The 1,153,433-nt window shown below is 38.9% G+C and overlaps 4 protein-coding genes across 19 annotated transcripts; 3 read left to right on the forward strand and 1 right to left on the reverse strand.

Annotated features, from left to right (window-relative positions):
* The first annotated feature begins 356 nt into the window (after positions 1 to 356).
* Positions 357 to 29,084, forward strand: CCDC169 (coiled-coil domain containing 169). The gene is made up of 8 exons (XM_074572948.1): positions 357 to 433; positions 6,939 to 7,021; positions 7,472 to 7,582; positions 7,675 to 7,715; positions 21,668 to 21,766; positions 21,970 to 22,023; positions 24,844 to 24,920; positions 28,061 to 29,084. Exons 1-8 carry the CDS (start codon positions 357 to 359, stop codon positions 28,161 to 28,163), a joined length of 645 nt encoding a protein of 214 aa, XP_074429049.1. The 3' UTR covers positions 28,164 to 29,084.
* Positions 29,085 to 72,678: 43,594 nt separating this feature from the next.
* On the forward strand, positions 72,679 to 324,301 carry DCLK1 (doublecortin like kinase 1). Of its 5 annotated transcripts, XM_074567548.1 has the most exons (18): positions 72,679 to 73,198; positions 76,268 to 76,656; positions 87,002 to 87,348; positions 199,121 to 199,220; positions 241,217 to 241,333; positions 255,640 to 255,734; positions 273,622 to 273,706; positions 275,064 to 275,172; positions 280,093 to 280,150; positions 280,919 to 281,038; positions 287,002 to 287,148; positions 292,251 to 292,384; positions 293,118 to 293,195; positions 293,827 to 293,923; positions 296,610 to 296,690; positions 304,081 to 304,194; positions 309,902 to 309,975; positions 319,389 to 324,301. In XM_074567548.1, the coding sequence occupies exons 2-18, from the start codon at positions 76,281 to 76,283 to the stop codon at positions 319,444 to 319,446; spliced, it is 2,190 nt and encodes a 729-aa protein (XP_074423649.1). In that variant the 5' UTR covers positions 72,679 to 73,198; positions 76,268 to 76,280; the 3' UTR covers positions 319,447 to 324,301. The 5 variants fall into 5 exon arrangements, with proteins under 5 accessions (XP_074423649.1, XP_074423642.1, XP_074423674.1 ...); XM_074567541.1 differs by lacking the exon at positions 309,902 to 309,975 and having other exon boundaries at positions 319,389 to 320,862; XM_074567563.1 differs by lacking the exons at positions 72,679 to 73,198; positions 76,268 to 76,656; positions 87,002 to 87,348; positions 199,121 to 199,220; positions 241,217 to 241,333 and adding an exon at positions 254,518 to 254,708 and having other exon boundaries at positions 319,389 to 320,862.
* A 63,657-nt stretch (positions 324,302 to 387,958) lies between these two features.
* NBEA (neurobeachin) lies at positions 387,959 to 900,852 on the reverse strand. 12 transcript variants are annotated; one of them, XM_074567605.1, is made up of 59 exons: positions 900,190 to 900,852; positions 811,538 to 811,769; positions 805,130 to 805,230; positions 804,781 to 804,876; positions 800,478 to 800,599; positions 792,704 to 792,830; positions 785,592 to 785,711; positions 779,150 to 779,296; positions 768,421 to 768,618; positions 767,880 to 768,013; positions 754,193 to 754,301; positions 751,580 to 751,732; positions 750,678 to 750,846; positions 740,886 to 740,965; positions 740,046 to 740,108; positions 739,840 to 739,937; positions 737,772 to 737,864; positions 734,697 to 734,805; positions 732,627 to 732,708; positions 732,295 to 732,418; positions 731,760 to 731,952; positions 730,469 to 731,488; positions 725,820 to 726,037; positions 724,195 to 724,348; positions 717,886 to 717,909; positions 715,195 to 715,375; positions 713,937 to 714,067; positions 712,583 to 712,690; positions 710,452 to 710,620; positions 708,981 to 709,076; positions 694,645 to 695,083; positions 681,860 to 681,996; positions 677,583 to 677,709; positions 672,676 to 672,803; positions 653,314 to 653,375; positions 639,818 to 639,882; positions 626,273 to 626,381; positions 622,458 to 622,624; positions 579,897 to 580,021; positions 559,156 to 559,299; positions 555,977 to 556,015; positions 544,051 to 544,187; positions 492,601 to 492,718; positions 491,610 to 491,712; positions 485,724 to 485,839; positions 474,437 to 474,549; positions 465,309 to 465,449; positions 456,913 to 457,032; positions 445,880 to 446,032; positions 436,337 to 436,504; positions 415,657 to 415,746; positions 413,952 to 414,144; positions 410,678 to 410,749; positions 408,341 to 408,496; positions 407,258 to 407,428; positions 396,886 to 396,987; positions 393,590 to 393,786; positions 392,733 to 392,884; positions 387,959 to 389,736 (listed from the first exon to the last, which is right to left on the reverse strand). In XM_074567605.1, exons 1-59 carry the CDS (start codon positions 900,460 to 900,462, stop codon positions 389,646 to 389,648), a joined length of 8,859 nt encoding a protein of 2,952 aa, XP_074423706.1. In that variant the 5' UTR covers positions 900,463 to 900,852; the 3' UTR covers positions 387,959 to 389,645. The 12 variants fall into 12 exon arrangements, with proteins under 12 accessions (XP_074423706.1, XP_074423696.1, XP_074423689.1 ...); XM_074567595.1 differs by having other exon boundaries at positions 413,952 to 414,129; positions 681,842 to 681,996; XM_074567588.1 differs by having other exon boundaries at positions 681,842 to 681,996.
* On the forward strand, positions 540,089 to 542,184 carry MAB21L1 (mab-21 like 1). Its single transcript, XM_074567703.1, has one exon. It carries the CDS (start codon positions 540,255 to 540,257, stop codon positions 541,332 to 541,334), a length of 1,080 nt encoding a protein of 359 aa, XP_074423804.1. The 5' UTR covers positions 540,089 to 540,254; the 3' UTR covers positions 541,335 to 542,184.
* Positions 900,853 to 1,153,433: the final 252,581 nt, after the last annotated feature.

Here is a 1,153,433-nt window from a genome sequence, read left to right on the forward strand (position 1 = left end):
TTCCCTGGACATGGGGAAGAAAAACCCCATTCAACCAGGCGCTGGTACAAACGCGTGCATATGGAATGACACCGCATGCATCTCGCCCGGAGCAGGCGAAGGCCATGCCGGCTGCCAGCCTGGCCCCGGTCTCCCCCTCTCCGCTCTCCCGGGCAGCGAGACAACCACGGCGGCCTCGGAGAGGGGCGTCGCCCGTCCCGAGGGGTGACCGGGCCGGGATCACCGGCCCCCGACCTAAGGCCACACGGCGGCCGCAGGAGGGCGGGCCGCGCCGCGCCGGTCCCTCAGGCCTCCGGCCGGGCGCTCGGCGGCCGTTACCCCGCGCAACGGCCGCCGAGGCGGGGGCGAGCGGCGCCATGGGGGAAGGCGGCGGCGGCCGGGCAGCAGACCCTGACCGCCTGGCGCTGGAGCTGGGGCGGGAGAGGCGGAAGCAGTGAGTGCCCGGCGGGTGCACGGGGCTGGGGCTGGGGCTGCGGGGAGCCGCGCCGAAGGACTGGCCGTCCGGGGGCACTCCTGCCGCCTCCCTGCGGCAAAATGGCGGCGGTGGCCGCGGGCGGGTGCTCCGGCTGATGCGGTGGGTGGGGAGCGGCCCTGGGAGGGCTCCCAGGAGGTCCCACAGCTCGGCCGGGCTGGGAACACGATTGGGAGCGGGGAGGCAGCGTGAGGCACACGGTGGGCAGTAGGGGCAGCTGGCCAAAGGGCTGGGACTGGAGCCTGAAGAAGGAGGATCAATAATTTCAGCCAAAAATGAGGCTGGTCCCGAACAGGCGCGGGGAATAGGACTGGGCGTCGTGGTTTAACCGCAGAAGGCAGCCAAGCACCACACAGCAGCTTTCTCGCTCCCCTCCCGGTGGGGTGGGGACAGAATCAGAAGGGTAAAGGTGAGAAAATGTGTGGGTTTAGGTTAAAACTGTTTAATAAAGAGAAAAGGAAACGGAAACAAACCCAAAAAAAAGCAAGTGATGTGGAAAAAACCCATTGCTCACCACCAGCTGACCAATGCCAGTCCCCAGGCAAGGGCGGCCCTGGCAAACTCTGCCTCCCCCCAGTCCTCACTGCTGAAGATGCCATTACACGGTGTGGAGTATCCCTTTGGTCAGCTGGGGTCAGCTGTCCCTGCTGTGTCCCCTCATAACTTCTTGTGCACGCCCAGCCCACTCGCTGGCAAAGCGGTGTGAGGAGCGGAAAAGGTCTTGATGTGTAAGCACTGCTCAGCAAGAGCTACAACATCCCTGTGTTACCAACAGTGATTTCATCACAAATCCAAACAGCACCATATCAGCTGAAGATTAACTGTATCCCAACCAAAACCACTGGGACTGGAAGCCACAATGGGGTAAGAACGGAAAAGACCTCATGCCTGTTTGGGCGAAGAAGAGTCAAATGGACAACAGGGTGCTCTTTAAACACACTTCTTTCCCCGATGTTGAATAAAACTGGAAAGCTGGGGGGGAATCTTATCAATGATTATAAATACTTAAAAGGTGTGTGTCAGGAGGATGGGGCCAGGCTCTTTTCAGTGGTGCCTGGGGACAGGACAAGAGCTAATGGGCACAAACTTGAGCATAGGAAGTCCCACCTAATCATGAGGAGGAACTTCTTTACCCTGAGGGTGGCAGAGCTGGAACAGGCTGCCCAGAGAGGTGGTGGAGTCTCCATCTCTGGAGACATTCCAAACCCACCTGGACGTGTTCCTGTGCCACCTGCTCTAGGTGACCCTGCTCTGGCAGGGAGGTTGGACTAGATGATCCCCAGAGGTCCCTTCCAACCCTACCATTCTGTGATACTGTTTCACTCATCTCTACGATCACTAAATAGCTCTGAAACCTACAGGGAAGGTACAGTATCTCTCTAGTGTGGTTTGCAGAGAAGATAAGAACTTGTTACTGCTACCAGTTAGTCCGCTTGCTTATGCAGCAAGTGTTTTGGTGCCCTGATGATTGGCGATGCTCACACAGTGGTGGGATTCTAGGTTGGTTTTTTTCCCGGTTTGCTTAGGAAATTACACGGTTTTGCCTGTGTTGAAGAACACGATTGCCTTTTGAATGTTAATAAATGTAAAATTAGAAAATGTCAAAAGCTCCTGTGCTTCTTTAAGTCAGACCCTTAATATTTACATTCCCATACCATTTTCAAACATTCTATTCCATGCTGATTTTTCCCCTGGACAATGTGTCTTTCAGTGTCTGGGCTGCAGATTCTCTTCGAACTAGTCCTGCAATTGTGGAATTTATAAACATGTTTATTCACTAGTGGAAAGGGGGAAACCAATATTAACGGAGTAAAAATGGTTAGGCAGCTTCTGCATTCAAAATGGCACAAAAAGGAGCTTGGACATACTTGCACCAATATCTAAGCAAATGTCCTTTTACTAAATCTCCTGAAGAGTAGTGTGTCAGCATAATATATGTTATCCTCTGCATGCACCGGTTCTTTTAACTGACACATGATCCTGGTGTTATGGGTGTTCAGGTAACAAGCAGGATGGTATTGGCTTTGTTTCACTGCTTGAAATATATTTCTTTTAATTAATGAAAACCTGGATTCTTTATGTACCTTAAGTTCTTGCTAATATCGCCGAGAATTTTCTGCAAGACTGGGCCCAAAACCCAGGACACATTGTGAAGTGGTGACTTATTTGCTGATGAAAGGAAAAGATATATTTAATAAAAACCTTTATTGTGATGGCATGACAAGTAAAAGACTTGCTGCTTCAGGTGGGTTCTACAACTGTTTCCCATGTATATCTTGTGTGTGCAAATGGACAATACCATTATTGTCTATTTCATGGAAGTTGTTTATTCAACCGAACTGTTAATGACCAGGCTTGTTAGACACCTACATCTAAACCAGTGGCATGTATAGCCATGGATACAGAAGGGCTCTGTGAAGGTGTGATTCATCTGACCTACTTTGGCTGGCTGTTTTAGCATGAGATGACTCACACCCTAGGAGGTGCCTGTTTCTCTCCTTTGGGTATAAAGCAGGCTGAGGATGACTGGCTTGCAGATAGCTGTCTGCATTCCTTCACAGCCATCTCACCCTTGTCGTCTTTTTACTGGCTTACTGGATTATTGTGCCATTTAGGCAGTTTGCTAACAGCCCTCCTACCACTCTCATTTAACACTCACAAAGAAGAAATTTTTACTTCAAAGAGTAAATTGAATCATCTGTGTCCGTAAGGGGTCTGTACCTAAAGTACCTGCTGATTCTCAATGATTGTGGACGTAATACTGTGAAATCTTGCAGAGGCTTTAATGCAAGTCAGTTTAAATCCAACTCTGAATTACTGTAATCAAGATTCAGTACAGGTTTTGATTGGGAAATGTCATGGCAAATGTTTCTGAGAGAGAAATCATAGAATACTGCAGTGTACTTAATAGACAAAGAAGTCTTAAATCCATATATTTATGCATTTCAGCTACATACTATTGTTGATGGAGTTGTATGTTAATTCAGCTTGTGAGATTCCAGCTTCTGTGGCTTTCCTGGCAAGGAAAGCTGCAGCATTTTCCCAGCAGACTGCTGACTGCAAGTGTCAGAAGTCTGTAGCTTTCAATAGTGTATATGCTTCTCCCTGTGGTGCCTTTTGCACTGCACAGTATTGTTTCTGCTTTGTTCATAGGTTCTGAAGGCATCTGTATATTTTGTCTTCTACAGGAATCTGTAAAGTTCTGCTATATTGTATAGCTGATGCCCTAGAACTGATGATTTGTCTTGAGCTTCTCCTGTAACGTTTCACTGGTTTCTCTCTCCACTACAGAAAATGGCTTCAGGCTGTCTTTTGCCTGATCACATGTACCAGATATCCAGATCTGGATAGCAAAACGAGCAAGAAAATGGCTTTCATCCTAAGTGGCTGTCACTTTAAAGTAGAATAATACCCGTAAACTGTTTTAAAAAGAAACTCAGCCATTTTTTTCTTTTGTCCTTTCAATCACAGCCTTCTTATCTGAACTGCACTCTTTTCTCCTTTTCTTCACAAGAGCTTTCTTGTCATGCTTAGCATGCAAGGATGTAGTTAAGTTCCCCTGATGACTTAAATGTGAGCTTCCAGGATTTATGGGCTTTCTTCTGTGATGACTGTAAATTGTCCATTGATACGGGAAAGATTCATAGGCCTTGAATACATCTAATTATGTTAACACACGTGAGGATGCAGGTAAAGTCACACCACAGTCCCTCTAAGTACAGACGGAGTCTCTATTTGGGCAGGCAGCTATACATGGCTGCATTAAACTCAGTGACAGATACATGGCGTGACCATCACTTCCTATCACAATTAGAAATAACTCCAGAAATACAAAATATTCCGATACATTAAAAAGCTGACGTATTTACCAGGTTGGTCAAAGTGATTTATCTCTACATCCCTTCTCTGTCAGTGCAGGGACTGTAATTTACTGCATATACACTGACTAAAATAGAGAGGTTCCACTCTGGCTACTTTCTGGGTGCTATTGGAGTATATTTAATAACTAGAATTTTTAAAAAGCTGGTTTCAGTTGCCAAATGAAGATAAGACTTTCTGTCAATGTAGCAGTTACAGTCTGACATCTGACAATTTATCATTTCTGTACCCATTTTCATCAGGACAAAATATAATTGGAAGCTGGCTGGCAGTTTTGCTAATGGTGCAGAAAGAATAATAAAATCTAGTGTTAGAAATGTTGTATGTGGTCTTGGAATGGTAACAGAAATTAAAACTTGAAAACACTGTATTTAAATAACTCATTCTTCCTACGTTATCGTTCTGCATCCATCTAAGCACCTAGTTAGGATTTGTTTGAAAAGGACGACAATTTCATTTTGATACAGCTCAGCTCTAGTTACAGCTTTGACTGTGTCTAATTTAGTGTTATTTCCTTCCAAAAATCCCATTTTAACACTCACTGTTGTCATATTTTCTTCTTTTCCAAGCACTGAGAGATTGATAGAAATCTGCTTTATAGAAACCTTACCTATACCAGTAACGTAGTGAGATTTTGTCTTTCTTCTTCCTAGCCATCTGCCTCTTTTTGTTTGGAGTGGAAGCAAATAGGCAGCAGCAATTAGGTTTCCTTTGATTTTCGTGCATCTAAGCTTTTTGACTCATGTGTTTCAAGTCTATCTTTTGCTGGGGCTTTCACCCTTTTTGTCTCCAGCAAGTTACCAGTACTTTCATTGTTTCTTTGCCTATGTCCCCTCTATCTAATTTAACGTTGGTAGGGAGGAAGAGACAATGGTGCACGGAGGGATCGGAAGACCCAGCTCTCCCCTGCCATTCAACATGTCTGCCTTACTTTGCTCCAGTGTGTTTCTTGCACTAAAAACTTACTTGAATTATCTTAAATTACTCTTCTTTACATTTCTTTGCTGTTTCAGCTCATCTGCCCTCCCCATTCCAGGCATACCTCTTCTGGTTCTTAAGATTGGTTGGTTTGCTTCTGCAGCTTTCAGTTGAAATCTGGTGTTTCAAGCTATGGAAAAGAAATGTCACCAACTGAATGTGAGCATGAGGAGTGCAACAGGTGATACCATTTCTTAGGGATCAGCTCTGTCCTCAGAGCTTTGATTTCTCATAGGCTAATTAACTATTTCTTGAAAAGCATTTTTCATTATGAACATGTTCAGAAAGTGAAGATCCATGTTGACCTGGAAGCGCCCCCTTTAGAAAAAAAAAAAAACAGCAAAAAATAGGACAGCATGATGATTTTCTCTCTTGCATGTTTTAATGAACTAGGCTAAGATTTAAAAGACATCTATCGTCATATAGATTGTATAGCATTTTCCATTGTAAAGCATTTTCCAAAGGGCCTTATTTGCAGAGTTGTGTTCTCAGTTCTTTTGAAATATCTCTATTTAGGCACGGAAAAATGGAGACACCCAAGAACTATTAATTGTTTTTTGAAATCTTAGCCTTCCAAATTTGACTTTAAAGGACAAAACCACAAACTGCTCTTGGGTTGTGTTGCACTGTGTTTTTCTTCCAGCTATGCTGGTGTGGGCTGACTTCCTTGGATCTCACAGGCAAGAACATTTCTCCATAGACATCTCCAAAAAGAACTGGGCTGTTGGCATAAATATGGTCAATGATTTAGTTAGCAGTAATTTTCTTGTGGCGTGATTGAGATCATATGATTCACTGTAGCACACTGAACTACCATCTTGCCACTTAAAATGGTAAGAGTCATTCAGCATGTTGTATGATGCACGCAGGTGGGTTGTGCTGTCATCAGAGTAAGTCCTCTGCTAACTTCTGCTTCTGGTCATACCTTCCAAGGCAGAAAGAGTCCGATTTTCCATGGCCAGTTGTCTGTCTGCCTGACCAGTATACAGAAGAAATTAATGGGAAAAAATATATTTTCACACAAGATTAAGTTTAAGGTACTGAAAAAAATGATGGCTTTAGCTCCAGTATTTTTTTTCAACACTCATTTTACTTTAATCACTGGCTTTCTTTTCTGATAGTCATAATACACAGTATGGTTTGATTGGTTTTGTTATGGGTACAGTTTAGAAAATAACTATTAATCATTGAGCAATGAGTCAAAATGAAGAATTAATTCAGAATTTCAAATAGCACATCTCAGGCATATTCTTGTTTCAAAAAAACATATTCCTTGGGCATCTTCTTTTAGATGAAAAATTAAAGCCAGTATCTTTTCTACCTTTGTTTAATTCTGATGATCTGCTAGACAGTCATTAAATTTTAGGAAATGCTGGTCTTGTTTTTTTATGGAAGTAGTTTTATTTACAAAGTAGAAATGTTTCTATTGTTTTTGAGGCACTGTAGTATCCGTAGAGAAAAATACATAAAAAACCCATGGGTAAGATGATGTAGTTGCACAGGAAAGACCAATAGGTGGTTAATCTGAAAATATATTCAATTTATCCTTTTTTTATTTTTAATAAGATTAATGCAATAGCCAACTTGGTGACTTCTCTAAATACCACAGGCAAATGCTTGAAATCTCAATATTTGAACTGAGAAACACGGTAACAGAACTGGAAAAAAGACTTAGCAGTGTTGAAGATGAAGGTAAGTGAATTGCAACAGAGTGAATTGCAGTCCTAATTGATTAGGAAACATGGGAAATTAATTCTTTTGGGTGGATACAGAGATACAAGTTTTTATTTAGAAATTGAAGTTTTCCCTTTTCAAACATGGCTATTACAGGTGTGATGTTGCAAGTATGAAAGTAAGGAGTACTACATGCTGCGTGTTAGCTTTAATAATTAATGAAACTATGAATAACATGAATTCATAAAATTGGTTAATATTCTGGCCACAGTATGCCCAGTGAAAAACTCTCTTGATTTATATTTTCCAAAGTCTTTTGTATGCAAAAATCCTCATTGTGAGGATTACTAAATGGAGACTTTCTTAGTCTCCAGAAAAAAGTGGGAACAGTTTGAAAAAATGCTAACTTCTACTTGAAATGGCATGAAATAATTTGGGAAACAGCATAACCCTGTATTTCTTTTTAAGGTAATGAATGGAAAACCAGATATGAGACACAAGTAGAATTGAACAAACAGCTGGAAAGGCAAATTAATATTCTTCAAGAGAAGATGGAGCTTATTCGTGGCAATCCAGCAGGTAGAAATGGGTATTCATAACTGTTTTTCACCAGAATTAGTGATCATATGTTGAAATTTTATCAATGGGTCACATTTTCTGCTTATTTGTAGATAAATTGTCCATTGTTCGCAGCTTTGATCAAATGCCTGTGGTGAGTACTATGGCATTTAGTTGGTTAAAAAGAAAATCACAGTGCAATTGAAAAACTTGTTTAATCTTTGTTTTTTCATGACAGAAAATATCAGCAGCCTGGTCTAGAAACCAAAACAATCAGTCCTGCTTACTTTTTTATTGTTTCAGATATGCAGTTGCTTATAAATTTATAGAGTAAAATCATTAAGTAGGAGGTACATAAGACCTGAATGTTGGGAAGAATCATGTAGTGAAATTTTTGACTGAGTGAAGGTTGTGTGATTGGACCTGCACTAAGGTATATGAGATGGAGTAGCTGAACTAGTTCCATGAAAAAATAGAAAAATGTTAAACCTTGATCACAAAATCATGGAATCATTTAGGTTTGAGATCTTCTAGTCCGCCCCTCCTACTCAAGCTGGGCCAGCTACAGCAGGTTGCCCAGCATCATGTCCAGTTGGGTTTTTAATATCTCCACGGGTATTTAATATCTCCACAACTTCTCTGGGCAATGCATTCCAGTGTTTGGATACCCTCACAGTAAAAAAAGTGCTTTCTTGTGTTCAGATGGCATTTCGTGTGTTTCAGTTTGTGCCCATTGCTTCTCATCTTGTCAGTGGGCACCACTGAGAAAAGCCTGTCTCCGTCTTCTTCGTTGCCTCCCATTGCACATTGCTGAGATCCCCTGGGCCTTCCTTTCTCTGGGCTGAACAGTCTCATCTCTCTCAGCCTTTTGTCATCTGTTAGATGCTCCAGTCCCGTAATCATATTCGTAGCCCTGTGCTGGACTTGGTCCAGGAAATCCATGTCTTTCTTGTACTGGGGAGCTCAGAACTGGACCCAGCACTCTGGATATGTCTCACCAGTGCTCAAGGGAAGGGACGGATCACATCCCTTAACCTGCTGGCAACATTCTCACTAATGCAGCCCAGGCGGCCATTGGCCTTCTTTGCAGCAAGAGTGCATTGCTGGCTTGCGGTCATCTTGTTGTCCACCAGGGCCCCAAAGTCATTCTCTGCCAAGCTGCTTCCCAGCTAGTCGGCCCCCAGCATAAACTGGTGCCTGTGGTTATTTCACCCCAGGGACAGGACTTTGCGTTTCCCCGTGTTGAACTAAACTCCATGTGATTCCCCTGTGTCGATTTCTCTGGCCTATTGAGGCCCCTCTGAGTGGCAGCACAATCCTCTGGTGTATCAGTCACTCCTCCCACTTTTGCATCAACTGTGATAACATAGATGAATAATTGCAGTAACATTTTGCATAATACAGTTACAGGAAAATTCCTCATTTTACAGTAAATACATCATTTTTGCAAAACCAAAGGAAGTATCTGGTTTCATTTTAAAAATTTTATTTCTTAATATGCTCATATTTCATGACCTGTATTTAAACAAAGCATAAAACAGTTTTCTGTGATGTTGAGGAGAAAATGGCAAGAAAAAACCAGGAAGTATTCTGGCCATTTAGTCTTCTAAAGTAGTAAATGAAGTGAAAACAATTTTAGACTCAGGACTGCTTTTTTCTTAATCTGTCATCTGCTGAAATCTTTTACTTTGAGACCTTTTCTGCTTCTAACCCGCTTTTAGAAATAAGGAAGGCAGATAAAGATGTGATAATGTCTTGTAACATAAGCAGGAATGATGAACATTATGAGGCAGGGCTCTGACAACTTTTATTCCACTTGCTTATGCTTACGGAAATGTTTCCATCTTACTTTTTTGTGCTTCAGATTCTGAAGATTAATGGGAGTTTACTGAGTCGAGAGGAGGCTGCATTCCCTATTCGTGGGAATGATTATCTTTTTTAAGCAGGGTGTGAATAATTAACTGCTCTTTCTGATCTGATCCATGGCTTTCAGATAGTAAACATTATTGCCAGTTTCAGTACTGTCCTAGAGGCCACGGTGTTTTCTAGGATGGCAGGATATTATTTATTTTAAACAGTTAATTAAAAAGAGAACAAAATCTTTCCCATCCCACTTTCCTGTTTCACGGAGTTGATTTGAAAATACAACTGGGATTATATTTGAGGAAAAGTCTTGAAGACAGAACATTGATCTAGTAAATTTACAGTGGAGTCTGCTTCAGACAATGTTATTCCTGTCAGCCTGTAAAGCACAGACTGGCATGCATGCTCACAGTATCAGAAGTGTTTATTTCCATCCACTTGCTAGTACTCTCTTAACAAATCCAATTACACCTCGCCAAGCACTGGAAGAGTCATTACCAGTGAGGTCATTTCCTTTACCAGCAGCTGGGCTGCACCAATCCAGTACATTTCTAATCCCTACTAAATACTGCCCTGCCTCCTCACCTATGAGCTGTGGTTCCTAGAGGTTTAATTACTTTTCCCACAAAGGAAGGAATCACAGCACAACTAAAAGATTCATACTGCTAGAAGGAGTCTGTAAGACTTCTCTGGAGAGCCCTAGACTTACTCAGTGACACCTAGGGAAGTCTGGAGCCCATGTGCCATGCCATAGGTTTTTCTTCTGCAGTTTTAAGTCCTTCCTTCAGCCTTCCAGCTTAGGGTGAATACATTTGTCTGTTTGCTAGCCAGAGGGGAAAAAAAAGTGCTTAGGGATTCAGTGAAATGTTTCATTTTTCCTTGTTTTGATTTTCAGGAGATGGAAAGAGGGGAAGAAAATTGATGTGTTTTGTGGGCTTTGCTGTTTTTTTTTTTCACTGAAGCTATCAGAAAAGTCAGTGTATATTTACAGACACTCATGGAGAATGCAAAGCTGCTTTTTTTTCCTTTGAATTTTAGGAGATAAAACATTGGTAAAAAAATACATGGATCATTTTGTGGTGTTTAAGCATATAAGTTTATCCAAATCCTTTTTATGTTTTTGAGAGTCGTTCAGGGGAGTAGTGGGGAATATTTAGCTTCTCCACAGATGAGAATAAAGAGCAGATGTGGTGAGTGGGTGTAGAAAAACAAAGAGCTTTGCAGCCAGTCATCAATCTATGTTTGCTCAAAGTAAAAATGCTGAGAGTGGGTATATATAAAATTGTGTGTGTGTGTGTTAAATCAAAAAGTACACTATGATATTCAGCTTTCAACTCGCAGTTGCATACGAAGCTCTGTGGAAAGATAGCAAAGGGATTCTTCCAGCAAGATGATACAATTTCTAGAATGTGGCAACAGTAGACAGTAGATTTTGTTTTGAGCAACATATTTAGAAAATTAAAGAGTATTTGCAAGTCTTTTTAACCTGTGTTCCCAAGGAAGTTAGAATTATGCAGTTAGAATAATTAGAAGGACCTCTAATAATTCTTAACTTCCTAAGCAATTTTAGCTGTGTTTAACAGAGGAGGTATCTCAAAGATAGTAAAGAGATTTATCTCACTCTGCTAGTCATTTAAGGTCCTACCATAGTCAATAGGAGAAAAACATGTCTGTAGAGTAATTCATCCTGTTTAGAGGCAGGTAGCATAAAATATTTTCTCAATATCAAACACTACAGGAAAAATTAAAAAAAGATTAGTTATCAAGGACCTTGGCAGTCAGCAAACTATAAAAACCTGAATGAAGGAGAAGAAAATACAAATGCAAATTCTGGAGTAATAAGGAAACGCAGAGGATTTTCTGTGTTGATAAATTGCAATAATTGTTGCAGATGGCTTGCACTATTCTTGCTTTAGAATTAGAATTGTACTGATGAATGATTCCTTGCTATTAAAAACACCCCCAAACCACTTAAAAACACAGTTATCGTTCTGAAGTCCTCATACTGACTTGAGATAATCCTTTTTTTGTTTCAAAAAAATCATGTAGATGTCACATGGCAGTAAGTGCAGATCCAGTACCGTCAACACACAAATTTTTACAGCCAGGGTTTAGAAAATCATTTTTGTGTACTGAGGGCAGATTAAAAATAACCTAAACAGTGACAAACACAAGGGAGTTCCAACAGTAAAAACTGTTTAGTCAGTAATTTCCTTCATGTCTCAATGAATAATACAAATGTCATACAGTACTTCAGAAATAATTACAGAAGGAATGCCTTCTCTCTAAAGTATAACATGATAGGAGTTTTACTTGCCTCTCTTAAACATGCTGCATTCATTTGTTCGTGTTTTTTCATTAGATGAGTTTTGGTGAAATACATACTCTCTGCTAAGCATAATTTCCCATATAAGCAGAATGAAAATTATTCCTTTCCCTCTCAGCATTTCTGCAAGAAAGAATCCCTAGATAGCGGCTTTAGTATGCAAATACTGAAAAGCATACTGCAAAATCAGTTCAGAAGAGCACACTCCTGATAGCATTGCCGTAGCAACGCTCCGGTTAAGATTAGCCAAGGCACCAAGGTTTCTGTGATAAATCACCATTTTCAGGAATGTCCAGCACCATAGCTGAGAAAATTCTGACATTAAGAGCCAGATACTTTGCAAAGCTGCCTTTCTGAAAGCACAGTGACCACAAAACTGAGACCCTCACACAGCCACCTCAGGGTTTTTTGCTGTCAGTTTTAAACTGCGAGCAGAAAGTGTGGCAGTGTCACACTGGAGAAGGCGTTGGCAATATAACAGGAGGGCAATCTCGGGTTTATAAAAACACACAACTTTGTATTTCAGTAGGTGTTGATAACTACCTATAGGGAACATCAGCACTTGATAACGGCGTAGGAAATGTTGTCAATTCTCCTAGCAAGTCATTGTGAAATTAACCCCGTTGCTCTTGCTGGATTAAGTCACCAATAGATCTATGGAAAGAAGGAATCTGTTATCCTATCTTTTTGTGAAACTTGGAAGTATTTTGGAGAAAGTTCTGTAGTCTGGTCTGACTGCCCTAAGCTGTATCCTGCCGCCGCACAGACTTCCACTTTCTACTTCTTTCACCTGACCTCAGACAAGCATTTTGGATGCCTCCAAGAGACCTTTTTGAATTGTATTTTTTCCTCTCCTTGTCATGTTCGCATTAGTTTTTCCTCCTGGTGGCCTTGCATAAATCAGCAGACTATTTTACTCAAATCACTTTGTGGTATTCCCAGAGGCAGAATACGCTTTGTATTCCAAAGAAAAGAATCAAGGGAAAATCTTGCAGTCAAGTGACATTATTAGCTGGCTGTTGGCAAGAATTCCTTAGCAATTGGCTGGGACCCTGGGATATCTTCCAGACAAAATGTATAAGGAAGCAGTCTCTAGCCTTTTTCAGGCCTACCAGGAGAGATAGTGAAATGTTTCAGTCAGCAACAACTTGTTCTGTCAATCTGAACCACAGCACTGGAGGTCTCCATTTTAACTTCCTCCTCCTCAAGTCAGCAGATAACCTCTATGAGCAATGCTGTGGAGATCATTGACATAAGGAATTAGGGTAGCAGTGTCTCACACCTGTTATTACACTGAAGGAGCCTGAACTTCCCAGCAAGTCTCAGGCTGATTTCTTTACCCTGGCCATTGCCCATGTCTGGTCCTGCGAACTGGACACACTGCGCTCGTGTAGTTCAGCGCTCGCTCTGGTTTCGAATATAAAGATGATGGTAACCACAAGGGGGCACTTGGCAGTTAGACAAGTGCAGGGAGCCTTTCTTCACCTTACAGGATCTAGTGTGTATCTATCGAGTGCATATTCTATGTAGAAATATGCTATGCTAAATAACTTTTATGTATCATTTTTTCAGTAATATATGACTAGTGAGTTTACTGATGTCAACATAAAATCAAATTCTGTTACAGTAAAACTAAAGATGTAGCATTGCTTTCTGCTCTTGATGAGTTTAAAATGATATGTTAAAAGATTCAGCTAAGTCAGCTGATGAACGTCAGCTCCTAGTGTTGGGGGGAAGGGAGTTTATTTTCTAAACAAAACGTCATTTGATTTAAAATGTCAAGCAGAATGGATTGCAAAGGCTTCTTGCGTTGTTGGTTTTTTTTCTACACGACTGACAGATGTATTGCTTCTGTTCTAACCGATGGAGAAAAGTTAAAGAGCCTTAGAGCAAATTTCCATAAGGATCAATAGTCTGCATGAGTGGGCTCTTGAAAAGCAAGTTTGAGCCTCTTGATGATGCCGTGTATTTGTCACCTTGTCTGTTGTGAAATGATTGATAGAAATTGTCTCCTCTGTTGCCACTGGTAGCAGGGCAAAGAAAAATCCAGAATGAGAGCAACTTATGTGGGTGGGCTTAAAATTCAGCTGCAGTACCATTCTGTATAATTTCATTTTCTGGCAAGTGTTAAGCCAAATATGTAACTTCAGTCGCATGAAAAGGAAATTGTGTGAAAAAAAGAACTGAAGAATTGGTGTTCCCTTTGTGAAACTCTGGGCTTTGGTCACTGCTGGACACAAGACTTAATGTATCATTGCTCTAAGAGTGAATCTTGCTAAGCCCTGCAAAATTCCACTGCATAAAGAAAGTATTCATTTAAAATCTCAGTGTGTCTTTTAGATTACCAGCTTGCTCAGAGTGGCTTGACATGGACGACTTATTGAAAACTAAGGATCTTAAATTCAGGTTAAATCCCTTAGTCAGCTTATGTCTCCTTTTCAGGAATACATTGTCCAGCTATTCAAGGCTTAGTAGAAGAACCTGTAATAAATCTAACTTCAAAAAACATTTCAATATTCAGTTCAACCGCTTCTAAAAAGCTTTTTCAGAATTTATCTTTCTGGTTCATCCTGGAGTTTTTTTTGGCAATTTCTCCTTCTAGGGGATTGCTGCATACCTGGGAGGCTCTTTCTGTTTCTTTTGAGCTCTTACTCTTTCTTGCTTTGTGTTGAGGCTTTTCTGTGCTTCAGGAACTCTGCTTCAAGTCTGTGTTACTGCATGCTTTAAACTCTGTTTTCTGTGAGCTTTTGCTTTTGTATTGTTTTACTGTATTAAGCACCAAGCTGATCATACAACTATAAGCATCAAGAACGGAATCTGTTTCAGTGAGGTTTCTGTCTGCTTACTTCGCACAGAATTCAGGAAAGGCAAATCCATCCCTTAATGATTTGGCTGGGTTCATATGCTTGTGTTCCTCACTTCTTGATTTGCATTGTTGTGCAGCAGCTAGACTTCAGACACATAAGGTCTCAGCTAGTTCTTCAATTACTGCCTTGAAAGTAGGGGTGGGAGGTAACTTCCAACCAGTCCTGGCTAAAGTGGGTCTCTGTAACCTCTTTGAAGTTTTACCATTTAAAATGTTCTTGTGTCTGTTTTTGAAATAGCATTTTATAGTATTTGGGGACTTGGAGAGGTCTTTTAGTTGAGCAGGAACGTCCATGTCACTAGAACTTCAGTACTGCCATAATGAGCTCTGCATCATCCATCAGGTGCATAGACACAGTAAGAGAAGTCAGAAAGCTGAGTTAGCTGCCTAAGTTTCCTAGGTATTAAATGGGAGAAAGGCAGCTAGATTGGGATTCACAACAGAGTGTGTAGTAGAGATGGAAAACCAATGGTAAGTTGGTAAGAAATGTCCAAGAACTATGTCTGAAATCCTGCCTCCTTTCCAGAAGTTGGCAAGACCTTGCAGCCTTTCTCACTTGTTCCTTCTCCATCCATGTAGATTTTCCATTTCTGACTGATTAACAGCCTGGCTTCAAAAATTATCTCAGTAGTGGTTAAGTATGATGTCAAGGGCACTCTCAGGATACGAGATATGAGAATTCAAGCTTGTAGGGTAGCAGAGGACTAAAATGTAACAACTCATTTAATTTCTTTGTGAGTTAATTTTTAGGCTGTTAGACAGAAGAGGATTCCTTCCTCATGTAATGTGGGTGAAGCATGCTTCTCAGGTTGTGTCTCATTAGGGAGATGGCCACTAGAAGACTTCGCTTTAAGACTCCATAAAGTCTTTCAGCAGCAAACTAAGCAGCTTGATTAAGCTTGTGCGTATGGGCAACCACAATAGCAACAGCTCAGATGCCTATCTAAATTATATGACAAAACCAGATGTGAAGAATGTAAGACATTTCATAGATTGCTTTATTAGCATTAAGATGTTAAATTCTGCCTCAAGTGCAATTTAGACTCTAGTCCCTGTTCCATTTTGGCCTTCACTTCCCAATCTGTAAATTTTGAATAATTTATAACTTTCTTATTTCACAGGAGAATTGTAAGCATAGGTACATTAGAAATTATGAGGCACACAGGTACTGTAGGGATGGTAACTGTGTACTTTAGTCACATTATCAACCTATTTCCGTCTGTTTGCTCATCAGAAGCAGTGTAGTGCACCGTTTGTTTGCTTGTGGTTGGATATCATCCTTGCTCCGGAGCTGAATGAATGCCCAGGCATCTGCACTGGACCAGCTGCATTGGCAGCAAAAAATAAAACAGCGCTTCTGAAAGGATTAAAAGAAAAAAGATGAAAAAAGATCTAAAAGTATTTTACTTTGTAGGTGAAAGACCTCAAAGAAATTACATGAGTGCCATCATTGAGGAGATACCAAATTGCTCGGTTGTGACTAACAGCTGCAACACCAAGTCTTGCTGACTTACGTAACACTGATGGACAGTCTAGTGAGGAAATAAATAGTGGGCTGTGGATTTACATAGAACAAATCTGGAGAGCAGCATGGACTTCTGTATTTACTGTATTCAAGCTTACTGTGGTGGTACAAAATACGTTGTAGGTGGTACAAAATATGTTGTACAGAATATGCTGTCACGTGGTTACAATCTTTAGTGTGCAATCAGGACAAGAAGGCAAAAAAAATTAGTTTCCTGGCTTGACAGTGCTGAGGCCTTCTCTATCTGTCTTGTTTAATTCTGTACTGACACTGATGTTGTAATGAAAGAGCACATGACCCTAGTGGAATTTAGCCAAATCTTCTCTTTAATCTGCAGCTTACTTTTTCTCCTTGAATTGGCCAACGTTGACTGTATTGACTGTAGGAGCCTTCTGTATTAGGACAAAGATTTCATCTGCATCCAAGATACTTCTGCTCTAATTAGGAAAAAACCAAAAAACCCCAATTTTTTCCATGTCTCCAGTGTGTCTGTTATAACAGATTAAGTTAATAACAGTTCAGTCATATGCAAAACATTCTTGAAAGATATAGCTTTTCTGTATCTCTTTTTTTTTAATAGTGGGAGGGGTTAATCTCTCTTGGCAATGTGTTTTAAAAGTACTGTGCCTTTTGCCATGCTCCTGCAAAATCTTGACTTTAATTGAAATCATTCCTAGGGAAATCTCAGTAACATTGCTTTTGTGAAAAATAAAATTTGAAGCTGAATAAGTAACACGTTGTACAGAAAATTATGTGAAAAAGAATAAAAGATGCAATGATTTGCAGATGCTAGAAAGGAGAAGACTGGAGATATCAAACAGGGAGACATAAGAGGCAGATGTATTTGTTTGGTGGCTATCTGTTAGAAGCCATTAGTAGGACTGTAACTTTACACATCCAGAAAATAGAACGTCTTGATGATGTCCAAAGTCAAGGATATAAATTACAGACCTGAGATGAAAATTCTCTTATAAGAATAACATAATCTTTCGTGTCATGACAAATGACATTTTCAAGTTCACTCTGGAACAGACCAAAGATGACTGTGCAAGGCTGGGTGGATGCCCAAAAAAGTGAAAGCTGAATTGGTCTGACCAAGGTACTGACTGAGAGATGGAAGGCACAGTTGTAACAATAAAATGGTCACAGAATCACAGAATTGTTGAGGTTGGAAGGGACCTCTAGAATTTGTCAAACCTCCTTGCTTAAGCAGGACCACCTGGAGCCAGTTGTCCAGGATCATGTCTAGATGTTTTTAAAATATCTCTAAGGAGGTAAACTCCACAACCTCCCTGGGCAACCTATAGCAGTTCTCGGGCACCCTCACAGTAAAAGTGTTTCCCGATGTTCAGAGGGAACCTCCTGTGTTTCAGCTTGTGCCCATTGCCTCTGGTCCTGTCAGTGAGCACCACTGAAAAGAGCCTGGATCTGACCTCTTTGCACCCTCCCTCCAGGTAATTATATACATTAATAAGATCTCTCCTCAGTCTTCTCTTCTCTAGGCTGAACAGTCACAGCTCTCTCAGCCTTTCCTCACAAGAGAGGTGATCCACTCCTTTAATCCTTGTGGCCCTTCATTGAACTCTCTCCAGTATGTCCGTGTCTCTCTTGTATTGGGGAGCCCAGAACTGGACACAGCACTCCAGATGTGGCCTTACCAGTGCTGAGTAGAGGGGAAGAATCACCTCCCTCAACCTGCTGGCAATACTTTGCCTAATGCAGCCCAGGATAACATTGGCCTTCTTTGCAACAAGGGCACATTGCTAGCTAATGTTCAACTTCTTGTCCATCAGGACCCCGGGGTCCTTTTCTACCATGCTGCTTTCCAGCTTGGCAGCCTCCAGCGTATATCAGCTCATGGGGTTGTTCCTTCCCAGGTACAGGACTTTGGACTTCTTGTTAGACTTCACGAGGTTCCTGTCAGCCCATTTCTCCAGCCTGTTGGGGTCCCTCTGTATGGCAGCATGACCCTCTGGCATATCAGCCACTCCTCACAGTTTGGTGTTGTCTGTAATGTTCCTGAGGGGACGCTCTGCCCCGTGATCCAGATCATTAATGAATATGTTAAACAGGACCAGACCCAGTATTGATCCCTAAAGGCTTAAATTAGGTTTGGGATTTTTTTACCATAAGCAAGCGTTCATAAACTCTCTGAGAAATAGACTGCACATGGATCTTCTGGATCTGTGGTTTGCATGATAAATAGGTAAAAATTTCCACACAAAAAAAAAAAAAAAGGAGAATATTTGGAGGGAGTCATGTTATCTTCCTTTCCATGTTTACCAGGAAAATTTGGTAAATAAAGGCATAGCAAAGCATTAAGGTCATGAGAAGAAGTAACTGATTATTAAGGCAATGGTCAGTCAGTACAGAAAGTGAAAGGATTCAGCTCGTCTGACAAGGGAGACGCTTGAGTTAGAAATAAAAAGAAAAAAATTCTGAAACAGATACTTATTTTACATAGGGGGCCTAAGCAGACAAATGCGAGAACCTGACTAGCCTGAAATGAAATAGCATTGATAACAAAAACGTGATGGGATAACAAGTATTAAACGTATGCACTTGGCAGGAAAGATCAAAACAGAGATAGATGTTGTTTGTAGCAGATGTGAGAGACTCTTACATTAATGTTGTTTGTTCTTTCTTCATCATCTGTTTGGATTAATTCATCTTGAGGATGGAAAGGAAAACAAATTTTAATCACAATAATATTGGGAAGTAATACTGAAATCTATATTGAAACAATATGACTCATTTAAATATTAGGACACCAATATTTTCTTTCCTATATGTAGATGTCTACCTCTTGGCTAGATCTTTAATTCCTACTACAGGCAGCGCAGATCTAATTAGTACAGTCAGAGTATAGAGAGTTCTATCTAGATTTATCTAAGTGGGCATCTTCAGTGGAATAGTTGTGTAAACAAAGAGACTTGCAGATGTTTCAGTGCAGCGTAGCCCACTGCTGCTCCAGAAGAACGTGTCATATCTGCCACACATGAATGTCTTCCACACTCTGTGGCATCTCAGGTGGCAACTGAGTTGAGCTCTTTAGCTGCTCAGCTGAATGAATCTCTGCGCATTATTGATTGTATTGACTGTGACTCTTAGTAGGCATTTAGTTCGCATATGGACACTCAAAGGTAGATGTCCTCACCTCTGATTGGATCCCGTCCATAAAGTCAAATATAGATATAAATATAAAATTTGGATGGATGAATGGATATAATATTATTAGATTACTTCCAGAAATTGTATCATATGTAAAACTTGTAAATGAAGACTGAAAACTAATAATGATGAGGCCCAGATCTCAGTGGGTGTGATAGTTAATACATTTTGTCAGAAAATACTGGGTAAAAAGGAGGGAATGCTGGTTTAGATTTTGAAAATCTAGTAGAACATTGCAGAACAGCCAGTCATAAAAACATAAAAAAATTCAGATCAAGTGATCATGAATTCATTCGTTTTAAATTCAACATGTATATATTGCCTAAGTTTTCAGTAAAGGCAGAAACAATAAAATGCAGGACAAAGGAAGAAATAGCTAATGTCAGCAAGTGCTTGGAAGAGGAAATGACAGTAACCAAATCCTAAGGAAAATTGAAGGAGCTGGATATGCTTAAATTGAGGGAAATGGGTAATCCGTACCTTAGGATTCTGAAAAAACTGTCTTGACACATCACTGATCTGATAGTGAGTGGTTTTAATAAAGAGCTGTGGATGATGGCATTGTGTGCATTGGAGAAAAGCAAATCTTTTTTTTTTTTTTCTTTTTAAGATATATATAGAGAGGAATAATTGTTGCAAAACCAGACTGAAATACGGATTTATTAAAAGTGCCTCATGGTGGACAAACCTATTGACATTCTGTGATGAGACAATAGATTTTTTGTCACAACAAATATAGTAATCTTGTTCACTGTGACCTCTGATAAAGATGCCGTGTCACGTGGGAAGTGACTGATTCATTTGGAGAAAATGAAAATGAGTAGATTTGTTGAAGGAGTAAAGAGCTGGCAAATGGAAGACGATAGTGGTGACTAGTTAAGGAGGCTGCTGGGAAAATACAAGCGGAGTTCCTCCAGGACCAGGTTTAGGACTCATCTTAACATTTAACGCATGACATTTGATACACGGAGTAGAAATAGATTATGATATCTTTCTCCTGATACCAATTATGTAATATAAGAAGACTCTGGATGTTGTTTAGAAAAAGAATGACACTGAAGACTAGATTGTTAAGAATGGGATTAAAATCTAATAGCGTAAAACAAAAGATTTAGGAAATAGAAAACAAATGCTGTTATTAATTGAGAGCTGATCATCTGGACATAGCTGCAGAGGAGAATCTGGGTATTCTAGCTGATCCCATGTTGACTGTGAGCCATCAGTGTGCAGCTGTGAAAAAGGAAAATGCAATCCTAAAATTTCTCTATGCACATAAAGTATTACTGACATTGTTCGAGGCAGTGAGATGGCTTCTGGAGTACTGCATTCTCCAGTACATTTCTGTTCTCCAACCATAAGAAGGTTGATGCCCAGCCTGGTGTACAAAGGGGCTACTATGATGATTAGATAAAAGGACAGCCTGCTGTGTGAGAGACCGTTTTTAAAAGCTCAGCTTATTTATCCTAGTAAAATGAATGTTGAAAAAAGACATTCCTGTTTGCTGTCTGTGCATGCTGGGGGCAAACACCAGGTAGGCAGAAGAGCAGTTATCTTAAAGATAACTTAAATACAAGAACAAACAGGTATAAACTGACCCTCAATAATCTGAGGGAAGGAATTAAAAAAGCTATATGCTATTAGAGTCTTCCAATAAGAATGTCTCTACTGGATGGAGTGGATCCATTTATGAAGGAAATTACGAAAAGCAGTTTCCTGTGTTAGAAATGGAGGAGGACCTGCTTGAGTGTGCATTCTGCTTCTGCTACACAGCAAACAAAGAACTGGCCAGTGCCAGTAACCAAAAATGGACTCTCCCACTGTTACTCTAGCTCATCCCAATTGTAGATAAGGTAAATGGCTGCACGCCTAAGACAGACAGTCTCCCCACAAAATACTGCTTTCTGGCCAAGTTGTTATGGATTGCCTTTGACATCCCATGTGCCTCTTCAAGCAGTGTAGCAGCTCTCTTGGCAAGTGGTTTGAAAATGGATGTGCATGTAAGATTTGAAATCTTCCTCCACTCCATCAGAGTGAACTTTGGTTAGAAGTAGGAAAAATTCTGGCTGGTCACCACAAGGAGACTTTGCTAACTTATCAAGGAGCTGCAGTGTGGAAAACCACGTCTGTATCATTTTAACATGGTGGAAATGTGTAGTGCATAACTGATAATTGTAGCATATGGTTAATTGCTCTTGTCTCTGCAGTGGGTCAGCTGGAACCATGTAAACAAGAAGTACACGAGAAGCAAATAGAAAGACAAACATCATGATGCTTGAAGAATAAGGACTGTGGTGATGGCATCTTTACACAGAATAGAAATATTTGTAAAAATCTTTTTATTTACTATAACCACAGGGTTCCTTAAAGGAGGTTCTTAAACAACTAGAAGAAGAGAAGAGAAGTCTCCAGAATCAGCTAAAAGACTACGAACTTAGACTGGAACAGGAAGCAAAGGTTTGTAGTCACTGTATGCCTGTAATCTATAAAGCTATTACGTTGTCTGACAAACAGACAGTGCGTGTGGAACACACAACAGAATAGTTCCACAAAATATGTCACTGGAAAACAGGTCTGCTGTATATTTGTTTCTTCCTGTATGATTCAACTTTACAAATATTTTGCTTAACGGTAGTCTATATCCTTTATTTTAAATGTAGGCTTACCACAAAGCTAATGATGAGCGGCGCATGTACCTCTCTGAGATCTTACAGGTGAGAAAAAAAATGTGTGACTCAATGACTTTTAAAAATCACTATGCTTTCTTAATATAGCAACAGCATCTGTTAATGCCATTAGGCCAAAGTCTTTTATCACTTCATTCATTTACCCAATCCATTACAAAAGCTGCTTTTTAAAAATTTTAAGAGCTAGAAATTGAAAGATTGATACAGTTTATTTGTTTTTAAATACCTTTTTTTTTTTTGCTTTTGTATCAATTGGAGTTTCATTGTTCCCAAGGATAGTCAAAGTGCCCTTAACTGAGAAAACTGAAGCAATTTTTGGATACGTGCTCGCCCACCCATTAGTGACAAGACTGCTATGCTAATTTAATGTTTCAGTTGAAAAGAACAGAACCAAATTATAAGCAGGAGTGACACCCACCTTAAGTAGCAATTTTTTTTCATATTTCCCCTTTTTTTCTCTTACAGACAAGCTAGCCATCAAGCTCAGAATGACAATACAGCACATATTTCAAAATTAAATTTATAAGATAAGAGATAAGATACCTTGGTTTTTGTGAAATCAGAGGTTAAATTTTATTGCTGCAAATTATATAATATGTAAAAGCTGACGCTACAAACTGGAGGAACCTGTAAAAGAACCTGTAAAGATTTCTAGTACTTCTTACTCTTAAAGAGCTCTTAATTCCTGAATAATGTAAAAGTAGCTTAGTGTGATACTCAGGAATGACTGTCAGTGAATCCCTGTCATAACTAGCTGGGGTGAAAGGCTGTAATTAGCAGTGTTTCCATGTGTTTGCACAGTGGGCAACTGATTCTCTTATGTGGTTCATTGCTGCTTTGGGAAATCTGTAAGACTTGCTTAAACTAACTTTCCAGCATGAAACCAAGAAATGCCCAATATCTTTGCATTAACAGTGAAACTGGGAACTGCTGGAGGAAGAAGGTAGGAAATAAAAGATGATTTTATTACTGAACATGCTAGCAAGAAGACTGCCTATGTTCAGCTGCCTAGAAAATCACTTAAACATACATAAAACATTATTTGAAGTGAGGTATTTGCACTCGTATGTTGCTTAAACGGGTCATTAGGGACTTTGCCACTGAAACTCAAGGTAGTTAGTACATTATATTTTCAGTAATCAATTATTTGCCCCCATGATTTCAGAATCATATGAGAGCAACATAATCATCTTCAGATTAATCTCCCTATCTTTAGTTCTCAGAATGTTAAACAGCCAGTCTAAAGTAGTTGTAGAGAGATCCTCTGTAATCTGTGGAGAGAGAAACATGTTTAAGGTGCAAACCATCACACCTGTTTCACATCAAGATGAAAGGAATTTCCCAGGGACTCATCTGTCTCTCTTCCTGAGCTATAAGCAGAGTCTAGGTGAGTAGTTTAGATTAGACATCTACTTTTTACGTTACTAGTCTGAACGTGGCAGTCAACATAATCACGGTTGACTGTTGGTTGCAAAGGACGCAGCGGCACATCTGGTCCCTTCAGGTTCTGTTCTGCTATGACTTTGATTTGATTGTAGCTTTTACATTCCTTTCAGATCTGCATATGTATGCCCTCCCTCTTAGCAGTTCATTTTAACAGTAGAGGCAGAAGTAAACTTACATTCAGTCCAGACTCTTTCAGATGTATTAAAATCTCACTGTTCTAGAGTCTGCACAGTAATGTTGTCAGCAGTTGAGTTAGAAGGACATACCCAGAGACTAACATTTTCCATACATTCCAAAGTAAATATACTACAGGATGTTGTTATCCTGTGACAACAATATATTCCAGTGACACTCTCTTAATGTTTTTTAGGCCTTTTTTTGCTCATTATGTTTGTGCTTTTCTATGGCTCACAGTAAAAAAAATAATAATAGAATGGAAGCTTTTACTGGTAGGTGTTAAAAAATCCCAGATGTTTTGGGTTTTTTTCTGCTTTGTTTTGGATGCTTCCTGAAGCCTGTGGCAGAAGCAGAAGAGAGAGATACTTCTGAGTAGCCATTTCTTTTATTTACCTTTTTTATTATTGAGTGCTTTTCTGCTTTTTTACAAAATATATGCATCTTTGGAGTGCTTTTTTTTGTTTGTTTTGGCCGGATCCATAAAGATACAGTCAATTTTAAATGATAGTTTTAAAATAAATTGAAGATTTCACAAACTTGAGAACTCATGCTAGGGGCACTGATGGTTTATGTTGTATTCTTGTTTGATTTTTGCATTTTGTTTTCAATCTGAAAACATGCTGGTTTGGGATTTGGACTGCACAAACCTCAAAGCACTTTTCTGGTGGTATTCAGAAATTGGTTTGAGAAGCAGGCAAAGAAGAATGATAGCAGATCTTTAAAAGAGTTATTCTTTCAGGCCAGATTTTTACTGCAAACTTTTACTAGCATAGTAGAGTTTGACTTGTGATTGGGATTTCTTTGCAGAACAAGCCCACAATTATAGACAGGTACAGCTGGAAAGCTGCTGGTGCAACAACGGCTCATTTCAGTTGGGATAGGCCTAGAGTAAACTGTACCAGCAACAACAGCACTATGGATAATAATCATATATACTGTCACTCTATATTCATATAAATTAAAAAAAACAGTGAAGGCAATCGCTGATTGAAATTACACATTCTCTGATCGTCTGTCTTAATAAATAATGGTGGTTTTGCACAGCAAGGGATTTTGGCATGTGTTCAATTCCCCAAAACAAAAAGGCGTCAGTATAATATGTGCTTAAAGTACTTCATGGCAGTAATACCGTAGAGGGTAACAATTAGTTTGGAAATATTTTACTTCCTTAACTGTGATTGTGGTTAGGATTTAACTTGTTTTGTAAAAAATTGGCTGTTGCAGACCTCAGCTACACTTAAAATTGTTGAAAGGCAAAAACCAGGTGCTCTGACATGCAAGGGAGAAAACAAGATACTGAGGTAAATTTCCTTTATATTCCCTCTGTTTTCTGGTTTATTATTTTTTGCTCAGTACGTTTTGAATATTGCAACTCCGTGTTCATGGTAAATATCACTGAGAATAATCTTACCTACAAAATATTAATCTTAGCATAATTTTTGATACAGCTTTTCAATCGGTTTTATTTGCTACTAAGTATGTTGCAATCTTGAAAATACATATTTCAGTGGCCTTTTTGAAATCTTACAATACCTCTGATGTTCTTCCCTTTCAACCTGGGTTTAAAATGGATCATTTTTTTCTATATTACTGTGGAGTTGGAAGCAAGAAGTATACCCTTTAGTGCATTAAGAGTAATTCAATTAAATAAATGCTTTGCTTGGTCCTTTTTAGCCAATAGAGATTGTAAAGCTTTTGTGGATAATAAAGTGATTTTAGATGACAATATATAAAGGCTTCATGTGAACACACTTACCTATATTATTAAAATAAGCATACACAATACATATTAGGAACATCTGGAAATGTAGTAAGTAAATTATAAGCATGAAATTGCGTAGGCATATTTGCTTACCAGCTTTATCCTTTCATTCTGTGTAAGCGCAGAGTCACAGGATTTCATAAATTGGAAGAGTGGATCTTCATGCTCCAGGAGAGGATATTAGTAGAATATGAATTAATGTAGTACAGTATGAATTAATGTTTATAAATAAAGCTTCTCAATACAGAAAAAGCCCTGTATGGGTCTGAGGTACCACATATATAGCCACTGTGTGGCTTCTGACCCCAGTGTTGTTTAACATAGCTCATGTGGAGAAGGTCAGGAAGCCAGAACTAGGAGAATTCACTGTTTCTGCTGGGAGATTAAATGTCATCAGCCAGATATTGAGATTTGCTGAGGGTTAGCACTGATCTGTGATTATGTTGGGGTTTTTTTATCATTTATTTTAGTAGACCATTACTTACCCTGAAATTGTATGACAGTGTGTTTCTGTAATTTTCTTTATATCAAACAAAAGAAAATAAAGTGTAAATAAAAATAAAGTGTCCTGTAATTGCTGGTCTCAGAAGATACATATTCTAACAAAATATCCCCTTTCAACCCATTTTCCCTCAGAGGATTTTTTTTTTCAACTTTTCAAAGCGCTTTACACACATGAAGGGAATTGTTCATCTTTTAAATTTTCCTTAGTGGCAAAGGACCCAGTTTGCAAAGCATTGTCTTTTATAACCAGTGACTTAGAACTCTCAGGTCAAACTTTGTCTCAGTTGGCAACATGGAGATAAGACTGGGGATTTGGCATAGTTTGTAGTTTAAGAAAATACTAGAATCTAAGTAAGCACCCCTTGATCATCACCAGGTTAACACAGCCATTGTTATATTATTCCTTTTTAATTATGTTTTGATTTACAGCATGAAGATTGTTCATTCAAGCTGACATTAATAAGAAATAACTTCATTCAAATAAGGGAAGACCTGCATGATTGAAAATATATGTGTTCTTGAGAATAATTTGAAAATTTTCTCTCCAGAGTTCTTATCTCACTTCTGTTGGCCTTTCAGAAAATGCTCGCTTTCATTGGATTTCAAACCATACTAAGAAACTACATTTAATGTTTGCTTTAACTATAGGTACAGGTGTGGAAAACCCAGCGTATGTATTAAAGCAACACTGAAACATTTTTGAGTAGTAATTGTGAACACTAATTATTGATACATTCATTTTTCTGGCCATCCAAACATAGAAGCCAAGTTCAGTAGCGGTCATTTTTATGGTATTTCACAGGACAAGAAGAAGATAGGCTAGCTGACAACTGCGAAAAACATGGGTGGCCTGATGACTCACGGCTGTGATGCAATCTCAGCAGCCAATTTAATGTCATTCTGAGCCCTTACTGTTACACCGAGTCATACAGCAGGGCTTATTAGCTCAGTTGCAACACTGCAACTACCTGGCTTCAAGTCCGTAAGCCCAGCTGGTTTTGAGTGGAAAGAAGTTTTGCTGCCGGCAGAATTCCACACAGCCATATGCCATCTGCTTGGTCCAGCTCTACAGTGATCTACAGATTGATCAATTGATTCTGAGTAATCAATTGGTTTGAATTTGAATAATCAATTGGTTATTGAGCAAACTGGGGTCTTGGGTTCTGATCTTCCAAGCTCTGAGTAGAAGCAGCTCCATATCTCAATGGGGGCAGCTGTCCCTTCATGACCATGACTGCTTGTAAGAGCTGGAACAAAGGATGGGTCAATCTCAAGAAGATTAGTGAGCCCTAGGGACAACTTTATTGGCTGTTTGCCCAGAAGTTTGAAACTTGCACAGATCATGTCATCACAGTTTCTACCGCATAACAAAATATTTCTGTGGCTACCATCGTGAATATAATGATGTGATGTTGTGACATGTTTTCCTTCAGAGTGCCTATTACTTGAGAAAGACGTTGAAACCCTGTATATTGTTGTTAGAGTATGTAAAGTGCTGTCTGTCCACTGTAGTAAAGAACAGGGAGAGAAACAAATGTACGTGGCATAAGAGTAGAGATGCATGCTGCTTGATCATGACAATGACCCTTCCCTTTGTGGGATTGCTATTTTTCCCCTGGAGATTTGTTTACATTCCCACTGATTTCTAGTAGAAGATCAAGATGAAAACAGCTCTAATAGGCCTCATGTAGGTGGTGTATGTATGTATGATGAGTATCACTTCAGAAGTCTGCTGGCAGCATTTCCTTTGTAAGATCATATGCTCAAGAGCATGGGTCTCCAGAGTGGAATACCTGCGGAGACCTGGAATTACATCTACATGAAGTGTTTTTCCATTCCCTAATGGGGATTATGTGACTGATGAAAATGTCTCCTTAGCCAGTTATCATTCTCTTTGTGCAAATGTTTAGTATTCTGTTCATGTTCTTCAAATGCCATAATTTAGGTAACAGGAAGTAGTCAAGAATGATGAGATGAGGATTGAGTTTGTTTGCAGAATAATTAGATGCTCTGCTAGCCTGCAAACCCAGAAATATACTTGTTTTTTCCTCTCTCAGGTTTATTAATTCACAATAGTAATCAGTTATGCAAATATAAAAAGCATGCAAATTTCTAGCAGTTAAAGCTTGCAGAGAGTGTGACATTTGATGACTAACTTCACCTGTTTTATTTCAGAGGGAGATACAGTGTTCCAGGAAACACGAAGATGGTTAATCCTCAAAAAGGATTGATTAAAAAGACTGTAGGAGTGACACAGCTTCCAAAACTAAAGCACTGATTTAATATTAATGCCAAGAACTTCCAATCACTTTTTAAAAAATTTAATTTAACAGAAAGTTTCTAAATTGAAAATGAATGTATTTGTGCCATGCTATAACACCAGACACAGATTAGCGTGTCTTCTTGGCAGCCTTAATGTAAGTGTTCCTTTGCCTAAAGAACTTGTTCTTCTAGTTGCTGTCTTTGTTCTGGAGATCTCTGACCCTTTCCACTCTGGCTCTCATCAGTGATTCTGGAAGCTTCGGAAACATTGAATTCCTTTATACACTAAGTAGATCCTTGAACCCTTTTACTGCACAGCAACCATTGAAAACAAACAAGCCTCTAGCATTTTTGACCTCTCAACAAAGAAGAAGAAAAAGGCAGACTGATGTGACCTGAAGTATTATCTCACCACCCAAAATGGTAAATCTCAGATAAAATTCCATCCAAGGGCATTCTCATTCAGTATAGGCACCAAAGAGAGACTCTCAAGTAGTCTGATGTTGGTACTGCTGAACATGCCTTTCATTTGGCTTTTAAAAAGACTGACAGCATGGTTTACTAACCAGTCGGATTTCTTACATGATACCATACTGTAGAGTCTCTTTACAGTATAAAGTTGTTTTATATTCCATGAGCTTTCTTACTGTAGCACAGAAGACAATACACCTCCAAATTGAACTTTTTTAAAAGTTGGCTTGCCACAGATCCTGTGTTGGCCACCACTTTCTGTTTGCAAGGTTTAGATGCGCAGCACCATTTCATAGAATCATAGAATTGTTTTTGTTGGAAGAGACCTTTAAGATCATCAAGTCCAACCATTAACCCAGCACTGCCAAGTTACCACTAAACCATGTCCTTGAGCACCACATCTAGCCGTCTTTCAAATACCTCCAGGGATGGTGACTCTACCACTTCCTTGGGCAGCCTGTTCCAATGCTTGACAACTCTTTCAGTGAAGAAATTTTTCTTAATACTCAATCTAAACCTTCCCTGGTGCAACTTGAGCCCATTTCCTCTCATCCTATCACTTGTTACTTGTGAGAAGAGACTGACCCCCACCTCTCTACAACCTCCTTTCAGGTAATTGTAGAGAGCGATAAGGTCTCCCCTCAGCTTCCTTTTCTCCAGGCTAAACAACCCCAGCTCCCTCAGCTGTTCCTCATAAGACTTGTGCTCTAGACCCCTCACCAGCTTCGTTGCCCTTCTTTGAACATGCTCCAGCACCTCAATGTCCCTCCTGTAATGAGTGGCCCAAAAATGAGCACAGTACTCAAGGTGCAGCCTCACCAGTGTCGAGTACAGGGGGACAATCACTTCCCTAGTCCTGCTGGTCACGCTATTCCTGATACAGGCCAGGATGCTATTGGCTGCATTGGCCATCTGGGCACACTGCTGGCTCATATTCAGCTGGCTGTCGACCAACACCCCCAGGTCCTTTTCCACCAGGCAGCTCTCCAGCCACTCTTCCTGAAGCCTGTAGCACTATATCGGGTTGTTGTCATGCAAATGCAGGATCCAGTACTTGGCCTTGTTGAACCTCATACCATTGGCCTTGGCCCATCAATCTAGCCCATCCTGGTCCCTCTCTAGAGCCTTCCTTCCCTCAAACAGATCAGCACTCCTGCCCAACTTGGTGTCATCTGCAAACTGGCTGAGGGTCTGCTTGATCCCCTCATCCAGGTCATTGATAAAAGTATTAAACAGAACTGGCCCCAATACTGAGCCCTGGGGAACACCACTTGGGACCAGTCGCCAACTGGATTTACCTCCATTCACCACCACTCTTTGGTCCTGGCCATCCAGCCAGTATTCTACCCCACAAAAAGTATGCCCGTGCAAGCCATGAGTAGCCAGTTTCTCCAGGAGAATGCTGTGGGAAACGGTGTCAAAATCTTTACTAAAGTCCAGGTAGACAACATCCACAGCCTTTCCCTCATCCACTGAGTGAGTCACCTTGTCATAGAAGGTTAGTCAAGCGGGACCTGCCTTTCGTAAACCCATGCTGACTGGGCCTGATCACCTGGTTGTCCTGTACATGCTGTGTGATGGCCCTCAAGATGATCTGCTCTGTAACCTTCCCCGGCACCGAGGTCAGACTGACAGGCCTATAGTTCCCTGGATCCTCCTTGCGACCCTTCTTGTAGATGGGTGTCACATTTGGTAACCTCCAGTCAACTGGGACCTCCCCGGTTCGCCAGGACTGCTGATAAATGATGGAAAGTGGCTTGGTGAGCACTTCCACCAGCTCCCTCAGTACCCTTGGGTGGATCCCATCTGGCCCCATAGACTTGTGTGCGTCTAAGTGGTGTAGTACTACAGCGGCTATCCAGTAGCTACTACGGTTTCCAGCGACTTTAGGCACTAGTAATGGGGAGAAATTAAAGAAAAATTTAGTAGTTTTTATTAAGGATTCTTCAGAGCCTATCTTGTGGAGGGGCTTTTTCTTTTAAACACTATATATACATTATGCTTCCTGGTATTGGTGTGTTGCTATTTGAAATTTGAACTCTCAGATGAACCTGTGCATCCATAGTCTGGGTTCTATAAAAATCTCTTCGGTGACACTGATCCATGTATTTGTAGGGTCCAAAGTAGTGCCAGTCTTTAAAGTCATCTCTTCAATGCAAGTAGGGCTACTTCGTACTTTCATTCTTAAGCATGCAATTATTGTTGCAGTTTCATTACCTACATTTTAGTCATTAAACTTCAGCAGCATTTTTTTAAGTGGCAACAGGAAAAATGTTTTGGTAATGAAGCTTCAAGCCTCTGGGTTACATCTTAAAAGCTCTTCGCAGAGCAAATGTGATTGATTGACTGCCCTTTATTATTTTTAAGAGCATCCCTAGCTCTTTGCAGTGTCTAATAAAGCTTTTTGCCTCTTTAAGAGCAGTACTAATAGTTCCTTATTACTGGCAGCATTAAAGTGAGGCTGTAATTAAACTCATACAAAAAGATCAATGATGTCATTCTAAAACGCAGAGAAAGACGACCTGCAGTATTGTACAGCGTATTCAGTATGGAAACCCCATTTTTTGTCTCTCGCGTAGTATGAGATTTATTACAGATATTTCTAATGTTACCGTGATGCACCTGGTATCTTTCTTTCATAAGCAGGATGGTCTGCCCGGCCAGTTTTTTCCCCGCCGTCAGAGCTGAAAGCATAGCACAGCTGATTAGGTTAGCACTCTTCTGTTCCTGTTTTTCATATGGAAACTTTCCAAATTTTGATTGTGCTGGCATTCGTCATTGTGGAGAAGGAGAGGGAGAAAAATCACCATAATGGTCCTATTGGCATAAAAGAGAAGGGACATCTGCAGTGGTGCAGAATATCCAGTTCTTGGATTCGTGCAGCAGCCATTTACTACTGCTGTGTCTGAATCAAATGTTAGTCAACGCACTCGGGTCCGGCCCCTGTAGCACCTGAAAATAACTGGAAACATGGCACAAATGTGGCAGAACGGCATTTATTCACAGCAGGAGACTCCAGTGCTTCCCTCATGGGTAATCCTCACCGAGGACTTAAAAAGAGATGGGGTTTTTTGAGGCATAAGAAGATACATTTATGGGTACAGTTTGGTACAGTAATGGCCCGAGGAGAGGAGCAGACTGTCCCCTCCTTAGTCTTTCAGCTTGCAGGAACAAACTCAGGATTTGAAACTCAGTAGTATGATAATTAAGGCCTAAAACATGTGTTTGAACATCAAATCGTGTGTCCAGCTGTCATGTTTGCTGTGCAGAATGTTATAGTTCTGTACTCTTTAAATTACCTGGCATTTCATTTTCCTCCTGCCTTTCTGAAAATAAGGGCACCTTGATGATTAAGTTTGAAGAGCCAAGTTTCTTTGCAACAGCAAAAAGATAATTTTTGGTTTTAAAAAAGCTGTGTTATTTGTTTGGACCTGAATAAAACTTTTACGCTGCTAGCTGTCCCAAACCACGTTGGAATTTTTTGTTTGGTTTGGCGGTTTTGGATGGATGAGTGTTTTGAAATTCTTGGATTTATCTTGCATGGACTTTTCTCACTACTATTATGCTGTGCTGTGCAAAGGGGTTTGTTTACATTTGCAGCAACGAACAGTTACATGTCTTTATACAATATTTTCTATATTAATATTTCAGCACATTTAGGAGTAATTAATCCTTCAAAGCACAGTCTGTCCTATCATTCTGGTTTTAGGCATGGAAGACTGAATCACAGAGCTGGGCTTATTTAAGGCAGAGATGGGATGTCTGGATTTTCCCTGATTTCATGGCAGGGTGATCTTTTGTGATGCTGTTAACTGTTACACAGTAAAGTCTGTCTCCTCTAAAGTCTCTGTGCATCATATTCTAAACAGTGGACAAATCTGAAGACAAAAATGGGAAATTGAATTGCTGATCGTTGTGGTCAGTGAGTGAATGGAGCTAAACGTCAGAGGAAGATAGGATTAGAGCTGAAGGTTTGAATCTGGCCAGACTTCTTCCTGCAGCCCAGAATGTAATTGGGATTCCAGATGTACCGGTTTTAGTGCAAGTGCCTTTAATTGATGGACTGAGAAATTTGATATCTTAACTCTTGGCACTTGAGAGGATGCTTCCCTTACGAAGTTACTCATGTAACTACACTGATTTCAGATGAGTCATGATTTTGAGGTAGCTGGCATTTTAAGTATTTACCTGTATTGTTGCTGGAAAATATGACTTCAAAAACTCAAATGCTAGTAAGGAACATTTCTCATTTCCCAAAATACCTTTTTTTTTTAAGTCTCATGATTTAAGAGAGTACTGAGTCGTGATTTTTCTTTTTAATAAATCAGTATAGCACCGCTGTATTCCTCTATGATAGAATAAAATTAAAATGTTTACTGGATAGGCATTGACTGTGGGGTGGATTATTTTGTAATTATGCGGCATAACCACAGACTCCAGAGAACTTGAATGGTGAGCTTCCTCATATTCAGGATATTGTTAACAATAAGCAAGATATTGCATTGTGTAAATACTTTGTTTAATGAGTTCTCCATATAAATAACCGACTAGGTGGTACAGTTCACAGCTTCCCTGATTCCTATGATATCCCATCTGCACTGGTAAAGATGAGATGCATAATTTACTCTTAATACATTTCCAGTAGTGGAAGATGCTGTGCAGGCATTTTTAGAAAAGTGACACAGACACAGTAGCGAGCAAGCAAATAAATAAATGAACTTCTATGTTATTAAGCTTCTGCTGTTGCTGCCACACTGGTGTCAAACATAAACAGTAATTTGAACTAACTCTGGTTGGAACCAGAAGTAAAGTCTGTGGATGGAAATCACAGCTAATTGCAATAGTTTTATCTCTTTACATACAAGTGTCACACTTAGGGCAGACATTTCTAGACCGGATAATGAGGCTTTTCAAAGGTGGCGGTATGTCATTTAACTTGGCAGATCAGTCTAACCCTCTCTTCCAAAGATACAGACATTGTGTGTAGTTCCTTGTGGGTTACAGCTTGGAATCCAGTTCTCCTGACCTTCGCTAATCTGTCCCACAAGCTACTGCCTAAGAACCACGTAGAGCCTAAATGAGTATCTCACATCTGCAGGAGCAGCATGCAGATGGGACCAGGCTTCCCCCGTTGTTCTGCTGCAAACCAGTGTGTCGATCCATGGAAAGGGTTTAGCCAGGCTGTGCCGTCCTTTCAGCAAGAGCCAACAACAGCTGAGCTATTGGAATTGGTTTAACCTCTGAATCCATTCTGGGCATTGCCTGTCACACAGGTGGCTTCCACCACAGTTCTGTCCTCCACGTGTCATGCTCTGAGTAGCTGGCAGCATCCTCTTAAAAAGACTGTCAAGACTCCACAAGTTTTCTCACGAAGGAGAATAGAGGCGTGTTTTGTGTCCTCCGGCTGTCAGAACAGGTAACAGCTAGCTGCCTTAGCTGTGCCCGTGCCTGTGGTGCTTGTGACGCTCTTTATCAAGCTCTCAGACATCCTTTCCATGACCAGAGATGTTGGTACATCACCCGATAGCAATGGGAAGAGCGATGTACGCCTGTTAAGTAGTCAAGCGGTAATGGGAGTTGCACTCTGTCCACCCGCAGTACAGAGCTGAGGACTGAGAAGGACAGCAGTCCGCTCCCCTTAGCACAGGACCGTTTTGAGCATCTTGAGTTCTCCCTCTAGAAAGGCAGATTATTTGAGGAGGACTGTACCCCCAGCTGAAGTTCCGTTGCTCATTATAGCCAGGGACAAAACAGGGCTGAGAACACAGTCCTGACTTATTGCAGATGCGTCAGTGCACACCTGGCTAGGAGAGGCTGATCACCGCTTGTGGTCGTCCCCAGGGTTACCTGGGCAGTTCCTGACTTAGAGCTGGGCTTCCAAGTGTAGGCAATGCAGCTTCTTCAAATTTTGCAGCTAGGAACGCTGTGTTGCTGTGGCCTGGCCTGTGATCACCACTACCCCATCAGGATTCCATATCAAAGAGTTCCTTGGTGCTGTCTTCCCTGATGTAAGCAGCAGAGCTTCATTGCCAGGCTGGTAAAGTTCCTACGCTCTGGTTCCCATGTAACTTCCTCACCCCTCCCTTTGTGGCCTGGGCGAAGATGAACTCTGCTTCAGGAACCCACCTGTAAAGCGCAGAGAACAGTATATTTCTGGTGTTGAAAAGTGATAGGAAGATAAGTACACCAGCGCTGGAAGGAAGCCAGCTGGTAAAAACACAATGAGGCTAAGTAAGCCTGACCTAAATCAAATGGGTTTTCTTTTGTCTTACAATGAAAATGGATAACACTGGTGCTGTGTTGGAGCAGAAACTTAACAGCTGTGGCTGCTGCATCTTAGTGAAAAGACTCACCAGTAAAGATTCATGTGCCGGTATTTCCCAATGAACACAGCCCAGCAGTGTCAGCAGTTGCTGCGCAAATCTTGTCGAAGGAAAAAATGTCAGCCATGAAGAGAGAAGGACCCCTTGTGAGGGGTGGGCGAGGACACGCCGTGCTCCCCCACCACTCTGTGCAACTCCTGCAGCTGTCTCATCCCTCCTCGCAACTAGCAAGTGTCCGGTGGGGAATCTGCTAAGGAATGATGTGGTGAAAGGGAGCGACGCAGGCTGGGGAGCAGAGGAATCATGCACAGCTGAAGGGTTATTTTGGGGGAAGGATGAAGCCACTAGGGTGTGCCCCCTTGACTCATCCTGCGCTGATTAGGAATAGGATACTGAGACAACTTAAAAAAAGATCAGAAGGGGAAAAGAAGGAAATACAAGCGTGGGAATCATCTGTCCCAACTTGGGGCTTGAAAGCCATACATCTAAGCCTGAGCTTATCACTGTGTACTCCATGTGTAGTCAATGGCGAAAAATAGACACCTTCAGGGGGCCGTTCCTCTCATTCTAACAAAGATGCTTAAAATGGATCAGGTGACACATCTACTGGGATTCTCTCCGCTGACGAGAAAGAGAATCTAGGATGACATTCAGAATAACCTGTGTAACATGTAGCTAGGTAGGTTGAATCCTGTTCTTGAAAAAGTCCTTATTTCTCTTGGTCTGGCTGGGGAGAACAACACCCAAGATCAATAGAGAGTCTGAGCCAAGAAGAAATATTAAGCTGCAATTTGACTCTCCTTTGGGTTGATCTTTTCCTCTTGCAACAGCCCGGCACACAACAGAGGACCTGTTCTTTAAGCACCATATTTACAAGGCCCATAGATCTATTCTCATGTTGCATCAGCACTTACAAGGGCAAATTACCTTTTCTTTTTTTTTTTTTTTCCCCTTCCCTTTGAAGAGATTTGGCAAGCTCCATGGTCTTTTGAAATCAAAGCAACAAGCTGCTGCATTATTCTAAAAAGCCCTCTCTAAAGCCTATGGACCTCCAATGTACAGGTGGGAAAATATAGCCCATAGATCAATTTGCAACAGACCATAGACGAAAGCTGATGCAATCATGATAGGAATCAATAAACTAGAGATCGATACTTTTTTATGCATTCCTGTCTCTTAAAAAGCTGAGCTAGGAATTTACTAAGGACAAGTCAAATTATTGGCTGGGCAAATGTGTTCTTGGAGGCTTAAAATAGTTAGCAAGTCCTGCTAGGCCTGCAGTGGCTAATGGTGTAACTTCACTACTGTAATATATTTCTAGGGCAAGGTTAATTTGTCCAAATACGTTTAAAATTTTTGGATGAAATCATCTGCCTTGCTTTAGACTGCCATTAGAAATCACGTCTCAGGCCAAGCCTTTGGTCTCTCCTTGGCACCTGAACAGCGAGGACGGATGCTGGTCCTATGCCACCACAGCCGTCCTGGCTCGGAGGAGTGCGGGAACCCTGTGTCCTTCACGTGGCTGGTGAGGAGAGGAGAGGAGTGGAAGACCATATGTCTGGGCTGTGTTTTCCACTCCGGACATCTCCAGTCATCATAGTTCGGGGTGGGCTGGCCACTAAAAGAAACCCACAACCCTGGTTTTAATAGTCCCATGCTCTACCGACTGAGTGAGCCGGGCTGGTGTCACCAAGCACCAAGTCTGAAAACGTACCGTGTCGTGCTGAGCTCATCGTTGCCCTGGCTAATGTTTCTTAATTTTTATGAAAACATTAAGTGGCCAGTGTTTCTGGGTGTACCCACAGACGTGCTAAACTGGAGGAGTAATGGGAATTCCTAACAATCCAAATCAACAAAATGCTTGCCGGAAACAGAAGAAATACCTCTTTCTGACCCAATCAAAATCAGAAGACCAAAAACTTGATATTACAAAACCACACTCAAATTCCCCGGCTACGCTTTGATGCCTCGGCCATCCCGGGCTGTGTCTGACCCTGGTTCCCCTCGCCGGGCATAATCCCCAACCCCACTTACTGGCAGATGTCCCAGCCTCGGCTGTCCCCATCCCCAGGGAGGTTCCTGATGCTGGGGCTGCCCCACATGTCCCCCATGTCCCCCCTGGCTGCTCTGCTCCTGGCTGGGGCGGTGGGACAGGCCTGCCCTGCCTGCACTTCCCTGCCTGCCCAGGGATCCCCTGCAGCTCCCAGCCCTCAGTAGCAGAGGTCACTGGCTGCCACCAGTCCTGTCAGATTTGCACGTGTTGGTAGCGAAGACTTAAATAACAACTCGCTAAAATGCAGGAGTGATTTACTTTAAGCACTTTAGCACCTGCTGTTGCTCATTAAGGGATTATCATGCCCCAGATTGTTACTGGCAGTCCAGGGTTTACAGTTTTAGCACATGGCACGCGTGTACGAGTTACCTCACTGCGGTGGGTTCGTGCACTCGCTCTGTCCTCCCCCCACCCCCCCGCCCCCGGCCTTTGTGTTAAGATCTCACATGTAACTTGGAGCCACGCATTTTGGAGGTGCGACGACGAGTAGAAAATGCAACAATTATAGGAACATGCATCGTTTCGACGTTTGATATCAGTCTTTGACAGTATCTCATGACTCAGAACAGCAGAGCATTCTCCGTTGTTGGCTCAACTTATCACCATGTGGACACCGCTGCAATTAGCGTTTCTTGGAAAGGCTAAGAAGAATGGAGGTGGAAGAGATGTCAACCTGTGCTAAAGCGAGAATGTGAACCTGTGCTAAAGCCTCTGCAGTGATCTGGCTCTTCACACTGTCCCTCTTGGCTGGCATTCGGTGGAGGGATTTATAGCAGTTTTCATGGCAGATATTCCGAAAACCGTGGCAAAAATACCTGTCTCTCTCCTCCTAGTAGTCTCCCCTGCCTCCTTAATTGCTTTAATGTCTTGTTCTTCTGTTCTCTGGTATCTGCAGCACATACATTCTCACTGTAGCATTTCACAGTACTGCAAACTTATTCCTTCATCTCCTTTTATTAAAGTTGGTCACCTGCAAGCCTGAGTATAGAAGAGTTCAATTATTATTTTCTGACCTGGTAATTTCCCAGCACCATCTGTTTCCTAATGCCAGCACTGTCCGCAGCGGTGCCCGCTATGCCCTTTTTGAACTGCCTGCCCTTTCTCTTCTCACCATCAAAATTTTAACTGGAAATTACTTAAATTTTACTGCTTAGTACGGCTCTGTGTATGACTTTTCTGGTCTGAGGGAAGTATCACTTAGGAGCAGTGCCCACGGCATTACCAAGGAGGAAAGAAGGAACAGTCTGTGCCCAAAGATATAGAAAAAGGTAAAAAACCCATGCTAACAGTGCAGAGGACACGCAGCACCTTGCTGCCTTCCCAGCCAAAGCTCTGATGATGTGCAAAAAAACCCCACCAACAAAAAAACCACAACCCAACACAATCCCTCCTAAAATCTAAATAATAGGTTTTATGCCATGAAAGGCAAAACTGGTCCATACAAGCTTTGGCTTGAGTTATTTTGAGGGAAAGTTCAGCATTTCTCTAAAAACATTGTGCTACCAAACTTCATATGAACTTCCATTTAAAACAAGCATTGGTACAAAGCAGGGGGAGCGGAGGAGGATTTCCCTATAAAAGCCTTTGAAAGGTTTACTTAAGAAATACCTTTGAGGGACTATTTTAAATCTAAAATTGTGCTCAGAGGCAAGGAAGGTACTTCTGCTACAGAAGAAAAGAGGCTTGCTGAGGGCGTGATTTATTTGCTTGCAAAGATAAAGCTTAACAAGTTTAATGGACTGGTTGAATTCTCATGTAAAGAAAAAAGAGAGAAGATGTTCTAAAGTAAACCCGCATGCTTTTGGCGTTCCCTTTGAGCCGTGAGTGTAAGCGTAGCCGAGGTACTTGCCCAATATATCTGTGCAAAGACTGTCTAACAGTATCCAATGGATTCTTGCACCCTTAAAAAGAGAGTGAAAGAAAATAATACAGAATGTGTTGTTAAGGTTTACGTCAAGAGCCAGGTTTTCAAAGGACTTTACAGAGTCCTTTACAGAGGGCCCAGATTATATAGGGCTTGAAAGTTGGGTTCCAGAAAGGGAATCTCCCACTGCTGCTCTCTGTACATTACATGGGAAAAGTGAGAAGTCGAAGGATGAGATTTGCAGCACTCGGATGCTGAACGGGCAGAAGCCTAAGCCGGGCAGCCAGTAGTCCAATTATCAGGATGATGACCAGGAACGGCGGAGAGCTCCCGTCAACTCTGCTTTAGCTTATCCAAACCAAGTCGGGAAGCTATTTCTGGGGAGAGCTTCCTTTTCACTTTTTGGCCACTTCATGATGAAATGCAGCTTACCCAGAAAATTCTATGCTGTACGCCATTTCAGATCCCTCAGATGTCTTTGGAACAGTTCGGCCGTTTGATGTTTTCTTGTTAATAGAGTTTTCTACAGTGCAGAATAAATACATCACCGATGTCATTGCATGCACTTCACAACATACATGTTTTCCACAGTCATCCAGCATTCATTGGTGTTTGACAAACAGAAAATGCTCTGCTGGAATGGTTAAATAAAATAGGTTGGTTTTTTTTTTTAAGTACCACTTTATGTTATTAATAACTTTATGTTATGAAATGTAAGTGTACAAGAAGTCTGAGAGTAATCATAATCAAGTGAAAGGGAGAGGTATCCTTAATAAGGAATGGTGAAGAGGTTTTGTGTAACCTTCTCGCTCTCTCCTTGGCAAATCAACAGTTCTAATGTGCACATCTCTGGCAGTGGTGCTCTTACCAGGTTAGTTCTCGCTCGTTGTTGTTGCCTAAGAAGCATTGCTTTAAATATAACAGGTCAGTCTCCCTCTTCTGCTTTGTCACTGACCTTAAGCACAACTGATATTAAAGAGCCCAATGTTGTGATTTTGAGAATTCTAACAAAGCAGTGATATCAAAAGTATTCTGTCTATGAGCTGATTAGTCAAGCTTGTGACTCTCAGGAATGATAAGTTTAGGCTTCTTCAGAGTGTGCAGAAATACCAGAAGATTTTCTCCCCAGGTATGACACTGTTATCAAATAAGCCCTTTCTTTTTGTATGCATCTTGTCCCGTGGTTTTAAACCAAGACTGTGGTGAAAGCATTAAAGGTGCTAATATCATAGTTGCATGCTAAAGTTACTTTGAGGCACCTGGCTCTTAACTGGGCAGTGGAGTCACAAACCTGAGAAATGCAGATGGTTTTTGAAAAAAGCTGCTTGAGTTTTCTGGTAGAAAAGGTAGGAAATCAAAGTCAGACTAGAGGGCATGTGCCATGTCTAAGATTGACACTTCTGTGGAATAAGGACACAATTTGCTATGGAAAAAAATGGAAACACACTACCAAATGTTGATGCTTACTGTTCTAATATATGTATTTTACTTTCAAAAAAAAAAAAAAAGCCACGATAACAAATCTGTAGGAAATACTTCATACCAAAGGGTTTTGATAACTTTTAAGAATACATGTTCTATTTATGAGTCTTGGTTTTGTCTTTGAGTTTTCAGGTAGAAGGCACCATTTCAGCTGCTGAAAGCCTGCTTTCAGCAAGGAGGAATACGGGTATTACTTTCTGTGAGTGGCTATCGCCATCGCCATCGCCATCACCAACGTTCCCAGTGCGATCGCGCTCAGCAGGGAGCGCGCGTTTACTATGCCTGCCCACTGGGAGGAGATCTGCATCCTACGAGAAAACTTGAAGCTAATACGTGACAAACTGCAAAAATCTGCAGTACCTGTAATTTTGTTCTCAGGTGACAGTTATCTAACTGAAAGAGGATTTTCTTGTGTTTGTAATATGAGGATTTTCTTTCTTTTTGCTGTATTGTACTTTTAACTATCAGGTAGGTTTTTCAGGGCGGTGGGTGGAAATTGCAGTCAAGCCATACAGCTCTGTGGGCAACATCCCATTCGTCTAAGCTGAGCTCTTGGGAAAACATTTTTGAAAGGAGAAGTGCACCAGCTGTGGAATAAATACTAAACTGGCTAAAAATACAAAAGTACAGCATTGTTCACACATTAAGGAAAAGTATAAAATCAAGAGGCTTCTGAGGTAGAAAATAGCTGCAGCTGGCATGAAGAATACAACACCTGTGGTTCCCTGATAAGCTACACGAGGTACGGGACGGGATGCAATTATTCTGCGGCTTTACCTTATGATGTATAGCGGATACAGGAATGGGATGATACCATGAAACAGATAAGCTGCCAATTAGCAGCCCGCTCGATACTCGGAGCCAACATTTTGTCAAATTTTGATGAAATGCTGTCCTTTGTGCAAACTTTGCTCATTATAATGTCATTATAATACCAAAACACACCTCCATCCCGAAGGCTACCCGCCTCCAAGGTGCGACCACTCCTTCTTGAGTCTGCGCCCTGAATTTCTCATAAACTATACCTTTAATTGTGAAGCGAGAAAAATTGACACCAATCATGATAAAAGTATGTATGACTAAAGTCACTCAAACTCCACCTTGAAGATAACAAATAGTATAAAAATAGCCTGAGAGAGGGGGGATACCCAGGGAAGACACCATCGCGAAGAATTACATCACGACTTCTAGGAGCAGCCGACGGGCTGAGCCTCTCTTCCCCCCCATAGGGACGCCTTTGGGTAAGACTTAGATTATACCGAGTGCTTCCTCGGGAAACTTAGAAATTTCTCTAGAGACTCTTTTTCCTACATTTAAAGCCAGGCTGCATCTTTATAACTTTGTCCGCATTTTGTATGTGTAACAATACTTTCATTTGCATGTGCTTTGCAGACAGTGTATTTATCACCGGCAATCCTAAGAACCTATATATCTGTTGTTTAAATAAACCGCACCATTTAAGTAGCTAGTTGTTTCGGTTTCTCACTGAACGCAACCAAAGACTCGAGAGTGGCCGTGCTAGTTCATGAGCACGACTAGACTGAAGGTGCAGTCCACTATTAGTGTATCCAAATCATAATAGTTCAATACACATTAAACATGACTGGACTGATAGTGGTGAATTGGGCATCACTCAGAATTTAAACCTAGCCGCACCTAGCCGCCCACCTCGGTGAGGAGTGTTAGAACGCAAGGGGGTTTATTTTCTGCCAAACCCACTTTGCCCCTTTTCATGCAACACCAGCTAAGATTAGATGATTACTTTTAAATTTGCTTTCTACAGGCTAATAAGTAATCAAATTAGCTCCTTTGATTGGGAGGAAGGCTCAGTAAACCTACGTAGCACTGGGTCAGTGCATGTACTAGTGACCACAGGGGAGGGAGCTCCACATGGCTGGGTGGAAAGTTCCCAGTGATGGCCACGTGTCCTGGTTTGGGGTGAAGCCGAGCCAACTTTCTGTTCAGTGTGAGAGGCCAATGACAAGACGACACCATGCCCCGTTTACTTCAGGATAAGGCACTTCATTAGGGGAGTATTGAACAGCCCTTGCTTTGGCCTACGGTACCTCCTGAGGTCATCCTTCACGTCATGATCTAGCTGAAATGTCCATAACTCATAGAAACATAGAATGGTTAGAGTCGGAAGGAATCTTAAAGTTCATGTAGTTCCACCCACCCTGCCATGGCCAGGGTTGTTGGAGGTTGCTCAAATTCAGATGTGAGACTGCTGCTTGTGCCGGGAAGGCTCCGCAATACTACCGAGGTACTTACCTTTAAGGCTTCGTTTTACTTAGATGATTCTGAATAGGGAATGATGTTATAATTAGGACACTCGACTGGGCTGTAGGAGATGATGATGACACGGTGACTCAATTTCACACTTGCCTGTGGGATAACAACTGTTTCCTGTGGGTGTTGTAAGCACTGTAACTCTGTCATGTTCTAGAGGTGTCTCCAGCTCAACGTGACAGGTATCACCGGTAGAAACCTGCAAATGAGTCCATGCCTTCTAACTCAGAGGAAACAAGAAAACTGAATGAATGGTGGAAGTAGTGCATTCCTGCATTTTCGGTAAACCAAAAAACAGGATTATTTGAATATATTGGCTGGCCACACAGCAAAATGTTATACCCAGATTTCTACAATTACTAGTTTTCTGCAGGATGTTCAGGCCATGGACTGATTCTGCAGCACAGCAGAGCCCCGATCCTGTTTCTTTGTGACAGAAATTTCTACCAGTCTAGGCCAGGAGAGTGAGAGAAATAGTAGCAATTTAATCAGTATTTTTCACTCTCCCTTTCTGAAGGCTAAACCTCTTCTCTGTAGGCAGAAAGACCCTCCCATGGGTAAAACAGATCAGTCCACCGTTGCAATAAAAGGACGGCCGCAAGTGGAAATCCATACTCTCTTCTGCCACGTGCCAGGGGCATAATTTTGAATTAATGGCTTTAAAATCTGTCATGTTCTGTTTCAGAAATTGATGTAGGAAAGGGACCTTTTATCTTCCTTTTATTATTGGCATGAGGACTGGACAAAATCTGCTATTTTGCCCTAGCTGAAATGGTTACAGAACATCTATTATGACTGAATCATTGCCAAACAGCTTTGGGTTAGAGAGATGAGCCTGAATTAAATTGTTGACTGTACTGGGAATATTTTCAGTTTCCTCCTCCTGACTGGCTCCCCTGCTCTGCCTTTGTCCATAACTTTTCAAGGAAAAATATGGGATATTTGGCTCAGATTTCAGTTTTCATCCAGGTAGATGCAGTGACAGGAGCCTCTTCTTGTTGCCCAATGTGAGACAAACACAAAAAATTAAAATACAGAGAATATTTGTATGTTAAAACTGATCGGGAGCCAACAGAAAGTGGTCATAATAGTGACATGTAAAATGACTTCACTTTGCGAGTGGTTCTTCACTTGAAGAACTTTAAAAGTAAGAGTTTATGCCTTATAGCTTAGCTAGATCAGATTTCAGTTTAAATTCTGCAGGCTTCTCAATCTAAGCACAGGGATCCACCCACAAGAAACAGCTTGCAGACTCAGACCTTCAGCTGGAAGAGTTAGCTGACTTCTGTCAATCAGCTTGCCTCTATGTGCTCTCCCTACTCTCCTCTTAAAATAGCAGTAGCTAGTTGAAAATTTATTTTCATGGGGGTGGGGAGGTGATAGGAATAATAAAATGATTTCCTAAGCCTAGCTGTGCATCATGAAATATATCTCTTGATTCTGAAGTATATTAGCCATTCACAGATGGTATATGGCTGCAGAGTTCACAGTAAACGTCATTCAAATGGATTTTGACATTTAAAGTTCAAGTAGCACCAACATTCATTGAGAGAGCACAACCCAAAAAAAAAGATAGGTAAAAGTGAGCCTCAGAAAGAGAAATTAAGACAATGATAGTGTGATAGCTTGCCATTTTTCTTGCAACTTGTTTTGAAGATCAGTAGGGAAAGTTTATCTAGCCATTCACTATGAAATATAGTTTTAAGAGTGGCGTATAAAGACAAGCCTCTTGCTGAAAAATGGCTACAGCACCTATCTGCTAGAGATCAAACAGCCAGGGCACTTTGAAAAGCAGAGGAAACAACAAAAGAAATTATGTGACACAGCTCTGCTTTTGCTGCCTTTTGCTTCCTTCTTCAAAGAGCTGGCAAGTGAACTAACCTTGCCTATGCTCCATGCTTTCCTCCATCTCTTCGCTTCTCTTTATTTTTTTTTTTCTGTCAGACAGATAAAGGGTAGTTTTAGGAGACTATAGTTATTAAGGAAAGAAAACCAACTGTGTTGTAAAGGGCCTCTTATTCAGCTTAAAACTCACGGAGTTGTGCTGGCAGAGGGGACTGGGTACACACACGGTGCTGTCATTTGCACAACATAAGGGAAATGAAACATTTTTTTCTGAGCTCTTGTTGTTAGAGCAGTTTTATAATAGCCATAGTCAGAGCAAAAACCTTCAGGAAGAAATGTAAACATTTTTCTAAATTTGTTCTGTTGCATAAGAACTGAAAGGTGAAACCAACTTTTCCCTCATTACAGAACAAAAATAGACCAAAAAGTACAAAGAGGAGATTAAACTCTCAACTTCTCTTGAAGTCCATTTGTGATTAACACAGAAGAGCGGTTTCTCAGCTACACGCTTTCCATGGTTTTATGTCTGTAAGTCTCCATTTGACATCTGCTTTTCCACACCACCCAGCTCACCTGAGCATCTGCCTTTGGCACGTGTTGTTAAAATGAATCTTTAAGCCAGATTTTTAAAAGGTGGCCATTTAGCTGGATGGGAAGAAAAACTGCATGACTGCAACGACAGCACGTACTCTTTCTCCTGCAACTTTTGGAAGCAGGACAGGTGAGGCCTGTCTTCTTTCAAGGTGTTTTCAAACTTCCAGTAGTGATTTAGCAGGAAATGTATCCCTGTGAACAAACCAGCATGGCTCCCACTGCAGAGCTCCTTACAGAAGTGCCACGTAAATCACCAGGGCTGGTTTGAAACTTTACCACGTGTTGGCAAGGAAAAGAGGCAACGCACCTTAAATAGCTTCCAATATGCAAGACTTCTAGAAAAAAAAGAAATCACAGTGAAAGCTCTCCCACTGGTAGATTTTCATTTGTCACTGCATTATGGAGCACATAAAATGAAGGATAAAATATTTTCAAACTCATAATTGATATGGCTGTTATTTTTACGAAGTTTCTAAATGCTGGTTTTACAATCCCATTATTTAACAATGAAAAGGGTAAAGAGCAAACACTACAGATGAATGTTTCAATGTTATAGTCTGCTTTGTAAAAGACATAGAAGAGGAAGCAATATATTTAAGAAGTTGATTTAACTTGAAAAATTCGGATCATGCCGAATAGGGGGAAAAAGCAGTGAAATACATGGAAGCAAAGTAAGGAGGAGCAACGAGAAATTCTACTCGAGGGTGAATGTTTACTTTTTATTTAAAACAGTGGACTCACTTTGCCTTCTGATGCACCTCCTCAATTTTAAGACTTATGCCTGTAAGAATGAAAGACAATGTTACCAATAACTAGTTAATCCAATTGTTGTAATGTACAGCTTCTATGAACATTGATTTTCAAGGAACATAATAGTTTTTTCTATGAACTCCTCCACATGTGGTACAAAGCCGGGGCACGTGAAATGAAATGGGACTGTGTTCCTTGGGAAGAGCTCGCGCTGCTCTCCTCCTGACAGAAGAAGCCAACACGGTGAGTGTTGTTATAATGCATGGAGCAACTACCGCAACACAGCTTGCTTTCAAGGGGAATATACATTCTCCTAATTATTTTAACTAGAGAACAAATTAAGTTATTACCATGAACAGCTGTTTGATCTCCTGCAGCAAATAAAGGTGGTGGAAATTATGTTATATTAGGCACTATCTGGTTATACAAGGTATAAGATAGGCAAAGATAGGACTTCTCAGGCACTCTGAACCCCTTCTAGGATGCTTTACAATATTGTACATCCTGCCTAAAAATACTTCCCCATGCTTATCTGATTTTTCTCCCTGTATTTACACTGCAAAAACACTCCAAAGCAATGAAAGGACTCATAAGAGGCCTCTAATGCCTGGACATCCATCACCACCAGCCTTGGTCACGGCGCAGAGGTATTCCTGACAGATGTGGGTCCTTCAGGGCCTGTATCTCAGTCGTTCATCTTCAATGCTGAGTGCCAATACACCAGATGTATGTAACGTGCACAAGAAGAGGATCTTGGCAAGTGTATAACCTGTCCTTTGTCCGGAGTAATTTTTCTTAGTCTTATAATAGCCTGGGTCATTGGTCTTCCGAGTGCTGTTTGTGTGGCTGTACATGTCATTATGAAGGCACCAAGTATACGTAGACCTATCACAGATGCTCTCTGAGACCAAGTCCCTTGGCAGCCTGCTATGAGTTACCTAGAGGTGCTCCCATAAGCAGCTCTGGCAGTTGAATATTTATGTGTGGCAGTGCTTTGCTCTCCAGAAACCGGGGACAGACTTTTGTCTCGGGATTATCTATCACCTTCTCTAACAAGCTGGAACACACACTAGAATACGGCGATCAGAAATTTAGTAGAAACGACCATGCAAAAGCCACCGAGGGAAATTCTTCACTCATCACAGCTGCCAAAGCAGCTACATGCCAACAAGAGAGGCAGTGTGAGACTGCAGCAAGTCACTAGCAATATCCTAGTCAAAGAAATGTTGATAGTTTGCAACGCTACTTCATGAGACTCAAACCAGATTTGACTTAAGTGACCTTCTGTTTTCCATTCATGAACAAGCAGGAATAATCACATTTAAGGATGCTTTGAGCACTGGTGTGGGCTGTCAGTTGCCCTGAGGATCTTGCTGGGGACCTTGGCAAGGCTGGTTTATAGGCAGCAGATGGCTGTCTATTTTCTTTACGCGGGTGCCTATCTTCACTATCCCATCAGCTCAGCAGCCAGCCTGCAGCCAAGCAGCCTGGGAACACCGAAAGAGGAGTAAAGCATCTGCAGTTAAAAAGGCCACAGGTTACTCTTTCCTCGGGTGACGGGTGAGTGCAGGTCATGCTGATCCAGTTCTTCATGCCAGAATCCCATTTTCCCCAATGACTGCCTTAATTTCAGCCCTCGCCCCTGCCTGAAAGATCATACAGTCATAGAATGGTTCAGGTTGGAAGGGACCTTAAAGTTCATCTAGTTCCAACCCCCCTGCCATGGGCAGGGACACCTCCCATTAGACCACATTGCTCAGAGCTCCATCCAGCCTGGCCTTGAGCACTTCCAGGGATGAGGCACCCACAGCTTCTCTGGGCAAAACCAGAAAGATGTCTTTGCAGTTGCCTTTTAAAGGGAGCTTTTAAAGCACAGAGAAGCACAAAGCAAAATCTTGTTTCCCAATACTTGCAAGTGGAGCTTTACAAAGACAGAGGTTTTAGGTTTTCATGAGTCTGCAACTGCAGCATGACACAGTTGTCAGGGATATGCCTAAATCTGACTGAACAGGGCTTGTTTCTTCTTTTTTTTTTTCGCGATTGTACACAGAGATACACCATACTCATCACTAGAGCTAGGGTGCTCAATGTATGGTTCAGAATATAGAGAAACTTTACTTCACACTGATGCAAAATCTGCTCATCACTCAAAGGTGAATGTCCTGCTGGTCTGAATCTCGTGGTTCCCAACTCTTGCTAAGTTTCTGCAGCAATATGAGCAAGGAAGGACAAAGACTGGTGGGGACATGCATCTTGAAAGAGTGAAGAAAAGAAAAAAAAGCAAGAAAAAACCTGCTTTTTTCTTCCTGCACAAGAAGAGTGGAGGGGTCCTGGATCCACTACATTCATGTGCTGTGAAATTTCCAGCTATCAGGCCATAGTGGCCTGTGCTATAAACACTGAACAAGGAATGTGACTATTCGGTAAATCCTGTTACATGAAGTCATGTTTCAAATGTTACTTTGCCAAATTCTGGAAATCTTAGCGTTAGAAAATTTGTTGTTTTTTTTTTATTTTTTTATTTTTCCCATGTGCAGGAAATTATCCAATTTATCAGTCTATTAGAAACATGATCTGTCCTTAAGTTGGGAGAATAGTCTTAAGATTTCCTCTAAAGACAGAAAAGAAGGAGAGTTACTCCTAGAAAATTATGCAGTTTTGAGGAAATTGCATTTTTTACTGAAATTTCCCTCTCACCTTTGCCTATAGAGAAAACTCAGTTGAGTGCCTACAGTTAATGGTCATAAATCTGTGTAAAGATATGTGGAATGAAAGGGTGTATGGAAGATAAATGATACAGGCAAAGTAAAGGCTGTGGAGCTGTCATGGAGGGACATCTGTTTGGGGGGGATATCTGGTTAATGGTTATTTAGCATAAAAAACAAGGGTGAGAGACATGAGAAGTAATAAACCACACCTAGATACACAAACACTAAAGAATAGGAGATAACAGAGACAATCTTGAAGACCAGAGCACTCAGATTGCTAAAATGGACGGGCCACTGAAGGAGCCACTCAAGGCCTTGAGGAGGTTCAACCAGGACTTTGTAACTCATAAGAAGGGGTGGGGAACAGGTTTACCATGGGTCTCATGGGAAAGAGCAAATTTATTTTGGGATATCTGCAGGGGCTTGTGGGATTGGGTAAAACTTTTTTATGGGATGCTTGAAGGGAATTGTGGAAAAGTGTGAAACTTATTATGGGATGTTTAAGGGAAGGGACAAAGGTGAGGAAAGGAGGGACCAAGATGGATGTAGAAGGAACACGTATGTGAAAATGAGAGGAGGGGTGGATAATAGGGGCCAGCTATGTATAAATAAGTTGTTGGTCATATCCTTGTCTGGACAAGCCCAGCAGCTGATCAGTCTGTCCTGTCTTCTTATTAAACACTATTCATAACTGTTTTCCTGGCTGAGGGTGCTCTCTCTTCTCTTTTTTGTATGTTTGTTTGTGCGAGACACCAGGGAACTACAAGGCAGACGAGGGTGAGAGGTCTGTGAGCCAGCTACTGGAAAGACCATAGGTCTGGGGACCAGGCACGAGGAGCCTGGGCGTCTGTGAGCTGGCTACTGGAGGGACCATGGGTCCAGGTTTATGCTGTGTGGGTCTGGGTAGGAGCTCTGCAGTAAACTTAGAGCCTGAGCCCAGTTAGCCGGCAAGTAAGAATCACAGAATCACAGAATGCTTGGGGTTGGAAGGGACCTCCGGAGATCATCTAGTCCAAGCCCCCTGCCAGAGCAGGGTCACCTAGAGCAGGTTGCACAGGAACGCATCCAGGTGGGTTTTGAATGTCTCCAGAGTTGGAGACTCCACCACCTCTCTGGGCAGCCTGTTCCAGGGCTCTGCCACCCTCAAAGTAAAGAAGTTCCTCCTCATGTTTAGGTGGAACTTCCTGTGCTCAAGTTTGTGCCCATTGCCTCTTGTCCTGTCCCCGGGCACCACTGAAAAGAGCCAGTCCTCATCCTCCTGACACCCACACTTTAGGTATTTATAAGTGTTGATAAGGTCCCCCTCTCGGTCTTTTTTCCAGACTGAAAAGACCCAAATCCCTCAGCCTTTCTTCATAAGAGAGATGTTCTAGTCCCCTAATCATCTTTGTAGCCCTAGAACAGAATCAGAGCATTTGTACTGTTCGTGTGTATGTGAGAGCTGCTTGTGGTGGGCTCTGTGTGTGCGTGTGCAGGGGGACACTGCTGGCTGTCCCTGAGGTCAGCCTGGCAGGGACTGGGACAGGGGGTTCTCCTCAGTCCTGAAGCCATCAGATTCCGCTTCCATCTGGCAATCACAGCCCAGATGTCTACAGGCACGGAAGTGACAGAAATGGACTCATACAACGCAAGGGTTCTCAGGAGAACCTGGGATATTGGTCTGCACAGGTTAGAGTGTGTCCACCAGAGTTTGTGCCATGCTAGGGTATGCACGGAAAGAACTACAGACGTGCTTTCTACTGTAGTGTATATAGTATAGTGTAGTATAGTGTATATAATGTATTCAGTTTGCTCTGAATTATTTAACAACAGGAAACCAGTAAAAGTGAAATAATAAACAAAAGGTAACAAAAACTGTCCTCTGTCCTGAGACTTGAGCTAGACACAAAAGCATTAGTAAGAGGTTACGAGGTCACTTAATTCTGCTTCTTCTGGTGCTGCCAGCAGTTCTTATCACTTGCAAATGCCTCACCAGTGTCTCTCAAGCACCTTCCTTCTCCCTTTGTCCTCCTCAGGGAAATCCTCTTCTCACTAACCTTTAAAGGGTCTTGTAACTTTCCCCAAGTCTATGTTTTGAAGCACTGGAGAACGCTGTTTGAAATATATGTATGTATATAGAAAGAATTTATCAGGGTAAAGCAAATTTTGCAATTTGCTAAATTAAATTCCTAAACATTATCATATAAATATGTTATGTTAAATGTCTGGCTATATGGGCAGGGTAAAATATTACAGGGTTTATTTTCCTCAGTTTATATATGGCATTACCAACCTAAATATAAGCCGAGAGGCAGATTTAAAAATGTACTGAATTTTCATTAAAGTAATAGCAACTATGTGCCTAAGTTAATCTTAAGTGTAAACTACTATTCAGGTAACCTTTTTTTCAGTTGAGGTTTATCTAAGTTAAGGAGCTCAGGACTTGTCTCTTGACATCTTTTAACATACTGAGTGAGAATTAAGTGCGTGGGTTTCCATCACCTTGATTACCCTTGCCATCAGCAGGAGAAACTGTGCTGCAAGTAATAATAGCAATAATAAGACCATTTCCTTTCTTTTTTAATTTCAGGCAGAGCACTGTCAGTTTGCAGAGGAGTAAAATTCATGCCGATAAGAAGATTAAAGGCTGTTGAGACTACCATCATTTGTGGTCCACGGAGAACTTGAAAGCCATATATTCTACTGGTGATACCTGCATAACTGGGATAAAAATACTGGTAACATCTTGTTTTCCTGAAATGGTCGTAGCTGCCCATACCTACAGGCAGTAAATAAAGCTAAGTATCACAAAGGAGAACAGACATCAGGCTCACAAATAAGAATGTCTGCTTTCAGTATGAAAATGCCTGATTTAAGCAGCTTGAAATTTCAAAAAATAATTGAGATTTTTGCAGTCCTACATTTCCTCCTAAAATGAAATAACTTCACACGGCTGCCTTGTCAAAGCAAAATGGTGTGTTTGAAGCTAAGCTAAAGAAATGCATCTGAGTTTCTGACTTTCTATTAATCGAAAATACTTACCGCATGGGGAGCACCAAGCATCATTTATTAGACTCACCAGTTTCATTCAGACATTACTCAGTGGTAATTAGAATGCAGCCCCGCAGGTTTGCAACGTTTCCAAGAACCATCTGAATGAAAATCTCTTTTCATTGCTTCTCTTTTTTTTTAATCTATGAAAAATTCAGTTCATTTAGGGTTGAATACAATTTGACTTAGGGATTTAAAAGAACCTCAGGAACCTCATGAAGTTTAACAAAAGCAAATGCGATCTCCAACCTCTGGAATAGAAAAACGCCAGGTATCAACACAGTCTGGGAACCAAGAGCTGTAAGGCAGCTTTGCTGAGAAGGACACGGGGGATCTTGGTGGAGAACAAGTTGACCAAGAGCCAGCAATGCACCACTGTGTCAAAGCCGTCCTGGGCTGCCTCAGGGAGCAGAATTGCCAGGGACTGATTCTTCCGATCAATTTGGCACTTGTGAAACTGTATCTAGAGTACTGTGTCCAGTTCAGTTTTGGGCTCCCCGGTACAAGAAGGACATGGACATACTGGACTGGAAAAGAGGAATACTGTAGGATGGAATCCATCTCACTTTCCCTATCCTGAAAGTCAGTGTGGCATTCAGGTGCCCACCATGGTTTTGTACGAAGCTTACCTAGTTCTCTTTAAAGACGGTTTTATAGCTGTTAGGGTTTGGGCTTTTTGAAGTGCTCTACACAGTTTGATTTATCTTTAAGAACTTCAGCCTGGAGAAGAGAAGGCTCTGGAAAGACCTTATAGTGGCCTTCCAGTACCTTTGGTTTGCGAGGGCATGTAGCAATAGGATGAGGGTCAATGGTTTTAAACTAGAGCAGGGTAGGTTTAGATTAGACATTAGGATGAAGTTCTTTACAATGAGGGTGGTGAGACACTGGCACAGGTTGCCCAAACAGGTGGTGGAGGCCCCATCCCTGGAAACATTCAAGGCCAGGCTTGATGAGGCTCTGAGCAACCGGATCTAGTTGAAGATGTCCCTGCTTACTGCAGGGGGGCTGGACTAGATGACCTTGAAAGGTCCCTTCCAACCCAACACATTTTATGATTCTACGAACTAATCACACTAGAAATGACATTTATCATCAATGCACCAGCTCATACTGAAGTTCAGAATTTCTTACCTTTGTCACTGTTTTGTGTCCTTCACATTGGCTGATTCATTGCACACTGGCAATCTATTTGCTACTGGAGTCCTCCTTCAGTTCTAACAGCTGTTGTCCTGTTTCCTCAATTAACTTCTATTCTGGAATTAGCTCTTCAACTTCTCTATATAGGGATAACTTCTCTAAATAGGGATAGTACCACTTGATTACAAAAGCTATGTGATTACAGCGAAGGCGGACTATCTAGGCTTTTTTCCTCCCTCTTCCTTTCACTGCTGAAGACTTTCACACACCAGTTATGCGTGCGAAGACTCTGACATTTCCATGAGCTAATCAGAATATGCATAAGGAGACTTAGAGGATTTTCTTCCCTTTACAAATGTTTAAGTGACACAGTCACATTGGGGTGTTTTATTCTAGGAAACAGAAAAGAGTACCTGAAAAAGTAGCTTATTTCTTATACTCTGAAATGTTATAATAATCATTTTCTGTTTAAAAGTATTCAAGAGGAATTCGTGCTGTTGTAGGGTGAAGTCAGTCATTAATTATTTACAATTTCTCCTTTATTCAACTATTCTTTCTACATAATTAAAAATTCCTTCCCATCCAACAAGAAGTCTGTGTTCCAGCTGAGTTTGAGTCTCCTAGAAGGAAAGGGGTTTTTTGTTATTGCTGGTTTTTAGTCATCCCCTGCTGATATCCTGTTGTCCAGTCAAACCAGAATGAATTTGCAAGAGGCTCCCAGCAGCAGAAAAGTCTCTGAAGCTTTGCTGTAAAATAATGCATACAATGTACTGGAAAAAATTGAGCTCACAGTGCTGGAATATAAAATCATAGTAACAAATCACTAATCAGTTCGACACACTAAGTCCAATATTGATTTGAAACAATTTCATGTAGTTCTTGTGCATTGTCAAAGTGGGAAGTGGATGTAATAAAGAGGCTATACACAATTAACTTGTAAAAGTATACAGCGTGAAGCAAATAATCACACAGCAGTTTTAAATGACTGATAAATATTTAGTCAGATTTCATTTTACTGTGGTGAAAGCCTTGTCTGGCTTGTCTGAGAATATTGTGAAATGCCTAAGAGCAATCAGGTATCTAAAATGACTTAGTATAATTTTGAAAAAAATACATTTCCTAATTAGTTTAACTCAATAGATTGCCTGTGGACTGTCAGTGCTGATGTGAGGAATTGGCCGTTTCACACACAGGCAGATATGGATTCTTCTAGAAGCCACTGCAGTGGACTCTGAAAATAGTCTACAGATACGTACAGTGTCGTCCTTACTGAATACTGTGGAAATCATCATGCAAGTTGGAAGAGAACAGAAGACAATCTGGATTCTGGTTGTAATGCAGGATGGAAGGCTAATCTGAACATTACTTGCATTTTAAAATCAGTTTAATGAAATTCATGAACATAGTTCAATAGACACAGTTTTCTTTTTTTTTTTTTTAGTGTATAAGTAAGTAAGACAGTGTGGCAACACCAGTCACAAAAGTAATGTGGGAGTCGCATGTATACAGCATGCTTATGCATCTATCATGTTCCAGGGAATGTGGGTGCTGTACCATCAAGTAAATCTATTCCTTGTGACATTTTGATGGGATTTTTTTGGATCTTTTTTGCGGCAATATTGTAGACCACAGCCAGAGATATCAAGATTTATTTTGATGTCTCCTACATAGAGTCCTTATCAGGAAACAGCATTAGCAGGATGTTCTCAAGGAGCTGCTTCTGAATGGGCTGCCAATCTTGAGATAGCAGAAAGAGCGCACTCTCTATTATCTTATGTACTACTATGAGCCATTTGATTCAAATGAAAAATTTGGTGTCCAGTTTATTCTGTATTGTCTTTCTGTCTTCTTCCTGCTTTGCAAAGCTTTTTACATGCTTCTCATCCTTTTTTTTAAGATTTGTATGAAGAATACGCTATACACAACAAGTTCTGGTGAAGGTTTCACTAAAAAATCAAGATTTTTGTGGTTTATGGCCAATTCAGACAATCAACCCATTAGACTAAATATTAAATTGCTTTATAGAACCAAAACATTGAGAATACACAAACGCTTTCCAAATATTAATTAGTTATCAAATTATTTTTCTGTCCCTGTTAGACTGTAAGCTCGAAAGTGTATGTTACAGACCCAAACATGTTTAGGGTATCAGACAAAAGCAACAGGCCAAATTCAGACAGATGACGCTCAGCCAGGTTGTTGTGTATGGTTCAGTAAGCTTTTACTGTCTAATACTTAAAATATATCATTTAACAATGCTACTCTATTATTTTTTCAACAAATCTTCCTTTTCAAATGTGAAATTGTTCTCTTCTCTGTGGGGACCACATAAGCATAGATTTGAGTTATTGGGAAACAAAGCTAAGCTATTGTTAAGGGAAACTACAATAGAGGAATGTATGTTAATAATTAAGAAATATAGGGGTTCTGCTAATCTAAATTACAGCCTGTTATCCAAACCTGATATCAGTTACATGAGAAGTTGTATCTTGAGCCACCAAATTTACTCCACTTCTTTTGCAATGCTGGATTAATCTGACATACAGATATGTTGCTAGAGTCACACAAGGTTGGAGGTTGAATACTATCATATACAACTTAAATCCTCATTACTCTATTTTACTTCTGAACCTTTCTTGATTTGGAGGCTGCAATAGCCCCTGAAACTGTTGAATAACCCAGTAAAAAAATCATTACATCTTTTTTTTTTCTATAGTGAAGGTCTAGCATGAACAAGAAACACTTTATTTTGGAAGTTATTCAAGCACAGCTTCTTTCATTTGATATTTAATCTATGGAAACCACAATTGTCAAGCAGTTTATAATAGTACGGAAATTCACAAGGTGCTACCTAATGTGTAATCATTTTTGCCTTAAACCTGATTTCTCTAAATGTTGTTTTCTATAAATATTGCTTGATCTAATGGAAATTACTGTAGAGCTCTACTCGAATAAATCAATTACCTCTTGAAACTTTTTCCAATATCTAGCATACTAAAAACATAAATTTTAGTTTCTAAAATAGATCATTTTGAACAGTGTTCTAATAGTTTCTGAAGATTTTATAAACAAATGATTTTTACTCTCCAGTGGGGGCTTGTTCTGCTAAATAGCCAATTTGATAATAAGAGCTTCTATCAGGAAATAAATTCTCAGTAATTTTGAAATATGTGAATTAAATTTGCTATGTAAGGACTTGATTCACAAAACTTTTACCTAATTGGTAAAATATGAACAATTAGGACCAATTTTGAATAAGATTACAGTTCCATTATGCCAGAAAACATTAATATTTAAGTGCTTTTGAGCCTAAAGGATTTTTTCTTTATTTCTTTTTTTTTTTTACTATATATAACTGTGAAATACAGTATGAAAGAACACAGTCAGTTGTGTTTCAGCACCTGTGGTATGCAGTTAAAAACATCTTGGTACTTTTTTTATGTAACCTACCCTGTCTCTAGGAGTTCCTTGACTATGCTGCTTGTTTTCTCATGGGTCACAATGGTTTTCTTTAGTCAATTTTCTCCTTTCACTGAGTACGTGGAGGACAGCAAGAAATTCTGATGCCAGCAACCCCCTGTTCAGCTGCCTTTTAAACACCGAGGCACCTGAAGCTGACTAACATCCTTTCTCTTTGGCGTGAAATGCTTTCAGTGCATATCCCTAATACCCTATGTCGTTGCATGTCTGGAAGTATCAGCCTTCACAAGGCGACGTACCCAAACACAGCTCATACCTAAAGCCTGCAGAGGTCTAGAAACTTAGGACGAAATTCCTTTCATCTAACTTTTCAGCCTGTTTTGATGTTCCTCATTCCCCACGTGCATTTTATGGGAAGCACGGGCACCTGTGCAAAGGTTCAGATGCCTAGAGCATAAACAACATTTTAAGCTTCCACCTTCTTTATGACTACTCTTAGGTCTCTGGAGGATGTCTTCCTACAGCTTTGAATGAAGTCAAAGCAGGATCTCCCAGCACCGAGCTCACACCCTTTTGTGCTTTTCACACATAAATTAACCTTTTTTTCTTCTCAAAACAAGAGATAAAATATTGCCTCTTATAATTGCACAACTGGTGAAGCTGAAATCTGGAACCCACATGCTGTTTAAGTGATTTCAAACATGACGGATGTTAAAGGAAAGATGCAAAGAATTAGAAATATAGAATCATAGAATCATAGAATGGTTCGGGTTAGAAGGGACCTTAAAGATCATCTAATTCCAACCCCCTGGCTGACTTTTAAGAAGAAATACAGTTTCAAAGAAATCAAGTTCAATGGCTTGCTCTATATAATTAATATTGAACTTGATTTCTTTGAAACTGTATTTCTTCTTAAAAGTCAGCCTTAGCGTGTGATAGCAGGAGATGGCAATATCACTTTAAAATGCATTTATTTTTAATACTAAAGAGAGACTGCCAAACAATAAAAAAATCATATGGCAGCAGTTGAATGTCTGAGGAAAAGCAATAAGATTCACATTGTCATTTTTCACAGGTGACTTGTGTATATTTTTCAGAGAACTATTAGACTCTCTGAATGGTTAATGGGGAACTGTGTATTCATAATCTATTCTCAAGGGGTACTTCTAAACTACCAAATATCCTAGTCCCCCAGTTGTCTTCTGGGTCTTGTCTCCCTGATCATCAATACTGTATACATCAGTTCAGCGGTAAGCACTCTGTTAGACTGAAACATTTACTTCCCCACAAAACACAATCTAGGTGCAGTTCTGGGGATAATTCAGTCCAAAAACCATTCTCCAAAGATGTATATACAAGCCTGCATGAACTCTAACTCCCGCATTACATTCCAACCCACTCTCAGTAGGCTTTGCAGCCTCAAGCAACCTCACATGTCTCCCCCAGACAGGTAATACATGCCTTCTGTTTCCTGCTATAAAAAGATTGATAGGCTGAAACAAGATCTTCACATTTTCTCAAACAATTTCAACTAGAAAATACAAGATATTAAAAAGAAATTGTATCTCTAAGCAACCGAGACACCAGGTAGGTCCTTGAGGAGGAAGCCCAGGGCTAATGTGGATGTAGCCAGCTTGTTTGAGAGGGGGAACCCTCAGTGTGGACACGAGCCATTCTGCACCACGTAGTGTGGGGCCAGCGATCTCCCTGCAAGGAGTTGCAGTTAGCAATGTAGGTACAGCCACAGAAACTAAGCTTTACTCAGGCAGCTGATGGCAAACTCACAATTGTGTTAGTGGCAACAAGCTACAAACAGAAGAACTTCCCCCCCAACCCCACCCTCCTGCACAAAATATGCATGCTTTGGTCCCATCCATATTTTGTGTAAGTTTTTTGTACCTTGCTGAGGTATCCAAACACCTGAATGGGTATCATTCCACAAAAACATGTTTAGACAAGTCTAAATACCTGACTTTGGCATACACTTCTGCATATACATTACCTTACTAACGCAAATAATTAGCTTCATTGCATCTCAGTGATTAAACATGTACTTAGGTGTTTTTTTGCACTGGGTCCCAAACCTTGCTCAGAGTTTAAGTGAGCAAGACAACTTTGTATAGGCCTGCTTTACCATGGCCTCTCAATAAAACTATCTGCAGTCCAGTGACTTCAAAGTCATGGTTCAAGACCATTGACCATGGTTTGAGACCATTTGGATAACAGGTCAATTCATGACCATTAGTCAGCCCTTTGAGTACCTTATACTTACTTATAATAAAATAGATGCCTTTTTGATTTGGGGAAACAGTTTCCAGTCATAAACTCCATTTTGTTACATCCATCCTCAGCTTTCATTCATAAGGTCTTCTGCTCCTGCAGCCCTTGAAATGAAAATGATTAAGAATTTTGCTACTGTTAGCAACGCACTAAATCAGGGTGAGATTTTCTTTAATACAAATGTGTAAAGCTAAGATGAACAGCTAAACACAGCTTTTCAGCTCTGCAAACTTGGCTATGCTTTAGTGAAGCTGAGTTCATTCACGAGAGCTGTTCTCATGGTTTTGCGCAGCACATGTAATCTTCCCTTATGTAATTACACTTTTTTTCTTTGTTCCCTAGCACTTCCTTAAAACTACTAGGCATGCACAGTATTCTCTGTTATTTCTAAACAGAGTAAAATTCCATGATTCTTACAGTTTAATTAAAGGAAGAGATTTAATTGAGTAGTTAAGTTTATTGATTACTAGGGGGCTTAAGTAGACAATTCAATTAGCATACAGGTAAATACGCTGCTAAATCATCATCTTGGTTTATTTGATAAGAATTGCATTATCTTTCCTGTATTGGTCAGTCTAGGTCACCCACACTCAGCTCTCATTTTGGATGTCTTCTTCATCTCACCCCTGTAATATTTGTTCTCTATTTGACTTTTAGTCATTTAGAAAGCTGCTGCTTTGTTTACTTTTAGAAAAGAAACCTTTTCGTGATACAGATTCCCCACCTAAGCACCTAAGATGAAGCTTTATGAGTAAGATTAAAACTGAGTAGGTGCCGTCCATTGTTACTTGAGACAGACCTGGTATCGTGATTCTGTATTGAGTCCTTCAGTTCAGAACTGCGTCACCAGAAGGGTAAAGGGTTTGCCTTCCGTTGGTCATGGCAAGATACACCTATGTTCCCTGGGCTAAAGCCTGGGCATTTTGTCTTCATGGGGTTGCCCAACCTCTTACTAGGGAGAGGCAGAAACATACCCCTTTTGCCCGTTATCGTAAACTACGAATTTCCACTGGCTACTGGTCCGATTAGCAACTAATGCCAGTTTCCAACTGTTAGTATAGTACAACGGATAATTTTGTAAATGCCTGAATACTCTACAAATTACCAAATAATTGCAAGATTAAGAACTCCCTGATTACAATCTAAACTGGGACTAAGAAAAAATGGGATATTTTATTGGCCCGTTACATTCCCCCTCAGCTTTTAAGGATTATCTATATGCCATTTGTGTTACAGTCACATGTAAAGGGCCACCACGGTACCTTCTCTCCACTGCACTACATACAATAAATGGCAGTCTTTCCTTTAACAACAGTGAGACAGGAAGCATATGCTTGCAAGTATTGCACAATCACACCGTGGCAAACATTTTCAAATGAAAGCCTGAGAAACCAAAAGGCTGTACCTCTCAAAGAGCAGATATGTTATATACGTTATCGGTTTAACCCTGGCTCTGCAAGAAGTAGGTTTATGATAGCTTGGGGTAGTCTAAATTCCCTTTAAGGATGTTGCCAGATATTTATAATTTTTTAAAAACAAGGCAATCTGATTTCCTATAGGTTAGTTCATCCTTGTATCCAAGAAGAAAAAAAGATAATATTCTTAAGAAAAAGAGGATGGAGGATCTGTATGAACACTAAACAATTAACTCCCTTGTCTTATTTTGCAGTGTGTCTGATGTGTGTACATGGGTGTATATGGGTGTATGTATATATCCTTTTCTTTTCCTGTTTGTCTTTCATTATCACTGATTCTCCCCAAAGTATGTCTTCTTATATCTGGCTTGTAGGCAGTACCTTGTCTTTCATCTTTATATAACCATTCTCCCCCTCAGTTTTCAACACAGCAGCATGTTTCTTCCTCTCAGCTCCCACATGGCATTCTCTGCTCCTCCCCCCCCCCGACACACACACACACACTTTGCTGTGTAGATATGCAGTCCCTCAATTCTCAGCACATACACTTATCTAACTTTTCTTAAACTCAGGAATATGCCTGTTCTGATGGGTTCTACTTGTAAGAAAATGTGCTGGGACTCCTTATGTACTTAAGGGAAAATAGCAAGTAATTTAAGCTATATTGTCTTATAATAAAAAAAAAATCAGGTAGTTTATTTGTTTAGGGTATCATCACATAAACTTGCTCTACTTAGAGTTTGGACGACATGTTGCACCTTATTGTTTTAAACTGGCACACTGTGAAATGTAAGTAGGACTGCCCAAACATAGGCAGTAATTAGTGCTCTTTAAAACCTATAATCACAATTTTCATTTTATCTTGCACATAGCTGTGAGAGCATACGATAGCAGATATATATAAGAGCACACATTCCCATGGATAAGACCAGTGACTTTTTACACGCATATTATCATTAGACACAGCCATAATACGATAACATGCAGCATACATTTTAAAGGTCTATCTTGTTTCCCTTTTTTCGTCACCTAGCTTTGTGCTTGTTTTATCCTTTCTCACCAGAAGCTTTGTGTCTCTTCTCTACTTTGAGAATGAAAAAGTATGAACACCACAAACTCTGCAGGGAGTTCAGGAAAATCACTATTACAAGGTAGTTTCCTGCAGTTTTCATGGCTTCTTACACAGAGAGAACCATAGAAACGATGCTGAATCTAGGGCAACTCTTCCAGCTTTGCACTATGCAGTATGTGGCAGTGGGGACGCTGAAGGACTCACTATGTATGTCCAGCAATGGTGAAGAAATCCCTGTTTAATGAGAAAGGAGTAAAAAGCACTTTTTATCCCAGTATTCATCTAACTATGGAGTTCAGTCTTAGTTTGTTTAGGGACACTTCAGCTCCCTTGCAAAATAGAGCTATCAACTTCTAATAATATTGTTTTGTCTCATAAGCCTGCCAAAAGCACATATTTTGCTAAAGTTATGTTTTTCAAATCTATTCACAAAACTGAAAAGTAATCATTATTCTGATTTTTCTGATTTTTTTCTTTCTTTCTAATCCACCTTTGCCCTTTGCTTTCATTTCCCTCTTGCTCCCTATTTCCTTTTGCCAATGGAAAGGGGAGAAAACATAAAACCACAAAACTTGTGGGTATCTCCTGGGTTGAGATGCCCACTGTTTGCTGGATTATTTCTGTATCCAGCATCACCAGGGAACACATAAAATACGGGATCCCTGGAAACCACAGGGCAGGAATTACATCTTTGAGTAACTATGCTCCTGCATGCTGTCTGCCTGTAAATGTAACATAACTTCAGCAAGTCAGAGGAGAGTGTTGCTTATTCTGTAGTTCTGATTTCATTCTGGAATATGTAGTAGCATAAGAAGACAATTTTCCTGCTAAGATTACGGATGTTTGGGGAATATGCTGAGCTGCCCAAGGAACATGCAGGCATTGCATAAATGGATGTGCCTGGCAGACATTTGCCAAGACAGAGGTTTTCTGCACTCGTTTAGCTTTGTTTTCTGAGGATATGAAACTCAGAAAATTCAGTGAGGCTCAATTCAAAATTGCTCCTCTAAAGTATGGAGCAAGTACTGGCAATCTGAGCACCTACATTTCTTTGTCTGAACTTTCAACACGTTTTTGGCAGAGAGATAAGGTGGGGACTGTCCATCCTCCCCCAGAGGCTCTTCAGACTCTCTGGAGGATCACTGCCAGCCTTGGTGAGCAAGCGGTATCCATCAGCTGCCTCCTGAACATTTGCAGCCACTGGAAACTGTAATCAAATTGGACAAGAGGAGAGAGCTCAAGTACGCTGAATTCCTTAAAATGTTATGAAATTAGACAGCTGGGTACAGTGAAAGGGTAGTTGTGCCCATGCTGAGGAAAAGGTTAAGAAGCTCATTCACCATTGGACATCAAACAATCAATACAGGCAAGATGTGTTACTGGCTGAACTCCATTCGTTCTGCTGCTCTGGGAACAATTTTTTCCACATCTGTCTTAAGTGTGAGGGAACCTTCTGCATCTGATGATAAATTGTGTTCAATCACTTTCACATTATCAGTGACTTTCACCTAGCTAAGTGATTATCATGGTATTATGTAATGGATTTATCAATTTTTATAGATTTATTCCCTTTTGCAGGTTTGATACAGTGTTTTAATTAAAAAAAAACAATCTAGGTTCTTTACTAAGAATGTGAATTTAAATAATTCCTGGCTGACACTTTTATTTTGCTTTTGAGGCATATTTTTTTCTGCAACTGTTGCTCCCCAAAGCATATTTAAATAGCTAAATTCCTAATGTGGGAAACAGGTAAAAATATTGTAATTCCTCAACAGCTGCTATCTACCAACTCCTGTTGCGTACCAGCTTATATAACCCTCAAATCTAAGATGCTGAAACTGGAACTAATACTCCTCATAACATATGTAAGATATTTTAAACAACAAACTAATACTGCTAAAGGCCATTATATATATTTAAGTACTTCAGAATAAAGAAAATTGTGTTTTCTGAAAGATCAGCTGAAAAATTTTACATTGCTTTGGTTTTCAATACAAGGCTTTAGACTGTTGCCAGACAGCAGTGGAAAGCTATGCTGACTTTAAGAAGGAAGCTAGAACAGAGGCAATATTCACATACTAATTTAAAAGAATCATAGTTAAACCATCTGAAACTAATACATACACAGGATACTTAGGTTGCATGTGTTTCTCCGCTATGTGCAAGAAGTGATAATTTATATTAAGTTACTTGCCATCTTAAAATGATTGAGCCTCATGTTTTCTGCATGGTTTAGTACTTTCAAAGTGGGACAAGTAATTATCTCTTACATAATAAACCATCTGCATAGATATAATTAAACATTTGCTCAGTTGTATTTGGTATTAAACCAAAAAAAGAATGTGGTTAAGTAGCATTTATCATGCAAAAGATGCCAAAATCAGCTGAAAAATCCATCTATAACATCCTGGTTAGTTGCTAAGCTTTTGAAGGGGTCTTGAATAGATCTCAAATGTGATGCTGCATAACTCAGGTTGACATGGTAACATGCATAGTAAGGAAAATCTCCGCTTTATTAGCAACTTCATTTTAATTCCCTCCCCTTTTCATATCTCCCCTCAGTTTCTGGAGTAAATGTATCTTAAGAGTCTCTGATTGTAAGTCGTAATTATTTGGCATAATTAAGATGGTGTGCTAGTCTTTTATTTTGTAGGCAGAGGAATAGTAACAGGTCTATGAGATGAATCCCTAGCAGCATTTTTTAATGACCGTGTTAAATTTAGTGCTGTTCTGAGAGACATTATGTGTATTGCTTGGTTAATGGGATGCTTCCTATATTAGGACTGATCTGGCAGCACTCTGCCAGAGGAAACAGGCAGAAAAGAAGAAATTTTCTCAATATAGCTACTCTAACAAACATATAAGCTGTTAAGGGTCAATGACCAGAGCCATAGGCCCTGAAGACTCTCGCTGAGCAGACAAGGCCAGAAGGACAAAAGCTTGAGAACACAGGCTGAAGGAACGATAGCAGGGTAAAAAAGGACCCTGTAAAACAGAGGCAAGAGCGAGTTTGCAGGAACAAAACTGAGACATAGTCAACACTTTCGGGACATACGGATAAAACTGAGACTTCATAGATGACCATCACAAAATCGTAGGTCTTAAAGTAATATAAGCACATATTTAGATTGTTTCAAAGTAATTATCTCTAAAAGCTTTATTTCTTCTGCACAGTAAACCATCCTTTGTTTTTAGCAAGGATTCATATCTTTATACATTCCTTAATTATCTTCTTCTGTGCATGAGAGAGCACTACAGATTGGTGTATGGTGTGGGATGCGTCTGGCACCTTATAGCATGTGATTGAGAGGGGGGGGGGGGGGGAAGGAGGGAAGGATCTGCAGAGTTAGGATATCGTCTGAGGAACAGGATAGTTGGAGCAGGAAAGCAAATTGCTATGCTGCATGAATGCATGAATTATAGACAGAGCTGAAAAGGAGAAGCACTATCTGTTTCACCATGTGACACTTGACAGGTCTACTGGATACAGAGTCCCAAAGATACCCAAAATCGTACAATCTTTTGGGTAAGTCATGGATGATAAATGGAGTACTTCAGCTCCGAGGCTGATTGAGGGCTAGGAGAACTGCAAGATTACACAGAGGATAAATAAAGACAGACTCGGAGTGACCAAAAAAAAGGCATAGCTTAAGCTTTCTCTGCAACCATGACCTTGGTCACTCTTCAACCCCCAAAATAACTTACCACTTAGAAAAGTGAGATGTTATCATCACACGAGACAGCAGTGTTATGGAGTGAGAAATGAGTGTTTAAGTTTGACACCTAGCTTTACAGGGGAACCTTGCTTTACTGCCGAAATACTGACATCACTGTGAGAGATCTCTGACAAAGGAAATCTAATAAATGAATTAGAAATACTTGAAAATAAACCTGACATATGAAATAACAGAAAAGATCTTCCTCTTCTCTGATAACTGTGTAATTAACAAGATTGAAAAATGGTTGAAACTAGCCAGCAGGAGAGCTTCTGGGTCCATGATAGCTCCACATGTTCATTTAATGTCCGATTCCTTCCACAATGGCATTCCAGAGCATCAAAAAACCTAGCCATTTTTTAAACTGACAAGCGAGTTTTCTGTTGTTCAGATAATTCTAAATGTCATAACCCTGTTAAAATTAAAATGAGGAGACAAAACAAGAATAATAATTTGGAGGCCGTTTCCTCTAGGCCTACACCATGCAAAAGGGAAGAAAGGAAAGAGAAATTTTAATGTTACTATCTATCTACTGCAATATCATAAATTAATTGTTAAGCTTTAAAAATGCTGTTTTTCCACATGGACTCGCTTTACTGAAGCTTCACAAACTTAAACCATGCATGATTTAAGGCCCTTTATTTTAAAGTTCTAAAGATGTGTAATTCTGTTTATGTAAAACAGCCCTTCATAAATTTTCAAGGGATTTGTTACACTAAACTTTCCTATACGAAAGCAAAATTAATTAGTTCTTCAAAACAGGAGACTCTGAATTACACTTTCATGGCAAATTAGGTTTTGCTTTGTTACCATCTAAGAGCATGTGGATTAACTTGCTTAATACTACTTTCCTTCCTATAAACAATGGTTTGAATGTAATCGTAAGATTTGTGTTTGAGTTCTTTCTGGTTATTAATGGTAACAGCCTCTTTTTATCAAAATTCATGTTTAAAGACTATATGTGAATATATTTCACATTGACTGCACCTAAACTTTCAAAATGTAACCACATGGACAAGCAGAAAAAGAGTTATCTGGTGATGAAAAACTGCCAGCTACCCTATTCTCTTCTAGGTCTCATTAGTTTCCCTACAAAAACGTAGTTACTGCAGAGATAACAATGGCCCTTTTTCTTATCCAAGGACTGAGCTGACAATCCACAGAGTTTAAAATCACAGAAAACATCTATCTACCCCAGCCCAGAGCTTTTGCCTTACCTTTCCTAATGAGTAATGCTAAATAGCAGCTCTTAAAGATATTTAATTTTGAATCATTCTAAATCATTGTCATTTAGACTGGCTGAGGAGTTTTCAAGGTCAAGTTTTCAATGAATTTTGGGGTAATTTTAGTTTAGCAGATTTAGCAGGTCCCTGGAACTGTCCAGAAGGGCAGTGTGTTGGGCAGATTTCAGTTTTGTATTTAGGCTTCGACAGTCTGAGTCCAGTTTTAAGCATTTCAATTCTTTCTTTGGGGGAAGGGGAGAAGACTGGCAGTTATGTTTACTTGCCTTCTCCATTTACTAGCTGTTTAGTTTATCTCAAAGAGTCTCTAATTTTCATTCTTTTTCCTCTATGTCCCTCACACAATCTGTGATGACTGTGGGAATATCATACTTTGATCTGATTTTACCTTAAGCCATATTATCACAAGAGCCACAACTACTCTTACAGTATCAATGCTAATTAAAACAGTCTGCTTGATCAGAGATAAAACTATTACTGCCTGTATATTTAACTTCATTTTTCTTTAGCAATAAGATATTTAGGATTTATATCTATGATCATTTTGTCTTTTGCCTGATGAACCTTACAGCAGTGCACAACCTTATGGTGGCTAAGCATACCTGAATTAGTATTTAAAGTGCACTTCTCTAGACCTTGTATTTTCAATAATTTGCAGATAAAATTATTTGCTGCTGAGGACCTTAAAACAATACTTACTATTTATTTATGCACTAATGGTGTTAGATAGTCAGGCTGAAATCTTTAAGATTACCATGATAATTTGGAGGTTGAATCACGTCTAAAATAATAACAATTGGACTTTCAGACATAGTGTAGATGAATCTTTAATTGAATATCATGGAATCGATTCTACCTGCTGGTGTGCTTAGCCATATGGTGGTCGAGTGGAAGGACCATCGGTAAAGGAGCCTTTTCAGACCGCATAAGCAGTAGATCGGGATCCCTCCATAGTACATGACCTGCATGAGGAAAGAAGTGATAGTCTGGTTAAAGCAACGGCCAGTGCCTTACACCCCTAAACTGCGAATGAACTGTATGAGAGGATGGCATCCAAATCCTCACTCAGAAAATACATATGCTGCCCAAAGGTTCTGATTCTGGTTCTAACAGGAGATGTGGAACCCAGCAGACACTGCTTGACAACATCATATGGCCAGTGCATCACAAAAAGCAGCATCTAGGTGAAAAAACTACTATACAGTAAAAATCTGAGACACCTCCCAGGTCACTAATGTCTTCCCACTTCATTCTCCTCTTTGAATGACCTGAGATTTATGCTGCTGTTTCCCATTTACTGCCCTCACATATCCTTTAGTGATTTGGGACACACTGGCTGATTTTTTTCCTGAGAATGAACAAAGGTCTGTCCCTACCTCTCCTCACGAAATCCTGCCTCAGCTACTGTGAGGTTCCAACCCTCTTCTGCCTGACAAGACACACATGGCAGAAAAATTATTTGGAGATCTACTTCAAAAGTGGCACTAGTTGGTGCAGAATTTTACCCTCTACATTCCTTTGGGAAGCAGGGCCTGTTGAAAAATAATGTTTATAAAAATTGTGTCCCAACTCTAGCCCCTCTAAGTTATTTTTAAAACAAACACTGGTAAATGAAACTACCACATGTGCTGTTCTTAGGTCGTTCAAAAATCTGTGTACAATTTGTGCATTTATATTCATAAAACATTCCAGCTTTCTCTCAAAATGAAAAAGATGGTCACCAAATCCTCAGCTTACAGCATGTGAATACTACTGAGACTGGGCTGAGGTTATTGTGAACATACATATTCTAAATTATTTAAAATGATTCTGCCAGAGGTTAGCAGTCAGCAAAGAATATAAATTTATTTTAATTAGTTTGAACCAAGGACCAGCAAAAATTCAGATCCTGCACTTCAGAATTATTCTAATTTAGCTTCTTGGCAACCTGGAAAGGAGAAAGATTATAATAACAGTTTAACTCAGATATATATCTTGCTATACTACATGATGCTGGAGAATATTTTGGAGATGGATGGAGTTGCTTCACAAGGTAGGATTTGGCCTGCCACCCCGACAGTGCATTTCTAATTGATAATCCCAAATGACAGGGTTTTAGGTTTAATTTGCTAACCCATACAGGCAAGCAAATCAAATCAGACAAACAGGTCTTTAAACATGCCCTTAATAATATCTGAAATAATAGTACCTGAAACATCTCAACAATATCCGAAAGAAAAAAAATGAAGAGGCATAATTCCGACAAACCATGCTGGAGGTCTTTTGATAACATCATTAAAATATCCACAAAGTATCAAAAAGTGAAATACCATAATTTTCCAACAGAAAACATGCTCACTTTGCAATGGGACCTCTTTCCAGTGGACAAGCATGTAGAAATAAGTTTGAGAATGCTTTATCCAATGACTAAGATGTAATTGTATCTGCTGTATGCAAAGAGAGTTAAGTCCTGGTCCATAATATGTTTTTAAAAGGATTCATTTCTTGAAACAGTCAGTTATAAGCAAATAAACAAGATATAAAAAAGAGCCTTTACCTGTGAATGATTTTACCACATTCAAAAACCCAGTTGTGCATTTAGAGAGGACACTTTCTTTTGTTAAAAATATCCTTACTGAAGGAAAATATAGAAGGACAGGTAATATAGCAAAAACTTTTTATTTACTCATTATTGTAAGTCCAGACAGGTGAAATATCAACAACAGACATATGAGAAATTATTAGTGAAAAATTTTACAGCCAGAAATACTAAGGACATAGAGGAATTCAAAAAAATATATATTGTGAACAAAATTAATCCTCTCAAAATCATGGGTCTGCTATTAGAAGCAAACAGTTGAAATTGTCAATAACAATGCAGAACAGACAGAAGTATTCAACGAATATTTCTGCATAATGCAGTCCCATCCCAGTCATGAATGCCATATGGTTTTGCTTAAAATAATATGCAAATAATTTTTAAGACATGGGTAGATTAACTCTAAAAAGAATTTATTACTGGTCTGCCTGAGCAATTAATGTTGTTATTCGAGAAATTAAGGAATATTAAGGAAGTATTAAAACCTGGATAAAGCCACTGTTAGTTTTGGACAACATGAAATATATGACCTTGATTATATAATTCTGGCGATGCTGGAATCAGTAGCAGGTAAAATAACTGAAAGCCTGATATGTGATGTAATCAATACAGAAAATGATTGCATAATTAGTGCCAATGAGCATGTCAAATTGGGTAGCTTTCTGGGTGAGATTGCCGAATATGATTGATAAAGGTGACTGCATTGACATATGCTTCTGTAAAGCAACAGACATACAGCAGTACATCAATCTAATTAAGTGATTAGCGTTATTCAAAAATCAGTGTAACACATAATAATTAATTAGAAGCTGTCTAAATGACAGATCTCCAAAAGTAACTATAAACAGCTAATCGTTATCCCTTGGGTACGTCTTGAGGAATTCATAGAGTTCCGTTCTCTTTCAGAAGCGAGTTTTGCCCCCCTCTTCGTGTTTCTAGTGCCCGGTGCCAGGCCTCTGCCGCCCCAGCCCATGCCTCTGCAGTGCCCAGCTGGCTGGTGCGGCTCCAGTTGCTCAGATCCCTGCTGGGAGCTGGCACAGGCTGTTTGCTGAAACGGGCATATGCGATGGCGCTAACACCAGTTCCCTTGGCCCGGTTTGGCATCCTGAGAGCCGAGTGCCTCTCTGACATGAAGTGGAATGAGCTCTAAACACACCCTTGACATCACTGCCTTGGGGGATTGAGCCCCACGTTTTAGAAAATGCTGTCCTCTGCTACTACATAAATTTATGAGTGATCTGAAGGAATATTTAACAGCATTAATGGTAAAATTTGCAGATGACATAAAATGCATAAAGCACTAAATAATGCAAAGGAAAACCAGTTTTTCTGTAGGGAAATTGACATCCTTTAGTAAGCCAGGATCATTTGAACATGTTTTTTGAGACAGCTGAATGCAAGGTCATTCAGCAGGAACAAAGAATGTAGGTCACGTTTAGAAGACTGGAGACTGTGTCCTGGAAAGCAGTGACTCTGAAAAGGATTTAGGGGTCACAGCGGTTAGCCAACTAAAGAGAAGCTCCTAAAACAATGTTCCAAGGCATTGGTACAGCCTTCAGATATAGGAGTGTTGGGTGGTGACATAACTGTATCCAAGTCTTCTGTACACTTTCAAAAAAGGTGCTTAAAAATTAGAAATGTTGAGAAAAGCACTGTTGAAATACTGTTAGATCTGAAAAACTGATTAACAATAATGGACTCCAAGTTACTTTATGCAAAGTGTGATTAAGAAGTGACTGTATTGTGGTATATAAAGATGTGTTACAGAGAGGGCTCAGGAAACACGTAATATTCCAAAGTCTGTCCAACAAGGAAAAACAATTTTGTGTTAGCAAAACAGTGCTCTCTTTTAACAGGGTGACTACATAACTGTTAAAACAACGTACACAAACTTTGTTTCCATTTAGAATTGCATTGTTTTCATTTAAGTTATGGACAAACACATGAAAAAAAGAAAGGAAAAGCATCTTTTAAAGTGCTTTAAAAAGAAAAGCACAGCAAGCGTACATGACAGGCGAACAGACTGTACGGTATTGTGTTGTGTCTTGATGTTAAACACAGAACTGTAAATGAACAAAATAACACATTTTAAAATATAGTTTTCTATTGAGTTTATACTCTAGTATTGATTTATATTGTATTCTTTTGACCTTTTATTTTAAACATATTCAGAGTGAAGGTCTTTCTTGAACATCTGTGAAATATTTTGCACACTTAGGCTAGATGTAAATAATACATGTCAGAGAGATGTAAACACCAATGGGAGAAATAAATTATGTACGTGAACACAGGGCACTATAGCTGAAATAATGAGTTGAAACATAAGAAAGTTCCATTAACCTGATCATCAGAAAAAAATTCCTTATAATTGGAGGAATTCAACTTTGAAGAGATGTCTCCTTTGGGAAGTAGAAGCCCCATTACCTGAGACATTTAAAATAAAATGGACAAAACAGCACTGAAGAATGCTGAAGAACAATCCTTTGTCAGGACCATGATAGTCTTTTCCATATCTAATCTTTGTGATCTCCTGTTTTTTCTTATAATTTTGATTGTCATAAATATTTTATTTGATTGTTGACCTACAAAAGAAGTGATTTAAAGAATAGAACTTTAATGCAAGATTACCAGAATTCTTTTAGTTTCCATTCTCCTGTCAAGTATACCAACATTGCCAATATTACCATTACCTGTTATGCCTAACACAGAACAAGAGATTTAAAAAAAAATAAAAATAGAAAGCATTATAGCTGGTGAAATACGCAATGTGGAGGTGCTCAGTTTTTAGGAACTTGCATCTGAAAAAGAACAGTCTTTATTAAAGCACTTCAGCACCCCGTTGACCATAGGGGAAGAATCAAATGCCTTAGAACAAGGCACAAAACTAAGCTTACAAAAACTAAGCTAAGTGGTAAGAGTGGGCTAAGGGTAGAGCTGTACATCGAATTCTGAATGTCTTTGAAGTTCAGGTATCTTAATGCTATTACTCCTTTGAGTAGAGGTTTTCCTGAAGGTTTTAGGTGCTCGTTTGTTTTTCAAAAACTAAGGAAACAAGCGTAGCCAGAAGACTTCTGTCTCTGCTCTATGCAATACTTTAGTGATTAAAGAACTCCTCCAAGATGATGAAGACACAGCATCAATTAAGTTTTCTCCTTGAGGGAATCTCCTGTCTCCTAAGAGCCTGTCTGTGGAATATTCTAGGGGAATACAAAAGATGGGGAGTGCTCCGTCCGCTTTTTCTTTTGAGCCTCTTACAGTTTTTGTAGACTGAAGGCTTCGTTTGCCTTCAGACAGATTAAGCAGGGGCCTCTCTTCTGATTAGAGGTCTATCACTGGGAACAGGGCACCCTGGGCTTAAGTCCCTGCTCCACTGACTGTTTCTGGTTTTATGGATATAAAACACATAAATGGTCCATAATACAGACACACAAAGACATCTTTTGTCCTTCCCAACTGGCCATAACCACGAGGTTACAGATTAATTCACTCTCTCTGATCTAATGCATTTTTAATTCTTTCAGAGTACAAAGTGGAGCAGCTTCAACAGAAGGGATAGACTGTTTTCTTCCCTTCCATGTCCCCCTGGACTGTGGGCTGTTTACCTGACAAGTAGAAGAGGGTGGAAATCCTTGTTGCACAGAGGGCAGCAAACCAGGTCCTCCACCTCAAGAATGTTTTAACCGCAGAGATTTTTACATTAAAATGAAAAATAACCAAACCTTTGAGGAGAAAGCATAAGATGTAACTGAATTTTTGTGTGGAGGTTGACTTAGCAAACGTGCTCCAAGACCTGAGGGGCTCAGGCATAAGAGAAGCAAGTCCGTCAGATGAACCCTGAGATGCCTTTGGGCAACTACATCTTCTGGGAAATTTAAGCATAAAAACTGTAGCATCTATGGCGGTTAGCCTCCTCCAAGGTCAGCTGTAACAAAGTGAGCAGTGTGAGGAAGCCTGGCTCCAATTTTAGTACCTACATTCCACATCGATCCCACCTTCAGCACTCAATCCCTGTCACACGAGGCTTCAGCGACTGGGTGGGCTCTCAGTACTGCGGGACCAGCTGAATGAACCTCATGGAAATGCCAAGTGACACATTTCGTAAAAGTACTTCTAAGGGCGTTTTTTTTGGACGCCGGGCCAGGGCCTTGCAGGGGCGGAAGGAGGCGGCGGGGTGACCCGCAGTTCGGCCAGAAATTACCTCAGGGGGAGGGAGCCCAGTGGGGGCCCAACCGAGCGTCCCAGCGTGGCCTCCCCTCCGCGCCCCCCGGCCTGGGGCTGACAGGGGGGCGCAGGCGGGCAGCGGGCTCCCCTCACACCCCTCGCCCCGCGGGCAGGGCCCGCTGCCGGGGGCGGCTCCGGCGATCGCCCCGCAGCGCCGAGGGCCCGCAAAGGGAGAAAGAGAGGGGGGAGACGGCGGCGGCGGCGGCGGCGCCGCCCTCTGGAGAGAGCGCCAGGGAGAGGCTGGTGTGAAGAGCCGCATTTCAATGAGGGCCGGGCTAATGCAAATCAGTGCCATCGGCGGCAGCAGCAGAAGAAAGGCGAAGCAGCTGCAGCCCGGGCTTCCCGACAGCGCACTCCAGCCAGGGGAGGCGTAACAAAGGCAGCGGAGCCGCTTTCTGCGGCAACTTATCTGCGATTATAAACCGGGTGGTTGCCGGGGGGGAGGGGGGGGAAGCTGCCGCTCTTTGGCCGCTTTCCCGTTCTGAGCTGTCTCCGCCTTCCCTCCGCGCCCCGCCGGCAGGTCTGAGGGAGAAGGTGCCGCTCGCCAGGCTGCGGAGAACAGGTAAGCGGCGGTGTGTGTGTGGGGCTCTGAGGCGCGGCCGTTGGGGCGCGGCCGTTGAGCGCTGCGCTCGCCGCGGCGCGGTGCACCTGTGCCCATTGTGTGGGGCGGTGGCCTGCGCCGCAGCGCCGGCCCCGCCGGCCACGGGCGACGCGGGCACCCGCCGCTGGCCCCCGCAGCGGGCTACCGGCGTGAGGCGGCTGGCTGGCCCCCGGGGCAACCCGCCGGGTGTCATCCCCGGCCCGGCGTGAGGCGAACGTACCTCGGTTTTGTCACCGCTGCGGGGCTGAGGCGGTTGATGCCGCCTGCCGCGGGCTGGTTGTATTTCAGACACGTTTCCCCAACCCCAGCAGAATAAACCCTCTTCCCCCCCCCGCCCCTTGGAGCTGCTGCCGCATGTATCCGCGTCCCACCCCCCCCGCCCCGCAGTGGCCGAGTAGTCATTCTGCTGCTCGGTCTCCGAATGGTGTTAGCTGGTTCCCGGTCACACTGCTGTATGATGTATTTATTTTATTTTTTATCAGCATGTCTGATTGTTTTATGTAATTGCACACCCACACCTGCATCACAAATAATTCTTTAACAGAGGTACAGGGTGTGAAGTGTTGGGCATGGTGGTTTTCCAGGGGTGTGTCCTTTTCTTTTTCTATAGCTATCTATCTATCTATCTATCTTGATACACACGGAGGCATCTGGTCAGATCAAATTGTTTAGGATTTCTTTGTCTGCTCTGACCTTGTGGTTTGAACACGCTTTTCTCCAAATAGCAGGATTGGTGTTCAAGGGGAGCTCTATTTCGGTTTTAAAGGGCGTAATTGGGAATTACAGCCATTATTGATTAAAGCATAAGTGTGCGGAAGAAAGGGCAGTGACTCGCGTTTCTTCCTCCCCCCATCCAAAATTGCTAAAGCTGAAAGACTCTAAAAAAAAGTATATCTTCATGTAAACTTGCTTTTCCTTTTTTGTGTGTGTGTTTTTGAGATGGTTTGAGCAAATGAAACAGCAGACCTAAGAAAAATCCATTTTTCTTGGCACAGGCATTGCTTTTGAGATACAGTTTCTGAATTGTGAGTTCTGGGGTTGTTTAAATCTGAATAACAGGTTCTCATTGGAATTAAAAGTAAATTTGAAGTAAAATAACTTACGAATATTTTTTAACGTGGAAATGGTGGTGGTATAGTCTTGATCCTAAGCTGTGGCCACTGAGTGATATTTTGTATTTAACCCATAGAGAAGTGTCAGTGAAATGCCACAGCAAATGTTCTAGTTATTTTCACTGAAGTGGGGTGTATGTGCGTATTGAGGAGGAAAACGTAGATTAGTCTTTTTATTTTATGTATATATATATATACATACACACATATATACTGCAGTGTATGTATATGTTAGGTACCTTAAACTATTTACAAATATAAATGTTGCATATATACATTAGCACAGGATCGTGTGCCAGTGTAACAAAATAAGGTGTGAGCTGTAACCAAAGCAGGGTAAATAATTTCTGCCGAGGCCCCGCACTTGCAGTGGTTGGCCTTAGGTGCTTCTTCTAGTCAAGCACGTGAACAGCTCTCAGAAGTTGCTGAGCACATCCCCTACAGCTTTGCGGCATCAGGGTCCAGCTGTATAATCATAGGTTTAGTACAAACTTCTGTAAGCTAAAGAGCATCCTTAAGTCTTTCTCTGTTTCCCCCTTCTGGTTTACAACTGGTCTGAATATATTTTTTTTTTTCCTAGTGGTCACACAGTTTATGAGTGGTCGAAACAAAGCTGGTGCTTGCTATTTTTTTTCTTTTTATTGGAAATCAATGAGAGAGACCACTTCTAAATTAGGTCTGTGTATCTGTGCTATGAATAAACTTACCGTGCTTTGCTGTTCTGCAGACAACTGCAAATCTAGGTGGCTCTTAAATTAAAAGAAATGTGTTTTGAACCTAATATTCTTTTTAGTCATTCATTTTTTTTTTTGTATTTTTGTTTCTCTTATTTGTGAAGATTAATGTGCAATTTGTAGTATTTAGTCTTGTGCTGGTTGTAAAAAGGAATGGAAGTACCTACCTCCTTGATTTCATTTCAGAACATATTGAAGTTCCATTTATGTGAACTATATTGAACAACTGGGATCATTTTAGTCAGAGCTGCTGGGTTTTTGTCATTGTCAAACATGGGAGGCACCAATCGCTAATTTGCCCATTGACACTGAATTTATCACTTCAGTGATAGTTTTGTAGGCAAAAGAAGCTGTCAGCCTTAATAAATTTGAATATTAGGCCTAGGATATTAATAAAACTTCATGCAGATTTTGTAAAGAACTACAGTAGCTTGCTCACTGAAAAAAATACTACTTTCCTGTCTCCCTCTAATACTGGCTTTTATTTCATGACATTTCGTTCAGAGTATGCACAAGGGCAGCAGAAGTAATTTATTACAAAGCTTAGGCTGTAGGGAAAGCAGTGGTTGGAACATGCAAAGACTTTTGAACAGTGGGCGTGACCCACTAAGTCCACACACTGGCAGTGGTAGTCCCGATTCTCATCACCAACCTGCACCATCTGTTCGTCTGAGAAATTCTTAGTTGCTTACTCGTTGGTGACTGGTTGCCCTTCTGAAATGGCACCTCTTGAGATCGCAGTTGCAAGAAACAGTTTAGTGGGGGCGAACGGTCTAGAGGGTGGACTGGACTCAAATAGCACCTGAATATAACATGAGAAAAAGTAGAAGGTTGATGCGTTTGTTCTTTTTTTCCAGTAGCTCAACTTTGTCACCTCATTTTCAGAGTTCTTACTGAATTTGAATGAATGCTTTTTAATGTTTGCACATTGCTAGCAGTTGGTTTCATGAGTGGCTTTTCTATGGTGTATAAAAGCCTAACTTATAAACTTGGTTTTATGGCATGTCAAGAGAGTTAGCTTTAAAATTAACATGTCAACATAGCATGGTTTCATTCAAACATTTTTCTCAACCTGGACAGTGGTCCTCTGTAAGTACCGTGTATAGAACATGAAGACTGAAAGTGATCTCCCTTAAAATGCATAAGTTTTTTCAAGTTTTTCTCTTCTCTTGTGCATCCCTTAGGTTGAACTTCAAGATGTCCTTTGGGAGAGATATGGAGCTGGAGCATTTTGATGAGCGTGATAAAGCGCAGCGATATGGCAGAGGGTCCCGGGTAAATGGCTTACCCAGCCCTACTCACAGTGCCCACTGCAGCTTTTACCGAACCCGTACTCTACAGACCCTGAGTTCTGAGAAAAAAGCCAAGAAAGTTCGTTTCTATCGTAATGGAGACCGGTATTTCAAAGGGATTGTATATGCCATCTCCCCCGACCGGTTTAGATCATTTGAAGCTCTCCTGGCTGATCTGACCCGAACTCTGTCTGACAATGTGAATCTGCCCCAGGGAGTGAGAACAATCTACACGATTGATGGCTCCAAGAAGATTTCCTCCTTGGACCAGCTAGTGGAAGGTCAGCAGTAAGATTTGGAGGTGTAAAGTTATGTTTGAGTCAGTGTTTATTTGTCTAATCTATTAAGTCTTCTGCAAACAGGTAATGGTATTGTTGTTCTTATTGATGAAGAAAGGATCTTTGATGGTATAACTGGAATTGTGAATATCTTAAATTGTGTCATGAAATATTGTAGCCTTGCTACTTATTTCCCTCTTGCTGAAAGTGTCTGACTTTTCCCTTTCTGTTAACCTAGTGTTGATAGTACTAGATCTTGGAGATCGCATCTGCTCCTTCTTTTGAACTTGCATATTTAAAAATGGCGATGAGAGTTTAGTCACTTAAACTTGACAAGGTCCATGGTGCCGATGAAACCTACATGAAATTCAGTTCTGATGGATTTTATTATTTTTTTTTTTAAGTCTGTCTGTACCTAGTGAAGAGCTTTCCTACAAGTAAATATACCTTCAGTAAAATACTCCCCTGCCATGGAGTGGCACAGATGTAGGCAACATGTTAAAAGAGTAACGTTGTAGCCATGGTTTAGCTGGGGTGGAGTATAAACTTTTCTCCCCTGTAGCATTTCCCATTTCCTCTTCTCTAGTCCATTGGCATCCTTATGTTGTTTTTAAATAAGGCTCAGTATAAAGCATTACCAGTGATTTGGTCAGAACTGACAGGTCTTGGTCACTGTCAAACATTGGAGATGCCAGTTGCTAATTTGCTCATTGACACTGAATTTTTCACTCCTTCAGTTGGCAAAAGAAGCTGTCAGCATTAATCAATTCGAATATTAGACTTAGGATATTAATAATACCTTTTGCAAGTTTTACAAATAGACAAAGTGGCTGTTCCAACATAAAGTACTTCTGGCTTGCAGTGGGTTTCTTTTTGTGTGTGGAGGCAATAGCTCCTAGTATAAAACATCAGAATGTATAAGGTCTCAAAGCATAAACAAGCACATGGACATAACTGAGGTTCTTTTTTATCTGTAAAGTTTAAATGCAGGTGCTTGACAGTGCTCAAAGGAAATAAAGGTGCAACAATTGTTTCATTGTTGCTTCCATCCTGCCCCTGTCCCCCATGTGCCATGGGTGAACCTGCAAAGCATGGATCTAAGCCACTGGACAGCCAATTTAGAGTTGTAACAGAGACTGGAGTTTCTTTATGATTTTCATTTTTAGTGTCAGGTGAGAGAACATGCAGTATCAGGATGTAATAAGAGGATCAGAAGAAAGCAAATGTGGGAAGAGAAGAAGAAAAGGGTAATGTCAGATAAGGTTCCTGAAAGAAGAGCACATCTTTGTGTAGCAGGTGTTCAGTCACCATTGAGTGGTCTCCTTTAGGTGTTGTAGCAGAGGAAAGCTTTTTAAGGAGAAGTCTTGAGAAGAGGATAGTCTTGATCATGCTGTCTCTTACTCTCCTTTTTAATGCAAGGAGGATTAAGATGCTCAAAAAGAAAATTGAAGTGGTGGGATTGTTCATGTAAGTAAGAGAGTTTGGGGTTAGGACCATAGGTTTAGTGAAATGGAAAGAAAACTAGTCTTAGATCAAGGTTATGAATTCCAGGCCAGAATTAGAACTGTATTTGTGAGGACAGTATTTAATTGGTGGAGAAAATCAATTTCTGGGAGGAAAGACCAATATTAATCAACATCTATTTAAAAGCAGTGTTTGTGCATTTTCTACTCAGTAGTGGTATAAATAATTGTGCTTATTTGATTGGTATGCTCATCAAGAAGCAAGTATCATTGGTGTTAATGTTGATTTGCATAGTCTTTTGCTGCCAGTCAGAACCAGCTTTTGGAAGGAAGGAGCTGAATGCAGAAATAAATTCAGCAGCCTATAAGATTGGTTTATTTTGGCATCCTAGAGAAGAATAATACCAGTTATAAATCAGTCAGTCAAAATGAATGACAGTGCAAGAGCATAAGTTTATTTTAAAGAAGGTCTTTGGGATTTCTTTTAGATCTGTGGAACTTTATTCCTTTCCTCTTCAGTGAATACTTCCTCCCTTCCTATGTATAGTTCAAGTTGGACAGTCTTATTTTCTTGTGCTATTAACACTGTAGGTTTTACAGAAGTCAGTCTTTGTGTGCCAACAGAGAGATACATCCTTGTTCCACCTGAAAGCGGGCTTCTGTCTATTTGTATAAAACTGCAAAGTGGGTTATTTTGTTGTTTCCCTCGTAGAGTTTCACTGTAGAGTAAAGATTCATATATTATTAGCTCAGTGATGGTTTTTACGTAAGCACTGTCCACTCTTTACTGCACAAATTTATTAGAGTTTGGCTAGTCTGCTACAGCATTAATTAGCTTGAAGCTGTGCTTTGTGTTTAAATAGCTGGAAAATCACTTGATTTTTTGCCTCTTGCCAAATGACATTTATGCTCAAACTATTGAAATTCGAAGCATTGCTTTCTTCATGGTGAGACTATTCCCTTAGTGTATGAATTCATTTAATGAGACAGTGTTGAATTGAGATGATTTTTTTTTCTTTTTTTTTCTGTGTTTTTTTTTGGTGATTGTTTTATAAGGTAAATGTGTAAAGCCTTGATTTGGTGTTGGTTTTTGGCCTTTATGCCTGTGAGGAAGTTACAGTACTCTTACCTTCCCATATGATACATGAAGACAGAAGCAAGTAGCTCCTGGGGGAAACAAGACAGCAGCCACTGTCTTTCATCCCAGAGCTAAATACATAAAACTGCATGAAAGATAGTCCCAAAGGAGAAAGATTGTAAAGGAGCTGTTTTGCTTCAGTAATATTTATTTCTGTCTTGCATACAATTCAGAGCTGGCATGGCTGTATGCTGGTGCTGTAGGTTATTTTGAGGTGCACGGACACATTTTCCCTTTATTTGAAACTAATGACTTCCCTAGGGTTGTTGGGTTTTGTTGTTTGGTCTTTTTTTTAAGACTTGGGGCATGTGAGATTTGTTGGAATTTGATAGCAAGGGGTATGTACTTCTGTAAGAAGTTTTGCATGCTCTGTAACTTCTCCTGTCACCTTAGATGAAGGCAAGAATGCAATGGATTCAGGTTACCTTCTTTTTGTCAGACCTGATGTTCAGGACCCCTTTGCCTTTAAAGAATTATTTCCAAATGTGACATGACTTTATTCCCTAGGTACGGCATGTAATCAAAGCATGTAGAAACAATAAAGATGAAGTTGCTCTTAAGGCTAAATTGTCTCGCTGTAAACAAAGTCTCAGGAAAGGACTAAATGCCTTTTGCTTTTCCAAAAGTGTACTATCGTTAAAGCTGAGGCAGAGGTGGACTGGTGGGTCTTACCCCAAAAATGACCATTGAACAGTGTAACAAGAACAGTAATAGATTGGAATGAGCATGATAACTCTGAAACAAAGAGTATTATTTACAGTTTTTACTCCTGGGGTCCTGCTATGTGGAACAAAGACCACAGAATCAATCCACAGCCAGAACTGCATCCCTTTCTCATTAATTTCTATTATAATATTACCTCAGAGTCTTGGGTATGTACCAGAATCAATTGTTTTAGGTTTCCACAATACCTACCACAAAAGATGAACCCTGCAGCAGAGAGCTGGCAGTCAAAGACAAACCAAAAACCCCAAACCACAAGGCTGAGAGAGTACTGGGAAACAGCATCGTCACATGTCGATACTGGGTGCACTGCCAAACTATTGTAAAGACTTGTATGCGTGCGTGCACATTTTATGTAGGCATAATGGCAAAAACAGTTTTAAGGAATAATCTGGAAAAGAAAAATGAATGTCTGTCGGGAGTTATTGCAGAGCTGCAGTCCTCATTGAAGGAGCAGTTTGAAAGACCACAGATATGCCACGTTTAAAATCTGGTAATGGCTGTAACTGGCTACTAACTCCTGGGAGATGTGAACCTCCCTGCAGTGGCAGAGGAGATGATGGCCCACGTGAGGGCTGTGGGAAGGCTTGTGCGAGTGGAGGCAGGTGGTTTGCGTTTGATGTAGCAGAGAAGCTGCCTGCCACTGGAGAGTTCAAAAGGCCAGAGCAGTGGGCTGTGACAGTCCCTGACTGTTTTTGTATGTGGGTCTCGGTAATCCCACTGTCACCTCATCCCTCTTACCTCAGCTTTTCCCTCTTCTACCTTGCTTCTTCCTTGACTCTGTGACCCGCTCCAGCGGTGCTGGTGGGAAGCCCAGCCAGGCCAGAATGTAAGTCGTGGCCAGGTTGATGTGGTCTCTGATGCGCTCTGGAGGTAATGCTCTTTCTTCTAAGCCATGCCTACCTCAGCAGCTGGGAACTGATGGGCTGGGAGGATTCATATGCATATGTAATATGCTATCAAAATAATAATAGTAAAGTATCTGTTTAAATGTTTGTAGAGCTGAATCTATGTGGACATTTGTTTATGGGATTGAATTTACACTGGATATTTACCATGGACTTGATCCAGAGCTATCCAAGTTAGTGAAACTTGGACTGGATCCTGTGGCAGAAATGCCTGCAATCCTTATATTGTTTAATAAACAAACAGCTGAATAATCCTCTTGCATAAAATGGTAGAGGGTTGTTCTGGCACTGTTTCTTTGATTATTTTATTTCATGAATTTGAGAAGATCCATCCATTAGCCAGTTGATTCACATTGTGTCTTCCTTAACTTCTTGGAAGGTCCCGTGGTTTATTATTCTAGGTTCTTTCTAGTTATTTTTTTTTATGCATGTATAACGCCTATCTTGCTTGTAGTGAGACACTGGAAATTTGGGAGGGCAGAGACGGAGGAAGTATGTCTTTATCTTGATAGTCACTGACTTTTGATGAGGGAAAAAAAAGAATTTTTAGTCTGAGCTGAACAGAAAGAATCATGTGCAAAAGAAGTCCTTTAAAAGGTCTGAGGAGATCTGATTTAAAGTTCCTTGTGCATTGGATTGCTCAGTGAACATGGGTAGGTCAGATTTATTTCCCGTAGATGTTCCATTTCTTTTGCAGTGTTGCATTTTTTTCAGACACTGCAGAAACACAAGGCAGCAGTAATGTAGTTTAAGTAGGTTATTGCTCTATTAACTAACGCGTTTGGGAACTATCAGGTAGTAACTTATTTGATTCAGGTCATCTTCCTTTTGCAGTCTGCTCTGCGTGCTGAGTGATAGTCAGAAATCTTTGTCCTTTTCCCTGAGAGATTGCTCTTCTGCCTTTTTGCATGTATAAAACCAAGAGGTGGAAGTGAGGAAGGGCAAGTGTGCCTGTTGCACAGGGTGCTGGGGGTGCCAGTCCCTTCCCTGTTCTCTTAATTTTTTTATTGCCCCATATGTTGGGGAAAAGGACCGCAATGACTGACTGCTGCACTGAGCAGCCTCACCACGGTGCCTCACCACCAAAGTGTGCGATTAATACAGTTCCTCTGTCTCTGGTGGGCCCATAAATTAACTTTCCTTTCTTCGTACATACTCGCCTATGAGGAATCAACGCTGTTTTTAATAATTTGGCAGTCCTGTTGCCTCACAAAGAAGGGTTGGTTTTTCCTTCTCTGCTTGCATGGTTCAAACAGGTTCTTTATTCCTTCTCCAGGGTTTTCACCTACGGCCAGCTGGCTTCTTTATGAAACCATTTTAGGCCAAGCTGCCTTTAGCAGAGAAAAGCAATGCAAATGCATTTTTAAGAGATAATGCCTTGATCATTCTTGTAGTGAGAATATCGGCAAGCTGAAGGAAACAAACTAACTGTTAATACCAATATGCCAAAGAGGGAATCAAAACTTGCATCAGGAAAGCTCCATCACTTATGGGCAGTGATTCAATGTCTCCTTAGCAGCCACCTTGTACATAGATATTATTTTTTAAATTATATTTTTAATCCACAATGCATATAATGAAATTCTGTCATGACCTATAAGATCTGTCTTTCAGTGTTACATGGCTGTGGTGGTTCAGCTGCATTGAAATTCGACAGGTGTGTAACTGCAGGTAGTAGGTTTTTGTTTGTTTTGTTTTGGTTTTTTTTTTAAGCATAAACTGCGTTTTGGGATCTGGCCTTCTACATGATTAGCTTTCTGATTAGCTTCTCAATGCTAAGATTTATTTTAATTGTTCCACATGGAATTTCCTGAAGTGTTGAGCACTTGCACAGCTTAAATTGCAGGATTACTGGTTCAGAACTGGCAAACAAGCATCTTTTTATTTTTCTTTAAAGGTTAAAGTGGTGTGTGTTTTCTATTTGCACTTTTCCTGTGAGGAGGCAGGAGGGCTGTCAGGAAAGGGATTCTTTCTAAGATGCAGTAATGACTTTTCCCAGATGTCAGATATCCCAAAAACAGCTGGGTGTCCCCCTTTTCTTTTTCTAATGGCTATTGATAGTGTAATCAAGAGTCAAAATATCATTAGTGACAGCTGACTGCACTGTGAAATGCTCGCTCTCCTCTCTTGGGGAGCTGTAGTCAAATAGACACTTTAAGTGGGCTGTCTCTTCTATGCTTTTCTTCAATCCAGTATCTCCAAAGATTCGTTCTTCAACACACATGCTCCCTTACAAATCCAGTGCTTGAAGATTGTTACCTTCTTCCTCCAGCTGCCAGTTAGTCAAAGACGATGTTTCTGGGCTATATGTGTGCCCAGGCCTGACCCAGAGTAAGAGCTGATGGTGCTCAGTGGGATTATCACCAGAGGTGTATTTTCCTGGTGCTTTGGAGCTGGGAAAACCAACTTGCTACTGGTGTTGCCTGTCCGCGGATCACAGCTTCTGTCTCCCCTCAGGTACAAGTCATGGGGGCGAGTCTGTTGTCTGCAAGGCAGTTGTAGTCAAAGGTTAATGAAAATAAAAAGGAAAAAAAAAGAAAATCGTGTCATCACCTAATAGTTTTGGTGAGGAAGCAATAGTTAAGGCAGAAGGTGGATTTATTGGACTATAGCCCCGTGCAAAACTTCTTTGCATTCTTCTCTCTTTAATGTAACTGTGAAAAGGAAGAGAGGGTGAAAATCCAGGTGAAGGCTTTTTGTCCTTGTCTTTGAGATTTCCTCTGCATACAAACACCACAGGGGCTAAAGGATTAGACTGGACATTGAAATTTCTAGCAGCTGACAGGGTGGGTCCCATGTTCAGGAAATTTAAGCTTGTGTTTGGAGGTTTCTAGTGCTTGGAGTACTTAAAATTTGCTGGATGTCACCATAAAACAGGGTTTACTGATCTTAAGATCAGATATAAGATACTTTTAGGACATAGAGGTCTTGTCCTTTTAGTTTTTGTTCTTATAGGCCTGGTCCTGAGGGCCACCATGAAGGAGAACTGCAGTCCCTGGCTAACATCCTTGAAGGTTAATAAGCCCCAGCACTTCATTGAAGTATAAACAGTCTTAAATAACAGTATTATGGGAGAGAAGTCTGTATTTCTATTTTCGTATAGAAGGTAGTTCTTACTAAAGATATTTCATTTTAGAAGGCCTTGGATACTCTGCCTCCAAGATATTGTGGAGTTAAATATGAGCCTCTTCAAGTGGAAAAAAAAATAATCTTGGTGCAAATATTTTATTCATGTAATATAGTACTGTTGGAAATGAAGAAAGGGAAAAAGTCTGATGTTAAAACAATCCCATAACTTCAGTGATTGTATTGGTCTTTTTTATGGTCATTTACACCAAAATTAGTTCTGTAATGAAGAGCTAACATGCTGTTAGAAGCTACAAGGAACCCAGCTGGCCTTTAAATATAGCTGATTTAAAATCATGTGGAATGCTGTCCTTTCAACAAGGGGAACCAAAAGAGTTCTTAATAAACTGAATGTAAGTCTTCTGGGTATAATGTGACCATTTGTTTATATACCTACCCTTTGAGAAGTGAGTTTTAACATAAAGACTTGTTTTTAAATAAATTTCATGCAAATAAACAGAACAATTTCTCTGATTGCACTGAACCTGAAACTCTGATTTTTATACACACACACCCCCCCAAAACAAAAAAAGTTTGCAGGTGGATTTTTAGCGTTACAGCAAACACAAGTGGAGGCAAGAATAAATTTTGTTTAAAAAATTATAAAAGAGACTTATGCAGTATTTTACGGAACAGGCATTTATTGTATTAAATGCAGTTCTATCCATAGGAGGATCTTTTTTATTTTTTTTTTCCCCTTACAAAACACTATTAATGTCTTTTTAAAATTTTAATTTTATGGATGTGGTGCTGTGGGTGCATTCTGACCCTTGCATTCTGTAATCGGGTAGCTTGTGCTAAAATATTGGACAGGGACACAGATAAAAGATAGTATGTACTGTTTGATCGCTCTTGGATCATTACTGCAGCTAAGCCTTTCTGTTCTGATGTTACCATATATATATGTTACCATATATGTATCTTTCTCTAATATATATACAATGGATAAAAGGAAGAGTTTACCTTTGTAAGGTTGGTGTGAATAGTCTATCTTAAATTATTATTCCATTATTAAATTATTAAACCCCCTGCTCATGGCAGGGGGGTTAGAACTAGATGATCTTTAAGGTCCCTTCTAACCTGAACCATTCTATGATTCTGTTTTCTTAACGCTTTACTTGTTGCTGCAAAGCGTGGATTAACTTGAATTTACATGATGGCTAGTAAGCGTTGGAATGTCTTACTTCATCTCCCACGCTGCATTTTGTTCTGCTTTAAAAACAGTCTTAAAAAAAAAATGAAACAAAAACCAAAAAAACCCACCAAAAATCTTTATCGTTCTTGCATGATCTTATGCTGTCATTGCGTTTATTTTTTCTGCTCAGTGATCCATCAGTGCATGTTGCTCTGACTTCTTTCTTTTCCATTGCCTTGCCTGATAATCACTGTACATTGTGTTACTGTCTCACCCTTGGAGCATTGCGCCAACAGACTTGAACCTCTGTTGCATCTGGGGCCCCATTTCCCAGTGGATTTCCCCACCTCCCCGTTTCTAACTGTGGTAACTCTGTATATCTGCCAGCATTCCTTGTGTGCTGTATTGCCTGTGGGATTGGGTTGGGTGCCCTGAAACGAAAATTTGTGTCCAGAAGTAGAATTTAAATACTTCTTTTTCTGTCTTTTTTTTTTTTTTTTTTAATAATTGAACTGTGAGTCTTCGTTCCTTAGGGCAGGGATCATTAGGAAAATCTTTGGTTCTAATGTGCTTTTTGGCATAGGAGGTACATCCCTGAGTTTTGTTCTGTTTTTATTTTAGTACCTTGGGCTAAACGGCTAACATGAATGCCTCTGTGCTGTTCGCATACACTGAACTACTGAACCCAGAAGAATTAAAAAATCTCAGATGTTGTGGTATTGTTCAGGATAGGATTTTGCATTATTTGTAACAGAATTTAATTGCAGGCTGCCAGAAGGTGTGGTCTTGCTGGATCTAATATTGTTTTCGCTGGGATTTTTTTTGCAGCCAGAGGGTGAACTGGATCAGCTTCTTGTTGCAAAATTAGTATTGTCTTTTTTTATGTTCAGTCAGATCAACGAGCTGATCCAATGCACCCGATGCAACTGGCAGTGCAGTCACTCACTCAAGCTCAAGGGAGAGGTTGGGAGCACCCAAGCATGTCCCCCTTTTGCAGCATCCTGCAGCTGGACTGGATTGAGGTGTTACTGAACAGGGACGTGCTTGTGTTTTCTGGTTATGTTATAGTTCCCCAGAAATCGTGTGGGTGTGGTAATTGCAAAAATATTTTATTGTAGATAATGTTCCAATAGAAATACAAGCTATAATAAATCTTTTTTCTTTAAAGTATTGTAAATTTGTCGTGAGGACTCTGTAGTTATTACTCTTTGCCTTCCTTTCCTCCCCACATATTATTTATTGAGTCAGTAGAATAATACGGTGAGATTTCTTGCCTATATGTATCCTGGGTTTATGCTACTTAAAGCTTTAAATAATCAAATCTTAACAAATCTCCAATGACACTTACATCCACCTTTTATAGAAAGTTATTTGTAACCTATGTTTTTTGATAACACTTCAGAGGAAATAATATGAAACGTCTGGGGCCTGCTGTTTGATAAAGGCAGGCCATTTAAGCATGAAGGCTGGGGGACTACTGTGATAATGCACTGGGGCTGGGCAGCTGATTAGATATGAACACTACTTACTGACAACAGCGATCCCCACTGCATATGGTGTTTTCTGAAGAGAAAACTGCTGCTTTCAAGGATTTTGTAGCAGCGTTTTCTGAATGGTTAGCTGACGACTGATCTTTAAAAGGTATTTGAAAGCCTGTAGCATCTGAGAAGGGAAGATCAATACTTCATGTGCACTGTAGATCAAGAATGATAAGAATAATGTTTAATAATTTGAGAAGGATTTGATTTGGTATTTTTCTGTGGTGTGTTGGGGGCTTTTTGGTTGTGTTGTTTTGTTTGTGTTTTTTTTTCCTTCCACCCTCCAATCTAACTTGCCGGCATTTTTGCTTCTGCAGGCGAAAGCTATGTATGTGGTTCCATAGAACCCTTCAAGAAACTGGAGTACACGAAGAATGTAAACCCAAACTGGTCAGTGAATGTTAAGACAACTTCCACTTCTCGTTCAGTGCCGTCCCTTGCCACTGCTAAAGGAGGTACTCCAGATGCAAAAGAGAATAAGGATTTCATTAGGCCTAAACTAGTCACTATCATCAGAAGCGGAGTGAAACCACGGAAAGCAGTCCGCATCCTGCTCAACAAGAAGACAGCACATTCATTTGAACAGGTTCTTACTGATATAACCGATGCCATCAAGCTGGATTCAGGGGTGGTTAAACGCTTATACACACTAGATGGAAAACAGGTAAGAATTTTCATGATGATAATTCTCAGCATGAAGAAAATAAAATTTTCCAAAAGGAAAAGAAGAGCACATTAGTTAAAAGTTACTTCATTCTAGAATATAGAACCATGTCTTCTACTCTTTATAGTGTACTTAAGATCTGTGAGCAGTTTGGAAACACATCATGAAGCATTACTTGGTCTCAGTGATGGTCTTACTATTTATGATAAAAGGTCTAAAACTGTCAGTCGAAAGTGTGATGTGGTTTTGGCTCTGCATGCCGGAAATGAAGGATGAAGGAGGTGATTTTAAAGAAGCTCATTCTGTTAACTTGTTTCAGCTTTTTCTTGCAGCAATTTTATGAGTCATTGTACTTGCCTTTCCATAAACTGTAAGAATAAACAATGAGGACACGTTCCACCATGATAAATGCAGGCCTCCTGCTGTCCAGAGTGACCAAGTCATGAGTCTCACTGCAGCTAGAATGGATGAAGAAGGTGCAAGCTTAGAAAACGAATGATCTTTTTCCCTTTTGCAGGAAAACAGGTAGGGTTATGTGTGGTGACCACACTTACTGAGGAGTCTCTTGTAGGTTACATGTTGTTTCTTCTATGACATACCTTCAAGTAATGTCTCTTTTTTGATGACTTATTAAATTGGGGTAGAGTGAGATTTGAGAGGCTTCTTATTGAACTTGGAGATAGAGGGGCAATAAAAAATATTACAGAGTAATCCTACTTCTTTTTTTGTCTTTAACTTTATTTGTAATTTATCTACGGACATGTATTAATTATAGCAAAACGGGAGAAGCTGATAACCTGGTGAAGGGCAAGACTAATTTCAGCATGACCTGAATTGATTTAGAGCAATGGTGACTCTAGAGAAATAAGGCAGATATTTGCATTTACAGATGTAACTTATTAAACTGAAGAAATGATAGAGGTATAGAATGTGGGTAGAAAGATGGACGGATGTCTCCCTGAGCAGCTAGAAGCTGCTAGAGATATTTCTCCTGTAACATAGCTGTGTTTTACAGATTCTAGGCTTAACAATTTGCAGATATACAGCTAACAGTGTAGCTGTCAGGAGATGCTGCAAAATGTGCTTGGTACAGGTAAATGGTCAGCTAGATCCAGTGGTGATCCTAACATGTCCACAGTTACTGGGGTTAGTATACAAGCATAGCTCTGGAAACAGCTACAGCAATACCCTCTGATCTCAGAGAGGGCTCGTTGATGGACAAGCCGCTTATTCAGAGCACTGGTTTAAATTGTAGCCAAGTGTGGCTTGACCAGAAGTCCCTTCCATCTGCAGTTTTGTATCGGTAACCTCTGACATCAGTTACAGACAATAGTTCAGTTCCTGATGCCTATAAATGATCCCATTACTGTGACTTCATTGGGAACTTTGACCTGGAGCAAAAATGTGGATGTGAAGTTCTTTTTGCCTGCAGCAAAGGTAAAGTGCGTGTCTGGGGAAACTCGCAACTCCTATCTTTCTTACCTTGTCTCATGCTCCAGGGAGCACCAACGCTAGTAAATTTGAGAAAAGAGTTGAGATTCAAGACCAGGCTGGATGGGGCTTTGAGCAGCCTGGGCTAGTGGGAGGTATCCCTGCCCACAGCAGGGGGGTTGGAACTAGATGATCTTTAAGGTCCCTTCCAACCGAAACCATTCTATGATTTAAAAGCTGCAGAGATCAGTGGTGATCTCTACTGTGACCTTCACAGAAGATCTTGAGTGACTCTTCCAGTTCCTGTAAACCCTCTCAATAAAAAGGGATGCATATCTGTTTTGTATTATATATGTAAATAAACTTGTGGTTTAGTTATGAAGAAGTGCAGCCTGGAAGGATGTCGATGCGGCTTATTGTCTCCTGGATAATGTGCTCACTTTTTTTTTTTTTTAAATATATATTCCAAACTCCCCTCTAATGCGTGTGCTTAAAACAAAAAAAAGCCTTTACACCTGTTTCAGAGCTCTAATTGCTGGAGGTAAATAGTACTATCATACTACTGGGGGGAAAGGGAAGACCAGGTTTTCCTGACCTTGATGTTTTCAATGTTCAGCTGAATCCTTTCTCAAGTCATGGGATTTGAGACGAGCTTAAATCACTGGTGTGCTGGGGCATTTGTTACCTACCTCATAGCCTGTAACCCTCCCGCCTAAAGGCTCTCCCGGAGACTGGTGTCTCCACATGTATTTGCTCCTTTCCTTTCTGGCTGTTCTGTTGAAATTGCACAGCTGGCTGCCTAACCCTGCTGGTAAGGGCAGGATTTGGGGGAAGGTGTGTGTGTGTTGTGCCAGTGTAATGGAGACTTTGCTCACTGCACGTACAAAGCAGCTTTGCTGGCAGAAAGGGAAACGAGTGATCCCGTGCTCAGCAGGAGCAGCCTGTTGCTCGCCCCTGCGCGGGGAAGTCATTGATTTCCTGTGCTGCTAAGCAATCGCTGCTCCATTTTCCTCTGCCAAAAGCCTGAGCTCCCAGATGGCGTTGGGGGCACGATGATGGATTTCTTTATTGCTAAACTCAAGCTGTGAATGATTACTGGGAGTAAATCCATGGCAAATCCAAAATTTTCCCAGTAGTGTTTATAGCTGGGAACTTCTACTGTGACTCCTATTGGAGCTTGGAAGGTTCTGGAAGAGCCTGTGTTCAGTGGTTAAATCTACAAATCTGTGATTAAATCTTTCATCGCTAACTTAAAAATCAATAAAATCTTAAAGCTGTGAGCCAAGAAAAGTAATTTACTGTAAGGATAAGAGACTAAAGCTCTCCATGGATTATTTGTTGGGAATGTAACTTGGAGAAAGGCTGTTCTGTACAGTCATCTCTTGTGAGTTTATTTCATGAAGCCAACACTGGAATTACCCATCCATGGCAAAAATTGGCATGAGTCTCATATATCATTAGTGCAGATAGGCAATGAAGTATGCATACTGGTGGTGGGTACTATCATTAGATGCCTCAGGCTAATCAAAAGAGAGTAGTAGGAGTCCAGAGTCTTAACTGGGCATCTGAGTCAGGTGGTTGTCCCATACTGACACTACACATTGAGGAACTGAGCTTCAATGCTTTCCCTCCAACATCCTGGTTAGTTGTGATGTTTTCATTTGTATCTCTAAAGGACATTAATGAATGTGCTCAGTTAAAAGAAATTTAAATGGTGGCCTATGAAATTTGATGACAATGCAAAGAGCTTGTCTTGGTGAGGCAGGTAGTGCTGGGACACTCAGTACCTGAGGAAAGTTATAATTTCTGGTACTGAGTAGGTGTGTACTTTGGATTTCATTCATTTAATTTAGTTTTGTTAAAATGTATTTCTTGTTACAGGCAGGGTAACTAGTGGTTTATTCCATTTACTTATAACTCATGTTAGAATCTATATTTTGACTGCAATATTTCTGAAACTTCAGAGTATAATTTAATTTGCACAAAAAGGGGCATAACATACAACTGTAATCTGATCATATAGCACATTGGTGTCCTGTATTTAGCATACATTCACAGTTCAGTTATTAATGATTTATCAAAGCAGGGTAAGTTTCATACTGTGTCTAGAATAGTATATGTGTATTTTTATGGATGTACTTATTTTTTCTACTGGTACAATGAACTGGTGATGTTTGGAGGAAGAGAGAGAATCACTTCCCTCTAAGATACTGATGAATCTGAAGATGATGATGGGACTCTAGAAAGTGTTTAACAGTCTTACAAGCTCAGGCCAAAATTAAAACCTATCCAGGGGGAGGTCTTGAAGTGTTCTTCTTGCCAAATTTGCTGTGTAACAAAAATAAAAATAGAATGAATAGGTTTAATAGCTGCTTGTAGGAATTCAGATCATGAGGGCACTTACTGTGAGCATTACTTTTTTTTTTTTTTTTAATATTAAAAGGTTGTTTAAGTGCATGAAAAGACATTGTTAGTATTGACCCTTAACATTCTCATGTACTTGTGCAGAGAAGGAACACTTTCTTGTTGCTAAAGTATTTCTTGCTTTACTGTAGCTGCACTATTTCAGTTTATTTTTTAGTTTTTTAACCTTCCCTTAACAGTAGGTGTCATTTTTAGTTTGGTGTGCATGAAAATATGGTTTTGTAAAAGGCAGTGTGTGTATACACACAATGCAAACATCAAGGGTACAAGCTGCCCGTGGAGATAGAGCCTGGTTGCTGTGTTGCAAGCTCAGTTCTCTGGTTTCTGTGTACCAATGCACTTCTAGAACAACACCAATGATAAAATGAGAGAATACCAATGGTGGTCACATATAACAGCAAAGCTGTGAAACAGTGCAGTTTTTAGAAGCGTTATGGTGTGTGCATTTGTACAAGGTATTTACAATTTGCATGTTTAGACAAAGACTAAAGTTTGGACAAAAGTGCTTTATCACCTTGTAAGTCCTCCATTTGCTTTTGGAAGAACAAACATCTGGTTTATAATGAGACCTCCTTATTTGAACAGGTGGTTTGTTTAGCTTAACTAGATGCAATCATGCAAATTATTTTTTCAGTTGAAGTATTATGCTGTGGATTTGGCTCTAGACAGCTAAGTGGTCAGTGGCAGAGATACCAGAATAAAAGTCACTATCTGATTTTATTTTTTAAAAAATATTTTATTTCAAATCAAACTACCTTTACAAATATGAAATACAGCTACTGTTACTTAAAGATACCTTACAGAAACGTGTGTTGAGAGGCGGAGGGTGGAATGGGAGCGAGTCCCTCAATAACCTTGCTTTAAGCCATTAAAACCACTTTTAAAAAATTGTGGCTGCAAGGAGAGGGAACATCACAGTGCTGGAAAGCTTGACTCTTCTTCATTGGGTGGAATGTGTTTTTGTTTTCTATTGGAACCCCACAGTAAAGGGGATATGATACAAACAAGCTCCCTCTCCTGTGGACTTCTCTCTGTGAAGGCACCTAATATCTTTAATTTTTGACAAGGAATTAGTACTACTGTTTTAATAAAGTACTCTCTCAAGAAAAAGAAACCAACTCTTTGCACCTACACCTAAACTGAACATGTGCTTTGTATTGTTTTGCTCTTAACAAGTCAAAAACATTTGGTAATAATGTCTGTATTCTACAGTAAATTCTTGGCCAAATCTACCCTTTTGTAGGGTGGATTAAAGATCTCAAATGTCTTTCTCTAGACCTTGATTGTCATTGGTACAGAAAAGCCTACATAAAGCATGGTAGGTATCGTTCATGAAAAAACATTCTCTGCTTAGCATTTGTGTAGCGTATGTTATACAACAATCTAGACAAAATAAATGTTAAACAAAATCCAATTTATGTGCAGCAAGTGACTTGTTTTGTGTGTGCTGTGTAATTTTGATTCACATCAGCGCTTGTAATCAGTTCCATTCTTAATATAGAAGGCGCATTTAAATTTAAGGGTGACTGGTTGTGCCTGCTCTTTTTATTTGTTCTTCAGTTGTAGTTGCCATCCACTTGAGATGCATGCAACTTAAAATTATTTGTAATTTGAAAAATGTGGACAATAAGAGCTATTTTATCTTCTGTATGACCTCTCTCGAGTGCAGTAGTTTTAACTTCTCTCTTTTGTTGAAGGCTTTGGAGCGCCCTGCCAGCCACAGGCACACAGGGGTTGTGTTGATTGAACATGGTGAATTCTCTGTGAGATGTAGCTGTGAGACACTGACTAATTGGGAGCAAATGTTAAGTAAGGCAGCTTCTGCAGATCGCACAAGCATTTTATCAGGGAAGCAACAGCTAGAGAAACTTGTGCTTATTTTTGAGGTGGTACTTTAATATTGCACCTCAGGACCTGAAACCCATTGTGCTTACACTGTACAAACTGTTTCTTTCCTAAAGGGTTTCTAATGTGAATAGTAGATGGCCATACCCCTCAGAAAATACCTGTGCTGCTTAATTTTAGACAGGAAGTTTAGGGCCCTGTTTGGGAGATGCTAACCGAACACTGTGTTACGTAGCTGTGATAGACACTCTCTAAGAACAAAGAGCACCTCTCCAGCTTTTAATACACCTCACTTTTCCTCCTTCCTGCCTGCAGTATATTTAATCAAAAACTTTTTCTTTCTCTGGAAGATATATAATTTCTGGCTTTGGTATTTTGAAACTGATTTTGGGGCAGGACTTAAAAGATGAGGATTTTTTTCTCAATACTGGGATAAAGACCCCTTTTGAAGACATGATAGACAATTTTCAGTCACTGATTGTTTTGTTTTGTTTGTTTTTCAGTCTGTCTCAGCAGGTGGTGATGGGGTCTGAGGGCCTTGGAAGATTCTTATGACTCCTATTGAGAGAAGTGGACTTCCATTACAAATTAGTCTAGTAAGAAAAACATCAAAATCTGGTTCAAAATCATTCAAATACATGCTAGGGTAGACAGTTTGCTGGCAATTGGTATTATCCTGGTGTTAGAGGAGAGCTGTGATAGGTCCTTGAACCCTTGTGGCTCTGGGTAGGCTGTTTTGATGTCATGTTATGACATTGACTAACACATTTAATTGTTACTCAAATAAAGTCTTCTGTAAAGAAGAGAACAGAAGCCCATTCCTAATTGAAATCAGTGTGTTCATTCATTTGTCTGAGGTCGGTTCCTATTAAGCTGAGATTGACAACTGTGTTGCTCCATCTCTAAAAGCTCTCTTCACAATAGAAGTTTCCAGGGTTGCTAACTGGCATCCCTTAAGAACTGAAGGCTGACTTTGAAAATTAAGGAGAGAAGGTGCCATCTTCTGCGACGTTTAGATTGTCTTTCATGCTGTGCAAAAGAAAAGCTGTTATTAATTGAATAAGACTGAGAACTTGCATATCTGCTTCAGTATGCTTTAAATATCACATAAGTTGATCTTACTGTCTTATAAGGATATACAGCTACTCATCAGAGAGTTTGTGCACAGTTAGAAACCCTTTTTAAGGAAGAGTAATTTCCAGGTCCTTAAAGGCAGAGTATCATATTTTGTAAGTGTGAGGAAGGGTGCCTCAGTGGGAAGGAGATGGTGTGGTCATTCAGAACTATCAGTTGCTAGAATAAGTGTCCTTTTCCTGTACATCTTGACTTTGCTTCATTACTTTAAATGTACAATATAACTAAGAAGAGCTTCTCATCCAGTTAAGTATTGCTGACTAGGGGGGGGAGGAAGAGCAGGTGGAAACATCCCCAACTATATGGTCGTGGTGGTGGTGGTTTTGGGTGTGGTTTTTGTCCTTACTTGTTTGGTGAAAGGGGACTTGGAAGAGTGCTTTCAGATTTCTCTGATGATGCTCACAAATGTGTTGTGGAGATGGGTGTGAGATTACTGTTGATCACTGAAAAGAGTCTCCACTGTTCACTACTAACATGCAGTCCTCAGGACCAGATAGGTTCTCTTGTCAACAGCTGAAATCTTTTTGTGCTTTATGCTTTCAAATAGTAGTTGTCCTAAACTTTCTCTGTACTGTTCCTGCTTCCTGCTGAGGTACTGTATTTCGTGACTTTCACTGAATGATCTGAGCTCAATAGTTTGAAGACTTTACAGTGTGGATTGCCAAACTGTCATGTTCACTGGGATGATTTTATTTTTACTGTCTGAAGCTGTTAGAAATATTTTTTTCATTGGCATAAGTAAGTGTGGTGTGTGTATTTCCCCTCTCCCTGTCTCTGAAGTGGTATGGTTTAGTAAGACTGTAAAATAACCAAAAAAACCCCCCAAAAACCCCAAAACAAAAAACCAAACAACCAGCAAAAAAACCCCACTAAAAACAAAACCAACCAACCAAAAAAGTAATGAATCTTGAATTTGCTGGGTTGTTTCTTTTCCTTCTAAAAGTAGTTGTTACAAGAAGATTAAGAATTACAGCCATTTAGCAGAATTCTAAGCATCATCAAAAGAAAAAAACATTATCATCTCATCGTTTTTTGTAGTAGGTGTGTCTTTCCTAAGAAATTAAATTATACTATTCATAGGAAAAAGTCTTAGTACTGCATGTGGCTTATTAGAATTTAAATACTTGTTTTTTAATGTAGGCATTTTAGTGTAATTTTGTCCTTGTTTTGTTGAGCCTTGAATTTTTGCACCAACACTGGGAAAATCTTGATAATCTCTCTTTTGAAAAAGTTAAATTAATAAACTAAAGGCTGATAACTCAAGTTTGAACAGCTGCCTGAGACTTAGTGCAATTATGTCCTTGATTACTTACTTCTTTCCACTCACACTTCTCTTCAACAACTTTTTGCCAAGCTGTTGTGTAGAAAAAAATTCTTCTGTGAATGATGAATATTGAGAGGGCAAACTATATAAATATTCTGTTGCTGGCTGTCTCTTTCTGTGAAGCCTAATCCTTTAATTTCTCTCTACCTGTTTATAGGAACCAAGATTTTTAAACCACCACAAAACATAATTGATATTAGCAAAATAGTCCTAACATTACTGACAGTGGAGGAAATGGTAGTTATAGCCTAATTTTGTACCTTGCTTTTTCTAATTAAGCTTTTATGAACCTGGTTTCTTTTCCGAAACTGCAGTCAACTGTGAAGGATCTTCTCTTATTTTCGATACTTTCCAACTTCTTAAGCCATGCACTTTGCCATCTATTACAGTGAGTGGCAAGAAACACAAATGTCTTTGGATATTCTACCTGTTTGGTCTGGAATTGCCTCTCATGGTTCTTTTTCCACAGAAAGCGAGTCTAGGGCAATGACATACTTCTCGGGTGCTCATCAGGTTAATCAAGATGAATTCAGGTCTCTAACTCTAGAAAGATTCTTTCTTAAATGAACCCTGCTACATACAGAAGTTGGAGATGCAATTCTGTTTCCTTATTCTGCGTGTCTGAGGATTTCTCCTGAGAATTTCAGTAGAAGTGGGACTGAGACTTAGACGATGTTCAGGGACAACAATATTAAGTATTATTAAATCAGTGATGTACAATGTATTCTGCCCCTTTACCCCTCCATTCCTCTTTAAGCTTGAAAATAATTTGTTCAATCCTGTAGGAACTATTGACTTAATCTCTTCTGAATCTACGTCCCCAGTACTGTGTGCCAGTTCATGGAGGCAGAACGTCCCGACTTAATCAGATTTAGGAACTAATACAATTACCATTAAGTTAAAATATTTCCATTGTGCTGAATGAAGACAGTAGTGTGCTGAAAATGTCTCAGGTTTTTATAAATAAAACTCTTCTGAGGCTGTTTTCATGATATCACTGGTTAATGGTATGTGACAAGGTGTATATCCCATATAGTTTGTTCTTAAATTTTATTAAGTATTTTCTGTTACATTTTCCCCCCAAAAAACTTTTGAAGTAGGTCAGACCACCTGCTACAACGAGGTTTTTTTCTTGAGAAGGCTGCTGAGGACGGAATTGAGCTTCTTTCATAGGACTGAATGCTTGAATTCATAGAAGAGCAAAGAAGTCTTCAGGGACCTGAGGTATGCAGGACAGAGTATGGTACTTTACACATAGATAAAAATGAGGACAGATGGGTTTGAAATTACCAGAGAAAAGTGAGTTTAAGTTTAGAAAGCAAGACAGAAGACCGTAGTATGCTCCCACTGGAAACGGCAAAGCATTATAGGGTTTTGAATTCATAGTTGGATTGTTGCTGATAATAAAACTCATGTTAAGTAGTGAAGGCTGATTTACCTCTTCACTTGTCTGGTGGATTTGGTTTTCCATTAAATGTTGGATCTCAGAAACTTCTTTTAAATAAAACTCCTCTGAGCTTTAATAGCTTAAAACTGTAAGAGACATTTACTCATTGAGTGAACGGAGAGTGAAATCTCAGTTTGAACTGCTTTTAATTATCTTTTTGGCTCAGTTGAAGGAACGATTTTCTCAAAGCTGCCAGTCCGTAGGGGAAGATTTGGGGCATCTTGTGGAATAGCCAGGGTAGAGTGATTAAAAGTGAGAGAAGACAGACGTTGCTTGAAATGCACATGCTGACTTTTTAAATAGAAGAATGTTTGCTGTTTAAAATACCTTCACCTGCATACCCTTGCAGCCAGGTTATGTGTCTGTTTTGCATTAATTTGAATTGCAAACTGCAGCTGCTGCTATATAGCATGCATCCAAAAGCTCAACCTTTGACTCTTTATTCTAATTGTCCCCTAAATATCCTGCTGTCTCATGTTCCCGTTCTTGATTTCTTATCTGCCTCTGAATCATTTGTTCCTGAAGGTTTTCTAGGACACTCCTTCACTGTCTTTGAGTTTTTAACTACTACTTCTGTGTATTTCAGCAACTCCTTTTCATTTAAAATCTAGCAAACTCTGAGAAATGACACTTTCTGTGGGGTTTGTTTTGTGTGTGAAATGGTCTCCTGAGCACAACGTCCAGATTCTACAGTCCGGCTCTTTGGTTCTGTTTGTGTATCTCGTATGCTTAAAATCAAGATTTCTTTAACCTTCTGCTGTTTCTCCATGTATGAAACGTGTGTTTGCAACTCACGCCTACACAAAATCTGAATTCAAACTAATGCAATATATGGAGTGTTTAAGTGGCATATGTACATGCTCCTTGGAGAGGAAATAACTTTGAGAAGGAGGTGAGTGTAACACACATGTGTTGTGGGAAACGATCCTGGCACGCTAGACACTGATAATGAGAGACCCTATGTTCACATGAGAATAAACTCATGCATGCCATAATTCTGTCGTGATGCTTAAGAATGAAAAGGTTAAAAACATAGACGTTCATGATCATTAAAAAGTCCATGTATGGCATTGTTGATTCTGATACAGAGTAGTTTTATTTTCTGTCCCCTTCTTATTGTAGCTATGTGAGCATGAACAGGGTCAGTGCCCCTCTTTGTGGGTATGATGGTGGTAGCAGAGTTTATACCGAAGCAGTGGGTTTAGGGTGAGAACACCTGGAATACAAAAAGGCACTGTATTATTTCCTGTTGTCTGAGTAGCCTATATTGCTATTTGAAATGCTATTGTACCTCTCTTCTTTTATTCTTGCTACTTAAAAATACCTCCTGTGCTCCAACATGTTTTCTGTATATTTGTGAAAAAGAAGGCGGCTTATAGGCTTTAAGGAAAAAAATTGGTATTTGGATGTTTCAGTTTCTAAACCAGAACACATCTGTTCTGGGGCAGATTGAGGAGCATTGCGAATACTCTGGAGGAATCTGTTTAAATAGAGTGTGATCTTGATGAATTGGGAACACGAACTGCAATCAGTGTAAAATTTAATAAGGCAAATATGAAGCAGGTAATGTAGGAAAGAATAATCAAATGGCCTATCAGAAATAGAGGAACAGAAACCAGATGAGAGTGCAGTTAGCGTGATATGCGAAGGTTTTCAATGCAAGAAGGGTTGAGCATTTCGTTGCAGTGGGATGGTGGAAAAGCATACGTACGTAGGAGAATGGGACATAAAAGCAGGAAGTGTTTAGTTGTTGTGCAGTTGATTAGGATCTTTGTGAAAGCAGGTGTTGACATCTGCTTTTTTCATGAGAGATAGGCAAACTAAAATATCTGTATAATAATCTGTAAAATATCTGTACCTTATCTGTAAAGACAATTGGACTAATATCAGCATTGATTGCTCTCAGTATGATGAGCAAAGGTTGAGAGACACATGGTATCTAAAGGGATGAAATAGGAAGAACAGGGCTATTCTAACTCTCTGGTAACCAGGAACATTGATACTTGAATTTTTCACTTTTTTGGGGTTAAATTTAGCAACAAATAAACTTGAATATTCAGTATCCATAGCATGGAGATGCCAAGCAACCAGGTAAAGTCTCTCTGGGGCTCCATTTCTATAATACAAGATTGAAAAGAAGTAAAACCTTTTATAGTCATGTATGAATATTCTGGTAGTTAATAAAATGTCCGACATTTTCAGTTAAAGTATTTGTCAAAATGAATACATCTGCCCCATAACCTTCCTGAAAAATACTTTAAACCAAAATTTATATTGGAGCTTTATTTTAATCTTGTTTAAGCAGCAGTATTTAAATGTGGGGTCCTGATATGTGGCCTGTTGTGTTTTATACTTTGGTTGGTTGTGAGGGGAGGGGGGTGATGAGAGTGAAAGGATGAGACTTTCCTTTCTCTGGCAAGTTTTCAGTGACACTGTAGGAGGAGTAGCTTTTAAATGTGGCATCCCTGTGAAAAACGAACCCTTCTATCTGCAGATGGAGGAGGGCTGTCCTAGAAAAGAAAATTAAGCTCTGGTTTCTCTTGTGCTGAGTCCAAGTGAATGCCAGTCATCTTTCACAACATACAGTAGGAACCGCTCTCTTAAATGTTACAGAAGGAGGGGGAGAGGAACAACTGAATGTCACATTGTACCTCTGTAGGAAGAGGAAAGCTTTAACAGTGCTTCGTCTCTTATAGGCAAATGATCAGGCGTATCACTGAAATAAGAGGCGAGTGCTCTGAAAAATGACCTATATTGTGGCTATACTGATTGAAGCTCTTCACCACTGCCTCCAGTTCCTCCCCTGGGTAGGAGAGGTTCTTCCTTGCCTTTAGCTTTAAACTGCAGCATCTTGTCCTTCTGCAGCATTGGAACAGCAAGGTTATGATGTTATGCACTCATCAAGCTTACTTTTTTTTTTTTTTTTTAAGCAGCCTGTCACGGCTTAACATCATTCCGGAATCCTGAAATGACAGGCAGCCTTACAGCTCCAAATTTTCTCCCCTAAAAGAACCTAAGTAGAGCGTGTGGGAAGTTTTTGTATCCCAAATCAATGGTAGTCTGTCTGTACAGTAAGTATTTCCGTTCTTTGGGAACAAAGCCTCACTAAAAACATGTACCAACTTTCCTTAGCTTTTTTTCTGTATTATTTTAGATTACTCCCTGGAAATAAGTCTTTAAACTTGGTAGATAAACTCCAAGCAGATTAGAAAAGGTGACAAGTCATTTTCAGCTTGTCAAGTGGAGCTGGAACAGTCCTCCCAGGTGCGGTGGGTGTGTGCTGCATTAGAAAGCACAAAGACACTACTTCTGCCTGCAGTCCTGATCAAGGTTAGGCAGCAAATGCTGGATAACAGTTAAATGTCTGGTTTATGCAAAATAAGACTAAGACATTTTGCCATTAGTAAGGTGTACATAATTCCTCTTTAAATTAGTACTTAATCTCAGTCACTTAGAAATAGAGATGTAGAGAAGGAGAGGCTGATTATTTAGCAGTGGACATGATGATGAGCGTGAGACTGGGTAATCTGCCCTCCGTGAGGGGAGATACACATAGAAGTTGAGGGAACAATATAAAGTTGTCATGGATGATGCTAGTAGGCTGTAATGGTGAGGCTAAACAAAGTATAGAAGGAACAGCAAGGAGAGTGGAGTTTGTAGAAAGCAGCGCAGAGCTACTGAAAAAAGCTGTAAAGATCACTCGCCTTCTTTACACGGGAGCATGTGTTACATGTAGGTTAGGAAAGGGAACTGATTTACAATCCCATGAAACTCTTACAGGAGCCCTGGGAGTAGAGGGGTTATTGGTAGGCACTGCAGAGGAAGAAGCAGCTGCCTCCTAGAAATTCCCAATAATGCATCCCAAAATAGGAAGAGGGGGGCGCTAGAAGCGTAGATGCTCCTCCATTTCCAAAAACGTAACAAGTAATTTAGAGAGTCTTCTACCATCTGCATAAGCTGTGATGTATCCAAGTATTTATGTTAGATCTTTAGCAAGTCTGAAAAAAAATTGAATTGCATACAAATCTCTAGAGTTAATTTGGTGAAGCAGTAGCTGAAGGGGCTTTATGAATAAAAATTCTAGCAGACAAGACTTAGTAGCCTAACTTTGTTTTGTCTTGTTAGCGAAACCATAATTTGGCATTTTCTTCCCTTTAGGCAACTCTTTTCTATATGACTTTAAAATCTTCTGTAGGCTTCATGTTCTCAAACTTCTTTTCTCAGAAAAGATTTAAGTGCTGTGAATAATACCGTTCTGAGTCAACTGGCTAATGCTAGCAGGTTCCAACTATTGTGACACATCCTGCAATAGAATAATAAACTAAATTAACCTGGGTTTTTTGGTACTGCTCTCATTCATAAAATTTCATACCACGTGAAAACTCTCTTCAGGCATCTTACTTCATTCACTTGCTTCTAAATTGTCATATGGAGGAGAAGCAAGACCATCAGCTACTTACCAACATTGCAAAACAGCTGGGCAAACTGTGCTCTTCCTTGTTTTCTCCCTTCCTGTAGGGAAGATGGTGTGTGGGAAGGAGTTGAGGAGGCAAAGGGAATGGTTTGGGGGGGTTCTTTCTTTCCCCCAGTAAATGTAAAGGGATTTCCTGAATGAGGATATGATCAATACACATCAAAAAGAGATTTTTTTTTTTCAAATTTTTTTTTTTATTCATTCATGACCCTGCATAGTTAGGGTTTTATTCCTTCAGAGATGCCTGCATAAATTTTTGCTACTCAGTAATTTGACCATCTGGGAAGGGCAGGTTGGAGCTCTTTCATTTGCCTATGTATGCGTACACCCGCAATCCAGCGCTCACATTGCTTCTCTTGGGAACAAATAAGGAGTTAGAATTTTTTTCTGCTATTTTTTTTTGTTTCTTCCAGTTGGTGTTGTCTATGAACAAAAACTTGGCATTGTGCTATCTCAGTTATTATTTCCGGTGGTTTGTCACCCCCCCATTTCTCCCTGCCACTGGTTAGTGTGGCTCAGATTTCCCTCAGCTTGGTGAAGTTTGATGCTGCTGGGTACTAGAGTTGGGCAAAGCCTGTCTGGATTAGTCCATGATTATGGCAGCTGCCTTTATAAGGAAATAGTTTTCATATGTAGGATGACATATACAGGTGTCTTTGGAGAGGAAAGCATTACTAGAAAGTTTGGGGTGGTTCTTCCCTGATCTTGGTCCATCACATGTAAATGCAAACGATCTGCCACTTGCATCAAAATATTTGCTAAAATCTTTTCAGGCTGTGGAAAAAATTGTCACCAACAGAGTTGTCGTCATAATGCTGCTGCTGATCTTTAGAGCTATTGAAGTGTGTTGCTTTCATATGAAAATGTGAAAATCCTTACTTTCAGAGATACTGGGGAAATGTTTGATATTGTTTATGTTTTGGAATGATGAAGGATCCTTAATCCATTGGATGTTTTAGGATGAGGAAAGAAGGAACTGTTACAATAAGCAGTAAACTGCATATTCTTGATTTAACAGATATCACAACAGCTACTTTGTTCCAATAAGGTGGTAGTTTGATGACACTTTGGGGTTCTAATCTTTTTGTGGGTAAACTGAATTCATATAGGCAGTGAAGAATGTATCTGTCACACACTGTTTTGAAACTGTCTTCAAAGTATAATGCTGTCAGATATCCAGGTGGAGTTTTATTGACTGACTTCCTGAAATCAAGGGGAGTTCTGGAAGATTTATGGCCGACCATGTCTTCATCAGAAGAGAATTAGGAGGGCCTAGCGCAGTGTATCTTCCCTTGTTTCTTCAAAAAGCGGAGAATGTGCAACGATGTATTTCAGTGGAATGACTTAACAGCCAACATGCTAATAAAAACTTCTTACACCCCTGAGATAGCTGGATAAGTTTCTTGCAGTTCTTTTGAATGAATTCGGTCTGTATTTCTGCTGTTCAGTGTCCAGTCAAAAGAAGTCAAATTCCTCATGTCTCATTTTATATTCCTGGGTTTCTCTTAGGCTAACTCAAAAGTTACTGCAGCTTGTTAGAGCTCCATAATAGAGAGGACTTCACAGACAATATTTGGTACACCAACCCTTCAAACTACACAGGTTAAATTTTAACCTCTACTTACTTTTAAAACTCTCTGGAGAAGCTGTATGCAGTAGTATTTGCCAGGTTGTTGGGTGAGTCTGTCTGTGGTGGGAAATAGGCTGTTGGTGCATAATGTAATGCATTGGAGAAACTTCTTACAAGCACCCTGCAGCTCAGAAATTATTTCGCTATTGCGTTAAAATTAATGGAATCTGTGCAGAATTTGTTTGCTGGTTTATATGGCAGATAAGATGTTAAACTAAGGGAACTCAGGGAATTGTTCAGTGGGGATGTATTTTTTTTTTTTTTTCCTTTTGTAATTCACAATAATGGATTGATGAGCAGCATTTCTCCAGAGCAGCTGCCTTCCTTTAGCTCCACGGGGTTTTACACACCTGACAACCTTGGTGATAATCACCAGTGAGAACACTGGTTTTCACAGTTCATTGAACAGCTGCAGATGAGTACAGTTGTATGAGTGATTTCTTTGATTTGCAGAAAGCACGAGAGGATGCGTTTTCTTTTAAAGTTGCCGACGTCTTCAGTTCCGGTTTAGATTCCCATGGCAGTAAAGTGTATGGACTCTTTATTCCAGTCCTTCCCTAATACATTTTGAACCAATGGGTCTGCTTAAGTCAAGCTTGAAAGAGCGATAGCAATTTTGAAACAGTTCCAATGACTTTATGGAATTTTATGGCCGAGTAAAACAGGCTCCGGTTGACGCTCTCAGTGCTCTAAGCAGACTTTTCCCCTTGTGGAGGTGAGACAGCCAGGACTCTTGTCACTGATGGCATGTTTAGCAGTAGCCAGCTCATCAGTAAACAAATAGTTACTGCCGAACCCTAATTCTGTGGAGGTGTCATGGTGAACTGGAGAGTGCTGACGTTAACGTTGCAGGAGGAGAATCCATCCTGCGCCCGTGGATGGGAACCTGCCATCAGTGAGTCCGTGTCTCTGAGCAGATGTACTCGGGCTCTCTTCACCTCTCTTTCTGTCGACTATATCATACTGAGGAGTTAAGTTGCCTGGCTAGGCAGCTGAATATACTAGTTTTCTCTTTGAAGAGAGGACTTGTATTGGTTTCCTTTCCTGGGAAATGCAGCATGTGGTGGGGTTTTACATCCCCCGCCCTTGTTCACTAGTGAAAATGCGTGCCTTGAGCAGCATGTAAACATGGTTAAAATTCATTCAGGAGATGGTTGTCTCTGACATCTCTCTAATTACTAAGTAAGATAAAATATTTTCTACTAATAAATATTTCTTAATGAATAAGAAACTTGACTATACATTCCTTAACTGAAGTTATGGAGCCACTGATGTATGATACATCATACTTAGCTATGGTATACAAATTTTTTCTGCCTTTTCACTATGTGAATGCTTGCTTTATCCAGCTTGCAAATGTTCCCAGCACACCCCTCAACAGTCGTTTTGTGCCTCTTCCCTGAAAGAGAAAACAGTGGCTGAAGTGGGAGGTGTTTCCTCTTCAACTGAAGTATAAATCTTCAGGTATATTTGCCAACTTGAACCAAAGGGAGAAAAGGGGCTACTTGCTGCTGAGGCAGTGAAACATTAGCTTTCTGTAAATCCAATTTTACAGAAATAATGAAAATGACAGTTAGTAATTCAGTATTTTCATTATTTTAGTTTTTTTTTTTTATGATGGGAATGCTGTAGGAAGTAATACAGAACATACCCACCCTATTTAGGGTTGCCTATACAGCTGCTTTGTTTCAGAGTTTTTATAAATTAGTCTTTCCTGTTTCCGTGGCAACTCATTTGTCTGCATCGGTTGCCAAGGAACAGCTTCTGCCACACAAAGGATAGGGACACTGCTACAGAGTGATTTCATTCTTGGCGCTAATAGACAGTGGAAGCGTAAGCTTGGTATTTGATGGAGTATGGCCTCCATATTGACTGTTAGCAGGAACTTTTGGTTTTTTTGATGTGTAATTGAGGTGTTGGCTTTTCTTTTTACTTCAGCCATCACAAACCTCCTATTATATGCAGCTACAGGACTCCTGTGGAAAGGTGTCATAGTTGCATAAGCATAATGTATTGGAAAATGCATGTTTTCAGGATGGCTTAACCAACCATACAACAAATTGTGTGATAGTCTGGTAAAAAAAAAAAAAAAAAAAAAGAATTGGTTTTACAATGTAAGGTGAGAGTCTCAATTCTGTCATTTGGAAAGAACAATTAGGTATTGTCATTTTACGTATCCCAACAAAGACAGGATTAAAAGTGAGCACTATTAGGATCACTGTTGGACACATGGCTCCTCAGGCTCTTTGGAAATCTAGAAGTATTTTCTTATTTGACCTCCGGTAAAACTACAATCTGGATTCCCATCTGATCTTTCCTTTAAGAAGCACAAACTGACACCTGTCATCAGTTCGTCAGTTTTCTGAAATGAATGCAGATAGAGGGAGCATATTGTGAGTCATGATTCTGAGCTAGTGTAAAATTTTATTTTTGAGGCTGCCTTGCAGCCGTCAGTTCTACGGCTGTGAATTTCTGAGTGCATGGTCTCAAAGTAGCTAAGGAATTAATTTGTTACAATATAATATACATATTTTCAAAGGAGAATATTAATTTGCTTTTTAGTTTTGTAAGTGGTAATCAAGACAAAATATTGTACATCGCGCATAGACATACTAATAAATCCAGTTCTGTGAGAGTGAAAAGAGTGAGAGAATTGGACTCTTGCTCAGAGGCTGGTGTAGACACAGAAATAGGGTCTTTTGATCTTAGTATAGAATCTGTAGCTCAGATTTAGACTACCTCCTCTCACTGATTGTCTAATGAAGTGCCATTACTATACAGTGTTACATGAGTGCTACTCATCAGTGGGTTTTGAGTCGATTAGTATTTGGAATAGCTGCAAGGAGTGTGAAGTGAGTATTGTACAATACAGAGTCGTTCATATATGCACAAATGCAGATACTCCTGTGAAAGAGAAAAGCTATTGCATAGTATTGTCTACTCACAGGTGTGTAAGAACAGAGGCCAAGAATCCTTCTTTTCTCCTGTATGCCAGGAGGAGTTTGCAATCGCAATGCAGCTTACAGAATACAAGGAAAAGCTGAGTGATTAGAAATTTGATAGTATCTCTGGTTCTATGGATTAGGCAAAAAGCTACATTACCTGCAGCCACTTTGCTTTCGTAGGCACTGAGCAGGGCATGGCCAAAAGTGTGGTCAAACAGCACTGTTATTGCACTCTAGTTTTTGGACACATTAAAAGCCTTTTGTCACCCACTACTAGCCCTGCTTACGTGAAGTGGCATGCCTGCAGGCTAACTCACAGGAGTTCATTTGGACTTGATTTAGCTTAGTTTAGAAATACTTCGGCCTTGGAAAACTGGAGTTCAGTCTCTGAAGTGAATCAGTGCCTCTGCATGGTATTTCCAGCCTGATGGATTACTGAGTGAAGTGCAGTTTTAACTGACTTTGTTATCACCTTCAGTACTGAATCTATTTTTTTTTTCTAATATAAGTGGAGAAGTGCTCAAACCTTTCCTGTGTTGTTGTAATAAAAATAATCTCTTTTTTTCACAGTGAGGATGTTTGTAAGGAAAGCTATAGTGCAGTCAGCACAGATAAACCTACTGGAAATCAGAGTGAGCAATAACTTAGATTAATGTTTGAAAAGCCAGATACCAGATTTCAAATATTGTATTACACCTAAAGCAAACCTTAAGCAAAAAAATACATTTTGCGAGTTAGGAATATGGCAGTGGGTATGGTGGTGGTATTTCATAGTGTAAAACCTCAAGCCCTTTTTGCTCCTACTTTGCTGTAATCTGAAAGCTTTGAACAGAGAAGACAGAATGCACTGGAAAATAAAGGAGCAAGTTACCTATCTATTAACAAAAGCCATGAATAGCAGCCTATCCTTTGTACTTGCTTGCTCTTTCAGATACTGTATTCCATGATACAAGCCCTACAATGTTCTTTAAAAACCATTTGGGGATTATTAAATGGGGAACATTGAATTCTCTTTCTGTATAATGCACTTATAATAATTTGCAGTTGCCCAAATAGCTTTACAAGTCACTCGAGGCATGATTTACTTAAAAATTATATGAATCAATTAGATACTAAAACATATTTAATGTAAAAGTTATAGCACAGACTGATAAGAGCCAGGCAACTAGATTAAGTATTTGACCTAAACTTGTCCTTTTGAACCAGATGCAGGGCAGCACTCGGGCTGCAGGCTGAGTGTAGATACTCTGAACTGTACTGATGTTCTCATCTCCGATGAAATAGGTTGATTGGGGAGCCTGTGATCACTGTTAAAATATTTATTTAATAAAAATGTTTATTATAAATAATATTTACAAGGGAGAAGAGGACATTGCAATACAACTGAGCGCTGCTTCCTGAGTTATTCTTAGACCTTTATTTAAATGAGATCAGTCATCCAGATTGTATAGAACCTGGCCAAACTGGGGATTTTTTTTTTTCCTCCTCTTATATAACAGACTTTAAAATCCTGATTTGATACAGCAAATCCACACAAATATTTTATGTAAAGCACGTGTCCTATATTCCATCTCTCTTTATTGCCTACCCTGCCAAAAATCAAATAAACTGCCGAATGCACACATGAACATCGATTTCTAAAAAAGTCCTTATTTTTGCTAGCTCTATAATGGCCAAAACGAATGTGTTCTAGAAGAGGGCTTGAATGGGGAAACTCTTTATTGCCCAGGTTGGAGCAGCTTTGGTGAGATGGGGTTGCTCTGTAAGTTGCTTACATTGCCTGGTGTGCTCACATTGGCAGGGCTGGCTTCCCAGCCTGGCTGTGGCTCTGCGTCTGTCAGCACAAAAGCTGCATCAGCCGGCCCTACCCTGCATACTCCTCACAGCTTTTAGTGCGATCAAAGTATTCTTCTTGTTTTGATCCTGGATTGGAGAGTGTCTGTTTGTGTTTAATAGTCCAAGTTTCTAATAATTCAGTCTCATAGGAAGGAACTGAATGATGGTTTTAAGGTGTTTCCGCTACCTAGCGGAGCTTACAGTCATCCCAGTTTAAGCTAAAAAGCGGTCACTTTTTGCACTGCCTCCAAAATATCTGGAAACAGAAAGAGGCACTAAATTTAACCGTGACTGTTTCACAGCACATCTTAAAATTTGAAAAACTAAAGCTTAGCTACTGTCTGTGCCATGTGTTGAAGCTGGGCTGTGACAAAAATTCTGTAAGCATACTAATATTGTCTTAAGAAAAGAGTTTAGCTGACCAAGTAAATAACTTCCTAGAAATCTCTTTGGGTAGATTTCCCTGTAAGGGTAATTGAGAAGAATGGTATCACATTATTGAGACTTTTTTGAAATATCACTAAAAACCAGCAGGTGACTGTAATTTCCATTTAGTAAATTGTCAGTACTTGCTGTCTAAATAGATATCTAAATAATGTACCATTGAAAGGAAGTTACTCTCATATTACATTGCTGTTGATTTACTAATGACATTGACACCAGCTGTGTGATATGGGGGAGTCTATACACTTAACAGGTTGTTGACCCTTTTTAGGCTTGAATGATTAGTCCAATCAACTTGTGTTAGAGGAAGTTAAGGATAAAATATTGGGTTTTATTAACATATACATACACCAAATGGCACTAGAAAAGTCCTGGTTTGTTCCACTCCTGCAAAGGGACTATCCACTTGAGGTTCTACACCTCTTCTTTAGTCATTGCCACCTCCGGCGCTGCTCTGGTTTTTGCGGAAACTGTTTTGTCTGTTCCTGGCTTTTTTTCTCAGACTGCCCCTTCAAAAATTAGATAAGCAAAGTGCATGGCTTTTGCATTTCTGCACAAGTTGCTGAAAGTCTCACGAGCTATCTTTAGATTATTTTTTAAAAATATTTTTAATTTACGAGAGTCTATTCTGTGTGCTACCTTGTTATTTAAAGCTCTGCAAAGGTGTATTGAACTACTTTAGGTATTCGATGTAGAAGGACCTTCTGTAAGCTCCTTAAACCTAGCCTACCCAATGAGTGCATATTGGTAAGTGTTAGTCTTGCTGTTTCTACGTGTCATGTAGTGGCATTGATGTTCCTTTACCTATTATTCATTTTCCTGCCATTTTAAACAACATCTAAAAGTTTGGTTGCATTAACAGAGACAATGGGTAGTAAATTGGGATGCCCTCAGTAAGATAAGGAACAGGAGGACATAAATTTATTTCCTTACAATAAATTTGTGCAATTTTTGCCTTTGTGACTTTTTTTTTCTTTTCTGTGTAGGTTGCGAGGCCTTAATGGCTTTGGCTCACTAATTACACAAGTTACATCTAATATTAGTGACATTTGAAATATGCACACAAGGAGAATATACTTCCCATCGTTTGAATTTGGCTTAGAGGCATTAAGTCTAGTTTAGTTCAACTTCCAGGGTTTATTAGTGTACGTATGGGGAAAAGCTCCAGGGTAGGGTATTGTACTTCTCTGTTTAATCACCCAAATTGGAACTTCTAGACTGCCCACAAACCTGCCATTTTGGCTCATGGAGCAACACATGATTCTATGATTCTAAAATTATCAATATCATCTAGGTTGGAAGGGACCTTTAAGATCATCGAGCCCTACCATCAACCTAACACTGCCAAAACCACCACTAAACCATGTCCTTGAGCACCACGTCTACACATCTTTTAAATACCTCCAGGGATGGTGATTCCACCACTTCCCTGGGCAGCCTGTTCCAATCTTTGATAAACCTTTCGGTGAAGAAATTTTTCCTAACACCCAATCTAAACCTTCCCTGGTGCAACTTGAGGCCATTTCCTCTCGTCCTACCGCCTGTTACTTGGGAGAAGAGACCGACCCTCACCTCTCTACAACCTCCTTTCAGGTAGTTGTAGAGAGTGAGAAGGTCTCCCCTCAGCCTCCTTTTCTCAGGCTAAATAGCCCCAGTTCCCTCAGCCGCTCCTCATAAGACTTGTTCTCCAGACCCTTCACCAGCTTTGTTGCCCTTCTCTGGACTAGCTCCAGCATCTCAATGTTTTTTGTTTGTTTGTTTGTTTTGTTTTTTTTTTTTCCTTGCTCCATTTGAAAGGGAGAAAAGAAGTGTCATGGTAATCACAAGACTTCAGAGATACTTGCTTTCTTTTGAACGTGCACAGGCTTGGCTATATTTTCACTGCAGTGGCAAGAGCCCATCCTGTGATTTGAAAGTGAAATTATGTTTATTGCTCACAGCTGTTTTCAAGGGGAAATCTTTCAAGAAATATGTGTTTCAGGCAAAATACTCCCATTTCTCATTCACCCTTGTTTTTTAAGTTGATGGATTTTTTAAATTGTGGTTTTAACTTTGGAGAGGAGGCTAGCCTGGTACGCTGTGGCTCAGTTTCCCAAAGTTTAGCAGCAGCAGGATAGTCCCTGGGGCTGTGCTGGGCAGCCTTCATAGTTGCGGCTGCTTGCTGCATCTTAGTAAGTGCAGTTGAAAAAGCTGAAGCCAGCTGCTGGGGGTTCTGGGGAAGGATGAATTTCTGATTCTGTTCACCATCAGCAAAAGGCAGCTTTGGAAGGGGGGCGTTGGCTCAAGGTGAGAAGCCCAGTGTTGAAAGGCAGTGAACGGCAGGACGTGCTGAGCAAGCTGGATGTCCGTCCCTTGGCACGGTGTCTGCAGCTGCCTCTGGTGTTCAGGGTAGTTGTCTTTAGAGGTGTTTTTTTCTATAGCTTCAGTGAGTTGAATTACATGAGTTACATGCATATCTTTAGAGTTTGGGTTGGATTTTTTTTTTCCTTAGTTGGTTTAGAGTTTCTTGGTTGCTGATACTAGAAAGGGAGAGCATTTTAATCTGTTGCTTTGTGTATTGAATGTCAGTCATCATGTTCCTACATTAAATCGATCAGTTGTTTTACCTAGGGAAGATCCCTCAGCCTTGATTTGCCTTTGATCTACGCAGCAAACCATAATGCTTCTTTTGATAGCTTTCTCGTGATTGCTGTACAATATTTTGAGAATTCTTCTGCTGTGAATCATTATTTGGCAGATACAGGGAGAACTGCAGGATCTAGCTGAAAACTGACAACTTTTCCACATCCTGCTGATCTTGGCCATATTGCAGAACAGTGGTGGTCTCTGGTACTTATGACTTTTGAGTCTTGTGTCATATCTTAGACAAGCATTTAATCTTGGTTTTGGGCTTATTGTCAGAAAAAATATTTGGATTGAATAAAGTGTCTGTGCAATGTATTAACTTATAATGTCTCTTGTTATAATGGTCGTCAGGTACAATTCCAGGACAAGAAGCTGTTTATATTAGCATGGCTACTTTCTCAGCATTCAAACTAGTAACTATATCAATCTCTTTATCCCAAGTACTTGAGAATGAAAGACCAAATGATCACGGTCAACTTACAAGCCAGTATGCTTATTTTAAAAATAATAAAAAAGCCCAACTTCTACTTCCTTCCCTTACCACTCCCTGCCTTTTTTTTCCCCACCAGATGCTCTTACAGACTTTCAGCTGGGTGTAGTTAACAGTTCCCTGGTACTGCACACTCTATGCTGAAATATGACTTGAACAAGTATTGCATAATTGCCTGAAACCAGAAGTGGGCGCTTTAGGGAAATTACAAAATACTGCATGATTCCTGATTAAAATTGTGCATTGGCACTGGGAAGGAGTTAGATTTCCCCCAAGTCCAAGACAGGATTATGATATGGAAAACAGAGCATCTTGCATAGGCAGTGCAAAGATGAAAACCATATGTAATACTGCAGTGCCTTGAAACAATTGTAAGTGAGAACATGTGAGACTGCATTAGAGTTTCATATGTGTGTAAGTAAACACCGTGTGTTCTTTTCTGTCCTGCTGGTAGAGTACCCCCTGGTGCAATTTCACTTCATAAAGCAATTTGCAGTTTTACAAGGTTTCTTTGTCCCACAGCCCAAATAATTATTTTCTTTTGACTTTATTTCTAAGCTTATCCCCTGTTCCCAGGACTTCTCTAAAATTTTGCTCTGGAGCAAGAAAGGTAGTGTCCAGTCAGAAACAAACCATTGGTGATTACAGAGGTCTTTCAAATGATAACTTCAGGGTACGCCAGAAGCAAATACTAATCAGGCAACATAGTGTTTGCGAACAGATTTGGTGGCAAATGCAGGAGAGATCAAACCTACTAATTAGTGGCCTGTAAACTAATGGTTAGACTTCTCTGCTGAGAGGCAATGTGGAATTCGTGAGACTCCTGTACCTACTTTTCAGAAACATCTTTATGCTCTTGGCAAGATTTTTAAAGGTCTTTAAGTGTACTTAGCTGCCTGCAGCTAGTATTCATCTGAAAGCCTTGTTAGATGCTTAGTAGAACCATTAGCCACCTAAATACCTTTTAAACTGTTTGTCTTTGCCAGAAGGATCACAAACTTTGCTGGGATGGGTCTTTTAAACTTAACTCTAATGCTCAAGTTTCTCAGCCTGTGCTAAAGACGGGTAACATCAGGTAGAAAGTACATATGAGCAAAATCAGAAACAGTTTTGGGAACTATATGATGTGTTTGGTTTTTTTTCCAGGATGTACTTCACAGAGAAACTTGGGCAAGTGTGGGATCTGCAAGTCTAAACAGAAATTGTCAAACGGTTGTTTCAGGGAGACATGTAAATGCTCCCCTTCAGAGAAGCAAGTAAGGGAAGCCAGTAGGAAAACGGACTGGCCTTGGAGTTTCAGTCCAGTACCTAGTTCTGGTTCAAACATTATGAACTAATGACAGTGTGTCCATCATGCTTTGTTTTTGTAATAGGGACAGGGGCTGTCTCTAACCCTCCGCCTAACATTCTGACCATATTAAGCGATTCCTAATCTTAGCAGCAATCTAGTATAATAGAAATAAGAGATTTTTTTGAGAAACAACCCTTATGGCTGAGCAGCAGGAGCTCCTTAATACAAAGGGACCTAGGGTAGACACTTGACTTCATGGTGGCTTCCCATTGGTTTCTACCTAGCAGTTCCTAGAATAACCCAAAGTCTTCTCTCCTACAGTTCATGGTCTCATCTCTGCTTTTCACCTTCCCAGCCTTCCTCTGGAGCCTCAACTTAAGCGCTGCACGGGCACTGCAGACTCTCTACTAGACAAACTACCTCAGCTTTTAGGAGAGGATGTAGGTTGTCTTAAATAATGAATCACTTTGTATTTTTTTCAATGTACCTTAAGATTCTTAATACATCCCTAACCATGACCATTTAACAAAGCAATACATAATCTGATCATTTGTAGAGAGGTTTGCTGGAGAAACTTTTTTTAATGCTGGACTTGAAAGTTAACAGGAAAGGATCTTTACAAGTGTGGTAGTTACAAGAGAAAGTTCGGGAAAATGAGATGTTGTTCAAGGATGGGGGAAGGCAGTCCAGTGGCAGGCAACATGCAAAAGGCTGAAGTACTCTTCCACCGTCAGTCTTTCTAGACAACGCTTCTTTGCTAGGAAAGTGGTTTGGGAGGGAGAGGAGCTGCCAGCAATTGGGGAGCAGGAGTGTAAGGATTACTTCTCTAAGTAGCTGGACATACCTAAATTGATGAGCCTGCAGGGCTCATCAAAGGCTACAAAAAGTAGTGTGAAGCAAAGTAGGAAGGGAAGTGGCTTACTTGGGAAGTTCAGTTTGGTCATTAGGAAAAACATTTTCACTAGAAGGGCAGTACAGCACTAGAGCAGTTTGCTTGGAGTTTGTGTAATCTTCATCCCTACAAGTTTTTGGAGCTTGGCTGGATGGAAGATATCAGGAAGCAATGTGAGTCTGGACTGAAGATGTCATTTCCAACCAAATATCTATGGTTCTGTAAATACTTCCTAACTTTGTGTTTTGTTGCATCTGTTCTTTATTTTTTTTATTGGCCTGTTTGGATAAATCAGCAAGCCCAGCTTCTGTCATGAACCGGTGGTGAATGACAGTATCCATTCATAGCCCACGGTCAGTGTGACAGACCACCTACCTCAGGGAGGAGTGGGCCTCTGAATGTAAGGTACATGGGCAGCTACTCATCTTGAATTCTGCCATGTAATAATTTACCCACGTAGAGGTTTGATAGTCTTGAGATTTCACTCTCTTGTATGCTTTGTAAATCACAACTGTTGATACTTCTTCATTTTTGTGCTTGGGACTCCTTTTCTTACTGGGATTAGTATTCCTCAGGAGACCTGTGATCTGCGTTACCAGTCAGTTTGCTGACAGATGAATGTGCAAAGATTCAAGATTTGTGCAGGGGTGTGTGGTAAAACTTTATGGAACATGGATTGAGTAAAAATAGGAGACAGCACACTGTAGCACTGGCATTCTGTGATGCATAGATTCTTAGATTATTTTTTTTAAAGGTTATAACAAAACTTCAGTCTTGCATCTTTTTTGAAAAATATTTATCTTAGAAAGAAACAACAGCTCTCTTTACCTCAAAATCCTAAAGATAACTGTTTCATATTCAATGCAAATTTGATAGATACCTAGAAGATATTGGTAGATATCTTCTAGATAGATGAGTTTCTGGTATTTGTTATTAAAGTCAAATATGTGTAAAGTAGGCCTTTTTTTTTTTTTTTTTTCTTTAATATGGCCTCTTGGCATAGTATGCTCATATAAAAATAGAGAATACCTAAATATTTGATGCCATCCAGAGGGACCTTGACAGACTTGAGAGGTGGGACTGTGCGAACCTCATGAAGTTCAACCAGGCCAAGTGCAAGGTCCTGCACCTGGGTCATGGTAATCCCAGGTACAAATACAGGTTGGGCAGAGAATGGCTTGAGAGCAGCCCTGAGGAGAAGGACTTGGGAGTGCTGGTGGACGAGAAGCTCAATGTGAGCAGGCAATGTGCACTTGCAGCCCAGAAGGCCAACCACATCCTGGGCTGCATCAAAAGAAGTATGGCCAGCGGGTGGAGGGAGGTGATTCTGCCCCTCTACTCTGCTCTGGTGAGACCCCACCTGGAGTAGTGTGTCCAGCTCTGGAGTTCTCAACACAAGAAGGACATGGACCTGTTGGAGCGGGTCCAGTGGAGGGCCACGAAGATGATCTGAGGGCCGGAGAACCTCTGCTATGAGGACAGGCTGAGAGAGTTGGGGTTGTTCAGTCTGGAGAAGAGAAGGCTCCGAGGAGACCTTATAGCAGCCTTCCAGTACCTAAAGGGGGCCTACAGGAAAGATGGGGAGGGACTCTTTATCAGGGAGAGTAATGATAGGACACGGGGTAACGGCCTCAAACTGAAAGAGGGTAGATTTAGATTGGATATCAGGAAGAAATTCTTTACTGTGAGGGTGGTGAGGCACTGGAACAGGTTGCCCAGGGAAGCTGTCAATGCCCCATCCCTGGAAGTGTTCAAGGCCAGGCCGGATGGGGCTTTGAGCAACCTGATCTAGTGGGAGGTGTCCCTGCCCATGGCAGGGGAGTTGGAACTAGATGATCTTTAAGGTCCCTTCCAACCCGAACCATTCTATGGTTCTGTGAGTCTATATCTTGTACAGAACACTTTATGTTAAAGCTTGTTTGAATTTTATATGTAAGTGTGAGCTTCCGCACTGGTACCCTTTTTTGGCATATTGTAGGAATATTGTCATTTTTATTTCTGTTTAGAAATGTACATTTACACAATTTCTATGAGTGCTACCCACATACTGCTTAAAGACGGCATACACAGACGGTAGTCTACCTCCCTTTTGTTTTCAAATCTTTCTATGACTTTATCTGGCTACCTTCTTGGACTAGTTATTTGTTGGGTAATACCATGTCAGTTGCTAGATCTGGAGCATAAAATGGTTATTGCATCTGTCCCTTCAGTATATTCTTATTTTTGTGCTTATCTTTAGGTAATTTCCTATTTTCTCTGTTTCTGAGCAGCTATGGTAGTCATTACAAATGTAGTAGAGATTTGCCTGGTTTTGAAACTCAGGATGATTTTTAAGATGCTAATGTTCAGTGTCATAGAGAGACGTGAATTTTTATTACCAGCTCGAGCAAGTGTGGAATAATTAACATGTTTCATACAGATCAAATCTCCAGAGCTTTGCTGTCGACACAGAGCAGCATCCTAGAAAGCAGTTTCCTGTTTGGCTGGGATTCTGTTAGCAGCGCTGCCAAAAGATGCGGTTGTGTTTCCCCTTGCCTCTGCTGTTCCAGCTCCAGGACTCGGAGGTGGCTGACTGGGATCCCAAAAGCGCTAATCTCAGTACAAACTGGGGGATGGGGAGAAAGTGGTACAGCTGGCCAGAGGTGGAAGGACAGGATGTGACTAGCCATGTGACAGCAGCACTAAAGTGGGCCAGCTGCAATTGTTGGTGGTGAAACCACATCCTAGCAGATAGCTGCTGATATATTTGAGTTATGTTCATTTCAGAAGACTGTAATTTGCTCAAATTCAAGAGGGTTTTCACGAGAATTTCAAAAGTCATGAACTTGACTGTGGCTTCCTAGCCAAATGGCGAGTCTGTGTTCCAGATTGTGGCATTATAAGAACTTCTCATTGAAACGGGTGTTCAAAGATTTTTAATATGAAGAAATCTCTTCATGTGAGAGCTGTAGTTAATGAGGTTTCCCACATCAGGGTGATGTGAGACTGCTACATGGCACGCAAAGTTTTACTCCAGATACATCATATCTTGCCAAATTTTGGAGAAGAGCATTTCCATTTTTAGAAGTGGGTTAATATCATTGTTCCATATAAAAAAAGGAAACAAAGTGGGGAAAAAGGCAGGAGGAAGGACTGGGTTCTGGTCAGAATATGATATTAATTGATCTCTTAGCCCTGACAGTACGTTACATACCACTGCTGAGCTCACCTCCATGTATGGAGGGTGAGCAGATTTGCTGCTGGGGAAGAGACATGCCTCCGGCTCCATTCCCTTCAACTGCACATCCTGAGGGGGGGTTCCCATGTGACTGGTAATGCTCAGCATACGGTAAAGTCATGTGGGTTTTGCCTTTTATATAAAAGCTACTTGATTTCCTTTCATCAGTCTTCAGAAATTCTTAGCTTATTCATCTGTTTGCCACTTTTTGCCTCAGGGAAGAGGACTTCAATTTACAGATACGGCTTACATGACCAAAACAAGTAAAGGTTACTCGTTGTACTGGAGCAGTAAAGAACACTATTTTTAGAAGATGATGCTCTGGCAGTAGGAAATTTACATGAAGATGTGCATAGTTGTGATCTCGTCTCTCGATAAAGCAGTGTTTAAGTGATGAAAGAGGAGGAAATCTCTTTTATGGCTTCACAGAAATCCCTTGTGGAAAGTTCCTAACTCACATGCATTTAATGGTGCTTAAAGCTGAGGGAGTTGCAGCCCATTAAAATAATTCTTTCTGCTGAGACGGGAAAGCAAGTGCCCACCTTGGGCCACAGAGCTGGCTGATGGCAAGTTCAGTAGGGTGTGCTTCAAGTCACAAGTAACTATAGGTTACTTACTACACTGTCAGGGCTTCACATGAACAGTTGATTTCATTATTTACTTTTTATCCTTCTTGATCACCCCTCACTGTTACTGCAACGGATTGGGGTTTTAAGGTCATATAAAACCCATTTATCTGCTGCCAACCTAGGAGGCTGAAAAATGCATTGTGTGTTGCCTTTTGGGTAAGACCATCTTGATCCAATATAGTCACAAGACTTACTTACAAAATATTTTAAAAATTGTAGCCTTTTCTCTCCTGAAGAGAAAGATAATATCTGCTAGCATCATTTTTATTTAGATGTTTTGGTTTTCCCAGGGGTAGAAAAGTCTGTTTGGTTTTCTTGTTTTGTTTTTAAACTTAAGATGTTCTAAAGAGCTGGGGTTTGTGGCTCTGCGCAGGACGTTTAGCTTTGAAGTTAGGAGTAATGGTTGTTTTTATGATTGTTTTAAAGAAGCAGAATAATAAAAAATAATGGAGTCCTTTACTTTTCTGTTTTGTGAAAACAAATATTTTAAGTAAAATTTACTTTGTTCTATTTTTGAAACTAGAAAAAGACAAAGCAAAAGGGAGAGCTACCTTTCTGTGATTAAACTTGGAGTGTAACAAAACAACCGCTGAAGGCTTTTCAGTGGTTGTCTGTAACCTGTCTTGGCAGCGCAGCCTCGCTGGACAATGACGGTGAGCCCCTGCGCAGCATCCCCCTCCCAGGAGTCGTTTTTATATCCTTCTTTCTCTATTCATACTATCACACAATGAGGACATAGGTTAAGTAGCTGAGACCTCTGCTTCTCTGTCCAATTTGAGTGAAGCCAATTATTCTAAATATTGTGGAGATAAAAATAGGTGTTTTGTAGTACACTGTGTCTGCATAAGACTGGTTTCCTAACAAGATTAGATTCTTCAGGATTTTTGGATTTTTTTTTTTCCTTTCTTGTTTTTATCCAGTTACTTAAAACCTCCAGATTCAAGTGTATGTAGCCTTTAGTATAAGTTTCTATTTAGACCTAACTTTGTATTGGAATAGTCCAATTGATGCATTAGAATCTGTTTTTTGGCTATACCAACGTGTTATGATGGTTTAGTGGATGGTTGCTTTAGTGTTCTGGCACCGCTTTCTAAAACCGAAATAGCTGTGGATGCGTTGCCATTGCTTTTGAAAAGGAGAGAATTGCATGTTGCTGAGAAGAATGAGTTCACCGTGGTTTTGGTATTATGAAATCCCCATGTTTCCTTTCTGTCTTCAGCTTATTTATTACTTTTGAAAAGGTTTTGCCAATTCCAGTGCTGCTTGTGGCCCCAGACTTGCTTTAACAGGTATTTTGGTGTTTTTGAAATTCAAACCAGAAAAGTAAACACGTTTTCCTGCGTGAGTGAGCAGGACCAATTAACACAGAACCAAAGAACGGAATGGCTGGAGCACCGCTAGGAGTCTCATCGGACAAAGATAAGGTACAATACAGATGACTGCTTGTGTCTGCAGGTGCCATATATGATAGTCAGAAAAAGTTCTTACAAGACAGGAGCTCTAACTACCATTTTTCAGAACCCTCATTTTTCCACACAATTTTTCTAAGGACTTTAGAAAAAATATTGTATTAGGGCCCAAATGGTGGGGCCCTCATTAGCTGTTATGTTTTCTGTCCTTTATAAATTTGTATCTCTCTCTGGAGTATGTTATATTTTTGGGATGTGGACAGTCTGTGACTCCCCCCAAAACTGGAGTGTGCGTGGGGGCACGGTCAAGAGAGCACGATGATGGTGGTGTTGTTTGCTAGGTTATGATGTTTTCTAGACAAAGATGATTCCCATCTGATTTCAGGTAATAATACTGTTTGAGTAGAGAAGTGAATCAAATGAGAATAATCATTTGCTTAGGTGTATAGCAGAGTTGAGTAAGTCTTCAGGTAACTTTTGTGAACTGCTAATGCTTTGTTAATGCTTTTTGCTGATCTGCTGTTGTGGAAAACCACTTTTCTTTTGAGCAGAAGCTCCCAGGGTAAAGGGCAGTGGCACAGCTGTGACAGGCCAGCTCAGACAGGAGTGGCAGTTCTTGGGGTATCTGCTCTCCCTCTGTACCAGCTGGCAGAAGGCTGGTGCATCTGCTCATCCCATTAGCAGCTGCCCTTCTGGGTCAGGAGCTTTTTAATACAGAGCTCCAGCGACTGAAGCCTTTGTGGAGAGTTACCTGAGATGACAAACCATAAGGGTTTCTGCCTTTTGCTATTTGTGTATGTGTTACTGAAACATAAAGGGGGGGAAAAAAATATGTTGAAACTAGATCCCATGTCGCTCTTCTAATTCTTAAATAAGATGTGCCATTCCTACTAACATAGAGTGATTTTGCTGTTTCCACTTACTGGGTTTCTGTAGCACTGAGGCATAGCCCTTAGCAAATCGCTAAGGATGTCATAGTGTGGCTGTGCTGTAATATCACCAATTTGTACTCTGAAACCTCAGCAGTACCTAAAGTGTCTGCAAAAATGTAGAAAATGTATCTCTGTTGAAGTTGAATGTAAGTGATCTTTTTACAGCTGTAAAAGCAAAGGCATCGGGAATAGAGTACTGTCTAACTTTGGCATTTAATTGGTGTGCTTTTGGTACAGCCTCACGCCAGCTGTAGGAGACTAACTCCTGCGGTCCTGGGCAAGAGAGAAAGGACTGTTCAGAGCAGGAATTAACCAAGGTGCTGTTAATCTTTCTGACTTCTGGAACAGAATTTACAATCTTGTTATGGATATGGAAGTTTCCTAAATAAGGAAATTAAAATGGCAATGAATGGTATTGTCCGCTATATCAGAGAGCGGAGAGAAAGGATCCTCTAACTAGAGAGGGCAGAAAAAGCTTATCTACAAAGCAAGTGCTGCAATGGAAAAGTATTTGTGGTTTTGACAAACAGGTGAGAGAAAAGGATCAGTTAATAGTGAAACAATGAAGATCAGAAATAGTGAAACACCAGAGGAGTTGAGAGAAGCTTTCTAAAAGATTGATACCAGTGAATGAGAGGGGGCTGAGAAGTTACAGCTGTATGTCATGTTTGGCTGAGACAAGAAAGAAGTGAAACAAGCGTGGGGAGCAAAAGGCAGGACCTGGTTACTCTTGGATCTTTCAGGTAAGAGTGCAGGTTTGGAACAAGCTCAATATGTTCTGGATGACTGAGTCTATAAGGATGCTGGAGAAGATGATGCACCTCTGCCCCCATCTTTAGAATAGGGTTACTTTCTTGCTGATGCTTGAAAGGTTCCAGGTGGCTGGAAGCACCCACCTTCACCCAGGAAAGGAGCATTTCTGTTTTGATTGAGGGTCATTTTCCCTTCTCGTGATTAGACTTATCTTTTTCTGTTGCAAAGATAACCTAAGTTCAGCATACAATCAGGAACATGCTATCTCTGGGGAGAACTCTCTTGTTGAAGAAGGGCGATTCCTACACTGTCTTTCCACACACCTTAGTCATGGTCATTGGTGCTATTTAAGAATAAATGTTTCTTTATAACTATGCTTCATAAGAAAAGGCTGTTGAAAAGTCCTTTTCTGGTTGGATTCCTCTTCTTTCTTAACTCTCTGACGGAGTTCTACATGGTGTCAGATTTTTACCTTGATTTGGTGATTTCTAAAGTACTCCAAACCATGAGATATTGTCTAGGTACTGTCGACTTAGAAGCAGCGAAATCCCAGATAAGATTCTGAACTTATGCTTCTTTGTGGGATTCGACTTGCTTTGTTATGGAGAAGTTATTTATTTTGGGGGAAAAGTATGATGGTGATAGTGGGGGTTAGCAGGTTCGTTCACTTAAATTTTTATTTAATTTCCTCTTTTTGAACAGGAAACTAAGTTTATTTAATTCTGCCATGAATAATTCCATATGTTTTCATATGTACTCTTTTTGTGCTTGATTCTTTGTAATGGTTAGTGACCTGGACTTTTTATGAAGTATGTATTTATTCAGCAAGCAGAATTTTAAGAATTTAAATTCAGCTCCCAGGATCTGTAGGCTGAGGACTGACATATGTTGGAGGTCTAAGTAGAATGGAAAGGGGAGCTAAGGCAGCCTGAATAGGAAGGGAAGGAGTCATCCACAGCCATGACTTGGATAAGATTAATTTGCTTTACTTCAGATGTTTGCCGCTTAGCCTCCTCTGTTGAAGCTAATTGTCTGGACTATTGTAATAGCGAGTGAAAAGAAATAGGCATTTCTAAGCCGTGACGCATCTGATCTTTTGTAAGATGAGATGAGCTGAACCTGCAAGAGAGGATTGTTTCTTTGTAAAATGGAGCTTGAGGTAACCAGAGCATATGTAGACATCTGCATCGTGGAAAGCCACAGCTGGGCAGAACATCAGCAGGGGGCCGGAGGAAATGCCTGGCACTGGACACTGCTATTAAACAAAAGGAAGAGAAAGGGGCTGGGGCTCTCTGCTACCTGGGAATCCACCCCAAAACCAGTGCTGTAATAGAGCTCTTGGAGGAGCATAGCCTATCTGAAATACCGTTGGTTTCCAGTTTTTAGGGTGGGTTTTGGGTTTTTTTGTGGTTTTTTTTTTGTTGTTGTTTGTATGTTTTGTTTTTTGTTTGTTTTTATTCCCACTCGGGAGCAAGGGAGTTGTATAACAGCCATGTCAGCACTCCCACACCAGCAGAGTGGTGACACAGTTACAGGGTGAGAAGAACAAATGGAGGATGCTGTTTGCCCAGGAATTTTAAACAAAATGGGCTGTTCGGAGGTGTTTAATTGCAGTGTTGGCAGCTCTGATTTTCCTGTCCTTAATTTTGTGGTAGTCATTGTCTGTCTTGAGGATGCGGCTTCAGAACTCTTGTAGCTTTGTGTGAGAATCTGTATTGGTGTTTTTTTTTTCTTCTAGATTGCTAGATATTATGCTTCAGAAGAAATTCTAGAAATGTGGTTCATGGCATTTTAGGAAACTTGGGATGCCTTTGTGCATTTTGGGCACATTGATTTGACAGTGTTGTAAGAACTTTTAGATTTAATTCCTTAGGCAGAAGTCATCTGAATAGTTTAATTTTTTTGCCATGTATAGGGTACCTTTTTGACATGCTTTTGAGCAGACCACTCAAAACTGAGTATAACAGAAGAGAATGCAGATTGGGGGTGACTTGTGGTTTTTTGGTACCGTAAAGCTGGAAAAGTTTTGTCTTTCAATGGAAAAACAACATCTTGTAGGGTAGAGGTTTAGGTTATTTCGGAGTTTCAGTCTTTACTCACTATGACAGTATGTGTCTCTAAAGAGTAATTGACAACAAGAGAATTAGATTTTTCTGGTAGTTTTTCTGGCCTATGAACACCTAATTACATTTGTTAACCTGCAGTAAAAAATTGTCAGAACACAGGACGTGTTGATGTAATTATTTTCACTGTTTATCTTGTGATAGGAAAACACATACAGACAGATCAATATAACAATCCCTATTAAATGTTTCTGTTCTGTAAGACTCGGGGAGTGATGCTAATGCAGATGCTTTTCTGAAACTATGCTGATAGTTTCAGAAGTTTCATTGGTTGTAGTGAAAGAGCCAAAGGCAGGGAGGGGAATTTTATTGTCCATTTGGTCATTTTTCATAAAGTCTCTGTTTTCTGTAGTTTTCCTTTTCATTTATTACCTTGAGTAACTTAATATCTTTGTTGGATGTTGTCAGTGCACTCCTCACCCCTTTATCCGGAGCAGGAAGGCTGTATGTCCTATATGTTTCAGCACAGATATCTTCAGAACTCCACTGCTGACGGCAAGAATTGGAAACATGAGTAGGAGTTAGTGGTCAGTCTTTCAATAAATCATTCACCTGTGTAAGGACCTTTGCTTTTTTGCATACTTAGCATCCTTAAAAGCTTTAATGAAGGTCTTTGTTGAAAGTCTTTTGAAATTTGAAGGGGAGGAACAGGATTAGCCATCTTCACTGGCTTGTGGATAAAACTCCAGTAGGCTTGTAAATCAGGACATCCCATTACAAAAGCCATGCTGACTCCTCCCAACCAGATCATATTCGGAGATCTCCTAATTCCGTTCTTCATTGCAGATTTTATTAGTATGTACAGCACAGATCTCAGGCTTAAGGTCTTGCTTGGGTTTCTTAAAAGTCTGTCACCTTTGCAGTGACAGTCTTCTGCTACCAAGATACTTTTAATTGAGAGGTGACATACTGTTGTGTTAGTAATTCGCTGATTTCATGCTTGAGTTCCTTTAGAATTCCTGGGTTGAGTGCCGTCTGGTCCTGGTGAGTTGTTAGCATTTGTTTTATTGGTTCCTTCTGTATCTGCTCATACAGTCATTGCAATTTCAAACACACCCTTGGAGTTCCCTGCAAAGAAGGGTCCTGGTAGGGGAATCCTAAGAAATAGTGTTGCATTATTGCAGCAATAATGTGGCAGAACTTAGTGAGACTTTATAGGAGAGAAAAGTGATCTTATTTTAATACAAAACTGTTTTCATGCCACGCTCTCACACCTGTATGCTTACAGACACCAAGATACTTCTGTCTGCACAGTTTGGCATTCAGACACCAAGATGCGTGTATCCCAGTCCTTGCTCCAGGATTCCTTGCAGTGATGTGGAAGACAACGGACTCCAGCTGTTCAGTTCTCATCACAACTTCTGGATCCTTAGTTTGGCAGGCATGTGGTTAGTCTCCATCTGGTTAGCAGAGCAGTTAGTCTCTCCATCCTTTCTGCATCATTACAAATTAGTTGCAGTCCTTTGTTTTAGACTTCTTTTCCTGAAAAAGAGAAATGCTGAAACACATGTAAATGTGCTGCAGTCTTGCTGGCCTGCTAATCTAGGTGCCATCAACAAATGCCATTCTTATATTCCCTCTTATACTTTTTTCCTGGTTTTTCTGGCCTCAAATGTTACCATTTATTCTCCATTCATACCAATGTTAATATTTCTATCACAGTTCTTTACAGTGGCTCCCCAGCATCTTATACTGTTACCATCACTGCAGTGAATCTGGTGTATTTTCTGCAATGCCTTTATGTTCTGAGTGCTCCTTTACTGCTCTGATCATGAGTTCCTTCCCAAAGTTTCTGGCAGGCTTCCTGTTCGTGATGTGCTTGAAGAAAGATTTATCATTAGTCCCTGCCAGTTGTTCATCAGATTTTTTGTTTGTTTTGCCTGCCTTACTGTGCTTTTACATTTAATTTGCCAGAGTTTATAATCTATTGAGCTATATTTTTATTTTTTTTTTGGTTTGGGCTTGACTTTCAGCTTTTTTGAGGGTAACCTCAGCCTTGCACTGCTGTTCTAACTGTTCTGGTTTCCCTTCTTCCTTTCTCAGGTTTTAGTTAATAGGGAATATGTGCCTGCCTTTTCTCTCTGGTCTTATCACCATTAGTAATCTTCTCAGTGCCTGCAGAGACTTAGATTCTTTATCTGGCCTTTTGGATTCTCTTAAAAAGCATCATTACTTCTCATGCTTGCACTCTTTGAAGCTGGGTGCAACCGTAGGTTTATTTTTCGCCTCCACTGCTCCTGCTGGGAAGCTATTGCATGCAGGATTTTTCAAAATCTTGTAGCTGAAGAACCATTCTATATTTAGAACCAAATCAAGGGTTGCATTTTCTTTTGTGGGCTTCCTACCCAGCTGCTCTGTGAAGCAGTCACTGATTTAATGCCAAAAAAAAAACCCCTAAAGTCACATCCTGATATGATGGGATGTTTGTGATCTATATTGAAAGGAAGTGAGCTGAAGTCTCCCATTACTGTACTCCATTTTCATCATATCACATTAAGTGTTGCTATTCTGATTAGGTAGTAGTAAGGACCAAATACCTTCCTGTTTCAACCTGGAATCTAGTCCATGAGGATCCTGCTTTAATTGTGGAAATGACAGGTTTCTGTATTTGAAATAGGGGAAATCGAACATTCTTGTAGATCAAAGTTTGACTTTATTTAGCAAAATCATGGTTTGGGTCAGAAGGGACCTTTAAAGATCACCTAGTTCCAACCCCCCTGACATGGACAGAGACACCTTTGATTAGATCAGGTTGCTCAAAACCCCATCCAACCTGACCTTGAACACTTCTAGTGGTGGGGCATCCACATCTTCTCTGGGCCAGTGTCTCACCACCTTCATTCTAAAAAAATGTCTTCCTTGTGTCCAATCTAAATCTACTCTCTTTCAGTTTAAAGCTGTTGCCCTTTGTCCTATCACTACAGGCCCTGGTAAAAAGTCTCTTTCCATCTTTCTTGTTAGCCCCCTTTAAGTATTGAAAAGCCACAACAAGGTCTCCACAGAGTATTCTCTTCTCCAGGCTGAAGAACCCCAACCCTCTCAGCCTTTCTTCGTAGGAAAAGTGTTCCATCCCTCTGACCGTTTTTCTGGCCCCGCTCTGGACCCACTCTAACTGGTCCATGTCTGTCTTGTGCTGGAGGCGCCAGAGCTGGATGCAGTTTTCCAGGTGAGGTCTCATGAGAGCAGAGTAGAGGGGGAGAATCGCCTCCCTCGACCTGCTGACCGCTCAAGTCAAGTAAGTGGAATAATTTTTATGACTGAAGTCCTGAATAAGTAGTTTACTTAAGGAAAAACAAGGACAGGTAAGAGGATAAATTCTTCCTTTGTGTGTTAAAGATGCCTTTACTTAATCCACTAGGCAGTGTAGAAAGCCTCTAAAGGTACAAGGTACAAAATAGTGATGCTATTTCTCTTTAGATTCCTCAAGTAGGCTGTTTCTCATCTATGTGTGTTCCCAAGTACAGAGCATAATATTCTGGGGGACTTCAACTGGTCTGGCAACTTCCAGAAAATAGTATTGAAACACACACAGTCTAGCAAAATTTCAGCGCTTCTTTTCATGAACAGTCCTGAAAGCAACTCGTGGTGAATGTCTTCTGTATTTGCTTCTGACTAAAAGGAAGGGATGGGTGGAGGAGAGCAGTGAATTGGATGAAAGTAGCTATTAAGCAATGGCCTGGAAAGCATACTTCAGAAAATCAAAGAATTTGTCGAAGTCTGAGGACAGAAGATGTAGTGCTTTCTTAAAGACGTGCTGTAAGGGCACAAGTACAAGCTCTTTCTTTGGGAAGAATAGATAGCTGTAATTGCCCCTGCCTAATTACAAGTTATTCATTAGTCTGAAATTGAAGGAGCCATGCAAAAAGGGGGTACTAGGTCAGCTTTTGAACATGTCTTATAAAAGAATAGTACTCGTGTGTAGAGACATCATTAGAAGGACTTGATACAAAACAAGACAGAATTGGCAAAGCTGCAGCAAGAAAACATTCGGTAAATATATTAGTAACAAGAGAAATCACCAAAGAAAGAATATGTCTTTTAGGCAGAAAGACTAGAAAGTTACCAACAGATGTTGCTGAAGAGGCTGTAAGCACCATTTTTACTTTACTGATCAGGATTAACTGAGTTGGACAAGCACAAGGGCTGACATGTCAGAACCCAGCCAAGCATAAATATACAGAGGCTAAAGCTTGAGGCCCTTTCCTAAATACTCTTGTGGCAGATAGAAGGTTTAGGCCAATGATTAAAACGGGTTGGTGCTATTAGGGAACTTGAGAATGAACAGAAGATACCAGAAATTCTGGACAACTGAAAAAGGACCAACTTAGTGCCTGTCTCTAAAGGGAATGGGAGTGGAAATATAGAACAGAACTATGGGCCAGGCGGGTTAATTCCTGGGAAAATACTGAAACAAACAATTTATAAGCATTTGGAAGAAAGTGAGGTGGTAAGCAACAATCAACATAGATTTGTCAAAGACAAGTCATTTTGAATCAGTTTGTCTTCCTTCTGCGACAAAGCAACATGCCTGTTGGATATGGGAGAAGTAGATTTGATATATCCTGACTGTAGGAAAGCTTTCAACGCTTTCCTAATGCTCCTATGAACAGGGTGTAAAAATATTAGCTAGTTGAAGCTTTGTACAAAGTAGACTTAGAACTTAGACTTAGTTTAGTGTATGATTATGCTTGTTTTCAGCTGCAGAGAAATTCCCAATTTTGCAGTAACCTGTCCTAAGTCTGCTACTAATTAATATTGACACTGTGAACAACAAGAACTTTTAATTAAGATCTGTCCTGCAAATCATATCAGAGATGGCAGCTATGTTGGAGAAAAGATTTTAAATTGAGGGTTTATGTTTTTTAACACTGTAAAAGCTAAGTGTGAAGTTGGGAATAATAATCAAATACCACATAGGAATTAGTTGCTAGCTAAGCAGGTCTGAATAAAAGAATTTTGAGGTTGTAGTTGATTCCGGTTGAACGCTAACTGAGAAGGACATCTTGTTGGAAAGCATTGCCATTGGCTGTATAAGCAGAGTGGTTATATGCAGCACTGGTCTGGCTCAGAAAATACCAAGTAAGGAGTGAAATGAAATGTGCCCTGTATGGGGCTTCAGGCTTCAGAAAATATTTTTGACTGGTTGGAGACAAGCCAAATGCAAAAGTACCAAGAATCAGCAAAGATCTAGAAAACTTCCATGACGTGGCCCACGGCAGTGGCAGCCTGTGTCTGCAGTTCTTGTTCATGTTAGTGAACTCCCTGTGTTACTGTTGACTGTGAGTTACAGTAAATCTTATATATAATCATGGTTTTTATTTTTCCTTTTCATGTAATCTTCATAAAACTGCATTAAAGAAGAGGGGGGAGAAGTCCTTGTTCTGACAAGGTCTTTACTAAGATTGCAAAATCTAGTACTTAAAAATTGAGAAAGGCCGTTTCTCCTGCACGTAAGTGTATTCAGCCTCCCTGTGTGACCACAGGCTGTCTGTCCTTTTGGTTATACAGTTCTATGTCATTTTCCTCACGCAGGTTTCTCATCTCACTGCATGTCATGAATGCACTCAAAACCAGCAAAGGTGTTTAGTCATCCTAATCATACTTGCTGTTGTCAGTGTTTGGTTTGGTGCGGTCCAGTGTTTTTAAGGTTTGGTGTTTTTTGAACTCCTGTGGTTATACTTGTCTAGGATGCAGCATGGATCATTCTGTCAGTTTACTGTAAGGCAGTAAAATGAGTTTGAGCGGTTTAATATCCAGTTGTTCATGTTCTCATTGTGTGGTTTTAGTACCAGACAATACTCAAGGAACTATTGCTTTAATATAGTCAAGGAGTTGGAATTACTTGTACTTTATTGTTTGTCATATTTTTCCATGATAGCTGATGGTATATATCAGTGAAGCTATCTTGATGGCCATATTAAAAACAACGTTCACCACTTGCAGAAGATAAATTTAGTGTGGCAGCTTTTGTTCTTCGTATTCTTGTCATAAATAATATTTAATTTCTGTGGTGTAAGGAAATTCATTTAGTTGTATGCTATGCTGATAAAAAGCTTATTACAGCGATGTATATGAACTCATAGGCGAGCAAGGTCTTATTCTGATCTTTCTTCAGCTGATGTAACTCCAGTGTAACTGGAAAGAAGTCCTGGTCTGTATGTTGTATATAGAAATGGATAACATTGGTAAGAGGCACTTACAGTGTGTGCTGAAGGGCAGGGGCCATATATTTTTGCAGGGTGACTTTCTTGAACTATATGTTTTGAACTCTCGGTTTCAGTCTGACTCTCTGCAGAAGAGTGGATTTTCTGCTACCTTGTAAACGTGAATGATTTATAGTAGCCCTGTGCCATTCAGCCCAAAGAATCTTTAAGTACCTATAGAAATGCAAAGAGTATCGGATTTGCAAATTACTGTGAAATCATACTAGTCTGAGCAAAAATTGAGAACAACCGCTCTGTAGCGCTCACCTCTGATGGATGGCCATATTTAAAGAAAAAAACCCAAATGTATCTGTTTCCTCGTTACCCCTTATATGTCAGCCAGTTTCAAACAGGAGCTGTGCAGTGAGAGGCTGTAATTGCTTGTCAGGAGGGATAGGGGAGCTTAGGGAATGCCTTCCCTGTGAAAGCTTTGTTGAGTAACTTAAAGATTTCTGATTGTTAAACTGAAATCCCCAATTTCAGCCATCTTCTGTACAAAATCCACAGACTGTAAAGCTCAGGAGTGGTGTCGGTCACAGCTGGGCGTGCATTCTCTATATTCTCTCCTATATTTCTCTGTAAGCTTCTGGGGGATTGTGCTAATGAAAGCTCCTGGCGTGTCTGCAACGCAGTGTGGAGTCTGCCCGCTGTTCCCTGTGCATACTGAGCCAGCTTTAAGCCAGGTGGATGCTGTTCTCTAGCCACAATAGTGCAGGTTTTAACCACTCCTTGGAGCTGCCTTTGCTTTTCTTCCTTCCTGGTAAACTGCCTCTGGTGCAGGGGACTGGAGGCAGTGAACAGAAGGCTGGAAGCCCCTATTTTAGCAGTGGGAATGGAGTGAGCACACAATGGAGAAACTCCCACACAGTCTGTGTTGGCAAAAGTAATCAGAAATTGGTGTATATTAAACAGTTTCCTTTCATTCTTCTGCTCCTTAAACTTATCTCTCTGCAAACATGCTTAAACTTTCTAATGATTAAATACTAAACTTCTCTTATTCATGCAGGTTGTGCATGAAGGCATTTTAATGAGCCTGTCGGCTGAGTGGCCTCTGATAAAAGGAACTGTGGCTGTTCATGTTAGGGTAGCTTCGTGGATTGTCCTGCAATAAACAACAGCTGAACAGAAGAGGATAGCGTTTGAGTCAATTATGTTGCTTGATTTTGTCAGCTGGCATATGGTATTTGCAGTCCTTAAATGGTTTAAAACATAGATCTCCTGCTGTGCTGATAGCTAAATCTGATTATTCAATGATCTGGCTTTTCCTGTAAGATACCAGAATTAAACAAGGCAGCATATTTATTACGACATGCACCAGGACTGCATCAGTGCATCCTTTAATGAGGAATTTGTGAAACCAGCTTTGTGGGATTAGAGTGCTGGAGGTGAGGTTTGTTTGTTCCGATGTGCCTGGTGTTTCTGAGGAGGTAATAAAAGGTGTCTTACATGCTACCCTGATTCTGCTATAGCTTCACTCTGATGCAGTAGCAAATACCTGCTTCCCAACTACTTCAGAACAATTTAGTAATCCTCACTGCAATATTAGACGTAAAACTATGTGCTGCAATATTTGACTTTCCTGCAGTATTCATAAAGGAAATGACGACTTCAGTTCTGGTCTCAGAAAAATTTGCAGACAGAGGTGGAAAGCATAATGCACTTGCAATTTAAAACTTGCTTCAGACTCTTCTTCGTCCACATTATGTTGTGTTTTCATCAGTTATAAATTCATTGAAACTATATTAATCTTTTCTGTCTCTTTCTTATGTATGGTAGATATTTAGATGGTATCCATCATCATCTACACCTTAGAGATGAGAAACATAATAAGATTAGCTGCATAGATCAAAACTCTACAATGAACGGTCCAGTCTCATGAGTTGATGAACAGTCTCAAACCATTCAAGACAAAAGTAGTAAATCTCAAATGTGGGAAGTACAAGGATTTAAGTAAAGAAAATGCTATTTTCCCAGTCAACTATTGATTATGCCCATGCTGCGATAAGGTCTGCCCGGAGCCTTCTCTTCTGCAGGCTGAAGAACCCCAACTCTCTCAGTCTTTCTTCATAGGAGAAATGTTCCTGGGGAGCAGTGCAGGCGTAGGTACCGGTGATGTGATAGGCTTTAGGGATTGCAAGAAGGCTTCAGGTTAAGCTGCTGCAGCAGCTGCCAGGGCAGTGAATCCAGCCTTTGCCCTGAAGACCCTTTTCTTACACTTGCAAGTTGCCCTGAGGAAATGAAGCTGTCTGGAGCTAAATGAATTTTCCTGGGCGTCCAGATCCAACCTCTGTACTGCAGGTTGAACAGAATAAAATCCATGTGATTCTTCCAGCCTGTTTTACTGTGAGCAGAAACATTTGCAAATACTAGTTGCACGAAAGTATACAGGAGATAGAGGAAGCTGATAGTGATGTTGATTTTAATGTAAAATATCTGTGTATGCTCTGTGTGCCTGATAACTTCTGGCTGTTTTTCCTGATTCGTTAGAATTTTTTTCAGAGTCGGCCTTGGTTGATGACCACCAGCACTGAAGCTGTGTGTCAGTTATGTGCTTAGGCTGAAACATTATGGCATTTGCTCCCTGCAGTGTTTCTAGCTTGTTTAAAAAGTAATCCAGGAAGCAATTGCTTCTTCTGCAAGGTTTGTACCATGCTTCTCTGTGTGTTACCACCACGTTATGACTGTATCTTTTCTCGTGACTCTGTAGTTTGGAGAGAGACACAAAATTTTATTTCTTCAGTGTGCACATAATTGCAAGCTAATTTTTAGTTGCATTAAGGAATTGGATCTGAAAAGTGACCCTGATATTGATTGCAGCTCTTTTTCTTATCAGATACTTCAAAAACTTGATTCCCTTTTCTAATACGAAGGAAATATTTTCCAAAGTTGGCTATACCAGTTCGGGGACTTGCCCAATGCTGGACTCAGTGTCAGAAGGGAGGAGGGGGAGGAGACAGTGTAGGAAGTGACTTTCCTCCCAAATTTAGTTCCCAAAACCCAGAAAATACTCTACTTGCCATATGGATGAAACCCACCCTTTCAGAGTGTCTGGAGAGAAGGAAAGGAGAAAATCCAATAATGTAGCGCTTCGGACATTTGCTAGAGGTGCAGGTTTCTCAGGGTGAAGTCTCTGCTGTGGCTGACTGACACCAGTAATGGCTGTGCTGCAGCCCTGTTAGAGACTCACCCCAGAACACTTGTTTCCTCTGTTGAAACTCTCCTGCTGTGTTGCTCAGATCCCAGCTCCAAGTGCCTCCTCTCTGCAAGGCGCGTGTTCACTAGATAAGCAAGCGCTTCACCCAGGAGGTGCAGACATGTCGTGTCCAAGCCCAGTGGGCAGCCTGGGCTAATAAGCCCTGCTGGATTGTTGCTGACTCTGGCATGAAGCACGGTGTGGAGAGACAAAAAAACCTGAAAAGCGAGACTCTGCAAAAATACATTGAGACTATTGGCAGAGGAGTTTGTAGTCTAGTCTGATATCTATTAACTGAAACTGTTTCATTTTAAATGAACAGGAAAAATCAATGGTCACCAAGGCTCCTTTCCTGGTTGGGAGTTTGTTAACGTGTAGACTGTTACTGTAGAGAACCTAAACAGAATCCAAGTGCTGCTTTTCACCTGCATCCCTGTGTGACTCTTGGTGATGCATGATTTGGCCCGTGAACATAACCCCTTAATTCCAAGCGTTTGATAGCAATTAAAATATTGGGGACAAGGGAGGGAGGTTAGCAAAGACTGTGTACCTTCAAAACAAATTGGAGTGAAGAACTGTGAACTAGATGACCTCTAATTTGTTAAGGCTTTTTAGATCCTTTATAAATATGGCGATAAACTTCTTTCATAACTTTCCCTTGTTGTTTCTTTCTTTGTGTGTATTTTTTTTTCTCCTGAAAACATGATATTGCAGAAAATGGAAGTACTATTCCTGAAGTTGCTATTACAGTATCAGTAAATGTTAAGACTTTCTGATAATCATGAGTAAAAACTAAAAGAGAAATTTAATGGCAAAGGAGTCTTGCTGGTAGATGGAATAGCATATATTCCTGTACTATGATTGCAAAGAAGAAACCGAATTTATGTTGCTTTAAGTCAGTCTAGGAGCCAAACACCATCCATTTACGGCCTTTAAAAATGTGTATCAGATGCAACATATCCAAATGCCTTCTCTGCCTCAGTCTTTAATAGTAAGACCGGTTGTTCTCCAGGTACCCAGCCCCCTGAACTGGAAAACAGGGATGGGGAGCAGAAGGAAGCCCACATAATCCAAACGGAAATGCTGCACCAATAATCCTACCGTACCACTTAGACACACACAAGTCTATGAGGCCAGATGGGATCTACCCAGGGGCACTGAAGGAGCTGGCGAAGTGCTCACCAAGGCACTCTCCATCATTTATCAGCAGTCCTGGCCAACTGGGGGAGGTCTGAGTTGACTGGAGGTTAGCAAATGTGACGCCCGTCTACAAGAAGGGCCAGAAGGAGGACCTGGGAAACTGAGCTCAGTGCCAAGGAAGGTTATGGAGCATATCATCTTGGGTTCCATCATGCAGCCCGTGCAGGACAACTGGGCAATCAGGCCTGGTCATCATGGGTTTCTGAAAGGCATGTCCGGCTTGACTAACCTGATCTCCTTCTATGACAAGGTGACCCGCTTAGTGGATGAAGGAAAGGCTCTGGTTGTTGTCTACCTAGACTTTAGTAAAGCCTTTGACACCATTTCCCACAGCATTCTCCTGGAGAAACTGGCTGCTCATGGCTTGGATGGGTGTGTGCTTCCCTGGGAAAAAAGTGGACAGATGGCTGGACCCAGAGAGTTGTGGTGAATGGAGTTAAATCCAGTTGGCGACTGGTCACAAGTGGTGTTCCCCGGGGCTTAGTACTGGGCCTAGTTCTCTTTCGTGTCTTTTTCAACGATCTGGATGAGGGGATCAAATGCACCCTTGAAAACAACTCCAAGTTGGGCGGGAGTGTTGATCTGCTTGGGGGTAGGAAGGCTCTAGAGAGGGATCAGGACAGGCTGGATTGATGGGCCAAGGTCAGTGGTATGAGGTTCAACAAGGCCAAATGCTGGGTGAAGGAGGCTGAGGGGAGACATTACCACTCCCTACAGCAACCTGAAAGGAGGCTGTAGCAAGGTGGGGGTCGCTGTCTTCTCCCAAGTAACAAGTGATAGGATGAGGGGAAAGAGTATCAAGCTGCACCAGGGGAGGTTTAGGTTGGATATTAGGAAAAATTTCTTCACTAAAAGGGTTGTCAAACATTGGAACAGGCTGCCCAGGGAAGTGGTGGAATCACCGTCCCTGGAGGTATTTAAAAGATGTGTAGATGTGGTGCTCAGCAACATGGTTTAGTGGTGGACTTGGCAGTGCTAGGTTAATGGTTGGACTTGACCATCTTAAAGGTGTCTTCCAACCTAAATGATTCTGTGATTCAAATGTCTGCTTTCCCATTTCTTTTGTTTGCCATTCTGTAGAAATAGCATCCAGTTTTCAAAGGATGAATGTTAGTTTCCTGAAAATCATCAAAAACGTCTTAGTTACTGTAACATCTGTTTAAGGTATTTGAATCTATCCACATACTGTTAACTGTAGTTGGTAACATGCTCAAGTTATTCATAGTGCAGTGGTGCATTTGCACAAATATTGCAATGTTGAGGATTTGTGGACACTAACTGGGGCATCACTCTGATAATATAATGCAGTTGCAGTTCCCGGAGTGCTGTGCTTTACAGGGCTGGCGTTTGTCAAACAGCGGTGATGTTACAGACAATCAACCAAACTAAATAAACAAGCTGAATTAATTTAGTGTTTGTTTTTTCAATCCAGGTCTTATTTAGAAGTTCTTATTTCTTTGACTGATATCAGAACATTTACAAACTACTTTTGTTTCTGTGCTGGAGTTTGTTTTCAGTGGCTCAGACATGGATACATTTTTTTCTTTGGAACAGCTTGTAATTCCTTATTGCTTTCCCACCCTTCCAGATGCAGTATTTCAGTTAAATTTTTCAAATGGATTTTCCAGTTGCGGGCAGCAGAGCATGATATGCTGAGCCTGTGATTGCTATCTCCCACAGCCCTCATTGAGCATATGCAATGTCTTATCGATTTAAAGGAAGGAGAACCTCAGGAGAACAACATCTGGGTGTCTGTCTGGGAACACCAGGACTGACACCTGCAACAAGGTTTATATGGTCTGGGCAAAATGCAGTTAAGGATAAAGATCAGAAAAAATAATGGGATTTGATATGTAATCCTCTCAAAAGAATCCTTGCAGGTGTTGGGGGTGTGTGGTTGTTGGGTGGGTTATGGAAGTTCAGTTTTCTTTCGGGAAAAAAAGACTGGTGGCCGAGCCCTGGCACTGCAGAGGTGCTGTTTGTGCTTCTTGGGAACTTCTGACGTCTTTGAACCTTCTGAGATTTTGCAGGCACTTACCATACAAAGCATCTCAGACCAAACCCACCTTCTGAACGTTCTTTTGAAACCATTGAAGGCTAAGTGTTGGCCAAAGTTCTACCGGAGTCCCCCGTTCCCTTATAAAATAAACTAAAAGGAAGCCCTGTGGGGAGCCAGGCCCCTCGCACAGGTGCTGGGAGTGGGGCATTTTGCATGGCTCACTCCGGTTTGGATGATAGGAATACAAGTGTCAGGTTTTCTTTCCAGGCACCATGATATATTCTCTCAGCAGCTGTTCCTACTAATGTAGTCTTCATTTTTAGGCAGACCTTTTACCTTGATGGCTTGTGTCGTAACAGAAATAAAACATCCAGGATGTCTTAATTTACTCTGCAAGACTTCTGCTATAGTTCATGCTTTCCACACTTACCATTTAAAGTACAGTAAAGCCACGCTTAGAGTTTTCCAGTTGTTGAGGGGGGCTTTCTGCTTTCATTTAATAACACTGTGTTGAGTACTTGTTCTTTGTGTTTGCTCATAGAGATCTCAATGAACTCATTTTCAGGATAGTCTGAGTTGACAGGGCTCCTCTTAATTCCCTAGAGCAGTGTGTTAAATATTCGGATTTCGTGATTGCTTTCAATATGTTGGCTTTAGTGATTCTACAGAATTATTCTAATATTCCTGATATAAGGAAGTAAAACTTCATAAAAGTAAAGCATGTAACTGGGTGATACAGTAGGAGACAGACATCTCTGGTGGAAATTATCTTATTGCAGCCAACACTGACATTAAACTAATATGTGCCTCCAGTCTTGTCGGTTCTGAGCATTCAGATATGCTCAGGCAGCTCTGGCTGCCTGAACATCACTTCATTAGAAGACAGAGTCAAAAGGCCAAAGCCAGCTTTCAAAAGAGCTTGGATTTAGGATCTACACCCCATTGAGTTCATCAGGAAGCAGGGTATTTTTAAAACTGTATTTCCTCTGCTGTAGATACTATTGTGCTGCAATTATTAAAAAGAAATATATATTGATATTGCCTTCTTGCATTCAAAGTAACTCAGAAGGAAGAAACTAAGAAATAGCGTTTAGTATACAGACTTTTTTTGTCCTGCTTTTGATGCCTTCAGTTTCAAGGATATGTTAACACAGTATGTTTTGTGTACTGTAGTGAATGTTTCACAGCAGAGAGTGATTGCCCTGACTTTGGAAGTAGGACTGCGGCATTTTAGCTGCTTGTCTACACATCTACCTTTTGGCCGTAGCATTTAGCTTAAAATAGCCTGTCACAGGGGTGACATGAGTTATCATGTCTGATTATCTCTAAATCCTATCCATCTTTCTTAGTGCCTCTCAAAGAAAAGATGCTCGTCCATTAAACCTACCTAATTTTCCCCTCAAATACCATGAACAGAAAGGGTCCCTCATTTCCAGTTACTGTGAAGTTGTTCCACGTGACATTATTGCGATAACTTCAATTTTTTTTTTTCTTTCCTTCTCATATTCTCAGTGTTTGCTTGCTAAGCTCTGCATTTTAAGCATTATTCCCACCAATACTGACACTGAACAGGTCAAGAAAGCAGCAATTCATTGCTTATATGAATTACCCATCTGGTAGAGTTTCACGTTGGGAGAACTTGACTTGTGAGTTGTAGACTCTGTTTGGCTTCAGATCCTAAGTCAAAAATGGCTCGATGTGATTCAGTCCTTGGTTTCCTCAATATCTGAGTGAGTTCTGAAAATGTGCATTAAAAGACTATGGTAATAATTCATCTCACCTTTTATTTCATAGCTACTATGTGCACTGCTAATAATCTAAAAAGCAGCATAGTAATAAAAAATAAGTATGTCAGTAGATCTCACTTTTATCATGAAAAAAATTGTATTATGTTCATAGCGTGACTGTTTTGAGATATGTGAAAGTTTTTACTTGCTATGTTTATGTAATTTACTGGTTGACAAACTTTTGTTTATCTACTTATAGGGAGGGAACTCACTGAGACAATATAGATGTCAAAAAGGAATCTTTTAGTGGATTCATAAAGCTCAAGTTGCTACCTCCATTTTATAAATTTGCATTGTGTGTGTAAGCCAGGAAGGGTGAGTTCTGCCCTCATAATAAAACAGTATTATGGGTTGTTACCAGATTTTGTCTTCCTAGACGATCCTGATTAGCTTGAGAGACAATCGATTAAACATAACATAACAGACACATTTATACTCTTTCCTCCCTGAAAAAACTTCATCAGGAGTTGTCATTTTTGCCTTGGAAGTCAGTGGCTTTTGTCTAGGAAAACAGAAGCTTCATCTGATCTCAGCTTCAGGAGTAGATTTTAGCTAACTATGTTTGGTTTTTCCAAACTGTGAATCTGCAAGTCCTTCCCACGCCCAGATCTGCACACACAGATATGTGAAAATCAAAGGGCATAATCTGGTAGAAATTCTGCTGTCATTATAGCACATAGAAGATGATGACAGTTTTGGCTGAAGTACATTTTTCTAACAGGCAGCATCTGGCTTTTAGTATTAAAAGTAAGCCTGTGAATAAAATGCAGACTATGCAGTGTGTTACCATAACACTATTTTTCAGCAACATTTGTCTTTTAGGCACTGACTGGAGAGATTCATTGCTAATCATAAACATTTTGCCTCTTTTGCCCAAGCCATTGTTTTAATGCTAAAAATGAATCAATGAGAACAGAGCTTTCTATTTACGGCTTGCCTAGCCTCAGGTTAATGAGCCAAAGCAAAAATATACACAGTATTGGCTGTGAAATAATAGATCGTTTGCTTTGAACTGAAAGCACTCTTCTCAGAAGCAAAGGAGTCGTTAGGGCTAATCAGATACTTTTTTCTCTTTTTTTTTTAATATAGAAAAGCTTTCATATAATTTTAAGTCATAGTTATATACTAATTCAGGAATGAGATGAAAAATAGACATATGAGTTACGTATTTTGGAGGGCAGTGTCTGTTCCATATTCTGTCCTTATTTGTCTCTTTTTTTAAAAAAAAAAAGGAGAAAAAAAGAGTTTTATGCAACATAAAAGAAGACTACTGTTGTCCTTTTGCTTCTTGCAGTCTGCTAGCTCTAGGAAGGAAGAGGACAACAGTATCTTTTCTTAGGTTACAATTCTGAGTCTCTTTACTCTGACCTCCAAAACACATTGTGTAATGCTGTCTGTTTTGTTGGGGTTTTTTTGTGTGTGTGTTGTCTGCAAGATCCTTCACCAGTCAGTTCTGAGGCACTGCATTTCAAACTGCTTACAGCTGACTTTGGATGTTCCATCACTGGAAGTGTTCAAGGTCAGGCTGAATGGGGCTTTGACCAACCTGATCTAGTGAAAGATATCCCTGCCCATGGCAGAGGTGGTTGGACTAGGTATCTTTAAAAGGCCCTTTCTGACCCAAACCATTTTATGACTCATTTGAAATATATAGAATCATAGAATGTGTTGGGTTGGAAGGAACCTTGAAAGGTCATCTAGTCCAACCCCCCTGCAGTAAGAAGGGACATCTTCAACTAGATCAGGTTGCTCAGAGCCTCATCAAGCCTGGCCTTGAATGTCTCCAGGGATGGGGCCTCCACCACCTCTCTGGGCAACCTGTGCCAGTGTCTCACCACCCTCATTGTAAAGAACTTCATCCTAATGTCTAATCTAAACCTACCCTGCTCTAGTCTAAAGCCATTGCCCCTCGTCCTATCACTATGTGCCCTTGCAAACAGCCCCTCCCCAGCTTTCTTGTAGGCCCCCTTCAGGTACTGGAAGGCTGCTATAAGGTCTTCTCGGAGCCTTCTCTTCTCCAGGCTGAACAACCCCAGCTGTCCCAGCCTGTCTTTGTAGGAGAGGTGCTCCAGCCCTCTCATCATCTTCGCGGCCCTCCTCTGGACCCACTCCAACAGGTCCATGTCCTTGTGCTGAGGGCTCCAGAGCTGGACACAGTACTCCAGGTGGGATCTCACAAGAGACATTACAGACCATCATTTCTGTTTGACAGTACTTTAACATTTAGGTGCAGGTGAAGCATTTTAACAGTAGTGGTTGTCTTCTCATGGATACCTCTGCTCAAAGGGTGATATCCATAGCTTTGTGCTCTCATTAACGCTGCCCTCTTCATGGCTTTAGGTAGTTGAAACTAAAAGTAAGGAAATGCATGCAGAATAATTCTGTACACTACAAATAAATACAGTATCAGCAACTGTGAGTGTTTAATCTACATCTTGGTCTAAGTGAGGTAGTTTATGCAGAGAAGTCTTGTTCTTCACTATGGCTGCTGCCACAGTGAAGAGTTAGTCTCTGCTGGAGGTTACGTTGTAAAATAGGGGAGGGCAAAAGAATAGGAAGAGGTTTATGTGGGGAGGTACTGTTACATTTTTGGGTCACGTATGTAAGTGTCTACACCAGAAATATCAGTGGCTAGCTTACATAAAACTTTGGAGGAAAAAAGCTTGTATCAGTACCTCCAAAAAATTCACCAGGGTCTTGCAGTAAGTTGTATTACCTTGTCATTAGAAAGACTGGAGAGAATTGTTCACTTTCTCCTCATTCATCTTTTTTAGACTTCTGCCAGGAAGTAAACTGCAAACAGGATTTTCACTTTGCCAGCAATTTTTAAAATAGCTGCCTTTTCCGTCCTCTTTCAATTTTTTTAAAAGGAATCCGTCTTTGACATGTCTTACAGTTTGTTGGTTTTTGGTTGTTTGGGGTTTTTTGTGGTTTCTTTTTTAAATTCAGCATTATAAATAGTATTTCAGTATGAGTCAATGCTGTGGTATCTGCCTTTTATCAGCTCCTCACCTTGTTTAGAAAAAAGCAAAACAATTTACTGTGCTGTGGAGGGCAAATGTTGCAGGCTTGATGCTGAGGGTGATTTGTTAGCAGCCTGTTATAATAATAAAAGTGTTTTTAACTGAAAGTTAATTTCAAGGACTGCTTAATAAAGTTACAGGAAAATGAAGAGATGAAGATGTCCCACGGGATCCTCACAAATAGGCTTCTTGTGGTGGGTGTGAGCTGTGTGGTGGATCAGAGGCAGAGGATTGTAAGGGCGGGGGGACTTCTGTGATGTAACCTGTGATGCTGCAGCTTTTCTCTTTGCAGTTTTATGGACGAGTCACCAGTTGAAAGCATGAAAATCTTGCCTGAAAAGCTAGGGACAATTAAAAAAAAAAAAAAAAAAAAAAAAAAGAAAAACAACAAAAAACCAAGCACCTGATCCTCAGTTTTTCAAGCCAGTTCTTCCCCAGCGTAGACGATTTGCATTTCTGTGCATGACCAGGGCACCACAGGCTTACCAAACTACAAATTAGTAACAAAAGTATAACATGGTTATAGTAACTGACACTGAGGTTTTCCTTGTTCTTGAGTACGCTAATATCTGGTCTAGAAAATTACAGTCCTTCATGTTAGCTGTCTCTCTAAACTAATAATGATCTGTGTTGTGCTTCGCAACGTGAAACAGCTTCGTTACGGGGTTAAGTGCTGCTGCCCAGAACAGTTTGACCTGGTGGCTAGAGCACTTTCCTGAGGAGAGGGAAATATTGCCCTTAACATTAGAATATTGCTTTTCCGCTACCTTTGATGATTAAAAAGAAGTACTCTTTTTGTTTCTTCTCCTATATGAAAAGGCTTTGGCTTGTGGATGAATGCTTGGAGTGAATCATTTAAGGTTGGCAGAGGTGGCATTTAAGGTATATCCTTCCCACCCCCCACTTCTTCATGTTTCTTGTTACTTGCTCAGATACTCCATTGAGCGCATTTAGTCATTTCACACCCTGTTCCTGAGAGATCTGATGAAATACTGTAGATTCAACACTCTTTCTGCTCTGGAAGGTGCATGCCTCATTTAGTCTTGTCCAAGGTTTGCTTTTCTTGAGGACACCTAAGGTTATTTCTGTATTCACAATTTTTACTTGCCCACCAGGAGCTTTCTTCTTGCATGCAGTTTTCACTCCCATCGCCACTCAATAATTTTTTGTTTCCTTTGTCCCTAAAGGTGTAATCACAAAAAAATTGCACTGAAGTCAAACCTGGCTGGTTCTGAGATATTGGAAGGCCAATACAGGTCTTGGGAATACTGTAAGGATAGTATTTCTGTGAGTTGTTCGTGGAGTGCTTATGTACCCAGCAGCATACGAGTTCATAGTTTCTACCTGCCATTTCAATATCCGGAAAAAAATAAATTGTTGCAACTAGGCAGCATACACTTGGGAGTGTATTTCTGTTCACAAAAATCAGAAATATTTTTGCTATGTTATAATTACGTTATTATATGACATATCTTGATCTCCTCCATGCACATTTTCAACAAAGATTTATACGGGAAGTATATGAACATCCCAAAGTTGAAAAATATCTAATCTATTGCTCTGGTTTTCCGTTTAAGGAAGATGTGGCATCATGACAAATGAATAACACGAAAATGCTAGATTTTCTCTGTTCCTCTGAGTAGTGCCTGACCTTTATTTGGTGCATACTTTTGTAACTATGCAGCATTGAAATAATGTGGTTTAGGGTTTGGATTCCATGTTAATAATGTCAAATAATCACAGTATTAAAAGAAAAGGAAAAAAAATGTTGGCAGCAATTAACTGCCAATTAACATTTGTGACCCTTACGGAAGTCTAAATACTCCTGCTCCTGCAGTCTGCAGGGGCTTATTTCCTCTTGCGGAAACTCTTGCTGTTTCCTGAAAGTAAGAGCTAGGAACTTGTTCCCAAACACTGACTATATCCTACAAATTTATCCAGTACCATTTATCCAGCTCTAATCCAAAACCTGCGTACCTATGTCATCTTTTCTTCCCAGGAACAAAATCGCTACCTAGCCTCAGTTCAGTGCTGCTCGGTCCTTCTGCTGCACTTTGGAGGTCTTTGAAGCTGGCAGGTTCCATTTTCCTTCCAAAAAAATACTGTACAGAGGAACATCAGAAGATACCTATTTTCTCGTCAGTCTTGAAAAAAAAAAAAACAACCAAGAGGGGACACATCCAGCACACTTATGAAGTTCTTAAATATTTCGCTTTCCCACCTTCTGTTACCAAAAGGTTCCTCTTCTCTCTAGAGGAGGGAAGAACTATGCCTACTTCTCAGCCCTGATTTTTCTGCTGTAGGGTCCGAAGTGGTGAAGGCGGTCGGTCGGTCAGTCAGTGGGAGGTTTTCATGGGCAAGAACTTGAATCATGCATCTGATCTGGAGCTTCTCACATCACTAAGGGACTAGCTCCACCGGGACCTGAAATGGCAGCACCCATAAGAGATGGCAACACCACTCATTGCTGAGTAGTTGCATGAACCCTGAAGATATTGCCTGCAAACATATTGCCAGTATGGCTATTATCTACTTCCATCCAGGACTACTCTGTGGAAACGTAGAAGTTCTTGTAATAACAGGTCATTTGAAAACCTCATCAGGAATGGGATGGAGCTTGCCCCTGATTGTCAGCCAGCTGTCAGCTCGCTGAGCCGTGAGCAAGGAGGAGCAATGTGGGTCCGAGGGTGTAAACAAACCACCTGCACGGGTTGCCTCATTGGGTGGCATCAAGTAAAACTTCTTGGAGTTATTTCTAATTTCCCAGCTCTTCTGGATCTTTCTGCTTTGTACCTGTCCATAACTTTGAGGGCTAGATAAAATAATTAAAAAAACCTAAGGTACTCTTATCGTCATTTCTGAGGCTGGTCCTTTCGAATGCAAGGTGTCTGTAGGAACAGCTTATAGTATTTTACCTACTGTCAGAAGTGGTGCAAAGCTGAAACACTCGCCACACAGCTGTTATTCCAGCTGAAGGACTGGCTATCAACTGTGTTGCATCTGTGTTGCAGCTTGTGTTGCAGCAACAAACACCCTGTTTGTTGCAGTCAGTATATTGTATGCTGCCAGCTTAAGCATAGGTTGCATGATCTGCAGTCCCTAACCAAACCCTCTCGCTGTTGCCTGTGCAGACGTGTGTGAGGCTGATGAGCAGGTTGGACTCTCCCTGTATTTCTGCTTCTGAGCTTAAACAGTCCTTAAACAAGCTATTTTCCCTGTCCTGAATTTTTCACCGAGTGAGTATATTTTCAAATGCATCTCCAATCTTGTAACGTTCCTTTCTGTGTCACTGGAAGCATTTCTTTTTCCAAAGCCCAGGTCCATTAGTCAGTTTGCCTAGCAGGCCATGAAGAGCCATTATTACTTTAAAACTTCATTGGTTTTTCACTGAGAAATCGGATGACAGTGTCAGTACCGTGCTTTATTGGGCCCATTACTAGACAGGAATGCAAATTCACTGGGACACTTAGCGAAGGGGTAAGAAAAGGTTTCAGTGCGGATAAAAGCAAGAAGTCAAAACTTTAGGGAGTTGCTCAGTGACACTGTTTTCTCCTAAACTGAAGAGCTGTCACTTTCTATATGTGAAATTTTTAAATATGCAAAAGGCTATAAGCAGAGTGGTAAGACATTTTAAGATACTTTCATCCAAACCTAGTAGGCGGAGAAGTTAGGGCAACAGAATTCTTTCACAACTGGTGTTTGGCTTTTAATCTGTGTTTACTGGTAGATATATACTTGTGCATTCATTGAATAATAAAAATTCGGCAAGGAATTTATTACATAACCAGGTCTAAATGCAGTTGGATAAATTTTCTGTGTGTTTGCTGAAATTAAATGTTTTGCTAAGGAAAATAACAACATAGATTGAAGTTTTGCTTGTCTCGGCTACCTGCTGTGCCTCATTTGAAAAGGCCTGGGGGTAGCCTGGCTTCACTGTCGGGCAGTCTTTGAAGAGGTACTTCATTTGAAGTCTCTGGTAGTGGGGTGGGGTTTTTTCTTTTTTCTTTTCTTTTTTTTTTTTCTTTCTTTATGATGTTTGGAGGTGCAGAGAACACCTGTAGACTAATATTCTATGACCATATGAAAAACTCAGTTACTCAGATTTTCTAGTTTGGGATTATTATTTTACGAAAACCAGCTATATGTGTATCCTACTTGTTCCCTGTAGGTTAGAGACTTGGGAAGGAATACACAAGAAACTTGAGATGCTGAACAGGATACAACAGCATCAGCCGTACGTGAATTACAAACAGGGAATATTTTCCTTATGTTCCAGAAGGCAAAGGGAGGTACAGAGGTAAAAGAGAATACAGGAAGGGGTGATTCATCTCACCTAACACTAGCTGTCTAAAGTTCAGTGTCTAGTCTCAACTAATTGTTTAGAGATAAGTAGATGTTTCTGCAGGGCAATTCAGTTCCTCTTGAAATGGGCTGATAGGACCGATACAATGAATTACCCGTTCAGGTTTGCTGCCTCCATTAACTATGCTCTGTCTTCAAACAACAAGCTGAAACCTTCCTTGACTTGTGTGATAAATTTGTTTTTTAAAGTCACAGTCTTTTGACTTCCAGTCCTTTCGTTTTGTTAAAAACAACCATCACTGTGCCTCCCCCACCCTCAAAATACCCTGCCCCACCCTTTCCCGTAAGGTCTTACGAGTAGTCAAAATACTAAACAAATCTTAAAATCTGTGGTTGTTTTGTTGTTCAAGCTCTGTAGTAACTGGATGCTTAAAATGGCATGTTGGTCCTCTAACAGTGATTAGTCTGAGTCTTATTTCTATCTCTTTATTTGGTGGTAGGACTTCTGTTTTATTTAGGGGTAGGAGAGCTGGGGAGAGAGAGAACAAGGCATCTCCTTAGGCAGAGGTGCAAATGCAGTGCTGGCTCACTGCATGCTCTAAGTCACTTTTTTGGTAACATTCTTTAGCTTCATCCAGAAATGTTAGTCTCGCTACTGTTTCTGAAGGACAGAGATGAGTTTTCAATCTATGTCATGACAAGCTGCGAAACAGGCACAAAGACTCAAAGAGCCTGAGCAGTTTACCTGTCGTGCCCAGTATGCTCTCCATTTTCCTGATGATATATATAGAGAAATTTCATAATTATCACCAAATGAAGCTTATTCATTAGTTGTCTACAAAGTAGTATTTCACACGAACAAGGGTTTTCAGAGTCCACTAAGCCTGCAGACTGTTACCTGACCGTACCATCTCCTTTCCTTTGTAGAGTGCAAATCTTGAAGACTGTAGAGCTGCCATATCAAACTGCTTGAATAATTAATCTGCACCACCTGCATGAAACAATGCAGTTACCTGCTAAGATACCATCTTACAGCAACCTCCCCAGCAGCGGCGCCTTTCTCAGAAGGTCTCATCTATACTGTGCATGCAGTCAAGATGGCAAATTATGGGTTCCCCAGACATGTCTCTTACTGCTGCCTTGCTTGTGGCAAAAGACCGTCTGGAGGCTAATACAAGGGTACCAGGAAATTGATTCTTAAAGCCTGTCAGCTCAGTATGAATAATTGCATGGATAACTTTGGGTTGAAAGGTCCGGAGGTAAATTTACTCTGATGCTGCTGCGTCCCTTGAGGTAAAGCTCGCAGCCATGCTTGAGGCCAGGAAAGATAAAAGGAAGCTCGTACACAGTCAATTATCATGATCCAGTCATCTCATGTACACATACTTGACTCATCATTGTACATCTTCATCACAGATCAAGCTCTTGTGACAAGCTGACTTCAGTGATCTGAAAATATTATTTAAAAAAAAAAAAGAGGAAAAATGTGTTGAAGAACTGATTATTAATTGTGACAATTATGCATATTATTTTGATTGTTATGTGGAGATAAGAGGACCGTTTGGAACATGGTAGGAAATACATAATGAATTAAACTATAAAAAGAATTTCAAGAGAATATTTCTAAGATACAGTGTGTAGTAAAAGTGGGGGAATGAAGAGCTGCTTCCAAAGAGCAGTATCGCGGATTAAGGCAAGGGGCTCTGCTGGATGTCTGGGACATCCTGGGTCATCTAAACCCTAAGAAAGGGGATGAGCTGGAAGCAAGCTCCAAGCATTATGTGCTTAACCTTTTTTCCTCTGCTTTTTGAGTGCTTCGGGGGAGAAAGAACAATCTTGATTTGGGAGGAAGTTGCCATTTTGAACCGTTTAATCAGTCACTGGTAACAACTAATCAGGTCTTACAGTTAGGCTTGTCATAGATTTCCCCAGGAACTGTAAAGGTGCAAGGTGGTACCTGTGAAGATGTGAAGGCGGAAGAAATTTGAGGAGCATATTGGTAAGGCAATTCTTAAGAAATATGGCATCTAAACTGTAGAGTTACACACAGATTCCCCATCAGCAGTGAGCAAAAGAACATGGATGCATATTTCTGTGAACCCTCGTGGCATCCACATTGCCACTGATGGTATCGTGGTATATGGGTTAATTTCTCCTAAGGTCAAATTTGATTCTCCATCTTCCCCCCGGCCCTGTCTTCTGGGCTATGCGATATGTTTGAGAGAGGAGCATAAATTACTCTGCTCCTGAACTTAATGCAAGATCTCCTGAAACAGAGGAGACAAGGCAGTGTTTTCTTTATTTTTTTTCCTATGAAAAAGATGTCTTCCAGCAAAGATGACCTTGAGTGCTTTTGAAGATTCTTCTCTTACATGCTAATGTGAAATTCTTCATTTCTTATTCAAATCTCAGTGCTTCTGATGTAGTACAGATAATTAAAAATATGTAGTATTACAAGGATTTTACATCAGTCAGAGGAATGGCTCTTCATAAGTATCAGTGCCTGTATATATCACATTGTCCCCGCATTGAAATAAACCACAGTTTTATTTAATATGTCTTCTTTGTCACGGTGGTATTTTTTGAACAGTCATCTGAACTTGTATTTTGCATTTTTATTGGTGAAAATTGTACAATTTCTAGAGCTGAATGAAAAAGACCATGAACTTGCCAAGTAATCTTTTTTCTTTTTTTTTCTTTTCCCCGTGTGCACAAATCTGAAAGTTGTTCCCCTCTGCAGCTGTCATTTTGTTCACTTGTGTGTGTGCGTCTTGAACGACAGTCTACGTTATTGAAATGTTTAAGTGAAGACTAGGGCTCCATCTTGCATGAATGGGGAACATAAAAACCATCGTTACATGATTTTACTCCCTCATAGATATCAGAGTGCTGAATGACTAGCTATAACCAGGGCTGTTGTAATTCTCTCCTAAATCTAACCCTCCTCTATCCAAAACCCCCCACCCGCAAGCCCTATAAATGCACAAATGGTAAAAGCTACCGTGTGCAGGGAGGAACTTTGTTGTTTTGCATGGATAAAACATCTGTTGACAGAATAGCAGCAGTTCCTGTAATACTGTAGAGATTGACAAACGGTGTAGTTGTTTAGTGATGGGAACAATTCTGAAGCTGTTGGCTAACATGTCTTCTGTCCTTATTACATTTTGAGTAGTTTAGTTTCCAAGGCAACTGCTCATGTCCACATGCAGATGTGCTTAAAGCTATGGGAAGACGTTTCCCAACAAATCCTAAATTTAGTGATAAAACATAAAGGACTAACTCCCGTCTTTCTTTCCACCGTCTGCAGAGAATTCAGGATTTCCTGTGAGCCAGCACAATGTCACATTAATACAGAGATTTGCCAGAGGAGCGACTGGGACAAGTATCTAAGAGAGACATGGTGGAAAAAAATATAGTTTTGATTATATCTCTTTCTTGGGAGGACTAGAAAGTGAATAATGAAGACATTGTAACCATTGTCAAGGCACTGTTGTGGTGAGGTTTGGTCTTGGTCTTGGTTTTGTCTTCCTGTTGGAAAGAGATGACTGGATTATTGTAGAGCAGCACATTGTGAATACAGTACACAGTGTTGTGGAAGATGCAGTACTTGCTGATGGTGCATTTGCTGGACCTATATTTCTCAGTCAAGTAGGTCATTTTCTGAACTAACTGGGTCTGCTTTCTTGAGGGACTAGAATAAGGCAAATAACCATCCCAAAACTGTTGAGCTGATGAGCTGTTACTGTAATGGCTTTGGTTCAAAACTGCAATGAAGTACAAAGTACGTACTATTTTCAGTGCCTTGTGAACCAACAGGAGGACTTTGTCCATAACAGAGCACAGTGGTTATGTATTAAAGAAAATACGAGGGGAAAATATCCATGGGTGCAGACATTAAAAGATCAGAAAGATCTGTTGTGGTCACCTACCCCAATCTGCCATGTAAAGCAGAACAAATGTGTCTACTGTTCTTGTGTTGGTTCCCAGGCTTGTAGCTGTATTTGAATAGCATCCACTATAGCATAAACACTGATATTTAAAAATGCCAGTGATTGAAAAATCTACCATAACCCTTGGTAGTTACCATAAGTGGCTTAATATTTTCCTTTGTTGAGAAATACAGTGCACATTTTGATCTGAATTTATCCACCTCCAACTTCCAGTAATTTGCCTCGATTATGTCTTTGTCAACTAGACAGAAATTCTTAAATAATTAAGTTTCTGTTTCCTGCGTAGCTGCTTCATCTCTAGTCCTTTTTACCTTCTCTTTGACAGATGAATGAATAGGACTCCTTGAATGTTGTAGTAAAGGAGTATGTTCTGATCCCTCAGTTGTTCTACTGGTCATTCTCTAAACTCACCCACTTACTACTGCTGTCCTAGAGGAGACAATGTTCCAGGAATATCTGTGTTAGCACAAACCACAGAAATAGCATTGCCTCTCCACAACTACTTGAGATCCTGTTTTGTACATCCAGACACTCTTATTTGCTCTTTTTGGTCTGAGCATTACAGCAGGCGCTAATGTTTACCAGTTCAGACATCGGAGGTAGCGCACCTCATTTAGAGCAGAGATTTCCACATTCACAAAATATCAAATTAGTTTAACAAGACCTGGTTTCCGTAAATCTCTCTCAGTTGTCATTTTCTTCTTTTAATTGCTTGAACCCCATATTAGCTACTGTATTATTTTACCAGAACCCAGTGTCTGATCGATAAAACTTTATAATTAACTGTTCAGCTCCCTTGAATGTTGGACTGGACCCTTTTCCCAGTCCTTCTGGACTTTTTATTGCTTCAGAGCACCTCACTAAGCCCCTTTAACAAGTCTTAAGTGTAAGGTATCCCTAAGTTTACTAATCTGAATCCCATACTGGTGCAGCTGTTGTTTAGCATCTTCCTTTTTGTGGCAATTCTTTTCCAAGGCTTTTTCAGTTCATATTCATGAAGAATTTTTCTCCTGTAAATACAAGTAAGTACCCTTTGAAATGGATCGCAACAGCTGCTTGCAGACTCAAGCTTCAAGCCTGTAACCGATCATGGGGAATTTTCATTCTGTGGGAGATTGTAGATGTCAGAGTTTTGTGCTTAATTGGGACAAAATATCAATCTAATTTGAGGATGGAGCACTTCAAAAACATTGGCACTGGTTTTGTTTAAAATATTGATGAAATGCCTGTGTTCTCACAAAATGTTTTAATTAAACCAAATCCTCATTTCCCAATGAGAAAAATTCCAGTGTTTTTTCAGCCTGTTTTACACAAGAGCACAAAACACTGAGTTAAAATCCACTTGTTACAGTAGGAATTAATTTTTGCATGCATGACAGAATTGGATTTTGGGTACTTAATGAGAATCTCTTTATCACGCATAAAAAATAAACCATTCTGTTGCAAAATTGTCGGCTTGCAAAACTAATATGACCAGGTTAGCGTTTTGCTATCTATTTTGCACCTCTTATCTTCAGTGCTTTAACAAATCAGATGAGATAACTGAGCCCCTTTGGTTAGGTGTCTCACACTAATACAATGAATTTTCTGGAAAACAAACACACCAGTGTGTTTTGTCAAGCCGTAAGCAAGTGGTGCTGAGGAAGGAGATCAGCAAAGCCCTGTTTGGGGCTGTTGGGTAGGCAGAGGAGTAGAACTCTCACCATCAGGCTTTTGATGCAGCAGGGATCTGGGGAGAGAAATACAGGCACTTCACGCTGCTTTTGGAGCGTGTTTTTGCTGAGGGCACCACTTCAGTGGACATTCTCAGCAGATGTATTCAGAGTTGTACCTGCTGAGTTTACTGAGTAAAAATATGTTCTGTATTTGATTCTGGCTGTTAAAATTCGGATTGTGTCCCTGTACTTGGCACTGGTGAGGCCGCACCTCAAGCACTGTGTTCAGTTTTGGGCCTCTCACTGCAAGAAAGACATTGAGGTGCTGGAGTGTGTCCAGAGAAGTACAGCGAAGCTGGTGAGGGGTCTGGAGCACAAGTCTTATGAGGAGCGGCTGAAGGAGCTGGGGTTGTTCAGCCTGGAGAAAAGGAGGCTGAGGGGAGACCTTATCGTTCCCTACAACTACCTGAGAGGAGGTTGTAGAGCGGTGGGGGTCGGTGTCTTCTCCCAAGTAACAAACAATAGGCCAAGAGGAAATGTCCTCAAGTTGTGCCAGGGGAGGTTTAGGATGGATATTAGGAAAAATTTCTTCACCAGAAGGGTTGTCAAGCATTGGAACAGGCTGCCCAGGGAAGCGGATGAGTCAGCATCCCTGGAGGTATTTGAAAGGCGGGTAGATGTGGTGCTTAGGGACATGGTTTAGTGGTGGTTTTGGCAGTGTTAGGTTTACAGTTGGACTTGATGATCTTAAAGGTCTCTTCCAACCTAGACAATTCTGTGATTCTATAATTATGTTTACAAAGCAACAATCAGCAACAGTTTTTTATTATGTTAAGGGCAGCTGTTCTGGAAGTTTAAAGCAGCTTTAGGCTTGAGTTTTAACTATTCAAATGCAATTGAACAACTAGGATTTTATAACGTGAATCCAAGACATGCTACCATCATTTTACTTTGATGTTTAACCATTGCAGCTAACCCTGTCTAGTCATGTTGTCCACTATAACAAAATCCATGCCAGAACAGCTTCCTGAAAAACTTTTGCCAGGGAACAGTTTCAGTGCCAGGAGCATACTATTTCTCCTAGCTGAAGAGTTACTCAAGTGGTGGGAGCCTCTGCTTATGTTTGCAGAAGCCCTCTCTGAAGAGAGAAATTTTTCATTATCCTACTCCTTTGGAGGTACTTGAAGATGTTTCTGCCTGCATATGTTTACCACATCTGCTGGAAAACCCTGATATCGCCAAGCATCAAACAGCTGCTTCCTGTGTTCTTCTCCAGGCTGCAGAAGGAGCAAAACTATGCAACTGGAGCTGAAAATTGTCAGTGTTTAAAGAAAATCTCCAAGAATGGCTTGTTATTAAATGCAGATCAAGTGCCTTTATTATAATCGCAAACTGCTATTGAGGACTTCTGATGTTCTTTAAACCTCCCTTGCCTGTGTAGTAAGGGCACCATATGGTGACTTGTTTCCTGTATAGTTGTGAAGATTCGATTATTTATTTTTCAAGCAGTTGATCATAAGTTGCCCTTGTGCATCCATTTTAAGGCAACAATGTGTTTTAGAGCTTTGAAGTCTTCCATTTCATCCACGGTCTCTTGTTCTGACTATGGACAGCAGAAGTAGGAAAGTCCTGGTAGACTATTAATTGTTTAAATGTGTGAAAAGTGTGGGGTCTGCCAAAGCGTTTTTTCATTTTTACCTTGTCACATGATATCTCTCTGTATTTAGCGGTCACTGTTGACTCCCCTAGAAAAAAACCATAATTTGAGGTCACCAGAAATGATAGTATTTTTCAAGTATCCACAAGCTGGAGCTGACTAGTATACTTTGCAGCATTTTTTTCTAAGACTTCTTCCTTGGAGCTAAGAATTTTGAATTGATTTCGAAAGGTGCTATTAGAGGGTAACTACTAGTGGAAGTTCCAAGTAAAATGGAAGTTTCAATTATTCAGACTTCTTGTAGGAGGTAAAGCTATGGGGGAGGGATGGTTGTATGGGTAATTAGTATTTTTTTGAAAGAATGTATAAAAATAGATAAAATGCTTCAAAAAGTTGCATATGGTGAATTTTGTAGCATTTGAAAGAAATATAGGCTGTATACACCGATACTTTATTTAAACGTAAGCTTCAATTTTAATCCTGAGAATGCAGGGATTCTTACAAAATGATAGCGGGAGATACACAGCATCAATTGGAAATATGAATAGGATATGGAATTCAGAATGATTAATTCGAAAAGGAATCTTGCCTTAAAACTTCCTAAAATTGCTGGAAACCAGTGGCTGAGAGGGTCATTTGAGTACCGTCTGGAGGACGAGACACACATAATGAAAGATCAAGAAAAGAAGACAAAGCCTGAGGGAGAGACAAGAACAGGAAGGATTCTGTGCAGAGATGCTGACAAGTTTTAGGTGGAAGTGAGCAGGTAACAGGGGAATAAAGGAACTGGAAAAAGGCCTTAAATGTAGATTTCACTTAGAGGTAACACAGTAATCCAAGCCAAAGACCTTCACCTCTGTGATATTTCTGTGTGCAGAGGATTTGTCTCTGAGGTGAAAAGTTCTTAAGGAATGGATGTAGAGCTAATGAAGGTTAAAACAGTTTAGTTTGGATTCCAGAAGTCAGAAGTTCAGACCAGGACAAGATTAAATTAAAGCTCAGCCTGGAGTATGGATGGTTTAAAGATTTTAAAGACTTTTAGATTATATGAATTGGGGTCACTAGGAGGAGGTTCTATACCAAGAACTATAATGAGAAAATAGATTATTTTCACTACAAGGGTGTTTCAGTACCATCACACTTGAAGCTACACTAAAGAATGGTAACAGGCAATGAAAAGGAAAACCTTTCAAAATAAAATTAATGGCCTCTGCATTGATTAAAAAAAAAAAAAATTAACCATTCCTCGATCCCATCTGCCTTTATTTTCTTTATCTTTTCCCTGTTTTGTAGTTTACTTCAACAGGCATGTCATCCTCCACATCTTTTTGTAGGTCCTAGTGCTTTTGCAGGCTTTTTGAAAGTAGAATATGTTTCCAGGAAGGGATGAGCCATGCCTTCTTGGTGCTGTTAGCCAAATAAAAATTAACCTTCATAATGTCTTAGAAAATGAATAAAGCTATGTGTCAAATGCGTAGCTTGTCTGCTTTGGCTGCCTTCTTTATGAGACAGTGCTTATTATTAATAATCCTCTACCTGTGCACATGTTTGGGTTAGTTTTGGGGTGGCTGAGACCTTAGGTGGTTTCATCTGTTCTTTGTCACATTTTGATATTCGTTCTAGAAACACATAAAGTAGGTTTACTAAGCTATTGATGGTTTCAGTTTACTGCTTCAAGCAGTGGTTGTGTTCTGTGGAGCATTGATGAAAAGTCAGTCCGTGGCAAGGTGAGAACAGCTTCCTGGCTTTAATGAAAAATAAGTCCAGATCTTGTTTTGTTTTCAGTTTTCCTCATGTCTTACAAGATCAAGAAGCATTTCCTATGAACAGTGTCTGCCTACAGGAAGTAGTGCTGTAGATATAGCACTGGACCAAGCAAAATATGGGAAACTTCTCGGCACATACCTCCTTAACAAATCAGTGCATCTGTCTTTCTGTTTCCTAAGTGACATATTATTTATATAAAAGGTAAGCTTTACAGACCGGGGGCTGTGCTATGTATATCTATCAGAATTTAAAATAGTCTCATAATACAAAAACAGTTAACGCATTTCTGGTTCAGTGCACTTCTAGGTTTGGGGGGTTTTTTTGCCTTTTCTTCTATATGGACTTGTTGCCCTGAACTGACATGGGATTCCATTTTTTGGAAGCATAATGGAGGTAGGTTATTTAGGACTACTTTTTATAGTGCTCTGTTTAACTCTTTGCTGAAGTGCACAACCCCGACTTCTTTGTTCGGGGTGTCCATAGTGGGACAGAACATATTGGGGCTTACGCTCACCACCTACCTTTTCCCCCGTGCAGCCTTCTGTGGAACAAATCTGGCCCTTCATTTAGCAGAGGAGGGGTTTCCATCACTCTCACCCTCACAGGCTGGGTCAGGGGCTGCAGTGTTGCCTATGGAAATCTGTAACCAGAGTTGTGGACTAAAACTGAAGTTACAAGAAAATAAAAACCTATTGTGAAGTGTAATTCGTGACTAAACCCCCTGCTTTTTTTCGTTAGTTAAATAGATTCTGTTCTGGCATGTGGCTTTAAAACGTGTTGGGTATCATAAGGACTTTCCTCATAGTTTGAATTGCAGAGAGTTGATTGCACCATTTCTGCTAAAATATGACATCTGCAACTTATGTCTAAGGTTGTGCAAGTGTTGTGGTCAGTGTTCAAAGTATCAGTTTTACAGGATTGTCCATTTAAAGGACAGTTTTAAGGATCGGTTTTAAGGCTGTCTGTTAAAGTTGCTCTTTCCCATCATCCTAATGAGGTTTCGAAACCTAAACTTTGAAAATTTTTATCTTTGTTCTTTCTGAAACCAAATAAAATCTCAATTAAAAGCAGTTAGCTGATAGCTGCTCTTGAATGTCATAATCTCTGGAGTTAAAAAATTCTCTCTAACTTTTCCTAGTATGTAAAAAACCCAGAGTAAAACAGGCACTGGGATGTCACAGTGACAGCTGACTCGTATCATGGTCTCAGGTCAGTCTCTTTGCTCAGGTCGCTAGTGCTGTCATCAACGGCTGTGGTTATAGGCTTTTCTCCTGCCTGAAGCTCTGATGAGCTCAGCTGTCACGCTTAAATACATGCAGTGTATAAATCTAAATGTTAATGGAAGTATTCAGAAATTTTGTGAGTCCATCTTTTGACTGCCATGTTCTTCTTCTGATGTCTACTAGCTGAGTTGCCCTGCCTTGTTCTGCTCAATGAAGAAGATCCAAACAAAACGTCATTTCTGCTTCCTACATCTTTCCTTCCCCTGAACTAAAATAAATGCTGCAGTATAATGTGTCTCAGTTACATAAACACTGTTCTTCATCTGGTTAATTTAATTTCCTTTCCCAACTTCCTATTGATCTCTTCACCAGTTTCTGTCTCCAGGTAGAAGTATTTGTACCTCCACTTTTTTTCTGTAAGGTAGTTAATTATGGCCTAACGTCTAAGAAGCAGGAATGCAACTAGAATAATTGCTCGTCTGCATTATTGAGGAAAGGTCTTGAAATGTGTGCCAACCTAATTTAAATGCTTTGCAAATAGGTTCTGTGTGCGATGTTGCAGATAGACAATTACTTGGCACACAGCAGCGGCTTAGTGATATGATGTTGGAGCTTGGCTTAATTTCAGTGAGTGTGTTGTTATCCTGGATCGTGCTGATATGCCAATTGTCTTGCATTCTGAGTGACAGCAAATGAATGCTTTTGAAATACAAGGACAACGCTCTAATGGAAAAGGATTTTTCTGTGCAATTCTAGCACAAAGATTTTAGTAACTTGTGGATGTCAATGGGATGATGAGAAATGTACGTTTAATTTCAGAATTTTTAAAAACCAAGTTAAATCTACTTTTCATGTAAATTCCCTAAGGATCATACAGTGCATTTCAGCAGAGGGACTCCTGGTAACCATCCAGAAATTTAGGATCAGGGTTCAGTGCTGCTACTGTTTTTCTCTAATTTCTCATGGGCTACAATACGCGTAAACCACCCCGTTATTCATAAATATACCATTGGATACCTGGCCAGGTCTGTTATCTGGGATGCAGGTGTCAAATATATCGTTATGTATTTTGGAAAGAGTAATCTACATCTCAAGAAGCAAAGAGATGTTACACTGCACATTGGCTGTGCAAAGTGTGGTGGCTACTTGCTCCATCTGTGTGCTTCAGAAGGGTCGAACTGAATTTGGCATACCATGTACACTGTGGCATCTTGCAGGATGTCACTATGCTTATGATGACTCAAAGACTGATCTCAGTAGCAGTAGAATGGTCTTTAGTTTTTTTAAAAAATTGTTCTTACTGACTCCATTTGAATTTTATTCATAAGTACAGAACTTTAGAAATTTGGAGATAAATACAAGTAATACGCTGGTTTTTTTTTAGTTGGTAATGTACTACATTTTGAAAATCATCATTGGAATAAACTGGCAAGTTAAAAGAATCATAAAATAATAAATAGTAATTTCAAAGTTAAAAGAAAATGACTTGTTAATCCACTGGATTAATCCAGGTAATGGCAGCAGTTTCAACTAGAAATAAGACTGTAGTAAAAGAATGCAGAAAAAAGTTTCCTATGAATAAGGTTCAGGAGGCAAAGCTGCATTGCTCACGTACTCAAAATGTAACAGCTTACAAAATGTCATGGGGCTGTTTTACAGACAGAATGGATGATGAATTTTAGACACTTAAAATTGCCATAGGAGTAAAAAAAAACCAGGAGAAATCTGTCAATCTTCTCTCTCTCTGTTTAGAAATGCTTGCATTTCTGAAAGCACGTATCTACTTTTGTTTTGGCTCTAGGATGTCAAGTGTTCCTAAGGATTGAGACATTTAAGGAGATGATTGTGGGTATAGCAAGGATGACATGGATCATAAACAGCCCAGACAGAAATTGCCAACAAATGGAGACAAAACCAGAAGTATCATATGGAATTTTACTTGGTCAACATAGGAATCCCAGTATAGAATGCATGAAAAATGGTATTGCTTAAAGCAGGAGAAGCATACTGCTATACCAGCGAGTTTATATTCTCGGAGTGTTTCCCCTCTATGAGCATTGATGGGAAAATGTAGCCATTTCATGCTGCTGAGTAAGGAAAAACAATGAGTTTTAGTAGATACAGAGGAAAGATTTTCCTGCATTAAAGGATTGCACTTCAGCCTTTTTTTTTCAACAAGATTTTCATGTTAGATCTTACAGCTGAATGAAGACTTCTCAGTAGGTGGTTTTTATTTCAGATAGGAAGGAATGGTCCTCCTGGATGTGCAATTTCTGTCACGGAGACAATTAATATACTTCAGAATACACTTGGCAGAACTTCAGAATCGGTACTGACTTTTAATTCTTTTCCTCTTTTGCATCAGCTCTCGTAATGAGAGCAATACGAGTTGGTAAACCTGTATTTCTTTATGTAGCCTGCAGCTTTCAAAGCTGTAGCTGTTGTAAAGCTCATGACAGAACTGACCCAAGCATCTCCAGAAAGGGACTGTATAGTGAGGGTGGTGGTTTCACATGAGAGAGACAGTTCATCCTGAGAGGCAAAGGGGCATGTGCAGGGCAGATTTTTCCGCAAGGGGTGGCCAACAGAGGACATTGCTGTAGTGAGATCAGATGGTGCTGCATTACCCTGCCTCATGACTGAAATACAAAAATGACTTTGAAGCCCTGTGCTGTAAGAAATGCATATTAAAGCCATCAAGTGTGTGAAGCCTTTCTTGGTAGGGCAGCTAGTTACCAGGGAGAGAAACTCTCAAATACTTCAAACTGTGAAGGTAATTGGTACTGCAAGGACAGGCATGGCCCAAATTGGCATTAAGAGTTGGAAGTGGTGGCTGTGGTGAAGCCTGGTGGGAGGCTTCCGTGTCGCTCTAATGGCGATGCCTAGGACACTTAATACAACTCCCTCTTCCTCTTGTCCTGTTTCAAAAACAATAAATGTTTCTTTCATGCTGCTACTATTGTGAATGGCTCATGAGCTTCCTCTTCGTATGAGGACTGTAGCCTTTTCTTTCCAAGCAAAATGAGAACAATTCAAGCCCTGTTCCCTGAGAAATCATCTCTACAAAACTCTGGGCACATGTGAAACGTGAGCTTCCTGTTGGCTGCAGATGCTTTGTTTCTGTCTGGGGCTTGTGCAGTTCCTTTCCTGCCTTGCCTCACAAGAAGATTTACGGCCTTCATTTTCACCAGTATATATGCCCTTGACTAAGATAAAATGCCATTGCATTGTTTCCTGATACCAAATCTGCGTACCTGATATTATTTAAATTACCCTTATAGAATAAATATTACCACAGTGAGTCCTCTTTTTAATGAATCACTGAAGTACTTTTAAGCTTTTCTGTCTGGTTAAAAAAAAAAAAAAAGTAGATGAAATATCGATCTGTTTTTATCTCTCTTACAGCCCATTTTACCAACACTTTCAAATGGTATTTACAAACATTGTACTACTACTCCTTGATGCAACAAATTGTTAGGAGGATACAGTGATATGTAGAGGACAGGTGGGACAAGGAAGAGATCCTTCGAGAGTTTGGCAAGGGAAATTTCAGTAGACATCAAGAGGCAAAACCAAAAGTGGAGTAGGCATGGAAATAGGGGTAGGAATTCCAAGACTGAACACAGCGAGCAAATGCTTCCTGCCTGTGAAGTTGGAGAAGGGCAGAAAATGGAGCAGTAGTTGCAGAGGCAAGAGAAACCAGGGTATCTGATTTTACCTTCTTTCTCTTCTTTTGCTCTTTCTGGAATGCCCACTTCAGATCTTAAAACCAAAATCTTCTGTTCACATGAGGTTAGTCTTTGTCTTGCTCTCTGTCTAAACTCCTGCCTTTGACAGTGCTCCTTACGGAGGTTTCTCCATCTCAGAACCACCTGGCCGTGGGGCGGGCAGTGGTAGCTGGTCACCTCCATTTCCCTGTTCCTGCCGTCTCCAATAGACACACACACACACACAGCCTCCTCACTCTTTCTTTTCTATTAAACAGCTTGAGAACTTTCTCAGTTAACCTATAGCTTGGTTCATTTTTTCCCCAGGAAAAGGGCAATTCATTTGACTTTTGTACATTGTCCAGTTTCTCTGTAACTATATCCATCCTTTCTGATTGTCCTGATTCACCTTGGTATCCCTTATCAATCTTATGCCTCTCATCCTGTCCCTCAGCTTCTCTGTACCTTGCAGTCCTTCAGTGCTGTTGCGTCTGTTGCTGATCTTAATTCTCCTTCCATTGATTATCCTGTAAGGACAATTTGTTTAACCTTTTTCCCATTTAAATCTCCTTGTTCACTATTAACTAATAAGTAACGTAACACTCCCAAGTCATGTTGCAGGCCTGGTTTTGGCTATTAAATTAATTCTTTGGATCTTTATTATTTAGTAAGTCTGAGCTTTCTTTTTGATCCAAAATGGTGGTAAAGCATATGACTATTAGGAGATAGTAATACAAATGGAAAGTGAGGGAATATGCAGAGTTGAAAGTATCGATTGCTACAGCACCAACAAAACAACTCCAAATAGACCGCAATTCAGTTTTTAAAACTTAAAGGTGAGTATGAGTAAAGGGGCTGCGTATAGATGTAAGGGGTAGCAACTAGTTGTGGTGTAACAGCTAGGTATGAAAAAAAAAGGAAATATTTATTTTAATATTGGGGAAAAAAGTTTTCCTTTTTTTTTTTTTTTTTTTACATGGGAAGGTACAGAAAAATGATAGTTTCAAACAGCATTTCAAAAATTGCCTTTGTTTTTCTGAGCAGTGAATGTACTCTCCGAGAATTGAATGTTTCTGTGATAGTGTTTGAAATATACCATTACTCAGACGCATGCCCTGTGCCAGCCATATTACTTGTAAGCAATAAATCAGCTTATCTTCAAACAAATTAAATCTGACAGCTGGCCTTTCATCACCGCCTATCAAATGAACATGTCAGACTGTTCAACTCATTAACCTCCTGCTTAAGTCAGAATCCAGTCTGGGTTTCGTATGAAGCGAGGTCACGGTAGCCTTTTAGCATCCGTTCTTTAAAGAAGTTCCTAAGGGTTCTCCTTCAGGAAGAAAGATTTGAAATCTGTCCCACTCAACCCAAATCCTTTAACCCCGTGGGGAAACTTGTGGGGCTGTCAGAATACTTTGGTGGTAGTGACAACAGGGAAATTCAGAAAAGTGTGTATCTTGTTGGTTTCCAGATATGCAACTATAGCATTGTCATTTATGCTATTTAAAGAAAAGTTGAAAATAAATTATTCTGGAAGCCAACCTCTAATTGCTGAACACAGAACAACTTAGGCTGAGGGGTTTTGAGTTGTGGCACCTTCTACTTAGACACTGGGTAATAGCATATGGATCAATTTGCCCCCTTTCTGTAGGCACATGTGGGTGGATGCTAGGATACATGGATATAACTTCTGAACGTGTGAAGAGGAAGCACAAAGGAAAGTGTTTCTAAGGAATGGTCTAGTTATAAAGAGTTTTCAGTTGAACTGTGTTGCATGTGGGTCGAGCACTATTGACTTTATTGTGCTAGGTTTTGGACAATACACAGTATAGTCGTTTCCTAAACCATTTATAGACTATGGTGGAACACTCACTGATGAGATAAAGAAGCGGAGTATAAACAGAGCTGTCGAGTCTTTTACTGTACAAGTAGGACCTGCAGAACTGACTCCTATCTCACACTTCCCTGCAATCCTCTGCACTGTTTTGTGGTCTTTCTTTGACCCTTTTTCTTTCACTTGACTCAACCTGCATCAAAGGCATGAGATCTCATGGATAAGAAGATGCCCAAGAGGTGTACAGGTAAGTCTGGAGAATAAAAACATGTAGAATTTTAGCAGGCAAAGAGTAGACGTGAATGCAATAAAGCACTGCTTTTATTTCTGGCAGAAGCCCCATGTTAGCACAAGTAAATAAAATGTCATTGGTCCAAGAATAGAGGCAAGCATGAATTAAAAAAAAAAACAAAACAAAACAAAAACCAACAAAAAAACCCCAAACCCTGCAATTATTTGACCTTTGGGAAGCTTAGGTCCATATCCAACATTTAAAATAATCTTTAAGTTATTTGGAAATTATAGCTCATAAATAAACAGGCTTAGGTTATTTTATTTTGGTTACGACCGTGCCATTTCTTGTACATACAATACCCAGTAGGAATTGCCCATAAGTTTTCTTACCTTCTTCAAGTTCTGATTTCTTTTCAAGGTTCATTTTTTGTGGAGCTCTATATGTCAGCCAAGAACGATGGTCTGAGTTATATTCAGGTGGTTGGAGTAATAGTTGGATAAATAAGGAAGTATCATGGAAAGAAAAGGTCGTCTTAGCCTGTAATGAATGAAAAACTGAGAAGCAGATGGTGAGAGTAAGATCAGATTTGTAATCAAGTCCCAGAAGGTTCTGTGCTGAGACTTGTCCTGTTCATCATGCTCATAAATATCCAAGAAGAGGGATCATTGTTGGGTTGGCAACGTGTTTCCTATTGGGAAGGTCAATGCTAAAACTTGTGGCAAAGACTTACACAGGTGTTTCATGATAGTAAACAACTGGCCATGAAGGAAAGCACCAATGTAACTTCTTGTCAGCAGATGAAAAGTGATGTGCCTGACTGGGCATTCAGTCATTTCTAAATCAGATGTTTCTGTTATGGAAAAAGATCTTGAAGTTGGAATGGATCGTCTTTTGAAAGCCTCAGCTTCAGGACTCAGCAGTGGTCAAGGATGCAAATGGGGTGTTAGAAGTGGTTTGGAGACAAAACAGCAGATGCTGCTGATGCCCACAGCACCGTAGTGACATTCCAGCTTCTCAAGTTGCTTGTGTAGCCCTGCCCAACCCTGTTTTTTCTCTAATGTACAGAGAAGAGAAGAGGATATGGAAAAAAGATCTGAAACACATTCCAAGACTAAAATTTTTTGCATGGAGGGGAAAGCCAACAACAGGGAAATGGAGTTGAGGTCCATAAAATCATGAATAATGGGGGAATGTTAAATAGGGAATTACCATTCACTGGTTCTCATTCCATGAGCAACAGATGATAGATCTCAAATAGAAATATGAAACAGTTTTTACATTTAGTTCTGAAGTCTAATGTCGTTTCTCATAGAAAAATGAGCTGAAGATAGCAAACATTAAAAACACTACTAGATTCTAAACTCTGTGTACTGTTAATGCAGTGAGTTAAACTAACAGGACAAGTGAACGGAGAACTTTCATTCTGAGCTAGCGCAATTGATCATGCTTTTCAGTTCTTTCTTAGTTTCCATCTAAACTTTAAATTAAAATGGTTATGACCGTACTATACAGGTCTTATGTGAGGCCTGTTATTTAAGCTGAAGACATACTTAAAAAGTCTTGGAAGTTACAGTTGTATGTATAAGCAAGTGTGTGTGTGAGGGTTAAAAGTCCATTTTCTGTTTACAGATAGGGCCAAAAATTTTGTTTGACCATGAAGTGACTTTCAGACTCTTGCCCTAGAGTTATCATTTTCAAAGAGTTACCGTAATCAAATAGGTTTAGACAGATTCTTCAGTGATGATATTCAGTCTCTCAGAGAGATTAGTGTATGTCATTAGCATCACATGTCATTAAACATACTTTGTTTAGTTGAGGTTGGGTATTCTGAGGGAAAAAGAAAAGTTCCCGCTCTTCTTACATTGTTGCAGGCATGCTGGTTTAGGGGATGCTGCTGGCGTTTACGTGCTCTGTGTGGCACAGAACGATGGTTCAAAGCCCTTGGCTCTATTCTTTTCTTTTCTTTTAAAGATGAGTTTTAAAAGGGGAACACACCAAGGGTATTTGACATATCCAGGGAAGAGAGTTCAAATGTAGAAACAGACTGTGGCTTTACAAGCTATGCCAAGTGTATCATGTTTATAATAGTCATCTTAAGAGATATAGAAATACTTTCTAAAACTTCTTGTTCTAAATCTATGTTTTAATAGGAAAAAGTACTTTGTGTACAAAAGGAAGAATGTGCTGCATCCCCTTCTCTTTGTATCCAAAAGTTTGTATTGTCGAGAAGAATAAGAATGTAAAACCGATTTGGTTTTGACACCTCATGTCTGCTTTCCACATGGAAGCTGAAGATAGCAAACATGAAGATTGTCTTTGTTACAGATAAGATAATCTTTACAGATGAGATGATGAAAGACCCTCAATAGAGTGATTTGGGGGTAGACTTTTCTCTGCTCAAAAAAATTGGGAGTGTCTAGAGATCTTATCTAATGACTCAGAGAAGTGGCTAAGTCTTTAAATTATTTTCGCCAATACAAGATGATACTTGAGCAGAGCTCGCGAGTTTCTAGCTAGGCTTTGGGTTTCTGTGACTTTGCAAATGTTCTTATCTGTGCCGGTTAAAAGATAGGCCGTAAATACGTTAGATTTTGGCAGCATAAGAGGGAGAAGGGTGTTTGTTCTCCGAGAAGTGGGGAATTGTATTCATTTTTTGCCTGTGTGCTATTGTACTGTGGGAGAAAAGTACTTGAAAGGGGTCAGTGGCCTGTTGAGTCAGCCTCCCTTTTCCAGGGCAGGACCAGCTCTTAGCATATGTTTGTCTAAAACTTCAACCACCAAGAGATTCTGCAACTTCTTCGTGGAATCTTTTCCAGTGTTTTACTGTTTTTGCTGTCAAAAGGTTTTCCCTAAAGATTAACCTAAATCTTTCTTGCCTGTAATTAAACTTCTTCCCATCCTAGCAACATCCCCTTTTCCCATGCAGTAGTCCCTTCTATATAAAAATGCTTATGACCAAGTCATCTTTTTCTTCCAGACTAAACAACTCTACTTTGCTCAATTTTGTATGTTTTTCTTTGCTCTTTGTCTTTCTTGGACTCTACGGCATCTCCTGTCACTGGAATTCTGTTGTCCGTAACATTTAATCGTTTGAAGGCTCCCTGGAATGCTTTTTGGTCTGAGCTAAGTAGCACACTCCTGCATTAGGGAAGTGTTCCATTAACTTGTATGGATGTCACCTGAGGGTCCAGAGTAGCACTGCGGAATGATTAGGAATGTCTAAAATGTGATTTGGAAGGCACTTCTTGCATATCATACCTATCCTTGTTGCTCGCAAATCCCATCAGCAATGACTTTATTATATTTATTTTGGGATAACTCACTGGAAAAAACCAAACAGTTAAACATCATCAAGGCCAGTGCCAGTCCCTGTGGATCCCGGCTGGAAATGCAGTCTTTTCAAGGTGATTTCCCAGTTGCAGATACTGTTTGAGAACTGTTATTCAGTCACCTTAATCGGGTTACGATGTGCTTTACTGATACTGAATAGTGCCAGTTTCTGAATCAGAATGTCATGCAATATCAACTCAGATGTCTCGTGTAAATTTGTCTATTGCATCTATGTAGTTACCTTTATCAACCAAATTGTTATTTAAACGAGGAATAAAAGCAGGCTTATTTGACAAGATGGTTTTCCACAGAATTGCATTGACCAACACTAATTATATTCTTGTCCTCTAATTCTTTGTTTTTCAAATGTATTATGTTTATCAAGACTGGTGTCAGGCTAACTACAGGCCTACAGCAGTGTATCTGCTGATGTTATCTGAAATGACCTTTTGTTTTTTACTGGTACACTGGCAGTCTTTAAAAGATTCTGTAGCAGCCAAAGATTTATATATCAACAAGATAGGCTATTTTTCAGCTAATCTTTTCTAGACTTTTGGATGGTGCTTATCCAGCTCTTCTGATTTTAAAAGGTTTGTTTTTGTAGTAGATACTTTCTGATACTCTCTGCAGTTTTCAAGGGAGTGGAACACACTCTATCATGATTTGATGCGGTAACTTTTCTTCCACTTCCCAAATGCAGGATAGAAAAACCTTTTCTGCATCTGTATTAACGATTTTGCCATCCTGATCCACAGAAAACCTGTTACTACTGTTTTTGTTCTTGATTTGCTTGAACATTTCCAGTATCCTGAGTCCTTGGAGGTGAGAATTTTCCTTTGTTTTATTTCCGTACTAGTTTTCTGCCTTCTACAGCTTTTACCATGCTACTATTTAGTCCTGTCTTTTATCAAATCACACAACTGGAAAAGAGATGTTAAACTGCTTTTGTTTAACCGACAAACCAAGAGAGGCTGTTAGCCCATATTATCTTGTTCGGCCAAGTCACAGGTTCTGGACAACTAAAAAACAGTTGTAGTATTTTTTTCCAATCAGTTATGCCCATAGTTATGGAAGAAGTAAATGTGTAGTCACTCCAAGCTGGGGAGCATCTTCTTTTGGAGCTGCAAGTACGTGCTCATACATTTAGTTCAGACTCGCTTCTGTTCTCCAGTAATTTTCAGACTGTGATTATTACTTCAGAGGTAGCATGCTTACATTATCAGTTTACAGTTCTTTATCCTGAAGACAAGTTTAGTATTTAATAAGTTGTTTTTTATTGGAAGATTAGTGAATAGAATGTTTTAGAATGAGATGCAGTGAAAAGCTGCGGTAGGTTTCACAAAAAGTCAGGCATACATTTCCTATCTTCAAGTGTGGGAGTGTGAAAGCTCGGTCACTGTGCAGTGGTGGAAAAGAGTATTGTTCATTCTAGTGGAAGGGAAGAAGAAGAAAATGGCAATTGAGATAAAGTCTGATTTGGTACTGATCTCTAGAGAGTAAGTGTTTGGGTGGCTGGCGAGGCAGACAGGTAAAGGGGCAAATGAGGTTGAGCTGCACTAAAATGTCAGATGTACCTGGAGAGGTCTTGAGTCAGAATGGCACTTTTTGGCATTTTAACTGCTCTTTTAGAAGGAACATTGTGGAGGGGGAAGAAATGAGAATGAAAATGCCTTTCAATAACGCTTTGTTGCCTGCAATTATATTTTTTCATCCTACTCATTTTTTTAATCTGTCTTTCTGTATGGAAGTGGCATTTAAATAAATATTTTCAGTAGCGGGGGGATCAGAAGCTAGAATTAAGGATGCAATTAGATTACTTAATAAAACTGAATTTCTAGCTTCCCTGTGCTTGGAAATATTTGTTGGGTTGGAAAAGATCATAGACCTCAGAACTGGGATGTATCACAAAGGCAGTGAAGAAAGAAGAGTGCGAAGAAAGTAGCTAAACCTCTCTTAAAGTATAGATGGTTGAGGCCCTCCAACAGACTTCTGCTTCTGAATTTAAAGTAACACAGATAAGTAAGAAGTTCCTGTGGCTAGTGCATAAAATAGGCTTCTTGTACATGAAACCAGTCGGGCCTGTAACGCCTATGTGTCTTCTCACCAAGCCATTTATTGGCGGACTAAAGGCGTGGAAAATCATGACTCTTGTCCTTGAATTGCTTGGATGAGATGGTTGCCTTGGAAAGTGGGAATTTTATGGCACTGTTTCACAAATCAACGATTTGAAAACTAGCAAATGAGCTCCCTCATCCTCCAAAGGCCTGTGAAGGTGAAGAAGGAAAGAGCTGTCCTTGGGGAGCTGGAAGGACACAACAGGGGCCCATCCTCAGTGCTGCTCAGTGACTTTTTCCACATGAACTGTAACGGGATGTGTCTGTCCTCCACAGGCACCGACTCAACCGGCACCTTTTAGGAATTGTGGGAGGGCAGAGAATTGCCAACATTTAAGTAGTTCTGCGTGCCCTCATGCAGCAAAGGTGATATGTGGCTCGCCTGAGTGCAAGCGATCGTTGTGCCTGGTCTGTATTCTGTTGGGACGGCGGCTCAGACAGCTTCTGAAAATCTGTGGGTGCTCCCTGCTGCTTTCAGACACACAGTAGTCGTCGGGGAGACTCAAGTCAGCAAGTCTAGGTGTTTTGAATTTAGCATTTGCCATGTACCCAATGATGTGTAGGAGAACTTAATCTGGCTTTGTCCTCCATATCCTGCTTTATTAACAGTATTGTGGTCATAAGGGAAAAAAACGACTGTGCATGATCAGCAAAATCCATCCAAATGCAACTGCCACCACCCTCATCCACCATTTTACCACTGCACGAGGGTTAAAATTGACACAAGGGCTCCGTTTTGCTGCTGTTTCTTCTAAAGGGTACCTTCTGGAAAATACTATTTTGACATGTATGTGAGAGCCTCAGTGTTTGTCTGCGCTGCTGTCTCAAGAGCCCACAGTAGAGGTTTCCACACTAGTTTTAAATTAACAAACTAATATTGGAAGCAGTTTCTCTGCAGCAACACAAGACTCAATATGGGCCGCTTTATGTTCCCAGGCAGTGACGGTTTACACGAAGCATGTTCCTACTTGCCACAGCAGACGGGCAGTTGTGATGCTGTCTGCCACTGACTCCCAGCAATTCCTTTTCACCTTACTGTGGTATCGCATTTTTCAGAGCTGAAGAAATAAGGCAATTATTTTAAGGCAAAAGAGCGAGCATATAGAAATTAAACCAGCCCTAAGTTCAGGGTCAATCAGTTAAGATCCAAATCTTATTCTTAATTGCATCAAAATAACATCACAGTTCTCTGTCAATGTATCAAGAAGTCCTGGAAGCCTTACTGATAATGAAGCTGAAATGCATAAGAAATACCTACTGCATGTGCTCTATTTCGTTCTGGATTGTCTCTCTAGCTATTTTAAACCTCATTATAACTGGAAAATTACCTTGCATAACAGCATGCACTGCAAGAACTGAAAAGGTTTGTGAATAGAAAATGGCAGTCAAGTTCCATCGTAATCAGCGATGCTGGTTTTAGGCCAGCTGAGTACTACTTCTCAAAGGTTTTCTATGGGTAAAATGTGATTGCTATCAGTGTGCTAGAAGAAGCTTGCAGAAAGAAGTGAAATTCCTTCTGGCATTCTTGAAACAGGCTTAAAATGCTCCTGCTGAACTGTCCTAGGAGTCCGAGCAGAATTTTGGGTCAGGTGATTAAACTCTGTCCAAGTTTAACTTAGTGAAATGATCTCTTCTCTCACCATTTATATTACTTTTTAAGAGGAGAAAAGTCTTCACAAGAAACAGAACTATTGCTCCTAATATCCCTGTGTCGTGGTTTAGCCTCAGATGGCAACAAAGAACCACGTGCCGCTCGCACGTGCCTTCCTAACACAGGAAGGATCGTAAGAAAAGGCAAGACTCTTGGGTTGGGACAAAGGCAGTTTAACAGAACAGCAAAGGGAACAGGCAAACAACAACAACACGGATAGGGGAATATACAAACGCGACTACAGAACCGCCGCTCCCCGCCGCTCGCCGACCGGCCCTAGACAGGGATCCCAGCTGCCTGGCCTCCCTACCCTCTAATTCCAGGCTACTGGCCCCATTATCCCAGCACCGGAGCAGCCAGGTGACAATGTGCTCGCCTGAAAGTCGGCTGAAATCTTTTCGCATATCCCGCAGCTCACTCAAGGATAGGGATCGAGTAATTATCTCTGGTTCTGCCTCTTCCTCCTGCTCTCGTGATGGCCCTGGTTCATCATCATCTCTTACTAAGCGAACTGATTTCTTTGTGTACTTCTTCTTCTGTATGGGGGCAACTGATACCGGCACGGGTTGGTTCTCTGGTTCAGTGGCAGTGGCTACCACGGGGGTTGCAGTAGCCGCAGTGTCTGCCGCAGGGGTTGCAGCAGCCGCAGGGGCCGCCGCAGGGGCTGCAGCAGCCGCAGGGGCCGCCGGTCTGGTTTCCATCTCTTCCCCTTGAGGGTGCTGCATAATTCTGAGCAGTGCCTGGTAGATACTGGCCAGGGCCCAGCACAGCGCGGTGAGTTGTGCCTCTCTAGAATAGCCACAACATTTTCCCTTCAAATATTCTACCACTTTATCAGGGTCCTGTAATTGTTCAGGGGTGAAGTCCCAGACCATTGGAGGTGAGTAGTTCTCTAGGTACCTGCCCATGCTCTCCCACACCCTGTCTTTGGGAAGTGTTGGAATTTGACAATATCCCGAACATCCCTCTCTTTAGGAAGTACTTGGGGTTTGATAATGAACCTAGAGACAGTATTTTCTGAATAGCCATCCCTTCTGTAGAAGATGAGCAGCACTCTTAGATGTTTTCCAGGTCTGAAGATCTGAGGCGCCTACACAGTCTGAGAGCTGCAACCCATTCCTACAAGGCAGAGGAAACTGCAGCATTTGTGCTTCTCCCCTGAAGCCTCCAGCTGCCCCACTCAATCAAACATTAACCACATCTGGAAGGGTAGGTGAGGAGTCTTGTTTTATTATGCAGCAATACACAGAAAAATGGAGACACTGTCAGAGGATCAAGACCGCAGGGAGGGCTAAGTGGCATTCAGTAATAAAGCCACATTTCAATAGAAGATGCTTGGCAATTAATCTTACTGTTTTCTTATGCAGAGGAGGAGCCAAGATTGGAGCTGTGTAGAAGTGAGAGCACTTTTTATTAAAGCATTGGGTTTCAGACAGGTTGTATCCCATGGTAAGGAATTACCCCTTCAGGATGACCTCTGACAAATGCAGTCCCTTGATTGTGGTAGGTTCCTTAGCTAGCAGCTGCCCCTCTCATTTCCAGAGATGAGTTGACTGGTCGTCACTACAGACCTAATTTTTCTTTCCTTTATTGTGCGGGACTTCTTTGTGGGAAAGTAAATTGAACTCAAAATGTGATTCCCATGTCTCTTTGTCCTGTCAAAAGACTCCTATATAGATAAATTTTTGGAGGTTCCTTTGTCAGCATGCAAAAAGTGACACGTATGTTTCTCTCTTTAGGGGTGGGGGCTTATTGCACTGAATGGTTCCTGCACAGTTCTTGACAGATACACTGCTCTCCACATGGCACTGTCTGTCAAGTGTCTCTTCACCTCTTCCAAGAATCTACTGCAAGGACTAGATGAAGGTAGCTCCTATCTCTCACTGACTAGCCTCTAATCCCATGTCCCCATGGGTAGTGAAGGAACATTTCAGGTGGTGTCTCCTGCTCTCTGAAGTCAGTATTATTCGCATGAGATTCCTGTGCTCTCAGCAGCTTCCCTCTTTGTATCACGTGTTTCCAGAGCAGCCATCCAGCGCTTGTCCAAGAAATAATGTGACAAAGCCTGTGGTCTCCAGTTTACTTTTGTGGTGTGTACTATGCTTCAGAAACTCTTTCTGCCCTTGAGGTCACTTGCTTGTTCATTTCACAGGACTTAAAACATTCACTGGATTGGCCCCATCCAAGCAAAGAGCAGACATTTGAAATATACTTCTTTGGACTCTCCTTTTTCATGGTAGTTGCACCTATTTTACTAACAGACCAGAACATTAAGTTCTGCCACCCCATCCTGCTCAGTCTTACAGTACTTTGGTTGCTGGTGGCTCTTGGTGGTTCTGGTGGCTCGGATCCTCTCACTGTCCTATCTTTGTCATCTTGAAAATTTGGAATTGGTGGGACCTCATCAGGACAAGTGTCCTAGCCACGCTTATGCAGTGAAGGAGCTGATGACTTTTTCCATAGGCCAAAGCATTCAAATGATTCAAGTTTTGAAGTCACTGAAAAGTCCTAGGCTAATTTAGGCTTTATTTGGGCAAAACAAGATGCTCTTTATATGCTATGTTTCAGTTTTCTGTACATTGTGAATTAGTAGATTAGTCAATTCTATTATAATATGTATAATAATACATATAAAAAATTCTATTAATCTATTATTTGTAAAATAATAAATTAGTGGAATAATAATAAAACCTGAACCTGTGGTGCATGTAGTTGTGGTAATATAGACGAAATACTAAGATGAAGTTGCTGTTCTCTCTCAAACACGCATGAACACGTTTGTATTCTTTTTTCACACCCCTGCCTTTGTCATAAAAACAGTCTGCAAAACTTCCATGAGAAAGTGAAGTAGAACTGTCCTGTCACTTCAAAAATATGTTGAAATGTTGGTAACATTCAAGATTAAATAAGTAATTTCTTTAGTTTTTTAATTGACTTCTTTAGTCAACCACAAGCCAGTCCTAACAGTAAGATCCAGGTGAGTAATCACTGGGAAAAGCTAAATCACTGGGAAAAGCTAACCCCAAAATCCTCATCCAGAAACATCTTGGCTTTAGCATCCTTTTGTGCTTTTGAACAGCGGTCTTTCAGCCTTTATCCCTTTCTGCCTCACTCCTTGTATTGCTCCTGTCCTTTCCCCCATTCCAGTACTGCACCCCCCAAATGCCTGAGCTCCAGGCAGTTGTACAGACAAAAGCAATTCCTGATGTTTGCTTAGGTTTGCGATGCAGTTTTAGCAATATCCCTTTATGGATTTATGTGAATGCTCTGCAGCACAGAACGAACTGGCAAATCCATAGGGAAAAGAGAGGGAGGAAACCTGGCCTGTGTCACAGGCTCCTGTTTTCTCTGATGGAGGAAAAGGGGGAAGATGAGAGGACAGGGCTCTGTGTGCCATACATTTAAATGGTTGGAGTCAAGGCTGAAGCTCTGACAGTGAACAACAGCGGCTGGAAGGCAGCGGGCAGTAGGACAGCGGCTCTGCTTTGAGCTTGTGGACTGACTGTGGTTCGAGAAAGGAGCTGGGAATCAGGCGGTGGTGTGGGGATAAGGACTTCTTTTTGATGAAGGAAAAATGCTGTCTAAAGGAAATGAGATAGTGGAAAGGGACTGTAGATTCTGCATGTTGAGCTTGAATGTTTGAGCCTGATTGCTTATCAGGACATTGCAAACCCAAGATTTAAAAAGAAAACGGGAAAAAAGCATAATTTCTCTCTCTCTTGTGGTATGATTACCTTCAATTCGGTGATAAGGTGACTTCGCTTTGAAAAAGTTAAGCTACTAATTCTGCCCCTGTGCCTCTCCTCCTTCCTTCTACCCTGCGGTGGCTGAGGTCAGCTTCCCAGTCAATAGCTGTTTTCCTGCTGAGCTGCTCTAGTGTGAGCAGACAAGGGCTGCTGTACAAAACAGGGGTCTGGTCATGGAGGGAGGAAGGGTTGGAAGCGTTTTAGTTGTCCCACCTCTGCATGATTCAGACCCTTCAGTTGACAGTGCACAGACTTCAGGTTTTTGTTGCAGCAAATAGGGAAGGAGGTAATGTAAAGATTTTTGGGCATTCGTTGAGGCTGCAGCATGATGGGAAAAACTGGACTGCAAACGGCTGAAGGGTTAAGTGTTAAATCTAGGCTACCAGTGTACTTTGGATACTTGTTTGAACTATTTTTCCTGGGCTTCATCACTCGTTCCCGTTCTCTGCATCCGATCTTCATTCTTGTCATCTGGCCATCCATGAGATACCATGACCATCGTTCTCCTCGTGCCAGGCAACCAGAGCTTGAGTTTTCTTGCAGCAAGCGAGCAGTGGCCGTGGTGTGCTGGCTGCCTTACAAGCATCCTACTGGAGGCCCTTTCCTTAACCTTGGCTTCTGAATTTTCCTTCCAATGTGCCTGGAAGGAGACTGGAGTTTTAAGTTATGCTGCTGCATTTGAAAAATGTAATGCTTTCAAAATGCTTAAAGCACGTTGGATAGGTATTGTTTTGGGGGTTTTGTATATATTTAGCTTTTTTTTAAAAAACAAAACAGAATTACCTGAATGGCTGTGTATTACGTAGCTATTTTTTCTTCTCTATACTGTGTGCAATGCTGAGTCTTACTGCTATTAATGCATTTCTACATAAACTATTAATGCCTTAGAACCACTATTTGTTTAATGCTCATAATATCACTTCAGAGATGTTGGCAGGCATTATCCCCATTTTACAGAGGGAACAGAAACATGGAGAGATGAAATACAGTGTCTCAGCCATGCTCTGATTCTGGATAGCCAGAGACGGGTGTCTGTACCCCGGTTCCCAACTAGGCAGCCCTTTTTAAGTCTCTTTAACAGCAAAGCTCCATTGTGTTCAGCAGCCTCTGCCGCGATACCCTCCTCTTCCCCTGCAGTCTCATTTTGTTCAATACGTACCTGCTAACTTTTTTGGCAAATGAAGGAGGATTCTACAGATAATAGCTTTCTTTATTATCCTCTTCCAAAGGACACCTGCTCGGGGGGCGAGGCAGTGGATGATCATGTAATTAAAGGCTGGGTGTAATGTCCATTCCCCAGTAGGGGACTACGGGGAGCGCTGCAGCCGCAGCCCCCGGCTCCCATTCTGATGCCGCAGTAGCATCTGGTGGTTGGAGTGGCAATTGCACGTGAAAAAATGGGTCTTTTCGGGTTTTTGTGCCATATTGCTGGGAGGGGCACATCCTCCCTAATGTGGCTTTGTGCTTTCTGGGGATAGAAATCGCCCCGTGGAGGCAAAGCATTAGAAAAAGGGATTGTCCGATTCTAACACGCTTCTACAGGATGAGCATGCCCACCTTAAAATCTGAGCAAATTGGAGTTTTCACAAGGAGAGAAATGAGGCTTTTCTTTGACCTTGGTGTAGTCCCTGCTCCAAAGGATGGAAGGGCTGACTCTTCTGTATAAAGCACTTGAGTGGTTTAAGTTGTATCCTAGCTGATAACAGAGAGACAGCTGAACAGCTGCTGCTGAACATTTCCCTGCTGTTTTCTGGGACCGACACTGGTGTGAAAAATGTCAAATGGTTTAAGATCTCAACATGATCATCAAAGATGATGGTCTATAATAACATCTATACGTGGTGCAGCCAGCTCTACACATTGCATAAGTTCTCCCTTCTGCAGAGAAGAAATTAGGAAAAGCGGGTTTCATGAGACAAAATCTCTTCTGGAAGAGAAGTAGTAGTTTAAATTTAAAGTCATTCTTTCTCCATTGCAATGGTGCTTTGTCTGTTCTGGTTACAGTTCATCATTAAGCAGGTTGGAAATGGCAAAGATTATACGTACATTCTGAAAATGCCCGGTGAGCTGTGCAGCTTGACTTGAAAAGCTATGTGCTCGGCCACACTTATGCTGGGTTAATATGGACTGTGTGAGTGAGGGCTTGTGGTTGCACTCACGGGAATGTCACAGACTCTTGAGCTTCTCTGCCCTGGCTCTCCATGGGGCTTCTCCCACCGTGAGATGAGAGGAGGTTTTCAAGTCTGCTTCTTCAAGGGTCTTCAGAACTAGCGGTACCCTAGATAGCCCCAACCTTCCCATCCTGTTGCAGCTTCTTCCACACTTTTCAGGTGAGAGATCCGCGAGTCCTGTACTTGCCAGCAGGTTTTGGGGGATCACCCCAAGTACTCAAGCCAGGAAGGAAAGCGGAAAAGTAGATAAGCTGCACTAACTTGGTCACTAGATAGAAATACCGTGGAAGAAACGCTGCAGTGTGGTTCCGAAAGTGAGCAGTTCCTAGTTTCAGTATGTTTCTCCTGTTTTTTGTAAATTGGGATGTTCACAAAGACGTAGTTGAGCCTCTCCTCCTTTGTCTGCCAAGCAGATGTTGGTAGAAGGCTTTGCCTGCAATGGCCCATAGTTTTGATAGTGCCGCACATTGAGTTTGGCTTCAGGCTGTGGCAGGGTGACTTCCCGACGGTGTGACACAGCTGCTCTGGGCCGTCGTATCTGCCCTCTTGGGCCATGTTATATAGAGACTTGCTGCTTTCTGTGAACTGTGCTTGGCTGAAGTGGGGGGAATAAGCCTATTTCTCCCAATGCAATGTGACTTGAACTCAAGTAAATCAGAGTTTCTATGCTTGAAATGCTGTTTTCTGCCCTAGTATCGCAGTATTGTACAACTTAACAATAAAAACTGTGTTCTGTGGACTTTAGTTATTCACTAATAGTAAAAGGGATAATGTTAGGGCAAACTATTTTTTGAAGATCATATGTTATTGCTTTAATACCATGTCATGGAACAAAGGCCAAATAGTTTTCCTTGATAAACTTTTCACATCTTAAAGCAGAAGATTTAGGTTCTTATTCAGTACTCAAAAAAAATTAACATCTATCTCTGCATTATGCTTTTTACTGAATGCTCTCCAAATGCAGGACACTGAAAATGTATGAAAAAATATATCTGTACTGTAACACATTGATTAGACTGGAACAAATCATGCGGTGGCTTCTGGAAGGTCAGACTGAAATAGGGCTTGGAGCAGAACGTACAAGAGTGCATTTCTAGGCCTAGGGGTTAAATCTGTATAGCCCAAATGCTGTAGGGGTATGAACCTGTACTGCCTATTAGGACTCAGTACATTAATTAGTCTGTTATGGCTGCTAATCAGCCATTCCTGCATCTCAGGTTCCAGTCCTGGACTTTTAGGGCTGTGATTTTCAAACTTTGCTGTCACCTCAGAAACGGTCAGTTACATAAATGCATGGCTTCTTGTTTTCCCATGGACATTATCTGACCTTGCATATTTTTAATGCCGTAAGGTATTTGAAACAGTAGTAAATATGGGATTATGTTCATTAAAGGAATTGGAAGCTGCATATTTCAAAGGGTCAAGTGTATTGTGCATGACAGTGTCTAACTGAAAATAATACCGGAGGGAGCTGTCAGACAGCAAGGCTTGCTTCTGCGGCGGGTGACGCAGGGTGGCTGCAGTAACTTCGCTGCTGAAGGACCGTGTGTGCTCACTTATTAGTGGATTCAGACTGTCTTATGCTATCTGCCTACAGAGTTCCTTCTCCATATCCAGTTGGAAAAGGCAAAAGCTGTAGCAGGCAGGCACACAGTGGCAGGTTTATAAAAATGTGTGAGAGAGCAGGCAAAGGGAAGTTACAGGTTAAACAAGAATTTGCAAACATAACACTTAATAACATCACACTTTCAGAATGTCCCTCGTGCTCTGCAGTGGGTTCACAGCAGTCATTTTGGCTCCAGTAAACATCGTCACCAAAAGTATAAGTCTTTTGTGTGTTTATCTTAGGAAGTTACAAGAAAGTACTCCATGACATTATATCTAGAACACCTTCTTCCGTCCTAGGGTTTCTTGTTTTTCTTCTCAAGAGAAAAGAGTGTGTGTTTCACTCCATCAGTCATCTAGCTCCATGCTGGAATCCTGACCATGTTGCACTGAAAGGTTTCCATGGCTTTGTCTATCTGCCTTCTGCTTTTATTTCCTCAGAAAGTTACAATTTGTGCTTGTGAGTGGGAACACGCTGTTGTGGTTATTATGGATCTGTGCTCAGAGGCAAATGAAGAGCATGATGAAGAGAGAGCATTTCCTATTTCCTGCCAAATAAGAAAGGAGTTAGGTCTGAGAGACAAATCCATTTTCTGACAGCCTGTGCCCCAAATGTCTCAGTTCAAACCTTTGGCAGGTCCAGACCTTAACTACCGTGAATTACAATAATGGACAGATTCAATTACACCTTCTGTTTTCAGATCAGAGTGGAAAAACTCCCTAAATTAAATGTTGGTGGATCAAATCCTCAGAGGCTGCAAAGGCTGGGCAGTGGTTTTTTCTTCTCCCCCTCTCCCCCATCCCCATCTGCAACAGCAAGAAAAGACCCTGGCAAGTTTGTGTTTCTGCAGAGAAGGTCATTTAATGGACGTGCTACTCCATGTGAGGCAACCTGCACAGGAAGAGCTCAGCGCCTTGTCTAGACTGTCTGCATATTTCTTGACATGAATAAGAGTTGGCCTTTGTTGCTTGCTTCACCTCATCCTTATGTTATGCTTGGATAAAGCCTCATCTGTGAGATATGAAGAGACTTTATGGAGATGGCATTTTGTGCAGTGGAGCATGTGGTCATTCCAGCTTCATGGTAATCTGAAAAAGTAGGTAAGATAGTAGGAGTATGAAAATGGCATGTGGAAAAAATGAGCTACTGCTCATTGTCCCCTTCCCATGTAACAAAGTTATCTCTGTTCATCATTTTCTGTTACCCTTCGACCTCTTGTCACACTGGTATTAAGCTTATTACGTAAATGAAATGTGTTCTGTAAACTCAGGTCAGTTCTTAATGGACAATAATTCAAATGATGAGACACGTAATTGGTTATAACTTACTCTAATTGACATGCTTTTCCCAGGACAACTCCAGTGCTCAGACAGCAGGAGCATGGATGTTATTAACCAGGGCAAGCGCGAAGGACGTCCCACTTTCATGTGTCCTGTTTTGTTTCCCTGGATCAGATGCACGGTAACTTTCATCCAGACAAAATGTTCTTCAGGTCATGTACATATAAACACCTTCAACCTCAAAATCAGCCAGAAAATTCCTGCCTATCTTAATTATATTAAATTTGAATGCTGTTACAGGCAATGACAGATAATGAGCAGGCAGTAAAAATTATGTGACACCGCAGGGCATGTGTCTGCTGTGTCTTTCGAGCACTGGTCACAGACTCCTTCCTTCCAAGGAGGCTTGTCTTAGGCCAGCATTTAAGAATGAGTATTTTACCTTCTTCAAATTACCAGAAATTTGAAGCCCTCATATGTGCAGGGACAAAAAATAGAAAATTTCTTTCAAAAGTTGCTACTTGTAGCAATAACAGTGCTACAAGTTTTCTTTCCTGCACCTTTTGTTCTCCTGGCACAGGACTTCAGACTAAAAAAATGTTGTCAGATGATGGACTGCTCTGATATTGTATGTTAATGTAATTGGCCATCTTAAAATTGTACTGCCTTTAATTTATTTAAGTATAGAAAAATAAATATTTCGGTAAGTTGAGGAGACAAAAGTAGACATTTGTTCCTGCAGAGTGGAAAGCTCTCATGAGCTTTAAAGGCCTTTTTTAAAAACAACTGCAGCAACTGCTAAGGTTTTTAGTTATGGAAAGACTGAAAATATTTTCTCCTTCTCTGTGTTAGATTCCCTCAGAGCTGCCAAAGACTACAGTCACCTGTCAACCAATGATAAAAGAAAGGCATTTTCTTAATGGGAATCACATACTGGTTTGATACTCAACAGTCAAAAAGAACAAAAACCTACATGTTAATATTAAGCTATTAAGTCAGGTTTTTGATGATTTATGTTTGTGCCTCTTCCTGAGTTTCTAAAAAGCACGTTAGCGTCATTATCACAGTGAAAAAACGTGAATATCACCTACTGTTTTTTCCTCCTGAAAGTCCCCTGCCTGCCTGAATATTTTAAATGCATCTTAATTCCCATACTTGATGTAGGCATGCTATTAATTGAGGGGAAAAATTTTGTAGGCCTTAAGGACAGCTTCTAGGATCATTATTTTAATCCCGGGGAGTTTTGTTCATTTTGTATGGTGGCAAATGCACTTTCTTCTAGATGGCATGCACAGATTTTCATCTGCTGTAATGCTCTGGGTTTCAGCCATTTCCTTACTGCAAATGAATAATGAATAAGCTGTGGTTTGAAAGCTAATGGTTCAAGATGAAATCAGAAGCTCGTTGCAACATGGATGATATTCATTTGTCATCTCCATGGAAACATCTATTTATCAAGACACTGCAGCTAAGACTGTAACAAAAAAGTAAGCAATTGTTGGAATGCAGGGCTTTTGCTGAGAAGCAGATTGAGCAAACAAATGATAGGAATACACAGGAATGCAACATTATTTTTGAAATGGGAATTTTTTTTTTTCAGAAATCTTTCACCTCGCATGATATGCGTTTTGTTGCATTTTGAAAAGTTGAAAAGTATCAATAGGATGAGGAACAAAAAGCACAGATGTCCTAGGAGATCTCATTCTCACCTCTTGGGGTCCACGTGTGGGGAGAGCATGTGGTAATTTCAGGGCTACAGAGTTGCATGGCCCCTTTGCTTCCAAAGCACGGCTGCATGGCCCCCTGCGTATTACATGCCAACTACAAACTTAGCAGTGCTGTTTAGCAACAGAAAGAATTTTATTAGTGACGTAAATTTAGGATAGAGCAAACTTATTTAAGTTTTCCCTAATTTAATTTTGGTTAAATCCTTTATTTCTGTTAGTGGGAAATACGCATCTGAGGAAGAGGCACAATGGTACAGTAGGTGTCATTCCTTAGGACTGGGCTCCCTGTTTCTTCTCTCATACAGATTATTATTTTCTCATTTAAATAGTTAAAATAGTGCAAGCCTCAATCCTGAAACACTATTTAATATGTCATTCCATAACAAGCCTCTGGGGCAGGTGGTGCAGGAGGGAAAACAGCCTTTTATTCCTCCCCAAGAGCTTAAGAGTGACGTTTCCACAGCTGGATGAAGTAGTTACCACTCTTCCTCAGGAGCAGGGTCAGGGATAGTTCGACTTCTGGGAGCGAGGTTAATCAAGACCGGTAGCTTTGTAATTTGATGTCCAGGTAAGGCATTTGTTCGTGGGGCACAGGCAAAACTGGGAGGGAGTGGTGGTGCTGAGGATTGCCTCCTGTAAATTATGGACACACAGTCTGTTGTGTTATTTGTTTCTGTTACGCTTTTGTTTATGAAAGTGACTTACACTGAGGTTGGGTTTTTATTCTTTGCATTTTTTAAGGGAATGAGCTATTTTGGAGCATGCTTTTAGTTCCCAGTTAGGGATTTTTCTTTCTAAACCTATATAAAGGGCTGCTTACTATCCTTTATAATTAGTTGCAAAAATCCGTTACAAAAAAAAAAAAACCCTGATCAGAAATTTCAACTTCATTTTGCAGAATGCATACCATGTATGTGGCAATTCCACAAATGATGTTTACGTTTACTTCCAGCGTGTTAGTGGTCCCTGTGACATGGTGAAGCATTTTTATATTGATGCAAACCGTGCAATTTACTGGTCACACAAAGTATGTATGATAGTATGTGATAGTATGTGCACCTGAATTGTTGTCCCCTAACCGTGGTGATGACGTTCTCCTGTAGTGCCACTTGTCCCATGTTACTATAGAGATGGAAGGTGCTCCAGTAGGACCTGATCGTTAGCTCCCATTGTCAAATGTGCAGCCTCTCTTGTTACTTCCCAAGGGCAAAATATTCTTTCACTGCCCAAGAGTGAAGAACAAAAGATGAAGAGTAAGCAGAGAGAGAACAGGCTGGGAATAAGGCAACTGAGGCAGCAGATATGAATGGAAAAAAGAGTGAGTGTGTGATGGCAGGAGAAAGCGAACTGAAGGAAAGAAAATCATGGAATGGTTGAGACTGGAAGGGACTTCTGGAGGTCATCTGGTCCAATCCCCCCCTGCTCAGGCAGAGTCACCTAGAGCAGGCGGCCCAGGACCAGATGGCTTTTCAGTATCTCTGAGGCTGGAGAATCCACAACCTCCCTCGGCAACCTGTGCCAGTGCTCGGTCACCCTCACATTAAAATCTATTTCCTGATGTTCAGAAAAAATGGGAGAAAGTGTGAAAAACAAATTTCACGCTACGAGCACTAGCTTGGGTGATTGCTCATAGGCAAGCGTAGCTTTAAAAGCTAAGTTCATGCATCTGAAATGTCAGAAAGGGAGAAAGGCTTCCTCCTGGCTAGAAATGATAGATTTCTCACCTTTTAAAAAAAAAAGCAGAAGTCACTGGTCTTGAAATTCTTGAAATTAAAAAAATTTAAAAAAAAAAAAAAGTCACTCATGAGCTTCCCCCCCCCCCCCCCCCCATTATTTCTCCATTTATGTGCTATTTTTCCCCGTTAAGCCTGTCTGGATATAGAGAATGCTGAGGACGAAGCCGCAAGTCTCTTTGCTAAGAGAATGTAAAACGAGAAAATAACCCAAACCCAGGGGATGCTCGGCCCTCCCCGCCGAGGGTGGGAGAGGAGCTGCCCGTGTCGCTGCCCGTGTCGCTGCCCGTGTCGCTGGGCGCCGGCGGGGCTCGGCGGAGCCGCAGCTCCCCCGTGTGTGCGAGCGGGAGGCGGCAGCGGCAGCGGCTCCGCTCCTCCCTCTCCAGCCTTGCTCGTCCCGTACATCTGTGCATTTCCTGAGCATCCTGTCAACAGTGCTTTCAAATAAACGTTCAAATTTAATAACGCTGAACTTCAACGTTAAATAACTTCTACTCAAATAATGACAAACCAAACAAGTTCATCGTATGTTGCTGAGCCTCGAGTGTGCAGAGCGTTTGAAGCCTACATTGGGTAATTAAAGTTGAATGAAGACCTCCGGAGCCACTTCAGATGGACAAGGAACTACTTAGAGTCATTTAGAAGCAGTATTCTTTCCCTGAATATTCATGGCTGGTTAGGAGCAAGGCAAGGCTGCTGCATGCAGTCAGGATGACAGTTCTTTTTCAAGAGTGAATTAACTCTGAAGTGGCCAGTAATGAAGTCAGTTATCTTTGCACAGGAAATATTTTAGCAGATGCCCTGCATCTTTTAGTAACTTGCAGAGCTTCATGTTTTCTAAGCCTTCGAGCTCGTCGTATCATTGTGCCATCCCAAACAGTGGGTCGTTTTTCCCCCCTCTAATATTTTTCCATCAGCTCTTGGGCCACTTCAAATAAATTAATGCATTACTTGCATGATCAAGTTTCTTTTTGCAGAGGCAAGTTCTAATGTAGTGTGGGGGATCTTTAGGTATATCTTACAAATCTTTATTAGTGCTTTTTTCTTTTCTGTTGCTGTGTCTCTGTTTTGTCCCTCTCCTGTACTAATTTGCAGGTTTAGGAAGTTTTGAGACAATTGGGAGTGCCAAGTAAACGTATTTACGAAGGTTAACTGGTAAGGCTGGTTTTAACTTATACTCTAAGCTACACCTGTCAGTAGTGAGATACCTCCTGAAGATAATTCAAAGCGCTTAAATTTTTGCTTCTGCTCTGAATCACCTTTTAAAAAATCTGCCTTTTTCCATTGAAGAACTTTCTATTCATAAAGTTAACTTTTGTGAATACATTCCCTCTGTGTATAACAGCAGGAAAAAAGAAATAAAAATTATTACAGCTTAGTTTTAAAGAAATATTAATACCTACGGTGTGCCCAAATTATATATTGCCAAGTAAAAAGACACCTTTCCGAGTCCTAACACTGGCCTTACACGGGTGCATCACCGGTGGTGCTAAACGCTCTGGTTCCTACTGGGAGCTTATTCTGGGTCCTTGTACGTTATTTCTATACCAAGTTACTGCTCTGAAGTAGTCAAAAGGAATTTTGTATGCTTTCAGGTTCATTTTTATTATAAAGCATGCCCACAGACTCTTGGCTTCTGCAAAGTGCAAAGAAGGGTTATACTAAAGGCTAATCATCTTGAACAAAAGGCAAAGTAACTATCTCTGTAAAAATGCAAAGGGATGGAAAGAAATATCTTTGGGGATTGAAAGAGTTAACTTGATTTTAAATTATGGGGAGAGCTCAAATAAGGGTGTGTGTTTGAGGTATTTTTGGCTAAGTGTCTGATGCCTGTTATAAATTTGCTAGAAAATTGTAATTATGTAGTTAATACAAAACAAATGCATCTCATAGGCATTGCTGCCTAACACACATTGAGAAGAGCAACTATGCAGAGTGCCCTTTGACAGTTTTGCACTTGGCAATGCGCTGCAAGCATGGTTGTGGAACTCTTATTTTTCTGTGTTCGTCTTCACCTTTTTCAGGTTTTCCTTTAATCAACGTGAAGACTTAAACTTTGGATTCCAATATGAAACTGTTTCTGCAATATCTCTTAAGAAAGAAAAGTATCTCATATGTTTTTTCTGAAGCATTACCAACGCTTGCTGAAAGTAATTAACAACATCTCCAAACTAATGAAGCCAGTTCTGAGTAATTGGAGCCTTGCCATGAATATAAGTGAGAGTGCTTATCCCCTGTCACGTGCCTAATGTTTGTGAATATCATTCAAGGACTCCTTGAAGAGTCCCAGGACTAAGACTGGCTCATAATTACTTCCATCCCCATCAGAGTGTGACACCATCTGTGGGCTGTGTAGTCGGTTCCTTCTTGCTGCTTTTGTCTGACTTGATAATTATTTTTTTTTAATTCCGCACAAATGACCCAGCTTTGACAGTCAGCGTATCCACAGCTCCATCTTTGCTCTCGGGTGGTTAAGACACTTACCTTTTTCCCCTCTTTGCTTCTGAGCTGGCAACCCAGTTATTTCAGTTTCTGGGTTAACAAAGAACAAACCTCAAAATCCAGCAACAACAAAACCGTATGCAAGCACGGGAGAGAGATTCAGGCTATAACATTTCACACACATACCTAAACTTAGCAGAGATAACTGGTTTGGACAAACCTTCCTCTGTTTTGGGTTTTTTTTGTTGGTTTTTTTTTTTTCTTATAAGCCAGAGGTTTTGTAGTTCATTAGTTTGAACCACATCAGTTACAAATTGTATCCTGGAATCTTTAAATCTGCTGATATTGATACACATGGAATGTGTAAAGAAATGTATCTGGATGTAACTCAGTTTCCTGAATTGTTCTGGATGGAAACACCAAACTGGGGCACAGTGCGGGGGTCAGGTGTCCTCCTGGGGATCTGGCCCTTTGTGCTTGCAGAACAGCATCAGCGAGTGGAAAGGAAGTTCAGAAACGCGGCAGGGCATTATCGCAGGTGAAATGGCTTTTGGTTGCAAATTTCCCTTCCCAACACGGTGCTGTTTTCTGTTATTGTATTTCTCTCTCGAACGTATCTGTGCCTACCAGCCTCCTGAATGGCAAATGCACTAAATTCTTCTACGTTTTATAGCCTGACTTCTTTCATGTTTCTTTGTCGCATTATTCCTTATCCCTAAAAGATGCAGGATCTCAGAAGTAAAGGATTTTTAGCTGAGGGCTATTAAGTGTGAGTTCATAATATATAGTAGAATCAAAACACAGATGATACAAGTCAAAAGATTATAAAGTTGTGTGAGGAACAGCCAAAGTGCCGAATACTTTTCTGGACTTCTGGGCCTCCGCTTCACCAAGTTATTTGGGGCTGCAGTGCCTGACCACAGATTGCTTCATCTTTTTGATTTCACTTGTTTTTTGAGTCAAGTCTTCTTCAAATGTGTGTTAAATTGCAGATCATTTGCAAGCGCATCTGGGAAACATTTTTGGGTATGACTATTGCATGTAAGCGATGCTGCACTGCCAGCAGAGATGTGCATCTGCATCAGGGTGTCAGTTTGATATATCTTATTATGTCAAAAAGAATCAAAATGCTTCCAAATTCCTTTGGCGCTTATTACGTCTCCACATGTTTCCTCTAAGCTGTGCTACAGCTTAAAATAAGTCACCCTAAAGGTGCACAGATGAGGGTGAACTTTCTAGTAATTAAGCATGAATGCAATGGTCTTTGCTTGTGGAATCTATAAATACGCAGCTGTCGGGTCAATGATGAATGTGAGAGGGTTGTATGGCAGCCAAAAATTTTCTTTTACATTTTCTTAGGCAACAGATAATTTTAAGGATATTAGTATTGGTACCAGTATAGTCTAATAATTTTAATCTGAAAATTAACAACTTTGGATATCTATTCTTAATAAAAGTATCTCCTTTCACAGTTTACAGATGAGATTCAGATTACAGTTTAAATATCAAAAAAAGGTTTTCTAGCAAAATAGAAGGGATTTTGAAGGAATTGTTTTCTACATCATCGTGCTAGAACTTTCTGATGTGCCTGAGAAAGCTCCTCTTCACCTGCCCTTGCTACATTAATTTATTCTGTGTTTTGCTGGCCTGGTTTTATTTGAAACTCTAACTGACTCTGCATGGTTTTGTTTACCTACCTCTCAGCAGGTTTCGTTTTGATTCTCAAATCTTTGAGTAGTCAGTTGTGACTGTCACTGTTTGTAAAATCTTTTTTCCAAGATACCTGAGGTTTTTTGCTTGCTTTTGTTCTGTGATGTCTGCCCTAATCCTGATGGTTCACGTCATAGTAATGCATTTGTAAACTCTGCTCATTTTTTACTTACTGGATTTCTTAATGTCCCAGAACTTGCTGTACTGAAAGACTTACGGGGGAAAAAAGCAAGTATCTGCATTCCAGAAAGAAACACTGACATGAGAAAGCAATCTCCATGTTCAGCGTGCTTCAGAAATCTTAACGGTTGTAACCAGCCTGCCTGCGTACTGGAGACACTGTTCTGACCAAAGTGTCTCTTCCACAGAGCTGGGCTTAAAATTCCAGACTTCAGTGATTATTGCTTGTGTCTGCTCTTTCTTCATCCTTAAGCTTTTGAACTTTTTCACGTTGTAAATTTTGGGAAGTTAAATTCTCTCTGCACGTTTCCTACCTTTGCTGCTCTGTCCTAAGAAGCAAAGCCCAGTGAGAAAAGCATTCCGGTTACGAGAATTGCTCCACCGGAGTCCAGTTACAGATTACACACGTAGACCCTGTTTACATTGCTTAGCTATTTTTCTGAAGGACACAGTCTCTATTAATGAAAATACCTTGAATTTATAGCATTTACTAGCGAGACAAACTCTCTGATTAATTTCCCAAGAAATGCTCTTGGGGAAGTATATAATTTGAACAGTGGCTTTGCTAGTTAGATACTTATATATTAATATCAATGTTTATTTAATATGTTCTCTATCCATCTTGTTAACATCTGTTGTAATAATGGAAACTATTGCCAAATAGTTTCAAGAGTGATGGTGATGAGATAGCGTGCATCTGAATGTCTGTTTGGATTGGACTTTAGATTTATTGTCCGTATTCAGCATTTAGAAGAGAATCTCTCAATTTTCACTTTTCTTGAGCATAAAGAGCTTTAATAGTTGAATCAGTTGATCTGGTTATTGAAAGGATCACTATTATTGTTCAGCCCAACTGACCCTCTGGAATTTGGGGAAGGTGTTCAGCCATTTGAGGTTTTGCATTTTCTGCTCTTTTATTGCCCTTATCGTTACATGAAATGCTACATTATCAGCGTACTTGTGTTGGTTTTGTACTGGTTCCAGCTGCAGTGTGCAATGACTTGTTGAAACCTTGACATCTGTTTTCCCTTTTCCTCCTTTTTTTTTTAGAAGTCAACCATGTCGCTCTTTTTCAGTGTTGCATGCTGAGCCTTAACTTCGCGTGTGTATCTAGCCAGAAGGCATCATACATCTCAGTTACCTTCCAGACGGTATACGGTGGAGTGCTGTCCCGCACGCTTTTTATTAATGATTATACCTGAAAGAAATGCAGTTTACAGCATTATCACCAGAGTCCACCATTAGTCAGTAAGTTAACATGAGAACATTGTGTCATGGACATTAAGGTGATGCCTGCATTGTAGCACTGGGATTTTGGAATTGAAATGCTTTCAAAGAAGGAAAAATAAGTCTCCCATCCCTAATACACGCTCTAAATAGCGTTTGGGTAGTTATATGTTATTGCACAGTCCATCTGCTACTAGAATCCCAGGTCGAAATCTGGTTCTGCTGCAGGCACGAGGCGTGATAGGGTCCGTGCGGATATTAATAGCTCTTACAAGTTCCATGTTTCTACCTGCTTCTGCAGTCCACACTCTCTCTCTCACAAGAACAAGAAAGCCAGAAATATTCCCACATTTGACAAAGACATACTGTAAGGCAGTTTGCTCTGAATCCAAAGAGCAGTCCAAACTAAAGGAAATCTTTGTTTCTGGGGGGCTTTGCAGAAACTGCCTCTTTGAATGCCACCAGGTGGACCTGATGACATGGTAGTCTCTCACTTGGATGCTTTCATAATGGTGTGTAGACTATAACTTTGACCTTTTTGTGTATCAGTCAGTGTTGTATATAATAAAATTTCTGTTGTAGAGGGATTTTTAGTATCTAAAGCAAAATTACAAAGACATTTCCATCTGGATTTGGATCCAGACAACTAGTAAATTTTATTCAGACCAATTCCCAGATAAACTGTGTCTCCTGCAGTCTCCAAGGGAAGACTGTGTGATCTCTCCGTGTCTCAAAAAGCGATTGCAGCTTGCTGCCACAATTCCCAGCTGGGAAGGTAGAGAGCAGCATCTGGCCAGGCAAGCAGAGCAGGACCCAGCTTATGGCTTCCTGCTGAGCAAAACTTTGCAAAAATAAGCAAACCTCTAGAAAAATACATAGCGGACTCTGGTGAAAAATGAATGAAGTGCTTCTGCTCTAAGAGTTAATTCCAGGGCTCATACTTGCTGTATAGCATGTGTTTGATAGATCTCTTAATTGAAAATGGAAATAACAGTATTCCGCACTTTCACGTAAAATGATGAGGGTGTCTTTGGTTGAAAAATTATATTGAATTCAAGGAGAAATTGCAATCACAAGGCTTTACTGATTTGCAAGTATTTGGAAAAAGCAGATTTTGATCGTGTCCCTTATTTTTGAGATTTATGGATAAAATCCAATTTTGCAAGATTTGGGCAGAAATACATTAAAACTACTTCAGAAATAGCAGACCCACTAATTGCCTTGTGAGGAAATAGGTCAATATAATGCATTTATTAAACACAGTGAGCATGACTGAGTACAATGTTTAATTTCATGTAGCGCTAGAAGCTTACTCTGAAAAATATTTTTATCTGTACTTTAAAAAGACATTTCCTTCTTATCTCCAAACCTGTAGTTATAATTCCCAGAAATTGGCACCTGACTGCATTTTTCTTTGGAATGAATTAATTTCACCTAGCTGATCTCTGCCCCCTCATTTACCTGCTCTAAGCAACTAAAAGACTAGGAATAAATCATTAGCTAAAATTTGACATGAAACGTGAACAATGAAAAGTCATGATTGATACTTCTTGCTTATTTTAGAAACTTTACACACAGACATGAGGATCTGGTCCAGCGCTCTGCTATTGATTGCAAACGTAACAAAGCTGTGTATTTTATTTTTTTCATAAATCTGGCATGGTATCCTAAAAAGTAATATCCCAACCAATGAAAAAAAACAGCATTTTCATTTGTAGCATGATTGATGGTCAAAAAGACACTTGGGTTTTCTACTACATGGCCTTCAAATTGTAGGTTTTTTGTTTATAAGAGGTTTTGTCATACAAAGACCTTCTTCAACCAACAACTGTCGCTGCTTTTTGAAGAACACACTGACAAGTGCTTAATATGCTTTAAAAGACTGCTCTGAAACCAGCAGCTTTTGTTGAAGTCCAGCTGCAGGAGTACTATGATTTGAATGGCAAATAAGTGAAACTAAACACCATCTTGACATGGAGGATATTAGCCATAATAGTCTAAGTGGATGAATAAGGTTCCTTAGGATTCTGCGCTCGTTAGATCATGGGCAACATGTTCTGTGCTTAATTTTTCTATTCCTGAATATTTAATGGTAGAATTCAGTAATTATCATGAAATAAAAAACTCACAAGGGCATGCTACTGCATTTATCTCTTTCAGCAAAGGACAGCTTGTATAGCTGTGTAAATTGTTTCCCTTGTACATACGCGTTCTGAAATTCAGATACTTTTCAAAAGAAGTCCACAAAGTTGCAGGAGAGAGTATCATATTTTTCCTGGTAATAGCTTGTAATATGTTTCAGTTTTATTTACCTAGTCTTTGAAACTATTTTAGTACTTCTGACAAGGCTTTACTCAAGCACGCAAATTAGAAGACATTTTATTCTGCTTAGCCATCACAAATTAGAGTAAGATCGTGGTTCTTAAGATTCTGTGAGTACACTATTTACTCCTAAACCAGTTGCCATCTGTTTGGACAAAAATACAGGAGGGCTGCTGGAGTCCGCACTTTGTGTGTCTGACCACTAAACGGTAGTGTTGTATTGCAGCTGAAACAGGAAAATGTATGAATACGGCAGAGAAAAAAAAATTAATCCAACTGTAGTTGAACTCTGCTGTCAGTCTCAACTGTTTTTCCATTGGCCCGTTAATTATATCTTCTGCTGTTAAATCAGCCATTCTCTCAATGCTTGGTTGTGCCGAAAAACCATGCTCTGTTTAACGATAATTTATTTTAAATGTGCGAGGAGTTTTTTCCTCTCTGTCCCTTTACAAGCTTTGTTCTGCAGTTTGAATTGTCCATCACAAGCATGCTGATTTGTTGTGCAATTACTGTGGGATTAACAGGAGTGTATTTTAACGGTGACTAGCAGGATTCAGTGTCCTTCGATGCAAAAGACGACAGTAGTTGATGTGGCCAAGTGATGCATTATTTAGGAGAAATGTTTAGCTGAAGTGTGTGCTTGACTTTTATGAGCAAGGTTGAGCTCTGGGGCTGCAAAGTTGTCTCCCTTTTAATTGTGGTGTAGGAATATGCACTGTGTATTTGACAGGGGAAAAAAAATGCTTGGGGATGCGCTTGTGACAGATGGACATCCCGCTTCATCCAGCTGGACTTCTGAACCTGAAGGTTCACTTTCCTGTTTCTTTGCCAAAAACACTGCTTAGAAATTGACGCAGTCCTTGAATTGCTCATAAGTATGCCTTCCTGCTTACTTGCCTGAATAATCTATCCAATAGTTCAGCTTTATCTGTTTTATTATTAATACAAAATAAAAAATATTTAAAATTAAATAAATTATTAACTTAAATATAATGTTAAATAATATTATTAATAATAATGCAATTGTTTTTGAGATAACACCTATGGTGTTGGCATTCCCTGGCTGTGGGAGTAGTTCTGACTTGTGCTGCAACATACAGATACCTGGGCAGCTGCTGCTTCCAGGTGTTACTGAGCAGAGCGGCTGGGGAAAGAAAGCATCCCTCTATCCTTTCTCAGTAGAAATAATACAAGAGGCAATAATAATGCCTAATCCCACTTTCTGTGTCACCCTGTGGCAGACAGTAGAGGACACACAGCTGCTTTTGCCTTGCTTTATGCTCTAGCAGCCTCTTGTCTGCCAAGAAAATGCTCTGGGCCACCTGTTGGACCACAAAACAATAGGATACGGCTCTGATTCAGAACTTGGAGCAAATTGCCATCTTTTTGTTGACTCTGGGAGGGGGTGGATCAAGCGTGACCTGTTGTATGCAAGTCATTGCTTGTCTGTTACTGTTTGAGATTTTCTAGACGCTTTCCAGTAGTTTAAGGAGTAGCCAATGCCACAAAGTACTTCCAACCAAAACATAGGATATACCTGGCTGGAAATGCAAATTCTCATTTTGTCGGAAATGCCAAACAGTAAAACTTTTGAAGCCCCAAAAGAAGCAGAGCTAAAATATACTATTCAGAATTCTTAAACTATTTTTAATCCTGGGATGTTGCTTTTGAGTTGAGTAAGTTTAGGGACCTTGAGTATGAGTATCCATATAAAGAAGTACCAGTATGATGTTCTTACTGGGATGTTCTCCTTCTTCAGCTCATCTCATGTAGTCCTTTTTAGATAGCAAAATCTCTGCAGCACACAAACCTTGGATTCTGACTAAATAATGGCATCTGTCAATACCTTGGGGAAGGCAGTGCCCAAAAAGGAAGATGAGCCAGTTTGTGGATAACTCAAGATCTTTGTTGAGTCCATATTGGCTACCAAATAAACATCAACTATAAAGATAAAAGGCATAAAATATGATGAAAAATTATTGCTTGCTATGTAAACTGTACAGATCCAGGTTTCTCCAATATAAGTTGTGTATGATAGTCACTCTTAAAACAGATATAGCAGAGATAAAAGAGGCTCTGAAGAAACTCTCAGTGGAGTTGTGTTTTTCTGTAGATAGCGTGAACCTGCAGCGTACTCCAGTTTTGCAAGGGCAAAAGCTCATGCTTCATTGGTCTTCGACCATTAGAGGGTTGGATGAAGGTAGTAAAGGTGTTTATTCACCTCACATCTGATAACTGCAAGATCTGAAATACTCCTCTGAAATGCCTACTTTTAGTTGCTTTGGATGGACTGGCACACTACAAGGCAGGAGCTGGATAGTTAAAGAGGCATATTAAGTTAAGGTTTCAATAATAGTAGCAAAGTATTTGAGACCCCTTTTATATAGAGAGTTAAGGGGCAAAGTAGTATCCTAAATTTAGGACGGAAAGAAAAAGAGGAAGACGCTAAGATTATGGACTTGGGAAGCCAGTAGAGTTTTACAGCTTATATAGTAGGCTCTGAAGTTGGACGTACAGAAGGTCTGGAGTTTCCTGATGACTGTAATCAAGGACATCATAGTGGAGAATAAGAGGAAGGAGCCCAAAATTATGCTACTCCAGAAATGAAAGAGTGGTTTGAAGCTGCAAAGAAATGCATTGATTGCGGCCTTTGCAAGCAGGAGAATAGCTAAATGTGGTACCATGAAAACCAGAAGGGAGATTTCTGCAGAAATTATGTGGTGCTGATAAATTTGAGTTAAATTGAGAATGAGTAAAAAGCGTTTCAGAGAGAGGCTTGTGTTGAATTTGCAAATACTCTCCTTAGTGAAGTGATGGAGAGATTGTAAAGAGCCACAACTTAGTGCCTCTGGTGCTCTTCAGAGGGTGCTGAAGAGGAGGATGTGGGAGGAGAATTACATTGTGTTGCCAGCCTGTTATAGCCATGGTATAGAGGGAATGGAAAAAGCGTGCTTTAAGAATTTGTATGTAGGGGAGAAAATGGAGGCTGGTAGAAGAAGAAGTGGCAGTTGCCTTAGGCAAGATATGTTGTTGTGGTGTGTGATGTAGAGAGACGAGTTTAGAAGACAGAACTGAAGTGAGAGGGTGACAGTAGCGTTTTAAGTTAGAGGTGGCTGCAAGAACAGGGGTCAGCGCTGGAGACCTTCAGAAGAGGTGCGAAGGAAATGAAATTCTGGTACACTGCGGGGTTTGAATAGTGGAGTGAGGGGACAAAAGAAGCAATGAGCTGGTTAGAAAACTGGAGGGCAGCAAGTTTATATTTGGTGCAGGAGATGCAAAAGTAGGTGAAGGGAGGAGATGCCCACTCTAGGCTTGATGATGCCGTCTGTGCGTTTTTCCTCTCTCCCATGTGACTGTGCGTTATCTTGCTCCACAAAAGCTAGTCAGCATGATTGTGCATTTGTGCATCTGTCAAAGAAAGGTAATATTCGAGGAGTCACTTTTGGGTGTGGATAGGAGCCGTGTTCGCACTGCTCTTATCCTGTCTGCCATGAAGCAGTTTTTGACCGGAGGAGTTTGAACTGGCCATGTTAGTGGTTCCCACAGAGAAACCTTTCATGAAACTGAATGTTAGGGCTTCTCAGCATTGCATTCATGCATAAGCCCATGGGTTCCCTGTTGGGAAATATCCCCCGCTCTCCTCAAATTCTGTAGCAAAGGAGCTTGTTTACTACATTAGTTTCACTCTAAAACAGAAATTGTTCAGGTCTCACCTAATGTTTCAGGCCCAGGTATAGTAGTTTCAGAGAATTCAACTGCCAGGTTTCTATTATCTTTGTCTGAATTTTAGAAGATTAATTAGAAAGTTTTTAAAAAGACTTGTCACAAATTAAACATGTTCTTCAAGAAGGTGGTGATGGCGTAATTGCAAAACCTGGGATCTTAATTTAGATTGATTTTCTTTCAAGCATACCATCATTTAGTGCAACACAGAAAAACAAAACAGAGGATAGTAAGATTAGTGTATAAAGCATAGAGTGGAAAGGTTTTCTTGTCCTTATGAAAAGCTCATACTGACCAGGATAGAAATACTATTTCAACTGAGGGAAACAGAAACTTAATTCCTAGGGATTTATTTGCCAAATTTTAGCTGGATAAAGATCATAAAGGCCAAGTTGTGTATAGCACAGAACAGATGTTGATGAATACACAAGTTGTAGAAGTAGTCTGATACTACATCTTCAACAATTAAATTAATAGAGGAACCTCTGTATTGGTGTCAGAGGGAACAAAATGCAGAGGGGTCAGTCCTGACCCGGAGCTGATCAACAGGCAGGTGAGGAGGAAGGTGTGTGTGGGGCAAAGCATGGTCCCCTGGGCCCAAGGGTGCTGGCCATCTGCTCCTGTCAGGCAGCAGGATAGCAAGCTGTTTCTGCTGGATCTGAGTACAAAAACTCTCATGTTTCTAACTATGCTGGTGTCTTGTGTTCATCTAATTTGGGGGGACACACATACTGTTTCAGAGGTGTTAATCTGCAACGTGGCTTCACAAACAGGTTGGTAAAGGCAGTGTTGCCATGTAACTTCAGCCAGTTTCAACCCCTAGAGTAGCATCTCCTCTTCATTTACAGAAACCCCTACGGTAACATCTCCTCTTCATTTACAGAGGGCACTCTTGTAATGAGAATCTCATGATAAAATGCTTTTCTTCACTGAAAAGCTCTCACAGCTTGATGATGCAGTTGTCACCATGGAGATTTCACTCTGACAGAAAAGAATGAATTCAGTGCCGTTCAACTTCAGGAATGTGTAGCAGATACCTCCCAATGCCTTCAGCTAAGCCACCACCTGAGGAGAGAACTTGGATCAGAAGCTGAGAGAGGAAGTACATATATGCTGATGATAAATTATATTTTCTGTAGATGACTGGATCTCAAGAAGTGGCATGTGTGTAACGACAGATAAATGTGAAAGGGCATGAATAAAAGCCTCAGAGCCTGAGCCAACAGGAAGGGAAATAGACTTGCCTTAAACCTGAAGAAAATACTCGAATGTAATGCTCTGTGAATTCCTGCTGAGGTCTAATTCCTTTCTCTCAGAAAGAGTATTTCTTGCTGTTATCCCATAGTCCACACAGAATGGGGGTGGCTGAGGTTCCTCAAGAACAAATAATAATAATTAAAAAAAAAACAGGCTTGATACCAAATTTATTTAGAAACAATGAGTATTTTTCATTCCCCTTTCTGAAAGCCTTATTGATATGTTTGGATTTCTCATTTCACAGCTATGACCTAAAGAGCAACTACGTCATTATGGAATGATTAATTTCTGATTTTCCTGAAGCCGTTAAATCCTTCTGGATGAGTAACAGTTGGTTGTTTTACTGGTCTTTCTGCTAAGGGAAGCTCCACACAGTAAGGAATATATTACAAAACTGAACAAAGCATTGAGAAAACTAGTATGGGAAGCGGCAGGAAATAGATGTAGTAATGTAGAAGGTCTCTTCTGTTCCTGTAATTCTGATAGGATTATAAAGTTAAACAAGACTATGTTAATACCTATACAAACAACTTGTGTGGATTTATAAGCTCTGAGGAAAATCCATAGCTGTCACAAGACTTCTTACTGACTGCCAGTGGTAGATGGCAGTGAATCACAGAATCTTCAGAGTTGGAAGGGACCTCTAGAGATCATCTAGTCCAATTCCCCTGCTAGAGCAGGATTGCCTAGAGCACAGTACTCAGGACTGCGTCCAGGCAAGTCTTGAAAGTCTCCAGAGAAGGGGACTCCACAACCTCCCTGGGCAGCCTGTTCCAGTGCTCTGTCACCCTCACTGTAAAGAAGTTTTTCTGTGTATTTGAACGGAACTTCCTATGTTCTAGCTTGTGCCCATTGCCCCTCGTCCTGTCACTGGGAACCAATGAAAAGAGTCTGGCACCGTCCTCCTTCAACCCACCCTTTAGATACTTGTATGCCATAATAAGGTCTCCCCTCAGCCTTCTCTTCTCCAGGCTAAAGAGTCCCAGCTCTCTCAGCCTTTCCTCATAAGGGAGATGCTCCAGTCCCTCAATCATCTTTGTTGCCCTGCGCTGGACCCGCTCCAGTAGTTCCCTGTCCCTCTTGAATTGGGGAGCCCAGAACTGGACGCAGTATTCCAGGTGTGGCCTCACCAGTGCAAAGCAGAGGGGGAGAATGACCTCCCTGGACCTACTGGCCACACTCTTCCCTATGCAGCCCAGATCTTGAACTGAAATCAGTTCAAGATCTAATCCGAGATGTTCCTCCATGAAGCAATGGACAAAGAGTGGGGAATTGGGTAAAATAAGTGTGGCAGAGGTGGTGGTTAGTGGAAAATATAGTTTGGTTAAGGAGGAAAGTTGAGGGAAAACATCAATAAAAATCAATTTGTATCTTAAAACAAGGAGGGGCTTTGTTTTATTGGAAAAATCACTCAAAGGGGAAAGAAAAAAGGAGAAAAATAGTAAAACAGAGGTATAGAGAGCTCCTTCAACATACGAAAAACTAGAGAGACCTGCCAAGGAATTAAACATTGAGGGTGAGCGAACCAAAAGTATCAGGAAAATGAAAAACAGGTCCGTAATAAAACTCATAAAACTTGACACAAAATTAGTGAGTCAGAGTCCTAAAATCATGAGTCATTTAAACACTGAGGTGTTTCCAAGGATAAATCTATTTATTTTTTCACCATTAGAGAAACGATAATCAAGCTCAACAAGAGATTGTTTCAGGTTCGAAAAGGCTACTTTAAAATAATTTTAAAACTTCCCAGCTGGCTGGCTATGGGATGAAGTCTAGAAGGCACTTGCCACCGACTCTCTGCCTGTCCCCTCCTTTGCGCTGCTCTTTCCACACCAGCCTCAATTACCCCTCTCTTGCCCTCCATGCGTGCTCCTGCTTTGTAGCCCACGTCTCCTCCTTCCTTTACACCTCATGTTTTCCATTTGCCATCATTCCTTTCTCTTTTTCTTTTCAGCAAAGTCCTATACCCACTTATCGTTTGAGTTTTCCTTCTGCATCTTTTTTGCTTTACCACCTCATTTCTTCGTCCTCACTTTCTTTCCAGCTCTCCAGCAGCCATGGTGCCTGAGGGCACCCCAGCTTGAGGTATTCTGGTTGCTCATCCAAAATAGCTTTCAGCTTTGAGTCTAATTAAGTTGTTGTTGCTAAAAGAAGACAAACAAACAGAACATTTCCCTCCTCCTTTTCTGTCCAAGAACCTAGCATTATGAAAATTGTAACAAAAATGTAAGGATTAGTAATCATGGTGGTGGTGGAATACTGTGCTGGTGCTGTGAGCTATTCCTGAATGCAGAGGAAAACTTGAGTTTCTGATTCTTTTTTATTTAAAAATTCCAGAGTCGGTATTAACTTGATATGTGGTCAACTTTAAAGCAATAGGAAAGTATATGATTTGCTGTGACTGACGTATACAAAGACTTTGTTCTGGGGTATTTTTTGTGTGTGTTTGTTTTAAAACATTAATTCAAAAAGGTCCCTGACCCCACTATAGCCAGAATACAGCAATTATAAGAGGTTATTTCATCTATAGCTTTGATTTCATGCTTTTAGAGAAAGGATTGATTCAGTCCCTCTGTCCATTCCTCCCTCCTTCCCCTCCCCTCCCTTCTCCCTCTCCGTCTCTTCCCCTCTACCTTTCCCTCTCTTTTTCCCTCTGTTCCCCCTTCCCTCTCTCCCTCCCTTTGTGTCTCCTCCACACCACCGCTGATGGCTCTTTCTCATTTCTGATGAGAGAATAAAACCAAGTAATGGCCCTATAAGCTGCTGTTCTTACTCTGGGGTCATCTGTCCTCCAAAAGGTGCCTGTAGTGTCTGTGCTACGGTGCAAAGCCAGTCCTCATCCTGGGCTGGAAGCCAAGTTTGCTTTTCTGCTCCCTGTTCTGCTCCTGGGGCAGTTCAGCTGATCTGCTTCGTGCTCCCCCGGCAGCTGTGGGTGCCTGGTCCGGCTGAGTCCCCGTGTCCCCTCTGGGCTTCAGTGAAAACGCAGGACCAGCGTCTGAGATAGGAAATAATCTGGGGTTCTTCCTAGGCAGATGCCTGCATTTCCCACTGGAAGGGCATGTGAGATTCTTAAGTTGTTTACTAGGACAAGGATTTGAGGAGGATCCAGGCTTCAGCCTGTACGACTTGCTCAGGTGAGTTTGGGCATGACAAATTCTTCTGCCTCTCCTCTGTTTTGCATTGAGTATGTACAGGTCAGCAGGTCTTTTTTATGTGATGTGGTATTGCCCGAAGCCTGTACTAGTGATTGACTTTCTTTGCTGGTGCTCATCGCCTTTCTCACCACCGATGCAAAGGATTGTAATGCCTAAGACTCCGTGGTCTCTGGTAATGTTACTGTTATTTATTCATTCCCCTACAGAGTGTAAGAGAGACACCATTACCTTTAAATATCACCTGTTTCCCAGAATGTTTTTTGTTTACAAGTGTCACAGTATATCAAGTGCGTGGTAGAAAACATTTATGTTTTCAGAATTTCTTTATATTTAAGGTCTACGTTTGACTGCTCCTGCGTAGACTTTATTTTCCCCACTGTGAGAAGCATCCTGGTAGAATATAGAAGATAAAAACATATTTTTGAAAAAGAAGAAGATGAATTGGTAACAACAAAAATGTTTGGGGAGGCTTTTGTAATTCATCTTTTAAAAAACTGACTAATTTTAAAACTGATCCCATGCAACAGAGCACACTGGCCTCTTAAGTACTGGCACAGGCCAATACGGGTGATACAAATCCTTGATCTTCAAAACCATAACTTTTGAGGAGCTGTGTTCTCCAGAAGTGTAAATGGGTAATACAAAGCAGGTCCTCTTGCTTAGTTGATGACTGAGTGTGAATAGAAAGTGCTTGCAGATTTCTCTCTGAAAAAGTCTGGAAGGGGGTGCTGTGTATTTGTTAGATTCCTTCTGGAAGGACCCTTCAAGTGTAACCTCTGAGGAGTGTGAGCTGGGGAGCGGAGCGGGCCAGGGATGCTGAGACGGAAAGGATGGAGAAAGCAGACAGTGAAGGACATCTCAAGGCTTCCAATAAATAATATAAAAAGATACTGGAAACCTGAAAACATATTATTCAGGAGCAGGATGGGTTTGGAGGGGACTTACGCTCTTGCTATGAGCTTTCCAGGAGCTAGAATTATAATTCCCGAAGTAATAAGATCTCAGGAGGCTAGAAAAACTGTAATAAGTGTATGTAGTTTTACCTACAGCGTAGGGAACTGAGACCATGGAGAAAAGAGGCAAGCATAAGAACACTTTAAATTGTAAGTGTAAAGTTTATTAAAAACAAGGGTATCTAAGTACAAATTATTTTTCTATTGTGCTAATCTTATTTTATTTCTTATTTGCATATAAATTGTAACGATTGAACCTGAAATGCTTTAAATATTGGCATAGCTGAGCCTGGTTAGGTGTTGCTACCTCCACTTTAATGTCTTGTTTAGGCTGGAATGAAACCCTGTTAACTGGGCAGAGCCCAGCATTTTTGAGTTTTATAAAATCCATACGATTTCTTGATTCAAGTATGATTTTAATTTTCATTCATGCTTGTTGTCACAATAGCTCGACTTTGTGCCTAGGGTCGCGTATTATTTCTTCAGTTCTAATACTCTACTTAGTATAAACACAAATGTAAAGGTTATCACTCCCCAGAAGTGTAGCAAACTTGGGAGGCAAACAGGAAATCACAGGATTTTTAATGTCATTCAGCAAATGAATAGTTTTGTTCATCCTGTGGGAGAGGTGGCAATTTTAGAGGAACTTGACTGAAGGGATGTTTGAAGCTTGGTGGGAGTATGGGGTGGGAAGATAGGCAGGATATGTCTTGTGGACAGAAAAAAGAAAAGATGGGAAGTAAATGAGTTTATATAAAGGTTGCTGAGGCTGATACACTAATAGAACATAAACTGAGTAGGAACGTGGTAAAAAGCTCCATCAAATATTTACATTTTTAATGTTGGTGTTCAGGTACTGTGTGGTGTTAAGATGACAATGGTGATAGGAACAGGGCTGTGGTGGACCTGAATTTAAAATTATGTGTCTTGCCTAAGGAAAGGATAATTTGGGGATTACCTTTGTCTCTTTTTTGGATATTTATTTCATCTAGTTCTTCTTCTCTCGATTTCCTCTTTTTTCACGTGCTACTCTTCTACTTTTAAAATAGTTTTAATGACGGATCTGACTCTGCAAGCAAGTCACGACATGTGCCACTATTTTTCTTCCTTAAGGCTTTTCTAGCATAGAGGCTTATAACTGTTGTAGATGCCAAAGCCTTCAGGCATGTTTCCGGGAAGCATGATATGAATTTTATAACCCCTAGACAGCAGTCACTGCAGGTTGGGGGGTGCTTGTTTTTATGCCAAAGTCTGTCTAATCTCATTAGCTAATTCTTTCACTTGTGTTTTTGTAGGCTTGAAATGCCGTCTTTCCCCCTCCCTCCCCCCGCTTTTTATGAGGGTCTGGTTCAGCTGGACTGTTCTCAAGTATTTTGGCGATTTTTAGAAATTCTTTATGTGTTACTTTCCTGTCTGTACACTGTTGACTTGAAACTCTATTTGTGAAATTATCCTCTTCAAACATTAGTGCACTATTTATTTACAAAAAATTATATAAAAAATAAGCAAACATAGCCTTTTAAAATCTTCTGGTAAAGGAGAAGCAGAAAGAGGTTAGAATATTGTTTACTGAGTGTCTTTGGTTTTTTAAAGGTAGTCTGATACCTAATTTGTTTTTAAAATTTGTTAAAACTGGATTAGTAAGTCTGAAATCAGGTTTTTGGAAAGTTACTGATTTTTCTTTAAGAATGTTAGTAAAAATAATCATATAAGAGTAAACATTAAGCTGTTAAGTAGTGCCTTGTGAACTAAAAGCTGTTGTAAGGAAATCTCATGGATGGACAAAAAAACTACACCAACGTAATCCTGACTGTTCATATTTGTGACTAGAAGGGGATTATTCTTTTACTCAGTTCTAGAAGAATCATTCCCAGCTCACCTGAGTGTTCAGCTTGGTGCCTTCAAAGAGAGTGCACATAGACTCTGCCGGTGAAGATGAAGGGTGTGTGATGGAGACTCAGTTCACCCATATGCGTTTCATTCCCTGTACAGGAGATTTTGCTGAAATAACTACATTTAATTCTGCATACAAAGCTGTAACCTTGTTTCATGCCAGTCAAAGGATAGAAATGTGGTGTCAAAAGCAAATTAATTACCCACTAACCACTGAATGGTACCTTGTGCGTAAACAAAAGGCATTTACCTCATACCCCATTGATGCATCATGTAATAAATGTGACAGTTATGGCTTTTTGTCTTATCTCTCTCTTCCTGCAGTGTCCATAAAAGTGTTTCTCACTTGTAACAGATGGTCAGAGCGCAGCTTTGAAATTTATCTGGAGATGGAGCCCTGTCGATTCCATTAAAAGTGAAGAGTTTTCATGCAGATGGAGACAAGGAGGGATTTATTGTTCTTACAATTCTGATGATGAGGTATTTCATACAATGCCTTCCTTTCCTTTTTGCTTGCAGGTGATGTGCCTTCAGGATTTCTTTGGCGATGATGACATTTTTATTGCATGTGGACCAGAAAAGTTCCGTTACCAGGATGATTTCTTGCTGGATGAAAGTGGTAAGAAGATGTATTTTAAAAATATTTACAACCAGAGTTGAGAGCAGATTTACATATCATGCTAATTAAGCCAAAACTGTATCACCTAAATTGATTTCAGAAAGAGGATAAATATTTTTGGTCTTTAAATTCTGAAGGTAACTGAAAGCAACATTAAAACTGCAAAGAGTGAAATATCTGCCTGTGTAGCATAAAACTGTACATCAGCCTGAATTTCATATACCATAGGAAATAGTACTGTGTTTGGTGGAACACCTAGTTTTCAAGGTCTTTCTTTTGTCTTTATTTTCTCTTTGAATTTATTCTACTTCTTTATCACAGTCTTTCAACCTCGCAGCTCTTACAATTGAGATTTAGATAATACTTCACAGGTAGTATGATATAGGGAGATAGATACAGTTTTGTATGGAAGATAAATATAATCAGCAAATGTAAACAGAATCATCTGAGAAAAGTCAGGGAGTTCTCTCTCAAAGACTGACTAATACAATAATGTGATCAATGTACGTAATCCACCAAGGGGAATACATGTTTGATTTGCTAATACCTTTATTGTGACAAAGAATATTCCTATCTTGGGAACCACGGTAGTAAGACGAAAAAACACTGTAAGCTTTGTGCATTTGGAAAAAAAAAAAAAAAAAAGAAGAAAGAGCTGCCACTTAAATTGAGGTTGGTTTTGTGTAGAGCAAGACCCAGCAAAGGTTATCTTCCCCTGCACTCTCTCTCAGTCCAGGGTACGTCTGTAATCCAGTGGTATCAACTCCTCTCAGCTTTTTTTGAAACGTCAAAGGCCTCAAAGAACAGCTGACTGAAAAATCAGTCAGAAAAGAATTTGTTACAGTAGTAACTACTTCATAGTCATCACATGCGTGCTTGTTTAACTTCACCACTTCATAACTGGTTTTGATGCAAATATACATTCAAATTGAAAGATGGTGCAATTGTATTTCCCTGAGTAACCTGTGGAACTGGAAGGCTCCTTGGTTTACCTGGATCCAGACAAATGCTCCGTTAGCTTGTGCAGGAGCAGAAGCAGCCAGCTTGCGCAGACCTTACGTTGTGACCTGAAGGATGGTATTTTTGCAGCTGGGCAAGGGAATGACATTTTGTATGAGACACAGGCAGAAGCAAGCACACATTTCGCCTTCTTCTAGAGAACCTTATAATATGGAAATAAAAATCAAATAGCACACCAGATTTGCTCTTTGCAATAATGAAATTGCTGTAGTTGCCTCTAAGGCAAAATGTACTAACTGTGGAAAAGTAACTTCAGCCGTCTTTAGGAAATGAGTTAGAAAGGTAAGGGGGATGTATTTGGGCAGCAGGGGAATTTCCCAGGTGGCAATGTGGCCAGCGCGGCTGTCCTTGCCTTTAATGAGAGGAGATCCAGGTAGCTGACTGCATAGTCTGGATTCACTTGTGTCTCTTATCTGAAAGATGACACTGGCATCTGCCCGGTGTCTCCTCACAGTGAATCCTGTGGCAGTTTTTGCAGAGCTGACTCAGGGAGAAGTGCTGACAATGGATTTTTCTAAATCCCTTTTTGAAGTACATAGCTCTTTTTTGGATGTCTTGGGTAAAAGTACAGGCATAGCCTGACTCTGCTTAGTCTTTATTTATCTGACATAGCATCATCTCTTTGAGTAAGCACTATCTTTCTGTGGAACATTGGTGCTTAAAACCATATTATGCTGAGCTGAAAAAAAAAATGCTTAAAATCTAGGTTGAAAATGCACCTTGAGCAATTTGTTGTGGTGTTTGAATCTTTACTTAGTAGAAAAGCAGTGAACATCGGCTGTTTAGACTACAGGAGTGAAGAAAGCAGAAAATCAGACTCCAGACTATGTCTCTCATTCCTTTGCAAAGTGTACATCTCTATTTTTGGGGACGCTTGGTATCAGAAAACTTGTTTAGGTTGCTTGCCATTAATAGCTGATGTGCCACCTGATATGGATCTAGTCAGCCTTCTCTGAGGTAGATGCAAGATTTGGAGAGAGAATTAAAAAACAACTGAGCTTTTAGCATATTTTGCTTGGCAAATGAAGTTTGTGTGGTCACTCTGTGTGTTCCTCATAGTTAATCTAAGAACGTTAAAATTATTAGTAAGTTCTGTCCAGCTGTGCAAGGCTTGGAAAGCCTGTCTCTCCTTCCCGGAAAAGCAGCTTGAAGCAACACGGTGCTGGTATCTGTCACTAAATCCCTCCAGTGTTTCCCAGTTTCAGCCAGATGATGAGGATACTCCTTAAGCTGCAACACCTTAAGTGTTAAAGAAAAGCAAAATTTGAAGGTGGGAAAGAAAAGTAGAGAGAATAAATACTCTAATTCCCAAAATTAGCCCAAAAAAGCCCAAAGCTCTGGTCTTTTGGGAATTACTTATCAGGGAGGAAGAATGCCCTTGCTCTGTGGTCTGGGTTCAGAGCTCCTGATACTAGAAGTGAGTGAGAGACAAAGTTTCTGGGATTGGAAAACCAATGACCTGTACTGGGATTCATTTTAAGCTAACACTAGATATCAAGAGAGTGGGTACCTGCAACTGAGCCAGTCCCAGTAGGTTTCTTTCACAGTAAATAAAACTTAGACCTATTGACAGATGGTAGATGTTTGGTTGACTCAGTTGAAGGTGGATGTTTAGAACAGTTCGTGTGAACTATGCTCTAGAAATGTCTGGATGCTTTTGTAAAGGGATCTATATGCCTGATTTAGCTGTTCTTATCTACATTGTATTTCTCTAAAGTTGCTGAAAAAATTTTAGGATGAGATTCATTCCACCCCATCAGAAAGGAAAAGACTAAAGATGCATCAGTCTGCATTATTTCTAGTCACTTTTCTTTATCCTGCTCCCATGGCTTGCTCCTAGCACAGGATAATACCTTCTAGAAGTCAGAGAATCAGAAATTTAGGAAAACCAGTCTAGAAGTCCCTGTCTAAGTCTGCGATTAACTTTCCCCATTTAATTTCTGACATATTTGTCTAACATGCCCCTTTAACGCTTCTGATGAAGAGGAATCTGTAACCTCTGGAGATGTTCTGTGCCAGTGGTGAGCTCTTCCTCACTGTTTTTCAGCTATCTTACCCCAGATTCCTTTGCTATAAATGAAGCTATTAGTACTTTTCTGATCTACTGTGAACGTGGGAAACAGATGATTCCTTTTTCTTTGGAAAAATCTGTGGACTTCCATGAGCCTCATTAATTTTCTCATCTTTAGGCTGAACAATTCCTTCAGCCTTTCTTTGTTTTGACTCCTTGAAGGAGGGCGTGCGTTCCTTCTTTGTATCATCTCCCTTTTCTGTTTTATGTCTTTCAGGAAGAGGCATTCCATATCCTCTTGGCAATCAGTTAAGAAAAGTCAATTAATTAGGGATCCAGCAAAGAGAAAAACAAGCAGTCGGCACTGTACATTGTAGTTTCTTCTGTCTTCCTTGATGTACAGATGGTTTTCATATTAAACACAGTTTATCGCATGAAATACAGAATCAATAGGCACCACCCCCATCAAAACCCCTAGCAATCATCTCCATATCTCACCTAATCGATAGGTATGATAGCCACACACACTTCCGTCAAGAGAACTGCAGCTGGGACATGAAGATGCATGGGAATGACCATAAAATTAAGAAGTAAATACTCCTTGTTTGTCAAGCATCAGTGGCGATGCTGTTTTCATAGAAAGTTTTTGTGGGAAATGTAAGCTCAGGAACTTTATATTAATGAAGCACACATTACATCAATCAACTTGTAAGAAGAAAAATTCCTCAGCGTAGAATATGGCAGTGGCTGCTTCAGGCATTGTTAGCTTGCAGTTCTGGACACTTTCCCAGAAATCCCAGGTTTTCTTTAACCGATGGTGGTTCAGTTTTCAAAGAAGAGAAGAAATCAGTGGATGGTTCTCTATAGCCCTTAGCTTCTTGTTGGCAGAGGTTAGGGTTTAAGGGCCATGTTCACAAAAATATTTGCAATCAGCGATTATTTAGGCACCTGAATAACATTTGGCAATGTAAATAACCCATGGGATTGGCCCTAAATGAGAACATCTCCTTGGCTTATACGGATATTTCTTTCTTCACACTCTAAAATATGAGAGTTTTTAAGGCTGGCAGTATCAGACTTAATTTTTTTTAGAATTAAATTATTTTTTTTTTATGTTCAGTTAATGTTGGCTGAGTGCTTTGGAAGCTTCAGAGTAGCACAATCCTACGTATGAGAGACCTCATCACGTACTGAGACCCATCATGTAAAAAGGCTGCAATCTCGGTTGACCAAAGCCAGGGTCTGCCTCCAAGCAGAGTGTAACCAACATAGAATGTCTGGATGTGAAAACAACTGCAGATAGCTTGTCAAGAGCATATATTACTGTTATGGAAACAATGACGAGAATGACTCTCTTCTAGGGGAAAATTAAGCCTGGAATCTTTGAAACCTAATTTCACTTTGACTTTGCTGGCCTATGTTAGTCCTCAGCTCAGCATCTCTGTGCCAGCAGTGTTACTGCTTCATCTTGCCAAGCAGCAGACAACTTGCCAGGAAAATCTGAGTCCTGCGGTGTCCGCACACGTGCGTGTGCGCATGGAGGCATGCACACGCGTCTGAGTCAGTGACTGCAGTTAAGGTCAGGAGTATCACGTTTATCCCTGTTCATAACTGTCAGGTTTCTGTAACCTCAATTACTCCGTCCTTCCTAAAAGAGGGAGGAAGGGGAAATCGGTTATAGTCCTCGTCTACCCTGATTTATAGGACAGAAACTGATGTGTTAAGCAGCTTTTGGCTGGACTTAGGAGCGGAGAGCATGCTGGCTGACTTACTCTGCCCTCGTCAAAACCTCGTGCTTTGGCAATTGGAAAGTGATGGTGGGTTCTGGGGACTTTGAGATATAACTTTGCTTTCAACAGAGGCATAAATATAAAGTGTTCCAGTGCAGTGTGATATTTTCAAATGTCAACAACTGCTGGGCCTTGGAGACAGATATTCTGTGTACGAGGCAGAAACAAATGAAGGCAGGAGGGGCCAGTCCTCTGGCTGTGTGTACCATTTAGACTAATGGTTCAGAAAGGGCAGAAGAAAAGAAGCTGTTTTCCTGTGGATTTGCATCCAATGCCCCCTTTATTTTCTCACTCCGAGACCTCCGGTTTCATCTCCACCCTCTCATCGTGCCTTGGGTGCTTGCACAGTACTCTCAGCTCCCTCCCACTCGGCACGCCGCTGCTTGTCCTCCTTCCTTTCCTCACAGTGAGGATGTTAAATGGGGTCCCTCTTTTATTCAGCAGTGTGACAGTTTCCCAGCTTTCCCCAAACTGACGGGAATATCCCGTCGCTGAGACCTCCGGCATCCAGTACCTCCCTCTCCGGGCCCGTGCTCCAGGCTTGGCTGTGGCTACGTGGCAGTACTGGACCGTGTGGTAGCGTGCGAGCCGCTCGCTTGTTTCTGTTGTGTTAAACTCTTAAAAGGAGAATGTTGATCTGCAGTTAAGATCCTAGGGACAGGCTGTTCGCATGATCATCAGGTGGCTGTTAATATAGTATCATGTGGCATTCATTAAATAAAACCTGTAGTAACGCTTGAGTCGAATCAGCTGTTCACATGAAAAATGCACTCACAGAACTTCAGGTTTTTTCTGCGCAGGATTTCTCTTTTAATATTTGGGGGTTTTATAGATATGTTCTTGACTACGTAAGCCCATTTCTTTCTCTGTTGTCTGCAACCTATTTGCTTTGACTATTCTCTACTCTGTCTCACAGGTCTACTTATTTGAGACATTGCTTCTTGCCTTTCTGCCTAAGCATCTCTAGCAGTGAGTTTGGTCACTTAAATCATAAATCTTTGCTCCTCCCATCTGGCAGATTTATAGTCATGAATAAGGACATGAGAGCTTTCAAGAAGTTTATGTATGTGCTTTCCAGTGCAGATTTATGCTGTAGTCCCTCTGTCTTTCCCTTTCCCCACCTCCTCACCATGCATGCATGTATATTTGCATAGTTAATCACTTTTCATCAATATTGCTATGAAAAAGTTGCCTGTATGTATAACCAGGAAAAATCGTGATCACTTAAAACTTACAAAACAGTCTCTCATTGAAAGTAGCCAAACAGTAAGGCTACAGCCGATGCTAATTCACTCTACTCATTGAACCAAATGTTCTTCAATATGTTTTCGGCAGTGTTTGCTTTCTCTGATGTCTGTTAAAAATAGCATGAATGGAACACCATCCAATAAATTAGAACTGGTGGAAATTCCCACTTCATTTGCATAAGGAGTTTTGAGTGTTCGTATTCCTTCAATATTTTTCTATGGTGAAGTTGATTTTGGATATGAAAATACTAAAACTTTGGGTCTAAAAATATCAAGCATTTCTCAATAATATGTGCATATTAATTAAATTGCATTTTTATTGGGAATTTATAACATAAAATTTCAGCTTTTTTAAATAAAAGAAAAATTATTAAACATCACCAGTATTATTATTTTAACGTACAGGAGGTTTTGCTCATAACAGGTAGTGTTAATATGTAGTTAATAACAGAGTAGACAGGATATGCTTATTGGTTTTGTATAGTTGGATATTCTTGCTCTTCCATTTTATTATTGTGTTGTAATTTCTTGAACTGAATCTTGCTGGGGGAACGTTTAGATTAATCAGATTGGCTGAGGAGAAAAGATTTTTCTTACAACACGTTTTAAGCTAGTTTCCCGAACTATGAACATCTCAGTTGTATATCCAAAAGCAAAGAGTGCAATTCCAATTTTTATGACCAGTTTTATAAACGAACTTTCAGTTCTGGGGAAGTAACACAGAAATTTGGTAGACATAACAGAGTAGACATTGGCACTTGAGTCCTTTATTTGACTGTCTCATATCTCTTCTTTCGTGGAAGTTGCTTTATTTTACAACCTTTAAGCCTAGTCCACAGTTTGTATAATACTCCATTCTAGACGACAGGTTGAGTTTTGAGCTTGTACGTTCAGTCTGTATCCTCAGAAGATAGTGACTTCCAAAATATCAGCTTCCTTTGAGTGCTCCTTAGGAGAGACTTTATTTTTTACTTTTCCGGTTCCAGTGATGAAGGAAGCCGCAGATAGTAGCTGTACATTATAACCCCCTCCACTGAGTCTGTTAAATATTTTGGCGACAAGCGTAAAGGTGTTTAACATCACCTTTGCCATATGTTTATCTTTGTTCTCATCTTGTTAATTAGCTTGGTGAAATGGAGTGTACAGTGTTGGTGATCTTGGCAAGTATATTTGTATTTTTCACAGTTTGGAGATCCTTTCCAATGCTAGAAACTGTTGGAATCTGATCTATTTCTGAAAAGATGTACCCTGTAGTCCTATTGAAGGAGATTCTTTGGATGTGCAACATGGTCCAATTTTCTCATTATTATGAGTTTATATGAGACAGCTTTGAGATGAGTAGTTCCTGTGGCGTCAGTGCTTTAGTATTCGGTTTGAGAACCTGAACAAACTGTGCCGTCTGCTGAACTGTATTAGGATGTGCCCTGGAGACCTGCCTGTTTGTTGAGTAGTATGATTGTATCAGAGAGATTTTGTATTGAGATTAGACTCTACTCATCGTCAATAAAATTGGACTAACTTGTTAAATTGACCGATGTCATTTTCTACTTCTCATACGAGATACAGGCCCTATACCTGGAGTTTTGTCATGTCTTGAGTAAGTGTGTGCACACTTTTTTAATGCCAGAGCTGTCCATCCACAGATTCTCTTATACTGGCAAGATCTTTTGAGAAGAGTATAATTATTAAAAATCCAGAGTTCATTAGCTTTTAGAAAGCAGAAACTTTCTGAAGGCATATGAGGAAAATGTATTCATCTTTAATATTCATTCAAGGCCTCTTTTTAAAAAAAAATCAAACACACAGCGCAGTACAGCAGATGAGAGAAAACAAAAAACAACCTGGATAATATTTCAAAGGGGTAAATTCAGAAACTGAGTACATCAGTGACAGGTGTTCATATTTATATACTCATACATATTTAGTGAGATGCTGTGTATACAGACACAAATACATCAGGGGTTTTACCGTCCTGCAAATACCGCCAGTAGGAGACCTCTGTATAACGGCTGTGTTTGCGCTGCAAAGCTGATTGCTCACAATATGTGCTGCAATAGCGGTTCAGTGCTGTTATTTTCAAAATGCAACCCACAGAAATTTCCCATTGACAAACTGAAACATGTTACCTGACGGTTCAGGTTGCTTCAGTGAACAGTCACCTTCCAGTATACTTTTTTCATAGCACAGCTCCCAGCAGGAAGACTGGATGCTAATATTATGCAAAAAGTAATCTAAGGCTGAGTAATCATTAGGAAGTCTCATGTTGCCATGGAATTGAACACCCGTAGGTGGTAGGTCATGGAGCTCTGATTTGGATTCTTTTATTCTTCAGTCAAAGCTTTTTTTTAAATTTTGTTCTAGAGGAATTGTAACACTCGTTTTTTTCATTTGGAAGAAAATCTTCAAGGGACTTAAAATTTATTGAAACAAGAGAGAAGCTAACCTGAGATCTCATTCTTTTTACTGAAGGACCGAGGTCAAGGAACGTGTTTGGAAGATTGCTAATTATTCCTAATAGAGTGGAGGGTGTTTAGAAGACAAATGGCTTATTTTTTTTCTGTTACTCTGGAATAGGAAAGAGAAATTTTTCACAGCTATTTAGAACTGTTAATAATGTCTAGCAAAAATGGGAAGACAACTTACAGAGCGAGGCAGTTTCTGATGAAGACACCATGTTTAGGAAGAAAAAAATCCTGCAGGAGAACAAATTTGATGAAACTCTGTAAAATTATTTCCGTCTTTAACTTTACATGCTCTTTCTGTTTTGCAAGCACACATTAATGTCTACAGGATAGGTGACAAGAAAATGGAATAGACTGATTTTTGCAGAGCAGTTGCTGTACCGCAGGTCCGCAAGATAGGATATATTGTTTTCTGCTTAAAAAAATGAATTTGGGATCCATGGGGAATACACACCAGGGAGCCTAACCTTGGGATCAAATAAATTGCTTGAAATTGTCATTAAAAATAGAATTACTACATTCATGCATAAACATTCAATAATAAGGAAAAACCTACATAAATAAAACGGGATTGATTTTTTAAAAATCACTCTGTGGAGGACCGCTCCCCTGAGATTCTGCTGGGAGTCTACTGGGATCACTGCTCAGACTCGATGCAGACAGACAGCTGTGTAGTTTGTACCAGTGGGAGAAATACTAACTTATTAGGAGAAGCTTTAAACTTCCTAGATGCAGATTAGAGACGAAATGCTGCTAATACTAACTGGGAACATTTATTTAGAATTAACTGCTGTTAGTAATAATGACATTACAGAAGAGCTGTCTTAGAGCATTAGATGTTGTAATTGCATGTTGATTTCATTTTTGTTGAATAGAAGATTAAAGAAAACCAAATCAGTCCAGCAATTAAGTTTTTTTTCATATTAAGAGAGAACGCTTTGAAAAATCATAGTATCATAGAATGGTTTGGGTTGGAAGGGACCTTAAAGATCATTTAGTTCCAACCCCCTGCCATGGGCGGGGACACCTCCCACTAGACCAGGTTACTCAAAGCCCCATCCAAATCAAGAGAATTGGTGAGTGAAGTCCGTTGGACGTAAGAGTCCGGGGACTTGGAGATTGGAGGAGGTTTGGAATTTCAACCAAAAAGCAACCCGAAAGCTGTCTTAGGTTTGCATCTGTCCAAAACATATTGGTAAGGATCCAAACTTAACTGGCAAAAAATGGAAAGCCTGCAAAGAATTAGTCAGTAAAGAAACTTATACCAAAACCTAGATGTGAAAGTGTTCACATAGTCACACTTGCCAAAATTATGCTGATTTTGACCTTGCAAAAGAAATTAAATTAATTAAAGATTTTAGCCAGGTGAGGCGATTAAAACAAACAAGCAAACAAACAAACCAACCACCATGAACTGAAGTTATGGTACTGTGTAGTAATGACAGATCTACTGTTACAATATTTTGGTCTCTGTGTTCAGAAAAAATGAAATATATTATGGGAGGAAAGCACCCTGTCTAATCAGAATCTTTGGAGAAATGAAAATTACTGTCCCAGAGAAGAATTGGGAAGTCAAGTCAGTTGAAAAATACATCATGTTGTGCAAGTAAGATCTATAAGTTTGCATACGCTATTAAGATAGTAACAGAATTTAATGCTATGTGCCTTCCTGTAAAGCAAAAGAAACTGATATTAGTAAAACTTGTCTGTCATTTATTTACTGATCTGATTTCCTATAGTCAATAAAAATAGGCTCTTTGAGTTTTCAGATCAGCCTTATGAACAAATTATTCTGTAAACTTCAAAACACTCCTCTGAACAATCTCGGAAGTATGCTGTGATATACAGAATGAAAGATGGTTTCATGGGCTATTTCCAGCCTAACATGCATTTTCAATCTGCAATTATTTAAACTTTCTCAGAAGGAAAAAAAAAAAGAAAAAAGTCGTTGGACTTTACACACCTCAGTAAGTGTTGTGGTGTTAGCAGATGTTGTTAGTAAAGCCACATTTTCCAGATATCCTGCTGTTTGCCTATTGCCAGAATGACTCAGCCTGTTTACTTTAGTTTTATCTAAATAATTATAGCAAAATTTAATTGCCTGAACCAGATAGCATTCAAGGAGAACCCATTAATATTAGAGGCAAAAGCTGCCTAGGGATTTTTAAATTAGAGACAGTCCTGGAGTCCTTGATATTTTTATAACTCAGGCAGCTAATTTCTGGATTTGCTGTTGATAGGTAAAGCAGTGTTGCGGTAAGACCGGTGCAGCCGAAGGCAACGGTCCCGTTGTGGACACAGGAGAGGGAAAACTGTGGGTGGGCTGGCAACTGTGCGTGCCTATAGATGGCAGGCGGGTTTTGTTGCCCACGTTGCAGCACAGCTCAATGTGCGAGGCATGTGTGCCCAGGTGTGAACATTGATTTAATGGCGGCATAGCAAAGTGTTTTGCTTTAGTAAGAGCGCTGTATTTAATTGTTTGGTGCATGAGGGTTTTCTCTGTAAAAATACACTGGTTAGGAGCTCCATATTGTAGGGAGTTTGTGTGAATCTCCAGTTCTGCTTTTTTTCCTAGATCCACTTGTAGATTCCTGTCTAGAAATGTCTCTTGTAGGATCTGGTTGATTCGATATTTCTCTTATGTCACAGCTCAATGTTTTTTCTTGTGCTTATGAAAATTTGATAAAAACACTCACTATCATTAATATTTGACACTGTAGGCATCCTTTATGGCATGCCAAGTAATGTTGCTCTTTTAAATAGCCATTAGAATACCAGGTGGTTTTGTTACTTCAGACGTCACCAATTTATGGTTTTCTTCTTTAAAAGTTACTGCCTACTAACTTTCAATAGCCTTATTACAGGCAGATTTGAGGCACTAACTAGAAAAAAAAATAAACAGTCTGTAATATTCTGAATTCCTTCAGGTATGTTAAATAACTTTATTTGCTGCAAGAGAGGCAGCGTGTGCCCATTTTAACTTTCTTTAAAACCAAACCTACTGCAGTGGACACTTGCATAACAGCTTGTGTTTAAATGGGACAAAAATATGGTTGTTATAATTCCTTCTCTTTTTTTTTTCAACACTGTTTTGAAAGTTTCATCTCCTTTTCCTACCCATTACAAGCCATCTACACCTACTTACATGTTCCTGCCAACCAAAACCAAATTCAGACCAGTTACACAGGTCTGAATTTGGAATAATTGCATTCTTCAGGGAAGCGTGTGATTGGTGAATTGGACTAGATTTGGATACAGCTTTTCATAGTGAATACAGAAGAATGATGTGAAAAGAGCCTACAGCTTCCCCCCCCCCCCGTGATATAACACTCTATTTTAAATGGATGGATGGATGGATGATGTTTGGTAAAAGGCAAGATGAGAGAAAAACCTGCAAGAACTGCAAAGTAAATATGCTACTAGTTTCATAGTAAGTATTGTAGGTACATAGCAAGGTGGCACAGAATAGGCAACATTTTTGACAGGGTTCCAAGATACCTGATATTCTTGTCATGGGCAGGTCTATAATTAGCCTAAAACCCTACACATTGCTTGAGCTATACTGGGTACCCAAACCAATGATTTCCTGCTAGGCTAAAATAGTCAGCTTCTTACTGGCACTGATCCACATTTTCCGCCTCCAAAACAAGTGTCCTGATATTTTGCATGCAGGAATGCGAGAGCCATGAAACTGAAGAGGTAGGAAGCAAGAAGGAGCACGTCTCTACAGTCTAGTAAGTAAGGACAAACAACAGGGAGGAAAAGCAGTTCTATTCACCTCCCTCCTTCTGAGGATAGTTTGCAGTGTCTGTATCCACCATCATTTATAAGCAAAAATTATGTATTAAACATTAAACCTTAATTGTTGTCTGTTTTAGTCAGTGTCCTAATTGCCAGGTAATGGAACAAGGCACCGTTGCGGGTGCTCTTGCTCGCTCACGCTGTCCCCACAAACTGGCACGGCCATGCCCCATGTCACTTTGTCACCCAGGTGAACCCCAATCTTGGGAACCTGTCTTGGATCTGTGAATCCACTTCAACAGTGAAGGACCCTTAAAATTTGGAAATGATGATCCAGCCCTAGAGGCTGGATCATCATTTCCAAATCTTCTCAGGTCACATCCATAAATGAAAATGCAATAGGTGTAGCGCCTCAATCACACCAGTACTTTCAATTTTGTATTTAGAGGAATATTTGTTCTTATTATCAATTAACTTTAACGTAGTCATTTCACATACATTAAGTAGGCGCTGATCTTCAGTTCGTACAATGCCTGTTTTTTTAGTGATAGTATCTGAGCAACAAACAGAATTTAGGGTTACTTTTACTTTTAAACAATTTCCCTCATGCTATGCGAAATAAATATTTTTCTCTAAGTTCTTAAAATTGTTTCTAGAGTTTCATGATCTACCCCTGTATTTCTTGTTTCTCTATGAGTCAGACTGCTTTATTAGCAGTCCTTTGTGAGCCTGTATCCAATTTTAAGTAATTTCTATTGAAAAAAAAAAAAAAAGAGTAGAAAACAGTAATTTGTAAATGACTTAAGAATGACCATGCTACACATTACATAATCACATCTTGTCCAACAAGAATGTCACTACAGCGGTTACTTAACTGTTCCTGCAACTCACTGGGACATTAACATTGCAAACAGGGATTTCTTTATGAGCTAGAGTTGTACAGATAGTCCAAAAAATATATTAAAGGTAATTTGAAGAAAATTGTGCCCAAACTTTAAAAAAAGAGCACAAAAAGAGTCAAAACCTAATACAAATAGTGTGCTGTTATTCCTTTTCCACCTTATGGTATTTAAATATATACATTACTCTTCATCTCCCCATTAATGCCTAGGGTTTCTAGAGTCCAATTCAGGTTGAAAGATGTAGTTCGCATTTAAATTTCAGAACTTTTTGGGCACTGGTAGCATGTGGCCTTACTAACAGACATACAATTCTTGCTGCATTGCACTTGTGTTTGGCAGCCGGTCTGAAGAGTGAAGTAGCTTTGGAAGGAGCAAAGCCTTTTTCAGTTAATGTGAGGGTTGAGAGTTTCATAAAGCGCTTGAAGAATTGATATATCAGCAGACGCTTCACATAGGAACCATGGTTATTCATAAGATGTGGCATTGAGAGTCTTATCAGTTACTGTGTCTCTGAACTCCAGGACTGTGCTAAAAGGTTTTCGGGCATCTCAAGTGCCCCAAGGATTTATGGAAAACATCTTTTTTGTCATCTTGATCGTTTTCCTGGGTCCTCTGTTAAGCATAGCCTTCTCAGCCCCAGAGTTGGGTTCTAGGTGCGGTCAAAGTGGTTAACTCCTCTTGCAGAAGTGATGCTATAGTTTTCTAGCTAAAATGAGAGGTTCCTTGATACTTCTGTGTATTTCTGTGTTGTGTTAGAGGTGAATTTAATGAATAGCTTTGTTATGAGATTTTGCATTCCCTGGATTTTTATTGCATCGGGCTCTAATATAATTTGCATTGCATTGTGCTTCAACAGCTTTCATCCTGAGTGAGTAGGATATTGAGGTTTTCCTCCTCTTACTTCTACGGTGTCATTATTTCCGACTCTGAGTTTGATCCAGGTGCTTATTAAGTATTTGGAACTCATAGATGTCAGGCACTTATTGATGGAGATACAGCTATATATTGCAGGAACTGGTTGTAGTACAGACGTACAGTAGGCCTTATTTTAGTTGTTTGAAAGTAACCATAATACATGGGTACAGTGCAAAATGGAAATCTTTGTGAGCTCAAATGAGATATTCATAAATATTCTTTAGGATTTAAAGAGAAGGACAAATGCTTCTAGCCTGTGACTGTGCCAGGTTAATTCTTTCAAGATCTAATACGTGAAATTACAGGATATGAAGGACCACAAGAGAGACCTTGCAGATTACTGTGTTTGTTACAGTCCCTTTCACACTGTTCATTAAGAATGAATTCTGAGTGAATTCATGATGCTGGAAATAGATATTGTTGAAATTGGAGAGCTGAATAAGGAGGTTCTGTGGTAGTTATCAAGAAAAGAAAGGAATATATATTGTCAGTAATGGGAGCTGCTTCAGGAGATGTTCTCTAACAGCTTGTAAGCAGCTCTCAGTTTCTGAGATGGAAGCTCCATGGAGAGTTACTTGGTCCAATGATATTGCTGCAGTCGGATGTCAGTGAGGTTTCCTTTTTAAAGCACATAAATAGTCTCCATTAAACTACAGGGATTTTGTCAGCTTTGGGGAGTTTTTGCACTTTGGGAAGGGCTGTGCCTGTGTAGTGTAGGGAAGCAGCCTTTTTATTCCAGCAAAATAGTCATCTGGAATAATTTCAAAAATGCTTGCACTCTTATAACTCATGTTTCAAATTAGCAGTGCTGTATACCGACGACAACTTGTGCAGTTCTTGTTGCTGTCCCAGAATATTGACATAACTGTGGTTTTTGTTGTTTATTTATCATTGGAACATATGAGGACGCATCTTCTCCAGGCTCTCAAATGGATGGCAAAGGAACAGCTTTCTGTGATGCAAAGTAAATTGCAATAGCTATATCTGTGTTTTGCTATTAGCTTTTCATATAGTCTGTATGTGTTTGAATGGAATAATGAATCTCACTTTGCGATAGTACATAAAGTTGAAGAAATAATAGAAGAGAATAGTTCAGTTGGAAGAGTATGAACATTTCTGCTTTCATAAGAGGCCAAGCTTCTGAAACGTGTTTTCTGCTTATATGGCAAGTTTGGAAAAGAAGTCACTTGTGGACATAATTAGATAAAGAATGTCCATGATGAATAAGGTTATGTTAGCATGTTTGTTATGACAGAGTTTCCAGATGAGCTATTTCTCTCCTCAACAGATCACAGGGACAATTTCTAAACATGATGACCTTATAATCACAGAATAGATAATTTCTGAATGAGATTAGAACGTAATTCTCCTTTAAATGCCCCGAAAGTCCCTTAAGAGCGCCTACTGAATAACTCATAACGTTATCTGCTATTCCACGAGTATTCCTAGCTTTGGTGGCCAGTTCCCCCCACGTTTTCCAGAACTATCTTTCCCTCTTCTCTCCATGCATATGAAATAGCTTTCCTGAAATAATCCATAAGACTAATGTTTCAAATCTTTCTTCAGTGATATTGCTTACCTTTCTTCTTGTGAACCTCGTGATGCAGTTAGGTGGACAAGTAACTGAAAATATTTGGTGCTTAGCATGGTGGGGCAGGTCTTTTTCTCCTCCTTCTTAAATAGCCTACATGAATATTTCTCAAAAGTATTGAAAGCTGTTTCCATGTCTTTATCACCCTTTTTAGGAAATATTTCGTGATGTTCTATCATCCATCATGCTCATCCTGTGGCTTAGTCCTTCAATCCAAGTCTGGGGAAATGACGATTTAGGGAGTATACTTGGGACATCTGAATGTATTTCTGTCTAGCCATCTTACTTCTTTCCCTTCTTCAGAAATTCTTCAGGACTACTGTTGCATATTTTTGTGTGTGTGGTTAGCACTTTGTACATCTGGGAACAACTTTGGTAAACTGGTAAACACCTGGACATATATGTTTAATGTCATTCTTGGGTATACTGTGATGAGATCTGACACTGCAACTGTGTGTGCGTTGAGAATGGGGGAAGTGAGGGGAAAAAAAGATCCTCATCCCAAACCACAATTTTTAAAAGTTTGAGTGCATTCTTCCTACAGCAGCATCCACTTGCTGTGCATTTATCATTAGAAGTAGCATTGGTGTCAGGCCTCCCACTCAGAAAGTGTTTATAATCCACGTATTGTGTGCATTGGAAGTGCCGAACTAGGCAGAATATGTGACTGCCACCATTGCTACTGTAGTTGAAGTTGGCCTCATTTTCTTTAAAGTCGCCTGTGATCTTCAAACCCAGTAACAAAGAAGGAAAAAAGAAACGAAATGAAACAGTAATATATATCTCCCGGGTATTTCAAAGCCACAGAGTGCTAATTAAAATCTCAGACTTAAATATCTGATCCTTGGGGGTATAAAACTGTGCATAGGTTAGCTAGAAACCATAACTTCACAGATAAGCAGTGGCAAAATAAAAACATAATTGTACAGAGCCAGTTAAGTTGGATGATAGTAGAATTTTATTTGAATAGGTATTGGTTTATGCATCTGAAACCTGCAATTTATTTTTCCAGCATTTGAAAATATTACCTGTGTTGTTAGATACTCCAGCTGTAAGATGCCAAGAGATTATCAAATGTGGTCCAACAACTACTGGTGGGCTTTGTGCATGATGTTCAAGCTGTGCCTTCTTAGAGTATAGCTCCTCTCCCAAGGAAAGTGTCCCATCTTTGCTGCCTCACCTTGTCACACGACAGGGGATAATACATACTGTGTAGAAATGCTAGTGAGAAAATGTTAGAGCTTAATGCTCAAGAAATTTCATGCTAGTACTTTTTACCCTGTGTTCCTTACCTTCAAAGTATTTCCAAATGAATCAATTAATGCATTTGTTTTCCTCTACTCTCATGTTGTAACCAGCTGAGTGGCAGTGTGTGGTCGGTGATAGAGAAGGGCAGAAATAGAAATGATGTGTGGAAATAGCTAAAATTGGGCTATAAGAGCAGATACACTATACGGAAGGAACTAAAAATACCTTCTGGATAGACGTATGTGTGTGTGTGCATACACAAAAGGGAACAAAACTTTAATGACCAGTATACAGATTCTGTTGCTTAGGGATTTTATTCCTTTAATGGTCTGTTGATTTTCACTTCCCCTTTTCAGAAGGTTTTTTTGGGAGTTTGGTTTTTTGGGTGGTTTGGGTTTTTTTTAAGATCAGAAATAATTTATCTCTTTACTGTTTGTTATTTGGTAAATCTTTACTATTTTTACTTATCTCTTTTGTAAAAATCCAAATAAATGCTTCAACTAAAAAAAAAAAAAAAAGAAAAAAAGGAAAAAAACTTTCCAAATCCAAAGCAGTATGTAACAATACTGTGCAAATATCAAGCAAATCGGACTCATAGATGTTATGGAATTCGCAAGTTGTGGGTGTGTGTTAAACTGTCTTTTACTTTATCATTATTTGGATCCCTCCATGCTTCAGCATGGCTGTTTCCTCCTTCCTCTGCCATCCCTTACAGGACAGCACCAGGAGTACAAAAGACTGAGTCTCCAGTTCTACTTTCCGTGTCTGGAATAGCAGTAGCCTGGGGATATCAGGAAGGGAAATTGGGAAGGAAGTCCTGCTTCTCCCCTCATCGCTCCAAGTGGAGATGCTCAGTGGTGGTTGTACAACACGGTGCACCTAACGATGCGGTGGGCGGGCAGAAGCTGTAGAGATGGATCCTTCATGATGCAGGCAGGGTCTTCAGAAAATATCTCTGTAAGGTCTGAAGGCTTCTAAAGAAGTCATTTAATCACATGAAAACACTTCTGGAGGTTTGTATTTTGTCCAGACCTTTGCTTTTCTGTGGGTCTGTGTAAATCACAATAAACCTAAACTTGATCAGTGAGAAGTTTTATGGAATCAGATGGTTTTGGGTCTGTTTCAGTCCTCTTCCTCTGGTTTCTCTAACCTGAAAGATAATAAACTTTCCCCTAACGGTCTCTAACTTTTGGAAATCAGCTGAGTAAATCATCCCGAGGAAAGACAGTAAACATGGAAGATTTCAATCCAATGTTAAATTTTTCATGAAGTTTTATAAGCAGCTGGTAAACAACATTTTATAATGGGAGGTATCAAGCAGCTTCAACTATAACATTGAATTGAATGTTCAGTTGAAGTGAACTGTAATGTTCCATTTAATGTAATCTCAATAATGTGTTTTGCAGTAGAAAGGGGGCTCATGATGTGGTGTAGGCAACGTTATACACGTGAGTTGCAAAGAAACAAAAGTTCTTGGCACCAAATATCTTACCTTTTAAATGTGGCAATGTTCTAAATATGAGTCACAGAAAAGAATAATTTAGTGTTTCTTTGTGCATTTCTTGACACGCACTTCAACAGAAGTACAAAATTTTAAAATTGCTATTTTATTTTAAAAATTTATCTTAAATAATGCTGCTAATTACAGCAGCAAGTAAACCATTGCAAGTTTTACATTGGCATATCTGTGAAGCATGGTGTCTGGAGAACGATCCAACTGTGCCATTTGGGACTTCTCATGCAATTATTAGCCTGAGGGTCTAAGTCCTCAGAAAAGTCAGGTGCTCAGAGATGACTGAACATATAAATCATCAAAGCAAAAATAAAAAACTTCAATAGAATTTACTAGACATCTTTTATGTCACAAAATTTTATGAAAATGTTCAAAAATTTTCAATGTTTTATCAAAATCTAAGCGTATGAGCTGGATTTGGTAAAAATAAATAAAAGAAACGCCTGTATTATTAAAATATTTTATCTTTTATGACTTTATAGAGGGGGTAAAAAATTTTAGGTAGCTTGATGTTTGAACTGTTCAAGAAAAGGTCATTTTAAAAGCAAGTTACATTGAGCTCAAAAGCCTTTAAAAGATGTAGAAATGAGAAGGTAAGATAGAGCCATGCAGATCATGTTATTAAATCTGAGGCCTGAAGTAGAAGGCAATCCTGGCATTTGATTTTAAGCCGATTGACATCTTTGGACTGAAAAAATAAGTTACATCTGGCCCTCTGCTGAACTTCTGTCCTTAGTGCCCCTTATCCACACAATGCCCATGTACATATTGCAACACAACGTGCATTTGAAAAAATACAATTACCTCCAGGATGAAAGGAGACTGTGTTTTCTAACACAGCGTGACTGCTAATGGTAGACTACAACAAATACCTGTGGCAACCCATCAGATTGAAAATAACACCAAAAACAGTCAAAAAATGCTATAATACCAAGAGCAGCAGCAGAAACTGTGATACTTGCAGTCTCCTTAACTTGTATTCGAACATGTAAAGGATTGGTGTCTCTTTTACACCACGACTCCTCCTTTGCCAGGACACCACTGTTCTTACAGCTGACGCTGGTGGTCTTCCCTTTATATGGTCTTCTCAAGTTCTCTATTTGTTGTCGTTTCCTTATTCTCCAGCTGCAGGCCCAGTGTTGCTTGTGTTATGCCCACCCCATCAAATGCGGTTTCTCAGGGATTCTTAATTGTCCATTCCTGGCTGGATCACAAAGGCTCTGCTGCATCCTTCTTTTTTTTGACCTTTTTCAGATTCTGCACTGTTGATCACACTTTCTGCAGTAGTATCTTCACTTTCAACTCGTGTGTTTTCCTCTCCTAGTTTCTCTTCCTATTTCCTCACTGCTTCAGTGTATCACCACAAAAACAAACAAAACCCCAACCTACTCCTAGGGAAGAGGGGAGACAGGTGATAAACAGAAGAAGTGTCAAGCTGTGATAAGATGCTGGTAGACAATATTTTTGTTTCTCGCTGAACAGTGCTGTTCAGGATGCTCTTCAATATTGTTACCAAGTCAAAGCTTCTGTGTCCTGGAAGTTTCTCAGGAATGCCATTTCTTAGGTACACTTAATTTTAAGATATTACTGAGACCTTTGATACAAAAATACCCTGTGTCCCTTTCTTCTTACTGATGAAAACTAATTTTTTGGAAATGCAAAAATGAAATTATGGGAATATGTATTTATGTTAATGGGAGAACGTCTATTATATCAAGGTCTCTCAATGTTTTCTTTTTTCTTCTTGTAACTCTTAAATTAGACTGGGTCTTTGTCATTCTTTCTGCTTTAACTTTGATGGTCTTATATGTTTGGAGTGACCACCAGGATTTCCTACTTGTGCTGGTGGTATTGCTTGTGGTAGGAGCAAACTCACTGTCAAAAAAAGCAGAAACATGGTTACAAGTTTGGAATATTAAACGAAGGCAAATATTTAGACATTTGCTCATACCCCTTAAATAAGACTTACTTCCAAATTTCATTTTTCCTGTCCTGTTCAGAGTAAGAAAAGAAATAATCAAAATGACATCATTAGAAACAGCTTTAAATAGCATTGCAGAAATGTGTATAATGTTTAATAATAATAAAATCTAAGAAAATATGGGGAAAATAGGAATTCTTGTTAGAAGCTTTGTATACAGCCAAATATAATCTGAGAGAAACACGATCAGCTAGTATATATTGTCGTAGACCCTTCGTGGTAACTGAACTGAGATGAAAATGTACAAGCAGAGAATGTGCACTAAAGTGTGTATATTAAACATCTGCTGTTGGAAAAAAAAAAAAACCTTAAAAATATTTGGAGAGTGAAATAAACTGTGAAAAGTCTGTTTTCTGTTCTTTTCTCTTTTAAGACATTTAGCCCTCTAGACCATATTTGTAAATTAGAAAATATATTGAGGCCATTTAATTATGGAAATCATAAAACTGAAGACGTAGGATATGGTATTAAAAGAAGGCTAACTATGTGCTAGACCAATTCAGTCAGTTTCTTTCAGGTACTCAATATGATGTACAGGTAGAATTCAAAAGAAATGACGGGAGAAGTTTTGTAAAAATGACAGTAAAAAAAATCAGTAGGACTGGATTGCTCCTTGGTTTGTTTTTATGGCACGCTTTGAGAATAAATTTTCTTTGTTCGTGCATATGCTAAAAGAATCCGGTGCTGCAGCCTCTCCCCATTGCTTCCTGGAATTTGAGGGTGAAATACATAGCTCAGTTTTTCATACAAGTTTATTTTAATGAATCTGCAAAATTACTAGGTTTTTGACCAGTAAACTTAAGAAAAATTACCCAGCTTAGGAAAGGTCAGGCTTCACTGGGATGGGTGGAGGGGTTCTCATTACTGTGTGTGACATGCCTCATCTTACTTCAGGTCATGCAGCTGATAGCTTTTGAGGTGAGTCTCCTAATGTGAATCTAGGTCCTGTATCTGATAACAGCTTAAACCAATTGGTTAGTATTCTCTCCGTGTAAGATAAAAAAGGGGAAAACAGATCAGACTGTCCCTTGGCTCCCTTGTTGCTTAGTAGATTGTAATATAAATCCAGATAAGTGAAGCATAAGGCTTTTGCTTTATGTAGGTGTTCTCCACTTCTATAGTACCAATACAGTAAAATCACCACATATTTTCCCACCCCCTACGTATATAAAGAAAAAATAGCTTGTGCCTGAGATGTAAAATTAATCTTGTGGAGATCAGCAGCACGCTGCTCTGCTGAAATTCTATGGCTTCCATAGAGATTCATTTTCCATTTCAAATTGCTAGGGGAGCCATAAAATATTTAGATACCTACGTATGTAGAAATCTTTTGTTGGATACAATTGTGTCCAGATATAGAAGATCTGCAGTTACCTTTGGGGACTGGATCTATGCAGATTTAAAAAAAAAAAAAAAACCAAAAAACACAACAAACCAATACTAACACCTAAAATTAATGCTGTAGAACTTTCCATATTATTTAAATATGGATTAAAATGAAATTAAATGCTTATTTGCCATAATAATAGAATGCAATTTTTGTGTTGTATTAAACCAAGGATGGATGTAGAGTTCTATTGATCTAAAAACCTTCCTCGCCAATCTGAACTGGAAAAACAATGCACATCTCTTGTATAACTTCTCTGGGTTTTATTAGCTCCTTTATTCTCTCCGTGGTGCAATTTAGCAAAAGAAAATGTAGCATACACCCTCTTGAGATACATCAACGTGTGGAAATTGGTGCAGAAATAGACAAAGATAACAGATTAGATCAAATTCTTTATAGTCATCTTTGAACTAGAGTGCATCCACAAAAGCCTTGCAGAAATTCTCCCATGGAAAGGGTGAATTTCTGCCCAGATTCATCCCTACCTGTTTAGGTGAGGTGTTATTTCTGCCTTTTCCCTCCAGTACAGAAGGCGCAGGTGAACCCTACATTGCGGTGACAGTTAGCTGCTACGTATTTCATCAACACTCTGGTATCAGTGGTAGAACTTCACATGTCCAAGTGAGATGTTTAAATTTCTGTCCCCTAGAATCACAGTTCTCCATTTGACTCCTTGACTTCCTCCTGTCCTGGCTCCCATGCACTCACCTCTCCTGTCTTAAGAGAAGTTTAATGTTTCCTGTGAATTTTCTTCAAACAAAGAGCCCGTTATTTAATCCAGTGCACCCAGATGTTCCAGTTGGACTCTGGAGGGGGTGGGGGATGAAGAGGAAGTGAGAATCAGAAACAGTAAAACTTTCATAAATGGCTGGTCTGTTGTTATGTCTTTTGAAAACGGAGTATGTGCCCACTGTGTTCCATAAACACATGCATTGCATTAGGTACAAGCCAACGCATTTCATTCAAGCACATCTAAATACTAGAGGGAAACCAGCACAAGGAGTTATGGTTGCAGGGAAAAATTAGGGGGAAGAAGAAAGAGTTCTGCCTAGTTGAGTGAGTAATAACTTGATTGGTAGACATTTATAGGGGAATATTCAAAGAGCAAACAACTGTAAGTCATCTAATTAGGAAATTGAGAAAAAAATAAGAAGAATAAAAAAAGAGGAACTGAAGAAGACGTATACAGCAACGGCTGTAAAAGTGTCTGTTGAATTGCTCTTTATAATAAAGAAAGGGCGGCACAGTATCTGGTTTACACAAGGTTTCATCTCAGGTTACAGAAGGCAATAGTTGTGCCAGTGTAAAACTGGGAATTCTGTTTGTGTTTGGCATGCCTTGCGCAAAAAGTTCTGAGCAGATGTTTGTAATAGTTGTCATTAGTGGATGTATAACCCTTTCTCGTAAAATTATTACGTTATGCTCACCCACAATGAAATCAAATAAAACGTATCGGTCAGCGTATGTGTGTATGCTGCCATATCAATAATAATTTGCAGGATGATAGAGATTGTTTCAGCTGCATAATTCAATATGGGAAGTCAGTGAGATCATAAATCATGGAACAAATTATCTTTTATCTTAAAAGAGAGTGAAAACACTGCGGTTAGATTTATGTGAATGGACATATGCTCTTGCACCTAGCTGTTCTGAAAGCAAATTGGTCAAACAGTTTTCCACACGGGTACATTTGAATTTTCAAACCAATAGTTACAACAGCATTTATACTTTTTAGGGGTCCTTCTTCATTTTTTGTCATCATGTCACTCATTAAATAAATAGATTATTTTAAAACCCTTTAAATTCCAGGTTTTTTTATTCTAAATAATTTGCCTGGCTGGTAGACTTTGAAGTTTGCATACACAAGCAATTTCAGTAGCTTGAAAAGTAACGGCACATCATCTCAGCTGTAGCAAGTGCCCATGTGCACGTAATTTTATCTTCTATTCAGGTAAGCCATGTTGCATTAACTCGCTCTTACCGTGCATATATGCAGATAATTGCCGTGACTCAGCTGATGCTCAGTAACTCGGGAAGCCGCAGTGACCTGATCATCTGCTTGAGCCCCCTTTTTTTTTTTTTTTTTTTTTTAAAAAAATTACTGTTTTAAAACAGACCTAAGAACGTTTCTCATTTCTTTTGCTTTTTAAAAATACCTTTTCTCTTTTGATTGGGCATGGATCCATTTTTTTTGTGCGTGTGGTTGGATCAGCCAGGTTCTGCACATTAATTTGGGGCCAGGAAGCGAGAGGGGTTACGCAGACCTGTGTCCGCAGCTGCACCTCGCACCGTTGTGAAAAGTAGAAGTCAAACCTCCTTCTCTGTCAGAGACGCGGGGAGCGAGAGCACTCATCAGCGAGCTCAGCCCAGACGAGCACTTTGGAGCCACGAAACAATCTCCTGCCCACATGGGAGTCTGCAGGAAAGGGTGGGAGGTTGACGGCTTTTTGGATCTGGCCCCATTTCATCTTAATCTGCTCTGGCTCCTGATCTTTTCAAAGTCTCCCCATTGTGCGTGTGATTTCTGCTAAACACACAGAGAAATTTTTAAGATCAAGACCATATGATATAGCAAGATTAATCTACCCTTTGGCCTTCACCTCTCCCTCCCACTGGGGGAGAGGTTTGGTTCTGCTAATTTGTCATGTTACTTTTTTTTTTTTCCTGCCATCATTTTTTTTCTCCTCATGGTTCACCTAAGTTGGGGATTTTGGCCCAAACACTCTCAGCATATAATGAAGATAAATAGAATTCTTCATGTCCACTACATGAATTTTGAAGCCATCATTGTTTATTTCACCCAGTTTTAATGTGGAGAATTTGTAACTCATTTGTAGAATATAAGTGTTTTTTCACTTTTATTATATATTGTGGCTGAGCGAATCCCTGTAGGTCTGTGAAGCAGATGTGTTAGTACAGCCGGTATAACAGCTTCATTCCTTCCCTCATCTTCTGCAATGCAGTCAAGTTTCGAATTGTTATGATATGCTGTAATTAAATATGAATAAATAAAATATCACCAGATAATGAAGCTGCAGTCCCCTCTGTCATGTTAAATCATTGATGAGGTGCCTGTGAGTAGGAACTGTGGCTGACGATGTCTTCTGCCTTAAAGTTGCTGATTAGTTTTCGGAGCATTTGTGTAAATTTTTCCGTCATCTTTGCATCAATAGCCGGAAAAAAATCTTTTGCCTCAATGAAATATATATGGATCATTATATCCTCCTGCTTCATCACTCCATTCCTTTCATGTCTTCCAACACCTGAATAATAACTGGAAGTGGACCACTTCTGCAGATAACAACTATCTAATTTAACTGTGTTCCCTTGTTAGGTATCAGTATGTAATGTGCAAGCTTGTTAGAATAAGGAGTTAGGGGTTTGCAAACAGATGGAGAGTACCTCTATTTATCTATTTCTGGTTTTAAAGTCATACTTACCCAAAAAAAATATTAATTTCAGTGAAGGAATGGAAGAAATAATGAACAAAATGAAAATCTTTGTTTGCATTTGTCTGTTTCAAAGCAGCCCAGATGTTAATCCAGGTATTGTAGATCCTACAAATCCTACTCTGCTGGAAATAAGGTATGAATTCAGTATTCACACTCTTGTGAAAACTCCTCGTGTCCCCATAATCGCTTTCAACCCATCTAAAACATTACTTCTGTATCTATATGTATTACTTTTATAGGTATAAATATCTCAGAGTTATAATAATTTCAGACTCTAGAGGGTTAATTTCAGACTCGACTCTTTGTACTGTATTCCTCTCACCTGTGAGAGTGCCATAGAATATCTAGCTTATAAGTCACAAGAAAGCTGTCCTTCGTTTTCATCAGATGTGAATATTAGGGGAAGGAGCTCCTCTTCGAGCAGGAAGGCAATCCGTGCATCAGGTTGGCTACTTTAAAAAGTGCTGCTTGTTTGAAACGGTTCAGGGGGCTGGAATGCTGCTGCTCGTCTTCAGCTGTGCCAGTTGGTCACTTAAGACGTATAGCTCAGTCTATCAAGCGTTCCTTGCTCCTGGCTTTAGACCGTAACTGCTGTGGAAACACCATTGTCCAGTCGCAATCTATAGGGTGATGGGTTGCGATTGGACAATCGAAGTACTTGAGGGTTTGGTTTACCATGTTCTCTTGTGATTTATCGTTGCAGTTGCACTGGTTTCTCTTTATAATACTTGTATCTTTTTTTCCAATATTTCTTTATTGTTGGAATCACTTTTCCTTAAAGCAGTGTCTCCGGTGCTCTGTTTTTATGTGATTGATGAACTGCATCTTCTGTCACATAAAGATAGCATGGAATGCAATAATTAGGAAAGAAATTGGACTGGGACTGATTATTTTTCTTCAGTACCATCACAGAATTCCTGTTAATACTAGAGATGCCCAAGTGAGTTTTAAATAAACCCTCTCACACGGTCAAGCAGTCTGCTGCAGCAGCACGGACGTTAACGTATGCTAATTTACCTTTCCGAGCCCCGTTTTCATGTAGTTAGGTTGCTACCAGTACTCAAGTCACACCGCGGATGGTACCTCCAGGTCTCTACACTGCAGTCACCAAGTAAACACGCCGTATTAAAAAACCTCCCATTTGTTCATAGTATTCTTTCAGCGTAGGAAAAAACATGCCTGATCTACACAACAGAGTTTTGGCATCCGGAATTACCTTTTATCTCCACAGGTTTGCACGCAGGCACATGTAAATGCGGAGTAAGCAAACAAAGCCCAGCTTGTGGCACCTAAATAGAACCACATGCCGCAGACCTCAGCCAGCGCCGCAGCTGCCGGCAGAGCGTTCGGCATGCACGCATCCCAGGAGCAATGTCAGCAGCTGCGAGCCCAACAACATTTCTGGCGGTGATGTTCCCCAGTTTAGGCCCGGCCACGCTTTACATCTCTTGCCCATCTGTTTGTTTTGCATTGTGTTACATCATCCCGATTGCAATATTTAAGCTATAAAATCATCAGGGGATCGTGCAGAGGGGGAAGCTGCCTTGCGCAGGTCGCCTCGGGGAGAGCTTTCTATTCATAGGAGTTGGTGTCAGAGAAAGTGCAGAGGCTTTTTTTTTGTGGGAGGAACAGACATATGGGAAGCTGGGACTGACACTGACAAAACCACGGTGAGGTTAGACGCAAATTGGAAAGTTAAGGCCAGGATGTTTTGTCTTCAGTATTTCTCCATTTCAATTACAAAGAGGATTTGTGATGTTCTTGAAGAGCTTCCTGGGTTCCAGATACTGGTAGAATGGAAATCAGGAATTCTAGGGACTATATTTTGCCATTGGCATTGTTGCCTTATTCAGTATTTGTGTCTTTGAAGAACATTGCTGTATATGTGCTTAAGCTTGCAAGAAAGAAGTCATATTTTCTCTTAAAATGTCTAGAGGAAAATAGGAGTATGTCCTGTGAATAAACGTGGGTTTTAAGTTAACTTGGTTTCAGCTGCATTTGGAATTCTTGGTATTTGTTTTTTGAAAATATTCTTGTAAAAAAAAGTATATTGGAATGACTTTTCAGAGGAAATTGTCTTTTTGAGAATATTTATAGGAAAAAAGTTATTAAACATTGGCTTTGCATGAGGGCTTTACTGGTAGCTGTTCGTTATCTGTTCAGAAACAGCTTTTGAATGTTGCATCCCTTCCAAGACTAGGAATACTCTTACTTAATATTGAATAATCCCAAACTTCTAAATGCATGTTTTAGAGAAGTAAGACTTTAAATAAAGAACATATCTGAGAAAATTGTGGGTGACTCACAAAGAATAATATGGCAGAACTTGTTAAATTAATTATTTTTTCATCTTTCATAGTTGCTACATGACTTCAACTCAAAAGCAGCCCAGTGGTTTTGTCAACCCATATGACAAGCCTCTTCAAGCACTTCATAGAATTTCATCTTTATTTTAAAAAAACAATTAGCAATGGATATGGCTGCACATTTGAATTTCTTTAAAATGAATGGAGGAGATACAGGAGTAGAGATGTTTCCTGGACATCACCTTGCAGAACAAAAAATTACGTGGATCAAAGAATTAAAAAAATTAGATACCTCTACGAAACATTCTTGTGTACTACATTGTTAGGCTTAGTGTACTTTGTCGGTCATATTAACGTGTCTCATGTCATGGAAGAAGGTCAGCTCAAAATGGCATTGTCTAATACGAACTAAGTTTGTACAACCTAGTAGTGAAATAATTTTACAAGCGATGACTCTAAAAACAACAGTCCACTGAAAGGTTAGATACTATCATAAATGATACCTGTAATTTTATACGGTAGCGTATAAAGCATTGCTTCCAACAATAAACTAACTGAATGTGTATAAATGTAGTCATATTGATACATATTTGGCATTCCTCCTGTCCCCCTTTGCCTTCCCACTGCTTGGTGATTATCATTTAAGGATCAGCTACTTCTTAAGCTGTGATCCTTGCTTCAGATGTTTACAGTACAGACTGCTTCAGGAGATGGTGTGGGCTAACATATTTTCAGTTGGTTGGCTTTTATTTTGGTTTTTTTTTGTTGTTGTGTTTTGGTTTTTTTATGACAGCTTTTCTTGAACTGGGCTAGCATGTGTGATTTTCTGTTTTCATTTTGTTTTTTTCATCTGGACATGTCTATTTATTGGCTTAAAAATAGAAGATGTGTTTCTAGATCAGATTGAGTTGTGGAAGATGCAGATAGAGCCATGCCTCCTAAAGCACCTCTAGCATCACAAAATTAGCTTAGATCTGTCCGACTAGAGTAGAAAAGGGTATAATCCATGAAGGTGGTAAGAAACGTCTTCTCTCAGTATTGTTCCCTAATATAGCTGATTTGTAATTAATGTACATACATCTTAATGGTAGGAGAGAATATTAGCCAACAAGATTCTGAGTTGTCCATGGAGAAAGTCTGAATTTTTTGGGAGATATTAATTCTGCTAATGCCCTGCCAAGAGAAGTTCTTAGAGCTAATCAGTCTGGCTTTTGAAGACAAATAAAAGATTTATATCTCAATAGTCACCCCACTCAGGAAATGATAATCATTTTAATTCACCCATTAAGCAAGCACTTTTCCCTCGCTAAAATGTTCTTGGACTTTCAGTCAGTTATACATTAGAGTGCTTCTCTTCCTTTTACTTATCTTTCAGCTAAATCCAGACAGAAGTGCTGACAGTGAAAAAACTTTAGAGTACCTTCTATGAGTAATACTAGGAAGACTTAATCAAAAGACTCATAGAAGGGATCTGAGAGGTCCCCAGGGAGGACCTGCTGTACCTGAACTTACTTTACAGGTTTTGGGCTAATCTGTTTGTATGAAGTTGTAGTTAGGGAGATTCAACAAGTCCTCCACATGATCTATTCCAATACTTCCTTATCCTTGCAGTGGAAAACGTGTTTCCTCGTGTCTGAATTAATCTACCTTTCAGAAACTTAAGATCAGTCTTCTTTGTCCTATTTGTGATGCAACTAATAGTAGGAATTTATTTTTTTTCTCCTTTTTGGCAGTCTATTAAGTATTGAAGGCTGCTATTTTGTCTCATCACTTCTTTTCTGAACTAAAGAACCCGTTTATATTAGTTATCCTTCATTGGTCATGTTTTCCAGACTTGTGATCTTTCTTGGTATTCTATCAGCCCTCTGAAGGTGAAAGCCTTGTTTCTAAGTGGGAAATGCAAAAATGGATTTGTTGTGTTAGCTTACACCGTAGTAGCCCTGAGGAGAGCAGAATAATTCAGGCATCCTCCCCGGAGTGCTCCTGTTGATACCAGCAGGATGATGATTCCTTTTGCTGCAGTAGTTTGCTTCAGATTCAGCATGTGATCCACTGCAGAACCCATGTCCCTCTTTGTAAACAGCCGTTTAGCATTTATGCAACTGATTCTTGAAGTGAGTTGGCTTCTGCCTTTTTTCTGTTACTTTTTCTTTCCTGGTTGTAGTACTTTGGACTCCTCAGCTCAATGGACTCCTAAGCTCCTCGGCTCCTCAGCTCATTCTCTCCTAGTTTGAAAGTAAAACATTGGTAACTACTCTGGTTTGGTTTTCCAATACCTATCTTAAAAACAGTTTCTGTAAATGATATTGTCCTAAGTTGCAACTTGGGTTTCAAAATCTCAATTAGAAGAGTTTATTATCTCTACTGCCTCCCCACACACACATTATCCCATCATAGGAAGGCTACTTTGACACAGTTTATTCTTGACAAAACCATTTAGACTATTCTATATCATTTTGATATCTTCTAAGCTTCAAATGGCTTGTTTTCTTTATTGGTTGGTATTGTCACAGAATCACAAAATGGTTGAGGTTGGAAGGGACCTCTGGAGGCCATCTGGTCCAACCCTCCTTCTCAAGCAGGGCCACCTGGAGCCAGCTGCCTGGGATGATGTTTAGACAGCTTTTGAATATCCACAACGCTGGAGACTCCACCACCTCATTGGGAAACCTGTGCCAGTGCACAATCACCTTTACAGTGAAAAAGTGTTTCCTTATGTTCAAAGGGGACCTCCTGTTTTCCAGTTTGTGCCCATTGCTTCTGGTCTTGCCACAAGTGAAAAGAGAGCCTGGCTCTGTCTTCTTTATACCCTCCCTTTGGATAAATTCTTCCAGAATCTCAAGTTACGCTGAGTGTTGTGCAACTCCCAGTTTTCTGCTTTATCCCATTTTTATAGATTGGCACTTGTTTTGACTTTACCTAGTCCCTCGGAACTTTGCTTGTCCTTCACAATTCTCAGAAAATAGCATCTGGTAGCTCAGACATTCCTCACATCTAGCTAATTTTAAAATGTTATCTAAGGACTCTGTCTAATCTGCCCTCTTCTCAGTGCATCTTGTCTTCTAATCATGCTGTTGCTAAAGTTATCTGCCTGATTGCAGTTAGTCTTTTTAATGAAAATTGAAACAAACCAAAAAATTAAACAGTTGGCTTCTCATAAGCATCATTTTTTAATGGGTAGCTTATATTTGTATATCCATTTTTTGTGCAAGACTCTTTGCTAATCTAACCAATTAGCTGTGTAAGGGCCCTGGGAATTTGGTTTGTGCTTAACCATTGTGACTATAATCTTTATCCCAGTATAGTGTACTTTGATTCTTCGAAGAAGAAAAAAAGGCTTTTAACACAATACTGCACAATAAAGTTGTTAGACTGATAATTGCATTATAAATATGCAGATTTACTTGAGAAAAAGCATCAAAGCAGAAATAAATAGGACATTCAGGTCAAATACATATTTTCTGTCTCACCACAGATCAGTTACGTGGAAAAATCTGTAACTACAGGAGACATGGGTAAAGTGTGTTAAAAGTTAACTGTTTTGAATGGATCTTTCTCAGTAATACCTTTAGCTGATGCTTTCCATGTGAAGCCAATGTTCTGCAAATGGGGACTTTTTTCTTTTCTAACTGTGGAGCTTGTAAACTTCCAAAAGAGTCATTTGAAATGGGAGGAGGTTGAAAACAAGTGACACTCTTCAGACAGCAAGTAGTGGTACCAAAACCCCAGAATTTGTTGGACTGCAACATTGTCACTTCTCTTAGGCTGGAATAAAAGAAAAAATATGATGGAATGCCCGTGTACTTGATGCTTAGGATGATGTTAATATTTACCATATGGATTGAGTAGGACGTCTGTTTATTCTCAAAGTAAAGAGCAAGATGATTTTTAATAGGTAATATGACAGATATTACCTCTTTGTGCTGAAAAGGAAAGCAAGCCATTGATCTTGCTGAGCAGGAAAGTTAAGAACTAATGACTTTGTACCATCCTCTCATTTCATCTCCAAATGCATGAATAAAACAACGCCAAGAAAAACGCCATCCAAATTTTGCAGATAAAGTAAGGCACTTCAGTGATGAATTTTTCTCCTGACTTCACCAGGGGCATTTGAGGGATATCTGCTGTTAGAGCATACGCCCAGTAAACAAGCTTTTGTCACAGAAAGAAAAAGCCGTAAGCAAAGCCAGGACACGTTTCTTTGTTTCATGAAGAATAATGCTGAGACCATAAGTGAAAATAATACAGTTGTTTGCAGTTGTAATCGGTTGTGTCATCTTAACCGTTTACAGATGAAAGGAACTTTCTGATATTTTGGTTAGTACAGTTAGTGTGTTAAACCTGCAGAAATATGGGGAGGGTTATGAATACAGAGGCAATCTAATAAACATTTATATCAGCATTGGAACAGCTTGGGTGAAGGACATTGAGCAGTGATAAATAAAATCTCTGGAAGTGAAGCAGAGTATGTGGGAAGACACACAACATATACATGTTAAAGATTACGTGTGTGCTAGTGGTGTGTTTTTCCAAATGACAAACATAATTCTTATTTCAACTTGGTCTCCAAGTTTCTTAAAAATAATTTCTGATAATGCAATTTCAGTTTCCGAAATTAGTATTGTACACATGTAAATTCATTCACATGGATTCACTAGAAAATATTTCAGATTCGTTTAGACAAGCAGGTTTTGAAGAAGCCTTCTAATTTTGGCTGCCTACAAATGCAGAGTTGGAAAATAGTTATATATTGTGCCTTCTCAGAGAAGCTGTTGCAGTGATGAAAAATGCTTTTTTAACTCCTTCTTATCAGTGCTGTGGGTGGAATTTTGTGATAGCAGATTCCTTCTCTGTTGAAGAGTAAAATTCAACATCATAGTGTTTGTATAGACAAAATATTAACATGGAGGTTTGCATGAGATGATCCTGACAAAAAGGTTTGTGCTTGGAGAAGGCAAGAAAATAAAATCTGCTCATACACAGTAAGATCATGAAATACAGCAAAAATCTTACGTTACTGTTTGTATCCCCAACCAAAGATACTGCTTCTAATTAGGGTATGTACACCAGTACTCAAAATGTATAATTTATATCTGGTCATTTATGAGTTAGATTCATCTTTTCTAACTTACAGGTTTCTAAGATAGCTCACAGAAATGAAGATGTTCCATTGATGGTAGAAGGACCATGGGGTGAAAAGTTCATATGTATGCATCATAGTTTTAGCTACCTAGTACTAGGTGAGTTCAGTCCTCCCAACAGGGTCTTTAAGTTATGTAGACAGGAGTGTGCTTGAAGATAAGTAAGAAATACTTGAAGCAACATCTTGATTATACATAAAAACTATTTACCTTTTTAGAAAAATTTTCTGGGCAGCTTCACTGACTTTAGAAACAAATAAGGATTTTGAAAGTTATACAGTAGATCAGAATGAGATATTAGTGATAACACATAAATTCATGAATACCTTCCTTATTTCTAAGTCACAAGGCATTTTTGGAGTAGTACATACATCTGAAAGTATTTTTAGGTTGGGTGAAGCTATTTGTGTTCCTGAGAGCTTGCAAGATTCTTTATTTTATGGATTTGCAACGAGGCATAGATGGCCTTAATTGTTAGTATTTTATTGTGTGTAGCTTTTGCCTTGTCAGTGAATACTTCTCCCATTTTCAGAATTGGAGAATGATTTTCCACATAAAGAAAATCAAGCTTTATCTAGCTTTATCTATATTTTATATCCTGGTCAAACCATGTTTCTTGGCAGGAAGAAAAAAAAAAAGGAGAATTCAGGTATTTGCTGCCACAAATATTTGGCACACAGTTGAAATAGACAAAATTCTTAATCTTTATCATGAGGGGAAGACTGCTTACTGGTAAGAAATCAGATCAGAAGATAAGATTTCTCAAAAAAAACATGCATTCACAGTGACAGATAGCTTAGTGCACGGGATAAAACCTGAGGATTTTGTATTCTACACATACATCACTGTCAATCTGTAGCAGGAACACATGGAATGGGAAGACATGCAGAACAAAATTGAAGTAGGCACAACCGCAACGGTAGAAGATTTGAAATTACTTAAACCTCTGTGAAACACCTTATATCCCTTTCATTTCTGGAAACTGTGTGATAGTTACCCTTTTGAACAGGTTGTAATTACAAGTCACAGCTGACACTGATTGATCAGTAGGGCTGGGTGAATTGCAGCGTATATCAATGCCACGAGACAGGATGGTACCCTTTCCCTGTTGCTGAAGAGAGTGAAACTTAGTTCTGCAAACAGAAGATTACTGGTTTTAATTGAAGGCATGAATGCAACTGAAAAGTAAAATCTTATTAGCTGCATTAAGAATTAGCAACATGGAACAAATTACTCTTAACATTAAAAGCTAAATTCGGTACTGCATTTGGGGTGATGATCTACTGATTGGCCTGAGGCCACTGCTAGTGAGGCTAATGTCTTTAGTGGTAAAAGGTACCAACCCAAGGCTCACAGTAAAGTGGCTTACCAGCAGCCACAGACGTCCTTGATCCTCCCTCCTGGCTTATCTGTAGGATACAGCTGTTGCTGAAACCAAGTTAAATGTTCTGGTCTTAGAGAAACAGATTGGCAGGGATACCAAAAAAATAAATATCTATCCCCTACACGCGGACCTCAAAAAAGTGCAAAGCACAGGGAGAGTGATATTTTAGCCTCAAAAGAACTCACGAAGGCCATATAGTCAACTTCTGAGCAGCTGACAAGTAAGCCTTTTTGATCTCCTGGTAATTTAGATAACTTTTCACAGTCTTCTCTAGAAACACGTTAAATTTGTTCATTTTATGACACTTTTATTGCAGATTAGTTACTCTCTGATGCTTTCTTGCCATTGTAAAATCTAATGAACATAGAAGCTAATGAAACATTTTGGAAATGGAACATCACAGAGCTGGAGACTGGAGGCGTTATGATTCTACGTGTTAGCATCCCTTAATTACCTCGTGCTTACATTTTATACATTTGACAACAGGAAGAATCAAGAGCTTGCAAGTAAATATGTTGGGGTTCTTCCTAGCTGCAGCAGTTCCTACTCCTTGTTGACACCATTGTGCAATCTCAGGAACTTTGTGTTCCCTGTCTTGTCCCTACGGGGTCTCAGTGATGTAAGATCGTAGCCTTGGGATATTTCCTCTTTTTTTCTCAGCCTTATTGTTGTTAATGTCCATTAAATGCCTCAGGCCTCTGTGGTAATATTCCATGCTATAAAGGGACTGCAGTGTTACATTGTTAGTCTCACTGCTGATAGTCTGTGCTCCTCTCTCCTACTTTGTAGTTCTGTCTGTAGTTATACAATAGAACATCTTATTGCAAGATGTTTTGGCTGGAAAAAGACATTCTTATTTATCTGGTATTCGGAGTTGGAATGTGATCAGACCTTAAAGTTGACCTTCTCTTTCTTCACGTTACCATGGGTATCATCATTTTGTTCCTTTAATCTTAGTCGATGGTGAGAGGAAGGACTGGGGCTTCATGATACATTTCTTTCCTCACTGAACATGCTATAGAAACACCTGGTGTTTCTTCTTGGCTGAGCATGCCCATAAGAGTGAGAACGGCGGTGTAACTCCCTTCTGTCAGGAGTTCAGATCTATTTCTGACACAGTTTTGGCATCAAAAGAAAATCAAGGGAAAAAATGCTATTTCACGGCTTATTAAGGAACTGTTGTATAGTTATCAGAATACTGTTGATGAGGTGAACATATGTATTTATTTCCTTACCAGTATAGATTTTGTGTAGAAAATACGGTTTTAAAAACACACGTTTTTGTTTTGTTTTCCCTTCCTCTTTATGTACACATGGTTTTCCTACAGCAAGAGGCAGATTACGGTAATGTCTTTGAGGAGACACGCAGTGGTTGTGCGGTTACTGAGTGGGATCTTTGCCTGCAGTAAAATTTTATTTTCCAAACTAAATGTGACAACAGAATTGCATACGTGAACTGCTCATGGGAGCTGAGACCTATTTGCAACCAGCAGCATGGTTACATCCTGCCCGTGGCTGGAAATCCGTTTAGTCTCTGTAACTAGCCTTGCCACAGTCTTTGAAGGCATGAGTTGCCTGACCCTGGTGAGTGCAGCACTGAAGGCTTGCCCACATGCTGCGGCCATGCTGTGACCCGTGTCATTTATTAATAAACTTGTAAACCCATAGGAAACGTGGCACTTGACAAAATTTACCTTGGGGTTTACAGTGGTGTTTGTTCAGAGAGGATATATGTTCCCTTTGAACTATGACCTTTTAAAACTTCATGACCTGCAATTTTTGAGAGGAAGAAGAAAATTGTGCCAGAGAAGTTAATAACCGAGCTTAAAAGGATTTGTACAAATGGGAAAATAGGGAAAGAGAGAAAATTCCTGTGACAGAGACTAAAGAGAAGAGAGAGTTGCCCTGGCAGCAAAGAATGATAACAACATCCAGGGCTGTATGAACAGGAGCAGAGCCAGTAGAGACAGGGGAGTAACTATTCCCCTCCACTCAGCACATGTGGGACCACATCTGGAATACTGTGTCCAGTTTCAGGCCCACCAGTTCAAGGAAATCATCGCTAAATTGGAGGCAATTAGAGGAGAACTATCATGATGGTGGCGGGCTGCAGGACTTGCCCTGTGAGGAGAGGCTGATGGAGCTGGACTTGTTTAGCCTGCAAAAGAGATGGGTTCAAAGGGACCTGCCAGCAGCCCCCAGTGCCAATGGGGCAGCATCTCCATCGAGAAGATGGAGTCAGGCTCCTCACAGTGTACATGGTAGGAGGATGAGAGATGATAGGTATAAATTGAAACAAGAGGTTCAGACTGGATATAAAGAAAACACTTTCACTGTGGCGGCAGTCAGACACTGCAGTGGGTTTACCTAGGGAGACTCTGTAGTCTCCATCCTTGGGGTTTTTCCAAAAACAACTGGACAAAGCTCCAGGTATCGCAGAACCTCAGAATGGCTGAGGTTGGAAGGAGCCTCTGGAAGTCATCTTGTCCAACTCCCCTGCTCATGAAGGTTCACCTAGAGCAGGTTGCCCAGCACCATGTCCAGACAGCTTTTGAATGTCTCCAAGGATGGAGATTTCACAACCTTTCTGGGCAACCAGTTCTAGTGCCTGATCACCCTCACAGTGAAAAAGTTCAGGCAGAACCTCCTGTATTTCGGTTTATGCCTATTGCCTCTTGTCCTGTCACTGGACACTGCTGAAAAGAGCCTGGTCCTGTCTGCTTTGCAGCCTGCTTTAAGGTATTTATATACATTGATAAGATTCCCCCTGAGTCTTCTCTTCTTTAGGCTGAAGAGTCTCAGATCCCTCAGCTTTTCCTCATATGAGAGATGTTCCAGTTGCTTAATCACCTTAATTGCCCAGTGCTGGACCGTCTCCAGTATGTCCGTTACTCTCTTGTACTGGGGAGCCCAGGACTGGACACGGCACCCCAGGTGTTGCCTCACCAGTGCTGAGCAGAGGGGAAGGATCACCTCCCTCAGTCTTCTGGCAACACTCTTCCTAATGCAGTCCAGGATACCATTTGCCTTCTTTGCAGCAAGAGTGCATTGCTGGCCCATGATCATCTTGTTGTCCACCAGGATGCTGTGGTCTTTTTCTGACAAGCTGCTTTTCAGCTGGGTGACCCTGAGCGTATATTGGTGCATGGAGTTGCTTCTCCTCAGGTGCAGGACTTTGAACTTCTCCTCGTTCAACTTCATGAGGTTCTCCAGCATGTTGAGGTCCCTCTGGATGGCAGCACAACTCCTCCTAGTTTTATGTCATCAGCAGACTTTCTGAGGGCACACTCTGCTCCACTATCCAGATCATTAATGAAGATGCTGAGAACTGGTCCCAGTGTCAACCCCTGAAGTACACTGCTAGTTACTGGCCTACTGGGTGCAGCCATTGAGACAGTTTTCAGCCCACCTTGCTGTCTGCTTATCAAGCCCATACATCAGCAGCTTGTCTCGGAGAATCTTATGGGAGACAGCATTGAAAGCCTCACTGAAGTCCAGGTAGACAGTATCCACTGCTCTCCCTTTGTCTACCAAGCCAGTCATTTCATTGCAGAAGGTTATCAGGTTGGTCAACGATGATTTCCCCTGATGAATCCATGCTGACTACTTCTGATGATTTTCTTATCCTTAGTGTGCCTTGAAATAATTTTCAGGATTCACTGTTCTGTCACCTCCCAGGCTGACCTGTCTGTAGTTCTCTGGGTACTCATTTCTGCCCTTTTTGAAGATAAGAGTGAGATTTGCTGGGTGTTCAGGCATCTATCCCAATCACCGTGATCATTCAAAGATTATTGAGAGCGACTTCATAATGACATCAGCCAGCTCCCTCAGAGCTTGGGGGATGCATCCCATCAGGTCCCATGGACCTATGCATGTCTACTTTCCTTCTAATTATCTAAATTCTCTAATCAGATCCCACCAAGAGTAGATCTTCCTTTCTCCAGACTTTCCCTGTGCTTCTGGGACCTGGGATTCCTGAAGGGCAGTCTTGCTAGTAAAGGCCGAGGCAAAGGCGGCATTCAGTACTTCAGCCTTTCCCATGTTCTGTGTCACCAGGGCTCCCTTCTCATTCAGCAGTAGGTGCACATTTTTCCTAGTCTGCCTTTTGTTCTGTATGTAGGTAAAGAAGCACTTCTTATTGCCCTTGACATCTCCCACCAGATTCAATGCTAGTTGGGCTTTGACTTTCCTGTGTCTCTGCATGCTCAGAATTGCTCTATATACCTTCCAGGTTACCTGTCCCTGCTTCCACTCTTTGTATAGTTCCTTTTTGTGTTTGAGTTTTACCAGGACCTCCTTGTTCATCCATGCAGACCTCCTGGCATTTTTGCCCAACTTCCTCCTTGTTGAGATAGACTGTTCTGGAGCTTGGAGGAGGTGATCCTTGAATATTAATCAGCTTTCTTGGGTTCTTCTTCCTTCCAAGGCCTTATCTAATGGGATTCTTCCAAGAAGATCCCTGAACAATCCAGAGTCTGCTCTCATGAAGTCCAGAATTGTGATCTTGCTTTTTGCCCTGCTCCACCCTCCCACGATCCTGAGGTCCACTATCACATGGTCACTGCAGCCAAAGCTGCCTTCAGCGTTCGCATCCCCAGTGAGCCCACCCCTTTTTGTGTGAGCAGAACATCTCTCCTTACTGGTTTCTCTATCACTTAGATCAGGAAGTTGTCACTGATGACCTCCAGGATGTTCCTGGACTGTTTATGCCCTGCTGTGTTGTTCCTTAGATTGGTTGAAGCGTCCCCCAAGTGGACCAGGATTGCGAATGTAAGGCTACTTCTAGCTTTGAGCAGGAAATTGGAGTAGAGATCTTCTCATGTCCAACCTGGATCATCCTATGATCCTGTGATGATTGTTCGTTTCTCAAATTATCATGTGAACATATGATCATCTGTATTTCTGCTTCAGTGGTGACAGATTTAACGTACAGCTAGCTGCAAGAGGTGGCTTCCTCATGGGATAATATGCCACTAGTATAGGGATACTCAAATAACAGTTCATGGTCTATATGTAGCCCATCAGGACAATTTGCAGACCACTCCTAACATCATCCTTTCTAAGAAGACGGTCAGTACTGAGGGGTGGTCAAATTCCCTGGTGGGTGCAGCCAGCTGCCAGCCTCCCTCTTTCCCAGAAATGGTACTGCCCCTCAGTAGCATGTGAGCAGGAGCACTTCTTGCTGGGAGAAGAGGAAGATGGTGACAAGATGCAGTTAGCCTCTGCACTTCAGGTCACCCACACGGTCCTTGCGCATGTGTGACAAACCCCAGATGAAGAAGAATAACTTTTTATTAATTATTTTCTTCTAATTTCTGAACACGTTGCCTGAAGGGGGCCTACAAGAAAGCTGGGGAGGGGCTGTTTGCAACTGCATGTAGCGACAGGACGAGGGACAACGGTTTTAAACTAGAGCAGGGTAGGTTTAGATTAGACATTAGGAAGAAGTTCTTTACAATGAGGGTGGTGAGACACTGGCACAGGTTGCCCAGAGAGTTGGTGGAGGCCCCATCCCTGGAGACATTCAAGGCCAGGCTTGATGAGGCTCTGAGCAACCTGATCTAGTTGTAGATGTCCCTGCTTACTGCAGGGGGGCTGGACTAGATGACCTTGAAAGGTCCCTTCCAACCCAACACATTCTATGATTCTATGATTCTATTAGAAGAGATAAGGGCTATCTTGAGTATTGTCCTAGACAGCATTGTATCACTAGGACAGAAAAAGAACCCGACTGTGCATTTAGTTGCCCCCTCTTTCGTACCACTTTCTCTCTGGTCCTTTCTAACACTATGAGGGGAAATACACATTCAAATACAGAACCTTATCTCTAACCTCATTCTAACTCTGGGTGCTTATAAGGTATTCAGAGAACTTGAATGAGTATTAATACTTGTAATAAGATGAGAGTTAAGGTTTAGTGCATAGCATGAACTGCAAGAGAGGGATGTACATAATTTTTTTCTTTGCATGTTGGAAACAGGAAACGTTTTACATGGTAAAGTATATTACGGAAAGTAGCTGGCTGTTTGCTTCATGGACTTTTAAGTTTTTCTACTAAGCAAATGACTATAATGTAATGATTTTAGCTTGATTGTGTCGTTGTTCTTTAGTCTTTTTTTTTGTTGACCATTAGAATATTCACTTCCCTTTCCAACTGATTCCTATGAATGGGGCCCACACCAGGATTACATCGTAATTTTACGAGATTGAATGTGTTAGATGTTTGGTCATATAAAATCCTTGTTTACAAGAAAGGTAAAGGACCAGTTTGCATTTGACGTGTATAGGTGGTTTCTGGAGCAGAAGTTTGTGCCAATATATCAATGCAAGGTTCTTGGCTGTAGTAACCTATTGGAATCTAATTGAAAATTTCCAGCTGATTCCTGCTGTTTTCAGTTGATAATTTCCTCTTACAACAGAGTAAATGTTTTTCTCCATTTCCACTCATCGTTCAGTATGAAATGAGAATAGTCATCAATGAATCACATAAAATGTCAACAGAAAGAAATTAGCTACTATTGGCCATTAGGAAGGTGGGAGAATTTGGAAAGAAGATCTTTGGGAAGATCAGGGCATTTCTCTGGTTCTCTCAGCTCTCAGCTGTGCTGGATGTTCCCCCAGTACCACATCAGTTCTTGCTTCCATTTCCTTCAACAACTTGACGAAAGACAAACAGTTAGGGCAGCCAAGAGAAATAGACTTCATGACATCATTCTCTGGTGGATATGTTTAAGTTAATGAGTTATGCTCAATTTTATTTCTTTGTTCTCTAATCTGTCTAAACTATGTTACAGGCTCCACTAATCATCTGTGAAGACTAAATAATGTGCAGGCTTGTACATGGTATTTTCTGACTAGGGAGAAAAAATTCTTGTTTATTTCTCTTAACGTATATTGAGGAACCTTAACCATGGGAAGAAAATGGGGAACAGGTCTGATACTGAGCAAAATGTTTACTGCTGTGTTTTTGAACAAGTGAAGTATACTGACATCGTCAGGTGAAGACAGTGTAAACATTGCTGCAGACTTCTAATTGTATATTGGCTAAGAAGTGGAAATCTTTTTTTTTTTTTTCCCCTGACTGTGTAATACATCTGGTGATTAATTTAGTGTCCTTTATGAGTGCAAGACATCAGCGTTATGCACACTAAGTTCTTTCATCCTCAGGCCAAGAACCATTTTGCAGGCGTAATGCAAGAATGCCTACAGAGCTGTGTGGGTGTACATAAACTCTAACCTGAACATCTTGCAGTGTTCTCAAGTGGGAGGGTAATTTTGCCTCTTCATTGATTTTACTGATGTCTCTTATGAGCAAGTAGTGCCATTTCCCTCAACCTGTGATGAATTGCCTGTGCTATACAATGTGGGCTGTTGCTCACCAGAGGATTAAGCAGGAGCAACAAACCTGCTTCACTTTCTTCAAACCTTTCATGAGTGACAGACACCTGCGTCATCTTGCAGAGTCTTAACATTTTGATATATAAAAGCAGCCTTCTGGTTCTTCTAGAGGAGACTGCCTAGGTTGACAAAAATGCTTACACTGCATTTGGATCGTTTACAAAAAAAAAAAAAACAACCCTACATTACTTGTGCTGAAATCTTCAAAAGCAAATAAATTTTACGTGTAGTCTCAGCGCTGTTAAATTAAGCTGTCCTAAGTACCTTCAGTAACCATGGTATCTAGAAGTCTGGATTACTGCAGCAGTTCTTTGTCTGGGATGTGGTACATACTGTACTCGGATTTTAATGGAGCCATTTTTACAGATTTTATATTTTCCCATAAAACTCCTCAAGATGAATGAAAACAAGCGTGGGCTAAATGTTTGTGCTTTTCAGTGCTCTTTCTGTTACAGAATCTTGCTGGCTTTCTTAATTGCTAACTTATGCAGTTTCTTTGTCTTTTAGAATGTCGGGTGGTGAAATCCACTTCCTATACCAAAATAGCTTCGACTTCACGTAGGAGCACCACCAAGAGCCCGGGCCCATCCCGACGCAGCAAGTCTCCTGCTTCTACCAGCTCAGGTAATGCAAGCTAGAAATCTTTCTTAACAACAACAACAACCCATCTGTTTCAATACAATGGGAAATTTGCATAAAATCCCTTGTTTCTGTGGAAAAACATTGTATATATGAAAAGGTTGATAGTAAAAATTGACTTGTTTTCTCAGTTGCACCTGACATGAAGTGTCTTCCCAATAGAAAATAATTCTTCATTCGTACTCTGGCATTACCACAGTTCTTTTAACTTTATTTTCCGTGCATGATTTTGCTGCCAGTACCTGAAGACTGACAAAATGGGGTATTCTTTGTACTAGGGGCTGAATAAGCACAATGCAGAAAGTAGTCCAAGTTACACAGAGTAGGATCTATGTCTGCAAAAGGTTGATTTCACAGTATTTTTATTTTTTTTTTGTATTTTGTTTCTGGGAGAGTTAAGAGGCAGCAGTGAGGAAAGGATAGGTTAAAGACAATAAGGATATTGAGGAAACGGGGGCAGGGCAGAGAAAGAATGCAATTACAGATGTGAATGTGAGGTGCAAAAGCAGCTGGAGAAGACATAAGTCAGAGTTGACCTAACAAGGCACTGGAACAGGCTGGAGAAGCCACAGCAAAAAGTGAAGGACCTTGATTTGGCTGCCTTTGTAGCTGCTCATGCTAAATAGTCTATGACTAGTTCCTCCCTGCAGCTTTTTCCCAAGTGAAACAAATAAATAAACAAAAAAATATGCATTAGATAATTTGCCAGTATTGGTGCCTGAAAGTACAAATAGTATTTAGTGTGGGCCAGTTGAGTGGATCCAATCCAGCACTTGCAGCTTTGCTTGTGAATGTGGATTTTGCAAGAGGCAGACTTCAGAGCGGTCCGAAAGCCACCTCACTCTTTCTGCCGTAAGCTTGCTGACCCCGTTACACTCCCAGAGAAGCGAACATCATACTGGGACCTCCATCCACACCATAAGGTCTTTATGGGGAGGTGGTGATCAGAATGGCCCAGATGCTCCTAGCTGGTTTCAAAGAGCGGAGGCATGGACCGGCAGGAACCATATTTTTCACATGAAGACTAAGGTGAGGGGAAAAAAAGCATCCTTGCTCAGGGAATGAGGAAAGTGGGAGAGACACAATGAGAGACAAAGGCGTAGACGTGGGTAGCAGGGCTGGGAGGCAACGTGCCTCCTACACATCCTAAGAACAGCTGAAATAGAAAAACCTGAAAAGAGGTAATGGGAAGAAGTATCAACTGTGAGGAACAAACCCAGACTAGCTCTTAAATATATATTAAGTAGTTTTCCTTGTAGCTTGGTGGAACAGAGTTTAATTAAACTTTAGCAAGGGAGGCCCTGCTTGGTATGTGTTACAGACTCCATTTTTTATCTAATGAATTTCATTTGGGCGTACAGGCAATGGACACTGAACTGTGTATGTTGGAATAACATACAAGGTTATAAAAAAGTGTTTCTGCCATGAGACTCGTAACATTCTTGCCATGTTGACTGTGCAATACCTTGTTTCGGTCCTGAGAGAAATAGTACTGTCTTTTATTCAAACACGCAGGAGAAGTGTAAGTGAGTAAATCTTAATTTCCTGCAGTTCAGTTTTACAAGGGTCTGAACAGAATACCATTACATGTTCAATCACTGCAAAAGATCAGGAGATTATTTTACAGCTTGTGAAAAAAAAGGAATGTTTTCCTTATGCCACAATAATAATTAATATATCATTAAATTTATAACAATAAAAGAAACAGTGTAGTGGAAATATTAAAAATGCAAACCATTTTGGATGGCTCTGTGCTAATGACAGATTTACCTATCATGAAAATATCTTAAGTAACAATAAATTTGCAGGAAATAGGAACATACTAGTTTGTCAAAAGATCATCCCTGACCTTGCCTATTTGCCATAATCATTTGAACACTGTAATTAAGATTTTCTTAGAGAGAGACATCAGACAAAGCCCTACAGGAATGTATAGGATGCTGACAGAACAGCCTGTCAACTGGTAGGAGCCTGGGTGAAGAACTGGCTGAAGGGCAGGGCTCAAAGGGTTGTAATGAATGGGGATGCATCTGGCTGGTGACTAGTCACCAGCAGTGTCCTTCAGGGTTCAATTCTAGGACCAGATCATTTTTTATCAATGATCTGGATGCAGGAGTTGAATGCATCGTTAGCAAGTTTGCTGATGGTACCTAACCGGGAGGTGCTGTTGACTCTCTGGAGGGACAAGATGCCTTGCAGAGGGATCTAGATAGATCGGAGCATTGGGCTATGATTAGTGGGATGAAATTTAACAAGTCCAGATGCTGGATTCTGCACCTAGGACGGACTAATACTGGACACAAGTATAAATTGGGAGAAGAGTGACTAGAGAACAGCTCTGCTGAAAGGGATCTGGGGCTGCTGGTCAACATCAGGCTCAACGGGAGTCAGCATTGTGCCCTGGCAGCCAAGAGGGCAAACCGCATCCTGGGCTGCATCAAACACAGCATAATCAGCTGGTCAAAAGAGAAGATTGTCCTGCTGTATTCTGTGTTGGTGCAACCTCACCTTGAGTACTGTGTGCAGTCCTGGGCCCCACGATTTCAGAAGGCTGTGAAGGTACTCAAATGCGTCCAGAGGAGGAAAGCTGGTGAAAGGACTAGAAGGCATGTCCTATGAGGAGCAGCTAAGAACTTTGGGCTTGTCTTGTTTGGAGAAAATGATGTTTAGGGGTAACCTCATTGCTCTGTACAGCTTCCTGGGGAGGAGACGTGGAGAGGGAGGTGCTGATCTCTTCTCCCTGGTATCCAGCAACAGGGCACATGGGAATGGTTCAAAGCTGCATCAGTGAAGGTTTAGACTGGACATTAGGAGGCATTTCTTTACACCCAGGGTGGTCAAACACTGGAACAGGCTTCCTAGAGAGGTGCTCGATGCCTCTCTAGGCACTGACACCTGTCAGTGTTTAAGAGGCATTTGGACAATGCCCTTAATAATGTGCTTTAACTTTTGGTCAGCCCTGAAGTGACCAGGCAGCTGGACTAGACAATCATTGTAGGTCCCTTCCAGATGAAATTTCCCATCCATTAATGGAATATCCTATTCTATTCTATTCTATTCAACTTGTTGCAGTTTAAGAAAGATAAACAATTGAAAGTGTTTCTATAGAAGTTACTTTTAGTGGGGACAATGGATCTGGTTTGTCTGGCTGTGCCTCTTGTGTTTGCTTTCTGCAAGTAGCAAAGTCAAATTGTGTGAATGTTACAGGGAGCCTGTTTCTGACCTTGCATAGAATAGTCTGGGTTGGAAGGGCCCTTTAAAGGTCATCTAGTCCAACCCCCCTGCAATGAGCAGGGACATCTTTAACTAGATCAGGTTGCTCACAGCCCCGTCCAACCTGACCTTGAATGTCTCCGGGGATGGTGCCTCCACCACCTCTCTGGACAACCTGTTCCAGTGTTTCCCCACCCTCATCGTAAAAAATGTTATCCTTATATCCAGTCTGAATTGACCCTCTTTTAGTTTAAAACCATTACCCCTTGTCCTATCGCATGAGTATTTACGTTGATATTACTGTCATAAAAAGAAGCTATATTTTACTAAGTGGGCACTTGCCCTCAAGAATTGTTTTTAGATCACATAAAACTAAAAAAAATCAATGAATGGATTTTAAAAATACGCAATTTGATATTAGGCACTGCATTAAAAAAACAACAGTGGAAAGAAAAGGAAACACTAACTCTTAGATATTGTTAAATAAAACCCAAAGTTCTCCCTTGAAATGCAGACAATATGAAAAAATTCGCTATTCTGCCATCCAGTAGGCCTAAAAATACTGCCTATTTATTGGAATCATGTAGCTATGAAGTAAGAGAATAGAGAAATTACCATCTAGTGCATATATGAGCAGATGATTTTTTCCATGTTGTTTAAATTAAACATCTCAGTATTGGTCTCCTGAATGACTAGTGCATAAGTAGAAGTTATGATTTTGTTATCATGGTGTTACTGCTAAGTGTATATATATGTATTTTTTATTCTATGCTTTTAAACTGCTTTCAGTTCATCTATAAACTACTATTAATGATTTTTCATTCATTAAGGATAAACATAAAAAATATTCAAGAAAAGCAATGGATTCTTTGCTCAGATGAAAGGCAATACACACACATTCCAAAAAGAAAGGTGTATCATTTTGTGAAGAGTTGTATCGTAAAAGAAAGTTGATAAAAGCAGGAATAAAGGGCAGGCAGAAAACGTTATTAATAGTGTACCCTTGAGAAAAAGCTAAGTAAGCTGTACGGAGAAGAACATGTTGCTAATTAGAAAGAATCTGATTCCTCTTGTTTGATTCTTGCTGGGTTTTGAAAAGTCTGTGCATTCTTGCTACGCAAAAGGATCAGATGCCTGCCTCAGTTATCAATTCATGCCCATGTCAAGATAATACACATGCATAAATACATGGTCCAAAAACGGAAAGTTGCATAGACAAAGACTTTGTTAACAAAAATGTAAAAATCTCAAAGTTGGATATTAAAATTGATGAAATCCTAAAATGAAGGGATATCCCTGAGCTACCCTTAATTCTCTCCTGTTTGCTTCTATAGTATGGTATAGTCTTTAATGTAGGTATTCAACGTTACTTTTCTTCTCATCCAGCACAGGATAGCTGATCGGGTTTCATCATTTTTAGAGTTAATGAAGGTACAGTCTTTGGGTCATTTCCCCATTGTTAGAGAAATGGATGTGTAAATAAGGCTAGGACATGTAGACAGTCTGCTTTGGTTTAAGCACTCAAACAACATCCTCAAGAACTGTTTCCCTTCTTTGACACAGAGTTTCAGGCGGTAAGTGAATTAAGCCAAGCTTTGGATTGAACTAAATATTTATGAATACAGTGAAGTCCACGAGACCCTAGTTCTGAGCAAATAGTGGCATGAGGTCATGAACTTGCCCAAATTCATCCCAATAGTTTCTGAAGTTGCTTACACAAATGAAAGGGGTTATTCTGGGGAATTGGGGGAGTTGGTTGGTTTGTTGGTTTTCTTTAATACCTGTGTCTCATTTTCACATCTCTAAGTTTGGAGCAATACCATTTTACCAAAACCAGTGCTTGAAGATAAATTCAGTAATGTTAACAAACAACTTTTAGAGAAAATCCTGCTTGAAGTCCCTCACCTCTACTGTGTAGAGCTTTCTGTTTCAGTCTCATCTTGTCGTGGTGGCCCCTGACTATGTGTGGGAGCATGTAAAGGGTCCTCAGTGTCCCCTGTCCTTGGCCAGCCGCCAGCCACTGCTCCAGAGAACCATTTCCCTCATCATCTCATCTGGTACAGTGGGTAAAGGGCTCTTAGTGACGTTCCCAAGGGTCTTAGATAACTTTCATGCTTTGGAGGTGCCTTTCTCCCGCCATTGCCTGTAAAGGCAGCATCCTTGGCAAGCCTGAAAGCCCCATATAGAACCTGCCATAACACCACTGTCGAGCTTTGCAGGTACATGGCCATGGCAGTAACAGCATGGGAACAACAGGACCAAAAATACTGTCTCGCAACAGTGCCATGGCAGCACGGGGGAAAGGGTGGAGCTGCGGGAGGAAAGCAGGCTGCGGGGTTGCAGAGAAAGAGCCTTAGCGATACCAGAGGCTACATGATCGCTCAGTGCCCTGCAGGTTCAAATCTGTGCTCTGGTTAAGTGAGGGCAAGGAAATATTGTAGAATCACAGAATGTGCTGGGCTGGAAGGGACCTTTAAAGGTCATCTAGTCCACCCCCCCTGCAGTAAGCAGGGACATCTTTAACTATGTCAGATTGCTCAGAGCCTCATCAAGCCTGGCCTTGAATGTCTCCAGTTCAAGAGCAATATGAGTCAGTCTGTAAAGGACTGACACACTGAAATATGTGTCAGTCTGGGAGGGAATGGGAGGCACACAATCTCACCCTGTCTTGAGCTATACAGTCTGTTTTACATAATTTCTTGATGTATTTAAGAGGAATGTATGCTTTTCTATAGATGGTGTTCGCCATTCTTCCGTCCTTGCTTTTTCCTTTTTTTGTTGATTAACACATATGCTTATGCTTAGTGTGCTCATATTTTCCTGATAGCCTACCTGGCTCCTGAGAGCAGATGCATCCTATTTTTCTATAAAAACACAGAATACTTCTTTCTTAAAAGAGTACATGCAAGCTAGGAAGATCTGTGATAACTGCTGACTCCTCTGTTATTAGATGTTTTGTTCAGTTTTTTTATTTACATCTGACAGTGTTTCAAAACAGTATCACATGACAGAAATCTCACTGCAGGAGGATTGCTCGCTGTTTTTTTGAAAATGCTTTTAAGGTATTGTCTGCTTCAAAATGCTTTCAGTCTAAATAGAGAAGAGAAGCGGGGAACAAGAAGAGAAGCAGAGAAAAGGTAGTGTGACCTCCCAGGCAGGCAGAGGGCTGAAGTCTGGTTCCAAGCACAATACATAATCCTGCCTCTGTTTACTTTTCCTCCTGTCTTCTTAAAGCCTGTAAAACACTTTGATGTTTTTCTGTTGGCATCAAATATTGTTTGGGAAAAGACATCATAAAAGAGACATTGGATTTCAGTGAGACCGGGTATCAGCCCATAGCCGGTGACTGAAAATTATGAATGTCTGACGGCTATTTAGTAGCTGTTGGCTTCTGTCCAGCTCCCAATTAACACCATTGGTGGCAGCCTCAGCGCAGGTGAAGAGATGAGAGATGTGAAGAAAGCAGCTCTTACTTCTTCATGATCATTATTTTTAGTCAAATCAAGAGCAGCATGAGGTGGCTGGAATTATTGTACCCTCGGTCCATTAAATTAAGGAAAGATACTGCATTCAGGTGAACTCGGTTTTAGCCTCTGAAATCCCAACTCAAATTTTCCAGACTTGCTCTTAACAAAAGTAGATACTTTTTTGTTTTGTTTGCGTTTATTTTCCAGTTTGAGCACGTCCTTCAAAATTATTTCCCTTTCACTTCCCTTGCCCTCTGAGCTTTCTCCTGGTCCCCTCAAACTGTCACCCAAAATATTTCAGATGCTTGGAATCTTATTTGTAACAGCGATTCAGGTTTGGTGTTAAGAAGGGTTATTTCGCAGTTTCACTTACTTAGTGCGACAGCTGTCTATTTCAAGAGTAACTGGGATGATGCGTATTTATTCCGAATCACAAAGGGAACACATGTGAAGAATGGACAGAGTAGGTCATATTACCAAGGGCTGTGTGGTTTTAAAAAAAAATTGCACCTGGGCAAAGAAATTGTGAAGCTACATGTCAAACTAAAGCCTGATCCAAAGTGTAGGTGTTCCCTAAAGAAAAAAAGTGGTTTAGGATATGGAAATTAAATCTTATTGAAGGCTTCTCTAGAGCAGGTTCTTGTACTTTTCTCAGCTGGTTAGAAAAAAAGAAGTAGATGTGTTCCTCCACAAGAAGGTATGTTTTCATTTAGTTTGATAGTTCATCCCTAGGCTGTTATCCAGAAACAGCCCTTCTTCAGCCACCTGACTCAAGAAGGTCTTTGGATCCCAAAGGAAGGAAAACGACATATCATATTGTCTTTAGCGAAGTCACATGTTTTTATTCACACTGTTATAGGTACTCAACTGACAGATTTTGTAATAAATAAGCTGAAGCAAAACTTTCCTGAAGCCAAGAGTACAAACCCGTGGGAGTGATGGAGTCATCCTACAGACCCAGGGATTTCCAGATCCAGATGATTTTTACTTTGATCCTGACTTCCTTTTAATTTTTTATTTATGGTGTTTATATTTGATACTAATCATTAAAATGTTCAATTCTATAATTTTATAGCTTGTAGTAAAAATCAAGAGTTAGTACGAGAAATAGATTTGGTTAGACTGAATAGTTCAACCCTCTTAAAGGATTAAAAAGTTAAATGCTGAAAGAAGAAAAATCCTCAGCGTTGGCACTCCATTTGCATAGGCTGGTTTGAGAATCTTAGTCTTTCCAATTAGGGAAAACAGTTTGAAAGAGAGATTTTCATTAAATCTTACGTACATGTAGATGCTCTCTAGATTAGGCACTACATGAACTTAGCAGCCAAGATCATGGATATCAGCTGTACTCTGATGAAGTGCAGAGAAAAAACCAAGAGGCACTTACTTACCTTCTGAGGCTACAAAAAAAATACTCATGGATTCTAGGGAACTGTATTTTCCTGGAAGGTTCCTGTCTTCTGAGATCTTGGGCATGTCTGCAATATCTACATGTCTGCAATATCTACATGTCTGCAGCACTGCTTGATAGTGTGGACATAGCTGACTTGAGGTTGAGGTAGATGTAGCATTATAGTGGCCACCCCATGGAGATCAGCGTGGGCTGATCTTGTGTGAGGTTTATAGGCCCTGCTGAGCTCTGCACTGTCTGGGTTACATGTTGCGGCTACCACAGCTACTGGTGACTTACAGGGATTTGGGTATTGGTGGCTGCTGGGATGGGAATATAAACCTGACCTGAGGGTGATCCCCTCTGCTGACATTTCTAATCTGTTGATCTGTTGATGAGTTGAAAGCTCTGTATGGGTCCGTTAAGCCTTGTCTTCAACGGCAGAGAGATGTTCTTTTTGGATCTGCAAAACATCTTGACATAAACTTTAGCAAAGATTGAATCTGAAAAGGACACTTCAGCAGCAGTTAAAACGAATGCACTGCTGGTTATTTGGGATTTTTCTCAACCAGTTGCATGCTTTCTGCCAGTTAGAAAAGGACCTGGGGGTGTTGCTCGATAACTGGCTGATTATGAGCCAGCAGTGTGCCCAGGTGGCCAAGAAGGCCAACAGCATCCTGGCTTGTATCAGGAATAGTGTGGCCAGCAGGAGTAGGGAAGGGACTGTTCCCCTGCACACTTGAGGCTGCACCTCAAGTACTGTGTCCAGTTTTGGGCCCCTCACTACAAGAAAGACATTGAGGTGCTGGAGCATGTTCAAAGAAGGGCAACGAAGCTGGTGAGGGGTCTGGAGCACAAGTCTTGTGAGGAGTGGCTGAGGGAAGTGGGTTTGTTTAGCCTGGAGAAAAAGGAGACTCAGGGAAGACCTTATCACTCTCTACATCTACCTGAAAGGAGGTTGTAGAGAGGTGGGTATTGTTTTTTTCCCCCAAGTAACAAGCAATAGGACAAGAGGAAACAGCCTCAAGTTGCATCAGGGAAGGTTTAGATTGGATATTAGGAAAAATTTCTTCACTGAAAGGGTTGTCAAGCATTGGAACAGGCTGCCCAGGGAAATGATTGAGTCACCATCCCTGGAAGTATTTAAAAGATGTGTAGATGTGGTGCTTAGGGATATGGTTTAATGGTAACTCGGCAGTGCTAGGTTAACTGTTGGACTCAATGATTTTAAAGGTCTTTTTCAACAGAAATGATTCTATGATTCTGTGATTCTAAGGTAGAATCTACAAAGCCTTGTCTTTACTGAGGAGTGATAATGAGGGTGCTTGCTTAATGTGTCACTCTGGACTAGCTCTCTTCTTTGCAATAAAGACAAAGATGACGAGATGTATACAAGTAAAATATAAAAGCAGAAGGAAAGAAAAGGCAAGGTATGATTTATTCCCTAACTACTTTGTAACTACATAATCTTCTTGAGAGAAAAATGTTTTGGAAAAGACAGTGACAAACTACAGGAGTAATTGAGACAAGGTCCACTAGTGATCTGACATCACCATTTTCTAGCTAACAGTTGCTGAATATGACCTACACATGTTGTGTCTTCTGTAAATCATTTTTTAGTTTTGGCTGTCCTCGTTGTGAATAAGTTGTGGCTGCAAACAAGCCTGCATCATTCATTTCCCGTAGTCTTCTTTTTCCTCTTCACACACACTTTTGTGTTTGGCAAACCACTTTGGTAAACACACAGAGACATCTCAACGTTTTTTATAAAGTACAAGATACTAACACATCAACAAGCAGTTTTGTAGGAGAGTATGATTTTAATACAGTGCAGTGGCATTGGCAGCTTCTCAGACCAGCACTTGATACTTTATATCAGCATTTCTCACTTTTTATCACTTAAAATGATGCCCTATTGGAATGCTATCAAAGTACTTTCTATTTGCATCATTTTCACTAGTTTATAAACACCTTCAAATGAAAACTTACTTTTCATTTATCTCAGTAGCTGATGATATCCAGCGTTAGTGTTGTATGTTGTGGGGTTTTCTACCTTCATGTGCGTGCCACGTGCTGGAAAAACAAATAGAAAGCCAGATTCGTGTCCTCCTATGCATCCTCAGCAAGGGCGGAAAATAAGGAAAGGAGTTCACAGCTAAGCAGTTGCATACGTCTGCTCAGAGCAGCCACAATAATTTTATTATTGTTTTAGCTTTTTAATGTGTATTTCACCTCTGAAATTTTGAACGGATAAATCTTTTTCATGAGACAATGGGAGGGCGCTGTGTGTTAAGCTGAAGTCTCTGACCCCTACCATTTTATGAGTAAAAAGTGACAAGAAACCTCTTCCCTCACTCAATAACATGATTAATCACAACAGTGATTTACCAATTTCATATGTCTTTATCTACATCAAGGTTCCTTGTAGGAACATGTGCTGTATCAGTCAGTGAGAAATGCAGTGCAGATACTGGACAGGAATGCAGTTTCCAACCAGAATGCGTTCCACCTAGAAATGGGATTTAGGGCAGTTTAGACTATATTCCTGTACTTCTCAGGAATGCATGGCAGGGGGGTTAGAACTAGATGATCTTTAAGGTCCGTTCCAACCCGAACCATTCTATAATTCTATGATTCTATGATTAAATGTTATAGATTTCATTCACATATTTGTTGCCAGGTTATCTGGTCATGAGCTGCATATGTAAGAATGGTGTTATGATTGTAAATGGAGTTCAGGAAGGGTGTGAGAATCAGTCCAGTCCCTTTCTGCTACAGCACCTCATATCAAGGAACTGGCGTCAGAGGTAGAATGGCCAGCAAGCCATAGACGGGAAGATAACAAAGGAGGACCCTGGAGTGGACTGGGGAATTATTAGGAATTAGCATTTCTTCCCTGTTGTGATGTCTGTCTTAAGCATTACATTAATAATAGTAATAGTAATGTTTATCTCCAGGTACGGAGAGCAACATGATGTCCACAGAGAGTTCATTCTGACAGAACTTAAAGCCTAAGTAGACAAGTAGTAGAGATGACATGACTAGTCTGATGTCATGCAGATGCATATAGAGAGCTGGGAATAGAACCCACCGCACAGAAGTCCCTGTTCGGGCTGACTCTAATGTAGACTCTGTATGGTCTTCAGTCATCAGAGTTTATTTAATGGAGTTCTCCAATCGGCATGAAATCCATCAAGGTAGGTGGGGAGAATTTTGATGATTTTGCTTCATCTCCAGCATATCCTAAACCTCTAGGTGTGTGAGTTTGGATTCATCTTGCCTAGCTTTAGAAGTCTACACTGCAGTGGATGTTCCTAGTGCGTTGTTCATCAGGTCTGTTTTAGATGGTTGCTTGGGGATGATACAACTCATGCTATGCCAGCAACTTGGTTAAAATAAGATCTAAAAAACTACTTCAGATGTAGAAGCCTACACAATAGGGACCTAAAGATTGGTAAAAGAAATCTCATCCCCAATGCTAATTATCATCTCTAGAGTTTCCTAAAGAGCTCTCCATAGACAGTCCTTATATGCTCACAAAAATCCTAGTATGCGCTTTAGGTACTCAGCACCTTTGTATTTTGGATCTAGGTAAGGAGGTGAGGAAACTCCACTTAAATCCCCTGAGGGCCTTGAACTTGATTTCACATATTATAGATGGCCAACACAAGCACAACTGTCATAATTTTCCTTTCTAAAAAGTGCTGGGGGCACTTGGGGACAGCCTTGGAGCTTAGCTTAAACACTGGATACTCTGGTGCTGGCAAGTGAATAATTTTTAGGTTTTACAGTAGTTTGTTTTTTCATCTTAAATAGATACTCATCAACATGGGATGTAGGAAACCTGTGAGAAACACATTAAGAGTCAAATACACCATTGCATCTATTTGTCTGGTTCCACTTGGTAGCCTAAAGTCTTGGTCTTCAGGACAGAATGATTGCAATAGTAATTCTAAGAAAAACTATTGTTGAAAGTTATAGGGAAGTAGTCAATCTATAAGGAACAGGAACTGGTGCCTAGAGCTACAAGGTTTACTAAAGTGTGTCTGTTATCTTATATTTTCTTATAATAATAAGACCTGAGAATATCTGCTTGGTTTAAAGAGAAGGCAGAGCGCTCGTGTTGTTACTGAGCAGTCTTGAGGACTAGCTCCATGTGAATAGTAGTAGTTTAGTACTAGTTTCTAAATAATACCATATTAGTTTATAAAAAGCCCTTTAAAACTTTAGAAGTTTGAGATTCCGAAAGTCATTTTCAGTGTCCTCTTGTGGCCCTTTTCCTGAATGATTTCAGAAGTATTGATAATAAATTTTATTTTAGTCATTATTGGCCAGACCTATGGGGTGTTTTGCTGAATACTGTACGAACTTCAGTGAATGTGTCCCTATGCATGTGCTCTCCCACACACACTTAGTACAACATTTAAATCAGAGCTGATGTGTGTAAACCATTGTCCTCTGTACAAAGGGAATTTGAAGCCTAGGTGAGTGCAATGCAATTTTTTCTATAAAAGCAGTCTTTTTAAATCCAATTAGTGTATCTTGTTCCTATGGTTATACAGATATATTGCGCCTTTACCTTAAACAATGCCTTGCACAAAGTGATGTTGAGATTTGATCATTCATAGCAGCTAAACAGTATGAAGTGATCATTATTTATCGTGCAGTATAGTGTGTTTCATTTATGTGTGTGGTGTGGTTGGTATACATGTTTCTTCCTTATAATGTGCGGGCCCAGTATTAGCCAGTGAGAACAATGTATTATGTAAAAAGTAAGAAAAATCTATTAAAAATGCCTACTGTATTATCCAAAGGAGTTAGCATTTGCTAGATTGCCAGTCAGCCGAGGTTTTACAAGAGTTATTGTCATTTTGATTTTCGGATGAGTCATTTGGTATATTGCCCCCAAAGGCACCTCATTATGATTCAGTGCACAGCATATAAAATTGCTTAGGCTTTCGGGGCTCCATGGAAAGCGAGTGGGGGTTGCGGTGGCTCAGCGTTGTGAAGCAGCAGCATTATGCTTAATTGACACCTTTGATGTAGCCCTAAGACAGCACCTGCACCTCCCACTGCTGCTCTGAAGACGTCAGCCTTACGCAGAAAAGGCTTCTGCTTATGAATCCTGCATCGCATTCAGCTCACTCTGTGAGCAGCCCCAGCTATCCTTAACTAATCCCATTGCTTCTCAGTTTGGCTACAGCCTTGGCTTAGTGCAGAGCAGGATTTTTGCTGCTTGCTATTATCAGGTTAAACAGTAAGATTTTGTCCATGTTAGAACTCATAGAAGGTAAGTCAAATGCCTTGTTGATGTCCTGGTATGTAAATATTCGACTAAGATTCAGAATCTGGGAATCTGATTGCCGGTTCTTTTTTTCCCTGGTGCTGACAAATATGGACTGTGATATAACAGTGGCTTGTTTAAGAATATTTACATATATATGTGGTACACGCTTTGTAGTGTTTCTATCAGTGCTTCGGTGTGAACATTATTGATAGCCTCCTGTGTGATTTCTTTGTAGTAGAATTCTGTCCTCTGCTGGTATTGTTTTGTTAATTTAATGGATAATGTCACATGCGTGCAAAAGATGCTTCTAATATGATAGGCACTGACATATCTGAAAGAACTTACTTATTTCAGAAAGGGATGGTTTGCTTTAAGTCAGGCTTGAGGTGTTTCATCCAATTTATTTGCCTCTAGAACGCCCTTCTGGGTTAAGTCTGAGGTGATATTTGGGTCAGAAAGTATTGCAAAAATCTCTTCAAATGAATGAGTGAGGAACAGCAAGTGGCAGATTTGTTCTTGCAAGCAATGCTGCTTTTTATTTTTGGTGGGTAGCACTTCAAGCCAGAACTAAACGGAATGAAAAGGTTTACATATAGCAAGTGTCTGTTAAGGTTAACAAAGCGCCTTGCACCCCATCACTTTCAAGCACAGGAACAATGCAATTTAAGAAGACATGATCATGTTCTCTGACATTGACTAAACAGTCTTTTCAGGTTTGCTGATCATTTGCTTGCACTCTGTATAAAAATTGGCATCATGAGCCAAAACTCTGAGGAAACAGTTCTTTTGTGAATTACCTTATTTAATGTTTAAAACATTAAGCAAAAGCACATTACTCGGTTCAACAAAGAATGAAAAGAAATATGTTGATTTAACTATTTCCTTGCTTTTAATAATGCCTTGTATTTATTTTTTCAATTCATTGTCCTTTTAGTGAATGGAACCCCTGGTAGCCAGCTTTCTACTCCCCGCTCTGGGAAGTCTCCAAGCCCATCTCCCACCAGCCCAGGAAGCCTACGGAAACAGAGGGTAAGGAAATAAGGTCACTGATTTCTGAGCGTGGCTGGGGAGAATCCGGCATAGCCATTACCCGATAGCCTTCTCCCCACTGATTTCTTGTGTGTAGAGTCGTAGGGTGGAAGAGCCTGGCTGCAGTCCTTGTTGTGTTTGTACAACACTCTGAAGTGGAATACAACTATTCTGTGTCTGTCAAAATGCTAAGTATGCTGGGAATTGGTTCATCCTTGAGGGGAAAACCAGGAGTATCTTTCTCCTTTTTTGCAAAACCTTTTTTTGTTTTGTTTTAGTTTCTTTTTCCAAACATTTCACAACTGGAAGGAGACGTTCACGTTGTCAGAGGCTTTTTTTTATTTTTAATTTGCCATGGGCATTATGTCACTCGCAAAACCTTCAAAAAGCTTTGATTTTGAAGCAAGGTGAAAGAATGCGCTGTGGAATTTAGCTACGGATTAGCTGTGATATCATAGCCTGGTGCAGTGAAGATACTATCAGTACCCAGGCAGCAGGGGACTTGTCAGTCACTTTCTGGACCGGAGTTGTTAGTAGGTGTAGGTTCCCACTAGTTATCATGTATAGAGGAATCTACAGTGTCGCTAAGCATCCAGAATTAAGGTAGTACCTATGTTCCTGCTGTAACCCTCTAACAAAATATTACTTGTTCAACCCAAAAGGCTCCACATGCTGATTTAATTAATTGTATCTTTTTAAAAGCAATGGGACAGATGTCTATGTGTCGTCTCTTCTGCTATTTTCTAAACTGTGATCAGTTCTCAGTGAAAGCTTCCCTAAGGCAGTACTCTGTATCTCAGACTTGTTTATAAACACAGTTTGAACACATGCTTTTTCTGCCTTTTCAGTTTTTAAATAAAGACATAATTTGTGTCTCTCAAAGTAAGGGGATTATGTACAAAACTGGCAGTGCTTGACTTTAGGGGCTGGTGCAGACCTGATTCCCCAGATATCCAAGTGAGGAATAGCTGTAGCATGGCACGACCCCCTTCTAGCCTCTGTACCCTTCTTTGTGTCTGGTGGATACCAGGGAGCTGAGGAATTGTGCGTGCCCAAGTCTTACCCCAGGCTGGGATACAGCCATGGGTTTCTGCCGTGACTTGTTTATAGATATGGAAGCTGACTGTGATCCTGCAGTGTAGAGACAGCCAGTGAGCAGCAGCTTGAAGCCTCAGGGTAGTGTCATGGTTTTCATCATCTGGTGCACAGAGAGTTAAGATGCAAGTTTCAGTTGGGTAAGCTGGTACTAACATCTTTTTGAATGCAATGTCTTCCACACCTTTTTGCTCTTTCTCTCCAAGCTTATTAATGAATCATTAATAAGTCACTGAAGAGAGAAGAAAGAGTCTTCCAAATGAATTATACATTGGTGATGTAAGGATGTCTGTTTAGATGGATAATATCAGCATACAGTAGATTTTTATTTGCTGTAAAGCTGTCTCTTTGTATTGGTAACTTTCTTAAACTTCCTTCCCCACGGCTGATGCTTCTCTCCCCACAGTGAAGAGGTGTTTTTCTGTTACCATTTGTGGATGGGTGATTTGGAATCGTGTGGTCAGCACCATTAGATGCAAAGGGCATTTGTCCACGGGGTTTCTGACTTTCAAATGCAAAGAGGAGAGTGAATGAGTTTCTTCTTATCTGGGTTCCCTATGTGAAAGTGTAACAGGATCACTGAGTGGCAGTATTATGGATGCCAAAGGGCTCTGTAGTGGTAACATAATCACATTGCTAACCGTACAGAAAATAAATATCGAAGTAAACTACAGGAGAGATTAGAGATTGTTAAAAGAGTTGAATTCTTCTCAGATATTCATATCCGTCCCCTTGACCTCAGTAGGGGACCCTTCGTACTTGTCTGGCTTTCTTTTAGACAGATTTTTTCTTTTACCTGATGAAACATGGAATACATTCATGTAAAAATAGATTGCAATCATGTAAAAATGCATTGCAATAATATTATTTGGGTTGCAAAATCAACTGCTCAAAGTTCAGGGTTGGAAACTTTACACTTGCTTTGAGAATTTATTTCAACTCCTTTTATGTTTAACTTGTGAAGTGAATGAGCTAGAAGTTCAGTGTAAAAACATATTTTGTCATTAGAGGTTTTCCTATGACTAAATTAGATCTAAGAACAGCCATTAAACAGTGGTTACTAATCTTAATTTTCTTGTTAGCAGTATAAATGGTGTTCTGTTTTGGTTTAGTACTGTCTTTTGTATGTTGACATTTAAATTTTATTTAGAGGACAGGTTACTTTATGAACCATTTTGTCATAAACCAAATTTGAACCCAAAGCATTTTGCTTTGTCTTCAATGGATTCAGCCACAGGGCAGATGAGCCAGCTGCAGGAGGTGGTTTATTCCCTAAGAGGTTGTTGAAGTGTTGGTATCACGTGATAGACCTACAAGAGAGGAGACTGATTTCAGTGTCCCCCTTGTCCCCATTGTTGAGAGGTGAGGTATTCCTGCCCCAAAAGAAGAGTGTTGGCTGTTAGAGCCATGGTCTGAGGTTCAAGGTGTTGGCTAGGTTTCTGACTGGTCTGAGTTTCTCTCTTTATATGGAGTTTTAGGACAAGAGTAAATGGCCTCAAGTTGCACTACGGAAGGTTTAGATTGGATATTAGGAAAAAATTTTACACTGAAAGGGTTATTAAGCATCGGAACAGGCTGCCCAGGGAAGTGGTTGAGGCACTCTCCCTGAATGTATTTAAAAGGCAGGTAGGTGTGGTGCTTAGTGATATGGTTTAGAGATGCTTTTTTAGAGGTCGATGGTTGGACTAGATGATCTGAAAGGTCCCTTCCAACCTAGACAATTCTATGATTCTATGAGGGAGCTACTGCTTTAGAGCAGAAATAAGGTATTGGGTCCTGGAAATGCCAGCTCAGCATTGTAATTCATTTTTTCTGTGCCCCTCTCTCTTTGTGGTTAGAGTTAGAGGAGCGCCTCTTCTCTCATGCCGTCAGGTACGTGGGATGCCAGTGGTATGTACTGGGATTGGAAGACAACAGGGAACGTTGACTCTAGCATAGTCTGATCCCCCCTGATGTAACTACTCAATCAGCTCTTCAACATCCCCATCTGAGTGCTATGAGGGAGTTGTAGGCTTGGTCCATCAAAATGCACAGGGGTCTGGGCAGGCTGCCAGCATTTTTCCTGAGAAATACAGGTGAGAGGAAGTCATGTGTAGAATTCAGAGGCACAAAAGCAAGGTACTTCAACAAACTGAGGGATTTCTCCCTGTGAATAGTAAAGGCCTGTAAAAATAGTAGAGATGGTAGAATTTTCCCAAGAAAAAAAATTCCTTCTAATTATGGAGTGTATTAGGCAACTTAAAATAGGGATTGATCAGTCTTCTTACTTACTGACATTTCATCATTCAACTTTTTAAAAAAAATAAGTTCTGGCCTTTGATGGAACGCTTTCCATTGATATAAATGAAGCCAAGAACGCTGTTGTGATACATGTACTATACTCATGAAAACAGTACTCTTGTAACCCTACAAATAAAATTTTCTGTCTTCAAAAGCCAGAACATAGAAAGATGAAGTTTCATCCTTTCTCACTTGCATATGCACATGACTGAGTTGTTTCAAGAAATTCAGAAATCAGTGAAAGTTATGTATTGATAATCTTGGGCAAAATTCAGTGTATGTTTGAGGAAAGTAATATTTGAAAATTAATTTCATGAGCATAATACAAGGACTTTAAAGTGAAGTATGAATCGTTGGGACTTTTATGTTTTTTTAAGCTTCTGAGTGTTTAAACTTGCAGCCTGTGTACAATAGTAATGTTTTAATTCTTTCTTTATATTTATTCTTAAATGGGAAGTTAAGACTCTTGGTTTTAAGTTGCTATGTAGTCAATTGTGTATTTCCACAGAGGATAAAAACATCTGAAATTCAGGTTTATATCAGTTGAAGTAGGCAGTTATTGTATTGCGCATGCATATACTTCTTACCACAACAGAGAGCAGTTAATGATGCAGACTCAGAAAAGGTGACATGGCAATCATAACAATAAACATACGTAATAGTGACGCCCACATTTTATTTAACTAGCCTTTATAATAGTTTATGAGCTTGTTTTTCCACTGTCTTGTGAACAGAGTCATTACTTCAGTTAGGGTGGAAATGTTCTATACTTTATACCTGATTTTCCATTGCTTGCCGTTATTTTAAATGTTTTTTCTACTTCCCTAGAGACTACAACCTACAGAACAATAAAAAATTAGATTGAAGGTACCTCTTGACTAATCAAACGAAGAAGTTGAATTCTATGTATATGAGGATTTTTTGAGTTGTATGTGGCCAAGAAGTCTTACTCATTCAGCAAGTTTTGTCTTTTTATTAATATATGCAATATAATGATTAGATTCACTTCATATTTTTCAGAAATATATCTCTGGCTAATTGCAGGCAAGAAAAATTCTTGCAGAAAGGAAAACTTTTTAAAAGTTTCAAGTATTTAAAAGTATATGAAAGGACATAGAATATGATCCTGAAATCTTGTGCATGATTTTACTTTGAAACAACCATAGAGTTGTGAAAGTAACCCCGAAAATACTTCCCAAATGTTAAGAGTCAGTTCACACAAATATCTTATTTGTAGGTTCTGAGTGTATTTTTTTTTAATATTCAGAGGAGTGAGCAGTCACCTGGAAGACTCAAAAGTTTGATGTGTTACCCTCATTGTCAAATAGAAATTATTTTTTTTCTGTACTATATATTAGAAATTCTAAAACTGTATATGCTCAAAAGAAAATTCTAATAATTAAGTAACTTTTTTTTTCTTTTAAGTAATTTTTTTTTCTTTTGGCTAGATTGTTCACAACAAAATAGAAATGTATTTAAGATCTGATTTTCAGTCTGCCAGTCTAACATGTCTGCTACTGTATCTACACATGCCCATTGGCAAAATACACACAGAATAAGCATTCCTGGGAATGAAAAACCCCTTTAAAGGACTTATCCCCTTTAAAGGACTTATCCCTTTTTATATCATGCCTGCAAATAAAACATGAACCTGCACAGATTATTGAGATCCTTGTAAATTTGAAATTTGTAAAGCATTCGGTTTAGGTAGTCCTTGTTTTATAGTATAGCTTTTAGATTTGTGGGTTTTTTTTTTTGGTCTCAGTTATCTTCCTGTGATTAAAAATAAAAAACAAAAAGCACCAAACCAAGGTCAACCCTAAAGCTGGCCCCGTCAGCCTTCCCATTCTCATGCTTTCTTGTAGTTGTTTTTTATTTCATAAATATGTTTTATACCTAAAGGATCCCCAGAAACAGCTTGAAGGTCTCAGAGCTTGCCTATGAGATGTGCTGGGCACCTGCCTATGAGGTGCTTCTCTAAAGCATCAGCTGTGCTTAATTCACCTTAAAAAGATAGTACTCTGTCCTCTCCTTCTTCTCCCCGCTGAACTTCTCTCGTTCAGTGCTATTGTGTATCTTGGCGAGGGTCGTTGCGCTGTGTAGGCTGGGCAGGGCAATGTATCATCCCCTGACACCTCTGGCATTTGAGGATTGTCTGATCCGTCAGAGGATGCTCGGAGTGGGTGTTGAAAAACTGAAGTGGATCCGTACACTCAGACTCTCCCTCTGCTGTCATGAGCCGGTTGCTTGGCTACCGTCAGAAAGAGCCGGTGACGGGGGGATTTTACATCCTGTCTTTTTACACACACGCTCAGACACAGAAAAACTCTGGAAGAGAGCTACCATTGTCAGTACAGTATAGGTAACGGCAATATTCAGCGTCAGCATTCTGGGGCTCAAATGTTGCTGGATCCATGCCATATCACCAGTGGGTGGCAAGTTTTGATTACCTTGTGTAAGGTAAGCACTTATTTTCCTTCTGCTGTTTGCGAAACAGCAGAAAGGGAAATATATTCCTTCTAAGATTAAATTCAGATTGCCAAGTTTCCAAACAATTAGGAGACTCTCCAGAACAATATATATATATTTTTAATAGTCTTTAATGGGAAAGAATCAAAGAAAAAAGTAATTGCCTCTTAGAATATTTTGTACATTGAAACTCCAGCTTTATTTTCTAAACGTCTATTTGTTGATTGAAAAATAATTATATGGCATTAAGCCAAAAATCTGCTTGTATAGAATATGTGTAGTTCATGCTAAGCACTATCCTCTGGACCACAGTAACACAAAGAATGTAAGAGTTGCAGTGCAACAAATCAAACACAATAAACAAATCTATACTGCACTTCATCTTACAGGACCTGTATCGCCCACTCTCTTCGGATGATATGGATTCAGTAGGAGACTCAGTGTAAAAGAGAAAATGGAACAATGTTTATGGTTTGTGATTTGGTGAAGGTTTAACATTTTTAAAGAGAATAGCTGCTAATTTACAGTAATAGTGAATCGCACAAAAGAGTTTTGCATATTTAATATGAAAAACATGGGGCCAAATTATTTCTAGCGTGTGGGGGTATTTTTGGCTTTACCACTGCATTTTAATGCGAGGATTTGTAATGAATGAGCCATTGAATGTGTCCATCAAATACAAAACAGCATTGTGCACACTTTAAGGAACGAAGATTAGATAAGGTGAATATAACGCACAAATCCATAATGGGCACATTTATGAATAGCACTCTTTTTATCATCTAAGGTACTGATTATACGTTCTGTTTTTAACATAGGTATCTTTATTCATTTTGGTATGAACAGTTAATGAACGCTTTGCTTTTACCAGCGAATAGGTAAAATGCAGAAAAGAAAAAAACCTGCCATATTAAAGTGCTTGCAGCACGCTGTCTGAGCCCGACACGCACATTGGGAACACTCTAAGTTTAGTCTTTTTCTCTAAATGAAAAGAAAATGAAGAAATCCCGTGTGGTCACAGGACAGAAAGCAAATGCTTTCAAAGCAGTGTGTGAGTTCTCTTCACTGCGTTGCCATCCGACGACTGCAAACGGAAGGGTGTTCACAGACGACATGAATGTTTTACCTGGCAAGAGCTGTTAATGCTGGTCATCCGTGTGCTGTCGCAAGTAAACACGGACAGATTCCTAAACGAGGAAAGATGGGGGCCTGCTGGCTAGCAGCGTCATCTGACACGCGGATGATGACACCTTTTGGAAAAGCACATTTTGCCTGAGAAACCAGTTATTATTTTCACTTATGTTAAGGACAGGAACATCATTTTTTATTTGCTGTAATAAGACATATTATGCATTTTTTAAATGCAAGCCTACAGAAATGGTGGTACTGTAAATCATCCTCCTATTGACCTAATTTCTCCGTTTTCCTAATTTCTAGAGCTGGTCATTTTGTACAGCATGAATATGCAAAACTCCTTTAGCGTTAAAGTAGGTCACGCATTATAACCAGTTGCTTAACAAATATCTACTAATTTTATTTGTTTTCTGCTGCTTTATTGTGAGAATCTTAGTCTACTTTAAATTAAGTAATAGCAGTATTTCCCATCGCATGTTGCATATTCTTTTAAAATTTATCTGTTGCATTTAAGCCCATAGTGTAGTGATCACACACTTCTACTGTCTTGCTAGACCTTTCCTTTCAGCATCTCAAACACTAACGATTTATGAATTAAAAATTAGTGTGGTTCTGATCCTCCACAAAAATCTATAGAGATTATATTTTTGAGCTACTTGGTGATGATTTAATATATTTTGAAATCAGGAAAATTTACTTAGTAGCAGAAAATGTTTAGCTGCCTCATGCCAACTTTTAAATGCTGCGAAAGATTACAGTGATGTGTCGATAATAAAATTCAGCAGCTGGAAAATGTTGCCGTGTGATGTTATGGCTTCGCTGTACCGATATCATTTTCCCTATGGAGGATATTTGCAAAAAAGAAGTAAAAAGGCAGCAGAATACAAAGCTTACCTTCTCTGTTTTCAATACTTGGTTCCAGTATCACCTGGAGAGAAAGTCATTGATCTGCCAGGTTTGCTGAAGCAGTTGGGTCATTCCATTTTGAGACGCATGTTTTGCCGTTCCTGCTTCAGACTTCAGACCTAAAACTTTTCCCAGCAATAGGAACGGTCCATCCCCCCCCAAGCCATGCCCCGCTCCTAAGGCTGTCCTGTTCTACTGGAAAAGTTCGCAGCTGTGAAGTTACTTGTATTTTTTGCCTGTTATGAGGGAATGTCTTTGTGAAATGTATTACTTAATCCCAAGAAATGTGTATCATGTAAAAGTGCATTGGGATCAGTTTCCAAAAATTAGGACAGCTCCACCAGACTGACCAAAATACCTACTGACATTTTGAAAATTGTTTTTCCCTGTAAAGAAAATAAATTCCAGGAATTTTATTTTTCCTCCCCTCTCCCATCCAGGCTACTGCTGCTTAAGGCAGTTTATTAAGAATGTTTGTTCTGCGCAGGGAGCGCAGATTGCCAGCAAACCTGAATCCCACGGCTTTGCTTAGCTGTGGAAAAGAAAAATGGACCTTATATCAGTAATTGTTATCATAGCGAGTTTTCCATCAAGACTGTTTCAAAGAATACGCTAGTCCATAACATTTAATCATTTCAACATATGACTTGTATTAAGGGGCTATTCAGGGGCAATATGTATCATTAATATTTCATTTAAGGAATGAAAGTCCCTTAGAGATTGAAAAGGTACACTGTTTATAGACTTTGAGGTCCCTTTTGTGTGGAATGTAATTGCCATTATACATGAGCAGAAATGAAATGTTTCTTTTGAGCAAGACCAGAAGGTTTCAGTTTATGGGTGAAACTGAAATTGTGTTTCTTGATGCTGTAGTTCTGCTTGCAACAGCACAGGTTTTAGTTTGTCCCTAGATTTCATCGACTTCATTAAATAACGGAATAGCTTAAGCAACTTTATAGTGTTGGAACCTCTTATAGTTCTCTGGATGCTGCATTATTTGTGCCTACTCTAAGGTGATTATGATGTAGCTAAAGAGTCTTGTATAGATTGTGAATGCTTTGCTTTCCTTTGAGCTTTAGGAATACTTGTGATTATTTCCCTAATGCTTTCCGCAACTTCGTTGGTTTTTTTAAAAATCTCTTTTCTTCTTCTTTTATGCAACAAAAAAAGTTCACATGTGAAGCACAGAATGTGTATGTTTATATTTATACACACATGCACACACACGCACACGCACATACATAGATTAATGGCTTTGAAACCCGTGCACAGTTATGTCACATTTGTGATTTTAAATGCATTTGTGGGGAAAATGTATTAATGGGAGGATGTTCATCTGGTGGGATTTGCTGTAGCTCTGTTAAAGTCAGCGGAGCTGCACCAGCCTGTACTTGCTGAGCGGCTCCCCCGGGGAATTCTGTACAATTTTAAGAGACCTCATGTACAAACAAGGGCTAAGTTCTGCTCAGTTTTAAGTTACTGGCAAAACCAGGATTGACTTCAAGGTGGGAAGGATAGGACCTTACGCACAAATACACACACACAGACAAAACATTAATCGCAAATTTTACATGGTATTATTTTGACATGTTCAGACTCATTTCTCCTCTTGAACTGCACTGTTCTGCAGTGTATTAAGTCAAGTCATGCAATATTGGAATTTCTTTTGTTGAAATCAGTAAAATCTTTAATATTCATTATCCAATGTGAAAATAGCTTTTAGCTTTTCAATTTGTAAAATAATTCAGCAACAGCACATTATATTTAGTTATTTTTCTCTTTAAATCATTTTCAGAGGGCATATATGGCTGTAAAATGGAAAAATCTGGGGCATTAATATTGGGGCTATAAAGTATATTACAAGAAAGGATACATGATGTTAAACAGCATTGAAGAACACCTGGGTTGAGATTGTGTGGCATAACAATTAAAATAAATAATAGTGTTTGCTTTTACGGTTTCGTACTTCACACTGTGAACTTTATATAGTGCAGTACGTTACAAAAAATGTCCTCAAACTCTAAATATTAAAATGGATTAACAGCAAAGAACCTCTGATCAACCCAAGTTTACCGCTTTATCAAAAGCAGTAGAGAAATGAACTGAAAATCTTTATGGTGCTAAGTTACCTCATCACTTGATAAATACTTAGATTAATGTTGTCTGTGATTTTCTTGTATCCAATTAATGGTATACAACGGAACATGACATTGTTCTTAATGTAATCTTCACTCTCAGTTTATCTGTTAGTGATGGGATGAGATCAATAGAAAAAGGACCTTATGTCACGCGGCCAGCAGTAGCTCCGCATGCAGAGCAAAACCAGCAAGTGGTTGTCACCCTCTTCGGGTGTGCGGCCCCCCCAGGAAAGCCCTCCCTGGGGAAAGCCGGGCTCGCCGAGCAGAGCAGAGGCTATTCCGAGCCCTGTTTGCTGTCCTAACACCTTTCGGCTGAGCTCGGCTTTGCCTCTTTCACCTCGCACCTGATCTTTCAGCCTGGCTGAGCTCCCCCAGTTCCCCGCGGAAGGCAATGGGTATGTAGATACATGTGTTGCGTACGCACACGCTAACGAAGGGTTAAAAACACATGCAGTGCACACATGCACATCCGTATACTTTTTAGTGTCTGTATTTGCGCATGTTGATTATATTAAAATTTGCTTAAATTAACCCTCAGCAGTGAAGTATGAAAAAAAGCCGTACTGTATTCAGCGTGTACTTGTTGTCCGGTGTTATATGAGGTAATTAGTTTGTGGTTTGCCCTGCGATACAGTGTTTTGGAATTTGGACTCTAGCGAAAGAGGAGCTAACGATGTTTGTGCTAAGGCCTCTTCATTTTTGTTAGTTGCACTATGATATTGTAAATATTGGCACATTTACAACATAAGTTTAAGATTTTACAAAGTTATGCATACAATTATTTTTTTTAAAGAAAAGTGCTTGGATATTTGTTTTTTAAAATATACCTTTTTTGTATTAATGTGATGCAGGAAACCAAAAAGAAAGCTGTTGATTTATCAACGAAAAAAAATGTAAAACTTGCAAAAATAAATGCCGATGAATGTTTTATTTCATATAATCAGCTGAAGAAAATCACCTTCATTTTTGTGCCATTGTTTCATCATACTGTGTTGTACTTGTGTTTCATATTTGCCCATGTCATCCTGGTTGCAATTTGTTGTTTCGCTAGATTTAACATTACTGTAGATTATTGTAAGCGATGTAATAAATATATTTAAAAAATACACGCTGTTCAGTGAGTTTATTTTGGAAATGTGATTAACAGGCTTTAAAAAAATACTTGCAGTTGGTATTGCTTGTTCATTCTGGACCAACATTGTCCATCTAACAGTTTGCTTAGTATAAGCATATGGGATTCATGCATCCTAAAGGGTTCCTTTAAATAGTGGATGCATTTAGTACCTTTTTAAATAATAAACGCTAGGCGCTAGTGTGCAGATGTAAAAGATCCTTCAAGGAAGAATTTGATTCCTAACGGGTCTTTTGGAGAAAGTAAATATACCTGCCTTGAATTGCTTGTGGGTAAGTTTGTGTGCGTACAAGGGGATAAATTTAAAGTATGAAGTGGGAAATTAGTAGACTGTATCCAAAGCAAGGTACCAGCTCCCTGCTGACAACTCAGCTAGAGCAGACTCCTCTTAAGACAAGTATTAGGAAAATATGCCTGTAAAAAGCCGAGAATGCTGAAATATACCCACGGTGTTTTAAAATAAGTACCTTGTTTTCTTGATATATCTTTCCACTCTTTAAAAATACATAGCTGTATCCTAGTTTTATTTTTTGTTTGGCGGGGGCGAGGGAAGAAAGACGTTACAGTTTCTGACATGTCATCTGCCAGTCGGATGCTTCGGCTGATGTTCAGGCACTCTCCTAGAGGGATCTTGGCGTCTGATGAAAGTTCTAGTTTTGAAACCCTCTTTGTTGCTAGTAAATAGGCCTGCCTAAAAAAAGGTGTACAGACATAGAAAGGAAACAGCACTACAGAAATGAGGAAAAAAAGATAGAAAATAATCGAGGTTTCTGTCTGTACCAACCGTTAAGAATAGCAGGAGAGCTTTTAAAATACAACTCAAATAGATTTAAAAATAAAAGTAGTGTTTGTGCTGTGCCCTTAATTAGGTGGAGGAAACAAGAACCTCCTTTGACGGCCTTTCGGTTTTTATTCTGTAGTTGAGCGGAAAATTTTGCCTGTGTTTAACTTTAGAAAAGGAAAAAGGAAACCTTCACATTGCACTACTGCACACGTAACTTTTCATGTTAACCACAGTATGGATACAGTAATGACAGGTCAACTTCCGATACCATGAATCTGATACATACATTTTTTTTAGATCATCAATCTTTTCTGGAGGATGCCAAAGGCTGAGTGAGCCTACAGTCTGAATTATGGCTCAGCTTTGGAAGCAGCTGTTAGGAGCCAGCAGAGGTTAGATCTAAGTTTACTGTGAAGTACTATGTAGGAAACTATGTTGGTCTTTTGGAGCTGCTTTGTTACACAAATCAAATGAGCCTATGTGCAGTCAGTGCAGCAGCTTAATAAGAGGATCCTAATAAAACAAAGTGCTTCAGCTTGAAAGTTTAACTTCGGACTGTCAGCTCCATTTCCGGGCAGACTCTCCCATTAGTCCCTCTGTCCCTCAAAGAAGAAAACCAACGAAAGTTCCTGAATAACACACGCCGGATTATTGCTTGTGTTGTCTGAACTTCTCTTCTCCAAGCTGTGTAAATCCTGAATTGCGTAAATGAACAAAATATCATTTCCCCGTGCAGGGCCTCTCTTAAGTCAAGCGTCTAACAAGACAGGGCAGCAGGTTTGTGTACATGTTTTATTGTTCCTTTCTAGATGAAGTGGTTTATAAATTTGGATCTTATGTGTCAGTTTAGTGCAGTGGCCGAATTTGAAAAGAAAACAATTGCATCATTTCTCTTTCTGTACATTGAATTCCATTGGCTTCCATTCTTTCAGCATGAAGATTGTGGATTTGCTGTTTCTCCGCAAAGTAATTTTTTGCCAGCTCTGTACTGTTTACATGAAAACTTGTTTCCCGTCTCAGCTGGCTGGGCCAAAAAATGTAAGCAATTAAACAAAGGAAAATCAAAAACATTTTTTGCTGGACAGGGTTGGGAAAGGGCGTTTCAGTGTAACCCTTTGCTTCTCTCTAAATTGAATAATAAAAAGCTGAATTTGTCTCCTAAAAGGTTCATCAAAATAATATTATTATACTGTTTTAAACCAGCTGTCCTCTGCTTTACCTTTTGTTCTCTGGAGATGTACCATTTTGTTGTATTGACTCACTCCCTGCTTGCTTAACACTGTTACGTATTACAGGAATTTGTTGAACACTTCGAAGTCCTTCAGAGCTAATACCTGCACTGGGCTGTTGTCTATTTTACCATTAATCGTGTTGATCGTTAGGCTAAGGAACTGGCCATGTCAGGAATTCATGATGGCTACCTTGCCAAAGCTATTTAGAACCAGACTGAACACTAGAACGGCCTCCAAAAGAGGTGAGCATGGTTGCTTAACTGTTTAGTTTGGGTTTTAATCCTGTTTATCCTTGCCGACTTGAACTTTATCATACATGTATAACTGACGCACATAGCTTTTTCTCTATGCTTTTTTTTTTTAATTCTGTAGAATTTTTCAGAATAGGGAAAAACTTAGGAGGCATCGTTTAAAGACATTAATAATTCCCCTATCCTGAGCCTTCTTCCTGAATTTACACTTTGTTTACTAATTCTAATCTTTGCTTCATTGAGCCCATTTCTAAAAGAGCAGAACTCTGTATGAGATCCAAAACTTAGCGTTACACCTGTGTGCATTTCTGTTACTCACATTTCATCCAGATGCCTCCTTCATGCTAGGAAAATACAAAGGAATCTATTGTTGAGAGACTTTGTAGACTCCATATGCGCTAATAAAGGTTTTGAGAGGTTTGGAAAATATAATGTGGTGTTTGGGGTTTAAGATTCAGGAATCTGAATTACATTAACAAACTTCCTACTCATACTTGTTAAAGTTTCTTTTCATAAGTGCTGATACTGGTAGTCCACAAGAATAATTCCTGCTGTTTAGTTGGAATGGGATTTTAAGATTAATTTAGGACAAAGGTGAGTATGGGGAGAGAGAAATTACAGTACTGTTTGTTTTGCTGCCTTTTTGTGTCATGGATTTAGCGCAATTTCCACTGAGATGCAAACTATTTACATAGCAGTTGCTAAATAAATCTCCCAGTGAGACATGGATGAAACTCTATAGCGCTAATGTTTCCATTCACATCAATGAGATGTGTGGTGTGCTGGCCATCTGTTATATAAACCTGAATAGGATCCGAAATCCTTACACCAAAGACCTGATTTTTTTATGCCATCGCTTTTATGGAGGTGTGCCATAAAAATGGCCATGTGCTGGCAACCTGTGCAACTGGACCCCTTTCAATCTGTGTAAAAGTGATGACATTTCAAGCACCTCAGCATCTCTTAAAATTAAAACAGCTAATTGCATTAAGGTCTGTGTGTTGAAGGGATTATGCTCTTGCTTAGAGTTTGTTTTCTTCCCCTCCCCCCCCCTCGCCCCCTCCCCGTGCGCAATATCCCTGGTGGGGTCCACAGCTGTGAGAGCAACAGCGTTGTGCGACAGACTGCCTCACGATTGGCAAGCCAACTGGAAGGAACTCCGAGACCCACAAGGATTGCTGGACCCGGAGGGCTTTCAGCTTGTGAGAACAACGAGCTAATTAAAGTCTAAATAAATGGAATGTCCTTCTAGCTGAAGTGAAGATAAATAAATAAATGCCTGCCTGTTGTTCCAGCGGACTGAATAAAGAGGAAAATATTTGTGTCATGTTTACCTAGTAACATCTCTTTAATTGTGGAAGGGGGTCCGTCAGCAGGCTCGGTGAACATATGCAAATGTACAGGTCCTGATTTCTCTTTAATCTGGTGTTTTAATGGGAGGGGTTCAGCAAAGGTAATGAAAAGTATGCGTTTTCTTCTGATTTTTCAATTAGGTCAAAAATTTCAAAGTTTGAAGTTTTGAAAATCCCAACATGTATTTTTAGCAAATGCTTCCTTAGCTACTGCTTCCTCGTCAGGGGTGAGCTGTGCCTCTGCTCACGCGCTGGTGCTTCGCTCGCGGAACTCCCCGGAGGGGCTGTCTGCTTTGTTTGCAGACCCGGGGTACAGTATATGCTACTGATGCATCACTTTAGTTCTTCTTCAGTTATGAATGTCATCTTAGCCTTCCCATCCTTACGTAGTGTCAATAAGAAAAGTAAGAGGAGCACTTAAAAAATTGATCTCATGTTCTTGTTTTATTTCCTTTATATTTTCTATGGGCCACTTTGGTTTTTTTCAGTTTGTTTAACTAAACCTAGGCTAAATAGATATTTAGGGAGCTATACCTAAGACATATATTTGGGAGAGAATTTAATTTCAGTCATGTGTGGGCCATTAAGACTATTTGTATTTCAAGTGAAGCACTTGTTGAAGTGATTTACTGAAATGGGTGCTCGAAGGCATCTAATTTTGGAAGGACTGAGCAGTTGCAGTTCTCAGCTAAACCTCAGCTTGAGGGTCCTTGAGAAATTAGGTTCCCAAATAGAAATTTGAGTCTCTCTAGGCACCCATTCTGAGAAGCAGTGGCCACTGAGATAGGTCTTGATTTTCCCGCCTCCCGTTCTCACGAATAATGATGAGTGTGAGACTCCGTAAAGAGACCGACAAACTGCTAAGGAAAGCTGCAGCGATTCGTAGTCAGCAGTGCCTGACCTAATGCCTGCTGAAAAGTGTAATCTCTCTATTTAAAATGCAGAAAACTGAATAAACTAGCTGTTCAATAATCTACTGAAAATCTACCACTAAGTTTTTTGTGTTGTAGCCCTTAAATTTTCTGAAGATTAATTCCTGATTGTATATGTAACAAATATTCAACATATTTAAATTGTAATTCCTTCAAGAAGATGCTGTGGAGTGGGAAAAGAAGTAAGAAATTGGATGCCTGGTCTAGCGAAACAAACAGACACAGCAGAATGAGTAGAGAAAACATGTTTTTCTGATTATTTTACAAGCAGGAGTGTAAAGGAAACAATTCGCTCATTACACGTGTATAAAAATAGACTTTGAGAGTGACTTCTCCAGGCATGAGAACTCCTAGTGTTTTCCCGTTCCCTTGATCCTCATCTGCTCATTTGTTCAAAAAAGAACCAGAGGTAAGTTTTTACTGGGACGTCCTGCAGGGTATTTATCACAGGAGTGGCACATACATAAACACATCCTAATCATGAAACAAGGGCAGCCATACCTTGGAGAGCTGCATAAAATCAGTCAGCGCTCACTTCTGTTGTCAAGAGGCAGCAAAAGTAGTCCAAAAACTGATTAATGCAATTTTTAATTCTGGTCAAAGCTCAGAAGTAATGCTCGGGTGGATGAAAAGAATGAGCTGGGGTTGATTAAAAGAAAAAAAGAGCAAAGAATCTCTTGGTAGACGGGATGTGCAAGCTCTCAGGATTATTTAGCGAAAAATAGGCCAAGTTCAGCCTGTGTCTAAATCATCTGACCTTAATCTATTGAGGGAGAAATTAAAAGTTAGTCTGTTCAAATGAACTGAGCATATTGGCCAGGTTTTAACTCTGCTGACTGCCTTCTCCCTGGCTCCGTACTTGGCAAAAATCCCAACTGCTGCATTGTTAGTTATTCTTGCTCCAGCCGTCGGCTGTGCTATGCGCTGTCATTCCAAAGAAGACGTGTTAAATTTGTGAAGTGGACTGGCACCCTGATTGTGGGCATCTAGATAACCTTGCAAACACAGATGAGGAGCTGATAGTGTTGGTTACATGCAGTACAGCCTGCAATTTATGTAACATATAGGCTGAAGGAGGTAATTAAATACCGCAGCACTTTGTAACCTTTCAGCGTGTGAACCCGAGAAGGTTTTAGTTTTGGAAATCCTCTGAATACTTCGCACTTATGTTGCAACACGAGGACCTGAGGAAATACTCAGAATAATGTAAGTTTAAAGGACCACTGTTACATTTGTAGCTTCTTCTGGTTTCCTTTGAAGATGGGAGAATCCTGAAGAGACATTTATATAATCATTACGCAGCACAGGATAAAATTTTGGGGTGAAGTCTAGTCCGTCTCATATGTCAGTGTAGTTTCATCCATCTAGATGCGTGATGAAGCTGTCTTCCTAAAGTACATGCCTAGAGTCCGTGTGTAACTGGTAGACGTTGGTAGGTGCTTTGGAAGGCTTCCCTAGTGAGATCCTGCCTCCTATACTTTTGGCATCCAAGCCGGGTGGCTACGAGTCTGCTTCTAGAGCCTACAGAGATGCCGTCCTCCCCCCATTAACTGTATAGGCAAACGTAGGCACTTGCTGTACAAGTACTTAAAACGGAGGTACAGACCCATGCCTCAGGTGAGCTATGCCCAATCAAATGCTTTTCCAAAAAAGCAAACGTTATTCACCCTGACGTTTTATTTTCTCCATACATTACCATAACGGTTTCTCCCTTCTAAAACACAACTGGGGAGGATTTCACCAGAGGGAGGAGGAATTCTGCCCATTACAAAGCCAACTTCAGTCAAAACAGACGTTCATGCTTCTGGTGCCTGCTGGGTTAACGATGGCGCTGACAAAACAGTCTCCTGCCTGCAGAGGGCATGCAGCTCCTCAGATTTCCCTGCCAAAATGTGTGTGGAACAGGGAGGAACTAATGGACCATACATAAAACTGTTGCTGCACATCGCTGCACATGATGGATCGGGGATATCTCTATGAACCCGAGGGTAAAAAAAAGTGTAATTTCAGTGGAAAAAATGGACTCTTCCCAAGCATCCACATATCCCTCCACCAAATTAGACTGATACTGTACATAGAGAACACAGAAGGCTCTCTGGGACGTGTGTCCAGCAGGAACGTGCTGCGGGTACTCGTGCTCCTTAAAAATCATCTGTTTTCATTTGTGTCTCTCCATTTCCAGAGCTCCCAACACAGTGGCTCCTCTACCTCATTAGCATCCACCAAAGTCTGCAGCTCTATGGATGAAAATGATGGACCTGCAGAAGGTAACATTTGAAGGCTGACATTTCAAAGCAGTCAATGTAGTGATAACAGCAGCTGTGTAGGAAATGAGTCATTCTTCCTGCCGGAGAAGGTGGGAGCGTTGCGGGCTGGATGCCTCTCTGTAAGGAGACTCATCAGCCTTAGCAAAATGGTTAGGTTCACTCCGGATCAGATTTGATCCGGACATCCCTATTCAGAAGTGTTTTTGTTGCAGGGTACTCGAGATATTAGTTCTGCAGGTGACACAGTGCTGACCAGGTTATTTCACTCACTTTTTGTCTCCTCTGTCATGGTACTAAAGAACATACTGCAGTCCTGGGTCTTTCCGCAGAAGTGATTAATCTCATCCCATACTAAGGCTTTGAGCAAGTTGGCCAAGGGATGGTGTCAGCTCCAGTACTGCCAGTTCACACACACGTATACGTAAGTGTGTGTACGTGCTCCTGTTTGACAGTAACTCTTCCTGCTGCCTGTAAATCCAGGGAAACACCAGCCTCCACGTATCATAACATTCCCTTTTAATACTAAACTGGAACAAAGGAGAGATGATGATACAGTTAAAAGCGCTGTCTTAAAGAGTGTAAATTCAAGTCACGTTTTTGAGAGGCCTTTTTACGTTATATTTATATAGTAGTTTGTATCAGCTGCAGTTTACAGTCAGCTTTTAGAGGCATGTTAAGTATTTGTAACGCGCTATTTCAAATACATTTAAAAATAATGGTACATGAATGAGCACTAAAACACATGAAACTACAAACTTTTCTTATGCTTAGACACTGTGTAATGCAATTTTACCTAAACATCTGGTGCCCAGGTTACATGCGAGGTAGTATTATTGAGAACATTTGTTTAAAAACTAAATATTTAATATTGGGGGAGGGGGAGAACTAGCACTTAGCACATGAGGAGTTTTATGGATGTCTCAGTTTACAGGATGTAATAAAATAAGTGCTTGAGTGTTGGACTTCTTTGGTACATATATTTAATCATGCTGTGTCAAGGAGTTCCAACCCTTTTTGGAGGCTGGTCTGCGCTTGTGCAGATCACAGAGGCCTTCTCATAATTAAAAAAATACAATTTTGGTTTTGTCCTGGGGGCATATTGCAATGGGAATGGTAAACTATGTAACACTCGAACGGTGGTATGTTTGAGCCCCCAGAAGTCTTATTTTTCATTATGGTATCTGTGTGAAACCTGTTGAGTATATACAATGTCAGCAGCATGGTTTCACTGTACAGTAAGTGAGATACTGACTCTGAATGGTTTCCAGGCTCCTAAACCATAGACTTAAAATGCATGTTATGTGCAACATCTGTGTTTCCTTCACTAACAATAAAAATGTACTAATGATTCTTTCAGAAGTGTTGGAGGAAGGTTTCCAGGTTCCAGCATCGATAGCAGAGCGATACAAAGTTGGAAGGACTATAGGAGATGGAAATTTTGCTATTGTGAAGGAGTGTATAGAAAGGTGAGGAGGATAACATGCTTATTGCTGAAAAAGTAATCATTAATGTCATGCTTTTTCTAGATCATGTCTTTATTTGTAGAATGTAGGATGTGTAATAAGGTAACGGCTCAATGTCAGATGGAAAAACTAGACTAATGCCCTCTCATATGAAAAAAAGAGTGAGTCCAAGGGACAATCTATGAATTTAATTCTTTGTGGGTTTTATATGGTTTTTTTCTGCTGCACTCTGCATGATTTTACCAGTTCTTTGTGTTAAATCTTTCTTGTTGCACTGAAATAACATCTTTTCTGGCAGTATATTCTTGCAACCCTCCCTTTACAGTGAATGACCAATGAAACATTTCACATGTAGGAGCATTCTGTAAAGATGTCTGGAAGTTTTGTGTGTGCGGCGTAGTGGTGGTGGTCAGCACAAAGGGCTGACTTTGGATCCATCTGTTGTGCCATCTGACACTGAGGAGTAACCTCTTCCATGTTTATCTTGAGTTAAATGGGCATCTATCTCCTGCTTGCCTGCTTTATGTCACTATGTGAGCTCCATCCAACATTAGGAGCCTGCACTGCAGACATCAAAATCTAACTTCTTCAGTGCCCTTTACTGCTAAGAGGTGAGAACAGTTACCCTTCGAGACAGATTTTAAACATCCACTCCAGGTTAGAAAAGTCACAAGTCACCTCAAATGTTGGTGTTGCTGAAAGTGTCCAGGTTGAGTAGCTCAGGTGTTGGTTTCTAAATCTGGTCAGGAAGGTCATGAACCAGGTTTGAACTGGCTCTATCCAGCGTTAAGAGTGTAAAAAGTAGGGAACAAAGACAACAGTGCTCTGAGCAGAACTGCAGGTGCGTTTTGGTGATATTGTTAAAAATAGGAGAATATGGGGTAAAAAAGACAGAAGGTACCTGTATGTGAAATGATTGTAAGATGGGTCTTGTTAGATAGTAGCGGTGCAGAGAAGGCAAAAGACTGCCAGAGCTAGAGATGTCCAAAAGAAAGAACAATAGAGAAGGCAAGATCTGATAATGAAATTCCGTGAGTGAAGTTTTTATATTCCCTATTACTATATCCTAGAGAGGGGACTCTTGCAGAAGACTGTAACCTCATCTTTGGGCTCAAAGAAAGAACTTTTGCTCTTTAGCCTGCAAGAATGTGATGTTAACCTTAGAGAGGAAGTCAAGATTAGATCTCATGGTAGATGATGATAAATTAGCTTGGCTGGTTTTAAACTAGAGTCTCTTTGGAAAATGACAGGTCCTGCTCTGCATCTGAAAATCTGGCAAGTCAGAGACCATGAAGACAGCTGTTGGGGAAAGGGGGAAGAGTGGATTTTGTATCAGCTGACAGTATGATCGTGGGACTTGGCCAAAGCTCTTGTGAGGCCTTTAGAGCTCTGTCAGAGTGAGTTCATGGTAGAGCTGGTCATCCGGAGGGCGATAGCTCTTCAGGTCAAACCCTGGGGTCTGAACACAAAATTGAGGAATGTAGAAACCTAAAGGAAGCAAAGAAAAACAATATGGAAGTAAGAAAGCACTGTTAAACCCTATGGAAGGGGCAGAACTCATGAAAAACATGGGTGAAAACATATAGCTAAAAAAAGAGAAAAAGGCAAGCTAAAAGTAAAGTGAGCAGTGACTGAGAGAAACAGATTACAATGCAATATAGAAAAAAAAAAAGAGGTTTTGATACACTGTCATTCAGCTGAAAGTGCTGGTTGTGCTGAGAGCCAATTCAAATGTGCAAGCGTGCATTTTACAACTCTTCTCAAGCTGAGAGAAAAGACATGAACAAAAATAAATATAGGTCTCACCACAGCTAAAAATAATACTGATTACAGTAGCCTCGAGAGATTAAGTGAAAACTGTTTTCTGTCCTTTTGGTTGTCCCACTGGTCCCAGAAGTATCCAGTAACACGACATAACTGGTGAATATGTGCTCAAATAGCGCGATTACTCAGGTATTCCCAGATACATATGGTCTCTGAGCCATACCATTCCATAGATCCCATTTCTATCAGAAAGTAACTATTTTGGGAGAGCTTGGAAATTAAAGTAGAATTATATCTGTTAGTTTCCACTTCTAAAGCAGGATACCTTTGCCGTCACAAGTGTGGAAGGAGAAATTAAAGGCTCAGAGGGTAAATTAAAGCCAGTACATGTAAAACCCCTTCAAAAACATTCTTCACAATCTTTCTAAGCAAAAAACACCTCACTTCAAAGTCTGATATGTCCATCATTTGCAGAGCCAGAATTGATGGGGTGATGCTTGGGACCGAGGACTTTTCTACTTTCTTCTCACATACAATTCCTGTGTGCGTTAGACTTCAAAGGAATAGCGCCTTGAGGTGTTAAGCAAGTAGGAATGGGTCTTGTTACACATCTTCACTGATCACATGGATACTTCTTCTCCATAGCTGTGGAGACCAGGAGACCAGTCTGTGTGTACTGGTTAGCCACTCTTCAAATGCATTCACAGGCCTTTTCCTCTGACAACGAACAGTCTAAACAGAAACCAAAAAATGATCTTCAAAATTTTCAGGTGGGAACTTCTAAATGGCATTCTGTGAAGGTGCGCACAGAAACACACACACACACACACACAAATATATTTAATGCACACACAAAAATAACGAAGGTAGATTTTTGTCTCCAGTGCAGTGGAAGTCTCTGTGAACTTCACAAAAGGTTAAAACAGCCAAGAACTGTGGCACAGAGCCACAGTTTTGAACTTCCAGTTTTGAACTGGAAGTCTAACTCTGTGCCCTGCAGTAGAGCTGTGGGTCCAGACTTTTATCCAACCATAATGTGTTTCCTACTTCGTGCGGCACTTTTTATTGTTTGGGTTGAGTGATAGGTGAGAGATGATATGCCCGTTTCACCATGAGTTTCTGGTGTGGCCGTGCAGATTTTTTGGCGGGTGTGTAAGTTACGGAGGTTGCAGCGCTGCTGACAGCCTGCGGTTCTGCAGCTTTTTCGGGGAAAGGATTTGCATTATCTTAGCTTTAATTTTCTTTTTACCAAAACAAAGAGCAGTCAGAGTTGTCATCTGCTCATTACATATTTGCTCCATCATATGTGCAATTTGTCCTGCGGTGTTTTCATATGTGTTCATTTTTAACTTTCAGATACTTCCAAATTCTGACATTTCCTCACTAGCTCAGATTTCCCAGTGTTTTGGAGTACATGGAGTCTCCCATGGCCAACAAAAACCATCCATTTCCTTTCTCATGACAGAAAGGAAGCATTCCTAGGGCAACCAAGGAGCTTGAAAGAGATTCTTATTGAAAGAGGGCATATTTTGTCTGAGTTTGAACCCCAGATATCTTGATTTCTAACAGTCTTTCTCCTACCTCCTCCTTCCATTCCCCAAAAAATAGTATCCATATCTCTGCCTCTCCCCGCACTGAGCTGGGTCTCAAACCACCAAACAGCAACATGGGGAAGGGGCACCCCATGAGGAGCGTGGCCCGTTTCCGGGGGCTGTAGCATTAAAGCCTTTTGTGGGGGAGTACAGATACGAGAAGTTTTTAATTTTTGTTTGGTGAAGTCTTTAACAGCCATGCTGTATTTTTTTTTGCAAGTCATAAACATCGTCATCCAGTGTAATTTCTTTGCAGTCTTTTAATTGATGTCTTAATACAGACTTTCTTTGCTCCCTGCTGACCTGGGAACTCAAACTGAATTAATATTTTGTGGGGTTTTTTTCTTTTTATTTAAGTCCCCGTTTTCACTTAAATTAATACCTAGTGTTACATCATTGCCAGAGGAGTTCTCCATGCTTAAATATGGCAATGAAAATGCCCAGTTGTTTTCCTAAAGCAGTGCTTTCAGTTTATGACTCACTTTGCAGGTCCTATTTGACAGACTGTGCAAACGTCTAGGTACACTCATCTCTCTATTTAACTTATTATATATCAATTTAATGTATCAGTGTAACTATGTTTTGCTAAATGAAGAAAGAAAAAAAAATCACCCCGTATGCTTGAGAGGTTATTTTTTTCTTTATTTTTTAACCAGACATATGCCTAAGGGCAATGTAATAGACTTTTGTAAATTGTTTAGATTTTTATTGCAAAATGGACGTGTTTCAGTAAGAGCTTTTTATATTACCCATTCTCCATTTAGCCTTAACTTGCGAACAGAGATTCTTGGTTTCATCCTTACGGCCATCTTTTGGGTTTGTAACTTGATTAAGAAATGGAAGTTGATATTGTTAACTTGTCTAGAAGCTTATTTTTCTGTGTTATCATTCTATATACTAAATATCTATATATATGTGGAAGCGATAAACATTGTATGGTATTGGAAATGTGTTTTCATCCTGAACTAATTCTCTATAATTTCTTACTGTCTCCAGAACCTTTCGTATTCTGTCCCATAAACATCATATCTAACTCTGCTAAATACCATATACTTACTGAATACATAAAACATTATTCCAAGGACTGACGTTTTTATCATAGCAGTTGTGAGTATAGATGTGCAAACAAATGACTTATCATTTTAAGTAAAAAATAGAAGTATTTTCCATAGCTAGTATATTTTTGTATAACAGAAAACAAAACTTTTGGGCTTTGAGAAGATTTGTGTCTGTATAATATTTTTATATACTGTATAATATTTTTATATAAAACTGCAGCAGAAACAACAAATACCACTACAAAATGAAAAAAAATCAAGTGATTATGTTTTGAAAACATTGAAATGTCTTAATTAAAAAAAAAAAAAGTTTAATGATTTTTTCTCAGGCACACGTATTCGATAAATTTGACTCAAGTTCACAATTCCAAGCTTCATTCCTTGACGAAACAAATACTTGAATAGAATTCTTGCCCAGACCTACTGTGCTCAAATGAAAAATACAAACTTGACTGAGAAAAATATTCAATGTGATTGAACATACAATTTTTTCTTTTCTCTTTCCTCAGATCAACTGGTAGAGAATATGCTCTGAAAATAATCAAAAAAAGTAAATGTAGAGGAAAAGTAAGTACAAAAAAATCATATGAGACCAAAAGCTTAATTTTTTTTTGAAGAAACATTTTGTGAGAGATCATTTTGGAAAGCTGTTGGTACTTTTCTTCCTGGCAAGTGTTAGAATCTTTTTGGTTGAAACCTTTGCCTGGCTTCTGGAGACCCTTGGAGTATAAGAGGCTGCAGTGTGCCTTTCTAGATGCTTGCGTTGATTCTCCACTTGGTTGTTTGTGTGTGGGTGCACTCACTCCCCTTGCTCATTACCCCTGTAATTACATCCTCTAGCTTTCATAATCACAGATGTTATAGAAAACAGAAAAATAATACTAGTAATTATAATAACACCAGTCACTACATCAAATAGTATGCAAGGCTAATCAAATTGATATCAGTTTTATACTAAGTGAATTTCTGTTAGCTTTTGAAATCTATAACAAAAGGTTCTCTGAGAAGATGCTATCATATTTTTAAATGGAAAGATTTTGTACTGGAGAAAAAATTTTAGAAGCTTCCATATTTAACTTTTCTCTGCATCAGAAACTTGTCTTTTCCTCCATTTCTTTTTCTATGTTCTACTCTCTGTTCTTCTTTCAGTTATCACACTGGTGTTGTTTCTAGATGTGTTCCTTTCATATTGCTGGAGGCAACATCTGTTACCGTTTTAAAAAACCCTGAAGAATCCATGGAGGTCCCAGTCGTCTCTGTGTTTTCCACTGTACAGCGAAGGTGAGAGTTTTTCCCACCAACCCGTAGTCATTAAAGATTTCTTTTGTGTGGCAGGAGCACATGATCCAGAACGAGGTATCTATTTTAAGACGAGTCAAGCATCCCAACATTGTCCTTCTGATTGAGGAGATGGACATGCCGACTGAGTTGTACCTTGTCATGGAACTTGTAAAGGTGAGTATTTTGGAGATAAGCTGCTTCTTAAAAATTGATTCAACCATATTCAGAAATGTCATTGATACCAAAGCTTACCAAAAATCGTGGAATGACAGAATAATTTAGAATGGAAGGAAGGTCTGAAGGTAGTCTTGTCCAGCACCCTACTGAAAGATGTGTAACCAACTGTCAGATACTTTTTATAGATTTAAAATGCTTCAAATCTTTCTGTAAACCACACTCAGAATTGCTCTATGGACAGTACTTCAGAGATCCCCAGTTTTATTTGCTCTCCTAAAAGAATTCTCTTCAAAAAGTTTTATCTTTAAAAAATACATCTGCCTGGAGGTGAGCTGCAAATATACCCAGTCTGAATAGCTGTAAATATTAGTCTTCGAAATTCAATATTCTTTCATAAAATAGTTTAATTAAATTTCATTAATTTATGTTAAATGTAAACAATATTACCTGTACTTTTTCTCTACTGATTTATATTAAAACATTGTCAAGTTTGCATCCTTGATAATAATTTAAATTTAAGCTGGAGGAGGGGGGAGGTGAAAGAGAAAATCCTTCTATTTAAAGCATAATTCTATTTTGAAAAGTAAGTTTGCAAATGCAGCATTTTATGTCTGTGGTCCTATTTATTTCTTCATAGTAACTTCCAGATCTCATGCATTTATTTCACTTGCCAGTGGAATTTTTACATATTCAAATTGGATTATGAAACTCAGACCAGGCCATCCCTTGCCCCTATACTGTCAACAGTGAAGTGCGTGAAGTATGGATTTAGCTCTCGGTTCTGGTACTAATACACAAGTATGTCACTGTGCATAAAAGACGGTAAAAATACATTTGAGCAAATTGTCTAAATTAGGACAGAAAACCACTGAGGACATTTTGTCCTCCATATTTATTTTAACAGAATACACCTGTTTGTCACATTGACTAATGGAATTAGGGATTCTCCTTCCTTCCACAGCTGTTCTGTGCGCAGGAGGTCTTTCCAGCAGCCATCTCCATTTCTGTGTCTTGATCAAGGCAGCTTTTCATGCCTACACCTGGGAAATCCACAGTTCTAAGAGTTTAAGTACAACGATGACAATAAAGCTGTGCAGCATCAGCGTCATTTCCGTGCAGTCCTGTTGTATGTGCACGCTCAACACTTGTGAGCAAATCAGGCACTCTGAACCCTGGCAGCTAGATCACTTCCACTTATCTTAAGTGTGTGGTCACCTTCAGTAGACATCCTCTGTATCCCTGGTTAGAAACAGGCACCACCAGAGGTCGTGAGAGAAAGCAATTTTGGCAAGCAGGATTGTTATCTGCTTTGCACTGGTTGTAGGTGGAGATTAGGGGATGTTTTTAATGTAGGCACCTCCTTGAGATGTTAGATAGGATTGATCCCAGGTACAAGTGTTTCTTAAAGAGTGTCTCAAGCTCTGCGCTGGAATTGGAAAGCAAGGAGAATGAAAAGTCTTTAGTTTGTTCTGTTATCTCCTGTGCTCTGGCAGCGCAGTGATACAAGCTGTTTCCAGTGTGGAGCTGCACATCCTTGCTCTCCGCAAAGTCGCTGTGCCATACAGGCAAGGGAGGCTGTCAGGTGGGGCCCATGGGTGGGGGGACACAGATCTTCCCTGTCCTTGTGGCAGGCTGGTTAACAGCCATGGTTAACAGCCTTGTTAACCATGAGAAGCTCAAACTATTCTCCACAGCTCAGGAGATGGCAACGTTGTCCTCTTAGGTTGGAGTCTCCCTGATGCCCTCCTTGGCTTGAGTGGTGCCATGGTCCAGCTAACCCTGCTGTCCACCACCTTCAAGTTCTGAGGAAGCACACTGGGAAATGCTGGTGGCAAGGAGCTGACAGGGTACCTGGCATCCCTGTTTAGTCTTTTGTGGAGAGGTTAAACCCTAAGAAGAAACTCAAAATACTGGCACTCTTCCATACCACGAATCGCTCTATGTAGCCAGTCCTGGAAGAACTTTCCCACCTTCTTCATAGTCACAGCCCTCTCGGGGAGTTGGACTAGATGATCTCTAGAGGTCCCTTCCAACTCTGAAGATTCTGTGATTCTGAAGATTCTGTGATTCTCCCACACTCGGGAGTGCAACGTGAAATAGCACAGCTTCAGATCAGATGCCATTAGCTGTCTAACACTATTTTAGTCGTAATTACGTCTCTTTTATGTGATAAGTGGGCTCACTCTGAGACCCATGCTACTGCAGGTTTTTCCCAGTGTCCGTGAGAGCTTGTTCAAAGGTACCTCAGTACTCTTGCACAGCCTTGTAATCTACTGTAGCCACGGCTCCAGCCTGCATTGACAAATCCTTCATCTTGGCCCCATGAGGTGTGCTAAGAAGTAAAAGCTGTGCCTTGTCTAACATGCCAAGCCATAAGCACATAGCTGGCTTTATGGGTGCAACCTGCTGTGCTGTTCGTGCTTGAAAAATGTTCAAACTGTAGTCCCTGGTGGATTTTTAATCAATGTCCTACTCTGCTAAATAAGAGGGGAGGGGACCGAAAACTCTTACAAAATAACTAGCCTAAAAGATGCATATAAAGGAAACCATCCATTATATTCACTTTCTGGAAAAATCTGTTTTCTTGCAGTCTTTCTTCTTTACTCTTCAGGATTGCTGCCCATGCTAAGATATTTATGCTTTTAGTTATGCTTTAGAAGGGCTTTGTAGACATCTCTGTAGGTCAGGTATCTGAGAGAGCACTGTTTGAATGTTCTTTCCTTTTATGTGGAATAATAGAAGATATTTAGAATATCCTAATCCTGGGAATTTAACTTTGTTTCTTTGAAGCAAACATCTATTCCTTAATATTTAATTGGCGGGGGGTGGGGGGTCGGGAAAGGCCTTGTTATACTCTATGGGCACCAGGGAAGGTATTTCTGGAAAGACATTAATTGTTAATTCACCGATTGCTGCCTATGACCATTTCATAGCGCACACTGTTAGAATTGATTAACCATCTGTTATTGACTGCCTTTTGAAGACCTGACTTTAAATCAAACTCACAGACAGGAAAGAAATTCAAGGAGAAAAGGCTTGATAACTGCGGAGCACGGTTTCAGTTAATACCACCCTGCATTAATTGGCAGTAACATGTTTGACATAAGTGGCTGCTGCAAATACTGCCCTCACCTCCTGGCAGATAGGCCATTCATTGCTTTGTAAAGTGTAAGAAAAAGCACTTCATAAATACAAATATAAACACATTGCAAGTGGTGCTTGTAAAAGGAAGCAAGGACCTGGTTTCTGGCACGTTGCCTTTTTACACAGCGAAACAAAATTGTTATTCAAACCTAACAGGGGTTTGGCCAATTTAACAAGCAAGATTTATTGCAGAGTTTCCTTTACTGCTCCAGGATATGATTTCACTTTTGCAGAAGAAAAGAGAGATTATATCATTTACATAACAAGGTAATAAATAAATAATTGGTTACTGTACTTCCAAGTACACTTCCTCATGTGCACAGATGATAAAAACTGCCTTCAGATGTTACTGGTCCCATTTCACTCCAGAACAGGGGATTTAAGACTGAAATGTCATCCTGAACTCACCCCTTGTGCCTGAGTAAATGATAGTGACCTGCTGTGCGAATCGGCTAAGCAGAACCTTGCAGGTTAAAGTGCTCTTCAGGGAAAGGGAGGTCTGAAAACAATTCTGCCTGATATAGCTGTCAGCTCCGTTAACTCTTTGCAGGATACCGCCTCTCTTTTAACTGCAGAGAATCCCACAGACTAAATATGTGCCCTTTTTTCTTACCAAGCTACCTGCTAAGAAACTTTACCGAGTAAAGTAGGCTGCTTAACTGGAGAAAACGATTCTGCTTCAAATTGACTTGACTCTCTTAATGTGCTCTGCAGCCTCTCTCTTTTTCTGAGTTTGGTTTCTCTTGCACATGAACAGTTGTTCTTTTTCATCTGACTTGACTTTTCCCTTCTCTTTTTAAGGTTCAGCTTCTTTCCTTCTCTCCTCTCAGATCTCAGCTCGCTCTGTTTTCTTTGTTTGGAGGCAGATCCTTTGCTGATGTTATTGACACTTCTCCTGAGCATCTGGAACATATTAGATAAGACCAAAGATCTGTCTAATCCACTACCTCATGTTAAAAAGCAGCTGGTACAGGGGCTTCACAGGAAGGAGCTTAGGGAAGACAGATTATTTATCCCACATATTTTGCCACATGCTGATATCTAATACTTAGGGATCAGGTAATGCCATGAAGTACATGGTATTGTACTTTTGCCAAATATTTGGCCTTTCTCTCTAATCCTCTATCTGGTTTAGTTTGGCCTTTTATTCCTCCTTTTCCTTGACACTGTGTATCTTCATGTATCTTGATCAGTGACCAGCCAGAGCCAGAGGTTTTGATGCACTCCAGATTTGACGATGGTTGGCTGCAAGCAGTTTCCAAAGCTGGGGTTTTGCATCCTCAGTGGGAATAAACCTGCCCTGGCAGACTTCATCTGCACCTCAGCAACGCAAAATTTTTAATAGTTTAGGTTTTTTTAACAAGTAATGACTGTTATCTCAGATTTGAGTCTTTGATGGTTGTCTTTTCCTACTTTTTTCTCTGTAGCTGTGATTCCTGGAAATATTCTTTTTCTGTTTCTTCACCCTCCTCCTTTCTCTTAGTGAAAACAATGTTTACTCTGGAGCCGAGCCTTAAAAAAAACAGCAAATAACTTGAGGCTGTTGATAAAATCATGACAGTTGGCAAAGCTGGGATTTCTCTGTTGCCTTCAGAAAATACCTACTTTTTCTTTAAAAGACAGTCTCCTGTGATTTTTTTTCTTGATGTTTTGACTGCAGCAGGGATTTTTTGCATTGTTATTCCAGAATTATCCTTTCCTTCTTTTTTTTCTTGTTTTTGTTGGTCTTTATGTTGGTGTTTTCTTTATGGTGCTGCTTTGATTTCGGCCGAAGGCCCAATACCTCTGAGTAGTATCTCCAAAAGATGTTTGTTTTTCCCTCCACTCTGTCAAGCTTCCTCCTTAATCTCTTCTTTAAACTTATTTTTTTGGTCTTTCTCCAAGCACTTACGTGTTCTTCTGCCCACTTGCCAGCTCAGCTCTGGAAATACAGTCCAAATGTCATGGATACCTCAGGTCCTGGTGAAGATCATTTCAACTTTGACTTCTACTTATTTTTCCTTCTTGTCTTCTTTCCTTCTTTCTCTCTTGTTTTCTTGTTTTTCTTTCATTGGCAGTAGCTTTTAGCTGAATTTGACAGCACAATGAGCTGGAAATGGGACAAGCTGCCATCTGTACTTGAAGCTGTGGTGAAATACCGATGTTAATTCTTAAATGTCTTCCAGTATGATTGTCTGACATACATGCTGGAAAGTTCTTCAGTATTAGCTGCAAGAAGCATCACACTACCAAAAACTTCACATCTTGTGTAGAGGAAGTGGTTTCCAAAATCCACGTTTTCAAAGTTTTATGAGATGGAAACAAACTTTTAAAATACGCTAGCAGTGATGAAACATAGCTGGTTTGAGTTTTACTAAGAGTTCCTTTGCCCTTCTGGAATTCAGTGAGGCTTTGGGCAAAAATTTGATGTTGGCCTGGCTGCGATTGTAATAAAGAGTGGCAGGGGTTGGTATGTGGCATTGTGACAGGCAAGTGTGTAGGCGTGCCAGAAATTTGCAACAGAGGCTCTGAACACACAGGTTGGCAAGTGCTGGGCATGTTACAAAAGCAGCAGCAGGTGGGAAGGGTTTGCGGTAGAGACTCCGGCCTCTTGGCTGACCAACTAAGCCATGAGAAATGGTTCTGAATTACTGATATGTTCAGCTGCCATTATGGGGGATGTCATCACAGTACCCATAGTTTATAGCTGCCGTGAAACTGTGCTGCTCTTCCCTCCTTGTCCTCCTCCTCTATAAATGATGCTCCTTGATCTTCCATAAATTTCTCAGTTATTTCACAAACAGTGTTGCTTATATGCCATGGTCATTTTCCTCCAGGGAGGAGATCTTTTTGATGCTATTACTTCCACCAACAAATATACAGAGCGTGATGCCAGCGGGATGCTTTACAACCTGGCCAGTGCCATCAAATATCTTCACAGCCTGAACATTGTCCACAGGGATATCAAGCCGGAGAATCTACTGGTAAGTGAAAATTCAGCTTTTAGTATTGTTGATAACTTGGGAGTGTGTGAGAGAAGGTCTGCGCTTCTCCCTCCCTCCCTCCACACACCCCCCAAGTGTATTTCAGTCTCTTAAGTCATTGGTCTTTTAATTTTAACCTTAGCAATGTAAAGCTCTCCTAAGAATAACAGCTGTCACAAAAAGTAACATAAACTGGTATGTCTAGACTGTTCCCCAGAACACAGCAGCAGAGTTGTTCCAGTGATCGCCAGAAGTGATCTTTTAGTAAGCTGCAGTATAATTTCAAGCTTCTCATAAATACAAAGGTGTTCTGTCCTCAATAGACTATTCTGTACTGCTGTAGCTGCCTAAGTAATTAGCAGCAGTTCAGTTTTACAGACATGGTGGGCGTAAATGTTGTGCCCTGATTGTGTAGTGCGTCAGAACACAACCAGGAAGAGACTTCAATGTCCTTCCTTTCCCTGCTGTGTCTCCCAAGTTATCCTATAACACTTTTTATTAAGCCACTTTCCCAAATAGTCTAAATCTTCTTTTTCATGACTGAATCTGTACCCACTGAAGACAATGAAAAACATACCCTTCTGAGAATTTTGCTCTCTTGAATGCAGCAACTGTGTTCTCCGACTGACATTTCTTCTGAGAATTTAATTTCTCCTGATTATTTCGCCATTCTCTGAATTTTCCCGCATTTGCTGACATGTTCCAGTATCAAGATGTCCCAATTCGCCATATATTCTGCAACCATAAAGCAATGTTTAAGATACCTAGAATACCAGTTCTCTCAACTGTGTGCTCTCTGCCATGACTTAGTGCATTTAGTCCTGCTTGACGCTGGAGAGGTTTTATGGGAAAGTTGACTCAAGTAGATCTTACTAAACTTCCAGGGAGTGGGATTTTCACAATTGAGGTTGCTCTAATGGCAGGTGCCTTGATAGTTCTGGGTGAGGAAGTAGCCTGCCCTCGTTTTCCAGAAACTGCTAAAAACATGTTGGGTAGAAGTTTCCCTAGACACGGATGATTGATGCTCCTTTTGCAGCCCTTGTGCTGGTGTTCATAGGTGGCTGCGTCCAGAAGTTATAGCAATCCCAGGCCAGACTCATTAATGCCGTGACTTGGAGCGCGCAGGAGGGTTGTGGTCTGGGGCAAGGCCTGCCCTGCTGCTGGCTTGACGTGCCTCTAAATGCCTGAAGTCTGACAGCAGTGGAATGAAGCTTTTTGGGGGCAGAGAGAAAAGTAGGCAGGAGGTGGGGGCAACACAGAGAGGATTAGATTTGCTTGCCCAGCCAGATAATTGCCATTATCTCTGGTGATTACCCACTATCAGGAATGAGCACACTGTTTGCATTGTAGCTGAATGGTTTCTGAGTGATTTTTCCAGTGTTGTGTGTATGTAAAGGTCCTATGTTGATATCGACACTGAGCTTAACCTCTTGCAGCATCCTAACTCTCAACAGCCAGCATTTTTAGTCACCAATTATATTAATTCTCTAAGGTTTATCAGGTCCTTGAAAGAAACAAACGCTGTTTTAGAAGAGTGCTTTGGAACCAGCCGTACCTGCGTTCTGACCCTGTCTCTGACACTGTCTGGCTGTGGCCTTGCTGTCTCTTGGCCTTTCTGCTTTTATCTTATCTGTCAAACGGGATGAGTAGTTCCTTGTATCACAAGATTGTAATTAGGGTTATTTTTGTAGCATTTATAAAACACTTGCAAAATGCCATATGGGTCTTTGCCTTTCTCTTGCTAAAGACCTTCTACTTGCCTCCTGTAGCCTGCCTTTTGCTTGCAGCTCTCTAATACTTCACGTGGACACGGCTGTATTTTTGCCTTGTTCTTGTGATTCACGCCATTACTGTCACAGTCTTGCACCCGCAAACCCTGGTAGTTTTGTTACAGCAGGTTCTCCTGGCCACCGATGTGACAATCTGCCCTTTCCCCTCCGCCCTTTTCCTACCCGCAGGTTGTAGCTTTAGGTTTAGGGGAGCCTGTAACAGGCCTGCCCGAAGCGGAGCAACTAACTGGGGGGGCATCATCTACCCTGATCAATGTGTGCCCCAATGCTAACAGCCCCATTAGCAGGAAAAAACAACAGGGAGGATGAGCAAGGCCTGACAAAAGCTATAGAGTTACTACAGGAAAAATACCGGGGCGGGGGGAGGTTAAGGGGAACGTGCTGCTCTGGGGGGGGGTGCCCAGAGGATGATGCTCATCTGGAGCCTCCTTATTGCATCTCTTCCCAGCTCCTGGGAGAACTTTCCCTTTCACCTCCCTCTTTCTCTCCTTTGGTTTTTCCTTTTCCTCAAAAGTAACTTTCACCCTTAGAGCAGATGTGTGCCATCAGATATAGACACTGCTGACAAATCTTTGCTTTTGTGAACCTGTCTCAAACATCCTATATGCAACACCAGTTATTTCTGTAAGTGCTTAAATATTCCTTATTATCCTCAAGGCATTCCAAGCCCAGCTAACAGTCGACTGTCCAAGAGTTCAGGGTATGCTGAATACCTGTGATTTTTTAGCATTTTTTTTTTGTTCTCTAGAGAGCGTCTTCCATGTTTTAATTGGAACATTTTTCATAATTGCTGCTATTTAGCACGTTTATTTTGTCAAGTCATGAGATGTCTTTATAGCCATATAATAAACCCTAGAGAACAACTTCTCTGACTGTTGCCATCTGCACTGATCACAAGAGCAGCTTAGAAAATACTGACAGTCTTTATAGTAATAGGATACATATGGTGGCACACAATTATGTGTGGCTGCATTCAATTAGTGTTGTACAATTACACAGTTTTATTGCTTAGTTAAAACAGTGAAAGCCCTACATAGTGGGTAATTTGCACTAATCCCCATTTCTTTAATTGCCCTTCAGTATTTAAATGCAGAGGAACATATATAGCGTTTGTTCTGAATAACATGAGCACTAAATTATCTTTCACATTCCTTGACTGGCAAGTAACATACCACAACTTCACATTGGGCTCCTTTTTATATGGAGTTATAACAGGGTGAGGAAAAGTGACTTTCTTCAGTTTTACAAGTCAACTGAAGTAGTTTTCCAAGGAAAGTAATTCCTGGAAACAGATGGGGCAAAATACTAGAAAATACACAGTACCAAACTTTCTGCATGGGTAAATATTGCCAAACAAGCCTTTTCCATAATTAACTTTTAGGATATATGTGTCGTACAAGGTGTGGTCTGTTGAAGGAGAGAACTTAGGAACGTTCACTAGGTTAACACAACTCTGAGAGAGCTTTGTTAAAGACAACCGCATGAAATAGAATATGAGATGCTAATTAGACTGGATTTAGCTCTTGATGTCTAAGTGCACACTTTACATTTTTCAGCAAGTGAATATTTAAAGCTCTAGTCTCTAGCCTTTAATTAAAACTGTTGTTGAAATTAGATTTATTACTGCCATTTCAGAGAGCACTTTCTTTAGTTTCAGGAACCAGATGTATTTAACAATCTGTGTTTTTAATAAAACCATAATTGCTTTTTTTTTTTTTTTTTGTCCCCCAGTGCTTTTCTGTAAGCCTATCTTTTTTTTTCTGGCTTAGTAGCAGAGAAATGTGAATCCATATCAAATTGCTGGTTTCTCTTAAAGATCCCATTGTATTATTAAAAATAACATGAGCAAAGGAGAATAATTTTGGATATTCTGAATGTCTGCTTGTGGCTGTATCACCTGGTAGGAGGCATTCAGGACAGAGAGGGGTTTTCTCTCTAGGCAGGACTAATGTTAACAGGTGAGAAACTAGGGGGGGCTGTATAATATAGCTAATTATATTGAGCTATAGTAGGTCTGTAGCAATCAGTGGCGAGAGACTTCAAGATTTTATTTTCGCACCAAGGGAAATGTTCAAGGGTCCATTGTAGAATTTATTGTATTTTTGTAAGAAAAAAATCATGATTTTCCTCTGCAAACAGTTGTAGATAAATGTGATTTCCGATGTAGGACTGGCTGGTCAAGATGGGTATTAAGGATGATTTTGGTTTTGATTGTGAAGTATGATGACTTCTAATTTTCCTCAGTGTTACTGATGATTGTTGTCCGGATATCACTATTGGTGAGCCAGACTGCATGGAGCTTTGATTTGGGTTGCAAAATAATGAAGTGATGCATCTATACTTTAAGAAGGCCTCCTGTAAACTGTTTCCATTTTTTAAGGTGCTGTTGTGGAAAACAGCATTAAATTTCATCGTAAACCGTTTCAAAATAGAAAGCAAGAACCCAAACCAGCAGCTGGATTAAAGAAAGACTGACAGTCTAGTATGTAATTTAGATACATTTTAGTCTTTTTTATTTTAAACCTTTTTTGGTAAGTTTTCAGTGTTTTCAGGTTTGGGGTTGTCCTTTTGCCTTGGGCCAGCTTCTAAAATTGTGTATTTTTTACTGAAGTTTCTGGCTTTTTTCTTGTGACTGTATCTTAATCTCCCTTTGCAACCATAAAAACCCATGAAAGATCATGTTGGTGCTGTGAAGACCATGTTTTAAGACAGTATTTTCATGTATACTCATTAACAGCAACATGATGATGATGGTGCTAACGTACCGCTAAGACACTGATTGGTGTTTAACAGTCATCCAAGGAGAGGACAGTGTTTCTAGGTGAAATAGTCCAGCCAGGTTTGCATCTTGTGACTTCAATACGCAGAGAAGAATCTGTTGGTGCTATCAGTGTAGTTACTGTTGTGTTATCTAAGAAGCTGAAATTCCCGTGCAAGCCTTTAAGCTCTGTGCAAGTAAAATGAATAAAATCAAAAACCCTACACTGTGAATTGTCTGTCAGTGGGGAATTAACCTAGGAATGTCACTGCGGGAAGGTCAGATCTTTGCTTCTGGGCTTCAGCTTCTAGCAAGGAGTAAGTCCTTTGTTGTCCAGGTAGCGAGGTAAGTCTTTCCCAGACACCTTGAGTGCATTCAAGGGAAGCTGTCCAAAATGGCTGGGAATTTTCAAAGCATGGAGAGAAGTATGTTGTTGGTAAGGAGTAAAAAAAAAAGACTGTAAATTAGAAAGAACATTTCAGGCAGTTAGTAAATGATATAGTTGTTACCTTGGTGGTATCGTGTTAAACCTTTGAATTTTCCTCCTGATTTAGGTTTATGAACACCAAGATGGAAGCAAGTCCCTGAAGCTAGGAGACTTTGGACTAGCAACGATTGTGGATGGACCTCTATATACTGTTTGTGGGACCCCAACATATGTAGCTCCAGAAATCATTGCTGAAACTGGGTAAATCACTTTTAGTGATGATTCCTCGATGTGTACACAGTGGAGCATGTTCTTGCCAGTGTGCCAGTCAGGAGTTCTTGCAATTAAGATTTTTATGCTGCCTTTGCTTGGGTATGATGCTGAATCATGGCTCATAAAACAATTTAGTTGGAAGGGACCTCTGGAGACTATCTTGTCCAAACCAGCTCAGAGCACGGCCAACTTTGGAGTTTTATCAGGTTCCTCTGCCAGTTGTTGGCCTCAAACTTCTTAGCTTAACACTGAATTACTAACTAGCCATTTGCAGATACAATAAAAGTAATTCTTAAGCTGCCCCAAGAAACTCCTAACTACTGTTCACTTGATTTTATTTCGTTATCACGTACTGTCCTCTTCTTTTGATTTGTTCCACGGAGTAAATGCTTGCTGGCTTGAGCAGCCTGTGTCACCTATGCAGGCTTCATGTTGGTAGGCATCACTCTCTAGCTCAAGAATAAAGTACGATGTCGTCTGTGCACTCCTACATTCTGACCTAGTGTAGTTTTAAGACGTAAATGTAAAAAAGATTTGAACATGGCATTAGGATAGGTAGGTAGGACATAGAGAAAGTTCATATGAGAATAGATAAGAAATTATTAATAATTCTGAAAAATTAATAATTCTGAAAAATTCTGAAAATAATTCTGATAATTCGGTTCTTGTACTGTAGTTCATAGGAGTCAGATGTCTCTAACCATGTCTCTCACACTTCTAGATATGGCTTGAAGGTGGACATCTGGGCAGCGGGTGTGATTACTTACATCCTGCTCTGTGGTTTCCCTCCGTTCCGTGGGTATGGACTGATCTATTTAACCATCCTTGTTCTGTGAATTGGTCCCTGTGCTGCTTTTGCATTAAGCCCTAGAAAAAGTTCTCTGCTCATAGGGTTTGTTTTTTCCGGTGCTCTGCATAGTAATTTACACAAACCCCATAAATGTCTGTGATTTTACTGTAAAATCTCTGTCTCGTGTTTGTTTATTTTAGTTTAAACTTCATTGCATTACAAAACAAGACCCTCCATTACGGGTTCTGGGTGCCTTTGCCTGATGTTTAAAATACACAGTGAAATAAGCATCTTCTGTCATGGACCAAATACAACATATTTTGTGGTCGGTAAAAGGTAATTAAAATGTAAGCCACTTAATAAGGACGTGTCAGATCTTCTCTCCCCCTCAGAGCAATTGCAAAGTTGTTGACAATCCTAAAGAAAAGCAGATTACCTCAGAAAGAATGTACAATGCACTTTGTCTTACGGTCTCACCGTTCACACCCATGGTTGCATGCCTGGGGGGAATCAACAGCTTCCAAAAGCGTACTAAGGGATGACCAGTTAAAAGCACTTTCAAGAAGCCTGATGAAACCAGCTCTGGAAATAATTTCTTTGTGGGTTTTGTTGTTGTTTTTGTTTGGTTTTTACTTTACAGAAGTGGAGATGATCAAGAAGTGCTTTTTGATCAGATTTTGATGGGACAGGTGGATTTTCCAGCTCCATATTGGGACAACGTTTCTGACTCTGCAAAGGTGGGATTTATAGTTGATGATAACTTTCTTCTCCAATATTATTCCCAGTGCCAGTATCTAATGTGTGTTGTTCTTTCACCGTGCTGTATTTGACATGTCTCATACATCTCCTGCTACACCTATAAATTCCTCTGGGTTACCAAGTATGTTTGATCACTGTCTGTCTGTTAGACTCCAGCTGGTTCTGAAATGAGCCCCATCTCTGTATGATGTACTTACACAACAGAGACACCAGCAGCCCTTACTGATCAAGAAAAATTTTAGGTAACTTTGCTTGACCTACACTTAGCTTGAAAGCTCCCTGGGAGCGTGCTTTGTATGTATTTATGATGGGGACCAGGTACCAACCTGGAGCCTTTGGATATTGTATAATAATATTATAGGGAGGCTGTTTTCCCCTTTTTAATCCCATTAAATGATATGTCTGTTGTTTCTTTCTGTCCAAGAACCAGGCTTCACATTGCCTGTAACTCCTTGTTGTTGTCAGCGTGGTATGAAATACAGACTTGCTCTGGCCCCCAGCTCATGGTCTGTAGCCTCTTGGCACAGGACACAAAGGATGTAGGTAGAGCTTGAGGTGTGCTGAGGCAGATACAATCCTTTTCAGATCCTGACAGAGTTCATTATTCTTGCAGAACAGATCAAGTCTTTTAACTCTCATTAGTGCGTTGGAGCAACGGTTTAACTCACAGATTTTCTAGGGATCTGGCATTCACTATAGTCACGTGTATAAATATATATATCCATCCAGCGTGACCTAGACAGGCTGGAGAGCTGGGCAGAGAAGAACCTAATGAGGTTCAACAAGGACAAGTGTAGGGTCCTGCACCTGGGGAGGAAGAATGTCAGGCACCAGTATAGGTTAGGGGTGGACCTGCTGGTAGACGGTAAATTATCCATGAGCAAGCAATGTGCCCTTGTTGCCAAGAAGGCCAACGGAATTCTGGGCTGTATAGGGAAGAGTGTGGCCAGCAGGTCAAGGGAGGTCATTCTGCCCCTCTACTCTGCACTGGTGAGGCCACAACTGGAGTACCGTGTCTGTTTCTGGGCTCCCCAGTTCAAGAGAGACAGTGAACTACTGGAGAGAGTCCAGCGTAGGGCAACAAAGATGATGCAGGAATTGGAACATCTTCCTTATGAGGAAAGGCTGAGAGAGCTGGGACTCTTCAGCCTGGAGAAGAGAAGGCTGAGGGGAGACCTTATTGATGTTTACAAGTATCTGAAGGGTGGGTTTAAGGAGGATGGAGCCAGGCTCTTCTCAGTGGTTCCCACTAACAGGACAAGGGGTAACAGGCACAAGCTGGAACATAGGAAATTCCCATCAAATATGAGAAAAACTTCTTTACAGTGAGGGTGACAGAGCACTGGAACAGGCTGCCCAGGGAGGTTGTGGAGTCCCCTTCTCTGGAGATTTTCAAGACTCGCCTGGATGCAGTCCTGAGTGATGTGCTCTAGGCAATCCTGCTCTAGCAGGGGAGTTGGACTAGATGATCTCTAGAGGTCCCTTCCAACTCTGAAAATTCTGTGATTCTGTGATTCCATGGTATATAGAGAGATAATACATATATGTATGTACAAAAAATAAAAAGCCAAACCCATAAAACTATTCATATGGTTATCCTGTAGATAAGTGCTTCATTTCTGCCAGTTTACTTCTGTAGCCTGTAAGGCAAATCCAGGGAAAACTGTCTTCCTGTTCCTTTCAATGTGACAGCATTTAATTAATCACCAAAAAAAATATGAAATTTGGAGGTGGAGGCAGGTAATGAGAGTAGCGTTCTACATTCTGAATCTCCATTCTTCGGAGAGTTCCATCCTGCTTTTACAGATATGTAGGAGGGTGATCAGGACTAGCATTTTGGCCTGTTAACTAATGAGGTTAATGAATGTGATACAGTCATAGAGTTGGAAGAAGTCCTCTAAGTCGCATCGTTGTATTGTAGCAGGTTTTATTTCGTAGCATCATAAATGAGAACTCTGCAAGTCCTTTGCCAATAGTGTTCTCCTGTGAAACTCCTTCCAAATAGTTCAGTCTAAAATTTCTGGTTTGAAGCATTAGCCTATTCATTTAACTTCTCCTTGTCACTAAGAATTACTAACTTTGGTCTTTGGTGATACCCCTTTATTTGCTGTCATATTGCCATCCTGTTTTCTGTGCACTCCACTCACTGATGGAATTAGATCTATGTTTATTTACATGCTAGTTGAAAACTAGGCAATTGCAGAGGAAATCAGAGGATGAAAAATTATGGTTTTAAGTTTGTTTTTTTTTTAATATCTTCTATGTCATTTATGCAAGAGCTTAAAGTAAAATTCTAGATTTGCTGGCTTTTTTCCTACAGAGGAATTGGCTTTTTCTTAATGGGAAGCTAACCTAATTTCATGTGACCATCTGTTTTGTAGATTACGTATTAAGTGCTTTTCTCTTAAACAGTGGCTGCAGAACTGTAACTCAGAACTGTCTTCTAGCTTTTCAAGGTACTGTTAGATATTGATTTAAAAGTTCAGCTTGAAGTTCAGCAGTTCATAGTCGTTCTTTTTTTTTAATAATCTTAATATATTTCTGCGGTTGGTAGTCAATCTCCGAGCACTGTTACATAATCAGCTGAAGTGCATTTTAGTGATTAAATGTTGATTTCTTCTTCAAAAATGTTCTTTACATTTGACCCAGTATTCCATTTCTCAGGAACTTATCACAATGATGCTTCAAGTAGATGTAGATCTGCGATTCTCAGCCTTGCAAGTTCTTGAGCATCCATGGGTTAATGTGAGTATTTTCAGGCTTGGAGATGCTGCTTTTAATTTGGCACCTCTGAGCTCTTTTATGTCAAGTCCTTTCTATGTCCTTTTGGAGCCAGCACATTCTTAAAATGCCACAGATTTAACTGGAAATATGCTGGGTTACAGGCGGGTTTAGTATATCACACTTACCTTGGAGTATTCACTATTTTATGCATGCTCAGCTACGTTTTCTCTGAAATATTTTGGGCCAGGATTTCAACAAATCTCAACCACACTTGACAAATTTATACCTCTAACAATCAGCTTGCGGGTTCAGTGACACGTTTTGCTCTCCTGAAATCAGATGGACTCAAAGATCTGACAGTCATGATTAAGAGCTATTGAAATATAGTCCATAGTGTTAAGCCTACTTGATCCAGCACGAAACAGGGAAACCTTTAGAATCATATTTAGCTTCTGACGTTGAAATATACATGTATTTATGTGCAGCCATATCCATTTAATCGGAGTTACCATGAAATAGCTATTTATGTAACCTGGCTTATCTCTAAGCGACTGGACATTTGCCATAAAAGTGGTAACGACTGAGGTGGCATATGGAGAAATCTGGCAGAGAATAAAGAAATTTCTCTTTAATTAATGTTGAGACAAGGACGCTACTTAATATTTGTTAATTATTTCAGACTAGACTATTTGATATGTCTTAAAATATTTGGATGACAAGAAGGAAAAACTGGAGGAAATCCAGATTCAAATTCAAAAGGGACGACTGAGAAAAGAAATGCAATTAGGACAAGCAGAGAAAAAAATGAGAGGAAGGAATAATGTTTCCTTTTGTTTGTTGCAACTTGGAGTGTGCAGTCCTCCCTGGAGTACTGTTTGGTCCCTCAGCTGCTGTATCCAAAATATTTCTCTCACTAAAACACTATTCTAAAAATTCAAGTATACAGTAACCTCAAAAGTTAATTTTTTTTTAATGAAAGTGTCCTCCATATAGCCCAGAATAGTGGTGATCAGCTAAGCGTTTACCAAGTGTGTGCTTTAGTCTTGGGGGCTGCCTTATTGCCCAAACCATTTTTTTGTAATTGTAAATGCGATTTCACAGAGAGCACTTCTGCAGTGTATGAAGAGTAAAGGATCCAGGACAATGTCTGATGAAAATCTTTTCATTTTTAAGATGACATTCAAGCGGCTGAAATACTAATTTGCCTTGGTGCCAGGTGCTGTCCTTGGACATAGTGTTCTGTCACAGCTTGTAATGGCTTTTGGGGACTGAGGTGTCTCTCTGTCTCCGTGGGAGGAGGACGGGCGGGGATTTCTGGAGTGCTGCTGAGGAAGAGATGGAAGTGACTGATCAGAAGCCGCAGAGAGGCCAGGTCACCCGCGGTGCCAGTCTGCACACTGCTGCTGAGGTTACTGAAATGTCGCTTGTTTACACCACATAAGGATGTGGTCACTAATCTTCCTCTTTTTCTGGAAAATACATTGGAACTGTTAATGCTCCCCCCGGATGCTTTTTTTTTTTTTTTTGGCTTCAGTTACACCACGATGTGTTTTAGGAAGCCATTTTAGCAAGATGCATTAAGAAGAAGAGGCGCAGCAATTTGTCAGTCACATGATGGTGATGGTGTGCGGGTGACATGAGGGTCTGCTCCCTGCCCTCCCTCGTGCCTGCTGATGGGGAGGGACAGGGAAAAGGGCTAAAGTCTTTTAACACTCCAGAGCTCCGCTAACCAAACCTGAGCTCTGATTACTGAAGCACCCTGGCAAATTCCTGTGTTTCTGTGCAATAAGTTAAAATGTGGAGCCCTTTACCAGAGGATGCTGTAGAGGCCAAGTATAAATGCATTCAAAAGGGAGTTCGGTAACATTTTTGGAGGATGAGCCCATTAAATATGGTGGTCTGGATACAAGTCTTGGCTCACAAAGTTCTTAAGTACTTGGTTGTCAGAAACTAGAGGATATACCAGGGAAAGTTCAAGATCTACTTGTTTTTGTTAAATGTACTATTTCATAAACAGAGACTATGATGCGCTGTTGGAAACAAGATACTGTATTCAGTTCACCTTTGGTCTAGCTCTCCTGCGCTTCTCGTAGTTATACGCTGATTCTTCGCAATCAAAACCTGTCCATAAATAAGTGAAACAAATATTCCATGACTGTTCTGTAATTTCTTCTTTTCTGTCCAATTGTTGCTTTTAGCAACTGAGACAAATCAGTATTTTGTCTTCAGCAATACGCTAATGATAGTTAGTAACGCAGATCAAAACCTCTTTTGAATTCTATTATGTATCCTCCAGATATTTTTTCTGGAAGGAGAAAGGCCGGCACTGGGGCCAGTTCAGGAAAGTGCTCGAGCGCATTCCAAACGTCGTTCCTATTTCGAGGCATCACACATGGAAACGCTTAATATTAGGCATAAAATTAACTAGATGGCACTGAAATCCTAGTTCACTTCAGGAGAAATAAGAACATGGCTGAGTTGAAGCAGGTGCTTAAATGCTTTGGTGAAAAAGGATGGTTCCCTGATGTGACTCTGGGAAGTATGCAGTAGATCGCCCGGCAGGGACAGCCTCTGGTGTAGGGGGACAGAATGATACACCGGTGTCAGACCCAACCTCGCATCCCCATACCAGCACCAGCTTCACCAGCTGCACGCCTGCCACACAACCTCCCTGTACCTCATTTTCCCACCTTTAGGACAGGGAATTAATATACTCATCCCTGTTTATAAAAGGCTCTGCGATCTGTGTGCCATAATTACCTGAGGAATGATCTGCAACTTTCGTAAAATACTGTCTTTCTGAGAAGAAATGGCACATGGAGTTTTCACCTAACACTCCGTTTTCCCAGATAACCTGTTTACATACTTTTCCATGGCATCAAATACTGGACTTTGCTTTCCGTTGTCTTATTTCGGTTTGGAAGCTATTCACAGGGTGGTAAACTTGCAGCTAAAATACTGGAGAGGACAGCTGGCTGGAAAAGCAGGCATGTGTTTTCTTCGACAATTTTAAGAAACATTTTCTCTCTTTGATCAAACCTCTGATAGAAGCGTTGTAACTGCTTACACTGTATAAAACCATTTTGTAGATTGTAAATAACCATTCTACTTTATAGCTGCTTACTATGTTATTACTTGGTAAATTGCTGAGATTCCTGGAATGTGCTTTGACAGTTTCAGTAGGAGCCAACCCTCATTTCAGTTTCAGTTTTTGCTATAAAAATAGCTGGAATCCTCTTGGAAACTGCAAAACTTGTTATGGTCAGAGTCAGACCAGTAAAGCAGTTCCTATGTCAATAATATCCCAGCTGTTTTCAATTCAAAAAAACAAAACCTGAAAAGAAGTTGGCTACGTGCCACTGCCACAGATGGAGATCTTGAATTCTAAATGCAATTCAGCAGCAGTTCCTTGCCCCCTCCATTTGGTTTATTTGGATTTGTCTCTCCTATGCAGTACACTTAGACCTGGAAACAAATCCGTCGGTTTATACTTCCCCTACAGGGACCCCGGCTCTTTCCTTTACCTGCTCAAATTCTTTGCAAAACCAAAGAATTATAAAAGAGGCTGGAATCTTGAGGTCTGGCATTTTAAATATTGATGATGTTGATAACCTAAATTACACTATACAAGTTACAGAACAAACCTACTCTCTCTTTGTTGTATAAGTAGTAAATATTTCTTAATACAGCATTGAGCAGTGAATGCTGAAAGGGGTGGATTGCGTTCTGTAAATCCTTCTCTGTTAAAATAATCAATATAAAACGTGGTGTGTTGTTGCTGGAGGAGGAAGATGGCACACACTGGCCTAAAAAGAATTAGGGAAACTGGAGCTTTTACATATTTGCTTAACCATGTCTGCCTTGGAAATTTGTGTGCAAAAGAAATTAATAACCAAGCAGTAAATAGTAATAAGCTGAACAGTTGTAAGGAAGTTAATTTTAAAAGACATTTCATATTTGGCAGCTGGACTACTTTTGGTCACACCCCAGGACACTGCCCAAAGAAAAATTTCCTTGTAATCCTTAAAGGAAACAGTCCAAAAGCTTTTCCAGCACTTCTGTTTGCTCTAATTTTTTGCTGTTACTTATATAATGACCTATTCATCTGCTGATTTTAGACCTGGAAAGTAAAGCTCTTGTGACCGGGTTGTGAAATGGATCGGAGTGCTTCAGGGCTGTAGGAGTCTGGGAATCCTGAACTTCGTTCCATCTTTTTAACACTTCTTTTTTCTTTGAGTGGCAATTTCTCCTGCCATAGAGAACAATACAAATATGAAAACAATATTTATTAGTTACTCAAATTATGCCAAGACACTCTGCCTCTTTTGTTTTTTTTTAATTTTATTTTGGTTTCTTGCAAATAGACCATGAAAGGTATTTTGTGGAGGCAGATCTTAAGATCCCAAGCAGTTTACATTGTCCAGGTGAAAACTTGTATTCTGGACCAGGGTTTTCAAACTGTCAAAGGATTTTGACTGCTCAACTTCTGAGACATGCTCAGGAGAGAGCTTCTTCCAGAGCATCAGCAGACAATATTTTCTGAAGCTCGTGACCCTTTAAAATTCATGGAGTTAAGCACCAATAATCACTAGCCATCTTTAAAAGATCTTGGCCTGACTGATAAAGCTGAGATGAAATTCTGTGATCCTAACCTGCTGCGAGAAGTAGTTCCAATAGCAAAAGGTTAAAATAGGGGAAAGGAACAGTTAACCTCTTTGGGGGTTGACATCCTTCCCATTACAGCAACCTGCTGAAATTCTTGTCAGCAATGTTTAGCCTGTTCTCCGATTCTACAACTTACCCTGCTGATTCTGGTGAATCTGATGGGTTGTTTTTTTTTCACTTCCTGCCTTTTTAAACTGCAGAGCAGCTTGTTTTGTGTGTATTTAAACAGCTGTCATCTCTCACCCTCAATATCTATCTATTTTATTGTTGGCTGAAGTGATTCCAGGAGCCAACTAATATATATTAGCTTGTTTATAAAGCATGTTGGAATAAAAAAAAAAGAAGAAAAGATAACTACTAAACATCAGGTAGCACCAACAGTAGTAGGAAAATTTAATAACCATAGAGTAATTCCCATATATTCCTACGCTGCATCTTAATTTGAGCTGGGAGATATTTCATCTAAAAGCTGGAGCCCAAACTATGTGTCTCTGGCGCGTTGCCACTGGAGCTGTGGGTGTGGTGCTTCACCAATAAAATATTACCACAGTCTTGGTAACTGTTGTCTTCTCCGTAATTTAGTCTTTTGACAAGATGACATGAACATTTGGCAGGCTACCATGTCAAGAAAGCCAAGAGAATGATTTTTTTTCTTCCTCCCCTCTAGTGAAGAAGAGTTCACTTTACAGACTAGCTTTCTTCTGGGAAAGGCGAGGTCAGCGGAAAGCAGGTTATTTTTAGGGGTCATATACCACCGAGCCAAGACTCCCCGGTGCTAGACAATAATCAGCTACTGGGTTGTATTGTTTTGTTTTGTGTTTTGCAGCTGTGTGCACTTGACCATATTTTGCCAGCTGAGACATTTTGTTAAGGGGTGAGTGAGGGATCTCTAAACACAAACTCCCCAAGCTAAATAAATAACAAACCCTCACCAACCTCCCTAAAATTCCCATGTGCTCACTGAACTAATGATTTACTGCAGCGACTCTGTAACTCTTTAAGTGCACTCAGAATCGCTGCAAAGCCAGACAAAAGAAGAGTCTGACATCTCCCTGTATTCTGATCTTTTCTCTTGTTTGCCTGTATTCTGCTGGGATTTCGCTTAAGTGGAGTTTAAGAACTTTTTTCAACTGCTGATAGCTACACATACCATGGAGTACCAGCTTGGGACAACCATTGCGGATGGCCAGTGACCCGATATCCTGCGTATTCTGCCTATTCTACATTTTGTTGCCTATTCTGTCTATTCTGCATGCTGTTGCCTGAAATCCTGCATATGTTGCTTAGTGGGGAAGTCCCACCGAGTGGTGGCTTTTTGCACTTTTTTCAGGTGTAAGGATCTTTTTTGCAATTTCTAAAAGAACTCCTTTCTTCTCTGGGGCTTGAATTCAACCCTCTGACTCGCACAAAAGTGCAAACACCCTTCTTTCTGCTGGGGTTTCGCTCCAGCGTCGAGGCTGCCTGCGTGCCCAGGTGCAGAGAGACAGGTTTGCTCTGCAAAGCGAGATGTCTCAGATGGGACGAGGCACCTGCCGGCCCAGCTGCACGGCTTCTGGGCTGGAGCTCGCCCACAGCCAGCTCGCTTGGTGGCCACGACAGCAGAACATGTGTCTGCCTCTGCTTGGCCATGCAGTTGCGTGCCTGCTTTTACCTCAGGTTAGCTCAAGTTGAGAACATGTGTCTTTTGGCAAGGATGAAGAGGCCACCCACAGCTGGCTCCAGCCTTTCTCTGCTTTCCCAGGCAGTCTGTACCTCTGTCTGTCCTTTCCTCACATCATCCCAGGCTTGTGTGCCTTGGGACTGGGGGAAGGAATTACAGTTCCTTGTTATCAGTCAGTCAGAGATTCGATTTGCAGAGGTGGCTTTGTTTAACTACGGTTTTAGTACGGTACAGTCACAGTCTGCAGGGAATGCCACAGCAAGCCATGAGTCCGCACCTCCCCCTGGCCTGCAGACATACCAGTGATACATCCTGGCGTTGGTGAGGTCCCACGCTCACCTATCCCAAGGGTCTCAGCCAGGACATGTCTCAGCTCCCATCTTGCCTGGGTCCCTCACCGTGTGACTCACTGAGCCGTGGCTGGAACATTCACCCAACCCCATAGTTCCTAAGTTTGTAACCTTTATGATGAGACAAGGACCTCGTTGGTGTCTCTCAGGGCTTTTGGAGATCCTTTCCTGCATCCTACCAAAACAGGGCATCTGGTTTCTGTAGTCACTTGGGCGCTTCCTATTTTTGAGGTCATTATCTTTAAATTTATGTCATGAGTAAACAGAATCATGAACAGGTCTGAGCTTATCAAGCTTTGAAATATTAATGAACCTAAAAATAACTGGGCAGCGGTAGTTAAGACATGGTAGAAAGAATAGTAAAATATTTAACAATTTTTACTCATTAACATCACCTAAAGCTTGAGAAGAAGATAGAATCGTAGAATCGTCTAGGTTGGAAGGGGCCTTTAAGATCACTGAGTCCAACCATCAACCTAACAGTGCCAAAACCACCATTAAACCATGTCCCTAAAGATACTGGGTAAAGAAGAAGAGAGAGTCTAGTTCATGACATAATATGATGTTTATCTTATAATTACCTTAGATATATTGACGGAGACAATGACTGACCCATACTTCATCACAAACTTTTTTGTAAACTTTTCCATATTCACAGATGCTATCAGAATCACCTTGTAATTCCTTTATTTCGCCTTTTCTCTCTGAAGTTTTATTTTGCTTTGTTTCTCTGCAGGATGATGGCCTTCCAGAGAATGAACATCAGCTCTCAGTAGCTGGGAAGATAAAGAAGCATTTCAACACAGGCCCTAAACCGAACAGCACAGCAGCTGGAGTTTCTGTCATAGCAGTAAGCATCTGAAATACACAGCTAAAACACTTAAATATGTGTCCGCGAGACAGTGTGTGTTTAGGACACGCCACCAAAAGAAACCAGAGAGGGTTAACCTTTAGATAATTCTAGCGTTTAATTAATAAAAACGTAGACTGGTATTCAGCACAATTTCTCCATTGATTCTCCTTGTGAGTCACATTGTTATTTAACAGCCCTAGGAGATCTAACAGTACCCACACCACCACATTTTACCAGACGAACAGTGGACCTAACGCCAATGTAGATTCAACAATTTGAACTCATGGCGTTTTACTTGGCAGCAGAATCATCACATGGATTGAGGCCACGCAGAGGTTGTAGCAGAAGGACAGCAGCCCTTTAAAATGGAAATTACCTCAAAATCGTAACAGAAAGTCTGTATGGCAGCCTAAGCCTCTCTTCTCTGAAGACATCAGAGAGAGCTATGATGCCTCAGTGCTACCTTCATAGTTGATATGAGTATAGCCACTTCAGATTTAGCTGAGCAGCAGCGTTTTACTGCCACATGCAAGCTGCTTCCCCTTAGGCAGAAGGACTTCATTGCGTAAAGACTTAACGGAGCTCCTTGCTGCCTTCTGTCATCTTGCAGTTCCAGTCTAGGCATTCCAGGTTAGAACGTGTCGGAGCTTCTGAAACCAAGCTTGACCAAACTTTTGACCAAGCTTTACTGAGGTTTCAGTGGCATCCTCAGTGTAGCATACATCGCATACATTTGTGGTTTTTCCCCGAACATGTGTATTAGGTATACGTGCGCACAGAGTATATTCAGGGTATTATGAGATTATTCATACTAATGCCATTGAATAGTAACACGCACATCCTTCACATTTTGGATACATCTGCCTGTGTTTGTAAGCTTTTCTTTATTACTCATGGTAATGTTAACGCTCCAAATAGTCGCTAAAAATAAGTGACACGTTAAACATAACCATTCCCATATCAGATTACTCGGTGTTCATTCCCAGCTTCCATAAATTGCAGGTGGTGTGACTGCACATGTACACTTTCTTGTACTGTTTCCACTTTCATGTTTCTCAGCTCAGCCCCTCCAGTGGTGAGTTAAATCAGCATGAAGTAAACTCAGCTCAGCACATGCAATCTGGCTCACAGGTGCGAACTGTTTGTGCAGCAAAACGGATACTCTCTCAAAGTTACTTGGTATAAGTACTTAAAATTTCAAGCTGTGCCTCTCTCATATTTTTTTCTTTACTCTTTCCAACCCTGGACGTCCTCAACATGGAAGCGAGTTGTTCCTCATGCTTTTCCTAGATTTTCTCAGTCATCAGCTAACATAGTCAGCATTTACATAGCCAGCATTTATTTATTTTCATTTTTAAGCAATAATACTGCAACAGCTCTCCCACAACTAAAACATCACATACCCATTGCTCATCTGAAATGCAGGTATGTTCTGTATAGACTAGCTGAAACCGTATTCCTTTCGAATGGACTGCCAGCACGCTTGTCCATGAGAATTACTGCTCAGATCCTCCATGCTAATGACTTCAAAGCTTAAAAGCGAGAAATGATGCCTCTGTCCTCATCCATCCCTCGCCTCCTTTATGTTTTTAATTTCCCCACCCTCCTCTTTTTTTTTTTTCTTTGCCCCAGTTGCTCTGCCAAGGAATTGTTTACAGCAGTTTGACACTTGAGTAATGAAAAAGGCACCGTAGTGAATCTTTCCGCTGCAAAACATTATACATCAGGAAAAAAAATGTATATGTTTAATTGTATTCTTAATGGCTTTTATTTGTTTTTTAGTGTTTGGAAATTTAACAGATTATTTTTAGTGATCATCTCTGTGGGTGAACATCATACTCTGGCACGATTAATCCTGCAACTTGGCCTATAAAGTAGAAATGTTTAGAATATTTTTACAGAATTCAGAAAGTGGTTTGATTAGTTCGTGTCAATTATTTTCTAAAAACTTGGAAGAGAAGGGAAGTATAGACCTCTTAGTGTTTTGGTAATGTTCCAGAAAGCTAGATAATTTAGATTTTAAGAATAAATTACCTTTATTTTCTACAAAACTAATTTAATAAGTAAAATAAAGCCAAAAGCAAAACAACAGAGCTTTTAATTGTTGTTTCTGCATTTGAAAGCATACTTAATATACATTTGACATGCATGTCATCAGGGTTTTACATTTGGGAATCTTTCTTTAACCGTGCAATCTCAAATATCGTAGAAGTAAATCTTATTAACAAAGACTGATCTACATTTAGAATTTTCAAAGTATGTACAGATGCTGTAACCTATTGTTCAGCACTAAAGACGTGCACTAAGTATATTTTCTACAAAAATATTGTTCTATTGTGCCTGCCTGTATGTTTACTGTAACTTTTTGAGAGAGTGCTTGTGTATATAATATATAGAAATGCCTTCTATATATTATATAACACATCTGTGTCTGCGTGTGTGTTTGTGAAAATATGTTAATATGTGCATATATTTATATAGCTGACTTAATAGTATAAAAGATAAATATTAGCATTATTTTGAGTTTTATAACTCTGTTTATGTACAAAGATAGCTAATATGCGGTACTTAGTTCTCAATTTGTCCTCATACTGGTATGATCGTATATGCCTGTTTTCTTTGGTCATAAGAAGTAACACACCTCAAAGATCTCAAGCAGTATTTGTTATATGCACCAATTAAAACTGTAATATGAAAACTAAGTTCCTAAAGACGTGTTTGTGGTCAGCTGGACTGGGAGGAAGTTTGAAGCCATGTGTATTTTACGTACGTCAGCTGTGGCTACAGCTTCCTTCAATGAGGTCCAAATACATTGTGTTGACTCTTTTGGGTTAGACTTACGTCTGCTTTGTTGATGTGGTCAGTAAAAGTTGTCTCTGACCATTCAGGGCAGAGACATCCTAAAAGTTCTCGTGCATGTGTCCAGACTTCAAGTTTGTCCACATTTGAAAGTATTTGTCCTCTTGGACAGACTACCATAATGAACGTGTTGGACATGCCTAGCAAAGCAGCTCCTTTGCTGATGTAGCAGAGGATGATTCCTCAAACAAAATTAACTATACAGGCAAAGAAACTTTTCTGTTGATACATTAATACATCATTAAAAGTTCTGCCAACGTAACTATGTCAGTTGGGAAAAAATTCCCTTAAACCAACATAGCTTTGCCAGCAAAATTTTAATTGGAGAGCTAGCTTTTGTAACACCAAGAGAATTAACAAGTCCCTAAAAAACATTGCTTGCTGATGGGAGAGTAAGTAGGAGAAAGATCTTTCCCTGTTCTTAAACTCCTGTCATAGGCATTGACTACTGGTCTCTGTAGCAGACAGGGGTTGGGCTAGTGCCCCTCCGGTCTGGGTCACAATGGCCGCGTTACTGCTAAGCGAGTGCCAAAATATTTGCAAGGTCGAATTTCTCATACAGCTTTCCAATCGAAACAGTATTTTGTAGTTCCGTGACGGTGTTTATGAAGGATACTGCAGTAAAAACATAAAACCAGACTTTTACTAAATAGTCTTTTTTAAAATTTGGGGATAGATTTTTTTCCTTCAGTTCTCCAGTGGTGTTATCCTTTTTTTTTTTCTTTGGCCACAAAACAGTCCTCCGTGGCTGTACCCTCTGGGTGTTAGTGACTTGGCTAAAGTGACCAAGAGCCAAAACCAATTTTTTAAGAGGCTTCTGCGATTCAGAGAATTCCTTGTATGAACTGAGCATCGTTTAATTTGTGTTCTTGTCTGAAGTGTTAAAGCTTTGCCTGTATGTTGTCACTTTTGCGTTTGTACTTTTGCCATTGGTAAGACAGAGGAAAAGACTAATGATTATCTTCTGTTGAAGAAGGTATGAGGTCTCTGTCTTGGCAATGGGAATAAACTCCAGCTGGAGACTCAAAGGAATCAAGTAGGACGGCAAAAGAGAAAAGCTGCTCAGAAAGTTGGTGCAGCTCTCTGCCTCTTGCCGAGTCCCGGCTTGGCTGGGGACACCGGCACGGGGACGCTGCCTGCAGTCCGGCAAGGGCAAGGCAGCGGATGGGTCGTTGCCCTACGTTTTGCTGATTTTAAAATTAAATTACAAATTCCAAGTGTCATTAAGAGTGGTGGGATTTCTTGGATGGTGTGGAAGAGAAGCCAAGTTTAGTCTGTGAGTTTTGCTTGGCTTCAAGATGAACCCGTGCCTCGGCCGTCACTTCCCATCCATTGTCTGTGTTGTCCTGGGATCATTGTCTGCAGTCGGGTTTCTCGTGGCAGGATTTCCACACCGACAAAATTGTTTCCGCTCGTGTTAGGAGGCAGCTCTCCCCATTTTCTCTAAATTACTTTTTTTGCCATTCGATTTTAGGGCCATATTTTGGATCTGCTTTTTAAGAAAACGTCGCTTTTGTGTATTTTATGTGCAGCATACAAGGAAACCAGTAGATGGCAATAGTAGACCAGTGTAGTTAAGCAAACAGAAAATTAACTCTAGGTACAAGGTTCTCATGGTTCTAAACAGGAAACGTCCTTTAAATAATTCTAAATAAGATGAAAGTGGCATTGTTTTAACAAAATGGAATAAATTATTAAATTCTACGCTTGCAGGAGAGTCATCAAGAAAAATTTAAATTTGCAGTTAGCTCCTAGCTACCCTTGAAGTGGATGGTAACTGGAAATGTGTTGAACTGCTTTTCTGAATTTAGAATTAGAAACTGTCATCAGTATTGGAAATATATGCCACGCTCTTAGGGAAGCACAAAATGGCCTTTTCTCTTCATAGGGCAGAATGTGAAAGTCATCGCATCTAACGATTTTAAAGCAGGCAGAGTCTCCCTCAAGATATTTTGCCCTAAAAATGTATTTAACTCAGCTAAACGATGTCTCCACCGTCTGTTAGTGCAGCACAGAAGGGTTAGAGAAAACAAGACATTTTCTTTGTTCCTGTGCACATGATTCTGCTAATGATAAACTAAACTTAGAAGATCTGTATTCCTTAAGTAATATCACGAGCACACTTTCCTGGACACAATGTGAAGTTCATTTCCATTTTGACTTTAATTGGTGCAATTTTAAACCGAATAGTTTTGTACTGTTATCTTTTTGAGCATGAGGTGTAAGCTGAAATGATAAACAATGTTATTCATGGCTCTGAGTAGTCCGACTCTCCAAGGTTAACGCATTTTTAGAAATGAATTACCATGATTGATGGGGTATCAAAACCTGATTCTTTTCATCTTTACACATTCCATGATTATGAAGCAGTCTAATTTAAGCCTTGTGTAGTCTGTCTTGCCTGCTCCTTGTGATGGTTGCACTGCATTTTTTTTAAATTATTAAACCTCTCAGTTTAATTGCAAAAGATAATTTTCCATTACTGGTATGTGCAACTTAAAAGGGCACTTCTGTCTTTGGAGGTAACAAGATATTTGTCAGACTTTTAAATGAATGCATTATGCATTAAGTAACCTATTTCGCAAACTCCATTTTAGTTTGAATAAATTGGCTTCTAATTTAGCAAGACCGAGTCTAGAGTTAGTGTCTTTTTCTTTTATTTCTTTGCCTTTTTTTTTTTTTCGTTTTCGTTTTCGTCTCCGGTACGTAGCTTTAGGATGTTAGATAAGTGCCTTCTGAAAGTGAAAACAGTAAATATGCACTAAATAAGGAACAGCTTGCTCTGGAGTCTGAATTCTTTAGCCTAATGTCGATCCACTGAGTTGCCCCGTTTCTCTCTGCTCAGCTGGACCACGGGTTTACCATCAAGAGATCAGGGTCTTTGGACTACTACCAACAACCAGGAATGTATTGGATAAGGTATGAGATGGTGCAGCGCCAACAGTCAGTGTTTCCATGGCAACGTGCTGGCAGTCTCCATTAACCAGTTCCTTCAGTGGATAAACATGCTTTTTGATTTGTTATCCGGTCCATATGCTGCTTTATCAGTTTCGTTTTAATCTTGATTGAGATGCCACACCCCCTCATTCCCTTTCTTCACCCATCCCTCACACCCACATCGCCAGCTTTCTTTTCATCGCACATGCTCAGTATCAATTTCCCCTATAGTTAAAAGGACAGTGTATATAGAAAATCTACTAGATATGCTGAAGTACGCACCCTCCCCCTCCCTATTGCTTGTTAAGGCATCTGCTTCCCCTGCGCTCCTGTTTTGAAACACACGGAGCAGCAACAGGCTCTCAGCATATATTTTCCTCTTTTTCCATGCGAGATGTGGAGCTATATACTGTCATTTTAAACCCACTAAACACAATCCTTACCTTAGATTGAACAATGCATTTACATTACGCGGTCCGTAGCAACTCTCCCAAGTTCAATGAAATACAATGCATTGTACGTGCTGGTAAGCTTGTGTTTCTAACAATGCATTCTTTCTCTTTTCTTTTTAAAACCCTTCTGATACCTATTTATTTTGATTTGATTTACTTTTTTTTTAATATTGCATGAGTCTTTTGAATATATTTTTTCTTCATTGTGTAACTGTGCCAGGGTTGTCGTTAGCTGGCTCAACCTGTATGATGAAATGGGGCTCTGGGCGGGAGGGGGTTATTCTGGAGTGGGGGCAAGGAGGGATCCGGGTCTGATAGCCCACTCGAGGCCCGCGCACCTCCTCAATCAATCCAGAGCCCTGGAATTTCCATCAAGTGGTTATTTGCTGGCTTTTTTCCTTCTTATTACTCACAAGACCTGCATTTTGATAGCTGGAGAGATTTTTTATAAGTTTCTTGCGAAACCTGCGTTTCCTAACACTGCAGTGATTGAAGCCTTTAAAAACTCGTCTGTGAGGTATTTGGGAAAACTCAGCAAATTAACCGCATTAGTGACACAGCAGAGATGGTCACTGCAAGTGTTTCCAGTAAAGTAAAACTCCCACCCTGCATCATTTCACTGAATGCATGGATCGGGCTACGGCACGGTTTCCAACGAGCCTAGCAGGTCCCTGAGCGCACGCTGAGGGTCAAGTAGATTCTGATATGGATGTTCTGGGGAAAGAAAAAACAAAAATAATCCAATTTGTCAGGCAAAAAGTAGAAATGTAGTTCCCATCCGTCAGCTGAACGCTGGCTAGCAAGAATTGAGAAACGCTTTCACTCCAAGCACTCGAGTGTGCAGCAGTACCCGTAATTCCAGCCTATTGCACTTGTGTCGGTGGCGATAAACCTGCGGCGACCTGGGAGGACATAGCAAAACCTGCTTGGTCTATTTTGTCACTTGGCATCGTGCTTCGCAGGTTCCAGCCCCGTAACCCAGCCGAGAGACGGCAGCACAGCATCTGTGCTTTCTGGTTTTGAAGAAGAGGGGAATGAGGCTTTAGCTGAGTGTGGGTTTGATAGTATTAGAGGCATTTTTGCTTTTCTGATTGTGAAGGAAAGATGGCATTTTGCGTCAAGCAGGACTTTGTCAAATAGTTCCAAATTTAATGCCTCCTCTGTAAAACGGGGAAAAAGCTCACATGAGCTCTATTTATCTTCCAGGAGTTTAATTGCCATCCATGATCAACTTAACATTCCTTCTCTGCTTTGCTATTTTTATTTTACCAAAACAAAAAAAAAAAAAAAACACACCAAGCAAAAAATTTGCCTTTCCATTTGCTACACACAATGTTTGGATCTTTTAAAACCCCAGCCTCAGGGGGAGCAGACCACCAGAAACAGGAGCCTGTGATAAAAGCGAGCATCTCCTCTCAGATTGGCCTTGACTCAGTTTAACTGCATAGCCCAGATTTTGAAACAAACCATATGCATTTTGAGGAGGTAAGGGGGGGTGGGGGGCGGGGGGAGAAGGCTCTAATTCTGCAACTTGGAAAATAAATAAACGCTATAAAAAAAAAAAAAAAAAGGCCATTTGACTAAAGCACTAGTAATGGCTGCCATCAGCATACAAAATGACACATCCCTGAATAATGGGCTGGAGCAGATGGGCGATAATCTCTCTTATTCATACATAAACTGCTCTGTTTTCCAGCTGGGGGCAGTAACAACAATGTTTATAATTAGTGCTTTCTAAACAGGGCACCTAGCGCGGAGAGGCGAATTGGGAGAGCGGGGCTCCTAGGCGTAGTTGCTTAATGAGGAAATGCTCCAACAGGGGGTATCTCTGAACAGGCACTGCCCTGTGTTTGGGCTTCTTTCATGTCCAAGAAACAAGCAACTGCTGGAGTGACCAACATTTTAGTCTAAATAAAACCCTTTCGATATAGCCAGTGTTTACTTTTTAGTAGCGCAAATGCAAAGCATATGAAAAGGTTCGTCAATTCCCATCTAGAAAACAGTTAATTTATCGCAGGCCCGTGAAAATTAACCTGAATTCACATGTACAGCGAAAAACGAAAACAGGTCCCAAGGAAAATGTAATGCTCCCTTTGTTAGTGTTAAAGTATTCATTTCTTCTCCGCTCCTTTGATCGTTTTCTTCCCTAGTTTCTAGCAGTCTTCTAAAATATCTTTTCAAATGGCACTATTTCCTCTTTCAATCAACCAGAAAACCTTTTCCTTTCTCTGCCTAAAATACTTTCCCATTCAAAGTGCCTCAAAGTCCTAATTTTCTGAGCCCTCATTCTGCATCCTGTTTTATTCCCTTTCAGTATGATAAGTGCAAAAGTGACGTGACTTTTTTGAGATATTAAAATACAACAAACCTTATGTACAGTAATAGTTGTTATAGCAGGAAAATTTTACAGTGTTCTTTGAACATGAGGAACGCAAAAAACCACAGGGGCCAAATCAGTAAAATCATTTGGACTCCAAACTGCTACGTGTTTTAAAAGCAGCCCACCTAATGCTGTCGGGACATCAGCCCTGCAATCAGAAGCGCAGAAAAGGCCAAAGGAGTGTCATTAGGGGATGAGACCTGGAGGTCTCAGTTAAAGCCCCGCAATCTGCGCTGCCCCAAGGCTGGGGAAACGTTGTTGTTCTTGGTAGCCAGGAAAGTCAGCCTTGGTGCAAGTGGATAATGCCCGTGGTGCAGTCACATCTTCATTCACCCCAGATGACCAATGTCAACTCAAGTCGAAGACAACAGAGATCACCCATCTCTGAGCAGAGGTACTATGTTTGGGATTTCTTTTTTTTTCTCCAAAGTCAGCCCATTCTCTGATCGATCTCTTTGTAAAAGGATTAAAGCCAATGCATTCATCTTTCATAATTTCCCTTGTAGTGGAATTTAGCAACAGTGACCACAAAAAATCCAAATGGCACCTGCATTGTCCTTCTGAAATATCATAACTAATAGATTTACTTCTTATAAGGAACTCTTCTTTAAGTTGTACTTAGCCGAGGCTTTTAACTGTTTGCGTGACTCCATTTTTTTTTTTGGCTTTCTTATAACTAAGCCAGAATATTAAAAAGTGAAAGTATTTCAGGACTTCCCTTTAACCCCAGACGTCACAGTGTCCCGTCCATAGCCTTCTTCAGCTGCGTTACCCGTTCCTCCTAAGAGCAGCACATTTTGAAGGCAATACTTTGCATAACTTACCAATGTTTTCTTCGCCCCTGAATTTCCTCACTGGTTCTGGTTTATGTCTGAATCTTAACATCATTTTAATCTCCTACTGACCAAATAGCCTGAATTTTCTGCCTTTTCTGGGCTGATTCAGAATGTCAAGGGAGCACCAGAGTGGGTGTATCTAACATAAAATATTAGTAGAAAATATTAGTATATGTAGTGTTATATATAAGATCAGTATAAACTGTTAGCCTGTTATTTTTTATGTATCCACAGACATTATATAAAAGCTAAAGAAGCAAAATAAAACACGGGAAATGTATGGGAAAGTCATTAATGGTCTTATCTATGTAATGACAATAGCAAGGAGACATTGGATGCCTAACGAAATCATCAGTCCAGTCAATACTGAATTCATAAAATACTGGATTTTAAAAATACAGTTCTCACAGTTTAAAAAAGTATCTGAATAGCTCATTTGAAAATCCATAGTTCCATTCTCTGTCTTGCCTTCCTAATTCCCATTACTCCACATCTGTCCAGTTACTTACACCTGTCCCAAGTGGACACGATACACTTTCAAGTCAAAAGTTACAGCCAGACATCTTGACAATGGGACAAGGAAGTTGGGAATCAGACTTGTTATCTGTAAAGTGCCATTTTTAATACCATAAAACCCTCTGTAAGCTGAATATTGGTAAAAACAGGCAAACATCTAAACTTATTTAAAATCTCTTCTCCTGCTCTTTGACTTAGAAAACCACAACCGATTTACAAAGTATAAATAAAATTCACCCATGCAAACAACTTGGCACTAAGTCTCTTCCACGTGTAATTGAAACCAGCTGAGGAATCCTGTCTTTAAAAAGGGGGGATGTCAAAGAGTAAACACAATCTTAAATATAGCAATAGGAATTCAGCAGTTGTATGTGTAGAATACTTGTCTTTGTATTCACTCACCATTACGATACAAAGCATACATCAGATTGATTTGGTTTTCTTTTGTTTTTACTTTCATTTTAGCTAAATTTCATGCCCGAAGTTACATGGTGCGCTAAAGGACTGGCCTTTTGTATTTGGAGGTCTAGGTTCAAATCCACTCGATTAATTTGTCCCCTCGATGTGGTCATTTGCACGTCTCCAAATCACCGTGTAACTTGACTTAGTTGTAGCTTGTGCCTGAGGGGCTAAAAATAACATGTGTCTTTCACTCCTGGACTGAGGTGCATTGCAAAGTTTGAAGTACTCTCCAAAAAGTGTCTTGGATCATGGATCAATCACACACACATATATATATATTTTTATATATATATATATATATATATATATATAACCTGAGAAACCCATGGAAAAAATAAAAAAAGGTCAGACTGAAGGGCTGCCTGGCTCGTGCCATGAGCATTGTTTAATGCTCAGTTTTACAGTAGGGAACCTGCCGTTACATACCTCAACATATTGAGGTCACTAGCCAGAAGCTGAAGGAAATAGGATAAAATTGCCTAGGTGTGAACATTTAAATACGTGCATACATGTGCATGTATATAAAAGAATGCACTGAAAGAAAAATGCCAGTGTTTCAATACATATGGCCGTGTAATTCCACACAATAAACAAAGCATCATGAAAATTGCAAACAAATCGCAAATACGCTCCTGCAGAATGAAAGCGAGTGAAGGGAAGGGTTTCTTAGATTAATGCGTGAACAGCTGCATCCCCAGTTCAGTCTCCTGGCTGGTATGAATAATGGATGGGCTAAGAGGCAAAATGCACAATAATGTTCTTTTATTAATGAAAGGAATATATATCTATATTTGGTGGCCAGCAGTAAATTAAGACAAGTGAAAAGAAAAACAGTCACTGCTCACATTCATAAAATGCAGTTACTTCAGTCCAATAATTACTGACCTGACAGAAAATATCACCCCGCAGCTAACACAAGGTACATCCCACTGCAAGCCCAACATATATATCAAAGCAGTTGTAGGTTTTGAATGTCTGTTCAGAAGCACAGAGTTCAATGTTTTCCAAGAAAAAAGCATTTGCATGGCTCAAGAGTCCTGCAACATCAAGACACAGAAATCAGGAAGAAGACACTTCCTTTGGCAAAATCCTGGAAAAATGCTAACTGTATCTTAGTGTATAGGTGACGGAAACAATGATTTTAAAATAATGCTCCATTACTTCAAATTAAATGCGTTTCCAAAAATGGCTTGTTAACCATTTGGTACCGGGTGTCAGGATTACTAAATGTTGATGCAAAATACATTAGTGCTTAATGAAGTGCTTCAGACCCATCAGCACCGAACTATTAGAGGCAATCCACTTATCTGCTGCTGGATAAGAAGCTCTACATTTCCTCAGATGGATTGTAAGAAGACAGCCGCATATCTTAAATAAGAATGCTATCCTTACATTTTAGTTGCCATTACTATCATACAGTGCTCAAAGTTCTCACTCTCTCACCTCGAGCTGGGAAAAAAAAAGTCAAAACGTGATAATGAAAATCTGGGATTTGCAGCCCTGTGAAGCATAAGTGCACTTCAGATCTTCTTATTATTTATTGAAAGAGTAGCTTAAAGTAGAAATGCCCTGGAAATCCATAATGGACTGGTTCATGCATCGGCGAACCACCCAGCTGAATAGTAGATGGAATAATAAATCTATTAAACCAAGGCAATGCGCATAAGAGGCCTTTGTTACAAAACCGTGATAATAATGAAAAAGCTGATTTTTGGAATACGCCCACGTGCACAAGGAAGTGAAACAGTAGGGGAAAACTGCACTTACAAAAACCACATGCAGGCATTACTCAAATGTATCTTACCATCTCCCCAGCCTTCCGAAGTTTTAATCTATCGTATTTGGAAATTCTTTAGAGGTAAAAAATAACTGTGACCTCATTAAATGAAAACTAGCATTTGTGCAGAACGCCTGGCAGTGTAATAGACACTGGAAATGCAAAACGTCATTGTGACATCGGGCAGAATAAGCCCACTCTTGCAAGTTCTGTGGGGCTTGTGAGCGCTCGCTCTGTGGCCAGAGCTGACCCGTTTTGTGGTCGTGACGTATGAAACGCTAAATGTTAGAATATGATCTAAGTATTTTTGCTTTCACTAGATAAATCCTCCCTTCTTTAGCTCTCTGTGACTTTATACATTTTTATTCGATAAGCTCTTTGGGTGAGAAAGGCTCTGAATGTCTCTCAGCCCAGGAGAGTAACCACAATAATGCCCCTGAGTCTACAAGCATGCCTTTATAAAGACCAATTAGATCAAATTCAAGGGGGACCTGGGATAAAAATGTAAAGAAAAAGATAGCCTTGAAATATCCCAGGAAGTTTTTGAAGGGTTAGGAAGCCAGAAATATTTGGGCTTACAAACTGCAGCATGAGGTGCTGAATTAGGTGGGACGATCCTTAACATTTTTGATTAAGAAGGAAGTGCCTTTATGTATATTTAAACAAAAGCCCCCAAAGCTTTCCCAAAAATAGTAGAAAAGTAGTATCTCGGGGCTTATTTTTTTAAAGGCATCTTTAAAATGATGTCCTGTTATTTAATTATCTAGCTAGTTTTGCAGTTTCATATTTTTGTCCTTTAAAAAAAACAATATCCGAGGTTAAATTTCAAAAAGAATAAGAATCTTTTATTCAAGAGCATTCACTTCTGTGTAACTTATCTAATTTTAAATACCTTCGGTTTTTACATAGACATTTACCATTCTCATGTAGCAGATTTTAAAAATAAATTTTTAACTTAATACAACTATTTTTATTTATTGGGCCAGAAACGTTTAACTTTCTCAAAGGAGAGTATCTATTACCACAGGATGATGTGATGTGGTTTAAACTTTAAATAAATGCTTATTTCCTGTAAGCATAAAAAATACTTTAAATGGAAATCTGTATTTTATAGAATGGTAATATATGCCATTCTTTTCAATTTTCACACAGAATTACATACTGTATGCAGTATATTCACTGTGTGTAAAAGATCGAGGTAGTCTTCTGTTTCACATTAAAAAATAATCAAAAACTGAATTGGTTCAGGGCTAAGAAACGTAGAAGGCATTGCAAATACTAATTAGAGCTCTTAACTGAAAGTTTAGCAGTAAACAAATTCTCAGCAGATGAGAAGTGCTGGATTTTGTAGCAATTATTATTTAAAATACAGGGATGGATTTATCGAGGTTAATTATTTTACCCCTTTAAGGTGGTTCTGTGAAGGTTCTAGACACAAAAATAATAGTTCAGCAATTTAGCCTAACTAAATCCATTTGCTATAGTAGCTCTGTACTCTTGTCCATCTTTCTGTCTCTATTACATCATTATTGAATGCTGATTACATTATTTTAGAGCAGGGATTACTATAATACTATTCTGCACTGGTATGATGGATTTAGTTTTCATTTTGTTCTCAAAAATATGTTGGCTATAAATACATCTCTGCTCTCCTACGAGGCTCACACTATAACTGGTAAATTTTCTAGAGAAATCAGTCATTTATATCTCAAGAGAAAACAATAAATCCTTTGAAACAGAATAACCTTTTAGCTGCATTCTTTTAAATTGAGATTTTCATACTAGGGACAAATTTTACAAGCCTTAGCAGTTAAACCTTTTCAGTTCTCAAAGTTATCTTTGCCTCCAGTGCCTTGATCAGATATTTATTCGCATTTTGTATGTCACCTTACTAGCCACCTGCCTTTTCCCTTTTTGCTTTTCCAAAAAAAAAACCGGGCCATGTTTTAAGAAGGCAGCCCTGCTTCAGAGGCAGTTAAATATGTGTCAAAGTGCTCTTGCTGAATCAAGGCCATCCTGTTGAACTTGTAATTTTACAACCGTTTCGGGGACTGCAGTCTAATACACTGTAATCAAGAAAACGGCAAAATCCAGTCCCATGCTTGAAATCATTGGCCAGAGTTGGGCTGCCCTTACCTGGATTGCAGTTTCCCCTTGTAAATGTGTCAGACAAAGCAGAAGAAAGGATGTGGCTAGAAGTCATAGCCATCTTATTAAGAGTGACAGAACCTGATCAAAATATAAAGCCTACCAAGTAAATGTTCTTCTTCCCCCTTTTCTAAATACTCTAGATAGACCTAGATAAAATTTGTGGAGTACTGAATTCAATAGACCTTGGTTAACAGGAGGAGACAGGGTGGTCAGGCCAGACGGGTCTTTCCGTCAGAGCTCTTCAGCGTTCTCCCTAAGAACATCCATTGAGAGGCATGAGGCGGTGTCAAAGAGCTGGGCTACCTCCCTTCGGTGTTTGTTTTTCTTTCTTGTCTGACAACTTCATCACAATCCATCTTTGTTAGCCGATTGCACTGATTTGAACATGGGTGAGTGTGTATCAGCCTTCATTAGGTCAAATCAAAGACAAGTGTACATCTCTGCCTTGCCTGTAGAAACAGATTTATACTTTGAGAAGGGTGGGGGGAAGGTCAGTTGGTATTTGGCTTGAAATTTGAATCTATTAAAGGATGAAATTAATAGCATCCAGAAGTAGAACATATGGCATCCATATATATGGTACTGTATCTGCTTGATGATGTCACGCTACCTCTTAAGGTTTGGGAAATGCACTTTTTAAAGCATTTAGTTATGTTGTGGGCTCAACCTTTCAGACCTGACTGAGACAGAACAGGTTTAATTTGGTCTGAACATTTATTATCCCTGGTATTTGCAGGCCACGTAAAAACTCATGGTTTTCATTAGCTTTGCATTTCACACACAGCCTAATTTCATTTATTCTTATTTTATGCCCCTGCCAGACCACCGCTCTTGATAAGGAGAGGCAGGTTTTCCGACGAAGACGCAACCAGGATGTGAGGGGACGTTATAAGGCACAGCAAGCTCCACCTGAACTCAACTCCGAATCGGAAGACTATTCACCAAGTTCATCCGAGACTGTTCGCTCACCTAACTCACCCTTTTAATAAAACACTTTTACTCAAAAGTCTTGGCTTTAACCCTTTGAGACCCTGAAAATCCTTCAGACCTGTGTGAAGTGATTACAGCTGATCTATCCAGCGGTAAACGCTGGGATGGTGGAAAGCAAAAGGGTGCTCACAGAATCTTTGTAAGAATAATTTCCTAATTGATTGAAATACTTGTTCTCTGTTTAGATTGCAACTTGCTGCTAATATGATCCTCAAAGGGTTAAGGCTATTTTGCTTTTTTATTTAAAGATAGAAGCAGTGAATGTTTTCATCAGTGAAGCTAGGAACTGCAGTATGTAATTTTAGCACATGTTAACCCTCTGAGTAAACGATCAGCTTAAATCTTGACAACCCACATTAGGGCTTTATTCTGGCTTTTTTGCTTTTATACGCACATATCTTTTATACTACCCTAAAGTTCCTTGCCTGTTTCTGGCCAAAACAGTATCAAACGCACTATTGCTTAGGGATTACAAATGTAGGCTTTAAAAGTGAAAATAAAATTAAACAAACAGCATCTTCTACAGCATCTTGTTCTAAACCTGCATCATGCTTCCATAGGGAGTGACTGTTGTTGGAGGATATTATGCAGGCTACATGGGAAATTCAGTTTAGGGCAGCCTCACGGTTTACAGAAGTTGACATGATGATGGCCACAAAAGGTTGCTTCCATATCGTTTGCTGCTAATGACAATGCAGAGTCTTGAGAAATGGCTTGAGGACACGTTCTGTCATGTAATGGTACGTAATGATCGAGTTGAGAAGTTCCTGGTTCCTTTGCCTCACGTTCAGAAATGTACAGGCATCCTCTCAGCATGACCTGCTTATTCCAGGAGAGACATTTTTAAAGATTAACATTGATGAGAATTACCCTTAAAATAGCTAGAGTACTTCTAAATCGGGGAAAAATGCAAGGCATTTAATAGATGTGTAAAGCCTAAACTGAATTAGTGAAAGTTTTGTCTTAGAATGGAGAAACTAAAAATTATTCACCATTTCTATTTGTAATACTTAATAAAACGGGCATTTACACAGAGTATACATATTTCTGGTTTGTTAAAACCTCAACACAGCATTATAGCATTTTATTTAACCGTTACCATAAAGCTGGCTTCCACGGAAATACTACTTTTGCTTCAGATATGACAATTTGAAAGAAAAGATTATAAAATCATAAAATCACTCAGAATTTCACTTGAATGAAAAAGGCAATTTCCAAAATCCTATTCTAAAGTAAAAAAAAAAAAACCACTATGAAATTTAGACTTTCTGTTATTACTTATGTAAAATTGAAGTTTTCCCCTCTCACGTTAAAATGTTTTCACGGTGTTTTTGAAAAGTTGCATGAATGTGGTTTCCTCTTTCTTTCTTCCCACTCTTTTTCTCTTTTTCTCTTCCTTTCATGTCATACGGCTAGAAATGTCAGTATGTTGCCCAAAAAGATATGCAGACTTTTCTAATCTCACTGGGGAGTATAAATAAGTTTTGGAGGAACATGACAAGTTGCCCACAATGCCCTTTCCATTCTGAGTTGTGTTTGCTCTTGAACTGTCCCTATGAGCAGTTGTGGCAGCAAATGTGTACCTGCAGCTTGTTGGAGCTAGTGTAGTGCTCTTTTGCATTTCTAGTTGGGAGTATCAATTGAACCATATTTCAAGACACGTTGAAATTGTTTTGTTTCTCCATCCTTTGAACTCCATCTTTCATTGTCTCAGTCATGAAAATTTATATATTAAAAGCTCTGAAGATTTTAAATACAGGAATTTCATCTTACGGGTCTTCACGCAATTGGTACAAGGAATTTCATGCAGAATGCAGTTAATTTCACCCAGTGCTAATAATCTAGAAGTGAGACATTTAGTCTGAACTAGATCTCCAGACTTCCTTGGTAATACAGAGAGATGAGCATTTCCAGGTTTGATTCGTCTCATCTGTCGTGGGCACACATTTCAGGCAGGACTCACGCTTTGATTCCCCTATTACTCTCACTCCGTTGACTGTAGAAGGAACCGCTGGTGGAAGCTCACATCAGACACCAGACTTCAGATTATGAGTTTAGTAAAATGAATCTCATCAGGAGACTCTGATCTCTGAATGTACATCCATGGGCAGAAGGCCTGTACAAGACCTTGGTTACTCTGTCTGGAACCTGAATAACAACATCTTAACCCAAGTGAAGCAAAGAGGTGTCTTGCTGGAGAACTCCACAGTGGCAAGAGGTGAAGGGATAAAGGAACTGCCATACACAAACTCTCAGCTTTTAGGTTTTGGGAAAGGGCTGTGTCTGCGGCAGATCCTTGACCGTGCCCGTCCAGCCCTAGAGTCACTGCGGAGAGAAAACCTTTGGTAGATAGGGCACAGCCACTGCCATTGCGATGTTAATGGTTGTAGTTTGATAACATCTGGATAGGACAGGGATTACTTTTCCATAGGACCAAACCCTCATCCAAGGTAAATCCCCCCTTGCCAGTTACCTACATCAATTTACAGTAGGTCAGAGTCCGGCACATGTTTTTCCAGCATTGCCCTTCCCACATCATATCACAGCCTTCCCTTTAGAAGAGATCCAACTCAACCATGTAAATGCAAGACATACATTTGGTAATAAAAAGGTGTCCATAAATACCACATGCTCCTTGACTATTGGGGAAATTTGGCAGTCTTAAAGCAAAGACCAATGTTCATTCTTCTTATTTAGAGAGTGTAGTCAGGAGAAAAAAAAAATGCTTCACCTTATGCATGAGAAATAGTATTCAAAAACCCATCTGGGATTTTCCTATCACCTTTGCTTTGCTTTTCTTTGGAATACAGGTTTATCATTAAAATAAGATGTTTGGCTCCTTCATCTTACACCATCTTGTACTACTTAAAATGTATGTAAAAATAATCCTAGATCCTGAAATCCCTACTCATCCCCAACATCTTATATGTTTCTGATCTGTGGTTTATGTTTTATGAACATAGCTATAAAAATATTTATTTTAAGTTATTTTTGGATCTGTGAGAGATTGGGTTTCAAATTGCTGATAGCCTCTTTTTAGGCTTCAGGGAAAGGTATCCGAATATTTAAACTGTTTTAAAAGTGGTTTCCATGATGGTTTTAAATAGATCCATATATATATTTAAATATAACCATATATATGTATATATATGTATAGTTTCATGGAAATAATAATGGTTTGGGCTTGTTTGGCAGCGAGTGCCCCTTTTCTTGTCTAACCTCTGAATTCTGTGAAGACAGAATACATGGCCCTGAAAATACTTGAAACACCAGTGAAAAGAAGAACTCAAAGATAACAGACTATTTCTAATGTGATAATGTGGGAGAGCACGTAGCACACTGGTCATTTTACTGCAATACCTACCACTCCTCCTGACTTCTTTCTTCATTTCCCTTTTGAATCATTGGATCGTGTTGGTGCTAAATGTGACAACAATTTTTTTTTAATGCTTGTTACATGTACAAGGCCAACTTCCTCCCACCAAGCCGATGTTGTTCGCTGAGATGGATGGCAGTCGTGGTAGACACCATCTATCACCAAGGAGATAGAGAGGAGCGCTTCCAAAGGGTGATTCAGGTCATCTAATATTTGGTCTCTGGAGATGCCTGTTGGTCTGAGGAGAGTAGAACAGGGTCACTTCCAGCTTAATTCCTCTCAATTAAATGTAAGCGGGGATAACGTGGACCCCAATCTAAGTGCAATATTCTAGTGAGCTTACATGCAGTAAGCAAACTTTGATGTGAAAATGTAGTGCTGGTAGGTGATAGCACAGGATTAGTTAAACGGTACTGAGCTGGGTGTTGTCTCACCTAGATGAATCCATCTAAGATTTAAGCATCTAATCTAGGGCAATCATCTAAGCTTCCCTTATAGTTGCTAGAGACTGGTTTCTCTAGCGGATAATTAAAATTCTAGGATGGCTGAATCGCTCGCTAGATGAGGTGCCTAGCCCAAATATATTTAGAAAATGATTTATTAAGTCATGACATATAAATTAATATTTCTGTAAGTTAACAATTTTCATAGCATTAATGTACAAAAAATCCAGAATACTATGGTTCTACTCAGAGGGTTAACAGAAAAGCACTAGGCATGCTGATTACATTGGTGTATCCAAACTGCTTTGCTTTTTTAGCCAGTGTTTGCTGATTTTTTCAGAAAATTCTTGAAAAATTTCAAGTTTGAAATAATTTAAGTGTTGTTGTTTAAGGAATTTCTATAACCAAATTAATCTTATTTTTAGCTTAACTTACCACAGGAATAATATGTATCATTGATGCAGTGTAAGTCTGTAGTTATCAATTTTATTAATTCCACAAGTGATTCCAGAAATCTCTCTTTTTTTAAGTACTTACTATAGAGCTTACAATGGTGGCATAGGTGACTGAGACTGTCTTTCTTATTGGTAAACAAACAATATTGTAATTTCAAGAAAGTCCTAAGAATCAGCTTTTCAGTTTGGTAGTGTACTAGTTAGGGGAAAGCTATCTCATGACATGCATTGTGTAAATCATCTTTGTAGATGAAGATTGTTCATATTAATGAACACATTCCTTTTCCTTGACATTGTAGCAGAAACTGTTTACTTGTTAATGAACAACCAATACATTAATTTGCTTCAGACTGTTAGAGGGGAAAGTGAGATTCCAGTCATTGACGATGTTATTGCTTTACAGTAGCCCTCATCTAATTTAAATGTGGTGCATACTACAATAAGCAAAGCCAAACCTGTGAATAAACTCCTGAAAAAAGCCTGGTGGGTCTTTATTCAGTTGGGTGCTCGCATACAGTAGCATGTGACAGCAGGAAGGCTTTCAAGAATTGTCGAAATGAAAGCGATATATCCACAAATAAGAGCCAAATTGCAATCCTTTCCCTATGGGGCATATATGTTTAAAAAGGAAAAAAAAAAAAAAAAAGAAAAGAAAAAAGAAGAAAAATTGGCTCAGAGGTTTTGCAGTGCTACTATATTACCACAGGGCAAGTACATTAAATCATTGTTATTTGCTAGCCTGGGGTATATGTTAGAAAATGGCATCTTTTTTATTTAGTTTAGATTGTGGGCAGGGAGAGCTTTCCTAATGTTATTGCAGTGCTGCCATGGTTAAGGCTGTGTTAGTATTTCCATTATAAACTCTTCAGTCTCAAAGGTTTTTAATTTGATCGTAAAAATTTGCTGCAGGCAGAAACTTGGCACACAATTTTTCAGCTCAGAGTGATTCTTTCCCTAAAATATGAGGGAAATCAGCTTGACCTCTTCGACATTTATTTTCTAAGTGTACACAAACATTCCCACACACAGACACAAAGGCGGTTTTTATGCAGCTCATTTTGTACGTGTTGCACTTTCCAGCATATCTCGCAGGTCTGAGCTACAAAGGTGACAGCTCAGAACTTTTGGGCATTTTGAAAACCAGGGAGAAAACGCGGTGATCAAGAGCAAGAAATGTTCCACACGTGAGGGAGTTCTCTTTCGATGTGACAAGCATTTTAAAGTTGGCGCTGTAACGGGTGCGTATGTACGCCCTGCTGAGTGCTGGTGTGATTCCTAAACCCATTAGCTTAAGTCATTCCACGGAGCAAACGCTAAATGTGAATGTGCTGGATTTCCCTGTAAGCCTGGGAGAAGGCGGCGTTCCGTTCCGCCTTGTGTTGGAGGGTGGCACCATGGACAAAGCTGACGTTACACCAGCCAAAGGGGCCCACAAAGAGAAGAATCAAAGGAACGTGTTTTCTCTTCAGGGGAAAAAAAAATTGTCTGAATAAGACAGGGTTGAAAGCTCACACTGAATAAGAGAGGTATTAAAAAGCATAAGTATGGAATCATTTGAAAACTATAGAAGTGCAAGGGAGCCACACAGTGTAATGAATCCATGCGCGGAGCCAATCAGCTACTAATCTGGAGCAAATTTACAGCTACAAACAGGCATAATTAATACACAAATCAAACACACCCGGCGGCAGATGGAATTGAAATCCTAGTTCTTTTAGCAAACATAATGCAGACCTCTTCCTCATATATTCACTAAATGAGACCGTGTGTAGCTGTTTGAAGTAGTGTTACATGCAGGCTAGTGGGGAAATTAGGTGTTTAAAAAATGACTGTAAATTAATTTTTTTTAATAGCAATTTCACAGTATGCTTCTACCTGAATGGATCCTTTCGGGAAATGACAGCTTTCAAAAAGTGATGTCTATCCATTTTATACTTGTATGCGTATATACTTAGATAACCCATACCAAATAGCTTCAGTAAGAATTGAGTTGCAATGTTGAGGCTTCGTATTACCTGCAGTTTTCTGTAGCAGGGGCCAGAGAAGGGAACAAAGCATCCATGAAAGAAAGAGTTCATGGAATGTCACACCTGTGATGGGGACACCTTCCTAATCCTTCCTAGAGATTGACTTGAGTCATGAACCACAGCACACAGTCATTTCCAAAAGGGTTCACCCTACCTAAGTGGGTGGGGACGCTTGGACAGAGTTGTGACATTTTCTTGGCATTCACCTGCAGTGGATTTGACATTTTGTCAAGCCATGAGTAAATATCAGTTTGGGAAGATAACTGTTCATGCTAAATGACAGAGCTAGAAAAAAAGCATATAGGTAAAAATTAGCCATGAAAAATGTAGCCTGGCATTTGGAAGATGGTTTCCAATCAACTGATCAAACAGATTTTTGAGAGTTTTTTCAAATCGGACCATTGGAGTCAAGAAACTCCAGTTGATTTTCAGGTGGAACTTGATCTGTTGATGAGAAGCTTTCTTCTTGAGGTGTTTCTGCTATGTCCTCATAGAATCATAGGGTTGGAAGGGACCTCTGGAGATATCTAGTCCAGCGCCCCTGCCAGAGCAGGGTCACCCAGAGCAGGTTGCACAGGAATGCATCCAGGTGGGTTTGGAATGTCTCCAGAGATGGAGACTCCACCACCTCTCTGGGCAGCCTGTTCCAGTGCTCTGCCGCCCTCAAAGTAAAGAAGTTCCTCCTCATGTTTAGGTGGAACTTCCTATGCTCAAGTTTGTGCCCGTTACCTCTTGTCCTGTCCCTGGGCACCACTGAAAAGAGTCTGGCCCCATCCTCCTGACACCCACCTTTTAAGTATTTATAAGCATTGATAAGGTCACCCCTCAGACGTCTTTTTTCCAGACTGAAGAGACCCAAATCCCTCAGCCTTTCTTCATAAGAGAGGTGTTCCAGTCCCCTCATCATCTTGGTAGCTCTCTGCTGCACCCTCTCCAGCAGTTCCCTGTCCCTCTTGAACCGGGGAGCCCAGAACTGGACACAGTACTCCAGGTGCGGCCTCACCAAGGCAGAGTAGAGGGGGAGGATGACCTCCCTCGACCTGCTGGCCACACTCTTCTTGATGCACCCCAGGATGCCACTGGCCTTTTTGGCCACAAGGGCACATTGCTGGCTCATGGTCATCCTGTTGTCCACCAGGACTCCCAGGTCTCTTTCCACAGAGCTGCTCTCCAGCAGGTCAGCCCCCAACCTGTACTGGTGCATGGGGTTATTCCTCCGCAGGTGCAGCACCCTACACTTGCCCTTATTGAATTTCATAAGGTTCCTCTTTGCCCAACTCATATGTGTTTTCTGTCTTAGGAAGACACTGGACTCAGAAACGCAGAAGATACCTTGCATTTCTATGTTCCTATCAGATTTTAAAGCTAGTGATGAGTTATTCAAACACATCTAATTTTAAGTGCCTGGAGGAAAAAAATAGTGATGAAAAAGAAGCCTAGCTTACTTGTCTAGAGTTACTCTGAAGAAGAGCTGACATTACTACTACAACTGTTACTGCTACGATTACCACCACCATTGCCATTCCGAGGTACTTTTTTTACCTACACATGTCCATTAGGTGCCTGGAATGCTTCCATATCTGCTAAGAAGACCAGAAGGGTCTTATATGAATAACAGCATCTATAAATTTATTTTTTTTTCAAACACAATGCCCACAGCTATTGAAGTTGGGTTCCATAATATGGTGAGAGTTTGAGAACTGGTAAGAGAGAAATTGGTAAATTGAGAGAGAGGGGTATTTGCAAGGTATAAATGCAATGGATCGTATGTCCAAGGGAATTCCTGGTGCTGTATCTTGCAAAGGAGAACGATAGATTTTTTTCTCTTCAACAAATCCAAGCACAGAGGAAAAAAGCAAGTAAGCCTTTAAGTTATGAACTTCTGACAATTTGGTGTTCATCATAAATTTTAACTAGGTGTAGTCTTTGTGAAATTACTAAGTGTAATAGGTAGTTAACATTTCAGGTGGGTAACATAAGATCTTGACAACTTTTGCCATTGATAGTTAAGGGGTGGGAGGAATCAAATTGACTGACTGATGCTAAAACTAGAAGTAGTTCAGGAGAGGTGTTTCCAGAGAGAGTTGATCTAAAAAAACGGAGGAGGAGGAGGACTCAAGTAATTCCCAGAGGCCACTTTATCACTTGGTATTTGTGTTAATCTTCAGTGTCTTATCTGAGGGGAAAAAAAAATTACTCAAAGTGGTCCGAGGTTAAAGACATAACCGCTATAACTTATTTTTTATTTTATTAAGGAATTAATAATAACCTTTTATATTCTGCCGGAAAGAAAATTGTTAAAGGATTAGTTGAGTGTGAAATTAAATAGCACTTTCCTCATGCATGCTAAAAAGCTATCTAAGGAAATGGTGGCCTTTAAACAAGTTTCTAAATTATTTCAATTTAGAAAAAAATTCATTTCTTTTGAAAAGTAAGAAATTTAGGAATTGCTATGTGGTTTGAATAGCATTTTCAAAGTACTAATTAAAAAATTTCTAGGTGATACGTGTTCCTGCAGAAATTAGGAGGGAAGCCAAACGGCATTTTTCAAATCCTGCCATTTATGCTAATAGATGTAAATGAGCAGGAATGAGATCTGGTATTATCACCTTAACTTATGAGCTAAGTTTTTAAGTTGTTGCTCAATTTTATGTAAAATATTTGCTTAAAACGGTAATAAAAGAGTAGAAAACGACAAATCACTTAGTACTTCAGCTCTAGCCTGAACTTCTAACAAGCTCATGTTTCTTGGGCAGAGGAGCGTTACAGTATATTTCAATTCATTCATCACAAGCAAGCCGCTAAGGAGTTACATCCAGCTGCATTCCTGAGAAGCTGCGCGCAGGCTTTAAAAATCAGTCATGCAGCCACATCCTAGTTTTCCCACATAAACCTCTGCATCAAAGTGAGTCTTGATGAACATGATTATATAGAAAAACAAGAAGCAACTATTCAGAAATTCGCACTTCCTGTGTTAATTTCCCAGCACAGGAGGTGAGTTTGGATAAGCATATGGAAATCAAATATAGTTGTGGACTGACAGCCTTTGTATCTGCTGCCCTTAAACACCGTGCATACCAACTCTCACGAGAAATCCGAAGGCTGTTTTACAGTGCAAGCCTGCTAAACCCCACTAATGACTGGAAGTTTCATTGTAAATGGCTGGATTTTGGGTATTAGCAGGTGAATGAAAAAATATAATAAAAGACCAGAGGATAATGCATTGCATAGTGTACTTTTTCATTTGTTCTGACAATTGATTTAGTTTTAATTTCATACTTCATACATTATCAGCAAGTGTGCTGGAGTGTAAAAGCTACAAATAAGGAGTCTGAGTAATATGAGATCCCACCAGGGCTCTTTGATTATTTTTGCTGAAAGGCAGAGAAAGTGCTATTTTATGTATGTTGATAATAGTGTGTATTTTATCCTACCCTCATTTACAAGTTAATAGTTGCTGTTTAACAGCTGGTTCATGGAACAATTCTTGATGCAGGAGATAGCTGCAAAACTAAAGAGTCTGTCAGAGGACGTCTGTCTGTCTAGAAGATGAATTTTTATGTTCACAGAGATTATTAACTGACAACAGGGTTATAGGCATGTGGTACTTTCCCTTTTGGACTTTGTCCTCCCAAAAATTGTGTCCTCCATCTTACTGGCAGCACAAGTTTTTGGCACGCTGAAATGAAGACTAGTGATTAGTGAACACCATAAACCTTCATGAACCTTCAAACAAAACAGCCCCCTTCTTCTCTGTCCCCTTTCACACACCTCCAGCCCCTCCAGGCCACTTGTTTCTTTCTCCTTCCTACGCTCCCCTTCTCTCAAGCGGTGCAAAAATTGTACATCATTGTGGTAAAACAGATCAGGGAAACGGCTCCAGGAGAATAAACATTTTTTCCCCTGCATTAATCACCTGGTTCTGTTTGTTGCTCCGATACACCAGCAGGCAAGGAAAAGGGGTATGAAAAAGTGACTGCTGCAGTGGGAAGATGGTACTATGTTCAACAGCAGTGGTGGCTTAAATTGTAAATGAAAGAAAAGGGTAAGGTCTAAAAAGTGCATATTGTGTCTGTTGAGATTAAGTTCTACATTGTTGTTCTTTAGATCTGTTTTTTTCAAAGCATTTTTATTTTGAGTAAACTGAAAGAGTGGGGTGACACGAAAAAAAAATTACAGTAACAAAAGAAGAAAGACTTGGAGGAAGTCGGGACACGATCACTTATGTTTAAACATCACATACGCTCAGTAAAACTGGGAATACATGGAGAGAAGGCATCATGTGTTGCCTTCAGATTACCTACATGCTTTAGGTTTTTCCAATGCTTTCTAAAGGACAAGGATGGAAGACACACGGACTCTACCTTGCAGTCACTTGCCCCAAGGTGATAAATGACATACAGCTTTATTATTTGTTGCCACTTTTAACCTTCAAGACAGGGAAAGGCTGGAAACCTTAAGCCTAGAGACTGCCCCCCTTGTAGCTTTTTGCCCCCAGAGCTGTGCTGGTTCAGCAGTGTTTTCCACTTGTCGTGGTGTAGGTAGAAAACTAAACCCTGGCCCACTGCATGCCAGCAGGTGGGCTTTGCACTGGCAGTCTCTGCTGGAAAATGCCAGCAGCCATGACATCTGCACTGTACGGTCATCAGCCGCTTCGGCCAGGTAAAAATTGATCATGCCTTAAATACCGTATAGTCCGGCTAAATGAAGGCCAGTGAAATCCTCTTTTCGAAAGATAACTGAACCAATGATGACCATGAAACACACACTTTTGCAAAGGGACTGAAAAACGGAGCTATTGAGGAGCTGGTTTGTCGCCTCTGTACTGGCTGTGAGCACGTGCCAGGCACCAGGCAGCAAATGGGAACCCCGTGGGCGGCTCGAAAATCAGTAGTAAATGGTCATAATGAAGTTTTCCCTGGAACATACGGATTTGGGTTGGAGTTTGTTTGTCTAAACAGGAACCTTGTTCAAAACTCAAACTTGCCTCCTGGTATTTGTTTCTGTTATGTTCAGGGAATCGGGACTTTGGAAATATTAAAAAAAAAAAAAAAAAAACGAAAGAAAGAAAAAAAAAGAAAGATTAACAGCATTACATCAAAGAACTATCCAAATTTTATGGTGATTTCTCCTCTTTGTGCAACAGGCGGATTAGGAAGATGGGATCTAGATTATGTCCAGCTGCTCATTCTGAAGTAGAGACATATTGCTCTCCAGGCAGAGAAATCACCTGAATGGGAACCTTGGTAATTCACTATTTATATTCTTTCACATAACATAGAGCTTGGTATTGTTATTTTGTGTGCAACTGCCACATAGTCAAATCTATGGTACCACAATGTTCCAGGATATCCCCCAAACGGATATCTTTTTATACCAGCTCTAGGTAGGAGAAATAAAATACGCAGGTAGCAAATTTAATGAATGACATTATAACTAGGAAGTTAAACTTTTAGCACTGAGAGAGTTGCCTGTTATCAGAGATTGCTGGATTTTTGATCAAAAACATGAATTCGCATGTATTTGTTTGCTCAGATACCAAACTTTGAAATATAGCAAGTTTAATTATGCAATGTAGTAAAAAAAAGAAAAAGACACCTCTGGTCCAAGGCTTCTAAAATCACCTGCATAGAGAGAAATCAATTTATTCTTTTGTGTTAGACCCCTGAAAAGATAAATCCACTGACCCTGAAAATAGATCTCTCTTTATTCTTGGACACATCCATAATCCTCCTTTCTTAATAGCTGAAAAGAAAGTCATAATTAATATGCCACTAGAGAGTTTTCATTATTTCTTCAGAATTACCTCTTAATTTACTAGATTAGCCTGATTAAGTAATGAATTTGTCAGTTCCAGTTTTTCCTTAAGAATATGAAATATCTCATTTTTAACCAGGCTATGCTGAATTAAAATGCAACCGAGGAAGACATTTTGGCCTGGATTTCTTGTGTTTAAAAGTCTTTAAAACTGTTTTCTTAATGCACGCCTAATTACTGAAGGCCGCAGAGGCCCAGAGGCCCTCTCTACCTGCAGGCTTTGTGGCCACTGAGCTGCCGGGCAGGCTGTGCCCCCTCAGCTGAGAGCCAGGACACAAAGGGAGGACCACAATCCTGCCACTACAGCAGAGCAATTTGGTCGTTTACTGAAATGCCGGGTTGAAGTGCCACTAAAGATGTGCAGTCACTCTCCTGCAGACGTGGTCTCTTCCATTGGCTGGAGGAGGAGAAAATATTATTTTTTGTTTTCCCAATATCGTTCCAGTTTTCTGTGCATCAGTGAGGAACACCATCCTTCCTTCACCTGTGTGTAGCAGAAAAGTTTTGTTTTGTTTCTGCGTTCATTCTATGTCATTTTTTGAGAACTGTGGACTTTTCCCTTTGGTGTTTTTGTTGTTGCTAAGAAAACACCTGTGAGTAATTAATTATAATATTTTCTTCCAATCGTGAGTCTGTAATGGATCAGAAAGTATCATCCTCTTCTCTTTACGCATCAGGAGAAACTGTTGCTCGTTCCCTGCAGTCTTTCCCATTTCACCCAAATGTGTAAGTTAAGTAGCTAACTCACTGACTGTATGTATTAATGTGCTCAGTAGCCTCATTTGTGTAAAATATGCAGTAGCTGCCATTAAAATGTCAACCTTTACCCCTTATAGCAGCTATACTTGGAAGGAAGACTTGTAGGTTCCTGCCTGTGACTCGAGGTTGATGGTACCATAATTGCCATAGGTGGGAATTTTCGGAGGTTGGAAAGGTTTAATGACCAGCTGTGTGCCTGTATGGGGACACAGACTGGCAGAAACTACCTTTTTCTGTCCTGCGGCTGAGAGAGGAGGCTGAGAACTCAGTCAGTCTAGAAGCTGGAGTGGGATGGAGATTGGTATACATATATAGAGAGAAAATGATAGATGGAGAAAGCCAAACCACAAATAACCATGTGGTACTGAAATTCCTAGAGACCAGCAGTTCACAAATCAAGAGAACATACCCAGTGAAGAGTGATGAGCTGAAAAGGAGAGCACAAAAACCTGAGACGCCGTGAACCAAGCAAAAGTTTCCAGATTGCAGCGTTTCAGTGACTCACGATCTAAAAGGTTCCGGTGGTGCAGGAGCTGGCGAGAGACGGCTGCAGAACGTTTCACGCTGCACAAGCGTGCAAACGACGTGGTGATGGCGAGGTGCAACGCTCTCAGGGGAGGAGCGGGCAGCTGTCTCCCGCCGGTCGTGCCAGCGTGGGGGGAGGAGCTGGCGGTCCCAACTCCCCGCTTTGAAGGACTAGACTTCATGTGTCCCGCTCGATTCCCAAACCCATGGATATTTCTTTTAGGCCAAATGAAGAGGTGACGGCTGCTTTTGTTTTAACCTCCTGTCTGCAGCTCTGACGTTGTGTCTGTGCTACAGGGTTACGCTCCGCTCAGGGGAGACTTCGCCGCATCTGGCACGGAGGAAGGCCTGAAACACATCAAACAGATGAAGATTTTTAGAAGTAGAGCTGTAACAGCCTCCAGTGAGCCTGTGCAACTATCGGTGTCCAGAAACTATTCAGCTTGCCCAAATCACAGGAGTAGCACTTGGCCTCTCTCTGACCCCAGCATCAGCTTAGTGGCCAATTTTAGGTCCTTCCAGCAGAGCACAGAGTGTTAGAGCTCTTCAAAGAAACAATGGGAAAATGAGCTGCCAGTTTGAACAGCCAAGGCCTATGTGATGGACAAGATCTGGTTTATTTGTTAATTTTTAGCTTGTGTGAGGTGTTCTTTAGAGAGGCAGTGTGGAGGGGCAGCAGCCAGCTCATCCAGGAGCAGTGCAGGCTCCTCCACCGAGCCCTGGAGCGCACAGAAACAGGGAAATTGATGAGAACAGTGAGGAACAGACATGGCCCAAGCTCAGGGGTGATGGAAAGAGCATCTGGAAGAACAAAATGCCTTTGCTACAACCAAAAAGCCATGGAGCTGGGTGAAGTGGAGGCTGAGAGAAAGGATCTATCTGCAAGAACACAATGGTCAGGGGGAGGTGCTTTAATAAATCCTTTTTATTTCTATTCTGCCTGGCATAATCACTCCGAGCTTAAAACAAGTTGGCTGGCCAAACTTGTGTTTGAATATAGCCAAACTGGGTGGTTCCAGCGCTCCTTCTGGGACCACTTCCTGAAAAGAGTAAGTTTTGGTGGGGCCAGCTCAACAGTGCGCCTGACTCGAGGCAGTGACGCTCAGGGAGACCTTGGCCCTCTTTAAAAGTTTGCTCATTTTCAAGCCCTTCTGCCCTGTCCCCTCTCTGCCACCCCAGCAACTGGGTGCTGCTGCCCAGGTCAGGGAGAGGAGCAGGAAAGCGTTCCTCTGCTCTCCCACCTCTGGAATGAAAATGGAAACTGGACAAAGGCAAAGCTTTCAAGGCCTGTTCAGCCCAAGCGCTTTCCGCTACAGCAAAGCACAAGGGGCAGAGGGACGATGTGCGCAAGCTATTGTGTAAAGAGGATAAATTCAAAACACTTTTCCAGAAAGTATTACAGTACGAGGAAAAAGGTATCAGAGATGAGTAATACAGAGAAAAAGTGAAACAAAATAGTGAGAATTCAGAGGGAAACTGGCCAACATTTCAAAAGGCAGCAAGATCCCTTACCCAGCTGTTTCACTGGGACACCAGGGCTGTGCGCTTACCCTCCGGTGATTGGGGTTACGCTGTAAATGAGGTAATGGAAATTTGGGCTAGTCAGAAAGTTGAATGGGATAGCCAGAAACCAAACGTCAAACTCTTACTTTACTGCTTACTTGAAGTCCAAACGTGGAAGAAAAATCTCCCACAGGACTTTGATTCAGTCTCACATGTGCTGCCTTTCATGTGTGTCTTAAATTACACTCAAATGAGGCTCCTGTGCCCACAGAGCTGTCAACGTACCACTGCTTGCCTGCATCTGTGGACAAAAATTCATTAGTTTGGGTGCCAGAATACCATTAGTTAAAATCTTACCTCTTTTCCTTTCTGCGTGTCCCACTGTCATCAGCCTGCTCCTCGCCCACTCCTCCCTTCACAACTTCTGAGTCTGTTGGCTGATTTCAGCCAATTTGGAGAGAAGAGGCAGAATTCTCAAAAATAATTAAGGACGTACAAGTATTGTGCAAATCAGCAGCTCAGTAGCTGAGAGAAGCCTAAATTAGCTGTTGTCCCTTGTGCCAGAGAGAGAGGTGGATGGAAGCTGGCAGTGCTCCTGCCCAAAGGGGCAGCTTGGTGGTTGTATCTGGCTGCCTTTCTGCAAGGGGTGCTGGGCTGGGGTGGCTGAAGGGGTGGCTGGAGAGCTGGCTTGATGCTGCTTCGATCACCGGGCGATACGATGGACCTTGAGGAGGCTGCTCTTGCCTCTGCGATGTCACATTTTCTCACTTGCAGCTGGAGGACGTGATCTCACTGCCCTGCAATATAGCTGAAAGGCAGGAAAGCCCTGACAGGAAGCAACTGCTCCCTCATCTTCTTCTCCTCTTCCTCCTACCTCTGTCTCATCGCACATTTATAAAGGGATGCTATTATCCTTCCTCTTTTTCTTCAAGATAGAAGTGCCCTTTTGCCTTCCTTTTTTTTTTTTTTGTCTTGATGCAGTGAAATTTGAGGTGAAAATGGCTGCTCCTAGGCTTTCCTGTCCTAGGCTGAATTTTGATATTTCCAACATAAAATGTGCCGATCTGAAATTTTGTGTTGACAAATATAACTCTCATTAAAACAGACCTCTTCAATATTTGAGTCTTGCGAATATTTTTGGAAAAATACATTCCTTTATTTCATCATTCTACTTTACTTCTCATAAGAAAGACTGATTTTCAGCTGACTCTCCTTAGAAGCTGTGGTGGGTTGACCCTTGTTGGACCCTGGGTGCCCACCAAAGCTGCTCTATCACTCCCCTACTCAGCTGCACAGAGGAGAGAAAACATAACGAAAGGCTCGTGGGTCGAGATAAGGACAGGGAAAGATCACTCACCAACTACTATCATGGACAAACCAGACTCAACCTGGGGAAATTAGTTTAATTTATTACCAATCAAATTAGACTAGGATAATGAGAAATAAAACCAAATCCTAAAAACACCTTCCCCCTACCCCTCCCTTCTTCCTGGGCTTAACTTCACTCCCAAATTCTCTACCTCATCCCCATGAGTGGTGCAGAGGAACGGGGAATGGGGGTTACAGTCAGTTCATCACATGTTGTTTCTGCTGCTTCTTCCTCCTCAGAGGAGGACTTCTCACACTCTTCCCCAGCTCCAGTGTGGTGTCCCTCCCATGGGTGACAGTCTTCCATGAACTGCTCCAATGTAAGTCCTTCCCACAGGCTACAGTTCTTCATGAACTGCTCCAGTGTGGCTCCCTTCCACAGGGCACAGTCCTTCAGAAGCAGATTGCTCCAATGTGGGTCTCCCATGGGATCACAAGTCCTGCCAACAAACCTGCTCCAGCGTGGGCTCCTCTCTCCACGGGACCACAGGTCCTGCCAGGAGCCTGCTCCATTGCAGGCTTCCCACAGGGTCACAGCCTCCTTCAGGTTCATCCACCTGCTCCAGCGTGGGGTCCTCCATGGGCTGCAGGTGGATATCTGCTCCACTGTGGACCTCCATGCATTGCAGGGGCACAGCCTGCCTCACCATGGTCTTCACCACAGGCTGCAGGGGAATTTCTGCTCCAGTCCCTGGAGCACCTCCTCTCCCTCCTTCCTCTGACCTTGGTGTCTGACCTTGGTCCACTGACCTTGGTTTCTGCAGAGTTGTTCCTCTCACATATTCTCAGTCCTCTCTCTAGCTGCAGTTTCGATTATCTTCCCTCCCCTGCCCCTTCTTAAATATGTTGTCCCAGAGGCGCTACCACTGTTGCTGATGGGCTCAGCCTTGGCCCTGTTGGACATTGGCTCTATTGGACATGGGGAAATCGTCTAGCAGCCTCTCACAGAAACCACAGAAACAGCGCCCTGCTACCAAAATCTTGCCACCCAAAGCCAATACAGAAGCTATTATTCAGCCCTTATCAAGAAAATACAAAGATCATGGGGCATTGAAAAAGCCCGCAAAACCCAACCCCTGAATATTTTACATAGCTTTAACATCACTCTCTAAAAAAAATCCACATAGGTTGACTATGCAAATGGCATTGCCTTGCAAGCTTATCTGAATAGTTCCTTGGCCAATGCTCATCAATCTGAAGAAGGAAATCAGGCGACACGCTGTGAAAAGCTGACCCTGCTGCTTGTCCCCATGCCATATGGCAGCAGAGGCTGGCATTGTTCTTTGGCACTTAGTCCAGAAAGCTCTTTTGGCCCAGCCCACACCTGTTTACAGAAATAGTGCTTCAACCCTGACCATTAATGATGTGCATGTATCAGATGACAACGCTGGAACCTGCAACAACCTTGTAAACCCAGGGCACAGCACAAACACTCTGAGGACGAACACATCGCAGCATTTAAGTAAAAAAGATTACGTTTGGTGTTGTTTAAATTACTGGAAATGAGTAAAAGGAATTCCACTCTGGTTTTTGTAGGAGAAATTTGGTTGGAAAGAATCACAGCTCTGTCTAGGCTGGGCCACTGGCTTTATCAGGGTGAATCTACCCCATATAGAAATGTCGTAAGTCTCTCAATGCTCTTTGTTTCCAGTGTTAAATTCTTTGATAATTGTATCTTGAACTATTTCCCTTGGCAGCCTGATCTTTAACCCAATAACCTTTTGAGTTGGATTTTATTTCCTGTCTTCCAGTTTAAATCTCTTCTTCCTTGAATTTAAGTTTTAGTCTGTTTCCCTTGTCCCTGCTTTGCCTGCTGAGCCCTCAGGTTTATAGGCTTAGTCATTCCTACTTGAGGTTTCTTTCCATTCTTTGCTTTGCTTGTTCTGCTAACTTAAGCAGCATGTTTCCCTTTTGTTAATGTACAAGAACTAAAAATGTAAGAAATTCTTGTTATCCTCACCATTCATTTGCCCACTTCATCATCTGTTTAACCTGCCATGTAATTCAGTCCTTCTCCAGTGGCCTCAGTTGGTTTTATATGGAAAAACTGTATGTGGGATGAGAATGATCCAGAGCTTCAAAAGCAAGTTCTTGAATATTGATGACTCTGCTTTTTTTATCTCCAGGATGATAGACTGCCAATATCCATGTCTTTGAAGTCCTTCCTTTCAGTAGGTTACCATCCACTTCAGCTTGGCATTAATTGTGCTATTTTGTTGATTTTTAGTTTAACCGTTTGTTTGCGTAGTGGATCTTTTCCCTCTCTTCGCCTCCTTCCTTTGTTTTTGATTACCCTTTTAATCAGCTGGTAGATGAATTAGACAACAATTGTTTCCCTGACTTTCAGCAAATCCTCCTGTTGGTAGCATAATCCAATAGGTACATAACAGACTAGGGAGCACTGGGTCTGTTCGGCATTGCATAACTCAGCATGTCTTGTACCTTTGTGCCCACTTATTTCTACCTTCTGGAAGGTGTGAGTTGGTCTACATGCGTAATCAACACAGTGGACAAAAGCTACTTTGGTCCTTAATCTACTCTGAGCAAAGGATTGTTTTCCCTCACTAATGTTCTTTAACAAAAATAGACCTGCAATCCCTCTCTTGTGATCTCCTGGTGTGTGAGAGGTCAGAGCGCCCGCTTCCATCTCATAATTAAATGACTGTATCAACAAAATACAGCTTTGTTACAAAGCCAAGAAAAATAACTAAGCAGTCAAAGCTTCCTCCTCAAAAGGAAACAAATAAGCAATGAAACCTATTTCTTCTAAAACCATAAGCACTTACAAAGCTCAGAATATGGAGATTAATTTCCCCATTGTCATCTTCCTTTCTCAGATCCATGCAGGGTACGTGCCTCGTCTTTCTCTGTAGAGGTTCAGAACCAGTCACCCAAAACCCATTGCTGACTCACTGTGACTGATGGCTGTCTTCTCTGGGCAAACATTAGTAATGAATTGCATACAGCCAGCGGCCTACAAGCATGGGAGTTTCTAAGCACAAAATGATGGAGAACGCAGGGTCCAATGAAAGATGCGTTCCTCACTGAGTCACACCAACAAGCTGCCAAAAGGAGGGGGCAAGAGGTTCAGACCCCATTTAGCCACAGTCCTTTACTCACCAGTTAAGAACAGCAGGTGACGCCTAATGTAGTACTCTTTAAAAATTAGTAAATTATTAATATAACTACTAATACACTGTAACCGATTCAATAAATTACTAGTAAAACACAATAGCAGACTGGGGTTGCAGTAACATTGCTGTAGTTGGGAAGCAACCCTTATTCTGCTCACGAGGGTGAGCAGCCTGTCCCCTACTTCAGGCACAAAAAGAAGCATTTAGGGGTGAAAGATGAAGCCCATATTTACCCTTTAGGAGGTTTCAAAGGGTCCATCGGCTATAAAAGCTGAGCTATCCGTTCATAAAGGAGGCATGGAGAAAGGCAAAAACAGACTGTCGTCTCGTCAGGAGGTAAACAGCAAATCCACTGAATAATGGAATGAGGGAACTTTCTCATGTTACCTTAGTATAAGCAGATTAAGCATATTTTTTGCTTTTATTTTTTCTGCCTACATCTTTTATAAACATTTGTGACTGTGTCGTCTGCTTTGAATATTATGAATAAATACATGTTTGTGTTTTTGCTTAGCCTGAGGTGTGGGAATTGCAGCTGGCTCACACCCGTGTTTCAGGTCACCCGCTGTCCTGGTTTCAGCTGGTACAGAGTTAGTAGTATTATTTTTTTTCTAGTGGATGCTGTGTTTCAGATTTGGTATGAAAGGAATATCAATAATACATATTGTTTTAGTTGTTGCCAGGTGATGCTTATATTTTTCAAGGACTTTTTTCAGCTTCCTATAGAATCTGATAAGGAGCATAGATGGAACGATGGAATGGCCAATGGAATATTCCATACCATAGATGCCATGTTCAGTATACAGATGGGGTTAGCCGGCGGGAGGGGGGGTACCTGTGATCACTGCTCGTGTTGGTGCCAGTTCAACAATTTACCAGGTAGAGAGAGTGAGCTGTACCTTGTATATTTTTTTACTATTATTATTATTATTGTTATTATTGTTATTTTTCCTTTTCTGTTATTGTTCTATTAAACTGTCTTTATCTCAACGCACAAGGTTTTTTCTCTTTCTCCTCCTTGTCTCCCTCTTCTTCTTGCCCTTCTCGGGGAAGGAGGAGAACTGCATGAGCAGATGCCTGCTCCTAGCTGCTGGCAGGGGTGAAACCATGACACTGGCCAGCAGCAGCGAGGTGCTCCTCTCCCTGGCCTGTGGCAGGGCTAGCCCTGGCCCTCGACTAACCATCCATCTCTCCTGCACCTTGTCCATTGCATCCAAGCGATCCAACAGATCAGGCCCACCTGAATGACGTGGGGAGCCAACACGGGTCAGGAAAGGCAGAAATACCTCCTGGCTCCCCGTGGGTGAGGCAGAGGCTCTCTGCTATGCTGGAAGGTGTCAACAGCATCCCTCTGGCCAAGGCATCGTTGTGGCAGAGAGCGCTGCACTGGGAAACAAAAGAATCAAGTTTTTCTCCACCATGATAATGCATTTAATGAATGGCTCAAAGCACAGCCATACTTCGACACCAGCCTGCATGGGAGTATAGTATGACTGGCTAAGGGAGGAAAAAGACACACAGGAGGCAGGGCACAAGGAATAAATGCATGGTCCAAGCCTGCACCCAGCTGTGCTGCCTCACCGTGGGGAGGTCAGGCTTTGGTACAGGCTGAAGAAGCACCAACCAATTGCAGCTGCTGCTAAATAAACTGACACTGCGCGGATTCAATAAGGGCCTTCCAGAGGCAGAGGCACGTGATAGTCTCTGGGGATGCTCTGTGGTCCAACAGCGAGGCAGGTCTGCCTGCTCCATGGGGCAGGTTCACAGAGAAACACAGATTGGCAGTGAAGGAGGCATCTGTGTCTACATCGGAGCCTGTGACTCCAATCTGCATTTATAGTCGATGTAGAGAAACAGGTACTTACAAGACACGACTCTTCTCATCCTAGTCACATGAAATATGGCGACTGAATCATTAGCTGTATGACTCACTCAGATCTATAGACATCTCAGATCTGTAGACATCTGTAAGGCTGGCATTACTTGGGAATAATCCTTTCCAATTTCTCTGTTTCGATCCGGTATCCTGTTTATCTCCCAAACTCCTCCATGATGTTCCCGGAATGTTTTCCCAGTGGCAGAATTCCTCCATAATTCTTGGTGTCAGGCATTGTGGGCTCACTGAACAATCAGATGGAGTCCGTTCAAACTACCAATAGCTGAAAGCTTTATTTCAGGATTAAAATCATTTTGCACCCTCAGATGTGATATGTTATACGTACAAATAACTAACATTGTTCAGTGATTGGTGTTGATTATTTAGATGCTAGCAGGATTTCCTAAGCATTCAGCCAGCCACTATTTTGAAAGCATGACATGAGAAATTCATATGTCTCAACCAAAAGTCTCCAGAACAAATGATGTTTCCCAAAGGTGTGGGTACCCACTTGCTCAACTACTTTCACTATGCCTCGACTCTCTGTTTTGCCTTTGCTAGTGCATTTTAGGGGATCTAAAAAAATTCCCAAACTAACAACTTAAACAAGAACGTGCATCAATTCTGGAATTTAATTTGAGAGCTCCAGCAAGGAAGGGAGCACTGCAGGACCAGCTAGGACCTGCCGGTGGCCTGGGACACGTGTTGCAATGCAATGAGGCAGGGAGCTAATTGTGGGCACCCAAGTAGATCTGGTCCCTTAAATAAAAGTAAACTGGAACTTTCTAGGAAAAAAATGCAGAAAAAAAATGCTTTGGGAACAGACACAGCACACAATGAAGAGGAGTGGTATGAAGGGGAGTGGGGGAAAAAGGTAGGATTATTCCTCTTCCTGATGCCTCTGAAACAAGGCATGCACAAGCCCAGGGAGAGACGCAGGAAGCAGTAGAGCTGTTTTGGGATCAAGGGATGGTACAATGTCTAGAGGAGAAGCAAGGCAATGGGAAAGACATGCAGCAGTGCCATGACTCTCCCGCTCACAGGTGTGACAGCCATGGCCACACTCTGGTTACAAAGGGCAGAGGAGACACCATTGAGGTCTTGGAACTTGTCCTGAGACCCTTTCTGCCAGCACTTCTGACTGGGCAAAGATAGGCACCAAAATCTTTGAGTGCAAACCTCTGAAAGGAAATGTATGCTGAATAAGTAACCTCATGCCAGTGAACAGCAGTCTTGTCTTTTTTGATCATACTGATTGTGTTGATAAAGAAGTTATCCTTCCTATACAAATCCTGCAGTAATTTCTGGCTCCTACAGCAATGTTACTGAAATGTGGAGTTATTTTCTGTGTCTTTATGGCTATTTCATTTCTTTTTAAAACATTTTTTTCTGTATAATCTTGTTTCAGTCCTGACAGATTGTGACACATCTTTTACCCTGGCCCTACGAAAAGAAATAATAGTATATCCTCTTCTACCAGACCATTACGTGGGACCTTTTCCTTCACTAAAAAGAGGAAAAGAAATCATTAAATGAAAAGAGCCTTAGCCCATCTTATCTAAGGTATACTTTTGTGTGGAAGGTATATTTTCCTGCCATAAGCATTCAAAGGAAATGGTATTTCTGGAATAATCTTCAGAGACCCACAAAGCCTACAGCTCCAGCGACACTGGGCCTGGAAAAGGCATGCCAAGGGGAGCTCGGCACCATACCAACACTGCTGCCTCCACATCTTTCTAATCCGGTCCACCCATGGTGTTGGGGAGCTCAGCCTCAGACCCTAACCCTAACACTGATGTCAGTTTGGGGCTGAGACTGACGCCCCAGCACCATGGGCGACTGGTTTGGATTGACCCTGGCTGGATGCCAAGTGCCCACCAAAGCCACTCTGTCACTCCCCCTCCCTAATTGGACAGGGGAAAGAAAATATAACAAAAGGCTCATGGATCAAGGTCAGGACAGGGAGACACCACCTGTCAGTTACTGTCATGGGCAAAACAGACTCAACTTGGGGAACTTAGTTTAATTTATTACCAATCAAATTAGGCTAGCATAATGAGAAATAAAGCCCAAGTCTTAAAAACACCTTCCCCCCACCCCTTTTCTTCCTGGGCTTAACTTTACTCCAGATTTTCTCTACCTCCTCCCACTGAGAGGCGCAGGCAGACAGGGAATGGGGGTCGTAGTCACACGTTGTTTCTGCCGCTCCTTCCTCCTTAAGGGGAAGACTCCTCGCACTCTTCCCCTGCTCCAGCATGGGGTCCCTCCCACAGGAGACAGTCCTCCACAAACTTCTCCAATGTGAGTCCTTCCCATGCGGTACAGTTCTTCATGAACTGCTCCAGCGTGGATCCTTTCCACAGGGTGCGGTTCTGCCAGAAAACCTGCTCCAGTGTGGGCTCCTCTCTCTCCATGGGTTCACGGCTTCTTCAGGGCACATCCACCTGCTCTGGCTTGGGGTCCTCCACAGGCTGCAGGGGGACATCTGCTCTACCGTTCACCTCCACAGGCTGCAGAAGAATCTCTGCTCTCGTGCCTGGAGCACTTCCTCCCCCTCCTTCACTGACCTTGGCGTCTGCAGAGTTATTGCTCTCAATATTCTCACTCCTCTCTCTAGCTGCAATTGCCTACTTTTGCATTTTTTTCCCCCTCTTCTTAAATATGTTACCCAGAGGTGCTACCATGGTTACTGATGGACTCAGCCTTGGCCAGCGGCTGGTCCGTCTCGGAGCCAGCTGGCATTGGCTCTATCAGATATAGGGGAAGCTTCTCACAGCTTCTTGTAGAAGAAACCCCTGTAGCCCCCCCCGCTACCAAAACCTTGCAATGCAAACCTAATACAGTGGCCCAGAAAGGTGTGGCGGGAGCAATGCTGCTACAGCGCTGTGCTCCCTTTGGCATCCTTTTCCAGCCCCGCTGTCCCTGGAGCTGTAAGCTTTGTGGCTCTCTGAACCCTAACCCTAACCGTAATGGCACCTTGGGGCTGAGGCTGAGGTCCCCAGCGCCATGGGTGGCCCAGATTAGAAAGGCGTGGAGGGAGCAATGTTGGTGCAGTGCCGTGCTCCCCTTTCCTGTACATTCTGTGGTTAGGGTTAGAGTTCAGAGGGGGTTCTAATCCTGGCTGTGGCTCTTCTCATTCCGGCTGAAACACCAGGATGCTGACCTGTGGTGGTGGCAATTTCTGCTCTCCCCAGTGGTCCCACCTGGCTCAGTCTCCTTACAGGAGTATCAAGGAGTTGTGGGCAAGAAGGGAAGACCCCAAGTACTGTTTGTCACACAAGGTAGCAGCACTTTTACAGTGTAACTGTAACATATTTACAGAAAAGTAAAGAAATGATATTTTGCACTCATCTGTTTCATGCTTATTTCTGATAATATCTACTGGGCACTGAGCGCAGAGACTATAAATGATCTAAACTTAAGAGGGTTTCAAATAGTTCCAGGGAAAGGAAAGACCTCTGCACCTAAAGAGTATAAAACTAGCAAGGGAACATTCATTGTAGCTGATGTATTGTTTTATAACAAGAACTGGCTTATGGGCTGATCTGAATGCCAAAGCTGAGATATGAAGCTAATTGCTTCCCTTAATGAAATATAATTTTAAGCTCTGAATGTGTGTACCTCCTCATGACTGAGAAAAAAACTCAAGTACACCTCTTCTAGTATAACATGGAGTTTACAAAGGCATTTTTTTCATGAGAACTTCCTTTTTTTTCTTTCTTTTTTCTTTGTTTTGTTTTGTTCTTTCTGTCAAAGTAATTTTTCAGATTGAGTTGCCCCTGTAAATCCAAACATAAAGGAGAGGACTGAGTTTTATAGTCCTTCCCAGGATTCTAAAGATTTGGAAAAATGTAGATAAATGTTTCTTGGGATTTTTTAATCTTCATTCCTTAAAAACTAAAAAATACCCCCAAAACTCCAGACAAGTTCCATAAGGAAAACAAAGTTTCAGCAGTTTCTGGTGAGCACAGATTGACTTTTGTGAGTCAGCCATGGCTGATTATTGTTTCATGCGGAAATTGGGCAAAACTCTGTTTTTCATGATGTTGTGCTTCACACCTAGATTAACCACAATGGTTTTAGCCAAGTTTAATTTAGTTTCTGGTTTGTTCAGTTCTGAAGCACTATAAAAACAAAACACTATGAGGGGCACGACCCCTATAGAAAGAAAAACACAACAAGGTCTTTCACTAATAGCTGTAAAATACTACTGCTGAGTTCAATGTTGCTTTAACAAATTCCTGAAACTTTTCCAGTCCTTATTTATGAAAAAATAAATAAGGATAATTCTTTTATTCATTGCACCTGCTGCTCTTTTGCAAATAATATACATATTTACACGTTTGTATATTTATACACACATATGTGTGTGTGCACGTATTTATTATATATATGTATATATTATGTATATATAATGTATTTATCTTTCTACTTGAGTAGATTGGCAAAACTCTTTGAATAAAACTTAACGCTTGGCTTTAGAAGTTCATGTTAGCTACTGATGATCCAACCTACATAGAACAAGTGTCCAGGAGAGGTACCTGCAGCACAGATTTGGGAGTTGGAAAAGAAAACAGTTTGTGTGTTTAAAACCTGTAAAGTGCCATGACACTTTAACTGAATTCATACTTTGAAAAACTGAGCAGTCATCTACTTACCCTTTCCAACCATCACTTGGGCTATTTATGGATCAATGATACATACAAACACAGAAAAAAAAAAAGTGTTGAGTTACATGTTCCTATTTCTCACATTTTCTGATGTTTTCCTCTCAAATACATTTTGCTTTGTTATGACTCTGGGTTGATGCTGACTTTTCATGACAACTAGCTCTCTTGGGTCTAACTGAATTCTTTCTCAGAGGAGGTTTTTAGTGGATGTCTACCAGAAAGTGTATAGTCTTACCCAGCATATATTAAAGTGTAAATTAAATACTTAATGTCTGTCCTGCTGATGATACACATGTATACTCCACTAAGACAGTGGAGCCTACTAGAAGGTAAAATTGAGCTGAGGGGAACCGTCTGTGTATCATATAGTAAACTATAATGTCGCTTATGTGGGCTAAAAAATCCTCTGAAATAAATCTGAAATGGGAAGCTTTTGCTATTGCCATAAAGTAGTGCACAGAAGCATCAACGACAAAGCAGGACCTCGTTGCAGTAGATGCTATAAAAGAGAATAAAAAGCTCATGACCATGTTCTGAAGTCAGTGGTAACTGTAAAATGAACATTTTATTGTGTATTTAAGTAGAAGTCTTGGAGCGGGAGGCAGTAGCTAAGAAGGAGCTGGGATTTCAGCTTACTGTGCCACGATTTGCTAATTATTTCTTTTTCTCACATACAACTTCTTCCACCCGTCCTTTTCCTGCCCCATCTTCCTGTTACATCCATCAAGACAGGATACTAGATTTAGAAGGTCTGAACTTAGATCATGTAATAGTTTTCTTTTTGTCTCATTTTGCTGATGCAGTGCTCTTTAAGGGGCAATAAGACAACATATTTTTACATTACTGATTGATTTCATATATATGCTTAGAGATGAAGAGAGGTTGGAAAGGTGAGAAGAGCAGAAAGCTTCACTGCATCAGTGCATAAGGAGTGGAAAATTATAGCAGTTCCTACCTGCATGCAAAGGAAAAGAAAATCACTAGGCTGCTGGCAAAAATAAAAGGTCGCTTGCAAGTAAGGGCTGGGGAAGTAATTTGCAAAAGAAATTATCAGTGTGTGTTTATGCATGTGTATGTCAAGGCTCTGTATGTATCCTGTTGGGAGGGGTAACTAAACTTTTAATTCTGAAAGTTGGTTTTGTTCCTAAATTTTCTGAAGATTATTTTTGATTATAATGGGGACTGCATCATTTATTGTATTTTGGGGTTTTTTAATTAAACTAAAATAAAATTTAATAAAATTAAAAATTGTGTTTTTTTATTGTATGAGTGATGCTGTAGAGTAATGGACAAGTATAAGGGCAATTGAGTGAGACTGTCTCAGTTTTCCTTATTTTTGCTACTTGACTTTGCAAGCTTACTCAGATTATTTTAATACAGCTTTGCTTAGCTTTATCTACGTTTGTATCTTTTTAAAGGCATGGTAAAAACACAGTGTTATGGTGCCCAGCACATCTCTGTTTTCCATTTCAGTCTGTAAGTTAAACACCAGTTCCTGTCTCTTCTAGCTAATATCAGAAAAGGCAGTAATGTTTTAGGAAACTTGGAGATCAGATGAAGAATTCTCTCTTGCCAAAACACCTGGCTTTGATGGAGTCCCAGCAGGCTTATGTAAAGATTTTTCACAGTTGCTTTTCCATCTGATAGGGAATAAGTTCAGTAACTCTAGAGAAAGTGGCTGTTTGCCATGCAAGAATTTAGCATTTAAGCTAAATCTAATAAATGCCCAGAATGTGATGCTTATTTCCTGATTTCACTAAGTAATGTAGATGTGAAGATTTTTATCGAGGATACTGGCCACTAGTCTTTAAGACACTATCAGAAAATCAATTCACCAAGATGAGATTGCTTATGTTCACCCCAGACATGTGTTCTGTAATGTCAGACACTTAATTAATGTACCCCAGGTCTCCTGTAGATTTAATCTCCTCTCCGTCTGCGTCTCATCTCCACTGATGCTGAAGAAATGTTTGACAGTGAATTTCTATTTATAACTTTATATTCTTTTTCAGTTCCAGAGCCATGTTTTGTTCACCTGCAGGGTTTGTAATCTTCTGAGTCTATAAGCAAGAATCAAGACCAACACTAGTCTGGCTTTAGATAACCACATCACATGATCTCTTCCATGGCCTTTTCTTGTAAAATTTACTTCAACAGTTAAAATGACTAACATTAGATTGAGGGTTATGGTTTCTTCATTTACTTCATTTTAATTTTTTTTTTACACACAAGAAAAAGAAATATCTGTTGCCCATTCTATAGACCCTAAAGTCTAAGATAGAGAAAGATATACTTTTAAAAAATCTAATTGCTTAACAGGCAGTAGAGGTGTGGAGCAGCTGACATACCCCACAGATCATTTTTCTGTATGTTTAAAAATGTCATAAAGTCATTTATGCACAGCCCTCAAGAGTATCTGTTCTTAAATGAAGTTTTAATTAGTCATACGCCTTGCTGAATTCTAAATTAACTCAGGAAAGACACCTGGGTACTATTATGGGAACATAATTATGATTTCTACCCAATGTGCAAAACCAGTAAAAAAAAAACAACCTCAGCAATATTTTAGAAAAGGGACGATGATAATTCTGGAGGTATTATAAAGCCATCTACATAAATCGGTAGTTATTTCAGAACAGAAATAGTACTATATAATATGTTTAGTTCAGGTTATCTCATCAGGAAGGGATGTACTGATGACAAGCATTTAGAAAAAGGAGAATGGTTAATTCATACCCTGACCTGTTTTCTTTAGGGCGGAAGAGAGAGAAAAAAGTCATAATAAAAATGTACTAAGAAATAACTGATAAACACAAGGTGAACAACCACTATTTTTACACACATTCTCAGAATACGTAAATAAGAGTATATGTTCAATTAAATTGGAAGACAGTACATGTCAAATGGACCTCCCTTTGCTGCACAATCTGCTGCAATTCTACAAGGTGAGAAATACCTGTAAAACCTGCAACAACTTTGTAAAAAGAGTTTACAAATCTCCTAAAATAGAGTAGGAAGCTTTTAAAGAAATATCTGAAATCCCCCAGGGAACAATTTTAATAAAGATTTGAAGCACAATATTTCTGTGTGCTTCAAATATGAGCCATTTTTCAAATGGTGGTAGGTAGAAATAAATGGCATCAGTAAATCAGGCTATAACTGGTTCCCAGAAAGTTTCTTTTCTCTTTTTTGACTGGTATGGCCCTACCATTGATAAAATCTGCAGATTAATTTCCTTATAATCTTTCTAAGCCCCACATGTCTTGAGAAAACCAATGGAAGCTCAGTGTGTCGAGGAATTTGGTATAATCATAGAGTTGTACAATTGACTCCAGTGTCAGAGAATTTACTAGGATTCTACAAGAATTGACTATAAAGAAAGTAAAGTCCATACTATACTCTATACTATAGAAGAATGTACTATAAATAATATCTGAAACTGTACAAAAGGTATCCTATAGGTATTAGGTGGTGTTAGCAAGAGTGTATTCATTATATCTTATCTTTACACAATTTCTTCCTTTCAAACTTCACAAAAGTAGTCTGGCACTGATTCTTTCCACATTGTCATCAGATATTGATGACGGTTCAGCATTACCTAGCCCTGAATTATTTAGTTCAGAGGACACCTTCCTACCATTTGGACACTATTTATTTAATCCTGTTTTCATTTACCTAAAAAGGAAAGATTGCAAACTGATTAAGCCGCTTGGCACATTGTAATTAGAGAACAGGGTTCACTGCTGTTGGATCTGCTGTAGCTGTAAAACAGAAGTGCAGAATACAGCTGCCTATTAATTGGAAATCCTTGCAGGAAGTTCTCCAAACCTGTTCTCTACAGCATTTACCAGCTTCCAAATTGTTTACAGCAGTATTATAAGGAATTGCATTTGATGCTGTAAACCCCTTGGAAACTAACAGTTCTGGTTGTTCGGGGGATAGTTTTTTCTACCTGTCTGATTTCAGTATAGTTGCAACTCATTTTGCATGAGAAGTGACTGTTGGTGCATTAGAGTTTCTGACGAGGATTCTTTGATCTCAGACTTTTATCCCATCTTTTAATCCCATTGTGTCTTAGTTTGTTTACTTTGTTGGCTTGACAGCGGAATTTGCATGCCTCTCCATATTTTCCTGAGTCAGTAAGATTTAAATAATGTTACTGGTTCTGTTTGAACAAGCAGCGCCCATACATGACATTCAAACCCAAACTATTGTTTTAGCCAAAGCCATTCCTTTGTAGGATACCTACTAAACTGGCAGCTCTAGCGAGGCATAATTAGTGCATCACCTCGTTGGCCTTTGCAGAATGGTGGATTGGAGCAGTTTACCGAGAGCATAAGTAACTGATTATTTGATAACTCGTTTTGAAGACTGTGAAAAAGGAAGAGATTCATCATGTAATTGCAGAAGTTAATTGAGGTGAGGAATGCAGAAGGTTCAACTTGCTTCTAATCAATAGAAATTCTTCCAGGGAAACATAATGGTTGTGAACATTAAAAAAAATTGCGTATAAATGAGAAAAATGTTTATTAGAATTCTTAGTCATTCTTTGTCTGGAACATTCTACCCTGATACACGTTGGGGATAAACATTATAACAAAACTTTGTGACTATAAAGAGACTTTGTGCCATATAAGTACAGGAAAGTTTTGTCTAAAATATAAAAATGTTTCCAAGACAAGAAACCCACAGGTACCTGTTAGTGTTTAGAAACCTGCACGAGTGACTGTGCACTGTAAGGCAATGAGAAGTCAGGGGGAAAGGAGGCGTAGCTAAGAGTGAAGTCAAACAAATTTCCTGCATCTGTGTTTGCCGTGGAAGGTGCTATTCAGAGGGCATTTCCTATGGGAAATCAGACGTTGGCCTTAAGAGAGATTGCAGTCTCTCAGGAGGAAGTTATGAAGCAACTTGAGAAAGACAAATGCAGTGAATTACCAGAAGCAGATGGTATTAATCTGAGGAGTCTGAAAGAAATAACCTGTGAAATAGTGGAGATACTGATGAGGTCCTTCCATCTATGGTGATTGTTACTGAGGGCTTCAAAGTCATTTGATTCAATTAATTTGATTTTTTTATTTATTTTTTTTTACCTCAGCAGCGGAGGGTTTGTTCCAGGATCTACTGTCTGGATGGGCTTCCTTGTGGTTTCTGGGCTGGGAGGATGACTAGGGTGCAGCACGTGAGGAAGGTTAATTCAGTTGGCTTAGACCAGCGTGGTTACTGCAGAGGAAAACCTTCAGTGCTTAAACTTACAGGCAGACAAAGGAAATGGGGAAAAACCGATTCCCAAGTTAAGTCATGGGAAAAGATCTGCAGTGAACGGCTGTTTGCTAGTGTCAAGATGTCAGCAGTGAACAGGGAGTTGAATAAATCTGTAGAAGATATGCAGTTGTGGGAACAAAAAAATTATAAGGAAATGGGAAATACTCTAAGCAGATTTGCATACGTATATGTGGGCTCAGAAACAAGATGTCAGATAAGGTAAAATCAGATAAGTAAGGTTAAGGAGTAGATCCAATATAAATAACGTTATCTCCTTATAGAGCAATAGCTGGTGAATTCATAAAAGGCTTTGTGGAGGAAAAATGGGAAATGTCAGAGAAGGATGAAAAATGTTTTTGTGGATAAGAAACTTGAATTGCAGCAGCTTCTTGTGTGAAACACATTAGGTGAACAGCACACAGTGCTATGCAGCAAACGCATGTGAGAATTGGAAAGGCAAAGGTTCTATTCTGACAGCTATTCACGTAGACATTTCATGTGAACAGGAAAGCCATAGGAGTGAAAAGTTTCAGAAATTATTTTCACTGAATCATAACAGTGGCAAGATAGTGATAAATATTGCATTTATAAATGTTATCAATGTGGATGTTTTCTCTAAATGTTCAGATGTGACATTAAAAGGAATGTTCCTTGTATAAATGCCATTTTGCTGTGCATGACTTCGGACTATATACTTCTGATGAAACACCATACATAAAATAGGAAATGGGATTAGGTATATGAAAGACTCTAAGAAATCATTTGTGTGGTTTTCTTTTCTACGTTAAGAGTTGGAATTAAGAAGAGAAAGGGATGCGGCTACTGAGATAAAAATAGAATGGATCTTGGTAGGGGGGAAGAAAAAAGAAAAAAGCAGAATCCATGAGATCTACATTCTTCTGAAATGGGTTCCTAATACACATTTCCTAGGCAAGAGGTACTCCAGTAGTAAATGGAGGAGATGCTAGGACAGTGGATTTTATGGAGTTCAGAAGAGGGTCTGCAGTCAAGCTAAGTCATCTTCCAAACAAGAAGAGGTAGAAGTCAGACAGCTAGCTAAGAAGAGATGCATGGGACAAAGCATGGTTATGGGAAGAAGACAGAGTTTCCCTCGTGAAGAGAAATAAAATCAATGGATAGTTTTACTGTGCGGAAGAATGGCAGGGAAAACCAGAAAGAAGTTGGGTGACAAGTGAAAAAGGGAAACCAGACATGGAAGAAAAAGAAGATAGAACAGCCTACGTAGTCTGAGACTGGAGTGTAAAGAAGGACACAGATACCATTCAGGTAATTGTGACACCAAGAGAGATGATAAGCCAGAATGATCTGTGGACAGACAAAAAGCAGAGAAAAACAAGAAATTTGCTTAAACATAAAAAATGGAAGTTTTTATGAACCAAATGAGAACTCATTACTGTGAGATACTAGGCCTGCACTAAATAGATGCAGAGAACAAAAGGATGTGCTGGGGACGCACAGGAGGCTAGAAAGGATTCTGGAAGAAAATCTATGGGTCAGCTTTCAAATGAGGGGCAGATGGTACTCCCAAATTCTCACTGAAATAGATGAAAGATAATTACCTGGGTCAGCAAAGTTAGTTACTCAAAGAAATGGAAACTCCATTGGTCCTCTGAAGAGTCTTCCAGTTGAATAGAAAAGTGAGGCCAAATTTTGACAAAGCTATGAAGACAGCATCCAGGTTTGAATTTTTTGAGAAGCTTTGTGACATTGACCATTGAGATGAATTCATAGATGGAAAATATTTTACATTCCTGTGGACTCTCCTTAAATAACCAGATTTCAGGCTTTTGGGACTCAGACTAGCACAACTGCTAAGGAGATCTCTAACCCTGGAAACAGAAAAGCAAACTCAGCAGACACTTTTACAGTCTCCATGCTTAGATTTAGTAGACACAAATATGAAAATCCAGCAAATGGAAAAAAAATATAAAGAACTCCTGGCATCACAGGCGCAAGCAGATTTCAGAGGGATAAGAGAAATCTGTTAAAACAGCTACATTGCCTGGGTCAGCTGTTGAAGAGTACATGCAGTTCGAAAAGACGGATGTAAAAGTGAAGTTAGGAGGGTAGATTGTACATGATGGGTAGATAATGACAATATAACAAATGATAGTATGGACAAAGTTTGAATCAAAATTTGGGCAGTCAAATATACCATCAAAAGGGGTATTTGTTGGGGTGCTACTAAGACTCTTGTAGGCATCCTGTAAGTAGTCCCGCAGTCTTTGCTGCTTTTGATCAAAGCTGACAAAAATGGCACAAGATCCTTCTGTTACCCTTGGCTTGCCTTCCCATTCCCCTTTTCTCCTAGACTACTTCCCCCCTGGCTTTACTGGGAAGTTTGTTGCTAGTTACTCCTTTGAGAGCATTGGGTATTCTGCTGGCCATAGTGGTCTTGCTCTTCGGTGCCCTTGGCTGTGCAATTGCAAGGTCTGTTTCTTCTGTTATTCAACTGGTGAGCTTTTCAAAGCAATCCTTGTTTGCATGCCACCCAGTACAGCAGGATGCTGCCCTGCAACTTTTAGGTATGAGGTTCTTTGGGTTATTCTTGTATAAGGTCATACACAAAATCCTAAATTGGGAGTTTGTGGACTTCATTCTTGTGTGCAGTCCAACAGCATACCACAAACCTGAGAGGGGAAGTCAAATTAAGTGATGATAGGTACTTCCTTGTGGCTTCAGAGGTGACGTGAAACCAACAATGCGAACAGCTTAATTTTGTGAGTTCCTGAAACCTTCATCACAAAGCTAGAGATGGTGAAACATTTGAAATGCTGCATCCTGTTCCTTTTAATAAGACTTTCTAAATCCTTTTGGGTCATGTCCATGCTATAAAGAGGCTTTTCGTCTTGAAATTCTACAACTGTTCACATACTTGGTCTGACTGATTTATATGCTTTGTTCTATTATAGCTTAATTTTCCACATAAAAAAACTATAAACCTGCATTTGTATGATGTCAGCATCTTCTGCAAGAGATTAATAAAATGCATCTGATTGGGTTTTGCTATAAATTTTTGCTTGATTAGTGGATTTAAAGCATCCTTTGACCCAACAGCTGTGAGGTTAGAGAAAGGAGGAAATAGAGCAGTACTTCTCTTGCTCCAGGGGGACTGTGGAGATAGCTTGGTGAATCAACCAGCAGGATGCTCAGTACTTCTGCTAATCCAACTCGCTTATAGTCCCGCCCTCAAGATGCACCCCTTTTCTCCAGGTATATGCTGTGTCTGCAGGAAGAGGGAGGCCTAGCTATCAGTAGGAGAAATCTCTGCAAACAGGGTATTTATTCCCCTGTGCAAACCCAGCTGCTCTTACTTTCTGTGCTTGTGTTCTACCTGTGGGGGAGCTCCAGCTCGACAGGTCAGGAATTGTCTCTTATCCCCTCGTATCGCGATGAAGCTTGGTTAACTATACACTATTTCCAGGTTAGTCAAGTGAATTCGTGAATGTATTTTGTGGCAAGTAGCTGATATTGCTCAGGAGTGGTAAAATTTTAATCTGATCTTTAGTATCCTTAACCTGTAGATTTTTAGGTTAATCTGTGTGTCTGGCTACTTTATCTGGATGTTTTAATCAACTTCAAATGCAGATGTTAGGCTGGACTGTCTTTTGCCTGGTTATCATCAAGAAGTTAACGTAAAATGCAGGGGTCTGTTAGGGATGTGAAACGCATCTTCTTCTGCAGGGAATGGGGGTATTTCCAGAAGGGACATTTTTTATGTGGAAGTTAAAACTGCCTCTTCTACACCCGGCTCAGACAGAAATAATCAGTTTAATGTGAGTATGTACTGTCATGTGGTCAAGCTTTAGGTGAGAGCAGATTTACACAGAGAAATCAAAAGGAAATGGCAGGAGCCGTCTCCTGCCGGATTCTGTGACAGTAAGTGGCCACACAATGGAGAGCTGCCAGCTCTAATCTCTAAGTCTTTTCTCCATTCTCAGAAAGTGCACTTTCATTTTCTAGAATATTAGTTTCCAAGGTACCCTCCTGCATCTGTTAAATATTGATTATTTTTTTTCCTTTATAACAAGGGATGTATGTAAACAAAGAATCCATATTCTAAGGAGCTTAAATGCCTCAGAGAATTATATTTAATATCAAGATCTAGCAAGCTACATCTCAAACATTAGTTGTTAGAAAACAAGGTATTTGGGTGGTTAAGGTGGATAGATATCTCAAATCTACAAATATGTTAAGGTATATACATTTCGGGAAGAACGAGGAGGTGCACTTCAGGTATATCAAAAGAAGCATAAGGAGGAAAAGAACAGGGTGGAAAACTGCGTCTGCTGAGGAAGTTTTTGACAGGGTATTTGGCTGAGAAGTAATCTCCCTGGGGAAAGGTCCTCTGAACAAACAAAACCAGGCCAGACAAAGGGCTATAAAAAGTTCAGAATTATGTGCTGAGATATAACGGCTGTAATTGCATTGGTTTTCTTGTTTGTTTTTCTTTCTCACAGCTCTTGGAGTGGGTTTTCCGAGGGAGCATGAGTCGATTCTGTTAGGGGCAAGGACCCAGCATTGTCATCTGCATGTCACTGGCAGCGCTACTCAGCAGCACAAAAGGGAGCGTGGGGACGGGATGGCAACAATTTCTTCCCGCAGCCGGACGGGGCTGCATGGTCCTGGCTGCAAGCAATGCAGACAGAGAGGAAAAACAGCATGGAGAAGGGAGTTGTGGGAGTGGAGATATTCACAAGACCCTACTCTGGCTACAGAGACATGTCCTGGGAGCCTGCAGGCAGCTTGTTTGAAAGCTTCCCAGCCAGCTTTCTTTAGCTCGTCTGTTGCACAGCATTCGGGAAGCCTTTATCCTCTTCCTGTAGGAGCAGCCGGAGGTGTCCTGGCAGCCCTGGCAAGTGGCAGTGGGAAAGGCAGGCTGTTCAGGAGCGCTGCTTTCCTTGGGGCAGGGATCGCTTTTCAAACCGTACCAGAGACCAGCTACGGTCCCTACCAGCAAGCCCTGGGCAGCACGGCTAGCAGCCGCTCTCAGCAGGCTCCTCAGCCCTCGCCAGCTGTTTGTGGCAGACGTCGGCAGCTGGCTTCACGCCTGCCCTCCCCACCCTGCCTCCAGCCAGACGGCTGTGACAAGGACGGGGGAGCTGGGACAAGGTGGCTAGGAGCAGAACAGGGGACGTGTCCCACACTGGGCAGAAACGGGAGTGTGGTCGGGGGGGGCGGCTTGAGCAGAGTCTGTACAAAAAGTATGGCAAAAAGGGGAAAAAATGGGGCAAAAAAGGGAGTGATAGCACTGCAATAGATTTGTGGGTTTGGTTTTCTTTTTAACTGCTGGTGAGTAAAAAATTTGCGTGTGAGTGGAGGAAAGAGTTGCAGATCTACAAGACATAGCTCTCCACAGAGGGGTCTGTGCACGGGGCTAATGTGGACAAGGGGCTGTCATCTGCTGCAGCGCGTTATGCACAGTAGGAATGGCCATAGGTCGTGTCTTCTGAAAATAATTTTGGAGAAGGAGATCTAATTTATGCATTTGGGTACTGTGATACAATGCCGCTCAGTGTGGTATCTGAGCGCATTTCAGATGTCTTCAGCTTCTGGGACCGAGACATTCACAAATAAAGTGAGACAAGTGGATGTTGGGGAGGGTTTGCTAGGGAAGACTTTCCAAAATTAGATTCTTCCCCTGCCTCACATCTCACCCACCCCCGTGCATTTTTGTAGAGTTTTCACTCTAAATCCAAACATGCACCAGAGAAAAGAAGCAATGAGATCTCAGGGTCAAAGGGTGAACTCTGCTTGTTGCAACATCTGTTATTGCTTACACAGGGAAGTTACATGGGTGTAAGGAAGAGAAATCAAAAGAAGTACTTAAAAAATTATCATGAAATGCTGGAGAAAACAATTTCTTGTTCCTGTCAACTCTCCCCTCCCCCCCAGCCCTGCCCTTTGGGAAATCCTTAGTCGCATTTTTGACTGAAGAGTAAGAAGTGGATTGGAGGAGACTGTGACTCAATGCAAATTGGCAAAAGAGGGGAAAAAGGGATTTTAACAAAAGAAGAAGAGTTCCCATTTTTAATAGAAAAAATCATGCTCCCTTCTTCGGAGGATTTCATTAACACATCCAACTGAGGAGACAGCATATGGTTTACATAACAAGTTGCAGCTTTATTAATACGGAAAGCAAAACAAATGAGACAGAGTCTTTTTTTTTTTTTTTGTGGCTCTAGGTGGAGTTAGGCCGATAACGTGCTCTTTGATTTTCATGATCAGCCTGTGCCTTGCCACCCAACCCTCCGAACCCTCTGCCCAGGTGCTGGACTGCCATAACAGGAAAACCTTTGACACTAACATCATCAGCTCATTCACTGACTACTGAATTTCAGTTTCTTTTAGCCCAAAACGGTGAATTCTAGAGCAAAGGCAGAGCTGGTCTGCGAGATTAGTCGAAAAACCTGTGACCTTTTCTGTGGGAAAGCTAAGGTTAATGAAGAGAGCAATTCAGCAGAGTAGCCAATGATTAAGACGGCAAAATAGAGAGTTATCTGCAATGTGATTGCCCAGAGAAAATCCAGCAAATGACTGTCTGACACGACAGTCACTGTCAGGTGTCTTGACGTCAAACACTTGCCTGTTATAGGTCCAGTTAAACGGCAGGACACAGCTTCCCAGTCCTTGCTCATAGGAAGAGATGCAAAATAAGATGGCTTTACCACACTTTCAAATGTTAAAAGGCTGTGTTCTTCACTCAGAATTGATTTTTTTTTACCTACCTAAATTCATGTTGAATCTTCACTTTCCATCATAGTTTCATACTTTTCCATTGACTTCACTGGGACTAGACCGACCTGTTTAAAGGCTTGCTTCCACTACCAAACTTCTGCTTTGCCTTTCAAGTGTACAGTCTTCACACGTAGACACGCAACAGCCTTACCCCACATACACCCGACCGGCTCAGCTTAGTCTATGACCTGTGCCACAATGAGCAGAAGATTTTTCTTTTGCCAAATAAACCTCTGTCTGCATTGATCCCGTGATTGTTATTACTTTTTTTTTTTTCCCAGCTGGAGGTTTTATTTCATTTAAAAAAAATTTTCCAGTGAGGCGGACTTAAATTAGCTTCAACACAGTTGTACAGGAAAGAAAGGCTTAGGATAAGTCCCTTGTACCTCATTTGTTAACTGTTTGATGGTGTTATACCCTCTGAGCCAGTCTGTCTGGTCAGTCACCACCCCACACTGCCTGGGTACTCTATCGGTGAATTTTACTTTGTTTATTTCTTGATCCAGTGGTGCTGAGCTGTTGTTCTCACTTGGTCCTTGGCTTGAGGTTAAATGCCTGTCTTTCAGACTAAAAAGGGCTTGCGCGTCCTAAAGAAAATTTGTTTCTTTCAAGGTTTTGAACTGGTCCAGTTCAAGACATTACTCATCTCTCTGGTACTACATGGTGACATACAGGTGACTTAATGACAGTCCTTTAGTTGCCTCTGTGGAATAATTACTAAATTGGCCAAGAATACAAAAGTACAGCATTGTTCACACATTGAGGAAAAGTATAAAATCAAGAGGCTTCTGAGGTAGAGAACAGCCGGAGCCGGCATGATGCAACATCCGCGGTTCCCTGTACAAGGTTGCTTGTGAACCTACACGAGGGATGGAATGAAATGTTATCATTCCGTGGCCTGGCCTTGTGACGAATAGCAGATATGGGAACGAGATGGTATTATGGAACCGATAAGCTGCCTACTCGCTACCCTGAGCCAACATTTCGTCAAATTTTGACGAAATGCTGTCCTTTCTGCAAACTTTGCTCATCATAATGTACCAAAACGTGCCTCCTTCCTGGAGGCTACCCACCTCCAAGGTGCGACCACTCACAATAAAAGTATTTATGACTAAAGTCACTCAAACTCCACTTTGAAGATTAAAAAATAGTATAAAAATAGCCCGGGAGAAAGGGGATATCAGGGAAGACACCATCGCAAACTAGTCGAGAAGAACTCCAGCACTGACTTCTGGGACCAGCCGACGGGCTGAGCCTCTCTCCCCCGCATAGGGATGCCTTTGGGTAAGACTTAGATTATACCGAGTGCTTCCTCGGGAAACTTAGAAATTTCTCTAGAGACTCTCTTTTCTACATTTAGAGACAGGCTGTATCTTTATAACTTTGTCATGCATTTTGTATATGTAACAATACTTTCATTTGCACGTGCTTTGCAGACAGTGTATTTATCACCGGCAATCCTAAGAACCTATATATCTGTTGTTTAAATAAACCGCACCATTTAAGTAGCTAGTTGTTTCGGTTTCTCACTGAACGTGACCAAAGACTCGAGAGTGGCCGTGCTAGTTCATGAGCACGACTAGACTGAAGGTGCAGTCCACTATTAGTGTATCCAAATCATAATAGTTCAATACACATTAAACATGACTGGACTGATAGTGGTGAATTGGGCATCACTCAGAATTTAAACCTAGCCGCACCTAGCCGCCCACCTCGGTGAGGAGTGTTAGAACGCAAGGGGGTTTGGTTTCTGCCAAAACCGCTTCGCCCCTTTTCACGCAACAGCCTCTGTGCAGTAGCCCTTCGGAGTACCACACATGATATATTCCTTTCATGTAAGAGCTCCTTTCTGCTTTCCCCCACCTCTTTCAGAGAAGTAGAGACCTCGTGTCTCAGAAATACACTGCATTAGGCTGGGAATCAAGGGGTTGTAAATTGTTGTCGTCTACCAATTGTTACCAATAATTCTGTGCTATTCCTAACATTTATTTTGCTGCAATGCCTCTGACTCCCCGTTCACAAGCAATTTTTTACCCATTTTGCAATTTAAATAATGCACAGGTTATAAGAAAGTAATTTCTGGCAAGGGTGGAAATAAAATCTAGATTTTAGCATGGCCACATCCACTGTTCATTCAGTTTATTACAGTATTCCCCAGCCAACCCTCTGCCTGTCCTGTCTGAATGCCGGGCTGTGCTAGCCTTTACAGTCGTACGACTTGGCTTTTCTGTATGCAAACATTATGCTAAAAACATCCGGGCAGCAAAGCCAGAAATAGCAACGGGCCGATTTCCCCAGTCCTGCCTCACAAAAATCTGCATAGTCCATTAACAAAATACGTGCCATGTTTCCGCTTAGTATGTTCCAAATAACATCTGCTCCATTAGCTTCTCAGGAAGAGATCAGTAGCATAAGTTTAATTCAAATAACACCAATGATGTGTGGGGAGAAATGGAAACAGCAGCAGTTGCGTATATCGTCACATAACTGAAAACTGCCCTTGTCTAGCAGTAACAAATCCCTTCTCATATGGCGCTTTCTGTGAAGTTTCATGGCTGCATGTCTCTGTTAAGGGGCTGCCTGAGAAGCCGTAGTCTGTGAGGCTTGGATGGAGGCGGCCTGATTTTCTTGTACTGAGTGGCCCCAGTAGTTGTTATAAATGGAGATATTTCTGCATAGAGAGTAGCAGACTTAGATGGGTTCACAGAATCATAGAATATCTCAAGTTGGAAGGGACCCATAAGGATCATTGAGTCCAACTCCCTGGTCCCCACAGGACTACCTAAAAACTAAACCATACCACTAAAAGCATTGTCCAAATACTCCTTGAACTCTGACAGGTTTGGTGCTTTGACCACTTCCCTGGGGAGCCTGTTCCAGTGACCAACGAACCTCTCAGTGAAGAACCTTTTCCTAATGTCCAGTCTGAACTTCCCCTGATGCAGCTTCATTCCCTTTCCTTGTGTCCTATCACTGATCACCAGAGAGAGGAGATCAGCACCTCCCCTTCTGCTGTTCTCCTTGAGGAAGTTGCAGACTGCAATGAGGTCATCCCTCAGCCTTCTCTTCTCCAAGCTGAACAAGTCAGGTGACCTCAGCCGCTCCTTGTAAGTCCTGCCCTCAAGACCTTTCACTGTCTTGGTCAACCTCCTCCTCTGGACACACTCTAAAATTTTGGTGTCCTACTTATATTGAGGCCCCCAAAACTGCACACAGTACTTAAGGTGGGGCTGCACCACTGCAGCGTAGAGTGGGACAATCACCTCCCTCGACTGACTAGCTATGCTGTGCTCGGTGCACCCCAGGACACGGTTGGCCCTTTGGGCTGCCAAGATTGCCTTGCCAGTTTTCAAGCTCCATTTCGCTGCTGTGCTACCATGGACTAAGCAGCTTTCAAACTGCAATTGCTTTCTTGTCTAGGTGGCCTGGAGTGAAAGCAAGGTAGGAAACAAAAAACTCTTCACTGAAGAGTTGTTCCCCCATCCTCAAAAGCCCAGGGTAAAGCACATGGGTGCAATTTCCCTGATGCAATGTATTTTTAATAACCCTGAGCCAATAGACGTAGCTAGGAACTAGCTAAGCATACACATATGTGCAAATGCACACAGCTACAGACACAAACCACATCCCTAATGGTGCATTGTCACACGAAGGAGAGGAAGCGGCACCAGGGAAGCCCACCTGTTTGTAAACCTGTAGGTGAGAACGTGGGTTGTACCTGCTGCCATCGTGCTGCTCTCTGCAAGGCCCCTGTGCTCGACACAGCAGCACCCATCTCAGCTGCCAACTTGTGGCTTCAGCTGCTAAAACGCACAGGGCCTGAACTCTCAGCTTTGTGCGTGCTGAGGTGGGGAACTCAGTGTTTTCAATTCTCTTCTTTATACCTGCTGGGATGTTCACATCACAGGCGTCAAGGAGGGGTGTAGAGCATTTTGCTTTGGGCCATTTTCTCAGTGGCTATAATATTTTTTTTCTTTTATGATTTATTTTTTTCTTCATCTTGAGAATCTGTCTATCTCCAAATCACTGCTCTGGTTTAATCTTCTCATGCCTGCACTGCCAAGGTAAGCTCCATTTCAGAGTATATCACCATAAATCTTTCATTTTAAACTTATTGACAAAAGTAGGAAAAAGTTGGAGTATCTGAAGCATCAGAGAGATCTAGCAATCTCTTTTTTCTTTGGGGTAAGAGCAGGCAACTGCTTGACCCGCTGGATATTCTTCTCTTTGCTTGATCTGTTCATCTCTGTGTCTATTGCTGTATTACAATCTCTCGTGTCAATAAAGTTTGAGATGTGGAGAGATAATAAATATATCCCATGGTTCACTGCTTCTCTTCGAAAGCTTCTATAACTTAGATTAAGTGGCGTGGCTGTCCTTTCCCTGTAACTCTTCCTTTTCAAGTCCCCTGGTACCTCTGTATATCCAGGTTGTACAACAGCCGAAGTATATGACAAGGAAAAACATATGATTGTCAGTATGATGTCACTCAATTAATGCAGGGTGAAACAGAATGGAGAGATGGATATTTGGAATAAGGGGCTAATATTTGCAATCTCTTTCACTTATAATGTTTCTTTAATGTAAAAAAGAGAAAAAAAGTTTGAGTTTTGGTGTTTATTTCTCAATTCACAAAACTAATCTTGGGGTCAGATTTTAAATTGGGAGGACCAATGTTTGAAACTTCAACGTGCTTTCCTGTAAAAGTGGCTAAATATTAATTTTGCTACTGGTATGTGCATTCAGGCGTTTAACAGGACTGTTCAATACTGAGCAAGTGTGGACACGCACCAATGCAGGGCTGTGAGTTTCTTGGGTCTTGAGGGCTCTCTCTCAAGAAGAGCTACTGAAGAAGTGCCCCAGTCTCTCTCCCCCAGTGCGGCAGTAGGAGGTGGAATCCATGTATCGCACCTTGCAGTGGCACAGCCTGCAAGCCTTGGAGCCAGAGCTGACCTGAATCTGGAGGCTGGCACTGCCACAGCGACGGCTGAGTGAGCTCCAGCTTGACCTCAGGTGATAACCCCACAGAGAGCAGCACTGAGAGATGCACCAAGACCATTCTTATAGACAGAGTCAGGCCTAGTGCACTGATGCCTCTGATGTCCTCTAGTGTTTTGATCCTCTCCTGCTATATTTTGGCCATGGTGTTTTGAACTCTTGCATCTACATTATTGCTGATTGTAAAACGTATGTGCTGTATCACTGCTGCACTGTTTCATCACTCCCGGTGTTGAATGGATTGGTCAAGCAAAAGCTGCTGGAATTTGAACCAAACTCATGCCTCCTGGCATTTTGGGGGTGGAGGATTTATGTATGAGTACAGTTTCTATTCTTAGCATCTACTTTTGTTTGTGCAGGGTGGCACATCACTGGAACCACTTCAGCAATATGTATAACGAAAGATTCTGTCCTTCGAATATTAGATCCTTGATGGCTTAAGAGTAAAGGGTAGGGTTTTGTTTTGCAGTGATGCTCTTTCCCCAGTGAGAGGCATAGCTTGTCCCTTTGCCTTGTCATAGCAAAGAGAGATATATATGAGGTAAGAAAGGGGGAAACATACTCTTTAACTGCATCCGAGTAGAGATGTGCCTGAGATATAAATGTGGTCCTTCAGGAGGAAGGACACAGACTCTTACACCACCTTGTGCCTTCCTGTTTTCAGATTCAGCAAGTGGAAGGTCTTTGTCCTGCCAAATTGTTTACACTACAGCAATATCCCTAGCCCTTGCCCAGTTCAATCTATGCTGTAGTTTCTTCTTCTGAGAAAGCTGATAGCCCAGCATGTGCACTGATTCTGCCTGGGGAAGTCAGGCTGGATGGAATTCCTCTTGGCTGACTTCTGATGTCCACAATGCAGACCTTATTTTTTTCCACTGACTAAGTGAATGCTAAAGTAATTAAAGTCAAGCGAAGCCCATCTGGTCACTCTTATTTGCACAGTGGTTGTGCTGCGATAGGGTCCTTCTGGATTTATGTGAGGCTGTTATAACATGTGTTTGTATGTTCTACGTTTCATTCAGACATACTATGAAATCTGCTGATTATCAAATATCATCAAGTACCAGAATAGAGTTATAGATTAAAAGCTTATGTACAAACACATTTCTTCAATAGTATATGTGTAAAATGATGATTTGAAGATCAGTTGTTCACATACATAATCCTCTATTTGGGAATAACAACATTTTCTTAAAGTAAAAGCTAGCATCTCAGTGAAAGGCAGATATTTATAGAAATCTGATTACATGTAGACTTAACACAGGCCACCTGCTTTAAATATTTCTCTTCCTGAAGGCTAACAAACAACAAAAAGTCAAAACAGAAATCCAGATACAGAATTCACGTTTATGCTTGCTAGAAATGGAGAAATGTCTTTGCTTTAGGAAACCACCATTCTGAGTTTTGGTACTGTGCTTGAAGGTTTCATGGGAGGTCAGGTAGATGGCAGAGGGGAAAACGGTGATGAAAGGTCCAGATTTTTAGAAGAAATACAGAAAATGCCCTGGGCTGAAACTTAGTGTATCAATGTAACTCTAACTATGTTCTGAAAGATAGTGCACAAAGGATCAATAAACCAGTGCTTGTAATTTACTAATTCATCTAGTCTAAAAGAGCTTTCAGAGCTTTTTGTTCACTGGAGAACAAAATTTATCTGTATGTATTATATACAGATATGTATCATATCTGTAACGAACAGGGATATTCATAAGGCAACCGTTGTTCACTCTTTATTTTAGAATCATAGAACCATTTAGTTTGGAAAAGACCTTTGAGATCATCAAGTCCAACCGTTAACCTAATACTGCTAAATCCACCACTAAACCATGTCCCTCGGCACCACATCTACACATCTTTTAAATACCTCCAGAGGTGGTGACTCAACCACTTCCCTGGGCAGCCTGTTCCAATGCTTGACAACCCTTTTGGTAAAGAAAGTTTTCCTGATATCCAGTTTGAATCTTCCCTGGCACAACTTGAGGCCAGTCCCCCTTGTTCTGTCACTTGCTACTTGGGAGAAGACACCAACCCCCACCTCTCTACAACCTCCTTTCAGGTAGTTGTAGAGAGCAAGAAGGTCTCCCCTCAGCCTCCTTTTCTCCAGGCTAAACAACCCCAGCTCCTTCAGCCGCTCCTCATAAGACTTGAGCTCAAGACCCCTCACCAGCTTCATTACTCAATGAATGTTGCTTGTTCTACTTGTCTGGCATTGTTTCTCTTTTGGGAGCTTGCAAGCTCACAGAGCAGCTCCCCTGTGGAGTCAATGAGAAGTTTCCACGGCATCCCCATTACAAAGCATGGAGTTGCCACCTCTCGCTCCTGGTGAGGTAGAAACTTCCACTTTTGCAAATCAGAAGCAGTACAATATTTGCTTTAAGAACTGTGCTGCTGGTCTTCTAACTGGGCATTTCAGTGGCTTGAGAGTATGAAGCCCCAAATGATAAAATGACGTCTGAGAGCACCCTGGACTTCTGCTATGTGTAATGGGAAGGATCCCCATTTGCTTATTCAAGAAATCTCCCTATGCAGAAAAAAATATTTTTAGCAGCATTTTAACTGTATGTGTTGGAAATGGTTCACATATATTATATCACTTCTGTCATGTAGTGATTAGATCTGTGGCTTGGGTCTATGACCAAATATTGAGATATAATGAACAACGTAATATGGAAAATATGTTTGACCCATTAAATAAAAGTGAGAACAGTGTAAGTCTGCTCTCTGTGTGTGCCTAGAGCAAACAAGCAGGAAAGGGAAAGCATTCATGTGGAATGTGGATGAAAATAATTCAACAAGGGTTACTGTAAATACTGTAGAGAAGCGTTGGTGAAAGCAGATTAAATTCCTATTATAAGCAGGTCCCAAATGCTGTAACACTAAGGCACAAAATACAGAGAAGAAACAAAATAGTTTGGTTTATTAGCCTTGTGTATATGCTAAGGACAGGAGCGTGTCCTTCTGCTGCCATAGTACCTTCAATACTTTTCAGAGCAGATACAGAAGCTGTTTCCACAGTCCTCTTTCAGGGATGACAAAAATTCTTTGCAATTAGCCTGCAAAGGTTCTTTCCAGCAGAAAAGTATAGAAGTTATTTTTCAAGATGTGGCAGCCATCTGTTTCTTGTCAGGTTCCACAAAGCCATTGTACTGGATTTTTAATATTTCCATATATTTCCTTTTTATATTTCGTATGTATAAAGATTTATATATATTTAATATTTCAAATTATCAAGGGGAAAAATCCAATATTAAGAAAATTATGCCTGTTTTATTCTTCACAGTTTAACAAAAACTGTATAAAATCCCTTTTGACTACACAGAATTGCCTTTAATTTTCATTTTTGTGGAAGCCATTTAGTTCATTGCAGTACCTTAATTGTTTCGTGTACACAAAGGAATTGGCTTACAGTCTAATATGTGCTTTTGGTAGGGAAATAATAGAATTAACTAGAATTACTAGATTCCTTCCTTGAAGACTTACAGATGCTGCTTGCTACATAGGACTGGAGATATTCTTTATTTTTAAGATAAAATAAATGTTTTTTATGAGAGTGCTTTATTATAGAAGCATTGCAGCTGCATTTTGGTAGTGTTTTTTGTGTACCTATTCCATGTTATGGCCAACAAACTGAAAATCCATCGAGCTGATACAACGTGTGGTACAGAATACTTCCAAAAGACACCCAAGTGCTACTTAGGAAGGTGTGTGCTTTGCATCACAGGCCACTGGCGTGAGTAAGACAGCCATAGGTGACCACAGCATCTGCTACGTGAGAGCCAAATGTGGTTGGCATCAAATCTCGTTTGTAATTTTATTTTCTTAATCTTGAAAACAGTGAATTCTCCTCTGTACCCTTTTTTCTTCTTTGCTTCCTTTCTCTGTGCTCCTCTACATGTAATTTTAAAATGAAAACATATGACTTACAGCCTAACTCTGTCCATTTACTCAGCTGTACCTATTTAATCAATTTAAATTGGAAGGAGAGTTTACCAACTTTCAAAAATAAATCCAGGACCAGTGCAGAGTATTGTATAAACAAAGGTCTAATTTCAATTTCTATTCCTTTAAAAAAAAAAAAAAGTGTGTGGGGAGAAAATTTTGCAAATGACCTTTCTGCTCGGAAAAAAAAAAAAGACAGAATAGGGAACATGGTGGTTCTTAACTTGGATTCTTCCTCTTCTGAGGCCACAACAAAATTAACAAGCCCTGAAACAAAACTGAGAGTTTAAATTAATGGCTTCTGGCAAACTGTCAACTGATATTAACTTTATCATTCAACACAATGTCAGTTTGAAAAGCTTCAGGTTAGGGCATTTGAATGTTAGAATCCTGATTAACAGATTAAATGAATTCCACTTTATCTTTCAGCCCAGTACTGTGGACCAGGACACCTGACTTACTAATCTTCTCTGACTTTTGGGTAAGTATCACTGACTGCAGCTTGGACTCAGACTGTCGTAAGACAGATGAAGGCAGCATGGAAGATAGCTTAGCCGCTGTTTTCTAGCAACGATTTTGTTATTTTGGCTGGCCACTTTAGATCTCATTAATGCTAATACTGGAATAGGCTCATGACACACAATCCTAATCTATGTTTCATGTGGCCTGAATTTTCTTGGAAGCAGAGGTTGTTAAATATTTATATTATGTTAGCATTTAGTGTCACTAAGCTCTGTGGACCTGTCTTGCTGTGTTTTGTAAAAATATTTGTGCAATCCTTCTCCTAAGGTGCTGCTGCACTTGAACAACGGCAGAAAGCGGTACGCTCTCTAGCCCAGGCCAATGATTGCTTGTTAGTATATGCTCATTTCCATTTTTAAATCTGAAAATGTTATAGTTTGTCAGCAAATCCCAGCAAGTTTTGTTTATACCACTGTTAAGCAGGCATTGTTTCATACCTACTACCAGAGTGAGGTTTGCAGTTTTCCCAGGGGTTTATTTTTGTTTAAACAATAGCCACTTGCAAATTTGACATCCTGTAGGATTGCAGATGCAGTTAGAATTCAGACGCACAGTTACATTTGAGGCTTTCATGCAGGTGTATGAATAACTGAGTGCAAAAAAAGCAAAAGGCCATTTTCACAATCAATTTTGGCAGGTACTTGGAACAGGAACATGGAAACGGTAACACATGGAAATGGTTAAAACCATTCTATAGTCCAAATACCTTTGTTTGCAAAACACCATTCTCAGATTTCCTCTCTTGATGGACAGGAATATTCCCGAGAGCTTCATTTCTGTTAGGAATTACCATGTCATCGAGACAGGTATCGTTGTGGCAGGAAATGGAAGAGGAATTGGAAGAGGAAATTCATCTTGGGATGAATCTTGGGATGGGATTCCTCATACCACCTTAAGTTGTCTCCATTGGAGTTAGTCATCCTGAACCCTCTTTATAGACGAAGGAGAGAAACAAGTATTTTAAAGCAGCAGATTTCTATTTTAAGTGCTTGTTTTAGAACACGAGGAATTGCGTTCTTGAAACCCTTGCTTATCTCCTTTGTCAGTAAAGGGAACTGACAACAACTAGCTCTGTGTGGATGTCCACAGTGCCTGTGCGTTGTGCAAACTGAGTCACACCTGAGCACCTTCCATTTATTGCCCCATTCCGTTCCCAAGGACAGAAAGGTCCCAGTGTATTCTTCCCGTTCACCTCCTCTTCTTTGATTGATCTGTTGCTGAAAAGAGCAGAAGCATGAAGTTGTTAAGCAGATATTTATCACTATTCAGATTTGCCTCTTACGTGTCTTATAAATGAGAACTGCATTTTCACCAGCGACAAACTTGTGGGTTTTGCTGTTTGCCGAAGATCTCCTCTTTCAGGAATACGTGCCTCGTTAAGGTTTTTTTTTGCCCTCCCTTTCCAAGGAGGGCAGTATGTGCTGGTGAGGCCATGACGGTTGCTTAACTCCAGTTATCAGGATGCTTGCTGTATTCCCGTTAAGTCTCTTGCAGACGTGTGGTTCCAGCTTATCACATCACTTTGAAAGGAGTCGCATTGTGCTCTTTTGGCCTTTTGACCATTCTTCATTAAAAATTCATTGTTATGCTTCCCCCAAGAAATGTATATTTCTCCTCAACCATGTTTCAGCCCTGTAAAACACTAAAATGCATTTTGAAGCCTTTTTTTGCCCATTCAGAAAAGCATTGCAAAACCGTGCTTCTGCAGCACCTCCTACCTGAGAATGCCAGAGCCCTTCACAGGCTTGAGTACATGAAACAAAAAGAAATATCACACTCAAAAGATGGACAATGCAGGAAAAGGTTTCGTGACTTGCCAAAGCTCACACAGCAGCACCGTGATGGTATATAGTACATTCTGCATGATGCTCTTTTTTTTGACGTCCACTCCTGTGCCTTAACCACGGCAACCCACAGGAGCACATTCCTCTCTCTTTTCTGAGAATTGATTTATCACCATAAGGATGGTTTATTATACAGCCTCATGCTGTAAATCTTTCCTGCTCTAATGGCTGATAGAAGTCTGGCACCGCGGCGAGTTCCTGCTCATTTACTCTCTGGATATCGGGTACGCTGCTGATGTGAGAATGAGCTTCCTGGGAAGTCTCTCTTAACACAGAAATGTGAGAATCAAAGAATCCGATTCTACTGGGATTTTTCCCATTAATCAGGGTTCTGAATGGTTTCACAATCCTTTGTTTCCTTCATCTTCATTTTTATTGCATCCCAAGTTTTATTAGGGAAGCATTTTTTTTAAATCAAAAACCAGAAAACAAAGAGCCAAGCAATAACTGTGAACTACTGCCTCAGTAGGACTGTTTGTTCAACACAGGCATACAGAGCCAGTCTGCTTTAAAAATGCGTACAGCTTCAGTTCTATTAAATATAGTTTGTCTTAATGCAGGCAATAATCAACACTGCGTACATCTGTGAGGGAAGGAGGAGGGCTGGGAAGGCAAGGGACCCCATGTATCCTTTGAGATTATTTCTATAGTCTCATGAATTTATTTAGGGGCTTGGAAGGGGTATTTAATTCACTACAGGAATTGCTTGCCAGTGCAAGCAAGGCTTAATTCATAAGCAGTCTGGTGTTTCAGAGTGCTTTACAGTCCTCACATTGAAGGTGCCCCTGTAGCGCAAAGTACTGTCAGCACGGAGAAGTGACACGGTAATGTGAAGGATGACTCTTGGAGGCTATGTCTGAATGGAAGTCATAAATGTAGCTGCAGCTCATGTAACCATGCCTGAGCTAGCTGCAAATAGGCTGCTTGGGGTAAGGCTGGCCCCACGTCCACCCCAGTCTGAAAGCTGAGTGAGAACGGGAAAATGGCAATGGCTTTTCCCTCTCTGCTATTTGAAAGGACATCTTTGTAAAAAATAGCAACTGGTTAAACTCTAACTCCAGAAAAACTGAGATAAAACTGTTAGGATCTGCAGAGTATCTCTTCTGTAACATCTGTAGTTGTTCTCAGTGGGTTTCTTGTAGATCCCTCCAATACAACTTGTTACCAGATAGCAATAGTCTTAATGTCTGTGTCTGTTTGTGAGTGGCAAGTACTAACCAAGCACAGACCTAAGCACAGGGACATGTGCATTTTCATACTTAATCATTGCCATGCAGTCTATTAACAGTGAAAGTCTCACCCTGATAAAGCTCCAAGAGATCCAGTTACAGCAGCTTGTCCATTGAGTAATGCGTTAATATGAACATGTCACTCCTGGGCTCAGTTTTCTGTTTTCAGGCTTCTTTTTTTTTTTTTTTAATAAATTCAGGTTATGTTTCAAAATATTTATCCTGTGTTCAGAGCTGTCTTTGGGAACAGCCACCTTTATGTTTGTCCCACAGCAGCTGCCTTCGCCGGGAACAATGAAACTGGCAATGAGCTCGGCGGGTGCGTGGGAGGCAGCCTGCTTCCCACCGCAGCTGGGAAGGGACTTTGGAAAAATTCCTGCCAGATGCGTTACGATGGACTTCATTGCTCAGAGGGAAAATCTGCAAGCAGAGTCCTCTGCTGGAGTCCTGCTTAACCAGGTAAGGTCCATGGTGGGAGGGAAGCATGTGCAGTTTGTTGCGATAGCAGAGGTGGCCCCTCTGGCACCCATTCCTTACAAAAGGGCAGAAGAGGGCTCCCCCTCCTCTGGGAGATCTTCTACAGGTACTGAATCTCCTGGAGGGGATTTTTTTGCTGAACGCTTATCTCAAATAGCCTTCTTTTCCCTGCTTCCTCTGGGCTCAGTGTGGTTTACACTTTGCTCCTGCTTCAGCCTAGACACACTGAACATCTTGATCACATTAGGCTGTCCCATAAAAAAAAAAGGATTGGGAGTGTTGGGGGATAGCAGCTCTGCGTTGAGAAGTGGCTAGGAAGAAGATTTTAGGGAAGCAGACTCCCAAGTGGAAGGCTGCAGCCTTGGGAAGGGTCAAAGTACTTCTGGGGCAGAAGGGTTTGAGACCGATTTTCTTGCAATGAGGGCTGCAAAAGAAATTGGTGAAACCCATATGGAAATCCAGTGTTCATGTGGAGTCTGTTCTTTGTGCCCTCTACATATACATTGTTTATTGTGGGTGTCAGTTTGGAATACAGGAGTAACTATCTCAGAACACCTCTCTAGGGCTCTTTAATCAGATATATACATGTTGTGGGTGGGGTATGCACAGACTGAAACGCCTCTTCACCTTCCTGTAAGGCTCCCCTTCCGCTTTGTGTCAGACTCACAGCAGCTCTCTGGTATGCTTCCCGGCCACGGACCCTGCTATACCTTCTCAAGAGTTGAATTTTAGCCTCCATTACTCTAAGTTGGAGAAACCTGTAAGATTTCAGTTAGCTTAATCCCTTTCCCTGACAGCTTATCCCTTCTGGGTCATGTTGTAGTTGAAGCAAGTAACCGCAGATTTCGCCGTAGGAGCTCTGAAGCAGCTCTGGATTTCTTCAGACAGCACAGCAGGTAACACAGAGATAGGGGAAGCAGGGGCTCATCCACGTCCCCACTCCTGAGTGTTCATCAAGGTTTTGGTCCATTTCCATTCAGCATTACCGGTCCCCTCTAATTGTTTAATTTCTCCTTGTAAGAGCCTTCTAAGTCCAGGAGCTCTTTTTTAAGTCCCTTTAATTTTGACAGGTTCCTCAGAAACCTCTTTGCTCAAGAAGCCAGTCACTTAGGGCTGAGAAGGGGCTTCAGTTTCTCTAAATCAGCCTTTGTTTTTTTTAAAGGGTTTTTACCAGCATTTTCAGCTCTTTAGTGCCTCTCTGATTTTCATAGGCTAAGAAAGCCACCTCCTGGCTCACTTGAGTTGAATACACTGCCCTGGAAGGCAAACACATCATGGAGTCTCCACTCTGCAATCATTAAAAACCTTCTGATTTTCAGCCTAAATTAATTTACATAGGGTTTGTGCCTTTTGATTCTTCTGCCAGAATCATTCTTTATTTAAAAATAGTTCCTTTTTGTTTTCCTTCGTGGTCTACTTACAGCCTATCAGACCTCGTAGCTCTGCTCTAAACCTACCACATTTTGAATTGATTTCTCCTAAGAATGGTTGACGAGGAAATCGTACCACACTTCTGATGAAATCTCATTGCAGTGCTTTTTGTAATGGCAGTAACAGTGCCTCACTCCGCTGGAAGCAACTGATACAGGAGGTGAATTTGAGATCGTATTTATCTCTTTTACAGGTACAACCCATTGCATGAGAACAAGAAGATTATGGCAGCTGGGACTTGAGGCAGAAAGTTAAGGTGCCTTGGGTGTCTTGTCTGAAATACCCCGTCCTGTGTGTGTCCCCTAAGCAGGCAAGACAGGCTAAGCCCTGTGCCAGGCAGCACGTGTCTAACCCCCTCAACCAAAGCACAGTGGTCTTGTTTGACCACATCTCGAGAGGGAGAGTTCTGTTGCTGGTGGGGAAGGGGTATATCTGAATTTGATCCACTTGTCGCTTGCTACTGAAATCAAGTTTTTCCTGCCTAGCTTGTGCATCCTATCCTAATCAGATAGGATTTAGGCTGGAATTAACTGTTACAAAGCTTAGCATTGCTCAGGCAGAATTATAAGCACCAGGAACGCTTCAGCAGTGGAAACCCAGACGCTAAGAGAGAGCTGGTATCTAGAGATTTGAGAGTGGCAGTGTAAGGGTTCACAACTATAAACACCCATGATTTGCCTTAAGTATAACAGAAGCACTGAAGAATAGACCCATAGTCTAGTCATATCTGCTTTTGTGGATAGTTGAAGTATGAAGTATGACATGATAGCTTTTGGACAACCCGTCTGGTGTACAAGCCCCACTTCTTTCCACTGGAGTCACTGGAGCTCCACTGCCTAGGGAAGGTAACAGCAATGTGCTGTGTTTACCCAGTCGTGAGCAACAGCCTTTGTTTTCTGCACAACTTTCCCCCATAACAGGTTTTGGGTTTTGTTAAGAAGCCAAAGGGTGTTTACACATTTAAGGTTCTCCCTGTATATGAAATAACAACTTTCAGAAATCTAAAGCCCGCTGAGTTTTAGAGCAATCCTGTTACTTAGAGAGAAAAAAAAAAAAAAGTGAATTGGGTTAATATTTAAATGTAGATTGGTACAGGATTTACTATGGATTACTGATTTCCCCTCAGGTTTATCCTTATTTCGTGAACCATCAGGTCAGAACATGAAAGAATGAACATCCACAATGGAGATTACTTCCTGAAGAAAGCCATGTGTATTTTTGTGACGCTCATGAAGTTACAGATGTTCATTTCCAGCATTGTAATTTGCAGAAGCCTCATTACCTGACGTAGACCATGGAGATGACACTCCCTTTAAAGGCATATTAGTGATTTTTTTCATTTTCTGCATCAGGTTAGACATGCTTGTTGGTCATGACGGCTGGAAATGTGCATACTTCCTAATGTTCGGAGTTTCTATATGCAATGGTACGTATAGCATAAAAATCATAAATAAAGAACAGAAGACAGAAAAGGCATGTACAATTTTGCCTGGTTTTAGTGTTCCTTCCAAATGCTTGTTCAACAATGCTTTTTGTCCTTTCCCCCTGGTCTCCCTCCCCTTCTATGTTACATGTGTATGTTGTGTGTGCCCTGCCCAAGAGTGCTGGAAATTGCTAACTCTTGACAATTTGAGGGCAGAGGGGGCATCTGTTGTATGTCGCAGCTTTTTTTTTGATGCCTGGTGATAATGTTGATACAGATACTTTGATCTTTAAGCAGTTTGACTTCATGGAAGAGATTCTGACCGTGTGGATGTCTAAGTAACTTCCATCAGCTCATAAATCTAAATAATTCTCAAACTCTCCTACTGGTTTTATGATCTCCTAAATTATACAGTCTAAAGTATTTTTCAACTGTTCCACATTTCTGGCCAAGTCTTTGGAGACAGTGAAAGCTGAGCCTTCAGTGTCCTGTTTCTATGGCAGGAAGGACGCAGGCAGCATTTGTAGGCCTGGGCAGATGAAGATGGTTTTCACCTGCTTTGTTCTTGGGCAGATGTTTGTCATGCTTAGCATCCATTCTCCTTTTATGCCTTTATTAAAAACCTCCCCTCCACACAGCATAAATTTTGCAGCCTACTTGAGCTCTCATTGTTGTTGCAAAGGTCTTTCCATGGCAGATTTGAATAAAGGACAGGTATTTTAATATATTTTTGGGGGAGGGAGATAACTCCTACGGTTTAGGAGAGGTTTTTTCTTACCACTGGAATGTAATAAAAGCCTCTTTTGAACACTTTTGATGAAGGGTGAACTTTTTCCATGCCTATATGTGAGCAGGGGTATGTGAGCATTACCCGCCCAGGAGTCAGACCCTGCTCAGTCTTCCTCAAACTGGTTTTGACATTTAAAAACTGCTCTGAATTAAGGACTCCTTCACATCTCAGATCAGCACCTTACAGACACAACTCTGGGCTTACTTTCTCTGGTAAAGTCTCTACTTGATAAGATGTTTCTTCTAGACTGCTCAGATTTCTGAAAAAGTGTGATTTGTAGAAGAAATTCCACTTTGCCAGTAATGTTGCGATTAAGCAGAGGAGAAAGAGGAGGAGGAAGAGAAGAACCTTCACATTGACCTCTCCTCCTCTTCTGAGCTCTGTGTTAGGCACCGAGTCCTTCTGGTCTCATTCGAACCAAATATGAGTTCTGGCCTGATTTTCTCTGTAGAATGGCTCCAAGTAGGGCTATTTCATTATATTGTATATCAGCAGGTTAAAATTGCTGAGGCATCTGTTGGAGTACAGTAACTTTCACTGCTTTCCTCTTATCCAAATCCTGCGTGGCCAGCAATGGCACTTTGCAGCCAGAGGAAAACAAAGAGCCGTTACTTTCAGTGTGTGCTCCTGATCAGGATATATATTGATAGTTTGTGCTAGGAAGAAGGGTTTATGAGTGCCTCTGGCAACTGGTGGTGTGAGCTGTGCACCTATAAATTCTAAGTCGGCAATATCAAACAAAAAATATTTTCTGGCTGTAGCCTGAGGTAACAGGCAGTGGGAAAAGACAAGCTGCACTACTAATCCATAACCACAGAAATGACCTCCATTCCAAAACAAACACTACATAAAATTTTAAAAGCCGGCCAGCCCAATATATATAATAAAATGTCAGTAGTATAATTCAAACTGACCTTAGAAATTGTGATATATTGCTTTTGGTCATTTATACACTTTGGTATCAGCACTAGCTAAGAAAAAAGGTCGACAGCCATTCAGGAGCTCATTCTGCCCAATGAATATTATCACCAAACCATTCTGCTTTGATGGTAATACTTGTTAATTACCAGGTGGCACCTACACAATAACACAAGTATACTAATTTTACGTAATTTAGTTTTATTTAAAACATCATAAAGAAATATTTGTGAATTTCAATACAGTTATTGTGGATTTCACAATGTTATAGTTGAGAGAAGACTCTAACCTTAGAGATTTGGCAGCAGTTGCATTTGAAAAGTGATAAACCCATTATATGCTCAGTAGATATCCCCCCATCTGTTGACAAAATAAAATTATAGAAAATGTTGGACGGAAATCAAATGTTTTTAATAACCAGTTTTCTTCCTCCCCAACAATAAAATAAATTCACTATAACAAATAAAATGTAAAATGCACAACAGTTTACACATGACAATTTTTACAGTTTCATGGGAGATTTTGAAATTTTCTCTGTGGAGTTTCTCCTGGTATTTCAGGCAGGTGTTTGTGCTATCAGCAAGGCCTTCTTGCTGTAACGAATTTCGTTTTGTGGGAACCTTCTTCACTCACCCTGCTTAGTTAAATTATTTAACAAATTAATTCTGCTTTGTTTCTAACTGTTTGCTGCATCTGTGCTCCATCTCCAGGAAGAGAAAATGGGATAGTGTTGGAGCTGTATGCTTCATTACCCAATTGAGATTAAAAAGCAGACAGAAAATACATAAAATACCAGTTATTTTCTGACTGCTCATTAGGGCACGATGCTGTAGGTTTCATTTTTGTCCTTCGATATGCCTGCTGTCTTTAGATCAGAGACCTGTTGGAGCATGCCGAGGCTTCTCTCCTGTCCACGTTTCCCTTCCTCTGCCCAGATGACGGGTCTGGTGCAAACTCCTGCTGTGGACACAGAAATCCCCTGTCTGTTAATAAAGACATTCCCTTAAATGAATGCTTTGGATTGTCAGAAATCTCACAAGCTAAGGACATACCTCTAGGTCCAAGCATGAAACACACTAGAAACAGTGGAGAATTTTTCTGACTATTACTGGTATCTAGGAGAAAATTCTTTACTGATCCCCGGATCTTAGTCTGGCTTGTGCACCTTTTACAGAGGTGTGCTGAGCTCTTCTTTGAATACCTTCAAGCAGGGCTTTGGTGAATTATTTGGCACTTATTCCTATAGCCCTGACCTTGTGGTTTAGGTTTACTGTATCCTGTGTAAGGAATTCTATGTTGTAAGCAGGTTGCATGAAGTCATCCTTAATTTAACTCAGGATACATTAAAATACAAATCCATGTATTCATTTACAACATGCTAACAGAAATCACAGTTACAGGTACTTAGAAAGAAACACAGGAGAAAGAAAATTGTGCTGAAACTACTGCCACCAAGATCCAACCGGAAAACTCCCTCTTCTTGTATTTGCCTGACTTGCAATAGATGCTTCCCTGATGTATTTCTTTCTACGCAACCTGCTCCTCAGGCTGTGCTCCCCAGGGACAGCATGCTCATGGCAGAGCAGCCAGGTTTTATAGCTCATCCCTCTGCTGGGGTACTTTGTATTCCTCCTCCCTTTCACTTCCCCCCTCTCTACACATGACCTCCTTTGACCTTATTCCAGGGATACCTATAACACAGCTCAGTGAGGGGATGGTTGGACAGTGTGGCTAAGCTTTAATCCATCCAAAGAACTGATCTAGCCAAGAATGAAGCCAGCGAGGAATAAAAAAGAAGAGGGAGAAGGTATCTCTTTCCAGCCTGATCCACATCCTGACCCTCTTAACCTGGCAGATGGGAGAAGAAGCCATGCCTGCAGGGTGGGGAGAGTCCACGTTTGGTTGGACCAAAGGGAAAGGAGGGGCTGGATGGCCAACACTGGTTTGAAATGCCTTAACTTGTATAGATGTGAGGTATTTACATCTGAGCCAGTCACCCCAGGGTGCAGTGGAGAGAAATAAGTATGTATTACCACAGGAAGACTTCTCTCATTAGGTACCCTAGATACCTAAGACAGGTGTCTCAATAGTTCAAATGACTTTCTCTCCACAAGTGCCTGTTTACATTTTTCCATTGACGATAAGGGCATCCTGGGGTGACATGTACGGATTTGGATCTTAGACGGCTGAAGCATTGGGTGAAACAAATCCTGGGTTTAGTGGGTGCATTTCCATGCTGAACATGTCCCGACCAATGGACTCGAAACCCATCTGTGTATTGGTAAATAGCTAAATGACACGAATGTATGTACAGACTCCTTACTTGTCTTGCCTCAGTGGGATTCAGTTCATTTGGGGACACACTAGACTAGAATCGGTAAGCTTTGACTCTCAGTCTTCAGGAGACGTTTTTACAAGTTGTTACACTTCAAATGCTAATGAATCAGATATTTAATTCAGGGGGTCACACCAGACTTTTGTTAGAAATTCAGACTTCAGTCTAGTTCTCTTCTCCTCTGGAAGACACAGAGAAAACTATGATAAATTAAGTGTCAAGTGTGATATACAGATAAATGTTGCCATGAAGTGTGTTTCTTTGGAATTTAACCAGGCCTGTAGGCCAGTATGTCACTGTAACCTAGATTTAGTAGTGGTAAAGTTAATTCAAAATGTCTTCCTTCTGTATCTAGATACCTTCAGTCTTCTTTTGCATGAGATCTGTGTGATTATAATTTTTTAAATGTATGAAACAATTTTAAAATTTCAAAAAACTTTTTCACACAGCGAACTTGTAGGCAAGTGTAGTTTTCTACTGCAATAGCACTGAACTTAAGTGTCTTGTGTAATAAGTGTCTTGAGTCCCTTTAGCCTCCGCGTTCTCAATTACGCATTGATTTTTAGTGTAGTGGATAGATAAGGAAAAGTGAACTTGTTAGTGAAATCAAGGAATGCATCTAGTCTTTCCTTAATTCTGATATGGACTTTCTGAGAAGCGTTTAGCCTAACATTACCAAGTGTCACTTTCTACTTATCAGCTGGAGCCGGCAGGAAGGTGGGCTCTCCAGCTCCGCTCTGCAGTTACAGTGACTGGCTTCTGAAGATAGAGAGTTCACTCAGGTGATTCACTCAGGGTGTTATGACAGCTGTATTCTTATTTTCTTCCCTGGTTTCACAGCAGTCTCCCCAGATAAGGCTTTGAAAGACAGAGCTAATAGGGTGCTTGTCAGCAACATGGCTTTACTTGTTAAGAAGCTGGGGGCACTTGTGTTACTCAGACAATGGTGGTGCTGCTCCCAGTTACTTTCATCTGGATATTCCTACTTCAGGGAACAACATCTTGAACAGCAGTGTTTTCTATGATTTCTGCAGGGCAACTTGATTCCTCTGCTTTGAAAATAGGACAATATGGTGCTTTTAGCAAAGCTTTGGAAAGCTGTGCCAGGGTGTGAGTTTTTGTTTTCTGTCTGATGTGACCTAACGCTGCTCAGCCCAGCTCCTGTTGGCACACCTAGGCTTCTCAGGAAATGTCTGTTGGAAATCAGAGCTGTATAAACTATCTGCCTGCTGCCTGGCAATCCTTGCCGAGTAGTTTGTTGATAAATTGCTCCTCTTATTTGTCCAGTCCATCACCACCAGCAGCAGAAAATAATTTCAAAAGATTGTACAAAAAAGCTCCATGAAAATTTTGCAGTATTTGATGTAATAATGGACCTGAGTAACACAAGAATTCTAGACAGCAGATGAATAGGTAAGTGGTAAATGGTAAAAAATAGTTGCTAATGAACTCTGTTTTTTTGCAGTTGTCACTCTAATCTTTATTTAGCTGTTGTCTGTACATGAATGGTGGATATTTCTATAAAATCCCCCCTAAGTTCCATACAGTCTTCTCAGAAATGAATTTATATGTAAACAAATTTTTTACATTAAAAATTTTTTTTTCAGGCTTATAGGAGATCCCCTTTATTACAGAAAACAACATTTGCTACACTTATTACCACATTATGTTAATCTCATTATTTAACGTTGTATTAGATGTATTTCAAAATCCAGGTTTTATATAAAGTCTCTTCCTTCCAAACGTCAAAAGATATTGAGATCAATATCAGACTGCAGAACTAAAGGTGTTGTGGTCTCAAGTTCACTGAGAGGAAAGTGTTAGGCAGGAGTGACCATAGTGCCTCCTGAACCAGTCTTGCAAATGAGTAGTTTTACTTCAGGCTGCAAAGGGATCGTATGCATTTGCTTATCAGTGTCGGTTGCCAATTGCGTGTTACTCTGGACAATCCCAGAACACATGCAAAAGATCTCCAGTCAGTACACATCATCGCTGGCACTTATGACACTCATTAAGCTGCAAGATATCTTCTTTTTTTGGAGTAACAATTCTTCTGTCTAAAATGTTGCTGTATATTCATCTGCAGTGACATTTATAGGATTATATCTTGGTGGTTTTCTCTCCAGTCGTTTACTTTCCGGTCAACCACCAAGTATGTTCCTGAGTCCTTTATTTTTTATTACAAGAGTTAGCTAGTTGCCTGTAAATCCATGAAACCTGCTTTTTCTTATTTATCGTCATATGTGGTTGAAAGGCCAGCCTGTACCATAACATGTGTAACTGCTTCAGTCCAACAAGGGAGTGGGCCAGCTCCAAATGAAGAATTAGGGGGACTGTGGGTGTTGTCCCACACCCAACCCTGGCAGCCCCAGGAAGTGTCCAAAGCACAAGGAAAACACTTTTTTATATGAAATTTCCCCACCGTATGCTCAAAATTACTGTTCTCTTCCTGCCTTGACCGGGCATGTGGCTCCCTCGGAGGAGGGATTTGAAGGCCTGGCTCTTCTTCCCCTACTCTTTCACGCAGTTGGCTTGAAAGAGCTACAGGATTAATAACCGGATGGAAAGGAAGCAGCAGAGAGAGCGTCAATAAAGTAATTTGATTTAGCTCAGGTGTTTTGGCTCCACACCTTGTTGCTGCAGCCACTGCGTGCGAGGGCCGCCGGTGCCGCACCTCGTTGGGGAGCAGCTGGTGCTTCTCACACGTCATCAACATAATCGCGTAATGAGTTCAGGCAGCGACACCCGCCCGACCCCACCACCGCCCCGGGGATTACACCCCTATCACCACCAGCCTAATCTGCAGCCTCGGGGAGCACAGGTGTAACTGAGCACCTAATTTGGCCCCGCGGCACTGTTGTTATTGGCGATGCGGAAGGTGGTTTGACCTGATGCGTGAGGCACGGAGCCTGGGAGGGAGTTGGTAACTGGAATCCTGGAAACTGAGCCTGTTTGGGACACAAATGTGAAATCAGTCCTTGTAACACGTTTGTCAACGTTTTCTGGACTTCTAGCCTGTTGGATATAAATCTTTGTCTCCTCTCATCCAAAATTTGTATATTCTTGCGTTTGGTTTAGTAAAATAGGCATCTGGCTCTGCAAGTAATCCTTCCCCAGATTTTTTAAAAAACCCTTTTATCACACTGTCATGATGAGGGACATCTCAGAGACACAGGTCATCTTCAGGTTTTCTAGCAGAAGTTAACTACTCTGGATGTCTCTACACTGTAGATTGACAGGAATTGGTGTAATCAGCCACAGTCTCTGAGGAGGAGAAAGTGCTTTCCTTTGATTTTAGCAACTCTTCTTTTCCACGTTGTATCAACAAAGCATAGAAACAAAACATGGGGTGTCAGAATACAGAGAAGGTCCTGTGTAGCATTATTCCCTCAAGATACAGTGTCATTTGGTGTCGTCCTGGTTGCCACCTCTGCCCCTTTTTGTAAGAACAGATTTCTTTCCAACATCGTTTTCACCCATTTCTTTAGTTCAGGAAATGTAGTGAAAGGCTTAATTGGAACAGAGACTTCTCTATGGGAGAAAATCCTATCTCAGCTAATATCCAAGGCATTCACCTTTTTTCCCTCCAATGCCATGTTCGAAAGTCTCACAATGGTTTCATGAATCAGTCAAGCTAAGTCCCATCCATGCGCAAATTTTCCACACCAGCGAAAGACATTAGTGCTTAAACTCCAGGACAAAGTGGGTCTGTTCTCCCCACTGGCTGGTGGCGTTTTGGTCCTCTGGAACAATGAGGGAGCTGAGGACTTCTTGTAGAAATTCCTCTGTCTGTGGATGTTATACAAGGCAAAGAAATGACCTGTAAATGCGGTACTATATCGTTCTAGGAGTTCTTAATGAAAATATCATATTGGTTTGTAGTCACCTGTTTCTCAGTGAAAATTGTAAATTCAATAATAGGTGCTACTTAATTTCCACATGTTTGACATTAAACATTCTGCTAACGTAAGGTGACTCAAGGCGGTGTATTCTGTAACTTACCTCTAACAGTTTAAAGGGCTTGGATGAGGTGTCTTTCAATTATTGATTTTTGCTCTGGGATTTTTTTATAAACTGATTAAACCACAAAAATCCTTGCCAATATATTAAAAGGAAAAATGAATCAAATTATGACAGGCCTGTCATCCTGACAGGAGCCCATGGAAAACAGTAGTTAATAAGGAATTTACAGAGGAGTTAAAATAATGAGATAATTTGTTATCACAATAATTTGTGAAAAGTAGACAGACTGATATAGTTTTGATGAGATTCCAAATGTGTTAAAAGGAATAACAATGGTCTCATGAAAGGCATTTAGCTAATATTGTGTAACATTTTGATGAAGAAATAACAGTCACATCCATGTCAGCATCTCAAAACGTAGTTGTTTCCAAGGTCCAAAGTGTAGTTGTTTCTGCTGGATCTCTGCAGAAACATTTTTCCATTAGAAACCTCCTTCCAAAGGCTAAAAGCACCGGAGGATACAGCAAGTGGACACTGATTGTTTCACATTTTCCCAAGGCAGAATCCCATTTTTTAATTTTATCTGTCCAAAAAGGATTTCTTTCTGAGTTCATAAATTTCTTGTTGATTTGGGATTTCAAACATTTTCTTTTGGAAAAGCCTTTCAGTGGGTCTACTTTGCAGTTACTTGCTGAAAGTTTCCCTGTTCTCTTAGCCTTTTGTCCTTTGAAACATGCATAGTTTGCATTTGAGTTCTAATTTTTATGGAAAGTACAAAAATATTTTCAGCTAAGTGTTGTGGAAAAGAGCATTATTAAGGAGGAGGAAGAGGGCTTTCACTGAACATATGCTCAAAAGAAATTACTGCAAACACTGATGTCTAAAAAGAAAAACGGCCTTCAAGTAGGACTGGAGGTTTTATGCACTCATAAGTAGATCCACATTAAATGCCTAGAAATTGATATTTCCAGGAGTTACAGTCCCATAATATGATTGTCTACAGGACAGATATAGAGACATATTAGATTCTTAAAACAAGATTTGAGTATAATTTAAATAGTAGCGATATAAATACAAGTGTTTTACCCTTCAAACCCTGGTTGGGGAATGGCTGCATCTGTTAATCTGGAAAGGTTCCTACGCACATCCCCAGCCTATTCTGGGGTTGTTAGTGGAGATGCCTTATTTCTTTTTGCCTTAGGTACAAAAACGGGACTTGGTCTTGGGTTCCTAGTTTTGGCCTGAGCCCAGGTCCTGCCAGATTCCCTGACCGGAATTTCCATTGTTTCCTTTCTCCTCCTTGGTACCATCTAAACTTGGAATTTAATGATTGTTTTGTTTTGGCCTAGTTTTTGCTAGAAGTTCCCTAAGTAGCAAAAAGACTGAGCCATAGCTGAGCTGCCTTGCACACACACTCGCAGGCACACATACTTGTGCTGTGAGTGCCTCTGAAAGGCACGGTGGTCTCTTCCCTCCCCAAAGCAAACACATGGTGACAAAGGGGATCCCAGAAACCCCAGAAAAAGAGAGAGGCTTGTGAGAGAGGGGTTGAATGGTAGGTTGAAAATGTGCCTATAAGCAAGTTACCTTGAAGAAAAGTTTCAGGTAAGCAATCTTTTTTTCAAGCTTTTATCCTTATCCAAAACCCATCCCTTCACCCCTCCCTCAATTAACAGATTGCACTTTGGAGAAAAGTTGTGTATGTGTTGCCTCATCACATTCATTATGGACTGATGTGGAACTCAGAAGGTATTCCTGACTAGTGTACTGGCCAGATCATCCATCACTGAAGAAGGATCAGCACCCCTCGGGACACTAATCCCAGCCTACATGGAATGAGGTGTACGTGAGGACGCTATCAGTAGCCAGCTCCTGCACAGGATCTGTATTCTTTCATTACATGTCTGGATTTTTATGTCCCAGACGAATCCTTCCCACCTGACATTCATAAGTGCTGCAGTAGGTGTCTGGCTAGCAGGCTTATCTCCCACAAGATAACTTCTCACCATTGAGGGACTTATCGAGTTAGGGCATAAGCCTCTGCAATGAGGCTCTGACAACAGAGAAAGCTATAGCAATGGTGATGGGAGCTTATTACATCTTTCCAAGGTATTCAGTTTCATGGATCTGAAGCTGGTGTCAAGGAGCTTCATGGAGGAATGGCCAAGGAGGAGCCCTGATCACATACCTCTTGAGGTCTACAGAGTGAGCAGAAGTTCTTTCTAGTCAATATTGATGTTCCCTCATGTGAAGGTATACATAAGTCAGCATGCAAGGGGAATGTGAGTCTGAGCATGCCAAAAAGCACTAAGGTCTTAATGAGCTGAACACCTTTCGTGTAAGTTATTGCAATAGTTGTAGTCAGTGATCCAAAAGCTGTAGTCTTAGGGTGCAGTGCTCAAATGGGATAGAGCAATCTTGTGCATAAACTTGTTGCTGGGAGTTATTGCTGGGTCCCAAGCCCTGTCTGTCGTGACTGTGTGATATGGTTGATAGGCTGATGGTCATGGAGCCCAAGGGACTCCTTGTAAGTGCCTTGGCTACATCTAGCAACTTGAGCAATGGAAGGTGGAGGCTTGGGCACTGTGCTGTGCTCACCTGCTCAGTGCAACTGGCATGCCTGTAATGTCACCCTCTAAACAACGTCCTGCAGTGTGCAGGGGCTAGGATGGGCTAAGGGCTGGTCCCAGGGAGTCTGGCAGCATGGCTAGAGGCTGTCATGTCACTTGCTTTCGGGTCAGAGAAGGGCCCTGACCTGTGTTAATTACTAGGAGAATAATACTCCCACATGACTGCTGGTTCTGCTCGAATAGACAGCTGAAAGATAGGATACCCTTTTCATTTCAGGTTTTTTCCTCCTGTAACTCACACTGGGACTGCAAGGGGCTTGGTGAAGAGATTTGTATGGGCCTTCTGGAGCCTCAGATGTGTGTGTTTTGTGCTGAATCTGCTTTAGTTCTCCCTGGCAGTTAGGGGGAATGAGGAAATATGATGGATATCAGGAGAAACATGGTTGCAGGGGAGAGAGAACCCAACTTACAGCCTGGTCTTCATGACAAGTTAAAACAAAGAGGACAGAAGGGTTTAGTAGAGGAGAGAGAGAGAGGGATGGGACATTGCAGGAGAAGAGCTGGGACAATCTGTTCGGGCCTACTTGGAACAAATGGATCAAGTGTTTTGTTGTAGAGGAAATCTGTACCTCTCTGACGTTTCTCCAAGCCCCTGGCCCCTTCCCAGAGTCCTGCTGCTTTCCTACTGAAGCAGACTCTTTTTTTCTATTACTATTATTTGAAAAGATGTGCATGCAGGGACAGTGGCCACCAGGCACTATTTTATTTCCTGCTTGATAGCTCTGTACAAACTAATGTATCTGAACAGCCACGGGCACTGGATTTATATGTATAGCTGTACAGCAAGACTGAAAGTCCACTTTCAATTGTTCTGCTGCCTTTTCTGGCAATCACTCATTCTGCTACACAGTAAGGGAAACTAAGTGCATCATTCTTAAATTTGCACAGCTATGATACTAGGATTAGCTTTGCCACAGGGCTTGGTCATTGCAGCATCCTGCCAAGATGAAGTCCCTTCAAAGTATAAACAGACATGAAACTTTTAAGCGAAATCCACTGGCGCTGATAGCTTTTAGCTGTCTGTAATCTTCTGGCACCAGAGGAGATTATTTTTCTCCCTATCTACTTTTGTACATAAAAGCATATTCTCTGCTTGATGTTAGGACCGCTAGGCTGAAGGTAGCTTGGCATTGTGGCACCCTTAGGCACACGGAGCCCTTATGCCAATCCTTTCATGAATAAAAAGCACTCCAGGCTCTGAGTTCTGTGTGTAGGGACCAGGCCCTTGTTAGTGCAAATGGGGTGCAACTGAGACAGGACTTACTTCTAACTAACGATGCAGAGCTGTAGTGCTGTTTAGGCATGATGTCACCATAGAGGGACCCATAAACCGAGCCAGCTGTTTGGCAGATTTTCATCTATGCAAATCCCTCTGTAAACTAATTATATGGCCACAGTTTATAAATTTTACAAGAAAGCAATCTCCAGACTTGTTTTTCTTGTCGATTGCGGATCTTGAAACTTAACTGTGGATGTTGCAAAACTAATCACAGGGATTACAGAGTCTATAAACTGTACTGTATTGCATAGGCATATAAATTTCCAGTACTTCTTTCCTTCTCTAAATACCAGTTTAAGTTTTAGTCCATTCATTTTTAGTGTTTGCAAGTAACACACGCACACACAAAAGCCTAATAAAACCAGTCCACAATTAAACCCTTGGAAAATGTGAGCATAAACTGCAGCTAGAAGTCTCCAAATGAAATATTTAGAAATGAAATAGACGTCTTGTATCACGAGGTGGGTCTCTTGCTGTTATCAGAAGTCAGCCCTTCATTCCCTGTGTCTGCTTCAAATGCTTTTATCCCTGGCAGCACGAGGCTTGCTTCAAACATCCTGCTTGCGTGTCAGCAGGGTTGATGCACTATAACAAGCCTTCACCACAACTCTTGTTCACAGGCAGCATTTTTAGCTCTACAAGCACAACCGTGAGATTCTCTATCAATGTAATCATTATTTATCCAAGGCCATTCCAGCAAATTGAGCCTAACTAGTCTTTCTTTGGGGTAAAACACAGCGGCCTTTCTTTTATTGTTGCTCTTGTAGAGAAAGCAGCATCCTCCTCAACAGTGGTAGGATCAGGACAAGGAGTAAGCCTCATAGTTTTTGCATCGTTTTCCCAGTATGGCATTGGCTTATAGTCCAGTTCTTAACCTAGGACTATCTGGCAGGAACACAGCCAATAACTGTGCGTTATTTTCATTGTAGGTATATCTTGGTTGCACATTTGTATCCTTAATGCTGCATCTCCCTTAGCTGAGAGATTGGTCACATTTAACTGGTTTGATCAAAGCTGCTTCACCTTCCACAGCCAGCTTTCAGAGACTTCCTGGAATCAGTAACTCTCATTTCTATAGAGAAAAAAGGCAAGTCAGCCCAGCTTTGCTGTGTGACAGAAATGGGACAGCTGAATATTTGGAGATGTCTTGTGATATAAACTGAAGATCTGTGTATACTGTCTTTTTACAGTAAGGGACCCTGCAACAGGTAGGTGTATACTAGTGTAATTAACACAAATCAATAAAAACAAAGGAATTTAAATACCCTGGCACAACCATAACTTTTTTTTTTCTTAAAAAAATAGAAATTAAATAGAGAGTAAAAGGCAACAGTAGTCTTTCACCGCATAAACTTTATTAAGCTGGTCTATGTGACTATACCAGTCTGTTAATACATTCTCCTTGTCCTGTGCCTTTGTGGAAACTCCATTTTTATAACTTAAAGCATAATTGAGATGGCTCATCATTATTATTATTATTATTGCTACTACTACTATTACTACTACTACTACTACTGTTACGAGCCTGACTTGTTTGGGTTCCCCTACCTCTGAATGCAACACAGTAGGATTTTTCTTTTTGTAACCCATGGCCAACTTCCCATAAAAAGGTTTGCTTGGGCAGAAAAAACTTCTAATTTGTGAATAAACTGTACTTCACATAATGCTGAGTGCATGCAAACAACAGTATCAATTAAGATAATAGTAATACTCATTTTTGGTTTAACTGCAATGGTGCATTTTTTTAAATCAATTTGTTGAATAAAATATGAAATTAGGAGTGATACTTGTATAATAATGGAATGGAGGTTGCGACTTACCAACAAACTGTTTCACATGCTACTATTAACATACCAGTCCTCTCATCTCCATCCCCATCTCTCCTCCAGGCCCAAACCAATCAAGTTCTGTTATCGACCTCAAAAGCTGATTGATACAAATAGATATCTGCTAAAATGTATACTGTATTCTAATAAGGAACAATCCTTCTAAATGGAAAGGCAATGAGTGGGGCAACAAATTGAAGTGTTGGCTGTTATTCTGCTTTTTAGTCAATTGTGAGTTTTCTAATTATGAAGAAAATATTTGGCTTACCATTGGTACCTTACACTAGACATCCGACATTTAGATAACTATCTGTCTCCACTTATTTGCTGTAAACTTTTTAGGGACCTCAGCATTTCCAAAAAGCTATTTATCCCACTTTTTTTTTTGTTCTGTTATGCAGGAAGTGTAGATATTTAATGTTCAATGTCCAAAATATGATGAAATTAGTTCCATCTTATCAGATATTGAGAGATACCCAAAATGGCTCTCATCAGACTTTTGCTTTCTGCAAGGTCTATTATAAGGGATTATTGCCTGTTCACAAAGATCCTAAATATTGCTTAAAGGCTTTGATTTTTCACTTCTGCTGATCAAAGTATCTTTAGTAGCTTCTCTTCATGTACTGGCAATCAAAAGAGTTGCAAAACACACTCTATAACCTCTGTTTTATTTCTTGAGACCCCAGGAAATACAACCACCCAGGCATGCATAATTTTTGGCGTATACATAGCATATAAGAGAGGATTTCTTAAAATAATTGTTTGTTCCTAATGATAATGTGAATGTTTTGATGAAAAGTTCATTGAAATGAAAAACAATCACTGAATTCTTTGCATATTTTATTTTTCTTTTTGATTTCCAACTCACACACATCTGGCATATTTTACATCTTTGCAATAAAACATGGTTACAATAGCTTAAGGAATTTATATATCCAAAATATTTCACCATGATCTCAAGATGAAATGAACTTGTCTTCCAGATGTTCAATAGTCTCCCAATTCTAAGCTACAAACTCAAGATATTGCTTACAGACGGGTGATGAATAACTTAATCATTACGTTGATCCCCATGATTTCCGAATCTTATAAATACAAACAACAATGAAGAAGGAAATTCAGTGCTAAACTTACTAATACAAGGTGGAGAACAAATAATTAATCACATCAATAAATAATGATATGTTTCTGGTGCAAAGTGCCAATACAAAGAATCCATTATCTTTTTAAATAAATGACTGCAAGTGAGTGTAAATTCTGAGAAAATTACATTCCTGTTACATGCCTCATAGCCCTACCGACACAATATGTACATCTATGACAATACAGTCACCAAATATACAAAGAAGAAACATGAATTAAAGTGTATATACCCCTGGGTGTGTAATTTGATCAGTACAATGTGCAGAAAATTATTCCGATAGTTATCATTACAGTATTGTAAAACATGAAGTGCCTTAGTCTGAGTGGCTTCAGGTGAGATTTTCAGAAGAACCAAAAAGAATAATCTCAGTCACCTTTACAATGAAGCTAAGGCTGTCAAATAAACCAAGCTGCTCAGAGGAAAAATAAGGGAAAAAATCTTGCCCATGATTTGTATGCCAAATGCTAATAATCCAGAAGTATAGCACTTTGTCTGTATTGGGAGTCATTAAGCATTACAAAGCATTAAACTGAACTTCCCTCTTTGCCCCCTTTCTGCCTAGTCTTTGAATTTAAAAGGGAGGAATTTAATTTCTATTGTATTAAGTATAAATATGGAAAATGATGGCTTTTTATCCAAATGCTTCATGAGCAGAACTCCACTGAAGAGGGGTAAAGTTTAGATTCAAAAAGTGAAAAACATGTGTTGGTGGAAATGTCAAAATTACTGTTTGCGCCCCAATTCAACCCTTTAACACAAGCTGTACCCTCAGACAGATCTCCAGTTTGATTTGTGTGAATGCACCTGTTCCTTCAAGACATCAGGTTTAAAGTACATGCAAGTTGTAACTCCACAATAAAATTAAGAAACAGTTTTGTTCTTTATACAAGGTTTTACTTTTACAAAAGTATCCCTTTAAAGTTAAGATGTGCATCTGATGTACAAAGTATCAAACGTATTTTTTTTTTATCTCAGCTTGAAAAGAGGCTGGAGATGGGATGCATGTTAGGTTCAAAGCCTAAACATTGAAATAACTGGACACGAGGTTCCCCAGAATTTTCAAAAGTCTCTTGTGGCGCATCCTACTACCTTTTCTCAATAAACAAAGATATATGAAATAATTACCAAAACATCTCCTAATTCATATAATTTACATGATACAAGCTTGCTTTTCAGCAGCTGGTGTTCAGTTGTGAAAAAACACACAAAGTAAAATGGTTGCTGACTACAATGTACAGCTATTGCTGGGTGTAATGGAATGTACAACGGAGGTCAATGCAGACGTGGTTTTCCACCAGAGACTACACCTTTCATTGCAGCACTTGTGCTCTCAGCTTTACCTGGGCTTTCAGTTCTTCATTCTGCTTCAGTATCTGTTCTGATGTTCATAATGCCACCGGTTAAAATCTATATTAAAAGCTACGATGCTGCCAGAAGCCATGCCAGTAATCAGAGTTCTGAAAAAGGTAGAAGAGATGGTCCTGTTAATCCTCTTTTAGCTTCTCCAGAAATGGCTTACCATAAACAGTGAAAAAGATAAAAGAACGAGGCACTTTTTGCAAGGCTGTCTGAAGATTAAGCTCATGGGTGGGACTCGGTTTGTGATGGAGATGATACATTTAGGTTATGACATATGAGCCAAATTTCCATGTTCGCATTATGGTCCAGGGAGACCTAGAGGTCTGTTCAGTCACCTTCACATAGGTAAAAGCATCATGCCATTTGAGATGCTCTCGCATATCCTGCCTTGCCTCCAGATGCCTCTCTAGAAGGCTGTGGGTCTTCACTAGGTCCTTTGTCATAAGTGCCACCCCAAGTATGTACCTCAGACCTCTCAGGTATCTCAAACAGTACTGACTGGCTATGGGTAGGCAACCAAATTAGGCAGGCAACCAAATTAGGCCCTAATCAGTACCCTCAGTGCAGCCTGAGACCAACTCTCTAGAGGTCACTGGGCATGTACTTTAGGGTGAGCTTAATTGTCCTCTAGACTCCATAAGCTGTAGCAAGTAAACCACCACAGTTATTATAGGAACTTATTGCTGTAGCGCACATGAAGACACCTATGCCAAAACACCTTCATTCAGGTGTTTTAGAACCCAGCTGCCTAATTTTAAGCACCTTGTGCCACTGGAGGTGCCCCAGCATGGCCGATATGTCTATGCTGCCTGGCAGTTGGGACACAGGACCTGTGGAGCGCTTTGCACTTTGAGCTGCAGCTGCGATTAGCTGGGTATCCTAGGGCCTCCCAGACAGAATGAGATGCCTCTGTGTATACAACGGAACTCATCCCTTAATCATAAGCTGATCACACCTTAGTACTCCTAAAAAGCTTCATATTGAAATGTAGCCCCTATTTACGTCGTTCTGGTGGCAATAGTTGAGGTGATTTTCCAGTTATCACATATCCTCTGATTCTGGTAGCTGAGTTTTAAAATTGGATTTGATATCTATCACCGCTTTTATCAAACCATACAAAAGCCATTCTCTGCTTAATTATGTAACTAAAGCTAAGCAGGTACTTAAAGCACTTTGCACTGGGCGTCCCAGCCCGGTATTACAATAACGGATAGAGAAAACAGGGTAGCTGAAATTTCCTGCGGTGTAAATAAATCTCTTCGAACAGAGCACAGTACTGTATGCATAAACTGGCAAAGCTCCAGAAGCAAATAGGTCTCTTCCAGTAAGTTAGTTTCAATTAGACTAAGTTTGAGAGAAAAAACTTGTTTCAAGTCATCTACTCATACATGCGTAAATTAGGTACGTGTTTTGTTTATAGGTGTTTTTGTTGCTTTACAAAATGGGTACATAGCATAGGAATGCTGAAAAATGTAAGAAAAATAAACTGAAATGAATGCTGTATGATTTTTCTAATAACCTGTAAGTTCTTTGCATGTCATGAGTTTGTATATTAATAAGAAATACAAGACTGATGCATGATGTAAACAGTAAATCCACTCATAACCCTGCATAAATGCAACATTACATTATAATCACATTACAATAGAAGACCGAGGGACCACATTTATATATCTTTTATATTTACAGTGTGCATTTTAGTGCCACAACAGTGACTGCAAATATCTAGGCTTGTACACTGCATCTCCATGGCTCAAGAAGGCCAAAGGAAAGGACTACACTCACTCCTTGTCGACAGATCCACTGATAATATTACACATTATAGGCTAGATGCAACCCCAAGAAGTTCTCAAGCTCTACATAGCTGAAAATCAGAAATGTACCACAAACTTTTTAAATTGGTTTTAAGGCATTGGTTAATAGGCACTACTATACTCTGTTCCAGTCTGACTATTCTTATGTTCTCAAGTTAATGTAATTTTGCTCTTATATTGCTAGCTGAGTCTCTGGTTTACTGACTTCAGTGATATAAGACCTCACCGTAAAGTTAAGTGCTTGTGCTATGAGACTCAAGGATCAGAAAAAATGCTGAGTCAGATAAATCAACAAGATAACAACTGGGGTAATGGTTTTGTATCGCATCCTGTTAATGACTACATACCATAAATTCATGCCTTAAATTGCATGGAGAGGTATTCATCCAGCGGGATTTGGACAGGCTTGAGAAATGGGCCTGTGTGAACCTCATGAGGCTCAACAAGGCTAAGTGCAGTGTCCTGCACCTGGGTCAGGGCAACCCCCAGTATCAATACATGGTGGGGGATGAAAGGATTGAGAGCAGCCCTGCCGAGAAGGACTTGAGGGTACCGGTGGATGAAAAGCTGGACATAGGCTGACAATATGCGCTCGCAGCCCAGAAGGCCAACTGTATACTGGGCTGCATCAACAGAAGCGTGGCCAGCTGGTCGAGGGAGGTGATTCTGCCCCTCTGCTCTGCTCCAGTGAGACCCCACCTGGAGTACTGTGTCCAGCTTTGGAGCCCTCAGCACAAAAAGGACATGGACCTTTTGGAGTAGGTGCAGAGGAGGGACACAGAGATAATCAGAGGGATGGAACACCTCTCCTATGAAGACAGGCTGAGAGAGTTGGGGTTGTTCAGCCTGGAGAAGAGAAGGCTCTGGGAAGACATTATTGCAGCCTGTCAACGCTTAAAGTGGGCCTACAGGAAAGAGATGGGGACAAACTTCTTAGCAGGGCCTGCTGCAATAGGGCAAAGGGTAATGGTTTTAAACTAAAAAAGGGAAGATTTAGAATAGGTACAAGGAAGAATTTTTTACAATGAGGGTGGTGAAACACTGGCACAGGTTGCCCAGAGAGGTGGTAGATGCCCCATCCCTGGAAACATTCAAGGTCAGCCTGGACAGGGCTCTGAGCAACCTCATCTAGTTGAAGATGTCCCTGCTCATTGCAGGGGAGGTTGGACTAGGTGACCTTTAAAGGTCCTTTCCAAACCAAACCATTATATGAGTCTATGATTCTAGGTATACTTTGTGCAATTTTACCATTCACATACAAATGTTAACGACAAACTCACCTCTGATCATGAGACAGATCCATAGCTCTTATGCCAGCATCACAGCCAGGGTAAATATAGAGCTGCTTGAAGTCACAGGCCTGCCATACTTCCACTACACCGTTGTCTCCCCCTGTCACCAGGTTCTGCCCATCGCTGCTCAAGAGGATGGCCTTCAGGAGAAAAAGACAAAACCCAAGCACACAGTTAGCTTTATTGGAAACGGGTCAGTATTACAGAAATTTAATCAACTTATAAGCACTTCTTTTGCTCTGCCCACTTTAAAATTGAAGAAAAAGGCTCACACGCCTCTTTCTCCCCGATTAAAAAACAAACCATCAAATTTTGGATCTCCAAATTTTAAATAAAACAACTGTGTGGCTTTGAACCTGATACGTAACCAAAAAGCTCTTTAACTGAATCTGCCAAACCTGAGTTCAGCACATAACATTTCGATGTTTGTCCTACAATACTCGGTGCCATCACTAACACCTACAGCAGAGCAGTGATCTGCATTCCTAATGCTGCTTCAAGTGCTAGTGACAGAGCAGAGCCCTGAAGGCACGAATTCACTTCTTGGCTAATAAATGAAGAATGGACTCTTTTCAGAGCATTTTGTTTTAAAGATGCATTTCCCACTGAAATTTAATGCCAAACAAAAATTCCAGGAATCATGGGGATCATAAACAATTTGTCCTTATTTATTCTGGAAAAACTCAAGTGCATTTTTGCATTCGGAGATGGAGACAAGAGGATCTGTGTTTGAATATGACTTAAGCAGGAGGCGGTGGTTTCCTTTAAATGACGCAGCAAATAAATTCAGTTAATTTTAATAAATAAAGGCAAGACAACAAATGTTTGTTTGCATTTAGATTTACCCTGGTTGAATCATTGATCTCCATCTGAGCTAAGAGTTTGCCATTAATGCTGAAATTGCTGAACCGTCCTCGTTCATAGTAGATGATGCAGTGACCTTCACTAGATACCGAAATTAAGCGAGGATACAAGCAGTTTTCTGTTCCTTCCAGGGCTCTCAGCAAATCTCCAGTAATTGTGTGTACCAGACAAGGACCTTCTGTATATGAAAACATAATACATCATACATTTGCTGCTTATACAAACTATATACACTGTGCACAAAGGCAATGCATAATACACATTTCTATCACAGTAGTCCTGCATAGATATAAGAATATGCAATGTTTGCTTAAAGAATTTAAAATACAAAACAGGAAAGGAAATGCAAGAGCTAGCATATTAAGAAAAAAGATCCAGCATGCCTAGAAGTGGTAGTTTATTATTTACTTAAACTGGTAGGAGTTTTCATTAACCTGTCTTCTAAAATATTCTTTCCTCTTCCCAAGCATTCAGAAGCCCCAGTCTTACTGCTTTCCTCCAACAACATGAACTCTCTTTAGCCTGCCCATTCACGTTAAACAGATGGGGCCCTATCAGTGACTAGTAGGAGCAACTCCCAGAGGGCGTATAATCGTATCGCTGCATATTTCACCTATAGACAATGGCAGTTCCTGTAGGCCCTCTCCCCCAATGAATATGCTACATGCATAGATTTCCATCCTGAATTGTTTCAACACTGGGAATCATCTGACAGCCAACAGAGTTACTATGATATCTGAACTATAAGGGCTTTTAGGAGACCACACTATAACTGCATTTACATTGAGATTTTAATATGAGATTTTAATGTCTTTTTATTACTGCTGAGGAATTAAAAAAAACAGCGACGAAATCTACAATGCACATTTTAAGATGCAACACTAGGCTATTTCCATGTAGAGATTTATGAAAAAAAGCTCTTTTGAAAGTGAGATCTGTACTCCTACTGAGAAAGAGAGTCTCTTCTGTGAGAAATATAATGAGTCATGGTAAATACTAAATGTTTTCTTGTATGAATCACAGGATACTCCTGGACAGCACAGTAATCTCTTCCTTATACAACTGGCTTATGACCCTGACAGTAAATTCATACTGGCAGACTCAGCCACCTCACGTTAAGCCCTTCTAACTTTTCTGAAATTCACACAGCAGCTGGGTTTGCCCAGGTAGAATGAATCACAGCATCAGTGCATTGTCTGTGAGGCCTCTGGTGCAGGTTTTCATCCGTGTTTGCATAAAGCTTTACGCAGAGATACCTCAAGCCTGACTGGCTCCATGGGATACGACTGCAATGGAATGAATTTATTTTCTCAAATAGCTGAGTTTCAGCTTTGGAAATACTGAAGTGACAGAATGTTATAAGTGATGCCTCCACCTTTAGAATAATTACCATATTAGATTTTTCAAATGAAAAACCTAACACTTTCATTTTTCAAATGAAAAATGTAATACCTTCATAGCTGAGTGGTCACGGACATGAAAGGCACAAAGAAAATCTGATTTAGGATGCTACTGTAAAGACATACACACTGACCACTCTTTTTTGGGGTTGTTGCATAAGAGTGTGCAAACATCAACCTGAAGCACAGGATTTTTCTCAGAGGAGTCCTATATGCGCTGCCTCCCTGCCTCGGCAGGTTCTCGAGTGTTGCACACGTTATCACAGTGACACAGCCAGCTCCGGAGGGACAGTCTCCCCATGAGGGAGCTGAGGCAGGAGGGCAGAGAAACACAACATTACTGGGAAAAGCAATCTAAGAAACTGGAAAGGGAGACTGGAAAGGATGGAAGCTGAAGAAGAAGCTTTAAAACAGGCATCTGCTGGAAACCAGAAATAAAAAAAGGGATTTTTCTCTTTGCATTTATATATGGATTAGAGAATTAGATTCAAAGAAAGGGAAGAACACAAGAAGAGTAACTCAGGGGACAGACTGGCCCTCCATTTCTCTTGATCAATTACAAACATATTCTGGATTTGATACAAAAGTCTTTGGTCCTCCAGCAGTCTTTACCTCTAAAAATACGTAAGTTACACAAGCATCATATACTTAATGAAGCAGAAGATAACTGAGTACAGATTCCAGCTATTTAAAGAAGAAGAAATTTGCAAAAAGATAGTTGGAAAGGGTACGCTGTTACAGCAGTAAGAGTGTATAAAGTGGCCTTAAAACATAAGAAATAGCAGTGCTGCAAGAAAAAAACTTTAGGTTCAGCATCACCGTACATTTTTTTCATAAATTACTCGACTTTGCCTATGACTGTTATGTAGTATGTCATTATGCGAGTTAATGACCCATTAGGATTTCCTGTTAAAAATGCCTTTACTCAAAAGTTTCACACAGCTTTGAAAATAAATGTTGAGCTCCGAGGCAGTACAAAAGATGATAACCCAGGAGCTCAGCTGTGAGCAAAAGCGGGCAGAACAAGCATCACACCCTTATTGCCCTCAGGAGCAGCAAACTTTTAAAAAAGAAGTATAAGGATATCCATGGCGATGAATAAAACAGGCATCGCTGGACACAGAGAAAGCAAGTAGCTGGATGTGGATGTAGGTGTGGACTGTAAATGAGAATGGAAGATATATAAAGAAGAACCTTACGGAAGGACAAGGGTAATGTAAAGAAAGGAAATAAGAAGGGAGAAGAGATAACGTAGCAGAAAAGAAAGTAAGAGAGAAGGGGGAGGAGGGGGAGGAAAATAGCAACGGAAAAGAGAAAAAGACATGCAGTTTGCCAAATTAAGAAGCTGAACGAGGGCAGTGGGGGAAGAAAAGTGGACATGGAATTAAGGGGAAAAAGACAAGGTGGGCAGAACAAGTGAACGGGAACAAATGAAGGAGAAACAGAATAAGTAAAAATGAAGCAAACGCTCATTGAGGCAGATGCTTTATTTACGCTGATTACCAGTTATACAGGAGACTGCTGCAGGTTTGGAAAGGTATTCTGAACATTTGTACTAGCAGTTGTTTCTTCAAAATCATCAGATGTCATTGTGAATTATTGTATTATTTTTTATCAACTACTCTTCCAGATGTGGGGGGAATAGCAGCACAGCCTGACGTTTGGAAGGAGCAATCAACATAACTTGTGTCTAAACCTTGTAAGTCCAGATAGTAATAACATTCAGGGTAAGCTTCTGCAGATTCCCCCAGAATTACAACACATCTTAGTAGAGGAGACTTTGGATAATTAAAGTATATGTGGCTTGAGGGAAGACTAAGTACCACTAAAAAAGGCTCTAAAAATGTTAAGACTTAAATCATAAAAACATTTCTGACCTTTAGCACCACTGATAACAAGTCCCAGCTCTGCACAGACCGACACGCAGACAACTTCATGGTCGTGACCAGTTAGAACAGCGCGGGGAGCAGGATAATCACCTGTTAAGAAAAAAAAAAACAAAAAAAAAACCAAGAAGAAAAACAGAAGAAGGGAACAACAGAGGAATGCCAAACCAGGCCTGTTTTATCAACAAAAGAACGTTACTGTGATTTGCCTTAAATCTGTAAGCATCAGACAGTTGCAGTATGCTTACATATCTCATACTTAGGTTTTGGGGCAAAATACATTCATATACCATAAAGTTTCACAAGCACCGCTTCCCAATGCATTAATTAATACACTAACAAAAAAGCAAAGTTCTTTGGTTTAGAAATTATGGATGGCATGTTGTTTACAACAAACAAATGATAACTATACATCACTGTTTTATGACCTAAAAACACTGAAAATGTATATTTCAGATAATACAAATTGCGGTGGCCTTAAAAGCAGCTGTAGTATAAAGGTCTGCTATTGAACATATATGTCTCTACGCTTCTGCTAGGAACCTAAAGAGTAGCATGAATTGACAATGTACCTATATTAACAGTCATAACTTGTTTCATGAAACCAGAGGTAGGAAAATAAAAGGGGAGGAATAGCACTGTACTAGAAAGATAACACTGTTGTATAGACATTGATTCAGAGACACATTGAATGCTTATAGATTAAAAGTGTACCTAAAAATGGTTATGAGTATACATCATTTTATATATATCACTATGGATACCTATACCATTTTTATCACATTTAATTTAATAAAGAGTAGGATAGACTACTCCCTAAATATTTATTTTTTATAGTCAGGAGGGAAATGTATTTTATTTTGGGTTCAAACAAGTGGGCATTTATGGAGTGTTTATATGACAAATAGCAACATTTCTGTTGTTTCTAATAATAACAGATGCTGACATCTTAAAAGTGAAAGTCCTATATCCAGCAAGGAATTGCTCAGTATTTGATATTGCTTTGCCAGGCAAAGAAAGTTAGTAATAAAAAATTAGCAACATGCTAGATAACACAGATTTCAGCCAGTTATATTTACTTTGTACAAATGTAATATAGAAAATCGGGAAATTCCAAAGGACTGGAGCTCTGCCAGTGTAGTTCAAATACTTAAAAAGGATAAAAGAAATTACCTAGGGAACTACAGATGAATTACCGTAACATTAATCCTATGCAAAATAACAAAATGGTTAATCCACAGTTCTGTCAATAAAGAATTTGAAGCAAAAATCTCATTAATGCCAGTCACCATGCTATACTGGAATGGGACTCTTGTCATACAACCTTCTTATCGGTTTTTGACAGGATGACAGGTACAGTTCATAAAGATGGCCATGTCATAATGGCCTCCATGGTTTCTTTTACAAAATATTTGTCTTAGTAATACAAAGCTTTGATTTAAACCTGTTTTATATGGAACTGTGGACAACATGGACGCCACAAAAGCTGGTTCAATGACAGACCTTATGTCCATAGAAAGGTATCTACTATGAGCTACATATTAGGATACTGGAAATTAAGGTGTCCAATTTGGAGCTGGGAATTGGTTCTTGATTGAATACTAACCAATAATGTTATCTACAGGAGAATATAAAATCTTTGCTGGGAAGATACGGTTGGATATAAAACTGATACAAAGATTCATGGGCAACTGTATAACGAAGAGAGAAAGTCACTATTACAACATTCTCTGCATTGCCTAGTTAAATAAAAAAGGCAGCAAAATGTGTTTTATGCGGCCAGGTGGAAGGCTGACGCTCCTGGAGCACAAGCTCTGCTCACAGCACAGAAGATGCTATTTTGGAAGGGAGTGAGACAGAGAAGGATTTATGGAGCCAGAAAGAAAAACTCCCTCAACATTAACTTTCAGTGCAATACCCCAGAATGGCAAACAGGAGTCAAGAACTATCTTGCCACTGTAGACCACAAAGATTAAAGTCTCGTACCTGCATTTACAGAAGTGAGCTTAAAGTAGGGACCTACAACTGATATAGAGAATAAGACAGGAGGCTGCACAGTGTTTAAAGTGTTTTCTCTCTTCACTGCACAGGCAGCAAAGCAGTGACGTGACTGCTGTGGCTGGGAGTCACAGGCATAAAAGATCTCCCGTAGCCCAGAAATTTATCTTGCAGCTAATGGCACAGCGAGGTCCAATAGTTCTTGAAAATTTTGCGTGAATCTACAGTATTTCTTGACAAACCTTAATGTCTCACGCACCAAAATTTCAAGAACAATTCCATATATTTTATTGTCTTTCTGAACAAGCTGAGAACTCACAACCATGGATTTACGGACTTCAGTTTTGGACCCAATAGTACAGGGTGAGTCAACCTACCTGGTTTTATCATTGCATTGTACAGACATGTTAACACTTTCCTATCTCTAATGAAAGCAGCTACCCCAATAAATCCCACTTTTCCAGTATTTAATCTAGCCTGCAAGAAAAGAATCTTTCTAGTCTGAAAACTGAAGATGTGAACTGAAAACTGGGCTTTACTGCTAGGGAAGGATGGATGTTGGAAGAAACAGAGAAAGATGCTTTGTGGATCTTGTAGCAGCCTTCCAGTACCTGAAGGGGGCCTATAAGAAAGCTGGGGAGGGGCTGTTTGCGAGGGCATGTAGTGATAGCATGAGGGGCAACGGTTTTAAACTAGAGCAGGGTAGGTTTAGATTAGACATTAGGATGAAGTTCTTTACAATGAGGGTGGTGAGACACTGGCACAGGTTGCCCAGAGAGGTGGTGGAGGCCCCATTCCTGGAGACGCTCAAGGCCAGGCTTGATGAGGCTCTGAGCAACCTGATCTAGTTGAAGATGTCCCTGCTTACTGCAGGGGGTTGGACTAGGTGACCTTGAAAGGTCCCTTCCAACCCAACACATTCTATGATTCTATGATCTCATCAAAGATTAGCTACATTTTGAGATTTAAATTTTTATAATTTCCCCATCAACGTTGCTGCTGAGAACTCCATCTCCTTTTGAGGTTTTCTTTTCTCCAAATGCATAACAGAAAAGTGAAAAAAACCTGCAATTCAACTATATTCAGAATTTTCCACTTTTTTTTTTTCTTCTGTATGTCCTCCCAGAAAAAAAGAGGAATTACGCTCAAGGGTCATCTTGGCTTAAGGTCTGATTACAGGTGTTGTATACAGTAGTGTCATCAGACTGCAAGGGTGAATGACTGAAATTATTAGATGGTTAGAAATTTTTTAAGGGAAAAGAAATAATGTGATTTTCAAAAGGACATTTTCATCAGCGTTTTCTAGGAAAACACTGTAAGATCATGAAACTGTAAAATGTCAGAATATGAAAAATGAGCTTATTTAATCGAATTCTTGATTTATAAAGGAAAATGCTTATAAGAAACAACTGCCCTGAAACATAGATCTTTGAGTCCTGTTTTTCAGTAAATACAAATTAATAAAGGAATCTCATTATTAGGAGTAACAGTCCAACAGTAATTGAAAATGGGATTTTTCCCCTTAGGGCTCGAAGAAAAATTATTCAGTGATACTTTCTAAAGGAAAAGCTGTGGCATGGGGAAGAGAACCTCAGTCATATTACATTTTATTGCTAAGGACAGAAGTTGTGAACTCCAGGAATCATTCAAAATCTAGCAAAATATTCTGTCACTGTCACATCACCACTGATAGATGCAGCCAGAGGTCAAAGGCTGCAGCTCTGAGGGAATTGCAGGTGAAAATATCCTACCTATGAACTGAGATACCATCACTGTAAACTCCCCTGTAATTTCCCCAAAGGAGCACCTTTGAACCGAATTACTGAAGGGCAGAAGGAAAAAAAAACCATAATCTGTGTTGCATTTCCAAACAACTAAGTTCTTCTACAAAGTCTAAAATAAAATAGATCTTCCCTTCTCTCTGAAAAATATAATGCTTAATGCTATTGTAAGGTTCTTCTGGAACAAATGGTGCTCTCACATGGTAAGGGAAAAAAAGAAGAAGAAAAGGAAGAGAAGAGACAGTGTTACTATTTGTCTCATATTGTCCTTTTCCAGATTGCTATGGGGACATATCTAGGAGTCTTCTGTATAAAGAAACATGAGAGCAGACAGCAAATTCCAGCTTCCATTTCATCTCTGACTTTGACGGAAGCAAGCACAAGGCTATAGCTGAATTATTTGTTGAAAATAATTTAGTTTACTATTTACTTTACTATTGGCACTTCTGAGGTGACATTTATCAGAAAAAAAAAATCTTAGAAAATACTATGACTTTCATGGAAGTGAAAATGTAATAGCCTTCTTGAATTTTTACTGTCAGAAAAAAAACATCTTGGAGTTTGATGAAAAGATAAGGCTACGACCAATAAATAATAATATTTCAAAATAGGAAATAACCAATAACAATGTCCACAACATGAGGGAGAAGTGGTTGTAAAAGAAAAACTCTTGACAGAAAAATATTCATATATTCAAAATATTCTCACCTCTGGCAGAACGGGTTTATTTGCTGAGGAATGTGAGCAGCATTGTATATATCTACAAACAATTCACCCAGGTGAATGGACTTTCATGTACCTTGCACCTATCCAGACCGCAAAAGGAAAAATACAGCAGAGGAGAGGAGAGTAAGGATTTGCAGCTTCTCTTCCTATTTCTTCCACTTAATTGCTTCGAGAACTTTGGCAAGTTGCTGAACCACCCTGCACTGTACAGCTCCCACAGGGTATGCAGCAAAGCACGGGCACAGGTATCTTCTGATAAAATTCTAGATATAACTGCATTACTTTAGGTGTCTTACTGGCTCATTTACCTTTGCATAGCAATCTTAGGAGAGAGATGTCTTTGGCTACCAGAGGAGAGATGGTGCCAGTAAAAATTACACACTGGTTTTCAAAGAGCTTCTACTCTGGCAGAACAGTGCTTAGATACTGTATTTTAAAAATTAATACCTAAATTGTACAAACATACAAGTACCATAATAATTCTTTAAACAGGCAAAGCAGATTGCATGTGTGCCAATGTACTTGAGAAGGACCTTCAGACAGTCATCCAGTCCACTTGGTACAGAACACACCGGGGGCTTTTTTTAAACCGCTGCCCTTTCAAGATTAAACTAGGGCACCCTATAGAGGGATATAAAAGAATAATTGAATATCCTGAGTTCAGAATAACTACTCTTTCAAGATACAAACTCACAAAACCTGCAATGTTCACAATTTTAAATTGTTTCAAAAATACGTTATGTAAAATGAACACATAAAAGTATACTTTGTGACAGTCTTAAAAAAAAAGTGCAGGTTAACTTGGCGAAGATCCTTTATGGTAGCGCTTACCCTCCCTTTCAAGTAAATACAGAATACATTCACTCAGATAGGATGGATTGTTTGCACCTCTCAGGATTATGTTATAATGTTAAACAAATCCAGCTTAGGGCTGATAGACACAATATTTTCCAGTGGTCAGCACGGATCCCGTTAGAAAAATCAGGGTTAACTCTCACACCTCTTGTGACCATCCTCTTGGAAGCTAAAATAGGTAATGAGAAATGTCAAGTCCCAAGATCAATGAAATTTCAGGCTCTAGGGACAAAACAGGAATAGCATTGATCCTTTTAAAGAACACCAGTCAGAGGGTGAATGCAATATATTGCACAGAAAGGCTCAAGAGGATAAGCGGCCAAGTCCAACATACTTACCTGACAAAAAATTCAATCAGCTTTTAGCACAAGCTGCCTACCCTTCCTTTCTTTCATGCAGGAGTCTGATTCCAATTAAAGTGTGCAAATTAATTTTTATCACTTCCAAATTAGTTTCTGAATTTGTGTCTGTTTCAGATGAGAGCATCTGTCCCTCACTTTCCTGCAATTCTATCATCCACTTTGGTATCTGTTCAAAGACTTGGAGATAATTCTCATTTTCAAAGTCACTTGTTTGAAAGAGACATTCAATAAAGCAATCATAAAATGTAAAAATAAAACAACTATAACGATACATGTTGAACTCCAGGGCATATCATGTACTCTCTTTGCTCCTTTTTGTGATGACTAATACAGTTGCTATGTGAGAAGAAATTTGTATACAAATGAGTGCTCAGCTAAAACAAATCCCTATATTTCATAAGACAAAAAAATCAAAACACAAATTGTCAAACTCCATCACAATAATTTTTCTATTCAATCTCTTAGAACTGCAAAGATTTACATTTGCCAGATCACTTCAAAGAATTAAAAGAAGCAAATTATGTCCTTTGCATGTGCTGTGTCTTCCTAAGAGAAAACAGATTCCTTTCACTCTTCTCTCAACTGCACCAGATTTATATAATGTGGTCATCAATTTAATAAGGTGCAGATTCAGATTACCTATTTCAGAAGGGCAATTTTGGCTTAGAAAATAGGTATCTGACCCTGGCAAGATGACTGAGCGTCATTCACCCAAAGGTGGTAGTTATCCAAGCAAGGATAAAGAAATAAGGGGGGCTCAAAGGTACATAAAAACTTTCATTCAACGGCCCTTCAACCTAAAGGGATTCATGCCACATCTACCACTTTCCAGGAGTATCCTCAGGCACCAGCCTCTAGTCCAGGTTCGAAAAGGACATTTTCTATCACCATTATTGGAGCTTGGCCCTCGCATAGCCATGAAAACAATTTTTGTTTGAGAAATTAGAAGTAGGGAGAAGATTTGCCCTACATACTGCTGTTGAAGGTATGCAGTTTTAGTTCCCAATTTCCTGATTTATCTCTATTTCTATCCAATCATCATCTCACATAAGATCCATAAACAAGAGCAGAGAAAAAAACTTTGCTTTCCACCAAAGCTGGAGGTTCACAGGGAGCCCCTCCCACATTAATTTATAGCCTGATAGCCAGCATATGCTTGTGAACGTGGGAATGAGGGTTTGAATTCCCCCAGTCTCTGCAGGCCAAGAACTTAGTCTCCCACTTCCTGGACAAACATTTTAACCAGAAGCGGTTTTTTTTACAAGATATTTTTGAAAGCTAATCCATGGAAAAAAATTGTATCTAAAACCTGGTAAAACTTCAGTCTTCTCACAGCAATTGTGAGAAGCATGAAGAAACCGTGACAAGTGCAAACTGAACCAGAAACTCCTTTTTGGTACTTATTGTAGAATAAAAGTGATAACTTAATAAATGCATTGATTAGAAAAATTATTTTAAAATTATAAAATGAAGCTCACCATGCTCTCACACGCAAGTTTGCGACTGCTGAGCTGGAGCAGTGACTTGCAAGAGTCTTATCCGAGACACAAATTTTCTCCATTCTCCTCTTTAAACTCCAGCTGGTTCTGTATTTCCCACAGACACAGCTGAGGTCACCCTCTGAGCACATGCCCGCACAGGTATTTCAGCAGAAGGCTCTACACAAGGCTGACAGGATGGGTTATTGACATACAAGTTGTTTAGTAAAGATTTTATCTAAACTCATGGATTCCGGAATATGGAATTTTAGCAGAATTGGTCAGGAGTTTGTTCTGACAATCTTTTGCCCCAGACTGTTTCACAATAAATGATGGTGATCGCTGTTTTCTAATGAAACAGTATCTACATTTTTCTATACAAGTGTTAAATTACATGAAGTGCTTAGGACTGAGGGCTTGCTTCCCCCCTCCCTTAACATTTCCTGAAACAACTAAAGTTCCTTTTGGTAATTGGATGCATTGAAGTTGAAATTGATAATTAACTGTCTTTCAGCTTAAAAGATCATTATAAAGTCAAGCATCTAACCTAGATAATTACTATACCTGACATTTTTCTTTGAATTCTTCACCTTCTTACAGTCTGTGGTGTAAAATACCTTATCTGTGTCTCCAGATGACAGCTTTTAAAAAACTAATCCCCCTTTTTTCCCCCTGAAAATATCATCTACGTCTTTCTGGAAATTCATTCTAAAGATGTTAACTAATTGGATTTGACCTACAGTGAACATCTCACTTTCATTTTTCCTGCAAGGTAAATCCTAATCTTCTACCAGTAAGTATAGAAGAAGAGTAGATCAGGAAATACTCCTTTACTACTTCAGTGGCTTTAACTATGCTTCAAGCATATTTTTCATAAGGATTGTTGAGAATGCTTCGCTCCTGAAAATTAGTATACAGGGAATCAGTTATACAACAACCATCGCGTCTGTTCATGGTAGGAAACAGAATCTAGTAGTCATTACTTCAGCAGAAAGACTTAGTAATTGTAGAAGCTTTAAAAGGCAGAAGATCCTACAGGCATATAATCACTTGTGATCTATCCTTACTGGTGTATGTTCATGAAAAGTCAAAGCAGCTGTTAATAAGGGTATGTTTAGAACACATGAAGTTGTGGTTATAGTACAGTACTAGTACATAATTAGCATACTCATGGTAACTTTCATCCAGTAGAGATCCAGAGACAGCAATAATATTGATGACATCACTCTTCCTCAACATGAGTCTTCAGCATGTCTTCAACATGAGTAGTAAGAAATCCGATCAATATATTTCGAAGCTACCACAGCGGACTTAGGTATTCAATCTTCCTGAGTTCTGCTCCCCGTGCCTGCGAGATTACATTTGCCTGGACATGACTATCTGCAGCAGTTTCCCATTAATCTGACTATAAGGCCTTTTCTTCGGCAAAACGGCCCCTTATTCATATAGAGTTAGAGACAGAGAGCAAATCATACAATTTGGTTTTGTTTTCATTGATTTCTGTGAGCCTACTGATATCCTTTCTTTTCATAAAATTAAAGATCTCCAAGGCAAGACACTTTTGAAGTTACACAGCTAGAGATTAAACCCGAGGTTCCAAAAAGTACCACCTTCTTGCATTCATATATGTTCATGATGACAAAAAGGTATTAGAACTAAAATAAATCTATCTGCAAAAGCATTGGAGCGGTTTGTATCAGCCAGTAAGGAGATGCTAATGGCAGGGCTGTCCAAGCCCTGCTATTATCAAAAGAAGTAAGGATAAGTCTTATATTTTTTCTTTAATGAAAGGAGCAAGCTCTTATTTATTTCTGCCTCTTAGCATAGAAATTATTCATACTTTATATGAATCACAAAGGCACTCAAGAAGCAAAATGGCATCACGCTAAACACAGTGCCCTGACACGAAATTCCTCTCCAGACGGAATTTCTCCCTATCTGAGAAAATGCTAAAAATAAAGACTAAATAAAAGCTAAATGCTAAAAAGCCCTGTAATATACATAAAAATCAGAGAAATTTTTTATGGTGACACAATTTTGTTCCCCCCCTCTCCATTCTCTCTGTTATAAAAGCAAAAGAAAGTCAGGTGAGAATGTGAGGCTTTTACCTGTCTCCCCTTTCCTCTGCTTACAGACAAAAGGAAGAAAATTAAAACACAATAAAAAATCTGCTGCTGCAAAATTAACAAAATATTTACCTTGCAACAAATAAAACACTTTTCTACCAGGCATTCAGTTGAAGAAATACCTTCACTTAGATGTCTGTAACTGACAGGTCTACAACTGCCTTCAGCCAGAGATCAAAATTGATAGTGATGGATTCTTCCATGTTTATCTAAAGAGGCAATATCCTTGCGCTGAAAATAATCATCAGAATTCAGAAACTTCTTTAAATGAAATGGGTTTAGTGTTGTGCAAAACAGGTCTAGTATTTGGATAAAAGTTGCTCTTGTCTTTAGCTGCAGTCACATTCCTAGCCTGCATGCAGGGGCCTTGTAAATTAGTAGTGCACTATTAAGTGCCCTCTTACCTAAATTAATATTATTATTATTATTGTGTCCCCTTCACTCTGCAAAGCACTGACAGTTAGTCCCCTACAAATGAAATGTAAACTCTTTCTGACATTTTAGCTTTTTCTATTTTTATTCGGTCACATTGCTTCTCCAAAGATTTGCTTGCTATAGAAAGACCTTTCTCAAAGACACTCATTTAATTCCATGGCATGTGAGACGTTCCCTTTTTGAAAAGGCAAGCAGCTGATATAGCATGCTGTAGCACAAAAGGAGTAAGTTAAAATGCCAAAAAATATTTCTGGGGAAAGGAAAGTCAAAATATAGTGATATACATCCTGTCACTTAAAGGCCATAGCCATCTTGTTCTAGTTTACGATGACATGATGCTGTAAGTGATAAAGGCAATTATGAATTTAAGAATTACTCCCATACTATTACCTGTTACCACGCACAGCCTGTTTAAACACTTTTTGACTAGGACTCAATGAACTGCTTAGCATGTTGTGCTCTTCTTATACCAACTTTCAACCTGTAAGTGAAGTAATCGATATATTTGGTAATACCTTCTGAAGCTGACAGAAGGAATGCTAAAAATGAATAGGGGTGACGGAGGACCTCTCAGGAGGGTGTTTTTTACAGGATATACTTACTGCTATTTGGATTGTCACCTATAATATGATGTCGGCCACTCCAGTACCAAAGCAGCAGTGTAGCGTCACGAGACCCAGACACGATGTAGCAGTCACCGCCGATATAAGACTCTGATCTGGCAAGGCAAGTCACAACATCCCAGTGGCCAAACACAATCTGAGTTAATTTTCCTGGTGGGAATGCAACGCAATACAAATTCAGGTTTTTTAAAATACTTGCATCATTTAGAAATCATTATCTAAATCACTAATAAATATTCTGTTCAAATGCAATTTTTGCCTCATGTACCTTAATTAGAGTTCACTACATGCTACAACAAGGTTAAAAAATCACAAAGATAAAGCTTTTTTTTTTTTTCTCTTTTCATTTTCCTGTTGAGGGCTGTGCTCTATGTCAATCCGTAGCCTAACCCTTATCTCTGAAAATCAAGTCAGTGCTGCAGTCACTGAATATTAAGTGGAGTTACTGCTCCATCAGTATTTATGCAATAGTGTTAGAACGTTATTTGTGAATTTCATGAATGATATGCGTAAGACAGCACATGAACTCTTCCATAATGGTGCTACATTATTATATTAAAATTGTATATTTGTTCTATGTTCATGTCAAACTAAGGTTTATTATGATCATCACCTCCTTCTTTCTATTATTGTGGTCAGTTTATAGCAATATACTGCATGATATTAGGCTAAGCAACCAGACAAAAAAAATACTGGCTCCTGGTAGCAGGCTATGCAACCTACTTCCTTATTACACGAAATAAACAGAGATAGAAACAATACAGCCATGAAAATATTGTAAAAAAAATTTTGGTTGATCCTTTTGATATGATCGATTCCCTGAATATAACTATGGTTTTTCAAAAGTTACCACTAACAAAATTCATGCCTTTCTGTTTCCTTTTACGCCCTTTATCTTCCACAAAAAAAAGCATCTTAAAGCTATTATGCTCAAACAAGGATTTTATAAACTGCCCTTTAACACTTATTGAGGGGTAAGCACACGGTGTTGGATATGGGAGTATTGAGACAACCATTCACTTTGTGACCTACAAAGAAACAGGTGGTTGTATTGAGGGTCACCTGTTTCCGTAGAATAAACTCGAAAGCTCTTGTCCCAGAAACCACAGATAAGAATGTAGCGATTATCTGCTGTGACCACGAAGCAATGCGCATTGATCTGGATGCTCTGATCCACAAGGTCTGTGATCTGCCGTTTGTTCACACCAGAGTTATTGGCTGTAACGAAATGCAAAACACATTTTACAAGTAAGCCATTCCAACACCTTCCTGTCATCCACTTACAGGAGAAAATGAATACATTTAACTTTCAATGAACTGTGAATTTGTTGTTGAGTAAGCATTTTGAATATGAACATTAGAGCTGTCTATACGGGTGTCAGAAACACAAAATTATTGTGAGATTTCTGGTTTCCCTTTGAATAAGACAAAAGATTTTACAGGAGATGACAATTTCTTATAAACTGCCTGATGCACTGCATAATATGTGGTAATATTTTAAGTGCTCTGCTGAAGTACTCTCCAAAACCAGACTGAACTAGGGGAAAGTGATGGAAGTCCATTTAAAATACCAAGTCAATGCTAACATAACTGCAGAAAGTAAATTCGTGCTGGTTGGTATCTCTCCTACGAAAATATCCCAGCTTATATTGTGTGACCTTGACATCCCCCATACCTCCAGATGCTTAACCACATCCGAGATATAAAGATTGATCCAATGAAGCTATTCAAATCTAATGTGCTTTTTCAGCACTGTTTTAACACCTACTCCTCAAGCAGGGAGCCAGGCCGTGGGCAGTACTGTTAAGAGTGGCGATGCCACCTGGAAATTCCCCCAGACAGAGGGAAAAGAAATGGTTTGTGCAGAATCCCACCACCCCAACTGTCAAATGGAGCTGTTAGGAAGGACTGTGAGTCACCAGGTAATGCGCTCTTTACTTCCTCTGATGCAACAGACAGGATTTGGCAATACAATAAAGGTATGTTCCCTCTCACCTAATATTAACTTTCTAAAAGTTCAGTATATAATCTAAATTAATGATCTACACTACCCTCTATACTCACTGGAGACATCGTTTCACATGGCAAGTCATCTCACGCTGTAATAGCTGTCCAAGTGCCAGAGGATGGTTTCTCTTTCTACAGTAGCTACGGAGGGAATCTTGACAACTAACTTCAGCTAATTGAAGTTAGATGAGATAAAACTCACTCTGAGAGACATGTTTCTCCTAACATAGGAGCACAACTTAATGCAGATAATATTATGAAATTTCTTTTGCCCTATTTTTGGTTATTCTACTGAAATTGCTCAAAACTGCATGAAAGAAGAGACTCAACCGAAAAAAAAAAGCAACAAAACCAACAACCCAACTCCTATTTTAAATTTGCTTGTAAAAGTTAATAACAGGTTTATATACATTCCAAGAACACATATTTAAATTACCAGACCCTCTATGTCCATCCTCTGAAAGATAAGGAATAACAAATTACTCAGATTTCCAGAACAGGTGGACACAATAGTTGTGCCCTAGCTTTTGAGAGGAAAATCTGAAGAGGAAACCTTTGTCATTATTTGAGCAAATGAAGCATACAGAATGAGAAAGCTTACTCTCCTGAGGTACTTGTATATAAATCTTTCAACTGCGAATATTGACACCGATGAAAAAGGAACTTTTCATCTGGAGATGTTTAAAAATGCATTTTTTCCTCACCAATGCTGCAAATTTGTCTCTAAGAACCTTCCCTATCCCCAATGTCTGTCTCAAAAATATGCCTACTGCAAAAAAATAAACAACCAACCACAAAGCAAACAGTTGCAATTACAGAGAAATAATGATCGTTAGGAATACAACCCCTGCAATCTCTCTAACAGTTTTAGCAGATGCTATTTCTCAAAATACTTCACTTTCTCCAATATTTTTTGCATTTAAAAAATACAGTCATGCATCAATTTAAAATCCAGTCTTTTCTTTATTAATTTAGTAATGCCAACTAAAACAATCCAAATCATAAATTGAATGAAAAGAAATGGATCTGCATCTGCACTGATATACACAGTGCTGGCTGTAAGAAATGAAATATGTGAACCCTACCAGACCCTCACATTTTATTTTAATAATGTCACCTGATAAAAGAACAGAATTAAAGAGTGGGCTAACAACGTAACTGACTTAAGTGGTTATTTCATAAATACCAATTGGTGGTGATGTTAATAACAAATAGCACTCTTGTAATTCATTCAGCATTGATAGCTAATGCTTTTAGTACTCCAGGACTGACAAGAATAAATATTTTCCTATCTGCTGTGTTAAACGAAGCATAATATACAAATATAGCTTAATCAATAATTCTTGAAAATGCCGTTTTCAAATATATTGCTACATTTTCATCTTGACATACCAATCAATGGATCCATTTCGATTGGAAGATGATGGGCTTGATCCAAAGAATATCCTGGGGCTCCCCGAAGGCCTACACATGAAAAGAAAAATAAAACGTATAGGAACCTTGTTGTCTAAATTTTTATACAATTTTTCTAGGTCAGAACTGCATTATTGGATGATTATATATAAAAAGTAACTTCTTAGCATTACTTGTCCCATGAATCTTTTAAGATTCCTGGTTCTGTGCTACACAAATATGCATTTGTTAATTCTTCAGTTATGTAAAAGTAACTATAAATGTATGAGCACTAATTTCATCACAATTTTTGCAGCCACAAACATTCACTTAATAACTCCTTTAAAATCGTGTAAGAGAGATTTATTTTTATATATATTTGAGCACTGGGTGAGATCTTATAATAGCGCAGAAAAGAAAAATAATTGGATTGAACATTGTTATGAGTTTCTTACATATGGAAACCTGTAAGCGACAGAAACTTGGATCTTCTCATGGTTTTATCTAGAACTTTTAACTGGGAAATTGTTGGCTACAGGGGATTTGCCACAATTATTCCTACTAGTTCTATCCTGAGAAATCCTTAAGCTGTTCAAATGTGCATCAGGGACTGCATATTTAGTGTTATCTGCTCTCATGCATGGATAGCATTGTTTTGACTCTTCTGAACACCTTCCCTAGCATATAAATCAGAATGATCACAACTGAAAATAAATTTTTTGTCAGGAATTACCATGTTTCACAAGTATATCCTCCATAAGAGGAGATACAGAGTCTGGAGAATAAACTCCAATTTCTACTACTGCAATAGGCAACCAGAGGAGGCACAAGAAAACAGGGTCTACAGCTTCTGAAAAGCACTACTCTGAGAACCTCTCCTTCCCTCCTTTCTCTCTCTTCTTTCAAAACCAAACCACTTTGGGACAGATCTTTACTAGTATTAACTTAGATTCATTTGCTTTTATTGTGAGATGGCTATGTAAATGCATACTACTATGTATAAACTCTAAAGATCTACATACATCCCACCGCAGTTGAAGTGGTCTGTAGATGAACCTATCCTTTATACTGGAGTTGTGATTTATTAAAATAATATTATGGTAATAGTAGGAAATTGATACCCTGTCCTGGATTAGCCTTTTGCAAAACAAAAGACACTGCCAGGCCGGATGAAAAAGTTTAGAACATCATTAGAAGGAGTTCTGATTCTCCAAACAGTTTTGTTTTCCTGTCTCTTCCTCTTATAATATATTGAGAAAGTATTCCTCTCTCTGAAATTTACACCAGAGGTTTTCAAATGGTGTGAAAATTAGTTCATGGTTGGTTCATGACGTGAATTCTGCATGCTTTCAACATGACTTATGTTTTACAAGAGTATATAAGAAAAACTAAACCTAACAGTCACATGCATCATAAAAGTCAACACAACTTCTACTAAACTAGATGACTCGAAATAACATTTGTTAAAAAATGCTTGAAATCCAGGATACTGCAATATTAGTCACCTTGACTTCTTCACAGTAAAGTATGGGTAGGAATTTTGGCTTTCCCTCACTTGGCGATCTGGATGAGAAAGGGGTACTCATGTACTAAATAAGCCTTCTCAAATGGAGAAGACGTGAATGATGTTGAGTACGGAGTACTTGGGCAATGTCCCTGAAAAAGCCAGGGGAATTAATTAGGAATTAGTCAACCAATGTTAGTCAAAGGAGTTTTAAAATACCAGGGGACAGTTCTGTACCTCTGAATCATTTCTGACATTGGGCTTTTCCATTGAGGACACTATCACAAAAATATTTTTAAAAAATGTTTTGTTTGGGTTTTTTTCCCTCTAAATTTTTCCCTTCAGACATGGGCAAAACATGTTTACTTCTAATGCAGTTGCACCTGATGGAGTATCATAAATGCATAGATTTGTGAAAGGCAATTAGCTCCTGTTCTGTTCCTGTCGGACTCTCTAAACCACCATGCAAAATTTGTAAACAGAGAACAGGTACATTCTGAATACATGCAGAATTTAATATTCATGCTAACATTATTTAAATGTTCAGAATAAAAGTGATATTAAACCTTATATTACTATTCAAGAATTCAGAGTGATATTTACTTGCTCTGAGAGTTCCTCTAATGCATGCCTATAAGGGAATTCCCATTCATTCCTCTAATTATTTCTTGTAACACCGGTCTTTGGCCAGAGGTGGGATCTAGAGGTGAGATCCCAGAGGTGGGATCTATTTCACCTGACTTGAATTATTCACTGAGAAGATGTTTACATTTAAGCCAGTGAAATCCCTAGGTAATCCGGAATGCCTGTATATCTAGTGCTGGTAGACATCTAACCTAAATATCACAAATCCCTTTCCAGGAGGAACTACTTCTGTCCAGGGGTTTCTCCTGTGCATAAAGAGTGGAGGATTTTTCTTTTTTGGCCTAGTCCCTACAAAGTTCCTGAGCCAGCTACTGAGTTACACTCTCACATACCAGATACCTTCTCATTTTTACCAGGTGGTAAGAAACCTTCAAAAATTTCCAGATACTGCAGCATAAGGGCTACCACAGCAGGAAGCTACCTTAGAAAATGTGACTTGTTCATACCTCATGGCCCCATGGGCCCACCACTTATTTAGCAATGCCTGGGACAACCTCAGCACCTACCCGTCCAGGTGAGGAGACAGGACGGTCCTAGTGGCAATATGGAGAGGTTGTAAGAAGGGCTGGAAGGGAAATTTGGGATGACTTCGTTGTATGGGCGTTGTATGGGCTCCCAAACAAAACATTTGGGAGGGAATGAGGAAATCTCTCTTCGGAATAGTTTGGTTTCTGGCTGCTTAGGGTCCCACATTACCTAATGGTGACCCAAGGGAAGGCTTATGACAAGCTCCTGGACAGACCTGAAATCTCTGTCAAGCAGCAGAGAGTGATGTATCCTCTCTAGCATGCCAGTATGTACTTCTGAAACCTGGGACATATTAATATCGGCTGTGTCAACAACAGCAGCGCTCTCCCGAAAATCATTATATCAAAGGCTGATCCTGATGTAACCACAAATCGATTGGCTGCCATGGTGATGTGCTGCTGTCAGGGAGAGTGTTTCTAGGAATGACACCAGAGAAAACACAAGCTTTGATTATTTGACATAAACTGGAGAAAATGTTAAATTTTTGTGCACCGGCAGGTGAGTGAGATTGACCCACATCTAGCTAAATTGCACTCAAAATTAAAGCTGCACTGTTAAGGTCTTCAAATTTGAATGAAACGTGCCTGTGACACGTACCTACTGTGTTGTGCCACCGATTGACTGCAAACAGCCTGCTGCAAGTGACGGTCACCACAGCGGGAATGGTCAGGTGGGGCAGCGTGTTGGCTGCCACGTGTGTGACGGGGGAATTTGATGGGAACTTCAGCACCATGATGACATCCTGCTGCATCTGATCTTTAAACATGAGGGGGCTCTGTGGAAGGAAACACTGTTGAGTAGAAAGGAGAAGAGAGCAGAAGAAAACAGAAGGGATAACACAATTAGTGAGGAGGTCTGAGGGAAAACGAGGTTAAACAAGAGCAGGCAAGCATGTGCACATACAGGGAAAACAACGCTACCTGCGCGTCTACACTAGTGATGGAGGAGAGCAAGATCAGAAGCTATTATTGGAGCATTACACGAGGACAAGTAGAGAATAGGTATGGTAAGGGTTATCATTACGGGGTGCAAAATCACCATTAGCATTAATTAATACACAGTAAAATATAAAGCTATACAGCAGTTAATACTCATACAATAGAGATATGAATCAAATAAAAGATTTAATCAATTAATACATCATAAATATAACTGCTATAAACTACAACGGTTGAAAAAAGAAATTTTAAGAGGGACTCAAAAACTTACAGATATTTAGTTTTTCTTAATTAAAAAATTTTCTTAATCTTCATATGAAATACAGCACTTCCAAACATAGACAATTTAATTCTATGTAGAGTAAATACTTATGAGGGAGTCTGTAAGTAATTCTAAACCCATTTGATGATTCTACAAGTGACACACTTTTTTGTACATCAACAATAATACTGTTATTAAGTACTGTTTTTAATGTTATTTATTTCAACCACTGTCATAACAAATAGAATTATTTCTAGAAGTTCAAATAAACCTTTCTACTTATCAGTTTAAATTATTATTAAAAATATATTATCCATATCTTAGGAATATAAAATAAATATTATGTATGTTTGACACACATTATTAAAATAACACCGCTAACACTTCCAAATCAATTCCCACTTTTGCAGCGTACAACTAGATAGAGTGATTTCCTTGTAGACAGATAAAATGATTGAAACTACTGCACGTATTACTGTCGATTTACAAAACTTAAAAGATGATTTCTAGCCCTAAGCATTTAAACAAAGGCACTGAGGGGCACAGAGATCTGTCTCGTTCAGTCTGGCTATTTCATATAATTCTTTGCAAGAAGCAGAGACAAATACGTTGGGAATGAATTTTGGAGTTCAAATTGAAATTCAAAATATACATTGTATTTTCCCAGCGGAACAGACAGGAGGATTCCGGCATGATTTGAACTCCAATACTTCATTTTTGTCAAGCAGGCATTGTTCATAAAACAGCCCCTAACAATGCATCCTTTAAAACAAAACAAAACAAAACAAAACAACATGCTCACTCTAAGAAAAGCCTGCAGTCATTCCCACTACTTGCAAAAATAAGAATGTAAATACGTATTTATCAAGTGTATATTTATGAAGATAGGGCCTTTTTATACACTATTAGACAGGAGAAGCCAGGACTGGAGGCAGCTAAAGCTATTCAAACCTCCACCTTGCCCTGCTAGAGCACCGCAAAGGAAGTACGGCTGCATGGGCCACAGAGGGCATTGAAAGTGTTGCTTCATGGGTACTTTATGACCTAGAAAGGATCCTCAGGTTCAAAGGGAATGCATTGCCGGCCAGCAGTTATGTCTCACCAGGTGCATGGCGGAGCTCCGAGGTGGATGGGGCTCAATGAGCAACTGCGATGGCGTCTGTCCAAAGTTCTGTATCTGCGCCTCCATGGCCTGCGGGCAAGGGAGAGGGACTGTCATGAGCAATATGCGTCAAGGAGAGAGGTCAACACACTGTGTGACAATGCAGGCATATCCCAAGTCAGCCATGAAAAAAGTCCAGAAAATTCACCCGGTGCTCTCCTCCCAGGCTGCAGACTCATCCAAGTGTTAGTATTTTGTAGACAAGCTTTGCTTCTCCTTTCAAGCATGCTTCAGTTAACCAACTAACCATTCTCATTTCCAGCAACTGGCGTTACATGTGAAAATGTTAACCTGTGAGGACATGCAGTTCAGGTCTTGAGAGAGCTTTTTTTTTTGCACTAAAAAGAACATATATACCTTAATAAAGTCCTTTGTAAGGAGGAAAGTATGAGGATCTCTAATAAAATAAGCCTCTGGAATCTTAAATGGGGGGAAAGAAAAGCAAACTGAGAAACAAAATTCACGTATAAACTAAAATAAAACCAAACTAATTACTATTTCAACAACAACATTAGTAGGTTAAAACAAAAAAAAATGCCAGAAGCAAATCTTGCCAAGGCACATTCAGGCTAATGTAAAAATCTTTCCAAGTTGCATACATTCATTGAGTATTTATTTCATGCTTAATTTTATTGCATTTTTTCATGGGCTTTCAGGCTTCACAGGTTCGAAATGAAAACTTAGCAATTTCAATGCACTCTTCAAGACTTAAATCGACTTTCAGAATAAATCTGGAGTAATTCAATAGGGAGTAGAATACAGCCCATATACTGAGATGCTTCCACTACTCAAACGGTTCATTCAAACAAAAATATATTTAATATATATTCTTATAAACTTCGGCAAAAGATTGCCGCTTCTAAAAGCAATACTGTTAAAGAACACTCCTCATTTTTCAGACGGGTACTATTTTATTTGACCTTGTGAAATCGAGACTAAAGCGTTCATAGAAAACTAAACTGGCAGATTTTGAAATGCGCTGTGCATTATGTACCTATATATGTACTGTACCCTGCACTACTGACCCTTAATATTTTTCTTGCGAGCTTTATGAATTTTTCATTCGCTACCACACAAGGAACATGAAAAAAACCCCTAAAACATTACTATCTTGGTAAATTACATTATTTCATTCAGACATAAAATGTTAAGAAGCACAATAAATACTTCACGGTACAGAAGAATCCTTTTAATCTACATATTTTGTAATTCCTACAAGCCAATCTGTTTTCCTCTGCTTCACAGCATAGATGCAAGAACAGCTGTTAGAGAGAGATTTCCTAACAGGTCACTAATATCTACCACTCTTGATGCCCTAGATTGACAGGTATATAATGGAATACCACAAACAAACGGTTGCTGAAGAAGAAACTTAATGCAAAATCCAGTCAAGCAGCTGAAGGACTTTCAATGGATTCTAGCCCTAGCGCATTTGATGCTGTAATTATCCCGGTACAGGTGATTTCTTGTTTGTTGACTAATGCAGTGAACTTCAGTGTCCAAGGCACAGAGTGTTTCTTGGGAAGTGGTGAACATCTTGGATTTTATTAACATCATTTAATGATGAATTAATTTAAAATCATAGAGTAATTTTATGCAAAACCAAGGCATTTGTGTGGGCATATGTGTATGTGTTTACCATACAAGTAGTACCTCTTTACACACCATGTAGATATCTTTACTCATGCAGATACTTTTTATACAGGAATATAAAATTCACTTCAAGTCAAATCAAAGGTAGTCTTTTCTATTACATTCAGTACTCTAGAACTGATTTGCCTGGTGGGGAGGAGGGAAGAGGATGATACTTGTTTGCGAATTTCATTTTCAGAATGACAAAGACTAACATTAACAATACCAGGCACTGTGTGATATATGCTTCCATGCAGATCAGTCAATGACATTTTCAGAAAAGTAATTTCCATTTTTCTTTTTTTTTCAAATAATTATCAAGGTTAATTTAATTTTAATTTTTGAAAGAATTCTGTGTTGAACTAAGAGTGTGAATTGTATTTGGCAGCAATACTGAACGAAAACTAGATCCTCTCCCACCCTTTATAGTGATCCCTTAAATAATACTTCTGTTCTCTCACAGGCACATTGAAATGAAGTATTAAATTTTATTTCAGTGCAGCCCAATTCTAATTTACATGTTTACTTTCATGTTGTCCAGTCTTGGCAAATTCTGCTTGTTTGGCTGTAAATTATGCACACATAAACTTTGCTGGCCTCACCACCCAGTTCAGGTAGATTTATGACAGTAACAGAGGAAGAGAAAGAGAAGCAGAATACAATAATAAATCAGCATGAATTTTTCAGACTATGAGGAATAAACACTTATAACTGTCAAAAGCAACTATTATTTTACAGCTGAGGATGTCCTGGTAAATACTCACTTACATACTTCACGCGCTCATATTTTAAAACATTTAAGTTAATGCCAAGTCCTTCTGTAACCAGAAAAAATGCAGAATCAAGACCTTGATACTCAGGGAATATGGAATATTTTTGCTGGCTTGCACTTACAAGACAGGCCTCTCTCCCCCACCCCATGGATAGTAACATTATCCTTTTCTTTCAAAAATACCATTTGTAAAACTGACAACTCTTAGCAGCATTAAAGAAACTCAACAATGTTTCTTAAAAAATACCCGTAATTTTCAACTACTGCACTGAGACCATAGTCTGCACAACACCACAGCTGCGCGCAGCTACAACTGGCATTCCTCTCTGGAGCTCACAACAATTAAAAAGGACAGAAAAACCTTGTCAAAACTTAACACAGAAGATAAACATAAGCATACAGAGATAAAGTGACTGGCCCAAGGGTATTCCTAATGCTGCCTCCTATCAGATCACTTGACACAAAATGAAAAGCAGGTACAGAACAGATCTGTGAATAATAATGTAATACATTGATTTGTTTACAAGAGAACTCTGGCTGTATCTGAAATTAATCTGAAAACCGGTAAGTACACACAGCAGTTTTTCTTGAACTGTAAATCATCAAACTTTAGATTTATTTAATGGTCTTAAACATTTCATTCTAATTAATCAATTCATTTTCTCCCATCAGATCTTGAGTATTGTGTGCAAAGTGCTATACCTCTCCCTGAGACACACATTCTAGTCAATTTAATATGAATTTTAATAAAATAAAGTTTATTCTCATTTCACCTTCAAATGTCCTTCATGTAGAAATAATATCAGCTTGGAATTCAGCGGCTGCCAGATTTAACGCTTTTGGAACAGCAAAATGGCAATTACATTAGTTTTCACTTTCTTAATAAGGTGTTGCAGAAAAGCTATTTAGTGAGCTGATTTGAGATTCCCCACTGTTTTTAATACACATAAAATGAGATTTGTACTCCAGACACTTCAGGGAGTACGTGCTAGGATATGATCACGTATTGCAGAAAGATAAAATGGGTCTTAGCCTATTTCTTGATAATCACAGGTCAGAACAAGGAAAGAAAAAATATCTGCAAACTTGCTAGCAATTCAAAGGTTAAAATGACTTAATCGCACACATCCTTATTTATGCCATCAAGCAAAACACAACTTCATGGTGCTTAGTATTGGCCATTTAACAACAATAGAGAGATCTATGTTGTATTTTTACATGTATTTTGGTCAAGAAATCAATATATAAAACCATCCAATCTTATGAATTATACTAATCTTAGATACAATGAGCGATATCCTCAATTTATTTTGCTCAAAGGAAATAAACTATTGGATATTCCGATTCTTATGCTTAAAGGCAAGTTGTACATTCACAAGGATGCTGCTGCTCTGTAACCTGGAGGATCAGTCCTTAGGGTCAGCTTCCTGTGGAATAAAGAGTTCAGTACATCTGCTCTGCTCATTATGCAGTCTACCAAAGTATTTGGGGTTTATTTCTTAATTCTTGAAAGAAATACAAATCTGCATTAAATAATCCAAGCAATCTGTTTCCTAAGGGGTAAGAACTGTTTCAGTGGTCAAAGGCAACGCCTCCAACAGCAAGCAACGTAACTCCAAAGGAGCAGAGCTGCAGAGCAAAAGAGTTGGTATTAGAACAGAATAGGATATTTTTTTTCAGTTGCAAGGGACCTACAATTATCATCTAGTCCAACTGCCTGACGGCTGACCAGAAGTTAAAGCATGTTATTAGGAGCATTGTCCAAATGCCTCTTTAACACTGACAGCCTTGGGGCATCAACCACCTCTCTAGGAAACCTGTTCCAGTGTTTGACCACTCTCTCGCTAAATAAAAGCTTCCTAATGTCCTGTCTAAACCTCCCCTGGTGCAGCTTTGAACCATTCCCACACTTCCTATCACTGGATACAAGGGAGGAGAGATCAGCACCACCATCCTCTTGAGGAACCTGTGCTGAAACCGTGCCCACTGCAGGGTTTTCCCACCAGGCTGGCTCCAGCGTTGGCTTTATACCCCATCAGTGTCTGAGCTCTGCTAGCTGCACCCCGGGAGCACGCTGCTTCTGTGGCTTAGAAGCCACTTCACACGCTCCAGAGCTGCTCTGCAGTGTGAACGAAAGCATGGCAAACAGGGATGAAGGGCAGACGCGTTTCAGAAGCACAGTCCTAATCTAAATGAAAATGCTAGAAATGGCTCAACCAAAACAGCACAAAATTGAAGGCTTTCTTTGCTGTTTGCCATGAAGCAGTTCATTTTTAACATTTTTTTTTCTCTAAAAATGTTCTTTAGAAATACAGGTAAAATCACCAAGGCAGATATTAATGGCGCATCTCATTTGCAAACTCCCCTTTGCTGAGACATGCCTGCTGACTACATAACACAAGAAATATAAAAGTGTGAGAAACTTTACTTTGAATCATGGAGGGAAGAAAGAAATTCCTAAAACCAGACTGCATTGCAAATATTAAGACACTGGCTTTATTCTTATGGGAAATGGCCTTGTTTCATCAATCTTCAGATTACTACCATAACCAGTCAAACTTTCTAAAATATGCATTATCTGAGCTTCTCTATGTTTTTATTACTTTTTAAAATATTCAGCCTTTTTATTACTGGTTCCCATAATCCTGCTGTGTCTTGCTCCTCCTGTGTACCACACTCAGGTTTTTCTACAATCCATTTTCCCCTGTGCGTGAGGACTGAGCCCAGTGAAGAGCCAGACTCTGTAGGCATTTGAGAAAGAAGCACCACAACAATAGTCATCCGACTCTGCCTGTCCTGAAAGCTTATTTCATTTTTTGCATCCAAGTGAACAGAGAAATCCTTTATGTGCTCTCCCGCCCGTGCAGCCAGCACGATCAACAGACCCAAAGCACCATCTTCTTCAGAGCAAACGTGATTGACAGCCCTTTGGTGGGTAGAATAAGCAGCTTGAAAATGTTATTGTTTTGTACAAGTGGTGTGAGACACTGCTTTTTTATTTGCATCTACAGCTGTTAAACAGCGTCAATATCTTCAGGACTTTTGATAAGTTAGGTTAAGAGTATTGATTTCCATTTTATTATTGTACATTTGGAGGAAAGAAGTGCTGTAGTTTAAATACAAGCAATGACTCAACTAGTCTGGAGGCTTTGATACAGTCAGTTATTTAATCAGGATACTCAAGGGACTGAAAGATGGGCACAGAAATGGATTTTCTCTGCAGGTCACTACTTTATTAATTTAACAATGGAGAAGGGGCAGCCTTAAGCTCCTTCCCCTCATGGGAGGTATCTCATTGGATCCAGTGCGCAATTAAATGGCTCCCCAGCAGAAGACCAATAGCTCAGAGCTGACCTTCAGCCTCCTCCCGGAGTCGGTCCACCCCTGAACTTCTTCCTCGCTCCCCTGTGAAAGGAAATAGTACTACGAAAGGAATGAGAATGTGAAAGGTAAAATCTCCCATTCTCTTTACAGGCATGAGTTACACCAGTGACCTTATTTGTGTCAGGGAGCACTGCCTTTAAGCTTTCACATTTACCTCAGTAAGTGATGCCTAATTCTTCCCTCTTTCATCTTTATGGTTCTCCCATTCTTGCCCCTGGTAGTCCAATATGCCTCTCATGACACAAAAATATTTTAAACACTCTGCCAGCTTAAGCTGTATTTGGTTAATACACTGCAAACAGGAAGTAAATTCAACACAAACACAAACAGAGAAGGTAAAGCAAAAATGGCGTAAAGATGGATATTCTGCAGCCAGGGCAGGTTTAACTGAGACTGTCTCTTACTCTTTGAGGTGTACTCTTATGTGCGAGGTTCCTGTGTGCCTGAGCACAAATACTTCCTTTTATTCTCCAGCAGTTGCACATTCCCCTGAAAATCATGGAAAAACTTCCTTACACTGAAAAGGACTGATGTCAAGGAGTGAAATGCTCCCCTCCCTTCCTAACTATACCAGAAGGAAAAAAAAATCTCAATTTTCTGTAGTTTTTCTCTTTCTTGTTTTCTTCCAACTCTGCCCAGAACAAGAGAGTTTACCACCAATATAATGAAATTCTCTCATTAAATTACACTAAAAACTACAGCAAACTCCATTATGCTCTAAAGCAAATAGTTTTAACTCCCAATTCCTCTGCCAAGGTCTATATTATTATAGGGGCTCCTCAGGCCATGCTGCTCAGTTCATCACTTTCTTTTTATAGTTGCGATAATTTTTTAAACTGTGGGGTTTGCTCCCAGCCCATGGCAATTTTGCTGCCTTTTCTTCCCTGCTGTTTGCCTGCATACAAGGCAGACAGGGAGCAACCCTTTGCTTCTAGAGTCAGTGCTGTGAAAAAGTCTAAACATAGGCTGGAACTGAAGAAAGTCATACATTTATTTATAGTTTTGTTTACAATTACATTCCCCCCAAAATTTTTTTCTCTTTCGTATAGAATAGAACAGAACAGAACAGAATGGAACAGATTAGAATAGAATAGAATATTTTAGTTGGGAGGGACCTACAACAATAATCTAGTCCAACTGCACGACCAATTCGGGCACGACCAAAAGTTAAAGCATGTTATTAGGGGCATTGTCCAAATGCCTCTTAAACACTGACAGCCTTGGGGCATCAACCACCTCTCTAAGAAGCCTGTTCCAGTGTTTGACCACTCTGTCAATAAAGAAGTGTTTCCTAATGTCACGTCTGAACCTTCTCTGATGCAGCTTGGAACCATTCCCACGCATCCTATCCCTGGATACCAGGGAGAACAGATCAGCGCCTCCCTCTCCACTTCCCCTCCTCAGGAAGCTGCAGAGAGCAATGAGGTCGCCGCTCATGTAAAGACAATCCTTTATAATTCTCTATATTCTCATTTCATGCCATTATTTTCTTCAGTTGAACTATTGTATTTCTTATGTTCATGTCTGTAATAATTCCTGTTCAATACAGATTGGTAACAATTACTGAAACTCTTGTGTGCTCATTGATGTCATGCCAAATGAAATCATTGCTCTGTCATCATTCTCCAAAATCTGTATTAAGTTTATAAAAGAAAACGTTGCTCTCTTTGATCATTAAGTTACTGAGTACAACACATTAGAAAAGATCTTACTGCTAAGTTACTTTTGTGAGAGATGTAATATCAGGATACAATAATTCATTAAATATGTAACTTCATGCCTTAAATAGTTAAGGTTTTGAAACCTGGGCAATCAGGATTTTTTTAATTTTAGATGACTGATAATTGCCCTGAAATAATTTTTCTATTGTTACATCACGGCCAACCTCAGAAACAAGGATTCCTCTCAATCTGACACGAAATTTTTCTTTTCTTAAGACATTACCTCATTTCTTTTAAAACAGGTATTTTTGTTGCTGTTTTTGGATGATAAATACGTAAGGTGACTGACTGAAATAATTTCTCATCACCTAAAATCTGCCTATATAAGGAAACACTTCCACATCCTCGTTATTCAGACACGAACACTCATGGTTACATTCAGAAGTTGACATGGACAAAAGCTCTATGTGATTTGTTGGGTGAGAGGCCAATCTAGATGATCTTTCCCATCTGGTGTTTAGGCCTATGGAACCAGCTTCTCTTTGACATCTTGATCCTGCAATGCAAATTACTAAAATGTACACCTGCAACATCGAATTTCCCTGTTGATACTACTCGTTTGTATTACTCCTTTATGTGATGGTAATCAAAGCATCACAACATGCAGAATTGCAGATGTGTCCTAGCTAGTATTCGCAAACCAAACCAAACCCACTCTGTTGCCTCAATGTGCCTCCTGTTGTATAAATCCTGTTACCGAGAGAGAGTCCTCACTCTTAGGTCTTACCAAGATCTTGCTCAGAACATCATCTTCTCTTCTGGCCAAGCTGTTTCTTTCTTCTTCAGTTTGTATTGCTACTTTCAAGTTTCAAGAAATTCAAATTCTTGTTATGACCAAAACTCCTCTTGATGCTATCCTTGCCTGCAGCTTTCTGTTTTCTTCTTTTTTTTTTTTTTATTAAATCTACCTTTACCGTCTTAGGTTTGTCATGCCTCTTACTTCTTGACACTCTTACTCAGGAGTTTTTCCTTTTAAGCCAAGTATTTCCTTTCCTCTCCCTTACATCATCCTTTAACTAATTTATTTTCCTCTTTTGCATAGGAAACACAAGCCAGGGTGCTGAAATCTTAATATATGGTTTTAGATCTTTGGGATGGATTTTTTTTTTTTTTTTGAAACAGTGCAAACTTATGACACAAACGTTCTTTTCTGAAAAGGCTTCCAGGATTCCAAGCATATTATCTCCAATAATGGAAAGTTATTTCAAGGCTTTTCTAAAGCACATATAAATTTGTTATGTTTCCTTGAGTGAGAAATAAAAAATCCTCTGAATTTTTAAATGTAGCTTCTCTTCTGACTGGAACCACTACAGATTTTCAAAGTCTACAAAAAAGGAAGTAAAGGAATAAAAAAATCATATGAAAACTGTCATTAGCATCCCTTAGTTGGCAGTCACTAAAATTTACAGGCATTTTAAAAAAACACTGCTGCTGTCTGGGATGCTACAATTGTTTCCACATGTGAAAAGTGGTGAGTAACAGCCAGAAAGCCTGAAGTTTCAGTTGTGCTAGGATAAAAATTGCCAGTAGTATTTTTCAAAACACCGTCAACTGCATTTAGAAACCTGCTAAATTTTACAAGTCAAAAGTACTTAAGGTCTTTTTTGTTTAGAAATGCCTAACTAGGTTATATTATGCAATATCTCAGTGAATTCACTAATGAAAAAAGAAGTCCCAAAGGTCAAGATTAAAAATCCCATAAAGCTCTGGGGAGGCTGCAAACATAATTTCTCTGCATTAACAACCATACCAAGAGCTCTCTGTTCCTATGGTAATTCCTTCACTGCTTCTGTAAGGTTCCCAAAGAGTGCCTTCCTAACCCTTTCCCTTCCTCCTCTTCTGCATCAAGAGCTCCAAATATCCTTTCTGGCCTTCTCCCCTCTTTGCTGTTCACCTGGCTTCTCATGCTCCCACTGTACCTTGGCCTCTCTCTCCCTCCCTTAAGAACACAGGAGTTGTGTAATGCCCATCTTCCCACGCAATTCCATTTCCCCTCCTTCATCCTTCCTTTTTCTTTTCTTCAGACATGAAGAGAAGCTGCTCAGTTAAACCCTAAAGCACACGCAGGACTTTATTCCGGGCAAAAAATTGAAGGTAGTTTTGGTTTCCCTATTATTTAAATAGAATTTAAAAAAATATTCAAACTCACACATCACCATTTATACTAACAAGAATGCTGAGCTGAAAATGGAAGCTACTTATTCTGTTGAGCAATCTCTAGTCTGGACAAAACAGCAAAACTGAGCATCTCTGTCTTTATTCCACAGCCTGGTCTGGAAAGCAGAAGCGGTCAACCTGGCCTCCACTCACAGCACTCAACAGGTCAATGCATCAAGTGAAAAAAGCAGTGGTATTTTTGAGTAAACTGGGAGAGAGAATATTTCTGAAGGACCCTCGTCTTTCAAGGTTGGTGACCAAATGGCTCGTGAATTCTGCTATCCAGGAAAGGCCACAGAAGCAGAAAGAGCCTGGCTTTGATGGTACCCACACAGCTGCCGGAAGAAAGGGAAAAACTAACTGGGATCAGAATAAAATACAAATACCCTAGATTTGTTAAGTGTTTTGGGGAGTAATTGGGAGTGGAGCCAAGGAAGTAACATTGGGCTACTTCCCATGGTTTCAAGGGAGGCTGATGTCATCTGAAGAGTGCTCTGCCTCTTACACATAGCAAATATTTATTCTATGCCATTAGAAGGGAGAATTTCTTGGGGACCACATCAGGTTTAATACTGTTTATTAGCTCTCCTTGCCTTTGGTTTTGTTTAAGGCACCGTGTGTGTTTTTAATTGTCATTTTTAGGAGCACAGAGGCCTTTAAGCATAGGCATCTATCCATAAAAAAACAACAGTAATATCAGCAGGAGGTTTCAAACTTCATCCACTCTTTTCTAATTAATTTTTTTTTTCTTCGTGACTAAGAGCTTTAACAGTGCATGCTAACAGCTGGTTTTAACTATGCTTTTTATTTTAAAAGCTAAATTGTGAGCTTTAAAAATTCACAGTTAAACTTTTTAAAATCAACAATAAATGTATGTAAAGTTTCTGCATGACAAGTTTATTTCAGGAGGGAATGATTTTTTAAAGAACAGAAATTCTTAAATTCACACACTTCTTTCATTATTTTTCTGTCCTTCAACTGAATTTATTCACCTTTTAACAAAAATGTTTCAGGTTATTTCCCTACTCTTCTTTCACTTCAATTTCCCTCCTCAATAAAGCCCTCTTTCTCTCTTAAGAAATGCTCATACACTCGCATTGTATTCTGTAAAACTACTACACATTTATACATTTTGTGTAACTTTGTGATGAAATTGGCAATATAAGAAATAAGAAAAGGGAATGTGAATATTTAGGACAGTATTTTATTTCTGTGACTTGGTATAAATTATGTGCAACTGGCTTTGGTTGTAGGAAGTGTAGTAAACTATGACTCTGGAGAGCAATCTCTAGCTGGTAGGTGCTCAGGACATCTACTCACCACATTTTTTCAACCTGTTTACTTTAGTCTATGTGAGTCAGCAAAGGACCAACCCCTCAGATGAACAATGAACTCCAAAGAGCTAAACTGACTGTCTTGAAAAATTTCCACACATAATGTAGCAATTTTAAAAAGTAATTTTTACATTAACCACTAATTTGTCAAAAATTAAAAACTTATAAAGACCATCCTGAGTTAAAACAAAAAAGATGCAATGACTTATGATGGAAGTTAATGCAACCATAAGAGGCACAGACTAATGCAGTTACTGATAGTAGTTGCGTTCACATTATGCTTACAGTGATCACAATAACAGAACATAACAGAATAAAAGATAGAGATTAAAAAGTCCCTATTTTTCTATCTGCCCATAGTGTACTTTCTTCCTAACAATGCATTTTTACATTGTTTGCCCATTCTAGTTCGAAATGAACCATTTAATGAGGCTTTTATGGTTTCTCTTATGAGATTTGTACAGTCGAACTACAGCCTATAGACCTTAGGAAACTTCTTCTGCCATTAAGCCTGAACTTTCCTGTCTGAATTTGATCCTGTAGCTTCTAGTTAATCTGGCATCGGACCAAGTAATATCCCTGTCTCGGCTGGCATGAGCAACTCTCCGTATTCCTGCCTTTCTGCTACACATCCCCTTTCACTCTCTTATTTTCTGTCAAGCTCTTGAAATCCTGTTCATAAATCAGTCTTCTCTGTCCTCTCATCACTGGCATGCTCTTCTCTGAATTCTCTCAAATCTTTCTGGTAAGCCAGCATAGAGAATAACACACCATGCTCATGAGGGGGTTCAACTAAAACATGAGAGAAAGGGGTTCTAGTAGCGACAGTTCATACCCCATGGCAATTTGGCCAGTAGTTGACAAGAATTCAGATGATCATAAGCAGGTCCTCTTTTGAACTAGTGGAACAGTGACATCATTTGATGTAGAAGTAAATAAATGAAGGTATAGGATCAAGTCCAGAGAATATCATAGTAGTGGAAAATAAATGTTATTAATCGCTCAAGTAACGAGTGATCTTTACTGCCAGAATGATAGCTTACACATATTTCAAAAAGCCATTACACAAACATACACATCATATTTATTTCTACTTATTTTACAATTAAGAACATCCCCTGTAGGAAAACACAAAAGAAAATGAGGAAAACAGGGAAGCAAACAACAGAACAGGCCTTCTGAAAGCTTGCAGTAATAAAAGAGGACAGGGTACTTAATCATTAGAGAATGCACTTTAGCTGTTACTTTTTTTCTTCTGGTTTATTATTGAAATAAAACATGGCCACCGAAGATATTTTTTAATGTTTGGAACGCAGAACAGACTCAGTAAAACAAAGTATCTAGCATATGTATTTTGTTCTTGTTTTATAAATATAAAACTATACAAAATTAGAAGTGTGACTTCAGGTTCTACTTCTGCTTGATCAAAAAAAATAGCGAAACTCATGAGTAAAATCTTTCCTTGTTAATGAAATAAAATGCATTAAGTTAAGAATGTGATAATATAAGGTTAGGGGTTTTCTTTTTTATCTGAGCGGAAAGTAAATGCTGGTTTATCTCTTTGCTCTCAGCTTCATCTTTCTCTCACAAATCTTCTGCCTTGTTCCCACCTTAAGAAGGTGCTCTGAGATTTGCGAAGTACATGCTCGTCACTACAAATTGTGGTTATGATGAGGCCGCAACCATCTGCCAGCCTTCAATTTATCCACTGCAGGACACAAGAACTGTCTCAGAGAACAGGCAAACCTTCAAAACTAACAGCTGAAAAAGGCCTGACGGGGAAGTAGGTAAAACATACATGCTGAAAGGTGTCGCATATAGTATTCATGAAGCTTCAGTGTATATTAGAATTTCAGTTTTTGGAAACAGGTTATGCTGCTACATTCAAAATAAATGTTCTCAGTTATTTTCAGGGTTTAGCTTATAAAGAAATAATTCTGCTTGGATTATTTCCCAGAATGCATTCTTCAAAACTTCACTTTGTTCTTGACATAAATTGAAAACAATAATATAGATATACTGTACACAGGCTTCAAAATGGCATTAAAGAGGCACATTATCAATATGTTTAAAACATTTAGAAAGCTCGGCTTTGCGTCTTTCTAAGTGAGTGACGAGATACTTAGACTGAGTAATATCTGTTCCAATAAACTGCTGTATGTGAAATGTTTTGAATAATAGTTAATTTATGCTGAGGTAATGACAGCGTAATTTAACTGAAATCTGTGCTAATAGGAAAAAAGAAGCCCCTTCCAGCTATTTCTGTTACAATCAGCTGCAGTAATTTTCACCCTATCTCTCTCTCTTTGTGTCTCTCTCACATAAAATATTACTTTAAGTGCATGTTAAAATGCTTGTTGCTAATTTTAAAAATCAATAATTGGTACCTGTCATCCATATGGAGAAAAACAAAATAACCAGACAATAAAGAAGAAATTTTCATGTACAAGTATTTTTCATGTACATGTACTTCTGCAATAAAAGAGAGCAATTGCGGTTAATGATGTTCTTTTCATATCGACAAAACATTAAACTCAGTTTGGGTAAGACTCCAGGGTGTTCTGACAAAAATGCATATGAAATTTCTAATGTAGACGAGAACTGGCCAAACGATTTATTCCAAATAATATTTAAAGTAGACAGAGACATTATTCTGGGCTATGAGTTATTTATAAACTCACCCTAGTATTCCTTCGATGAATGAATTAGCTGCAATATTTATCAAATAGGTTGGTTGAAGTCTCATCAGCTACATAAGTTATCAGCAGTTCTTCAGTTTGAATGGTTGGTGACGTACGTGGAGTGGCAGTGTTTGTCTCCGTCTGGATGCTGAGCTTTTTAATCACAAGCGCAATGAACACTAAACAAAACCCAAATCTTCTAGAATGCTATTCTGGTCCCAAAACCACCTGTACACCACGATTCCCTTTACTTTCAGGAACTGTGTATTTTTTTGACTATTAAAAGATTCTGAATTCCCATAAACATATAACAGCACCGACCCAGGTATCGTCAGGAACTCAGATCAGCACAGATTCATTAAAATATTGATTATCCGGTCATCTCTAATACATTAACTAGAGATATAATCGATCATTAATCTAACTGTAGATATTTTTTTTAGTAATGGTTGAAGGATGTTTTTCATTTGGAATTCTCTAGATCAGATTACGATTTCTGACCCCTTGTCATAAATGGCTTGCATTGCTTAGGCTAGGTGCTCACAAAAAGTTATTTCATAGTTAAAATGATTCAGCTGTTCTGCAGCAAACACCTTCAGAAAGCTTTTTTCCCCGACCAAGAAACAAGAAAAAGAACACACTTTAATTTAATTTAAAAATAAAAGCCTATACATTGGGCTTTCATTTACTGTGTGGTAAATGACCTCATGCAATTTACACTAATTTCTTATTGAATGTTCTGATTGAAGGTGTCTCCTCCTGTATTCAGTGTCTTCTACAGGAATCTTTAACTGCAGAAATAAACATCCTCAAAAATCCCTGTATTTTTCTTCTTGATCTACAGAGGGCTAGCAAAACAAAGTGACAGCAAGTAAAGACTCTTCCTTTCCCATTTACAGAAGAGGATGCTGAGCTCACAAACTCACTGGAAAGACATAAAAATCATTATACCCACAGATGCTCCCAGAGTGAAATATAAACATCCATTTAGTTTTCTGTTTATAATCTCTTCACACAAACAGAACAGATTCACAAGCAAAGAAAAATAAAAAGTAATCAAGGTTTTTTTTCCCAAAAATGGAGCATAATTCGGGGAAAGACACCTGGTTTGTATGCCTGCGAAACACAGTATTTGGGAGTGAAGGAGATGTAGACTTCTCGACAAAAACCCAAAGGATGCAAGTACACATTTCTCAGAGAAGAACAGAGCCCTTAGCATATAAGAAAATTATTTCCACTTTGATGATGGTTTTTACTCAATAACTGTTCTTGTTAAACAGATTCCTTCAATTAATTTTGAAAGAAGTGGATACTGATACTACTTGCAGCTTCCTACTTATTTCACCACTATCTGTATTTGTGCCTAAGCAGGACTGCTCCTAGAAAGGAAGCAAAGACCATCCCTTGTATGGAGGCAATTAAGCACAACTGAATATGGAAGTGGCCAGTGCTGTGGGTACAATTCAATCAAGCAGATCAATAGGGGTGGTTTTGATATTCTTGTCACATCAAAGAAACGGCGCCCAGAAGAAAAAGATCTAACAAGTTAAAACTGAAATCAGAATAAATAAGAATAACTCCAAGCAAAAGCAAGAACAAGCACATGGTTGCAAGGGCTGGCATTACCTTGAAAGCATTATATAGTGCTATTAGAATAGTGTGTTAATTTTTTCCTCATAAATTTGCCAGGTTCAGCCACCAGGGAAAGGCTAGCATTCCATCTCCCTTTGTTAAAGATATATCTATCTTGCTGAGTCTTGACAGCCCTATCATGTCAGCCCTCTGTAGTAGCATAAGAGTGTTTCAGCAAGGAGGGCGAAAAAAAGGAAAGAAAGAAAAAAACCAAGAAGTGAAAACTGATGTGATCTACTCTGCTTCCTGTGGGCATATTTCACCACAGCAGATCCAGAGGGATGCTTTGTTATTCCTGTCAGATCAAAGAAAGAGATAACAGAAGAAAATATAAGAGGAAAAATAAAACCGAGAAATGAGGGTAACTGAAAAGCACTGCGAGACTACCGCATCATTATGACTTTTCAAATTATTTAAATATGCTAAATATCTAGTCACCACCAAAGGAATAAATATTGCATAGGCCATATGCTCTGTTAGCTGCCAGCAAAACTGTCCTACCAGGATTAGTTTACGGGCGCAGCAACTGCCTGTCAAACACTAGCAATTTTAATCATTTCTCAATTTGCTGTGTGAGTTGCGAGTACGCTCAGGTATTTTGACAGGTGGCTGCTCGGAACAAATATCTGAGTCCAGTACCTTCACACCTCACCTCCTTGCTTTCCTACGCACTTGTGATTCTTGTTGGAGGTGGGGGGACGCAAGCGTTGGGTGACGATGCAGCAGTCGCAGGAAAGTCACCGCGCTGCACTGCTCAGCCCTATTTGCGACTCCCATCCAACACAAGGATGACACAAAGTCAGCCTGAAGTCTAGCGCAAACCAATGGCCGTGTAATATAATGTTTCACTTGATTTTTCAAAACGGTTCTAATCACAAACAAGCTGAATGTCTTAAAAAAACCCAAACTAATTAGAGACCTGGCCATGATTTTAAACAAATAAACAGAAAACCTGAAATAGTACTTTTCTGCACACTAGAGGAGCTTTCAGTACTACATGTCGCTAATCTATTATGCACTAACTGAACATGCCCACTTAATTATTTTGTGTTTAATCTACAAGGTAGTACTGAAAATAATTTTATCTCTTGTGTTGCATTTTTTAAGGATCGGTATAACTGTGCTGTTCCCTTTCACAATACTTTGCGTCATGTAGAAACAAGTTCCTAACCTGAAAAAAAGCAAAACTCTATTGATTTTTGAGTGTCCAAATTTACAGGTGTTTGGCAAAAATGAAGCTCACAAAATCTATAGACATTTCGGGAGACACCAGAGGAAGAACTATATTTTCCTAAAGAAGTGAACTGATAACTTCAAAGGACCAGAAGTAAACTGTATTTCCAATATTGTCCCTTATACATAAGCATCCTCAGCATCAAGCCCCTGAAGTCAGCCAAATCTATCCAGTGGAAAGGATGTGGATTATGATGTAAACTAACAGTAAAGACAATTCCAAATAACATCTAATGTCCAATATAACTACTGTTTACATATTAAAAAGAGATACAGGCTTTGTACCAGGGATGTCCTGTCATGTTTCTCCACAGGAGAAGACTGTCATGGTAAAGTTCATTATCAATTACTGCTTTACAAGTACAAGATGAGTTAAGCTGTCATAATTTTCTCAGCCAGAGATCCTGTGCTGTCAAAGAATGTCAATTTTTAATCTGACAAAAGGAAGAAAATTATCTGCTATTCTGACCTCTAATTTCTTGACATTTTAATGCTGTAATTGCTGTGGTTAGTGCTGCAACCATGATTTCACCTGTCAAGTAAGAATGAATCAATATCCTTAAGCTGTTCTTCAAGTTTTAGCTTTCACCTCACTGCTTTTACTTTAAAAAAGGAAAAAAATACGAATAGAATACAAAAGGCTGCAATAAAAAAAAGGAAACAAAAGAATAATTTGGGGGCTGGAAAATGCTTATTTTGTTACATATTTTTTCTCCTCCTTATTACAAAATGAAAACAATTTTGCAATGTACGGAATAAAAGAGACCATTAGAACTGATAGAACTGGAGAATTTCCCAATTTCAAATCATAAAAGAGCTAAACAACAAAATTCAACTGTATACATTCTGTGGAGCATTTAAGTCAGGAATTTCATTTTTTCCTCATCACTACCTAAAATAAACTATAGTGATCAAATATTGTTTGTGGTACCAGAAAATTAAAAAGTTGTTTGAAAAATCAAAATCAGTATGTTCAAATGAAATCAGTATATTCTACCCATCCAGGGCGGATCTTAAGTTGCCAAAGAGTTATTACAGGTGCAGACATATGTGATTTCATAGACTTTAGTAATCTGAAACTTAATGCTATCCCAGCATTCTGGTTTCACCCATTGTGAATTTGCAAAACAGAAAACGAAGAAAGCAAGCCAGATGGAGAATCTTCCACTAAATAGGTCCAAACAGAAAAAAAGTAGAGGATGGCCATTTTCCCAGTGTTAAACAGCAGTGAATTCTTAGAGGGCTCCCCCGTACATGTGAGAAAGATGTAAGGAACGGCAGGCGTGAGTTATCCCACCATTGAATATCTTTTTGCTCCAGCAAGAAGGCTACTGAAGTGACTCCTTTACCATGCTTCACAGATAGCTAAAACCAACCTATTCCTCAGCGTTTAAGCGAGGTGCTCAAGCAAAGGGTGCAAGGGCCAAGGCATAGAATGAACAGCTCACCAGAATCTGCCTTTTTAAATTATGTCTTTCAATCAGCTCAGAACTAAATGGGAGGTGTTTTTATTTGGAGCCTTATTTCACTGGACAGGTTCTGCTGGGACTCAGCTCAATACAAAATTAGCTATAACCACAGTATGAGGAGGCTACCACCGTATTTGAGTCCATTGGTCTGGTAATGGCTCCTGCCAATAAGGTTGTATTGATTGGGTTATTTCACAGCCAGTTATCGAGAACATTCACCATCTTCTGTGTGACAGGACACAAATGTTTCAGTTTATTTAGAAAATAAACATTAAGAGCATTTGGATACCAAGATATGCACTTTCTTGGATAACTGCAAAGCTCAATTGATTCGAAATCACAGAGTTTCTAAGTTAAGATGCAAGACACCACCACCTGCCACTGTAAAACATACTAAACAATTGTTATCACTATTTTTAAAGGCACCAGTGCTCCTATTGTTACATTTCTGTATTTATAAGTGGTATTCAAAGACTTTAGTTTCTAATTTATTTCATGGAATATCTAGCAAATTTCAAAATACAGTAAAAAAAAAAAAGCCAACAAAACAATTTATATAGAACACACGTACTTGTAACAGAAACATGATATCCAAATACCTGACCTACTAGATCATCACAATGTCAAATGCTTGTTACTGGCGAAAGAATGTCTGCTAGTTTCATAAATAGAGCTCAGGGAAACAGAAGAAGACTCTAAATCTCTCTGTATTTACACGTGCATTGTAATTTCTGATTAAAGATTAATAAAAAGTATTTTTAACCTTTTTATAACAAACCACAAATAACCAATGTCTAAGATCTCTTGGAGGAGAAAGTATACTATTTTTAAATGCTTGCATACAACTTTATGTATCGCTATATAACAAAAATTGGGAGGATTCATTTCTTCTAGACATGCTGCCTTCTCATTGCTATCGATGAATTTTATTTACGAATCTAGCTTGTGGCAATGAAAGTAAAGTTCTGCTTTTAGAAGTTTACGTGGCATAAGTAGCCTAAGAAGAGGTTTATATGCTATTGACTGACAGGGCATGGGTTAGATGTACAAGTGAGTGAACAAAAACATCTCCATGAATTTCTTGAAATTTCTGATGACAAGTTATGCATGTAAGTAGAGCCACAGGAGAGCTGAAGAGTCTCATCATGTCATAAGATGTTAAATAAGGTGCACAGACAGACAGAGAGACCTCAATTCTACAAGCTGCCCTGTGGGAGTAGACCCTTAAAGTCAAGACATAGGAGTCTGCCCATGCAAATCAGGACGTTAAGCCATGCAAATCCCTTATATTCATGGTGCTTGACACCTGTTTTATACTTTAAAAAGCATTGCACCTTCGTTATCTCCAGTTTTGTGCCCTATTGACTCTTCTCATGCTCAAAGTTTTAAATCCAGAAAACCATCATGTAGACGTTAACATTAAATATTTTAGGCAGCAGGACCAAAGCAATTCTGGCCATTCTTAAAACTAAGCGAATACTAACTGTTTACAAAATATAAGCTTCACAGGGCATGGTGTGAAAAGCCAGCTCTAGGAAGCTAAGGGTCTGAACGTTTTTCTTAGTTCTGCTCCTCAAAAAGCACCAAATGTAACAAGATGCAGCAATGCACTACTAAAAAACACCATGCCAAACCCCAATATTTAGCTGAACATGAATGCTTTCTAGAATCTCTTTCTTCCTGAAATCTGTAGATTCCTGTCTCCAAGATTGGAAAACAAACAAATAAACAAACAAACAAAAACCCATCGCCTGGCAATGTATAAATTATTACTGTTTTGCATACAGCAGATGGCAGCTATCTGGGGGAATGGAAGATTGTGTGTACAGCTTCATCACAGCGGTACTCATCTAGCAGCTGTTGCTTCTTCACACTTTTCACCAAATTTCAATTGTTTTAGCCAACGAATGGATGATATCAGAAAACGATCATTCAAATGAATAGTCTTACTAAAACCAAATACAGTCACTGGAAGGAAACATGTATCAGGATAGCGCGTACAATTTTTTTTTAGTTTACTGATAAATTTAAAATGCTCACTCGTATATATGCGCACATATATATATATGTTTCACGCATACATATATACAAACATAAACACTTGCACGCACAACAAACAGAAAACATTTTCTATTTTGGTAAAAATTTGATTGTACTTTACGTGATTAACACCAAATTAATCTGAATAATTGCTACTGTCACTCTAGCAAATATATTCTCACCAACATTATCTGACTGAAAAGGTTAGATCTTTTTTCCCTGTGACTATAATGAAGCTTTTTCTTTCTGATTTTCAGTTCTATTAAGTGAACTTAAAAATAAATTATAAAAAGTAGTACAATATATATTACAGAATATACATTATATTATAATTTCTCATATCATAACTGACCATTAAATATAGTGGCAACTTCAAGCAAACAAAATACTTTGGGACATCTATTTTGTTGCTAGTTTATTAATACTTGCTTCTGAAGTCACCTAGGGCCTAGGTTCTGATTCAAAGCCACGCACAACAATTTTCTCCAGCACTGAAAGATGGCAAAAGCACCATTTCTTGTGAGCTGACAGCAGTTTTTAGAATGAAATGGCAGTAAACACCTACCTCCCTGAGGACAGGATCAGTGATACTGTCCAGGTTCACAGAGCCTTCATATGTTAGGTAGTGGAAAACATTGAGTGCACGCACTGCTTCTGGTCCTCGTTGCTTGTAGCCAAATATAAGGTCAATCCACTGATGAAGCTGACATGATACAAACTCGCTTTCCAGAGCCTGCAAGTGAAATGTGGAGTTAGGAAATAAATTCCATCTTGCAATTTCATACTTAAATTACATCCTACCTTTTCCTATTAACTGAGGAAACACAATGGGTATCATTATGTTTCCAGTACAGCCTTATTTCATGTATTTTAAATCCTTGAAACACTAAAAAACAGAAGTAATTATGTTGAGAGAAACACTAAAAAGAAATCCTTCTTTCCTTCAGCTTTATATCATGCCAAATTTTGTCTCAGCTACTGGGTTTCTCCTAGCTGCAAGGGCTTTAGTTATAAATTTTTGGCCTTGTCAAATATTTAGGTAATTTATCAAGAAAAAAATTACAGAATCACAGAATGGCTGAGTTTGGAAGGGACCTCTAGAAATGACCTGGTCCAACCCCTCTGCTGAAGCAGGGCCACCTAGAGCAGGCTGCCCAGGACTGTACCCAGACGGCCTTTGAATATCTCCGAGGACGGAGACTCCACAACCGCTCTGGGTGACCTGTGCCAGCGCTTGGTCACCCTCACAGTAAAACAGTGTTTCCTGAGGTCCAGAGGGAACCTCCTGTGTTTCAGTTTGTGACCCTTGCCTCTGGTCCTGTCACTGGGCATCACTGAAAAGAGCCTGGCTCGCTCTGAAAAAAAATTACCAGCCTTAATACCATTTATTATGTAAACTGCTATGTCAAGCTTACTACTACTCAGCATACAGGCAGAGCTGGCAGCAACCCTCTATATTACATTATCTAATACTTTTCATTCTCAAAGATTGTGGCTTTTTTTTTTTTCCCTTCCCCTGAGAAATCCTAATTCCTCCATTGTTTCTAGCACAGTGCCACTACTCAGCACAAACGCTTTCCAGCTAGGACAGAGTTTCATGTCTTCCCCAGGAAAGTTCAAATTTGACAGGGGGCTAAACTTTGGATAAAAATGTGTTTGCATTTTATTCATTTACATCAAAAGCAGGCTGCTTCAGAAATAATCATCGGACATTGCGGTAAGGTGCCACGCACCGCCCACCAGCAGCAGCCCCCTGCCCACCACCCCACGCGCAGGAACAGCCACAAACAGGACAAGCCACAGGGGTCTGGCCCTTTGGGTCATCACACAATCCTCCCGCAAGCGTTCTCCCCGTAACGCTCCACGGGGAAGAGCTGTGCTTTGGTGGAAAACTGGAGCCTTTTCTGTCGAAACCAGTGACTGTTATTTCGGAGGAACACGGATGGGAAGGCTTAGGCGTAATAGCTGACACGCAGCTGTTTCCAAGGGCTGAAGTGCAGCATACCATAAGAAGCTATAAGAAAATTTTGCAGGGAACTATATAAAAATTTGTTGTTTCCTTTTCAAAATCAGAAGCCATCATACGCAAATTGCGAGTAATATTATTTAAATAGCATTAATACTACTTAATGCTAAATACTATTAAACTAATACTATTTGGTTTCAAAGCATGTCTCCCAATAAATAATTAAGAAATGCCAGATCCTTAATTATATTTTATTGTGTGCGTGCACCATGATGCAGTCAGCAACTACATCATCCCATATAATCTTTTTCATAGGACTTTTGCCTCATTTAGCATGCAGGACGTTAGCATGCGAGGATAAAATTAAGTATGCCAGAGTAGCCATAAATAAAGCATTTCCTACCTTTTAAATGCTCAATTTTTAATGTTCCTTTGTATGTAATAGAATTTAAAATAGAATTTAAAGCCTGTTGTCTTTCCAGCATCCATCTCCGACCAACTTACAGTGAGCAGCCTAACTGTTCTCTTCCTTCTCTGAACTCTGCATATTTATAAGTTTCTTTTGCATCTGTATCTATTATTTATTTATTAAAAAGTGATTAATGAAACAAAATTGTTAGGCATTTGCTTTGGTCAAAAATAGCATTGTTATTTCTAGAATATGGGGAGCATTTCAGGAAAATGGCAAAACTTGTGGCTATTTAAAGGTGGGAGAGTAAATTTAAAAAAAACCAAACAAATGCTTGGGTCAAATGAGCGTATTTCACCCATTATCCCCACTCACATCCTCTCCCTGGTGTTAGGAGAGTTGAATGCCTATGTCATGTTTCCCTGAGGCAGTTTCTACTCGCATGACCAGCCCTTACTCAGCAGCTTGTCATTCCAGAGAAGGTCTTACTGACCCTGGCAGGTTTGGAGAACTTCTATTCCACATGGGTGAACGGTTCTTTAATAACTTATTAAATAAATGAGCTACTTCTTAACAGCAGCATGTCATGTCTTCTGTCTCCAACTCTTTTAGCTGATTTATTGTACTATGTTTATAGGTTTAATGGTTCTTTAAAGGTCTATATGCTGAAATGCAGGACAAGATATGCGGAAATTCATAAGGAGGGAATTTAATGATTTTGAACTATAAATTTAAGAACTCCACAGAAATTTGGAAGTCAGAAGAATTGCTGTCAGGGATACGAGGCAGTTGGTGGTGGCAAGGGGACTAACAGTCCTGGGTGGTGGAAGATCAGTGTGGTGGTGGGATTTGGGGCAGAGACCAGACTAGAAGGTGGAGAGATGAGCCAGAGTGGCGAAGAGGAGCAGCTCTGCATGGGCCTTAGCACCGCACAGCCTCCAGCTGTGGAATGCGATGGGTGCTGGATGATGTTCATGTCCTTTCCATTAGGGTGTTGTGTGGGTTAGGGCGCTAGGCATGAGCAATAGGCAGGGTGCACTCAAGAACGGGCCACCAAAAGGCTACAAAGTCCTACCTGACCCTCAGTGGGGACAAGGCTCCTGATCTGTGCTTTTTAACCTAGATTCCTTTTAGTCAGGGGAAAGCTTCTGATGCCAGGTCTGACCTGATTTGCTGGTGTTTCTCCCAAGTGCTTCTGCAATGCTACTCATGCGATGCCTGCAGAATCCTCTCCCTAATTTGCTCTAATGCACAGGCTGCTCCCCCTCCATGCAAGTGCCTCCTGAAAATTTATGAGCTGTTCACTGTCAACAGTACAGCGTTTGGTTTCTCAAGAATATGCAATGCTCAGTAGGGAATAGGGCGAGGGAATCTTCTGCGTAAAAAATAATTTGTAGGTATAGTAGGAACAACATACAGAAAAAGGGTAACAATAATATCCTTAAAATAGGCTGGTGATGGCCCTAAAGAAGAGCATTTTTCAAGAATATTTTGGCTTTAAAGCATTTGGGGGGCTTTAATTTTTTGAGCATATTTTCAATATGAAATATAAGGAAACAATTTCATTTTTTTTTTAGAAAAGCAATAATAATTATTACTTATATAATTATATAATATTATTTATGTTTTTTTTAAGGATTCTTACTGTTAAACAGAAATGAACTAATATCCAGCTTGTCTTCTATTATAATTAAAATGTACAGAAAACTGAGTCTTATTCAGGCACTCTCAAACTGAATTTGTTTGGAGCACTGTTCCTAGGGCTTCATTTTCAAATAGCAGCAGACCAGTCAGGATTTTTTCTTGGGTTTTGTTTTGAGGAAGGAGTCTCTCACATCACTGTTTTCAATAGAGTGGCTTTTATTGCTAATAGGTAAATCACAAGCATTATTATCCATCTAGTCCACACATATTTTGAAGTAAAAGTACTGTGTTTATTGTGTGTTTGCAGGCAAGTGTATGCATGTGTATGCATGTGTACGCATGTTCTACAGGCTGAAAATCTGACCTGTAGCTGTCATAAAATATAAATAGGTATTAGTAAGTTTATGTTTATGTATAAACTAAATAAAGTTAATATAAGGCAAGCTACTGCTTAGTGGGATCAAGCACCACAGCTCTTCTCTTTGTGCAGTATGAACGCCGCATGCTTTCCTCTCCGTTCATCCTAATTTGATGTTAAAATTATTTTTTTACAGATACTCCAGTAGGAGACACTGTGTTTTACTTTAATGCATGCTATGTGCTGTGCAAAGAATCAGGAGTTCTGGATTTATAAAACTTGCTATTCCAACCTCATTTTAACACAGTGTTTGTGTTACCTGGGTCTTTTGTGTCACTAGAGAAGAGGAAAGCCCTGATTCTGGCCCTCGTCTGGACCACAGTGCACCTGCCCCTCCTGTTTCTGCAGTTCCTGCCTTGTTTCCCCCCCTGCCCCCATAGCTATATGCTGTCTCTCTCTCCAAGAACTCCTACCACAGTACCTTGCTATTAACTTATTATTCAGTATATTTAAAAATATTTCCTTAAAACTACTCTGAGACACTTCAGTTTTGTAGATCTGCTCAATAACAGGCCATTGGCTGTTTCAGCCTCTGGGCTGGATTTGTCTTCTCCCCCCTTCCATCCGCGCTCCTCTGCAGCCATTGAATATACAGATTCTCTCCACCTAATATTCCTCTGCCTCATTTACCATTTCTTGTACTGATTTTTGGAGTAAAATCTTCGACTTTTGTCATAAAATAGGCAAGACTATTATCTGGAATCAGTTATGTTCATTTAAACAAAGTAATATTTTATTAAAAGTGACACAGAAGTGCCTTCTACAGATTCGGGTTATTCAGGGATGTCTGCCCAGAAACTGATCCTTTATGTGAGTGCCTTCGAGATGCAAATACGATTCTTCAGCAATATAGAAAGTTTAGAAAAAATAAAAAATCACTGCCATTTCCAAATTAGATTGAAACCCGTTAGCTGAATGAGTTTTAATTGCATTGAGAACAAACCTCGGCAATACACAAAATAAAATCAAAGCTACTACTAAGGAAGTAATATCAAATCTTATCTACCGCTTGTCTGGTACAAAAGGAATGTCAACTGCTGCTGAATGGTGAGGAGAAAAGATAAATCTTCCAGATCCTCATAGCGCAGAGATTTCATAATAGATGTTTCTAATGACTATTCAAGAAGCTTTTTAATTATGAAATACTATGCATGCTTCGGAATAGCCAGAGAACTGTACAAAAATGTAATCGGCAACAGAATAGCGCAAATAAATCATTTCAAAGACAGAAAGAAAATTCAATCTTAGTAACAGTTATGTAACAGGAACAGAATATGTATAACAAAACCAGGACACCGTTTAGTCTCTCAAAAATATAATTTATAGTAAATGCGTTTTACTCAACGCTGTAATTTGTAATTTAATATGTGTATAAACCATAATGAAAATATCATTATAATTAACTTTGAATTACACAATCTTGCATCTTCTGTTTCAAAACTAAAGAACGCTTATTATAAAAGCTCTGCTTCAGTGTTTCGCAGTGGTGTTCCCTGCCTTGATTTAACATGCTTGACTTCCTGACTGAATCTGTTCTATTTCTGGCTCTCAGGACCGCTCTAAGTCTGTGGGGATTGAGAGGCTGAGTAGGACTACAGATGCACATCTGTGGAAGGTTTTATGCGTGGGTTGTTTTTTTTTTCCTGGTAAACTGGGAGATTATGATTGATGAGCCCAGCATTAGGGTAATGTTATCGGGGACACTTTCTGCCTCTGTCCTTTGTGCCACTGCCGAGGTCAGACCATAATCATGTTAGCATTGAACATAGTGCTTTATTAATGTTTCATGAGTGACTCCGTAGTAATCAGTCTGGCTTTGTATGGATAAATAAAACTGCTACAACAATCCCTGACGTATACACTGAGTGCTTTAGAAGCTACTGTAATAGGTCTTAAAAGTAACTTGACTGAATGTCTTTTCTGCTTTTTGTAATAAGTCTAATTTTCACAAGTTTAAAGGAATCTCTTTTGATGGAAAACCATTTCCACTTCCATTTCTGTGTTTAGTTAGAAGTGTAAAACACCCAGCTGAACAGTCAAATAAAACAACACTAAAACCCTGCCTGCCGTTTATTAATTTGCACTGAATTTTAGCAAAGCTTAACCAATTGATTACATTATGTTGATTTTTTTCACTGTGCCTCTGGGATGTTTTCCAGGCTGTTCTCTACTTGCTTTGGTAAGTATCAGGATAAAATGCTGAAATTCTTGCTGTTACTTAAAGGAAAAAGTTTACATTCATAAATGTGCAAGTAGATTGTATATAAGGATTTGTATTTACTCCCACATAAAATTATATATTGTATATGCCTGTAGCAAGCAAAAAATAAGTATGAACAGAAGAAAATATTGTCAGCTAGGGATAAACAAGATCCCGCTGTACGTTACACAGTATCACATAGGATCCTTTCCACTGAAATGAAATGACTACTGCTGATTTCATTAGACAAGGGATCAGGATAACACTTACTCAAAATACGCCTCAGTTTTCTGTGGCTTTCCTGTAAACATGTACTCTACTCGCTTTGCTAAGTTGTCGTAGAAATTCCAGGCTTGCACAGGCTTGCTGTATTTTACACGTCAGCACCACACCCAGGCTATTTTTTTTTCCTCCAGATAGATTCTTGTATAACAGCCAAAGCTTGTCCTGGGGATGACCTAACTGAATAATACATCTGCTGGCTGGTTCAAAACATGGAATCAGACGTTAGGTAGGGAATGTCGAACTTTCCAATCCCTTTATATTTGTTCCTTACTTTAGCCAGTCTAGTTCTAGAGACCAAAAAGAGACCATACTGGCAGTTTGCTGTATGAAAAAGTTTTACTGAAAAATTACGGCACATTCAAATTATTACATTTTCAAAATTTAATTCCATTACTTCTTACTACACATTCTGTCTGCATTTTCATGAAAGGGATTATCCTTCTTTAGCTACTTGCTACTTTATAATAAGCTTTGTAAAAAACTATGCATACATCATGCTCTTTAAACATCCCAAAGATATTCACTTTGTTTCTAGTCTCTGAACTCCATCCAAATGTGAATACTTCTTCTGCCATCTAGTCACCCAGAAGTGAATCCAATATTCCAGGTGCAGTCTCAAAAGGACGATAGACAGGTAAAACTGTTTACATCCTCTGTGATGCAATGATTCTCCATAAATGGCATCAAAATACACTTACTTGTGGTGAATACAGAATTACAGAGTTTTATCTAATCTAATTGCTGCTCATTGTCACCCTTCCCTCGCTACTGCTCTATTTTTGGTACCATTTTTATTTCCAGACTTCTGCTTCCTATTCAATGTCTTTAATTCTTTCCTCCCAAGGTGATTTCCAGTGTAGTTTCTGCATTCAATTCAAATAAATCTATGCCTCTTTCTCCTGTTTTCTAGGCAATTCCCAACTTTACTATCATTTGTGAACTTCATCAGACTGCTCACTTGAAGATAGCATGTATCTGTGTAGAACTGAATTTTAACTACTGATCATGCTCTTCCTAAAAGTAGATGCTGGGATGAATAAAGACCATGCAGAAACTGCCTCCAGGCAAAACTGCATAATAACGGCGTGCTGCTGACATCTGTGGGGACAGGGGTGGAAGACAGTATAGGAAGGGTATGATACCTAAGTGAGATCATTTCTGATTTTAGAAATCTGCAAAGTGCTCAACTAGTTGAAGCCTGTAAATCTAAACCCACTCTAATCTTAACATCGGTTTGTCTGTCTCTCGGCAGTCTGAGCACGCTTACACGTGTAGGGAATCAGTCCTTAGTGCTATTACAGCTGAATATTTAAAAGGTATTTCCAGCTTTTAACGATCAGCCTTTCTTTCTTGAAAGTATAGTCCTGAAGGGGCGTAAATGCTATACTCTAAATTCATGCAAGCAGCTGTTTTCTTCAACAGCACAAAAGTTCTCTGTAGAGAGCTCCTATGCTATTTTCTAAAAAAGCAGAAGTCGCACAAGAGAAATCAAATAACCAAAGCTAAAGCTTTTCCTGAAGTGATCTCTTATGACATACTGCTTTTTATCTGCCTATTAATCATTCCATCTTTGTGGAAAGGAAAGATGGAGAAAACACAATTTAGGATACAAGAAGGAACGTTCTTTATAAAATTTCCCAAAGGGAGTCATTAATATGCATCTCTCATTATATTCCCCAATGGATGGCAGCTTGTTTATCCTTTTTCACTAAGGTATCACACTTCTGTTCTTACAGATGTCAAAACTAACACCTCTTGGTCAACTTTAGTGTGCTTAATCCTGGGCCCAGGTCAGGTTTAGCCACAACCACAATCCTAAAAAGGGCTCTGTGCAGTGACATGCCACTCCAGAGACAGGTACCTGTGATTGCGCATCCCACACTAGAGAATGCTAATGCAACATCATGATCCTTTGAGGCCACCTCCTTCTTTGCTAGTAAAATTGCACTTGAATTTATTGACACCAGCTGTGTCAATTACTTGTTTTTAGAAAGAATGTTACAATATACGCAGCTATAAGAGAAATCAGCCAAGAAAAAGAAGGAAAATGTTGCTCAGCTTCTCCCTGCCAATGAAGGACTACTCCCTGGAACACATTTCTCATGCTTTTTGTAGTGCATTTCATATGTCTCAAGTGATGAGGTTGCCATCACTTCCTTAGGAAACTGCTGAACATGTGTCAAACCATTTACTCCTCTAAATGGAGGACACTTCTAAATCATATACATCTAGGAATAGGTTTGTTTTTAGAATATTCTTCTATTCCTTTGAACTTCACATGGCTATTTTTTCTATCGACTCCTGGAGAACAAGTTCCTTTAAATAGGCAGTTCTTGAAACTAAATTGCCAAACCAATTAAAAGAAAATGAACACTGCTAGACTTACAATGCTACCACAAAAGCACTATAGGGAATAACGCACAAGGTGAACTGTATGGAAACCTGTAGCTTATTGAAAGTACAGTCCTGACTCCATAAGTAAGACAAGCAACCTGCATTTGAAGGAAGATCCATTTCCAGAACAGAACTGTAATTGAACTATTGCTGGCCAAAACATCAGAATACACCTTGCTTTTCCTACAAATGACTAGAAGCATGCGTACATATTAACTCTATCATTAATAAAAACATTATCTATCAAATTAAAGCAAAAAATATACAGCATAGATAAATGTCTTTCATGCTTAAATTCTGCAGACTTCATGGTGATTTACATCAGAGCAATTCTTCTGCAAAATTTCTTCAGAGACTGCAGTTGTTGACTTATGTTCACATTTCTACACTTCCAATCTCTGATGAATAGGAAGTGCATACCTTCGGTTGAGTAAGGAATATAATATAACTTGCAAGATATCAGCATTTGTAATAACCTTTGGTTTTTGATGTAGAAGGTGGTGAAGAGGAACAGACTTAAATTTTTCAGGCTATCCTGTGCTGTCCAGCTCATGCCCATCTGATGCTTTCTCATGAGAGAGTAAATGACTGAATTTCATTTACCATGATTTGGGCACATGGAAGGAAAATCCATTGTAAAATAAAGGGTTCTGTCAACCAAGACAGAATGCAAATTCTCCTTCACTTTTTTTTTTTTTTTTTTTTACCCTATAAATGTAGTTTTAAAGAGATTAAAAACAGTATTAGGTTAGCTTGAACTCCTTACTTAGGCTAAACTAAAAGGGAGCTTACCATCCTGTTGATACGGACAAAGTCTTCAGGCTTCTTGGCCCATGGAGGGAGATCAACATCATTCACAACAACTTCATCTTCCCTGATTCCTAGATTATAGCCATTACTGTTGACAAACATCTCTGGTAGGTAGTAAAACTCTGGAATCAACTCCTAGGAAGGAGAAATCACACAGTGAGACTTTATATTTATACAGAGATGATAAATGATGCTGCCAGAATCAGGCTCTGTTGTGGTACACATTAAAGCATTCCTGTTTTATTTATGTTTCTGTGCACTTGCTTAAGAAATTTTATAATCTGTTTCCTTGTCAGTCTTACAGTCAAACATATTTTTCATAATGGAATAGTCAATCTTTGTTTTTCCCATATCTGGTTTTTATGAAAAGCATAACTTTGGAAAAGCAGCGCATATCAATGAAGGAGACCTCTTCAGAATAACACATACAAGAAACAGCATGTTAAGCTTTTAATGCCATAAATATGTTGGGTTTTATAATCACTATTTAACTGAACTACTTAAGAGGGGGAAAAAAAGTTGCTGATATAACACTGTCTTGATTTTACTTTCTCTATATTCTTTAATTGCATAAGAAAAGGTGGCAATTTGACTACCTATATAAAGAAAAAGAATTCAGGGTGAATTAATTTTTCTGCTGTAAGAAAAATCAAAAAATACACAGAGAAAAAAATGTCAGTACCACAAATGTCCTTAAAACAGAAATACATGATATTTAAACTGTGAACGATCAATAACCAGGTAGCAAAGATCATCTGCAGTGCATTAATACATTACAGATAAGTTAGGGTGTGAAGTTTTTCCCAATTTCCAGGATAGCTAAATAGAAATGCAATTTGACATAATAAATATCACCATTTGTGGCTCTCTATTATTTTATCAGTAAGTATTGAACTGCAATAACAAAAAAGCTTTAAAGCCCACTATCTCTTTACTAATATCCAGATATAGATTAAATTCACTGAATTACATTGTTAAAAGCACTATGGCATTCAGTTGTGTAACATGATCAAAACTGATGACACAGCACCTGAAACCTGAGTCTCTTTGTGGTCCTTTCAAAGGCTGCAGACATGTGAAGCATAAAAAAAAAAATCACTGCAGACACAAACTTATCTAATTAAATCTGATCTGCAACTCCATAGAGAATAGAGCAGTTAAAAGCATAGATGGTCCTTTCAAATTTATTCATTTAAAGAAAGAAAAAAAAAGAGAATATTTATGTTACAATTTTAAGTATGTTTAGGGAAGCAATTTACTTGCTTCTTTACATCATTTTTAATATACAACAAACAGCCTGAGTTCAGATTAGACTAAAATGCAGTGCAAATCAATATCTAACCAGTGCAAAACACTAACCAAGTGAGACATGCCTGAGCTTGAAGAGCTCATTATGAAATGAGCTGTAATTTCAAAAAGCCAAAAAAAATTTAAAAGTATTACATGCAGTAAATAATAAAAGAGCAGCTAGAACAAAGCCAAACTAGAAGCAATCCTGAATATCCTATAAGGTTAAAAGAAAAAACATTACTTTACTGACAATCTTAAGTTTGATTATATACTTCTAATTTACTCAGAGCATTTCTAAAAGAAAATTTTTCCCCTTTCCCCTAAACAGGATTCACTAACTCTCAGATTCCTGAGGAAGTCCTTTGGTTTTCTCTAATGGAGCCCAAAGAAGAATGAACGATCCTCGCAGTTGGAGAAAATTAGACATTAATCTTTCTAGAGCTCAAGAAACTACTTCTAACTTGGGACTAAGAGCTGGCCACAACCCAACATGTGCTACCATACAAATCACTGACAAACTAAGAGCATTGCCTTAAAGACAGGAAAAATTCATAAGGACCTCAAAGTGATGAAATATGATTAAGTCGAAATTAAATTAAAAGTCAATATTAAAATGAAACAAAATTTATTAAAGAAAAAAAGTAAGCAACGTTTATTTCTATTCTGTAAAAAAGCCGTGAAACACAAACTACTGTTTTTAATTATTACCCTTGTTTCCGCAACACGGCGGTGTACTAATATGTAACGTCAAATAGCAAGCAAGTTTTTGATTCTATCAAAGATAAGCTCTTAAATTTCCTTTTTCAGTTTTAAATGTCCTAGGATCTAATTGTGAACTTTTACATCTAACGTATCTGAAAGATTTGTGCTACCCAGAGATACGTCTAGTGTTTAACTGAAGTCTACTAACCTTCTGACTTCGGGGGTATCTTGAAACAAAGGGATTTAGGTCACTGAATATTTTTAAAGGTACTTCCACTTAGCAATTTTATCTTTGTTGCTATTTGCTTTCAGTGTAATTTAATGTTCCCTTGTCGGGTACAGCAGAAAGCATAAATAGAAATAGAATAAATAGAAAGCGTGTGATTAACTTTCTTCCTAAGATTTACTGTGTTGTATATGTTTAGTTTGACCTGTCTTATTCCTGCGCTCTGGAAACTAACCAGTGTCAGACTTCTAAATCCTTTTCAAATAACACTCTCTCTAGAACCCTAATCATTTCAGTTACACTTCTCCTGGTATTTTTTTTTTTCAGTCAAAGTAATGAAACTAAACATAGTATTTAAAAAAAAATAAATTAATAAACCCACTGTGTTATGGTCTCAGAATTCTCTTCAACGTTATTTTTAGTGCAGCCTACAATTTTGTTTGCTTATTTGAGTACTATTTAGCATGAATTGAACCTTTTCTTGAGATATGAACAGTGTCGCATGTGACCTTTCCCAGATACTTACATATTTCCCATACTTTGCATTAACCATTCAGTTTTCTTTGGTAGCATTTGATATTCCTCTTGCAATTTTGCTGTCTCCGCTACTGACTAGACTAAGAAACCACAACACTTAAAAATAGCTCAGATAAATCCACCCCTTTCTCAGTGCTGGGGAATGAATGAATATGTACTAAAACACAGACCCATTATGAAATCTTGTGGCACCCTGTAAGTATGAACTTGCTAACATTTGGAAAAATCTTCAAAATGTGCACTCAGCTACTTCAAAGCATAGAAAATACAACTAATCCAGAGAAGCATGATAGAAAGATTTGGTTTTCTGTGTTCACTGTTTATTCTGCTGTGAAAAAATGAAGAAGCTGTCTCTTCTACCTCATGCCAACGGCAGGCGCCGGGTGAGGATGGAAAGGCGAGCACTCCCTTCCCCAGGGCCCCTGGGCATGCTTCGCTAGGAGAAGTACAAGCTGGGAGAAGCAGAGAGAGGAAGGATTAGCAAGGACAGAGCGGGCAGCAAGGACAGAGCCCGGGAGGTTGCTGGGAAAAGGAAGGACCAGACAGGAATGAACCTCAGCGGAGACAGCAAGATGACAACTGGGGCCCAGAGAGAATTGCTTTAACCAAGGAGCCACTGAAAGTTGAAAGAATGAACACAAGAATGAAGGAAAGGATAACACTAGCAAGGGCTAGAGTTATTTTCCAAACCTATTTACATTTTTCTCAGCCAGAGTTTGGATTTTCTCTGTTTCATAAGTGGGTGCGTGCCAGTTCATATCCTAACAAAGATTATGGTTAGAGAGAGACAGCTCTTTTTGTGCTTTTCATGTTAAGGATAGAGAACAGATACCTCAAATATCTAGCTGTTTCAGGGTCACATTTGGAGAGGTGACCTTGCCCATTCCTCTACTCCAGAAAAAGCTCAGTTATACCGTCTTTTCTGCCAGATACCTGTCTACCTTGTTGTCCCAGAATTTGAGTGACAGCAACTCCACAATCCTTCCATCAAATGATTTCAGTATTCTTCACCTTAGGAAATTTTACCTAACACCTGGCCTGAAACTCACACAATCTAAGCCTATTTTCCCTTGTCCTAACTATCAATCCACCCCAGATACAGAGAACAAATTACTGTTTTCTCTTTGCATAGTTTATTGCATTTGGAAAGCATTATTCTACCTGCTTTATAGCCTTTCAGCTCCTAAAAGATCAAATGAAGGACAATAATTTTACCTTCCGTATTGCTACATTGTTTAAGTTTTAGTTACAGATGTGTAAAATATTCTTTTAGTCTCCCCAAATTACCTAGTAGAATTATTCCTGAACAGTGCATAACTTAATTTACTCCTATATATACTTTGGCCTTATTATATTTTGTCATATGTTCATCACACAGAAGCCAAAATAAATGTTTTTATCAACCTCTGTGGTCTTCAGATCAGAGATTAAAATTGCATACTTTTCTGACAGGATCTGCTATTTTTCATTCATTTTTATGCACGGCGTAATTTGCCGTGCAACATAGCTTCTTACAAATCACCAGCTTCATACTTTAGAAGGGTCATTGCGTAATTCACCCTGAAGATAGGAAAAAGGAGACTCAGAAATTAGCAGGGGGGGAAACGTATCTCAGGAATGGTATTTACACCAGGGGATGGGACACAGAGAACCTTCTGTCTCCCAATCTGCTTTCCACTTGACAGACGGAATAGTCGATAAGTGGATCCTTAAAAGTCCTATTGCACCTTCAGTGGGACTAGCGGTAAAAGGTCAATGCTAAGCCAGGTCTATGCAAAGGAATGCTTGTTTGAAGCTACCATGATTTTGAGGAGTTTATGTTTCAAGCACAAATGTTCATGAAAGACAAATCTCAAAATGTTTTCTTCCTTTACTACAAACATTGAGTCAGCCAGTGTAAATCAAGACATAAAGGAAAACATCAAAAATAACAACATAAAAAAGCTTCCCCAGAAGTTACATCAGTTTGCAGGCATAAAATGAGGGAATGAAAAGAAAAAAGACACAGAAGACCAATATTTTTTAAAAGTCTTGATATTTTTAAAATAGTCACAGGCCAATTAAGCATTTTAGGTGCATACTGTTATTGTATACCATTCCGCTGATATAGAATTTTGCATTAACTGATACAATTCAGTAAATTTTATTGGTTTCTTTGCTCTTGCCAAAACATATCAAAGGTTCTAAATAAATCTTTCCGACTACATAACCTGTCATGGGTAATTTCTTACCACAATAAATATCTAGAGTTCAAAGAGTTAATAAAAATAGGGATTCTAGTGATCTAAATCTATTTGCAGTAATTTCTGTCTAGTTGTCCTTGACATTTCACAAGCTGGTAACCTCCTCTGCTCCCTTTCATTCACACTTCTAATAAGACAGGTTAGCTTTCTATCATTTAATAGTCAGCTACCTTTCAAACCGCCCGAGAAGCTTGGCTCCTCTCAGATGAAGAACGATGCAGTAAAGCTACTGAGGGGTGTAAAAAAAAAGGTAAAATGAATATTATAACAGACATTTCTCGTCTGTAAATGTGATCTCTAGTTTATTTTAATAGCTATACTAAAACCCCAAGGTATAGTTAACAGTATTATATGCCTTGTGTCTTCATATAAGAAAACATCCCCAAATGCATTTTCTAATTTACAAGCCTGTGACAAATCCAAGCTGCTGAGAAATTAAACTTTAAAAATATGTCTTGGGGTGATAGAGGACCACTATTAACACTATCATAATTGTACACCACTTGCATCAAATCTGACGTTTCTGCTTAATATGTTTTGCTAAGGGTATACCATTTTATGGCCTCCCAATGAAATCAAATACAACCCAGACGTTTTCACTTTTCTAATATAATTCACTTCAGGGTTTTAAAGCTGCCATTTCTTTTTCTTTCTTTCTTTCTTTTCCTCCCAAAAGGTTGATCCCCTGGCATCCATTAATTCCACAAGAGCCTAGGACTGGGTCAACGAGTCAGTCAGGAGTACCTCCATTAACCGCGTTAATTCACACTAAGGCACCTTAATGACACTTTGTCAGAGCTACCTTTCTAACTTCTAAACACCCTATTCAAAAAGTAATATAACAAGTTTGAGAGGCATTAGGAAAGATTAGTGCCTGAACGGGAGGTTCTGGGGAAGTCAGTGTTACCAAAAGCTGGAGCCGGGGGGAGGTGTAAAGGAAAAAATGTGAAAGCTGACTGGCCAAGTTATGGTCATTTCCGGGTGACTTGCTTCCTCAAAGGTCACTCCGCGAACGTTCATTCTTCCTCCAGCTTGTACTGATTATCTCAAGAGAAGGTCGATGTTGATAAAGGGAGACACAATAAAATAAACTCTGTTATCCAGGTTCTCCCTTGTGTGTTACCACTCTAATACAGCACATACCGTATTAATTCTGTTTCATCCACTGTAGGTGAGCAGGTTTCTTTGAAAATGAACCAAAGCAGCCCAAATATATGGAACAAAAATGTCTAAGTAGATCCTTAATCATCTATTGAGCAATAATCTATCATCTGCTACATTTTTCAAAGGCGGTGTACCTTTTGTCACAATTCAAGATGTAGTAATTATGGCTTTTTTTTCAGACTGATCAAACTACTGCCACAGCCCTATTTTCATTAGCTCGGTATGAAACAATTTAGTTCTAGAGGAGACTACGCATACGCAAAGAGAGACAGCGAAGGAGGGAGGGGAAAAGGAGAAAGGGAGAAACAGAGAGGGAGAAGAATGTCACGCGTGTGAAAAAAGGAGACTGACGCACAGAATTGCAGCTTCCTAAAGAAATATACTGTCTTTTGCAAATGTCAGGTTTTTTAATTTTAATGCAGAAATTCTGAAAAGTGGTTTGGACGTTTCTTTTAAAACTACGTGGAGGCTGCAAAAGAACACTGTTGTGGGAAGTGTCTGCATTGCTTAAAAATCTCAATTTACCAGTTAAAACTGATGTCCTTCAGGAGTGACTTAAGCACTTAAGAATAAAGCAACTCACAGTCGTCTTTCTTAAACAATAACTGATGAAAAAATCCTAATACAGATTTTATTTTCCTAAAAAAAATAATTTTAGAAAGATGTTTTTAATTAGACCTTGCTAGTAAAGACTTAAGGCAATTCATATCATTATTTAATATGGTAGTTGAAAGGAAAAATCATGGCCATCTTACAATAAACAGCATTGAAGAATGTCAGGTTAATTCATTACACACTCTGTTTTTAAATTATTTCGTAACCTGTGCCACAGTAATTAATGAGATTAGTGAGATCAGAGATTAAATGTACTTAAAGCAGCTCAGATGAATTTCAAATATATGATAAGGAATACATGAATAATGAACACTTGTTATTCTTAACAGTTTTGAAAATTTTCTACTTTGATGGATAGTCCATATTCCAAACACCTAATATTTACTATGAAGAGTCCAAAAATCTCTAGGGTGGGAAAACAATTTACAGCATGTATATCGTGTGGGAATCCACACTGCCAAAGACCCCCATTTATTACTGTGTGTTCAGCCAGGAAGAAGCCACACAGATATGCAGAACACTTTGACGGAGAACACGCTTTAAGATTTTGTACTCGCATGCAAGCTCTATACATCTTTTCTTTTGCTCTACTTTCTTGCGGGACCACTGTATAAATATTAGAAGCTGCCAGACAGACGAACATGAAGTTTCAAAGTCTTAGAGCTGAAGGTTTTTAACTGTGCAAGACAGAGGTTGCTGCTCTTAGGAGAGCAGGCAAAATGGGGAGGGATTTTTAGGGGGTTTCTGGTGGCTCCCCAAACCTCACTGCTTTTCCAGTCCCTGAAAGCTTGATTAAAATGCTTTAAAAGCCTGTAAGGCATTCCAAGCAGTAGCACAACTATCTGAAAAAAATGGGGTATTTGTAGTATTAATAATAGTTCAGTTTCCCATCCTTTTGCAGAATGAACTCTGAGGCCTCAGGGAAGAGTTGGCCCTGATGTCGTGGCATTGAGAAATGCAGTTCATTAAGATCTTAAGCAACAAACAACAGCAACAATTAGCTGCTATACTCATTCTTGATTTATCGCTAAGAAACACAGACTCTACAAATGGAAAGGGCCTAAAGGGTCAACTAGCGCATCCTCTTGCCAATTCATGATTGTCCCTGACGCTTTTCCAGGGCTTTGCTAGTCTACGTTTCTAAGAAGCTCGAGAAATAGGGATTTTACTACTTCCCCTTGTGAGGATATTAAAATTCAGAGAATACTCAATTTTACTTCAACTTTTCATACTCTGTTGGTTAAGCAAGCATTTTTCAACTCTGATCCCTTTCCTCTGAGGTTTACCTCTTTGTTCCCTGACAAACAATTCTTCTCCCTTTCATATGTTTGCATATTTCATAGCATTTATGTTACTCTATCTTCGCTTTTAGACATTAATTACCCCATATATACACACATTTTTCTTCCTCTATGCAACTCCTTAAATACATTTGCTGCTCTTCTTCTGGCTCCGTCCAGTTTGGGCATGTACTTCCACTAGCTAGTTCCCAGCAAAGGAAGCACTAAGAATTTGCTTTATCCAGCACGAATACATACCGAAAATTGAACGAGGGAAAACCAAAAACTTGTGTTGTCCAAGAACATAAAGGCTCTGAAACTAATGACTAATCAGACTGTTTCAGGTAGAATTTAGATGCCATGAGATAGTCTAGTTGTTATAACGCCAAGCATATAGCTTCGGTCTCACTATAAGCTTTCTGCCATCCTGATGATCTTCAGGTTTCCTTGTTAAACTGAACACAAAACAGCAATGCATTAAAATATATTGCTTAGGATACTGAAGTGTACTTCAGTAGACTTATTCCAGTAGTGGTTTTGTATCAAAATATAATAAATTAATGTGATGATGTGATACATTGAATGCCGGTATTAAATACATCAAAAAATCTCGGGTAATTTCCACCCTTTTTTTTACTTTTTATTTTTTATTTAGATATCTTATGAACTTTTTCTATTTGCTTTAGCATCCTGTAAAGTTTTAGCTTGTTTTCAAATCTGCTCTTGTTTATCTATTTTTATCTTAGGCTGAGTCAACTCATAATAAATCAGTTCAAGGTTAATTTCTAAACCCACCTTCCCTGTATCTTCATTAATTAACAAAACCATATTTTAAACAGCATCTTTAATCCCTAAAGTATCCCTGAACAGACAGGTCAGGGATTATCTGGAGAAAACATTTATTGGCTAACATACCTCATCTGTGTCTCCCATATTAGATTTTCTGTAATGACTTAGATCCAAGTAGTATTTCTCTTTCTAATGGCGTAACAGAAATGTATGTATATCTAAATTTGACTCTAGGGCTCTATGGCAGACTCCCAAATGTATTCTAGAATACATTGACAGTCTTTTCCCCAATGTAACTCTGACCCTTAATTGTTACTATTTTATCCAAGTTACCCCCAACTCCCTTCTTTAAACTCAATGGCATTAAAGTACATAGCTTCCCCACATCTGCACCTTTTGCATTCCATTTCTAAAGGTGAGTACCTGGTTTTGAGCATCTTTTTAATACTTGTTTTATTTTAATAACTTGGATTTTTTAAAATACAAATACATTTTGTAATGCAACTCTTATCCACCCAAAATTCCTGCATCCTTGCAATAGCTGGAAGCAGCAGTTTAAATTACACGACTTGGTTCACAGGAGTCCTTGTATTTTTACACAAATATTTTAGTTCTTTGTTTTCCTGATAACTCATTCGGTTGCTAGTTTAGGAACAATCCTTTCACTAATTATATACCCTAGTTGAATACCATCCCTCCGTCTGTCCACAGATATTTCTTTATCTTTTGCAATGCCTTCATGTATTTAGCTGCCCTCCTCCTGTGTACTAAAGCCAGACAAGAAGATTACAGTCACTTCCAACTGTCTTCCCTTATTCCTCAGTTTAAGGCTCTTATCTTTTGTTTCAGCCCCACTCCTAGGATGCCATTTTCCCAGATATTCTGGTGGAATTCCAGGAAAACCGTATTTCATTCAAAGGAAAAATCAAAATGTCAGCACTTTGAATTTGAAGAAATGGCTGCATTTCAAATATAGCAGATATTAACTTGAATTCCTTCCAACAGGTACAGAAATTTCCTTCGTTTTTCTTACAAAGGTAACAGTGATAGTACTTAAAATACTATTGAGTTTGAGACGAGCATAAATAAACATGAAATAGGTTGTAAAAGGTTTAGGTTAATTTTTTTTCCTTTAAAGAGCATTTTCTCCCATATGTTAAGATGGCAGTACAATTTACAATTTGTTATTCTAACTGGAAACTGAATAATAACAACATGGTTTGTCCACATACACTTCTGAGACTGCTGGAATATTTACATAAACAGGAGATCTGGCATAAAAATAAATCAACAGACTTACATCTTTTGTCAATTTAAGTCAAAAATATAATGGTAATGTGACCTTGACTTTAGCATTTCCTCCTATGAGTGGCAGTATCAAAACAGAAGAAGGATAAATTCACTTTTAAATGAAGTTTAAAAAAAAGAGCCATTAATGGTATACTGCAGCCTTTGCCTACCTCATGCGAAATGGGAAAATGAGAATCAAGAAAGGACCATATTATTCAAAATATCATTAGATTTTTGGTTTATTTCTGATAAGGTCCCATGTATATGAACAATAACCCTTTGTATTTAACAATAGGCAAGGAATAACAACAGTAAAATCACGCTGCTCTCCGGCTGTTTCTGTATATCGTGTAGAAGTTGTTTTAATCTAATGCGTATTGTTGCATAATATCCCCAGGCACAGTCAAGTAAAAGCTAAAGCTGTACAGAAAAGCCAACATTTTAAATGGGTCTTGTCATTAATGCTTTATTAATTGCCCCAGGCAATGCAAACCCAGAGCTAGGCAAGCTATAACAATATGACACTTTAAGGTCAAATCCAATTCCTGCTGTGTTTTATGGAGTGGGCCAAATATTGAGTTAACAGCAGGAAAGAACAATTTATTGGGCTTTTCTCCATCTCCTGATTATCTGATCTAAATTAGATCAGTTAGGTTGTTTTTCTCTAAAAACAAAACACCTTTTGTCCACTCAACTTCAAAGAATCTTTGAATGTTTCTGTTAGAACAATAGTCTTTAGTAACATCTACCTTTTATTTAAACTATACCTAGTGTGCTGAATATAAAGATATGAAATACAAAGCCTTATTTGTCCCTACATAAAACAAAATACCATAAATCAAAATGCACGTTTACCAATTTATTTAACGTATATGTTACCTTCACATCTGAGGTATCTCTTTGGCTGTTCCTCCAAGATCTGGCTACTGAAGAGAAGGTTCGATCTGGGTGGTCAAATTTGCCGTCATTTGCATTTAGAAAGAATGTTGTAAAGGGCTCCTGTAGTCAATGAAATGAAGATGGATTAAGAAAACAGTGGAAGGAATCATGCAGCAAGTTTCTAAAGAAACCCAAATAAGTTTTGCAGATCAAAATACTTCATAAAGGCAGTATTAAAGAAAAATATGGCACCTCATAGTTATATCTGTACTGAATATCTTAGTACATTTATTGTCACTAAAACATTTTGCACACACAAATCTTGAGTTCTGCAGGAAAGGTTATTTTATATATTCACTCTTCCATAAGAATAATTACCTATCAGTGGCGGACCTATGTAGCTCAGTTCCAGTTCACAATGGCTGCCTACTTCACTGCAACCATCACAAACACCCTCTGTGTTATTTATATTACCATGCTTTGTTTACTCCTTGCAAGATGGTATGTCAAAATAAAATCTTAAAAAATCCCCTGTCTGGATTTTCCTTTTGTTTTCATTTAATTTAAAAGGCCTCAGGAGGTTCCATTCTGCCTCACGTTGGGCAGAATGGCTGTACGGTCATTATGAGGCTGACTACGGTTACAAGATATCTAGCTTTAACATTACTTTGGGGCAGAGGTACAGAGATAAAATATTTTTTTTGTTTTTACTTTTGTTAATTCTATCTGAATTACACACTCCCAATACTTACTAAATGGAAGCTCAAGTCTTACACAGTTTGGAGAACGCATTTTTATGTCACTGCATTCCACTGCAGGGGAAGGGTTAACGGGGGACTGAATCTTTAATTTGACAGCAGAACCTGAACACCAAGATCATTGCCAACCCCCTGGTTTTCCGCCACCACTCCATTAGCTCTCTGATTCAATTAATATTTGGCAATATGTCCACATGGGTGGAAGCTACTTCTTCCTCTTTGCCAAAGTCTGATGGGGAAAAGTGTCCCTTTTGTTAAATTCACACTCAAACTTATTTCTTTGCATCTTCTGATCATTTGGAAATTTCGTTAATCACGGCAGTTCATAATCACCAGATCATAATTCTTATGACAGTATTACCCATCTACTCTTTGAATTTTATTCTATATGTCCTCTCTTTCCTTTTCTGAAACTTTTGAACAAAGGAGGGAACTCCTCTATTAATAAAGAAATTTTGAGGGAATTATGTCACATTATACACATTGTGTTTAAATTTCCCAAGATTAAAGAGGACAAAGTAATTAATTTTCTGTAGCATTTAAGAGCAATTAAAATATACACAAGGAAAGCATGTATGCAAACGTAGTGCAAGAATCCAAAAAGAGGAGGAAAACAAAAGAGGGAATTCAGACTTCCGGAGACCACTATTTCTCTAATCTTTACTCCACATGCCTTCCCAATTAATCTTCTCTATCATACACAACATCAACACAGGCTACTTTCTTTCAAAGAAGAGAAAAACTCTAAATTTCTGTCTCTAAAGGAGAAGGAATGGGATATCTCTCTTATTGTCATCATAGTATGCCAGTACCTTTGAAGCAGCTTAAGGGAACTGTTTATATTTGAACAAAGATTTTTTTGTTCTTTTTTTTTTAGCCAGGGACAGTATCTTAACTTTCAGTGTATGTCAGTGCAAATATGGAATAGTTTTCATTACAATAATGCAATTTTTTCCATGTCTTTTTTTCTCTTAAAACATTGAGGATTTCTATTAAAAAGATACATTCAAAAGAATACGTAACAATCTAAGAAATACAGTTTCATCAGTGCATTTACTCCCCTCAGAGAATCCTAGTACGTTAAATAGTTAACTAAAAAGAATGAAATTAAATAAAAAATAATCACAGTATCATTTCTCGTTGGAGGACCCTAACTCCCATTGCACAATGACTTTGTTTGCACTCGCGAATATTGAAAGAGTGCGTGGCAAGTGAGGAAGAGACTTATAATTTGAATACAATATTAAAATTTAACACCAGCTCTACTTGGTGAGCAGCATAAATGTATCACAATGAATTGCAATACTGAAAAGAAATTAAGTTTTTATATGCCTAGATTTTACAATGTTTCACATAGTGAATTTCATGTAAAACAGAAATGAAAAAGCGTAGGATTCAGACCCAGAGCTAGCAAACTGACAAAAATATACACAGGAATTGGATTATATTAATTTAGCCTAAAATTCTATTAATATTATAATTTTAACATTAAGTGTACATTAAATTCTTCCAACATTAGAATTATTTGGTTTTTAACTAAATTCTCACCCTCCAATTCTCTGTATATATTTGCAATAGCAATCTTGGTAAATTATGCTATCTTTCTAGCTCAACTGTACTCAAAAACTTTATATGTTGTTGATCCGAGAACAAATAATTCTGTCTTCTACCAACACCAACCTGTCACTTTTTTCTTTATAAGATACGCATAATTTGTTGTGAATATCATTGTGTGACTATGGGTCACTGCTGAGGTTCTGAAATCTGCAGCGGTTGATGGATTAAAAAAAAAAGGAGAAACCAGGAAAATGATGTAATTACAATAAATTATGTAAAAATATTAATCCAAAATTCCATGACAACATTATTTTAAGCATCTGAGACAAATATACAAAAGCAATAAAATTCATAATCAAGGATTAAACTTTTAATAGCTGAGCACTACAGGGTGCCCTATTATGCTCTCCTGCTATGACCTGTTGTGCCTATCTTTTTGGATTTTTAATCCTTAGCAGAAATGCAGAGCTTTCACTTGCATTATCTCAGACCTCTCACATAATTTTAAGGTAATTTTTATTCTCTGGAAAGTCAAGTGCTCATATGATATAAACACAATTCATATCTGTGTTCAATATACTCATTTAAATACTGTTATTCTATGATACCGATTACTGTCATTTCATGTAAAGGTTTTGTTGCTGTGAAAGCTATAAAGCTGCACAATGTTTTCATTATAACCCCATCTCACTCGTTCCTAATATTCTGAATAAAATTCACGCCTTGTTCACTGCCAAAAAGAAGAGAGATTTCTGGGGTACTTGATTACAATGAATACAAGCTTGAGCTGTGGGAACAAGTCATTTTTCCATTCAACAGCACTTCTCTCCCTCCATCCCCCTTTTAACACTGCCTAGTGCCATTTGAATCATTTATGGTGGGAGAAGGGGAAAGAAGAGGAAGGGATGTGTGATTCTGAGACATCTCATGTCAAACAAAAATATCTTCTCAGCCATTTGTAAGAGAGAAAAAGAAAGTATTTCTGGTTTTGTCAGAATGACGTACACCTTCTGTCTGATATATTTGTGACTGTCCTGCTCAAATCTACCAAATAGGAGACTCAGATTCACTTCTGTTTACAAGAAGATTTCAAGTCCTCCTCCCCTTTGAATCTCACTAAAAACTAGTTTTGGCTCAATCAGACCTGACTCACAATAAATTCAGGATTTCTTCCGCCTTGTACAAGTACTTAGTTATTGTAACAGAAATTAGAAACCAATTATTCTCCACATACTTCTTGACCACAACGTTAAAGAATCATGCTCTGTAATACTGTTTCAATGACGATGTAACTGATTCATGCAAACACAGCTTCTTCAACAGCAACTACTGAGAGCATCCAATTGCACCTTAGAATCATAGAATCATTTAGGTTGGAAAAGACCCTTGGGATCATCGAGTCCGACCATCAACCCCACTCTACAAAGTTCTCCCCTACACCATATCCCCTAACACTACATCTAAACGACTCTTAAACACATGCAGGGATGGTGACTCCACCACCTCCCTGGGCAGCCTATTCCAGTGTCTGACCACTTGTTCTGTGAAGAATTTTTTCCTAATGTCCAGTCTAAACCTACCCTGTTGCAGCTTAAAGCCATTCCCTCTTGTTCTATCCCTAATTACCTGTGAGAAGAGACCAGCACCAACCTCTCTACAATGGCCTTTCAAGTAGTTGTAGAGAGTGATGAGGTCTCCCCGCAGCCTCCTCTTCCTCAAACTAAACAGTCCCAGCTCCTTCAATCGCTCCTCATAAGATTTATTCTCCAGGCCCTTCACCAGCTTCGTTGCCCTCCTCTGCACTCGCTCCAGCACCTCGATATCTCTCTCATATTGAGGTGCCCAGAACTGGACACAATACTCAAGGTGTGGCCTCACCAGTGCTGAGTACAGGGGGACAATCACCTCCCTCCTTCTGCTGGTCACACTATTTCTAATACAAGCCAGGATGCCATTGGCCCTCTTGGCCACCCGGGCACACTGCTGGCTCATGTTCAGCCGCTTGTCAATTAGCCTGTTTCACCTGAAAATGTGAAAGCAATGATGATATTCACATTCAAGACAGAATTAATTCTTCTGTTTTCTTCTATGTACTTTTCAGGCTGACATTCAGGTCACTGGGATAGACAGCATTCTGATGTAGGATTCTTTGTTTAAACCATTCTATCTGCTGCAACTCAGTACTACAGCCCACATGGAAAGGATGTTAAAAAAATTACTCTTGAACCAGGTGGTAAGGTCACCTATCCATAAACTAAAAATATTTAATTTCAGTGATACAAAAATGAAACTGCATCAACAGAACAGTGCATCCCTTTCCAGAATACTTTTTATTCTGCTTGCTGGAGCAAACTTGTGGGTGATGTTTCCTAAGGAATAAGTTGAATTTCTTGGGCTTAGATCTAAAGATGTGAGATGTGCAAAAATGTTTAACCATGGTTTGATTCCAGTAACACCTCAAAGGAGAGGAAAGCAATATTACACAAACAATGGTGTTCCCTGTTAGTTTCTATCATCATTATTACCCTGACTGAACAATGCAGTAGACTTTCACATTCATTATGCATCTCTGTAAAGTAGTTACCTGGCCTTTAATAATCTACCTCTCAACTTAGAAAGCAAGCTGATCACTTTCAAGAAACAGTTGATTTTGGATATAAACCTAACATTTTTAGAGAACACGCAGGATTCATTTGTAACTATAGCATTAAAAATTTCTAGGCTGTGTCTCAGTTCATTTCTTGTGAAGCTAGTTAGAAGATTGTTTCCTGACCTTTCGGAATTCCAGTATTATGGAGTGGTCTGAAATGTACAATGGATTAGTTTAAATAAACATGTACAGGTTAATTAAGAATTATCATTTCAATTCACATATGAGTGTGTGCATGTATACATGTATGTGTGTGTGCAGGGGTCTGTACAGAAAGAGGATGTGTACATTATCTTGCTTTGGGAGAGTGTCAGGGTCAGGTGTATAACCCTCAAAAGTGACTGTAACCAATCTGATATACGGCTGGTGAGGCTGAACCATTGCTGATCCTGAAACTGCCTTCATTTTCCTACTAGCGTTTTTACAGAACAGAATGGAGCACTCCTAGACTTGTACAACCAGCTCTCAGAAAATACAAACAGAAGCTCTGCAGAAGCACTAGTAGCCCATAACTTCACTTAAGGATTGCACTCTATTCTATCAAGTATAATAAAAGGCAGAAGAACAAAAAAATTAGTAATAAAGTAATTATAGTTGCTGTGATTATCAGTAGCTTCAACATATTCTATGCTAAGCCGCTGTCATGTTTTTGAAAACAAAATGAAATAGGTCAATTTTAAAGATGGATTTTTACTAGACGCTCTTAGTACACAAAAGAACTCAAGAGAGAATTGTATTACCAGTAAAAAATTTAATGACAAAACAGAGGCAGAGATTGATGATATCAAAATCAATTAAACAGGAGAGAACTGAGGCTAAGGCACAAAGTACTTTTTATAAAAGTAGACTGATACGTCAGATAAAGGAAAGCAAGAGAGGGAAATAGAAGGCAGTAGGGAGCAGATTATCACAGAATTGACTCAGAAATATGATATTACAAGCAAGGCTTTGAAGAGAACTGACAGGAACCAGATTGCATCTGTCAAAGCCAAAAAGCAAGATTCAAAAAAATTTTTAAGTTTTTGTGGCAATTACACAACTCTATATATACATACTTCAGAGTGGCTGAAACTTCCTTTCCTACTGCAACTACTGTTTCCTCCAGTACAAAGGTAGTTTCTCCCTCTGGATCCCCATTATCTTGGTTTGTTCTGCTTCTGGCTAGACCATCTCATTCCCGTATACTTTTTGTCACAGCTATTTTGTTTGTTTGTTTGCTTGTTTGTTTTCATTCCATTTCTATCTTTTTTCTTTCCCTTTTCTGTTATTATTTGGTCTACAGAGTCTTCTCCCACAATTTCACTTTCCACTCCTCTCTTTCACTCTCAGTATGTTGTCATTTACTACGAAAAGCTCTACTGTAACACATCTCTTCCCTTGAATCTTCTCCAATCTCTTAAAAAACTGAAAGCATTCTTCTGTCTGAATCTCTGCATCTCTTATTGTCACCTTCTGCTTCCTGGACTAGACTGTAATTTACCTTTTAGAAAATGTTCTTACACAGTTCTTCACAAACTCATGCCAAAACACTAGCTCAAAAAATTTGCAAGCAAGAAATCCTACTTTAACTTCCAGAAATCTGATTTAGCCTAATCTATCAACTTCAATGGCATAATCTTCTCCCTTAGGATTTTTCATCCTGTATTTTGCAGCCAAAAATCTCTCTCTCAAGATCAGTATGACTTTATAAACCCCATAGCTATAATCTTTCACTGTCTCTATACGCATTTATTTTCAAATCTTTGTTTTGTGTTTCCATACGCAGCCCTATCTGATCTCATGACGTCATCTTTTTTCCCTTTTCTGAGCTTTAAACTTTCCCCACATCTGCCTCCCTCTCGCTTATGTTGTCTCCTCCCACTAGTGATTGCTTTTCTTTGCTGGTCACTCCTAATTAAATAATCTTTTAAATACCTATCTAGGTGTGCCCCATATTTAAATTCTCCATTTGTTGTTTTCACCTTCATGCCATCAGCAATCTCTTCCCTGGAAAGCGCTGCTTTTCCTTTTCTTCTCTGCTTTCTATTCTCACATATATGGCTTGCTCTAGCAAACATCATTTGTCAAGTCTATATTGCAAGGCCATCGAGACCTTGTTCTCTTGCTCTTTTAGGGCAGAAAAGAAAGAGGCAAGAACACCTACAATATTCCATAAACAACAGCAGTAAAAATGACACAGCATTAGCCTAATACAGGAAATGAATGCTCCTTGGTGTGTTGTACATTCAGCCTGTAAGCAGACTTTCAGGCCTACGGATTTGCTGACTAGCAAGGGGGCATCTTCTGTTGAATAGCAACCAAAATTAATAGATAAACATGCAAATGAAACCACTGTTTTTAATATACTTTAAGGCAACAAAGAAGCACGTGTGAACCATAAAATGTATTCACAGTACATGAATAATTTAGCAACATTTAAAAGGAGTACAGTGATCACCCCGTATAGGAGTGTAATCAACGTTTAGTTTCCCATGGGTTGAGAAGTATATCCTGAACTCAGACACATGAATTCTTCCCTTCTGAGCAGAAAAGCAGAAAAACAAGACGTGCCTAAGGGAAGCTGAGATGAGTGAAAACTCAGTGAAAACCACTTTGTGCAGTTCTGCTTTGCTTGGTTGTGTGCGAAACATGCTTAGAATACACCCTACGCAACAGATTTGTATTGGCAGTGTCTAGTTTAAGTTTAGTAATTACATAGCGGCTCCATTTTTCATTAATTCAGGTTTTTCTGTGAAACCTTAAGTTTCTCATCAACACTCTTTTCTCTGTAATTCGTTGTCTTAACACAAATTGAATTCAGATTCATTCTACCTTTGCAGTTTGGCCCCCTTTCCTTAGATCTGATTTTGAGGATAGGATTTAAGCGTGAGGTTTCCAGAACTGAAATGGCAGTTTGAAGTTGGAATCTGCATTTTTACTTTTCTGAAAACTCTAAGTTATTAATTCATTGAGAAGCATAGTTCATTTGCATAAAATATTACTCCATACTGCTTTAATATAAAACTGGTTCTATAATTCTCCTCTCAATCCGACAGGGTTTAATGTGCTTTTTACAAGAGGTTTTTTTTTAATGTTGTATATATCTGTCCCTAGCTGAAAATAATAAAAGAATATATGAGTAGTATCAGCTTTCTGTATTGTCTATACACTTTTTTTAGATGGATTTAGTTTTAGATGGATTTTCTTCATTGTATGTGTCCCTACATCACCACAATTTTGTGTTCAAATATATTTCAGATTGTTTGGGTAGGAAGGAATCACTACAAATGAGTATACACAGTACACCTAGACAATTTCTGAGATCTTAAAGTAAGGAAGAACAGTGAGATTTTGATATAAAAGCACTTTCATCTAAAAAATCGTCGTGGTGGTGACAGGAGAGATGCTGTAGATAAAGATATTAATGAAAACCAGGATCCAGAAATACTTACAATACGAACAAGCCAAGCCAGCGTAGAAGTAGATGTAGAGTAGTGGGTGTTGTAATGATAAGGTGGAGTCTGATCATCTTCCCATGTCTCATACCGTTCTGCATAGAAGACTGCTCTCTTTGGGTTCAAAGCACCGATAGGCTACAAAGGGATGAGAGGTCAAATATATTATCAGCTGGAGGGCAGCCTGTCTGATACGTCACAGGTTAATTCTGCATTAAGATTCACTACATCAGAGACCCTGCAACCAAACTCATTCCATGCTATAGTAATCCCTTCAGATTGCTGTAATCTTAGAATTTCTTTTCAAAGGCTTCGTGTACTAAAAGTCTTATGACTTTCCTTATTTTAATTGACAAATATAAGTGATCCACATCTGCAAACTTTCAAGACCTTCTTGAAATATGAGTTGTTTCCCAATTAATTCAATAACATTGTTCTGGAAATAGACTTCTAAAACTGCATTTTAAATGCATTGAGGCCAAACTAATATTTCTGTTGCTGTCATTCACCGTAATCACACAGCTAATGAAAACTGACTTTTGCTCACACAGGATACTTTGTAATGCGCCATTCATGATGAAAAGATTTCACGCGGAACTGCTGACGGTGTCTGGTGATCCTAAGCAGAAATACTTAAAAACCATGCATAGTCCTGCAGGACTGGATCTACTTTCTGACTGAACAAAGCCAGGTTTTACTGAGTGAAACAAACAAGCTTTGTTCTTAAAAACAATAGAATTTGGAAATTATTCACAAATAGAAACTCCATTCTGAGCAGATTTAACAGACAACTATACAAATTACGTAGAACCAAAAGAAACATAAGTAGCAAGTAGTAGGAACCGTTGGTTTTGATGTGTCTACTTAGGGGAGAAATGCTTTTCTGTAATTTTTTTAGCCCACTTTATCTCAGAATTTTTTTTGCAAAATGCATTTGTTATTGTGTGATACAAAAGTCACTGGGATAAAGAAAATACAACACAAAGTAACTAAAATGTTGAGATAAATATGTAAGTGATCTTCAATCTGTTTTTCCAGATGAGATCTGGAAAGAATCTTAGCTTATATTTTACCTTTGTAGTAAGATTAACCAAACACACAGAAGTTAATAATTAGAGGAGAGCACACTTCCACACCAAATAATTGTATAAACTTATTATAATTTTAAATGAGTACTTGATTTGTATTAATCAAAAATTAAGAGTTAGAATTGATATTATTACGGGAATTACAACTTGAAAAAAAACAAATATGCAAGGACTTTGACCCATTTCAAAATGCTAACAGGTATTCTTGCATTTCATTCCCCCACACAGTTTTTCTACTGAGTCATTTGGAATGGAAATACCAGTGCAATATCAGTGTGTTTCACTACACTACGTATGTAACTGAACAATTTTAAAGCTACAAGTATTTTATTCCTTCAGTGCTGCTATGTCTTTTGAGATGGCTGTTAAAGAGACTGACATAAAACATGGTGTTTTCCAACTTTACATATTAGATCTTGTTCTTAAATAGCAGTGTTTGATGAACGCTTACATTTTAAAACATTCTGATTTCCGTATTTCTCACATGAAACAGTCTGGATGCTTTATACTTTGCTATGTCATGGAGATGTTAATAGCTTTCTCATACGTGTAAAATGTATGAGTAATCCCTAAGGATCAGTGTTATCTGGTGCAGATTGCACTGCAAGACCTCACAAAACATTCTTGAAAAAGAAGTATGACCATTCCCTAACACTTTCCAGGCTTGTTTCCCGGCTACTGAAAAAAAGAAAAAATAAATATTTGCATTTTTTTTTATACTTGGTTTTGTTACACATCCTGCCACTGTCAGGAAACACACTGGCATTATTATAGCCTATAAGTCGCCAATATATAAAAATGCTTGTTCAACCACTTCCTTGAAAGAGCAACTTATTAAAAGACATTCTTTTCCTATTAGACTGATAAACTGTGCACATATATGTGCACTTTGCTAAATTATATTGGGGCTCTAGGCTGCTTTGGGGACTGTGTGGGACCCGCTCACACCACCCTCATTAAGGTACTGTGCATCCACATCTCTGGCAGAACAAACTCCAGTCCCCAACCGCACATTTCAAAAGCTACAGCAGTAATTCAGGCCCTACTCTGTTAACAGGAAACGTTCACCCCCTCTGAGAAGGTAACACAAGATGGCAGACAAATCGGTGAGATTGTATTTTGTAATGGAAAAACACCGTGAGAATCTTTCTTCCCTCCACTGTGAAGGTGCATCGTACCCTACGCTGCAGTGAATTCTGAGGCTACGGAAGACAGAGACGTCATCTGTCACAATATTATTGTACGTACACGTCTGAAGGCACAGTAGAGAAGGGATATGGTGATTAATGCAAGATTGAAAATCAAAACTCCAGGCCTTTCAAAATATATTTGAAGCTGATCAGATGTCTTTCATCAAATAAGCTGTGTGTTTTCATTCTTCACTGTAAATTGATTACAGTAATGAGAACTGTGACGCATGACTGATGCTCAAAAATAATTACAAGGTATTTTATTTTATAGAGAATCAAAATTTTAATGATGGCTCAACCCATAGCTTTCAATAACTCTTTACAAAAAAATAATAATTCATATATATATTGGTGTATTTAATGAAAGAGGTACTTTCTTGCAAGAACTTGACAATAATTTCCCAAAGTCACCTTAAACACTAACGCAAGCACACCATCATGTTTTCTAGGTCCTTCAGGGAGAAGTGTTATTTCAATTTAAAAGATAAAAGATATAAGGTTGTAAGATGTTACATTCCCATTTTCATGTAAAAATGCCTGCACAAGTAGCCAAAATAATCTACTTTCAGAAGACACATGTTCAATTTATTAAATGATAAACCTAAAAAGCTGTATTCTGAAGATTACCTTCATCCTCATCAATATTCTTTTCAGAGTCAGAATCCATTTTTCTTTCAATTACTTTAGGATTCATTTGAAGAAAAACGCTGAAATGCACAAAATATGTCCTGAATAAAATGGACTCTTCAGTGAGATATCATGGGAGTCATCTCTCTTCTTGCACGGTATGGAAATTTTCATTTGAAAATCTCAGGGAAGACTCTTTTCTGGGAATTATCCTTCCTTCCCCCAGAGAGAAGGAAAGAAAAAAAGAAACGAGGAGGTGAGGTAGAGCTTGTCTTCAACTAGAAAGTCTCACCTCAACCTCTCAGGACAGATCCTGGATTGGATGAACTAGTGATCTGGATTGTAGCCTGGGATTCAGGAGGCAGAGGTTCATTTCTGTCATTCCACAAAGATTTTTAGTGTTCTCAGGCAAACTGCTTAGGTATGACTATAGCTTGCAATACAAAGATGTGCTAGAAATCCCTGAGTTGGCTCTAGAAAGGCTGGCGTGCAAATATGGCAACATTTACGCAGAGGTGGCAACTGGAATGCACAGGGAGGAGAGTGGGGAGCTGCCCATGCTCATACAACTCCACAGCTTCTCATTCAGCATTACATCAGTTATCTCTGGCCCGTGGCAAAGAAATACAAGGAATATCTGATATCTCTTTTCTCCTTTTCTGTGCAGGAGATCCCTGTGTGAGCCACTTCTCTGCACATTAACGGAAAGGCCTTAAATCTCCCCTGATGTAGAAAACCATACATGCTTGCATAAAATACTAATGGAAAGTACTCAAATATCTCATTTTTTTTTATCGTGTAATTTAAAAACTTGTTGATTCATCACAAATAGATCAGCTTGTGTGTACCAAATGACCAGGCTTAAATAAATAAAAAAGTATGGAGGAAATTCAGAGAGGTCTTCCCCTGGCTTCCTTAGTGTTTTTTTTACTGTCCGTGTGGCAAAATGCTGTTACCCAAAGAAATGGTAACAGCTCATCCTTCAGTAAAAACATGCATTTTTGGTAAAGGCTTTAAATCTCCGTTGTACAAACTAGCAACTAACCCAGTTTTACTCTGATGAGGCATGTGTCCTCTTAGATGACAAGTTCTACGGTAGTCTCTCACATTTCTTGTGAAATGTGTAGGGTATGTGGAGTTCTGGTCACTTTTCCATCGCGTTACAGTGTCATTCTCAGTACAGAAAGTCAACTACTATGGTTTTAACCTGATATCGTGGCTATAAAAAGGAGATAAATTTTATTTATGGATCAATCCCCGTATCTTCAGATAATGAAAGGAAATAATTTCATTTCCATTTCAATGAAATCCTACTGCTGTGTAAACTAGTTTAAACGACTTGCACAAACAATACAAAGGCAAAGCTCCATCCATGTACTATGTCTCGGTCCAGTACCTTAACCATAAGACTAGCACAGAAACTGAATTTCAGTCAAACAAATTGTTCTGAACATTAAATAAAAAGTTCTTTCTATCATGTTTTAGAAAACACTTTTTCCAAACACAACATTTGTCTTTTTATTAAAAAAGCCCTCTGTAAGGACTCATATCAAATATTATTAACTTTTCATAAAATGGTTTTATAAGATATTCTTTACTCAACCGAGCAAAACAACCCACTGTATGACAATGCCTATTCAGCCACTTCACTTCTGATGTACTAAAAGCTGCCGTTTGAGTTTATTTTATGCTTCTTTTTCCATTTAAAAATAAAGTGAAGTATTTACTTTAACATTAAAAACACACTGCTATTCATGTCATTCTTTTTTATCTGGCTAATCTCTTTAGACATCTGGCCTTTGAACCAGTGTATTGTCAATACCTCTAGTGTTTATATCCACTGGACATGTTATGTTAGCTCATGTAATATTTACTGTTTTGCCAGCTATCTTCATAGAACTACATTCTCTCATGAGAGCAGAACTGAACGTAGCATCCTATTTATCCAGCCACTGTATTCTGCTTATCTTGACTGTAATTCATGCAGCAGCTACCTTATCTGTTTATCTTCTTTTTCTTCTTTTTTTTTTTTTTTTTGTAATGTACTGCACAAAATTGTAGCTGGGCACAAAAGAAATCTTGAGTGTGGCTTTATTTGGCTCTGGCTGAATACAGACTGAGCTTGTCCTGACTGCTTGCTTTTTTATTTAAAAAGTCCACCGAACAACAACCTTTAAGTAGGACATCATAGGATGGTACTTTAAAGTTTAAAATAAATTCTAATTGTATACAAATTTGTAAATGGCTTTTCTTCAGCATATTAATATCGACATTATCAAATATAAGAGTTCTGGCAGATTCAAAGTACCAGAATTTTTCACTCGGTAAATGAACTTTTTATTTACAAAAAGCAAATGTGTAATTGTGTGGCTTAAATCGAATGAGAATCATACTCATTTTTCTTTTGGTGGTAGACTTGCATGTGGTAAAGAGAGAAGGTTAAGTTACAGAAATTTATTTCATTTTTCTAGTGAGAGGGGCTCTAGATAAGCCCATAAACTCCATTCCACGGCATACACATTTTTGGAAGTATTAAGTGTGGTTTGCCTTGAAATATTCACACTTCGATACGTTCATTTGCATTATTACATTTAGAAGCCTTGGGGCTTTATCACTTCCTTTTCTTGAAATGGCACAGTAATAAGGAAAAGTGGTTATGCTTATCACCACCCGTCAGTCAAACACCTTCTATATTAACAAAATATAATTTTTTCTACTCAATGAATGGGCGTGTGATGTTTCATACACATGTCAATATTAGTATTACTTTGCCTGGTGAAGAAATCATTTTATTTAACAGGATGTATGACTGGAAGTAAATGAGGAGAAATTCCCATTTACACTTTAATGAGCAGGGACAATGCAGCATGTCAAACCCATGCTTTCACTAAAATTTAGGAGTAAGAGTCATACGATTTTGCACAAACCAACCACATCACATTTTAAGTGTGTTGAAACCCCCAAAACCTCAGTGTACAGTAAGGGCTGCATACGCTGTTCCCGTACTAATGTTTAATACCATAGGTATTCTTCTAAAGGAAATCTCAATAAAGGAGAAAATAAGCAGATCACCTGGTGTTTTGATAGTGAAAAGATAATCTATGTATCTATGACAGCCTCTTTCATTAGCTTTTCATCCTGTCAAACAATAAATATAACCTTTAACCTTGTATATGTAATGAATAAAACTTGAGCCTACGCTGTCTAATCAAATGAGAGGTCCAATATATCCTACTGCTACGGCACCTTCCATGCCCATGGGCCCTCGTTTGAAATCTCAAATTGTAAGTAAAAGGAGAAAAAAAGCCTTGACAGGGGAATTTCCAAACACTTCAAACAAAAAGGGCAGAATAATTTTCATACTAATATTTAACTATAATTGTTCCGCAAAAACAAGCATCATTTGGATGTAAAAGTAACACAATAAGGAGTGCTACATAAAAACAGAATGAAGTTGAATGGAAGGAAAGGACAAGTTACATGTTCAAGACGGCTTTGCAGAAACGTAAATATTTAAGTTTGAGCTAAATGCAAAAGGCATATGTTTTACTCTGTCACTGACATCCTAAGCAAACCAAACACATCTAATTGCATTTTTGCAAAACATATGAATTACATTTGTAATGTATGTTCAACTAGGAGCTGTGATATTGCAAAGGTGGTGTACCACATTTTATACAGAAACCTTAGGAACCAGAGGTTAAAGAATTTCAAAAGGAGTACAGTCAATTATCATACTTGACAGTGGAGCTTTGTATGAACTTTGCACAATAACACATAAATTATTTTAAAAGAAGTTAGATTTAGTATCTATGTTTAACTACCAAAGTTATTTTAAACCAAGAAAACAAATCACGATAGGTGGTTTTACTTTTAATTTTGTTGCTTTTGCCGGCTTTTACCACATACCTAATAGTGTTAGAATTATAAATTATTTCAAAAGATTGTTTGAGGGGTATTAATTACTAAATATTATGGACAGAGGCTTTGTGAAACCTAAGAAGGGCAAACTTGTGGGAAGACAGAAGGTCAAGAACCGACAAAGGAGATTTTATCCATCAACAGCTTAGCTGGAGGTGCAGATTTGCCATCGAATCTGCAGGAACATTTCTCCATTGCAGGGTAAAATCTGACAGAAGGAAGTTGCTCCTCAAGGAAAGGATACTGTGTGTGCCTGCCCCAGAGGTCTGGCTGAGGCTCGATGGCACACCTCGGTTCAATAACGTGAACAATAAATTACTACCTCCTGCTTTTAAGCAGTAGGCTACTCAGGATTTACCTCCCTAACGAGGAAAGAAGGGGCTTACTTACAGATACAGGACAATATCGAAAACGAAAACAGAATTGCCAAGGAAATACTTCAGATACATTCTGATTTTGAAGATTTTTTACTGATCATGCACAAATTGAAACAGGATGCAAGTAATGTGTAACAGCCTAACCGCACGAAGTAAGGCATTTCATATTAACTGGCCACTGCCTTTTAAAAAAAAAAAAAATCATTAATGTATTTTTCCTTTTAAAACCATTGTGAAATGAAACCTATCAAGTGTTATTGTAATAAACACTGGAAAAATATGACAATTACACCCTTTTATCCTGAGGGATCCCACAACACTCTACAGATTGCACATGTGTTTTCTCGCACATCCATGGGATAAATGCAGCCCAGATACTGCCAGAAAGGAAAGACCATTTTCCTTAACTAGTTCCGCGTAGCCTATTTTTTTAGTGGTCAAAACCCTGGCTTTTCCAGAGGAAACCACTGGTAGCTTTTGAATAAGAGAATGCAGCTATCAAACTGGGGAAGAAAAGGTCCTCAGGCAAAACACTGCCGTGCACATTGCATGGATTCTTGAAGTAACATAAATAACCAGGGACTTGATTTTACATTTCCTTTCAAGGGAGAGCACTGCTATGAGTGCAGTGATACTTAATAAGCTATAAAAGCACTAATTCCATAATAAGTCTTTAGTAACTCATGAGGAAAACCTATCTATTCAACTATCTATTCAACTATCACACTACACTTCCTGTAGCAATTACATACTTTAACAGGCTGCCATAAAAATTTGGATTCAACCAAAACTAAGTACCTAATGAAGGACTCCTGAGATGCTGTCTAATCTTGTTACTCTTCACCACACGCAGTGCTATTAATATTAGAAAGAAGTGAGTTTGAGGGATTTTGAAAAGTGTAAGCGTCTTAATGAAAGGTTTATCACTATACACAATTCTAAACCAGAAATATTTTTATACGTACTAGGGAACAAGCCAGTGCAAGACGATCACTGGTCTTTATTTAACTCATGTCTGTGGATTTTCTTTTATTGTTCCTGGCACGGATTACAATGGAGTTACAGAACTGGAAAACACATTTGTGAAACATGCCTATAATATTGTGAAAGGTCAGAAGTTTTACATAACCTAAGTAGAGTCTCAGCCGATTTGTTTACATTTGAGAAATACTGTGAATGTAGTTTAATTTCTGTTTTTATTTACTTATTTATTTATCTAAGAAAAAAGGGAGAGGAAACTTAGGTGTCTCTATCTGCTATTATGCAATGAAGTCCTACTCAAATTATTTTGGAAGTCTCACAAAAACAGGCTTCCAGGAACGGTTGCAATACATCTGGAGGTATTGCAAGCACACTCTTTCCAACAGGGACATGGGACTGTGAGACACTCAGGGTGGGATGGTGCTAGTACAGAAACAAACACTAGGAACTGTACGATCATAAAGCACTAACTGCCCAAGTCCGGCTGGAGGACAAAACCCACAAACGATGATAAGGACCAGATACTCCAGGGTCTAAAATGTAAAATACTTGTTTACTGAATAATTATTAAACCAAAAGGAGGTGCTGCTACTATATTACACATCTAGTCACTGCAAAACAAAGTGAAAAATTAGTCCAAGCTTTTTATTTCCAAAGAATCAGCTCTCATAAACGAAGGGAGATAATTAGTGAGATCAAATGGTCTGACGCACTCATGATCAGAAGGTACAGAGGAGCTGCAGGTTTGGAACCAGATCAGTCAGGGACACAGAAGTAGAATAGTACAGAGATTCAGTATAAAATTGTTCGAAAACAGAAAAATCTATTTCAGACTTTTCTGACTTTAAGATAAAGACCTAACGTAACCAGACTATAAATATAAAATAAAATCCCTTCCTAAAAAGGGCTGGGTGACTGTCTTTAACAGAATTGAAGCGTACCTTTGAAAGATCCCTGAAGTTGCCTGGAAGGGTCAGGTCTAACTCTTCAGATTCATAGTTTGTTAAAACCCATGGAAATACAGGATATTGGTTCAGATCATTGTACGTTCGTCCTATTAAGAAAGAAAATGTTTTAAGAATTAGGAAATAGTGTCCACTTCTCCAGCTGAGAAACAATCTAGCGGTTACTTCTGTTGCATCACATGTTCCCAGTTCCCACTACTTGACAGAATCAGGTATAAATCTTTCAGACAAAAGTAGCCATTTAGATGGACTTATCTTAAATCAGAAGTCAACGCAGAAATCAGCATAATATAGAGAGCACAGTGTCTTTCAAAATCTACTAAAACATACCATATGCCAATAAATATGTTCTTTTTTATTTCCATGAAGCTATTTTCATAGCATGAATGATGAAATTTAAAACAACTAGACTATTATTTTCCTAGCAACTGTATGCAGCATCATTAGCTGGCAAAGATTAAATGAGAGTCCAACAGAAAGGGGCTAAATTTGAGGTTTGCAAATCTAGGTCTATTCTAGATATACCATATTAATCCATTCTTCCCCATGGCTCTTCTTCACTGAAGAAGTGGTGAAATTTCATTGCAATAACGGAATCAAAGTGGAGGAATTCATGTTTGCTTTAACACTATTTCCTAACCACTTTGAAAACATTTTTTCCCCCCCCAAAAAGACGGAGCTGACTGCCTGAGGCCGCTCTCTCCAAACATAATGAAAGAAACTTTGCTACCATCCCAGCATCCCAAATATGCAAAAAACATCTTTAAATACGGTTTCAAAAGAACAATCTGCAACTGCAGTGAACTGAAAATTATGAATTCACCACCAGGAAAAGTGTGTTTGGGAAAGGCTGTTATTTCTGTGTCAGCTGGTATTTAGTAGTATCCAACATTTCAGTGATAAGACAAATGAAGTTGCTCAGTACAGAACCATCCACCATATTGATTTACTGAGAACCACACAAAATGCAACATGAGTCTTAAAAAACAAAATCAGGTCATAAATATATGTGTGTGTGTGTATTTATATAATATAATTAGCAGACTGAAATAACCCAGGTTAACAATTCCCAGTCCTGCAGCAGATTTACAGCCCTGTCTCGCTAACTGCTTCCTTCCAGATTCTGGACAGATTCCTGGGGTACAAAACCCAGCACAGGAAAACACAGGCTTCCTTGTTCTAAACAGCATTTACAATTCTCCACAAAAAATCAGCTCTACTTTAATGAAATGTGAAACTTTCACTGCTCTACAAACACCTTGTTTTTTCAATAGAATTGATGAACAAGAAGCATGTTTCTGTTTCGTACATAGTCTCACTGAAAACAGGGAAAGTGCATATTGTTAACAACTGTGTGTCCTCATTTTTAAATTTTGCACACATACATGCCCACAAGAACATTAAAAAAATAATTTAGGTACAAATACAACTTTGTTAATAAAGCAATACCAGCACTATGTGCCGTACACAAATAAAGTGGATAGAAATGAAACCACTTCTTTAATATCAATGATGAATAAACCATTCTTGGACAGAGTGAGAATTTATCAAACAATTAAATTGAGAAATACATCAGAATTTATCTTTGTGAGGCAGGAAAAGGAAAGGTACTCTTTGGTAGAATATTAATTGTTTTGGGGTTTTGGGGGGGTTTCTACATGTCTTAAAGTAAGACAACTCTGCCTCTTTTCCCACATCTGTCAAATCAGAGTATTATTTTCCTATCTGGCAAGGAATTAATTACATTAGATTGGTAAAGTTTCTTGAGATTGTAAAATTTAAGGTTCTATAAACTATTGCCTTTATAAAACTACACCTTTATACAGTAATGCTTTTCTCACCATCAGAGTCCTGATGAAGCTAACAGAAGAGTGTGTAAAAGCTTCCACAAAAGAAAGACATTTGTGCTTATGTAGAAGCAGATTTAAAGAAATTTGAGATTCAGGAAGAGAGTGACTGAGGTGCCTGTAGTCTATTACAAAGCATAAGCAAAAATAGTGATTCTTCAGAATGAAAAAGTTTTATGGAAAAGAGTTTACAGTAATAAAGACCTTCAATTGACACTTTACAGCAACATTTGGAAAGGTAAGAACATCCTTTTGCAAAATTTTGAAAGGAAATTTAGGGTTATCCAAAATTACTTTTTATTTAAAAATTGAGATTTTCCATAATGAGATTATTTAATTTTGATATTTGTTGCATTTGGATTTCAATATTCAGTCAACAAGATTTTGACATTTTGTTGCTATTCCACATGGGAAAATCATAAACATGTGAACAGAGCAAGGAAAAGGCAATCCCGATCTTAGCTGCTGTACATGAGCTCTCCTTTGCTGTGTGGTTTTGATAGGTTACTTATCGTACGGACACATGAACAAATTATCATGTGGAATTAGCTCCATGTCAGAACACTGCAGTAACACTTGTGTGCATTTTTTTACCCCACGACGAGAAATAATTTGAAGCGGCTTATGTTTTAGTTTAGGTAGGATAAATTACAAACAATGACACCTTAGTGATTATGTGTTTGATAAATATAACCATATTCTTGTGAAAAAAATAATAAAATATTTACCTCTCTCCTATTTCAATATTTATAAATCACATTTTATTTATGAAGAGATTAACTACTAAGGATAGATATGAATTTGTTTCATAAAAAAGTTAGTGATTTATTTTTCTGAATTCAACAATTTTCTTTTTAATATCAACAAATAAAAATGACTCGAGAAGATGAACCATCATTTAAACTGTGAAAGGAGTCCAAAAGTACACGATGAGATAAGACCACATATCTATGCTTATCTGAGTGGAGGACAGTGATCTAGGCCTATAATGGGATTACAAATCCCTAATTCTAAACATGCATAAATATTAGTGGTTTAACTTTATTAGGAATGCTTTCCTGATCAGTTCTGGCTTCACAATGATTATTTTCAGAGTAAAGTCAGCCATCTCATCAATTGTCTGGTGCTTCCAGCAAGAATTGTTTGCTTCTTTCTTTATCTAAATAAATATAAAACATAAACCTGTACTGCTATTGGCAGTCCCTATACCTTTTTAGAAGCTTCAGATTTTCCCCCCAAGTAGGCTTACAGAGATTAATATTAAAGGCTGAATATTAAATATCGCAAGCCTGTGACACTAATCTACTTGAACAATAAAACTGAGGCATAGTAAATGAGATCTCAGAAATACTGGATATGTTTCTTCATTAAAAAAAACTTTTTAATTAAACCATCCAATTTAGTGGTTTTATATGGCACTTTCGTTTTGAAGGTAAAGTGAGCTAGAGACAGCTGACAAAGAAATTATAACTGCAATTCCTTGGTGAAAATGTTAATGACAGCAAAATATTGTTTAATTAGATGATTGCAGCATCTGGATTAACACTCTTTAAGAGCGATGTTCCTGTGCTTGTCTGCTTCTTCACACTTTACAGACATTTTGTCATCTCTAGGTCATTAGGAAAGAATTTTTAATGATTTTTCTAGAAGCAAGTAGTTCGAGTTACATCTAATTAGATGACAATAATAAGCCCAACACATGCAGTAGCTAAATATATACATAATTAACCAGTGAGGGCTTGTACATCACAGAGTAAAAAAGTGGAAAATGCTAAACAGGCAAAAAAAAAAGAGGGATGGGGAAGAAGTTCGTTTGAATTTATTACCTGACTGAAGATATCATTTTTTTTCCACAAACCTTTAAAAATAATCCCTTTCCACTACAAGAAATGACACTCAAAAATTATGGATATAATTATTCTCCACTTCTTTTAAAAGCTGTGGCAGGTAGGATTTAAAAAAACTAAAACTCCAATAAATACAAATGCAAACTTGTTTAGTATATGGCAATTTGAAAAGAAAAAATACATCAGAAATCAGCTAAATACTGAGAAATAGATTTGAAAACTAGTCTTCCAATTAAAACAGCGGGCACTGCAACCATTTTACAAAATGACTTCTTGCTCCCACTCCTCTTGATTCCTTTTGCTGCAGTGGGATTACTTTGAAGTACTTTTTTCAATAATCTTGTAACTGAGGATAGTAAAAATTACTCGTTCCCTATATCGTCCAGAGAGTCCAGTTGACATACATGCTGATCACATGCAATATGGCCTTTTCCCATGCGCCTGAAGAAAGAACAATTAGTGTAATCATAGCTGCTTCCAAGCCTTCAAAGCTAAAGGATCACAGAGAAGGCAATAGGTAGGAGGAGGGGGAAGGTGGCCAGGAAGGCTTATGTCTACACAACCGGGACAAAAACCAGGGGCACGGAGAGTATAACACTGAGACTGATTGATAAGTAGCAGAGTGCAGTGTTTACCTTTGGGAGAAAAACCCAGAGCTGTAAACATGATGAAATATGCTTGAGTCAGAAAAGAGGGCAAGAAAGAGGTGAAGACCTTGGAAACAGAATAGGGAGGTGAGAAAACAGTTGGCTGGAGGGCCAGAGAAACAGGTTGAAACAAGACTTTAGAGAGTTTTCAAAATGGAGAGTGATTTTTAATTGAAATTGCAGTAAGTCATGAGGCCAGCACAAGTGATGGTCATCATATATCCTTGGATAGGAAATTATCTAGAAAGAGAGAGTATGATAGCTGAAGTAACAGTTAAACTAAAAATGAAGCCAGGCAATGTTTCAGAGGTGGTAACAGGGTGATGTAAAGATTTTTTTTAGAGTCACAGAAAAATGGATTTTTTCCAAGGGGACACCGGTATTTCAAACATTGATTAAAAACTTACAGAATAGCCAGGGGCCGTGCTTACCAGGACAGACATATTGGCAAAACAGGAAGAGATTTAAGGAGAGATTCATATATTTAATTCAGTGGTTCTGTTCTACGGGGACCAACCAATCTGTGTAATTAACAGTAATAACAAGCAGGCAAAGGGCTTCTTGTAGGAAAGGACCCAGTTGCACGTCACAAATGAAAGAAATGAGTTGGTGTCAGAAGCTTCACTTCTGAATGTCTCTCTTCCACGGCTGCTGCTTCTTCAATAATTTCAGAAAAGAATCACAAGAAAACATGAGTCATTTCTTACTGTTTTGTAAAGGGCTACACACTAACTAAGTACCATTATAAGAAGAAAGGAAGCTACAAAGAATTGTCGAACAGTGTACAAAGTGTTAGTGGACCTCAATTTATTTGGAAGATAACTAAAAACAATGAAGGGAACTATGTATCACTCACTTACCAGCAGATAATCCACATTTCTTAAGTGCCAAGCCTCCAAGTATTTTAAGTGACTAAGCTATGGCTCAGATATGCTGAATAAACCAGTAAGAGCTAAATGGTAACAAATTAAAAAATTTTGACGCACATATTACTCAACAGCTATAAACAATGATATTGCTAAAAAGGACGATGCTGCTTAAACCAACAGTTATAGTCTAAAGTTATAGTCTGAAGTTATACTTTTACTACAGTAAGTAGTCAGGACCCTGAATTTTGGGAATGCAAAATTCCAGCTGCTCAAGGAATTCATCAACAGAACCCCCTGGGAAACTGCCTTCAGGGACAAGGGAGCAGAACAGAGCTGGCAGATCTTCAAGGATGCTTTCCACATAGCGCAAGAGCTCTTGATGCCCAAGTGCAGAAAATCAGGAAAGGAGGGCAAGAGAGTGACATGGCTGAGTTGAGACCTGCTGGTCAAACTAAAGGGCAAGAAAGAGATGCACAGGCAGTAGAAGCAGGGACAGGTATCCTGGGAAGAGTATAGCGACACTGCCCCATTGTGTAGGGATGGGGTAAAGAAGGCCAGGGCGCAGCTGGAGCCGAACTTGGCGAGGGACACAAAGAACAATAAGAAGGGCTTCTACAGGTACGTCAGCCAGATAAAGAAGGTCAAAGAAAGCATACCCCATTCTCCATGATATTTGAAAAGTCATAGCAGCTGGGAGAAGTCCCCGGTGACTGTAAAAAAGGAAAACACTCCACAGATTTTTAGAAAGGGTAGAAAGGAGGACCCTGGGAACTACCGACCTGGCAGCCTCACCTGGTCTGTTCAATGGATGAGGCATTGGATGATTGGTTGCATCCTGAGAGTAGTGGTAAATGGCTCAATGTCCAGATGGAGATCAGTGACAGGCAGTGTCCCTCAGGGGTCCGTACTGGGGCCAGTACTGTTTAATATCTTCATCAATGGCATAGCCAGTGGGACTGAGTGCACCCTCAGCAAGTTTGATGATGACACCAAGGTGAGTGGTGCAGTTGACATGCCTGAGGGACGAGATGCCATACAGAGGGACCTGGAAAAGCTTGAGAACTGGGACCATGTGAACCTCATGAGGCTCAACAAGGCCAAGTACAACGCCCTGCACCTGGGTTGGGGCAACCCTTGGTAACAATACAGGCTGCAGAATGAAGGGATTGAGAGCAGCCCCACTGAGAAGGACTTCGGAGTGCCGATGGATGAAAAGCTGGACATGAGCTGACAATGTGTGCTCCCAGCCTAGAAAGCTGACCATATTCTGGGCTGCATCAGAAGCAGCATGGTCACCAGGTCAGGGGAGGCGATTCTGCCCCTCTACTCCACTCTGGTGAGACCCTGCGTGTCCAGCTCTGAAGCCCTCAGCACAGGAAAAACATGGACTTGTTCTAGCGGGTCAGAGGAGGGCCACAAAAATGATCAGAGGGATGGAACACCTCTTCTATGAAGACAGGCTGAGAGAGTTGGGGTTGTTCAGCCTGGAGAAGAGAAGGCTCCAGGGAGACCTTATTGCAGCCTTTTAGTACTTAAAGGGGGCTAATAAGAAAGACGGGGACAGACTTTTTAGCAGGACCTGTTGGGATAGGACAAGTAGTTGTTTTAAATTAAAAGAGGGTATATTTAGGCTAGATATAAGGAAGATATTTTTTACAATGAGGGTGGTGAAACACTGGAACAGGCTGCCCAGAGAGGTGGTAGATGCCCCATCCCTGGAAACATTCAAGGTCAGGTTGGACGGTGCTCTCAGCAATGTGATCTAGTTGAAGATGTCCCTCCTTATTGCAGGGGGGTTGGACTAAATGACCTTTAAAGCTCCCTTCCAACACAAACTATTCTATGGTTCTAAAACTAGGCCATCACTGCCTACACAAACAATTACTGGCAAAGAAGTTGTATCTTTTAAAGAAATTTTTCTTATGGGATCTCATTACAAAAGAGTATAATTAAAAAGTGACTTGGAAATTGGATTTCCAAAGAAAGAAAGAAAAAAAAATACATGTCTTATCTTTACTTGGAAAAGAGGTCATGGATATATTCAATACTCTATATTTGTGTACAAAGTAGAAAAATTGTCCATTTTCTTCTGACTGCTGAGGGTCCTGTCTGCAGTGCATGTAGTGCAATTTGCTTCTGTTTAAACACAGATATCAGTTCGGTGTTTTTTGATACAAGGGCAACATGTAGTAGAGGTACTTTGCTTCCAGTACTGTATTTCTGGTGGAGATATTAATTTTTTTAGCGCTTCATCATAAAACACCTAGTTGTTGTAAAGAAAATATTTTGGAGAAATACCTTTCAACAGAAGATTTACAGAAATACAGGCACAATTGTAAAAGCAGTGGTGTCATTCAGGCTGCCTCACAGCTCCTGACCCCACAGATTCACAGATCTCAGGCCCTGGCAGGACAGTGCCATGTGACGATGGAGCCAGGAAAGTAGCATGTGGCTGTTTCTAGGCTTTCTAACATAGGTATGTTTTGAAACTTTCCCCACTGCCATTGGACCTGAAGCTCATGTGCACTCCATTGTGGGTGATTTCTGGCTTGCCAGCAACTTTATGATGAGATTCTTTGCAATACCCCCAAGTTCTTCATGAGTTTTTGGAAGTCAGCTTCCTAGCTGAAGTGCAGACTTTATTAGAACTACAAAAAAGGTGGACTTTCAAAAAAATAATGTTTTGGATTTCTGTTTCTGTCAAAAACTTGGAAAATTTTACAGCTTGTTCCAAAGTGGAATAAAAAGTTTATTTTCATGCGTAGAGTTGACTGTTGGGTTTCAGCCAGGTTTAATTCTCTTACATTGTTTTCAGAAAGGGTTTTGTGTGTGTGTGTCATTGTCAGGGAGTTCAGCTATCTGGGGAAAATTTTATTCTAATTTTCAAACAAAATATTATGAGAATCTGTGAGAGAGCACCAGTGAAGGTAGATGTTATAATAACATTAGGAACTGAAATGTATTTTTCCATGTTCATAGAGACTACGAATCTTCAAAATCTTCAAAAAAATGAAGCAGAAACCAAAAGCACCTAATACAGCAATGCTATTATGCTTTCTTACAAGATCTTTGCATTGAAGGCCATTCTAATATGCAATTTTCATAGCCGATGTCAGCAGGACCCGTTATTTCACTAATCCTGCTGGAACACTCTAAGATGTGACAACGCTTTCGCTGATAGCACAACAATGATACAGCTTAAAAAGAAAGCACACAAGAATCTCAGCTGCTTTTAAGACATCCTTCCAAATGCTTTTATGAGATGGTACAGTGATATTTTCTTCCCAACCTAACATGATGACTGCTGCCATTCTTGGAAAATGAAAAGAGAACGGAAAATATATAGATTGGTAAGGACCCATTAGCAAAAACCAAGCAATGCAGATGGGTTTGAAATAAAAATAAGAGATACTCTCTATGACAAGGAAAAGATCTTTAAACGTTACTCAACACCTTCTTCACGTCTTAGCAGAAGAGTGTGCATGTGTATTAATATTTATTTAACCAATATGGGTCACTTCCAAAACTTTTAAAAATGAGCATATTGGCTCTCCTTCAGAAAACATATATTTATTGATCCATGTGACCTCAAAGCATCATTAAAAAGAATGGCTTTACAAAATAAGTGAGTAAATACAAAATGGAGACAAAGAGTTAAGCTGAATTTCTTCTACAGACTCAAATCTACCTCCCTTTCTTTCAGGGAATATGGTCTTTACCTAAATTTGAATTTGAGTTTGATCAGGCACTGCTGAAACACTTCATAAGATGGTAGGCAATGCTGTGAAAATGAGCAAGAGAGCTTATACAATTAACAATGAGATTACATGAACAAATGAGATTTACCAGTAAGAGACCGATAACAAAAAATCAGCCAGAAATTAAGTGCTTTGAATCAGAGAGTGACACTACTAAGATACTGACCGAGCTGCTGTAATCTTTTCCAAATACAATACAAGCTTATAGACAAAAATAAAAAAAAAAACAAAAAACCAAATCAGACCATTATACAGTCAGTAATCCTCCAAACCTTGGGCATAGCAGGTGACACCTGGAATGCAAATGGGAGGCCACCCTGTTGTAAGGCAGGTGAATGACACTACATGACATTAAAAGAAACTTGCCTCATGCAACCACCCAGGTATTTGGCTACAAAGGCTGCCTAGCAGCACTAGTATCAAACAGCGCACCAAAACCCATTTTTCTTGAGACCTCTGAAATACTCTGAAGGAATTCCTTCAGGCTGAAGCTTGTTTACTGATGGATACTTTAGTGTAAGTGTTACTGCAATTCCTAATTGACTTCAGCCATAATGATGTCTTCCAGGTTTGGATGCTTTGGTGATGTACCTAAAAATAAATGACCTTGGAGTTTTAAACTGATTAAAAATTAAAAGTAATTTATAAAAACTTGGCTCAGCTCTTGTCTACTCTCATTTAAAGAGCTTAGACACACTGCTTACAGAAGAAATGAATACATAAAAAGGAAATTACAAGTGAAGGACAGTTCTGTCGATAATGTATTGGACAAGGACTGAGGGGACCTAGGCTAACTTCCCAGCTCTCCATTAAACCCTCCAAATTCGGGTGAGGCTGTCAGGCAGCCTGTGAGGCTCTGTCTGCATTTCCTCATCACCAGAAGGGCAGCGGACGCGCGGGAGACGCGGAGCGGCTGGAGGCAGGCCAGTGTCCAGAAGCAGGAGAGCGGCATTCTTGTGGCTCTGCGCCAGAGGTAATAAATGCTCAGCAGGGCTCCTTCCTTTGGCAGAGATCTGCGGGACTGTGGCTATAATGCTCGGGAACCAAGCTGGTGTGCCTGCATGGGACTGCACCACACGGACTTTCCAGCCCAGGTCTCCGGTAGCTTCAGGGACTTTGCTTTGTGCTCCACTGCACAAGGTAAACATGCCCTCAGATTTCCAACTGTTCAGTGGTAGCACTTCTGTATCACACTGGGATAATTTGATGACACATTTATTAATGTCTGTAAGACTGGATGCCCAGAAGATGACTACCACGCAAGCACAGAGGCAAAAGCTTAGAGGTTCAAAGTAAGTTGGTTTGACAGCTCCCGAATTCTGCCGCTGCCCTACTGGGAAGAGCGCAGTGACTGCCCTCAGAACGGCCGGTGTAACGGGCACTTACAGGTGCTACTTTTGGGTTTTGCACTTTCATTTGTCGTACGTCTGGCCTGAGGATAACACCAAGCATAAAAGTTAGGACCAAGTAAAGCTGAGAGTTGTAACACCGGAGTACAAAGTGTTGCCTGGTGGAATTTAATTTGAGTTTCAAATTAAAGCTCGCTGCAGTGAAATGCCTGAGTAAGTCTCTCCGCAGGCAGGTTCATAAGCAGCATGTGTGCTACAGGCAGGAATCATAATAGTGGACAACCTCCAGGAAATCTTTGTATATGGTGTAGAAAACTGCTGGGTTTTATATTTAAAATTACCACAGGAGTTAATGCTAAAAGGGAAAGGTTAAAGGAAAAATGCCATTGTGTATGTTTAATTAATGACAATTGCCAGAAAGGTTCGTCTTTTGCCAATAACGAATGGATGTCTATGGCAGTTATTTCTCATTTTAAATACCTAATCTGATATTATATTTCAGCTCAAAGAACTAAACGAGAAAAGATGCTGTAATCTAATCATACCACAATCCAGGTGACATCTGTACTAGGCAGAATACTGTTGTTATTCTGCTGTCTAGTTGCTGTTGCTGAGAATGATGAAGTAGCGAAATTACATTTTCCCATTATTATTTCCAGACACTCTCTGGCAATGGTTTGTTGACTCTAATAAAGCTTCAGACAAAGCTGTCAGCAGAGGAAATGGCAGAATGGGAGTAAGGAACTGCCTCCACAACAATACATGAATCTAAAGTCTCAGTGATAGGTTGTGCATTTTCCGATAAAATTTAATGTGTGTGTTTCAGAATCTATCATAAAGCTGTAGATGAATTCTAGAGGGATAAATGTATTCTATCAAGTCACGGTGCTTAAGGCTTTGACAAACATAAACATATTATGAGTGATTAAGGAGTCAGAAGCCTTACCTGCTATAGTGTTGAGGAACATCAAGTATTCAAAGTTAGATATCTCTCGTCTCTGCCAGCGCTGAGTCATGTTGGATGATTTATAAAGCTGTCGGGGAGTGGCCAGAGAGATTCTCCTAGGAAACACATTTAAAGAATGATTTTTTTAAGAGCCTCATTAAATGTTAAGATGTAGGGCAATGTTATTAGTGTGATTAATTTCAGATTCTCTCAGAGGCTTTTTTATTTTGTTTAATGAAGTCAAGAAGACGCTACCACCCTTACTTGAGAAATGACTAAAATTAACATCCGCATTTTATTTTACCAGTACTACAGCATTGTAATAATTCATAATAATATATTTTGTGTTTTATTTTATTCTGAATCTGGTTAAAAGACTGGAAGTAAAAGAAACTGCAGACCTCCTGGTGCCTGGCTTGTCGAGTAGGAATAAAAGAGGAATACCATTTCCCTGTTTCAAAAGGATACATTGAGATAAGTTCATTAAAGTGAGTGAGTGATAGATTAAAGTGCCATATATTTACAGCACATGGGCTGAAGATATTTATTCTACAATTTGTGCACCCCCTCCATGGTCGGCAACCCATGAGCCCTTCCTATATCCCAGTAAGCGTCAAGATTTCTACTTATAGACTGGTTTCTGAAAGAAACAAGGTTTATTCAGTTATCTGTTCACATGTCCATCTGCCTGTCTCTCCATAATAACTTCTGACTAGCATTTCATTCAAATTTGGAAGAGGAGTAGAAGCTTCTAAGATACTCGATTTCCACACATTTTCTAAAACTTGTGCCAAGGAAGAGAAAAGCAGAAAATTTAAGCTGTTCTATATTCAATTTGACAGTATGACAATAACCAAATACCGTGCATGAAGTTCTAAATTACCCATAGTATATACTGTCCCTCGTTGGTAAAATATAGGGGACTAGATTCAGTCTGGACTAATGAGGAAGGAAAAAAAATAAATAAATCTGCAACAAGCAGAAATAGCCTCACTGCTCACAACACATTTCTAGAGAAAATAGTCCTTGCTGAAAAAAAGATGAGCAAAATCTTTGGAAGGAGAAAAAGTTTGTCTCCCCAGATATTTTCCTCAGAAACTTAAATCTTATAAATGGATCAAAATAGATAAAATGTTTATACCTGTCAAAAAAAAAATCCCTAATGTGTAGCTTATTGATGAATTTAAAGAATATATCTTGTATTTATATAGCTTGTCAATAGTAAATAGGGACACCCGATGCTTCAGCTTTCAGCTACACACTAAACACAGTAAGTGTACAATTTACAGATGCTGAATGCTGAGTATTTTCTTAAAATAAAATCATATACAAGGTGTCAAATTGCAGGGATTACAAAAATGTGAACCATCTACTTCTAAACATATATATACATAACTCCTACACATGCACTAAACCCTGTTTCCGGAGAAAGGATGAGTATTGGAATGTGATTGGAGTGTACAGTTACCATAATTATAGGTCTAAATTGTCAATGCGTAGGCTTACAAAGTAGGCTTATAAACTTGGCACACAAAAATGACCACACAACTGTAGGTACGCTTGTATTTGCCCAAAATAGCAGTTCATAAGGTCTCGCCAGCTTGGCTAGCCTTATTTTACAGTAAATTGTAGGATGATGCACTTTACTAGTACACAGGAGACAAGAAGTTTGTAAACTGTTTCTATTACACTTCTTCCAAACAATTTATCTAAAGAATTATCTGAATGTAATCATACTTTATATTGCATTTTATAGGATAACAATTACTTTTACAGTGGAACTCTCAAAGATGTATTGTTCCCAGTAAACTATGACTAATACTACATACAAATTAATAAATACAGAAAATAAAAATACTAAAGAGATCATTAAATTTACAAAGCATTTCTGTCACAGATTTTCTGTTCCTCCCATGACAAAACCACATTTATGCATCAGTACAGCTTAGGAGCTGCTTTTACACTTTACCACAATCTCCCAGGGAATCTCAAAAATCTATAAACTGTCAAGTGCTGGACTTCGCATTTGAATGCCTCATTTGAGCGAACTCTACAGAAAATCAAAATATACTAAAAAAGCTCCTTATTTACTTTATATCTAAGGTGTTTGAAAGATTCACAGTTATTTCAGCAGAGACTGGAAAAAATTATGCACAATAAATTGGTTCCACACTTGCTTGTTTCAGTTAACGCAGGAAGACCCACTGTTCTGTGTTTTGCTAAATCCACCCAACTTTGATCAAACCATTTCTCTCCTTCGATATGCCATCACCAATAGGAAGAAGCACAAATGAATGTACTTCCTTTGCTTCTAGAGAACCGTGAAATACCAAAATGGAAACTGCAGAAGACCCTCTGATGTACAAGGGGATGATCCAATTTTTCAAGTTTTATATGCTTTAAATTGGTTTAGAAAACACTTCACGGCATTTTGCTGAAGGAAGGGATGTTATATATCCTGTATGTGGTGCATGACCCACCCCTTTGCACGATCACTTTTGATTTAGGTAGCTACAATCCAATCTCATCTAAAGAATCTTTAAGTATCTTGTCAAAAATGTAGCACCTGCGTGATGTCTTGTGTTGTGCTGCTCCTGTTCAGAAAAAAAAAAAGGCTTGGGAAAGTCACTGGCTTCTGACAAGAGACTCGTCAATATTCACCTTTAATCAAAGCCCTAAAAGGGGTTTTATGCTTTGATGACATCAAATCTTAGGTTTTATATCCCTCTCCCTTCCCAAAATCCAACCTCTGCAACCAGCTATACTGAGATCTGTAAATCCATCACCAAGCCACTGATGTGGAATAAGCGGCAGAGCTGAGCTGACATTGAATATAGTTATGTACCAGCCAAAATACATTTTCTTTTAGCAAAACCTTCATCATTTGTATTTCTTAGCTTTAATAACTGGAGCCAGTGTTTTATTTAGTGCACTAATAGCCCACGGAATTTCAGTGGATGGTGCCAGGCACATGTTTAGTAGTGAAGTATGATACTGTATCTTTTACCAATTCTTTGATCTCTGTGAAACTGTGAGGCAGCTCACAGCTGCCTTCTAAGCTGTGATGTTGCCCTCAATAAAAATGCATCAGTAAATTACACCTGAGGTGTTAGAACCCTAAAAAGTGGTCTGCTAATAGTCTTGTAAAAATGCAGGTGTTGCTCTATCTAGGTAGAATCAAATGGAGCTATAGAAATCAGTCAAATAAGGGGCACAGTACTGTACGCCCAGTTGTATCATATTGCAAGGTCATAAAGAAACCACCATCAACGCAACATGTTTCAGGAACCATGAAAATGCATTTATCAAAGACAAATAAATTTGATTACCAAATCAGACCAAATTCTTCCACTAATTTTAAGGATGCAATTACTTCTTCGTAACATTAGGCATAGGCTTGAATGCTTTTTTGAACCAAAATATTAGACAGGTTGTTGGGAAAGGCAGCAAAGAGGCAAACTGGAGACTTGCTCAGAACAGCAGGTCTGTAACAGTCTTAACAGATACCAGTTTACCTGTTTCTAATCCTTTGAGCCATTAGGAGATCCCAAATACTGCTTTTTCCTTCTATTTCTTTTCACCTTTGTAAATCTCCAGGATTTCTCCATGAAAACAGAAATGCACTTAAAGTCCATGTACTGCATTAAAAGTAATTTACTCCTTCAGAATGTTTCCATTGCAAACGCAATTCTTTATGATAAAGTAATTAACTTTAGATGAAATTATTATCAGAGTAGTATCAGCGAGGAAATATTACTTACAAAAATAAAACTAAAGAACTTAAGCAAAACAACCAGAAAGATCTGGTTTTGTTAATATATTTTGAAGTACAGCTTAATCTGGAAAACTGACCATAAAAAAAGGATAACATTTTACTTAGCATAGCAGCTCCTTCTGGTTACTCAGCATAATTTCTCCTTATCTTAGTTATACAAATAAGCATAATTTTAAAAATTAGCATTCCACAGCCAACATAGGAGGACAATATAGGAAGGGAAACTATATTCTAACAGCAACAAAATATTAACTAAAGAACAGGTATAGAGCCAGATTTTCCCTCAGTTACTCCACTGCAATCCAACTGAAGACAATATGGGTATGTAGACAGAAAAAAAAGGAAAAACCATGATTACAGGGTCTTTATTGTGCATAAATCTACCATGATTACGCAAAAACAAGAAAGAAAACCAACTTCACTACAATATGCCAGATTTATTCTGAAGGCTAGCAAGCCCATTTTCGATTCAAATTGAACTTTAATCAAAAAGGTATGGAAATAACTGCATATAATAGCGAAGCTAAAACTTTTCTAAATAATTATATATCAACAAACTTTTTCAGACAATTATTCACTGAATAATGCACAAAGGATATGAATTTCAAAAGTAAAAAATGTCACTGTGGATATGAAATTCTGATTGAGAAATTTGCATTTTGTTTGTTCTAGAACATGTGGCCATTTTTATTTCAGAAAAGAATACTATTACTTTCTATTTAGAGACAGCAATTCCTTTAATTTGAGTATTTGGAAGAGCAATGCAAATATTAATAAGATGCACCTTCCAAAGAAATGCCCCAACTTCCCCTTGATCTCAGTGAAAACTTGAGAAATTTGGCAGTTTGCCTAAGAATTTCAGCACATGCAGGAGATCAAGCCTTAGGCATCATGAGACTCTTGAGCTCATGGCAGGGAATGATGTTCAGCTGGGAACGAAATAGTTCTCCAATCCTACAAATGCTTTGACACTTCAGAGTATTTCCACATTCTGCACTGGGAGAAAACAAGGTCAATATGAAGCTTTAGTTTGTAGGAAATGACTTAAAGAAAGAGAAAGACATATCCCAGACATTACACTGATGATCAAGTCATTGGCTTTTGGCCAAGTCAAGCCAAATGGAAATCTGAACCCAACACAACATATTTTGTTAATTTCCTGCTGTTTCCTCACTCATATTTATTTATTATTATTTTATTTTGACCAGAAATTAATCCTGAATCTAAACATTTTTCACCAAACTTCTGCTGATACACCCTCAAAAACAATTTTAGGTCTGAACAGACATTTATAAACAAAACAAAACAAAAAAAAATTGGAGGCAGGAAATTTCCCCGCCTCACTCAGTGAAGTACAAATGAAGATCATCTTACCCATCACTGAAATAAGAATCTTTTACAATATAGGATCTGACAATTCCCAGCCTTATTCCTGACCATAGGCTGATTTGATATTGATGTTGATAAGATAATAAAAACCATACTTGTCCATAGCATGTGAAAATCTCTAAAACTGAACTTTAGTTGGTCTTTTCCAAAATATATATCCCCCTAAATTTTGGAAACAGAAGAATAATAATGCATTATACTAATGAATGGAAGACATTTGTAAATTGCAAAATAGCTACTATACCGATGAGCAATGAAGTATAACCCATACACATTTATATAATAGGCAAGTGAGAAGTTATATATAAAAAAATGATTTTCATTCAGCCAACACAAAACCTAGTCAAGTTCAGTTCCGTGTCCTGCATAACAATCACACCAAGGATGAACATTTGTCTATACGTTTATAAAACCTGACAGAAAACTAGACTTCGAAGAGATAAAGTAAATGTCTTTTTCTGGTCCTTCAGGGGAAGGTACTTATTTCCTGTAATGATTACAAAAAAATAGTATCTAATTTACAATACTTTTACTTCTATTCCATAATAACAGGCCATACAGGCCATACAGTAAGTAAAGGGTATCGTTTCTCAAACTAACCTTAAGAACGAGAAAATCTAGAGTTTCATGACAGGAATAACATTTTAGTATTGATATGTTTAAAAATATAATTTGTGTAATATAATAAACACAAAATATACAAACTATTTTAATTAAATTACCTGGCTTGTGGCAAACCATAGCTGGTTCCTACTCCAACACGTGGTAAGCTGTATACAACTTTTTTCACTGTTGCTTGGTCAGGAAAATTAAACATAACAGAAGCTAAATGAAGAAGAGAAAATATGGTCTAGTAAACCATCTGCAGAAATACGTTTCTCCAACCCACATACATTTTTAAAATACTCTTAAATTTTTATTTGGGAAGATAAGTCAGCTCCACTTTTATCCTCCTGGGGATCCAAGTTAGAACAGAAACTCCTGGCATACTTCAGACCTATGTATCATTAGCTGGTTAATGTTTTGGCACTAACTCTCCCATTTTGCAGAAGACCTGGTACACTTCAGAGGAACCGCAGCTTACCATTAACCTGTATAACCTCTTATCAGGCTGGGAAGCTGTTCAGTAGTTGGCATGTCATTTGGTCTTCTAACTGGTGCATTAAAACACACAAAACACACAGGGCCAGAAATTGCTTAATTCCCTCTCCAGTTGAAATCAAAACTTACATCAGAGCTCCTCAGAGCTCTAAAGACTACTGACACACCTCACCAACCACTCAACTCTGATTCAGAGTAGCACACAGAAGGCTGAGTGGATCCATTTACTGATCTGTTCCTTTTTACTTTAACTCAGTCGTAATTAGAAAAGGAAATATCTTTTTAGATATTTCACTACAATATTTATGGAAAATGGAAGAGAGTGGTGACATCATAGAAAAAGCACATTTCTGATAAAATATGTGAAGAATTTACCAATTGCTTTGATCTGTTTTTATAAATAAATCTCACTGCTGCACAGAAAGCAGCGAGATTGATTTATGTGATTGATTTTAATACGAAGTGCAATGAATAGAAGCAAGAGTAAGCATTATTGAACACAGACATAAGCACTTTATCAAAGGAAGCACAGAGTTTAAATTCTAAGATTAACAAATAACACACAAAATAATTACTAGCATTTTTTATGCAACAAAATAAACAAAAGCTTACTTCTGTTTGCCATAAACACTTCCAAAGCTGTGTTCTGGAGAAGATAACGTCTTGAAAAAACAGCCCGAATCTCGCTGAACATCCATTTTCCATGAAGGCCTTCTGTATAGGCAAGGACCTTTAAAGAAAGTCGAGGTGAAAGTTTTTAGCAGGAGTTTCTCATTAAATTATTGCATAAGAACATAGTAAATTTTACCCATCAATGAAGTTTAGTTAAGTTAATCGTATCTCTTTAACACTTAAAACCCATGAGTTAAACTATGAACTTAAATGTTTTTTAAAAATGCAATGAAGTATAGCTGTTAGAAGAATATCAGTAAGTACCGTAACCTGATACTCCTAAGATCTATTTCTCATGAGTCACATCAACGCATTTTCCTCAAAAAACCCCAAACTCTACAAGCAAGCACACGGTAACGGACACAGTTGCAATTACGTTTAGCTATATTTTCTTCCAAGACTGTGCATGACACAGTTGTCAGTTATGTATCAGGTAACAGATTTACTTCTGAGGCTATCTTGTGCAAAGTACAACCAAAATAACATAACTTGCTATTCACATCCCTTTCAGGGTCATGAATTAGAACTCCCTCCATTCCATTAATAAATATAGAAATTAGCTAGAACAGTACATCAACACAATAATTTTCCAAAGTTAATACCCCAATACCTAATACCCCAAACCATGAACAAAATTTAGCAATTTGTATTTTTGCATTTTAAAATTAATGTGAAAATAATTTAAAATAAAATAGTTAAAAGTTAGCATTGCTTTTCCAATTTGTCAGTTTCTTAGTTGAAGGTATTGGTCTAAGACTAGATGTTGTACACCTAAATAATCTTTTTCACTCTTCTTTCGCTGTTCCAGATGTTCAGGAAAACAGACAAAAAAGACACAATTTAATTAGGTATCAGCTTTATTAACTTATCTCCTCTGTGAATTATCATTCCAGCAGTAACAAGCGTTGTAGAATAACCCTTTTCCAATCCTTTTCATCAACTGGAAGGTTTCCTTCAGTCCTCCACCTCTTCTCAGGTGGGTTCTGCCCATAGCTGAGACTCTGACACTTCATCCTATGAGGATTCAGTCATTTGGGATGGGAACCATCCCCTTGCTGCACCCAACTGCATTTCCCAGGCTCTGGAGGCTGTGCCTTCCCCTGGGCTGCACTTACTAAGGCGGCTGCAGTCCCAGCGAAACAAAGAAATGCAATGAACACCTTTGCTAAGGGGAAATACATTAAAAAAAAAGGTTTCAGACTGGAAAGATTTAATTTCTCTGTTCTTCATTAGGTACATAGAAACTGCTGGTATACCAGCTTGCAGCGCTTTACTCGCTCAGTTAAGGTCTTTGCTTTCTGTAATCATGACCTCCCCCAACTTCTGAATAGGGAAATGTTAGGGAGACCATATGTTGCTGCTGTCAACGATCCTTCATGCTTGAGGTAATGGAAATTGTATTCCTTCAGTTTTTTCACTGATGTAGCTTCAAGTTAGTAACATGTCTTCATATACGAAAGAGCTAATTTAAGTTTGTGCACTTTGTGTAAAAGAGCTCCATGGATTTTCGTTCAGTTGTTCTCCGTAACTTTTTTCTTATAATGATGATGAGCCTATTTCAGAGATGACGGTAACAATAGCCACAAAACAAATGTGCTTCAGCACGCTGAAGAGCATTGAAATGTCAGCTCTGTCCTTGATGGAAACTGGAGAGAGGAACACAATGAGCCCCCTGTACCGTCTTTATGGGAAGAAGTTACAGGCAAGACTTAGACAAGACAACACTGTGGAAGACGGCACTGTTTCATCCACCTCAGCTCTCCAGGGTAACTAAATACAGCCTTGAAGAAGAGAAGGGGATTGTTTTCTCTGGAGGTCCCTCAGACATGCGCAAGAGACTACATGTGCCCTCTATTCAGTCACAGGCCAGCTGTGGAATCACTACTTCTTATGCTAAATTCTTGCAATGGTTAAAAATCTGCACCTTGTTTTTACTTTGAACTCTGTTGACTTCAGCTTCTAGCCACTAGATCTCGTGACACCTTTGTCTCCACGATTAGAGAGTCTTCTAGTATCAGATAACCTTTCCTTGTGTCGGTAATTACAGACTGTGATCCAGTTACCGCTTAGCTTTCTCTTTGATAAGCTAAATAAGCCAAATTTTCCTTCAGTCTTTCATTGAGATCAGATGGTAGGATACAGCTGGTATCGTGTACATGAAATTCAGGTGCTTAAGAACAATGACTATGAAGATTTCAGTACCCTCCTTCTTTGACTGTATTTTGCTGCTATCTGATACATAATATTTTTAAATACACAGGTTCTTAAGATACAGAGCGGAAACGGGGAGGAAAACAACCAAGTATAAAAAGCTAAAACATGAGAACAGTCTCCCAGCGAGAGGAGTTTAAAATGTATGTAGCTGTAACCAGATCTAGAGCAGCCATCAGATTTGCCAAAGAATTAGTTCCTTAACAAAACACTTCCTTCAGGAATTCACTTTTTGTTTCAAAAGTAGTTTTACTTATCCTATTTTTTTTTTGAAACAAAAATGTTTAATACTGACTGTATCCTATGTGTTAACATTTTAGATGATTCGTAGTAATACGTTAACAATGTCTTGGCACGCACCACAGCGCAGTTGTTACAGATCAATATTAAATGCACATTCTATACCAATCATGCACTGGTTGCCTTTTTCTTCCTCCTCTTCTTACTCAAGTAAAAAGCAATAGTAACTTCATAGAGGTACGTTCACCCCTCTATGAAACAAATTACTTACATAGCACTCCAGTAAAGCAGTAGAAAGCATAGGAAATCGGAGGAAAGGAAGGAGTCTATAATTCAATTATTGTCCTCAATTACACTCTACTTAACTGTCTATTAGTCCTACAAATATCAGATTATCATGTTGATATCAAATCATCTCAATTATTTCAGTATCTCTGTTGTACTGTTTTCCTGTCCAAGATATACTACCCATTTTTGTCATTCTCCATAACATTCATCTAACACTATTTTCAAGCAATGCATTAAACCTTCCGTATTAGGTATCTAAAGTTTACAGTAGAAATTGCTGACTTTATTGCAGGATTCTTGCTTGTTGTTGTTCTAAGAGTCTAAATAAAGTAATTTCATTTTTCTGCATTTGAATCCTTTAACGATTTAGGATTCAAATTTACACTTTTTTTTTTTTTTCTTCCAGGAAGATTTTTAGCATTTTGCTTTCTTATATCACATGAATGAGGACCTGGCTATTTTACATTTTTTTAAAGACTGCATATATTGTATATTTCATTATTCATAAAGACATGGAAATAGCCACTTTGTCCACCAAAAGACACTCAACACTCAAATTATGTTATCTAATTATGTGAAGCCAAAATTACCATGTTCTCCATCCAGTGTTTTGCTGTTGTTTGTATTTAAATCAGTCCTTTTTATTTTGAATAGCTTTATGAGTTTTTCTCCTAAAAACAGTCCGAAGACTTTTTATTCTAGGCATGTCTTAATGGTTGAAACATCATGACTAAACACCAAATTCTAGATAGGTCCCAAATAAGCTGTTTTTAATAAAATAAAACCCAATCAGCCAACCAACCATGTCTACGTATGAATTTAGCACACTTGTAATTTTTAGTACCAGCTGCAATTATTTGGTTTAAAGCTTATTTATCCTTGTTCTCCTTATTTCTCCTTGAAAACCCTTTCATTTACTCAGAAATATGAGTATGTTTTAAATATATCAATTGTTCCACTGGCCAGATGATAGACCAAGGATAAAAATTTGCTAGGATGCATTGCAGATAGATGCAGATGAAGCTGTTATCCTAAGAGTGGGAAGTCTGTAAATCTCAGGCTTCTGTAATACAGAAAAAGATCTATCAGTTACTCAGATTAGATTAGTAAAGCAGCTTGGGATGTTCAGATGCTCCACAGAAGAAAAGCAGAACCATTACTGAAGTGCTTTCCTACTTAACTCACATATGAAGGCTCCATTATTTTAATTTTATTTCTGATATAATCAGGATCTGTCGCCTTTTTTCAATTAAGAGTCAAGACATTTTTAATCATAAGCCTACTTCAGTAATTATTGATAAGGAATTAATTGTTAATTAACAGATGAAATTTTGCAGTATTGCATTAACCAGAAGACCAGAAATACTAGTTTCCATTCTACTAAAATCGCTGATAGACTATTTCACAGGAGAAACACTTTAGTATTGAGACTTATTTTGGCTGCTTTATACCATTTTTTGGTATCTCATAGCAGCAGACACAGCACTGCAAAAGGATATTCTGGTGCTTCTCTTTTGATTACTGTTTCTGGAATTGAAATAATCACAAAATCAGTTGTTATAAAGAAATAAAGGAAAGCAGACTGTACAAGTCCTATCTATTCTCCGCTAACTTCATGGTAAGAATATTCACTTCTCCAACCTATTGTAAAGAATGTTGCTTATTGCTCAATATTTCTTTTTTTTTTAAAAAATAGCCCTTTGGGGTTTTAGGCATTAATGCCTACATATGTGAATTTAATCTACTGTTTTCAATGGGAATTCATCATTTGTCTTTTGGAACCAGAGTTCAGAGTATTTTAATTCTAACACAATTCCTCAGTGAAAGTATCAATTGATACTTGTAACATTTGCCAAGCTTTGTTTATATTTAGTGCAAAATGCATATATCCGTTAACATCTAAAATAACTTTGATATTGGGTTTTGTGGGTTTTGTTTGTTTGTTTGTTTGTTTAATTTTCAAAGCACTTACTCCCTGATTTCCTTCATTATTTTTTACCTTTTGTACTAATACTTGTCTAACAACAAGAGCAGTAAGGGACACGGTTGCCTTGTACTCATGTATAGTAGAACTGTTTTATTTTTTGCTGCATTTCCACAGATACATTCCAAAGTTCCTATAGATTATTTTTTTCAAAGCCTGAAAATCGTCCTCAGAGTCATCCTTTCTGAATAAAATGGCCATTTCCTGAAATTAAATGCGTTTTTTCTCCCTTTACCAATGACCAGAAGGGCTTTAAGAATACTGAATTTTAGTACGGAAGATACTTTTTCATTTTATAAAGACAGTTTTATCCAGTCCTTAAGTGTAGCTACTACTATCTTTAATTTGGACACTGCTATTTTAGTTAGAACATTAAAGAAAAGATCTCTGACATGTCCTTAGTTCAGGCATCGAAATCCCATCTATCTGTTAGATGGCTCTGTTACCTGGCAACACAGGCTATTGTCTTTGCCATGTGGTACTTATTTCATTTTCTTTTTCCTCTAGAGATGCAAGAAACTACTATGAATTTATCCTTTTTCCTTCTAAGTTTACCCCTCCTACGTCAACTTTAATCTTTTACATTTCAAAAAATATTCACTCTGCATTTGAAAAGATTTGGCTTGACTGAGTAAGGTCTAGTGGGATGCTATTGCATCCTCATAGCCCAACCCAAAGCAACCCTTCATTTTTTTATTTGATTCAAAGGTTTGGAGACATACGCTTAAAAGTACTGTATTGTATATTTACAATCTGTCCCTCACACAGTCCATGAACACTAAAAATTATTTTAAGTCTCTCTATTTTCCATTGTTTTAAATGTTCTGAATTATGTGTCCAGTGCTTCAGTTTTCACCAAACTCAGCATGTCTTCCTCAGCACTGTCAATTATAGCTACAATTTATTTTATTTATTAACTGACTATATACTCTACCTGGTTTGTCTTTTCTTTTTCTTTAACTAAGCTTGCAAAATTGTGTTTCTTCCAATACAAAATAAGCCACCATTATCTCAATATATAGTGGCCCTTTAGTTTGAATAGGATTTTTGTTTGTGTTTCATTCTTCATTCACCATCACCAAACTTCGGAAGACAGATTACCTGCAAGAGCCAACTATGAGTCTATCTCATGTGTGCCAACCTTGAACAAAAAACAGGAAGAAGAAATCTTGGTTCATTTCAATTACACTGCAGTCCTCACACCTACATTACCAAAACGAACAAAAGTAAAATAGCCTCGGTGTTCCAGGTTTCCAGGTCAGGAGCTTGCATACCGTTTCTCATGACAGACTTTTCTGTGACTGCACTTGCCAAGGAGAGAAGAGAAACTCTCTGAAGCTGCCTCGTCCATCCTTGTCAAATGAATATTTAATATTCCCTAAGGTTGAGAAAATGTTTTTTACAATTAAATTCTGTTGTAAACTTAAAAAAAAATAATATATATATCTTTTTGTTAGTCTGACACCACTCTCCTGAAAAATAACCAAACACACTTGTGATGGGTATGAACTATGCAAAACGTTCTGCTTGGATCTTTTGCATCACTGTTGTCTGGTGGAAACTGTATCTCCTGCTTTCTGTATAAAGTTAGCTAAGAGGCCCATAATGAAAAAGCTAACATCTAAATTTGTGGTCACCTCATCTCTTTTGTATATGAATAGGCAGAAAGAAAAAAAAAAACAATGACAAGGAAAGGAAGAAAAAAAGAAATTATCATTGTGGGAAAAGCCACTACCCTTTATAGTTATATTTGAAATAGCAAGCAATAGTATGCTTCAGTCACAAAGCAGCAGTTGATTTCATATTAACCATTTCGTAACAGCCTAGTAACCATAAAATTCATGGAACTTATCTAGTACATTCCCTATATCAGTGTCTGATGGGATGCTTCCAATATTGCAACCTCAGCACTTAAAGAGAAGATGCCTGACAATAAAACATGGAGTACTTCACAAAAACAAATCACAGTGAATAGAGCCGTCTAGAGCCAGCTACAAAAGTGTGCTTATGCACCTGACCCAGTTACACAATACGTATTCATAAAATAGTTTAGCATCGTTGCACACTTTTAGAGGTTACAAACACATGAAAACAATTACTGAAAATCATTCTCTCCTGTCAGGGATTTGGCTTTCCCTTTTGCAAGTGTTTGCTAGCATCAGTATTTGCTTCAAGGAAAATGTGGAATTCTGAATGCAGATCTTCATAGGTTAAAAAAAAATGGCTCCTGAACACATACAGCAAACTTTCTTCTCCAGAACCATCTAACAACACGGAGCTTGCTACAAGTACATGGCAGACTGCATGATTGCTTCATGTATTCTAAATACAGATTGAAATGACAGACATTAATGGCATGGAACCAGACTCTCAGAGTTTATGAAATACCATATTGAGTAAACAGCATATAATTTCAAAATGTTTTATGAAGCACTGAATACGATCAACTTTCAGATTTAGCAGGAAAAATATGCATACACTGTAACAAGGGATATATTATGTCCAAATATGTAAATGTATAAAGAAAACATTTATTAAGAAATTTCAAAATCAGGTAAGTTTAAATAATGATACACTTTTGTTCTTCTGAAATGGAAAACTGAGAATATTAATAGACAGGAAGGACAATTCAAATTAATTTAATAACCTAGTGCTTCATTGACTTCTTACTACTTTCTTTTTTTGTATGCATTTAACCCACTTTAAGAACATCCTCTCTGCCTCAATTCCCATAGTCACGTAAGAGTAAACACTTCTAAAATCTCTCAAAAATACCGTGTTATCACGTTTTCTTTGCACACTTCGGTCTAGTGAAATGTTCTCAGTTTCTCTTTACATTAAGGTCTCCTTTACCCTTCCTTATGGCATGCTTCTGTGTAAAATGTTTCTTTATTTGTAAGGCTTAAAAGCTTTCCTCCAAGTAGCTCTTGTGATACGACGCTCTGCAGGATGAGCTGAGTATTATGTTCCATTATAATTACTCCATTCAAATAAGTTTTAAAAATATTTTTTAGAACTTTTTTTTTTAGTAAATATTGGCACTCCTGTTTCATTTTTCTCCTCCTCTTCTGGGATCCAAAAAATGCAGATATTATTTTTGTGGTTTTGGGCTTTACTTCCTTGCCAAATTTTCTCAGCTTATATTTCTACTTCCAATGTTTTTTTAAGCTTTCAAGAGGCCCCTTTTCTTGAAACATGAGGTTCTGTTCACCCCAACCTTTTCTAAATTTGATTTCTCTGGTCAGCATACCACTTCAGTATCCATTAAAACAATGCCCACTCGGCTGACAGTAACTGACGCTCTTATTCCCACATTCATTTTCAGTCATCTGAAAAATTGTTTGAAGTTGGCCCATTTTCAGGCCATTTTCCTCTTTTCATTGGTAAAATGGTTTTGCATGTTACGATTTTGTGTTCGAGGAAAGTAATGGAAAGGATATGAAGATTTCTTGAGAAGCAGCGGCAGTAGGGTTATTAGAGTAAAAAATAAAACCCTGCTCCTAGATATGGAAGCACTGTTGCTAAATGTTAACAACCGGATCAAAATAATCCAAAGAGAATATTTTAGGTATTCTAAATGCATTATCCGACTCCTTTGCTTTTGTGAAACACCAGTGCATAGTTTTCAATACAAGGATAATTGCTACTGACTTGGGAAAATACTACCTTTGCGAGAACAGAAATCTGAATAATAAATATTTTTTTTATCATTCATTTTATGGGTCTAACATATCTGCCTGCCTTTGCATGGTTTCCTTTCTATGCAATGTGCAAACAGATCATCAGTTTAGGCAACTCCTGGAATGCTGGCAATAGACTGAAGTTCTTGGGAAGAAAAGCATCAGGAAGAGGTAGCAGATTTAGACTTTACCACCTTAGAAAAGGTAGGCAGAGAGCTTTTTTAGGCTCTACTTCCAAACTAAATTCCAACAGTTACTGTTCTAAGCAGAAGTTTCATCTGATTTAAGGATTCTAAAAGTGGGAATAAAGCTGATGCTGCCGGCTAGGGCAACAGCGCATGTGGAGAAGCAGAAGACAAATATATTCTAGTGCCACAGAAAGCCATATTAGAACACAGCCCAACTCAAAACATAGAGGCTGAGGAAACAAATGTTGGGGTAAAATCCAAAGTAGAGAAGCTCAATTAGCTCTAGTTAGTGACAGGATTGAATTATATTGTGCCTGTTGCCTCACAAGGTTTAAGATGATTTTGTGTTGACTTTGGCAACAACAGGATGTCAGACTCAAATCTAGTGAGAAATCTTAACAGAACTGCTGTTTCTGTTCTCACTCTGCATCTCATGTTCAGAGATTAATGCAAACAGGCTGGTGGTGATCTCAATACCTAAACTGCTCTGAGCAATCCTGCCACAGCACCACATTCAGTAAAATGCAATCAAATTTTTTAAATTGGAACTGCACAAATTGTATTTTCACTTGAGCGGACAAGCCAAAAAAGCCATAAAATTTATATGATCTGAGTAAAAACACAGAACTTTTTTTGGAGGATTAAAAACGGAGAGCTTGTTTTTCTGTCAACTGGGTCATTCTGGACCCCTTTAGCAAAAGTAAAGCAATGGAAAGAAAGGATTTATAATGGTCACAAATCCAGGGAGAAGACAGTGTTGATAAATGCTTGTAACTTGAAACCAAAGCTGGACATTTATTCATTAAATAGTTACTTGACAGAAAAACGCAGGTTTATTAAACTTGAAATATTGGTGGATTTGACAGAATTTGTGAGAGTTTTAGCTGAAAAAGAGTTCCAGTTCTAAATTCAAACACTAGCATGAAAACAAACAAGTTCTCCGTTGCCTAAAGCGAGAATTTGAGATAGGCACTCAGATTCAGTTCCCTTCTATCTCATAGGTATGTGAACCCAAATGACACCCTTCCCCAACAGTGTTGGCTGCTCCACCTCACCGCTGTGCTCGCAATGAGCAGCTCACAGCTGGATGAGTGCTCCTCACTGGGCCAGGATGGCCAGTGCCCGAGTGAGCTGCATCAGCTGCCCCGGCTGTGTGCTGCCCCAAGGAAAGGCAGTGGCGAGCAGCTCCTGGCAAGCTCCTACAAACATACAACTGATTAAGCAATAGAAAGAGAAGCTCCCTGACTGCTGCCACGTTTCTGCAAGCATTGCACGCTGGTCATAATTTGCCAACATACAAGGAAACTTGCTCCCTTCAAAAGCAGGAAAGAAGTGAAACGCAACTCCCCAGTTTCCAGGAGAGTGTGCCGACCATCCAGTTATGGGAAAGGTCTAGAAGAAACTCACATTCTTCGGTGTTCTAAAATTGTGTCTTCTGGTGCCTATTTCATCCTCACGTGTACTAGTTTTTCCCTTGCACTAAGGATAAGTCACTCAATAAGGTTTTAGGACTTAGCAAAAGCAAAAAACATAGGAATAGTTTGAAGAACAATGTATGGTACCCACAAGTATTTGATGGGGACTTTCCCAAGAATAAAGCCATCATAAAATCCTCAGGGTCTTTTGTTTGTCATAATTTGTGAACCGATATATTCATTCAAAAGTGCAATGCAATGCATTGTCTAAAGACTCAAATGTACCATGATGGAAATCCTTAACATTATAATAACTGAAGGCTTAGGAATAACTGTTTTTAAGAAAAGTGTAAATACTGAGTTTTGTTAAACATTACTCATTTCCTACCAAATGACAGGTAGAAAGATAGGTTTATGTTCCTCTTTTTATAGATGTGAACTCAATGTCACACAGAAGATATGTCCGAGAATCCTGGATTTTAAGTTTCACATTTGATTTATTCAGTGCAGAATGCATATGATCTAGGATCTATAAAAGTAATTAGAAGACAACATTTTTTCTACTACAGAGCTTAATTTTTTTAAGCTTCTGATCCTAATATCTCTTCCTATATAGGATTGATCAGAAACCAGTAATACTTTGTTAACTTCATATATAAAAGCTGTTTCATGAATCCCGACATTTTGGAAAGTAATTGGCGCAATTTCAACCGCTGAATTTTTAGCAATAACTTTAAAATTTATTTTTATAGCAAAAAGACATATACAGATTTATAAAATTACAGATACTGTACATCCACAACATTCTCACCATCCCCAAACATTCTGTATTATAGTTTGCCACAGACAAGCATAATACTCAAGAAATTCAAAACTCTACAGCTGGCACGTGCTGGGCAGTGTTGGGTCTCGAGCACTAGTGACTCCTGGAAGTAAGTTTGCTTGGTGTTGGAATTTAGAACAGATTCATGGCTACCCTATGTTATGTCAATTTCTAATGTCCCCCAAAGAACAATTACACTGCCTCTGAATTATAGTGAACATACATCAAAATGTCTTCATCTTCCTAATATATCGCCATACCAACCCATTCTTTATTAACCCACTTAAGATGAGTAAGGACAACTTTTTGGAGTGTCAATCTTGTGGAAAGAATTTTCATGAAAACTAGGAGGAATACTAAGATCCTACTCAGCTGGCTACCAAAAACAGATTCTGAGGCACACGTATAGTCTTCTGATGTCTGCAATAGCTGGGGGAAGAAGTGCTATAGCAGATTTAATATACAGTTCCCTCCTCTTTGGATTTCTAGCCAACTGGAATGCAAACCTGCATGTCATAAATTTGGGCATACTCACAGGCTTTCCTGTGGTGAACTCTGGGTTCCCAGTATGAAATTACTGCAACACCTGTCAGCGTGTAGAGATGCTTCGTGTGAATTTGCCTCTGTTTTTATCCACTACAAGCTGCTCCACCACAGAAGGTATTTAGATTTTATGGACTTCAGGGTACTATGCGACTATGAAAAAGTGTGCCAATCCCAGTCGAAGAGGGTTCCCTCACATAGCTTCAATTAATTTATTCTTAACATTTGTTAAATTAAAAAAATTATTAATAAAATGGAATTTACACAAGCTTTAGAAAGAGATTTGATATTTCCACTTTTTTTTAATAGATTACAACAGCCAACTATTCAAATTCTCCTATTAAACTAGATTCTTACCTTTCTTTTATATGGGTAACAGGCTAATTGCTTTAGTAGACAATAAACCCTATTAACTTGTACAGACAGATTATTGCCTGTACTGTGATTGGTTCCATTTCTACTGCCATTAAGTCCGGATTTGATGCATATCACATTCCTTCTAAAGAATACGGGCATCCTATGTAATAGCCCATCTCTGACAGACTCAGTTTTGCAAGATACATCTTTTCTTTGCAGCTGAGTATCCCAACTCCTACTGTTTGGAGTAGAAGCTCAAAGTACTGAGCATCCATAGAGAACTAAGCATCTCACAAATTTGCATTTCTTTCATTGAAAGCCAAGAAAGTCAGATATAAAGAGAAGAAAAGAAAAAAAAAGGGGAAAATTAAAAGCCAGGAAAATGACTCATGTTAAAATGTGTCTTAGCTCTCTAACATGCAATGCTGTCCAATGGATATCGAAATATCGGAAAATATACAGTGATCCTCAGTTTTTCTTTATTATTATGAAAACTTCATTTTAGAAGTTTTTTGTATGTATACACATTTGTGAGAGAAAAAGAAAATGGTACAAAAGGATCATATTGTTTAATTAAATGAAGCAATTATAAGATTGCTTTGATTTTAATTCAACAGTTTACAGCCACCTTGTAATCTCCTCACTGTGCAAAAACAGAGCTAAGTTTGCTAATGGTTATTGTAATCGTTATGTGACTATTTTTGTTGATGATGAACAAAACAAGAAAAAAAACCCAGCCAGTGGAAATACAGGCATAGAAAGAACTTATTTTTTTTTAGTAAGAGAGTCTATAGTGAAATATCTGCTCTTCTTCATTTACATTAAAGGGAATTAATGAGGAAACCAAGCTAAAATAAGTCCCCACTCAACTTTTTAGCACAGGGACGGGTTACTTTTAGAGCAGTCTTTTAGAGAAAATCCAACACATGCCATTTGACTGTTGCAAACTAATCCTCACTCTGCCTCTATTCCTTTCTATGAACTGCAACGCAATGTCCAATAGACAGCCTCAGATGCGTCTCAGGTCCAGTGCATGCTTTTCAAACTTAATCAAGGGAATATAGAAATGTATATAAAAAGATGAAAGTGTCTTTGCCTTTATACGTATTGCAAAAAAAAAAAAAAAAAAAAGCTGGGGAAAAAAAAAGTGAGATGTTTCATAGGGGAAGGTTAAGTCTGATGCTAATGCTTATTTAAAATGGTGACAGTCTGGAGTAGTGAAGCCTTGCTGGGCTGCTTTAATTTCTCCCTGGAATAGCTCTCTCCCAACCTTCGGCAGCACATCAAAGTCTCTGGAGCTCAATTAAAATTGGATTATATTGAAATGCTCTATCTATGGAACTGTGTGCTCACTAACACTTTTCTTTCAGTAATACTCCAGATGACAGTTGCCCATCCCAATTTAAACAGTTGTCATAGAGACCATGAACTAAAGCAGCAGTAACTAACAATACAAAGGAAAGGTAAGTGGTAGGATTTCTGTGAATGAAGGGCTTGGTTTCCAGCCGCAGTGCTTACACTGCAAGCAGCTAAACGCAGAAAACATAAAAGGCTGTAATGCTCTCTGCACTCCTAAGCAAAGGGGCAAAGTAAGCAAAATCGTAAACATTTTCCTTTTTTTCCCAGTAGCATGAGAAGTGTTTTACACAACAGCATGTTGTAACTACTTAAAATGTACAAAATCAAGCGACAGTCCCTAAGAAAAACAGCAGGTAACCCTGGAGTCAAACTGCAGTCACCAGTCCGTAAATTAAAGGAGTCAATAGGTACTTTACTATTGCAAGAGAAAAAATTACGTATTCAGTGTTTTTTTCTTTTCAAAAATATTTTATGAGAGATTCTTAAATTATATAAAGACAAATCCTTTATCTTCATGATAAAAATCTAAAGCAAAGATCTGATACATATCTGTAAGAAACTCAGAGCTTGAACCCATTTAGTTAACATTGTGTCATTCAATGTACCTAATGCTTTCAAATGGCTTTATTACTGGTTTAAACTGCTTTATAGTCTATATTCATGTAGATTTTTGATATACTGCATCAAAGCCTGACAATAGCACCGGAAAACTCTGGCAGCTTCCAAAAAACCCAAAATAGCATAAACAGCTTACGTTTCTGGCAGCACCAGACAGCAATGTATTTAACAGCCTAGATTGCTAGTAATGATACTATTTTCTCATGTAGATGGCATGTTTCTGGCACTATAAAACTCTTAACCTTTCTTGTAATTGGCTTATTGAGAGTCCCAAGGTTGTTTTTTGTGCCATTGGGCTGATCACCATGGAAATGAACACTTATTGCTGTTTCACTGTAGTGCTCTATTTTTCTTCCAAGGCCTCCGCAAGCATCCTCCCTGCTCTCCTGGGAAGGCGGTGTTAGGATTTTGAAGCAGCAACAAGGCAGAGTGCAAAGAGCGCAGGCCAAAGGGGAAGAAAACAAAAATGTGTCAGAAAATCTAAAAACCGCACAGATCAGAATTTGTCAAAACAAGGCCTTGGTTTAAACCAACAAGAAGGGCCCCTACAGCTTGGGCCTTGACAGAGCGTGGCCTTTTTTTCTTTTTTTTTCACTTTATTATTTTTTTTTATTATTATTTTTAGCCCAGCTGTAGAAAACACCATCTAATGAACCTGTCTGGGGCTGCTGTCCCCATCCTGTCAGGCATGTCAGGAGATGACAAGCACTGGGGACAGGCCGCCGCCAGTCACAGACAGGCCTGCCAGCTGGAGAGTTCAGCCCCAATCTAATCACACCACCAGAAAATAACTTTCACGCTTGCAGCCTGACAGGATGGGCTCAAGGAAAGAAAAAAAAAAAAAAAAAAACAAGGAAAAAAAAAAGGAGAAAAAAATTAGGATGGAAACAATGCTTTTTGTTTCAATTACATACCTTTTTGGAGGGGGGGGAACAAAACAAAACCCGTTTTTAAAGGCTACTAGCACTGCATGCTGGTTTCTATTAGTGGAACTGTTTCTGTCTTTCCTTTAACAAAAAGACCAACAAAAGCATTAATGCCAGCATTAATGCCAGCAGTTACAGAAGAGGTGAAAACGAGACAGAATTTGCAGTACCTGGATATTCTTTTGCTGCATTTCTTGCTACGTATACACACTCTTTTCCTACATATATATATATATAAAAATATGTGCACCCATTGGCGGAGCTAAATGTATAAAAATGTTATGTGTTTTTATCATTTCAAAGATGTTGGGTTCATTGAATATTATATCTCTTCATAGCCATCACTCTAGGGTTTGTAATATCATTTGGGCAAAAGCTGCCAAAGTACTAATGGTGGGGCTGTTTGTGCTCCTGAAATGGAAATGAATATTCATATCTAAGAATAAAAATTGGGTTTGTTTTTTTAAAAAAGAAGTATTAGAGCCCACAGCCTCAACATAGGTGGTTCGTTCCTATTTACACACAGACTAGGAATAAACAAAAAGGAAAATCTTGAACATGTATTTTCAAAGGGGTTATACTGAAAAGGCAGTAGTATACTGGTAGGCACCCTGTCTTTCTCATTCAAAAATTGCCACCACAGATCTCTGCTCCATAAATTTAATAATCAAAACTTGCTAACGTAGATCTCTGCTCCAGAAATATAATAATCAGTAAATCCACAGAAAGAGAGGCTGAAAATTATTATTTAAAAAACCAAAATAGTAGTTCCCCCAACAAGCATTAAAACAAATTATTAGGTGTAGACACAAACAAAATTACATAAAAATACACATTCAGCTAAAATGTGTATCTTATCTAAGTGTATCTTATCTACTTCTAAATGCAAACCAAAGTATATTTATCTTCTAGTGTATGTATCTTAATATGTACATCTTAGTAAACAATTTGCATGATTTGGAAAGTAACTGGGATGGAAAATGACTCGTTCATGTAGTACTTAGTAATTATTTTAGGAAGAAATTATGAATGAGTGTAGGTCCATCTAATCCTTATAAAATAAGAAAAAAATGAAGATTTGTTCTTGCATCCTGCCATTCATTCACTCTCTGCTGACATTATAGATGTCAGAAAGTCTGTTTAAAAGCTTGCTATCTCTATTCATCTTTGTTTCTGGCAAGAAATAGAGACTATAATAATCTTGTCAAGCCCACATTTAGACACTAATTCATGACCCTCTGCTACAATTTAGAGAAAATTCATACATAACTCTTTTAAAACAAACTATGACCCCAGATGGAAGGCTAATATCTAGATTTAGCTGCCAAATATACGCTGACTAAAGCCACCCACCCTGATGTTTCTGTATGGATGAGACCTATTTTTTTTTAACCTGAAGACTAATCAGATATTTATTTTTTTCCATTTTGAGATGTTAGATATTCAATTAAGCATGACCTTACTTTCCTGGGAAGAGAGAAAGAATCATCTCTTTCGCATTTTAAATACTATGGCTAGAGCTGAGAAAACGAAAAAAGAAGTTGAGACTGGATGCAGCACCCACAGCCAATGCCAGCGAGAAGTGGTGACCCTCGACCTTCCAGCAAAGCCTAAAACTCCTTCTCAAGGACCCAGCCTGCACAACTCATGCAGGAGGATACACAGCAGAGCTGACCATTACTCAAAACCTACCTGTAGACTTGAGAGGACAAACTCAAAACAGAAGTGGGGTACTGCATACATACAAATGGAAATATCTTCTGTGAGCATCTAGAAACAAACGCACTTCTGCAAGGAACCCAGATACAAATGTAAATATACGTCGACCTACAATCTCCTAACAATCTTTGAAATCTGAAAAATGGGACAGTAGAAGCAAGTACTGTCACAAAACCTGATGGTATTTTGATAGATAAGCTACCTAGATTGCAAAAATCCTTTAGAGAGCAGAAAATAAGAAACTTGTTTGTGGGGGGATGGGTTTCTTGGGTTTCTTTTAGGAATTTTATTTTGATTAATTTGATAAAGAGAATGGAGGAAAGAAAAGCTCATTATTAGAGAAACAAAAGTATGCCATACTGGTAATGATGACAGTAAACTAGCTGCCCAGCTCTGCCTGTTGAAGGCACAGATTGACGTGATGAAGAGCAATGATAGTGATAGATTTCCTATCTCCTATATCTGCAATTTTCATATGACTAGTTACGGATTGATGCAACGTCTTATCTTTATTCACATACACAGGAATTACCACACATTGACCAAAGAAATGCAGTCAACTCCTGTTGATTTAAGATGGGGAAAAACCATCTAATATCACACACCAGTTACATCACGAAATGGTACAGAACAGCGCACCCACATGAAATGCTAGAAATTTCTTTCAGACAGAATGTAATTATCAAAATTGTAATTTTCTCTGAACACCAGCATTACCACCTTTGTTAATAATTAAAGGTACTGCATAAATTTAAAAGCCTCCAACTGAAAAGAAGCTGTTTTATTTGAAAACAATGGTAATAATAAATAATAAAAAAACCTAAACCCACTCATTTGAAACAGCATTTCTAGTGGTGTTTTGCTCATAGACAGTATCTTTCTCAAAACCACCACGTGCTATTTTATCATTAGCTTATACACTGCTGCTTTATGGTGGTATTATTTAATTTATTTCATTCCTGTTGAAGCAGAGAGCTCTGCCCTCTTGACCCCAATTTTCACTTAAAGAAACAAATTTCTTTTTTGCAAACTAACTCAATTTTTCTCCTGTCAACCTTTAGCCTCACTTTAAAATATTAACCTTTTTCCTATCATGATAAGCATCCAACTTTCTTCTATCCAAATTTAATGTTAATCACCATATCTTATTGTAATGTTATATTCACTTTTAGCTACCTCTGTCAAGCACACAAAAGTAATTTAAATCAATACATCCTCTTGGAATGTAGTAGCAATTGAGCATTTTTATACATGTCAAAACCGCCCAATCCCCTTTAAAAAGCATTATTTCTTTCAGTATTTGCATTTTTTCCATTTTGTACTCTAAAATGTTAGCTAAAAGATGTGTTTCTCCTTTGAAAGAAGAACAGGAAACTGAGACAAGGCTGAGGATATCCCTCCAAACCAGAGAGCAATGCAAAATTACCACAATCACTTGCCTGCCTTTTCTGCCAAAAATCATTAGGCAAAATGAAGATATAGCAGAATTAGGGAGAGGAAGACTGAACTGGAGGGAATTTTTTCCTACATTTATTTTGATGCTATCCCACTAAATTAATTGAATGAGCTGTAACAGTGTTGCTGATAGAAGAATCCATTTTATATAAATTACTATAAATAATTTAAAACTTTAACACCATAGAAAATAAAGAGAAATTTTTACATCATCTCTCTAGAAGCAGCATCTAAATAAGATACATATAAATACTAATGCTGATTTTGGACTTGTTTGCAAAAATGTTGAGTGCAATAAACAGCTGTTACCTTTGAAAGTTTGAAGTAGAAGCTGAAAGTACTTCAGAGAGTCCAAAACTGGTTTTAGATGCAGGTGCCCACCATCAGGAACCTTACTTGCTTTTTCCATGGAAAAGTGTTTCACCCATGTACTAGGAATGGCTGAGAAGAAACACCTATTTGCTTCAGGAGGAGGACTAGATACGTACATTTCTCCTTCCTGGTATTAACCACTTATCTTTAAGAGTCCATGGTATCACTCATTTAAAAGATTGCAAAACATAAGCAAAACAAGGCCATAATAATTTGTGAAATATCTCAGTGAATGAAAACAGTGACCCTCTCTTTGGTCATTTCAGTCTTCCAATGCAATGTACAATATTGACATGAGTCTCCTGCATCATTACATTGTAACATATTTACCATGGAGAATAAGGCAGTCAAGCTATATTTAAAAAAAAATAATCTACTGAGAGCATTATCTTGGAAGAGCTTTTTAAAAATCAATTGGTTGCTGTGGGGACAGCTTTCTAAACCAGCAGGAAAACTTTGGGTATTTTTAATATTTATGAAAAAACATAAAATTTTTTTCAGTGGAAATGTCAACTAGTTCTATAAAAGTCACACACTTGAAATACTCTTTGTCATTTTATAGTGGAATGAATCAACAAATATGACTTTTCAAACTTATTATTAAAAACTTAGAATACGTGAAGATTCAGTATGGTCCTGCTGGGATCTTTATTTGTGACACTCAGCAAAACACTCCTAAAAAGATTCCGATTTTTCATAACCTACACCAAATAACACCAGGAAGTAACATTTTCCTACCTCACTACAGAGACACTAAATAGATCCCAACCGAAGAATAAAACAACCCAAGATCTATTTTACATGAAAACATCACTTCATGTAAAGAAGAAAACCTTCTTATGGGTAATTGCTGTCCCAGATGTGTCGGGCTCTGACAATAATGAGCTCGTTTGTCCACTAGAGGGCAAGGAGGTGGAAAATTAAAATACTGAGTTGAAACATCACATATTTCAACAAATATTTCAAGTAAAGCATGAAATAGTACAAACAGTAACATAATAGGAACACAATTAAAGTTAGCTGGAACCTGTATTCATTAACCATCTGAGTTTTCCCCCACGGTAAATAACCCTGTTCAGATGAGGATGGCAGTACTTCATGCCTCTGGAACCCACTAATGTCTAAAGATTTTCATTGACATTAAACTGCAAAAGGTTTGATCAGAATTGCAGAGCTGCTCGATTTTAGTAGTACTGGGCCTTATCCAAAACCCACTGAAATCATTCCAGGTCTTTCCACTGATGTCAGTAGCTTTGGATTGAAAGGCACTCTGATCAGAGAAACATCATGAGAAAGTGTGGGGAGCAGCACTGAGCACAAGGAAAGGGAAAGACAAAGAAAGCGAACAAATCACTCTATTCAAACAGTTAGATGACAAAAGAAAGAGTGGGAGCAATAGATAGACAAAATGCAACCATAATGTCCTGATCTTTCACAGTAGCACTGCATTCCGTAAATACACACGGAAAGGTGGTGATGCCATACAATGAAGGCTCTACGATGTCTTGTCAGGGTGGCTCTCTGGTTCCCTGGGCAAGAATAACTCTCCAGTTACTCTTAGTATGAACACATACGTTCAGATAATTGTCCAAAACTTTCTATAAAGCCAGTTTCACAGAGTAGACTTCATTCCACCCAGCTTAGTTCAGGCCATGTATGAATAGTTTGGGTGTAACAGAATGAGATTTCTTTTATAATGATGAGTCATGCAAACTCAGCTGAGAGACTCTTTGTCAGGCTGGATTCTTTCCTGCTGCACATAATCACCAATAACTGTAAGCCACCTGAGGTGTATGTCACACGTTGACATTGTGAAATTGAGGTGTGCGGCATTTTCACTAGACTGGTAGATCAGCCAGGAGAGAAAAAATGCAAACGTGTTTTGTTTGCATTTTACCTGCAAAGCTAAATACATTTCTTGGTGGCTTAGGTTAAAGACAGTCATGAAAAACTCCACTGTGCTCTTTAGAGCATCGCTATTCACAGCAAAATAAAATCTCTGGAGGCAAAATGCTCTCCTCTCTACCTCCTCCTTTCTATTACACAGGCTCAATAAAGCCAAACAAATATTATGCTGAGAAGTGACGGGATGAGGGGAACACAGTTAGATTCCCACTTTCTGCATGATTCCTGGTCAGTTCTGCAGGGGTAAGGACCAGAATCTTCCCATCCTCTCACAGGGTCAAAAACTTACCATGCGTTCTGGGAAAAGATTTTGGTGATGTTAAGCAGTCTAACCGATAGCACTGTGGTCAAATCACCACAATATGTCAATAGAATTTTTTATTTAAATTTAACATACAAATAAGATATGAGACCAACATGAATCTCTCCATTTGTGCAGTCTGAATTTGCTTTAACAATAACTGCTTGGAACATAAATAGCAAAATTCACAAGAGTTATCTAATTACTGTCATTATCTAGTGATAATTTGTTATTGATAATGGCACTGGGTTTGGAATTTTAAACGTTAACGACTGCAGTATATACTATGAACAGTGTAAAACCCACAAAAAAGAACATGATGTGAACTATCAAGCACAGACATATTTTCTGCCTGTAGGTTGACCCAGTTTCTAAGTTATATTGTTCAAGCAGGCTATTGTGATAGATATTGTGATAGATCTAAGCATGAGATCCTGTAGATTACTAAGAAAACCTTTGTAATGAACTTGAACAGACCCCTCTGGTCCTGCGAGGATCCTCACAGCATCAGTTGATTCCTGGGCAGCCGAAACAACCTTCTCATGTTCTTGTGCCAACGTATCAAAGCCTCATACTGAACAAAATAGCTATCTATTCTTTTCACACACATATTTTTCAATGATCAATAAACCTACTGCAATAAAGAGCAGCCCCCTCCCAACCTAACCCAGCTCCCGACCCCCGTCTGTCCCCCCCCGGTACTCCTCTCTGTTTATCTTGCTATTACGCACGAGGTAGCAGAAAAAATCCTTCTCCCCGAGCGTCTCGGTTTCAGGCTCTGCCAGTGAGTGAGCCTGTGCTGTTGACCTTAGCTATTCTTTCCGAAATCCTGTATATGCCCTTTACCGTATGTGAGCAGTTCAGTTTAAGAAATACACAACTTCACGAAATCAAACCCAATTTGCGCTGCTAGAAACAACAATCAATTGAGGCATATTCCCCACTATATTTTTCCCTATCAAACTGCACATTTTCATCTGTCTCCCTTACAGTACTAAAGTTCCTAAAAAAACCTCCTTTTTTTTTCCCATACAGAGAGCAGCTGAGAAACTAATTTCCTTCCCTTTCTTTTGGTGTCAAAACTTTGGAATAATTTTTATCAGTTAAAAAGAACAAAACAAACCAAAACTGTTTACTTCATCAGAACCACTCCTTCTCTGAACTAAACACAGAAAAGAAAATCAAGGAAGCTGAATACTTTTTTAAATCTAAGAAGGCTTAAACCCCAGACTCCATTCTCTGAATACAAATAGTTATGTGTTCTTAATTATCCAGGTGCCTGACATCCCTTCTGAAATTAAAATGTACACAGAAAAAAAGTCATTATCAGGGGAAAACATTCTATATCTACACAATATCTAAATAATTTTTTAAAATTGCATTACATACCAAGATTTTTAAAAGGGAATGGAATATTTTTATATATTTTCTGCAGTAAAATCAGCTGCTACTTGGAAAGTACAGAAATAAGGCTGGTAATTGAAATTATTGACCGAGTGATAACTCTCTGAGTAAGCAAAACTTGACTTCGACAGGAATTACACTTGAGTTAACACTGCAGGACTGGTCTGCCCTATTGCAAAATGACTTCCTCTTTCTTAATCTTGTACATTAAAACCCCGTAAAACCTTGATACCTTGACATAATTTTATGTTGTCACTAACGTTAAAGGACACTCCCGTTTGCCTTTGTGTTCAGAAGAAGCCCCTCTGCTGACGTCTATTATATCCAGTCTGCTTACATTTGCAACTGTGCAATGCAAACAACGCGTAGGGAATGGGGAATGACCTGTTCAGTTCTACGCCATCAACAGATAAAACTGCCGAGTTCGGATGCACAATTAAAAACAGTAGCTGCGATATAAAAAGAACATCCCATCAGCTTACTGTTCCGACCACAGGAAGACTCCAGGAGTAATAGCCGTTGTGTGTTTATGGAAACAGGGAGGTGACTAAAAAGTGCCCTGTCAGTTTTCGGCTCTGTCTTGCCAGCTGCATTAAAATGCAGCCCTGAGCAATTTTTTTTTCTTTTTTTTTTTTTTTTTGTCTGGAATTTCAGGAGCAGAGAGTACAAAAGAGCTGATGAGCAATGAATGCTTCACCCTTCCTCAATTAATCTTGTCTCTCTACCTTTGCTTTTGCTTTCCCTCTACATGAAGGTAATAATGACACCCTCATCCATTATCCTTTTATCCCTGTTATTCTCGTGAAATTGCTTAATAATATGTTACAGATTCGTCTTCACTCACATAATTCTTCCTGTCATTTGCAGTATATCATCCTGCAAACATACAGCCCACTTTCACTGGCCGTTCTTTGAAGATTATTGTCAGTGACATCTTCAGGATGCGTTTGGAATCTGGAGCATCATTTCCGTTGCGATGGGGAATTACACTGACTTATCTGTCATTGCCAAAAGCACAACAAGCAATTCAGTGTTAATGCAAAGGTAACACAGGTTTTTATCATGCCGCCAGAACAAGAGCTCTTGTAAATTTATGCTAATATGGCCCTTTTATAGTTTAATAACCTCCTCCCCTACTGGAAAAAGGGGCACACACACACGCACGAGCACACACACGCACACACACACACACACACACACGCACGCACCCCCATACGCTGGTAGTTTAATAATCTGTGTCACAGTGTGGTAGGTAATTTGTAGCTGATCCTCTTGTAATTATTTATTTTAAATCTTTTTATGAATGCTAATCTTACATAGTACAGCGGATCTCCAGTTTTGTTAGATACATAGAAATTGTGAGAAGCAACTGAACAGCTTCTAACAGTAGTTATCAACCGCAAATAGTTCCCACGACATGAATTCCGTATTTCTCAACAAAATAATAACAGATTGGGGGTTTGATCGGGCTTTTTTTCTTTTTTTTTTCTTTCTTTTCTTTTCTGTAAGGCTATGGCTGCTGATTCCGTTTGCTTTCCTCATCAAGAAATCCGCAGTACTACAAACGAGCCCTTCTCCCTGATCCAGGGTGGCATTCCAGAGGGACCCTGGCGATCCTGCCTGCATGCCAAATCTGACAACACATGACAAGCCGGTCGGCGTGCAGTAATTTGACTAATTATACCGGATTAGAGCATATTAATGCAAGCTGTTTTCTCCAGAGTTAATGACCTGCTGACTGGGTTCTGTTAAGGCCCCACTAGGTCTACAGACAGCTAAAAAACAAAACCCTGCTTTCTAAGCCCTCGTCATTTCGCATCAGCAAATGAGTATATCAAACTACTGAGCAGCAAAATTCAAGCGACATTTTGTGTGCTACAAACCCATGCAGCTTTCCCTAACTTTCCACCTCAAGGGTTTCTTTGATATAAAATTAAAATCTACTTTTTTCTTATTTATTTCCTTCCTGCAATGCAGAGTCCAGAAACATAGGAAGAGTTTTTGTTTCTAGATTTTCCCCTGGTTTTTTATTAATAGGCACAGGGGAGAGAAAAATAGTTTACGGTCACTATAATACTGCCATGCGATTTCATTATTATGTTAAGATTCTACACTTTTCCTCAAATAATTCAGTATCATAAACAACTTTATGAGGTGATGTTCTCAAATTAAATGTGTTTTTCACACATTGAGATAATTAATTTGGGACTGATTTTTTGTCTTTTGTTTTTTCTAGCTGAATAACTTTTTCATAAAGAGATTGGCTGTTGTTTTAAAATATTTTAAGTGAATGAAAAATATTTTCCAAACTTGAACTGGATTGTTTAAAAATACTTTCATTTTAAACTTCGGCTTGTTTTAAAAACAGGTTGTTGAGAGCACAATCATTTTGACAAATATGAAACCACTGGGCTGAAATTAAATTTTTTTCCCCCCAAGAACCATGGATAACCTTTAGCAACATGTCAAGGGCTTTGCATGTCGCTGTGTGCATACAGTGTAGGTTCTCGTATTCTGAAATATAGAAACATGTTTTTTGTTTAATGATTTTAGTGTATACATAACTGAGTCATCTTACTATTCAAACATTTAAATCACCCATTACGGATTCTAAAATAAATTCGCATGAGGAGGTGTTCAGATGCACAGGCTTGTGTATTCTTATTTAGAGCTTGGAATACTTCAATACTCCACTAAATACTGAAAATATGCCCATTTAGCACAGTTAAGACAACAGTTACTTCTTTTCCTTCTTCTTCTAATGGCATTATTTTAAACACACGTATGTGTTACTTTCTGGAATAACTAGAAATATAAAATCAAACTCCTGGTATGTTTTCCTCAAAATACACACAAAAGTGGGCAACTGAATCGCAGCTCAGATTCACTGAGCATGTATTTCATATAAATGTATCGCTGATGCAAAATACGATAAATAAATAAATTTATTGCAGGGAAAAAGTCAGATTTTCTGTTAGTGCTATACTATTTGATCCATTATAATTCCGCATGTACATTTGTACCTTATGTCTCATTAAGGACTAATTAGATACGTCCAGTACCTAAGTTATACATAAGGAACCAAGTACTGCGCTTATGCCCACATGTGTACCTAGCGTAACTCAAATGGAATTTAAATGTACTTTACCATAAATGAGATCAGAAACATACTCAATTATCCCGTAAGGTCTTTGAGTCAAATTAAAATTGGTACAATCCACTATCAAATTAGTTATGCTTTGCATTTTGTAAGCCAGAAGAAAATTGGGCTATTTGTGACTTGTGCTTGCAGAAAGCATTCTTTCCTTTCAGTGAGTAAAAGAAGAGGGTCTGAGGAACATTAGTAGCGCTGTAAAAAGTCCTAAAGGACTAGCTCAATCAGGAAATTAGTAATGGGCTGAAGAACTTGACTCTAATTTACTAGACTATATACAATAATTGAACCAAATCCTGGTCTTGCCTTTAATTACCCTAAGACCTCTGCTTTGCCATTACCCCGAAGAGCCTGAAAGTTATCACTTTCCGACTGCTGTTCAATAATCTGTGGAAAAATGAGATGTCCACTGCGACCTGAAAGGCAGTTATCAACCGTTCACAGCAAAAAGGCACCACCACCCTGGCATTCTTGTTGGCACTCTCAGCGGAGGACCGGAGGAGTGAATGGGTATGAAGGCTACTAAGCTGTCACCCCTAAGGGGGATCCTTCAGGTCATGGGTGAAGCATATCAGGAGGGCAGTGTGGGAAAGGCAGAACTGGTGCTGCTCATGCATAAATAAAGGACTTTGGTCTTCAGGGCTGTCAATCCAGCATCTTTCAAGAGAACCAGATTCATTATACACAAAAAGTGTAGATAGCCCTTCTGAAAGGAATAAAGCTGGCATCTGATCCTCCTCTGGATAACTATGTAATCAATTTTATACTGAAGTTGCTTTGACAGTAAAACTAGGTTTAGTAAATGGTTTTGTACGGTAGAAGTAAGAAGGAAAAATAAACCAAAAAAGATATATGGGGACTTTGTTACAATAAGAATCCAAATAACTCTGTATCTTAATATAGACAGACATTATGTTTTACACCAGCACATACACAGAAGAAAATATAAATTTTAAAATGAGGAAAACATCTATACGACACTAAATAGTAGCGAAAATGTACACACCGATACAGGAAATCTCAAAGTTAGATTAGCAGCCTTTAAAGCTTCATTGCTTTTAAGAATTTATGCAGTAGAGACTTACTGTAATTTAGAAGAAATATTTAATTCCTGACATTATGTAAGTTCTGCATCTGTTCATCTAAAATTCCAACCTTTGTAGCTGACAGACATTTTTAGGCTTTCCTTGAACAGCCTGATTACCATTCACACCTTCAGATCTCCGTGACACTGGCATGAAATGGTGACTGGGTGATCCCCCAAAAACTTACACGGATGCATAAATCATGCTGTTGTCTTTCCTCTTATGGCTAAATAAATCCTGGTAGAGAAGGCAGAAGGTTTGTGACAGTAAGGTCCACTCTGATAACTTCCCAAGAGCTCAAAGGTTGTACCTAATTTACATACAAATGTCCACATGTACATTTGTAAATCACCTTACTGAAATACAGAACTGAAATCTTTTTTCTATCATTGTGTTTTCTGGTAGATAAATAGGAAATAATGACTGTAATGTTCACCAATCGTAAGCCCACTTTTGCTTCAACCTGTAAATTCTGGCCTTGCAGCTGTGAAATCCATTACTTTTTCTTGCAGACCACCTATACGTATAAAGTGGAAAAAAAAAATTACAATAAAAAGTTCTAGCAGGAAGGCAAAGGGGACTTCTACTCAGCATAGGAAGGCGCTCACTAGTTTCATTTTGAAGAAATAATAAAGCGCTTTTCAGCTTATCAATCACAAAATATCAGACTACAAAATGTACTTTATGTTACAGGAGTTATTTCAAAACCACTACGATTCTTCGTTTCAGTTTGTTACAGTTTTGTAAAGGGCACCTCTCCAGGCTGCAGGATGGTGAAATGATAAAATTCAATACCTTCCTGAAGGTAGCCAGGTTAAAAAAAAAAACCAACGTGGTATGTGTTGAATATATACACATAGTGGTCAGGAAGACAGCATACAACAGATCAGTGCTAGAAGCTTTCTTTAATATAAAAATATCTGTTGATACCCTATTTTACCTAAGCATGGCAAACAGTACCTGGAATAAATAGTTAAGTGACTAGGTTTGGACTAAAGAAACTGAGTAATAAATAAGATCTGTGGCGTTCTGAATCTCGTATTATTCTGATCCTTTTGGATAGCTAGAGCTCAGAACAGTCTGGACATCTTCAAACAGGCTTATATCATACAAGCTTATGTCATACAATTTACATTCACTTCATTCATTTGTGATACTAATTTATGCAAAAGCCTTAAAATTGGGGTAACTAAGGAAAAACCAAAAAAAAACCAACCCCCCCCCCCCACACACACACCATTTGTTACTATGGTCACTCTCTTGTTCCAGAGTTAGGCAGTGGTTTTGAGGGGAAAAAAAAAATCACCTCAGGAGACACACATTATGAAAAGAATTGGACAGACAAGATTTTTATTTCACCAGCCGCTGTGCATACTGGGATCCAAACAGAAAACACGTTCCCATTTTGATAAAGAAGTTGACAGAACAAGTTTTAAATTATTTCTTGTTACTTCCATCAGACACATCAAATTAATATTTCACCGAGAGCTCAGCATTTAAAAGATGTAATTATTTATGGGTGTCCAAAGCTCTAAAGCCAGCTATTCCTGTCTAAATGTAAACAAAGATCTGATTGACTACAAACACAGACTACATTAAACTCAATCGCCATTTACTACGCACAGTTTACTGTTGAAGCTAAATTCTCATCAAATGAGATTCAAGAGACAGGTCAAAACTTTTTCTAAAAAATTTATGTTTTAAGTGGCATTTCCTAGAATTTAAATTCAATGAACAATAATATATGTAGCGCTTTTGATCTGGCTTAAGTATTATCTAATAATGATGGCACTAAATAAAAATCACTAGAAAGCTATAGCATCTGCAAGACAACAAAAAAGGCTTACAGCAGACACTCCATGAAACATTTAGCTGGTATTTTCCACACACTGATCCAGTGAAAAAGGGTAAGCTGTAAAAATGTGCTTCTGAGAGTTTCAAACCATATTGTACAGAAGTCACATCAAATTAATACTGAGGACCATTTAGAGCTTTTATTCTGAAAAGCTTTTGAAAAGGGATTAAACTATGAAAACTCGCATGATACTAAAGTACCTATTAATGGGTTTAGGGGGGGAGGAACAATGAAAGTGTTATTTTTAGATAAATCGTTACTTTGTATGTAGCAGCACAAAGCATTTGCTAAAGAGACACTGCAACAGTTCTCCAGCAATATCCCACACATCTAAACACTGATTAGCAGGAGAATTTTTCTTGTCATTAAGAACAATCTTACATAGAAAAGAGGGTCTTATGGTTTTCTCTTTAATTTTCGACAGTCTCTATAAATAATTCATTAGGGAAATGTAGTCGTAGTCAAAAATTGCGTAAGTAAAACCGGCGCCGCTTTTAGAAGATTGTCATTGTAGAAAATATGACTGCATGTTTGTAGTCTTCCATACGCACCTCTGATTATCGAAAGCCTGCTAACAAACTACTTGTATAAAAAAATTCACACTGTACAATACACTTAACACGAAGAAAAATTATGTTTTCAAAAAATAACAGGAAACAGCATGAGTAGTGAGAACAAGGAACTGGGGTAGTTGTCATCTCATCAAAAATAATGAATGCTCAAGAGATTTCTAACTTCATCTCTTCCCAGTCATTTGTCCGATAACAATAGGCTACCAGGAGAGAAAAGACGAGGCGCAGAGCACGCTCTCCTTCCTCGGCTCTAGCTAGCACCTGTAACCTCCAAACAACTATGTACCAGCTGAAATCCACATGACGACAGCCCCAAAAGACAACTGGAAATGTTGTTCCTAGCCTGCTGTGCCTCCATTCAGCGATGGGATGCACCACATGGTGGATGACAGCTTTGTGTCTGCCCCGTCTTGCAGCCTCCCCTCCTCCCTCGACACACAGTCGTGCACACACAAAACAGTCTTATGGCTAATGATGCAAACATGAAGTGTAAAGTCTCCTTAATTTGACCCTTGTTAAACTCCTAATTGGATTGAGGCGGTCTCAGAGTGGAAAGCAACCCTGGATTATTCAAGAAAGCTTTTACAAAATGAAGACCAAATTACAAAAGGCTTCCACTCTGGCTGCAGGACACCACAAAGAACAGGCAATGAATTGCAGCTGTCACTTAAGTTAAAAATCTAATCAATTGCCTTTTTTTTAAACAGGTAACTTTTTGAACAGTTTCTTCATTGTGATACTCTTCAGAGTGCGCTTGACCCAAATTTAATAAGCTGCTATTAAAGCAGAAGAGCAGCTGTAGAGCAAACACTGTAGAATGATACCATGCATTCAGGCTCTTAATGATTTTAAAATGACTACAACCATCGCTTCATTCAAGAGGAACAAAGCTCAGGGCTCTTTGCTCAACAATGTCTTAACACAAACTGTCTGAACAGACAGCATTCATTTGTCCTTCATGAACCCAAAAGGTCAGCTGCATTGCTGAGAACATCTCAACAGTTTAATTGTGTTTCTCCTGTAGGAAGACCGAGAGGAGAAACTTGGGGATTCCTTGTATATGAAAACTAGCCTTTTTTTTTTTTTCTTCCAAGGAAATATACAGCTTAAGTACAGAGACAAGGGGTGCATGATATGCAGACAGGTGTAAAACATGAAGTAATTATAGAAGCTCAAATTAGTTCCTAGGCCTGAGGCAAAAAAGAGAACAGTGCCTTGACAAAAGGGAATAGCAAATAAGGATAGCAAACAAAAAATGGCTTGAATGTGTAAATTAGCAAGAAAAATGAGACAGAAAAGCAGCTTTACTCTACTATTATTCACCACATGAGAACAGAGCAGCTGAACATGATCAAGAGGGCTTTGGAGGAGAGAGGCAGGCATCAACACCGAAACGAAGCCAAAGAGTGGCAGCTCCGCACTTTCTAGTCAGTCACTCATTATGTGGTGAAGTGCTCTTGAGAAGTGCCTCTTATACTTGACCTATCATATTACTTCTTCTGTAAACACATAATCCCTGCTTGTTAGGTGGTGTCAACACTAGCATTCATTCACTGTGGTAGTCCTTTTGTGTATAGACACTTTAGAAGTGCTGCCAAAACCAAAGAATTGACACCATAATAAAACAATTTGAATTTCAACCAGGTAAACAGATCCTATGCGCTTCTGTAAAATGTACTGTGCAGAGCATTACATCCAGTTTTCCTTATTTGAGACAAAGCTGCTTTCTTATCACAAAACTATTTTCTTTGCTTGTCTTTTTAGCCAGGATAACAACTGACCACCTAATAATTAACGTTAATAAATGAACACGGTTTAATAACAGGAATTACGGCCACTGCAACTTACTCGCTTCATGCATATAAAAAAAAATAAAACAAAAGAGTTTGCATATTTTTACTACCAGTCAGCTAAGCAGAAGACCCCATACAAAAAAAAATTGTGGTTGTACAAAACTGACTACTTTCTACATGCAAAATAGTATTACCATGAGGGTCACACAAAAGCCATAAAACCGGTCAGCTGTTATGCCACAATTTCCTCCACTCATACAGATATTTTATACTTCAGTCTTTGTGGGAACTTATGTCTTACACCTTCCACTCAAAAACTATACTTTTTGCTGTCAAAGGCACAAATTCATACTTAAGAACACTTTTTTAACCAGTTCAGAAGTATAAATAATTAATTCTGTGCTTCTGCATTAACAGAGGTATTCTAGACAGAATATCACCCTAACATTTATGAAGTGCTTTGAACACTTTTGCAGCCTATATCACTAAAAAGATGAATCACTCTTTCATTCAACACTTGAGAAAATCCGAGTGAACTTTCTGATGTATCACCGAGTATCAATGAAACACAACACTAGAATGGTAGTATTTGGTTAAAATGGCAATTATTACAAATGAGTCCACAAAGATACACAAAAGGAAGACTCAGATACCTAACACCCCACCTCTCAAAGATGAAGAGCCATGTTAGCACTGGGTACATCAAAAGGAGTGAGAAAGTAACATTACAGGCCTGATATTGCAACAAGTTGACGTGATGCATTACTGCGGCCGTGTCTAAAAAATAAAATATTATCATGTCACATCAATGTCATCATCCCCCTGCCTGGGATTGCCAAGATTTTTTGTTGGGTTTTCCTGGGTGAGGAAATCGCGCCTACGTTCCTATCCACACGTAAATTTTGCAGCTGAATGTTTTGTGTTCAGGCACTGAACTGCGCGTTTCTGGGAAACCTTGACAGTACAGCTAGTGTTTGGCTCAGTTAGCTCACTTAGCAGGCAGCAACAGGCATCTTGCCTACCGTTTGGTCTTCAGCTCATCCACCTGGGAGCAAGGACAGCGAAATATTCCTACCTGTACTAGCCACTGCATCTCGTTCAAACACCTCTGATTGAATTCTCAGCAGCCTCAACCAACCTGAACAAACTCACATCAAATGGAAATCTAATTCTCACACCTTCTACCTTTGCCCTTCAACTGTTGCTTATTCTCCCAGTCCTAACACTGAGACAGATCTTCTTCCCTACATCACTGTCCTTTTAGAAACTCCATTTTACACAGGCTTTAAAAAAAACACAGGTATACAAGCTTCCTACATAATATAGCAGCAAGCATTATTTATTACAACCTTTTTACCTTTTCCATTATGTCTTCTATTCTTTTTTTCACAATTTCCTGCATTTGTCAAAATTAGACTCTAAAAAAAGGCTGGAATCACATAATTTTTATTTCTCTAAGGCAATATGGAAATGTATGTCACTCTATAAATATTAAATAACACCAATGACAAATGATGTAGTCCTATGAATGAAGGCCTTGTAAGCCCCATGTTTAGTAACGTTAATTTAAGAACATACAGTACCACGCAATAAAAGCAAGTTCAGCACTTTGTGCATCCAAAAAGGTCTCGTTCAGTCCTACTCATTAGGATTTAATCTAGAAGGTAAAGAATAGCGGCCAAGGTGTCAATATAATTATCTACACTTTTAAAGATGTGCCATGACCTTCATTATACATGTTCCCTCTCAACTTCTGGAATCTCTCTGTTGTCTCCCTTTTCTCAACACATCCTGTTTCCCATCCTAATAAAGCTTTCCTTTACTGTATAGATTGCATAAGCCTCCGGACAGGTTAACCTCTAGGTCACTGAAGGATGCTGAAAAGGCTGCTGTTTTCACTGTCTGGGGCTCTGGAGAGCAGCTCTTGGAGAGCTACCTCATTTACTTTCACAAAGCAATGACTTCTGCCCACAAAAGCAGCAACTGCATTGAGGCTGGCTCAGTTCAAGCACAATCAAGAGTAAACCTGGGAAATGTTGACACTTCTGAGCGTGATTCACAACACTGGAGTCACCACGTGGGCCAACCGCGCTTATGTGCACTGGTAGAGATTCCTTAAGGTTGGAATTTCGTCTTAGTGTGGTATTTATCTTTATATGAAGAAAATCCTACATGTTTCCACTTTACATCAAACGTCTTTAAGCAAAGCTCTACTTCTTCCTTCATAATTTGTCCTCCGATTCCCCCCTTTGGTTCTTTATATTGTTTTTCTAGTCCCCTCCCTTCAATGAAACAAATTTTACTAGAAGTTTTCAAATTAAATTTTCCTGAAAAGTTTTAATGTCTTCCATTTCAAATTCATTCTCTTTGATATTTTTGCCCTGATCTTCAGTCCACACAGTCACCTTTTTTCTAACCCAAGCACAGTATATTTTTTGGTCGTCTTCTTGTTTGTGATTTATTTTTCCTATTCCACAAAGCTGTATAAACTTAATTAAATTCATATAAAAACTGGGGAGCTAATTGAATCACTCTCATTTTGCCTGCACAACTGATCATCACATACAGTACCACAGGGTCAGCGTAAGGTGGGAGTTCAAATTCCTTATGCATTCACTAAACTCAAACATGCCAGCATTTACTTTACAAGCAGTCCAGCGTGTCCACTGTGTGACTGATCGGCACATATGGAATATGGCAAACCCTCTTCCGTCAGTGCTTTATCAGAATTTCGAGAAAACAGAGAGTTCAACTACGCAGCCTGGCCCCACAAATCTGGGAGACTACTGGGGAAAATGGAAGGGCATGGCTTACCAGCAGAAAGGAAAGTCTGCTGCTAACGCCGAGGAGCATAACAAGAATTTACTGCCCAAAAAGTGACTCAGCTTCTTGGTTCCAATTTCTGCTAAATTGCTATCATTGTAGGTACTCATGAGTACTATTTTACTACTATTTTCTAGATACTCATACGAAAAATTATTTTCACCTAGCCATAAGTATATCATATGCACTAGCCCTAGCATGGCATAGCATAAATAAGTATCTAGGTTCGAAGTGACTTAAATAGTCATTCCTGTCACAAAATTCATGTAAAGTAGCAAAGGAATGGAAATGAGTAAAATGAATGCAGCTTACGGAAGAAAGGAAAGTAGCAGAGAGGCTGAAACTACAGCTGCAATTCCCAGCTTTCGGAAGGCCACACTCTGCTCTGAGGCCAACTAAAATGGGACGTGAGTTCACGCAACAAAAGTTTGGTCAGCGCAAAAGAATGACACGTAAGCTTCACTGACCCAACTACATCTGATGTAATTAGTGTCATCGTTTTAGCTAGTGCTTGATTTGGACCATTAATCTTAAATATTTTATGAAATGTTTAAAATTATATGGAACAGATGTACTCTGACTAAATGTGAGTAGATTACTCAGCAAACAAAACTATGCCTGACAACTGCAATACTTTAATAGCACAAAAACGTAATTCCAGCTAACTATTCTTTAAAGGTGTGACAACTTTTTTCCAAGGAAAACAACTTCTCATTTCTAGGCATTTTCTAATATACCAGTCGTTGTAGTTTATCACGGTCCTTTAACACAGAACAAACAAAAAAATAGGAAACCTTACAAAACATGCAAAATACTCATTTTCATCTGTGAGGTGTATCCTATCTAAGGATTTCAATGATAAGTACGTGTTGTCAATTTAGCAAACCTCTTGTAATATCTGGCATGATAAGCAGGTAATATGTTTGTTACCCCAAAAGTCAGAACGTATCACAATTGTATCACCAGCCGACCTAAACCCAAACCCAGATCAGATTTCACATTGCCATAAATCATCCTGTAAAAATTGTTCTCAGAACACGCTTTTGTATATGGAGGAAATCCAGAACAAATCATAAAGCTAAACATCCTTACTGACACAGTCCAAACCCAAATTCTATTTATTTAAAACAACTTAAGCATAACTGCTACATTATGATACAATTGTTCTCAGCAAACCAGTCAGTTTTCAAATTGTATGTTTCTCCACACACATTATATACATATATATTGATACTTACTATATACAAACAGCTTTTCTCCAACACTTTTACCTTCTGACGGTTACCATCTTGGGTATATAACACTGCAAACTCTTACTAGGGGAACGTGTTCTATGCAAATTCAGGAGCAAGAATGAAGTCACTGATAGACCTTTTGTCCACTTTTATCTTCACGGTTATGGAGATAAAAATTAGGTTGAAATTTTGTTTTGCTTCCTTTTCTTTCCCAGCAAAAGCACTGATTTTGAAAAATGCTATTGATACTATAAACTCCGCTACTGGGACAGGGTAGGGCACAGGCAAACTTCAGGTCTGCTGGTGACCGCATTCTCTTGCTTAACATGTTAGCTGAGGAATGTCATCTTATGCGATTCACTTCTGAGAACTGGTGACATCTTCTCACCCATCATGCTGCTAATGTTGTCCTGAGCACACCCCAGGTTGTTTTCACAAAAACAGATGAAAACAATAATTAATTCTCAGTAAAACTATTTTTCTACTCACGCAGCTAGTAAGAAGGATGTAAAACTGTATTTTCTAGGCAGTTCTTTTCCAACCTTACATAATGCTTTTTATGAAATGTGTATCAAAATAAGTATTTATCTCTCTTCTCCCATTTGTACAAGCAGTACTATAACCTTTAACCTCTCTTTTATCTGTGAATGAAAATTTTGTTTAAGCACTGACAAAAAAAAGATGAAAAAGTCTTTCAAATCTGGATACAGAGTTAGAGGCTGAACGTGGGAGAAGCTGATATAACTGAAGACAGATATAGTTGAAGACTATTATTACTGAACACTGATGCTGAGATACTTGTAAGAACACCCAGCCTGATTGGATATTTGTGAATCTGGTAGATGAAGTGACAAACCCCGCAGCTTCTGTGCGCCCCATTACTTCATGACTTGAGAGGTCTGTTAGCGCCCTGGAGAAAAGGTTTTTAAAACCATCCTGGCAAAAAAATGTATGAGTGCTTCTTGTGTAGAGGATGAGTCCCACTAATGTCAGTGGATTTACTTGCCTGAGAGACTGGTAAGTCAAGACAAATTAGGGTGAGAATAGTACATCTAAGGTTAAATAAAGGTTGACACCCAGACTTCAGTAATGATTTTTTTTTGTCGCTTTCTGAAACCTGCAGTTCTGCAAGGTATTTCCTTCCCAACTTTTAAATCCATCTTTCCCCAAAATATCATCAGTTATCAGAACTCAAATTGCATAATAAAATCTGCGTTGCTAAAAGGTGTAAAGGGAACCTAACGTTAACTTATGGGGTTCAGAGGAACACTGAGCCATTTAACAGCAGTACATCTAAGTGGGTTACTGCAAGTCTGGGAAGAGTAAACAACTAGACAAGAGCCACACTAAAGTCAATATCCCTGAAGTTACAGATACTATTTAGAATTTCAGTTTGTCGCTATATTTTTAAACAGATGTACCCAGCCAATACCTTTTGTAATTAGTCTGCGGTACACTGAATAGCAAATTTTCTCAGATGGACTCGATACCACATGCTCCCATACATGTCCAAAGTGGAAGGCACAATATAACCATTTTACAGAACTCTCAGGAATCAGACAGGAGCAGAATAAATCACTCTGCGAACAAGCTGTGTACCAGGCTTCATTAGTTATAATTACCCCCAAAATATGCTCAGCAGAATGCACACGTGTCATCTGGGAGTGACACACAATAGAGTGGGCAACTTATAAACTCCTCCAAGCACAGAAAGAGTCCATAAAACAACTGGCTTGTGCATTTGGATTCATGTGATAACACCTCCTATTGCATAAGCCACCAGATGACACAGATGGGGCAAATCCAAACAAGGAACATTTCTTTTGTATAGGCATTGGACTTCATTTGATGCCTATTCAACCAATAAGCTGAGAAAGCTGAGTAAGAAACACTAGATCTTTGTCTTTTTTATTTCCCAGATTGTGCTACACTTGCTCGAAATAATGAAACATGTATAGTTTTAAATACTTTGAACATAATGACTTACAGAAAAACAAAGCAAACAAAACAGGATGTTAAATTTAACATACTTATGTACAGGGAAAAGCAAACGCTCTTTCCCAAATTTTAAATGGAATTATATTTTTCTAATATAATATTAACCATCATCTCCCTTTCATACATCATATTACAAGATGAAGTAAGTACTGACTGAAGCTCTTTGAGAATGCACATATCAGCAATCAATCAGATCTATTGCTTTCTGGATAAAAGAATATTAATTAACATTATGTTCATGGATCCGATTAGTTTTCCATTAATGATTACTACAGAACCAACCACATCGATCTCAACTTTGCTCTGTAAACTTGCTCATTTTTTTCTGCCTCCTGTACTTTCTGCCAATCATAATAACTATTTTCTCTCTGGGACATTCCAATCTCATACCAAATGCACATTTTTTTTCCTCCAATTATCTTTATTTACATCCTTGCATCCATATACCGTAATGTTCCTGGGTTTCTCATGAAACGCCTTTCCACATCTTTTCTGTAGCTTTCTATTATTGCCCACCGCTATGGAGATTTGATCACGTGCAAATATCGGAGGTACTTGTTTACTGTAATAAAACTATGCTTTACTCAGAGGGAAACTGGTATTCATATACAGTTTACTGTACAGACTGATTTAATGGCAAATATAATGTGCAAGTTAAACATGCTCATGTATGTCAGTATTTTAATATAAACATGGAAATATATATTGTTTGGATGTTACACGTGTAGGCTTGTGCGTGTGTACACACATTGATATGAAAGCCCATGTGTCTATTTACTTCCATATGCAAGCGTATAAACACATAGAAATAGATCCACATAAAAATACAGACATACATATATGTACACACTCAGAAAGCACCCCACACCTTTAGGTGGCATATACAGTGCTTATACTGCGTTATGTTTCTGGCACGTTGTTAAGGAACTATGTAGTATCCTCACATCTGCTAGCTACTTCCAAGACAACCTAGAAAGTAACTCCAAAACTCTGACTGAAGAGTAATTGAAATTAGTAACTTTAACATTAACCACATGACTGAGCTCTGTGAAACTGCTCATATCCACCAAATAAATACCCAATTTTTGATACAGTGGACTTTAACTGAGGTTCACAGATTTAGAGTGGTAACATGAACTGTCATGGTGAAACCCAAGTATATCCACAATATGTAAGATCAATTAAGGTCTATTATAAATAGCATCAGTTAACCCGTGATCTGTCACATCTGTGCATCAGTAACACTAGGTGGATGTAAGCAAGGACAGAATTTGGCCCGCTTGGCCCCACTCCCGTGTAGTGCAACCAAGAGGTCAGCTTCAGTATTCATGCATTCAACGCCAGCAAACTCCATATAGTGCTCACAGGCACAGTGGCAGCAGTTTCCTATTTTTAAAACATCAGAGAAGCATGAACAACTTGTGAATACGAGCTGCTATGGTATTATTTGAAGTCACCGCCGCCTTCTTTTCTTTTCTTTTCTTTTTTTTTTTTTTTCTTTTTTAAAGAAACAGATATTGAAAGTATCCCAGCTAATAATTTCATTCTGACACTTGAGTTTAAAAGGTTAAGTTACTATCTGAAGAAAGGTAATCTGGCTGCCTTTCATAGCAGCCTGCAAGCTCTGCAATCTGCATAGAGAGGGGCATTTGTCATCATTAGCTGAGCAGTGACAGCTGGCACCTAGGGTGTCCCAGATTCAAGAAGTGGCAAAGGCAGTCTTTTACCTTAAGTTGCCATTAAGTATAGCAGGCTTCATAAGGAGCAATAGTTTCTTTTTGTTATACAGCATGAAATAACAGCGAATGCATCTGTATTTTCTTCGGCAGGGAGAACGGGCTGCTATACAATTAGCAGTCACCTTTAGACAACAAGACACCAGGTTTATTATATGAGCAAACATCCAGTTCATGGAACTTGAAAACAATTACAATTGGCTCAAAATTAGGGCAGTGTATTTTCCTTCAAAGATATTTCAGACTGATTGATTTGTAAATTTTCTTTATGGACATGACAAATTGTGAATAAAACACAGTTTTTAACGAGAAATATAGTACTGTCACTTCAAGCTAGGAATGCCTAATTACTTAAACCAGACAGGTTATTACATATAGGGGAAAAAAATAGTCCTACGCTGGCATATAAGCTAATCCAGTACAGTAATGCTTTGAAAGAATACCTGATGGAGCCCTATTTTAAAAGCAGCATTAGAAACTTCAAGTATACTCTTAGAGAGTATTTAACAGTTGTTTGCTGCAATTTTTTTTTCAAAACAGTTACATGAGATTTTGCAAATATATTCATTTAATACGTTCATTTAAGAGTGTATTTAATAAATGGAATGTGTAAAAGTCTATGAAAGAAGTTGTGTTCATACTACCATCAATAATTCAATCTATGAAAGACTGGAGAACTGGTTTATACACATTAAAAGACCCTGATTTAGTTAATTTTATAGAAACAAAATACAAAGCTAAAATCTAATATGGCTTGACAGTTAAAAAAAATAAACCACTACACAACAAACAAACAGAATTTTTTAAAAACAGAAAGAAAAAACGCTCATTTCTCTACAGTGTCTCAAATTTGAAACATAATCCATAATGCTAGATTTTGCATTATTATGTAAACTAGTTTTTCACAAATAAAACTAATTTTTGTGTTAATGTAAAATCTATGCAAATAGATGCAGTCATTTATCAGGGAAGCTGACAAGCATTCCATATTGGAGAGGGAAAATGAAACTGCCTCAAGAATAGAGGCAATTAATTATTTCTGTATTTTCTCTTCCTCTGTCTTGAGGCACAAAAGTTATCCATCCAGTTAAAACAGCAAATGAAATAAAGAGATTTTTTTTTATTTAAACACATATGGCTTTTGCCTGCAATACTGATCACCACAAGGTCTACAGATGCCCGTGGCTAAATTGTACACTGGCAGATGCACACAAGGGAAAACTGTGTTAATGCAGCGTGGTGAACAAAACAAATGAAGAACTGAATTTCGGGGGGGGGGGGGGTGGGGGGTGGGCAGGGGCAGAGAGGGGACTTCTTTTACCCCATCAAGATACGCAGTTTGCCTATCAAGAGTGGATTTGGTTAGTTAGAAGTTTAACCTGAGAAGTTTTGTCTCACCTCCTATGTCAAAAATCTGAAGACTACGCGTAGAAGAAAACATCCATGCAAATCCATGCAATTCTGTAAGGTACAGATTATAAATAATGGGCTTGCCAAGATAAATGGTTATATTATTTCATCTTTACAATTAAGGACTAATAATACATAATGAATGTGCTCACAGAATATAATGAGAAAACTGTTATCCAACACACTTGCTGTCATTTTTTACCTACTTAAAGAAGCAAGCTCGTGAAGCGCAGCTGAAAATTGCAAGCGTTACGGCACAACCTAGCATACGCCATACACTCTTCTGTGCTTCAGAGGGCTAGTAAGAGTTCTGCACTTGTTAATTGTTCCTTCTGATAAGGTTATTTTAAAAAATTGAAGCCAAAATTAGGCAGTTCATTCCTGGAAAAAATTTGCAGAAGAAAGCGAGAAATAAGAGATGGTAAAACATTCATGGAAAATAAGACAAAATCATGTTGATCACAGGAATATCTCTCTTGGTAGGCCTGTACACACTGAATAACTTTAAAATTATCACTATAATGATCAAATAAAAAGTAGTAAAGAAGATATTTACAGTCCACTTTTGACATGTATTTTGAGTATGTCATACAACATAAGTAAATCCACCCTGCTGAAACCAGTTGACAAAAAAAAAAAAAAACAATTAAAAAATCTTGTTTAAAGTTTCCTTTAATTTTACAAAATAATTATTCTGTATCAACTGAAGTTGTAAATAAAGAAGATTTAGAAATGTGAAATAATAAAGATATCTCCTTTGCCTCATGTAAAACTAAGGAGGCTTAAGAGAAAACATTGTCACTACTCTAACAACTACACATTTATTTTTCTTGTTTTCAATGGCACTAATGTATTATAAACGATAACATGCCCAAAAGGCAAAATCTATTTCTACTATTAAGAGAAATCGATAGTAATATTCCTTTAAGATAAACAGATATTTCCATAAGTAGCTAGTATTTCTCTTTCAACAATTGTATTGGAGATTTATGAAATTACAAGCCTACGTGTTATTTCTGTAGTCTTTCTCATTTCAATGACATCAGCACTATGCTGCAAAGGATCCAGTTCTGTATATTCTGTCCTAGAGCCGGGCTGAAAAAATGGCAGGGAAAAGTAGGAAGGACGGAAGGTGATCTAGGTTAAATTGTCAAACCCAAGTAAGAGGAGAACTACAGTGATTCGCTGCTCTTAATAAGAGACTGAGTTCTCCCCTAGATAAAATATCACACCCAACAATGACAATGTTCCATGAATTAAGAAAAAAAGGTTCTGTGGTGGTAGGAAAATCAATACATTTTAAAGGCCAAAAGATCTAAGCATCAAGATTTTCCTGAGCAGACCTCGCCGCTTCTTCCTTGAATAATAACTTGGTTGACATGTTTCTATTACAGTTGTAGCTAGGAATTTTTTACTGAATGAATAAGTGTTTTTAGCAAGTAGGGTGCTTGTATTTCAGACCGTTAAAAGATTCTGTACCTTCTGAGAGTTATACAAATAGTCCTGAATATACGAAAATACATGAAAAATACAGTTTTAATAGATTTTGAAAGCATAATCTTTCACTCATTTCTCTGAACAACCTCACCCTCCTCGTAAAGGCTTTAGAGCAGATTAGGGAAAGCACTTCTGTGGGAGCATCTTCTTAAACTATGGACAAAGCAGCACTGTCCTTTCTCGAGAAGCTAATTCATCGCTATACCTAAAACACAATGAAATTAATAGGGAAGTTCTGCTTGACAGAAGAGCAGATATTTGGGCCAAAAATATATTTCCTCACCAACGCATGTATTTGATGCATTAGATAGTTTAAAGGCACGCTGTATTTCATCCTATTCCATTGTTGACCTCCAAGTGTTATCCCGCTTTGGCCTTGATCCTGCAAATATCTGCCCGTGCACTTAGCTGTGAGCCTGAAGAAGCCCCTGACCTCACCAGAACCAGCTGAATGTTTCGCTAACCATGTGTGCATTGGCAGGATCGGGGCCTTCATAAGGTTCAATGAAACATATTAATCACTCGCGACCAACTCACTCAACTCCTCCCTTCACCGTTATTTGGAAAGAAAATATCGGAGAGCGAAACACTACATTAAAAAATAGAAGCCTGCATTGAAATATGTTAGGCATGTCTTTTTATAGCTAAATCGAGATAAAGTGAGTTACACAGGTAATTTACCATACTATTGTAAGGGGAGAGGACAAGTTTTGGTTTAAGTTAGAGGGACTTAACATGCCCAAAGCATTGGCAGCACGAAAATCAGCAATAAGCACATAATATCACAAAATGTATATGAAAAGATGGTGCTTATACCTTTATATAGACTACTGTTCAAAGATGTTAAGCAACATGTTTTCTGCTGATTTCAACCGCTCTGACATGTACTTACAAGATGAGGTAGTTTAGTTTGCCAGTCGATGTGAAACCAGCTTACAGAAAAACACGAGTCACAAAACTAAGTATGTTCAAGACATACCACGATCCCATTTTCACTGGGCTAGTAAGATGTTGGTTTACTTATAAAACACAGCATGAACAAGCTGAGTGATGCCATAATTTATATAATGATGCATTTCAAATACTCCCACACTTCAGTTTTGACTTACATTTTCTAACGCTCTAGTCCTCTCTCAGACAACGTATTCCAGAACCAGAAGTTACCGAAGGGAAAGGTTAGTTTAGATGTGAAGTCTTCAGAAGCTGCTCATCCAACACATACAGCTTTATTTTCAAGGTCAATGTTGAATATTTTCAGTCATTTAATCATATACAGCATGAGAGAGTAATGAGAGTTCTGCAGCATTGGATGACCCACTACAGATGTAGTAGATTAAAAGCCGCTAATCCCCACTGATTCCACACTCCTCTCGCAGTTCAGCAGAAAAGAGCATTCTCCAAGCAAGAGATCTTTAAAAAAAACCCCAGCGTTGGACCGCTTAAATAAAACGCTGTACTTTAAGGAATGTCTGGCTTTGGAGAAGCTGATGATAAACCAGATGAATAATTCAATGGATTTTTTTTCCTGCTTGAATGTTTCTGCAGTTCTAGCTAAAATTACAGTTGTGCAAGCTCCATATTTACTTTTGAGAGGTAACATTTTAAAGAAAACAAATCAATTACTGTTTTTTTCCCTTAACAGATTGCAGATTAGAGGAATTTAAAGCATTAACATTACAGCATTAAGCTGTAAGAGCTAGAATGACCAAGTCCAACAGTAATGCAAACTCTTCTCATTATTTTTTTTTATATTTTTAATGGAAAGAGATACACATGTTAAGTTTAGCACCAATGAATGCTAATTGTGTACTGTAAAAAGAAGTTATATCACATTTTTTCTAAAAAGTAAAAAACATTTGCAGAAACCTAGCTAATGCAAGAAAAATGTTTGCATAACTAATTATACAATGTTTACACTCAAAAATCTAAGTGTATGCATTCATTGAAATTGTGCTTTTGCAAACACTACAGCAACTTACATTTAAACTTTTCATTTGTTCCTAAATTTGAAAGTGAAGGCAAAAAGTAAGCTACCAAATAAGAATAGAGCATATTGCAGGTACCATCAACTTCTATAACAAAAAAAAATGATGCTGCCTATTTTATATAACGTGACACTTAAAGCAAACTCGACACAAATATCTGTCTTTAGTTTTCCTACTTGAAAAAAAGTAAATTTATTGTTGCTGGCAGGATGATGTGGTTGAAATAACCAGGATGAATTGAGGGGGGAAGGGGAGAAAGAGGAGCCAAGAAATCAGATACATTCAATGAGCCTTCAAACTCACTTCAGCAGTAGGGATAAATAATTTAATCAACTCAGCTTCATTTTTTTCCTAGCTCCCTAGCGCAATACGCAGATATTAAAAAATAAAACTTTAAAATTCATGAGCAGTTGTATGTGGAAGAACTATCACTATATAATAAGAAATATAAAGTGATAACAATACAAGCACTTTGTGCGTATATGCATCTGCATGTGCATTTTAACTCACACTTTTCACCATATGAAAAGAAATTATTGGTGACATTTATATATGGCAACTTTTTTTTTTTTTAAATTACATTTTGGGGGTGTGGGCGAGTACCTGCAGTCAAAGATTTTCAACACATTTTGGCTTTTTGGCTAACATGAGCACTACGTGACAAGGCAGTGTAGTTTGAAAGATTTGAAATAACAAGCAGAGTTCAACAAATGCTGTTATAGTACCCCCTAATTAGGGGAAAATATCTAGAAAACAGTAATTTGGTAAAAGTCACCAATATCATATGGTACCATTATCATGACAAATGATCAATCATCATTTTAATGAGGTGATTTTAATCTCAATTTTCCAGAACAACTCAATACGTATAAAAATAAAACTCAGTGATGAAAAGGTGTTCCTTCCTTTTATAATTTATGAAGAGCACATTAATAACTACATAAAAAAATAACTGCAGTAAGTGGTCAGAAGCTTCGAAAATATTCATATTTTATATCATATGTAGTCACATAGATAATTATTTTCGGAATCTAAACCAAACCACCGACTTCTTGTCATGGTAAACTATCGGATCACCTTAACAGTCACATTTCAGTGGTTCACTGGTGTCAGCAATGCCTAAATCCACAAATTTTCCGACTATCAAATGTTTATTGTGTATGTGTGAAATTAAATGATGTAGTGAAGTTAATAGCAACCTTTAGCGCTAAACATCACCCAACCAAGGCTAAAGCTAATATTTCCCATAGCCAGCAAGATACAATAAATACGTATAACCTGCATTACTTGATACCATAGGGTAATCTTAGCGTTATACATTGAAAGCTCTGATTTAGGATATACGACGTAATTTTTATTTAAATTCCTTTTGACACATTATGAAAATTAAGGCTACCGGCACCTTAAAGGCACTACCTATCGCCTTTAGCCCTTAGCGACTGGATTTACCGAGCTAAAACCCACGGGGCAAAACCAAACGTAACCTCGCCCGAAACATTTCCGTCCCTAACGTGTAGCTCTGCCGCAGCCGGAGCGACGAGAAGTCGAGCGGGGGCCGCTGTGTCCCCTCCGCAGGAAAGGGCTGTCCCCTCGCCGCAGATGGGAGGAAGGGGACAACCTTTTGTCCCCCCGCTTTAACTTTCGGTTTGTTTTTTTTGTTTGTTTGTTTTTGGTTTGTTTTGTTTGTTTTTTTTTTTTTTACACGGCGCTGGTATGTAACCTCGCGGGGAAGGAGCCTCTTTATTAGTTAAATCGCAAAGAAGCCGCCCCCCCCGCCCCAGACAAGCCAGGGACGGAGGTTTCGGCTCCCGAAGCAGAACGGCCGTCACCGCCGCGCCGGGGCGGGGACCAGGGCCAGCATCGCCGCCGGCCTTCCCCCCGCCCCAGGCGGTCCCCGCGACCCGCCCGCCGGACTTGGACCCAACTTCGCCGCTTTTCCTTCCCCCACTCCCAACCCAGCCGGGCCCGTATTTGAGGGCAGGGCGCGACCGGCATCACCCCGTCGGCGGTCGGGAGGGGGGGCGGCGGGGGTCGTCGCGGATGGGTCGTCGCCGCCCCCCCTCCCGCCTGTCGACGGCCCCCGCGGCCATGCAGCGGGTCCCCGCCCCCTCCTCGTCCCCCGCCGCCGCCGCGGCAGGTTCCCCGCACGCCGGTAAGAGCAGCGGGGGACGGCGGCGAGGAGGCGCCCCCCTGTCCCCTCGGACCCAGCGAGGAGCCCCGTAAGTGCCTGCTCGGGGGAGGCAGGGGGGAACCCGCCCCCGGGAGCCCGCAGCCGAGCCGGCTCCTCACGCCGCCGCTCCGGGGGGGTGGGGAGGGAAGCGGCAGTGCCGGACCCCGGGCGGGGACGGCGACAGCGACCGGCGGCTGCGCTTCTCCGGGGCGGCTGGGGAGGCGCCGGGACCGGGCGCTCTGTGCAGCCGCCGCCACCGGAGTCGCGTTCCGGACGGGAAACTACCCGGAGGAAGGAGAACAACCGGGAGAAAACAAGCCCCTTTTCGCCCGAAACAGACGGAAAGCGGCCGCCCCTCCGCCGTCGGCCAGGGGGCTGCGGCCGAGAAGAGGAAAAGCTGCTTCGGGACGAGCTGTCACCTGCAGTTTTTTTCAGCGAGGCGCCCCAAAGGCAGCCCGAGCCCTGTTTGACTAATGGGCAGAAAATGATCCCCGCATCAAGCTCCCTCCTAGGAAACGGCGAGGGCAGCGCCCGTAGAAACGCCAGCCCGAGCGAGCCAAGCACAAAGTCAGAAATTCTTCGCTGGGTGCAATAAAGTTGGTCGCGTTAATGCGTTGAATAAATGTCGTGAAATGTTCTTTGCGGTATGACTTCTCCTTAGCGGTGGATATGCCTGTGACAGTTACTTTAAGAATTAGTAATCGGGCAGTAGATTAAAGATGCCAAGAGATTAAAAGCTTTGCTGATTTTTTTTTTCTTACAAAAAAAAATATAATTTAAGGTTCTCTTGAAGCACTGCAAAGCAGAAGAGTTTGCCACTCCAGCCTATTTGCAAATAAAGGTCCCGATTACTAACACTTACAGTACCGAAGGAGAAATTTGCTAATTACACATCACACACACGAACCCCCAAACTGTCAGATTAGCAGCGTGCCAGCGTGTTTGCAGTCGCTACCATCCCTCCCGTGCGCACATTTACTAAACGCAGCTTGCTAGCAGAGCTCGCCATACCATAAACCCCCCAGGTTTGAAATGGATACTTAGAGCGCGTCTCAAAAAGCAGCTGAACATCCACTCTTCACAACATATTGGAGGGCTAGACGGAATACAAAAACAGACCTAAGAATTGGCAGATGAGATTTACCGTTCATATCTGCTACTTGATTTCTGGAGGGAACGTGAAAAAGACCTGACAGATACGTTTAGCGATTGATTCTCCCTTCATAAGGTACACACACAAAAAGCAAGGCAGAGACAATGCCGAAATACATTAAACCTCAAAATCGATTAGAGCCCGTCAGAAGACCTTTTAAAACAATACAAATCGTGGACTTTTGCGTAATATTTTATTCCAAAGGACACTAAGTTTGCCGTGAATTTGCTGTTTGCTCACTGGCCGGTTCACGAGAGGAAAAAAAAAACACCAACAAAAAATAAAAACAAAATCAAAACCCCAACTTCTCGCTTGCAGTTATAGACAACTATCAGGAGGAAAGGGCAGCGTGATGTGACGCCAAGTGCGAGTTAATGAATTTACGCCTCTGCTCCTGCAGGAGCGAGCCCGGTCTGTAGCTCCCTAGTTGATGGATGCCCATTAATACACCTGCATTCCCGTCTCGGCCGTGGGGAGGCACGCAGGGGTTCGGTGCGGAGCGGCACAGTTTTGCCAAGTCCTTTCGAAACGCCAATACCCTTCAAGTTACACCCAAAGGAGAGCGATTTCTCTTGATTTCCGAGCGTACAGATCACCGGGGCGGGTTTTCTGCCAGTAACCTTCTACCTTTCTATACGTGCCTGCGTGTGCGTGCGTGTGTGTGTGTCTGTGTATACATATCTATCTCCTAGAGAGGGATTAATTAGCCGGGTTTGAGCTGAAAGAGGCTGCAGTGACGAGCCCAGTGGCGATTGGCCGCCCGCCTGCCTGGCCCTGCCTTTATAATTTCCACACGAGTGCATCTGGGCTCTTATACAAACCAACAGCCAGCTTCTTCTGACATATACACACACACACGGCACTTTTTTCCACCATCTGATTAACCACCCCGCACACACACAGTGATTACTACGGGAAAACATAAATAAATACGAAGAGGTTTTATTATTTTGACTACTGGAAGCCTCGCTGTGTCTCAGTGCAACTTTTGTTTTTCTTGCTGCTGGGGAAGGTGCAGCTCTCGATGCTTCCCTCTCACTCACGGACCCTTTAAAAAAAGGGGGAGGAAAAATATCGCCCCCTCCAGTCCCCCGCCCGCCCCCCCCTCCCCTTCGCCCCCCCTTCCCCCCCGCCACACACACTTCAAGACGGCTGATCTAAAAAAGCAGGAAGAGAGCATCTGAGGAGCAGCAGCCCCAGCGCATTTTGAAAAACATTTGTTACATTTCAGAGTGCGGCAGCCTTTTTCTCCTCTGAAGTTGGCTCCAGCCTTAGCAGCCGCATTGGATCCCACAGCCTATTGCGAGACTCCGGTATACAACCCGGATCTCTGCCCCAACATGATCGCGGCCCAGGCCAAGCTGGTGTATCATCTGAATAAATACTACAACGAGAAATGCCAAGCCAGGAAAGCTGCCATCGCCAAAACCATCCGAGAAGTCTGCAAAGTGGTGTCGGACGTGCTGAAGGAGGTGGAGGTGCAGGAGCCTCGCTTCATCAGTTCCTTGAACGAGATGGATAACCGCTACGAGGGGTTGGAAGTCATCTCCCCCACGGAGTTTGAAGTCGTGCTGTATCTGAACCAAATGGGGGTTTTCAACTTCGTGGACGACGGCTCCTTGCCGGGCTGCGCTGTGTTAAAGTTAAGCGACGGGCGCAAGAGGAGTATGTCCCTCTGGGTGGAGTTCATCACGGCGTCTGGCTACCTCTCCGCTCGCAAAATCCGGTCCAGATTTCAGACTCTGGTGGCTCAAGCCGTGGATAAGTGCAGTTACAGAGACGTGGTAAAGATGGTGGCGGACACCAGCGAGGTGAAGCTGAGAATCAGGGATAGGTACGTCGTGCAGATCACCCCGGCGTTCAAATGCACGGGGATTTGGCCGCGGAGTGCTGCCCACTGGCCGCTTCCCCACATCCCCTGGCCGGGACCCAACAGGGTGGCGGAGGTCAAGGCGGAAGGCTTCAACCTCTTATCCAAGGAGTGCCACTCTCTGGCCGGCAAGCAGAGCTCGGCCGAGAGCGATGCCTGGGTGCTGCAGTTCGCCGAAGCCGAGAACAGACTGCAGATGGGCGGCTGCAGGAAGAAATGCCTCTCTATCCTCAAAACCTTACGGGACCGTCACCTGGAGCTGCCGGGACAGCCCCTGAATAATTATCACATGAAGACTCTGGTTTCCTACGAATGCGAAAAGCATCCCCGCGAATCGGACTGGGACGAGTCGTGCCTGGGGGACCGGCTCAACGGGATTTTACTGCAGCTCATCTCCTGCCTCCAGTGCAGGAGGTGCCCGCATTACTTCTTGCCCAACTTAGACCTCTTTCAGGGCAAACCTCACTCGGCCCTGGAAAACGCAGCCAAACAAACGTGGCGACTGGCTAGGGAAATACTTACCAACCCGAAAAGTTTGGAGAAACTTTAGGGGGTAACTATAAAACCCGCCCGACGGAGAAATCTGCTTATTTCCCGATGAAGTTTAAGCTGCCTGTTCGAAAAGTCAAATATTTCCACTTGACAATGCAAATAATATTCTCTTTTAAAAAGGAATATAGCTTAGGCTCTTCACCAAGAAAAGCAAATAAGAACAGCAAGTATCGTTCCTCTTATCTTCGTCACAGTTTTGCAGTTCCCCGTGGGGAAAAAAAAAAAAAAGAAAAAAAAGAAAAAAAGTATGTTACCTGGAAAGGAAAATTGGCCGTAATTTAACACGATTCTGACCATTCTGCCTAGAAACGATACCAACGGATTATAACAAAACCCGGTATTTTTATGTAAATCCTCTGTGAGTAAAAGCTATTTGGATATGCCACCTGAACAAACCCTATTGTACCTTTTAATTTGTATCAAATATTGTGATCTCACATTGTCTTTGAAATTGTGGATGTTGGTGTTTTGTGATTTGGTGAACAGAAGTTAAATTGCCATTTTGGATACTTCAAGGACATTTTCTGCTAAAGAGAAGATACCATTTAAAAAGGTAGATTTTATCATGGTACTTTTGTTAATTGTCTTTTGAAGTGTCTGAACTTAACAAGTTTACATTTTTCGTTTCATATATATTGCTTGTTCTATTTCTAACATTCCATAAATATACTTGAAATGTTATTTAAATATATTCAAAAGAAATTTGGATTCTGCTTATATAATAACGCTTGAATATTGGAATTATATATTTGAAAATGCACTTGAAATACACTGGATAATTACCTTTTGTGATTTAGATTTTAATTTCTGTTGCTGATTTATTTAATTACAAGCTAATAAATGAAGTAAAACGCACATGGGTAAGCGTTTCAATACCGGATCAAGTTTTCTACTTGAAAAACCCAGAGGCAGCTATGTTTTGTGAATTTTGCCTTTCTGTGGATAGTTGCTTAAATCCTGTAAAGCAGAAAACTTAAGGGCAGCTGCGTGATTTTGCATTTTGAATAGTTTTGTAGAACAGGAAAATATTGGTGCTACAAACACATTAGAATTTAGCTCCATCAGCAACTGTCAGACACCGATGTAGTTATTAATGCAGTAACACTTTTTCAGCCGTCAGAAAAGAAATCCATTTTCGAAAGGTTTACTATAGGGCGCTGATGTGTTTCTGCCTGGTTTTGAACAAAGCTGAGGAAACACAACATATCCCTGAAGCAGCCAGTGTACCGAATAAGCAGTGAGCCTGATAAAACTAGCATTTCGGCGTAAGCAGTAATAAAGAAGAAAATAAAATTTGTAGGTGAAACGTTCAAGCCGGCACCAATAAAGGGAACAACAATATTACTTCTGACCTACAAATCCGTTATGAATGTGATAAGATTGCCAGTTGCACTCCCAGAAATCAAGCCCCTGCGCTCCCAGGGCATTCAGAGGGAATAACATGTGCATGCCTACAAAACTGCAAGCGATCCAAAATTGCCTATCCGTACTGCAATGCCTCGTCCTTCTCAGTACGCATTTCTTTAAAGCGGCTTTAAAATCAAAACGCAAAATAACAACGCGGATTTTGTTTAGTACCCTAACAGTCAACAAGTGCTGAAAGAGGCCGATCGCCTGTGTAACACCCACTAGCAGCTATTTCCAGTAGAAAACCGTTATATCCAGCGATTCTGACAGAATCTCTCTTTTTTTTTTTTTTTTCTCCCAGCACTGCGAAGAAAGTTCCGAGTTTGAGAAATCGTTCGTCAAAGAGAAATCACCTTATTACAAACATATTCAGACGAGGTCGCTAGCATTTTCTTGGAAATTATTTATGATATTTCTGCAGGAAAAACAAACAAACAAACCAACACCCGAGGTCTTTGTAAAAGTGCCTTCCCTATTTTCTCTCTTCTAACATTTTCCAGCGCAGTAACAAAGAAATAAAGCAACAGCGATAAGAATAAAAAAGAGACGCAGGCGAGAGGAGCGCCCTGTAACACACGTCCCTTCCATACACCCCCTCCTCCCCCCGTGGCAGCCCCCCGCTCCCTTTCCGCGGGGAGGAAGCCACGCAAAGGTTTCTGCTCAAGTCACGCACCCCTGCTCTGTTGCGGCTGGGCTGGAGGTTTTCGCGGAAGGGAGAGGGGGGAGGAAGGCGGCGCTGGGGAATTGGTAGTAGTAAACGTCTTCAGAAAAAAACAGAGCTTTCCCAGGAATCAAGTCTTGGGTACATGCCTATTTCCAATTTTTTTTTTTTTTTTTTTTTTTTTTCCCCCAGAAAATAAGCATTAACTCGCATTTCAGCAGAGTGTTTACTCAAATGCGCCGTGTTTTCTTACACGGAAACTAACGTCCTTGAAATAACGGGATTCTCCGATATCCTCGGAAGGGGTAACCCCCTCCGCTGTGCCTCGGGAAGGCTGCGGGCTGGGACTGCTAGTCCCTCCAGGGATTTCAGAGCAATTGGCTTAACTGCTAAATCTGACCACGTTGATACAAAGGCACAGAGCGAAAGGCTGTTGGAAAACGCGCACGCTGCCGTAATAGAGGATTTACCATCATTAATACATTGCGCTTTTTTTTTTTTTTTTTTTTTTTTTTTTTTAATAAAAGGCAGCGAGAGGCGGCAGCCGGGAGCGGAGTTTGGAGGGAGGGGGCGGCCCCGGCGCACGTGGGACGGGACCGGGGATGGCACCGGGATCGGGGCCGCCCGCCCGCCCGCACTCACTCACCTTGGGGTCGATCTTCTTGAAGGCCGGGTCATCCTCGTCCACCTCGAAGTAGATTTCCGTGGTGGTGATGGAGAGCGTCCCCTTGGCCACCACCACGGGGGCGATGAGCTGTGCCGGCGTGCTGAGGACTACGGGGCCTGCAAGGCAAGGGCAGCGGCGTCAGGTTGGAGGGCGCCCGGCCGGCCCATCCCCGGTGGCCCTTCCCCTTCCCTCCGCCAAGCCAGCGCCCGGCGAGCCCCCTCATAAAACGCTGTTTGTAAACCCCCGTGTTTATTCCCCTCCTGCCCGCGGTCAGCGCTTTGAACTTCGCAGTCGGGACAGAAGCGAGTTTGTGAGTTCCGGGGTTTGCGAGATAAATCAGCCAGCAGCGAAATTCAGAGGGGTTAGAGTGAAAAATAGCTGCCTCTTAGAAGTAGGTCCCTTCTCTTTTCATGCCCTTTTGCTCCTCGTTAACACTATCGCTGTTTATGTGCGATAGCGGCGACTCGTTACGGGCAAGCTTCAACCCCGGGCCGGGCGGGCGGCAGAGCGGCCCGCAGCCCCTGCCCGCCACACCGACCCTGAGAGGCCTGGGGACGTTATTTTTAACTCTGGGTCCACATCTCAACTCCAAAAGTATCGGGAAAAATCAGCGATTATATATATTTTTTTTTCCTTTTTTACCTACTTCAATACCACACGCACACAAAGGCTAGCATCGTTAAATATATTTACGGCAAGATCGTTTTTATTTCAGCTTGCTGTCACTTAATCCTCTTAAAATTACTGTAACAACGTTTCGCTCAAATATATTCCTTAACGAGACGCTTGCACTGGCACTGAAAAGGTGGGGTGGGGAAAACCTATTGTAAAAGGCAGCCACAATCCGCACAAATTGTTAGGTTTTAATTCAGGGGGGAAAAAAACCACACACACACACACACAAAATCCAAACCCAAAAAACTTCTGCAAAAGACAACAGGGGGTCACTTTTTCACCATCTTATCTTCAATACGAATGCAAGCTACCGTTAAAGCTGACAGTGTCGGTATTTAGGAAGCTCACTAATTAAAAGAAAAGATTAAATATAAAACGTTCTTCTAGATTCAACCACTAAAGCGTGCAGGGTAATTTGTATACGCGTATATAAGCACACACACGCACAAGCACGCATCTGACAGACAAATAATAAAAGCCTGGGTACAGAAACTGGGTACAAGACCCGACGGATGCACCTTTTAGAACACTGGCAAACTGAGCATCTCAGTGCATGCCAAAAAAAAAAAAAAAAAAGAAAAAAAAAAAAAGGGTTTGGTTGGTTTATGCAGTTAAGCATCTTCCACTCGCTGAGGAAGACCCTCGCTCAGCTGGCAGAGCCTGCGCAGCCTTCCAGCTGCCCTCCCCGGGCACTCGCCTCCGCGGGGAGGGAGGCAACCAGCCCTGCACGGAGGCCCTGGCGCGGTCCAAGCTAGCCCTGGGCTGCTGTTCGCACCAGGGCTACCAGGGACGGCTGCGACCCTTCCCTCCTCCCCCAGTACGGCACGCACACTTCACCACCAGACCTTGCAAGCAACACTTCCAATTACTCACTTAGCCCAAATTAGTCCTGTACCGGCGCATCTAACTGTCATGTTGTTAATGTTTTACTTTACTGTAACACCCAATTTGAGACTGTATTGCACAATGTTTTGTCATTTACGCTGCAAAATAAATAAAGAGGAAGGCACGGATGTAGTGTGTGTACAAGGGGAAGCTAAACCGCACGGTTTCAGTGACAGCTTTCAGCAGTCCAGCGTGGCAGGCTGGATAATATTGATACAAACTCTATTTTCCTTCATTTTATTGTTTTCCATCTCCTAATAAACCGGGGTAGCCTCTTGACCTTAGTCAGCTGATCGGAATCACATGCGCCGGGCTTGCTCTGCTGCTCTCCCCGTCTCGCCTCCATCTTCCTTCCCTCCCTCCTTCCCTCCCTCCTTCCCTCCTTCCTTCCCTCACTCCCTCCCTCCCTCCGCGGTGAGCCGAGCCGAGCCGAGCCGAGCCTGGGAAGCCCGGCTGCAGCAGGCTCCGAAGGGCAGAGTGATCGATCCGAAACGCCGCTTTAAAGCCTCATCAATCTTCATCTGGGTTGCTCAAGTAATTACGCCCGATTCTCTTGTACGATTACAAGTGGATTTGGGTTTCTATTCCCCAGGCCCCCTTTCTTTTGTGTTTACAGAAGGGGGGTCTGGGCAGCCAGCGGCTCCCTGCCCTGCCAGAAGCACTTGCCCTCTCCAGCCCTCCCCTCGCCCTTCCCCGCGGCGCGGCCGGGAGCCGCCACTCGGCCCGGCGCACGGTGATGGGCTCCCGGGCCTTTGTGCGGGAAAAAAAGCGCCTTCGGAAGATACGTCCTGGAAAAGACCCGATATTCTATCATTTTAAGGAGGCGTTTGTGGGCTTTGCTGAATCCCAGAAGAAAGACCATCAATTTAATCCAATTACCTCTTTTCCCTGGTGTTGTGCGGCTAAAATAAAAATAAAGGCACCGCTATTTAATGGTCAAAAGGCCAAAACCTATAATCTGACATCCAGGAGAAGACAATAGGTGCGGGTGTGCTAGCGAAATGCACTCACGTACTGGAGGAGGGGGCAGAGCTGCAAAAGCAGGGGGTGGATGTGGAGGGAAGGGGACATTCACTTCTTAGCCCGTTACTGAATGCAGGGGAAATCGGGGATTTCTGGCTTCCTCCCTCTCCACCGGAGAAAAGCCTCCGAGCTCCCAGACCGGTATCTTGGCGTCTGCCCTGTGTTCTGCTCAAATGACACCCTAGATTTGTGGCAATGTAAACATGTCAGAGGTATTAAAATGCGACAAGGAATAAGCATTATTGTACTTTCCAGATGAGAAAACGTTTGTTTGTGTGTTGGGTTTTTTTCCCTCTTTGTTTTTCTTTCCTCTTTTGATAAAAAAAAAAAAAAAAGCAGAAAGCATAATAAACAGTGGTCAAATTATGGGATTTCGGGCCAGCGGGTGTTCAAACTAAGTTAAAAAAAATCTTCGCAGATTTTTTTTTTTCTGCTGAAAGCACAAAATGAAAAAAATATTCGGTATTAACAGTGTGCCATTTTTACACTTGTCCTTTAGAAATCTCCAATTACAACTTCCAATTCCATAGCATGTTTAAGGAGCACTGAGTCTTTTTGTTGTAGCCTTCAGGGAGCAAGCCAGCCACTGAGAGAATACGAAATTAATCCACTACAGCTATAGAGAGAGAGGATTATGTTTTAATCCCCTTTGGGATAGTCTCTGGATTTTAAGGATCCGATATTAAAATGTTTACATAGAGCATAATCAAAATACTGCAGATTTTCCATATGGCACCGAGCTATCGGGAAGCTTTGGGTCCCCTTTCCCGAACCCAATTGATAATCTAATGAAACAAAAGCCGGGCACACCTGAGCCAAGAGCCGCGGGACGGGCTCATTCGCATGCGGGGAAGATAACGAGCTCCGGCGACCGGCCCCTCTGCGGCGGCGGCGGGCTGCGCTTTTCCAGGGGATGTAAATGTGCATTCCCAGCTCGGCTGTAGCCCCCGAGAAGCGGAGGGGCAGCGGGGCTCTGCCCGCACCGGGAGCCCTGCTGCCCGGGGCACCGGCACAGGGGGATGCTGCCCGGGGCCCCCCGGGAGGATCGAGAGCCGCCGGGCAACGCTGAGGGCAATTTCTCTGCCAGCTCCGGGGGAAAAACCGACCGGTGGCTGCTCCGCTTCACCAGGCAGCTTGGGGTTTGTGGAGAGGACACGCGTCTAGAGCGCTTGGCAGTTGTTGGGACTCTTCAGCAAGAGCCATCTCTTCTTAAAGGACCATTTCGTTGCCTCTTCCCAGCCTCTCTGAAGCGGCCGGGGCGGCCCACAGCAGAGAAGCAGAGACCTAACAAAGAAGTTCTGGCCTTAAGACCAGACCAGAAATCACTTCGGATCCACGGGTCTTGTAATCTGTTCAAATGGGGAATTTTCCGCTCTGCCTGATCCCTGTGGTCGGCACATGTGATTTACATTTCTAAAACAAACGCTACCACACATATACATTTAAAAATAATATTTTCTTTCCAAAAGTAAATGATTGTGGGATTAGAAGGTCCCAGGGAATAAAAGCAGAATGTAATCTCTCTCCTCCCGTGTGTTAATTTTTGTTAAACAGAGGTTTCAGTCCTTGTATTTAGTTTGTGTATCTTTGCTCTCATATTTTTCAAGTTCAAGTAAAGAAAGTCAATGCAAGTGAAAAGTTCTATCAGGTGAAAGAGTCTGCTATCTGCTAAAGCGATATCAGTAAAATTACACCTCTTAAGGAAAGCTCCAGAAGAGTGGTATTTTGAACTTGTTATTTCAAACATTTTCATAAACTGTCATTTTTAACTGTAACTAAAGAAGTGTTACATTTTTGAGCCTGAAAATTACACCGGAGGTATATTTGCTAAGATGATTGAGTATAATTACTCCTAAGTAGGATAAGATACATGCACTGAGATGCTGAATTATGAAAACAAGCAATTTACCTGTTGCAGACTTTAGAGTATAACTTTAAAAATAATATTTTGCTGATTACTCATAGATGAAAAAAATACTAGCTGGGACAAGTACTTTGAAAACATATTCAATCAGCTAGACCAGTTTAATTTTACAATATACTGTAATTATTCTGAAAAAAAGTGGTGAATATTGTCACGTTTAATTTTTAGCTGATGCTATTTTAAAAGAAAAAACGTATCAATCTTTTTTCAGGTACTGTTTAACATGGGAAATACAAAACAGATTAGCTGAAACTAATAAATTTACTGTGTAAAACAGTTTGCATAAACTACAATTTGCAACTTGATATGATACTTACACAAGAATTTTAAATATTAAGAATAATTATTAAAAATCACTTACAAGGTACCTGAAGCAAGACAACTGAATTTCCCTCAGCACTTTAACTCTAAAGCCAAGTGTACCTGACACTGACTTGCATTTTAAATGACTACAAATCCTTATACTTGAAACAATTTATACATAACGCGCACACACACACACAAAAAAATCAGTTTCTCGTGTAATATAAATCACACAGCATACAAGCAGAAACAGGTATAGGCACCAGAAGCCTTTGGGAAAAGCTCTGCAGTCAGAAAAATATTTCAACCAATTATCACCATTAATATAATACATGCACTGCCATGTAAATAACAAATAAACAACGTAAGATTCCTAAAAAACAATTCGAAGAAATTAGCCTTTTTTGTTTCTATTGTCGTCATAAATCTGATCCAAATTACCCTTTTAAAAAGACTTCTGCAGTAATTATATTGAACTTACATGAGGATGGTTGCCCTCAATTTGTTCTCCACTATAGCAGATACAGGGAGTAACTCCTTCTCTCAAGCCAAGGCTTTTATAAGAAAGTATATACACAGCTCCCTTTACATATCACTTTCAACAGTTTCAATAAAGAGAATAATTTGCACAACTTTTTGATTGCAAAAACCAGATTCTAAGTCTAAACATGGCTATAATCTTGTTTTTCTCCTCCCCCACTGAATAACAACCCCAATTCCTTTCCCCTGTTTTTGGAGATATCCAAGCTTACTTTCTTGGCTTTTTACTCTTGCACAATCATATGGTTCATATTGTGAGAGAGGGATTGATTTTTATTGTTTGTCTAAATGTCATTGCCAGTGTGGATAGGCCCTGATATCCAAAATTTTCCCCACTTTTTCCCCCCTTTCCTCCATAAAGCATGTAACAGTACTACTAACATCAAAGATCAACTTCAATGGTCTTTTTCAACAACAATAACTAAACAATTACAGCAACTCAATTCTCTTAAGTGGTGCCATAAGAGCAAACAAATGTCTTTGATTAAAAAGAAAATGTAAACAAAAATAATCTTACATGTTACCACTGTGAATAAAATAGTAAGAAATAAATACACGTTTTTGACGAGATTGTGAAAACAGTTAGATTGTGTTGCATAAGAAAAAAAAGGCAATTTTCTCTCAAATATGTACATACTTCCCATACATTTGAATTAAGTGACATATGCACCTCCACAGGTAAACTATTATTTGAATTCCATACCTTCCTGGTCACATTGAAAGAAAAATATAAAATAGTACTTCTTCCTGAGGGAAAAAGTGTTTCACAATATTCCTAGGAATAAGTACCTCGTTATGTTGTTCAAAGTGTGATAGAAAGCAACCACTTAGTAGAACAGTCACAGAATATGCTCAGTACCATACCAAAGACAATCTTATTAGGTATCTTCTCTCTGAAGGTCCCATGGAACAATTAGCAGGGTGTCTAACAGCCTAAAGCAACTCAGAAAATCAACTTTTGCCCCCTTTTGCAGGTAAAGTCTGATTTGCTCGGTGGCATACGTGAGAAGCTCTGAAATGAGCTCAAGCTCCGAGTGGCTTACGTGGGTTTAGTATTGTTCCAGGAGATGTTCGAGCGCCAACCTGCCAGATGATCAGGTATTAATAATAATCAAGACTGCCCTTAATGATTTACAGCTGGCCAGAAACTTAAATGTTTGGGATAGGGACCTCACTACTGCAATGCACACATTTGCCACTTCCAAATTAGATTCATACAGTGTGCTCTGCCTGAAGCTATACCTTGGAAGCACTGAGTAATTTAAGCTGGTTTAGAAACTAAGAACTTGATTGTTAAGCAGCGCATCCAGACGTGATTATACTACCCTAATGCACTATGACCTGCCACTACCTTCTCCTCATTTTCAGGTAAAACTTAAGGTACTTTTTTTCAACCTAGAAAACCTTAAGTGATGCTGAACATGCCCACATAAGTGACAGTTTTTCTCTCTGAGAGTGCCACAATGGCTGTCTATTTAATCAAAAGGTAAGAGAAAAAACACACCTTAGAAAAGCATATTTAATGTTGGAAGAAGAAAGGAGAAAGCAGAGAGAGCATCCTGCTACAGCTGTATACCACCGAAACAGGAACTCATTGTAAAGAGTCAGGAACATGAGGGATCAAATCCCAGCCGCCAGTCAGAGTGAACAAGACTTGACAGGTATCTTACACAGTCCAGCTTGTGTACCTTGTCATGCCAATAGAGCTCAATTGATTAGAAATTAAACAAAGGATGTGAGCCCTCGGCTTTGATTTCTTCTAGCCTCCATTCTGGAAAAGCTCTTCAGGATAAACTGTAAGCCCTATACTTCTGGAGACCGTAGTGAAGGGAAGTGTTATGTTTAGCTACCTTGTGATATTTTAAAGTTCACTTATTTGGTTAGCTACTCCTATATGTGCGTGGGAAGAAAGACAGAAGTTGTTGAATGAACATATAACTTGCTGGGTATATTTGGAAGCATCATCTAAGATGCAATAGCTGTAACTTCAACTTTTTCTGAAAATACGAGTATCTCTAAACATCAGCAGAACCAATAAAGAATGTTTTCTAGTGTAACTGTGTCTACTGGTTGATCGCATGTTTTGCTTTCCCCCAGTTAACGACCTTCTGAAGACCCTCCCACAAAGATTCTCTGGTACCTAATAAAGGGAGAACCAATGTGGAGGGCTCTGTCATGAAGGCTTTTTTTCCCTTAACAACCTGATTTCATTGCAGGAATTTTATTGCTTACTCCTTTGTTAAAGTTTGTTCAAAATGGTTTCCAGGTTCAGAAGTTACAAAGATAGAGGCTGACAGAGGATGCTCATATAAACCTTGTTTCTTTAGAAAGCCAAGCTAAAAGCACTTGTGTACCAGGCTACCAAATGCATTGGATGAGGCTGCCTCTTGTACAATTTCTGGCTAATGAAACCAGGACTAACCAAACTCTCTTCTTGACTGATTTTTTTACCTTGCTTGTATAACACCAGTGCAAAAAAAAAAAAAGAGCAAAAAAGAGCAAAAAAGCAAAAATCCTCTCCACAGATCAATGAAAGTGTTTAGTTTAGCATAGCTGCTGTTAATACAACTCTGGATACATTCCTACCACTAATCTACAGAGGTCTGGCCCTATACGTTCTTATGAAGATCGCAGGTATTTTTATATGGGAACCAGTTGCATAGTGAAGATGACATAAGGCGCAGAACAGCGGCGTCTGGCTCCTTACGTTGAGGCCTGTTGTTCTGCAGTCTCTCCTGTGTATCAGGTAGCTCATCAGCTTGACCTTTGATAAGCTAACCAGTTCCATCCGGGGTGTGGTCCCCCGGACAAGGGAGAAGCTACAGATGTATGCACTAGGCAAGCCTGCAGTCATAGGCTCCATTGTAGTCTAATTTCGCAGCCTTAGAAATTTTAAATAAAAAGAGTCTTGCAAGTTATGGAAAAAAAAATAAGAAATTTACATAGAGTGGTATAAGTGGACAGTAAGAGCACATGAAGCACTCTCAGAGCCATTAATAAATGCAAAACAACAAAGTTGGAATTGATTCAGTTTTAAAGCTCGGAAAACAGGAAATCCAGCTGCCATTTTAAAAGTTGAAGATGCTCAGATTTAGAGTGAGGTGTAATAGGGTACAAAGAGAAAAGTTCTTCAAAGCTGGGCACTATCATGTCTGACTGACAACCACCTTCTAAAATATTAAGTTATTTTGGATAGTAATGTGGAAAAAATGATTAGAATAAACACTGAGGTGTCTAAAAATAGTATGTTACAGAAACTGTGGTGTTTTTTTTTTTTGTTTTCAATGTGAAAGCCAACTACATATCAAAAGTATAACTGTTTTCAGTTTAGGCCTGGATCTATACTCTAAATTAAAGTCATACAAATATGTTTTTCTTTTTTATACTTAGACTTCAGGATCAAAATCTGAATATATAATAAGCAGAAACTATGGAAATCTGGCTGAATTAAATTTCCATGTTTAGAAGTACAAGGCTTGTGTGGTTATGTGTCTACCATAAAAAGTGAAAAAGAATCACTCTTCTTCCACATTCCTGTGCCTCCCCCAAACAAGCAACCCCCCCAATGAAATTCCTGTCTTGAACACTAATTTGCAAGAAAAATGGATTTTGAGGGGAGAAAGCTACTCAGTAGTGCACGCTGAATTCAGTGAACAGTTTCCGTTGAGAAGCTTGAAAAACTAGGAGAAATATTAAGACTGTTTTTGGTGTTGTCTAATGAAACTTTGATTTTTACTATTTAACTGATGTACTTGTGTGTTCACATACACATACATACTTTCTTAAAGAAAAAAACATAAAACATGGAAAAGCTTAAGGTACCTTAGCCACCTCCAGACAGAGAGAAAAAGACAGTGAGAGAAAGAGACTGGAAGAGAGAGGAGAGAGAAAATGGGGGAAAAAAGAAAGAGAATAACTACTACCTCTGGCTCTGGAAGCCTCAGAGGTGCAAACTGTTGGAAGCTGAGAGAGAATTATTAGGAAGCATCACTGCATACTTGTTACAGTCCCTCCTGGGCTTCCCCTGTGGTTGCTGCTTTCTGCCCCCTGGGACCTCTACAGACCATCAGAGCCACTGGTGTACGGATGGCAAGTAGGAGAGCATGGGATGGGTGGCAGGGCTCTCCCAGCCTCACAGGAGAGGACACACCAGGAAGGGAGGAGAAGGGTTGGAGAGAGAAGATGAGACCACTCTCAGAACCACTGTCATGCTTTGCCCTCCAAGAGTTGAGAGGGATGAAGACTATTGCTTTCCTCTCCTCCAAAACCACCTGGTAGGCTGTCGTTGCTGATGGGAGACAATATAATGTGCTATTTGGTCCTTTCTTTCAACTCATTACTCTGACAGCAAATAATGTAACAAAACTTCCTCTGATTGGCTCCAAACAAACGATGTGGGTTTTTTTGCCTGCAAAATCTAACAATTTGAATAGCTGCCTTCTCAGTAGAGGCCCAAGATATTGTTCTTTTCTTTAATTAAGAAAATCTACCATTTGTCTAACTCCATTAACAAAAACAATGGAAATGATCCTGCATACCTCAAAATCATTTTGAGATGGCAACAGAAGAAAAAACAGGAAAATATGCCCTTCCATTAGTCCTTAAGAATAGGTAAGAAAAAGCTGCAAACAGCTTTAGTTACCAGAGATTGTCTACAATGGTCAATCCTTGTAAAGAAAATTCAGTGTCAGATTTTGGCTGTAAGAAACGTTGCTGTAACTAAATACATATACGTATAAATATTAAATGCATATTACATATATAAAGATGAGTCAATCATATTTAAGTTTTTCCATCCCAAATACTTATTTTGGGAGCTTTTTGCAGTTTCTTTGTGTGTTAGTGTTTTTATTACTGCATCTGGTCCTATGCAAGGCTTCAAAATAATTTCAGAAATGTAAATGAGTCCTTTGTTAGAACCTGGAATAGAATTTCCCTAAGGGCTAAATTATTTACTTTTTTTTTTAGGTACTGCTATACAATTTTAACTATAACTCTATGTAGTAGAACTTTTGGCATTATTCCAATTTCCTCTAATGATAGCGTCAAAAATTTTTTCAATTGGAAATTGCTCAAAATCGTGATGATTTCTGTTAGCTTGCCTGAAACGAGACAAAAGGCTTATTTTGCATAGGCCACAAAACAGATGTTGATAATGTTTGGTTACCACCAGTCTTGTCTGGACTTCAAACAGATGACCTGGAAGTGAAAGGTCTTCTATCTCATTAATAATAATACAAGCTGTCAAATACTCATGACCCAGGGTGCTCCTTAGGATAGGGCAGTAAGTCAATACATTCAGCACACTACCAAGAAGTCTGGACAGAGGGCTTATCACATTTAGTCCTCAAGCCAATGTGGACTAGCTACCCATGCTGGCTTGGATAAAAGATCAGCTCTTGTTTAGCAGCAGTAACGGTGCTTTCTAGAAATATTTCTACACTGAAGTTCAGGGTTGCTAAAAGTTAGGGCAGTGCTGGGATGCTGCGTCTCACTCAAACCTTCCTGGCACATTTGCATTGCGGGGGGGTTTCCTTCCACCTAGAGACAGATGTCCAAGAAGAAGGGAAGATTCTGTAGTGAAGGTTAAGATACATTAAGACTAAGATGCATTAAAGCCAGTTAGTGGCTTTCCTTGGGTTTATTTGGATGACTTGCTCAGTCTCCTCGTATAGTGGACTGAATAATATGCATTTATTCTTGCAAGATTGTTGTGAGTCTGTAATTCACCATGGCTTCTGAGGATGTCAGATTCTGAGTTGATTGAGCCCATGCAAGTAACCAGACAGATGCCTGCCAAAGCCTTTTGTCTTCCTAAAATAACTCAAAGCTTCATATCCTCCTATCTTTGTTTCCTTTTTTCTTTCCAGAAACTACTCTTTAGAGAGTAGCAAAAGACTTCGTCAGGGATACTTTGCTTGGCTGGGGCCTATTTGCTGTTGCCACCAGCAATACGACAAAATAGATGAAATGTGCTCCAGTTACAGGTCATGTATCTTTCAAAAATGCTATTAAGGCTTAATTCTGCTCTCAGATGCGCACAGTCCATTCTTAGCAAGTCAACTGCAACTTCACAACAAAGAGAATAGAATGTATATCTAAAATGCAAAATTCACAAAACCTGAATGGCTCAACATTTATTCTGTGGTTTGTTTTCTTTTTTTTGTTTTGTTTTTAATGATGTATTTTAGTGAAAGATCAGTGCTTTAAAAAAAAAAAGTTAATTATCTATTAAAACATATTTCCCCATGAGAATGCCAGCTTACGATATTAGAATACATCCACATATTTTTCATTTTGAAAAATTAATCTACTAAGCAGAAGACAAACTGTTAGCAAATTTGCATTCTCAGGCTCTTAAAAGAAAAGTTAAGTATTTAAAAGACCTATTGTAGCATTAGAAAATAGAAAAGGAAAAGAAAAGGAGAAGAGTTAGTAATATCAACTCACTACAGTGGATTTGATTGCATTACCCACAGATTCACAATATATTAGAAAACTGTTAAAATTGACTGAGCTATCTCAATCATTAGTTCTAACAGAGATGTGACTTGCCTCTTGAAGTGAACAGTCTGGGAAGAAAAGGAGCTAAAACTGGAACAGAAAAATGTAAAATATTTTAATACGTAAATGCTAAAACAAGAAAAACATCTTTCGATAACTCATACTGTAAGACAGTTAAAATACTGCTTTAGTTAAAAATCTTCATGCAAACTTAGAAGTCATAATTCTAAGACCATAATAACATGGAATCTGATTTTTATATTTTATTAAAATGCTACTTAATATAATGAAATCTGACCAACTGCCATTGCAACATATGGAATACTAAGATTATATAATAAAAATATTCAGACTATAATTATTTAAAAATTCTCCATCCCATATGTAATTTATCAAAGTGAACTTTACATTGATTTGTGCCACATGGTTGATGAAAAACTATAAAGAGTCTCTGGAACAAAAGGTACGTACAGATAACTTTGTATGAACAGTCTCAATCTGTTTCAAACTTTCCTTTTTTTAGTTTTAACTTCACAAATCAAAATACTATAATATTTATATTCTCTTTGTTAAAAGTTTTCCAAAACCTAAGGTCTCGTCTTTTTAAAAGGTGCCTTAGTTTCACGGAATAAACATGTTAAATTGTTTTAGTTAAATGTGGACAATCTTAAATCAATTTAAACCTGGTTTATAATGATCTTTTTTAATTCCCATCCCTTACTGAGACAATCCAAATCGTTGTAAACCAGGTTTAAATTGATTTAAGCTTTAAAGTTAAATTTGAGGCATATCTGCATATAGAAATTTCTACGTGTCATTCCACTCTGAACAGTAACTAGATATAAACGATGCTGTGATATACCATAACTTGATATACCTCAAAGGTTTCCAGATCACATACGCCGAATCTACATCACTCTCTAGAATTAGACAAGAATGGACAGCGTGGCTTTATTGGGACCTGATCTTCAGAGCTGTCAGATGTTGTTTTAACCTCCTTAGGCATAAACCCCACCTTCCTTGCTTACTGCCTTTCTTGATTTCAGTTATTGGACTCAAATTTCAGAGTCACATTGTATAAACTGAAAACCGTGGAAAGCACTGGCATCGTTATATGCTAAATCATGCAGAATTATGAGGCAAAACAGAGGGTATGGAGTGACTTAGGGTTTTTTTTTCACTGATTGGTAACATTTATGGAAGACACATATGATACCATGTGTGACCATTAACTCTCAAAATCATTTCGTCTCCAAAAATGAAGAAGAGTGGAGTAGCAACGGCTGCAGTTAATTTGATAGTAAAAATGAGGTAGTGCAATGTGGGTTCTTTTTGAGAACTTTACAGGTTTTGGTACACATCTAGCACCATTACCACATCATCTCAGCACACTTGGAGGCGCCTTGCTTGCCCTGTTAGTGTTGGTAGGGAACACAAAGGCCCATTTCTGACACTGTTAGGACAGACGTCCTGTCAATATTTCAAAAGTAAATTTGTTTCTATTTCTATAATTTCTGTTTTTCTAACACAGACAATATCTCCAAATTTCTACAAACTGTAAAAGGAAAGGACTAGAACTACTGTCCGTGTCCCGAAGAAGCAAGGGATGTCATATATGTAGTGCTCTCTAGTAAAAGGGTACATTGCACATAAATACTTAAGGACACATTAAAATACTAGGTTTTTGCAGAGGGATGTAGCTATATGGATTGTATTGCATCAGTGTATTTGAATGAAATGGCACTGTTGGGGCACATATAAGAACTTCATAGCTGACTGTGAGATTTGCCAGACTGGGCAACAATTTTCCATGTCCGCTTTGCAGTTCTAATCAATATTTCAATGTAATTGCATATTGCAGCCTTTAAACTATAGCAACTGTATGCACATTTAGTTGGAAGCACCGTTCTTAGACATAAGAGCTTAGCCAAAGCAGTGCCGAGTTTTCCTTCTAGAGGAGAAAGGGACATTGATCAAATTATCCCACTAATGGTCCTGCTTGACGCACTCTTTTATTGACTTAAGACAACAGCGTCTCAGCAATGGTTAGCTGCAGATTGAGAAGGCAAGCAGACTGACATATTAACCGTGATAATCATATACTGAAAGTTGCTCCCAAATAAAAGCATTTACTTCCCCCCTCAGCTCTGCTCTGGTTTCAAAGTATGAGACTAACTTTAATTTTTTCCTTTTGCTTGTTTGGTTGGTTTGTTTTGTTTTTACCATCCGTTTATGATCTTATCTTTGCTACATATTTCTACTTTGTCATCAGAAGAAAGTGCAGGAGCAAAGGTAGCTTTTCTAGAAATTCAATTATGCTGAAAAAACCCCCTGAGACATCACAAAACTTCCCCTTAGTGGAGTAATTTAATAAAGGTATTTTAAAAATATAAAAAATTCATACTGCATTTCACAGTTCTCGCATTGTTATCTCGTCTGAGAGGGAAGTGCATTTTCAACCTTCAACATGCCTTTCTTTCCAGACTACATCCCCAGGAAAGGTAGGATTGCAGACGGAACTGGCACAGAACCTGCCAGAAGATGGATAAAACTGAGACCTCACTGCATGCCTTCACACAGGGAGAAAGGACCAGAAGGGCTCTCTCGTACATTTTCACAGAGGATTCATGCCCAGCTCGACTGGTAACTAACAAAGTTCATAGCTTGGTTACAGTTTCACTCCTTCTCAGACCCTGTTTACAACAGGCAACTTTTCCCATCGCTGTGACAGATGGGTTGAGATACTGCAGATCCCCCTTAACTCCACCAGTGAGAGAAGGGGGTGCCAGCAGGAGCGCAGGTGTCTCTCCACAAGCTGCGTGGCGCTTGGGATCAGGTCATGAATGCACACAACCACACTCTGACTCACAAAACCCTGAGTTGTGGAATTAGTCCGCTTTTCCATTTTAAGCAGAAAAAAGAGCCGTTCCCACAGTGGTTTTACAGAATTTTCAACACAAAGTCACAGGCAGTAATAAAAAGACTTGAAGTATTGCTATTTCTCACATCTCTGCTGCAAGACTGTGCAATGAGCACAGCCTTTGTAATCAATTCCCCTAGTTCATGGAAGTAGGACATCATATTAAGTCTAGAACACAAACACAAAGAATCTGCGCTGTAATTGTATACTTCGCTGCCAATATTAAGATACGAACCACAAAGGTTAAGAACTAACAAGTTTTAAAGAGCCTTTTGGCTCATATCTTAGTTGTAATGAAAAATATAATTACCTGCAAGGTTGTCAATCTCTTTCTCTTGGAGCAGGCTAACAGCATCATCATCTCCTTCCAGCATAAGCTCTGTTTCTGCATTCTGATTTACCACAGCTTGACTTCGGAAAGTTTTCTTTGACTTCACTACATCCTCTTCAGTGCCTAAAAAAAGTTACAAATGTTGTGAATTTAGCTGAATAATATTTAAAATGGAAAGCAACCACAGTCAAGTAGTAAAAAAAATACAGTATAAATCATCTTTATCGAAAAAGGGAAGGAACATTTTAAAAAACTTTACCAAGGTTTACAAAATATGCAGCCTTATTTTGTCTTTGAGAATATATCTTGAATACAATAGAAACTGTTTCACAAAGACTCTCCTGCTTTTAATAATTGCTATTTGCTTTATGTTCAGTGTTGTTCCATTAGTTTTCCACCTGCAAGAAATTGAGCAGGAGTTTCTCTTGGCTTCCTGGTGTCCTGATTCTGACTGACCTCTGAGAGCTTAAACCACCTACTCTAAATAAAGGAGCTGCTTCTGGAAATTCAAAAGCTGTCATGATTTTCATCTTACAGATAGGAGGGACAAGTTGGTGAAGCAGGAGATGGGTTATCTCAATACAGAGTAACAACAAGGTAGGCTATGCAGAGATTCAGAAAAGACTAAAAAAGGTCAAGCACAGTGAGGAAACTTTGGTGTGCATCTGTGTGTGGTTTTTTAAGGAGCACAATAAAAGTGTTGGTGTATGGGCTTGTGCCAATTTACCTCAAAGGACATCACAGGAATGTCTTGCCCTTTCTTCTTGCCTACAACTGACTTTTTCTATTCAGACTGATGTCTCCTTATGGCAGGAGATATGCCATCTTACATTTTGGGAAGGTCCTACTAGCGCTTGCCAGAGTTCATTTGCATGACGTAAGAAATTAATCATAGCGTGGTCAAATGACAGTAGCTTTCATATCATAAACAGCTTTCATGTACTGTTGTGACATCTGCATGGTGTTTCTTTCTTAGATGGGGAGAGGTCGCTAGGTTTGTTTGCAGTACTACAGACTCAAAGCAGCCTCAGAAGAGTAAGCTTTCTATTTTTTCCCTAAACAGAAAGCCCTGCATCTTCACCTTGGACCGTACCAGATACGGGCATCTTCAGTTCTGCCAATCAAGAAATAAAACCCAAACTTAGTCTCTTCTTTCTGTATGACAATTTGGAGATTTGCTTACTACTAAGCTACAGAACGATGAGTGCAATCTGAGCAAAGCCAGGCATGTGTGGATTTTGTTCGTCTTCCACAATGCCTGAACTTCATATGATGAATGCTATTCTGGCAGATGCAAAATCATGAGGTAAAGCCCGATATAAGACTCATGGTTTCATACTAATACAGGACAACTAAGAGGAATATAGTAAGCAGATAGGTTAGTGGAGATAGATGCATGGAATGGAACTGATGTGTCAGGCAGTTTTGTTATTACAAACAGTGGGGAAGGTGTTATGATTTTATCTCCTACTCCTATATGAGTCTTTTAATTAATTTGTGCACAGGAAGGTCACACCATGTAAATAAAAATGCTGGAGGCATATTTTTCTGTTAGTGTGTTTACTCTGTTTGAAGATCACTGTTAGCATGCCACTCCACCATAGCCTGAGACAACCTCATATTGCCTAATATTAATCGTTTGCATACTGTTGCTATTATCCCAATTGCTATTTCTGAAACTACAGAGCAGGTAAAGGCAAACAGTAAACACGAAACCCATTTTTTTTCACCAAGCCAAAAATTAAGGACAGCATTTCTAATCTTTCTATTTGTTGCTCTCTCCATTAGGACCACAATGATACTGAAGGAGATTAAGACAATGCCGATGCCGATACATACTAATACACAGTGTTTTGCTGTGTTCAGTTATTAGGCTGTGATCACTCCCTCACTCGCACAGGTTACTATTTAGTACAACTAACTGTAATTATTCACCCAATTTAAATTTTAATCAAGTAAGTAACGGTTGGAAAAGTTTTCAGTATTATGTCCAAGTTTTGGGGTTTTGTTTGGTTTGGGTTTTCTTTTTTTTTGTTTTTGTTTGTTTGTTTTTCTTTCTAATTCACAAAAAGGAGCAAGACTTGTAGAAGTTTGGAAAAACACAAAGGAATAGTGTGCTATAACAGACCTCCAGTTTTATTACATCAGAATTGCCCTGAGTATTTAATCGCTAGATCAGGATCTTGTTACACTTGCGTTTACTACAAGGGAGTTTAGCATCATTTGACACAAGTAATAGCTCCTGCTGTGAAGCATTTGACACCAAAGGAGACCGGGCCTAAGATGAAGTAACACGCTGGAGGAAGGAAGCATGAAAATACTGTTCTCTTCCTTTTTGGTAGTTCTAGTGAGTGCTAAGAAAGTTTCAGAGCTTTATAATATGTGATAATCTTCAAATGAATAACTTCAAAAGTACTAATCTGGAGTAATCGTAGAGTCAACCATTTCTGTAGTAACTGATCAGATTAGTGACAGTTCTTTAAAATTGTTTATGCATGAAGAAATATTTTTAAAATTACAAGGTAAAAAAAAAGTCCCAAGCCCCAAGTTATTACTAACACTAAAAATGCATTAGGAGAACTTGAAATTTAGTGTATCTTAAATCCCTTGAGATGAGGCTTCCAGTTACCAGATTACGGAAATATTTCCATACACCGATGTAAGAAATGTGGTAGAGTAGAAGGCATTAAATTAGTTTGGCAAATTTGGAGCTTAGCAACAAGACAAATGTTTCTAAAATGCATTCTGGTTTATAATATTAAAAATACATTTATCTAAAAGAAATATAGTAAATGGCACTCCTTTGTCTTTATGGAAAAAACCTCCGTTTTGTCTGTTGTTTAAATTTATCACTTTGCTGAGTGCACCTCAGTTTTGCTGTACTGTACCAAACATTTATCTAAATGAAAGTGTACGAGACCCAGAGTTGCCCTTCAATCACTATATCCTTTATGAATTAGAGTTCCATTTATCAAAATTACAGCAAGAAGAGCAAGGTCTCACAGGGCTGTCTCATTACAAGGCTTGTAAACACTGTCCTTACAAAGAAATGGTTTAACACCTAACAAATCAAAAACTGATTGGGAATAGAATTTACTTGAGATCATCTATCTTCGGAAGACGTGCTGTACTGAGTGCACTTCGTGGCCTTTCTACCCATTCATCAAGAAATTAACAAGCGAATACCACAGACCACCAGATCTCCTTGGATCCTGAAATGTGAAATATGTTCAAAACAGATCTGTCACAGATGTTCTATTTTTATATTTCAAGACGACTTCAAAAAGGTTTTAAAATAAGAGAAGCTCTCCAAATAAGAGTAAAAAGAAAAACAACTTGTCTCTTTAAAATCAGACAACAAACTGAATAAAAAATTATATGACACAAAACTATGTCTAGTATTGTTAACAATGATATAAAAAGGAGAGACGAATAAATGAATACTTGATATTTCAGCATATTTGAAAAAAATCAAACCTCAAATTATTTTTTCAAAGCCCCGTCAATATTACTATGAAATTAAATTCATTTCCATTTATTTCATTTAAAACTCTTTTTAGGACACAAGGAGTTTGTATTTTAAAGACACAATATGGAACTATAGTAATGTCAGTTCCTAAGTCTAATTAGAAGATGTTTCAAATCCATTAAAACAGAAAAAAAAAAAGAAACTAGATATAATTTCAAGGAAGCACCATTTTGACATTGGAGTGCACAGAACTGGAACTAGCAGATGCTATTGGTTCTTGTTATTGAGCTGCTTCTTAAGGGATATTTTTCTAGACTGGGATTTGGAAAGAAGCCTTGGAATAAGCAGTGAAGTATTTCTTAAAGCTACATTTTGCAAAGCAGTTAAAGGAAATGTCACTCGGCTCACATTGAAGTCCAGCTGCAGTTAAAACTTGAAGGCTCTGCCTTAAAGATATTTCAAGAGAACGTATGTATAAGACTAGATAAGCGATTAAAAAAAATACATCTTTTGTTACACCTGTTATCATCTTGATAATTTTTTTAATGTGCATATTAAAAACTGGCTTTCTACAGTAGCTTCAGGCTACCTGAAAAGAGCTCATCTATAAAAAAATTAAAGAAACCAACCAGCGCTCCTCTACAAAACCCGAACTTCCATTAAAAGGTGTGTATTCTATATGTCTGAAAGGTTATATGAGCTGCACGGTAAACTTGGACAGTATTGCCAAAAATTTACTAATCTCTCTTCCAGTAGCATTACTTTTGCTTAAACAGAAATTATTAAGCAGCCAAAAAACCACCATAACAACCCCCCCCAAAAAAGCTAATGATTTCCCAAGAGCAGGAGAATCTCGTTATTTTGCAGCTACAGCCTCTAGAAGTATTTAATACAGGCAATATTTAAACATTTGGGGGGGGGCAGGTATTGTAACATCTGAATTTTTGCCGCTCTATTTTCAGTTAAATCAATAAAATCCCTGTTGGGTTCTGTAGGTCACAACAGGTTCTAAGGATGCAATCTAAATTTCAAAGACACCGAAAGTGTCCAAACCCACAAAAACATCCCTAATAAAATTTTAAAATTAGCTGTACAAACATAACATATTGTTGATTACATTTATGTTTATGTACGCTTATTTTATTAGACATTACACCAATTACTATGATTTAGTTGAATGCATGAAGGGAGTTTTCAGTTCTCTCTTTACTTCTATCCAGTTATTATATATTCAAATATAGCATTTAAAATTTTTCTCTTTGTATTTAGTATAAAATGAGGTAAAAAAGTAAGTCTAGTTTTAAGAAAAGTTTGCTTGGTCATACTGTAACCAACAAAAGAAGACTACTGCTTCTTATAAAGTTGTTTCCATAGTTTACTTCAACGAATTACCGATAAGGCAATTTATGCAGTGAGTGCTCTTTGATCTTTGAAGAGAGATGGCAGAATGGAAAGTTAACCTCATTTTAATGTTACCTAAATATACTGACAGGAAATTCTAATGTTTCCAAACATCTGGAAATCTGCTTCATGGGATGGTGTTCTTCTTTTCTATAAGAAAGCTTTTTCATATACTGTCTTTTACAGTTTTATGTGGCTTCTAAAGGAGCATTTTGACATAAGTAAAGTCTGTTCTCTTTACAGTAAAATGCTGCATTTAATTAAAAACTCTCTTTTATAGCAGCTAAAGTACAGTTTTTGTGAAGCTTAGCTCTCCTCAGAAACTTTTAAGGGTAAAGTTGCTTTTTCCTCCTTGCAGATCACTGCGGCGTACTGCTCTGTAGAACGCTGTTTCTGTTGCTGAATTTTAATCACCGAAAGTAGTTCTTAATATTTTATTAAATAAAGGAATTCAGAATTAGTTCCTCACAAGAGACTACCTGACAGGTCATGATGTGAACCATGAAATTATATCACAGGTAAAATATAATTTATGAACAGAGTTTGAAAGAGCTAAGCTTTTTCTTGGAAGGGACTTTTTTGTTTAGTGTACAAACCGTAACTTTTACAGGAAGAGTCAAACTTATGTGTGCAAAGACTTAAAACGCAACACTATTATCTACATTTTTTTTTCCATTCAATATTATTAATAGTTAGTACCTAGAAAAAATTTTCACGCAATAATCTTCCTGCTTTATATATTCTAACAGTTTAAGCCCCTGCTTTCATTGCTAATCTTTACTAACTTGATTAGGCACCGGGACCCTCGCAGCAGTCACAGTTATGGAGAGCAGCTGCTTGGGAGTCTGTAAACTGACCTCTACAAAACCCAGTAAGATTAAATCATCGACATGGTGACCACTCCACCCCAGCCGAATATCTTTCCGCACAGCTACAGAGCTAGTCCCTCCTAGGACCGCGTTCGCTCCACGGGAAACGTGCACCAGGTATCCCTGGGTCCGCTCAAGAGACCGGCCTTCTGGCTTTGAGTAGCAGCCCGGCGCTGGCACATCATGATGAACTGTCCCCACCTGTGTCTGCTAGAGTTGTTATTTAAATTGCAATGTGTTTCTGGAACTGGCAGCTTTGACTGGCATATAATTTAGTTTCCCTGGAGAATCAGAGAAGTGACTGTTATTAAAGGAAGGCTGGTTTTAATAGATTTAATAAAAGCCAGAGGAATCTAAATCATATTTTCATTATTAAGGATCTTTGAAGAAATGAGGGAGAAAAACTATGAAAATTGCGTAGAAATTAAAAATTGCATACATTTGTATCGGAAATTACTTCTACCAAAAGTAAAACCAAATCACATTTTTGTTTTCTATAATAGATAAATACCTGAAAATTTAATCATAGACATTCCAGACATTTTTCCCCAATTTTTATACCTAATATCTGACCAAATTATCTTCTTTATGTGAGTCATTTGTAAATAAATACTTCACAGTTGTATGCATTTTCCTCTTAAAAATTCTCACGTTTTGCATTGTAAAAATGAGACTGACACAAACTACACCAAAGAAGAGACTGAGACTACGGGCAAGACCAAAATGAACAGGTTTCTCAGATGAAGTTGAGGGCTTTTTAAACTTCTAGTTAAAGTCAAAGTGTTATATATTAATATAAAAGGTCCTACACAAAGATGAAATTACCATGTTGGACACTCATTATTTTTATTGTTTATAGATAGGAAAACTGAGGTTCAGAGTGGTTACGAAATAAATTTTTAGAAGTCGTCAATATTATCCCTACATTTCTTTGAGATTTCCAGTATTCTGAGCATGTGAGAAAGGATCTTGCACTGAACAGCCAGTGGGTGACAGAGCTGGATATACCCAGGCCAGCACATGTTACAAGGCGTTTTCAGGCCGCTGAAGGGCAGTCTTCATTCTGACTGGAAGTCAGGAGAAGTCCTTCTAAAGGCAACTTAAAACAGCCAAATGTTTATATTTGGATTAAGATGTAGTTTGCCACTGTAACTTGTACACACAAGAAAGGATTCATATTTCATGACTGACGACCTTTACAAATCCCTGTCAGTTTGAAATGCAGCCTCTCGCTGTACACTGTAGTTTGATGAACTGCAGAAAGACACCGAATTTTCTGATATGCTGTGGATCACTTAAACAGGCAAAGATGATACACAAAAAAAATAATTAAGAGCAATAAAATTTCCCTAACTGTGTTTCCAGCCATTTTACAGAAGTACAGTAACAGCTGAGAGGAAAATAACTACATCACACCAACAGTTATTGCTCAGTGGAAAGGACATCAAGGACACTTGCAAGTAAGAGAATTGGATCAATATTAACGCGATTTTCATTTCATGCTTCCCCAACTCCAGTAAGCTGACAATATACTCTGATTATGTGAACTGCCTCTGAGTAACATAGAAAAGGTTATTAGAGCAAGAGGTGGAAATGGAATGCACTTTTTATATTGACAGGTCTGCTAATAGAGTGTACTGATTTTCAAAGCCATGCAATGCATTTTCACAATTTGGTTTTGACAGCAAAAAGGAATTTCATTTATCCTTAATTCAAAATATTCACATGTAAGCAAAGGTTTCTTAAGACAGACCACTGAAGAGTATAATCAAACTATTTCAGTGGAAAAATGTAATTAATAAGGTAAGAAGCAAAAAGTGATTGAATTTAAATATGTATGACATGATAATGAAATAATGAAATAATTCTGCTAAACGAGGCATTCTATGCTTTTGAAATAGAATCTGATAAAACGTTTTTAAGATAACATGTAAGTGAAAAATATGTCATGTCTCACCATTCGGGTCTGGATTCTGTCTTGAAAGTTTTAGATTAGTTTTGAGTTTGAAATACCTAACCCAAGCACACATTCTGCAGGAAAAGCCATGTTCGGACTCTATCTGCTTGCGGAGCCTAAAGACAGGATCAAAGTTTTTGGACTTCTAAAGAGGCACTCCCCGCACGGAGGAGTTGCACCCACATATGCTAGCCTCAATTTTTCTTCCTGCTCACAAAAAATTCTAATTGAAAAGACTAATAATGATAAAGCCTAGGGAGAAATGAAACGCTTTTTAGAAATACAAACCCTTGGTGTATGCTAGCAGCACAATGGTAATGCACTAGCAGGCGAGAAACATGATCTTACCTCCTGTACTGGGGTATTCTACGTGAAAATTTCTAAATGTTACCTAACATTTAAACATTAGAGCCTTCAAAACCATGAGACTGGTCCAAACCCCACTATTTTTAAAGAGAAAGATATAGCTGTAATACTGTGGTTTGTCTTCTAATTTTTGAATTCTCTCTCTCTGTGGCCAAAGCATCGGCGATTATGTCTGCTAGAAGGCAACTTTGTCCCTCATCACTTCAGCTGTTGCTATCAGACCCAAACATGATCAGCTCTTTGGAAACAGGCACTGAACAGAGACATAATAAGACACCTAAAAAAATTCATTCTCTAGTGTAGAGAATTAAGGTGTAGGAAGTAAATTTTAAATTATTTTATAATAGCTATCATAATTCCAGTAATTAGGTAACTCTTAATTTCTATCGAGACTACTTACTTAAAGAAGAAAGCCTCAATGGCTCACAATCAGTGTTTCGAGTAACTCATTTGCCAACATGTCTGAAATTATTTTTTGCTTTCTGGAATGGTAATCTTTTCAAATGAAATTCTGCTCTTTTGAGACATACAGAAGGAACATCTTACGCAGTCTTTACACAGGCGAAATCTCCTATACATGACATAATGTCTCCTGTAACTGTTTCTTAAAAGGATTGTCCCCGTTACATGTAAATAATAAATTTGTCAATATAATAATGTCACTAGAACACATAGATTTACTCTCCATTACATTGTCTTTCCCTCTGCAATTCCAACTGGTTCAGTGTGCTCCACTTGGTTGGTTTTTTTTTCTGTGTAAATTTTATTTCATCCTCACATAGATCACCACATCTTTAGAACTGGCATACATCATTTTCACTTCAGCAGCAAGAGTAATCGGTGGGAGGAACTGTTTCTATTTCTGTGTAGATCAATGCCTACAGCAACACCAGACAAAGGGCAGCACCCACAGGATATACACATTTGTGAGACAGCAGTGTGGCCATAACGCTGAGATATTTCTGTTTAACTCTTAGCTCTACTAAGGGACTATTGGGCCAGGCTGTTGTAAAAACATGAGCTCCTAGTTCCTGAACCTAAACTGCAATTATTTATCAAATTAAAATCAAAGCTTTGCTATTTGCTTGATTAGGGCCAGCATTTTACTTTTTTTTTTTTTTTAAACAAAAGTAGTTGCAGTTCTAAAACATCTTTGTTTCATGCAGTCTAGCGGATGAAAAACAAACCAGTAGCAGTACACAAGATATCACTGACAGAAAGCAGAGTCTGAGGGTCTATTACTAAAAAAGCTCAGTGAGATCATCTACAAGATTTTCATTATTTTGTCTCTGAAATAGGTGAATGGTAATCACTGTCCCAGGTAGAAAGCCCGTGTGTATATTAAGGAGAGCTAACTCAGAAATCTTAGCAGCAGTTGGCAGTAAAGCAGAAAGGAGAGCAGTATTTTATTTCGCCTTCCGTTAAGTTGCCATGTGGGGTCTGTGGCGTCTTTTGTTCTGCTTCACAAAGATCACAAGAAAGCCCAAACCTTCCACGCAACTGCAGGGACACTTGCAAAACTGCTACATTTATGTTAAATTTGCAAGCAATTTGCAAATTTGCAATACTATTTTCCGTTCTTAGACTGGACCTGAGGTGCTATTTAGGCAACATGATCAGCTTTTTTGAAGGCATGGAACTGAATGACTTGTGCTATACGACAGAAGAGACACTGATAAAACACTCTTCAAGCATTATGCATAGTCCTTTCAGCTGGGAAAATATATCTACTGTAGACAATATTCAGGGCTTTACACAAATACACTGGGAGATACACTCGTTAGGCATACATACATTAAGGAGCAGAAAAAAGTTATGTCATGGTGTAGCACACATGATATGAAAACCAAAATTAAATATATAACTGGAAACATGCATAATACGCTGGCTGATAGAATTCTTAATAAGGTGTCTTCCTTGTCATGCTGGTTAGCGGTATATTTGAGAACTTTTCTATAAAATCTATTTGGCTTTTAATATACTGCTCTCCCTAGGTGTTTCTGCATCCACGTCTGTACCTAGCACAATGCTGAACCTCATAATATCTTTCAGTTTGTTTCACTAATTGGTACTTTTTCTGTGTGTTTCAAAGCTAACACTATAAAACAAGTAACACATAAAATAAGTGGTATAGAAGAAATCACTGTACTTGTAGGGATATGGAATAGCCAGTGCACATACACATAAAGCCTTTGTTTCTTGTGTACAAATCTTAGTATTTACATAAAACCTCTACGATAATTTTAACGTGATATAGTAGAAGTGTATTTTCTGTGATAAATGTAAAGTAGTGCAATGTAAAAAGATGAGTAAAAATACTTTCGTATATTAAAAAATATATTGTCTCTGAAAATGAATTCCTTTACTTTTGTAATCTATACATAGCGATTCCATTTGCATCGTGAAAGATGAGCAATCACCTTTGTTGAAAAGATTTCCGCAATCTTCCTCTGTCATCTTAACCTATTTTTATCTTGCAAGTAGCCCAGAGGCTCTCAGAAACCTGAGCCCATTGCCTGAAAGCCTGTCATGCCTCCTACTGGCTGTCAGAAAGACTGGGAGAATAAAGTCCTTTTAAATCTATACTACAGTCTCCTAATTCTAGGCTGCAATGGTTGCGGACCTGCTGAAATAATGGCCCTCCATTCCAGCCATGTGCTTGGCGGGCTGTGCTAGCCAGGTCTTCAGAAAACACCCTCCTCCATGCAAGCAGAAGTGGAAAGTCACCTTGCATTTTTAGACAGACCTACTTGGTCCAGCTTTGGCTTCTTTACTCAGTTATTGGTGTTATTAGACACTTTTTTGCTTTAACAAATGATACATATTCCACCTACTCATATACAAAGTTGAGAACAGAGACCTGCAGTCAAGAAGACATCAAGAATAAGAAAATTTAAAGATGGAATATTTTGTGCTTTTCACTATAGCCAATAAAGATTTTAAGTGCTGTTACTCCTTAATACAAAGTCTTAAAAATAGCAAATAGGAGGTAAGAAAAGCACATGGTAAAACCTAAGTCTCAAGAGCTACATTCACCCGGCTGTGAAAGCTGTCCTGAAGGACTATTATTAGACTTTCACTGACAGAACGTTCTTCCAAAATGTTTCTATGAGATGCAATGAATATACATGGGTCAATACTTCTATTTCATTGTCAACTAGCAATAGGACTGAATTAATAGAACAAATACACCCTTCCCATGAGTTTCAAAACATTTCACATCGTAGTAATTTACAGGTTTTGGTAAGTAAATGACTTTTATTGAAGGACAGATATCGTGTATTCTTTTCACATGAAAATATAGTGGTGGAAGGAACCAAATGCAGCTAGAATTCTAAGACTAGCAATGGTTGTGATTTTTAGGTCTTAGGAATGATTTTGCAGGCCAATTTGATTACTTCAAGAACATTCCGGAGCCATACGTTTTCAGAGGAAGAACTGAGAAACAGAAATAGTTATGTTAACTGCTGGTAAAAAGCCAGAAAGTTCTGCAGTAAAATCTATTAGCTCAGACCTATAATAGCAGCTAAAATCCAGGTCATGCCAGATAACCTGAAAATCTCAGAGGAAAGGCATTTGAAACCCAACACAGAGGTTCTGAAGAAAAAAAAGTTTTCATATCCTATTTGTATCTGTGAAAAGCTTGAATTAGAGTCAAAACAGAGATTCTGACATTCAAGATTTGTCATGAATCTGTACTTAAAACTTCTTATAAAGCTGCTACGAGAACTCCTATGCTAGAAATAGCATAGAAAAGGGAGTAGATATTTAGAGACTGCAAAGGACCACTAGATCTTTTACATTACAGTCAGACAGCAGAAGCTCAGACACTGAGTGTTCAGCACAATAATGTTCAGTACTCTACCTAAGCAAATTCCATTACAGTTTACACTTTGAAGGTGTCTTTCATTACACTACAGTGGGTTGTAAGAATAAGAATCATCATAATAGTAGATATATTTAATGAGAATATATTTATGATTGGGGGGGTGCGTGTTTCTAAGAAGTGTTAGAGAGAAGACTAAGTTAAATCTAGTATTTTAGATTTAATTATTCTCACAATTAGGATTTTGCTTTGCGGATCCTTCTAGTAATACCTAATGTAAGCTCTTATTCCTCAACTTCTTTTAAACAAATTTAATTTTCTTCTTTACCTGACAAATACCATGTAAAATATTAAGAGGACACAATTATCACGTCATATTTTCCCTAAAACCCTATGAGGATGAAATATTTGGAATTTTATTTGGAGAAGCAGTGGATGGCACTGTTGGGCTACAATTATAAGGCTGTAGATGCAAATCTTAAATCGCTATGCTTAAAAAAACCCGCAGATTTTCGTGACTCCTTCAAGCACACAATTTGGACATACACTCATTCATAGTACATCGGAGATTTCACAATCAGTTGTGGAAGTTAGTTCATACACTGAAAGGACATTGTGTAATAGGAGTATTATTTTAGGTGCTCCAAGTGAAGCAGAACGGTTTACATGCTGCTCTCATGGCAGCATGATCACGTTTAGACTAAAGAACAAACAGGACTTACTTGATGACACATGGAAGCATTGTTAGGGATTAATTTAATGACCACAAACATATTCTTAAAATGCTCACCACTAAACATCAAGTAACACACATGTGTTTTCTTTCCATAAAGTGGATGCTATTTCTTAAAACTGCTCACAATTAATTGTCAACTTGTGTTTACTTACAGACTAAAATTAAGCGTGCATGAATGGTGTGAGGGAACAGGGTTTCTTTTTAGTCAAGGGCTTTTGTTCTTCAGTTTCTCTTCTATATTCATACTTAAGACGTTACTTAAATAAATATTAGTTTGGGAAGTTATCTTAGATAAGGGTCATCACCTGCATTTCCCCAGAGCAATGTATTTTATGAGATTGTGTGTGTTACCAATTTTCAGGACAGTGCATTAACTAAAGAAAAAAAAAGAAAAAAAAACCCCACTATCAAAAGCATTTTCATAGCTCATGCCATCACAACAAACTCAATTTCAGTAATAATAAATGTTATACTGTCCATGAGCAAATTGATATTACAAGTGTTTTATGATGATCCATACTTGTTCAACATCTTCATTAATGACCTGGATGATGGGGCAGAGCGTACCCTCAGCAAGTTTGCACATGACATGAAACTGGGAGGAGTGGCTGATATGCCAGAGAGTCGTGCTGCCATCCAGAGGGACCTCAGCAGGCTGGAGAAACGGGCTGACGGGAACATCCTGAAGTTCAACAAAACTGCTGAATCCTGCACCTGGGGAGGAACAATCCCAGGCACCAATATATGCTGGAGGCAACCCAGCTGGAAAGCAGCTCTGCAAAAATGGACCTGGGGGTCCTGGTGGACACTCAAGTTGAACATGAGCCAGCACTGTGCCCTTGCTGCAAAGGTATCCTGGGCTGCATTAGGCAACGCATTGCCAGCAGGTCGAGGGAGGTGATCCATCCCCTCTACTCTGCATTGCTGAGGCCACACGTGGAATCCTGTGTCCAGCTCTGGGCTCCCCAATACAAGAGAGATATGGACATACTGGAGAGAGTCTAACGAAGGGCCATGAAGATGATTAAGAGACTGACACATCTCTCATATGAGGAAAGGCTGAGAGCTGGGACTGTTCAGCCTAGAGGAGAAAGCTCAGGAGGGGAACTTATCTATGTACCTGAAGGAGTGGTGCAAAGAGGTTGGAGCCAGGCTCCTTTCAGTGACAGGACAAGAGGCAATGGGCAAAACCTGAAACAGAAGACGTTCCCTCTGAACATTAGGAAACACTTTTTGACTGTGATGGTGACTGACCACTGGCACAGGTTGCCCAGGGCGGCTGTGGAGTCTTCATCCTTGGGGATATTCAAAAGCTGTCTGGAGATGGTTTCAGGCAACCTGCTCTAGGTCGCCTTGCTTGAGCAGGTCCCTTCCAGCCTCAATCATTCTGTAATTCTGTGATATGTAAATCTGCATTTCCTCAAAAAGTTTTATGAGGATTAAAGTAATTTCTTGTTGAGGATTGCATTTTTAATATCAATTCATTGTTTCTGCTCTGTTTTGGTTTTAAGTCCATGAGAAATTACATAAAATGATCAGTCTAGAACATCAAGATATAAGTAATCCAAGGTTTAAAAAATATTACTGAAGACTAAGTTCTGGCAACCATCTCCTTTAAGACCTGGCTCCATTACAAGAATCACAGAATCCTCGGGGCTGGAAGGCACCTCTGGAGATTGCCTAGTCCAACCCTCTGCCCAAAGCAGGATCAGTTAAAGCAGGCTGCCCAGGTCTTGGCAAGGTGGGTTTTCCATATTTCCAAGGATGGAGACTACACAACTTCTCTGGACAGCCTGTTCCATTATTTGACCACCATTACAGCAAACAAAAAAAGTTTTTACTTATGTTTAAATAGAATGTTCTGCATTTCAGTTTGTGCCTGCTGCCTCTTGTCCTGTCACTGGGCACCACTGAGAAGAGTCTGACGCCATCTTCTTCATTGTCTCCCAAAAGATATTTATACACAACTATATGCCCCTCCCCAGGCTAAACAAAAAATATCTAAAGAATATCTCCATCAATTTAAAAGAAAACATAAAAGAAGTCTAGAAAAAGACCTACAAACTCAACCCTGACAGCAAAGCTGTTCGTATAGATATAGTATAGAAAGCAATATTTAATAGACAAAACTTAAAGCATAATTTGGTCTTTAATCCCTTACGTGGCACATATAGAATGCTCTTACTGCAGATACACCTAGAAAAGTAACTGGGTTTTTTTAATGAATCTAGTGGGCCTGCTAGTAAAACTCTGATAAGTGATGATCCAGTAACAGTTGTCTTCAATTTGCTTTCAGTTTTGTGTTGGTTTCTGAAAAAATACTGCTTTCTTAAACATAGTTCTGAAATTAATGTTATTGAAAGTGTTCTGGAAATATGGTAGGCATTTTCAATAAGTACTGACAAAACAGAGGGTGAAGATAATGAAGTCAGAGGACTTTATAAAGCTGAGAAAAAGTAAATTAATGTTTTTAGATATATATAATTTTTGCAGTAACTTTGACAGACAGTCTTGAATTTACTGTAAACGATGGCGGTATTCTCACCAACAAAAGACACTGCTAGGTTGTTAGCAATGTCATCAGTGTCAACAGCCTCATATATCAGAGTGTAGAACCTAAACCGCAGGATATCTGGAAATGAAGACAAGCTTTTGGTTGGGTATTCAGACTTTCTAGAATAAGGCATTTGATTTTACAGCAAAGCTTCTGAACAGAAGCTTCTGAACATCTCTGAACAGAGATGATGAAATTGAGCATCTCCAGTTCGTGGGACATTTTGATTTCTTCAAATGTCTTATCACCTGAAAATGTCAAGGTAAGTCTGTAAAACACTGACTTAGCTTTCTGGAACAACATTTGGTGCATGCCAAATGAAACCAGCTTCCTAGCAGTTTCTCTAGAGTCTCCTCCCTCTATCTTGTTCTGACACTGACTGCAGAAGTCAGGGAGCACAGCAGTTCAGGAGACGGAAGTCAGGAGCTGTGGGAATCAGGTGCTCTGGACTTCTCAGCACTGAGGGGTCGCTCTAGACCTACAGTTACTGAAAGTTCATCTTGGTACATTTTTCTTTAACACTGTGGACCCTCAAAAATTTAATCTTCCTTTAGGGTCCATTGGACACCCAGAATCCCTGTTCTGAAAACAGGCCCTGGTTTAAGTACAGGTTCCCATGAATTTCAGCTTCATAGACTCCAGTTTCATAGCAGGGAACCCACATAACTTTTCTTTTAAGGTAGCGCTTGCTTGAAGCTACGTGTTCTGGGAATATAAGTCCTTCAGCAGCCTGAAGTGATCCTGCCTGCAATTCTTTGAAAGTCTACCAAAATCCATCTGCTTTTATGAAAGTAGATTTCAGATTTGAACATTTCAGATTTCAAAACCTGATGCTTTTTAATTCTGTTTGCCTAATGAAGCCGTATTTCTGATGATGAGCACGCACAGCACTTGCTGAAACTCAGAGTGCTAATGGCAAGTCCCAGAAGGAGCTGTATACAGTCAGCTTCAGCTAGAACCACTCTTGAAATAAGGTTGCTAATTAGATGTCCAAATACATAATGGAATGAGTAACTTAAAATATGCAAGTTCAAAAGCAATTGCCATATTGCACATATAAGACATATCTGTAGCTTTGTTTCAAAACCTGAATGTATTACATACTACGTTATGAAGGCTTTTTTTTTTTTTTTTTTCCTTTTTCATTCTAAGCATTCAGGATCTGTCACAATAATTAGCTTAACAGGCCAAATATTCTTGAGCCCAGACCCTAGAAATATTTGACCAGCTTACATATATGTTTAGAACATGGGCACTGAGTTATTTGTGTCCGTTTCCTGCAGTGTAGACTAGAAAATGTCACCTTTTTTGGACCCTATCTGTGTGCAAATGGTTTGTGAACGACAGCCTTTAAAGACTGAAGGAACAAAGCTTAATAAATTAATTATTTCACTCTTAAGATGACCTTTGTGGAGCAGTATTCTCTCTCACTGGCAGGGTGGTACAGTAGTGTCTTGTCTATACTAATCTCCACTGACTGTAAACTGTTAAGGTGATTAACTGGAAGAGACAGTTCTTTCACCACATGTACAGAATCACTGTGAACTGGGTCATATCTGTATATTTCATGCATTTATTGGTAGTAAAATTTGGGGAACAGAAGTAGAATTTATAATATTTTTTTTTCTTCCTTTCTTTTCCGTCTACAATTTAATCAATTACATTGAAACTCCATTTAAACTTAAAATAAGGACTGTTTAAAATACATCAACACTATAAAATTAAAAGTGTACTAAGTTTCTATGTAGTTCAAAATCTTACTATAGCTTGCACTTTGATACTGCAGTAAGTAATAGCCCTTCAGTTTCACAAAAGGGAGAAATTAATCTATATTTCTATTCAAGTAAGAATTTAACTAAAACAAATGGGCACATCAGATACAGTGTTGAAATAATTATGCTTGAATTTTAAATCCAGCTATGAAAGTGATTTTAACAGATTACAAACAAATCCAATGCCTAATATCAAAAAGTTAGAAATGGAGGAAGACTAATCCAAAGGGAAAAATTCTCCCTTCCATCTCTTGTAGATGCTGCTATGACTTCAACATACCTACAGTCTCAAAGGACAGCTAAGTATATAGCCATAGGAATATGCTGTAATTTTTCACACAGTTGTATATAGCCATAGAAATGTGTTATAATTTCTCATTGCAATATTTTTTACTTGACAGGTACTTTGAACATATATACATGTATATATGTGCACACATGCAGACATATATACATGCATGTTATATTTTATCAAAACCAGATATCTGAACAGGCATACAATGGCTGACTAATGGACTATAGTTACCTAGAAGCTTCACCCACTTGCCTTGTAGCAGAAATATTTTAAGAGATTACTGTTTCCCAGTAGCAGACAATATATAATGTGTCCTATGGGAAGAAGTCACTTATCGGCTGAAATTAACACTTTTTTTTTTTTAGCTCTTCAAGGTAGAATTTAACATATTTTTTTTTACTTCTCTAAAACAAACATATAGATCGCAGACATGGTTTCCATTTCCAAGACTCTTCTATTCCTTGATGACTGCAAGTATTATATAATTACAGTATCCATACATCCAACATCAAGTCTGATTTAATACTAGAGTAGCACTTTTTTATTTATCAAGGTCATATCTTGATGGTTGCATAAGCTTAGATAAATCAGGTGTTAAGCAGGCACATCTCCAAGGAATCTGGAAATTCTCTCATCTGCAATCCTCAGCATATCTTATTATTTACTGCCAAAGAAATGACTGATTCATTTTGTCATCTTTGCTCTGTGATTTTTGCTCAGCTGAAACTGCCTGCCCTCTTCTGCAATGCCTGATCAGACCTATTTAAGTTGATGCCTTTGATCGCAGACACTGAGGAGCTTGCTGACTTAGGCTTTGACTAAACATTCCTCCACTGCAATATTTATGCACAAAATCCTAAATGATAACTGACAGTCAATGTAGATAACAGAAACTTGTAAGATGTTTCCACTATTTACGGATGCTCAAAATAGCTTTACTTGTGCTAGAGGTATCAGTCAAGATGAAAAATTGCTATTAATATAACAAAAGCCCAACAAATTTTGCTTTGATGAATGGTTTATTTCTCACAAACAAAGTATCTGAGGTCAGGAAAAAATCTGTTACTGGAAAACTATGCAGTGCGATTTTTTTTTTAAATGCTTTAAATTCTTTCTGCAGTGTGATATCATGCTTAGTTTTGGAAGCTAGGGGCATTTTACTATCAAGCTGTTCCAAACAAAATTATCAAAACAAAGCTAATAAAAAAAAATACAATGAAAGTTAAGCCCTATGGAAAAAAATCTGCCTCCAGCTCTTTAGTAATCACATTCCAACACCAGAGGCTAAAAGTACATCAAACTGCACCAAATCCTTTTCACATGACAACCTCATAAATTATTCAACTCATTAGTAACACCAAGAGGCATAAAAATAACATCAGTGTTAAGGATGTTTTCTTACAGAGAAAGGTCAGCTAAAAGTTTCAGTATTAAAATCCAAAGGCTTAAGCCTCTGAAAAGTAAGTACATCTAGATAGAATCCATGAATTATAACTTTAATGTATGCTGTTCTAAAATTCCATATGTTAATTTTAAAATACATGTGAAAAGTTAGAATTACTTAGTTCAATTTTGCAAACAGGCCAACTTCAGCCCATTGTAATTTTTATGTAACCACTAAATTTGATGCGTACCACCTTTAAACACACCTGAGATTTAATTTTCCTCTATGTTGAATGCACTAACAGGTGAGTAGCATGAAATTATATAGAAACAATCCAATATGAAACTATAACTAATTCAGTTTTTCTTTTTCTTTTGGTTGTAGCTTTGTCTTGCAGGCTAGCTCTACTGCCAGGCAGCTGTCACCTGCACTAAAGTACTAGAACACAGAAACTACATAAATGAAGGCAATCTTTGCAACATGCTGAACGCTCAAGTGCAACTTGTATTATAGTTCTCACAAAAAAAAACCAAAATAGTTTCCAGTATCCTCTGAGTACAATCTTATCCCAAAGATACAACATTCCTGCTATAAAGACACGAAACAAAGTCCATCTAAGTAAATGGAAGCTCCTGTATTTTAAAACCAGGACACTATCAAGGCTGAAAACTTTCTAATAGTTTATAAATCAGATTTCTTCATGTTCTAATGCTAGTTTAATATCCAAAATTAAAAATATTAATCGATAACAATATTTTTTACTGCCTGTATAATGCATAAAGCCTGTGGTTTTGATGATTATTTGCCTTAAAAAAGCAACACGCTAATTAGCACAGTTTTGCATCTGCCTCTCATAAGATCTCTATTTTGGTGTTTTGGAAGAATGTGGAGAAAATAACCCTTTGTCAAATATGCCATAGTATATCCTACTGGGAGAAATGTCTTTCTTAACCCAGTTTACGAACACTTTATGGCCTGAAGTCCTGCACATGGTAGCCTTCACATTTAAATAAGTACTAAATTACACTAGCTAGTATAACTGCACACACAGATATTCATTTATATGTCTAACCTTGTTTGAATCCCAGCTATTTGCCTCAACAACCTGTAAAGCTGGTGAAATCTGTAGGTCACACAGTTAGTTTTATATTTATCATATTCAGAATTTCTGGCAACATTAGCCTTTGGCTACACATCAGCTGAAAGGTTCAACTTGCTTTATGTATAATTACTTCCATTTTTTACTTCTAAACACTAAAGACTCCCAGGATTTTTTTTTTTTCAGTACTACAGGTTAAAAAAAACCCAACAGACAGACAGAAAACCATGTTAATATTCTTTAAAAAATTCCCGTCTTTGATATGTTAGAGAGGTACCCCAGCTTAAATCTGAGAAATAAATTTGCTTTAGAATTCCAGAGTACTCAGGGTCAGTCTGCTGTACAGAAGTCACTAAACTTTTAAATGATATAAGGGAATTTGAAAGCACATTCCTCCTTCCTCTTTTATAATCCAGCTACCTCTCCATGAAAATCAAACATCATCTAATCCTTACGTTCCTAGACTGAAGCTCCTGTGTATTCAGTTCACTATTCAAATCACAAGTTTCCGTAAAATAATTATTTTAAAGAAGTTATTACATTTTTCATGGTTTGCAGAAAAAAATACTTTTGGCTGAGATTACACATGCCAGGATAAAACTTCTGATATTTTTAAAAAACAGTTAATTTCTTATTCACGAAAGGTCTCCAATGGAACTATTACGACACATTAGTTTGATGGCCTAACAGTTTCATTCTGTCACTCTGGAGAGACAAGTTCAGTTACTTTTACCAGTGTCTCAAAATTAGTGTCTGGGAATGCTGGAGAGGTATAATGTGAATCCCTTGGGGATCAGAGAATTTAATAGCCCACAAGCTCAAGTCTTCTGGTTCATTAAAGTGGAAGAATTGAAAGAATTCCTTTTCTAAGAACATGTTGTCCTAGGAATTCTCAGCACTGTCCTTAGAAAAGAAGGGACACTGTTCTTAGGGATTCATGGACATCAAGAAAACATCATAAGCTACATTTTTAAGCAGGAGTTAGTACTGACCATATTCCACAGCGGCTTTTAGGAGAGCATCAGAATGAGTAGACCCAAAAGCATTGCGAACAAATCGCCTCCGCCGGCGCAAATCATCTTCCCAGTAATCCAAGCGCCAGAAGTCATGCAGTTGGCTATGAAATAAAGAACACACACATCAGCACCTACCGCAGCTTGAACTGTATTTACGTACATTATAGTAGAATTTCACTGCCGCTTTTCTATTTCAGGAACACAATCTTGTAAAAACATATATTACTAAAGCGTACAATATTCTAACGTTTCTTTACATGCATTTATATATTATAAACCTCAGCACTGCCTGTCTCAGAATGCTCTGCCTGCTGCTAAAAACATTAATCACACTGAGCCCATTAACAAATGCAGCATCAAATTACAAGTATTAATGGCACAGCTTGCTTTCTTTTACAGTGTTTTTAACAAGGCTTGTAAATCATAGAATGGACCTCAGTGCAAATAGTTTGCAATTTAATGACTATGGTCCCTTAGCAGACTGAACTTAGAAGTATAAAATATTGCCCACTTGAATTTTGTGGAACTATGATTAAACTAATGTGCTGAAATATTCATTGAAATAATTCCCCACTGCCCCTAGCAACCTGAGAAAATTGCAATTTTATTCATTATTAATAACACTGAATTAGAGCAGCAAAAAAATTCCACCATGTGGTAATTGTCTTGGTAAATTATTATTCCAGCACTAACAGAGTACTAGGATGATTTTATAGCTTCCAGCTAATACAAGCCATTAACAGTCACAGCCATCTTTGTGTTACATTGCCTTTTTACATTCAAAAGCAATATTAAACTTCTGAAGAATTATATAAGCCATTGTTAATCTACATTCAGGTCAAAACATACACATATATAATTATCTGGTATTCGACTTCTGTTCTAAAGAAATTACCAGCTTTCAGAGAACTTCTTGATCTTATCTACACAAACATCTCCCACATCAATTTTACAAGCATGCTGTATTTTAAGCCAACATTTTAAAAACTTTTTGGATCACTATGAAATACCCAAAATGTTTGTGGATGCATCCTTATCATCAGACTCATAATTGAACACACAATACACTTAAAATGATTCTACAGATCATGACCTTGCAGACCATAACGAGGGAACCACTGCTTTAAACCAGTAATTTTCAATCTATCTGCAGAACCCTGGAAATGCCTGTACAAAAGGTGGATGACAAAAAAAAAAGATAAAAGTTCTCAACTCATGAGTACGGGCTACATCTTTGCTGTATTTTTCTGGGCGTTACTTCAGACACTTTTTTGTATATTGCCTTCGTTTTGGGAAGCTATGCACTGGTAGCCATTTCCAGAGGAAAAGTAGAAACACACTAATGTAGAACAGACCTTTTCATTTTTTACAGTCCACTTAACTACTTTTTTCATGCTTGCATGAGTTCTTGTCCAACTTTACTAACTGCTGTCATGAGATCCAGATCAGATCTGGAGGGCAGAGCACCAAGGGGAGTGGATGTAGCAGCATACCTTCTAGCCACTTAGACATTTTCAGAAGCAGCATGCCATCATTTTTAGTCAATGCATTTTTTTGCATTCTGAATGAAATTTTCACTATGTGCTTGAGTTTGCATGAAGGTCCTTTGCTGCCTGGCAGAACAGGCATTGTACTTATCTACAAGCAGTGAAAGGGCAACCTCAGGAGTTCTGTGGGAGCTGCTTCCTCACCTAGAGCAATTCAGAGCATCTTAGAATTATAGAACCATAGGATTGTCTAGGTTGGAAAGGACCTTTAAGATCACCGAGTCCAACCATTAAGGTAACACTGCCAAAACTCACCACTGAACCATGTCCCTAAGCACCACGTCTACCCATCTTTTAAATACCTCCAGGGATGGTGACTCAACCACTTCCCTGGGCAGCCTGTTCCAATGCTTCATAACCCTTTCAGTGTAAAATTTTTTCCTAATATCCATCCTAAACCTCCCTTGGTGCAACTTGATGCCATTTCCTCTTGTCCTATTGTTTGTTACTTGGAAGAAGAGACCAACCCCCACCTCACTACAACCTCCTTTCAGGTAGTTGTAGAGAGCGAGAAGGTCTCCCCTCAGCCTCCTTTTCTCCAGGCTAAACATCCCCAGCTCCCTCAGCTGCTCCTCATAAAGACTTGTTCTCCAGACCCCTCACCAGCTTCGTTGCCCTTCTCTGGACCCGCTTCAGCACCTCAATGTCTTTCTTGTAGTGAGGGGCCTAAAACTGGACACAGTACCCAAGGTGGGGCCTCACCAGTGCCGAGTACAGGGGGTGATCACTTCCCTAGTCCTACTCACCACACTGTCCCTGATACAGGCCAGAATGCTGTTGGCCTTCTTGGCCACCTGGGCACGCTGCTGGCTCATGCTGACCCTGCATTTGGCCTTGTTGAACCACAGGAGTTTCAGACAGGCACACTTCTTGAGTTTGCCCAGGTTTGTCTGGATGGCATCCCTTCCCTCAGGCGTGTCAACTGCACCACTCTGCTTGGTGTTGTCTGCAAACTTGCTGAGGGTGCACTCAATCCCACTGTCTTAAGGGCTTTTTATTGTAGTGATTTTTTTGAAAGTAAAGAAACTTTCCCTTTTTACTGCCATCTAAGAGTTCATGATGAAACAGGAGTAAAGATATTAATGAAAACTCCTTTAAACACAAGAGTTTTCTGAAATGGCACTTGTCACCGCAATAATAATAAAAAAGACTGCTAGGTTGATAAGAATGGTACAATTATGTATGAATTAAAGATTTTTTATGAAATTAAGACATTCAAAGACTAAAAGAAATTACATTTTTAATTTGTTCTGCGTTTAATCTGACAATTCATTAATTTCATTAATCAGTCTGAACAATACGATATATTCTCAGCTGAAAGTAAAACATTTTAAAGTCACTATTTTAGTGAAGTGGTAAGTAAAGAAATGATGAAATTGTCAGAGGATAAAGTCTATTTTGGAGATCCAAAAAAAGGGTTACAAGTTCACCAGGGATCAAAGTCTGAAATACATAATAATGGTGCAAAATAAAAATTTTGAAAGAACAGAACACAAATGTTATTCCTAATCACAAATTATATGGCTTTTTAAAACACAATTGAAGTTTCTTCCCAGAGTTTTCTATAGGAATCTATCCCACAATGTTATTATATACTTCCAGATATCTGAACCCTGAAGAAAAGGTTTTTGAATCTTAAGCAGTTACTCTCTGATTTACCCTTGACTCTTTGAGCAAGATCTTTAATAAAAAGACAAGACATTTTCTCCTACCTTGTTGTTAGTAAGAAAGCAGATGGCTGAAATGCTGATGGCTATACTTACAGAAAGTTTTGAACGGTTGAGTTTCATCACTTGCATTACAGACAGAAATATTTGTGGGATTTTCCTAAAAAGTTTTATTATGTTTTTGGATTAGATTAAAAATACTAGTAAGTAGAAGACTGTGGCCGCAAGCTCAAGCCTAAAACTAAGAATTTAACCTGCTTTAAAAGTCCAGAGCTATGTACTGAATCAGTACGAAGTTGTCTAGCCCTTAGATTACAGTACTTCAGAAATACTTACCTCCCAATCCTGTGGATATTATTCAGGCTTTAAGATTTTTCAGGAATTTAGGTAGCTGTTAGGTAGCTCTAAATGATGGCTGTAAATCAAGTAGAACTACACCTTCTAACGCTGTACTGGGCACAAGTCAGCCCTATGAGAGCGTATGTCTGCAAGTCATCCGCATCTCTTTCTGCTACAACCCATTTTTTCAAGAAGTGACTTGACTAAATCAAGTAATTTTAGTGATTTATTTCTGCAACAAGTACAATATTTCAATAAGCTATACTTTCCTTAATAATGTATATTATTAATAATCCTTATTTCCACAGCCAACTACATTACAGGTAATTTCTCATTCCCCCATATCTTATACCAGTTAAGTGACATTTTGAATCAGACTTGTTTGAATGAAAAAGTGCATATTAAGCATATTGTAATGAATTTTTTTTTTAAGAACTGAAAGTGCATAGCATCATTCAGGAGCTACTCCTACATATTTCGAAAAAGGCTGAAAGAGCTGGGACTCTTTAGCCTGGAGAAGAGAAGGTTGAGGGGGGACCTGATTAATGTTTACAAGTATCTAAAGGGTGGGTTTAAGGAGGACGGAGCCAGGCTCTTTTCAATGGTTCCCAGTGACAGGACAAGGGGCAATGGGCACAAGCTAGAACATAGGAAGTTCCGTTCAAATACACGGAAAAATTTCTTTACGGTGAGGGTGACAGAGCACTGGAACAGGCTGCCCAGGGAGGTTGTGGAGTCCCCTTCTCTGGAGATTTTCAAGACCCGCCTGGATGCAGCCCTGAGGGATGTGCTTTAGGCAATCCTGCTCTAGCAGGATTAGTCCAACTGGACTAGATGATCTCTAGAGGTCCCTTCCAACTCTGAAGATTCCGTGATTCCGTGAAAAGTACCATTTTAACTGAACAGTTATTTAAAAATGCACTCGAAAACACGACACAAACGAGTCTGCTCCATGAGTTTAACTGTCAAGATAATTTCCTTACAAACTGTAATATAATCTAATATGAACCTTTATCATCCTTATCATGACGAGGGTTGGTATGAAACTAGTGATATTACAAGATTACTAACAATGAAAAATTTTATTTGGAGTGGTGTGCATGTTGCAAACTTACTCCCAAACTTCAGGTGTGCAGCACTTCATAGCATTAATACAGCCACAGAATGTACATGTTTTAATGGAACAAGCCCTATTTTACTACAGTTGTTGAAGGATTACAAATTCTATTTCACTGTCATCTCTGGTGCCTGCTTAGCAGCTCGCCGTGTACATTCTCCTACTTTAAACTGTATTTTATCTTGTCAAAGGCCAGCATGGGATGGAAAGGCAAGGTGGTTTTATGCTACCCCAGATAGCCAATGTGGGCTTTGATAAGTTAGAGAGAACAGCTTGGAAGTCTTCCAAGGGCAAGTTGCTCTAAAACTCAGAACTGCCCAGAATTCCATATAATACTCTTTGCTACCGTATCACACACACCTTCCATATATTTGGGGTCAAAGATTACAGAGATGGACTGAAGTATTTTAGGTAGCTCAATCTATTACCGAAGGAGAAATTCTGTAGCTCTCTGCCACCAAAACAATTTAGAGGAATACCAGGCCAGCCTGAACAGCAAAGTCCTCCCTGCCTTTTCACAACATCTCTATAGCTCAGACATTTCAAAGACAACTTTTGAAAAGATTTTCTATGAACTACTTCAGACACAGCTCCAAAGAAGTGTATGGAAAGGGTTTTTTTTTTCTTTTACTTATGAATATTAGTTGTCCTAAACAGCAAGCCTTTGTGGGCACTCAGCATCCGTGACAGCAGCTCCATGGCTCTGAAACCCACTCCTTGTTCACGGAGAAATGCAGTTTGCTGTACGTGACCTAGAGCTACAGCAACTAGAGGCAAGAGGTGGAGAGAAGCAGTGCACATGTCCATAAAAGATCCTCAGACTGCAGCCCAAAGGATGGGCTGCCAGATGGAAGAGATTAAGTTTGAATATGTTAATGAAGAGGAACAAGCCTGCAGGCATGGGGGAAGGGGAAAAAGTTGTTTGGGAAAAGAGGTGGGTCACAGAACTGGAAGGATGTCATAGTCTTTGTAATACTGGGAAACTGCATAGAAAAGGCAAGGAATTTATGATCTATAGTTCTAAGAATTAGTCCTGGTTGTTTTTATGTAACATATTTTAAAAAGGAGAAAACAGTTCTTTTCACAGTGTGGAATTATGACTGCATTTTGAGAAATAAGAAAAAAATGTATATTGGAAAAGCATAAAGAATTTCCCCAAGGTAATATGAAGAACAGAAAATTTGCAACGTTAAAAAAAAAAGGCAAGTAAAAGAAAACTTGAAATACAAAAAAAAAAATTAAATTATTACTTATGCGATATTTATTACAGTTAAAAAATACAAGCCAAAGTATAAACCTTTTTGCCAGAGGATCTAAGTAGTAGAAGTCTTCTGTAATGATGAAAGAACAAATACTGTTAGAAGTGGTATAGCAACAGATACAATACTTGTATTAGAGTGAAGGTTTTTCTGACCGTGCTTGAAACAGAAGCAGTGACTGCTGGTTTTACCAAGATGGTGAGACAAGTATGCAAAAATCACATCCCATATTATAATGGCTAAAAGAGAACAAAGCCTTCTTGTACGTGAACAGAAACAAATACCAGAAGCCTCAAGTAACACAACTAGTATGGTTACTCTACACAAAAAAGTTTTTTTTAGTTACAAAAATCACAAAGCTCCATTATGTTTTTCCAAAGAGCGTGCTACAGAATCCCCAAAATAAAACTAGAAATACTGAAAATGAAGAATAATACTAAACTAATAATACCAATAATACTAAAAATTGGAAATACCAACACAGGGAATAAAGATGTCAATGATGAGACATCTTGATGATGACAATGATGAGAAACATTTAAAGCAATGAAAATTGAAAAAGATGGTAAAAATACTGTAAGTAGGAATTTAAAAAAATCTTTAGGCATTCGTATAAACAGCAACATATTTTTTTCTCTGAAGTACAGATGCACACGAATTATATCAGGAGTATATTTGGCAGCGTTTCAGGGTAGAAAGGAAAAAGTCTCAGACAAAGAGATTAGCATTTAAGTAGAAGGATGCTAAGCTCAATACTATGGGAAATTTAGGTAATATTTAATCTTTTTTATTTTTTTTTTTTATGAATGTGATGTTGAGTGATTCAATTCTTGCATGAGAAGTTTCACACAGTAATTTTTGAAAGAAGCTGGGCAGATGTGTCCTAGGGAAGTCAGGTGGATGATATATGGATTGCTGGAAGCAGGGCTACAAGGCTCAGGATATCAGTACAATACCATGAAGTTTTGTTCACAGACTGGTGAGGTGACATGGCAGTGGGATGACAGGCTGTGAAGAAGAACGTAAGACGCTGGTGGAGAGGGCAACTGGCTACAAATACTGGGAGACTGTGATGAAGGCAAGGTCGTGGCAGTGGGCAAACAAGGGATGCCATTTCCTGGGGGAAGGGTGGATGGTCAGTGACCGCTAGCTTTTTCTCCGCTTTTTCTTGTATTTGTAATCAGTGCAGCAAACTAGCATGGGTAGGAATGAGACAGAAAACAAAGGAGCTCCTTGTGAATTTGGTTAAGCAGTTGGCGTCCCGGTCACTGAGAGCTGGAGGAGGTGGTGTGGAGAGCACAGCAGTCCAGCTAGATGACTTACATCCCAGCAGCATGGCTAGAAGGCATGCCAGCACTGCTGCACTCAGAAGTGGCATGAGAGATGAGAGGTATTTTTGTACCTCCTGTGTAGGGCTGCCAAAATGTGAAAAATTAAAATGAGAAGAGACATAAGACAGGAATGATTGGTGAAATTTGAGGAGAAATGTAGACAAAGTCAGAGCCCTAAAAATGAAAAAGGACTTGATAGAAAAGTCTAGAGTTAGGCAACGAGGAATTAGAGAAGTTTTTAAATTTTTTTTTTAATTAAAAAAGAAAAGAAAAGAAAGACAGATTAAAAGGTATCTTCCAGCAATATTTCCCATGATATTGGGAAACGGGAAACCATAAAGACAACAGATCGGGAGGCAAAGAAATTGAAAAGCATAGATGAAAGGTTTGAAATGTAACTATTGATTGGTGAAGAAAAAGCAACACTGAGCTGAAAAAATGGAGAAGTATTAAGTTTGTAAGGAATAGAGTTGTGAGAAGAAAACCAATGACTGTAGAAACTGGTGGAAGAGAAATAATTGTGAAAGTGGATGGGAAGAGAAAGAAATCCATGTGAATAATTATGGGTGGATAAATGAATAAATATTGGGTTATCAGGAATATCTCTTAGATAATCTATAATATTTTGAGACTTGTGAATTTGAGGTACTTTCATTTAAGTCAGTGAACTCCAGAAAACTGTGAAGTTTAGGGCTGATCAGGGTGGTTCTATGATTACATTACAAACATAAAGAGGGAAAAAACGGTTCATTTTAACACAGTTGATAATATATGCAGCACAGGTTACCAGCACATTGCATACTAGTTGACCCACGGGTTTCCCTGTGGGGACTGGAGAATGGCAAAAGTTTTTAAAACAGGACAGAAAAAGTTTTGAAGTCCTTTACACTTGTGGAGGATGAATGCAATTCATAAACTTTTTTCAGAGACTGGTATTTGTGCGTTGTAGCTTTGCAAGGTTTGGGTGGAGGGGAAGGGTTTTCCTGTGGACTTTGAAAGAAGGGTGAAATAGAGCACAGAGGAACTCAAAGCAACAGAAAATACTACCACTGATCATCAGAATACGAGCAGAGCAGTCACCTTTGAAAAGCAGAAAGAAAACTGCCAACACAGTTTTTCTCCTATTATCAGGTTACTAATGGTCTTGCATTAATAATGAAGGACAAAGCTGAGAGGAACAGAGAACTGTCTACAAATGAAAAGAGGGCAAAAATTCTCAGAAGACAACTAATGATTAAAAATCCACCAAATTCCTGGCAAAGAATTTTCTAAAAATTTTTTTAAAGTAAGTGTAGCATCCTTTTCAGAAAAGAGGGGCGTGACTTATCTGGCTTTGGAGAAGGGTATATTTAATACACACTCTTAAGGAAAACCTCCAGCTCCTGAAACCTTTATGACTTAATTTCGGGAAAAAAAATTGACGACACAGAAGTTCAAAAGATAAAAATAGAAAGGGGAAGCTGAAAAGTGAAATCCTTCCAGATGTATTAATCTTCAGTTAGATGGGACAACAGAAAGGAGAGTAATGCCAGTAGATGTGAAAGGAAGGCTGTGGCCACAGATAATGCTCCTTTTAGCTATGGTAGTACCTGAAACACAAACTTCTAAAGCGGATTATATTGTATAGTCTGATAACTTGCTTCTGAACATCATGAAAATTTATATAAAATGCAAACAATTTGTAAAGGGATTGGGGATTTTCGTATATTACATAGAGTCTGAAGGAACAAACCAATAACGAACACACACACACACACAGAAGGACTAACAATTACCCTGATTGTCTAGATTTTTTATAATGCTTAGATCCCAGAATGAGATGTTCATTCTGGAATGCCTGCTATATTATTAAACAGTAGTAAATTTATACCTAGAAGCAGTAGTTTTAGGGAAATAAGATTAACCATGCATAAAGCTATATGGGAAAAAAAATAAGTGTCACATGCCTCTTAAAAATTTAGCAATGAAATTGACAATAACTCAAATGTCTACAAAGTAAAACTAAAGGTAAGTAGAATTTTTAAAATTACCAAATTGATTTAACTTAAAACAGAACTTTAAAATACTGTGAGGTAACTTTGGCAAATCTATCCAAATATTAATGTGCAATAGTAGGACACTACATGTAGTACAGCTAACTGAAACAACACAATTTCCTGAAGTTTTATATTCAGTTCATTTTCGTTAATCCAATGACTTTGAATGAACAACTGAGGCAACAGAAAAAGTGGATACATAAATTGTCAGCATTTGACTCGCCAGAATCACAATGGGTTTTTTTAGTAACAAAACAGAATATCAATAACAATAGAATCAAAACAATCAATAACAACAGAATGCAAATGCACCAAATTCTAGAAATAATAAGATGTATCCCAAGAAACACTAAAACGCAATAAACCTTAATGTTACTAAGATTAGGACATACAGTAATACTATCTTCGAAGGAAAGGAAAATAAAGTAGTTGGAACAATACTCTGTGATTTAACTCAGATTTCTAGTTTGGAATCTTTTTTCTATTTCAGAATGTGTTGTCATCGCTCCAAACAAAGGAAAAACAGAACCTCCAAAATGCCTTTTAAAAATTTCAAATAAATGAAAATCTGTGTAAAATTCGCTTTTGGAAAATGTCTTGAAAGAATATTCAGTATTTTAGGACATTTTAATTTTTAATGTATTTTTTGTTATGTCATGCCATCTCAGCACAGTGGCATACTGACTAAGATCTCATGAGTACTCCCATGACACCACAATATAACGAACTCCAAGATGGAATGAATTGTGTATTGAGGTTGCCTATCTCTTTCTAGAGAGCATAATTGTAGATGGCTAAAATAAAGTAAAATACATGCCATACTAAGGGTGCAGCTTTTCTTATTAAAAATATAGAAATATCTCAAAGTTTCACTGACACAAAAATTGAACTACTTAGCAAATTATTTCCAAATTTAAAAAAAAATAATTTACATTTGGACAATTATGTTTATTATAATATCACATCAGAAACAGGTACCATGGCATCAGCTTAGGTGTTCCTGGAGTGAAGAAATACAACATGAAAATAAAATTTCAAAATGAAAAATTTTGAAGGCTTTTATTAATTTAAAAAAACGAAGAGGAAAATATCAGGAATTTTCATATCGGCTTCTAACATTATAATTTTTCACCAAAAGATTTAACCAAAATACTGTTTTCTGATTAAAAAAGTTTTAAATCAAAATTTCCATTCAACTCTTCTGTTTGTACAAGTATACCACCTGCTGGTAGCAATATTATTTTGCTCCTTAAGCACCTCGTGTGTGAAATTAAAAGAATAAAAGTGAGTGCCCTCTGAACACAACAAGCAGGAGTCCTCATGAAATAGTACAAATTCATGGCAAAATCGTCTGGAAAGTATTTTTCCATTTTAAAGCTATAATCTATAAGCAATCAGATAAACATCCCAGAAAATAACTTGTTTATCTTCATTTTAACAACGTAAACCACTAATTTAATAAAGTAAATGGAAAATGTTTTCGGACAACTATTAATTTTGCTATCAAGATGCAATCTTTTTGACCAGGGTTAACTTTAATAGATAAAGTTTAAAGTTTTTATGATACTACCTAAGGTATTCACAGAATTAAATTTTGTTGGGGTTTTTTTTTGTTTGCTTGTTTTGTTGATTTTTTTTTAAATCAAGTATTCAATGTAGTTAATCTCTTGGGGCTTCAAACATTAAGTATTCTTCCAGCAACAATTCTGTAGACAGCATTTGTCTGATAATACAGCTCGCTACTTCCGTTCAGCTTTTCAGCCACGAATATCAAAGTGCATTTGTGTCAGAAGCATGGCGACTCAGTTCTGCCTTGGGAAGGTGAAAAATTGGTTGCAGGAAAAACACATAAACTGCTTTTATGACCAACAGGAAGTAAGAGAAGTCTCTCTTGTAGCTATGCTTTGCCTCTAGTATAGCATCTTCTTGACTGACTTGCACAGAAATTCATGATTAAAAACCCCAAACCCAACTGCCCAAAACACAAACCCTGCTCATCTAACTGTTGGGGTTTTTTTTTTAGTGTTATTTGCTTGGTTCAGGTGTAGTGCTGAAAAGGAAAGACAGAGAGAATGATTTATTCAAATCTCACAGTGACACCCTCCTCCTTCGGAGTGCTATCTTATCACCTTAAGTAAATGATAGGATATTTTGCTCCTCAGTGAAATGAACACCACTAGGTAGGTAGCGTTTTCTACCCTTTGTGAAAAGAAAAAAAAAGAATCCATTTTTCTATTGAATTCTGAATGGCAATAATACCATTGCATTAAGAAACCCAGATAAGCAAAGCTGGAGGTTGGGGTCCCTCCTCAGTTTGTAAATGTCACCCCCATACCGTCCACATCAGCACATCACAGAAGTTCGGAGATTTTGCAGATGTTATGATGAAACAGTCACCTTTTACAAGAAAAACAATTTACTCTGTATTTCAAGATTGGTATCTATCATATTAAATATGTAACTAGGGACAACAGGGCCCTAGCTTCTCAAAAAAATCTAGGCTTTTGTGAGTTAATTTTTTTAATTTGTTAGAAATTCCAGAAGAGTTAAACACTAGCTAAAAGTTGCTTCAGTTAGGGTTACTGTGCTTGAACAACTGAAAAAAGAGTCCCGTTTTCAAAGTGGACATCCAAAGCAAGAGCTTCTGGAAGCTCTTGAAAACTTTGGTGCCTCATTGGCTTACTTAAAGCTCAAAATCTAAAGGCTCAGCCTTGTAAGTAGGGATGACACATGTTACTGGTGATGCAGATGCAGATGCTTCCCCAACTGTCTGCTCCATTCCAGATGCCCAGATCAAGGTGTCTGAGTTTCTTGTGAAAGAACTACTGAAGAAGCTACTGAGCATCCAAACTACAGTGCAGTTTCAAGGCAAACCAGCAATGCCTTGTCAAAAAATCTAGAGCTGTACCGTTAATGTAAACAGCAGGGTTGAGGTAGACAGCTAGGACTTGTTATCTCATTAGTTACTTCTGTTTGTAAATCACGGCATGAAGGCTATGGTATCCAGGAATAGAAATTTTGTCTCTCATAACTTCTAATTAGAAGAAAGAAAAAATGTTTTATCTAAATATTTTTAAAGTGTTATTCTAAAACTAAGATGCCCAGATGCCCAGCTTTTTATTTTTTTAATACTATTTCTTAAAAACCCACAATGAATTAGTTTCAAACCTTCATAAATTATTCAAGCTCCAACTGGTTAAAGACAGATAACTTATAAACCTGACATTGAGATGAAATAATTAGCTTCCTTGAGACCTATCAAAGAACAGCAACAGTAATCAAAATCTAATAAATAACTAATAAAGTTTTACCTAGGCAATTATTTTAATTTTCACCATGCAAGTGGAAATGCAAGTCCAATAATACACTATTTTAACAGAATGTTTCTTTTTCCACAATGCTGTTTGAATCTTCGAATTCAAAATTTAGATAAGTCTGAAGGTTTACAATTTCTGCAAGATTTTCAGGACAGATTTCTTTTTCTCCTAAGCATCATCTGGAAGTACAACATAAAGCTAAGGCAAAGCACAATCTAACTTTAAACCTAATATTGTTCATAAGAACTGAAACAAAGACATGTTGGCCCAATTAGTGGATATGTCTTGACTGGTGTATAAACAGTTATTCCTATCCACAAATGCAACTTATATTGATAAAATAAACATTTGCAAGTGGCATAGCCATGAGCACTATAGAATTTTTAATAGAAAACATGTTTACAATACTATCAAATAAATACTGAAGTAATCTTAACTTTGAATTTTTTTGTTCCTGGGAATTTTTGTAAGAGCTAAGAAACCAGCTTGGCAAGTAAATCAAAACTGTTCTATTTATACTTTATTTCTGACAGTCAAGAGGTTCTTTAGAAGTATAGAAACAGTCTTCTATAAAACATCCCAAAATATATAAGCATGACCCAATGATTTATTTTTGGCTCTGCAAAACTCATGGGAGAAGAAGCAGACATGATATATATATTAAAAAAAAAAGACAACACAGAATTAAAACGTCCTTGTTTTCTGTCTTGAAAAAAAAAAATCTGGATTTTGGTAGGTGTTGAAAAACCAGCAGCATAGAACTTAAAGAATTTTTGCATAGAGAGCATTTGACAATCCATTATTCTGGATATACTTTTTAATGTTTTCCTTCCTTTTAGCTACTTACTCTGTTAAGCAATTCCCTGTGACAATCATGAGAGACTGCTGATTTTTCCCTTGTCTGTAGCACAAATCTGTGACATGAACGCGTGTATCTTCTGCATTTTCCATGTACTTTCATAGTTCAGTTGATATTGTAAAGTATGATTTCCTATAGGGATATGCTTTACAAATATAATATAGAATGTATATTTGACTGTATTTAGCTGTACATCCTTACTTAAATGAATACTACAGTTAAAGAAAAATCAGTAGCAGCAGTTTAACAAATTTACACAAAACCCCACCGCTTTTCTATGTGGAATCACCATGATGAATTACAATCCTCAGCCTTGCTAATTAAGCTGATTTCATCCTTAACGTGTTCATTGCAGGGTATTTTAAAGACTTTATTGCTGTAATTTGCATGGAAGATAAGAAAGGAGAACAGGAGTTCAAACCCATCTATTATTACACCAGAAAGTAAAGCTTACTGACTGGATCACAGAATCATAGAATCGCCTAGGTTGAAAGGGACCCTTCAGATCATCTAGTCCAACCGTCAACCTAACTCTGACAAAAAACCTCACTAAACCATATCTCTAAGCACTATCCCTACCCATCTTTTAAATACCTCCAGGGATGGTGACTCAACCACTTCCCTGGGCAGCCTGTTCCAATGCTCAATAACCCTTTCAGTGTAAACATTTTTCCTAATACCCATCCTAAACCTCCCTTGGTTGAGGCCATTTCTTCTTGTCCTCTCCCTTTTTACTTGGGAGGGGAGAAGAGACCGACCCAAACCACGCTACAACCTCCTTTCAGGTAGTTGTAGAGAGCGAGAAGGTCTCCCCTCAGCCTCCTTTTCTCCAGGCTGAACAACCCCAGCTCCCTCAGCCGCTCCTCATAAGACTTGTTCTCCAGACCCCTCACCAGCTTCGCTGCACTCCTCTGAACACACTCCAGCACCTCAATGTCTTTCTTGTAGTGAGGGGCCTAAAACTGGACACGGTGCTCAAGGTGGGGCCTCACCAGTGCCAAGTACAGGGGGACGATCACTTCCCTAGTCCTACTCACCACACTGCTCCTGATACAAGCCAGGATGCTGTTGGCCTTCTTGGGCACACTGCTGGCTCATACTCAGTTGGCTGTCAGCCACCAGCCCCACAGGCCCTTCTCCGCTGGGCAGCTCTCCAGCCACTCCTCCCCAGTCCTGTAGCGCTGCATGGGGTTGTTGTGACCCAAGTGCAGGACCCGGCACTTGGCCTTGTTGAACCTCATACCATTGGCCTTGGCCCATCGATCCAGCCTGTCCAGATACCTCTGCAATGTCTTTCTATCCTCAAGCAGGTCGATATCAGTACTGAGGTAGACAATGGGGGAAGGAACCATACTTCTGGGAACATAAGGATGTCCTGTGCTTCCTTCAGAGCATGGGTAGCCCAATTTCCTAATCCCAGAAAGTAAAAATCAAAAAATTCACATGACTGTGAAATACAAATTATGAGTTGAGAAAAGACACCATTCTAGGAGTAGTTCAAAAGTGGGAGAAAGTGAGACAATTGGAACTGGACTCAGTTTGTGTCTGGGTTTGAAGGGAATTTGGTGATGGTATTTTTTGGCTTACTTTCTGAAAGCTGTGAATCTGGATCATCCAGAACATTTACTGTCAAAGCTCCTCGTGACACAGGCCCTGGGAAAGAGTTGCTCTTGAAGTGCTGAAGTCACATGTGGCTTAAGAGCTATGGAGCAGGTCATGCCACCCTCAGAGGTTCTACAATTTCTAATGGCCAGCTTGGAGGAAAATGTAGTCTGCTCTCTCCCTTCTTCACCAGCTTCAGTCTTTTGGAACCTCTTGCTTCATTTAGCTACTCTAGATCTCCTCCATGTAGCTCAATAGAAATTATGTTTGAAGATGCTGTGACGTTGACCTTATTTTTGGAAGCTGCTTTTTCTCCAGGGACCAAATTGCCTATGACCTAGTAGAATTTGTTTTCCTTTCTTGCAATCTGGGAGGCACAGTTCAATTACTGGGAAGTTAATTCTAGCAATTAACAGTTGTAATTTACTGGAAGATTAAGGTTGTCAAATTATGCCAAATAATAGCTGAGTTGAGTTCCTTTTATCTAATTTAAGATGTCAACATTATTGACACTTAACTAATCTACCCAGGCCCATTTCATAGGCGATGAAGAGAACTAGTTGCACCTTGGGAAAAGTTTGGTGATAGGAATTCTACTGCTCTTGTCTCAAATAACAAAGGTCTCAACAGGAGAGAAAGTAAAAACCTGGGGTTCTCACAAAAGAATCTGGCATCTAAGACTTGCGTTGAATTGTCAAGGGAAGGATCAGGTCAGAGAATTCACATGACTGAGTGAAATCCAAGAGGTGGATAGAGAAAATGAGAATTATAGGCTATATGGATCCCATTAAAGAAGAGAACTGGAGAAAGTGATCGATTGACTTGTCCCAGTCTTATATTACCACAAATAAAAGTTACATGGAGGTGTCTTTTCATCACTTGATTGACCTGGTAAAGGGAATCCTGAAATATAAAATAGACAAAAATCACCGAAATCACCTCCGCTGTGGAAATTAAAAAAAAAATAATCAAAGTTCCTATTTTAAAGAATGGGCTTATGATTTTATTGCTATATAACAGCAACAGAGATTCAGGGGGCCAACATTCAAAATCCTCAGATTCAGAATGTAAATGCCTTACTGTAAACAAAATTATTTTGAAATGATACAAAATAATGAAAATAAAATTATATACATTCAGGAAACAAAACCTATATACATTCAAGCAATAGAGAAAAAAAAAAGCTGACACTCAAAAATCAGACTATGTCATTAAAGCAATCGAGAAAGCCTAATAGTTAAATACTTAAAACCAGAATACTCTTTATTATGCATAACACAATGTTAAAAATCAACAACATTATTTTGGAGAGTCTGAATCTGTGGTGCAGTATATACTTATTTTTAAAGAAAAAATATAATTTAGGCCCAATTCTAAAAAGAAGTATGGGTTTGTTTAAGTATAAGACCATGAGAAATCCCATTAAAGTCAACCACATATTTAAAATGAGGTATGTTTCAAGACATATGTTAGGGGCTTAATTCCACCAAAATTTGAGAAAATGCTTTAAGCTACTGGTAGAACATCAGTGTATATTTTTTACACTACAGATTGAATATTAGTAGGCAAAGATATATAGACATTGTTGTTTGTTACATACAAATAAGACTTTAGTTGAGGTTATTTTGTTAACTTTTTCTGCTTCCTAAAACAGCTTTGTTTTTTTTAAAAAAAAAAGCAAACAACAAAACCAAAAAGCCAAAATAGTGAAAAGCTTCCAACATGCAACGTCCATGCAGTAAGAAATTGACTGAATTGGCACCAGTTTGAAAGCCGCTAAATCACTCTAAAAGATTATTAACCTCACACAAAAAATGAATGTAGATTCTATTCTCATGTCATGCTTTGTAGGACTCTTCATTAAATTAGTAACTCTAATACAGTTCTAGTATAGCTTTTATCCAGTATCTGATGCTTTATTTAAGCAGCCAAAGCAACATGGGACTAGGTGAGTGAATATACACATCAGGTCTGTGCTCTGTATTGCTCAACAGCTGTGTTATTTTTTTCCTAATGTTGAACTGAATTAGCATAAGGCTCCTTGTCCTATCAGCAGAAGACCAAATAGTTCAATTCTTTCCTCTATATTGTTTTGCTGATGGACATTTACAGATTAAGATCTTCCGTGAGTCCTTCCTTTTCAAAACTATCTAAATTAAGTTGCTTTACTCTTATTATCATTGACTTGAAGCATCCTTGTCTTTCTGTAGATGTTCTGTAATCTTTGCAGTTGGTGATGTGTTTCCAAACTGCACATATAAGCCAAGGCACAACATATAAGGGATCTACTATTGTTTTAATAGTAATATCCTCCCATGGAGTAGTAAAGCTGAATTGTAGACCAAGAAGCTCTTTCTAGTTTAACAGTGAATTTATCGGAAGTTTCCTGTGTGGGTTTGGGGGAAAAAAAGAAGCACACAAAAACGTGTCCTTGTTCACAGCAAAAAAGCATTCTGCTTCAATTCATCTTATCCCGTGGAAAAAATATGTAATACTTCCATTATTTAGCTTCAGGCAGAGGTTAGGAAAATGAAACTGTACCATGATATCTACACACCACACAGTGCTACGAAAATATTTTTTCGTTACCCTCCACCACACTTAGAACATTGTGTTAAGAATTAATTCTTGATATCAGCAATATTCTCTTCTGTACTACTCAACAGATTGATAATGAAAAAACCACCGTTAATGACAACTGCAACGTGTCTATGACTATAGTGATTTGATGACCAGTGAGAAGGCAGTATGATTCAGAACTTATTCCCTATCAGTAATCAGATCACTTGCCAAAATTTCTTTATGTGACAGGGAGTCTTGTTGATGCTGTCTGACCAGCCTTTGGTCAGCAGCAGGACCATAAGTCCTTGTACAACGAAAACCTCTTCGCTGATAACTCACAAATATCTGCGCAGCCTTCAGCATGGCTGATGTGGTAGAAAAGAAACACACTAAAAATCTCACACTCAAGGAAACCCAAAGTTCAGAACTGACTCTCAGTAGTACACCCTTCTCACACACTGATTTGCTAGAGTTTTATCACTCACCGGTTATTAGCCCCAAATGCATAGACTCAGTCATTTCTTCCCTTAGGGCCTACTCTGCCATTATGAAAACGGCTGACGGCATGGAACCGTTCAGAGTCTGCCTTTAGAGCAGATAGGTTCACAAGAAACACTGAAAACTCAAACAGAGTAGAAGGAAAATACAGGAAACAGTATGGAGGATTGTTGGATGAGCTGCTAATAGCTCATTTATTTATAATACTTGGTGTTTTCACTACAAATACTTATAAAAACTTTTGTTTAGTGTGGAGATGTTTAGTGAACATCTCCAAAACCTTCATTTGCCTGCAGCAGGCCTTTGAAATTAAGCAGGAAGAAAACAATCAGGTCAGAGCATTGCTCTTTCTGATACTAAATGCTTTTCTGGCATAAGCGAGATAAAAATTATTGAAAAAAAATAATCTGTGTTCTACTTCTGTTCCGAAGGACAATGTTGGCAGCATACCAAAATAAAAAAAATAAATTGGGCATAATACAGTCATAATGCTCCAATGATCCTAGATCAGCAGTAGACCAGCACTAGGACTACACCAAAACTTTTAGAAAGCCAGAGAGGAATCTCTCACTACTTTGGGAGGTGTCTACTCCCCAGATAAATTTTTTGCCCAAGAGTCACTATATGTCATTCAGTGCTCAAGGTGCGTGCAGTAGGGGAAGAAGCATGGTTGCTCACCCTAATTTTCAAGTTAAATTTGCAAGCAAAGTATTTTTAATTTGCACACTGCATATCAAAAAATAGAAAAACCACTATTCAGCACTGTGAAATACACATATGCTCTAACTTCACCTACATCCAAAGGCACCAGAATGGAATTCACTAGATGGCATTATGCCTGCAATCTTCCAGAGACACTGAAAACCTGCAACAGCAAATCAAAATTATTTTTTTCAGGCTTTGTCAACGAAGTGTTTCTCTCTCAAACATACACATCAATAATAATTTTTGCCTGTACTGTTACAGCCTACTCTATCTGAATGTAAATACAATTATACAAGAAAAGCTATGGCAGACACAACATGCTTCCCCCATGAATCACCAAAATTTTGTGGAATGGAACACTGTCGGCCTTTGCTGACGATGCTGTCTCATTTCACACTAGTAAAACATTAATTAGAATGGGGAATTAAAGGACTACAACCATATGGCTCAAGCCCAGGCTCATCTCTTTCCACATTGCTCCAATTCAGAATCCAAGTCTTTACTGTTTTTCCCCTTTTCAAAATATTGAGTCTTAGATGTATGGATTTGGTTGAGGAAGCTTTAGTCATTCCTGGTTAGCTTCCTAATGGCAATAAACCTACAACCTGGCACATAGCAGATGGGGGAGGGTGAGTGCGGAATGAGAAAGAAGCAAGTACATGTGTATGTCATTCTCTTCTGTCTGGCTATTACACAAAGTAAAATAGCTCCATCTGGAAGGATTAAGAGAGACCTGCTCCAGAATAAGCTACAGCCTGCTAGGGGAGCCTCCAGGAAGGTGGACGAGGCCATTTCAGGCTTCTCCAGCTAAAGAACAGAGCCGTAACTGACAGGGATATGATAGTGATCTTTAATATTATGAATGGCGTCAAGATGGTGGATTAGCAACAAGGACTACTCACTATTTCTAGTAAGAAAAGACCTAGGGAGAACATAAAATTATCAAGCAACAATTTCAAAACAAACGAAAGTGCACTTTGCATGAATTTCTCACACAACATACTCAAGGTGTGGAACTCAATGCTCTGCCATATCATGGACAGCAGAAGTTTACATGAGTTCTTAAAGGAATTAGACATTTCCTTTCATAGAGGGGAAAAAAACCACCAAACGCTATTAAACTCAAGGATATCACTTCTGGCTCAGGAAGTCCCTGAGCTACAATTTGCTGAAAGCTGGGAGGATATGCAGGGGGAGTATCGCGATAAAGTCACCTAGGGAAATACTACACTCCTCCCTAGACCTCCTCTGCTGGCAGCCAACAGATATTGGAGTAGCAGACTTGTAATCTGATTCATGTAGTTTGCTGTTATATCGTTTTCCACTGTTATTTTGGGGCTGATTCCCCAGTGCCATCAAAAAAGCCCCATGTCAACTAAGTTTCAGTCAATTAACTTTCCTCCTCAGTACTAAGTAACTCATTCCATTGCTCAGCTAATGAGCATAGGACAGCACGTTCTCAGCAGGACTTAGGCTTTGTAATTATTCTTTAGAAGAAGGTAGACTTGGCCCAAGCCTTTGAAGCTGTTCATATAAAGGATAAGGCATACTCACACATACTGTGAAATTCTTTGGTCTTGAAATATAAACTAGTTTCTAATATAAAACCTCCTAAGTTTATGAGCTTTTAATTTTTTAGAGTGTCACCTAGTACTTACATTCACTGCCCGGTCAGAAATAGTATTCTGTAATAGTTGAATAAGACGATTGATTTACAATCTTAACATTTATTCTTTTGGAGTAAGAGCAGTAAATACAACTGTACACTGTTAAGTAGGGGAAATTAACATAAACACGAAAGAAACTCACCAAGCTTCATCAATATTATGGTATTCTGCTAATATAAATGAGAAAGGACTCTAGCTGCCCTTCACCCTAGCTGCACTTCAACTGATGAAATACAGAATTCGCAATTTCTTTTATATATTGTTTTTGATCAACAATACTTTTTTGTAGTCATTTTTTAAATGGAGATATTAATAAAATCATTAACACAGCAGCTGTCTAAGGCTGCACATTCTATGATATGTATAGATTAAGATCATTTATGGAAGGAATGTCTTTAACAACTAAATTGCATAGGGTTAGACTGCAATGAAAATGTTATAAATAAAACATCTTCAAAATTTGAAAAAAGTGACTTCTTTAGTATTAACTGAAAACCATGAAACAAAAAGAAACATGAAGTTAAACAAAAGAAAAAACTCAGTATGCTTAGGGCAGCAGTTGATCCATTTAAAAAACACCACTTTATCTGTTCTCTTTTCCTTTGCAAAATCCAATAAACTGCCATTATATTCCTTTTAAATGGTTCCATTACAAGGATTCTATAACAACAGACTAATCTCTTGATAATTATAATAAATGCCTGTAATCAAAGCAGGAACCATTTAAAATAAGGAGAAAGGCTGTTTTCCATCAAACTCGTAGTTCCGTGACCTTTGGAGCATTAAGCTACATCATATGCTGCCACCTCTAACTGCAACATAGCTTTCCTACCAATCTTGCTCAAATAAAAATAAAAAGGATGAGAGATCAATGGCAATGTGGATTGACACATGGTAAGAGTTCTTGCTTTCCAGCTCTGAGCCTTGTAGAACATAAAAACCTCAGTTCGCAAGATTCCAAAGGCTCAAAGCCGGCAGGATTCTGCCAGCAGCTCTTTGACTGGCTTTGATACGTGGTGCTTCTCTTCAGGAGGGAACGGGGGAAGGAGCGGACGGGTATTTTAAAAAGTCTTGCTACGGCAATGTGAGCTGTATATCACTACTAATGCTTAAGAAAGTATTACTTTTCAGAAAGACAGGGCATTTTATCACAAAATTCGATATTGTATTCACATGAACAAACAATGATTTCCAGAGATCATTTAAGAAACTGAAGGCTGATAAAATTACGGGAAATGACTATATATGATCAGAATGGCTTTCATCTGCATTTTGTTAGACCCAGCATTGATTTCACTTTTCAGCTGTGAACAGCAAGAGGCCAGCTGTGGCCAAGGGAGAGAGCAAGCAATGAACCAGGGTCACAATAGAGGCTGAGTTGTCAGAAAATTTAACACTTTTAATGACTAAATCTCAGCAAAAAAATCTTCGAGTTACAACCATTTGAAAATTATATCCAGCGGGTCTCACAAACTGTCAGAGAATAGAAGATTTAATTTATGGCAAAGTAAAACCTTTGAACTCTAGTTATGTGAATAAACAGCATTATAAGGGGAAAACAAACAAAGCAAGGAAAATATAAAATACATTGCCTTCAAGGCAGGAACAACTACATTTTACTTCGTATTCCCAGATGTGTTAAAGGGAAATTTATGACAGCACACTGAAAAGCAAGATTCCCATTGTGAAACCCTTCACATTTATTTAACTAAGCACAATCATTGAAAATGACCTTTATCCAAACCCTTCACAGCTGTCTTAAAATGATGTAAAACTATTGCCAGATTTTCTTTAACTAACATTACTTAACAAAAAGTCATTACCCCAGGGCCATATTACACTACTGGCAAGTAAACACAAATCCATTTTCAACAACATGCTACAAAGTTTTAATGAAATATTGGTAACAAATTGAAAACTCCCAATTAAAAAGGTGCCAAACAGTACAAACCATCAGAGTTTTCTGTTCTAGCAATAAATATAATTTCCTTATTTCTGAGAACATATTTTTCACCTATTAGACGTACATGCAAACAGAAAAATGGCTAATACTTGAAAAAAAATCTAATATTTAATCCTGTTATTAAAGGAGGTGTCAAAATTATTATAAATGAAGCTGTTCTAGCAGCATATTGTGAAAAGGTATCCTCATCTGTTCTCAAAAGACAGCACATCCAGAGTGTACATCACTCTGTAAAATTAAAGGGCTACTGACAGTAAATTCATACGGCAGTTTTCATTGTGGTACACTAATAATTTACCAGTGCGCTAATAATGTTTGATTCCAAGACTTAAAAAGCACTGCATCAAAACGATGAACAACTTAAACTTTCTCCTTTTTCTACATAAACACTAAACATGAAGATTAAAAGACTGTCGCAAGACCTGGCCTCCTGCAGGTCTAGGTCGACTGACAGGGTTTAGGAAAAAAAAATAATACTTGTGGATTCAGAACAGTTTGGTTTTTAAAATAATAGTATAGAGCCACAATTAAAGCGGGGGCATACTGCATGTGAGGAGGGAGGAAAGGACTTTATTAAGGGGCTGTTTAGTTCAGTAAATCATGGCTTTCAGATAAAGATGATTATGGTGGTTCCTTGGTGTGAGAGGCAGAAGGGTACAGGAGGTTCATTTCACCACCAAGTAATTATGCTGACCCAGAGCGTTACCATTTATCATGGCTGAAAGATGACACTCACTGTTAGCCAAGGGAAACTGCTAGTCAAATGCTTCCATCTAGATCAATACACACCACATTTTTCTACAGCCAAAAGTAATTATACAACAGCAAACTTCACGATCAATACCCACTCGAGCTAACTTATATTCTGCTGTACAGACATGAAGGTATGGCACTGTCAACTGTCACTGAAAACTACTGCATTTGACCCAGATTAAAGAGTTTACCACTGCCATTAGAAAGGATTTTGCTATCTATTTTCTGAGTAAAAGCAAATGTATCTTCTTTTCTCTGTTATTAAAAACAATGAGCAACCACGCAGGTTTTCAGGACATGTTGCAACCTGCAGCTGAAACCGATGTTCTTCTTATCATTTCATAAAGCCTCACTTAACACGAAATAAAAAAGAAAATCAGTCAATTAAAGAAAAATCAATCTTTCTAACCGCTGAAAGCTAAAACAGTTTCTGGAGCATTAGTTTCTAAAAGCTGCAGTTGAAGACCTGACCTTTGTGAGCTCCAGAGATCAGAAAAGAGAGAAACACATACACCCGAAGTATTAAATCAATGTCATTTTCAGTATTAAACGTATATTCATGTTTGTTTACACAGAGGTGCACACATAGGATTACCAGCAAGCCAGCTAGTAGACAAAATTAGACTTTAAGAGTTTAGGTTTTGTTTCAAAATACATCTAAATGTCAGTTTTGACAACTGCTTTCAAAAAGGCAGAGCTTAGTCTTATAAACCAATCTAACACATCAAGAAAGGTTAGAGGGCATAAAAAAATCACTACTTCAGTAAAAAAAAAAAATTTGACATCCAATTTTCAAGCTGATTTATCAGTGGAAAGCTAAAATTGATAGTTTGCCATTACTGGGTAGCAGGCTGTCTAAGAAAGCTGTTACAAAGCCTTTCATTTTGATTTAGCCACATGGATCAATACAAACCTATACTGTTTCAATTTTACAAATATTGATTTTCTGATATAACCTCTGCGGGAGAACATTCATCACCTGCCATACTAAAAAATATTGAAATTTATTTTGTAAACTTTGATTTTCAACAAAATACAGTGTTCTGCTGAGTGAAATGAAATCTGTTTTTCCAGATAACAGCTAATCACTGTTAAAATAATATTTTGAGCAATATATTTTTGCCTTTTCATTTCAGAGTCTGACTTACACTGTTAATCCTTTAACTGGATTCATACCAAGGAAGATCATAAAACTTCCCTTTGTTTTTTGATTGAGAATCTTTTCAGTTTTAATGAATAGGAGGACAAACTAGAACTTCAAGTGAAAATATTCAGTTACAGTGAATATTAAATTCTTACACTAAGTCGCTTGCCAAACCTATAACCCCTTAATGCTTCAGGGAGGAGGATTTTTCTTACAGATACCAAAGAAAAAACAAATTCTCAAAGTAGAAACGGCTATTTTATGAAACTAAAATATTTATCCCATATTTACACAACAATATTATTTACACAAGCATGTTGGGTTTTATCCACCTTGGGCTTTTCTAATCTGCTTTTTGTGATATCCAAGAGCTCTGTTGTTCCTCAGGATTCAAAACATACTATGTTTTCATATGATACTTTGCTCGTATGTAGTTATTGACAGCCCACTCAAACTGAGAAAAATACTAAATTAATTTAAAAAATCGTGTGATTTTGTAAGATAATTTTTAATTTTACAGCTTTTCTTGTTCCAAATTATTTCATCAATCTCTAGTATCTAGATCCATTAAAAAAACAAACTTAAAAATCATTTACAGTTTTGAATCAATGACTTTTTTTTTAATCCCTTCATTCCCATTCCCAAAAAGACCCTTTATGAGCTGCCTAAATAGGACCACAAACATTTCTCAGTGCCACATTGCTGTAGACTATCCAGCCAGGGTATCAATACATAAAAGACACTGAACAAGTTTTAGGAAGAAATACACCCTGAATAAAACTGTAAAAGAATTTTCTCAGCAGCATATGAGATATAAATGAGAAAAGTCATAATCCTGTGTTGGAAGGACACAGTCCAGGGATGAGACTCAAGCAACACCCAAGAGGGTTCAGCGTGCACTCAGAATATGTGCTGGTAACACAATGAAATTCAGATTAGTGATTACTAAACAGGACTGTGAAAAATCCCTAAATTATTAAGTGAGATGCTAAGTAAGTGAAATTCCTGAAATAAAAGCAATGTTTTCTTAATGGAAATTATATAACAAATTCTAAACCTTCTTCTAAATGTAATGTAATGAAACAAGAGTATAACTTCTTTGTAGACTTAGGGCTCAATATGGATAGTCTGTTTATTTATAGAATAGAGAATGTTATTTCTAGCATTTGGATACTAAATTCATCTTCCTACGTGTACCTGAAAACAAATAATATCCACATCAACATATCTGAATTTGAAAAAAAAAAAAATTAGTATCACAAAAATTCTGTAAGATAGAGAGGTGGGAGAGAAAACCATGGAAAAGAAACTAAACAATCCAACTGCATATTGAAGTAAGGACTTGCTAGTCAAATCAGATATACTGTTTCATTTTGTTCCAAAAATGCCAGAAACAGCTCTTAAGTGCAATGGCTACGTGCAGCTAGAAAGGACTCTATGTGAGCCATCACACAAACTCATCCTGTTATTCAGATGCTGATTCAGGTGCTGATGATTTTAACCATCAGAACAGCGAACACACTGAATCTGAGGCATAGCAAAACCTCATCAAACTACACGACCAAAGCATGTTTAAAATTAAAGCAAAGCAGCACTAAATTTTTAAAACCTTTCTCTTAAAAAAAGATATTAAGCAAGCACTATTTTTAGGGTTTTTTTTCCTTCAACAGATCTCAAATCACTCTGTTAGCAAAGTACCATAATTCACGTATTACAGATTGGGAAAACAAGGCGGATAGATAAAAACTGAAATGATTTATTCAGTGTTGAGGTGTCACCTCACTGACACCACCAAGATTATAACTTCATTATTTAGGGCATAAAGTGACTGCTTTCATAGCTGAAGAAAGAATCTTGCTTTCCCATATGAACTGCGCTGTGAATTCTGGAGAGGAGAGTGGGTGGAATGGTTGGTATGTCTTGATCGGAAGTGCCCTGAATTGCTGCTCTGATTTGTTAATGGCACTTATTAAATCCACTATTCCCATAAATATGTATATTTTCAACAAAGGTTTAAAAAGTAGAAGAAATTTGAATAATCATAATTCCAATCTTCACATATAATTCAGTTTAAAAATATTCCAGCATTTTTAAAATATATTACATAACAAAAATTTGTCTTGGTGCAAAATACCATTTAATAATTTCTGAAAAATAATTTCCCCCCTAAGAGGACTGTGGTTGGGGTTTTTTTTGGAGGTGGCGGGGAAATAGGTCTTTTGTGGTCTCTAGCTTGTTTTCTTGGGTTATTTTTGGTTTTGGTTTATATTTAATGAAGAAAAAAAGAAAAACCCAGAAGCAAAATATCTTGTTGACACTTGGGTTGCCATCATATAATCATAGTAGCGAATAACTAAAAAGACAGCATTTGTAATGAATATGTTTAAAGACGCTTTCTTCTGTTAAGGCTTTTCTGTGTCTAACTATATTCAGGACAAGAAGAGAATGACCTTCTAAAAAGTAATGATGGTGATTATCCATATAATGGTTGTAACATGCAAATATACAGCAGCCATGTAAAGGAACAAAAATCAGACAGCAACTTCACAATGCTTAAGGGCTTCATATTTTACAGCACCAGCATTAATGGAAAAGTTAATGTAGCATTGAATAACAGTGAGTTGCTCAGCTGCTGCTACTGCTGCAGAACATTTAGATCATGGAAATAACACATCATTTTTTCACTCCCACTGCTTTCTTGACCCACAGAAAAACAACTCTCACCCACCTCCAAAATCACATGCAAAATATTCCTGCATTACTCAGTTGCTTAAGAAATACAACCAAGCATATAATTTGTAAGACTGAAAATTACACAAAACTCAAAATTAAGGAACAGTGCTGAAGAAAATGTCAAAAACTATACTCTGACTTGATTCATACTATCCTACAAATGCATGCATGAGCACAATCGCTTAATGCTGTACACAAAACAAAACAGCATTTTACAGTACTTTTGTCTTAATTCTTGACCTAAACACATGAAATATCCAGATGAATTACGCATGTTAAATTCCCTTGTTTTCCATATACTATAGAGTAAAAACTACTGAATACACTCAGTACAGTGTCATTTAAAAACTTTTCATTGATTCAAGTCTACTGAAAAGTTTCAGAAGGTAGGCAACACCTAGATATGGTCAATGGAGGCACATAATTCGCTCTAAACTGAATTGCACTAACAATTGTATTTAGGGAAAAATCTGAGGAAGGGGCCGCAGATGCCACAACCATAAATTCTGTAAACCATGTTCCCCCTTCATTATTGCTGGCTGGTTTAGAAAAGAAAAAGAAAGGAAGTTATTATGTAAATATAGAGTAAATATTGGAATATACCAGCAATCTTTCATTCCTTCATAAATTCAGGCAATGACCTAAGACTTTTGCTCCTTCTTGATGCAAACTGTAAAATGTGAAGACATACCAGAGTTGAGAATTTCCATTAAGGAAATTAGTCCTTACTGGAATTCCTGATAATTATTACAGCTCATAAAGGACTTCAAACTTTAATGTTTCTGTACCGAAATTGGACTAGCAAAACTTTTTTGATTTTGTTGCTGAATACTTTTTTTTACCGTCAGAAGGAGAACAAAGTGAAGAGTGAGCATGGTTATCATGGAATCATAGAATGTGTTGGGTTGGAAGGGACTTTTAAAGGTCATAAAGGGAAGATTCACCCCTTCCTTTTCTGCTCTCAATCAAAAAAGGTGCTACTAATTTGAAATTCAGGACGCTCAAAAAGTTATACAAATGCTTGACATGCTATATAGTTTCACAGTTGATGGCAGACGTGAGAATAAAAACTGGGGAGTAAGGACCACTGCCTCCAGATCCTTCCAAATTTGGTTGTCTGATAGGTCTACACTCAAAGTTTTTTACAAAATTACTCTTAAGTCACACCTACAGCTGTTTCTCAATCAAATAGTATTTGTCAGGTAGTATGAAAATCTCCCTCTCCCTATTCATCTACTCTAGGTGTAGAAGTGATGGTAATTTCTGGAACCAATATCATCATTCAGTTATATATATGCCAATTATATCATTCACTGACCTTTATGCTTCTCTAATGTCTGTGATAATATTATCTATGAATTCCTAATAGTTTTGAAAAAAGTACCAGCAGAAGGCATGTGTCTTGCCTTTACAACTGGTAATAGCAACTGGTATGGGGAGACAACCGACAGTAATAACTTCTGAGTATTAGATCCAACGGAGAATCTAAGAAACCAGCAGCTGGGAAACCAACTATTTACTAAAAGCTACCTCAAAACCTGCTTATGATTTAACATGTTATAATTGTTTTGGAAACTACGAATGACGACAGGAATCTGTAGAAGTTCTCTTGCAAGGGAATGTCCACTGTGGCCTTTTCATTTTTACAGCAGAGATTTTTCCTAAGGAATGTAGGTCTTCTAGAAAACAGTAGCATTACAACTTTACTGTGGGGATTGTGAAAGTTAGATTTAACAAAAGAAGGGGAAAAGAAAATATATTTTCTTAATCCTAATACTGGAAACAAGAACTTTTTTTGTTTGTTTGTTTTAGTGTACACAAATTGAGAATTCATTGATTACTTTTAAAGAACTGTAATCCTTTAAATAAATATTGCATTGAAAGAGCTGCCGTTAGTAATTTGTCACTGTGTCGATGAAATAAAGGAGCTATTCTAGTACTTTCAGACTAGGACATTCCCAAGAAAAGGTCTTTCTTAAAATTTAGTGGTGTCCAGCAGAACCTTTTGAACTTCCCTGCACAGCTGTCAATAACATCTTTTCATAGCTCGGCTAAAGATTATCAAATGATCCAAATATACAGGGAATGCCCAGAACCCAAAATACGTTGGGTAGATTTAGCTTCTGTAACAAACACATTAGAAAAATTAATGTAACTGGCCTCCGCTAGTTGTCCATTCAGAAAGGAACATGTCTGTTTCTTTCCAGGAAAAAGAATATGTTCATTACCGAACAAAAGCAGCAACATACACAGTATCATTAGTCCAAAAACTAAGTCAAAAACTAAGCCTAACTATAACTGATACGCTAAAGGACCAATCACACTAATGGAAAACCATAATTTGTATATAAAAAAGTAATTTCCTTGGTTTTAAAGAAAATTGGTAATATTCCTCTGGCACTACTGAATTGTACATAAATTCCAATCTATCCCTTATACTAATTTTAATACTTTGGTTTTATTCCATGAGGTCTCAAACCTTTATAACCCCTTCTTTGTTGAAATGTAATAGACAGCATAGTTTTCATTGAGGCATTATCAGAGAAATTGGTGGCCATTCCCACAAGTTTCTAATCACAGTTTGTCTACATTTTTAATTCCAAGATTTAAAAATGAAAAGTAATGTATACTTGGGGAACAATTAAACAGTTTGTCTGTCTGGGTCCTCTAAGAGTATACAAACAGAGATTTTCATTAACTTTTCATGATGACCTCAAATGGACAGACTATTAAAAAAAATAAACCACTTTTTTTCTTATTCAAACTTGCATGGCATTTAGCCAGATAATCTGGGGTGGTTTTTTATTTTCTCTCATGCTTCTCAGTGGTACTTAACTGAGGTTAAATCAGAAAGGATAGAAGATTCCATTTTGTTTTGGTGCATACATATCACATCCTGCTCCTTCTCCCGGCTGCTCTTCTTTCCTGACAGGTTTCGCTCCATTAATTTTCATAGATTTTTAGCTCAACAGTTCAGTATGAAATTCTATCACTGAAAATACTGTCTGAAGTTCACTAAATAAATTTCTTCTACTATTAAGCTGTCATCAGCTTTGAAAACATCACTTTTTATTCATGAAAACACAAGAGGTTGGGGTACTATTCAGTGTAAAAGACTACTATGTGTCCGAAAATAACGCATTGTTAGCTAATAGAACTTGGAAACTTGAATGTCTATACGTTAAAAAAAATGTAAAATGAATATTTTTTTAATAATACCAAAACAACACTTCCATGCACCGTGAGGCAAATATATCATGCTTTACTTTCCTCCATGTTTTCACATAGCACAAGACGTATTATGCATAAAAATTCAGGTCCACTTATGGCAAAGTATCCCAAAGGCTTCAGTAGTATTTCAAAATTTGGCCTAAGAGACGTCAAATTTAGTTTCCTCTTTAAGTATGTTTTTATTGCTTCCTACCATTAGTGCAAACATAACTTCTAGTAAATCATCAAAAGAAATTTCTTACACATTAATCTTTCCTAGAATCAGATCATGACTAACAAAACCAAAACGCATTCCCACCCAATAAATATAATTTGTTATCAGGAGAGAAGAGAAAAAACAATGGGAATACAAAAAATAAGTAAACCTAATTTTTAGGAAATAACTTCATTTTAATTTTATTCTATTGGCATTGTGCAAACAGAATATTTTTTAAAACAATGGTTAACATTCTCAAATTGAACAGCAGAAGTACATGTGGCTTATTCATCTTTTTGTGGATTTTCTAGTGATCTGGTCAATTGGATAGTTTGCTACATTATTGGGTTTTAAAATGGTTCAGTGCTATTGAATGTTTAAGAAATATTTATGGCATAAGGCAGTATATCCCTGAAGCTGAAACAATCATTAGACTCTGATGTTCATCTATTTTATTGAACTACCCGCAGGGGGCTTTATGGGCATACTATCATGTCAAGGTCACAGGATTAAGTGAGCAGTGATGACAGTAAACAAGCCTCTTCTGTATATTCTAAAGGGTCTTACTGAGTTACTTAAAATGCCATAAACATAAATAGTCTCCTATCTCCACAACACACCCATGACAAATGACTTCAAAATATAACACTCTTGAGCAATGGAGCTTTACAACCTAACCAACAGCCTATATTATTGACAACAGATATCAATATACTGGGGAGCACAAATATTGGGAGAAGCTTGCAATCTGTCATAGTCAGATATTTTATGACTGTAGGTATGCAAGAAATATATCTATGTATAGCTCAAACCTCTATGTGAACAGATATTACTGATGAAAAAACCCAGAGCTTACAGGTTAAGAAAAAACATGGTTTTATAGAAAAAGTAAATGCTATAATAACAAATGTACCAAATCTATACAAGTCATGTAAAACCAGATAGTAATACCAAACCTACTCAGAACTTTTGATATCATCTTGAATGATTTAATTACTCTTTAGAAGCATATCGCGCAGTACCATATCTATTTTATCAATGAGGAAAGCAGTATAATGAAGTACAGCAACCTCCTTCAAGCCATGTGAAGTCTATGACAGATGTGGTGTTCCTGAATCAGTGAAAATAAACCTGTGTAAACTTATTTTTTCACTCTTTTAAAAAAAACCAAAATCGAACACAAAAACCCAAACAACAACCAACCCAGCAGTGATCAATTGAAATAGAAGTGTCTGCAGGGAATATTTTTCAGAAATCAGAAAAATGAATTGTGTGAAGATGATCTTTATAGCTCACACGTATAGCTCACACAATACGTGTGAGCACACAGGCTGTAGTGACGAAATGTATACAGGAACACCAAACCCAAGGAACACTCCTGCTAAGCTGTATTGAGGTAAGAAGGAAGGGACAAGGCTCTGGTTGCTGGCCTCTGTGTCCAACAAACCATGTTCCTCCTGTATACCTGAAAACAGGACCTCATACGCGGCGCTTGGGAGTAGCAGTTGCACGCGCACTTGCCTATCACTCCCCTGTAGTAACACTGCCAGGTGTGACTCCAAGCAGATTAGAAATCACTGCAGACAGAGCGAGAGGCGATAAAGGGAAACGGGCACAAGCACAGGGTATTTCTGGTTGATGGTAAAGGTACGGATATAAGAACAGAACAGACACTGCTGAGAGGAGATTTTCGATTTCCTCAAACGTGGAACTATGAACCAAAACAAAAACCTGCTATGCAGAGATAAAATATTTTCTCTTTAGCATCAGATGACCTGTATGATTGACACATTGACTTAGGAAAGCTCTAAACTAGTTTGAAAAGGAGGATGTTGCACTACAGGGAAGCAAAAATGGGGAAAAAAGAATTGCCTTGAAGGTTGATTTTTTTTTTTTCTCCTGAGGGAGAGGAGAAAAAACCCTAACAACTCAGGAGACAAGAAAAATGGATCAGTCTGTTACATATCTGATTACACATTGCAAGGAGGAAAATGGGAAATACAGGAACTAAGAAGTCTTAGTATCCAGAAGATAAAACTTAGGCTGGCATCATAGAAGCTTGCCAAGACAAACCAGGGTTTGTTCCTGGGAAAAACAAGAAGTACTTTTTGTTTAGCCCATAATAGTTTACTTCCTCTGAAGTTCAGAAACAGGCATGAAATATACTTATCAAAAGTCTGGGCAATGTTAAAAGAAAAAAAAGTTAGTACTGCACTTCATGATACAACAGAATAATCTCTACTACCATCTCTGAAAGAGAATTAAGACAGCTGTTTAAAAAAACCTTAAAATTAAATAACTAACTGAAAAAAGATCAAACTTGGTGGTAAAGGGCTCATTTATTCAAACAATAGACGTTAAACATTTTCAAAAAAGAAGAAGTTATAAAAAGATGTATGTTTTGTATACATGTGCATACTTGGTTGAAAAGTAGCTTAAGTCCAGTGATATTTTGTGTTTAATTCTGACTAGTTCAAGTTTTTTTCATGAGAATAGCTAAGAGGAAATATATCTGGAGTGAAAACAATCACTGAAACAGACTTCCTATTTACAAGGAAAGGTGTTAAAGCTACTGAATAACCATGTTTTAATCGCCCAAAATTAGAAATTTTCAGGAAATTGGTGGATAAACTATCTTTAAAATAAACCCACCACAATTTCTAAAACCAAAATTACATACACAACACGAAACAATTCTGTTGTGGAAGGGAGATAAAATATACTAAAATACCAACGTGGTTGTAGTCAAGAGCTCCTTAATAAACTCACATAATCATAAAAAAAACGTAGCAAGAAAAGAAAAAAGGAGGAGGAGAGGGCAATCCCTGATCACTTAACAGTTCTCTGAAAATTTATGGAGGGTAAGTGTGATTCCAGATGACTGGAAAAAGATGCTATGTGATCTTAAAAAGGGAAAAACACACTAAATGTATTAGAAACTAATGCTTGCCTTTGATACGTGCAAAGATACATGCAAGAATTTATCAATTAGCTAATTAATATGAAAGACTAGAATTTGGGTTTATTACGAATAAGTAATTTCCTTTACAGCTTTGCCATTTGATTTATTTATTTATTCATCTACAACATAATCAGAGCTTTTGATGCAAGAGTATTTACTGTTCGCATAGACTAAGAGAAATATGTAACAATATAATAGAGGAATACATGAATGGTTAAACATGGATGTTTTTATAGCGAGCAGCAAATGTTCGTGATCAGATTTGGAATCTTTTCAAGTGGGAGACTGTATAGGTTGTTTCCCGAATTCTGCTGTATTAAACATTTCATCACCAACTTTGATGAAGAATCAGAGAAAATCCACAATAAAGCTGGAGGTGACAAGCTGTGAGAATTGTAAGAATAGCACAGGAGAATAATAATTCAAATTACTTTAAAAATTTTAAAATCTGTAAGAGGAAAGAGAGAGACAACAGTCTGTAAAACAATTACAAGCACAGATACAAGGCAGCAAGTGATTGTCAATCAGTAGAAGGGAGTAAGTGTGAAACAAACTTCAGTAGAGTTGTGGATTGTTGAGGGCTCACCTGCAATCACGTTCCCAGATTGCAGTACCTCTTTCTAAGGAAGATGTAGGCAAATGGGAAGGAATCTAAAGCAAGACATCAACATTATACAAGATATAGATAATTTCATCAGTAAAGGAAGACTGAGAAAACTGTGTTCATCTGGCCTGAAAGTCAACAGCCTAAAAGGACAGCATCAGCTTTCAAAGACTTTGAGAAGAGCTAGGTTTAAAACCAGGTATAATTAATCTAGTTTGTAGCAAAGAAAGCGATCCTATAATGCACATGCAAATTCAACTATAAAGCTATAAAAGACATAGAACAGGTTTTCTAAGGTTTTAGTAGAATTCCACTCTCCCCCCTGTCTAAGAAAGGGGATGCAAAGCATGCGATAGGGATGTACCAGACTATGCCTGCGTCAGTGCCTGAGGATGATTTAATCTTCAGTTCCTTTCCAGACACAACTCCGAATGTCTCAAATTATTTTAAAAACATATGGTTGGACATAAATGTACTTCAAATAAAAAAGTACAAGACACATTAAGGTTTTGAGAGGAGGGGAATCAAAATGGCTCCATTGGGTTTTCACTTCTGGTTAAACTTTGCATTTCTGATGTTTCCAACAAAAACGTCTGAGAAGTCTGTCAAAACACTACAGATGTTTCTCTTAGGAAAAAAAAAAAACAAACATTTTCTACAGCTTTGCATTCATCTGTAATCTACTTGAAGCATCACATGGGAAAGAATCCTGGAGTGTAATGGCACTACAACAGCCTACTGTGATTTAAAAATGTGATGTTTCTCACCCATTTTGTGTCACAAAATAAAGAATAAATCAAAGAATTCTCATTTCTGAGAAAAAAAGTTCTTTTCAGAATATTTTAATCTATGGCTTTTGTTCCTTTTTTTTTTTTTTTTTCTTTGCTTTCTATTCTTTTGTCTGGAGAAGATGGGAAATCCACTGCTGTATTGCACAGGTATAACTAGATAGGCACAGGAGAAAAAGTGAGAATCATGCCAGGGAAGTGTTATCTGCCTAGTGAGAAATTCTTCCCTCGTGGTTTCTACCTCCATCTCAATTGGAGGCAGGGAAAGAAGGAGCACAGATACTGGAAAAGTTGTCCAATACCAGCAGCTGTTAGTCCAGTCTGTCAATACCCAGAGGCTGTTTCCACTGCAGGAATTAGGAGGAAAACATGAAGAAAGGGAGCTGGAATTAGAAGCCCTACTGAGATGAGGAAATTGAGATTCCTCAAATTCCTCAAAATTGAGACTGAAATTGAGATTCCCCAGGAAATACTGAGCTGAAAATTCATGAAGTCTGAGTGAGCATTAGATGGACCTCTCATATCTATTTGTTGAAGACAGGTTACAGAGGTAGATGGACTGCTGGTCTGAGCCATTACGGCTGTCCTTGTCACTGGTATGCTGGAAGCTGAATGGCTGCATGTGCACTTGCTAGCTCTACGGCTAGACTTCAGAAGGAGCAGAAGTCCCTCTCGGTTTGTTAAGGTTGGCCTTCCTCTTAATATATGTATACTTTAAAATTACCTTGTCACTGCTACAATAAAAATATATATAGTAAGTTGAATGTATGTGATTTGGATATATATTCTGCTTGCTCTTCCAGTTAAAGACTCTACTGACAGGTAAAGATCTGTTGGTTCTAAAGCTTTAAAAAAACCAGCATTGCTACACTTTCTTCTTTGTGTTTGTCATGAAGCAAAAGGGGAAAAATACATTTGAGGCGGAAACAGAGAACATATTGAAGAGAAATTAAAAAAAAAAAAGAGTAAAGAAGAAAAAATAATTCTTACTACAGCAGTAATAATGTGAAAGAAAATGCTGAAGCCTTTCTTCTTGAATATGAAATACAATGTACTCTACTTCCTAGAGATAAACAAGTCTTCCTGTAGAGTTGAAGAAGTCTTCCCTAAGTACCATGCGTTTCCCAACATTGGAAAACACTATCTCATTCCAAAGAAACTATCTTCTTCAGAGGCTTCTTCCAGCTCTGAGAAAAAATACGTCGTGAATAGTACGGTTCAAAACAACTGAGTAACCTTGTACAAATACAGAACTGAATAAATCTCACATAACCAAACTGTGCATTCACTCGTACAGCCCATCTCCGGTTATACCATAGTCCTTTCTTGGCAGGTGTCTCTATGCTGCAAATAGCATCCTACATCTAACTTCCTATTATTAGAAAATGCTACGGAATTCTTGTATCCCCCTTTTTCCATCATGCTTGTCAAATGCCACAGCCCCATTAGCAAGAGCTCCTTCAAATAGTCTCTGCCTTCCACCACAGCAGTAAGCAATCAGGGAGGGAGGAAGGCAGAGGGTACGCAATGGGTAGGCGAAGTAATACCATGGGTGCAGAGCAGTAGGAGCAGCACAAAGCTGAAAGCATAGTAAGAAAGGTAAGAAGGGTATTGAAATAGTAAAATACTGCAAAAGAGTTATCAGATTAGAAAAATAGTCTCACTCACATTTATGTTTAAAAGCTGCTACAGAAAGATGACTAATACAGTACCCAAAATGTGAATAATGCTGACACATTTGCTGATCTCAAATGAAAAGCATTTTCTTAATGCTCTGTTGTAATGAAATCATCTCAGAAATAAATATTTGGAACTCATAATCAGGACAGCTAATGAATGAGCTGAAAATTGTTCCATCAGATCTATTCTGCAAAGAAAAACAGATTCCACCAATTCCAGAAACACAGAAAACTCTTAGTTCTTACAGAGTATGTGGAAAAATGCAGAACCTTAAGAGGCCCTCTAACAACAGGCATGTCAAACACACTGCTGGATCCAGTAGACAGGATCTGGTCCTACATCTTTCCCACCATTCTAAAGCTCCCTTTGTAATTTATGTCTAGCAGTTAAAATGAGCCAGAAATGAATGAATAGCTAAACCAGATGAAGCTGATTTGCAGCGGGGGACAGGATAGGTTCTGTGTCTCTCTGAACTTCCTAAGACAGCAGCTAGTACAGCGATGGAATCAGAGCATGCCAAACGCTGGCTGTAAGGGAAACTCCTTCTTACTAAATTCCTGCATTCTGGTCTCCCTTACTGTAAACTGGAAACATTTGGTTTAGAAGAAGTGTCGTCCCACAGTCAACTTATTTAACTGCCAAGCCCCATAGGCTCAGAAAAGGGGAGTTCTCCTCTTTCCGCTCTCCCCCGCCTCCATCCCCCAGCAGAACCCAGTCTCTGCAGAAGCACACACTGTAGTGAGAGGCAGAACTAGCTGTCTGGCAAGAAACTTTTTATTTCCAGCCTGTCTCTCCAGACAAATTTGGTCTTTACCACAGAATGAGTTTGACAGCTCTGCCCTCCACCATGAATGATTAATTTGTTATGGGTGTCTAGTTTAACCAAAGATGGATTTGAACAGAAAAAGCCCTTGTATACTTGCTATTTGGTAAAGCTGCTTTAATGTAGGTGGAACCTCCTTCATCAAATCACGGAAAGCAAGAGAACCAAGACTCATTTTAAAATGTCATTTTTCTCATTATAATAATCCTCCTGCGTATATCAAAACTGATCATGTGAATATATCTATGACAAGTGTTTAGAGCGCAAACTGGAACTCAGAGCTCTTTGTATTCCCCTAGATTGCCTTAAACCTATAGAAACTGTAAGGTAGAGCTATATATACAGTATTCTTGAATAGAAGTTTTTGAAAAGTTGAGATATCCGATTAAACGAAGAAACTGAAATAAGAGAATACTCCAAACAAACACAGTAACAGATTATGGCCCAAAACACAGACACGTACCTGGCTGATAAGGAATTTGAACTGTGTGTACAGACAAGTTTCACTAAACTTTTTTTTTTTTTTCTTTTTAAAGAAAGATGTGTATGGGGAGCGAAGCAGATGGGGAGGAAGAGAAGCACCATATGAAGCTGACAGAGAAGACAGAAGGAAGCATATGTTGTGACATGAAGACTATAACCCTGAAAAAAGCTAAGGGTAAGTGCTGGCTTAAAGAAGCTTTGAACGCTAAGCTATGAAACACCCTGTTTGATTCTTCCTGAGTTCAAGGAAATAGGATGTTGCATATTCAATCTGAATAAGTGGCAATGCATCAAAGAAATTACCAACTCATCAATTTCTCATCTGAATGGGAAAAACCTGCAGAATTCTAATTTTGGTATAATGATGAAATTAAAAAAGGGAAAAACAGTGTGTTTAGGGTAAGCTATTATGAAGGTATATAAAAGTGTTAAATTGTCAAAATGAGGAAAATGGAATTAGTTTTGTGTCAGGGCACAAACAGGATTTATAATAAACTAATGAGATTTATTTTGAAATCTATTATTCTTTGTTTGAGATATATAGGAGAAAATAAGATGATTCAATAATTTCCTTTTGCTGTAGAGGAGCTGATGCTCACACCTGCAAGACATCGAGCAAAAAAACTTTGATTTTCATTTTAAGAGGTAAAGGGAAAATATTTGTGAAGGGGAAAAGAAGAAAACACTGATAAGCAATACAAAGAAAAGGGTTTTTTTTCAAAATTGTAAGACTAAACAGGTTCTCAGACCAACTCAACCATACTGATTGATTAACGTATGGACAAGGATAGGTTGTACAATGTTACTGTGTTTCTAGGCATTTATTCAAGTGGTGGGGCACTTGCATATAATTACTTTCTCTTTCATAAATTAGTAGCTAATTAAGAAGCTAACCGAAATGCAAGTCACCTACGATTTTATGTTATTTTTAATTCAACTATCTTTATGTAACTATAATCTAATTTAGATTGAAAGTTTCACATCGTATTTTGTTTACTCACACCACTCAACTTCACCCTTGTTTATTCCGATATTTTGAGAAGAATTTATGTTAATATATTTAAAATTCATAATTTACAAATACTATAGAATTTCACTCATCGGACCTCTTGTTTTTCCTCCCAGTGCTAAGTTTCTATGTTTCTTAATAGTCTCTTTGTTTCTTAATGAACAAAGAGTAAACTCTCTGGCACCTACAGATGAAACACAGCAAATGCTGGTTGCTGGTTTCTGCAAAAACAGTACACACAGACACAAAAACTGGGGAGGCTTACAAGCTCGTTGTGTTGAACCGCAAACACAAGGAAAAATTTTCCCAACAGCTGGGTCACATTTCACAAAATGAGAGCTTAATATTTTATAACATGAGCATCTATGTTAAAGAACTTAGAAATTGTTCTTTACCTTGAAGAGGGATAAACAAAACCACGTATACATGTATAGTATGCTACAATTATCAGTACATCAGTAGCTGCAGATTGTGTTTATGATAAAGAATTGAAGCTTTTAAGAATCACACTCATCGTACTCCCCCAGACAATTTCTTGCCTATCTATCTTATCCATTTTGGAAGTCAAAAGGCATTGCTGGTGCCCAAGTATTTATCATGCAGAGGCAGTTGCCTGTTTCTTCCCCTGCCTCTCCCAGGCCTGAGAATGATCTCCCTAATTCACCGTTTCAACGAATGGTCTCCAGCACAAGAGATGGACAGACCAGCAGTGTGCCTTCAGAACTGGGAACTCTCTCCCCAACAGAAATGGAGTCACTACAGAGGTCTAGAGGTCTGGAGTGTCAAGCAAATTTTTTTTTTTTTTTAAGTAACTCTGTGTTCCAGTCAGGCTGTATCTCCTGGGGCACACAGAAGCAACAGTTTATAAAGAGACTAACGCTGTAACCCTTTGTCAGGAATTAAAAACGGAGGCTTGAGGCCTGCCATGTCTCCTGCTGGGCAAGACCAGAACCAGAATTTTAGAACCCATCTCAGTTTCCATCATATAAAGAGTACTGGAGGAACTACCTAATTAACAACAGGTTTTGCCTTCTGTGCCTAAGCAGTTTAATGAGACCTCTCTCTACTTTCTGCACTTGAAGCTTTTTAAATCTGCCCACTGAGAACCAGTGACCGTGGTTCTTCACGAGGCGCAGAGGCTCTCCCACTGGGCATCTCCCCCTACTTGCTGCCAACCCAGGCCTTTCCACCCACAGTCCACTAGGTCTCACGACAGAAGGTGCGCTTGTGTGGTGGATCACGCAGCTGCCACAGCACATGTGGCGAGACCTGCAGTGCGAGACCTTCTGATCGGCTCCTGCAAATGGGGAACCCCACTTGGAGACCTCGTGCTGTCGCGATGTCCCCCCTTCTCCAGGTTAAGCAGCAGCCTGCAGCTAAAACACACCCAGACCAACAGCTGCACCCAACACGGCCAGCACCGAAATGGGAAAGCAGCGCTGCCGGTAACTGAGAAGCAGACACACTGGGGAACTGGCATGACAGGAATAATATCAGAGTTTCTTTTGCTTGATGTAAGAAATTTGATAGGTTTGTCACAGGTGTCAAGCTGCTTCATGGCCCCTCAAAAACTATCATGGACTGAAGAGCAAAAAAAAGCTGCAGCAGTGGTCTGTTGCCATTTAGGATGCCATCAAGAACCAGGAGAGGAAAGTTATCTGGCTTAAAGAAGAGATGGTCTTCTGAAAAAGTTAGTGACCAGGAACTGACTTAAGCCTGCAAAGTGTCTGCAGCCATTCATGAACTTGAGCAACAACATTATTCAAAAATTCAAAGACATTAAAAGGACTGAAAATTGCACTTATCTTCAACAGGCTCAAGTCTCCAGATACACAGCTTTAAGACTCAATTAGAGATAACACAAGTGTCCATTACAGACTAAGGCTGTTTTGAATTAACCATATCACAATCTTCTATGTCATTTTTGTAATTTCCACCAGAGTGTCTCTGGCATTAGAATACAGAGTTTCCGTGAGACTGTATTTCTATACTTACCACCACCTTAAAAAATAAATATATCTCCATCACCATCCAGGAAATAGTAATTACTTTGGAAGATATAACGATATAAGGATGATGAAAAATTACATTTTTTTAACACTGCATAACTGCAAGAACCAACTAGACAGAATGACAAAAAGAATGAAAAATATATGTGATATTTATTAAACATTATTACTGATGTGCCAAATTTATTACTCGACAACTTTCCTAATAAGCTTATGGCCTAGATACGGATTCAAGCTACATTCAAATAGATTTTTTGAAAGAAAATATTTATCTAGAGATATATACATGTTTTTGTAGTAGTCTATCAGTCTCAACTAGATTTTTACTGAAAAGGTTTTTCAGAGCTGAAATGGAACTTTCTGATCTGTTCTGCCTGACTCAGAGCAGACTTAAACAGGATTCAAGTAGAAAATAAACTATAAAAATTAGGATATTTGGAAGCAGAACTTCCATGTTTTCTCTTGTTTGAGCTGTTCCACTTTGAATAAATAATCAAATATTTATGGCTAGAATGCACAAACAAGAGAGTCTCTAGTCTCTAGTTTTGCAGCCAGGACACTCACACGGCAGACCCAGGTTCAAGACCTTGCTCTGAATGAAGGAAAGGAGCAATTTGACCTTGTGTCTTCTACATGAGGGTCAGCATCTTAGCCACTGGCTATTTTTGTGATTCAGAGGAGCAAGGCTCTGGTTTCTTCGCATGATATATGAAAATGTTTACTTTTACCTCTATGTTGAACAGAATGAACTTTTAAAACCAGTAATCAACAGAGCTCTGATTAAAACGTCAAATACTATGTTACCACTTGCATACAGTAAGAATTATGTATTTCAGATCATGCTTTTAAAAATTTATTTTTTTTTTAACAGGACTACCTATAGAATTGGGCTGCACTTTGGTTATGTTCAGCTTTGCACACGCTACATTTAAATACAAGATAAGTTTTGCTTGAAAGCATACAGAGTTTGACTGTGCATGGCTGGCACTGACTACTGGTCTGTCATAGGAGAGTAAAGATTTACCAGTGGATCTTACCAGTTCATTACCTGAACACAAAAATCTATAAACGGAAGAAAGCATTCGACAGTGACTCAAGTGACCTGGTTCTGCTGGTAACTCATACTGACTTTATAACACTAGACAGGTCTTTTTGACTCTCTCTTCTTCATTTACTCTGTTGACGTTTATATGGAAATCTCTTCATCTCTCAATATCTCATTCAGAACCCTTCGCTCAGATTCTAATACTGGTAGGAGCCTCAAAACCTACTGATAGGCTAACAGTAAAATCACATTATAATCAACAAATACCCATTGCAATTTATTTAAAATATGGTAAAATATTATGTTTGCAGTCTATAAAGGAGTTTGATCTGTGAATCTTTAGCAAAGAGGACTTCTCAAGAGCCCGCTGAAGAAAAGACTAACATACATTTTAGCAATACTAACGTGTTTAGTTTGTTACATACCTTTTAGCAATATTAACACGTTAATGTTTAGCAACATTAACATAAGTGTATGTTATTTATCAATAACATACATTTTAGCAATATTAGCTCCTAATACATTCATATTTCAGTTATACAAGGACTGCTTTTCTTCAACTTTGAAAGTAACATTTCAAACTCACACATTTTACATTTGCAGCTTACCTGTGAGAAACAGCTCCCCAGGCACCGTGCTTATTTGTTAGTATGTTGAGTATCTTCTGTTTCAGCTGATTGGCTGTAACATGATCTCGATGCTTAGCAGCACTGATAAGATGATCACACATCTTCTCCTCCTCCCTTCTGTCAGCAGCATACTGAGCACACTGCGACTAGGAATGAAAGTAAATCTACTTCACAAAAGATAGGCTATTTAGAATCGCCTTAAAATGCTTATTTACTAAAACCCTTTAAATATGACAAGAAGTCTTAAAAATACTTTTAAGAGGAATAGGACACACCATTTGATTGAAATGGTTCTACTACTATATATTATCCACGAAAAAGCACTCCATTAGAACATGTAAAAATTGAAATATCAAGGGCAAAGACAACAGAATTGCAATTAAAAACATTCAGCTATGCATCTCAGTGTGTATATGTGTGATCATGGATATGCCTTAAAAGCTGGTCTTCATTTGTAGAAGGTTTCATGTGTTCTCAGGTATAACATACATAACATAACGTGCAGGAAAAAATTATGTACACAGTTTTTTAGGTTTAATACCTACAATTAAAAAGCTATTTGATAATTTTATTATTATGGGTGCTGAAGAGAAACTCCTTTAACTATGAAATTAGGGAGTCTATTTTCTATTTTATATCACAACATGAAAAATTTTCATAACATACTGTCAATTCTAAAAAACCCTAAGAATTAAAAAATCGCTCATCTCTCAAACTGAAAAAGATCTAATGTTTTCATCATGTTTCCTTTAAGAGATAACTACCTCTAAAATAAATGCTGTGGTTATTGACCTTCATGCAAAATAGTCTATAGTGTATTTTAGTTTTGATAAATCCTTTTTTTATGTATAATAAGCACAATATAGTCTTTCCATGTCTTTTCTCAAAATCATGTTAAGTTCAAATCCAATTTCTCCTCCTAGTAAAGATCCTCTCAAAATGTCTAAACAAAGCAAATGTATCCATACTAACTAAAATAAATGCATTATAAGTATCATTTTCGAGGTGTAAATTTAAAAGGCTAGATTATTCTCAAAACAGCTAATTTTAAAATCCCCTTTTAAGTGACATTTTTGCACACACAGTTATTGCGCCCCATTTTAGAACATTTACCCAACACTCAGTGCTGTAACACAATGCTGAACAGTACCCTATTTTCTAAGATTCAAAAGAGCAATTAAAATTAAGTCAACCTCACACTAAATTGTAGTTTATTCTTCACATTTCTACACCCTACCTTTTTACTACAGATCACATTAGCATTCAGTAAGATTTTAACAGTGGTCTTTCCACCGTGTTACAGCCATTATTTCAAGTAATCTACCTGGAAAAGAACAATCGTTACACTAATTCATAAAGGGTTAATTCATTTTTCAATTTATCTTCTTGTACAGGGAAGCACCAATTAGTACAATGATCTGCCTTAGTAATGAGGTTAATATTTCACCAGCTCATTGGACAGTAAAATTAAATTTTCATTTTTCTTCCTGAACAATTACAAAGGTTAACAAAATGAAAGTTAACTGTGAAGCACCCATTCTGGGAGGAATCTCCCTGGCCCTGACTGCAACTGGAGTCACAGGATAAAATTTAGATGCTGGTCCATGGCTTCCCCACTACGCAGGCGACACAGTAACTTGGTGCAGCTTGGGCCGAAGCATTTCACCCATAATGATTCAATTAAAGTTTAAAAGGTAAAAATAAAATAGCCACTCACTTCTCTGGCTGAGAGCAATGATTAACATGTACTAAAACCCAGAACATATACCAATACAGCTTATTAAAACAAAATGACAGATTTACAATTATGCAACAGAAAACTACCAGAAATCTCTTTGTCCCTACTACTTTCAAGTAGGATGAATAATAAAATGTTCGGTTATATACCTACCATTATTAAAGACAATATATAAAACATTCTTTCAGACTTTAACCATCACCTTATTTAAGTACAGCTGAGTTTCATATTTAACACAGGCTACATTTCATAATTTTCTTTTATGACTTGCAGATTTTATCTTACTCTTCTAAAACATGTCACTGAGTTTTTTATGTGACAAATATAATGAAAATTTTCATATACGAAAAATGTGTTGGTTTCTTTACCAGACAATAAGACTGACTTAAGGCTATTCCTTTAAGGACTTTAGTTAATATTCTAAATCATATTTGCTAACAGAAGCTGGAAGTTAATTGAATATTCTCATTTTGTCTAGAGTTCTGACAGATCTTATGCCTCAATGTATTCTTCAAAGAGCAGATAACTCAATCTTCCATTGTCATCTTAGGTTACAGCATGATGCTCAGATAAATATCAAATGTTATTTATTGTTGAGGCAATATGAAACTTCACTCTGACACACACTTAATTGTAAATGTGATTTTATCTGAGTTCAAAATATCCAGTATATGCTTGGTAATAAAGTTGTTGCAATCCCATGTGACAAGTGTCTGCTGTCTGCTCTGACAAAATGAAGTAAAGGTTGTGTGTATTCAAAATGACCACAGATATCTCTGTGTCTCACACTTTTCAGCTAGGTCAAGCAGCGCAAGAACTAGTCCCTCAAAGTGCACATTTGAGAGAGCTGTTTCAAGGAGATAAAAACCTCATCACAACTAAGATTACTGGATCCTATTTCTAGCTTCCAGGTGCTTGTTGACATTTTCTGACAGATGAATTAATTGATATAGCTATTTATTATCATCAATACTAAGTCAGTCTGTCTTAATCGCAATGTTAGGTCACTTAAGCATTAAAACATTTGGAAATGCATGGTTGTGTATGTATACTTACACATGCAGAAATGTATGCAAGCACAGACAGGTTTGGAAATACAACAAAAATAATGACGCTGAAATGTATAAACACCGTAAAAATACAAATCCATATTTGATAAAATCACGTCAAAAAGGAATTTTTAACTGCACTCCATCACTTTTACATGAAAATTTTTTGAATAGGAACAAAATTGATCCTGAAGAAATAATCAAAAACCTGTTAAACTGAACATACCTTAAAAATAGCTTTTTTGTTTATTTGGATCATTTTCAAGCAATGTAATTTAAATTGTATACTGCAACACTCTGATGAAAAAAGCAATTGAATGTTGACTCCTTTTAGGAGTAAGAATTATAGACATTGAAGAGTTATGGGATCCAGCTGCTGTGTTACTTCTTACAATACTTGAAAAGAATAAAAACTTTAAACACAATCTTACTGTCAATAGTTAATGGTTTCTAACAAGCAGGAAAGATATGTAATATCATATTTCAATATATAAATTATAGCAAGTAAATGTTCTAAAGTGCTCCAAAATGCAAATGTTCTAACAAGATTACCTTAAAATACTGTTTCTGTTTAACGAAACATTTCTATTTCTTATTATTCATTAAATACCTTAAGTATATTAATTGCTTCTCTTTCTTACTGAAGTCATATATACTGTTGATAAAATAAACTAAAAAAAAATTACTGATGTGATTTGCATCACTATTTACAATAAATCAGAAAAGTTCTTTGTGAAGCTAAAGGTTCTGCCGTATCAGTTTAGACATTCTGATTAAGGGATTTCTTCAAGCTGTAAATGTTTTCATTAATTTCAGTGAGGAGATGAGAAATTAAACCCATTCCTTGTGCTTGACATTTACCAAAGCTTTTAAAAACTAGTTTTGAAATGCCTTCAATGTAAATTTCTTTCTTGGAAGGAAAAAAAATCTTTATTGTATGGAGTTACAGTCTAGGTGACAACTGAGTGAAAACAGAGGAACAGAAATGCACCAATGCTCAGGCTTACCTCAAACTCAGCATGTTTGTGGACATCTTCAGCTCTTTGTCGGTTCAAAATAAATTCTGCTTCATTTGCAACACGCACTATATGGTCTTTCATTGCATGACATAATAATCTAAAATAAGAAAAATCAAAATCAACCTTTGTATTTGATGCATTTCAAATAAGCTATTTCAGCAGATTTACTTAAAATGGAAAAAAAATAAATTAATGAAACTATTGTAATGCAATTGTCAAATTAGTTGACATGAAAAATTCAATTTTATCCAAAATTTTCTGCGTTTGTAAAAGTACGAACAAATTATGTTATATGGAAAAAGCCTGCTATTCATTATTGAAGGGAAAAGTTCTTTATGGAAGTATTATGTTTCTAGAATGTTTTTAACAGCAGTCTCATTATGAATATGAATACTATTCCATCGTTAAAAAAAATCTAGGCAAGTGCTTAAACTCTTAATGATACCATTATATCATTAAATATAAATGTTCCAATTTCAAAGTCTTAAAAATCACAACATTACCAAAGACTTAAAATCCTATTAAAATTGCAAAATAATATAAATATCTCTCATATGTTTTTCAAACCATGGAGTGAAAAGTGCATCATGTTTCCAAGTTTTCATGGCATCAGAACTAGATAAACCTCACTTAAAAAGAAGGAAAAAAATAGATTAAGATTGGACTGAGACTGAGGATGTCAATCAGACACCTTAAATTAGGATTCTTGTAAAGACCACCAAATACCATGAGATGCGTAATAAAGTTGCAGCATAAACAACATCGTGTTGTTAATAATGCTGATATCCTATTGGGCAGGAGGAATGGAAGCAACTACTTTCTCAACCCTACAGTCCATATCTAAGCTTAGCCGTTCTATTCAAAATTGCTTTGCTCTTCTTATCAGTAGGGAGGAAATATCTTTCAGGATGCAAAGATCTGACAGGTCTGTTTAAGATCAGGAAGAACTGTTTCTCTTTGTGTCAAATTAGCACACGGTCTGGGATTTTCCTTCTTGCAGCATCAGGGAAGCACACTTAATCTCAGAGATTCTTATAGTAAGGATGTGAAATTTCTACCAAATTCCACCCTAAGGTTGGTGTCTGGTGCTTAGCAGCACCAGAAATGAAAGCCATGATTATTAGACATGAAAGCCACGATTACTAGACCTTACATCTATTAGATGGAAAGATCTGAACTCTATTCTTGCCTCCTTTGGTGTGTTCTACCATCTGTGAAGGAAGGAAATCACTCACCCTGAGCTAATGCTTAATATGGATGTGTGGCATGGGAAGACATAAATGTTGGGCTCTCTGTTTAGAGATAAAGACAAACAAGCTTGGGTCAAGGTTTCACAGTGGATATTCATGGTTTTCATAAGCCTTTTTATTATATTTAACCCTTTGCTATTTGTGAACGCAAAAAGTTTTTGGCAAACTATATGCTGAAAGATCAAAATTGCCTCCATTGTAGTCTTCAAAATTTAGCTTTATTTTTTAATATACCCTGCTAGAAGATGTGCTTTAGTATTTTATTACTGTTAAGTGTTCAGATTTTTATTGTTAAGAGGTAAGTGTAGAACAGCCCTCAGATATGGATTAGAAGTAAGCATTCATGACTTTAACAAGCGTCTCTAAAATGAGAAAATACCAGAAGTGAGTGTTTAACATCTCCAATCAAATTTTGCACCACAGGTCTTTCTGAACTTTTCCATATGACATTAATGACCTGGAACCAACTAGCTAGGATTTCAAAACTGAACACACAGATTTCAAATGTCTACTAGCTGTACATCCCTTCCTGAATGAATAAAATATCAAATAAATGGAGCACAGTACAAATTCAGTATCTTTGAGTCAGCTGTGGTCCAGGCAGGATTTCTAGTTCCAAATGGCTTTAGGTGGAATCAGTGGGTTTCTTAGACACACCCTGCCACCTAGAATTTGGTGACAAAAAATCAAGACTAACTTCGATCCACTGGGTTTCTTATTTGGGACATCTGGGCATAGTTTTTATACCTCAAAAAACAATCTAAGCTGGCTCTGTTCATGAGCAATGACAAATACATACCATCTTCATCTTAGTTGTACTTATCTGTATTAAGAAGTTTTCGCATTCTCTGTACCCATTTATGCACTTCGAATGGATTCACAGAGAATGCTAATTTCCACAAGTTATAAATAAATGTCTTACCAATACTCAGGGAAAAGATATTAAAAAAAAAAAACAAGGAAAAAAAAAAAAAGATCTGTCGACACTAGTCTCTGGCTGCTTTATAGAAAATGAGAAGTTTATAGACATGCAGCAGATGATTCAAATCTGCTGGCTGAAAGTGCTGGCGACCCCAGCTGTGCCTCCCACTACCCTAATGGACCTTTCTGCTCCAGAGACTGAGAGACGTCAGGCATTTGGGAACAACTTTGCAGTTGCTGCAGCTTTTGGACAGCACATCAGGCAAACTAAACCAGATTTCGGGTAATCTCAAAATGCCACATGTCTTCAGGGTCCAAAGTCAAGAAGATGATAAACAAGAGGGGACCAGGGAACATGCCTGAGCCCTGATGCCCGACTGCCTACAGCACTCAAATCATTAGCTTGGCCTCCGCTCATTTCTTGGCTCTAATATCTATCCAGAAAATGTATAGACATTGTCCAAGGGTCAGTTCACTGAAGACACATCGATGAAACTGAATGAACTTAAACTCTCTCGAATCCTACCCAAGAAAGTTCTGTAGGTGTTTCCTCACCATACACCGGCACACAGAACGCATCATTCTAGTGGGTAGCCCTCCTGTTATTCCAAACAATCTGAACTAAACAGACAAAATAGTAATGATATCTTAAGGTCAAACAGGAACTGTAAGGGCTTCAGGGAGTAGCAGGACTAAGTGCTACGTAGGATGAATGAAGACACTCCGCTCTAGCTAGTCCTAACCTTAAGCAGGGTGCAAATAGGCCAGCCCAGGCTATTTGGTTTTATTTAAAACTACAGACATAGCTTCCCTCTTCCTTTTTGTTTGTTGCAAAAAATCTTATCTATGGAATATCTCGATATTATTTCAGCTGCGTCTAGCCAGTTGTTTCATGCACTCTCATATCTCGATCACGATCACTGATTGCGATTTCAAGGAAAAGACAAAAACTTGTTTGTATGGTGGTCAGCACTGGGATTATGACAAAAGGGAGGTCACAACATATCAACAGTATATAATCATTAAATAATATCGTATCAATGTGTGCTAATAAGGGACATACTGTGATTCACTTACCTTAGGTGCTTGTATGCACCTAATATAGAACTTCAGAGACTAGGTAAACTATGCTTTTGCATCTAGAAGACCATTAAGAATTACACTACTCTTAAAATCTCTTGCCAGAAAGACAGACTTTTGAAAAAAAAGAAGGGTTATAATCTATGCCATCGTTCAGAAATCTTGCATGCTTTCAAAAGAAGCCTTGGCCTGGATGTTTTGATTTGTAAGTGCAACAATATAGGGCAGAAAACAGAAGCATAGTAAGTTAAAGCAGTTAAACGTGTCATTTTAGCTTCGAAAGGAAAGGCAGCTACTACAAGGTCAGGGAAGCAATGCCTTACAGAGGCTTTTGCTAAGGAACTTATGTATTTGCTGTACTTGTTCAAGGAAACTTGTTACCTTATGAAATTTGAAAACACTTTTTAAAAATATTTTTTTGGTACTGATTTTTACTTCGAATGGGAAGTTATTCTGTATTCTTAAACTATATTTCTACTATGCAAAAGATGGCAAAAGTGTTACTACTGTTATATCTGGATTAAATCATAGCCAGCTAACCCTGACTGAATCTCAAATTCATATAGACACAGCACAACTCAGCATACTGTCCTAACTGGGTTACACCTGATGAACATGCGTGGTAATGTCGTCATTGCTTGAATACTTTCCATATTATCTAAATCCTTACGAATTCAACCACATGCATGTCATCGGATTTAAAAAAAAAAAAAAATACTTTTCTGGCACGAGAAAAGGTGCTTACAACTATCTTTTGGGTTCTTATAGAAAAAAACAATAAAAATTATTCAGAAAGGATCCCAAACCAGGAAAAATCTCACACTCAGTAGTATCAAAGGCTGCCAATACATCAAAAAAAATCTCCCTTCATGCACTGCAAATAAGAGAAAGGAAAAAGGACCTCTAGGTCAGCAAATTCACTCCTTCACTGCAACACACAGCTACGTCATACAAATTCTTTCATAAACTATCTTTTGTTTATGAAAGATATTTTCATGAAATCAAGCCCATGAAATGTGTCTTCAGTTTATGAAAATGCGATCAAGTTGCTTTCCTCCAGCACAGCTTTGGAAGGTCCTCTGAAGGTTAAAACCCTTTTACTTCCCAATCCAAATGTATTCTTCTTTAGCAGTCTTTACTGATTCATTTTATGCAAATGTTGCCCTTAGGTTTACACAACTCTTCTTCCTTCTGTTGACCTTCTGATATTCCATCTATCTCTATTTTACTAGACTAAGTAAATCAGCTCTCTGACTTCTCTTGCATGGCAAAACAGTTAGTAAAAGAGATTGCCTTTTGGTTTTTTACTAATTTCATACACTGATTTTACCTTTTCTACAAGTGCATAGTCAAAACTGTCAGCAGTATCTGACAAGTTTTAGTCATTATTTACATAGTAACATTAATGCTGACTTATTTCCATGGAAATACCTTTTCTGAAGCAATTCTATAATTGTTTTCCTTTTTTTAGCCCTATATTCTATGATTTTGCACAAGAAAATTTCAGTGATAGATCGGTCTTTTACCTCCTCAGACGCTTCCAAAATATGAACTAACAATCTCTAGCATATATTCCCAAGAACATGAACTCCATGTACTGTTACAGTATAAAAATTTATGTAACATATTACATTGTATAATATTTATATTAATGCAAGTTTGAAACCCACCCAATATATCCTTGTTGATATTTCAGTCATCTGCCCAACTATGGTTCCCATCCAAAGATTTTTACAGAGCAGTCCCTTTTGGGGAGAAGTCTGTTCTCTGCATCTTTCCCGAACCTCCACGTATTGGAGTGACCAATCCAAGTAAGAAAGAGCTTGAGGCACAAAATGCATATATACTTGCTAAACAGAGGGAAGATCTAAAATTTGAGAGCAGTACCATTTTTGCTCTCCTTTGGAAATAAGACATGTTCTTTAGTGAGATTTCCTTATCACCAACCACTGAACATTTGTTCTGACTGAATTATACCCACTGTTCTCATTCACGTGTGTAAATCCTCATCCCGCCTTAGCAAGCAACACCCCCAAAAGACCTTGTAGATAGACTGATGTTGAGATAGGCCTTCTGGTCATACTTATTGATCTCTACAGAAGTGCTCCTCCCACAAGGGTAAGGGGTTGTCTGAAAAGTGTCACCACAAGCTTTGCTGTGATTTACCGAAAGAAAAAAGACATTGACCTAGAATAACGTTTGGCTTTATCCTGTGTGACCATTTCTTCAGTTGCACTACTGAAACTCCTATCAGAATTGAAGCCAAATGTGTCCTTCCCCAGCTGAGCTGATCTCAACCAGGAACCAACGACCAGCAAAAATCTTATCCTCTTTGAGCCTGAATTCTTACTGCATAAGGTAGAGATTAAACACTGACTTGGTAACTTATGGTTTCTCTTTACCAAGAAAAGCTTGATTTCTATTAATGCCCACAAATTTATGTACCGCAGTTAAAGCTCCCTTACTAGGAAATGGGTTTGATTTGTTTTTAGACAGAATCAAAGGACTTTTCAGTAAGGAATCCACCAACAAAGCAGTCTGAAATCACTCGTGACTCAATTCCTGGTACACTTCTATGGGGAAATGAGCTTTCTGCAGAGATAGCCGTGAAGTTTCCAGCTGAACATATGGAAAATGGAAGTAAAAGCTAGAATTAAGATATGCTGGTAACTTTAAAATAAGCATGACAGGGCTTAAGTATCTGTAGGAAAAAGAGTAAATGGAAGGCTCTCCTTTACCCAAAAATCGAAGTGTCTCCGACTTATAAGTGAGAGCAGAGTAGGTGACAGTATGTCACAGGACATGCTGATTCATAAATATGAGTTAAGTTATTTTCAAATGTTGTTTAGGGGTAGGTAAGAAGTTATTTTACATCCATATGGCTTGCTTTCCTGAATTCTATCTTCAGTAAGGTTACTTTAGAAGTCCAGTGCTTATAGGTTAAAGGAAGTGGTGAAAAGTATGTAAAATCAATCAGAAGCCCCTGTTTTTTCACATAATGGGGTTTAAAAAGGCTGGATTGTGAAGTTCCGCATTCCAAGAAGTCATTCAGGTAAATAGCCAGAGCCTGGGAAATTTTTATTTATTTTTTAAAGAGTTTTGGAAATAGGGACAGTGATAAGACTGTACCCAAAGTGTCTTGGAAACATTTGAAAAACATAAAATGTTTGCAACACATTTAGATGTGGATTGGGATAGGTTGTGACAAACAGTGATATTTGTACACCTATCAGAATTGAAAGATGAAAACTCTTATCTCACTAACTATTCTAAACTGACTTTGCTATCCTGCAGTCGGTTCTTCCTAGTAATAATCTCGCACAGAGAGAAAGAGGGCTCGTAGCTGTTACGCTGCTAGATAAAACAATTGTGCTTATCTTACCCAATGTTTCTTTCATTTGAGATAAACTAAAAAAGCAGATCATTCCCAAGCAGCAATTTTCAAAACAGATTACAAAATGAACATTTGTTATAATTTAGCTAAGGTCTTGCTTCCTCTACTCATTCTTGAAGTTCTGCCAACTCACATGTCCAGGGAAACAGATGTTTCTCTGACTTACTTTCATCAGATGCCCACAGCATAATTTTTCCAAGAAGCAGCCTGGAAATATGCCACTTTTTCAGCAAACACAGTTGTTTTGACAATTACTACTCTTAATGGCATTCATAAGAAATGAAACCTATCATTGCGCTTGGTATCTGTAATAGGATTCATAAACTGGTCTAACTTGAAGAGTTTGAAGTTCTACAAGATGCCATACTTCTATAAATACTTTGAAAGTAAATTCCTATAAACTTTGGAAGGTAATGTCTAACACAGGGGTCTGATTTCTAGCAAAAGGGCAATAATGAAGAATTTACTAGAGAAAAATTTGAAATTACAGCATGCAATGACCAGCTACTGGAGTACAACATGAGCACACTGGCAAGATAAACTTCATGGAGGTAACTATTAATGTTTCAGAAATGCCCCAGAGGCTACACCAGACTCAGTGAAACTCGGAGTTGACCACAAAGAATCTATTCCACTCCTCATAAAGGTTTTCTATTTTGCATAAGAATATTCTAAATCAAAAGGAATCTGTCTCTTTGAAACAGTATCCATCCAGTAAACATCCAAGACCAGCAGTTACAACTGAGACAACCTGCACCTCAGAAGCAGCCTCGGCTTTGAGATATGACAGGATCAGGCAAGGTTAGAAGGTGAGAGGATGCCTCAAAACCTCAAACAGCTCTAAGAACTCCAGCTGTACTGACCCTACAAACAGGTTGATGGTTACCATAACAACGTATGCTTTGTGTAACACAAACTGATTATTAGTCTGGAAGTAGAACAAGGACAGTGGTAATAAATAGTATGAGATTATAAAAAACCCCATCTAACAGGGAGCTCAAGCTCATGCCTCAGCTGGAGCAGAAATAGAGACATTCAGTGCCTAGTTTTACAGAAGTATCTATGACAAGAATCTTCTACTGACGGAAGACGATATTTAGGATGAATTTCCATAAAACAGCCACTCACAGTTGATAAAGGATTCCTCCAATCAAAATTTACTATTGGTGAGGATGACAATACAGCAACAGAATTTGGTTACATCTGTCAAAGACAGAATAAACAAACACCTTTATTCTTATTTATATATTGTATCTGAATGCTACTGCTTCCCCAGTGCTATTTCCTGCCTGGATTTCCACACATCGGATATTCCACATCAGACTAGAATCCTCTGCAAGTTGTTCTGGTAGCCCTCAGCTACATAATATCCATGATGTCTGAAGACCAAGCATCTTGGACTGCTGGATGATTCAGATGAGCTCCCCATTCTGACCTCAAGGTTCCTGTCATCAAGATCATTGTCAACACAGAAAAAAGGAACAGCATCCTTTCTCCAACCTTCTTGGACCCAACTACTAAATGAGTTCTTCAAGGGGTATCTAGGGATCCAACCATAAATGCACATCATAAATCAAATATTGCAAATGGCACTATAGATATACCTTTTAACACAGGGCCTGAACATTTAAGTATTGCCGACAGTGAATAATGACTGTGAGCTCATTTACCACAAACCAAACATATCAGAACTGCCAAACTGCAACAGAGGATGTCCAAAAGAAAATTTGCTGCAGTTACCCAACAATCCTTGTTGAGGTAACATGGAAAGAATGTAAGTCTTTATTAGCCTCCTTTCAGGATTTAATCAGCAATTCATCTAAATTTAAACAAACACAAATTTCCAGTCTATTTAAACATTCTGCTACTCTTTCCAGGAAATTAGTGAAAACTCTCAGTAAAACAGGGTTTAAAAGAAAAAGGCCTCTTGTGAATTTTAAGTATGCTTGGAGGTCCAGGTAGCTGGATATGCAAAAGTATATATTTTCATGGCTAAAGGCAGAAAGCAGACTTAGGTACAGAGATGAAATTACATAAACAAAGCTTATAATTTTAAATCTGAGATTAAATATAGTCTCATGTTTCCTCAAATTTATATTATGATCAGAGTACTCCTGCTATTCAAAATGTAAAAATACTGTAAAAAATAAATGAAATTATTTTAAATGAAAGAACAAGGTCATCTCTTTAGAGAGGTGAGTGTTGTGAAAACATAAATGGGGAAGGAAACAGAAGTTGAGGATAGTAACCCAATTCTGCAAGACCAATAGATAATGATCTGTAACATCCACCTCTTAGGCAGGACAGACCCCTGAGATACTCTACTTGTCAAAGACATCAAGGTAGAGTACAACCAATTAACCACAACCCTCGGAGCCCCATTAAGTAGTCAGTTTTCTACCTATTTAGTTTTCTATCCATTCAGAATGACGCCTTCTAACTCTGATACATGACTATTGTGGGACACAGTGTGGAAACCTTGCCGATGTCAAGGTAAACTATGTTCCTCCCCATGTCCACAAATCTAGTTGTTGTTCTTTGCCTAGTAGTAGAAGGCAAATGTGTTGATTGGAGATGGTTTAGCTTTTGTAAATCCATGTTGGCTGTTCTCAATTACCTTCTCCTTCATATGGCCAGAAATGTGTTCCAAAAGTACTTGCTACATGGTTTTCCAAGACACAGAAGAAAAGCTGACCAATTTATAGGTCTCTGGCTTTTTTGGACTATTTTGAAGATGAGTGCAACACTTGCCTTTCTCCAGGCATCTGTGACCTTTCAGAGATAACAATGATCAGCCTTGCAAGGACTTTCACTACCATCAGATGTACCCCATTAAGTATTATGGATTTGTATGGGACAAGTTGTCTCAAGGAATCCTTGACTCAATCCTCATCCACTGCAGGCAGTTCTCCTCCTGGAATCCTTTCACTAAAGACTTGAGAAATCTTGGTGAAGACTCAGATGAATAAGGCATTGAGCCTTCAGACTTATCTGTCACTAAATCATCCACCCCATTCAGCAACAGGCTGCATTTTCCTTGGTCAGCCTTTTAGTAGTAATGAACTGGTAGAAGTTCTTGTTGCCCTTGATATCTTTTCCAACTATCATTTCCAGTTGAGTGTTGTCCTTCCTGAATACATTCCTTACATGCTCAAGCAATGTTTCTAAATTCCTCCTTTCTAGCCTGCTTCTACTTCTACATCCTGGTACTCTCTTTTTGCACCAGAGCTCTACTACAATTTCCTTGGTTAGCCAAACCAATCTCTTAATGCATCTACTTTTTTTCCTATTCTTGCACTTGAATGATGCTGTACTTAAAAGCCTGCCACCTTTCCAGAGCTCCCTTGACCTCCACATTTGCCTCCCATGGGATCCTACCTATCTGCTCCTGAATGAGCTAAAATCTGCACTCATGAAGTGTGTACTCTGCTACTCTCCATCCTCATGTCCCTCAGGAGTTTGAACTCCACTATTTCATGGTTAACTACAGCCAAAGATGCCATTAATTACCACATCCTAAACCAATTCTTGATTGCTAGTGATTAGCAGATACATCTGTATGTCATTCTTAGTTGGTTCATCCTGTATCAGGAAGTCATCCCTAGCACCCTCCAGAAATCTTATTGACTGCATGTATTCCAGAGGATGTCAGGAAGGTTAAAGATCCCCATGAGAACTAGGGTTTGTGATCCAGATACTTCCTCAAATTACTTCAATAATTCTTCTTCCTTTCCCTCAACATGAATGGGTGGTCTGTAATAAATTCACCATGACATCACCCTTACTGGACTCTCCTCTCATCCTGTACTGCAAGTTTTCAACCAGAATGTCATCCATCCTGCTGAAGAGCTCCATACATCTGAGCTGCTCCTTCACAGAGAAGGCAACACCCCCTCCTTGCTTACTCTGCCTGTCTTTCCTGAGGAACTTGTATCTCTCCACCACAGCGCTTCTGTCATGCAGTGCCGGCTGTCCCACCAAATCTCATTCATACCAGTGATGTCACAGTTTTGTGATTCCTTGTGAAGTGATTTCTACTGCTAGTTTCCCAAGCTGTATACATTTGTGTACTCATTTACTCGAGGCAGGTGCTCCTATCCTATCTGTTGTTCCTGTCACCCTGCACCCTTTTCTGTTGACCTCATCCATTACCACCCCACTTAAATGTAGGTTGTAATCTCTCTCCCACACCATTCCTGAAGAACTCTTGTCATGCCCCCTTTTACAGCCAACACTGCAGATGCATCCAGCTCTTAAATTAAGAAGCCTACTGATGTGTATACCCTAACGTAAATCTGAAATCCTAATTAAGCTGCTATCAGTGAAGCTCTTGACATGAGCGATACCCTCAACTTCACATATTCATAGCGTGAGACTGATTACAAAGAAGCATAAACTTCAGGATCATAACCAGGATGTCTCTAAATCATTCCAGTATATTATAGACAGTGTTATTCTACACTTCCAAATCAAATTTTTGCATAGCTTTTCCTTGGAAGCATTAATTTAAATCTATAGTCAGATACTCTTGTTATACTAAAAACCTGTTACAACAGTTCCTATTTTTAGAAAGCTGTATCAGAGTGTTTGTATGCTGAATTCTACAAATACGTGTCATTCAGACATTCCTAACAAAACATTATATAAAACAAGAAAAAACAGGAACAAACACAGTAAATCAACTGATTTAAAATGAAAATGCAATTTATTAAAGTGACAGGAATATAGATGTTCTATTTTTTTAACTACAACTAAACTGACACATTTTGTTTCAGAACATTTCTAATAAAGTCAAAGATGAGAAAGGCACTTGAATTATTTCAAGCAGAAACAACAAAAGTTTGGTACTCAGAAAATCACCTTTAGCATCCGTATATTAAAACAAACAGACATCTAACTGAAGATATTAAAAAGTATGATCCTCTGCATTACATCTAAACCTTTGCCTCCATGCTCAAAAGAAAAAGATTTCTCAAAACTGTTGATTTATTACCCAGGTCTCTCAAAATCTTACCCAGAAAGTCCTTCAAAATATTCTTAGCCTTCATTTTGCTTTTAATAATTTAAAATTCAATCATTATTGCACAGCGATTATATGCAATTTTACATCCCATTAACCCTGCTTTGTTTTAATTATAAAGATCTTTTGTTAGATTCCTTTAAATGATCCAGTTTATAATTTCAGGTTATCCTAGGGAGCACTTTAATTCAGCTGCACATTCATCAACTGTTTATGTCCTGTTAATTGTTGACAACTGCACAATTGCATTCTCTAGCTATGATTGATGAATCGCATTCACAAGTTTAGCTATTAAGCAGAATAAATATTTATAACAATTTCCAGTTAAAGGATTGTTATCTTTATACCCAAAAGGGTAAATTAAAAACGGATGGGCTGATTGCAAAGAAAAGCGTTCTAGTAATGCACATACACTTGTTTTAAAACACTTTTTTGACAAAAGTATATGGAGGAACATGTGTCTGAGGGCAGTTTCATTAGACATTCCTTTGATTGTATTTAAGCAGCAGTCCTTAAATATGACTTCATTTTGAAAAGTTATTGCTAGTAGAGAGCCCGCTGATATCTGAATACCTGACTGCTAAAAATACGTGGATGTGGGATTTGTTCAGAATGAGCATTTTATCAACAGCGAGCATGCAATAACATCTGAATCCACTTGCCTAGTTGAGAAAATAAAAAGGGTCAAAAATGGGATTCTATATTGCTATCTGAGAACATAAGTTTACTATAATTATTCAGTCTATTACCACGTAATGTTTATTGTATAATGTGCAGTACATGACCCACTCGGGTCAGCCCTATTATGGTGCAAAGTCATATTGCTGCTGTATAGCAAGAAGGATTTCCAATGAAAGGAGTACATTTCCAACTGCTATATTGCAGTGTGACTTCGTGTGCATTCAGAGAATTTACACCGACCACAAATTGGGTATAAAGCTACATGCTCCTGTTTCCCAGATACTAATGTTCCTACATTCCTATCTCTGATGTGTTAGTGCTAGTCTTCCTTTTAAATGAATGCATGACTTAATCACTGAAATAGCAGCTAGACAAAAAATATCCTAAAATAAAGAGAAGATTTGATACTTCACTATTGGTAATGACATACTATTGGTGAAAAAAACCCACCACACATAAAATTACTATATCTCTTCAACAGACATATTGCTATTATATATATTTTTTTTTTCAACTGCACATATCCAGACATCTAGATTCAAGTGGATTTAATGTACTGGCCAATACAAGTTGCACACAAGTGGCTCCATTTGTCTTTGACATTCCACTACCAGGAAGGCCAAAGAGTCCCCCTTTGCTGGCTGGAAGAACTGACAAACATTGCACAGAGTAGAAGATATAAACAGATACAGCATTAAAATTACTTGAAGAAAAAGCAAGGCAGCTCTTATAAACATAATGTCCTGTGTATTTTCCAGGACTCAAATTGGACCAGAAATTCTAGATAAAATAATTCCTCGTGAACGGGTAGTATAGAGAAGTGCATCTGTACAGTGAATGCTGTGCTCCTAAAACAGATGGAGCAGCAGATGGGTTTACAGATTGGGCTTCCTGGACTGTCTGGGTAAAAGAGCCTTGCTGCTCTGGAAAACGGTGGTTCAATTCTCAAATAAACCCAAACCTATATACAGTTCATGGGAGCTCTATTTCCTTCTGTCAATAAACAAAATTTTCAGAATTTACCCATTTTCAAATTAAATATTTACTATATAAAGTATCTATACAATAAATCTCTTAATTAAAATGGCCTTTTCACAATCTTTTTGGAACAGATGGTGAGGAAGTATTATGACCCAATGGAATAAATGCAAAATGACTACTTGTTCAAAAGCTGTAAAATTGATTACCTTCCTTCATTGATGAGCTCAATAAATGCAAGTCCTGCATTCTTCTGAATAGAATTTTGCCATTCCTAAGAAGACAAAATATAACATGATCAAAACCCAAGGATTTTAAACCACATTTCTGAAGCTGACTCTGATGACTTCCTAAGGAGCCTGAATTTAGGTTGAGCTTAACTTAATGCTTCCCCCCCTTCCCAAGAAGAATGACCTGATCATTTAAAAACTGTAATTCATTCTGATTTTCAAATAAATTTTAGGTGGTCATGTTTTCAGCTTTACCTTTAAGCAAGCTTTAGTTTCCTTGTCTAGAGAACATCAAAACTCATACAGTTGCCCAATGAACATATTAAGTGCAACAAAGTACAGGAGCAGTAGTTTCTTCTTCACTTTCTTCACTGTTACACCTTGTACATTTTATCATATAGGGCAGGCAATAATCTGTGTATCATCCATCCCTCCTTAAGTTCAATCTTTGTTTCTTCCCCATTATAAGTGAAAACAAAACCAATTGCTAAGAACAAACTGATTTTTTCAAATTCTTTTACTATTAACATGAATTTCCAAGATAAAGTTTTGAAACTGATTTAAACCACTTAATAGACATTAAAAGATAATAACTTTTAATTCATATACTACTAAGTTAAAGAAAAAATTCTCAATGCATTACAAACAGCTTTTTGCCATACAACTTACTGCCTATATCACACCAATAGACTTAATACTTGAGATGTAAAAAGGTGGAGATATCTCTCTAGCAAGTAAAAATTACTTTGGTTTTGGATAATTCCTTAAAACTTTTCTTTAAGAGTAATAAACATTTCCTTTTCATCATACAGAAAAAAATAAATCAAAAAACATTAGCTGGATTACAATTCAGAGAAATTTTCTAGTCGGAGACTTCATGTTATAAACAGAAATGGGTAGAGAGAGTTACAGTTACAGAACTATTCTGCTTTACATTTCCTTTTTTCTAGGACTAAAAATCAGGCAGAAATCCCCAATGTTTGTTTCCTGATACAGGCAAAAAAGGTAGCTTTACACAGATAAGGAAATTTTCTCAAAGAATAGTTGTGTAAATTAGTCATTAATCAGCAAGGTGTTTCTTACTGATCTTATGAAAAGTCATAGATTTGACTAAGTCATGCATCTTAAAAAAAAAAAAAGCCCAACAACAAAAATCTTGTACTTATGATTGGTTTTGTAAGAGGCAAGCTACTAAAATAGCCAAATAACAAACATACTCTTAACCTATTACTGAGCAGGTGAGTCCTGATTAGGGAACATGGAGTGTCAGCACTCAGCCCTCTAGCTTGTGCGATAGAAAACCATTGTAACAGGTCCTTTCTTCGATAACTGAAGCAAGCCTAATAATCTAATTTTTGGAAGCAATTAAATCACCTTGGTATGGTACAAAGTCATGCTGAGAAACTAAGGAAAGGATTCAATTGCCTAAACATCAGCACCTAGTGCCATTTTAAGAGACAACAGTCTGGGTTAGAGATAGTATTTGAGGTGTGGCATTATTTTTTTTTTTTTTAACCAGAGTCTTTAACTGAATGCTATAAAAACTCCTACGAGCATTTTCTTTTGAGATGCTTTTCTGCACCACAGCTGCTATGACTCTGCAGTCAGGAAAGTAGAATTGGTGCGACTACAATTCAGGAAAGAAGAGTTGAACAGAGAGAAGACCAAAAAAAAAAAGAAAACAGACTTCCTAAGACAGCTAGAAGAAAGCACTCTAATTAAATTTTTAAAAAGAGACAGAGGGTCTACCTGTGTCTACAAAAGACCAAGAGATACTTGAAAGTCTTTTGTCAGCTCCTCCTGCTCAGTGCAAATGTCTCAGAGACACTGTAGGACACCCAAAATGGCTAACTGGATTTTAGGTGAGATATCTCAAGGTACCTAAAAAGCCATCAGATACCTATGTGGAAGCAAACAAATCTCTTCTTATGGCTCCATAGGTGGAAAATCTCATCGATTTATCCAAAGTAATTATTCATGATAAAAATGTGTGAAACCCGCCCAACTATCTACCAAAAACTAGTGGAAAACATAATGATGCTGAACCAGAAAGAAACCAGGATTCATGGTTCATGCACTGCTTCACTATAAACTCACTACTACAAGCTTCACGACAAACTCACAACCCTCCATCAATACACAAATAAGGGAATGATTATTACTACTATAATTTCCTCTCAACTTTAGGCATAATTTAATATAACAGATTTATGATCCTGAGAGGTGAACTGTACTTGTGAAAAGGCACCTGGTTTTCTTTTTATCTGTTTCTTTTTAAAAGACCAAACAATAAACTGAAATACTCAGAAATGCCAGCATTACAGTTGCCTTTGCAATGGCTATTCAGATCGCTGCAGGCACTTTAAGAACTGGATTAAGATGTGGAGTTATACACTCAAAGAACGTGCAACAATTTTGTTTACATTAGCTTAGATTCCACAGAAAATCTTTCTCACACTCAAGATGCAGAAAGATAAACAACAAATGTAATGGACATAGTGATGGTGGTTGGATTATGCTATAGGCAAGTAGAATCATAGCACAGACACTTGGTTATTAGCAGCTAAGTGCTTGAATGACCACATTACATCCCAGGTGGTTTTGGTGTAGTTCATAACGTGAATCTTCCGGGCCTTTAAAACAAGAGCTGGGAGACTTTTCTGTGCCTCAGAAATGCTGATGCCAATCACATGCTGAAGTCACGGAAGACTTTGACAAAATCATGTACCAGAGAATTTCTTATCTCTGGATGCATTGACCTTTCTTCCCCAGGGGCTTCTGCTTGATAGGGCGGTGGGGATGACTATTGCCAGCAGTGCACCTCTCAGAACAAGGTCGGGTATAGAAGACTTGGGGATAGAGGCACGTTTAGAGACTGTCTAACACAGTGTTCAAGAATGATGACGCTTCTCGCTTCTTTGTACTAAAACCAGAATGAAGATATCAAATTTAATTTTAAACTTTATTCATATTGAAAAAAATTTAAAAATCATCTTCATACACAATAATTAAACATTATAGGGGGGTTGGAACTAAATGATCTTTAAGGTCCCTTCCAACTCTAACCATTCTATGATTCTATGATAACATTAGACATTCAGTTCAATTACTGTCCACTATGGCTATGTTCTAAATATTTTATATTATGCAAACTTCTATTGAAAACATCAAAAATGTACTAAATGATTAGGATATTGGTAATTGCCGTCCACCTGCCCCCACCTAACTTGTCCTCCTCCTCTATTCTATTGTTGCTTGAAAAACATCACTGCATCCAGAAAGCATCAGCACATGTCCCCTGACAGAAGGTTCAGACTGAACTGGTTATGAAACTGTCCATGCAGAGGAGGACAAGAGATGAATAAAACTGAGATAAGAGTTAAAGGCTAAAACTTCTAAATAACGAACTACAACACAGTACAGCTATTACTTGAAATTCAGGTGTTTTTTTTTTTTCTTTCAAAACATGATGTATATTTTCTTACTCTCTCAATATTCTTACAAATTTTACTTCTAAGTGTCTTTTCCTAGTCCTATTTCTCCAATCCCCAGTACACTAAAAAAAAAAAAAGGGAGGCTAGGCAGTATTAACAAATTTAGCAACATGTTAAATTGATACCAGAAATTTGCACAGGTAAAATAATAGTGAAGAAGCAAAAAAGCAGTAACTAGGCTTGGTATGCTAAGAACTTTTTTAGGTTTGAATTATACTTCTCTCTCAATCAATCTTTGCTTAAAATAATTTTAAATTTTTTATTCATGATGATTAGAAAATTTCTTAAAAAAAAATCTTGTGATAGTATTAAAAAATAATGAATCTGACATAATATCTTCACAAAAAAAAGAAATAGTGATTCTCAGAGTTTCCATAATTCACCCTTTCCAATTTCTACAAGGAAGTCTAAAATTGTGTCACAAATTACAAGTTTCTCAACAAACTGCAGTTTCTGAATGGACAGATAACTGCTGTAGTAATCACCCTACAATTCTTCTTCCACTGCAGATACCACTGCCTCAATCAGTTGTACCTTCTTTGGAAATCTCTCTTCTCCACTTCTTAAACTAATCTGAGCATTTTTTTTCTTTTTGTCATATTGAATATTTATTGAATTTTCTAGTCTAAGGTATTAATAACTCAGTTGATACCTCAATTCTTCAATCACTGTATTTTAATCATAACTTCTCAAGACAGATGAAATTCTATTATACTGACTCTCTTCTTTCTGTAACCTTGAATACGTTTGGAGAAAAGTCTTGTACAGAGCTGAACAGGTGCTACCTTTTATCAGGATAAGGAAGGGAAAATTTTATAAAAATGCGTTTGCTATTCACAACATGCATGTAATTTAGCTTGGGTTTGAACTTCATGTTGTGAAGTTACCTTCTAAAATAATGAATAACTTGCTTTACTTTTTAAGAGGAAAGATTCAAAGGAAATATTACAAGATTGAAGGAAATGTTTCTTTATGGCGGAAAACCATGTCCATTAAAAGTAGGTAAAAACAGTAAAACCAACTGATTTCAAGATACAGCCTCATAAATTTTCGATCAGATTGCTCATAAAATTTTGAGAAGATTATACAGTTTTTAAGATCACAGGACTGTCCCTACCATTCCTAGAAGAATTGCGCTAAAGATATTGGAGTCTTAAAACCTTCCATTATTGTTTGGAATGAGAATCAGATCTAAGAATTCCAATTTTACTGCCTTTATCCTTCTCTCACACTCACATGTATACTGCTGATAGATGATAAATAAAATGTGTTTTGGGTCTACTCTTTCAAGCAAATTTGGGATCAATTTTAGGATTTTATGATAGGTCATGCATTTTAAAAGCGACTATTTCCCACAATAAGGAAGTTGCAGAATGACTGACGACATCCTCCTGGAAGGCAAATCTGCAAGTATTGGAATACACTGGGCTTCCAGCCAAATCACAGAGAGGAAAAGAATGTCAACCTTTCACAACACTATTTATGTCAATATGACTTTAACAATGCAGCAAAAGTAATAGGAAGTTTCAGATTTCACTTTCGCAAGACTAAAGCCTCATTTTTCCTTTATTTTCTTGAACTGGAGTAATATGTTAATTTTTCGCTTTCTTGGAAACACACAGACCCATTGCCCTTCTGATCACCTGTGTTAATAGCCCAATTTGTCTTGGAAATGAAGTCAAACATTCCCAGAGGAACATTTCATTAGTATCTTAGAAGAAAAAAATAAAAATCCACAATTGCAAAAAAAATTTTACAGAATGCAAACAACACGAGCGAAATAGCCAAATTTATTTAGATGATATAATATTGATCACCATGTAGAAATTCTGTATATCTTCTAATGCAGACAGAAGATATGTGCTAGAAGATACATGCATCTCCATAACTTCTAGAGCTTCCTTTCTGACTGGGAAAATAGTTCTGCATTTAAAAGACACTAAAAATATTAACAACATGTTTTGCTACGTGCGGCTACTAATCCTAAAAGCCAGTCCACTTATTACTCAACCAATCTTTGATATTAGAGGTGAATAACTAATTTGAAGTCTTCCAAAATGTACCGTTAAAGAGAAGACTCTGATGAACAGAAATCTACTCCTCACATTGCCTCCATTATATATATAATTAAACCCTCCAAAACTATGGTATATTTATTAATAATGATGGCCTCCAATAATGAGCTTTTGCATCCTTTCTCAGCCCTTGAAGAAATACCAGCTGACTCTTCCTGACTTTCTCGGTGTTTTCCTCTGATCTGAGATCCTTCTCAATTGTAGACAACTTAATAGAGAAGGCACCTTGCCATATGAGAATATGGGGAAAGTAATTCTTACAGTTTTCCGGTCTTGCCTGGTTTGCTATGAATCTAGAAGAGGTTCAGATCAGCATCTCACTGATGTGTAATAAACGTAATCTTTGACATTTTTTGACAAAACTACTCTGACAAGGACAGGCAAGGGATAGGACCAGAAGATCCATGAATAGACCGGTGTAAGTAAGATATTGAAGAAGAGATTCTGCTTATTACTAAATGCAAAACACAGAAATAGTTTTCTGAATGTACAGGGATCTGGAAGGACATCTCACAGAATAATCAAGAAAGCAAAACTGTCCAACAAGTAGGAAAGAATACACCGATGGTTTCCATTTGAAAGTTAGATTATCAGAAGCAGATGGACAAGAGTTGAAGGCTGAGATTGGACTGGAAGACATTCCACACACATGGACAAGGAATTAATGCAAAGAAAATTCTCTGACACCCCTTTAGCAGATAATGCAAAATGATTGTCTTTTGGAAAACTTCCAGAATTCTATAAAGCAAGTGAGAAACACTGCGGCAGGGGGGAAAGAACCACAAAACATTGTCCCCTCCCCCCTCTTCAGCCAAACCACTTAATTTCTAGTGCAAAAAAATATAAAGGAAGAAGTTTTCTACTTCCCTTGTAGCTTGTACTGGAGTTCATTTCTGATTTTGGAAATGACACTGTGTGTATAACAATCTACTTGTGTACAGGCCATGACTGTGAAGAGCCCCAATTAACATCATAACATCAGAACATAAGTACATGCTTAATCCGTACCATATTTGATAATGGATAAGGACACAGTAGAAATGTTTCTCTCTTGCTGGACCTTGATATAGTCCAAATAGGATGACAGTATTAGAGAAAGTATTCGCTTCATCTACAAAGACTTTATTTATTGAACTTAAATTTGATTCTGTGATAAAAAGTGAAGTTACAAATCCTCAATTTGGAGCTACATGACTGATACTTTCATACACCTTTCTAGTGCTTTGCCCAGCGTATGACAATCATCTGTGGGTTTTTTTTTTTAACCTACTTCTCTCCCATCAAATGCCAAAATTCCTTTCTTTTTTCTTGACTGCCACAGTGGCAGTCTTTCTTTCCTACAGCCCCAGCCATCTTACCCACCACCTGCTATGAGCTATTGCTTTCATGGCTACTATAGAAGTATAATCAGTTAAAAATTACTGTTTTATCCAGAGTTACATTTTATTCTGATGTGAACGTTTCCACTATTGCATGTATTGGTGAAAGGGAGTGAGCAGGAATATGGAACTCGGCATGGATACCTCTGCCAGTGTGATCTGGGCCAGAAAGAAGCATAAGATGAACATTGAAACTGCAGCCTGAGAGTATGATTCCATTAGATGCAGAGATTTAAATTCACAGCTTGCTGCCATGAAACCACAAGTGGCGTTTTCTCTCTTCACCTCTGTGCTCACAGATTTGCAACGCTGAATCCTTCTCTTTCAGTAGCTCTGGTGGTTTTTGAACTAAAGTCTCCGCCAGCTTAACCCACTAAATCAGGAAAAAAAAGTCTAAACAGTTTTCAGGTGTGCATGTGTCTTATAGATATCAGCACTGGTACAAAAATGGGTTGGCAGAGAAGAATCTGCAGGACAGAAGCTGTGTAGCAGATCCAGAACTTTGTTAGGATAACTGTTTTCAAGATATGCAGGAAAAATGGATTACGGAAACAATGACTTTCTGTACGTTTGTGTGTGTGTTTCTATGTATCCCTCCCTTCTACACCAAATTTTAATTAAAACTTTTGCAGTGGTGTGATATGCAGCATTGTCTCCTCCTAATCACACTGGTAGAAATACAGACAGTGGATAATCCAACAGGACAAATGGGAAAACATTGCCAAAGGTAAAATATCTAACTTATTTCCTGATTAGGAAAAAAAAAGATTGAAGAATTACACCTCCATGGGAATTTGCATAACCAACCTTAATTTTTCCATTGAAGTTATATCAGGTTTAATTGCCTAAGTAGATTAAGTCCCAGATTCATTGTTCCTTCTTTAAGAGAAGTCATTATGTCACTTCAGCCTTCCTACTGTAGTTGGTGTCAAAAAGACAAACAGCAAACACTTCTGTTAGTGTGCTGCTATCACAGTTACTCTGAAAGAGCTATCACTTATCAGACAATAATTAGGGAGTATGAGAACTCTAGGAATACCTTTGAAGGGAATAAAAAAGGACCAATAAGCATAATGAAAGTTGACTCTAACACTGCCAACAGGAGTAAATACATGCAAAATTATTGTAAATAAATCTATAATGAAAATCAAAAGGTTTCTAATAATAACACTAAAATGTAAAATAGATGTCCAAAAAGCGTAGTAAAGAAATAAAGTTAACTGTCTTAAGAAGGAGCCTGGTAAGATACCTGTGAGGATGGTGCTTGATAAGAAGGCACTGTACAGCAGAGATGGAGATTTCCTACTTAAACTTTTAAAGAAAGCCTTTAATAGACTATGTTTAGTATCAAGAAGCATGGATTGTGTTTCTACTATATGAATCCCACATTTCAGGGCTTCTTCTGGTCATCTGTAGGGACCAGAAAGGATTGCTTTTTCTGCTTGGTTTCTGTGTTGGGCAGCTTCCAGTTTCTGAAGCCCAAGAGCTATCCCACACTTAGAGGCAGAATGCACATTTAGATGTGCTAGCGCGTACTGAAAACTCTCCAGAGCCAGGACAGGTCTTTCTATGTTCTCAGAGCTAAACCTATCGCCAAATTTAGTCAGTGAGAATTTCCTTTGAATTTGCACTGGAAAGGCACTTTTTTTTGGCGGGGGGAGGTGGTAGTGGTGTGGGAGTGTGTGGGGGTTTGGTTGGTTTTTCTGCCTCTCCTTGGAGTGAGATTAATTTCTTGTTTATTATTGTTTAATTATTGTTTAAAATTTTTTCTTGCACTTAGGACGACAGGCAATGCACCCATTTGCCTCCCCTCTCCCACCTTCTGCCCCATTTTCCACTTTATAATTTTGATTGCTATAGTATATATAGTAGTGTACAACTCCTACATTTTACATATGTCAAACCACTGGCAAGTGGTTTGTAGACTGTACTGAATGGGAGCAGATCCTTTACAGATCTTTTTTTTTGATTAAGCCATATACTCAGTGGCTGCCTGTGTTATGGAGAGACAGACTGGATTCAGCCCAAGCAGCTTCTAAGTTTCTAGGTTAATAGATAAGTCAATGAAGGCAGACACAACTCATTTATGAGGCTCAACCTGTTAACCAACCTTTGAAAAGCTTAGTTGAAGTTCAGTTTACCCATTAATTACACACTGGAGTTTGTCGAGTTATGGATATACTCTTGGTACAGTTTGCTTTATTTAAGGTTCTGTAATTTTTCATAAGAGTAAACAATTTACAGAATCTATTTACAGCTTAATTATAAGAGGGACCATGTGTTATCATTTATTTGAGAATCTCCTAACAGGTTTAAATTGTTGGTTTTAAGTAAAGCATTTGTTGGTTATGCATGTCCTTTTACTTACTCCTCATACAGTTTTTCTAATAAAAGCCTATTTATAAGGGATAGCATCTAAAAGAAATCTTTTTCCTCAACATAGTGATTCAGAAGCAGATTATTTTCATTCTGGTTTTGATATTTTCTTTGGAGAAAATAAACCTGAAATAATAAAACCCTGAAATTTGTCAGATATTCTACACGTATTCTACAATCACAAGTGACACAGCATTTTTTCCCAAAAGTAACCATTTATCCATTATAATAATTATATTTTTAAACAGGTCAAGCAGCAAGATATCTTAAATACTAAGACATTATTTTCTGTTTAAGTAAATAAATTTCCCCTGTTAATAGATAAGATACATAAAAATACAAGTGGCATGAGATAAAACTCCTTTCGGATAACATCATTCAGTTTCTGCAGAAGCTGTATCCCCAAAGAGAAAAATTCGCAAAAGATCTGGAAGTAATTAGAAACTATTGTCGTGTTTTGGCTAAAAAAAAAAAAAGAAAGAATAAGAAAAAAGTAATTGAAATCTAAATCTGATGTAAGAAGGAACTACACTGAAAAAAATAATGTATTTTTTTTAAAAAATTGTATGGTTTATTGAAGAAATGTGCCACTCCAATAGCAACACAGCTGTGACATGCTCAACGAGGCTGAGGGAACAAAGACCATCTAATCAAGCACAGATCTTGTCAAACATAACACATCTTCATCCGTTTTATGTTAAAATAGACTAAATACAAATGAAAATGCCCATTTTATGAAAAGTGAAAATCATTATGTGTTTATTATCAATTATCTAGAAAAAATAGATTTCAAGTACTTGGATGTATGCTTTTGGTTTATATAGGAAATAAAGAAAATAAAGCCCTTAAATTAACTTAAACTTTAATGTAGTGAAGGAGATGATACTAGTTAAAAATAAAATGGGTGCAGGAAAGCAAGTTACAGTACAAGAGAGATTCTGAAAATACAAAGAGTAGAGCTTTTTGTTCTCCCCCAAGCCCACAAATGATGCACTATCCCTACAGGAGTTCCTTTAAAACTTAAAATGTATTTTTCACAGAAACTCCGAATTCCTTTGGGGGAAAGGCTTGATTGCATATCCCTCAGAGTCTAAAAGCCTGCCCATATGAACTGAATTATCCATGACATGTACCTTCAGACATTTGTAATGTGATATTTCATGTAAATTTAGACCATACCTTGGACGTGAGCCGCTGGCAATGTTGATTTTATTCAGGAGCTCAGATAAGAAAAAAAATTCTGACATCCTTGCTAATCTGTAGTCGTTAACATGGAATTTCCAACATAAAGAGCATAAAAGCATCTAATTTGCTGTAGCAAATGAAAGGAAAACAAACTTTGCATTTCCCTTTCCTTTTCAATGTCTAAAGTTACTCTGTTCTGTGCAAACAAAATTGTACTTTTCAAAGGTTTTTAATATCGTCATCTATCTTTTGAGTGACACATTTCAAGCTTCCCCACATAATCTGTAAAATGTCATTCAATTTGAATATGAAGGATTTACCCATGTTAGGAAGAAAAGCCCCTACTTACATTAGGATTATTAAAAACCACAGTACTTTATAGAGTCTTTCTAGCCCATATTACTCAATTTATCATATGGAAAAGCTCAGGTAGCGCCATCTGGGTTTTTTTTTTAGAGATGAGTTAACCTCATTTGCTGTGGACAACATCTCCTAAACTGCTAATTCCAAGTTCTCTTGGCTATAGGCTGGGTTACGATATTTGTCTGCCATTATCTTCTTCTATCCATCAGTATTTTTACAGCATTTACCTCTTGCTTTCTTTTGACAAATAGTGCTAAAATATAAATAGAAAAAAATTAACTATTTTTTTTTCTTGCAGATGTATAGAACTACAGACCTGATTGTTTAGTACACTTAGATGATTAAATACAATATTCCGTGCAGATGCAATTTACAGAAGCAATACTTTTGGAGTTAGGAAGGTGAGGGGAGGAAAATGCAATTTGCACCACTACAGCCCCCTATTGACCAATTCCTGTAGAAACATTTAATATCACCACAAACAAACATTCCAGCATTAGCTTCTGAAGTACCTAACAATAAATGGACATCAGGACACAAAATTTTCCTTATTTAGAAGATAAGGAAGCAACCCTGAAGCATCAGATGGGGTTTAAAAAAATAAAAGCTTGCAATTTGCCCAAGTAATTGGAAAATAGCTCTCCCAAGCAAACATTGAAGAAAATGAATAACTCTTCAAAATTTGAAAATGATTGGGCTCTTTGCATTAGTTCAGGTATACGAAGCTGATTTTTAAAATAGTCAAGTACTTTGAAATAATAAATAACATGTATAATAGTCATAAAAATAACGAATTGATTTAGCTGCATTTGTTACATAGCTTTACTGGGATGTCTAAAGAAAAAGCATTGCAGAAAGAGCTTAAATTTCTCTCTCTTCCTTTCAATCAATATTTGAGGCAAAGTTTCATCTCTAGGGCCCTTAATGGCAGGAATTCCTGGAGCCAGCAAATGAGTAATGTTAAACCTATGATTAGATGATGAGGCCATCAAAGACACTAGACCCTAATGCTACATTCCACTTTATTCCTGAGAACTGCAGTAAAACCAAAGGCTAGAGAAGAAAGGACTGTAAGTTATTCCTTCCCCCAAGAAAAACGTTTCAAAAGCTGCTAAAAAAAAAAAAAAAAGAAAAAAAAAAAGAAAAAAAAGAAATTGTGTGACACGAACATAGGACTCAAAAGCCTTAATGGATCTTTTGGAATTTTCCTGGAACCAAGGACTTCACCATTAGGCAACAAATTTTTCAAGTGCCCTGCTGGAGAAGGTTTGAAGTTCAAACCCCACTGAGGATTCCTGCCAGGGATATATTTTTGTTTTACTTTTCCCTAACCAATATTCACCCTGGCTAAAAGAGGGGGGAAAAAAAAACATAAAGGAAGAGGGAAAGAAAAAAAAAAAAGAGAAAAACAAGATTTAATGATTTCCTTATGAGACAAGCTTGAAGAAACGCAACCTATGGACTGGCAAAAAGCAGGTAAGTTGGAATCCCCTCCCCCAAAACCAGTTGTAAATGTTAATTATTTTCAGATAGATTCCTTAAAAAGTAGATTTTCATTGCAATTACCCCTAGAAACTCATTTGTTTTCAGTACATTTTTCGTGCATGTTCTCAATGTTCAAGTAAAATGACAAACAAGTAATTTTCCGTGGTAACAATATAAGTTAACCCCGGAATTTTATATACTAAGTTGGTTTGAGTTTAATTGGTATTATAAATCTGGGGGCAATTTGGTAAATGAAACGCTGTTAATAAGGCTTTAGAGAAGTGTAAAAACATATGAAGTTATTTGGATGTGTCAGGCCATTGTATTTTTCTTACATTTTACAAAATGAGCAAAATTCTAAAATGTTTGTTGGTAACTTATTACTGGAAGTTTAAAGTAAAAGGCTATATTATATGAATTTAGCCAATAACACTTCCGACAAAAGAAATAAAATTAAAATTAACATGTAAACAATCCAAACAGGAACTATTTTAGATTTGAATATTTCACTTGTGAAAGCAATTCAAAATGTTAATTGCTTTAAATTTCTGAGAAATCCATTACTGCTATGCAAAAAGAAAAAAAGAAAATAAATAACCGCAGCATTTTTTAAACAGAAACGCTCTGCTTCTGCCAGTTCCTGAGGAGTACCTAAGCCATCCTCCTCTGCTTTTTATATACTGACAACTACATAAAATATGCAATAAGTTACATCATGTATACCAAAAGTAATAAAGTTACCACAAAGTAAGGTTTAAAACAATTACTAACACAAAGATACATTTTAACATAAGATTATGAAAACAGTATCCTATTTATGCATTCCAAACTAGAACTGGCTTGAAAGAGTTCATCCACGGAAAAAGTGCATAATGTGCATCCAACACCCTTTTCAAAACAAATGCAAATATATGCTGTAAACCCTGTGAATATAGCAACACTATGGAAGGTATTAAAAAAAATAATCTACAATCTATATGCTACTAGAAAAGATTAATTTGTATTTTCTTACACCGAAATGGAAGAATGCAACAAACAGCAAGATGCAATTCTTAGGCTGGCAGTAATCCAGCACTATGCAAAGAAACTCATACCATTCAAACCAGAGAACGTCTTACCTGTGAGCAGAGCAGCATAACAAGTTCAACCACTGAGGTGCTCGACTTCATACAAACCAGACCTGCAATAAATAGTCAAAAATGAATTTAAAAGATTGGTGATATTTATTTATTACAGCTCCATGGTTTCAGAAATTCCGTAAAATATCTGTGCTGTATGTTTCTATCACTCAAATTCACTGAAACAAGTTTCAAGCACAATTATCTGAGAATTTCAGATTCAAACATACTTAAATGTTCAGAAAGCATCAAAGCATCAGCCGGAATAATCTATACCAGGTTCAGGACAGCATGTTTTTTAATTAAGTCTTTTTGGCATTTAGCTCAGTTCACTATTTAAATAAATAAATAAATACCTATCTATATAATCGAAAGCAATTTAATATATGATAAAGATAAAAAAAAAATCTTTGAAAACTAAGTCCTGTAAATTCTTAAGAATAACCTGATCAGATGTTAACAGGTAGAGAATAAGGCCTCTGCTTAGAAATTATTTTAATTTTCATCTGGTAATTGATATTCCTCTAAGCGAAAGCTTGAATACCAACGAAAGAGGCATTAATGTGAAATCTTATTTTTATTAAAATTATAACCCATAATTTGTAGTCCATGCTTCTTAAAAGAAACTCTGAACTATGCAGTGTAATTGTTACTCATTGTTTTGTACTTAATTTGAATAATTAATACCTAATAACATTGCCACTATTGTCAACACTTCTTTGGAGCTTTGGAAATGCAAATTTACTTTCTGAGAGAAGGGTATTATATCTAAGTATACAAAAGACGCATTGCAAAGAGACAAGCAGGAAACGACACTCTACTGTAAGCTATACATGGCAGCTTCTGTTATCTAAAATCATATAGGTCACACATTGATATGTTGGTTTAGGGCATGGAAACACTTTGGTTGTTTTATAAAAATGCCAAATACACAAATATAAAGCTTATAACTAAAGACTAAATAGGAAGCTGAAAAGCAAACTGATGTGCTTTAAGTAGGTTTCTACAAACAGCGATTAGAGACAAAAGCACTCCTACACAATAGCATGTATATTTATTGCGAGTAGTGGATAAATACCCTTTTGTGCCCATTTTGCTAACAACCCCATCCTTATTGTACAGTAACACAGAACAAGCTGTAAGAAGCCACTAGGATTCCATTCTATCAGATATATGGGCAGACAGTTAACTAATGAAATAAGAGGCAGATGTGCAAAGCTCATTTAGGGAGACAATTGCTGTAATTGATCAGCTATTCTCATGCTCGAGTGCTAGAGGATCAGAAAGATTAATGGGATACTTATCACCTGCAGGCTACCTCCACCGTTTGAAAGCTGACAAAGAAAATCCAAACAGAAGACTGAACTCTACAGTTAAGCCAATGCAGGTAGCACAGACATATAAATTTTTTTATCGTAGTATATTCTCTGTTTCATTATGAATCCACATCTTATACTGTAAAATTAAAAAAAATAAATCTTTTCTGTCACACGTTCGCTTGTCTTCTTCCAAAGTCAGACCTCAGGTGTATTAAAACACAATCGAGTCAAAATAATGCTCTTAGAAACATACTCCCATGCTACAGTCTTCTAAATTTGTACGTCTTTACCTTCTGATTTTACATCAAAAGAACAAATGTCTCCATGATACACAGTTATGAAAAATAAACCAATTAAATTATATAACAAATGTTTATGCATCAGCATTAATTTCTTCATATCTTCACCGGGTTTCCAAAAAGAACAGAAAATTCAATGCAAAATACAAACTTTAAAGAGAAACACATAATGAATATTTCCTGGCTCAATTCATTAAATTAGAAGTTTTAACTTTTAACGAGAGTTGGTGTAGCTTCAAACGATATGAAAGAAAGTTTGGAGCGTGGATCAAAATAAATGTACCTAAAATGGCACAAGGCTAGGATAAGTACTCACAATTATCATCCAGATAACAATGATGAGTCTTAATGACACAAATGCTATATTTATAACACAGGACTCTTTGTTTGAAGGAAGTGATAATTACCTTAGTGCAAATTTTTCTGTTTACAATAATAAGAATTTTTATATACTATTATCTTTAAAAGCATGATGACTCTACGGGCCCGAGTAAAATAATCATCTGAACTAAAACTGATGTGGTTTTTCTATTTATACGGACATCACCTGATAACTTTTTGTATATCACATCTAATCAACTACAAGCTTGGATGTAGCATCCTAGCATTGGAAAGGGGAATCGAACTGATTCTGGCAAAATTAAGAAAGAGGAGGATGCAGAACTGACATGTGGTTAGCACATCAGCACACCCATTAGTTGTAACCAGCTCTGTAATTGCCTGCTGATGAAACAACCACGGGTAATAGCCATTAACACCTCTCATAACCAGTAGTATTCAAAACCTGACTTCTAAGAGGCTTATTTTATTGTCCAAAAGAAAAAAAAAAAAACTCTCTTAGAGACTGTAGCACTTTTCACATGTGAAAATACATGTGAGGGAGGGAGATGGGAAAGCCTCATAGAAGCAGCTCATGGTGTCAAAGATGGATTGCAGGAATACCCTTTGCAGAGAGCTCAGTCTACAGCAGAAATTAAGTGTGAAACACTAGTTATAAGTAAGTAAAAACGGGAGTAGCCGTAACAGAAAATGGGGAATCTCATGTATCTTGATGGGTAGAAAGCAGGAAATAGAAACAGAAACACTTTCTATTCACCTTTAAGTATCCATATCATACGTTCCTTGAAGAAAGGCAGAATACAGAAACACGCAACATTCATAGCAGGGCCACCATTTCACATTGTAAGTTTCTTACTTATCAGCCTCCTGCTCTCACTTCAGGGACTCCTTCCACTCAAATCATATGAGGGAAAGTGTGTGCCCTCCATTATATGCTCCATTTCCTCCTCCCTAGCTGCCAAGGGCTCTATTTTTGTGTCCCTTGTGCTTCTTTCCACTTTTGCTTATTGCTGATTAAGCGGGAAAGGTGTGAAAGAAATAAAGATTTTTTGTTTTCTTTCCTGTTACGCAAAACACAATTGATCTTCAGAATTTAGTGTCAGAGCTGCTGTGGAGTCAATAGTAGAGAATGATAAAACCAGATCAGACCTAATGGAGGACAGATCCATTTCTGCTTATTAGGAAAAACTGTCACAATGCAACCTCTGGTTTATGAAGATACCACATAATCAAAAGGAGAAGTTAAGGAAGAATCATCATCCCTGAACTTATCCTACACAGACCAGAAAAAAGACCATTTTAATAATCTTTTGGGTTTTAAATTTCTGTGATCCTCTGTTGCAAGAAGTCCAGCTTGTGTGAATTGCCTCACTGCTTTTGGCTTGGTACAGACACTAAAATAATTTCCTTCAACCGGCAGTATATATTCTAACAGGAAAAAAAAAAAAAAAAAGAGGGAGAAAATGTTCTGCTCCTATTTTACAGACAGAAGAGAAGGCACAAGCTGGTTGAGGTATCTTCACAAAATCAAAAATACAATTTGTACCTTGAATCGGAATAAAGATCAATTTCCTAAGCCCCAAATGTACTAACAACTTCATTTATCTTTCCTCTTCATAGTTTTGCAGTATTCCACAGAGGTGTGCAAAATTTTATTAGTTTTAACATAATGAGAAATAAAAATTACAACAAGCTTTGAAAAATAATGGCTTCTCTGATTGAGGAGAGCACCCAAATTTATTTTCAGTTCTCTTTCCCCCCACTTAAGAAAAAGTATTTGCAATTCAAACTAAAACTGTTGCCTGCATTCTTCAGCTGCAGATAAGTTCTTCCTATACCATCTGTATCAAATGCCATTAAGGAAGCTAATGCAATTACTAAAATACAAGTGGATATTTCCTGCATACAGCAAGGTTAAAAAGGTCATTGTTTAACTGAATGGAGTACGTGCTTTTTATATTTGCTGTTCTTAGTACTTTTCTTCATGGTCTATTCTCAGTCCATTAAATATAGCCATCAAAATTCAGCAATTTGATGGCAACAATGACCACATATATGGATGCAAAAAACTGGGAGCATCGAGTGCGTGACCTTAGCTAATCTGGAATAAATGATGTATGCCTGGCAATTATCTTGAAATGCTCTGGTTTACTTGACTTCTTTTTCAATGTTCTTCTGTTGGCCCAAAGATATGCTAATTATTTCTTTTCACTATGACTTATTAATGTCTAAAAAAAGATTAATTTCAACTATACTATTTTAGTCATGCCTGTGGCATTAATGAAGTCATGAGTTCAAAACCTCGAAGTCACCATGCTGAACTAGTCAGTGTGAATTTCTATTTTGAAGAAATCTAACGTAGGCTGATAAAATCAATTTTAAAAAAAATCCTTATGAAATAAGATCACGGTTTTGAACTTCTTTTTATTATTATTAATACAATGTGTGTATGAGTCTAACTGAATACCACCACAATTTCATCTGGTCTTTATCAAGGTTTGCCTGCATTTTCTTTCAGTGATTTTACTTTGTGTCAACTTAAACCCTTATTGGAGCTGGAATCAATTGTAATATTAGCAAAACCAAAAGTTAAATGTTTTTATATTTTATGTTGAACTTAGAAAAAAAGATGCAATTAACTATACTTTAGAGCCTGCAGAAATCTTTCACTCAATTATAGCTTCTACTTATCTGAAAGTCTCAGGTATGGCTACATAAAAAGCTTGAGAAAATTTAATCCATTTAGCCCAGTTCACAGAGAAAACTTGGCCTTTATTACTTCTGTACAGCATGTCATCAAAACTACAGGAGCTTCATATAGAAAAAAATATTATAACAAAATAAAGACATGCTATTATATGCCTTATTTTATTAACATATGAAAAGTGCATAAAATGTACTTAGAAATGAGCATAAGGTCCTAAAACCAGATGAAAAAAAAATATCAGAAAATACTAGAATTCTCCTTTTTAACTTGTATTTTTGTAAGGTCAGATGTTTTCTATTTCCTACTGATACACTCTTCCATACTTTAACCTTAAACATAACTGTATTGCTTCAAATTGTTCTCTATAACTACTGGTAACTCATATTGTCGTATCTCCTCCCATAATCCTCACTGACTTCTGTGCCAAGAGGCAGAGCAGGAATTTTCCACCAGTAATAACCACTCACAAATTGTGCCTCCATTTTTGATAGACCATTCCCTTATACTCTGTTCAACATTTGTTAGGAATGGCACAACAAATATTCAAGGAGAGTTCATACCAGTGACAGAAACTAAAGCATCTTTCGGCTCTGATAGTACTAGGAAAAATGCGATGGTGATATATTGGTTGGAAATGCACATTTTCCTTCAAGTTTATTTGTTCTTCCAAAAGGTCTTTCTTCTGCCAGCAAAATTTTATGGCAAATGTTTCATTGAAATATTTTGCTAAATCCAACTTAGAATCAAATAAATAAATTCAGGATTTCTTTTTTGACCATTAATTAAAATTACTTGGCCAGTTTAAATCTACATTATTCCCTCTCTGCCATATATTGTCATTCAGAGAAACTTAGATTCAAATTGGTGGTTTTAATCAATCAAGCTGTGAGTTCACTACAGAACTGAAAAGAGATAGTATGGAGAGAAAATTAAAGATATGTGAAAAGTTTGAAAGTAAATACTAAACATGTAAAACTAATAACTGAAATGACAGATGTTCTTATTCTAAGCAAAGCAATTATTAGAAAAAAAAATAAGCAAGATGTGTATTAAACAGAATGTAATGTTTTGCAAGATTACACTCAAAATTGGTTTTAGAACCATATATATGTCACATATTTTGTAGACACTTAAATTACACTAATGGTCTTAATTTATGAAAAGCAAAGCCTGGCAAATATTCAGGAATTGCAGAAAGTTTGCAGATGGAAATCACAGCCATGTTGCAAAATAATTACAACTCCACTTTTACTAGATGAAACACTCTTCCAAAGAATGTATACTCACTAAAATAACAAAGTCAGGGTTATGGATTTAACAATTCCCTTCAGCAGCCTTGACTGGCAGAACACAACATTACCACCAGCTCTAGGGACCCTGAAGGATGGCTGTATTAGTACTCCTGACCATCCTTCGTATGGGTAGATCTCCTGTACAGAGCAAGAGAGCGACACAGAAAAACATCAGGAATGTGAATTTGATTCAGTGCTTTTGTAGTTGATAGAGAGCGCTATACTTATGTAAGATTTTTTGTTATGGTGCAAGACACTGCACAACACATGCAATATTCCTTATATCTGGTACCCAAAAATCTAGGAAAAGTTATCATTTGGGTTATCAAATGAAATCCCTTTAAAATGTTATCCGAAATCTTTAGAACTGATTTCTTAAGATAAACATCTCAAATGAACACTGATAGGTCAACATAAAAAACAGATTTTAATCTATTCAAAACCAACTCAAACCCTTTTAGTCAAATTTATAAAATACAACAGATCTTAATACTAGGATAATATCTAAAAGAATAAGAATGCTATGTAATGGTTTCTTGAATTATTTTATTAAAGTAAGAAAACCTATACCTCTTCACCACTTCAGTTACTAAAAAGGAATCTAAATGAGGACTATAAAATATCCAGATGGAATCACTGAATGGCAAAAACCCTTGAGAGCATACCCACAGAGAGGGGATCTATTACAACGTATAAATGATTTGCTTTTTGAAATTACAGACTTTTGTACTGTGATCCCATGAACTGTAATGGTATTGACAAAACTGATGCTGGTGCCACATTACTCTGGAGGGTCTAGCCCTATACCAATGTACGGAATTTTGGTCAATTTTCCATTAGTGTCAATGGGATGCACAAATTCTCATTCATCAAATGAGAAGGAGATGACTTAATCTATAAAATAAAATCCACTACCACTGTTCAGTTTAAATATCTCATTGAAGATTTTCCAAACTGATCCGGTTTTTCATTTAGCACCTGTGCTAATTTTTCCTTTGGCCAACAGTCCATTGGGATTTACTCAATATATCCATTTGCGTTTCTCTGTCCTTCTCTTAAAACAGTATCTCATTGGATGGATCTCTCTTCAAGTACCTGTTGTGAAGTAGTGAATTAATATGCTTATCTAATTGCTATACTAGGACAGATCTAAAATTTATATCAATCTATCACGTATCAACTGAGAAATTGTTCTAATCAGCATTAATAACACAAACTTTTTTTCAGATAAAATAATACAACACAAATGTTAATTATAAGAAAACAATTCCCTGTTAAGTTTAAGTGAAGCAGATTTTTTTTGGAACAGTGTGATACTCATTATATACTAAGATTTTATTTGGAAATGGAATGTGTTTCCTTCCCTTTTAAAGTCCCATTCTAGACAATGGATCAAACCAACCAAACCAGGGATCACACTGCACTGCAACTGATCAAATTAAAACACCTCTGATACTGAAAATGTCTACAAGATCGAACTATTGCTTTTCTGTTGAAGTCTACTTCAGTTTCAGGTAGACTTGAGTAACTTATAAATATTTTATTACGGTGGAAGCCTGGAAGAACTAAAAACCAAACTACACATAGCCAGAGGTTCCAGAAAATCCAAACCTCTTATTTATCTAGAAAGAAACTCAATGAAATCCATCCCAATTTTTTTCCAAATACTCAACAGTCCACTGTGAAAATTAAAATATGATCCTGAAAGTCTTCTGATTTTCCCTTTTATCCTATGATATTACTCAAATAAGTGGCTCAAGGCTGTGGCTAAATCTCGGCCACTGCTGCTGCCTTGGATATTTAATTTCAATGGACGGATTAAGAAAAAAAAATAGTGGAAAAAGCCATTTAAAAATTAAATTTAAATGTGAAAAGTTAAAAGATTCTTCAAGTTGTCATTTGTTATTCTCTCAAGATGCCATTCCTTTCCTGATCAAGTTGCTATTTTTGTGATTAAATTTGTAGAAAAATTACTAAATGAAAACAACTGATACCAAAGAAGTTGCCATATACTCAATACATCTGGGAAAAAACAACTATCCTGAGATTTTATGTTCTACTGATCCCTCGCAATTCTTTAAATGCAGAAACACCTACCCCTCCTTTCTCTTTTTTTTCTCAGTCCTTCACCTCCTCTCAAATCAGTGTTACAGGAAATACTTCAGAAGAATTACCTCAACAGTGAATTATTTCAAAAGTAGTATATGGGCAGTAATCAGAACATTAATTTCGCTCACTAAGACAAGCAAATGTTTATACCTTCACTACACCTATGATAATTTCTCTTCATCTCAAGAACCTTTTCTAATTCTTTCTAAAGCTGTCAAAAGTTACATCCTGCACAAGATGGATCATAAGTATGATCCCAAATGACAGTGTCTAGAATATCACGCTTCCCCTGAAAATGCAACAAAGAATATAATTCAAATGCATTACTCTGTTATTTTTTCCTTAGGTATGAGGTTTTATTTTTCTCCTGAAGTTTATCAACTTTTCCTTAGCTTCAGTCTATAACTTATTCCTATTTGATGCCCCATTTTCTGTGCTTATTTATTCTTTTTTGTTTCTCTCCTCTTCTTTTAAACATAGGAAATGCCTTTTGTTTCCTTCTTTCCACTGCTACCTTATAGTTCTTTGTTACTTTCTTTCCTATTATTAGGGGGAATATTATTATCATGGCATGACACAACTGAAATGTGCGTATGGTGAATGACAAAAAAGAAAGGAGAGAAAAGGATAGTCTGCACAGCAGTAAAACCACTTGCTCTTTACTGGTCCTCCTTACCTCCTTACATTTCTTCTCTTTGGCAACCTTGGGGCCATACCGAGAGATCAGTGAATGAACCAGTGCAACTACAAATAGGAAGTATAACAAAACCTCACAGAACTCATGCAGCTTCCTAAATTTCTAAGACCAAGATGACCATTATTTTAACTAGGTGTGATCTCCTGAGTAGCACAACCCACTAAGTAATTTGCTCAACTGATAATCTAGTTGAGCAAACTGTTGGTGAAGTAATATTTTGTTTATATACTAAATGTTTTCTGAGAATTTAATAACAAGGAAAAAAAATAAAATCTCCATTTCCACGCTGAACTTTGCTGACCTTAGTTGGCAGCCATCAGATCTTGCTCCTATCCTGAAGTCCTACTGACAAATGGTAATCATTCTAAAACAGTGTCTCTCAAAACACAGAGCCGTACCACAGTCACAGATCTCTTGAAATAACTTGTATTTCTTGTGTTTCAGTTTTCTTTATTTACTTGACAGTAACATTGTTATGGGCTCTCCCTAGACCTGCCTTGACATCACTTTGCCATCTTAATTTGACATATCACAACTGTCTCTGTTGTCTGACAAGTTCTTTCAGCATGAAGGTTTCCCATTGCAAGAAAATCTCCACAGACAACATCACTATTTGTATAAAAAGATTGGATCATAAAATTCCACATACCAACAGACAAAAATAAGACATGATATAAGACAATATATGTTTAGCAGGTCTGGTTTATTTTGAGGAGATAAATTTTAAAATAAAGTTAGGCTGAATACAGTAAAGATATATTCTTGCAAAAATAATCCCAGGTCTGTAGGGAGTCTGTTAACATCTAGATAAATCAAGCTTGATGGTTCATCAATGTTTATGCTATAGTTAACATTTTTTTATATCAAAAAGAAAGGGCTCTATAAATAAGTATATATTTAAAATTCAAGTGTAGTAGTTTCTCAAGTTAATCATTCAAGAGTTTTTGTGGAATATTCTTTGTTTATGCCTTGAAAGCATGGAAATAAGCACATCCATATCCAATAGGATGAACTGTAGAAGTGCCTTTAAATCATCAGGACACGTAAGGGAGTTTTGTTAAATTTGATCACTGATTAAAAGATTTCAGTCTGGGTCATAAGAGCAGGTGGTAAGTAGACATAGAGTTAAGGCGTAGAGAAGGACAAACTGTGACCAGCCCTAATGAGATTAGTTTTGCAAAGAACCTGGACATAGAGCTCAGGCTACATGGAAAAGTATTATTAGACTATGCCTCATGAGAAATACATCTTTCAGGGCAAAACCTGATACAGAGATGTTGTTTGCACCCTATAGTTTATCAGAGTTAGGTAGTTCTCTGGAAAATATTGCTGGGATAATAAAGTAGATTGATTCCATTTTTAAGCCTTTAGAGGACAAAAGGTGGGACGAATACCTAACTGTTTCAAGTCCAAAATCAGGCAGAGTCCCCTGCTGAGTTCTGAATGATGAATTAAGTGGAATAAGAACCAGAGAACCTCTGCCTGTGGGGAGCTTCAGTCACAGCATGAACATCCTGTAGACACTGAATACCTTTTTGGCATACCACCTCGTTTTTCTTTGGACCTGGACAGTAGAGGAGAAAATAATAAGGGGGAAAAAGGTGGCTGTTCTAAAAAAAATAATTGTACAACTTATTCCAGTGTTACCATGCAGCACTGTTGCATACCTGATATGATGAGTCCACCTACAGGCTATATTACAGTAGTGCCTGTATATGTTAAGAACGTTCTCAAGAATCTTTTAAAAATTATTTCCTTGAAATAACATTAAATAGACCTCTTGCTACTCCTTTTGTTGTAGGGGGCAAACTTATTTAAAAAAAAAAAAAAAAAGGAAAAAGAAAATTATTTTCCATGAAAGCTGAGACTTAGAACAAGAAGGAATATAGAGGGACATCTGACGTGGATGGTATTAGGACAAAGGAGGAGTACGAAGTCATCAGGGAAGGAATTCTTCTAGAGATTTAAGGCAAAAGACCAGTCCTTTCTAGGCCTTATGGCTTGCAACTAGAATACAAGCCACTCACTTCAAAAAGAAACTTTTGAGAAAGTGCCCAATACTGCTGAATGTAAGTCGGACCTAAGGACCAGAAACAACTACTTTTCTTGCTCTTTAAAGGTTCCAGTATTCTGTGTATTTTTTTATGTGCCTTAAAAGAACAGCAGTCGGTATTGTTTCATTTCTAATAATGTAATTTTTATAGTAGCACTCTCCACAGTAATTTAGTAACTTCAAATATCTAGTGGCTTCTGCATTTTCAAGGATAACTTTCAGACCTTCTTTTCAGCAAACCTGACTACTTTACACTTTTGCCAGCTTTTGTTTTCCTGAGGACATGTTTGGTTTTCTTTTTTGTTGCTGCGCTCTCTTAACCACTGCTGTTGAATAGACGTAGTTGATTCTAAACTTTACAAACAGTCTTGTATTTTCAGTTATTTTTTTCTCCATTGGCAAAGTAACAGAACCACCCCAATTTCTGCCTAATGGGATCTCCATACATGTTGGATTGTAAAGATGTCTTGATTATTAATTAATGTACCAATAATAACATAATCAAGGACATATAATCTGAGTGCCAACAACAATTTCTACCCTTAAGTTACGCTGGGACCACACAAGCCAAAGACAAAGGAGAGGGCATGAGCAGTTAACCTCTGCTACGTAGTCTAATACATCTTAGTAAGTGTCCAATTCATTAGACAGGGATAAAGTGTCTCATATGTGTAATTAATTATTGGCAGGTTTACTTTCAAAAAGGTGCCAGATGCTATGCATTTCCTAGTTGCTATCTGGATCTCTGATCTATATGTTTCCTGCCATGTTAAACATCTGTTCAGAACATACTTCTGCACACAGGAACTTCAGTAATTCAAGAGTTAAATCTTTAAAATCAAATGAATGTGTATCCCTCTTCACTTTCTGGTGTTTGTAACGATATCCCTTTAAAGGTATCATAAAGCAATATTACATGAAAGAGAAATGTTCTGTAACTGGTGTGGGGGTCATTACAGTTTGAAGATTTGAAGTTTGAAGTCATTGAAGTTTGAATATTTCACTGGGGATAAATAAGAGGTACTTCTGCTGCAGCATCTGCTCTTCAGTTCCTCTAGGAGGAACAGTCACCAGTAGCATATTCTGAAAAACAGTGTGGAAGTTGTAAAGCTTTGAACATTGACTCTGCCGGAGTACGTGTAAATAAATAGGCAGACTTGAACATCCATTTAACCTTTCATTGTTTCGTTGTTTCTACCATCCAGACTTCTGGAAAACCGGTGGTGTTTTCCGTCTCCATGTGTATCTGACTCATTGCTGTTTTTCAGTAAGAAACACTTTCAGTCCCCAAGTGTTTGGAGAAACATGAGTATACTGTGGAGCTTTTCAGTAAGACACTAAGAGCTAATCATAGATAGAGAATTTCTTACAACAAATTTCTTACAAGCCTATAAATAGCAGTTTGAAATTAATGAACTTTTTTTTTCCTGTTTATGAAGGGATTAGAACACGTTCAGGCAGGATTTCAATCAGCAGCAGCTTTTTAAATTATATCCATTGGAGGACTTCAAGAGTTTTTGTGCCCTGTTTCAAAATTATCTATTGTTTTCTTCATGGTAAAAACCAAATCTTGCAAATTACTTGCAGAAATTCATAAAGTAAAAAAGGAAAATACATAAAAAAACATCCAGTGCAAGTCAACACTCAAAGCTTGTAACAATATAAAAAGTTATTCAGTGTATTGCTACTGATGATGAATGTTTTTAAACTTACTGAAGAAAAGCATTATCTGTAACTCATTATTGTTCCAATCTCATTATCTAAGCAGAGCTTGTTTTCGGACAGTAGTGCGATTTCACTGGATTCTTTTTGCAGGTGTTTACAGTGAAAGATAAAAAGAAATCTATGAACAGGATTCCTACTACCACAAATTAAGAAAATCTGTCTTCCAGAGCATTGGGTCAGGCAATTCACTGCCTTTAACTGCACCGTGCTAAGCCTGCAGCATAACCTCTTACTAGACATAGAAGAATGTACACTGAGACACCCAGGGCGCATGGAAAGAAAGGAGAGGGAGGTGGCACGGCAGAGAAGAAATACATTATGAACTCCTTAGCCTTGAAAACCAATTCAGAGTTCCTGCCCCAGTATAAACCAAACAATCCATAAGACCCCTGACCCTGATTGACCGGTGTGACCACGTCCAGTGAGACACATACTGCAAGTGACACTAGCCTGACCACTGCATAACCTCCTCCCCGCAGAAGCATTTTTAATATTCACCTTGGTTTCTAACAGGGATCCTCTGATGTTTAATAGGGTTGAATTCCTACTGCTCGCTCTCTCTCTCAGTCCTGCTTTATCAATTGCTTTCCTGTTCCTTGCGCTGCAATATGCGTAGTGTTGTACCAACACAGTATATTACACAGCTGCAAACGAACCAGATGAGATTTTTTGGAGTTACTTTTAAGTTTTCCGTTTATTTACTACTCGATGATGACCTACCCCAAATGATAATGCAGAGCAAATATTGAAGCTGATTAAGAAATGCACATGTAACTGTTTCCTCAGCCAAGACATTATAGTGTATCCTTTCTTTAAACGGATACCTATATTCATGAATATTGTGTAAAAATAGCATCTTTTAAGCAGCCTCTATAACACTGTCTGAAACTGGCCAACACATTAAAAAGTTATCACGGGAGTAAAAGGTGATCCTCCTCACCCAGTGTGATCACGTAAGTCTCATGGCCTCAAGAAATTACATTAAAGTATATGTATGGCTACACATTCATCCACTTACATGGGCTCTCTGAAATTTGGGACAAAACTACAGCTGGCATGAGCCTTATATAAGACTTATGAATGGACAAAATTCATCATGCAGAGAAAGCACAAAATGCCTCATACTAAAATGAGCCTCAAGGTAATGACTAACGAATTTCTTAAAAAAATAAAAATCTGTTTATATACACACACACACAAAAACACGCATAAAAAATTGGAAGAAAGGCTTATTTAATACAGAGACTTGAACAATGACCATCTTTGATGTCACAAGGGAAGATGATATATTCTTGACTGCATCTGCAGTTGAGGTGCATAGAGTCATAGAATCTTCATGGTTGGAAATGACCTTTAAGATCATCAAGTCCAACCAAACAACCTACAATCTCTGCCACTAGAGCATGCCCTGAAGTGCCACATCCAGACGTTCCTTAAATACCCCTAGGGATGGTGACTCAACCACCTCCCTGGGCAGGCTGTTCCAGTGCCTGACCACTCTTTCAGTAAAGTAATTCTTCCTGATATCTAATCCAAACCTCCCCTGCCACAACTTCAGACCAGTTCCTCTGGTCCTGTCATTATTTACTTGGGAGAAGAGGCAGTTAACTGCAGAGCAAGGAAAACCCACTTTTTTAACTGATTCCTGCAGGTGGCTAGCCAACACTCAAGTATATCCTGTCTATGACCATGTGAACAAATGCAGTGATGGCAATGTTAGAGCAAATTAAGGTTAATGCAGACTACCATTCCTTGCAAGGTATGGCACAGAGGAAACGGGGATTCACAGGCCCCAAAGAAACCATTCACAAAACCTTTCAGGAAATACATGACATTTTTCTTCTTGAGAAGCTGGATTGAAGACTATTTAGAAAGAATATTTGGAACAGCCATAAAAACTACAAGTAACATTGATCTTGATACTTGGCGGTAAACCCCAACAAAGTTTTCCAAAGTTATTAACCCTCATTAGGCATTCCGTTGGTAGAAAGGCTAAGAAATCCTGTAGTATCTAACTTCTTTTTATCTCTTCTTTTCAGTACGTCATACAAATCAAGCTCCTTACATTGTACTTCACGGAGTTTATCTCCCATCCATCAATCGCTCTTGTGCCCTGCTCTTTTGTTCCCTGTTCAGTGTGTGCATATCAGTCTTGAAGTGCTGACTATAGAAGCAGATGGTAGGACTTTTACTGAAGTTGTGCACAGAAATTAAATCACTTCCTCATCTATTCTTCCTAGCCATCCAAGTATTGGACAAGTCTTTGTTGCCTCAGCATGGAGCTAAGAGAGCCCAGAGTATGTTAATTGCTATAACAATCCCTACATTCTTTGAGTGGCTTCGTCCCTCATCTCCTACCCTCTAGGTATAGTCTATATTCTTCGTTCCTAGAGGTTGAACTCAGCATTTGGCTGCATTGAAATTTGGCTTTTTCTTGAGTTTCGGTTATTCCATAAAATGATTCAACATATCTCCGGTAGAATGCCTTTGCTTCTCATCTTGTATACCTCTGCCTAAGCACTTAGCTGTGCCAGGAACAATTCTGCACCATACTCAAGGCTGTTAATAAAAATACTGAAGTAGGATCCAAAAGTGGCTCATACAAATTTCAGCAATATGAATAGCTTCAGTTTTTACTTATGTGCTGTTAAATTCCAGTTAATGCAAATTTTAAAATCATAACATTATTTTTTTTATCCCCTTTCTCTCTTACTTGCTAATATTTAGTCATTTTTTTATTTTGTTCAGAATGTTGGCTACATGCTTTGCTACAGATTGGTAAGCAATTACCGAAAGTCTGATTAGTTGAAAGAAAACAAGGCAGGACGCACAAATAAAAGTATTTTGGATGTGGCAGAGTGAGATAAAAGAATGAGAGAACAATACCAGAAGGAAAATAAAGTTCTGCAAGAGCATGCGAGCATGCAATCTCTCTGCTTTATAGCATCTGTGCTCTTGGGCACAACAATACAAAGGTTCTGAAAAGTTTCTAAGAGAAAGCCAAGGGCCATGTTAAGCACCAAAAAAGTACTTTTTTTTTTTTTTTCCAGAAAGTATAAGGGATTTCCAGATTGCTACAGTATCTTAGGAGAATGGTTGCCCTGTTTTTCCTAATACAAAACTCAGAATTGTTCAAGTAAATCAGAAATGAATTGTGACAGTATCGGTAGATGCCACAATGATGCCACACTTGCGGTCCCTGGGAGCTTTTTAAAGTAGTGCCATTTAGCATCCAAGTTCTATCTGTGGCTTCTGAAGGAATGTTTTGGGCAATTTTTCAACTGTTTCAAGAAGCTTCCTCTCACATACCATACAAAGCTAGTCCATCACCACTTCTACTGCATATTTTCATAGGGCCATGTGGTGAGTTAATGAGGAGAAACAGATTCTGCTCCTATCAGCACAAAAATGTTTTCTGTTTCATCTGATTTGAATTGTGTGTGTATCAGAAACATATCAAATGTATGCCAAAGAATTCTAAGATCTCCTGGAGAAGGGCTACCTGGCTGACCTTCTACACAGGTAATGATATAGGAAAATGAAAAGCATTGGTAACGTTTGTTTGGTACCTCACTAAAGAGAAGGGAAAGAATTGTATGTGACTATCGATCCCGGACCTATTGTAACAGTTCAGGACACTCCAAGAATAGCTGTAGTGAAAATACTTTTACCCATCTGTGCTTGACAAAAAGAGGATATAACTTTTCTTTCAGATACAGATCAGATTACACTTGCCTGTAACATTTTCACCTAAAAGCTAGAATGTTGTAATGCACTTTACATGGAGGGAATTTGCAGACCATATGGAAACTAGAGTTAGTGAAAACATATCTGTGCAAGTGTTAAATGGAACTCCACAAAGAGCATTGCTAGGCTTAAATATGTGACCTACACATATTGCATGTTTGTTTCCAATTAGATTCTATGCGGAAAATTTTAACCTTTGCAACTTCTGCTCTCTGAGGCACTGAAAGAACCTCAGCTGATGAGCCACAGTAGTGTTGGGCTGGTTTTGGTATACTCTGTTTGAAACGATTTGCATTCGATTGCAAATCAGTCCTTTTAAACCTATCATGGAGGACACTTATTCTGGGAAGTTGAAATATTTGGAATATAGTAAGATACCTTTGAAGAAAGAACTGGTGTAGAAAAAGGGGCAAAAATGAGTACTATTTCAGTAAGTAAACAGATGAAGATTTTTACCAATAAATATGTTCTGTAATGTCAGATTACTGCTTGATAAAGTTCCTCTGCTACAAGTCACATTTTGTAATTTACACGAACAAATGTGAAAAATTAACAATTTTGAATATGAGCGGACCAAGTTTTTGGTCTAGACTGACCAGATGATTGCAGCCAGTTCATTTCAGCTCCACTCAAGAGTTAAGAAGCCATTGCTTAGACGTTACACATAATTTCCTCAAAGAATAAATCAGCCAGTCTTCCATGAGACAAAATGATGATACAAGCTAAAGGAAAATGAGGTGGCATGGTACAACTGCAAGACTTTTCACCAAAAGTTTGAGACAGCTCAACTACTACAAAGAGGTGAAATCATAACTAAGTCATATACATATTTCCAAATTTATATTAACAACACCTATTTCAAAGCATCAGATATTCTGCAAAGTTTGCATAATTAACCTGTTTTAGAAGTACTAAAATGAATTTTTCTCTTTTCCTTTTTCCTTTGTGCTCTCTCATCAGTATGCTTAGGGAACTTAACTAGGCAAGAATTCAGTTTGGTTAAGATCAAGGGTCTCATACAGGCAATGAAGAAAGACAAGCTGTACATGAGACTATAAAATCAGCTGAGTTCTCTGTTAAAAAGAAAAAAAGCCCAACTATTTTAGTGGGAGCAAACAGAAATTCAGGACCTGAGGCATGCAGTGTAAAATTCTGAGATGTGTTTGGATTTTTTTTCTTTACAGATTGCTATTTCAATATCTTGGGAAGAAAGAACTAGTTCTTAGAAACCAGAAAGAAGACAGCGACTGAAGAGAAGGTTAGACATAACGTTAGGGAAACGTGATGGGAAGGAGAGCACTTATTTTGGAACTCGATGTTTGGTTCATAAACATTGATTCCTGAGGCTGAATTGGATGGCTGAGTCACAGATGGGACAAATTTGGAACAGTAGTCCAAATGGGTATCAGAAGAAGGCAACAGTCAACAAAACCATGTCTCTGTCTGGACAGGCAATGAGATAAACTCATACTGCCATATAGTTGTGAGGTTCCTGTGGCCTCTAGCTATTCACTCTTTGTCATATGCTGGGAACTATTGGAGCCTTGTTCACACCATGAATCTGAACCAAAGACAAAGTCAGAACAGCATCAGTGAAGAAATTTTTTTAATCTATAAAAGAGCTTAGGTGAAACAATTTCATTTGTATTGTATAAATAATCTAGTGCAATTAATCAGTTGCCAAACAGAAAAGGATAACACTGCTACAAATTTTGCAATCAACTTCACTGAAATAAAAGACTTCAGAATGGAATCCACCAAATATCTCACAGCTATCTCAATGTTCTCAATACGCATCTCAGACCATTAACTTCAGGTGTCATTGATAACTGCAACTTATTCATAAAATAAACACTATTAAAAAACCCCCGAAAATTCTGATAATTACTAAGCTACTATACCATTCCTTGGTATTATTAAACAACAACATTATTAAACAATAATTAGACAAAAAAAAGGAAAAGGCTATCTAGAAGATTTCAGTTAGAAGACGCAAATATTTCTAGCACTAAGAATAAAAGAGGGTCCATGTTGTGGGGTATAACAACTGAGACCATAAAAAGACTGTACACTAATATTTAGTTCAAACACATGTATAACAGGAGGAGTTTTAGAATTTGAACACAAAATTGTGTTTTTTCTGTGTAGACCTTCACATGTTATAAGCTTTGCTTTAATGAGACTTTTTCATAGAATCACAGAATTGTTTAGGTTGGAAAAGGCCTTTTAAGATCATCAAGTCCAAGCATAAACCTCTCATTAAACAGCAATATTGTGTGTAAGAACAATTCTGGAAGGAAAAAGTTTACTTGCCTGAACATGTTCCTCTGGATATATGATGTGGGATCAGTGCATGTTCATGCACATTCCCCCATCACTATTTTAACTGTATTGGCATTGATTTCATTACTTTCTGCATGAGCTTGCCGCATTTGCACTTCCTGAATAATTTTTGCACTACTCATTGCCTCATTTACGAGGGTTCATTATTTTCCCCAAATTTTGTAACCATGTAATGGTTAAAACTACACATAAAACCCCATAAAAGTCCTTGAAAGTGTTGAAGGATACTTTTCTTTAAAAAAAACATCTCTTTTTATTCCCCTCTAGAGATAACTGTTTATCTGCCTGTGTGAATCCAACTGACCCACCTAAGCAAATAGTGTCCAAATCTAGATGCATGTATCAATAAAGTTGGAGCACAGTCTTCAATTTACTGTCTTCCACAGGAATTGATTACACTTTTTCATTATATTTTTCACTAGTTTCCCAAAGACATGCTGAAGGACTTATACTAATACAATTATTCTGAGGAGGAAAACGCAAATTACAGAGAGGCTTTTGTGTTCCAGGATGACAAAGTGTATCTTTAAACAGCATCTCATTTAGGGCAAAGAAGGGGTTCATTGAAATTCTATAAATGAATTTAAATGCAAGGAAGTGAAAGCACAACACATTAACAACTGATTAATTTATTCATCAAAAATAGTTATATAAAGTCTTGTGAAAATGAATCATTGTTCTTACCAAATGACAAATTGTTAAACCAATATAATTTTACAACAGAAACGGTACCTTCAATCAGCAGCTCTTGTCCATGACTGCCCAACAATGTTCGGGATAGGAAAGGGGCAAAGTCAACAAATATTTCTCTCAGGAGGGGGGCCACCTTTTCCAGAGCTCTTTCAAGCTTTGCAGTGATACTGTGGAAAAACAGAGACAATGTTTGGAAGAACACTTAACAACAGAAGTTAAATAATGTGAAATCGTACCTGTTTTAAAAAGTTGCTGTAACTTCTTTCGAACAGAGGATGACCATAATTTGAATAAACTTTACAGTGTTTAAATGGCTTTAAGTAAATGCAAATGTCATGTCAGTCAGCAGTGTAGCAGCCCCATAAATTCTACAGCATTTACAGAATACTCCAAACCTAGTAAAATTCTTATTTTCAAACATGATAAGAATGTCAGATACTCAAATGTCTTTTTCACCTATCTCAGCTTATACGCATCTCATCATTTTACATACATTTGAACGCTTGAAAAGAGAATTTTTTATTCACCCAAAGCAATCAAAAGTAACTTGCTTTTTTGTTCAAGCTTTCAAACAACAACATCTGACATTGCAATGCTAGACAAGAGAGTGTACAAGAAAGCGTTCTAGCACAGGTATCAAGAAACCCCATATTCTTTTCTTCAACTTTGAGGGAACATGATCCCAGTTAAATCCCTTCGCCTTTGTGTTTATACTTCTCTGCCTGCTGAGACTATGCAATCTTTGAGCATGTTCCTTAATTTCTACTTGTACAATGCGAAGAGGTGTTGTGACTTCTGTTTGCTTCTTAAAAACCAGAAATAACATTCCTTTGTCTGAGGATACCAACCTAGCAGTAAGCATGCAAATGTCAGCAGTGTGCTAAGGATCGTACCCCTTAGGAGTCCTTCTTCCCTTTTAAAACTTGATAGGGCATAACACTTGTGCTCTCTGAAACTCTTATGCCAAGATTAAAAACCTGCTGTTTAATCTCCAAGAAGTGAATTATTACTTAAAAATAAAAATAAAATTACATGCATATTCTGGTCTACCAAGAATTTTTGCTGTTCTTTTTCAGACTGCTGGTGGCTGAAGGGGTTTCCTTTTGTGCTCGAATTACAGCATCAAAATGTTATTGGCATTTAAAAGCACAATTATAGGAAGAAGTTACATTTATTGACATAATGTAAGATAACGAACAACGACATTTAAATTTTATACTGTATCTACTATCTATAAGCGCCAAATAAATGTGGACTTTTCAATTCAGATCACATGAAGATCCCTGTATTTAAAAAAGAAAGCTGACATTTTAAACAAATTGGAAGTTTTCCTTCATTAGCTTAAAATTATTTTACTGAATTCCTATAGCTTATTTTCTTTCAATGTGCTGCTTTCTCATTTCAAATTCAGCTATTGATTTTCTAATATTCTAAAGGAGGGATTCGTATCACCAGCCTTCGTTTTAGGTGATTAGTTGAAGTGAATTTCACTATGCTAAAGCCTCTAGTGACTATAGTTGAAAGGCATGTGACTAGCTCAGAGTTTTGAATTTGCAACATGAATCTACCCCAAGCTTTTGCTGCTAGAGACAAAAAGCCTACTTAATTAATCCAGACTTCTCTAAACCATGTTTTAAAACATGTTTTCACTGTAAATTGGTTTAAAAGGCCTAATTTTAGAGTTCATTTAACTCTGAAAACTTTACGTACAACTGAAAACATCTCAAGTTCAAAAGTTTTTTAATGAAGATAAATTTTTATTTAAGAACCAAGTAATGTGGGAGGTGTGGATGTGCTATTAATTTACACCTTGCATGAGCTATTAATAAACAACTTGTTATCAAATGGATAGCCAAAGAATCTTGTATATTATAGATCTATTCATGGGTAATTGGGAACAGTATTCTGTGAAAATATGAGATCAAAGTTTAGCACTGTTTAAAAAAAGCGTATCAAAGGACAGAAATTAATATTTAAATAGAGAAGAAAGAAAAATAAAATCCTTTTTCTTTCATGTAAATCCCTGCTGCATTTACATGTTGAAAACTGACTGGAGTTCTGGTCCCTCAGTTTTAAAAAGAACAAACAAAATTAAGGAAAAAAGCATACATAGGGACACCCAAAAAAACATTTCAGGGAAGCAGGTAGCCCATCTGCCGCCTTTTCTGTCCACACACATGCACACAGACCAGCAAAAGAGAGAGACTGATCTGATTCTACAGTTGTTTCTAACACCTATTATACCTTATAACGCATCCTGCAATCATTAGGGAACTCTGTAGGGATTAATGTAAACAGTTTTCATGACTGAATTAAGAGTCTTTGGGGTTTTTTTGGTAAAGAATGAATACCGTGGTTTTTCCTTTCCATTTGTAGACATTCAAGGCAAATAAACTCTTCATAGCTTTCAAATTCAAAATTTATTATTTTGCATATTAAAGGCAATACATGTCAGGAAATAAATTATATATATTATATATAATTATATATAATTTCTATATTTATAAAATGATAAACTGGGACGGGAGGGACTGAAAGAGCACAGTAGCAACATCAGATTGAAAGAAATACTCCTAAAACTGTGAGAAAAAACCCCAAATAATAAAAAAAAAACCCTGTGGACAGTTCTTACTACCTATTGCTTGAATTGGTCACAGGACAGTGCAGAGAGGTGGGGGCACACACTGTCCCAGTCCCGAGTATGCTACCTTCCCAACCTCATTCCAGGCCAAACCTCTGCCTCCAGATCAAGACTATTAAATGTCTAAAAAGTCCAAGATCATCCTCCTGGTCACTTTTCTCTGCTCAGTCTGGAGCCACAAGCAGCTCTTTTCCTATGCAGTTGCTATAAGGGAAGGCTTAGATAAGTGAGCTTCTACTTCATGCTCTCTGACCCCACAAACGACTCTGATTTTTAACCTCATAAAAGTTAAAGCACAATGAATACGAAGTGAGGAAACCAAAAATTCTCTATTATCAAAATAAAGTTTTAGTTGTTTCTTGGGAAGGGGGTAGAAAAAGGAAAAAAGTCCTAAAGACATTTCTTGGGTTGATTAGATTTTAAGTTATTTACATTTCTGATACTGTGCTCCACATAAGTTTTTTGTTGCTAATTTCAGTTACTACTCAGAGTGCAACTACTGCCGAGTTCAAATTCCAAATTTTGCAACTGAAGTTTTTTTTTGACTCCAGGACAAAAACTTTCACGATGCTTGTGAAAAAAATAAGATCATGGCTTTGGTTAAAATAACTAAAAAAAACTGAAAAAAAGATTAGTGATCCAGTTTAATTTTAACATACTTCAGTATCTGAATTTTAAAAAAGACTTCACCCTCAGGAAACACTGTCCTAACATACAAAGAAGACAAGAAGGAAAAGAAGTGGTTTAATTATGCCAGAATTTTATTAACTTGCCTTGTAACACTGTCAAACAATAAATAACGCCATACAAATGGTGATGCTCTCCTTGATCAATTGCACCTTTTTGGAGTGGGGCCAACAGCCCTCACCCTTTCAGCCTGGGACCGTGTGCATCGATTCCTGTGAGTCCACCTGCATGACACTCACACTTCGGATAGGACCAGCTAAAAAGGTTTTTCTTTTTTTTTTTCACAGAATCACAGAATGGTCGGGGTTGGAAGGGACCTCTGGAGATCACCTGGTCCAACCCCCCTGCCAGAGCAGGGTCACACAGAGCAGGTTGCACAGGAACGTGTCCAGGCAGGGTTTGAATGTCTCCAGAGTTGGAGACTCCACCACCTCTCTGGGCAGCCTGTGCCACTGCTCTGCCACCCTCAAAGTAAAGAAGTTCCTCCTCATGTTTAGGTGGAATTTCCTATGTTTAAGTTTGTGCCCGTTGCCTCTTGTCCTCTCGCTGGGCACCACTGAAAAGAGCCTGGCCCCGTCCTCCTGACACCCACCCTTTAAGTATTTATAAGTGTTGATAAGATCCCCCACAGTCGGCTTTTTTCCAGACTAAAAAGACCCAAATCCCTCAGCCTTTCTTCAGAAGAGAGATGTTCCAGTCCCCTAATCCCTTAATCATTTCCACTGTGTGTTAAATCACTGAAGCACCAATACTTTTTTTACAGGTTATCTAGGGCCCTTGATTTAAATTTATTTCCTTTCTCGTTCATTAGAGAACGAAATTCTCTTCTTTGTGAGCTTGTAAACTCACGAAGAGCTAGCGTGGTTACTGTCTCCACTTCCATTCTTCTGAAAACCATACCTCAAAGTGGCCAGTCAACTAAGGGACACTTGGCAACTCTTTAGCATACCCTGTGTCAGCTTTTTAAGGCAGAAAGGTGTGCACCTTGAAAAGCTCAAAAATTTGTCTTCGAAGTGTGCTGCGGCACAACTGAATACCTTTACAAAATAATAACCTATTATACAAAGGCATTTAATAGGAATTTCAGCGGGCATTTTCCTGGCTGCCAGTGAGCATAAGAGGGGTATCAGCTACCCCATGGCATGTGTCTCTTGCAACACCAACTCTGATCTGGGGCACCATTTAGTTTCCTACAGGAACCCATGTCTGGTTTCCTCCTCTCCAGTATAAATAGGGCTTTTGTTTGCTTGGAAGAGTTTGTGTCTCTCTTTCCACTTGCTAGTGTTCCATTGCCAAGTTGTGCTTGCCTTCCAATTCTTATCATTATTGAGGAATGTAAAAAGCCAATCAACTACAAAGTCACTTTTAATATGTTTTAGTGTCTGGCATAGTTCAAGGAAGTTAAACTTTTCAGGGAAGTGTAATTTTAGTATATACATTCTTACTACCAAAAAATTAAATAAATTTACACTATATTATATGTATAACTACAATAACGCATATTAAATGAGCTAAAATATATTTAAATATATTTTTTTCTTTTTACACTATTTTGTATGTATGAAATTGTTACGGGAGGAGAAATTATAATTAATATTAAAAGACAGAACTTGCGTACCTCATGTTTTCAGCTGAATCCTCTGGCATTGGAGCAACAGTTTGGACAGCTGGGAGATTTTTGCTGGTAGCACCATTCACAAAGCTGGATGACGAAGAGGAAGAAGAAGATCCTGAGTCTACTGCACCTGTCCCCCAAAAAATACAGGTCTTAATTCAGTCTGAAGAAATATAACTTTTAGAGACTTTTAATATAGTCCTTATCTTACTCATGTACTTTTAAGTAAGAAAATAATGTTATTTATTCTAAAACAAGTAAAAATATTCCATATGATTATCATATAAGTTAATACCTTATTTTGCTAGTATAACAATAAGAAGCTTAAAAAGCTATTGAAAATCAGGCAAAATAAATCCTTACCTCATTTTCATTATTCCCAAATTATATTCCAAAGATGAAAATATTTTTACATCATCCTGTAAAGCAAGATCTTTCTAAAATAAAGGCATATTTGAGATGAGCTTGAGTGGGGAATAGAAGTTTAACTATTTTTTTAATATATATACACACACACACTTCTTGGCTGCCCAGTTGCAGCTACAGGCAGAAGATAAAATACAAATTCAAAAATGACAGAGAAGATAGAAAATGCATATTCCTTCAGGAAGTGATGGGGGGAAACAGTGTTTGAGGAGTATTAAGACTCTAATTTTACTTTTTCAGTTTCCTTCCTCAAGTCAAGGAGAATTTTAAGACCTTAAAAGTAGGGAGGGCAGCGGGGGTATCATTTCAATGGGTTGTGAACAGCTGCCCGGGAAAAAGATGCAGACAGAGCATACATTTATACTTTTAAGTGATCTGGGTCAGAGCTAAAGGCTAAACTTAGACTCTAAATGCCAATCTATCATGCTCGCTGAAACGGCACTGTGAGCTCAGCCTCTCTGAAGGAAACCAGCAGGGGCACAGAGTGGCCGTGAACAGTAGTCAGAGCACTGTGATAAATGCTGTCCCTGTTCTGCTGCTCAGCCCTCCTGCAACACGTCACTGCAGGAGAGGCAGCAATGAACATCCTTGCAGTTGGAGTTCAAAACCTGAGGGACCGCAGCGCTATCGGAGACGAGGGCGACAGGCAAGAGCTATCCAAGTTAGCAACGAGGGGTGGAGAACCCCAGTTTAGAGATCAACGGCATTATTCTGCCAATTTGTTAAAATAACTTGTAACTCCCTGTTGCTGGTCAGCAGCTGGTACATCACTGTCCTTTGCACCACATAGGTATATACTATTTTTCAGTTTCCTGCGAAGCTCTACAAAGTATTTATGGTTTCTTAACTGCGTAAGCAGCCAGCAGTGAAGTAGAGGTCAAATGCTGATAATGGTGAAAAATTCTCTGGCAGCAGGGATGACTTTTTTTTATTTTTTATTTACCTTTAAATAATTTTTACTGATAAAATAATTAAGGTAAAACTCAGAATTTTGACTGGCTTATTTAAGAAAATTTACATTCAAAACAGTATCAAAATTCAGGAGTCTCTGCTGGGCTGGCTCACGCTGGAGTAGCTGGTGAGGTTCAGGACTTAGACTAGGAACTGATTTAGCTTACTGTTCTAACCATGTGAGTGGGAGGCGGGTTATGGCTCACACCGCGGGTTCTCACTTGGACTAAATGCAAACTGTAAATGTACCCAAACGTAATGAGAAGGAAACAAAACAACATAAGGTAGGCCATCTTTCCCAACCTAGGAATCACAGCAATTTAGCTGGGAATAGGGTAGATTAAAAAAGACTGAGGATTCACGTATATGTGTATATGTGTGTGTGCGCATATGTATTCATTTACATATTTATACTGATATATACATAGGTGACACGTATTTTTACTGCTTCTTCCCTTTTCCTTCCAAAGTCAAATTTTCTTCATTAAGGTTGTTGTCTAAAAATGCAGTTGCTAAGTTGCTTAATCAGCTAGGCTCCCAGAAGAGAAGGTCAAACAGACCTAGAACTACTGGATTAATATAGAAGTGAGAATCAGAATACGAATTACAGAAATGCAATCTAAAACCTATAAAACCAGTTTCTTACATAAAGAGATGAATGAAGAAAACCTGTCTCCCAAAAGATACATTCAAAACACTCAAAGGACTTCAGTAACATAGATCTCATTACAATGTGACAGGGACATTGACTACAACACAGCGATGGCAGATGGAATGTAAACATCGACTGCAATCCATGAATAACTGAAAAGAAACCACCTTTTGCACAGGTCCAGCACAGAATAGACCTCAAAGATAAAACTGTACTTCTAGAGTATCTGTGACATACTGTAAAAACAACTGTAAATAGGTTTGGGGGGACATCTAGTGTTTCTAAAAAATTGTATATGGTTTCTTTTTTACCATAGTTTTTTTTTTTAAAAACAAGGTGCTGTTCAATTAAATTCTATACATTACTTTAAAATAATTAATAACATAGATAATTTCACAGACTACAAGTTTATAAACCAGTAAGTATCTGGATACCTCATGTATATATCTCAAAAACTGACATACGTGATCACTATCTTAACTACCGCAGGCACAGCTGAACTAAAAATGGCAAAATGAGCATTTTAATTTAATAGACATTTATATGCTTTTAATGTGATAATACTTTTTTTTTCTGTCATTAATGTGTTTAGCATTTCTAAAATGTTGATCTAAAATTCAAATCTTTAGAAAAGGTTGGAGGACTTTTCAAACTATTTCTTAAAAGAATTCATCAATAAAGCTCATTCAGATGAATTCAGGCATAAAAGGCTTTCCCAAATAAGATCACTAAAGAAGTTCAGTATACATATAGTTCTAATTAAATCTGATACTTGCTGAAGTTCCATTGAATCAATACTTTTTCTTTAACCAAGATAATCCATAGACCAGGAGACAAAAACAGTTGCATTTAAAAAAAAAAAAAAAAAAAAAGAAGTTATAAGATCTACCAAAAAAGGCAGCCTTTAATCCACAGTGAATGTACCATGGTATCTGCAATACTGTCCTCCACTAAGAACAGTATTGGGGAAATGACTGATTTTTAAATGCAATTACTTACAAAGAAGAGCTACTACATTCCAGCCAAACCAGTTCAGATCTTTAATCAGTGAGAAGACTGAAAAGCTTACACTAGTCAGTATCATTTGGAAAACAGGGTTTCCAATGTAGGATATTTTTTGCATGACATAAGAGTACCTAAAAGGAAATCCATTCAAGATTAACAGAAGTGGCTACACAAATGGAGCTGTTCATAGAAGTGATAACATTATTCAGAGCATTCATTCCTCCCATCTGCCTCAGGATAATTAGATTTTAAGATTTCTTTTTTTTATCCTTAGAAAAATCAAAGTTCTATTACCAGGTATTAAAGGTAATCTGCAAAAGGAAAGAAAAAAAAATGAGTGTGTCTTCATATTATTCCATGAAGCAGAAGGATGCCAAAAGCTTCCCCCTCCGTTTTCTGCAACCCCAGGGAGATTTTCACTTTCTTAACCCTTGACTGAAGTTGTGATATCCTTGAAGAGAGCTCTTCTCTCAAGTGCTTTTGCTTAGAAAGCTTAGTTTAGAAAGAAAACAGACCATAGCCAGACATTGCAAAGGAGCTGAATTTTTTTCCAAAGTAAACATCAGTTGCTCTCAGTAAGGATTCATTTCTGAATGAAAACCGCAGTCTCCATGGTCAAGAGACTCCTTCATGATAGACAATCCCATTATTACTATTATAAATAATTAAAATAAGGTCTTGTCCTCCTTCTACAGCTTACAATAAACAACAACTGGTAAGACAGGACTACAGTTACATTAGGTAGCTTCTTACTGAAAAGCCTTCCAAAAATCCTAGCATAATTTCCATTGACAAATAGTAATTGCCCAAAATATTAACCCTCCGCAATCTACAAGATATTTATTAAGTAGCTATTTGTCTTTACTTTCTTTGATGCATGAGGAGGGATTAATTGGTGTGTATCATATAAACATCCTCTACTGCAGGGCACTGGAGAAGTTAGCTCATTTCAATTCTAAACTACGCTTATAAAACAGTATTAAGGCTATTTATTCACTTATTTAAGGCTTTGCAAGTCCAATGTGCACTATCAAAGATTATAAACATACACCAAGAGAAAACGCTGGCTCTAAAAAAGGCCAAGCTTTAATCTTCCCAGGTTTTTTATTTTAGAAATACAAAAACGGTAACAAAAAAGATGATTAAAAAACAAAACATCACTAAAAGTAACAAAACAAAAAAACAAACAAGAAAAAATGAGGGTCACAAAAATATTTAAGGACAATACCTGTTGTATTAATCATACTTTTTGGTGTAGCTCCTGTTGCAGCAAATATATTAGGTGTACTACCCGGTGGCAGTCCACTCCCAGCTGTGGCAGCTCCAACTGTGGTAACGGCCAGACTGCCTGGAGGGGGTTTCTTTACTGGTACAACCACGCTCCTGTGGAAAAAGAAACGGCAGATTACTAAAACCGCACAACGGAGTCAGCAAGAGGTTTTGTTTCTGATGGGATTATGCTGTGTTATAACGCTGTTGATGAGGAAAACACATCATAATGTCAATTTTCTTAACTTTTCTGAAATAGGGTAAGACTAGGTTAACGGACCCTAACCCCATATTCCTATCCTTTGTCTGCAGCTTCATGTGATTCTGAGAATCTTAATTTGTCTTTCAGTGCCAACAGCATGGAAAGACCCCACCACTTACTTCACTGAGATGCTGTGAACAGCGCTATCTATCACCTGTGTTCTAGATTTGCAAAGAAAACATTGGAAAGTGTTGGAAATGATGCCAGCACACTAGCAGTCCATACGTATGCAGTCTTGATGAGTACATTAATTTGTTGATCTTACTGAAGTTAGCTGAGATGACAATTCTTTTTGCCAGTCACCTGAACATTTGAATACAGTAGTTGATTCTTCAGTACTATGCATGTACTGGTCTTGCAAATATAGCTGACTAACAAACATAATTTTGCACTCAGCCTTCTGCAAAACTTTAATACTCATTTAAATCAGCAGCACGTGATGCAAACTGAACACCTAAAATGTAACACTGCAAATATTTGCTTTCACAGTATTGTTATCAGGTTGATTTAAAAATACGATTTGAAATGCAGTCTTGAGAATTTGAAGCTTTTAAGAAGAGAACAGGGCTTTCATGCAAAAACTCTGATGTAATATATAGACAACATTGCATTCAAACAAACACGTTCTCACCAAAGCTTACACTACTCTCTTTCAAATCTCAAAACTAAAAGGCTTGCTGTACATGTTAAAAGGGAAGAAGGAGGAAAATATTACAGAGACATTTAATTAATATTTTTTCAACACAGGACAGCTGTCATAGTGCAGACAAATAGATTTACATTTTTTCTGTTTAATATTTCCATTTATCTATAAAAAACTAATCCTAAAAAGTCTATTTCAGTAGATAACCTGAATGGAAAACAAACCTAAAACAAATCATATTCGTAAATGTTAAAAATATATATTTTTGTCATCATGCACGTGTTTTCTGGTTAAGCACTTTAATCATTGTGATCAAATAAAAGAGCAAGAAAATACAACTAGATAGGGTAATAAGGCCACATTTTGCTCTAGAAGTTCCTTTGGTAATTATCTTGTTATACTTCTGTGTAAATATGATGGCACAAGATGGATCAAAAGATGCAGGACAATTTTTTACAGTAATGTAGTTTTTTTTATATCTCCTCAGTCTCCCTGGATTTTAAAGACTGGTGATGCAAATTGCATTGCTGATACCATTGTGAGAATTATATACAAGTGCTATATTTTGAGATGTCCACTTATATGATGATAGTGTACAAAACAATCCATAAGCCATTTTTTCCCCCACTCTTTTTAGAGGGGTAACAGTGCTAGTTGACGTCTCTGCATTCTGAACAACAGTTTTACCTCTACTCTGAAGTATGTATTATTAGAAAGGTAATTATAGGTGTATTGATGGTTTTCTGTCTCCTTCCATTTACATTAGGAGAAGATGAATTTGCACAATGCAATAGCTATTGGTTAAGATATGTGACCCTAAAATAATTGCTTTTTTCTGCAGTTAATAATCTCTTACAATCGCTGCTGATATGAAGTGTTTACATAGTAGCAGCTACAGGTGAATAAAGCCGGGTCTACACGGGTTAGATTAACCTGCTCCATAACACCATGAAATGTCTTAAAATCAGCTCCTATCCACACACAAAATTCTCTAGCTCAATTAATACATTAATCAAATACTTGAATTCTGTGTGTTCAGGAGTACTGAATAAATACTGAAGAGCAGAGTCCTTCTAGTGTAGAGAACTGCAATTGAAAGGCTAGGATTGGTGTGAATGAAGAATGAATAGTCTTAGACTGGCCTATGCTAATGGCATGTGGATTATCAGGTCATAAAGACCACAGGCATGAGTGTAGCTTCACAAGATAACCAGACCTTGGAGACAAAAATAATGAACGGTGATGACTCAAAGAGGTGGGGAAGGACAGGCTGTTGACAGCTCCATAAGGGTAAAAAAAAAGCATATCCAACTGCAAATAGTTTCCAACCTATGAAGAAACCAGGAGATGCAAGGAAGACTTGATAGTGATATATGCTCACAATGTCATGGCAGCAAATCCTGGACCTAGCATTTGGTTGCAAGCATGGGGGATGCCTGACTGCTGGACACACTCCTTAGACACACACACCCATTCTACTGCTTGCAAACACGAGACAGAGTGTGAGTGAGTGAAATCTGTTTTGTTTTGGTTTTTATTTTAAGTAAACTAATTTTTCCTTCCTGTATTGTCTGGTTAAATTGCTGACACAATTGTTGCAAAAGTATTTCCTACTTTCCTTGTTACTTTTCCAAAGAAGATGAAGCTAAATTCAAGGTTTTCCCTCCTTATCTTCAGACAGCTCAGTGGTCTTTCGGAGTATCCAAAAGACCACCTAACTTTCCAAAGCAAAGACTACATGTGTCAACTTCACTCCTCAGACGTAATGTACTGGCCTCCTATAAAGGCAAAGATTCTTTTCTTAAGAGTGTAGTTTAAGACTAAAAATCAGCTCCCACAAAAAGAAAGGAAAATCCTTCCCAGATCCCATGAATACTAATGCTCTACACAGGGTTGACATTCTTTTGTAGGTCTGAATCAGGACATTAAAACAGGTCAGGTGTTATTAAATTACAAATTAACAAGAAACGTCAAGAGAAGCCTCTCTACCATAAGAATAGGCAAAATCAGTGAGACACTATCATCCCAGACTGAAAGAAAATGCAGTTTTCTGACATGTCATACATGGTGACCTTGTCAAAATGTCTCATTCCTACTGATAAATCAAAACACAGCGAGTGAATACAGAATGACATCCAGATGAAGGAGACTGAAAAACTATACGAACACAACAGAGTGGTCAAAAATGTGTAAAACAATCAGAGGAACAGCAGAACAAGAAAGGTGAAAGAGGATGACAGACCTCTCTCAAGTCAAAAACCCCCTTTTTTTAACCTATCAAACCACTACAACAGCACATTCAGATACTTCTTTCACGGAGGAAGAGAAATCTACACACTAGAAGAAAAGGTTATATATGCTCTGTCATTTAATTTTAGGCCTTGTTGTATAAAGCATATTTCAGACTTCCAAAATGTTCCAAAGTGGTCCACATTTTTCTGAATCACATCATCATGCTCCCAAATGATCCTCAATGATTTAGCCAACAAAAGCTTAGTAGTAATTGGCTACAGCAGCTAATTTTATTTCTCTGTTCATCAGGCAGCTCACAATTCTAAAAAGAAACGTGACTACTAACCGCTATTTTGTTACTCAATGAGTGTCATTTTCAAATAGTAAATCTAAGCCTAAAGTCATCATAATTCACATCATGTTTAAGATGAGTGTTGTTGGTTGAACCTCCACGTCACTCGTGCATTGCTGGTTCATTAAATAACCCTGGCAAATAGCTACAGGATTCTTCTGGGTTTTAGTAATTCACATGAAATAGTTAGATGGAAAATAATAGCATCAATACATTGAACCGCTAAAAGAGGAAATGGAAATGAAAAAAAATACTTTCTCAAATTAACTTGCCTTAAAAATTTAGCTACCCAGTGCTGGTGACAGGCAAATGAAGTTATGCAGCACTGTATTTTCTATCTCTTGCTCTGATCCACATTCTGTATCTCTTTCTCCATTTTAAAATCTAAAGGTCTTCCAATCTAATCACTCAGGTCAATCAAGAGGTCAGAGATAAGCCTCCAATGCTGCAGGTCTTGTGTTACCCCTCTGAGCAGCGGCAATTAAATCAGAATCACTTTGCACTCTTCTGGGATATGTGAAACCTCTTAAGGCTGAATTAATATTCTTGCTCCTCCCTTCCTCCCCCAGAGCAGCAGAAAGCTGATTTTCAAGAAGTGCTCTTCAGGCAAATTTTTGACAGAAGTACTCTGTGTCAAACAACAACTTCTGCCAGATGTTTCAGAAGAAATCACAGTAGAAAATGGGGGACAATTTGTCTGCTATATTACACGTCACCTTGTCCTACAGTCAGATTAATTTAATCTCTGAAAAAAAATAAATCTTAGTATTTCTTCTCTGAAAGTTATTCATATTCTCCATACCTATGGACATGTCCAGTCCTTTATGAAATGTGTATATTGCTGATTACTCAGTGTTCTTTCTGATTTCGGCCCTAGATTCTGATTTGAGTCTGTAGCAAGAGATCATTAGTATGTACTAACAACACATTTTGAAACCTGCAACCTTCTATTAGGCTGACTGCATTAAGACAAGGTTCACCTGAAATCAAGGAGGAGGGATGTAACTCAGAGTCAATAGCCATGGAGAAGAAAAACTGGATTAAAAAATGTGAGGTATATTGAAAGGATATGGAAGGCTCACAGAAGTATACAGTCTTGGAGAGTCATGCAAATGAAACCTTTGTGCTGAATGCTCAGTTATTAGGGATTTTTTCAATCATTTGATGCCATACGTTCATCAAAACATCCAAATCTATCAAAACATCCAAATCTTGAAGTACATGACATGATCCTAATCTACTAAACACAAATTGCTTGTTTCTAAATAGAAGAAAGCAAATCATCTCAGGTAGGATTTTAGGACAAGGGCAAGAAGATCATTGATCTTCACTCTCAGATAAAGCAGGAAAGTGAGTATTTACTCCCAGTGAAAGTCCCAGTCACTAGAATCTCCTCTGCATTCAGGATAATTAGCTGAAGCATCAGAAGTGATCAAAAATATTGACAAAAAACAAAGAAAAACTGTAAGAGGTTAAAAAGCTAACTATCATGAAAGATGAAGGGTCTTGGCTGAACAGAGAAATGGAAAATACTGGAAATTTAATCATTTGTAAGAATGTGAATACAGTATAAGTGAAAATGTCATGTATTAAATGCTAGAAACATCACTGAATAAAGAAAAAAACATAAAGAGACAATCAGTATGAGGTATAAACTGGGAATGAGGAATGAACATAATCCTGTATATACGATGCAAAAAAATCCAAAAAAGCAAGAGCTAAAAAGCTGCAGTCCTTTAAAAATCAAAACAGCTTTAATAGTGATTTTACAGTGGTCTACTGGGGCAAAAAAGCAAGACAAAAGCCCAGTATAATTTTCAGCTGTATATCCAGTGAATCGTATTAAGGACCAGAGAGATGCTGGTTTCTGCTGATAAAACATATATAAAGCTTCAGTTGACATACGGCTATGGTTCCACGCATGTTGATCTGCTTGAGGGCAGGATGGCTCTACAGAGGGATCTGGACATGGGCTGGATCGATGGGCCAAGGCCAATGTTATGAGATTCAACAATGCCAAGTGCCAGGTTCTGCACTTGGGTCACAAAACCCCCATGTGATGCCAGAGGCTTGGGGAAGAGTGGCTGGAAAGGCTCCCAGTGGAAAAGGATCTGGGGGTATTAGCTGACACCCATCTGAGTATGAGCCAGCAGTGTGCCCAGGTAGCCAAGAAAGCCAACAGCATTCTGGCATGTATAAGAAATAGCGCGTCCAGCAGGACTAGGAAAGTGATCGTCCCCCTGTACTTGGCACTAGTGAGGTCCCACCTCGAGTACTGTGTTCAGTTTTGGGCCCCTCACTACAGGAGGGACATTGAGGTGCTGGAGCGGGTCCAGAGAAGGGCAGCGAAGCTGGTGAGGGGTCTGGAGAACAAGTCTTATGAGGAGCAGCTGAGGGAACTGGGGATGTTTAGCCTGGAGAAAAGGAGGATGAGAGGAGACCTTATTGCTCTCTACAACTACCTGAAAGGAGGTTGTAGAGAGGTGGGGGTCGGTCTCTTCTCCCAAGTAACAAGGGATAGGACAAGAGGAAATGGCCTCAAGTTGCACCAGGGGAGGTTTAGGATGAATATTAGGAAAAAATTCTTCACTAAAAGGGTTATTAAGCATTGGAACAGGCTGCCCAGGGAAGCAGTTGAATCACCATCCCTGGATGTATTTAAAAGACGTGTAGATGTAGCACTAAGGGACATGGTTTAGTGGTAACTTTGCAATGCTGAGTTAATGGTTGGACTTGATGATCTTAAAGGTCTTTCCAACCAAACGATTCTATGATTCTAAGAAGAGTTTTGAAAGAGTTACCCGTGTACAGGTTGCTAAATGACAGACAAGAGGAATACGATTACAGCTTAATGAAAAAAAATGAGGGTTAATACACCCAATTTTGGTTGACTTGATCCTATTAATATATTTTGTCTGAAATTGTTCCAAATGAACTGCTGAGATGGACGTGCGCTTCCACCTTGTCCTCCACTTTATTTAGGAAACGAGCGGCTAAGACACTCTCTAGGAATAGAGACAATTCACTTCGATTCCCTTTTCTGTGTAACAGGATGTGAAACCATACCTCCCATTCTCTGGAGTGTATTTTAACTGCTGCCTTAGAAAAGATTCTAAACAGAGGAGCTCCCAAGTCTTTCCTTTGGACCACAATCTCCCTCACACGAAGATCAGGAAAATTACTGAGAATGAAGAGGAACCCCAGATGAGTCACTTAATTCCCACATTATTGAATATTTTTTTCATTCACATGTTCACAAACTACTGTGATACCCAAAGTAACGGGGAATGAAATGACTAAGTGGTGACAGCACCTGTAACTGTCCCTTCTTGATTCATGGGAAAGGTGTTCTCTTTTCTCCGAGTATTTTTCTTTATTAACTTTATAAAGTAATCTTTTCTGTTGGGAGAGGACAAAAACATATAGCGTGGCCAGCAGGACGAGGGAGGTGATTCTGCCCCTCTACTCCGCTGTTGTGATACCCCACCTGGAGTCCTGCGTCCAGCTCTGGGGCCCCCAAAATAATAAGGACATGGATCTGTTGTAACAAGCACAGAGGAGAGCCGTGAAGATGATCAGAGGGCTGAAGCACCTCTCCTGTGAGGACAGGCTGAGAGAGTTGGGGTTGTTCAGCCTGGAGAAGAGAAGGCTCCAAGGAGACCTTATAGCCCCTTCCAGAACCTCAATGAGCTACAGGAAAGATGGTGAGGGACTTTTTGGCAGGGAGTGTAGTGATAGAACAAGGGGTAACAGTTTTAAAGTGGAAGAGGGTAGATTGCAGGGGAGGTTTAGATTAGATATTAGGAAGAATTACTTTACTGGAAGAGTGGTCAGGCACTGGAACAGCCTGCCCAGGGAGGTGGCTGAGTCACCATCCCTAGAGGTATTTAAGAAACATCTAGATTTGGCACTTCAGGGCATGCTCTAGTGGCAGAGATTGTAGGGTTGGGTTTTTTTTTGTGTATGATTGGACTCGATGATCTCAAAGGTCCTTCCCAACCACGAAGATTCTATGATTTTCTATTTATTCATAATTCATTTTTATTAAGTTTTCAGGGAAATCAAATCTGTTTTTCAGCAAATATCTTTTGAAGAATCTAAGGACTATAACAGGAATATAATCTCCTAATTTAGCTATTTTATTAAATGACTGTGTAGGGCAGTGCCTATCAGTGATCTCCCAAAGGTGGGCAATAATACAATGGATAAATAATGTATTTGAACATTCAGTCCACCTTCTCTCCCAGTTCCTGTCTTTTTCCCATTCTGTCAAACAGTAAAAAAAAAAAAAAAAAAAAATTCTAGTAAAACACATAGAGACTCTGAGTAGTCCTTCTAAATATGGCCTACATACATAAAACATAGATTTTTTATACTTTTTGAAGACCTTCTTTCTCTGTACTAACTGGCAGGACATGCATCACCCCTGATCGGATTTCACGAGATGTCCATGTTCTCTAGCATTTAAATACCTTTAAAAGTGGCCCCAAGTACCTTCTATGGGGGAAAAAGAAAAAAGAAAAAACAAGACTAAAATACTTCAAAAGTGTGTCCTTCAAAATATTTCAAAATATGCTTGAAAAAACTTAATTGAGCATTTAAACTATGCAAACCCATAGTAATATAGATATTTAATAGCAACAAAAAATAATTGATCTTCTCATTTCCAGGAACTCAAGATTTTCTGCTTTATGGAAGCATGCTTCCTATTGAAAGAGTTCTGCTAAGTACAGAAAATATATGTAAATTACCTCACTTTGAAAAAATAATAAATTAGACACAAAACCAAAGCACTCTCAATTTCAATACTAGCACCTCTCTAAAAACTCTCCACTAGAAAAAAGGTAGAGTGGAACAAATGCAGGCTTCAGAATGTAGTACTGGGTAGAATCACAAATAAATTCACAAACATTAATGGCCTAGGTTGTGTCTAGTGGGACAAATGCAAATTGACAAAAAACCAGAAACAAGAAATCCCCAAACCCTAAAAATCAATAACAGGGACTCATTTTTGTCAGACAAAAGATGAGAAGGCAAAAAGGAATTATTGGTGAGTTATGCTCCATTAGTTGCAAATCTAGGTGAAATAACCCTTTGTGTTTCCTTCTAAAAATGTCATCCGGGATGCCATTTTCAAGGAATTCAGTCTGACGTTAAAAGACATGTCATAACTTTGAGGATCCAGGCTCCAGCGTCCCAGAAATCTGTTTATACAGCTCATAATGTAATTACGGCTACCTTAAGACAGATGAGGCAGAAGGCAGCGATATATTGAAAACTAATTGAAAAATGCAGTTGTCCAGAAGCACTTGTGGGGAAAAGGTCTCTGAAAAGCTGCTCAAAGCTTCAGAGTTTGAAGTGAAATTTTTGATGTTGTCACTCTCAATCTATTGAAGAGCTGACAGACAATCAAACCCGTCTGGCTGGCTGGCAGCTCATTTTGCTGGCAGGTGGCAAACAATTAGACACACCAATTTGTGCCTCCTGATGACATTAAAGCATGAAACTAAGTTGTATGCAGGGCCTAGTGATTTGTGTGAAAGCATTTCAAAAATAATACTCTTTGCCGTGGCAACTCATTTCAGACTGCCACCTCCCATTACGGCTTTGAGCGGTGAAGACGACAGACTTGAGTTACGTGCGGCGCAAGGCCGCTTCTGTTCAATCCGTCATCAGCGCCCCCCGAGACCTCAATCCCCTCCTTTCATCAATATCACCTCATCATTTACATTCGATAGTACTTGAACTGCTGCATACATTAACTACACACAAGTCCTACTTGATAAAACATGCTGGACACATTTTCTGCTTTTATATTTCATTTATAACTGCACAAATTCTACAGAAGAACACACTATAGCCTACTACACAATGACTCTTATGAACATACTAGCAATGTACAATTAAAAGAACATGCAGAGTAAAACACATTGCATTAAATGATAAAATAGAATTCTTAACTTCAATTCCATTTAAAGGAGTTTGCTTTATATGGGATTTACCTGCATGTGAGATCAGTGATTTTAGTTAAAGAAATATCTTTAAAACAACAAAGATAGTTATTTTTCTACAATAACTTAGTAATCTCTTCTTTTACAAGGCACTCAGCCATCCAAATGCAAAAATAAAATAAAAGAAGTCTAGCCTCACAAGGACTAAGAATATCTTTTGATTAAAGTGAAAAATGCATTTCTCTAACCTGGATTTGCTTATAAATATGGAATCACCACGTATATTTTATAAAAACTGAAACAAATAAAACCTGACAAAACAATACACGCCATTGCTCATGATTCTCACGAGAGAGAATAAACATGACCAATAGCCACATTGCTCAGTGAATTACCAAAAGCTGCATAAACTACCGCAACAGAAGATCCTAGAGAAATACGGTCCACAGGCACAGTGTTAACCTTAAAAAAATATGTGGTGCTTATTATTTAATTGTTAGTTTATAGCAGTAAACACAATTATGTTTACATGAGCAAGCATGGAAATAGCATTGCAAGTTTTTTTAGTTTCTCAATGATAATTGGGATACTATAGGCAACACAAAATCTACATAAACCACCACAAGCTAAAATTCATGTTGCTTTCTCAATGTTTTAATTAATTCTAATGTTATTTCAATATGCTAGTCAAGGTTTTTTCCCCCCGTAACCTTTGTTTCACCCCCCCATGAAAAGTTACAGGGTCAAGATCGCAATCTGCTTCTCCTTTGTAATTTTAAAAAGAAAAGCAACAACGCCACCCATCTTTTGCCTCCAAAGATTGTCAGAGTGGTCAAGCAAGTACTTTGTAAACCTGAGCAAAGCGCACAGAGAAGTGTTTGCCTGAGCAGTGGTCATCATTCAGTAACGCAGCCATGAGGTGCAACCGGCCAGCTGAGGTCCTGTTTTAGTGAGATGCCCACAATTCAATAACACTCGTTTAGTTGTCGGTAAGAATTTAACACTTCCTGATCTGCTGGGACCTGCCTGAAGCAGCCATTTTTAGTTGTATTAAAAAGCATGACCTACCTCACTCACCACAATCAGATAGCAGGGTGATCTATTGAAGAGAACAAAATATCCCAACAAAATTGATACAAATGGGTCTTTCTTTTGCCTAAACTTCAACCATTACCAACTTTTTTCTTTGAAGAAGTAAACAAAGCCAAGGGCTGACGTGGTGTAACATATGCTACCAAGCTACAAATGTAGCTGTACACTTTATATAGTACATCACGGAATCACAACTGGGTCAGCAGGGTAACAGGATAGGGAAAAACCAAATCACCAAACCCTCTGGGCTGCTAAGCGAACTTATGAAGTATGAAACGCCTATCAAAACCCATAAGCTCTAGACATGAAGCGCCTCTCAAATAATTCCATGATTGTGTATTAGCAACTACTAATAATGATGTTCAAAATGTACAAGCAGTCACACTGTTACAAGAAGTATCTAACGGAGGTGCTCGCACTAAATACAGGTTATGGCCAACCTACTGCAGCCTGTTAGAGTTCTTAATGCTCTCCTATAAAGCTGTAATTTAGAAATGTAGTGTAAACCTCATCTCTTCAATCACCTTGATGTTAAGTTCGCTCTAGCGTCATGAGGCGATACGCTCCATTTTAATTTACGTGTCTAGCGATTTGGGAATTAATAATAACCCTATGTAGGAAATATTTTTCTTAATTGACCAAGGTAGAAATTTAGCTGAATAGGTTCAACTAAAGCAACCTTTTGGTGGTTACAGTTAGGTACAGCTTAATGTACAGGAACGCATTCTGGAATTTGATGATTCCTCACAGAGGATTAAGGAAAAATTCCTAACCGTATAGGAAAAAAAAGTATTTTTCACTTCACATTGAAATCACTCTAAAATCAAAGCATGCAGGTTGCTGAACAAAGAAATATTCTCTTAATGAAACAGTTGCTAAATGAGCTTTTCTCTGAAATGGCCTTAAGACCTAAAATACTATTAGAAAGGGATATATTCATTGCTTCTAAAGTACTTTTTCACTTTTCCTAGCTTGAGTCAATCTTCTTTGTTACAACAGATGTTGATTGTTTATTGAATTATTTCAGAAGAGTAGCCTCAGTGCTAATATATATATACACACACAGACAAAAAGGCACCAGCTTTTCTATGGAATTCCTAAGGAAAAAATGCTTCTTCACTTTTATTCTAAAATTGTCATATATCTTCTTGCACTTTACTGTCTATATTACACTGAAAACATTGATTGCATATTGTTTTTCTTAAGACTTCAATGAAGACATTTGTGACATTTTTGCAGGTTTTGTGTAAATGCAGATGGATTTTTCTCATAAATCACAACATAGCCGTTTTCTTGTTTTGTTTTTAATTTCCTCCAGAATTTTAATTCTTGTACCTGCATGACAAACTAATATATTTCTACAACTTCACTTAAAATTTTGAGACATGATTTACCATATCTTTAAGTCTTGATTCCATTTCTTACTTTTTTAAAACATTTTTATGGAGAAACTGCAGGGATCTTATAGTGGAAACTGTAAGCACACCAACAGGCAAAGGAGTTAGCTCTTTGCACAGGTTAAGACTGAGCCCACAAGGGAACAGGTTACCCTTCTTCTGGAAGGATGTTGTCAGCTGCACATCTTAAGACAACTTCTATGTTCAGGATAACATAGGTGGAGCGAGCATTTAAAGAAAAGTAAATGCATTAGAAGCTTGGAAGCTACAGCCTGAAAACGGAAACAAAGGACTCTTTGTGTAAATGTTCAGCAGTTTATTTTTAAACACTAACTTTTGAGCGTATTTGCTTTTTAAGGACCTAAAAGGAAACTGGTTTCCACCATGACCATGCAAACAATTTGCCATGGTCAAAGCATTTCAGTACCAGAAAACAGTGCGATGATGGATCCAATTAAAATTTAAGCCTTTGAAAGAATACTTGACTGAATTTCTGCAGTCAGTCTGTTCTATATCAGCAGATATTACCCCTCCTCCTCTTCCTCACTAAAATGCCGTTTTAAAGGAAGAAAGATTTTATTGCAAAAATATTTCTTTACAACAGGCTTGTTTTCCAAGTACCTCATAGAGTTTTATTCACTGCTGACAGAGAAAAACAAGGTGAATTACTTTTGTCTATACTATACAGTCTGTTTTGTTAACACAGAAAAGAAGTAATGCAGCTGTTTTTTAATATAGTCTAATACAAACCAATAGAAGAATAACCATGTAAAAAAAAAATCCTTCAAATTTCTGAACAACATGAATATAAAATAATGAATCCAGCCATATACCTGTCAAATGAGTGAAATTGCATGGGAAGAATAGCATGAGCTTCTCTCTTCAGTGCGGGATCTGGGTAAGGGATCGGATCTGGACCACATTCTGCAATTTCAACAGGAGCCGCCACGAGACTCTTCAGTATTTCCTTGACATTGATGCCTTTACTTTGGCTGATACTGGATATCGATGACGCGGGTTTCAAGATTTCACTGGGGCTTTCCGTTAAGCTCTCCTGAGATTTTTTCACTTCCGAAGACAAAGTAGACAACAGCTCACTCATAGCATCAGGGCCTGTGCTGGTCTCCAAGTCTGTCCCATTCAAAATATTGGGCATCTGTTCATCTCCAATTCCAGAATCTGTATGAGGAATAGAGCTTTCCAGCTGAATATCTTCAACCGGTGTCGGTGTTTCTTTATCTTTGATATTTTCTGGAAATACAGTTGGTGTCTCTGCAGTGAAATAGAGATTATGAACAATATTTGTAACTTAGTTTATTTTTGTTTCTCCTAAAAATACAATCACGAGTTTTTACAAGACAGAAATGTAAGTGTTAGAAAGCCCACAAATCTTAGTAGTTTACACCTTAAAATCTCATTCTACATACAAAACATTTTTTCTTTCAACAGCTGTTTGGCATATATAAAGGCTTGGAAGAGGGAGCCCAAAGTTGCATTATGCAAACCCAGTGACATTTAGAAATTACAACCCACTACTCACACAGTAATCAAACAGTAGAATACTGCCAGCAAAAACAACACTCAAAATTATAACCTATCAGCTGCATATCTGTATGATCTGAGAGACTACTGGAAGAGAAAAATGAACTCACTTATGCTTCAGGATAACTATAAAATATAATCTTTTTATTGCTGTCAGAAAATATTAAGCTTGCATTCAAGAGAAAACTGTGAGACCTTTTGTTTGCTTTACCTCTTGTTTAAAATTTGTATTATACACGTTTTTACACACATATCATTACATTGAATACAAATGAAAAAAAGAAGTGTTATTGTTCATTCCTTAGATAACTCTCCCTTACCCACAAAAGGTAAAATTCCATATTTTTTTCTGGCAAAAGCTAAGAACAAAATAAACACAGCTTTATAGAGATGAGCAAGTGAAATCTGTTGAGTTTGGAACATTTCCAGATTGGAATGGACTCTACAACATCTTGTAACCGAGAAAAGCATACCTCTATTAATTACTTCAGTGAAACAGACAGAACAACTTCATTAAATAAGAATAATTTGCTATGTTTAGTGGAAAGTTAGCTAGAGCTGTGAATAACTTCCCTATTCATCTTTTTGGTTATCTTTTTTAGAGCAACAGACTATGGCTGTTTTTAATGACAAAAAGCTTGCACTCAAACTGATTTCTTAATTTATTTTCAAGCTACCTTATTTGCATCGAAACACTTGTCTTGAGTATAAAATTTATCTGGCCTGTGTATGAATTAGGAACACCTTTTTTTTGGATGGTCCTGTTATATCAGTTTAGATATTATGGAAAATATTTTACAACGTACTTAGATGAAGCTCTGCCCTTCTGCCTATTCCAAACAAAATGTGTTTCAACAACATAACTTTAATAACAATCAGATAACTTATTACCAATTCTTTGATACACTCAGGTGTAAAGTATTTAGACATATTTACCACATGGGTATAAGTGTGCATGTACGCATGTGCACATAAAAAATTGCGTATGAGATTATTCATGCATTTGAACTAATGGTAGTGTAAAACTCTCCATGTGTACGAGCATTAACAAACAGATATAGATAGATAGAACAGAAGAGGTTTTTAAAAACACAAAGCGGAATAACCCATTATAACAATGGGGTTTTCTTCTTTTAACAGCCATAAATGCTGAAGCCACTTCCTTCTTCTCTGTCTCCTAAGTGCCTTAAACACATCTTATCAAATAGATATGAGCCCTGCTTTGTGAAGCAGGAAGTAGAAACTGGATTTATGAGCTGCATAAAATGCACTTAGCATCTGCCGGGTCAGGAAGTAAAAAAATCCGTATCTACTTACTACTGCCTATATTTGGCACAGAAGGACATCTGATCCACAGAATGATCCTAATGAATTTTCTGCTTGCTTGTCTCTTTAAACTTTATCCACACAAAGACAACAGCTCTCAACTTAAGGGCAGGGTAGGACCGGACAGATTGTTGCCCTTGTAACGTATGGTAAGTAAAATAGCATAAGGTTCCATTATTATGTAAATGAAAAGAGGACACTAAAAAAAAAGACGGTCCACTACGTGTTGAAGTTAGAGTGCACCTAACCTCGATTTTCATTAAGGTCAACAATGCTGAACACAAACCTAAATACAGTAAAGCTGATGGAAATGTGGTTGTGGAAATTCAAATACCCTAGCTAAACCAGAAGAAAGATTTTAATATGTTAAAATCAAGGGAATGTACTGACTCCAAGCCAATTTTGAAATAAACAGTCTATAAAATTACTGGTCTAGTAGCGAGTACTTTTGCCAAATAGGTAAGTGGAGATAGCGACATATGACTGGAGAATACCAACGTATGGTTTTTCTTTTTAAGAAAGGGGAAAAAATGATCTGGACAACTACAAGCTTTCAGCTTAGACAACTAGAAGCCAGTAAGCAAGATTTCAGGATTTATTTTGGAATAAAGTATAGTAACGGAATGGAATGAGACAGATTACAAAATGGCTTTGCTAAAAGAGATTTTTAAATATTTAGTGCTCAAACAAAATAAGGGCCAATGTAGTAAAATTCAGTAAAGCTGGGGTTGTCACAACAGATAGTAATTTAGTCAGGAGAACCTGGAAACTAATAGAAGGTGGGAAAGGAAACTGCCTAAGAAGGACACATCAAATAGTTTCAAAAGAAAAAAAAAACATCAGACTGAGGAAAACTACCAGAGGAGTTATCTCTTTCAAAATTTTAATAAAGATTTCAGATGAAAAAGTAAAAACATTCTGGTGAAATTTGCTGATGACAAAGTTACAAGGTACAATTGATGCACAGAAAGATGATTGTAAGAAGGAATTATGAAAAGCTATGCATCCAGTGACTAACATAGAGATTCCCATTATAATTCGCATTCATCATCTGGAAATGACTGTAGAGAAGGACCTGGATACATCAGTCACTGTGTAATTATTCAGTTACTGATACAACACCGCTATGAAAAAGGCAACTGTGATTCCAAAGTTTTCTGAAGGAATAGCTCCTGCAAGAGTCAAGTATTAATGGCATTGAGAAGGCGTTGGTAGGGTTCTTCATGGGATACTGTGTATGCCATTACATTTAAGAAAGATGGAAGTGCCACTGTGGAGATCCACAGTGATCGACTGTTGCAGAAAAAAAAGAGTTTGGCTGATACAGACAGGCCAAACTAGTACTGGGAGGGTATACAACAGCTATTATACGCGTATTTTCAGGATGCAAACTCCAGAAGAAGGATTTAAGCTAAATGGAAGAATTGGCATAAGAAAAAGTGACTGCAAATTCACCAGGAATACATTTAGATTGAGAAGTGACAGTCATCACTATGGAATTAAGGTTCTGGAATAGCCTTCCAGTTAGAGTAGCAAATTCAAAAAGTCAGAACTAATTTCAAAACTCTATAAATAAGACTGTAGTTAATTACTCATCAGGTGCCTTGTAATCCTTTGTTCCCAAATGACAATAAAATGCCTAAAGGATTGCACCATTTACAGTTAAGAATGGAAGGAAAATTAAATTTGAGAACATAGAATTTAGATATGACATACTATACAATACGTAACATTAATAAAAATTATTTAGGAAAGTATATTAAGAGTAGTTATTCTATTTACAGGTAAATGTACGGATACTTGATATCCACAGAAACCAGACCTGTATCTTTACTTTTCTTACTGTGTCTCCAGTACCTAATACGAATACACTGCGCTAAGTCAATTAAGTTTAGTCTGGTTTATCACTGTTAATAACAATCTCTAACCACTACTTAAATCCAATGCACTAACTCTCATTTTTAAAACATCAAGCAAGCTAAATGAATTTAAAAGGTCTGATTTACTTTTTGTAAATCAAAGGAAAACAAACTCAGAACAAATAAAGTTACTTAATAACTGCTTCTCAAAAAAGAATACTAGCAAATTACTATTTGTGAAATTCAGACGAATATGTCTGAAAAGATGTATTATAAGGCCTTCTGGATCAGCATTATTATTAGTACTATTTTAGCTAAGTTATTAACTCCTGAGCGTGGGTCACAAAACCCAACCAATTTTAGTTACAACACCGTATATCCACGTTTTATTCTATGTTTATTTATACTGTGTCATAGCACTTCTGCTGCCTCCAGAATTCAGGAATAAAGAATACTGCTTCATAACATTATTTAGAAAAAATCTTAAACTGGTAACCCGTATGCTTTTACAAAAATCCTAAATACTCAAAGCAACATAGCAAAATGATAAACATGAACAGAAGCAAAAATATAACTGATTGCATCTGTCTATGCTCTAACGTTGTGACAGTGAGCCTGTAAATTTTCAGCAAACCTCATCAGTTTTCCACAGCACAAGGCCATGTCAGTAGACAAAGCAGAAACATTACTAGATCTAGTGATCTTAACCCTGTCAGAAATAGGCAGTTGGAAGCCAGATGCCTCCTTCTTACTGTTTCTCATTGTAACTAATGAGTTCATCTACTACATTATGGGAAAAATATGGGCTTAACTTAACTAAATGACATATTGTATATCTGGTGACCTCATCCGTCACGCTCCTTCCCTAAAATATCTTGTTTGCTTGTGATTTATGAAGTGTATTGTAATTGTTTTAACCTACTGAGTTACCTAAATAGCACTTGCACTGCTTCCATATGCCTAAAAAATATGCACCCCCCCATGTTTATTAACTTAATAATGAGACCTTTCATATCTGAGGTAAATATATACAATTTTGCCATTAAAAAAATGGCAAGAAAAATATTCTGCTTTTAATCTTTATTTACTTTAAAAAAATGGATCAGCTGAAATCAGCTGAAAATTTTCAGAAGTAAAAAAGGATGAAAATTATTATTTTTAACTGCTTACAATATGGTTGAAAATTTATTTGAAAAATCACACTATCCAAAATCATTGTCAAATTTCTGCTGCAAACACCATAGCAACATTTGGCAACAGAAGGTTTGGGGCAATCTTGCTATAGGAGTTGCTGCCACCTTTCAGTTTGCATGTGCACTGGAGAATTTATGAGTTGTTTTCTGTATAGCTATCTTAAGGCATTAATAATAACCTTATTATCTGCATTTTATGTACCACTTTGTAGTATTCGACAAACTTTCAGGGACACTACAAGGTGAAAATGCTTTCAATCCAACCAGGCAGTGATATTATAGCTTCCTCCATAGGTGGCAGAGTCAACTAATCAATTCCTAAGCTCTAGGCTATAAAGAGAGGGAAGAAATTCTTCCTAGCAACATCAATCTACTTGTTTTCATAAACGAGAAGCAGCACAATTAAACTGAGATGAGAAACTAAGTGTGGGGACAGAATCAAAAAGTAATGAGTCTGATTTAAAAGTACATTGACAGGAGTACCCAAGAATGGAGTTGCAATGGAAACGTCCTCAGAGGCTGAGGCACAACAGTGAGAAGAATCACCTTAAATAAAACATTAAGACACCAAGCTGCTCTGCATCTACTCAGGACCTTTTTTCCTACTGGCATTTCTATTTTAATTTGGAAGTTATAAAGAGAACAGAGTAAAAATTCCCTGTATAGTGATTGTGGTCACAGTCCAACCACATAACACGTACTCATTTTGGCAGCCTGGCCAGTATCACTCTTCGTGTAATAACTATGCATTAATAGGCAAATCTGGTCATGACCCACTAATGGAGTTCATGGGGTTCTGTTATTTCTGAGGCAAGGCTATCTGAGCAACACTAACTTTTATTTCGCAGAACTAAATATTTTTAAACAAGTTTCCTTGATAATTGAATTATTAAAAAAGTGAGGAAAAAGAACCTGGCTTAGGGTTACTATTTGTCAGTCTTGCACTATCAGGCTTTCATCTAGGAAAACGCTTGATAAATGCAGCCTGCATCTATTATTTAGCCAGACCATTTATCCAGGTTCCTCAAATTCCTGCCAGACTAAAAGCTGGCCCTTTGCTTTTGCAAGGATAGCAATGCAATAGCACAGATTCCGTTGCGTGTCTAACAGAGGACCAGTAATCATGTACATGAAGAGGCAGAAATAGAGCACATGCAACCGCAGCATCTGGCCGGGAAGAGTGAAAGCCACAAGCAGGATACCCCAGGGCTTGGACATGAATAGCTGAGGGAGGAACACAGCTGAAAACTGGGGGCCTGGGGAAGGTCAGATATGAAAGACTCTAGGGTGGGTTGGCAATCGGAAGGGCACAGACCTTGAGACAGGAGATTTAAGACAGAGGGTTGGGAATTTCCTTTTAACCAGAATGGATTGGTGAGGAGAAAGGATGTATCTCTGGACCAGGAAAAATACAGAGGCTCTGAAATGGGAGAGAAATGGAGCAGGAAAGGCTTAAGTTGGGGAAATCAAGGTTGGGAAGTGAATGAAGAGGACAGAGTAATTATCAGCCTTTTTTCACAGCTGAACACCTGTAAGTGTGTGTCTTCTCCTTTTGCTCCCTGGAAATTGTTTCTACTTGCTCAAACTCCTCAAAAGTCTTCTCATTTGTTTCTTTCCCTGCAATCACCCCCGGACTCAAGCAGGCACACAGGGCAGCTCCTTGACCAAACAAGAGTATTAAGAGAGACACTTACGACAGACATAACTCTTGATTTGTTTAGGCCATGTCTTTAATCAACGTAGAAAGTTCTCCTTACTAATCAAACCTCTTTTACTCAGTGCCTGACAGATAAGACATCTGTACATCACCCTGATTGCCTGGTTGCCAAACAAAATGCCAGCAGTCCTAAAACAATGCATTGCCACGGCATTAACTAAAAAAGACTTAGACAAAATAAATTTAAGAAAATGAAAAGTTGTAATAAAAAAAATGTCAACTTCAGAGTATAAAAACAGCTGTTTACATTTGAAACAAAAAACAAATGCAAATTAGAAACCATATTTATTTTTTATATGTGAATTTCCCTAGTTTTTGCTGGTTTCTATTTTTTTTTATTTTAATTTTTGCCTTGTGTAAACTCAAAAACACATACTGAAAAAATAGATTAGCTGGCAGTTATCTATGATGATATCTGTATTTCTGACCTGTGCTGAGAAAGCTGATGTTTTTGTGATTAGACATTTCTTGCAAAAGAAAGAAAAAAATAATTCTGTCAGCTAGTTTTACAGCATCCAGCAATAAAAGTTAACAGTGAAGCACATAGTAAGTTCCATATATATGATAAAACTTATACTAAAAATGTTCTATATTAAGCACTACTTTGAAAAAATCAAAAACTTAAAATATCTGTAATTTGTACAAATGAAAATAAGTATTGATGTTACTTAAAAAAATCCCTATTACAACTGCTTTACGCGTACATAATGACTGATCAATTAATAATGAAATATATGTGCAAACCTCTCTTCTGATGCCTTAAGTAGTTGGTGAAGGGCAATAAATATTACATCAAGATGTATTTATTACTATCTCATGATCTTCAAATGCATGTCCTCTCAGAGGTAGTTGGAATAAGCAACACATATTTCATCAGGAAAGCAGTATGATAATTTTAAGCAGCAGACAGAAATTCAGTAGAATTTGAATTTTATGATTCTCACGATTATCATCCATATCCCTTATAACATCTCCCAAAGTTTCTTGAAAACATATGTACAACTAGATTTTGAGGAAGATGGAGCCATGAATTTTGTCAGGACTTTGTGGAGGCAAAGGATATTTTCACAGGCAGTGTACATTAGTCCTTTAGTGCACTCTGCATAGTTGGACTGCTACCCTTATGCCCTTATTTGGTTTAAAAATAGGCTGGAAATCTCTATGTTACTACATTAGGAATACAAAGAACAGTGTAGCAACATACAATACCCAGAGTACTGTATACCTATGAGATCAGAAAAACTTGATGCTTTACTTGTCTTCAAAGAAAAAGCTGTTTCTGCAACTTTTTAATATAGTTTGTTCTGTCAAGGAAAAAAAAATCAATAGCTTCCAATCCATCCACAGCACATACCTTTAAGAAATCTGTTCATTTACAGTGCTTTGGAAAAAATACAGACAGTGATATCAAGGGAGTTGAAAAGCCAATCCATTTTTGATAAAATGTTGTGATAAGCTACATATTGATTTTCTTTGCACAGTATGTTATAAGGTGAATTGCACTGTTGCAATGCTTTCATTTCCAAAACACTTCTGAAAAATGCTAAGTGGAAACATCAGTTTTCAACTGAAAATACCTTTCCATTATTTAGCTAACAATGATTGTGTTCTCAGTAATTAACAGGCTGCCAGCTGAAGTGTAAAAAAAAGATTATTCACAGTTTTTCCACTGCTGGAGATGTGGAAGCACTGCTGAAAGAAACGGTAGTCCAATAAACCTTCAAGGTTAGCAAGGGTAGCTTCAATAATGACCAGAACTGAGAAAACTCATCTTAAGTGATCCTGACCACCATAGCTAAAACAACTTCAAATTCCTAGCTGTAACTTGAAGAGGTTACTTGGCTTTACAGGACAAGGTTTATTAGCTGCTATTTACAGAAAGTACCATGCTCCTCTGTTTCTCCTGTGTCTTATTCCAACGACCAGATATTTCTACTCTGAAAATGCGTACTAATTATCCTCTATCTGGTAAGAGAAAGGGTTACTCTTAATTTTTCAGTCTCAGCTTCCACACCTTCCAGATATAACAGAGATATTTTCATACCAATTTTGGGGAAACATCCCTATCTTACCAGAAAAATCAGCTGAGAATAAAACATTATTTTCTAAGATATTACAATTGCTGCCATTCCAGAAATACAAATTTCAGCATTTCATGCTCAGTTCACAAGGCTAGTTCTTGCTGACCAAAAGTAAAGACCACTAATGATGTCTTGACTAACACAATTTGATCCTAAAATGTCTGTGGGAACTGGCAAGTTCCACTCCTCAGGTGCACTTTTAGAATGTGCCATGAAGTCAGAAGCCTTGTAAGAGTCTTGATAATGCTTCTACAAAGACCTGAATATCCTCTAACATTAAGATTAATTTAATGTATTTGCTTGCAAAATAAAACAGAAGTTTGTTTGCCTTCCATGGGAAGCAACTTTGCTTACTGGGACTATCTTCAACCTTCTGAATTTGAAAGGAAGCTTTTCAAAGGATTTGAAATCATCCCCCATCGCCAGGAGTAGAGATTAAGCTTTAGCACTGCTTCTCTACTAAATGCAACACAGCTACGATTTCTCACACACGATCTTTGTGGAAGATGCTGCTAAAGATGAAAGCCAAAGATTTTTATAAAAGGGTTTGTGAGTATATCAGACTGCAAGGAAGAGTCTCCTTCGAGGATCAGCAGGCAAAAAAAGGAGACTGGGATACTTACTAGACAAAAAAAGAACAAAACTGAAAACCCCCTCAACCATACAATGAAACAAATCAGTATTCAAAAATACTTTATAATGGAGAAAGGTGCAGATTATTTGCATCGCTCGCTGTTAGACAGGTAGAGAAGAAATAAGGGTCTATTGGAGGGACATCGATATGCATTGCTCAGATTTATTAGATGCCAGCTACAGAGGGAACATGCCTGACAATCATTAGGTTGAAGACATTACGTAATTGTTTGGATACATAGTTCCTACTTTCAAACCATATATGTGTAATACTCATAAGGAAGGGTATGTATGAACATCTATGTAACAAATTACAGATATCTATGGGATGGGGATATTACTAAGGCACACAATGTCATTTGACTGGATTAAGTGCCTGAGATCAAAGAAGTTCATGCCAGCATTTGTCATATAGCAAGTTTTGTGTCTGGAGTTCAGTTAAGGCTAGTCAAAGGAGCTACGATTAATCTTACCGAGGCAGAGGCCTACAATGACATCTAAAGTGCATGGAAAGATAGGTATTTCTAATGTCCAATTTATCTCTCTTTTAAGTAGATATCTAAAGCAGGACAGATGAATTGTACCCTACATGTGCCCTAAGTTCTCTCCACCTGTTACAAAGGGAGACTGGGATGAGTAGCTCAGACACTGATTCACTACTGATATTTTCCAGAAAGTACAACTCGCATATGACTGATGATTCAAGATAAAAAATGAAAATCTAGTACAGAGTTTTTGGTCATACTGCAAATACCCATAGTCACAGGGACAGCGAGAATGATAAAGAACGTTTCTATTACCTTTGACTAGTCAGTCAAAAACAACTCTCCCCTTCTGAAAAAAACATTTTTAATGCTATGCCCATTTTAAATAATGTTGAAGAACTCTTCATCACAGTCAGCTGAAGAAATCTGATGAACCAGAAAGTCTGTAGGCCAGGTAACTATTTAGACCACTTGATAGGCTCTTGCATTTAAATAATTCTTGGTTAAAAGTCTCCATTTTGAAATCTCCACAAACACAAAGAAACTGAGCCATATGACATCCCCAAAGTCTAACTCATTCTAATTCTTTGGTATTGTGAACAGGAAGAAGCAAGTCTGGCAACATTTACTTTTGTAGGACTGTGTTTCTCAGACATCCTTCAAATGCAAGAAAATAGTCCTGATCTGCTATTTTCCTTGAGACTGTGATAATAAATTATTCCAAAGAGTAATACTATACATGACCTAAATTGAAAAGAGAAGGAGCTTTCTTTTCACTTTGCAAGTTCTGCTTTGTCTAACATAGACTATTTTAGAAGAACTACAGACCCTTTAAAGACATCAGAAACTAGTAGGAGAAAACCAAGCACTTGCAAAAAACTTATGACAGAGTAAATCTATAAATAGAGACACATTTTTCTCCTCCCCATGGATCAGCTTAGATAGAAAAATAAATACAGGAGTATAGAACATTAGGAAGAAATAAACGGTTTTGTTGTTAAATGGTACTCATGGACACCATTGGTTTATTTTTTGCTTCCTGGGTTCTTCCTTTCTCCGTTAAGCACCAGAAGATAACACATAGCTTGCGAACAATATTTGATTAACAGCAAAAGAAACATTAAATCCTTATTTTACCACCTACAAACATTTGTAAGTAAAGGTAGAATATATTTCCCTGCAAAGCATATTTTAAAATCTTTTATTTCAATATTATGTTTTATTTGTATATAAGATCATCAATAAACTAGGGAAAGGTCAACATTTTATATTATGAGAACTGAAAAGCTTCATTTGAAGTATAACGATGTTTAAAATTCTTGTAACCTGCACTTGACACCAGCTGTAGTTACTCATAAGAAGCATACATAAATGACATACTGTAATGTGCCTCAGACACGTAGGTTCTCACACAGCCTTAAATATATTTTCACAAAATCATAGAATGGTCGGGGTTGGAAGGGACCTCTGGAGATCACCTGGTCCAACCCCCCTGCCAGAGCAGGGTCACCCAGAGCAGGTTGCACAGGAACGCGTCCAGGCAGGGTTTGAATGTCTCCAGAGAAGGAGACTCCACCACCTCTCTGGGCAGCCTGTGCCAGTGCTCTGCCGCCCTCAAAGTAAGGAAGTTCCTCCTCATGCTTAGGTGGAATTTCCTATGTTCAAGTTTGTGCCCATTAATATCTTTATTTAAAGATTTTGCCCCATGTAGGAAAAAGAAAAAAAAAAAAAGCCATCACTAAGAACAAAACCAGTATCTTACTTAAATACTGGTATTATACCTACTCCTACCTTACCCTTCTCCCGACAGTTTTCCTGGTCAGATAATTAGATACCATCTACCAGAAACAGATTTATTTTAAGTAGCCAGTCCCTCTCCCTAAATTCATAGAGATCTGTCTCAAAGTAGTCTTGTACAGTTCTAACAATAATGATATAATTTGCTGTATTGAATTGTACTGACAAAGAACAAATCCTTTACATCCATTTAGTATCCTGTGGAATGAATAAAATACAGAGACTTTACTTCCATGTAACAACTGAATTTTTATCCATTTTTTAATAAATAGGATTTTGCTTTAAAAATATGTATTTATTTTTAAATGTTACATTAAACCACGCTATAATATGTTAAAATACCTTAAAATTTAAAATAATATTCAAATATTACATGCTTGCTGCCAACATCTGAAAGTGTGTCAGATCACTAAAAGCAAACCAATTGGCTTAGCCACTGGAACGAAAGATTCGTGAAATGACAAAATAGGGTTTGACTTTTAGCCTTTTCTGACAGCATTGGCAAGTTTTTTTTTTTCATTTCAATTCCTGCTAATGTTGTTCAAAACTGAGGAACTGGGTTCAGAATATAAAAAGCAGAAACATTTTTCTATTCTAATGGGTGAAGCAGTTTGGTATAAGTGGCTGAGACCTCGGAGTTAAAACATTGAAGGATGTGATGAGATCAACAAATAAAATAACTAGCTACAGATAACACTTCCTTTATCGAATAATTTGTTTCTAAAGCCAAAACACTTCTCTTTTGTACCCTGCTTACACTTTTACTGTAGCTCTATTGAACTCTTTTAAAAACAAAACTATATTTTACTTGAACTCAAGGTAAAACAAGTACTATAGACAATAGTGTAGAAGACACAATTCTTAAAAAATGCCTTATCTGAAATATTTTGGTGAGTTTGTATGGCTGTCTCCATTTCTTAAACTTTTTTTTGCTTTTGTTACGTATATTTTATTAATGTACTATATATGGATAAGAAGAAAAACTATTTGTTTTTCACTTCCTTTTGCCATCCATTATATCAAATCTCAAGCTGTGTACAAATAGCAATATAATCTCATTTATGTTGCATAATTTACTTTTATTGTATTAAATCTAATAAAAATTAAAATGTCTTTAAATAGCTGTGTTTTGCGACAGTCTAAACAATCCTAATTTTCAAGCAAAGTTGGTTAGAAATAAAATATCCTATGCCTGATATGCAGAAACACGCTCTAAATGCAAAAGAAAAGAAAAAAAAAAAAGATGAGTAAGCAATATTTAATGAAGCTTTAGGGGTTTATTCTGTAGTACCGCATAGTACTGTAGCACTCTTCTGAACTTAGAGCAAATGGTTCCTTTTATCAATGATGGATTAAATCATACAAATGCAACCATGTCACAATAAAAAACATTACATCAGCAAATTGAATGATCCACAATATTTTTTTTTCTTTGTATGGCTGACTATGGTCTTATTAATCAAAATCACAAACCCTTGCTTACCAGTTGTTAGAATTTAAAACAGTTTATAGTATACCTACACGCACATACCAAAGTTTAAGAAATAGCAGATCAACATAGTGATAGTTTCAGTTGATGTAATAGGTATTTTAATGTGACACTCCCAGAACAATGTATGATAAACATACGTTGCATTATTACTAAAGTAGGAAGTTCCCTATTTCTGTTCTTTATATGCAATTTTAAATCTCTTAGGCTTTTGATAAATCAATCTTTTTACCCATTGAGATTTTTCAAAATTATACCAAGAACATTTTCATCAGATAAAATTTTTTAAATATTTTACATTTCTGTATTCGCAGCACAGTGCATGCAAATAAACGGGGAAATGTCCACGCAAACTTGGCTAAAGGTACATTCAGGTAACCCTCTCTTTTTCAAGTAATGACATCTGAAAAACATATTCCCTACGTTATATAGAAGCTATTAAAACAAAACAAACAAACGAACAAAACAATTCAGGCCCAAAACATATAATAGTTGCTCTGGTCACAAAAGCGGTTTCCTTCAAGAAAAGCACAGCACATTAACTTACAGGCATAAAATAATTCACAATACGTACAATATCAGAGGTTTACATACCATCAAGAAAGCAAGGAAAAAAGCAAGAAAGGAAGGCAAAAGAGCAGGGAAAGATATGGGGAAAGGGAATACTACCGAAGTACTACATACTTTATATGGTATGCAGTATTTTTAAAATAGGCCTGATTTTATTTTTATGGCCCTAATATTGTAGCAGAATAACCACAAACCAAAAGCAATTAAAATTTTCTACATCCATTCCCTCCTCCTGAGTGCTTTTATTTTATTTTATTTCATAATAAGTAAAACTAATAAATGGTAGTAAAAGTGGGAAAGAGATTTCCTAGAGAAATGTAGGCAGGAAGTTATAGTTTTGAAGGTATCATCAGGTCTGATCTCCATGTAACCTGAGGCGTATACTTATTTATCAACAATTACATCACAGTTAGTTCTTGAATTACATTACATTAAATAAGAACACCCAAACAGGTTAGGAGATGATGTTAATATTACCTTTGTAAAATGAGTGGGCAAAGCTCTGCTCAGGAATTAACTTGGCAAGGAATCCATGGTTCAAACTTGGGTGAGGGATAGATGGTATGACCACAACTGTGGAGAAAATCATGGAATCAAATGTGAGCCAGCTAGTATTCATGTGTGGCCTGGTCCACTGTGGATCCATGACAGATATCCTATCTCATTGAAACATGCAAATATGGTATTATCAACAAAAAATGCATTTCTAAAGGAAGAAAACAAGTTCTGTATCAAGAGATAGGAAACAGCATACCTATTATTTGGGCACTTCAAGAGCAACATTCATGGGGGAAAAGAGACACAGGTAGATATAGATATATATACACACGCACACAGGCAAGACAATCATGGATGAAACAGGTCACTGAAACTAGCAGCTTATTAGTGCAGAACCATAACATATAACCAGGAAGGCACAAAACCATTATGATTTCTCATAATTGACTACATTCATGTAGTACAGTTAAAGTGGAAAGCCTACAAGCACATGGACTTTAAAAATTATGTATAAGTAGTAAATTAAAACATCACGATGAATCAGAAAATAAAGACTAAATGTAAATATGACACAAATTGGAAGATAAATTCTATGAAGAATGAAAATTAGCAACTCCATAAATGAAGAAATTAATTAAAAATCAATACAAGAAAAAAACCATACATAAAGAGCTTCATGGACAAATTAGTTACTGTTTTCAGCTCTTTTAACATGGAAGGCAGAGTTATAACCAATCCAATCAGACTTGAAAAAACCTACTGAACTGACAGTGTAAAATATTTGAAACAAAGCGGGGTAGAGTTTGCATCCCTAATTTCTGACGGCTTCTGACAGCTAACAGACTCCTTCCCTCGCAGGCTGAAAAACACATGCTAGTAAAAACCACTACTACTAATAAAAATCACAAACAGTTCAGTCAAAGAAGGCAATAGAAATGCTTCCTTTTTATTATATTGCTTCCATAGGCTTTTAAATGCAGGCACCAACACAGCAGGACTCCAAGAAAATACTCCACCACTACCCCTGCAAAAACCTCCTCATTCAAACAAAAGGAGTTCACATGGGCAAACAGCTGTGTTCGCTGTTTATACATTTCATAGTATAGAGTTAAAGATATCTGTTCTTGCTAACAAATAACAGATTCAGGAAGTTGTGCTGATCAACTGTCTTGTACTCTACAGTTTTAACTCCATGAGGCACCCTGTTTCTTTTTAATTATTTTCAAATTAAAGAAAAAAAGGCATAAAAAAAGCAATATGCAAATGAAAATTAGTTACTACCCTATAAGCAAATATACAGAATAACTTTAATCTGCCAATGTATGTTAAAGAACCGAATAATTACAGAGGAAGAAAGTAGCAAGTAATTTCCTATTAGGATCTTAAGCTACTCACTAAAAATATTTTTCTACAAAAAAAGTCAAATAACATTTGAAGAAAACAAATGTACCTGTACTTGTTGGTGAATTTATTTCTTGTCTGATATTTCTACCTGCCTGGCTCCCAGACCTTGCAGTTTCTCGTTGTGGTTCTAGTATATCACGGTATTTGGAGACCATCAGAACGGAAATAAAATAGACTACTGCCAAAGCCAAGAACTGAGCCTGTTTGCTGTCGTCCTGTGTTGGAGAAAAAGGAACAGACCTATAATATTGGACATTTCCATAAAATTTTCACAAAAAATCATCACAAGGCTTAATAAAGAATACCTTTCTGAAACATTATCTATGTTAGCATAATAGCAAATGGATTATCTAGAAGAATTAATGTATTTTCAGTGCAGTGCTATGCACACAGCATGTATTAAGTACTGAATTTTACACGTAATTTGGCCACTACACAGATCTCTGGGACTATGGAGTCAATGGGCTTTTCAGAACAGAGGCCTGACTCTGTTCTGGCCTGGTCTGAGAGTGCTTTCAAGGCTTCCCAACAAGCAAAGCCAACTGACTTTTTTGCTACCTCAAGAATAAGATTCTGAAAGCTCCTGCCACAGGAAGGTAAGGGGTACTACTGCTAAGAGGGAAAACTAAGCTCGCTGATGCTTTTCTAGACAACACTGTAATTAGCAAGTGTAACAGCTTCTTGGTAAGGTGTAAAAGCAGGAGGGGCAGGGTAGGTTTAGATTAGACATTAGGATGAAGTTCTTTACAATGAGGGTGGTGAGACACTGGAACAGGTTGCCCAGAGAGGTGGTGGAGACCCCATCCCTGGGGACATTCAAGGCCAGGCTTGATGAGGCTCTGAGCAACCTGATCTAGTTGTAGATGTCTCTGCTTACTGCAGGGGGTTGGACTAGATGACCTTGAAAGGTCCCTTCCAACCCAACACATTCTATGATTCTATGATATTATTCCACTAACAAATCCGAGCTTTCACATTCTGATTTCTCCTTCAACAGGATTGTCAGCAGCAATCCTAGTTTTCCATGACTCTGATTTAAGTAAACGCCCGGACCACAGTAACTCCACTGTCACCTTTTCCTCCCACCCCACATAGTCTGCTGTTCTAAGGCAACTATCATCTGTGCCTTAGATACCACCCTGATTGAGTTTAAGTTGCTGTAATTCAACTGAAATGTCTTTTATTATTGTTATGGTGTAAAACCCAACACAGTAGAATTAAGACTTCTTCCTCTATCTACTCCTATAGTGGTTTCACCTTGTCTCAGTTCCACACATATGCATTTTTTATTACAAATCCAGTGCTTGCTTTACATGTTTTTTGGTGTTAATTTGGCTGCATGCCTTTGCAATTCTTAAAATAACTAGGAGTCCTCTTATTAAAGACTTCCTTTCATTATAGAAATGCCAGAAACTATATTTCCCGTATTCCCTTCTCTCGTTAAGAAATGGATAGGCGACAGAAGATCTCCACCCAAATTCAACCTTGCCCTTCAAGACGATCAGGTCATTCCAACATAATTTTTTTTTGTGACAAGTTCTTTCTTCTTTTTAAAGCTATTCCTAACTTCAGTCTTCACTTCAATCCACTTGAACTTGGATTGGAGAAGTTTAAACATAACATATCCATTTGTGTATATATAATAATAATTCCTATTGTACTACTTTCACAAACAAATCCATTGCAGTGCAGTTTTATGCTAAAAAAAGTTGCAGACAAATCTGAAAAGCATTTTTATATGTATTTATATACAGCAAATGCGTATATATATATTTTTAGCAGAAATAAAAATTATCTTTATAAATCATTTGCTGCAATTTTGTAATACATATAATGATTCTTTCTCCTACCCTGGTTGGACAAATAGCTGACACCTTTAGTAATACAGTTTTAATCAACATAGGTCATAACTGATTTTTTCTGCCTGTGATTATTTGGCTAATATAAGATCCAGTCTGACTGTTAAACACAGTTAGCTATTAATCTCAAATAGCTTACCAGTATGATTTTAAAGTACAGAAAATGGCTGGTAGTTAAAAAGCCATGAGCAGATGGTTTGCAGATAATATACTAAGCGCAACACATGAAGGATATTTTTAATTCCGGTACAATCAAAATCTCTTTCAAAATATAAGTGATGATTTGCAGAAGAAAGAATTACAGCACATATTACTCACCACATCACGAAAAACAACTGCTCGTAGACGATTAATATCAACATCCTGAAGAAGCCTATCAGGGTCTTTTATAGGAGAAAGATTGCCAGGGACATTTTCAAGGGGAGTCTAAAAATAAAAAGTAGTGAGATTTTTTTCCCCCCAAATATCAAAGCATTTCTGTTAGAACCTTAATTTAACACCTTTTTTAGATATTGCATGAATCTGAGATGCTTTTTTACTACCAATATACTTCCAACATAATACTCAGACAAGGGTTCTAGAAATAAAGCAACGTTTTAAATCATTGTCTTAATACTATTTAGATATAAGTTGTTACATCTTCCCAGTACCTCAGAACAACTGCGTCTCTTCCCAGAGTTAATAATTTGCACACAAAAGGTTATTTCAGATTACAGTTGTTTCATAGCAGTACAATAAATTATTTCTCACGTGTGTTAAATTTAAAAACTATGAGCAGAAATATTTTTTTTAAATCAGTTTATGTTCATTTTTCTGGGGATCATTAGACTACTTACAGAATAACTGCTATGATTACAAAAGCATAGAGTAGTATGCTTCCTATAAAAAATGATAATGTATTACAAATGATGCTTAAACATGTGAAAGTCTCCTTATACTGATTTGATTTGCACTGAATGTGTAAACGTGGAGAAATGTACTGTTTTTTGAGATAACATTGTGAAAGGAGATGAGCTTTTAAATGCTATCCGAAAAAGTCTTTAGAAGAAAAACCACTGAATTTAGTAACGAAAATATAGTAGCAAAAAAATGAATCCTTTACATCATACAAAGTGTTGCATTTTAGTCATGGGCTGTGCTAAATTCTTTGAGATTTTAGTTTCAGGACTCCCAAAATCTTAAAGCTGTAAACAAGTTAAAAAAAAAAAGAAAAAAATGAACAATGAATTAATGAAACTGGAAAAATTAAGCTGTAATTGAATATTAAACAAGTTTACACAGAAAATACTGATGTCTAATGCATGAAAATGTCTGTTGAAGTTACTAGGACTCAGATGTTCTACCAACAAATATGTGATTGCAGGATTTTATCAAAGCTGCAAGTGCCCTGACAGATTAAAAAAGCTATGCAGGTATTTATGATATATGTGAGTAAGGAAACTCGCTCTTTAAGTAGACCAAGCAAGAGTGAAAAAGCTGTTTAAAATTGCTCTTGGTCATACTACCGCATTAACGTTTTCTTGTTTCAAATAAACCCCCATACGTACTTTGACCCTACACCAGTTAGTAACAAAAACCTAAGCTTTTGCCAAATATTTGAGAAGCAGTTACAATTCTTTTCTGAGCCTGGTACAAATTTGCCATTGCTGTTGGTAATTGCAGACTGAGTTACCTTGGTTGCCGCTGATGCAGTTACACCCTGAAGAGCTTCTTGAGTTTTACTGCTGATTAACGACGTCTTGTTCACTCTCTCTCTCTGCCTTTGCCGACATTCTAAGCAATTTCTCACAGCCACACAACAAACTAGAAAGAAGTTATGGAAATGCTACAAATTAGAATATTTTCTCTATGTTATATTCAGAACATCAATTAGCAGTCTGTACATCTAGACTGATAGGTCAATAACCATGCCCAAACAGCAAGTGCGACATAGTTCTCATATTAGACTCTCCATTGGTACTAAGAAAACATTATGGTGCCTTATTAATTTCATTCCTCGTTTGAACAACTAAATGTTTTATATAACTGTTATATCACTACATTAAAATCTGAAAATTACTGGTCCTTGAACTGAAACTCTCATATCTCATATGTTATTGATCGGTTATCAACACTTAAAATCTGAAAGTACCTATGTACAGCTAGAATAGAAAAAAAATAGTAGGTGGTAATTTAGAATTTGATGAAAATTGATCACTCAGAAGACACCACAAGTTTTATACCAGGAGCAGTATAATTGTCAGTGACCTAATAAGTGGTATGAATAATAACAGGGCAAAATCTGAGTACAAAAATTATTCATCATTTGAGAGATGACATGTATGTGGGACATAACATTAGCAAAACAGCATCATGCCAGATGACAGTCAAAATTTAATGTTCACAAGGATAAAGTGATATAGTTTGCATAGAACAGCTTGAATTATTCATACATTTTTAAGTTTCCTAAATTAATTCTAACAGTATATAGCAAATAGTAAATAGTGAAGATAGGTGCCAGACTGTTGCAACATATATTAATGTCTACAGAGTCTGTCCATGCATCCCATGCTTTTAGTGTTACATAGCCTATAAGTAGTCATCCAAATCCATGGAGACTTGGATAAGGAAACCTGCAACATGCAGGTAGCAAAGCAGTTTTAAGAAAAAAAAAAAATCCTCTATTTAATTACTTATATTAGTTTTACTCTCCTCAAATATATACAACCAGAAATACATAACAAAGAACAATTTCAGACATGGTATTTTTGCTTATTCTTGTGCCCAAAATGAATCAACCTTAAAACTGTACCAAATCAATAATAAATGGGATTTTTATTTTATCACATCATAGTCAGTACAAGTCCTTTCCTATATGTGTCACTATTTGATCCATCTGTAGCTCATTGATCTGTAAGTAATTATTTAATACATACTGTCTGCTGACTTACCAAGCCTTAGGCACTGTCGCATTAGACCTCCAGAAGACATGTTTTTTTCAGCTTCAATCTCACTAAAATTTAGAGAACTGGCAAATACTAGTACATCAACCATTGCCATCAGACGGCTGAGAAAAGTTACTGCTGTCTCTGCTGACATTCCTTGTGTCACTTCAATATTTTCCAATTCAGTCTTTAAAAGGAGATAATTGAATTAAACAGTTTGAACACAACTGAAATATAAAGACAGCACATACACACACAAATCTAAATTGTTATGCTTAATAACAAATACATTGAAAAGTTATTTAAAAATCTTCTACTGTTAGCATTAACATAAACTGTGAGTGAAATTCAAAGTAAGACAGCATGAAGAGTGAGAAAATCATTTACATTTACATGCTGTAATAGACAAGAAAAAGTCTAATATAAATGAGAAAATTATTAGCAATTACATAAAGACAAAGTGTGGCCAGACAGTAAAACAATGCATGGTATATAAGGGTGCAACGTCCTCTTACATTCTTCCATAGCCTAAGTAAACTGACAGGTAGCAGAAGAAAGTAATTACTGTCTGCATAGCTTTTACGTTCCTTTAGATAAACAAGTAAATGTGACCAGTGGAGTGGGAAAAACCAGTTTTGCCCTGTTTCCACAAATTCGTTCTCCCTGGGAATGCTTATACCACATAGGAACCTGACAGAGTCCAATTCTCCTGGGGATCAGAAGAGAGTACGTTTGCTCCCTAATGACAGCAACGGGGGGGAAGTAATAATGTGACAAGTTGTGAGCTGCGTGCCATATATTTCACAGAAAATGGCCATTTCTTTCCTAATGTAGTGTTGGACTCTCCTTAACAGGAATCCAGAGAAAAACGCTGAATCAGGTCAATATTTCTGAAATCTAAAAGGGGGTCGTTTTCTTCTCCCCCCCCCCCCAAAAAAAAAAAAAAAAAAAAGACTTAGAGATATTTTTCTCAAAAAAACACAAAACAAACCAACTGTAGACATCTGGACTTAGATGTCCAGAGTCATGTTTTCAAATGCATTCAGGTGTCTAACAGTGCAGATAAGTGAGGAAAGAGTAAGTTTAATTAAAAAAATAAATATCTGTTTAAACACCTTTACCTCTGGACCTAAAAAAAAATGAAAATGGAATTAAGTACTTGATCTGTCCTCGTTTATGTGCCTAAAGACTATTTCTAAAATTGCTTATAGACGGTTGATTCTTATTGATTGTCAATATTGATTGGTCCCTTTGAAAAGTATTATTTCTGTTGCGTTTGTTTATTTTTATTCATTTGCTTAGAAGTACCTATAAAAAAAATTTCAAAATATATTTTGTGCTATTAAGGCCACTTTCTTCCAAAGAAAAAGAAATACAGAAAAAAAATTTCCTTTATTCCATACTTCTAAAAAATTAGTATCCTCAGTCATGAGTCACTTTTTAGAATATTTTACATCCATAATTACATGAGCGCAAACTGTGCCAAACAGTATTAAGGAAACAACTGTTTTGAAAGATGAAGGATATAATGTGGCATGTGTCACCACAATGATAGATACCACTTCATTTAATTTCTCTTAAGGATGTAACATGTCGGTTACATGAGTGATTTGGGAAGGGCTGTCACCCGTCTGCTCTGCCCAATAATAACAGAAAAATGGTAAAACGACAACTCTCAGAAGAACGATTTTCAGCCTATCTTCTTAAGCCAGGTCTCACCCACTTAGTGTGTGACGTGTTCCTACTTTTTTGGAAAAATAAGTTGCCGTCTTTTTATAACGGACTGGAACATCATTTTTGAGAGCACTCATCCAGAGAAAATATATTTGCAAAAATCTATAGCCACAACTGCTAGAAAAACTCATGGTGGTTATAGAAACTTGAACTTTGAACTCATGCTTGAAAGAACATCAGGCTTGCGAGCAGACAATTGATTGCCTGCTGTTGATTTTTCTCAAGCTTCAACTGTATTGCATTAATCATAGTCTTAAACCTTCTCAGGACATCTATTTCTTTTTTTTTTTTTTTGCAAGTTAGGTAATAAATTCATTTTATATAACACCTTAGTGTATTTTTCCAAGATTTTTACAAACTTTGAATTGAAAAAAAAATAATCTATATTTGTTTACAAATCTCCCCTAAAATTCTGCTGGATGTAAGGGAAAAAAAAAAACCAAAAAAAACCTGACAGCTTTTTTACAGTAAAACTTACCATCGGTTCTACTTATTAAATACAGCACATTGATACTCTAATAACATTTAAAATAAGCTCTGTTGTTGATCAACCTGCCTTCAGGTATTAGTAATATTTTAGATAGGTGTAGCTCAAAAATTCTTTAAAAAGGGAACTGATCACCATTTCATGACCACACAGTGTACTGTAAGAGCAGTAACAAGTCTCCCATACAATTAAGACGTGCAGGGCCTAAGTAGATTCTCTGTTAACAACCACATTTATAACTTCAATTAGCTCACAGACCTGCCTACATTCAGTCCAGCAGCTAACAGTAAGCATCACACTTGACAATGCATTACGTTACTCAAGGGAAACATGTTTGGAAAAGTTAATGATTACACCCAATATATTTCTAGTCACATCCTGCTATACGATAGAGGAAAATAATAATAATAAAAAAGCCAAAACATTAAATGATCAAAACCAAGATATTTTTAAAAATGCATAAAACTGAAACTTACAGCAGCAATACTAACCTTAGAACCCTGGACATGCAACAGACAAAACAGACAACAGATCACAACAATAAAAGAAAAAGAAAATTATTTAAGTTAACTAAAAATACAATGTAAAATTGAAACAAATTAGTATCTTGGAATTACACATTTGTTTAATTTATAATTAGAACAGCAAAACATTTCAGCTCAGCATGAACATTTGAAAATAAAGACTTCTAAGAGATAGCTATGCACAAGGAAAACTGTAAATCTTGTATTATTATGGAGTTCATGTAAACACTGATTCTTCCCAGCCAATGTACATCTTTTATATAGTCCATAGAGCATTTTTATGAAGCAATGTAAACCAAAGTAATGTTTTCACTGATTATATAGAAATAAAATGAGCATTTTACAACAAGCCATTCAACTGAAATCTAACAAAGTAGTTATTGACAAAACAAATATAAATCACAAAAAGCAAACTGGTTCTTCATGCATAATGCTCCTCCCTTTGAAGCAACTCAAGATAGCTCATTATGTATATTACATTTGTGTGTGATTTCTTGAACCTAAACCAATATCACACTGGATATTTGAATGCTTTTGAACCACAAAAAAAAAAATAATTAAAGAGTCATTAAGCCCCTGGGACTGAACTAGTCTTCAAATTCCAATGTTCGCTATTAAGTAGGCGTGTTAAATTTTGATGTTTTAGTTTTAGGTAGAAGTACTTTCTCTCTTATCACAATGGGCTAGGAACTGATCCTTAGTTTTTACTGGTTACGTTTTAAAAAGACAAAGAAACTCAATTTTCAAGAGTATGTGAGTATTTTTGTCATTTAAATAGTGGAAAAACCTAATCTAATGAAGAAAAACAAGCTGAAACCAACTGCTTGCATTTCTTCTGGAACAGAAAATATCATGTTCAACCAGTTTTTAAATTTGTCTTCCTCTTTTGTAGCCGGATGTAGCTATTATCTCTCCATTGCCAGCTGACAATTTTTACATCAGTGTGCCACCGTTGATTCTCAGAATTGTTACAGATCACGCAGCACCTGTGGCATCACATGAGTCATGAACATGACAATGCTAACACTATATACAGGACGTACTGAAAAATATCTCACCCTGGCTTTTCATCCACAGACATAATAAGGCTGTCTTTAAATGTTTAATTGAGTTTTGTAGACAGCCATTCAGCAGCCCTCAGATTACAATTTGAAAGCTGATCTTTTAAATGCTGGAAGCAAGAATTAGAATTATGGACTTCATAGAGTAAGTGGATAAAACAAACTAATTGCAAAGGGTTTGGAAATTTACTCTCAATTGTCACATATATTTCAACTCCTCAAATTTCTTTTTCCTTACTCAATTGTCCTCAAGTCCTTGTCACAGCTGTTATCCTTGTAGCAAAGAATTTGATAATTGCAAATTCCTAGCTTGTACACAAAGTGTTTTATCTGGCAACCAGCTGCTATTAACAGAAAGCATCTTCTGCAAACCTTTGTCCTTACAGCTCCCCAAAGATGCTTTTTTCACACTTTTACACCGTCTTAAAAATGTCTTCCTTATACTGTAATTAAAAAAAAAAAAAAAGCCTCAAAGACCTCCCCCACACAAAGAAAAACAAAAAAGGAAATCAATATTTTATATTTTATGGCCTCCCTATAGTATTAGCAGAGTTATCTAATATCCCCAATTTAATAAGCAAGACATTGGAATCAACAGTGGAACACACTCCAGCTTATACCATAAAACAACAAAACTGATTAGATTTTTTTGTTAATATTTGCCTCCATTTCAAATTGCTTCATATATACAAAGGACAACCCTTTAAAAACACTAGCATTTGAAGCAAGTCCTTGTACAAATCCGGAGACAGAGGTGGGATAGAATTGAAATCAAGGGAAATATTAAAACATGTGGGGATAGATTACTGTGAATTACAGTAAAATGTCCCCTGTGTTCCATACAAACGTATAACCTTCACTGTACTTGAGTCGCTCATAGATTTGTGAGTAGTTTGTTTTCACATATAATGCATTCATATGTATTCATATGTAAAGGGCTCTGTTCATAGCAGTATTCAGATCATCTTAGTCTGGATTAAAAAAAAAAAGCAAGGCAAAAGGCAGACTTCTATTACAAGAACCCAGCAGTGAGGAAATTCCATAATTAAGATTGTCTGTCCTACAGCAGATGAGGGATCATGGAGTAATATTCCTCCGAGCTCTGAATTGCCATTTCACTCCAAATCCTAACTGTGCGAAGGAAAAAGTCTTTTTGAAATGGGAAATTTCCCTAACATTCATCTTTTTAAAGAAACTTCAAGCAAGGGAGGGAACACAATAAAGAATCTGTTGCACTAAATAAAAAAGCCCTGCAATTCCTCCAATATTCTGAAAGTCGTTTTGCTAAATTTATTTCTTGATTCTTCTCTGCAGATAGCCTTAATAAATTCAAGCATCTGATATTCAGCATGTATTCTACTAAGGAGAAACAGGTGAAATGCCTTTAAAGAAAATGAGGGGCAATGGGACACATGTAATAACAATTAACTCATAGCAGATTGTTGAGAAGGGAGTTTTGTAACAGACTTGTTTTATCATCCCAAAGTAACATGGTGGAATGACCGTTACTGTCTGTTCTATAGCCCTTTTGCTCTCGTTTGTCATTATCCAGAACAAAAAGTAAATTAATTTTTAGAAGTAGATGTAAATATGTGTCCTACGCCACAAATACAACACATTAGGAGGAAATAAGAACTAATACTTTAAAACTTCAATATGGGCCCAAAATGCCTTCAGTGGGAATATTTGAGAGTCCTCAATCATGGAAGTGAAAAAGGAAGAAATGAAGTAAAATAAGCTCATACTTTTTAATAAACTGAATATATGTATTCTACAGGATCTACAAAATGTGAGGGTTTTGACACCCCCAAAAAGCTCCACAGAATAGAGATATGGAGGATCTGAGGCTTCCAAAGACAAACAGACTAAACAAGATGAAGAATCTATCGATTCCAACACACACACCAGGAGCTATGACTCAAGCCTATGAAGTCATAAGTGATATGGAGATGAACAGAGACATGATTAACCACTCCTAAACAGTAAGGCACATAGTGACTTTATGCATTTAAGCAGGCTTAAAAAAACAAAGACAAGAAGTGCTTCAAAGGTTATATAATTACTTTGTCATCCTCAATGCCATAGGATATTATGGAGGCTAAAAGCGTAAGTGGCTTCAAAAAAGATTAGATAAAGTCTAGAAGGATGAATTCCTCACTAGTTATTAAACATGACAGCCTGGATACCCTCTCTAGCTGTTAAAATCTTAAATGCTGAAACGAAGTATCATTAGACCAATCAATCAATATGCTTGCTCAGACTTCTGTATTTTGATGTAAGCTGCAAACAGTCACTGTTGGACGCAGAATGCTAAACTAGCCGTGCCCTTAGGCTGACCCAGTAAGGCAGCTTATGGAACATGTGAAAGGCTTGCTTTCATAAGAGTAGTGCAGTAGTGCTTCACTGGACTTTTAATACCATGCCCAGTTTAAATTACAGAATCAAAAAATCCCACAGAATCACAGAATGGTTGAAGTTGGAAAGGATTCATGAGATGCAACGCAAAATTTGGACTGTATATCTTGTGGAAAAATACATTCATTAATGTGATCAACTATAACACATCAGGTTCCACCTGAAAATCAAGAAACACTTTTTCACTGTGATGGTGACTGGCACAGGTTGCCCAGGGAGGTGGTGGAGTCCCCATCCTTGGAGATACTCAAAAGCCATCTGAACAGAGTCCTGGGCAACCACTTGAACCAGTTGGACCAGATGACCTCCAGAGGTGCCTTTCCAGCCTCCACCCTTCTGTGATTCTTTGAATCGGTGGGGGAGAAAGCGTACTGGCTCTTTCCTCCCTTGAGAGTTACTCTTGGTACAGAAAGTGCCACTAGAAGGCCTGCTGTAAGTGTTTTTATGCAGGGGAGAGTTTCAGACCTCTTCTCTCTTCCAATTGGCAGCTCTTGGAAGCAGGAGAGTGAGACAGAGTCTTTTGTAACTGCATGTAAGCACCGGACTACATTGCTCTTTCAAGACTGAGAATAAATATATTCCTGACCTGCAGTACATCCATTTTCTTGACAGCAGTTCAAGGATGCAAGAGTACTAGAAGCCTGAGAATCAGGATGAAACTTCTTTTCATTCCTCATACGATGGATATTCAGAAGCAGTCTGATGCCCAACAGGGCATCCGGTCCCTTCATAACTGTGATCCAGAACAATATTGAGGGAGAGCACCTTCTCTAAGAAGGAGGAAGAGTGTGATGGGCTGTTTGTATCTGTCACAAAGATGAATAAATCCACCTTCCTGCTAAAGTTTATGGATGGACAGTGATGGAACTGGAATGCAGTTGAATGGGAGGGAAGATGATCTCCGCTAGGTGGAAGTGATTATGAAATCATCATCCAGACAGTAACATTTATTTCCAGGTGAGGTTAATTTTTGGTTTTATCAATTACTTCTCCCCACCCTCCCTGTACATCTGCGACAAAAGTAATCACTTTTTTTAATTTCATAGAGTAGGATTAATTCAGTTTGAAGCCAGCTACTAGTGAATTAGTTTATTTCACAATTTATTTTTATTTTATTATCCTAAACAGATGGCAAAAATCGAGCATTTAAGTAATGCACACAGTTCCCATGTAGTGGAGAAATGCACGCGTAATACACAAATTTGAAAATGTAGTCTTTTATGTCAGTGCATGAAAATCACTGCTATTGTATCAACACACTATTTCAACAAATGGATATGTAATTTATATGGTGTATCAGCTACCTCTCTATACACACACACACCTATTTATTATCCATTATAGAGGGAAATGGTGAACTGCAAAATTATTATTCTACAGAATGGCTCTGCAGTGTCATAAACTAGGATAAGAGCGAAAAAACACCAAGACAATTCAATGGAATTACAGCCTAAGTAATGCTGTGTCTATTTTATATTTTTATGTAAAAGATGGCAAAGAAAACTTCTTCATTTTCAAATGATGTCTAAAAGGTTTGTTTTAAAAAATGTCTCCCAATGTCCTTTAATCTAAAGACCGATAGTACAGCCTGAATCTCAGGATGGCTTCTTGCGCACTCTCTAATACTTGTCAATATTTCCAGTGAAGCACTTGCAAAATCTTGTATTCAGCAAACTTCGTGTCATTTTGTGACTACAGACAACTGAAGTCTTTCCTGTGAGTCCTGCACTTTTGCTTATAGCAAATATTTCCCCAGTTAACACAGTGAAAATAGTAAAGACACCGCATTTAACCATTAATTGCCTGGCTGAAAGTCACATTAATGTTTACCCAACTGCTAGTCCATACATTCATACCTTTCAAATAAAATCGCGCAAAAAAGGGTTTTTTTCGCTAGCTAACTAGAAGTAATAGTAGAAGCAATGAAAAGAAATCTCATTTGCTGAATGGCTAGAACAAGGAATTGAGCTTTTACAGCCAAGCTACATTTGTAGCTTCCAGTGCCTACTAGTCGCATTACTTGGAAGAGCCTCTTTGTCTACTCTCTCAAAGCCAAATATTTGTTGCAGATGCTTACAGGATGTTCAAGATAAAACTTTTCGTATGAAAGAGACAGTTACAGATATTATATGCACAGACAAGGTGCCACATTCAAATACTGTAATTACTATTGACAATAATGCAATACTTACAAACTATTTTTCCCTTTTTCATGACGCATTCTACTAGGCTACTCTGCCTACCTGAGCTGTGATCACCTAAGAAATTACAACTTACTAAGAACATCGAAGTGGGTAAAAATATCAGCCTGTTTTAATACAAGATTTTAAAAAAAACAAAACAAAACAAAAAAAAAAGAAATGAAGGTCAGGACCCACTGAGGGGATTACTTCTGGTATCATTCGGCATGCAAACAAATGGCGGCCATGCAGAACAGATTTATGAATATCAATGACTAGCCATCATAAAGCATCTAATTTTGCTACATCATGATTGGTAACTGTGATCCTAATGGTCTCCTCTTTCAAACAAAATATTAAATATCTATGAAATATTATACTTACTTGGTATTACTTCTCTAAAAAATTAGCATTTCAAATGCAAAATATTTTTAAACACTCTGTAGATCAAAGCTTAACAGTTTCGATTATAAATTTAAATTTTTTTAAGGAATTAGCAGAGAAGGGCCAGGAGTCCCTAAAGAAGAAAAGTCAGCTGCAAGCAGTGGTTTGTATTAGCAAAACCAATTTCTAATATGACCACTAGGTGGAAATATTGTACTTACAGTTGGGGATGTGGCTGCTGACAGCAATGGTAAAATTCCTCCACAAGCAATAATAATATTGTCTACCATCTGGGAAATGAGGTGTATTGTGTTGTGTACAAAAATAATATTTTCATTGCTATTGACAAAGTCCATCACAGACTTTGTGGAGTGACTGCAAGAACAGAAGAAAGGATGGATTAAAAACAGTTAAAATAAAAGTTTAGATAAATTTATTCTTTGCAACCAGATTGTGAATATTTCTTTGATATAAAAGCAAAATCTGGTCTATAAACATTGGTATGTAAATTGTCTAAAAATACAAACAGGACTAGTCTAATGAACAAATTGATTGCTATCTATTTTCACACCAGGATTAGTTTCAGATACCCAGTTGAGAAGAAAAGGCTTGTAACCTTTCATTCCCATCAACCAGTACTTCACTTCACAGGCAGTTCTGCTGAAAGCAGTGGGGTTGTTTCTTCAGTATGAAAGTTATTATTTAATATTAAGAGTGCCATTTGAAGCAACCTTGATAACACCTAATTGATAACACCTGCTAGTGTTTTAAAGGAGAAACTTGATAATATGGCAATACCTTGATCTAATATTATTAACTAATACTAAATTTAGCATTAGCAATAGCTTTGCAAGCCACAGATGATAAAAAGATTAGCAACTCCTAATTGGTGAGAAATTGTCCACAAAACAGTCACTCCCCAGAAATACAAACCACTGTGTGCTTTTTGTGGAACACTCAAGTCTATAAGTATGTTATTTTCCCAAAACAACATTGTTGCCAGCCAGCAAACCAAAATTAAAGGCTCCAAATATACAAACTGAACTTTAATCTCCAAGCATTATCTAAACACAAAGTACAAATCCCTCGCACATACTTGGCCAAAAAAAAAAATCAAAATTTTCTATTTCCCCAGTGACTATCACAGAATGGTTCACCAAACTGGAAAGTAAATGCAATATAAATTGGTCCTTGGATATATCTCTGCTCAAGTTTTCTGAGAATGAACTATTCTGTCCTGGAAATTAGATTAAATGGTGTCTATTATACCCAAGGGCTCTCATAAGAGTAAGTTACTGAGTATCTCTGTTAAGGTGTACAGAAAATCTAGGAAATCACATTGCTGCCACAAAATATAACATAACCACCAAGACTAAGAGCTGGCATGCAAAAAAACCCCCAAAAACCAAAACCCAACTGTCAACTAGAAAGAGTGATTCCTTAGAAAATGTTTTAGGAAAGTGTTTTTATTTACAAGGTTTGGAGGTAGAGAAACTCTCAATTGATCAATTAAAAAAAATGGTCATTAGGAGACACACAAGTCCTCCTCATGTCTGAAACAGAAGCAGCAGATTCTAACGCTAAACATTAGCTGAAAGAGCAGCTCTGTTTAATTCGGTATGTATGAGTTATCCAATCTCTCAAGAAAACAGAAATTACTACCTGTGAAATAGAGCTGTTACAGGCTAGGAAGTGATGAAAAGAGAAGATGGAAGATACAGAAGGGCACTCTGGCTAACACCAACTCTTTCCCTTCCCACTATCCCAGTAACATCCCCTCTACAACACATCTAATTTTCCTTGTTGGAAACGCAAAACAGCGGTTGAAGAAGAAACAACCACCTACCTTCTCCAAACATGTACATCTGTTTCTAGTGCAAAAAGCAAGTCTGTCAGGAGCCGCTGGTGCATGGGAGACCATTTAAACTCTGGAATACGAAACATAGTTGTGCGTGGACCTGGACTAAACTGTCGTCGCTGCTCTTCTGTCATTGGCATTCCTCGAAATCCCAAGTCAACACGTAAATCACGGTCTTGCTGGGTGACCGATCGACCCTGTACTGCCTACATCAACAAGAAGTTCAAAAATAACGTTAACTTTTAGTAACGTGTTTTTGATTGGATCACAGAATTGGAGAAAGGATATGAAAATATCTTTTCGTATAGGAAGAAAATAATGAAGTGGACTCAAGCACAAACTACAGGAGATACTGATATTCCAAGGCAGGCAGTATCCTTCAGTAAGGGAGTGGCTCCAATTGAAAACAATCAGCATTGAGAAGCTACAACTGGCCACCTTCTCAGCTACTCACCAGTGTTTTACACTCAGGTTCTTCACTTGAAGTATTATAAAAAAGACCAAGTGCAGCACATGCGAGGTCAGCAGTGACAAGACTTTGTTTATAGGAAACAACTACTCTTTTGTGCTGATAACACAATTTTCTTTGAATATTTGCCTCAAAACTGGACAAACTAGACAGTGATGGCTTCAAGGAATCAAGGTACTTTTAGACAGCTCCTCATTTTCCAAAACCAATTTATTTATCTAGTCCTTTTAGGAGGATCATTAACGAATTAAGCCTAGTCTCCCAAATCTCATTTTGCCAATTTTGTTATACTTTAATTGGTTAACAGTTTTATGGAACCTCAGGACATTCTTTAGATTCTCCCAACAGGTGGTGGATGTGAATTTCACTCCCTTTCACTACCTATGGAGTAATGACTGTTTCCACTTGGTGGTTAAAGAGAAAAGTAAAAGATACACATAGAGGATATAATGTAGAACACTGTGAAGGAAAAAGTAGTAAAGAACAAGCATTTTGACTAAATTTGAGGAAAATCTTCATAATAATGGAATTAGTTATAATGTGCAACATCTCTGAAAAGATGAAATACAAATTCTGACCCTTGAAATTATTTTAAAGTTGCTTCAGATTAGCTTCAAACTGGCAAAATAGAAAATATACTTGATTTGCTCACATATTAGTTTCCTGATCTCAGCATGCTGTTTTAAATATGGACATTAAAAAGCACAAAAAATTTACAAAATATTTGTGCTAGCAATGTAAAAATGGAAATGGCATTGGAGTTGAGCTGGAAAGATTCATAGATCTTTAGTCTGATTTTGATCTTCTGTACCAGCATTTTGAGAGCAGGGCAGGTTTCCTTCATTCAGTTTGACCTATTGAGATCAGAATTGGTACTGTTATTTTCATTTCCTATGTTTTTCTTAAAACTATCTTTAAATGATTCTCTACTTTTTTCTTAGACTTATCTAAGATTTGAATTTTTTGCGTGGATCTTATGGATAGTGCTTTCAGTTCCATTTTCAGTCGTTCCTAGTTAGGACCATAGGAGAGAGTTAGTTTTATATTCTTCAATATTTGATCTACTATTGATAAAGGCATTAACTCTTCTTAGAAATAAGCAGGAGTTCCCATCTCTACTTTGTCATGCAATTTGTTCCTTCCTTTCAGTCCATTTGAACAACTGACAGCTTACATCTTTCTGATAAGGCGAGGCAGTTAATCGTAGATCTGTTTTTAGAGAATTTGAGGTTAGCAACTCCATTCAGATACCACTTGTTCTCTTCTGAGTACAACAACAGGTAGTTGTCGTGTCAGCAGCAGTAATGGTATCATGACTGTACCATAACAGGATAGCTTTTATCTAGCCAATAATACTGTATTTGCAAGAATGGACTTTGATGTGCATAGCATAAACCACCATGAAACCCACCTATCTACACTTAGCTGGCCAGTCTTTAAGTAATCTTCAGTGGTCTCAAAGAGATCAAATCTGATGTGGCAGCTCCCACACATACCGCAATCAAACCTCCAACCTCCAGCTCTGCTGTAGGCATGTTAAAATTAACATTGCTCTTTACTCATGAAAACAATAATGCTTGATTTTCGTTTTATTCAATACATATTTTCATCTTTTTTTGTTAAGGTTAACTTCATTTAAACAGAAAAGATTTAACTATGGACAGTTTACAGGTCACAGGGTATTTCAAAACACCCATGGAAGAGATTAGAAGATAATAACAATTCTGGCAGTTACACAGTTGATAATTGTTTTTAAAAAAATTATTTAAAAGAAATCTTAATGGCTACAGACTTGAATCAATTCATTGTAGTTTATCATTGATTTTAGCCAGAAATAACTGTAATTTAGTATATGGAGAAGCAAGGGAGTTAAATAATTTGTAGAGTCAAAGGCTTGAAGAGTATACAGTTGGTAGATAATTTGCAGATCCAAATGATGTGTTAGGAGTTTTGTGATAGCTAAGGGTAAAACTTTTGGAAAACATTTTGTTTCTCATACCTTACAATGATCTGATAAAAGTTCATTAAGATTTATGTATCATTTTAATACTAAAAAATAATTATAGGCTTAAGGAATTTACATTTTTATGATTCAACTGTTACAGGTGAAATTAAACAAGGAAACATGATTTTCAGATTATTTTTCATTAAAGATTCATCTTACAAACTTACTGCGTTTATGGGTGCATATATGTAACTAGCAAATGAACGCTAGCACTTCACTTATCTTTTACTCTATAAACAAAAGTCCATATTTCAAAATAAAAACTGACTGCTCCTTTTTCTTGCTATTGTCCATTCATTCCCATTTATCCGTTTCCATGGTATTAATAGTCTTAATTTTAAGACTTAAGGAATTTGGGAACTGATATTAATAGATACATTATTCATATTGAGAACTTTCAGGGCTTGTTCTTTATTCCACGGAATGCTTTTAAATATAAGGATCCTGACATGATGCTTGACAGTCTGTCACTGATGTTATGAGGATTTTCATAGTTCTGAAAAAATAATTACAAGAGAACCTCAAAGTTTTCTTGTAATACCTGTCTAGGGAATGCAAGAGCTCCATCTGCTTTTCTCTTTAAAACAGAGGTTCTTACCGTACAAGAGAGAGTTAGAAGATGGTATTCTTTCAGGTAATGGTAGGACTAGAGGGAATGGATTAAAGCTAGAGATGGGACGATTCAGACTGGACGTTAGGAAGAAGTTCTTCACCATGAGGGTGGTGAGGCACTGGAACAGGTTGCCCAGAGAGGTGGTGGAAGCCCCATCCCTGGAAGGTTTTAAGGCCAGGCTGGATGGGGCTCTGAGCAACCTGGTCTAGTGGGAGGTGTCCCTGCCCATGGCAGGGGGGTTGGAACTAGATGATCTTTAACGTCCTTTCCAACCCAAACCATTCTGTGATTCTATGATATCAGAACCCACTGGTCTGAGTAACAGGGTTTTTTCCAATTTTTTTTTAAAAGGGAAAGTATTCCATTTTGGAAACCAGAGATTGTTTAAATAAATTAAAATGTCCATTTACTGGAGTTTTTCTGAAAGTATTGTCTTCCTGAAGAACAAAGTGGATAGGCTGATCTGTGTTAATTTAACAGATGACATGTATGTTGAGTGTACTGGAGTCTACCTCTGAAACTCTTTCTTCTGGTGATTTGGTACACACTACACAGTACCGGGCAGAGCAATTTTTGCAATTTTTGTTTGGCTCTTCTTCCATAGTTTCAGGAAGTCTGCTTGACTTTGAAATCCTGGAAGATAAATACTGGTGTACATACTGGACATATACTCAGCCAGTAAAATCTTGAAGGTAGTCAATTCTTTCACCTGATATCATCCTAAAAACAATCTTTGATTACTTGCTACAGTCTCTGAACAATGCAGTGAGGAAATTAATTCTCTCCTTTAAAAGTTCAAAGTGATCCTGTATTTTGCTGTGTACACAGAGTCCAAATTCTTTCAAAGAACAGACTTCCGTCTTGTCCTTCCCATTTTCAGAATGCTATGGCTCTCCCCAAAACACTAATTTTTCAGAATTTTTCAGAGGGAGACCTAGAGAAGAAAGGATCTCAAAAGAGAAAGTAGATACTACTTTTATTAATCGTCTCTGGTCTGGAAATCAAGTTGCAGTTTTTCTTCTATTATCTCTAAACTATTCCTTTTCTTGTGTTAGGATCAAATATGGAGATTATTTATACCAGCATTCCTATATGGGAAGACAGTGTACTAAAGTGCTGTAAGACTACCCTCTGAGAAAGGTTAAGCAAGAGTAAGGAATACTTCAGTGTGTATTTCATAGTAAAATATAGATATTTCTAATCTTAACACATACTAACAAGAAAGTCTAAAGCAGAATTCTAAGAGTATCAGTTAATCTCCCCACAAGAACTAAGGAAAATGGATGAAAGTTTCTCTTAGCTAAGTTTTTTTAAACTAAAGCATCCACAATTGCAATATATATTTCCTATACAGACATGAAAAACTTCCCAGCCCTTACATATGTTATGGCATTTTCAAAGCAAATAGGCTTGGAGGATGGAAACTTTTCTTCACATAATTACAGAAATATACTTCAAACATCTCTCAGATCTCATACTATTAATTTATCCAGCAGCAACAAACAGCAATTACATCAGACACATATGTGGCTACAGTACTTGAAACTTACCTGGGTTGTTGTAGTTGTCTGGATCTTCCGTATCTCCTTTCCTGCTTCCTTACCATCATCAGATCTTTCTGTATCTGATATTATACTTCCTGCATCAACACTAGGTACAGTTTTGCTACCAGAAGACTCTGTCTCAAGAGTGGTGGCAGTCATTTCAGCATATTCTAATCCTTTAGATGACGAAGCCAACTCCCTCTCCGAAATGCTACTCATTCCATCGGAAGTTGTGTGAATCTTGAACTCCTTGTCCTCTATTATACTTGAAGCACATGTTATATCTACGCTACCTGTCATATGCGCAAGCAATCCCAAATCATCGTTTACACCAAGATGCATCTGTGTCTCTTGCACATTTGGAATAGAAATATGATTACTTGAAAGTTCAGGTAGAAGTTTCTCTTCTTGACTAGGTATTTTATCAAAGAGAAATGAGGTACTGTTAGTAGAAGGTTCATCTTTCTCATCAGCCAGGGTTATTAATGGACCATTATCTTTTTCCTCATTCTTCTTAATAATACCCACACTTCCATGAACATTGTTTTGCAGCTTCTCAACAGCAGCGCTATATACATTATCTAGAAGAGATTCAACTTCCACAAGTGCACCATTTTCTCCAGTTACCAGTGTCTCTGGTGATAAATCCATATCATCGAGTTTTACTTCAGTAGCTTCTACCTTTTCAGCTTTTATATCAACTAAAAGGTCATGAACTTCCACATGCACTCCTCCTCCTGGTCTCTCAGCACTTCCAAGCACATCATCTGACACCTTTGTAGCCATGAGCAAGTCCCTTGTATCAGTACTGACAGGGTAATCTGTTTCACTTTCTGGACTTTGGCTTTGTGAAAGGTCTTCTATCTCTCGGATTTCCATTCCACCTTTTGCTCCCGTTGTCTGAGAGGAAAGACCTGAGATAGTGCTCACGTTCCCCTTCTTCCCCTTTTTTATGTTTTCTTCCTCTTGCCTTTGATACTCTTCATACATTTTTGCTAGATACTCTTTGTGAGCCTCATATGTGACCTTAAAAAGAAACGAACAGATTATGTAGATGAATATATGCTACATGAGCTTGGAGAAAAACTAAAAAGAATCTTAACAACATATTACATACAGCTTACAAATTGTTTCACAGCAAATGACCTACAACGATGACCAAAAAAAAAGCCACCTTGACATGTATGGAGATAGCCACCAGATGGCACTAAATCACTTTACATCTTATCTTACTATATTGCTAGTCCCTTTGGGGGAGTTACCAGTGTTAAAAAAACATCCACGAGACATTTCTTACCTTGGAATGAGCTATAGAAAGAGTATCCACCCACACTCTCCAGCCTCCCCATTCATATTTTATTGCATGGTACAAGAGAATACGGAAAATGTTGTAAACCATCTCTGTGATTTTCTGCTCTTCAGAGTTCTTAGGGTTAATGTATCCCAGAGAAAACATCCAGTCCTGCCACACTGAACACTGAAGTAAACATCTAAAGTGAAATAATTAGGTCAAAATATATCCAAACAAAGCTTCTTTATTTTAACATATGATGTTTAGAAAAGGAGGAAAATAATATGCTACATCTCCTCTGAACATCAATCCAATGGTAGGAAGAAACTTAAAATTAATTCAGGATGAATAAAAAATGAAAGTTTATTCAAAACAGAAGAACCCAATATTAGTTGCTGAACTAAGAAAAGTTACCACAGACCTATTCCATTTTTTTTTGATATATTCCATTTAATATACAGTATAAAACTCTACACAAAGTACAACAGATTGCTATTACCCACAAGTAAAGGACAAGAAAATACTATTGGTAGTGACATACCTTCTGTTTTCACGGCTATTACTAAAGAGTTTTATCATATCAGATAAGAACAAACGTCGAACTTCCATCAGCTCTGCACTTGGCGTGGAGTTTTTTAACAGCGTTGCCACCACCTTAAGAATCACTTTGAAAGAATAAATTAGTTACGTAACACATTTTAACAACATTTAAAAACAAAAAAAAAATAGTTGCTGACAGCAACTAATGTACTGAAACTCATATGTATTTGAATATGTATATGAATTTTCTCGCTTCCTGAACCATATTGTTTCAAAAACTCCACAACCTCTAGGCAATACATTTATCATATAAACATAATATATTGTCCTTACTTGGATTCTGAATTTTCACTGTAGAATCTGGCTCTGGATGCGGTTTATGAACAACTTGAGTGCATACTTGTTCTGTCAAAATCTAAAACAGAATATTACGTTCCTTTTACCATTTTTAATGAAACACTCCAGCATTTCTTTGTTTATTTTTAAATTTCTTAAGAACATTTACCGTGGCCACACTGTAACTTCATATAAAACATTTTCGCAAAATATTTTTATTCTTGAAGAATGTAAACAAGCAATTCCTCTATGCAAGGATCAAGATTTTCATGGATGTACAGTTGCTCGTTAAGTAACTTTTTAGTTAGCTATGTGTTATACATTCACAGATCAAAAATTCTTTCATGAGCACTGTACATCAAAAGTTATTCTCATACTGTATATTCATAACCAAGCCCAGTATTTGTTAAAAGTGGGTTTGGTTTTCTCCAGCTAGGAAAGAGGAACAGTCACAGACAGCACTCCATAGGAATAATCCTGGGGCTTCACATAATGAGCAAGACAGAGCATTCTCCTGTTTCATGAACTGTACTTGACAAACTAATTAACCTCTATTGTAACACCACAGACAGGTTCTATACACGCAACTTTAAGAACAAATAAAAATTTAGTGATATTACCATGGGATTCTCAATAAGTATATTCAAGCAAATGTATTTCAAAACAGAAATTTCACTAGTAATTATTATTTATTTTAAAGCAGAACTTTATCTCATTCATTAATCAATAATAAAAGTAATGGCAGTTCTAAAGACAGTATCTTCGAATGGGTCTTTACATACTGGTATTTAAAATAGAATGCAAATATGCCTTTGCTTTTTACAAGGGATCATGGAAAATATCTGCATTAGCTCCTTGGCAAATCTTTTGTACTTTTGACACTTAATTCCTTTTTCTCTTCCTCTGGCTATTTTTTCAAATGTGAATGTCTGTTGATGCCAGATTTCATGAGGATTTTAATTTTGTCACTGAGTTATTTATTTTCTGAGAATATCAATGACAGAAGCTCTCAGAAATCTGAATGCAGTGACATCTAGACTGTGAGACCCAGGTGGTCAAACCACACAGGGTAAACTTAGAGGCGTTCAACAAAAAGGAACTTAACATCTGAGTAAGTCATTGGTAAATAGATGAAGATTAATTTTTTACAATCACAGGAGAATTTACAGATTTACACATCACAGTTTTCTATATCCACATTCAGACTCAGAACCCTAAATGTCAAGCACTCCTTTAGTCTTCCACGTTTTTTCTGGAATCAGTCCTGAGTATCTAGCCATAACACCTATTTGTGACTGAAAAAAAAATAATAGCATAATTCAAAAATATCTTTCTAGTGCATAAGATCCTCTGAAACTACAAAAGATTCCATTCTAAGTCACCATTGTAAAATTAATTAAAGATTGGACGTGATCTTTATGCATCTGCAGGCATTAGGACATGGGTTTCAACCAACTTGATGTTGACAACATTTTGATTTAACAAAATTGCTCATCATCACAACTGAAGTTTCTGCAAGAGACTGGTAGAACAGTTGAATGCTTTGAGGTCGTATTCACCTCAAGCAGTATCTGTTACATAAAGTAGGCTGTGTTCAGTTATCTTTTTGGCATTACTATCAGCGTTACTAGTTAAAAAAGAAAACCAGCACTTTTCAAAATTTTGTAAATGTGAAAGGAATGGCTCAAAAAAGAAAAAGAAGAAGGAAAAAATCTTCCTGGCTCCAACACTTTCCATTGCAATGGAGGAGTAACAGCAATTGCAGGTCTGCAGTAATTTATTTTTTTTGTGTAAACTGATGGACATCTTAAATAGCAGGATCTTTTCCATCACCCTTTGTAAGTGGAAAGTTTTATAGAGATTATGTAAAAATTATGACATTGTTAATAAAAATATCCAAAGCATGGCAAAATACATTTGGAACCAAGAAATCCTTTCTTAAAATTTCTATCTAAAATTTTAACATAAGTCTTGAGAATCAGGATATTGTAAAGCACAGAGTCACAATATAGTTAAGTCCTAATTCTTACAACAGAGATGACAACCTCTGTGTTTCATAATTTGTACCTCATAAAGTGTGTTGTATGTTGTAACGGTCACCGTATTTGTATGCAGCATCAACCTTTCTCCAAGGAGCGTGAAAAGACTGTGAGTATGCATAATTTCAACCTTTCGCCTGGAAGAGAAAATAAAAATATTAGGAAAATGCCAAGCATGTTAAACATTTTAAGTAAATGCAAAAAAAAACCCCAACCCAAACCCAGAAGCCCAACATTTTGATGTTGTACTAAAAAGTTCTAAAACATATTATTCTGTAAATATTATGAATTTAACATCATTTAAGTTCTTTCCCAATACGAACGCAATTGTAGTAACACACAAAGGTTGGGATGGGCTTTTGTATAAAACAAATGACACATCATTCTCACCCTCCATTATTTTCACAGTAGAAAAAGACAAAGGAATCCCTTTCTATCTTACTCAGGCTGAGAGAGTTCACTATGTTCACAGGCCGGCTAAAATGTGATCACTGCAGAACATATCTTTTGTCGCTCTCTCAAGGACTCAGGGCAATCCAACCTCAGATCTTCCAACATAAACACTAACACATACAGATTTATCAGTACTGCCATTCACCTTATATAGCATTCTCTCACGCAGCCAAACTAATTAAGTCTTGGAAAAACATGCATTACAATGTAAAGTACATAAAATCCTGAAAAGTTATGCAATTCCAAGTGACTGAAGTGAATTTTATAGCTAGGATCAAAACTTACTCAAATCTTAAGAGGATAAGAAAGCAGCTCACATCAGGGAATTCTATCTGTCCCAAAATACTACTCTCTCAAAATTGGATATAACATCATAAATAAACAGAGTACTTCTCATAAATTGCATCATTAAATTTATCTAGTACTGTAATGACTATGAAATATTATGGAAAATAATTAATAATCTATATTAAAGCAGCAGAAAATACGAAATAAGATAAAATACAATAAAGTTTCTGTAAAATTTTATGTATTCTAAAGCTAAGAAACTCCCTTTTCATCATTACTAATGATAACACAGGTTTAAATTACATAGATTCATTTTGAAATGAATACATTATAATTTTCAATGAACCACAAGAGAGTGGCAACAACCTATAACAGTGTGTACTCTTCAGTGCATAGAAGAGAGTTAATGAGTTACTTATGAGAGAAACTATAGGTATTCAACCTTTCAAGCTATGATGTAGCACATGGAAGTGAAAATGTGCAGAAGGTTTAAATGTGGAGATAAAAACCAAAAGTAAATAACAGACTATGATTTCGGTGGTGGAGTAGAAAGAATTAAAGATGGTAGAGAAGGAAAAGAATAGCAGGTTAATGGCTGGACTCAATGATCTAAAAGGTCCTTTCCAACCTAGACAATTCTATGATTCTGTGATTTTGCCAACTGTTAAGGTTAGACAAGGTCATCACAGATCACAAAGAAAAATCAAGTTACTCAGGCTCTCATCTAACACATTACTAGTCACTTCTAAGAATCAATTACGTCCACTCTGTAGCTTAATCCGCAATGAATATATATGAACTACAGCAGTGGTAACTGGCTTTGTACCTACACATTTGTTATTAATGTCGTATTGGTTCGGATTTCATAAATCACGTAATAACATCTCTATGCAATTCTGCTTTAATATATTAAAATACAATGCCTGTTCCTTGTACTGTGAAACAGAAATTTAAGTGCTTTATAAGTTTATGTAGTTTATAATTTTATAATTGCTTAGAATTTCCTGTAGTTGACTACAAATTTACAAAATCATGCATATTATATGAAAAATAAAGTTATTTAGCTTTGTACTAAGTACTTCCACTGAACAATGGAAACTACACTGACACATCCATAATTACAAGTACATGCTAAGGACCAGGAAATTAAATTTCAGCTTCCAAAAAATCTCACTTTTCTTTTTCTCTAATGTTGCACTTACAGAGTTTGCTTCTTTATTTACTGGATAAGCAATAAATATTTTAAACAAATGTATTTAATTTGGACACAACGAGGCTTCTGCACAAGTCAAACCTTCACCTGGTGTATTTTACTTAATCCAGTTCCTATCAATGTGAATGATTTTTAATAAGTAACATTTGAAAAGTCCTTGGAGATTCTTGAGTGGACTATCAATTTGCTTTATTAATTCCCAGAATACTATTTGGCTTGCTGGATCCTGAAAGAAAAATGCCATTTGGGAGCATATTCTCAGCTAACTGTCTCTCAATTATGCAGTCATACTTTATTGATCTTACTGAGAAAAGCATGCCTAGCATTACCGCACTATGGCTGGACTCCCAGCTCCTTTCCCTTCTAAGGAGGTTTTACATGATGAAGTCTCTTGTGAGGCACATGGTTAATTTTTATACTGCACAGTCTCCCACAGGAATATTGTTGTGGGCTAACCGCGGCAGACAGTTAAGCATCACACACAGAAGGGGGAAAGTGGGCAGCAGCAGGTTACACAACACTACGTGCTTTTTAATTCTTTCTTAACACCTAAATATGGAAGATGAGACTAGGTATGTCTATTTCGTGACACCAGTTCTTTTAAAATGTGAATATTTCTTGCATAGACGTATGTCCTTGCCTCCTTTATTTATGCTCATTTATTTAGTCTGTTTGCTTTTCCTTCCAAAACTTTCCCACGTGAATAACATATTCTTCTATTTCATTTTTCCCATCATTTTAAAGCTATTTTTAAAAGTACTGCCCTGAAACTTTTATTGCAGTGACACTGAAAATTCCAGCAACAAATTTTTGATGACACTCATATGTTTCCTATTATCCTTAGCTCAACATACAATATACATTTATAAAATGTAGTTTTGGAAAATGTTTTTCAGTCGTTTTAAGACTTGAGTTTTGGCATATCATATATTTGGCAGACAATAACTGTATCTTTTCAAACATCATACTAGTAACAAGTTAACTGGAAAATTCATTTTGTCCCAATGCATAAAGGTGCATTAATCAGAAAACCTAAAAATTTTGAGCAATTTCTAAAGACTGTCAAAGAATATACAGTAATCATGACAAAAAGACAAGACGAATTGTGAACTTAAATACACCACTATAACAAAAAAAACCTACACTTACTTATGACCCAAGTGTTTAAGAAAATATCCAAGGACCTTCAAAGCTTGCACCCATATACTCTCACTTTTGGAAGCCAATAATTTATAAATTACTCTAAAAAAGAAAAACAAATTCAACAAGTTTTTTTCAGTTTATTACTAAACATCACATATATAGATTGTATTTCACTGAACAGGATATTTCTTAATAAATAAAACTATAAAAATAGCAATTTACAAAGAATGGAAGGATATACTGAAAGCACCAAGCACAGCGTTAAGAGTTTGATTATGAATTCGTTAGGTTAGAGATATGGTGTCTTTTGGTTCAGGTCAATTTTTTATAGCAGTAAGTGACAATCTTCTCGCATACTTCTACCTTGGAACAATCAAATAAAAGACAGTTTGAGCAGCTGTAGCTTAAGACAAGAGAAACAGATTGGAGCACATAAAGTCATATCCTGGAGCTTCTTGGAGTACCTGGTTGTTATTGAAAATCTCCTTTCATTCTTAAAAACCCTACTCAACATCCTTTCTACACAGGATAGGGCACCTGCATTTAATCACAGCATGTTTATATTGAAATCTCATTTGTCAAAAGTAAAATATGGCAATGTTACACAAAATGTGTTACACAAAATCCCATATAGACCTATGAAGCCGCATCCACATTGCATCAAAATTTGAGGTAAAAAAAATAAATACATCCTCTGTTTTTAAATCTGGGATTAAAAAGACCTCAACATTTAACTAATTTAATTAATACTTATTTAATTAATATGTTTGGTTTAAGCACAAATTCTACAGTCCTTCAGAAAGGAAACCAGTCTTGATTTGAAGACACCAAGAGACAGAAAACATTACCCTTTCCCTGGACTGTTCTTCAACAAATTTTTAAATTTATACTTTAGTTTCCCATTTGAATTAGCTGACCGTCAGCTTTTAGCCATTCTTTTTAGTCTTTCTCCACTAAACAGCACTTTAGCAGACAAAATCTTCCTCTTTTGAAAGGACTTAGGCCATTATCAAATGACCTCTGAGGCTTTAGTCCTTTGATAACTTAAGCAGATGAACGCCCAATTCTATTAGGCTTTTTTTTGGAATACTTAAATGTTGCAATTCTGAGCATTCTCTCCACTTTTTCAACAGACTTTTAAACACAGACTGCACGATGTTACAATTTTAATATTGGTACCACAAACGTTACGTAAAGATGACCACAAATGTTACATAAAGATGTATTAAATCCTCTAGATCAGTCTTACCCTTCTTCAAAAGCTATCAAGGAAGAGAATTTAGTCTGACTACAGACAACTATAGTCAGAAAACAAAGTCTTAATCATGAGTACAATCAGACTTCCCTTCAACTAGCATTGCCATTTGAACAGTTTTAAGTAGAAGACCTTAGTATTTTGGCAAAATGGAGTTTGAATTTAGCAGGTAGTAGATATTGGGTTTTTTTCCCCATTTTACAAGCCCTTTGCATTTTCCAAAGTATTTTCAGAACAGCACAAACCAAAATTCTATAGTAAATTTTAGATTATTAACATGAAAATTATTAATCTTTGAAAAAACCTGCATTACCAAATTAGGCATAAGAAAACAACAAAAATACCACTCCTCTGGGAATTATCAATTATTAATTTTACTGTCAATCAGATAAGCACAGGAAGTCCACAGATTATTTTTTTAATCTTTTCAGAGAGAATTTGAGAGATTAGGGAACAATTTCTCTTGTTTTCCTCTTCCTACCTCCAAATTATTTTAAACATCTGAAGAGAGAATAGTCCAAATTATTCTGAGATAGATCCTTGGCTTTTTGATGCATCTTGTTAATTACATATTCTATTTGGGACTGAGAAGCAAGTATAACAGTACATTCACCTTCAAATATAATGATAACCTTAAACTGAAATTTTTTTCCTCCAAGCTATCAAAACCACCCTGTTGTTGACAAAAAATATAGCCTAAGTTAATAAAATTGTAGTTTGACAGATCAGCAAGTGTGATATTTATGTGAAAAAGAAGCAATCTGGAGTGTGATGATACTGGAACAACTTTTAAGATATTTTCTCACTTCACCGTCTTACCGTATCCCATTTCTCTGATCAAAGGCAGGTATCATGGATGCTGGATGTTCGGACATTAGTGCCACTAGCAGCTGCAGCACATCATGAATATTTTCATCCTGTATGACAAGCATCAATGTTATTCTACAAACTAACTTCAACAGCAGGCTTCCCACAGAGCTGGTACAATTGGTTACAGTAAAATATAGGCTATTACAGAAATGTACCTCGTGCATTGTTAATAAGTAATTTAATATGCTCTGCAGTTCATCTTCTTTCACTCCTCGATCCTAAAAAAAAAAAAAAAAAAAAAAAGGGAGGAGCATTATTAGAGAAAATACATTCTTTAAGTTTGGCTCTAGAAAAACTTGAAGCAAGGAAAATAATCCTACAATTTTTCCTTTTTAAACTCAAAAGACTAAATTCTCTCTTTCATGCCATTGCTTTTTCTTATCACATTGACAATTCAAACAGTATGAAGTCAGCCCTCTATTCCTGCTAGAAAGGATTCTTACAGTGTGGGCCCTCACTATGACTGTAACTCCTCCAGTCCCTCAGACTGAACAGGGGGAAAAAAAAAAAAAGAGGAATTAGCCAGGCCAGAAAGTACTGGTTTTCATTCTAGTCTCAAATGGCAGATTATACCTCAAAGACTAGTGTACAGCTGTAATAGAAAGAAGGAGTCCTAGATCATTTCAACCAGTGGTAGAACCAAAAAAATGCATCAAGCAATAACTACCTTAACAACTACCATTCCCTTTTTCATTTAATCAATCAAGCAACTATCTGCTACAAGAACAAAAAAAAAGGCGAAATAGATGAAAGGTTCTGTAGTGTCATATACTATTTCTGCAAGCACATTTAATAAAATATATGTGGCACAGTATGGTGAGGTTAATAAGAAATATTGTACGGATTTACTACCTTTAGGTTGATTAGAAATACGTGCATGAACATTAAAAGTAACCAGAAACAGATACAATACCTGACAGGTATTATATATTTACTACTATGAAAGATACATATAACAGATCTCAGTGTTTTCCATCTGGAATAGACTGTTTTACCTTCAATATAAGTTGTTTCAAAAACAGAAGCATAAATGCCCTTAGTGATATGATTTCTTTCTGCGAGGGCCGAGGACCATCTGGAAGAAGCAAAATACACCACTTTTAAATATAAACTAATTCCTTTAATGACTGCAGCTTCTTAAGGAAATCACAGTTCCTACAACAGACTTAATATTCTGTTCATTATATAAAAGTTCATATTTGAAAATGATATCATTTATAACCTTTCAGAATGACATTTTACAACACCAATATACATAAATATAAGTGATTCGTTTGGAAAAAAGAAAAGCATATATATATATATTTATTTTTTTAAAAACAGAGACACAGGAAGATGAAAGGTAGCAACTAGGTCTAGACTCACACAACTAAACTAAGGTATATGTTCTGTAGGTGTCTTCATATGAAACAGGAGTTTCAAATCCCAATATAAGCAACTATTCTCTTTATTGTACTCAATGTACTCAACTGACCCAATGTCCGTGCCCAATTCAGGATAAAAATTATCAGTTCTATTGACTACATTGAGTTGAATCCCACTGAAAACAATGGGAGTTCAAACACCTAGTCCAGCTACACTGCGGTCATGTAAACGTAAAAGTGTCTGAATACAAAGTTGAATCTCACCTAAACTATGTGATGACAACTTGGAATAACTAAGCCACTGTGTTAAACACCATGTTAATGAAAACCACCAGAGAAAGGATTAATGAAATACTAGTGGTGACCGTTACCTGTAGCAGAAACTGAAGCTATTTAACCAAAGAGAAACTACCATCTGAAGAAAATAGTAAATTTAAGCCACCAAAAATATAAATCTGTAATCCATAATACTTTAAACAATTGTGCTTGAGGAAGGACATTAGGAAAACAGAAGTAGCTAAAAAAACAGAGCCTGAACAACTATAGTCATTTGCAACTTGCTCTATTGTATTTTCCATTCTCCCATTTCATAAATAGTATAGGCTGAACTGGAAATTCTTTTGTTAAATTCTTGCTTTTCAAACAATGCATGTCACAGACAGTCTTAAATTTTGCACAGTGAAAATAAATGCAGGCTAATTTATTTTTTCATCAACGATTTCATCTTATGCTGATAAACACATATCAAAGCTTAATAACACTCTATGTCTCAGTATTATTTCCAATCCAGATGAGTATAACTTTTAAATTATTTTTTTATAGTCTCCGGTGCCACTCTTCAAAGTGAAGCCACTGATGTATAGATAATAATGCAAGTTTGCAACAAGGGCAAACCTGAAGGTAAGTGTGCCAGTTTTGGTCGAGATAGCGTTAATTTTCTTCATACAAGAAAATCATCCATGTTTCGGATTTGTGCTGAAAACAGTGTTGACAATACAGAGATGTTTTCTTTATTGCTGAGCTGGGCTTACACAGAATCGAGGTCTTTTCTGCTCCTCACACCACCCCATCAGTGAGCGAGCTGGGGTGCACAAGAAGTTGGGAGAAGACACAGCCAGGACAACTGACCCCAACTGATTAAAGGAATATTCCATGCTACATGACGTCATGCACAGTATATAAAGCTGGGGGAAGAAGGAGGAAGGGGGGGACGTTCAGAGTGATGGCATTTTTCTTCCCAAGTAACTGTTACGCATGATGAAGCCCTGCTTTCCTGGAGATGGTTGAACACCTGCCTGCCGATGGGGAGTAGTGAATTAATTCCTTGTTTTGCTTTGCTTGGGCACATGGCTTTTTCTTTACTATTAAGCTGTCTTTATTTAAACTCACAAGTTTTAAACTCTCACTTTCATGCTTCCAATTCTCTCCCCCATCCAAACTGGGGGGAGTGAGCGAGTGGCTGTGTGGTGCTTAGTTGCCATGGGGTTAAACCACAACAGTAAGTTATATTTGTTTGACCAGCAGGAAAAAAAAAGAATGGTTAATCCTCTCAAGTTTTCTTCCCTGCTTAGGAGTGGAGAGAGAACTGGGTACTTTTCAGAAAGAAGCAAATAAAACTCAACCTCTCCCCACCACCACGTGTAAAAATAGTAAGGATACTGTTGTAAAAAAATCTATCGTATAAACTTTAAAGATACAGGAACAGTTTTATATCCATACATTCTAATGGCATCATGAAACATCTATTTCCCATTGTAAAAACAGAGGAAGGTTGGATTTTTTGGTACTAGCTGTAACTATATTAAATATTACATGTGTTTTTATGGCAATTGTGTGCTTCTAGACAACAGCTAATTTCTTCCCTAATTCAAATGCAGATTCAACTCATCTAACTGCATCATAGAAATCTGTTTCTTCCCTCCTACACCTTTACTGGAATTCAATATCGGACGATATATGAAAAACAGGCCTAAAAACTGAGGCATTTTGTCTTTTCTGGAAGACTGTAATTATGGAAACAGAAAACAGAACACTAAGGCAATTGGGAGCTCTACAAAGCAGTTCTGTAACAGAAATTTTAAGTAGGCATTAAAAAGAGATATCCCAAATTAACTGGGAACCTGTTCAAAGGTACCTAAGTTTCATACTTCTCATTCAAATACCCACTAGTTTCTCTGGAGATGTGCGAGAACCTTGAAAAGGGTTCTTCAACATGCAAAAGATACGAAAGGAGTTGTTGCCTGCAGGTTATATGCCAAGCAAGCAAAACGGTGCTTTTTCCTTCAGTCCTCCAGTATTATTTATTCCTTATATTTTGGTTGTGTCTTGAAGCTTCACTGCATTAGAATAAGAAAAGCCTTTACGTAAAAAAACCCTATTAGTTTGAAAAATTAAAAGAGGACTGGTAGATAAAAATTAGAGGCAGGAAAAACTGGAACCTATGTAACTAGTAGACAGCCACAAAGAGTGGAAGAAAGGGCTGCAGCAATAGTAATGCAACAGTCACCTGATACAGATTCAATGGAATTAATCTGAGAAGTTGTAGAGCTACAGAAAATGGATTTGCCACTATAATTGTTATGTCATCACACTTTTTGGCTTCATGACTACTTGAAGAACTTCATTGCTAATTAAAGATTTATTTTAAAAAAATGCATTATTGAGCAATGATATAGTTTATGCTAGAAGAAAAAAATATACACTATACACACATATACTGAGGTAAAGAGAGACAAGTAGATCTTGTTTTTCAACACTGCTTTTCGTAGTTTTCTTTACTGTCTATTCACCTTTGTGCCCATCACTGGATACAGACAATTCAGTGTCACCATCACTCAGAAACTGCCAAACAGCACTGCTAAAGACTAAAACCAAACCCAAACTAAATCAACAACAAAGATAATCCTTTTCAGATCTGTTACAGCTACCATAAGTCCCTAATAAAAAATAGCAACATTCTGGTTAATTGGCCAAGAGAAAGGATGCCTCCCTTATCCCACACCAGGATGAGTCACTAAATCATTTCCTGCTTTTAGATTCTTTATGTATTTATTTATTGCAGATAGCACATGATTTGCATCAGATTTTTTTTAATATACACTCATAATGAGAGTTCACCAGCTTTATCCAGACAAAAATAAATGAAAAAAATTCATCCAATTCATCCTTGCAGCACAGAGCAATTATAGGGGCATAAAACAGAACTAATTAAGAGGGAATAAGTAAACATATTCAGAGTAAAGTACAACCAGTACTGGTGTAAAATACTGATTAGGAGCTTTGAATAACAAAAATAATGATTTCTAATCCTGTCTTTGGAATTAAAACGTTGTGTTATCAGTTCTACAAGCAAAAAAATGCAACATTCTTCCATCTGTTTTTTTTTAATATGTAAAAAGCATGATTTTTCTACTCCTTAAATTAATAAAACACGATACTGATAGCAGAATCTGATCTCCAGCATGCATAAATAACTTCACATGTTATGTGGATCACAGAAGGACCTACTTTTTATCTTACTGTTGCAAAGCTAATAAGAACCGAGTTCCATGCTAACTCAGCCCTTGAAATAAATCTGTGCAACTTTTTCTATCCAGAAAAAGAAAAACTATAGTTACTTTCTCTTCATAATAACTTTCATAATTCTCACTTTTCTAGATCATGTTCAAAAATATTGGACACTAAAAATGTTTTTGAAAACTCTACTTAACATAAGTTAACTTGGCCATTAACAACCATGCATTCTCTAGCAGGAGGAAAGATACTGCTCATAAAGGTCCATTCAGAGTAAGGGTTGGGAAGCAAACAGGAAATACTAGTAGAGAAAAAGAAACGCTTGGTCAACCGCTCAAGAATGAACTACACTACTCAGTAGCCTGAAACTTAAATGCACGTTTCTTTCATACAACAACGAAGTTGCAAATATTTCATGGGGTGCTCTGCAACAGGGTACAAAATTACAATTTAGCACAATGCATTTCCGACAGCAGCATAATTTATTTTTTCTTAGGGAAAAAACCTCCACGCTATTTAGTTGATATTTCTGTTATTGCCTTCATTTTATGCTTTCTCATTACTGCACCACTGTTGGTTCATCAGTATTTTCAGAGTGCCATGCGGTTGGTAAGTAATTCCAATGGAGATTTTTCAAGGCATAAATATCCTGGTGGGCTCTAATAAGTTCTCTCTTAAATTTACAGAAATTCTACATCAAATTAATTCATCAGTACAGAGATTTTTTTTTAAGTGCATAAATGTTTTATTTTTCTTTAAAAAGGTTAATAAATAAATTAAACTATCCAACAGTTACTAGACACCCAAAGACGAAAATAAAAGAAGTATGTTTACATTTTTCTCTGTTGCTTTGATATTAAAAATATGTGTGTTTTGCCCCTTCTGAAAGACAACCACAGCTTGGCTTCTATTTAAATATTAGTCTAGTATATAATTTGAAAAGACGAAACATCAAAGAAGAATTCAGACTGGTAACATAATGCTAAGATGTCTCTGGCAGCTTGAAGTATTTTCATTGAAATGCACCATCTACTATAGCAAGATAAAGAGTTAAATCTCTCCCTGTTTATCCTCTTATTCATTCCCAAAACCCTCAAAAGGAAATACTTTTGGAAAGAAATAATATAATTTTGAATAATTTTTACTCAATTGCCTGTTTCACTGTGGCTTTAGATGCTGCAACTGTTGGGTGACCCTATGGTCTTCTCCCACCTTCACATCTTATTCTGTATGATTTAACAAAATGTTAAAAGCATGCACATGGCAAATCAAGAGAATAGCTAACCATAGTTCAAGTGTGAAATGTAAAATATAATAAAGTCTAGGGATCCTTTCCCATGGAAATTGGTTTGCCTTTTTCTGCTCTTCCTGACATGAGAATTATCTCACAAGTTCACTTCTAATATGGTCTTAATAAAACATAAGTCACTTTTGTCCTGCCACCTATTTATAACTGGTATTTTAATTTAAAAACCACACCAACACAACACAAAAAAGGAAAGTAAAACTCAAAATTTTAAACAGAAAATTTGCCTCCACTATGTAGATCTATATCTAAAATATAAAACCTACTAAGAATAATCATCAAGCGAGCTGATAACTGTACCTTTTGAAAAAGTGTTTCTAATACTTCAGAAGGGAACAAACCAATATGAATTTAGTATACTGAATCCAAGAAGAAATACCAGCTTCAAACAGGAAAGCAATATGAAAGAGACGATACAAACTCAAATTCAAAATAAATATTTGAGCCTTCTAAATAATTCAAAATATTTACACCTCCTATTTTATAAGGAAAAGCAACTTTCATTTTTTAAGAAAACAGCGTTAGCCAAATGGGAAGCTTCAATACTGAGCCACTTTGGCTTTAAACAAGGCATACTACACTGTCAGTACAGGAAACGTGCCCACTTTGTGCTTTAAGGCAGAGCAAGGCAATAAAACCTCGAAGCAGATTAACTGCAAGTAATAGTATATCAAACTACTAATATTAAAGTGTTTCAGTATCTCTGCATAAAAAGTGATACGCCTAGAAGACAAGAAAGCATCACGTTACTAAAATGTTTGCATGAATAAACTCACTTTCTAATATGACAGCAAGCTATTTAAAGGCACTATAAAACATAAAGTCAAATTTCAGATATTGGCAAGATTTCCATTAAAGTCTTCTTCAGATCTGAAAAGTCTGATGTCAAGTTAGCTTAGAGTTTCAGTTGCCTCTGATAAGGGACTATCATATGCCATTTTCTTGCATTATGACATTTTTCTGTTTCTTACAGTAAAATTACTGCTTATAGACAATGGGTCCTGTTCTTTCATTTTGAAATATCAAATGCTACTTAAAATGCAGTTACTCTAACATTCACATAATTGTATTTTTACAGTGGAAGTTTCTTACTTTTACAAACTTCTTTTTCCACATTATTCTACATTTTAACAAATAATAAACTTGACAGCTACGTGTGGCAGTAGTGGCTGTATGCAGGCTAGGAAAAATCAATGCAAAACCAAAATCCTGAAACATTTAACTTTTTTTAAATATTAGGATCGGTGAAGTTATGACTTGGTGAAAAGAAAAAAAGCATTAAGCATATTAACTACAGCTACTTATAGTATTCTAGGACCATAACCCTGAATCAGCCAGACCTGCATATCACATCGGCAGATTGCACTTAATGTTAAAAGAAAGAGCATCTTGTGAAGAAAAGCAATGTAATATCCAGGTGATTAAACATTTTGAAAAGTTTTCAGGAATTTTATCAATTGAAACTAATTAATGCGAATTCGATAAAAATCAAATATGAAATTAAGTTACTATGAAATCAAATTTAGCAACCCATCACCTCAGCAATTATTATATTTCCACAGTCATTTGCTTGCAAATCAGCACGGTTATTACAGCTCTATTAGTCAGAAGCAGAAGCTACCTGTGAAATAATAGCAAAAAAAATCGTAGTGCTGATTTGCATGGTGAAAATTCCATAGCTATGCTGGATTTGCACATTCCATTGCTATGTCACTGATCTTCCTCCCCGATAACCCGACATTCTTCAACTCAACACAAGGGAAGCCATTTTTACAGACAGGAAAGAGTACTACAAAAATACTTTCTACTCTAGTTCTATCAATTACATGGGATTTTCTGCAGTCTAAGCAACAGAGGGGAAGGGAGAGGATAAGGAACAGGGAATAAAGTTGAGATTAAACTTTAAAAAAAGTCACGTTTATCTAGAAGTCTACCTAAAGAAAAAAAAAAGGAGAAAATACAGATAGAGTGGATAATAATATGTATTTCGAAAATGAGCATGGCCTCAGAGTTTATCAAACACCTTCCCAACTACTGTATGAAGGCCTTCGTAATTGTGATTTTTGTTGTCATACTGCAATGCCAAACAACCAGTAATTTGCACTATCTGATTGCCTTTCAGGGACCTACCTGGTTGCCTTCCTGAGAAAAACAGAGTCTGAAACTGACACAAATGAGAACATACTATATCCTTAAAATAGCTAAGAATGAAATAAAAGGTAGGGAAGTAAAACAGACATATGTATGCTAATTTAGAGTTAAATGATTCATTTCTCATTCCTAATTTAGTGTCCTTGTGTACCCCATGCCTTCTGTTCAGATTTTGATGACTACATAATTTTTTTTTGTAGCTATTCAACTAGCATTACACTTACAAATACTCCAAAAATACAGCTAACTGCAGAGAGGCAGATCTGGGAGAGATAAAAACAATCCATACCTCCTACAAAAAGAAATGTCACACCGTTTCCAGAAAACAGCAAGCCTAGCCAGGAGGAAGTAACATGCAATACATTGTCAAAGTGCTGTTAGGTACTACTATCTTGACACAGAAGTACAGGAATTCTTTAATTAAAAAACCCACAAACAACCAACCAACCCAAAGAAAAACAAAACCCCCAAAGAATTACAGCAATAACAAGTAGAAAATACCATCAGAAAATACCAAACTTACAGTCTCAAACTAGTTGAGCAATTTTCCAGATCTCCGTCTAGGTGTAAAGATGGTTGACACCTGGAAACTTTACCTCCCAACAGCTGGTCATTCAACAGTCACAAATACGATGTACATATTATAAACTGATCAACTGAGTTTGATAACATCCTAATTCCTCACTGAGCTCAGATACGGTTAACTTGTCTGATGCTAAAACTCTACCTGTGCTGTGCATTTCTCAACAGAGCAGAGCTCTGAAAGCATGAAGCTGGGTAAAGTCAGTCCCAAGGCAGGATTCAGCTCACCCTAATTTCAGACATCTACAGAGTAGCTGCCAACACGTGAGACCAGCTTTTAACTTGCCACTGAAGTCAATGAAGATCTAATCAATATAGTCAATGGAGTCTAGAAAGCAACTACCTTTCAAACTAAAGAGTTCTCAAGGCTCCGTCAACTAGAGGTAGGACACAGCTTCCTAAAGATACTTAGCAGTGTGATTTGACATGCCATAAGGTATACAAAATATCTATATAGAACAAGGATATTTGACACAGGACGCACAGGACACCTGCATCCTTCTGAGAGGCAGGTGGGATGCCCCACAGGGACTAAAATGATGGTAGGAAACCACATTCAGCCAACTGACTCCTGCATTCCACTGTATTATCAGCAGACACCAAGCTCGGATGGAGACGCCTTCACTGTAGATACCAACAGTGAACTTAATTCCATTTTGGCAAAGAGAATCCAGAATCAGTGTAAATGGAAAGCATACTTTATCATTGACAAAAATCTCACACTAATTAAGTAACCACCACAGTGAATTTTCATATTACAAACTTTTCACTCAAACAAACAGAGAACAGAAACCCAGTGTGCTTTTGTTAAGGTATTTTTAAAGCAAATTTGAATAATTTTATGAAGAATATAATTCGCCTAATATTATAATATGAGAGAACTATAAATGAGGTCCCAGGTCCAACAGCAGCTCTTTCTGCGAGCCTCAACAAGTTGCAACTTCACTGCCTATTAGGATACCTAATCCAGGATAAGAATTGTTCCTTCCATTTTTATTTATTAAAATGAAAAATACTGGAGAAAACCCCTATGCATACAGCTCACTAACAAATGAAGAATTATCCAATAACTTATATATGTCACATCCTTACATATTTGGATATGTGACAGCACTAAAATATCCCCTAATTATTCAATTTCTCAGCGTGACAGTAATAGTTACAGAATGAAGATAATTAATAAATTCTTATATATCAATTAATTTTTAAAAGACTTTCAGCCAAAACCTCCCTGCTTTACACAAGAAGTTAGATAAATGTAATGACATTACAGCTGGAGTGTATAGGATTAGAATGATTTGATGCTCTGGTTAATACACACTGTTACATGCAGCATTTAGCCTCTACGTCTTACTGCTGTTTTTTGTGGCTGCTGTCATTCAGTGCTTCCTGAGCTAAGCTAAGCGCGTGACTATAAGCGAAGTTAAATCAATCTCTATTTTATAAGGGCAGAGAAAAAAATATTACTAAACCGGAAAGACAGCTTCAGAGATCTCAGCGGTGAGAACTAGAAGTTTCCACTGTGTTTACAAGGTCACTTAACACCACCAATTTAAGATTTCCTCTTTGTTACAGAAGAAGAAAAATCCATGATCTTACTATGATTCCTAAAGTATGCCAACATAAGGATATGCTATGCAATTGAAGACCAGAGTTGGAGTCTTCTGGGAATACATAAAGACATAAGGAATTATCATCAGAGGTGTATGATACACCAAAATTACTTGCACGGTCCTCCTACTGTTGACCACTGGCACTGATTATTGCCATTGCCTCCTTGACTACAGATCCAAGGAGCTTTCGCACATTTACATCATAAATCTTCCTACACAGGAAATCCTTATATTTTCTTTCTTACGCATTGTACTTACCTAATCCTTTAGGAGTAATGCCGCTGCTGTCAGCAGGATTAACCACCCAGTAGTAGTATTTCAGCGTGTGCATTAACTGCAGTACTGTTCCTACTCTGCGTATAGTGTTATAGATGGTAGCAGTTCCAATGAATTCAGCTGACAAGTAGGTATACAAAGATAACTGCACCTGAAGAATGGAAGTTATCCACAGAAACCCAAGTTATATATTAATAAACTTAATTTTTAGGCTTTTTAGGATTTACTTTGTATAGGATACAAAAAACTAAAAAATAATAAACTAACTTAGGGCTAGGACTGGACTGACACATGGAATGACCTCCAGAAATGCCTTCCAATCTAAATTTTCTATGATTCATGTCATGACATTTTCTATTTTGGCTTTTTATAATAAAAGTATATATTATCAGATTTTAGGACCATGCCACTTTTCACTTTGGTCCACATTCCTCATCTGTGATTATTTAGGAAAACAACTAATTCATTATCAGAGATGACCAATAACTTTTTATAGTTTTTACCAAACCAAAATACATAATATAATTAAAATGAAAGTTTATGCAGAGGTATAAAAAAATATATCCTAAATACATTTTAAATTAAAAATACATACTTTTATGCTTAATATTTAGGAAAAGAGTGTAATGCAGCCAGTGAAAAATGGACTGTGTTTCTGGAAACAGTCTTTTGACAGAATTAGCCAGAATTTTAGGCAAGAATGTAACTGCTTTTAGAAATTTATAAGAGACATTGGAAAATACAGCTAAGCAGGGTATAGACTTCATGATCTGAAAAATCTTTGTTAATACCATGTTTTAAAATAAAAAAATTAAAAACCTAAGTACCATGACATAAAAGAATACTTGTAGGAGAGTCATAATACCATTCAAGTGTACAATTACCTTTGCAGGGGTATGTATCCAGATAGCAGGATTAAAAAGGATGTGATCACATAATTGTTTCAGTAGCGGTGCGCCGTGAGACAATCCATCTAAGTATTTTGCAAACGACAAAAATTGTTCCAGAACTGCTCTGGTTATATGAACTCTTGATGACTAGGGAAAAACAATCAGAAAGAACAACAAGAATAAAGAAAAACTTTCTTCCTTACTATACTTACAGCAGTAATATGAAGTGATAATTTCATCCAGTTCATCTTTACTAAATACATGTAATCTCATATGTTTTTATGTCACTGAATATGAAAAGGAAAGTTAAAAAACATATCAGCAACTTACACTTCCTAATAATAATCATGGTCTTTCTAATGGATACATTTAAGAGGTCAAAAATACTCATCAATAACTGAGTTAAATAATTTTTCTTTCTTTTCTTTTGTTTATTTTTTGGGTTTTGTCTTTTTGGTTTTATTATAATCAGTCAGGATTCTACATTTTACAGCACAGTGCCCCGAGTACTTCGTTTGAAGTCCTTAACTCTTCTTCAGTTAATTTTGTGTCCTACTGAAATTGGGTTTCTCAGTATGTAAACACACATTAATGGTAGACTTGCTTTTGTTTCTTAAACATAAATAGGTATTTGAAGGATTTGGGTTCAAGGTTTCCTCAAATTTCAAGAGTCCTTCAGTTTCATAGCATACGCTATTAAGTCACTGTTGAGAACTGCTCCTATGCAGTAACATGGCATGAGGACTTTAACAAACTACTTCATACACTAAGTTAACGAAAGGCACCAATAACAAAAACCATTAAACAGCCTTCCCCTAGCCTTCCCTAAAAAATGTTCCAATTACTTTTAATGCTGTAACTATAGTCTGGGAACATGCAGATTAATTATTTTTAGAAGTGAAGTCCATTTGTGAGTAATACAAGCTCAGCCTGGATGCTGAGTTTCCTTTGGCTTGTACATCACAGTTCACAATAGTCTGCAACTAATAAGAACAAAAATGTTATTCTGAAGTTTGAGTAAAAAAAAAAGAATCTTTCTGTCCTCTCAGAAGTATTGATCACATGCAAATGAACAACAGATAATTTACAAATAATAAAATTGAGCCTGGCTAGGAAATAAAAGGATTTTTTCCTGTCATGTGTGCCAACTGAATATAAGCATATACTGAAAAAAATAAAATACATCCTTTTGAAAAACTGCAGCTAAGGACAACATAACATAAAAAAAAAAAAGAAAACGGCATATGCTGTAAAAATTGTGTTGTGACAGACATCGATCAAAATCCTTCAAATATTCACATACCCTGAGTTTAATGATTGTAACAGGTGTTAATTAGAATAGTATGCAAACTTTTTTTTTTTAAATTTCATATACAGCATTCTAAATTGATGCATTCAATGTGTGTAAACCATAGTGCTCTATTCAAGAGAAAGGGACTCCATGAGGACTCACTAACCTGCTTGTATATAACTTACAAAACTGGAGCTAACAGCTTTGTAAATTCATTCCAGTTATGTCACAAGAAAACCTACCATCAGAAAAAAAAACCCACCTCACACTAGTTCTTTGACTTTGTAAATCACACTTGCTTAGTACAGAAAAAATAGAAGCCTAGGAAATAATCTGCTTTTAGGTATCACTTCAGTGAAGGTAAACTTCTACTACTAGATTCTACTATAAGAATGTATTTTCCTAGCTGAAAATAGAATAGGGAGCAGAATGAGAGAAAATATTTATCATTCTTCTTCAAAATTCAGTACATTTTTAAAGGTGAGATTATCATTATTTAATTTCACCATCGAACAACACAAAGCTCTGGTCATGGTTTCTTCTCAAATAGTTGTTACACTGACCTCATGCTAATGAAAAATAGAGCAGCAGACATTCTGCTCTGCTGAAGCCATGAGATTCAACTATAAGAGTATTACTATCTTAGTACAGTAGTTTGTTTCCAGATTATTAAATCACAGTAACGTGAGGGCTTTGAGCCAGGAGGCAGGTAATGCTCCTCAGACAAGCATCTGAACTGAACCTCAGTTTTGTGATAACTGCTTATCATGTCTGAAAACAAGCAAGTAAAGGGAATGCTCCTTGCAATTGCTTCTTTCAGAAATGAAATTATTGTACAGTTTTTATTATTCAAAACACAGAGCAATTATTTCAACCATTTCAGAACTGAACCACAGATGATTAACTTTATTTTTATTAACGTACACAAAAAAATAAATTTAAACCTAAATTACGACACATCTGTGATACGTTTCTACAAACCGGGAACATGAAAACTTTCCTAAACAAGAGTTTGGGGGATGAAGAGTGGAGGAACACAAATGAAAATACATCAAAGTGATTCACAAAATCTAAAGTAAAAGCATAAATTAGATAAACAGGATCAACTCCAGAAAATTGATTCTTTGAATATTGACATATAAGAGGAAAAGGAAGATGAAAAGACTCTGCAGGCAATGTGTAAGTAACACAAATCAAAAATATTTCATATCACAAATATATTTTATTCCACCAGTCCTTTGAGCTAAATGACTGAAAATACCACAAAGACAGTAGAAATACTGAGAACAAAGATTAAAAAAACCCTCCAAACATACCTTTTCAAGGAGGTAGCCAATGACCAGAAAGCCTTTTCCACCAAGCATTTGCTCTTGCATGGCTACTGAACTCTTAAGAAGCTCAACCAAGAAAGCCAACAGGGTAGCACTGCATGTAAAGAACAAGCATTTTTTCAGATTACAGATGTAGAAAAATCAATCTGTTACATTCTCAATATTCACCAGCTATTAAATGAACAGAAATCAGAAACGGGCTTAAAGTGGTAAACTGTGAAAGAACACAAATCTTACTTTTTCTGACAAATTTCTCCAATCATTGTTCGCATATTACAATGGGAGGAGTGAGAGTTCATATTCAGACAGAAGTGCAAAATCATTTTGTCACCTATCCTGATTTGACCAGGACTATCCCAAGTTTTAAATATCCAGTCCTGCAACTTGCAGTTCTAGCCAAAGGTTTTGCGGTTGGAAGAGGCAGGAGATGATGAGTGGGATCCAGCTGACAGTGCTAGAATGATGCAGACAGGGGCCACATCAACCATTTTACCATCCAGACTAACGATGCTAAACAGCAAAATTTGCAGCCACTAGGTATATCATCACTCCACACTTTCAGTCCCTCGAGTTACCACTACCACAGAAATGAGGCATAAAACGGCCAAACGTGAACACGGGCAACAATGCCCACCACAAACCACAGTGGAACAACAGCAGGGTGGAGAGCTTCCTTCGTACTTTCTCCAGACGAAACACGACAATAATATTTAGATCTGACAAAATAAAGGCTGAAAATCACTTTCATCCAGTTAGAAAAGCACAGAGAGACTTCCAGAGGCCACAAGGAAATCACCCAGCAGCCCATCCCAGCTGTATCTGTAAGTGAGGTGTTCAGAAAGCACAGGGAGGGGAAAAAGTGTTCAGAAAAGGTTACTGTTTAGTAACAGAAGAGATATGAAATACTTCAGGGGACAGACTCGGCAAGAAAGTGAAACTAAGTTATGAAAACCAACAGAAGAAACATATGACGGATCAATGCATGGTGGGAGAAAAATTGCAATTGACTCTTGGGTGTTGAGAGGGAAACAACACTCATCTGTTGCTGAAAAACCCAGAGGAAAGGGAGAAAGGAAAAAAAGCCCCACATTTATCACAGAAAGGAAATATTTTAAATGATTTTTCAAATATATCACACAGGTAGATGACGGAACACTTTCTACTGCATATACAATGCATACCTAAAGTCATTATTCCTTTCCTAAAAGTAAAACAGGTATAACGATTTCTAGTTGTACTGACAAATATCTTCAACCATGAAGACTTTCACATAGGTGGTAGGCACAGGTAAAAGTGAAAACTGTGGCTTTTGCAGCTATGAAAAAGTGAATTAAAGGAAATGTTCAACCTGCATTTTATAAATTTCAACTTTACTTACAGTATATACTCAGTTAAAGGTTTGCTTGCTCTCCAAATACAATCTTTTACTTTGAAATAAATGTTGAGATTGGTTAATCCATGCCAGCACCAAAACATAATCAATTTGCTGAGGAAAGCAAGATTTATTCTATTTGGTGAGCAAGGCTGCCATGCGAAAAGTACACAGTGTGGGCAAAGTACACGCTGTGAACATGAAATAGTGCCTTGTCTTGCTTCATTGTTGAACGGTCACAATAATCAGTCTAAAATCACATACAGAATGCTCCACAGAACGTCAGCAGTAAAAGAACACAGATAATATCCATTTACAGTACTCAAAAGCTTTTATCAAAACAGCCTGTCAAGCTGTCACATCAATTTCAAACCAGGTTATATGCATCAATTTTTTCTTTCCCCAGCTAAAGTTTCTATTGTATTTGTCATCTAAACCAAGATATTCATCATTTTTACTACATGATAATCCATAAAAAGCTCATATAAAGGGTTGAAGATTTATATTTAGAAGCTTTTTAAAAAAAATAATAAATAAGTCAAAGAAAATTCCATATAGATGGTGCTTACTATCATCCTCTATGAGTAACCTTATGACCTAGGACAACCCAATATACAACAGCATACCTCTTTGCAGGAATAGGACCTAAATTACAATAATAAATACTATTAAAATTATTTAGAAGATTGTTGTACCATGAACATGGCACCAGACTTAAGTTTAAAAGGTTCTACTTCCACTTCAATAAGTGATTTATTGAAAGCCCTTTTCTTTGTATTGACATTTATTGGTCCATCCTATGAGCTTCGATGCAAATTCATGGGCTAGGGTTATTCTTATCTCATATTAACACAATCTCTATGCAATTGTTAGAAATTCTGATAGGACTCCTAATACAAGTTATAAGACACACTGACACCCTAACAATAAAGATTTTTCTCTCTTTTCTTCAAGTACACGTAAATCACACTCAGAAATAATCAGTGGCCAGCTAATATTTAACCATGCCACAGGCACAGAAACATACAAGCTGGTTCTATGCAATTAAGACTAAATCAACAAAGTTTATTAATTCAGATGCAGGTAGAGCCCAAATATCACTTTTTAGATATTAACCATCTTTATGCGCGGTATGGCTGAACTGATTAAGGCTGCCTGCCCACATAAGCTCTGCAACGAACTACCTTAGCTGTCAGCGCAAAGTAATGCCCATGTTTCTAGTTCCAGGAAAACGTATTAATTCAGCCAATACTTCTGTGAATGAGCTATGCCTTTCCTTAAGCCCGAAATGGCTTTTAACATCTATCGAACCAGATATATAAAGACACCACAAGCCAGCTCTGCAGAGTCAGCTCAGGTCCGCAAGCAGTAACTCTAACTTCTAATCCTTCTGCATTATCCAAGATTGCCACCATAAATAATAGAGTTGACTGTAGTATACAGTAATTCAAATCTTGGGATAGCACACATGAACACAACATTACACTTCACACCTTCAAGCACATAAAAAATTCCAAGTACCAGAAAAAGCATCAGTTAGGGAGAACCACCTGGCAGTCACATAGAGGCACAGTGACGTTTGAGGTGAATACGTACAGGACCACAGTACTGATGGAAATTAACACCATAATTAAATGTAACTAGCAGTTTGTCTGCATCATTATGCAGGAAATTAAATAATTTAAAGATCTGTAATATTTTAACTGATAGAAGAACTGTAAAATCAAAATGGAAGTGTTTTTAAATTCTCACTGCACGTACAGTACTGAAGCTATTGCTACCTGGAGATAATGATCAGAGACAGGCAGGAAATAGATTACATGTCTAGTTTGACATTTTTTCCAGAAATCTTGCTTACACTTGTTTCAGGTGAAACTTCTTTTATAGAGGAGGAAGGAGGGAATGAAACTGCACTAAATAACAGTGGTTTTTGCAATAACTGTTTTTACATGTTATGTTATCTTAGATACTTTATGCTAGAGAGCATTCAATCTGCCTAAAAAGGTCCAACTGTTAAACGTTTGATTCTTAGATAAGCTTTCCCAACCTCTTCAAAACTTCTCTTTCCCCACATGTTCAGACTGACCTCAAGCATTTAAGTGTCTGTGTCTCTGTGTGTGTGTGTGTGTGTGTGTGTGTGTGTAAAAAATGACGCAATGGATCTTTTCTCCTCAATATTGCATTCTAAGAAATTAGTCTTCTAGAGAACTGCCTGCCTAACTTAAAGGACTGTACCTAGAACTTGGAACATATTTCTAAGGACAGTAAATCTATGTGGTCATCTTGGCAGCTGAAAATACATTAAACCTGAAGATCTTAAATATAAAAGTTTTTATCAGCAGAACCAGGTTGCCAAAATTATGCTTTTAAAAAGGCTGCTGTTGACACAGGGGAAATAATATTGATTAGAAGACTGTCTTCTAGGATGAACAATTTTTCAAACAGAATTTAACAAACTTACCAGTAACTAAAATGCATCGGATTGCTGCAGGGCTCACATTAAACTGGCAAAATTCTGTGCACTGCCATACAAAATTTCACTCCATTCTTGCCTATTTTCAACTCCCCTAGATACAAAGGCAAATATAAAGGATACTTCAGCCCATTCCTACATCTCCTCTACACCACTCCCTGCCTAGCACACATCAGTTTGTCTGCAGTGCAGCTAAGATACATGTACACAACGAAAGTATATGTCAACCGACACTAAATCAGACAGAATTATGATTTCTACTGAAAATGTAATTAATTTCAGAACACAATTTTCCCAGCAGCTTTCCATTAGTAAAAGGTAGAAAAAAAAAAAAAGATGCTGTATTTCTAATGGTTTTGATATTGCTTATTCTATAATTAGCGTATTGTAGAGACAGTAAGTGTCTGGAATACTGTTACATAAAATCCAGAAGATTAATTACATTGTTACAGCCTTGCCTGATTTTCCCCTCAAACATACATGTCCCTTGTGAAGACTTGGGAAAAAAAAAAAAAAAAAGTAATTTTTTTTTTTTATAAATAAAACAGGAGCACAGAATTGGTGTTCACAGCATGCACTGTCTGACTAGAAGATGTTCTTAGGGATGTTTTCATATCTATATGTATTTATTATATTTGTGAAGTCCCTACCTTTATATTTTTCAGTTATTCTTATGACGTGCACTGTGAAGTTACAACTACCATCTAGCTTATTTCATTCATCCAGATATATAGATACAATATAAATAATTATTACGTTTCACTAGTTCATCATTATGTTTCAACATCACAATATTCATTCAATGGTCATGCAATGTTACTCCTTATATAAAAAATATACTACAGATATTCACAAAACCAACGGCTGCTGTAGGTAACAGTCTTCAAAATTCCAAAATATGACACTTCCTTATTCATTAAAAATAAGATTAATTACACACAGAAATAAATGTTTCATTTTCACTGCCCATTTCTATCTATGGTAATTTGAAAGGACCTTTTCCCATTACACGTAGAAGAAGCTCGCACTGGAAATCCCAGGGTTACAAAGTCTTTATGCTATGACAACCATTGGACAAGAGACACCTTTGTCAAATTCTAAGTTGACTGGTAGTTCCCACTAAGTGAACAATTATTACTGTTTTGTGGAGCTAAAACGTGGGAAAATTTAGATAAACTATTCTTATTAAATGAGTTGCTATGACTTCACTTAGAAATGAAGCATCCTATTAGGATGCTATTAGGAACATCAGACATATATTCAAATATGATGAAAAAGGCTTTGGAGAAATAAAAAAAACCCTAAAGTCAGAGATCTGCTAGAGATCACTAGGATAAAAGTGAAATTCATCTTGGTTTTTTTTTGTTTTGTTTTGTTTTGTTTTTTAAATGACTATATAGATCAATTTCTTTAATCTACTCTTTCCCATGATAATTTTCTCTGAAAAATTTACCTTAATTACTTTAGGTTTCATCTTGGATTGCACATTACAAAGCTGTCTGGAGTGTGCTTTATAAAAGGAATCTTTAAGTAAAGTAGGCATGCAGCTATGAAGTATGTTGATTAATGATAGATTATTTAACTTGAAGAGGCTATGTAAAAGAGAATGATGCTGGTATTTGTTCTGTCTGATTATCTTTGGGAAGGATCCTTTATAAACTAATTCCATTTATATTTCCAGCTTCTCCAAAATAGACAAAAGTATTGTATAATTAACTCCATCACAGGCTGTTAATATGATAAGTTTTGAAAAGTAATCTTGGCATAAAGAGATAAAGTGGTATTAAGGAAAATCACACACCAACAATTAATATTTTGTTTTTAAACATAAAAAAATCCTAAGGTACTTGCCCCTTAACTTCGGTTCAAAATGCAATACTGATTGTATTAAGATACATAATAATAATTAATATCACATATTGTTAGCTGTTAATAATAATTATTATTATACACTCTTCGTCTGCTGGCTGCCCATTACATCTCATTGTTAGCAAACAGTTTTTAATGAGTTTGGCTGATTCATTAAGTAATTTCTTACTTCATCAGAATATTTACTAAATGTTTCATAGTATGGATTTAGAAATCCTCAGGGAGAAGCATTAGCAATACATTTTGATTCACAGATGTGAGATGATCTCCACTTCCTTACTTCATTCCTTCAGGAAGAAAATCAAAGCACAAAGGGTAAGCATGGATTTCGGAAACCGTTTTGACTGCACTTATAATCCAAGTTGGGAATACAAAAAAGGATTTTCATCAAGGTATATTCACTGCTAAAGCATGAAATCAAACACCCGTGCATGTTTTAATGCAGTCAATTGCTCTGCTGCCACATTAGATTCACAGAATCATAGAATCTTCATGGTTGGAAAGGACCTTTGGGATCATCGAGTCCAACCATACACACACACAAAAAACCCCCTACAATCTCTGCCACTAGAGCATGCCCTGAAGTGCCACATCTACAGGTTTCTTAAACACCGCTAGGGATGGTGACTCAACCACCTCCCTGGGCAGGCTGTTCCAGTGCCTGACCACTCTTGCAGTAAAGTAATTCTTCCCAATATCTAACCTAAACCTCCCCTGCTGTAATGTCAGACCATTTCCTCTGGTCCTGTCATTATTCACCTGGGAGAAGAGGCCAACACCCACCTCTCTCCAACCTCCTTTCAGGTAGTTGTAGAGGGCAATGAGGTCTCCCCTCAGCCTCCTCTTCTCCAAGCTAAACATGCCCAGTTCCCTCAGCCCCTCCTCATATGACCTGGTCTCCAGACCCCTCACCAGCCTGGTAGCTCTCCTCTGGACACGCTGCAGCACTTCAATGTCCCTCTTGTACAGAGGGGCCCAGAACTGAACACAGGACTCGAGGTGAGGCCTCCCCAGTGCCGAGTACAGAGGCACGATCACTTCCCTCGTCCTGCTGGCCACGCTATTCCTGATACAAGCCAGAATGCTGTTGGCCTTCTTGACCACCTGGGCACACTGCTGGCTCATGTTAAGCTGGCCGTCCACCAGCACCCCCAGGTCCTTTTCTGCCGGGCAGCTTTCCAGCCACTCTTCCCCAAGCCTGTAGCGTTGCTTGGGGTTGTTGTGACCGAAATGCGGGACCCGGCACTTGGCCTTATTAAACCTCATACAGTTGGCCTTGGCCCATCGATCCAGCCTGTCCAGGTCCCTCTGTAGAGCCTTCCTACCCTCAAGCAGATCAACACTCCCACCTAGTTTGGTGTCATCTGCAAACTTACTGAGGGTGCACTAATTACTTATTACTCATATTCATTCATTCATATTTACGTAATCATGGTCACTAAAGCCTGTGCGCCACGAAGCCAAGAAAGGTTCCCCTAACCAGGCTGGAGGTAAGATAAACTCAGAGCAGAAGAAACTCGGACAGATAGTGGGGATGGAGAGGAAGTTCCCATGAGCTACAGCTATGGCAGCTCTCTAAAGTGCTTCCTTAGCTTCCAGTTTAATTACCTTTTTTTTTTCTGTAGGCTTGTTGGAGAGAAAAGAGAAACTACTTATTTCTCTTCCCTTTCCCACTTCCTTTTTCTTAAAACATATGATGAGGTCAATAAGAGAAGGCTACTAAACGTGTTTCATCCAAACTGATGTCATTAAACATGTCAGATGAATAGGTGTCGCGTGGGAGAACTAGAGAGGCGGGTCTTTACACACCTCTGCATACGGGCATAACATTTTGGGATACAGACTCCAGTCATAAATTAGCCATCCTTAATAGTTCCTGGATCTTCTGGAGGAGGCACAACAGTTTAGGAATTTACAAAGGTTTTCTACCTTATGATACAGCGACTGTATTTTCATTATAAACTATTATTGTCCAGGCATTCCGATTTGGCAAGTCACATTCCTGTTGTCACAGTTCGGGAAGATTCCAGTACAACTGATTTCATCTGAGCACAGCTAGGTTGTACTAGAGATGTGAAATTTCAGATGTGATATTCAGCCTTCTTCCCTTTGAAATGCACGGGGAGACGGTTATTAGCACCCGACTCTGCAAACTCTAACTTGTAGATTGGAGACAGGAATGGACTGGGACCTTGGCTCTCCATCAGAGGCACAAAGGTAAATACAACGACCTTGGAAAGGATGACTTTCATACCCACTCTCAAGTTTAAATAGCTGTGCCAGCTGTGGCAAACGAGAAAATTATTGAAAGACAGCAGCAGAGGACAGGTTAAGTAGGTAGGATACTACTTGGCATTTATCTTATTTTCTACCGTAATCTTATAGCTAAATTCAATTAAACTAATGGCATTATTAAGAATTATTGAAAACTGACAGATTTTTTGTGTTAAGCTAATAAAAAAATCATAGAATCATAGAATCATAGAATCATAGAATCATAGGGTTGGAAGGGACCTCTGGAGATCATCTAGTCCAACCCCCCTGCCAGAGCAGGGTCACCCAGAGCAGGTTACACAGGAACATGTCCAGGTGGGTTTTGAATGTCTCCAGAGTTGGAGACTCCACCACCTCTCTGGGCAGCCTGTGCCACTGCTCTGCCACCCTCAGGGTAAAGAAGTTCCTCCTCATGTTTAGGTGGAACTTCCTATGTTCAAGTTTGTGCCCATTGCCTCTTGTCCTGTCCCCGGGCACCACTGAAAAGAGCCTGGCCCCATCCTCCTGACACCCACCCTTTAAGTATTTATAAGTGTTGATAAGGTCACCCCTCAGACGTCTTTTTTCCAGACTGAAGAGACCCAAATCCCTCAGCCTTTCCTCATAAGAGAGGTGTTCCAGTCCCCTCATCATCTTGGTAGCCCTCTGCTGCACCCTTTCCAGCAGTTCCCTGTCCCTCTTGAACCGGGGAGCCCAGAACTGGACACAGTACTCCAGGTGCGGTCTCACCAAGGCAGAGTAGAGGGGGAGGATGACCTCCCTTGACCTGCTGGCCACGCTCTTCTTGATGCACCCCAGGATGCCATTGGCCTTCTTGGCCACAAGGGCACATTGCTGACTCATGGTCATCCTGTTGTCCACCAGGACTCCCAGGTCTCTTTCAGCTGAGCTGCTCTCCAGCAGGTCAGCCCCCAACCTGTACTGGTGCATGGGGTTGTTCCTCCCCAGGTGCAGCACCCTACACTTGCCCTTGTTGAACTTCATAAGGTTTCTCTCTGCCCAGATCTCCAACCTGTCCAGGTCTCTCTGTATGGTGGCACAGCCTTCCGGTGTGTCAGCCACCCCACCCAGCTTGGTGTCATCAGCAAACTTGCTGAGGGTGCACTCTATCCCCTCATCCAGGTCATTGATGAATATATTGAACAGGACTGGACCCAGTACTGACCCCTGGGGAACACCACTCGTCACTGGTCTCCAACTAGACTCTGTGCCCCTAATCACAACCCTCTGAGCTCTATCTTTCAACCAGTTTTCTATCCACCCCACTGTCCATTCATCTAACCCACACTTCCTAAGCTTCCCTATGAGGATGCTGTGGGAGACCGTGTCAAACGCCTTGCTTAAGTCAAGGTAGACCACATCTACCGCCCTCCCCTCATCTATCCATCTAGTCATGCCATCAAGACACCAAACTGCATTTCCTATCAAGCTGTGCTATTTCCCATTTGTGGAAACTGATAGGAAAACTGCTTTTTGCTACCAAATTATTAATCTGTCAAAAAGTAGATGCAGTAACACTACTAGTTACAGACAGGAACCCCAAAAGTCTTCATCTGAATATAAAAAATACTAAAAAAAATGAGTACAAGATACTAATTGATCAAAGCAGAACACAAAACATTTACAGGAAAAGACGAAGAACAGGAGTTGTGATATTGTTGCTCCCCTCACCAATGTTTCCATTTCACTGGCTTATTCACAATAGATGGGCAATATACTCTGTAAACTATATTAAAGTGTGAAAATAATGTCAGAAATAAAACTGAGTGAAAAGATGCCTACGTTTACTTTGCTACAAATTTTAGGTGGGTGTATATATCACGTGGGCCTAGGCACTGCATTTATTTAGTTTGATAAACAGTAAAAGCATTTTTGATTTTTATTATATAGTGTATGCAATCTAGAGAATCCAGCTAGTAACTTCTAGAACAAGTATATAAAAGATATTATTGGAATTATTTCATCTATTTAAGCAAACAGCTACAGCTCATAGAATCATAGAATCTTCATGGTTGGAAAGGACCTTTGAGATCATCAAGTCCAACCAAACAACCTACAATCTCTGCCACTAAAGCATGCCCTGAAGCTCCATCCACTTTTAAATATTTTCCCAAAATGGTACAGTCCAAAGCAACAATCTCATCTGAACTAACACTTGTTATTTATTCTGTGAAGGAATTGGGTCAGTGCCAAAGGCTGCGCACCCAATACCTTGTCAGAATCAATCCGTATGTCAGCACTCAGCAGCGCCTAATGAATTCAAAACCACACACGAGAGACCACACGTGAACAAAGCAAGTCCTTCCTATCATATTACCCATGTAGTACAATCAAAGGTAACAACAACGTCAACAGAAAAAGCACTTTGTATTTCTTTTTATTACATAAACACCTTATTGACCATAACTGCAAAATTTTCTATTCTAATCAGGGTACTGAAAAGCAGGATGAAAAGTATCAGTCTTGGCATTAAAGTTGAGGGACCGCGCTCCTCAACAGCAGGTGCATCACTTAATCTAAGAAAACATGCTTAAAATATGAACTCAGTTTCCATTCTTTTAATTTCAGTGTATGAGCGCATAAGAATCTATACAGTGCTTCAAAAGCAGAACTGTAGGTTATTTCAATACTTGGCCTCACGGAAGATGCAGATAAGGTACACAGGGCTATACGCATTACAGGAATAAAGGGCATTTAAAAAGAATACCATTAAACCACAAAATTGCTATATTCCTATTGCCCCACTTTATAATTTAAAATTTTATTTACAATGAATCCATTAATTTAGAAAAGATTAAAACTGTAAGCGGCTCAAGATAATTAAAAAGCAAGGTGTTCCCTCGTAGTCCTGTTAAACCACTTCTGATGCTAAAAAAAATAACTAAACAAATAATTGAGAACCTTGAACTTATTAAACAGATTTTGATATGTGCAGGAGAGGAGGAGGTAAGAAGGATTCAGAAAAGCAGTCTGGAAACGTAGGACACTTACAGTGGGGTATCAAGATATTTATACTTTCCACCTCCCAGGAACACATTAAGACAACAAGGCCGCACAGCTATTCAAGGGACAACTTCTGAGTCCTCCTAGTTGGCCACCAGAAAGAAAGAAATTCTACTGCCACAGTAAGCCTTTACAAACATAACAGTCCAGTGTTATCAAGCATCATCTGGACCCTACTTTTTTGGCAAAGTGGCATAAATATTATCTGCTTATAAAGAAATACATCGACTGTAATGGCTGAATGCCAACTACTTTTCAGAAAGAAGTGGTGCAGCCCTTTGTTGCTGTTGTAGATACATTTTCATGGGTAAGAAGGGTATAAACAAGTACCAGATACAGTTCAACAACTGCACTTTGGAAAGGAATAAATAAAGAGAGAACGGTCTAAAAAACAAGGGGAAAGAAGGAAACGACTCAGGAAGTATATTCTTCCCTTATTCCACTCCACAAATGAATCTTAAACATAGCCCTGCTTTTCATATTTAGCCCCCTTTTGCCATTTTCTCCTTTCTTTGCCCCCAGAAATCTTTTATTCCTTTATTTGCCTACATTCTTGTTCACTTAAACTATTATTTTTCTCAAGATCTGCATCCTATTAAAATAATTATAAGAAAATAACGCACAGACACCAAAACCATGGTAATTCAACATTTAAGATCCATCTCATCAAGCAGCCATTTGATTAAAGGTCTTTTGAATACTTTCTTGAGTTAGGATCACATCTTGCTGTATTATGCATTTGTACAATCATACAGCATAATGAATTACAGATCTCTTTTTAGAATATAATCTAATTATAGACGAATTGCACTGATTTATTCAAGAACAACTTATTTTCCTACTTAAAGTTCAACTAACTCCAGAAATGTTCTGTACATTTTAAATTGAACTTTATGAATGTTCTCACTCACTGGAAAGACCACACACTTGGGAAGAATTAGTCTTTACCTTGTCTTATAAAACTTACATTACATTAGCTCTCCATTTTTAAACAGACCTAGTTACTGCTTTATCATATATTACAGACTCAGCTCATTAATGAATTTAATATATATTTTATTCATATGTATGGGCACATACATACATAATCTTCCTATAATTGGAATAAAGCATTTTTGCCTACTGCTGTGCCAGTAAATAAAAACATACAGGGAAATTTTTTTTCCAAATTTTTTCAAGCCAAGCATTGTTTTTTCTATTCCCCTTACTGCACAATACTTCAATGCAAAGTACATACTGGAAAACAAACTACAAAAAAGTAAATATCCCACATGAGCCAATACACAACCAGCTTTTCTGTCTTTAACATTGAATGAAATAATTTGCACCACTATACTGCTTGGAAGCAGAATTCGTTATTTTAAGACTATGGTATTACTTTTCACATTGCACTAAAATATTCTCATGAAATACATTAACTTTGAAATACGCTAACATTTACATGAAATACAGAAACAAATAAAACCAGCAGCCATCTTAGCTACATATATTTGAGTTACCAAAGGGGAAAACAGATGACTGACAAAACTCCAACAAATTGATTAATTTGAGACAAGTGATCTTTCATGACAAATTATACCAACTTTCAGTTGAATTTTTCAAAATTGTCATCAATTTTAGTATTATTTAATTATTTTGCAGTTAACTAATTTATTACTGAACTATCTACTGCAATAGCAAATCTCCAGAATAATTAATAGCAGACTATTCTAAGCAGGAAAATAAGCCACGTAGTCTAAATTATGCACCTATTTTATAAATTTATTGAAATACAAGAGTCGGCTTATGCTGGCCCTAAACACTGTTTTCTAGCAGGTTTTGGTTGCATGCCATCCTACCGTGAAACACTGTACCAGTTCTTGAGCATTACCTTTTCAGTTTTGTTACCTCCAAAGGTTTAGGTCACACACTTTGTTCTGACAAGTTTAGACATCTTGTGTTGCCACTAGAATCAGAGCCTGCCCTGACAAGGAGGTGGCAAGAGATCTTTGCAAAAATAACTACCGCTGAGCTACCTTTGTACAGGTCATCATGGGCACTGACAGACTCCGAAGCAGTCCTTTGTAGCCTATGGAATGGAAGTGTTCATCTAACTTCTGTGCAGGCTCTTCAACCTTGGGGTCACAGCATCAGAGCAAAGACTTCGTGCATCCCTGTTTAAAACTCTCTTGGTATGTCCCCAGTCACTGTTGCAATTGTAATGTGGACACAAAAAACTGATCATAGCTCTATGACTTTCTGACCATGTATGGTCAGAAGGACATTCATGTATGGAAGGCGATATCTTTCCTTAATTTTGAATGCTATTAGGTGACAGAGACATTGAGAAAGTAAACAACACTGTACTGTCAAGGAAAAGCACATTGGTTTCTTGTAGAAATTGCAAAAATTGTCACAGAAGACAATTTTTTGTCTTAAAGACTCTAGAGTGATTTGAATTCATTATTTAATTCAACCAATATGATGCCAGTTCCATCTGGAATCTCGACTAATACAATTTACTGATCTCTACTACTAAAAGAGTAAACTACTTTTTTAAAAAAATAGTATTATTTTCAAAGAAACAAGGGTAAAATATAAGTTCCACCATTTACAAAAGAAAAGAAATCAAACATTCCCACAACAAAAATGGAAATATCCTTAGCTTAATTTTGTTTTTATCTTGCTTGAAAGAAGCTTACCAAACTGTTGTTTCCACCTGACTGTCGTGCAGCTGTCGATTGTCTAACTGGGCAAAGAGAGGAAAAAGAACTTGAATCCCTCCAATGGAATGAATTGCGCTGTGAATGGAGTGGGTTACGATAGCTTTCACATCCTGAATTAATAAAATAAATAAAAGGGAAAATCTCAGTTAATTTTAAAGGACAGTTACAAACAGAACTTGGGAACACTTTAACAATGAATTGAGCGCAAACTAAATCAGACTTGGTTTATCTTATTTTCATTACTTATGTTTCAATTATAATCACTATATTTAAAGGCAAACATTAAAGAGAACTTCAGTATCGTGGCAAACTGTGCCTTATGGTCTGAAGTATATACTTCTTAATGAAGAAATAATATTTGTTTTGCTCTAGAAAGTAAGAAAAGAAAGAACAGTTCAAGTGATAGGTAAATAATACAAAATAACAATCTCTCTGCACACTACCACACAGATCTTATTACTATCCAAATGATGTTGAACTAACAATAAGCACAGAACATCAATTTAGTAGCACAAACCTGAAGCATAAGAGCATGGGGGGAGTGTACAAAAATTGAAGGATTTTCCTTTGGTGAGGATTCAAGGCATAGCTGAGCATCAGTAGCCTTCGCATTGTAAGTAAAAGCAATGCTACTTGCAAGTTTCCCATCATACAGCACTTGTTTATGGTGCTCAGCAAGATGAATGTCACTCTCAGATTTAAATTTGAATGTGCTCTGAAAAAAAGAAAACACAAAGTTTTACAAAGTAAATATTTTAGACAAAATCCTTGCCACAAAACGTGCATGAAATACATTGGACTTGAGAGGGAGATGGAAACTGCTAAACTTTGTTTTAATTTTCCAGTAGTTTAATGCAGCTGAACAGCGAGACAATTTTTTTATGCACTCTACTTCACATCAATATGTTAATATAATACTTGGTATTTCATGTAGTATTACTTTTCTCTCCTTTTAGCATCAGTGTTAACAAGTTTCAGAAGTAACTATCTGGAAGAAATGTGTCACATTAACAGCTATAAATATGTTAAAATAAAAAACTGGAGCATACAACGCATTAAAAATAAAGAACAAATTAAATGCCTGGTATTTTCGTTTATATAAGATCACTCAGATTAGAATATAGAATCCTATGGCATTTTGATTAAAGGATTAGTTATTTTTAAACAACATGAAAACCCATGGATCATTAACAGTCAGGAGTATATATAAACAAGCTACTTACGCTAAAAAAAAATGTCAAATAAAATAATAAATGCCATTTTTCAAATGGATGATTCTCAAACTCCAAGCTTTTACAAAGGAACGCTGAAAAACTGTATTATTCTTAAACATACCATGATTCATATCTGATCTAAGACCAAGTTTTTTGGCAACACTGACAAATCAATCAAGCAGAAGAAGATAGATTTCTGCCTTTCTGCAAAGCGTTGTCAGATTTACTTGGCACATAACTACTTTTGCATGTAACAATCATTTGACAGTGTCAAAAAGACAACTACTAGTAACATACTGTAGTGCTGTACTAACACAAGTAAAGCAAATTTGTTAGAAATGACCACCATTTAATTAATGCGATATATATAATATGTTATATTTCTAAAATCTGTACTCAGTTTATAATAATTTATTGCTGAAGTTAATTATGAATCATTTTGCTTGTTTTCACTGCATATAGACATTACAATTCTCTTTATCCCTTTGGTCCTACCAAATCTTTCCCTTCCTCTCCCCACAGTAAGAAATAACATATCATGAAATTATGGAAAGTACTATCACTAGGCTTTTGGTTATCCAGGCTAGAAGAATTAAAACAGGCAACTTACAGGCTATCAGCTGCTCTTTCCAAATTATAGGTTCCTACCAATTATGTAAACCCATAAAACACACATCCAGCTTTTGCAGAGCTTTCGAGGCTGCTGGAAACCCTGACAAAATTCTCTTGCTTACAGCCAAATGATGTGAAAGCTCTGCTCAAGTGACTGACACATGACGTTATGAGGTCTTGTGACAAGCATCCATTTGTTTGTGGGTCGTAAGATTGATGTAGACTGAACAGACTGGGCACCTGACTGCAGCTGCTGGAGAACCCTTGGAGCAGATCGGTCAGTCAGCCCTGTCCCATGCTTGATGATGTCAAGCGGGAGGGAGGCAGCAAGGCCAGGCTGAAAAATCTAGGAGATGCAGGTTCCATAACAGAGAATGCAAATAGGAAGGGCAAAGGTAAGTGAATAGGAAGTCAGTGGTTAAATCTACATTTGGTAAAGAAGGATAATATTATCTTTGACTGCATTAGGATTGTTGCCAGCAGGTCGAGGGAGGTGACCCTTCCCCTCTGCTCAGCACTGGTGAGGCCACACCTGGAGTTCTGAGCTCCCCAGTATGAGAGCGCCGTGGACTTAATGGAGAGAGTCCAATGAAAAGCCACTAAAATCACGAAGCGATTGGAGCATCTTTCCTATGAAGAAAGGCCGAGAGAGCTGAGACTGTTCAGCCTGCAGAAAAGAAGCCTCAGTGGGGACCAATGTGTACAATGAAGGGAAGGTACAAAGAAGATGGAGTCAGGCTCTTCTCAGTGGTGCCCAGTGACAGGACCAGAGGCAACGGGCACAAACTGAAACAACAGGAGGTTCCCTCTGATCATCAGGAAACACTTTTTCACTGTGAGGGTGACTAAGAATTAGCACAGGTTGCCCAGAATCTCCATCATCAGAGACTGTCTGGACACAGTCCTGGACAACTGGCTCTAAGTCTCCCTGCTTGAGCAGGGGGGTTGGACCAAGTGATCTCCAGAGGTCCCTTCCAACAACTTCAACCATTCTGTAATTCTGTGATTTGCACTTGGGTTAGGAGCCTATTTTGTAGGGAAACTCACACTGATCTCCACTTACTGCTGTGTTCATACTGCAAATCTGTTCAGAATCAAAGAGATTTTCGTTTGGCTGAAACCAAAATGTCCTCCAGCTGGTAGTAGTCATTCAGCCCAAAGGATCAGACTGCAACCAATCTGAAGTAAAAGCCCCCAAATACACACACTTTGGATATTCAGCCCTCATCAGTAAACATTTTAATCTAGAAATGTGTTCCTACTGTGCCACACTACTTACTGAAGTAGAAAAACCCAAAGAATGAGCATTATGTTTAGAGCTTGAGAGTTGGCTCTGTGTTGATACAGTTGGCTACGTCTCAGTTATCAGGAAATGACTGCTACAGATTACAGATTTTTCCTGAGGAAGGCAATGATGTATTTCTCCCCAGAGGGCATTTTTAACTATACAGATAAATCTCTGTGCACTTTCTGCTGAGACAGAAGTAATTTAGTGATTTTATTGATTTCCAAAGTTATCTACATTCTGCATGTACTATATTTCGATGTTTTACCACACTAAAACACTTCTTACCCAGAAAATTTTTCATGCCTCTAAGCTTTGTCAGATCAAAGCTCAGAATGTTTTACCTCTGAAAGGTAAACAGAAAGCAAAACTTTGCTTTTTTAAATATGCCAAAGTTTTCCAACACAAAATTTGTATCATTTCATTACCACGAAATTTTGCAACTTTCTAAACTGCGTAAGTTAAAATAAAATCAGTTTTATAAACAAATTTTGGCATTATTCTACCTCCTAGTTTTCAATGTTTACTATGCCTGAAGAATTTATCAGAGACCATTGTTCGAAAGTTAAGCACAAATAAGTTACAAATCAATATAATATTGCCTCACATTTTTTTGAGTAAAACAAGAATTAAAGGGACTTCTGCCATCAAAGCCTAACGAAAGTGATCATGAGTTGCAAATGCTAGTCTCCTACCCAAAAGATTATTATGACAGAACGGAAAGAAAAGCTGATACATGATACTTTATTACTAACATTGATCTACAGAAAGAGAAAAGACATTAAGCATACCTATACTGTACTGGGGAATTGGAAAAATACAACCACATGAGGATGGCAGAGGCTGTCAAGCATATAAGCTCAAATTAAAAATGTTTAGTTACTGGTCACGGAAGGAATGCAACTTTGAGATCTGGTACAACCACTGTGAGGGCATAAAGACATCAAAAAAAGAGCCTTAGATTTAACATTCTCTCTATATGATAAAGATATATACAGGATCCATAAAGAAGGTATGAAGGATAGTTGTTGCTCCTATAGGAACAGGAGAGGGAACAGAGAGCTGAGAATTACTCCAGCCACGTCTTCTCCAGTAAAAGAAGCTGTGCTTGATCAGGACCCCTCATTAAACACCAGCAGCTTTCCCTTTCCTTTAGCAGAAAGAGTGGTGCTTTTTGATTTACCATTTACTTCATTTCGCTATTGTACGTTCAGCAACCATACATAAAACATTATCTTATACTATATAATTGGGTAAGCAAATTTGAATTTTCGAGAGTATTTTGTACGTGTTTGTATTTGCCTGCATTAATGCATTTTCACTCTGACCTTCATACGTGACAAAAAGATTGATACTGCAGCACTGATCTGACTCAGATGCAGCAACATATGGAACGATCTGATAACTCGTTTTGAAACACATATGGGAGGGTTAAGAGGAGTGGTGAAGACTTGACAGGGCTATTAGGAAAGGGCTTTGTTGAAACATCCCTTTATAAACAGCACCAAACGTTGCTATCAGATGCATCTCTTCCTCCCACATTACCTTCCTTGCCCCTCTATTCTGTGTTTATCAGCCCCTCAGGATCCCAGCTGCTCTCTCTTTTTTGCTGCCTGGGGACAATGATGGGTAGCAGGAAAAGCACAGTGAGAGCAAGGATGCAGCTCTCGTCTGTCTCCTTCTTCTCTCAGCAACCTCTGGGAACTGAAAGTGCCAACATAGTAGGCAAAAGCCCTCTTCAGCAAGTGCAAGACTCAAAATGAGCATGCTTTATTACAGATGAAACCTGGGAATGCAGATATTGAATTCTACTATATTTCTACTAAATATAATTTAAAACTTCAAGATACTTTATGGATGAATTCGAGAAGACTTAATGGGGAAGACGCAAATTGCATAGTTCTAGTGCCAGTAGGTTTTCCTCTCTTCCCCTTTTAAACATTTGATCACGTGTCATTTCCATGCAATAGTTACCAATTATGGCAGTCTTCAATATTGCTACTCAGAGAAACAATGTAATTTTTTTTTTTTGTTAAAAAATAGGCCTTTTGCTACAACTGAAAATTTAGTATTTCAAAGTAAACTATATATTTCCTTAATAAATATTTTTTTTATATTAAGGCATGCTGGCTACAACTACATGCATTCAGAAGGACATGTGGAGCAAAACCAGCATGTAAGTATTATGAACTGTTTCTACATTACAGCTCTGTAATAAGCATGTAATGCGCAATAAATAATGTACATATTATATATATAAATATATAAATATTATATATAAATAATAAAGAAAGCTTATTTTAATGAATTATCTAGTTAATCCTAAAATCTGTTGCTTCTACCTGCATCACAGAATAGCGGTGGGTCAAGGTGCAACAGATACACTTTTCTTTATAGACCAAGATCTGCCTGTTCCTGAACTTTGTAGCTTTGGTGTTATTTGCAATGTTACATACTACGAATGTTCACAGATGTGTGCCTACTGCACTGTCCTGAGCTCTGTCATGTTGGTAGATTATGCAGATTTCTCTGTATTCTAGAGGTCTTAATGGCAGTCATTGTAGACTAGGGAAATTATGAATGATCGTGAGGGTAGCTGAATGATAGGCAAAATCATAGTCTCTTGTCCTGCACAAAGCAGGTACAGCACTAAAAAAGGGATGGTTGTTTTCCCTAAAGAATCAGAATCCTAGGATACAGTCGACTAACCTAAGAATTGTAAATCAAAGGAACTACCACAGACGGTCATAGGAAAGAAAAAACTGTCCATATGAAGATATTCTCAAAGAATTCTCAAGTATTTTGAATAATCCTCCTTTGAGAGAAAAGCTTTGGCACAACCGGAGTTCACAATGCATCTAGAATAGTTGCTCTTTTGCAGAAGTTGAACAGCTGATTCTCCCTGTCGGCTAACAGCACCAACAATTAGAATGAACAGGATACACAGTGAACTACTTCAGAAAAGTTTCTGAAAGTCCAGTGATCCAGCAATTCGAGCTACATGTCAATTTATGCTCCCTTGGACTACGAAATGCCATACTGAAGTGTTCTGAACTGATGGACCTTTGCAGGCACACAGAATCTGAAAGAATTTACAGAAATAAACTGAGACGTGAAAGAGGCAAGCTTTGAGCAAAAGCCGTAATAGTGCCCTGAGATCTCTAAATTACAGGAGATGGTTCCTTTTTTTGGTTGTGGGTGGATCTTGGGTTGGAAGAAGGTGAGAAAAAAGGGTTCTGTTTTGTCTTATTTTTTGGAAATAAGGAAGTTGAGGAAAGAAATTGTGTTATTTCTAGGGTCCTGCTCTAGGAACCTGCTCTTTTTAACTGCTATTAGTAAAATATATTTTCAGATTCTTAGACGAGGAAGGAAACTACTTTAGAGAGGAAGGAGGTATTAACTGTGCTGGGAACAGGACCTAAACCTAAAAACTTGATATACCAAAGAAAAATATCCCCAAAGTATTAAGTGTCATCTAACTGACATTTTACAAAAATCAGTAAGAAGCTACAGCTGTAAAAAAGTGTAGTTTAAGGGAAACCCATGAATCAAGCAAGTTAATTTGACAACACCGCAATAAGGTTAGTGCAGTAATTACTGGAAATATTGTAAAGAGAGCGTCTGTCCTTCCTTTAGTGGCCAGCCCAGCCTAAACCACGACAAGCGTGAAAGCGTGCATGCCTTATGAACCCCTTCAACACTCACAAAATATTACATAATAATTTTCACTTCTTGAAACAAATGAAAGCACTATTCCTGTTCAATACCACCTCGTTATGCTGCTGCAAATGCATGAACTTAATAAATTTGGAAAGATTTACTACATTTATTATGAAGAAGTATAAGGTTACATTACTTCTTTTTGTATGACCAAAAAACATTTGCAGAAATATTTGTTCAAACAAAATACAGAATCATAGAATCGTTGAGGTTGGAAGGGACCTTTAAGATCATCAAGTCCAACCTTTAACCTACCCTGACAAGAGCCACTTCTAAAACATGTCCCTCAGTGCCCCATCTACCCCTTTTTTTAAACACCTCCAGGGATGGTGAATCCACCACCTCCCTGGGCAGCCTATTCCAATGTTTAATAACCCTTTCAGTGAAAAAATGTTTCCTAATATCCAATTTAAACCTCCCATGACATAACTTGAACCCGTTTCCTCTTGTCCTATCACTTGTCACCAGGGAGAAGAGGTCAGCCCCCATCTCTCTACAACCTCCTTTCAGGTAGTTGTAGAGGGTGATAAGGTCTCCCCTCAGACTCCTCTTCTCCAGGCTAAACAACCCCAGCTCCCTCAGTCGTTCCTCATAAGGTTTGTCCTCCAGACCCCTCACCAGCTTTGTAGCCCTTCTCTGGACACACTCCAACACCTCAATGTCCCTCTTGTAGCGAGGGGCCCAAAACTGGACGCAGTACTCGAGGTGGGGCCTCACCAGTGCCGAGTACAGGGGATGATCACTTCCCTAGTCCGGCTCACCACACTATTCCTGATACAGGCTAGGATGCTGTTGGCCTTCTTGGCCACCTGGGCACACTGCTGGCTCATATTCAGCCGGCTGTCAACCAACACCCCCAGGTCCTTTTCTGCCGGGCAGCTTTTGAGCCACTCTGCCCCAATCCTGTAGCGCTGCATGGGGTTGTTGTGACCCAAGTGCAGGACCCGGCACTTGGCCTTGTTGAACCTCATACCATTGGTCTCAGCCCATCGGTCCAGCCTGTCCAGATCCCTCTGCAGAACCAACCTACCCTCAAGCAGATCAACACGCCCGCCCAGTTTAGTGTCATCTGCGAACTTACTGAGGGTGCATTCAATCCCTTCATCCAGATCATTGATAAAGATATTAAAGAGAACCGGCCCCAGCACCGAACCCTGGGGGACACCACTTGTGACTGGACACCAACTGGATTTAGTACATTTACCACCACTCTCTGGGCACGGCCATCCAGCCAGTTTTTTACCCAGCGAAGAGTACACCTGTCCAGGCCATGAGCAGCCAGTTTCTCCAGGAGAATGCTGTGAGAAACAGTGTCAAAAGCTTTGCAAAAATCCAAGTAGATAACATCCACAGCTTTTCCCTCATCCACTAAGTGGGTCACCTTATCATAGAAGGATATTAGGTTTGATAGGCATGACCTGCCCTTCACAAACCCATGCTGACTGGGCCTGAGCACCCTGTTCTCCTGCATGTGCCGTGTAATGGCACTGAGGAGGATCTGTTCCATGACCTTCCCAGGCACCGAGGTCAGACTGACTGGCCTGTAGTTCCCCGGATCCTCCTTCCGGCCCTTCTTGTGGATGGGTGTCACATTTGCCAACTTCCAGTCAGCTGGGACGTCCCCAGTTATCCAGGACTGCTCATAAATGATGCCAAGTGGCCTGGCGAGCACCTCCGCCAGCTCCTTCAGTACCCTTGGGTGGATCCTATCCGGCCCCATGGATTTGTGCACCTCCAGGTGCTGAAGCAGGTCCCTCACCATTTCCCTTTGGATTACGGGGGCTTCATTCTGCTCCCCATCCCTGTCTTCTAGTTCAGGGGTCTGGGTACTCAGGGAACAACTGGTCCTACTGCTGAAGGCTGAGGCAAAGACTGCATTAAGTACCTCAGCCTTTTCCTCATCCTTGGTCACTATGTTGCCGGCCCCATCTACTAGAGGACAGAGATTATCCTTAGCCCTCTTTTTATTGCTAATATATTTATAGAAGCTTTTTTTGTTGTCCTTGACAACAGAAGCCGGATTTAGTTCTAGCTGAGCTTTGGCACTCCTGATTTTTTCCCTACATAGCTTCACTACCTCTTTGTAGTCCTCTTGAGTGGCCTGCCCTTCCTTCCAGAGGCCATAGATCCTCTTTTTTTCCCTAAGTTGCAACACTAGCTCCCTGTTTAGCCAGGCCAGTCTTTTTCCCCGACGGCTTGTTTTCCAGCACATGGGGACAGCCTGCTCCTGCGCCTTTAAGACTTCCTTCTTGAAAATCATCCAGGCTTCCTGGGCTCCTTTGCCCTGGAAGACTGCCTCCCAGGGGACTTTGTCAACCAGGCTCCTGAAAAGCCCAAAGTCCGCCCTCTGGAAGTCCAAGGTAGCAGTTCTGCTGACCCCCCTCCTTGCTTCTTCCAGAATCGAAAACTCTATCATTTCATGGTCCGTGTTCCCGAGACAGCCTCCAACCGTCACATCCCCCACAAGACCTTCCCTGTTTACAAACAACAGACCCAGCAGGGCACCTTCCCTAGTTGGCTCTCTCACCAGCTGTGTCAGGATGTTATCCCCAGTACATTCCAGGAACCTTCTAGACTGTTCCCTCCCTGCTCTATTGTATTGCCAGCAGATGTCCGGCAAATTGAAGTCCCCCACAATGACAAGAGCTCGCGATCTTGAGACTTCTCCCAGCCGTTTATAGAATATTTCATCTGCCTCCTCATCCTGGTTGGGCGGTCTATAACAGACTCCTACTACGATATCTGCCTTGTTAGCCCTGCCCCTGATTCTTACCCATAAACACTCAGTCTCATTATCACCATCATTTAGGTCAAAGCATTCGTAACACTCCTTAACATACAGGGCCACACCCCCGCCTCTCCTTGCTTGCCTATCCTTCCTGAAGAGCCTATAGGCATCCATGGCAGCACTATAGCTATGTGAGTCATCCCACCACGTTTCTGTGATGGCGACTACATCATAATTATCCTGCTGCACAATGGCTTCCAGCTCCTCCTGTTTGTTGCCCATGCTACGTGCATTAGTGTATAAGCACTTCAGCTGGGCTATTGGTCCTTTCTCCTTTTTGCTGGAGGGAGCCGAAATTCTGCCACCCCCAGACTTATTCCTAAGGAGCCTGGTTACGCCCCCTATCTTTTCCAAGTCTAGTGCCAGCATGCCGCTTTCAGGCTTTTTGCTAGCAAGCTTGGATCTATCCCCATCCCCCTTCGAATCTAGTTTAAAGCCCTGTCAATGAGCCCCGCCAACTCCTGCCCTAAAATCCTTTTCCCCCCTTGAGACAGGCTTTTGCCTTCTGTTGCCAGCAGACCTGGTGTCCTGAAAAGCAGCCCATGATCAAAATATAGTATTAAGTTTGGAATAAAGTACTCCTTGTTTGCACAGGTGATACACTTCTCTTGACTGAATGAATATTTTTAGTTTCAAGGCAGGTTTTAACCATCAACCATATGCAATAGTATTCTTCTTCTCCGAGAAACCTGGACGTGTATTTGGCTATTCACACTATATACATAGCGTAAAAGATATTTTTAACTGTCACTGCCATTAGGGTGTTCGTTGTCATCAAATAATTTAGAGCAATCATTTTCAGCACACCAAATTAATATTATTAGAACCTAAATGTTGATTTTTACTTGTCATTTTTAAAAGTTTTCATTTTCAGAGTACGTGATATGTACTAAAAAACTGAATGCTTACTTCAGATGATACTGCAATTTCAAAAATCAGAAAAAGAAAATTTGGGAATAATCGATGGTAGAAATTCAACAGTGTTCAGGTGGAGTTAGATTCATTTTGAAGCCCTCTCCATTACGCACATTCTGCAGACTTCTGCAAAGTATCTGCATTGTTTTTCTTCATGAAATAATACTACATAGACGGCCATTCCAAGACATAAGTGATTGTTCATACACTTCATCCAAGTGTATGCACGCACCATTAATTTGTCCATGCTGTCCCCTAAATATCACTGGCAAAGCATGAATAAAAAGCTTAACTCTGCTTCAGCAGAACTGTTTGAAACCATGCATTTGAACAGAATTTGTTTATTATGCCTTGTTGAATGTTAATCTGCTGTAACTCAGGTTTTAAACACAAACAGTAGAAAAGAAAGTTATTCTCCTGGTATTCTGTACCAAATACAAAATTGCTCTAACATGATTATGATCCTAAGTCATAAATTTTACATACAAACATATTTCAGCTATGCTTTAAAGAAACAACTTGCATCTTTCAAAAAGCTGGTGGAAATCAAGGTTACGTAGGATACTTGAAGAAATATTCTTTTTTTGCTGAAAACAAATCTCATAGCTCTGCATGATCTTAAGAGGAATATCTGCATGCATACATATCTTCCAAGTATATCTATCAAATATTTTCTTTTTCCAGTTTTACATTTTTTAAGATCCGTTATTACCTTATATCCAGGTCCTAACTGATGGATTGCAAAAATCTGTGCTGGGTTGAGCGCTTCAGTGAATACATATACTGCTCCAAGCTGGCCACAGAACACTCTATTAGCATCAGCAGTCTCCGAAGAGCCAAGAAAACATTTATCGTAGCTCTGTATCAGAAAGAGGAAACGTTGATGAAGTTGAGTCATACAAACGATACAATGAAACATTCACGTACAGCTACTGAAGCCAAAAAATAAAGGGAGACTGTAATTAAAAAAATAAATCAATCATGTATTACTTCACTACCCGATTCCCTGTAATGAACAACTTCATTTTGAATATCGCAGCATTTATTGTTTTACAGGTCAGTGTTACAATGCTGTTATGAGCTGCTGCTAGGATTTGTTTTTTAATAATTGTTCGACATACAACAGAGAAAATTAGAACAGTACATTCAAGTACTAAATAACCTTCTCTATTGCCTTCTAGGAAATATGAAAGCCTTGAAGTTCCTTGAATTATAAACGTAACTCCCACTGCTAACACATGAGAACACGCGCTGAAATGCACTTTTCTTTCACTGTTGTGTTAACAGCTAAACATCTCTAGCAGAAAAAGACAACTATGAACTTTTCTAGTTTGCAACTGGTGCATAGCCTTCCTTTATGACCAGAGCCTATAATGATTTGCTTTGACCTTTTACTCCTCTTCTGTCTTCCACAGTTACAAGAGTTGTTATTTTCCACTCCTCCTTCCAACAACTATCCCTCTGCGCAGACCTTCTGCAGTTCTCCACCTGTACGTTTCCTATTATTTCAGATTTGAAGTGGGGTTTTGTAGATTATTTTTTTTTCTAATTTAAATTAATTTTGCAAGAATGAGGTTAAGTTCTTCTGGTGCTTCCAACAAAAAAGGCTTTCCGATGAAACAAAGTTTAGAACTTAACTGTCTAGAATAAAGATCTGGGGAACAGGAAAACAAGACACAGCACAAGAGGACAACAGCAGGAAGGGCAAGGATCTTTGCAAGGCTATTCTCTCAGCTTCCTTGAGTCACATATATTTTATTTAATGCAATACGGAAACAAGGATCAGGCCTCACTTTTTGAGCTGAATCAGCAAACCAGCAGAATGTGCATTAGCAAGCCTGCTTTTTCATCTTGCTTGGCTGCTGAATTTTACCCTACGAAAAACTTTAGTCAGTCTGGAGAATGGTGAACTGCTACAGTAACCGATCTAGGTGGATAAACTATTAACAAGGAAAAGGGGACTGTGTCTAAAAAGTTACAAGGAAATCAAAGATCTGGAGCTCACCTTTGCAATGAGATGAGGTAAGAAATATCCAGGATTTTATCTCTGATTTATCCTCCCTTTGACCGTATACATCTTCTAATATTTTTTCCTCTTGGAATTTCTAATTTTTTAAATAATTTTTTTGAACAAAACTAAAAAACTTCTGAAAATAACTACATCAAAATTGATTCACAAAGTCATATCCAGGATGCACAGTGCAACAGATGGGGTACGAGACCACTCTGGCTACTGGTAAATCTAATGGTGAAACTTCCTAGCAATTTTCAGTCGGTTCATTAAAGTCTTGGATAGCCTTTACTGACACTTGTGCCATTACTGTCAGAAAATGTGATGCCAATTCATTCAAGCAAACAAAATTCTTATGCTTATTTGAGGAATTTGTCTGAGCTACTGAAGTCACCCTTTTTCCTAGCTTACACTTATACACTCTGAGACATACATTCCAGCCTATTACAAGGATATTTTCCTGGATATCCTTAATTGCACAACAACCATTGTAGCTCTCAATGGATTTTGAGTTTTACATATAATTACATTCTTTATCTGTTTACCTGTAGTAATTTCCAGTTCTGTCTGTTGTCATTCTTACCAGATTATGCTTTTCAATTTCTGGTGCTTCATTCTGGAATGGGTGTTTTCCTTATTTTTAATGGGAGGGGAGGGCTAACTCCTGATTTTCTGGTAATTTTAATTCACTTTTGTTCCAGATGCCAAACAACCCATAAACCTGATTTGTTTATTTATTTATGTAAAAATCAGCACCCAATACTCATAGCTCATTTGGTCTTCCTCCCACTATCTCATATTTCCACGGTTTTACCCTTGACAGACACCAAGTGATCCAAGTTTGTTTGCTTGTTTCTCCACATCCCTGGGAGTATGTCATTAATGACCCCAAGATGAGGTGACTGACAGATCTGTTTCATTCAGTGCCTTGGTCCAAATCCTCCTATTTTATTCACATAAAAAATTAAACTCTTGTGACTTATGGACCTTGTTAATTAAGGACATAACTTTATCCTTAATATGCTTGATGCTTATAACCCTTCTTTCAAAAGCAGCCCAAGTGCTACTGATGTCATCAACCTGTTGGCTTTTCACTGTTTATGTCAACTTTTAAAATCCTTCTGCAGTTTCCTTATCCTACAACAGAAACACAAAGTTCTGTGAAAGACATCAGATCATCAAGTTTATCTTTATCCAGTTATCTGAACAAAAATCTTCCACCAAACTTCCATATCCCTATATTCTACACCTTGAAGAGAAGTTTTATGCTTTCTCTCATGTTACTTCCCATAATTTGGTAAAATTTCTAATCTAATAGCTGTGAAAGCCAAACTCTTCCAATTTAACTTGCATCTCAAAGTGTATTTGATCTCTTATAAATAATTAAGTCCATAAGGCATACAGAGCTGATCATGACTACTGACCAGGTAGCAATTGCACACATTTGGTTATACCCTGTCGTGCATTTCACTTTATCTTTTTGTCATAATCTCTAACTATATTTACTCCTTGGTATATAAACTCATTGAGTTACTTACCCCTAGCTACCGTATCTTGTGTAGCACCCTAACACAATGAATCTCAGCATTGCTATATTTTTTATATTTCATTAAATAGCAATAATGAAGTCGGAGCCAAAAATGGCTCTATGGAAACAGTGTATCAGCAGCATTCACAATGGAAGCAGCTATACAAAGAAGTTTACAGTGTCTTCCCCTTTTTCATCCACACTCATACCTTCCCTCTAACATTCAGGCTGAACATTGTGCAACATTTTTAATACGTGGAGGTCCGCTCAACAAAATCAAAAATCTTGAAGAAGGTTTGAGTAATTTAGAATTTTGCATAGATGACACATTTTGCGCAAATCCGTAGATGAAAACATGTCTATTAAGACAACATACATTTGTGAAAAATATGGATGTGAAGCCTTAATTACTACTTCATGTAATATCCTATATCTTACTGCCCGTATTACAGAAACAGTTAACCCAGTGACTTCATGGCTACGTATAAATAAGAATGAATTAGAAGAAATACAAGAAAAAAAATCATTAAAAATGAAAAAAAAAAAAAGCCTCTTATTACACTTTTACCCTTTTTGTCACCTGCATCTTTACTTCAGTGTCTTCCAGGGTACATGTGAAAATTGTAGACTGAGGTATTCTTCAGTTCTTGTTTAGATACAAGATGTAAATGTCAGATATTGAAAAAAAATGTCATAAAAATATAAAAGAATTATAAGGCAAGATCAATTTGGGAAAAAATAAAATGAAAAAAAAATTCACAGTCTCTACCAAGACATGCTTAAAAAAAATAAATTCAACTCAGTCTCTTAATCTTAAACTCAATAATGCCAATCTAATCAATGTTTTATTAATCTAAAAAATACTTAATCATAATGCATTTTGTTCAGTGGTAGCTTTGACACAGTAAGCAACTGAAAAACGTAGTGTTTCAAACCCTACATCTCAATTATCTTACAATGTTCCTGTATAAGAAAAGACTGAAAAGAATAAGGTTCACTTAGTTGACAATATACAACTCCTGTCCTTTTCTCACTTTTCATTGTTTTCACAACCTGTAGTGTTAAATCTATCAGTATAATCTACATAAATAGTGATACGCAATATATAATGTAAAAAAAAGAAGAAGAATTGTCTGACTTGCATAGTTTTTTGTTTTCCCCCAAGACTATTATGGTAAGGTATTTTCTTGTCATCTTGCAGGAGAGTAAAGTTATACCCAAGTGGAAGAGTATGAAGGTAGGAGTTAACAAATAACTGGATAATTGCTCAAGACTTTTCAAGGGAATACTTTTAACAACTCAACCTTTATATGAAACAAGAAAGTTCTAATACAGGTAAAACAAGAGTTTCTCTTCATAGATAATGTATAATAGTGCTTAGGAGCCTACATACACACTCCCTTATTTTCCTTTTTATGCCTTTCACACACTGTTGCATTCATAAATATTTCCTGAATTTCTCCTATTTTCAATTCTATTTCCAACTTCTGATATAACAGATTTTTGTTATTAAAAAATAGAGAGCTAACGATAACTAGAGTCTTTCATAACTTAGTCTGTTCTCCAGCAGACAAAGTAAAACCTTGTCAGAAACTTAAAAGACTTCCATCAAAACATCTAAAGCTTGGTAAATCAATGCCACTTTAAGAGAACATTGTACTTCTGTTACATGAGAAAGTAGAAGGGAATAGTGTGAAGAAAATATGAATAGAAGGAGCAGCTCTTCCTGCTAAGTATTTCTGATTAAGGATTACAGATCCCCACACCATATAACTAGAAACTCAGCCCAGATCCTCTGAGACCTCAGCTGGCTTTTCAATCATCACATTCTCACCTATCACAAAAATGTTTATGTTACCAAGGAGAAACCATGCTCTGCAAAAACTGAAAGGCTTGCCTTTTCTTGCAAGTAAAAATGCTACCAAGAAAACAAAGAACGATGATCAGAAGCTTTGGCAAGCAGAGTCCTCCTATTTTAATATTTAAACTCTCCCTTTCAAATCCAACTTTGCCTCTAGAATACAGCAAAAGACAGTCAATTTCCTTAAGTACAAAAGAGCTTCCTTATCCTATACAGGCAGTCAGAAACAACTGAGAATTACATTATAAATAAGAAATAACAAAAGTGTAGCAAGCTGATGAATTGAGCACCTCTGAAAGTCTAGCACAGCTTTAGCTGTGAAGGCAAAGCACAAGAGAATCATTTCGTCTGCCTTCCCCATCCAAAACTTTGGGTCAGAAAGAGTGCCTATTTTCTGCATCATTAGGTGTAGACTCTCAAACCTTCCAAAGTAGACGGTATGAAAAGAAAGCACAACATTTTGTTTTTTAAACTTACATAGATTTCATTAAAATAATTTAAATATGAAAAATATGAAAATGAATGCATTTCCTGTAAGAATATACTATTCATTTGAACTCAGTCCAGTTATCGGATATAGGTGTATCTACAGGTAGGCACACGTGCAACCTTCTCCAGGTAAAAATGACTGGTTTCTGCCTGGGGGGCAAGCAGATGCAAGATCACTGCGCCTTTGCTCTGAGCTGCCCATGCTGTGTAACTGCGTGTCTCTCAGTCTCTTTTAGCTTGATTGGATGTCCAATAAAGGAGGACATCTCTCTGTACAAAGTTTACCACTGAAGAAAATTGCTTAGTATTTCAGTGATGAAATTTTCTAGCAATCAATTTGTACTTGCTAACAATATTAATTAAATATTAATACCTTAATACTTAGCACAGCATTTTTAATATTGGTCAACTGCCTATTAACTAGTCAATATGTCTAGTCAAATAATAAAAGGCAAAATGTACTTGTTACTGGGAGACAGATGTTAGACTTCAGTCTTGGCTTAATATTATAAATCTTGACACTTCTCCATGCTCCTGTTTTCTAGCTTTTACTTTTTATCTCTCTCTCTATCTTGTTGGCTTAAAACTGTAAACTGTGCAGAGAAGAAATGATCCCTTACTATACTTATACAGTGCTTAAAACAATATGACTCTGATCATAGTTCAGGCTAGTCAGTTCTACTGCAATTAAAAAAAAACTACTTAAAATTTAATGTTCAATAAGACAAAAAGCATAGAAATCTTTTAACCATTAACAAATATTTCTTCTTGAATTCAACACAGAACTTAGTGTGGTACAAAAATGAGTATTTTTGCATACATTGGCAGTATGCATAGTCATTTGGCAGAATGAATCAGTTTTTCTCAAGGACCTTTCTCAAGCTAAATCTGTAAAATCTGTAAATCTATTACATTTTCCTAGGGAAAAAGCTAAGAATTAATCCACTGTTATCACTGTTCTTTCTACAGTATCTCATATTAAAAATATTAGCTATAACAGTGTCTCCAAACAAAATCTCTGAGAATTTCACTAAAATAGCTATGCAAAATACAGCCCCAAATCCTCAATGTTCTAAAAAATATTACTATATAAAATCAATAATATTACATTTTATTAAGTACATAACTAAAGAAGATAGATTAAAGAGAAAGTTAAAAAAGGGAAAATTTGCAAAGATCTAGAGAAAACAAATATAGTACATTTTTTCCACTTCAATTTACTTTAAAATGAAAAGCTGTGAGAAACGAAAAAAATAAAATCTTACATCATTCGTGTTAACATGCCAGGCCATGTCACCATAGGATACCAGCTGACCATTCACGTAACATCGTATTTCACTGTTTCTCCATCGATTATAGATGTGTACAATGCTTATCATGTACCACTGGAAAGACATGGAAAATCAGCATACAGTGACAGTTTTTGTGCTATAAAACATGAAGTTAATGAATGGCATTAAAAATAAGCGACCAGTCTCGTAAAGTTATACAAACAGATGAATCCTTGCAAACTCATAAAATTAAAAGTCAGGTCAGTGGAACTTCAAGTCCAGTCAGTAGAACTGTGCCTAAATGTAATGATGTTCCTACCTGCATCCCTTTATGGGATTAGAGCCAAAAATGCATACATACAATTAAAAAGTTGAACACACATCCATTCCTGAAAGTGTAATTTAATCTAAAAACTATACACTGTTACACAAAACACAACTGAGTTCTAACGGGAAATACAGTTCTATGTGCACTTACATTAACAAATTCATATCACATATCTCTGGCTTTTCATCATAGATCTGTTACAAATTATTAAATGAAAGGAAAAAATTCACAACAGCAAATTTTACGGCCCAGTTTAAGATATTATCTTGATTGCTTCATATGTTTTTCTTCCTCTGTTCTTTACCATTCCACCAATTTTTTAACAGCTGTCATATCCTTAAAAATGCATTATATAATCAAACTGAGAAAGCATCGTGATAAACTGCTTCCAAGTACAACTATGGTGATCTTTCAAATAATCGGTTCAACAGGTATCATTTTGCCCGTGATGATGAGTAAGTTCAAGAAGAAAACCATAAGTTTCCTTTTAAACCAAACCTTTAAACTCATTTAAGACTAGGAATGGAAATTTAATCTTTAAGGTCTGCAAATCAACTCGTACTTAACTATAACGGGTGTCTTTATTATTTCAAAAAATATAAAATCCAAACAAAAAAGGACATACTGGAGAAAGTCCAGAAAAGGCCACAAAGATGATTGTGATCGAAGCCTCTGACACATGAGAGGCTGAGACCTGGGTGTGTTTAGTCTGGAGAAGAGAAGGCTCAGGGGGATCTTATCCATATGTATAAGCACTGAATGGGCAGGGGATAAAGAAGACGGAGCCAGAGACTTCTCACTAGTATCCAGTGACAGGACAAGAGGCAATGGGCACAAATTGAAATACAAGAGACTCCATTTAAACATATGTAAGAAGGCTGGTAGCAAGGAGGTAAGGAGTAAGGGTGGTCAAACACTAGCACAGGTTGCTCAGAGAAACTGTGGAGTCTCCTTGCTTGGAAATATTCAAAACCTGACTGGACAACATCCAGAGCAACCTGATCTAGGTGTCCCTTCTTTGAACAGGAGGCGAGACTAGAATGTCTCAACATGTCCCTTTCCAATCATTGATTCTGTGAAAAAGTCATCTCATCTGCCTTGAAAACACCATTTCATATTTAAATATTTTTTAATAGTAATTTAGAATTTACTAGTCTTCCCTTTCTTGGTATCTGCTTCAATTATTATCTTTTGATTTTTATGTACAGCTAAGTCTCATTTTTTCAAAGCAGAGAACTTCTGCATCCCTCAGGGTATTATTTTAATAAGTCACTTGGTGGCTCTCTCCCTGAGATGGGCTACGTAGATACAGAGCCTACCAATATAACAATCTCCCTCTCTGTATCAGAGAAAATAAAAGCAAAAATTTTTCATGTATTGATTTTGAAATCAGAGCACAGAATTACAAATAAAAAAAGCATGAAGCATGCAGCAAAATATATTTTGACAATAATCATTGCAGTAGTCCTCAAATTGAGCTGTATTCTGTTACATAACTATAATATCTACATATACTAGAATACACGTATTTTTCCACATCTGTTTCCAGGTCTTTAAAAAGATATTTTCACACACACACCCTTAAAACCTACAGTTAACAGAAGTGGGGAGAAAAACCCTACTAATCATACAGCAGTACGTAAGAGTATCTCACTTCTTGCCCATCCAAGTGAACGGATTTATTTGGTAATACTAGATTAAAGATGTACTGCTACAGCTCTGGCTTCTGAAGTCACGTATGGCCACTCTAATTTTATTTTTTTTTCCAAGCAACAATGAATAAGTATTTTTTGTGGGACATTCCCCCGACCCACAAAAAAAAATTAATCAAACACATAACTCGATAAGAAACGTTGTCCCCCAATTTGTCAGAAGATTCTATTTCAGAAAGGAACACCCATCATAAATTCAACAAAATATTTATAACTCAAAGTCTAGAAGCTTAACTGGTAGCTATGCTAATCAGAAACTAAGTGCAAACTGCATGACTAGAGCCCTGTTTTCATCAACACTTCTTTTCCAAAGCTTCCACACCATCTCTTAGAAGAAAAATTCCCTTGTCCTCTTTCCTTCAAAGGTTAATTTACCAATAATCTCCACTAAGTGATGATGATTTTAAATACCCTCATCTGAACAGCAGGCATTCTTTGCAAAACCACTATTCAAAGTTGAACCTTTTATAACTATTTACTCATATTTCCAGTTCTGATATTTTTGTAGCAGAAATCAGCTCACAATCATAAGCCCCAAGTTTTATCCATTTATCTTCTGTGATTTTTCTTTCACAGCACTTTAAGAGCATTTCTGACAACATGCCAGTTTGTAAGACTGTCCCTCTCTGTAGCTTAAGCTTAACAGATGACTCATTCATTTGGAAATAAACAGTTCATTACTTTTGTTGAAAAGCTGTCTACAGAGCCTATAAGGAACTAAAATGGGCAATGCTATCTTGGGAGAGCTTTGGTGTCCATGTCAAACTTTGGAAAATTATATAATCTACTTTTTAAAATCTTTTTGTGCTCGTGTTAGCCAACATTCATGCACATGCAGCTTCCTTTAGTTAAGGTCTCCTTTCTTCTTTTTTTGATGCAACTTTTTTTGATCTTTAGCATTGCTGCTGTGTCAGAGCACTACCTATGTCTGTTATTCTGACCCACAAGGCCAGCTCTACAAAAAACATTGAGCTCTTCTTTACTTGAATACACATGCACTCACACAGTCTATCCCAGCTCATCATCATAACTTATCCAGTAAAATATTTGCTCTTTTGCCTCCTGCGCTTGAATTAACTAAATTTACATTTTAAACTGTAATTTCTCTTTAGCCAGGGAAGTATTCAAGTATTAAGAAATGGTTTACTCTTTGTGTCATATTTGTCACTAGTATCAATCTAGATAAAATGAGTAACACAGGTTTTCAAAGCTAGTTCCTAAAATAGAGGATGACAAACTCCACTGATTTAAGTCCATAATGCATTCTTATCGACAGGAAAATAAAGGTCCTCCTGAAAAACTTGGGGTGCTTACTGTAAGGTCCTGGTAATCAATTACTATCTCTTATATTGATTTCTATGCCTTTTCTACTGACACTTCCTCTGACTCTGCCCCATCGACTCATCTTGTAGTAAACAATGATGCAAATAATTCATTTAGCTTTTTTGTTACAATACTATATTCTTCAAGGGCTCCTATTAAGTCTTAGTCATCTAATTGCCCCTATGGACTGGAAAAAAAAAATCTGAACTGTCTTATTATTTTACATATAATTTACTATAACTGACACTTTTCTAAGTATTCTTCATTTTGATACAACTTCTGCTTTCTGAAGAACTTCTTGTTACTTAAAATGGTCTCTGCTTTGCTATTTATCTGTGCTCAGGTACGCTGTGAGGAGCTTTCAAACTTCCTATTGGATTTTTTTGGACTAATGGTATACCTGCTCTTAGCCTTTTGTATCTTTGCATTTAAGCAACATCACTAGCACTATCAAACACCTCCATCTTTTAACTGCTCCTCCTCCTTTTTTATTTTTTGATCTTCCCCAATTCATCACAGATGCTATAACCATCCTTATCATGTGGCTAACAATTTAATTTGAGTAGTATGGTTTTCCTACTTAGTTACTGATTTTCAGTGCACAGAAACTCATTTATTTTTACAACAAACTTATTTATCTGATTAGGTTAAGAATTGAACACAGGGCACCATTCCTCTATTGGCAAGACCTGCGCCACTCTCACTCGCAACTGTAAGTACAATTTGAAATGAGTGTCCACTGACAGTCAAGTCAACAAAGCTTCTGATACTTCTATTATGTCAATAACCTTATTTAAAACAGACATTCCGGTTTCTCTTATTTTTTTAGATATGCAGAAGCAAGCATATATGTATGTCTCATTATCTCCTATTATCTATATCTCACTTATGTGAATGTTCTTTGCTGATGCTGTACAGGCATTTTGTTGATTTCTCTCCTGTTCTGTATCTGAGGACATGGTTTTCAGGATTTTAGTACTACACAATGAACCAAACCGAGTTGTATAATATCACACACAATTTTTCTTCAACTTTTAGTTGAAAAAGTCTTTTTTTTTTTTTTTTTTTAAATTTTTGAAGTCAATAATACAGTTTTCTTTTAAGTTCATCCTCCGGTCCCCTTCCCTATATCATTTGCTCAAAAATGCACCAAGACCATGCCTTTCTGCTATAACAAGAGCTTCCTTAGGTAGTACTCAAAGACACTTCAGATAACAGCCTGTCAATTTTTTTATACTGCTGAAATCTTTCAAGCTTAACTACTCACTGCTGAGTAAGCCATATTCCTACTCCATAGCACAGTACAATCAGAGAGATGAGGCTTCACACACACTATGTATTTCCAAATGGGTGACTTATTTCAGTCTATACTACAATTAAGTAAAGGTGTTCAGGATTAGAAACACCAAAAAAAGCTGTTTGCTCTCAACTATAGCACACTCCTGTTCATACTTATACAAGGATTGATGCCAAGGCTGGAAGTCAAGGGAGTGAAATTTACCGGGGGTTACTACTACACAAAAATTTCACTTTGGAGTCCCAAAAAGCAGTATAGACATGTTAAACACAACACTGCCAAAGCCAGTTTATAGCTCTGTTGAGAGGTCAGTCTATTATACTACACCCACATTTTCTATTTGGGGATATTATGACCAAATTTCTCCATGTATTTTTATAAATACTTGCTTTTCCAACGTTAAAATGCACTAATTAAAACCTAAATTTACCACATAACACATCTTAAAGTTTTAAATTAAGATTACATATTATTCTGTCAGTGGTTTCATATGACATAGTTAACAGTGGGAAGATCTTCACATGAATTTAGTATCTGCCTACAGAAAGCTTTTGACCAGGTGGGTTGAATATATAATTTTACTGTGATTCAACAAAAATGTAAAAAAAAAGATTATTCAGAAGTTTGATGAGAATGATGTTTCTGGCAAAAGCTATTGCTGAAGTGTCTACCTCTGGAAGTGAAGGGCTGGAAAATAGTATATCTGATGACAAAAAATGACACTTCTCTAGTCTTTGGACAGTAAACTGCTTTGTAAATGGGCACACCTTTTTTTATTTAATACATATCTACACATTCAACGCTTGCACAGGGGAACCAATGTAATACCTAAGTAACATGAACAAAATGAATCTACATGTTAAACAGGATGTGTTTTGACTTGTTAGAGTCAGGAATTATATTTGACAAGTTTTCTTTCCTCCATTAGTGTTATGTACCTTCCCACATACATGTATACACAACTTATTAATTGAAAAAATGCATCATATGAAACCACTTGCAAACATATTCTAGATTTATTTCAAATACTTTCTAAATCTGACATACGATCCAAAGAGTATGAAGCACGATCTTTGACAAATATAAAACTGGCATGGAAGTTATATTTGGACTTCAGCAGATTATTATTTGAAACTGATATTCATATAATGAGATATACATGTACTAGTATTTCAGAATTAACTATTTTAAGTAGAAAGCAAGAGCTAAAATTTTCCAGGTGTGGCGTGAAAGAAACTAGTAATTCATAATAAAAATTATGAAAAGAGTCTCTTGCTTAAATATGAAAGACTGCTTCTTCATCGACAAGTAAAGAAATGATCAGCTAGGTCCCAAATGCTTGTTTATCAATAATATAATCCAAAAGTTAACAATTCCATTTGTTGAGTATCAGTAGCATCAGACGTGCTACTTTAGAAGAAAAAACTGAACTGCCATCAAAACTCTTTTCTGACTATAAAATTAAATAAAATTTGCAAAACAGAATTCATTTCAATTCATTCATTTCAATACACTCAGCAGATACGTCTTTATAAGGCTTTATACATCCCTGAGTAATATGCTAGAAAAAGACATTACTATGTTTTAAAAAATACCACAAATAACCTCAAAGCTACATGATAGAATTAGAATCAGAGATTCTGAATAACAAACACATACCAAGACAAATAGTAGAACATAAAGCTGATGAGTGAACGATGGCATTCCCTCCCTAAGAGACTGGTTTCTCAAAACAAAACAAGCACTGAAATTCAATCTACAAATTCTAAGGCCATAAAATCAGAAATGAGCTTCACAGCAAAATACATACAAGGCTGTTATCGATGACAAACACATAACGCTCGCTGTACAGAAAAGGCAATGCTTCAGTCAACTAACTGAAATATTGAAGCCAGCAGAATCATTGTTCTCCTAGGACTACTAGGCATACAGTAGAAATGAACATTAATATGATCTAGAAAAATAATCAAGATTTACTATGAAAAATGAGAAATCCCAAAACACCACTGACACAGAAGAAAGTTCAGAGCCTTATATCTCCCAGTAACAGATAAGGAAACTGTAGCATTGCCAGCAAAATTGTTCCAGGCACCGAAGTTACCAAGTACTGAATGTTCAGAAATAGAATGATGACCTTTTAAAAAGAAAATACAATCATTTTACAAATACTGAAAATTCTTCTCTATCTGAAGCTAATTAAGCAGTATTTTTAAAAACAAGTTGATTCCATAGAAATGTTACTTATAAATTATTACATTTTTCTTGAATTGATTCTGGTCTGTAACTGACCTAAAACTTTGCATGGCCATCAGAGAAGCTACTTATAAATAAGCAATTATAGATTATTAGTACCATTATGGCACTAAAGGGATTTTAGCACTTCTTTCAGGACATACTTTGCAACTTTTTTGTTGTTATTCTTTATTGTGAATACCACTTTGCTTACCTTGCGTGGCTGAAAGTCATACTTCACACAGTGCTGGAAACCTTTGCCTTTTGACTTCAATGATGTAACTATTAAGCAGTTGCCAACAAAATGAGCAGAATACCCAACACCTTTGCTAGTGCGGAAACTGAAAAAAAAGAATTATTAATGAAATTAGAAAAAGAGGAATTACTGTATAACAAAACAAGGTCCAAATATTACTTTAAATTGCCTTGACAAAGAAAAGAAATTAGTCTCCACAGCATTTCTTTGGGAAGAGCTACTAACCGTCATCACTAACTTGATTCTAGGCTACGTTCCAAAAATCAGTGTGTTTTTTTTTTTCCTTTACAAACATCCAAGATGGTAAATATTTTATCTGTCAGGTTTTTCCCTCAGTTTCCTAATTCATCGTCATTTAAAATAACACATCTGATTTAAGTTGTAAAGAAAAATCAATCACAGAACAAATGCGAGATGCCTTGTAATTTTACGGGGTTGGGAGAACAATGCAGCCGGTATGACAAACCAATTTGGATTCAAGGTAATTACTACACACAAGAATTAGCTCTTTTTCAAGACTTATGATTTAGTTATGCTAATGATCTATGAAGCTTTAACCATCCGAGTTGTGGATTTATTTTCATTTGTCAAATTGATAAAAGACTGCAATTTTAATTTAAGTAAGTTTAGTAAGGGCTTTCCTGTGACAAATATCGTATAGAAAGATAATGCAGAAAGCTCAGACATTTCTCTAATTATATTTGAAAACAAAAGAATTGTAAAGAGAAATTCTGGACTTCTTAAAAGACATTTTGCAAAGACAGCTGGTGGAAATTAATGAATGGCATTACACAGCGCATTTTTAAAAAGGTAAGTCCATATCTACAGCTAAGTCTTATTCCCTTCTGAAAAGCTAAGTACAATAAAGAAAACCCTGCTATCATTAATATGGAGCACAATTTATACAGCTTTTAGCCTATATTTTTTTTTAAACTCATTACCAATCAGGTTATAAAAATAACCAATGGCTGAAATAAAAGGTCTAAGTGGTGAACTTAATAGATAACTTCTGAAAAGCAACTTTTCAAGTATAAGAAAAGAAAACATGACCAATTTTGAACATTTGTATATACTCCTGTAGCTCACTAATTAACACTTCCTCATTTCCTTAATGTTGGTGACATAAAATAATTTCATTTTTACATAATGATGTTTTAAATGGTTTCATTGTTGTAACATTTTCATCCAACACTTTTACTAGGTTTTTCATAGTAGGATTAAGAGGTGAAAGGCACATGCAAATACCAAGTTCAGATTTCATCTTACTTGCTGCTGAAATTCTACAGCTTTCATCCACCCAACTACATAAATACAATCTTAACGTGCAGAAAAATTCTATAGCTATAGACCTAATTCCATCTTCTGAAACTTACAGTTAAATCTGTACATTAATGAAGGAGAGAATCAGATTTTTCTCTTTCCTCATTGTCAAAAATATAGCGGATAAACCATGACGTTCTGAAAAAAAGAAACACCTTACAAGATGGGTGATGTGACTAGACCCTGAGGTGGCCAGAGCTTAGATGTTCTTCTCCTATGAGGGAATTTTTAAATTTTAAAAATTTAAAGTGCTTAATTGTTAAACCACTTTTGTTATGATTAATTAGAATATTCTATTAAATGTGAAGATCAGAGTGATCAGGCTAAACAGGAGTAATAACATCCATAGATGACTCTTCTCCGTCTCAATGGGACCTAGCACAGAAGTCCTTATATCCAGCCTTGATTACAGTCATCTTCTGAGTTGCAGAATACTACCTGCATGATCTCTGGTCATCAAAGTGGTTCTCTTGGTCTTGAGGCATGGCTTGGTTTGCTCTTTCCCTTTAGCAACCCGTTAAGGTGCTTCAGAAGCTCTATTTTCTCAAATTTAGGCTGTGGTTTGTTCATTCTTCCATCTGCCTCTATACATCGTACACAATTTTCTCTCCCCTCAAGCTGCTGTGCTGGAAAGGAGCATTATTCCCTGCCACAGCCCTTTGTACAGGCTTCCACGCAACCCTCCTTGCAAAAAAAAAAAAGGGCACTCTTACAAAGCTAAAAAAATCCTCTCTAAATAAACCTAAGATACAATCTAAGAATGAAGAGAAAATTTACATACTGTTCATCACCACTGACCTCAACAGTGAAGACAATTTATAACACTGCCATCCTTCCATATCTTTTGAAGGCTATTTTTAACACAGATCATTTCAATGATTTGGCTTCCACAATGATCTCCTAGGCAGCTATACCCCGCAACAAAAGGAACAGTGAATAGCCTCATGGGAGAACGTTACTCATACAAGTATATAACCTGCATTACTTATATACTCAAATAACCCGCACAACCACAGTACCGAATTTTGTACAATAACATGAAGGTTAAAAACCTTAAAATAAGGCTATTACAATAAGCACAACTAATGTGCTGTGGGCTAGTTTGAGACTCTGATTTACCTCCTTGGGGGTTTACACCATTCAAAGAACTTTTCACCAGGTAGCTGCATCTCTCACAATGTCATATTTGTTTCTCAGCAACAAAAGCCATCTCTACAAGCTAAAATGGTTTTGGCTATAACAGAATCTCAATTTGAAGGATATAAAAAAAAAATACATAGATTGACTATGTTCTGACATATGCTGTAGCGTTATTTGATTAGAGATGTCAAATGTTTGTTTTTTTTTTTAAATTACCAACAATCAATCATTCTAAATACCATCACATTTTTACCTGCTAAAACACTATTTAAATTGTGTAAAATGCATCCTACTACTTTGAACAGGAGCTAGGAAGCATTTTGTTATACACTGGAAATACTCTGTAAAAAAGAATGGCTCTCGAAGAAATATCTACACTTTCAAAATTTTTCCCTTTCCTAACCCCCACAGGGTTGATTTTGTCACCATTATGGTCAAACCAGATCATTCCTGAAATTTTAGGCACTGAACTGTCCTTAGATGTGTAACTTGCTGGAGTTCAGCATATGAAGACAAGAAAGCAATGAAATAATGAAAAAATAGTTCATTTCTTAGCAGGAATCTTCTTTTGGAATAGAATGAATGATTTTCTAAACATGAAGCTTAACCAAGATTTTACTTTTTTGCCCAAATGAATTAGCATTTTAATACAACGGCAGCTGATAAACTGAGAACTCAGATATGTTCTCTCTTTACCTCAACATTATAATATACAGATTATGTTAGTCTTCACATTTTATTTCTTGCCAAAGGTAAAGTAGGCTAGGACTGGTCTCTAGGATACTGCACAGAAATTCTCTCACCAGTTACCTACACATGCAGAATTTGCCACATCCAAAGATGAAATGCACAGAGACAACAAAAGCAGTACTATCAACACCCATATGGTTTTATAAGCCTTTAACAACCTCCCATAGCAGCTGGCATACAATTTTACTACAGATTGTTCATAAACCCCATATAGTTATGTTTCATTTCAGCCAGTTTCTCAAAGCAGCTACTGGATGTTATTACAATTCAATAGCAGGCAAGCATTCTTCCATCCAGTGGTGAAACTGTTTAGTGATTCCAGTTTCTTTAGCTTAGGATTTTACGAGCAATTTAACATATGATCATAGTGCTGAGATTGAGAAGATATTAATTCATTCTTGCCTGAAGAAAGAAAAAAACACCTTTCTTTTCGACTAACTTTGGAGTTCCATTATGTGCTTTTGCAACTGTTCTGCATTATATCTATTATTATTAGCTCTAGAGAAAGACTGAAAAGTCTAGACAGCTTGCTTTGTGGTTTTGGGGTTTTTTTTTGTTGGTTTTTTTTTTGCTTTTTTTTTTGCTTTTTTTGGGGGGCTTATTTTTGGTTTTTTCTTTGTTTTGTTTTTTCTTGTCTCTACATCAGTAAAAATAAAATTTAGAATGTTCTTTCAGAAGTTTTAGCCATTCTTTCATTAAATAGTTGTGGAAGCACTCAGATGTTTTAAGGGCAAAAAACAACAATTATGAAATATATAACATTATTATCTTTTTATTATTAATATTTCATTACAGCAGTTCTTTTCAACCCATAACTCTCTATTTCTCTTATTCTCTTTCCTTTCTCTTCAGGGAAGGCAGAGAGAGGTTAAAGAGAACAACTATCATTCATTTAGTGGCCAGCCTAGCGCAAACCATGACACCAGCAGGTTGAGGGAGGTGATCCTTCCCCTGTCCTCAACACTGCAGAGACCACACCTGGAGTATTCTGTCCAGTTCTGGGCTGCACAATACAAGAGAGACGTGGACATACCAGAGAGAGTCCAGCAAAGGGCCACAAAGATGACTGAATGATCAAAGCCTCTGACTCATGAGAAGAGGCTGAGATATGGGATTGTTTAGCCTGGAGAAGAGAAGGCATGTATCAATACCTGATGGGTGGGGAGTAAAGAAGACTGAGCTAGAGACTTCTCAGTGACATCCACTGAAAGGACAAGACTCAATGGACACAAATTGAAACTGATAAACTTTTTCATTGTGAGTGTGGTCAAAGACTGTTACAGGTTTCCCAGTAAGGTTGTGAGGTCTCCACTTGTGAAGATATTCAAAAACCTGACTGGAGAAGGTCCCGAGGAACCTGTTCTAGCTGACGTTGCTTTCAGTACCTCTGCTTCAAATCAGAGTCCTCTTTGAAGTTGTGCACACTACTAAGTTATGGCTTTTAAAATAAAGATTATTTAAAAGACAGATGACTTTTAAGAAGAAACTATGAAGAAAGAGTTAATTTATATAACACATTTTTCACTGAGTTAAACAGAAAAAAGGTATTACGTGTCCAAAAAGCACACTGAAAGAAAACAAATCTTTGCTTTGATCTCTTCCTCTTGGCGGTGGTTGTGTTTGACTCACTTTCATGTGGCAAAGTCTAAAATCTGCACAAAGAAGTTTAGATGAATGATTTAGTTTGAATATTTTTCCTCTTTTTAATTATTACTTATGGGTTGGTTTAAGCCACTATATAAAAATGACAAGTATTTGCATTGTTCCTAATTTCCTTCTGAGGTTGGTATATTCAGTTTCTCTTATGTGTATTACACACACATTACATTTACACAGACTCAATTTTGTCATTTTATTTCTGTAAGACTGACTTCTTTCTGTGACTCATATACTATTCTTTTACTTATATTCCACAACAAGAGGCAACATAAGAAAGTGAAACACTGAACTATAATTAAAGATTTGTGTATGCAAGTGTGCGTGTGTGTGAGATAACAAGTCATTTATTCATCACAGATATGTCCAAAGATTACTTGAAGAGTCTGTGCATGCAGCAAAACACCTGTGCTTACTAGAGAGGTTATTCTTTATGTGCTACAGTAAGAGAGCTGAAACTCTGTATGTTTTGGGGCTATACTTTCTACCCAAGTTTTCAAACTGCAGCAACAAAATAAAGACAACATTATTTTGGTATGTTCTGCGTTATGAAAACATAAAAACAAAGAAAAGCACACATGAACCATGGGGAAAGATAAACTTGTAGAAAAAAACATGCTTTCTTACGCTGCTAGACTCTTTAATCAATCTAATAAATAGATATTATATTAAAGTTACTTATTATAACTTAAAATCATACTGTCAGTGGACATTTTTTAAGCAAACATGGAAATGTTATGGTTGTTGCTAATAAGAGGTGTGTTAATAAAAAAAAATATTATTTAGCATAAAATGTTAAGGTTAGACCTAGAATTCTTTTGAAGGAAAAAATTCAGTTTTCTTTGATAACTCAAAGGGCAGCTTTGTGGGGTTTACTCATTGACTTTTTCAAAAACAAACACTCTAATACAGGAAAAATCTGTTTATTAAAGACAGCTGTTTGAGTAGATGTGGCAATTATTTTAAGCTATTAATTCTTTGTATCAAAGTGAATATAGGCTATATTTTTGGAGAAAAGGTCTAAACCAATATACTTAAAAATGGAAATAAAAGTAAATTCCTTCTGACACAGACAAATATGAAGTATACAAAAATATTCGGGAAAGCTTGAAAGATGGAGGATTTCAAAGTATTTCAGTGCAAAAAATATGCTAAAAAGCATGCTCAAAAATCTTAGAATTCAGAAAGAGTTGTAATCAAATCATAATAAACATCAGAACTACATCATGGCAAAAAATATGTATTAAAAAATAAATAATCAAACACCTGAAGTTATTCTAACCTAATGACATTGCTGCTTCTGCGTTATATTGGAATCAGAGGAAATCATATTCATCACCCAGACTAAAGGTCTTTCTACACTACTAACCCTAAGAAAAGCAGCATACATCATGGGCTGTGCAACTTTTAATATGCTTTTCCTGCTCTGAGGCAGCAACTAATTCTCAAACCACCTAAAGCTGCCAATCCTGAAACATAAATTCTGTCTGAGAAACAAATGATCCTGTTAAATTCCTGTATGCTTGTTCAATCCTATAATTGCATTTGTTCTTGTCCTTGACAGACTAAAAAATAAATAAAATATAGACCATACTAATGAACACACCTACAGCCAATAGCTTGAAAAAATTGCCATGGTAAAATACTATAGCACTTAGCAGAAAATGGGCACATGGAAAAGCGTTATCCCAGATGGTAGTTTAGAGAAAATGTATTAATTTTTTTCTTCAGAATAAACCTAAATTATTTTTAATCAGGTATTTTTTCTGTAAAAAATATGAATTATTTTGGTTTTCCCAGTAAATGCACACTAAGATTTTTATGTATTGATAGTACAAATACCTTTCTGAGACCACATGTACTGGTCCTTTCCTCAGCTGACTACTAAAAACTTCTGCTCTTTAGATTACCTGGAATGACTACAAAGTGAGAAACGATACTTTTGTTAACTTCCCTCTTCATGCTACTCCTGTGTTCCTGAGCTGAAAAAACTTGATAGAGCTTGCTTATGTCCAGTCCTCATCTGTCTGCACAGCTGATACACAGTTTTTAAGAATATGAGAAAAAGTAAGCATACTAAATAGAAAATACACACACAAAGAATGGAGTGCTGAAGAAAATACCAGCATGTCCTGACGCAACACAAGATTCCTTATTTTCCTCATTGCTTTTTCCTTTAGCTAAGACAACTATACTTGAGCAGATATATGATTAATTTCTGAAGTGAAAAAACTTTTTCTCATGATTTACCAATAGAATAAACATTCTTACCTTTATATAATAATTTCTAATTATCAGAGGGCTTTATTAAGGATGTAACTCTTTCTATTTTAATCACAGCAGCAAACCTAAGTAAACTAAAATTGTCTCTCCTGCAATTAATCTATTAGGAAATAAAGCTTCCCTTCTTGGGAACAGGTGATCAATAAGCTGGTTTTATATTCACAGACCTACTACTTTCTATTACCTCTAGCTAATGTGCAAACAGTGTGGTCTGAGTACAACGGATTTGTTTTGTAGTACTGACATCAGCTGACAATCTTAAACACCAAACAGAAAATATGAAAACATTCTCAGTTTACAGCTCTAAGAAATAATATATTTTAAAATTGCTAAAGAAACCACCACATTAGATTTTACAGTTTATCCAGAAGGCATAATGTCTTGCATCCATGGATTTATAAATTGCAAAGCAAAAAGGACAGATGACTTTTTTTAAGAGTTTATATACAGTAAACAGCCATTAAAATCTGCAGGTATTTTGGGGGGGGAAAAAAAGCATGTCAGAAACTAAAATCAATGAGAAAGATTAACAGTTATTAGGAAGCCAAAACAAACCATAATTGCAGCATTCTAAGTTACTTACCAATAGAGATAGGGTTTATCCTTATCTACATTGATATTGTTTAGGGGATCCATACGAAACCAGGTGTTAAGAGTAAATCCATTTTGATAAGGCCACTTAGCAATAGGAGGCAATGCAATTGCCTGGGAGGGAGAAAAAAAAAAAAAAGAAAAAAAAAAAAGAAGAAAACAGCAAGTCAAAAAATGAATTTTTGGAGATTGTTAAAGGGAATGCCTTTCTAAAATCCTGTAATTCAAGATCAGATTTGATCTAACTTTCAAATATTAAAAAAGAGTATTAAAACCCCTTCAAATCGTGCATTTGAGTAAATGCATTAGTTTTTCCTGTAATTTAAACTACTTTAATTTTTAAGTACATAAATTCTACCAATAGAGGACAGGAAATTAAATTAGTGAATGTGCAATATTAAGAGGAAAAAAAAGAGAAAAATTACTTCTGCAGGAATTAAACTATAAATTCAGGTTTCATTAAGTATTCACCTCATCAATAGACTTAAACATTAAGATAAAATTAACCTCAGTAGATAGTACAACAGAGATTCACTGTTAAAACTACAGTATGAAAAAGTTTTTTCTCTGAGATTTAAGAGCACTGAAAGGTTTTTTTTTCCCCCTATAAACAGTAAGATAAGAGCCTGAAAATCTTAGTCCCATTCTCAGTCAAAAAAATTAATATTAAGGCATGGCCTGGAAAGAAATTTGATTTTTCAATATTTTATTTTTCTGGGCTGACACTGATAAAGAGGTTTCAGAGAACTCTTTATCCCTGGGCAAGACCCTGCATACCCGATCTAACTTTGAAGTTGAACTTCTGACGTCATTTACTAAATCAGTTTTTCTATGATACCGCTAAAAGAAAACATTTTTTCCCCTCAGTAGGATAACTATACACAAAATTAAGTAATTAAGAAATTTTAAGAAACTAAATGTTTGTAATAATTTAGATTACTGTAGTATGCACTCATTACAATACATTCTTTCTCCTCCATCAGACAAAATATAGAATATCTTACACAAAGGTAGTTAAGGAATAATAGCCTTTGATACTATTTCTTGCAATAAGTTGTATATAAATGTCAAACAGAAGAAAATAATTTTCTAAATTACTATAGCATGTTATCTCTAAGTGCATTTAATTGATATTTTTCAGCTTCAGTACGATAATTTAGGCTCTTACTACACTTTAAAATAATGAAGCCTAGTTAATTAGTCCTTGCACTGATGGTACTATGTTCTTATCAAAGCTACCACTGATACTACTGAGCACTGGCACAGGTTACACAGAAAGCTTGTGGAATCTCCACCCTTGGAGATGCTCAAAAGCCATCTGAACATGGGTCCTGGGTAGCCTGCTCTAGGTGGCCCTGATTCAGCACAGGGAGGTTGGCTGAGATGACCTCCAGAGGCCCCTTTCAACCTCAATCCTTCTGTGATTCTGTGTGATACTTATTAGTCACAGTTGGAAATACTTTTTCAGCAGCGCTCAAATCTTGTACTGTCCTGATTCATACAGAAGACTACAAAGAATTGTAGCAAGCTCCTTTATTGCTTAAAATGAGAACAAATATGATTCTTTTGTCAATAGAGTCACAATAACCACGCTAAGATTCTATGCCAATGTAGTCAAGTACGTAAAAAAATGGTCCAGAGTGGGGCTGACTGTTCCTTATTTTTATATGCAAGGCAATTGCTGAAAAGGTTTTAAGAGCAGAGAAATAGGTTATTAAGAATGACAGGGAACTCACAGTAAATTTTGTAATTAGACACAGCAACGTGCTCAGATCATGCTAGTATTTGACTAGACAAAAGAAATAACACGAATTCTGCTACTAGCCTGGTACTAACTGCTCAGTACAAAATATTTCAAGGAACTTCTTTGGGATATCACTCCTGCCTCCTGAGAGGGAGTTCCCCTTCTGAAACAGGAAAATTGCTACTTGATGACAAACAGGAACAACACCTGGGAATACTACCACCACCACAAGGTGTTCTCCTAATGGAGTGACTAATGTTCTACTTATAGAGACTGGCAGAGATGTAACACTACTGGGAAGAGCCCTTCAATCAGGGTAGTGAAGCAGATCTCACCAGTAGATCGGGAAACTGTTTCAGTAGACTCTTGGCTCTTTCATACCACCACTGAAGTCTTGCTCATACAAGGAGCATGCACACAACATTAAAGAGGACCAACGTGATATTTATCATGCCAGGTAAACATTACGCTGTTTCCCTGTCTGATGTCTCTGTCTGATGTCCACTGTGCATCACACCTGAAAACCTGAACTCAGTGCTAGTAAACTAGGTCCTATCCTTTCTCTTTCTTCTAATGAAGTGCTGTGTTGTTTGGGTCATTTTATAAGTAATCGCCCTTGGTCCACTTCAGAGGATGACTTCTCTACAGAATTTGATAGTGTAATCCAATGGGCACTACTCAAGAAATGTAAATTTGAAACTCCTATTTCTTGATTTACAGGTACACAGTCAATGATGAGTGGTATGTGAAATAAGATCCTAACCCAGAAAAGAGAAATCATAGAATCACAGAATGGTTCAGGTTGGAAGGGACCTTAAAGATCATCTAGTTCCAACCCCCCTGCCATGGGCAGGGACACCTCCCACTAGACCAGGCTGCTCAAAGCCCCATCCAGCCTGGCCTTGAACACTTCCAGGGATGGGGCATCCACAGCTTCTCTGGGCAACCTGTGCCAGTGTCTCACAACCCTCAGAGTAAAGAATTTCTTCCTAATATCTAATCTAAATTTCCCCTCTTTCAGTTTAAAACCATTACCCCTCATCCTATTGCAACACTCCCTGACAAAGAGTCCCTCTCCACCTTTTCTGTAAGCCCCCTTTAAGTACTGGAAGGCTGCTATAAAGTCTCCTCAGAGCCTTCTCTTCTTTTCTTTCTTTCAATGCCTATTGTTCATTTCAATCAAGAGACTTTATGCCCCTGTAAAACTGTCAGTACGGAGAACTTAATTTTAAATATGATTTCCAATAACTGATGCATCTCCTTGGACAGGGAGGAATATTTGAAATTCTTTCCCTGCAAAACGTTTTTTGAAGCTCTAATACAAAATTAAATTTAAGAGAGACATTTCAGCAGCATTTGCCTCTGAAGCCCACAAATGTCAAAGCAGTATGTGTCATTGTAGACATTCATATTCTGCAACAGCTGTCTTGCTACTGCATGTACTTTTAGGAGAGGTTAACTGTGGTTTTAATTTAGCACTAGCGAATGAAACTCTCTCTTTCAAACTCAGTAATTAATTCGTTACACAATCTGGCCCATGTGTTTTGCTGACACATCTGTTTTGTGCAGCTGAATATCAAACAAGATCAGGGAAGTGATCTAGCCAAAAATAACCCAGGTGAAAAACAGTGATTTCAGCCAGTTTATTTCCCTGACGCAATCTACCACACCAACAGCTGTATTCACAAAGAAAAGCAAGTGGTGGTTTATGTTTGAAAAAAAAACTATCATCAGTGCTATTGAGGAAATACAAGTAGAATAGCCCAAGTGAAGCTCCTACCAGCCTTCATGCACCGGCATGAAAAGACAGAGATCCCAGGATTATTTCCCCTTTAAAGATTCCAAGTTCTACCACGAGCATATCATATTCCATATCAGAATGGAATTGAACCTCAAATCTGGATTTCTCATTTTTAAGAATTTGTGTTTACTGCCCTAGTAATTGTATTTGTAAATCTGTATACAGTATTTTAATTCATTTGTAGGTTTTTCTGAATGTACATGCAGTGAATGGAAGAGAGAATATCTATTTGAGAAGGTTTAGAAAGGAATACAATTTCACCATTGTAAGTTATGTCAAAATGTAAAGCCAAAAGAAGACCACATTTAAATCACCGCTTTGAGGGAAAGGAAACAGCTGATGGAGTTCATACAAAACGAAAAAGATATAATAAAATTTGTGATTAAGCTGTCACTGTAAGTTGCAGTGACATGCACAAGCTCATACCTATATTTTCCTCAAGCCTTGATTTATATAATATCAATTACATCATTCAAATAAAATAATACTGTTCTTTGGAATTTTCAGTTTTCACTTTTATGATCATTTCCACAGACAAAAATCTGCTATTTTACATTCTAACCTCACAAGTGCAACTTCTCAACACTACAGCTACCTTGCAAATCTATGGAAGGCAAGGTCTATGCTACTCAAGCATGTACTTCTCCCCTCATTTCCTTTTCAATAATTTCCAAAAACAAATGAAAGCAAATGCAAATGAGGAGCAATTTATTTGTTTCTCAAGTTGTAGTATTTTTGTTGAAAACTTACTGCAGCACTACAGCCTGGGAAGTTGAAAAAGGTATCAGGCCCATGTCTCTGTGGCATCTGATTAAGGACTGATAATAGTTTAACCGCATGTCTTGGCTGCGAAAACAAGAACATTGCACAAAAGTCAATACAGCTATTTTCGTACTCTCTAGGCTACAACGGAAACTGGACAGTTTTCAAACAACACAGCAAATTAATTCTAAAGTAGTTAGCAAAAATACTTCATAAATATATGTTCAATCAACACAAAAAAAAAAATAATTCAAGTTTATATGTCCCAGGAGACAATTTATGTTAACTTCAGGCTCTAATGGAATGACACTTAATGCTTTATCTGATCACAGCTTACCCAGATTCCATTTTCGCCTCGAAGCATGCTGAACAAAAGCTTCAACTCTTTGACAGTGATGCTGTAGCTGGCAAGAACCCCCAACATATCAACTAGAAGATCTTCAAAGGAAAATAAAGTTATTCTGAACTCTGAATTTCATTGTTTTGACAAAAAAGCTGAAAAGTTAATACCTTTAAAAGTGTATTCACAAATTCTAAAAACCAAACTTATTGGTTGCCTTAAATATTTTACAAAGGATTTAATATTCTCACTATTTTAGTAATTAAAAAGAAATTACATATGCAGTTTTAGATTTTGCATCAGACTTTGAACAAACTATCTATTAAATTTATGAATAATTAATTCTTCCTATTTCATAACATTCATCACACATTATGAACTTCTGTTTCTCCTTTCTGTTACATACTTTTTGCATAAGGGTTTCTTCATTCCTCTGATGTTAGTATTTTTCAAAAATTTCTGACCTAAAAGATGCTTGGCATTTTTCTTTAACTTAAGCACGGTACATAATACTGAGAATTTGTATGGTTTTGCTACAGTGATAAAGCTTCCAACTTGTACCAGAATGAAAGGCCAGGAAAAACAAAGAAGCAAACAAAAACACACCAAAAAACCTAAAAAAAAAATCATAGTGAGAAAACAATAAAAGACCATAATAAAAAGAAGTGATCAGAAATGCTAACAAATTTATGTAATACATCTTTCATTAAAACATCTCGAAACCTGTAAACATTTAAAGTAATAGCATTACATAGCCTGCCTTTCATAGAATATCAGGTTTAAAATAACTGCTAGTGCTTGGACCTTTATTTTAAAACACAGAATTTCATTTTAAGGATTTGTTAGCCCGTGGGATGCTGAACGTCGCCTTATACTGCACACTTTCTTATGGAGTAAAATGCACTAAGAATTACTACTTCCTCTAGCAGGAGGAAAAACAATTTGCTTATCTTCAGAGATGTGGCATAAGAAATTTAATTCAGAGATCAAGTAGAGAAGTACAGAGTTTCCAAAACAAAAAAGCTATGACACAACAGAATGGGCATTAACAAACTTTTTCAGTCTGTTGAACAATCACAAAAATCCCCCCATAAAATTCATAGAAGACATGAATAAGCTAATATCTTATTTCCAGGACTACAGGCTCTCCTTGTTCATTAGTGAAAGGATGATTCTTACAGGGCCTGACAAAGAGTATTCTTAAAAAGCATCCATCCTTCTCAAGGACATTTCACATTGATATTTTGTTTTAAAAATAATTTTCTCTCTGCAAATACCTACGTATGTGTTTTTGAGTAAAACCATCAATACCTATTTAACTTGTTCCACCATGAAACCAGCCTCTGGTCCTCAGTAAGCAAAAGGCATGTGCAAAGAATGAAATATCATTTCATTTACAGGAGACATAGTAAGTTTTTCCATGAGTGAAACTGCATGTCAGGAAAGGCAAAACAAAAACACTGTAATTTGCAGACATTTTCACTGTAAGATCTGAATATATTCCTAATGTTCAAGAATAGAATTGTTTACCCCCCCAGTTCTTTAAAGGAAGAGTTTATTTAATCTTCCCTTTAAAATTAGTGCCACATTATATTTGTGACAGAATTTCTTAAGGGAAAGCAATAATAAAGCCAAGAAAACTAAAATACCTTGTTTCTTACAATGGTGAATTCTATGACTCGGCTCCTCCTCTAGTACCTACAAGCATCTGCCGCCTTCACTGTACAGTCTCCAGCCTGCAACGTGAACCTGGCAGTGATTGCACGTATTCTACGTGATCAGAATTTTAGGACAGTAACACGCTGAAAACTCAGAAAGGGAAATCAGCACAAGGGAATACTAATCTTTGGCTGAGAATTTCCCAAGTCTTATTTTGTAGTCATCAAGCTACTTAAAATTTTGCTTCCTTTACAGAGAAAAATTGTTGCGTAGAAGAAATGTTGTTTGGTGATAATCAGAACATCATTAAAAAAAAAAAATCTTCTACCATAAATGCAAAACTGTAAACTAATACAGTCAAACTCAGATATGATCGTCAGGTTTTTAAAATTACCGAACATGTGCTGCTTTGTTTCATTGTTGTAGCCCTGTACTACCTCATGGCACAGAAAATTTCTTATTTCTACTGATGATGTTGATAACCTACAGGCATTAGAAATACATATTTATAAATAATGAATAAAACATTGATGGAGAGAAATAAATTCCCTAAAAACTTAACTCTAGGTAAAACAAAGACCTGAAAGATTGAAGCCCAGGAGGTAACAAGTAAACATAAAGCAAAGAACATCTGCGGAAGTTGAAGCACTTAATGCTAATTAAAAATATTGCTGTAAACACCTCTAAAGAAGGTTTCTTTCTTGTTTCAATATATAACAAGACTTAAAAAGAACTGTGCTCCATTACGTAACTTTATTCATACTTATTAGAAATCTCATATAAAAGAGTCAGTCCACATCTGGTTTACAAACCCTAATGATCCACTCATCTATAAACAGACAAAGGTCAGAAATCATACCACAATTGGATTTTTTTTTCATGTTTACTTCTTTTTTTTTAAATATTAAATAAGATCACATCCATAACTGGTATCTATGATCTCATTTCAGAAACAAGATTGTGTAAAATAATACTAAATCCAGAAGGAAAAAACAGGCACCATTTCTCATTTTTAATGCATTTCTAAAATGCACTGAATGCAACAGATTTTATTTCTGTTAATGGCACCTTCTGACTGCTTTCATACCAATCAGTTTGTATATGATCTACAAATTAACCAGAAAGCTTGAAGGAATGCTTACTTCAGTCATTTAATATGAAAATACAATGGTAAAAGAGCCTGCCTGTCTGTCAAGTAACAATGAGCATATACCAAAATGAATGGTACGGCATTAACTTTAGAAGACATATTAAAGAGCATTGGAAATGTAACTTTGGAAAACTACCCTCAGGCCTCCTTAACCTTTTGATAACAGACAGACATGAAATTGTGAATTTTAACTCTGTTGGTGAAATAAATTAATTTCTACAGATTGGCAGTAGAGAATGTGATAATTTTGCAGTTTTTCTTATGGAACCACTTGGAAGAGAAATGCTTGTTAACAGCCCATTAATGACAGCAGTCACAACCTACCACTTCTGCTTAAAAACTAGGAACTGTTTCAGTGCTTAAGAATTGAGTTCCAACAAATTTAGAACAATTACCTACAGCATCACAACAGAACTACGGGAAATAAAACAGGGCTCAAGGGAGACATATGCGCTCTGTAGGAGTTTAGGCTACTTTCTCATTCACCATTCAGACTTCTCTGAAGGTACTACAGACGCACTATCACAAAGAGCCTCTCAGAGCAGATGATCTGCTTCACTACTCATCACCTGCAAATAGAGAACTCTAAAGTGAACTCCTCAAGGACGATCCTGTGCAGCTGTTTAAAAAAAAAAAAAAGTGCCAATTGCCTATGCAAGTATTATAGAAATCTTTTCCCCTTAAGCACTGATAAAATGTCTGACCATGCCCTATCTTTGTATAAAAGATTATCACAGTACAAAGATGACTCCTCACAGGTGATGCTTCTGGAAAGTAAACTGGAATACAAGTGGTAATGATCCCATTTGGATTGCAGTTGAGACTTTCAAGGTGATTAAGATTGAATCTGCAAAATCTCAAAAAGTGATATAAAGTGCTGAGAAGGCTCACGAATAAGATAGTATTCCTTTAAACAGACAGACAAGTTCTTCTCACTGCAAAAGATTGTGTACGTCTTTATTTGCTGTTGTCTTACTTTCATAAAACCAGAGAAGAGTGGCTTCAGACTCAGACCGGTCCTGCAAGCGTGCTGTCAGAACATAAAACAGATATTATGCCTGTCTTGTCTATTTAAACCTTATCTAGGTCTAATCACAGCATTTCACAAAGGAACCAGTGAGAGGCCCTAAAAACAAACAAAACAAGTCCCAAAACAAACAAATAAAAAAATGGAATACCTGTACCCTTTAAAGATGATAAAAGCCAATTGCAAAATATTGGGTTGACAGAGCACTAGCAACTGTTTTGCAAAAAAAGTGGTACTAACTTCCTAGGAGTAAGCACTAACACGTTCTTGTTCAAAACACCCTCCCTGAATGTTAAAAATCATTTTGCCACAAAATTTCTTACTTTATTCTCTGGGTTTGGAAAGTTCGTAGCAATATTTGGGGCAAAGTAGTTCTACATACATCTGGTGTCAATTATGGCTTCAACATCTGCATAGCAGATTAGGCAACACAGATACTGCATTAATTGTCACTGATTTTGCCATCAAATGCCTACCATTGAAATAGTTATGACATGACCATATTTATTACTTCTGACTTATTACCAACAGCATTGTCATTTATAAAAGGGTGCTGAAGTCCTTGCAGAAATCAAGACATAAAAGCAAAATGACGAATTCGGTTGCTTCCATGTCTGTCAGAAAAATTCTCAAAACCCCCACATTCGCATCTATTTACAGTTATCAGAGAAAGACCCTACAAAGCGTGACTCTATTAAATTCCTGCTCATAATATATAGAAGACTACTCAGACAATATGACACACACTGTAGAGCTAAAAGGCCATCAGAATTCCAATCTTCAGGTTTGATTTTAAATTAAATATGTGCTCTTTTCATCTGTGTAAGTATAGAGAAGAGCAAGCTTACTGATGTTTTTTTCTGCAGGTCTCTTTCTGAAGTACTGTGTGACCACTCTCAGAAAAAGATTAACGGGGAAGAGGCTCCACTGCTTTTTTCATTAATGTACTACCCCTGACTTATATTAATAGTTGTAAATTCAGAGTGATTTTTCAATTCCCAAATGCTCCTGGAAGCCAGATCCTACACTCTTGATTTCTGACTTCTACAATTAGCTAAGCGTTTTTAAAAATTCTCTCTAATGGGGACACCATTACAGATATATATGCCACATACAGAAGTACTATTTAGGGGAGCTCGATTTGGACAAATTTTATTGGTATGATTACTGATGTAAGCACATTGTTTCCTTGAGTGAAACCCTGAAAAACTTCAAGATAGAAATGTTTGTTTTCATCAACTAATATCTTACATTTAATGTGGAATAAAACAATATCTTTGCCCTTATACTATTCTGACATATTTACAAGTCCTGCAAAACAAAACATACTTGGTGAAAAACATTGGTCTGTGAATTTATTGATCCGTTATACTTCAGTCTGAATGTTGCAGTACAATATTTAGCATACACATACATTTCTAATCAACAAGGTGTTTGCTAGACTTGCTTCGAAATAGAGAACATAGCTTTTTCAAATAATGAATATTACAGACACCATTATACTGAAAAAAAGCCAAGGACAAAACCATTCCTGAATAATCCAGTTTTCATGCTGCTGTTACCCTCCTCTTGTTTCTGGTCTGAAATCCTTGCTGGTTTACTCTTCCACAAAGCCTATATATGTGTCAGGAATCAGATCATAAACTAAAATCTTAGAATTACGGAAGACAAACCTCTTCAATCTTTCAATCATGCCTCACAATTTAAGTATCCTACTATCAGTCACAAACTATAGGAAAACTAAGAACTACTTTCACATTGAGTTGAAAGAAACTGCTTGGCTTAAGTTTCTCCCTAAGAAAAATAAGTAGATAAATACTAATCATATGTAGCTCTCATATTTAAATGTGATAACCAAACCCGCTCCTCTAGTAATTCAAGACTAATCTGTACCCTACTACTGAAAGGATGTAGTACAGAATAACTGAAACTCCCTCAAAAGTACTCTGAAAACCTTAGCTGTGCAACAACTTCACCACTTATTTTCAGTAAGTGAACAAATTATGTTATTTTTGTTATGCTCTAAAAAATTATAGGATGTTAAAAACCACAACTATAAAAACCAAAGAGACGTTATAGTGAGCACAGCTATACATTATGAAAGGATCATTTAATATTATCCTGATGTCCAGCATTCAAAGCTATGAGTAATTTCTGATATGCCGTCAGGTCTAGGTTATGTTTAAAGTGGATCATAATAACAATTCTAACATCTGAATAATTCAAAACGATCAATGCACTTAAAAACGAAAATGTTACCTTGACAGTTAAAAAGTCTAACATGTACTGTTCTTAATGATGTTCAAAATTGTTTTTTTGTGTCACTAAGATAACGTCATCTTCTCAGATGAACTAACAGGTGCTTAATTTAAACAATGCTACTTTTTTAAGCTAAGAATACATTTTTGTATTTTTTCTGAAATTGATAAAAAAGTACTTCTGACTTAATAGCAGTACTAACCAAAATAGCACAATAAGCAAAAAACAAGACACCCCAAACCCTTCCATAATCACACAGTGTTGACAGTTCAAGAATGTAATAAATATTTTACCAGTTGGCAATTTATACCTGCAATCATGTCGTCCACAGTACTCATCTTCAGCAGTACCTGTTCAATTAAGCCAACTTCCGTGCTAGTCTGTAAATTACGGACACTTTTACGTAGAATGGCTGTGAACATACTCCAGATTTCTGCTTGGCACGTTACATCACAGTGCTCCAAAAGCTCTGACATGCACGTAATGCTCTCTGCATCCTGGATTATAAAGTTCATCTCTAGATCAAATTCGCCACCAACCAGCTACAAAAGAAAACAAGAACAGCATTACAACCCGAAATACATAGTTCACTGTCTTTCATACCTCCATTGTGACCAACACTGAATATTTTTTGCATGATGAGAGAGGTAATTTTGACAGGGAAACTCACAGCTATGATCTGTAAGGCAGCAAATTAACAATCATGCTATGCAAAACACAGCTTGTACAAAATACACATATCATAAAATATTACCTTCAATTTTGTCATAGTGCTGAATACGACACTTTCATAAAATAAAATCAAAAGATACTTGAAATAAAGTAATTGAAATAGTAGCCTGGCCCAGCCTGCAGAAGCTGCAGAAACTGAGAAGTTCAGAAGCAATTGAAGCATTCCTACAGTTCTCTGAAAAGAAATTTGCCTGCTCAGAAATAAAAAAGACACTGAAAATAACTTAGCTATGTTTTCTCCTGATATAAACCAACACTATTCTTTAGTTACATGTTTGCAAGACCTTACTGCCCTTTCCATTGTACCACCCAAATAGTCATGCAGTCATGCTCAGAAAAGAATCCGTGATCTGCTCTGGACAACAGCAGACATAGAAAACTTGCTTAATTATACCACAGATCAGTTCACCGTGTGGCCCAGGAAACCGACTGCTGGCGCAAGGGAGAGACAGAACTGGGAGAGGAACAAGCACTCAGATGAAAAGTGATTTAACAGCAGTACTGATGAAATCACAGCTTGACTCCTATCTACCCAGATACTTGCAAAATGCTATCCATTGTCCTGAGCTCCAATTAAATAGCACAACCACCAGGCACATTTTAGGAGGAAGAGAAAAAAAATAAACATAGAACTAGCAATAATTTTCAAAAGACATAGTCAAGACCAAGTATATCTTACGAGATGTAATTCACCAATTTCAATTAGTCACTTGCATAACTTAAAAAAGATGAACTCAACACACCTTACTGAACTGAATATGAAACTCAGTTTAAAAAAAAAATCCCCTTTTAATGATAGAAACATCTTTCAATTTGAAGGAGACAAAGACTGACTCTTATGCATCCTACTTTATCCTAGTATAACCTTGAAGAATTTTGAAAGCATCAATGTTAAATTTCAGTAACTGCAAAATATATTACCTTATTCAGAAAGACAAAGAACAGAATAAATTAATTCTAAAATTATTTTAATACATTCTTTTATATTTGTTTCAGGAAGTTACATAATTCAAATTGCAATAATATGTTTTAAATTAAAGATATTCAAATAATTCATCTCTTATAAGTGCATAACTTCAATGCTCACTTTTAATAGAAGGCTATTTCAAAGCCTATGTAAAAGCAGTTGGTATTGCTTTCAAATTAAACTCCAAACAAGAAGCAAGTTGAAATACTATGCTAACTTTTTTTTGGATGGTTAAACCTATCCAAAGTCTTCTTTCAGACCCAATCTTCATACAGAATTAATACAGCTAAGCAAGGACTAGCTTTGGCTAAAACCCTAATTCATAATTTTCACCCACTTACAAATTACTTTTTCTCTATCAATTAATTGCTAATAAACAATATATCATTTTCTAACATAAAAGGTTCTGATATACTAAATATATAAACTGACTACCTCCTTAGTTCTCCTGAGATACTTAATTACATTCAAATAAAACTATTACCCAAATTATGATTAGTATTTTAGTTTAGAACTTGTGACTGCAGTTCATATATTTGCATATGCCAGGGAAGCTGGAACAAGATGCTCTTTAAGGTCCCTTCCAACACAAACCATTCTATGATTCTATATTTGGTAAACACATAATGTGTACCAAAGGTAGGCAATAAAACTGTCAAAATTATTGACAGTATTTCTAAGGTCACTCTTTAGAATCATCAAATTTTACAGAGGAAACACCACACTTTTCAAGAAACCCAGGTGGAGTTTCTATTGCTGAAAACAGCAGTAACCGACGCACACTTCACCAGCAATCTGGGTTGTTGTTTTTTTCAGATATCTCTCCATTTGGACAAGCCTCTCTGAGATTACATTAAAACACACAGAAGTAAAACAGGCACCTGTAGAAGATATTCAATTGAACTCTCTTAGATGCTTATCCTAAGATAAAATGAAGCATCTTCTGGAAGTGTCTACTTCTTTCCATTTCTTTCCATGCAGGAAATCTAGGATGAGAAATCGTATTTGTGGAGTCTCCACCCTTGGATACACTTAAAAGCCATCTGGACATAGACCTGGATAACCGGCTCCAGTCGGCCCTGCTTGTGCAGGAGGGATGGATCAGAGAACCTCCAGACATCCCCTCCAACCTCAACAATTCTATGATAATATTAGCTATACAACTTTCAGATACTTAATCTAGGTGAGATGAATCCTACCATTTCTTTTTGATAACAGGTGGACCTAAAAACAAGGAAAAAACTTGTAATACCTCAGTTGGAATGCCGAGGTTCAATACAGACTGATCCCCCTTTCCTCAAACACTATTAATTGTAAAATTCTTGCTAACCTAAGTTAACAAACTAACATAGAATGCTTAACACAGACTAGAATAATTCACAGCAGACTAAAATAAATCAAACTGTATTTGCTTGCTAATGTAAACTAATGTATTAATATGCAATATTTAAAACAGACTGAAATAAAGCGCACCATATCAGTCTGAAGTGATGGGACATTTCAGTACTATTAAAAATAAGCTGTGTGTATATATAAAAGATCTCAGTGAATCTGCCTCAAAAAATGCACTGAATACTAATAAGACTGGTTTTATGGAGAATCTTCTACTGGGCTATGGACTACCCAGTAGGTACTACAATTCTTGTCCATTTGGCAGCAAGAGATTTATAGTCCATCAGAGTGCCTGCTTATTTCACCAAAGAAAACATTAAAATGTAATCGATTTGCCCTTAACTGCAGTTCAAGCATATTTCAGCTGCTAACTGATAATAATTATCATTAAAATCAACTTCCTCAATAAAAGAAACAAATTAATGAACTAATTAGCGGTGATGGCAAAAATGTAAGAATATGCAGGGAGGGTTACTTTTTTGAATTCATCATCCTAAAAATCAACATAGATCAAAAACCTTAACAGTCAAGATAAACAGAAGTCTGAGACAACAAGGAAAATCTAAACAAAAATGAAGTGAGTATACAGTAATAAATACACACAGCAATCACCTCTGCTTTAAAATGTGAAAAATAAAATATAATTCAGCCAAGAAAAGAAGTAGAACATTCACTATAAAAAAAGAAGAAAAGCATTCTCTAACAACGTTTCCACACCTGCGTTTCCCAAGCAAAAGATTGTACCTAAAGAGGAACAACCAGTCAGTCTTCACAACAGAGGGAGGTTATCAGTGGAGAACCACAGCAATAACGAGCTGGTAACAAGCGCGGATACTAATGAAAGGACAAAGTTTGATGAGGAGCCCAAAATCATTAAATGTAGTTAAAAACCACCAGCTACTGAGAGCTGCAAAGATTTTTCTGCTATCAAGTGGCCGGGCAACAACATATAACAGTTCAGAGTTAGTAAATGCAAAGTAATACCGCATTATTATAGTGTTACCCATATGTACAAAATGACAGGCTCTCGACTCTGCTATTATCAGTCAGAAAAGAGAACTTGGAGTCTCTTGGGTACTACTTCAAATAACTACACCATATTAAAAACTGCCAGTAGGCAACTGTAAAAATTCATAATGAACTTGCGACTTTATAACTTGGGTACAATTCTGGATGCAACACCACACACAAAAAAGTTAAATCACACTGGCAAGAAGTAACTTATTTTTAATATAACTTGTGGAAGAGTGCTATATTAAGATGAATTTCAGCTAGAGTATAATATGTACACTAGGATAGAAATCTTTAAAGGAGCCGGTATACCATATCATAAATCAGTGCTCTTTCCATATTGTAGATCTCAAATACAATCTTTTTTCTTATGTCAAACACCCAGTCTTAATTTGCATTCTTCAAGTGAACATTTAATATTCAGTAAAGACCATGCTTTCACTGTGATTAAGTATCTTGAATTATTGCTTGCACTTTGTCAAGCTCATCTATCACTTTTTAACTATTCTGCATCTTTCACAGCACAGCTGTAAGAAATGAAGCAGCAAACTGATGTTCAGATCATGGTTGCAAGTCAGGTGAATATGGCCAACAAACATAACTCCTCCTGAAGAAGTACTGAACTGGCAGCTATAAGCAAATTAGGCTATCTCCCCTATCCTGAGGTTGTTTACAATGACAGGTTGACACTCCTTGCAAATTGCTCCAAGAACCTTAACCTACACCACCATCCTCAAAAGCAGCTGCACTGCTCAGAATCTCCATTTTTTTTAATACTGTGGCCATTCCTCAGTAAGCTTCGGCCATTCATTATGCTATGCAATAAAAGCATTTCTTCCTAAACTGATGCATCTATGCAGAACTTACGCTGGTCTTTTATGTCCTTTTGATCTAGGACAGAGATTAAATTCTCCCTGAAAATAGAGAAGTGTCTACATATGCCTGATAGTATATTCGGATCAGTTGTCGAAATAGAGTAAAATACGTGCTGCTGAACATGTGGAATTAAATTGTTTACTTGTGAAAATCAGAACTCTTCATAAGCAGAGTCTTCAAATCAAGTTCTGAAGAATGGACTGAAATGAAGAGAGAAGAGCACAGCAGAGGACAGAACAGTTGGAAGGGACCTACAATGATCATCCAGTCCAACTGCCTGACCAATTCAGGGCTGGCCAAAATTTAAAGTATATTATTCAGGGCATTGTCCAAATGCCTCTAAAACACTGACAAGCACAGGGCATCAACCACCTCTCTAGGAAGCCTATTCCAGTGTTTGATCACCCTCTTGGTAAAGAAATATTTCCTAATGTCATGAACCTCCTTTGATGCAGCTTTGAACCATTCTCTGGCATCCTATCACGGGATACCCGGGAGAAGAGATCAGGACCTCCCTCTCCACTCCCCCTCCTCAAGAACCTGTAAAGAGCAATGAAGCATCCCTCAGTCTCCTTTTATCCAACAATAGAGGGCTTCTCAACTTGAAAATTCATCAAATGAACACAGAAGGAAAGGAAAGATGTCAGTCAATCTTATAAAAAATAAACAAATGGAAAATCAGGATGATAATGTTACTCAATGGTGAAAAATTCAAAGAAAGCAGAGGTCAGAACTTATTCTAGGAAGACTTTATAAAAAAAACACCTGAAGACATGACGATTTTTGCAACACAATTTCACCTGTGATTAAAAAAAACCCAACACACCCAAACAACTGCTAAGCATAAGGATCTTAAGAAGTGTGCGAGATGCGAAAAGACATTTCAGGGGTGATTGGCATTTTTTTGGTCAAATACAAAACATGAGTGCATTCTGCTAAAGAAAGAATGACACAATAATACAAACAAACAGTAAGAACAATAAAATGTGAAAATCTGAACTCCAGGGAGATCAAATAAAACATTTCTCTTTGCAACTACTGTCATGTTAAATAGATGAAGTATCACAGATTTCTCAGAACAGTCTATTTTTCCATGTTCTGCACTCATACTTCGGAATAAGTTTCACGTCACCTAAACTGTTTACTTTTAACACCTACGTTAACAGCCTTGCATTTTATGCATTTGTCTTGATCAAAGAAAGTATATTAGAACTAATGAACAAAAGTCTTCAAACTTCTACATCTCTAAATTTCCTGTTCATTGCTGTCAAAGCAGCACTTTCTACTTTCCTTCAAGTTTGATTCCTATCTGCCTTTATTTCAACAAAAATCAAGAATATAAATTGTAAAATACTAGACAGACAATGCCATTGAAAAACTGAATTACCACAATGTTACAATTACTACAACTCTAACAACATCCATGTCAGGTTTGCACCAAGACACTCCTTCCTTCCCTCTCAAAATTAACTACTGTCACGCTTGCTCCACCTTTTGGTGGAGCCAAAGAATAAATGAGGGCATATCACAGTCAACACGACAACCATTCTCAGCTGGTTTGGACGAGTTTGTGAGAACCACTTTAGGTTAAAATATATACATATACGATTAGAATAAACAATCTTGCCTTGTGATTATAGGAGGTAAGCAGTTTGGAAACAAAATTATCCTCTTCTCCCTGATGTTCATATATCTTTTTAGGCATTGCAAAACAGCTGATTTGGCATTTGGCACAAATTTCCACAGGGAAAGAGCTGGAAATAGCCAGCTGGGATAGGACTGAGAATCTCTTAAAACTCCAAATCAATTAGCTGTTTTAAAGAGAAAATTAGTAAACTTTTTACCCTTAATAACAAAGGCCATCGCATAACATTCAAGAATTATCCTTGTTCAAATTGGAACATCTTCTGTACAGAACAACATTGAACTGATTTCATAATCACCAGTGAGAGTTCAAAATACGCAGAATCAGACTGCTACTGCTTGTTTTATAAAGATAGGACACCAATTCAAGCGTTAAAACGCAGTAGTCTGACGAAAGTGCTGGTGGACCCAGGCAGAAAAAAACCAAGTTACTATTTTCTGGTCATTAATTAAACCATTAAATTCCTAAACAACTTAATTCAGGCTTTTAGGAAGATTCTTCTTTGGCTGCATGAATGCAGACTTCTTCAGGTAACAGTGTTTAGAATGCTCAATGACATAAATTAAACTTATGGGTGACCCATATGTGTGCTGATCACATGTACTTTTAACCTAAATATATCAGTATGACTACAAGTTACAAAACCTTAAAGGGGATATTTTCCGTAACCAGTACATGGTGGGTTTTTGTCAGTTTTTGTTTGTTTGTTTGCCTGTTTTTTTAAAAGTTTAATTGTTGAATGGAGTTCTTTAGAGATCCAGATTACAGGTATGTGTATCTAGGGTAATTTTCGAAATTCTCTCTACCATCAGTGGAAAGTAAAAGGTGCTTCTGGGAAGTGATTCATCTCACTGATTTTAGATGCAACATTAGGATGAAATAAATCTTTCCCTGGGAATGTAATACTTTTCACTGACTATAAAAGGACAACTACTTCAGACAGGCACATCTAAAGTTATGTCAGATTAATCTTACCCAGTGTGCTCACAGTATGGTTTATAACCGAATGACAGCACTAAAAAGACCGATTCTCATGTGAATCACCGCAACAGCACATAATTCTCCACATTACCGTACCCTTTTTAAAGGAGCCTTCATTCATTTTATCTTCAAAACCATTTTTTATCCTGAATAACGTACAGTATGTACACAGCAGTGAGCCACTAAGGGAATGCTACCTAATAAGTTTATTGACAATTTTAAATTATTTCAAGAAAAGAAAATGTAAATGTCCATTATACCTGCTGAGAAAATATGAATGAAGTAACACGTTCGGCTTTACTTTTTGTACGTTCAAGCACGAGCTTGTCATTATGCAAGCTTAAAAATATTTCAGTGAAAGATTTACCTTTAATTTCTTCTATTTTCTTTTGGGGGAGGAGGGCACTCCTGTAGGTTTGTGTACTGCCTCTGGCTGGGATGGAGTTAATTTTCTTCATGGCAGCCCATATGGCGCTGTGTTTTATGTTTGTGACTAAATCAGCGCTGGTAACACACCAATGGCTTAGCTATTTCTGAGCAGCGCTTAACACAGTGCCAGGGCTGTCTGTTTCTCTCCCTGCCCTCACAGCAAGTGGGCTGGATGTGGGCAACACGTTGGGAGGGGACACAGCCAGGACAGCTGACCCTGCCTGACCAAAGGGATATTCCATGCCATCATGCTCAGCAAGAACACTGTGGGGTTGCCTTTCCAAACTAGGGGTTGTACAAAGACCGGCTGGGCATCAGTCTGCCTGTAGGAGGTGGTGATTGCCTTTACTACATCACTTGGTACCCACACACACGCTTGTTAAACTGCCTTTATCTCAACCTTTGAGGTTTTTCTTGCTTTTGCTCTTCTGATTCTCTTCCCCATTGCGCTCCGGGGGAGGTGTGTGTGGGAGCAGGTATGGTAGTGAGTGCTTATGGGATCAATCCACCATGGTTTAAAACTTTTGGCTTCTGTCCTCAAATTTACTTCACGCAGTTTTGCTCACTGAGCATCACTGCTCAATTCAATAAACTCTAATGAATCTTGTATAAGTGGTCTTAAAAAAGCATTGAAGGGAAAAAAATGTAAATTACACAGTGTCAGACCATTATCGGATACAGCAAATTTTGCTTAAGAGTATGAGCCCAACTAACCTTGAGCACAGCCTGTTGAGTTCTTCCAAAAACATCACACTTCTGTATTAGTTTCAGAACATCAAAACCCAAATTTGCTGAATACAGTATAAAGCACGTTTATTCCCCATTTCAAGCAAAGCATGTTACTCCACTATTTTACAGGGAAAGCGTTTTATCATGCCCTTCCCCATCTGACAGTCATTTTCCATAAGTCAATAGTTTTGATAATACCTACAGTTTTTCCTCTTTTTTTAGATTTCAGATCTTTTTTCCAAGCATGAAGAGAATCATTAAAAAAGTATTTGAAATGCCTGGAAGATAATTTACATTTCGAAAGAACAAAGGCTCTATAAGCAATGAAGATTAACTTTGTACTTACCAATGTCCTCCTGTTGTCATTGTTACCTGCCTCAGGACATTAGCTTCCTTGGGACATAAACCAGGAAGAGACAGTAAAAATTGTCACAAGAACTGTCTACTTTACTTTAATTTCTCAGAGGACACTTCTAAATAACATCACTGGCACCAGCAGTAATATTTTCTACACTGAAAGGACAAAGCCAGCAATTGTTGAACTGAAATGGCCTTTGTTGTAATAAAAATACACGCAGGTTTACTAGGCGCTATTGAAAAAAAAAAGTTATAGTCGTCTAAACAATCATCCTGCAGTTTCATATGGTAAAGCTGGCACAACACACCTCTAATATACAGTGTGAACTTTCATCTTTGGAGGGTTTTCCAAAGAAAACAACCACATGTTAGAATGCGTAATTATAGGTAGTAACAGATACGAGGCATATGTCTGTCAAGACCCATTCAGCCCAGTCCTATGATTCCAGTACTCCCCAAGTCCCAGAAGAAATGTTTGCTCATTTGATAAGCACTGCAAAATAGCAGCTGTCAATACTTATCTAATGATAATAGTAATGCTTAAGTAATGTCAGTGGTAACATTAAGCCACTTCAGCAAGCTGTCCTAAAGAAACACCCTTAAAGGAACTGTACCTAAGAAACAAAGGTTTCTGTGTATTCAAACTAAGTTACACGTGTCTTGAGATACCGTTCCAGACTCTCTTCATTGATTCTTAGTAGGAAAATGATAAGCTACTTTGATGCAAGAAAGGAAAAAGAAAAAAATGTTATGCTGCTCAGCAAACCTGTCCCCTGTACTGAGTCCTCATTAGTGTCTGATTTTTGATCATGAAGTGGTATTGAAATTCTTTGGCTGAAGCTTTATGGTAAAAAACCTAAAACCCTGATGGATGGAAACGGCAGTTTATTATCTAGCTTACAAAGAGCACAACATCAAGGCATGATTTGAACTGTATTTGTTATAGTAAGAATGCTGTAATACTGCAGTACATTAGAACTGTAGTAACATATATAACACAAAATTATCCAGGTCAGATTAGATGAGTTTTATTAACTTGCTCCTCTGATAATATAACTATCAAATAGAAATTCAGTAAATAAAATATCAAAGATGTTTCAATGGAAAAAAAAAAAAGTCACAGATCTGTGTCCCATTCTAAATGGGACACAGATCTAAAAGCCAAATCAAGAGAAAAAAATACTGTGGAGAGGTATGCTGAGAACACCTTAAAATTAGAATTACGGGTACACCGCTGTATCATATTCTGTGTACCAATACTAATGCAAGCGTGCATTAAACCAAGGCATTGAAGACAATGGTAGATCAACTGCAGTCAAGTACACATATGATTTTCTGAGACAAGTATCAATTACGCTCAGATACACCACAAGTCTGCGTAACCTACGGAGTTAACAGTTTGACTTAATAGTTCACTAAGAGAAAATTTCAACTCCCTCTCTCCCCTGCTTTTTTAAACACCTCCTTGACAAAGCCAGACCTTTTCTGAATATCACTGAGGCTCGCAGTGGGCTATTTGGCACAAAGTTCTCTAGCTGCTCTTTACACAACTGTAACGAAAGCTCGATTTCAGGGTAGGACAGAACTTAGTTGATAAAGTTCAAATGTCTGCCCTCATAAAAGCTTCATTAGCGTAAGAATAACTGCTGGAAAGAAAAAGTCCTACCTTAGAGGGAATGCAAGAAGAGAGTTTTAAAGTGCAACACGGGACAAACTTTACCCACTTGGAGAGCTAGAAGAGCAATCCAGTCGCTTCTGACAGAAATGAAGACCAATGAAGACATTTTACGTACAAGTACTTAACCCAAAACCACAACTCATCCTCCCGCTCGAGAGTTGCTGTCACCAGGAGATTTTCTTCCCATTTATTGTACCAATCTCCAGCACACCTTTTTGGGCCACAGCAGAATATGAGCTTTTAGTTCAAGATATCGAACCTGAATACTGAAAGACTAACGAACAGAACTTGCAGGTTTATTTTCAGGGAAGAAAAATCAAAACTATTCTCAAGCTTGGAATAACAGCACCAACTTGTTTTCACTTTTTCTAGTTTAGTTCTTCTTACACATTTCTTCTGATCTAAACTTAATCAGAGATCAGCCTGTTAGACAAGGGGGCCTCCTCAACTCCAAAAAGAGAACAATTAATGACCATTTACTTTAATATGCAGAACCAAGTAGCTTAGGTTTGCCACACCCGTGAAAGCAAAAATTCAAAATTGATTTTTACAAACTATAAAGATGCTGATAAATGAGCATAATATAAGGAGCATGAAACAATGTATTCCTAAACAGATATTCCTAGTTCATATTGTTTGTAAGACTTCTTAGCCTGTTCTTGGTTCTCTTCTCTCATTTTCACAAACTTTAAGCTCAAGATCCAGACACAAGTACAAGCTTGCAGTAACTGAGAGGTACCAAAGTCACAAACCAAATGTACTCTGAGAAAATAAATGGCTTTGCAACTACTTTTGTAGCCTCTTCTAGCCTGTTCTGCTAATAAGACTATGCACTTGCACCACTGTAGCTTCCACAGGAAAATCTAATATGTCACCAACATCCCTTACTTATTTTGTCAGCCATTTACCAATTTATTTATGTTGGATTAAAAAAACCAAAACAACCTTTTTCAAGAGTCACAATATATACATACTTTTTTTGTTTAAAGTAGGTTGAATACTATGTTATCTCTGTAAAGCAAAACTTGCAGAGGTTTAATATATTTATCAGAGAACACCATCAAAATATTGAAAGACTAAGAAACATTAAACTTTAAATAATTGTTTTTTAATCTTATTTGGATTGCACAACTAACAGTATCACACAAAATGCTTGTGCAGATAGCAGTCTTTTAAAAGCAAACCACTGAAAAATCCTACAATGCACAAACTCCTGCCTCCCCAACTTCATGTACAGAAGTGAACAGAATGCATTTCCTATAAATACTAATAGATTATTTTAGTCAAGAGAAACCTCCAGGAAACAAAACCATTTCATTTTTATTTTCACAGATAACAACATTTGTTATTATTCAAATATAATTGTCAAAGCAATTGTTTGGTTTTTTTAACTCACAGATGCATTCTGTGACTGGAATAAATTGCAACAATACAGTTAACAGAATTTTAGTCATAGAAAACAGTGGATTTTATTTCAGAATAGTCTGTGGGATCGTTCCCAGACACATCAAAGACACACAATTTAAAAGATTATAGAAGAAAAACGAGATAAAGGATGTTAACCATGAGGACTGCAGTGTATGTTGTACCTACATACTTTGGCTAAGATCATAAAAATAGCCACACACCATCAGGTCAAAGATCTACCTAGCCCACTATCTTCTTCTAAACAGCCATCATATATTGACCCTTGGCCTGTAAATTCAAAATGAATAGAATCATAGAATACCAGGTTGGAAGGGACTTAAAGGATCATTTGGTCCAAGCTTTCTTGGCAAAAGCACGGTCCAGGCAAGATGGCTCAGCATCCTGTCCAGCTGAATCTTAAAAGTGTCCAATGATGGGGAATCCACCAATTTCCTGGGGAGATGATTCCAATGGCTGATTGTTCTCTTTGTGAAAAATTTTCCTCTTACGTCCAACTGGAATCTCCCCAGGAGTAACTGGTACCCACTACCCCTGGTTTCTTTCACGTGACTCCTTGTGAAAACGGAGTCTCTATCTTTATAGCCACACTTTAAATACTGGAACCTGGTGACAAGGTCTCCCCTAAGCCTTCTTTTCTCAAGGCTGAACAAACCCAATTCTCTCAGCCTTTCCTCGTCTGTCAGGCTTCCCAGTCCTTTGATCAACGTGGTGGCCCTTCTCTGGAATTGGTGTTTGGTAAGAAAAGGAATTATTTGCATTCCTCTCATTAAGCTTAAGCCACATATTACCTATTTTAAAATTAAATAATCCATTTTTAAAGTGTCCTATTCTCATGCCCACCTTTCTCTTATTTTTTTATTTTCTTTAGGGTCTTTAACTGCTTTTATTTTTAACTGAAACATTTCCTGCTTGTCACAAAACACTCTATGACTCTGAAAAGTCTGGAAACTATAAATCACGGGTATGCAATATTTAAAAACAGAACAATTCCAATTAACTCAGTGATGACAGTGCCATTTTCCAACTGATACATATAGGTGTCAAGAGTATCCTGTTCACATTAATGATTAATGATAGAGTGATAGCCCAGGAGAGCCACAATGCTGGGGATACATGACCTCAAAAAAATACTGAAGTGAGAGGTGCACAAGAGTGGTCTTACCTGCCACTTCATGTTACCGAGAAGCAGGAGCTTAATGGGAAGAACAAAGAAATGTCCTTAATTCTCAACATCCTCCTGCCCTCTTAGATCAACAATCTTGAGATTCCTAGTACCATTTTTGGTAACAATATTTTGAAACTTTCCAATGGCAACGCTCACCACCAGTTTGTGAAGCTCTACATTCAATTTCAACATGCTCATTTTCAACAATATTCCATTTTTAATTAGATACCAAAAGCATTAAGTACTTAACTATACAGCCTTTTTTCCCCAGAAGTTAACATGGGAGAAAACAACCCAGTGTTCAGGCCCAGTGAAAAGGCCTAGCTCGTTTCTGTACAATAACTCTTTATTGATTATCAAACAAATGTTGGACATGTGATATAGTCCCATTTAATTCTCTACATGTGATATATCTAGGTAAAAGAGAGCCAACAGTAAACGAGGAAGTGCCAGTCAGCATTCCTTCTATTAAAAAGATATGTAGATTCCAGCAAATAACAACAAAAAATATTATCTATAGTTGAATTGAACTTATTAATGGAGCTGGAACAAAGACTTCCTGTAAAACCTAATTCTTGTTAACGACTGAAATGCCTGTTGACTATATTTTATAAATAAGCCCAGTCAAATGTATAAGCAAGCACAGATTACCTCAAAGCTTACTTTGTTCCCCTGATAAGTGCATTTTGTCATATAAATTTTAATTTATAGCTAACAATACACTTCTAAATCTAATTAGTTAGTACAAAAAACATTAATGATTTCTCAGTAAATAAAATAATTTGCAACAGCAAAATGTTGTTTAGTATGTGATAAAATGCAGAAGGATATCATGTTACACATACAAATGAATTACAAGGTGTCAGGGTTGGGAAAATTAACAGCAAGATTCCATATCAATGACCATTTATACGAAAATTTCTCAGTTTTGGTAGCCTGACATTTGTTAATTAATCATCATCATGATGTAAGTTTTCAAGTAAAGCCAGTCCATACATTAATCTTTTTTTTTAAGAAAATCAAGACAAGGTTGATTTTACCATTTGTCACATTTTTCTTGTCCTCAAAAGTGAGCAAGATACTGATGAAGGACAGTGATTGTGCTTTAAAAACTCTTTTAAAATTTCTCTGAGAGAGATTTATTTTTTTTTAAAGTCTTTACAAGAAGCTACCCTTGGTTATAAAGACAATTGCTGATACTTACATTTGTAAGACTAAGATTTTTTCAACCATATTTGTCAGTATTTATCCCCTTTCCTTCTCTGAATAACTCTCAGGTTAGTGTAAAATAAATGTTCTAGTTTATGACTGGTCTCCCACAAGGTTTTGGCTGTCATTAATGATTTAAGACTTTTTTTGTGCAAGGATAAAACCTAAAACCTCAACTGCTAAAGGAGGCACCACAGAGGCCACAATAACAGTTGTTTTACAGAGCCAGAAGTGCATCCTAATTGCCTTTTTTCTTTTTCTTTTTTAATTTCTTATGAAGTTCATCATTCAATGAAATCTTTTTTTGAACTTGTAGAAAATAACACAGTCAAGAACAAAGGCCAGAATTATACAACAAAATAAGAGAGGTCAGATGAAACTCTAACCACAAAAGATAATTTTAAGGAGGAAATTTAAAGGTAGATGAATAAACATTAGAAATAATTTATCAGCGATCCGAGAGTTTCCCTTATGAAACAAGCTTGTTGGATCTCTTAATTGCTCAGCTTTCCCAAACTGAACAGCATTTTATGTACAACTGCTTGCATTTTTCACCATTTTACATGATCCAAGGGCAACATAACTAGGGTTAGCTGCAATTATGCACCTTCAGCCAAGACAGAAGTGAAAATATTGATTTATTCTAATACCGTATGTGTGTTTCTTCCTTATTTTTTTTTACTCAAAAGTATCTCAGCACTTGAAAAATATACAACCACCTTTCTAAAGATGAAACCCATAAGGAAATGAAACCAAATTATTGCATTACGAAGTCCCTGTACAGAGAACAAGGTTATCTCAATATTGCACTAGTGCTCCCATTGTGTTTGCCTGGTGTCACTGTTTGAACGACTGTTCAAGAATATAAAAACAGCAAAAAGGTCTACATAGCCTATCACAGTGGCAAAATGCCAAATATCTACAAAAAGTGTAAAAACAGGATAAGCATATACTGAATTTTCTCCACTATAAAGTCCCAGCCTCCCACTACTCCTGACACAGGAATTTCTTCATACAGAAATAACATCTTTGTTCCAACAAACTGATGGATTTCCTTCCATTAATTTCTCACATTAGTTTCTGAACTCTCATCTTTTTGTATCCTTAACATCCTATAGTAATGAGTCCCGCAGTTTCTCATTATTTGTTTAAAAATATCTTGTTATACATCTGCTATAGAATAATTTAATTACAGCCCTCTAGTTATTGCATTCTTGAAAAGCAAAGAACAAGTGTTTTCTATCACATTCTCCCCTTTATTCACCTCTACCTCAAATATAGTTGTCCATCTCTTTTCCAAGCTGAACGGTCCTACTTTAAGTCACTCCTCATCTGAAATCCGTATTTAATCACACTTCTTATCCTTCATACTTTTTGCTACTTTGAATATATTCTTTTGAGATTCTAAATTACCAAAACTTCATACAACATTCAAAATATGAACACAATATTAATTTGTACAGTTACATAAAAAAATACTTTGTTTTGCTCATCTTTTCCTTATTAATGATTCCTAATATTTAATTTGCTTTTATGATTGCTACTAGGCACCAAAATGTTTTTTCACAGAACTAATATAACTATGAGGCCATTTATAAGAGCATTTGTGAGAGAGCACAGTTAATACGGGGTAGCAGATATGAACAGAAGTTAGACCTTCTATTACTCTTTATGTGATAAGGACAAAATAAGACTTCTGAAAAACCTTCCAAAAGTGTTAATTGCACCACATACTCATTCTTGAAAATATGTACACAATATAAATGCAGTATGTAACATGAGCACCATTCTTCTCTGTAAACAACCCCAAACATCTCCTTTCCCATTTATGATTCCCATCATAAACTATATTTATACATAATTTCTAAATACAGTTTTAAATGAAAGGATAATTCCACTAATAAAGAATTAGGATAGTAAACCCTTTCCTTCCATAAACAACATTAAAACAAAAAGAGGTACTGCTCTCTCAGCAATACATTATCCCTTAGTTGGTTTACTTAAAAAACATGTGTTTATTAAAAATACGGTTAACAGGCAACATATCTTTTCAGCAAAATATTCCATCACATTCTATGATTCTATGATTTTCACATTTCATCATTTACTCAACTAATGCAGACTGTAGCATGAAGGGAACATTTAAGGATGCACTCTTCACTCTTACGGTCCCTCCAAGACTCAGACCTAGATTTTGAAAACAGCATTCCCATGGTCTGAATTTCAAACACTCCATCTGCAAAACTAATTACACAGTTCCATCTGTACTAAGCATTCTTTTAAGGCATCATGTAACTGGATAAAACTGAGATCACAGATCATTTGATTTCATTACACGACAATTACAATTGAGGCGTCAATAATTACAGGGGTAGATGTTACACAATGGAAGAATCACAGAATTGTAGGGGTTGGAAGGGACCTCTGGAGATCATCTAGTCCAACCCCTCTGGCCAAAGCAGGTTCACCTAGAGCAGGTTGGACAGGAACAGAACCAGACAGGTTCTGAGTATCTCCAGAGAAGGAGACTCCACAACCTCGCTGGGCAGCCTGTTCCAGTGCTCTGCTACCCTCAAGGTAAAGAAGTTTTTCCTCATGTTCAGACGGAATTTCCTGTGTTCCAGTTTTCGCCTGTTGCCCCTTCTCCTGTTGCTGGGCACCAATGAAAAACAGTCTGGCCCCATCCTCTTGTCACCTGCCCTTTAGATATTTATGAGCATCAATGAGATCCCCTCTCAGTCTTCTCTTCTCCAGGCTAAACAGATCCAGGTCTCTCAGCCTTTCCTCATACAAGAGATGCTCCAGTCCACTGATCATCTTTGTAGCCCTCCGCTGGACTCTTTCCAGTACACCCAATGTGGCCTCACTAGGGCAGGGTAGAGGTGGGAGGATGACTTCCCTCAAGGTCATGGTCCATATATGACCATGGTCCAAGATCCATAGCTCGAGACCATAAAAGGCCATGGTCTTTTTAACGGACACCAGGAGACTATTGGCCTTCTTGGCCACAAAGGCACACTGCTGACTCATGGTCAACTTGTTGCCCACCAGTACTCACAGACCCATTTCTGCAGAGCTGCTCTCCAGCAGGTCAACGCCTAAACTGGCGCATGGGGTTACTCCTCTCTAGGTGCAGGACCTTACACTTGCCCTTGTTGAACTTCATTAGGTTCCTCTCCGCTCAACTCTCTAGCCTGTCCAGGTCTTGATGAATGGCGGCAGTCTTCTGGTGTATCAGCCACTCCTCCCAGCTTTGTGTCATCAGCAAACTTGCTAAGGGTACATTCTGTCCCCTCCTCCCGGTCATTGACGAATACGTTGAACAAGACTGGACCCAGCACTGACCCCTGGGGAACACCACTAGTTTACAGGCCTCCAACTACATTCTGCACCACTGATCACAAATCATCTGTTCTTTATTGCATTAAATTTCATAGAAATAGTTCTTAGAGATATGTATGATTATTCCTTTAACATTACGCTTAATTGATATTTACATAACTTTAATGTAATTCCAAATCACATAGTCTATGGATCCTGGTACTCTTCTTGGTTAAAAACATTTGTCAAAGTACAAAAATTTTTATAACAAATTTTTCTCAATACTTAAATAAGATTCACCTCTACTCAGCAGAAGTAAATTCTTAACTTATTAGCAAAAAGAAAAGTGCCTCTGATTTAAAGAAAAAAAAAAAAGTGTGGGGGGAGAGGGCTGTAAGAAAGGTGGGTTTTAATAGAGTTAGAACCCATTTTTAATTACACCCCTTCTACGTAACCGTGTCTTATTAATGAAGACTTTGGTTCCAAAATAATCACAGTTTTCATTTAAAGTGATTATGTTTGGAGATGCCTAACATATTTCTCAATCACATTTTAGAAAAGAAATTAGAATACAAAGGAGTTTAATACACCTTCTTTATTAAAAAAAAAACAAAAAAATCTACCATTCCATTCACCTAATTGAAATGAGAAAGTACAAAAATTGAATTAGAAGTAATTCACACAAGGCACCAGTCAAACTTGGTATTTGACTGGTTTTGCATATCTTAAAAGCACTTACACACACTTTCTGAGGCAAAAGTATAAAATACGAAGCAGTAATAAAAACAAAGGAAAGGGCTCCTCAAACGCCTGAATTCAGTTACTTTCCCTCCCCTTTCAACTTACATAATTTAGAAAGGGAATTAAAATATAAAAAGGAACTGTAGGTACATTTCATGCTTTAAAATTATTTATTTCATACTGTAAACCTGGCAGAATCTATTAAAAGGACTTTTCAGACCTCACTTCAAGCATCCCAAGTTGAATCTTGAATATATGAAGTTACTTAGCAAAAAGCAATTTGAAAATATTATTTTTGCTAATCATTATTTTTACCTTATGAAATGCATGGGTTTATATTAATGCACAGTTAATATTAATTTGTATTAATTATAATTAATTAATAAAATAGAGTAATTCTAATTTGTATTAAAATGTTCACAAGCATTTTCAGAGACCTATATCTTAGTTCATCATGATTAACACTGAGACTATATTTTTCCCCTTTTGGCCAGTGTAAAACAGAATTGGTACTTGATTTAGGTGAAAATGTTACTCCAGAAGAAACTGAACAGTTACATAAATGGAAAAAGCATATCCATATATATAATAATAACCCACAAAAGCTCTTTCAGAAGTGAGGTCTTCAGAAACCATTATCAACTGGCAAAATCAAAAATGTATGCAATTGCTCTTTAATTGATTGGATAATAAACAGAAGTGAGTATGCTAAGTTAAATAATAATTCACCCCATGTGTAAACAGATGAGAATAATTTTGCAAGAACAGAGTCATTAAAATAACTGTACAGTCTTGATCAAAAGTTCAAGCGTTTTCCTTTCCAGTACTCCTTCCAACTTTTATTACATAGCGAATCTTACTATATTCTTGACTTACTGAATAGAATCATAGAATGTGTTGGGTTGGAAGGGACCTTTCAAGGTCATCTAGTCCAACCCCCCTGCAGTAAGCAGGGACATCTTCAACTAGATCAGGTTGCTCAGAGCCTCATCAAGCCTGGCCTTGAATGTCTCCAGGGATGGGGCCTCCACCACCTCTCTGGGCAACCTGTGCCAGTGTCTCACCACCCTCATTGTAAAGAACTTCTTCCTAATGTCTAATCTAAACCTACCCTGCTCTAGTTTAAAACCATTGCCCCTCATCCTATTGCTACATACCCTTGCAAACAGCCCCTCCTCAGCTTTCCTGCAGGCCCCCTTCAGGTACTGGAGGCCGCTATAAGGTCTCCCTGGAGCCTTCTCTTCTCCAGGCTGAACAACCCCAACTCTCTCAGCCTGCCTTCATAGCAGAGGTGCTCCAGCCCTCTCATCATCTTCGTGGCCCTCCTCTGGACCTGCTCCAACAGGTCCGTGTCCTTCTTGTGCTGCAAGAAGGGCTATTACAATAGTCCAATACTGCAATACATGCAATAATCATGATTGTATTATGCAAATAAACTATTTCACTTTCAGTTGGTTCAGTTAATGAAACAACTAATTATTCCACTAGTTCTTCTTGGGGTATTTCAATTTAATACATAATTAGGGGGCTTATCTCCTCAAAAATTTCACATATAAATCCTATCCATAATAGAAGTTACAGAAGGACATGGAGAAAGAAAAAAAAAATCAATTTTTCCAACTATGTCAACAGCACTACCAGAACTTTGAACTCCAGCAGCCAGATTAAGTTGTTAAATTTTTTATAATTTATAAACAATGGATTATTTTGTCCTGATTCTGAACATCTGAGTAACTGAGCAATTGTTCTACGATTCTGTATTTTATGTACATTTCTCATTTGTCTAGGCAGTAGGAAGATCCACAAAATAAAACTGTACTTACTCATAACTAGCTAAACAGAATTAAAGCAGAAGAAAAGTTGCAAAACCAAATTCTGACTGCTCTTAACAACTGGAAGAAAAATAATAGCTCAATCAAAGTGGCCATTACTCCCAAAGAAAAAGATGGCATGCTCTAGAAAACAACAAATTTTTTGTAACAGGGCTATTACACCTACTCAGAACTATAATGTTTGCAAATGAAGTACGGCAGTGTTAAAAATACTTATTACTTGAAAGCACCTGAATCTGTATCAATTTGTCCTCCAAAAATTGCCAATGGAACTTCTGGTGTCAAACTTAACCCTAAGCAGCATACATGACTCCCTCTTCAGTCCCACATGAGACCTGAGGGTTTATTTCTGAGTGGTCCTCCTCTGAAGTCCTGCGTGGAAAGGAACATCCCTCGAGATACTGTCAAACAACTTCCGAATGTTTCCTCTGTGTTGAAAAGTAATCTCTAGTACCGTAAATAATACTATTTTCAATACCAGTGACAATACCGATGCATATTTTATCTAGCCTAGACGCATCCCCCTCTCTCCACTGATGACTCAGATCAGGATTTTACTAACACTCCAAGTCTGATTGACATGGAGAACATTAAATTTGATTTTTTCCTCATGAATAAAGATGTTTCGTTTTACCACTCTCCCTCCTAAGCTAAAGTCAATCAAAGCTAAGTAGCAGCTTAGTGCATGCAAAGTTCCCCCCACTGAGGTTCTGACAGCAGTGACCACTCTGAAGGAACCTGTGCAAGTCGGAAATCTACCTGCAGAAGGCCCATGTGCTGACACAGGGAGAAGTCAGGAGGTGGCAGAGAGGGATAATCAGTCCATGGTCTTGTTTCACTCTGGTTTAAGGGCCACATCAGCCACTCTATACTAGAACTACAAGAGGAGGTTTAATGAATTTAAAATCACTAAAGACTGTAAAGATTTCAAAGGCTGATTTAAGATATTGCCTTGGACGGAGGTTTTTTTGGGGGTGGGGTTTTTTTGTTTGTTTTCTTTTGTTTTGATTTGGTTTTTTAAAGATATCAGATTGGAGCATCATGGATTGAGCACTATTAGATTCCATCTTGCTCATCTAGTAGAAGACAGAGCTGGGGAGGGGCATGGCTTCCCTAGTTTTCACAGACTTGTACCAGCACAAATGGACCCATGGGGTGCACAGAATATACTTGACTGAAATTATCCACTTAAGGCATGAGCACATTTAAAGTGGACTCCAGGTTGACAAACACTCGAGATCCCTTATTATGTAAAATGGTTTTAATAATTACATTTGTTCTGATTTGAGTTAGAATTTTAACAAACTTACCGTGTTGTCAAGCAACGAAAATCACAACTGTATTTTTAAGAAGTGATTTCAGAGTTGCTCCCATTAAAATGAAAACTTTACCACAAAAAAGCAACTTCAGTATAGCTGTAATAGTCTACAGTATAAGTATAGTATATAAGAAAGGCTAAGTTAATATACAAAAATGATTCACAGTTTGAGGGACATACTAACAAGACAGCATTCCCCTTCATTAATGCTAACAGGTTAAAAAAAAGAAAAAAAGCAGCTGTCCAAATCACCTTTAACAATATAGGACAACACAGCAAATATGCAAAAGCAAACAAAGTTGGTAGAAAGTACCCTTTTATCACAATTCCCATAACCCTTGCTCTCCAAGTTCAAGACATTTAAAATATCTTAGATGACTAAATAGTAATTTCCAAGCAGTCCTCTCATGTGATTAATTTCTTGATACTCCATACCAAATTATGTTTACAACATAATTTTCAGACATATATTACTGCATATATTACTACATTATATATTACTGCATTGTTAATTATTTTCAAATTATATCAATTTCTACAAAAACCTGAACTTACAGGATCCTTAAAAGTGCATCAAAACTTATTCAATATAAAGGATTTAGCATGCCCAGTCAATACTTGTAGCAGTGGAAAAAAACCACTATAATCTTTTGTCGAAATATTTACATTTTTTTATCTACATGCATTTCACATATAATTAGATATCCTAAACAGTATTTAAAGCTTATTTCAGATCATTGGTAGAATAGAAATCCTACGAGGATTAAATCCTAGATTAAAAAATCCTACGAGATTTAAAAATGCTACGAGAAAGTTACTTTCTTCAATTTTTTGTTTTATTAGTTTAGGATGCCAGTCTTTTTAATGTAACTGTCTTAACATATATGAGATACTACAGTTGCATCTAAATATATATCTGGAATAATCACTATTTGAAAATTAAACATTAATAAATATTTATTAAAAGCACTTATAAGGATATTTAACCAGTAACATAAAATCTATTTTTGCTCAAATTGAAAACTTGAATTTTATCTCAAACCGTACAAGCTAGGAACATAGACACATGCAGATTGACTGTTAATGATGAATTAGCTAAATAAACATTTCCTACTTCAAAAGGTAGGCCACCAGCTGCAAGACAGGTATTTCACACTCGGTACATTTGCTAATACTTCATTGCACAGCAGTTCTTTCTCCACAACCTCTCTATAAGTACCTGTTTAACTAACTTAATTTCCTTTTATGACAAGGTCACTCATCTGGTTGACCAAGGAAAGACAGCAGAAGTAGACTGGATTGGATTTCAGCAAAGCTATTGATACTGTCTCACAGTATCCTTCTGGACTAAATGTCCAGCAGACAGCTAGAAAATGGGTGAGCAACTGGCTGACAGGTCAGGCTCAAAGAGTTATAGCAAATGGGGACACGTCAGGCTGGTGGCCAGTCACCAATGGGGTTCCCTAGAGCTCAATTTTAGGGCCAGAGCTCTTTAATGTTTTTCTAAATGATCTGGACTCAGGAATCAAGTATACATTAAGTAAGTTTGCCAATGATATTAGATTAGGGGGAGCTGTGGACTCCCCTGAGGTTAGAGAGGCCCTACAGAGAGATCTGGATAGACTAGAGAGCTGGGCAATCACCAACCATATGAAATTTAAGAACAAGTGCCACCTGGGACAAGGTAATCCTGGTTATACGCACAAATCAAGGGATGAGAGGTTGGCGAGCAGCCCTGCGTAAAGAAATCTGGGGGCTTGGGTTGATAGCAAGTTGAATATGAGTCAACAGTGTGGCCCGGCACCCAAAAGAGCCAACCATGTCCTGGGGTGCCTCAAGCACAGCATAGCTTCCTGGTCAAGGGAGGTGATTGTCCCACTCTGCACTGGTGCAGCCCCACCTCGAGTACTGTGTGCAATTTTGGGTGCCTCAATATAAGAAGGACAAAGTAGTAGAGTGTGTCCAGAGGAGGGCGACCAAGATGGTGAAAGGTCTTGAGGGCAAGACTTTATGAGGAGCGGCTGAAGTCACTTGGTTTGTTCAGCTTGGAGAAGAGAAAGCTGAGGGGTGACCTCATCACAGTCTGCAACTTCCTCAAGGTGGGCAACGGAGGGGCAGGCGCTGATCTCCTCCCTGGTGACCAGCAATAGGATAAAAGAAAACGTAATGAAGTTGTGTCAGGGGAAGTTCAGACTGGACATTAGGAAAAGTTTTTTTGCTGAGAGGGTGGTCAGTCACTGGAACAGGGTCCCCAGGGAAGCGATCACAGCACCAAGCCTGTCAGAGAGCGTCTCGACAACACTCTCAGTCATACTGCTTAGTTTAGGTAGACGTGCAAGGAGCAGGGTGTTGGATTCGCTGATCCTTATGGGTCCCTTCCAACTTGAAATATTCTGTGATTCTATGATAATTTGTATCAAAGAAATGCCTGAAGAATAACATGGGTTGCATTCTAAACCAAGCTTACATTTTCGTGCATAAGAAAAAGGACACACATTCATTACGCACATTTGTGCTTCATCGACTCTCATCAACATCACAAGACATGGCCAAATTTCATCAGAAAGACATTGCAGAACATGCGTCACCTGGTTCTCACAAGACGCGGACTCACAGTATGTTCACACATGGCAAAGTAGTATGTTACCGCCTCTTATCATCAAAACTCCCAAACTACCCTCTTCCTCTCTGTAGACTGCACACCTTCCACTACTTCTCTGGACAGATGTCTATGCGTTGTTTCTTTTTAAAATTTAAAATGGGATTTTCCCTAGCAAGTGCTTTACTCAACTTCTGGAGACTTCATATCACTACAGATTTGATGGAAGCTTTTCTCACTCTCTCACATACATACAGTTTAGACACTTAATGTACTTATATGTAAGAGGGTTGTTTAAGCATTTTGACAGACTGAGCACTTAAATGTACTACTTATATCAGAGTAACTTTAAGAAGACCTTAATTACCACCAGGAAACATTTCTGTAACATGTTTTAAATGCTATTTATTCTTTCACGCAATACAGAAGTATTTACCTTTGTATCAACAACAGCAACCAGAACCACAAGACCACAATCATCAACTCATAATAATGTTTAATAAAAAAGAAATAAAGTGTCCCAAGTTAAAAGTTGCATGCTGTGAAAATAATGAAAATATGATAGTCTGTAAGAAAAGGCATTTGAAGATGTATGTGGTCATAGTCAATCTAGACTTAACACTCATAATATGTGAAAACAAGGAATAATGTGACAGAAGACATGGATGACCAAATGCCTTATCTGTCACATTTTATAAGAAAAGCCACTATGTTTCATACGCAAGCCATATGACACTGAAGTGTCACAGATTATTTTTCCTTCTGTTTTAATGTGAAATTCTCAAATCTGGAAAAACCTACAAAAGGAAAGTAATTTCCATCTTTTCAAAGAGTAAAAATCAGTAGTATCAACATAGGCAGCAAATTACAGAAAACAGAACATTCCACAGAGTGGTTAAGTAAAGCTATTAAGATTTCCTTACAGAAGTACTGTCCAAATATTAGGAATTCTACAACTGGTTATGAAAGACAGGATCCAATCTGAGAAAATTCTGAAAGTACATGTACAAAATTGAAAATACTTGTAAATCTTTGTACTGTTCTGCTAGAAGTAAAAACTGCGTGAACTTCGCAGCTCTTTAGTAAATAGTGATTTACAACATGCAGAAATGAGCATAACTGCAGACATTAAACATGCTTATCAAGTTCTTTCTTCAAATAGTTATTTTCATAAGATGTCCGGAATTCATCACACTGAAAATGGGCATACAGTCAACACTGGGTAACTGAAGACGACATACAAAACGAACACACGCGACCAGGTTCAGGCATAGGAAAGATGCTAGGAAAGCCCCTGATAATGTTCCTCGTGTGCTATCTCTAGAAGACAGCTGTCTACGAAGTGACCGCACTCCTGCGCTTCCCCAGTTACAGTATGCAAGTTCGACTTCTTACAGTTCTGCTCAGGCATTTGTAAAGATTTGTCCTGCATAAAGTGTATGTATTTAAATGTAGGTAAACGAGAAGTAAAAATCAAATTTATACCAAGTATTAGTACAGCGCCGTGTTTTCAGAGTGAATAAAAAGCTATGATTCAAACTGCAGTAAGTCATGTGAACCTTCAGCCAGACTACAAAATAATTCTGGTTGGGGAGCAGAACAGAATGGAAGCAAATCAGCAAGGGCCTGCCAAAGAGTGAGCTTCGGTCTTGCTGATTACAATAAGAAGCATTACCACACAATCTGGAGTAGCTGTAAACGCTAAGAATTCAGTTTATGCATGGCCTTATTCAACAACGCTTAGTACTTCACATAATGCTGTGTAATTAACATATCAGAATACTACAGTTTCACAATTTTATTAAAAACAGTCTACCCAAAAGTCTTTGCAATAGGCAAGACTGGCAAGTTTCCACTTAGTGAACTTCAGAACATCTGTTTAACCAAATTTTATAAACCTGTCTGTAAGGAAAGACTAATCTTTCCTTGCAAAAGCCTTTTAAAAAGCGTAACAGATAGACTAGATAGACATTTCAAGGCCAGTTTTAACTAACTAATAGAAAAAAAATACTAACAACAACAACAAAAAATCTAGTATTGCTCTAATTCAAACAAATTAACACATGAGATGAAGGACAAGTAACTACGGAAGCACCCACAGCCTCCTCAAGATGCTTCCTGGGCAGATATAACCGTTTGACTCATACAGGCTTATTCATCCGATTCTTAAGGATTTTGACTATTGTTACAGGTAAATATTTGATAAATACATGATGGTTGTAACTATCCTCTTCCCACCATTTGCAAAAGAAAGATGAAGTTCCTTCAACTACAGGCCTTTAAAGTAAAACAGTCCAAATGAACAGTTAAAGCCAGAGAGCCACAAGTTGGGACTAACACGACTCAAGCAGCAAGGCAGGAACACAGCCAGGGTTTGACCTGAATGTCAGGTAGTGAGAAAAGTCAAGGGTTGCACCAAACACAAGCGCAAAGAAAAAGGACGACTGGAGAAAGGTCAGACAACCAGGTACTTTAGCTACTGTTCAGGGCACACAAGTCCTGCCTTATTCCCCTACAGAACAGGACGCTCAAACAGGCTGTTCAAGTGCCACAGCTGCTGAAGCCCTGGGTACCTCCCAAATCCATCTGCACCAGACAGACTGGAAACAAAGGAACACCAGACTGGCCAGATTAAATATTTTACAGTGACATAGCTGCAAAAAAACCCAGACACTACATAATGGTCAGGATACCTGCTCTGTAAAATTCTTGAACTCATTTGAAATAATTGGTTCAACACCTGACATTAAACGTGCATTGCTTTTATTCTGCAAGCTATAAAGGATGCGTCTGGGAAAGAGATAATGAATAATTATATTGATCCATCTGTTATTTTCTCAGCTTTCCTGAAGTTTCCTTTTTTTTTTTTACAGCTACTGCGTTTAAGAATCTGATTACATATTCAAACATAATGCATTAAGACAACCAGTCTAAGATTAAAAGGGAAAATGGAAAAAAACACATAAATTCCTTTTTGTTTTCTTCTGATACCAACTGCTGTGATACAAACTACCCACTTTCCAAATACAGGAATAACACCTGTGTTAAGGCCTTTCTTTTCATTACAGAAGACATAGAGCAACCCTTGGGCTGGGAAAGAGTTTTAGGGGGATGGAAAAAGCAGAAACTTACTTATTCCCTAGGAAACAAGAGGTCCCATGAGAGAACTACGTACCTCCCCAGTCATTAATCCCCACAAAATAACTGATGATATTTCAAACCTTTGAACTGACTCCCGCAGCTGAAAACACATTATACTTTCAGCATCAACTAGTCACCTTCAACTAATCTCCTCCTTATGTTGAAAAACAACTACCAAAAACCTATCCTAAAATCATCACCAGGTTCAGGATTTCAGTTTCAGGTTCTATCATCGTGAAAGTGCAAAGACTGGGAGATTTGAAGCACTAAATTATCTTTAAGTATTTTTAGGGGGGAGTACATTCCCCCACCCCACCCCACCCCACCCCCCCACCCCCCTTTTTTAACACCAGTTTGGGAAATAAACATGCTCTTCGGGGAAGAGTGGCTGGAAAGGAGCCCAGTGGAAAAGGATCTGGGGGTGGTGGCTGACAGCCAGCTGAACATGATCCAACAGTGTGCCCAGGTGGCCAAGAAGGCCAACAGCAACCTGGCCTGTATCAGGAACAGTGTGGCCAGCAGGACAAGGGAAGAGATCATTCCCCTGTACTCAGCATTGGTGAGGCCCCACCTCGAATACTGCATCCAGTTTTGGGCTCTCCACTACAGAAGGGACATTGAGGTGCTGGAACGTGTCCAGAGAAGAGCAATGAAGCTGGTGAAGGGTCTGGAGGACAAGTCGTATGAGGAGCAGCTGAGGGAGCTGGGGTTGTTCAGCCTGGAGAAAAGGAGGCTGAGGGGAGACCTTATCGCTCTCTACAACTACCTGAAAGGAGGCTGCAGCGAGGTGGGGATCATTCTCTTCTCCCAAGTATCAAGTGATAGGACAAGAAGAAAAAGCCTCAAGTTGCACGAAGGGAGGTTCAGATTGGATATTAGGAAAAAAATTTTTCACTGAAAGGGTTGTCAAGCATTGGAACAGGCTGCCCAGGGAAGCTGCAGAGTCACCATCCCTGGAGGTATTTGAAAGACGGGTAGACGTGGTGCTTAGGGACATGGTTTAATGGTGGACACGGTGGTGTTAAGTTTACAGTTGGACTCGATGATCTTAAGCATCTTTTCCAACATAATGGAATGATTCTGTACTGTGATTCTATAATGGAATGATTCTATACTGTGAAACACCCTAAACACCCATATAGAGAGCTACAAAACGAACAGCTTAATCACCACCAACTTTAAATAAATAAATAAACACATACACACAGTCCAATTCCACAACAAGAGGAAGCCAAAACTTTCCCCAGACCGCAAGTATCTTTCTTAATGAACAGAGAAATGTAATCCTCCAAACTCAAGCATAGCTCCTGCAGGTGAGAGACTATGGGTGAATTTACAAAGTGTGTGTGTGTGTATTTTTACACACACAAAGTGAAAAAGTTCCTATCATGTATGGGAAGGCTTGAGGGGACGGAGGAGCAGGGGGAGCATTTGCTAAATAAAGCTTCAACAAAACAAATACTTTCCTAAATTTTACTTTTGAGCAGCTAATTTTTCTGACAAATTATTTAATTGAAATCCCCTTGACCAGATCCAGTGGAAAGCTCCCCTAAGTAGCCCTAACATTATGTTCTTAGTACCACCACGCTGCTTGTCAGCTATTTTTGTGCAAGCTCCATGGAAACAAAGACATAATTGTTCAATTCAAAAGGCTGCTAAAATTTCCATTACAAAATAAGCTTATAAAACGCCTTTACTTCGTGTTTTTATTATGAGAGGGAGAAGAGAAACTAGGTTATTTTCTGTACTTTACTGCAAGCTTCAGAGACTGGCGTACATATTCAACCAACACCATCGCTATAGTAAAAAATTAATTCTGATGAAGCTTAGAAAACCTGGTGCAATTAAGAAGTTGAGTTATAGTTCATAACCCCTTTTAAGTTTCAGGGTTATTTGCTGTGTCAATCATCACACTGAAGAAACACTCAAATAAAAACATGCATCTGATTATACATTTAATTTATTTGACGATAAATTTGGTAAGTAAATTATTTAACCACAAGGTTTACGGAATTGGTAGAAATTATTAATATTTATGTATTTTTTATATATTTGTTGTAAGAAAGAGATAGGAAAGCTTTCTTACTGCCCAAACTTATTTAAATTTAACTGATGCCCCTCCACATCAAGATCACCCATAAGAATGCCTTTTATTCCTCTTTAGTCTTCCATCTTGCGAGATGAAGATTATGTTCTTTTACCCCTTTACTTTGATTTATGCCCCTTTTCTCAAGTAAGAAGTTTCTGATTAAAAGGACAGATGATTAAAAAGACTATCCATTGTAGAAATAGTTTCCTCTGGTTCCAGCATACAGAAGGGGGAATACCATGGCATTTATCATACAAAATTGCTCACCATAGTCATGGTGTGAGATGCGAGATCAGATGTGAGAACAACAAGAAAAAATACTTTATGTCACAGTACGGTTCGTAAATATCTCCAATCAAAAGAAATACAAGGCCTCAAATTCTACTACTGTACAACAAAGCCATTAAGAACAGAACCAGGGACAGTGAGCAAAAGTTTACACCATCAGATGCACAAACTAACAAAAATAATCAGTGGAATGTAAGCTTTATTTCCATGCGAGAGCTAGATTACAACCATATTCAGACCTCCACTTACACATTCCTGTAATACTCAGAAAAACCCTATTCAAATAGGGTTTTAGGTTAAGGACTTGATGCTGAAATGAAATACAATTACTTCACCAAGTGCCTGCTCTGAACTGAATACCTTCGATAGAGTACGACCAAAAGAGCAATGGGAAAAAGTCACTTCTTTGAAAAGCTCTAGTTTCCCCTTCTCCGGAAAGTATCTTAAAATGCAGCAGTTGCCAGAATGCATTTCTGCTTTTGTATTCAGATTTAGGCAAATTATAAAGTCCTTCCAAAAGAAACATGAGTTTGCCTGTACTTACATTTACTAAACACCGTTTAAAGGCATCCAAACCCTTGATTTAAAAATATGTAGTAAGAGTTGTATACTCTACTACTACTCCAGGGTAAATTCTTACAGTGGCTTTTCATTCTATTAAAAATGTACATCTCATTTTAGATTTGCCTGGCTGCAGATTGTGGCCACTTGTTCCTATGACGTTTCTTGTCACTAGATTAACAAGACTTTTATAATAGAAACTTTTATCAAAAGGAAGTCCCTACATGCTTCAAACCAAGTCAGCCTTCATCATTTTTGATAAGTTAATTTGACTGAGCTTTACGTCCTTTCCTACAAGATGTTCTCTCACAGACATAAAACAAATTACTTTTGAAGGCTAGTAGACAGGGAGAAAAAGTAAAAATGGAGAAGCTCCAGGCATAGCAGAGAATGAAAGAAAAAAGAAAAAAATTAAAAACGTATGATATGTGTATTGTTACAGAGAAACTTGAGCATGGATTTTGAAAGAATTCATGCACAAATATTAGACAACAGAGAGAAAAAAATGAAAAAGAGGAGTTGGGAGAAACCTAACAGCCCTTTATTTTTAGAATTTTATAATTCCGATAACAGCAAAAAAACCCCACAAACAACTGTATATTGAAAAACTTGTTCTCCTAAGCAGCACTCAAGTTATCTTCCAAGAAAAGAAACAAGAAAAAAATCTCTTGATCATACTTTTTAGTTTTGTCCTTACGAAAAACAATTGCATCTAGAGTTCCTCACTCATCTTAGCCCAGCAAATACAAAGGCTTAATTCCATTTAATTTTGCCAAATTGTTAAAATGACTCAAGTATTTTTCTTCCATGTAATCTTAACAAAGATACAAAGTAGATCCTCTCTTCATCCCCTCCTCCCATTGCTCCTCCTTAAAACTGCCCCTATTTTCTTCCTTCCTAATTCACTGTTCTTTCTTTTTCATATTATCCTCCCATGTTTCATTAGTTATGCAAGTTTTTTGTTCCGTGAATACAACTAAATAATAGTATTCAAGATTTGCTTATAAAACCCACTTTAGTGTTTTAACTTTGAGTTCTATTATGTTCTCAATGAATACTAAAATAGCTTTCTTTTTGTATTCATTTGGTGAACTGAGAAGAATGTTTCTGAAGATGTATCACAAGAATCACTGAAATTACTGTAATTACTGAACATATCTAATTTATGTAACACCAATGTATAAAAAATATGCATGAAAATATAAGTAAGAAATAGGGGCGGGTTATGTGGACTGTCCTATATGTTAATGCTCAGTTTTACCTGTATATTGGTTTCTAAATGATCCTTCATTAGCTACCCTCCGTTCACAAATTTACATTTTATTCCCTATACATAGGGAATTCCCCAGGCTCTTATCTGAACAGTTATGTCTACACATGTACTGGTTTTGCCTCTTTTTCAAAACCCTGAAGAAAATTTAAGATAATTCCAGTATGGCTCTGTAGGCCATTCTTTCAGCATATAGTTTCTTTTCAGGTATTTTATTTTTACCTTTCTATAAATAAATTTACATTAGTCTAGATCTTACTTCTGGCCTACAATGTCTCTTTCAATATAGTATAATTCTCAAGATTTACCACAGAAAATCTTATTAGAATTTTGAAGGAAAATTCAATACATACCCTACAGTCTGCCACTTACAAGTCATCTAGCCCAGAAATCTAGGACCTAAAGGAAGTCTTGCTGCTTTACAGGAATCTATTTTTCCTATACATTCACTACAGATTCTCCAAGTTATCTCTGTAATGCAAATGCCCCACCATGCAAATGGTTAATCTCCTATGTGATCAGGAGTCAAAAAATACGCACTATACTCAGTAGATTTGCCACCGAGTTACAAAATAATTGCAAGACCTTCTTGGGTTTATAGGCTGTTCATGCTTTTCCATAGGAAAAGGACCTATATACGTATACAGTATCTCGCCCTGCAAAGCTCTGATATTATTTAGAACATATAAAGCGGATTGTTATTTTTCCTTTTAAAAAGTAAACAGATATGCAAAAATTAAGAATGCTCCAAGATTCAGTTCTATTCCCCCGTGGTTAAGGAAAACTTCATTTAGAAAACAGGAATGATTCTTCCCCATACAATTTGCATTTAAATATAATAGCGCTGATGAATTGATCATGTCACAGTCTGAGTATTTTAATAAACACCTAATTAGTAAGCTTAAAATGCATTGTGTTTCCAAAGAATTTCTGGATTAACACACTTATCCAAGCAAGAAACCAGTACAGCAGGGTTTTCATAGCTCTTAGCTTTGAACGCCAGCACACTCAGTTTTTAAGGTTGGGGCCTAAACCATCACAAACCTGACAACAGACAAAATAGGCACAGACAAAGTACAATGAAGTATAATAAACCTATGTTATATACTCAAAACAGAGACCTTGCCAGTCCCAGGGATGCTACTATATTAATGAATATCGCTTCTGCTACACTTGCTATTCTGACGTTTTACACATTCTGCAAAAATGTCTGGTTTTCAGGGTTTGTTTGTTAAAGTACTCCCACAAGTAGGAACATAAATAATTTTACCACTAGTGCAATGCTAGAATCACTATTAAACTATGGTTCATTTTGAAACAAAAAAACAGAGAGAAGTCACATTCAGTAATATGGCAGAAAAAAAAAAATGTACACCTACAAAAATTCAACAGTAAATGAAATAGCCCTCCTGCTCTGACTGAAACCAAAATCCCCACGCTAGGAATTCTTACCTGGTATTAGGAGGTCCACAGGACTGGACCTCCCTCAGTTATACCCTTTAGGATAACAAGCTGCAATGGCTGGAGAAGTAAAGTTGCTTAACCCGGAGAAGGGGTGTCTTAATTCAGTCAAAAGCATCCTCTTGGAATTTAACCCTTCACAGAATTAAGAAGGGTTAAGAGGAATTATGGTGGCACTGACCAGTGTCGGATGGAGCACAGTCGGCCCTGGTGCTTCCATGGGTTTTAGGCACAAAAGCAAAGTCATGCAGGGGATGCTGGAGGGAAGCTGCTCTCGAAGAGGTCACGAGCAGAAGACTACCAGTGCGATATCGGATTTCTCACAATGCAAGCACAGACCTTTTCTGGAGCCCAGCAAAATGAAAGTGTGCATAAAGCCGGATTCAAGGTGACAGACAAAATTGTCTAACTTCTGACAGACCCTCCAAGCTAAAGCAACATATTTACCTGGCGAGATGCTGGAACCACGCATTGAAACTGCAATGAATTCACACTCGGTGTTTCTACAAGTACAGGCCTCAGGCTTCTCCGTTTATTGCTACACCTCCTCCTCTGATCTCATTCTTAGGTCCCAAAATAAATGACACAGAAATCCTTCATACAAACACTGTATGTACAGGGTGTAGCTGGGAGGGTTTCGGCATCAGAAGGCTACAGGGGGCCTTGTGGGGGAGTGCTGTCAGCTGCCAGGGGCTGGTCACAGCCATTTCCAGCCGGCTCCAAACCAGCAACACCACTGAGCATCACCCTGATCCTCTGCCCAGGTGTCTGTAAGCCGGAGGCGGCAGCCACAGGGCCAGGAGACACCACCACCCTCTTGGGGTGAGGTACGGCTCTCTACAGCAGGCGTGGGCACCCCCGGGGGACGGCAGCCACAGGCGACTCATGCCGGGGCAGCGACATCCCGAGGGACGGCCACCGAGGAAAAGCATGTCAGAGGAAAAACTGAAGCAGCCCGGTGTGGCAGGGGAAAACTATTAATAAGCGCAGAGAAAACAAGCGAGCAAAGCGCAGCAGCGGAGATCACTAAAAAGCAAGAAGCGTCAGAGGAAACCCTAACGCAGATGACCCCCATTGCACTGCCCACGGCCTGTTGCAGGAGCTGGGCTGAACCCAGTACAACGCACGGTGACACAGGGATGGGGGGGGGATAGGAGCTCAGCTTGCCTCCAGTCTGGAGTGTTTATGTAAGCGTTTGATTATTTAGTTCTCCTCAATACGCAAATCAGGGATCAAAGTTTGTGTTAACTAGCAATAAATTAAGTAAAAAATTCCCCACGTCAAGGCTGTTTTGCCCACGACACCTTATCAGACAAGCAGAGCACAGCCCAGGCTTCTGTAAGAAAAGAAAACACTAGATCACAACATGCAACATGCATGGGCACGTAAGGCATTTGACTTGGTAAATATAAGGAAAACTGCAGTAGTAATGGAGATAATATCCTTTTTAAAATCTCAACAGTCCATAAGCCATTCTCATACTAACTGTAAATGCAGTATGCAGTAACAGGGCTGAGGTGTGGCCGATTAATGGCACAATGACAGGAGGCAATCCCTCCATGCAAGATGGTTCACCTGACTTCAAATACTTTTCTGCATTAGAGATATAAAACTTCACGGAGACAGGAAAGCAAATAATGGTTCAAACTGAGAATACTATCTGAAATTAATACACAAAATAACGAAAAAAGGTGGAAAAAGTACTATGACAATTTGTAGAGAACTGTCCAGAGACCCAGACCTCAGAGAAATGGTTATTTTGTCTTCATTATCTTATTACAGAGAGTTCCATAATCCTGCCTAAAACTTGACTTTCAGTTACCATCACAGAGCCCGTTATTTTATTTAGAGAAATATCATATCAATGTAAATGATTTATGCATTGAAAGACATTTTAGATTGCTGAAGGAGGAAACTGTTGGCAAAGTGACTTAACTGGTTTCTGGGGTTTATTTAAGCAGTTCATGATTTAGTTTTCAGAGATAAAAACCAGTCTGTGCGATTATAATAACAAGTGCCTTATTTGTGAAGTGGAGTATTTGCTAGGAATTTGTAAATGACAGTTTAGTCAAGTTGTATGCATTCCATATAGAACTGCAAAGCACAACTCAACATTGCATATACAGATCCTACATACTGAATGACTTTAGCTGAAGGGCACGAAGATTTGTTGGTTTAGCTTTTCCTCTATTTTCACCATAATAGACTTAAACATTCTCATGGTAAAACATAAAAAGTATAATATTAATGTTCTCAATTTATTCACTACCTTTTACCACAGCAATTCTCAAATCTGGGTTTGTAATTACTTCCAGCATTTCCACCTGCTTCCACTGTCAGTTGCCCTTACATTACGCTTATTAAGCATTAACAAAAGAGCCCCTGGTATCCCACAGGCTTTTGTGTCTCACTGCTCTATGCCTGTTCCAAATGACCTTGCTGTAATGCAACCAGAGATACACAATGATGCCTTTTGCCCGGGCCCAGCTGCCTTCCTTTGGACTCCCTTCTCTGTGCACACACAATTCGGAAAAAATTAAAATTTTTATGCAAGAACTTGCCAGATTTTCATAGGTAACAAAACTACTTATATAGAAACTGTCATGCATTACTAAACATACAAATATTTCCTTTTGTAATAATTTTTAAAAGACCTGGAAAGCGAAACGCTTGAAGGATGAAAGAATTTTTAATGTCAAACCATCAATCATTGTGATTCTGCAATGAAAATATATTACTGTGGCTTTGTATTAGATATGTTATTTACTAAATGTTTGCATTAAATAGATTTTGGAGTCAACTATAAGTATTCCATTTAACTTCAGTACATTTTCACTATTGAAAAAGTAATATTGTCTTTTTCGAGATTCCAAATATATTGGAAAAAGCTTTTGCTTGTCAGTGAGGAATGAGTCCAAATGAGGAACCAGGCATTTATTCAAATAAATTACTTAATGAAAAATTCCCTGAAGATTCCCTGAAGGAAGAGCATGCTTCTTTATAAGGTACTTGAGCTCTTGTCCTTTTCTTCTATGAAAACTATCCATCTGGCAAGCATGCATATGAAAAGTTTTTTGAACCTATATTCTTATAGTAGCACTTTAAGAAGTCCCTGCATCAATAAAACGATTGCTATTCCACACAAACCTTGGAATAAGATTGTAACTTTCACCAATCAGGACTGATTAGTCCGAGTCTTTGATAAGTCTACACAACAGCTGATAAACACTTGGCTTGTCAAATACAAGAGCTTTGAGAAAAACATATGGAGATTATATTTAATTTTTAATATTTAAAAAAAAAAAAAAGACAAAGCGGTCAAGACCACCCAACCAAAGCACGGCGATGGTAAGCAGGCCAGGCATCGGTAGCTAATCCCTTTAGTTTTCGTGTTCTACCGTGTGTGAGCAGCCCCCTTCTCATACTTCTGGCATACCAGGCAATGTCAAAGCAATTTATGCCTAAATGCCCTTTGGCTAGCTTTCATGACAAGTACCTGAAAACTGCGTATGAGGAAAAAAAAAAACAAAAACGACAACCCCCCACCCCCCCCCCCAAAAGAGCTGGATCACGACCTTCTCCCTATTTTTTCTTCTTTTTATGCTGCCTTCCTTTCCCTTTAGCAATACAAGTAAAAGTTTAGTAATATTCAGTTATACCTAATGGAACAAGTAAAAGCAAAAATAAAGATTTGAAAGATTTGGAAGCAATGAGGTTTATATCACTGTTTAAGGTAAGTAAGTGTGAAATCCCCTAGCATTCTGATGCAATTCCCTTAAGACGTCTGATCTCAGTTAACATTAAAAAAACCCCAACACTCAAAGCAACTGCCACATGTTAAAAAGACTTGAAAAACAAAACACTAAACCTATCTCACATTTTTATAGTGCAAATACATTCATAATCTGTAAGACTGTGTTCCAGAAACAAGTATCTTTAAAATGAGTAATAAAATTAAGTAATTCACAGAAATTTTGCAGTTCTAGTTTATGGATTTTATAAGACAGGTAAATTAAGTTATAACACCTAGAAAGTCACTGGAGAGTAAAAGTAAATAACTTAGAAAACCTACTGTGTTGCAAGCACTTATACCCATTGCAAAACAGTAAAATAGCAAGAGCTAGTCCCAGATTCCCTTAGCAACAACAAGGAATTGTATCTGAAAATGAAGTGCAGAGAAAGGCAAACCTGAAAATGAGAAGTAGTGATACCAGAGTAACAGGCCAAAGCTAACCACAAATTACAAAGCAAACATCAAACAAGTTACCATTACTGAAACCACTAGAAAAAGAAGCCCCCACAACTACCCCCTCAAAATACCGCAGAGTGTCAGTCTATTGAGTCTACTTCCCAACACATGTATCTGGCCTCAAGTGAGCACATCTTTGTCTACAGGAGTCTGAGCTTACTGCTGTCAAAAATAACACAAAAAGTCAAGAAAAAAAAATCACGTTATTAAAATTCCCATTAGACTGCCCTTTCAGATAGGTACTGGTAAAAATATGCAAGTTTCTTATTATTTCCTATAATGACTATAACAAGTCTTCACCTGGAAGCTAAGGGCTCTATCACAAAACCTCCATGTAAATCACACACCTGCTGAGTTTTTTTTTGTTTGTTTGTTTTAAAAATTGCATGAGCACACAAAATTATTTTTTAATCTTAAAATATAGCTTAGGCTAAAGGACCGATCACAAATTGCCCTATGCAAGTTCTGCAAGCTAGAAATCAGCAGTGTATTTGAACAGACGTCAGTACTACTTATACAAGACTGGTAAGAAAATAACATAGTACTCTAAAAAAACAGGAGGGGGCAATACTAAATAATAAAATAATAAAATATTTAATAAAATAAAAATAATAACAGTCCGGTTGGATTAATAGCATGCCAGTCAGTCAACGAGTAAGGAGGTTCATCATCAACTGATTTGTTATAAACTGAGGAGTTTATATGCAAAGAGAAAAATCAAACTATGCTTACTAATCAGAAATAAAATGGTGTGAAATATGGCTAGAATAACTGGAACATATTTGGACTAAACAGCAAAGTTTGAAGAATGTACTTTAACGCATCAGAGATGAGGTTACAGTGGTGACTTGGAACTTTGGTTAAGTCAGAAATTAGAAAGAAAAAGTTAATGAAAATCATACTAACAGCGATAGAGAGCAAAAGAGAAAAAGAATTTAAGAGAAAAAGGGAAAGATAAGTGAGCATAAATTGTGAAACAAGATAGGAGAACAAAGTACAGGGAGACAAGTTTAACCCTCTTGACTATGAAAAATACGTATCAAAATGAAAAAAAAAAGTAACGTGCAAGATTGAAAAGGAGATCTATGATTCACCATAAATATAAAGGAAGCAACTTGGTTGAGATAAACATAAAACCCTGAACAGAATTTAAGCAGACCAGAAAAAAGTTGTTTTAAAATGGGACTCTTAAGCAAAGTCAACTGGAGACCTCTAATTCACTGTCTCAAAAACCTGGATGGGCAGAGCTTCCAGAACAGAAGCAATACTAGAGAGAACTTTGATGTCGTGTAGGAATGCCAGGTGGAACTTCAGTACAGTTTAAACATGCTTTTAATTTCAATATCTACATGTCAGCTGTCTATGTAAGTATTCATTCTTGACAGTAAAAATCTAGGCAATTCAGTCAGTGGAATCCAAAGAACTATTCAGCTAATCTCGTGTAGGTCTGTATTTTATGATGATACACACAGGTGTCCAAATGATGGCAGCCACAACAGAGACACAGGCAGCCAGGCAGATGGTCTTCACTGAAATTTTGCAACTTTTCACTACCACAAGGATATCACTTAGGGAGTTTAGCTGCTGGTCACTGGCCTTCAGCTAGACTTTGTGCCACTGATCACCACCCTCTGGGCCCAGCCATTCAGCTAGGTTTCAAGCCACCTCACTGTCTGCTCATCCAGCCTATGTATCAATAGCTTTTCTATGAGGATCTTATGGGAGACAGTGTCGAAAGCTTCACTGACGTTCAGTTATAGACAATATCCACTGCTCTCCCCTCATCTACCGAGCTAGTGATTTCATTATAGAATGCTATCAGGTTGGTCAAGCATGACTTCCCCTCGCCGAAGCTACGCTACGGAGCTACTTCTCCTCATGATTTTCCTGTCCTTCATTTGCCTGGAAATGGTTTCCAGGATTAGCTACTCCGTCACCTTCCCAGGGAGTAAGGTGAGCCTGTAGATCTCTGGATCCTCTTTCTTGCTGTTCTTGAAGATGAAGGATCCAGGGCAAGGATGGCAACTCTATTTGTTTATGTTTTGTCTTGTTCACGTAGAATCTGAGTATAAGATCCAAAGTCCAAACTAAACATAAAACTTCAGAAGATTCTCAGGGTTGCAATACGAGGAATGTCCATGAAACCAGTGGTGGTGGTGGTGGGGGAGGGGGGGGGGAAGTATACTGCTCAAATGAAGTAGTTCCCAATATATTTCAGATTCTAGTTTTCTTATGCAAAATAATTCTGTGGAAATTCTTGTCATATGCTGGAGTGAATGTATCCTGAACAATGAATTTTTCAAAGTAATTCTTAAAAATTAAGAAGGTTGGCAGTTACCTTGCTCGTTATTTTTGGAGCAGCATAGCACTCCACTGGTTTTGTGTCTTTGTTTTACTACGGTGCAATATAAAGGAAGATCAACTCAGCCTAGAATAATTTTCTCTCGAAAGCTCTTCTAATTACGTGAAATATGGCAACTATAACCTTTTATTGCTACATGCAAATAAAAACAATGCCAATACAAACATTTTACCTAATACTGAATATTGCCTCTCCTTCCAAACATGCACAAACATGCCTGCAGCAATCTTCTCTACCCAGCCGTTTAGTCAGTTTTCAGGACTTTGAAACAATCTTCTAAGATCATCGTGAGTTCCAAGATCTCTGCTCTTCCACATGTTGCACCCAATTACTTTAAAAGTTTCTATTTTTCTCTCCAGCAAGAGAGAACTCAACCCAAGTGGTAAGTATATTTCTATATAACTGTTAGCAAGAGCAATCTTTACCCGAAGTTCCTCTAAGAACAGGCATACTACAATGAAAACTTCGTAGAAAACTGCTCGGGCTGAGTATAGGAGGACAGAGTAAATACGACAGAAGGATGTTCACAATGAAGTCTTTATTAAAGACAGCCTCACAACCAACTTAAGGCAGTCCAAGAATGCACCGCCACTGAAACAAGCTGTCTTATCACCTTCTCTCTGGCCATAAACTCCTATACCCTCTCATGCTGGATGAGTTTTCCAGATGCATCTGTCTTGCCACATGACAGCAAAACTGTTAATGTTGACTGCAAGAACAGAGACAGAAACATTTTTGAACAGCAGGAATGTATCAGACTGACCTTAATTTAGTGTGAAATTTCATTTTTTTGTCAACATACACACCAAAAAATTGCCAAGACAATTCTCCTTGTGATCAACATTTAGTTTTATTTGTGTTTGTTTTTTGTTACATTAGTATAAGCATTAAGTGTATTAACTTCTCCTACCAGATTTTGCTTATTTCTCAGTTCAGGTCAACTGACTGGAGTTCTACTTTTCTCTGCAATGACTTCTCCAGTGCCCACATACAACTTAGTTATGTTATGACAGGGGTCAGCAGATGGCACTATTACACATTTTTTAATACTACGCTTTTTACTGGTAAACCTTTATTTAACAGAAACCTTTTCTAATTTGCTGTGTGTGCATGTGCAAGCACACACACAAAAGACAAGATTAATTTCAGAAGAACAACTCTAGCATTGTACTGATGCTCAGGCTGCAGTTATGAAAAAACCTGCCTATATAACATCTAATAATTACCTCTGTTTCAAGGTTACTGTATGTTAAACACAAATTATGCCTGACATACACCTAAACTCATACCACGTTTTCTCTCTATTAAGAAACAGACATGAAAGCCACAATAATTATTACCACAGCGAAAAAAGTCTCATACGTAACACGTTAGCAAGGGACTTCCCCTTTGCTCTATAAAGAGGAATATCTAGCAGACTCTGACACTCGTATTACAGAACACAAAAAGAAAGTTTAATATTAATTACACTCTCTTGCAGTCATCCAAACCACCCCTTCCTTTCTATAAATTAACAGAGTAATTATCACATCATTGTTTACACTGGGATTATTTCAGCTTTTCCCCTAGATCAATTTCAATAAAGTCCCTCTGACTAAAACCAATAAATTTACCCTGGGAAAAGTTTCTAATCTTAAAGCAATGAAGAAAGAGAAAAAGATGAGAAGATGTATCGTGAAAGTTTTATTTTTTAAAAAGTGAGTGCCAAGTACTTTTGCACGTGCATCAATTTCTAGAAGTTTACTCAGCTAAAATCTTACCTATGAATGTCATTCAAACTGCGAATTGACAGCATTTTTCTCTTTAGCTATGTATTTCATCCTTGTTTATTATATGCGTTCTGACATCGAAATTTCTGCCTGTTCTACTATTCTGAATGAATTCAGCTCTTCCATACTTCTAGCTTACTGTAAGATATGTGCAATTTGGAGCAACAAGACATAATTTCTATTTAAGAAAAAGCCATTAACAGTGTAAACTGATTTAAAACTATGTAAACAGAGATATATGAATGCATTTTCTTGCTGTCAATGCAGCACATTTTCCTGCAACAATGTCATAAATCCCAGAGAAGGTGTTCGCACAAAGCGGAACACTGCAAACCTCACCAGACCAAAATTCTCTTCATCCCTGCTCCCAGAGCCTTCCTCTCCTCCAACTACCTTCATTCCTGTTCAGTCTTCTGTAATCCCTATGACATTAGCTAGAGCAATCATCTCTCTCCTACATCTAAGTGACACCGATACTCAAAGGGAATTCAGAGTAGCAATAGGGATTAAGTTCAATTCCAGAAACAGTCAGGGGCCCGAGGTGGTTGGAATGATGATGCTTTGGTAGAGGACAGCACAGATTCCAGGATGATACTGATGTTGAAGCTGATGGTAATGGCTAGAACACCACCAAGATGAGGGTTGATCGTTGATCAGTGGAGACCACAGCAAATTGCTGGAATGATATGGAGCAACCTATTTCTCCAGGCTGACTGTGCTGCTCTAGTTTCCCTATCCTCTCAAGCTTTCATTCCTGCTCCAATCAGTAAAGACGAACTTGCAGAAGCAGTGCAGGAACTCATTCAAAGGATGCATCTTGCCAGGTTGAGCAATGCAATCTGCTTTCTTTCCTCCACCTCGTGTTATGTATTAGAGTAAGGAAGAAGTTCCTGGAAGTGAATGAACAGAGCCACCAAGTCCATAGAGGTGTTTTTCTGTTCACACCTCACTTAAATTTTGTAATGACCTCACTAATTAAAGCTTCCTTATCTAGGAAACAGAGTCATAGCATGCAGTTAAATCACGAACTTACATTTGCATGCCTGCATTGAACTGTTACTCATTTTAAATGAGCAGCCGGAGCTTGAGTATGGTCAGTCAGTTCAGACATTTTGAAGCCCTCTGAATAATCAATACATTCAATAATGCATTAACTTCAAATAAAATTAACATTTAATATAAATTATGGTTTTCAGCTTTCACTTAAGGTAAAAGCTAATATTCAGAACTACGACAGTACCAAAATAGTAATTTTGGACTTTTAATGTCTGTCTTATCCTCTTTTCGTTCACTACAGTGTACAAACATTTCCTTCCAAATCTCAATAAGAGAGAGTGACTTACTAAGGACAATATTCAAATAAGTGTTTACAAGACTTATATAGATACCTTGTTACGTATTTATGGATGCCAGGAACTAAAAGTAAAATGATCAAATGTGTTACGTGGTTTTGCAACCAAAACCATATATTACAGAACGTACTTCAAGTAAACATGTTAATTTATGTTTCAGTATAGTAAAATTACATGAAAGATAATATATCCATCTGTAATTTAAAAGGCAAGCTTCCAAGCTTGTATTTGAAATTCAAAGCAAAGACATTTCAAACATTTTCCTGAACATTACATACTTTTCTGACTTCTATATTAGTATAATGTCTAAAAATTTCCAATAGTTTAAGTAGAAAGACTCCACCTATCTTCATCTAATGAAAATTTTGGATCAGACTTTGAGCCATTAAACATTCATAACTTTTCTCCTCAGTTTTGTTTTAGTTCCCCACAAATATAGGGACTGTGTTGACCAGTTCTTCTTTTAGTTAATGGATTTTTATTTTTTTTTTCCAGATAGGATAAGGCCTTCCAAGAGTGATATAAATCTTTCATTAAGTATTTACTTCAATGTTGGAATAAACTAATGGCATTCTCCTTTGGCCAGAACTTCTACTTTCACTTCCAAATTCCTGAAAAACACACTAACAATGAAGTCTGTACGCATTATTTAAACTAGACTCACCTTTTTAATTTGGAAGAAAAAACAGAGATTAAAACTCAGCTATTACAATATACAAGAGTTTACTGAATTTCAGGAGCAAACCAGAAGTGATAAATTTACTTATTTCACTTAAAGCCTTCAGCAGTTTCTCTTCTTGGACAGATTAGTAATTTTATAGTCACTTGCTTTTCTTCATCTACCTAATCTAACTAATCTAAGACTTCAATTTAAGGTTTTAATCAGCTATGATAACTGAACTCCAAAATGAAGCTAGAGCAGGGACAGCATAGTCTAGAAAAAGTAGTCAAACTGCCAAGGGTGTCTGTTCTGGTCAATGTGAGAAGACACCATGACTTTCAGGTTCAGTAAGATGCATCTAGAATCACATTTTGCCATAGATCACTTATAAGATTTTGCATGCTCTTTAAGATTTTGTGACTTGATGAAGACTTGATGACCATTTCTAGCTAATAACTATCATTTCTAGCTAATTAAATAATCCATTTGAAATGTGAATTCAAGACAATTCTCTGAAAGGAGGGGAAAAACACCATCTCAGAATACCAGACAGGATGGAAATGTTCTGTTTACTACATCTGTTTTTAATTTTTTTATTTCATCACGAAAACGGATTAAAAAATAGTTTTTCATAGCCAGACACAGTATAAATCCTGAAGCAAGATGCTTCTTTGGCACAAAACATGAAACTTAAGCCCATCTCATGACAATCTAAAGAAACAAAAAGCTCAAAGCAACTTCACTAATAGTTGCTTTCAGATGGTAGATCAAGTGATGAAACAATGATTCAATCATTACTCTGAAAGTCAAAGCATGATTTAAAATCACATTTTTCAAATTTGTCTTTAAATATATTTCCAGTTTCGTAATACAGAATATTTTGTTTTTTCTAAAAGGAAATTCCCACACTTCTGTTCTTACTTTTGGTACTGTTTATCATAGTTGTCATGGTTTCAGCTGGGAGAGAGTTAATTCTCTACCTAGTGGCTGCTGTGTTTCAGATTTGGTATGAAAGGAATGTCAATAATGCATATTGTTCTAGTTGTTACCAGGTGATGATTATGTTAGTCGAGGACTTTTTTCAGCTTCCCATAGAAGCTGAGAGGGAGCACAGATAGAACAAGTTGGCCAAAGGAATATTCCATACCATAGACAGCATGCTCAGTATATAAATGGGGGTTGGCCAGGGGGCAGGAATCCACGATCACTGCTCAGGACGGGCTGGGCAACCAATTCACCAGGTGGTGAGAGTGAATTCTGTTGTATTACTTTATCTTACATATTCTTTTACCATTATTGTTATTATTTTCCTTTTCCATTACTGTTCTATTAAACTGTCTTTATCTCAGCCCACAAGTTGTTTGGTTTGGGGTTTGTTTGGGAGGTGTTTTTTGTTGGTTTTTTTCCCCCCTCCTTTTCTCCCTCTTCTCTCTACCCTTCTAGGGGGGAGGGGGAGAACTGAGCGAGAAGATGCATGGTCCTAGCTGCCAGCTGGGGTTAAACTATGACAATAGTAAGGGAAAATTGACAAGTATAGCCCATATTGCTCCTCAGGAAGTTACAATTTCAAATGTTGCAGTGTTTTCCCTCTAAGCAAGCAGTATTTGCCAATGCAGATGCATTTCAGGACAGGATACGGATGATCATTCTCCCCCTCTACTCTACCTGGTGAGGCTGCATCTGGAATACTGCGTCCAGTTCCGGGGCCCCCAGTTTGAGAAGGACAGGGAACTGCTAGAAAAAGCCCAGCAGAGGGCTACAAAGATGATCAAAGGCCTCAAACACCTCTCTTAGGAGGAAAGACTGAGAGACCTGGGTCTGTTTAGCCTGGAGAAGACAAGACTGAGAGGGGATCTTATCAATGCTTATAAGTATCTAAAGAGCAGGTGTCAGGAGGATGGGGTCAGGCTCTTCTCAGTGATGCCTTGTGACAGGACAAGGGGCAAAGGACACAAGCTGGAACACAGGAAATTCCATCTCAACATGAGGAAAAGCTTCTTTACTTTGAGGGTGGCAGAGCACTGGAAGAGGCTGACCAGCGAGGTTGTGGAGTCTCCTTCTCTGGAGATATTCAAAACCTGCCTGGATGCAGTCCTGTCCAGCCTGCTCTGGGTGACCCTGCTTTGGCCAGGGCGGTTGGACTAGACGATCTCTAGATCAACCTTCCAACCCCTACAATTCTGTGATTCTGTGATTTCTTCCCACCCAGCGGCAATGATCAGTGTTAGCATTTCCAAATGCAGAATCACTAGAAAGGTCCTCCCTAATTTTTGTTCAGTAAGCAGGAGACAGTGCAAAGACACACAGCACAAACTCCTAATTGACAAGGATTGCAGCCAGTGAATCTCCCTTTATTACCAAGTTATTTTAAAAAAAAAAAAAAATCTCAGAAATATCAAAGCAAAACTAATTGTTGAGTCATTTCTCTAAAGAAAACACTACAGAAATGCTACCTCTAATGTGCCACATGTGGAGATGATTAGCACAATTTACCTCCTCCTCCACAAGGTGCAGATTGTGCTTGATTAAAATGAGTGTACTTTATACATAGTTATCTCTCCTTTTATTTCTGCTAAAAATGAAAAACATTGTTGGACTACATTAAAGTTTCCGTCCTGCAATCCTTGTGTAGATCATCAGCACCTTGTTAGGTCTTTCTCCTTTCTCCTCTTTCCCCAGACACCTACTATTTGCCCTTGCAGTAAGAAAGAGGACACCAGACAAAGCAGCAGCTTACACTTGCTTGCAACAACACAAGGCTGTTTCTGAGAAGATCTACAGATGCTGTGCCCTGAAGGATCATTATCAAGACTTCCAGCAGAGTAAGATTACCCGTTTATAAAGCAGCACAGTAATTGCTCAAGTGACAGACAAAAATCAACCAGCAAACACTAACAGAATTTTCTGTTGTTCTTTCCTAGTACTTGTGGCAAAAAAAGGCTCCTTTCTATTGTTGTAAATTACCTGCTTGCATTTACGTGCTTAACAAAAGTTTTACTTTATCAAAATAGTTACAAAAGGAGCTCAAACCACCAAAACTGTGAATACACTAGAAAAATTATTTCTACCTTTTGAGAGCCTGGCCTATATTTCAGCAAGACGACAAAAGAAGAGAATGTCACATATCTGTAAGTCATCCAAGACTAAACCAAGAAAATATGACGCATCTAAATCAGTTCAATTCCTCGTATCTAAAACTGCTTAAATCTTTGGGAAATGTATTCTTTTTATTAATAGTAAACAATTATTAAAACTAAACTTAAAATTACATTTGGAATTATCACATAAACTTAGATCTTAAGTACATACATTGTCGTAATGCTCTAATTCAGAGCACTTGTTAATGCATCTAATTAACGCATCTGAAGTTTTAGAGACAGATGTAACTAAACAGACGAAAGCCACTGGTTAACTGCCAAAGTCATCTTGCTGAAGGGCTAAGCCACCCCTCAACACAGAAGTCTCTTCTGTGAAGTAAGAGAAAAATTTTGGAAAATAGCTAATTCTAATCTATTAATGTTTATTAGTATCTTCATCTATATGATCAGTTCATTCAAACTTCTGAAATGGGCTAAGATACAAAAAAAGTAAAACCCACTTCCCTTTTTAATCTATGAATATAAGTGAACAGGGGGATCTACTAGTTCTAATGTCATGAAGAACCAGGACCTCAGTCAACTGAATCTCTAACCTCCTGCACTATTTTTGAGGCTGTTTTAAATGCTAAGCTGGTTGGGAGGAACTGTAATCAGGACACCTAAAATTATTCATATTTACCAACAAAAGTAGTTCTAAAATACTAGGCTTTGATGCTCACTGGCAGGCAGCATCAAGCTCAGCAATGAGGCTTTATTTGGGGGCATAGAAAATTTCTTAATGGCTACTAAGCATTGAGCTTTCCTTATGAAACATAACTGAAAAAGCACAAAGAAGATACACTGACTACCTAAACACAATTAAATTAATATGATTTGGAGACTCTGAAAATATACATTTATTCCTCTAATAAATTACTTTGATTTAAAATAAGATTATGACCTAATTTTAGAAAGTAAGTCCTTATCAGACTCACAAAGGCTTGGATATCTACAGACACCACCCCCACCCCCACCACCCCCCCACTCCCCCGAAGAGTCTCCAGATATTAGCACTTTCAGCAAAGTATACCAAATCACTAAATCGTTATATTCAAATTGGCTCTGATTTCTTAAGTCATACAATTAAATAAGAATCTAGGTTTTTATTTCAAAGCCATCAACATTTGGGGGGGGGGGGGGGGGAGGACAGGACCATTAGAAATCTTTGTGGTTTGTGTTTAGGGTTGCAGTCAGCCTGAGTTCTGACAACTAATTGTAAGCACCGATTTGATTATTAGATGCAAGAAAAACTGCTCTATGAACTTTTCCAAATCTCTTGTGAGAAAAGGAAAGAAAACAAGCTAAAGCTCTGAAATCTAAGCCCAGAAAACAACCATGGATTTTGATCTAAGTCCAAAAAAGAGGCTTTACCAGTAGCAACACTGGAGAATGGTGAAGTTTATTACATCTCTGACTTGTATACAATCAGCCTCTTCTTATTTCTGCACTCAATATTCTAAAAGGCAAAAGACAACCAAGTCATGTAAAGAGGGAAATTACATTTTTAAATATTTAAAACCAAAAATTATTATTTTCTTAAATGTAATTTTCTTGTTTTGGAAAACTACTATAATGACCATTCAAAATACCACTTAATTTGACCTAGAAGGATTTGCTGTCTGTATTCTTTAAATGAAAAAGTTCATGTGAACTCCTCTTACTGAAAGCCATTTAAAACATTTAAAATTACTAACTTATTATCTGGAAGGAATCTGTAGTCATTTCATAGTATATGCTTAAATAGTCAGGTTGTTGACAGAAAACAAAACAAAACACAAAAAAACCCACAAAACACAGAAGAGTGCATTCTAACAATTGTAAAAAAAAATAAAAATAAAAATAAAGAGGCTGCTCTGGATACTTGCAAAAGCAATAATTACTCTTACATTTTGTAGTATACAGACATGAAAACCTTGACAAACCACAACCTTAGCACCAGCAATTTAATGTGACAGGATTTGTCTCAAAAAAAAAAGAAGTTATAAAACTTATTTCTTAGCTTAATTTACTTTTTCCCCTGACGAAGTTAACTTTCCTGTCTATGGAAAAGGAGTGTGATTGCTTTCAACTAGTATGGACATTCTGACTCTTCTGGAAGAATTCCAGCCGCCTCACAAGAAGATTATTCCATATCTGGTTCAGCCTGTGTCCGCCGTATATCCCACTACTGCCCTGGGAAAAGCCCCTTCTGCTTTTGAGGTCTTTCTGGCACCATCTTCTCAGTATGGGAGAGCGATTCTCAAACTGAAGAGTACCCACTTTGCCCTACATAACTTTCTAAGCCGCTGTAGGCATCCTTTATGTGGATTACTTTCTCTGGATTACATATAGCCTGTGGAAAAGAACCTTTGGATACACACACACATACATTTCCAAAGCAAATTCTAGAACTACTAAGTCAGAGCAAGTGAGATGTAAATATTTGAGATAAAGGATCAGAACAGAGCTTTCAAGCATGATTACCTTCAAACTTCCCTTTCTCTTTCTACCATGAGTGAAGGAATTCATTTTTGCAAATACTGTTATCAGTGAAGCAGACTATTTTTTTTGATAGTTCTCAACAGAACATCACGACAGGATGAAAAACAATTAAAGCATTCTTTAATACTGTGTTTCTTATGAAGGATTTGATTAATGTATCATAGCAAGATGTATCATACCATTCAAGAACTCCAGGATCACGGAGATCTAGATGTTATGCAAGATCCTTATAAAAACAGAAATAATGGAACAGCAATGGAAGAGAGCTCTACTGTAACCAGACAGAAATTTCCATGGAGAAGAAATCTGCTAATAAGTATGTACTAGTTCTGTATACAAAATAGGGATTAACCTATTTTCCTCTATGTACCATCTGGATGCTAGGCAAATGAAAAAGTCTCTTTTCACCTGCTACAATATTTAGACACTTAATCATATTGTGCTAAGATCTGCACTTCAGATATGCTGAACTTCATAACCCATTGTATTAAAACGCACAGCTGTTCCCGCACGTTTCATATTCCCTGATACTAACTTGAATTCCCTGCTTCGATCAAGAGGTGAGCATTAGGAGAGTTAAAACCTTATAAAATACATTCATTATTTTTATTGCAGAAACAGAGAGAAAAGAATCAAGAAATGGACTGTGCTACCTTACAGATTTTTTTTTTAATACGTTCAGATTTTAGTTAACATGAAACCTCATAAAGTAAATGGCTCAAATCAAGATGCACATTTCAAGAGACTATGAAGTCTTACAACATCTTTAAAAATAATCACCAAAGACTTCTGCTAGTTTCGTGGAATAATTTATGTTGATCTGTAAGTGCCAGCAGAGAATTTAAAAGCAGTACTCTATTTTAGCACAAGAACTGCCACAAAAATAGCTGTTCTTTTGGGACTGTTTGATAGTATTTCTTTTTCACCTCTCCTCCACATAAGACACACCAACCACTAAACTGTCTCTTTCCAAAGGAAAGGTTACCATGGATGAGCTTCACTGTCAATGAAGAAGAGTTGATATCCATAAAAGACATCACACCTACCTCTGCAAAAATCTTTGAGGTGCACTAAAAGACTATGTGAGCAAATATGACATCTTTTGTGTTGAATTTGGAATTTAAGAACTTTCCCTGCAGGATTTAAGTTTCATTTACTGTCCATTTTATACAAGAAAAGGAACTGGTACAGCAAAGTGGAGTCTCTCTGATGGCCATGATTGGAAAGACCCTCTTTCAGAACCCCCTGAACTTTAAATATGTTATTCAGGTGATAAACATCTTGCACAATCTTGCCAGTATTTGTACAGAAATAATCTCTTACAGCCAAAAGCCTATCACAGTTGACAAGTTTATGAAGCACAGAGCTGCTATCAGTTAAAGGCCTTCCAACAGATTAAAACTGTTCTAAGCTGTTGTGTTTACCAGACAGCTGCTGTGCTTATTACTTATGCTGTGACATCAGTAGATCCTAGATGTGTCTCCTGAGCAGTGTTCATTAAAAGAAATTATGCCCCATCTTCATATCCTCATTAACTGAGGTGGTATAACAAGTCAGAAATGATGAAATCCTTTAGTAAGCTAGCGACACATCCATCGAGGCACTGATAAATACCCAGCTATAATGAATCAGGCACACGATCTGGATGAAAAGTATGTAAATACCCATGCAGCTCCCGTACAGGACACTGCAGTCCAACAAGACCTGAACATCTGTCCGAAAGAGTAATTGAAAGGCCTAAACTGAAGAAAAAAAGAAAAAAAAAGCTTGATTGAGTACAACTGATACTGTTCCTCTTTTGAGGCTTCTCTGGAAACAAGCAGCAATTGAGCACCCAGATGATAGAAAATACAGACTTCCTTGACCAGAAGCACTCTGTGCTGATAGAGGAAATTTCTTCAGACAAAGTTCACCCATTAAACGGTACAGTGATGCATGTTAAACAGTGCTATCCCCTACTTCTCACATAAAGGGAAAAATCATATTCAACCATGAAGAAGATTCACATGGTAACAACTTTATTAATCATGGCATTTATCAGCGTTGCCTGAGAGTAGTCTGAACTGCTGTCAACTTAATGGATGCCTAGAATGAAATCATGGGAACCTGATCCCATGTTTTCCTATATTTTCAGTAGGGATACCAAAAGAGAAGGAAAGTAAGGAAGAAACGAGAGATTTAGCTGAGTAACAGCATCTATGAAAAAAAACTGAGGAGGTGGTTCTTAAGTGCAAAATGGGATGACTGCGATGATGCAGAACTTTAATAACGGAGATAGGAACACATCTTTGATTTCACTGCATCGCTACACTTTCATCCACCAATACTGCATAAACATGCTTAGTGCCCCCTTCACTAGGTATCCCCTTAGCGATTCTGAATGATGCTCTTGCACTTCACATTGTGGGCTCTAAAGCCTGCCTAGTACTGAAAACAGCAATTCTAACCGATACCGAAATTGTCCTTAACTACTGAAAAATATTACTGATCTCTTATCTACTGATTCATTATGAAGAAAAGTAAAGTCCAGGACTTAAAAGACTGGAAAAAACTATATACAGCAACAATTAACACAGAAACTGTTGGTTCCTGCAGGACTGCATCTGATGTCTAGATGCTAGCAAGAACAGTTAAGCAAGTAATTTGGACTTACGTTTGTATCACACCGTACATTCTACCTGATTCAAACAGAAGAGTCAAGTAGCTACAAGAATGGCACATATATGCTCTGAACACAACCAAGGTACCAAACAATATACATGCATGTGCACATATAAATACTTTCATGGAAAATTAGTCATGTACTACATAACACAGTATGTCATAAATATAACATACAACTCCTAAACACTGATGCAGTGACATAGTACTATGCTGGGGTACATGATGGAAGCCATGGCTAGTAAACTTTAAATTCCAGCTGCTGAGCAATTAAGATTTACTGATATTACATCATGAGTTGTGCTACCCCACTGTTCACCATAATACTCAAATAACCACTGGAGTGACTGTTCAGGTATCCATAGTTTGAAATGTGACCCCTGGGACAGGACGAGGGTATTTAATAACAATATTAGGAGTTAATGCAAATTTTGCATCAATGGCATTCTTATCTGAACACTGCAAATAAAGTCTATTGTCTTGCCTTTTATTCAATCAGCATAACGAGTCTCCTATAAAACCATCTACAGAAATTAGGATATACACATCCCCTGTGTTTGCATGACCCTACAAATTAATAAAAAGGTGAAATAATCCTTTGAGTCATTAGGTTTAGAATTTGATTTAGACTTTTTACTTCAAGGGGAAAAAAAAGAGGCAGCCCCATATTGCATCCACTTATGGTAAGAATTTCTAAGTTGACTTAACTTTCATGGATGACAGAAGTTAGAATGGAAACCAAAAAGAAAACGGTCAAGTATTTTGTAACACTGAAAAAATTTAACCTAAAACAATATTATGGTCCTAACTTGGCTTTATCTAATATGATTTTGTCTTTAAGTGAATGACACACCAGATAATGAAGTATATAGAAAACCAATGACTACCATCCACAATTCAATAAAGTAAAAAGGTACCAAGATGAAGTGAAACATTAACTAGAACAAACTTCTGGTTTATTTAGCAGATTCAGTTCATTTTAGATTAACATATTGACTGTCTAGACATGAGGGCTTAAACTGCCTAATTTGGACTGCAAGCAAACCATGTCAGATTTTTTTATTTATTTTTTAAATTAGTCAGATCTCTCAAGTGGCTCTTTAAAAAGCCAGGAAAAATACTCTTTATATTGCATATTTTAAAGACATGTCCATCAATAAATGAACCATTATATAACAGAAACTCAGGGGTGTCCCGGTGTGTCCCTTCTCAGGTACAAGTCGTCCATGGGCTGCAGCCCCTCAGTGGTGTCTCTGCTCCAGCCACCCATAGGCCACAATTGCCTCAGGCATGAACATAGTCGAGTACAAATAGTTATACATATACTAAAGGCAAAGTTTACTTTTGCCACATTTAGCAAAACCGGAATGCCTGAGAGATAGTTGACACCCACTTTAGATCTATAAATGGTTTCATAAGTAGTATGATCTCCAGGATGTTTTCAAGCTGTATATTATTAATTGTGTGCAATTTATAAGCAGCACACATTTCAAAATTTGGTGAAAGAGAGCAGATAAGATAGTTGTTTCCTTTACTCAGTTATATAGCATAATTCTAAATGCTTCAGTCAAAAGAACAAGCAGTAAACTTGTAAAATGCTACGAAGTAAACTTCTCTAAACAAATATGGTAATCATGACAATTAAGTCAAGTTCAGAAACAATTGGGAAGTATAAAAAGACATCTTCTGCTTCAGAGTAAAATCTGAAAAGAAACACAGACATGAACTAGTGGAAGTTATCTTTATATTTTTTAAATACCATGCTCGTGTGTTCAGTTGTTTGGAGGTGTGTGTTTTGGGGGTTAGGTGGAGGGTGTTAATCTTTACATTGCAAGTTAAGCAATTTTTATTCACGTTTTGTGAAAGCCAGATACGCTAGTTTTGGCTGTGATAGAGTTAATTTCCTTCACAGTAGCTGGTATAGGGCTATGTTTTGGTTTTGTGACCAACACAGTGCTGATAACGCACACCACTCCTGGCAACAGAAGTGTTACTTTTTTGTAAATGAAATGCGGTTTAGGTAAACCACAGGGCGTTTTTTAATCAACTAGTGAAAATCTACAAGTCAGTATAAATAAATAATTTACAAATATAAAATTCTTTTCAAATAATTGAAGCATTTTCTTGTGTTACAAAATTGATCTCAGAAACTTAAAATCTTTTGCCAATAGTGTACTAGCAAATTTCTTGGATTTGTTCTTTGACAAGACCCAAAGATAACACAGGAGTTTGTCCCACAGTAGGAGGAGAGGATTATGAAGGGTTTTCAGTCTATGGTCCCAAATGGTTGAAAACATAAAAATTCAGTCTGTACTTCATTATTATTCCTAGCACCTCCTTGTGACACTAAACTCGTATATGAGTATCCAGTAGCATCTTAAATCCAGATAACTAATGAAGTCTAATCTAAGTAGATAACATCCCCTGGCCTGGCTAAACAACAGCCGAAGAGCACTCCAGGGTACAGTCTTCAGTGCCTAGACAACAAATGCTATAAGCACCTCATATCTGACCTTCCACTTCCCATCCGCTCTCTCATTACAATCAAAATGAAAGATTTGGTATTTATCTTAATGATGTTCTATGGTGGTTTTTTTTTTATTTTTTTTTTTAAAAGATTTTACATTTTAAAATTTATGTTGTAAAAGAATTTTATGTTTAAAGTTGCAGCTGACAATTTACTTTGAAGCATAAAAATGAGGCATTTACCTTATTGTACTGCAGAGATTCATAGAGGAGTCAGTTCAAGACTAACAAATGTCATCAGAACCAAGGATCATCAAAAGTCTTCCCAATTTCCACACCAAGATATGCCTCTGACTTGATCTTATTTAACAGCCAAACTGTTCCTTAGCAAGCCCAAAACAACTCTAGCATCGCACAGATTTGTCTCCTTGGAAAGCTGAAGAGCCATGGTGCAGAACAGCTTCCTTCTTTGGCTCAGGGACAGCTACAGTTAAGTTCTTCTAGTTCAGGTTCCCATTCAGGTCAACAATGTTTCATTAACCAATTTGGTTATCCTACTCTAATTTGAAACAATTCAGAGACAGGAGGAGAAATATTATTTATAAATAGGCTGGTTTAGGTAATTAGATAGGCCTTTAATAAGTGCAGCTTCAAGCCTTATCTCTTGCTCCACAGCAAAGCCCGAAGGAAACCTGTAAATCTAGGAGATCACTGTAGCTTCCCCTCCAGTTTCTTCTTCCTTCCAGCACTAGGCATGCTGGAAGTGTAGTGCTGCGGTAGAACAGGATTAGCATGTTAACAGGAAAGCAAACAGAGCCACTTCACATCCACTCTACATGTATGACAAAAGGAGTATGAGAAGTAAGGTCAGATCACCAGCGTCAGCAGGACTTCAGGAGAAGCGTACATTAATACTACCATCCCAGGAAGAGAGGTACCAAAAATATTACTTCTCCCTTCCCTCTCACGTCTCCCTCATGAGAGAAATTTAATTAGAGTTTTAATTAGAGCCTGAGGCCAGAATAAGAGTTTTCATACTCAAAAAGTTCATAAAAACTGCCAGACTAGGTCAGACCAAAAAAAAAAAATCTATCTAGAAAAATACCTGTTTATTAACAACAGACATTAAAAGATACAATGGAAAAAAAAAAGTAAAGATAGGCTAGAGCATATACATCACTTGGCCTAATTTCCCCCTGTAGAACCTCCTGTATTTTCTTCAGATTTCTTGAGCTAGTGGGGATATACTTGCATGTGATACATGTGATACTGTGATACATTCTGCTGCAGAAACCCATAGCAAGTTGTCTCAGAACTTACCTACAAATCATGTTGAAAAGCATCTTACTTGATTTTCAGTGTTCTTTACTTGTTAGGTTAATGTGACAACTCCTAGTTAGAAGCCACAGCAAATCGGTTCAACTATCTGTAACATTATTTCAGCAGAACTGTACCCTACTGCTGTGCTGTTCTGATCTTTTTCAATTGCATTCGTAACGATTCCCAAAACTTCTCTTTCTGTGACTGAGGATTGAGCTAACGCCTTCATTAATCTATTTCAATTACAAGGTTTCATTCTCTGAGAAGTAACAATCAACTTAAGGACCACAGGTTTACACGTAAAATTACGATTATTCCCTCTCTCTCTCTATATATATATACTTATATTGAACTGAACTGCCATTTTATCATCTGGATTTTTTTAACTTATCCTGAATTACCCTGTGGTGTCTGCAGACTTTGACACCTCATTATTCATTCCTCTTCTAAATGATTTATGAATATATTAAGAGCACAGGCCTCAGTTCAGATCCTTACGGGATTCCATTGGTGACCTCCCTTCAGTATGAAAACAGGGCATTTATTTTCGTTCTTTTCACTGTATGTTTTAACCAGTTTTTAGACATGTAAAAATCCCTCATTATATCATGTCAGCTCAAATTCTTTTAAGAGCACTTAGTGAAAAATCTTGCCAAATACTTTGGATGATATCAATCGCTCACATTTTCATGTTTCTTTCACAAGATGCTGAGCCTTAAAATATGTTGAAAATTTTCCAGTATTCACCCAACATGCTCTCTAATTCTATTCTGAATTGTGATTCCTACCTGCTTACCAGTGCACAGATCAGATGTGGTGGTCTACACTTCCTCAATCTCTTCAGAACCATTTTCATTATTATATACTATAGTTCGATTTCTTCATATGTGAATTCCTCAGGAATGCTGGGTGAAGATGACTTGGGCTTATTAGTTGCTGCTCCACATGACACATACAGCTCGTGCTAGGGTCACCAGAGCGGGATCAAGCAGCTCAACAGCCAAATACCCAAGAAAGAAAGGTCATGTGCTGCTGAAGACACTGCTGACTCATGCAGCAAGGAACGCTGGCTCTGCAAATCCCAGCAGACTCACGCAGTCCCAGAGCTGATGGGTCCGCAGTAACACATACTCACCTTCCACGGGATCATACTGAAATTGTAATAATACTGCAAATCTTCGATCTGGGAGCAACAAAGACCTCAAGGTAATAGATCGGGGTCAAGGAATTTCTTTATTTGTTTATTTTTAAGGTAACGGTTCAAACACGGGGTTCTGCTCTGATTCAATTAGTCCCCTCCAGGAAGAACACACACACACCTTACAGTTGTCACACTGCTGAGGGATTCCTGGAAGGCACGTACACCCCATGCGCCGAGCACTGCTCTGCAAGAGGATGGTGACGTAAGAAACAGCTCCCGCAAAAGTCAGACGATGACTACAGAATCAGATACAGAATAAGGTCCACGATTTTGTTTGCACACTTGCTCCCCAGCAATTACACTTCTTTTAAACTGAAACATGTTGCAGGACATGCCCCACTTCATTTAGCAAAATACAAAAACAGACACAAGTCTCCCAAAATGAAATTACACATTCTCTTTATAAAAATTAAATAAAGTGTACAAGGTTAATATATAGGTCAATGCGGGCTGGGAAAAAAAAAATACAAGTCTTTACATTCCCTCTTTCTCCCTTTTCCCTAAGACACTCGCTAAGTAACAGATGTTGCAGTCATTTATCAGCAAGTGGAAACAACAGACAGCGACGATTGTATCTGTCAGTGGTTACCGTAGAGGAGGACATTACAGGCACCGTTTGGAGTACTTCCAATCTGATTTTGTGACATCATGCTGCATCGAGCAGACTGCAGGCAACACTGAAACACCAGAGTATTACTGAAGAATTACCAAGTCCTAGCATGACACTAGATGGGTCTGTATGAAGTTAACAAGGCTTTTCAAAGTCTTTATTTATTCAACCTCTGACTCAAAAAAGCCACCATTAAACCTCTTCAGAACAAGCATTTTATGTTCATCTCATCCCAGAATAATTATCTTTTTATTATTATTTAAAAATCACTTTACATATTCTAACACTAAAGAAGCGAAGGAAAGGTATCAAATAGAATCTGATACTTCTCAGGACTTTGAATAACAATCTCCTTGGACAGCAAGCTTCAGGTCATGCACGTGGCAAGTGTGGTTACATGGGCTTACTAAAATAAACATTTTGTCTTTAGCCACAGTATTGAGTGCTTAAACACAGCTGGTTTGCTATATATAACTTTATATATACCTTTAATATAACTTTGTGAACTGTAAACTGCAACACTCATTAAAATATTAAGTCATACGCTTTCCTAACACCAGTTCCTTTAAGTAATTGCTCTTCACTACTAGTCTAATAAGATGATATCTGCCTCTTAACACCAAGACCAAGGGTGACCTTAGGCAAATCATACCATCCTAAGTAGGTAAACTAAGTCTCAACAAGCCATTTCAACTGCAGCTTTATGTAGACACATCAACTCTTTCAGCTTCATACCATTACAGTAAGAATATTAATAATTACTTTATCTCAGAGGAATGCTTAGATGCAATTGTGATGTTCTGAAGCATCATACTGTAGTAATAAGGGCTTATAAAATAAAAATACTTGACTTTCTCTTAACCTTTTTAAATTCAGGGATCTATGGATATTCCATCTTTTATATTCAATACATTACAGCTACTACAGTGATGCAAAACTGCTGTGGCACAATTCCTCGGGATTGCTTTCACTTACCTTCCTAATTTTTACACCACCCATACATGTTCCATCTTCTCGCCAAAAATCAAACATTCCTTATTTACTTAGATTTTCATTGTTACTTTTATTACTTAACTATTATCTAACTGATAAGAAAAAAGTTACTGTAAAATAAAATCTGAAAAGAAAGGAAGGACTACAGACAAAAATGGGTTCTTTCTCAGAATGCTGAATACGTGTAAAAAATCCCCACAGCCACCACCTATAGGTTGATCACATTTTTAACAGAAAATTTTTAATAATCTTCTTAGTAAACTAAAATCCTTATTCAGATACATTACTCCCAAGCAAATGTAATTTCACATTTAATTTACACTCATTCATGTCCAGTGATGAAGCCAAACTTTTTTGTGGCTACCTTATCCTTAGAGCATAACTTCACAAGTGAAGACATCTCATTTTTAATCCATCCTAATAACTGACACAGAGTAAGTTTCTAGACATTGTGACTATTTTCCTTGGTCTTTCTCAATGATTTAAGCAATCTGTGGTGCATTCCAGGGGTATCACCAACAAAATGACTGATTTTCCCCTGCAAAAATAAATTAATATTTTAACCTTCAAGGTGCTCAACATTTAACTAAGCTACCGATTTATTCGGTGCAACATCCCATTCAACAGGGGGATGCTGAACAGATCTAGTTTTTCCTCATATTAATAATTTTTAAATTTACTAAGTATGTGCATACACAATCTAGCAGTAGAGATTTTTCTTTTCTCTTTTTAAGTCAAAAAAAGTTTCTTCAGCTACCATAATGTAAATAAAGCACTGGACCTCTCCAGGCTGCAGTGGCAGGAGGGGAGCACGTGCTGTACTACAATGATATGGTTGTAGAAAGATGCAGAAAGATGATGGACACAGTAGGACAGAAGGGAGATGCTATAACAGAAATAGCGTGTGATCCAGTGCTACAAGCTCCTACTGCTCCACCACTGTAACTGTGGGTGGACTTTGATCCTGGCCAACTGCTCCTTAAGAATAACGAAAGGCCATGTGCCCACCTTTGCAGAGGGAGATAAGGTATGCACCCTGCAGGTGGCACATAATTGTTTACTTCCCATATATTAAAGTATCACAGAAATAGCAAAAGAAAGCAATACCAACTCTGAACGCAGTGCAAGCTTACTATACCCCAAGAAGTTAGAAATAACCAAAAAAAGTCTTCCTCCCTTCTACTTCTAAAATCTGTGTGAGAAGGTGCATTGACTCAATTGGCAAATACAGTTCACAAACAAGTTCCAGAAGTTAATGCCACAAGCTTCTTTAACCCATACAAGTGGGAACATACCATAGCACCTGAAGAACCATCATCCTAGTTTCACCCTTCTTGAAAGCGGTTCTCAGATTTTAGTCAAAAGGCAGAAGTATTGTTTCATGAGAGCCTCAAGAAACTTTTCTGAAATGGTCCACAAGACATGGACAAGTAGGAAATTTTAAAGTAAAATATTAGGTCAACAGTTTCAATTTCTTAATTGGCAACTAACTGAACCTGTATAAGTTATGTGGGACTGCAGTTCACATAGCTTTTAGCATCTACGTTGAACATACCTTCCTAGAACGCCTGCAATAAAAGGTAAGCATTTACACTACAATTTGAAGTAGAAACACTGTTTGGGTTTCCACACACATACTTTTAGGGAATCAAAATCCCTGAAGAGCAAGGCTTACTTGTTGAAAACACTGGGTTAGAAAAATTCAAGGTAAGTTTGTGACCTTTACAAACTTATCAGTCTTTAATTACGTGACCAAGGTTTTTGAGGGTATACAATTTCACTATATAAACAAAACACACATCATTTAAATGACTTACTGTAAAACAACCATTCCAAACCCTATTTTAGCCTTGCCGGATATGCAGAGGTAAGCTCCAGCTAATCTCTAAAAAAGGCCATTGTTTGCAGGTGTTGAATAAGGAAAGCTTATTAAAAGAAATAAGAAGATAACCATTAAAAGCATAAGCAGTATTTTTCAAATCTATGCACATCAGCCAAAACACAAAATACTGATTTTTTTCCTACAACCAGGTTGTTAGATGGGTAATTAAGTGGATAAGAGACTCTACGTACAATATTTACATATTTACCAGTTAAACCTTAAGAGAAAGCTGATATTAAGACCAATTATGGTATTTGCAACAACACCAATACCACACTTTCAAATGACAAGATACAGTGAAGCAGATAAATCAGTCTAGCTTCCTGAGGACCCCTCCATGTTTTACTTTGTCTTACTAAATCTAGCTACCATAAGTCATATGGGTTTCATAAAGAATAAAAGAAATTTGGAAATAAAGTATTTGGTCATGCAAAGATCAACACATAAAAATATAATCTGTATGTTGCAGAAATATGTATTTAGTTCCAGTACGTTAAATACCTTGCAACTATAGTACTTACAAATATATTACACTTCACAAGACACACTTTAAGCTATTTTTTAAGATGCAGATACTAAGTAGAAGACTAACACATATCAGCTTTCAATTACAACAAGCTATCCACTTCTGTTTAAATACTGTATTTCCTTGATTTGGGTTGATTTCACTTTTTATCATGATATTACGGCAACGGGTCGGATGTCAACAGTGGAGCCAAACAGGCAAATGCTCTCAAACAGCTTGCAATGTGTATCCCATGGAGGGCCCTGGGACGAACAGAAAAGGCGACTCCAGAACTGCAGTAAGCATTTGAGACAGTGGAGGAAAACAGGTAGACTAGAACCCAATTAGCAGTGTTGCAGAACCAAGGGCTTCCTCCGTTGCTATTGAAGACTATGCAACTATGGAAGAACCCAGTGCATGATTCCTGTTTAAAAGGCTCACTGATCTCAGGAAAGGAAACGCAAGTAGCCTGGAAATCGCCTTTGACAACTAACAACATTCAACCCAGATTCCTCTGTCATTTATCAGAATCACATCACATAAAACAAAATTGCAAATTGAGGATGTTAAAATTGAATATTAAGACCAGATCCTTATAACAAACGAACTGTTAAAGATAGTATTTCTTCAGTCAGAAATCAAAGTATAGTGTTTAATTGTTTGTTCCCCATTTATCTGCATCCATCCTCTTTCCTTCCCCTCCCACTCCTCACATCTCAGGATTATCTTTATTTTTATTCTTGGTTGTTTCCGTGGTTTATACCACTTCTTGCACATCTTCCATGTTACCAAGAATATTAATCTTTTCTTTTCAAGAGATGATGTTTCTTGAATCTTCTGCATTCCAAATCCTTTCTTTACTCTGTCACTCAAATGTCACCTTATTTCTCTTTGCTCTCTTTTTCCCCTCTTCCACCCATTTCTACCAAAATAGCTACATTTTCTTACCGATTAATTGCTCATTCATTAATTCACACTTCCCACAATGCCTTTTTTCCAAACTTTCAGTATCAATGTTATTATCATATTATCACATATTCTTGAATCAAACAATGCCATGACTTAAACTCATACACACCTGCTAACACAGCTAAAAATATTTGAATGCAAACCCCTCATTTACCAACTCCAACAACTATAAATAAGTTAATATGCTGTAAAATATGGGGTACGTGAACTTTCTTTTAGACCAAGTCTGTGGGTAAATACTGAGACATTCCATGTTACTTCAGGTAAAGAAACAAAAAACCCACAGCATTCCCTACCTGTAAAAGACAATTTTGGTTATGCTGAAGCAGGTTCGTGAAGAAACAGTTACCCTTAAAGAGATGTATCCTTAAATAGAAAATAGAAATAGAAAACACTATTTGCCAGCATCTCTGCAAAAACATTTTTGCATCAGGAATTAGAATTCAGGAATTAAAAGGCAAGTCCCACATCAAAGCAAGCAGAGACCGAAGTGCTACAACGCAAGATAAGCATTATGTTTTTAAAGGAGGCAAAGTAGATAATGGCTTATCCTACCTAATGAACAGCAGAAGAGTATTTTAGCTGAACTGGTTGCAAATAAGAAAACAAAACCTGTGCTCCAAAAAACAGGTTATGAGACATACAGATTAAAAATAAAAAAGTCTTTAAGAGATGTGAAGCCAGTTTTTCAGAGCTACCTATGTGTCTGATACTACAGGTATGTCTAAGCTGTTTGGAAACTCTGATCTCATTAATTTTTCAATTTCCTGATCAACATGCTGATAAATACTAGAATATTGAATGGTTTTGAGTATTTGAATAATATAACTATCCGATGTTTTTAAAACTACATAGAAGAATTAAAATTATTTTTAAAACTTGTTAAAATGCTGTTTCATAGACCTGAATGAAGCCCAGTTGCCATCCAAATTGTTTTACACGCATCTCAAAGAAATCTGTATTTTTGATATGCATTTTTAAAATACTTATTGAATCATTGTTAAAGACCCACTAGCTTATATAGAATGGAAGATAACTCTTTGATTACCAAGCAATGGTAAATGGAGTTCATTAAAAGTAGACACTCCTGGACTGTCATTTTAAAGCTTTACTAAAACTGAATACTCAAATAATTTCATTAAATCACTACACTGCAGGAAACAGCAAAGCAAAGGCCGCATTAGCAGCCAGCTGTAACAGTCACATTCATTGTAACTTACATGTGAAGAACCTTAAAACAGGGCAAGGAGTAAAAAAAGGTAGCTGGCATAAAAACACTGGGTGTGAGCTCAGGTTCTCCTACACCGAGACTGACAATGGTCTCCAGCAAACGGTAATGTTGCCCTCCGGTGTTCAACACCATTTCTTTTAGGAATCACTCCTAATTAATATCTCCATCAGTCTCCTTAGACATGCTCAATTATAACATCACTGAAGCAGAGAACAAAATCTGAGCCTCAGGCTAGGTATTCAACAAAGAACTGACAAACAATTTGAGACAAGGATTTAAAACTTTTTGTTATTGTTCAAAAATAAAGAAGTGTTTTTTCATAAAACTGCCATAAGAATACATTGCTTAGCCTGCTTCTTTTTGGGATTTGGTACCCAAAAGCTACTTTATAAAGCTTTACAAGTTACAGCTTTGACAACACTTACTGTACGAATCCATTATGCGGATTCACACATAGCAAAGGGCAGTCTTCTAAAAGATACAAGAACAGATTATTACTTATATTTGTTTAAAGTGTTAGGACTTCTAAGGATAATGTCATAAATGAAACTGAGTTCCAACTGATAGTCTTCAGTCTGTAAGGAAGACCACCACAGTTACTAACTCTGGGTTTGAAATCTTATGGAAATAATTGGACAAGACTGTTCTTTGCCAAAACACAATGAAGCTTGCAATAAAAGCTTTGTTATTTAAGCCAAGCTAAACTCACCAAAATGACTGCATCTGGGTCAGAAAATACACCAAGAATAAAACCACTTATTTTAACTAGGCAACTGTCCTGTAACCAAGAACACAATACCCATGAGGTGCACAATGCAAAAATACGTACAATGCCTAAAAAGGCAAAATAATGAACTTGACATTTCAGTGATTTTATTCTAAATGTGGTCTGAAATCATATATGTTCACATCTTTTCCATTAGAAACTTAGAGATACATTTTATATCAAGTATAACAAAATTGCTCAACAAAAATCTTTACAGATACAGTATAATAATTTGCATAGCCAATACAGAAATAGACTACAATAGAAAAGTCCAGTTTAAAAAAATAAAAACAACAAAACTGTTATAAAGCTCCAAGAAGAAAATATCAAATTCAAAGTTCAAATCCCAGATTTGGATATGTCAGTACCACTAGCTGTACTGCAAGAAAAGAGATTATATTGACCACGTAATAATGGATCTCGAATTAACTGAAAATTAATCACTAGGTGATCAGGAAAACATCTGCACCACCAAATCTGAGGTATCTAATTTGGTTCCTAAATAAAGGGCTAATCTCTTGAGACAAGGGAAACTTTTCTAAGGTCAACTGAAGGAAAGATTCTAATTCAGGCATTTTCCCACCTCTGTAAGTGTCCTTCATCTCTTCTCTTCCTTGAATGGCTATAAAGTACATCTATAGAGATGATAGCCTCAAACCTGGTACCTATTAGACACTGTAATCACCACCAGCTCTCCGACTTCATTTTATCCTCCCTTCCCGACACATTCACAGTCATCACAGTCTCAGTAAAAGGCCTGTCAGAGAATCCATGATGTAGTGCTGGATATGCCTCCAACTACACAGTCTCACCATCTTGTAACAGGTGCATGACTCAACTCCAGGAAAAGAAAAGCTACTCCACCGTATCTTTAATTACTCATTCCACAGCCCTACAACAAAACATTCCAGTCACAGGGCAAGAGATACCGCCTTCTCATTCACAGCATGGTAGTTTTGGTTTTTAATTTGTTTTGTTTAGGTTTTGCTGAAATAAAGAAAACCATGGTATTTTGCCATTCTGTCACATGGTAACTGCCATCTACATACATCTTCACAATGCCTTTGCTTACATTCTTGTGAGCATTCATCTGTTAATACCTATGTTAACACACCGCTTAGTGGCAGGATTAGTCTCAAAGGTGTGAAATAGCACACTGAATTTTGACACCAATTCATAAAAGCAGGTTAGGCTATTACAAACAACTAAACCAAAAGGACTGAAAGAAGTGCTCAAACTTAGGAAAAATAAACCAGAGAAGAGCTACACAATAATCTGACCAGATCTACATGCAACTAAAGGCACTAAAAACTGGCCACAATTTGTCTGCATTCAAGACTGAACCATTTAAACCACACAATTTGTCACACCTAAGCAACAAAAGCTGTGTATCTGCTTCATCGGTGTAATTTACTTTGCAAAAATCAGACAGTAAATTAAGGGAGCTTCTATGAGAAATACTAAAGATTTATCAAAGGCCAAACAACCTCCATTTGAATTCTCCTGCCAGGAACGAAAGTAATATGGAAAAATAGCAGCACCTTGAGATGCTGTTTAAAAAGACCAGAAACAACACAGTAGTACCTCTGTGCTCCCAACTGTCTTTACAACAGAATCACAGAAAAGAATAGGCAATCTGACCTTTAAAGTATTGTAACATTTTAAGAATAAAAAATAAGCACACTGTGAAGCACTATTTAAATATACTTATACAGGTCCTCGTGCCCTGTATAAGGCAACAGAGGAGTTTTATCCTACTTTCTAATAATGACAGCTATATAAGCATCCACTTAAATGAAAAATTCTGATAAATTACCAAGGTTTAGTACATCATCTGATAAATAATGTCATGGTAACAAATTTACAGCTAGCTAAAGCCAGTCAAGAATCAAGGTGGCACCACTACTAGATTCTGTGGATGTCACTGTAGCAACCAATTTAATCTGAATCAGGCTTGTGTGAATCTTCCAATTAAATTTTAATAATGGCCTTCACAAGTTTCCCCAGTATTTTCTTTCCACTGAAAAAAAAAAAAAAAAAAAAAAAGAATGGTCATAGAATTTAGGTTTAGTAAAACAGTCTTATCCCTACACCGTTACTGAAATTACTTGTGACAAAAAGATCTAACCAGTATCAGCAGGGATGCAAGACCTATTAAGACAGAAGGAGCAAGTAAACAAGCCAGATAAGGATTTGGTCCATGTATCACATACTTAAAGAGTGGGGTGAAAAAAAAAAAAAAAAACAAAAAACCTACAACCAAACAGTATGTTCTCAAAACCAGGGGATTTAAAACTAAGGGATTATGACTTCAATCTGCTCCAGCAAGCTCACAAACAAGAAACCTAAGAAACAAACACTAGTTAAAGACTGAAAGGTATAATTCTAGAAAACACTTTTCACTCCAGTGAAGCAGTGAAACACTGGTTTTAAAATATTTTTCAATTCAACATTTTTTTTTCTATTTAGATATGAAGTAGTTTCCTACAAGAAATAAGTAAACCGGGACTTATTTGCTTGAAGAAGGCATCTGAGGAAAATTAAGAGAGACCTACAAAATCATGGGTAGTACAGTCAAAAATCAACAGCTCTTGAAATGTAAGAGCTAAGGGGTATCACATTAAAGTGGGAGAAGGTAGGTTTAAAAAGAAACACTACGCAATCAGTTTTTCAATTCCTTCCCACAGGAATATATGCTAAAACACATTTTACATATGTTCAAAAGCAGCAGAGAATTTCATTGGAGGCGGGGGAAGAAGAAATCCATTGACTGATGTTCAGTACAAAAGTGGCACCTAAGAAGTCTTAGCACCATGCTTTGCTAGTGGCTAGAGGAGCATTAGGAAAAGGCTTCGTTACATGGTTTTCCTGCTCTTAAACTCTTCCCTAACACTTTTTTTTTCCCTTCTGAAAATACAGCATCCACTCAAAAATAAATTTTAACATCAGCTCAGTTCAGCTCAGAAACACTCCCTTCATCCTCTAACTGAGCAGGTCTTGCAAGAACACAACAAATTTGCAAATCCTAACTAACAGGCTTAACTGACTGAAACAACAGCACATACGCTTCCCCACACAGTCACAAGCAGGGTCACAAGCCCTTCATCTCACTCCTTTCTTCCCCCTTCAACTACATTTGAATCTCAGTCACCAAGGAATTAGGAGAAACACAACAGAGAACACAGACTGAGGCTCTTGAGTAGACTGGGTCCCACAAGAACAGATCCTCAAGAAGGACATGAAGGACAGACTACAGATCCTATTTATATGATCTAGGCAAATGAAACATCCATTTCTCATTTGCCAGAGAGTGCTCCTAGAATCATGGAATGGTTTAGGTTGGAAGAAACCTTTGAAGAGAATCAAGTTCAACCCTCCCTTGCCATGGGCAGGGGCATCTTTCACTTTCAGGTTGCTCAAAGCCCTTTCCAACCTGACCTTGAACACTTCCAATGATGGGGCGTACACAGCTCCTCTGGGCAACCTGTTCCAGTGTATCACCACCCTCGTCATAAAAATTTCTCTCTCGTATCCAATCAAAATCTACCCTCTTTCAGTTTAAAATCATTGCCCCTTGTCCTGCCACTACAAGCCTTGATAAAAAGTCTTCCTCTATCTTTCTTATAAGCTCCTGTAAGCTTTCTTCTAAGTTCATCGCTTACGTAAAGGAAACTTCTGATAGGCAAACTAATATTTATATGCTACTCACAAAGACTGATCTATTTCATGACACAAACTCAGATTTCATTTTTACGGAAGTAAACCAACACAGTCACGTTGTCATTCACCTGTACATCATAATCCTGAACACAAGACAAATGCCTGGCAAACGCTCCTTACCAAAGTTACACTATGTTGGTGTGCAACCTCTTTCTACAGTGTTCATAGGCCCAGATTGCTCTGGCTACATGAATCAGCTTTCCAAATCAGCAGATAAACGACAAAAAACTTGGAGGGAAAGGCCTATTAATTCAGATGGTCCGATAGTCCTGCCATTGTTTTGTGGAAAAAGGAACCTCACTAAAACTGTGCGAGCAGCACTCTGAACATATGTGACGTCAAGGACACGTAAGACTGAAGTTTATCTGTGCATAGAGGGACCAGACATGATGCCTGCTACAAATGGCCATGCATATACAGGGTGCAGTTTGATCACTGACCCAAGCTGACCTCAGGATAGCAAGCCAAGATCATCAGCAAGATGAGTACATTCACAGCTAAGAATCAGTCCCAAGCAACTGATCAACAGAAAAGCCCTGATCAACAGCAGTGCAAAGTATGTCCGCAGTAGCATGTTGCCACTGCACTGGTTGTAGCTGAGGTTTCAGGAACTTCAGACTGATACACTTAATAAATCTCATGAGACCTGAAGGGGGGGACAAGATTTCTCATTATCCTCCTCTGATTTGATTGGTAATAAATTAATTTTCCCTAAGTCAAGTCTGTTTTGCCTGTGACGGTAATTGGTGAGTGATCTCTCCCCGTTCTTATCTTGACCCACAAGCCTTTTATTATATTTTCTCTCCCCTGTCCAGCTGAGGAGGGGGAGTGATAGAGCAGCCTTGGTGGGCACCTGGTGTCTGGACAGGGTAAACCCACCACAATGCCCCATCCCTGGAAACATTCAAGGTCAGGTTGGACGGGGCTCTGAGCAACCTGACCTAGTTGAAGATGTCCCTGCTCATTGCAGGAGGGTTTGGACTAGGTGACCTTTAAAGATCCCTTCCAACCCAAACTATTCTAAGACTGGCTTCACAGAAGTCCATTTTAGAAGCTGAATTTCCTATTAGGAGTATAATGAAGCCTGACCATTAACTTTTCTCTAGACGCATAAGAGAGTGCTTTTGGGAAGGGGGGAACAATCCCATCCTGAGGGACTTAAAAAAAAATAAATCTGTGCTTAGGTGGCTTATAAAAGCATATTATAAAAGGAGGTTTAGAAATTACACTAATACTGTAATCTGTGAGAAAGAAATGACACTAAAATAGAGCTGGTAAAAAGAAATTAGGAAACATAATTGCACACACACAGAGTAGTGGTATCTTCAGGACAATTTCTACAACAGATGGTTGGTTATATCAAGCACAAGCTTTCTGCCTGTGTTTTAGGAAAAATGATGGTGTGTTTTCAGAAATTAAAATATGAAAATGATTCTCAGATTGACCAGCTTTTTTTTTTTCCTCCAAGTTGTAGAAGGAGCAGGAAATAAAATAATTTTTGCTTCCAGCTTCACAATTCTAAAACCTAGCCTACCTTTCTTTTTAAAAGGATTTCTTGGTGTCTTTCTAGAAGGGACTGAAGTATTAGAGCTTGTCTTTCATAGTGATAGAATAATTTAAATTTGTAATGGCATCACTCAGTTACATTTATCTATCAGTAGATCCTCTTTCATCAAAAACTGATCCAAACAGCTGACCTTCTAAATGGCCTCCCCTTCTCTGCCAGGATTCTGACACGCAGCCACAAATTTTCACTTTTAAGGACAGCATTACATACACCCCATTTCAACACGCATCTTAATACCAATTATCATAGTTTCATCAGGAATCAACTACTGAATGTACTGTTGCTGTCAAGCTGAAAAAACTCTGATGCAAGAACCTCACAGCACCTAAGGAATTAGTGACAGCCATACTATATAGCTATTATTAAAATAAGCAAGCTATTCAAATACAAAAATTTATCACAATGAAGACAAAACAACACTTCTTTTCTGCCTTCACCAACCACAAATCAAGGATCTAAGCAGAAGTTTCATGGGCTTATGACCGGTAACACTAGATTCAGGCGTCAAAACGCGCCAAGAATATCACATCAAACCAGCATTTTCACTTAAATAAATGAATCACTTCTTCAATCAAACTTTAGTGTAATACACATACACATTCGCGCAGCCAGAATGTCTAACTCAAACAGAACAGAGGAATATACCAAGTAATTTTGCAACATAGCTTTATAAATACTGAAATTGAGAAATTACTGAACGTTAAAGGGGCTTTTCCCCCCTCCATCTTTTCCTTCCCATAAACCATTTATTCAAGTTAAAGGAGGAGCCTTCATAGCTCCCTTTTAGCACTTATGAGAAATATTTTAACTTGTTGATGAATGTAAGAGTTCCACAAGATGTTTAGTACCATGCTTGAACATTTAACACCAATCTGAAATCTGAGCTGGTAATCTGAGTGTGCAAGATACATGTTAACAGTACAAGAACTTACCCATCAGTACTGCTTCTTTGGCTAAGGAAATACTTAAAGGCTTTAAAAGAGGTCTTTTACATTGATGACCAAGCCATTTGGAAGAGATTTTTTCAGAAGTGTATAAATCCCACTTTTCAAAGTTACTCCGGTTCCTAAATCTGCCCTCCTCCAAAAAACTAACCGCTGAAAAGATCAAGTACTGTTCAAAAAATGGTGCTTGGACTTTCTCCACAACATTATTTCCTCCACCAATGACTTAACAGAAGATGATGGTCTACCTAACATACGAGATTTCATGAAAGGAGAGGGAGAAGTAAGAAAAAAAGCTTCTTAAATACAGAAAAGGCAACTAAAGCTTCTGGAAAGAAAGCACATACACATTTATTTTTCCTTTAAAAATAAAAAGGTTGTATTTGCATCTATGCTGCTTTATTAAGACGCATATTTACTTGATTTTTACAAATCCACAAGTAAAACATTTTACCCTTGTTCAATTAGATGCTATTTAGACACAGTTAAAAATGTTCATTGAAAACATCCCTTTAACCAAAATATACTATAGCAATTAAACTTCATGACCACAAAGATTTTTTTTCCACTAGAACTTCTTTGTATAGTTTCTCATATAGAATCACAGAATCATCTAGGTTGGAAGGGACTTTTCAGATCATTGAATCCAACCATCAACCTAACACTGACAAAAACCACCACTAAACCCTATCACTAAATACTATGTCTACCCGTATTTTAAATACCTCTAGGGATGACAATTCCACCACTTCACTGGGCAGCCTGTTCCAATGCTCAATAACCCTTTCAGTGTAAAAATTTTTCCTAATACCTAATATAAATCTCCCCTGGTATAGTTTAAAATCGTTTCTTCCTTCAACAGTACAGAGATATCCAGTGAAATACATTTTTGAAGTTCAGAAGTCATTAAAAAAAAAAAATCTATCAAGAAAGGTAGATAAACAATCCACCATGACAGGGCACAAATAAATTAACTTTCTACTTTTATTCATGCTGCCTCATATTCAGCGTTCTCTCGCAAGAGAAAATGATATTAGTAATCTAATTCTAGCCCTTCATAGACATATCTATCTATCACAAATAAATCGGGAAAGAAAACTTTCAGAGACCATACCCAGTATTGTGCAAATAACCAGCTTTAATTTTTAGTTCAAAGGAAGTTATTTGAAAAGATTGGTACTCTAAGAAGTTTAAAAAAGAATGACTTGCCTTGCAGACAAGTGAGATTGTTTCATTATTTGTTTAGGTTTTTTGTTTGCCATCATATCTTCCATAAAAATATGCACTTTAAAGAAATGAAAAAAACAACAAAAAAAAACAACAAAAAAAGCAAAGATGAAAAAATCACCGTACAGTTCTGAAACTGATTTTTCATTGTTCTTTCTGAAAAGTAGTTTAGTAAAGTTAATGAAAACACATTAAGGATTTTTATGGAAAGAAGCATTTTGCTAAAATACTCCAGCCAGAAGAAATACTTCACACTTCAAATATTGTGGACATTATTTGAAAAGTATGTTTTTATTTTAAGGAATGCAGAGCTAGAAATATATGCATATTTTTCATTTGAAATCCATTAAAAAAAAAATCCCCAAACAATTAGCCCCAGATCCTGTAAGAACAGGCACAGCTTTGATGTTCATGAAGTTTTAAATATAGGAAAATATAATCTATTTACTCAGGATAAAAGACTATGCAAGCCCTACTTTCACTTAATAAGTAACGATACTCACTTTGAAGAATAATTTTTAAATAAGAATTTTGAAAAAAATTACAATAATTTCAGCTACAGATAAGCTGTAACAGTGAAGCTATGGAAGCTGAAAGGAGAACATACCTAAGTCTAATCAAATGGGCCTACAAAAGAGAAAAAACCCAACCCAAACAGACTGAAAGCTTGCATCAGATACTTGATTTCTGTTTCTTTTGCTAACATCATCTACACAGTACTCCACAAATACAGTCCTTGAAATGCATCTTCAATACTTGCTCTCCATGACAATTCAATTTTTACTTAATTTGGAAGTAAAGCCATAACCCACTGTTTGACATCACTTATGACAAGGATTACAGTGAACTCTACTATTGCAGATCAAAAGGAGACTTTAAAAACGCAATTGTATTTAAATAGTGAAGATGCTAAAGTATTAAAAAAAGTTAATCCTTAAGCACGTTAATTAAAATTTCCATTCTGAAGAAAGTAAACTCCAAGCAATTGAACAATGACAAAGAAATCATTGGCCAATAAATATCTAAAACAACTAATAGCGCCTCACTAAACAGATGTCCCTTTTTTACCCAGTTTTAGCTGCTAACTTTGAGCAGACATGTAGCTTTTTTAATTACTTTTTTACTGTTAGCAGCTCTGTAGAGCTGTTTCATCTCAAAGGAGCAAGTTTTAGTCACCTGTAAGTAACGTGTCATCAACTCAACCAACCAAGGCCCACGAGGCCGCTCTCTGTTGAGGACAAGAGGACCGCACAGATCCAATAGAGCCACATTTTTTAAACATGCAACCTTTAACATTTTTGAAAGGAAAGTAAAACCAAATCTTTTTATGTATGTGACCAAAACTAATAAAAATAAAAAATAAAATCACAATATTTGGAAGTTACCAGATTTTTAGGTCTACACGTGTTCCATCATACCCCCCCCCAAAGCCTATACTTGAATACATGCTTTCTCAGTTTTGACTACCACTAATAAGAGGCCTTCCATTCTAAATTGTTCTGTGAGTCATGATTTAACATTCTGTAACTGATCCAAGACTTTTTTTCTTTTCAATTTTAACCAACCTTCTTAGTTCATCTTTAAAGCTTCAGAATCCTGCGATTCAAAGCTGGATAACAACCTCTACATTAACATTTTTTTTCATACTGCAGAAGTGCCTCCAAATGCTTATATTTACATTTATAATTTACTGATGCTCACTAGGCATTCCATTTTCTTTCATTTTTGCCATGAATTTTTAAACAAGAAAAGATGATCCAACCAAACAATGTGCGTGCAGTTCAACGGTATTTTGCAATTAAATGTGCCAGACATCTGTGAAAGTCTTAACTGGCCCTGTGCAAGGGAAAAAGGAATGGTTCTGCAATTTAAAAAGCACACAAAATTAGACAATGTTAATCACACCTACACAAAGACAATCTTATGTAAGCATCCATGGTATAACTACCAAATACAGTAAAGACAATCAAATGTTTCCAGGTAGAACACACACATACTGGTCTCTGGCAGTCAACCAAAACAGAAAATACTACATGATAGTGATAAGAAGGAAGGAGTTCAAACACGGCCCTGATCCTTTCCTCTACAAAAGAAATTAGAAAAGCCTCCCAGCCTTCCAGTTAAAAAAAAGAAATCTCACAGTAACTGTGCCACAGCAGTATGATGCTTAACTAAAAACTAGTTTGTTGCATTTTGAACATACCCAGAACCAATATAAACTTAGGAAGTTCCTGTTCATTTGTTTGTTACATTTAAATTGTAACTTACCGTTCAACCACCATAACAATTAAATTACAGTTTTCTCCTATATAAGGGTGTTTAAAATAGCAGTAGCTGTCTGATAGACTTGAAAAAAACCCCACATTTAATTTCCTCTTTAGTACACACTCATTTATAATGTTCCAAGCCAGGGTAAGACAATCCCAACCACTACAACCTCTCCACAAGACGAACAGTTGAGAGTCTTCTTTCTGTTCATCCAGGGACTTAAAAAGCACCACATAGCTACAAGATACAAATCCTACAAGACCTAAGTTCTGAGCCTTCTGTGTGAAAGCTGGGCATGCATTTCCAGAGGATGTGTCACACAAGGGGTGCTAGTTAGTAGGAAATAATCCCTAGATGTATAACGAGTAGCTAAAAAGCATGAAATGTGAGCGCTTTCATCCACACCGCACTGAAGTAGAATGTGGGATTAGTGACACAAAAAGTTTAATACAAGCTGTTTACTGGTAACACTGTCCTCCAAGAAGTCTCTAAATAGCTTCACATGTCTGAAGAGAGACATCAGTGATCTGCATGAGACAATAAGCACATTCCACCCTGTCAAACAAGACTTACCAGAGACGGCAGCGGAGCTGCTGGAGAGATGCGTGCCACTCTCAGTTCTTTTAACTAGTCAGAATCTATGGGTGTATCAGAAATGGCAATGCATCCAGGACAGCCAGTATGCATAACTAAACCTTGTTCATCACTCAAAAGTATCAATCACGTTTTTTTAATTATACCTCAACCACTGCAACCGTCAACACAATGAAGAAATTCCACAGATTTCAACAGCTGAAAACCAGCTGTTTGTTGAAATACAGAGAAATGAATAGTAGCATACATCTATCAATCTCTGCATAAAAATGTAATTCTGTTTATAACTGTAAGTGAAAGTATTTAACCCACAGTTTTTCTGTACCTTCTTAAGAATTGTATTTCAAAATGTTTCCACCATTTAAAAAAAAACCCCAAGCTACCTCTCCGTGGTGGGTTTACCCTGGCCGGATGCCAGGCGCCCACCAAAGCCACTCTGTCACTCCCCTCCTCAGCTGGGCAGGGGGAGAAAAATATGATGAAAGGCTTGTGGTTCGAGATAAGGACAGGGAAAGATCACTCACCAATTACCGTCATGGGCAAGACAGACTTGACTCAGGGGAATTAATTTAACTTACTACCAATCAAGTCAGAGCAGGGTAATGAGAAAATAAAATCAAATCTTAAAACACCTTTTCCCCACCCCTTCCTTTCTCCCCAGAATCAACTTCAATCCTGAATTCTCTACCTCCTCCCCTCAAGTGGCACAGAGGAATGGGGAACGGGGGTTGTAGTCAGTTCATCACATGTTGTTTCTGCCACTCCTTCCTCAGGGGGAGGACTCCTCACACTCTTCCCCTGCTCCAGCATGTGGTTCCTCCCATGGGAGACAGTTCTGCACCGACTGCTCCAGTGTGGGTCCTTTCCACAGGGTGCAGTCCTTCAGGAATAGACTGCTCCAGTGTGGGTCCCCACGGGGTCACAAGTCCTGACAGCAAACCTGCTCCAGCGTGGGCTCTTCTCTCTCCATGGGTCCACAGGACCTGCCAGGAGCCTGCTCCAGCACAGGCTTCCCATGGGGTCACAGCCTCCTTCAGGTGCATCCACCTGCTCTAGCGTGGGGTCCTCCATGGACTGCAGGTGGATATCTGCTCCACTGTGGACCTCCATGGGTCGCAGGGGGACAGTGTGCCCTCACCATGGTCTTCACCACAGGCTGCAGGGGAATCTCTGCTCTGTCCCTGGAGCACCTCTTCCTCCTCCTTCTTCACAGGTGTCTGCGGAGTTGTTCCTCTCACATATTCTCAACTTCTCTCTCCGTCTGCAATTGCTGTTGGGCAGCAACTTTTCCCCCTTCTTAAATGTATTATCCCAGAGGTGCTACCACCATTGCTGATGGGCTCAGCTTTGGCCAGTGGCAGGTCCGTCTGGAGCCACCTGTCATTGGCTCTAGCGGACATGAGAAAAGCTTCTGGCAGCTTCTCACAGAAGCCACCCCTGCAGCCCCTTCGCTACCAAAACCTTGCCACGCAAACCCAATGCACAGTCTTGAGACTTAGGACTATATGACTCCAAACCCCACACCTTCAAAACCCAAGCATTATCCCAGACATTCTCTCCACAAAGCATCATAACCTAGTTTTTTCTATGACATTTTACTCCCCAAAGTTCAGTCTGATTACTTAAAGTATTTTTCCTCTACAGCTTATTTTGATGCTTGTAACAATAAAAGACTTCAGGCAAGTCTTTGTTTTCAGTCACAGTACAAACCCATTGACCTAGAATGGTTACTCTTAACTTAACAAATATATGAGAAGAACAAAAGTGTTGAAAAAAATAATTTAAAATATTACTAGGGAAACTGAACACAGATTGAGAAGCTGGAAGCTACTCACCATATAGCAGTACCAAAATGTATTAACAATTACTGCTAAATGCTACTTTTCTCAATAACTCTCTTGGCTGTATTAATTTTTAATAATGCCTCAGTAGCCTTTCATTATAGTGTTTTAAAGATCTCATTTTGCTACACTAAGTATAGACTATTTAGTTGGATTTCAATTTTCTAAATAAATAGAAATGCCAAGGAGTTTTTCTTAAGTCAGGATTTTTTTTTAGACCACAAACAATTCCTTCCTATCTCCCGGGAAATCGTTGGGATTTCTTAAAGGAATTTTAAATCAAAATTCACTTTGGCTGCACTGTCATCTGGAGCTTGTACCACAAACTATGTGGTCTTCTCAACAGCTCATACTTCACAAAATACATACATTAAGGAAATTTTTAAACCCAAGATCTTTCAAAAACTAACACAGCAAAAACGTACATAGCCAGTTCAGATGTACTGCTTAAGCAAAAAACCCCAACCCTCATCCTACCTATAAGGGGCTGGGGGAATACAACAATTTAAGAAATGGCAATATAGAAGGACATAACATGACCATGGACACTATTCAAAAAATTGAATCCCTACATTAGCAGGCTGGCACCAGTTTAGTTCAGGTTGCTTAACCACCTCCTTACTGAGGAAGCCCTAAAATCTACCGTAACTCCAAAGAGCATATGAGAGAGGAATTTTGAAATAATAATAATTTAAACAATGTGCTCCTAAAATTTCTCTGACCTCCAGTGAGGATTTAGATTATATCAACACTTCAAGCTTCTTATGGCTTTTTCCGCACATCTGGATAATATCAGGCTTTGGTAAAAGACACATTTAGGATTGATCTCAGCCAGAAGAAAATACATTATACATGCTGCTCTCTTTTCAGGATGAAGTAGGTTTTGGCTAAAACAGAGCTCAACTGACTTGAAGTAAGTTGAAAAGCCAGTTATGTCATAACTGGAGCAGGAGAAGAGTTCAATTACAAGTATTTGCAACCATTCTAACTTCAGAAGACAGGCAAGAACCACAAATCAAACCAAAGCTGTGATGAACGATCCAAGAGCTTAAATCTGGACTATAAAAAAAAAAAAACAACCATATTTTCTACTTACACTCTGAAACCTGTTAACTGTTTTAAGAGGACTTCTTACTTAAAAATATTCAACACTTAAAGCATTTTGAAGCCCACATGTGGGTTTAGACTCTGGTATTAACAGATGATGGTACTTGCCACCTCAAAAATTAATAAAACATCATATAACCAGTCATTTCAAGGTCTCTGTAAATCCAGGAGGACACTGCATCACTGAGAGAAGATAACCTGTTGTACTCAGGATTTTCCACTCATACTGTTAGCGGTTTTTTTTAAATGTAAAGCTTCCTTTCAGTGGAATCATTTCTTAATAGCTAAACTTGACCTAAACAATTAACTTAATTTTTTGTGTGTTGGTACTTTTAAGAACAGACTCAACTGGAGGAGTATCAGCTTTGGCAGTCTAAAAGGTATCAGCTTATATGGTTTAGCCTCATTCAGTTGAAATTTCTGCTTCCCCCTTTCCCATTGTTCCTTTTGATTGTTGATTATCGTTACCAAAGGCTCTTAATACATTTTTTACATGTGTTTGCATTATTTTGAGCTCTTGGGTTCTGAAACAGTGATAGCTTGCTTAGTAAAGTACACCTTCAAATGAGGAAAAGGACTACAGACTTGAAAACTATTTTTTAAGTGAACCAGGACATGCAACAAAGCAAGTAGATCCAAATTTGTTCTTAAATAGAATTTAATCACTTTTTATTAGGGGGGCATCACGTAAGCTATTTTACTATAATTTATTTTCCCTTGTTATAAAAACCGTTTATACTAGTAATAAGGGAAATCAGCATGACTGTGAGAACTGTGAATAACCTGCTTCTGGGTTTTAGGAAATACCTGTAACTACCAACTTCTTCATTGAAGAACAGTCCATTTTAAAGACAATATCAACTCCTGTTCAGTGAGCACTACCTTTAAAATGTCAAATACTGTACTGTATCAATTGTCAAAGACTGACTCCCTCTCAGTGACTAAGCCTACACATTGTCCCAGTCACAATGTGTTTATTATTGCACATTATAAGTTACTTTGAACAAAAAATTTTTTTTTTTTTGGATGAAACACAAACTATAAAAATTTTGTTAAACAATTATCTTTGCTTAATATATTGCAGTTTCTAAGTCACATATAGTTATACGCGTATAAAGTGATATTGCACATCTAATCTATAAATATTAGACTATATATAGAGTCATGAATCTGTTCAAACTCAAGGCAGAACTTCAACAGCATTGCCTCTATAATGAGTATTAGTGGGGTTTTTTTTCCCCTTCTGATATCAAGCATCTGTAACTTTGAAGACTATGCTAATAGCTCTTCTAGTTTAATTTCAATTCGTGCTAATTTGTTGAAGAAGGTAGTATTTATAGTATATGTTAAGAGTCACAAAGTTTCATTAACTCAGTACTAAGCCATTAATATTAACTTCATACATTTTCAGCAGAGTATCAAATGTAGCTACACTTCATATTTCTGAAATCCAAGAAATAAAACTTACCTACAACCATAACTGTGATTTGCAGAACTGACAGAGACTCTCGGGTTTGTGTGTTTCATCCAAGGCTATCTATTAACAAGCAGGCACAACAGATGAAAAGCAAACACTCGCTGCTGTGGCTCATGGAGGTCTGTTTTCTTTCCTGGCTGCATGTGGTGCAAATTGTCCTTTGCTGGGTTAGGCATAGCAATATTGACTGGATTATTTGTGGTAGATATTGGAGCACATACTGTGAGATGAGGAAAAGCATTGCTATAATTAAAAGGTTTCCCAGACTCCACCTCCCACTTTTTGGAAAGGGAGCACTATTATCTCTACAAGGAGAATAAAGATCTAAATGTGCGAATGATTAAGGGCTTGAAACATCTGACATACAAAGAAAGGCTGAAGAGAGCTGGGATTGTTTAGCCTTAAGAGAAGGTTTGAAGAGATCTTATAAATGTGTATGTGTACTTCTGGGAAGGGGTATGGGGGGGTGGGGGCAGGCAGGGAGTACAGACAAGGGAGACAGACTCTTCACAGTGGCACCCAGTGGCAGGACAAGTAGCAACAGGCACAGGAACCTCCACTTACACCTAAGAACTTGACATGGGAGTCTCCACCCTTAGAAAAATCCAAAACCCAGTCACACAACGCCTTGAGTGACTTGCTCTAGTTGACCCTGCTTTGAGTACAGATTTTTTGTCTGGAGACCTCCAGAGGTCCCCTCCATCCTCAGCTGTTCTACAGTTCTTTGAAACTTCTGTGATTCTGCTAGTTTACAGAAGTGCCAGTTGCTCTGGCAAGGAAGTTTCAGGAGGATGTTGTAGTGTTACTGCCAAAGAGAGGAATGGAGAGGCATGGTCATTAACATCATTTTGATGAGAGGAAAAAAAAAGGAAAAAAAAGTGTGAGCCCGGGACAGTATGTTGAAGTTTCTTTTCAGATGGACTCAATTCACTTCAGCCTTGGATAGCAGATGCAATTCTAACAGGCTCTTCTTGTAAATCTATTTCTGCATTCACATAATGCTCTTTAAGATAGCAAAAGATGCAATGGAGGCTGCAACATTTCTATGAGGAACAGAGTAGATGAGACAGTCTTTCAAATCACTTAAACGCTACATAAAATAAAACAAACAAAACCCATAAGGCTTCTGCAGGTCATTTGGAGGTATGCATGCCATAGCTGAAGATATAGAAGCAAAGAAGATTTTTGGAACCCCAGAGACTAAAATATGGGGCAAGAGCTCCACAACTCTCTTTAGGGGAAAAGAATTAGAATAATGGAGTAGCTCCCAACTCCTGAGTATTTTGCTTGGAAGATCTTATTCAGTCAAATGCAGTCTCACACAAATGTTTCAGCTATTCAGCATATGAATGTTAACAGCCAAGTAGCCATCAGTCACAGATATGACTCACAAATACCACACACCTTGCCATCTACCAAAACAGATTATGTATTTCACTGGAGTAACAGAAGGAAAAGGGGGGGTGCTGATATTAATTTTTCGACAATTCTATGTCAGCAAACTTCTTTTTCATGGAGCAACATGTTGAGGCAAACAATCCTATTAGATGTGTAAACAACAAGTTTACAGCGATGGCTTTGGTTGGAGCTCTCAATCTCAAAAGAAAACAGATAAATTCACCAGCCACGAAAGTATAACATACCCCTTAGTAAGGTTCTTTACGTCTTTCCATACCTTTTAACTATAGCCACAATGCATTTTTCAGAAGTAAGTTTCATTTGGTAAGTTTCATTTATTAACATAAAAATTACTATTTGAATAGGGAGGAGATGCTTTCTTCCTACAAAATTGGCTTTTTCTTCTCATTTCAGGCAACAGCTCTTGCCCCATTCTCTCAACATTCCAATTCCTGCAATTAAACAGCTGCAGCTAATGCCCTTCTGCAAAGATGCTGAATCCCCAAGTCCATTTCTAGACCACTGGGAATCTCACTCTCCCTGCATAACATCCTCAGATATACTAGTTCACATTTACTCATACTATGGAGATGCTACACAATTGGAGCTAACACAACTCTATAGCCATGTTCTGATACATATGTCCTATTGGAAGGGGTGGACAGCTTTCCCATTCTGTTAACTATAAAACACAAATTCAACTTCAAGCAAGAATGCTCCCCTGATTTCTAAGTAATCCTTTTTTTTTTTTTCCTATTTTCTTTTTCTCAGTTGAAGGTTCTTAACAGTAAAAGTGACACAGGGAGATTTTTAGTTCACAATTAAACCAAGAAATATTTTTTGGATGCAGTGAACTACGCAAAGTATTGCTGAAGAGTAAGAGCAAACTCTGATCAGTCAGGCATGAGTAATCCAAGACAGGACTTGGCTTCAGTCAGTTCATTACTAGCTTGAACATGTATTTCATGGTTACTATTCTATATTTAATGAAAGGACATCTTATTGTTTTCTATAATTCTGTAGTTGGAAAGAGTCTTTGTTTCAATAGGTTTGTACAGGCTCCTTTGTGAATCAAAGGACATGTTGTTTCCAAATTCGTATTTGTGTTTACAAATATTCAAAACATTTTCTTTTTACAAAATAAAAGAGAAAAAATGAAAAAATCCTGTTATAGTGGCTCTTAAAGCAGGCAAAAGTCAATAAAAGTTAAAAACTTTTATGTAATTGAGTATTTGTCACAGAATATGATGACTTAAAAGGAAAAAAAAATTGAGAGCACGTAAAACTGATTACAATGCCATATTGCTGGTACTAGAGTTAGTTTAGAAGGTTCTACATAGAGAATGATTATTTCCATCCTTCTGTCTACACTGTCCCAGTAATAAAAAAGTCATCAGGTACCAAAAAGCATGACATGGATAACAATTTCACTTCTAAGTGAATATCTTGCCCTATCTCACTTGTAGCTAATTCCAAAACCTAATACCTATTCTGCATAGTTAAGAAATGCTTCCAACTGTAAACAAAAGGGAAGTGAAAGAAACATTATTTTCCAAATATAGAAGTCAAGTATTTGTAAGCTTTGAATAGCATAAGCAATATTCACATTTATGCAAGCTTTCAGTGAATTGTTATGTTGCAACAATTTCACTGATGCAACCCAATTTTAAATTAAAGCCAGGGTAGTCACATTATAGGTTCATTAATATAAATGAATTGACATCACTAGTATAAATCTCAGTAACACCAAAACTACTTAGACTTACCTATTTACTGAAGATTATTATTGTCGATGTACTTTAAAAGTGGAACAAACTCTAAACCACAAAAATTACCAGAAAGCAAGTTTTATCAGAAAATTGATCAGAAATTGAAGTGCTTCTCTACTGGAAATAACAGATAACCTTTCTCTTAGCGATGAATGTCATTAACAGTCTTCCCAAACTGGAAGTTTTGAAACTATAGTTCAAATAGCTGAAATCCATCATAATCCTATAGTTAAAAGAGGTATTTCTATCATTAAGGAAGCAATATGTGGCTCTCCACAAATAATCCTTTTTTTCTTCTTTTTTTTATTGATCATTATCTTTATGCTGAATATCATATATTGAATACTGTACTGTAGTACACCCAAGCCAAACCTTCGCAAGACAGAAGCGGGAGGTAGATCAGTAAATTCAAAACTGATGTTTCAAAAGATCTGCTACCTCTGACTATAAAAGCAAGTTCTAAATTTGATTCAGACAAAGAAAGCTTAAGGATTCTGTCTATGCAAGAATTAATGAAACTCCACAATGGGGTATTTCCAAAAATATCAGTGGTAATTAAGGATCAAATTCCATCATGAAATAAATGGAACTTCATCAACATGAATACAAACTACTACACTGACCCTTTGGCCACAGGCACGTACAACGTATCAACTAATTAAGTAGCTGCAATTATACTGTTCTGTGTGAAGTACTACAAAATGCTGGAGTAATAAGAGAGCAACACAAGTTGATTTGAAATGGCAGATTTATCAAGACAGGCTAAGACACAAAACCAAAAAAGTGCAGTACGAAGTAATGAACAGGTAAGATTAAGAGACTGATTTAAAATAGCTTGGATAGCTTATTAAGTTAACACAGCTCTGAAAATACTGTGCCCAGTATTTATCATGATATAAAAGTCTCAGTTTTGGTACTAAACCAATCACAGATTTCATTCCACTTCGACTAAATAGAATATGGCGTGAAAGGGGAACAAACACTTCAGGAGGAATTCAGAGATGATTATGCAGTTTTTGGGTGTTGCGTTTTGATGAGGGTTTTTTAAGGACGTAATATAGACAGTGATTCATATATTTGAAAGGTATGAGCGGAAACACTGAAAAGCATTAACACAAAAGAAAAAACCGCACGACAGCCTCCTAGACATCAACATCACAAATGTAATGAGCCATGCCCCTTGACTTCTATCCCTTTGAGTACCCACCAGAAAGCCATGGGGTGGGGTGGGGACAGTGAGGGAAAACATGGAGGGGAGAGAAAGAGTAGTGTATAACTGAGCACACAGCTAAATGCCTAGTCTTGTTAAACACATGGTTTAAATGGGGAATCAGGTCACAATTTTGTAAAAATAGCATCTTGATAGAGAAAGGTGCTAACCCTTTGCTTGATGCAAAGTGATAAAACATAGGTAGGGTCTCAGGTGGGAGTAGGGGGAAAGGCCAAAATTGGAGGTGTTTTATTAACAGCAGTCTCAGAACTTTATTACTTTGGTGTGACAAAAATAATAAAAAAAAGCCTTTAGGTATTCACCTCCCTTAGAATCCACGAACTGAATCCTGTAAAGACAAGTAAGACGTAAAGCTAAGAAGAAAACAGCTCTTCAGAGTTAAGCAGTAAGGAATACTCAGTGATATGCTCGCCATGACAGACTTTAAAAAGTTATCGCCTGTAGAAATGTATCAATCCATCATACCAGAACCAGAGCACATTCCAAGCCACCTGCTGAGATATCACTAGTTCTTCATGACTGATATAAGGATTGAAAAAACTTCCCACCCATAAACACCTACTGTCAGAGATTAGATAAAAGCCAAAAGCAATCAGTTATACTAAAAGAAGTTAAGTGAACATTCAGTCATTCAAAGCTTTTCTGTAACCAAAACTAAGTTTTCCATGGAAGTATTAGATAATGACAACAGCTACAGAACTGTTCAGTAGCTGCCCATGGAATGCTATTTTAAACTCTCACACTGGATACTGTTCTTTTCATATGGTTCTAGTAGCTTCTACAGTAACATCCAGACATAGCTTAATATGAGATAATATGAGCAGGATAAAAAGGGACCAATGGGACAGACAGTAACTTGGACAAGGACCACCACCTCCAGTTAAGTATTACCTAAAGCAAAATTCACACTCAAAAAAAAAACCCCAAACAAAATAATGGAAACCACTTCAAAATTCCCCCAAACTTCACTTTTTTGAATAATACCGTCTATCAGCAGAGTATTATCTATAAAAATGGGAAGCCTTCTGCCAAGACAATGGAATAAGATTCTCAAGCCTGCAAAGCTAGTTCCACAAGTAAAACAGAAGTCATATGATGGAGGCTACAGCTCATGAGGCCCACGCTTTCTCGGAGTACAACAGCACCCAACGAAAAAAAGTGATTCTTCCTCCCCACACAAGAGTAGAACTGTGCTACAGGATGTTGCAAGCAACCAAAACTGTAAATGGATTCAAAGAACTCAAGTATCAAAAGCCAACTTCAGATTAAGAGGACCCTAAACCAATGTTTGAAGAAAAGAAGCACAAAAGGATAAAAATATTTCTTATCTATGCCTCCTTTTACATATTTCCTTATGACCACTACTACAGAAAGCCTGTAGGGCAAGAAGCACCTCTCACATAATCCAGCCCATTTGCTCTGAAGCTGCAAATACCACTCCTACAAGTACACAATGTGACAGAGCACTAAAAAGCGGCTTACCTCTGCTGATGGGTGACTAACACTGAAGTAGGATGGAACAGCCAAGAAAATGAGAAAAGCTAGGCAGAAGCGTGGGCTGTAGTCAACAAGAACAGCAAGAGACTTTTTGAACTATGCCTCCTGTTTGACCTACTTCTTACAAGCGCACTCTAGCCTGACAAAACATATATAAAAGCTTTCCAGATTGCACAAGGAGAACCTTGGTCAGCTACACCTGTATCAGACTGAAATCTGTTCGAATCTGCATCACATCATCTGTTCAAGATGCACAGGCAAAACGAGCAGCATGTGTCAGCACCAGTCACAATCTTTCAGTATCTGCCTGCTTACTGTTCACCTTTCTTATTTCGCACTGCCATAGAATCAGCACTAAAAAACTCAAAATCAAAAATTCCACGAAATTCAAACTGGAACACAGAAAGACTCCTAAAACCTAAGAAACAATGCAGTTCACATAGTCATGCTTGATGAAAGCTGGCCAGACAAGAGACAGTTCAAAATATACAAAGGAAAAAGTCCCAAGACCATTAAAGTACTGGAAAAGCAGACAGTTAAGGAAGCTAGTCAGTAAAAATAATGAAAGGAAAGGCCTTTCAAGATATATTATAGAAAGATTAATTAAAGCCATGTGTGGAAATTTTGCACTAGGAAATAAGTGAAACAAAAATGCACCTGAACTAGAAGAATACAGGTGGACAGACTGACCCACTTCCACCTTAGTATCTTATTTGCTAGAGCACATGGTGCAGAACTTTATTTTAAACATTAGCCTAACACATATAAGTACGAAAGGGTACCAAGAAGCAAAGGAATCATGGAGAATAGCAACAAGCACATCTATCATAGCAATAACAACATCCTTGAGAGTACCCTAAGAAAATTAATCGGGCTGTTCAAAGGGGAAAGGCCTCTTCATCAATAGAAGCACAGAACTGGTGTCAAAATATCCCCAAAACCAATTAGAGGATTATGTTGTTTGCAAGGAAAGCCTTTTCCAGTTTGGTGCTTTTGCAGTACACAAGGGTCAATGAACACATATCTCAGAGAAAGCATGCTGAACCTGGGAATTCCTATTAAACTCATGGACGAAAATCAAACTAAGCACCGTCACAGAACACCACATGCGGTCCAATGAAGATTTCCCTCCTACTTCCAGAAATGTAAGAAGGATACAATATTCTATGAAATCATTCTAGAAAAGACCAGCTCATAGACTTTTAACATCTTCTGACCTTCACAGTATTAACACTAGCAGGTTTTTTTTTTTTAAGAGTAACTTTAAGTAGCTCATAGGCATTGGCATATAAAGGGATGAACCCTCTTCTCCATTATGTCTTGCACTAATGTCAAACAATGAAAAATAATAACGCAAGCAATACTAGAAACTCTACCAAGCGATACTCCATTAAACAAATTCACCAGTATAACAGAACTGTGAACACACAGTAAGTTCAGAGGAAAAGATGCATCACTAAGAAAAGCATTAAGAGAAACAACTAGTCCCATAAACTGCACAGGCATGCCCAAGAACAAAACACTGTCTGAGCTGAAAGTCAACTGCTAAAATTTGGCAAAGCTGAAAATCTCTTTCCATGTCTAATACGTCATTGGATTTTCAGCACTGCATGAAAAGCACTTCATCACCTCACAGTTACAATAAATCACTGTGTCCATCAACATCACAAGGTACCACATGAAGTAAGTCTGAAATGCAGTAATAGAGACCACAGTGTGGGGCCATGAAAACAAACATTTAAAGGTAAAAAATGTCCAATGGAAAACCTAAGATGAAAACTTAACAGGAAAGAAGAGTGACCATTTCCATGACAAGGGGAAGCCAAACCAAACCAAATAGACTTATTTAAGCTTTACGGAGAAGACAGCAGTAATCCCAGATAAGAAAACAAAACAAAAAATATCTCAATCTTTAACTTCTGATTCTCTCCAACAATAAAAGAAGTCTCAGCTATGCAGAATTCCGATACTAAAGAACTATTACTAAATGGCTTATAGATACCCAGTATGGTACAGTATAGGTAATAATTCTCTCAGAGACTTAACATATCAACTCACATCAGCTCCATAACCACCGTCCGCTCATTATCACACTTGCATCAAAAGTCATTCAGAACTAGTAAAGGTACAGGATGAAAGAAAAGAAAAAAACAAAACAAAACAAACCCAAATCAAGTTCTCTCAACTCCCCCCCCCCCCCAAAGAATGCTTCTAAAATATAAAAATGCATTTTATTTAAAGTTGCTGTTAAAATCCTTAATACAGAATCAGATAATGTTCTGTAGTTTAGGGATATGCCATCAGCTTTGCATCTGCCATATTTACTATGTTTGTTTCACATGCAACTAGATTAAGTTTCAAATATACAAGCATAAGTTGGAGACATGCACTGCCCTGAGAAGAAAAAGATTAGCAGACACAATATAACCTCTCTCTGCTGTGGGAATACTGACTATTGTATATTAGAGTCCATCTGTTAAGTAATGACTGATCCAGAATGCATCGCTACTGCAGCAGACTCCCAAGCAGTTTCACATTCATATACGTCTCCCAGTGCTGAGAGCACTGTTAAACACTCTTGCGTTTATTTTAAAATATAAGCATAGTTTTCAGCAATAGGAACCAATTAGTAGGTAGCTGTTATATGCAAGCACTGTAACGTGCACTATATGTCCTCCACACAAATACCAAAACACATCCTAACCTCGCCACCACTGAAGACAAGCCAATGTTCCTCCAGTTGCTGATGCATTAACAGCCAGAATTAAAACAAGCTTAAATATCAGTAAAAAGAATGAAATAAGAAAGAAAACCAGAAAACGATTAAACATCTTTGTATCAGTCATGATCTATACACAGCCAGTTAATAAGGTAACGCGTGTCTTTCTTTTATTTTGAGTGCTACTTTTAAAGGAATGGGTAATAATCCAATAAAGTTATGATGACTTCTACCACACTTGTACAAAAAAATAAAAATATTTACAAATCATGTTTCAGTTAAGTGTAAAACAGCTTGTGGAGAGGAGTGAGAAATATACCAGGTTACTCTTTTGACATATTCACAAAACTATTAGGGCTTTAACCCTGTGTGTTCAGATAAGCCATAAATATTAAAATGATCTGGCCAAACCATGTCTTTCCCTGCATGCTGCAGCTTTTCCATACAGTCTGTGCTAGGTCAAATGCAAATAACCAAACAGAAGAATACATCCTTTTAAAGTGCTTGTAATGAAATATATTCTTTACATGACTTTGTTTCAAATGAGTGGAGGTTAGAAGCACTAAACTCATTTGAAACAAAGGCAGTTTCAATTAATTGACATTCAGTTTTGAGCAGTTGTTTTTCTATCATATTTTACATGCAAAAATTGAGGGTATTTCATTGACTGAACTGCTTCAAAAGCTTTGCTGCAGCAAATCTTGCATTCAGGAGCAGCACAAAATTGCACATAATTGAAAGTGATTCATTTTTAGATCCACTCGTTTGGCTCCTGTAGGTTCCTCAGGCTTTGGTGTAGGTAGCGCAAAAACATTAAGTCATACAGTCCTGCAGTAACTCTTTCACTCCATGAAGTAAGCAGATGACTAAGGAGCTACGTTTTAGCATCTTCTCCTTATTTCAAGCTATTTACCAGTGTACAACAGTGTTTTGCAATGCACAGACCTTAAACAAAATTAGCAACAGCACTTACTTTGCAGGCAAGAATGCGTTTTGGAAAGCATGGCAGATTATTAAGACATGAGCAACCCAATACAACACAATACTGCAATACAACTAACTCTTTATTACAGATATTAAAGCGTACTAAATCCTCGCAAAAATCTCCCTCCTCCCCCTTCCTCTACATAAAATACTCAACTAGCTCTGTGCTAACAGGGTTAAACCCTTCACATGCTTCAGCCACTAAGAAAAGATATCAGCTCAGGCTGCCCTTTTTTTTTTAATGCTTTTCAATTAAAAACAGACACTACATTCACACCACTCTTCTTCCAGCAAGGAAGCCACCAGGTTATAGGGCAGCATCCAGAACCCGAAATTGGAAATTATTTAATCTCTTTGGGGTTTTTTTGGTTTTTTTTTTTTTCACATTGTGAATTGCACACACTTCACTTCTGCAGGAGGCGGCCGGGGGGAGGCGGTGGGAAGGGGGACGAGTGGCCTGTCTGTTCTAGGTAGGGTCCTGCCTGGAGTTTAGGGAGCGCTGAGGGGGGCTTCTGTCACAGGCACGGCGAGGAGAAGAGCGGGTCGCGGTGACAAGGAGGAGAGAGAGGGGAACGAGAGGAGTTTGGGAAGGGAAGATGGTCGGAGAAGGGCCGTGCGTGTAGGAGGGACAGAGGGGCTGGGAAAATGAAGGTCCCCTTCGGGTCGCGCAGGGGCGGGGGGTGCGCGGGGAGCAGCCCCGGGAGGGGGTGGGCTGCTCGGGCCGGTGCCCAGGGACCCCCCTGCCCGCCGGGGCGCCAGCGGGGCGGGGTGCCCGGCCGCTTACCAGGTTCAGCACCGTCTCCACGATGTCCCGGTTGCTGACCTCCCCGACCTGGATGAGTCCGATGAGGACGGCGAATTTCATCCGGATATTGCGGATCGGCACCGACGGGTTAATCATCCCCGCGGGGAGCACTACGGACCCGGAGCCCGACGCCCTCAGCTCCCCCATCACCGCGACGCTGCTGCTGCCTCCGCCGCCTCCACCGCCGGCCCCGACGGAGATGAGTCCCGCGGGCTGCTGGTCCGGCCCCGATACCGGCTTCTCGCTCGCCATTTACCCCCCGCCGTTACCGGCACCTGCCGCCGCCGCCTCCCCGCCCGGCCGGGCCGAGCCGCGCATCCACCGCAGTCGCACCCGGCGGGGCCGCAGGGAGCCGGCCCGAGGCGCAGGCACCGTCCCAGGAGCCGCTCCCCCGCTCCGCTATAATGAGGGATTATTATGGGCGCCGATGCCCCGTTAGCCCAAGGCTGCCCAGACGGGGCCGCCGCCTCCCAGCCGCGGGGCGGGAGAAGCGGGCGCTGCCGAGCGCGGCGCGGCGCGGCCCGGCGGAGACGAGGGGCGCACAGAGCTGAGGGCGACGCGACCGATCGCCGCCGCCGCTGTTGTTGTGGAGCCGAAACCGCCGCCGCTCACGCCGCCATGTTGCCGCCCCCTGCCTGCGGTAGCCGCCAGGGCGCCTGCGCCGAGCCCGTCGGGGGGCGGGGCCGGGCCGGGACCCCCCCCTCCCTGAGCCGGCCGAGGAGACAGGTGAGCAGGTGCACGGGGGCCGCGCCGCCACGACGGCGGCCTGAGGGGGGCCGCGCCGAGGCGTGGAGCCGCCGCCTCCCCGCGCCGGAGTGGCCCACGCCGGAGTGCCCCACGCCGCCGCCGGCCGGCGCCCACCCGTTCTGGGGAGGTTACGCGACGCCGCCTGAAGTGACAGGGTGGCGCCCGCCCGCTTCGACGCGGGGCCATTGCCTCGGGGCCGCCCCGGCCCGGCCTCGCCCCGCCACCCCCGGGCGCCCCCTGCGGGAGGGGCGGGCCGGGCTCGGCCGGGCCGCTGCACCGCTTCCCGGGCTGCCCGCGGGGCTGCCGGCCGGCGCGGCGGTTGTCGCGCGTTGGCAACCGCAGGCCTCCGTGGCGGGGAGGTGGCCCCTTCTGGCCTCCCCCAGGAACTTGCGGGTGCGGGGCTCTTGGGATGCCACCCCCGGGCCGGCCGGGCTTCTCGGCCGGCTTCCAAGCTTTCCGGCCTCTGGTCTCTGCCGTGCCTTTCCCGCACTGGCCTCACGCTGTTGTGTGAGGAAAAGTGTTTGATTAAGGACCTTTTGGGATGGGGTCTTTTAGCAACTTCAGCCTTAGCAAGTGGTCATGTTTGAGTGAGGATGTCAGGGGCTGTGGAAGGGCTGCTGAGCTGCAGTCCCCTTGGGCGTGGGGAGGGACAGGGGAGACACTGGGGTCTGCCGGCCTGAGAGCTCGTGTGCTGCTTGTTCAAGGAGAGGGCTATTTTTCCAGGGTTCTTGTTAATACTTGCTCTTCTGGTTCTTGGTGGTGGTGTTACGTACAGAGATGTCCAGTGACAGCACTTTTACCGAGCCCCTTGGTTTCAGTGATGCCTCATGGCAATGAGCATTTTTTCAAGCCTCTCCAGTATTGTATCAGAAAAACACAGATGTCTTGAGGAGGCTCAAATTATTCAAGTAGTTGTTTGAATAAAGTTGTATGTGTTTGTTCTACACGTGCTGGAGATAATCCATCCGTGTTGAAAAACATGTTCTTTCTGGACTTCGTACTGTCTGTCATCGCAAAGTTGGAATTTTACAACGAATCTTGTCCCCTAGTCTCAGAATCCCATTTATCCTGTCTCTTCTGTAACCTCAAATTTGGGAATTTGGCTGGATTGCCGGTCCTCCTTATATCCAGCTTTAGATAATAAACTGCATAAACACAGTGAATCAGCAGGACTCGATCGCTACATTCTCCAGGGTTACAGCAACTGCTTTAAACTCCACCAAGAGAAGAAAGAGACGACCTCAGCTCTGTGCTATGAGATACATTAGCTCTATACTTGTAAATACAGTATGTTATATTTACTTGTTTGCAAAGTCCATAGGTGGTTGACGGTATGCATAGCCCATAAAACAGTGGTTATCTGGGAATCACAGAATCAACATTATTTCAGAAAGCTGCAAAAGATGGGGAGAAAAAAACAGAAGATTGGTTATAGGAGATAAGAACAGCACAAAGTTTTCTTGGAATGAAATTCCTTTACAATTTGCCCCCACCCACAAGCAACCTTGTATGACTCAAAGTAAAGGTATACTTTAGTTTCATATACTTGTGGAGGGGCGAAAGGTTCCGTTCCCAACTAGCACCATAGCAGAACTAGCAAAATACCCATAACACATGCGCGCAACTGCTTTACTACAGAGTCGGCCCATTTTAGTTTAAACCCCCAAAGAGGGGTGTTCCAGTGAGGTAACTAGACTGTAGTGGATGAGAAGCATCCACTACAGACCTACAGACTTTCACAGCGGATGAGAAGGTCTTGTATATCACAGGATGAGTTCTGGGCACAATAACTTCCAGCTAATGGATAGTGATGAGCTGATGGAGTAGTGTTTCAAATTGCTCTTGCTGTTTCTAACCTTGGCTAACAGGTAAGTCCTGTTCCGGAAGCTTTAAAAAAGATTCTCCAGAAAAACCTTTGAAATGTCAGCGAAAGGTTCTATTACTTGTTTTACTTTGCCCCATTTCCCATAAAAACAAACAAACAAAAAAAGCAAATCCAAAAGGTAAAACTTTTGACTATGTAGGAATCTTAAATTACTGTTGCAATCTACAAACCAACCAGTTATGCAAATGTTCAAGTTGGGCTGCCCAGAACTGTTCCTCTTGATTTCAGGAAGGAATATTTCATGTTCATAATGATACTATCTGTCAAGCAGGTAACCTCTTAAGGTTTGGAGGTCCTCAACTTTGTGTAAACATAAGTTATTTAATGATACGTGTGATTTTTTTGGAAAATTCAAGAATACATGACCTTTTTCGCTAAACTGAAACCTAGAACTCCGTAACAGTCACTAAAAATTTTAGCACCCTTAGGAGCTAACATCCAATGGTTCTCCTCTTTATTATTCCAATATCCACATCTGTGTGGTGAGGCATGTTGCTACGAATATTTAAGTTAAGTTGGCTGGAAACTTCATGTTGGCTAATAGGTTGACCAATTTTCGTGTTCTGATTCATCACATGGCTGCTGCCTGTTAAATGGGTTGGGAGCTAAGTTATAGTTGCTTTTCTATGGTTAGGTATATTAATTTGGATCTCTACCCACTTACTGACTTTTACAAATTCCAAGATAACTTTGTAACTTTGAGATCCATTGTTAAATTTACTTAAAATTTGTCAGTTATTTACTCATCTTTGTGATGGAACAGATGGACCAATAAGACGACTGCATAAACTTCCTTTCTGTAGAAAAGTGGGATAACAAAATATGGTTTTATATGTTTTATTATCCATTTTATACTTCATACTCCTATTCATGGAAGACTCCATGATTTACACATGTACCCAAATGCTGGGGTCATTCTTGGCTACAGCTATTCCATGTACAACTATCAATGCATTCCTCCACATTGAATTTCTGATAAAGTTGCAATAATGTGTTTAGTAGCTGTATTTGTGAAATCCTTCATTATATAATTCCCAGTTTAGGACTTGGACTGTCTGACTGCCATTTCCTCTGCTGAAATCACATAGTGTACTATATGTAGTATAGGAAAAAAACTCATTAAAAAGAAGGTGAAATCGCAACATTATATTTAATAGATAATTCCTTTAGTTCTTAAACTCATATTTGGTTTTGCAAATAGATTTTACAAAATCATGTTCTCTTTATTTTTATAAGCTGGAACGCTATTGAGAAGTAGCTGTCTTCTCTAATCAACAGTGTTTGGTTTTGGTAAGCAAACTTTCATTGAGGTGAGCCTTTCATCAACTCATCAAACACTATTGTAGCACTGGCATTCTGAAAGAACAACAAATTTGTAGCACTAATGTCAGCCCTGTAGTAATTGCAGCTGTGGTGTTCATTTGCTTCCATTTTAACACCTCAAAAGATTGAAAATTAAGAGTACATATACTAGAAATGCTACATAACATGATTCATTTATTTTCTTTAAAAATAATGTTCGTCTCATCTTGATATTGACATATTTGGTACAAAGACTGTGAATTTGTCAGTGTCAATTTCATTCATGAGTTGGCTAGTTGCATCCTAGTCCAGCAAGGTGTTCTGCTTTAGCAAATCCCAATATTTGCGTAATCATAACCATTTTCAGTTCAGCTTGCAACATCAGTCAGTCACACAGGCCCAGGCTACATGTGGCAGGAGTCAGTGTGTGTGGAAGGATGCTATGCACTCCTTTATCCTTCACAAAGACAAGACTGCTGCCAGGATCTGATCTCATCCCTTTCTGTACTTTTCACGACACTTGCTCCCCACTGAAATGAGATAAAGCAATGCCTTTGCTCCCAGAGCATGCCTTTGCTTCACCTGTAATAGGTGAAGGAAGGTTTCTTTCATGATAGTCTTCAAATTTTTTCAGCCTCCGTTCTCCATAAATGCCAGAAGGTGGTCTCAAATATAATTTCAAAAAACAAAGAAAAAGACATGTATCCATGTTCCTGTGCTCGCAACAAACAAACAGGTAGGGGAGAAAACAAAACTAACAAATAATTGTTTGAAGTTTTAGCTCCATTTTTATTTTGGTTGTAAAATACATGGTAGCAATACTACTTCATTTTTTTGGGTAAAAAGATTATGTAGTCATTCGACTGAGAAAGCCTGAAAAAACATGTTTTAGAAGACAGACTCTTGTCTACAAATAATGGAACTAGTTAAGTGAATAGAGACTGCTTTGTACAGACCTATATTTACACTAAATCTCAGGAAAAAAAATAATTTTGTTTTATAATTGTGAAATGATGAACTGAAAGGACCGAACCATATTTGAAAGAGTTAGAGAATTTCATTTATCTGCCACGGTGGCATCAAAATACTGCTTGCTTTACCATGTCCATATGAGGACTCCTGTTGTGTTTAATTAGACTATTCTCCTGAGTAAGGATAATGTGATTTGTTCTTGTGCCAGGCTCAGGAAGTGCTATTAGCCTCTTTCTCTTGAAAATCATGATTTCTCAGAAGTTTAAAATAAAAAGCTAGGAAATACAAACTGAAAGGCCATCACAGCATCTAAACTTACCCTGCTGTGCATATGTATTGCACCAAATAGTTCCATTCACTGTTTTTAAGCTTCCACATGACAGGGTACATTAAAGCAGAAGTAAAAAAACCTGAAGTTAGAATTTTCTTGCTACTCTAACTGTAAATGATTTCTACCTGCTTTTTCTATAATTCATTTTCTTTAGTCTTGAAAGAGAAAAAACATGAGAAAAAAGCCCTGTATATATTTCCAGAGGCAAGTTTTGTTATACCCTGTGTAATTTCAGAAACGCTATAACAGACCTTCCAAGTGAGATTATAAACATCTCAATCACAGTGAAGCAGATGAAGCCAGTATGACTTCACTAAGTTATTTTGATTTTTATTGCAATAGATTATCCAAATAATTCAGTTGAAATTTAAGAAAGATGTAGTTAATATCTACATGAAATTTATGTTATTGAAAATTAAATTTCTCTCTGCTTTTTACACTCTGAGCAGTAAAAGTAAAATAGACATTATGTTTGTTCTCATGGTTGTAAATACTTCTGGGAAGAATTCGTTAAATGTAAGCTTTTAGAGTAAAAAGAGGTAATAGTCTGTAGAAGTAGTTAAACAGTAACCAGATCCACTTAAAATGTAACTCTTACTTTTAAATGAAAATATGTATTCAAGTTGTCTTTTTTTTTTTTTTTTGCTTGGTTGCTTTCATTATGTTATAATCATAGTAAAAGACGCATAGATGTAAATAGCAGGATTCATGATATTACGGAAAACATACAGCACAATCTGTTATGGTAATGTATAGCTCAATCCTTTAAAGGGTTTATTCTGTACTTGATTCACAAAATCTTGCTTTAAAAATATGAGTTTGAGCTGCGTAATCAATTCAGGCTTTTTTTTTTTTTTTAACAAACTTAACCATGGGAGCCTTTTCACTGATGAAATGAATACAGTAATTTTTAATACTGAAGTTATTATTAGGTAATTATTATGAAGGTCAATAACTAATATTGGCCTCTGTGTTGGTTCTCTCCATAACTGATTTTTCATTTCATTGTTATTGATATCTCGTCTCCTTGGTCTGTAGATGCTTCGGTCTATATTGTTGGCTCTTGCACAATGGGAATTTATTAATATGAGGACCCATAAAATTCTATTTTCTAGACAACAGTAAGGCTCTTAAGGAAAATCATGTTAGTCTCTCCTCTCCCTGTATTCCCTACTCTTTGTTAAGCACTCCATTTGCATACAGTGTGCCAATCTGCCAGCTAACTTTGATAATTATCCTCTGACATTCATCATAGTGTGGCTAATTCACAAAGAAGTCAGTCCATACTGCCATTGTTAGTCGAAGACGCTTTTTACAACTAGATTTGCATGTGCTGTTTTTAGCAAAATATATTTTTTCTTATAAATTCCAAACTCTAGTTAGGATTAAAAACATGTAGCTCTTACAAAATGAATCCAGGTGTCTTAAAAATGATACAACAAGCAAGCACTTTTTTAAGTTCCATATGTATGAGCTAAATTGACGTCTTTCTTTTATTGTGTTTCTAGACAATAACTTATGATGGAAATTAACTTTTGGTGGAAACATTCTCTGCAATAATACAACAAACTAATCATTGCTATTATACATGTCTATTTGTTGAAGAAAAAGACCTAATTCATTGACAAATATTTATTTTATATGCATGTTTATACTTCAGCTACTTGGAACCAAATAAATGCTTAGACAGAAAGGATGCTGGTCACACACCTGTCTATACACTGCAGTATGACCAACAACAGGAGACAAAAAGGATCGCAAGCTCTCATAGCTCATTAGAAGCATTTTCACAAACAAATACCATTAAATTATAACTTTAAGGACTTAGCATTTATAATACCCCAAGGAATAGAGATCAATGGAAGGTTTAAAATTGATAGGCTAGTTTATGTCAACAAAGTATATATGTTTGACGGCCTGATTTCATTATCAGGGAACACTCGACAGTTTACCGAAATATCATTGATATTATCAGCAGGGACCTACAGTAACTATAAGTATTTTATTTGACGTTATTTCCCACTCTACTTAGCACTCATTTTCCTATTCTACTCAATGCTTGTCAGGCTGCACCAGGAGCACTGTGTCAAGGTCCAGTCCTCACAATACAAGAAAGATGTTGACAGACTGGAGAGGGTCCAAAGGAGGGCCACGAAGATGATCAAAGGGCTGGAGAACCTGCCCTATGGGGAAAGACTGAAGGAGTTAGATCTTTTCTCCATGGAGAAGAGGAGGCTCAGGGGGGACCTCAAAACAGTATCGCAGGACTTGAAGGGCAGCTACAAAGGGGACAGAGGCTCTCTCTTCACAAGGGCCTACATAGAGGACAAGGAGCAGTGGGTACAAGTTGCACTGGGAGATTTGGTGTAAGAAAGAATTTTTTTACAGTGAGAACAATCATTCATTGGAACAACCTCCCCAGGGATGTGACAGAGACCCTGTCACTGGAAGTTTTCAAGATACAATAGTGCAGGTTGCTAGATAATCTCATCTAGGCTCCCTTTCCCACAAAAGGTTGGACCAGATGATCTTTGGAGGTCCCTTCCAACCTAGGCTGTTCTATGATTCAATGATTCTATGATTATCTTCCTAAATTATATATTTAGCTATAATATCTGTAACATTAGAAGTATTTAAAAACAAACAAAAACCCCAGGAAACATATTAATTATATTCCAGCAAAGCAACTGACTTCAGAGAAGTTTCATGAGTGAAAGTAAGTGCAAGATTTATCCAAGGGCATTTATGTAGTAGCTTGTTTGCTTGTACAAAAATGAAAATAAGGTGTAATTCAGGATAGGTCTTTTTTTTTTTCTGACATCACTGCCAAAAAGAAAAAAAAAGCCATCTATCATCCAGGAAAGAAAGAGCTATGATACCCTTATTCTTCAAGTTCCAAGTATTATTTACTTTTCCTTGTTTTAGGGTTACCTTTCAGGATATTTTATTGATATTAGCTTAATCATTTTGACCTATGACTGTAAAAGAAGGGGTATGATGCACAGCAGGGAACAGGATGTATTTCTGGATGCTTAGAGTTGCCCCAAGAAAGTAAGTCAAACTTACCCTGTCATCATAGTTCCAATAGGGTTTATGTTTCAGGCCATGATCTTGTGTTAATTGCTCTGCATTCTTCCTGAAGTAGTGCTTAAAACTGCTCTGGCTACTACAGTTGAGACTTTACAGTACTGTGTGGAGTGGTGGCAAGATTATATCACAAGTCTTGCAGGCTACACCTTTTAAAGAAAAAATGCCAGTGTTTGCTTTTATTGCTGCAATATGACATTGTTGACTCTTATTCAGCTTGTGATCCTCTGTTGCTCCTGGATCCTGTTCTGCAGAAGTACAAACAAGCTGGATGAGCCACATCCTGTATTTGTGCAATTTAGTATGCAGTCTAAAAGTAATGCCTCACACTTGTGTCTGTTCAATAGCAGCCTGTTTTTCTCAGACCATTCCTACAGTTTGTCAGGATCATTTTGAATTCTAATCTTGTCCTCCAATGTACACACAGTTGCTTCCAGCCTAGTCTTGTTTGCAGATTTAATAAACACACACTCTATTCCATCATTCAGATCATTAATGCCGTTATTATATAATATCAAACCTTGGTCACTCCTGCCGAAGCACACACAGCACCGTTTTCCATGCGGACTGTGAGCCATCAACACCTATTCTTCATTATAATGAACCATATAAAGTTCATCATAACCTTATAATAAAAGTTACATACAGACCATGTTTCCAAGTCTTGCTTTCAAAATATGTTCTAAGACATTCCTAAAAGCTGAGCTGACAATGAGATACGTGACATAGAGTAATTTAGTCTGTCAGGGTCCTTGTAAGGTGACCTGGTCTAATTCTCCCTTCTCTGACCCCTGCAGCCCTCAATGCTGTGATGCCTTAAGTAGGGTCAACTTTGAAGTTAGATCCAACATTGAACTTAAGTTGCTGAGGAACCTTGTCCAGTCAAGTTTTGAATATCTCCAGAGCTGAAGATTTTTACAGCCTCTCTGGGAATCTTCTTCCAATATTTGGCCATAGTCATGGTGTCTTTTTTTCACTAATAATTGTCAGGAATTTGCCCTCGTGCAACTTTTGTTCATTGCCTGTCATATTTTCATTGTCTATATCCAAGAAGTCTGGCTCCATCTTATCTGTTTCCACCCACTGCATGGTTGCAGACAGCAGTTAGCTGTCACCTAGCCTTCTTTTATTCAGAATGAACAAGTCCAGTGCTCTCAGCCTCTCCTTGTATGTCATATGCTCTCATTCTTTAACCATCTTGATGGCCTCTGCTGGACTCACTCTGCCAGTTTGTCAATGTCTTTCTAATTCTGGGGAGCCCCAAACTTGACACAATTCTCCAAATGCAGCCTAGCAAGTGCCAGCTAGAGGAGAATAAGCACTTCAACTAACTTCAACTAACCCACTGGCTATATTCTTACTAATGCAACTCAATTTATGCTTAAGCTTGTGTTGCTGCAGAAGTGCACTCCTTATTCATGCTTGTCTTCTTGTCCTTTAGGTAACCCTAAGTCCTCTTCAACAGATCTGTTTTCTAGATAGTCAGCCTGTGCCGTTACAATATTCTATTCCAGATGCAGGATTTTGCATTTGACTTTGCTGAATTTCATGAGATGCTGTCAGGTTCCTGAACGCATTCCCCCCTCCTAGTAATTTAGTTGGCTGAGTTAAGGAGCGTGGCTGGCACGTTACAAGGTCAGCTTATGCACTGGTAAGAGCTGTTGCGAACCAAGATAGAAGTGAGGGCATTACCCTCTGTTCCCTTGGGAACTGCTTTTAAGCTGAGGCTGTACTGCTGGCCCCTGCCTGTGCTATGTTGCAGTTGTGTAGCATCTACATCTGCACCTGATCTTGTACCTTCTTGATACTGACTCTGGCCTAGACCCTCTGGTTTGGCTTCAGACCTCCCTGACGTGGCATCGGACCTGCCTTGTCACTGCAGACTTTTGAGGTGGTCACTGGATTGAAGCTGAACCTATTCACTGTGTCTGGACCTGATCCTCACTTGGATTTAATGACTCAACGTTCTGGATCCTTGTTAGTGAGGTCTGCCCCTGTCCGCCTTGCTGCTACTCTTGGCTCCCAGTTAATTTTCTGTTGCAGGGCAGCCAGCCCCTGCTGCTGTGTGGCAGGTTCCTGCCAGCCTGTTTCTCTCCACTTTATCCACTGTTCCTCTCAATGGTATCATTCACAAAACTGAGTGCGCTCCATCCCATCATTCTGGTCTTCAGTAAAGTCATTAAACAGTATCAGTGTAGGGCCCTGAGAGCATCCTCCTTCCTGGACGTCTGGCTCCCTGGGCTCGGGGACAACTTAGAGATAGCGCAGCTAAGGGCTGTCCCCCTTTTATTGGTGGCCTTGGATAGAGTACTCCCAGACAGCTCTGCAGGAAGGCCTCAGCAAAGGCTGACTCCTTTCTCTTGGGAGCTGCTTTAAGCTGCAGCTCAACTGTTTGGCCCCCACCTCAGCTACAGCTCCCATTGCATTGCAGCCACACCAGTGCCTGGTCATGGGCCCTGCTGATCCAGACTTGGACCCTGACATGTGGCCCGATTTCTTGGCTTGACCTTGGCTGTGCCTTGCTGCTATGGACTTTCCTTGCAATCACTGGACAGTGTCTGACCCTACCTACCACAGTCAGACCCCACTAGCCTCATTTAAGTACTATGGGACTTACTGCCAAGGCTCCTTCCCTGCTGGCTGTGTTGTCGCACTCAACTCCTGGCTCCCCATCCCTTGTGAAGCCGTGGGCTTTCACTGCTTCCTTGGTATCAGCCCAAGTATCCACCATTGAGGATTGCCACTAATCAGCTGCCAGTTGGACTTTGAGAAGCTGATCACTGCTGGCTCTGCATCCAGTTTGTAGTCCAGCCATGCAGTACCTCTCTCTCCTGTCTACAAAGATACTATGGGAGATCATGCCAAAAGCCTTGCTAAAACCAAGTTAAACAGCATTTACTGTTCTTCCCTTATCCACAGAACCTGGTAAGTCATTAAAGAAGGTAATCAGGTTGGTCAGACATGTCTTGCTTTGATAATTCCACACTGACTGCATGTGTATGTCCAGCTTACTTACTTAAATTATCATCAGCTCACTCTTCCTCTACCATGGGTAGCACTTGACTCCTGCAGACTCTGCCACTAGGCCCAGGGACATGGGAACGACCAGGGATTGGGAGCAGACCTTGCCAGTAGAGACTGAGGCAAAGAAAGCCCTGAGTACTTCAGCGTTTTCTATATCCTTTGTCATTAGTCCCTCAACATATTCAGCAACAGGTCCACATTTTTCTTACTCTTCCTTTTGTTTCACCTATAAAAGTTCTTGTGACCCTTCAGGTCAACTGAGCTTTTGCTTTCCTAGTTCCTTCCCTGCACATTCAAGCAGTGTCTCTGTAATCCTCCTGGACAGCTTGTCCCTACTTCCATCTTCCGTATACTTGCTATTTTGCATTTTAGATCAATCAGGAGTACCCCATTAAGTCAGACTGGCCTTCTGCTATATCTGCTTAAGTTCCAGTACACCAGGACGGAGTCATTCTTGCATTTTGAGGAAGGTGTCCTTGAAGATAACCAGATTTCCTGGTCTACTTTGGTCTTCAGGGTAGCCTCAGATGGGATCCTGCCAAGAAAATGCCTGAACAAACCAAAATCTGCTCTGGGATCAAAGGTCTTTATTCTGCTGCTTGCCTTTGTTCTCAGGATCTTAAACAGCCATCGTCACATGGTCACTGCAGCCAAAGCTTCAATTGATATTCATATCACCACCCAGTTTTTCCTTACTTGTTAGTAGAAGACCCAGCAATTAATCTCATGTATCACTTGTGTCAAAAGACTGTGCTCAGTGGACTCCAGAGAACTCTTGTATTGCTTACACACCACCATGATACCCTTCCAGCAGTTATTGGAGTGGTTAAAGATGCCTGCCAGAGAACCTGAGCCTGCAATCATGATGCTACTTTCTGTTGATCAAAGAAAGCTTTGTCCACCTCCTTTTCTTGTTGAGGCAGTCTGTAATAGACATCATAGGGTCCCTACGTTGACTTCCCCTATCATCCTGCCAAATAAGCTTTGATTTGCCTGTTATCTTTTCCATAGCAGAGCTCTGTGCTTTCAAGCCTTTTCTCTGTGTAGTAGAGAGCACCTTCTCCTTGCCTCCCAGCCCATGGGTCCTAAATAGTCTGTATCCGTCCACTGCAGTGCTCCAGCCATGTGAGCTATCTCATTACACCTCTAGGATTCCAGTGAGGTCATAAACTTGTCACCACAGCTCTGTGACTGTCTATGGACTTCTAATTCCTCCTATTCATTTCCATGTGATAGGAAGTTGAGAAGTTTCCCATCCCACCGGATCTGCAGTTGTGCTGTTTTCTCAGGGGAACAGTGAACCTGTCCCATTGTACTGTCCACCAAGCCCTTCTTTCTTTGCCTTCTCTTCAAGTTTTGGGCTTTATTCCCTGCCAAGCATAGTCTAAAGCCCTCCTTGTGAATTGAGGCTATTGACAAAGATGCCACATTTTGTCTGAAGATGCCACCTCCCTGTAGTTGTCATCATTCTTCAAAGAAAGAGAGTCATAAAAGGCAAAACCCTGCTTACAAAACCAGCTGCTCAGTCAATTGCTCATCCGCAGCATATTTCCACTCCTACCCTAGTCTATCTGGGCTCCTGTGCCCTTCCACCTAGGTCACAGAGCCCTGGAGTCTCCCTTGACAATGTTGGTGCTCACAGGGATGATAGAGGTAATGGTCTGAGGGCTGGGCAAGCCTTGGCAATCTCTTTGCAACATCTTAGATCCAAGCCCCTGGAAACAAACCTCCATATGTGGCAAGCCTCATCAGCTATGTGGTGCCTCTGTCACCGGTCTTTAACCACTGGAGCCCCTTAGAGCCTCTTAATGTCACCTTTTCAACTTATGGATCAGCTGCATCCCCTGATGGAACTTGTTCTTTCTTCCTCGTTGCAAGTATTGTCCAGTTGCACATGTGCAGTGTAGAAAGAGCTTTCTTTTTGTTGGTGAAAGTCACAAGTATTTCCAGCCACCATCCACTCAGCTTCTGGCTGACCTCTGACAAATCTTCATGAAGAACTTGTAGATTTCCTCCGATTTACTCTCTCCAGCACTATGCAGTCTGTTCATCTCCTTCCTTGGCACCTTAACCTGGTGGTTCAATGATTTGAGCAGAGCACACCTCATACAGACGACACCATCACTTCCATCGGAGTCTTGGAGAGAAGCAGCAGGTACTCTCTGCAAACTGAGACCTGAATGGTTAAGTCATCTTTCAGCAGTTTCATCTCAGTCAAGACTTCTGTGCCAGGAGCAGTGAGTCTGGCTGCTCCTGGGGACCATGTGTTGTGGTATGCCAACATCATTGTTGTGCTGACTCTTGCAGTCCTGTGCAGTCTCAGAAAGAGACTGTAAGTTCCTTTGCTTTTCTCTCTGGTGTGAACTGCTTCATTGACTGCAGAGTTCCTGGTTTTATACCATTTGTGGTATTCCTGGTCAGTGGCAGTCCCTAGGAGTTGGTTAAATAAGAAGCTCGGCACAACCCTGTTTCACTCCCACACACACTAGATTACCTGCCTGGCAGGCAAATTCTAATATTGTTTTTTGGCTGCTGGCCATGATACATTCACTGTGTGAATGCCAAGTCATTTTTTAAAAAATTACTCCTACATACAGAGTCATAGAATCATCTAGGCAGGCTGAAAAAGACCTTTAAGATCATCGAGTCCAACTCTAAATCTAACACTGCCAAGTCCAACACTAATCCATGTCCTGAAGTGCCACATCTACACATCCTTTAAATACCTCCAGGGATTGTGACTTAACCACTTCCCTGGGCAGCCTAGTACCATGTTTGATAACCCTTTCAGTGAAGAAATTTTTCCTAAATATCCAATCTAAACCTTCCCTAGTGCAACTTGAGGCCATTTCCTCTCATCCTATTGCCTGTTACTTGAGAGAAGAGATCAGCCCCCACGTCACTGTGACCTCCTTTCAGGTAGTTGTAGAGAGCGATAAGGTCTCCCCTCAGACTCCTTTTCTCCAGGCTAAACAACCCCAGTTCCCTCATATGCTCCTCATAAGACTTGGTCTCTAGACCCCTCACAGCTTCGTTGCCCTTCTCTGGACCCACTCCAGAACCTCAATGTCCTTCTTGTAATGAGGGGCCCAAAATTGAACACAGTAGTCGAGGTGCAGCCTTACCAGTCAGACGATCACTTCCCTAGTTCTGCTGGCCACACTATTTCTGCAACAACCCAGGATGGTGTTGGTCTTCTTGGCCACCTGGGCACACTGCTGGCTCATATTCAGCTGGCTGTCCACCAACACCCCCAGGTCCTTTTCTGTCGGGCAGCTTTCGAACCACTCTTCCCCAAGCCTGCAGCGCTGCATGGGGTTGTTGTGACCCAAGTGCTGGACCCAACACTTGGCCTTGTTGAACCCTGTACAGTTGGCCTCAGCCCATCGATCCAGCCTGTCCAGATCCCTCTGTAGACCCACCCTACCCTCAAGCAGATCAACACTCCTGCCCAACTAGGTGTCGTTTACAAACTTTGGGTGATTTGATCCCCTCATCCAGATCATTGATAAAGATATTAAACAGAGCTGGCCCTGATACTGAGCGCTGGGGAACACCGCTTGTGACTGGCCGCCAACTGGATTTAACTCCATTCACCGCAACTCTTTGGGCCTGGCCACCCAGCCAGTTTTTTACCCAGTGATGAGAACTCCCATCCAAACCGCGTGCAGCCAGTTTCTCCAGGAGAATGCTGTGGAAAATGTTGTCAAAGGGTTTAGTAAAGCCTTAGGTAGACAACATTCACAGCCTTTCCCCCATCCACTAAGGGGGTCACCTTGTCATAGAAGGAGATCAGGTTAGTCAAGCAGGACCTGCCTTTCATAAAACCATACTGACTGGTCCTAATCACCTGGTTGTCCTGTACGTGCCGTGTGGTGGTACTCAAGATGGTCTGCTCCATAACCTTCCCCAGCACTAAGGTCAGGCTGACAGGCCTGTAGTTTCCGGATCCTCCTTCCTGTCCTTCTTGTAGATGGGTGTCACATTCAGTAACCTCCAGTCAACTGAGACCTCCCCAGTTTGCCAGGACTGCTGGTAAATGATGGAAAGTGGCTTGGTGAACACTTCAGCCAGCTCCCTCGGTGCCCTTGGGTGGATCCCATCCAGCCCCATAGACTTGTGTGTGTGGAAGGTGAAGGAGAAGAAAAATGCACAATTTTTTTGTCATTTGCGTTTGTCCATAAAACACGTGCATTAGAGGAAGAAGTTTTGAGACCTTCTTCAGCAGATACATCCCCAGCTGAAGTTCTTGAAAGGATTTGGTCTGTACTTTTCAGTCTTTAGTCAGTCTTCCTAGAACTGCAATAAAAAGGACAGTTAGAGAGAGGAAGGCGGTGGGAGGTTGGTAGACTGAACTTCACTGAAGCTATTTGCACACATCTGTAATGTGACAAATTTTTCTTCACTTTCACAGCTATATATAATTTTCTCAATAAAAATATACATTTTTAGCAATCTTTTTATAAATGTATAAGGTTTTTTTGTGTGAATGCCCATAAATACATTTATTTACCAAGATACCCAGTGATATGGGGAAATTCCTCAGGAAAACCATACCGTCCAAAATGTGTCTCATATGGGCTGTAAAAGTTATTGCAAGATATTCTAATGTATCATTTGAAAATTAGTAGGTGATCTAGCAATTAGGCTGTCATAATATGTAAGCACAGGGGAGCAGTTATAATTGCACAGGAAAACTTAACTTTGGCATTTCTGGGCTGTAGGATTGTCCTCTCTACAGCTTTTTTATCATTTTTCTTGAGTAAATGGAAGGTAGCTTTTAAGAATATATTAACACAACTTATTCTACACAGAACTTAATCGACTTCTGGTTTTTTTAATTTTTTTTCTTACATTGAAATAACTTCAGTCTATTTCTGTTTATACTGATATGATGCAGTATAATGTCAGGCTATTTTCCCTACAGGTTACACAGACCTAGCAAGTAATAACTAAGTTGCAGTGTTTGAACAGTGCTAATGTTATATTTGATCAGAACTGTCAGTCTGACTATGCCTTGTACACATCGCATCTCAAAGGTTTGCACGTTTTAAAAGAAGGACTCATCAAGACTCACAGCTTTGACTCATTTTCTTGGATAGCTATTGTGTTTTTATTAACCTCCACACAGTTAAATTACTTGCAGTTTCCAACTTCAGGTAGACACATCAATGCCAACTTTAATTTCTTCATAGATAGCTTGCAAGGTATTTGGGTTTGATGTAGGTGTGAGGGAAACAAGGCAGTCTACTTCAGCTGTTGGCTCTAGTGTTGAGCATGGACAAAGGTTACACAAATAATTCCTCCTTTCACAGAGTTTTTTGCCACCCTTTAACAGAAAAGACCAACAGATCTTACAGTCACATTTCCACTTTTATTTCTTTTTTTAAGCTTTAAAGATTCTTCATATTTTCCCTATCCATGACACCATTGCACATAACGCTATCTGTGGGAACTGTTATCACTAGAACTGGTCTGTCTAACCTTTATATTTTCTTTGCAGAGGTAAGTAAAATTGTCAGTAAGCTATTTTATATGATACCTCTTTTTTTGCCCAGAATCTTGTTATTATTTGGTTTTGAGATGCCTTAAAAATTTAGATTGTCTCTGTTCACTACTTACTACAGAGTATTGTGCTTGCTGATTTGGAGTTATTCTTAGCCTCCTGAAATCAAGTTTTAACAAGCTCAGCCTGAGAAGGCTTTCTTTTCAAACATAGTTAGCTCAGTTTGTGAATGGTTTGCACTATTGATTGGACTTTCATTCTTGCATTTAAAAGCAAAAATAGACTAATTACCTTATAAGCTTCTGGATAAATGTTTCTTTACTGAAACTGATAAAATCTCATTTTGCCTTGCCGGTGATCCAAGACACTCTGATAAACATTTTACATTTACTGTCTGTTTGCTCTGCCTTTGACTCTCAGACCATTGTCCTCCCAGATTATAATTTTGTTTCAACATCCATTTTCATTCTCAGTACAAGTACTGCGTGGTGGGACAGATACCTTTATCTAGTCTTTTTTCCCTGTGAATTCACAGAAATCATCTGATTGACCAGTTAACGCTGACAGATTTTTGTGTTGTTCTCAGCCTGCTATTAAATCTGATGATTACAGCAGTATGGTTTGGATTATCTGTGAGATCTGTCTCTCTGTAGGGAAAAGAAATCACCTAACAAAGCCTGCCTTGGGAGATCTAATTGAGGTACTTGTCCTTCTCTGTTGCTTTCTTTTTTTTCAGGCAACTACCCCTGTATATAGTTGCCTCCAGAGGTGAAAAGTGTTCTCATATCCTGTGTGAAGAACAGCCTAGAGCTGACCAATATGAAATGGTAACTAAGAATGTGTGTTTGAATAAGGGCTGGACAGTAAACATCTCTGTTCACTGTGAAATTCTCTTCAGCATCTCTGGGGTTCTGCCTTCCTTGGGAGCTTCCGTCTCTTTGAACTGGAAAGTCAAGATCTTTTGTTTTCCACCTTTGCATCAGTTTTGCACTTCTTTCTGCATGAAGGTCCAGCAGAAAGGGTAAATATTGTCCCACTACCTTATCATTCCAGCATGGTGGCTGAGGCAGTATTCTTGCAACTGGGATTGGAACTGCAGTGGTTCAAAACCACTCAGATTAACGTAACCCTTCCTCAGTTTCTTTTCCTAGACCTCCTTCTGAAGCCAAAGCACAGCTTTACATACTGGATATATTTATACTGATTTTACTCTTCCTAGAGAGGTTTAGACCCACAATTACATTTGCACTGAAACTGGTTTTGACATTTTCAGAATAACGGGTACCTTCAAAGACTCTGAGTGGGTTTCAGCCATTTCACACATCACCATGTTGGATGTTACCAGGCTGGTGCTTAGTATCCCATGAGGACGTCACCACTCAGGGACTCGCAGGTTCCCAGGGAAATGTCTGGCAGAGAGCTGGGGCTGTGGGGACACTCAGTGTGGGATGCACCCATGAGTGCTGAGGGAGGTGTCAGATGTTATTGCTAAGCCTCTCTCAATCATCTTTAAAAGATCATGGAGAATAGGAGAGGTGCCTAAGGACCAATGTCTCGCCAGTCTTCAAAAAGGGAAAGACGGAGGATCCAGGGAACTAAAGGCCAGTCAACCTCACCTCCATGCCTGGAAAGGTGATGGAACAGCTCATTCTGGATGGCATCTTGAAGCATGGGGAGGAAAAGAAGGTTATTGGGAGTGGTCAACATGGATTCACCAAGGGGAAATCATGCTTGACCAATCTGGTAGCCTTCTATCACTGGCTGGGTAGGTGAGGAGAGAGCACTGGAAGTTGTCTACCTTGACTTCAGCAAGGCTTTTTTCACTGTCTCCTGTAACATCCTCCTAGGTAAGCTTAGGAAGTGTGGGTTAGATGAGTGGACAGTGAGGTGGATTGAGAACTGGCTGAATGGCAGAGCTCAGAGGGTTGTGATCAGTGGTGCAGAGTCCAGTTGGAGGCCTGTAACTAGTGTTGTTCTCCAGGGGTCAGTACTGGGTCTAGTCTTGTCATTGGTATAGGTTAGGGGTTGATCTGCGGGAAAGCAGCCCTATGGAGAAGGACCTGGGAGCCCTAGTGGACAGGAAGTTGACCCTGAGTCAGCAATGTGTCCTTGTGGCCAAGTTGGTCAATGGTCTCCTGGGGTGCATTAAAAAGAGCATGTCCAGCAGGTCAAGGGACACGCTCTACTCTGCCCTAGTGAGGCCACATCTGAGTACTGTGTCCAGTACTGGGCCCCTCAGTTCAAGAAAGACAAGGAACTACTGCAGAGAGTCCAGCGGAGGGCTAAGATGATCAAGGGAATGGAGCATCTGTCTTCTGAGGAAAGGCTGAGAAACCTGGGTCTGTTTAGCCTGGAGAAGAAAAGACTGAGAGGGGATCTTATCAATGCTTATCTAAAGCGTGGGTGTCAAGAGGATGAGGCCAGACTCTTTTCAGTGGAGCCCAGTGACAGGATACAGGGCTATGGGCACAAACTGGAACACAGGAAAATCCATCTCAACATAAGGAAAAACTTCTTTACCTTGAGGGTGCCAGAGCACTGGAACAGGCTGCCCAGAGAGATTGTGGAGTCTCCTTCTCTGGAGATATTGCCTAGATGTGATCCTGTGCAACCTGCTCTAGGTGAACCTGTTTTGGCAGAGGGGTTGGACTAGATGATCTCTGAAGGTCCATTCCAACCCCTACCATTCTGTGATTCTATGGGTTTCAAACAGCAAATGTACATGCCACATTTTAATGATGAAGAATATCTCAGAATGTATGACGACTTACATGGACTGAACTCATACAATCTCTACTACAATCTTTCTGAAATCTATGATTGACATTTCTAACTAGAATATAGCGTTCAATCTGTAGTTAGATAATTTGATTGTGTAATACTTTACTTAGATACAAGATTTAATAGGTAACTTTTTCTGTTGATACTACAGTAGGCGTCTAATTAATTTCCACAAATAAGACACTGCTTACAACTCACCAAGTTTCTACTGTGTTAAAGAAGAAAGAATCCTTATTCATATTATTGTAGCTAAGCTTCTCAAGCCTATATTCTGTGTCGACAAATCTGCAGTCCTGAAAATGAGATTTCTTTATTACTGAGTAAAATGGGAAGCTGATAAATTTGCCATGCCCCTTTTAGTTTATTAGAAAGGAATTACATTTCTTGTACCTGCACAAAGAGAGTGGAATCTTTGTAAACCTCACATCCTGCAGAACCAGTTACTTCAAGGTAACTTAAGGACAGATTTTCAAGTGTTGCCTATGTTTTAGTCACAATTTTTCATGGTGGTGCTTTGAGTGATTTACTTGTCTAGGCGTAACACAATTGAGGGACGAATGCAGAGAAAAACATAAAAGTCCATTAAATGCAAAAATTTACACCAGAATGTGCAGAATTGTTCATTGCCTTCTTCACTTCATCAAAGTGTTAAAAATTCTTCCTGGAATAAAAGGTACTGTATTCATTTTCAACTTCTGTTTTGCTTGTACATATTTATTCCTGGGATTTTTTTTTTTCATATATTTATGACTCTAGATTATGACATGATCCAAATCTTAATGTGATTTGCACAAATGAGTGCCATTATATGGCTTTTACATACATTGCAACAAACAAGTTTAGTAGTCTTTTCCGATGTCTGTTTTATTTATAAAAAGAAGCATAATATAAATACAATTCTGAACCACTGAAATTCTGCATGCGGCTATATAATGTTTTACTGTCAGTGCTACTGTTATTGCTAAGTTCACCCTTTGTTTTCTCTTGTTTTCAGTTTTTGTAGTGTCTGATCATAGTTTTTGTCTTTGACCAGATTTTAGGATCGACAGGAAAACTTGACTTTCCCTTGTTTGAATCAAGTAGATACAATAGGACCCTGATTCAAATTATGGTTTCTTAGTACTGCTAAATAACTAATACTAGTTTTAAAATATGCACTTTTAGTCAAATTATAAAACAAATGATGCACTGGTACAATGAGACAAGTAATCCTATGTGAAAACAGTATTTCTCATGTTATTTCTGAAGCTTGCTGTGGAAATACCACCCTTAATGAATCCAGAAAAAAAACAGGAGGAAAGACTTGCTTATGTGACTGAGAATTTCTGCTATATCATTACCGTTGTTTTCTTGTTTAAAAATTGAAGGTATGGAGGAAAATTAAAATCGATGATCCTTTATGTTTAGATTTTGTGTTGGTAGTTATGCTATAAAAGCATATGTACAGCCTGATCCTAAAGGAAACTGGGTGGTGGTGTTGTGCAAATTGTCACCTAAATATTCTTATTTATTGTTAATGGTGTTACAGTAACTCTTTGTAATATAAGAGGCTAACACATGTGTAAGGTTAATACAAACCTTGACAGGTTTTCTTCTTCTGTAATCCATCTTTGAAAAGCAAATAAATTCTGATAAGAATGTCAAAGGGCATACCTATACTCTTACACCTCCCCCAACTTTAACTTCTCCTCCATTAAGAGTTACATTCTTAATTCATGTGAGTCCTTATTTCAATGGGACGGCACTGAAATCAATGTCATAACATGTATTGCCATGGATAAGAATCTGGTCCAGGGGTTTTTCTACAGTAATCTGATAATACAAATGTAATTAGGTGTTAAAGAATCTTGAGGTGTCTGCAGCATAAACATTAAACATTGATCACCTGCTGATTTAATTTATGAGCATAAATATATTCCAAGACAGTGCCTTGAACTTAGGTAGCACACTGACATAAAAAAGAAAAGTGGGATTGAAAAGTCATTAACATTTCTCTGAGTGACAGCAGAATGGAAATTCTCAGGCCAGGTCATTTATAACAACAGAGAGAAAATTCCATCATCAACAACTGCAGCACCAGGAGCCGCACAACAGCCTCTTTTTGCCTCTTCACTTTGGAAACCCCAGTAATAGATATTGCTTCCTTTTCAATGTCAATACTATCATGATAATTTTTAACAAAGTGGAAAATTTGTGGGTGACACTGGCTGCTTTCTTTTCATCTGGTATTGTACTAAATAAGTAATGAATGAATTTATTTATTGAATTATTAAGCTACTTCAGCATGTCTAGCACAGTGTAAATGTTTCTGAGACAAAAACTGTAAGTTAAACTTGGACAGTTTGCTAGGAATTGCTTGTAGAGAAAACTCAGCATACTCAAAATATTTATTTATGAACACAGACTTTTTAAAACACTGTTTGTTATTTCGTACAACAAGAACAAATATTAATTTCCTCCAAACTAACCCACCAAAAGATTATATTTAGAATAATATTTGCTGAAGTGAATGATGAATTTCCCTCAAAGTGAAAATAGAAAAATAAGGAAATGAGTTAAGCCAACATTTACATCCAAAAGACATGAATTTTCAAGTGTTAGTCCATAACTATGTATTTGGTGCATGCCTGGAAATGCTCATATCTTTGGTTCCAACTTCCTAAGTCTATATTTGCAAATAACTTGCCATTAGCTGTAATGAGACTCTCACAATTTTATTACCTGCACATAACATTCAAAGAAATAACCGAAAATATTGTAGATGAGTCTTTTTTTTTTAAGATAGAGCTTCAAATATTTCACACATAGAAACTTGCAGGGTTACCTCATGTACACATAACAGGTGAGCTCTCTAGTCTGACTTTAGATATCTAAATCCCATTCAGCCAAGGATGCACTCTGACAAACTCTTACTTAGCTGACAGTGCTGGCTGAAATAGGTGCTAGCTTCACTGAATGCATTTCCCTCCATACTGTCCACTGAATTACACTAAGGCGTCTGTTTGTGGGTTAGTTATGACTTTTGTTAAGCTGAAACTACTGTGGAAATCAACGTTCATCAAATGATGGCTTGTCTCAAAGGTAGTCACCCCATGCTGCTTCTGTAGTCAAACAAGAACGCCCAGAAGACTACTTGTTCGCTCTGGTTTAGAGTAACATGACTTGCTCATTGCAGGTGTCTGTCTCTATAGGCTTTAAAAATGGCTGAGGGTGCTAGTATTCAGACAAGTAGGTGATTCTGTGACAGTTTAGTCTGAGTTGGGTGTTTCTGGCTTCTTTTTTGCACTCCCAGCTGCACCTTCTTTTCTTTTTCTTCTGCTTTTCTGATCTTGTGATGAGATGGTTTAAACTATCATGACTACACTTTTATACAGTTAAGCTTTAGATGCCTGAATAAAATTAGATCATTCTCAGTATAAGTTTTGAAGACAAAATACATTTGAGAACGCCTTTAGTACACAATTAGATGTATTCCTGTGATAATGTATGAGTGATATAAGAATTTGGCTCACTTAGATTTCCAGTTATTGCATGCACAGTTGGGAAAATTTAATTGCTGGTGTCTTAGTCTGCACTTGTGCCTTTGTGCCTAGGGACAGGGTTTAAGGAGGAGAGGAAATAACAGTAGCGGAAAAGAATTGAGTCAGGGTTCTCTTGAGAAATCTTGACCCATTAAACTCCATGGGACAAAACAGGATGCCTCCAAGGATGCAGAGCGTGAAGGCTGTATCATTTCTGAATGGTCATAGATATTGGGGCAGGGAGGTTCCTGATGACTGGAGAAAAGCAAATGTCCTGTACTCAAAAAATGGCAAGAAGCACAATCTGGAGAACTTCAGCCTTGTCCCTGAGGAGCAAGACACTGCCTGAAAGCCACTTCTGGAAGCATGTAGAAAAATGGGGAAATTCAAAATAGTCAGCATGGACTTGTGGGTAAATCCCTGAGCAACTTTCTCTGAATTCAGTATTGACTCTGCTTTGAGCAGAAGTTTGGACTTAAGACCTCCCAGAGTCACTTCCAATCTGAATGATTCTTTGTCTCAATGACAGTGACCGTATTTCAGCTAAGGAGGGTGACGAATGGCAATAGTAACTTTCAGCTGAGGAACAGCAATTCTTTACACTATTTGATCTTATTTGCATGAATAAACTGAGGAAGCACTTTAAAAATTCAGGATACTTACATGTACAGTAATTTTGTCTTAGTTTGATATTTACAAAGCTTTAAGTAATGTCAGTTTACTGAGCGATTTCCAATAAATACTTTTCCATATTCATACCTTAGGAAAAGAATCCAGTGAAAAATTACACTTCATGTTAACCAACTTCTGTGTGCTTTCGTTTGACTCTTTTTCAGCTACTTCAAAGCAGTTTGCAAAATTTCCAGTTACAAAATAAATGAGCCAAAGGAATAACATTTACCAAGAATGAGGCAAAGGTCAAAAATTCTGAAAGATTATGTTACAATTATGTAGTAGTTTTTGTTGACAACAATTATGCTGTATTTGCTGTGCTTACACTATGTAATTTTGTTTTTCTTCCCCTGTGAATTCATTTCCAGAAGAAAAAATTTAGCTTAGATCAGATAAGGTATCAGAACAGCTATTTATGGAATAAGAAGTTTTATAATCTTCACATTCTTACACGGACCTTGTTCACAGTTTACTGAACTGGTGAAACTTAAATTTAAAAACAGTGGAGAAGTCATCTTAAGGGCTTTCCTATGCTTATAAATCCAAAAGCTGGCTACTTACAAAATTAAGTCTGTGTTTTGGTAACTGTGAGTGAAAATCATCAAAGTCATCTAACCTAACTTCCTATGTCTAGAGGCTGAACCTCTAAGCTGTTCACCATCTTTTCTGTTCATAATCAAATGAGAGAAACAAGCTTTTGTGAGGGTGAATATGTAAGCTTTCTTCACAGAATCACAGAATGGCTGAGTTTGGAAAGGATCTTTGGAAATAATGTGGTCCAACCCCCTGCTTCCAACTCCACAACTTCTCTGGGAAACCTGTGCCAGTGCTCAGTCGCTCTCACAGTGAAAAAGTATTTCCTCATACTCAGAGGAAACCTCCTGTGTTTCCGTTTTTGCCCATTGCCTCTGATCCTGTCACTGGGTACTGCTGAATAGGGCCTGGGTCTGTCTTCTTTACAACCTCCCTTCAGGAATTTATATACATTAATAAGATTCCCCCTGAGCCTTTTCTTCTCTTCTCCACATTGAACAGTCCCAGCTCTTTCAGCCTTTCCTCATATGTCAGTTGCTTCAGCCCCTTAGTCATCTTTGTGGCCCTTTGCTGTCCTCTCTCCAGTATGTTGATATCTCACTTCTACTGGAGATCCCAGAACTGGACACAGTACTGCAGGTACGGCCTCACCGGTTCTGACTACAGGGGAAGGATCACCTCCCTCAACCTGCTGGCAACACTCCTCCTAATGCAGTCCAGGATACCATTCACCTTCTTTGTGTCAAGGGCATATTCTTGGCTCATGTCCAACTTGTCCACCAGGAGCCCCAGATCCTTTTCAGGAAAGCTGCTTTCCAGCCAGGTGGCCCCCAGTGTATACCGGTGCTTAGGGTGTAGGACTTTACACTCCTCCTTGTTGAACATCATGAGGTTCCTGTCAGCTCATTTCTCCAGCCTGTCACCTCCCTGGATGGCATTACAACGCTCTGGTGTATTAGCCACTCCTCCCAGGTTCCTGTCACCTCCCTGGGTGGCATTGCAACGCTCTGGTGTATTAGCCACTCCTCCCAGGTTGCTGTCACCTGCGCACTTGCTGAAGGTGCACTCTACCCCATCATCCAGATCATTAATGACATTGTCAAGGATCCTTAGATGCCTCAGGATGAGTTGTTTTGCTCACTTGCGGATGCCTATTTCTGTCCATTAGCTATGGAGAACATCTGTGGTTACTATCTCTGACTTAGGCATCTAAATTAGTTAGCTTGGTTAGCTTGGTTGCTAAAGCTAGAACAGATTTCTCTTACCTGAAGCAAAAAATCTCGATTTTAGTGAGGTGGAGCATTCTGACCTCTCAACGGATGCACAAGTTCAACAATTTTGAGCAGTCAGCCTAATAACCAAACTCTTTCCTATAGCATCTATCATGTATTTCCTAGTACCGTTTGGAATTGCTCACAATGAAACCTACATCACCCTTTTAAATGAAGTATTCATGATGTTTTTTGTTCTCACTGTTCATTCATGTTCTTTTTATACAGCTTTCCTGTTTCACCAAGTCAGAATCTTTCGGAACAACTTCAGCTATTCCCTGTATTTTCACTTTTCTGTGTTTTCTGAATGCTGTTACATTTCCACTTCTTCATTACATGCAGAAAAAGTCACCTTTCAACAAAATGTTATCATACCATCTTGTTAATAATTTGTTTTTCACTTCTGAAGTCTCACAATTTTATTAAAATCTCTGTAGTGTTAAGATTAGAATGAATTATTCTGGATGATGTCATGGCAGTGCTAAATGAAAAGAAAACTCATCCTTTTTCTATGTGATGTCTATATTCAGTGTCAAGAATCATTGCTAATGCCAAGTTAAGGTTTTCTGGTCTTATGCCCTTCTAGAACGTAGCAAAAGCAAAACCTTAGATAACCAGGAAAAATATAGAGTTAAGATACAGGCAAATGCAAATTTAATTTTTCCTTCCATTCAATGCCAAAAATATCTACAGTACTTGAATTTTGGGGGTTTGGGGTTGGTTGTTTTTTTTTTTTCAGGTAATACAGGGAATTCAGAGAATGCCACAAGACAAAGACTCCTGTTCTGGTGGGGCAATATGTGAATGCTGAACTGTAGAGTCAGGATTGACTTACGTATTTTCTACAGTTACACAAAACATCCCCAGAAAAAATCCTGTAGTTCTGTTAAATTTATCAGCATCTGCGCCTTTTCTCAAAAGAGGATCTCTAGTACACTTAATCCACTGCCTTGCTTTGCTAACTGAACTCACTAATGCCATTTGGGACAGAAAACTGCCACGTGCTACAAAGCGTGTGCTACAAAGGTATATGATTCAGACAAAGATTAATTCCACCTAATCACAGCCAGAAGCAGAATTTCCATACATCCCTCTATAATCTGCACACAGCGAAATGTCTACTGCATTTCTGGGTCACTCTTTACAGATGCCTCTTTTTTTTACTACAAAGGCATTTTAGGATCATTGTATGGTACCATACACTTAGAATTCCAGCCAAAGATCTAAAGACAGGTGAGATTAATCCGGGTCTTACTGCTGAATGCAGATAGACTGGATCATAGAGGAGCAAGAAGGGCAACTGTGCTAGCACTTTTGGCATCGGTTTTATGGGATGACAAGAGAAAGACTCATTGCTTTTAAGAAATAGATTAATGAAGTGCAACCCAATCTAGTGGAAAGTATCCCTGCCCATGGCAGGGGATTTGGAACTAAATGATCTTTAAGGTTCCTTCCAACCCAAACCATTCTAGAATTTTATCATTCTAAAGCTGTTACATATATTTTCTGTACTATTGTGGACAGTTAAACATACTGCAAAATACTGTTGTAGGCTTCATCTACGTGAGCTCTCTGATTTCTTATAATGGAATAGAAATAAAAGTCATGGTATAAAACATATATGGAGGGTGGAATTTCTGAGGAGGGCATGGAGAGGAATTACAGGCCCTAATTCTCAAAATGCTAGCAGTCAAATGTTATGTGGTTAAACTAACTTTAAATGCATAACAGGTCATCTTTTAATCCCTTCAACCATCTTGTGTCTCCCTCCTTCTCTAGTAGCATATCCGGCTAGTCCTTCTGCCTGCATAAACCACTGACAAATATGTAGATGGTTTCGTCATTCTGTTGCCTTCTGATACCAGCTACATATCAGAAGCAGAAGTTTATTAGAATATTGTGTGCTTCCTTTGCTATGCGTGCTGAGATGTAATTCAAGCTAGGCCCTGTGTACTTGTAATATTTCCCCCCATGCAGCTCCTTCTTTAACCTGGCTTTTATTAACTCATTCTATTTTCTCCAGACATATTGTTCTTCACACAAATGGCAAAGTGATATGTGTATTAACCCAGCGTTTCTAAATTTTCAGAATTAAAATTGCTACTTCTCTCACTTTATTTTTCCCAGTCAGCTTGGATGCTCTCAGAGGGGAGGGAGAGAAGACATGTTCAAAGCAGCCAGACCTTCCAGGGTCCAGCAGTCATTTGGTACTTGGACAAACTCTTGGAAACCACTGTTTTGAAGAGCAAATAGCCCCTTGCAACCATGCTAGTACTCATATGAGAGAAAAAGGGTCTTAGATACTGTAATCCAAATTTACTCAGGGTATAAAGACAGGCTTAAACTCTGAGATTTTGACCTAAACCTAGAAGGTCTGAAGAAATTAAATATTTTGTCATACAGAAGGGCAGACAGTGTACACCTACTTCCTGTCAAGTAGAAACATATTCAGCCATGACAGATAGTGTTTGTTCTCTTCACTGATTGATCTTGGTTAGTCTGTTATTTTATTTTAAGAAGAAATTGAGCAGGCCTGGTAGGATGCTTTGGAGGGAGATTAGACCCCTCCTGAAGAGCAACTGAGTACCCTCAGGAAGTAAGGGTTGGAAACTGCTGAGTGTTGCAAGGAAAAGAGCGAAAGAAGGGAGCTACAAGAAGCTGCACACTGGAAGTTCAGTGACAAAGAATGACACAAGAAGCAGAGCTATAGTTGCACCTCTTGCCTGACAGCACCAGTAACACAGGTTTAAGGGTGACTCCTTCAGTCTACAGGTTCCTGTGATAATTTGCTGTCTACAGTCTTTCTTATTTACCTTGCCATGCCTATGAAGTCCCACATTTTTGATACACATATGTTTATTGTAAGAGCTAAAAAGATGAAATAACAAGCTAATCTTTTAAGGATATTTTCCTTTTTACTTTTCTGATTTACAGTTGAGACGTAGCTGAAGATAGATGCAGGCATGTAGAATTTATCCACCTGTCATTTGGGAACTACAGTTTACTCTAACGCATCAAAAAAGTTAAGCTTGACCACTCTTTATTTGCACTATACTACTGCCAAAGAGGATGTAGGTGCCCTGAATGACAGATGAGTTAGGGTTAGTTAGGGTTGCTTACTTGTTCCTGACAGTCAAGAAAAACTGGTTTCTGTGGGAGCAGAATGCTAAAACTGAATAAGAATTTGAAAATTAATCTTCTTTCATTTTCTTACCACATATTTTATTGGCATAAATATGACACAAGGGATCTTTTTTTTCCCTCAAAATTCAATTTACAAAAAACCACTAATATACCCTGTTCTTAGCTTCTTAAGATATCTAGTAGGGTCTACATGTCACAAATTCTGTCAAATGTGTAAACCCGATGAGTGGAAGGATGCAATGTGTAGGGTTGTCTTTATTGTTGGTGACTTGAACAGCCCAGTATTCCCTGGAGACTTCAGAGGGACAGACTATCTTCATCCACCATTCACTAAAGAACGAGAAGAGCTGAAGAGAATATACTTTGCTAAAGCAGGCCTCATCTGCATGCCTGATCTTTTTCTTCTTTTTTCTCTTAAAAATAACAAAACCAGTTGGATTCTTTTTTTAAGATGAGGCGAATAAAATAATCTTATCTGAACAAATGTAGGCTGGCAAATTATGTCCATTATGTCCTGGGGTAGGGGTCACCTGCACATGGCAAAGTGGTCCTCAAGAGGGCTCAGAAGTTTTGTTTAACTGACAAAAGAAGGACTGCCCAAGATTTACTCTACCTGCCAAGAATTTTGTGGCCATGTGTATTATGGGTCCCTCCTGTGAAGTGCAGGATTACAGCAGGAGTTCCTTGTTTAGGAGTGTGACAGCAGAGGTGTCAGCACAACAAACATAAGTAGTAAAAATAGCAATTCAAAGAAAAAAAAAAAGCCTGCAATATTCATTATTCTGTGAGATTTCATCTGTGATTGTGTTGATAACACACTGATGTTTTAGCTATTGCTGAGCGGTGCTTACACAGTGTCAAGGCCTTTTCTGCTTCTCATGCTGCCCCGCCAGTGAGTGAGCTGGGGGGCACAAGAAGTTGTGAGGGGACACAGCCAGGACAGCTGGCCCCAACTGACCAAAGGGATATTCCATACCATATGACAGTGTCCTCAGCAATAAAAGCTGGGGAAAGAAGGAAGAAGTGGGGGGACATTATGGAGTGATGGTGTTTTTCTTCCCAATTAACAGTTACACGTGATGGAGCCCTGCTTTCCTGGAGATGGCTGAACACCTGCCTGACAATCGGAAGTACTGCTTGAATTCCTTGTTTTTCTTTGCTTTACTTATTAAACTGTCTTTATCCCAACCCACAATTTTTTTCTCATTTTTACTCTTCTGATTTTCTCCCCCATCCCACTTGGGGGGAGTCAGTGAGCAGCTGTGAGGGGCTGGCTGGGGTTAAACCATGACAGATTCTTAAGAAAGTAAGAGGGTTTCAATTATAGCATAACTCTAAAACCGTATCAACCTTCTTGCCTTACCATATCATATTGCAAAATACATATCCATAGAAGGCAGTGCAAGGCAATGCTTGGATGTGGGTACTACAAGAGTTCAATGAATTTAAAACTGTATTTCAGTTTCAGCTATTTAGGTTCAACTCAATTCATATTCTTGATCTCTGTCCACGGTTATTCTATAATTCATATAAAATATGTTAAATGTAATTGATTAGGTTCAGTGAATTATCAGATAGAGATAAATAGCATCACTGCTTCATTTTGTATTTATTTGGTATTGAATTGGATAAACTCAGTATTCTTTTGATTTGGAACTGTACAGACTAAATGTGTTTGTGTTTTAAATGTTGCCAGAGACACCAATTAGAGATATATCCTGTCATAATAGGCACTATGTAAATATTACTTCCTAGAATAAATGGGTTTTATTTGCAAGAAAAAAATTTAGTATCCTTTGTAGCTGCACAGTCATGAACATAAATGGAGAAGAACTTAAGTACATTGGGATTTTTGTGTGACATCAGGACTGAATTTGACTCATGAGACCTAGGAATGTAAAATGAAACTTGGAAATATCTGTTCCCCATTTTAAGTATAAAAAAATCTTTTAGAATGTAGAACACCTTTTTAACTATAAAACACTGATCTAATTTTTCTGTAGATGAACAGGTATAAAGGACAGGTTTTTTCTTCTTTACTCACTTCCTTTAAATTTTTTCTAGCATGTAAAACTGGTATTTGACTTGTTTACTGTTGAGCCAACACAGGCAAGTAATTTGCAATGTATACCATGTTACCTGTAATTCGTAAATACCCTGCACATATTGATATCACCTTGCATTTATATGACTGTTCATTCGGTGTGTGAAATTTTAGATTAATATCTCTGTTTTAATTTGGTCCTTGCAGTTTACAATGTATGGGATTATTTTTGTTTATATGCCTCATGAATTCTCTTACAGTCTCTTGCATTTTATGGAGAAAAAGCCTGTGAAATTTCTGCTTGTGAGAATTCATCCATGATCTCAGAAACTGAAGTCAGGGACTGGACTGTGTACAAGTAGATTTAGAATAGAATAGAATAGAATAGAATAGAATAGAATAGAATAGAATAGAATAGAATAGAATAGAATAGAATAGAATAGAATAGAATAGAATAGAATATTTCAGTTGGAAGGGACCTACAATGACCATCTAGTCCAATTGCCTGACCACTTCAGGACTCAGCAAAAGTCAGAGCAAATTATTAAGGACATTGGCCAAATGCCTCTTAAACGCTGACAGGCTTGGGGCATTGACCACCTCTCCAGGAAGGGTGTTTCAGTGTTTCATCACCCTCCTGGTAAAAAAATGCTTCCTAATGTCCAGTCTAAACCTCCCCTGGTGCGGCTTTGAATCATTCCCACACATCCTATTGCTGGATATCCAGGAGAAGAGATCAGCACCTCCCTCTCCACTTCCCCTCCTCAGGAAGCTGCAGAGAGCAATGAGAACACCCCTCAGTCTCCTTTTCTCCAAACTAGGCAAACCCAGAGTCCTTACCTGCTGCTCATACGACATCCCTTCCAGCCCTTTCACCAGCTTTGTTCCACCACCAGCTTTGTTTCACCACCACCTCCTCTGGATGCATTCGAGTACCTTCACATCCTTCTGAAATTGTGGGGCCCAGAACAGCACACAGTACTCAAGGTGAGGCCTCACCAATGCTGAGTACAGTGGGATAATCTCCTCTTGTAACCATCTGGTTTTACTGTATTTGATGCACCACAGGATGCGGTTTTCCCTCAGCTGCCAGGACACACTGCTGACTCCTGTTGAGCCTGATGTCGACCAGCACCCCCAGATCCCTTTTGGCACGGCAGCTCTCCAGCCACTCCTCTCCCAATTTATGGTTGTGCCCAGTGTTACTACATCCCAGGTGCAGAGTCTGGCATTTGTTCTTGTTAAATTTCATGCCACTGATGATTGCCCAATGCTGCAATCTATCTAGATCACTCTGCAAGGCCTCTTGTCCCTTGAGAGACTGAGCAGCACCTCCCAGTTTAGTATCATCAGCAAACTTGTTAACGGTGCATTTAACAACTGCATTGCGATTGTTCATAAAAATATTGTACAGAATTGGCCCTAGAATTGAACCCTGGGGAACACCGCCGGTGACCAGTTGCCAGCCAGGTGTAGCCCCATTCACTCCAAGCCTTTGAGCTCCGCCCTTCAGCCAGTTCTTCACCCAGCACAATGTGTACCTGCTCATTTCACAGTTGGACAACTTGTCCAGAAGGATACTGTGAAGGACAGTACCAAAAGCCTTACTGAAATCCAAAAAAACTAAATCCCCTGCTTCTGTTCATCCACTAGGCAGGTGACCTTATCATAGAAGGATATCAAATTAAACAAACTTTCTCTTTGTGAACCCATGCTGACTGTGCCTGATAACTGCGTTGTTCTTTAAAATGTAGGTCAATAGTACACAGTATGATCTTCTCCATAATTTTTGCAGGTACTGAGGTTAGACTAATAGGTCTGTAGATTCCTGGGTCTTCCCTCATGCCCTTCTTGTAAATTGAAATAACATTAGCTATAGCTTCCAGTCAGCAGGGACCTGGAATTTCAGGAAACATTAAGAATTTCCTTACATTTGTCTGCTAGATGACTCAAATAGGACCTTGGATGCCTATTGGAGTTATCCTTAAAGGTAAAGTGAGCTTCTCTAGAATATCCATTTCAGTCTGATGGGAACGTCAATGGAGATGACAAATGAGGTGGACTACATCAGAAATCAACTACAGTCCACTAAGAAACTACAAAACTACAAAAACAGTTTCAGATATACAGCAGCCATTGTTTCCAAACTTTACATAACTACACAATTGTTCTTTTAGAAGACAAGTGTAAAGCTAACAAACACTAGTTCCAGAAAAAAATAATATTATTCATTGTATCTCCAGAATCATATTTGCAGTGTGCTCGCATTTCTTTGTGACTTTCAAGAACAATGTCAGTAAATTAGTTAGACAATTCATTTTAGAATATTTTAGATTAAATGCTATTTGTAGCTTCTCTAGAAATCCTGAGATAACCCTTGTGCTTCTTGAATAGATAGTCACAGAGGTCTAAGTAGAAGAGAATCTGGCTTCTGTCAATACTTTCATCACAAAGCAATGTGCTGGTAAATATAGCCATTATATATTCCAGCATGTTCTTACCTCTATTTTATAAACAGTTCTATTTAGAGAAGCTTCATTACTTCCAAATTATACTTACTTCCCACCCTTTTTCCCTCATTAAAAACTGAGTAGTCAGCACCTCAGCAATTATATCATCATCACTAATTTTCTTCCTCTTCATTTATTAATTAGACCCTTTTTGCTCTAGTTTCTTTTTTTTTCTCTGCATATAAAAGTCATTCTGATGTCTTTTATTTTTTTTGACTAATAATATTTTTGTTAATAATTCTTTGTTTAGCATTAATATTACGGTCAGAAATGAAAAGGCTTAATTCTGCTTGATTTTGTACAAAAAGAAATCAGGAGTCAAGTTAAAAGACTGAAGCAGAACAATTTTAATCCAAACTTTCAGCAAAGCAAGTCTGCTTTAATCCTGGGTACTACTAGCATCTCGTCCTGCATGACCTCTTTGGTTTTCATGAGACATTCAGGAAACCAAGTGTTTCTAGAACACTAGTCATGATAGACCCAACATTCAGCTCATTCTGATGGATTGACTAAATGTTGTATCATGGCTATGAGGGAGGCAAAGGACTTCTGTGCCTCTGTTACAATGACTGGAAAGACGCCTGTCAGCAGATTTGGTCTGGGTCACATATAGCTTTGGGAGCAGGGTGTCCAAAGCACCCTAGGTATGTTTTCTAGATCCAAATGAATTAAATCTGCATATGTGTGTCTGAAATGATCTTACGTGCACAAACATAAAGAATTTACCCAAAGCCATATTATTTCTATGCTAGTTGTTGTACAGAAGTAATCAAATAACTGTCACGTAATATTGGTATAATATAGTATGTATGGTATAGTAATCTTCAGAGGCCTCAGTCAAGATGAGGATCTCAGAGTAGCAGATACTCTACAAAATTAAAATCATCATACAATTTCTATTCCTTAAAAATCATGTGCATTCATATAGACACAAAGCCCAGAATATTTTTCACATACAACTTTTATGTAGCATTTCATATGAAAATGTACTCCATGTGTCCCTTGATCATTTTCTCCCTTTTACTTTTGAGGTCTTTCTGGCAATTTTTTTCCAGACCTTCCCACTGGTCTCTTGTTGCATTCTGCTGAATAGCTTTCCTGCCGATCACAAGGTTATTTCCTACCCTAGTTCTCTTTCTGCTCACATCTTTCCAATGTGTTTCTTCATTCTTCCTCAGCCTCTTCTGCTGTTGTCTAACAGTTTCCAGAGACCTTATCACTGTCTCATCAATTCCTTTTTCTGACAAATGCTGTTTTGCATATCTCTCCGTATCTCTGAAATATTCTCCTAACTCCTCCCTCTGATTACAGCATGCAGTTATGCAGGGCTCCTCCAAACCATTCCTGCTCTTTAAAATAAAGCGATTCTCCATAGCACTACGCTGCTCCCTTCAAACATCCTTTCTTCTGTGGCTACCATCCCAGCAGATCATGTAATTGCTCTGCTCCCATTCACTGTCATTACACTGCACCCTTTTAGGAATGTAATGTTCCCTCATCGGTTTGTGGTTTTTCTCATGTCTCCCAAGTGCCTTCTAAATAGGAAATGGGTATGTGCTTTAAAGTTCATGCAAAGTTCAATTTTGGTATTATCAATAGCAAGCCTGCTTTCCTGTCCAAAATCTCTAATGAGCAGTCTTTTTTCCTTTCAGTCTTTTCTTATCTTTTCCTATTTGGATACTCAAAGTGTTCATCACACCAGCTCTTATTACTTCTCTTTGCCACTGCATTCAGGACTGAAGCTAAGTGTCTTGCTTGGGCTCCTCCTTGTGATGACATATAGCTCTTTTTATTGAACTCATAGCCATTTCTTGCATCAACAGCTAGTCTTGAAAGCCTTGTAGGTTAAAGGAGAAAGACTGCAACAGGCAACAGCATTTTCTGGGCTTGGATTTATTTTCTAATCTGCCAAATCACATGCATTTCACGTCTCTAGCAGCCCCGCTGGAATGCTAGACATTCATCAGAGCTGCTGACGTTACTCAATACTCTTCCTTTCCTTTAGCATTCTCTTTTCACCCAGTCATGTGTTTTTTTCTGCCTTGTCTTTCACTGATCTTACAGTCAGCAGCTATGGAGAAGTGCCACAGAGACGAAGAGCAATGACAGAGAGAGAACACTACTGTCTCCAATACCAGGGCTCTGCCTTTCACTCCTACTATATAGGCAGCCCAGCTCTTAAAAACAAATACATTACCCAATATCATATTCTCACATGACCTCATGCCAACATCCTACAGCAGCTGCAGGTGTCCTATTGCAATTCTTGCCTCTCTGTTATTGCTCAGGCCTGCCTGATGCTCTGAGTCCTTCCATAAACCCGTCACTATTCTTCTGTCCTATACCACTGCCTACTACAACTAACTCAGCTTCCCTCGCACTTCCTTCCCCAGTTATTCTTTAAGTCTCCTGCACGATCCAGGCTCATCTTTCTACATTCCTCCTCTTTTCCTCAAAGAAGAGTTGAAAGTGTGAAGGTCATAGTAGTGCTTATTTTTCTGGAATGTGAGGTTTGGTGGGCCTAATTCTCTACTCTTATCATTTGCCCTAGCTGTGAGAGCAGGGAATTAATAATTTTCATTGTTAAGGAATAGCAGAGATGGAACTGCAAAGCTCAGCAATTCTTCATATCCTCCCTTTTTACTCATATTTTTTAATTTTCTTTCCTCACCCCACTGCCTCCCATCTTTCACCCCACAGATTCTGGTAATATGGAAAGGCTTACTACAAAGACATTACGGCTTCTCTGCCTCTATTACTTTTGTGGAAGATGAGTCACTGTACAAACATGATAAGATTAGCATCCTGTCCTCTCGTGGCCTACACTGTGAAAGTCAATATGGTGGCCATTATCCAGATTGTGTGAGTTGTGCCAGGAAAAAAACAATCAGTCTCCTGCCAGCACAATATTTGTTGCAGGTTTATTACACTGATCCTTTCTCCTGAATGTCATAAATATGACACGTTGCTTTAATAATTTTTGCAAAGCAAGTGCAAGATGAATAACATGATGCTCTTGTTCTATACTACTGCACCTGTATTCTTGTTTGTTTTATTTAAACAAACATAAATAAGTAATAAATAAACAGAAAATATTCATTTTCAATTCAAATTCAAATGGACAACACTGAGAAAGTGAACACTGCATGTTTGTACACACGTTTCCGTTATTTATCGAAGTGGATCTTCATTGACATTACTTCTCATGTCAGCAAATCTGAAAAAATAACTCTTGCCTGGGAATAAGCAGTTCTTAGACGGTTTCTTTTTTTAGAGTTAGAAGGACACCTTATTGTTTATCATAGTAATATATTTTCCTGATGTATTGATGATACATTTTGATGTTAAAATCAGTCAATCTGAATTTCTGGAGGCTTTGATTAATGAAATACTGGAAAACTTTTCTCTGTTAGCTTTGTATTTTTGTAACAACTTTAAAAGTTGCTCATATAGTTAGAGAAAAGAAGATGGGGTTTTAAGGAATGGCATAGACTTTTATATGATCATTCGTTTCTGGAAAACTAAATAATTTTTTCCATGTTATTTTTTCATGAGCGTATAGATGTTTGATGCTCCCTCATCTCCAAGTAAGTTCATAAAGCTACACTTTCTTTTTTTTTATTATTTAGAGAAGAGAAAGAACAATGGCATCCGATTTCAAAAATCCAATAAACTTACATTCTTGTTTCTTATATTTGTGGGACATAGGTACAAGGGTGTTAAGAAACAGCCACTACATTTATTTTTGGTACAAAGAATTCTTATTGGATAAGACTGAAACTATTTGCAAGAAGTAATGTCATTAGAAACTGAAATGTCCCAGCAACTTATGGAATTGAATATTTAAGACTTTTTACAAACAGAAACCTTTCATATATAATATTTTATATCCCAGAAGATCTGTTCAAATTTACACAAATCATTTCCACTTCCTTTTGATAAGACGAACCTTCAGTTTACAACTAAAAGGTGTTTTCCTAGCTCTAAATTATTTGAGTCATGTTTCTTGTTCCTACTGTAATTTTTCTACAGCTATTAGGGGCATAAATGCAAGAATTACATGCAATATTTTAGTCCAGTAATGTCATATAATGAGGGAAAAGATAATTTCTCAACTCTTCTCAAATACTCCCCTGCATTTACATTGAAGAGTGATGTTAGGATCACTCTGAGCTGCTTGTCCAGTGTGACTATCTTTTCTGAGTTGTTGCTTTCCAGTATATAGTCCTCATTCCACAGCTTTGTCAAACATGTTTTTCTTTATACGGATATTCTTTATTGGCTTTCCACCACTATTTACCAATCTTAATTGTAAACCTTAATTTGAAAATAATATCTTCAGTATGATATGATTTATTCCCATTCATATCTGAAAGCACAGAAATGGCACCTTACATTTAGCAGTGACCGAACAGGCTGAAGCCTATTCTGAGTTTAGTGGAACCTCAGTTTCTCAGTTTAAGGAGTTCAGCAGCAATGTTGGCTTAACGAATTTTTACACCCTGCCTGCCTGCCTATTTGTTCCCATCCCCATGCAGGAGCGTGCTGGTCTTTCTGTTGTGTCAACTGTATCAGTGAATTAGGATGGGGTTAAGATTCCTCAACCCATTTTTTAAACTCAGAACCATGAGTAACTTAGGGAGCAAGAACTTCTTAGGCTGATCTTCCTGCCTAACCCACTGTATCGTGGATTTGTGGCCACAGCCATTCCTACTTCATTTAGCATATGAATTATTGATATTTCATACTTTTTTTTTTAAACTAAGATGTTATGCACACTTAAATTGCTTTACAGCAGATGTTGTACCATCACATAAACTATATCCATGGATAACAAATGGCAACCCTTTTATATACAAATAAGTGTCAGAGAAATCTTTTTTGCCTAAAAGACTTGTTCTAGGTTGTGAGATATATTAACAAATTAGCTTGTGTAAATTTGGACTGCCAACGCGTTATCAGGCATGTGAATATGTAAAGAATTTTTACCTTAAATATAGTACCTTTCATGAATGCTGGAAAATATTTCTTCTTCACTAGAAAAATGCCTATTTTGAAGGGTTAACAGGGAAAAGGGAAGGCTAAATAACAAAATTATGCATTACTATGGCATTTCATGTTCCCTATAATGTGTTAATGGTTTCCTAGTAACAAAGATACAGTATTACTAGGTATTTTAAATGGGATAGGATACTCTCTACTGTAATTATCAACTATTCAGCTTCTGAGAAAATTGAGACCATGAATGCCTACTTCATTTGTCTGCACTTGATTAGTGAAGTATATCACATAATTTAGAGTTGTCTTTTATTATATTTGCATCTCAAATCTTAAATAATATATATTCAAATGATCTGAAAAGCAAAGCTGCTACAGACAGCCTTGGTAAATGGAATGGAAGTAGCCTCTCTTCCTTAAACTATCATAAAGTTTTTGGTCTAAGGTATTTTAAGGTATAATATATATGAGGTATAATATATATAAGGTATGATATCAGGTTTAAAATATTTTAACCTAGTTAAAATGTCTCAAATCAAATGTGACATGTAAGTGGATTCTTAAGAGTTTCCTTTCATTTGAAAGCAAGTTAGGGACTTGCAAGAAACAGAATCTCATTCTTGACTTTTATATGTCAATTTAATCTATGACTTTGGCAAAGTTACGCTTTATTGAGTGTAGAAATTCTACTCTGGTTCTTCTGATAGAATGAAGTGAATATGAACATTTTATGCTTTACAGCACTATAGTACTTAAGTTTGAGAAAAAAAGATTTCTAGATGTGAAACAAGGGCACAAGGATAATTCTGTCTTTGCAGTTTTGAGTAATGTCCTCTCCTCCCACTGACGAAAGTTGTTATAGACTGTGATCTCATTCCCTGAACACAGTTTACTACAAAATGCATCTGCATTTTCATTAATTTTTCCTTTGTGTCTATAGCAAAGATCTCTACGATTTCTTCATACTGTGGAATCTCCCCAATATGTCTTGCTATTATAACAGACTCATAGTTAAAATATTGCAGACTATTAATTTATACTTATCATTAACACTCTAGTATCCATATTATACACAGCTTTGACATGGTGATTGCAGTAAAGGAAATTCCCAGAAATGAAGACAATGTCATGTTCTTTACTCCCTTGGATATGTTTCTAATTTATTTTTTTCTACTACTGTTTACACAGATTGTGTGACATATTCATTTATATTACCAATATATCTGTAAGGAAGAGGTAGAAACTTGTTATTTCGAAGTCCTATAAATTTCCAACGCTGGCACTGTATCAATGGCTACTCAATTTGAAAATAAATTTTTATTCATGATAAAATAGAGGATCAAGCTAGGTGATACAGGCACCCTAACATACGATTGATGAGGATATCTGGGACAGCAAAAGGCGTTGTCAGCCGATGCTTTGCTTTCATGCTTTGTCTGGACTCATAGTCCCAGGCAGTAGACTCAAATGGACTCATACTGATTGTATCTGAATGATAAAACCCCGTGACCATATAATTACATTTTTGTCATATCCATGAGAGGCATTTGCCAATGAAGTGCCATATAAGGAAAGCTTGGAATCGGGGTTTTTTAACCAACTGTTTCATATTTTGCTATGTGACTGTATAAAGAATGAAAGACTGTATTATCTTGATAAACCTTGTGTAAGTAAAAAAAAAAAAGTGAACCTTACTTTTTAATGTACCAAGTTTTCTGTGAAATGTGAGACTGAAGGGAATGTAATTATCTGTGGAGGAGTTCATTTCAGTTAATGAAACCAAATGGCTTTTGTCCTGTGCTTATTTGCTATCTTATTGTTCAGAAAGGTAAAATTTTCACATCAAATAATTTGTTTACTCTACTGCAGATATGTGGGGTTTTTTCCTAATAAATGCAGTGCTTTTGAAAATATATGCAGTACAGTCTGCTGTTTATACTCATATGGACTTACTTCTCTGACTAAAAAGTTCTCTATTAATTTTTCAGTAGTATAGCAAAACACCATCCTCCTGTGGTGGACTGTTTTGACATAGTGCAATATGTACTGCATTTTCTTGTGTGAACACCATTTTAATTGCAAGATTGCACTGACAAAACGCTTGCAATTTTTCCTCCATCTTCTTTTGAATCTCCAAATCAGCATGTATACAACAGTAGGCTTAGAGTGTTCTCAAGCATCAGATGGTTTGAAAAGGTCATGTGATCATTAATTTAAAGGATTCAAATTATTCAAATGTTCACACCCTTTGACAAGACATGCCTGAAGTCATGGAAGGACATCACCTGAGGGAGGGAGGCTGGAACTCCGCTGAAGGAGCAGCTCAACTCATTAGGTTGAATAGCAGATGAATACTGCAGTATCATTGCAGTTGGATCCAGCAACTGTCAGACCAGAGATCTCTCCAGAAGGTACCATAAGTACCACATGGCTTCCGTGCTCCAACTACACAATATGCACCTGATTTGTACCATGCTGTCAGACTAGTGCCCAGCAGAAGACCCACCTGAGCCCGAAATTCCTTCAGAAATTCCTTTAAGTCCTTCAGTTCAGATGTTATTTCTGGCGATTTTAGAGGAGCAAGCAGTCCCACTTTCTACACAATGTCCATGAATTTCTATGAGAAGATTGTCGCATTACAATTTAGAAAGTGTAGGACAAGGCTGGACTGGGAGACTTGGCAAGGCACCGCTGGGTTCACCTTCTCCTTTGCATACCACAAGGGAGAGAATAACATGATTCTTACAGAGCAGGTACCAGAATAAACACTCGAAGGTGGACATTCATTTGACTGAATTTAGCCTTCTAAAAGTTATATATCCCCTTGAAGATAATAAAGTACACCTCATACTTGGTGAGATGAGTACACCTCATCTCTTTCCTCATTGGAAAGAGATGTGAAAGAGAGAGGACAATTGAGTCCATCCTAAAAAAAATGTCAAAGATAGGTATGAGTTACATCCCAGAGGTGTCTGCCTCTCCAGTGACAGAGGGACACAACGTGACTAGTTTAGTTGGCGAGGTAAGGGGAGAATAATCTATTTAGGACTATTTACACAACAGTTTTGCCTCCTGACCGAAGGAGGTATATAGATGTGAAGCAGTTGTACCCTTCCTGATGGACCAGAGAAAATAATTTGCTGATTGGAAACATTTAAGTCCATGATGCAACATAATGAAGGGTTTATTTCCATACTGAAAGGGAAAAGTTTCTGTGTTGACCAGAGAGTGCAAGCCACTAGACAGACCTCTCACCAGTATATGAAATTTAAGGGAGGAATCCCCAAAGAAATCTCTGTGATTTTTTCAGAGATCGTGATTTCATAAGAATACAGTCTCGTTGGGTGGGATTTACTTCATTTAATGGTAAGAGAGTAATCTGCCATTTGGTCAAAGTGCTGCAGCATGTTACAGAAAAAAAAAGAATATTTCTTTTATTCTTTCATGCTTTTCTCTTCTTTGGTTAAAGAAAGTTATTAATGCAAAAGTAGAGGTTTTATTTTTGTGCCTAAATAGCAGAACATGAGTGACAACAATTGGATGTGAACCCGTGCAGCTCAGGAAAGGTGGAGTGAGATCTGGCTAGGAAGCAAAAACAAAGGCAGAATCATGTACAGTGTTAGGAAAGATATTAATTTTATTTGAAGGGTGGGATAATTTCTGAGGAAATCTTCGAGACACTGAGCAGTCTATTTATGTGACTACTATTGAAAAAAAGTACCAATAAAGAAAACAGGCATTCTGTGCTGTTTGAAAAAGTTATATTTTTGCAGTACGTTTTCTGTAGACTGAGCAAGAATGAGGATTAGGACCTAATAAAGTTGCAGTATATAGCAAATGAGTTCATATTACAACAATGAACTGCTATCTGTCCAGGGCTTTGAAAACAGAAACACTATAAATTATAACTGATGGATATTGTTATTTATTTAGATTTTTTTTGTGTGCTTGAGTTTAATAGATATTTGTCTCCATTCCATCAGCTAGTACATGCTTTTAAAGACAAAACATAGTTACAGGGCCAGACAGCTCTTATTCAGTAATAAATGTGAAGACAGGGAAAGACTTAAATAGCATGCCTATAAGATTGCTTCCATTTTTCAGAATGCTCCAGTGCAGAAACTTTTCTTCCTTTAGGAAATCTCTAACGGGAAAATATGACTGGATATAGTGCATATCTCCAGAGTGTGTCAGTCCTCTAAAGTACTGAACAGCATCTATTAATTAAATGTTTTTGATTGACTACTCTGAATCATCATCTCCTGAGGGTAAGCTTGATATACTGAGATTAAACTTTTCCTAGTGATTGTCTGAAGAGCCATAAGGAATATCTTGAAAAGATTTATTCTTTCTTCCCAACCAAAGTCTTAGGGTAACCTACTGAAGAAACCACACTCAAAAGGCTATTTCAAGTTTTATGTACAGTCTAACGCATGAAAGTACTGGAAATAGCTCAATACTAGTATTGATATTCACACTATAGGAAGATATCTGTGTATTATGACACCTTAAGGTTGAGTCATTCGATGGGTAGAAAAACATTCTAACAGAGTTAAGTACAAAACACTTTTCATAATCTGAAATGCTGGAAAAAATGTTCTTTTCATTGTTCACTAGTTCATCCTTTTTTAAAAATATTGTCTTAAGTAAAGAAGATGAGCCTGTAAAGATTTCAAATTATTTTGTTGCAAAAAAAAAAAAAAAGGGAGGAGTGGAGTAGGGGTTTCACTTTGACATCAATAGCACATATTTTTCAATAATCAGATTGATGGTCCTTTTTGCATATAAGATCATAATGAGAGCTGTTAGTATAAATCCATTTGTATGTCCAAAAGGAGTATATGCAGGGGCATATATCACAGTTTTCTCATGAAGTCTCCAGATATTAAAGCCTGTTGTGCTTAATGTGGTGAAGGTTTGGCAAAGCAATCCTATGCAACTTCTCACCTGTAGGAGTCCATTTTAACCATTTTCCAAATCCACGCATTTGGGTCATTCCTCTCTCAAGGCAAAGTATGGTCCTAATTCCCACCTTTTTCCAGGAAGGGAAAGCAAGGTACCGCACTCCTTGTGGGAGGAGTCAGTTTCTGATTTTTTTTCCCCTTTTTTCCAATTTTTATAATTGCTCCTAACTAACTAGGCTTCACAGATGTGTTGCCTCTTCTCAGTGAGTGGACCTTTTATCCCTTTCCAATCCTGGTGGGGAGCCTATGCAATCACAGCAGGCATTACATACAATTCAGCTTCTGAAAGTGGTAGCAATATGGGGAAACTGTATATAAAAATGCACACAATGTTTTTGCTTTTGGAATTAAAAGAATTTTAATTCCTTACAGGAAATTTTAAAGCTTTATGTGATATTAAAATTGCTCCTTACTTTATACCTGGTGAGGAGGAGCAAAGATGCTAAAATTCTGAAAACAAGGTCTGAATGAGATCTCAGGGGTCTCTTTCAACAAGGCCCACCTATACCAAAATCATACGTTATAGAGATTTTTCAGACTTACAGCTTAAAGAGTAATATATATGATCATTTATGTTAAGATTACTTTTTTCTCTAAGCGTTTATGTCCAGATTTGTAGTCAAATAAGATTAGGATATTAATTTAAATTTACCTACATTCAAATTTATCTACACTCCGCATTGCTTTCAAAAGTGCATTCATTACAAAGGATTAATACAAAAAATACTCTCTTCCTCCTACATAATCTTGACTGTGCTGTTGGTTGACCAAAGGTAGCTCTACACAAACAGAACTGAAATAAAAGTATCACATGGATCCCCTCTGTTACTTTCAATCTACTTCTTAGCACTGAAATGGCTGAAGAGGTATAGGTTAGTGTAGCAGCTTCAAAACGGTTGGAGATGAAATGGAAATACGAAACATGAAAGCACTGATTGTGCATTGGATGTCTTCCCATGAAAAAATGTATCACCAATGTCGGTGTATACATATGTTTGCACATACCATGCACATATATGTATAAAACTTGTTCCTCCAGTCATTGCTGGATGTAGCTCTGAATTGTTCTACCAACAAAAAGGAGAACTGCTAGTGTCAATAATTTTCTTGGCACTGACAGCTCTTCAGACTGGTAGAGGAGTGACAATTAATAAGTATTCTATATGTAGCCACCTCTGTCAGTCAATTGGAAACCTCGTCTATAAAAGACAGTATTAAAAAATTTTCTTGTGAAACAAGTATAGGCTTTCTGGGATCTAAGAAAGACTGGCTGTAAATAACATCAGCTGCAGTATGTTGGTAGTTATGAATCCATAAAATTTTAAGACCAAAGTGTATTTCTAAGTGAATATGATTTCTCAAACTGATAGCTTATATTTTTTTAAGTGTCTTATTCTACCTTATAGAATGTCCTTAATTTCCCAGAAATAGCTATACCAATATTGTATTCTTCCCCATGTAAGAATATCAAGTAAAATACTGTTTTCAGCACAATAAAAACAAGTGACTGCACTAGAATCCGAGTTGGATATAATATACCTTTATTACTAATGCCTCTAAGCCATCTTCAATACCAGCTGCTGTAAAATGAGTGTGCCTTCACTACTGGTGCTGTCTAAGTAGGTAATGTGAGGAACGATCTGCTTGCTTTCCCCAAGACTATTTATTTTCCTTGTTTGACCTAGTTGATGCTCTGGTGGTTTTCCTTTCTGTTTCAAGAAGGTCTCTGAGATGTGAAAGAATATGCATATGATATGAAGTAGAACGAAAATGTGTCTTGTATCTTGCCCTCAAGGTGGCCAGCTCATCCTTGCATGATCATCACAGTGGTGAGATCTGTCATTGGAAAGGCACAAACAGGAGATGCACTCCTGTGAATAGTACCCCATCAGGACAGTACTGGGAAAAAAAGTCTCTGAGTTGGGCTGACATCAAGACTAGATGTTACCTTGATCATTTGTCCACTAGCACAGACATCTAAATATGCTCTTGTCAGCCAGTGTTTAGTAGGAGACAGGTTTCTTTAGTGCACACCAGTAGCCATCTCTGTTTTAGACTGAATGGCTGAATTCCCCGGTATATTATGTTACAGTTGTAACAGCTGAATCCGGCGGACACAAAGCTCATACCTGATACTGCTCACATACTTTTTGTGTCAGTATCTATGCTCTACACAAATCCTTTAAATATTCTCTATCACAGTGTCCCTCTATTACTTCAACATTCCACATCCTTCTAAATGCCTCTTTTCTTTACTCCCTTTCCCAATTTCTCTTTTTTTCTACTCCTGTTCCTCAGATACCATGGGAAAATGTCATTGCAGAGAAAGGAAAAGAATTGCCAAAAAGTTGGGTATTGAATTTTAAACAAATCACATCAAGTTAAGACCCCACCTAAATTTATCTGGAAAGGGCTCTGCATCCCATAATTTGAATTTAAGGCAGCTCTGCAGCTAGCATCTAAACTTGGATTTCGTTGTTGTTAACACTTGAAAGATATCTGTCATACCAGCTTGTGCCTAACACAAGCTGACTGCTATCTTTAAAATGATCTAACTCATTCAATGTTTAAAACAGGAAAAAGACATTTTGTTTGTCCCTCTTTGCTGTGAGGCAAGAGGTGAATTTTTATTCATGCCTTTATTTGTCCAATTTATTCATCAGGTATTTCATTTGTGACCAAAAGACTCTAAATTATGTTATTAAAAACTCAGAGTACACAGATAATTGCAATATGAGAAAATAACATCTCGAAACCCAGTCATTTTTGCCTTTAATATGTACAGGCTTTTTTTCACAGCCATCCATTCCTTGGTTCCATTTAAATTTTCCTTAAATCCCATTTACTGGATTCATAGTGCCGAAGAAAGGTTATTGCAATGCAGGGTAGAAAATTTTGCTGGATTTGGTAAAGCTACAGATATATTTGTCATATAGGACCTTTGTATGGCAAAGAGTTTTCTTAATTACACATCGTGCCTTTGAGAAATAATAAGGATTCCTATTCACACACTTCTGGCATTAATCCAAACTTAACCTGTGGCAGATGACAATTTTTTCCAGAGATCCTGTGGGCATCTAATGGCATTGTTGGAGAAAAGATCGGATTCTTATCATTTTCTTTGTGCACTAAGTCCTGCAAGTCCTCTAGGTCCTACAAAAGTCTAGAAAGCTTAACGAGCATTAATTCCCCTTTGGCACCACAGACTGCCAGTTTCTTATGGATAAATAATTTCTGATGTTCTTTAACATGGATTTTTATATGTTGTATATAAACCAGCTTTTTCTGGCTTGAAGGAAAATTTATCACAAGCTGCAGCTGCAGCAGCACAAAATATGGATTACTCCCATATGGCCTGACCCAGTGAAAGGTGGTGGAGAAGACAGTGCTACATGAGAGAGTGGCCGCATGTCTTCCTGGTGAATGAAACAGCAAGACCTACACCAACAGTGTAGTGGGACTACACTGTGCTCTCAGCCTGGGATGAGCAGTGTCCTGCTGGAGGATGCCACGTTCATGAAACTCTGCCAGATCTGATGTTGATTATGCAGCAGAATGGTTGACTCACTATTTGAACAAAAATTTAGTGGGTGATATGCAGGCTGAGCATCCACATGGTTACAGGAGGGCTGGGCAGCATTTCAAGGTTGGTTAGTGCTTCGTGTGTCATAGAATCACAGAATGGTTTGGGTTGGAAGGGACCTCAAAGATCATATAGTTCCATCCCCCCTGCCATGGGCAGGGACACCTCCCACTAGACCAGGCTGCTCAGAGCCCCATCCAGCCTGGCCTTGAGCATTTCCAGGGATGGGGCATCCACAGCTTCTCTGGGCAACGGAGGTTGCTGCGGTTGGTGGTGGCTAAAGTGTGCAACACCACAATGCTGCACCTCCGAGTTGTGGTGAATGTGTCTGTTTCAGAAAAAATCTGAGATCTCTTTTCAGCATTGGTGTCCTCGACAGTCTCTGCCATCCCCTTTGGGAAGTGCAGAGAAGAAAGCATTATTACTACATCTGGAAGCACGGTCTTGATGAGTGACTGTGGCAGTTCATGCACATACCGACTGGAGGCACCTCGTAGGTAGACAATGAGGCAGGTAGAAAGACTAACGGTACAGCACAGTACTGCCTGCCTTGACAAACCACCAGCTCCAGCCTTCAGGCAGCAGGACGGGATGCTGGTTATCTGCCATCTCTCTGCTGTGTCCCAGTGCTATTCCCCAGCGGGTCTGAGGGGATGTGCCTAGGATCATCTCTGCATCATCCTCTCTTTTGAATTTAATAAACCGCTACCAGTCTGGTTTCTTTTTTTCATGGTTCTTGATATCTTTCACACTTAATTTTCAATAAACTAATTATTTTTGTTTAGAGAGTAAGGGGATGATAACACAATGTTGGCCTGGCTAAGGGGGAGCACTGAGTGTTTTATTTTGTGGCAAAAGACACTCAGGTTGTAATATAGTTCCAGTTTACTTCCTTGTAAAACACGGTCTCCAGTTGCTTATTCTGTTTCTGCTGGTGCTAGTAATAACATTCCTAAGACAATTTCTTATTGGAAGTGCCAGTAAACAGCAATTCATGGATCAAACCACAGCTTTACTGCTGACTGGCATAACGTTACTGTGAGAGGCAAAGGTATGCATTTAGAAAGAAAACCAGCTGGTTTTCAAATACCTCTACTGAAGACCTTTGTTTTAGCGGATTTGGCCCATGCTGCAAGTAAGAAGAATGTATCAAACCAGATTATTTCTATGAATTTTATTAAAAGGACAACCTAATCTAGAATTAAACATATACATCCCTGATTAAAGCTACTGGTTTATTTATCTGCTTAAATATGATTCAGTGACCTAGTTACTTTCTTGTGTCAAGCAATAAAATCACGGAAATTGTTATGTGGCTTCATTCAAGACAAAAATGTATGGATTGCTCTGATCGCTTTTAGCCTAACCATGCACAGCTATGTTTGTATCTCTGTGCGGTGGTCTTCCATTTTACTCTGGAGCAAACTTTTCCTGAGCTGTGTTCAAATATGGACTTCTCTGCCTAACGTAGTGATACAACTATGTCAAGCTACTGCCAGAGTGCCAGTCCTAAGGTAAACAGTATATTTGTAAGGATGTAAATCAGCGGCAGATGTGAAAAGTTTATGAGTGAAACGTTACAATACAGTGATAAAACTTTGTAGTATCTTGCAGGTTTCCTCAGTTCTCTACTGTCAGTTCAGGTCTCCATGGCTTAATAGCTGCATAAACCTTGCAAACAGGAAAGAGCGATTGATTTGAACGAATTCAGGCACGCTGAGGGGGTAGAATTGTATCTCGGCAGGGTACTCATTCTTTTTTTGTTGTCTCTGAATTGCCATGATGTGCACAGAATAAGATTGGCCTCTCACAATGCCCACCTCAACTGGCAAAATTCTGCACATTGCACAGTATGAAGTGGTGCGAGGCAGGGCACGCAGATGGGGATGGGTAGCAGGCTGAGGAATGTTGTGCAGTTACTCCGTTTATGTTTCCAAAAACTTGTGTCCTCTCCTGCCTGCACGCACTGGGCATGGCCCACTGCCCAAGACCGTTTAATTGCATGGGCAAGGATATGAACTGCCAACTGCCATGTCTGGCACATGAAAACAGCAATTTTGAGCTTACTGCAAAAGAAGTGAAACGGTATGTGGTTGCTTTCAGAGATAATATAGAAAGCTTGGGTTAAAATGTAGCTGACATTCTCTGCATACCGTGCAAATGTAGAACCAGATTTTCAAACATTTAATACTGACAGCTATGGAAAAAATGTTCTAGATGTGTTCTCCAGCACAAAGGGAAAGTGCTGAAGAAAAAAAAAGGACTATATTATCACACTTATTAAGTATTTTCATCCTTATAGGAATGAATATATGTACACATATATATGCATCCTTAAGTATTTTCATCCTCATAGGAAACCATTCTCATCATTACAGAATTAACAACAGCAGTTTTCCAGGAACTCTTGCAGAAATTTCTTCTGAAGACCAATAGTGCTTACTAAATGGTTTTACTCTGTTAGGGTGCATCTCATACCTGGGTTCCCTTGGTGTAGCGGCCCCGATAGTTGTGCTTTGAATGATTCTGGTTAGGCCTGGGAAATCACCAAGGAATGAAAGTAACACAGTGGCTTACTCTGAAACGTATGCATTGACGCACACAGATGTCCAAATACGAATACCCAGACACTTTAAAAAATGAAAATGTTAATTTTTTTCATCACATAAAAGTGTGTGGAAGTGGCAATTGGACAAAAACCACTTTTCTTTGGGAAAGTCAAGCCCAAGCCAGTTATGTAAGTCTGAAATTAAGAAACTGTGCACTACTGTTTGGAGTTGCTGATCAATAATGGAGTACCTTCAGTTTTATTGAGTTATCTTTCTCTGAGAGATTACTTCAACAACTTTCAAATTTTTGTGGTTTATTCATAGAAAACAGTTGTCAATAAATATTGGCAGGTAGGAATCTTACACTAACCTGCCTTATGGTAATGAGATTTCAAACATTTTTGGCAGAATAGAAGGAGCATGACCAAATAAACATCATACATAAGTTTTATGAGAAGGTTGCATCTTAACTACAGTGTGCGTCCTCCTCCCTTAGTGATCCAGAGCAAGAGACATCTTAAAGGACACTGCATATTCTTCTCTTCCTATTCAGTGGGTTTCCTTCCCAGGCTGCCAATACTTAATTTATTTTTCTCTAAACGAATGAAGCTGCTGAGTATTTTATCTCTTTGCTTCAACGTGCTTTTTATGCTGTCATTTTGAACACTAAATGAAATGCACTGTATTTGCCAAATTTCTAATGGTGACTTTCCTTTCATGAGGAAGTGACATATATTTAAATCATTCTATTAGTGCTTAAAGAGTATAGTGGGTTTGACTAAAAGTTCAAAACCAAGCCACAAAACAGGCCATAATTCAATCTGAAAAAAACCTACTTCTCAATTTTGAGTTTGAGTAGGAATTGTGGAATTCAGGCATTTTCCCTTCATACCAACATAACTGTAATGGTTTGTTTCCACTTATGATATAATGGTTCACTTATGACTTGTATTTCCACTTGCTGGAGTCGATTTTTGAAACACTTTATCCTATGTGTATTTATTTTGATTTTATAAAGTGCTTCCAGTGAGGACATACTTTGCAAAAAAACAGCTTTTAATGTCTACAATTACTTCAATCAGTGCTCAAAGAATTTGTTTTAAAGCAAAATAAACTTGAAATAAAATGGAAAAACTAAATTCAAATTTAGAAATTAGGACACAGAAAAGAGCAAGTGTTTACGTTCTAGATTAAGTAGAAAGACACCCAAGTGAAAAGGAACACTGTAAATTACTTTCATCACTAAAAGGCTCGGTGAGGAATTGCTCATGATTTTTGTTAAATACATATCCCATTTTTCAGTGGTCTAGGGTTCTGTTCTGCACACGTGGGTACGCAGACTGGAAAAGCCCTGCTTATATTTTACAAGAAAGAATGGCTGTGCTTTCACTGCCACAGGGCCAACCCAAGCCCAAATTAATTCATTAATTAAGTAGTTATTAATCATAGTATTGGCTACAGTGTAGTTATTATTAGTGGCAACATAATTATGTTAGTAGTAGGAGGCTATACAGCTGGCATTCTTGGAGGAAACCTTGCAGTGAGGATGTCAGGTGGAACAAATGATTTGGGTCCTTTCTTGAAGGAACGCCGAGACCTTTTCTAGGAGCACTTTCATGTGCCATGCCACAAGGGCAGGTGGAGTTTGAAGGCAGCCTGAACTTGGACTGAATTTAAGCTATTTAAAATAAAAGTTTGGACACTGGATACTGGGTTTTGAAAAGAGTATGGAAGAAGTACAATGTGGTTGTTGCAGAGGCAAAATTCCTGCCCACATCTCCTCCAGCAATAGAGTGTAACAGTCCGGTCAGGCTTTTAGAGGATTTGGGTGCTATGACAAAAATCCAGTCCTAATGGGGATTGACGGTGGGGATTTTTGAGCTGTTACGTAGCTCTGTGTGTTCAAGTTTCTTTCGAATTTCTATTTCTGTGAAAACCACATGCCTTTTTCTGTTTTGGAGTTGTTGCTTTTGTTCACTTGTGTCTGTAAACTACAGTCTGAGCCTAAGGGATGAACCTTTGGAAGAAGATATTCCCCCCCATCTATAATGCTAATCCTTAAAATGCCACAAAGTAGGCATTCTATGCAGGATGTAGGATGCACAAATGCATGCCCTTCTATGAAATGACTATTGCTTTTATCAAAGAATCTCAACTAATTCCAACAAAGTTCTCAAAATTGTTTACCTAAGCAAAGCACACTGTTACCCATAACGGACTTGCTGAGATTGTTCATCAAATTCTGATTCCCTACAAAATACTTCTCTTACTTCATATTTTAAATTACACTAAAGTGATGGACACAGCTGTAAATTCGTAAGTTACTAAAAATCATTAAAATTATAAAAACTACTAAAAATACTGAAAAACAAGCCCTGTGTTCTCAGGCTGCTGTTCCCACTTGAAGTATCATATCTTTAAAAATTAACAGTTTGAGCTGCATGTCTTGGCGTATTCCTACTTGTTCATCTACAATGTAATGAAGTTGTTTACTGTGAAGAAGAAAAGAAAAACATCGTGCGTAGGAAGATCAGTAACGCAGGCATGGGAGGTCTAACCATTATCTTCTTTCTTCATCAAATCTTCATAGAAGTGGTTCCAGTGACACTGTAACAGAAGACAGAGATTGAAGGAAAACAAATGTCTTCATAGAAGCAAAATTAAAAATGTCTGTAGCATGGAATTACTGGGTACTTCAGAGAGCCATATGCCTGCCAGTTCTTTTGGGATTAAAAAATGAAGAGAAAAATGAAACCATTGAAGACATTCTCACGGGATGACTTGCACCATGTCTGGTGCATGTTTTATCATCAGTAGTGTAGCTGAGGAATAGCTATTTCTCTGATAAAAGGAGCAACACTAAATGATTCAGTTAAAGGCTTCCAGTGTGGTGTTGCTAAACCATCTGTGAGAAGTCAGCCCTGAGAGAAGCATGTTCAGCCTCATCATAGAACTTAAAGACTGTGCTTATATGAAGGTAAAAGTCCAATTGGACGATGCTGAAGATACCAACATTTTCATACTGAAGTTGCAGCAAATTTGATGCATTTGTATTGTTCCCTGACAGGATCTCTAATATCAGGGGGAAGGATGTTTCTTGGAAATGGTTCTTGTAGACCTGAATGTGATTGCAAAGTGAAGGAGTGGGACAGCTTTGCTAGTGAACCTCGTATAAGGATTACCTTATACACTACAACAGTGACACTGCTGTTTCTTTATCCTTTAGGGGTATTAATCAATCATGCTTTTGGAAGAACGTGAGGGGCATTAGTTGTTAGTTGATCCCAAGGCACATATAAAATGAATACAAGTATTTGGATAACCCTTTTTGCACAAATTCACAATCTTGAATGCAGTTGCCCATAGAGTTTCTGGCTATAAGAATCTAACTAAATTATCTGTAGTTCTATAGGAAAGAGGTTGTATCTACACTTTGCATCCAAAGCTCAAGCATCTTTATATCAATGAAAACCTGTGATCAAGGTAAGTAACACATGTAACATACAGAAAAACATTCCCAGAACCTTGCCTGTGATTCAAGATTGTCGTGGTTTAACCCCAGCTGGCAACCAGGACCACACAGCCGCTCACTCACTCCCCTCAGATTGGATGGGGGAGGCAATTACGGATCACGGAATCATGGAATTTTTCAGAGTTGGAAGGGACCTCTAGAGATCATCTAGTCCAACTCCCCTGCTAGAGCAGGATTGCCTAGAGCACAGTACTCAGGACTGCATCCAGGCGGGTCGTGAAAGTCTCCAGAGAAGGGGACTCCACAACCTCCCTGGGCAGCCTGTTCCAGTGCTCTGTCACCCTCACCGTAAAGAAGTTTTTTCTCATATTTGATCGGAACTTCCTATGTTCAGCTTGTGTCCGTGGAAGGGCAAAAGTGAGAAAAAACTTGTGGGTTGAGATAAAACCAGTTTAATAGGTAAAGCAAAAGCCAGGTGCACAAACAAAGAAAAACAAGAAATTCATTCATTATTTCCCCTTGACAGGCAGGTGTTCAGCCATCTCCAGGAAAGCAGGGCTCCATCACATGTAACGGTTACTTGGGAAGACAAATGCCATCACTCTGAGTGTTCCCCCTTCCTTCTTCTTCCCCAGCTTTATACACTGAGCATGACGTGATACGATATGGAATATCTCTTTGGTCATTTGGGGTCAGCTGTCCCAGCTGTCTCTCCTCCCAGCTTCTTGTGCCCCCCCTAGCCACTTACTGGTGGGGCGGTGTGAGGAGCGAAAAAGGCCTTGAATGCTTAGCAACAACCAAAACACCAATGTGCTATCAAAAGTATTTCTCATTCTAAATTCAAAACATAGCACTATACCAGCTGCTAGTAAGAAAGTTAACTCTATCCCAACTGAAACCACGACAAAGATGGCAAACAACCATAGGAAGCTTAGTCAGCTCTAGGTATTAATGAAACACAGCGCACTCTTCTTCTTTCATAGAATTTCTTGTACCTAAATTGGAGAATACATTGAAAAGAAAGTGTGATTTCACAAGAAACAAGAAGAATGAATCATCCTTATCTTGAGCATCTAAAAATTAGAAAATCTGCGCAACTTAGACTCTTTTTATTATCAGTGGAGAGAAAAAAATTATGTTATCTTATGATCAAAGTCCAACAAAGGGCGTATTAATGCTTATTTGATAGTGCCTATTTTCCTCTCTTGATCATTAAGTATCCTACAGGGATTAGGCCAGGCTTGACCCCTCACTTTCAGACATCTTAAGTTAGACAATATGGCTTCCACTCAACAGGTGCTCTCCTACATGCTTTGTAGAATATGGTTGGTGAAAGGAAAACATGATTTTATGCTTTAATTACACTGCTAGCCATCTCTTGTATGGGTATTTAATTTTACTATTTTTGACGCTTTTCCTTCCTTAATTTTAAGTTGTATTATAGAGTAATATTTTAAAATTATTTAAGACCTTATATATTAGTCATTTACTACTTTACTGCAAAATGAAGTTTACATCCATTCACTATAAACATCAAACACAAGTCAATGAAATAGTAAAAGCAGCTCTGTGTTACAACTTCACTCTCTGAAAAATCATGAGAAGTATACATTTTATAAAAACTGTATATTATGAACACTTTCTTTGAATTTCCCATTACCACTATTAATGATAACCCGAGCGTATCATCTTGAAAGTGTCTATGTGGCTTGTGTGCTAGAGAAATACACTGCAATATTCTTCTGGTCAATTACCAAATCCATCAAAGATGGTAATATTTCCAATATTTTGCTTGCTGTTCTGTATGTCTGTAAGAAACTATGGGCATATGTCAAGTTCTTAGTCATCTCTGTAGCCGTAGAAATAATACCGCATCAATCAGTCTTGGAAATTGAGTTAAAGTTGGCAATTTTATTTTTCTGTGCAGTCATTAAATATTTAATATTTCCTCTTGTCCTTCAGGGAATAAATCTAAGAGAAATTACTTCCCCTCTAAATGGTGTCACTTCTACCAAGCGCCCCAAGTAAGCCTTTTCTATGACAGATGATGCTTGGTTCCACACAGGTACTAACTGCTCTGTTTGGAGACCGTAATCAGGCTCATCCAGATGTTTTGGCCTCCTTGCCTGCTAGATAAGGAGTCTTTGTGAGACATTTCAAAATAGCCCATTTGCAGCCAAGGTCTTCAGTGTGTGTCGAAATTCTGAAAGCAGTATATTATTTAAAAGAAATATTTAAATTGAAGTATGTGCAGTTATATCCTTAAATTACTTTAGGTGCAAGGGAATACAAGGAGTTGAAAATGAATAAGAAAAATGGAAAAAATACCTTTAGCATTATGGAGTGTTTTCCACCTATTAGGACAGATACTTAAGCAATTTACATTTCAATATGTATTTAATCTAGCCAACAAATAATGACCGTCCTTCAAAATATTCTTACTATATGCATTTTATAGTCCACTTATAGGCCTGATTTTGAGTAAGATTAATCAATTTTTACTGAACACTAGTATTCTGAAGCAGTGAATAATGAAAAAATATTCAGTAACATTTCAGACACTTGTGAATATAGTTTAATTTTTGATTATTATTATCTATTTTCATTAGCTTTTCTGGGACTGGAGAAGCAAATTCGTGCTGTGTTCATATGAAAGCTCACATAAAAAATCTGTTGTCAAGGTAAACTTAATTATAAATCAGAAAATGTTTTTGGACTGTTCCTTGCAGTAAAAAATATATCATCCAATAACCTGGATGAAATATTACAGAGAAATATAAAGCTGGAATATTAAAACTCAAAGTCTTCTAATTATAGTCCTGGTCTCCAAATATTCCACAGGAGAAATTTCTTTTCATAAAAATTAAAATAATTATAAATGGTAATGGCAACCCCTTCAGCTTGTGGAAGCTTGTAGATGTCCTTTCAGCAAATGGTGGTGAGCTCTGAGCCAGCCACCTGTTCAAGGCATGGTAAGGAGAAGAGGGGATTGGTGCCTGGGAACACACTTCACACCATCTATCGAGATGAAAGAGGTAATGAAAAAATTTGTCTCAGGAGAAAACCCATCAGATGCAGGCCTTCTTCTGAATTAGCTATCTATACCAAACAAAAAAACCAGGAGGGAAACCGCTCGTCTTCGCACCTTTTCTCCTAGTCCTGATTCAATGCCCTGCCAAGAACGAAATACAGAGGGCTCCAGAAGGAGTCTTCTCTCTGTCCTGTGAAGACCTTACTGCCAGGTTAGGGACTGTAATACGAAACCCAAGGCAATTTAGGCACAGGGAATTTAGGGTCCATGGCATTAGAAAGCGACTCAGTAGAGGCTCAAAGAGTATCATCAGATCCACAGATAATTTCTCCTGTTTGGTTGCAATCTCAAGACAGGTAGGGCTGCTGCCTTGCCAAAATTGCTATTTCCACGTATTTATTCTATGAAGAGAACAGAGAACTCTTCCCAGATGACCACCAGACAACAGGGACAGAATCACTAATGCACACACAAATGAAAAAAAGAAAGAATAAGTAAAGGTTTCATGTGGGTTTTTTTTTCAGAGCACTCACTGCCTTTGAAAATTCCTCACTAAATATGTTCTTTCTAAAAGGTGTTTTTGTACCAAAATAGAATGCATTATCCAGTCAGTTGCCATGGTAACTTTGTTTCTTATTAAATGGAGGAGGAAAAAAGCCTAATTAACTCATATGACCTTTTATTTGTTAAAGTGTTCTGCTATACCTTAGTATATTGAAAGACGCCGTTTCCCTTTGGCTGTTTTTCTTTTTTAAGAATTACAGGTTTTTCATATTAAATTTATATCACCATGTGCAAACAGCAAATGGTATATCAAGGGGGAGAATGGTGCCTCTCTGCCTCTTGAAGCTTCTCTTAACTTTCAGAGGTAAAGCTACTTTACCTTGGCGCTGCAGGAATACTCATTATGCTCCTCATTCTCTTCGTAAAATCCTAAATGATAGACTTCCAACAACTATATCTGATGCTAGCCAAGTGTGATCCCTTAGGCAATTAGTTTAACCTCTTTACCCAGGGAAATAAACCAAAATAAACAGATTTATCCAAGCCTTTCAAAAGCATACTGGAGCAGCAACAATGAAAAGGAAAGGTAAAATAACATAAGGAAACTTCCGAAGGATAAAGGGCAAGAAAATCCATGGGCCTGGTTGTAATTCACACTGTGGCCTCTTTACTTTTGTAACAGTCTTAAGAAAGGTATCCACTGTATTTGTACATTAACACAACACTGGGAAACACTACAAATGCAGAATACAAGAATTGATATTTTAAAAAATCTAAATATTCTTCAAAGATTTTCTATTTCTACAGAATTTAGTGTATAATTGAAAGAAAAAAAAAAACATTTCAGAACTGAACGTTGAGTTTATTTTTTCTAATTTTCCACAGACAGACTGAATGTTTATAAGCCTGTGCCCAGATCTTCCTGACACTCAAGGGAGAAGTGCTTAAAAGTCCAACGCTGCAGCAAAGGGCATCTGGGGTGGGCAATCCTCACACAGTTAAGAGATTTTACAGAAGCAAAGCTGCTATATGGCTCTTGGCAATGCTTCGCCCAGTCCTGACATGAGAAAGCATCATTATCAGTGAGGAAGAGGGGAAGGAAGAGGAAGACCTCCAGGCTTTCAGACTAAGGGTACACCAAGGGAGTTACTCAAACTGCAGGCATATATGTGAATGTCTCCTCTTGCCACAGGCATCTGAGAAACTACTTGCTATTTGCTAGAGTCCCATTACTAAACCAGAAAGGACCAGCAGCAGGCAGCAGAATGGTGTTCATCCAGGGCATGATCATGGAATCATAGAATCATAGAATGGTTTGGGTTGGAAGGGACCTTAAAGACCATCTAGTTCCAAGCCCCCTGCCATGGGCAGGGACACCTCCCCCTAGACCAGGCTGCTCAAAGCCCCATCCAGCCTGGCCTTGAACACTTCCAGGGATGGGGCATCCACAGCTTCTCTGGGCAACCTGTTCCAGTGCCTCACCACCCTCACAGGAAAGAATTTCTTCCTAATACATAATCTAGATTTCCTCTCTTTCAATTTAAAACCATTACCTCTCGTCCTATCGCTACACCCCCTGATAAAGAGTCCCTCCCCATCTCTCCTATAGGCCCCCTTTAGGTACTGGAAGGCTGCTATAAGGTCTCCCTGGAGCCTTCTCTTGTCCAGGCAGAACAACCCCAACTCTCTCAGCCTGTCTTCGTAGGAGACGTGCTCCAGCCCTCTGATCATCCTCGTGACCCTAAATGATGCTAAATCTCACCCTGTAGGGATGCAAACCTGGCAGGTCGTTGCAGAAGAGCGCTTGCGTGTCACCAGGAGCCAGGCTCCCACGGTTCCTCTGTCCTCACCACAATCCAAGTCACACCTCCTGTGCGTCCCTGCGAGGCATTACACAAGCACTGCCCTCTAACTGGCTCTTGGACACTAGAAGAAACTCTAAGAGAATGGTGTGTTCCTGTTCCTTGCCTTTCTTTAAATAACCTGCTGCAGTAGGTATTTAATCTGTGTATTTAGTCTGAAGGGGCACTGAGGGATTCCTGGTGACTCCAGTAAATAAAGATATTTGAAATGTCACTGCTATGTGACAGGGCTTGGCCTAATTGAAGCTGGCTCAAGTAAACAACCAGTCTAGGAAAAAAAGCGTTTCAAAGCCATTGATTCTGAGTAATGCACAACGTTCTCAATACAAATGTAAGCTTCTCCTTATGTATTACAGGAAGGTTTTTTTATTAGGTATGCTGGCTCCAGAAGACAGCTATTCTTTATGTATACATGCTTTGTACATTCATTTATGCTTCCAAATGGCATAGTGCTCTTAGACGTGGGCTGTTTTTTAGGGTTTGCCCTTTTCATTGGCCTGTTTATCTGCAGCCTTAGAGTTTATTTGCAATGAACAGAGAAAACAGTTTTCACAGTTAATATGTGTTGGTTCTCTTGATAGAATTTAATCTGGGATTAGGTAGTCTGTGCCCCAAGTACCATATTTTAGGCACCATTCTTGGAAAAAGGGGCCAGTCCCATAAGGTAAGGCAGGCTGGTAGCTTTTCACATAAAAGACAGTGCTCCCAAGACATACATTGGGAAGGAAATAGAGTGAGAATATAAGATATAGCACTGGCATCTGGCCACTTGGCAGAAGGAGCCAGGGAGGAGTGCAAAAAGGTTGGAAACTGGGTGGAATATGTGTGTGGTTAAAGGTAAGCCTCGGGATATGCAGGTGGAAGGGGAAGCTGCCTGCGTTACTTTGCATTTGGTTCTGGTCAGAGTCCAAGGCAGCACAAGTAAATATATTTTCAGATAACAAACGTTTGACTGATGAGGTGGGGCTGAGAAATTTGCCATGGCTCAGCCAGGCTGTTATGGCACTCTTATGGCAAAAGAGAAATGATGGGACATGTAGAAAAATGTAGAGGAAGTTCCTTTGAAATCTGGAGAGGAGAGTTAGTGAGGATAGAAGAGGCCTTGAGAAAAGGCTAGGCACAGGCTGGCTGATGCAGCTATTAAAAGGCTGTGTTGGTATGTAAATGCACACAATGTGAACATGGGCTAAGACTATAGAATTGGATGTGTCTGCTCCAGGGTACGTTTAGCCCCTGGTGTAGAGTGGTTGTGTTGTCACAGAGCAATGTGACAATTGCCCCCTACACATTAAACTTCCACCCTACACAGGTTTGGCATTCAGGGGACCAGGACTGGGAGTGATCTGGTAACTCTCATACTCATGAACCTTCCAAAAAATCCTGTCAAATTCATTAAGAAAGAAATAAATAGAAAATTTATCGTAAGAAAGCACAATCTAGAGCACAGCAGCACGTGGTACCTACTTCAAGCTGATGTAGGCTTCACTGATGGCTTTGAATGTCTGCAAGAGGCACCTGACAGACACCCAGCAGGGAAAGAGGCTGAGAATGAGTATTCCCAGTGTGTTTGGGACCATCACAAACTGCACCATCAAAGCCAGGGTAAGTTGCGTGCTTTTGATCATCCCATTTCTGAAGAATGGTGTGGTCTCACCTGGGTATAATGTGATGCAGTGGCACTGTGATGTTGCAGCAGATTTGTTGTTTCTGTTACAGTCTCCCAAACTTGTGAGTCACAGCTTGTGTCAGCGTGCTGCAAAGCAGGATCAGTGTGGATGCTGAGGCACCATGGGAGGCAGGGCCCTTATCGAGGAAGGCATGTGGGATTAAAAAAGCATATGAACTAAAGACAAACTAGGGTAGGACCTGGGGTCTGGAATAGCCTTGCCAAAGGTACAGAATCACGGAATTTTTCAGAGTTGGAAGGGACCTCCAGAGATCATCTAGTCCAACTCCCCTGCTAAAGCAGGATTGCCTAGAGCACAGTACTCAGGACTGCATCCAGGCGGGTCTTGAAAGTCTCCAGAGAAGGGGACCCCACAGCCTCCCTGGGCAGCCTGTTCCAGTGCTCTGTCACCCTCACTGTAAAGAAGTTTTTTCTCATATTTGATGGGAATTTCCTATGTTCAGCTTGTGCCCGTTACCCCTCGTCCTGTTAGTGGGAACCACTGAGAAGAGTCTGGCTCCATCCTCCTTAAACCCACCCTTTAGATACTTGTAAACATTTAGAAACTTGTAAACATTAATCAGGTCTCCCCTCAGCCTTCTCTTCTCCAGGCTAAAGAGTCCCAGCTCTTTCAGCCTTTCACCTACCACAAGGTCTTGCAGGATAGCTGGTGTTCCCAAAGACTCCCCACATCACATGCAGTGTGGGAAGGCCAGAGGGTACTGTATGAGCCTGAAATGAGTGAGGAAGATCAGACTCAGCATTCTTTACTGCCATGTCCTTTGGGAACAACGTAACAGAAGATAGTACAGATAGAGAGCAGGAGAGCACTTCCCCATGGGACACTACAGTCTGCTATTCATTATCATGCTGGGGACACACCTGGCCCCAAACTCAACAGGAACAAAGAATAACAGTTTTTGGGCTTTAAGTATGCATGAAATGTCGTAGCCATGTGCAAGACAGCAGTAGCTCAGAGAAATGCATAGAGAATCATTGGCACACTGCTTGAGATACCTGAATGGTTACTGGATATCATGTGAGCTTAGACAAGCAGCTTGGAGCAAAATGATGAACAGAGCTTTGGCAGGGCAAGTTGTGGAAAAAGGCACCAAGCATCTAGCTTTTTTCAGAAGAGTTCTCCTACCCCTTGCAGAGGACCTGGCTAGGAAGCCGCCTTCCTTGAACAACCATCCTCAGAAAGCCCGCAACAAGGATTTGAAAATCTATAACTGGAGATACCAGAGGACCTGGTCACTTACTGCTCCACTAGCCCTGCTTGAGCTCCAGCTTTCTGAGAGCACTGCGGTTTCAAAGTTTCCTTATTCCAAATGCCACGCAGAGAGGCATGAGGAAAAACAAAATGTCACATCAGACATTGAAGAAGTGAACATAGATGAGCATTATAAAACTGATTTTCTACAGCTCAGTGCAATTTCTGGTACGGCAATCTAGCAGAGAAGTTGCCTGAAAGAGCAGCACATAGGGAAATACTTACCACTCGCACCGGTGAGACCCATCCTGAGTTTCAGTGGGCCAAAGAAGGAACCAGAAGGTTAGCAAGGAACTGAATTAACATCCCAATTATGTTATATGGCAGAGCCAAATGCAACTGATTTCTGCCGTTGGGAAAAAAGGCATGCTTTCAGAAAGCCCCAACAATTTGAGAAACACTTTGAATATTAGAGCATTCAATTCCCTTCACAGTGTTTGCATAGCTCTTGGAAAATTGGGACAATTCCATTGCCTTTCTGCCCTAATCCATTCTGTATCCATTTTAAATGGTAAATACAGAATATGATTCAGATCAGGCATGGCTCTAAGAAAGGCTGATATTACAATAAAGGTTCCTGTGATAGCATTTTATAACATTTTGGTTTTGTTTTGGTTTATTTTTTTAACAATAGAAATATATATATATGATCTGTGCAAGACAGTAAATAATTCCACCAGCAGTAAATGCTCCAGTATTTCAGAGCAATACAGTGTAAAAGATAGATTAGGAAGAAAATTTTATTCTTGTGTCCAGCAACCTCTTCCTAGTATATCTCAGGCTTTTCTCTAATCTTTGTTACCTTCTCCATGCCACTCCAGGTACCACAAGACTGGAAGGGAACTTCTGAGTCATCAGCACCAGCAGGTCCATTCCCCGTTATGCATCAATTAACCTCTTTCTAGAACTGCCAGGCTAAAAACTTGAACGTGTTCTCCCTCAAGCCTCCAAGCAACCTGTTCAGCACTTCACTGTGCTGTTTGGAAATAACCTAATCTGCAGTAAATGTATTCATCGTCCATTCATACCTATGCCAAAGCAACTCTTCAGCATGAATAGATTTGTATCTCTCTTGTTCTTTCTCTGCTTGAAATATTTATAGACAGCAATGACACCCCCACTCAGCCTTCTTGCTGCTTGTCTGAGTAAGCCACGCTTCTCAGTCTCAGCTAATAAAATGTGTTTTCCATCATCTAGAACAGTCGGGTTAATATTCCTTGAGTTTAGATCATCTGAATTCATCTCCGTGGACACAGGTAACCAGAAGTGTATGATCTGCCTGATGGGACCTCCAGAGGACTATACTATTCATGCTTCTCTCTGTAGGAAGAAATAGATTCTAGATTTGAAGTTGCATTTTTCACAGTCTTATCATATTGGTGGGAATATTTCCTGTGTGTCATACTCTTCCCTGAATTTCACCTGCAGTTTCAAAGTATAAACTCTCAGTTTATGAATAAATTCTAAGAGCTGTCTCTGTCTACACGGCACTGCACCTTGTAGTATTAACGTACTGTTCATTGGTTCCTCTTTAGTCTTCCTGGCCATTCAGTTTTCCTGTATTATAGTCTGAACCTGGTTTATATAGCTAACTTCAAACTTCAGCTTACCAGCAAATTAGTATACCCTGTTTTTTTGCACCATTATCTTCCTTTTTGTCTTGAAAGCATTCCTGAGAGCTAACAGTATTTGTTAGCCTTAACCTTCACTTTTTATGCAATAATGATCATATTTTCTGTTACTTTTCCACAATGGATGAAAGTGTCTTTCACACTGTCTTTACTTCACAGTGTCTTCACTGTGAGGGTATTCTTACTGATTTAATCTGAATAATTTTCAGAGTGAGATATCACTTACCAAGAATGGATCTGCATTTTACTTAGAATGTATAAACTACAACGTACATCTAGTTTACAGGCTAAATAAGAATTTACCAGGTACCTGCAGGATTATTCCTTCTGTTACACACTTCTGTTTATAAACCACTCTTTGATCAGAAAGAGTAGATTCTTCTCTATAAATACACAGAAAAAATGAAGTGGCTGAGATTGTATTTCTCCATAAGCTGAAGTTTTCAAGAAGCTTACTGGAACAAGGCACAGCCACATTTTTTTTTTTTTTTAATAGAAAAAGGACAGAGGATTTATGATGTGTGTAACTGTGTTAGAAGCTGATCTGAATTCATTTAACCTGGGGCCTCTAACGATAATGTAGTTGAAATAATTTTAATTATTATCATTCTTATTGGAGGCAGTTGAATATTTTTTTCATTAAAATCTGTGGCTTGTTAAATGAGCTAAACCAGGCATCTAAAAGCAAAATGGCATTAAAAATGAATATGCCATCCATCATAAGGAGATGCAACATAGATTATATTTACACTTTTTTGACGTTGTGCTATAAATCAGGGTCAAATACTGATACACATCACCTCATCATGTGCTTCATGATGGCAAAGTTTGCACAGTGCCTTTTGTGTTAGTTGGAAGGAAGGCGTGTAATGCCTTTGGGTACATTTGAAAAGAAAGACTGTAGCACCCTTCAGTGCAGACACTCCTGTCCTTTGTTTACTTACTAGACTTTGACATTAGAGCAATCCTTTGTTCTGGCTGTCGTTTTAACTTGTGCTTTCCTGTATGATGCAGGTGTCTGTAATCTTCTTATTTCCCATGGTGGTGGCTTTGTTGTCTGAGCCTTCAGCGCTCCTTTGGGGCCAGGAGCAGAGGGGCATCTGCAGGGGCAGCAAGGCACGGTAATGGATTCAGCCAACTGTCCAGCGAATGCCAGGCAAGTCCCTCGCATTTAAGAGGCTGAGGGGAGACCTTATCGCTCTCTACAGATACCTGAAAGGAAACTGTAGAGAGGTGGGAGTTGGTCTCTTCTCCCGAGGAACAGGCAATAGGACAAAAGGAAACGGCCTCAAGTTGCACCAGGGGAGGTTCAGACTGGATATTAGGAAAAATTTTTACACTGAAAGAGTTATTAAGCATTGGAACAGGCTGCCCAGGGAAGTGGTTGAATCACCATCCCTGGAGGTATTTAAAAGACGGGTGGACATAATGCTTAGAGATATTGTTTAGTGATGTTTTTTGTCAGAGTTAGGTTGATGGTTGGACTAGATGGTCTGAAAGGTCCCTTCCAACCTAGACAATTCTATGAGTCTATGATTCTATGAGGCAGGTCTGGGGTCAAGGCTGGAGGTCTGCCCATGGGCCAAGGTCCAGGTCTGGATCAGCAGGTATGTGGCAGGTTGCGGGCATGGCCATAACACCACTGTGGTGGGACCTGGCAGTGCCTCGGGGTGCAAGTCTCAGTTTAAAACCAGTTCCTGGGCAAGGTGGCGTATTCCTTGCTAGGGGACATGTTCGGGGGAGCCTCCACTGACGCTTTTTAGCAGAGATTTTGACAACAGCTCTTTCAAGGCCAGGCACCTGCACCATTATCTAAGTTGGCCCCAAGCCCAGGCAGACAAATCCCCAGGAATGGGGCGATGTGCTCAGGGGTCTGACATTCAGTATCACTGTATATATTGGCTGTCATAGAGGAAATGATATTGTTCATCATGAAAAAGTGCCCTCGGATGGCAAATAAACCAATGGTATGGTTGTGTTATTCACTGAAATTAGTTGAACGTGATTGCTGCTTGTCATTGAGGCAAAATAGATCAATTGGTTCCTGACCAGCTCTTCTCCTCTTTGAGATGGGCCCAAAGGAAAATCCGCCAATAGAAATGTTGCAGAAAACTTTGAATGTTTAAATACCTCCCTGAATTTTTTGAGAAATCATTTCCTAGGTTTGCAATAATATGAGCATCTTAATGCTAACTGAGGTCTCATGGTTCCAGGATTTTCCCAAATGTCAGATAACAACAAAGAAGGTGAAGGCAGACTGATGTGATAAATTGAAGAGAATTACTAAAAGCACCACAGTTCACCACAAATAAAACAAGAAGAAGGCCAAGATACAAACAGAGAAGTACTCTTACCTTTTCTCAGTGTTTTGCTGTCAAAGGAAGCTATTTATTAAACAGTGGTGAGCTGAGAAGGGGGTTGGAACTGCAAGCAAGGAAACTGCCTCTGGCTTTTTCCTTCCTGCTGTTTTGAGAGAAAAAGGACTTAGTTTTCACTGTTTGTAAATAAAGAGGACAGCATCAAAGGTACCAGGCTCCACCCATTCCTCCTCACAGCAGAAATAAGCTGCAGGACCCTGAATGCTGGGTAAATGCTGGGATCAACAGGGGCAGTAACTTTTATGCCTCCTGCCTTGATATCTGCTTGCATTTCTGATACCTTTTTCCACGTACTGTACTTGAAAGAAATGTAACTGTTTTAAGTGAAAGAATGTTTGATCATCCAGCTTCCTCTGCCTCACTGCTGCATATGTTTAGGCTTGTATTATTTTGTATGAGACAAAGCAATTCCTTCAAAACACTGCTCCAGTCTTCTTCAAATATTCGCATTCCCGGGAAGACGGAATGTCTTAGTCAGGAATCCTATCAAAAGCATATGTATGAGCTCAAGTATGTTTTACTTTTACAAATTAAGACTCCTCCCAAACATTCAGGAGGAAGAAATATGGCTGTAGAAATATTTAAATGACAGAATCACAAATTAACATATTAATGTGCAATTGGAACTGGCAAAAACATTGTAAATGTTTTCCCCACTACTAGCCAGATAAAGAGCAAAATATTTTAAAACGAAATGGAATCACTCTGCTGCAAGCATAAAAAGGACTGACATAAACTCACATGAAAAAATATGACAATTGGTACAAAAAGTACAGAAAGATCCATAAAAGAAAGAGCCTTTAGATGATTCCTATCAGATAGATATTGATATTCTAATTGACAGATAATTAACTAAATTAAATGCAGTATGGAACACACTTGATTGTGTACAAAAATGCATGCAGCATGGGAAATAAACAGGAAGAACTGCAGATCTGCATGCGGTCACAGAGCCATGGTCTCATTGCAATGACAGAGATATGGTGGGACAGCTCTCAAGACTGGAACGCCGTTATGGATGGCTACGTACTTTTTAGGAAAGACAGGCCAGCAAGGTGAGGTGGTGAAGTTGCTCTTTATTTGAGAGAGCAACTGAAATGTATCTAGCTCTGCCTAGGGGTGGATGAAGAATGATTCGAAAGCTTATGGAGAAGAAGGGGCAGGCTCATACGGGTGACACTGTTGTGGGTGTTTACCACAGGCCACCTGATCAGGAAAAGGAAGTTGATGAGGCCTTCTACAGACAGCTGAAAGTAGCCTCACGATCACAGGCCCTGGTTCTCATGAGGGACTTCAACCACTCTGATATTTTCTGGAAAGGCAACACAGCCAGGCACGCACAGTCCAGGAGGTTTCTGCAGAGCATTGATGATAACTTCTTGACACAGGTGGTGGAGGACCCAAGGAGAAGAGGTGTGCTGCTGGACCTTGTACTAACAAACAAAGAAGGACTGGTTGGGGATGTGAAGACTGAGGGCAGTCTTGGCTGCAGTGACAATAGGATGGTGGAGTTCAGGATCCTGCATGGAAGAAGCAGGGTGATAAGTAAGATTACAACCCTGGACTCCAGGAGAGCCAACTTTGGCCTCTTCAAAGACCTGCTTGAAGGAATCACACAGGTTAGGGTTCAAGAAGATCGGGGTGTCCAAGAGAGCTGGTTAATATTCAAGCACCACTTCTTCCAAGCTCAAGATAGGTGCATCCCCATGAGTAAGAAATCAAGAAAAGGAGATAGGACACCTGCACAGATGAGCGTCTGGAAAAACTCAAATGGAAGAAGAAAGCTTACAGAATGTGGAAAAAGGGACTGGCCACTTGGGAGAAATATAGAAATGTTTTCAAAATTTGCAGAGAGGAAGGCTAAGGCTCACTTGGAATTAAATCTGGCAAGGGATGTCAAGGACAATAAGAAGGGCTTCTTCAAGTACATCAGTAGGTAAAGGAAGACTGTGGAAAATGTGGGCCCACTGCTGAATGAGGTAGGTGCCCTGGTGATGGAGGATACAGAGAAGGTGGAGTTACTGAATTCCTTCTTTGCTTCAGTTTTTACTGCTAAGGCCAGCCCCAAGCAATCCCAGATGCTGGAGGTAAGACAAAAAGTCTGGAGAAAGGAAGGCTTTCCCTTGGTTGAGGAGGATCAGGTTAGAGATCATTTAGGGAAATCTGACACCCACAAATCCATGGGCCCTGATGGGATGCATCCACGAGTACAGAGGGAGGTGGCAGATTTTATTGCTAAACCATTCTCCATCATCTTTGAAAGGTCATGGAGAACAGGAGAGGACTGGAGGAAAGCTAATGTCACACCAGTCTTCAAAAAGGGAAAAAAGGAAGATCTGGGAAACTAAAGGCCAGCCAGTCTCACATCCATTCCTGGAAAGGTGATGGAACAGCTCATTCTGGATGGCATCTTGAAGCATGGGGAGGAAAAGAAGGTTACTGGGAGTGGTCAACATGGATTCACCAAGGGGAAATCATGCTTGACCAATCTGGTAGCCTTCTATCACTGGCTGGGTAAGTGAGGGGAGAGCACTGGACGTTGTCTACCTTGACTTCAACAAGGCTTTTTTCACTGTCTCCTGTAACATCCTCCTAGGTAAGCTTAGGAAGTGTGGGTTAGATGAGTGGCCAGTGAGGTGGATTGAGAACTGGCTGAATGGCAGAGCTCAGAGGGTTGTGATCAGTGGTGTAGAGTCCAGTTGGAGGCCTGTAACTAGTGGAGTTTCCCAGGGGTCAGTGCTGGGTCTAGTCTTGTTCAACATATTCATCAGTTACCTGGATGAGGGGACAGAGTTTACCCTTGGCAAGTTTGTTGATGATACAAAACTGAGTGGCTGATACACCAGAAGGCTGTGCTGCCATTCAGCGAGACCTGGACAGGATAGAGAGTTGGGCAGAGGGGAAGCTAATAAAGTTCAAGAAAGGCAAGTATAGGGTCCTACACCTAGGGAGGAATAACCTCATGCACCAGTACAGGTTAAGGGGTTGATCTGTGGAAAAGCACCTCTACGAAGAAGGACCTGGGAGTCCTGGTGGACAACAAGTTGACCCTGAGTCAGCAATGTGCCCTTGTGGCCAAGAAGGCCAATGGTCTCCTGGGATGCATTATAAAGACCATGGCCAGCAGGATGAGGGAGGTCATCCTCCCCCTCTACTCTGCCTTAGTGAGGCCACATCAGGAGCACTGTGTCCAGTTCTGGACTCCCCAGTTCAAGAAAGCAGGGAACTACCGGAGAGAGTCCAGCGGAGGGCTATGAAGATGATCAAAGGAATGAAGCATCTCTCTTATGAGGAAAGGCTGAGAAACCTGGGTCTGTTTAGCCTAGAAAGAGAAGTCTGAGAGGGAATCTCATCAATGCTTATCAATATCTAAAGGGCAGGTGTCAAGAGGATGGGGCCAGATTCTTCTCAGTGGAGCCCAGTGACAGGACACGGGGCTATGGGCACAAACTGGAACACAGGAAAATCCATCTGAACACAAGGGAAAACTTCTTTACTTTGAGGGTGCCAGAGCACTGGAACAGGTTGCCCAGAGAGGTTGTGGAATCTCCTTCTCTGAGATATTCAAAACCCACCTGGACTCCATCCTGTCCAACCTGCTCTAGGTGAACCTGTTTTGGCAGGGGGGTTGGACTAGAAGATCTCTGAAGGTCCCTTCCAACCCCTTCCATCCTGTAATTCTGTGTGATTCTGTGATTCCTACATGAAACGTATTTTAACCACGCTGTATTGTCACTATTTTCTTTTGCTTAGCTATATCACCTAACTTTATCTATTTTGAGACTTCAGTAGCTACTCTGAATAAGTTAAAATTCCCTTGTCTGGCAAGCAGTCAGTACCTCTGGAGAGCGTTTCTGCTCACCATCTTTTCTTTCTTATTCTTTGGTCTAATTTGTTGGCATATGGTTTGGCTACCTGGCTGGTAGTGACTCAAATTTTGAATCACTAGCTAGACATGAGCTAAACAAATGAAGTATCAGGAATTATGCTGCTTCTCACTTAAAGGCTGGCCAAATGAATGGTTTTGGTGAAATCTATCGTATTGTGGGCATTAGGATATATCTTGCTTTCCATGTGTTTGGTAAGATCTTTTTCTTTGCCTTCACTAGTATTAATCTGAGGTACATGCATTAAGAGGAAAATACACCCTTGTCTCGCTCAAGCTTCAATTTGGCATAATTGGAAAGTACTTGGTCTTTAAATGTAAAATTCCTGTTTCTGCAGCATTGTTATCCTTGTTTGGAGAAAGAAACAGAATGTAAGATGTGCTTATTCTATAATTGGACTCCTTTCCTAGTATTTATTTCTCTGAGACACTTTTGTTTTCCTTCACTTCTTGTTCTGTTCTCAAAAGCGTATGATAATCTCACTTTGCTCTCCTACTGCTACTGTTTTCAAGTGGCTGCAGTTATAAGTAGATAACCTGCTGAGACACAGTTTATTTAATACCTGAAGCTGTCTTAGGGACCAGACGGTTGTACAGAATACAAACAATTGTCAATGGGCACAGGGATCTGGAAGAAATAAGGACCTAGCCAAATCTGCAGCAGATGAGAAAGAGTTTGGGGATTTTTCTGCACAGCAAATAGTAATCACCAAAAGTGTGTCCAGGCTTTGTGTAAATTTAGGAAATTTTTAAAAAGATTATTCTGATTGCTCAGTAGCTTTGTCGATTATGTTCCTCATAAAAGAGGGAAAAAGACATAAGCAAATCTTGAACATTTATAGTCTTTGGGAATAGGCTTCTTCATAATATGAGAAGGAAAAATAAGAAGAGGGAATAAGCATCCTGTAACTGAAATATCTGACTTTTCAGTTTCAGTTGGCTGCCCAGATCTAGGAATATTTGAAAAGTTTTGTTTCCAGTTTGAGATCACCATTCTTGATCATTCTTGAGTGCAAGAACCCACCCTCTCCTCAGGGTCCTTCTTGTTCATTAGATACTATTTGATAATTGTCTTAACCAAGGAGGGCCATGGGGAGAGTTCAAATAGTCTAGCTTCCTTCCCAGGCCATATCATATTTCCAGATAAACTCAGGGCAGATATGTCTGTACATGAGCTCATGCGATTAAAGCGTGCATTTCTTAATAAGGCATTTTTTGCAGTGTTTGATTCCAGTCAACATTTTGTCCCATTACACTACTGAGATCAGAATTGCCTATTTCAACATTTCAAAACCTGTAAATGAAGCTCCAATTATCATCAGATCAATTTAAAAGTAATGATGCTTTAAAGATTTTCATTCCCTTTTTTTGTTGCCTGATTGCTAAACTGTCAAGATAGATTTGAACATGTATTCAAACTTTTCTCAGTATCTATGAAGCATAGAAGCTTTCCATTTTTGAAATGAAAGACTGGATTCCAGAGCGTTCAGACTTCAGGAGGCATGACTGTAAGAAAAAAATTACAAGGAAATACAGAGGCACAGACAGCAGTGACCCTCTTCAATTCCACTTCCACAGACACCATCTGCCCTAGAGATGTCACAAGCTGAATAAAAGAAAGCAAAAGAAAGCAAAAAAGTAGCTTTTCTTTCTAAATGAGAAATGAGGTATACAGAGGGAAAAGCTCCCATTCATTAACACATTTAGGCATATTTAATTTGAGAATTTCAACTCCATTAAACAAAATACATACAAGCTTGATTTTAATTATGTTCTTAAAACCCATTGACTTCATTAATACTCCTCAGGAACTTGTAGTTATGCCCATTACATACAGCCTTTCTCTGAGCTGGAATCTGTCTCTCAGATGCAGGTCACCTAACTTTAGGCATCTGACTGAAGTCCTTCCATGGACTCTCTTCATTGCTTAGTAGAAAGGGATAACAGATGTTAGATGTGTCCGTGCAAAATACTTGCAGTTATGTATCTGTCTATGGTGGCATATATAGTATGTGGTAGTTTGGAGATGTCATTCCAACAGCTTAGCTACAGGACTGTCTTTTTCTGCATTATTTCTAGACATGACTGATTCACCAAACTGCGGAGGCAGCAGCTTTTGTTGGTGCAGAATACGGGAGAGGGACGGGGGTGAAAGGAGAAGTTGATAAAGGGAATCCGACATAGACAGGCTCAGATGGTGCAACCACAGGACCAAACTCTTTTAAGGAGAAGGCCCTAGGAGGTGATTTAATGACTTCCAAATTAAACCAGATTCTTCATTCTGATTTGAATTATGTAAATCAGTGTGGGACACTGATATAGTACAGGAAATACAGCACATTTCTGAATATCTAGCTATGCATTCAGGAACATCATCTTTGGATCATAGAATGATGACATCTTGTCAGAAAAAGAAGTAGTCCTTTTTTGCTGTAGGTACATTAAATACCCTGAGAGAGAACCGGTTTAGGAATACACTGAGAATTTTTGGCTGTCTGAAACTGCTAGCAGGTGCTCACCCTCCAAAATATACCAAGCTCCTGTTTAGATCTCTCAGGTCTGAGTGACTAGTAGGGTCACAATCTCCAGAAGCCCTCCAAAAGTGCTCAGTTATCATCTGAATATTATTTTGTCTTATGTTTTTATTATGCATGTCGTATGAACACGTATATGTTTTTAATAAAAAATTATAATTTTTTTCTTTTTCTTTTAATATCAGTAAGTGTTCAAAGAGAAAACACTGCCTGTTGAAGTGTGTGCAAATGGCTGTGTTTGTAAGACTATACATAATGCAGGAAAAAAGTTTTAAAGTGCATTAATCTATAACCTGACATTAACTTTCAAAATAATATATAGAATAATTCATGTCTTTTCAGACTTCTTAAAAATGGATTTAACAAGCACTTAAGACTGTATGAGATTTTCAAGTTTTAAAAACCTTATGACTTAACATTACTACCAAAGGCTCTTAGACCATACCTCTGACAGTTAGAAAAATGCGCAAGGTCAAGGCACGTCATGTGTACACCACTGTGGAATATGCTTGTCTAAAAAAAGAAAAAAAAAAAAGAAAAAAAAGGAATAATTCAAAATATTGTAAAGATGAGACAGATATATGATAGGGATAATGGAATTGTGGTAAAATAGCATTCATGACCGGATTGGGTTTGTTAAAAGATATACATTTTTCAGAGAAAAAAGAGATAAATAAATATTAAGCAACTGGTTGGCTCCAGATATTAATGGTGTCATAGATGGTTATAAAGTAAGAAATGATCACAAAGACAAAATAGAATCTGCTTAAGTAAAAAATTGCTTTGAGGAAGAATTGTAAAAAATATTCTAAGAATCAGAGCTGTTATGTGGTATCCAAGGACTGGATATGAACCAGAACAGAGATCTCTGAAATATTGCTAGAAAGAAATATTATTGGGAATTGTGTAATGCTAGAAGATTTTAACTTCCCACACACAAACTGGAGAACAGAGCAGATGAAAGTGAATGATACGGTCAAGGTATTTCTGGAAATGTTGGCTTAAAGGTGGCTCACATAAATACTACTTGAGTAAGAAATGGTGGTGTTTAAGACTGGGTTTTTAAAGCATGTAAGAATGTTATGAGACATAAGCACATGAGAATGTTTTAAAGCATATGAGACTGATTTTAGAATACAATTTTGGTATGAGTAATAAAATGTTGTCCTTGCTCTATGCAAATTTACGTATGAGGAAAATTAGCTTTTTGTCTAAGATTATCAAAATAGCTAGCTTTAAAAATTTAAATGGTACAGTATAGAGTCTCTAATATTTTCCTTAAATCAAATTTGCAAAAGATCTTCAGAATCTGCATTTCAAGTGAAGAAGAACCATGCAGGTGAGGGTTCTAGTTCTAACAGGCTGAAGTGCCATCTCTGAATAGGCACGAGGAATAATCAGGAGTAGAAAGAGACAGAATGAGAAGGCAATGATCTTAAAGCTCAGGCAGGAGACAACTGAGACTTGCCCCAGGTCAAACTGTGTCAGATTTTACATTTGAAGTTAGAATAAACAGAATAATATTTTTTTTTCAAGTTGTTTAAATGAAAAGAAGAGCACAGGTCCTGAATAATTGATAGTAACATCTAAACTTTCATGTTATTACTTTTACCATGGCGAATGCTTAAGTTATTCCTGGAAGGACGACAGGCCAAGTGCAAGGCCCTGCACAAGGGATGGGGCAATCCCGAGCATAAATGTCGGTGACATGGACGCTGGGATTGAGTACACCCTCAGCAAGTTTTATGACACCAAGCTGTGTGGCACAGTTGACACGCTGGAGGGAAAGGATGCCATCCAGAGGGACCTTGACAGGCTTGAGAGGTGGGACTGTGCAAACCTCATAAAGTTCAACCAGGCCAAGTGCAAGATCCTGCACCTGGGTCATGGCAATCCCAGGTACAAATACAGGTTGGGTGGAGAATTGCTTGAGAGCAGCCCTGAGGAGAAGGACTTCAGGGTGCTGGTGGACGAGAAGATGAACATGAGCAGGCAATGCACACCTGCAGCCCAGAAAGCCAACTGCATCCTGGGCTGCATCAAAAGAAGCGTGGCCAGCAGGTCGAGGGAGGTGATCCTGCCCCTCTAATCCACTCTTGTGAGACCCAATCTGGAGTACTGTGTCCAGCTCTGGAGCCCTCAGCACAGGAAAGACATGGACCTGTTGGAGCACATTCAGAGGAGGGCCACGAAGATGATCCGAGGGCTGGAGCACCTCTCCTATGAGGACAGACTGAGAGAGTTGGGGTTGTTCAGTCTGGAGAAGAGAAGGCTCCGGGGAGACCTTATAGCAGCCTTCCAGTACCTAAAGGGGGCCTACAAAAAAGCTGCAGAGGAACTCTTTATCAGGGAGTGTAGTGATGGGATGACATGTAATGGTATTAAACTGAAAGAGGGTAGATTTAGATTCTTTAGTTTCTTTAAATTCTTTACACCGAGGGTGGTGAGACAGTGGAACAGGATTCCCAGGGAAGTTGTGGTTATCCCATCCCTGGAAGTGTTCAAGACCAGGTTGGATGGGGCTTTGAGCCACCTGGTCTAGTGGAAAGTGTCCCTGGCCATGGCAAGGGGATTCGAACTAGATGATCTTTAAGGTCCCTTCCAATCCAAACCATTCTATGATTCTGTGATACTATGATATTGAGGGAGATGGATCTCCTGTCTGATCTGATATATTTTTTGCAATGTTTATAAGGCAACAAATGAGGAGGGAAATCCTGTAAAGGAAGCGTAGTATCAAGGTTAAACAAGATTTAGTTCCTTCTTCCCATCTTCCCCAGATAATCCAGTTAAATAAGTACCATATTGACTGAGCAAGTGAAGGCAGAGCAAATTATGGGCATGTGTTTAAAAAAAATAAATTACCGCAAGCAGAGTAGAAATCTCCCTCAGGCAATGGGATATGCTTCCATCAGAGAACCACAATTTCAGAATCTGGAAAAAAAATGTGAAATCACAGATATTGATATCAAGTTTTAAAAATTACTCTTTCAGTGCTGGGTGGTGCTACACAACTGGACAATTATCTATTTCAGAAAAAAATATAGAGCAACATCAGCCACAAAGATTGATCTCAGTAGTAAGCAAAGCTTTAGAATAAATTTGGAAAAATTATTAATTAATAACATTGAAATAAATGAGACAGGAATGTAACATGTTTTTACCAAGGCTAGATAAATCCAGAATAATAAAATATTTCTCTCAGAAAAAGAGAAATTATTTCTCTAGACAAGAAACTAATGTATCTGACATTCACTAAAGTGTATGTGATGGTGGCATTTGAGACACTTAGTAAATCTGGAGGAGTCAGGTATGAAAGTTTAAGGAAAGTAGGGAAGGGAAGACTGGTTGTGTCAAAAGAGTAAGTGTGAATCTAGAGAATGATTACCTCCAATGTCCCTAAAGGCTGAATTTTGGTCTTTTTTGAAAATTTATCAATGATGTAAGCAGAAATTATAGGAGTCTACTAGTTAAACATGATGGTGACACAGTTTTTGGCATTAAAAACCAGATAATCGTACATTTTCCATCAGTACATTCAGCCTGGAAAGTAGAGAAAAGCTTGTAAATATGAGTGTAGTGAGGTTCTACACAGCTGTTTAGCAGGAAGAAAGAAGATGACTGATTTTAAGACAGAGATAGGTGAGTTTTCAAAGACTTAATACATAAAGTGATTGTTTGCAATAGCAAACTGTTGTCCTTGACAATTGAGGAGTTCCCTCCCAGCCTCATGTTTCTAGGCTCAAAGCTAAAAAACAATACAGGTGTTGGGAGATCCATGTTAGTCAGATGTCCATTTGCAGAATCTCATTTGAACCAGTAGAAGTTTCAGAATGGGGAAAAAACAACAACATAAAACCTTTCCAAGGTTGCTAAATGCCTTACTAATTTGTTGTAATTAATTGCAAGGAGCTGCCATCCCTTGTAGTGAAATCTCCCTGAGAGCCTCTGGCTGCAGGCAGCTGCCCTGCCTCTCACTCTAACCCACAGACCAGAACCTTAGCCAAAATAAATCACCAAAAAGTATCCTGAAAGTTCATGTATTGACAAACGCATTGGTGGCTGTTCTACCACAGTAGCCATTGGTGTGGAAGTATATGTCCAAAATGAAGTTTACCTAAAATTATTGCAATTTAATTTTTAGACTAAGCTAGCCATCTGAGCTCCTTCCGCGCCTGGTAGAAGATGTGTGCCTTATCCTGAGACAACTGTCCAGGATAGGTGGGATAAATTGCTTGTCCTCGTCTGTCAGCTATTTAGACAGTCTTGATGTCCAAGATGCATAACTTACGGATCATTAATGCTGGGTGGAAAGGAAAGCACATTCTGGGGATTATTTAGAAAGATTTAGTGTAGGTGAGGGAGGCTAAGCTTTACATGCTCCCTCCAGAGCCAGGGCAACAGTTCCTGTAGAGGATGAGAGAATGCAGGATCCTAACTTTAGACCCAGTTAGTTGCTCATTTTTAGTGACATTAGTCTATGGCTACTTGACCATCAGGACTGCATCCCACCCCACTTGACATGAGTGGAAAGAGGCAGGTAAAGTAGATCTGTCAGCCTTTTTTGCTTTTCAAAATGCTTTTTCTCCAACACATTTAATTTGGAAAAAAAAAACAAACCAAATACACCACGTTTGTCAGGAGGCAGGGAGGGGAGGGTGGTAGGGTGGTTTGTAAAGGAAGGGGAGGTGTGAGCCAAGACGAGTAGCAAGGCGGACAGGGCAGAGTCTCACAAGCCAGGGACATCCTGTCGCCTCCAGCAGCTGGGCAGCAGCTGAGGGCAGCCCCAGCCCAGGGCTTTGGGCACCTCCCTGGAAATGAGGATGGGCCAAGGCTGGGCCAGGACATCAGCCCATGAGTTGGGACCTGGATCCATGGGACCTATGGCCAGGCAGATAGCTGCGATGCAGTGCAGCTCTGGTGGAGATGAAGGGCAAGAGTCTCCCCTTAAGCAGTTCCAAGAGCTGCAAGGGTGAGGAGCATGGGTTGGTGGAGAAGTCCCACAACGCTCTCCTTATGAGCGAGCTGGCCTTGCTGCGGAGTTAAATATGATCTTCAGTTCCCTGCTCACAATGAAAACAGTCAAATTCAAAGTTCCTAAGAATTAAAAAAATGCTTTGTAATTTGGTAAACACTGCAAACTTCTTTTTCATTTTAGGGGGCAAATGGGAGTCCTTTTGCACACCTGGCTAAAGGTGCACAAAACGTACAGCATTAGCCTAGTACATTTTGACTCTCTCCTGCTCTACAATAAAGGTAGCTATGTTTCTGCAGATGTAAATGTGTGATATCATTCATGGTCTGATAACAGTGTTGACATTAGAGCTTTTACAAAATTATGAATGGTTATCATTATTTGCCATGGGGATAGCATTCTTCTCCTTTTCCAGTTCTCAAAAGTAATTGGATTATTTAGCTTTAAACTTTAAAAAACGAAATTACTGAGGAACAATAAAGGTACTGATAGATGATAGCTTCTGAAAGTTGCTAATTACTGAAATAAGGCAGTTTGGATGGAAACTTACACAGCAGCAACTAGGGTTTTTAGTCCCACTTGTTCTATAATTGCAATATTATTCTCCAGATGATTCAGCAGTGCACTTACACAAATCCTGGGCATACACCTGTATTAGCATATTCTTTTTCTGCCTAACTAATTCACTGTTTTCCTGCTGTGTGCAATGTTGTCCCCTATCAGAGGTGTCAGGAGACGGATCCCTTTCCTGGAACATGCTAACTGTTCTGTAGGATGAAACAAAGATGAATAAGTTCTGTCTGGAAACTGTCCTAGTTTCGAGGAGATCCCAAATAGCTTACTAAGCTGCTTTCCATATTACAGCTAAATATTTGTCCAAGCATAATTAACCCCTCTACAAACACCATCCTTTGCATTTTTTTATAAAATGAAACATTACAGACTTTCTGTACCTGTCATAAAGGAGCAGAAGTAGCACATTCCTAACATTATGCCTTAGCAGATCTCCTTGGAGATTACCACACGCTGCCTTAGACCACTTTAACTGCATTGAACCCCACAATCCATACTTTCCTACGTGCATTATGGGTCCTTAGATTAGCCGCAGATTGGGCTCACAGCACTCAGTGATGAAAAACTATATTTGGGGTACTGTGTGCTGGATTGAGCTTTAGGTTTTTAAAGCTTGCATTGAGATGTAGAGCTATGGTTTAAATTTTCCTTACTCAGGAGAGGCCTCATGAGGTGATTGGACAGGTAGCAGTGTCAAGGGTAGAGCCACAGGGTCCTGAGCTTAAGCTGGGGTACTTTTTTGAAAAATAGTAATGTACTGACAGCTAAGGAGCCTTCTTTGAAGGCTTTCACTCATATACTACAAAGCTTCTTCATCTTTTTAACCTTTATGGTAGCTCTTTAATAGGCAGAGACTCATCAGTCTTAGTTTTCCAATATTTTTAATGATAAAAGGAAATATCATACCTAAGTTAGAAATTTGATAAAGAAACTGAGATTTCAGATAAAAGATCTTTTCCAAATATTTTAATTTGTTATATGATGTAAGCTGTAAAGGCAAGAGAATATTTTCATATCCTGTTTTGAGAGACAGAGGAAACTGAGCAGCTGATGAATAGAAGTGCATTAGGTCGACTCATGGTTTTCCTTTCTTAATATAGCTGTTCAATTAGCATGTCCCTCATTATAATTATTTTTTTACCAACTGCTATTTTGTATTTGTGTGAGCTGCTACAAATTATAAATTGGTTTTTTTAACGGAAATACACCTCTGCTGTCACACTGATCAGCACTATTTTTTATTTTCCTCATACAATTCTTTTGACTCGGACTTTTCTCTTGACAAAGAAATGAAGTTTAGAGCTAAAGACATCTGGCAAGGCCTCCTCATTGATTTAAAATGCTGAATTGGATTTCTACTTCTGGCTTACATTGAGGATAACTCTGTTTTGCAGCAGTTTGCAGGTATCTGGCATCGTCACGTGGATGAGAAAATTATGGTAATTCCAAAGAAGAACCTGGCTTTCTCAGTCTCTCATCAACTCTGAAAATCTCCAACAGGTTTTGGATAGAAAAGAGGAGGAGCATCTCATTTCTCCTAACCTTCTCCACAGCTGGGTCTCTGTTTATCTCTTTCATTTCCATTTGTTGACATTTTGTTCTGACTCCGCTGTTGCAACGTCATAAATCGAGGAAATTTTTACTCTTGTTAACTTGTCAAGGGTTCCAGGCTACAGTGAGTCAATAAAATGATGAAGAGTTTTTAAATAGTTTGTCAGAGAGTTAAGTTAAAAAGAGTTTAAAAATGATGAAGTCACTTGAGTTTGCAATTATCATAGAACTCAAATGTTTAGTTAGTGAGGCGCAGCTAATGAACATGACATAAAAGCTATATACAGCTATACACAGTACATTGTGTAACTGAGAAAACAAATCCAGATTCCTGACCAGAAATTGTTTCAAGCCTCGCTGCTGTTCATTTCAACATGCAGCACTATACTGGAACTAATCCAATAAAAACTCTGAGAGTTCACCTTCATCCTCCTTTTCCCTCAAGGATTTCTCTTTTGGCAGAATCTACTGTGTTCACACTCTGTTTTGCCACAGTTCTTCCCTTCGTTCAGATCCTTTGCTAAATTGGAAAGTGTTTCTCCTTCAGAACTGAAAAAAATATTTGTAGTTAAAATTCCACCCAGACCCTCTGTTTGAAAACACTTTATTTCACTAGTGTTTACCATGCAGTACCCAACCTTCAGTTTTTCACTTACATAGAGGACCACTCTGGGTTATTCCACCTTCTAATTGTATGCACATTGGGGAATCCCACTTTTAAAAAGCCATCTGTCTCGGTAGCACATTCAACTCTCTTCACGTGTCACAGACAAGTCCTCTGCATGATTGGCACAAGCTTAGTTAAAGACTGAGAAACTTGCTCTTCTCCCCAGGATTATTCTGTGTCATCAAGCTTTCACAGTCTAAGGCTATATTAGATTTTTCTGGATTTCTTCTGTTACATTACAGAAAACCCTGCTGAGAAAATCCCCCGGGCAAGTTGTAGGGTCCAGAGCTGGGTCCTCCAGGGAGGCACCAAGTTTTTTCCACAGCATCTTTAAAGACACTGCTGAGCAATCCCAACTCCAGGATAGCAGCTCTCGCAGTGTTGAAAAAGAAGGGAAAGGGAAAGGGAAAGCCTCACTGATGAGACTTTTAGGATAAACATTGGGGAATGAACCTTGTTGAACCTCATACCACTGGCCTCAGCCCATTGATCCAGCCTGTCCAGATCCCTCTGTAGAGCCATCCTACTCTCAAGCAGATCAACATTCTCACCCAACTTGGTGTCGTTTGAAACCTTACTGAGGGTGCACTCGTCCAGGTTGTTGATAAAAATATTAAACAGAGCTGGCCCTGATACTGAGCCCTCGGGAACATCAGTCGTGACTGGCCACCAACTGGTTTTAACTCCATTCACAGCAAGTCTTTGGGCCCAGCGCTCCAGCCGTTTTTTTACCCAGTGAAGCATACGCCCATCCAAGCCATGAGCAGCCAGTTCTCCAGGAGAATGCTGTGGAAAACGGTGTCAAAATGGTAAGAGACAATCTCAATAAATGAATTTGAAGTTAAATAGGGCACTGAAAAATAAAAATTTTGTACAGAATCTATAAAAATTAAGCATAAGAAAAGGAAAACTGGAATGCCTTTGTTTATTTCTTATCAAATATGAGAAAAAACTTCTTTACGGTGAGGGTGACAGAGCACTGGAACAGGCTGCCCAGGGAGGTTGTGGGGTCCCCTTCTCTGGAGACTTTCACGACCCGCCTGGATGCAGTCCTGAGTACTGTGCTCTAGGCAATCCTGCTTTAGCAGGGGAGTTGGACTAGATGATCTCTAGAGGTCCCTTCCTACTCTGAAATTCCATGATAACGTGATTCTGTGAAACTAACATATTGATCTATAAACAAGCAAAAAGCTTAATGGGAGGAAGATAATTAGAGGGACACAGTAATAGAAAAACATAAACTATATGGGACATACAGCATTTACTATTGTGTAATTGATAGTATATCTTACGGAAACAGACAAATCAAATAAATAAGCTCAGTGTCTCAGGTAACATTGAAACTCCGTTGGCAGCTTGAAATTTCCATTCTAAATAGGAAACATCTAGTAATATCCAGCTAGGATAACAATGATTTTTGTGACCTGCTCAGAGCAATCATCAAACCAAAAGGCCAAGAGACAGAATAACAGAGAAGGTTTGGCTATGGTCCTGTTGAAAGGACACCTGTAACAACAGGGGACAATGCTGAGATTAAAGTTTTAGACAACATGACTGGCTGCTCTCTACAGCAACTAGTCAGGGAGCAGATAGGAAGAGATGCAACTTGTCACTTGCTCCTGAGCAGCACCCAATATTTTTTTTTACTAAAAAGCGCTTTATAAAGTGCTTAGATCCAGCATTTTTGCAGTCGTAGCAAGTCTCCTGACCCCCAATCTTCTACCATGCTATTTAATGTCAAAAAGGAGACAAAATAGCATGAGGAAATATTGTTTCTTGTTAAGAAGAAGACACAGGGGAGAACCACAGGGTTCTGTTAGCAAAAGAGGATCATGGACCCTTTGTCAAGTACTCACCAAGCAGTATTACAGAAATATCTCACATGAATTAAGAGGGAGGGTTCTAACATGGTTAAATATAGAAAACCAGAACTGTAATAAATGGTTGGTTTTCCCAGTACAGGGAAATCCTGAGCTACCATTCCCCACTAGAAATGGAGATTCCCACTGCAAACGTTCAATATATTCACAGATGATCCGGAAACAAGAGAAGAGAGTGATGTGACAGTTTGCTGATATTAGTAAGTTTTAGAGGGACATATCAAGAGAAGAACTGGTTAACAAAAGTTGCAGAAAAGGCTGAAGATAGCAAATCACAGTGTAATAACATGATGGATAAAATCCAATATAAACAAGAAAAATGTGATATTCCTAAATTAAGATCTCAGGTTTTGATACCTTGACCAGCTACTACTTGGCAAAGATAATTTGGAGTTATGATAGCTGTACAAAAATGCTAGCCCAATGCTTAGCAGTGTTCAAAACCAAATAGGATATTATTAGGAAAATATTGGGGAAAAAACAGAAAATAAAATCCAAACGTTAGTGATCCTGTTGTGTAGGCCCATTAAATTCAGTATTTCCCTTTCCATTTGCAGTTCTACTCACAGCTCAGAAACGATTTGCTAGAAAAGAAAACAGTGACAAGTGGTGTTCCTTAGGGGCCTGTATTGGGACCACTACTATTTAAAATCTTTGTTGGGGACACGGACAGTGGGATTGAGTGCACCTTGAGCAAGTTTCTGGATGACACCAAGCCGAGTGGTGTGGCTGATACTCAAGAGAGAAGGGATGCCATTCAGAGGGACCTTGACAGGCTAGAGAGGTGGGCCCATGCGAACCTCATGAAGGTCAATAACGCCAAGTGCAAGGTCCTCCACCTGGGTCAGGGCAATCCCAAACATGGATACAGACTGGGCAATGAGTGGATTGAAAGCACCCCTCTAATCCGCTCTCATGAGACCCCACCTAGATTACTGTGTCCAGATCTGGAGCCCTCAGCGCAGGAAAGACATGGACCTGTTGGAGCACATTCAGAGGAGGGCCATGAAGATGATCCGAGGGCTGGAACACCTCTCCTATGAGGACAGGCTGAGAGAGTTGGGGTTGTTCAGCCTGGAGAAGAGAAGGCTCCGGGGAGACCTTATATCAGCCTTCCAGTACCGGAAGGGGACCCACAGGAAAGATGGGGAGGGACTCTTTATCAGGGAGTGTAATGATAGGACAAGGGGTAACAGTTTTAAACTGAAAGAGGGGAGATTTAGATTAGATATCAGGAAGAAATTCTTTCTTCTGAGCTTGGTGAGACAGTGGAACAGGATTCCCAGGGAAGTTGTGGTTACCCTATCCCTAGAAGTGTTCAAGACCAGGTTGGATGGGGCTTTGAGCCACCTGGTCTAGTGGAAGGTGTCCCTGGCCATGGCAAGGGCATTTGAACTAGCTGATCTTTAAGGTCCCTCCCAATCCAAACCATTCTATGATTCGATGATTCCAAGATTCTATGATTCCGTGATCCATACTAACCGAATAACTTTAATAAGAAAAGAAAGCTATCAGTCAATCTAATGCATTTCCACTCATCACCTGCTCAATTTCTTCTCTCTCAAAACAGGATATGAAACTATTCTCTTGCTTTTACAGCTTATGTCACACCACTTGATGTCAGATTCAGGGAACAGGCCTTGGCCTGTTACATTTACTAGTTTGGCTCTGGGAGGCATTGGGATGCCTGAATATGACTTGCACAATATAGTCTTAGTACTACCGAAGGTTTATAAGATCTGAGGCCAAAAACCTTTTTATTTAATTAATTTTTCATTTTGGAGACATCATAAAAAATACTGGTTTATGTTTATGTTATCCTGCTATTTTCCTAGGGATTTTTAGTGGAAAGGGATGGCAGGGAGGAGGAAAGAGGATACAAACATCCTAAGATTTCTGTCCTGATGGAAAATTGGGAAAGAACTCCATGAACTGAAAACTAATTCCTTCACGTAGATGCATTGTTGTCTCACAAGAGAGGAAGATATCAGTTCATCTGTGAGCATGTCCTTGTTCTGGCTAAGTTCCAGCCCTTGCAGTAGGAAGTTGCCTCAGTAAGAAACTCAGGATTTACCTATAAACATTGGATATAATTAAATTCAAAAGTCAATATGGGTTTATCCACTATGTTTAAGTTTTCAAGCTATATGCTCAAAATGCTGAAGCAATTTTCTCCATTTTTTTACTAGTGCTAGTTTCTGTGTCACATTTTCTGTCTGAGACCAATTATCCTGCCCCATTTAGACTCTTTGCTTTACCTTCTGAAACTTTAAGAGTAACTCTGGGCTAGTGGCTATTTCTGAGATTTGGGCAGGGTAGACAGTATTTTTCTGGAGCCGTTGTCTAAATTTCCTTTGAGTTCACTTTTTCACCTTCTACAGCTACACCTTTAAAATTTTGAAGTAACTTTAAGTGCATGCAAGTTCATCCTTTTTTTAGACCGTGTGAAACTGTCATTATGTTCAATGTGATAAAGAAAATATCTTTAACATTTTTGAAAATAAAATTCATACGGTTACTGCTCTGATATGTATAAGTTTTTATATTGGTTTAGTCGTAAACGTGCAGTAATTGAGCACTTATGCAGAAAATGGAAGCACGAGTGCTTCAACAGAATAATACAGAAGAAATTTGCATCAGAGATGCTCCTGAAGCCATTTTGTAAATATTATTTTTCTATATACTGTTTTAAACATTGTTTCCTACAACACTTAAATAATTGAAACAAAATGTAAGAACTATGACAAGCACTCCACCACAGAAAGACAGATAGTGCAAACACGTAGGGTGAACTATTTGCAAAAAGTACATAATATAGTTCACCACAGAAGCTATTCTAGAATCTACAAAAATTATCAATTACTCAAAAAGTCACAATTATCTTGTAAGTACACTAAAACCAAAAGGATTATACTAATGATTTGTTATTTTTTCCCAATATCTCATAAATTTATGTTAGTATTTTTTCTAGACCAAGATAACGTTTCATAGTAAATACACTTGATAGTTAATTGAGAAAATGCATTAACTATGCTCTTACATTAGTAACTGGCACTATTTGCTTTTCTTTATTTGACACCAATACAAGAGGACAGTGATCTGCTCTAAGATGCTAGTGACTAAATTCTTCTCCCAGTTGTTGATCCAAAACCATTCCACTGCTGGCCTGCAAAGGCTAAAATAAATAAAATCACACAATCCCATTCAAACACCTAAGCCCTTCATACATCCTGGCAAGACTTCAGTGGAGCCGTAGCTGTGTAACTGGCACTAGACGCTGGCTTGCAGTGCTCTTGTCCTGTCTGGCCTTTCAGTTGAGTGAACAGGCACAAATGTCAAAAGAAATAAAAATGGGGTCACTTTTAACAGTGATTATGTTGTCTCATACCCTTTACGTTGTACAGCATAAAGTACCTCTCATTATTTACCTTTCTGAGAAAAATATTCTTTCCTGTTTAAAATTTGCATTTAAAGAGCACATGGCCCTTTGAAACATTCCTCCATCGCTGGCGTGTCATGTCTGTGACTGAAATTCACATATTCCACACTTAATCCTGATCCCATCAAAACCACCATCTTGATCAGTAAAAGACGAGGTAAAACCCTGTAGCCCTATTCACACCCATGAGCTATACCAGATAACTGCAGTGATTCGTGCTTCCTGTCTCATGCGTCTGTGTCACCCTGCTGAGGCAGTCAGGGGACTTAGCAGAGCAAGCTTTTAAATCCTGACTAAAAATACCAAGCTTTGGTATTTGGTTAGAAGCTTACATGCCTCTGATATCTGTTTGGGCATCTTACATACCACAATGCCTTTTATGAAAAGTAAATCAGCTTTTAATGTTGTGGGGAAAGCCTCTTATTCAGGTAGAGTTTAGTAGCAACAGCCCCCATCTCTGTCTAGGTTGCTGGATCTCCATTTTAGGATCTCCTACCACAAAAGCGTCCAACACTGGTGAATCTGGATGCCATTGCTCCGATCAATTGCAAGAAGTAATATGTTTCCCTATGAAAAGACATTACTGAAACACTAGTATATATGTGTAGATTAAACCCCAGTGCAATTTAGTTAGACTCTACAGCCCACAAGAACACAGGTGATGGTTCAAAGTACTATGTGATCAATGGATACCAAGTTTGTGTGTCCATGTTAATTATTTTAAAGTTGCTGCTTATGTGATACATTGCAGATTAGTTTACATCACACTGAATGCTGCGCTGTTAGAAGATGTAATTAAACAGTGTATATATGAGAATAGCCACATCATGGCTATTTTGCAGAGTGGTCTATTAAACTGTGACGCTCTGGAGAGCCTAATAAAAATACTATTAACTGCCATGGCTATTATTGGGTGGTTCTAAGCATTTTGTCTGGGACTGAGGTCACTGGTTTACGTTCTGTTGTCTTTTGGGTTTTGCCAATAAACATTTTAGTTTGTGCACCTACTAAGGGATACAGTTACTTATTCAGTTTCCACTGAAGTCATTGGAAATCTTTTTTTCAACTTCAGGAGGAGTTAAATCAGATCAATAACCAGTAGTAGATTAGGACAATATTCCGTTCTTGAATTAATATTCTTTATTTAGATGTGCTATTATTGTCTATCTTTCTTTTCACCTGTAGACTGCTACCTTCTATTACAAGATCTAGGCTCTGATATATAGTTTAATGGATTTGTTGTTGTTTGAGGTAATTTGAAGATACTTTATGGGAAAACTTTGAGATGTTGTTTGATCTTTTATTTTTCATTATTCACATGCTAATTCCTATAACAAATATCATGACATCTTTATAGTTCATATATCTTGCATAACTGTACAAATATTTCAAAAATTAAGAGTACAGCTATATAAAGTAAATGAGCTATTACATTGTCTGCGATTAAAGAAGAAAGGCTTTTAAAAAGTGAATAGTTATGCGGTTTTGAAATTTAGCTATCTCATTTCTTTAAGAAGTGTACTGCAGAATAACATTAGTCTGCTTCTCGTCCTTAAGACATTTGGCAGTACTAAACGTTGGCTCAGTTGTGCTGTACAAAAGTCAACAAACTATTTCCATGTAAGTGTGTACAACATCTGTGTTGTTATCAAATATCACAGTTTTATCATGATTGATGTTATTGCAATAAATACATGAACAACCTCTGGATCTTCCCTGGAATTTTTGTGAATTAGCTCTTCCTAATCTTGGTTCTAAAATACAGTTTTCTGACTAGATCAATATCACATCCCTGTGGTAATTAATCATGTGCAGAATGTATCCCTTAAAGGAGAAATATAATCCTTTTATATCCACCGGAAAATACACTTTCTGGCATAGGATTTGGAGTCTGGCCAAGCTGCACATGGTGCAGGGGGAATTGTTTGTTAGGGACGATAAGACACTCTTCTTAGAGCTTCTTAATACATACATGTAGGGCAGAGTTTAGAATGCCTGGATTTCTCAATGCAAATTTCTGTTTATTCAAATGTTCATCTTAAGAAAATAATTACCTCAAATTTAAATGCCTTTTCCTGAGCTGTAAAAATATAACTAAAATCTTCTGGTTTATTTGTTTTTACTTTGAAATACATACGTATGTATTTGCTTAACCTTGACTTTAACCCGCAGCTTTAAAATGTTTATTTTCCCACCAGCAACATACTGAGTTTGAAAATGTCCATAGGGTAATAGAAAATGTATAGTGGTGATAAGTAGTAATTTCACAGTTAAGTGATCATGATGTTACAAGATGCAGTTCACCCTCCTAATCTTTCCTTACTCTTTCTTTTTTTTAGCAGTCTAATTAGTATTGCCCGGTAGTTTTATACAAACTAATGAACCGAAGAAATAAAAGACATGGCAGTGAAAGTGCCTGGCCCAGATTTCCAGCTGTGGTCAGGTATTCGGTATACTCAGAGGAATAAGAGGATGTACCCTTCTGAACTGAATCTAACACATCTCCAACACCTTACATGTCAGGTCTTGAGATGCAGGCGATCGTCTTCCACACTCTCAAGGAAGTTTAAGGTAAAATGTTTTATTTCACTGTTGTAATTGCCTAGGACTATGCACACTGACAGTTACAACAGCTCAGCTGATCAGAGGTTACTTGTTACACGGCTGTAACATTACCCTTTGCATTCATCTATGTGCATCTCAAATCTCAGAAAGAGATGAACTGAGTCTTCAGATATCTGAATTCCTTGCCAGGAAAAAAAGCAGGGTTTCATTTCTGAGAACAAGTTGGTCAGTGCTTGGTGAAATACTGAATGTGCTGGTTTCTTTTTGAACCTTGGGCCAGCAAGATGACACATTTGAAAGCAAGACTTGGGGAAGGATACATCAGGAAAAGCCAGGTAAAGATTGACTCCCATCAACTGAAATGAGTTCCTCAGATTAATTTATTAAGATTTAGATGATGCCCTGACTCAAAAAGCTGGGGAAATATTACATGACTTTTCTTATAACGAGAGAAAATATGGCCAAGAAGGCATAGAGCAGGTCAAAATCAATTGGTGCTCCTTTCTAGTCTATGTGTCCTGAACTTTTTCCAAACTGTCCATCAGTTCCTGAACTTTTAAAATTAGCTTTGCACAGAGCTTCATATTGCAATGTTCTCAGTTCAACGCAAAGCTGCGAACACAAACCTCTATCTGATTAGTTTTAGAGCATGAGTATTTCCTTGATAGAGATGATTCTTGCTGCTTTGATTCAAACCAACAATATCTTTTCTTCTGTGTGGGTTTTGGTTAGGTTTTTTTTGTTTTAATTTCAAAAGTATACCGATCCTTTCAGTATTTGCTTTAGAACACAAGCCATTTATAAAGATATAATCCCACTGTGACAAGCACCTTGCATTTTACACAAAAACGGCCTGATCTTAACTACACACTCCCATTAATATTTTCTCTGTGCTTATAATACGGTGAATGAAATGGAACTAATTGATTATAGTAAAGTGGATGAGCTTTAAAGCTCAAGAAGAAGTAAGTCACAGATAGCAACTCTCTCAGATGAGCTTTCCTGATCTGTGGTGGTCTTGGGGTGGAAAGTCCCTTCTCTGACTCAGAGCAGAACTCGGGCCTGGATTTTCCCCTGATGAGCTCAGCCAGGTGGCTACCAAAATGCTCATACCCTCTACACATTAAACAAAGAAAAGTATCTCTTTTCAGTCCCCAAAGGGCTTTTTGAAACAATTTTATTCTTTAGTAAATCATTGCAAACTGTTTAATTTCATTCCCATTCAGTAATAAGCCATGAAACAGCTGGACTGTTCTGCAATTAACTCTCTGTTACACTGTGCAGGTTGCATTAGTCAGGAATGTAAACGTTTTTGAGACTTACTCTCTTTTCACTGATTATATTTCTATTTGGACCAGTGCACGTAAGAGTAGAATTTGCCTAAAACTTGCAGAATAAGGTTCATTGGCCAGTTCTGACTGTAAGGTGACCCAGATGTCATTATTTCTGTTGCATTACTCCTGAAGGTTTTAATTCAAATATGAATGGGACTGACCTAAGATTTGAATGGGATTCATTTTTCCTAAGATAACTTCCATCTAGAAATTACAGAGAAGGGCTGGTCTGTCTGCCTTAAACTCCCTTTCCAATCAGTGGAGAGAAGCAGGCACCCACTGAGAGAGGCTCATTTTCCCTTAGATAAGTGCCTAGAGCAGATCGGATGACTGGCCTGTTCTGGGTGCCAATTTGCCTCTACTTGTTATGAAGGGTAATTATCTCAGACAACTAGCTTGGACATGAGCAAACTGGTCACCAGTGGTGTTCCTCAGGGTTCAACTCTAGGGCCAGTTCTGTTCAATATGATTATCAACAATCTGGATGCCGGAGTTGAATGCACCGTTAACAAGTTTGCTGATGATACTAAACTGGGAGGTGCTGCTGAGTCTCTCAAGGGACAAGAGGCCTTGCAGAGCGATCTAGATAGATTGCAGCATTGGGTAATCATCAGTGGCATGAAATTTGACAAGAACAAATGCCAGACTGCACCTTGGATGTAGTAGCACCAGGCACAAGTATAAATTGGGAGAAGAGTGGCTGGAGAGCAGCCCTGCAGAAAGGGATCTGGGGGTGCTGGTCAACAGCAGGATCAATAGGAGTCAGCAGTGTGTCCTGGCAGCCAAGAGGGCAAACCACATCCTGGAGTGCATCAAACACAGCATAATCCAAAGAGGAGATTATCCCATTGTGCTCAACATCGGTGTGGCCTCACCTTGAATACCGTGTGCTGTTCTGGGCCCCACAATTTCAGAAGGATGTGAAGGTACTCGAATGCATCCAGAGGAGGGCAACAAAGCTGGTGAAAGGGCTGGAAGGGATGTCGTATGAGCAGCAGGTAAGGACTCTGGGTTTGCCTAGTTTGGAGAAAAGGAGACTGAGGGGTGTTCTCATTGCTCTCTGCAGCTTCCTGAGGAGGGGAAGTGGAGAGGGAGGTGCTGATCTCTTCTCCCAGACTGCTCCTGGAACAGTCAAGTCTACACTAGATGCTTACTTGCCACATGGGGAGACTTTTGTACCTTGGTATGAGAAACCAAAATAACCTCTCACTGTGTATTCTGACATGGAGCAATGTCTGCGTATCGAGGATTAGTACAGTTGCTAAATGTATGACATTTAGGAAGTGCTCAGTAAGCTAAATTTTTCCAGACAGCCTCGTACTTACTGCACATGCCCAGAATATCTGCGATACGTGAGCTGTAAACCTAATGCCTCCAAAGATCATTGGATCTAATGTGTTGTGCACCATCCCAGAGTGCACGCCGACATTTTCAGCTCTTAGACAGGTCCAGCACTCCCCACTGAGCAGGCGCGCTGCCATTGCTGGAGGGCTGTACTGTTCCCGGAGACCAGGAGCAGCACACTGCTGGACATCTGGAACAAACATCAGTTTCTTGAACCACTCACGGATGAGATTTCTGGGTTGCAAAAAGAGGCCATGTCTGAGAAAATATTCATGTATATTTTATCCCTTCTCATAGAGTTACTTAGGTATTACAGGGCTGCTAAGAGTTCATTTCAGAAAATCAAGGCTCAGAAAGAAAAGGCAGAAGAAAACTCTTGATTCCTCATCTAGTAGTCAGGGTGTTCACCAAGGAAGGAAGTACATGGGACAGGTACAAACTTTTTCAAGACATTGCAAGTAGGATTTTTTTTTTCTCTGACAAAATATGCCTGCAGTTCCCAGGCAGATTACTGTCCTTTTTCATCTGATTGTATTTGTTCTCTCTGTTTATAATTATTGAAATCTTGGTTTATTTTTCCCAAGACAATGTTGTAACCTCAACAGGAGGGGAAAAGGATTTCTGCACTCAGTCGAAGCTACAAGTGTCTTCTTAGGGCAGCGGGGATGAGAGACAGAGGTTTAAACTCCTCAAGCTGGGAAGGGAGCAGAAATAGCTCCCACCCCATGCCAGTGAAGCGCTCAGGAGATGCTGGAAGAAATCAGTGGCCAAGATGCTTAGGTGGCACTTGAACACACCTTAAAAGAAGGCAGCAATGTTAGCTACACAATCAGGAGAGAGCACGTCTTGGAGGAAGTCCCAAAGTCAGGTGTGCTGTCTGCATTGTGAACCCTTCACTGTGAGGACCAGAGCACTGAAGTGTAGGTTGTTGGGCCAAGGCAGTTGCAGGGCTATCTTCTGCTTCTGAGTCCACTTCCACACTTCCTCACAGTGTGATCTTATGATCACAAGTCTCAGGGGGAGCATTTTTCTTTCCCCTGTGTCCTGTCTGGCCTCCTTTACCCTGTCCAACCACACTCTCTGCCACTCCTCAACTCATGCCCTTTTCTAGGGTTTAGTTAAAGGTGGTTCCTTACTGAATTTTTTGACACCTCTTCTTAGTCTTCCACCTCTGAGTCTTTGATACCAGGCTGGTGCCCAGATGCTTGAAAGCTAGTCATTGGAGCACCTAACTAGCAAGTGGTCAGACAGCTTCATAACATCTATTTACAGGTATCTATTGGTAATGAATGATGCACCTGATGTTTCAGATGGGAATAATTCTGCAGAGTACTGCCTGCGGAGCAGGCTGTTAGAAACCAAATAGAAAATATGTCTACAATTGGGTTGAGGTTTAAAGATCATAAAGATTATGTCTGATCAAAGTCCTGGTTTAGATGCTTCAGCTCTTCTACGGTTACAGCCCACAATGCAGGACTTACTGGTCTTATGGGATGCACCTTACATGCATTAAGTGGTGATAATGTAAATGCTTATGACTGCATGTAGTATGCTTCTAACACATAACAGCTGGTTTATTTTCTGTATATGGGCATTCAGGTACACTTGGTTCAGAACACTTAGGTTCATTTGATTTAAAATGAGTGGAGCTAGAGCCAAAAATTACTAGTATTACTCTATGAAAAAGCCTTTCAGATCTTTTATACCTTAAAGTCAATAAAGAACCTAAAAGAAATCAACAAATCTGACCAATCTATCATGGGTTTGTCTTTAGGATAGTGGTATGCTCTGCTCTGCTCCACAGCTAATTTGTTTTCTTTCAAATGAATGCGTATATCTCCCAGATAAAGTTTCCCTAGTATTCCCTAGACCCCTTTAAACTCAGTGGAGAGACACAGATGCCCTGAAGGGTGACTCATTCCTTCCTAAAACAATTTTCTTAGATTTGTGAGATTAACATCTCTGTGGAGGTGTTACTTTCTCTTCATGACTATGGTGAATATCTGGATTATTAACACAGGCTACACATCTAGCTTTTAGGTGATCAAAGTAGGGGAAACTAAACTTCACAGAATCACAGAATCACAGAATCACAGAATCACAGAATGATAGGGGTTGGAAGGGACCTCTGGAGATCATCTAGTCCAACCCCCCTGCCAGAGCAGGGTCACCCAGAGCAGGTTGCACAGGAACGCGTCCAGGTGGGTTTTCAATGTCTCCAGAGAAGGAGACTCCACCACCTCTCTGGGCAGCCTGTTCCAGGGCTCTGCCACCCTCAAAGTAAAGAAGTTCCTCTTCATGTTTAGGTGGGACTTCCTATGCTCAAGTTTGTGCCCGCTGCCTCTTGTCCTGTTGCCGGGCACCACTGAAACGATCCTGGCCCCATCCTCCTGACACACACCCTATGTCTTATTCCCTTTTCCCTTTTTAAATCCTTTTCTTTTTCATTTCACCTCCAATGTTCTTCCTGGATCTCTTCTGCCTTCATCTTATATCTCATTAGTTTCCTGTATTCCGTATGCTTTAAACCTATTTTAAATCAATAAGAACTGCGGGCATTCAGCACCTTGCGAAGTTAGCTTGAAGTCAATGAAATTGACCGTATGAGTCAATCTGAGCACAAGTAACAGTGCCTGTCAGAGAAGGTTCCTTACTCATTCGCCCAGCTCAAACAGGCTAGCAACTGCCCATCAGCATCTTTTCAGGACCGATGCTATGCTTCAAACCGGTCATATTTATGTGTCCCATTTGTCTCATGTAAACACCTTCTTGTACAAGAAGGTTGTCTTTCACTTTTCCTTGAATGTGGAATAAACACACACAAACAAAAAGAAGAGTAGAAAAATTATTGAAAAAACAAAGGTTGCAGAGTTCAGACCGAGTGTGTTATCTAACAGCCACTACAGTTCTTATGTTAATCAGCCTTTTTCTGCTTCTTCAGCAGAAGGGAAGAAAAAGATAAAGGGCAGAACAATTTCCTCTATTTAATTTGTTTGTATCTATGGAAAAGGCCCTTTTCTCCTTGTTCTTCTTGGTGTTAGAAAGATGTCACTATGATGTTAGATCATTAGGTCTGTGCACCTTAAAATGATCTTTATGCTGTTAGCACAGTCACTAGGTTCCCCGCCATGATCAGTTCAGTACATATAGCAATTACCTAGCTCTTGTCTTTAGCTCTACTTGCTATATACCATGCAGTCACTAAAGCTGAATATGCGTCTTTGCATCTTACAAGGTGTCACAGCAGGCCATTGCTTGTTGCAGCTGATAAAGATTCTTTGTGTTATATCATATACACGTCGTTCATCCTTTGCTAACATGTGGCATAAGGAGATACAGGTTGACCTCAGCCTGGCCATTAAACACCCTGACAGAAAATTGACAGCCGTATCTGTTGGGTGCCCTGGAGTGGCTGGCTAGCAAGGAGATGCTGTGCTCTTACATGTTAGTTTTACTGAGAAGATGCTGTCATTTTTCATGTTCACCCTAAACACTATGTCAGTTCTCAAGACCTGGAGGATACCAGATGTTGAATGAAGCACAGCTGTCTTAGATGTAGTAAGGAAATGCTGAGTACTACTCAACATTTGAAGAGGCAATTTATACCTTTCCATTACCGTTAGAGTGCCAGTTATTCCACGGTCACTAAAACTGCTCCAGCTTGTTCCCTAACATGTCTTTAATAGATAAATATATAGCAAGAAGAAAATGAAAAAACTTCTTTACCTTTTTTCCCAGGCAGAAGAAGGGCTGTACTGTCAGACAGTCAAAGAACCCATCCATTTATGATTAGCCTGCTCTCATTGTAATAAAATTCAGACTGATCATGGATACAGAAGAAACTTCAGGCAGTATTCAGGGGAATAGGCTGTTTGCTAACAAAAATGTGATGAGAAAAGCAGTTCTTCAGTACTGGCTCCTAATTAAACAACCAACTAACACTCAATTTTTGCATTTCAAAACCCTTGAAGGATCAGGCCAGACAATCTCAGATGATGCTTTCCCATGGCCTCAATTCTTGAAGAGCAGGGGAAAGTATGGGAAGAACCCATCAACAGAGGTTTGTAAAAAAGCTGCCCAGATGACACAAAAAGGCTGTAATTCTGTAATAAATAGGCATAGTGAAAAACTTCATAGATGCGCAGCTATGCTGAAAAACCTGTTAAACCTGCCATTTTTTCAGCTTGCCTTTCAATATAAAGAGTTTTATCAAAAGGAAAAGTAAATCTCCTTTTTAGTAGTCATTCATGCTACGTTATATAGATCACAATGGAGTTTGGCCTCACTTGTCAAAACAATCAAGGCAGATAGTGAAAAGCTTAATCAAAAATTGGGGGAACTCTACAAATGTGCAAACAGAGTCACACGAAAGGAGAAAAAGAGAGACTGCCATAAGAGCTGTCATGGGGAAACAGTGATTGATGTTTTGTGTAATGGAACACAAACCTCATACTAAGTAATAAGTACTCAGTCATCATCCCACTAATTACTCAAACTTCATTATAAAGAACACCAGGGCTACAATTAAATATTGTATATTACCCCTCATTCTAATTGCATAGCCTTTTTAGTTGCATTGTAAAAGCAATACATTATTTAATTATTTTCATTTAATGTATTTTAAAACAATATTTAAAACCTCATCCAACACCCTAGGGTTTTTAACAAATCATTAAAACCACTATTCATGAGTACAGTAGCAGTGCTGTAGCCACATAAATCTGGCATCCATTTCAACTTAATTTATAAAAATCAAACTTGGAAACCCACTGGCTTAAAAGGTCCTGACTCTGGCTGCCAGAACTTTAATGGGGTTTCACAGATGTAAGCCAGCCTTAATTATATCCCTAAAGTGCAAAAATGTATCAGGAGCAAATCCTGGCCACTTCTCTCAAGGGTTTTCAGGAAAAGCAGCTTCCTTTGGGAACTCCACTGGGGCACCTTGCAGATGCTATTCTGGTCTCTAAGCCTTCCTCTGGGGAAGGCAGAGTGCACGGTTCTGAAAGGCCTCATTGCTACAGATATAGGCCTAAGAATATTTTATTGTCTACCAAATGCAAAGGATGCTGATGAGACAGACGAGAGGGAAGACGCAGCTGATTTTATTGTTGCTCATTCCTCTAAAGTGCTCGGAAACAGTGGTGTTTGTGGTGCCTGAGAGCACACCAGGGGATTCCCATCCTGCTCGTCCCACCAAAATGTGTGGGTTCATAAACGAGATCTCAGAATCAGAGATAATCTCTATGGACTGACAGGTTCAAATCTCTAAGGCTAGAAGACAAAGAATGTGATGGCCCATCAGCTTCCTTTTTGTTTCTGATGGAGAGGTGGAGATTCAGGGAAAGCTGCTAATACGAATGTGTCTTATCTGAGAGAAAAAGATACAGCAGGACTTTAACTTTGAAGAGGTTTTAGCAAATTTCACTGGAGTTGTAACTTGACAGTTGACATTTTTTTCAGCTATCCCAAACCCTGTTGTCTTCAGATAATACAAGAAGACTATCTATCTTGACATTTAGTGATGGCAAGGATAGTCTAAAAGAAGTAGACTGTGTATTTAATCAAACAAAGGTTATTTAATGGTGTCATCTTTTTTAGACTACTTGCTTTCATTAGCTGTGACCATATGGAGCTCACAGATGGCAAATAAAACAGTGACGTCCTGTTCAAATAAGAAAGGGGTAAGAACAGTAAATAAATTGCTGGCAAAATCAAGATGAATGATGCTTGTGATATGTATAATATATGTCAGAGAGGACTCAAAATGCCGTGTAACACTTGAGTCTGGAACGGTTTTCAGTCTGAACATCAGGAGCTGTTAGGTTGACATGGGAGAATAACCTTAGAGAGTAATCTTATGGAAGGGAGAATAACCATTTAGATCCTCGAAAACGTGAGAATGAAGGCTTCTTTCCACTCATCAGCTCCATTTCCACTTTGCTCCTTCCATGCTGGGTTTTCTCTTTTCTTCTTTCCCTGAGGGTACTGTCAGGGTCACTTTCGCTTTCTCTGACCCATTCTCTTTTATCTCTTGTAAGGAGGGATTTTGCTCTGCATTCAGTATTGCATCTAGCTGGACAAGGAGACTTTTTGTGCACAGTATTATCCATTGTTTCTGTCTAAACCCAGAGTGAAGGATTGGCTGCACACTATCTGTTGCACCAATTCTCCATGAGTTAATCAGAGGCAGTAGGAGTTGAGGACCATGAAACCAAAGTACAATTCTTGCTGCCTAAACTTGGATGGGTATTTACCCTTGTTTCCAAAGTTTTACCCAAACCTGCTTATTAAGGTATATTACCTGGTGCATATGAAGGTGCTGAATATGGTTGTGGCAAACAAACACAGCATGTCAGGATTCTCTGGTGATGGGCTGAAATGCCAGAGCTGGTGAACAGTTTCAGCACAAAACTGAAAGGTATTTCTGCTGTCATCTCCATATTGAGACATGGATCTCCATTTCTTCTAAGGCAAAGTCAAGCAGAGGAGCTTAAGGCATAATTATTTATGGGCACAAGTGGTCTAAATTCACCCATTTGATTTGGAGAGGAGCAGAGAATAAGTGATTCCACAGCACAGCTGACAATCATAAGGCTCACTGCACCAGCCATTGAGCTGAACAAGCAACATAAACATCCCACAAGTCAGGTATCCATCGAATGGCTTAATGGTGATAGAAGAAGAGTTTACACACACTCCTTATACAAGGAACATGGAATATGGAGGAACTGGTGCTGTCTCAGACCCCTGAGGAGATACTAGATATTTTAGGAAGCTAATAGAGATAAAGTTATTCTTGCTCTGAGAAGGTCAGTTGCATCTATTAACTCAAGCATTTCCAGCTCAGCTTATCAGAAAGTAAACTAGGTGGGTCTAGATGTGAGAGCATGTTGCTTGTTCCCTTAATTTTCACTGATGCTTGGATCAACTCATTTTGGTTTATATTCAGAGTTTTTAAACTTTGGAAAAAAGTTTCAAGAATGCTATTCATTTCAATTTGCTAATTGCATGACAATAATACTTGGTCATTGCTTGGATGTTTTTTTTTTCAAATTCTGGGGTAAGAATGGAGGACTGAAAATCTTCCCTGCAGGCTGGTAAGGATACTGAGGCCTAACACTTTAAAGGGTGCAGTCAAAAAGACAGATAAAAGACTAGGGAACAATTTTGAATCTGCAGAAACAAGAAAAAATCTACTAACTCATTTTGTGCTGACGTGTCTGTATTAATCTGCTGTAGGATTTGATTTTTTCCTGTTTTCTCTAGATAGCAGTCTTTTTGAAACTGTGATTGTATTCTTGTTTTCTCTTTGTGCAGCATTGTGCACTCTAAAAACGCTGGGCTGATGTGCCCATAGGCACTCTAATAATATATGCAATAGCAGGAATCAGAAATGTTTGGATTGGAAGGGACCTTAAAGATCGTCTAGTTCCAAGGATGCTTTCAACTTTAGAATTCATTCTGATGGGCATGTTGGGTGGACAAAATTAGTACAACTAAGCATGGAAATTGTTGGAATGCAGATGTGCTATGTTTCCCTAAAGTTTACTAGTAATTTCTGCTTAGTTTGTCAGACAAGTAACACGTTTAAAATTTCTAAGAAATGGTTAAAAGTAAACAGGGCTTAGCCAAGGGGATCAAAACTGTGAGATGCCAAGAATGTTTCTTCTCCCTGTAGCCCACTAATTCTCTTGAAGCTGGCATTATGCAAGACTTCCTTGGCATTCTTTAAGATATTCAGTGTTCAAATTAATTCTCCATTCAAAAGCATGAGCATGCACAATGGTGGGATATATTAATATCATGCCATTTGATACTCACTCAAAAACTGGATATGGTGTGAATTAAGAAAGACCAGCTAGAGAAAGAACATATGCAAAGAGACGTGGCATTTAGCAACTACATGCCAAATCCAGAATTGGATTTAGGTGGACTGTAGATCCGAAGTCCAATATTACAACCTGAAATCCTCCCACTCATTAAGTGCTTTACACCGAAGGTCTCTAAATGCCAATAATTCTTCACTTAAAATCTGAAAACTGTCTAAGGTAAGGTGTCCTTTCTTCATTTATGTACAGATCTACCTGGTCCTAATAGATTTGTCATTCCTTGTAATCTCTGTTGGCACCTAGCAGCTTGTCAGAGGCACATAGTGTGAGTGTACCAGTGGATGTACTGGCAGCCTGTCTAGCATCCTGACAGAAATGTAATAATAGCTCATTTCTTGCAATTTTATGAATTTCATAGTACCCTAGTGGTACTAGAAGCTTCCCACTACATGAGAAACATCAGTTCAATTATCTTTTATGTTGACTAATCCAACCTCAAACTTCTTTCTTGTGAAGAATTTGCCCAAACAACCAAGCGTCAAAGTGCAGGAAAGAACGTACATTCATAGAGGTAGAGAAATCAAGTGACAAAGACAGTGTAGCCCAGTGATTAGGATGTTTTGGCAGAAGCTCTGTGTTCTAGGAAGACTTCAGCTGACATCATTAAAGGTGATAACTATCGCGTACCATCATGGTCACACTGACTACCATCAGCTTCAAGCTCCACATTGGTAGGTTGCAATCTAGCTCACACGTTCAGGCACAAAATGACTTTGTAGTAGAAATACACGCTTCTGGCTTTTGCAGAATTAATATAAGTGGAAGGAATCCAGCATGGAAAATTTAGTTAGGACACAGACTTAAGGCATCAAATTGGGTCAAATTTCATACGAGTTAATCACAGAATTGTCTGGGTTAGAAGAGACCTTTGAGATCATCGAGTCCAACCATTAACTTAACACTACCAAAACGACCACTAAGCCACGTCCCAAAGCACCACATCTACCCATCTTTTAAATACCTCCAGGGATGGCGATGCCACCACTTCCCTGGGCAGCCTGTTCCAATGCTTGACAACCCTTTTGGTGAAAAAAATTTTTCTTAATATCCAATCTAAACCTCCCTTGGTGCAACTTGTAGCAACTTTCTTCTTGTCCTATCACTTGTTACTTGGTTATCCCTATTGCTTAATAGCTTATCGATCGCTCAGCCTACTGAAAGCTGCTGCTGATCATTTCACTTCCACATCCCTTTCAGATTCCAAACCAGCTATTTGCCAGCACTGGCAAACTTAGCATCCATTACTTTTCCCCTCAATGGTCTGAAATCCACCTGCCCTGCTTGGATCAGGGCAGACACAGGAATTCCACTTCCAGTCTACTTGCAAGATAAATAGTTTAAAATATGATGGACTAACGATTTCAAGAAGTTTCATTCTTGAGCTCTTAAAGATGGGTGTCACTATGATTTTTCTCCTCTTTCCTGATAAGCTTATTTATAAGGTAACCTCCAGTTTTCAGCCTTACCAGCACTCACTTCCTAATCCACAAGTTGTCAAATGCTGTAAAATCAGGAGTAGCATCCCTACCCAGCCATGCAAAAGGCAATATTAACTCATATTTTAACTCATATTTTAAGATAAAAAGTTTGCTAGCTGCCGTCTCCACTACTCCATTTTTGCCCTCATTGGCAGTGCACTGACAAATAAAATTTTCTTGGCCACGGATAACTGTTGGTTGTATGTCCAAAGCTTGCTCTTTGAAAACAGCTTTTGAATGGGACCTGCAATATGCCCAAGTTACATCCTAAAGCATGCGGTTTTCCAGTAATTTAAGCCAGCCATTCTTGGAGCTTCCTTCTCCTATCTCCTCTGACCTTCCTGTAAATTCATATAGATTTTAATCTAGCAAGTTTGGTTCTTAAATGCTAAAGTTTGGCCTCAGGCTGCTTTAGAATTTAAATACTCCTAAAAATAAAAATTAAAAATATTTAAACATTGAAAGACTTGCATCTTTTTGAAGGGGGTGGATCCACAGACCAGAAGACCTTAAGTCACCACATATTAATGAATTATACCAACTAAACATAAAGCCTCAGCTCTGTTAAAGGGTTTAAGATAAAGTAATTTTGAAAGTTAGACCCAGTCTTTAATTTTACACCACTTACAATCATAGTTGTCAATGTATGGATGCATTTTGTTTCTGGTGCATGACTCTTACCATGATTAGCTTCTGAACTACTTTTAAATACTTATGGATTAGGTCTTTGTTAATTTTTTTAAATGATTATTTATTTGAATTCTGCTTCATCCATTTGACTAAGAAATTTTATAGGGAAATTAATGCAGCAAAACAATAGTTTTAAAAGGCCACAGTGCTACTTAATTCTGAAAGCAATCCCAGTTTATTGTGGCACCTCTAAATGTGTTGCACATGTAGTCCCTGTGACAACAAAGATCTATTGGTACTTTCTTTCCTAATAATGCCTCCATCAATGTAGTTCTGTTCAGATAAATTGTTTTACTGTCCCTTCCAAAACTCTTCAAATATTCCTTAAAATCAACTATTTTTCAAACATTCTTCCAGGAGTTAACAAGACCTTTGGGGAAATTTAGTGTGATAGTTCTCTAGTGGTACTTCATTTCACCAGCACTTGTGGGAAAAAAACCCAAACTTTTGTAATCCTTCAGAGCTCTGTTCTTATTTATAAGCCCACATTTTTTATTTATTTAAATGCACTCTCAAACACAGTAAGAACCAACCTTCTGGTTATTCTGTGGACACTTTGTGTACATCTGTAATTCACAGCTTAATTCACTGACTTAAATAAATAGGTATTATGTAGAAATTCTTAGAAATAGCTCCTGACCTCTTTGCAAATTTCCTACCTCAGAAATCTCTCAGGCCATGTCTTGTCTCAGGCTCCTCCTTCTCCTATTTGAACGAGTAATTTACCTCAAAAAACCCATAGTGATCTGGGAACACTTCATATATGAAAGAGCATCCTCTCTGCAGGCTTAATCAACAACCATTGAAGCTGGTGGAGAAAGCTCCCATTAATTTGAGTGGGGATTGGTTTGAAACCTTTAACCAGGTATATATCTTAATCAGAACAAAAAGCTGTTCTGTGAGGTCTCTTGATTGAGCAGATATTATTGTGCTTAAATGAATAACCCTTGGCTAGTTTACTCCAATACTGCTTCTTTTTCCTCAATTAAACATGACACAATGAAATAGAAATCAATCTTTATTGAGAGAGTTCACTGACATCTGAGTTTTAATGAGACTCTTTTTGTGTCAAAAGGCCACTGCATCTTTTCTAACAAAGCATAAAAACCAGCTTCCAACAGCCCCCAGGAAAGACTTTTCATCCTGGGACTAGTTTTAGAAAGATTTATGCCCCTTACTTTTTCATCAATCCTGCATGACTGCTGCCCGTGTAGCAATCAGAAGTTTGGTTAATAAAGATAATAGGGTGAAGTTCAACCTCTTGAAAATATTTGAAGTCATAATCAGGTGTGATGACTAGTTAGAAATCAGAGAACTAAATCAAAAGCAGTAATTGAGTGGAAACATTGAAAAAATAACAATATTCATGCTCTGAAGTGAATCCACTACTACAAACAAGAGGGTGGTTGTAAGAGTTCATTTCAGGCTTCTTGAACAAAAATACATGATTTCAGCTTCTGAATCCTTTCTAGCCTGTAACATGATCTTTGGAGCATACATTTTTACAACATGCCTGGGGGAGAAGTAGAAATAGCTCGCTCTGGAAAGGTAACCATATTTTATGTTGAGTTTAGAAAGATTTTCTACAGGCGTGCTGCAAGATAGCTTGTGTGCCAGGGCTAACGTGAAGGAGGAGGAGATGCTCTCTGTTGGTGGCTAGGGCTTTTTCCCAGCAGGCAGAGGACGTGACTCCCAGGGTCCCTGAGTCTGACATCTATCCGTTGCTGAAGTCTAACGTTGGGTCTAACATTAGGGCATTGTGTAGCATAGTGTGTGTCAGTGACAGCACCCTCTTTTTCGTGTATGGTGTATTTGTCTTCATGTTTTTTTTTAATGAGTGAGCCACCAGCACTCACAAGGAGAAAGCAGGTGCATGAGCTGAGGAGCAGGTTTTAGACAGTGAGTACCACACATCACACATCACATAAGTACCTAGTTCAGTGTGGCAAGAGAGAAATCAGGTGCTTCCCCTAACGTGCCTACCTGTTTCTGAGCTGCAAGGAATTGGGGTCCAGTTCCCTCAGGATGGGTAAAAAAGGAACAGGGAAAGATGGATGAGAACGTAACATACGCGCAGGGTAGGAGGTCCAATATTTATCTGTGTCCTGATGGATGCCCTGAGGACAAGAGCTTTCCTTTTCACCTCCCAAGGTCTGTGGCCCTAGCTGTAGCAAGGATTCCTGCTCCCCAGAAATCAGCTAAGAAAAATGTCGTTACGGGTTTTTTTTCTAATGGTACATGGGATTCTTCACAAAAGGCTGGCCTATTGAAAGAGTCTGAAAACCAGGGAAGCTAAGAAAAGTCACTTGGGGAACTGTCCTCAGGCTTGAGGCAGAGCTTGCAGGTAGATAGAGCAGCCAGCTGCAGTGAGGAAAGGCCACGCTGCTTGGGAAGACTTCACCAGAAAAGCACCAGAAATCAGCGGAGCAGAAAACTTACCCCCAGAGGCTGCTCAGTTTCCCCTTCTCAGGAGCCCTTAGCACCTGCAAACCAAGCCCCTCACTGAATAACTGCACCAAGAAAACCCATGAACACTGAGGGACTTCTGCTGTCTTATTTTCTGACAGGCCTCCATTACAGCACTCAGCAGAATTAAGAGTTTTAGTATAAAGCTTCAGATATTAGTTCACATCTACTGGCAGTTTAACTAGACAGACCCAATCAGTATGTTATTTTACTATTAGCTGTTTGTAACAGCACTCCTTCAACTTTCTTGTCAGTTTTACTCTGTGCTTTAATTGAGGCATTTTACTGATTTCTCAGGTTGTATGTATGAATGTATTGTATACGTGCAATCCTTTGTGGTTTACCATGCACGTAGGTCTACTCTAGGCATTGAAGAATAAATTTAACACCTACAATTCTATTGCCCAAATGTTTTTCGTCTACTCCTGGTTACATCCCAGCAGTCACACACAAATTTTGCCCAGGGTAGGTATCAGCACGTGTTGTGCAATGCACAACCGGTTGCGCTTGCACTAAATCTGCAGATGAGACTGCGCTGTGCTGAAGCCATGCCACTCATCTCCAGAGTTGGGGAGATGGTGGTGAGCACCCATCTACCTACACACCTCTATGTAAACACAGTGGGTGGTTGCCCAAACTTGGTAGTTGACAAATTGGGAAAGGAAAATGGATTTAATACTGGGGGTACATCCTGCATGTCCCCGTAGGGTTTGTTTGGGCAGCAGGAGTGAAGGTGGTCGGGAATGTGCAGTTGTTTCCTTCAGCTGGAGGCTCCATGGCCTCATCGTGTTGGAGAGCCCCTGTAAGATAAGTACGTGTTTCTCACTTAAGGCCAGACCCTGGCTTTGCCTGGGGCCATTGCTTCGAGGTGGAAGGTATTATAGTATATGAGTTAATAGGGAGGAAAAAAGGCAAATTAATAATGAAGTAGACTGTATTTTAACAGCACTTCTGCTCTGTTCCTCTCTCAGCGGATTAAAAAGATGGTACTGAGATGGTTTGTTAAACAAATCTGTTCAGCTCCTGACCTTCACTGCTGCTGAACAATTTTCTTCTGCCTTAACCATCCCTCTCATTTGCAGAGAGATAAATAAAAAATGCGTGCAGTAAGTTATAAAACAGGGTGCATTGTTTGAAGGAAACACGTGCACTTTGTGACACTCACAGCTGACCTTGAAGCATACGATACAGGACAAACGTAGCTGCAGGGAAGCTTACAGCTAGTCCTGCCTTAGTCACTGTCAGCGTGAGCCGTGTTGGAATGCCTTCCAAGGCACAGTTTGGCTTGAAATAGCTTAACATTTCAGAATGGCTTTGAATTTTCCTTTCTTCATTTTAGTCTTTGGTTGATTTTCCAAAGTGTAGCACTATATTAAAAGGATTTTCTGCCTGCCTTCTCCCCTGCTTTCTCCCCCCTCCCCTCCCCACCACCTATTCTCTTTTCCTCTTCCATTCCCGGCTGTAGGTTGTTGCAGTACTAGTATATACTCTTAAAAAGCTAGCAGCTGCCTCAGCCGAGCTCTGATCTTTTCCATTATTAGAATGTTTAAAGTCACTATCAGCTGTAACAGAATGGTAGGGGAGGAGGTTATCTTATGGCCCTTTTGTGCAGCCTAAGATAATAAATTCAAAACCTGTAGATAGCAGCTCCCATAGAGGATTACACAAATAATAAAAAGGCCTGGGAATTCTAAATGAATAGTCAAACAGGTCAAAACGTGGATGTGAAGGAAAATATCTGATGAAACCTCAGCCTTTGCCACATTTCTTTTCTGTAGAAATACCAAGGTCTTTTTCTGAATTAACTTTAAATCCAACTCACTATAAACATTGCAAGTAAATACATAGATTTCAGCAGCCCCAAATCAGAATGCTTTTAATACAAATTTTGCAATCTTTTCTAAATCACAATAACCAGGAATAAATGTTCCATAGGACACAAAAAGGAATGTACCCATCCCTGCACTTCCATTAACACAGCCTGGTAGTCTGTGTATCTCTATTCCTGGCCACAGAAGGCAGAAATACCCCTGAGTCCTCCTCTTGGGATGACTCTGTCCTGTTCTCCAAGCTCCTTCTGTTACAATGAATGCACGTGTGTGTTCTAGCCAATAATAATTCATTAATATTTATAAAACCACCTACATTTATTTTTTCTAAATTCACAATATTAAATCATAGAATCATAGAATTGTTAGGGTTGGAAGGGACCTTAAAGATCATCTAGTTCCAACCCCCCTGCCATGGGCAGGGACACCTCCCACTAGACCAGGTTGCTCAAAGCCCCATCCAGCCTGGCCTTAAAAACTTCCAGGGATGGGGCTTCCACCACCTCTCTGGGCAATGTGTTCCAGTGTCTCACCACCTTCATGGTGAAGAACTTCTTCCTAACGTCCAGTCTGAATGTTCCCATCTCTAGTTTTAATCCATTCCCTCTAGTCCTATCATTACCTGACATCCTAAAAAGTCCCTCACCAGCTTTCTTGTAGGCCCCCTTAAGATACTGGGAGGCCACTATAAGGTCTCCCTGGAGCCTTCTTTTCTCCAGACTGAACAACCCCAACTCTCTCAGTCTGTCCTCATAGGAGAGGTGCTCCAGCCCTCTGATCATCCTCATGGTCCTTCTCTGGACACATTCCAGCACGTCCATATCTTTCTTGTAGTAGGGGCTCCAGAATTGGATGCAGTACTCCAGGTGGGGTCTCACGAGAGTGGAGTAGAGAGGAGAATCACCTCCCTCGACATGCTGGCCATGCTTCTCCTGATGCAGCCCAGGATACGATTGTCTTTCTGGGCTGCTAGTGTGCACTGATGGCTCACGTTGAGCCGCTCATCCACCAGCACCCCCAAGTCCTTTTCTTCAGGGCTGCTCTCAAGCCAGTCACTGCCCAGCCTATATCGGTGCTTGGGATTGCCCCGACCCAGATGGAGGACCTTGCACTTGGTCTTGTTGAACTTCATGAGGTTGGCATGGGCCCACCTCTCCAGCCTGTTCAAGGTCCCTCTGGATGGCATCCCTTCCCTCCAGCGTGTCAGCCACCCCACACAGCTTGGTGTCATTGGCAAACTTGCTGAGGTTTTGGGTTTTTTTTGCATAGCTTCTTTTCCTCACCCTTCATAATGTCCTTATTACTTGCTAGTGCATCACAGAGGTCCTTAATGTCATGCTTAATGTCACACCTGAACCTCATGTGGACCTCCCTAAAAATGGATAGTCTCAGATATATGTGGTTATGGTACAGGGACTTTTATGGACTTCTACACAGTATAAATGTGCATCGCACAATAGCAAAGAAAAGACCCTCAAGGTATATGTGTACAAAACAACCCTCTTCTTCTCTAAAATGAGCTTTATCTGGGATGTCTTCGGTGGTAGCCTGTGCTTTATGCAGGTCTAAACCAACTGAATTCTTTCACATCTGCGCTATGTACCTGGGGTCACTGATGCTGTGGGGTTTTTTAAATGTAAATTCAATATCAGGGTTTAAAATACCAGATCTGAGATGCTGCCTTCAGATGACATGCAGCACTGAATTACTACAAGTTCACTCTGCCAACTCAAACTCCTGTAAAAATTTTGAAGGGTTAACTTCATCCCGTCATGTTCTGCTGGATCAGGTATGTTTTCGTGCAGCTGACACAGAGCCAGCTGCACAGTGTACTGTGTGTTCTGGCTCATCCAAAGGAAAAGCAGTTGTGTCCTCTCACCTAGGTATCACGTTTGTACTGTGAATTGATCTCACAGCAAGCTGATCTGGTATCAATGGACAAGAAACCAAGGATATAGCTAGAAGTGACATTAAAAAAGGGGAGGTTTTCTCAGAAGCCTGGAAATGGGACCACAAAGGTGTGTCTGGTTTATAAGCTGAGGAAGAAGCCTCTTTTCTTACCCTGAGGACTGCGTGCCTTATGCTGCTATGCAAGCGCTCCTGGTAGAGTTCCTGGCCATTTTCCCAGGCTGCTACTGAAGATGACTCTGGCCACAGCTCTGGGAGTGCTACAATAGATTGGGGAGCCCAAAAAAGTGGGCTACAAAAAAGCATTTTCGTGAATAAGATAAAAGGGGAATGGAATAAAACTAAGAAGATCCTTTTGCAATTAAAAACTAGGGTAAAAACAAGGATTACAAGGAGAGTGTTAAAATCCAGTTGTATTATTGGGCTTTAGAGAACTCAATATTTTAGTATAGACATAAGTATCATAACAAATAAACCTTTTCAAAGTGAATACTTTTTCCATTTCAGTAGACATCTTGAAATTGTTTCTTTTATTATATTTCTAAGCACTTTCCCTGCAAATTCCTCCTACATCAAACTGACTGTGATCTTCTCCATTATCTAAATAAAATGGACACCTGATCGAATCCTGAAGCAGCATCTTTGATGGGTCTTTCATCAGCTCGCAAAGTTACTTGTCCCTGCTGTGGGGACAGTGGGGGGAGGATGCCTGTGGGGGACAATGTTGATTTGACCCAAATTTAAACAGTTGTGTTGCTAGCTCAAAGCCGAATCCAAGCAGTCTCAAAGGGAATCAAATGTACCAGAGTAAATCAATGAAATTCTGATGTCTGAGGTACATTTGAAATGGAAGTGAATTGATTCATTGCAACATTAACACAAGTTTTAATTTACTGAATGTACAGGTGATTATTATATATATATATGTTTTTTCTTTATATATATATATACACATATATGGTTTTTTTCTTTATATGCTGCCCAGTATTAGTGACTTCCATGAAACAATTCTATTGTGTTATTGACTGGCATGCCCTTCTTCAGTTTTAGCTGAAATTTCTTTTGTACTTAAATAACAGCTTGGTTTATTAAGATTTTGCAGTGAGTTTAGTTTATAACAGGCAATTAATAGTGTTGCTAGGGAGCACCAATACCGGTTTTGAAATATAATTTGCTTAAGTGTGTTTAAATGGTTTTGAAGCAGGCTTGGAACATTTTGAATTACATTCATGATGTTTTAGATCTTGCAATTTTAATGGACTTGCACTTTACTGACTTCTTGAGTAGAGTCCAAGAACGCCTAGGATTATCCCCAGTTTCGCACTGCAAAAATTAAAAATATTGAGAGACATGGCAGTGATGCTGACATGTCACTGTTTCTTGTTTCCTTGCTATTGTCTGAGTCTCTTTTCAAGAGCAAAATATAATTTTCTTTTCAATCTTGCCTCCTTTTGCCTGCCCCAGACTGGTTTTATTTCCCCATTTGAAGTCCTTCTCTTTTCACTTGGGAGAAGAAAAGATCCCTACAGGAAACATTCTTCACTTCCTATCCAAATTTTTCTTTGTTTACTTTGTACATAGGATCCTTTATATAGAAATTAGTAAATATTTATATATAAATAGGAGACAAAAAAAGAACAATGAGATAACCTTTGAACAACATAAGACATTAAAATACTCAAATCTGTTCCAATTAAATCATGCATTATGTAAAGTGTGAATACAGAGATGCATCTCTGATAGAAACAGCTTCAGCATCAATGAGGTCATGTCAGCTTGCTTTGACTTAGGTACTAGCCTTGCAGTCTCAGTGTGATATCCCAATTTTTTAATTAAAAAGAAATCCTATATATTCTCTGGGACTTGTTTCAAACGCCTGTGAAGATGGGATAGATACCTTTTATTTCCGTGGACTTTGGCCTGTCTTGGTGCTTAGCTCTTCTTACCGAATCCCACCAAGAATGCCAGTGCAAGTCTGCCACGGATTTGCCAGTGGCCTCAGCCTCTGTAACGAGAGAAGCTGAGATTAAGAATTGGAATGAAATTATGCACTAATAGTAAAAAGATAATTGCATTACTCTTTGTCCAGGCAGCTTCAATACCGCAATATTATTTGAGGCTTCTGCAAGACAGCTTCTAGGTGGATATGTATTTTTTTAAAAATTCACTTAAGATAAAACAAAAATATTAGGGACCCGTAGTCTCAAGATGCAGGAATAGTCACTAACATTAAATCCTACATAGAAATCTATTATTAGTTTTTACTAAAGCAAATTTTTTTTATTATCAGAGTGGCACTTTAAAGCTAGCATATGAAAATAAAAAGCCAATACTAGCTAGCCTATTTCCAAACTGAATTTTGAAGGTCTCTGAAGCATTTTATGAGGTCTCTAACTTTTTTAGACCATAGCCTCAATTTATCTGGGTTGTGAAAAAACTCTGGATAATTACCAAAGCTCAAACTAAAAATACTGGGAAAACCAATGTATTTACGCCTTACATCCAGTACCTTATATGTTATGCTAGTGAAAACCTGGTGCTTCTCCATGAGAAATGAAGAATGATCTGAAGTTTTAGAAGTAGCAAGCACTCCCTTCCTCACAATACAAGTCTTTTATTTCAAAATCATGTGAGGGTAGTCATGAGGATGTTAGGATCAGACAACTTGTTTCCTAAAATTCTTTTGGTATAGGTTAAAAAACTCACATACATAAAAAAACCCTAAAGAACAAAACCCACAGCAAAAAGTAGTCCTCAATTCTCTTTCAAGATCTTTAAAGGATCTTGAAGTCATCACAGGTGAAAAAAATAGCCTTGCTGTGAAAAGATCCATTTCATACTGTATTTATTTTGTTTCCCATAAACAAAGTTCTGCAAGAAACATATTAAATATTTCATGACAGCATATGCAAGATGTGATATTCAGCTAGTTTAAACCTCTGTAATCCAAGGGAAAAAAGGTCCACTCTGTGTTTTTACCTCGGGCAGAGACAGAACATGCAAAGTTTATAATGCTAAAAGAGCTTCCATACCATGCATTACAATCCAACTTAAACAAAATTGGCCTGTGTTTTGTCTATTAAACTTATAATTATTTTAGGTGCAGCACCTTGGGTTTAAAAAAAAAACAAACCAAACAAAACCAAACAACAAGAAATAGCCGTTGATTTGAGATCTTCTCATGTATTTTGAGGACCTTGGGTAAAATCTGATTCTACTGAAGTCAGTAACTGTATTGATTATGAAACAGTGTACACTTTTACCTTCATTGTCTTCACCTCTATATAATAACAAGACTCATCCTACCTGGCACTGAAGGAGGAAAAATGTATCAAAACCAGCTTAAGTGAAGAAGCTTGGTCTTCTCTCTCCTGCTGACAACATCTTCTTGCTATCTCCTCTTTTAACTGAATGTGTGCTTTCATCATCATCATCACCATCAAATGGGCCATGGGCAGGGACACGTCTCACTAGACCAGGCTGCTCAAAGCCCCATCCAGCCTGGCCTTGAACACTTCCAGGGATGGGGCATCCACAGCTTCTCTGGGCAACCTGTTCCAGTGTCTCACCACACTCACAGTAAAGAATTTCTTCCTTGTATCTAAAACTGTTACCCTCATCCTATCACTACACTTCCTGATAAAGAGTCCCTCCCCATCTTACCTGTAGGCCCCCTTCAGGTACTGGAAGGCTGCTATAAGGTCTCCCTGGAGCCTTCTCTTCTCCAGGCCGAACAACCCCAATTCTCTCGGCCTGTCCTCATGGGAGAGGTGCTTTAACTCTCTGATCATCTTCATGGCCCTCCGCTAGACTCGCTCCAACAGGTCCATGTCCTTCTTATGTTGGAGGTCCCAGAGCTGGACACAGTACTCCAGATTGGGTCTCATGACAACAGAATAGAGGGGCAGAAATCACCTTCCTGACCTGCTGGCCACGCTTCTTTTGATGCAGCCTGGGATATGATGGCTTTCTGGGCTGTAAGTGCACAGTGCCCGCTCACGTTGAGCTTCTCATCAACGAACACCCCCAGGTCCTTCTCCTCAGGGCTGCTCTCAGTCCCAGCTTCTTTACAGTTATTGGTACATATGATCATTTTTAGCATTTACCCCTTCAGTCTCCACTTGTTTTTAACTCAAAAAACTTTGACATTGTCATGTTGTAGTTACCTTCATTCCAGATACTGAAACTGATATCCTATTCCTCATTTCTGAGTATAGTCTTTTTCTTCCATCTTTAAGATATCTAGAACAACCTCTGGTTGTCTTTATCATTTACTACCCATGGCTCCCTCAAAGACTCGTCTCTGTAGTTAGCAGAAGGGAGGGGGATTATTTCCCATAGTGACTGTGCTTCACATTGCTCAATTCTAATCATGGTGATATATATAAGGCAATATATATACCTCTAACAAGTTATAGTACATGTCTGACAAGTGGCTGATGAGGCTGTTACTCCATTAAGGACTTCTGACAGCAAGATACAAAGTTCTAGCCATGTAATGCAATTGGAATATTTCACTTAGCTTGAGCTATTATAGATTTTTTACTGACATTTAGAAGGTTGGCAGTTTTATTTTGAGAGTTATTTACAGTCCCCAAAGTATAAAAGAGATTATTTTATTGTATACTTTGATATCATTTCCTTATTATGTACTCCCTGAAATTACTTTTCTGTTATGACATACTGAAGAGTAATAAGAATGTATTTTGAGATCATTTTTATATTGCATTTTTCTGATGATTTTGGTATAACCAATTTGTGCTGACATGAACACCAGATTAATAATAATAAGGATGTGATGTTTCACTGTGTTATATTGCTCTGTGTATAAAGAGACCCTACGCTGTCCCAGTTCAAAGTGGTTCAGGTTCTCTGGACTTTGTTGTCAAATGATTCTCCGGAGCTTTATCAGATGACATCACTTTGTTTGCCTTAAATCTCTCCCACTCTCCACTTTTGGTAACTTTTGCCTGTCAGTGAAGCTTGAGCCCTTTGTGACAGAGGCTCCGTCCCTCCTGTGTCAGCTGGGCACTCAGCAAGCCGAACGGGATGTCCAGCCTTTGCTGGGACTGCTGGGAGCAGGACAAAAGGCTTCCTTCTCTATTCCATATGCCTTTACAGCTGCCAGTGCACAGCTTGTTTCCATGCCAGAGGGTGACTTTTTCAGCTCCTTTTGCAGGCATTATCAATATTCTTTAATCATGTAGTTCTTTGGGAATAGTGACTTAGGTGATAAGGCTGGCAGCACACGCAGAAGAGAAAATACCGATTCTCTGAAGATGAAGGTACCTTCTATTAAATAATGGTGAAAAGTACCTCATCTGATTTTCATGCTACAGCTTACATAAGACAGTAAAGATGCCTCTTAACATTCTTCTTAACATCATTTTCTGTTGCCCATCCCTGTAACAATGTGTAGCTCTTAAGGTTGTTTTTCTTATGCATCATCTCTCACTCAATTTTGAAGCACCAACAAAGGGAGATTAGCCATTGTAGAAAAGTTGAAGAGCTTAATTTCTCTGTCTTGTTTTCAACATGTTACCTGACAGTTTCATTTGGTGTTGAGTCATTCTGTTATTGTGAGAAACAGTGAATAATCATTCCTTATTCACCATCTCTGCATAATTTTAAAATTATATATTTAAGGCTATTTTTTTATATTTATAGTTTAATGTTATCTTCCTTTAACATTTTTAATATTAATGTCCTGTCTCAGTCTTCTCTTTTCCACTTTGGATGACCCTAGTCTATTTTGTTTGGCACCCATTTCAGTCGTGTGGTCATCCAAGTTTCCTTTATTTGAAATTTCACTAGTTCTTCTATATTATAGTAGGGATTACCACCCGTAGATTTATACATATCTGTTTCAAACAGCGTTTCTCAATGACTCCAATTCATTAGAGTCATTGATGACAAATAGCACCTGCCAGTCTAAACATATCTGAATAGAGCTACTTTTTCCCTGTGTTTGCTACTTCGCACTAATGTCATCAAAGTCAGGACACCAGTGTGGCAAGGCAGCAGTTATGAGTCTGGGTAGCAACTCCAGACTTTAACAAGTTTGGCTGTCCAAAGCAGAGGTAAAGGTTCAGGGGCTGGACTATCAGGGACACAGAAGACCACATCTCTTTAGGCATTCCGTCTCTCCCAGCAGACTCCACTATCTGTGTTCTGCAGAGATCCTGGCAGGGATGGAGCAGGTTCGTAGGAATACCACCCTGCAAAAAAGGCCTGAAAAACTCAGCTAACCTACATGTTGAAGTGGCTGATATCCACTGTGTGGCTCTGGATTGGGGCTGCTTTCGAAGCAGAAAGATAGGGTGGGCTGCACTCTGCATAGAGGACATCCTAATTAAGAAGAAGGTAAGGAAAATTAAAAAAAAAAAAAAAAAAGGCACCTTATAGCAGGTACTAAGTAGATGGGTGAGTGGGTTTGAAGTCCCTACAATGTGGACAAAAGAAGGCCATGCCTGTTATCTGCACAGAAAGAAATCCATACAGCTTAGGCACAATAAACTCCCCTAGTTGTGTTAGCCCCTGGAGTCTTCTGGTAGCGTATCTATGGATGGGATTTGGAACATGAACTAGACCTCCAACCTCCGGTGTCACACGCATGCTGGTTAACTTCCTGATAGATTTGTAGAAAGCATTTAAGTGCCCCAGTGGGCCTCAGCTACGTAGGCACTATTGAGAGCGGTGCTCCTGATTTTACTGTTGGAACACAAACAGCTCCCATTCAGCCAGATGAAAAACATAAACATAGAAAACACAGCAGGAATGAATGGCTGACATGATTTTAGGTCCCTTGAGCATCACCTCACAGGTAAGCGTGTACCTGCTCCCTGTTTCATGTAGGCCATACTGTTTATATAAACTCTGGGCTATGTGGCTACCATAGACTTGTCTGATAAATCTAATGCTTGTTTCTGTTAGAACACCATGATTCACTTTAAAGATGGCTGATAGCCTTTTTAATTTGAATAGTTGTGTGAGCCCACAGGCACAACAAGCTCCACATCCTGTCTGCGGACTCCCTTCTCCTTTTGGAGAGCATTATGTCTACAGCCAGCAATGACGTCTGCCATATTGCATCCCGTGCTGAGTGTAGATGGTACTGGGTAGGGTTATCTTCATGACAGTGCTGGAAATGGATAGCCTTGCTCTTCCAAAGTGGTCATCCAAGATTCTCACTTTGTTCCCATGGCACCTTGCCATCCATTTCTTGACCAGGCAATCCAGTGTCCTCCTTCCACCGTGCATCTTCCTGTGACAGCAATCTCCATTGCCAGAAGGAATCACACTGGTGAAGTAGAAAAAAATATCAGCTCTTCACAGCTCATGACAGTGGCCCTGTGCACAGCAAGGTTTTTGAGTCCGTTGCAGTTAATGCTATGTTTCCAGCCTGATACGGTCCCATCACAGTGAGCTTCTAACCTAGAGGTGTTGCAGGGTGGATGCATCCTGCCAGCATCCCTGCAAAGAGATGGTGCTCCAGCTGGATTGCATCCCATGCTTCGGAGTATCGAAAAGCTCCAAGTTGAGGGTTTTCTAGACTACTGGTCAGGTAGAAGACTGAGAACTGTTGCCATCCGTAAAATGCTGAACTGCAAGAAGAAGAGGCTAAAGTTTTCACTCTAGTGCCCTACTTACCCGTCTCCTTCACCTGCCGTGATTTCTACTCTTTGCTTCCACTGCTTTCATGGTTAGAAAAAAGGGCCATAGGAATACCAGAGTCCTGCACTGCTGATAGAGGACAACGTACTTCACATGGGCTGTGGGGAAGACAGTAAATGAGCTGGAGGGTGGATGTGACAGGGCTGGTATAAAGCTGCTGTTAGAGCTGCAGTGTGAACACAGCTGGGTGTGCTGACACTCAACCTGTGCGAATCCAACTGGTAAAATCCCAGTACTCGCCTACAATAGCAACAGTAATGCAGATACAGCGACTCTCGTGGCAGCTGGATGGGTCTCGTGCTTTGTGTAAGTGTAAACCGAAGCTTTTAAAAATAGTAGCAGATAATGTCTTAAGAGCATAAATAAGTAATGGAGGGGATCAGTTAACAGAAATACTATCAGTATAAATGGTAGGAGAACAAGTTAAGGCACTTAGTTTTGCTCCAAAATAAACCATGGCTTTGCTTATGTGCAGAAAATTAAATGTGTGCACAAGCTGTTGCTGAAAGACTGGACACTGACACTTAAATCTATCCACATACTGTATTTTCAGGTGCAATTCAGTGCAACTGAACCACTGTGCAGGATTTCGTAGACTCCATTAGCCTGCCAGCAAGGGATCAGAGAGTCATCTGTGTAAATTGCCGTAAGTCAGTGGCAGGGGTGGTAAGGCCTCAAGTATGTAACTGAGATTTAAATACTATCTGCGATAACAGTGTCCATGGTTTTGCGTATGCTGTTTGCAGGGGAGCAGAAGTCCAGGCTAACAGGAGATTTTTTTTATCTTTGCCTGAACAACATAACCATTCTTGAAGCCTCATGTTTATTGAAATGCAAGTCAAAATGAAGCAAATAGTTAAAAGCAGAAAATATGACTCACTGAAGTTAAAAGGCAATAGAGGCTTACTTTTGTTAAAAAACCCTGAAAAAAAAAACCCAAATCTAAGAACAACTCAGAGCATCATAAGGCAATAATGGGATATAGCATCCTCTCAGCTCTTGTTTTTTGTGCAAGTCTGCTCTATGCTTCAGCCTGAAGGCAGAAGCAGCAGCTTTCATTCACCCCTCCTACACTGTGTGGGACTGTCAAATGACATCCCTTGAAAGTAATCATTATTATGACATAACAAAAGGGTTTTGTTTTTTTTTTAAAAAAAAGGAAAGCAGCCATTAACAACTTATTCAAATTGATATTTCTGCTGTTCTAATTTGTGTTGTTCCTCTATAACAAATATAAAAATTCTTGAATTAAAAAAGTGCTTTAAAGTGCCAGTTTTACACCAAACATTTTTTTTTTTTTGACTGAACTCTTTTCCCGCTTGCTGGAAAACTGAAATCAGTTGGTGTAAATGTCTAGGATGAAAAAGCACAGCTTGTACCCGTTCTACAATTCTGATTATCCAACACCCACATTTAATAAATATACCCTTTATTTAATGGCAAAAAATGTGTTTAAGTTTAGTTTGAATTCAGGCAATGCAAACTGTCTTGTTTTATTGGAACAGAAGTGAGGTTTTTTGCTTGGAAGAAATTTTTCAACAATCGGGTTTTGTTAAAAATGTAAAAGCTTTCTGTATTTTTCATGCAGCTAAGGAACGACAGCTGTAGATCTAAAATCCCTTCTAATGTGTTTATTATCTTTTTATATTCAAAATTTGCTTTAGGCCTTAAGATTTTGTGTCTTCCAAATTATTTCCAGGAAAATCCTCCTCTGGAGTACATGTTATGTCATTTGGACCAATCTTTTGTACTCACTTGAATTAGCCAGTGGATAGAATAACTTGCTATTTAAGTGAGGAAGAGGGTAAGAATTCATCCCCCAATGGAGATTTGTCCACCTATATCCCAATTTACAGTTGGATTTTCCAAGGTTTTTACTGTAACTAAAGCCTCTATTTCACAATTCATATTTAGTAAAGCTCTTCACCATGCATTAGGTTTTAAATGCTAGCTTAACAGCTGCTAACACCAATGGAAACTAAATGTGCATTTAAGTAATTTCCCATATAGGGTTGTACCTAATCACACGACATGTTTTGAAACATGTTTTGAAAGCAGAGCAAAGACACAAATCACAGTAACCGGCACAAATTTGGCTTATACCACTCTCAGCAGCTTCATCTGATTTCCGTTATTTTATCTCACTTTAAGTGTACATGCATATATGTTGATTATAAAATATTAGAGTACACCCAATGTGAAGAATGATGATATAGCTCTCAATGTCCATGACCCAGACAACACATTCCCGGTTTAGATCACTTTAAATCACCTGGCCTGTGAGCAAAGTCTCTGTGTTCCTGCGTGAGTCCTTCTGAGTCAGGTGTAGGACTCTGTAGGTGCCTTTTATCACACTCAACTCTGTCTAACGCAGTTCTGCAGGTCCATTTTTCTTGAAGACTGTTTCAGGGCAATTCTGACCATGCCTCCAGAAGGAGGTCAATGCATCACATATGCCATGTCCTCTCCATCTGCCTGATGGTGTGCGGCGGCTGCACCAGCCCCCTTGGGAGATGCCCTGCACCAAAATGGGCTACTCATAGCCTCCAATACCTAAAGAAGTCTTTCATCCCTGGTGTCTCTGATTTAGCTTAACAGTGACAGAAGTAGCTTGGGCAAATTTGTAAACTTCAGAATTCCTCTGAGTTTTCTCTATACCTCTTTGCTATGTATGTGAGGTTTTGGCTCATATATATGGCTGTGCTACAGTGCTCCAGCTAAGCTGGAACTCTGCACAGCTTCTAAAATTCATAATTATCTGGATGGTTTTCTGAGGAACATCACAGTCCATAGGAAATCTAACAAAAGTTTTGATCCTGGTATACCAGTATGACTTTCTAGCCGAACATTCCTGTACTTACCTTTCATTGCTTCAGAAAAGTTATCATAAGGAGCAGATTTTTGATTTATGTGTAGAAGGTCTCACCGTTAGGAAGAAAAATAAATTCAGATTTGCTTTCCTTTTTATCTGCATTGTAAGTACTGGGTTAATTTCTAAACATGCTTATCTTCCTCTTATTTTGCCATAAAGATATTTCCATTTACCTGTAGTTTTTACTTATGATTACACCTGCTCTTAATTTATTACTTTGGGTTTTCTTGTTATTTTGGTGAGGGGATATCTGCAATGTTTTGATTTGGCAGTCAAATGGAAAATGTAATTATTCTTATACCTTTAATCCTTATGGCTTTGTTGCACGCGTGGCATTGTGAATGAGCAAGGTAGTCAGGAGACAAAAAATGAATAGTGCAAAGTATCCAGTACATCATGGTGACGTATCCAGTATCCAGTACATGGTGACCGGCAACCGGTCACCATTGGTGTCCCTCAGGGCTCAGTTTTGGGGCCAGTTTTGTTTAATATCTTTATCGATGATCTGGATGAGGGGATTGAGTGCACCTTCAGTAAGTTTGCAGACGACACCAAACTAGGTGGGAGTGTTGATCTGCTTGAGGGTAGGAAGGCTCTACAGAGGGACCTGGACAGGCTGGATGGATGGGCCAAGGCCAACTGTATGAGGTTTAATAAGGCCAAGTGCCGGGTCCTGCATTTCGGTCACAACAACCCTGAGCAACACTACCGGATTGGGGAAGAGTGGCTGGAAAGCTGCCCAGCAGAAAAGGACCTGGGGGTGCTGGTGGACAGCCAGCTTAACATGAGCCAGCAGTGTGCCCAGGTGGCCAAGAGGGCCAACAGCATTCTGGCTTATATCATAAAATCGTAGAATTGTAGGGTTGTAAGCGACCTCTGGAGATCATCTGGTCCAACCCCCCTGCCAGAGCAGGGTCATCTAGAGCAGGCTGCACAGGAACGTGTCCAGGTGGGTTTGGAATGTCTCCAGAGATGGAGACTCCACCACCTCTCTGGGCAGCTGGTTCCAGTGCTCCGCCACCCTCAAAGTAAAGAAGTTCCTCCTCATGTTTAGGTGGAATTTCCTATGCTCAAGTTTGTGCCCATTACCTCTTGTCCTGTCCCTGGGCACCACTGAAAAGAGCCTGGCCCCATCCTCCTGACACCCACCCTTTAGGTATCTATAAGTGTTGATAAGGTCCCTCCTCAGATGTCTTTTTTCCAGACTGAAGAGACCCAAATCCCACAACCTTTCTCCATGAGAGAGGGGTTCCAGTCCCATAATCATCTTCGTAGCCCTTTGCTGCACCGTCTCCAGCAGTTCCCTGTCCTTCTTGAACCAGGGAGCCCAGAACTGGATACAGTACTCCAGGTGCAGCCTCACCAAGGCAGAGTAGAGGGGGAGGATGACCTCCCTCGACCTGCTGGCCACACTCTTCTTGATACATCCCAGGATGCTATTGGCCTTCTTGGCCACGAGGGCACATTGCTGGCTCAGTTGCTTTTTTGCATGTGTATGGTTGGACTCGATGATCTCAAAGGTCCTTTCCAACCATGAAGTTTCTATGATTCTATGATCCTTAACACTGTGACCTGCAAATCTTATCTGCAATGACATTATGTTTCCTTCCAGGTCATTAAGAAAAGTATTACACACCTCAGAATGAATCCCTGTTCCCTGGAGGGATCCCGAGGAGCACACACACTCAAAGATTCTTCATCTACAGTTATCTTTTGAGATCTATAAATTCACTAGTGTTTAATCCATTTATCATGTGAAATTTTTCTGTTGTTCTATTTTCTTAATCAAAATGTATAACATCAAGTCAAATATTTTCCTTTCTGCTCATGTTAGATCAATGCTGTTTTCTCTATTGACCAGTCTTCCCTATTATAAAAAGATACTAATTTAGCTGAACAAGCCTTAGTTTTCATGAAGTCAGTGGACAGGCATTAATAAAATTAATGTCCCTTAGTGCTGCAGTGAGGACACTCCATAGCAGAGGGAACATCTTAATATCTCTATCCATTTTCAGCCACCTGAAGAAGAATTTTGTGCACCTGAACTTCCCTTATGAGAGAGGGTGTGGAAGAGCCTTACCTCTCCTGCTGGAAGAGGGCAGAAGGGCTGCCCCTCGTTGGTGGGAGCAGACTCCCACACTCCTGAATCCCCGCTTTCCACTGATCAACAGACCGCATGATAGACGGATAATAAATCTACCAGCCCTGTCACAACTTTTCTGACTTATTCTTGCCTTCACTCTGAGATAGAAGCTAGAGATAAGATAGAGATATAAGACCCATGCCTGAGCACCTCAGGTTCCTCGTGTTGTCCCTTTCTCATCCAAAGCACGTCGATACTGTTACTTCTGGCACCGGCATCAAAACCGCTCCGTTGTCGCTGAAATACATCATCAACCTAAAGGCTCGAGATGCAGAAAATGGTTAACAAGTAAGGGAAGAGGATTAAGCTATTATCAAGAGCCTGGAATCTGATCTGTAGAATTACTATGTCTGCTTCAATAGATAGGACCAAAGGATGTTTTGCCTGTGTAAAGACTGAGAAAACGATGATTTAAATATGCAACCCATGTGCCTTAAGCAGCATAAGTCACAGACTGGGAATGAGGAGAACTTTTTTTGGCCTTGAGGACTGCAGAACTTGGTTCTGGACTGTTGTCCTGGCTTCAGCTGGGATGGAGTTAATTCCCTACTAGTGGCTGCCGTGTTTCAGATTTGGTATGAAAGGAATGTTGATAACACATACTGTTTTAGTTGTTGCCAGGTGATGTTTACATTAGTCAAGTACTTTTTTTCAGCTTCCTATAGAAGCTGAGAGGGAGCATAGACAGAACAAGTTGGCCAAAGGAATATTCCATATCATAGATGTCATGGTCAGTATATAAATGGGGGTTGGCCACGGGCAGGAATCTGAGATCTCTGCTCAGGACGGGCTGGGCAATCGATCATCAGGTGGTCAGAGCAACTTGTTTTGTATCATTTTATTGTGTATATTCTTTTACCATTATTGTTGTTATTATTCTTATTTTCCTTTTCTGTTATTGTTCTATTAACCTGTCTTTATCTCAACCCATGAGGCTTTTTTTCTTTTTCCCCTCCTTTTCTCCCTCTTCTCCCTACCCTTCTGTGGGGAGGGGCAGAAGTAAGTGAGTGGCTGTGTGGTCCTAGTTGCTGGCTGGGGTTAAACCATGATAACTGTTAATCAGTCTTTATTAAATGTTCATTGTTGCAAGGTGCTCCGTATCCTGGTTCAAAACCTGAAGCATTTAAGGACATGTTCAAATGTAAGAACATGAGTAGTGCCAGGGCTGTCCGAGGGACTTTATCTGTCATCCACGTATGAGTGGTCTGCTGGAGGAGAGGCACAATGTTCAGCTTCTTGGAAGATCAAGTGCTATGACAACGCGTGGTTCCCAGTGAATTGTAAATTACATCACTCTGCAAAATATTTCTCTTCTGGTACCAATTTCAGGACACCTATTGATTTCACATCTTTCAAAAGCTTTTCCTACTGCAATTATGACTGTACTTTCTTGTTCATCTGAACAAAACATGAAATAGATATCTGCCAGAACAAGCATAAGTAGATATAAGAGATCCTCATTACTTTGTCAATTAATTCCCCTGTATTATTATGTGGAAATGCTATTCTGTTATAAATATCTTATAATGCAATGACTTGCTAGTGTTTGATTAGCTACATATTTTTTGGTTAAAAATTGATTGTACACGCAGGCATGCTGCACGCTGTTTATTACTTGCCTACAAGTGATCATTCCTCAGGAAGTGAACACGCTGTGCTCATTTTTTTTCCCTCAGTAATCTCTTCCTTTTGAGATCTCCAGCACTGTAATCCCTTCCTTTCTACATTCTATGGATTAAGTCTTCTTTTCCAGCATGACAGACTTTAAATAACTTAATGACTAGGTGTCTGCAAAATCCCTTGCCTATATTATAAATAACAATACGCAGTCCTCAGTGAACACTGAGAATGTAAATCATGCTGTTTATAATATCAGAAAAAAACCCACAATTGAATTACAGCCTTATGTTCAGCCATGGACCATGAAATTAGTGGGTAATAGCAATGTACTGAAACCCATACCCTTTAAAAAGGATCAGGACTAGAAATGATCAAAAAACGTGTTTTTATAAAACTGCCCTTCAGATGCAGCCTGAGTCATTGCTGCATAACATAAAAGAGAAAAAGGTGAAAAGTCGAATCTACATTTGATGTCAGCTGGTTATTAGCTAGTGTAAAGACTCTACATTTGGTCTTTAAACAGTAAATAACAACACAAAAAACCTACTGGGTAATCTCCTATTAAACTTTTTCATTTTTTATAGTGACTTTTATGCCTATGTTATTGACTGTTACTGCTATGTCATCTTGATAGAAAGTACCTGTGGAGAGGGGTGAGGACTAAATCAGATTAGTTCAGTGGGTGTAAATCTCAGATAACGAGTGACCTCCAGGGCAGCACTCCAGACTTATGTAAGGACAACCCTGTGCAGGAATGTCCTCCTGAATGTCCTTGTTGGGTCTTGCACTGCCTCAAGCCCTTGCAGGGTCAGTCATGGCACTGCTTCGCTGCACAGCAGCCCGACTGCCAGGATGGTGCCGCAAGGTGCCCACCAGTGCAAAAGCCTTGAGTACGGAGGGGTGGGAAGCCAGGGTCAACCCTGCTGTTGGGCAAGACCGGCCAGCAGTCAGGTGTGAGGCATAAGCAGCCTATGGGCCAGTGCTCACTCATGAAACACTGTGCTTTTTATATTTTGCTCACATGCATTAAAGCAAAAAATTATGAGATCCCAGTCTGAGGGGAGCAGGACTTTGGTCGCTCTCCTCCGCTCTGTGATTTCAACAGTGCAGCACCCTCCTAACAGGGGGAACCCTTCACTGATGGTGATGAGGAGTCCATCAGCGAGTCCCTCGCTGGGGCTAGGCACTCGCCTGTTAGACACGAGGTTGAGTGTTCAAGTTGAGGTCACTCTAACTTCAGCTCCAGCCTTGCTTTACTCCTAGAAGTATTTCCCCGGTAATGCCCTGTCAGTCATCTGAATAAAAGGAAACTGCCTGGGATCTATATGCAGCTTTCTTGTCTTTGATTAGCACACCCCACTAGAATCCAGCATGGTTTTTATTACTCTCCCTCATCCTTTTTGAACTTGGTTCATTTACTTAATTTTACATTGGCCTAATTTATAGTACCTGAGGCCATTGTCATCCTTTCTGTACACATAGTAGGCAGTATCTAATGAGTTGCCATGAAATCCCTTCCTCTTTTTATCTCTGGAACCTCTGTCGGTAACTTTAAACAAGCACTGTTCATCCTAGAGCAGGTCTGATCTGCCTTTGTTGTGGGTTTTTTTTGTAGGTCACTGTTACTCCAAAGCTTAATTTCGTAGCTATTATTTTTCATACAAACTCATACTTTAAAAATGTGTAGTCGGAGCTTTACTTTAACCTGCTAACATGAACAAATCAAACAACATTGGTCCTAAACATTAATGGAAATAAAATATTTAATTGTTTTTAAAATATCTCCAAAGGCTGCTGAGTGCATGATTGGGTCGATTCAGACTGGACGTTAGGAAGAAGTTCTTCACCATGAGGGTGGTGAGGCACTGGAACAGGTTTCCCAGAGAAGTCGTGGAAGCCCCATCCCTGGAAGTTTTTAAGGCCAGGCTGGATGGGGCTCTGACCAACCTGATCTAGTGGGAGGTGTCCCTGCCCATGGCAGGGGGGTTGGAACTAGATGATCTTTAAGGTCCCTTCCAACCCTAACAATTCTATGATTCTATGATTTCATCAAACCTGAGGTACACAGAATATGTAAAATGAAAAGATTAGTGAAGGAGGGCTAAATTTGATGAAACCATAAAATTCATTGTGCATAAATCTAAGCCAAATTCCTGGACACATCTAGAGAGGAAAGAATTGAAATTCAAAGGTTAAAAATAATACCATGGTATTTGACACTTCTATCGCTCTTTCTATCTGTGGCTCAGAAAGCACTTTCTGGAGAGTGACTCTTATGTCTTGAAGGAGAATTTTTCCTCCTACATTAAGCCAAACAAAATGAGGCCCCGAGAAGCAACTTGTCCAAATTCAAACACTGAGTGACAGAGAGCAAAAGAAACAACTATACAAGTTGAAACCCTCCACTGAGTCTGGCTGGGATGGAGTTAATTTGCTTCACAGGAGCCCCTATGCTGCTTTTGTTTGGATTTTGATTAAAACTGTCAACACACCAGTGTTTTGGCCATTGCTGAGCAGTGCCAGCGTAGCGTCAAGGCCTTCTCTTTTTCCCACTCTGTCCCTGTGAGTGGGATGGGGGTGGGCTAGAAACTGGGAGGAGACACAGCCGGGACAGCAGACCTGAAATGACCAAAGGGATATTTCATACCATAGGATGTTCTGTTCAGCAATAGAAGTGCAGGCAAAAGAGGAAGAAGGGGGATATTAATGGTTATGGCCTTTGTCTTCCCAAAGAACTGTTATGAGACATGAAGCCCTGCTTTTGTCAAAGTGACTGGACATCTGCCTTCTGATGGGAAATAGTGAATAAATTCCTTCTTTGCTTTGCTTGTATGAGCAGCTTTTTCTTTCCCTATTAGACTTTTATCTCTACCCACGGCTCCTCTCACCTTCCTTCTGTTTTCTCCGCATCCCGCAGGAAAGATGGATGAATAAGCAGTTGTGTGAGTGTTTGGTTGTCGGCCACGGACAACCCACCACAAGTTTTCAGGACTGGTGAGTGTATTCAGTGCTTGAACAAAGTCTTCTGCTCCCAGAGGTAGACCAAACCAACGTCCAGTCAGCACCTGGGACTTCAGACTTTCAAAAAAACCCACATTTTAAAATTTTAAACGAAGAGAAAGCCAATGTTTTGCTTAATAATCCATGAAACGCAGTTTACAAACTTAGCTGAAATATCTAAGTGGAATAGTCAACTCATCAAACTACAGCATGCTCTAATCAATGGTCTCATGATGTTCTGGTAGAAGATTTCAGTAGTGGAACTTTAGCATAACAAAGTGTTCCCTGGACCATCAATCAGACGGTATCATACAGGTATGATTCATGCACTTGGAATAAAGTGGTATTTTCTCTGTTCTTTCAAAGAACAGACAAATAACAAGAAAAAATCTATAATGAAGCTGTGTTACAGATCTAGTTTTTACCCATAAACTCACAATAACACTGAAGTAAAAAACAAAGCAACCTGTCAGCCCTACTGCTTTTTCAAGAGAAAGGAAGAATAAATGTGCTTGACATTAACTGCTTCCTTAAAATTCATCTCATTCTTCCAAGACATGAGAGAATGTGCATAATTCAGTTTAGATTAGAATGTTAAAGGGACATTTCCAGCCCAATAAAAGTAAACAAGCCAAAACAGTCCTCTTTGAAAGTGTTCCAATTTTATCATTATGATTTGCTGTGACTGAAGGGGACTCAAAATATTATATCCAGCTTATTTTCTTCATGTTATTAAGAGCATTTTTGGTTTAATTATTTCCCCTGTCGATATATCCTTCAAAGTTCTGTGTAGAGTTAATAGGTGGAACAAGGAAAATCAATCAATTCCTCTCTCCCCTTCAAATTTTATTGCAACAATAAAATCCATAAAAATGGAAGGAGGGCTGTCAGGTAGAGGTAAAATTTCATTTTAACTATTTTTGATTCACTGTGTTTCAGGCTGACAGTGTTTGTACATGGTTATTATTGTTAGACAGAAATAGTTCTTATTTTAAGACTTATATGAAAACAACTTCTATTTAAAATACTGCAGCACCTTTTAAAGAAATGAACTCATTATAAAGCATTACATCACATATTACGTTAAGGTCCAATGTACGAAGTGGCTAATAAATTATAAAGGTAATAAAAGGTAACTGTAAAGGTAATTATAAAGGTAACCTATACGATTTACGAACAGAACATCAGAACGATTGAGTGATATTTAGGGATCAGTCAGGAGTTTGTTTATGAATCAATAACTGCGTACCTCTATATATGTACATGTAATTAAAGGAAATTTTACAAAAAGAAAAGGTAAAGCAAGCTAAATAAGTGTTCCATACCTCTGTATGCCTTTTGACTTAGTGAAATAGTTGTTTTTTTCTCAGATTTTCAGGAGCAGCTTTGATACTCACTTCTCTTGCCAATTCCATCATGGCCAATACGCTCATTGTCACGTTGTCCTGAAAATGGCTTGGACAGAGGTTTCTGCTGCCATTTTTTTAATCTCATGATTTTTATCCTCATCAAAGGCGAATACTCTCCCTAATTCCTAGCACCACCCTTGGGGACTGAGAAGGCTTTACAAATCACAATAACAGCTGTGGCTGCATACAGAAAGGTATGCAAGGTGGCTAGTCCTCCACATAGTGCACAGGGAATGCTAAAGTGCACAGTACATGCTAAAGAGGAAGAGCCACAAGCATCAGCACAAGGACTTAGACATAGGAGCAGCTGTAAACTAACAAGAAAGAAATGCAGAAAGGAGGGCTGCAGGCTAAGCCCTTCTCCACACAGGTGGTCCCTCTGCTTGGGTTTTCTAGCCATGAAGTCTCATAGAATTATAGAATCATAGAATCATTTAGGTTGGAAAAGACCTTTGGGATCATCAAGTCCAACCATCAATGCCACTCGACAAAGTTCTCCCTTACACCATACCCCCTAACACCACATCTAAACGAGTCTTAAACACATCCAGGGATGGTGACTCCACCACCTTCCTGGGCAGCCTGTTCCAGTGTCTGACCACTCTTTCTGTGAAGAATTTTTTCCTAATGTCCAGCCTAAACCTACCCTGCTGCAGCTTGAACCCATTCCCTCTTGTTCTATCGCTAATTACCTGTGAGAAGAGACCAGCACCAACCTCTCTGCAATGTCCTTTCAAGTAGTTGTAAGTCTCTTTCAAGTCTCTTTCAAGTCTCCACACGGGTCAGTCTGATCCTCCTAGGAGGACGATTTTAAGCATGAGTTTTTTAAAAAATCTGAATTATGAACTTGAGAACCTAAGTCCTTCTGTAGTTGTAGGATAGGGAGGAGGCCGGCATGTTTGGAATGAGAAATACCTTTGGCAAAATTATAACCGACCATAGCAAAGCAATACGTCATACTACAATTGCAGCTTAGGAAGTGGAGGCAAACTTAGCAGAGCTAAGGAAGTGCTTCTCTGTACTGGTGCAAGAATAGCCAGCAGCAGCATTTTTGTAGTCATGTCATTATGAAAGAAATGACAATGGGGAAGATGGAGGAATCCACGTCGTATGCAGTGAACTTTCTCAGGTGACTGCGTCACACACCCGTATAATTTGAATTCCTACGTGGACATATAATAGGACAAGGCTCATTCTTCACCCACTTCCGCAAGTTTACTGTTAGCAAAACTCCAGTGACTTTGACTGAAGAAAATGAGAGGATAATTGAGTTCAGGGTCCCTGCTTTGAAGACTTAACAATCTAATTTTGGACTGGGGCAAAAAACCAAAACAAAACCCAATTAGGGAGGAAAGGAAGACAAAGTCCCTCAGGTTATGCTCATGCCTTCACTGGATCTGCTGCGTGTCTTTAAATAGAAGCTCTAAATCACCAGTTTATGAACATCACAAAAGATAGGAAGAAGGAGATTTTTTTTTATTGTACGCCACTACAGCACAAATACCTCATTTTTGTATCAATACCATAGCTAATTTTCTGTTCGTGCGATAAAATCGCAAAGCTGACATTATTGGAGACATCTGCAAAAACATCTGTGATTGATGCTCTTTTGTTTTTACCAAACTAAAGAGCTTATTTTTGTGGTTAGGTGACTGTGCAGAACCTTCTCTCAGAGCCCTGGTTACTCCTCCACACCTCACAGAAAGGTACACGCGAGATCTCATGTACCTCATGTCTCAGCAGCTGCCACTCCGATGATTATGTCTCTAATTGCATCGTGGCTTACCACTCTTTGTACTGCTCTACTGAGCTGCTCTTGGAAATGGATATTAAGGTAAAACCTCTTAATTAATATGTATCTTCCCTTTAATCTCACTTTATGTACCTGCTGAGGTAAAACCTTGTGCATTGCACAGGCAGTATAGAAATTGCAAGGAGAAAATGAATTCAGTTCCTGCCTTTTAGAGCTTGCTCACTTGTTTTTAATCACAGACAAATTTTTTCCTTTTAAGATTCAATTCTTCCACTTTAGCTCAAAGCCTTCACAATTTCATTCTTGGGTGTGATATTAAAGTTTAATCTTTGAGGATGTTGAAATGTATTTCCTGCAAAACGTTACGGGCATAATGCAGGAAACACATCCTGAAACAGCAGACAGCTGCTGGAGTTTTGTGATTTCGATTGTGCTTGCCTTTAGTGTCAATAGAGTAAGCTTTCTTTGCTTTGCTTTGTTTTGTTTTCTTCTGTTCTTCAATAGCAACGTTCCAGCGCTTCAAAGTCAATAGATTTCTTGCTGTAAACCTTACCATGTATCAGGTTCATCTCCTGGAAGACAAACAAGTGAGGGCCGAGGGTAATAATTATTGTAGCAAAAGACCTTTCCCTTCATCCTGTGTATCGTACTCATGAATGGTGTTTTTTTTCAGCTGAAGCTGTCAGTGTACTTTATCCAGAGCTTTGCATGCTCCACAATATTTCTTATAGTAATGAAAAAGGAATCTGCTGAACCAAAGAAAAAATTAAATCCTATCAAAAGGTTGGTATTTCACTAGCAGATTTCTCAGCCAGTTGAATGCTAGTGCTCTGGAATATACATATTGAAACTCTTTTCTATTTGCATCTGATATTTTTTCCCACAGAATACATTCCACAGGATTCATTCTTTCTCTCTCTCTCTCTCCAAACCAGAGGCTTCAAACTGCTGGTAGAGCTTGGGCAAGGAGGGGAGTGCAGGGGAGGAAGCAGGGTTAACATTGATTTGAATGTTTGTGTTTAAACCTAGATTTTAGTATTTAAATATACTTAGAGCCAAGATATTCCAATGTTCAATTATTTATCTGTGAGATTAGGACAGCTCTGAATTTATTTGATGTACTTTTTATAGTATGATGCTGTCAGCTTCAAGAGATAGGAATTTATTTATCCCAGGACACACAGAGGTTTCAGACTGATCACTGTCTTTCCATTAATATTGGATAAGTCCTAGATTCTTTCCTAGCTCAAATGGGACACTTTTTTTCTTTTTCTTTTTCTTTTTCTTTGTCTTTTTCCTTTTCTTTTTCTTTTTCTTTTTCTTTTTCTTTTTCTTTTTCTTTTTCTTTTTCTTTTTCTTTTTCTTTTTCTTTTTCTTTTTCTCTTTTTCTTTTTCTCTTTTTCTTTTTTTTTTGTCAGCTCTGTAAAATGCAGGCAGAAAGAGAGAAGTACATGCAAAGAGCAGTTCTACCCATGTTAGAGTTGAAATGCCCTTTTGAGGTGCCTCTCTATCACCACATACTACTGAGAGTGCTGGGGGTAAATACTCCCTATTTTATGCATCTCAGTTAATTCCTGAGCCCCAGACATTTTTTCTGCATCGTACATATATTCAGGAGAACTATAATATCAGTCCAACATCTAGGTGCATTGTTTCACACAATGGGTCTTTTAGATTTACCCAGGAGACCAAATAAGTCATAGATATTCCTCCAAAGAGATGTTTCACGCTCACTAGTAGCTACGGAAGGCAAAGATGACTAAATCTGGATGATGTCTCGTAGAAGATAGGCCAGGCATGTATGGCAGTGACAATGAATGCTTAACATCCCTGACGCCTAAAAGGTTGGGAATGACACGTGCAGTTAGGTGCCCCAGGGGAAACATTACAGATTTACAAATGGAAACAGACGGATTAGGTAGGCTAAAGTTTTTAAGAGGCTTAACGTACATTTTTGCATATGGGATAAGCTGTGGCTTGGCCATTGTCCTAAATGCATAGATGTACTGTTGTGGAACAGGCTAGGAACCAGACCGTTTCCAAAGCTTTTTCTTGTTATATGCCTCTCCTGTGGCTGTACGACCAAATGAAGTGAGAGGACAAGATCTAGGTAATCCTTAGGTGCCTGAAATGAAAAGTACATGAACGCAAGGCACCTAAATTCTGGAGAGCAATCCAGAAATACCTGCCTAGCCCCACTAGGCACCTAATATGCCATTAGTACTGAAGCCTTCCATCAAACAAAAGGTGGTATTTATACACCCAAATATTGATCTATACCTTTGTCATTAATGGGATGAATGAGCACTTTTGGAAAATGTTTCTTTTCACTCTTATCTACATTTATAAAATGGGTGAGATGAATTACCCATCATAGAAAGGCTTATGTCATTGATTAAAAAGACAGTGTACAGTGACCAGCCCAGATATATTGATTTACATTGGAGACAACCAAAATATAAGGTGAGATAAACCCTAAGCTGTCTAGAAACCATTCTACTATGTGTCCAACATAGTTGCTATCTTTCTACAGCGATTCAGCAAAGTATGCATTTCCCATTGCCACCAACTAAATGCCAGATTCTGCACCTGTGATGGAGTAACGCCAGGCACAAGTATAAATTGGGAGAAGAGTGGCTGGAGAGCAGCCCTGCAGAAAGGGATCTGGGGGTGCTGGTCAACAGCAGGATCAATAGGAGTCAGCAGTGTGTCCTGGCAGCCAAGAGGGCAAACCACATCCTGGAGTGCATCAAACGTGTAGACGTGGTGCTTAAGGACACGGTTTAGTTGTGGACTTGGCAGTGTTAGGTTTACAATTGGACTCAATGGTCTTAAAGGTCTTTTCCAACCTACATGATTCTATGATTCTAAGCACAGCGTAACTAGCTGGTCAATAAAGGAGATTATCCTGCTGTGCTCAGCATTGGTGAGGCCTCACCTTGAGTACCGTGTGCTGTTCTGGGCCCCACAATTTCAGAAGGATGTGAAGGTACTCGAATGCATCCAGAGGAGGGCAACAAAGCTGGTGAAAGGGCTGGAGGGGATGTCGTATGAGCAGCAGGTAAGGACTCTGGGTTTGCCTGGTTTGGAGAAAAGGAGACTGAGGGGTGTTCTCATTGCTCTCTGCAGCTTCCTGAGGAGGGGAAGTGGAGAGGGAGGTGCTGATCTCTTCTCCTCGATATCCAGCAATAGGATACGTGGGAATGATTCAAAGCCGCACCAGGGGAGGTTTAGACTGGACATTAGGAAGCATTTTTTTACCAGGAGGGTGATGAAACACTGAAACACCCTTCCTGGAGAGGTGGTCAATGCCCCAAGCCTGTCAGTGTTTAAGAGGCATTTGGCCAATGCCCTTAATAATTTGCTCTGACTTTTGCTGAGTCCTGAAGTGGTCAGGCAATTGGACTAGATGGTCATTGTAGGTCTCTTCCAACTGAAATTATTCTATTCTATTCTATTCTATTCTATTCTATTCTATTCTATTCTATTCTATTCTATTCTAAACTGTGTGGGATCCATGAATTGGGAAACCTTGTAAAAAGTCTTCCAAAGAGGCCAATTTCATAGGTTTGCAGTCAGCCCAGACTTTCCAGCCCAGGCAGCGCCATCAATGTTGCTATTTGGCCACTTCTTTCCACATTTAGTACCCAGCAGTTTCAAACCTGTTAAAGATTTTAAGCACTTCATATAGGTATAGCACATTTAAAGAAAAATGTTACTGTTGTTTAGTTAAATAAGAGACTGCATATAACTGGATGAACTATTCAAAAGACATTTAAAGTGTAACTGAAGCACTACAGCAGAGGGCTTAATTTCAATGTATTCAAATCCTCAAAGAAAAATAAGACCAAAGTGAAAACTAGGAATGACAGCCGTTATTCTGATTTACACCATTCAAGGATTTGAGCTAATTAAGATCCACCTACCAGAGTTTTGGATGAACTGATGAGGTTTGAAATACTCCTGGGTTTCTAAAGTGAAGTATCATCAGAAAATCGCAATAACGATATATAAGTATTCCTCCATATCTGAAAACTCTGGATGAAAGTTCTTTACTGATGACAATCTGAAAGAGACTGAATCCCTCTGCTTCTGCTTCAGATTTTTAAAGCTGGATACCAATAATAAAATAAAATCCTGGATAAAGAAACTGTTTCAAACAGAAGATTAACAGCACTTCTAAAATTTCCCTTGGAAAACATTGTTGTAATGGCTTTTGCATATGTTTTTTTCCAGAGGGCTGTACATTTTTTAGGGTCCCAGAAGCTCAAGGTGGTCTGAAATGTGCAATGGCAATTGCGCAGAAGCATCCCTTTCTGAAATCCTTCTAAAGTGGCACATGTATCATCTAAATTTTGCTTACACCTATAAATTTCATAAAAGTCCAATTACTTTCCTGGCAGAATATTGAACTGTCTCATGTATCAAAGCAGACCGAAAAAACCCAGCAAAGGCTGATGACTCAGAAATATAAGAAAGTATACATCAGTCTCTTCACACCTGGGCTACCTTTTGTTCCACAGTCAGTAAGGCTGCCCCTTCAGTTACCTGCAGGTCCAAGCCCAACAGGGACTTCAGACTCACCTGCAGCATACTTCATGTAGTACGCAGGACACCTCAACAGCTGCCAAACACAGCTGGCATCTTGTCACGGGCTAAGGTCTTTTTTTATATAGGGGGGATGTATGCAATCACAGGCTGGGCTGAATCCACTGTGGTCCGGTATTCTGGAAGATATCCACAGCTTTCATTTTTTGGACTGCGTTTGTCCATCCCATACCAGATGCTTCCTTAGAGAGGTTTGAAGCTGAGGATATCAGAAGCCCAGCACTGTATATCCACTGTATCTTTTCCAGTAGCCTGAATTCAGCCCAGTTTGAATTCTGCCTACAACCCCCCACCGCTCTGCAGACAGCTGTGCCAGGGCCCTTCCAGGAGACAACATGAGTCTTTCTTGTCTGCCTGATATTGTCGTTGCAGATGGATGGAAGGGCTTGATGGAGATTACAGGGAGTTGGATGCAGTAAATTGGCTCAGGATTAAACTTTAACCGCAGCGCTCACATGAAATTGTCTCCAGAAATGCCAGACGGACAATGTCACAACCCGAGCTAAGAACCCTCTGAGACGTGAACGGTGTCAGCACACATCTAATATGGCTTTAAACCCACACTCAATGGGCTATGGAGCTGAAAAACATGGGACAGGGTGTGCTTAACCCTACTCCAAGTCAGTTTATCATGCTGCAAGAACAGTGTAGCCTGCTTCAGGGTCACTAGAAAACAAGCATGCTGACATTTGTAAGGACCTGAAATCCGTTTCTAACCTGAGAGCCTTTATATATCACAAGGTAAATCCTGCCTCCACTGAAGTTCACTAAAACCTTCTTGGTTTCAACAAAGGTAAAGTTAATGCTTTTCTGGCTGTAAGACTAATGTAGTGTTCAGAATTATTTCTGAATGTTATAGCCCCTGAACTTCTGGAGTATAATAACGAAGTATGACCTGCTCTGCAGCTGCAGCAGTTACCACTTGACAGTTACTTCAGTAAGATCAGGCTTTGCAGGAGTGCTGAGCCCTTCTCTTCCAAATTTTCTGAAGTTGTGACAGCTCTGCCACATCCAGGGAGACCCGAACTCACTTTGCCTGTGATAGTACCAGAATCAGAAGTACTGGGAAATGGGGTACAAAACCCTGATTTTCTAGTTGTGAGGCAAAGAGGGTCAGCAGGTGGTGTTTCCCTCGGCTGATCAGTCTTCCCAAGAGTCAAAGATTGTCTCAGGCACAAAGCTGGGATAACAATCACTGTGCGGACTTATTGCAAATACCTCCGGTAGCTCAGGGAGCTTCATTAGGTAGTAGAGGCATGCTTCATTACAGTGGCAATTCGTAATAAATCCACTGCCTTTCTGGCACATGATCAAAGCTTCCAATCCACTATTCTGAGATCTAGTTACACCTTCTTCAGAGCTCAGAACTGAAAAGCTGTCCTGCAGTGGATCTTTGCAATCTTTTTGTTCGGCTTGTTTTCTCAACATTTAAGGCTCCTCTGTTGTTATCCCTGCGCTGTGCGACTGTCCACCTTCAGTGCAGAATTTTAATCAAGATGGAGGTCAGAAGACAGCAGGGGAGAAAAAGCAAGCCCTGAAAGCAAAATGGACTTTGCATCTGGATGTAGACATGTTGAGAGTGTCCCTGGTTTCAAACATAATTCACAGTGTGTAGGTGCACACCCCAAGCTTCCTTTCTGGTGAAGCTGCTGCAGCTCGTCACACTAAAGCGGTCACTTGGGACAGCAAGGAGCTGCTGGCCCGAGATGCAATGTGCCACCGGCCGCAGCACCCAGCAGTTGGGAGAATGTCTCACCCTTTAAGATCTGTGCTGAAATTTAGCACTCTGATTTAACCAGCTTTATCTGTTTAGTTAAATCTGTGATAGCACCCTCTAAGCAGTTGAACAGATCTCTGTGCCTCCCTGTTTCTCTCATAAGCATCTCTTCCGTTTGTCAGTTTACTTCTCCCAATAACAGAGATTCATCGCAGTGGTAACTTCCTACTCCGACTTCTCATTAACCGCTGCCGCAGAACACCAGAGCGCCTAAGAGTTCCCCGCTGAACTGCAAATTACGGCCACTCCTCTCTTTCAGAAATTATAGGCTCTTTTTTAAGAGCGTGAAAACTGATCACAGCTGCTGTGGGGGATTCCTACATTGTTTGTAAAGGGCCATTACACCTTTCCACCTCTAACCACCTCCAGCTCCTGGGACAGGCAGCTCACGTCTCCGCATTTATGCGCCTCAAGTTCTTGTTCTCTCTGTGTGTCAAAAACACTTCATAGGCTCTGAACTGCTTTTTTAGAACGTGCTGTGTGTCAAATTCACATGCAGTTTACATTGACAGAAGCACTTGTACAAGGTGTACTATGAAACATAGGGTCTGCCAGGGGAAAAAACCTGTCAGCATATCTTGCACGTTAGACACAGCAACGCGGGAGCACGCACACGCCCCGGAGGACCCTCATTGCAGTGTGAACAGGCAACGTCTGACCTGGTGGTCTCTGTGCCTCCTGTCTGCCTTTGCACCGATGCTGTCTGGCCGGCCATGGACCATGAGTTATTTCAAAGTAAGGCCCTAAAACATCTGTTGCAATGGGAGATGGGACCAACAGGCATCACACATTTATAGATCATGTTACTTACAAGGGTAGCATCACTGCAGAGAGCCAGATCTTGGGAAAATGCGGAGGGATTCAGGCCACTCCTAGCAGGGCAGTATAATTAGCACCAGCCGATAAATTGTAACGCAGATGGAAGGAAGGCCTAAGCAAGGAGCAATGGAGGAGAGAAGAGCTCTGCGCAGCAGCACCAGCTGGGAGCAAATAAACACACTCCTCCTGCTGCTGCCACAGGGACCGGCTGCAAAGGCCATGATCGCAGTTTTTCCTTCCTCGCACCATCCTCCTGTGGAGCAGGCAGTGGAGACCCTGAGGGAAAGGACTGACATATATGGATGGATGGGTGGATGGATGGATGGATGGATGGGTACCAGAGAGTGGAGATGGCAGGTGTCAGGAAAGGAGGTTGCCAAGTGCGTGCAGCAGCTCTGGCCATGGCTGTTTTCCCCACTTGTACGTAACCAGTATCTCCTGCATGTAGCTAGCACTTCCATCACTTCTGAAATCCTTATACTCTACTGGTAATCAGAATATTTTTCTTATACCTACATTTACTTTCATATGTTCTCCTAGTTCTGTACCTATTTGTTCAGACAGGTTCCTGCTGGCAGCTTTTGCTGCAGTATTATCTGTATAGTAAACAGGTGGATTTACCTCTAAGATCCTTTGCACCAGCAACTGAAATGCTGGTGTCTTTACTGTTAGTGGAACTGAAATGGGTTCCAAAGTCTTTGCTTTCAAAGAATTTTGTGTTTGTCTGTTTGTTCAGTTTTGAAATAGGCTGCCTCCCAGCAGAGGAGAGAGGAGTTGAGCTTCAGAAAGCTCCTGGAGAAGTTTGTGCTTAAAAGTGAATTTTTAGAAGGGTAATTTCAAAACTACCTCCAAGAGAGGAAAGATCCTTTTCTTTCTTGTAAAAATTTGAAAATTAAAAGAAATCATAACTGGACTGCCTGGGTGGAGCCCAATAACCAGATTCTTCTGGAAACTGTTTCAAGTCCCTATTTATTGCCTGCAAAAGGTTTCTCTTGTTTCTGTGTATGACTCTACAACAAATAAAACTTGATAAGCAGAAAAGTTGCAAATTAGATTAAAGATAATACCAGTGACATTACAAATATTATAAACCCCTTGAACCCTCTCACATGGGAACGTTTAGTTTGAATGACACTTTCACATGTATGAGAGATACACAGATTTAACAGACTCAGTCAACAGCATTTGTTACAATAAAATGAGCTCATAGCTGTCTCAGCGGTGAGGACCTCTGGCACCGTAATGCACAAAGAATGTAAATTTAGACCCGTGAATGCAGCACCTGGCTACAGAAGAGAGAGAAATGTGAAAGGTGCCGTGGGTAGGTAGCAATGAGTGGATCCGAGGGGCTCAAATTGTTAATGCATTTCAGTACTTCACATTATTTTTCTGTGTTTTCAAATTGACTGGAATTTTGTTAACCACCAGTCCAAAGCTCTCCAAGCTGGCTGCCCACATCCGCCTGCGTTTTGCAGACAATTTCAGTTAAAGCTGTAAAATAAAATTCTCACAGTTGTTTCAGCAACCCCATATTTTGGAGCCACAACTTGAAATATAACCTCAGAAGGAGCAATGTCCTTGCCACCCTGAAGAAAATCTGTGTCCAGTTCATAATCTTTGTCATGGCTGTACTGGGAGAAAGGAGCACGTTTTCTTCTCTGCACCCAGTTTCCTATCCTAGATCAGGGAAGCGTAGGGAAGGAAAATGCCTGTTTCATATGCAGAGGGGCCAAGCATCATGTTTGTAGCAGGGAGGGATGCATAGCTGGGGAGGAGGCACCTGGGCAGACATTGAAACTTGAGACTTGCCATCCCTAGGAGGAGAAGACCATTGGTCTGTGAGTGAGACTGCCTGGCTAGTATGGAGACTGGGTTTGGTGTTTGCAGGAGAAAATTCAGGCTGTCTGGTCAAGTTGGCAGACATAAAAAACCTGTGTGAGTGAGAACAGGACTGATTTGGTGAGTTGACTATTTGGAGCTGAAGAAAAATCCTGAAAAATCCTGAGTCTAAAAGTGGTCAGAACTGAGAAAAAGTGGGGCAGACAGTGTGTGCCCATAAGCATCTCAGTGTCTCTGAGCTCTGAAGGGTAACCTCAGGTAGTAGAGGGACACTGTTCCTCTCTTCAGCAGCTGCCTGCGGTGGCCCAGGCAGCCATACTTCAGCTTGGTATAGAAGACGTCAACTTACTGCTGGTAGCTGTCACTCCACAAATACAAGGGGATACTGCCCCCAGTTGTATTTGCTCACTGGTGAGTGAAAGGTCTGTGGTGCTGGCTGCTGGCCTAATAAATTTGGGAATTCTTATGTTTATGAACCCAGATCACAGAGCAGGGCCAGGACCAGGGGGTGAGAGGAGGAAGAGAAGCAACATGTTTTTACAAAGTCCTTATGAAATATAAGACCATAACAAGTTGGATTTTTCCCTTCCCTTTTTCTTTAGAACAAAGAAAAAACTCACCATTACAGGTGAGTAGAGGCCTGGTTCTTCTTAACTCTGCCATTGCATTCTCTGTCATAAGAAAACATAACATCTTTGGCTCAAGAAACCTGTCATAGAATCATAGAATCATAGAACCATTGGGTTGGAAGGGACCTCTGGAGATCATCTAGTCCAACCCCCCTGCCAGAGCATGGTCACCTAGAGCAGGTTACACAGGAACGCGTCCAGGCGGGTTTGGAATGTCTCAGCTATGGACTTCAGAGTATTCCATCAATATCACATGCTTGCCCTGTTCGTGTGCATCAGCATCTGCTATTGCTCACTGCTGGAGACTGGATACTAGTTTAGATCATTGCCTGAGCTCGTTTAGCCCTCCTAGCACGATTAAAATTAAAAAAAAAATAAATATTGAAATCTGTCATTCATTCATTTTTAGTTATTAAAGAAGATAATTAAAGCGGATGATTGAAGCACATTTAGAAAAATAAGACTGCACTAACTACACAGGGACAGAAGAAAAACCCATTGTCCAAGGCAGTACAGCAGTTTTATTTTTCTACCTGCAGCACTAGTTAAAAGGCAAGGGAACTATCATACGTTTTGCATTATAATTGGAACTGTAGCTCTTGAAAGCACTGATTATGCCATGTTTCTGTAGTGCCAAACCCTTGGTTAGCTGGAATGCTAGCAGCATCATTCCCTGCAGCAGTTTCTTCCTTAATTTTACAACAAGAGTTTCTTCCTTAATTTTATCCGTGTTAATAGATATGGATTAATTTTGAGAAAAGGAGACTAAGGTAATGAATTAGAAAAACAAAACCTCACCTCATTTTGGAGATAGTCATGAACTTGATGCAAATCATTGCATTAGTATAATCAGCTTTTTTTCTAATCAGCGTTTTTACCCAACTGAGTACTTGAAGACCAAGACTGAACTCCAGCTCTCCATTTTATTTTTTCTCCTTATGGACCTACATGTTCTTACACTCCTGGCTGTGTGCCCAACTTAAACAGGAAGGAGAAGAGTTCCCAAAGTATTAATTACATTTTTCTCCCAGGAGAAAACAACTCTGGATATAGTGTTGCCTCCTCCAAATGAAACAGGTCCAGAAGTCATATGTCTCATTTCTTGAGCAAGTTTATTACTCACAAAGCTCTAATGTAGCGGAAATCTGAATAAGGTGGGGATGAGACAGGGGCTTATGTAGCCCACACTGTGTCAGGTGGCATGGGATCATGCTCGCAGTCTTGAGAGACAGTGAGAAGGCGAAAGCTCAGGGCCCCTTCTACCAAACCTGTTCCTGTTTGTCCATGAAATACTCACAATGTATTGCTGCTCTGATTCACAAAAAAAAGACAACTTAGGTCAGGAGGGATTTTGAAACTGTAAACCCCAGGGTGGAATTCATCTGGCAAAACACAAATGCCTACACCTGAGTTTCTCTGGTGAGGGAAACCGTCACTAAGGCATGACTTATCTTTTCTTAAAGGTAGGTATCTAAAGGAAAGCAAGTGAATTGTGCCTGAAATTCCCAGGTTTTCTCTGTTTGTTGTAAAAAAGCATGAGGAAGACAAACTCAGGTGTAGGCTAAGATGGGATGAGTCCAACCTGGTGTCACAGAGTCATTGGTTCTGCTCCCCTGAGATAGGTGTCACTGGCAATGGAGGAGGAAGAGCTACCTGTATACATTTTCCCTGGCATTTTCTACTGACTGCTTGAGGTATCCTAATCCTTATGTACCCATAGTCCACTTTTTGCCACTTTTTAAAAAACTGCATCAAGAGAACAATCAACATCATGAAAATGATCACAGTGATCTCCTTTTTAGTTCATTCAGAGAATGTGCAGGGTAAATCTTAGCACTCCCTGGTGTTTAACATCAGTTCCACATGCAGTGCAATTGCTTCCAGATAACCGAGCTCATGACCTGGGAGTGTAGTGCGATTTAAATGACGTACATCTTTTATGATGAGTTAGCCATATTGATCTTCCCAAAGGGGACACTTCAGCAGGTATGTATCATGAGTTGTGATGTAACTGATAACTTTTCTAATTGTACAGTCTGAAATAGGTTGATAAAATACTAGATTTATATATTGTTGTTTTGTGCCCAGCTCCCACATCTATAATTTCCATCAGGTGTGCAGAAAGGAAATTTGTTTTCCCCTAAAAATGTCAGGCTGTAAATGCATGTCGCTTATGATCTCCAACATAAAAGGCACATTTAACATCAGTAAAATGAACAATGCACCACCAATCATTTTGTGTGAAAGCAATCTAACCAAAAGCTTTTGTTCTACTGAAATCGATGTGGGTTCTTTTGGGAGAGAGACTTTTGCATTTAGCTTAGCCAGTTTGCCCTGGTTTGCCTAGTCTATTTGCAGTGTCATATTGAGCATGGCTATCACCACATGAAAAGTGCCAGGTTTAAGTGCTGCGGGATGCCAATTATGAGAACTACTGTGGCTTATGAATTTGAAATGAGTCCCGGTCATAGGAGTGGGATTCAGATCTCGTGGAGACTTTAAATCTTGACTCTCTTGAGGTCACTGGTGAAACTGACTGGCTTCTGTAGGGCCAGAACTGCGGGCAGGGGTTTGCACGTGGTCCTTTATTGAGATAACACAACTGGGAGCAGAAGCAGGATTACAAAGCACTGCTCTGGGCTCCTGGGATGGTTCAAACACAGCGACTGGAAGGGGACTTCCTTTAGGAGTCCTGCCTTCAAATGGAGGAACGGGGCTTTGAAGACTGTTCTGACCATGCAAATCTCATTTTCCCTAGCAGTCAGGAAACAGTAATGCCAAATCTCCCAACAAAAACAACAAAATGCTTTGCCTTGCAGTTACTATTTTTTCATTTACATCTTGGAACTAAAGCAAAGAGCAGCCTTTAATACTTAGTATTGTATTTCATATTCATTGGGTTACAGTAGAGGATGCCTGATACAGGAAAAAAATATTAAAGGCATATTAGCTACGATTAGGTACTGGCAATCCACAGAAGGATAGGTAGGAAACATAATCGCACCACACAAAAAATTAGAAGTAGGGAACACTCGGTTACATTCTATATACATACCAGGGTAGTTCAAAAGTCCTGGGGCTATAGCACGGGCATCTCCTTTCTTCCCCACTCTAGGGAGCTGGGATAAAAAGAACAGAGGGCAATGCTCTGCTCTTACCCCTCCAGGACAGACTTGGATCAGACGACACATCCCAGCCTGCCTGAACCAGAACCAAAGAGGCCATTTCATAGCACTTAATTTTCTCTTCAGCAGCTCCACTTTGTAAAACTGACTCCAGGGTCAGATGTGCTCCTTGCTCAGAGAGTACCTGAGCTTTTGCTGTATCAAATGTACGTATTTGGTAAGGCATGCCTGGGACAAGTTTCAACCATTTCCGATCTCTGTCTCATTTTAGTGATGCAGCTGGAACTGCAGCTCTGCCTTGTAGCTGGGTGACCTGAGCTAGGGCATGTCAAGGCACAGACATAGAGTAGCTAGGGATTAAGGGAACATAACAGAAGGGTGCCATCAACATCTAATATTATCAATGCCAACAAAATGGCACCTTTAGCCTCCTTGCGTGCCTGAAATAGGTCGCTAAAGCTACAGCTTGACTCCAGCAAGAGATGTGCTAAGCCTTCACGTCTGCAGTTGGGAATATGAGGAAAACAAAACTGTGAGCATATTCCTGGGCCACTGATTGCAGCCCTCCGTTGTCACAAGTAATTCAGGTGTACCAGATAATCCCATCCTTTGGGTGGTGGGGAGACATTTGAAGTCATATGCTTCCCATTCTTCCCCATTAACCTTGCAGGAATGCCCTTCCAGGACTTCACTGCGACAGCAAATAGAATTTTTTTCCAATGTCTGATTTTAATTTATTCCTTGGGCAGTCTATGTCTTTTTTTTTGGCTTGTAAGAGCATTTCCTTCGGATTAAATAACTCTACTTTCTCTCTGGTGTATTTATAAAAATCGGTTACATCACCTCTCTGTCACCTTTGTTTTGTTAAACTATCTGAGCATTGAATTTTCACACAAAATATGCTCTCTACTCCTCTGATCGCTCTTCTCTGCACCTGCTTCAGGCCGAATTCATCTTTCTTGAACCTGTCTATGAGGATTTCAAGGGTTAGATCTACAAAGGGAACTGGGGACTTTCAGGTACTTTATTCCAGGAGTGGCATTCACAGTGTTGAATTTGACATCGGACTTCTTTTTGTGCTGGGTGGGAAAGGTTTAATGCCTAAGGATGAGCACAAGGAATAGCGGAATATATAAGCTTACCAAGAGGAAGTGTCAAAAAGGGAAAAATATGATATTTTATCTATATTGTAAGTTGTAGATGCCTACTTGTACTCTGAATAAGTGTATTTTTTGCTCCTTCCTTCCTGGTTTGTGTTAATCTTGCTCTGAAAGAAGTCGAGGAACAAGTATGCTTTCACTTTAACATCCCAGACCACTGATTAAAAGCTTTGAAACTATAGCCTGTTGGTGAAGAACATTGCTGACTGTAGGTGTCATATAACTTTACACCTTTGCCAGTCATCTGGATTGTTTTGATTGGCACCAGAGAAAAAAAGGGCACTTTTGTAGCACACTTCATCTTCAATAGATGACAAAAGTGTCTATTTATCTTTCTTAACTGCAGGAGACTAACACAGACACCTTCATTTCAGCGGTCAGAAGCCACATGAGATGAAACCCACCCAGCATAAGTCTTTGGCCATAAAGCCCCTACCAAGGAAGACACCCGGAACTGGTGGGGAAGTCTCCTGGTTTATCAGATGGAATTTTGCTGTCTGACGCATACAGAAGTGTTGCTTTAATAGTCCTGCTGTATATCTCACTGCTGTTGCATGCTATCGACAACTGTGTTTAATTCCACCCTTCTTGATCATAAATTGAAGACAGACATAATGCTAAATTATACAAAGTAAAAAAAAAAATATAAATCAGAATAGTCTACTGACTGATTTACTTCCAGGAATTACTTCCAGGGTTTACTTCCAGGAGACTCTTAAAGGCACTTCTCCTGTATGTACATTACCAAAAAAAAAAAACCCACATGCAAGATGACTGGGAGACTAAATTAAATGTTTGATCTTCTCCAGTTTTTTTTCTTAGGGACTTTGACCCACGCGGTTGGTTGGTGTCCCCAGGAACTAGAAATCATCATCTCTTCGGGATTTTTTTACCAGACTGCAGAGGAGTCAGTGCCTCCCCCCAATTCTTTCGCCAGATGTCCTAGCAACAAAAAGCAATGGCATTTAACTTCAAATGTTACTGAGGGTTTGATGGAAAAGACGAAGCTCTCAAACTGCTTTTCTTCTGTATTGTCCTCACTATTACTTGGCATCTTTGCCCTTCTCTCCCAAGGACCATCTATATGACTTCAGACCAGGTAGGTAAGTGCGGACTGTTATGGAAAGCTCTCTAGTCTGCTGAGTTGTGATCCTGCAAAACTAGCTTGGCTCAGCCTAGGCTCCAGTGCCAGTTGTCCAGCTGAGGTAATGGAGAAGAGTACATACATCACCTTGATAGCACAAGGGGTAATGGTTTTAAATAGAAAGAGGGTAGATTTAGACTGGACATAAGAAAGAAATTCTTTTACGATGAGGGTGGTGAGACACTGGAACAGATTTCCTAGAGAAGCTGTGGATGGCCCATCATTGGAAGTGTTCAAAGTCATTTTAAACAGAGCTTTGAGCAAGATGATCTAGTGAAAAATGACCCTGTCCATGGCAGAGGGTAGACTAGAAGATCTATTTCATTTTAAAATTCCCTTCGTCCACTCAAATGGAATCACTGCATGCATACAGTCCTTTCACAATGACGGCGCCAGCCTTTCATAAAATATTTGAACTTCTTACTAAAAAAGACTTAGGAAAACAGTAGGAACTCATAATTCACTTTAATCAGTTCTTATCCCCAAATAATTGGTATTTTATATTTCCACGTATCATTTAATTTTTGCCGGGATCAACACAAACGTGGCTCCATGTTCTTCTTGTGGACAAATATTTCTGTACAGTCTATACCAGACGAGACCTCACCATAGCTTTTGCAGTTATGTCAATTCATCCCTGTGGATTGGTTTGTAGGCCTGTTGGAAATTCAACTGAATTTACGGATTTCATTTAAATATAAAGGGCTGCCCACAAAAAGCATCTGAGAGAACCCATCAGAGTTCAACTGCCTCTCTAAAATGTACGAAATGCTCAATGTTCCAAATACAGAAAGAAACTGAAAAATGTTTTCTCTCTCCTTTTCCTGAGGTAGGAAGCCAAGTCATTACCTGGAGCACTGCAACAAGTGCCACTATCAGCCAGGGCTGTCATGCTGTAACCGACATTTCATTTTACTCATCTTTGAGCGACAAGAGCACAGGTCCGCTGCAGGGAAAACAAAATCTCCCACATTTCCCATCCAGCACAGGCTGCTTGGTTTAGAGTTCCATGGCCAACGTAGATCAAAACTCAAAGTTTATTGCTCCTCCCCAGGAACAAATGCATAAGCAGGGTGTATCTGGACTAACCCTTTCAAGGCTTTCTCACACATCCAGGGCAAGGGAGGAGTTGTCATGCTACAAGATCCAGGGATTTCTTGGTAATCCTCCTATAGCAGTGTAAGAAGCACAGTTTATCTAAAACCATTATTATAACTATTGATCATCAGTTATTTTTAAGGACAGTGTCTGGGGACTAGTATTTTCTATTGAGAACCAAACTCTCAGTTCATATTTAAGTAATTTTCTGCCATAAGAGCAGGTGGCGTTTTTTGGTTGTTTGTTTTCAATTGCTAAGAGCAGCATGACTTAGATCTTCTACTCCTTTTTCAGATTGAGACTGGCTGCATTTAACCATGGCTTTTGCAATCAAAGGACAAACAGCAAGCATACTGCCACTGGAGACCACTGTTAGCAGAAATGCAGACTTAGAGCGTGATTTGTTTTAGGGAAGAGAAAAGCCTATTATTCTACAAAAGTGGCAAGTTCTCCCTCTTACATCAAATTATTCCTTTTAGGAGTACCTTTAGAAGCCTATTGTGCATGAAAATTCTGGAGGAAGAAAAAAAACTTAATAAAAACCCACAGTACCATCACTATGAAGTGGCAAAAAGGGGTGTTAAAAATTGCCTAACAACATAGTGGTTTAAAGTATATTCATAGAACACATGAAGTAAGAATATTCAGTGCAAAAATCAGACTCTTTGTTCTTAACAAGTACATCTCTATGGTTTTTCTGCTGCACAGTATCACTTCTGTTAGTGGTGTAGCTATATAAAGTTCCAGCCGCATATGGGGCTGTACATAACAGTTTCAGGAATTCTGAAGTTTAGTAGCATTTTAGGAAAGGAAAGCAGCCTCAGAACAGTATTTTTGACAGAGTCATAAATTACTTTCTTTTCATATGTTCAGAATAATTCTTTAATATTTCCTCCAACTAACTCCTCTAGAGCAAATTGCTTAACTCCTTTTGCAGTGACGGTATTCTGCAATGACAGAATGGAACTAAAGCAAGAAAATTTGTAGGGAAAGGTAACAGCTAATATAAGACCAATAGACATCACTGGAAAAAAAAACCCTACACACACGGTTTTGGCCACGCAATCTTTCTTCAAGTCTGAAATCTGAAAGAATTTCAGCTCTTCAAACATTTCTTTCCTAGTGTATTGTAAAAAGAAATAAAGTAGATTAAAACAGATGGGAAAAGCGAAGACATAGGTGTGTATATGCCTGAAGGGAGGGAATTAAGAAGATGCAGCCAGACAATACTCAGCAGTACCAGTAAAGGGACAAGAGACAATGGACACAAATTGAAATATAGGAAATTCAGTATACGCATGAGGAAAACCAAGTCACTGTGGGAGCGATTGAACACTGGAAGAGGTTGCCTAGACAGGTAGTGTAGTTTCCATCCATGGAGATATTCAAAAGCTGACTGGCCACGATCCTGGTCAACCTGTTTTAGCTGACCTTGCTCTGAGCAGCAGGGTTGGACTAGATGATCTCCGGAGGTCTCTCTCTGTGATTCTGTAAAATAGAAAAATATGGAGCTGTGGTCAATAGTAAAACTTTTATACCTTTGTTATCTCAAAATAAATCTTTTTAAAGATAAAAAGTCTTCAGGGGACTTTGATACTCCTTTCGTGATAATAATCTTTCAATTTATTCTACTGTTAGTAGACAGCAAAATCAGAAGTGCACAAGATCAACTTTTCACAAAAAGCTTAAATATTTTACATTTATAGTTCATGCTTTGTTTGTAGAGAGCCTAAAATATGTTTTAGCTGCAATAATTGTTATTAACTGTAAGAAAAAGAGATTAGAAAAGACTATAGACATTCCCTGCTTCTTCCTCCCCACTGGTGGGTGAAGGGAACATTTCATTTTAGTTATGTTTTTTCAAGTTTCAGTTAATATGCCCAGCTATGACTGAGGATTTCATTTTTCTCTGTATATGTCACCTTGTGTCCGGGTTGCAGTCAATATCCTACAGAAAAGAAACATAGAATTGTAGAATCATAGAATCATAGAACCATAGGGTTGGAAGGGACCTCTGGAGATCATCTAGTCCTACCCCCCTGCCAGAGCAGGGTCACCCAGAGCAGGTTGCACAGGAACGCGTCCAGGCAGGTTTTGAATGTCTCCAGAGATGGAGACTCCACCACCTCTCTGGGCGGCCTGTTCCAGTGCTCTGCCACCCTCAGGGTAAAGAAGTTCCTCCTCATGTTTAGGTGGAACTTCCTATGTTCAAGTTTGTGCCCATTACCTCTTGTCCTGTCCCTGGGCACCACTGAAAAGAGCCTGGCCCCATCCTCCTGACACCCACCCTTTAAGTATTTATAAGTGTTGATAAGATCCCCCCTCAGATGTCTTTTTTCCAGACTGAAGAGACCCAAATGAAGTACGAAATACTAGTGATTCATATCATGAAATGCTATGTAGTCCTTCCTGAATCAAGACAGTTTAGGCTTTGTATCTGAAGCCTGAGAACACATATTTGTTTTCGACTTCCTTAAATATCACTGTCAAAGGCCATCATCTAGAAATCCATAAAAACATTTGGCTTCTTGTTGAAGAAGTGAATAGTAACCCAGCCTTCACTGGGCTTGTTCACCTGCTCAGGAGAGGCATGTTTACGTACACATTGAATCAAGTCTTCTGGTGGTGGCAGACTGGGTGGAATAGCTTTTTGAACCCATCAACTACAACAGATGTGAATATTAACTATGCAAAATGTCTCCGTTTCCCTTCCCACCTCATCTAGAGTCACACCACACAGTCTACCCAATGCTTCTACTCCTTCTCTGTTCTTCCTTTGCATCACATTGTAATTATTTGCCTGCTGTCATTCTTTAATACCATTAGCATTATGCAGTATAATGCAGTTGCAGAATATTGATGGCGCTCTGAATCGACCCAGCAATTACTGTGGAAAGGCCCAGAAAGGCTACTGTACATTATAAAAGCATTAAAGTGTGAGCACTATGCGATAATGATGGAATTATCCTTATTCACTTCCTGCCGCTTTCTGAATGTCACACACAAATTGAATACTAGATAATCATATTCCTACCTGGCCATTTTCCACCTTTAGTCTCTATATCATGTCAGAAACAACTGTATACTTTTACTGCAGCAGTTGCGTGGGCTTGACTAACAAAAGCTTGCATAAAGAATTAAAAATATTAATATAACAAAATACTTCTCCTGTTTTCTTTTTTTCTTCACTTTTTGATGAACTACATTTTCATTCAAGCTCTAGTTCATGAATTGGAAGAGAATTCAGATTCCCACTCAGTGTGATCATTGTTAGACAAGACACTTTTTGTCTTTTTTTGATCATTTGTAGTGAAGTAGTTGAAGTCAATAGAATATGAATTGCCCAGCACATAGCCGTATTCATGGCAGAGTGAAGGTAAGAACATAAGAACAGAATAAATGCCTGTCTGGGTCAAACCAGGGGTCCATCCAGCTCAATGATCTGTCTTTCCATTGACAACAGGCAATGCTGTTTCAGCAGGGCACACAAGGCCCACTGTTTTCTGCTGTCTCTTCTCCTTTTTCTGCCCACAACCCCACCTGGTGTTTCAGGGATGTCAGAAAGTGTGTCTGTCTTCTCCCTTTAGTATCTGTTTATGGACTTATTGTGCATTAGTTGTCTAATACTTTTTTGAACCTGCTGATATGATCTGCATCCACAAAGTCTTATGGCTGTAAATTGCAGAAGTTCGCTACCCACTGCAGAGAGGTACTTTCTTTTACATGTTTTAAATCAAGCTCCTACTGGATTAAAAACCTGTCGGTAATTCAAAGATTGCAGAGTTTGGTGAATAACAGTTCGACATTATTTTATCCACTGTTTTCATGTCTTTACAAACCTTAGTCATATCCCATCCAGGTTTCTCCTCTCCAAAGACTAAGAAGAGGCCAAGAATCTCTTCCTGGCCTTTTTAGTCTCTTCGTGCAAGTCCTGGCCTTCTTGATCTCTTCTCATAAGGCAGCTGCTCTATCCTCTTGGTCTTCTACTGTACTTTTCTTGAGTCGAACACTAGAAACATACATACTTCCACATACTTCAAGATATGGCTGTACCAATTTTTTCGTAGCAGTTGCCTTCTGTTTTGTTCTCAATACTCTTCTTGATAAAGCCTAATATTTTGTTGGCCTTCTGGCTCCTGCTGCATGCTGAGCTACTGTTTGGATGCAAGCCTATGGTGGTGTGTTCTTCCCCTTTCCCCCTACCAGCTCCTGCTCAAGCCACAACCATCAGTGGGAGTTGTGATGAGTTGCACCTAGACTTTGGGGGATGGCTGTCAACGCAGCCAAAACACGGTCTGGAGTGGGGACCTAGAGATTTTGTTCCCATACGAATATGACTATAGGTCAATTATCTTATTCTATAAATAGTGGACAGCCCAAGAGCCCTTTGAGCTCTCCTGCACGGCAGCGTGCTGCATGCCAGGGTCTCCCCTTGAGTGGGGATGCTCGCTTAAGGTTCTACTCCTCGACGCTGAGAGATTCCTTGCCGCAACAGATTCTCAGTAAGTGCCTAATGGCATGCTAACTTTGAAATCTTAGCTAAGTGATATAAAGGATTGATTGTGCATATCTAATCCTTGAGACATAAACCGTTGACCAAGTCCGGGACTAGGATTGGATCCAGCCACACCTAGACCCCTGTCCGAGATGGAGTTTAGAAAGCTAGGGGGTCCTTTCTGAACCTCGTGACTCAATAGGGTGGTCTCCCTGACAGCTTGTCTGAACCTGTCCTCTATGCAGTAAATAATCAAGTGTACCTTGCCATCGAATCTTGTAAAACACTGTCGCATTCACTACTAACTTTGTTAAATCACTGTTTTATATTAATAAATATTTCACTACTACTCTCTTACTAGTGAAGTTAATCACTCCGCCCACGACAAAGCCTGTGCTCAGACCACATGTCCTGCTTTGGCCCAAACCACAACACCATGCTTTAGACATTTCAACTGAGACCCATTCTCAGGAGAAAGACTTGGTCCTCTATTACCCTTCAGTGTCATACCATCTACCTCCAGTGCAGATGGACCAGTCAATGTCCTGCATATCCACCACATGGTCCCATCAGCACTTGTACTGCCATCACATGGCTGATACTGAATATATGTCATTTATGGAAGCTTTCTTAGATCGGCTCCACCACAGACTGCTGCAAAGGCAACATGGATCTGTGAATTTTTTGTGCCCAAGCTGGCCTTCCATGTGAGGGACATGTGGATGCAAAGCTATATGTGCTATCCAGTGCATGGAGACAGTTCAAGGAGTGCACTGAGGTTTTAGCTCAAACCTCACTGCCTGGTTCAGCTTCACAAGTTACAGATGAGCAGCTCTTCTTGCAGCGGAGGGTGCTGTCAACTTGAAGTGCAGGTACAGAGCTATTAAGAAGAAAAAGGTGACTGAGAGCAGTTGCCTTGAAAACAGTGTATGTGTGGCGCTCCTTAGATCAAGGCTAAATACAGCCCAATGGAGTAGGTTGACTGACCTCAAGGACGTAGCACAAATAAGTCAGGTATTGACCAGAGAACTGTAATTCTTGAATTTCTGAAATTAGAAAATGAGTTGGCCATCTTTTTATTTTGTGCAAGTGTCACTGCAAGAACTTTTGAGACCAGAGCAATCCCCTTGCCAATCTCTACCCTTCAGAAAGGGGAACAGTTGTGTGAATATGCGCACAGGCTGTTATTACCTTGTACTACAAGAGCTGAGCATCAATTGCTTCATTTGGTGTGTTTATCAACTGCTGGTATTTACCTCCCTTGCTTGTGTTTGAATAGGCTGTCTGAGTATTTTGGCTGTGATTTATCTTTTCAGGCAGCTGTTTCTTTTGTGTTGAGGTTTTTAGGGATGTTTTTCTCCCCGGCCATGGTATTGTGGGTTGGATGCAGACCTGCCAACCTTGTGCTATTCCCACTAAGAGAAAAATAACTGATGGCTTGAGGGAGAAATGGAGGCAATTTCAACAGACCTCAAGCACATTATTATTTCTGCATTTTATGGCTGTTACAATTTCCGTTAGTCTACTTGTTATTCCAGCTGCTGATGTTTGTTCTGCCTCTTTATTTTTATTTGTAAAGCTCTGTCAGCTTTCAAGGATAACAGCAACATAATTCTTTATAGTTTTGCACTCTTAAATTATTAATTAATTAGTTCTCAGGGATTTCTTTACAATGTTCTTCACAGATCTGCCTGATCTGTAAATAGGGTAATATGAGCTGTTCTTTGAACAACTTACTAGTATATACGTTTCTTGATATGCATTGCTGAAAATGGGTACATATTTTTACACCTCATTCCTCTGGAATAGCTGTGATGGGATGCCTGAAGAGATCATGACATGCTGAATGGTACCAGAATTAGCTGGCTTGTAGTTCACAGTAGTTTTATAATCTGGCTTGCTGCTGCCTTGCAGTTACTGCTGTTGTGAACCCTGCTAAAGCACAGCCAACTAAGGACTAACGAGAAAGAACTTGATCTCAGCATCGTTGCTTATATATGGGTTGGCAAACTCTGTCCTTCTTGTCTGGTAGAAACCTTTTGTTTATAATTAGTGCAAAGAACTAAGTAGAGAGAGGGATGTAGTTTAAAAAAAAACTGAACAAAGTTTTGCTCCTTAGATTTAACAGACATTTACAGCTAAAGTATCTGTTGTGATCTTGCATCAATTTGGAAGTGAAGAGCAGATCTAAGTGACAGTTAGATGTAGAAAGTGCTCATTTTTTTTGGTAAAGGAGAAAGAAAAACAAGATAAATATATGTTAGCCAGAAAGTTCTACTAAGAGAATCCCTTCATATTTAAAAAACAAAAATCACTGTACCGGTGGCTGTTGGTTCAGTATTGCACATCCAGCATTGGCAGGGTGAGAGACCTGGTGATTTTCTGATATCTCGTGCTACTTTACTTTCTACAATTTGCAAACCAAAGTCTTTCACTTGAATGTTTAGAGAACACAACTAAACTGCAGTTGTGTAAAACCTTCCTGCATCAAATCAAATGCTCTCAGTTTTCCCATAGGACCTCACCTTTCCCTCCCAAAAGCTTAAAGATTCAGACAACATCTAAGCGTATGGATGGGATCTGCTCCTTCTCTGGAAGAAGGAGTTTTTTCACATGAAATTGTAAAAAAGCTTGACATCATTGTCTAATTCTGTCTGAATTCTGAATGTGCAGGAAATGTGTGTTCTACATCCAGAGATAACAGTAATGTTCAGGTGATGGTGCAGTGAGTTCTCTAACACAAATCTAATCATGAGCCTGAAGGGACTGGTTCATTTTCAAACACTGCAAACCAAACTGCAGCATTCAGTCTGCATACAAAGCCCCCTGGAATTTATATGATTTCTAAAGTCATTGTTTTGAGGAAGTGAAACAAAACCAGAATGTACAGACTGGACAAACTCCATGGGAATACTGTTGTCTGTACAATCTGTAACCTATATGCTGAGATGTGCGATGTTCAGTTGGAAGGGTGGAAGTCTTGCAGTTCCACATAACCAGGGTTCAGGTCAATGGTAGTTAGACTAGATGTGTCCCCAGTACTAATAAATCCCACCCTTTATAACTCATATTTGCTCTTGCATCATATAATATCAGACCCTTTTGAAAAAGAGCCGAGAAGTAATATGGCCACCAGAGAGCAGCTATGTGATGAGTCCGTAAGGGCAGATGTTTGTCAATAATTGGGTTAGACCTGGTATGTCCAGCCATTGAAAGGAACACATGAATTGATGGTCATCACATGGTAATAGAGATTCCCTCCATATTCTGTAAGTGTAACATGATTTAGGGCTGAAGAGTATGCTTGCAGCCTGGGCTTTTCACAGAGTATCAATGCATCAAGTATTGTATCTTTTTTATTAGGCAATACTAGGTGATCGATGGAAGGACCTATTTTGTGCTGTCAAATCTTTAATGGCTTCGAAGTCTATTATCATCAACTGTAGCTGTCAAATCAGTCGTTCAAACTTTTACGGTGTCACAAGCATAATAAATAGTAACCAGTTTTTCAGAGCAATTTCAATATGTTGTGCTCATCAGCAAAAGAACCTTTCTTGATATAGTAAGTAATGCATGGGTATTATGAGTAGAAAAGTAGTGGTACTTGATAAGGATTAATGTGTTTGTTTATTATGTTGGAAATTATCTCCTCCTGAGTCCCTTTAACACTCTTGTCCTGAAAAATCACTTTTCAAGGCTCATCTGTAATGATGTAGAAGTTAGATCTCTGAATCTGAGCATGTCACCCTAGATTCCCCTTATACAAAGAAACAGGCACTCAAGAGAGCGATCCTTAGGACATATCTTTTAGGACAGCTTTGCACCACCACCACAGTAGGGAGAGAACCCTGAACCAAGTGTTGCTGACTATCTGATGTCCACATCATTGTCACCCTTCCATGAAAACTTCTCACATCCAGGTTTGGCCAGATTTTCTCTTGGCCTTTTGCAGTGACCCATAAAATAATGTTCTGAGGGGTGTGATTCAGTTCAAAGAGGCTAAAATAATTAGAGGGATTATCTCATCATGTGCTGTATGCAAAGCAGCACGGTGTAGGACTCCTGGGCCACGTAAGGGTGCAAGGCCTGCTACGGTGTTGGTATGGGACTACCTGAGGTGTGATGTGCCATACTGCCTGTCTAGTCAGGATCACCCTGCCAAAAGCACCCAGTGCTCACCTCTGAGGGAGCTGGCTGGCCCTCAAAAGAAGGCATGCAGTCTGGACAGTCTGGATTTCAAGATCTGGGAGCGAAACGGGAGCTGACCGTGTAGGTACCAATCCTGGGATGAGTTGTGTCACCTCCAGAGGTATCTATTTCTCCACTGACTGTAAAGACAGCCTAGGAAAAGTACACAGACTTTGACTTGTGGTTTCCTAAACTAAAGCAGATTAATTTCTCCAAGGACACCAAACACATTGTTTGGCTTGTTTCCCCTCAGGCTCATTGTGTAATGCTAAAGAGGTGGAGAGGCCTATGGTGTGGACTGGCTCATGTCTATGCTGCTGAGGACAAGCTATTTTACAGTAGATCTCTCATGAAGAATGCCAGCTGAAGTAGTTCAAATCAGAGACAGGAGTTAAGCAGGGTGGATGGTCAGTGTTTGAGCTCACTCTTCCATATAACTTCTTTTATGCAGCACTGTAGGCTTTCCTAGAACAGCTTAATCCAGGCAACATGTTGGACCACGCAAGACTGGTATCCTTACAAGACACAGTGGTGGAAATTGCTTTCTTTGGAAATCCTTGGGGAGGAGGAGGCGGTGCTTTCCTCCCAGAAAAGCCAGCTGGTTAGAGCACTCTCACATGCAGTGGAGGATACTTCTACCTCTCTACATTTGAAAGGGATCCAAATTCATGTCTGCCGGGAGTGTACCCTAACCACCAGTCTGTAGACTGGTCACAGGGGAAACTTGTACAGATGACTTTTCAACCTACTTTGCAGGCTAGATCTTTCCTGAGGCAAAACAGGCAAATTAACTCAGTCTCTCGCATACTGTCAAGCTATTTTATAAAAACATTCTCTCCGGCTGTTGTTGTCTGATGTTAGTAGATGTATAGTGTTGGCATTGTAATCTCGGTGGCAGCTTACCAGCTGTCTGCAAACTCCAGCACTAATCTTATCTTGTAAAACATAGCTGTAGGTTCACTTTGGTAGAGAAGTCATAGCTTGGTTTTCTGTCACCAAGGCACAGCCAAACCAAAACTACTTTGTCCAGCAAGGTGTTAGCACGCCTATGCCCATAACAAAGTTTTAGCATGTCTCCACGTCCAAAACATAACTTGCATTGTTTCAGACTCCCCTTGACACATTGGTTAGAGCAACATTTCAGACTGCTTCTACCTCCCAATCTGGATGTTCATGTTTCACCTTGATTCACCCTCTGCTCAGTGAATACACTTTTTTGGCAGGACCATGCATATTGTTCCATCCTTCCAACTGAGTTAGCACAATCTTGAACAGACAACTTGCCTATCAATCACAGCTGTCTCTGAGGACTGCTTTGAGTGGTGTTTCAGTGAAGCTGTTAGATGAGTATGCATACTGATCAGTCCTCCAGCATGGCCTGCCTATTATCTCCTCTGCCTCAACAGTGATCTATATTTCATTTTAGAAGAAAGAAAAAGCAGTGATATGTGTTTGCAAGACAGACTCCTGGGTCATTAAACCCCAGTGGAATAAACCATGTTCTCAGGGTGCTGAGTGAGATCCACCTTTTTCTCACTGCCCTCCTCCCCATGATCTTAAACAATTCAGTGTGATTGATTTTGGGAGTCCCGGTCTGAGTCACTAATTCCTTTCTGTCGTCATAAGAAGAAACCATTTACCTAAAGCAGAGTTTTAGACTTCACAATGGAAATCAGGTGTTTAAAAATTAGGTCTTTCAATGCGCCATACAGCAACACTAAAATGCTTTCCTTTTTCTCAGGGCTTGAGTCATATTTTTTTCTAGCAATTTCATTCATATTGTGATCAATTTTGAATCCACCACAATAGAAACTTTCTATATAAACTATGTGTGATAAACCGGTTGTGAAATACCATTGCTGGCTGTTACCTTCTTACACATGATACCTTGGGGTCCTGGCTGTGCAGCACCCAAATAATTTCCTTAGTTTGCTCTGGCTCGTCTGACGCCTAGAGAAGTGAGTACACTACTGTGCATCAGTCTCATCTTGCTGTGGAGACGGAAGGGAGCTGGGATGCACATGCAGGTTAGGGAATCGGCAAGTACCTCTGGTGGTAGTAGTGTGGCTGAATTGGCATGCAATGTTTCCCTCAAATGTTTAAAGTGAACAAGCAAATACTGTAAATACAGCTTCTGAATGCTTTATGCTCTTGAATACACTAGTCCATGCAATGTCTTAAGGAGAGAAGAATTGTTGTTAAATTTAATTGAACAAGAGCTTTCCTGAGCATTTAGTGATTTGCAAGTTTAGAAGTACAGAAATATAGTATATTCTTACTTAAGAAACTTTAAAAAGCAAGTTAGACAAAAATAGAAGTGCCACCAAAGAATAATTTGCAAAATAGTAAACTCAGTCTACAACACCTACTCCTTTTTAAGCACAACTTTCAAACAATAAAACAGACAACTAATTCAGGACCAGAACCTCTCTGTACTGATGGGTGTGTTCAAACAGCATGCATCAAGTTCTGCTTACATATATCTAACTGCATCAAATCCCTTTTAAAAATGTCATGTTATAGTCTTTGTATAGATTTGAATTCCATAAGCAAGATTCAGATTTATTCCAGTGTTACCTTCTCTTGCTGAGGCAAGTGAATTTTATGAAGCCACACAAAGGCAATTTACCTGAAGGCAGCAGTGCGTGTATGGTTGCCCTGGCCTACTTCACTCATCCCTTTTGTCAGCTTCAGGAATGCTAATGGTTTAAATAAAGAAGGTTTGGCACAAATGGTGAAAGATATCCTTTCTTCACATACAGATTATTATCAGCGAACAGTGTGAGTGGTATTAAGACCACCATTTAGCACTTCCCTCTGCCAAGTTACGTGAGTTAAGTGACAGTAAAGGACCTGACCAGTCTTGAAACACAGCATCAATGCATCCTGCCCTCAGCCACACGTGTTAAACCATATCCTTATCTCGGTTACACCGATGCACCTTTGGAATTTCTCCGTGACAGTGTTGTTTTCCAGGTGAACAGCAAAGATTCAGATAAGGGCTGAATCTGGTCTTTCACAGCTTTTTTTTTAAAAAGTAATAGTTGATCTGCTTAACCATGTAATTAATTCTCTAAAGACTTTATATTTGTAATCAAAGATACACTACACTACAGTCCAAAGGCCAATTATTGGCCAATACCTGTTTCCAGATATAATACATACCAGGATAGCTTTATTGTCTCTCAGATGAAGAGAATTAACCTAGTAACCTCTAGATGGCTGACTTTTTAAACCAAGCCTCACTGGACTGTCACAAAACTACTTGTGTGAAAGACTGGAATACTTTCTGCACAGAAGGTCCTGACAAAATTAATTGCTCACTTTTCCCTTCACAGAAAATGAATGCTCAGTATCTCTGGGATTTCTAAATAGCTTTTAAAATCTGTGAATTTATAGTTGCGGATATTACTAATGTATGAATCTCAGCATTCTCCCTGTATTTACTTCAAAAGGGGCTCTATACTTCAGGAAGGGAAGGGAAAGAAAGGTTTTATTCACCCTAGGCTGGATAGACCAGCTCCTCTAATCCTGGTGAACAGGATGCACCTGTAGAAGAAAAAAACCCAAACTACTAAGCAAGCAAACAAACAAAAACTCAGAAAAAGAGAAAAGGAAGGGAAAAAAATATAAAAAAAAAATCTTCCTGGCTTCGTACATCTTGGACAAAAAGAATCCTGTAGGACCATGTCTAAATTAGCATAAATTAAAGCAACTTTTAAGTTTATCTCGAATTTGCTGCAGCTATGGGAGCTTTTAAGACTCTGCCAGTACTGTGGTGCATAATGACACAGAACAATCACAGTCGTCTCCTATGCTGGTCGGAACCAAGCTCTGCTCTAACACACATAAAACTTAAATCCTTTACACCTCTTTTCCTGAGGGTGCACTCCCAATGAAGCTGTATCTGGTGTCATTTTTCCCTAGATAAATTAACTTATATTTCTTCCAACCTGGATGTTATTTTACTGTTTTCAGCCTTAATTTTGAATCTTAACTCTCTGTGTCTTATATCACTATCCTCACTGGTATTAAGATACAATTGAAATAATTCCTTTGAACATGAGATAGATGGTAAAAAGAAAACCTGGATATCTTCATGGTCTCCTATGATGTACAGGAATCATATAAGACGCAAGAAAAAGGGAAAAACACAAGGAAGGTCTTCAGAAGATGGTATTTCCTCCTCTCCTACATATGCTTCTGTTCTAACCTGTGATCGTGATTCAGGAACAATTTTTAAGGTAGTTTCCTGTCACAGAAAGTGCTTTATTCTACTGTCTTACCAAAGCTTTCAGATGGAGAACCAGAAATAGCATCCCCAAATGGGAACCTGTTAGTTGTTGTGATTAAGGGCTGACCGATTGAGGTGATGGGATCTCTGTTCAGTGTGTGTTCGTGTATGGGAGGTCTAAGCACCAGCAAGTAGAGAAGAGCATTTCCCTGGGGAACTTCAATCCCCTGTGTGTGTATGTGAGTATAAGTACACATAACTCACACATGAACTTCAAGCCAGATCCTGGAATGTTCTGCTTCCATTCCTACAGATTTGCTAAAACCATAGGCTTTGACCACAATAAAACTGGACAGATCTCTGGGCTACTGAGATATGATTAACCAGGTATTGATGTGGGTGTGGTTCTCTCCCTGCAAAGCACAATTCAGTACCATCACAAACACTACTGTAAATAGCCTCTGGATTTAGAGAGTGTCGTGGTTTAACCCCATCTGGTACCTAGGACCATGCAACCATTCACTCACTCCCCTCCCACCCAGTAGGGTACAGAGAAAAGGGAGAAAGAGGAGGAAAAATCTCATGGGCTGAGATAAAGACAGTTTATTAGAACAGTACAGAAGAGGAAAAAAAAATAATGGTAAAAGAATATACAAAATAAAGTGATGCAATACAATTTCTCTCACCACCTGATGTCCGATTGCTCAGCACATCCTGAGCAGTGATCATGGATTCCTATCCCCCATCCAACCCCCATTTATATACTGAACATGACATCTATAGTATGGAATGTTCATTGGCCAGCTTGTCCTGTTTATGCTCCCTCTCAGCTTCTATGGGAAGCTGAAAAAGTCCTTGACTTAATATAAGCATTACTTAGCAACGTCTGAAACAGTATGTGTTATCAACATTGTCCTCATACTAAATCCAAAACACAGCAGCTACCAGGAAAAAAAAAATAACTATCCCAGCTGAAACCAGTATAGAGAGGAACCAAGTTGGTTTAATTTTTATACTACATATATGCATTTTTATAGCTGCATTTTCAGTTAAATCCACATTTTAAAACACACTGTTAAGACCCAAAACCAGGCAGGGTGGCAGATGCCAATGTGCTTTCCATCACAGCAAGACATGATATAATATCCTTTCTGGATATACCTGCCCTTCCATTTGTCATTCAATGCTCCTGTTGCCATAGAAGTCAAGGGAAGTTTTGCCATCTAATTCATCTGCAACATTTGGAAACTGTCCAACAATGAACTGTCTAGAAACCTTTTTCTTAGTAGGAAGGCATCAATTGTTCTTTGTTCCTTGTCTGAGAACTGTTTCTGTTGCTCTCATCTCAGAATGAATGGGACAGGGTTTCAGGATTTGTGAGGGAGGAAATTATGCCTTTCTTTGAATAACTCCTTCTAAGTGTTTTATCTCTAGCAGGAGGAGGATCACATCTAATCGAAACTATTCCAGTGTCATCCTACAATTAACCACTGAAATGCTATTTTCTGTCTTCTTAAGCTTCATTTTTTTCAGTTTATTCAGTACAGTCCTCGCTTTCTCACCATCTCCCAGTGGGTCTGTCGTCAAGATGAGCGTAACAAGTAGAAGCGCTCCCTGAGTTCTCTGTTGGGATCTGCTGTAATTAGTGAGTAGAAGGTGACCCTGTAACTTATGAACCACAGCCATGTCAATGGTTTGTTCAGAAAGGAAAGAAAGAAAAGAGTAAGGCAGAGAGTGAATAGCGTTTTGTCTTATGCAATTCAGAAGCATGGAGAGAAAACTTTCTCTGTACTGGGAAGTGAAAGAGGGTCAGAAAATGAGCTTGAGTACTGAAGACCATCAACATCACAGAATCATAGAATCATAGAATGGTCTGTGTTGCTTAATTATTACCATGATCCTTGCTCTTTTTTGAACTATTCAGATGATCTCTCACCAATTCCAATGCCACTAAAACAATGAGACTTATTTTCTTTTCACTTGTACTGGTATAAATGAAAATTCATTCCATCATTGTAAAAGTATAGCAAATCCAATTATATATTTTTTTCTTCTTCAGCTGTCCAGATTCCAAATGTCTTGGTTCTCCTGGGTCAGAATTAGCTGAAATGAGACAACTAACCGAGAATTCATGAGTTTTGGCAACAAAACTCTTGAACTGATTACTCTTGAACTGATCTCATCTGTAATTTAAGAAAGTTCTGCTTTCAGTCATTTTTGTTGTTGGTATACGAAGAGGCAGATGTGTGCGTGCATCGACTTGCTCCACATTCTGTGCAGTATAGATTGTTGCGTAACAGGAGGCTCTCCTACTTTCTGGTCATAATTGCATGACAATTAGTCCTTAGAAGAATACATTGTTCTCCTTAAAAGATTCCCTGATGTTTATGAATTATATTCTTTGTAATCATCTATATTCATCTACATCTGGAAAGATTAAACACAGAGTGTTCTTTTAAAACCCTGGTGGGAATTTTATTTGCCAAAATGTCCATCAGGAATACTTTCTACATTTCTGATGAAAAAATACCATTGTCTGTAACAAAGAGGTGGCTTTGAAATATTTCTTGTAAATTCTGCGGTATTTTGATGGATTTGTACATCTGAAATGTCCTAATTATGTATTTACTACAAGTGTTCAGATTGCATTTATGTTGATTAATATAAATCAGAATAATAGCGCCTTGCCTCTACAGATCTAGCAGCATTAATAATGCTTCTTTCCTGTTATCTTTATTCAGCTAGTTTGTATTGATTAGAATTGCCTATAGCAATGTGGAGCTCTTCATGTTCATTTGAGTGCTGAAACCCTTTTTAATATGAAAGGAAGCCTAAGCTGGTCCAGTTTACTTACTGTACTGAGTCTGTAAGAACACATGGGATGGACACATGCATGTCGACCGCCTTCGAGCAAGCATGGGGTGGCTTAGGGTAATAAAAGTGAATTGAAGTCTAAGAGAAGGAGGATCTGTATTAATGCAAAGAGGAAAATGTTCGTGCTCTTCCCTACTAAATATGGTTCCTCACATGTAATATAACCACCAGGCCTGACATTCACATGATTGCCTAAGCTACATAGGCAGCCAATGGGGAGAATGGGAACTTTTATGGCACAATTCATTTGATCTTTTTCAGACATTCACACTGAGTTTGAAATGTCCCATGTGTCAAAAGCCTTATCTCCCTGAACATAAAGGAGCACACAGGAACAGTGTCAGGCAGAGGAGCCCCAAAACCTAACTGGAGAAAATTAAGCACCCTGACCTGGCTTATGCTGGGCCTGTCACAGGGGAACCATCAGACTGATGGTCCAGAGATGACACTAATCAGTGAGTCAACAGGAGATGCCCTCTCAATCACCTTACAGATCGAGGGGAGTTACTGCCTGCAGGGATCTGGGACCCATTATGAGGTGCAAGGGAAAAACATCTTGGAATTGTACAAGACTTCATATGGGATGTTCATGGGAAGGATGAAAAGTGGGGAAAGGGAGTGATTTGGGGAGCTACCAGAGTGGGAAAACAGAAGGAATAAGGGAATAAAAGGTGTAGGTCATGTGTAAACAGATTGCTGACCAGTGCACTTGCCCAGCCACATGTGCCAATCTTGTCTGATCACTACTGCGTATCCTGTTTTTTCATTTAACCCCATTTCTAAACACTTTTCTGGGCATGGGGGCTCTGTGTGCATGTGTGTGTATGGAGGTCTGAGTGTCAACAACCAGAGAGGGGACAACAAGTCACACATGGGATCCACATGCCTGCGCTGTCAGTAATGGGGGAGAACAGGGTGCATGCACGTTGCGTGGGTGTGAATGTCAGTGTGTGTATGCTAGTGAACATCAAGGTAGATTTGCTTGAGAGTAGAAGAAGAGGCTTGAAAGCCAGATACTGAGGCAATCATAAGTATACAGGAGAGTCAAAGGGGATTAGAGGAACCAGAGGAGGTCCTGGCTTCTGGAGACGCTAGGGTCTGGGTGTTGGCTGAGGGAAGCAAGATCAGGCCGTTGGTGCTGTTTGCCCTGTGTGGGTTCTGTAGTTTCTGTCTCTGCTGATGTATGTGGCTTCCCATGAATGAAAGCACACGTATTGTGTGTATGTGTGCACACATGCCTGTTGGGAACACGTGCTCAGCCTCGCTGCTGGCTGGACCCGGGGACATGGAGCTGCAGCAGCCTCACATCTGTCAGACTGCTGGGTTCGGCAGTTCCTAACACCCTGGAAGTCCTGGTTCTGTCCACTGGTCAGAGAGGGTCTAACTAACCAGTTCACATTAGGCCATACATGTAATGAATGTCTACATGTGGTCAGTGAAGTCCCTTTCCAGGAACCTGGATGAGTGAACAAGTGCACAGCCCTGCCCGTGTATCAGAGACAGTGCCTTTTGCTACCTCTCACATAGCCTAAAGGGGCAACTACCCAGACAGTCTAAAAGCATCCCCCAGTGTGCACGCACACCTCTTCCCAAATCAGCAGCCCACCTGCATCGGCAGAGAGCGGCTGGGGAGAGATCGCTGCATCAGTAACCCACAGGCTGGCCACAGAGGTTGTGTAATGCGCTGTTCTCAACTCCCATGAATAGCACTTTTGAATTTAAAGAAAAGTGAGGGCTTACAAAGGCTTCCAGGCTGAAGTGCCATTTCTACGTGCACAAACAATTCTCACCCAGTGAGATGTATGTGTACTTTTGTATGCAAAATGCTGTGAAAAATTAACAAGGGCAGAATATGTGCAGTCCCTGGGATCCCTTCCAGCATGTGTGCTCTATTATTTCCATAAGCCAAAACACATTACCTTTCTGATCTATGCCTTACTGATTTTGCTTTAGGCTGTTAACTCTCAAGTCTCCTAAATATCAGAAAATTCTGGTCATTATATCACAGAAATGGAACCCATTTATTTCTAAAAGCTCGGGGCTGGATGCTGAGCTACACCCCAGTGAATTTGTAATACTCCTCTGAAGTTAGAGGACTGAGTCTGGTTTAAATTAATGCTAATGGAATTAGAAACTATTGCATAGTTCCTGTTTACAGAATGTGTTATCTTCACATCAGTTTTCTATTCATTTGTTTTTTCCAGGCTTATGATGAAGCAATAATTAGAGTTTAGAAAAATCATTTAAAGATTACTGATTGCCAGCTGATCACCCAAAGACATTTCTATTACAGTCAGTAAGAAAAAATATTCTACTACGTAACTCATAAGCAATACCCTTGGTTGCAGGGGAAGAAAGAGTATTTTGAAATGGGAATTCTTTGGGAGTTCTTGGAAAAATGCTCTATATTGCAAGTAAACAATTTCTAAAATATATTTCTCTTCTTGAACACTCAGTATCTGTCATATAATGGAAAACCTTGTGGTAAAATTAACTTGTACCCTGACCTTTCGCTTTTACTTTTTTCTCTTCAGCTTGACCTGCTCACAGCCTCAGGATCACTCTATGAATATACACAATTCTTAAAATCCCTTGACATTACGGGTCTGTTCTCTAAATAATATATTTTTTCATGAATAACTCATGGATATATAGGTCTGTCTAGACCTTTGCCTTGCAAACAAAAATATCCATTAAAAACATATGCTGTAAAAAAAAAAAAGTCTGTGGCATTTAAAATATTATCTAGTTACAGAATAGTTAAGGGAAAAGAAATAAGGTTTGGCTGATGAGAATTTTGTCAATACTGAGCAGAAAAAGGTAGATGACTAGAAAGGGCATATTATTATAACACTCTATTGTATGCATTCAAAACAGTAGGTATGCCACAAGTATGTATATTTAAAAACTGACTCTGCCTTCGATCTTTGTATTTTTCTGTCTGATCACCTTCTGCTTTAGCCAAGGCACAGCCATCTCTTTGTCTTACTCAGAAAAATACCTCCTCCGTATTAGGCATGGGATAGTCTTCAAGGCATCAGGAAATGTTACATACATGAAGAATAACGTGTTGAAATGCTGGAAATTATCATGCAGCATACCATATTTGCTAACACAGAAACTGGCCCCTTCCCTCTAGCTTAACTTCTTTCCTCTGCCCTGTTCTTTGTTTTACTTTCGAACACAAAGGTCACACCAAAAGAATATCCTTAAATTGTCAATAACTTGGGTTTTGTCGCTCGTAGAGGAAGTGGCTGGTTTTTGCATACATCAATATGTGGTGCAAATACTGCATGTGGCACTCTGGGTTCCTTCTACAGTTTCTTCAAGGCAGCAGGAAATGAAGCCCATTTTCTGGCTTTTCTGACATTCTCTGAGTGATACTGCGTGACCGATAACGCAGGGAAGCAAAGAAACAGAAAGCAGTCCTATAACGTCGGTATGCAGATAGCTAATGATGCTGCAAATAATATATTGTCCAGATGTTTTGACACCTCAGAAGCTTACTACCTAACTTTTTTTAGACATAAGCAGGCAATTTGTGAAAACTAATTGGTGTACAAATACACGTCATCTATATTATTTCATTAAGCTTGTCACAAGTAAATTGAGATAGAAAATATCTGTTTAGGCAAATACATTTCAATTTAAACCTTATTTGCTGATGCCTATGGGAATTATGAAAGTGAAGGGCAACAAAGACATAATGAAATGCAGGAAGTAATTGGTGGCATCAAAGAAAAACCTTCTGGAACCTTCAAATTGGTTTCAGAGGCATGTCCAGCTCTGTGAGTGTTTTATAACTCATTCTCAAGAGAGAATGTCAGGCTTCTGGACTCACAGACAAATTACATGACAGAACATAACCTCTGCTTCTGAAATATTCTGCCCCTTCATTAAAAGGAAACTCCTGAAGGTGGAACGGAGTTCAGGAAGAGAGATAAATGGGAGGTGAAAGAAGATGTCATGTGAAGAAAAAGAAGAATCAAATTTCTTTATTTGAGTTTAGGGTGTATCACACTCTATATTTATGATTAGTCACTGTTCAAAGAGCTTACAGCCATTTTGTACTGATGGAAACATTTTTCTTTTGATAACAAAATTAAAAGTGGAAGAAAACAAGAGTATATATGATCAGCTGGGTAGTTGACCTTATTTTCCTGACTCTTCTCTTTTCTTACTCTCCTTTCTAGTTCATTAAAGTCCAAGGAAAAAGAAGTTGGTCAGTAATTGTGGTTCAGTTATTTTCTCTCTTGAGCAAGGAGGGATTGGGAGTTAAATTGCAGAGCTTTCTCTTCCCATCTGCTCTGCAATTGGAGTCTCATCCAAGAAGAAACAGAAGAGAGACAAGTGTCGTGCCAGGGATAGTTCAGATGGATATCAACAGGATGTTTGTAGCCTGTTATGGTTTCTCCTTATTTAATACACTGAATTAAATGTCTATCTACAACAGACTTCCTAAGATATGAGCTTTTCCTTTTCTAAATGTGCAATACATCACAACTCTTGTGAGATATCTTCATCTCTGGAAGTGCAGGGAGATGCGTGAATGTGTTTGAACACACTGGACAGTAAGGCACAATCAGTAGTGAGGAAAAACAAAAGGAAATCAGGAAGGTTGTTGATGAAGTCTATATTTAGCTGTGAGGGTCTAATCTCTTAAGGCTTTTTCTGTAACCAAGGAAGAGGTTTCTCCCAGGGACAATTCGGAGTGGGAGCCCAATTCAAGATGCTCTGAGCAGCCTCCTGGAGCAGCCCCAGGCAGTCACTGAGGGGCAAGTCAGAGAAGAGCTGCCTCCTGTGGCTGATTTTCATTCTGGGATGCAGCTCATTCCTGTGTGGGCAGATTCTTATCCCTCTGCTGCATTAAAAGGGACTATCAAAGAGCAAAAATGCTGCATGTTATAATTTTCTCTGTCAGTAGAACTGTAATCTATTTATCACTTCTTCAAATATAACTTAATTTGTTAACTTAAAATACAGCCTTTGAACACGATTACATGTTAATTTTACTATATAATCCATGAAGTTTGGATAATTAAATGTACTTTTAAACCTTCCTCTATGCCCTGTTTTGAATGATGACTATGATTTAATTCTAATTCCTTTTCTAGGACTAATCCCCTCATGTTTTGGATAATCAGTACTCACAAACCTTGTTTCTACTTGCATGAAGACTAAGTTCAAATGAATACAGTTCTCTTTCCTTTTCCATCTGAAACATGAAATTCTTAAATTTCCTTTATTCATTTTCAAACTGTGCAGGTATGTGTGGTTTTTCCCCTGTATTATAATAAATCAGAAAGAAGGCTGCATTCAACCAGAATACAGACTGCTGCGATGGCAACAGTGACAGTGACAAATTGAGTTGCATTTTGGCCACGTGTCTTAACTTGCCAAAGGTACGCCTGTTGAACTGTGCTCCTGACAGCTGCCTTGGCCTGGAGAGGTGAGAAACCACCAACTCGGTAGTGGGGCACTTCAGATTTGATTAGTTCTGCAGTGTTAGTGTTTGATTATGCCCATTTTTGGCTGGCTGAGCTAAAGAAATCACCATTTCCCTTTGCCTACATTGCTCAGCTCTTTGTTGGTGGCCCCTGCTGTCAGCTACTGTTTCCTCAGAGCCATTCATGAAATCATTCCCATCAAAATGAGGTCACTTGACAAAGATGAACTATTTGAGCTGCCCACCTCATTTGGATGATAATGAGTCAGAGAACATCATGTGCACAACATACCACCAGGTCTGAGTGAGCAGCAGTCTCTAGGGGAAAGGTGGCGGTGAGGGTTGGTGGTAGTTTCTTCAGCCAGGCAAGAAACACGATTCTTGTCTGATTCTATGGCCATGTACAAGCAAGCCCATGCAGGTACCTGCAAAAGCCCTAGGAAAAGATCACACTTAAGAAATAAATGGTGTTTCAGTGTCTAGGTTGACTGTGTTCTACCTGTCTCCCAAGGATGCTAGGAAAAGGGTTGAAGCTTCACAATGTGCACTCAGGTCTAGATCTAAAAAAAATATTTAGACCCAAATGACTTGAAAACACGAGATCTATCATCTGTGTCGATTTGCAGTAGCCTGCGCAATAGTAAGGCATAAGGTACACGTTTTCTTGTAAGCTAGCTAGAACATCTAGCACATCTAATAGTGCTATTATTTAGGTTTGGTTTTGTGGGGTTTTTTAATTTTTCCTATAAAAGCATGAACCAAATAGCTCTCTTGCCTTGTAGAAATCACTTCTAAGCTTCTAGCAAGCTGGACTCACAAATCCTCTTCTCATTACTGGAGTCTCATTAGTTTATGGAGTGTGACTAGAAGCACTTCGAGCATATTTAGTCTTGTGGATCAACCCATGTGAGACATGGAAGCACAAGTAGAAAATGCTATTAAAGAGACTTAATTTTCTGACTAGGTACACTCCCTGACTAAAGAAAATCCAAACCAACAACTTCCTGCCACCCAACACGCCCACAAAGCCCTGTTTGGGTAATACTGTGGAATTATAATATACTGAATTACTTCCATCATTTCAATTTGATGGAATAAACCTATGGTGTGTTTTCATGGGCATTACTACACAGGATGAGCAAGCAAATGTACATTGAAAGAAGGACTAAGCTAAGACTTTGTGTAAAATTATGTTTAATTCTTAGCTTATCTTTTAGTGCAATTTTGCCAAGCAAATTAAAAGAGAGTATAGAATCATAGAATCTTCGTGGTTGGAAAGGACCTTTGAGATCATCAAGTCCAACCATACACACACAAAGAAAATGCCTACAACCTCTGCCACTAGAGCATGCCCTGAAGTGCCAAATCTACACGTTTCTTAAACACCTCTAGGGATGGTGACTCAGCCACCTCCCTGGGCAGGCCGTTCCAGTGCCTGACCACTCTTTCAATAAAGTAATTCTTCCTAATATCTAACCTAAACCTCCCCTGCTGCAACTTCAGACCATTTCCTCTGGTCCTGTCATTATTCACCTGGGAGAAGAGGCCAACACCCACCTCTCTCCAACCTCCTTTCAGGTAGTTGTAGAGGGCAATGAGGTTTTCCCTCAGCCTCCTCTTCTCCAAGCTAAACACGCCCAGCTCCCTCAGCCCCTCCTCATATGACCTGGTCTCCAGACCCCTCACCAGCCTGGTAGCTCTCCTCTGGACACGCTCCAGCACTTCAATGTCCCTCTTGTACAGAGGGGCCCAGAACTGAACACAGGACTCGAGGTGAGGCCTCACCAGTGCCGAGTACAGAGGCACGATCACTTCTCTCGTCCTGCTGGCCACGCTATTCCTGATACAAGCCAGAATGCTGTTGGCCTTCTTGGCCACCTGGGCACACTGCTGGCTCATGTTAAGGTGGCCAGCCACCAGCACCAAACGTTGCTTGGGGTTGTTGTGACCAAAATGCAGGACCCAGCACTTGGCCTTATTAAACCTCCTACAGTTGGCCTTGGCCCATCGATGCAGCCTGTCCAGGTCCCTCTGTAGAGCCTTCCTACTCTCAAGCAGATCAACACTCCCACCTAGTTTGGTGTCGTCTGCGAACTTACTGAGGGTGCACTCAATCCCCTCATCCAGATCATTGATAAAGATATTAAACAAAACTGGCCCCAAAACTGAGCCCTGAGGGACACCACTGGTGACGGGCCGCCAAGAGGACAACTCTCTGGGCACGGCCATCCAGCCAGTTTTTAACCCAGAGAAGAGTACACTTGTCTATGCCATGATTCTCCAGCTTCTCCAGGAGAATGCTGTGGGGGACGGGGTCAAAGGCCTTACCGAAGTCCAGATAGACAACATCCACAGCCTTCCCCGCATCCAGAAGGCGGGTCACATGGTCATAGAAAGAGATCAGGTTGGTTAAGCAGGACCTCCCTTTCCTAAACCCATGCTGGCTGGCCCTGATCCCTTGGCTGCCCTGCACTTGCCGTGAGAGCTCGCTCAAGATGATCCTCTCCATGATCTTTCCTGGTATGGAGGTCAGGCTGACAAGTTCCCCGGATCCAGCTGTAGTTCCCCGGATCTTTGTTCTGACTATTCTTGTAGATGGGCATCACATTAGCCACCCTCCAGTCATCTGGTACCTCCCCTGTTGACCAAGACTGTTGATAAATGATGGAGAGAGGCTTGGTGAGCTCTCCCGCCAGCTCCCGGAGTACTCTTGGGTGAATCCCATCTGGCCCCATAGACTTATGTGCATCTAGGCGCAGAGTAAGTTAAGGACAACTGATATTGAATCAATTAGTGAAAGTTTCATATTCTAAATCGCTACGTCCATAAAAATTATTGCAGTACTGGCAATCAAACTGAAAAATGAATTGGTAGCGGTGACAGGTACATTTATTATTAGCATGATCTTGCGAAAACATTTGAAGAACCAGATTCTTTTCATTCTATCTATAGCAAATGTTCTAGGTAGAACAATGAGGCAATGGCCTAAAGGCCAGACCTTCACATAATCTCTATACAGAGATTTAGCACTTGTGGGATGCTGAAATACTGCTGAGCAATCCACAGAGAAGCTGCCTAATTCGGAAGGCTTTCTTCTTTTATTTAAAGAGATTTTTGTGTAAATATTCTCCCAGGGGCTCCTAGGTGTTGTGGAGATAAACATTACAATGCCAGGGACCCTTGTGGATACTCCATATACCTGAGGCAAGACTTTGGATAGCTATGTTTGAATTACTGCTCAGCCTTTACCTCACCTCTGCAGAGAGCTGAAGGAATTGATTGATCCCTGTTGGACCTGCAAGGTCCAGGGTGCCTCCCGCTCTGCTTCTGGCTATAAGCATCTGCACGTGGGCATGAGTAGGCAGGCATGTAACATTGACCAAAGCCCCAGCAGGATCCAGAAATGCAGGTGGGTGCTGCCATGCTCCATGAGAAACCAGGTGCTGTGGGTGCTCTGGGCAGGCCGAGCACCCAGCAGAAATTGCAGCCTCTACTTCAAGGATCACTGCTGGCTTTTATCAGGTACAAAATGCAAAACCAGCCCTGGGAACAAAGAAACTAAACTGGCTTTTACATGTCCTAAGTGAGTGCTATAACAAGTGGTTACGGAGTCACAGCTCTCCTGTCCCTTTCTGGTTCATAAGCACCATGGATTTGGCTGTACAACCAGCCATCACAGGAGGACAAGAGTATCGCTACAGAGCTTGCTTTCAGCTGGAGATGACAATAATCTAGGAAGCAGGGTCAGACTGTAAACTTGCATCTAGATCTTGCACTTCCTGGGAAAGTCTACTAACCAGAAGGGTGTGATGCAGAGGGTGAAAGCCATCAGTCCAGGCATATTGTCTTCTCTGGTTGCATTTTGAAAAGAAATGAGTGAGACACAAAAGAATTGTCATTCCAGGGTGGAGCTACATCAATGTCCATAATCAATTAATAAAATGTTTCACTCAATATGCATTGTGGAACTGACACTGCTATAAATTTGACAGTTCGGGGTTTTGGTGGGGGAGGAAGTTCAAGTAGTTTTTATGATTCATGTGAAGATCTATGATTGTGATAAGAAACAATGTGTAATTTGTTTCTATTTCACATAAGTCAGAATGCCCATATCCTTTATCTACTGTATCCACTTTGGAGGTCAAGGTTACACTTCCAACCTTAGACTTTCAAACTTAATTATCTACAAATATTGGTACAGCCATATAATGGGTCATAGGATTTTTATAGCTGATGCACAGTAAGAGCCAGATCAGTTAGACTAAACGATTTAATTACTTCTTTTTACCAAAAACCGTTATGAAAATAAGTCTCCAGTTGTCCCAGCTCTGAAAAAACTCACCCATGACTCATTCAAACCAGACATGATTATGCGAGCTGGTTGAAAGCAAGAACTACTTTGAGAGTTGAACTTCCCCATTCATCTCAGCAAGGTTTTATTCATCTACCTCTTGGTCATTTAAATGTTGGTATGAACAGCTATTCTGTTCCTCAGGCTAATAAACAAACCATAAAAAGCAGAGGACAGTAGGTACTGGGGGGAAGATGCTGTTCCTTACAGCCAAGCTCAGAGGAACAATACTCGTCATAGATGAGAGAAGTCAGATTTAAACACAGTAGACCCAAAAAGTATATATGCCCATAACTTAAACAGCTACCCAACATCCACCATGAGCTATATCCAACCTGATTCCTCCCAGAAGAATTTTATTTCCTTGTTTCTAAGCTGAAACACCCAAAGAACACCAAAGAAACAATGTTAAGTTCAAAATCAGAAGTAGTATGCTGGCCAGCAACATCATTGCCTTGATAATTTCACATCACTCATTCAACCCCTAATGGTCACATTTTCCTGGACTTGCTGCACACTCTGATCTTACACAGCAGAAAGTTCAGAATTGATCCTTGACCTGGCCATGGCCTTCCAGTTCCAGATTGGAAAAACCACTTATTTTCTCTGTGATTCTATTCCCTTTATGAAAAATTCCTGTTATGAAAAATGAAGATAATATTATTTCCATGATTTGCAAGCCATGTTGAGGCTGAATGAAAGCATGGTAGCACATACAGTAATAAAATATGAAGGAAATTGCTTAGTTTAAGGATACTGGGACTAATATCGCTTTTTGATTAAGGGAGAACTTGCAGCAAAAATACATAATGCAATTTTACCTCTAAGAATTTATGAATTTCTTGCTTCAAACAAGACTTAATGGATTTCTGTGAGATAAAACATCACTAATCCCAATTAAACCTTCACAATTGCTACTGATTCTAGGCAAGGACTGTAAAATTTTAGTCATATAAAATACATTTCTCTCAAAAGCCATTATTTTGTGAGAAATATTGCAAATCTATTTTTTTTCTAGCAGAAAAATACATTACTGAAATCTCATTTTGAGTGAACTGCAGGCTTAGCATATTAGAAGAGCAGTAATGCCAGCACGTGAAGTGCTTTGTGACAAAGAAAGCCTCCAGTACATCCCAGTTCTAACCAGCCTGCCAGTTTTGAATCTTTTGTTTAAATTTGTGGTTTCTTATAATAAATACACATTATACAAGTGTATATAATGAGTGAGTAGACGTACATTTAGACCAGAGACGCAGTGCTGTTTGAGGGTTGGGTTTTTTTAGGTCATTGTGAAAATTGATTCAAGTGGCTATTAGCCAGTGACCACCTATGAATTAGGTAAGCTCAAGAGACAGGCTGTCCAGAATGATCAGGTTAGTGCACTAGAAGACACACAGAATGCAACACTAGTTCATATCAGCTTTTCTTCTCATATTTTGTTTCTAGCAGTTATCAGGAATTTTATAGTAAAGTTTAGCAATCAATTAATACCACAGTCTCCTCACCAAAAGGTTTGTCAAATCTCCATAGTTAACATTAGCTGGATCTCTTGTCCTCTCTCAGACATATAGTACACATTTTTATATCTATGTATGTAGCAAGAGTGCTTTGTTTCAACTGTCATTGCTCTTCTAGTTTATATTGGCTTCTAATTTCTGGTTTCAGTCTCACTAAATATCAAACATGGTGATAGTATGGGAATAAGTTTCCTATGGAAATACATTAACTGTAAACACTTAATTTTTTGTTTAGTTTTCTTTTTTTACCTTATGGAAAGTCAATTTCTTCTTGCATTAAATTCAGGTAAATCTTACAGCCCCGCTAAACTGCTTTATCAGGCTTAATTTGTACCCAGTTCTGCCTCATCACTTTTCCAGCATAGACAGAGTGTTTACTGTGTGTTTTTTATATTACTTCAACACCCAGAATCCAGGTAACTCATAATCTGGATGTATTTACCATGGTCATTTGTTATATACTTCTTTAGATATAATTGCGTCATATCAGGCATTGTTGACTCAGTCTTCTGCAGCTTTTAGTATAAATTAATACCTCATTTGCAATTTAGGAAAAAAAAAAAAAGTAAATGATATTACCAGATCACAGAATGTGCTGGAGAATGATGCAAATATTCAGATAAAATGTGTAGTATTTGCTCTGCAGATTGGCAATAGGTTGGCTAAATTTAGAATAACCTGGGGCCCTGAGTTGAAACAAATGAAAGCAAACATTCTTCCTGTATCCAGGGCGAAAAAAACAAGTCCAAAGAAGCTTCCTGCTACCTAACTGTCTCCTGACAGTTCCTAGCTTTCACTCAGCCCAATACCTAGGGAGGAAAGCTTTGCTGAATGCATCTAAGTTGTGGTTTTTTCTTTGTTTTTTTTCTAACTGTAATTTACAGCAAGTGAATTCAGTCACATTCCCTCCTGTCTGGTTTCTTTTGCAATCCCAGCATGTGACCACCTGTGTTGGGTATTTTATTCAAGGAGAGCATTAACTGTTTTGCTTCCGGCTATCATGTGGACCAGGAGGATGTACATCCTTGTGTTCCCCCAAAGGCGCAGCTTGAGAGGCGCAGGTGTGAGCCTGCTTCCCCTGCACACAGGTGTGCACCCTCTGGTGGAACTGTCTCCTAATTCAGGAAGGACCATAATTCCTCTGGTGCACTTATTTTTTGGTTTGTATCTTGCCCAACATCACGGTTGTCATCTACCCATGTTGCCTGAGAGGTGAATCAGATGAAGAGGATCCGAATCTCCCCACCCACAGCGACAAGACTGGGTGCCTTTAGAAGGCCATCCCTGCAGACCAGACCTGCATTGCTCAGTGCCACTTCCCCAGCCTCTTACACAGCATTTCAGTTTCGATTCAGATTGTCGACACACGGATTTGGAAGCTTAAAATATGTCACCTTGCTCTCATTATAGTCAAGAGAAATTTAGGGCTCTATTCAGCTTCCTAAACATGGATACCTAGTGCCATTTGAGATGTCCCTTCAATTGCCACTCTGCAATGGGGGGTGTCCTCTGTGTAAGTTCTCATTTAATTTTTTTGAGAGATAAGCAGGGGTCTCAGTCCTGTTTTCCACCCCATGGGCTTCAGCCTCCCCCTTCCCAGCTCCCTGGGAGCATCCTGCCCCAGCCCGCTGGCTGCTTCCTCATGCCAAGAGCGAATCCTGCTGCCACGCAGGTTGTGTCCAGGCCTCTGGCAGTGAAGCAGCCAAGAGGAGGTGTCCACGTTTGCACCACAGACCTGCCAACTCTCCCACTTGCAAGAATGGCTCCAGTAGTAAATAAGATTTTTCTAAGAGACAAGCAACAAAATCACTGAAGCGGAGATCGGAACGCAGTATACCCCATCTTAAGGGGACAATTTACCTGCTTAGATTCAGTGCTGTTCTCTGTCTCTTGCTTGCTCGCCTGCTGTCCTCTGTATGTCATGTCATGTCCTTTTCTCACACTGCTCTCACGTCTCTTTGTGTTTGTTTTTCACATGCACACTTCCTCTATATACTGCTTTCCGACAGGATAATCATGCTTGGCATCCCTCAGACAATTTAGTTCTCTACATGCTCCAACTAGCCTAGTCTGGATTTCGTGTACAATTATTTGAGGAGAACAGGAACAATTTCTTCCCCTTTAGCTCAGTGTTAACAATCACAGTATTATTTTTGTATTTTATCAGTGTGTAGTGTCTTTAGTATCAGGGCTGCATTGTATAAAACATGGCACAAATATAATTAGAAAGCCTACAGGGCTCTATACTAAGTCATTTAGGGATATACTATATAAGTTCTACTGCTTTCACTTTAAATATGGAGAGTGAAGAAAAGAATGGAAATATTCAGACACCTACAGATATTCAGTTTGTGGGACTATCAAAAGTGACTCACAAGAAATTTGGGAATATCTGTTTTCTGAATATGACCGACTTTTCTGCTGAAGGCGTGATCTCATCATACCTCTTGTATATCTCTTGCTCCACTTCCCTTGAGGTCAAGAAGTTATTTGCTTTCCCCCTAGTCTCTGCCTGCAGAAACTGTCTATACTGCTAGTATAACCAGCTGTAAATATTAATGGAAATATAAATACATTCTCTGGAATGCTAACATTACTCAAATTCAGATGAATTCTATTTTCCTGTGTCAATATGGAACAAGTAGATACCATTCACAGGAACTGTCAGCACAGGAAAGCAATAATGTGACTGTAGTAGTATTAATCTCCCCCCATCCAAAACTTTAAGTTTTGTCAGAAATCCAAATGACAGAGCTTCCCCTCTTGTTGGAGCTAAACCCAGAGCTGTGACATAATTTTCCTCAACCTGCTCACCAGAAGACCAAACCCAAATATGGCCTCAACCTTTGCAAAGGCCAGCTAGCCTAAACTTGTTCCCTGGAAAGCTACTGGAACGAATTCCTAAGCCTAACAGATTGCAAGCACTTGAAGAATAACACAGTAATAAAGACAGGTCAATATGGATTTGTCAAGAGCAGTGACATCGCTCTAGTTCCCTCTTTCAGTTGGGTAACAAGGCCTAGTGGATAAGATAGAAATAGTAGATATGGGACACAGTAGATATGACAATAGTAGTTAAGACCTTAGTACAGCTCGTGGCACAGCCGCTGCAACACTTTCATATGTGAATTTAGAAAATGCTGTTGAAATAGTTTTATCAAGAATTTGCTTTCAAAATGGAAGGCCCTGACAAATTGGGAGGCCCTGCAAAAAGTTTCATCCCACTAATATTCAATATAAACCTTGAATATTGGGATGATGAAGTAGGGGGATAGTCCCATAAAATTTGCAGATGACCAAAAGTTGAAACGTACAACATGCACTTCAACAGTCAGAAGCAGAATTAAGAATGAACTAGAAGACTACTCTGAAATCAATATAATGAAATTTAGTAAGGCCGAGTGAAAAGTTCTCCAGGAAGGAAACAGAAATTACATTCATAAATGCAAAATGAAAAAAAAGCAGAGTAACTGTTTAACTGGCAACCCTGCAAGCAGGGCTCAGGGGGTTTCACATGAAGTAAGTCAGTGTTTGAGATGCTGTCACAAAAGAGACAATTCTTATTCTGAAATCTCATTACACACAAGACTTATTGCTAGTTAAATATTAACATACAAGTAATTATTAATATGCTACATAGTTATTACATTCCCTGGAACAAATGGTAGAGACTCAATAACAACCTTATGTCCCATTTTGAAAACCATCATTAAAAAAGTTTATGGATAAACCAGAGGAAAACCCCAATAGATGAAAAAAGTGATAAGTAATCTGAAAAATTTTCAGGAAAAGCTGAAGAAAATGTTCAGTCCAGAAAAGAGAAGACTGAGAGATGACAGTACAATCATGTTAACAGATTTGTGACTGTTAGAACAGTAATCAACTGTTCTCAATGGCAGTGATCAACAAGACAGGAGGAAATATGCCTAATTTATAACAAGAGACATTTAAATTAGATATTACAAAAACTTCTTAGCTGTCAATATATTTGAGCACCAGATTTAGTTATCTCTGAAGGTTATGGAATTCCTGGCACTGGAGATTTTGAAGAACAGATCCAGTCAGAGAAGTGTATGCCAGGAGTAGCCCAGAAACTGTGCTTGACCTTGTTTTGGACCTAGGGAATGAAGTCAATGACCTTCTGAGGTCTCCTTCTAGCATTTTGTCTCTATGGAGTCTATGATTTCTTTCAGGACTTAAAGAAACCTGTATATACTACCAGATATGTAGCTGTCATTTCATCAGTGAAGCAAAAATTAAAAAAAAAAAAACAAACAGATACAGCCAGGAGAAATGTGCAGCACCCACTTGCCAGTATCTATGACCTGTGTCACTAATGCGACTGGTTTCATTTTTGGATCAGTTTGCAGCATTTTCCAACTGCACATCCTGATTCCAAGTCCTTGATGCAGTCACCTGCATCTTTTAAGGACCACTGGTTCATCGATTTCAGCCTTCTCCTATCTGTTCGTGTTTAACTGGTCATTGCCTTGGATTGTTTGCTCACAGTAGTACAGTTTATTCAGATATAATTTTGATGGATATAGGAGCCATAACATATTTTTAAATACAATACACTAGTAAAAAGTTCACTCGTGTCTCTCTCTATTGAAACATGAACATTTGAACTTCTGAACTCTCCGTTTTCATGTGAGCTTGTACTTAGCCAACTACTGAGGACTGAACAATGCTTTATCATTCACCCCTGACGTTTGTTTTTTTTGTATAGGTCAAAACCATGTCTCTGGATATTTTGAATAATAATGACTGTGAGAATATTCCCTGAAGCTCCTCACTTAAGTAGTGGCCCAGCTATGGCAGAAATGAAAACAGCTATTCAAAGTCTCTCCTTTGGAAAAAATAAAAGAAATATCTCAAAGAGGAAACAAAGGCAGAGGATCAGCCATGAGAAAACATTGACTGCTCTCAGTTGTAGAAGCCCTTGTTAAGGTGACGCAGAGTGAGCACTGAAGATATGTCCTTCAGGAATGGAGCATTGAAGAGAGCTTAACTTTAAATAACTAGAAAAATCAGGGTATAGTATGTTGATATGAATAACTGCCTTGCTGATTAATTAATTAATTTTAACAAATATACTGTATCATAGATACAACGTAATAATAATTTATGTTTGACAGATCATTCCAGGGAGTTAGGAGTCATAGGCTATTGAAATCTTCCTTCACATTTCCTTAAAAATACATTATTTTAGAGAAATCTTCTGTGCCCCTAAACTCTTACCTCAGAACCCCTTAGGCGATCACTGACATCAATCAATGTATGGAATTTTACTGATATATTAAGAGGGCTATCCCCTAACCAATGTTACTCAACATTTTTATCCCGTGCTTCACTTCAGTCAATAAGTAGCATTCCCAATGTGCTACAGGGCACTACACTTCATCCCAGGATGAAGCTTCCATAAACTGCGGGATGAGATATTCAGCCTCAGGGCTGAATAGGGCTGTTATTGCACACCTGCATGTTGCAGAAGTATCTTTTTGCTACGCCTTGTTGTATCTTCCCTGCAAGACATTGCTTGTATTGTCTTACATCCTGCAGTTAATGACTTGTTTGCTAAAAGTTTGAGAATTCCTGCTCTAAAGAGGATTTGTCTTCGTCTGGCTTGGCCAGCAGAGGCTGGGCCGGCTCTCTGTTGCTAGGCGTCATATCAGATGGGGGCACAAATCTATAAATGATTTGCAACGCGGTGTGTGATTTATATTTCCCTGCATGTATTCACATTTGCTTAAATCCCAGTTTAAACAAACTATGAAAAATATAATGTTAACATGTACATGTTAACAGATCTACACAGCTCCTTTGTATTTTGAGGAATCAAATGAAACCCAAAAGCAATCATTTATTTTTAACAAGAAAGTAATCATTGCCTAATTTAACATAATATTTAAGCACAGACTTAAGTTTCATTTCAAATTAGTTTATTTATAGTTGGAAAAGGGAAGAGAAATCCGCTTACCTACAGGCCTAATGTAGGAAGTCCGTAAATACCCAACAGAAGACTGTTTCTGATCACATGTATAGACAATTGCCTTTAATTTTATTCAAACAAGTTTCAAAATTTGCTGTGATTGAATGTGAAACTGATTTTGAAATGTGAGTATGAATGTAAAAATCTTAATACTATGTATGAAAAGGCCATAATCATTGCAATAAAAATGTAAAACAAAATCTATTAAGTTTTGTCAGTAACTGAGGGCTAAGATCCTTTGAACTTCTCTCTAAATTTCCCAGTGAGATAACTATAATTCAACATTTGGCTGCTTTACAAATGCTGGAAAAGCAGACAAACCTTCTAAACCTCGTCCCCAATGTCAGCAAGAGAAAAAACACACCAAAGGAAATAATAATAAGTCAGGTACATGAGGCTTTTCCTGGATGAATAGTAGGACTGGTTATTCAATGTGGGGGAGCAAAATGAGGTAAGCAACATTGAAGACAGCAAGAAATGTTGAGTGAACTAGAAGTCTTGTTCTGTTTAAATAACAGCGTCTGCTCAATTTCACTGACAATAAGAAACTCATTATTCCAGTCGTGTTTGCTGGGTAATGATTGGACAGAAATTACATCAAGGATAATAGTAATTGATAACTTCAAATTCCAACTGTGATTGCAATTTAACAGAAATGCTTCAAAGTCCTGCATATCTGAAGAGAAAACTGAGTCCTTTGCTGCTGCCTATTGCCTATCTCTAGCATTCTTGTTGCACTCTCTTCCTTTGGAGTTTCAAGACACCAGGTTTTATTAAAAAAAGAACAATAAAAAAAGACAAAAACCCTTTACAACTCTCCAAAATGAAATATATTGCGGAGGTAATTCTGAGAGCTACAAGCCATCACCCTGTTTGCACGTTACATGTCTTTCCATCTACCCATATCTGTCTGTGATATTTACTCAAATACGTGCTCTCGCTACCAAAGGCTGCTCGTCTCCTTGCATGCTCACTGCTGTTTGTGCAAGATGCCATCTGATATCATCTGGAGGTACCAAGTGTAGAAAGGATACCCACTGCAGCTAACATAACCACTTAAGCCAAGATTTTCGGGAGTTTATCTTGAGATTTGAGGTTACGCTTCCATAGATACATAACTATAGATCTTACAAGGCTTCTTTCAGAGCAAACACCCTAAAAGGGAAAGAGATAAGGGAGCTTGGTTTTCTGAGACCCTTAAAACAGTTTAATTATCTCCTTCCTTTCCTGACAGTCTTTTACGGGCAGAGAAGACATGAAACTACAAGCTACTCTGAAGGTGAGAGTAGCTGTATGCAATTACCTACAGGCTAAAAACAAAACCCTCAACTACTGCTCCAGGAAAAGCTGTGGTGGCAGTGGCCCTGGTGAGAGTGGACATTCTTGTCCCTGACACAGCCCCCAAGGATACTCCGGTGACTGCAGCACCATGTGAAAGGGACCCCACCGTCATGTCTTCCTTCACCTTTTCCCAAAGAAATGGGCTCCATGACTGCTTTTTAGGAAGCACATTCGTGTCTGGGCATACTTGCTGTCATCCCAGAGCCCCAGTCACTCTGGCTCCCCAGGATATGGGATGAGAGGAGTCCAGCTGGTTTCTGGATCCTAGCTGGGGGTCATCATCTCTGCTGGGAGGAAGCTGTGGCCATGCATACCTGCCATCCAGCAAGCAAGCTGTGGAACCACCGCACTGCACAGGCAGGGGGTCCTGGTTCTTCTTCATGGATTTCAGTGCATCAAATGGAAATCTATAGCATTTTGGCATCCAGGGCAATATCCTGTCTGGCATCCAGCTGCCAAGCTTCTGCCTTCAGATGGTATCCTTAAATATTGCTAATCCAGGTGGGTTGGTCTTTGTTCATTGTGCTGAACAAAAAAACGCAAAACTGGGATTTTTGGTCTGGCAACAGAAAACAAAAAAAACCCTCTCTCACATACAACGGATGAAGAACAAAGGCTCGACTTCAAAAAGCATTAATAATACCAAATGCCCAATGTGATTGACACATAAATTGCACAGAAATCAGGCACAGAGAACTTTCCTCGGTATTCAGTAGGCATTTGATAAATAACAGCATACCAGATTTCCTTATTCTGTTCAACTGAAGTCGTCACCTCAGCTAACTGGATTTTCTGTACTTTCCAAGCCTGTTTGTGGAAAAAAATGTGTGAAAATTGATTAGGTTAGAAAAACTTGCATGAAATAAATAATTGACAGAAATAAACTGAGTAAGCAAGGTAACAGCTTAGACTGTTTCTGTTGGATAGAAAAATGAGGGTATCATATATACCATACTCATATATTGGGTATTATTTCATAAAAGGAATTATCTTTACAAACAAAATGATTATTTTCTGAAGAGTGAATAACACAACGGGCACACTGCAAGCTGGTATAAGAAACTGTGAAATCCATAACTAAAGCAGATGCTGTTTCAGAAAAATCAGAGATTCTTTTAAAATGTAATTAATAGTTGGCACTAACTACTTGCTCCTTTGTAATTTTAAATAATTTATTAAGATGCATTTAATAATTTATTAATGATAATTAGTGATGATGTTTATTTCTACCCGAACACAATGTATTTTTTTCTTGCTGAAGTGGAAAGACCAATTCGCTCTTTTAGGATTTTATCTAAGTTAAAATATTATCTCATTAAACTAAAAGAATTTGATTGACTAAATGGGAATTAGAGCAGATATGTAGGAGCAGAGGCCCAGATATACAAAGCTGTTGACGAATCAAGCTGCTATTGAATCAGATGAAGTGAAGGTTGCATATAAAATTGGAACCATGTAGGTCACTTTGGGGAAGTTAACAAAAAGACTAAGTTATGCTAACAACCCAGCTGAAGTGCTAAAAAAATCAAGCAGTCAAATTTTAAAAAGACATAAAAACAGACAATAACTCATTCAAGTCCTGTCAGCTCCAACTCATTTAATTGGAAAACCTCCCAGACACTAACAGAAATTTTATCCCTTTCTAACATAGGTGCTACGGCAAAATGACATTTGGGAGCTGCCAAACAAGAAAATTGCCTTTCCTGCCATTGAAAAATGCATGAGACCTTGTGTATGCAAAAGCTCTTGTTAACCAGAGGGAAGCCAGCACCACTGCTGAACTAATCAGTTACTATTAGTAATCTTGTTTTGCAAAGAAAATAATTATGAGAAATATAACCTTCAATATAAATTGCATTAAGAAAGCAAGCTGGCTTTTGACCGGTATGTGTATAAAAAGACTGGTGTCTTCTAATGTAATTCTAACTCAAAGTCTACAGTTTTTTTATCTTTTAGTTCAAATACATGGCATGTCCTTACTTGTTTTCCTAAAGTTTTTTTCAGATAAATTTCCTGTTTTACAAAAGGACCTCAACAGGCTATTCAGATCACCAGCTGTAGGTACATACTGCAGGTGTAACGTTTACCTGTTTTCATAGGAATCCAAGATCTAGCAGCCATGCAGAGCAGGCGGTTTCAATCAGAGCGACTGTAGCTGTTTTTAGGGCAGACAGATGTAGAAGGTTGCCTGTTAGAAACCTCACTGTCTGTCTTGGAGGAAAAGCAAGAAGAGGTGGATTAACATCTGCTAAAGGCAATAGGAGTTCTGTCTGTTCTGTCTTCACCTTCACGAGAGCAGAAGAGAGGCCAGAGTGTTCTTCATAAGAAGCCTTTTGCTTTGAAACCAATAAAAACTCCCATTAAGGTTTGCTTCAGTGAATTCATAATTACTGGCAAGAATTTGTTAATACCATGATGATAAGCCATGTCATATGGACAGTATAATTTACTAATGAAATATCACCTCTTCGCAACTTTATTACCCTCTCCTAATAATTAATCATTGCAATAGGTTACAAAGTGGCAGACTTTAATATTAATGTAATATTTAGATGCTTATCATCCACACTTAAACACTGTGATAAGGTTATAGCACAACTCCCTCATATTAATTTCCGCAAAATACGAGTTATCTCCTCATTGCACTTTAGCCATGATTTGCTTTATGCCTTTGATTAGTAGTTATAGTTATTGTCATATCATCCCAAATTTATCAAGCTGGGGAAAATTTCTGACCAATCACATGTAAAAACATCTCACTTCTTCACAGTTTGATGTGCAAACGCTAGTTTATCTTTTTAAACTTAAAAGAAAAACAACCCACAAACGTCATGAGGACTTGGTTTGGCTAATGAAAAGAGCACAGCTGTGATAGCTCTGATGGACTTTGTTGGAAAGATCAGTAAAGTTTAGAAGGGAGCAGGCACATTGCAACAAATCTTGTAGAGATTTTCTGAGGACCATCTCAGTGAGAATAGTCCAGGGTGGATTTTTCCACCTTTCCCCAACTGCCTAAATCCCACAGGCTCCTTCACTGCAGACTCTGGGATTCAGATCAGCCACTTGGCAAATTCCTCCTTCTTCCCATCCCCAACTAACCCATGCCATGCACAGCCTGGGTGCATGAACATGGGAGTCTAGTGGTTTTTGTAGATCCCTTAAGTCTCCCAACTCTAAATGATTTGGACCCCCATGGGCACAAATTTCCCTCTGCTGTGTGTGATACGAGCCATTTCTCTGGAAGTCTTGGATACTTCAGACCATCACAAGCAGCACTAGATATGTATGTGTAGGCAACTGATTCATGCTTATGGCCCATCAAACAGCCTTTCAGAGGATGCTGTCTCACTCCAGTCATCATGCACCAAACCCCTCTGGAAGGAGGATGGGGAAGGACATGAGCCCATGCACAGCTTAGGTATTTACATACCAGACCTGACTGAGGAAACCGGCAACCTTCTCTCCAACGGGAAAATGCAAAAAGAAATCAGTCATCCTTGCAGTTTTGAGGGCTTGTAGGCCTTGGCCAGTGGAATTCTCCAGCACCAACTCAGGGTCTCAGTCCTGGGGCATTTCTGGTGCCAAATTTGGAGAGAGTCCAGCACAATAATGGGAAAGTTTTCTCAGAATTTGTGTAGGAAATGGTCATCTCAGACACTCCCAGACATTGAGCAAAGCTGGTGACAGGCAAGGCGGGTACTGGGCTGTCTGATAGTCAAATACTCCTTGTGGCCTTGTCACTGGGCCCTCGCCAGAAACATTAACTCTTTTTCCAGCAAAGCAGACCAAGAAGTGATGAATACACTGGTTTCAAGGCAGATCTGGGTTGCCAGCAAACCCCAGTGTCCATATTTAGCCAGAAGAATCAGAAGAGAAGCTCACTACAGGTGCAAGCCAGATTTCTGGAGCAAGTTCTGCAACAGTACATCCACCAGTACAGCCCTGTGTGGGTGCTTACCACCACTCTGAGCTGCTGGGTGTCCTTAGAGCTGGAGAAACACTGCAGCGTGCCACAGCTCCTGACTGGCCCACGTCAGTAGAAATCAACCTCTGCGCTTGCAACCATCACCACACCCTACACTTGGAAAGGGCAGGAGAAAGTCTGCAGGATCCACCTCCACACAGAAACTGCAATCCCTCCCAGAAACCCCAGCACAGACACAGCCTGTTTGTACCGGGATGTGAGAGCTGGGTCAGGGTGCCGGTGCTGTCTACATGTCTAATGTTTCTCTGAAAAAGCAGAAAGTCCTGCGGCACTGCTGTGGGGCTATGGTTCAGACATTCCTGCTGATGCAGGCACATACCCATCATTGGATCATGAACACTGCCAGAAGTTTTCTTGGAAGATGTTCCCAGTGCTGTATGCTACCCGAGTTTTCCTATTATATCAACTGCTGTACTCTCAAGGCTCCTAATTCCCTCAGGAATACTCTTGAAGGGAGTCACAAGGTAATCCTGAGCAAATTAGGCCTTCTGAGTGTTGCACCAGGCACTTTGTGCTGTGATTGCAACTTCTTTGTCCTACCCATTGTTGTGTTCACTTATAAAAATTGCTAGAAATGTTGGAGATGCATAACTAGGCTTTGCACCACCCAACTGAGCCATTCAGAGATTTGTGAGGCTCTCTCAGGGTCACAGGAAAACCTGAGGTAAAGGGTAGGACTATTATTGCAACTCAGATGGTTTAGCCCACATGTTTGCTGCAAAATAGGAGACTTACCATCTCATGTGAAAGTCCAGTACAATCTCTGTGACCACACAGAAAAAGTACCAGGTACATTGGGCATGTAGAGAAAACAACCTTATTTGATAGCATGATGGATGAAGCATTTCTACAAGATGGAAAAAAAAAAAAAGGATCCCTGAGTCTCAAGAAGTCTTTCTGTAGTTTATTTTCATGACTTTTTATGTCAAATGCAGATACATTCTTGGTAGCAAAGACAAGAATCAAGCCTCTGCCAAGTGGTCCAACAAGTAGGTTAGACAGCCTAGGTTTTGTGTCACGTTCCTACCCAGTGAAATCTTATTTTGCACCACATTTCTGAAGTGATAAAACATGCATATCTGGGTGCTTCGATCTGAAAATGGAGTTGAGTTTACTTCCTGGATGAGAGGTCTACAAACCAGGCTATTATATAAAATTTGAGGAAGGAGGAAAGGTAATGCCTCTTTCTCATGCCAGCTTTTAAAAGAAAATGGTATGGAAGCTGGTAGGGGAGTCTGATCTTCACAGAGTAGTAGGCAGCCTTTGAAAACCTGTCACAAGCTGTAGGAGAACTGGTGATGTCAGAAATTGCTGCAGTAGTCACAGTAGAGAGATGAGGACAAGAAATCTGTGGGGAATGGATGACTAGAAGGCAAAGTGAAGAAAAGAGGCTGACAAAAATAAAGATGGGGAAGGGTCATGGAGTTACGGGTAAGTAGACTGAAGGAAAGAAACTAGAAGACTGAAAATAGCCATGCAGCAAAGCTACTTTTAGGGTGTGAAGCCCAGGCAAATAGACTTAGATTAGATGAACACAGAGACTAAGACTGGGGTGGGGTATGCAGTAGGCAGGACTGAGATGTATCTAAACAGAAATGATCACATAGGTGTGAGAAAGGCAGGTATGCTTATGCACACTCCTCTCCAGAGCTGGGAGTGAAGCCCAAGGCTCCTGGCATTGGACACTCCTCCAGTGGTAGCTGCACACTCAGTGGGAAAATGTGCCATCATATGTCCTGCTTATCCCCATAGAAATGATCCCCTGCTGCTGCTATCGGCTGCTCCCTGAGCCTGAGTGTTGGATCTTTCTGCAATGATTCCTAAATCTTTACCCTGCAGGATGCTTGTTCTCTGAAAAACATGATTCCAGGCTTCGGAAGTAAAAAACAAGCAGCGCTCATGATGGTGTTGTTTGTGTGTTGAATACTCGACCGTGGAATTTTAATTTTCTTTTTTTCTTTTGGTGTGCAATAAATATTATATGGATGTAATTACTGTCTATGGAGTTAATAATTGCCTTGCATATCCAAGCAAGTCAATTTGCTGAAGAAAAGGTCAGGAAACAGGCTGTAGTGTTACTTCTTCTGCCTTCTGACTTTGAACAGAAAATGCTGTAAGATTTCTGTAGATCTCATTAAGCTTCCAAATTCAAATGTACATTTTTAAAAAGGTGGATTTTCACAGGCAAGGCTATGAACTTTCTAATTAACCTGCATACGCATACAGACAGAGAAGAGGATGGCAATGTTTACCAAAATCAATGTGATTACAGTCCAATTTGTACTTCTATTATAAAACTGTTCCCCTAATCCAGACGCAAATAAACCTCTGCTGACCAATTTTATCATCTAAATTCCACATGAGGAAGAATCTTTTTTTTTTTTTCTAGCAATAAATAAGAACACCTTTAAGAGGGCTTCAACATGTCAAGTGGCAAGTGAAGACAATCCTTATTTACTCATACTGGGTGCTTTCATTCTGGCAATAATAAATAATAATGGGAGACAAAAAGATATATTTTAATAACTTTACTGGGTGAAAGCTGTGTGGAGAGAGTTCTCTGGGACTCGATGACACTCAATATTTCATAATATTACCGGATTTAACAAATAAGATCACCCTTATTTTGACATGGGAATACTCCTTTATTTCTGCCTCCTGCCCAAGTCTTCCTTTTCTGTGACTTGCGTTTCCCAAGCTCTCAGTGTTCATAGCCACCAACCGAGTTGTCAGGCTTCCCATCCACTTTTAAGTGCTGCAGGGAGCCACCTGGCCAGGAGCAAAATACCAAGGGGAGGAGAAGAGAAAGGGGCAGCCTAGGTGAGGAAATGATGGAGCCAGTTGATTGATAAGGATCCTCTGCTCACAGTCCTCACTCATCCAAAACCCCTTAACTTCAGTCACACGTAAAATCATCTGCTTAGACAGCTTAAGTCCTGGCAGCCAAACCACATGTGACACTTCTCCGATGGTCATTGTGATGATATTTCTCTGCTCCTCCTCTGCCAGTTATGACTGTCAAGTCCATCTCCATACAAAAGCTCAGCTAAGCTTGGAGGGTACCAACAGGGCTTGATAGGCAGGCAAAACAAGCAAGAACAGGTGGACATAGCCAGAGCATGAAGTTATGGGATGAAAACATGCCACTCTTCCTCGAACCCCAGGGATGTCACCAGTCCAGTGGCAGCAGGCTGGCCCCAGCTGCAGGACTGCCATCCGCACAGACTTGCCCTTGTTGATATGCACTGTTTGACGTGCACAGCTCTGGCCCTCCTGCCACATCCTCCACGGAAGTTATCATCTTCCCTGTCATCCACAGCCAAGGGGAGGGTTTCACCACCCTCCCCTGCCTCTGGACAGGTACCACCCATGTTCCATGTACCTGCCATGGGAAATGGGACTAAGAGACAAGAGAGGAAGCCTACAAGAGCCTAAATATTTTCCTCTTTGTAGCAAATTTACATTTTCTTGATAACTTCACTTCTGGGAATTTTCTGGGCCTCAGCTTGACCTTGGTCTCTGAACAATTAGTCAGCAGTGAAACAGCTTTGCAGCTTTAGTCAGCTTTACAGACACTGAAGGGGGGAAATGTAGTCACCTTCAGGAAGAGCAGAAACCCAGCTGCAGATTTGGAAATGCCAGCATTAGCCTTAGGCGCCTAAACAGCTATGGGGATCCAATCCTCAATTGTAGTTCTTCCCTCATAATAATAAATACCGCTGTAGCTTCACCCTGCGGTCACACGGAATGGCTGTCACTGCAATGAGCACACTCACAAGCTCCAAAGGAGCTGTGGATTACGAGTGATTTTAAAAAGGCATTTCTAATAACCACGTCCTAGTTTTCAAGATCCAAAGCTAGAGGGAAGAAAACGTCCATTTCATGGTAGCATACGTTTTTTCATGAAGATATAGCTCTTCTGTTTGCTTTGAGATCTTTGTCATGGAAGTCATAACATGAACTTTTCTTGCCGTAACGGCGTACCATGAAATTCAGTCTAGTTTCTTGTCGAGGATCAGGTTAAAGACCTACTATCTGGGGGATTTAAGTTATATTATTATGATGATGTTAAATTTGATAACAAAGTAGATACAAAATTAAATAGCAGAGTTTGCAATAGAAAACAAATCAGGCTTAATTAAATTGCAATTCCTTAGTGTCAGAACAGCAAAGTAATAATGCATTTACATTTTAGCCAAGGGAATTCACATTTCATGTTAAAACAGCAGGTTTGTCTCCTCTGTTATGTCTTGGTTCTTCAGAGTTCAAATCACATTCCTAGTGAACTTGAATCTAGCTTTGGAGCTTCAATACATATTTTAAGTAAATAAGCTATGTGTCAGTGCAGAGATGACTGTGGAATATTGTACAGTACAATCAAAAGGCTGTATCTCTTCCTGGAAATGTAACATGGCATGAAAATGGTAACACACTTCAAAACAGATTCCAAGTAGCTTAGAAAATCATGCCATGTGGGTTCATTTTTGCATATCAACTGAATATTGCTGAATTTAAATGTCCAGTCTGATTCCTCTTTGATTGTTCCAGCACTATATACTCTTCATCAAGACCTAGTTGCAAAATCAACTGTGTATTTATAATTTATCAGAGCACCGAGTGAACTAGATTTCCCCATCCCAGGAAATGCAGAGAGCCTTCACTCCATTGTCTCAATGGGAGTTGTGGAAGTTCAGTACATCACTGTATTTTGTTCTTAATGCAATCTATTTGAGTTTTTGTTGTTGCCGTTGTTTGCTTTACAAGAATGAGATAAGGTTCCAAATTCTTGTTCAAACACAGGAGAATGATAATTTTTGCTAATATCCTTGCTAATAGGGGTGCTGAAATAGCAGAAGCTAATGTGAAGTCAGACAGCCACACTTTCATAAATCATTCATGTAGCAAGCAGCTGGTGGTGCAAAAGTAATAGCACCCTCACTGCTACCCAGCTGATAAAACCCTTTTGTCTTCAATGCTGAATTTCACTCAGCTCTTCATATAGACAGATAAGATGCCTACTACCCACAGCGAAAAAGGCAAAGAGAAATAGAACAACCCAGAAATATATGGTTAAAAAGTCAATAATTAATTTATTCTTATTCCCTGCTATCTTTTATTGCAGTACAAAGCCTGAGTTGCTTCATTAGGTCAAAACACACAGCAGGAGATGGGGTGGGGGTGGAGTGAGCCATGGGAAGTTCTTACAATCCACATTGTTCATGCAAGCACAGCCGCTTTCGGGTGGCGGGTGATTATTGACTCCTCAGCAGCCCTGGAGGATCTGCACCAGCTAGGCTTTATGCGCATCACATGGCCAATGCATATACCCTTTCAGGATGAACGTATGACCCAGTGGACTCTAGAACCACCAGCAAGAATTTAAGCATAAATTTCCTTGCCCCATGCTGCTATGGAGCATGAAGGACATGTTCAGCATCTGTGCAGGAAGGCAGGGTTAGGAGGGGATGGTCTCTCCTTTCCTTGTTTTTTTCTTGGTGGCAGAACCTTGGCAGAGGGAATGGGCCAGGGGATACAACCGACAGAAAAAAAAAAAAGATAAGTGTACATGAGTACCAGAAATGCAGAAAGAGCGAATTATATGTTAAATGGAACAGGGTAGCAGCAAATCTTGGGACTTCTGCTTTGTTGCACATGTCCAAAAAGCACTAACAAGATGCCATGACAATCCTTTCTTCATTTGTTTCAAATGGTCCTTAATTTCATTTAAACATAAATGTTTTTCTGGAAAAATATGCTAGCCTCAGGGTATGAGAGCCCCAAATACAAGGATTTGCCAGCAGGAATTGTATAAGGAAACTTCGGGGGGTTATTGAAGAAAATATTGCTGATTCAGATGTCTTTTGCACTTCCTCAGAGACCTGACCCTTTTATGAAAATTAAAAGGTTCTTGTCTGTGTGGAAAACACTGACATGCAAAAAGGGAGTGAATGGATGACCCACAGCTGTAGTCGCCATCCCTCCTAATTGCGGTAGTGTAGCAAATGCAAGGGAAATGCACATAAACTGATAGTGCTGTGGTCAACGAGAAATCACTGTAAACCAGCAGGCAACAATAAGAACCACCCCTTTTCCCCTTTCCAGGCTGTTCTTTCTTTATTCCTGCGGTTTCGCTTTCAGAAACTGCTGATTAAGAAAGCCCCCCCCAAAAAATCATGACCCAAATGAAGAGGGGGAGGACAAGCAGGGAAAAGAACAGATGATATTTATGATTACGAATCTCAATCACTCTAGCATAAACGATGAACTTAAGATCATTGGCAATAGAAATAGTTGACTTAACAGATGGCAGGCAGCTCCTGTCAGAGGAAACCATTTTGAGCATGAGCTTAATTGAATGGTTCAGATCTGTATAAATTAACATGTTTTAAAACTGTGCATATTGTCAGGTGGATTTCCAGAACAATTTTTTAGAGGTTTTCAGGTCCTTTTGGTGAAACACTTGTTGTCAGGGGTCGAGTCACAATTTTCAGATGGTTATATGTAAGAAAAATGAATGTACTGTCATCTATCTCCAGAAAGCAAATGCTTGCTAATGCAAGCTGTACTCTGCTTCTGGTGCTCATGATCTTAAGTGTGCTTCTTACAGAAATGCTCTTGTTTAAGCAGTTCCTAGGGGCAAACATCTGCCTATATGAAATTTTATTAGGTAAATAATTTGAATATTCACTTACTGCTCCGCTTGAAGATATTGCAGTAAAAAAAAAAAAAAAAAAAACAGGCAATGAAATTGCCCTATACTAACCCTTTTCTTGAAATTTTCAGTCTATCGTGGATTGCTGTGTGTATGTGACAGGACATCAGTTCAGTCAAAGAAACTGTTAGGAACACCCAAATAACACTTCACAGCAGACTGAGGCTGTGCCTCAGCATAATGGTTCACCAGAGCTGTAAACAGACGCTGCACATTGCGCTGGCATTTGCAGCACAAGTGTGAGCAGTGAGTTTCCATATATTGTGGTGCAAATGGCGTGCTATTCCTGCGAGATAAAGGGAAGGGAATCCAAGACAGGTAGAAGAGCATGAATGGGATTTACTTCGTAGGAAACCTAAGGTACGGAATGGTGCGCGTCCACTTAATTCATCAAGTTTCTAAGAACCCGAGAGGGTAGGGTGGTACCATGGTGAGTCCTATTCTGCACCGCTTTACACTGTGCGCAACCAATCCTCAGGCTTGAAAAATTCCACTGAAATTAATATATAATGCAAAAGCAGAGTCAAAATACCTGTCAAAATCTTCAAAGAGTTGTCTCATTTCGGCACATCGGTATCTCATTTCAGACCAAGTAAAGCTGCAAAATATGTCTTTATTAAGTTTGCGCCCTGGCCTGCCCCTCTGCATATCTGTGAACCTTTTCATGAACTACATTTCCGGCTGCTCTGATGTCTATTTCTGCCACTGCTACATCCCAAATACTCAGTTTTCTATTATTTTTGCGAAGGTCAAAATGGCTTTAGCTAGGTATGACAGAGCAGGAAAAGTGGCCTTCTGCCTGTAATTTGACATCAAGCAAAGAACCTTTTTGATTATGAAAATACTCTCTTATTTCAAGGTAATTCATATTAATTGCAGGTGATGGGCCAAATTCCCTACTGGCCTAAGGCATTCCAGTTCCATCAGCTTCAAGGCTGTGTGCACATCTATCAGTCATACGTTTCTGAAGAAGTTATTGTGAGTTAAGTGAGAGTATTGATTTACAGCAGATGCTTTACTCTGCAGTAGCTTGATCAGCTCTGTGGCTGCCTTATTTCAACAGCACTTTTTTTACTTTCAAATGTAACTTTACATTTGTAAAATCAAGTTGTAAAAAAATTTGTTGAACAAATGGTAAATTCACGTAAAGACTCCAGGCCCAATACCCCCCGCAAAGGATTAAATACTTATTGCACATGGCTCTTCACTAAAATCAGATACTGAAGCAGGTAATATACCCAGTTTTAGCAGGGGTCCACACATCCCAGTGTGAATAGCATGAGAGGAAAGGATGGTCAGGACATGACTCCATGTGAGACAGAGGTGAAATTACCTTGCTTTTTCTTAGAGCATGCACACTGAAAGACATCTAAAGTTAGCAATGGTTCAAAGGCAAGGTTTATCATAGTGCAAAAACAATAAATAAGCACAAAATATCTCTTTTAATACCACACACAGCATTGCTGGGAGAGACAGATTACATTCAAAGGTTGAAAGATGAATCTCCCTCCCACCACGCCCTTCCAAGGGGCATCTTCCAATTTTGCTTTCTAGTCTGGTAATTTTTAGCATCTTTCTGGACTACTGTAACTGTCAACAGTTTCCACTGGCTCCCCGGGAACGCCAGAGGCATTGCTTTTGGTCTGTATCCTGCTGTACGAACCAATCCTTTGCTCCTCTTGCGAGCTCACGGGTTGTCCCGCTGCAGCCATCCCTTGCTAACAGTATCCCTTGCTAACAGCCTTCTGGGAGCTACTCCTAGCCAAGCCTACCTACCTGCTCATGGGAAAGACCACAACAGCCTCCTCCTCCTTGTAGGAACTGCTACTGGACCCTCTAAGCTGTAGTCCAGACACTGTAAGGAGTCATCCTACTTCCCCACTGCCTAGTTACACCTCCTAGCAAAACATAATATACGGAATATTTACAGTAAACTGTGCCCCAAAACAGTTCTGCCATCTGTCACAGTCATGAATAATGAGTTCTTCATACTTCCACAGAGTTATACATTCAAAGATCTCCCCATAATTGCAGATATTAATAGATGTGGAGACCTGGCATTCCACTGATGGCTGTATTAGTCCCAGTTAACAGATGGGGGAAACAGGGCATGAAGATATTAAAGGTAGATTTTAACTCACCTAATGACAGCTATCTAATTATAAGACATCTTGTCTACTCTAGTTAGATAGGCTCTGTCTTTAGCCTATAGAAAGAGACATAAGCACCTCCAGAGGGCTACTTATCACACATTTTCTGGAGTCCAACCTTTGGGATGAACTGTCCTCTGGAAATGCCTGTCTGTGTTCATTGACTACACAAGGAGACTTGATACCAAACCTCTAACCAGACAGCTCCCTTTTAGATGTCTAAAATTAGGTGAGATGATTTCACACATGTGTTACCGCTGGGCAGTCAATTAGTGAGCTGAGCAGGGGAGCCCACTCCACAACTTTGGGCTCAAAGGGCAAGAGGGATGGCCTCAGCACCTCAGCTGGAGACCACATGGGAACAGGGCAGGTCCCAGCCACCAACACCCTAAGCAACACACAGGAATGAAGCAACGTCTATTGCGAGGAGTTTGCACTTATAATATAGTTGCTGACAGCTCATCATGAAATGTAGTCTTTGGAAACTGGTATCTTCTTGGCAGGGGATGGGAGTAAAACTGAAGGGAACAAATTAAAGAAATGGAGTTAAAATGAAGCAGAGAGGACTAATAGAAGCACAGCAAAGGTTTCTGAGAGCAACAAATGGACAATCACCGAAAATCCCTGAAAGCTTTCCTAACTCCATATCAGATTGGTTTTGTAGAGAGGACAGGTGGTGAGTAGAGCTGTTCAGATCAGTCTTTACACCTGCCTACTTGGAGAGAGGCACGATCCAGCTGGGCTGGCGCACAGCTAAAACTGAGAAGATTTAGTTTCCAGGTCTGTCAATGACCTGAAATACAATTGCCACAGCCAGATCCTTTTCCCTTTTTATGCTTCACTTTCCTGATTTATTGAGCAAGGGTATTATTCTGTAAGATTCCTTTAGAAAATATTTCCAATTGACTAAAAGGAAAATCTCACCTCCTAAGCTAAAGGTTATTAATTACATCTCTAATACTGTCAGTTTTAGTCACTTGAAAAAAAACAACTTGTTTTTTTTTTTATTTTGAATGTTATATTTTTAGAAGCGGTAGAAAACTATAAATGTAGAGAAGATGAATGACTAAATACATACATCTATGTAAATACATATCTACAGCTAGATCTTACTACCACAGGGAAGCATCATTACGTGCTAAAGCAGAGTTCAGGCACTGTCCAGGTGAATTGAACAGCAAATTCCCACTGGTCTATCTAGTGTCAGAATTGAGACAATTGTCAACTGTGTAGTTTGCTTTCAGTGGTGACCACTGCCAAGGACAGCAGTATTTCGCATTGTGATTTTCAGTAGAATTAGAGGAATTTGATGGCTAAGTAGCAAGAAAATTTACTGCATTTGGCCCTGACTTCTCCTGTGTTCTCCCTCCAACAATGTGCAAACGTCCCTTGGCTGTTCTGTGCACAGATTTGTCAAGCAGAGATTGAATGATGGGAGCATACCACTGAGGCGGTTTCATTCATGTAGTGGGTGTGTTTAGACAGTTGCTATGGCTCTTAATTTGTTTACCAAGTACATATTTCTCATCCTTCCAAGGAGCCTGTTTCAATAGGAACTCACCAGTGGCAGCTTTACTGAGGCACTATAAGTGTCTAAGAACATGTGACTCCTTGGAACAAAATCCTTTCCCCACCAAGACTGGTGGGATGTTTGCTGTCAAGGGAAAAGCCTTAGATCCTAATTTCGTCTAGTTATATATCTGTCCACAGTATTTTCAGACCCCTTTGCCAACCTGAGGGCAAGGGAAACATATTTTTTGCAGGGTCCTGTGACAAGTCTTGAAATTGCACTATGATATGATTTATCCGTTGCCATAAGGCAGAGCAAAATACATATGAGTTACTGATTTGCATCTCCCAATTTTCAAGTTATTTTCCAGAAGACTGTATTGCTGATTTTGCATTTTCCTGTCTATAATGCCCTGGATTAACAAGGAAATAAGTAGGAGGTCTAATATGGTCAGTTAGGTACAAAGCTACAAACAGTATACAAAGCATCAGAAAGTTAAAAGTGTATTTTCATATGTAAGGGCTGCAAAGAATGGGAAGCCACATGTTCCAGCAAGTCTGGTTAGAAACCATCAGACCATCCTTAAGGAGGGGTATCACTGTTTTTGCTATAACCCATTACACTGTCAGTAGGTAAGGCATATATGATACTGAAAAATAGTTAGCAACATACTTTAATTGAGAATAAACAGTAGAAACTTACAGCTTGTCACATACTGCATCAAAAGACATTCTTGGAAGCACCTTTTCTCAGCTTCCAGCTGCATGCCCACATCCATGTGTTTGCTCCCTGTGAATGGTCCAAAGCTGTGGGATACGTAGCCATTCATATGCATAAGAGTTATGAGCTTAAGGCAGACAGAACTTTTTTAGGCACGAATGACAATTTTCTTCATTTGAACTCTCTTGATACTAATCATTTTGGTGAGGATAATCTGCAAAATTACAGTAACATTTAATAGAAACTATTTGGGTTAAACGTCAGTGGAATCTGAAAAGCTATTCAGCTGACCAAATGAAGGTGTCTGCCTTACGGTGAGATCAATAGTTCTCTAGGCTATGACAGGAACTTATACACATCACTCAGTATCTTTAGCAATATGAAACAGCCTAGTGCATGCAAGATTTCACACAGGGTTATGGCAGAGAACTTGGAGAAGACGTGTGCCCTCTGGGGCTGCAGACGGAGGCCAGTTGCTACATCTCAGAGCATCCCAAATGGCTATAGAAGTCTGTGAATGGTCGTTGAACCAGACCCTAAGGTGAGGAGTCTGGAACTGAATCCTGTTCTTAGTGGGTGGCGTTTTTATGGGACAATATCACAGAATCACAACGTAACGACCATAAAATTATCAGAGCCAAGACTTCTCCTTGGAGTGTCAGGAAGAATGCCAATACTTCCCTTCCAAACTGAAACAAAAATACAAATTGCACAGACAATCATTGGAGTTTTAAAAATTTCTGAAAATCTTCCAAGAACCATGGGAAAAGTTGGATCAAATTTCTGTTAGAAGCATATTTATTTCAAACTTGATTTAAAAATGCTAAAATTGCCCTCATGCTTCAAAATCTGTTTGAGCAAAGTTTTTTATGGCAGTATATATTGCATGTATCCGTCGTTGTGATGGGGTGGGTAGTCATCTTGTTTGCTTGAGTGAAGCAAAAGCCTGACATTATTGTCACTAAGTTTAATAAAGACTCTGCAGTTTTTTAACTTTAGGCAAATGAGAGCATCAATAGAGAATATAAGATTAACCTTCAGTTACTGTTGGAATCCTCAGTTACTATTTGGAATCCTTAAAAAACATGGTGAAATTGCCTTTGAAGTCATGGCATTCAGAGGTTGAAAGCCTGGCCGTGGTAAGGGATTTAGTATCCTGTAAGATATTTAATATTAAATTGAAACTAAAACTTGATCTGAAGTAGAATTCATTTGATCAGAGTTGCCATCAGGACAATTATCATCCATTGACTCCCATGCAGAAGTCCCAGGAAAACATGGTGGGGATACACTTCAGCCCTAACCTCCTTCAGTCCCTCTGCACCTGGCAGACAGTGCTCTGGAGATGGTGGGAAAATGAATGGAAGGGAAAAAAAATGTACAAGATGGTTTACCTTGACTGTTTGAGATTTTTTGTGGAGATATCCAAAACTTGAGGTTTTAGCCACTTCCCCCTGCTTTCCAAAGAGTAGCGCACACAACCCGCTGTAGATGTCTAGATCACCTAGAGGTTTGTGGAGAGACCTACTGCCTCTGAAAACTGACACTGAACAGGATACCACACAGGGATAGCCAGAAAATCTGCAGAGACCAGAAATCTTCCCACTCTCTCTGGAGCTTCAATTTCTGATACAGGCTGAAAATATTTTGCCTTTCTGCACAGCTTCCCAGGTGGGCTGAACTCCTGCCTTTCAAAAGCTGCCAGCTGGCTGTGCTCATGCTGTTTTTTTATGATAGACCAGTGGTATCAGGGCATTGGTCCAGGAAGGGGGTGATGTGGGTTTGAAACCTCCTTCGGATGGAGAGGGCTCAGACCTGCATTCCTGGAGAGCGCATTACAGACCCTTCCTGTAGGCCGTGATGGAAGGGAAGGAAGACAGAGAGTATTTGCCTGGTCATATCTCAGCCTGGCATGCAAGATCCACGTGGTTAAAAGAAAAACAGGCAAGAAAGAGTACAACTGCAAGATTTCTGTTCAAACAACACACCCCCTGTTTCTGGTCCCTTGCCTCTAGATGACTGCTCCAGCTGCAAGACTGTTGTGCATAAGTTGTGCACTGATACCAGCTTCTCTGAGGTTTCAAGTTAGCATGTACATCACCTAACTTCAGTGCCCGGGAAGCTTTTAGGTTAGCCACAAGATGCCTATTGATTTTGAGCAGACGAATTATGCAATGCTGCACTGCTGTCAAGGCAGAGATGCTTAAATTGCATTTAGATGCACTTGTACCCAGGATTTTAAAGGTGTGAATCTAATTCTTTGTAATTAAAACTTTGTGTCACAGGAAGATTTTAACATCAGTGTTTACTTAAAAAAAGAACAAGCTATTGTAAAACAGGCTGTGCTGGCTCCAGTGCAGGTAAGCCAACAGAAACAACGAGAGGCCGTCTAGCTCGTTGCCTGGCAGGAACAGAGCACACTGCAAACACTGCTTGCAAATATTGAATGAAGTGGAGTACAAAGGAGCATATTAATGAAGTCAAAGCAACATCACTGAACACTATTAATTAATCACCCCCAGTATTAATTACTCCTATTAAAAAACGATCAAACTTTTAAAGAGCTCTTTAAGGAAACAACCATCATGGCAAACACCACGCTGCCACAGGGGCATTATATACATTAGATAAGGCGATGCAGATATTATCAGTCTCACACAGGTGCCACAGGCAGACTGATCTACTCATGCGTACAGCATGAGGAAAAGCTGACTAAGTGGGGTCCAAGTTCAGACACTATCTTTCACTCAGGCCAGTTACCTCACTGCGGATCTGCCACAAAGTCTGCTTAAAATACATGGTAAGGATGCTACCAGTCTGTTAGAAACTTGGCAACAGGAGACTTCAGTTTTTGAACAAAGCATCAGCAAACCCCGCAATGTACAGAAAGCATGTATTAGGTCCTTTAGGAAAAAAAAATATTGTTCTGCAGTGCATAGCAGCTGCCGTGCTCCAATGTGGGGATGTGTTATTACGTTCATCATTGGCTCCATTTCTTTCCCAGTCGTTGGCAGCTACTACATCTGTCTTAGCAACTCAGAACATTATTAGGTAAACTATGAACACCCTCAGAGGCTGTAGGCTCTCAAGGCATCAATATATCTGTCACATTTCAAAATCATCAATTACATGTACAGAACTGACTCTTCTCAGCGTCGCAGCGGGGACCTTGACAGCAGCTGCTCGGTGCTGGCAGCACAGTCCCCACTGCACAAGTCACTCCAGATCACCTTCCCAGCATGGCAAGGCAGCTAGCCCACCTTTCCCAGCCACCAGCACTGCTCCTGAAAGGGCTCTCCCTAACTCCGGTTGCCCTGTAACCCCAGTGAGAGGGAAACATTGCCTGGGGTCTCATATTTGCTCTGAGGGGCAAAATAATGGACCATCTGGTGCCATACAGGTGCAGGCAGGCAGGGCTGTGGGCAGGACTGGGGCTCACCACGGCTCAGAAGCTGCTGAGCATGGGGACAGGTACCCTCAGCGCCAAGCTCCTTACTACTGTCTCACAAGCAACAGCCTCACAACCACAGCCCCATACCTCAGACACATTGTAAGTGCCTAAGGGTGTTTGCCATAGTGCCTTAAGCACCAAAAGAAACTAAAGGGGCAGTTTGCAGCCCATCCCTGGGAGCCTGCTCGGGGCAGTGCCGCACATGCAGTAAGGGTCCTCCTCATCCTGCCCTGTCTTTCTGCTGTGGCTGCTGTGGGCTCCCCGCAGCTCCCTGCAGCCTCGTAGCCTTCCATCTCCATGGGCTGTGGGCTCTCGGGGAAGGAAACACTCAGCCTCCTGGGCCTCGGCATGGAGGAGTCAGGAGCTCTTGATGAGCTGAGACTTGCACTGGTGGTGATGACTGTGCTGAACAAACCACCACTGTGGCCTAACTGTGATGGCAGGGGTCCCTTTCTTCAGAGAGTCTGCCATTGCAGAAAGTGTTTTGTGAGAAGTACACTGTCTGCAAAGGCTGTCTTATCTGCATGTTGTCAGAAGACTCTCTGTTGGGGTCTTTCTGGAGGCAGATACACAATGATAGTGGCAAAGAGCACATATATTCATGTAGACATGTAAATGTAGTGCTGAGGGACGTGGTTTAGTAGTAACTTGGCAGCGCTGGGCTAACAATCGGACTTGATGATCTTAAAGGTCTCTTCCAACCAAAACGATTGTATGATTCTGTCATTCTATTCCCCCTTTAGGCAGTTTGCTTAGAACATCATTACAGCATTTACCACTCTTAATAAGCCCAGCAAATGACATCAATTAAAAAGTTCAGATTTTCAAAGTAGTACTGGGAACCTAAATGATTTCTGTAAATATTTATCATACAGTTGGTGAAGGAAAGGAGTGTGCAGTGTTTTCCAAACCTGGAAGAAGCTCCGAGTACCCATACACCTAATAAAAAAATCTTTGTCTTCTTGTCAGTCAAACTGACTCCATAATGCTTATTGGGTGCTACAGTGAGAACATCACAGGAGAATAAGATACAACTTTAATGACTCAATTGTTTTTTCTATATATATGCATAATAACATTCTCTGAAAACCTATTCCGAATCCTCACACATGACTAGTAGAAGCAGTGTTGCTGAAGACGTTATGACCTCTATTGTTGAATACGATGATATTAAATAAGCAATAAGGACAAAAAAATGCATGTAGCAAAGCACACGGAGGCCTGGCATTACCTCACCAATTCCTTCACATTCATAGTAAAACATGAATTTGCACTTGTACGCAAACACTGATAATGAGGTGAAAGCTTCGATGGCTCTCTGTTGTAAAGAGGCTATCATGGACAAGATGAGATTCTCTAAATGGCTGGACTGTCTATTACGATGGCTGCAGAACTGAAATTTAGTTCCATATGCTTGGGTTTTTTGTCACTGGACCTCATTCTGTTGTCAGACACAGTGGTAAAAAACAGCGTTATTGAAGCTATTTCAGGATAAACCAAGCACAAATTAAAAGAATGAGGCCTCTAGCTTGCAAAAAGCACATATTCTCAATAGGTACTGGAGTTAAGGAGAACAATATACATAAACCGATAAATTTGGAAGTCAGTTACCTTTTTGAAAATTATAGACTACATTCAGAATAAAATGTTGAAAATTTTGTTCTGTTTGCTGAACTACGCTAAGATCATAAGATATTTCAGCTTTCTGTGATAATCAGGACACAGAGCCCACTTATAAAAATTACCTTACTATCTGACACCTTTTGCGTAGCAAGACATTTATATTGTTGAAATACACACAGCAGGCACACATTAATTAGTCTGTTGATAGTTATTAATACTGATAGACTGGTTGCTGAGCTAGATTAGGACACATTGTTATCAGCAGGAACTACTCTAAAAAAATCATAAGTATAAAATACAAAATGTAAACTAGCATCTGATTTAATCCTGGGTGGGATGCTTGCAGTTAGAGGCATCATGAAAATCTCTGTTCATCGGGGTGAATGCTGTGCAATGTCCTTCAAATTCTTTCCTTGTGCTAATCTGTAGTCCTGGAATCAAACCATATGCATTCTAGTAAAATGTTGTTGGTTTAATTAATTAATTAGTTTTTAAATGAGAATTTAATGGAGTTAACTTTTTGAAATTCAAGGAATCCCACGGAAGATGGATTGAATTTTAGAGTCTCCTCATTTACCTTCCATTGTTAGGCATGTTCTTCCCTAGTTTTGTTCCATAAATTAGTTCATGGGCTTTGCAGAATCCTCCTCCAACAGTTGCATTGGTACAGATGAAGTAAAATTTTTGTTAGGCCAAGATTGCCATGAAATTGTGATCTGTGTCAGCAAAATATTCTCCTTGGATGGTCACGTTGTCTTAACTGCATTCCCTCACAGCATTGTGGGTTTTATAATTTCATTTAGGTAGTAATAATAAGTGCAGAGATTTCACAGGAATAATAGCATATTCTGTCTTGGCTCCTGGAGCCAGAGATATAGAATATGCTGAAGGCGAGAAACCAGACTTCACAGAATTATTTCATATGAGCATATTTTCGAATTCAGAAACTGATGGAAATTGACTGCTCAAAATCTCCTCAGATTTGGCCTTTTGGACTTACGTGGTTAAGTATGGCCCAGACTGAAAAGCTGTATGATTGAGCATGCTGCATCTAAGTAACATGGTCCTGAAATTATTTGACTGGATAGAACCGTGTTCATAACTTTTGAAGGCCAGTATTTGTACAAAATCTGCCAGGTGAATAGTGGTATGTAAATATAACCTTTCTCAATCTCTTGAACTAAAGTCACTTTCAAATGTTGCAATGTCTTTAGAAAAAGGAATGTTATAACCACATGTACATTCCTTATTAACTTCCTTGAGACAGTACCCCACCAGGGAGTGTGCTATCTTTCAAAACCTCTCTACTTACAAGCACCATGAAGGAATGCTGGTATGACTGTGCATTCGGGAAGGTGTAATACATAGAGATGTAATACACAGAGATAAAAAACTCTTCCTCGTCTCAGCAGATTTTACAAATGTCCAAAGATGTTGCTTTATTAAATTGTTTTATGTTTGACAATAAGATGAGTTTTGCTAGATGGTTCAGTTAATTTGGTTAATGATGATTTGGAGTGTTCTCTGCTTTGCTTCAATGCATCGTAGAGTACATTACTCTTTTGCACTTACTGTAATGACTTCATTGCTGGCCTCAGCTCTTCTTTGTATGCTACCTAGAGTCACTGATGATGCCTACACAGCTAAATAAAAGAGGGGTGGGGGCTGATTGAGCTCTCACCCTGTGAACATGTGGGACTAACTGTCTTGCGTTGGCAATGCTTAGTGTAAGACTCCCCTACAGCAAGTATGTCTTGGACAGAAAAGTGAGCGAAAACTGAGCTGGAGAGAGAGCTAAAAATGAAACAGAGAATTGTTGGGGTAGCCCTCTTTCATTTGTCCGTCTAGACTTACAAACCAATGACTTTCATAGTCCTGCATAGAGTATTATTCTACTTTGTTACTGATCTCAGTATACTATAGTGTGCAATCTACTTAGCAAGGTTGTAATGGTGCCTAATCTCTGTGCTACATATGTCTTAATTTTCAGGATCTTTTATGCTGGGCATGGGTGAATTTTAAGAGTGACTCATGTAGACTTACTAAAACATGTCAGGTCTGTATCAAAACCCAGACAGGCAGTGTTACAGGGAATGAGGGAGACATCTGTATTATTTTTCAATGGCTGTTTTACCCGTCTCAGTTTATGTGCTTGATACTGTTTCGTTTGAGTCCATGAATTTAAATCTGGAGCATCTGTTAGGAGGAGCATTCACTTTAGTCAAATAGAAGTTATTGAACTCACTACAAGGATAAATGGGTGAAATTAAAGGGCTTCTGATATATATAAGATCAGAATAGCTCTTCTAATGGTCCCTTCTGGGCTTACACTTTATGAATCTATGTTTCATTTCCTGCTTGCTCAGTGATAGAGATAAGATATCTCCAGGGGAGATACCAAGAGTCCTTCAGAGAGCCACGGGTAGGCTATTAATCTGAAAGTGCCTACCTGCCTGGTTCAGGCTGAGGTTAACAAGCTTATTGTCCCACTACTATGGCTTGAGATCAAAGGACATCTATCTGTTTAAAAATCTCCTAGAAAGGAGAAATGGAGAGGAAAGAAACCTGGGGGAAGGCAATGTGGGGAGACAGCAAGGCAACAACTGTAGGAGATCTTGTTCATCTCAGTCAAAACATCATAGGTGCCTAAACTAAGCAAAATGTAATAAAACCTAGAAAGTAAGCTGAGGTGTGGGTAAACCTGAGTGCTAGTTTAACTGTTTTCCCCACTTAGTTAAACTTGCAGGAAAAAGAAGTATTAAACTGTGCTTTAAAAGGTTGTTTTGGATGACTTGTTAGGAGCTGCTGCTGGCAGCTTTGAAAGGATAATCGCCTCCAGAGGCCAGACCCACTTGGATCTGCCAGAAACCGGAAGCCAGCACTAGTACAAAGAGAGTTTGAAACGCGGTCAGCACAAGAGTGGTTGAACTGCAGGGTTTCACTGAGGACCTATAGGGCCAGTGTGACCCAAGGCTAGGTAACCTGTAGTTGGGACCCTCAAAGGGTGCAAAGAATATACAGACATGTGTTTTAGCAATGCCATACAAGTCACAGTGAATGGCTGACCAATGTATTCAGAGACTTCCTTACCTCTTCCTTGTCACCGTAACTCACAATACTTTGCAACCCACTTGGTCCTACTGCTTAGCAACACATCTTTTTCTTGTTCTAATAGTTGTGTCCATTTGAAATTTCTAAGATAGTTGCTACTACAGCTAAGTCATAAACCTGGAAATCAGGAGGTAAGGTTCAGCTTGAGTCTTTGCTGGAAGAAGGTTCATGGCGTGGTATGATGTTAGCTACCAGACCCTGACTCCTCATAAATCAAAAAATATTTGTAGTACTCAAGTTAAATATTCAAGCTATATAGGTTATCCAAGATATGTAGGCTAACTACCTTGCTAGTATACATATTGACAATACTTAACTGCAGTAACACAGGATTCAGCACAGATGATAAATCTTGCCCTGGACTCCACATTGCTGTAATTGCTGATTGTGTCCACTGTTCTCAGGACATAGGTTAGTTAATTTGCAGCTAAATCGTGTATGCCTAGATTAGCTACCATCAGCTTTTCATTATAGCACCGACATATTCTAACAGAAACTATGCCTTACCCCTCCTTTGATTTAACTTGTCGACCTCATAGTCACCTGGGTGATCTTTCCGGGCAATATCCTCTCTTCCTGATTTGTCTTTGCTTCTTATGTGTTTGTGCTCTCCCTGAAGTGCCATGCCATCTTCTTTAACATCATCAGGTACCAGTCCTGCTCTTAGTTTGGTTAAGTGTCTTGCCATTTCTCTATCCACGATTTTACCTGGAGCCATCCCACATCTCCTCCTTCTTCTCTTGTTCCTTGGGAGAAGGCAATGGGGTGTAGCCTCAAAAGTACAGCCTCAGCAGCCTCCACATGCTCACAGCAGTTCCCTTCCTCATGGTACACATGAGCCCTGCTCCCTTAAAAGAGCGCAAGGTAGGGAATAGATGCACTTTTTAAGCAATAAAACTTTTTGTAGTATTTGCAGGGATGCCTGCTAAACTGGGTTATACTGATATGTCAGCGGCTCTGTTGTGATAGCAGGCTGTGGATATTTCAGTTCAAAGGTCACAATATCCTGCCAAAAAATGAGAGTTAAACTTACATTACATATGGAGCGTATTTTGAACAATCTATCTGTGAAAGAGGATGGGAGGCAAAAAGGACACTAGGTAGGTACTGCCAAATTATATGAGCTTTGATTTAACCCTTGGCAGCACAGTGCAAGAGGCAGGGACTACCTGGAGGAGGTAACGAGGTCAACCTGGGCAGTTCCTTGCTTCTGTTCAGCTTTGTGCCATTGCTTCACAGACCCATCCTTGAAGTTCCAGTTGTTTCTGTACACAAGGCTGATGCTAATCACCCATATAAATGACAACACTAAAAACACATAGCAGACATTTATTCTGTGTCATACCCTAGATTAGGTGTTCCCCTGCTGTTGCCTGGGACATATTGATGGCCTCAAATGTGGCAGAGGGAAGTTTAGAAATGGGGGCCAATATTAGATCTATCGAACCTTCCAGACTCAAAGAAGAAGTATCAAGTTTTGACAATTTTTGCCAGCGCGCCGAGCATTTCCACAGATGATTCATTTGTATGAGTAGTGTGAGCCAAAATTAAGTTCAAATTCTGCACTTGTACCAATAAAGAGTGTAGGAGGTTGTGGATTTTTTAGGATCTGCCTAAGTGATGTCTTATGTAGTTTGAAAAGGATGAATTTTTAAGTGTTTTAAGTAGCTCTTATCTCTCCTAGCTACAACCTATCCCTAAAACACCACTCTCCCCTGGGGTCTTCAGCCCTGCCTGGCTTCTTCAAGTCCAAATGTCAACAGTTACACTCAGCCAGTGAGGGAAAAGAGACAGAACCATGTTACTTGCATAATCAGTTGTCGCTTAAAGACATTGACTATTGTATTATACACCCCTCAATAAACCCATAATCCCACACGTGTTTACACTGATAAAATGAGATTCGTTTTGGATAATTACAGTATGGAAGGAAATTTTCATGAGGTTGCAAATAAATAATTAGGAAAAGGTTGATTTAAGCCATTAAACGATTTGCTTCCAATTGTCAGCTCAGTTCTAAATGCGGGTATCTTCCAAGCCACCAAGTGACTAAGAAAACAGTGCTGCTGGTGCAGGATTAGTCACTATGTTGGGATGTGTTTCTGTACATGCCTTATGGATAGATTTCTGTGGGCTGAGATAAACTGCATGTTGCTGACACACTCTTCAGCATGAATATGTGTGAAGTGAGAGAATGTAATTGGGTCTTCTTGTGTCTTCACCCAAAGGGCTTGGAACTAATGTCTGAAACAGTTTTTGTCATGGTATAATGCCGTTATCTACATTGGAATGGTTTAATGTGTGAACCTTAATTTACTTATGCCTGTTTTGGCCCACAGCCAATGGCTTTCAGATAATAGGATACCTCAATACGGAAGGCTGCCTCTGGGGATGTAGCTCTGGAGTTCACACCCTCAGCCACATCTTTGCCTTTACCTGGGGAACGTGATCTCCTTGAATTACCTGATGACTCCCAAGAATTAGTGCAAGAACTGTCTTTCTCTGCGAAAGGAGCATGAGAGAAGATTGGCCAGGTTATCCTTTTTCACAGTAAAATGTGTGATAGTTGTTTTGTCAGCTTTCCTGTGACTCATTCTTTCAGGGCAAAGAATGTTCCTATTTGTAATGGCAAAGGGGCTCCATTCTGCCTCCAAGGTCTCCAGCACCCATACCCCAGCAAGAGCTCCCTACCTTGACTCACGGGTGGGAATTGTATAGTCTGGCAATCTTCCAGACAAGATGCTTTCACTGCCAAATATGCTCACTCTGCTCTCAAACACAGCCCTGTTCCCACACCACGGCTTTTGCACAATGCTCAGTACATCTTCCATCAGGAGCTAGAGCTCAGCAACAGTATCACTTGAACAGAGGTGACTCTGAATGGCTGTCGCGCCCTTCTTCCTCAGACATCAAAGCATTTAGTAGCCTCAACAGAGCTCAGCCCATCCACAATTGCAATGCAGGCTTACTCTGAACTCTAAGCCCATAACAATAGCTTCATATTTTCTCAATAATTCCCAACACAAATGTGATAGATGAGAGTATCAGCTTTGTTTTCCCCAAACGCCACCCTTGCAAATTCAGTCTGGGGTACTGCAGTGAATTTGACTCTTTCCATCTTGTGCAACAGAAAGAGTAGCACAAATCCTTTAGGACCATGTTAGGAACTGAGTTATCCTGCCTGATTTACTGGCTTCACCTAGAGTTGTCAGGGACTCTCCTTTTGTTTTTGCAGCACTGATGAGTCCCTAGAAATGCAGCGTGTGACTTGTACTGGCATTTCATAAGCAAGAAGGGACTCCAGTCCAGCTTACGTTCATTTATCTGTGTGGGCTCAGAGGAGTTAACACCAGAAACATGCTTTTCCCTCTAACACAAGCAAATGTAATTATGAATACATATAAGAAACTGATATGTTAAGTAAGACTGGGCTGGTATTATTTTTCAGGGTTGAGTAATCCACTAAGTGATTTACTCAAAGTCACATGTAACCTGTAAAAGAGAATCTCCGATTTCCAGAATCTCAGTATGGTACTGTTATTGTGGGATACCTCCACTAGGTTAATAAGAGATTATGGCTGCCATTCTTGTGTTGTTATTTTAATTTCTGCTAAATTATCACTTTCTGTAATTTTATATCTACAAACAATAATCTTTACTTTTTTCTGCTCCTGAAACAGAATGTAGGTATGGGGTTTTTTCTTACAATCTTCACTGTTTCAGTGCAATAAGAGTAAATAGTTTTTTAAGAAATCTAATGTCTAATGTTTATTGATTAAATTGATTTAATATGAAAACCCTAACACATGGCTCCTCAAGTGCTTTCCAAAATTGTCCTGATGGAAGACCTCTATTGTTATATCCATCACAAGGCAGTTAAAAGTGAAGTAAGAATTGAAGGCATTGATCACCCAGACTAAGCCACATAATTGAGCTGAAGGGATTTTATGTTATTAGTGCTGCAGCTGATAATTTAGCCTAAAGTTCTGAGTGAAACTGATGATCTTTACACAGTCCTGTAGGACTTAAGTCTATCATTATGTCATTACAAAGTGCCACATTCTGTCTCTGTGGAGTCCAAAATGCTTGTTCTTCAGATAAGAGTTAGATCATAGTACATCAGAACACAATGCAGTGTTGTCACAAGTGTTATTTCAAAGTCCTGAGGGTGTTGTAACTCGGATTTCTTTTTCACTGGACCTGCTAACGCTTTTCCGGCACAAAATAACTATTCTTTCTGCACTCCTTTAGTTTGGATACCATCAGCCTACCTCCAAGCGACTGGCAGTGAACTCCAGCATTCCTGCTGGGAGGAAAAATAGAGGCTATTGATATCAAAGGCAGTACACAGAATTGACTCAGGCCCTGGGTAATTTATAATGTAGGTTTGCAAGTTTGCAAATGGAAGTCTGGAGGTTTCAGAATGGAGAACAATCTACGGAAACTTTCTTTTGTAACATGCAAAATAAAATACATGTGCATGCACAAATAATTTTGGTCCTAAGAAGCCTTTTCTTTTTCCAACCGTGCAGACTGTCCCTACACCTTTATATCACAGACAGGCTGCATAAAGGCAGTCCAACTCATGTACGCGCTAGTAGTATATCTTTGAGGCTGATAAATGTTAGTAAATATGGGGCTACTGCACTTACAAGATTAAAGATTTATCTTTATTTTTGCTATTGCTGTTGCAAATGAAGATCAAAGCAATACAGTTGTCTCAAGGGCATCTAATGAGATAGGAGTTAGTTGTTTGCTAGTGTGCTTATTATTTGTCCTGTGCGATGTGCCTTGATCTACCCACCATTCCTCCAGTCCTGCCCTGGGTGCTGTTCTCCAACACTTTTCTGTTACTGTCAGATTATTTTGAATCTTCACTTGGTATGAAGAGCCATTCTTTAATACATCCGGGCTACTTTTTCAAGTAGATCACAATCTGCCTGAACACTGAAGAAACAAGCAGGAAAGAAGAGGCAGACAGGCTGAAAATGCTGAAGGGGAAGAGAAAGGTCCTGAGAGAATGTGTTTAAAACAGTCTCTTAACCCAGATATTGCTTCCCTCAGACTCTCTAGTGGCTGGCTCACATGGAAATTTCATTTTCTATCATAGAAGATCAACAGAAAAAAACTTCTTAATAGAAAATGAAAGTTTTACATTTGCAAGCTGCTGGAGAATTGCACAATTAAAAATAACCTGACACTGTCTAGATAAAAAAATGCCAAAAAATACTGCTGAATGGTCTCAGAGTTTTTATGGAAAAGGAGACAACCTCAGCCTATACAAAGATGGTCCTCCGTACTGCCCTAGATCCTTGAGTGTTTGGCACCTGTTTTTCTCTGCCAGGTTTCCTGCCTTTCTGCAGGTTTTTGTAGCATATTTTCCTCCTTCCGCATCAGTAAACTATGTCCACAATGACAATATTACCATCCCCAAAACCAAAACAGCCTTTCACTGAAGGAGCCGGCTATAATATCAGAAAGATTGATTGCATGAGTGCTGGGTTTAGAGGTGATGTGGCCATATCATTCAGCAGTAAGGCAGATTTAGAGCTCCAAACAGGAGTATGAGGTGCTTGCTCTAGGTAAAGAGTTGCTCTCAACCTCCTTCATTAAATCAATAACAATAGAGGAGGACGTCAAAAGATGGCCTGAGTCCCTGCTTGCAACTCTCACAAGAGCCACATCTTTGCCATCAAATGCATCCACTCCAGCAAATGGTTTATCACTCTACAGCTAAGCGGTGGAGAGAGCAGAGAGGGCCTTTACACCATTCAGGGCTAGCCTGACCTAGAGCCGGCTGGCCACGTTGATGTTGCATAGCAGTAGATCTTCAGATAAGAGTTATATCATAGCACATCAGAATGCAACATTGTCATGAGTGTCATAGCAACTGGTCCAGGATCTAGGATATAATTATTACCACATGTGTTTTTTTCTCAGCTCTAAGTTCAGAAATAATATAAGTGCCATGTTGTAGCCCATCAATAAGAAACTGAGGGTTTTGTTGCCTGCATTGATACACAAACATGTGGGTGTTTGTGAGAATGAAGAGCCTTCTGGGATGCTCAGGACTGTGCAGGATGGAGGGAGCTAGATCTGGTACAGCCCCATCAGTATTGGCTTTTGGGGTTGGTCCCTGCACTAAAGTATTTGCCTACTTGTACCTGAGCATTGGTTTTGACACAGCTAGTTGGAGTGGTCCAAAACAAAAGCAGGGTGCAAATAGCAATTTTCAGGTGTGGACAATTTACTTGGTCCCCTCATTTTTTGTCAGTGTAGCTGTATCAACATGACCCCTTTGTAGAACTGTACTAGGGTGCCTCATTACATTGGCTTACATCCCCGAAGAAGCAAAATGACTTAAGGAAGCAGTGAGGCGCATTAGGGTGTAGCCTAGTCCCTCTCTCGTTTTGTTGTAAAAGTGTGAAACAATTTGCTCCTTTCTAGCACTGGAACAGGTGGCGTCTTTGTACAAAGTGGCTGTCCCTCCATAGGCAATGCAGATCTGTGCCATATCAGGCTGACAAGGACAGAGGGGAAGGCAGAAATAGTTTGATAAGTTTATTGGGAAATCTTCTGTAGAACTGGACTTACTGTGTATAAAAAAGATCACAGTGACTCATATTTCTGATTCTTCATCCAAAAAGCCCTTGAATGCCAGCTAACTGATGAGATTAAAATAGTCAGTGATGACACAGGTCTAGGACATCTTATTCTCCAAAAGTTTGATGAGGCAAACAAGTGTCTATTAGATTCAGCTAATGAAGAAGAGGGAATATGCAACAACTGAGGAAGCAGAAGGAAAGGGAAGATCAGGTTAACACAAGGATTTCGGCTAATTGCACAGATCATGGCTTGCTGTGTTGATAAGAGGAGACACACATCCAAGTGAAGATAAGAAATTATGACATGTAAAGCATTCACGGTGGTCCACAGCTATGCATGTGTGACAACAGCTTATTTCTATTGTAGCAAACATTGGTTTTGACCACTTAATTAAAAAAAAAAAAAAAAAAAAACAGGAAAAAAGAATGATGAAAATTGCACTTAAGGCTTTTCTTAACTTTCATTGATTTTACCTTTCTCTTTCGCAGTGGAGAGTTTCATGGTGGGGAAACATCAGCCTTTCTTGAGCAGTCCTCTTAACTCTTCTAAGACAAACATCATTAAATTTGTTTATGTGGCCTGTGCTTGGAGGATCATGAAATTAGTTTTGGAATTTTTCACCAGAAAGAAACAGAACACAGGAGAAGGAAATTCTTATCTCTGTAGTGGACTTCCAGAAGTGTATAACATGATATTGTTGGTTACTTTAACATCCAGAAAGCTTTTACCAAAGTCATGTCATCCTTAAAGCAGAAGTTCACAATGTCTCCTGGTATATATGTGTAGTCACCAAGGACTTTATCAGCAGCTCCACATGAAAAATTATTCTTATTATTACACAGTTATATTTTGACTGTGACTGTCAAAACTGCTGCCACTGAGAATTTGGCAACCACAGCAAAAGTGTGTTTGAGAACTATGAGGATATGTCTAAACGAGTACATGCAGAGAGTTCACTTTGCCTGTGCTCTGAGCTGGTCCTGAAAGTGCTGTGCTGTGCCTGAGCTAATACACCCTACTGAAAAGGCAAGTTATAGTTTTGTAAGCTGGACCTGAGACCATGCAAACATGCTTTCCAAGCATCCAGGCTGATACATCCCTGCACAAACTGTGCTGGGGCTGAACACTTGCCCATGCAGATGTGCCCGTGGGTACTGAACCTGGAATTCCACCACTCTGGAGAACTGAGGTGATGGTTCCTGCACATGGTGAATCCCCTCTTTAGATTTTAGTATCACCCTATGGATTTTGAGAATTTCAGAACTTTCCCCTTTTTTTCCCCCTTTTTTTAGTACATTTCAGGCATTATCTCTAAGACAACTTTTTTTTTTTTTTTTAAAGTTTATTACAGCAGTAACTGTCCAGTCAGTCATAATTATTTCTATATGCTTTGGTCCTAGGCATGCAAGGATTTGTTACTGGCAATTTAATGTCCCTACTGGAGAGCAATATGCTAATAATTAGCCCTTTATGAAGTATACTTAATATACTTACTACACATACATTGACTCGGAAGGAAATAAAGACGCTTCATCCTCTAACCTCTTATGAAGTCATCCAAGCTGTTTTCATTTTCTGTTTTCACAGTGCACTTATGTAAAACCTTGGACATCTGCCGCCACACCAGGTAAAAGATTTATTAAAAGGCAATGAGATTTGTTCTAGTATGTGTTATGTTGCAGACTGTGCGTAGTGCACACGGGTGCAACTGGAATTGTCGGTAGTGGACACCTGGTGGGGTGACCAGTAATTATCCATGACCTCATGCATCCTTCTGCTGCTGCCGAAGAAGGGCACTCAGCAGAGCTATTGTTCATAGCAAGAGTGATCATCGCAGTGTGCTTGCAAGCACATTGTTTGCAGAACAAAATAATCCCTCTGAATATACATTACCTGAAGAATGTTTTTAAAGCCACTTATCCTTGCCAGAGATGACTGCTGTTGTCGTTCTCCCGTGTATTCTTCCTCCTACTATGTGGTATTGCCAGCAAAGAAACAGTCATGAAGTCTATGCCAAAGTATGTGACAAAAAAGGTTTGACATTGTCATGGCATTATCTCTTCTCGCAACAGCCAAATTATGCTAGTGTGTATATTTATCAATAGCACACAGTCTTTGGTACAATCACTAAAATGCGAAAAAAAGAAGAAAAAGACTGTAGGCCTAGAGCAAAGGTATCTTTGGCTGCTAGAGCAGCTCTCCACGTGAACAGCAAGTTTTTCATACGTGACAACTAATGACGCCGTGCCATCAGCCCAAATCGCAGCAGCCTGTGCTTCTGGTCCCGGAGGGAGGGTTTCTTACCCCAGGGCAAACTGTGTTGGGAAGAAAAGCTCCTTATAATGGCCTCATAGCCAATGTACGTCTGATGTGGAGTCCCCAGACTAAGAAATTAAAACTTTTCCATCATATCCTACTCCTCCCGTGACAATGTCACATTTCTACTGTTCTGTTCCCCACTGTGAATTAGTCAACCTGTGGCAGAAAAATTGAATTTGGCACTGGATTTCAGTCAGGACGGAAAACTAGAAAACGTTCTGAAGTCTTAGAATCTGATTTTTTTTTATGACGCTGAATGAAACTGAGACAAAAAAAAAGGCCCAAGCAAACAAAAAAACAGACAAGAAAAAGAATTCTGGAAAAGTAAAGAAGAGTTATTCAATAATAGCCAATAGTCTAGGGTCATAGCAGTGACCTTAGCAGTCTCACAGACACCACAAGTTTCATGGTTTTCTTCCATCCAAGTACTCGGTTTCTGCTTGACACCTGCTTGACTTTTGCAGGTCTTCTCACTGGGATCCTTCGCGACTGCTCAGCAGCACCATAAGAAGGCTTAGTAGCAAGCTACCTAACTTGGGATGTTGTTCTCTGCTTGATTAGAGTCAGCTGGTATCTGAGAATTTTATCCCAGAGAAACACTTGACAAATGATAGCCCTGTCTCACTTTTGCAGCAATGCCTTCAAAAGCCCACAGGGTCTGGATGCAAATTTCTAACAAAGATACTTTGTAGAGTAATCTCCACGATACTGTTCAGTGTTAGCGTCAATTTGTGCCTTCTTTTTCCGGCAACTGTGCATGAAAGAGGAACTAAATAGATTTTACCTTTAAATGGTGTTCTGGTTTGCTAATACATATGCAAAAAACGTATTTCTTTTTTGTTCTATATGCACACATTTATCTTTTTTGCAAGAGTACCTGCGACTGGCATATACTTTTTGCTATAGAAGTGAGATAGTTTTTATTTATTTTTCTTATCTTCTTCAATGAGAAAATACAAAATCAAATTGAAACAGCAGGCAAAATAGTATATATATGCACAAAGCAACATGCAGCCGTGCCTCCTCCAGGCTGGAGCTGTCGTCAGTTACAATAAAGCCAACAGACAGCCGGTGCGAAATATGCCAATAACCCATCTCTCCCTTCAGTTCATACAGAGCTTCGCATGAGGTGTGATCCAAGGGAAGTACTGTTTTTGGGAGAGAGCCAATATCTGGGAATATTTTCCTCTCCGTCTGATGTGAAAGAGCCTCAGTATGGTGCTGCAAACACTAAAGGTTCTGGCTGACAGCTAGTCCAGATGTCTGAGGTCACACGTACCACCACACCACCAACTGTATCTCAGAGACGCATGGAATCTGAAAGCCCGTGCTTCACACACATCAGAAGCCCGTGAGGCTGAAAAAATATCCTCTGGGTGGCACGAGGTGATTTGGTGCCAAGTAGTTTAAAAGCCTTCCCGAACATATGTGTTTACTTTGCTCTGAGGCACCAAGTCCACTTCGATCACCGCAGAAATCAGAGCTGTAAAGGCAATTGGTTCGGGGGGATGGAAACAATTTTCTATTTTTTTCATACATCTTTGAAATGGCTAGTTGTCATCTGGCAGATTATTTTGGCATCATGGAAGCTTGGGGGGCTGCTGAGAAAGACAGTGGAGCAGAAGCAGGAAGCTGCTAGAAGTGGCAGATGAGTGGAGAAATCGAACGATGGCAGAGATGCTGCTGTGGCCATTTCTTCCCAAATCACCCCACTTACACGTATTGGTTGGTGCTGTTTCATGCGATTAGAGCTGTGGAAAAGCAAGTTCTTAATCTAAACCAGTTTTTTGCAAACAGAACGTGTTTGTCATAATGCATTTTCAGCATTTATATGGAAAAAAAAAGATAACATAGAAGGTATCGCGCTTGAGCTATATCACCAGTTGCAGATAAGGTGAATGCCTGCTAGCGGATTCCTGTTTACCTCAGTGAGATTCTGTTTTTATTGATACCAAAGCAGACTTCTGTCTGTCAAAAACATCACTTTTTGTAGTACCAGTCAGACCTCTCAAGCCCTTGTGGAATTTAACACTGATGCCTTGTTGTCCTGTCAGATTGATTTTGGAAGCAGAGGGACACAGGAAAATCAATCACATTTTGGGAGGTAGGATGAGGAGGTGCAGGAGTGTGGAGGCTGCTCCAGGGACAGGAGCATGGTGTTGCCGGGGCCTTTCCTCCTCCTGCAGGTGAGGATTTATGAGCCTGGGCTGGAGGAGGAATGGGGAAGAAACGGAGGAGTTGTCCACCGGGCCACGTGCAGCTCCTCGAACATTCCCGGGGGCAGAAGTGGCCGGGGACCGCCTTACAGGCTGTTTGGGAAATGCAGACATCCTCAGCACCGGGCTTTACCGCATGTGGCCGAGCCCTCCTCGGCACCCCATGACTACCCCTCAGATACGTCATGCCCCCGTGTTGCCATGCTGTGCAACGGGCAATGCTCCCCCTCTGCCCTGCCATCACTCCCACCTCTGGCCTCCGCGGCTTCCCAGGCTCACAGCAGTGCTGGGAACCAGCAGGGAATGGTGCCCTGGAGCTCATGGCTGAGAGTCCCACGGAGCGGGTTTGCAACTTTCGGCACGCATGGAGGTCCTTCTTTGGTTACTTATTTCGATTCTGTAGAAAATCTCTTTAATACTCAAGAGCTCTCAGTGACTAAGCCTGCTTCTCATCCCTCACCCACTCATTATACATTTGGCGTCGTTAGTAACACTGATGCTAACCATACTGAGGAGCTGGAGGAGCTGGACAGCTGTGAGCGCTTGCATAATGTATGATATGCCTCCAGCAGTGCCTCTCGCCTTTCCTCTCCCACAGCAATGGAAAGGATGTCTGGGTATAATTTTTTCCCCCTTTCCCTTTCTTCACCTGGTCTCATTAACATCTTGGGGGTCACCATTCCTAGGTATGATTCCCTTAAAGCACAGACACCCACAACAGCTCACCCACTGCGATTTGTCTGTACTGCCAGTGCCCGAGGCTGTCCCGAGGACTATTTCTCTGACAGAGTGTCAAATGCAATAGCATGTATTCCATTCTCATTTTAAAAAAGAAACCCTGCTGTCTACTTCCTTTTTCCACGTGTACCATGACCTCTTTCTGCTATTTTCACGTAAAACTGACCCTTTTAAGAGTCTGGCTTTTAAGCAAGAACTTTTTATTAAAGTTCTAATTTATTTTTTTGTTTTAGCACCAGCGGTACTACGGCTGCCCGTGGCCACCTCTGGGCCTGCCCTCTTTCCAAGCGTGGGACCTGAGGCAGCTTGCTGTCATGGTTAGTGCAGCTCTACCTTTAGCTTTCAAAAAGACATTGTTAGTGCTCTGTGGCACTGGCAACGACATATTCCCCCTGTTGTTACAACCGTTCAGCCTTTCAAAGGTTATTTTTAGGATGATAACCTTCGAGATGAACCTTCCCACTTAATCTCACCAGGCCTCCCAGGTATATAAATGACAGTTAGGAATAATCAGGTCTATGAAAGTTTAAAGAGAACCGTCTTCGTCTCTCATCTTCGTTTCTCAACTTCATCTCTCTTGCACATATGCATATATACATGAATGCATGTCTGTGCATACACTTCTATAGATGGGAAGGTGTTCATCTATCCTTGAACACGCAAACGTCTATTGTTCCTGTCAAGTCAAGGAAAATTACTGAAAGCAAATAAATGAAATGAGGAAATAAGAGTTAAAATGGGTTAACGACAAAACTCAAGCTGGTCTCACACTGGGATAGCTCTGCTGGCTTCAGATACTCTGAAATTTGTATTACTATGAATTCAAAACAGATGAAAAATAGAATTAAAATATTAATCAGAATTTATTCCATCTTGTGCCATTGGGAGATATTTTAAAACTTCCTTTGTTGTTCAAAGAGGCAGGCTCTGGTTCTCATTGGTACAGCGGGAGACTTTATTGCGCTATTTGACACTATATTTACATTTAAGAAGGGCGTAGCATTCCAAACCAGGTACCTCACAAGATATGTTTGCAGTGCAAATGGGTCTCCGAATGCCATTGAAAGTTTGAAGCACTCAACAAATATTGTGCAGGTTCTGCAAGGTGATCTTGTGCATCCAGTTTTGAAAAAAATGACTCCAAATGTCAGTAATAATGTATTGTTATTTACCGTATTTTCATTGTCATAGATATTCATTTCTTGTGTACTATTTCCATGTAAGTCCCTGTGATATGTGGATAATGCCAGCATTAAGCACACTCTTGACCTGCTTTAGCAGAGTTGTACAATGTTAGTTGAGGTATCCTTAAAAATTACAAGAATGTCCATCGTGTATCTTAAATTTAATTCTGTTTTAGACCTGTGTTCCCATGCTTATTTTTATTTGTTCTTGTAGCCTGCAGCTCATGTAAAGCTTCAGTCCTGGTATTGCCACTAACTACTTACATTAGTCATTTCACATTTCTGCAGAACATGGCTGTGTAACATAAACAGTAAGGACAAGATGTGAAAATAAGGAGAATGGAGAAATCAATGAACACAAATAAATAAAATGGCATTCATTCCTCTCTGTCATAATACTTTTAACTCACAAATTTAGGCATTCAACTTTTTTCCATAAAAACATTTGTAAAACCTAAAAAAAAAATAAGAAATCTAATGTAAAATGCTTTTGTCAATATTGTATATTAGTTACCTCCCTCTTAATAGGTTTTTTTGTTCAATCTGAAAACAGAGATAGCATTCAGTGACTCACCTAGCCAATGAATTATCAATTGGGGTGAAAGAAAAACAATCACATTCAGCTTAACATTAAGAATCCAAATATGGAAATGTCTCTGTGTTGCTGCAGCACATAATTGTTGATGGTAAATTAGTTCTGAAATAAAGAGTAGTTTCACAGTTTGAGACTATATTCCCACTCAAGGGGTTGTGCATTCCCACATCCTCCCTTTTCTCCACCAGCAATCACAAAGCAGCTCAGAGCACCAGATCCGATGGTAGACCCATGAGACAATGGGTCTTTTTTTAATGTTGGACTGGTTGTCAGCAGGATCAAGGAACTGATTGACACCTGACAGCACGATACGGTGCAGGTATGATGAATTATGGGGATGGAGGAAAGCAGGATACCCCTTTCAGTAGCAGCATAATCTTCAGTAGTCTTGCGTAAGCCAACCATAAAAACTCACACTGAATTAAAAGAAATCAGGCCCATATTACAATCTGAGCACTACTCTAATTAATTTCTAAGCAATCATTTGGGCATTGAGGGAGGTTACAGTGTTGAGTGCACTCTCTTGTCTTTTTTTCCCAAGTCAGCAGTCTATCCTCATCTCTTTTAATAGAGTTGACCACTATGCCCATTACATAGAGTTTCCAAGGCTGTCTGTGTCACCCAGCTTTTCCCCTGCTCTTTTACATAATAGCAAAACTGGACACAAGTCCATCTAGAGTCACTGATTCTTTATAAATTCCTTTGATCCTTCCTTTAAAACCTTTTGTCTAGTTTAGATATTCCAGTTCAAGGATCATGCAGCTATTTTATCAAAATGCATTATTTGTCTGGGGTGTTTTGTTGACGGGAAGTTTAAGCTTCACCATCTCCTCTTACAAAGATTTTGCTAAGCTTTGAAATTGTTATTCAGTGAAGTGAAGTGGTAAATCTGTCCTCATCCATGGTGTTCAGACTACTGACTGGAACATTTTTGACTGACATTATTAAAAAGAAATATAACCCCAATCTCTTTTATTTTCAGTTTTCTGTGTCTTCAGTGATGTATGAAATTTCTTTTAGGTTATTACAAATCTTCATCAATTTTTTTTTCACTTGGCATAGTAACGCAGACCTCTGTTGTATTGCTGTTTTCACTCGTGAAAGAGCATGACTTGAAGTTCAAATGGGCAGAAATCTTTGCCTGGATTTGGAAGCAACATATATTATATGCAGCGGGACTTTACCTTCTTGGTCACACCAAAGTCAACAGGGTGGTGTTTAGTGGGGATTTAGCCTCTGAGGTCTTTGAGACGACATGCCAGCTACTGTAGTCTGATTTCTATGGAACCACGTTTGCCAGAAGTTTTTCCATGTTTTCTGAACACTTGGTCTCTATTCTTGTATAGGATGGCAAAGTAGAACACTAGCCTGAGAAAAAAATCTTAAAACTACTGTTCTCAGTTGGGCAAGAGGAACAATTTAAGGAGAGGTCTTCTGGCAGATGGGAAAAATGGAACTGGGATTTGTAACCACTTTTGGGAAAGGAAACATAAGCTTGATATGAGTGTTGTGAAGCAATGCTGTAAGCACACATTCCTCTTTTTCCTTGTTACTCAGCCACTACTACCAGGATCCACATGACTGACCATGTCCAAAGCCCATGGTCTGAGTGCTTTCGAAACTCTAGCAAAATTTCTTCTAAGGTCAAACATTGCACATGGCACAGCAGCTAACTGGTGGTCCAGAAGATTACCAAATCCAATGATTACCAGATGATTACGCTGGTGTGAAAGGCAAATGTTGTTCATTGCATGAATCTAAGAAAAATGAGGATGTAGTCAAAGGGTACTTTTATTTCTCAGAAGACAATGTACAGATGAACACTATTATCCGTGATTGAATTATTTGAATATTCTTTGGTGAAGTATTTAACTAGTCATTTTTCTTTCCTTTTTATTTTCAGTAGATAAATGTACATTTAATTGTGTACTGCTGAAGGTCACTTCACAATGTAACCAGGTTCTTTTCCTCCTCCATTCAGTCATTATTTCACTCCTGTCAAGATTTTTATAAACTTCCTAATTTTTTCCTAAGTATCACACTACATGTTAACTTAATGATTTAATGAGAACAAAATATGTATGACCAAGTTAGCAATTTCAAGCAGAAATTTGCACACTAGGTTCAGTGGATGCTAGGAAAATAGACCACAATGCATGTAAGGGGGTCTAGAGCACTTAACATGATGGGAATAAAAGGCATTACAGCTACAACTCCCAGGAAGAACAGTGACAGTGAATGCAGCGGCACTCTGAATTGTGCAAAAAAAACCAAAACAAAATTATAACTGTGTACAGTTCAGTAGACTGAAAGTGTTTAAAGGAACCTTGTGATAATTTTCTATGAATGTATTTTTTATATTCCCTATTATTTTATATGGTCTTTTTCATAAAGAAGTTTATGTTCTAATTCAAAGCAAGAAAAGATGTTTAAAACACTAATATTTCCCAGACGTAGATATTTCAGATGTCACTCAGCTTTGCCCTCCATAATTCTGGTTCTTGTGGGTGTAGCTAAAACCATTCTGTCATTTTATGCATGGCTTACGGCACTATCTTATAAGACATCCTTTGAGATACTGGGAACTTTGTGGCTTCTCCCAGAATTCCTGGAGAAGAGAGTTTGATGCAGTTGCTTACACTGAAGTATCCACTGCCATTTGAGAGGCCCTAGGGTGTCTGGACGACATCCACTGCAACACAGGACCCATGAGACACTGATGGTCATCTGGAACAGTTGCTAGAGGCAAGTGGGAATACCTGGAGGCATGATGTATGACATTGACATAAAGTTACCTCTGAGCAGCAGAGCTGAATCTGTGGAATTTGTACCACCTAGTTTTAGACACCCATCAGAGGTGCCTATGGTAAGAAACTAGTCTCACTAGACTCTATAGGGCAACATTAAATTGACTAAACATAAGTTTCTAATGAGTTTTCAGATATCTCATGGAAAATGAGACATCTTCCTGGGACCTGCAGATTTGACAAAGGCTCTGTGGGACACCCATGTTCTTCCATGGGAACTAGAGGCTAGGCAGGTTTCTTCAGGGCAGTAAAAGCAGCTACATTAGGCAGATGAATCCCACCGCTTGTACAGCAGATGAAAGAAGACATGGCTTGATTCTGGACATGGAAGTTGAGAAACAATTTAAGATTTCTTCCAGGGTCTCCATTGGCCTCCATCTGCTGATCCTGAATCTACTTGTACTCTCTTGTACAAGATCTACTTGTACTCTCTAGATATCCTGGCTGTACTATGGCATTGGAAACTCTCCATCTATGTAAGGGCAACCAAACAAACCCCTTAGGCTCTGAGGATGGCATTCAGTTGCCTTAATATAGGTGATTAGCATTACATTAAGTAAACTACATCCTACTCTGCATAATTCTCTGGTGGAGCCCAAATGGTTTTCTTATGAGGTTATGTGAAAGCAATAAGGAATGTAAACTGGTGGGAGAGGTGAATTAATTGGGTCCTTCTATGGTTTTCCCTGTTTATTTTAACAACTTTCCTCTTTTGATATGTGAGAAAGAAGGAAAAATGGATGGCTTGTCCCTCAATTTGTATTCAGGACTTTCTCTGATGATGATAGGTTATGGATCAGACACTTAAATAAAGGAAGACAAAATAAATCATGAGAAGTAATGAATAAAAAAAACGAGCAAGGAGGTGGGGCATAATTAAGGCTTGAACTCCAGTATTTATGGAACAAGCCATATAATAAAATTTAAGACTTTTACATTTTGTGAATCTATTTATTCCCTAACTAATATGTTTCTGATGGTCGCTGAAAACTTAAAGCTGTTTAAATTGGATGCAAAATGTCTCCAAGTGAGAATTCATAAATGTACTTAGCCTTGGTGACATGCATGATACTCAGTTTGTACAGATTCAAATAAGGTTGCCAAATTGGAAGTCTAAAAGTCCTGAAGCCTATTCATCTTGCAACCCATGCCTGGAAAACTTCAATATGTACCTTTGATGTTTGGAGAAGTGTTATGATGACATACAGCCTGTATGACATATCAGCCCATTTGACCGCTGCTTAAATACTATACACGGTGTAAAAGTGTAAGATCAAGTCTTCCATGTCTATAGCTCTGGCACATTCAAATTAACCTAGGGACATTGCAGAAAAATGAAAAACTGCACAGAATCTCATATTTCATTATCCTAACTGCCAAGAGTGTGCCCTGAAACATTCTATCTCCTGACGAATAAATGCCTTCAGGAAATATTATTTATTTATGTGGTTTTGCAAAGAAAAACATTTTGAAAGTTTATGTGGGATAATTCTGAATATAAGGATGCATCAATAAACTTCTAATTAGGAAACTTCTTTTCCCCTTGGGGTGATAGAAATCTGTCCACCGGTATCCACCAGTATTTCAAAACTCATACTTGTGTCATTAGGATCCTATATAAAATGGGAAAAAAGGTAATTAAATGGATGAGAAGACAGAAGTGAGAAAACAGAAGTTAGAAAACCTTTTTTTTTTTTTTCCCCTAGTGGTAAAATGTCCTTTTGCATTGCAGCATGGGGCTCCAGAGGAAAAAAAAAAAAAAAGATGGGTGGAGAGGCAGATCTGATCCAGGAAGTTCTTCCTTTGATTGACATGTCAGCACACAAGAGATCATGATGATAAATTTCTACCGCTGTATCTTGCCTTGAGAGTAAACTGTCTACAATATATGGAGCATGATAATCACGTAAAGCACAACAGACAATACAAGAATATCATGAGCAAAAAGTCTTTGGAGAATATCCTTAGGTAGCAAACGAGTATTTAGGCAGAAAGCATTTGGAGACTACCTATGAACGTAGTCAAGGGAGATTTTAAAAAGGTTGCTAAGAGTGTCCCAAATTCTAAGTTTCTTGTTTCTGGTAAGCTACCACCCTGAAGTGGGAAGATGCATACGGTGGGAGACACTTCCAGAAGTTTTTCAAAAGCGGAGTATGTGAAAATGATCGTGAATGGGCTAAATAAGTACAAAAGGGAAAAAATGGGTTTGAATAGTGCAACCTTCAGCCTAAAGTAGATTGCACTGAAATAATTTCCATGTTAGAAATTATCTCCCCCCACCGTCCACGCTCAATGTATTACAAGGATCAGAAACTAAGACAAAATGCTGCCAAATGTTTTTCCTGTTATTTAACATATATTCATTTTAACATTAGGGTGAAGACTTTGGGGGGATATTACTGCACTTCATTTTTATGAAGTAGGTAGTGACCTTGTCATTTTTTCAATAAAGTGCTGCTTTCTTCTCAGAATGCTCATGAGACAAAAGAGAAGATTTTCTCCAGGAGCACAGTGCAAGCTTTAGAAGGTATCCTCTTTCTTTTGTCCACCTCACTTCCTCCAAGTGTCAGAGGGGCATTCTTCCACCTTGCTATTTTTAAAAATAGACCTGTAGCTATCATTCGTTACTTGGACTTTATTTTTCCATTCATTTTCAAGCCAATAAGCCTGAAGGCCCACATCACACTGTCCTTCATTCCCACAAAATGCTTCTCAAGAATTAAAGATTAGCATGAATATTTATGACAGTTTAATAGTTTCTCAACCCTGCTTGAAGATACACAATATATTGTGTCTTTCTCAGAGTGGAGAGGCAGAGCTAACTACTGTTCTCTGCCTTCTCTTTCAGCCATTACCTCTGTTGTTGATAGACAGCTTCTTCTGAAGTCACTTATGACTTGGTTGTTGCTGTGACTCCTTCAGAATAAAGTTCTTTTGAGTCCTGACCATATTGTGTCCCATTCGAGTAGCCTTTTGAAACAAATGCTCTGTCTCAGACCGAGTAGAGTCAAGTTCTTTCCCCTGACTCTGAGTTTCATTATCCCCCAGTACTTCCTTGACAGTTTTTGCAGCCTTCATGGCACTGCTTTGAACACGCCTGTGGTTCCCAAAGCTCAAAGCAGTGCCCATATCAATCATTTCCCACCTTCATGAGTCAGTAGAACCTCAAGAGTTATTCAGCTGCCCAAATGCAGGTTTATAGTCAATGGTATCAAGACTTTATTTGAATGTAGTGGCTAGATCTTCATTCACTGTAATGGGAGCTTAGATAAATGTCTTACATGTAGACATCTACACTTCACTGAATGTGAAGCTAACCACCATTCATTGTACAAAGCCTCTGAATGCATAAGCCAAAAGCATACATGCCAATTGCTTCCATATTGCACAGCAAGCCAATATCTCATTTGCTATGTGAACAAGGGATGGGAAAGACCACATTTGCATGGGATTTAGTCACCTAAACACAGGCATGAAGTATGTCTTTCAGTACTGCAGTGTATCTTGCCTGTCCTCTGGTTGCCAGGCCAGCATGGTGTGTCTTTCCTGTAAGCCCACTGTCAAGTGGATATCTTGAATATGTTAGGGCATGTTGCATGACAGTAGGTACCTATTCATGGTAACTGTCTTTCTGAACATTCTACTGTTCTTATCTTTCCAAAGGTCCTGAGGAAGCATAAAATTCACCTTGCCTTGCTTCAGCGGTGTAATTAGCATTCAGGGCTTGATTGAGCTCTAACAGAAAAAGTAGAGGTGACCAGTGCCATTTGAGATTTGGTAGGGTAAACCTGAGATATCAATGTAACACTCAAAGACACAATCTAACACCTACATATGTCCTCCTCTACAGCATCTGGAAACCAGAACGGATTCTCTGAAGCATCTCAAATAGCCCTAAGCTGGCTGCCAGTGCTTCCGTGAAGTAAAACAGAAACCACCGGGAGATTCAGAATCAGAGAATCACAGAATCACAGAATGGTTGAGGTTGGAGGTGACCTGGTCCAAAGCCCCAGTTCAAGCAGGGCCACCTAGAACTGGTTGCCCAAGCCCATGTCCAGATGGCTTTTGCATACCTCCAAGGATGGAGACTTCACAACCTCCCTGGGCAACTTGCACCACTGCTTAGTCACGTTCATAGTGAAAAAGGATTTCCTGATGTTCAGAGAGAACCACCTGTGTTTCAGTTTGTGCCCATTGCCTCTGGTCCTGTCACTAAGCACCACTGAAGATGCCTTCTTTGCACCCTCCCTTCAGCTATTTATATTTATTGATAAGATTCCCCCTGAGCCTTCTCTTCTCCAGGCTGAGCAGTACCAGCTATCTCAGCCTTTCCTCATGTAGAATAGAATAGAATAGAATAGAATAGAATAGAATAGAATAGAATAGAATAGAATAGAATAGAATAGAATAGAATAGAATAGAATAATTTCAGTTGGAAGGGACCTACAACAATCATCTAGTCCAACTGCCTGACCACTTCAGGGCTGATCAAAAGTTAAAGCACGTTATTGAGGGCATTGTCCAAATATCTCTTAGACACTGACAGGCTTGAGGCATCAACCACCTCTCCAGCAACCTGTTCCAGTGTTTGACCACCCTCTGGGGTAAAGAAATGTTTCCTAATGTCAAGTCTGAACTGCTGATGCAGCTTTGAACCATTCCCACAAGTTCTGTCACTGGATTCCAAGGAGAAGAGATCAGCACCTCCCTCTCCACTTCCCCTCCTCAGGAAGCTGTAAAGAGCAATGATGTCACCCCTTAGCTTCCTTTTCTCGAAACTAGACAAAGCCAGCATCCATAGCCACTCCTTATAGGAAATGCCTTCCAGCCCTTTCATCAGCCTTGTTGCCCTCCTCTAGACAATGTGATGTGCTCTAATCCCTTAATAATCTTCTTGGCCTTTCCAGTATGTCCATGTGTACTCCTTGTACTTCTTGTACTTCTGTGTACTTTTCCCTTCTTGTACTGGGGAGCTTAGCACTGGACACAGCACTCCAGGTGTGGCCGTATCAGTGCTGGGTAGAGGGGAAGGATCAACTCCTTGACCTGTTGACATTACTTTGCCTAATGCTGACCAGGATAATGCTCACCTTCTTTACTGCAAGGGCACATTGTTGGCTCATATTCAACTGTGTGTCCACCAGGCCCTTTTCTGAAAAGCTGTTTTCCCGCCAGGTGGCCCCAGTGTATACTGGTGCCTCAGATTGTTCCTCCTCAGGTGTAAAACTTCACATTTCTCCTTGTTGAACTTCACGATGTTGCTGTCGACCCATTTCTCCAGCCTGTCAAGGTCCTTCTGGATGGTAGCATAACCCTCTGGAGTATCAACCATTCCTCCTGATTTTGTGTCATCATCAAACTTGTTGAAGATACACTCTGCCTCAGGTCATTAATGAAGATGTTAAATAGGACTGGGCCCAGTTACTGACCCCAGTAACTGCTAGTTACTGGCCTCCAACTAGACTTTGTGCAGCTGATCATTCCACTCAGATAAGCATTTTAGGATGAGATGAAATGGCCTCTGAAGTGGCCAGTATCTCTCCACAAACCTGGGAAGGAGGGTAGAGTGACAGAAAGAAAACACAGACGAAATATCTGCAGCTTGGCTCAGGACAGATGAGCAATTCCCATGTCTTTGTGTCCACAATTTTTGTTGCCGCCATCTGAATATAAATATCTTCAAGACCATCAGAGACTGACTGAATACACTGTATTAGTACAATGAAGAACACATTGTTGGAGGCCAGCTAATAAATAGATAATGATTCCTAACCTTATTTTACCACTACTATTTTCCAGATTTCTTCTCTCAGATTGAAATCTCTATTTGAGGCATTTTTCTCTATTTTTATTCTGCTTTTGTTCTGAACTCTTCCAGAAATTATTTTTCCATTCGCCCAAGTGTGCTGAAGTTCTTATAAAGTATCATCTGTTAGTTCCATTAGGGCTGTTTATTTTCTCTTCCAGCTCTTACCTCACCAAATAATTAGCCCTCAAGACACTCTGCTACTTAACATTCCTTTTTCAAATAGTGTTTAGTTAGCTTTCTTCCTACATGATAGCACAATCACATGCATTGTGAGTCCTGCGAGTGTGAATACATTTTAAAGAATAAAGTTTAATGAAATGCAGTAGAAAGTGTGCATGACTCAGATCTACTGCTTTTCCCTACTTAGATTTTTCAGTTTGTCCAAAAAACAAGTCTGCCTGGCAAATGTGCTTATAAACTCATGCTCTGCGCTGCAGCATGCTTCAAGGGCCTCATTCACCTCCATGTTAGTGCACACTGGCCGACAGAAGCAACATAATGAGAAATCAGGCCTGCTAGTCCTCATTTAGTTTCAGTAATTTGTTAGGTACTGTTTCTATTTCGAAATATCAATTTGGCATTTGGGAGAATGAGAATCTGGCGCTCCAGTGGCAGGCAATAGTTCTGAAGGTTGCAGATATCCCACAATATCCTTGGCTGGTGTAAATTGGTCTTGCCTCAGGAGAGCGTATAAAGCTGAAGTGATTTGTTTCGCATGAAGTTTGGCCTATGAAATACATTTCTGATCTGATAATGAACAGCCACAGTTCCCGAGAGCACACAGCATTAGACCTCTTTCTCCTGCAGATATATCAGGTATGCAATAAGCAGTTTCTAAGAAAAACACATTTCTTGCCATATGTTGATTTACAGTCCCTACCAACAGGATTATTGTCATGAAGATGGCAAACTGGATTTTTCCCTATGGGTATCTACTGGTGATTCTGTCTTGAGCATCCTTAGCTACCTTTATGACTGCCACACATAAACTGTGCTCAGCTTTCTGCTCCTGATTTTCTGCAAATGTTGCATGTGAGATGTTCAAATCAATTTTATTCTTAGTTCTATTCAACTTGTCTGGATATTTTTGAGGTGGGACAGGAGATTTAATGAGTTTCTTCAAGGGGAGAGACATTTCAGCTGGTGAAGACACTCAACTTTTCCCTTCATCTTCTCCAAAAGGCAATTTATTCATGTGATTTCAAAGCATTATTTCACTGACTTTCATTGTGACCTTCAATTCTTTACTCCATTTGTGTGCTAAGCGGGGACATATGTAAATTCTCCTGTGGGAAAACAATTTTAACAGATGGGAAGTCTGTTCGAAAATTAGGAGGCCGGAGGGCTGGATGCAAGCGCAATATGTGGCATAGGAAGTAGGGGAAATCTCTCTTCAACGTTTCCTTGAATGTACCTTAGGCTCAGGATGAAGAAAGGCAACAGGCACTAATTGGGAGGGCAGAGGGGTACAGTAAAACCCCAGACATCCACACACAAACATGTATTTACAGCATAACACACATTCACTGTAAATTCACGGCACTAAGCTTGCTCCCTTCTGCCTCATGAAAAAATGCCATCCATCAGTCACATGCAAACCATTATTCCCTAATACTTCTGGGTATTACAGTTTCTCTGGATGGTACAGTCCTGCCCTGATAAAGGGAGTTGAAAATGTCACTGCCGGGGATATTTTTTGCAAGAGCTGCTGGTGATCTCACACCGACACAGGGAAGGACTCCTGAAGGCCGTCAGCTAAATGACACTGGTTGACTCCCCTCATCCCCTTTGCACTGCGATTGTGGCCCCGTCTTCTCCTTGGGTGGAATATGTTCCTGATCAGCACAAGGAACCTTCACTTTTAACATCATGTTTTAAAGTGCAGCTCTATTCTGAAAATTAACTATGTAAAAATGTCACCTTCTCACTCATCAGATTTGTCACTTTAATGTGTTCAGAAGTAGATCTGTTCACTTTAATGACAAAAGTAAGTTTTTACTACTTTTTGCTTGTATTAACTCCATGGAGCCAACACAGATAAAACATCGGACTAGATTTCATTTCTTCTCAGCTGTGCAAGAACTATTTATTAACATTCAGTCATGAAACCAATTACCAATTCTAATTTGCATTTTCTAATTACAGTCGCAGATCCACAAAGCCACCGGAGGCAGTAGATGAACAAATTTCAGGGCAAGTTTTATTTACAGACAACGATGTTCTCAATGAAGTCATGACTTGAACAGTGTAAGTTATGATAAAGTGGCAAAAAGGAGACTAGCTTTCCAGAATTAGGATAGATCTACAAGGCTGATAACTGTCATAACATTTTATGGGTAGAACATTGGGAAGACCTTAGGCTATAGGATGGAGCACTATCATAGCACTTCACGCTTTCAGTGATTTTCTTTTCAGGAAAATTGAAATGGCCTTGTACTTTAAGTGACGCACTAAAAAGTCCACACGAGCAGGGAATGTGAACTATTGCTTTCCTCTGGGGACTAGAGTTGGGATGAAGTTTCAGATTTCAAAATCGGGGTGAGTCTTCCCTTCTCTGTGTGACATGACGGCTTGTTTTTTGAAGGTCTTTCCAAACCTCTCTTTCTTCCCTGCTCCTTTTGGTGAGCTTGCAAAGATGCACACACAGTCATGGAGCAGCTGGAAATGATTCGACATCTCTGGCATGATTTTTGCTGCTCTACCCATAGTCCTAACAACTTTCCTTCAATTAATGCATTAGGAAAATCCGAGGGGCTCAGGGTAAGTAAATGCTGACGTAAGTTTGCAAGACATAAATACAGGGAAGAATTCCTTTAATGGGGCAGGAAGCTTGAAACCTCACAGGAGATTGCAAGGTATAACGGGTGAGAGAGGGCTGGCGGAACACAATAAACCCCAGACTCACAGAGTCTAATCTCCCTTAAATCTCTGTGCCAGCTTTGGGCTTTAAGAGGCCTTTGGATTCTGAAACAAAGCCCCAGAAATACCATGTTTCTACTGTTTCTTTTTAATGCCTGTGGACATTCATAATAAAAGGTACTATAAACATTTCAGTGTTGAGATACTTCTGTCCTTTCCATAAAGATATAAAAAAAAAACCTCTTTGGGAAGATCAGGACTGTGAGTAGTAAACACATGCTTTAATTGACAACTTTGAGCCCACTAGTGCTCTCCTAATGCTGGCATGGTTGTATTTTGTTGTAAAACAGTAGCCAGGGCAAAACTGTGTTTACAATGGGGAGGAATCTTGCTTCTTACATGCAATATGGCCTTTCTTTCCCCATTCAACATTTTTTGTGGCACTAAACTGTGATCACCCTTTGAATTGTATCAGCAGATAAAGATATGAACATTGCAAAGTAACTCAATGTTATTAAAACAATCCTAGGGTCTGAAAGTCCCATTTATTTTCGTCTTACATTTTTATATCCAATATTATTTTAATGCCACTTTTATTAAAGTGTCAAGCAAGTGATGCTGTAATCAAGTGATTGTCAGGTCCTTTTTTATGATACTTTCTGTTTGTCATTTTAACAGTAAGAAAGCTATTGTCTACAAAACATCAGCATATGGGAAGGTCTTCCTTTTGTAGAGGGAGTTATTTTCCCCCCGCTTAGAAAAGGGACTCTCTTCTGAGGTTTTGGAGCTCTAAGCAACCCCAAAGGCGTCACAATTACAATGATCTTCTGTACTTGTAGAATATAAAAGTGATTTGATTCACAGTCCCTTTCACTTTGATGAAACCACTGGGAAGTGCTGTTCAATGTGAATCGTAACTCAGGTAGTTAAAGAAAAAGGCAGCGAATGTGGGAGACTCAACTAACACAAAGAAAAGAAGAGAGGGCATAAAAGTCTCATACCTAATTAGAAAGGGCCCTTTACTGAATTTGATTCTTGTCATGACTTGGGGTTAAGCATCTGCTTAGCCTTGTGATGGGATGGCTTGAAGCAGAGCCCAAGAGACCATGGGTATCTTTCCATTTAATTCTACGGGTGATGGATTACGTTCTTACCGAGCACAGGGTATGATTTATTAGGGGCTACAGATTTTTTACAACCGCAGGTTTGTACATTCATTACTTGAACTACATGAGCAAGGAAAATAACACTGCTTTGTTTACAGCTATTACAAAGTAGAAATCGGCAAACCTTGAAAAACTGTCTCCTATCTCCCTCCATTTCTACATAAAGCGAGTTTTTTCTCGGTTTCTAGAACTGTCCTTTTCATGTATTATAGCTGACTGGGAAGACTTTCCAGGACATACAAATGAAACCCTTAATTCCTAAAATGCTTTTTGCTAATTACGTGATTTTGGTGCTAATGGTTTCTCTCAGTTAAAAAGTAGCAATAATTATAAAGCAATCTGAGAAATATTTTTATTAAAAAAAGGAAATACAAATATCATGCAATTGTTCACAACTGTTGAGTCAGTAACCACAGAAGTCAGGGTCTTCCCTTTTGCTCTCTGGGCACACTAATGACCAGGCTATAAAATGAATTTTCACTTGACTTTTCTTCTGGCCTAGAGCTCTTACACTTGTGACTGAAAATGGCCCAGCCTTGCCAGTGAAGAGGGCTGGTGCCTCACTCTATGCTGTACTGGAAATTGTGGATTTCTTTGAGGTGCCTAGCTATTTCTAATCCCTGTCCCCTTGGCAGCCCAGTCTTTTCATGCAGGATTTTTGACACTGGTATAACGACTGTGAGAGTGTTTATAGAGACACAAGGGAGCCAATCTTCAAAACTACTCAATAAAACTCCAATTAAATTTCTTGACAGCTGTTAAACCAGCTCAGAACAATTTTGAATACACTTCTCATTCATCTGGGAATCAACTGATATAATGATGAAGAAAATGTAACAATGCATTTGTTTTCCAAGCCATGTTTTTAACAGCAGATCACAAAGCCAGGCAGTAGCGTTCCTGTTGCATGAATTGATGAGAGTTAGGTGTTTATGGCAGGTGACAAAGCAGAAAGAGTACAAGCTTCATTTCCCACAGACTTGGCTGGGCCTGCAAGGCTAAATATCAAATTGTTTTCATTCAATCAACATCCAGCAGCAGTCAGAAATTGAATTCTACAAAAGATTTCTTGGGGGTACATAAGCTTTAGGCACCCTCAAGTGCCACATTTAGAAGGTAACCGCGGGAAGAAAGTCTGCCAAAAAAAGAGAAGCGTGAGGCAAGTCATCTCCTTAGGCTGAATATATTTATATTTATTGGCTTAATTGGATACATTCTTATTATGGTAATTAATGTAACATCATTAAGAAGTTCTATCAATTCTAATGGAAGCTTTGCACCTTCAGAAAAACAAAACAAACAAAACAAAACAAAACACTTCTACCTACGTAATGGCACATGTCCCCCTTTGGCTACATGTCCCTAGATTTTGGCTAAATACTTCTCCACTACCTTCTCTGCCAACTGTCTCTTCATTAGCACCAGACCATAGAAGTTCTTTGATCACAACCAGAAAGCCATAGGGATTTGGTAGGTGAGTGTGTCACTTCCATGGAGATGAGAAGACCAAAGGAAACACTGCTATTTCTGGTATAGAGCACATCATGAAATGTTTGGCTGCATCATTCATTCTAACGCCCCAAGAACTGTTCTACTTCTTCATTTAGAAGAAAAGAGAATAAATCTATCCTTATAACTCTCTCTGCCAGAAGGCTTTCCATCCTTCTCATAACTCCCTCTGTCAGTTGCTCTACCTGAGGCTGGAAGGACAGCTGGGACTTTACCTGGGGATGGGGTGTGCGAAGGTCTGGCCTCCCTTTCTGTTGCTAATCCAGGAGTCAGGTCTATACCTGCAGTTTCAGGTACAGTAAGGCTGCCAAAGCCTGAAATTAATCCAATAACCAGGCCCCTACTCAATGACCTTTTTCTGAAACACCCTCCTTATGCAAAGCAGCAGACAATTAATGGGTGAAGATGTGAGCATTAGTGGAACTCTGAAGGTGCCACCTTCTGTGACTGCAGGGAGGCAAATTAAGGAGTGGGGATGCAGTCCTCCACTCTGATTTTGCTTTGAAAAAGCTCTTGTGCAAGAAAATAGTTTTAGAATAAGCAGAAGTTGTGATGAAATGAACTCCAGAAAGACCATTTGATTGGAAGGCAATCTTTATGTGGCCTTTTGTTCAATATGATTTTTTTTTTAATTTAAAGGGTAGGAAACTATTTCTCTTGATAGGTTGTAAGTACAGTGTATGCATATGTGTATGTATATCTATATACACACAGAGGCCATTAATATTTGCAAGTGATGCCTCCATCTTATTCTAGTACTCCATTTCTGTCTCTGAAAAAGCTCTTCAGGAGTCATGCACAGTTGCATATATGCCTCTCTACTGCGATTGTCAATAAAGATACAAATTAGTGTCAACATGATTATTTTTTTTCATAGTATAGACACCTGTCCTCTAGAAACTGGACTGAAACCAGCAGATAGTAGTGATGATTTCCAACCACTTCAGTGCTGGGCAGTATTCAAGTCAGTGACACAAAATGAAAAGCTCAGTCACCCATTACCAATCACCCAAAACGTACAGTCTCCCTGAATATATTTAATTCTTCAACACTGATTAAAATAGCTTCATTAAAAAATGTATTCAAGGGCCCTGGAGTTTTAGCCTCTGATGCTTTTTATGTAGGCCAAAGAGTACTTGTTCTACAGGATTGAAGGAGGATTAATCAGCAAATTGGCTGCAACTTCCTTCAGAAACAGAATGCTGATTTTTAACTACTGTATTTTAATGGTATCTCCAAGCCTGGGACCTGATTTTGTGGCATTCAGCATGTGACTCATGTTCTCTTATAACTTTGAATTATGCATTTTATCTTTCCCTCTGATTCTAGTTTTTACCCACGAAGAGCTCAGTCACTCCCAAATAAAACCAACTGGCATGTTTCTAAGGCTCTTTTGGTTAAGTTTCATTTCTTCTTATTATTTATCAGGACTCAAAGACCCACGGTCCATCCCTGGACTGAGTACTTGTGCCTGCCTGAGCACCTCTCATAGCCCTGCCAACTGCCCTGACAAGTCAACTGTGTCAGTCTCACTTTCTCTCTTCAGGTTTTTACTTCACTTTTGAGACTTCAGAAGCCTTGCTTTCCTCGCGGGGTGGAATGGCAGTATTTTTTGAATGTTTATCCACCAGGAAATCTATCTGCTGATCTCCTGTGCTGCCTCTGCGTGCTTCCCCACTGGTGCATAAAAAGCAATTGTGATTCAGATTAGGAAAGACCTTTCTGCATGCCAAATCTCTGGCAGACAAACTCCTCCAATATTTTAGTTGCCTGACTTATTCCCCTTTCTTGCTATTTGTAGTACCACAGAATAGTTCAGTTTGCAAGAGACTTCATATTTCTAGCACAACCTCCTGCCCCTGGCAGGGTCAGCTACAAGTTCAGTGTCCTCCCACCACGCACCACTTTGAACAGTCTGTCTCCATCCTCACTGTAGGTGCTGGGGGGCTGCTACTGGGTGCCCCCAAAGCAGTCTGCTCTCCAGCCTGAACAAGTCCGGGTCCCTCGGCTTCTCCTTATGGGGCAAGTGCTCTTCTCCCTCCGGTTGTAGTAGCCTCTACTGAACTCCCTCCAGTTCATTGATGTCTTTCTTGAACTGGGGAGCCCAAAACTTGAGCCAGTAACCTAGATGAGGTCTAACAAGTTCTGAGCAGAGGGAGTAATCACTTCCCTTGCTTTGTTGGCTCTGCTTATATTCATACAGCCTGGGATACTGTTGCCCCTCATTGCTGCCAGGCCCGCTGCTGGCCCATGCTAAGCTCGACATCTACCAAACCCAAAGAGCACCTACAGCAGCTCTGCCCCACAGCAGAGCCAGACCGTGTCGCTGCCATTATTTCCCTGCTGAGGGGCAGGGCTTTGCATTTTTCCTCATCAAATTTCATGAGGTTGCTGTTGGCTGTACCTCCAGGCTGCCCAGGTCCCTCTGAACGCAGCCCTGCCCTCGAGCATGTTGACTGCACCCGCGCTTGGGTGTCAGATGCAAAGCTTCCTCCAGTTTCTCTAGGCAGCCTCTCTCTTTTCACCACCTCCTTTTTCCTAGATCCCATTTGTTTTTATCTTAACTGCTTACTAAGCACAAGGTAAATTGCGCTGTGCTCTGCTGTTAGAGCTGGCAAGCAGAAGGCTCCCTGTTTTAATCCAGTTCGCACCCCTTCTGACACAATCCTTTCTCATTCACAACATCCAACCACATGGGCCTGGAGAATGTAAATTTCCTCACTGCTGCAGCAAGGCGTTTTTCTAACAACAGCAGTGTGAAACCTTAATCAAAGCTTACAGGAGCAGGGAATGCAACAGTGCACTTTTGTAATGCATCAGTAAAACCAAATGCCGGCTCTTTCAGTGCCAGCTGATTAGTCTAATCTCAGGCAAACCAGCTAGTAAACGGTGCTATGAGAGTATTTCCAAACTGGATTCCTTTCTCTGATATGCAAATAGTTCTTAAAAACTTCCAAAATGCTATTTTTATTTTAATGAGTAGATTTTTTTTTTTTGTCATAAGCAGGCTTTTGTAATCTTCATTAATATGTAATTTAAACATTGATAGTTCTCAGATCAGCATGGTTCGCAGGTTCAGACAATTTTAAAGTAAGAGCTGGTCATCCTATATTTGCTTTAGTTTTCTGGTTTATCGTGCTAATTAAAGGATCATTAATTTTAAACACAGTAATCTATGCAAAGCTGCCTGTAAATACAAAACTCAAAGCTCAATTACCCTTCCACATTTTGCTGTTCCCTTGTGGAAAAAATAGGGTAGGGGTCACTTTGTTCTAAAAATACACATGGAGTATATTTTGCAGCTCAAAGATGTGTCAGCAAGTATTTATGAATCGAAATAGGATAGCACCAAATAGATACTAAAAATGTCAATGAAAACATTAGAATGGAAATACACCTCCTATTTGTTTGTCAGCCAAATACTAAACCTGGACTAATACTTTTCCTTTGCCAATCCTGTCTGGTTTTTTCAAGCCCGTGATTAGCATTAAAGAGGAAATCATGTGTTCTATGCGCCTGTAAATATTCACATATCTCATTTCCCTCAGCTGCTCTTTTGTCCCCTGACTGAGATATATGGATGTTCACCTGAAAAGCAAATGCCTGACTGTCGTTACTCATGTCTGAATGCCAGCTCCAGAGCAAGGAGAAGCCAAGGCTCTTGAAATAAGAAACAATCAGGGAAAGTTTCGACAAACATCCAGGAATTGCACCCCTGACAGTGGCCTCTTGATGACAAGGCTGTTCCCTTCCAGAAGGCACCAACTGAAGAGGGAGATCAGTGTTAGGCCCAGGATTTGCCTGTGTCCTTTCTCTGGATTCCACTTAATAGTTGTATTGCAATGTCCAAAATAAAACCAAAAAGATAATAATACCAACCAAAGGATACTAAGGACAACAGTGAAAGCATTATATAGAAATACAATTCCTATTTATTTGTCAGCCTCATCCAGAACCAGGTCTACTGCCTTCTTTTTCCAACCATCACTCAACATCATACATGTTTGGAAACCCCTGGGGCAGTGAAATATTTGGATGCTCTCTCCCTGTGTTCTCTAGAGGGTAAGGAATTGCAGGCTGACAATTTTTTTTAGCTGAGTACGTCTTATTTGAGCATATTTAGCTTCCCAACACTTCATTTACTACCTCAAATTGGAATAATTTAGGATTATTGGCCCTAGGACTCCCAGGCAGTTCCACCAGCTAGAGACAAGTTGGGAAATGGAATGGCAGCAGCCATCACCTTTCTCTTTGAACTTTGCCTTCACCATAGTTAGGCACTGCTGCATGTTGGTTGTGCCACTAGCAGATGTCTTTGATGGTAATAATCCTCCATACTTTTCTTTTTTACAGAACAAATGTTGAAATCCATCAAACAGCTTTATTTCAATATGCAAAGGTCTGTCTCATTCGTGCATTGCTAAAGCATATCTCTAGAGTGGTAAAAACACAGTTTGCACTAAAAGCAAACACACCTAAATTAAGGTGAAGATCCTGAGATGCTCTCCTGATTGCTGTTACAGCAGTATATGCACAGGTAAATAGATGTAAATATTTAAGCTAAGGTTTTGTACAGAAACAACCTTACAGAAAGAAAGAAGAGACACCAAGCTCCCAGCAGCTCAAACCAGAACTATTTCATATGCTGACTAGATTTCTTCTTGCTGCGAGTAGTTAGTTCTCTAGAGAGCAAAACAGTGCTATTAGCGTGAGAAAACTTACTGTGGATGGTGTAAGAACTACCTGTAAGATCTGAGACAGTCCCATGCAAGCACAGATACAATGCACCCAGGAACCATGTTTTTCAGCTCCCTGGGTTTTTCGAATAGAAAATGCATGACACTTATCAGATCCTTTTCTATTTGCAGCATGAATTGCTCCCTCAACTAATAGTCTTCTGCAGATCTTTAATTTTTTTCAAAAGCAATTCATTGCAAAGAGTCTTTCTGTTTCAAGAGAAAAACAAAGAGAAGATGGAGAGAAAATGACAGGCTGAGGATGCCACACTGCTCTTTGCACTAGGACATTCTCTCCCCAGGCTGGTCAGAACAAGCAATCTAACCAGTAATGGCTTTTGTAATCAGGATGCCCCACGTTGCATTGTAGTCTGGCCTCTCTCTAACAGTCATTAAATTCCCTGTGAGTTAGTTAACCCTTGTGTAAAATCAGACCAAAGATATAGATTTTTCCAGTACTTCACAGATAAACTGCTAGGTGTAATTTATGTTTGCCAGACTTTTTTAAGACATTTACCAGAAAATACTTGATAAATTATTGTAATTGAGTTATCAAAATCATGTTTTCAGTGTAGGGTCATACGAGATGTGAAAATACTTTCAATTATGTCATTCATAATGACAATTTTTAGGACTTTTTTAGGATCTTCGGTCTCCAATATCAAAGAACCTGATCAACAATATTTATTGAAGTTAACTGCAGAAATGGTTCTGTGAGGTAGCAAAGGTATTTTATCTCAGTTTTATAAATGGGAGTCTGTCTTGCAGACAAACGGACATAAATCTTGCTGTGGCACACTGGGGAGGAGAAGGCAGAAGAGGGAATGGAAATCTAGGGTGGAAGTCATCTCAGCACTTCAAACATTAAATATCCAGTTTAAAATCATCTCTGAGAGAGCAAGAGACATCTCCCAAGCACAGTATATCACACACTAAGATAGATGGCTGGGGCATGCTGCCCTCTGAAGATGCCTCTTGGGCCTGACAGGGGCTCAGCCATTCCCGTCAGGCAGCCTTCTGACAGCCTGAAGTCTTCCTTTAGTACTGCAGCTTCCAAGGTGACCATGGGGATACCTACCCATTGGGCTGCCCTTGCTTATGCAACTTTGGTCATTTCTCCAGGCAGTTTATTTCCAAAAAAAGAAGCAGTAACAACATGACAACTGACCATTGCATTCCATTTTTAAGCCTAAACTATTTCCCTAATCAGGATACAGTACACCGTTTCACAGAATAAGCAAATGTTCTTGAATGTAACCAAAATAAAATGGCTTGCCCGGTCAGGAAAGCTAGCAGATTAGACCATTCTGCTCTGTAGTCTCCCCTGGGGAGACATACACTGTTCACTCTGCATTTATTTTCAGGGGACAGGCTGTGCTAGTTGCAAGAGAAGACCAGCACTGAAATTGCAAACCACATAGATCACAGATCTCTGTTCCCACACAGAGGAGACTCTTCAGTAAAGTCAAAATATTGCTGGTTCAGTTGCACCAGCCTTTCTCTAGCTTATGCTCTGAGTCGTGAAGGGAGACAAGGAGTCATGCTGTTCTGCTTACTCATGCAAAGGGAAGTAAAATCTGTTATGAAAGAATAAATGCAGTATGAAAGGCCTAATGCCAGTCTAATCACTCTGCAAATCTTGATCTTAAGTGGCAAAAATGCCTGTGCGGCTCAGTGACAAAACCCAAGATTGAAACCAAGTGGGAATGAGAAATCAAAACGTTTTAATAGCCTTGTTTTCCTTTCCATTCAAAGGCTTGGTTCCAAAAACTGGTTCATTTCTGCATTATTAAGAAGTGACTTGCAATAGCAGTGAGTCTGCAGAGCGGGTCAGCTGGTGCTGAGGATCTGCAGGTCACACCATCCCCGTTTCAGGGAACAGTATACTTCAGGCAGTACTTCAGGTAGCTCTAGTCTCATCTCATGGATTGAATGCCCACTACTGGCTGGAAGACGCTAAAGGGTCTCCTGAAGCCTGTCATTTTATTTAGTTCAACCAAGAGCAGCCCATGCTTAGAGCTTGCACGCTCAGAGACTGCTCCGTGACCCAGTGCAAGGTACACAGGGACAAATGGGAGATTTTCTTCAAAACATATCCTCAGCCTGCACTAAAGCACTCATCTAGATTCACTAGGCATTGTTTTCAAGGACTTGCTGGCAAACAAAAACTGCATGGCTGGGCAGTTGACTTTCTGTGGCTTACTCTGTACTACTGAAATTAGGTTGTCAGAACCACCTAACAAACATGCAGCTCATACTTGAAAGAGGAACTACTTTCTAGGCAGCATTACACCATATTTCTAAACACCAGCCTTTATATTGGCACCTTTTACCAGAATAAACTGCCTACAAGATTGCATTTTCCACACTCCTCGCTAATGTAGCTACTTCAGCAAGAATTTTTCATTTAGACGTTTCATAAACTCTGTGAAATCTACACCATTCTGAACCAAGAAAAAAAATCCCAGGAAGGATTCCTGGCAGACCAGAATGCTTTTCATAAGCACATTTGATTCCAGCAAAACAAATCTGACCTCACACACTGAACGCCTGCTCCATGCCAGTCTTAGCTGCACTAATCGGATATTTGTGTGAGCTAGAATCTGCTTCGAGTAATGCTTAAATAATCATGGAAAGAATGTGGCCCAACTGTGAGAAAACTTTAATCCCCTTTCCCCCCGAAATGCACGTGCACACAGTAACACCGTGCAAAATTTTAAACACATCTGTCCTTTGACCTTTTGTGGTCTCAGCCCCATTTGGTGCATAACTGATTCCCTGTGTCACATTATACATGAATTAACTTCATGTTCTTCATAGTGCCAGAGACAAAAGAAAACAAGTTTGTTTTGATAGCTGAAGTCTGGATCCAATAAAAGACATGGGTACTTCAAAATAAAGTTCTGCAAGGCCTCTGCCAGGGCTCCTGGCTCTTGGGGTGAAACCCAAAGCTGAGATTTGGCTTCAAAAGGCCAGTTATAAAAGAGACAGTATACCTTCAGTAGTAGCCATCTAAGTCTTGTCATTAGGAAACACTAAGCACAATGGAAGGTCTTAAACCTCTCCATCAAAAGAGTTTAACTGAGGCAACACTGTAGGAATATACCTTGTACATATTTTTATATGCATACATATGCATAGAGTCTGGATCCACAGCCCAGTGTCCTGCTCACGGGATAGAAAGCTACAGAAGGTCTTTGCAAGGATGGAGACAGGCTCTTCTTTGCAGTAAGCAGAGTTGGAAGTGCTAAGGTGGAGATGTAGAAAGTAGAAAACCAAGGCCACTTCCTTCTTCAGTTTGTGTGGTTGCAAAAAACACCTTCTAGTAGCTTCTTCTAAGTCTACAGGCAAGAAGCCTTATCTGGATCTGGTCGGTGTCCATGTCTCTTCTTAACTTGATCCCACTACATAGCAAAGCTCTTCAGTGTCTGGGCAAAATCAGAGAGCATGTGCATTTCAGGAGTTGTGGTAGTCAGGACACTTACCTGTGAAACAGAAGATTCAGACTCTGATATTAATATCCAGGATCCTTTCTGGGGTTTATCCAAATGAATAAACAGTCAAATAACTGGTACAACTTCTCATAGAATCATAGAATTGTCTAGGCTGGAAGGGACCTTTCAGATCATCTAGTCCAACCACCAACCTAACTCTGACAAAAACCATCACTAAACCATCTCTCTAAGCACTATGTCTACCTGTCTTTTAAATATGTCCAGGGATGGTGCCTCAACCACTTCCCTGGGCAGCCTGTTCCAATGCTTGACAACCCTTTCAGTGAAGAAATTTTTCCTAACATCCAGTCTAAACCTCTCCTGGCACAACTTGAGGCCGTTTCCTCTTGTCCTATCCCTTGTTACCTGGGAGAAGAGACCGGCCCCCACCTCTCTACAGCCTCCTTTCAGGGAGTTGTAGAGAGCGATAAGGTCTCCCCTCAGCCTCCTTTTCTCCAGGCTAAACATCCTGAGCTCCCTCAGCTGCTCCTCATAAGACTTGTTTTCCAGACCCCTCACCAGCTTTGTTGACCTTTTCTGCACAAGCTCCAGCACTTCAATGTCTTTCTTGTAGTGAGGGGACCAAAATTGGACATGGTACGCGAGGTGGGGCCTCACCAGTGCTGCGTACAGGGTGGTGATCACTTCCCTAGTCCTACTCACCACACTGTTCCCGATACAAGCCAGATGCTGTTGGCTTTCTTGGCCACCTGGGCACACTGCTGGCTTATATTCAGCTGGCTGTTGACCACCACCCCCAGGTCCTTTTCTGCCAGGCAGCTCTCCAGCCGCTCCTCCCCAAGCCTGTAGCGCTGCATGGGGATGTTGTGACCCAAATGCAGGACTCGGCACTTGGCCTGCCCTGCCCTGGCCTCCAGCAGGTACTATCAATACAGAGGAAGACTGATCTCTGTTCCTGTCCTGGCTCATGAAGCTTGCATTTTTGTCCCTGCAGGTCCTGGCACAACATCCTTACCCACCACCTGCAGAGCCACACAGTGCTTTGCTGGAGTTAAGGTAGAGCCAAACATTCTGAATGGGAGCACTGTTGTCCCTGGTTTCCTGAGAGGCTGTGCCAGATGTCACTGTGCAGAGGGGGATCTCCTTTGTCACCTGTGTGTTTGAAAGTGAATTGTCAAGTTTTCTGGGAGAAATAAAAAGCTGGATGTTCAGTTCGGACTAAGTGGCAACATTTCCAGCCTTGCACGGGAGCATAACTTTGGGCACTTGGGAACATCTTTTCTCTAAAACTCAGGTCTTTCAGCTGCTTCAGCAAGCTAGGCACCATGGGGAGGGCAAGGAGAAGTGCTCTTTTGTACCAAATTGCACGTAACCTGCATCCAAAGCTCTTAAATACTGTTTTGTTCTCGAAGACCTTGAAAGTGAAACTGGGCAGAGATCAACAGCATGAGACTTGCAAAATTTCTCAACTGTGCCTTGATCCTGTTTTACACAATGACATCCTATTCCAGATCCAGACTAAATTCTGGTGAGACAAATCCCTATCAGGAAGGCCGGAAAAAAATGATCCCAGGCTGTGATCACCAACCATCAGCTTCTGGAGTATATGGATGCATCCCATAGAGGTTCCAGGTGTTTCTGATCTAAAGACACGTGAGCACACATGGATATGGGGACAACAGCTCTCTAATTACTGCATGAAATTAGACTGGCTCGTTACTTCCACAGAATAAAAGTGTGATATTGGTAATGCAATAAAATATTTTAAATCTGGAGCTGAGTGTGGAGCTATAGATGTGATTCTTCACTTGCTGCCCTACCTTCACCACACTTTTGTTTTCTCCAGATGGCTCTAGTTTTTGGCCCTGAGTCCAGTTCCTCTTCTGGCTGTCACTGCAACAGTTGAACTATGCTCGGGAGGTCAGGCTAGACTGCCAGACTGTCTGGCAGTCATGCTCCTTGGAGAACTGTATCTGGCACCTTTCTCCTTTGGAGGGACTAGGATGCTCTTCAAAATGTTGTAGTACTGCATTTTCAGAGAGGGAATCCCCACATGGCCTCTGAACAGTTCCACTTAATGATGTGCCACAGGGCAAGGCGATGACAAGCTTAATAAATTGCGCCAGGGCCAAAAGTCCAGTGGTACTGATCGCATACACAAGTTTATTTGAAATCTTGCATCTTTATACAATGTGGAAGGCGAACACATGAGCAGTTACTCTAATTTGTCACCCTGTTGATCTCAGACCTGTCCTTGGGTCTGGCAGAAACACCAGCCCGAACGGCTTCACTTAGGCTTTCTGCAGTAGTCTGTTACTGATTGAGCAGCTTGGAGAGCGGGGTTCCATATTTGGAAGGGTCAAGGTGACCGAATTGTCAGCACATTCTTGACTTCAGCTCCAGGCACTGCTTGGAGCTAATCAAATTCCTACCTTTCTGGAAGAAGAGTGCACCTTGCATTTTGTTCCGGTTCTTTTAAAAGGGGAGAGGAAAAAAGGGTGTGCTTCAGACCATGGCAGTGTCCTTTTTCTTCCCTTAAAACCAAGGGCTGTTTCATGCACAGTGGAATCCCCACTTGTTTGGCAGGAGGGCATGTATCTGTGATAACTGGGCAGCAGAGGCCACGTACACATGGGAGTTTCCATAGTCCTCCACAAGCAAGGAGCAAGACCATTACAGCTGTCTTCTGCAAAGTTCTTTGCAAAAATTGTGGAAGAGAGACAGATTAATAGGAAGGTATCCTTAAACAACCCTCTGATATGACCAGTGGGAGATAGCCTCGTCTGCGTACCTCACATAGACACACTGTTAAAAAAGGTGAGTGAAATGCACGGCTTGCTGGAATAAGCTAGTTTTAAAATACCCGGTATTGTTCATTCTACTAATTTTATATGCAAAGTAAAATGATTTTAAGTGAGTTTCTGATGAAAGAATAAAGTGGTTATAAATAAAGCTTAGAACCAAATGGTGAATTATAATGATCTACTGAATGAAGAAATGTGCTCAGTACATTTTATTAATCAAGCGGCTGGAGAAAAACCATTTACCTTGGTTCTGTGAAAGTAAAGCGGTCTTCACCAGAACATTAAAGTTCCTGAGGTAGTTTGTACAGAGAGAGCAAACAGACAGAAGAGGCAGAAATAAAACCTGCTTTCTCTCTCTGCATTTTCGCTTTTCCTGGAGAGGATAGCAAGTTACCCAGATTTCCCTAAATGTGACAAAGGTCATTAATATACCTAGAAACTTTTAACTGAAAGCAACAGCACCTTTTTCTCTATGACTTTTTCCCGAAAACACACCTGTCCATCTTGGATAGAGAAAGCATTTGCATTACCAGCAACTGGACTCCAATATCCTTCTGAGTCTCTGAGAAGACAAACTGATCTCTCCTAACTCTAGATATCCAAGACATAGACATCAGCACCTGACCTAGCTCAGAGCTCCTTTGGTAAGGAGGGAAACAGATGCTTTTAGAGCATGACTTGGTAGCTACTTCAGGATGAGATGAAGAGCACCTTAGAAGCCCTTGTTTCTTTCCATCGGCCATAAAGAAGCTCTGGATACAGATGTCCACCCTGTAGATGTCTACAGCACTGAAGTCCACAGTAGAGGAATTGTGGCATGCATCCCTGGGGGAAGGTGGAAAAAAAATATTGTTGCCCTTTACACCTTGATGAGCTCAGAAGTGGGTAAGCAACAGAGTTATTAGGTGTCTCCTTCGGCCATTTCCTGCTTTGTACTTCAAGGCCAACATCTTGTGATCATTAGCACAGGTGTTTGGCTGCCATACTTTGAGTAATCCACTGATTTCAAAGGTAAAAGTGCATATGTGCATATGTTTTAGCATGATGAAGGCCTACACTGCAAGTTATTTCACTGTTCCCATGACAGTTTAATTACAGAAAAAGGGCACTGAATCTGCAGTTTCTTTTGAAAGGTTGAATTAAGGATTGTGAAATAAGTAAGACTTTACATGCTCTGAAGGGCTTTTCTCTAGTCTCTACCTTCTCCCATGTAATTTCTATCATCTTCCTCAGTAAAGTTAATCTAAATAGCTGTAAAACCAGACTAAACCTCTTATATGGACACTGTTATTCAGAAAGACACAAGGCTAAATTCAATTTCATTTATGTCACTTTTAAAGTCCAAAGGGAAGTAAATTATAGTGACTGAAAGTAAGTTTCATTTTGCATAATAGTTTCCACTAGCATGGGGGATTAATGTAACTTCAATAATCAATTTCAAAATCACTATGTTTAATTCAGATCATTCTTCCTCAGCATCAAAACGCAGACAGTCTCTAAATGGGAGTTATTTGCTATAGTGCATAAACCCTTAAGAATGGATTAAGAATACTCTTTGAAAATTAAGAGACAGTCCACTTGAGTTGCTGGAGAACCACAAAATGAAATGTAGTAGTTCTCAATCAGCTACTAATGATGGCCAGTATCATTAGGCACACTGCACTTCACCAGCGGCCTGCTGACACAACGCACTGTTGTGCGATAACGGAGCAGTGGAAAACATGATTTTTAAAGCAGCATGGTCACACTGAATTTGGGTGCCCTGATTCTGTAGGGCTTGAAAAGGCCGGTTTGCTTGAGTTCTTCTCCAAACACATCCTGTCCTGTAGGTCACAGATTAGACTTTGATACAGGCTTAGGTTTTAGAACAGCTTTCGTGTTCCAAAAATATTGTCGCAGACATGGGATTGAACCGTTAATTTGGCAGGATATCGTTCTTTTCACTAGCACCGTGACATATGGGGGTGGAGGAGGAGGAGAGATGGGAGGGAAAGTGGTTGTTTTGCACCCCTTCTCGCTTGCTCTCTTTTTTTTTTTTTTTTTTAATGCAGTCATGCATTGCAGTCACTCATTGAATAAACTTGGCAGTCACAGGGGCCAGATGTCAAAGCTTTGACTGTAACTCTCCAACACTGGCATTTGGCTGTGCCATTGGCTTATTCATGGGCAGCCCATTACTTATTTTAAGATGGTAAAGCTGTTGAGTTAGCTTCATTGTCTCCCTGCATGCAATTAAATTATTTGCAAAATAGCCATTTTCTAGCCACGGAAAATTCCAAGAGGTGGCCAAGAATCTGTAACTCCATCCTTTTTTTTTCATACTAGGAGGGATCAAATAATATATGGTTAATTAGCTACTTCCTTAGTGACCTAAAATCACTAATCCTGTTATTGACTCCAAATACCTCAATCTGTAAGGAACACAGAGAGCTCACCCTAGTCTGCTTTTGTGTTTGCAAATCTGTTGTGGATGCCTGTAAACAGTACAGGAATGCCACAGTAACTTGTGCATTAATAGGGTCAGGCTCAGAGATGGCTATATATCAAAGTTAGGAAAAAAAAAATCTTGGAGGATACGAAAGCATTTCTCTGAAGTGCTGCAGCATACAACAGCTGCAGACGTGTACCAGAGCTTGCCACCTTCTGCGGGGAGTCTCAGTTTTCTTATACAAACTCTTCAACATGAACAGGGGCGGCTGATCTGGGCCCATAATAAAAGAGTTGAAGTCAGATTTCTTTGGTGGAAAGAGTAATGTGCTACCCAATACATCTGGGATGTATCTACAGTGCTATATATTGTTGCGCAGTGATGGGGGAGGGATGTGGGAGAAGTGCCATCATTTCAGCTCTTATAAAAGAAAAATGAAAGGTATTAGTTGGAGAAAAAAATGCCATTATTACCAAGAAGAATGAAGATCACAAGAAAAAAAAAAAAGGAATTGAAAGCAAATGCACTACCGTATTGTTTTTAAATATTCATTTCTATGAACTAAAGCTACTGTTCATTTTTATTGACTACAGGTGCTTTGCATTAATATTGAAATCCTCTATATGGAATCTACTACATTTTAATTATTTCTTGCCCTGTCTGGGATATTAATGTTGTGATTACCCTTGAAAGAGTATTACCAGTGATGATTTATGCAAAACTCCACCAGTTCTATGACTCTATCAGTTTGAATTAAAACAAGCAATGGAGGAAGTATGCTGCTATCATGTAAGCTCTAGATCATCATTATTTTCAGTAGTTGGTGTGGTCAGTGTACTTAAAGCATTACCTTTGGTCAGTGTTCTGGAACCCTTCCTTTCCTTGAGCAGCAAATCACTAAGGGAGAAGAAACCTAGAGATTTGGCTTCACAGTCTTAGATTTAGGACTATAATAACCCCATAAAATAATGTGTTTCATCTCCTGTGCTTTGTTTAGATTCAGCATTTCAGGCCGATGCTTTTATAGTTTAACTGTTAATGGCTGAGCTGGCCAGAAAGTGTGTTTAATAGATACAATTTTCTGATTGTGTTAAGCTCTATATGATCCATCTCCTGGCACTCTGCTGCTGGATTTAATCATAAAGTATTTGTACCCACTGAAACTGAGTTACTGCAAATGCTCAATAGGCTCATTTATCTCAAGGACTTGAGATATCTGGAGGTCAGAAGGTGTCGCGGTGAATCCCAAGGATCTTGTTTCTCTAATTACTAATTTGGCTATGGTTGTTTTAAATCTCCTCTAGAGTTGGCAGCTCCTTCCTAAACCTATTCCAGAGCCTGTCAGAGCTTGCTTTCCTGGTCAACAAGGGGCCATTCTGCTTTCCTGGACAATGAGAGGCCAGACTATGACGTCTGATCTTACTGGCAGCTTTGCTTTAGTCTGTCCAAAATATCAGCTACTTTGGTGTCTTAAACTGGCATCGCTGAATCTGCACTCTGACCTAACTCACTTGTTAGGGAGCCTATGGCTACCACACAATATATGCCATTTGATGCCCAGAACTAGAACGTTTTTGGGAGAGTAGCAGACGCTGTGCAGGCAGCAGCTGGTAAAAAGTGAAGCTTTCACATGGCAGAGCTCTTGACAGCATTAAGCAGATGTTTGTCGTTTGTAAAAAGAACACTTCTCTGTTCTCCCCCTGGATGTGGTCAGTCCCACAGGAAGCCACATGAAAGCTGTAGTATAAAGACAACATCAGAGCAGTGATGCCAAGGGACAAAGTGAGGAAGTTTGTTTTATTCTGGTTTTCTTACTGTCTCAGTGTAAATAAGATGGATACTGAGATAACCCACAGCAAATCTCACTCTAGGTTTCCTCCACAGGAAATGCAGTAAGCAAAGGATACTACGAGGCCACATTTGTCATCAGTGATGGCCCACCCCCTGGGAGATGTCGCTTCCACTCAGCCCTGTTTTTACGCCACACTATAGCTACTGAGCCATCCAGGTCTGAAAATGCTAATCACAAATTTGAGTTAAAAATTCAGATTCCTGGGTGATAAACTGCTTAAAAAGGGAGTCACAGAAGCTAGCACACTGTGTGCAGGACATCGAGTCCAACCAGAAGAAATGTAGGAACAGAGTGCCTGAAATCTTGTCATCTTGCTTTTAAGGTACACATGAGGAGCAGCTGAGGGAACTGGAGTTGTTTAGCCTGGAGAAAAGGAGGCTGAGGGGAGACCTTATCATTCTCTACAGCTACCTGAAAGGAGGTTGTAGAGAGGTGGGGGTCAGTCTCTTCTCCCAATAACAGGCAATAGGACAAGAGGAAATGGCCTCAAGTTGTGCCAGGGGAGGTTTAGACTGGATATAAGAAAAATTTCTTCACTGAAAGGGTTGTCAAGCATTGGAACAGGCTGCCCAGGGAAGTGATTGAATCGCCATGCCTGGAGGTTTTTTAGAGACATGTAGATGTGGTGCTGAGGAACATGGTTTAGTGGTGGATTTGGCAGTGTTAGGTTAACAGGGTCAATGATCCTTTCCAACATAAACGATTCTGTGATTCTATACTTGCATTTTTAACTTACTGACTTGGTTGAGAATTGGTTTTACAGTCTAAAATCATTGTGAAAACCATGCTTTCTCTTAAAGTATGACTGATGAGTCATATAAGCCATATGACTGCTTTGTCGTGCTGCCAAGGCAGCATTGTTCATTCCTGGTACAGAAATGAATGAAATAGAGATTCTGTTCACCAAGGAAATGGCCTAGGTTCCCTGCATCATGGGAGGGTTCAAACTCAGCATCCCAGGAAAGAAGCCAAACCCTGGGATAGGATCACTTTCTACACCACCTTCTGAAACCAGGGAAATAACAGGGAGGAATATGAGATTCATTCGTCCAGCTTTCTGCAGCCTTGGGCAGAGTGAAGACCCTCTGTCATGAGACGGGATCTCATGGAGTTCCCTCAAGGCAAAGAACAATTTGGGCCCAGGTCTCTGGCTCCACGTGCAGGCACCAGCATTTAGACTGTTGTATAAAAGGCATTGTGTTGCACATCTATTATCCACTTGAATGAGTTTTGGTTCTTCGTAACATATGTTCAGGAATATGTTTTGCAGCCACAGTGAATAAAGGTGCTTCCCTGCAACCCTCACTTCAGTTTCTGGCATCTGGAGATGGACAAGAGTTTTGATTCAGCCCTTCTTGGTGTTTCTTGTTGGCTAGCTCTAGACAGTGTTCTGCTCAGTGTGAGCTTCTGAGTCCCCAGACACCATGCACAGAGCGCACTACGTATGCCTTTCGGCTTCCACTCTGGGATCAAAGCATCCACTCTGTGCCTCTTCTCTCCTACACCTTCTCTTTTCACTACAGAAGAAGTCAAATGCTGTCTTATATGACATGTGGTTTACAAAAGCACTTCTTCATTTCCCGTCCTGACAGGGAAATTTTATGAGGTAACCCAGAAAAAAATATCTGAAGACACAGTACAAAAAAGATAGGGCATGAGGAAAATATGTAAAGAGAACATGTGGAAAGCTACTAGTTTAACCACTATTATCATTACTCAGATGGTGTTGGTGAAACAATGAAGAGGCCATCACAGTTATCTGGAGCTAAAATTACAGAATCTTTCATGAAAACCCGCACATGTGTGTAGCTGTATGTAAATTCAGTAATATATCTGCTAATGGCTACTGAAGAGAAGTTGAGAAGTTTTAGTTGTCTTTCAAAGCACCTTGACGTGCATTTGCTGTGCTCCATTCAAACAAGTATGTGAAGTTATCTAAAACATTCTGCTCCTTTGCTTTATCATCATTACAGAGTTCTTTATGATATGGTTTCCTTGACAGAACCATAAGTTTTCATGTTCCTCTGTGTACAACACTCACTGTGGGTAGGAACCACAAGGAACAACTTATCACCTCGTCATTAGGCAGATTATTGCTATCCGGAGACCGCTCCACGGGCACTGCGACCACATACAGGGAGTGTGCTCACAACCACCTGGAAGTGTGTAGGTTGGCACCCTCTCCTCATCACTGGAAAGAAACACCAAACGTCTTTTTCCATCTGCACTGTAGGTGATAGTACCTACCTCCTGCTGGCTGAGATCACACAGTATTTACCATAACAAGTTGAATAATGGCTTCAGCACCAACTATTTAACAAAGGAGCATATGTACTTTTGAGTGGCTGTCATCAAGATAGGTACCCTCAGTGTTGACATTGAGAGCAGCCCAAGAGCTGTCAGAATAGCTGCGCTTCGAATCGCGGCTTCTGGAACCTTTTTTTTTTTGGCACAGCAAAAGAGGAGCCTCTGTATCGTTCTCATCCAGCCTGACACCACTGTGGGCAGTAGGCACACTTACAGAGCGAGGGAATGTTCTCAATGCAGCATGTGGTTTACCACATAAAGGCAATATGCTCTGAAAGGCAAATGGCCAGTGCTTGAATCCTTCCCCATTATACTGGCTCTGGCTCAGCCCCACAAGGCTCACAGATCGACTAGGGATCTCTACTAACCTGGCCCAGCAAGGTGACCATGCCAGGCTACCGCTGTGAATCATGAGTACAGTTGACTTGTTCTGGGCGCCATGAAAAAAGGGCAAGGAGGGAGAGCATGTACAGATGTTGAACAGCTTCCACAGTTTACTAGAATGCATTTTGTTTATGTGAAGTTTTTTATTTAGAATGAAAAAGGCCTTAAAAAAAAAGAAAGCAACAAATAGATAAATGCTATGTTTGAGGTTTCAATCCAATGGCCTCCAAAACAGCCACCCATAGCACATGCTGATTCCTCTCCTCACACAACTCATACCATGGGTTTTATGCTAGATGCGAACCAGTAGCTAACGGTGTCCTCCTGGACCTGGGCCAAAAGTTGAGGCTGCTGTTAAAGCCACTTTGTGTACACTACATGTTCTCTAGTCTGGACTTTAGCCTGGCCGCTTACTGCTCTTGGGTCCAGGACTGGAGGAAGTCTGAAAGCAGCGGCCATTGACGGCTCTCCATCGCAAACAGCTTTTAACAGTGTACAGCTGAGGGTACAACATGTATGTGAAGAGGGAAGAGGGTAAGTGGTGTAAGGGCTGGAGAGATCGCAAGGGTACCTTTGGGGATCTCTGTGTGGGCAGGGGGTACTGGGTTGAAACCACACACACACTTCAGATCAGCTCATACTAGTGAGCAGTGTGCCGGATGACAACTTCCAAACATGCAACATCTTGCAAGCAGATGAGGACTGGGAATGAAATCCATTTGTGCCCCAATGGGAAAATGTGTACATACTTTCAGAGACTTGTGCTTTAAATTTTAAGTTTTAAAAAGCAGAAATAATTTTAAGTATTTTTCTATTTAAAAGCCAGAGGGGCAGAATTAAAGTTATTTAACAAGAAGAAATAATTTTGAGCAGTTTTCTATTTAAAAGCCAGAGGGGTAGAATTAAAGTTCCTACCAAAGGAAGGGGAGTGACAAAATTTTTGGGCCATATGAACTTAAAAACTCATCAAAGAAGGTTAAATATAGATGAATATTCATCAATATGCAAACTATTATTTAACCAGTTGTCAAACTGATTCCTGAAATATGTCTTTGAAGTCTAATAATGTATAAAGCATATTGTGCATGTGTGGTTGTGTGTGTGTATATATATGTACAAATAAGAATTTTTATATATGTTCATTTATAATATATAATATATATAGATATAAAAAATATATTTTCCCATTCCATTTCCCATTATTTTAAGTTCCAGGTTACCATGTTACTGCTTAAAAACACATAAGACCTCCTTTCAAATACAGAACAAGGCATTTTTTCTTTATTTGAATGATGTGCCATTCAAAAGCCCTAAATCAAATTTTAATTTAACCTACCCTATTACATGGGGCAAAACATATAGCCTTAGGGATGAAACACATCTTCCAGCTTCCAACATTTTTGTATTACGTGTGGTGGGCAATATGATTCCTCTGCAATATGAACACTAAAAATGGGGATATCAGTAAAAATACAGTAATTCCTTTGCACATAGTGGAGGAAAATCCAGTTGATTCTAACATGAGTTCAGAATAAGGATCACTGGTTAAGAAAACTGAAATTGCATTTCAAACTACCTTTCCTCTTTTAAACTTGCACGGTAAAGAAAAGAGTATTGTTCTCATTTTAAGGTTCTACTTTCAGCTCTTTACAGTAAGCATTTTAAAACATTTTGCACTTCATCATTTTCTTAAGAAAAAAAAAAAAAACAAAGGCTGTTGATGGAATGAGTAACAGTGGGATTCATTAACATTCCTAAGAGATTCTTGAAGAATCACAAGATATCCAATGCTTTCAATGTGTGTGCAGTACCTCTTTACATGACAGCTTACTACAATTATGTCAACATGTCAATGAGAAACATGAGGCTATTGCAGAAAGTGTGATTGAAGAATAATCCAAGAAGATGGAAATTATTGCAGGAAGAAAAGGCCCCCTGAGAAGCTTTCTAAAACTCTGAATGAGCATGCTCTTCACTAAGGGTATGTTTTCCAAATGGCAGTACAGGAAGAAGCCTTTAGGTCTAGTCAGCTTCATGATAAGACTGAAACTTGAGCAGTACCAGAACCTCTTTTTACAGCCTGTCAGCAGAGGCACAGCACCCACAATTAGTATTATGCCCTAAGGAACGTAATGCGTTTGAGGGTGGCAGAGCACTGGCACAGGCTGCCCAGAGAGGTGGTGGAGTCTCCATCTCTGGAGACATTCAAAACCCACCTGGACGCGTTCCTGTGCAACCTGCTCTGGGTGACCCTGCTCTGGCAGGGGGGTTGGACTAGATGATCTCCAGAGGCCCCTTCCAACCCCAACCACTCTGCGATTCTGTGATTCTGTTTATATATCACCTCAAGATTCCAGTCATACAAATACTATTGTCCCTCTTTTACTTGGACCTATGAGTTTCTCAGAAATGCTTGTACAGCCAGTAACCTTCTGAAGCAACTGAAGTGCTTTCCTGTACCACACTAACAGCTTCCCTTTGGTCAGGTCTGGTCTTAGTTCAGATCAACTTGGTAATCCAAAAGGGTCTTTACCCAAAAATGTCATGTGTCCCAAGAGCCACCTAATAAGACAGCAGTCATGCGAATATGAGAAAACCAGTAAGGAAGCAGGGATATTATCAGAGTCCATAGCTATTTAAGAGGCAGAGTGAACAAGACTAAGGCTGAATGAGGCTAATTGTTTTCTATCTATGGACCTTGATATCTAAGAACAAAACAGCCAGAATAAAGTAAATGGAACCTCTTGGCTGACTCAGCAAAGTCTTCTTTCCTGTTTTTCTGCACTGGTCCCACTGGTCTGTTCCCCCGTCACAAATCCCTTTTCTGGGATGTATGCATCTTGGTGTTCCTATTCACAACTCTTGGGAACCCATCACTTTTGATAGAGACTTAGCACTCCAGTCAAATTGCTGAGACAAACCTCTGCTGGCAGGTGCAGGCATAAGCAAGGAGTCAAACAGAGTATGTTTTGATCCATCATTTGATCAGAGAATGCTTCCCAAGGGTCACCCCATGTTAGAATCCTTGTTCAGCTACAATCTTCGAAAACTAAGTGGTCTACTTGCCTAAGTGGACTTCTTAGACTGGACCTATCAAGAATTAGTAACCTTCCACACAATTGTCTAAAAACAAAAAATCTTGGAGTACCTGCCTTGCTTTTGAGCTGAATGTGGGAAAAGAAGCTCAACCTTTCCCATTCACAGGTATTTCCCCATAGTCCCCACATTTTTGCTAGCTCAACATCTTCTAAACAAGTCATTCTATCAGTCCCCTTCCCTACGCTGTGTCTTTTAGAAAGATACTCCACCCAGCAACCATCACCAGGTGACCTAAACCAAATGGAAGTCTAAATCCATTTACCAACTTGGGTATAAATAGCCAAGAACACCATGAGGTTAATAGCTAAAAGGCAATTCACTCCACGACAGACCAAGTCAGATCTTAGAGAGATTCTAGGAGTCTCTTTCAAACAAATGAAATATAAAATGACCCAAACCTTCTTGCCAGGGCACTTTTTTTTTTTTCAAAATTAGACACACTTTGACAGCTTCAATGAACCTGTAACTCAAAGATCATTAATCTACTTCCTCTGCCTTTCTGCAGGAAATCAATAGAAAGGTGTCTTCCAATATCTTACACATGTATGGCTTTTCAATGGCTTAAAAGGATTTCCTCTACAGCACCTACTAAAATAAGGTTTCACACCTCAGCTGAGACTCCTCTTGCCAGATGATAGCTCAGACTGACATTTTTTTTTTATGGTCCAATATGTAGGCATCTCTGCAAACTATGAGCTTAGATTGACTTTTAATGAGAATAGCATTTACCAACGTCCCAGTAATCCACTTATTACATACCATCATTAATGTACCAGTAATTGTAAATTGCTGCTGCCTACAGAAACTCTGCTCATAGGGTGCCATGAAGTCAGCATCTTTGCTTTTATGTAGACTGTAGCATCTTGCTTGGCTAGTGAATCTAATGTGTCTTTTATTTTTACTGCCTCATTTGTACATTGTTCCTGTTTCTTTTGTCTCCTTTCCATGGCCAAACTATCCACCTTTATAAAGGGATAAGAATCCTTTTAAAGAGGATGAGTGCCAAATGCTGTACTTTATTGAGGCTGAAATACAGGCTGCCACACTGTATTCTTAAAAGCAAACAAAAGAACAAATTGAAGAGCTGTAAGATTTCAAAAGAGCTGCTCAGTGGATAAAACATCTCTCTGTATCAGAACCACTGAGATTATTAAAGGTAAATGCATTCCCCCACACACAATAAGAAACTCCTTTTCTGAACTGTATATAGAGTACAACACGCACGACCTCCCCAATGTCTCAGGACAGTGCTTAAGTGCTATAATAATTAATCAAAAACAGGAAGAGGAAAAATTATGACTACATAGTTCATGAGAAAGGCTGTGCAAATACAGTTTCATTGTTTTAAGTATGTCAGGAAAAAAAAAGAAGAATGTAAAGTCTTAACAACCACAGATAAATGTGCTTGCCATGTCTTTGTCTTTCATCAGTCAGGAAAGAAGCCAGATTTTTTTTAGAACTGAGGCTCAAAGACAAAGCTCTGGGAAGAGGAGGAAAATATTCTACAGTTTCCATTGATCTTCCCATGGCCGTTACAGATTCTTTTCAGGGATTCTTTGCAAAATTAATTGTATTAACTATTGCTAATAGTAATACAGAGGTGCACAATCACAAGATGAAAATTCTATACATTTCCCGTGATAACTGAATAAAACTTTCAGCAAACAACCAATTAACTCTGTCCTTTCTCCTCGACAAGGAATAATACAAAATTTAAATAATCACAGTGTGGTTTTGATACCATCTTTGCTCATAGAAGAGTTGCATCCACAGTATGGAAGCAAGAAGTAGGTAGAGTTAAATTACCATTTATTTTAGAATAGCCCTACTTGGCCTCAATCTAGGTTTGGAGGGCAAAAAGTGGAGGGGAAAACACAACCATTACAGAGGAATTACAGTAATTTGCAAACAGAAAAGTGGGTCAAATCTGCTGCATAAATTATTCATAATAAATTGTTCGTTCAGATTTATATTGGATAGATTTGAAAACACACTGAAATTGAGATCAGAATTGCTGTAAAGGTAAAATTACTTTAGCGTATTACTGAGAACAGCTATAGTATTTTACTTTATGAAATATCGAGTTGATATTTATTTATTCATTAGGGTTACCTGCATTACAGAACAATCCATCCATCCAGGAAACTCTAAGCACAAAATGCCACAATGAGAATGTGCGTTGCATTAATGGGCAGCATTTAAGGAGAGTGAACAAGAGAGAAAACTTGACTAAAAATATCCACTAGTACTAGAAAATCACACCACAGGCTTGAGCCTCCCCAGTAACAGGGTGCAGGGCAGTTTGGCAGACGCAGAAGCTGAATGCAGGGTGCATCTGTCTTTAGGACTGATTCATCCTTTCTGCTGACACAGTCTGTTTTCCCCAGCATGCAAACATTTAATCCAGCCCCCCGGGGATGTTTACACTGATAAATAAACGGGCTCTGTTTCAACCTCGCTAACTAGCTCTCTCCCATTCACATGCACTCTAAACAGTACCAGCCATAGGCATGGTGGGCACAAGCCTGCTGGGGCTATCAGGCCCCTGCTCCTGTGTGCTCCTGCTTCATTTAGAGGTATAGCTGTGGAAGACCACCAGCCCCCTCCCTGCACTTGTCTGTCCCAACCCCATGATGGAGACCTGTCATGGAGGAGACCCAGGCCAAGCCCTTTAGGTACCCGCTCACAGCAGCTGGGCACCTACCCAGCTGTAGGAAGTCATCCTCCAACGACAACTTTCCAGGTCCCAGCAGGGAAGCACAGATTTGGCTAAGATGTGCTTTTTCTGGGAGAGCTGCTTTATTTTTCCTAATTTATTTTTGGCAACTTCTTTGGTTTAACAGGCACATCGTGGGGAATTCTCCTTCTCTTGAGACAAATTTGTCCTTGACACAACTTCACTGATTGGAACGCTTACTTCAGGGATGAATGTGGCCAATTATCTTTTAAATTTGGGTAAACATCACTTAGCTGCTTTAGCATCATTTGCTCAGATAATCAATACACACAGCAGACATATGGAAATGAAGGCAAACCCATTGCACAGCTCCACTGGACACAGCTGAGGATATATGCTTTAACACTTGGGCAAGATTACAGAAGTGCTACAACCTGAAAATGTATAGTATGTCTCTCTCAGCAAAGGACTGATCCTGGCTTTGATCACGTATATGCCCAACAGAACACTTTCTAAATGCTCATGACTTCCACTCTTGTTTTTTCAGTACGAGTGGTACAAAAGAGAAGTACCTTTGGTACTTAATAGCGTGGAGGATTGCACGGCATTAGAAGGATGACCTTTTTATTCTTCTCCACAAGTTACATAAAGTGCTTGTAAAACATGCTGAGCATTGCTCTCTGGGCTGCTGAGTGGCAGAGAAATTATAGCAGCTGAAAGGAAAAGGTGCAGGTTAGATAACTATTTTAAGAGAATTTTTTTCAGCCTTTTCTAGCAGCAGCTGGCATTTTATTTATTGTACATTTGGAAAAAAGTGGTACATCGAATCTTCCTCACTTCGTGCATCAGTTGAGGGGAGGGAGAGATTCTGCTTGAGAAACATGCTTTGTTTTGTAAGTGTTAAAAACTTGCATAAGATTTTTGCATCTCCTCACTTGGTACTACAGCTACCATCTAGGCTGAACTCTGCTTTAGAAATGCTACCTGCCTTTATTTCCCCTGGCCACACATGGCTCGTGTCAAAGTGGTCGCCCTCCCTGGCCTCGAATGGTA

The sequence above is a fragment of the Larus michahellis genome, chromosome 1 (assembly GCF_964199755.1).
Source record: "Larus michahellis chromosome 1, bLarMic1.1, whole genome shotgun sequence".
Taxonomy (NCBI): Eukaryota; Metazoa; Chordata; class Aves; order Charadriiformes; family Laridae; genus Larus; species Larus michahellis.

Excerpts from the sequence above, each read along its gene's own strand:
- MAB21L1 (XM_074567703.1), top strand. The coding sequence starts at position 540,255 with ATGATCGCGGCCCAGGCCAAGCTGGTGTATCATCTGAATAAATACTAC.
- DCLK1 (XM_074567541.1), top strand. The coding sequence starts at position 76,281 with ATGTCCTTTGGGAGAGATATGGAGCTGGAGCATTTTGATGAGCGTGAT. Across the intron at positions 76,657-87,001 it reads CTTGGACCAGCTAGTGGAAG|GCGAAAGCTATGTATGTGGT; the intron begins GTCAGCAGTAAG and ends TTGCTTCTGCAG. Across the intron at positions 241,334-255,639 it reads TCCTGCTTCTACCAGCTCAG|TGAATGGAACCCCTGGTAGC; the intron begins GTAATGCAAGCT and ends TTGTCCTTTTAG.
- CCDC169 (XM_074572948.1), top strand. The coding sequence starts at position 357 with ATGGGGGAAGGCGGCGGCGGCCGGGCAGCAGACCCTGACCGCCTGGCG. Across the intron at positions 434-6,938 it reads GGGCGGGAGAGGCGGAAGCA|GCAAATGCTTGAAATCTCAA; the intron begins GTGAGTGCCCGG and ends TAAATACCACAG. Across the intron at positions 7,716-21,667 it reads GCTTTGATCAAATGCCTGTG|GGTTCCTTAAAGGAGGTTCT; the intron begins GTGAGTACTATG and ends CTATAACCACAG.
- NBEA (XM_074567671.1), bottom strand. The coding sequence starts at position 900,462 with ATGGCGAGCGAGAAGCCGGTATCGGGGCCGGACCAGCAGCCCGCGGGA. Across the intron at positions 740,966-750,677 it reads CATTACTCCTAAAGGATTAG|ATGGTCCTCGGCCCTCGCAG; the intron begins GTAAGTACAATG and ends TGCTTCTTCCAG. Across the intron at positions 559,300-579,896 it reads AAAAGCCGCTGTGGAATATG|GCACTGAAGAGGATGTAGTG; the intron begins GTCAGTACTAAC and ends AACTTTTTTTAG.